The sequence below is a fragment of the Emys orbicularis genome, chromosome 8, assembly GCF_028017835.1.
Source record: "Emys orbicularis isolate rEmyOrb1 chromosome 8, rEmyOrb1.hap1, whole genome shotgun sequence".
Classification (NCBI taxonomy): domain Eukaryota; kingdom Metazoa; phylum Chordata; order Testudines; family Emydidae; genus Emys; species Emys orbicularis.
In genome coordinates this window covers 41,263,212-42,416,644 of record NC_088690.1, presented here as the reverse complement: position 1 = coordinate 42,416,644, position 1,153,433 = coordinate 41,263,212, and the positions used below count along the sequence as shown (strand labels likewise).

Here is a 1,153,433-nt window from a genome sequence, read left to right as displayed (position 1 = left end):
ACCATGGAAAGAGTGCAAACATTAAATATATGTGAAGGAGAGGCCGTGCCAGAGGCTGTTTTAGAATTGTGATGGATTCTCCTTTACTAGTTTGCAGTAGAAAGCTATTAATTTGTGCTCTTTCTATTATTCTCATTATAAAGCTTTTAGCTAGACAAAATAGCTGTTCTCAGCCTTTCATTTTATTCCTTAACACTTACATAGCACTGATTATTATATGGAATCATTATCCATTTTTTTACCGGTCCTTGATGGAATTCTGGTACAATTAATGGTATCAGTATTCTGGCTACAATAAAGACTGACACATTTTGCTATCAGTGCCTTACACTTTGTCTATTTCCATTAAAGGATATGTTATGTCTTTCATATGCATTAAATATCATTTGGCTTTTTTCATGGAAACACTTGGTTCTTTGAATTTATTTTCATAAACAGTATCTTTATTTTTTCATGTGTCAGTGTACTTTTAAAAACATCTGGTTTTTGGGCTCTGGGATGTTAGTGCCCTAAGCTTTAATTGACTTTAATGGGAGTTGGGAGCGTTAAGTATCTCTCTCTAATTGAGAAGACCAGTTTTTGTGGTCTGTCAGTTTATAAAACTGAGTGTAATTTGTTTTGTGTATGTGAAACTTTTGTAACTTTAGTGAAATACAAAAAAATAGACCATTGAAGGTGCAATACAGTTCCCTTCACTATGGTGTGATATATGTAATGTTATTGCAAACCAAATTCTGTCTGTCTGAGTATACACTGCAGTTAGTATTTGGATAAATGCTTATTATCAGATGTGATGCAATTCTTAGATACTGAGCATGTCCCTGATGCTGCAAATACTTATGCATGTTCTGAACTTTAAGCTCATGCCAATCCCATTTAAGTAATTTGAACTTCATGTGCCTGAAGTTACACATGTATAAGAGATTTCAAGTTTAGGGCTTAAGTTTGTATTTGGCTCAGTTGTTTTCTTATGTTTAGCTGCCTCCTACAGGTTATACCCAGAGTGTCAAAACATTACAATACACCGCTACCTCTATATAACGCGACCCGATATAACACGAATTCGGATATAATGCGGTAAAGCAGTGCTCTGGGGGGGCGGGGCTGCGCACTCCGGTGGATCAAAGCAAGTTCAATATAACGTGGTTTCACCTATAACGCGGTAAGATTTTTTTGGCTCCCGAGGACAGTGTTATATCGAGGTAGAGGTGTACAACTGGATTATTTCTATTATAGAACACCAAAAGGAATCTGTACTATGTTGTAGAATTGCATAGTAGCAGCCCACTTTTCACTACAAAAAAAATGACAGTTTTCAAAAATGTTAAAATATACTGCACATTTAAGAAGTGTACTCTAAGGGTTTACTCTATTGTATGGCTGAAACACAATAGGGTTCTTCCCTAAACTAATTTGAGTGCACTGATGATAGAGCCCTTAATACAGCCCTTTAGCACATGAGAAGTTATATTGAATTCAGTGAAATTTCTTATGCAAGGGCCCCCATGTAAGTACCTGTTGCTCTACTGTACTGGCTGCCTTCAAACAGATTGGATGGCTTAGTCCATATAATTCATTTGGTACCATTAAAATCAAGTCCTTATAATAGGACAAGATCATAGGGCTGCTGCCATCCAGCACTGCTGCCCCTACATCTCTGCCATAGGCTGGTGCTGTCTTCCTTGTGGAGATCCCTTACACATGGTGAGGAAGCCTGAATTCTCAGGCTCCTGTGCACTCTGCTGCTTGTTGCTGTTGAGCACTGGGGATACCCCCAAAACGGTGGATGCTCAGCACCCTTCAGAACGAGGCCCTAAAATGAATGTGTTAGACCTTCAAATGGATTTTTAAAAGCATATGGATACATTTGGAAAAGAAAAGAAACATAAGCTGATCCCTCTTAATTTTTCTGAAGTTGTGTGCACTAGCATTGTGGTCAGTTACACCTGTATAAATCCTAAGGGATTCTTGAGTTGGATGGTGTTCCTCTGGATTTACACCAGCATAAGTGGGGGGCAGAATGTGGTTTATTGTCTTTTTTTAAAAGACGCTTGAAGTCCTTGAAAACCTATCTAAAAGTCCCGAGTTACTAAGCCTAACTGAATGCAACATAAAGACTTTTTTTTTAAATCTGTGTGTCCTTTTGACCACTTAGGGAACTGTGTTAGATCATAAACATAAGTCCCAAAGAAATTTCAATAAAGTTTTTCAGATTCGAACAAAGAAAAAGACTCCTCAGCTCTCTTCAAATGCATTAGTGGTTAAGCCTAGAATATCCACAAGGACATTCATTGTCTCCTAAATCAGTGTCAGGGAAAGCAAATGTTATAAAAGTAAGTTAATAAAAAAAGTATATGTTTCTATCAAGGAGGAAGGATTCATAATTTCCCAGATTGCTTTAGAAATTTAACACATATTAACAGCTGGTTTTGTAGTTAGTTTTTGTTAAATTTCATCAAAAGATCTTTGTATAATTTTTCTGAAAAAATTACAGGTTGAAGTGCATACATTTTCTTCTTATTTATGTTTGAAGTCAATGGAATTGCATTGGTGTATCTAGGGTTAGCATCCCTCCGTATTTCCCCGGACGTGTCCGGCTTTTGCGTCTCTAAATAGCCGTCCGGGAGGAATTGGTAACAAGGTTAAAATGTCTGGGTTTTTTTTCTCCCTCACCTCCCTTCCTCCCTTCCATGCAGAGTGCGGCTGCTGATTGGGCGGCTCGGCCGATTGAACCGCTCCCATCGGCCTCCAGCAGCTAGAGCCCTCCCCTGCTCCCCCCTCCCTCTGCCTGCAGCCCTGTGTAACACACAAACCGACCCACGGGGCAGCGTGTTTTGCCTACACGTGGAGCCAGAATGGTAAGGGGAGTCTGGGGGGGGGACAGTCAGGGAGTGGGGGAGGGTTGGATGGGTCCCCGGCCTCCACCTGCCACCCCACCCTCTGCGCGTCCCCCCCCGTGGGTCCCCCCTCCCCTCCCTGCCTGCCTCTCCCTTGCCTGCTTGTACTTCCAGAGCCAGCAGCAACTGCTGTCTGCTGCCCCCGGGTTCTAGCGTCCCCCATCCACTAATGGGAAAACGGGCTGCCCTTACCCTGCCCTTCCACCCTAGCCCTGAGCCTCTCCAATGCCCCAAAACCCTCAGCCCCAGCCCTCATCCCCCCGCACCCTAATCCTCTGCCCCAGCCCTGAGCCTCCTCCTGCATCATGAACCCCTCATCCTCAGCCCCAGCCAGAGCCCTCATCCCCCCCACACCCTAATCCTCTGCTCCATCCCTGAGCCCCCTCCTGCATCATGAACCCTTCATCCTCAGACCCACAGCCCTCACCCCTGCATCCCCTCCTATCCCCAAACTCCCTCTCAACCCCCTCCCCCCTTCCCACACACCCCCTCCTGCCCTCAAACTCCCTCCCAAAGCCTGCACTCCCTCCCTTTGCACCGCCTCCCACCCCCAAACTCCATCCCAGAGCCTGCACCCCTCACCCCCTCATGCACACCCACCCCCTGCCCCAGCCCGGAGCCTGCACCCAGCACCCAAACTCTATCCCAGAGCCTGCACCCTGCACCCCTCCTGCACCCTAATCCCCAGCTCCGGACCTCCACCCCAGACCTCCTCCCCCCACCCAACCCCCCTCCCAGAGCCTTAGGCAGGTGGGGGAGTGGGTTCTGGGCACCACCAAAATTTCTACAACCCTGCCACCCATGCGAGTGGATAAGGGTCGGGGCAGTCAGGGGACAGGCAGGGTCCTAGGGGGGCAGTTAGGGTGGTGGGTTCTCAGCAGGGGGCAGTCAGGGGACAAGAAGCAGGGGGGGTTGGGGTTCTGAGGGGGGCAGTCAGGGGGTGGGAAGTGGGAGGGAGTGGATGGGGCGGGGGCGGGGGTAGGGCGGGGCTTCCCCCCCCCCAGTGTCCTCTTTTTTGATTGTGGAAATATGGTAACCCTAGGTGTATCTGAAGGAAGAACTTCACCATTTATAGCCCAGATTCATGTCTCAGTTACATTGGTGTAAATCAGGTATAACTTGCATTTAAAATGATTTTTGTGTGAAAATTCTTGTGCATACAGCTTTGACTTGAGCAGACTGTATCCCCAGTGAGGTGGAGATGTGATACTATTGAAGCTAATGGAAGTTTTTCCATTGACTTCAGTATACTCTGGATCAGGCCTTTGAGTCCAATTACACAGATGTAACTGAAATCAGGATCCTTCTCTATATTGTTTAGTTCTCAGATGGATATTTTCTCTTCTTGGGCTTTATTTTTTGATGGCTTTTAGAACATTATATCATACTAGTGACTTTTGTCAATTTTTTCTTATGTGCCAATACATTAAAATATAACTTTAAAAAGCTTTTAACTTTGAAAGCAAAAAAACTATAATCCCAGTGGTGTCAGCATTTCCTTAGCATTGTTTATAAGCAAGAGTCCATTATCCTATAACAATATTCTAGAGCAGCCACCCTTCAAAAAAAAGGGCCACCCTTAAAAAAAAAAAACTTATTCAGAACTTAGCAGGACCACTTTCCCATCTCTGTCCATGAGTCTATCCCTTTCTTCTTAGCTATGGGTCATTGAACATATTGTGAAGTATTTCTAAGGCTTGCATTGGTTTGGAAAAGTTTTCTCTTCTCTAATTGTCTTAATGTAGGGAGCAGCTTCTGCAGCTGCTTAGTAAGTAGGCTAATGTGGTCTCCTTGTCTAAGCTTCCCAAGCCACCTGTTTACTTTATGCAGTAGAGGTAGATAGGAAATTATATTTGTCCAATTTTGTGTGTGCGTGTGTATGTGAACATGCGCATACACACACACAGGTTTTCATAGGAGTGAGGGGGGAGAAACCCAACACTTTTTTTTTTGTTTTTATTTTTCCAATAAAACAAATTTCTTCATGAAAATGTCCATTTAGTCAAAAGCTGTTCATTTTTTCCCCATCAGTCTAAGCTGCCTAGATAATAATTTGTAAGTGTATGGTTTTTTTTACTTTAATCCTTACAGTAACCTCAAGGTGCCTGCAGCCTTCGTTGATGCATTTCCTATGGCTGCGACACATTTTTTTTCCTGCCACCCTCTGTCCCAAGAGCATTAAATGCCTCGTTTTTATTACTGAGTAAAGGTTAGCTGTGGTACTACCAAAGATGCTACTGAAAATATTAGCTGGGCTGGTATTTGGGGCCAAATCAATGTTAAGCTTGTTTAATAAATGTCAGTTCCTGTGGGGAGTTGCCTGTTGATAGTCCAAAGGGGTAGGAGCTTTTTGTGTTATTGCGAGACTGGCCCCAGAGGTGGCCAAAGTCACATTGCTCTTGATAATTGGCAAGAGTTGGCAACACTGCATGTCCTAAATGGTGTATGATGTGTGAATAAGAGAAGAAGAAACGCTCCCAGACTGATAAAAACTTTAGAAATGCTTCAGAATGTGCTTATTAATTCCATGGTGGAGAAGACAGACAAACTGAAAGGCACAGCTGGGCAAAATGATTCTGATGAGTTTCAAGTATGGACCAAAACCATTTTGTGGTTAAACAGAACATCTCAGAACCCCATGAATTGCAGAGGTTCTCCAGTTGGTACCCAAAATGTATGTGGTACATTCACACTTCCCTGACCAAAACACCCTCCTTCCCTCCAAAAAACCCACCCCAACACCTGGTAGTGAGCACAAGGTATTAACATTTGCTGGTGCTTATGGATGGCCCAGAGGTTGACGTTTTAAGGTGGATCCTACTTCCAGACGCAAGTCCTGTTCCCTCAGCCCACTGCTTCCACCTTCAGTGGACATGAAAGATCCTGAATGCAGTAGAACAATTGTATTTCTATTGCAGTGGGTGGTGATGGGAGGAGAAAATGCCATTTGGTGTACAATTCCTATATTCCAGGCAGTGGAGCTATGCTGACTTATACAGAAGGAGCATTTTTGTTCAGGCATGGTGTGGGGACTGGGTTTGACTCCTTGAATTTAAGGCATCTGTGCTCAGCTTCTGGTTTTATAGATTCAATTTGACAAGAAATAGCACAAATATGTTGTAGAAGGGGAGCACTACTAAGGGCTCTGTTGACGTCCACTAGGGGCTCTGTTGTTGCTATGCAGTTTTACTTGGAAGGTGCTCAGATACTATGTTGTTTTTATATATATATATAAAAATCTGGGCTTGATTCTGAAAAGTATGGAGGGCCATGTTATGCATGGGAGATGGAGAGTGTCCATTCTCCCCTTTGACTCCAGCAGAAGTAGGGAGGCCTTAGAACCTTACAAAACTGGCCCAGTGCATCTGCATTGTTTTCATAATGTTAGTGCTTTACAAACTTCTTGCAGTATCCTGTAAGCAATAGGATAGCTAAGCAAATGGATTGGTTCAATGCATGATCCTAGACTTTAATTCTGTAAAAGTCCTGTCACATTACTATCTCTCAGAATTCTTGTTATTAAACTGTGGCAGTGGGCACGAACAATAGGAAAAGAACATTGAGGGCAGCTGCATTCTGAAGATTTCCCAGGAGAAGACAAACAACTCAGGCTGCCAGCCAGTGAAATCAGAAGACAACCTTTGTTTTAAGCATGTTGGGCATGATTTAATTCTGCCATCATCAGCCAGATGGAAAACATGCTGACAGACTCTGAACGGCCACCAGCAGGATCAAAGGGCTTTGGGGTCACAATCTCATTAGCTGGCACAAGGGCATCTTTGATAACTCACCATGCAATTGTTTCAAAGATTGCATTTATTTGTCTGATGCATTAGAATTTGTCTTCTTCTTTGACAATATTTTCAAATCTTTTTTTTTTTTAAATCCAGTCCTGTGTTTTAAAGCTGTTTTTAGTACTGTATCTTTGGGTTAAATTATGCTCTCAGGGACACCTGTGCAATCGTGCAGCTGGGTGTAACTATAGGCAGAATTTGGCTTTTGATGTACAAATTAAAAACATGTTAGATTAGGAAAGCTACTGAAATAGTGGAATGCTGCTTGAATGTTTGATTTCTGAGATGAAAGGAAATCTTCCTCCAACCAATAAGAATTAATGTATTCACTATCATTCTTTTGTGTAGAGAGATTGGGGTATTTTTTATTTTCAAGAGAGAGGTCAGTTACCTATTTCAGATGTTCTTGTAGCTGTTTCATAGACTTCTTTCCCAGCTGTCCCAGTACAATGCTCATTTAGCTTTTGCTCATAGTCTGAAGAAGCTCTAGGGAACACACAAAGTCACACAATGATGAATCAGTCTTCTATCTCTGTTTTCTCTTAGAATGAGACTGTGCACTATGGTCTGGTTTCAAAGGCTCACTCATCTCACTAGGTAATGGGATCAAATTGTTTTACATAGGCTCTTTTTAGGGTGCCATGTCCCTGACAAGATGCAACCTTAAGCATGATGGCAGGCAGAGTGTCATGATAGTAAAGCATTTATTAACACTGTTTTACAAGTAAAGGAAGTGAGAAATTAAATTGGCACATGCAGTAGCTACATTACTAAAACAGTCCAGTGAGCGTTTTTATTGCACAGGAAAACAAGAGATTATTAACATTTTAAAACATCCCTTCAGTTCTCTGTTTCTCAAAAGCTGACAGGCAGCAGCATTCTGTGTTTCAGCTTTTCTTCTTAGGTTTGCAGGCTTTCCAGGCCTTTCAGACCCCTTTTTTTGCAGGGCTGCCTAAAGGCAGGTTCAGCTACTTGGCCACTATTAACTTATTTAAAATGCTAAGTCCTTTAATCACATTCATATCTTGTGTTAGGGAGTGATGTCCTACAAATTCCTTTTGGTGGGTTTGTTTCTTCTCCTTTTCTGAGAAAGGTGATGACTATTTCAACCATTGCAGTCCTCTTGAGTTATAACTAGCCATAAGGAATATGTCTGATATTACCTAGCTCCAAAGAGTCAGGTGCAATAACTGAAGGCCTATTCAAATCCCTACTTCTTTGGTTAAAGCCACTGGCCAACGTTTTTATCTATCCTCTAATTTGCTTAATGTAACTCATAATCAGAAGGACGGCTTAGAGAACCCACTGAGGATTTTTAATTTTTCAGAGAGGGGGAGCAAAAACTCTGGACTAGAGAATTTTAGAAAAAGATATGGAAAGGGATTAAGAAAGGAGGGGAACTGTAAGTTTTACTTTCACTATCCTCTTGGAGGGGGCAGGTTGGAGAAACAAAGGTATGTCCAAGCCTATGGTTCTTGGGTAAATGCACCAACACTAGGCCTCCTTTCCTGTTTGCTACTATTAGCAACAGGAGTGAGTCCCAGAGAGAGCTAGTACGTTATCTGTATCGGATTTCTGTGGAGGAATCCTAGCACAAAGCACGGGGGGGGGGGGGGGTGCAGAAAATCCCCAGAAACCCTCAGAGCCTCTTCCATGTTGGTTCAAACATGGCCTTCTACTGTTACATTCTATAGTCTTTTCTTTTGGCTTACAGCAAATGGCTCAGATACATATTCAGATATAATTACTTACTATTGCAGATTATGAAAAGTTCTTGCAGAAATCCAGTGTGTATTGGAGATAGTGGGACCATTTCTATGTTTCACTAAGTATTCCTGTCAGGTAAAAACTCTGATATGTTATAACTAATATGAATTTATGAATCTTGACTAAAGAATAAATCCCAAAGCACACAATCTGTTGGCAATATTATGTATAATAACATTTTGGATCTCTTAGTAAAGAATTCAAAAGCCCTTTGCATTCCTCAATGGACCAGCAATAGACTAATGTTAAGCAGCAGTGGTAATGTTTATCCATGAGAAATCGTTTCAGTAGCAATTTAAAGCCATCATCCTGTAACAGATCCTGGGCTCAATTCACCTCTGCTTGTTCAGCGACCAGGCACCACTGTGGTGCAGCTGGTTTCATAAGGGGTGTGTGTGTGTGGAATGTACCCCTGAGAGAAAGTACCAGTGTTTGCACCACCATCCTCTCCGTGGGATTCTGGTGTGGGGGAGGGGAAAGTACTTTATCCTGCAGCTGTTGTGCCATAGAATCTCACTGACTGAGGCTACTAGGGGATATATTCAGTTCTGGTGCACTGCCCCCTCTCCCCCCCGCTGCCCCAGACCCTTCCAGGCTAGTACCACTTCATCTGTTCATCACCCATCTAGACTTAGGTTGTGGTGGCTATAGAGAAATACGTTCCACTATTGGGAACCTTGGGATCTGAAAAATACTGAGTTCAGGGCTGGACCCTGAAGTCCTTAATCCAGCTAAACTCACATTGAAGTCAGTGCGAGTCTTGCTCGAATAAAATAAAATAGAGAATTAAAGGATGGAAAATACAAGAAAGAGTAATATGAGAAGTAAAATTCTGCTTCTGTAAAACAGCTTCCAACATATGCTCAGCACAATGCAGCCCGCCTCCTATAAATCATACATGATTAGAACAGACAGTTGGTTATTGTATACAAAAATATTTTCTAAACCAGGCGTTATTACAAATGAAAAATGCACTGAGTTTATTAAGAATGAAACTGCCTATTTTGCTAAGCATTTATGTGTAATGCTAGTGCTATGAGAAGAAATAAAGAGAGAATTGTAAATATGGAATTCTGGCAAATTATGAAATTACATAATGGAACTACTACACTTTTTAAAATGTGTGCAGAATAATCTGCCAGAAACAGCAAATCCTTATTTTTCAGTAATGTCTTTATAGCTTTTTTTTTTTTCAGTCTCTGTTGTTTAATCCCCGAGAGTTGGCTTCATTTTAAAAAAAAGTCAGAAAACCAAGCAAAAGTAGCTGTATCTACTATCCGCAAAATCCTCTAGTAGTTCCAGAGATATCATTCTCTTTTTAAGCTGCCCTGTAGAACTAAGCAAAAGATTCCAAGCTCGGTTCAACCCTGCATGTGCAGCACCCCAAGTTTGCTTCAGAGGAGATTCACTGTGCTATCTAAAAGCAGGGAGGAAGAATGCATGATGGCATGTGATACAAAAAAATCATATGGTGGGAGAGCTGAGAGACATTGGCATATTATTCTGATAAAATGATGTGGTGTTTTTGAAGCCATCCATCCATCTATATAAAATAGAATTGGGAAACTGAATAAGTCTACGGACACATCTTGTGGTTCTAAAGATACCACAAAACACTGAAACTTTACTTTGGTAAAACATCTCTGAGCAATGCCCTGGTGATCCCAAGGTTGAGCTTGCACTTCATTCATTAAATCCCTTTCCCTCACTCCCATCCCACTTGCTTAAGTTGACAGAAATAATAGTGAAGTGGAAAAGAAGATTCACGCACAGAGCTCAAGTTTGGTACCGCCAATGAGCCAACCTTATCTCTGAATGAATTTCCTAAATACAGATTGATCAAATCTCCATTCATTTAAATCTTAAGGTTCCATTAACACAGAATTTGGACACCTTGAATATAACAGTTATTTAATACAATGTTAAATTCCCTTTCCTCTTCTGAATGTGGTGTTCTTTGTGGTGTTCCTACTATTTTACTTTTGGATATACTGGTAAGAAATGTCTCCAATGTGTTGTATTCTTCTAGGTTTGTATTTTAAGTGACTTGGTAAAATGGCAGGAGAACATTCACAACATACTATGGGGGGGAAAAAGAGAGAGAGGGAGAATGCAGCACAAACAGTGTGGAGACACCTACATATCTCAAAACAAAAATAACTGCTTAATTATAGACACAATAACAAGCACAGCTGCACAGGAATAGGAAATTGCTTCACTTTTGAAGAGAGTGTCACTAAGATACAATCTACATACATTAAATGCTGGGCAACACCTTAAAATTTATGCAAATAAACAAAACAAAACACAAACACATTGCAGCTCTGTAATTAGAAATTGAAGACCCAATGACACCTCCTGGAAAATGTTGAAAAACATTCAATTTAGAAACAATGGTGTCTCTGTGCTATCATGTTTTCTCTATTTTTACTCCTTTTTTAATTTATTATGAAAAGGTCTTAGAGGAAACCAGAATTGTTGTTCCTCTAGTCCCTGTTTTCAAAAGTATGCAGAAATGAGGATGCACGAGTAACAACCAAAGTGCGTGTGCAAGCCCAGATTGCTCACAAAAGCCATTGTACATGTTGTTTTTGAAAACTTTGGCTAAAAATTGCATCCCATAGTCATAACTTTGACCTCCAATCATAATTAGGACTGTGGTGTCATACAAATTGTATTGTTTTTCTTCAATTTTCATTTTTTCCTCCTTTGAATTTCTATACCTACTAAGAAGAAATACTTGTACGGTACATCAGCCACAAACATTATATATTTCCTTAGCATTAAAGAAAATCAAATGCCCAAACACCTCGTTTCTTCCTTATCCTATTCCTCACTTTAACCTTCTGGGTGTCCTTCAAATCACATTTGGACAAACTATGGCACTGATCCTGCAATCATTTATTATTGGGCTGAGCCTATTATTTTTAACTAGCTATTTTTTAAAAAATTGAAATTTTCAGTTAAAAATTCAAAATGATTTTTTTAAGTGAAAAACATTTAATTTTCTTAAATTTGTATTGAATTTGTGTTTTTCCTATTACTCACACTTTTAAAATTTTCCCTGATATCTTATCCACTTGAAATGTATAGAGAGGGAGATGTGTGTGTGTGTGTGTGTGTCAGAGGGAGAGAATGTGTTCCTCTCTTTCACTTTTTACTAGTATATTTTTTTCCAGTGAGAAAGAGAATATAGAAAGAAGTAAAACCCCACTTTCTCATTTTTTAAACCTCTCTTCCCACTCCACGCTGCCACTGGGGAAAGGGTTGTGGGTGGAGGGGAAGAGAGAGTTAAAAGGGAGTTAGAGCACCCCCCTACGTTTATCACTTTTTATTTTTTTCTACTCTTTTAAAGTGAGGGAAATAGGGGGAAGTAAGCATCAGAGAACCATGTAAAAATTCCCCTTACTTTGAAACTTTTAAAAAAAATTTTAAAAAAATGTTGATTTAAAAAAAATATTTTTTTTATTTTGAATTTTATTTTTTTAAACAGATCATTGAAGAAATGTTGACTAGCCCTATTATTTACTGCTAGGTCCAATAGCAGGCCTAAAGTTACCTTCTGTACTGAGTACTGTTATTCAAAACTACCCCTGTTCTGTTTTGTTCTGCCCGTTCCTTGGCATTTTTGACAAGTCTTACAGCTGAATGTCTATACAGCCCCTCCTTTCTTCTCAAACAGAAGACACTTTGCAATAAATTATACAACACTGTTTTGATGATGCCACAGTTTAGTAATCTTCAATGCTACCTAAAACATTGGTGAAAAAGCAATTTTTCAACAGAACGTTCAGTCTGGCTTCCATGTTTCCTTTCCCGTCTGTTTCTGCTTCCATAACACTTTAACCAAAACTCTTTCATTGGATCCGTCTGATAAATTTGCTAATGATGGTGCTGTTGAGGCATGTGCATTGTCACCTTTTAAAAGATGCATTAAAGATTTTGGTTACATTCCTGGTTAGTGTACCCAATTCATCAATTCTAATCATCATTTTCCCTAAAGCTTATCATGTTGCTCAGCTCTTCTGTTTATGATCTTCAGCTTCTAGGATCATATTATATCCTTTATCTCCAGAGTTTCTTAATCCTGTAGAAACAGTGACTCGGAAAAAAATGAAAAAAGTGATAGCTACAGTACACTACAGAACAGATCTGGTACAATATCTCTAGCTAAAGAAAGAAAGAGAAAAATGTTGTACTTTAGAAATCTTATGAAAAAGCCCCAGTCTCTTTACCACCAGCATAGTAGGTTCAACCAGCTACTAGTTGTTTATACACTGAAATTCAAATTACAGAGCCATCTGTGTAGGATGCTGGACCTCTCCTTCCCATTTAAAAATGGTCACATTTTTGGGAAACAATTCAAAGCAACATCCACTTTTTGCCATACTTTATCCTTGTTTGCTTGACTCCAATACATACATATTAAGAAAATAAACTTCAACACTTTTTCATGTGATTGCATCAGGAAAAAAGATGTAGTGTGACTGATACCATTGAGCTTTGACAAATAAGATCTCCACTGTAATTATACAAAAACTTCCTTCCATATTTTCACTCAACTGTTCTGCCAGTTGGATGAAATGGTAATCTCTCTAATCATTTCTCCAGGTATAGAAGTGTTTTAAAATAATAATAATAGTAATTAATAATACCCTGACCTGAACTTATTACTATGATGGAACATTTATTATTCAGCTAATGGGGCATCACTATCCACTCATACTTTTAAAAGACTTCAGAATAACTGCCCTCTATTTATGCAGCTAGTTGATCAATTAACATATCAAAAGAACACAAGACAGAATGCAAATCTGTGTCCAAAACCAATAACCAATATAGAATTATATTAAAATCTCAATTGGTGAAATTTAGCCCTGTGGAGCGGGACAGTCTAAGGCCAATGCACCACTTGTCCCATTTAAGCAATTTAAACTGTAAATTTTGGGGGCAGAGACACTCTCTCTTATTATGGGCATGTACATCATTTTGCAAAATGGGCTCTCAATTGGACTGGAAGAGTATTGCTATAATACAACCAGTATTAGTAATAGTAATTAGTAATAGTAACTTTTGGGCCTGTATGATCATCAGAACACAAAACCTCAGTTAAAGAGCAAGACATGCAGTTGAAAAAATTAAGCGCAAATATAAAAGTAGAATTTGTGTGCCCAGTCCTTGTTAGCTTTTTGCTGCGTTTAAAAAGTTAGATTACAAGATATAATAAATATCCACACAATACATAAGGATTTACTGAAACAACTTCAAGTGATAATAGAGTAGGACTGAAGTAAATGGGCTGTTAGTGTACATGGAAAGTATTTCTGTTTCTTAAAAAAATCATTTTATGGTCACAAGATAAGGAGCAAAATCAGATTCAGCATGCTAATTAACAAAATAAGCAGTGCTAGACTTCTTGGTTTTGAATGTAGAAACTTTCAGACAATTTAAAGCTCTTGCTGCCACCTGGCTCTACAACACCAAATACTTTAAGATTATCAAATCAGTTGAGGGATTTTAGACACATCTTCCAATTATTTTTAAAGGAATATATGTATCTACATTCCCTAAACTGTTTTGAAATGTTTAACCACTGTGGTGTTCTTCACCAGCCAGTCTTAGCTTCATTGAACCAAAGGGATGGGAAAGGAACTCACATATCTATCACATAGTACAGTAGTTGTTATTTTTTAATATTTAGCATTCTTAAGTTGGGCCAAAATATGTTTTTTAATTTCTGCCAACTATCAGGTTGGAGAATATTTATCCATTTAGTGATGGACCTTGGAAATACAAGTTCCCAGTAGTCCTTAGAAGCTGTGCATATAGTTTTTCTGTTTGTTTTTCCTTTTTCCTTTTGTGTGTGAATGTGTTTTTAATTTATATGGGGGGGTTACACTCAGGAGCTTGCTATGTGAAAGGGGTCACCACTACCAAAGTTTGAGAACCACTGGTATAAAGGTTTATTTTACCTCTGCTTTTGGCAGTGGTTTGACCCCTGCTGGACCAGTTCTTGTGCCCACAATTCAAGAAGGATGTTGATAAATTGGAGAGGGTTCAGAGAAGAGCCACAAGAATGATTAAAGGACTAGAAAACATGCCTTGTAGTGATAGACTCAAAAAGAGCTCAATCTATTTAGCTTAACAAGGAGAAGGTTCAGGGGTGACTGGATTACAGTCTATAAATATCTACCCAGGGAACAAACATTTAATAATGTGCTCTTCAGTTTAGCAGAGAAAGGTATAACATGATCCAAATACCTGGAATTTAAGATAGACAAATTCAGACTGGAAATAACCATAACCATTGGATTCTCCATCACTGACAAATTTAAAGTCAAGATTGGATGTTTTTCTAAAAGATCTACTCTGGTAATTACCTTGGGGAAGTTCTATGGCCTGTGTTATACAGAAGGTCAGACTAGATGATCACAATGATCACATTTGGCATTGGAATCTGTGAATCTAGTTCCTGGACTTTTTGATGGAATGCCTTGGCACCAAGATGAAATTGTTCTTTGGAGTCTTTGTAATGTTAATTTCTTCATAATACTTACTGATACATTTTGCAAGTAGCTTTAGATACTTTCAATATTTGTGGCAGTGAGTAAGCAGTTGAAATCATTGTCACTGAGTTATATATTTTTTTTTACGGAATCTTTCAAACATAAGTAACTAACTATAAAGCGCACCTTTTCAATAGTAAATAGTTCTATGCAGGTTCATCTTGTGACTTCCTTCATCCCCATGTTTGACTTTCAAAATTAATCTCAATTAAATGCATACGTGAAAGAACATTGTTCTAGTTTCTCAATAAAACAATTATATTTTTATTTTTATATTCTTGTGACTTTTTTCACTTCTTGCAATTATTTGTGAGAAATCAGCAATGCCTCATCACCTTTTCTTTGGTTGTGATAACAGCTTTAATCTATATTTTGGGTAGTTGGTAAGAAGTGGTTATTAAAACATTTCCTAACATGCATTGCCACTGCCTCTTTCACTAACACATAAAGAACTCTTTTGCCTCTGACACTAGAAAATGTTTAATTACTTTTGCAGTGTTACTTTGAATATGCTGTAGATGAGAAGCAGGACCCTGTTTCTTCAAGAAAGGTTGATATCATTTATGCATGATTGGATTACACTTTGCTCAGCAAAACCAAATCTCAACCTGGACTTTTCTGCAGGTAAAGGATCTGCTTTAGTGATTTCTAAAACTCATCTTCTCTTTGTGCCAAATGACACCTGGTTGTTATACACTAAGGAATAGGAGACCTGAGGAAAGCTTGCTGACTCAGAAGAAAGTGTCCTAGTCCAATATGTTACTTATGAAAAACAAAACAAAATCCTGAAGAATTAGTAAAAGGGTTATGATTAGGTTAGTCTTAGCTGACATGTCAATATGCATTTTACGTGAACGTTTATTTTGATATTCAGTGGGGGGAAACCCACTAATAGTGACCAGAGCAATTCATATACTATATATTACTTTTGGACACATTGCAACACAGAACATATTCTTAATGCCTTGTTTGTTCCAGGAAGGTGTATGTTACAACTTATACATATATCCTCTCCAGAGCTGTGCATGAAAATACCAGACACACTATGTCTTACCACTTAAAGCAAGTTTAAAAAAAAAACCCTCTCCCACAAGAATTTCAGAATGCTTTACTATCTGAGATCACTGGATAAAATCCTCTCTTGTCACCCTGCTCTGCTTTGAGCTGTTACATTCATGTGATCAGTGGAAAGCCAGTGAAGTAATGCCGTTTATTTATTTATTTATTTATTTTTAAAGTTCTTGGAAACCGTGTCACACTGCAGCCAGAACTGCTATATTTAGTATCCGCTAGATCTCCTAAAAACCAGCTGGCACCATTAAAAAGGAAACACATACAATACCAAATTATTAACTGTACCACAGTATTGCCTATATTTAATGGGAAGTACACCACAGTTTATTTTGGTATCATAGTCAATGTTTCTTTTTAACTGTGCTCACTGTATAATGTATCATATATACAGACAGTCATATATGTTAACATGTATTTATACACAAGCACACCTTACTGAGCAAGTAAAAATTTTAGACCTATAAATACTAAATTGAGTACTCTTGGTATTAATAAATTTTACTGGTATTTCCGAAGGCGCAAAGGGCAATTAGGCACCCAGCTCCCACTGAATGTTGATGAGACTTGGGCACCTCATTTTAAAAAGACTACTTTTAAACCATAAGCATCATCAATCAGATATCCCCATGTTATGCTGAAAAATGCCCACCCAACATTAAAGTAGATTTAAAATGACTGACAACAGTACAGAGCAATCTGTTGAGCTGAAAACATAGTAGAGGCAAATATATAAAATACATGTATATATTTTATATACCGGGGTATATATAGCTGATTCAGAAATGTTTTTCCTTTAAGTTGGTCTGATACTAATACCATAGTGAACATTTGAATATAAATATGTTGGCAATTAAGAAATTTTCTGTACAGTAGCGTTCACTTGAATGCAATGCTTTTTTCTAAATTATTTAATTATAAAGGACAAGTTTTCTCCTATCAGGTGTTACCAACTAATATTTCTGCCACTTCCTGATGATCATGAGTTTAGATGCAGTTAGATACTATTTTTTGACTTATAATTTTCAGTTTTGCATCTGCAATTATTTGTGGGTGCAATTTGTCATTTACATATAAGGTACATGACATCTAAATGCCATTAATTGTGAAGATATATAATTGCAGATGCAAATTTACACCTGCAATTATCTGTGCCTGAAAATTATAGTCTCATAAGAGTCCTTGTTAAAGCCTGGCTGAAAAATGGGCCCTTAGTATCATGTGCATTCTAATTACTTTTCCACACATTTTTAAGACACATTTTTTCTTCATATCCGACCCTATCTGCAAACTGTACTTTCTTCATTTTTCTATTTGAAAGGTTATTAAAATGTTTTAAAAGAAGAATTAGGTAAACTCAGGAAAGAGAAATATTGTAGATATAAAGAGCGTTTGTCACTTCTCTTCTGTGCCGCATTTTGTTTTAGCTGTGCATGGACTTTTATAATGGTTATATGAATATTTTATTGAAAGCAGTTCTGCATAATTTACTTCCTGAATCATGCAATCAGTCCATTAATGTACAAAAATGGGTGTTTTCTCATACACATTTGATTTTCCCAGGTATTCACCTGGACCCTGGTACATGCTGCTGATGTATATTCTTATAATTCTTCAGGTTTCCATTTTAAAAGAAATACACAATAATCACTTCACCTTGTACTTTAGGATATATAGCAAAATCATGGAATGCCTACACAAGCTTAGGTTTATGATATATTAATTTTAATTGGAAAGGACTGTGCACATTTCAGTGGGGAATCAGATAGTTGGGCTGAGATTTCAGTTCAGATTCTCTATCAAAAATTCTCAGTGTTAAAATTGGAGAAATATAGGTTTTCAACTGAGGTGAAGGAAGAAAAAAAAGCACGTGCAACTTAGAATTTTTTTACATTTTTACTATAGTGAAAGGTAAGGTTGTTATTTTCTTGAGACAGGGTATTTCACAATGGTTATTTGTTTCAATTGATAAAGGTGTTAATCACTTGTTAAGCATGCATCAAATACTCTTGGTGCTCTTCCAACATAGGCAATGTACAACCTCATACATGTAGAATAGATTCTTAGTTTGAGTGCCTTGAAATGTGTTGATTAGATTCTTGACCCAAGAATTTTGGAGCTCCTCTTTCCTGTGTTGGTGCTTTCATTGAATGTTTGTTCCTGAAACCATTTTCTCCCATTGCCTTTTGCAGACATTGAGTCCCTGCAGTTGGCTCACATGATCCATGGTGATTTTAGTTTATCTGCCTCTCTTTGGAGTATATAACTGGCAGTTGCAACTCTTGAGTCTTAGGAGCCAACTTGGAAACTGTCTGGTGCCAGCTGGTGTCTGTTATTGGGCAATGCATTTTTTTTTTTTTTAGTGTCGTCACTTCCTGAGGTGAGGTGGAGAAGGAGTAAAATATCAGGAAAGGTAACCTCACCAGCTTCTTTTAGATTTCTCGTTAGGTGGCATGTTAAAGAGAGAGGGAAGAAAAAGGAGATGGAAAGGATTAATAGAGGAAAAAAACAGAAGAGAAAATTATTAAATAATTATAATAATTAGAAGAACATTCACCCTGCCTCTTCCAACCTTACTATAATATCAATACATAATGTACTGCAGAACCTAAAAGGAAAATTAAATAAGATGGAGACAATTCATTGAATAATACCAAGTGAAAATAAAGGGAACAAAGAAGTGAAATTAATACTCTAGATGAGTACATAATATTTGAAGCTAGTGACATGGTTGATGTGTGATGCCTCCCTATCCCTGACATGTTTGTTCTCATCCAGAGTAGCTAAACAATTTAACAAGATTTTCCTATTTTGAGGTTAGTTAATTTTAAGAGCAAGTTAGACAAACACCTGTCAGGGATGGTCTAGATAATACTTAGTCCTGCCTTGAGTGCAGGAGCCTGAACTAGAAGACCTCTCGAGGTCCCTTCCAATTCTATGATTCTATGAACTATAAACAAACCTGTGTATTACTTAATGCTTGTAAGCCATTCTTAGGAATATAGATTTTAGGCATGGTAACGCTAGTCTTTTATCCTGTCTCAGTGTTCAGTACCATATTCTTCAAAATAAGCTGCCAAATCTCTGTGTGCACCAGGTTTTCAATAATACCACATTAAGGGGAATGCTTTCACCCTAAACGGTGGCCTGATGAATGAAGACTAATGGTGTCTGTCACTTTAACTTTAACTGCCAGAATAACAAGGAAGGAATGGGAAAAATCACTGGAATGAAAATCATAAAAAAGTTAAAGAAACCTGAGCTCTTACAGTTTTAGTCCTCTCTGAAGGTGTGAATGGAGAGGACCTAACAGATTTTGCAGGAAATTTTCTGACAACTCTTAGAACTGGAGTTTGGTAATGTTTAAAGAACACCTAGGCAAAAGAAACCATGTGATATTCTTTCCTTAAATCGCAGTGAATCTTTACATATGTGTTTAGCAGCCGGTGCTATATATGAAAAAGACTTTCTTTTATTAGAAAAGCAAATGTTGGTGCCCCTGTTACTCCTGGAAAAGGTTATGCCCATAACAAGCCAGGAGAGGAATACAATATGTTTCTTAACTTTCCAGGTCTCTCAAATAATATAACTTTAAGGAAAAAGAAAATAAATCTCACACTATTAGAATTATTTAAACATGAATTATTTACCATTACAATAATATATATAGGGAAATCTTATCTAAAGTTGTGTGTGCAATTTCTCTTGACTAAGATTTTTGCTTGCAAAAGACTGCTTTTGTGAGTCAAAACGTGATTTGCCTACTGATATCAGGTAGTCAAATTTGAAATTTTTGGCCCAAGAATATTTAATACAATAGCTACCAATATTTACCTATGAAATGAGAGCAAGTTAATTAAACTTTTTTAGTTCTAGGGTGTGCAGTGAAGTTAAGTTTGAGAGATGGAGGTGAAATATTGTGACCCTATAAAAACATAGCTATTTAGAATTATTGGAGAAATTAACATACACAAAATTATTTACAGAAATCTATAACTAAAATGAATAGCTTAACAGGGATGTCATCTTCACTACATGTAAATTTCCAGCAGATTAATGAAATATGCGTTACTGATTCTCTAAATATATTTTGGCAAATCAAAATGTTAACTAGTTTTTCACATTCTACTTAAATGAGAGAGAATTCTTTGTAAAATCAAGTATAATATAGCAAAATTTGTTCCAAGTCCATGGTATCAGGATCTAGAATTCATTCTGTCCTGATCCCTGTATTCAGTGACCCTGATTCTGATCTTACATACCCTGATTTAAATCTGGAATAAATCTCTGAAGTCAATGGGTAGTGCCAATGAAATCAATAGTTACACCACTGTATCCATTGAGAAAAAAGAATCAGGCTTAGTCTTGAACCATTGATATGGGGTGAAATCCTGGCTCCTTTCAAGTTGATGGCAAAACTCCCAGTGTTGCTGCTTAATTACAAAGGGCAGGGGATCGGTACTCACTTCAAGATTTAAAGTATTCCTTCTTTTCTATTCTATCTCTAGTATGTGCATATGCTGAATATTTCATATCCTAGAGAGTATATTCTAGGGCCATAATTTCAAAAGTGCTCTGGATTCAGGAGTTCTTAGCTCTCAAATCTGTCTAAACCTACTATGACATTCCCAATGTTCAGGAGCATTTCTGGTCTGTTGATCACATATTGGGTTTGAAGATATTATGGTGGTAGAGCTACATCCTCCTCTGCTCTATCATACACAAGAATGTTTTAATGAGGGGATTTTTAAGTTGGACTGATTTCCTCAACATTTTAAGATCACAAATATATGGATTTTAAGGGACCATGATGGTCATCTATTCTGACCTCCTGCATAACACAAGCTCAGGGCTGCCCAGAGGATTCAGGGGGCCTGGGGCAAAGCAATTTCAGGGGCCCCTTCCATTAAAAAAAGTTGCAATACTATAGAATACTATATTCTCATGGGGGCCCCTGTGGGGCCCAGGGCCTGGGGCAAATTGCCTAGAATTTGTGACTGAGCATGGAGCATTCCTTTTAGAATGACTTCCAATCTTGATTCGAAGCTGCCAAGAAATGGAGAATGGAACACATTCCTTTTGGCAATCTTGCCATATTTCTTGATAATCTGCAGTTTTGTAAACTCTGTCTCTCCAGACATATTCTACTAAAGTCCCAGTGTAGGAATAACAGGGCTATACCATGTAAGTACCTGTATTGAAGTGCATTGGGAAGGCTATGTGAAGAAGATGCACAGTATCTACAATAGGTAAATTAATACTGCTAGCCTTTCCCCCCCCCCCCCCCCCAAGAACACCAAATTCATTCATAAATTTGTAAAACAAAAGAGAGACTAGTTCTGGAAAATAAGGTGTCGGGGGTGTAAAGGTTGAGTGTAAATGAAAAACAGAATTGTTTTTCTGGTATCTGAATAAAAAGAGCAGTGGAACTGACAAAAGTAACTTGATCTAATGCACAGCTCATGTGCAGTCTACTTAGTTTAAGCTGACTGATTTAAAATGGCTGTCAATAACTACCTCCCCCCCCCACCCCTCACTGCAGCTCAAATGCAGATTTTTAATGGGATACTTTGCAAGCTATTCTGCAGTCTGAGTATTCTATATCGGCACTACTGTTAGGCACTTCTATAATATGACATTCAGTATAACACTTCCTGTAAAAGGTTAATAGGTGAAGAAGACTGCCTTTGGTCTGGCTATATTACTAAACAACTCTTTGTGATCATATTGCAGAAGTCACAACTGTGAGTCCCACATTAAAGTCCCACATCATGATTACGATTCTAATTAGTTTAGTTTAATCACAATCAATACACTAAGGAGAAGCACAAGAGACAGCTAATATGATTTATTACCTATTCCAACAGCATTTGTCTTGGTTTCAGCATTTGTGCTATCTATCTCCAGAATGCCCCTGCCTACTTGACAGCAACCTGTCAGTGCTGTTATGATTGCTGTAAGCAGTGACTTTAACTACCAGCTTTTGCTGCAGACTTGGAAAATGATCAATCTACACTGTAATCACAGCAACACAGCATAACTTATACACTTGCCTATAGCCCCATCAATTATGAAAGGATATAATATCAATATATATTGCAGTCTGGTACCATATCACGTAGCATCAATATATAAGAAGAACAGTGACTTACCATTGGTGACTGGGCTTAAAGTTATGATACACTCTTTTGAAGCTTCTCTCTTACTAGTTGATGTTGTACAAATAGCTCTACAAGGAGATCAAGAGTGATCCTTGTAACTTTAAGTATACTTGAGAGAACCTTAAATACTCAGGCAGTGGCAAAGAACTTCAGTAATATAGGGGATTTTTGCAAGAGCTTTCTCAAATTTCGAAAGCCAAAGTTCAGATGCTTTTTTCTGGCATCAGTTTATTATTATTGGCAAATATAGGAATATGATAAGACTTTAAGGTCACATTCAAACCATATAGCATTCTACAGTTGTGTTCCATTGCACCCTCCTTTTCCAAGCCTCTGTTATGGGCAACCTGACCATGATTTTATTGATAAATCTTTTATTCTTCACTAATGAATAATTCAGGTCATCTGCAGCAGGCTGGTTTGTTCTGTGAGAGTCTATGGGAAGTCCTACCTACTCCTCCCTCAGTATTGAATTATTTTCTCACTCTGCCAGTTGAGTCTGGAGGGACTGAAAACTTCATATGCAAATAATTTGCTTGTTTAAGATTTATCTTTAGTAGGATATATGGTAAAATAACAAACCTTTGATTCTGCCATCTGGTGCAGAAGGGAAGTTGGTTCTGGTTCCCTAATTCTCAGGGCCATCATCAATGCCCCTATGCAATGATGAGCTGCTTCTGGGCAGCTCTAACTTGTGCCACTTGTTAAGGTCTTTAATAGATCTTATGCCAGTGGAGGATTGCTGTGGTGAATAGAAGCTTTTCCATGCCTTTCCGTGAACTTCCCCTCCACACATGGCAGGGGTGGGGGCATAGGGTGCACAATTGCACCAAGAAGGAGTTCCTTTATGCCAGGAGAAGTCTCTACTGGGCATTTGCAGATCAATTAGGCAAATTATTATTTCAACCTGAGTAATGCAAAGGGACCATAACTCAGCTTGAAAATTTTGCTCCAAATGTCTACAGAGCAGATTTTGTGTCCTTGTGAAGAGTTAATTTTATACTGATCACAATGGTCAATATATCATCACTAGAACGTTTTACTCTCAGATGCTTTATCAGGTCATACTGATATGCCATGGTATTAGCCTGTGAGACTTGGGGACAGCTTTAAACTCACTAATGACTGTGTAACTGTATTACAAAGAAGAGACACAGAGATATGTTCAGGTGATAAGGGTTGAAAAATGGTCACAAATTATAAATGATCTCCTGGAGCGTGACTGCAAATGCATTAGCAAAGAAAGATAAAAATGGTAGGTCAGGAGAAATTTAAACAAAACAATTATACTAGCTCCACAGAAAGAAAGGAGTATTTTAACTGCAGACTTGTGCTGTCCAGACTGGTGCTAATCACTAACCCAGGACAGTTGTGTGTGTAATAGTAAAAAGCAAGAAAACTGAAACAATGAATTGCTGGCTGGATTTTTTTTTGGTATCACTCCCCTAGCTCCCTGTATCTCAAAGAATATTTCCTGCTTTAGGTTATTTTTTGTTTTCTAATTTTGTTTCCTGTTTTCATCATTTAAGCACAATATATTGCTGTTCTAAGAAATATGCTAAATAATAGTATACTGCAATGCATATTTACATATACAGTATACTTTTCAAATGCAAAATGCATATATATTTTTTATTTAAAAAATACAAAAAAACTGACTTTGTTGAATCAAAAGTTAAAGTGGGTAGCATGGAAACACTTGTATTTCTTCCATTCAAAGCACAGGTGCAAGTAATGAGAAGATATATGTAGAGAGAGAGATGTTTTATTTGCCTGGGTATAGACGAGAGAGCGGATTACAGTGTGTACCTTCCCTCAGTAAGACAAATGGAATCAAGGGGCTCTGGAGGAGAAAAGCTCCATGAGAATTCCGGAATTGCCTCCCACAAGTGTTCAAAGTCATGAGTCAGGCCCCTTAGGTTGATTTAAAATTTAGATTATAGGTGGTCCTCTATATTTACTTTCTGATTTTAGAGCCATTATGGTGTACATGGGCCATGTTTTCAAGCTCTTCTCTGCAACCATGAAGGCCAGAAACTTACTTCTTTTTTTAATGAAAGCTGAGAGTCTCCTGCAGTCACAGGACTCCAGGAGCTGGCACTTAAAGAAAAATACTAAAGATCATGAGGCTTACAATAAAATCTCTACAGCTGGTGATACTGGAATTCCCTTGTAGATTTCCTCCCCTGAGTGTTGTTCTCTCAGAGGTGGGGTTTGCTCCCTCACAGAATAGGCAGCTAGACTCATCCCTTTGCTAAGGTATCCTCATGAATCTGAGTGGTTCTTGGGAGATCCAAGAAGAAGATCACCCACAGTGGGCTTTGGGCTACTGCACCAGCTCTTACCCAGAGCAGCTTTTCCATCACCAGCAAAGCCCACTGCTCTGGCCACTGCTGCCCCCGAGACTGGATTATGATGACATAGAAAAGATAACACTGGCTCAGGCTACATGCTCTTTTCCAAGTACTGTCCATGGGCTGGGAAGGAAAGAGGATGAATGTCCCATGCCTATCCAATCCTCCCCCTACCCTACCCAATCTTCAATTCCTCCCATGAGCCCATTGCCGCATAGCACTCTCTATGAGGGTAAGGGTACTGCACGAGGAAGAGATTTGTGCACAGAGGTTTCCCTCTGTGCATAGACCATCAGGGGATGAATCAGGATATGTTATGGAGTACGGGGGGGGGGGGGGGTTGTTTATTGTCATGAGTACTTATATGATCTATTTTGATCTATTTTAACTGGTGCTTATATGTCATCATGAATTCTGGCATCATATGGTGAAGTGACATTGTATCATCCTGTATGATGAGACATGGCATGGAGAAGATAGTAGGGACAGCAGGGCTGCCAAGAGGGGGGGGGCAAGTGGGGCAATTTGGCCTGGGCCCTGGCTGAGAATCCCTTTCCTCACCCGGCGGTGGTCTGGGTCTTCGGCAGCATTTCGGCGGCGGGGGGCCCTTCAGTCGCTCCGGGTCTTCGGCGGCAGGGGGCCCTTCAGTGCAGCCGAAGATGCGGAGCGACTGAAGGGCCCCCTGCCGCCGAAATGCCCCTGCAGCAGACTCGGAGTGCCGCCCGGTGAGTACAAGCTCCCCCGCTTTGCCCCAGGCCCCCTGAATCCTCTGGGCGGCCCTGAGGGATTCAGATCCCCAAGCAAAAATGCTGTGTTTGTACATGTATGTATGTGAACACAGATTGTAAACCTGTATAAGGAATCAAACCTTGTTCTCCCAAATATCCTTTCTTTCTTCCTTCACGCTTTCCCTACTATGGAAAGCCAGGAGGAGAGAGGGAATTAGACCCAGGGCCTTTGCATTACTCCTGGATGCTGGCTGATGGCAAGGCCTGCATTTTCATCTCTAAGGGTATGTCTACACTACGAGAGTAGTTCGATTTTACTTAAATCGAATTTGTGGAACCGATATTACAAAGTCGAACGTGTGTATCCACACTAAGGACAGTAATTCGACTTTGTGAGTCCACACTAATGGAGCAAGCGTCGACATTGGAAGCGGTGCACTGTGGGCAGCTATCCCACAGTTCCCGCAGTCCCCGCTGCCCATTGGAATTCTGGGTCGAGCCCCCAATGCCTGCTGAGGAAAAAAATGTGTCGAGGGTGGTTTTGGGTAACTGTCGTCATCCAACCGTCACTCCCACCCTCCCTCCCTGAAAGCGCCGGCGGGCAATCATTTCGCGCACTTTTCTGGTGAGTGACAGCGTGGACGCCACAGCACTACGAGCATGGAGCCCGCTGCGATCATCGCTGCAGTTATGGCCGTTGTCAAAACCTCGCACCTTATCATCCACCTTTTCCAGAGGCAGATGCTGAGAAATCGGGTGAGGAGGCTACGGCAGCGCGGTGAGGACATTAAGTCTGAGAGGGGCACAGACCTCTCACAAAGCATGGGACCCCGTGAACATCATGGTGGCAATGGGTCATGTTGATGCTGTGGAACGGCGATTCTGGGCCCGGGAAACAAGCACGGACTGGTGGGACCGCATAGTGCTGCAGGTCTGGGATGAATCACAGTGGCTGCGAAACTTTCGGATGCGGAAGGGAACTTTCCTGGAACTTTGTGAGTTGCTGTCCCCTGCCCTGAAGCGCAAGGACACCCGGATGCGAGCAGCCCTGACTGTCCAGAAGCGAGTGGCCATAGCCCTCTGGAAGCTTGCAACGCCAGACAGCTACCAGTCAGTCGCGAACCACTTTGGCGTGGGCAAATCTACCGTGGGGGTTGCTGTGATGCAAGTAGCCAACGCAATCGTTGAGGTACTGCTGTCAAAGGTAGTGACCCTGGGAAACGTGCAGGTGATCATAGATGGCTTCACCGCGATGGGATTCCCAAACTGCGGTGGGGCTATAGATGGAACTCACATCCCTATCCTGGGACCGGACCACCAGGCCAGCCAGTACATTAACCGAAAGGGCTACTTTTCAATGGTGCTGCAAGCACTGGTGGACCATAGGGGACGTTTTACAAACATCAACATCGGATGGCCGGGCAAGGTTCATGACGCTCGTATTTTCAGGAACTCTGGTCTGTTTAGACGGCTGCAGGAAGGTATTTACTTCCCGGACCACAAAATAACTGTTGGGGATGTGGAGATGCCTATAGTGATCCTCGGGGACCCAGCCTACCCGCTACTGCCCTGGCTCATGAAGCCCTATACAGGCGCCCTGGACACTGAAAAAGAACTGTTCAACTACCAGCTGAGCAAGTGCAGAATGGTGGTGGAGTGTGCTTTTGGCCGTCTCAAGGGGAGATGGAGAAGCTTACTGACTCGCTCTGATCTCAGCGAAACCAATATCCCCATTGTTATAGCTGCTTGCTGTGTGCTCCACAATCTGTGTGAGAGCAAGGGGGAGACCTTTATGGCGGGGTGGGAGGTTGAGGCAAATAGCCTGGCTGCTGATTACGCCCAGCCAGACAGCCGGGCGATTAGAAGAGCCCAGCGGGACGCGCTGTGCATCCGGGAGGCTTTGAAAGCTAGGTTCCTGAGTGAGCAGGGTAACCTGTGACTATTACGTTTGTTTAAAGAGAAGCTGAACCTGCCCCCGTTTCTTTACCCAGTTAATGTTGACTATCCTCTCCAGTTACATACCCCCTTCACCCCGTTGCCCCCCTTCCAACACACCTTTAAAAATAAAATAAATGGAACTTTGTTCATTAACACCCTTTTCTTTATTAAGGGTTTCGTGGTAAAGGGTTGAAACTGGGACACAGACTGTGGTGGGGAGCGGGTGTAGTGATGGAAAGGACGCTTCTAAACTCGAGGAATGACAGGCTCCTGCTCCTAGAGCGGTCCGCAGTGGTGGACTGGTTGTTTCAATGGAGCCTGCCACCCCTCCTTTTCGGGACTCTGTGTGTGGGGGCTATGTGACTTTGTGGCGGGGGAGGACGGTTACAGATCCCCTGCTGTGTGGCTCTGTGATTCAGGATAAGGACCGCTGCATAAGATCTCTAACCGCCCTCCCCCGCCACAAAGTCACATAGCCCTCCTCCCACAGAACATGAAAACCACCTCCCAGACTGACCAGGGTGCCTAGTGACTGCAATGTGTGTGTGACCTTCTGCTGAACCTGCCCCCCGTGTCTGTACCCTGGTAAAGGTGACTGTCCTCTCCAATTACCAATCCCCTTCCCCCCCTTCAAACACACTCTCCTCTAAAAGAACATGATGGAAACAGTAATTAATAGAAACGTATTTTTTATTAGCAACTACACAGTTAGGGGATGAAACTGGGACGGGGGCTTGGGTGAGGCGGGAAGGAAAGGACTTATCAATTTTTTGGGAATGAGAGCCTTCTGGTACTGGAGCAGTCTGCAGCGGTGGAGTGACAGTTTTCACGGCCCCTGCCGCCCCTCCTTCTTGGGACTTTGGGTGAGGGGGGGATGGGACTTTGTGGCGGGGGAGGGCGGTTAGAGATAGACTGCAGCAGGGCTCTGTCCTCCTGCCTCCGGTCCTGCAGAACATCCACAAGGCGCCGGAGCCTGTCCGTTTGCTCCCTCATTAGTCCAAGCAGCGTTTGAGTCGCCTGCTGGTCTTCCTGCCGCCACCTCTCCTCCCGTTCGCTGTGTGATCACTGGTATTGCGACATGTTCTCCCTCCACTGGGTCTGCTGGGCCGCCTCGGCTCGGGAGCAGCCCGTAAGTTCTGAGAACATGTCATCCCGTGTCCTTTTCTTTCTCCACCTAATCTGCGCCAGCCTCTGGGAGGGGGATGCCGGGGTAGGTCGGGAGACAGTCGCAGCTGTGGGATGGGAAAAGGGGAGTGAATTCCTCACAAAGATAAATTTTTGTGAACAATGAACATAGTCTTTCTCTGTGAACAAGACCATGCACAGCACCTATCACATGCGCACTCAGGACAAGGTCGAATTTTCGGCCTTCGCATTCAGTGCCTGGGGTCTTGCAGTGGAGATCAGACAAGCGGGGCAGGACAGCGGAATTCGGGTAGCAGGCTGACATGGTAAGCCGTAGACTTTTGGCTGCTTAAAACTTGAATTATAGCAGTGCCCTCCTTTCACGTTCAAAGCAATGCTCCTACCGTTGGCCAGTCCCTGCTGCCGGCAATCCGGCAAGCATGAACTCTGCCCCTGTCCCACCCCCTCGCGGCTGTCCCTGGGAAAGATCCCTGTATGCTGCCCCTTTCCCGCCTCCACCGCGTGGCTGTAAACCGCCGGTTACAGTTATGTAAAGGAACAGGCAAGCAGTCCCAATAGTAACATTCCCCTAATTCAAAGCAGGTCACCATGAGCGACATCCTCTGCTGAGGATTTCGGAGACAGAGAAAGACTGCATGCTGCGTGAAAGCCAGCAAAAACCAGGGCCGTATGCCGCCATGCTCTGCAAGGCAATGATCCCAGAGTACTTGATGATAGCCTGGCGCGGAAAAGTTTCCTACCACGGAGGACACAATAATGCCACTCTCCCCAGGAACCTCATGCAAAGGCTTTCCAATTACCTCCAGGAGAGCTTCGTGGAGATGTCCCATGAGGATTTCAGCTCTGTCCCCGGACATATAGACCTTATTTTCCAGTAGCTGCACTGGCAAGGACTAAACAGTAGAGCGCCTAGGGCAAACTAATCATGATAAACCGGACATTGTTAGATTCTTTTGCAGTAGTTGCACTGCCAAGGACTAAAACGTTACGCGCCTAGGGCAAACTAATCATGAAAAACCCATTGTTAATATTCCTGTTCTGTTCAAAATAAATGTTTACATGTTTAAAACACTTACTGACTGATCCTTCCCCTGATTCAGGGTCCGGGTTAACGCCTGGGGAGGGTTGGTAGGGGATCTCTGTGAGGGTGATGAAGAGATCCTGGCTGTCGGGGAAATCAGCACTGTCGACTGCCTCATCCTCCTCATCTCCTTCCTCATCTTCCCCGTCCGCTAACATCTCCGAGGAAGCGGCCGTCGACAATATCCCGTCCTCAGAGTCCACGGTCAGTGGTGGGGTAGTGGTGGCGGCCGCACCTAGGATGGAATGCAGTGCCTCGTAGAAACGGCATGTCTGGGGCTGGGATCCGGAGCGTCCGTTTGCCTCTTTGGTCTTCTGGTACCCTTGTCGCAGCTCCTTGATTTTCACGCGGCACTGTGTTTCATCCCGGCTGTATCCTCTCTCTGTCATGGCTTTTGAGATCTTCTCATAGATCTTTGCATTCCGTCTTTTCGATCGCAGCTCGGAAAGCATGGACTCATCGCCCCACACAGCGATCAGATCCAAGACTTCCGGATCAGTCCATGCTGGGGCCCTTTTTCTATTCTGAGATTGCATGGTCACCTCTGCTGGAGAGCTCTGCATCGTTGCCAGTGCTGCTGAGCTCGCCACGATGTCCAAACAGGAAATGAGATTCAAACTGCCCAGACAGGAAAAGGAATTCACATTTTCCCGGGGCTTTTCCTGTGTGGCTGGTCAGAGCATCCGAGCTCGGACTGCTGTCCAGAGCGTCAACAGAGTGGTGCACTGTGGGATAGCTCCCGGAGCTATTAGCGTCGAATTCCATGCACACCTACCCTAATTCGACATGGCCATGTCGAATTTAGCGCTACTCCCCTCGTTGGGGAGGAGTACAGAAATCGAATTTAAGAGACCTCTATGTCGACATAAATAGCTTCGTTGTGTGGACGGGTGCAGGGTTAATTCGATTTAACGCTGCTAAATTCGACATAACCTCCTAGTGTAGACCAGGCCTAAGGGAATGAGAGTTAAAGGGGAAGAGCCTGCCTCCTATCCTTCACTGAACCCTGGGGGGGGGGGGAGGAGGGAAAGGAGGGTAGAGGGAGCCAGAAGCAGCAGGGTTATATTCTGATAGAAGAACAGAGGAAATCAGGCTCTCCCCCCCCACCCCATTGGAAAAACCATTCCCCCTCATCAGCTGCTAGTGCTGCTCCACCCACTGGCAGGAAGCCCTCGAGCCTTATGTGCTTAGCTCCTCCAGCTGCTCCCACCTCAGATTCTGCTGCCTGAGAATTTCACTATCCAGGGAAGGGGCAAGAGGATGAGGTGTTCTGGGGAACTAAGAGCTTTTAACAGAGGAAGAGGATTTTCTGTATCCTGTGCTTTCCTGTACAGTAACACCGGCAGAAGTCTGTGAGAGTGACAGGGTATGTCTTCACTATCCGCCGTATCGGCGGGTAGCAATCGATTTATCCGGGATCGATATGTTGCGTCTCGTTAAGACGCGATATATCGATCCCCAAATGCGCTCACCGTCGACTCCGGAACTCCACCAGAGCGAGCAGCGGTAGCGCAGTCGACGGGGGAGCCGTGGCCGTCGATCCCGTGCCGTGTGGACCCCAGGTAATTTGATCCAAGATACTTCGACTTCAGCTACGCTATTCGCGTAGCTGAAGTTGCGTATCTTAGATCGATTTCCCCCCCCCCAGTGTAGACCAGCCCACAGTATTCACATATGTTACAAACACTGCATCATTATGGATTCTGTGGATGACGTATTTTACAGAAAAACTAATGTAAAATGCTTTTAGAGGGCTTTTATTGGATTTTTTCTAAGGAAAGAAAAAATTTCAACTTTAATAAAAATGTAGTGCATTTTCTGTGAACTGTTTAATGTTCTGGTTCAATTCAGAGCTTTAGAACATGGCAATTTCCAGATGGATTTGGTTTTAAATCAGACATAAACACCTCACTAAGTATTTTTGGACCTTCTGACTGTTTGTCAGAATCTCTCTAATCAGAAACTTTCTAGGAAAAGTTACTGGGATCACCCTAATCTTAAAATTTCTGAACTGATTCAACCATGTGACTGGGACAGTATGGGATCCTTCAATATCAGCCTCCCACACTGTCATTAACAAACAAAAATTGTTGAGTGACAGCTAAAATTGTGGCAGAACATAATATTCCATCCCAAATCTTAACAGAGTGAAAATAAGGGGAAAGACTTGTGCATTTGTTTCCACCTTCATATTGCCTACAAGACTGTCAATAATACACTCCAAAACTGTGTAAGACTTTTACATCTATTTCTAACAGATACCAAAAAGCAATACATACCCTATTTTCATAAAACTGGTGCTCTAATGTGAAACCTTAAGTGATATCACATGGTTTTATATCAGTTATCTCCACAGATTAGCACATGGAACTTTGACACAGGTTTTGCATGTGAGTTTGATGAAGTTGGGGGTAATTATTGCTATGTGGTATCTTAAATATAATTAAATAAAAGTAGCTTTTAAAAATCCTCTGCCGTACAGTAGAATAATTTAAAAGTTGTTTTTACAGTATGGCAGAGATCAAGATTGTATTGCATTTTGGTAAAGATGTTCAAAAATGATTAGTGATGTGGGTGCCTGCATTTTTGAGTGTCCAGTGTGAGACACTTTAAGGAAACCTGATTTTAGAGGGTAGGTAAACAGCACTTTATGAGAATCAGGTCACTTTAATGACTTTTTAATGTCTCAAGTTGAGCACCCCAAAATTGAAGTATCCAAAATCACTGCTCACTCCTGAAAACTGCCTTTTAAATTGTTTTGTCTTTGGCACAGATATATTTTTTAAAAAGCTAAAAACAAAAAATCAGAAATAAAAAAGGAACTTGGCAACAAGTATTTTACTGACAACCAAAAAAGGGAGAGGCTTTGTCCTGAATTCACCCTGCTGTGCAGATTTCTGTTATGATGTGTAACTGAGATTTCTTTATGTTCACAGACTCCGCAATACCCAGTCACAAAGAGTGAGTTAAGGATAGTGTCTTGTTCTTAGCTCTGAATCTTTTTTCCTTGAGGACTGAAGGCAGAAACTGTTAAATATTGTCGGTTGTGGTTCAGCTAATGGGGCATGCTTATGCCTTTGTACTTCAGGTTATCTGAACATCAACTGGAAATCTCTAATTGTAGGAGTTTGTAATTTAATTGGATTACAAAAATTCCATCATGGGTGAAACTTTACACCCAAGACCTTATTCCAATTTTTTTTGTGAACGTTGTATACAGTTTTCAGTTTTGAAATTCTATCCAAACAGCTCTGTTTAAAAGGACATACATGTGTGGCAAAGTGATAAAGGCCATGAACAGTTAGTTCATAGACACAAATGACTGTACACCAATCCAGCATAGACTGAAATCAATGGAAAGACTCTCATTAACATCCGTGGATGTTGGATTAGAGTCAACAAAAATATCTGTAACTATTTTACCTAGGATAAATTACAAGAGCTATAGTTCTTGTGTTTCAGGATATAAACTGATCTCAAGTTGCAGTCTGGAAGAAACTTTCTTTAGGAAACTATACATTCAGGCTGATCACAAGGCAGGGTTATGCCTTCCAGGTGTTGGCATTTGATGCTATTAAAAAGATACCGGACTGGATGGATCATTGATCTGTCCCAGGTTAACAATTCTTAAATAGCTCCATGTCATTCCATAGCTAAAATTGTAAGCACATTATCATTATAGACTGGATTGTTGTCCCCCAGCTAGGACCTCCAGAGAGTGTTCTTTCTGAGTCCACACTGACAGATGGGATGAGGAACCGGAAGAGAGTGTGTTGCTGGAAAGACTGGAGAAGAATAGGCCATGTTACACACTTTTTTGGGGACTTGACCTTTGAATCAGTGTTCAAATCAAACATTCTGGTGACTCTCACACAAGAGTTTAGCAAACACATTCATCATTCAGATTGGAAATTAAGGTAAAACTTTAAAATTAGTGTGGGAAACTATGTAAACAAGGAGTTAGGGGGTCTCAAAATTACCATAAAACTGTCCTTATAATCCAGTTTAGTGAGTCATAAGCCCATAATAAATATCCCTGTCCTAAAACTAGTCAGTAATAAACTCTTCTGCTTTAGCTATCAACTGTAAAGCCATACTCCAAGCTATCTTTGTATAAGATATACACAGACTGTTGGACTGGACTGATTAGGTGTTTGTAGGCGATAGGCGCAGGATACGGGCAGTTAGTTGTAATGGGACTTAACCGAACAGAGTGGTGTAATTTCTACCAAAAGAACAAAATATGTGGGAGCCTGATTCACTGTTGTACTACTGTCCCTTTTTGCCAGTTACCTAGGCACATTAGGGCTGGAAAAGCCTGGTGATCCAATCAATCAGGAGTTCCTTCAGCATCATAGCATCTATGACAACCTCACTCAGTCCCTGGTAAATATGGCATGTAGGGAGCATCACTGGGGAAAGAGGTTATCTTGGGAGTATGGGAGCACTTTCCCCAGCTGTTGCCAGGACACCTTGGGAATCATTGGCAAACAGACATAAATTATGATAGCTCAGTGTTGAACCCTGGGCTGGAGAGTTTTCTGCCTGTGGTAGCTTGTTTTGACTTCTTGTTAAGCACTATGACACAAAGACCTTTGCAACTGTTCCTGTAACCTTTTTTGGCTGAATCAGCCCACCCACCACTACTGATATTTTTTACATTTGGAGCATTTCTGATGCATGTTGGGAGCATATTTTGCATTTTGTTTTGGGAAGTAAAATGAAGTGTATATTAGGAGAAGCTGTGTCTTTTTCAGTTTGTTTGCTGTAGGTACTTTGTTCTGAGATATAGTAACTATTTGCTACAGTAATTTTGTTCTGAGGTAGCATTAGGGTGACCAGATAGCAAGTGTGAAAAATTGGGACAGGGGGCGGGGGATAATAGGAGCCTATGTTAGAAAAAGACCCCAAAATCGGGACTCTCTCTATAAAATCAGGTCACTCTAGGTAACATGCGCTGGAGAAATGAGTGGGGATTAGTAGTTAGGCTTTGTTCTAATCACAACATGGCCACAGGCTTGCTGTGTGAATTTGGGTGTGTTTCTTCTATGACTCAGTTTTCCCATCTCTAAAATACAGTGAAGAGCACTCATCTGATTCACAAGCACAGTAAGGTAAATTAGTTTAGTGTGCACTGTGTTTCGAAGATATACAGCAGTATATTAAGTATTAAGAATTGTTGTATGGTTGAAATTTGGACATGGGGAATGTGACCTCTTGAGAAGTAAGTACTGATATATAGCAATGCAGGAGCACATCTATAGCTCAAGATATCAGGGACAAGGTTTATCATAATCAAAGCAGAAAATTGCTGTAGTATTTGAGCATACTGCTCCAAGAAATCACTATCATACAGTAATGAGACAATTTGATAAATCATTTCTCTTTCTCTCTCTGTTTTTGCAAATTGCCTTCTAGAAGGAGTGCTTGATGCCCCAAAGATGGTGGAATGGAAACACAAGGAGGCATTCTGTTCAGCTGGGTGGGTCACTAAGAGGGACTGGCATTCATTATGCCTTCCATAAATGTAACTGATCTCACTGATGATTGCGTGTATTGTTTGGTTAATTACTGAGTGCTATGTGAGTTCAGAAATAATTCATGCAGGTTACCTGATACAGGCATCAGAAGAATGAGTGGTCTAGGGGGTTGCTTTATAGAACAGAAGCTGGTTAATACAAGCTAAACTGTAACTGTACAAGCTGTCCTGAGTAAAGGGCAGCACATAGCTGCACTTCCCCAGCAGAGGACCAGAGAATGAACTGTGGCTCATTCACAATTCCTCCCCTGCTTTGCCTTTGTTTTGGAGGGGAGGTTACGCTACTTCACCACTTATGAGGAGTGACTTACTCCCATGCATGCACCCAGTCAGCTACTCTGGCTGGCAAGGAATAGTGGCTCGAAAGAGGAAACCTAAGGAAGGAGAATCAGGTTAATAAATGGGCGTGGCTATGCAAATGAGATTACATACAGTCATTATAAGAATCAGTGTGACTGTAAAATATTAGGATTTAGAGCATGAGTATGGTGAGGCAGGTGTTTTCAGAAGTTTGAGCAAAACAGACTGAGTAGAATGCTTGCATAGTTGGAAGGCACAGCAGATTTTACATTCCTTGCTAAACATGGCTGGTGATGCTGAGGATGGTCAGGTCCCTAAGTGTTTCCCCTCAGGGAAAAAAAGAAATACTTTTGTGGTCGTAGAGGGGTGGGTGGAGTCCTGGGGGATGGAGTGTTCTTCATTTCCATAGGTGTGAGTCTTTTGCCCAGATGGATGCTGCTACTCTCTGGCTAAAAGACAACTTAATCTCCAAGCTGTCAGCTGCCACTGTTCCTTGGATTGTATGGGCCCTTTACATTTTGAAGTAGGGTTGCCCCTTTCCTTGGAGACAGGAGCAGTATGAGCAGTAACACTCTTGATATCAGCCTTGGAGGCAAGGGATTGAATCATGAATGATTTGCAGGCCAGGTAGGCCATCCATTTCCCCACCCCTCAAATTCAATCAGTGTCTTGCTGGCACAAAATCTGACCGTGACATGGCTCAGTATTGTGGCATGTGACAGGCCCAACAGCTAACCATAAGTAAAGTTTTCCTTTTAGAATTACAATTTAGAAAGAAAATCAAAGGCCCACATCATTAGCAGGTTCAAATGTTTTCTCTCTGTAAATTATACACACACAGTAAGTAAACCTGATTTCATTAATATTTAGAAATCTGTGTAAATTGGCTGTTACTTTGAGAAGAAAAATGGTTAGAGAACATTCATTTTTGTGGGAAGAAAAGGGCACATAAATAATTTGTATACCTTGCAAAATGATCCTTCAGTTAACAAGTTTTCCCTGGAAGCAATAGAAACAAATGCATCTGCCGTCTGATGTGTAAAGCTCTAATATGCTTTTTTGTATAGTCACTTGTTTTGATTGAAAAGGGACTTCTGGAGCTGAGAGGCATAATGAATATTATTACAGATAGGGTTTTAAACAAACACAAAAGAACCCAAAATGAAGTCCTTATGTGTGCCCTTAGTACATGAGGTCTGCCTATTACTTCTACCACAGTTGAGTGAGCATATATGAGAGTCATTTATGATGCATATTGCTGTGTCTGCTCTGATTGTAAACTTTGATGATGGGTTAATTGGTTGATGTCAAGGAAGGCAATCCTGGTCGCATAAAAAGAATGACGAGATGATGGTAGTAGTCAGGACTTCATTACTAGAAATCTTTCCTTTAAAAACCAAATCAGAAACCTCTCATTTTAAAGGCAGTAATTCTACAGCAGTTCAATAGCAAACAAGAAGAAACACTTTAATGTGTGACAGTTATGAGGTAATGAAGCCTTTATGCTAACTGAGCTTCTCTTAACCCCATGACAGGATTTCAAGATTCCTGATTCTTTTGTAACGGTCTGTGTCAGAGTGGCAGGAGCAGTCAATTGGTTACATATTTAGAGAACTTTGTTGCTCATCTAGCTTCCCATCAGACATTTGTTTCACTCCTACCATACAAATCACGCTCTATACTTATGATACAATGTCTGTGGGGAAAAAATTCCACTGAATGTAGGTACCTCAGCTGATCCTACTGTTTCCACTAGACCAGAGGTATGTTTCTTCAAATTCCCAAGATTTATGCATAAGCATAGAACTGCTAACAGCATGGTACCTGGTAATGCATTGTTACAGGTCTCACCCTGCTAATGGGATGTGAATAGGGCTGCTGAATCACCTCCACCCGGAAATCAGTGAAAAATTGAAAACTTGCTGAGTTCACCACGCTGGCCAAACAGGAAATGAAATTCAAAAGTTCCCGGGGCTTTTCCTGTGTACCTGGCTATTGCATCTGAGTTCAAAGTGCTGTCCAGAGCAGTCACAATGGAGCACTCTGGGATAGCTCCTGGAGGCCAATACCGTCGAATTGCGTCCACACTACCCCGACTTCGACTCGGTGATGTCAATTTCAGCGCTAATCCCTTCATTGGGGAGGAGTACAGAAATCGATTTTAAGAGCCCTTTAAGTCAAAAAAACGGTTTCATCGTGTGGATGGGTGCAGTGTTAAATCAATGTAACGCTGCTTAATTCAATCTAAACTCATAGTGTAGACCAGGGCTTAGTACCTGTCTCATATGTGAAGATCTCTGTGCAGCTCGAAAGCTTCTCTCTCATATCAGCAGAAGTGTCCACTGAAAGGCCTGGTCTACACTAGGCGTTTATGTCGAATTTAGCGCCGTTAAATCGAATTAACCCTGCACCCGTCCACACCACGAGGCTATTTAGTTCGACATAGAGGGCTCTTAAATTCGACTTCTGTACTCCTCCCCAACGAGGGGAGTAGCGCTAAATTCGACATGGCCATATCGAATTAGGCTTGGTGTGGATGGAAATCGACGGTAATAGCTCCGGGAGCTATCCCACAGTGCACCACTCTGTTGACACTCTGGACAGCAGTCCGAGCTCAGATGCTCTGACCAGCCACACAGGAAAAGCCCCGGGAAAATGTGAATTCCTTTTCCTGTCTGGGCAGTTTGAATCTCATTTCCTGTTTGGACATCGTGGCGAGCTCAGCAGCACTGGCAACGATGCAGAGCTCTCCAGCAGAGATGGCCGTGCAATCCCAGAATAGAAAGAGGGCCCCAGCATGGACTGATCGGGAAGTCTTGGATCTCATCGCTGTGTGGGGCGATGAGTCCGTGCTTTCCGAGCTGCGCTCCAAAAGACGGAACGCAAAGATCTATGAGAAGATCTCTAAAGCCATGGCAGAGAGAGGATACAGCCGGGATGCAATGCAGTGCCGCGTGAAAATCAGGGAGCTGAGACAAGGCTACCAGAAGACCAAAGAGGCAAACGGACGCTCCGGATCCCAGCCCCACACATCCCGTTTCTACGAGGCACTGCATTCCATCCTTGGTGCGGCCGCCACCACTACCCCACCACTGACCGTGGACTCTGAGGATGGGATATTGTCCACGGCCGGTTCCTCGGACATGTTAGCGGACGGGGAAGATGAGGAAGGAGATGAGGAGGACGAGGCAGTCGACAGCGCTTACCAAGCTGATTTCCCCGACAGCCAGGAGCTCTTCATCACCCTTACAGAGATCCCCTACCAACCGTCCCCAGCATTTAACCCGGACACAGATTCAGGGGAAGGATCAAGCGGTAAGTGCTTTAAACATATAAACCTTTATTTTTTACAAAACTTGAATATTAAGACTAAGAACAATCTGTGAATCATGATTTCTTCCCCCTGGGCGCTTAAATAATCAGTAACAACTATTTAAAAAAAATCAGTGTCCGGTTGTGCATGATTGTGCTGCCCAAGCTGCTCCACTCTTTAGTCCCTGCTACTGCAGCTATGTTAGAATACTGTCTCTATGTCCGGGGATAAAGCAGTAATCCTCCACGGACATCTCCACAAAGCTCTCCTGCAGGTAATGGGATAGCCTTTTCATCAGGTTCCTGGGGAGAGCGGCTTTACTTGGTCCTCCGAAGTACGAGACGTTCCCGCGCCAGGAGACAAGCAGGTACTCCGGTATCATTGCCTTGCATAGCATGGCGAAATAGGGCCCCAGTCTCTGCAGGCTTTCTCGAAGCATCCGTTGGATCTCGGTGTCCGGGATCCTCATGAGAGTAATGTCGCTCATGATGACCTGCTTTGAATTAGGTAGGGGACTGTTAGTATTGGGACTGCTTGCAACAAGTTCCTTTACAGAACTGAGACCGCTGGTTTACAGCCACGCGGTGGGGGCGGGAGAGGGGCAGCATACAGGGATCTTTCCCTGGCACATCCGCGAGGGGGTGGGACAGGGCCAGAGTTCCTGCTTGGCCGATTGCTGGCAGCACAGACTGGCAGTGCTTTCAATGTGAAAGGAGGCCAGTGGTACTCCTAAAGTTTTAAGCAGCCACAAGTCTACGGCTTACCATGTTTGCCTGCTACAGAGAGTACCGTGTCCTGCCCCGCTTCCCAGATCGGCAGTGCAAAAGCCCAGGCACTGAAGGCGAGGTTCGAAAATTCGACCTTGTCCTGAGTGCGCATGTGATAGGTGTGGTTCATGGTCTTGTTCACAGAGAAAGACTATGTTCTTGATTCACAACTACATTTATCTTTCGGAGGAATTCACTGCCTTTTCCTCATTCCCACAGCCACATCTGCAACTGTCTCCCAACCCAGCCTGGCATCACGCTCCCAGAGGCTAGCGCACATTAGGCGGAGGAAGAAGAAGACACGAGAGGACATGTTCTCAGAACTAATGGGCTGCTCCCGAGCCCAGGCAGCACAGCAGAACCAGTGGAGGGAGAATTTGTCCCAAATGCACCGGACACACATGGAACGTGAGGAGAGGTGGCGGCAGGAAGACCAGCAGGCGACTCAAACGCTGCTTGGACTTCTGAGGGAGCAAACGGACACGCTCCGGCGCCTTGTTGATGTTCTGCAGGAACGGAGGCAGGAGGACAGAGCCCCACTGCAGTCTATCAGTAACCGCCCTCCCCCGCCACCAAGTCCCATACCCCCCTCGCCCAAAGTCCAAAGAAGGAGGGGCGGCAGAGTCCGTGAAAACTCTCACTCCACCCCTGCAGACTGCTCAAGCACCAGAAGGCTGTCATTCCCCAAAATTTGAAAAGTCCTTTCCTGCCCGCCTCACCCAAGCCCCCGTCCAACTTTCACCCCCCAGTTTCCTGTCTGGTTGTTAATAAAAAATACGTTTCTGTTCATTACTGTTTCAGTCTGGCTCTTTTGAGGGAGAGTCTGTCTGAAGGGGGGGAAGGGGCTTGGTAATTGGACAGGACAGTCACCTTTAGCAGGGTACAGAGGCGGGGGCAGGTCCAGCAGCAGGGCACATACACAGTGCAGTGACTAGTTACCCTGGTCAGTCTGGGAGGTGGTTTTCATGTTCTGTGGGGGGCGGGGGGGGGGGTTGGTTGCTCTGTGACTTTGTGGCGGGGGAGGGCAGTTACAGATCTTATGCAGCGGTCCTTGTCCTGGATCACAGAGCCACGCAGCAGGGGATCTGTAACCCTCCTCCCCCTGCCATAAAGTCACATAGCCCCCACATACACGCAGTCCCGCTCAGGAGGGCTGGCAGGCTCCGTTGAAACAACCAGTCCGTCCCTGCGAATCCTGTCATTAGTGGAGTTTAGAAGGATCATTTGCATCAGTACACTACACCCGCTCCCCACCACAGTCTGCGTCCCCGGTTTCAAAGATTCCTGCGAAAACAGTACTAAAGACAACGGTGTTCAATAACAAAATAAAACTGATTTTATTTTTTTGGAAGGGGGTGGAGGGGGTCTGTAACTGGAGAGGATAGTCATCCTTAACTGGGTAAAGAAACGGGGGCAGGTTCAGCTTCTCTGTACAGAAACTTAAAAGTCACTGGTTACCCTGCTCACTGTGGAACCTGGCTTTCAAAGCCTCCCGGATGCACAGCGCGTCCCGCTGGGCTCTTCTAATCGCCCGACTGTCTGGCTGGGCGTAATCAGATGCCAGGCTATTTGCCTCAACCTCCCACCCCGCCATAAAGGTCTCCCCCTTGCTCTCACACAGATTGTGGAGCACACAGCAAGCAGCTATAACAATGGGGATATTGGTTTCGCTGAGATCACAGCGAGTCAGTAAGCTTCTCCATCTCCCCTTGAGACGTCCAAAAGCACACTCCACCACCATTCTGCACTTGCTCAGCCGGTAGTTGAACAGTTCTTTTTCAGTGTCCAGGGCGCCAGTGTAGGGCTTCATGAGCCAGGGCATTAGCGGGTAGGCTGGGTCCCCAAGGATCACTGTAGGCATCTCCACATCCCCAACAGTTATTTTGTGGTCCGGGAAGTAAATACCTTCCTGCAGCCGTCTAAACAGACCAGAGTTCCTGAAGACGCGAGCGTCATGAACCTTGCCCGGCCATCCAACGTTGATGTTGGTAAAACGTCCCCTGTGGTCCACCAGTGCTTGCAGCACCATTGAAAAGTAGCCCTTTCGGTTGATGTACTGGCTGGCCTGGTGGTCCGGTCCCAGGATAGGGATGTGAGTTCCATCTATAGCCCCACCGCAGTTTGGGAATCCCATCGCGGCGAAGCCATCTATGATGACCTCCACGTTTCCCAGGGTCACTACCTTTGAGAGCAGTACCTTGACGATTGCGTTGGCTACTTGCATCACAACAACCCCCACGGTAGATTTGCCCACGCCAAACTGGTTCGCGACAGACCGGTAGCTGTCCGGCGTTGCAAGCTTCCAGAGGGCTATGGCCACTCGCTTCTGGACAGTCAGGGCTGCTCGCATCCGGGTGTCATTGCGCTTCAGGGCAGAGACAGCAACTCACAAAGTTCAAGGAAAGTCCCCTTCCGCATGCGAAAGTTTCGCAGCCACTGGGATTCGTCCCAGACCTGCAGCACTATGCGGTCCCACCAGTCCGTGCTTGTTTCCCGTGCCCAGAATCGCCGTTCAACAACATCCACATGACCCATTGTCACCGTGATGTCCTCGGAGCTGGGTCCCGTGCTTTGTGAGAGGTCTGTGCCCCTCTCAGAGTTCAGGCCCTCACCGCGGTGCCGTAGCCTCCTCGCCTGGTTTAGCTGCATCTGCCTCTGGGAAAGGTGGATAATAACCTGCGAGGCGTTGACAAGGGCCACAACTGCAGCGATGGTCGCAGCGGGATCCATGCTCGCAGTGCTGTGGCGTCCGCGCTGTCACTGACCCGAAAAGTGCGCGAACTGATTTCCCGCCGGCGCTTTCAGGGAGGGAGGGAGGGCGGTAGTGACAGACGGATGACGACAATTACCCAAAAGCACCCTCGACCCTTTTTTTTTACCCAGAAGGCATTGGCGGCTCGACCCAGAATTCCAATGGGCAGCGGGGACTGCGGGAACTGTGGGATAGCTGCCCACAGTGCACCGCTTCCAATGTCAACGCTTTCCCCATTAGTGTGGACTCACAAAGTCGAATTACTGTCCTTAGTGTGGACACACAAGTTCGACTTTGCAATATTGATTCCACATATTCGATTTAAGTGAAATCGAAATACCCTCGTAGTGTAGACATACCCAAAGACATTATCTCACCCAAGTTGTGTCTCTACGGTCACATAATCATCTAGATCTTTATACGCTTATCTTAATTAAATGCTAGAATTTTGAGGTAACCCTGCAATTTATTTAGATGTAGTTTTCAAATAATGGCACTGGTTTACTACACACACTTATATATTGTTTTGCTCCAGTAATTCTAGGGATTTTAATGTCTTTTTAATCCTAGAAGCAGGACATGAAATGTTAGGGGTTTTTTTTCTAACTGAATTTTCTTTAACTTTCGCTCCCTCTTCCTTTGATTTCACACCATCCAGTTGCACAATTCAGCATGATATGTTTATGCTCTGTGCAAGATGCAATATAATAAACAAGAATGTAGGTAATTGAGATGCATTCCAGGGAAGCTTCATAGAATTATTATATAAGGAGTGTGAGAGCTAGCCATTTTTAATCAGGTCCTTTGTGACTAATTTGGAAATCATAAATTTTGGCTAGACTAAGATGAATGTAATTAACACTAGTGTTGTATTTTCCACATTTGGTTTTCTAGGAATTTTATCTAAAAAAATAAAATAAAATAAAAAACAAAAAACCCTGAAAGGAACAGAGCATCTATTGCACTTCATATAACCTTGAGAATTGAGCCTAACAGTTAAATGTCAAATTGTTGTATTACTGGGTCTTATTATCCTCCAACCATCACACATTTTTTAATTGATTTGATGTTTTGGAGATAAACGCCTTGGGTTACGTATAACACAAAACATAGCACAACATAATGCGATTTCATAAAGGATCTTTTGTAATTGCTTATCACACACGGCTGTGCATGATAGATAGAAACAATAAAAGAATAAATGAAAAATATGTAACCCAAACAATATTATTGAAATGGTATTTTGGCTGGTCCTGAAATGCTTTTTCTTGCAATATGTACAGATCTCTGTGGGACTGCATTAGGACCCGTGGGGTGTAACTGATAAAGGGCTTACCTTCCAAAGATTTAGATCAATAGTGGGAATTTTAGGAAGACAAACAGCTGAATCAAAGAAAGAGCTGGTACATATGGAATAAGATGCTGATTAGAGAGCCTGGAGCAAGGTCATCATATGACAAAAGTGAAATCTTAAATCTGACCTATGGCTTATTCTGAGCCAATATAAGGTGAGTAAATAAAATGAAAATACCTGTTCTATTTAATGCAAGTAAATTCACAAGTAGTTTAGGTTCACTAGACTGAAATAAATATTTAGTTATGCATAAATAAAGTAATTCGAATTCAAGCTTGAAATATATATTTTCCTGAACATTATGGCAATGAATTGTATGCCCAAATTTTCAAAAGTGGTCTTCTAAACTGCACACTCAACATTTTAACATCACCTATTTACCACCTGGGATTCCCTCTGAGACCCCTTCTACTCGGCTTCCCACAAACTCAGTTTGACTCCAGATTTAATCATTCAGGTATTTTTATTCAGCATACAGCTAAACTATACTGAGTTGATCAATCTTAAACACAAGGAGTGGTTGCAGGTAGATCACAGATCCCAAGTGTGACGGTGCACCCCATAAGACTTTATGGAAATATACGCATGAATGTATATATGTGACATAACTGGAATATGTTTTATGCTACATATGCCATGTAACATATCTCTGTAAAGGTTATGATCTACTGAATCTATTCATCCTATCTGTATGCATGTGTCATTGTTGTATTTGAAGTTATGAATATTGGCTGCATACTTGCTTGATTTCTAAGTAGCCTTAGTAAAGCATTCGGTCAGCTTCTTGAGAATGGAATGTGCAAATTAAGTGCTCAATCAAGAAACGATTAAAGGACAATGAATCTTGGAAGGCTCCAATCCACATAAGAAGTCTACCTGAGGACATTCAGGGTAGCATGTAAACAATGGCTGCCGCCTGTAAAAACGGAGTCATGCATGGACATGTGACTTGCCCATGTGACTCCAAAACTCCATCTTGGAGCTGGACTTTGCATAGGAGAGAGGAGGGGGTCTCCACCCACAAGAGAAAGTCTAATTAAACCCCTGGGAGACCCCTCCATTTTGTCTTCAGCTGGCTAAAGAGAGAGCCTCTCAACCCCCAAGAATACCTGAAAGAAACTGGAACAAAGGACAGTAACTACAGTGGGTGTGAGTGATTGCTGGACCCAGACTAGAAGGAGACTAGTCTGTAAAAGGAAGCTTACTGGAATTCCTCTGAGGGTGAGGTTTTTATCTGCATTCAGTTTTCTTACTGTATTAGACATAGACTTGTGTGTTCTATTTTATTTTGCTTGGGGGAGGGATAGCTCAGTGATTTGAGCATTGGCCTGCTAAACCCAGGGTTGTGAGTTTAATCCTTGAGGGGCCCACTTACAGATCTGGGGCAAAAATCATTACTTAGTCCTGCTAGTGAAGGCAGGGGGCTGGACTCAATGACCTTTTGAGGTCCCTTCCAGTTCTATGAGATAGGTATATCTCCATATTTTTTTTGGTAATTCACTTTGTTCTGTCTGCTATTACTTGGAACCATTTAAATCCTACTTTCTGTATTTAATAAAATCACTTTTTACTTATTAATTAACCCAGAGTATGTATTAATACTGGGGGGGGGGGACAGCTGTGCATACCTCTCTATCAGTGTTATAGAGCGCGAACAATTTATGAGTTTACCCTGTATACGTTTTATACAGGGTAAAATGGATTTAGTTGGTGTTTGGACCCTATTGGGAGTTGGGCATCTGAGTATTAAATACAGGAACACTTCTTAAGCTGCTTTCAGTTTAAGCCCGCAGCAGTTAGGGGATGTGGTTCAGACCTGGGTCTGGGTTTGCAGCAGGCTAGCGGGTCTGGCTCAAACCAGGCAGGGCACTGAAGTCCCAAGCTGCGAGGGCAAGAAAGCAGGAACAGAAATAGTCTTGGCACATCAGTTGGCAGCCCCAAGGGGGTTTCTGTGATCCAACCCGTCACACCAGGTTACACAGAAAACTCTTCCTTTGTGTACATTTACACATACATTGCATTACTATATATTGCATCACATGCTTTGGAATTGACTTGGTTACTTTGTAGGAACCAATCCCTGTACAGCATGCTCTGTCCACACACTGTCCATGCATGTTCTACTCTTTACCACATCTCACATTCCAAGCTTATCTTGTCCATTATGAATGATATCAGGTTGTTCCAACTTATCTTAGCTAGTACAAACATCCTCTCTCTAGCTTACTGACCCATTTACCTTCCTGATCATGCTTGCTGAGAAATGTGGCCTCACCCATATCTAGTTACCCAGATCAACCAGGCCTACACCCACAAGAGCCATCTATTTTGTACATGGTTGCAGGTACGAGGAAACCAACAGATGGACTGTGGAGCCAGCTTATAATCTTCTGTCCCCCCAAACAAAACAAAACCCTTGTGCATTATATATAGATTAGCCACATACCTGACTCCTCAGTCCAATAGTCCAGTGGGCTTCCTGGTCTCCATGGCTCAAATTGTGTCCCCAAGATCTATATGCAGAACTGCTCTGTCCCACAAAGAAGGGGACTAGTTCCACACTTCCTGAACCCTACAGAGGTAGAGGATATGGCAGTGAGGAGCCATGGCACTGGCACTGGGGCCCAGCATACTGCCCATCATCCTAGCCCCACAGAGATTTCCTGCAGAAGAGAATATGGAGATTACGTCTGTTACCCCACTCTGTGCTGAGGAACTTGCCCTTTAAAGGGGACCTGGGATAGCTATGGCTGAGGAGCCAGGATGTAGGTCAAAGGAAGCCTAAGGGTTCGTAGAGAAGCCCAGGGCCTCCACATGGATGGCCTTGCACCTTAGATGAATCCCTTCTTCAGGTATCCAAGAGTTCCGGGTGTAAATCGTTCTGTTTAGTCCACAGGTGAATGCGGGATGGCAATCAAATCCAGTGTAACTAAAATCTCTCTGAATCCTCACAGAATTCCTCCACCTTCTCCCTTGTCCTGGCCTGCAAAGACTCTCCCCTATTGGTAACTCCATGGGAGGATTTGCTCTGGATCATGGTGCCACAGAATAATACACCTTCACGAGTATCACAGTGGAGCAGGAGTCAACTGGCATGACTTTATACACTTTTGGGTAAGGTATATTTTAGAGTAACTTATGCTGAACATCCTTCTCTCACCAACTGCAATTTGGGGGAATCAGGGCACATTTTACTTATTTTCAAAATTAACCCTTTGAAGGTCTCTTTTGTGAGGACAATTACCTATCTTTTTTTGTAGTTTGTATGTATTTTTGTATGCCAGTGGTGGTAATGTGCAGGCTAGAAGCTTCATATTTTAGACGAAAGTATATTTATTTTCTCTTTTGCAGAAAAGACTGAATTAAATCACAGCTCTTGGGAGTATTTTAATGATTTTCTTCTCTATTCTGAGTGCAACAAAATGGCTTGCTTGGAGCTATAAATGTCCATAGTTTTATTTTATAGGACAATATCTCTTCATGAGCTGTGCAATGTGCATCCTTTGTATCTGCCAACTGATAGACTCCAGAGCAGACAAACAATTAGCAGAACCCCAGACTGGTTGTGGATTCAATGTCATCCTGAAAATGTCTGTACCTGACACTCAGATTAGGACTTTTATGATCTGTAGGCAGCAGTTGTACCAAGAGATCCAGAAAGGAACTTTGTGCTTTCCAAGTCAATAGGCACTGTCTCAGCTGAAAGTCATTCTTTGCTTATAGGATTTTACATGCTGTCTTGCTATTTAGTTGAAATTATCATTAAAATAACCATTCATAGTTGCAGTGAGTTGTGGACCTGCCTTTTTATGAATACAGTAGGAAATGTCCTAATTAGAGATGTACAAAACAATCAACCTGAAACTTGGTAAAAACTAGGCCAAGTATTGGACTCCAAGGGATTCTCTTAGGACCACACAAAACTGTGATCTATATTCATGACCCTCTCTCCAAGGTCTGTTTGGCCAACTGTGATGAGGATTCATTTGGGGCTCCCTCTTTTCCCATAAACTCAGACTTCTACCTTTCCAAGTCCCCGCCTTTCCCTCCTTCAACCAGGAAACAAACCATCTTTCCTTACAGGAGGGAGGGACAGCTCAGTGGTTTGCGCATTGGCCTGCTAAACCCAGGGTTGTGAGTTCAATCCTTGAGGGGGCCACTTTGAGATCTGGGGCAAAAATCAGTACTTGGTCCTGCTAGTGAAGGCAGGGGGCTGGACTTGATGACCTTTCAAGGGCCCTTCCGGTTCTAGGAGATAGGATATCTCCATTTATTTATTTAACCACTTCCCATCCTGGATCCCTGCCTTCCAATTATTTAAGTCGCCCACTCTCACCAACTACCACTTGCTGTTTTCTAGGGAGTAGTCAGGAGAATTTTAGCCCTTGGCATGATGGTTACCTAGCAAGTTTTGTTTATTTTAGCAGAATTTATCAGAGTTCATGCAGTTTCAGATTGAGTCTTCAGATTTTCAAAAACATGAAACTCAAAGTGAAAATGGAAAGAGAAAGCCTTGAAACTTTGTAAAACAAATCTGCCATTTTGGTTTGCCAAAGTCCCTGTAAACCCAAACAGGAGGGATTTGTACACTTCTTTGGCATGAGTAATTTTTGACAGTAATTTCCAGCATTTTTAAATGCCATCAGTTTTATATTCAATTTTGGATGTATGAATAAAGTGAAACAATTCAGACCTGCCTGATGTGAAACCTGTGGAACTCCACTGTAGTCACAGCAGAATTTGACCCGGTATTTTAGACTTGGTACAAAACTAATGTTCAACTGGTCTAATCACATGGCTGGGATTTTCAAAGAATCCTAAGGGAGTTAGGTACCCAATCCTCTTGAATATCAATGGGTACCTTTCTTAGACTTCTTTGAATACCCTAGTCCTAGTAGTATAGCTATATGTTATCTAATTCCAAATTTACAAATAGCCCAGGTACAGGGGAAAAACTTCAGCCCATGAATATGCTATCTCATAATATAGGAAAGAATTAGCATTTAAATGGTCAAATTAAAGAAAGTTCACATCTGATAACCTGCCCATTCTGTAGTTCATAAACTAGCTCAGGGAACTCCAATAATAATAATTTTTTTCATATTTGTTTATAGAGCAATACTGATAAAGGAAAACAGTTTGGTGATTCAAGCACAAGATTGGGAGTTTTGCTCCTCTCCAGGCTTTGCCACAGACTTGCCATGTGAACTTGGGGAAGTCATGCATTCTCCCTTCAAATATGAAATGGGGATAACACCACTTCCCTACCTCACAGGAATGTTGTGAGGCTAACTGCATTAATGTTTGTAAAGTGGTTTGAGATCCTCAGATAGAAAGAGCTGTAGACTGCCAAGCAGCATTGTTTATTATAATAGATATAACTCAATGATGAAGACACTGACACCATCTAGTCAATGAATCTGTCTACTTGTTAGGGTGACATAAACACAATGTCTTCCATCAGGTATACTCTTCCCCATATGAATCAAACTCTTTTATTATAGAGTGCTATGCTATCCATCAGTCTGACTCTCTGGCCTTGGCTGCCAAGTGCAAAATGCCTGCTGATACTTAGGGATGTCACCTAACAGGAATCTGCTCTTAGTTTTAGAGTAATAGTCTGTCACCAGAACATATACAATAATTATCACAAACACCTAGGACTAAATTCTGTGCTGATATGCACCTCATGCAACTCTACTGACATCAGTGGAGTTGCACAGGTGGTATGCACAGAATTTGGGCCTTCATTCATTATCATGAAATTGTAATGAAAAGATTTATGTGGAATCTTCCTATGAAACCCATTCTGTTTACTAGCAAGTTAGAACATTGAGCACAGATACCTGCAACAGGGAATAGCCGTTACATAATTAATAATCAGTTTCTATTTTAATGTACTCATTCCTTTTTACAGCTGGAAACTCAAATACAGAATTGTGATTACAAATGGCCCAACAATGATGAAACAATACTTCTTTGCTCATAAATGTTTGCAAATAGCTTAGATTTGATTTACTGCAATTCAGTTGTGCTTTATTATGATTGCTTTGTATTATTGTGGCAGGTAGGAGCCCAGTCATGGACCTGACCCTATTGTGCTAGGTGCTGTACAAATATAGAACAGAAAGCTCATCACTGCCCCAAAGAGTTTACATTAAAAGTCTGACGAGACAACAGATGGATACAGATGGGGGGGGAGGGGGAAGAGGGAGAGTAGTACAAGGAAACAATGAGACATGATAGGCTGTGGTTTCAGCATATCAATAGCGTAACCAATGTGAGATTTTTTGTTGGCATCACAGAAAAGGAGAGTTTTAAGGAGGATAATGAGATAGTTTTGCAGATGTTTACAGGAAGCACCTCCCAAGTATGAGAGGCAGCATGGAAAAAAACACAAAGGGGCTTGTTTGAAAATTTAACAAGTGGGTGATGGAGGCTGGCCAATCAGAGGTGGGAGTCAACCTTTCAATACTGAATGAGAGAGAGGCTGTGAAGGGCCTTGAAACTGTAGACAAGTAGCTTATGTTTGGTGCAATATAGAAGAGGGAGCTAGTGAAGAGATGCAAAGAGAGGAGTGCCATGGACAAAGCAATGGGCTAGGGAAATCAAGTTGGCAGCAGTTTGCTGAATGAATATGAATGGACAAGATTGTATTTGTCAAGTCCAGAAAGAGGGATGTTACAATAATTAAGATATGACATGATGAGAGTGGGACAAGATAGGATGGATAGGAGTGGATGGATAGGCGAGGTTCTATCTTAGAAATGTTATACAGAAAGAATCTGCAAGACTTAGACACAGATTGGATGTGAGGCCCTAAAGAGAGAAGTCTGACTCAAAGAGTACTCCCAGGTTATGGGCCTGTGGGACAGGCAGGATGGTGATGTTGCCCACAGTGATGGATAAAGGAGGTAGCAGTGATGATTAAGAGCTCTGGTTTAGCCATGTTTAGCTTGTGCTGTTGGCTAGACATCCACAAGGAGATGTCAGAGAGAGGCTGAGATTTTAGTTTGGACAGAAGAAGACAGGTCTGGAGTAGAGAGGTCGATTGTGTGTCATCAGCATAGAGATTGTAGTAGAACGTGAATTTATGGATGAGGGGGGAAAAAGGGGGACTTCCCCAGGGAATCCCCACAGAAAGCTGGAGAGGGTATGAGAACAGTCCTCCGAAGGACCCACTGAAGAAGCAATTAGAAAGGTAGGATAAGAACTGGGAGAGGACAGAGTCATGGAAGTCAAGCAAGAAGATTTCAAGAACAAGGACATGGCCGACTGTGTCAAAGGTGGCTGACAGGTCAAGGAGGATGAAGATGGAGGACAGGCTCTGAAATTTGGCTAATAAGAAGTTATTAGAGATTTTGGTGAGTGGTTTCAACTGAGTGCAAGGGTCAGAAATCAGATGGAGAGGGCCTAGGATGGAATTGAAGGAGAGGAACTCCAGACAGTGATTATAAACAGTGTGTTCAGTGAGCTTAGAGATGAAAGGGAGAAGGGAAGTGGAGTAGTAGCTGGAGAGGCTAGTTGGGTCAAGGGTGTTTTCTAAAGACGGGAGAGGCTAAAACATGTTTATTTTGTGAAGCGGGAGAGCCAGAGGAGAGTTAGGGCTTGTCTATATGAATAGTTAGTGCTCGGCAGGCTAGCTGTAAATTACTTTACACTAGCCTACCATGCACTTATTGTTCATGTGACATGCACTTGTGTGCTTCTATGTGCTCCCATTTCAAAGTGAGGCAGGTAGATCAAAGCACACAGGGAACTTTTAGTGTGTGGCAACAGACCATTAGTGTGTAGCAGACTAGTGTGATGTATATTTACACCCCAGCTTGTCATGCACTGATGATTTGTATAGACAAGCCCTGAGAGGTTAAGGAGATGAGTACAGGAGGGGGTGAAAGTGGACAAGAAGGAAATCATGAGATGGCATCGGATGGAGTCACTGGGGTATATGCAGGGATTAAAGGAGGAGAGGAGATAAGTAACATCTGTGTCTGTGACTGGGAAGAAGAGAGTTGTGGGAATGAAGGGACAATGAGCCAAGGGGAAGATCAAGTCATATTTTGTTATTTTTTTTCTTTAAAGAAATTTGCAAAATCCTGTGAAGAGAGAGGAATGGGGAAAGGAGGAGGGGAAGGTTTGAAGAGTGAGTCTATGGGCATGTTTACACTTACCAATAGATCAGCACTGCTGCAATTGATGCAGCGAGTGTTGATTTAGCAGGTCTGGTGAAGGCATGCTAAATTGATGGGAGAGTGCTCTCCCATCGATTTGTGTACTCCATCTTCCCAAGAAGCTGAAAGGAAGTCGACAGGAGACGCTCTCTCGCCGACACAGCACGGTGTAGTCATCGCAGTAAGTGGATCTAACTATGTCAACTTCAGTAAGCAAAGTGAAGTTGAATAAACTGAAGTTGCGTAACTTAGATCGATTTACCACGGGAGTGTAGACCAGCCCAAAGATGGTGAAAAGGCAGTTGAGATTGCAGTCATGAGATTCAATTGAGTTAGAGTAAAGTTACTTAGCTAGGAAGAGGGCAGAAGTGAAAGAGGAGAAAATGAATTTGTAATGGAGGAAGTCAGCCTCTGCAGCATGAAAGAAGGAGCGGAGGAAGTGATTGAGGTTGAGCCAGGGCTGGGCAATTGGAGGGTGAACCTTGTGATGAGGGAGAGGGTCGAAAGAGTCAAGGGTGTAGGACAATGAGGAATGGATAGAATTAACAACCACATCAATGGAAGAAAGAGAAAAGAGGGCTGAGAGCAGATGAGAAGCTATCAATGCTGTTGGACTGGAAGACACGGAAAGGCCAAGTGACAGGAGGTATGGGTGTGAGTGTGGAGGGGCTGATGGGTGATGTTAAAAGAGACCAGGTGATGGTCAAAGAGGGGGAACTCAGCAACAGAGAAGTCAGAGAGAGATGAGTGGTTGGTGAAGACCAAGTCAAATGAACAGCCTTTTGGTAAGTTGGAATGTTGAAACAGGGCTGCGTGATATTTATTGTTTACAAATATTTCGATAACTACCAGATATTCACAAAAATGTTTGCAAATCCCAAAAGTTTCATGTATCCTTATAGTAGGTGCATAATTACTTATTCACCATTTGTCTTTTCTTTCTTTCTGTTTATTGTTTCACTAAACATTTATTTATTATTATTATTATTACTACTACTATTAATAGAGAGATATTTTGCTGATAACTACAGAGTCATTCTGGGTTTCTTTTTATCTGATTCTATTACACAGGCGAACTGAGACCCTTACTGATTAAATTGAATGAGTAAACATCATGAGGTGACTGCCACTCTAGGAAAATTAACCCACACCTCAGTCCCATGATCTCTTAAGGGATTATGTCCAGTGCTGTGTGCTAACTGTTGAGTGATGAATTAAACACCTTTCATGTTATGTGAAGAATCACAAACAAGTTTGTTATACTTCAGAGGTGAAAAAAGTAGAACTCTTAACACAAAAGTAGCAGCAAGCATCACACTTTGCTTAGTGTCGCTTGGTGATAGAAAACCTTGTAAGATTGCTGGCTGCAGAAGTACTGTTGTTGGGAAGTTTTGTTTGTTTGTTGGGAACTTCTTTAATTGGAAATGTTGAATAAATGTGAGAAAAACAAATGTGTTCCAGTTGCAATAAGGAAATGAAGGGCATGTGAGAAAATTTTTCATATTATTAGAGGGGTTTAATGCTTTTCATCCTTCTGATAATTAGACCTTGCGTGAAATTCTGTACCCATTGAAGTCAATGGGAGTTTTGCCATTGAAGTCAATGGGACCAGGATTTCACCCCTTAAAGTCTGTTCTTATGCTTTCTTTGGGGGATGTAAAGTAGAAAGGATGATGGTTTTTCGGGGAAAGCACTGCAGCAGGAATCAGAAGATTTGGGTACAGCTCCTGGTTCTGCCCTAGACATCTGTATCACTTAATCTCTTTGTGTCTCAGTTACCCATCTGTACAATGGGCAGAATAATACATCTTTTCCTGTCTCCAGTATTGCCAACCCAAAAAGTTGGCTTCACTGTCTCTTATGTGTTTGTGTGGTGCCTAGTAGAACAGAGCCCAAATCTCAGTTGGGATCTCTGGGCACTAAGAAGAAAGAAAATAAGATGTTGGAAAATGACAAGTGGCTTTAATCTGGAATCTTGGTCACCACATGTCCCCCCTCCTCCTCATTCAGTTTGTGACTGCAGACCTAGGACCTGGAAGTGGAGGTGGGTTCCTCCAGGGACAGTCCCTGAAAACGCATTTCCTGCAGGAACCATGGTCTCCAGGGACTCCATAGAATCAGGGATGCACCTAGACAGCAGTGCAGTGGCAAGGAACCTGCCCACAGATACTCTTTGCCTCTGCTGAACTACATTGCATCCTTGGGCTTAGGGGTGAATATCCCAGCTCTTCCACAGGGGGCAACTTTGCCCTTCCCAAAGGAGAACACTAACGAAACTCTTTGAGTTAAACGTCAGTTTCCATTCCCTTATGTCTAGGTTTTCTGTGTTTTAAATCATAGGAGAAGACCAATGAGAAGAGGATGAGTGACACATTCTGCTCTTCAGTGAAGAGTTAAACTCTAATTGCTTCTCTGTTGTTAGTTCAAGAACTCCACATCAGCTTTCCGTCCATTTTATTACATACACTATTTTTGTTTTATTGCTAGCCTCAGTTTTAGCCTTTCACTGGTTCTTGTTCAGTCAGTGCTTTAGAGTAGTTTATTAGCTCTACCTGTGTAATCCTAGCTTTTTTAGCTGTTAAATTGTTAAACGGAAACTTAGCTTTACAACTTGTGGGAACTCATGCTGGCTACAGCCATGCTATCTATATGATGGGTCTTAAACTATCTTTGATCCTAGTGGAGAATTGAGAGTTGAAGAAGGCGGATTAGCAGAGATGCTGGACAGTGAGTGTTGTGCACAGCTGCCAGAGTGAGCATTTTATTTTAAACACCGATATGATGGCTGTTGAGTTTCTTTGATGTCAGAGAAAGACAACAGGCAACAGATACTGGTTGGGACACTGAGGAGTGTAGCCAGCTGATGGGCTGTGGAGGATTTTTAAGACTGCATAATTTCCTGTTGGTGGTGGTTGTGTTTTTTTGCAAGATTGAGAAGTTGTCCAGGGAATTCTTAATGCAGCTAGCAGGAAGTACACAGATACTTTGAGGTTGGGGATAACCCATTCATTCTCATGGGTTCAGAAATGGAAAAAAATCTGCTAAAAATCAGAGGTAAATAGAATGGTTGAATTCCATTGGGTAGCACAGTAGGAAAATATTTTGTACATCACTGAGAGAGAGAGAGAGAGAGAGAGAGAATCACCTTCCCCAGAAGTCATTACAGAAAGTTCTTGTCAGATAATTGATGTAGGTTTAGCTGCCCACACGACACTGTGGAATAATGATGGGAGACTGGTATAAGATCCTTTCGTAAGAGTGCAACCTGAAGAAGTAGAAAAGTACTTTTTGAGGTATTAGTGTATGTGGAGTGATTTCCTGAAACCAGATATTTAATTTAATTTAGTCACTAGTTGTATAGAAATTAGATCATAAAAATCCCTTCTGATATTTGCTGGCGACATTAAAATGATAACTTTTTAGATTTGTCCCTATTCCTTATCCCTTACCTTTGAGGTATTTGGGATCATAAACACTGAGCAATTATCTGAAGGTTGTGCCATGTTTATTACTGTTTTCCTGGTCTCTTTGCCAAAGCAAAAAGCAACTCTTGAGACATTTTATACACATAAATTCAAAACATATCTATATGTATAAGACCTAAAAAGCTGGATAATAATAGTGGTGTAATATTAACCTGTATTTAAGAATGTCCTTGCTGACCATTCCACAAAATATATCTTATGGGACTATCTCATAGAATCAGAAATGTAGGGCTGAAAGGGACCTTGAGAAGTCATCCAGTCCAGCCCCCTGCACTAAAGTAGGACCAAGTAAATCTAGACCATCTCTGACAGGTGTTTGTCTAATCTGTTCTGAAAAATCTCTGATGATGGGGATTTCACAAGCTCCCTTGGAAGCCTATTCCAGAGCTTAACTACCCTTATAAAATATTTCCTAATATCGAACCTAAATCTCCTTTGCTGCAGACTCTCCACTCCATTATCCAAGTCATTAAGGAAAATATTGAGTAGTACGGGACCCAAGACTGAATCCTATAGGACCCACTAGATATATCCTCCCAGTTTGACTGTGAACCATTGATAACTTCTCTTTGAGTGTGGCCTTTCAACCAGTTGTGCACCCACCTTACAGTGATTTCATCTAGACCACATTTTCTTAGTTTGATTATGAGTGTGTCATGTGGGACTGTGTCAAAAGCCTTACTAAAATCAAGATATAGCACATCTATTACTTCCATCCTATCTACAGGCCAATAACTGTGTCAAAGAAGGAAATTAGGTTGGTTTGGCATGATATGTTCTTGACAAATCCATGCAGGCTGTTTGTTATAACCATATTATCTTCTAGGTGCTCACAAAATGATTGTTTGATAATTTGTTCCAGTATCTTTCCAGGTATCGAAGTTTGGCTAACTGGTCTCTAATTCCCAGGGATATTTTTGGTCCCCCCTTTAAAAATAGGTACTATGTTTGGCCTTTTCCAGTCCTCTGGGACATCACTTGTCCTCCATGATTTCTCAAAGATTATCTCTAAGCATAATAACTTGAGCAAAATATTGCAAATCTGTTTCTTAATAATAGATTCGGTCCTCAGCCGATGTATATGGGTGGAATGCCAATTAAATGAATGGCATTGCACCCATTTACACCAGCTGAGGATCTGGCCCAATGCATGTATTAAATAACCCTTTTAAGATGGAACATATGAAAATGCTTTGTGCCCCAGTGGTGACATAATCTGGCACTAAAGCCTTTTAACAGGTCCAGGTAGGATTACTGTAATGTTAGAATGACATTTCAGTGATATAGAGCTGAAGTATGGCTCTTATGCTATTCCCCTTCACTGCTACTAGAAAAGCAAGAGAAGGGGGTTATGGCCAGGTGTCATAAACATACAGCTAAGGGTAGCATAAAACTGCTCCTTACCTGTAAAGGGTTAAGAAGTTCAGATAATCTGGTTGGCACCTGACCAAAAGGACCAATAAGGGGAGAAGATACTTTCAAATCTGTGGAGGAAGGTTTTTGTTTTCGTGTTCCTTTGTTCTCTCCTGGTCAGTGAGGAGCCAGGGCAGGGAAAATACATCTCCCTAAGCCATATCTGAACTAAGCATCTAATAATAAGTAATATCAAGGAAATGCGTTAGATTATCTTTTGTTTTATCTTGTGAATTTTCCCCTTTGCTAAGAGGGAGGTTTATCCCTGTTTTTGTAACTTTAAAGTTTTGCCTAGAGGGGAAATCCTTTGTGTTTGGAATCTTTTTGTTACCCTGTAAAGTTATCTTCCATCCTGATTTTACAGAGGTGATTCTTTTATCTTTATTTAAATAAACTTCTTTTAAGAACCTGATTGTTTGTCAGTGTCCCAAAGACCCAGGGGGGTTGATCTGTGCTCACTTTGTAACCAATTGGTTAGGATATTATTCTCAAGCCTCCCCAGGAAAGGGGGTGTAGGAGTTTGGGGGAATATTTTGGGAGAGGTAGGGCTGCAAGTGGCCCCCCCTGAATGTTTGTTTAAATCACTTGGTGGTGGCAGTGATCTATGGGCAAGGAAGGAATTTGTGCCTTGGGGAAGTTTTTAACCTAAGCTGGTAGAAATAAGCTTACAGGGTCTTTCATGCGGGTCCCCACATCTGTACCCTAGAGTTTAGAGTGGGGAGGGAACCCTGACACCAGGACATACCTGTGCTGTGCTAATTCTTTTTATCTTTTCTTACTCTTTTGTCATTTACAGCCAGGGTAAGTTAGAACAGCCCTCAGGATGCACTTATATGGAACTGGGGAGAGCTGCACAGCGCTCCACCATTATCAGGGTAAGTTTTAAGTCATGCTGGCAATCCCTACCCTCTCCTCTTTGTTCTCTGTGCAGGTTGGCTGAAATTGAGGCTCTGGCCCTCTGTTAACATTATTCGGTCTATATAACCTATAATAATCAGGACATCATCTCCAGAGTGTGCATGTGCGTAATCAAACACACAGAATCTTATTCCCTCATATATTTTGTAAACATTAGGATTTGCATTGCCAAGAACAATTCCTGAGAGGTTAGAGAAACCTTCCTGTAATAATCCTGTGGCGAGATGGGGGATTTCTAGAGGAAAGACTAATACATAGCATTTATATAGCACATTATATATTGAAAACATTGTGCAGATATTTGTATGCCCAGAGCTGAATTCAAACTTAATAACTCCTGCCTATCTCTAATTGAATTATATTGAAAATACCTAAAAATGCAAATTGAATGTAATCCTATGTACGAAGTTACATATATACGGAGTTCCAATAAAGCATATACTAATATATATATATATTAGGATTCCTCCCCATTTGTACCTCCATGTACCATTTCAGACTTAATGTAGTGTGTTTAGTGTCTATCATTAAAACAAACTCACAGAAAAATCCCAAGAACTATTGTCCTACATTTTAGCTATACATCTAACTTGTATCTGTCTTTTATTTTTCTAGAACACCTAGTATCATATTAAGCCCACTAAATAGGGCATCAATGGGATTTTAATGCTATATAGCCCTTGTGCTGGTCATGTGCACTGGCGTGATTTACATGGAAGAAAAAAGTCTCCTACCCTTCCTATTTGTAACATCTCTCAAATATTTGCAATGTTGTTCAAATTCCTCCCTTCAGTTGTCTGAGAAGTGCTTGCTAGCTGATTTTATTATAAAGCACTTTAGGATACTGGCAGGCTAAGCACCTTGCATATTGGGCACTTATTTGTGTTAGATACTAAAATATATTCATGTAGGAGGAGGACTTTTCTGCCTTTTTTCCACCCTCTTTCATTGCACTGAATCCCAGTATAAACATTCTGGGGAAAATATACTGTAAATATTTACATTTATTCATGTTAATGGGAATCACACAGCTAAATCCCCATACACTGCACTAAATATTTACCCTTCTCTGTAGGTTAGTAAATGCATTCAGGGACAGAACAATCATTCTCAATGTTCACAAATAGTAAAAGATCTGATTAACCAAGAGAAGTGGGTATTTGCTTATTACCTCTGAGTAGAAGAGCTGGAAAATAACATAAAAAGTATGCTAGAGTAGGTAGTAAAATATGAATGTTTTGTGGCTTAAAAGTTTGGAAATAATTATTATGTTAAATTATTGATTGCCTGGCTATTTATTTACTCAGCACCTCTCCAGAAAACCTCCATACATAGCAGGACATGTTAACAAGCATTCCATTTATTGCATTAAATAGTTGTTGATCCTTACTTATTGAATAGAGCTATGGAAAATGTTTGTAATGTTGTTCAAAATGAAGCAAGTTTAATTATAAAATTAAAACTCGAGATTTATACAGAAGATTCACTAAGGTTCAGGTAATCTTTCCAAAATGTTGAGGAGTTTCAGGTGAGACTCGAAGCCTGAAACTAGGAGAAAATAGGTTCTGTACAGATGTCAGTAATAGACATTCCTGGCCCCGAGAGCTTAAAGTCTAAACAGACAAGACATATGAAGGGTTGAAGAGGAAACAGAAGTGAAGTGACTTACTTAGGGTCAAACAAACAGTCAGTGGCTAACCAAGGAATAGAACACTGTTCTCTTGAGTCCTCATCTGGTGCCCTACCCGCTGGAACATCTTACCTTTCAAATGACATGGCAGGATCCTTCCCTCTCACAGATCCCAGGCTTTTGTTTTCCCTGTTATCATTTTATTGGAATGATACATTTCACCTCCCTACACCAGGCCTACCTGCAGCACTCTGGGAGGATGGGGGGGGGGGGGTGAGGAGATTAATTGGAGGGAGGGTAGGCAGAGGTCTCTTGAGGATTCTACCAGGAAAGGGCACATTCCTTCACTGAGAGGTGCTCCATAGGATCCCAGCAATGAAAGGTAAATCGGATATATTTTGAACTGTTGTATCCTTAGGCCACCTTAAACCATGCTGCCATCTTGGCCTTTGCTGCCAACTACTTGAATAGCACTGGCCTCTGCCTACTAAAGAAGAGATTGTAGGTGCTTTGCCATTTGGTTGCACAGATCCTGGTGGTGGTACTTTGTAAAGGTTAAGATGAGTGAAGAATTTGGTACAACAACCTCCACTAGCATTCAACATTTTAACTGAATTCTTTGAGGTTCAGAAATCTTTGGATAGCTATTTTTTCTCCCATTATTGTTTTTATTCTCATGAACCACTGCATTTCCTCATTCTCCAGAACCAGACCAATAGCAGGCAAGGAAACATGAGATAGGCTGTCTTAGTAGTTCTATTGACAGGTCAGGTAGGATTTTTCAAAAGTGCTATGCAACCATTGATTTGTGATGGCAGAAGTCACCAGATGAAGTTGTGCCACGTGCCCTTAAAAGTTCTTTTTCTTAGTGTGCAAGCACCATTCGTTCTTTGTAGAAATGCTATATTATTAATTCTGTGGTGTTTCTTCTTGCAGGAGCGATTGCAAGCAGCAGGAGAGTTTGCTCTCTGCCTTAATTTCCCTAAATGGAGTCAATTCCTGGGGCAGAGTTACACCCTCAGAACCAGACATATAAGAATTCTGCATGAAAGTCCTGAAAACGGACTTCTTGACTGTAGTTTGTGACCATCTGTATTCAATATAGTGTAAATAAACAAATGACTAATGAACAAATCATTAATTTTCTCCTCCAGGGGGCAACTGACTTGCAAGGCTCAAACATCTGGTGCCACTCAGCAGAGGGGCAACAGAAGTCAGTGCTACATCTCCCATAGACGTCAGTGGAAGCAAAGTTGGGCCATTTCTGAAAATCTCATCTGTGATCGACAAAGCAGTTTTGTAATCTTCAGAGGCTCAGGTAGAGTTTGGATAAGTATTTAAACTTCTTAGTCCTCTGACTGACTCTTTTAGGTTCACTACCCAGTAGCACTAATGGGCCAAGAAATTGATATTATACCCTTTAGATCAGACAGTGGTCTGATTAGTGTGAAATTCTAGCTACACTGACACGTATGAAGGAGCGATTATTAGGGATTCAAATATCCTAAAGAGTCACAAATTTAAATCTGATTTGTGTTACATTTGTCTTACCTTTCTAAAATACAGGTTTTTATAAAACCTTTTGAGAAAGAAAATAATAAAGATATTCTACAGTGTACGGCAACTGACACAATGTGGAGATTTTAAAATGAACTGTATATAAGTCTATATTTAAGGAGTGCTACAAATGCAGATGATTTCTAGCTGTTAGGGTCAATCAGGTAAATATTTAGGAACCAATCCTGCCCACTCCTCCAAGGCAGATGCATCTGGTGTGGTTCCACTGGATGCTGGTGGTGGTGGGAGGAGACTAGATTTGGGGAGCTTTCACATAGGACCCCACGCCCCTCACCTGTAAGGTTGGTGCATCTTCATGAATTGTAGAAATGCAGGGCTGGAAGGGACCTTGAGAGGTCATCAGGTTCAGCATCCTGTGCTGAGACAGGACCAAGTAAATCTAGGTCATCCCTGACAAGTGTTTGTCTAACCTGTTTTTAAAAGTCTGTAATGATGGGGATTCAACAACCTCCTTGGAAAGTTATTCCAGTGCCTAACCTTATAGTTAGAAATTTTTTCCTAATATCAAACCTAATCTCCCTTGCTGCAGATTAAGTCCAGTACTTCTTGTCCTACCTTCAGTGGACATGGAGAAAAATTGATCCCAGCCCTCTTTATAACAGCATTTTTGGTCCATGTTTCTACTTTTTGTAGGATTCAGTTTTGATTTTCCTTTTTGCTGACACTGAGTCTGGGGAATGGGGGGGAGAAAGGAACAGAGGTGGAGATGGTAGATAAACCAATATTGGCTCCACTGGCCACACCCTTTTAGAGCAAGGAAACAGGCGATTAGAGACACCGAAAAGAAGCACTGATTCCAACATAGCAGCAGGAGATTCAACAAGGAGTATCCTATGTTATCCTGACTGGCTGCATGTTAAAGCTGCCCTACCCTGGTGACACCTCTGAGGAGATGAGGAGAGGAGCATCATCTGTTTTTCACCAGAGTAAATATCCCTCTATCATTGAGGGATGCAATTTGGACCCCCATTCTAGCATGGACATCAAGCCCATTGTGTTTAATGAAAATGGACACAGCCTTAAGTATGCAGAGCTAGCAAATGCTTCTGTAACTCTTTTTGTAGCAGCAATGACAAAACGACAAGTGCTGACAAGACCAGAGTAGATTAGATGTGGGATATCTCACTGAGCTACAACCCACTGTGGTGGTTTGCAAATGCAGCAATCTGGCTCCAGCAAGGTCAGAAAATGGTTTTATATTTTTAATCTTCCTCTCCTACATTTTTAGGGAACCAAAAAGCCTAATGCTGTTGTAATAACTTCTAACTGAATGTCTGCATTTTCTGATCCTGGGCTGAACCCCAAACAGAAGAAGAGGAGATCATTGCAAGTATACATTGTGTAAACGACCATGCTGCAAACTGGTGAAGTGGCTCAACTCACTATTGAATTGAATCCTCCATTTATAGCTTACACTACACCTTATCATTACAAAGTACTCATTGCTGCCCTTTCTCTTTATATTCAGCTAATATACTTTTTATACCAAACTGTACACCCTAAGGGGCATTTCTTCTCCCTAGTGCAGTACATGAGGAGGATGGTGGAGGCCAGAACCTTCTACTGTGATTCTGCAATCTCAGAACTGCAATAGATCATAGGTAGGCTTGGAAAGATTCAGTTGTTATCTGTAAATGTCAATTTCATCATACTCGCACAAACCGATGAAAAAGTATTTCCATCGATGATGATTGAAATTTACAGATAGGCAAAGTAAGAAAAATGCTGCTTGGGAACTTAGAGTTTGATTTAAGGATATTTACTTTGTGATGTTGACAATTTATGTTTTAGTGCTTTAACTCTTTGCAGCTCATCATCTACTGTCATTAAAAATTATGACAGGCCCCATAATTTTGCACAACTGTGAAAATTTAAATAGGAATAAAAAAAGCTTAACAATATACATTTATATTATCCATTGAAATTATATCAAAAATCATATCCTGCCATGCCTAATCATACATCTGATATGCCCCCTAATTAAGGGAGAATGTCCAATGTCAACCCATATGGTTGCCCTGCCCCACAACCAAAACCCCTATACAGGCTAAGATGGAGGCAGGCCCAGTGGAGCACAGATCATGAATCCACAGAGGCTTTTGTAGCCTCTGTACTAGATCTTAAACCTGCCTTCCCAGTGCTGTGGAACTGCTTTTAGTGACATTGCCAGGAGAGTAGGGTTTACCCCTTAGGTACGAAATAAAGAAGACACATGATGTAATTATAAGACGTTATTTCAGGATACCACTAGATGAGAGTTATATTTAGATCGTGCTAGAGCTCAGCTTGAACCAAAGCCCCAATTGAAACAGCTGAGTATGGGGAAGTTCAGATACAGATCTGAACTCTACATTTTAGTCTCATCACTACAATGAGCAATAGTTTAAAGCCACTTCTACATCCAAATCCAAACTTTAAAAAATAAATCACATACCTACTGCACTGCTCTTTCTATAATGTATTGAACTGGTTTGATAATAACAAATATAGCTTGCAGGGTTTGGAGAAGTAAATTGTGTTGCTCTGTAGGTAAAAGGTGTCAGTGTTTATTTTCATTATCTGGTCTTTTCTGAATCAGGGGAAAACTTTGATCTCTCAATTTCTGCATTTAACAAATTCAGCTATGTGTGTTGTACCAATATAAGTGAAGTGAGTCCTTTTTCATCCATGCTTGGTTTCTCTGAGTATGAGAGATTTAAATGGTTTACTTCTCCTGCATTATACAGTGACTGCTTATCAGATTGTAGGTCAGTTTATTCTGAATAAAAGAATTTGCAGCACTAGTCTGTTTAATCAAGTAAGCTTTGTTTTTGCTTGTTTTAAAGTCCAGGCAGGTGCTGTGTGAGGAGAAACATAGTTAGTGATCATATATCATAGAATCATAGAATATCAGGGTTGGAAGGGAAGTCAGGAGGTCATCTAGTCCAACCCTCTGCTCAAAGCAGGATCAATCCCCAACTAAATCATCCCAGCCAGGGACTATTCCTTAATGAATATGCACAAGTGTGCATTCTCTAAGTTTGCAGGAGCATGGCTGGTGGAGCCTTAATTCTGCATTTCCTCATTTTAAAGTGTTTGACTTTGTAACCTAATGTTGTCTTTTAGTGTAGAGTCTTGTGTGTAATTTCTGAAGATTTAAAAAATGGAAACTGAAAAAAAAAAATTCATCATGTGGAACTGTATTGATTCCCACATGGTTCATGAGCTAGGTTAGAACATTTAAATCCCCAGCACTGACCTCTACTAGTTGAACTAATGGAGTAAATGGTAGCAATATTAGGCTGTTATCCTCTCTGTGCACTGACCAGCCACAGACATGGGATGTAAACCACACACTTTTGCCAGCAAAGGAATGTTGGGACTCTGATTCTGCAGGGGAGTGTATTACTGGTTACACACCTTTTTCTATTCCTGTTTTTCCTCTCTTGCCATCCTGAGACCTCGCAAACTATTACTGATGTTTGCAAAAATTGGTTGTCACAGGCCTTTATTTTCCTGTCATTTAAACTCCAAGGGCAGATACTGAGCAGGTGTAGCTTGTCATATCTCAATTGACTTCCACTGAGTTATAACAGTTTACACTAGCTGAGAATCTGCCCATGTTTTCTAATCAAAGGGAAGTCTATGTTCCTCATGAAGGATCTCGGACCCACCAAAAAAGTTGTGCTGGCAAAAGTGAGCGCACTAGCTCTGGCTTATACATTGTACTTCTTTTCCCTCATGTGTTCTTCTATCTTGCTTGCTTGCTCTGCCCCTTTCTGTGACAGAGCCTTTATGAATGAGTTGTTTGTTTGTTTTTCTACCCTTTGTTCTCTTTTCATCTTATTTTTGCATTTCATTTTTTTCTTTCTGCCTTCTCCTTGCATTCTGCTTAGGAGAGACTTTGGAGAAAAGGTGCTATAATATATAAAGAGGTAGATATAATATGTGAAATCTGCACACTGCACATATGTTGTGGCATGCTTCATGTACTAAATGATAGACACATGGTACAAGTTTTTTTATCATGCACCTTTGATTGCTCCACTTATGCTCTGGCCACTATTCCATCTGCCCTGGGTCCACTTCCAGCATTCTAAGCTTCTGAATAGCTTCAAACAGCCACAATTTAAAACATCAACAGCCATGGGCCGGAGAAATATTTCCTTGTTTGCTCCCCAGTTGTGGACTTTCCTCCTCAAATTTACAGTGCCAAGGTGTAAGAATGGGTAATATTCAGTGCTGTGTCAGAGACTGATTTAATGTTCAACGTCTTGCAATGGGAGGTTTCTAGCTGTCCAATGGAATCCCCCTGCTAGTTCTAGTAGGTTGTACATATCTAGTCTTAAAATTGCAACATTGTGTGTTAGATCCTCAGGTGGTATAAATCAGAACAGCTCTATTAAAGTCAATGTTGCTGGGACAATTTATACCAGCTGACATAGTTATATGTTCTATAGCTATTTTGGATACGTTTTAGACATACCTAATCTTGTTAGTTAAATTTCTTCTGATTCTCTGAGACCTCTAGAATCAGACTCATTGTAACTAGAGGAGCCTGATTTCATAGGCAAAGGGATGTTAAAATAAATAGTACCAATCACATTTTTAAAATCTGTCCAAAACATTTCTAAAATAATTTTTCTATAAAATGCATGGCAAACACAAAGTACATATTGGTGGGATATAAAACTTGTATTGCATGATGTGAATAACTCAGCTTTGGGCTTCGTCTCTCATGAATAACAAGGCCCAAACTCATGCCACTGAACTCTTTCTACCACACCACACCTTACTGTATGCCATATATAACATACATACAGATAGATGTACACACACACACATTCTCTATCTCTTTCTGTCTCTGTTTGGACTTACAAGGCATAAAGCTTAGGATCTGATGGCTTTAATATTGTAATACTCCTAAAATGTCCATAACTATAAAGGGAAATGGCCTATGAAACATTATGCTTAGCATCTTTAAAGAAATAATGTATTTAGAGACTCAATGAAATAAAAGTAAATCTGTCAACACAAGTCCTAGTTCAGAGAATGTGATAATTTCCATGAAGTTTTTTTTTCTACAGAATATTGGGAAAGCCGTTATTCAGTTACATGAAAGGCTCATTAGAGATATTAAAAGAAGAAAAAACCAAAATATGCATTTTAATTACTTGCATCCTGCTAAACAAAGGCAGAGGGTTGAATTTCATTTGGCTAAGGCAGACAACATTTTATGTAATATAGATAAGTAATGAAATTCATACAGCAGTGAAAGTGATTTAGGATTGCTGAATGCTTTAATATGAAATTGATGTAGATGTCCATTTGCAAAGTAAAATAATTGAGAAGGGCTTAGTTTTTGGCATAATTAACAGACATTATTTTGTTTTCCTTCTCGTTTGGTTCTATTACTAAACTGAGATTCAAATTGTTTCAACACATTTAACAAGACAGGTCAGTGGGGTCGAGTAAAATGTTTATACTAGAACCATGTGTGTATTCTCAGAATACTTTAAATAATGTCAGTATTTTACTACAGTAGGGAAAAAAAGCACGGTTGTGGTAAACTGAAACAAGTCACAATGGGACAAAGTGTGTTTTGTTGTTGTGAACCAGGGCCACACACATGTTCAGATCCCACCGTTGTCAGTGGGTACAGAACTCTGGATTAGTGTTGAAGTTCCAACAAAGCACTTAAGCACATTCTTAAGGTTAAGGACATGAGTAGCCTCACTGAAGTAAATGGGACTATTCACATGCTTAACTTCAGGCATGTGCTCAAGTCCTTTGATGGATCAGGGCCAAAGAGCACAAGCCCGTATCACTTGAGACAAAGCAATAACCCCACCAGTTGTGAATATGCAGCCAGTGTTTATACTTGATGTAGGCCACCGAAAGATGACATGATAATTCACTCTTAGCCAGTTGGCTCAAATTTGGTTCTCTGAGCATCTTTTATGTTTGAAATAAACATTGGATCCAATCTTACATCATATTCATTTCCAAAAATGAATGTACCTGCAGAGAGTGAAGCTACAGGGGAAGGACAGATGATGCCTTTAATATCATTAGGTGGAGCTACATCAGATGAGAAGTAGATGACAAGAAAAAGTATTTGGAGAATGGTCAAAAGAGATGATACTTGAGGATATGTTTGTTTCCAGTTCCTAAGTGAAATATACTCATCCAAGTCAGTAACCACAGTAGCCTTTTTCACCTAAAACTGTAAACAAGGCACCAGCAACTATTAGTGTTTTTACCACCATATGATATAACTCTGCTTTGCTCTGAAGATACTTAAATACAGCAGTGGGCTCCAGTAACTTGTTTAGTAAAGTTTCTAATTGTTTCTGTGCTGGTAGAGCTTTTAGGAATAGTGGTAGGGAATTTTAGGGAAAAAAGGTTAACGTAGACAAGGGCAAATTGTCAAATAAAACACTCCCTTTCTCCCTTTCCTAATTTGGAAAGAATAAAGATTCTAATGAAACAGCCATTTTGAAAAGATAAAGCTACAGAATATCATTATGCATTATTCTATACAGCAGATTTGATAGCATAACTGTATTTTGAATACCTCTCTTTAAAGCAGTTTCTTGAAAATAGAAATGTTTATTCCAGTCGTATATTTAATGTAGTGACTTATTTGGGGACTTTGTGTTAAAGATTTACGAAACTACTAAATGATTGCAATTATTACAAGTCATAAAGCATCTGTAAGTGGTATAACTGAGAAATATCACAGGGCCTGTTTCAGTACCTGCTGAAGTCAATGGAACATTTCCCACTAACATCAATAGCTGTTGTATCAGACCACTAGGCTGAGATTTTCAAGGGAGCCCAAGTGAGTTAGGCAACAAATTCCCATTAAGAATCAGTAGGAAATGGACACCTAACAATCTTAAGTCCCTTTGAAAATCCGAGCCTTATTTCACCTCTCAGTAGACCTGTTTCTCCCTACCTCTTCTTAAAGTTGACCCAGTTAGTTGCTTTCTTTATCAGCTGAGATTTATAAAAAGAGAAAATGGTTGATTACTAATCAAAGCACTGGACTGGCTATTGAAAAATATTACTCAAAAATACATATTCATTTCTTAAATTACCCCTTAACTTTTCCTCTCAAAATATTGTTCCTAATTTTCACGATCATAATCCTGGGGTTTAACGTGCTCTCTGAGGGCCAAATCCTGTCATGCCAATTCAGGCAACACTCACCTAGACCTCAAGGAAAGTATAATCTGGAGAAGGACTGAGTAAGAACTGCGTAATGTGGCCCTTTCAATGAGAAAAGATCTAGTTTGTTTCCTGCATAAATAAGACAAGCAAACCATAAACATATCAGTCTGAGGAAGACAAGTTTAATCTTTAACAGATAACTGTGTTGTAGAAAGGACTGATTGTTAAGAGTAGTGATTGATAGAAGGAAATGAATGACAGAGGAGAAGTTATGGTCTTGACCCCTGAAAAGTGCATATTTCCCCTAGGAGTCTCTATTTCTTAAGATTTCTCTGCACAGGGAAGAAATCATTGAAAGTTTCCTGAAATGTATTACAAATTCTTTTTTTGCAGAGGAATTTAGCTTTTGATCATCCCCAGTGCATTGCAATTGAAAACTTTCCCTTGACACTAACGTACATATAGTTTAAAACTCTGCAGGCCAGATCTGAGTGGGTGTAAACTGGGACTTCAGTGGAGCTATGCCGATTTACACTAGCTGAGAATCCAGCCCTCTGACTTGTGCAAAAGCAGACAGATAGTAACAAATATGTCACAAAGCCCTTGTACGTTCCCCTGGGATATCAGAGAAGCAGATTATTCTGAAAATTGTTATTAAAATAGTAATTGCTCAAACTTTTAAGTAACAACAACTGATTCTTTATATTTCAGTAGCACTCAGAATGGGCTCAATGCTGTACAGATGAACAGGGAGGAAGAATCCTTCCCTTGAAGTGCTTATGTTCTGGAAGGAAAAATATGGAAGTGTGGGGGAATTGTATGAATACTTATGTATTTTAATTCCCATTTATATTATAAAAAGATAGCAGGATGGGGAGAGAGGAAGGGGGAAAATGTGTGAACCCAAACAAGTTAGATAAATAAAACTCTGTCAACTAGGTCAGTGAGGCATTCTAGCTGAAGGGCAGTGCTCTATCAAGTGTGCCTCATATCCTTTGTCTGAAAAGTGGGAAATGAGGATAAGCGGCTTACTCTAGGTCATATGAGTCAAAATGGGAGCAGAGCCCAGGTCTCCTGATCCCCAGTCCTGGGGGGATGGAGCTCTTCCTGTCACTCTTGGAAATTCTCTGATTCAGGCTTGGAGTTGTGCTGCTAGGCTGTAGAAGTTGCTGCATCTAGTCCTGTTTGGCCAGGGAAGGATCACTACAACAGGAGCATTTGAGGTTGTGGAAAGAGGGTAAAAAGGGTGATAAGTGAGTGAATCCCAGAAGGAGACATGTTTTTCTTATAGTGTTACAAGACAGAGAAAGCAAAAACTCAGTGTTTGAAGATACAGCCATCTTGATTCCAGAGTAAGTATTTGGTACAATAGGATGTAGTGGTTGCTATGGTAACCAAATTTTACTGAGCAGCAGGTAAAATGCAGGTTTCAGACTTGTGACTGTAACTTGTTAGCAGACTTATTCACCCTCCGTTTTATTGTCTCACTTTCATTTTCAATCATTACAATGCAGCTTGTAAAGAACACTTGTGAAAAAAGCACAATAAAACAATCGAAGCATGGGTTCAACAAGTCATACATATAGTACAATGGATGCCACTGCAAACTAATTAATAATAATTAATGCTTTGCCTTGCTGTAGCATCTTTCATCAGAGGAACTCAGAGCTTTGCAAATATCAATTAAGCCCCAAACACCCTGATAAGCATGCTCTGTCTGTAACAGATATTAAAAAGCGAGTTGATATTTACACACTTCAGAGGGGTGTTGTTAGGTTTAATCAGTCAATGTTTGTATATTCATTTTAAAAACAATATATAGTATCACACAAGTGGACTGGAAAGGGGGAAATACAGTACCTAGCTATAAAACGGGGAATAAGACAACTGAGGGAATGATAGACCAGTCAGCTTAACTTTGGTACCCAGAAAGATAACGGATAATGTAAGCATGTAGGAGGTGAGGTGATGAGTAATAGTCAATGAGGATTTGTCAAGAACAAATCATGTCAGACCAACCTAATATCGTTCTTTGACAACATATCTTGACTTTATTAAAGCTTTTGATACAGTCTCAGATGATCATCTCATAAGCAAACTAGGGAAATATAGCCTAGATGGACTTACTATAAGGTGCATGCACAACTGTTGGAAAACCATACTCAGAGACTAGTTACAAGGACAAATGTAAAGTACTCCACTTAGGAAGGAATAATCAATTTCACAAATATAAAATCGGAAATACCTAGGAAGGAGTATTGCAAAAGAGGATCTGGGGGTTATAGTGGATCACAAATTGAATATAAGTCAACAATGTTACATCGTTGCAAAAAAACCCAAAAACAATACAACCCCTCCCCCCAGCATTCTGGGGTGTATTAGCAGGAGTTTTACAAGCAAGACATGAGAAGTAATTTTTCCTCTCTACTCTGTGCTGATAAGGCCTTGACTGGAATATTGTGTCCAGTTCTGGGCACCACACTTCAGAAAAGATGTGGACAAATTGGAGAAAGTCCAGAGGAGACCAACAGAACTGATTAAAGGTTGACCTATGAAGAAAAATTGAAAAAAATTGGTTTGTTTAGTCTGGAGAAGAGAAGCCTGAGAGGGGACATGATAACCGTCTTCAAGTATGTAAAAGGTTGTTATAAAGAGGAGGGTGATAAATTGTTCTCCATATCCAGTGAGAACAGAACAAGAAGTAATGGGCTTAAATTGCAACAAGGGCAGTTTAGGTTGGACATTAGGAAAACACTTCCTGTCAGGGTAGTTAAGCACTGGAATAAATTACCTAGGTAGGTTGTGGAATCTCCACCATTGGTGGCTTTTAAGGACAGGTTAGACAAACACCTGTCAGGGATGGTTTAGATCAGTGCGTCTCAAAGCCGGTCCGCCGCTTGTTCAGGGAAAGCCCCTGGTGGACTGGGCCGGTTTGTTTACCTGCCGCGTCCGCAGGTTCGGCCGATCGCGGCTCCCACTGGCTGCGGTTCACTGCTCCAGGCCAATGGGGGTGGCGGGAAGCGGCGTGGGCTGAGGGACGTACTGGCCGCCGCTTCCCGCCACCCCCATTGGCCTGGAGCAGTGAACCGCAGCCAGTGGGAGCCGCGATCGGCCGAACCTGCGGACGCGGCAGATAAACAAACTGGCCCGGACTGCCAGGGGCTTTCCCTGAACAAGCGGCAGACCGGCTTTGAGAAGCACTGGTTTAGATAACACTTAGTCCTGCCTTAGTGCTGGGGACCAGAGGTCGCCTACAGTCCTACATTTCTATGATTATCTTAGAGCATGTCTACACTGCCTCATAGTTTGGACTACACAACAAAATGTGCACCAGTGTGCTCTGCTGCAACTCCCCCATGGGGATGCTGCAGGCATGAACTTAAAGGTCTTGAGTTCAATGCAAACTCAGGACCTTTAAATTTGGGCCAACATTATCTGCACAGGGGAGTTACAGCATAGCATTTTGGTGCACACTGCAGTTCATTCCCTTTTAGTCGAAACTGTGAGGCACTGTAGACATGCCGTTGGACTGTGATTGAGACATTTGTTTTATCACTGAGACCTACCAGGGTACAATCCAGGCTAATAAGCAACTGTGTCACCCCTGCTCTCTACTCTTGGGTGCCTTAGAATGCCTTGCTGAAGTAGCTCCCACCTGGCCTACTCACAAACAGCCTTTCAGCAAACAAGCCGAACCCTGAGTGTCTGTGTGCAACTGCAGCCTGCCAGTCACACTCGGGTTATGCTCTGGCTCTCATGAGCCTTAGTTACTTCTGCAGGGTGACCCTAACACACCCCCAGTCTTAGATTTCCCCCTAGAAATGTATGTCCTGTATGGCCCAGCCCTCTTCTGGGCAATACAAGTTGCATTAGGTTCATTGTTTCTTTAAAAGAATAATATGCAAACAACTTGTCACCTCAAATGGCGTTTCCCAGACACTTCAATTTATACACACTGGATTAGATAAAGCAATAAAACAAGTTTATTAACTGCAAAGAGATTTTAAGTGTAATGAGGCATTAAAATAAAAAATGGTGACAAGAAAAATGAAGATAAGACATTTACCTAATTTAACAAACTATATCAGATTAAAGCAAGATTTCTCACCACTTACTTTCAGCAGTCTTACCGACCAAACACATAGGTCAGGAACCCTTCTCCCAGAGTCCAACTGAGGCTTCCTTTGTTGCTTCTGGTGCAGTGAATGTGGTGGGAAGGGAGAGAGAAGGAAGGTGCCTTGGGTGTCTATCGCTTCTTTTTCTAGTCCTGAACCCCCTTTGAGAAGTATTTCCAGCTAGGAGCAAGGCGACAGGCAATCTGTGTGGAAGGGAAGTGCATGCTGTTTCTTTCCTTACCTGTTTGAGATCCCTTTGTTTTCCTTCCTGTTTGTTGACTCTATTTACTGCTTACATTCAAATTAAGCAGAGCACCCATCCCTTTGTTCAGGACAGACCTGTTGCCAACTTCTGTTTGGAACATGTGTTAATAACACCATACTGGGGTATCTTATAACTTCACATACAATGTTGCTATCATATTTTATCAGGACAATAATAACCAAAAATTATGAGTTTTCAGATGATACCTCACAAGGCATACTTTGTACAAAGATTATTACTATAGTACTTAGGGTGTGAATTCAGGGGTATATTCTGTCACAATCACAGAGATTTTTGATGTTAGACAGGCTGATCCTGAAACAGTTCCCAAAAGATGTGATTTTGGTTAGTTCAGTCTCCACAGTTTCTCTAGTGACTAGATTAATGTAACATCTGATATTTTTTTTCCAGTGTAAAGTACAATCTTGCCATACATGTAGCACCTAGCATCATTTCACAGATGCTATTTTCTTTGATTTGTGGAATTATGATTCCTGTTTTGTGTGGCCATTCCTTGCCCCAATTCTTCTTCATATTCTATGACCCTGGGTAGTTCTCCTTTCTGTTGTTTGCTTTAAATGCTCTCTCTGAACATTTTTTGTAGTAGTTTTTCGGTTTCAGAGCTGGATTGGTACAGTCTTTGCTAGTCTGACCTGGTGAAAAGGAAATGTCTAAACTGAAGTTATTTATAGAAAGCTGTTTCATCCACTTTGTACTGTTATTCCAGACAGTCAAAGGATATCTGCTCATGTAAAGACAACTATATGGACCACTGGACAACCTGCATGCCCTTGTTCAGAGTTGTGTGAAAATCAGTGGTTTGGCAAACAATTTTTTTCTGGTTTCAGTTCACATGAGTTCTCATCCTCTGAGTTTTACTTTGAATTTAATGTTCAGGTTCAATCTGAAGAATTTGAAATAAAATTCAACCAAAACTGTGGGAAGGCTACATGAGAGTGGAGGGGTGAAAGCTGAGGTGGATTTCAAGCAGCTCATTTTCTTGAAGATTATTTCTGTCCTTTATGGGAACGAATTTAATAGGGTTGAAATCAATTGGTTTCCATTGGAATTTAATAGAGGTCCATATTAACAACTCTGCCAGCATATAGAACTTGAGAGAATGAGATTATTTCTATAGTGTTTTTTTAAACCATCCATGGAAATTCTATAGCAGTGATAAAAAAATTTCATTATATTCTAAAAACCTATAGAAAAGTTATCATTTTTATTAAATTCCATAACAGGTTGATTAACATTTCCATAACAGGTTGATTGTATCCCCCTGGGGAGACTGTAGGCAGGAAGTCAGGACATTTATGGGAAATAATGGAATACATGAGCCCAGTGACCAATTCACTACACTAAAAGACAGTTACACCTTTTGAAGACTTAGGATGATTTACAAATATTTTATTAAAACTGAAGATGGATACCAGCCACATTGTTCAGAAATGGATCTGAGCTCCCTCAAAGTTTGGGATATTTTTGCATCTGTCATGGGGCTTGACTCACTGCTGTGGCGCCTCCTGCTGGCTGTTCTGGGAATTAGCTTAGTTTGCCAGTGTGCCCTCATCTGGTGATGTCTTGCCGACATCACATCTGCTCAAGGAAGTGTGTTGTCACAACAAACACAGCGTCCTCTTTAGGACACAGCCCTCCGGCTGTGTCACACTTTGTTCTCCCCCCGCTTCCAGGGGAACAGCAGTCCACTGTCCAGCCACTTCTTCTATAGCAATTGGGGGCAACGGGAGGGACCCAGGCCTGCCCACTACACCAGGTCCTGGCCTAGGGACCCTGTAGATGGCAGCCATGTGCTATGTTCCCTCCAACACTGCAGTCTACTTCCCTGGGCCATTTCCCCATTGCCCCAGCACCTTCTCCTTGCCCTTGCCTCAGGGCCTCAGCCTGCAGATCCCTGCAGCCCTCCAGGAGCTGCTTTTAGCTCCCTGGGTCTCTGCTTGCAGCACAGTTAAGTCCCGGGTGCTTGCTACCCTCCGCCTGCAAGGCAGCCAGTCCTCTCCTCCCTCTCCGAACTCCAGGGAATGACTGCCCCTGCTCTGCTTTGCAGCCCTTCTTATATGGACCAGCCCAGCCCTGATTGGCTGCTCCTCCAAGCCCCTCTGATTGGCTGCCTCCTGTGCAGCCTCCCAAGTGTCCTATTAACCCTTTATGGGCTAGTGTGGAGCAGGCGCCCCACCACAGCATCCCAGAATTTTGGTCAGCCCACTGTGTATGTATAGCATCTGGGCATAATGTTTGGGTTGGATCTGAACTCCCTTAAACTTCGGGATTGTGGAGATGCTGGGTTTTGGTTCAGGTCCATCTCTAATTAAAACCCATATTTCATAGAACCACAGATGGATACATCCAGTTTATTCTGACACGGGCCTTTTCAGTGTCCATTGACAAGAGGTCCTGGATGCAAGTAAGACCCTGTTTTGTATTAGAAAAGTCTGGTAATTTCCCCTTTTTTGTTGAATTCTGTTCAAATACTTTGATTAGTCATTTAGGGTTAAGCTTTCAAGTGGTATCCTTGCAACCAGCAAAACATATGCATGCATTTTTCTGACCTGAACTGAGGGTGGAAATAGTGGTTACAGGTACCTTTTTAAAAAGTGCCTTTAGTTACTTAGACTCTTAAGTCCTATTTTCAAAAGTCTCTTGGGCCCAGATTTGTAAAGGCACTGTCAATGGGATTTTGGCTCCTAGGTGCCTTAATCCTTTTTGAAATGAGATTTCGGCTCCTAAATTATTCAGACATTGCAACACTGAGCAGAGCAACACTTAAATACCTTTAACAAATCTGGTCCTCAGGCATTTAGGAGATTAAATCTCATTTAAAGTCAGTGAGACTTGGGCTCCAAGGTACCTAAGGGCTTGTCTACACTAGCACCTAAGTCAATGTAACTTATGTCGCTCAGGGATGTGAAAAAGCCATCCCCTTGAGCAACATAAATTAGATCGACTTAAAGTGCTGTCCACACCGCGCTGTATTGGCAGGAGAACGTCTCCCACCATCTTAGCTTCTGCCTCTCACTGAGGTGGAGTAATTATTTCGACAGGAGAGCACTCTCCCATCGACATAGCATGTCTTCACAGATGCGCTACAGCGATGCAGCTGCACTGATATAGCGCTGTAGTGAAGACAACCACTAAGGCTCTTTTGAAAATCACTCAAGCTCCAAAGTAGCTTGAGAACTTCAGTGTCTAACTATCTGACTTGTGCTGGCAAAGGAGAGTCTGCACCTCTGAGAATGTGGACCTTAATCTATAATCATGCATTTGGCAGACTTCAGAATCAAAAACTTCTGTTTCAGCACTGTCTGAGCCTTAAGGGTTCACTCAAGTCCTGACATGGTACTAATGCAGAAGACTTGACTCCTAAAATAACTGACTTGGATCTCTTTAGTACATTACAAAAAAAAAAAACTTCAGACAAGTGGAGAGAATATCAGTGGCTAAAACTTTTTTGTAAAAAAAATAAGTATTGGATAGATAAAGGAGAATTTGAAAACCAATGGAAGAAAGGGCCTAGAGATTCGAAAACCCTTGCACTCTTAATTCCTTTGTCATCTAATCTTAGGTCAGGCACAATTAACACATAATCAAAGGGGAGAACACAATTACCATTATATCATATTTTATGTAAGATACATAAGTGATGCGTGGAATGTACTGAAAAAAGTACTTATTTGTTCTCATAGTGGTAACTTTCATACAAGCATATCATTTCATGGGCTATTTCCCTTTATAGTTTTAAATATTCTAGGGGTATTAAAGCAATATAGAAAAATACCTTACTGATATAACATTTGTAACATATGTTTTTATCCTGTGTGTGTTAATACTGACCTGGGTTTGAATGAAGTTACTCCCACTTCATACTACACATGAAAACACAAGACATTTGGAAGTCAAAACCCTGAAAAACATCGAACACACTTGTCTACAGAATGTTATTGCTTTTTACAGTTTTTAAACTGAATCTAGTACTTACATAAATGGGGATTTGGAGGCTTCCAAAAATAATAGTAGAAATATGCCAGCCTGACAGTCCTGAATATTCATCCTTTATTTATCCAAAGAACAAGCAGAAAAACACAGGCACTGGCTGAGAGGGATTCCCCACACTGCCCTACAAATGTTAAGTTTCATACCTTAATTGCACTTTACAATTGATACCAATTTAGAACAGTTCCTGACTAGACTCAGAGTGGAAAAGATCCTATTGAGAACAAAAATGGTAACTAATTAACAGCAGTTGGAACCAGTTTTATGAGGAATTAAGTTCCATATTTTGTTTTTGTTCCTGAGGCCCCAATATTACAAAGACTTATATGCTTAACTTTATGCAGTAGGAGTAGACCCTTTCATTTCAATGGGACAGCTCACCAGTGTAAAGCTAAACCCCTTTGTAAATCTCTGATTGGGGTCTAAACATGTCACACAAGCTACTGTAGACATACATGTGTTGCTATTTTAAATATTTCATTTTAAGTTTCTGAAAATACAGTATAATTATCTGCCCCAAATAGTTCCCTTCCAGTACATGACTTCATACCTAGAGATCTAATCTAAAGCTAGCTTGAATAAAAACGCAGACACTTCTTTGTAAAACCATAAAAGCCCCCAAACAGAGCTTTGGTTGGGGGTAGTAATGTCCTGAAACTGTTTCTGACATTCAGAAATTAGATACATGTTTTAACTGAATTTTTCAGTTTCAATGATAGATTTTAATAAATATTTTTTAAAATTTCATCAACTGCATTTAGATTAAAAGTAGGAGGTATTTTAAAAGACTGTATCACAATAACCTAGCAAAAACCTTATCTAAGTTATCTTTGCACAGTTTTAAATACGTTTAAAAGGAAAAATGGACCCTTTCATAGCCTTTTCTGGAGGATCATAAATATGTATTTCTAATCTATAAATTTTATTGCTAAATACATAATTGTTTATTATCTTTGCTGATCATCAGAAGCTGGCACTTCTTGCACAGAGAACAATAATACTTGTATTTCAAATAGTGTCCCAGAAGTTGTATATTTAACAGCCAACTTTGTGTATGTAACCATCCAGCTAATAATTTATCCTTTTATCCATTTCCCAATATTTTTATGAGCATATAGGATAATATAGCACTTGTTCATATCACTACTTTAATTTTTCTTATTGCATCTGAAGTACCTAAACAGAGCCATCTTTCATCATTTACATTCACAATGCAGGTTTCATCACCTTGTTATTAGTATGGATTACTTAGCCTGTCCCAATAGAATGCTGAGGCTAGAATATGAATTAAATCCTACAGCATTCTCTTTCAAGTGTAGGATCCCTGGGTTAATCTCTACATGAAACAGTTTGGTTACCAAATGGAAGAGCTACCATGTGGGCTAAGGCTGGCAAAGTCAATATATTTTAGGGGATTTAGTGTGACATACTCTTCAGAAGTAACTTCATATGATCTCTGTGTGGTCTAAAATAATTTAATGACTCTGAATTCTTTGATGTCTAACTGGAGCACAGCTTTAAAACTTGCAACTTTGTTTGTTTGTTTGTTTGATGGCAAAACAAAATCTTTGAGGGCTATTGTCATTGGGGATATGCAGACCAGAGAAAAGATAGTACTTCTATTTCCCTGATGAATTCCAGCTCTGTTGATTAGTATCTGGAAAGATGACTGTTAAAGAAAAGAATCTGAAATCCAAGATAATGTATTAAGTTGTGCCATCACTACCTTTTATATACAGAGAAATAACCAGTTCATAAGGTGGCCAAGTAAGCCTGAAATATCTCAGTGCTCCACCACACAGCGATCTGAATTTAGAATTTTGATTCTGAAGTTTTAGTTCAAGGATTTGAGTTTAGCTCCCTCATTCCCAGGAAGCAGGTATCTCTGCAGAGCTAGTATGTAGACAGCAGCAGGGAGGGGGCTGGGGAAGTGTTCTTTAGTAATGCTTTGTGATCTTTTGAGCATAGTCAGGAACAACAATTATAAAGGGAGCTGGATCCATCACTTCTGGCTGTAAGGAAGATTAGCTTGGTTGAGGATGAGGAAATACAAGGATGACGTTTGCTACTCAGAGGTCAGAGAGAGGCTTAAAGAATCCTGAGTGGGGGGTGGGTAGGAAATATTTTGATCAGAAAGCTCTTATTTGGTCCCACCTCTCAGTAATTAATGGCGGTTATTTTTTATATATATGTTTTCATTAAAATGCTCAGTAGATTATCTTCTAAAACATAAACACAACACTGATTATCTGAGGGAGAAAACTACTTTGAGATGGCAGTTTGATGAGCAAATATTGTTTGCTCTTACACTGGCCCACTCTGCAGATAATGGATAAACAGTAGTGACTAAAGAGGGTCAGATTTGTTTGGCCCAGTTTTCAAGCGAATTTACCAAAGTGGGTTAAATCATTTAACTCAAACCTTTCTAGGTTTACCTTCCATCTATGAATAAATGGAAGAAAAAAACCCAGAAAGGATTAGAGAGAGGCGCAAAAAACAGTGACACTATGAAAAAAGACTAGAGAAGGGAAGAGAGAAATTCCAGTGGGGGGCGGCGGGGAAGGGAAACCCACAATATAATTGAGTTAAACCATGGCTGATAATGGCTCTGCCTACGTGTTTAGAATCATAGAAATCTGGGGCTGGAAGGGACCTCGAGAGGTCACCAAGTCCAGCCCCCTGTGCTGAAGCAGGACCAAGTAAATCTAAACCATTCCTGGCTGGTATTTGTCTAAAATGTTCTGAAAACCCCCCAATGATGGGGATCCCCCAGCATCCCTTGGAAACCTTTTTCCAGAGCATAACTACCCTTATAGTTAGAAAGCTTTTTCCTAATATCTATCCTAAGTTCCTTTGCTGCAGATTAAGCCTATTACTTCTTGTCCTACCTTCAGTGGACCTGGAGAACAATTTATCACAGTCCTCTTTTATAACAGCCTTTGACATATTTGAAAACTGTTATTACGTTCCCCCTCCGTCTTCTTTTCTCAAAACTAAACATGTCCAGTTTTTAAAATCTTTCCTCATAGGTCAGGTTTTCTAAACCTTATATCATTTTTATTGCTCTCTTATGGATTCTCTCTCCAATTTCTCCACATCTTTCCTAAAGTGTGGTGCCCAGAATTGCACACAGTACTCCCACTGAGGCGTCACCAGTGCCAAGTAGAGCTGGACAGTTACTTCCTGTGTCTTCCATTTGACACTCCTGTTAATGTTCCCAAAAATATTAGCAGTTTTAACAATTGATCACATTATTGACTCATATTCAATTTATAATCCACTATAAACCTCAGATCCTTATCAGCAGTACTACCAAGTTTGTACTATCCTATTATGCATTGCTACATTTCTCTTGGTTGATTTTTTTCTGCCATCAAGGCTCTCAAAACTAAGCTTGATTCTTATAATCCTCACTGGTGACAAAAGAAAACAGAACTGACTGAAGGAAGGAACTGTTAAAAAATCTTGTGGAAAACATAGTAGGATTACAAGCCTAGGGAGAAAGCGCCAAAGCTCTGATGGGACTAATTGTCAAAAATAATACTATAGTACATTGAAGTGGAAATTATTGAAAATAATCTCTAAAAGTGTAATTTCCGAGTGCTGAGTTTACATCAAGGAGTGACGGGTGATGAGCCTTGTAACATTTTACCTCCCTTGATGAAACAATTGTTTCAGGAAGAATTTATCCTTTCTAAATTGTCTAATATCTTTAGAGTTGTATTTAAATATTCCACTTCCTCAACTGCCATTGGAACAACCATCTAAGTCAGCCATATGGAATACCCTTATGATCATGTCTATCACTCTTTAGACCCCAAGCCATAGTTAAACACAACAAGATTAACAGAGGTAATGGAAATGTTTCATTTATACATACACATAATTAATGATCATGAAGCATTGGTGGTGAATGGCAATGTAACATGAAATGGAAATGAGTGAATTCTGTCCATCTATATTTGCTGCTGTTTATGGGATAAGAGAATACACAGCAGGTCCACAAAACCTCCTGGCCAGAGGTCTGGTGTGCAGGCAAGTAAATGAACTAGACAAGGATTGATATGGTACCAAATTAGTTGGCGTGAATGTGCCCAGAGAAAATTGAATGTAAATTCTGCTAGGCAACCAATAAATATAGCCGGTGAGCCAAATGTTTTTTAATTCAATGGAGTGCTGTCAATTTACACCAATGGGGAATTTGACCCTATAGGTCTGCTTGCCTCAGGAAGGAACCTGGTTATTTTACAATCTCAGGTCCACGCCTGCAGCCAAATATAGTGCTCTTTCCTGTGCTGACGAGAACAGGAAAAGATTTCAAATGTTCTAAACTGTGCTAGGCCTTATTTATTTCCTATGTTGTTCCCCCTAAACCGCTCCACACTTTCTTCCTAGGAGATCCAGCTTCCCAATGACTTTGTCATGGACACTGCTTCTGTTTATAAAGGTTAGGACATTCAGTCAGGAATGAGACGCCATTATATGTGACTCAGATGACCAGTCACACATACTATGTACTGAATCTGAATATCTAATACACCAAGGAATATCTGTATACCCAGTTTGGGAAATGATTTAAATATGTTTCTTGGAAATATTTGTTTAATATTTTCCCAATTCTTTTATTCATTAATCAGGTGATGGACAGTCCTTGAGCAGAGAAGAGGTATAAGTTGTCCCTAATTAGTATCCTGACCAGGTCTATTAAATAGAAAAGCATTCTATCCGAACCCTTCCACACCACTGAAAGGTAAGTCACTATTAGCCAGCAACAAGAAACAGAACTAAGGCTTCAGTCCTGAAAAGATTTAAGCAGTTGCTTGTTTTAAAGCACCATGAGTAGTCCTACTGAAGTTAATGGGACCACTCATACATTAAGTTAAGCATACGTATTGCAGGATTGTGGCCTAAAATTGTAAACAATAATATTTGTATTGAAGTAGAACCAAAGGACCCCATTATAAAGTAGGATCCCACTGTGTTAGACCCTGCACACACATATTTAACCAAAAAAACCCTCCTTGTCCCTCAGAGCTTTCAGTCTAAATGTATGATGAAAGATGAAGAAAAATAAGTAGATGTGGAGAGGACAAGGTAAGAGTTAAGTGATCGTATTTGGTACAATAAACAGTGAGCAGTCTCAGCATGCCCACAGCTTAAGAACTATGTAACAATGTTATTATATTTTTATTGTATTGTATTTTATTAATGCCCATTGCAGATGTGCTATCTGGATTCCTGACTGAGTTGACACCTTTCATCCTGCTTCTGGTATATGTCAACTAGCATTTAAACATTCTCTAGATTTTAGTGATAGAGTGCTATAGCACAAGGATTTTGTAAAGGCTGTAAAATATACTTCTTTCATTCTTGTGCAAGACTGTTCATCATTATACCTTTTTCTAGGCTTTTACAGTACAGAGCTCAGGGCTTGAAACATGAGACTTTAAGATGACACTGCCGCACTGTGGAAAAGTCTGTATGAAAGTTCAGGTGTAAGAAAAGTTTGATCTCTGATTACCCTAACCAGTCACATTTGTCTGCTAGCTTTAAAGATTCTTTTAATCATAGGTCATAGAGTCTTTGATGTGCTTGGGTAGCTTTCATCCCTCTTCCAAAATCCTTTTCTCTGTCTTCCTTAAATGCCAAAAACGTAATTCTCAGTGCTACTGTAACTGAAAATAATAAAATCTACACTTTAGACACTTTCCTTTTGTGTACTAAGAAACATGGTCTTTACAATTTTGAAATCAGATTCTCTAATTTCAGTTCTACCTATAGAAAGTATAAACAATGACCCAATTCTGGTTGTTCAATTGAGGATTAATAATTCACACCTTTCAAAATATATATATTTATATTTATCTCACAGACTGGAACTTTTGTTTCTGCTGTTTACCAAGTCTATACTACTATATATAATTACTCACCACATTACCAACAGGGTAAATAATACATCTCACAATTTTTCACACAAAGCAATTAAAACTTATGGACATATGGGAGTTTTATTCTATAAAGGAGAGCAGAATTTGGTTCTTTGCTTTTATTCCTTTACTTACCAAGAACTGTGCATGAAAGATTATGGTTATGACATGCAAAATGAGGTACACAGACAAATGTACTCTACTGACTTCTCAATCATAAAGGGACATAAGCCCAAGGGACAAAAGCTAAGCAACCACTCTTGTATCACATGACTGATTTTTGGAAATGTTTATACCCGTGCACTGTGGATGCTGTTGCTGTAATACTAATTCTTTCTCCTTTGTCCAACTTCCACACATCAGAGTTGACACCGATGGCTCTGGTACATATAATGCCAGTGGTCTGATCTCATTGGGACTGTCACAGTTCAGGGCAACTGCACCTGTATTTCCCCTCAGTGGCATAGCAAGGGCACCTACTCTCAGGCTTCAGCTCCCCAGCCATTGCCTATCTTGGGTGGAGACCTATGTCTCACTTGCTTCTGTCTGGAGTATTTCCAGGCTGCATAGTTCCCTGCCTACACTGTTATTCCCAGCAGAAGCAGGCTGCCCAAACATACATGCTTGCTTTCTCTTCAGAGCCCAATAACAAAGTGATTGTCAATAGATGTAAGTGATCACACAGTTCTTTTTATGCAAGACTGTTTTATTCTTGAGGTAAAAAGCAGTCCAGAGAGGACATATTAAAAACAATAAAAGGACCTATACCCATGCTAATAAGCTTACCAGAGAATCTCCCAACCCTAACATGGACTCTGGCAGGAGAAGTCCTTCAGCACCCCATCTGTGGGGTTTCCTTTGTGGTCACAAGTTCATCACAGCTTCAGCTCAGAACAAATACACTCAGCATGTTTAGTCTACCCTTTATACGGTTCAGGGGTCTTTGATCTGGAGTTTCCAGAAGCAGGTAATTAGCAGATAACAAGCTTTCCTCCCCAGAGCATAGCTTCAAGAGGGTGGATTCAAAATGGGTCATTTTGGTTTCTCCTCATCCCCGGGTATTTCCTAGGAAATCCACTTTACATTCATTGTCCCCAAAAGCCCTTTGACATTCCTAACATTTACATTAGTCAGGTCCCTAAAAAAGTTACATACAATAGGGTGACCAGACGTCCCGATAAAATCGGGATCATCCCGATTTTTAGCCGTTTGTCCCATGTCCCGACCGATCTCTGGTTGGGACGCAATTTGTCCAGATATTTCACTCCGCTGGTGGTGGGTTTTTTTTTTTTGCTCCGCCGGCAGCACTTGGCTTTTTTTTTTTGCCCCCCTCTCACCTCCTCCTGGTGTCCTGATATTTTCTTTCTCTGATCTGGTCACCCTAACATACTATAACACACAAACAATTGCATTTTCAGGACAATGTACCCCAAATATATTAACCTAATTCCATAATGTTTAACATAATTCAATAAAATTTAATTTCATAAACATTGTCCAGGATATTTTCAGGAGTAAGATACTATTCAACCTAAAGAAAGGCATCGGACTCTGATGCTAAAATTTGGAAAATCAGACTTATTGTTCTGGGCAGCAGCTGTCTGATTTCTGCAATCAAAACTGCTTTGTTGGCTGCTGTCAAATACAGGGAAAAATAGGAGAAACACTACTTTTTTTTCTGGCTGGCTTAAAGACAGAAAATTCCTGCATGGAGCAAGTGTGCTCCAAGTGCTTTCACTGGATTTTTGGAACACATATGGAATATACTTAGGCCGTTAGGAACCTGAAGCAATGCCACGCTCTTTCCATGACATGATGAATCTTAACCAGCAGAGTTGAAAATTCAAAAATGCTGCTGTGAGAAGTTAAGATATATGATTGGAGAACAAGGGACGGTGTGTAGGTAAGTTTCTCTTTATTTTAAATTGAAATTAGAAAAATTAAAAACAATAAGATATCATATAACCCTTTCAAATATATTGACTTCAACCCAAATGAGCATTAAATATCTACTGCCCAGAGCTCACAGCAAAATTCAGACTCCTGCATATGCCCTGAGCTCTCTGGCTGTTCAGTTTAGCCCATTTTATGGGAGGAAATTGCCCATAATCCCAGATGGAAAAGAGTTAAAATTTCTTTCATCATTAAAAACAAAACCATAAAACTTGTTATTTAATGTAATCAATTAAAAAACAGGCTCAGTATGAACAAAATGTCAACTTGACTCCTAAATGTCATTTCCCAGAACCCCTCAAGTCTTGACTCAGCATTCCCACTGCTTTCTCAGATATAGAAGCTGCAGCTTCTTGGTGTAGCTCCATTACAGGAAGCTTCTACTAAAAGTAAAACAGGATATCGAGCAATGTACCAATTTTTCATTAAACATCCCATATCTCAGCCAAACATAGCCAACTTCAAAAGCAGCACAATAAGGTACCTTTTTTGACAATCACTACCTACCTTGGCTTACCTCAGGTAGCTTTGATCCAATTCCAACTGATTTCAATGAAAGCGGATCGAGCCCCAAATATTCATAACTGGTCTCTTAAGTATTTAAACAAAATAAATAAATTTCTTTTTCAGTATATTGGTGTGGTGCTATTGAAATTTTATATATATACAGTTAGAGAATAGATGTCTTTGAGTGAAAAACATAAGTGTTGTGTGATTATTTTCCAATCAATTACAGGAATCTTACTGCTCACTAATAAATGATGTGGTCTCTGCACAGGGTGAGTACAACATGTTCACCCATGTTGATAAATGGAAAACCAGTTTCAAAGATATTTATTTTATTTATTTCACTTGAGTGGAATATTTTGTCATTTTTATTCATTTTTCCAAAGGCTTAGGAACATATTTCTAAAGGTATTTAGGTGCCTAACTCCAACTGATTTCACTATGCTTAGATTTATTTGAAAGCCCATTGCAAGAATGGATCTAGTTTTATCTGTTACATACTTACATTGGTACCTGAGCTCTCAGACTGGAGTTTGGTACATCCTGGTACACTTATTTCTGCATTGTTCAGTAAGTAATTTATGGTGAGTTTTACAAGTGGGAATGACAGACATTGTTTCCTATTGTAAAAGCATCCTCTCCCCCCCCCCCAATGTCTTTCTTAGTCAGGGCCGGCTCCAGGCACCAGCCCACCAAGCTTGTGCTTGGGGCGGCACCTGGAGGGGGGCGGCGCGGTGCTCCGGCTCCGGCCGCCGGGGAGAGCGGAGACCCGGCCGGGGCTCGCCGCCCTCCCCCCGGCGCTCTGGCCGCCAGGGAGAGCGGAGACCCGGCCGGGGCTTGCCGCCCTCCCCCCGGCGCTCTGGCCGCCGGGGAGAGCGGAGACCCGGCCGGGGCTCGCCGCCCTCCCCCCGGGCTCTGGCCGCCCTCCCCCCCGCGCCCTCCCCTGCGGCGCTGGGGGAGGGGGGGGGGGCGGCCGGAGGCTTTTTTGCCTGGGGCAGCAAAAAAGCCAGAGCCGGCCCTGTTCTTAGTGTTGCCCCATTAAATGTAACTTCCTTCCTCCTACAATGAAGTTTTGAGCTAAAAGGCTGAGAGGTCTGTGTGGAAAGTTAGAGACATGAGATTTGCTGCTTCAGTTGTAATTCTTAATATTTTAATATTCTTATGGGTATAAAGTCATTTTGATGTTCAGGAATTTGCATGCATAACTCCCCACATATCATGATGAGAATATACCCCTAAATTTTTAGTGACAGATTGAGTGCTTAAATTGATCTGATCTGAATGATGATGTGCTAATTTGAATAAAATGACAAGTATATTTAATGCATGATGCACAAAGGGTAGGTTACATTTGGTGCTATGGGAGGAAATAGTCATATGGTATCACTCTCAAATATATTTTTTATATTATGAGAGTAGCACGTGAGGTTACATAGTCTAGAGGAATGATAAGCTTGGGATGTAGCAGCTCTTGTGGTGGTAACTTTACCACAGATAGACAGTGGCCGGGGCAGGGGTTGGACAAGTCAAATTCTGGCTATAGAGTCATTCTCCCTCTCTCTGGCCCAACTACTATTTATAGCAGGGTGGTTAGTGCACTCACCTGGGAGTGGGGTAAAACAGGGATTTTCACCTGGTCTCTTGCCTTCTAGCTGAGGTCCCTAACCACTGGCCTGATGAACACTGCTTGTTGCTGCTATTTTGGCTGAAAAACAAAATTTCTGGGTGAAATTATTTAGCAAATTTATGTCAAATTCATGAATATTTTCAAATCAATTGAAACTGCATTTTTCTGTGAATAAACAATGTATCTGATAATTTTTGTCCAGGTTTACATAGGACCCTGAGTCCCTATTTCTTTAATGAGATTTAGGTTCGTAAGGGTCTAAATCAATTTGAAAATGTGGCTTTGGCTCCTAAGTCACTTGGATCCTTGCATCACTGAGCAGAGCAACTCCTAAATAGCTTCAAAATCTGGATGCTAGTGGGATTTTCATAAGCACCTAGGCACCTACATCCAATTGAAATCTCTGAATGTTCAGGCTTCAGTGGAGCCTTGCAGTGCAATGGGTCACCTCATATACATGGTAAAAGGAGAATTGTCTACATGTTTCATGACAGATCTAGAGGACATGGTCAGAGATCCAACTAAGGTCCTGGAACAAAAATATTATTTCATAATCAGTATTAGGTATATGGTAGCTAAACCTCTGTAAAGTTTCTGTGGCCATAGCTGCAAAGCTATGAATGTCTGAAAAATGAAACCTTAGGCCCCAAACCTGCAAATACTTGTGAACATTCTTAACTTTATTCATGTGAGTAGCTCCATTGAAGTCTACTGGACTACTCATTATGCGTAAAATTAAGCATGTGCACGTTTTTAAAATCAAGACCTAACTGAACATTTTGAGGTGACATGGCTTTTATTCTTTTACTGTTTCTTGCAGGTTAACAAGGGAGCAGTTAAAGGCTCTTTGGTGAGAGTGAAGGTATAGAATAAATAATAAATATGAAGTGGAAATTTTATATACAAAAATCAAATTACAGATGCAGTTTCAAGATGCAGCATGTCTAGTTTGGATTACTTATAAGTACTGATCTAGAAAAAGCAATCTCTTTGAATCCTGTAGCATTATGCATACTTAGGTTTCTCCTTTTTAATTTCTTAAAAAGCTTATGAGGAAATCCAAACTTTCATGTTAGTTAATCTGAAAGATCTTAGCACTGCACTTTAATGTTACATCAAAGAAATGTTGTCACTACAATTTGACTAGTTTAACATTTTTAAATGGGAATTGGGTGTATTTTATCATCCTTTATATTCTGTCAGGAAACAACAGATTTAAACTGATGATTGAAATGATTTACACTGTTAACTTAAAAAAATCCCATTAGAATTAAATACGTAAGAAGCACATTGCTGGCTATTGAGGTATGCAAAATGCGGTATTGCACAATTCTAATGGTTGCTGAGCATTCATGAATACAGTGGCTATCTGGATGGTTAGTCCACTGTTTTTTCACTTCCAAGAGTTGAATTCAAATCCTATTTATAAAGTGGAAAAAGAACCAAGTGATCTCACCCTTGCTTTCCTTTGTCCGCCTTAGCAAACCAAATATGCCATATCTGATAGTCTATTCAAGTGAAGATGACAGAGACTGGAAGAGAGAGATGTCTGGATTGAAGTGCATTTTCAGAGCTGTGTGGAAAATCAGGTAGTTGTCAGTGTAGAGTACTGACTTGAAACTTTTCTGAACATTACAAGCACAGTAACAAAACCCATTCTCCTTTAATTAAACTGAATTGGTAGAGACTCAAAGATCAGTCATATCTCTTCCCACCCTGTCCTTGAAGTTCAAGTTGAAATTGAAGGAGGAAGCACACAGCTAGAACTGGAGGGATATATCGTTTCTAGTCTAGCCAGCTATCTTGTTGGTTTCTTTTCTTTTTGTGTGCATGTGTTTCTTTAGTTTCCAAAAGATTCTTTGCTTGGAATAAATAGAGGCTTGTGCCAAAGTAGGAAATCCTTTTATTCTTGAGTTTTGGTGGGTCAAGGAAGAAGAAGTGGCAATGTTCTTTGGAAATGTGCATGTCCAAACTACCACTGAAGGACTATTCCTGCTCCTATTGAAAAGAATGGGACATTACTTCAACAGCAACAGAATCTGGCCCTATTGATTTATTCTCCTTAATCCTAGGAGTATTTAAGGGTCCCTAAGACTGCCTTGCTTGAGGGGGAAGAGCAGGAGTTCTGTTTATTGAGGTCCTCCATTCTTTCTGAGGGGCTTGGTTTAGAATGGTAGGCGACAGTGCTACTGTTTTAAAATACAGGGAATAAAAGTGAAATCTTCTGATGCTGCTTTGTATACTTGTGGTGGGTCTATTTGCCTAAAGACGCATGTGCCTTGGGGATTTATGTTGTATGTTATAGTGTTTTGTGTCTTATTTGTTGCATAGCTTTGTAATGGAATTAAGTGGAATGGAGGGATCCAGGAGAAGGGTGGTATGTATAGCACAGTGGACAGTGTCAATGTGCTTACAAGCTCAACCTTTTAGGGAATTTACTGGCTGGGAGCAGAAGCTTCCCCTGTAGGTATAGCTGATGGCATACTCTAGGAAATGCTGTCCATTCTGACAAAGGTTTTCAGTACTGTAGAGTCTGTTTTAATTCTGTGAAAATAAACTGGTTGTTTTCAGCAGCAAAAATAATGTTTCAAAAAGATTAGCAGGAGTCCATGATCCTCCTTCCAGCCTTCAAAATCTTGTATTATATAAGAAGTGCTCATAAATACAGTACTTCAGTATCTCTTATTTTAATAAAGGAAGTTTGCCATTTGTCCAGCAAATTGATTCAAAATTTGTAATTTACACAAAGTGATACCAAACCAATGCAATAAATATATTTTCAAAATGGTGTTAGATTTTCATTTGAAATATTGATTGTGCATGAGTTTCTAAGCAGCTACTGTTGGAAGGGACAGAGTTACTATCCATTTATACCCTGCACAATAGCTGTTCATACCACCCATACCACATTTTGTAGGAAATATATTTTTGTCTTGTATTCTGAATTTTTTTAAAGATTAGTCCTGTGTTTGATATTTTGTATAGCTGAGAGTAAGAAGACAATGAATACTGTAGTGCTCATTTAATAAGTGAATCTTCAAGTAAATATGTTAAAGATATAAGGTCTGATTCTGCATCATTGAAGGCAAGGGGACTTCAGTGAAAATGAGATCAATCTCATAAGCCTGAATTTTCAAAAAGTGACTAGTGATTTTGGGTGCCTCAATTTTTGGGGGTGTCCAACTTAAGACAACCTAAAGGGGCTGATTTACAGAAGTGCTGAGCACCTACCTTTGAAATTTACCCTTTTTAGGATGTCTCCAGTTGAACCCCATAAATTGAGGCACCCAAAACCACAACTCACTGCAGTTGGTCAGAAAACATTGTTTTTCCCCTATGGAAAATGTTGACATTTCAACAAAAAATCAAAGATAGCAATATTTTATTTATAAATACCACTGGACTGCCTCATGGGAGTTGTAGTTTGGGTGCCTTATATTCCCATTCTCCTCTAAAGGTCAGGTTCCTTGGACTGACTACATCTCCCATGATGCGCCATCGTGTCCCCTCTTGGAGTGTTAGCAGTGCATCATGGGAGTCCCATGACCTTGTCTACGTCTCATGGGAGATGAAGTCTGGCTGGAGAGCCCAGCCCACAGCAGAGAATAGAGACATGAGACAAATGAAGTACAACTCCCATGAGACACTGTGGCAGCATTTCCAAATAGGGATATTATATTTCAGTTTTGGGCTGAAATACTTTGGTTCTTGGCTAAAAACTAAAAACTTCATTTTTCAGGTTTTTGCTTTTTTAATGAAAAATTTGAAGTGATCTGTTATAAGCAGGCACTTTTTGCTTAAAAAAAAAAGTTTTGAAAAGCCAGTTTTCTGTTGAAAAATTGCTTTAACAAAATTTTTAACCAAACCTATCAGTCACTTCTGAAAATTCAGACCATGAAACAGACACTACAATCTATTTTGCTCCTTTTTTGTAATGTTAAAAATGTAAAGAAGAGCTTGATTAATGAAGATGTATTTATGCATCTGTTTTATACTTGCAACTTGGTTTATTGGCAACTTTAAAGCTATTTTTAAAAATGTTTGTTTAATTCATCCATTTAGTAGTCTCCAGAGTGAAGGCTTTAGTATTGTGTCAATGCTCAGTGAAGCTTTAAAACTTCATTGTTTTTTGACACAATGCTAGATCAGAAAGTTTGATTCTTGGAACTGCCAACTGCATGGACAGTGGCTGAAATGATTAATCAAATGATTAAGTAAAATTTAAAACAACTGGCAAGTGACTGGTGTTCTCCAAAACTTGATGTAACACAGGGTTTTCTCCTGCACCAAGAGAAAAGGCTGGCACACAGTAATATATGTCATTGTCAGATATGGGTGAGAATGGTAACTATCCTGTTGATAGTACATCACATAGTCAGTTTTGCAACACCAAAGTGGAACAGACAATCAGCAATCAATAGAACTTTCTCATTACAATTAAAAAAACCTCATCTTTCCAAACTATAAGTCTGAAAGCTAACACCAGTAAATATTTTAAAATGTAATGGGATTTGCAGTGGGACAGTTTGTCACATTTCTTGCTTCTTTTTGTTGTTTCATTAAGAATTAATTATTGTGTGGTGGTTTGGACCATCTTGTATCTTTTTGATGGAGCAACCTTATGGTGTGTGGTGACTATTACTTTGGGAATGCTGGGCAGTGGCAACCATTGTAATGTCATGAACACTGCCTTGTGACCTCGCAGCATTAGTAATATCCATCTTCACCTACACTTCTGACTGGTGAAGAAAACACTTATGTCCACCTCACCAGAGTTGTTGGAATCAGAACTTGCTACACCAGTTTGTGGCTCCTTTTCTCCTGCAGTAGCAGATGTTTAGTGTTTATTGCATAGGCTTGTATGTACTCATATCAGGTGAAAGAGCAATGTGCAAGTTCTATGATTATTTTTGCTTCTCTACCAGATGCACCCTTCCTGACAGCTAAGTCCTCTATATTTTCCCCACTTTTGACATGAGGCATGCTCAGATTTTCATTGTTTTCCTCATCTGCATTTTCTAACTCTAAAACAAATGCTCTCATTGTCTGGGCGAATATTCAAATTCTTTATTAATACTGTCACAGCTATCGTACCAGAATAAACATCAGCTGTCTCTTCTGACACAACACATGTATGTTGATGAACAATGGACACGCTCCTGCAAATGGTGATGGAAATGTATTTGAATTTTTACACTACTTCTGCCACAATATCTTTGCTGTCTGAAATCTCAATTCATGCTACTGGATGTTCACCAGACTGAAGCTTGGGAGTTTGGTAGGGTCTTGGAAAATTGGTTTGGTTTTTGCTGGAGTGAAAAGAAAAACAGGCAAATGTATCTGTGTTTACCTGAAAATGTCTTTACTTCAAATAGTAAAGGTCCACCAATCTGGTATACTCAGAGCAAATTAAAAAGGAGATGCAACAGGATAGTAAAATAGGATTGAAAGAGTTTTCAAACTCTGAAATATGTTGTGTTAATGTCATTGGAGCCATGATAAGTGTGCAAATTGTCCCAATGGACGCCTTCTTCTAAAAGTGATTAACTTTTCTACTTCATGAAAGGAATTTTTTAGGAAAGCACAAATATACTTCCTGTGCTATTACATAAGGCCACACATGCTGGTTTTTAATTTCTGGGTTTGATGCACTTTCTAAGGAAGACTCAAACTCAGTTATGTTTTCATATCATTTTAAGTTGCAAAAATGCTTTTTTTTCATTAAAATGACTTCATTTGTTGTTCATACTCGTCCCTAGGGGTCTAGCCATGAGTAGTGAAGCTAGGTAGAAAGCATTCACAGGCACTAACAGAGGAAACTGGTCATATAACTCCAACACCTATTTACACCTTTCTTAGAAAAAGAAAATGTTATCTCTTTTTAATTATTAGATGCCATCCTTCCTTTTATCAATTTATTTCTCTAGCTCTTTTCCTTTACTTGCCAACTCCTTTCGTTTATTGAATATCAGATTTGTACTTCTCTGCCCATGTCTTAATGCTGTTGTCTTCTATCTCCAATCCTGAAATGTTTCTGTGTGTGTGTGTGTGTGTGTGTGTGTGTACACACAGTACTTCATGTATTACAATCAATAACCAACTAATTTGTAAAAGTGCTTGGAAATAGAATAATCCACTTGCGTTCAAACTCTCCACTAGACACCCTACATTACTGGCAATATTCTTTTGCCTATTTTTGATTTGTGTATGTGATTTAGTTTTTTGTTTCATGTGTGTGTGTACCGACTAAAAAGGAAATTGAACTCCAATACCATCTCTGATAACCAGTACTATAGTAACAATAATGAAAATCTTGTACATTATATAACACCTCTCATTCAAATTATTCCGAAGTACTTTACTAATTTAAACTATAAATAATCGCTATAACTTTATCCACTCATGAATCAAGCCATCTCGGGGATGGAATGCAGAAAATGTTTAATAATTCACAGCAACACTATACAGCAGTTTAAGGGAAAAAGTGAAATCCTTATTCAATAGTGACACTGCAAGGGAATTTAATTTAAGGGCAGAATTTAATTACTCAGTTGGAATATGGCTAGGGCACTGCTGTTAACATGTATACTCTTACACAAAGTGCTGTGCAAATCTTCAAAGACAACAAATGATCAAGATCTTTATTCGACATCTTCTGCAGCAGCACAACCCCTCTCTTGAGCACAACACTAAAGCCTGATTTACTAAAGATTCAAAAGTAATCACGAACAACTTTTCCAAGGTTGAAAAAAAAAGCCTTCCCTTCAAATTCTGACCTCACTCCACTCCGCTTAGCCTCTGGGAACTGAAAGTGCCACAACATGTGATGGCATGGCTGTATGTAATACCTTGTACCTCTATTACCATCTTCCAAATCTGAGATGCTTCCTAGAGAAATATAAATTCTACATGGAGCTTGAATAGCAGCTTTACATTTAAATATGCAAGTACAGGAAAGGAGAACTGAACCAGGCAGGAAAGAATAACAGCGTCAAATAAATTATATAAATTACTAAAACTTAAGTATATACAGGAAATGCCAAGCTAAAATTAGATTGAAACATAAAAGAATACCAAGGCTTTATCTAAAGGCAGGAAATAGGTTTTCTTTATTCCCAATTTGTCTTTGAGAAATGGAGACAATAAAACAGTCAGACCCTGAGCTTGACCTGCTATTCTTTCCCTGGGAGCCTTTTATGTAAGCATGACACCCTTCAATCTGTTCAACAGAAGATCTGAAACTTTGCTTTCTCTCCTAGCACAGGTTACGTTGAGACTACTTTAAATTATATTTCTTTCCTTCTAGGAAAGCTTCTAGAATATGTATGCTACTAGTTTCCTTGGCAACTGACATGCAGTCAGCATAATGGCACTATGGCACCTGCAATTAAACTTCAGAAGGTACGCCACCTTCATCCCCCAGTATCTTCTCCTGGCTGTCTTTGCTTCTGGAAAGGGTATGTATGTGTTGGGGAGAGGGAGCTTTTTGCTTTCCACCCACCCCGTAGGAAAAGGGGTGTTCCATGCAGTGCATGGAGCTGTAATAACTGTCGTGACTGTGTGATTACTTCACCTTTTATAATATGGAACAACAATCAGAATGGCAAAGCTCAAAACACTTGTCCGTGGAAAGCTGGTGCATCTGATTGTCTGGAAGCTAACCCTAAGAATGGAGTGGGGCTGGATGTAGCTTGTAAACATGTAGCGTGTAGTTCTCGTTCTGTTAAATATTTTCTTCTTTCTTTATTTTTCCTGCTTGTTGTTGCTGACTTAAATTAAAAGGCATGATTGGCCAATTGGATTTGGAGAGATTTCTCAGTGAATCTCTCACCTTTGGTGGAGATGCTGTTCTTTCATAGCTCCTTTCTCCCATATTGTCACTGATCTGGGTGCCTTCAGTGGCCTCTTGTTTTTCCCACTCTCCATGAACAGAGAAGCTCATCGACAATACATAGAATCATAGAAGATTAGGGTTGGAAGAGACCTCAGAAGGTCATCTAGTCCAACCCCCTGCTCAAAGCAGGACCAACACCAACTAAATCATCCCAGCCAGGGCTTTGTCAAGCTGGGCTTTAAAAAACTCTAAGGATGGAGAGTCCACCACCTCCCTAGGTAACCCATTCCAGTGTTTCACCACCCTCCTAGTGAAATGGTTTTTCCTACTATCCGACCTAGACCTCCCCCACTGCAACTTGAGACCATTGCTCCTTGTTCTGTCATCTGCCACCACTGAGAACAGCCTAGCTCCACCCTCTTTGGAACCCCCCTCCAGGTAGTTGAAGGCTGCTATCAAATCCCCCCTTACTCTTCTCTTCTGCAGACTAAACAAGTCCAGTTCCCTCAGCCTCTCTTCGTAAGTCATATGCCCCAGCTCCCTCATCATTTCCGTTGCCCTCCGCTAAATTCTCTCCAATTTATCCACATCCTTTCTGTAGAGGGGGTCCCAAAACTGGATGCAATACTCCAGATGTGGCCTAACCAGTGCCAAGTAGAGGGGAATAATCTCTTCCTTCGATCTGCTGGCAATGCTCCTACTAATGCAGCCCAATATGCTGTTAGCCTTCTTGACAACAAGGGCACATTGCTGACTCATATTCAGTTTCTCGTCCACTGTAACCCCTAGGTCCTTTTCTGCAGAACTGCTGCTTAGCCAGTCAGTCCCCAGCCTGTAGCAGTGCATGGGATTCTTCCGTCCTAAGTGCAGGACTCTGCACTTGTCCTTGTTGAACCTCATCAGATTTCTTTTAGCCCAATCCTTCAATTTGTCTAGGTCACTCTGGATCCTATTCCTACCCTCCAGCATATCTACCTCTCCCCCCACCTTAGTGTCATCCACGAACTTGCTGAGGGTGCAATTCATCCCATCATCCAGATCATTAATAAAGTTGTTGAACAGAATCGACCCCTGGGGCACTCCGCTTTATATAGGCTGCCAACTAGACATGGAGCCAATGATCACCACTCGTTGAGCCTGACAATCTAGCTAGTTTTCTATCCACCTTATCGTCCATTCATCCAAGCCATACTTTTTTAACTTGCTGGCAAGAATATGTGGGAGACCGTATCAAAAGCTTTGCTAAAATCAAGATATATCATGTCCACATGGCGAGGTGTGTGCTTCTTAGCAGCTTCTCATTCTCTGGGTCCATAATAGCTCTTATTTCTCCTCCCCCACATATTAGGGAGCAAATATTAATGGTATATCCCCTTCCTTTCCCCACATGGTCATGGTAAAGAGAAGAGTTAGCAGACTGTGGCAGATGTGGGAAAGTTGGTTTGCCCAACACTCAGCTGCCTGGGCCTGCTGTCAGGCAGAAGGAAGTGAGCAAAGATCTCTGCTCTCAGTTTAGATCCACAAAGGGCTTAGTTAAAAAAAACACAAATAAATTAAAGCCTGCTTTGGAAAATATAGATTGTTTCAAGTGGCAAACAAACAAAAAAAGTTCCCCATTTGCAACTATGCAGAGAGGAACTCTTTAACTACAACAGCACATGAACAAAGTAAAAGAGATACATACAGTTCTGATCATTCCAGAGTTAGGGCCTGATCCTGCCCTCACCTTAGTCACTGGAAAAACTCCCACTGACTTTAATTTTATGGTCAGGCCCTGCAGAGTGAACACAGATGTTAGGACTTACAGCAATGCATACAGACAAATATACAAACCTCTCATATGCTTATCACAACCAGTTCATGCTTAAAAAAACCAAACAAAAACAAAACCTAGTTCACTCACTCAAAATCAAACACAAAACTCCCACTCAAACAACAAACTCTTCCCTTCTCAACTGCCATCCGACTGTCATTCAGTTTCACACATTGCTATTATGTTCTATCCTTGGTTGCGACAATACCCAACACGCAGTCTGTTGCTAAGGGCTCTGGTATATAAGAGCCACCAAAATACAATATTTAACAAGAAAAATGTAAGGGTGTCTGTCAGAAAATATTACAACCTCAGTTACCTTGTGTAGGTTGGAAAATATAAACACACACACACATACAGTCTTATTTGTAAGATGGAGGGAGATGCCTAATAGTTCAGAGCATCCTCAAGAAGTGTTGCACTGCTGAAATTTGAAAAGCTCTCTGCAGATAAGTCAAAACTGCCCTTTCCTCATTGCCCTGTTTTTATAACTATATGAAATCTCACTGGGGCCTCTGGACTGTTTGTTATCTTGTAGGCATATGGGTTTGGGTTTTTTTAGTGTCTTCATTTTATTGTCTAGTAAGAACTAATAAATTCCCCTAGCACCCTCCAAGCTTTTAAGATGTTATGTATCAATTTAATTAGCACATTATAGCATACATCAAAACAATTCAAATGCTTAATTAAAATGTTGAACATAAAGTGGTTTTGTCTTGCCTTGATGTACATGTAAAACTCCCATTCGCATTAATAGAGTTTACATGTATTCAATGGAAAGAAAGTGAAACCACAGTTTATTGCCATGGGTGGGGGGATTTAATTAAACAAAACTGATCTCAAATTACTAATAAAATATGTATTAATAAAAGTTACACATAATGAGCTGAAACAAGACCTGTATTTTTTAAGAGATATAATATGAACAAAAGTGATTTCTAAATAACTAAACATATTCGAATAAAGTTCGGCTCTCTCTATTATTTATTTATTTATTTATAAATTCGGTAGTGCACAGAGGCTTGAAGTGGGTGGAGTACCCATTGTGCTTCACAAACATAATGAATGAGAATCACTAACCCAAAGAGCTTACTGTCTAAAAATAAGTCACAACTCCTTTACTTTATGAGGTTATGCCTTCTCTGCTTGTTCTAATTGCTGAGTTAAGTGTAAACATAGCAGAAACAACCAGACGTAGGCCTTGTCTACACTATGGGGGAGATTGATCTAAGTTACTCAACTTCAGCTATGTAAATAACGTAGCTCAAGTTGACGTACTTAGATCTACTTACTGCAGGGTCCACACTACGCTATGTTGATGGCAGATGCTCTCCCATCGACTCCCCTTGCGCTTCTCATTCAGCTGGAGTACAGGAGTTGACAAGAGAGGGATCTGCAGTGAATTTAGTGAGTCTTCACTAGACCTGCTAAATTGACCAATGCATCTATCGCCACAAGTCGATCCCCCAGTAAGTGTAGACAAGTCCTTAGTAGCTCAGCAAAAACTAAATTTCTCCCTGGTTTGTGTACTAGACTCTCCTTGTATGGGGTTGAGGAAACCTGATGGCCAATCAGTAGCTTCACTTGTCATGTTGCATTTGCACTTCTTCCTCTTGCAGATCTTTGAAACATCCATCTTGTCCACTGAACACATTCTGATTCTATCTCCTTTGGCAGAAAATGGGGAAGTAGCTCTTTCACTAATGGATTAACCCTTCACCTGTCTACGTTCTCCCTGCACCAAGCAGAATGTAGCTGGAAGTAACGGGGAACTGGGCCCTCCTGAACTTCAGTCTGGCAATGGCCCCCGGGGGGTTGTATGTCAGCAAAAAGAATAGTCAGTGTAACATGCTCCAGCCGTGCTCCTTACGTCTGCCCTCCCCCGGGCAATGAAAGTGGGAGCAGTAGCAGCACTGCTCTACCTGGTGAACCCTGGTGAACCCTGTTACACCAGCTGCATTGCCTGGAGGCAGTTTCCAGTTCCCTATGGACCCTGGAAACTGATGGAGCAGCATAAAAGGCTGGGGCAGAACAAAGGAAATATTCTTTTTTTTTTAAATGATTCCCAACCCTGCCCTTTAAGATAGTAATACATAAATAAATAAAGGGGTAGGGTGACTTTCTCACTGAAATGGTTAAGCCCCTCAATGACTGAGTTCCATGTATATCTAAGTATCAGAGTGGTAGCCGTGTTAGTCTGAATCTGTAAAAAGCAACAGAGGGTCCTGTGGCACCTTTAAGACTAACAGAAGTATTGGGAGCATAAGCTTTCGTGGGTAAGAACCTCACTTCTTCAGATGCAAGCCTGAATTGCATCTAAAGAAGTGAGGTTCTTACCCACGAAAGCTTATGCTCCCAATACTTCTGTTAGTCTTAAAGGTGCCACAGGACCCTCTGTTGCTTTTTATGTATATCTAACATTTCCTTTTGTACTATCTATCCCTACTGCTCAAAAGCCTTTCCTATTAAGCATAGACTAACCAGAGTTGAGATTCCAAAAAATGTGTGTGTGTGTGTGTGTGTGTGTGTGAGAGAGAGAGAGAGAGAGAGAGAGAGTTTTCTCACTTCTGGGTATGTATACACTGTAGAAAAAAAAGTACGTTCTTAACTCAAATTAGCTAACTTGGGTTAAAATAGGAATCATGGCAGCTTGTTTTTTTGACTCAGGTTAACAGCTCAAGTTAAAACCCAGTCTTCCCTGTAGGCTTTGACTCAAGCTGCTTTAAACATCCAGGGTGATATCCTGGCTCCATTAAAATCAATGGCAAAACTATAATTGATTTCAGTAGAGCCAGGATTACATCCACAAACTGTTGGCTGTGTAGATGAACCTTGTGAGGTTTGGCCATATTTAATTCTTTTCTCATTTATACATGGGTTGAATAGGTACCTTATTAATTTAATATCTATTTGGAAGTGTGTTTCGCACAGTGTGAACTGATAGCTATTTAAAGGGACATCTTCTATGGAGTGACTGCAGTCCAGATTAAAATGATGACGCTTGTTTTATAGCCTGGTCCTAATTTAGCTCTAAGGAAGAAGCAGGATATGGAAAATTCTACTGGGTACAATATGACTAATGAATATATGTAGTTTTCAGTTTGAAGTATACCTATTAAAATCAGAGCCTAATGCAACCTGAAGATGCTGTCATGGGTGAGCTAGCTGACCCCACTTACAAGAACTTCTAAGTACAAACCATTTTAAAAAGTAAAAATCTACAAAAATTCAAATGGAGGATGGACAAAATATCCTCCCAAGAAAGATTAATCAGCAAACGCATTAATCAATAGAGGCACCACATAGACCATTTACACTTTCAGACAAAAGCCCCACTTAAATAACAGTTATCAACAAAACAAGCTGAAATTAAAAAAAAAAAAGACAAAAGAAACTACTTCTTGGTCTGGGAAGATGGGAAGACAATGAGTTACCTAATCCTCTTAATCTTCCAGGATAGCTGCTGGAATAGAGTGCAATTCTGTACCCTCTTCTCTGTGCAGCAATTGCAGAGTTAATTAGTCTCCAATGTTAGCAAGTGGGTGGCATTTACTTTTATAATAATAGGGCTGTCTTTTAAATGGAGGCAGCACGGATCATGATTGTGTACCTTACCTTTTGTGGCAGGAAAGTAAAGGCTCAGTAAATGGCTTTAAGCAGAAAGTTAACTAACTACCCCACCCACTGCTTACAATGCCTGCATCCTGAGCATGTTGCTTTACATGTTCTAATTATGGAATGGCAAACATCAAGTAGAAATGATGCTATGCCTGGGTGGGGATGGTGACTCAACCTCAACTAGTGACTGTGGAACAGGCTGTCAGATGTATTCTTTTTTAATCATACTTGGGTGCTGCTTCTCTGACTCACTACTTCTTATAAACGTGTAAGTGCCACATTATTTAATTCCAACGTCTGCTGTATTTGCTAAGGTATTTCGCCCTCTGAAGTGTTAGGCCTTCATGTGGCCTTTGGCAGTAATGTATAACAAAGCTATCAGTATTACAGGAGGCGGCAAGTAAAACAGTGGGTGATAGTCAAAGAAGCTCTTGCCTGTGACTCCCTTGTATAAATCACAAGCAAATATGGAAGAAGAGTTGATTTATCATGTTAGGGTTAGTTGGTTTGTTTGTTTTAAGTTTTAATAGGTAACTGTTTGTATAAGGGCAAATCCTAGTCCACTGTGGAACTCTTGAGTAAAAGGGGCTTGAGTAGGGAAGGTGTACATAGCTTGGGGTCTGGTGCAGGAAATTTAAATGAGGGTTGTTACTCATTTTAGTCCCAAAGTTATTGGTGTATTCCATGGAAATTTGGTGTTCTCTCACTTTCATTATGGAAAACTGTTTACATCAGAAATAAAGAACCAGGAAACTGAGGCTATAGAAAGGGTCATTTATAACAAAGGGATGGATCCCATGGCATTTTAGTTCCCCCCCCTTTCTTTCATTTTGGGTTTTGTCACATTTTGGTCCCCCATTTGGTCCCACCTCAGGCTAGGACTCCTTGTGCTAGGCACTGCATGGATATATATCAAATGATAGTCCCTGGCCCAGTGAGCTTACCGTCTAAAAGACAAGCTGTAACAGGTAGACGAGGCACACAAATGGGCTGTAATGGGGAGTGGGAGAGGGCGACACAAATGATAGGATGTGCACAATTCTTAGCAAATCAGGAACAGTAATCACAATTCACCGCCTGCCTGGGGAATGGGAAGGAATAGCCAATTTGACCCATTTCTCCATCTCTCGCTAGATGAAGTTTTACATCAAATGATCTGTGATGTGCACGGATGGCTGTCCATGGTCCATGAAGGGAGCAGAGTTTAGCATTTGGCTCTTAAGATCCATTTCCAGCCAGGTCACTAAGAGGAAGCTGAAGCTCTAGGAACAAGAGAGGGGCAGCAGAGAGAGAAAGTGACAGAATGTATTTGCAGCAAGGGGCTTTGGCCTGGCAGAGCTAATCCCCAGGACAGCCAGGAGGAGGCACCATGCAGCGGTGTTTAGGGCACCCCATCACAGGGAGACTGACACATTTTTTAAAAAGTACAAAACTTTTGAGTGCTATGGCACAACAATTTCCAGAGGGACCCAAGCTCCAGTACAGAATGTGAAACTACATTTAACTCCACTTTTGAAACCGACCATATTTCAAACTGATGGTGTCCCATGTAAATAAATAAATAAAGCAGAACAAAACACTTTTGTTAACACTAAATAACTTTGCTGTGTTGCATGGGGAATATGATAGATGGAGTTGAAATGTGTCCTAAATAAATTTTCTGTAGAGACTTCTCGTATTTTAGGCCCCAATCTTGCAAGCAACCTACTCCAAGCAACTCACTCCAGCATCTACGTAGAAACCCTTTGCTTTAATAGGTCACCTTGTGGCTGCAAGCATCCCCTCATGTAGTTAATGAATAGGGATTTGTGTAAAATTCTCTCTTTGAGCATGTTATTAATCATCTTCCATCTAAACAGGAATAGTCTTTTCCCTCTTCCTGGCTCTCCTTCGCCTCCTCATTCCCTCCCCTCCACAGTAGCATTATTTGAAAATGCTCTTTCTACCATGTTCTAATTCATAATGTGTGTATATTTATGAACAATGTGCTGGAAGATCTGTTTGTTCCAAACGTGCAAGCATTTTTTTTTTCATTTTTAAATTGAGTGTATCGCTGGAAATAGTAGAACAGATGGAAGAAATGTTATTATGGATTTGTAAATACTGTGATCAGAGACATAGCCAAAGCCTTGTCAGCCACTTCACTAGCAATGTTTCCTTGTCACTTGATGGTTTTTGCTAAGAATGGGTGAACTGATTTTAAAAAGAAAAGACTCACAAGAAGAACAAGCCCAAACTGAGGTTCTGTAAGATTGATTCTAAGTTATTTTTATTTTTCCCCTCTTGTCCATTAACTTCTGTCACAGCCCACTGTAGTGGTTTGGTAATGGATGGTGGCATGCCAAAATATGGGCAAGATCCTTTGCTGGTGTAACTCCGCATAGCCCCATTGACTTCAACAAAGCTATGCCAACTTACACCATCTGAGGATCTGGCCCTATATTTTCCCTTCTCCGCTGCTCTCTTGCTTTATTCCTTTTCCCAATTCTCAGCCAAGCGCCTATTCAGCTGTTTGGAAGCTGCTCTGCTAGACTCCTTCCATACTGAACTGGGAATCCTGTTTTCTGCAGTGGTCTAAAACAAATTACCGTATATACTCGTTCATAAACTGAATATTTTTGGTAAAAAAGTGACACATCAAAGAGTGGGGGGTTGGCTTGTAAATGGGTCTCCACCAAAATTTGGTGATTTTAAACTCTATGGAATCATTGAATTGAATATCTAATACATTGTCGTTTTGTTTACCCCAGCTCCCTGTGGCTGCGGTTCGCAGTTCCCAGCCAATGGGAGCTGCAGGAAGTGGTGCGCCACTTCCTGCAGTGCCCATTGGCTGGGAACGGCAAACTGCAGCTACAGGGACCTGAGGGGTTCCATGCTGGCAGACGCTCCAAGTAAACAAAACGTCCCGCCAGCGGCTTGCCCTGACAGGCCGGGAGCCAAAGTTTGCTGACCCATTTATTGATGTCAATACAGCCTTTTCTCGAACCAATATGAAAATATAACGTGCAGAATCGATGGAATCTCTAATAAAATTGAAATAGCCTGTTATCCCCACAGACATGCCAATCTACGGGGCTGCTTTGAAATAAACAAAGAACAATAATAATTTGACAGTGATAAAGCAGGTGACATTCCTATATAAAGTCCTACAAAATCTATAACTACAATAATAATCATCTATTTTCTTACTAGTATTTAAAATGAACAATGGTGAAATCAAAAGAAAAAGGTCTGCTTATCACACAGTGTTCAAACTTAAAGTTGTTGAATATCCAAAAGCAAACAATAATTGTGCCGCTGCTCGTGAATTCTGTATCAATGAGAAGCAAGTAAGAGAATGGCGAAAAAATAAAACAACACTAAAAGACATGCCAAGAAGCAAGAAAAAATGTCCAATGAGGTGCGCTTCATTTCCTGAGCTAGAGAAAAATCTCAATAATTGGGTTATTGAATGTCGGCAAAATGGGTACATTGTCACTAGAACTGGAATTCGTCTGCGTGCTCTGCAAATATCGAAAGATGACAAATACAAGTCAGTAAAGCCGTCAATGTTTATCGCATCAGTGGGTTGGTGTACTCGCTTCATGAACCGTCATGGTCTCTGTCTTCATCAGCGAACAAAGGTAGCGCAAAAGCTGCCGAGAGTTCTGGAAGAAAAAATCGAATCTTTCCAAAGTTTTATTATAAAATATCAAAAGAAATATGCATTTGAACTGTCACAAATAGGAAATATGGATGAAACACCAATGACATTCGATCTCCCGAGCAACAGAATGATAACCGGTATTGGTGAAAGAACAGTTTTAATTAAAACCACTGGCCATGAAAAAATCCATTTTACGGTGGTTTTATTGTGTTTGGCAAATGGATCAAAGCTCCCTCCTGTTATTTTTAAAAGAAAAACCTTGCCTAAAACATGAAATTTACTGCTGGTGTCATCATACGTGCACACGAAAAGGGATGGATGGATGAAAGTGGGACTATTGAATGGCTGGAAAAAGTGTGGAATAAGAGACCAGGAGCACTTTTCAAGAAACCTGCTATGCTCGTTTAGGACATGTTCAGGGCACACAAGACAGATGAGGTGAAAAATGTGGCCAAAAATATGAAAACTACTTTGGCTGTAATACCTGGAGGCTTAACTTCAGTTCTACAACCGCTTGATGTCTGCCTGAACAAACCCTTTAAAGACAGGCTACACAAAATGTGGTCTGAATGGATGTGCTCAGGCATGACGTAGTTAACAAAAAGCAGGAATCTTATGAAGCCCAAAATCAATCTGGTCGCCCAGTGGATAAGGATGCGTGGGTGTCCATTCCCTCAGAAATGATAGAAAAATCATTTAGGAAACGCTGTATCAGCAATGCACTCAACGGGTCAGAAGATGATGCCATATTTGATGATGACACAACAGAGGCTGATGACGAGAAGGAATCTTAGTCTGAAGATGACACGGCCGACATCTACAATGACAATGCAGGTGCAGCTGTGACTAAAGCCGAGTTTAATGAACTGTTTGGTGAATCAGAGACTGATTCAGACTTTGAAGGATTTTAAGACTTTTTAAAGTCTCATATTGTTCTAAGTTAATTGTTTAAAATATCCATTTACTGATTTTAAATATTGACTGTAATTTTGAAGGTAATACATATTTGTTCAGTTATTATTATAACAACAGGTTTTTTTCGTTAGATTACATTAAAATAATTCTAGCAAAACTTTTGAGTGTTTCTTGTGATGCCAGCTTTTAAAATATAGCAGGGGTCGGAAAACTTTGGCTCCCAGCCCGTCAGGGTAAGCCGCTGGCGGGTCGGGACGTTTTGTTTACTTGGAGCGTCTGCAGGCACGGAGCCCCTCAGCTCCCAGTGTCCGGGAGCTCCCATTGGCTGGGAACGGCAAACCGCGGACACTGGGAGCTGAGGGGCTCTGTGCCTGTGAACTCTCCAGGTAAAGAAAACATCCAGGCCCACTAGTGGCTTACCCTAACGGGCCAGGAGCCAAAGTTTGCCAACCCCTAAAATATAGGATCAGCTTATGAAAGGGTCATACAGTTTTTGCTATTTTTACCTAACCATCTTGGGGGGTCGGCTTATAAATGAATGGGCTAATGAACGAGTATATATGGTAACTTGGTTTAAATATGCCAGTATTGACAGGACTAAACCATATAAACCAAGTTTGTAAACCATATGTTAGCCGAGGTCCCAATTCTAGATTGAGTAGAACTTGTTTTTAAAACTGTTTTAATCTCATCTAATACAGTCTCTGGGTCCAAAAGTTTGTTCAATTTGTTAAAATGTTATAGGTCCAAATGATCTGTTGTAAATGGGCTAGGTACACTTTATACAATACTTCTCACTATCCCAATTGTACTTGAAGTCTATAGAATTCTCAGTTGACAAATGTACTTTTTATTAAGTGCAAAAAACGGTGGTCAAAATGTTCAAATTTGGAGCCTAAATTCAGGCATCTAAATACCTATTTAGGAACCAATCCAAAGCTTTTGTTTAGATTTTTCATAGGTGTTGAGCATCTGTTGAGCAGTTCCTGCTAATTACATTGGAAGTTGTGGGTTTCAGCAACTGTGAAAATCAGGCCACTTTTGTTACAGTATTTAAATATTGATTTAGTGCCTCGCATTAGGCATCCAAATTTGAAACTTTTGGCCTGGGTTCATACAACATTTAGACTCCCAAAAGTCCAGAAATGCCAGAGTTAAAGTTGAATATGCAACTGTAAAAGGTGTGGTTCAACTCTGAAAAATGACTGCACAACAATATCATTGTGAGGTTATATGTTTAATATCCTGTACTGATTTCCATATCTAATATATTCAATTTACAATTTAAAAGATATTTGTTTCTAACTTCTGATCTATGGACTCAGTTTAGGATCAGAGACTTGATCTGGATGATTTATTTTCCATACAATCTCTAGTAATAAACAATTTTGCAGGACAATTTATATCCCCAGTTTATCTGTGCAACCCCACTGTCTTCAAATTATGTCCTCAGTTTTTCCTATCGTTCCATTGCTTTAAATCAGGATTCACAGGTGTAATTAGCTGAAACATAGCGTAAACAATTCTATTGATGATACAAAAGAAGGAATAGAATACAGATCATGATTTGCTGAGTTGGCTCTCCCGGGCTAGTAGTAGTAATGTGCAGCAACTACTTACTTTTGGCACTAAGATAAGTAAATGCTACTCAAAACACATAAGGGGGTCTAATCCAAAGCCTCCTGAAATCAATGGAAAGATTCTCATTGACTTCATCAATGGGCTTTGGATCAGCCCCAGGGAGCAGATCTGTTATATATAGGGTGACCAGATGACAAAGATGAAATATCGGGATGTGTGCCTCTGTGTGCCTCGGCCGGGCTCCTGCCCCTGCCCTTCCCGCAGCCTTTGGGAGCCCAACGTGAGTGCAAAGCAGCCAGCGCCTCCACACAGGTCCTGAGCTGAGCCCCCCCATCTCCCTCCTGGGGGAGCAGCCCCCTTGCCAGCCCCCCTTGCCTGCCCGGTGCCGGAGCTCGCACTCACTAGCTCCACGAAGGCCGCCCTCTCCCTCCAGGTGGCTTGCGCCGCCATACAGCTGATCAGCAAGCCTGGGAGGGAGGAGAAATGACGTGTGCTTGGGGAAGAGGCAGGGCCAGGGCGGAGATTTGGGGAGGGATCCAATGGGGCAGCGAGGGGGCGGGGCAGGGGGCGTGGCCAGGACAGGGATTTGGGGAGGGATCCAATGGGGAAAGGAGGGGGTGGAGTCAGGCGGGGTCGGGGTCGAGAGCCCCTCCGGGCTCCGCCTGTGCGCTGGAGCGGAGGGCAAAATTACTTGTTTGTCCAGTGATGCGGGACAAACCAAGCAAATATTGGGACAGTCCCAATAAAATCGGGACGTCTGGTCACCCTAGTTATATACAAAGGTACCATTTTCTTTATTGTCACTTATCAAATTAGAGCCACAGTTCTTAATCACCTCAGTATATCAATTTTCCAAATAGCATAGTATAATACTATGCAATTTATTCTACCACCTTAGCATCTATAACAGCATGCTAGTCTGGTTCCAGACAAAATAGTGGTATAACATTTATCCTAGGAATGCTATTGTCCAGTCCTTGGCATATTTTAGGTGATGCGATTCTTTGCCAGTAGAGTAAAGTAAATCATACCATATTACTCTTTTAAGAACTCCTGCCTATTCTGTTTGTCTGTCTGCTGGACTGGTGCTTTCTCTAGTGGAAGATAAACTGACATTTAATGGTGGTAACAGAGCATGGTGATTGACTGGGGGCTACTAAATCGAGATGCTCGAAGAACAAGTTTCAGTTGTGGCAGTCAAGCAATTTAAGAAGCACACTGATGGTCAGAGGCATTTAACAATGTACCAGCTGCCAACTCTGATTTTTCAAAGTGAATTGTAACTGCAGTGTACTTTAAATGAACGTCTGCTTATGGAAGAAAACTTTTCCTCCTTTGAAACAAAAACAAAACAAAAACAATTGAAGTTCATTTGAAGGAACTATTCTAAAATTGGTTTGGTCTTGCGCTCCCAGAGTTTTGAAGGGACTGGATTGTTCAAATGCACACACAATTGGTAAACTTTTTTTTTTTTTTTTTTTTTGCAGTTCAGCTCCAATTTGGACTTTGGAGCTTTATTGTATAACCTGCAATCTCTTGGTGTGTGACTGGGAATTCTGCATGCAGGAATGGTGCAACATTTGTAGGAGTGAGCGGGGCGAAGTTCAGAGAGGACAATTGTTTACAGTTTACTTTAAATGATGCTTACAGATTTTTCTCTTATCAAAAAAGCCAGGTTTCTGTAACAGTTCAGCACCATAGTGTGTATTCATCATAAAATAATAATGGATCTTCGTTGGCTTTATTTTCTGAGAAATTAGTTTTGATTCTCAGTTTCTAAGATACAATACAGCATACCCAATGGTGATTCGTGCTTTGTCTCACCACTGTAACCTCTAGAGCTCTGGCAAATGGGGAAGATCTTTTCTCCTTCAGATGAAAGGCATCTGTGCCATCACTTCATATTGTGTTCCTTTGGTGGGCGCAGCATCCACAGCCCACATGCACTGCCCTCCTGCTATTTCTCTGAAGGCCAGTCTGAACCTGCTTATTTATTCCCATACAAGATACTGCATCTGCAGGGACTGTACCATTTCTAATTATTAAAAGATTATTGAAACTTACTTTTATGAATTCCTGAAAAACAAATCCTGCTTAAATTATTGCCAGAATTCCACAGCTTGGGTTGATCCTGCTCCTACTGGAGTCCATAGCAAAACTCAGATTTATTTTAATTAGAACAAATTCTGGGCCCATTCTGTTCTTTAAGGTACAAATAGTAAAAAGTGGCAACAAACAATTTGACTTCAGGTATCTTAGGCTCTGATCCAAAACCCATTTAAATCAAAGGGAATCTTTCTATTAACTATAGTAGGCTTGGATCAGGCTTTTAGTGAACTGGTTATACAGAAGTACCAGTTTTTGCAAATGGTAATCTTCTGTCCTCTATCCATTTTCCCCATACTACCCTTCTCTGCCCACTTGTATTTCTGATTGAAATTCAGGTGATATAGATTATATATAATCTCCAATTCTAGCAGAACTACTCAGATTTGTCTATAGTATTCACTGAAGATTTATCCCTTTTTTGGCCACATGGTTTCATGAGTAGATCTGGTCAAATTTTGTTTTAAAAGTGTGGTGTTTTATGAAAACTGGCTATTTCATCAAAACAGAACTTCTTTGCAGGAAAATATTCTTGAGTTTTCACAGAAACTGAAAACTTTGGGGTGATAAACATTTGTGGTTTTCAAAAAAATCCTCAGTTTTTTAAGGAGACATTGACAAATTATTTTTTCCATTGAATTTTTTTGTCAGGAACAAAAACCATTTCATGGCCAGTTCTATTTATGAACCAATCTTCATTTCTGTGAAAGTATTTGATGTTATAGCTGTTTGGAAGACTTCTATGAAAACAAATTTCAATGACAATTTTTTTTTTTTTGGTGAATTCCCCCACACAGATGCATCCCTACCCATTTTTTTAACCCACTAAGATATTTGCTGAATACTTTGGCCAAAATGTGTTGTCTGGAAACTGTTCACTTCTACTCATCTTAATGCATGACTAGCCATTTATGTCCTTGTAACAGGGCCTCCTCGGTCCTGCTTCAGTCTCGATCTACAAACCACACAGAGATCCTTGTGCTGGTTCATCATCCCGTGCAGTTTATTTATAATTGAGTCCCACCACCTTCACAGCATACCTAGCACCTTTACAAGCAGGGGGAGAGCACTCACACTCCCTACTTTTCCCCTTTTCACTTCCTTCCTGTGCCTATTTGTGAGCTCTGGCTAATGGCTTAATTAGCCTTTCTGCCCTGCCCCACCCACAAATTAGGCACAGGTCTGCCTCCTCAGCTCCAATCTGTTATGCCTGATTGGAGATGCTGTGAACAGAGTGTTGACTCAGGGTTTCATACCTAGCACTCTGTCACAGTCCTATACCAGTGCCTTTGTTCCCTGCCTGGATAGAAAATAGCAAATGATGAATAGTAAACAATACACTTCTGGAATTATTGTCTTAACAAATATTAATTTATACTATGTGTCATGAAACTTCTGGAATTCATTATCACTTTTACAAATAACCAGCAGTTGTCCAAATTCTTGTGAATAATAAATAATAGCACACTAAACTGTTCATTAAAACATTTGCAAATCACTTTTTAATATTTGACCCTAAATACTAATGACAAATAACATGAGTAACTTTATATTCATTTTATGATTCATGATAAGAGAACCTGTAAAGTCTCAAGAGGCTTTATATCTTAACATAGTCAAGTCACTACAGTCTGGAAATAGAAGTTTAAAATCTCATGATGTAAGGTAGTACTGAGCATTTCATCGTCGAGTCTAGTTTGAGATGAGTTGCAAATAGTTTGATTAGTTTTATTAGAGTATTTCCTTCTTTCCTAGTCAGAACCTGGAAATGCAGAGACGCACAAAAATGCAAAAGATAACCAAAAGGGGGAAAAAAATGCTTTTTTTGAAACTCAGAATATTGGGTTTGGTTTGAATTTTGGATTTGGTTTCATTTTCATTTGTAATAAATGCAAACCAGTTTTGCAACCCTAATGTTAATTCTGTGGCTTTGTATGAACAATTGGAAACAAATCAAATAACTTCAAATTTTTTTTAAACTCAAAACCTTACAAATGTTCGGTGTCCAAAGTCATTCCTTTTCTTCTATCTAGGGCTTCTGTACAACTCGTGTCTAAAATGAAAAAAAGGCTTTTATGAAATAAACAATAGCCCTCCTGGAGACATCAGTGACTTGGCATCACTCAAGTTACTTAATACTTGCTTCAGTGTCTTTCCATTCTTCATTGCACTACTGCTCATTTTAGCATTGTCTTTTGGCTTTCAATATCCAGGCTTACCTAGTCTGTGGCACTAAAAAGACTAGTATAAGTCAGCAGGCACGGAGCCCCTCATTCTGACTCATGAATTCTGATTGATGATAGGTCTCCTAAGTAAGCAGAAGTTATGAAGGACCTTAGTGGGTGATTGATGTGCTTTTTGCACCACAATTGTATAGAAGTAGTGAAGGAAGCAGCACAGATATTGCTAAAAGTAGAATGCTGGAATGTGAATATTATTTAGAAAATAGGCAGATGTGCTACTATCCCTGCTAGCTTTGCATGTTAGTGAGAGAAAAGGAGAAGATAAAAAGTCCCTGATCCTCAGGTCTGTCCAAGTTGTGTTGTGCACAGGATCCAAGGGTAGAAGTGCAAAAGTGATTGCTCACCACCTAAGTGCTCCCGTGATCCCAGGGGCATCTGGAGGCCATGTTTGCCCCAAGTACAAGATAAAGCAGTCCCAAGTCCGCTTTAACTTGTGTCGGCACTGTCATGTCTTAGAAACAGAACTCCTTTGGCACACCTGTGGGGAGGGGAGAGGAGGAGGAGGAATTGGGCCGTGAGGGCCTACATCCAACTTTATGTTCCCTGTAGATTCTCCCATGATGGGATAAGCCTCAATTACTCTATCATGGCAGCTTGAAGTTCCTTGCCCCAAACCTGTAAAATACCTGCAGACACACTTAGTACATATTTGTCCATCTTTCAACTTTAGTTGCCCCTATGAGTACTACAGCAGCAACCTTTTGGTTTTATGATTTTTAAACAGAGGGAAACCCAAGGAGATGGAAGAGGCTAGAATGAGGTTCTCCTTCTGCTTGTTGAAAACTGGAAGCCTGTGTTTGTAAACAATGTATTTGAATTCTGAACAGCTGTTTGATTTGGTTATGCCCATTATTAGTCCCTGTGCTCAAGTATTCATACGAGTGGGTTTTTGTTTGTACAAATACTTGGGGGATGACCTTTTTTTTATATATACAATTGGATTCTCACATCTGAACAAGATAATCATTTGATAGCAAGGATGTTTTATCTATATTTCTTATTCCCCTCTTTAAAAAATTTCTGTGATCCTGTCAGGGAGTTAAACCAATACCATATGATTCGGGATACAAATCACACACCATGAACAGCAACTAATCAGCATGACAAGTTTATGAACAACCTATAGTTTGAAGTTCATGTGAACTGTTTGCTAAATTATGGATAGCAAATAAGATTAATGAAAGCCAGTCTGTTCACAAATAGAAAAATGACATTATTTACAGTGTTGTTGTAGCTGTGTTGGTCCCAGGATATGAGAGAGACAAGGTGATGAGGTAATATCTGTTACTGGCCCATCTTCTATGAAAAAGAGGCATGCTTTCAAGTTCCACAGAACTCTTCTTTAGAAGTGGAGAAGAGCTCTGTTGAGCTTAAAAGCTTGTCTTTCACCAACAGAAGTTGGTTCTATAAAAGATATTACATCACCCACTTTGTATGTCTCACATGATTTATAATGTAATCCACTCTGTTTTCTTCCCTTCCCCTGCTTTTGCTATGATTTTCCTTTGTATTTTTCCTCCTGTCTTTTAATCCAATCTTTTTCCTTCATTCTATTCTCAGACTTCCAATTTGTGGGACAGAGTCTGTTCCCAGCTGCAGATCCTGTACATCACTCCAGACATGTAATGACCACAGCTGTCCAGGGAAGTATTACTCTGCTGCAGGGACAGCATTAGGCAGACATAATTGGAAGCCTTGACTGAGGGGGTTGGCCTGGGGGCAAAAAGGGGTGGACCAGAAGTACATGGCACTATCAAGCTTCTGGACTGGGCTGCAGCCCATAGGCAGCTTGACATGGACTGCCATAACTTATAGCAGCCAGGAATCATTTTGATTCCCAGAATAGGAGAGAATCCAGAAAGCATAAAGGTGGTGTAAAATTACCTTTGTCCCCTTCTTCTCACCTGTATCTTCTGTGTTGTGCCTGCAGAAGGTGCAGTGCAGATTCGGATCTAGATCCAGATCTCCAAAGGTATTTAGTAACTAACTCCCACTGGTGGGATTTTTTTAAAGCTCTGGGCACTACTACCTCCAGTTGCCTGCCTCCTTCTCCAGTTTTCCAATTCAGTAGACAAAGCAGTTCAAATGTGCTAACTTTCTTTCCAAGTGAACTAATACATTGGAGACAGTAATTCCCACAATTGCCTGGTATTTTTTTAGTTTTTCCTCTGCACTTGCACAAGTTTGCATTCAACAATATGTGAACCTCTCTTTTTTGAAAAGTTTCAGTAAAGTAACTCATCACACAGATATCTGCCCTTCTAATCCCAACCCCCTACCACTGCTCATGAAAAACCAGGCAACCAAACAAACACAACCCCTATCCTGAGCAGAGTCTTGATCCCACAAAATGAGAAGTACCGGAGACTCCATGTAGTCCACTAGTCATTTTGCTATTGCTTTAATTTTATGTGGAAAGTGCTCAGATACATAGTAAGGTGATGGGTGGCAAAGTAAAACCCTAAAATACATAGATTAAAATTATATCAAACTGATGTCTGAATAAAGTGCAGTTAGTCTTATCAAAAACATTTTACATTTTTTCCTTATATAGGACTAGTGTAGAAGAATCTTTCCATTTCAAATTTGCAGATACGTAGGTTCAAAGCCTTAATAGACTAGCACTAATGCCTAAAAGATTTGGGGCCAGATTCTTGGTTGGTGTTAAATAGTATAACTCCATTGAACTCAGAATAACAGTTCCAATTTAAACCTGTTTAGAATCAGGCTAGTGAAGTGGTTTACTTTAATCTATTGTTTTTGAGGCGACAAGTTGTCTTCTCAATGTATTTCATAAATGTTTTTCTTATATCACACTCTTGATATGAAAGTTTCGGTTTCTATTTAGGTTTTTATGTGAAAAGTGTTATAATTTCCATTTTAACACGCAGAGAAAGCATAAACAACTGCAATATTCTACTAAACATTACTGATATAAATTATTCTGTGTATTGATTGATTCAGTCATGTAATCTCCAAACAAACATCTAAAACAAAACCCAAAGGAGGCATTTCTGCTTCTGTCTTCCATCATCAAGAAAAGTATTACTCTGCAAGCTTAACACATTAACAAATGTGTATGTTTAACCCATTATTTGAACACTAATATTCTAGGCATGAGAGAGAAGTGTGTTGTCTCCGTCTTTAAACATGGATTTATTAAATAAGATATAGTGGTTTATTATTATTTTGCTGTGTTTTAGAGACCTAATTCTAACATCAAGATGATACTGATGGGATTAGGGTTTGAGGATTTGTTGCCATTTATTCTTCAGTGGAGGTTAAATAAGGCTTTTCCAGCTTATGGTGATAAAACAGTTGATGCTGGTAAGGGAATATGTTAGACAATATAAAAAGCTATAGATTTACTGTTCAAGCAAAAGGATGTGAAAGTTGTACTTCTAAGGATTTTGGACTAGATCCTGAACTGGTATGGACCACTAGAGCTTCATTGACTTTATGAATGAATTTATACCATGCAAGGAACTGACACTAATAGAAACTTTTTAGCAAAATTCAGTTTAATCTTTTATTTTGCTTTTGAATCAATATTTATCTTTAAAAATAGTGCCCCAAATGGAAGCACACACAAATGGAAAGATAGTTCATCCCTTTGAGATTGTATATTCTATCAATAAAGCTCCCATAATTGTATTGCCTTTAATGGCCATCATTACACTGATCTTTTTGTTGTATGTTTTTTGTTTTATGTGAATACTTGACAGCCTGATTGAATAATGGGGAGATTTGATTATGGATTATAAAACTCATGTTTAAATCCCATTTTCAGATACAGGTACAGATTGTTTGCCAGTCTGGAACACAGTAGCTAGAGTTTTATTATGGCTTTGGTTAAATCAAGCTGTCAATTTAAGCCTCCAAAGTAGCTAAACAGAAGTATTGTTCAGTATAAAAAAGTTTTTATCTAAGTCTCTTATATAAAAGCTATTCTTTCATATTAGATGCTCTTTATTTTTTTTAAAGATTTTTCCTCCTATTTTAATTATAAACACTGCCCTGCTCCTTTTAAAAATATGGGTACCTTGAACATATGGGTTTTGATTACTCTGCTAATGTTGCCAGCAGTATGCAGTAGATCTGTTGACAAAACACCTGATTACCTGATTATGCTGTATAAAAATCATTTTATATCATCATTTCCAGAAATACACCACTATCACCACAGCTCCTGGCTCTTGCTCTGGAGACATGCATGTATTTGGCCAGTGGACTTCCTTAAGCAAAAACCTAATGACCGTGTCCACTCATAACAACACTCATCTGTTTAAAAAGTTGTCAGAGGTTGGCTGGACCTTTAAGAAGAATTGGACACAGCCTGGCCTGTGACAGATCAGTTACTTCCCCTTCCACCTCATTAGTCCTGATTGCCTAGGGATTAGATGGACATTCTAATTATTAGACCCCATTGGGAGGGTAATGGGATACCTACCCAGAACTGCGAAAGCTCATCTGGGAAAGGGAACTGTGGAAGGATGGTTAGCTCCACTGGTAGGTCCTGGAGAAGGGTAATTCCCAGGCAGATGGATGGGAAGAGGATAGAGGAAGGTCGCAGATCAGATGCCAGTTGATCAGCCCCTGTAACTGGCCCGAAAGGGAAATCGTGAAAAGAAGATGGCAGCTCCTGTGGCAGGCCCTAGAGAGAGCCAGACTCCAGGTGGGTGGCCTGGAGGTAGACTCCAAATAAGGATCCAGCCTGTTGAGAATCAACTTGGGGGGAAAGACTCCCAGAGAGGGAAAGCCCTGAGAGTCATTGCCTGTAAAAGCACAGGAAATAAGCGAGAGCTGTGCCCAGGAGATGGAGAAGGCCCTTTTGTTTGTTGCACTTGGGAGTGTTGTCCAATGGCTTGTCTGGAGTAGTGCACACTACAGAGGTGTGTTTTCTAAAGCACACTAACTAATTGGTCAGTGTGCACCAGCAGGGTCTATACAGAAGGTTCCCTAGTGCACCTTAATGAAACACTACAATTAAGCACAGTAGGGAACCTTTAGTGCATACCAGCAGGTCCTACACAGACCAATTAATGTGCAACACATAAGTTTGCTTTAGAAATCACACCCCTATAGTGTGCATTGCCACACTGTGTAGACAAGAGCTAAGTTTGTTGCTGGGTAGTGACATGGGTGACTATTGCCTAGGAGAGTTTCCCTGGGTTGAGGGGAACTGAGCTTCATGAATACTGCCATGGTGGGCCACAAGGGGGTGCTGCAGAGGTCAACCCTGCCACACAATTATGCAGCCTCTTGAAACTATGAAGGGAAATCCTTGCTCCCTACAAGTTAATGATTTTTTTGCCATTGACTTCAATGAAGCCATGATTTTGCCCTCTGGCCTTGGAAATCTATTCTGTCTTGTTGTTTCTACAAACTTGGAAAGAAAACATGTATCTACATTAGAAAGAATATGAAAAACATCTTTGACTAGTTTATTGTAGAACAGTTTCCTGTAACTGGAAGATGGAGGTACAATGCCAATAACTTCGAGTATTACTAAGTTCTGTCTATATTTCTCATGATTGATGCTTGGTTGTGGAACTGCAGTACAGCAGGAAATATTTGCTAGACACAGGATACTTGTTGAATGTTTCTTGTTGCATATAAAAAAATTTGGAATAAGAGAAGTGCATGACAAGTGACTGGGTGGTAGAAGGAAATGGCAGTTGGATGAATAGTTTTTCACGTGTAGCTTGCTGCCATGTTAGTAAGTGCTATTATTGCAACCTGTAAAAAGCAACAGAGGGTCCTGTGGCACCTTTAAGACTAACAGAAGTATTGGAGCATAAGCTTTCGTGGGTGAATGCCCACTTCATCAGACTTGCAAGTCTGATGAAGTGGGCATTCACCCACGAAAGCTTATGCTCCAATACTTCTGTTAGTCTTAAAGGTGCCACAGGACATTCACCCACAGGACATTCACCCACGAAAGCTTATGCTCCAATACTTCTGTTAGTCTTAAAGGTGCCACAGGACCCTCTGTTGCTTTTTACAGATTCAGACTAACACGGCTACCCCTCTGATATATTGCAACCTGATAATTCTTTGGTGATCTATGTGAAATACAGTGAGTTGGTGGTCTCTGCAGGTCTTAGTTAACAACTTCACATCAGACGTGTTCTTACTTCTAAAACAGCCATCGTTGTTGGCACCTACCTAGCACCCTTGAGATATATCTCATCAGACAAGCCAAGGAAAGGAGACAGTAACAGGTAGCTTGCACTACTGTTACACAAGTTGTATATTGTGGAATAATAAGGCACTTCATTCTCCAGGGCTGTTAGTCTTGTATCTTTCACAGATACACATATAAACCTACACCAATTTCTTTTTCTATACTTTGGCATGTGACATTTGATTTGGTTAACTATCTGCAATTATTCAATATCACTTTGTAGAGGTTTTAATATCCCTTTATGGTATCTAGGGTCACCTATCTAGTTTCACTGGATTACTTGAAGTCCAGGTAACCTACCAAGTAACTTTATATCATTTGGAAACTAAACCAAAATAAATTTGATAAGACCCCTCACAATTTCAGTAATGCGATGCGTGTAGTGTTCTCCTTGACTGTGGAAGAATGAGATAATGACTTATTATGGAAGATATATATATATATAGCTCTCCAGTTGTCTACAGGAAATAAGAAATGAGACATTTGGAAGAAAATACATTTTCTACAAATGAGCCTGAGCCATAAAATTCTCTTTTGAGTTACTCAGAGCTAAAGGTGGTTTCAATGCAGGTTTATACATGGTGTTTTGTTTGACCCATTTGTAGAGAATGTACTGTGGTAAAATAAATAATAATGGAGTTAGATTGGATCCAGATTGAATAGCAATCTTTGTCCAAGTGATGGGGTGTTCACCCCCCATTTGCCCTGAAAACTAAGAATGGAGCTAATTAACCCAACAGGCCACAGCTAAGAAGAATCAGGTGGCTAAGTAATTCCTGGACTGAGTGAGGGAGCCCAACTGAGGAGGAATGAGTTGGGCTGGGATTTATAAAGACAGGATATTGGCAACTGAAGGGCTGCAGGGAGGGAGTCTGCAGCCACTCTGGGAGAAGGGAGGTGTGTTTGGGGCCGATAGAAATAAGTAGCCCCTGATTGCTCCCTGGGAGGAGGGAGTAGAGAGGCTGGCAAGCCCCAAAGGGGGTGGGGGAGTACTGGAGTAGAAAGCAGCCCAGGGAGTAAGCAGCAAGTTTGGAGACTGAGCAGATCTTGGCTGCATGTTGTAGGGTGCCTGGGCTGGAACCTGGAGTAGAGGAGGGTCAGAGTTCCCCAACCCAGCATGGGTCAAATGGCGCTGGTGGTGCAATGCATAGGAAGACTGCCTGAGCCTGTTTTGGAGAAGAGACTCCCCCTTCTCCCCTCCCTCCCCCGCCCTGGAAGGGGAAACTACAATAGTGACCTAGCCAGAGGCCTGAGTCACGAAGAGGCGGCAGCAGCCCATGGAGCAAGAAAGGGGCTCGCAGATCCAGAGAGAGAGAGGTGATGTGCAACCACAGGAAGGGGCATTGACCTCATGAGCTACTCCCCAGAGTGACCAGGAGGAGGCACCATCCTAGTGGTGAGTCAAATAACCTGTCACACTCCCCAGTACAAACTTTACAGTGTCTAGGTCCAAGCCTAAATTCTAGAAATATCTCTAGTAATTTAGAAACATAAGATTTTTGTCTTATTAAGGTGAATATTCTCAAAACATTCAAGGCCAGATTCTCTCTCGCAATCCATCAATGGGTGATTACTAGATAGATGTATCTAGCCGGCTGAAAATTCCCTGGTAAGGGTAGCTCTGAGCTGGCACGAAGCTGGAATAGCTGGCTCCTGTGCCACCCTTGCTTCTGGTCCCACGTAGTGTGTTCTCATCTAGGCCAGGGTTGGAACTCTGCAGAACAAAGAATGGGGGGAGCAATGACTGCTCCATCACTCCACCCACCCACAGTGCAAATGGATCACAACACAAGAGTAAATCAGAGCCTCCAACATTTGTTCAATTAGGATATATTCATTAAAGGAAAGTAGTAGAGGTCTATTTAGCTTCTTCTTTCCGTTTATATTAGTAGTCAGTTCACTTGTACCCATGATATCAAAAGTCTCCTTTTTCAGCAATCTGGGGAAATTCTTAAAAAAAACCTATATATAGAAAGTTGAGAATATGGCAACAGATGCAGCAGTTCAAACAATATGAATCTGTCCCAGAATACTTAATAATTTGGAGCTGTTATATTATCTGCACATGACAATATTGTTGTTGTTTTTATTGCTGCTGCTGTTGTTTGTTTATTTTTATTATTAAGAAAATCATCTGGTTCCATGAAAGTACATTCTTATTAGGTGGTTGGTTAAAAGATTGATTTTAAATATATTGGGAGAACTCTCTATGAATATTTTGGCAGTCCCAGCAATTTAGTACTGTTACATACCCTTCTGAATTTATTGCCTTCAAAAATGGTCCTTGTGAGAATTACACGAGTAATAAAGCAGTCTGAATGCTGATTCACAAGAATTGCGAAATAATTGGTGGATGTAATAAGACTAGAATTTATTACAAATAAACTGCTTTCATTTTTAAAATACCTTCATGTAATATGAACCCTGTGTAGTAAGTGGAAAAATGTAGGCCAAAATTTCAAAGAGAATTTTGTCAGGACATGTGAGACAAACTCAAAGTGGGGAGCTTATAAGAACTGCGCTTTTAGAATTTCTAAACTCTATATGTTAGAATCAAGTGTGGTTCTTAACAGTGTCTTAGGCAGAGTACAGTACATTCTTGTATGTAAGCCTGTTCCTTTATATATAAAAGGCAGTATGTTGAGAATTTTAATGTGGAAATTTGGAATGTTGGCTTCCAGGTGATCTTAGATTTATAAGGTAATTGATTTGGAATGTATTTGAACTTTGCAACAAAAACTCCGATCTTTGGAAACTGGTTTCTCAAATATAAATGTATTTGAATGAGAACTTTCTCAGTAAAATTTATTTTCAATAAAGCGGACTAGTTTGACAAGTTAAAATGGTGTTCATTTCTAAGGTAAACTCTATCTCAGCCAATTAACTTTTTTGTCATTTGCTCAAATTCCAGAAGTGAGAATACTTATTTGCTACTTTCTTACAAGGGTTAGAGAGGCTCTGAAGTTATATTTACAAAGAATAAAGAATTTTTTGATTTGTTGCCTTTTACTAGCATGGAACAGGCAATCAGACACGAACTGTATATTTTAAATTTCCTTAATGAATTTTATGTAGTCTTCAAGATCTCTACAAAGCATGAGTGCTGATGTCTCTGTGGTGACTTGATTCAAATAACTGAACTGAAAGAATGAGCTGCCTTGTTCAAAACATTTTTATGAATTCACATGGAGTACTGGCCACACAGCGTAGTGCAAATACAATAGATGTTTACTCAACACAGAGGAAGTCTTGAGCTGAAATGATCCCAGTTCCAGCACTGCTGCTCCTCAGCCTTTGTTGTTGGATTTATTCCTAATACATCATGGTGGGGATAGCCCACCTGACAGTTCCTAAAAGGATGTGTCATCTGAAAACAGATTGCATAGGCACCAAGAAATTCAACCTCCACACTGACCAAAGGGTGCTAGAAGGAAGGAGGACACAGTTTTCTCAGCAACCTTCCTCAGCAACCTTCCCCCAGCTCAACTCATAATACATGAAGCTACCATATTCAGGCTGGGGGAAGGAGTTAATGATTTGATCAGGAAGCATGGAGGGTTGCTTGGAAGAGTAAGAGGAAGCATTTGCCTGACCTATCTTGGTGAGCAGTCTCATGGACTCTTTTGCACTAGGATTTCCCGTACTCGGAATACTGGTACACAACCACCATATAGTGTTAAGGGCACATCAGTCCCTTACTATTTCTGTGTATGTATGTTTGTAGAAAATCAGGATGGGTCTCTAATTTTAGATGGAATTAAAATATCTAAAGGCATGAGAGTAAAATGCTACCTAATTTAGTTCCCTTTCAATAGTGAGGCAGAAGTGAAGGGCTTGAGGGGTCAGTAGCAGGAAGTTTAGGTATAATAGGGAATAGAAATATCAGAGGATACCTTACTAAAGAAAGGATTAATAGAAAGATGAAATATTGGTTCCCTTTGGCCTCTCTACGTTGAAGTCAAATAGAGTGTTTGGGACAGAGTCCTGCTCCATTGAAGTCAATGGGGCATAACTGTTCCATGGAAGAAATCCTTCTGAGGGATTTATTGATGCCCACTGAACAAACTGGGACTTTAAGAAGTGCTCATTTTTTCCAGCATGAACATTCTGTGTGATGGAAAGACCCAGGTTGCATTCTGTGAACAGAAAATACATCAATGGTTATGAGTGACCTGACTTTGCCCTTGGGGAAAATATAATTGAAACATGATCTAAAGAGAGCAAGGCCTTCTCCCCTACCCCAATGGAGCACAATAGCTAAGTTGAGTGGAGCCAATAATTAGAAGTTATGGGGGATTCCAGTTCTAATAATACTGCGAAACTAGTATTTTTGGATCAGGAGATAGCAAAATCCATTCAACAATGTCAGAGGGGACTGGAAAGGCCTATGCTGGACAAAAATAATGAAAAACCTCCAGATGGTTCAATGTATTTCATGGTGTTGATACTGTACTTGGGAACAATCAAATTATTCACCCATGTTAAAGAGGTAGGCAAATTATAAAACTACTTTTGACAATTTTTTTTTTGTATGTGGAATTCAATAAGTTACTTAAATTATATTAAACCAGGGCTGATAAAGAATAACAAGGTTACCTAGGACTGCAGTAAATAAATGAAAAACATCTACTCTGGTGGTATAGCACATCTCATTAGAAGTTGTAAACCTACTGGGTTAGATTATCGGTTTATGTAAACCTGCTCAATGGAGCCATCCCAGTTTATAACAACTGAGGATCTGACCCATTAGATTTAGACACCCAGAGCATTCCTGGCTACAAAGGGGATGGAGACATTAACTATGAACCCAGATAATAAGTATGGTCAGTAGACAATTGTAAATGTTATACAGTTTTTCCTTTGTGACATTTTTTGCCTTCAGAGGCCCATTGTGAAAATATATTTCACAGCTGTAATGTTTGTATTCTATATTTAACATTGCTATTGTGCTTAGCACTCTATAGTAGACCTAAAGACAATCCCTTTTTCTGAGAAGCAATATCCTAAACAACATTTGCTCCTTCCACCTCTCACTGGCACAGTGAGAAACTTTACCCACTTGAAGACAGGAGTCCTGATGTACCAAAATCACCTCTGAGAAGTCAAGGAACATGCAAAATAAGTGAGAAATCAAGATCATAAGAATTGTCATACTGGATCAACCAGTGGTCCCTCTAAACTAGCATCCTTATTCCATTAGTGGCTAATACCAGGTACTTCAGAAAGAGTCAAGAATGCCTGGAATGCATATTATGGAGTAGTGTGCCCATGCAGGAAACTTTTCCCATCAAGTTAATGGTTGTCTCCTGCCCTGAAGCATGTGGGTTTATATCCCTTATACTGTCTCATGCAAATAAGAATGTTCTTATCTGATATTGCTTTGAATCTTACTAAGCCCTTGGCTTCTGTGATACTTTGAAGCAACGAGTTCCGCAGGTTAATTATGGGGTAGGTAAAATTATTTCCTTTTCTTTTTATTGAATATCTTGCCTTTCAGTTCTTGTCACTCTATTATGAAAGAGGCTACAAATGATCAGACGATGGAAAAGAGAGAAAACAAAGTGGCATATTTGGGTTGTATGTTTTTATTACCACTGCAAGTTGAGCATGTTTTCAATAAACTGTCCATAGTAACATTCAAGCCTCTTCTCTGAGTCGTTGCAGTTAATTTGAAACCCACAACACATATAATTAGTTCAAATTATTCCTTCCCATGGTCACTACCTTCAATTTGGCAGTTTCAACTCAGTCTATTGTATTCCTTGTTTTCTGTTTCTTAGCCAGTGTCTGACCCAAAACTGAATCCTAAATGTCATCTAAAATTCCATTTGCCACCAGTACAGTTTCAAACCTGGAAGCTGCAACACCAATGGTGAAGGTGTCAAGCAATTTTATGACACATTCATCTAAGGCTGATCTCAGCTGTTTAGTTCCTTAATACCTTTTTGTGAGAGAGGAGGAACAAAATCATGAGCCAAATTATCAGCTGGTATAAACTGGTGTAGCTCTGATTTCAAACACCAACTGTGGCTTTTGTACCATACCTTATCTCCATCCCTTACATCCTTGGTGTTGTATGAATTCTTCTCATTTGTATGAATTGCTCACTCTATTTCATTGTGTTAAATTTTAATAACATTGTTTTCAAATAAACAAATGCTGAATCATAAAGCAGCAGTCACACAATCTTTATGTTAAAGAGACAAATCCCAGATCACAACACAAATCCCTTGAATTTATTTTTGTGGTGTCATAACAAAGGTGTCCACAAATGGGGGTGGGAGGAGGAGGAGGAATCTAAACTGCTTCAGAGACCGTTGAAACGATAAAGACTGCACAGCTCCTCCATGTCTATGCATGATGTGTTCTTCTGCAGTGTGAAGAAGCAATGCAATCATTCAACAACCTCTGCAAAACTAAAAGAGGCAGCTGAAGAGAAAGATGGTGTTGTAGAGTGACTTAATGACTAAAAGCAAAGCAGCTCTATGTTCTAATCCTGGCTCTGAACTGACTCCCTCTAGGCAGTTGTAATCACTTTACCTCCATTTTCCCCTCCCTGTAAAATGGAGAGAACATCTACAAATGTCAGTTGATTCTTTCTCTCCAATTGTCTCTTCATGCCTAGGACCTGGTGATTCTTAACTATGCAAAATATCAAGGATCTCTGACAGTGACACCTGAAACTACCTTCATAGTACCAAGTTAGCTATTTGACCATTCAGAGGAATTACTTACTGATCCAGGTCTCCAAGTAGTGCAAAGTGGAGCTCAGGAGTGGAGGCTTTCTCCCTCTGACAGCAGGTTTGTGGAGACTCCCTATTCTCAAGATTTATGGTTAATCAGCAATCTCTAAACCCACAGTGCTTCAAATTGCAGTTCCCAAAACAGCAGAGAGAGAGAAACTAAAGTACAATCTGAGGACTGAACTCCATTAGCTGATCCTCCCTCCATCAGTGGACAAAAAGAGAGTTGTCAAACCAGCACTCAAATCCAGTGATAGGAGAAAGAGTATGGTGATGAGTCTGTAACTGACCTACCCATTTAAGATTCTTTGACCTGGTGCTCCACTACAGCAATTATATGCTGCTTTCAGATTATGGTCTACGTTTTCAAAAGGACTAATAATTTAGGTGTCAATTTTTCTGTGCCCAACTTGAGATTCCTTTTAAAGGGCCAGAGGTACATAAAGTGCTCAGGAGCAGTGTTCTGAAAACTGTGCCCCTGAAAGGTGTCTCAAGTTGGACACCCATAATCACTAGTCACTCTTGAAAATTGATGCGCGTGTATTTTACTTTATTTAAACAATTATATTAATACACAAAATAGCAGTAAAGAAACTATAGAATGTTGAGAAGACTCTTATAAGAAAGACCTCAATGAAAGAAAGAATGTATCTGTTAGCAGTGTAATTTTTAACTAAAAACAACATTTGTATCCAAAGAGCAAGGCAAAATTTGCTGCTAAAATCTACTTACTTGCTATGGGCTAAATCCTATCCCCAGTACACAGCCTCAGTAACTGGGCCATAAACTTGAGATTTCTGTGATGGCTGGCAGGAGGGAGTCTTCCACCTACCACAATAATCCTTGTGCCCTTAATCCACCAGTGAAATGACTGGATTCACATAATCATAGATCCACTGGCCCACCCCTACCCATTATTTATTATAGGTATTACCTGTGTCCCATCTCCATGTATTGAGATTCCCCTCATGCCCTCCAGATCATTCACAGCAAGGTCTTTTTAAAGTACAAAGAAAAGAGTAACACCATAGCAGAGTTGGTATGTGGAATGGGTATTGTGCATGTTGATAGAGAGAGAACATTATATCAGAAAATGTAAATGTATGTGGAGACTTTCCAGAGGCAATGTAGATGAATGGCTAAAATGGCTTTTCCCCTTTCTCTTTTACTTATTTGGTCAGGCTGTCTTCTTAATTTCTGGCATTATCTGTACAGCTAAACACAGACAATTAATTTGAAGGAAATCTTTTAAACTGGAAGCAGCTTACTTTATGCTAGGGATATATGTGTTAATGTGTGCTCACAATTTCTGCAGATATAGGAGGCCTTGATTTCAGCACTAGCATGGTTCCACTGTATGGGGGTGGGGGAGAGATTTTTGTGGGCTCCCTCTATGCTAGTGGCTGATAGATGGACCAGGGCAAGCCTAGAGAGGAGTTAAAGAAATTGGTACAGTCACCACAACAAGGATATGCTGCCCATTTTCCCTCTCTATGTAGCCCAGGTGTGGGCAAACTTTTTGGGCCTAGGGCCACATCTGGGTGGGGAAATTGTATGCAGGGCAGGGGGTTAGGGTGCGGGGTGTGGGAGGGGGTGCAGTGTGCAGGAAGGGGCTCAGGGCAAGGGATTGGGGCACAAGAGGGGTGTGGGGTGCATAAGGGGGCTCAGGAAAGGGGGTTGGGGTGCAGGAGGGGTGTGGAGTGCAGGAGGGGGCTCAGGGCAGGAGGCTGGGGTGCAGGCTGTGGCAGGGGGCTCAGGGCAGGGGGTTGGGGTGAAGGAAGGGTGCAGCATGTACGAGGGGGCTCAGGGCAGGGAGTTGAGGTGCAGGAGGGGTGCGAGGTGCAGGCAGGGAGTTGTGGGGCGGGGTGCAGGCAGGGTTCAGGCTCCGGCCTGGCACCGCTTACCTAAAGCGGCTCCGGGGTGGCAGTGGCACGCGCCAGGGCAGGCTCCCTGCCTGCCCTGGCCCCACGCTGTGCCGCTCCAGGAAGCGCTGCAGCCCCTGGGGGGGGGGGGGGGGGGGGCGGGGCGGAGGGCTCTGCATGCGCTGCCCTTGCCGCACCTCCATGTACCTCCCCCGAAGCTCCCATTGGCCGCAGTTCCCCATTCCCGGCCAATGGGAGCTGCGGGGGGCGGTGCCTGGAGGCAAGGGCCACACACGGAGCCCTCTGCCCGCCCGGGGGCCGCAGGGAAGTGGTGCCGGCTGCTTTTGAGAGCGGCGCAGGGCCCGCAGCGCCACAGGGGGCAATCCCACGGTCCAGATCCAAATCCCCGAGGGGCCAGATCCGGCCTGCGGGCCGTAGTTTGCCCACCCCTGATGTAGCCTCAGGAATAAGGAGAAGTCACAGAGCAGCGCTCCTTAGTTCTTTGTCGCTAGTGAGGGGAGGATTCCTTCCGCTGGTACCTGGCAGAAGCTTTTTGCACCAGGACTCCAAGATGGCTACTCAGACTCACTGTAGTGTAGAGAGGGAGAAGATTCCCCCCCTCCCCTTAATGAACAGGAATTCACTAAACAAGAGGAGCACAAATTGCAGAGTTAAAGGGGGTGGGAGAAAAAGCAAAGATCTAAATGTAAAACAGTTTGTGGAAGCTGATGCAAGGGAAGACACATTTAAAGCAGGCATTTTTGGAGTCCACAGGGCACATGGTCTGGTGGAATTATCCCTCTTCTCACTTTGTTTATCCCTAAATTGCAGGATATTCATCTTGGAATTGCAGACCAGGCCTACCCCAATCTGATGAATTATAATTAAGAGAGGTTAATTATGTAGACTCTATACATACAGCTGCTGCCTGTCTTACATCAGGCCTGTGAGTGGAAAACAATTCTTTCAATCACCTGGTTAATGAACCTGGTATACTTTGAGTGCAGCTCTTGAAGTAACCCAGGAAAATGATGAGGCTTCAGTGGATCACACTGAGAGCTAGGACTATTCATTGTGGTACCGTTCTCCAACTGTGATATTTTTGTGGCAATCCCTCTTTTGTCAGAGCTCCAGTGGCTATTTGGCAATGGACTAAGAGGAAATCTCAAACTCAGAGTGCACTAAAAATTTTCCTCTATTGTGTTCTTTTCTTTGCTGGTTAAACAGCCCCCCTCCAACAAGCTGTTACATATAGATGAAATTTAATATCTGATAGGAGATCAAGCTTTCATAATCTATAACGAGGAAAGGATTAGGAACAAAGAAGAGATTAATTTGAGATTTGTTTATATCTCTGCTAAAATCTTTTCTGGGAAATTCTAAAGTTTTCTTCTAATCTCTGATTAAATATGGATAAATCTTTCATTGGCCTCCTACCTCATGATATGTGTTTACTTAAAGAACATGTGTTTTACATAAAAGTATTTCCATTATTCTTTACCCAAAAATGAACCTGTTATCTATCCAGAGTAAAGTTATTTTCTTTGATAACTGTTACTTCTAGCTATTTATGCTGTTTTGTATTTTGATTTTTTTCAGAATTTTTAACCTCATTGTAAAGAAAGTGGAGAGAAATTCCTTTGGAGCACAGATTTTTCTAAAAATGATTTGTGGTGTTATGGGCAAGTGTTACTATGGTTTATTGATAATTCTGGGCAGTTATCATGTAGGTGTTTTTTAGTGGAATCTTTTTTTAATGATTGTAAAGGTGCCTAATATTAGGGATATACGCTTTCAATAAGCTGAAAACAGTGAGATTGGTCGAGATAATATTTATTTATATCCTGCATTCATTTAGCTATTCTCTACTTTATAGGTTATGCCATAGGAAATTGACTGAAACCTTACTTTTTTAATAATAGTAATATTTTTGTTTATTGAAAGAAACACTGGTAGCCTTGTGCACATTTTCATATACCTTTACTTTAGAGGGTAGAGTACATATTTCAGGTGTGGTTCAAAATAATCAGTGGATATGTAACCAGTTCTGGATTACATTTCGTTTTGTTGTAAAACTATATGCCCAGGATTGTACAATCAATTCTTAACTGTCAAAACATGTCCCAATCAGGAAAGTGAGATAGTGTGGCTTTTCAGAAATAGTTAAAATGAAACTTTATTTACAAAATTGTAAACTATAAAAAAGTTAACTTTTAAAAAATGTGTATTTAATACAAGGTTAGAGATGCTCTACATCAGGAGTTCTCAAACTGGGGGTCGGGACCCCTCAGGGGGTCACGAGGTTATTACATGGGGGGTTGCGAGCTGTCAGCCTCCACCCCAAACCCCGCTTTGCCTCCAGCATTTGTAATGGTGTTAAATATATTAAAAAGTGTTTTTCATTTATAAGGGGGGTCGCACTCAGAGGCTTGGTATGTGAAAGGGGTCACCAGTACAAAAGTTTGAGAACCACTGCCCTACATAGCTATATGCAATGGGAGTAGGCCAGATGTGCAAGCCCCAGACTACACGTAACGGTTTGCTGCTGTAGCAGCAAACAGTTATGTTATAAACATCTTAACTTGCTGGGGCTAGGACACCCTCTCCTATCAATATCAGTGTGCAATCTATGCCTTTAGCACGAATGAATTTGTTTGCAGGATTGGGGCCTGTATCTATCTAGGTCTGGAGATAGACCATACCCACTAAGCAAATGCATACTTCGGCAGCTTGTTGTCAGCTTCATCCTGACCTTCGAGAGCATCAAGGCCCACCTATATCAGAAACTGTGTCTACATCCATGATGTGCCAAGACAGTTGTGTAACTATATGAGGGTGCAGCTTAAAAAGCCCAGGACAAAAAGTATGAGAGCCAAGATATTTGTAGTCAAGGGAGGGGTTTAGCTTTGGAACAAATTTCCAGATGAGATAACTGACCTGGAGTCTATCTAGAGAGAGATTTTAAAATATCATTGTGGTGAGGTACTGGTGACTGCATGAGTCACCAACTTCTTTAAGATTGCGTGTGAACAAATCCTTCAGTTAACAGAACTGTCAGGATGAGTTAATCAGAAGCCCCCCTTCTAAGACAAAACGGGTTGTGAACATTCCCAGGAGTTTGGACTGAGTGTGTGAAGGTCCTTAGCTGAGTTTTGGGTAGGAGGTGGGGGAGGGTGAAGGCAGAACACACAAACTGAGAACAGACCACACAGAAGCAGAGTCAAAAAACAAGAAAGCCCAGTAGGCTACGACCCTGGGAAAAGCTAGAGAGAGCTTTTGGGCCTGTTGACTGAAGAGCCTTGGAGCTGTAAGCTAAGAAACTGTTCCTTTTGTTCTTGGTTCCTCCTGCATTCAGGGACACAGGACTTGGACATTCCTTGTAAATAAACAAGATTGCATCAAAGAGAATATCCGACTCCATCAATTTCTTCTTCCAACTGGAACATCCCAGGGCCCCAAACTGACTAGCCACTCAGGTCAAAAAGGGGAAACAATACTCCTTTTTTTTAATGAGCTATTCCCACCATGCTCAGGGAGATGGAGGGCGAGGGGAGAAGAAAGGGACTACTTCCTCCCCAGATGTGCATCCCAAGGAAATATTTTAATCAAGGGATATAATTCCATGAAGTCCTATCAGGAACCACACAATATAAAACATTTAAATACAATAGTGATGGGTGATATAGAAAATCTGAAGACACAGCTAGTTCCTTTTTTTTTTTTTCCAGGACATTCTGCGGAAAAATATATCCAATAATAGGTAGGTCTGTTCTAAGCACTGTAGCTTATTTATCAACTCATTTCTTTGACATGGAAGAAGTGGAGGGTGGGGGAAACCAAGGAAACTGTCTTTGTTTAATCACTGCTATCAGTGGAAAAGAAGAACTATGACCTGTAATACAGGATGAATGTTCTAAGTCCATTGAAATAGGGAAAGGGATGTGACATTAATTAAATTCCAGCATTTTAAAGGCTTGCTGTTTCCCATATTTATTTCCAGAGTGATACAGCAAAGGAGGCTGCATATACTTTCCTTAAGGGTGGGTGAACCTTCAGTGGAGGCTGCCGTGCCTGCTTCAGGGGGGAAAAGGTAGTAAAGGGAAAAAAGAGAGGTAAGAGTAGTGTAATAGATGTTAAATGGAGTGTGACTTTTATGTGGTTGTGGCCTCTGGTCCTCTGGTGTTTGAGTGCAATGCGTTTTTCTAGATGACAAATGTTAGAAAGTTGTTTATTGCCCAAGGTGTTTTAAGTGCCAAAAGGCAAGAGAGTGAAAGATGGCTATGAAAACATCAGAGAGAATGTAAAATTATTAAAGGGATATCAGTCCATGTGTATGTGGACAGGGCAAAGAATAAGATTTTTAATGTTATTTTTTTACTTCCCCAAGCAACAGATTTTTACTTATATGTCCCTTCTCATTTATTTTTAAATATAAATGTTTTTAAGCTTAAAAACTAAACCTATATTATGAATGACACTTCACTAATGCCATTTCTGCAATAGCAAGTGAATCACTCTCACATTTTCAATGATGCCGTTGTACTGATTCTACAGTTCTTGCTCAAAAGTACTGTATTGATTTATTGTATTGATTAAATGATTACCTCAGCATTTTCTAGGTAATAACAGTTTGTTTCTGTGCATTAACTTTTAATGATTTGGAAAACACTTGATCTTTAGTCTAGTATTTCCTAGTATATTCAATACCCTAAATTGCTGAAATGGTAAATGTAAGCTTTTATGGACATAATGGATACCAAACTTTTTTAATAACCAATAAAAAAATCCTTGTTTTTTCAGATGTGTTGTGCTATATTAAAAATATAATGTGCTACAGTAGTCTTACAAACATCCCTGGTTTGAGCATTTGTTAGTATGTGAAATGATTAAATGCTATTCTTATTGGTACTAGAATATTTTTTAACCTGGAGGGAACCTCATATTTTTTGTCATTCATGTATAGGTGAACTGCAAAGCTAACATGAATATTGAGTTAATTTTGTATGCTGCTTGTGCCAACAGACCTAACTAAATTCATACAACACAAGAATAAGTCTTAACAAGTCTTTGAAATATTATTTCCCCCTCTTCCATATGAAATGTTCCTGGCACTTCCTGATTCACTGGAGATAAGTCCAAAAATGATTGATTTTTGGACTTTCCTGTTACTATGGGTGGACTCATTACTTGATACCCTAAAACACATCATTCTCTAAACAACATACAAGAGCCAGGATGATTTCACATAGTACATACTGTGCACTCTGCAGATCAATGCAGAAGTCTTATCCATACTCAGCCTAATAAGTGTGGCAGTGGTCCCCTAGAGAGAACCTCTGAAAGCTTTTAACAGTGGATCTCTTTCTAAAAGTTATTTTCTGATCCAGTCACATTATTGGGATAAATGCAGGAATCACTGGGTGTAATCTGATACCCTGTGTTATGCAGGAGGTCAGACTCTGATAATGATACACTTCTTGGCCTTAAAATCTAGGAAGATCACCTACTTTTAATACAAACATTAATGAAGGAGAGGGTCATGGAAGCAATAGACAAAATGAACCCAACATTATTTTACACTACACTGAATTGGCATAGACCATTAAATGTACAAAAGGTTGCATTAATAGTTATGTACACAATTCTTCAGCAAAGTTCTGTGTACCCTCAACTCCTATTCTGACACCCAAAATAGCTTGTTGTCAATGCTAAAATCCACTTCTATAAAACTGTAGTGCCCACCCTCTATTCCATGGTTGTACATAAAAGAGAAAATGAAGTAACCTACAGCTGGTTGAGCCTGGACTACTTAATAGGACAGTGGTCTAGCAACTTCTCTGAGAAGGCATGACTGCTTCCATAGCCCCAAATATAATGTGAAACCTCCTACCTACAATAAGGAAAGGCTCTCTTTTAATATGGGTGGTAATTTACTATAATACTGTCACATTCTGGGATGCAGTCCAGACCAGTGAGAGGTTGTCAATACTTTATTGTTCTGGCTCCAAACCTGGGCCACTCACAAATATCCTAAAAGCATGAAGGTCACAACATGAATGTCTGTCTATATAGCTACAGCCCCGGCCCAGCAGCCTGTCAGCAACAGTCCAGTCACACTCTGGCTTCCACCAGACTTGGTCACTACTTGCAGGGTGGCCCCAACACCCCTTGCTCAATCTTGAATCTTCCCCAAAACATGTTCTGCACTATCCAGCCTTCTCCTGGGAAGCTGAAATATTAGGGGTGCATTGCCCCTGTAAGGGGTCAATATTCAAAGCCTGCTACTTTAAATGAAGTTACCAAGGAATTCAGTTTAAACACAACACTGGATTAGCTTAAAAAATTAGACAAGTTTATTTAATTACGGAGATTTTAAGTGAGTGCAAGTATAAGGTATTAAAGTCAAAACGGCTAAAAGAGAAACAAAGAGAGAGCTTAAGCTGTTTTTGCCCCTCACTGTTATAGTCCAGTGCATTTTTAATGGGGGCTACCCCTATATAAAGTTAGGCTCATAGACTTTTAGGCCAAAGGGACCATCATGATCATGTAGTCTGACCCCCTGCACATTGCCAGCCACAAAACCTCACCCACCCATTCCTGTAATAGACCCACAACCTCTGGCTGAGTTACTGAAGTCCTCAAATAATGATTTAAAGACTTCAAGTTACAGAGAAGCCAGTATTTACACTAGTTTAAACCTGCAAGTGACCTGTGCCCCATGCTGCAGAGAAAGGCAAAAACCTCCCAGGTTCTCTGCCTATCTGACTTGGGGGAAAACTTTCCAACCCCAAATATGTTGAGCCATATGCTCAGGGTTTAAGACCCAACAGCCAAACACCCAGGAAAGAGCTCAGTGTAGTAACTCCGAGCCCTCCCCATCTAGTGTCCCATCTCTGGCCATTGGAGATATTTGCTACTAGCTGCCTACAATAGCATGTGGCCCATTTGTGACGATATCATCATACCATTCCCTCCATAAAATTATCAAGCTCAGTCTTTGAAACCAATTAGTATTTTTCCCCCACTACTTGCCTTGGGAGGCTATTCCAGAACTTCATTCCACTTCATCTAATTTCAAGCCTAAACTTCTACATGTCCTGTTTATATCCATTTGGTCATGTGTCCACATTGGCACTTAACTCCTCACCCTCACAGGTATTTGTCCCTCTGATGTATTTATGGAGAGCAATCACATCTCTCCTCAGCCTTCTTTTGGTTAGACTAAACAAGCCAAGCTCTTCGAATTTCCTTTCACAAGGTAGGTTTTCTATTCCTTGGATCATCCTAGTAGCCCTTCTCTGCACCTGCTCCAGTTTGAATTCATCTTTCTTAACATGGGAGACCAGAATTGCACACAGTATTCCAGATGAGGTCTTACCAGTGCCTTATCTAATAGTACTACCACTTCCTTTTCTTTACTGGCAATACCTTGCCTGATACATCCTAGGACTGCATTAGCCTTTTTCAGGGCCACATCACATTGGCAGCTCATAGTTGTCCTTTGATCAACCAATATACCCAGGTGTTTCTCTTCCTCTGTTGCTTCCAAATGATACATTCCCAGCTAATAAAAATTTTTGTTGTTAGTTCCTAAATGACCTTGCACTTTTCACTATTAAATTTCATCCCAATTCTGTTACTTCAGTTTTCAAGATCATCCAGATCTTCTTGTATGATATTCCGGTCTTCCTCCATATTGTCAATACCTCCCAGTTTTGCATCATCTGCAGTTTTTATTAGCACACTCTCACTTTTTGTGCCAAAGTCAATAATAAAAATGTTTAAGATGGGTCTCAAGACCAATCCCTGAGGAACTCCACTAGTAACCTCCCTCCAGCCTGACAGTTCACCTTTCAGTATGACTCATTGTAGTCTCCTCTTTAACCTGTTCCTTATCTAGCTTTTGGTTTAAGTTCATTCCAGCTGTGAGGATGGGGTCTTGTGGTGAAAAAGGTATCAAGTTGTTTGCTGAAATGACCCCCTCTGATGTCAAATGGTTGTTCTTTGGCAAGTGATTGCCAATCAACTTTGACACCTGGCTTGAGGCATCGGCTTGTCCTTTGTCTTTGAGAAACTGGTTTACCCACTCCCCAGTTAGTTTTCTGATAAATACATTGTAGTCATAAACTGAAGTTATGTTCATAACTCTTGATAGTTATTTTGTGTATACATTACACAAGAATATTGATGATCAGTGTGGTAATTTTTAAATGATACCTCACCTGGCATATTTTGCATAAAGATTATTGCAATAGCATGTAGAGTGTGAATACAGGTGTGCTCTCAGTCACAAATACACAGATAGCAAGCAGCTATTAAACTCCATATTTTGCAGTTCCTGAATTATAAAGTACCAGTATCTTATTTGGCATCCCCAGGTTCTCCTACCTGAGAATATTATGGTGACTGTATTCAATAAGTTAAGAAATCTGCATTAGCATGCTTTAGGAGTATTAACATAGCATAACAAGTTTAACTAATAAACTTGAAAACAACTAATAAATTTACATGTTTTTACTGTCAATTAAGATTTGCATACATACTGTGACATTCATTAAAAATTTAGCAGATGGATACAATCAGTGATAATCATGCGTGCCACTTATTACCGAGAATATGATGCATTGTTAATTCATGGAAACCGAAAGCCTAATTATTTCTATCAGTGTAATTGATGAGCTTTGTATGTGCTGCTTTGTCATACAAATTAATATGAAACAAAATTTTCCTCTAATTTATTGGCACTTCAAGAAAAAAGAATACCAGTCAAATCTGCAGAAACTCTGGAAATTCGTGCTTTGGGGAATTTCAGTTATCATTTTTATAATCTTTCATAAGCTTGTTCCCAATACTAGTCTTTAAGTACAGTGCAATTAATTAGTTAGCTAATTAATGAATATGTTCATTGGCAGCACTCTAAAATTAATTTTTCACCAGTAAAGCTGTTTCAGTAGTCTGGTATAGCTAGAGCACAGGGACCACTGATGGGTAAAACTAAACTGGGTATTGCTATAAAACATAATTTCATTTCTGGTGATTTAAAATGCACCCAAAAATTGTCAGATTTTTAGGGATTTGGCCTAAGCCCATAAGAAGGGTACACAGTGAATCACAAAGTATCCCTTTGCTTTTCCAGAACTGTTATGCCATTTTTGTGTTGATTCTGTCATGTAGTAGCTGCTCAGGGCCCAAGCTTTCCACTCAGTTGCTGAAATACTGGATGAACTGAATCACGCACGATTAATCAGGCTCATCTTTGTTGTTATAGTGTGTATGTTTGTCTCAGGAAAAGTAAGGTGAGCTCTTGATGACAGGTGAACTTTCTGGAGAAGTATGACTCTTGAATGCTGTTGTGTTCACATGTACAATCATATCTGCCTGACATCATTGCCTGCACACTTCTTTAGTCTATGAAATTTCAATTGCTTTGACTGTAATTCCTAGTGCCTCAGTAGCAACTGTGTGGCTACAACCTTACACTTTACTTTGTAAATATTAGGGTTGGGTGAACGTTCTTGAGCCAAATAGATGACCCTGTGGATCACTTTAGGTTCACTAGAAGACATGCTCCTGAGCATCTGCAGGTCACCTGAGCAATGTAGGTGGCATAACCAAAGAAAGCAAAGCAAAGAGAGCCTGTGCTGCCCTGTAGCCTGCACAGCAATCCATGGTAACTAATGGTGGCAGTGACAGTGACTTTCTCATTCCTGGGTGTGTAATGGGATTGGAAAGCAAGATCAGGTTAGAACAGTAGTTCAGGAAAGTGATTGATGACTGGTGGCACCTTAAAGACTAACAGATGTATTGAAGAAGTGAGGTTTTTACCCACGAAAGCTTATGCCCAAATACATCTGTTAGTCTTTAAGGTGCCACCAGACTCCTTGTTGTTTTTGTAGATACAGACTAACACGGCTACCCCCTGATACTTGATTGACGACTATTTCTGTATTAACTTTGATTCCTTCTCCTGCTCTCAGGGACTACAGAGGGGCAAGAGCTAAAACCACTAGTCATGTCAAGCTCCATGAGAGCGAGACAGAGTTTAAAATGGGGGCGGGGGAGAGCATCTAAGAGAAACTGAGCTCTAAACTTTACTGAAGAGCAAAGAGAGAATGTTGCAAATGCAGTTTTTTTTTTTAATTACACTACTAGAATATTTCACTGACAGAGAAGAGGAAACAGATTAGTAATAGAGAAACGGACATGGACCCAATCGCTAGGTTCTATGTCTAGATAACCGAAGAAACTTTTGGCATGTCTGAAAATGTTTTGTAATTAAGTTTGTAATTTTTAAAAATGTTGAAAATTAGAAGAAAGCAAAGGGACATTTTCTCCCTCCTTAATAATAATAATAATAATTATGTACACACACATATAGAAACACTCTGACATTGCCCTATATAGCTTGCGGGCATGTATTTAATTTGGCTCAATTTAACAGAGACTGTTCCAGAATATAAAGTGAGAATAGTTTATAAGCAAAAAACAGCAAAAGTTAATGCAAAAGCCTGGAAACAAAAAAAAACTTAAATCAAGACTGAATTCTAAAAAGAAAACTTTCAAACTAAAGCCCTCCTGTCCTGGGATGGACTTCACATGGGCAGACTCCCGTATCTGTGCAAAGCTCCATTGGAGGATTAGATTGTTGGTATTACAATATTTTAGATTTTGAAGAGAGGATGTATTCTTCATACAGGGTGTGGGGAGAAGTAGTAAGCTGGTACACATTGAAATAGGGAGTTACATTTCAGAATAGCAGTTATGAGAAGTTGCTAAAAACACGGGAACAGAAATGTTTAGTACTTTAGGTATCTAGATCTTTATTGTCCAGAGAAGTTCTGCTGTCTACAGAAACTATAGGTTACAGAATTCAAAGTAAATAAACCATAAGTAAAGTTCTCCTAGATAAGGTGTGTGGGGGGGGGTTAGTTGTTGTTTTTGTATGGCGGAAAAAACCCAATCCAAGCCAAAAAATGACAACATCCGCCATCAACTACTAGGAAAATACTGAAACAATGAAGGACTAAGAAAACTGCAGACTATCGTATCTGAATTCTGTTCTTGATTCCTACCACATTTATGAAAATAATCTGTGGATGAGATGATGTTGGTGAAAGTACAAGAAAATATCTGATTTTAGAGAGGAAGGATGAGTTTGTGATGGAGGCCTTGGACTGGAATTAGGAGTCTGCATTCAATCCCTGATTTTGCTACAGATTTCCTGTATGACACTGGATTGATCACTTAATCTCTTTGTGCCTCATTTCTTCCTATACAAAATAGAGATTTTAATACCCCCCCCCTTTTTCTTCCACCCTTTGCTCTCTTGTCCGTTTGGGCTGTAAATTCTTCAGGGGAGGAAACATTTTTTACTCTGTGTGTGTGTGTGTGTGTGTGTATGTGTGTGTGTGTGTGTGTACGTACAGTGACTACAGCAATAGGCCTCAGTCTTGTTTGGGTCACTAGGGGCTACTCTAATACCAATAAATAACAATAACAAACACCTTTGGAAATGTCAAAACCAAAAGTTATATGCAGTGTAGCTGAAGCTGTGTTGGTCCCAGAATATTAGGCAGATAAGATTGGGGGAGATAATATCTTTTATTGGACCAACTTCTGTTGGTGAGAGAGACAAGATTTCGAGCCACACGGTATGTCTACACAGCAAAGAAAAATCCACAGCTGGCCTGTGTCAGTCGACTCTGGCTCATGGACTGTGGCCTGTTCCATTGCTGGGTAGACTTCCAGGCTCGCCGGGTCCTAGAGTCTGGGCTTGCAGGGTCCTAGAGCCCACAAATCTAAACAGCAATGAAATAGCCACGCAGCCAGAGAGAGCTCTTCGGGTCTGGGAAAGGTATTCCAAGCGTCACAGCTAAATGCTTATGCTAAACAATCTATTCCACTTTGCTCTGTGTGTGGCTCAAAAGCTTGTCTCTCTCACCAATAGAAGTTGGTCTAATAAAAGATATTACCTTCTCTACCTTGTCTTTCTAAAACCAAAAGTTAGTATTTATAGATTTCACTTCACGTGCAAGTATTAGTCTGACATCTCAGTTTATCTAGTAGTGTGGTTTCTGACTATCTAGCTAGGTAGATTGTCACAGAAATAATGCCTCTTGGTTCTCTGCTGTCATCAGGAGATAATCTGAACTCTGAGTTCCGAGCCCTCCCTTCACTTCAATGATCCATTATAATTATATTGATTATTCAAGAGAGTTTGTACTGCTCTTTCATATCACAGTCCCATTCTTGTTGGCCTTTGAATTATATTGGAAGAGCAGAATTCCCAAGCATGAAGCCTCCTTACATTTTGTTCCAGTCATCTCTACTCATCTTTAGTCACTCCTACAATTTTTGGAATCGTGAGCAGTCTAAATAATACTAAATACTTTGGATGCATTTCACAAGTCCAATTGTAAATACTCTGCCTCTCCTTTACATTGCTACTACCCACTCTTTGAATGTGGGTTTCTGTTCTCTACTCATCACAGTAAGTGTAGATCTATCCTTAGCTAATTAATTATTTGGATGATTTGTGAGTCAGAATCAAATCCAGATCACTCTCCTGGAGCTACCAGGAGTGAGACATTATAAATACTGTATGGGTGTTAGTCAATGAAATAAGTATATACTGGCATGACTGGACATGTAGAGGAATAGATCTGTTGAGTAAGAAAATGCTATTTTACATAATTTTTCGGATCATAACCTTACTCTAAGCATCATTTTTCCCCTGCACTTCTAACAGGCCTTGTCTTGCATGCCATTCTAACCTACTTAATAGTGTTTTTTTTTTTTAAAAAAAACTTCTTAAGGCACAATTCACCAACATCTCTAGCTGCTTAATATATTGATATCTTTCGCAAATGCTTTTTTTTTTTTTTTTTTAAGATCACCAGACCCTCTTTTGCTGCATCCTCTGTTTTGCTGTCAGATCCCTTCTAAAGCCCTCTCGTTGCTTTCTAGAATAAGATTTATTTAAACATTATAACCCTTCATCTAGTGTAGTGCAATATCAACAATTTCCTCTCCTATTTAGGACTCTATTTTTAACAACTTCCTTCTTGCTGCATTCTGCTTGAAACTCAGTTAGCATGAATTCTGTTATAATGCTGGAGGCCTGGGGAAGGTTGGTTGTGCAAGATAGCCCAAACTAACAAATTTTCCGATACACAAAAAAACTGTTATCCTGTAGGGTATTTTTTTATTTACCCCAGTACTTAGATGTGCCGTGCAAGTCATTATTTTTTACAAGAGATCTAAAAAGGTATTGCCACCAAGTTTCTGAATGTTCAAATACAATTAATTATATGCTCATACCAATCCATTCACTGAAAACCAAAGTGGAAGTGCAAATTAAGAGATATTTCAGAACAGAAATAAAGGATCCAGAGTTGTGTGTGTGTATTTTTTGTTTTTTGAGGGGGCGGGGGCAAGAGCAGAGGGATTGGTTGGTTTTTTTTTAACAAGTATATTTCTCTACTGGTTTGGTCATCACTACTTCTGCTATATTGGGGCACATGCATTTCCACAAGAGATCAAATGTATTCTTAATGTGTCTACTCTTAAGTGTCCTGTTTAAAATTAGTGGTACAGTAGAACCTCAGAGTTACGAACACCTCAGGAATGGAGGCTGTTGGTAACTCTGAAACGTTCGTAATTCTGAACAAAATGTTATGGTTGTTCTTTCAAAAGTTTACAACTGAACATTGACTTAATACAGCTTTGAAACTTTACTGTGCAGAAGAAAAATGCTGCTTTACCTTTATTTTTAGTAGTTTGTTTAATACAGTATTTTATTTGCCTTTTTTTTTGGTCTCTGCTATTGCCTGATTGTGTACTTCTGGTTACAAATAAGGTGTGTAGTTGACTGGTCAGTTTGTAACTCTGGGGTTCGTAACTCTGAGGTTCTACTGTAGGTCCAAACTGTAACAAAGCTTTTGCTGTCAAATGTTTATATTTGTCCAACCATATTAGACCTGTGCAGCACCAGTGAAGACTAAAAAAGGCATAATTTGAAGCCATTAGTTTGCATAGGTATACCTGGGCATAATCTGACCTGCAGCATATATATGTGATGATGATGCATAAGAAAGATATTTTTGGTGAGCTGGTAAATGTTGGACTGTATCAAAGCCATTCAGTTGTAATTCTTAAGTGTAAATGTTATAGAAGAAGTCAAATAGTCATTAATGTGAACTATGAGAAAAGGGCATGGCTGCATTCGAATCCTAATCAAAACAAGGAATCAAATATAGCACTGAAGAAGAGGGATGTGTACCAGCTAAACAGACTGAAAAATAGTTTTTTCACCTTGAAGGTTTTGGTAGAAAAGTGTGGGGGAATGTGTTAAGAAGCCATGCATTCACTCCAATAACTACCAGAAAATGTATGACTCTAACATATGCTAATAACAGAGATAATGCATGATAAGGGAGTTGCCATCTGACCTAATTAGAATGTTGTACAGTTTCCAGAAAATCAGCAGTATGAACTGTAAGTGGAATGAAAAAACTGTGTGTGATTGGAAAGGGCATAGTACAAGGTATCATGGTGCATCACAGCCTAGACTGATCATAGGACAATGCAGAAATGTGGTGTGTACCAGGCATAGATCTAGCCTTCTAGTCTCTGACACAGACTGCAGATTGGCAGTAGATAGTTAGAACAATGTTGCTGGACCAGTGCACTGTGGTGCTGACATCCTTATCCCCAAGCTGAGGGCTATTCAAAATGTAACCTCAGATTACTGACCAGCAGCCAGCAGAACAAGCTAATATAGTGGAGTAGAGACTGAAAAGTTATTTGGGAAAGATTGGAAAATATGAAAGAATTAGGAAAATTGTTGAGGATGATTTATGATTTAGAGAGTGCCATAACTATACCTGGCCCTGCATAATTTATAAGCTAATTCCAACAAATATTATACATAGAAAGAGCATGGACCAAGTCATCCTCTGTTTTATAAACCTCAGAACAGACTGTTGTGATTGAACAAATGATGAGATGATGCAGAGGCATACTCAAAACATGGATATGGGAAGGCTTCATAGATGAAGTGGGTTTTAAGCAGTGATTTGAAGGAGGTGAGGAAGCCATAGGTAGTGGGAAGATGATCAAAATTACTGGGCAGCAAGACAGGAAGGCATGCAACTAAGAGTGAGAAAAGATACAAGATATCAAGAAAGACAATGTGCAGGGGTATTAGGACAGTGGATGTAGGATAAAATTGAATGAGTAGAGAGAGTCAGTACATGGAATAAAAGTTGGTGATTCCCCCTTCGTTTTGTTTTTGTTGTTTAATTGAAATACCATATTAAGGAAAGCTTTCTGACCAGATGTAGAAATGAAATCAGTGGTGCACATAGGGTGTGGAGCTGTACTGTAATGTATGAACACTGTATGATGGCCTGGCTATTGGGGGGTTTTGTATGACTATATTAATTTAACTCAACAGAAGTCTGTCTGGGAAAACTAGTAGGAAGGAAAAGGATAAGCCACCCCTCAGGAAATACTTGAGAGATGTTAAGGAACAATGTCTGAGCCATTGGCAGTGAGGACTCTGGCTCAAATTCCTGCTGAGCCTGCAGGAAGGGTCAAAGCCTGAGAACACACATGAACAAAAGAACAATTACAGAGTTAAAAAAGGACCTTATCTCAAGAGAGAGGTGGTAGGTTTTTGGAGGAACCACACTGAGACACAGGGACTCCTCTGGGGGTGTCTGAAGAAGTCAGGGATGGTAAGACTTTAGGTAAGATAAACATATTTGTGAACTGTTTATTTTAGAGAGAGAGGATTATAAAATAATGTTCCTATGCTAAAATAAACACATTTGGAACAATAACCACAGACATCAGAGGTATAATTATCTTCGGATGGTCCCCAAGAAGAATCTGGAGTGTCACACTATCCCCACCTCACTACTTCTCTCCCTCCTTCCCCATGTTATCTTCTAACAGTCCCTCCTTTCCTTAGGATCTATTCCCTGTCTGCAACTCCTATCCATGCATGACTGCACCTACACCACTGCTACATGCTTGCACAGAGGTACGCACACACCTCAGTGCAGGCACCTACCTGCACTATTCTCCACACCAGTAGCCACTCGACCCATGACGAGTCACACTCATGCACCAAGACCCATGCACAATAGCCACTAACTCCTGCCCAGACCAGCATCCTCTGTCATTTGAAAGGCTATAGCCCTTAATACTTCTCCACTGGGATTACACCTGGGATTCCTCTCTTCTTCCATGGATAGGGGAAGTGGACAAATGGCTCTCTCCCCATGAGGATCTCTTAAGGGGTGGGCAAAAAATGTTCCTGCCCCCAGACACACATGCTGAAGGCTAGGCAAGGGATGGGTCACACAGTTCTATGTTCCTCTCCTAGACAAGGAAGAGTCTGACAGGAGTATGTCAGCTGACAAAGTGAAAGGAAAATGGTCTGTGCTCTTTTGTTTCTGTCTGTCTGTCCTGCCCTCAGACAGATTACAGAAAAAAGTTCTTGCTTAGCACAGTGCTTTGGGATTTAGCAGGGAAACCACCAGTTGTACCTTAGATAATTGTGTGCTAAGCGTGGAGCTTGTTTGCTGCATATCACCCACAGGAAGGGGCAGTGAACACAAAGAGAACTGCTGCATCTCAGACTGCTGAGACAGGCTTGCTGAGAGGGATGGGGCAGCAGCTTTGTATTATTTTTGGTGGTTCCCAGAACGGGTCCAAGTTTCTCACACACACCCCCCCATGGCACATGCCTAAGGCTCTGGGAGGGAGTTTGGATGTGGGAGGGAGTTTGGGGTGCAGGCCCTAGGCTGGGGCAGGGGGTTGGGGTGCAGTAGGGGGTGAGGGGTTTGGGCTCAGGGAGGGAGTTTGGGTGCAGGAGGTGTGCAGGGTCTGGGAGGGAGTTTGGGTGCTGGGTATGGGCTCTGGGCTAGGGCAGGGGATTGGGGTGCAGGAGGAAGTGTGGGGGCAGGCTCTGGGAGGGAGTTTGGGTGCGGGCTTTGGGCTGGGGTACGGGGTTGGGGTGAGGGGTGCGGTGCTTACCTCGGGCGGCTCCTGAAAGCGACCCACGCATCCCTCCAGGAGCAGCTCCTAGTTGGGGGTGGGCAGGGGTCTTCACGTGCCACTGCCCACAGGCACCACCCCCACAGCTCCCATTGGCCGCAGTTCCTGGCCAATGGCAGCTGTGGAGTCGGCGCTCAGGGCTGGGGCAAGGCGCAGAGACCTCCTGGGACGTAGGGCCGTTCAGGCCGCTTCCCAGGAGTGGCGCGGAGTGAGGCCGGCAGGAAGCTGCTTTAGCCCTTTTTAAATCTCCCGTGGGCAGCAGACAGGGCCAGGAGACACTTAGGGGAGGCACACGGGGGGCAGCATGCGTGGCCGGGGGAGAGACCCGGTCCTGAACATTGGTGGAGCCAGGGCCCCGGGCCCTGAATATTCCTGGAGCACTGGCTCCACGGGCCCATATAACTTGCTGCCCCTGCATAGGGAGACTGTAACAAAGTCTCACCACTCCCAAAGCTGCAAGATCCAGCCTCAAAGCAATATGCCCCATTTAGACTAAGCCCAAAGGTCTGACCCAGGAAGAATGCCTGAATTCCAGGTCACTCTTACCTCTCTTTATTTTCCCATGGACTCCCATCTCCCATAAGGGAAGGAAGAGGGGAGAGGACTTTTCTTTTGTTTGCTCCAAGAGCCACCTTGGATGTCTGCTGGAGGTGGGAGAGAAAGACAGCCCGGAAGCTGGGTCTGGAGGCAACTACTGCAGGGTGACCAGATGTCCCGATTTTATAGGGACAGTCCTGATTTTTGGGTCTTATTCTTATATAGGCTTCTATTACCCCCCACTCCCTGTCCTGATTTTTCACATTTGCTGTCTGGTCACCCTCACTGCACCCCACCCCCACAGGATCCAAAGGAAAAATACACAATACAGAAAACAAAAATCTAAAGGTTTTTTTTAAACCCAACAACTTGAACCTCCAAAACAATCTCCCTTAATCCTCAGTGTTGTGATCTTACCGTGAAAAAAAATAAATTGAAGGGCATATGAATTTCCTTGGCAATATTGCTTGTTTTTTCCATCACTTAAAGTGAATAAACAGACAACTAGCAGTTCACTACTCAGAAACTAGTCTATTAAAGCCATCATAGGAGGAAACATCATTTCACTGTTTGTTATAGGCTACAGTTTGTGTTAGAATTTTTGAACATAATAACGAAAACCCAGCAAAGAAATGAGGGTTTTTTAGAGCTGTGTGAAAGTGAAGCATTTTTTTTCTGGTGAAATTTCACACAGGGATCCAGATTCTTAGTTGGGGTACATCAGCTTCAATGGAAGTCAGTGCAGCTACATTGATTTATGCCACCTGAAAAACTTGCTCAAAATGGTTTTTTTTGGTCATTTTTTGTGTGTGATGTCACATCTCCTAAAAGGCAGTTTTCTACTGATTTCAGACAATGACCTCCCCCCCCCCTTAAGAAGTTGACAAGCTGCTTAGTTTGATTTAAGATTAACAAATGAAAGTTTAATAAATAATATTAGACAGCAATAGATGCAGTAGGTAGACTGGCTTTCTCCACACCAGGGAGCCACAGATATTTCAGAAAATAAAGCAAATTTTAGTGAGAGACCATATGTATAGTATAAAAAACTAAAGTAATGGGAACTAAAAGGAAAAAATGGACCGCTGTAAGGTTACTGTGAAGATGACTTCTAGCTATAAAGGAGAAGACAAGTACAATTATTCCATTATATAAAAAATGGGGGCAACTATTTGAGTATTTATTTTGGCAGAATCTCGGCATATGCATTAGTTTTCTAGTGAAAGGTAAATTTTTGGCCAGGTCTAATATTTGCATTTACTTTGTTTTGGATTCCTTGTCTATACTACAGAGAATTTTACTCTTTCCAAATTTTCCCTGAGCAGTTGTGACATGCAAAGTGACCTAATCATCTGATTCGCTGCCCTTACATAATTTTTCTACCTCAAAATACATTGGGGGGGGGGGGTAGAGAGGAATGTGAGCCCCAATAATAAGAAGAAAGCAGTTTTACCATTGGAAAAATGCATAAGAAAAGCACACAGTAAACCAGACTCAACACTGCAAATCATGCAGTGGTGTAAGTTCAACAATGGCAAAATATGTATCAAAGTGGTGGAGTACATACTTTTGTTCAGATAAGTATCCAAACCCTTATGCTATAATTGTCCATAAGATTGAAAGCCAAATACAGACCTGGAACAACTCTATTGAATTCAATAAAATTGCATCTGCTTACGCCATGGGGCAGACTTTGGTGGTACCATATAACAATAGCATTTTCTCAGCAGTTGCAGGCATTATTATACAATATTCTAGTGCATTTTAAAAAAATCAAAGTAGGTTATTGAATTGGTTAATTTCATCAAAATCCACATCATAAACCCATCAAAAAGTGGCATGCATAGCAGGCTTCTTAGTGGAGGCCCTTAGCTAATTTAATTTAAGACTACATCATAATGCATATGCACAAAGGGACATGACGTTGCACAGGCAATCTTAATCATTGAATTTCTTACTCTTTAGTGCTTCTCTTCACTTTGCAATAATGGTCTTTTAGCATGTTTACATGCATTTTATATATCCTGTATCATATATATTATATTCCAGATTCTGACCTCACTTATACTGATTTAAAACCTGAGTAATTCTGCTAACATCACTAGAGCTATTCCAGTGGTATCAGTGTAACTGAGATAAGAATATGGCCCTTGGAGTATATTGCAGCAAGGCAGAGCGCAAAGGTAGACAACATTTACCCACAACATGGAGTTTTTTGTAACAAAGCTTAGAAATGTTTCTGATGTTACTTTAATATATTCCATCTCTTTGTTACTGATGATCTTTATAGAAAAAGAGGAAAGCTTATTGTCTTTGTGCTGCATACTCTCCCCCCCCCCCAATCTCTGATTAAATGTTAGTGCTTATAAGAGTGACTGAGCTAGGCATGATACAGACAATCTGTGCCCTTCTTCAGAAAATTCTGCAATTATGGCAGTTTTGTGGCGGTTTTATGGCATAGATAAAGAAAAATGACACTATAAAAATAACTCTTAATGTCTGAGAATGATTCTAATTATTATGTAGTAAAGCCAAGATATTAAAAATAGGGTCCTAACTTTAGGCACCTAAGCCCATACTTAAGCACCTATATAAATGGGCTGATTTTCAAAAGTGCTGTAACCAACAACTCACATTAAAATTAATGGGAGTGCTCACATTACTTATGTTAACCACATACATAAGTTTTTGCAGAACTGGAGCTTAAGAAAACACATGATCATATTACCTGTGCTTTGTACCCAAATTCTCTAGAGTTGAAAAGTTTAGTGCATTCCCTCACTGGAACTCCGTCTTTATCCCCAAAGAGTTACATGAGTTTAGAAGTTATAATAATCATAAACATTAATGATATAGTGTAATTTAAAATATTTTTTCTTACATGTACTAAATGTGATGGGGGGGAATATAATTTTCATCCTTCTCATCATGTTATGATAAGATTATGCTGATTGTATCTTGAATCATCCATTCCTTTATTGTGGTCTCCATTTAGTTGGGGAACAAGTCAATGATAGAACATAGTTTTAATTCCTATTGCATTCAGATGCCCATATCTGCTTAGACTACTGATGCGATTAGATGAGACCATTTAAAAAAGGGGTTTTTGTTGTTGTTGTTGTTCAGGTTTTTGCTGTACCATGCAGTTTGCCTTCTGCATGAAAATGACTGAACTTTTCTTCTTAGTAATATTCTTTCTGAATGCTATTTCCCTTAGGGATAGGAGAACATGTTTGAATAAATTTTAAGCCAACTCAAACTTTGCTGGTTTGAAATTTACCCATGATAAATGGAAGAAGAGTGAAGGACCTGAGTTCTGGAACAGAAAGAAAAAAGAGGCCTATATGGCCCATGGAGAAAAGAAAGAAACAAAAGGAGAGAAATGGACCCTGTGAGCTGGATTCCTTTTCTATGTTACATAGACAAAGAACAACAGGCTTTAGTCAAATCAAATAGAATATTTTCAGAAAAAAATCTATCTGTATACTAATGTACTTCACAAAAATCCTCTAGTAATATCAGAATTAACTCTAGTCTTTTGGGCTAGAATACTTCCGTAGGGAAAAAAAAACTAATGTCAAAGAGCACTGCTGAGTGGTCTGATATACTGCTGAGTGGCAGTTCAGAGGAGGGATGCTGAGTTTGAACATTGTTTGGTGGTAGTTGGGAAATGGCTTATTTTAATGGAGGGTGGGATCATTTTGTTTAATTTAAACAGTGTCCAAACTCACCAAAACCCCACTCCCCCCCGCCCCCGCGCTTACTCCCATGCTCAGCCCTGCTCAAATTGCAACTCCAGCCACAGTCAGCCAAGCAGAGATTACTTGCTCAATATTCCCAATATAAGCAAGTGGGCAGAGAAGGGTGGAATTTGGGAGACTTGGCTCTGCTCACCAAAGAGTAGCTTGCTAGGTGTAGTTACAGATTAAGCTGCTGCATTGAAAAGCAATTGAAGTAACTTATTCTTCCCCTTGACGGAGGCAGGAAAAGGGGAGAAATTCTGACTGGTTAACAATTCATTCTCTGGTCAGTTCCACGCATGGTACATCTGTGCATGCCCCCTTACTTAAGGCAGGTTGTAAAATTATACTGTAGCCCAGAATAAATAAGTAAGGGCCATTTTACAGGGTATTTAACTTTAATTCCCACCTGATCTTTAGTGAGGAATAGTTCTTTCAATTCCAGGTATGATGTCTAACCTTAATGCTTTATCTGTGCTCTGTGAATCATTTCTGACAAGTACAACATGGTGTCACTTTCACACAATTTTATACACCGCACACTGAATAAACATGATCTTCCATAGGATAATCTGTTCTCCTACCACTGTTATTTTATTAGCCATGGCTAATAAAATAATGTGGATTATTTGGATATACATTCCCACTGTTTTTATCCTACTGTTTGATTGGAGGTCAGACACTGACACACATCATAGATGCAGTACTACTTATGTAAACATTTGTACAATGCTCTGATTCTGCTACAGAACTCGGTTTAAGATATTTAGTCATTTTTGCTTTGAGACATTGGTGGTGGTTTGTAAAATTCTTTCCATTTGGTTCTGTGAGATGAGGTATAAATTTAGGACTACATACTAATCATCATCCCCAGAAGAACCCCCACGGGTGTCAATTGGAAGTTAGAACAAATATCAACAGTGGAATGTGGCCTTTATATAGTGACTAATCTTGGCATTATTATTTTACTTGTTCATTACGTTATTGTCACATTCAGTATCAATCAGAGACAAAATAGACTCACTTTTAGAACAACTGCTACTGCAATCCTTTATTTCTCTTCCTTCCTTAACTTCCTTTCTTTCGCTCTCTCACTATTCTTTCTATTTTTACTTGATCCCTCTACATTTCCTTCCCTGCAGCAATTCCCAGTTCCCATCCTCTCTTCCGGGGCCCATAAATCGAGATCTACTGATCCAGCAACCACAACATGAGCCCAGCATGCTAAAGTTACTGAGCTAATGACATCAGAGGCCTCTGACCAGACATCAGCCCAGAAAGGTACAGATGCTGAGCTAATGACCTCATACAGGACTGTACCTTGACAAAAGGCCAGAAGCTAGAGTTGTTTACTGAGGCCTATACTTCGGACTCAGTTCAGCAAACTAAAGGGATGTCACAGAACCCTGTACTCAGAAATCATCCCAGCTAGCTAATGATGTAGAGCCAATAGTTCTGACAGAAGCCTTTGCCTTGACATAGGCCCCACATACTACGGTTAATGAATACCTCACAGAGGTATCCAATATCATCCCATTAAGCTATAGCAACTGAACCAGCAGCTCTCACAGAGGCCAGAGCCTTGGCATAGACGTGTTGTGTGAATACTGGATTTGACCTAATCCGCAGCCATCTTGTGCACTTTAACCCCCCCTACACCAGCCCCAGTAAACTGGAAGCGAGGACACCACAGAGTCAGGAGAAATATCTGGCCATGCTTAGGCAGACTAAAACAACTGCAAGCTTCAATTTTACTAACTGGGATAGATAAAGTGAAAAGACCGCTTCATGAGAATGGGAGGAGCGGGAGAGACTGTAGAAAATTGACCTTGATTCTGGTTGTTTGTTTTCATAAGTTTCTTTGATGAAGCTGCTTTGCAGATAAGGAGAATAATGAATTATTGTTAGCTGTTGGTAGGGAAATTGTTAGCCAAGTAGGAGCTATTACAAGTTATGTGCTTTGTCCAGAGAAAATCTATAAAGAGTTTAGTTAGAAAGTGTACTTTGGAGCAGTGCGAGGGAACTTTTCCTTGGATAAGGAATTGACGCCTAAACTCCCCAGCAGCTGGGTGGAAGGAGGGTCCCCAGAAGCCTGGCTGCTGATCACTCAAAACCATCTCAGACTTTGGGTAACTATAAATGTTTAGGTGCTCTGAACATACTGCTATAGCATATAGTAGTTTGGGGTAAAAGCACTCTGGTTTATATCAATAATTATAAATTATAATTTATCAGACAGAGGAGCTGTGTCCCCATTGATTTATACCTGACAGCACCTGGAGAGAAACAACTTTGGGTTCTGAAAACCCTGGGTAACAGACCCATCAAACTAACTCTTCAGCCAATGACTCTTTGCTTTGGCATCAGCCCAGGATACTAACGATGATAAGGTAGTTATCAAGGTGCAGGCCTCTGTGGGCATTAGACCAGCAAGCTAGAGATATGGCGCTTTGTAATCTTTTTTTTTTGACATACCCTAAGTTATTGTCTACACAGCAAAAAAAAATCTGCGGCTGGCTGGTGCCAGCAAACTTGGGCTTGTGGGGTTTGGGCTGCAGGGCTGTTTCGTTGCTGTGTAGACTTCTGGACTTGGGCTGGACCCTGGGCTCTAGGACCCTGCAAGGTGGGAAGGTTCAAGAGCCCATGTTCTAGCCCAAGACCAGAAGTCTATGCAGCAGTGAAACAGTGCCGCAGTGCAAGAGCCTGAGTCAGCTGGCACAGGCCATCTGTGAATGTCTAGTTGATGTGTAGACATACCCTTAGTAAGCTAGCGGTGCTGAACCAGTGAGCTTGCAGAGGCCTGAGCCTTATTATCAACCTAGCAAGCTAGAGGTTCTGAACAGGGTCTAAATAAAGGAGAAGTGTATGGGACCATAGCTCCCTGTCATCTGTTACAGAGCAGAAAGATAGTTTCTTTCCTCTCCTTCTCCTGGACTTGGAGTTCCCCCCCAGAACTCCTCCTCCTTCCTCTGCTGATAAATAAGGACTAGTTATGGGGGAGAATCTGAAGCAGGAGCAATAGGAGGGGCTGGTGTCTGACTGGAAGTTTGAGGGTCTCCATCCTTCCCACCAGTAAGTGGAGCAGCATGAGCACCTGCTGGGAGAAGAGGAATTATCTGTTGGATAATTGCTGCCCCAGGAGTTCTGAACAGCAGTGTTAAAACTGACCAAATCAGACTGATCACATTTGACTTTATGACTTTGTTGCAGCTTGAAGAAACTCTGGCCAACACTAGAGAAACTGGAATTGCCTGTCTGTAGCCTGGGAAGAAAGCACTTCATTGGTTTGCATTCTCTTTACATTGGGTGGGTTATCTTTGTAACCGTAAGGGGTAAAAATAGAATAAAATACTGCCTCTATGAAGTCAATGGAATTTTGCCTCTGACTTTACTGAGGGCAGGATTTCACCTTGAAGTTTTTTCTCTAAATGAAATCTTAGATGCTGAAGAAATGGGTGACTCTCAACTGGAAAAGCTCCCTACTGGTGTGAATGGACTTTTCAAGGCATGTGCTAAATCATGGTAATTCAAATTTCAGAATTTCAGGTCTCTGAACATTTTCAGTAACCAGATACAAGACCCTGGAAATCATGATCTTTTATCTATTTCTCTTACTTTGGGATAGTTTCTGCCTTACAGGGCCAGTTCCTCATAGGGTTGCTAGGTGTCCGGTTTTCAACCGGAACACCCAGTCGAAAAGGGCCCTCCCCACCCCGGTGCAAATGAGTGAGTGAGGGTGGGGGAGAGCAAGAGACAGAGGGAAGGGGGATGGAGTGAGCAGGGTGGGGCCTTGGAGAAGGGGCGGGGCAAGGGTGTTTGGTTTTGTGCAATTAAGCCTTGATACTGCTCCTTTATGTTGCTCCAGCAGTGCAAGGAGGTGGTAAAGCTGGTATTGTCTTTATTTCCCTGCATCCAGGAATCCCTAGGTGACACAGAGCCATTGCAGCCAGCACTTTGCCAACCCCACTTGCAACCCCCAACTATTCTTACTCCTCTCTCCTTGAATCCCACACTGAGAGCAGGTTGACCATATTGAGCATCAGGGCCTACAAGTCTGCTTGCAGAGGCTGACATCTAACTAATTTTATACAACATAATAGAGATGTGTAAGCTTTTGTCCTTTATGCCTTGGAAAGAGTCTGCCTAGTGGAGAAAATAACTAGAACATTTCAGATCGCCCAAAAAAGTTATCCAGATCAAGATTATCCATTACTGGGCTGGTTCTGCCAAGCAAAATGACCCATTCCAAAACCTATATGCAATTACAATGAGCACAATGGACACATTTCTCAAGTATCAAAAATATGGGACAAGTTTGTCTTATCTAAATTTTGTCTTGAACCTCCTGAGGCTATACAATTGTACTGGGGATACTGTGAAAACAACCTTTCTCCCAATAAGTTAATACATCTGCTTCTGGTCTGAGCTAGAATGGAGAGACGAATGAAAATAAAAATACTGGGGTAGAAAAAAATGATTGCAACTTTTTCAACCTCAAAAAAGGTTCAATTCAAGTTTGTTTGAATTTTGGGAAAATTTTCAGGTCAGTTTTTATATGAGCTTGGCCTAGTTTATTTGCTTCTTTCAGATGCTAATGTATTTGGCAGGATTTTTACATAGTTTGAATTAAAATTACATGATTATGATAATACAAACACATTCAGAAAGAGAAGCAAACAAAAGTAATTCCATCGGATGCAAATGAGAGGAATTTTCATAAATTGCCTAAGGTTTTTATATAACAGCACAGAAAAAATAAATAAGTAGGATATGATAAATAATAATTTAAGAATAATTATTAATTTTGAATTATACTTCAGGAATCATACAAGCATGTTTCTTCCTTACTTGAATAGTTTGAGTATGGATCTGATCTTTCTCCCATGTCTGTCAAGGGGAGTCTTGCCACTGATTTTAATAGAAAAAGAATTGTGCCTGGTATTTTAGGCAAATTAAAGGCTCTTATAATTAAAGTTTGTTTGTGGCAAGCTGCTGTCTTGTGTTTTTTAGTACAGAGGAGTAAGACCACTTGAAGAGGAGGGAATCTATGCATATCTAACTTGCGTAGTTTTTCTTCAAGATATTTTCCCTATTAGTGGTCTATATAGTGCCTTTTTTTGTAAATGGTCCTATCAAGGTAAGCACTTCCCCAGGAAGCACCCCTCTCTCCCACACATTCTCAAGGGGACTTCTAAGAGCTGATGGGAAATCGTCTTTTTCCAAAAAATCCTTGTTGTCTCTGGTTGAAGCTGTCAGACCTTGTCCACCATCTGACACAGATTGATTTAAAGTTTTTTTTCAGGATTGGCTGAAGAGAGTATCCAAGACCTTAGATTCCCCTGGAGGTGATACAACATTCTCTAGTGGACATCGTCCACAACACACATCAGAGCAAACTAGCACTGCCCATCAATGATGCCCTCCTATCACCAGTTTGTCACACTTGGCAGACTCCTGCTACTGTGTTTCAGAGGGCTGATTACACAATTCTGTGTTCTAATCCTGGGCTCTCAATACCATTTTTCTAATCCCACCCTTAAATCCCTGATGGATAATATAGACAACAAAGGGAACAAGCAGCATCGGTCAAGGTCTGCACCTCATGACAAAGAGCTCAAGCATCTAGATCTCATCAACCATAAGAGCTACGTGCTGGCCACACGTCAATTCAAGTCTTTAGTGCAGTGTTGCAGACTAACTGAAGAGAGATGTATTTTTCATGGTCATTTCAAAATACGGTACATTCACACATACATTCTCATTTATGCATGTGTATGAAAGGTTAAATATGTAATAGACTTAACATTTCAAAATGTGAATTCTTAAAGGCCTTAAATAGATTTGTTAAATACACAGTATCTTCCTTCCAGAAAGATTGCTCACTTCATTGAATTCTACAGTTTTCTTCATTATGAAACCATACAGTAAGTTGTAAGCATATTGAACAGCTTTTGTCAGCAGGTTTGGAGATTAGTTATGGAATGCTGCAGCTTGAGGCCATCCCAATCAACAGTGAAATTGTGATAGATCATATTTTTTTATACAAATTCCTTACTTTACTTATTGTGGGAAAGGTTGGTTGGCTGGTTGGTTGGTTTTTACCCCAAAGCCAATCACAGTAAGTTAAACAGAATGTTGATTCATATTTTGTAAACAAAAACAGAGGCCAAGAAAATATTATCAATATTCAATGTAAAGACGAAATAAAGTGAATATTTAGAGAAAAAGGGTTTTATTGATAGTTTTAAAAATCCTGAGAAATATTGATAGCAAGTATATAAAACAAGCTGCAATAAAAATTCCTTCACTCCACTGAAGGAACATAGTGCATCATCTAATATACAGTGCATGTTTGGAAGATATTGATATTTTTTTTTGACAAATATAAATATATATTTATAAAGCCTAATAATTAACTAGTAAACAAAATTCTTAATCTGATATTGCCTTAAAGTTTCTATGTGAAATCATTTTAAAAAAGTAACTAATAGTGAATATTTGTATGGTAGGGGTTAATAATTCAAACATATATTTCTTTTTATTTGTATAACAATATTTAACTGTACAATACATTACTGAAAGTGCCATCTTACAGAGAGTTGTATTGGATAGACAGGTGCTCACATCATGGTCAGTATAGTATAAAAACTTGGACAGTTAGATATATTAGCTGATGTTAAATCATTGTGAAAATAAATTATGATTTCTTTTATATATTTTCCTTTTTTTTTTTTTTTTTTTGCAGTGTACAAACAAGTCAAAGGTCAGATTTCAGTAATGTGAAAAATAAGTAGAAAAATAAGTATAGTTGGAAAATTGTTTCCAAATGTAGAGTTTTCATGGTGAAGTGGGGGTGAGAGGAAGAGGGACACTAACATTTTTGTGGGGGGGGAAATCATCCAGTTGTAGCTGGTGGAAAGAGCTGGTTATAAAATTTCATTCTGGTGATATCTTTTGTGCAAAAAATTTCCATTTTTCTACCACTTCTATAAATAATGTGAAATAGTATATCCTACAGTAAATAAGATTTTGTTGGTTGCAAGTTAAATGTTAAACTGTAGCTAAAGTATAAATGACTGCTGATGGTGAATTAGAAGATTGAGCTCCACATTTTTGGCAAGTCATTGGAAAGTTGGTACCATGATCACTCCTGCGTGGAGCAGGCCTGAATGAACATGGTTAAAATGTATTTATGGACAGTGTTTAAAATAAATCCTGCTGAATAACTTTGCTGTTGTTGTTCACAATGGCTTTTTGTTTGCTTTCTGGAAAACAGTTGCATGAATGACTTTTTATTAACCATATATTTAGCTGAAAGCAAAAGTGTGTGGTGAATATAAGCAAGGTTTGGTAAGGACATGCATGTGCCCTACCATCTTGAAAACTCTTCCTCATTCAGACAAGAGATTTCTCAAACAAATATGAATGTTCATAGAACATCTGCAAACAAGAAAAAAAACATACCTGTTTATAAACCTTAGCACTGTTTCTATTCTTACATTGGATTATCTATGTGATTTGGTAATGTGATGCAAATACTAACAGTGACCAGAACAGATGAGACATAGGAAAAAGTTTGTTTGCATGAGCTTTTTGTTGGACAGTTGCAAATACATATAGCAAAAAAAAAAATTTTTTTTTAAAAAACATGACCAGTTCACGGACAGTATTCTGGAAAGACGAACAGGCACACTTCAAATGGGGCAATATGAGTCAGGTAACATATGCACGCCTTTCCTATCCACAAAGATTTCTATTGGGGTGTTGTGCAGGAAGATGGAATAAAGAATTGTTTCATTTAGTTACTAGTTTTAATATTTTATTTGTGCTGAGAAGCTTTAGATTCTTGATTTTTTGGGGGGGGGGAGGAGGTTTATTTTGCTGAGATGTGCTTGTCAAAAAAAAAAATGAAGATAGACTCTATCAAACTTCAGATGAAAGGTAGTTAGATTACTCAGATTTGGAGCACCTCTTCTTAGTACAAGCTCATTATTTGAAATTAATAGATTACTCTGGATTTACACAAGTGTAGTTTAGAGCACCATTTGGCCCCAAGATCTGTAATAAATTCTCTCTCTCTCTCTCTCTCTCTAAGGTTCCAAAACACTTTGTAGCTACATTGAGCACATGCCTGGAAGGTCTCCATGACAAGATGTATCTCTGTAAAGTTCTGTCCTAGCATTGTGACCATGGGAAAATATATTCATATGCAGAGGCTTATGGTGAAGTTCTGTCTACACTCTCTTCTAAGCTGGGTCTACATGCAGTGTAGTCTAAGAATATGAAATAAGTTACAAGGATGCATTTATAATAAATAAATACATTTGCTATATATTAACCCAAAATAGTGCAGCATCTTTCAAGTAAGTGAGAAATATGGAAATAAACCAATACATTAGGAAAAAATCACTGAATAATGACATTTGCACCTGACCCTATATTAACAGTTGAAAAGTTAGGAAAGTAAGAGCCACACACCACCAAGTACACATGCTGAAATATATTTTAAATGTACACTTTTTTTAAAAAATGCACTTAGTATTTCTGAGCTGACTACTGGAATAGAATTGCTAGTTTGTGAAATGCAATGAGGTGTGTATTGCAGGAAGGGCAATTGGGGAAGGCTCTGTGCAGAAACTGTGGTGAAGCAGAGAGCGAGGGAGCTATCTATTAGTCTGTTCCCCAGCATCCGCCAGTGAATGAGCCTCTAGCTTTCTTAGACAGATGGCAAAATGCACATGGCTGGTGGCAGAAATATTCTCTGCACCTTCCAGCCAGTCAGCATCCTCCCAAGCCCCCCGGTTCCTCCTTTGTTCTCCAATAAAAGACCTAGAGGGAATTGGTGGAGCAGCAGCACAGAGGAGGGACTGTTAAATACTCAGCAGAGGAAAGAGGGCTACTTCAGTCACCATTTCTTTACTGCTACTACTTGCTGTTTAGATTTTTAAGTTTATTCTCCATCCACATGACAGTTCAGGGGCAAAAAAGATCTCGTGGAGATGAGAGACAATAAAATGTGGCCAGTTTCAAAATATCTGCTGCCAACTGTCGATTCAACAGCCTCTCTTTACCTTCCAATAAACAGAAATCCCAGTCCTGAAGAAGGACCATGAGGAGTGTCTGAATAGTTCTCTATGGACCCCCCTTTTATGTGTTTAATACATCTGAGATAGGTTTTAATATATTTTAATGACTGTTAAACAACATAGGAGTTTGATATACTCTGTCCTCAGGATCTTGGCCTTTGTATTTGTCTGCATGAGGATGAAAAATGCATTTTGAACAAAATCAACATCCTAAAGATCATCTTGATGATTAGTACAGAATATCCTCTCAACTGGAACACACAGAATTTAGGGCAATTTATTTAATCTGAAACTCAACTGAAATGCAGAGACTGTAGAAGAAGTTGTATGTACTCTGGGGAGATTCTTTTATTAATGTTTATGTACGTTATTTGTGGTAAATTGGGGTAGGGATATTGTGATTTTTGAATATGCTTGTAACAAGGTTTTGTTAATTTGAAAAGATTCAGGAATTGATTTTTGTATGTATTTTCGACTCGTAAAATGAATTGTGGTGGGAAAAAATAACACCACAACACGGTTTTCTTATTCCTCTCTCTCTCTCTCTCTCTCTCTCACACACACACACACACACACACACACACACACACACACACACACACACACACACACACACACACACACACACACACACACATGCTTAAACACAAGGATGAGAGAAATGGTAGCACCCTTGTACAACTCTATAGAGATTGAAGACTCATTACATCCCTGACCAGATCCAAATATGATATTTCTGGCTAACAGATTGTAAATTGACTTTAAGGATAATGTAACAATTTTTTAATAAAAGTTGTGGAGACAACATGAAAATGTTTCTTACACAAAGATAGCATACAATAGTTACATTTTTTTTAGAAAGATGGCCAGTACTCAGCTCTGAAAGGCCATAATGTTGTAGTAATTTTAAAATACATTGTGCAGTTTGTTGATAGTGAGTTGTTTTGATATGCCACAATACTAAGTTTTAACTTATGTGCATGGTGTGTGTATACACATACATATATACACCCACCCACATACGTATAAATATATATGCTTATACATATATAGGTATGCTTTCCACTGTGAATGGCTGGGACAAAGAAAACAAAAAGAAGGTTGGAGGTGTAGAAGAAACTATATGCATATGCTGGATTTGTATTCTGATTCTCACCTGCATTTGCACATACAATCTGAAAACAAATTCAAATATGAACCATTTTGCATTCCCATTGGGCTGTCCCCTTCTCCCCTCACATTTATCTTATTGTTGTGGGTTGGGTTAATCTTCTTGTTATGGGTTAGGACACAACTGCCTCCCTTAACTCAGGATGAATGTGAAGAAGTGACTGAAATAATAGCAGTCTCCCAACCCGGGGTACATGCTGTCTCCAGAAATAATTTGTTTAACCTGTGGAAGGCGGGGAGTGTGGGTGGGTGGGCTGGGAATAGCGTGTGTGTGTGTGTGTGTGTGTGTGTGTGTGTGTGTGTGTGTGTGTGTGTGTGTGTGTGTGTGTGTAAAGAGAAGCTGGAGACCAAAAGGAGACCGACAGGTGCACACATAGCCAGGATAAGCATGTTAGGTGACCCTGAGAGAAGCATAGAGAGGAGTCTTCTAGGTCTGGTGCTGGCTAAAGAGGGTTGGGGCTGTAAGTAAAGAAACTATCTCATATTTTGTTCCTCCTGCATTTAAGGAAACAGGACTTTGTATATTCTTTGTAAATAAACAACAATGTATCAGAGAAAATACTTGACTCTGTCACCAGTGTCTCCTCCCAACTGGAACAACTCTCAACACCCTTAATTTTAACTACCTGCTCTGGTTGAAAGGGGTAACTTTGTGTGTGCGCACACATGTGCATGTGTGTACATATATGAAAAAATGATATAAATGCAGAAATTTTATAACAAATTCCTAAATCAATTTTCTTTTAAATTTATACTTTAAAATAATTAATTTACTATGTCTCCCTTGCTTGTATTCTTCTTTTTTCATCCCACTTTTCATCCTTCACTATACTTTATTCTTTCCTTCTGTTTTGCATCCTTGACAACTTATCCTCTTATCCTTTCTCAGTTTTCCACTGTTCCCTTATTTCCCTTTCCTCTTTATTTCCTCGGTTGTGTTCTTTCACTTTCCCCTTATGTTCTTTCATTCTTTTCTTCTTATTCCCAATAATCATTCCTTCCATAGGCACCGACTCCATGGGTGATCTGGGGCTGGAGCACCCACAGGGAAAAATTGGTGTGTACTCTGCACCCACCGGCAGCTCCCCGCCCCACCCCAGCTCACTGCTGCCTTCTCCCCTGAGTGTGCTGCATGCCTGCTTTTTCCCCCTAGCTCCCAGCGCTTGTGTCACGAAACAGCTGTTTCGCCCGGCAAGCGCTGGGAGGGGAGGGGAGGCGGGGCCAGGGCGGGGATTTGGGGAAGGGGTCCAATAGGGGCAGGGAGGGGGCGGAGTTGAGGCGAGGACTTTAGAGAAGGGGTTGGAATGGGGGTGGGGCGGGGAAAGGGTGGAGTCAGGGCGGGGCCAGGGGCGGGGGGGCACGAGCACCCACCGGCGCCGGGGAAAGTTGGCGCCTATGATTCCTTATGTTAGATGTAGTGTCTTAGACTTTCTTGAGGTGGTCAGTGTAAGGCAAGCACACCCAGAGGCAGTTTTAAACTAACTTTAACAACAGAACAACAGTATACAGGGACATCCTTCTATTGCTTAGTCCGATAACGTACATTAGAGATATGCTGTACACAATGTATTACTTTAATAATTAAGGGTTAAACTAGTATGATACACTTACTCATGTTGAATAGTACATCACAATCTGGCCCTAAATGCTTAATTATCACATAATGGAGCAGTGGATGGACTGGAGACCATAGGACTTACTATGTTTCTATTGGCTGGAAGAGCTTGGGGGAATACAAAACATGATATAATATAGTAACCAATGTATTAATCTAGAGAGACAGCTGTGAGCATCTGGAAACTGTGTAGACTGCTGTTATGGTCTCTATATCACTCACTGGAAAACTTATTTTTCCTCCTTCCCTCATCCTCATGGATCTCCTGCCTCACTGTTTACTATTTCCTCCTTCTTTATCTCCCCCCAATCTCATTTACTAATCCACTCAACAATTTCAACCTCTGTTCTCTTCTCTTCTTATCCTGCCAAATTTAAATGGTTCCCCACACCTCTAATCATTTTACTATGATCACTCAAGTCACAAAGACATTGACATTCCAGTTACATTCAGAACCTCCAATCACTAACCCAACCATTCTCTCTCCATGATCATCCTTATCCAGACTTTCTTTTTCTTTGTAGACGGACCCAATTCAGTTTTTTTTTCTCCCAGCTTCCCTTATCCAGTTTCTCTTTGACTGGATTAGGTGTCAGTAGAATGTGGCTCTTCCTTTTGTTTACTCTCTAACAAGGGGAGAGGAAAAAGGACAATCTCCTCTGTCTTTCTCCAGCAGTTCAGCAGGGGAGTGAAGTTTCTTTTAAAATAACATTCTCCATAATTGCTGGGAATAGGGGATACCTATTTGTACAGCTCCTAGCACAACAGGGTTCTGGTCCAAAATTGGGACTCCTAGCTGCTGTGGTAATGTACATATTAAATATTAATAAAATAATATATTGTGGCATGCCAGTTTGTGAAAGAAAAACAAATCTATTAGAAGAACATGAGGTGGGAAAATATAATTCATCTGGTTCAGGATTTTTCAATCCAACTATTTGAGTAATAGTGATACACAGCTGTATTGTGCTGTCATCAGCTGCTTGACAGCTGCTTTACTGTTACATAATGAAAATCTGTTGATTGAGTCCCCTTTGATCAATACTACAGTTATTTTCTACTGTAGAAATAAATAATCCATGTCAATAGAATCATAGCAGGGAAATAAGTTACAGGTTTGAGTTAATTTAATAACGAGAGGTATCAAATAGCTAAACTTAATCAATTTTATTCACCAAGAATTATTAGTCAAAGATTAATATGGCATAATGCAGAAAGGAAGGCCAATATGTTACCAACTGGTCTGGGAGGCAGCAGTGCAGCTAGTCAACGATTTCTAAATCTGAGTTTCTCTCTACTTCTATATATACTTGGGTTTACAACAGATAGATTTTCACTATTTATTTGCATTACTTCAAACCTAACATAATTCTTATCAATTTTCTTAAACATATTTTTCAAAGATTCTTTTGCTAGGTCATCACAGACCCCACAGTAAACAAAATGGAGATTGTAACCAGATTCTTGCCTTGGTTTCACCTTAAAGTTAGTATAAGTTTAGAAACATCCTGTACCAGCTATAGCTTAGTACAGAGGGCATTAGCTCACTATTAATAAAATGTTTGTCTTGTCCTGTCCCTCTAGAATGTCTCTTATCTAGCACTGAAATTACAAAACTTCACATCACCCCTTGGTTAAACAGCTTGACAAAAGTAAAAATCATTCTAAATATAATGTGTTATACTTATTCACTATTAGCTACTTTCTTAGTTTGGTTATATAACATCTCATTTCTAGTCACATTTATAGCTATTACATCTTCCTGCTTTGATTAATATTTTGCTTGTGAGAGATAAATGTATCTATTTTCTGGTAGTTTAGTAATAAATCAATTTATATTCCTTATTAATAATTCTGTTTGTGAGAGCTGTTTTCCCAATATATCTGTTTACAAGAGGCCGCTCTCACAAACCTTGATGAAGTCCATTCTTTAGATGATAACTGCCCTACAGCATTTAGCAATGTATGTAACTAAAACTTTGTGTTTTTCCATTTCACCTTTGGCCTGGCTGCAAAGGATCATGGGGACTTGGTTTATTTCAGTCAACATAACCCTATCCATTTCCACCATGAAAGTAACCTATTGTGGGAGATGCATAAATATATTTGTACAAAAAAGGTGTATATGTCACAAAGGTGCAGGGGGCAATCATACTCTTTTTTAAAGGGTCCTACTACCAGAGTTCAAGATGAGCCTGAGTCTAAGCCTTGACACTTTTAAAACCCAGTGCCAGACTCATCCCTTTAATTAGGTCTTGCCCCCGTAATAAAATAGCATGATGACTTACCACGATACTCATCTAAGACAGCTACCAATATCTTAGCTGAGAAGGTGGCTTAATATAGAAGGTTGCTTAAAAGAGTTGTTTTGTCACAGTAGCCACTGTATAGGGAAAAGAATTCTCCATTGCAATATGTTGGCTTTTCCATAGGTACTATGGTCAGGAAAATTCATTTGAGTGTCCTTAATGGTACTGTGACCCTTAACTGTGTATATGGCACCTAGATACTATGGTGATATGGGTGAATGAGAGGCAGATAGATAAGGTAATCTTATTGTTGACCCCATTGTCGTGGAATATACACAAAACTACTTGAACAACAAGCATGGCTAAGTTGTGTGGTAAAATAAAACTAGTTAAGACTGAAGACTGCTCCAGGAGGTGTTATAGCTAACTCCTTTCAGGGAAGTAACCTGGAAAGTCAAACTTCTATAGTAACCAAAGGATGGTACTTCAGAGGCCTAAGATAGTAGTCTATCAACAGCTCAGAGAGCTTTTCTTCTTCTTTTTCTTCCATAAACTCTTGTCTGGGACCTGACTTTGTCTTTAACTTTGTCTAATACAGTGCCAAGTGCACTGTCAACACTTAATAAATAAATAATACTTTAATGAATAATCTAAACCTCTGGGTTGTTTACTCTTACTCTTGAGTATGAATTGCATGCCTTGTGCTTTGAGTTGTCTGCTCAAGTTGTGATTTATGACAATTGAACTTACTATTATTAATATTTATGTAAATAACTACCTCATCTCCATTTGTACCTTGTTCTGAAACAGCTGGTTGAGGACACTTTCTGTGATATGATACTAGACTAGATGGCTCATTGATCTGATTTGGTATGGGAATTTCTATGTATCTAGGCTTTACATCAAAGAAAGGCATACAAGTGCCAGGAAAGATCCATTATTGTGTTCGGAATAGTGTACCTGACCAATTTGTATATTTCTATCTCAGCCCATATTGAGTTTGTAGAAATAAGTTCCTGTCGTAAGCACTTGTCTTCAAGTGACCACACTATTAATTCATTTCCAGGAACTCATTTGTTGAGGCAAAAGTAAAAGCTATTTTCAGCATAATACCCTAACTTGCAATAGCTATCTTATGAGAACTCAGAAACAGAGATGTTGTCATACAGATGTATCAGGGACAAGGTTTTTATGTTGCAAATAGAAAATGCAGATTGAATAAAATGCACTGAGTAATGTCTTATTGAAAAGTAAAGTTCTTCGAAAAATAAGGTAATTTTTCACACTGTGTCTTCTGCAAATGGGTCTGGAAGTATTGTTGAGACCAGACTGCAAAAATAAATAGACTGTTTACATGAAAACTATGCTGATAGATTCTTAAATTGAGAGTTTCCTTGTTCAATATCAGTTTTAGAGAACTATACACAATTAGTAAATGTCACACTACAGTAATTTAGAATCCAAGTTGTATAAATCACAAGTGAACTAAGTTTATTTGAGGACAAGGGGAAAGCAAAAAATAAAAGTCATTTGGCATGGTTAAGCTCATTTCTTGCATATGGCAATACTTCTTTCCTTGATGATACCTTCTAATTACTTTCTGATTAACCTAGAGTTTGTGCCTTAATGACCTTGAACGGAATGGTGTAATTCTCTGTATGATAAACAGCTTTGTGGTATTTGTTGTGTATGCGTTTTTCTTACATGTTGACTTACGCTGTGTTGTCTAGTACTGTCATAGAACTGACAACATTAACTTCAGTTGACCTTAGCTATGCCTTTTTAAAATTGTACACTTCAGTCAAGTACTCTTTTATCTGACCTTCATTGGGCTTGGGAAAGATGAATTATTTTAGTCTAACTTTATAGCTGATATGTTTTTGTCTTGGGATGGCCTTGTCTATAGCTTTTCAAGTGCAACAACATAATTTATAATCTGCTGAGCACACAGTTTTAAATGTGTTCCTTCCTAGAGATTAGTATATTTTCATTGTAATGTCCTAAAATGCTTGAAGTGAATTATTTAAGCCATAGGACACAAGAAGCATTGCATTTCTTGATGATTAGTTCATGCCTCTGATAGTATGAGGGACAAAGTTGAAGGACAACTGACTTTAATGACCTGAGAAGTGTAATAATCTTCTAAAATGCATTGTCAAGCATATTTTATTGCTATTAGCAAATGGATATTATCCATCCATCTGTCCATTGATCCATCCATTAGTGACTGGTCTCATTACCTTAGAGAAGGATATGATATCAATGAGGGCCAATCAGAACCCTCCAATTGTGTACATAATAGTAAAACCATTTTATAATTTAATCCATTATGTTTAAAAGATGCATTCCTTTTTTGTTTTTATGAAGATAAGCGTTGCTATCTGTTTCCCTTTTTGCATCACTTATACATTCCTAACATTCTGTATTCCCCTATTCTAGTTGTGCTACATTTGTTGACTCTTTTAATTGCTTCTTGCTGTTTTCTACATCTTTAACAGTAAACGTATCCTATTAATGCAAAAAAGAGGCATATGGTCTTCTTCTTACCTATAATGTATTTTGTTGCAGGCTGGCTGGTTTAACTGAAGAAATTTGTAAATAAATGTTTATCCCTAGTATATTAAATACATAAACAGCAGTGTTTGTGATATCTTAGTATGATTAGCTCTTCAAAAATTCATCAAATGTCCTGAGATCTGCACCGCTTATTTAAAAATTCATAACAAGTTTTGAAGAATAAAAATGGTTTGACAAGTAGGCAGGCCACAAAGAAACTGACACATCAAGGGAAGAAGATCAAACAGGAATATAGCAGGCATATTCATACTGTAGGCTGTAGAGCCTGGCTGCACTCCAAGGAGGTTGAAAGAACAAGTAGACATGAAATATAGAGAAAGAATAGAGACAGGAATCTCAAGGTGGAGAAATGAAAGACCATTTGACATTCAAAAATGATTTTTTTTATAACTTTGACATGCAGTCAATAAATTCACCTTTGCTTAGCTTATTTAACTAGATGCAAAAGTTTTCTTACAATGGTAGTGTACGTTTTAAGAGAGATACAGTAAAATGTCTCCTCTTCAGGATCCCATCACTCAGGGGGTTTCAGTTTTTTCAGAAGATTCTCACAGTAAACACCAGGAGCCAGATTCTCAGTTGCTGTGAATCAGTGTGGCTTCACAATGGAGCTATGCTGATTCACAACAGCTGAGAATCTAGCCTCATCAATCAGTAAGGAATGGTAAATGTTAACAAGCCTATATGTTCACTGTTATTTCTGAACTCTGAATGAATGGCATATTTGAAACAAAATGTTTTGTGCTATTAACACAATATTTTTAGTCCTTCTGTATTAAACAAACATCTAATAAAGGGTGTTATGTGGGGTATGTATTAGTGATGGTGACTTTAACATACATAAGCTTAATAATGCCACCTAGTAATGCCACTGCAGTTAGTGCTTACTATTGATGCTTGCCATGTAATGGGCATATTAACCCCTCTGTTACCCTGATCTATGCATGTGACTGGGGCTAGGCAATAAAGTTCAGTCTTTTACTGACACTCTTGTGTGTCACCCCTTTATTATGCCACCTATCACAGAATTGCAAAGGAGGTTGGATAAAGGGAACAGACACACATCTAGAGGCCTGGTTCTCTTTCTGTTAGGTTCTCTCAGGCAGCTCCCCTGGGCCAAATGCAGGAGCAACAACAAAGAGGCAGTGAGTAAAGAGCCCTTTAAAACTTCAGTTTCCCATTTCCTTGGGTTCCAAGTCTCCTTACTTGATTTCTCTTAGGCCAGCAATAGCCATGGGAGCAGATGTACAGAGGCCTTACAGACCTTTAGCCTTCCACTGCCTGAGCTCCAGGATTCCTTCCTGGGCTAGACATACTTCTCCCTCAGAGTGGCAGCTGGAGCAACAGCAAGATGATGGGTGGAAAAGAGCCCTCAGAACCACAGGTGACTTATCCTTCTACCCTGCCTCTTTGGTCAGGTTTGGAAAGTTTAATGTGGGGAAGTGGGTAGTTATTCAAATTCTTTCCTTACTGATTTTGAATCCCCTCTCCCCAAGATATTGCTACAAGGCTGGTGTTAGTGACAGGCAACTGTGTGTGTGTGCGCGCGTGCACGCGCGCATATGTTAGGGGATCAGGAATTAGAAATTTGTCATTTTAGATAGGTCAGAGAAGCCTGGGTGGTTGTTATAGGGCAGTGGTTCTCAACCACTCGGCCCTGGGGGGCTGCGAGTAGGTTTTGGGGGATGGGGGGCACCAAACAGGGCAAGCATTAGACTTGCTGCAGCCCAGGGCAGAAAGCCGATGCCCCACCGCCCAGAGCTGAAGCCAAAGCCTGAGCAATGTGGCTTCGTGGGGGGCCCTGTGGCATGGAGCCCCAGGCAGCTGTTCTGCTTGCTACCCCCTAATGCTGGCCCTGGCTTTTATATTCAGAAAACCAGTTTTTGTGGCACAGATGGGCTGTGGGTTTTTTATAGCATGTTGGGGGGGGAGGGACTCAGAAAGAAAAAGGTTGAGAACCCCTGTTATAGCGTATACAGACCATTCAGAAAAGTGGTAGGAGCCCTGAAAATTTGGAAGGGGTGGGTGATTCCCCAAACTAGACTATGTTGTTGGTCTCTGTGGCAGTGCACTAGGTGAGAAAAGCGTCTGACGAAGTGGGTATTCATCCACGAAAGCTTATGCTCCAATACATCTGTTAGTCTGTAAGGTGCCACAGGACTCTTTGTTGTTTTTTACAGATCCAGACTAACACGGCTATCCCTCTGATAGGTGAGAATAAGAGCTTTCCATCCTACACCATGCTACAAGTCCTGCAGTTCCTAGATGCTACATATTGAGGCAAACTTTTAGGGGCTTGGATGTTTCAATTCCTGTGGCAATGGGAACACCAAAACAAAGAAATATTCATGGATTATAAGGCCGTAAGGGACCACTTTGATCATCTAGTCTGAGTACCTGCATAACTCAGGCCATAAGATGTCCTTGAATTAATTCCTGTTTGAATTAGAGCATACCTTCTAGAAAAACATCCAGTCTTGATTTAATGATTTGCAATAATGGAGAATCCACAAATATTTTGGTAACTTGTTCAAATGGCTAGTTACTTTCAGTCTTAAAAATCTATGCCTTATTTTGGGTCTGAATTTGTCTTGCTTCCAGTTCCAGCCATTCGATCTTGTTATGCGTTTGACTTTTAGATTGAAGAGCTTTCTAATCAGTGCTTAATTAGTAATGAAAGAGGTGCCGGGGCTCCAGTAATTTTTTTACATTCATAACTGATGAAGCAAGTGCAAAGGTGCTGGGTCTATGAACTGCCAAGCCTAGAGGTGCCGGGGCTCAGCCCTGGCACAAATTAATCACTGCCTCTAGTATCACATTACCGTTCCCCGTGTTGTGATCAAGTCACTCTGTAGGCTTCTCTTTGATAAGCTAAATAGATAGATTTAAGGAGATCAATCACTATAAGGCATGTTTTCAAATCCTTTATTTATCCTTGTGGGTCTTCTCAGAACCTCTCCAATTTTTCAATATCCTTCTTGAATTGTGAACACCAGAATAGACATGGTATTCCAATAGTGGTGACACAAGTGTTAAATACACAGGTGATATATCCTCCTTATTCTTACTTGATAGTCCGCTCTTTATGCAAGGATGAGACTAGACTTTTTGACCACGGTGTTACATTGGGAGGTCATGTTGAGCTGGTTATCTGCCATGACCACCAAGTTTTTTCAGAGTCACTGCTTCCCAGGTTAGAGACCACCACCATGCTATGCTGTAAGGCCTACATTCCATGTTCCTATATGTATGACCTTCCATTTGGTCATGTTTAAATGCATATTGTTTGCCAGAGCCCAGTTTACCAAATGATCCAGATTGCTCTTTATCAGAGACTTGTCCTTGTCATTGTTTACCACTCCTCCAATCTTTGTTTCATCTGCAAACTTTATCAATAATGATTTTATGTTTTTGTCCAGATCATAGATAAAAATGTTAAATTGTGTAGGGCCAACAACTGATCCCTGCAGGACCTCACTAAAAATACATTTGCTCGATAATGATTCCCCATTTACAATTATGTTTTGAGACCTATCAGTTAGCCAGTTTTTAATCCATTTAATATGTGCCATGTTGATTTTGTATCATTTGTGTAGATACAAACTTATCTCAGACTTCAGAAGCAAACAATAGCAACTAGCAGGGACCCTTTTATTCAGACATTCAGCCTACAATGGCCACCATTAACTACTGTAAAGTTGAAATTGCTGCAGTATTTCTGGTATAATGCATTATGAGGATAGGGAGTACTTCAAGCAGAAGTATAAAGAAAATAATGTGGTTAGTGCTGGTCAAAAATTTTCAAACAAAAAAAAGGTTGAAAAACCGTGTTTGGTTCTAAAATTAATTTTTCAAAGAAATTCTGAACTGAAAAAAGTTGATATAATTTTACAAAATGTATTTCAATTTTTCTATTCCAAAATTTCAAAAAGATTGTTTTGCCATTCTGTAACTAGTGATTGGTTACTGCATTATGCCATATGGTATCTTATAGTTGAATACTGGAGAGAGTATAATTGGCTCAATTGACTCCAAAATGGTGAACTGCTGCTCCATCTTTGACAGGTCATGGGACTGGGCTGGGATACACTGATTGACCATCTGCTTGTGGGGTTTCCTATAAGGCTGTTGAACTGTACCCTCTCCACACAAATCTTTGGGAAGAGAGAATGGATTTGGGTCAGTGATTGTCTCACTGACTATTGCAATTTGCACCCTGTTGGCTGTGTTTTTCATTAAATTAGGATTCTGGGCAGCCTTCACCTGTAGTGAATCTGACCACTTGCTAGTGGGGTTCCTTGTAGTGCTGGTAGGCTCTACCACCCTACCTCCTCCTCTCCCCTCATCCTCATCTTCTTCTCCTCACCTCCTCCCACCAGTCTTCAACCCTTCACTGTCCATGGGGATTATGTTGATGGTGTTTGGGAAGGGGCATGTGCACATGCGCTTGGAGCCTATGGAAAACTTACTTTTCCCTTCTCCTGTCTACTGATAGGTAAATTCAAAACAGCTACTCTGACATTTACTCCTCTGGGTTGAAATTTTTAATAGATTTGAAATATTGACATTTGAATTGTTTCAAATAAAAACAATGAGCATTTCCCTTTCAATGACTGGACTTCTTTCTTTGTAGAAAATGTCTACATTTGGTTCTGAATTAAAATGATTGGACATTTCCTGAAAAAGTGATATTCCATTTCTCAACCAGTTCTAACTATGGTGTTCTACAAATCTGTTTGACATCCTCTTGGCCAAATCCAGGTTCGACTGCAGTCCTTTGGAATTATGAGGATTCCCATTGGGTATTGAGCCCCCTGTGGGGTAGATTTTCACAAGAGCTCAGCATGTTGGATCTGGAACTGCTTAAAAAAATGTTGCCCTTGTTCAGGTGCCTAAATAGGAGCTGAGCTCATTTGGAAATGTGGCTCCAACTGTGTGTGCTCTGCACTTGAAAATCTGGGCCAGAGTTCTTTTAAAAACCTGGTCTTATGTATAAAGGAAAACTACTAATTTTCCTTAGATCCACACTGGGGCTGGTACTTCTAAACTTTTGAAATTTCAATCAGGAAAAAATTCAACAAAATCTTGTGAAACATCATATCATACTTCTGGTAAACAAAATGGTAAACAATTTCCTTTTAAATATTTTATAAAACCACAGTGTGTGGCTGAAACTTGTCTCCTGTGCAGAGGGCCAGCACAAGTCCACTTTGTGTGTGGGCCTTGTGCTGGTTCTCTGCTTGAGACTGGCTTTCATTTGAGTGAGCAAATATACTGGAATGGAAATTGCTTCTCCAAAATGTTGCTAAAGGTTGCTGCATTTGGTAATATGTGATATGCTTTTCTCTGAAGTGAGAATCATGTCATGTGTGTGTGTATGTATATATATATATATATATATATATATTTATTTAACTGGTATGATACAGAGCTTGTGCCACAGCCAAGTGATTTACCACATCTGAAAACCATGTGTGTGAAATGTCTCTCACCTCACTGTCATGTGCTGCATGGCATAAAATACTGCTGCCCTGTTGCCTGATACTTCACTACATTATAGTTAGGTATTTTTTATTTGTGTCATATATATTTCAATGTTTGGAAACACTTTAAATGTTGAAAACACTAATGGGGCACTAGACTGGTGTTGAGGGGAAAGCTGTGTATACCATTTACAGCCCCAGGTATAAACAGTATGAAGTGCAAACCTTGCTCAGTACAACAAGCTGTGTATTTCATCCCTGCCAAATACACCACTGCGATGGGATCTCCGGGGTGCAGCCTGGGACTGTGGGACTGCTGTGCCCCTTTATCTGTCCAGCCTGGGCTCTCTCACAATGCTTTGCTAGTGACAAGCAGCAAACCTCTACAGGTGCTGTGATCATTCAGCACACCTGCATGTGGAGCCCCACACCCAGCTAGATTGCATGAATGCTCCCAGAGCCACTCATGAGTCACACACAGAAAGGAACCAGCCAAATCCCCACAGCTCCCAGTCTTGTACCTCAGGAATATACTGTCTTGCACTGCTCAAGAAGAGCAATGCAAATTTATTAATTGGTTCACCACTTCATCAATGGAAAGTGGATATACACTAGCCTTTGCAAACCTGAGCAGGTTTACCACACACTTCAGGCAAACTCACTGATAAAGATAAACAGTTAAACAAATGTATTGACTACAAAAGATAGCCCTGGTCTACACTGGGGGTGGCGGGAATCAATCTAAGTGAATAACGTAGCTGAAGTCGAGGTACTTAGATCGACTTACCGTGTGTCTTCACCGCAGTGAGTCAACTGCTGTCGCTCCGCCGTCGACTCTGCCTGCGCATCTCGTGGCACTGGAGTACAGGAGTCGATGGGAGAGGGCTCGGGGGTCGATTTATCGCGTCTAGACTAGACGCGATAAATCAATCCCCGCTGGATCGATCACTGCCTGCCGATCCGCCAGTTTCCTCTATTGGAGTCTTCAGTCTTCTGAGTGTCTTTATTGCTTGCAGCATAGGTGGGGGCAGGAGAAAGGTGAAGCATGGACCCCCTGTTTTCTGTTTTATACACTCAATCCATGTGCTTGGGGAACACAAGTCCAGGTATGTCCGGTGGGCGTTGCTGAGTCTTCAGGCAAGGTTGAGCAATTCCCCTGGTGTGGCCTTATGCAGGTGACTCATTGAATTGTAGCTCCCTTGCGGGACAATGGTTGTTGATGGTTGTTTGACACCCCGCCCGGGCGTTGGTTACTTTCCTTGCTGTTGTCTCTGGGGAGCTAATATCTGTCTGATTCCCCAATTTACAGCATGTTTTAGTGACAACCATATAACACACTCTCTTAACTTCATATGCACTAAAGATATACATAGTTAGATAGAACAGTGACTTTCAGCCAATCATAATCTTTTGCCTGATACCTCACATGGCATGCTTTATATGTAATATCACTTATATCCAGATGAGGAATATGGGGGTTACAAGATGCTTCCCCAGGGTATAGTATGTCACAATGTTACCCCCCACATCAGAAAAGCAATCAGTATATTTTAGATAGGAAAGATACGAGGAAGCTCATGATGCATTTTGGGACCTGAATAAAGCATGGTCTAAGTCAGGCAAAAGGCTTTTGTTTTGTTTTGTTTTTTTTCCTGAGCAAGAATTGAGTAAGCACTAAAATATTTGACCTTCACTGAGGCCCTGATTCAAAGCCCTTGACATCACTGATAAGACTCCCATTGAGTTCAGTGGGCACTGGATTAGGCCCTGAGTGCCAACAGTATTTCAGAGTCTCTGTGGTAGGATCAAGAATGCAATTCTCTTGTTTCATTTAAAAGAAGAAAGGAACTGAGGAGCCCATAATGGGTTTTCCATTGAGTGTATGTGATTGCTGTGTGAGATGATTCTATTTCTCTTTTATTGCATTCATATGACATTTAACATTCCTCAGTGATGACACTATGGGACAAATCAAAGTCTTTAAAATCAAAGTCTTTAAAATTACCAAATTCTGTCCTAGACGTGAATCCAAAAGTCTGGGCTGAGTTTATGTGATGTTCTCCTTTAGACTGTTTCACTTTGATGGAGAATTTATTATATTCAATGGACTGGATAGATCCTGATTCGATCTACATTGAAGTCAAATGGGGATCTTCCATTGACTTCTGTGGGTATTGGATTGAGACCTTTTTCTTTGGAATACAGAGTATTTCACTTCTAATTGGCATTGTTCTTGTCATGGAGGGCAAAGTTTTGACAGGAACTGAGAAGGAAGGAGTCAGAGTGGGACACTGAAGGGAAAGTTGTGCTGGTGATGTAGAGGCTATAACTTTTCTGTTTACATATAGAAGAGTTCATTCTCCAGGATGGACATCCTGGTACTTTCACAAGCACTAGATTCACAAGCAAATATATAAATAAGGTACTTGTATCTAATATAAACATGCTGGGCACAATTGAAAAAGGTTAAAAATTACCATCCTGACTTACAGTAAGATGAAGTTGTTGCTGGAAAGAGTGAGTGAGCAACAGGAATATGATGATGTGCTGGGAGGAGATGGATGAAGGAAACAGATTCTGCAAAAAGTAAAACAAAGGGCCAGAAAATGGGATATAGAACTCCTTTTTAAAACTTCCCATGAGTCAGAGCTTCCAAGAGGTTTTGGAGAGAGAAAATTTAAACACAACTTTAGTTTCTGTCTGCTTTAACACAGTAACAAGGGAGTTTTAAGTCTGCAATGTCACATGAAATGTGAAATTAAGTGTTTTCCTTAATGTTCTATTATACTACAGCTCCTACTTGTTTGCATTTTCATGTTTTTCACTTTTTAGTGAGCTAACTTGAGGAAGTGGCTGGGCATGATAAACATACTACATTTAGGGAGAAATTGATGGTTGTTTCTTTAAGTCTTGCAGTATTGTGACCAAATACATAAAATTGTCTCACATTTAAAATGTTTAGAACATTTCACATATTTCATGTTTTTTATGTTTCATTTTTGATAAAGGCCTCTATGATATTAGGAAGGGGGAAAATATATGCTCCTATGTTATGACTGCTTTATCTAGCTAAACAGTTAATTAACTGTTATAGTCATCACAGGAACTACCATTCTTTTAACTGACTCTAGATACCAAGAAAGAAATTTACAAAAGCACACATGCTAAATTGCACACACACTGGTGCACATGCAAAATGTATTGCAAGTGTGCAGTCTCTGGTTTGCATATCCACAAATGTGTGTGCGTGTGCATAATTTACATTATTGTTTTCATGCATACAATTTAGTGCACTGATTGTCAAAAATGGGGCTGGTAAAATGGTGGTAATTTCTTAATGTAGTTCTGCTAGCAGGCACAATATTTTGCATCCTACATCAGTGTGTTTCTGCTACAAAAGCTTTTACATTTCTGCCTCCAGCTCATTTTCTTCTTTGTCTCTGTCTTTTCAGGAGACAAGCAGTTCTATTATAACTGCCTGTTCACATTTCTCAGACCAGAACACAGTCTGCTTGGAAATTAGTAGTGGCTTGTGTAGGTAGAGAAATAAATCATCTCCCTCTTTTGTTCATTGTTATTACCAATGGGTACATTTCTGCCCTCAGTTGCACTCATGCAACCCTACTGAAGCCTATGTGATTGAACTCATGTAATTGTGATCAGAATTTGCGGTCCTAATTGTCTAGCAAGATCCTGAATTTATATTCATTGTATTTATTTCTTGCATGTCTTCTTATTTTAATGATATGTAATATGGTCATCTCTGCAGTTGTCACAATCATCAGCAGAAACTAGTTCCATGAATACTTCCATGATAAAAGAAATCTTTTCTATGAATCAATCTAAGACTATGTTCCTGTTGAACATCATATTGCAGTTCTTTTTGGTTATGCATTTCAAAAGTTCTTGGTGTCATACTCAGGGTCTGAATTCTACCAAGGTACATTTTGTTCCTTTAAAAATTCTTATGCAACACTTCTAGAGGCATAAAATATGAAGACTGACAGTACTGGAGACTTAAATCTGATGATTTTCACGAGCACAAAAAAAAATCATGATCATGGACACATTTAATTTTTGATCAAGTCATTTATATAGCAGATGCCAGTAAAATTTAGATGTTTTTGTAATCTATTCAAAAATGAGGAGGAGAACCACCTATGATGGGAAGAGCCTCAAGTGAGGGTTCTGCCCATTGTGAAAAGTAGTTCAAATAAGTCTAGGAAATGTTTCAGTGGCGAAAAAGTTTTATAAACGGAAAACCTACACAGTGGCATAAAATTAAAATCATTCATTGTCATCTTTAATTTTTAACTTGACTGGAATAAAAGTTACACAGATTTCAAAACTGAACACGTCTGTAGTGGATGTTCCTTTTTTCCTCCCAGAACAAACAAATGAATAAACAAAAAATGTCCATGCTATGAAGGTAATACTCCACATGACGAAGGTATTACAGAACTGGGACCTATTATTCTTCATCATTCCCTTTATTTGATTGTTATGTAATGTTTCTGCAAAATGTTAAAGAGCTGCCATGTTCCACCTCAGAATCATCTGTGTTTCATTGGTGGGTACTGTGGTTTATGAATACAGTTTGTAAAATGCTTTGAGATCCTCCAGACTGTAAACTATTATGTGACAGATTTGCCACCCTTACACATTGAACGTGTACCACCTTAAAACTTGTCTACATGAATTGGCAATGTTCGCTATGGGGGTGTGATTTCTAATGTGCACCAATGTGTCATGTACTGGCCCATATAGCCCTTGCTAGTGCTCACTAAAAGTCCCCTAGTGTGCTTTAACATAGTACATTAACCCACACACACACACACAAACACACTCTATTTCATATCAGTTAAGAGGACACATTCCTTTTGGAAGATGTAGTCCACAGTTACTTTTGTGGGGTTCTTACTTAAATATTCCTGCATTGTTCAACTTGAAATTATTACGTTGTCGGGGGATGGGGAGGGGGAAGAGACCTGGCAAATGGGTACTGGAGTATTTAAAAAAAATCAGTATTGCCCACACAGTGTTTCAGCTCTGAGTATGTGCAATAAATCTTGTTATACATTTATTTCTAGTTACACTGTGGGTCTTTGAAACCTGAGGGGACACTGTTATTTCATGTTACAGATGCTTTGCCTTTTTCTCTTGCTTGTGTAACTCTATATCTCAGGCTATATCTAATGAGTCAATATCGTTGTTTAAATCAAAGCTAAAGATACACCATACTGTTTTGATTTTGTACTGCCCATCTTCTTTTGTGAAGACTGACTTGCTATAATTGAAAAAAAAATTCTTGAGAATGAAACTGCTACTCCCCGTAGTTTTTCACCACTAATTACAGAACTAATAAATATCATTCCTCTAGGTCCTCATTGTTTCTTTCCCTGCCTCTGCCTTCAAACCCTGCCCCCCAGTTTAAAATGCCAGTTTGTCTCCAGTGATACCAATTGAGGCCATTGCAATTTAAGAGAATGTACTTGAGTTGGTTATTACCTCTGCTGACCATTTCTTTAAAACAAATTAGCTCGGTGATCAGAAGTTATCAGTTGTTCTTTTGCAGGTCTATATTTTAGCCATCATTTTTTTCAAAGGCTGTCTGAGGCCATTTCCTATTCAACATGATCTCTTGTTTCATCAGCTCTCAATGTTTGCTTTCCAATTTCCTCTGTTTTCCTGAATTTCAGACTGCATTGTATCTCTGTTCTCTACCACTATTGCTGCACTTTAGTGACTCCGCTGATTACAAAAGCTTTTTTCTTTAGCTGTGTTTACCGAACACATTACATCCCATTGGCTCAATTTGACTTGACTTCCTACATTATTTCCTGTGGCTGATGACTTTGTCCTTGCTGTAATGAAGTTGTCTACTTTTTTTGGTTATTTCATGCTTCAAACTTTTCTATATGATTTCTGTTTTAATTGCATGTACCTTGAAGTTCAGAATTAAATATGATGCTGGGAATCTGTATCATAATAATATGGGCTATGAAATACTCAGCAGGCTTAGTCCAGTCACTTCAACAAAAAAAAATTCAGTTTCAGTTTTTAACACAAAAGAAACTTTTACAAAAGTCAGCTCCATTAGGTGTAACTCATTAGGCAGAGTTTTCATGAACAAAAATCATATTCTCTATCTACGGAATACCTACTTCAACTCGTTTAATGCTTTGTTAGTTATAAGAGCATCATTTCACCAGACAGAGCTGTGAAATATATCTGCTAATTTTTATCTCTGAATAATCAGTTTTACTTCTCTTTGTACAAAGTACTTATCTGAACTGACTCAAAGACATCAGGCAAATTTCTGCTCCTTGATATACACACTGGTTCTCTGGGGTGGGGTTTTCAAAAGCACAGTGTTGGCCTATTGGATGTCTTCCTCTATGCTATTTAGTCTTCATGGTATTTCTAGAACTCGCACTGGAATCCAAATTCCAGGTTTGGATGATGTGCACTAAATAAGGTATGGGACCACATACTGGATGATGAGGGTAAAAAGAAATATTGACTATCTGCTTCAGTTTTGATCATTGTCCATACAGTGCACTGAAAGGAAGATCCTGTGTAAAAAAAAAAAAAGTGCTTGTGTAATTAAGAACTGTATTCTCATGAATATGCACAAGGAGGAAGACTTAAGTGCGCCTTGGCTCAGATCTTTAGGCAGATATTTTTAACAGCCATGCTGTGGCAATGTATCCAGTATGATACTCCTGGAATAAACCACCTTGCTCCAACTATGTGGAGAAGAGGAGAACTGATTCTATCTCCAGAGGGCTCATACAGGGGGGCTCTAGGCACCAGCAAAGCAAGCACGTGCTTGGGGCAGCCCATTTGCAGGGGCGGCAGGGATCCAGCATGGGAGCTGAGAACCAACAGGGGGCCCTGGGAGCTGTAGTTCCTTGGTTAGCTCCCTGCCTATAGAGCCTGGAGCAGGGAAAGAACTACATTTCCCAGCATTCCCTTGGCCATTATCAACAGGAAAGAGGGGGAGGGAGTGAGGTAGCTGAGACCTCATGCTGCAGTGAATGGAGAGCTGAATTGGGAAGGGTAGGGATACCATATTTTAACATTCAAAAAATAGGACACTCCATGGGGAGGGAGGGTAGCCCCACCCTGCCCCCATCCACTCCCTCTGACTGCCCCCCACAGAAACCCCAACCCATCCTGCTCCCTGTCCCCTGATCACCCCCTCCCGGGACCCCTGCCCCTAACTGCCCCCCAGGATCCCACCCCCTATCTAAACCTCCCTTCTCCTTGTCCCCAACTGCCCCCTCCTGAGACCCCCCCTCAACTTCCCCCCTAGGACCCCACCCCCTACCTGTCCCCTGATAAACCCCCAGGACTCCCATGCCTATCCAACCGCTGCCTGTCCCCTGACTGCCCCCCCAACCCCTGACCCATCTAACCCCCCCTTCTCCCTGCCCCTGACTGCCCCACCGAACCTCCACCCCATCCAACCCCCCAGCCCCCTTACCGTGCCACTCAGACCAGTGTGTCTGGCTCCACGCAGCGCCAGACACACTGCTGCATACATGCTGCCGTGCTCCCCCGCAGAGCCACAGCCCCCTCCTCCCCCTCTCCCCAGCACCTGCCTTCCAGATTTGAACACCTCAAAATTCAGGAGTGCTCAAGCTCAGTTTGGGCAGCTGTTACTTCATTTCTCCCAAATCAAATATACTGATCCACTGTAACTTGCTGTAGAAAAAGTAGGATAAAAATGAGCAAGAAATGCTTCCCAGTGGTTATTAGGACTGGAATTGCTATTTTCAACAGCCATTGCCTTGTTTGTTTGTTTGTTTGTTTGTTTAAAAGGAAGACAGTGATATTGCATTGGCAAATTCCCCATAGAAAGAAAGAGAGGAACAAAAGAATAATAAAGGCACCTCAACTTTTCTTCATTTATGTAGGACAGTCTTATAATATGCATCCAGATATCCTCCAGTCACACAAGCTGAAAATTGTTCCACTTTACTGCGGTTCTGTAACCATATGGGAACGAATCCTGTCTGTGTTCTGTGCACATCTAAAATTCCTGCTGAATGACCTGCCGTGGGAGCGAGTTACCAGTGACCCAGGGCTGCGGCGGAAGGAGGGTGCAGGTGGGGGGGAGAGAGCCCAGGGCTGGGGTGGCAGGAGGTGTGTGTGTGTGGCAATGGTGGAGGGGAATGAGGGAGCCCAGAACTGGGGCGGCAGGGGGTGTGGGTGGAGGGGAAGAGCCCAGGGCTGGGGCAGCAGGGGGGTCCGGCGAGGAGCCCAGGGCTGGGACGGGGGGCAGCCAAAATTTTTTTTGCTTGGGGCGGCAAAAAACCTAGAGCCGGCCCTGGGCTCATAAGTGTACTTTTCTAATGTATGGAATGGCACTTAATATCACAGTGATGACAGACACCGCAGAAATGCAAATAATAACTACAAGAAAATAGTAAGTTATGGTTACAGGGTTAGCTGTGCTTTAGACCCCATTAAGTCCTTTTTCAGTGCACCCCTTTAGGGACTGGTTTCGCTACATTCTTTCCTCTCTGGATAGAACCACATGGTTCTACCACTCTTACATTGGATTTCTTGGCTGCAGCCCCTCTGCTTACCAAACCATGTTAACAAGACAGGTATGCCCTGCAAGCCCTTCTCCTTCCTGGCCCTGTCACCAGCTAGCTGATTAAAAAGACCCCAAACCAGCTTCTTTAAAATAAAGCATTAGTTATTCACCTAAATGTATTCACCAAATTTGTAAAGGGAAGGTATCTTGTGGAACTAGTAACTTATAAGGACTGACTGATTCATGCAGTTACAAATCTTATTTACTATACATGGTTCAAATACAGCACAAAATTCTAGGAGACCTGACTAAATAGAACTAATGCAATCCGTAACATTTCCTGCTCAACAAAATTTGAGACCTGAAGTTGATTTAGAGGTTAATCTTTTTTTATGGAATTAACAATTCTAAAAGAAAAGCTGCAGAGTTATTGTGAGTTCTTGCAAAAAAAAAAAAAAAAAAAAGTACGGTAGCAATCTGAGTCCCAGTGCCTTTTTTTTTTTTTGGATGAAAAGTACAGTTTAAAGTATTCCTCTAACAGTTCTAGAATTATAACATTCCCAATGGATAACAAAATAAATTTAATTTCTCTCAATAAAACTGAACTTCAATTGTTTCTTTGCTATGAAGATAAACTTTCCTTATATATTTCATAGGGAATACACTCAAGTATGTATGTTATGGATTCTGAATGCTAATAAGATTTCTAATTTCTGCTGCACAACATACATATCTGAAATCTTAGCTAGACAGACAAAGGTATACATAGGTCTGAAATCAAAGTTCCTTTCTTGAATCCTTTAGATTTTACAATATAACGTATTATCCAAGGCATGGCTGTCCCTATTTGGGGGGCATTTTTTAATGTATGGCAGAGGTATAGGACTGTGAATTCAGCTAACCAGTATACATGACACTTATTCCAGGAGCTATTGAATCCTAATTTTTAACATTTTATGAGTAATTTCTACTTTGATCTCTGGAAGAACAATGCATTGCTTCTCTTTAATAATAGAGCCACATTCTGATCTTTGTTACACCCATGCTTCATAGGCTGAAAATATTACTTCAGTGGGGTTAAAAGAAATGTCACACAGGGGAGAAAATGTTTTCCCCTGAAATACTAGATGATTTTTTGTGAAATCTACTTCAATTGACTATAGTTGCCAACCGGTGCCCTCCCATGAAACATTTTAAGCTAGATTCTCTCCTTTGCCAACATGTTCTTCGTGTAGGAGAGATGGGATGCTGTGAGGGAGCAAAAGCTCCTTGATTCTCATGGTACATTTACCTTGGCCCACTGGTGTAAATTATAATAACTATGGGGCTTCTCTGATTTACACTATTTAGCTTTGGTCTCTAAGGGATTATGTGCCATTTATGAATTGGTGTAGCACAGGTAATGTTGCATACTGCCCTGCCTCCAGCATGACTGCAACACTCTTCCTCCTTGCCCCACTTCAGGGGGAGACAGCTGTCCATAGGTACAGGCTACATCCTTTATATTAATGGAGAGCCCCTATATGATAGAGGAACTCTCATATGACCAGACATCGATGTCTTGTGGAAGTGAAAGTTCCCTGACAAGATGATGATGACTTCCGCAAGGGAGGACATTTTTAAAATGAAATAACATTTTGATGAATGCAAATGGACATTCAATCAAGATGAGGATAGTTTTAGTTGTATAGTGTGTTGCCTCAAGGGGAATAAAGCAACACTTCAGAAAGGAAAACTTTAGAAATGGTAGGGGGAGATAAAAGGAAAGCCCCCTTTCCCAGAAGAACAGACTCGACTCCCTTCCATATCTGTCACCGGTGGATTTAGCTTACAATAAGGGTGTCCCTCCCTCCCTGTGTGATATAATAAAAATGAAGAAAAGACTAGGTACTATGGTGCAAACAAACGTAAGTATATTAAGGGTAAAGGTACAGAAAACTAGGAAAAATGGGGGGGAAAGAAACATAAACATATGGTGATTCAGTGACTGGCTTTATGAACTTGAAGCTCAGACCCACAAAACCTCCCTTGGTATTCAGAAGACAATAAAGAAACCCCAATACAGATTCCTACGATTTAGGCGCAGTGGACACAGCATACAGATGCGAAGCCCAGGGCCTTCTACTGTCCAGCTGATTTAGAGCCTTCCAGGAGGACTACTGGGGAGTCCCGATGACTGTTGGACTTCGTCGCAGGTGGGGAGACCCTCTGGGATGATGGACACCAGGAAAGCAGGACCCTTCACAGGTAAGATGGATTCAGTTCACTGTGGCGGGGATAGTGATAACAGGCCTCTCCTTCCTCAACCTCACTGCGGGATAGATGGTACTCTACTCTCTAGCTCTGGAGCGTTAGGAAGCCCCGACCGTGCACGCGCTGCCGCTGGAATGGACAGCCCTGTGCAGGCTCTGAGCAAGATTTTATATAATCTCTAAGGCGGGAAAAGCTGGTTCAGTCCGGTTTGAGCCAGAGGACTCCAGTGTCTAAGTTGTAAACAGGTTTGCTTACAAAGATGGAGTCCAAGGGTCATAGTTCATATACTCCATATTAAATTCTATTGAAGCCAATGATTTACTTAACATTACTTCAAAAATACATTATTAAAATACCTAATTGAACATATTAAACAACATTTTTTAATACCTAACAAGTGTTTGATATGCTTCCCTCCCAAAATGTTCTAAAATAAATCTACATGGTTTCCCTCATAAAAATATTGTAAGACTTAATTCCCGAATGTCATCAAGTGCTTTGAGATCCTCAGATGGAAGGGGATATGGATATTTTAAATTATTAATTATAGTAATTAGTATTCCTATCAATTGGGTTGTCTGTTGGGTGGGAATAAGAGGCTATATTGACTAAAGAACAAAGAATAATAGCTCTGTTTCTTCTGATCACCATTGTCAAGTAACTGAACTGCATGCCTATTTATTAGACACCCATTGCTGAGGGGTATTCGATTTTCTTAGGTTTCCTGCTTGGAGATGATCCAAGATAATAACAGCAACAAAAATGATACATTCTATGCCAGAACCTATTGCACTTGTTTCTACGCCCTTTTGCCTCTCCCTCTGCAACACCTGCATTTCAGTGGATAATAAGCAGATCAAATTGTGGCCTATGAGGAAAAATAACTGCTATTTGAGATCCAAGACATCAGCACAAATTGTAATTTCTCTGCCTGCAATTTAAAAGCACCATTACCACCATGCTGGAAAGTAGATTACTTCTATGTATACATAGATCCTATTGATGTGTCTTTACATTGCTCAAAAGAGTGCTGGGCTCTTTAGAGGAACATATAGAAAGACAAGGTACCTAATCCGAAGACTGTATATGCCTAATTTTAAGCATGAGGCATAAAAGGTAATATTCAATATGAGTTTGAGCTGAGGATTATCTTGGGGACAGAATAAATTTGTTTCATTGTCAATTTTTGTGTTCATTTTTAAACACACTGAACCTGATTCTTTTTTTCACTGGTGTAAATCTTGTTACTCACTGAAGACACCATTTATGCTGGTATGCAACTGGTGTAGTTGAGAGAATAATCAGTCTGAGGCTATTTATACAACTAATATATTATCTACTCTGCAGGATTCATTGTTCTTGCCCCCTTTGTCTGTGCCCCTACAGATGCCAGTCTATTCTATACTGCACCACTAGAATTTTCCATGGAGTTAGTCCTCCCTTTCCTTCAGAGAAGCAATTGCAGCTTTTGGAAACTGTAGTTACCAAAAAGGACTGTTAAATATTGCAAAAGCGTAGCCAATTTATAACACTGATAGAATCTTGTGGGTTCCCCTGGCCCCAGAGTATTTTTGTGTTCCCTAATGGAATCCATGACCACTCAATGGGAGAAATGCCTTTTCTCCCTTCCCGGAAATGAAAGGCTAAAGGAAATTCCTTTATTGCACCCCTGCCCTTTGAAGATTATTGACCAAAAGAAACATTTCTGAGATCAATTTCAAGAAAGCTGCCATTGCTGACACCCTGCAGGGTTCAGTGATACAATGCTTGAAACACCAGTGGCAACTGCCATTCAGTCTGCACTTGGGTTTTACTAAACTAGCATTTCTAACCCATGTGGAACAAAACTGGAATTAGCAACACCCGTCCTGGTTCCTAGATAACCCTACATGAAAGTATTCTGACTTTCAATAGTTTTGTCTTACTGTCATTCAGTGTATAATGATGAAGTCACTCAAAGTATATTGGAACATCACTCCTTATGCCCATGATCGTGAATATTTTTGCACCAGTTCTGCTGAACATTGTTCTTAATTTTGGGTTTCCAGTATATCTTAAAAACTTAAGATGCAAAGGAGGGGGAAAAGGAAGATTATGTGATGTTTCAAATGTCTTTTATGTAAACATGCTTGCAGCATCAGTATTTTCTATTGCTGAGGCTTCTGTATTTTATGTCAAAGACCACACTACTCTATCTCAGTCAGTGGCTAGCCAGCCAATAATTTTTGACATAAAAACGACCAGCTAGAAGGTCAATAGTGCAAAACTATTATAGATCACATTGCTCTCTCCTAATCAATTGGACTATGTTAGGCAATCCAAGGTTGTAATAATACTTTACCTACAGACTAACATAATTTGGAGATATAGATCAATTGGTATTTGGAAATTAAGACACAAGCTACATGGAACTGGCTGTTATTGGATTTTTGTACAAGTTTTGTAAGAGTGCATATCTAGGTTCCTATTGCACTATATCATGACCTGTATAGCAGAGATAATTTTGGGCAAAGATAGCCTGATTGTCTCGTCATCACACCAGTATAACTCCATTAATTTCAGGATACTCCTAATTTACACTGGTATAAATGAGGGGAATTGGACCCAGAATTTCTTTCAACGACATCAGAATGGTTGTTTCTCAAATAGTTATTTGCCCCTCTGCAGTTTATAGATAGTGGTCTACAATTAAAAATTGTTGGCTTTGCTGAATAGTTTGTACTTTGTTTTCTCTATATGTTATTTACTTGTAGCGATTGTCAGGTCTTAAATCGTACTGGGTAGGGTGACCATATTTCCTTATGCTGAATATGGGATACCTAGCAAAATTACTTGTATTCAAGTGAGTTCAACAGCAATCAATCAGGACTGTGCAGTACAAACATTCAAATTATCATCAAGATGACTGAACCCCTGTTAAAAAGAAATATTGCGTAGTTGGATTTTTATTTACCTTATCTTTAAGGCTTTAGGGGTCACATGGGGTGGAGTGACACACACAGACACACACACCCCTATTCCCCCACCACACACACGGGGAGAGGTGACACACACACTCCCGTACACCTCTCTCACGGGGGGGGGGGGGGGGGGGGGGCTGACCGACCGACCCGACCCTCCGTACCCGGACCTCTCTGCCCTCAACGCCTGGCTAGGTCCCTGGGACGGATCTGCCTCTCCTGGGACCTGGCGCCAGGTCTTCCTGAGACAACACGTGTGGGGGGCATAGGGTTGCCAACCCTCCCAGTTTCACTGGGAATCTCCTGGAATCAGACCCTATCTCCCGGAGGCTACTGACGCCAAACCAGGAGATGTTAGGTGCTAAAAGTCCGTCAGCACAGCAGGGCTAAGGCAGGCTCCCTGCCTACACTGGGCCCGCGCCACTCCCAGAAGTGGCCGGCACGTACCTGTGGCCCCTGGGAGGGGGCAGGGGGTCTTTGTGCGCTGCCCCCGCCTCAGGCGCCGACTCCACAGCTCCCATTGTCTGGGAACTGTGGCCAATGGGAGCTGCGGGAGAGGAGCCTGCAGACAGGGGCAGCACACGGAGACCCCTCTGTCCTCCCCCCAGGGGCTTCAGCGATGTGTGCCGACTCTGCAGCTCCCACTGGCCTGGGAGCTGTGGGGGCGGTGCCTGCGGGCAGGGGCAGTGAGCGGAGACCCCTGGCCCCCTGCCTAGGAGCCACTGCTAGAGGGATGTGCTGGTCACTTTTGGGAGCTGCCCCCCCCCCCGCCTCTCCTGCACTCCAACCTCTTGCCCCAGCCCAGAGCCCACACCCCACACCCAAACTCCCTCCCAGAGCCTGCCCCCCCTCCCGCACCCAAACTTTCTCCCAGAGCCTGCCCCCCCTCCTGCACCTTGATCCCCTGCCCTATCCCAGAACCCGCACCCAAATTCCCTCCCAGAGCCCAATCCCTCACCCCCTCCCGCACCCAAACTCCCTCCTTGAGCTCACGCCCCGCACCCCCTCCCACACCCTAACCCCCTGCCCCAGGCCGGTGAAAGTGAGTGAGGGTGGGGCATAGCGAGTGATGGAGGGGGGGGGCTTCAGCGAAGGTGTGGGGCAGGGGTATGGCCTTGGGAAAGAGGTGGGACAATGGTGTTTGGATTTGTGCGATGAAACAGTTGGCAACCCTAGGGGGGCACACAGGGTCACATGCTCCCCCCACCCCAGATTTCTGCCAGGGTTCACACCAGAATATGGCCAGCAGCAGCTTTTCGGCACTGTGTGGGAGGGAAAGAACGGGAGCTGCTTCCAGCCACAGGGGAGGAGGGATGACCTGGGCAGTGTCTTTGCAGAGCTCATCTCTTCTCTCCCCCTCGCCCCCACCATGTGGCTGAAGCAGCTTGTCCCTTCCTGTTTACACAGTGTCGAAAGGCAGCTAACACCTCCAGGATGTTGCTGGCCACCAACGTAACCATAAGAACATAAGAATGGCCCTACTGGGTCAGACCAAAGGTCCATCTAGTCCAGTATCCTGTCTTCTGACAGTGGCCAGTGCCAGGTGCCCCAGGGGGAATGAACAGAACAGGTAGTCATCAAGTGATCCATCTCCTGTCGCTCATTCGCAGCTTCTGACAAACAGAGGCTAGGGACACCATCCCTGTCCATCCTGGCTAATAGCCATTGATGGACCTATCCTCCATGAATTTATCTAGTTCTTTTTTGAACCCTGTTATGGTCTTGGTCTTCAAACAACTTTTTATGTACTTGAAAACTTATGTCCCCTCTCAGTCTTCTCTTCTTCAGACTAAACAAACCTAATTTTTTCAGTCTTCCCTCATAGGTCATGTTTTGTAGACCCTTAATCATTCTTGTTGCTCTTCTCTGGACTTTCTCCAATTTGTTCATGTCTTTCCTGAAATGTGTCACCCAGAACTGGCCTCAATACTCCAGCTGAGGCCGTTTCAGCACAGAGTAGTGTGGAAGAATTACTTCTTGTGTCTTGCTTACAACACTCCTGCTAATACATCGCAGAATGATGTTTGCTTTTGTTTGCAACAGTGTTATACTGTTGACTCATTTAGCTTGTGATCCACTATTACCCCCAGAGCCCTTTCCACAGTACTCCTTCCTAGGCAGTCGTTGGTCATTTTGTATGTGTGCAATTGATTGTTCCTTCCTAAGTGGAGTACTTTCCATTTGTTCTTATTGAATTCCATCTTATTTACTTCAGACCATTTCTCCAGTTTGTCCAGATCATTTTGAATTTTAATCCCATCCTCCAAAGCACTTGCAACCCCTCCCAGCTTGGTATTGTCCACAAACTTTATAAGTGTACTCTCTGTCATTATCTAAACCATTGATTAAGATATTGAACAGAACCAGACCCAGAACTGATCCTTGCGGATCCCACTCAATATGCCCTTCTAGCTTGACTGTGAACCACAGATAACCAGTGTCTGGGAACAGTTTTTCAACCAGTTATGCACCCACTTCATAGTAGCTCTGTCTAGGCTGTATTTCCTTAGTTTGTTTATGAGAAGGTCATGTGAGACAGTACCAAAAGCCTTACTAAAGTCAAGATATATCACGTCTACCGCTTCCCCACCATCCACAAGGCTTGTTACACTGTGAAAGAAAGGTATTAGTTGGTTTGACATGATTTGTTCTTGACAAATCTATGCTTACTATTACTTATCACCTTATTATATTCTAGGTGTTTGCAAACTCATTGCTTAATTATTTGCTTCATTATCTTTCCGGGTACTGAAGTTAAGCTGACTGGTCCATAATTCTCCAGATTTTGTTTATTCTCCTTTTTATAGATTGGCCTTTTCCAGTCCTCTGGAATCTCTCCCTGTAATAAATGAAGTGGGGGGGGGGGGGGAGAAGAGCTCCCTTTTATGGACCCAGCCAGCCAGTTAGCTATAAAGTCCCTCTTGGTGGTTGCTTGCTTTACCTATAAAGGGTTAAAAAGTCCCCCAGGTAAAGAAAAGGGCACCTGACCAAAAGAGTCCATGGGAAGGCTAGAACTTTTAAAAAATGGGGAAAAAAGCTTTCGCTTTGTCTCTCTGTTGTTCTCTCTGGACTGAAGAGACGGGGGCAGCTGGAATATTGTGTAAAGTTTGGACCAGGTGTGAAAATTCATCGTCCATACCTAGAAGGATTCACTGGGACAGGGAATGTTTAGATAGACATGATTAGGTTTATTTCTTTTATTTTCTGTACGGCTTCCCCAGATGCTTTTATTTGCTTGTAACCTTTAAGCTGAACCCCCCAAGAAAGCTATTTTGTGTGCTTAATTTTTGGAATTGCTCTTTTAAAATCTAGCAAAAGCTTAAGTTCCAGGTGTATTTTCTTTCTTTTTGTTTTTAATAAAATTTATCTTTTTTAAGAACCTGATTGGTTTTGCGTCTTAAAAGGTCTGTGCATATGTTTTTCAATTAACTGATGGCAACAGCTGGGTTTCCCTTTTGTTTGTTTTCTTTCTCAGCTTCCCCGAGGGAGGGGTGGAAAAGCCAAGGGGCCTCAGGGGAAACTTCCCAAGTGAGTTTTTCCAGGATTTGCAAGAGGCCGTTTTTCACTTGGGTGGTGGCAGTGACCAAGCCAAGGTCAGAAAAGCTGTAACCTTGGGGGCTTAATACAAACCTGGAATGGTAAGTATTAATTTTTAAAATCCTTGCGGGCCCCCACCTTCTTCACTCGAAGTGCCAGAGTGGGGAATCAGCCTTGACACTCCCATATTCCATGACTTTTCAAAGATAATCGCTAATGGCTCAGATAGCTCCTCAGTCAGCTCCTTGAGTATTCTAGGATGTATTTCATCAGGCCATGGTGACTTGAAGACATCTCACTTGTCTAAATAATTTTTAATGTGTTCTTTTCCTATTTTAGTATCAGATCCTACCTCATTTTCACTGGAGGTCACTATGTTAGATGCTCAATCACTACTAAACTTTTTGGTGAAAAATTAAAGAAAAAAGTCATTTAGTACTTCTGCCATTTCCACATGTTCTGTTATTGTTCTCCTCCCCCCCCCCATTGAATAACACAACTATCCTGTACTTGGTCTTCCCCTTGCTTCTAATGTATTTGTAGAACATTTTCTTGTTACATGATCATTTGTGGTGCTAATACAACTTCATAGTGTCTATTATATCAGAAATGAAACAAAAATGACGCTACTTTTAGAAGTGATACAGCTCCACATTGTGAGCCCAGTCCCAAAAACTTTTACCCATGTGCGTAATCCTTGTGCAAATAGAATCATTGGAGTCAATAGGACAGCTTGAACAACTAGGCTTTTCAAAATCAAGCCCAGTAATGCTACCTCTATATACTTCTTTTAGGCTACACTTACAGTCAAACCTGCACTATATATCACTTGTCTCATAGTTTCTACCCTGTTAGTAACATCAGCATTATTATTATTTCCCACAGCAAGCAAGGGGGGAGAGCCTATTCAAGTTAATGCTGAATCTGTCAGCTTTGGCCTGTGCTGCCCATGGCTTGGAATGTGTATGAAGGGAAATGATGTGATGTAGCATGTGGTTGAGCTTCTAGCTCTCTCCTCTTCTCAGCTTGGCCCACCCCTCCAGGATCCATGGAGCCTCTATCCCACAGAAACCCTACAACCTAGATCACAGGCCTGTGCTCCCCACACGCTCTCATAGAAGTGAAGGGGAGCATTTTGGGACTTAAACTGCATATGTTCTGTATGGTGACACCTCTAGTATTAATGGCACCATTTCTCTTACAACATCACTTTGAAATGTGTGACAAGTACTTTACAATGGGATAATTGATTAATTAGAGATGGATTCAAGCCAGCATACTGTCTTCAAGCCCACCAGAACTTTGAGAAAGGATGGATCTGGATCCATATTTCATCGTTTGGGCCTACCGCTATGCAGACTGAACAAGAACACTGAATGTGAACATCTTCAAACATGGGGAAATTCAGACTCCCCTCAAAGCTTCAGCGCATCTCTTAAAATAAATTACTATATAAACACGATTTCTGTGATTTTCTTCTGCTCCTCATCATGCTCTGGCTGTGGCACTGAATGCTTCTGAGATAACATTCAATAGTTATTTTCAGCTTAAAATTTTTTGGGTATTAGCTGGATGGGGTAACCCAATTAGCTTCAAGTGTTTTTAAGTATTTGGATTGTTCATCTTTTCCATTAACTGCAAAGCAACATAAAAGGGCATTTTGTGCCTAACATGTCTGTAATAAAAGGGACTGATACAGGTCATATTTTCATGATGGAGCCTGCATAGTTATATAGGCAGTCAGGCATATGAACTGCAGGCAATCTTTCTCTGCCTAATGGGAACTCGTCTGGTTTTTGTCAGGGTTAAGGTGTAATCATGCAGGCAGAAGCAGCGTATGCTGGCACATATATAAGGAACCCATTTACTGAGTCACTGTCATTTGAACAGCAGGAAGCTTGACTCCCTGAGGTGTATCTAAAGCATTTCAAGCTCACTGAGTCAAGACTAAATAACACCCAGCTGGGTAAGAACAAACACCTGTCGGATAATCCTACTAATGGTTGGTTTAGCTATCACTGGTCTCCTCCCTTCTCCCCCTCCTTCTGGATGCAGTATACTGGATGTGTGGTGCATTTCCCCACAACATCAGATTCCGGAGTCACATAATCCAGTGGGAGAAGGAATAGCCTACGACTCCTTGCTTGTTTGTTTTGTTTTCCCCTCTTGCTCTTGGAAGGGTGGCCACAGCTCCAGGATATGTTATTGTCAAGAGTGGCTGTTTTCTGTTCATATATATTTCACATGGTATTGTTTGTATTCCCTGATCGGAGGAATGTAAGTCTTCCAATCAGTATTCTGGTAGAAATCCTCCTGGAATGGATATTTTAAATGTGCTTTCTGTGAGTATTTGAGCATGAAAACTTAGCTTTCTCTTTCCATGTGCACTTGTTTATTTCATGAATGACTTCTGCTGACTGATTTCAATGGGCTTTGGATGAGGTCCCTGTGACGTTGCACCCCATAATGCTTTATAGAAATATGCTTATGAGTGTAAATATGACATAACTGGAATATGTTTTATGCTAGATATGCTATGTAACATATCTCTGCAAAGGTTATGATCTACTGGATATATTCATCCTAGATGTATGCATGTATCATTTTTGTATTTGTAGTTATGAATATTGGCTATGTACTTGTTTGATTTTAAGTAGCCTCAGTGACGCAGTTGGTCAGCTTCTTGAGAAAAGACTATTCTCAGTAAGTGCCCAATCAAGAAACACTTAAGCTAACAATGAACTTTGAGAGATGCCAATCCACATCTGAGCTTTCCTGGGAATGTGGCGTGGCCTGTAAGGAACTGAGTCATGCATGGACATGTGACTTGCCTATGTGACTCCAAAACTCCATCTTGGAGCTGGATTCTGCATAGGAGAGGGGAAGGGGTTTCCATGCACAAAAGAGTCTATTTAAGCCCCTGGAAACCCCTCCATTTTGTCTTCAGCTGGCACAAAAGGAGATGCCTGAAGGAAACTGGAACAAAGGACAGTAACTACAGGGGTGTAAGTGATTGCTAGACCCAGACTAGGAGGAAGTCTAGTCTGTAAAAGAGGCTTATTGGAACATCTGAGGGTGAGATTTACCTGCATTTAGTTTCTTACTGTATTAGGCATAGACTTGCATGTTTTATTTTATTTTGCTTGGTAATTCACTTTGTTCTGTCTGTTATTACTTGGAACCATTTAAATCCTACTTTTTGTATTTAATAAAATCACTTTTTACTTATTAATTAACCCAGAGTATGTATTAATACCTGGGGGTGGAGCAAACAGCTGTGCATATCTCTCTATCAGTGCTATAGAGGGCGAACAATTTGAGTTTACCCCATATAAAGCTTTATACAGGGTAAAATGGATTTATTTGGGGTTTGGACCCTGTTGGGAGTTGGGTATCTGAGTGCTGGAGACAGGAGCACTTCTTAAGCTGTTTTCAGTTAAGCCTGCAGCTTTTAGAGGATGTGGTTCAGACCTGGGTCTGTGTTTGTAGCAGGCTACCGTGTCTGGCACAACCAGGCAGGGCTCTGAAGTCCCAAGCTGCCAGGAAAAATGGGCTTAGAGGTTGTCCCAGCACATCAGGTGGCAGTTCCCAAGGGGGTTTCTGTAATCCAACCCATCACAATCCCCTAAAGTTCAATACCACAAATTTTGACAAAAGTGAAAATAGTACGGTAAGAACACAGCCAAGTAAATTCATTCAAAAATACCAATAAATTCTTATAGAAGTGGTCACTCAGCTCAATCAATGACTCATGAACTCATCTGTCTTCAGTTGTTGAGCACCTGACAGGCTCCCATTGAAGTCAAAGGAATTGTTTCCATTGACTTTAATGGGGGATGGATTGAGCCTTAAGGCCATTAAATAATTGCTACCATTACTGAATAGTTAATACTGGTAGAGCATGTAAGTGAGAAATTTTATTATTTATATTTTATCTTTACGTGGCCATATTTTCCAAACCAAATTTCCCCACCACATCAAGATAAGTGTTGTGACTAAACACACTAGAAAGGCATAGAATTCAAGGATTCTATGCCTATCAGGGCCGGCTCCAGGCACCAGCCTGGCAAGCAGGTGCTTGGGGCGGCCGCTCCGGAGACAGGCGGCACGTCCAGCTATTCGGCGGCAATTCAGCGGACGGTCCCTCACTCCCGCTCGGAGCGAAGGACCTTCCGCCGAATTGCCGCCGCAGATCGCGATCGCGGCTTTTTTTTTATTTATTTTTTTTGGCTGCTTGCAGCAGCCAAAACCCTGGAGCCGGCCCTGATGCCTATGAACATGACTTTTTATATATGTTATCAAGTAGGTCTGTACAAAAACACAAAAGTAAAGAACTTCCAATGCTTTGTATTGCCAAGGCAATTCCCCAGTTTCTCCATCAAGCTCCGTTCTGTAGAGATGCTAACAATGGCAGTCTTTTATCTCGCTTGGCTGTGAGCCATTATTTTCTCTGTCAATACAAAGAATTATGGTGAAATAACATTAATAGGTTGATTTTTAATCCCAGATGGATGACAATTAAGAACTATTGATCTGATCCTGCCAACACTTACTCCTATGAGCAGTCTCAATGATGTCAATGGAATTAATCCCATAAGTAAAGTTACTCACATGCAGAAGTGTTGGCAGAAATTTTTCACTTCATCCTCAGTGCAGTCTGTCCCTAAGTTATCACACAATGTTAGCACATAACATGATATACTGTAAAAAGAGTTAATATTGATTTAAAAAAAAAATCTACATATGCACCTTGCACAATTAGAACAAGACCGATTTCAGTGGGAGTTAGGCATCTACATACATTTGAGGATTTGATTCTCTGTGGGAGACCAGGGGAACTAGGCACCCACCTCCAATTTCCAATGCAGTATTGACAATGATAAACATTAAAAAAATCAGGTGTCATGCCACAAAATACCACGTGACTGGCTTAAAAATCATGAGATTTTATAAAAGTAATGATTTTGGGGGGTAGGGGGTGTTTGCTTTCTGGTTTCTGAGACTTTCCTCACTTTAGGTTGCACTTGCCACATTTTCAAGTTTTTCTCTGCAAACGTGGAACGTGGGCTACTTTTTTTTTTTTTAACCTGAGATTCTCATGCAATCTCATCAATTTAGGAGCTTGGGGCTTTAGGAAATACACCAAACAACACATGACTCACTACAGAATTGCAAGAGTATAGCCCTGAAAATCTCCCCATTTATAAAATTTCTCTGCAAAATGTAGAGAGAAATAGGAGAAACTATAGTTTGCAATTTGCACAGAGCCTTGCATATGGGGCATTGTAGAGTTGCACCACTCTGGGGAAAAACCTAGAGGCTAGGACGATACAAATTCACACTATATCCGGCCTTTCCACCCCTGCTGTAGCTAAAGAATCTTCCTCCATCTCACTCCTCACTGGGTGATTTGATGCCCAGAGGGAGCCGGGACCAAGGAGACTCCTTGTGAGTGTTTGTTCTACACAAGCATAGTTCTGCACAAGGATGGTGGATGCTCCTAAGCACATGTGCAAGGGTAGATCACTAACTAAGCCTGGACATTTTGCATAGAATTATTATATTAGTATTGCACCCCTCATGTGTGCCAGGTGTGTATATTATAGGTGGAACTCATAGTGTCAAGTATAGTTAAGGTTACTCAACTCTTCCAATTATAAGACACCGTTTTCAATTGCTGAGAACTCTGCCTTACTTTAACCATTTGGGCAAAAAATGTCCATGGTGGGTGTCTGGCTCAGGCTGATTGATTTTAAAAGTTTCAACTAAAAATAGTTCAGATGTTTCTGAGAACAAGTTTGGGGAAAGATATGTTGTTTTGACCATGTTTAAAAAACAAACAGCTTCTTACAATCATTTCACTGAGAAACTCTAGTGCCTCCAGGCTTTGGAGGGCTTGAAATTTGTTAGCGGCGGGGGTTACCCAGATGCCAGAGATGTGCCTTTTGTCAACCCTGTTAAAATCTGGCTAAATTATAAGCTTTTGAAAAATCTCAGTTTGCAAATTTTCATTGGAGACTTCTTTCAGTTTGGCAGCTAATTTATCAAAAAATCCATCTGCACAGAGCATGGTCCAAACTAGGGATGCAGAAGTTGAGCAGGATTTTCCCTTCAATTGCTTTTCTCAACTGTCATGGGATACTGTGGCACCAGACCTCAGTGCTCCACATGCTAGCACCGAGGCAGTATGGCGGAAGAACAGTCTGACTGGAATGCAGACAGGCAAGAAGACAAAAGCTGGATCTGGAGGAGAGTGGTGGAAGGAAGGAGGGAGTAGATTGGGACAAGGAGTTGGGGGCTGAAATACTGAGAGTGTGGAAGCCAGTGTGTGTGAAGACTGAGATTGGATGAGGAGCTGGGCGGGTGGGAGGAGACTGGAATAAGGACCCTCATTTGCTGCAGAAATCGGAAGGCATGTAGCCAAGGAGACAGGGAAGTTAAACAATGGTCTGATGGTAAAGGCACCTATTGAAGCACTGGGGATGGGCAAGTGTGGGCCTGGCTACATTTAAAGGCCCCTCCCCCCAACCTATGGAGAGGAGCCACCAGACCGAGGGATCAAATAATTGCAGGGACAACAGGGATGGAAGGGGGTGTCACAGGTTCAAAATCAGGGATCCAGAGGGGGACACCGAGCAGAGAACCCCAGACAGCACCCACTGCTTTTTGAAGGTGTCTAGGGAGCCAGTGGACACAGCCCAGAGGAACTCTGCCCAGAGAACATAAGAATGGCCATACTGGGTCAGACCAAAGGTCCGTCTAGCCCAGTATCCTGTCTTCTGACAGTGGCCAATGCCAGGTGCCCCAGAGGGAATGAACAGAACAGGTAATCATCAAGTGATCCATCCCCTGTTGCCCATTCCCAGATTCTTGCAAACAGAGGCTAGGAACACTATCCCTGCCCATCCTAGCTAATAGCCATTGATGGACCTATCCTCCATGAACTTATCTATGTAGCAGGGTGCTGGTGCAGAAGCACCTAATTAGCCCCTGCCCAGTCAGCTCCAATCAAGGGAAGCAAATTGGGGCTGATGGAAAAGGCCTGATGCTGGCCTTAGGATTGGCAACACCTACTGGCCTCACAAGCCAAGGGTTAAAAAGGCTGGGGGGGAGCCAGAAGGAAAGGGGCAGCAAGGGAGAAGTCAGTCAGGGAGGGGACTGAAGACCTCCTAGCTGAAGGCTGACTGCCTGTAAGGGAGGTAACCAAACTTGTAAAGCTTATTTATAGATGAACACTGGTGGTGGGACAACAATAAGTAAATACATAGGTGTTGCACAACCCTGAGGCCGCTCTGAGCCTTATTGCAGAGGGCTAGCAGGCCCCAGGAAGAGGGGCAGGTCATGAACCCTGTTACAATCTAATTCTTTTTTGAACCCTGTTATAATCTTGCCCTTCACAACATCTTCTGGCAAAGAGTTCCACAGATTAACTGTGTGTTGTGTGAAGAAATACTTCCTTTTGTTTGTTTTAAACCTGCTGCCTATTAACTTCATTTGGTGGCCCCTAGTTCTTGTGTTATGAGAAGGAGTAGATAACACTTCCTTATTTACTTTCTTCACATCAGTCATGATTTTATAGACCTCTATCATATCCATGAGACGTGACTTGAGGGAAGAGTGGAAATAGGCCCTACAATCGCAGAGCACACATCCCCCCCACACACACACACTAACTTCCCCCTCCTAGTATGCTGGTCAGCCACCTTGTTCAGCACCTGGAGGAAGTTGACGAGGAGGTTGCACGACTTGGTGGGGCCACAGGGTGTGCATAAATCAGGAGGTGCGGGGAAAAGTGCAGCCAGAACTTGAGGAGGTTCTGGAGGCACCAAAAGAGGGGCTGAAACCTGGCCACTTCATGTAAATGTGCACCAGGATCTCCCTCTCTTCACAGAAAGAGCAGGTGTCGGGGGAGGTTGTGAACCGTGCCAGGTACATGTGCTCATGGCTCTGCGAAGGAGCTGCCAACTAATCTCCCAGTGGGCTGTGGGACCAGGATGAAATACGGACTGGCCCACTGGGGTCCCTCACCCTCTTTGGGTGTAAGAAATCCTGCCACTTGGTGTCAGGACAGGACATGAGGGTGAAGAAATGAAGGGTGGGGAGCATGAGCATGTACAGCTGTTTCCTGGGTGCAGTTTGGAGAGAGACCAGCTACATGTCTCGCAGCTGGTTCAGATGGTGCATGGGAGTGGTCTAGGGAGGCTCGTAGGGCAGAGGCCCAATGATAAGGTCTGCCAGGCCAAGGGTGAGGGGTAGCAGGGAGCACCCTTTAGGCAAGACCCCCTCTAGGAAAATGAGAGAGGCAGGTATTAGGGCTGATTAGTTTCTACAGGCAACAGCCTCCTTCACTACACAACCCTGCTCCATCCCCAAAGCAGGCCCATCCTGTGCACTGAAGGAGGCAGAGATCCTGTGCAAAAAATAGTATGTGATCATGTAATTAAAGACTATATGATAAACATATGTAAAAGGGGGACAAATTAAGGTTATACAGGAAATCATAATAGTAGCATTCCCTACCTTCTGAGTGACTTTGCAACCTTAGTGTTCTTTTAACATTTTGTGTGTGTAATATATTCATATATGTGATATTTTACAGTATATTTTATATGCTGAGTTGCACTAAGGATGAACCAACTGAATTTGAATTGCCTTACTTACCTTTCTTTTGTAGGTTTAAGTGAGATCTTCATTGTTATTATAAAGCACTTAAGAATGTTCTGCTAATCTGATTGCTCAATTGGCTGAACGTTTTTAACCTTATACATTTTAATGAAGGGTTTGTAACAACAGACCATTCAGTGTAACTGAACTGAGAAAAAATGGTTGAACTGATTTCATCCCTTTTTCTTACGGAAAGAATTTTGCTATCCAGGCTGAAAATCTGTAGGTCAAATTTCAACCTGAATCAAATTAAAATGGTTGATTTATGGGTCAGCTCATGTCTCGGCTGTGCTTATGTCTGGAGTATAGTTCCTGGATTTGGTGTCTAGTTTGGAGGGCAGGTAGCAGCTTTGACCACACTGGAGCCAAGTGCACTCAGCTCCTAAGGGAAAGGAATACTTCACTGCCACTCTTTAGTAATCCTCTATGGCTAATGAAGATGTAGCGCTGATAGGTTCCAAAGGAACCTGCAATGCTGTTCTACTGGAAGGATGAAGATGGTGACATGAGGCTTTGAGGATGATGGAGAGGGTGAAAGGGCTCTAGTGATTGTCACATTATGGGCGAAGAGCAGGAGATATATGTTGTGGACTCATGGAAACAGTGAACACAGTAAGTGCAGACAACAGCTATTTTTGTAAAGTATAAAATACTAGGGATTTTACATTCCCATAAACATTCTGTCTCTGACCCCAGTGCAAGGTGGTGTTGTGAGTGTTCCAGTACTCTGATGTCTGGTAGTGTTCTGCATACCACAAGCTTGGAGAAGAGCACTGTATGTGCTCCAAGCATTAGGCTCTACAGACAATAGGCCTCAGTAGGTTCCCATAAATACTCAAAAGCAACAACTAACAGAGAATTCCTTTACTGCGGCTGCCAGAAACTAAATAGTGTAAATACTTTAGGAACAATACTTAAAATCATAATGAGCAGGGTGATCAAAACAAAACTTCCTAATGCAGCCCCTAGAGGTAGGGGTATAAGGAAAAACCATGTCTCATTGAAGCTGCTCCACACCATCTTCATGACTGTAGACCTGTTCTCTCCTGCTGTGGCTACTGCTGTCCCCCTGCCAGCAGCAGGGTTCATCTTTGCCAGCTCTCAGCCTTCCAGTCCTAACTTTCAAACTGCTTGCTACCTAGCCTTCCCTCCATAGCCAGATTCTGGGCTGCTGCTGCCTCTGACCTGATGCGCCTGCTCTTGCATAGCTCCAACTTGACTCTAGAGCCAGGTCCCCTCTGATGTCAGGATATTTCTTGCTCTCCTGCACTCTTGAGATTATGGAGCTCTGTGCTGGAGCATGTTGAAATGGACAATTCTGGGTAAATCCTTTCCCTCTAGCTCAGCCAGAGTGGTGGAAAGGTTCCCAGAGTAATGAGCCACCAGCTGGTCCATTACAATGCTGTTATGAGCTGAGTGAAATCTTGTTATGGGTTGAGTTAAGACCTCATTGAGAGGTATGAACTCACTCTTCAGTCAACATAACTGTATGGCTAGGTCCCCACTTAAGAGAAAGGGCAGGGCCGGCTTTAGGCCGATTCCCCAGAATCGGGCCCCGCGCCCACACCTAAGAGGGCCCCGCACCTTAGGCACCTTTTAAATTTTTAAATTTTTTTTACTCATCCGGTGGCAGTCCGCTCCGGGTCTTCGGCGGCATTTCGGCGGGGGTGTGTGTGTGTGTCCTTCAGTGCCGTTGAAGATCCGGAGCCGAGTGAAGGACCCCACCACCACCGAAGTGCCGCTGAAGACCCAGACTGCCGCCGGGTATTCGAATCAGGCCCTGCAGGTCCTAAAGCCGGCCCTGAGAAAGGGAATAGGTGAACACACACCCAGGAGATTTTGCTGAATATTTTGTGGTAGGGATGTGTGTGTGTGTGTGTGTGTGTGTGTGTGAAAGAGAGAGGGGAGAACACAGAAAACTAGGGGTAAAAACGGACAGCCTCAAGAAGCAGCTGACTGCATGGTGTCTGACTCTGGAATAAACTTGGAGAGAGGTTTTTGGGTTGGTGTAAAGGCTGAAAAGAGTGTTCTTGGTGCTGTGAGCAAAAGAAGCCTTTTGTGCTATTTGTTTCCTTCTGCTTTCAGAGACACAGGGCTTTGTACATGCTTTGTAAATAAACAAAACTGCATCAGAGAAATACCTGACTATCACCAATTTCTATCTACATCTCCAGGGCCCTGAAATTTGACTCAGATCAAAGAAGGAGCAGCAATACATTAATTGCCTTTACAAAGTTCCCGTAACAAGTCATGTGAAATAGTCACCTATTCATAAAATCCTCTAAGGGCAAGAAACTTAGCAACTGTGAGCTGAAGTCTAAGCAGACCTAAATCCTGACTTCTTACCTTTGCCCATTTGCAGAAGACCTGAGTTTGATTTCCTCCCTTGCTGGGGTACAGGAAGTTGAACTTCAGTTTCTTATACCCCAGGACGGTACCTTAGCCACAGAGCTATGGAGAATTATTGGAGCAGGTTCTTCCGTTGAAGCTGTTCCAATCTGTATAAATAATTAAATATGTAATGGGCCAGAAAAAAAGTGTGAGAGAGTGACTTATTAGGTCAGTGGTTAAGGCACATTAATGGACGACCCAGGTTTCAGTTCCCCTACTCTGCATCAGACAGAGTGGGGAATTGAACCTAGATCTTCTACGTTCTGGGTTAGAGCTCTGACCACTGAGTTAAATGTTAGAAGGAGGGTACGAGTTCCTCCCCTGGCCAGTTTGTGTGAGTTTAGATGTGCTCTGAGTACATCTACCACGTTGGGCCTTGAAGGTAAGCTATGCAGGGAAACTCATTATTTGTGAATCCCACTGTGGCCTAGACATAAGTTAGGTGTCTAGCTGCTGGGCACTGTCAGGACTTAGGCAGCATTGTGCATGCCCAGCCACCACAACTGAGAACCTTGGGCACTTTAACAGTGGAAATATATGCACCGACAGAGTTAGACGGAGCTGAAAAGAGGTTTTGTAAATAACAGTAGTGCCTAAAGTGGCAGGTATACATATAAGTCCCCCCATGAATTCCACCCTCAGCACCTAGTGAAGATGATTCACAGCTGGAGCAAGGCTGCTGAACTGAGCTCAAATTCCAGGCTACAGAGCAAATGCCTACGGCTGGAGACCTTGGCTCTATGCCTCATTATTTCTAACCTCTCAGCAACCGCCATGTCTCCATGTAGTTTCAGTGGGTAGCCTTCCTTGAAATACTGCATTTCTAACATTAGATGGTGCTATATAAAGATATAAATAGTAGCCTCCTGTCTCATTCAAAATGGAGTCCAACAGTTAGTTGCAATCTCTGCTGTTCCTCCTAGTTCCAGAGAAAACTTGGCCAAAAGTATCACCATAAGGTAAAAATATTCAAGTCTTTTCTCTCTGAGAGTGACACAACTGGAAGAAGCAAACTCTGCAGTTGGGTTCTCCTTGCCTATTTTCCCCTTGAGCTGTTACATATAACTCTATAGGGGTTTTCATACAATTAACATATTTTATTAAATTAAGCCTTTAATGGGCCCATCTCTTAGGAGTCTGCATTCTTTCCTTGTCATAGTGAGAAAGCAGAAAAAGTGGGGAGGATCCCTAGGGTAAATCAAAGTTGTAGAGGGAAAATGGCAGATGTATAAACATTTAGAAAAGAATGTGTCCTTGAATATGGCAGTCCTGGAGGACATTGAGATTGTAGGTTGAAGCCTGTATGTTCTTTACCCTCCAAGACACTTTTTTTTTGGTACAACTTGGGCCCGATTATGATTTCATGCTGTGATAAATCAGGAGAAGCTCCACTTAAAGCAATTACACTGGTGTAAAGTAGATGGAAGCGAGACGAGAATCATACCCTTTGTACTCTCATGCATCATGTGAAGAATAATTAATTTATAGTCAGGACTGTAACTTGCATTTTTGTAAAGGTGATTTCAAAAGTTTCATAAATACCAGGAGTTGAGAAAAGTTAGTTCTGAATGTCTGTGAAATGCACCTCTTGGTGAGTGTTTTCCTTCAAGATTTGTTGTAAGATACATGTCAAACTCACTGGTTAGTTCAAAAATATTTCATTTTAAATAAAATGGCTTGCATAGTGTAGATGTCCAAAATGAAAGGCACAATGGGAATAGATGTCAATCGCTGTGCTAGGACACAGGATTATTCCCTTTTCAACTCTGAGGCGTCCAGGAAGCATAGCTTTGGAGCAGCTGCATGTCATTTGCTAATAAAGGGGCCTATAAAAAAAAGTCAGCTTTTAGGGGAAGGAGGCTTCTACGGCACTACTCTCTATTTCCCAGGGGTGGGGGGAGTCTAATTGTGCTGTTCTGGAAATTAAGCCCATAGCTCACTCTGTGGTTATATTTGTAGCCAGCCCATCAACACTGGGAGGTCTGCTGAGGTAGAGTTCTTTCGCTTTGTTGATATCCAGTCAATAAAAGAGACCTTTCTAAGAGGATGGGTTCCCCCCCCCCTTTTTTTCTTCAATGGACCTTCTGGCAGATGGGAACGGGAACTGGGAGGTCAGCTGCATAGAGTACACTCTTCCTTTGTGTCCCTGCCCTCCAAATCATAGGAGAGCCATACTCCTGCATGCCTAAGTTAGATCTTCAGCTGCACTGAGCATTAGGAAAAGGGGCTCTATGCTACCTTTCTGTTGCCGGCTCTTGCAGCTGGTACAGGGGGGAAATTTTCCTCAGTATTCTTTAGGGCAAACTAAGGGCTATTTTAAATTATACTGACTAGACCGATCCCACAAAGAATGCCAGCTAATATTTAGTCCTTCCCACAACCAGCACACTCTGAATATGGCCTTTCCCATCCTTGAAACATCCACTGTGCCCCCAAGGGCTTTATGCCAACAATGGCAACTTTAAAGCTAGATTTAGCCTGGATCAAGGATCTGTCCCCATATATTTTCACTGTAGTTAATGAGACAAATACCTACTCTACTATATCAGACATATGAAGGTGATGTGGGACAGAAATTCATATGTGCCATCTGCTTGACCACACACTAGCCTCCCTTCATCTTTTTCAGACAAGTTAGAAACACCAAGATCTTGCCTCTGGAGAGAGAAAGTATGGTCTTGTAGTTAAGACAAGGGAGTCTGGTTCTGTTCTTGGCTCTGGCATAAATTTGATGTTTGACTGTGGATGTGGCCTGCAGCCACATTTTCAAGGCATCTACTAATTTTGGGTGACCATGGCCTGATTTTCAGAGGTGCTGAGCACCCACTGCTTCCATTGACTTCATTTGGAGTTGCCTATCTCTTTGCTAACTGCATGGTTTTCTGTTCCAAGCTCTGGTAGGGTGGCTGGTTAGCTCTGCTTAATGTACCTGAATATCACCTTCAAGTAAGGCATCAGTAACTCAGGGATAGATTGTGCTTTTATAGCTAGCCCTGAATAAGGGGTAGTACATAGTTGCACCACCCCAGGAGCAGCTTCAGGAAGGAATTGTGCACAAATCTTTCTTAACACCACATACCTGCAGGAGAGATGCAGGGAGGCTGTGAACAGGGCCGGCTCTAGGCACCAGAATCCCAAGCATGTGCTTGGGGGGCGGCACTTTTCGGGGGGCGGCACTCGGTCCTTTTTATTTTTGTTTCTTCGGCGATGGCACTCCGGCTTTTTTTTTTTTTTTTTTTTTTTTGCGCTTGGGGTGGCAAAAAACCTGGAGCGGGCCCTGGCTGTGAAGCATGGTTATGGGCAGGATACTTGTTCCCTCCCTCTTGGGCAGCTTTGAAGACTAAGCACCTCTACTAATGGCCAAATTGTGGTTCAATTTTACCTAGAGGAATTGTAAGCAAGATTGGAGGGAGGAGAAATTCCCCTACCCATGTTCCCCCTTTGAGCACCTATGCCAGGCACACAATCTGATGGGCTTAAGACAGTAATGGGGAGGGATAGCTCAGTGGTTTGAGCATTGAGCTACTATGTTACAAGTTACCTTTTTAAAAAGGTTCCATTGTATGGTTGATCTCTCAGATTTTTTCTTTTTTTGAAAGGATTTTAATGTTCTATAATTTACAAGCAAATGTTTTATCCCAGGAACCTTTATCACCACAAGTGCATGGGTTTTGTACCTGTCTTAGGAAGGATGACTTTTTGAGGAGACAGCCAACCAATAGTTCCTGATTACAAAGGGTTAGAAACCCACATAGATAGCTCTCATTTCACCCTCCATTACTGCTAACTTCAGGGTAACTTTCAAAGCTTCAGCCTCTCCTTGCACTGTCTGTAATCTTACATCAAAGTCTGTTTCCAGCTGTGCTAAGTGATACTTTGTTTTATCCAGATATGAATCAGGTTTATTCGTTGCCCTTATTCTTTATTCTTTCCTGACCCATTTCAATTTTAGTCAGTGGCTGAATTATCGCCTCCATGCTGGTAGCTCCATTGTCATTTTCCCAATGACTTCTATTATTTTTACAGTCTTTTATACTAAATTTGTCACAGTGAGGCCTCAGAGCAGTTTTTCAGGATCTCTTGTAAAATTTATCTCAAACATCAAATTCTGGGGTGGTGCGTGTTTGCTTGTTTTTTTAATAAAAATATGACAAAAAGCAGGTGGGTCCATATGAATTCTCCAGTGGACTGTTAGTTTACAGAGCTGCAGCCACCAGGAGATAGTGTGTTTCAGTACTAAGGAGGAGATTTTCAGAGACAAAAAAAAAAAAAAAAAAAGCAGTTAGGTGACCAACTCCCACTGATTTTTAATGGGACTGGGACACCTGCCTGACCTTTGTGCTTTTGAAAATCTCTCCCTAAATTACTAGCAAGACTATTGTAAATACTTCTGGAGTGTTGCATTTAATTTTGTGTATTAATCCAAGAACAGGTCAGAATAAAAATCTGTTGTCTATGTAGATGCAGAAAGGCTCTAAAAGTTGTGATCTGCACCAGAGCACCTTCTCCAGTTTCAAGCAGGTGTGGTGCAAATCATGGTGTATAGCAGTTCTGCCTACACTAGGGGGGGTGGGAGAAGAGTTCAAACTGGCTAAGGTAAAGGATTGGCCACTGTGGGTTGAAATCTTCACTGTAGGCAAAGCCACTGCTGAACAATATGCAAAAAATACCAAGCCCTCCATTTTGTAACTTTTAATACATCATAAATAAGCAATGAAAAAAAAAAAAAAGCGGGGAAAAAAAAAGCACAGAAATCCTTTGCAGAGAATCCTGAATAACACCGGTGAAAGGGAATTAGTCCACTACTACAGAACATGACATTGCTTGGTTCAGCTCGCATGTTAATTGTTAGATCTTTCTCAGCAATTAACTTTCCTATGTCCTATCCTCTCAAATAGCTGAATGCTGAGCAACTGTTTTGTTTTGGGTTAAGTTTAGGTTACCTGCAAAGATGAGTACAAATACAATCCTTTAAATCACACTTTAATTTTGTGGCCTTCGTCTCTTTAAAAGCTGCATGAACAATTAAAGGACTTCTTATTCCAAGGTGATTTCTTTATATCGAACTTCCTAACAATGTATTTTTGCCATCAAAGTTGGCAGTTTCAGAAGAGAAGCCAAGCATTGACAGTGCATGGAGATTGAATACTAGTCCCTGCAGATTAGGCTGAAGACTCAGTAGCAGAGCAGTGTTTGGAAACTTGCACTTCTTTAGCATTCTGGAGATAAAAAGAGACTTCTAAAAATTGTTAATTTACTGACATTTGTTAAAACTGTTCTGAATGCTGTAGAGGATGCTAGATTGTTCACATACGAGCTCTTTGTACATATGTTTGTCAGTACAGCAACCAGTAATTTGTGTTAATTTCATTATTAGAATAGAAATGTTTTTATAAATTGCAGTTCATATCTATTGCATTTTATCTTGCCTAAAAGTCAAAATGTGATACATTTTAAAATTACTTTAAAACATCAAATCACAATACAATTAGACAGTTGTCAGAGCAATTATTCTAAATTATCTTTTTCAAACATTATTATGAAACAGTTATGGAATAATTTCTTTCATCATTGAGTCACATTCTGATCTTTAATAATCATCTTTTATTTCTTTTAAAAAATAGAGGTTTTTCTTTCATCTCTAATCATGAAAGTATAGGTTTATGGGGGAAGGGTGTTAAAAAAAGATTTAGCTTTACAGAAATTCTAACTGTTGAATTCTAAGGATTTAAAGATTTGGGATTACTGGAATACAAAAGGATCAAAGGCTGGGTGGCAAATACTAAGGATAATAATAAAGAAGTGCCACTTGAGGTTCTTAATCAAAGTCTGTTTTAAGGACTTCATGCAGCCTATGATGAAATAAATATAACTCTAGTGTACATGTGAAAAACAAAACAACCCCCCGCCCCACACACACACACTTTCTCTGAATATTGAAATATGTTTAACTGTAAGTAATGTTTTCAATCATTTTAAAAATTACAGGACATAATTTAAAGAACTTTCAGTAAATGGTGATGATAGGAAAATTGAAAATAAGGCCCCAGTCCTACAATTTACAGTAGGTGTGTGGATCCGTGCACTCAAGTGGAGTGTATTGCTCTGAAAATTGAGACCTAATGCTGTGTGTTGATTTGCAAATATAAACTGATGACCCTTACTTTCTGAAGGTCAATCTCCTGTGCACTGTAAAATGCAGAGTACTTGGGCAGCACAATTTTCAGTGAAGCTGTAAGAGAAATAAATTGTAATTGCCCATTCTTTACATATGCCAGGATCTTCTTTTATTCTTAGTTTGGACAGCCTGTTAGTGATCTAACCTTAAAAGGTTTATGGGCTCAGTTTAGATAAGCTTCAAAAAAATCAGGTTGCTTATTCACAGTATTAGGATGTGCTCCTGTACCTAAAGAAGTAAATGGCAAAATTCAAATTGATTCAATTGGACTGTCTGTGGACTGGAAATATAACTGCTAGTCTGCCTCATTTACTTCCATTGCAGATGGAAGCAGGAAGTTTAGAGGCGCATGAAGAGAAAGATACTTTATCCAGTCCTCAGAAAGGTTTCCATTCATTGGCAGTGGTTCCATAGGTGTTGGAACTAGGAGTGTGGGGGATGCCACTGCACCCCCTGGCTTGAAGTGGTTCCCATCATATACAGGATTTACAGTTTGTTCAATGGCTCTCAGCACCCCCACTATACAAATTGTTCCAGCAGCCCTGAGTGGTTCAGTTTGGTTGCGTCACATTTTGACTGTGTTGTTTTCCACCAGAGCTGCTAGGGATTTACTATTTTTTAAAAAGGAGAGCTAAGTCGCTGGAGAAAAATTGAGATGTTTGTCTGGGCCTTCCTGCCTAGCTTTTGAGCCTGCCCCACACCTGAGAAATTGTTGAACTAGATAATGCCTGCCTGAATTATTCCTGGAAGCTTTTTCATTACTGATAACAGATTTTGAATGAAGTTATATAATTAAATTAACTAGAGAAGGGCTCCAGTCACACAGTCTGGGTCTGGATCGAAACCTCACCAAAGCTTGGAGATCTACAGATCAGTGGCTTGGTTTCAGGCTCATATCTAAACTTCAGTAATTTAGACAAATAATATTTTAAAACTGACATCAGTTCAGCATAAATAAAAAACATTTCAAGTTCACATACTTTGTTCATAGAGTAAATGAACATTTCAAGATATATACTTATATATGGAAAAATTATATAAATATAAGCATTAAGGTATTTAAAACAGATTCTCCTGTGATCATCATCACTGCAAAGTGGCTTCAGTGCAAGCCATCAACCCTATTGTAAATAGCAACTGAAAGCGTATGTATGTCCACATGGGCGAGAGGAAATGTATCAGCAATGGTAAAAGAAGTTTCCAGCAAAGCTTTGAGTATAATACTCATGAGAAACAAACTGGCATGAACACGTTCCCCTCATTCTTCTAAAAGTGTCTGTTAGCGTAGAAGTTCAGTGTAGACCAGTGGTGGGCAACCTGCGGCCTATCAGGGTAATCCACTGGTGGACAAACCAGACAGGTTTGTTTACATTTGGACAGCTGCCTGCAGCTCCCAGTGGCTGTGGTTCACTGTTCCCAGCCAACAGGAGCTGCGGGAAGTGGTGGCCAGCACGTCCCTGCAGCCCACGCCGCTTCCCGTAGCTCCCATTGGCCAGGAACGGCAAACCGTGGCCACTGGGAGCTGTAGGTGGTCGTGCAAATGTAAACTGTCTGGTGGCCCGCCAGTGGATTACCCTGATGGGCCACAGGTTGCCCACAATTGGTGTAGATAGACCTATTTTTACCAAATTTCACAACTGTTTTGATACTGTTCAAATATTCCTATCACACCTCTGACAAAATTGCAGGGTGAATAGGAACATCATGAAATGGCTCAGGTCCTTCTTAGACCAAACCCAAAAGGTGACTATGGTTAATGGTTCCTTTGACTCCTAAACTCTCACCCATGAGGTTTGCTACTCTCCCCTATAATAATCTCGATGAAGCTGTTGAGACAGCTGGCGAGCGACTAAGGCTCAGGTACCAGCATCAATCAGACAATGCACTGCTCTCCTAGTGTCTATGTAAGGCTCATCACCAGCTCAGGGATGAAACCCCCCTCAGCTACTACCTATATAGGTTCGGCTTATGAAAGGGTTATACAGTTTTTGCTATTTTTACCTATCCATTTTGGGGGGTTGGCTTATAAACGAACAGGCTAATGAACGAGTATATACGGTAAGTTCCTGATGACCATATTAATTATCTTACTTTGCTATTTTCCAGTTAAAATAGTTCTTAGTTTTATTTCAGGAATCCTGCACTCCCCCACACATATACAGAAAAAGCCCTAAATACCATATCATGCCTTTAAAAAAATCCCCAAAAACATGGAATTCATTACTTCTGAGGCAAAGTGCAGCTTTGTTTATAAGAGCCTGTAAAGTTGGTTTTTGTCCTGCGATTTTGGCCCCTTTTGAGACAGCCTACAAACATAATGGGAAAATTGTTTTTAAATACAAATAGGTTTCTAAATACGAGGTTAATTTTACATGGTTCTTTCATGTTATGTATAACAATTTTAGGTGGGGTTTTCAATGCTAATTAGAAACTAATGAGAATTGGGTATCTAACTCCCTGTGCAACTATGAAAATCTCAGCCCTCAGTCATAAAGTCAAAGTTAAGACCTGTGTAAGCCTGAAGCCATTTTTAGTGCACACCAGTGATAACTTTATTGGTCCTACAGATTTACATTACATGTTCTTACGTGTCAGTAGATTGGCACGCTTTATACTAACTATCTATATTACAAAACTCCACCTGGTGCACGCAGGGCATTGTGCTGTAATTTCACAACATTCTAAAATCCCCTTTGTCTGGTGTACAAACAGAAAAACGGAGTGTAGGAGGCCAAATTGTGGATATGGTGGGTAGAATTTGGTTCTTAGTGCATTGTGTTTTTTTGGCAGTTGAACACTCTTGTTCACTTCATGTTCTAGTAAGCCAACAAACCAGGTTGTGAAGCTAAGCTTTGTATACCAAACTCATCATTTGAAAACTAAGGAGCAAAAAACAAAGTGTTGATTAGCTATGTGAATCTCTACATATGATGTATATATTCCTTTAATGAGAGTGGCTTTGGGGAGGGCACAGTCATAATCCCATATGAGCTCCAGGCACCCTGATTTGTTTAAATTATATGATCTTTTCATATTATTTTTTTCACTTTAGAGTATGGATCAGGTTAGGCTGTTCATCCCCCATTAGTGCCTCAAATTTCTCAAACGAGTAATGAAAAGCTCTAAACGAGAATGGGTACCTCTGAATTTATATATGGAAATTAAGGCCATGTAACAATATATAGTATGCACTGAGGTTTCTTCACTCTTTGATTTTACATAGAAACCAGGGCAATCCTTTTTCTAAGTGTTCTAATCAAATGTTACTTGACATTAAAATTGAGTTTTGATAGTACATTTCCCCCAGGATTGTTAATCCGCAGTACATTTTTTCTATTATGTACACCTGAGTATAATGCATTCAGTTTCTAGGTGGATGCTATCTGAGCCACATAGAACAAATAAATGACCTTTTTTGAGAGTTATAGCATGTTGTTCACCAGAGACTCTGACTCCAGGAAACATACACCACTTCAGGGACACTTTTAGTGAAGCCTCACAAATTCATTACTGTATGGTAATAGTACCTACTGTATACTACTAGTATACACAGCTTTTTATCTGGAAAAAGCTAATTCCAAGGTGCTTTCCTTGTGTGTGAGCATGCACACACAATATATAATCACTTTGTATGTTACTGAAATGCGTGCACCTCTGTGGTGGAATGCAGTTCACATTTATTAGTGCCAGGAACACTTCAGAATCGTTTACACTAGAAATGAAAGTATGGTATAACCAATTGAAACTACAGAGGAAATTTAGCAAGGCCTAAAATGAACTTGAACCTCCAAGGGAGAAGTTTCACAACACTCCTCACCCCACCTACCTCATCCACCAAAAGAACTACAGCCAATCCTTTCTTAATTTAAATAATTTGAGATGAATGAAGCCATGAGTCAGTCTGTTTACAGTATTTGATTATTATCCTCCTGAATATTTCCACAACCATAGATGTATCTTCAGGTGGGAGACACCAACGGGGAGAAGGTTGTTAGGGGGGACAAAGATTCATCAGTTTGCTCAGCTTCAGCCAAGGTTTGCTAAATTTTTGCATCGGGGTTGACTGAGATATGTGGAGATGTCAAATCTCAAGTTGAGTGGGTTTCACTTGTGATATAAGTATTCTCCCAACTCTATTAAGAATGCAAAGCAACCCTGAAAGCTCCCAATAGACACTATTCTTAGATTGAACTCATTCTCAGAGGGAATAAATTGAATCAGAGGAAGGGGTTTTATGAACCCAGAGCAAATTATAATGCTTACATACTTATTTTTATTGAAGATTTTTTCCTATTGAGTATAACAGTTATTCCTTTGTTTGAAAAACTTTGAGGGACATGGATAATTTTTTTTAAGTTCCTCGTGATCTAATTTTTAAGCTTAGTTACATTTTTGTTGTATGCTGTAGAGAAGCGGACTCACCCCTGCGGCGCCTCCTGCTGGTGACTTCTGGGAATTAGCTCTTCCAGCTTCCTGGAGCACCCCCTGCAGGCTGGTGATCCACCTGTCCTCTGGCCCCATGTCCCTCCCAGATCCTGGTGCCCTTGTATCTGGGGTGCTGCCCCCTGGCAGTACACCCCTCAGTACTAGGGTCTCCCCTCCCTGGGGAACCCCCACCCACTATCCCTACCTCACCTCAGAATAAGGCCACTGCCAGTCTCCAACTAGCCCCCGTTCCCTGGGGCAGACTGCAGTATAGGCCACGCATCACAGGCAAGGTTGGGTTTGGACCTGCTGCCTTGGCCTAGCCCTGGGCTGCCCTCTGCAACCCCCAGTACCCCTTGGCCTTCCGCTGGGCCACAGCCTGGGGCTATCCAGGCTGGAGCACCTCAGCCTTTCCCCAGCCCTGCTCCACTACCGGTACCCTATGTCTCACTCCCTGCAGCCAGGCCCTTCTCTCCCCGAACACAGAGAGAGACTGCTTGGCCTCTGGCTCCCAGCCTTTTTATACAGGCCAGCTGTGGCCTGATTGGGGCGTAGGCCAGCTGTGGCTACTTCCCCAATCAGCCCAGCTTTTAGAGCTGCAGCCCTTTGCCAGCGCTGTTTTAAGCCCTTCCAGGCAGGAGCGGGGTAACCACCCCGCTACATATGCCTACATAAAAATAATTGACAATCCTAAGTAGCCTTTCTGCATAGTAAAGAGACATCATCAAATGCTTATCCAGAAAAATGAACATTAGTGAAACAAAGGGAAGTTGTGTCTAAGAGGCAGACCATACAGAGACAAAATTTTCCAGGATCCATTTGATCTAGCTGAGTATTTGACATATCTTTGATAATGTTTTCAAAGAATTGTAGAATGGCGTATCCATACTTGACAAGTCTGTCCTGCCACCGTCCATATTTTTAATTTAGAAAAGTAACTTTATTCACACATCTATTTTCCCTTTACAGGGGAAGATTAGCTGATGTCCCGTTCAATCTTTTTTCTCTTTAAATTTCTTGTTGTTGTGGGCAGTATATTTCTTTATAATTGGAGATGAATGAGCTATGATTGATTTGTGTTATGCCTGTGGGTATTTCTAACAAGTTCTTATTTTACTTTGGTTATTTTGAGATTGCTTATGAATTATAGCTTTGTTTCTAATTTGGTGGGAAAATCTTAGTTCTGAAGGAAACAGATCATATTTATTTTATATCTACATTTCTGCTGTTATTCTGGGGCTTTCCAAGTGAATATGTTAGGGGAAATTGTTGTTTTTTGATGTTGTATACCAGATATGCTACCACCACCAACAGGAACAACGGAGGATGGGAAGATACCAGCCTAAGAATTTCAATAAGGTACTATTACGATAATTATTTAGACCCTGATTCAGTAAGGTACTCAGGCATGTGCCTAACTGTAAGCACATGAATATTTCATTAACTTCAGTTGAGCTACTCCCTTGCTGACAGTTAGGCACATGCTTAAGCCTGTTGCTGAATTTGGACCTAAATGAGTACTTTCTAAACTCAACAATTTGAAAATGGATTAAAGTTCTGCCATTTTCTATTTCCATGACGTTCTCTGTCATCTTAGTAATACCACATAATCATGATGCCCTGTGTTGTTTGCAAAGGACAGCCCCAATCTCTTTTACTACTTTGACCTTTACAACATATTTGTTTTGAATAGGTGACCATTCCATTTTTCTTTTGCTCACAGAATATTAAGGCTACAGGCAGGAGGGAGGAATGGCCAGCAACTAAAATGTGCAAATTTTGAAAAGGTCAGAGTGGTATGGTTTAGTGTTGCCTGCAAGACTTCACTCCAGCAGATGACAACTGACCAAATACTAATAAAACTACAGCCTATATATTTTTAAATATCAATACAAAAAAAATTCCAACAATCAGTTAAAGTGACACTATTTTTCCTGTAGGTCTCCGTTTTCCAATACTCATAAGTTATTAAATCTAATAAAGGCTTTTGGATCTTTTCTACCACTGTAGGGTTTATTACTATTATCATTCTATTGTAGGGTTGCCAATTATGATTGGACGTATTCCTGGAGGTTTCATCACATGACACAATCTTTAATTAAAGATTCATCTTTAATTCCTGGAGACTCCAGGACAATCCTTGAGGGTTGGCAACACTATTCTACATTTTTGTACAGCTTAAAAAGTATGGCACCCTATATTGATACCATAGGAAACATTTGCTTTGGGTAATTTTTAACCCTGGTGTGATTTCTGTGGCATTTAACCCAATATAAACCATGGTTCAATTTGGCTGTTTGTTTATAAAGCATAGATTCTTTGAATGCCATGTCATCAACGTACACTTTCATAGTCATGCACGTTGTCCCTGTTGGCATGCAGGTTAAGTGCGGTGTTTGGTCCTCAGTGTTCACTTTCATACAATCTCTTCTTGGAAAAATGGCATTATAGAGTATTAAAATACTGTGGAAAAGATTTTGTGCTCTTTTGGACTAGTGTGATGCTGGAGTAACTCCATTGGTTTCAGCTGAGATGATTTGGATTGAAACTGGCATAATAAGGGCAGGATTTGGCTCTCTAGATTTAGAGCAGGTGGATCTTTAGCTATGATGGGAAGATTCCCTCCTACCCCATTGCCACTACTGTTGACAATTGCAAGATGTTGAATTGAGCCTGCTTTTTTGTCACCACTTCTGGGGCTTCTCATCAAATGACAAGCCAAGAAGTTGGCACTTCCTAGGAGGCATGTAGTAGTTCATATTCTCAAAATTGGCAGCATCAGGGGGCCCCCTATATTTGGTCATTGTGAAAGGCTGGTCAGCTATAGACATCCTTTAGCTAGGTGTAACGGAGTTGGGTCTCACCACCTGGCACCGCCTACTGGTTGTCTCTGGGAATTAGCTCTGTCCAGTGGAGTGCCCCCTCCTGGTGGTGACCCGTCCGTCATCTCGCCCTCAGTAGCAGAGTAGTGTGGCCCAACGGCCAGAGTCCATATACCTCCCCTCAGTAGCAGGGTAGTGTGGCCCAACAGCCAGAGTCCATATACCTCCCCGCAGTAGCAGGGTAGTGTGGCCCAACGGCCAGAGTCCATATACCTCCCCGCAGTAGCAGGGTAGTGTGGCCCAACAGCCAGAGGCGTAGGGGGACCCGGGCCCTCCCTCTCCACCAGGTCACAACCCAGGGCTCTCCTAATGGCAGGGTTCCCCTTGCCGTTGGCTCGGCGGGGATCTGGCTACAGTACACCGATCGTCAGTGTTGCTCTAACGCAGCTGGTCCCTAAAGTTCCCCTGGGTCACTTCCTACCCTCAATGTCGTGGTCTCCTCCGGAGACATGGGTTCCGGTCCGTTCCCCTCTGGCGGGTCCTCCTTCTGGGAAGCAGGGTGCAGGCCAGCTAGGCTGGAGCGTGGGCTGTCCTTCCTCAGGAGTTGGCGGTGTGTGTCCTTCTCCTCCGGTGGTCAGCCCCAACTGAGCAGCTTTGCAGGCTTTTATACCTAGCCTCCAGTAGGAGCATGCCCAGCAGGGCTTCCAGGCGGGGCTTCCTCTGCCAGGAAGGAAGGGTTAACCCCTGCTGCGCCAGTGCGGGGCCGGTCTGCCCCGTCACACTAGGGAATAAAAATCTATTTATTTTGACACAGATGAGAGAGAGATATAGCACTTACGTAACCCCACATTAGAATGTTATAGAGTTAGTCTAATAGGATAAATTGAATATATGAAGAATATTGCCAAAATTTGTCTAAAATAGTAAGCTATTATGAGTGGTTACTATCATTCTATACCATATAATTATGTACAAAAATATAATACACTCACCAACAACGTTTCACAGTGCATAGGCTAGTACTGTTACTCAGTGTTATCTTCCAATCTCTATATGCCAAATAATAGAGGTAAAAGACAAGTGGTAGACGGTAAAGATTTGACATGCCAGATTCTGAACCTATTACTCTCACTAGGCAACAGTTATTCACACTCCTTGTCCCACTGAAGCCAATGGAGCTTCACGTGTGAGTAACAGTTCACTGATGTGAATAAGTGCTTTACAGCTGTTTCAAAGGTTTGTTTCCTCATTGACAAACAGCAACAAGAAGGGATGTCTCTCCATTGCCAGTCACTGGTTCTGATTTTTATTGGCAACAGAGGAATCTCCTGGCTTCCTGAATTCTCATTGTACTTCTAGATAACGGTTTTTGAATTTTTCTTAACAACAAAAAAAATCACTTTGCAATAAAAAAAATAATAAACTTGTGGCTAATTCTCCAGCTTCTCCAAATCACTTGGCAGCTGCTGGCAATGTCCCTGAATTCTCTAAATGGTGAAACCTTCAACATTTTAAAACTTCTTGCTTAAAGTGAAAACATAAAATCAATGTTTACCCTGTACTCCTTGTCTTTTACTAGACTTCTTCATAAGTGTTGTTATTCTTGACACGAGATGCTGAGGTCATGGCTACAGTTAATTTTCTCTTAGTTTCCAAGAAATTCTGCTGAAAATAGGGCTTTGTTTTACTCATTTTAAAAGGTTTTTCAGTACTTATTGATTCTGAATTCCTCTTCTCAACATTTTTTTAACCCCATCATTCACAAATTTAGTAAGTAGAACATGGCCAGCAAACAGTAATATCAGTGACCTCTTATCTGTGGAAACTGGATCACTGCTAAGGCTAGTGAAACCCAAGGAATTCTAGCTTTAGCTGCAGAACACATGCAGAACTCTGAACCTGCCACAGTGTTCAACATAAGTCCAGTAGAGCCTGTGTTAAACAGCTGGGATAGAAGTAGCTGGAGGAAAGCACATAGTCTAAGAGCTTGAATTTTAATGCAATATAAGAGCCACATGGGGAACATGGTTCTGATTGTGATTTGCAGTTAGAATCAGACACGGACACATTTTGGGTATGCATTCACTGCAGAGTTACCTTGGATGATTGGCACCTGGGTCTGAGCACTCCTGGGGTTAGCCTAGCCTGGGTGTGAGCAACCATGCTACCGACTCATACACAAATTACTGTGTAGTCACTGGTGCTGCAGTCACCTGAGCGTGTCACTAGAATTTCTTGGGGCATATCCCATGGTTCTTTGTGCTGCAGTAAACTGAGTCACTGATTCTTTTCCCAGTGAATTGTGGGAGAACTTTGTATTCCGGATACACATTGCGGAAGGGTTTGGAGGACTAGCAGCACTTGAGTGGTTTAGTCTATGTTGCCACTTCAAAATGGATCAGTTGCCAGCCTGAATGATAGCCTCACTCAAGTTTTAGCCTACCACAGGCCAGCTAGCTCAGCATGAAAGCGCCACCAAACTTGGGTCAGAGGTTTTTGTGAATGGATGGGCAGGGGGTTGGGAAATACCCAGGTAAGAGCCTGAGTTAACTCTGCAGTGAATATATACTTACATTTTATTCTGATTAGGTGTCTAGCACATGGCTCGATTGTACTGCCTCTATAAGGAATCACAGTACAGGGAGATCTTAAAACAAGCTAGTATGAAATGAATGTGTAGGCCCTTGTTCGCCAATGCTCTGGCTTCTTTTTTGGCACTGGTGGCTTAAAGCATCTCGTTAGCCAGTAGATCCGGCCACGTAAATATTTCCCTTGTTTCCCAAATCCTTGGGAGATGTAGAACCACTATAAAGATTCCCATGCCACTTGACTTCCTGACCCGCAGCACAATGGATGTGTAGGAGGAAAAGGGTATGTGGCTGGGTACCCCAGTGTCTGGCTGATCTCCAGTTACCTGAGCAGCACATGGAGTCCTTTGGTACAAGACAGAGCATTGTGGTTGCACTGGGTACCAGGCTAACATCTGGCAGCCCCAGAATTGGGGAAATGCAAAGATGTCTTAAAATGCTCTCCCTCCAGGGGCACTTGCACTGAGCACAGCTGGACAAGATCAGAGAAACATGGTTCCTGGGAAGCTGTACAAGACATAGTAGGCACAGAAAAGATCCAGAGAATAATGTGATCAGAAGCATGATGGAGGATGAGGGTGGTAAGGAAGCGATCTGTGCAAGGAGAGATCAGATCTAGTTGGAAAAGAGAGAAGTAAGAGTAGACAAGATATGGCAAATATATAAAAAATATATAGTTTAGATAAGGCCATTCGAGTTCTCCTTCTGTACTGTTTCTCATACTACAAGACCAAAAAGACACTGAAATTAAAAATGCAACATATTTAAAACAAATTAAAGGAAATACTACAATTAACATAAAAACAACGAGGAGTCCTTGTGGCACCTTAGATACTAACAAATTTATTTGGGCATAATCTTATGCCCAGATAAATTTGTTAGTCTCTAAGGTGCCACAAGGACTCCTCGTTGTTTTTGCTGATACAGACTAACACGGCTACCACTCTGAAACCTATAATTAAGATGTGGAACTTACCACTGCAGGATATTGCTGAAACCATGACTAGGTTTCCATGTTTTTGTCTACTTCTGTTTTCTGTGGTAAACCCATCAACCCTGCTTTGCCCATCAACTAGTGATGTGATTGTTGGGGGACTCTGGGAAGTAGACTGGCAGAGAGCAGTGTATAGGGAATATTTCCCCTGATGCAGGCATATCAGCAACTTAGAAGAGACTTTTGCACTACGTTTCCTTATAATTAATATGCTGCTAACCAGGTCTGCAGTAGGAACAAAATTGCTCAGTTGGAAGTTAATGAGACAATGTAGTGACGTTATCCCATGCTCAGTGTTCCAGCTTAGTTTCTATTTTTCAGTCAAAGAATCACCAGCTTTTTCTGAAGTGACATTCTGTGAATGCGTAAATGACACCACCTTTTCTCTCACATTGTGCAAGACAGTGTCTCTGACTCGGATGAAGAGAGAATGAAATTTGTGACTTTGTTAATGAGGAGATGATGTTCTTGATAGTTTTCACAGTCCACCCATAGGCAAAAACAAACAGTTTCTCAACAACACTGTTGATGGAGGTACATCAAAAAAAAGTCAGGTCAGATAACAAAAATGGTAAACGCATTTTAGCAACTGCAGTCTTACTCTGGGCCTCCTTTGGTGTTTTAAGATTTAATGTCCTTATTTTACTGGATTTGGTGTTGTAATTAAATATTGCCTCCCATTAGCTACCATTTTTTAAGCTGGTGCAATTAGCATATTTCTTGTGAGTAGTATGTAGGTGAATAACAAGGGTCATATTGTCAGTGATCTGCAGAAGTGAACTCAAAAGTGTTTATCAAGTTAGATGTCTTCACAACATATTTATCGTTTTGCTTCTTTTCAAGGGAGCATTGCTAAAGCAATTACTGGGCCAACAAACTGACATCCCATGACAGTGTTCACTGTGCAAGGCTTTAAATTCTCTAATCCAAAGAAGCATTTATTTTTCCAAGTTGCCACCATGTTTCATCTGAAAAATTTAGCTTAAAGGTTAACGTATTACTTACTGTGTAAACCTAACAATAGACAAAGCAGATGGGGCAGGCATAGGAGGTAGCATGTATGAGTCAGTTTGTTTGTTACTAGATTTATAGACAGTTGAGCAGTTCCTGGTGAAATTCACAAAGAATTGGTTGGAACGGATTCTGAAAGGAGAAGCCTTGTTAATAGGAACACAGAGAGAGCAGTTATTGTTTAGTTACACAGGTATTTTTCCTATTAGGACTTGCCTTACATTTTTAACTAAACACATTTGCACATCTCAGTCTGGACACTCCACAAATAGTTATTCTAGGGCAGAAACATTTGTGGTTTGCTCTAGATCAAATCACAAACATTTATATAGCATACAGGCTAACATGCAAATATTTTAGCTAACTTGACCTAACTGGCAATCAGTTAACTCTTTTATTACTCTAGTGTAGACACACCCTTAGAAAGTAACTAAAATTGTGGTTAAAATTTAATCCAAGTTCTTGCAACTTCCACCACATCCTTGCCAGGCACAACTTTTCTCTGCCCCTCTGTATGTGATTCTCAATAAGGGCAGAGTTAGCAACACTCCAATAGCATCCACAATCAAAAGAGCAACAAATGGTTTCGATACATCTGTAACTTTTTTAAACTTTAATTTAATTAGCACCTTCCAGTCCACTTGGGGGTGGGTGCAGAGGAGCAGGGCCCTGGGGTCCTTCCATTCTCAGAGCTGGATTCAAATGAGGCAGGGAGTTTCCTTGCTGCAAGAATTTGAATTGTAGGGGTCGTGGAGGAATTGCATCCACAGAGGAAACAGGACCCTGTGTGTGTGTTGTGGTGGTGGTTGCGGGTAGGGTGGTCCTTCAAGCTGCCACTGGAGCACATGGAACCTTTCACAAGTCTTTCCCTCCAGCAGAGCCACTGAAGAGTAGAGGGAGACTTTCAGTGTTGTAATGGTAGGACAATGACAATGTAGCTGTCAAGACACAAAGAGGATGTTTCAGTGGCATAGAACAGTGGCTCTTAATCTTTTCAGACTACGGAACCCCTTTCAGGAGTCTGATTTGTCTTACGTACCCCCAAGTTTCACCTCACTTAAAAACTACTTGCTTACAAAATCAGGCATAAAAAATACAAAAGTGTCACAGCATACTATTACTGAAAAATTGCTTACTTTCTCATCTTTACCATATAATTATAAAATAAATCATTGGAATATAAATATTGTACTTATATTTCAGTGTATAGTATATGGAGCAGTATAAACAAGTCATTGTATGAAATGTTAGTTTGTACTGACTTCGCTAGTACTTTTTATGTAGCCTGTTGTAAAACTAGGCAAATATCTAGATGAGTTGACCCCTGCAGACTCCCAGGGGTACACACATTCCTGGTTGAAAGCCACTGGCTTAGAACAGTGGTTCTTAACCTATTTATCACTGTGGGCCACATATGCAGCTGTCTGTGTTATGTGTGCTGCTTCCACACAATACATATATATACTACCTGTATGGCCCTGAGGATGTCACATGGGCTGCAGTTGTGTGCTGATTGGGCCACAGGTTGAGAATCACTGGTCTAGAAGGAAGGAGGATTCGGTCAGAGTGGGGGGGAGGTAATATTGCTGGGTGGAAGAGGTGGTGTTACAAGACCTGAATGGAAAAGGGAGGAAAAGGAAGTTAGGATGCTGAGAGGCAGGGAACTCTTGTAAGTTTATGGGTTTAGGGAATCATGTGACCTTTCAATGATCATCCAGATGAAACTTCCAAACCTTTAGCCTGTCTTTTGTAAACAAACAAACAACAACCCCCCATATTTATGGGTAATGTTGTACAACTTCACAATGGAAAATCTAATGCTTTGTAGTCTGAAGACTTGGCTGTAAAGATGGCAATCTTCTAAATGGCATTTAACAAAGGCAGTATAGCAAGATCATAAAATAACAATTTATTGCTTAAAAATTACTAATTGATATTTTGGAAGGTTATAACTTCCTTTCTAAAGCACTCTTGTCAAATGCTAATTAAATACTTACACATTCCTTACAAATTTAATTAAGTCACAACATTTATTGCCTCTGCAATTCTGAGTTAATTACATGCGAGAAATTGTTCTCTAATATATGTCTTCATCCAGAGTATTATATCTTTATAATAATAATAAATTGCTGTGTAAAGGTGTGCAATAGGATAACATATTCAAAGTAAAGTATTGGAGGTGCTGTTTCTGTATGTGCACCACTCCCATTATAGGTAATCAGACTGATGTGCCGATCTGATTTTGAATGTGGTACATATGAAGTACCTATGTTAATCCCATTGATTGATAATGGGACTGGTTATGTATCGTTTAGAATAGCCTATGTGGTAAATCAGGGATCAGCAACCTTTGGCACGTGGCTCGCCAGGCCAAGGGATGTGCTGGCCGCTGCTTCCCGCTGCCCCCATTGGCCTGGAGCGGCAAACTGCGGCCAGTGGGAGCCACGATCGGCCGAACCTGCGGACGTGGCAGGTAAACAAACCGGCCCAGCCTGCCAGGGGGCTTACCCTGGTGAGCCGCGTACCAAAGGTTGCCGACCCTGTGGTCAGGGCTTTGGAGTGGAGCCTGGAGCCGGAGCACGGACCAGTAGGTTTTATGCCTGGAGCTGGAGCGGAGCCGGAGCAGAGCAATTCAAAAATTTGATTGCTCCAAATCCCTGCCTGTGGTAAATGCTTAACTCTAAGCTCACTATGGAAATTTGCTCCTCACTTAAAGTGAACGAGTTGATGCAGTTTCAAGCGCTCTTACAAAAACAAAGGCTTTTTAAATGGCCCTACCTCTCTCTCCCGTGGCTGGCACTTTGACGCTCCTGTCTTAGTCCGTTCTGCCGGGGACGAAATTGGAAGAGAAGGCGTATTGATTAGGTGTGAGTGGATCTGCTCCTCTCTTTCTAGCATCTTGCTGTACTTGAGAGAGAATATGCCAAGAGCTTTGACTGGCTGCCCTTCCCAAGAGGTGGCAGTTAAAAAGAGATTAGAATTTCCTCTGTATATGCGTCTGAAGATCCATAACCTATGGGAAAACACACAGGGCCAGATTCTCAGACATGCTATGGAATGGGGGCTTTGTGCCTTTGCAATGGTATGAGGTAGCTAGACAGCCAGCTGATCCAGCCAGCTGAGCATTCCTTTTGTGTAAGGGGATTCTGGGTGGTTTAGAGCTGCCTTAGCAGTTGATATGCGACACCATCCCAGTCCCTAGTGCAGCAGGTGTCCTTGGTAAAAACTAGTGTCCGTATGCTTCGCCACCCTTGGGTAGACAGGTAATGTGGAATAGTTTTCAGCTGTCACTTGCCCTAGAGACCAGGCTCAAGGGAATGTAAAATGGCTTTAAACCACCTTTCTCATACAGGATCTTGTGTTCTGCACCAAGTATTGTTCAGCCAGACCACAGAACCTGGCTGGGTTGGCAAGCTGGAGTAAACGGCAAGCTGGGGCTACCATTGGAAGGAAACATGATTACATACTCCCAAAGGCATTGTTTTTTGCATGCAGAGTTCAAGCGCTGGATTAAGTACACCGTGTATAGGGGTAAATGGTGTTGGAAGTTTCCCTACACATTAATCCTCCATTCGATGGCACAATGGGGTGCTAATTCTTCACGAAGTGTGTGACCCCTGAGAAATGGAATCAAAGTAATAGGCAGCCTGTCACACCGTAACAGTCCCTCTCACAGCAGCCAAAAGTGCAGGAAGTAACCATCTACATTACAGGACTTACCAAGCTTCAAAAATAAAGGGAGTGCAAACCCATAAAGAACAGATGGTGGAAGTAGAGAAATAGAGTAAGATTGACATTAATTATAAAAAAATGCAAACAAGTGAAGGTTTAGTCAAAATGGGTTTAACTAAATTTGTTTTGCAAGTAAGTTAGGGGTGAATGGTAACTGAACACAAGCTGGCATGGAGTTTACCACATAGTCTCTAAAATTAGTCTCTAGCAAAACTATTCAAGTATAGTCTACAGTTAGCCACTAGCAAAACAATATTGCTTGACAAGGGTTTCACCTTGACTGTTTTTAAGCTGTTTATTTTGACCAAGGTTAAAGAGCTTGGACAAGCTTAAACTGTTTAAGTGGCTCTTAAAGTGATTTAAACTAAACTGAATATTGAAGAGTCTCTGATAAGAGGTTAGGATGGAAAGGTTTCTATGACTTTGTAAAGCTCCTGTATATTTTTGGTCTGGCTGTTTACTTTCCTGGCAAGAGGTAAAAAAAACCCCCCAAAACACCACCTGTGGGTTAAAAGGTTTTATTTTTAGAGAAATAACTAAATCTGTTTCTCAGGGATATGTTTTGGAGTGGGTGTTCTGGTTACTTGTTTTTTATCGCAGTAGTATTTTTAGCTAAATAATGTCATTGCAGTAAGTATACTTTTAATAAGATATATTTTGACCAAATCCTAAAAGGATCTCTCAGAAATGTCAGTTAGTAAAGACTGTTTGAACACTGACTAGGGACTTCACAATCTGGCCCTTTTAAAATATTCTGAATGTTTGGGGTCCCCCCCCCCCAATCCTATTTGATGGTTATTTTTCTCTATTTTTATTTAAAGAATGTGTGAAAGCAAATAGATATTATTTACTGCTGAACATAGTGCTTTGTGCACCCTATTTAGTACATGTTTGCAGGGTTAGCTCCTTATTTATCCTGATAAAGTGGCTAATTGGTTTGTTAGCTATGTTTGTTGGGGTAAAATAATTGGGGCCTAGCAACTTCCATCTACCTGGTGGTTGAAGTAAATCAAAAGTTCTCTGTTCTCAACATTATAAAGTTGTTCCACCATATTTTAGAAATGTGACTTGTTTGGTTTACAATATGAAATTTTGACTGAATTCAAGGCTTATTCACAATAAAATATTAATAAGAATCAATAAATAAGAATCAATAATCAATAAAATAACATTTTAGGTTATTTTGATAGATGTATATTTTTAACTTCCTTTCATTTAAAAGCATGATTATTGGAAAGTAAAGATTACTTGGACTTCTTTTAATTGTATAATTGTGTAACTCAGTGGTTCCCAAACTAGTTCCGTCGCTTGTGCAGGGAAAGCCCCTGGCGGGCCGGGCCGGTTTGTATACCTGCCGCGTCCGCAGGTTCGGCTGATCGCGGCTCCCAGTGGCCGTGGTTCGCTGCTGCAGGCCAATGGGGGCTGCTGGAAGCAGCGCGGGCCGAGGGACGTACTGGCTGCTGCTTCCAGCAGCTCCCATTGGCCTGGAGCAGCGAACCGCGGCCACTGGGAGCAGCGATCAGCCGAACCTGCGGACGCGGCAGGTACACAAACCTGCCCGGCCCGCCAGGGGCTTTCCCTGCACAAGCGGCGGAACAAATTTGGGAACCACTGGTATAACTCAAAGTTCCAACCTGCACTGGGCACCTTCAGTGGGATTCCTCGGAGGAGGAGGGTTAGAAGGATTTGGCCCTCTGAAGGAAGACCACAGCTTCCAAGTAACTTCCTAGTATTTATATTTCAACTGTCTTTACTTGTGCATGCACCCATTTTACTTTAACATCCCTCATTTTCATAACTGCAGCTATGATTGCTGCTTTCATTGATATCAGAAGGTAAGAGAAACCTCTCTCAAAGATCCCAGAAATATCTTTCCTCTTTACAATGAATTACTATCCTGTCACTCATGAGTGCTTTCTTTCCTGTTGCCAGGTAGTGCAGTGTCTTCATTCTCACTACATGTCATTAATCTTCTCCTATTGAGAAACAGGTCTGTGGATGTTTGGAATCCCTTATGTCTTGTTAGGTTTTCTAGGACTTGTTTGACAGAAGCTAAAATACCATGGGCTGTCTTCTGCTGGTCTGATCGTTAGTGAATTCCTGCAGCGATGCTGGGAAACTGAACTGATGGATGGAGAAAATTTCTTGCTTTGGCTCTGAGATGTTTAGCTTGCAAGAATTCACGCTTCCCTCATTTTTTCTCTCAAATATAAGTCATCTCTGTTCCCAAGTCTATTTCAGTGTCTCATAAAAGCAACAGAGGGTCCTGTGGCACCTTTAAGACTAACAGAAGTATTGGGAGCATAAGCTTTTGTGGGTAAGAACCTCACTTCTTCAGATGCAAGTAATGGAAATTTCCAGAGGCAGGTATAAATCAGTATGGAGATAACGAGGTTAGTTCAATCAGGGAGGGTGAGGTGCTCTGCTAGCAGTTGAGGTGTGAACACCAAGGGAGGAGAAACTGCTTCTGTAGTTGGATAGCCATTCACAGTCTTTGTTTAATCCTGATCTGATGGTGTCAAATTTGCAAATGAACTGGAGCTCAGCAGTTTCTCTTTGGAGTCTGGTCCTGAAGTTTTTTTGCTGTAAGATGGCTACCTTTACATCTGCTATTGTGTGGCCAGGGAGGTTGAAGTGTTCTCCTACAGGTTTTTGTATATTGCCATTCCTGATATCTGACTTGTGTCCGTTTATCCTCTTGCGTAGTGACTGTCCAGTTTGGCCAATGTACATAGCAGAGGGGCATTGCTGGCACATGATGGCATATATAACATTGGTGGACATGCAGGTGAATGAGCCGGTGATGTTGTAGCTGATCTGGTTAGGTCCTGTGATAGTGTTGCTGGTGTGGATATGTGGGCAGAGTTGGCATCGAGGTTTGTTGCATGGGTTGGTTCCTGAGTTAGAGTTGTTATGGTGCGGTGCGTGGTTGCTGGTGAGAATATGCTTAAGGTTGGCGGGTTGTCTGTGGGCGAGGACTGGCCTGCCTCCCAAGGTTTGTGAAAGTGGGGGATCATTGTGTAGGTTGGGTTGTAGATCACTGATGATGCGTTGGAGAGGTTTAAGCTGAGGACTGTAGGTGATGGCCAGTGGAGTTCTGTTGGTTTCTTTTTTGGGCCTGTCTTGTAGCAGGAGGTTTCTGGGTACACGTCTGGCTCTGTTGATTTGTTTCTTTATTTCCTTGTGTGGGTATTGTAGTTTTGAGAATGCTTGGTGAAGATCTTGTAGGTGTCGGTCTCTGTCTGAGGGGTTGGAGCAAATGCGGTTGTACCTCAGCGCTTGGCTGTAGACGATGGATCGTGTGGTGTGTCCGGGGTGGAAGCTGGAGGCATGAAGGTAGGCGTAGCGGTCGGTGGGTTTTCGGTATAGGGTGGTGTTAACGTGGCCATCGCTTATTTGTACTGTGGTGTCTAGGAAGTGGACCTCCCGTGTAGATTGGTCCAGGCTGAGGTTGATGGTGGGGTGGAAGCTGTTGAAATCATGGTGGAACCAGATCAGCTACAACATCACCGGCTCATTCACCTGCATGTCCACCAATGTTATATATGCCATCATGTGCCAGCAATGCCCCTCTGCTATGTACATTGGCCAAACTGGACAGTCACTACGCAAGAGGATAAACGGACACAAGTCAGATATCAGGAATGGCAATATACAAAAACCTGTAGGAGAACACTTCAACCTCCCTGGCCACACAATAGCAGATGTAAAGGTAGCCATCTTACAGCAAAAAAACTTCAGGACCAGACTCCAAAGAGAAACTGCTGAGCTCCAGTTCATTTGCAAATTTGACACCATCAGATCAGGATTAAACAAAGACTGTGAATGGCTATCCAACTACAGAAGCAGTTTCTCCTCCCTTGGTGTTCACACCTCAACTGCTAGCAGAGCACCTCACCCTCCCTGATTGAACTAACCTCGTTATCTCCATACTGATTTATACCTGCCTCTGGAAATTTCCATTACTTGCATCTGAAGAAGTGAGGTTCTTACCCACGAAAGCTTATGCTCCCAATACTTCTGTTAGTCTTAAAGGTGCCACAGGACCCTCTGTTGCTTTTTACAGATTCAGACTAACACGGCTACCCCTCTGATACTTCAGTGTCTCATGTTATCCTGCCCTCATGTATACTAGTAAATATTTGGCCTGCAGTCCATTAAATTGTTTGAATGCAAATTTATCCCCAGCCACACTAGTAGGCACAAGCTCTTTTTTGTTCATGGCTAGAAGTAGGAATGACTCAACATTTTTTTTTTCAATAAAAAGTTATTTTGAACCCAGTGGGTTAGTGATCCTAATTTAATTGCAAAGAAGGGATCTGTACTTTTACCTGCTAAACTGCTAAGCAAAAGACAGAATATCTTTAAGTACCTGCTTTTCATTTTTAAAAATGTATTTAAGTTTTGAAAAAATAACTGAAATATTTGTCTTCCAAATTTAGGTCCATCCATCCATCCACAGTCAAATTCAGAAAATATCACCATGGGCTGTTAATTAATAGTGCTTTTTTCACCACAATTCACCATTAGCTGGGAAATCACAAAAATAATAATAAAATACATAAATTCCAGTTACCTTAGACCCCAAACCTAAAAATGCATATGAATGGGCTAAGAACATATATAAATGTTTGCAGAATTGGGGCCATAATTTGGAAGACAAGATTTGAAGGAAGAAAGAATCAAAAATATTAATAAAATTCCATAAGATAGGGTTTTTTCATTCAAAATCATCAACAAACCCACAAAATGAAAAACTATCAAAATTATACAATAACATTCTGTTCAAAGTTCCCAATTAGTATTCGCTATAAAACTGAAGGGAATAGTCAACATATTTTCAACTAGTCAGAGGAGATTCAGTTTAATATCTAACGCCCTGATCCATTGTAACTGCCTTCGTGCGAGTGCAGGCACAGGTATTTGCAGAATCAGGGCCTAAAATTTCCTCAAAAAGAACAGACAAACCTGTAACTTTTTCTCCTTTAATGTCCCTTTAAAATTTATGGGCCAAGATTTTCAAAAGTAGGAAGCTTAAAATTAAACTCTCTAAGTCCATGTTTTGGCACTTAAGTGATTTTCAAAAATGCTCAGCTCTGGAGCAAAAGTTTGTGTTATAACAGATCAATAATGTCTAAGCAGGCAGTGACCTTAGAAATGGCGAAAAGTGTGGCAAGGGACAAATTAGTTTGCTTTTGTCCCTTCTCACAAGACAGGTAATATAATGTCTTGCAGCAAAATACCTGCCTAATTTAAACATTGATTTACTATACTTACCATTTGTGACTAATTGAAGCCACATTACTTTGGCCAAGTTTTTTTTAGCTGTAATGGTTTTATTATGCAAAATTTGTAACCTATGGGGATTGTGTCTGAACCATGTGAAATGAAGAACTTGAGGGAATTAAAGTAGTTATTTTGGAAGATATGAAACAAAATTGGCTTAAATATCTAAATACAATTTATGAATGGCCATGATTATTAGTTTTGACTCAGCTAATTACATTTCCAACCAGGATAAATACAGATCATCACGTCAGATTCTCTCTGATTGAATGTTAACTGTCCTTATGAAATTTTAATTTCTGAAACATTACTTGATTGCTTCAGCACCCATGTTATAATTTACTGCCAAAATTCAAAATAAGTTACTTTTAAGCCAGGCACTAGTCTGTATTTGAACACAATTTGGGTATATCACTACAGCTGTAGAAATGTTAAAAACCAGTGACTGGATGGCTTTAAACAATTTGAAAAGTGACTAGTGATTTTTGGGTGCCTAGCTTGACCCCTTAATAGGGGCCCGATTTTCCAGAAGGTGGGCACACAGCACTTTCTGAAAATAAGTCTCCAACTGCGTGTTCCCCTTGGCCTTAGGAAATTGTTAATTGGCTAAGGAGTCTTTCACCTCTAGAATGCTTGTATGAATGCAATGATTCAGTAGTGAAAGAAACATTATTACCTTCTCATGACGAATTGGTTTTCTGGGGACAGTCCTGGATTTTCGTATGATGTCCTAGTATCCCAGGAACTTCTGAATAACCGGAACACCTGAAATGTCCCGTATTCATTTAATCAGTCAAAACATTTATGTGTGTTTTCATAATTGCAGAGGGTTTGTTGAGGACATATTGCTTCATCAAATAAAATTTCTTCTGAATTTACCAGGAACTAAAAGTCCAGGAGAATGAGTGTTCAGTTGAATGAACAATGTTTGAAGTAAAGAAAAAAAAGTCAAAGGAGGAGTGTAAGGTACTACTAGAGCAGTTGTTTCACGAAGTGTCAATCTCCTACACTTCACAAACATTGCATGTATTGAAAAAAAAATTAAACTAAGCTAAGGGCCCGCAGGAGAATTTCTGTGTTCTTTTCAAATTCTAAAGATATGGTTTCAGGCCAAATTATTGAGAGATTAATGCCCCAGTCAACTGAGCAAGGGTTTCATGGTTTATTTACAAGAAAATGCAAATAGAGTAATTAGGGGACTATTCAACCCAGAATGAATATATGATCTCTGGTTTACATCAGGGCTGGCCACCTTTAGTACGAGAGAAACCGTAGCAAAATAATGACTAAGAATGTTCAAAGTTGGTTTATACTGAATTGCACTATACAATATAATATGTGCAAATAATTTTTCTTCAGTTACAGCAGTAACTAGTATTATTTTTAGATCATAATTGTTATGTCTCTTATTGTCATGAATAAACAGCAGTACTTGTTATTGCTGCTATGTAAGGGTGTATCTGTAGTACAAAATATAAATCTCAGATTTATGGAGTTTAAAAGTCCTCTGTTAAGATTTAATGAGGGCAGAATCCTGACATACCAGGTTTCTTTTTGGGATGATTTTGTTGTATGAACTTTGAAATAAATGTGCTTACCTGTTTTTATGCTGGGGTACTGAGATGTTGTTCTTTGAGCCTTAGAGATTCCATTCCAATTTGTTCTTTACACCACTATGTTTCTACTTACACAAGCAAATGGATGCTGTTGGTATAAAATACAGCAGAGTAAGAGAGTAAAAGTGAAGTCTCCATGAAGGAGTACACAATGTGCTGAACTCTGCACATAGAGAAAATAAGACATCAAAATTTTATAGCTTTAGCCACCACACCACTCTCTTCAAAGGACCTCTCCTATGGTCACCATCACCCTTCTGTTTAAGGACCGTTACACAGAACTTCCTTTCAGACTATCAACATTTGTAATTAGCCAGATGAAGTGGCGGTAGGGTTACCACTTTTGAAATGCAAAAAACCAGCACCCTCCACCACAAGGCAAGCCGACTGAAATCCCAACCACAAGGCAACTTCTCAATACCTCCCATTCAACAGCGACTTATAGCTTCTACAGAGAGAATACCCATAGATAAGATTGATGACATAGCACGTCTCCTCACTCTTGCGTGACTCAAACCCTCTCTCTCATACATGCGTGGTACTCTTGCGTGTTGGTGGGCAGACAGCTGCTGTATTTTCAACAGTTTTGATCTGTTATCGCTTTAACTGCAGAAACGGGAACACCATAGCATCTCTCACTGAACACAGAAACTTTTAACATTAGATATCCCAGTGTACTGTGATGATAATGCAAATCTTTAGACCCACATAAGAAAACTTGGCAGATTAAATTATTTTTCTGGCAACTGGCAAATCCATAAAACTGACCAGGCCAGTCAAATACTGGCCAGGTGGTAACCCTAGGTGGCATTTTCTCACCCCTGGAACCCATGCTGCCTCCACAACACTCCATACCTGCAAGTACAGGAAGCATAATGGATCCAAGTCTGTTATTTCAAGGCTGTCTATTATCAGTATTTACCAAAATAATGGGCTATGATCTGGATCTTTAAACTGTAAATCTTACAGGGTGAAATTCTTCCGTGATACAGAGGGTTTGGTAGTGGTTGTGTAAGGGAACTGTGGGTTCATCCCCTGTGCAGTAGTGCTGCTCAGGTGCCTCCCATGAGTTAAGGAACCAATTCTTGCACCAGCCCATTATAGAGTAGGATGGAACATGGCAAGGACTGTGGTCCAGCTCAACACAACACCCTCTGCCCTGGCTTGGAGGGACTGTAATGACAATTCTAGCCTATAGGTGGTGGAATAGAGATTCTGCGCTGGGAAAGAGTCGCTTTGTGCATTAATCCCAGGTAGAAGGGACAAGATTTCACCTCTCTACACTTATAGACTGCAAACAACTCAGGCTTTGTGGATGGTGTGGGTTTCACCCACTGTGTATAAATGACAGTGCTGCTGCACCTCTTTGCTGTCTAACAGTGTCTTATTCTTAAAAGTGTGAAAGTTCAGTGGTTCAGATACCCTAAGGATATACAAGATTACACTTTCAGACATTCAAAAGACATGAAAGTGTTTCCATTTATATTAATAGGTTGTGACTTGTTGAGGTTTGAATCCCAACTATGACACTTATGAGGGCTTATCTGCTAAAAATTATTTGCTCAATAACTTATATGATGAATTTCACCTCTTTTCCCATTCATAAATTTTCTGTGAAGAGCTTAATGTTCTCTCAAATGAATATGTGTTAAGTTATTGAATAATTTCTGAGAGTAGTTTTTGCTCTGTAGATTCCTTGCAAGAATTCAATCTTTGAAGTTTAAGCTGTGTTGGGGAGTCTTGACTGGACTCTTCTTGTAGGTAACCTGGTGTGATTGTGTTTCCTTAGTGGATAAAATGAGTGTAATCTTTGAAATTCGGTTCTGGTGAATTCAAGATTCAGTTCTCCACTTACAGTTCTCTGCTCCCGGGGGCCTGCTCTAACTTATGCCGGAGGAGAGAAATGATAGAGCTCTGCTTCGCCACGCTCTGCTCCACTACTCTTCCTTCCCCCAAGTTGGATGTTGGCATGGTTGGAACAGAAGCTTTATGCCAGCATGGGGCTCCCCTGTGCAAAAAGAAATCCTTGCTGCTAGAATCCATCCACCCTGAGCCACCAGCGGGGTGCAAAGAGGGCAAAACAAACTGGGGAATCAACACTTGGAACTCATTTTCTCAGTTAGCTGCTTAGAATTTACTGCTACTTTCAGCTCTTGCCAGTTTGCTATAATATTTGTGGAAGAGGATTTTGTGTTTATTTTGTTTTAAACGGACAAACTCCTGATAACATTTGAGGCAGAAGGTTCATATTCCATTTAGGAGAGACTTTAAAAACAGGAAAACAATACTGGAAAAATAAGGCAAGAAAAATAGCAGAGAATGGACAGAGTGAAAATAAAATAGATTGTGACAGAAAATGAGGGGAGAGCAATTCTAATGGGAAAAATGGCACACGGAATACAGGCCAACCCACTTGTATCACCCTTATTCAGGTCAGGCAGAATATATTTTAAAGTACTCAAGGAAAATGGTTCCTGAACTTAAGTTAGTTTTACAGAACACTGGAACCCATTCCAGACATGACCAAAAAGCACAAAGGAATAGAGTTCAGGCAGGGAAGCTCTATCCTTGACTCATTCTGTTGTCTATTGTGGATTGCATGTATTATCATCCCCAGACTGGGAGTAAGGAAAGTCTTTGTTTCCAACAGACTGAACTTCTTTGCTGTTGGATGTTGTAGGTCAGATCAGACACTACCTGTTATTTTAACATAGCGTTTTGTGATATGGTTGCTTTGTGGTTTTTTTAAACAATTTTAAAAAATGTGAGGGAAATGAAAAGAGAAGCACCTCTGTCTGGTTAAGAACGTGTAAGATAATGGTTTTTTCCTCCCTGTATTATTCCTAATATGCATTCTCCGCATATCCCACTATAGCTCCCAAGGAGCCATTATAGTGTATGCTCTGAATGTTTATGACTAATATGATAAATCATTTAATGAAGCTCAATCAAAACAGAGATTTACTTAACAAATTTAAATCTCTTATTTTAACTGCCCCTCCAGAATGTTATGAAAAGTAAACAAGCCTTTCAAACATCCATACGCTTGTAACTTTTTTTATAACAGTTGGTGTGATAAAGTTTTTATTTTATAAACTATAAAACTTGGGGAATGGTATAAGTGACCTACTTTAAGATTTTTTAGGGTTCTCAGTTTTTTAAACCAATATAATGCAAAGTGATGTGCAAACATTTTGTAACTAGGCATCGTAAAGAAAGGAAAATGGTTGATGAAGCACGAGGAACTTAAAACAATGCAATTTGCTAAAAGGATCGCAACTTTTAATTAAATCATGCCTGCTTTTATGTTTTATGTTTCTTTGTTTATTGAGATTACTTTTGCTCATTTGTGAAGGTGCCGGTACTGTATGTGGCTACTCCCCCTCTGTTGGGACCGGTAAGTAAGCCGAAAAATTCCTAACTTGAATCAAAATCAAATAGTGGGACTCTTTTCATGTGTTTATCACAAATGGCTGAAATAATAGTCTGACATGTACATGAAGTAACAAATAATGCCGATTTGAGGATTAAATTATGGAAAGTTAATAATTGAAACATCTTGATATCCCATAGACAGTGGAAACCTCTTCTAAGTCTTGTTCCACTGGAACCCATCATCGAAGTCGTTCTGTTGATTGCTATGAGCATTGGATCAGGCCCAATGGCAATGGTCATTTTTTTTCCTACAGAGAAATTTCACTATATAAGAGGAGGATTGTTATAAAAGACTTACATATTACAATAACAATGAGGAAACATCAGACTTCCATTCTACTTCATTGAAGGTTCACTATAGCTGTGTTCACTATAAATAGATTCCCTTTTGTTATGATTTTATTGTAATATAGGGCCCTACTGGATCATTGTTTTATATATTTCGATATAAATGATTGCTGTTTTTATAATTTATTCCTGTGTCAGTGCCACACTAGTCAGATTTATCATTCAGTTCTTCAGGGTTAGTCTGTTTCAAAATGTTTTTGTCTAAAAATATATATATATTGCCAATTTCAGTTTGGATGCACTTACACATTGGAGGAAAAAATAGCTATTAGGTCCTTATGATTGTATCCAACTGTCATTTTATATGATGGTTTCTTTTGTAAATCTGGTGAGTGAGTGTAACTATCAAATAGAGGGAGCATTCCATCTGATAGGAACTCTAGTCAGAATGTATATTGAATCTTTTTAGGTTCCAAGCCCATTAGTATTATATGTATTTTTCCCGTATAGAGGCTTGTTTGCCAAGTTATTCTGTGTGTACTTCTGCAGTGGGGATGCGGGATTACACTGTGCTCTTATTCACAGTTTTGCTGTGCTGGGGCTGGGCTAGCATTTTTTTTTTATGTTATTCCTTTCACAGTCCTAGAAGTAGGCAAGGATTATTTATTGGGGGAAGGGATATAATTATTCCATTATGAGAATCCCAGCTGCAGGGAGGAAACTTAGCATTGAAATCACTGAGGTATCGTGGAGTGCTAATCAAGGCAGAATTTGGCCTGACGTGAGTTTAAACACTCCAAGTGTTTAAATAAAAGAAACCCCAGAACTGGGAAGACATTGGTCTACTGTTTGCAAAACAAAGCACAGTGGTGGATGTTGCTGCTGTTTCTGCCAGCAATGGAAAGGTTGGAATCAGTATGCTTTGGCTTTGCCTAGCTAACAGCAATCAGCAGGGTATGCATTTAACAGTCATGGGAAGGGATCCTGATTGGGAGCCAGGCTATCTTCCTCTGCCTCTGCACCACTGCCAACCCTTCTCTCCTGGGGCCTAGTTTTAGTCCCATTGAAATCAGTGGAAAAATTTCCATTAACTTCAGTGGCAACAGGATCAGGCCCTTAATGAAGTGGGGTCAGACACCTGAGTTCACAGCCAAATATAACCCGTCTTTCTGTGTACAATTCAGGTACATGGACTTTGTCCTGACTGATTATTGTTCTTAAGTATACTCCACAGAATAAAGAAAGAGGCTGGACCATCTCCTGGTGTGTGTGCAGTGAACATAACAAGTGGAGGTTTGGCAAATAGGCTTCGGGAGACCGTTCCATGAGGTCAGCACAGACACATTTGTGTGAGAGGGTTACAAATGATGATGTTATTGGCAGAGCAGAAGAGGTGGCAGAATGCAAAAGCAGATGAGATCTGAGATGTAGATCAGGTCTGAGGGTATGTCTACACTACGAAATTAGGTCGAATTTATAGAAGCCGGTTTTATAGAAATCGGTTGTATATAGCCGATTGTGTGTGTCCCCACATAAAATGCTCTAAGTGCATTAAGTCGGCGGACCGCGTCCACAGTACCGAGGCTAGCGTCGACTTCCAGAGCATTGCACCATGGGTAGCTATCCCACAGTTCCCGCAGTCTCCGCCGCCCATTGGAATTCTGGGTTGAGATCCCAATGCCTGAATGATGCAAAACAGTGTCGCGGGGGGTTCTGGGTACATGTCGTCAGGCACCTCCCCCTCCGTCAGAGCAACGGCAGACGATCGATTCGCGCCTTTTTACCTGGGTTACCTGTGCAGACAACATACCACGCCAAGCATGGAGCCCGCTCAGCTCAGCTCAGCTCACCGTCACCATATGTCATCTGGGTGCCAGCAGACGTGGTACTGCATTGCTACACAGCAGCAGCTAATTGCCTTTTGGAAGTAGATGGTGCAGTATGACTGGTAGCCTTCATCTGCGATCTGGGTGCTGGCAGACGTGGGGCTGGCAGATGTGGGGCTGCATTGCTACACAGCAGCAGCCCCTTGCCTTTTGGTAGAAGATGGTATATTACGATTGGTATCCGTCGTTGTCGTACTGCAGTGGCTGTCCCCCAGTCGCTGCCTTCCCGATGACGATGATGGCTATCAGTCGTAGTATGCTATTTTCTGCCAAGCGCCCAGTATTTTCTGCCAAGCACCCAGAAGATGCCGAGGGCTATCAGTCATGCTGCACCGTCGTCTGCCAGCTTAAGATGTAAAAAATAGATTTGTTCTGTATTCATTTGCTTCCCCCTCCCTCCGTGAAATCAACGGCCTGCTAAACCCAGGGTTTTGAGTTCAATCTTTGGGGGGGCCATTCTGTGTGACAGTTGTTTGTGTTTCTCCCTGATGCACAGCCACCTTTGTTGATTTTAATTCCCTGTACCTGTACGCCATGTCGTCACTCGCCCCTCCCTCCCTCCCTCCGTCCGTCAGATACTAGTTTCGCGCCTTTTTTCAGACCAGACGCCATAGCACTGGGATCATGGAGCCCGCTCAGATCACCGCGGCAATTATGAGCACTATGAACACCACGCGCATTGTCCTGGAGTATATGCAGAGCCAGGACATGCCAAAGCAAAACCAGGACCAGCCGAGGAGGCGATTGCAGCGCGGCGACAAGAGTGATGAGGAAATTGACATGGACATAGACCTCTCACAAGGCACAGGCCCCAGCAATGTGCAAATCATGGTGTTACTGGAGCAGGTTCATGCCGTGGAATGCCGATTCTGGGCCCAGGAAACAAGCACAGACTGGTGGGACCGCATCGTGTTGCAGGTGTGGGACGATTCCCGGTGGCTGCGAAACTTTCGCATGCATAAGGGCACTTTCATGGAACTTTGTGACTTGCTTTCCCCTGCCCTGAAGCACCAGACTACCAGGAAGAGAGCAGCCCTCACAGTTGAGAAGCGAGTGGCGGTAGCCCTGTGGAAGCTTGCAACGCCAGACAGCTACCGGTCAGTCAGGAATCAATTTGGAGTGGGCAAATCTACTGTGGGGGCTGCTGTGATCCAAGTTGCCAGGGCAATGAGAGACCTGGTGATATCAAGTGTAGTGACTCTGGGAAACGTGCAGGCCATAGTGGATGGCTTCGCTGCAATGGGATTCCCAAACTGTGGTGGGGCCATAGACGGAACCCATATCCCTATCTTGTCACCGGAGCACCAAGCCACCGAGTACATAAACCGCAAGGGGTACTTTTCAATGCTGCTGCAAGCCCTGGTGGATCACAAGGGACGTTTCACCAACATCAACGTGGGATGGCCGGGAAAGGTACATGATGCTCGCGTCTTCAGGAACTCTGGTCTGTTTCGAAAGCTGGAGGAAGGGACTTTCTTCCCGGACCAGAAACTAACCGTTGGGGATGTTGAAATGCCTATCGTTATCCTTGGGGACCCAGCCTACCCCTTAATGCCATGGCTCATGAAGCCGTACACAGGCAGCCTGGACAGTAGTCAGGACCTGTTCAACTATAGGCTGAGCAAGTGCCGAATGGTGGTGGAATGTGCATTTGGACGTTTAAAAGCGCGCTGCCGCAGCTTACTGACTCGCTCAGACCTCAGCGAAAAGAATATCCCCATTGTTATTGCTGCTTGCTGTGCGCTCCACAATATCTGTGAGAGTAAGGGGGAGACATTTATGGCGGGGTGGGAGGTTGAGGCAAATCGCCTGGCCGCTGATTACGCGCAGCCAGACACAGGGCGGTTAGAGGAGCACAGCAGGGCGCGGTGCGCATCAGAGAAGCTTTGAAAACGAGTTTTGTGACTGGCCAGGCTACGGTGTGAAATTTCTGTTTGTTTCTCCTTGATGAACCCTCCGCCCCCCCTCACCCGGTTCACTCTACTTCCCTGTAAGCCAACCACCCCACCCTCCCCTCCCCCCTTCGAGTACCGCTTGCAGAGGCAATAAAGTCATTGTTACTTCACATTCATGCATTCTTTATTAATTCATCACAAAACTAGGGGGATAATTGCCAAGGTAGCCCGGGATGGGTGGGGGAGGAGGGAAGGAAAAGGACACACTGCAGTTTAAAACTTTAACTCTTATTGAAGGCCAGCCTTCTGATGCTCGGGCAATCATCTGGGGTGGAGTGACTGGGTGGCCGGAGGCCCCCCCACCGTGTTCTTGGGCGTCTGGGTGAGGAGGCTATGGAACTTGGGGAGGAAGGCTGTTGGTTACACAGGGGCTGTAGCGGCGGTCTCTGCTCCTGCTGCCTTTCCTGCAGCTCAACCATATGATATGCTGGAGCATATCAGTTTGATGCTCCAGCAGCCGGAGCATTGACTCTTGCCTTCTATCTGCAAGCTGACGCCACCTATCATCTTCAGCCTGCCACTTGCTCTGTTCATCCCGCGATTCAGCCCGCCACCTCTCCTCTCGTTCATATTGTGCTTTTCTGTAGTCTGACATTGACTGCTTCCACGCATTCTGCTGTGCTCTGTCAGCGTGGGAGGACATCTGGAGATCCGAGAACATATCATCCCAAGTCCGCCGTTTTCTCCTTCTAATCTTCGCTAGCCTCTGTGGAGGAGAAACATTTGCAGCTGGTGGAGGAGAAGGGAGAGGTGGTTAAAAAAGACACATTTTAGAGAACAATGGGTACACTCTTTCATGTTAAATTTTGCTGTTCACGTTACACAGCACATGTGCTTTCGTTACAAGGTCGCATTTTTCCTCTTATATTGAGGGCCTGCCGGTTTGGTGTGAGAGATCACTCACGCAGTGCCAGGTAACAGATTTCGGCTTGCAGGCAGCCATGGTAAGCCACAGTCTTTTGGCTTTTTTAACCTTCTTAACATGTGGGAATGGTTTCAAACAGTAGCGCCCTCATTTCCCATACCAAGCACCCGTTGGGTTGGCCATTTAAAATGGGTTTGCAATGTAAAAGGAGGGGCTGCGGTTTCCGAGTTAACATGCAGCACAAACCCAACTAACCCGCCTCCCCCCCCACACACCCAGTTCTCGGGGATGATCACTTCACCCCTCCCCCCACCGTGTGGCTAACAGCGGGGAACATTTCTGTTCAGCAGAGCAGGAACGGGCACCTCTGAATGTCCCCTTAATAAAATCGCCCCATTTCAACCAGGTGACCGTGAATGATATCACTCTCCTGAGGATAACAAAGAGCGATAAGGAATGGATGTTGTCTGCATGCCAGCAAACACCGGGACCATACGCTGCCATGCTTTGTTATGCAATGATTCCAGACTACGTGCTACTGGCCTGGCGTGGTAAAGTGTCCTACCATGGTGGATGGGATAAGGCAGCCCTCCCCAGAAACCTTTTGCAAAGGCTTTGGGAGTACATGAAGGAGAGCTTTCTGGAGATGTCCCTGGAAGATTTCCGCTCCATCCCCATACACGTTAACAGACTTTTCCAGTAGCTGTACTGGCCGCGATTGCCAGGGCAAATTAATCATTAATCATTAAACACGCTTGCTTTTAAACCATGTGTAATATTTACAAAGGTACACTCACCAGAGGTCCCCTGTGTGCCCTCAGGATCTGGGAGCACGCCTTGGGTGAGTTCGGGGGTTACTGGTTCCAGGTCCAGGGTGATAAACATATCCTGGCTGTTGGGGAAACCGGTTTCTCCGCTTCCTTGCTGCTGTGAGCTATCTACATTATCTTCATCCTCATCTTCCTCGTATCCCAAACCCGCTTCCCTGTGTGTTTCTCCATTGAAGGAATCAAAGCACACGGTTGGGGTAGTGGTGGCTGCACCCCCTAGAATGGCATGCAGCTCCGCGTAGAAGCGGCATGTTTGCGGCTCTGCCCCGGACCTTCTGTTTGCCTCTCTGGCTTTGTGGTAGGCTTGCCTTAGCTCCTTAATTTTCACGCGGCACTGCTGTGCGTCCCTGTTATGGCCTCTGTCCTTCATGGCCATGGAGACCTTTTCTAATATTTTGCCATTTCGTTTACTGCTACGGAGTTCAGCTAGCACTGATTCATCTCCCCATATGGCGAGCAGATCCCGTACCTCCCGTTCTGTCCATGCTGGAGCTCTTTTGCGATCCTGGGACTCCATCACCTGTGCTGATGAGCTCTGCGTGGTCACCTGTGCTCTCCACGCTGGGCAAACAGGAAATGAAATTCAAACGTTCGCGGGGCTTTTCCTGTCTACCTGGTCAGTGCATCTGAGTTAAGAGTGCTGTCCAGAGCGGTCACAATGAAGCACTGTGGGATAGCTCCCGGAGGCCAATAACGTCGAATTCCGTTCACACTACCCCAATTCCGACCCGCTAAGGCCGATTTTATCGCTAATCCCCTCGTCGGAGGTGGAGTAAAGAAACCGGTTTAAAGGGCCATTTAAGTCGAAAGAAAGGGCTTCGTCGTGTGAACGTGTCCAGGCTTAATTCGATTTAACGCTGCTAAAGTCGACCTAAACTCGTAGTGTAGACCAGGCCTGAGTAATGAAGGGCTCTGAAACCAGGAACAAAGAAATTGAGTTTGAGGTTAGATTCAGTTTAGCCTTTCAGAGGGGATGATATGGTGAAGTCAAATGACAAGAAAGATGTTCTTGGCAGCAGCACTTTGGACTAGCTGGAGGAGAGGCGTAGGTTGCTGTCGAAAAACCTGAGAGGAGGATATTGCAGTAATTATTATGGGTGAACAGATGATTTGGCCATGGGAATGGAAAGGAAGGTGTTGGATTTTAGATGTTATGAAGGAAGCAGGGGCAAGATTTAATGGTTGCCTGCATGTGGGCAGAAGAGAGGAAGGGGTCAAAGATGATACCACATTTGCAGGCCTGGGAGACAAGGACGGCAGTGCTGTTTTCAACAATAGAAGAGAACAGATGTAATGGGGAGCATTGAAAGGAATGACAAGGAGCTTGAGACAACAGCATACTATCGTGAAATAGTTGTCGGCATCACCCCAATTTACACAGGTGTAAAAGAAAGGAGAATCAGGCCCAGGGAAGTGCAAAAGTCTAATTTATTCTGATTTGGTATTTTCTGTGGACCAAAGTCAGACCTTGGCAAAAGCACTTGCTGCTTCCATTGGAGTCAATGGGCATTTCTCCTACTTGTTCCTGGGATGAATTTGGCCATGGGAATGTTGGAAATGCTGTGAGCATAAGCTAAAGTGGTAGGGGAGGCCCTGCTTTATTTTGCAACTTCCTCCGAGTTAATTTTCCTGTGACAATCTTATGTATTCCTTTGCCATGTAATTTACAAATAAGTATAAGTTAAAGCCTGTCTACATGAACATTTAATTTGTGGTAATGTTGGGTGCCAATCTACCCTGCATTAGCCTGCCGCACACTAAGTATCTGTGTGGACCCTGCTGATGCATGCTAACAATTCCCTAGTACACTTTGGAACTACTCCTCTTTTGAAGTGCAGTAGATCAGAGCTCACTAGGGAGATGTTAATACAGAGCAGCAGGGTCCAGGCAGATACTTTGTGTGCACCAGGCTAATGCAGGATAGATTTACACCCCAGATTCCCATGAATTAAATGTCTGTGTAAAACAAGCCCTTATGCTATCTTGCCATCTGCACCCATTTTAATTTACACCATCATAGTAGTGTGGCCTGCTTACTCTAGGCTGCATTTGGCCTTAATTTCTGTTAGAGAGAAAAGGCAGAAGTCTGTTTACAAAATATTCACACAATACAAATAAACTGGAAATAATCTGGATTTCCTCAACTGCACAAAAAATAAGCTTATTCAAACAAATGCTTATTAAAAACAAAGCTTATTAAAAACAAAACCAAAAAACACTTACTTACAGCTGTCCCCCTTCCTTTCTGTTTGTGCTTGCATCTGTTAGGCTTAAAGATTGTTGCATTGTGTTTTGTTACTTGCTAATTTGTGTAGTCTTGGTTAAGTTAAATCATAGATAAGATTTTGCTGTGTTCTGTATAATTGTCTCTCTACTGTTTAAACTTGCAGCCTGTCTGCTCTCTGTGTGTGTCTCTCTCTCTCTCTCTCTCTTAATCCCTTCCCCCACGTGCTCACCCCGCTCCTACTGCTGCCAAACCTCAATTGTATTACTGAAGTCTAGCATAAAACCCCATTGGTTACCCTTTTTCTCTCTAACACCCCTCACATTTTACATTTACACCACTGTGACACATTTTTACCTAGAGTTGTTGGTTATTTAACACATTTTACCCATAACTGTTAGTTGCTTATATGCTGCTGTGACACACCCTTTACATAGAAATTGTTAGCTAACTGTTACATTTATACTTCAGTGTTAATTGGTTACCAACTGTATTGTACCCCACTATTGAAACCCCCTATCCTATTTACTAAAAGAAACCCCTCCCCAATTGTCTACCTTAACAAACCCCATACCCCTCACTATTGAATTTTCCCTGTTTTTGCATTTTCTTGATAAAGTTTATTTTGCACCCCACCAGTGCAGTAATTGTCCCCCAAGATCCCCTACCTGCTGGCAGGGTCAGCAGGGAGATAATATATGCATCAAGGGCCGCTGAGGCACAATTCTTTTAAAAATATTTTATTTTTAATATTTTCTCTTTGACAACAAATGTCATGAATATGAAAAGCCAACATGCATGAACATTCATTGATGTACCAAACAGTTTATTGATCATTTGTCCAACATCATATTTGTTCATAGCACTTTACAGTCAAATAAAAGACAGATAAAGCCCTGAAAATCTGTCAGTATAAGTTTTGACATTACAGTCATAGAATCATAGAATATTAGGGTTGGAAGAGACCTCAAGAGGTCATCTAGTCCAACCACCTGCTCAAAGCAGGACCAACACCAACTAAATCATCCCAGCCAGGGCTTTGTCAAGCCAGGACGTAAAAACCTCTAAGGATGGAGATTCCACCACCTCCTTAGGTAACCCATTCCAGTGCTTCACCACCCTCCTAGTGAAATAATGTTTCCTAATATCCAACCTAGACCTCCCCCACTGCAACTTGAGACCATTGCTTCTTGTTCTGTCATCTGCCACCATTGAGAACAGCCTAGCTCCATCCTCTTTGGAACCTGTCTTCAGGTAGTTGAAGACTGCTATCAAATCCCGCCTCACTCTTCTCTTCTTCAGACTAAATAACCCCAGTCCCCTTAGCCTCTCCTAGTAAGTCATGTGCCCCAGCCCCCTAATCATTTTTGTTGCCCTCTGCTGGACTCTCTCCAATTTGTCCACATCCCTTCTGTAGTGGGGGGACCAAAACTGGATACAATACCACAGGTGTGGCCTCACCAGTGCCAAATAGAGGGGAATAATCACTTCCCTTCATCTGCTGGCAACGCTCCTACTAATACAGCCCCATATGCTGTTGGCCATCTTAGCAACGAGGGCACACTGCTGACTCATATCCAGCATCTCGTCCACTGTAATCCCCAGGTCCTTTTCTGCAGAACTGCTGCTTAGCCAGTCAGTCCCCAGCCTGTAGCGGTGTATGGGATTCTTCCTTCCTAAGTGCAGGACTCTGCACTTGTCCTTGTTGAACCAGTCAGAAGTGAAGCCACAATGGCTACGGATGAGGTGGGGTATAAGGCCCCAATCCTGCAAACACTTGCACACAAGTAATCCCCATTGTGTATGTTTGCAGGATGGAGGCCCAAAACTGTGTTTCTTTAAACAAGCTTGTTAGGCCAGAGATATAGGTCTGTGCAACAATCAGGGATGTGAATTCAAAATACCAGACAAGCTCTGTCATTTCAAGAAGTACTTTGTATTTATAGGAAAATCCGATCTTTGTCTAAACCGCATAAAATTCTTAGGTCACCTTGCAACTATTGTGGAGCTGCTTCATCTTAGCTCCTAACTTGTATAGGTCCCATCTGATTGCATCATTACAGTCTTGCATGCATGGCCATTTGTTTCAGTGATACTCTCATAACATTTCTAAGATGACCCTTTAATCTTCTGACTGACCTCCAATACACTTTTAGCATAATAAACATCTAAGCATGTTAACTAAGCAACCCTTTGGAAAATGTTTCCTCCAAAACCACTAGTACACATGATTTAATGTATAATGTATAACAGTTCAGATATGTCATAAAAATAATAAATTTATATATCTAGGTACAGCCATCCATCAGCAGTATTGCTGTTCAGTATAGATACAAAATTCAGCTTGTGACTCCCCTATTGTCTGCCGTAGTCTGTCACCACATCACCCCTGCTTCCTCTGCTACACCAGCAATGACAGCCTTTGTCAGCTTCTCAAAATGTTCATGCCTCTTTCTGTGCTACCCAGTACATGGAACCCTTTCCATTAACTGATTTGTAAGACTGCAACCAACTGTCTCTTTCAAATTGCTCCTCAAGCGCCAATGATTTTGTGATGCCTATAAGGAAACTAGTCAGTTTTTGATGACTTGCGAGGCAGGGGGAGGTTAGTTGCTAGTTTATCTATCTGATTTTGAAAAGATGTCTGAAAATGTGTGCACGTGTATTAATGTTGTGTGCATTTGATTGTATCCCTCTTTCCCCTGCTAACCTTGATTCTAAGTGCTTCACCGCAGGGACTATGTCTTTGTAAGGATGCCATAGTGCCTAGCACAGTGGAGTATTGATCCTGATAGGGGCATCCAGGCCCTATTGTAATATAATTATTAAATAATGGTATTAAATCTTTAACACATCTGTATTCTATTTGAGGGGATAGTGGTTAGAAAGTTTAAACATGCTAGGCTGAGGTTTAGGAGAAATTATAGGCACTATTGTGAATTAACTAGCCTTTCCCCCCCCAAAAAATGGTGTCTTTCATAATAAAGAAAGGAACATTCGTGTAAAATCACCATGCTGGATTAGCTCAAAGCTTCATCACGTTCATTAAAAGGTTTGAAAATAGCACAGCTAACAAATTAGTAATAAGAAATCAGAACTTGAGTTACTGAAAGCACTTATCTCTTACCAGGCTTATACATTTCTTCTTTGAGGATGCTTGTGGTCATTATGTAAATCTTTTAGGCTCTGTGAGCCCACACCCAGGGTCAATTGCTTGAAGACTGTTTCAGTTTATTGTATGCTAAGTGACTGAATCCTTGTCCCAGACCAAGTATTCTCAGTCATCATGTAATGTTAGGCAGGCCATTCATTTGTTTTTAATCTGGACAGTCCTATTTTTGTAAGGTTTGTCCCTGGCCCATACTGATATAGAACTGGCTGTGGCTTTTTCCTGTATCATCATTAGGGTTGCCAAGTTTCTAATCGCACAAAAGAGAATACCCCTGCCCTGCCCCCTTCTCCGAGGCCACGTCCCCCACTCGCTCCATCTCCCCTCCCTCCATCGCTCGATTTTCCCCAACCTCACTCACTTTAACTGGGCTGGAGCAGGAGGTTAGGGTGTGGGAGGAGGTGAGGGCTCTGGCTGGGGGTGTGGGCTCCGGGGTGGGGCCAGAAATGAGGGGTTCAGGGAGAGGGAGGGGGTTCCGAGCTGGGACAGGGGATTGGGGTGCGGAAGAGGTTGAGAGATCCGTCTGGGGTGTAGACTCTTGGGTGGCACTGGGGAGGAGGGGTTTGGGGTGCAGGAGGGGTCTCTAGGCTGGGACCGAGGGGTTTGGAATGTGGGAGCGGGCTCAGGGCGGGGCAGTGGGTTGGGGTGTGGGCTCCAGCCGGGCATTGCTTACCTCAGGCAGCTCCCGGTCGGCAGCACAGCAGGGCTAAAGCAGGCTCCCTGCCTCCCTGGCTCTGTGTGGCTCCCAGAAGCAGCTGCCGTGTCCGGCTCCTAGGTATAGGGGCTAGAGGGCTCTGTGTGCTGCCCACGCCTGCAGGCACTGCCCCTTCAGCACCCATTGGCTGTGGCTCCTGGCCAATGGGAGCTGTGGAGCTGGCACTCGGGATGAAGGCAACGCATGGAGCCCCCCGGCCGCTCCTACGCCTAGGAGCCAGACATGGCGGCCACTTCTGGGAGCCACGCGGAACCAGGGCAGGCAGGGAGCCTGCCTTAGCTTCGCTGCGCTGCCGATTGGAATTTTAACAGCCCGGTCACCAGTGCTGACTGCAGCTGCCAGGGTCCCTTTTCGACCGGGCATGTAAGAAGGGTGCTGCTCTGCTCCTGACAGTGTGACCTTGCGCACACACTTCATTTGAGTCACATTGGTGAGGGTGGGCCCATGCCATTCTGGAACTTCATGCAACTGAGGGGATGTCCTATATTCTGAGGGTGGCCGCTGATGCATCCCATGTAATATTAGGAACTTTGTTGGGGAAACGGACAGCTGCTGTAAAGTCTGTCTTATTGAAAGCTTTTTGAATTGGTACTCTAGGGCATGTCTACACTGCAATATAATCCCAGGGCTTGAACTCATGCTCAGGCCTAACCCCCCTTCCCTCTACACTCAAATCACGCTGACCCAGGGTCTCATGGTCCACAGGGATGGAGGGTCTGAGCCTGAGTCAAGCTAGGACAAGGATTCAACCTCTATTACTCTGCAATGTAGAGGCAGCCCACTAGACTCATGTTCTGGGAGTCTGTCAAAAATAATTCCACAATCCCATAGGCTGACTTTCCGTCCTCTGGATGGTCAAGTTAGGTAGACAGTCAAGTTTTCCCACTTCACCATGAACAAATGGCTAGAGAGGCCACATTTTGGGAGGGCACTAGGAAATATGGGATATGGGTGATTGGGGTCCAGCCCGCATAATGCAGTGTAGACACTGAAGCCCCAGGTTAGGACCCAGGGCTCAACAATTCCTAACCTGGGGTGACAAATGATTGTAGATGCTCAATCCCTGCATTAAGCCCAGGATCTGCTAACTCGAGTTCTACTAACCCTGGGCTTACATTGCAGTGTAGACATACCCCTAGTGTTTGGCTACTGTGGCTCGGACAAAGAAAAAGAAAAAGAAAACGTTGAGTCTAAAAGATGTTTTTCAAGGTTTCTGCTTCTGCTAAAATACATTCCTTGTCTTGCAGTTTGATTAATATTAAAATGAGTTTGCATTCATGGGTGGCATTCTTGTGATTTGGCATAAATAGGATCATTTGAGAAGTAAACTTTGAAAGTCTATGGGATCCAGTTCTGTAAGAATGCTTTGAGATGTTGCAATTTTCACATCTGATCTGCCTATTTTAAATGCTCATAGAATGCCAGTCATGTTGGTACCAAGTCAAGCTTCTAGTGTATCAGTCAGCTACATATTCTTGGTGTAGGCTTGGTAAATCAAGTATTCACCCGGGATTTTGATTACTTCCCAGACATTTCCCCAGTTTGCATGCATGTTCTGGACACCACCCTTAGACTTTCCTTAGGATGTAAAAGAGAACAAATATTTGAAGACTCTAAACTTTAGAAAAAAAATATTCTACTACGTCATAGAAATAGTATGTAACCATGTATAAATGACCGTGCTGTGATGCATACATCCAAAAGATACACAGTTAAGAGACAACCGTAACTGTTATTTAGGCCCCAATTCAGTAAGGTACTTAGCAGTTGAGTAGTCCCATTGACTTCATCATTGCCAATGACTTCACAGGAACTATTCACAAACTTTTATTTAGGCATAATTCTTAAGTGTCTTGCTGAATTGGAATCTCAATGATTTTTCAATTAATTGTAAAAGATTAACACTTTCTTAATGTAGGATTATTTTGTGGCATATACAACATACTGTTTGATTTCTGGTCTCTGTGGAGTTTTTTAGGCTGCTTTTCACTCTAGTATATTCTGTTCTGAACAGCAGCAAGTAAATTTTATTAAACATGGGTTTTAATAGGGGAAAAGCAAAGTGATGGGGTTAAATTGCATGTATTGGGAAGTTTCAGAATCCTTTTCCCTCTACCATTGTCACTTCCAGTTTATTTTCCAATTCCACATTAACTGGTCCTGGTTCAGATGTTTCAGTTATTTTATCTATATTTATGGATCAAAAGAATATGATTTCCATGGCAACAGCTGCAGGTTTTGAGCAAATATCAGCTTTGAAGGTGCTCTCTCCTTTGGGTTTGTATTTTGTGGTTATTGGATTAACCCCAGGAGGGATTTAGATCTTGTTTATAAACAGTGGACTTCATTTGAAGAAGAAGAAAAGCAAAGTTCAACATGGTGTGGAGTATTCATTCCGTCCTACATATTAAATTCAGCTGTAGAATTCCACAAGATTCTTCATGTGGCCTCAGTTACTGTACATAGTACACACTTCAAAAAGCAATCAGTAACATAGGCAATGCTCTGTTAAGTGTAATTGTGTTAGACTTTAGAGCCTAAATGAATACTTCAGTACAGATGTTCTCTGTTGTGGGCCATTGGCTTTCCTTGAAACTCTTGTTGGTAGTCTATAGCAGTGGTTTTCAACCAGGGGTACGTGTACCTTCTGGGTGTACATCCGCTCATCCAGGTATTTGCCTAGTCTTTTACAACAGGCTACATAAAAAGCACTAGCGAAGTCAGTACAAACTAAAATTTCATACAAACAATTATTTGTTTATACTGCTCTATATACTGTACACTGAAATGTAAGTACAATATTTATATTCCAATTGATTTATTTTATAATTATATGGTAAAATTGAGAAAGTAAGCAATTTTTCAGTAATGTGCTGTGACACTGTTGTATTTTTATGTCTGATTGTGTAAGTAAGTAGTTTTTAAGTGAGTTGTAACTCGGGGGTACGCAAAACACATCAGGCTCCTGAAAGGGGTACAGTAGTCTGGAGAGGTTGAGAGGCACTGGTCTATAGAGTGGATAGATCACATGGTGACAGACTCATCATTTTTAGCTGCTAAACTACATTGTAGGATAAATGCATGAAATACTTTTCCATGTAAGCAGTTGTTTTAGTTGCCACAGGGATTTTATTGGATGCGAATGGGATGGGGAAGTGTTTTGTGCAGTTGTGAATGGAAGGAGATGTTGCATGTGATACAATCTCTCTTTTGAGATATGGTCCATGCTGTGCAGAAGTCTGAGAACCCTGGTTTAGTAGACAATCTGTTTTCAGTAGCAACGTGGAAATATTTCCAATGTTTATTCTCACACATGAGCAAGTTATACTGTGAATTTGGAAGTGACCACTGCACATATGGATGTGACCCTGTCACAGGACATGCTAAACACAAGTTAATTTATTGCACTGCTAAATTCCCCCACAACAGGAAATAGGAGTTGATATTTTCTTGCAACAGGAAAGCAAAACCTTACGGTGATAACTCCTTGAAGCTCTTTTATGTGACCACTTGGAACCAAATATTTTGATAATTATTAAAAGGTTACTGTATGGACATTGATTATAATGACAGAGCATGGTGATTATGGCTGAATTTTAAGGGAGCCAGCCCATGGTGAATCAAATCCTAACCCCTTAACTCGGGCAAAACTCTCACTGAATTCAGCCCACCTCCATCAATAGAATATTTTTTTGAGGGGATGGGAGGGTTAAGGGTGGTAGAAAGGATATGTGACAGATGTTAGTCACTTCATTTAATGCATTCCTAGAAGGTGCTCGGATACCACTGTGAACCTGTATAGAGTAGAATAGCTGTTTTCCCCACATTTTAAAAATTCTGATAATGTCCCTTCAACATAGTATTCTCAAAGCTGATCTTCCACCATTCCCTTTAGCAGAGAAGCCACGAATTAATTAGGCATTGTGGCTGCCCCACCTTTCATCCCTGGAGGCTTTTTCTTTGCTAAATCATGGGTTTAAATATTCTGTACTTATTTCCTCCAGATTGATTCACCTGCTTTAGCATGGAGAAGCTTTTTTGGCATTTCAGTCTCTGGGACTGGCAAATGTGGCACCTCTTACCAGAACTATGCTTTGTCTACACTAGCAACATATGTTGGTATAATTATGTTGCTCTGGAGTGTGGAAAATCCACACCACTGTGCAATGCAATTATACTGACCTAACTCCCAGTGTAGACAGTGTTATGCCATAAGAACATAAGAGTTGCCATACTGGGTCAGACCAAAGGTCCATCTAGTCCACTATCCTGTCTTCCGACAGTGGCAAATTCCAGGTGCCCCAGAAGGAATGAACAGAACAGGTAATCATCCAGTGATCCATCTCCTGTTGCCCATTCCCAGCTTCTGGCAAACAGAGGCTAGGGACACCATCCCTGCCCATTCTGGCTCATAGCCATGGATGGATCTGTCCTCCATGAAATTATCTAGTTCTTTTTCTGTCGGAGGCCTAGTTTCTCCCATCGACATAGCTACCACCTCTCAGGGAGGTGGAGTACCTACACTTATAGGAGAAGCTCTCCCATTGGCGTAGGTAGTGTCTTCACTGAAGCACTACAGCAGCACAGCTGCAAGCCCCTAAATTCACACAACAGGCTGTCAGAGGATAAATGTGTCCTGTTTGGAAAGACAATGCTCAGCCTTCAGTTCAGCATTCACGTACTGCCTGTAGGCCACTATTCTATAACATCCGTATATTCCATTTACACTGCACCAGATTCATCAAAGGGAGTCAGCATTTATTGCCTCCCATTTTTTAAAAAAAGTATTAAACTCAGAGATTCATGAAGCACATAATCAAATTTTGATAAGCATTTCATGAATTCTTCAGAAGTCAGCTTGATTAAAAAATGAGCCCATTACTTTAAACATGAAATAATTCTTGCCAAAGTCTGTTTTTCTGACTTCAGCTTCTGAAAACAGAAACCTTGCAGGATACATCCAATGTACAAGACTGTTTTTAAGTGTGTGAGCATGTGTGTGTGCACACGCACACACAAAATGTTAGGAAATATCACATGGGCAATCATAAAAGTGACCTTTCTTCTCCCCTCTTGTGCATCCATCTGACTAAAAGTCCAGTCGGCGGTGCAGCGGGGCTAAGGCAGGCTAGTCCCTACCTGTCCTGGCACCAAGCTGCACCCCGGAAGCAGCCAGCAGGTCCGTCTCCTAGGTGCGGGGGAGGGGGCACAGGGCTTCACGCGCTGCCCCCACCCTGAGCACTGGCTCCGCACTCCCATTGGCCAGGAACCACAGCCAATGGGAGCTGGGGGGGTGGTGCCTACAGGCGAGAGCAGCACATAGAGCCTCCTGCCCCTCCCCCCCGCCTAAGAGCTGGACCTGCTGGCTGTTTCTGGGGCGCAGCGTGGTGCCAGGACGAGCAGGGAGCCTGCGTTAGCCCCACTGCGCTGCTGACCAGGAGCTGCCTGAGGTAGGCCCACGCCCCTGCCCCAGCCCTGAGCCCCCTCACAACCTGAAGCCCCATCCAGCACCCCAAACCCCTCATCCCTGGCCCCACCCCAGAGCCTGCACCCCCGTCCGGAGCCCTCACCCCCTCCCACACCCCAACCCCCTACCTCAACCCACAGCCCCTTCCCACATTCCAAATGCCTCACCAGCTCCCCCCCTTTTCTGTGTAAGTCTGCCAGGAGAAAGCAAGCTCTTGATCTTATTGCTGGTGGGGTCTGAATGCAGACACTGGAATTTGAAAGTTAAGAACTGAGGGGATTTGTTTTATTTTAACTTAAACTGAGTTGAAGTTTCACTAAAGTTTGTGGCTTGAATTACAATGACTGGAACAAAAGGGGAAAGAACTTTTTTAAAGAGGAGCTTAATAGAGCTGTGGAAAACTTGGAACGTTAACACTTCAAGGGTTTGTGCAGACGTGTTCTCTGATTTAAATCCATCTGGGTTTAACTTAACATCCTCCTCCTCCTCCCTCTGTTTCACTTTGAACAAACAGCTGTAAAGAAAAACTCAGTTTTCAGCTGTGTTTTACCTGGCTTCATGTTAAAACCATGCAAAACTGAAAATCCCATGATTTTGATGCAAAACCATTCATAGGCTCAAGTTTGTGAGGCACTCGGCCTAGCTTACCAAAAGGCTCACAAATTTTAGTGAACAAATCAGAGTTGCAAGTTTGTATTGAAACACAAAATCAGGAAAACCCTGGCGATTGGATACCATGCTGATAGACATGATATGAAATAAAGTTTATTATATGTTCAAATTTTTTTGTTTTCAGGTAGCTCTAGTTATGAATTATTTCTGCTCCATTTAAAATGCTCATCATGTGTAGGCACACATTTCATGAAAGATGCATATCCCATTCTGAAGTGCAATCCAGTCTAGTGAAGGGTTGTGTCACTACCTGCCCTGCAACCTTGGGTGCCTCACAATGATTTGCTGCTGTAGTTCCCAACCTGGGTCCTTCAGAAACAGCCAAACAGTATGCAGTTCACAGCCTGAGTGTCTGAGTGGCAGCAACACTCCAGTCAACACTCTGGCTTCCACCAACCTTGTTTTCTGTTTGCAGGGTGACCCCAACAAACTCCCAGTCCCAGATTTTCCCCAAAAATATGTGCTCTGCACTGCCCAGTCCTCTCCTGGCCAGTTTCGATATTAGAGGACCATTGCCCCCGTAAGGTGCCAATATACAATAATTTGCTACCTTAATTTTAGTGACCAAACAATTCAGTTTAAATACAACACTGGATTAGTTTTGATTAAAGAATAAAACAAGTTTATGTAACTACAAAAAGATTTTAAGTGAGTGCAAAAGGAATTAAAGTCAGAAATGGTTACAAGAGTTGGTTCAAGGTAAAATCCTTACCACATGACCCCAGCAACATAATTGACCAAATTCTCAAGTCAGGTTCTGCCCCCAAAGACCAAAGGGCTGGCTCCTTTGTTGTCTTAGGTGAAAGAACAAGAGGTAGAGAACTCCTGGGCTGTTTTTGCCCCTCACTTTTATAGCCCAGTCCCACTTTGAAGTGGATTCTTCTGAGGATTACCCCTCAAAGCAAGGTTTATTCAAACAGTAGTGAAAGTGGGCCCATGCTCTTTCCTCTTCTCAGTATATGCTGAAATTCAGATTTGCCTTGTCTCTAGCTTGCTGTCTCAAGGACCCTGTTTACTACTTATATGTAAATTGAGGCAAACATGCAATCCTTTGTTAAAGATAGACCAGTTTAACCACTCCTTCCTAACCAGGGCTCTGTGGGTTTGAAGATATGCTACCAACATCATACAGGGGGAATTCATGACTTTACATATAGTATTGCTACATACATTTCACCAAGATAGTATTGACCATCAAGTTATACATTTTCAAATGAGACCACATAGGCATATTCTGTACAGATATTATTACAATAGTGTGTAGGGTGTGAATACGGGGTAAATTCGGTCACAGTGCACATACCATATCTGTTGAATCAAGAAGCCTTTTTAAACTGTCCCTTCAGGTGGATTTCCTTAGTGTATTTTCTTTTTTAAAAAACCTTCACAATAAGTACAATTGCATATAGATAATTCCTAGATAGTTCATTGGGTCTGTTTGCTTGTCACACCAATTTTACACTGGTGTAACCACATTTAATGCAATGGAGTTAACTTTGATTAACATCAGTGTATGTGGAAAGAGAATTGGGCTCCGTGGTCATGGCATTACATACACTATGGATACAGATCCTAGGCTGATGTTTAGAAGTGCTGACTATCCTCCACTCCCATTGAAGTAAATATGTGCTGCAGATACGCAGCACTCCTGTACACGAGGCCAAGGGCACACCTTGCACTGGCAATTTCTGTCATGCTTATGATGCGAAAATAAGCCTGATTTCTTTATTCCCTTCTCAGAAGACAATATTTTTGTATCTTCCCCTGCCCCCTTCTGAGAGGCTCTTGTGTTCTCTATTTGTTTCTCAAACATAGGTGCATCTATAGGCAAATATTTTACATATCAAATAAGTGTATTACAAATTCACTTTGAGAAGTCTTGAATGAATGTAGCTAAATACAAATGATGCACCTCAGCTCAATGGACAACTAACTAAATTAGCTCCATCACAAATGGGACGTTCTTGTTCTTGGAATTGGTAATGGCATAAAACTTTGACCTCTAGGTGATTACTTTGAATGTTGCCCAGGCTGGCAGAGAACAAAAGACATTTGTATGAGATGGCTTTTCAGCAGCCTATGTAAAATATATGAATGGCTTCAGTCTGGTCCATAGTGAGAAAATGTCCATGTTCCCCTTGACACTAACCCTTGATGTCTGTTTTAGCAGACATGTCAAGCAGATCTAAAGGTGATCTGTCCTTCCTATTCATAATTGAGCAATCTGGGCAAGGAGGAGTAGGGACACTTAGGGTATGTCTACACTGCGGTAAAACACCTGGGGCTGGCCTGGCCACCATTGCTCCCATCTCCCTTTTACTAGGCAATGAGTCTCAGGGATGGACCTGATTTAATTTACTACACCAGTATTACAACGGTGTAACTACTGACCGCAGTGGATTTATGCATGATTTTCCTGTGAGTGAAAGCCGAATCAAAACCTATATCTGGGCAACATTTTTCATTTATTCTTTTCCATTTTCTGGTTGTGAAACTAACATTTTCATATGCAGAATTGCAATGGAAAATGTCAGAACTTGTTGATGAATCATTTGCCAGGATTTTGGGAGGAAGAGAGACAGCAGTGTGCCCCAAACCAGAAATAACTTCTATGAGGGTGAGACAAGACAGGCATTCACCTCCTCTTCATCATATGTTTTTATTATATAACACTTTTAAATACAGAAGCAAATGACAGGTGGCAGTCAAAGAGCAGGAGAGGACACCAGCCATCAGTGGAAACACAAACATGTAGCCCTCAAACAGGGGGGAGGAATAAGAAAGAGCACACACATTCACAGCACTTAAAATGTTAATGCCACATGACATCCTCTCTCTCTTGCCATTAGTGAGGTGTAATCACACACATTCCTCCCCCCTGCCTGAGGACCATGGTATTTTTGTTTCCACCAATGGTTGATTTTCTGTGGCTCTTAGCTGCTGTCTATCTTACGCTTTTATATTCATGTAAAATGGAATTCAGTGAAGGTTTTAATCAGCATGGGTTTGGCATACTTACATTACTCATGAGTAGCCTATACATACCATCATATTTCCTGCACATGCCAGCTACATTACAGAAGAACTAGGACTGTTTATAAGATTTTTTTTTAATTAATTATTCTTGTCTCCCTCTATCTGTAAAGCCAAATGCCTTACCAACAGTTCACTGCACTGGACTTCTAGGTGCTGATTAGGCCTCAATTGGAGCATTGTGTCCAGTTCTGGGAGCCACTTTTCAAGAAATATGTGGACAAATTGGAGAAAGTCCAGAGAAGAGCCACAAAAAGGATTAAAGGTCTAGAAAACATGACCTTTGAGAGAAGATTGAAAAAATTGGGTTTGTTTAGTCTGAAGAAGAAAAGACTGAGAAGGGGACATAAAAGGTTATGACAAGGAGGAGGAACCTCTGAAGAAAGGACAAGAAGCAGTGGGCTTGAATTGCTCTTCTGGCCAGTGCAGATGGAGCTAAGGGAGCAGAGGATCATTCCTACCCTTCCTGGGTTGACTGTGACCCGTAGGGACACTAGTAAGGGAGTGCATGGGCAGACTATGGTTGTGTCTGGCTCTAGTAGGGAGAGCTTGCTTCTTGTGCCCTTCTACCTTTTTGTATGTGCATCTCTGCCTGAGTCAGCCACAGTTTGGCATCCTACATGGACTTTGACAGAGACAGGAATGTGAACTAGATGAACCATTGTCCTGTTCATGCAGTGGTTTGTCAGTTGCCTTAGGGAGCTTGGTATTTGCAGTATTACTTAGGTAATCCATAAAGAAAGCACAGAGACCTATAGCAAATTATGCATTTACTGTACAGAGAACTCATGTAAGAAAATACAGAAGCACAGATGGGTGCAGTTTTAAGTGACTTGCCAGCCACACAACAGAAATTAGAACTCATTAAAATAGCCACAGTGCTAATGTACAACTTCAAACTGAATCCAGACAGGTCTAGCTTACACATGAAAATCCGGATGCCTCATCTAGAACTGCTTGAGAATTTTTCTCAACTCCTTCCCCCCTCCAAAAATATTTTAGCTAAATATTTCTCAATTTTTTTCAGATGTTTTGTCAAAAATCCAAAACTGCTATGTTTTTCTTTTTTTTTTCTATGAAAAATAAAGTCAAAATGGACATTTTCCTTTGACGTTTTAGTTTTCAACCTAGCTGTTTTCCATCAAAATCTTCTTGATGGAAAAATTTTGACCAGTTCTAGCTGTGACCTCCCATTAAACCACATGACAAGCTGTGAAGGGTCCCAATCAGCCAATACCTTGCACTCCTAAAATGAGACTCAAGGCAATGGACTTCACCTAGTGTGGATCAGGAAGCAGTGACAATGTAAAATGAGAGTATTCAAAGAAAACCGTATCAGATATGTTATTTCAGCATATGCCCCCAACTCTACTTACATCTGACTGTCCACCTAGGCTTTAAATCTGCATTTATTTCTCTAAAATGTGTCTGTTTATCTCACAGTGGTGTTATAAGTCCAAAGGACTTGATTATGCAAGTTGCTAAGTGCTTCCTTCATTGTGCTGAACACCCTCAAATTCCATTGCAGGAGACACTCAGCACCTGGCCTGATTATACCATACTGGAAATGAAGAGTGCTTGTAAAGTGTTTTGAGATTCTCTGATGAAAGTCACTATAGAAGTGCCAATTACAGTTATTATTCAGGCATTTTAGCAGCAGCAGCATCTATTCCTGCTTATGTTCATCCTTTGAGAAACGAAGGAATTGGTTCTCTATGATGGGTGACAGGGGGCTTTGTTAGTGCTACTCTTCATACTATATTTTGTACCATCTGCTGTTCCTTTTCCTCTTTGGCACAATTATGGTTCCTCCCAACTTCCTTCTCCGACCCTCCTTCAACTGCAGATTTTCATTTCTAAGAATAAAAGAGAAAAAGATCTTACATTTTTCCCCATAGATTACTGAGCACTTCTCTTTGCTTTTCTTCCTCTAAACGTACAGAGATATTTTCTTTGTATTTGTATTCCCCACAATGTATATGTATCAATGCTGCTGATCAGATGAGGAGTGATTCACCCTGAGATTACATAGTGGAGCAAGTCATCTCAAAATAAAGCATTTTAACAAGTGCACATAATTCCTGTTTGTGACTGGAGATACTGGCTTTCCACCCAGGTAATTAAAGCAAATCTCCCCTAGTTATAATAAACAGTCATGTCATAATTTCATAGAACATCCTAATAAATCTAGCTTTTTCAAAATGATCTAAATAGGGATTTTTTTCTTTTGACATTTCAATTTGTAACTTATTAGAAAAAAGGGTTTTTTGCTGATATGTCTAGTTTTAGTGTCCGCTATAACATCCCAAAACATTAATACTCAGAATATGCATTACAGCATGTAATAATATGCATCCAGCATCTGAATTGAGGTAAAAGAAATTCTTACATTATGGGCCTGATCCTGCAGTGCTTGCTCAGGCAAAACTTTCATGGTAGTTTTGCTTGATTTGATTGTAGGACCATGTCCATAATGAACAATATCTACAGGGAGGACTCCAGGATCATTGACTCTTAGTTCTGAGTTTATGGAACGGTATCTGAGCTGGTCTTACCATTTTCAATGGGCCTGCAAAGAGAGTTTTGTTCTCCTCCCGCTCCTAAAATAACCAGTTCCTGTCCATCATGATCATGCCACTAGCCCAGTGCTGGCCTAAGAATTTTGGGGAAGGTTTCTGTGGTAGTTCTTTGGAGTGTAGCCCAAAGTCATTTGACCCATTTTAGCTAAAGGTTTAAGCACTGGAGAGATTTTTAAGTCCTACAAACACATCTATCTTCCTGCTGCAGAAGCCGAGTCCAGCTTTTTGTTCCTTTTATCTCTATGGAGTGGAAAACCTACCTTATGAGAGGAGACTCAATGAGCTTGGCTTGTTTAGGCTCACCAAAAGAAGGCTGAGGGGAGATATGATTGCTCTCTATAAATACATCAGAAGGATAAATACCAGCGAGGGAGAGGAGTTATTTACATTAAGCGCCAATGTGAACGCAAGAAAATTGGACATAAACTGGCCATCAACAAGTTTAGGTTTGAAATTAGATGAAAGTTTCTAATGATCAGTGGACTGAATTTCTCGTATAGTCTTCCATGGGGAGCAGTAGTGGCAAAAAAAATAACTGGCTTCAGGACTGAGCTTGATAAGTTAACGGAGGGCCTAGTATGATTCGACTGCCTACAATGTAGCCAGTCTGCAGCTGCTAGCAGAAAATATCTCCAACAGTCGTTAATGGGACACTAGATGGGGAAAGCTCAGAGTTACTTCAGAGAATTCTTGTCCAGCTGTCTGGCTGCTAGGTCTTGCCCACATGCTCAGGGTCTAATTAATTACCATATTTGGAATTGGGAAGGATTTTTTTCATGGGTCAGATTAACAGAGACCCTGGGGTTTTATTGTCTTCCTCTGCAGCATGGGGCACAAGTCACTTTCAGGTTTAAACCGGTGTAAATGGTGGATTCTCTATAACTTGGAGTCTTTAAATCATGATTTGAGAACTTCAGTAGCAGCCAGAGGTTAGGGGTCTATTAAAGGAGTAGGTGGGCGAGGTTCTGTAGTTTGCAATGGGTAGGACTTCAGATTAGATGATCATGATGGTTCCTTCCGGAGTCTATTCATATCTTTTTACACCTGTATAAATTTTAAAAGAGATGGACTAGAAACATGAGGTCCTAATCTCAATTGATGTAAATCAAATAACTCTCTTGGCTTTAATGGGGCTTCACTGATGCATACTGACTGAGAATCTGGCTTTACTGATTCATTAAAAATGGAAGCTGAATTTTTCCTTCAGTATCTGCCAGAATTTGCCCCATGGGTGTGGGCTTTCCGGACCCAAAAACCAGCCCTGTAGAGCTTTATGTTTAACCTCTTGAGTGGTGTTCTCACACTCTAACGCTGAAAATAAAGTACTGCTTTGTGGCTCTATTTCTTTTAATAATATATCGAGAGAGGGCAAATGAATAACAATTCAATATGCTGCTGTGAATTGAAGGCAGTTGAGTTAAATCTAGAGTTAAAATGTATGTGTACTGTAACCATAGTAAATCTGTTAATGCCATAATGTGAGTAATGCCATATATGAATGGAAAACCAATTTAAGACAATTACCTAACTATACAAACTCCCCCTCCATGCGTGCATTAACTAAAGCAACACACTGTAATTCAGTGTTATTTTTTCTTCTAAGTCCTCACATTCTCCTTTGTGTGTTTCTTTTCTATTTGAAGCTAGTAAGCAATTTGGTGTTTAGGAGCTACTCTCCCAAAATGTAACTGAGTGTCTGCCTTTAACAGCCATTGATCTGGAATTTTGAGAGATCATTTTAATTTCCTTTTTTTTAGTTGTTTCCCTCCTCTTCCGTAACAAGTGGCGATCATCCTTGGAAGGTCAACCTCTAGAAACTTACTGCTTGTCATTCTACAGTATTTAGCTTGATTGATGGATCTGAAAATCAAACTGTAGATTCTGAAGTGTAGTTTTATCGTGCAGGCTTCCTCCTTTGCTGTTAAAACTCAGTATATTAGCGTGTCTTTTTAAATGTTTAACGTATTTCAGCACCATGTTTGAGGGCAACAGTTGAAAGCAGTCCAAAATGACAAACTAATGATATTGACACAGTGCTGTAAAACTCTCCTTTACTCAATGTGTAAACAATTCCACTCTCTTCGATTACTGTTTCTACACATACACAAACATTTCTACTGCTAATATTTTAGGGTCATGGAGTTTAAGGCCGGAAGGGACCACCAGATCATCTAGTCTGACCTCTAGACTGCCAACACTACCCAGGAACTGCACACTAAACCTAACTACTGAAATTAGACCAAAGTATTAAAGTCCAGAGGAGACTAAACTATTATAATACATTTTTTTCCAATGAAGATATCATTATCAATGTTTTAATAATCAAGGTGAATAAATCAGCATCACCCAAGATGAAACCTTTTTAATCAATCCATAATTTGAAAAGATATATATTTTTTAAATCCACACTCATTCCAAAGCAAGCTGTTGTTTAGCATTATTTGTGGTTTGAATTTTAACATTTGAAAATTGCTATATTCAGGTTAATACAGGGTGACACAAATGCTGCCTCCTGCCATAATAGCAGTACTATACTTGGAAGATAATGGGTGCTCTGGCTGTGCATGTGTAGAAGTTCCAGGATACTGGTTGTAAGTACTGGCACGGTGTTACCATGAGTACACAACCTGATATTTTTCTATTTCACTGTACCCTATAGTTCAATCCTAGACTGGCATAAAATGTTTTAAGATATTCATTCCAGGAAACCCAAAAACCTGAAATACAGATAATGCAAATATTTTTAATTCCACAGAAGTCATCATATCTATATGAAAATCAATGGAACTTATGAGAGAGATGAGATTTTTTTTACTGAAAACTTCTTTGGTGCAGCATCTTTTAATTAAGCTTTACAAATTGATGCATTTCTCCTTTTTTTGTATAATAACAGCTAGATGCTGAATTGGTCTGAGACTTTTTTCATTGGAGTATCATAGAGGAAAGTGAAAGAGAGATCCAAAATAAATTTGTTTTATATTCTAAACATTTCAGTCTATGAGTTTGACCCTGATCCCAGTTACATCTTGTTTTACAGTGGTTTAAACCCATTGACGTCAATTGATTTATTCCTGATTTACACCAGTGTAAGAGGAGAGTCAGGCTTGCATGTGATGGGTGGCAAGAAATTAAACTTCATATAATAAGTGATCACATGTTACTCCATAGTTTGGAAGGCCTTATCTTTGGAAATTGGTGTGCACCAATCACTATGATGATAACTTACGGAGTTGTTGGCAATGACTCCTAGTTAAGGCTGTTTTGAGAATTACACTAAGGCCTTGATCCTGCAAATACTTACAAATGTGTTTATACTTTAATTATATGAGTAGTCCCACAGAAATAAATAGGGCTACTCACAGTAGTAGAGATAAGCATGTGTACGTATATGTAGGATTTGGAGTTTGGGGCTGTTTCAAGGCCCCCGGAAGTCAGTGAAAAGATTCCCCATTGACTTAACTGGCCTAAGAGTCAGGTCCCTAAAGCATAACTAAAATGTCTGTATTTTACTTTTTAATTATTTCCCAAATTTTACAATTTTAGGTCAATTTGAAATTTCTGTGCAAGTCTTTTAGTAAAATCTTTACTAACTTGTGCTGACGAAACACATCAAATGCTCCCCTTTTTTTTGCAATTTTACTCTGTTTTCCTTTCACTTCTTTGGGTTTCTGTATATGGACAACATAGTCCAGGAAAAAATGTTTGTATTTACTGATGTATTCAAATTACTACATGGCATTTACTGCACAAGTTTACAAAAATCACAAAATTAACACTATGTGCCTATAGTTATAGGGCAATAATTGACTGCCCCCAAAGAATTGAAACACTACCACATGCCTTTTTTTACACACAGGAGGAAGGGTCAACTATATCAAAGGGCGGTAGGTCCTAATGTTTAGGAGATGATGTATTTGGCATGGTTTTGTGACTATGTTATCTCATAGGATGCAATATAATGTATCAAAAATGTTTTTAGGTCCATTGTTATCAAGTTTAGCAATGACTGTTCAATCTGCTGTTCAAATTTCTTCAAGTACTCACTAATCAAAATGATCAGAAAACAGCAGAGGTTTTCTTACTGTTTGCATGGCAGATGTGAACATCAACAGCAGGGGGCTGGAAAATCACTACATAGAAATCTCTCCTGTTCTTGGAAGGGACTGATTAGAAAGTAAATCACTATCTGATGAGGATATTTCAGCATCCAGATCATGTTAACAACAAATGCCCAAAACTAAATCACGCAGAAGGGGGAAATTATCAAATATTTCTATATCTTCAAAGCTATATTATCTTTTATTATTTGTATTATCATAGTGTCAAGGAGCCCTAGTCATGGACCAGGACCCCATTGTGCTAGATGCTGTACAAACACAAAACAAAAATACCATTTCTGGCCAAAGTATCTTATAATCTAAGTACAGGACAATTGATAATAGGTGGATACAGAAAGAACAATAGGGGAGTACAGGGAAACAATGAGACAGTATTGGTCAGCACATCAGCAGCTGAACCATTGGGGAAGGTGTTGCTGGTCATACAATAAGGATGCAGGGCATGATCTCTAATTACATGCCCTCAAGTTTTGCAAGGAAATCTGTCATATCAGCATGCACAGAGAGAGAGAGCCCCTCTGTACTGCTTCCCAGGCTCCCTCTTGCCTGGCAAAAAGACTCTGAGGAACCATGATGGCACTTATCTACACGCACATGCCTGCATTCTATCATTCCCACTCTCCCAACAACCAGCAAAAGGATCTCCTGCTGGACTTTCTAAAGGGAATTCCATGAGTTCGCCATGGGATGACGGAGCCCTTAATTCCCTGCCCCACTGACTTTGCAGCCTTATTCCAACTGGCTGTTGCTCCTCTCTCACTCCAACACCTTCAGAGCGCTATCCCATGTTGTGCCCTGCTGTTTGTAGGGCAGGGAGACGATGCCTCTTTAGGCTCCACTCCCCTCTTCCATCCTTACTAGATTGACAAGTATGAGCCTGTTCTATGTGATCTCCTCCCAACGCAGGGAAAGATTTCACCCTATTTTGTTATAGTTTTAACTCAATCTTGTTTAGGCAGAAACCAGCATCTATTCTATCTACTGGTATGAAGAGGTACTAGCAGTGCTGCTCAAATAGCTGTGCAACTCATTCTCCAGCAAATTTATCTCCATTAAGGGTCAAAATTATGACCCTGCATACAGATCCGCAATGTAGGTCCTTTGTCTCTATGCAAAGTTCCAGTGAATCCTTTGTTTGTATGGTAAATCCAAATCCCTTAACAGCTGCTGTGCCCTAGTTCCTCTGTATGACAATGGAAGGTTCTGCAGCTCAGCTACAGGACCAGTCTCTATAAACGTGTGTGCTTTAAGATGCATTGGAACATTGAAACTTTTAAATACAGAAAGTTGGTGTAAATGGTTTGCTGTAGACATTTCTGTTAAAACATACTTCAACTTTGCTCAAGAATATTTCATGCAGCCATCTGTGTATAACTACCATCCATTACTTTGTATTGTCTCTGGGTAACATGAAGGGGGCAGAACTCCAGTATGCATGGGACTTTGTATTTCAGTATTAGTTTTCTGAGGAACGCTCGGCAGCAAGTGGCTTTTCACAAAAATAAAGAAATTTATATTTTTGTATACATAAGTGAATGTATGTACTGATTTAGATATATCCCAATATCCAGGTCTCTGATATCCATTAAAAATACAATCCATAGCAATTAAAACAAGAGAGCAGAAAATTCCTCTCCACATAAAACAGTCAGCAAGAAAACACAACAACATTCCTCCTCCCTCTAGGTCCTCAAATTAGCTTCATTCCCTATCCATTTTGGTTTTCCACAAACACAATATCGGGTTTGCAGCGAATGCTGAAGATCAACACAATTAGAGAGTCCTGTGTAAAACATTCTGCCAGGAGCTCCCTGCTTTATAAACCAAGGGAGCTTCAGCACCCACTGATTGCAGCTGTGGTAGTATCACATGGGAAGAGAAGTGGTCTCTAAAATAGGTAGTTCCCAGACCATTTAGGACTTCATTGGTCAACACCAAAATCTTAAATTCCACCCAGAAAACAATAGACAGACTGTACAGATTATTGTGCATTAGTGTTCGCGGGCTATCTGGAACCTTGTGATGTAATGTGGTTGACGGAATGGAAATTTTGGCCTCCAGCATACTAGTTGTATATTTTGTTTTCTTTTAAGGAGTCTTGTCAATTCTAGGATCCAGAGAATGGGTCACCTATGTGGCCCTCCATGGAGGGCGGTTGTTGCAGTACCAGGTCAAGGACAATGCAGCTGCTGGTGCCCCTCAATGATCACACATGGGACAATGGATCCTTTATCCCCAGTAGAGCTGCTAGGCAAAAGGCCATTTGGAGATGTCTGGGAACCCGACTGGGTGTGGGAAGGAGGCAGCCAAGCTAATGGCTGGCGCCTCCTTGTGGTGGATGTTCAGTACAGGTACTCCATAAATTAAGGCACAAAAGAATGAAAAAATGGCTTGGAAAAGGAATTAAGGAGAGGTGTGTGGTAATCGAGCAAGCTTGGGGGCAGTTGGGGACTCCTATGACTGGTAGAGCAGGGAGCAACCCCCCCCCCATCATTATAGTCCACCCTAACCCCTCCTACAAGGGGTGTGGTCGGTAAGGTCGCAGCAAGGAAATTGCTGGAGGGACCTGGGTGAAAGGGCAGGGGGCGGGGGGCCTGGTGAAAGCGCCCCCCTGGAATTGGCTGTAAGTGGTAAGGTCCTGGCAAGGGAATTGCTGGAGGGACCTGAATGAATAGGGGGGGAGCTGAGGAAGCCCCCCCCCCTTAAAATTGGCTGGAATTGGTAAGGTCCTGGCAGGGAATCTGCTGGAGGGACATAAATTTTGCACCTGCACTGCACACATTTTATCCACTGGGTTAATCCCAAACATCTGTCTAATAATAAAGTTGCGGCCTGATTAAACCCAAATCTAATGTCTCCTGTGATTCTTTCAGCATAGCCAGACAATTCTCTTAAGAAGCAACCCCCTGCCTGATGCACTAGCTTCATCTTCCAAATAGGTTAGAGAAGTAGCCTGAAAGAGAGCACATTGCAGAAACGTAGCCTAGGGGTGACAAAGGTGTGGATTATGTTGTTGAGGTTTGTATCTAAGGTTATGTCTACACTACAGCAGCTACAGTGCTGCAGTTGTGCTGCTGTAGCTTACACGCTTTCTACATCAACAGCAGGGGTTTTTCAATTGATGTAAGTAAATCATCTATCCAAGAGGCGGTAGCTAAGTCAACAGAGGGATTTTTCCATTGACCTTGCTGCATCTAGAGTGGGGGGTAGGTCGACCTATCTACATTGCAAAGGTTGCAAAATTTTCACAGCCTTTAGTGAAATGTCTAGGTCATCTGAAGTTTCAGGTGTAGACCAGGTATAAGTGAAGAGGCCAAAACCTTCTGACCAGGTGCAGATGGCAGGTGGGGTTTGGGGAAGTAGTTCCTAATGATTATTGCTATTTGATAATCTTAAAAGTAGCTGGGAATCTAACCAGCCCCCAATTTCAGTGTTAGTAATAAATGACCACATTGCTCCCTCAGTCAGGAGTGCCAATAGAATTTCAGTCATATCCTGTAGTTGCCCCCCGGTCCAACATGATAAGTACTCTTTTATTTGGATAGAGTCTCAACCAATTCATTCCCATGCATGCTCCCATCTTGCACAGAAAGTGGGGGAAGATACTAAACCATATTCTTCAAGCTAGACAAAATGAAGATGTAATGCCGAATGTCATCAGCATACTGAAAGCAATATGTTGCCTCAGTAACTCTCCTACCAGCTTCATGTGTGCATGGAATAAGAGGGATGAAAGAGTAACCTGTGGTACCCCATATGAGACGCCTCAGAGCAGAACTAAAATTTTCAGAAAGAGGTGGATTTTTGTGCTAGACTGTATCTTGTCCTGATTTTTAGACTATTAGATATACAACTGACCAGTTCAACTTTGGAGTTTTTCAGATGACATTCAGTCACAACATCAGGCCAATTGAAATTCATTTACTTATATTAATATGGTTAGTACTGTGTGTGTGTGTGTGTGTGTGTATACAGACACACACACACACACACACACACACAGTACTAACCATATTAATATAAGTAAATGAATTTCAATTGGCCTGATGTTGTGACTGAATGTCACCTGTTATATACTGTTTTATCTGCTAAGCATAGCAGGTTCCAGTGAATCTGCTAAATTCAACTGTAATCTCAGATTTGCTTATGTTGCTTTTTGAATGACAAATACTGTGTAAAAAGCATTAAGGATTTTAGCAGAACTGTAAAAGAAATCAGGTATGCCAGCCTAAAATGGTCTTCCTCAACTCAGAAGAAAGCTGCTTTGTAAATAACCTGAGAGAAAATTTGGCAAGTCAATCGGAGTTGTGGAAACTGGGCACCTAGAAGAAGGTATAAAGCTTCTTGCAAGAATCTGATGGTGAGCAGTATCAAATTGGAGAATTGCCTGAGCGAATATTAACAGAACTCTACACCATTTGAAAGCAAATAAAGGGTGGGTTGTGAGCTGGGAAAGAACTTTTGTGTCAGTCCAGTTCCTAGCAGTCATGTAGCCCTGATTTGTTGAAGTACAGGTATCCCGCCCCCACCAGCATGAACTCACACACAACGTGCATGCAAGGTCAAGCTTTGTGGGGGATGCTGTTTTGCTCTACAGACTGGTGACCTCCATGCAGCTGCATGGAAGATGCCATTTTGTTTATGTATAGCTGCTGGAATAGCATTCTGTCATGTTCTGGCTCCGTTATGTTAATGGCTCTGTGACAAAGTTCCTCCTCTATCTTGGTGGGTCGTGCGCTTATTGGCGGATTTTCTTGCCTCAGAGATTCACCATGTGGGTTGGGGGAACAGCCCAGAGACCTTCCCCTCTGGAAGAACCCACAGTCCAGGTCAGTTGGGAGGTTTGGGGGGAACCCGGGCCCGCCCTCTACTCCGGGTTCCAGCCCAGGGCCCTGTGGACTGCAGCTGTCTATAGTGCCTCCTGTAACAGCTGCATGACAGCTACAACTCCCTGGGCTACTTCCCCATGGCCTCCTCCAAACACCTTCCTTATTCTCACCACAGGACCTTCCTCCTGGTGTCTGATAACACTTGTGCTCCTCAGTCCTCCAGCAGCACACCCTCACTCTCAGCTCCTTGTGCCTCTTGCTCCCAGCTCCTCACACTCACACCACAAACTGAAGTGAGCTCCTTTTAAAACCCAGGTGCCCTGATTAGCCTGCCTTAATTGATTCTAGCAGCTTCTTCTTAATTGGCTCCAGGTGTCCTAATTAGCCTGCCTGCCTGCCTTAACTGGTTCTAGCAGGTTCCTGATTACTCTAGTGCAGCTCCTGCTCTGGTCACTCAGGGAACAGAAACCCTGTCTGACCTGGGACTAATAGATCACTCTCCTGTAGCCCTCTGGCCTGGAGGGAGGGAGGTAGGGGGCTGCTCCTCCTCTTTCTCTGCTACCTGCTTGCTGGCTGGCTGCTAGACCCATCCACACCCTTGGTTGCTGCTGCTCCAGCTACAGCCCCTTCGGGGGGGCCTGCTGGCCCACTCCCCAGAGGAGGGGAGGGAAAGACCCCAGCCATTGCTCCTGCTGCTGGGGATGCCACCACCACCTCCACCTGGGAAGGTCCTTCTTGCTGGCCACCAGACTGCCGCCTGGAGCTGCTGCGTTTGCTGCTGGGGAGCTGCTGGAGCCCTGAGGAAAAGAAGAGGACCATCTGCCAGTGGGGGAGTGCGTAGGAATTCTACAGACCACCGTGGAGGGTGCCCTCCCGGACTGAGTAACTTTTGAACTGTGCTCTTGTGGTGGGGATCTAGACTGTGTTTCTGGGGACACAGAGGGTGTGGTATGGGGCCTGCCCCCTGGTCCATCTGTGTCCCTCCCCGATCCCCACCACCACCATCATCGTTGCCCCCTCCACCACCCCCACTGGCTACTTACCATCTACCTTGAGCTCCTGCCTCTGAGATTTCAGCTGCTCACCTAGGCTTGCTACGCCCTGTTGCCACCATTGGGCCTGATACAGCAGCCAGCTTCCAAAGACTTTCTTTTTGTTACAAGCGCACGTGGGTGCACGTACCCCCCCCCTTTGGACTGACTCCCTCCCCCCTGCAGCAAGCCCCCAGCTTTGCCCCTGCTGCCTACCCATTTGCCCCTTGCTGCCTTTTGCCCCTCCCCCTTGCCCCAGCCCCTCACTAGCTCCAGTTTGTTTGCCTGCCTCACTCTTTCCCTCTGCAGCCTTTGTTTGACCCGCCCCAGCCTCTGAAGCTAGCCCCGTGGTTCCTCTGCCCCATTTCCCGCCTGGTTGCTCCCTTCCCCCTGCGGTTCCCTTGCCCTGATTAGCCCCTCCCCTAGTGCACCCATGTCCCCTCCTATGCGCTTGTACCCCTCCCCATTTTAGTTTGATTCTGTCTCACTGCACCCGCCAATGCTGTTATATCCTCCCTTCCTTGGTGCAACAAGAGGAGCCGGAAACCTTCCCTGAGTCGGTGACTGACCCCTAGCCCTTGATAGCCCCCCCATCCACCCCTCCCTTTTTTTTTTGGCGCCCTCCTCCCCTGCCTACAGCCTAGCGGGGAGGAGTGGTCGACCTGCTTCCCCCTTCCCTACCCCCCCTCCAGTGTTTGCTCTCCCCCCGTCCTCATTATGGCAGGGGACGAGGAGAGTGAGACCCCTTGGGCAGACCCTGCTGCCCCTCCTCCACCCGCCCCACCATCGTCCCCCCTAGCCTCTACCTCAACCGCCGCTGCCGAGCCACCTACTACCACCCCTGCTGGAGCACCGGCAGCGGTGGGTAACGAGGTGACCTCCGCTGCTGCCACGTCCCTCGCCCCCTCTGACTCTGGGGGAGTCCCTCCGACCGGCAGGAAGGGCCAGGGTACAAAGAAGGGTAAAGGCCCCGCTAAAAAAGTCAGACCCTCCATGGCAGGGGGTGCCCCCACTGCCGCGGCCCCGCAACCGGCCGCGGCATCCCTCCCTGTTCTTCCCTCCACCAGCTCTGTGGGTGTCCCTCCCCCAGCCCCCAGAGCATACGCCCAGGTGGTGGCGGCCCCCCCGCCTGCCGCTACGTCATCTCCCCCATCCACCACTTCCGCTACCATCTATAGCGGCCGGGGCCCCTTCCCCACCTTGACCAGGAAGCACGGCGTCCGTTGCCTCCTGGTACCCGCCTCGCCCCACGTGGAGACCTACGTGCGGGCGTTGGCGAGGGTGGTGGGGCCCACGGCCATTGTGGCGGCCTCCAAGATGTACGGAAAGGTCGTCTTCTTCCTAGCATCAGAGGCCGCCGCCCAGGAGGCAGTGAAGAAGGGCCTGGCGGTGGGGGGCGTGTACGTCCCCCTGGAGCCGCTAGAAGACCTGGGTGCCCGACTGGTCCTGACTTCTGTCCCTCCCTTCCTTCCAAATGCCGCCTTGTTACCCGCCCTCTCTACCCTGGGGAGGCCGATATCTGTGGTCAGCCCTCTTCCATTGGGCTGCAAAGACCCCGCCCTCTGTCATGTCCTCTCGTTCCGCCGGCAGGTACAGTTACAACTGCCACCGGCGGCACGTGACGGTGAGGCACTCGAGGGGTCCTTCTTGGTCCCCTACCAGGGGGCCCGCTACCGGGTGCATTATTCAACGGGGGAGGCCCGGTGCTACCTCTGCCGGGCGATGGGACACGTCCGGAGGGACTGCCCCTTGGCCCGGCACAGAGGGACATCCGGGACCCCCAAGGCCCAGCAGGGCGCCGGCCTCGTCATCGCCGGCGCCCCTAGCTGCCCGGCGCCCGAAGCCGCCCCTCCTCCTTTCCGGCCCACCAACGCTCCCGCTCGGGCCCAAGGGGTATCTCCCCCAGTGCGCCTAGACGAGCGGGAGGGGCCCGCCTCTGCCGCCTGCGATGTGGCGGGGCCTGTGGAGGAGGGTGAGGTAGGGATATCGCCGGGCATAGAAGAAGGCTTGCCCCAGGAAGAATCTTCCCTCCTACATGCTACCCCACCATTGCCTCCCCGAGTCCCTAAGCCTTCGCCCTTGCTCCCTGACCCGACTCCTGTTAGCCAGCCCCCGGATGATGCCATGGAGGGCTGGTCCTTAGTACAGGGGAAGCGGGGCAAGCGGAAGGCTCAAGCTCCGCTCCTTCCATCTGATGCGATAGCCCCCCGGAAGACCAGGAAGGGGGCACCGATGCTGAGCCTTCGGCTTTGCCCCCGGGTGGGTTTTGTCCACCGTTGCCGGCTGGGGAAGACGTGGCAGCATTGGAGGATAGCACTGCCCCTCCTCCCGAGTCCCTTCCTATGGAAGCCCCTGTTGGAGCCCCTCTCGCCCCCTTACAATCTGAAGCCCCTGCAAGCACCAAGGCGAGCGTCGCTTCGGGTGCAGGCGGGGAGAGCCCTGGGGTGGTGGAAGGTGATCTCCCTTCCATTTATGAGGAGATCGAGGCCCTGGGTCTGCCCCGGTTACCCAGGGGGAGGACGACCCTCTACCAGCGGGCCTCGATCTGAGCGACCTCGCCTCAGCCCCCCTTTCCCCATGTTCCGTCCCCTTACCCACTGCTTCCGCTCCCGCCTCCGAGGAGCCCCTGGACTCTTCCACCAACCCGGCTGCAGATAGCACCCCGCTAGCGGCTGCCGAGCCTCTTGAGGCGACAGCCAGTGCCATGCAACCGGGACCCGAGTCGCCAGGGGACTCCCTCATGGCTGAGGGGCAGCCGACCTCCTTTCCGGATGGGGGCCCCATCGTTGATTCTCCATCTACGGATGCCATGGCCTTACCATCTGCCTTGGAGCACGAGTCCGGCATCGCCGAGGGCCCACCTCCCTCCCCGCAAATCCCTGAGCCCATTTGCGGGGTGTTACCCCCCCCACCCAGTGGCCTGGCTGCTGGGACCCCCGATCCCAATATCGCCCCTTCCCCTGTCCCTATTCCTGATTCCAGCCCTACCCCTGACACCGACCCCGTCCCTGTCCCCTCCACTTCCCGTGATGCTTTTGCCGCCCCTGGGGCTGTCTCCTTCTATATCCCAGAGGATGACCCCCAAGGAGCGGCCTTTGTTTTTCCCTGTCCCGACCCACCAGGGGCTGCTATTTTCCCTCCGCCGCCCCCCATTGAGCCAGAATCTGAGGCGGGCCACGTGGCGTCGGCCCATCGGACGCCACGTCGAGGGTCTGCCCCCTGCTTGCCCGTCTCGGTGGGCCACGGGGCTGTGACAGGGGCCCCACTGGGGGAAAGCCATAGATCAGTGACCCCACCCCCCCATACGCTAAGAGAGGAGCTACGGGAGTTCCTTGAGGACGTCCGTGGCTCCCGCAACAAGGTACAGCTTGCACTCCAGCGATGGGGGGATTTTCATCAGATCCTCCGGGCCGCGAGGGCCCTCATGGGGGATGGTAAGAGGACCGGGAGGCAGGCCGCCGCGGCCTACCAACGGGTCCGCCTCTTCCGTGACTCCTTAATCGCCCACGGGGTAGGTCACGGATTGTTGCGCGGCCCGACGGAGGCCGTGAGCGTCTCTGCCGGCGAGGATCCCCCCCAGCCCTCCTTATGGCACCGATCATCTTTGCAACATTAAACACCCGGGGCTGTAGGATGGGTCTCCGCAGGAGCCAGGTGCTCTCCTTCCTTCGGGAGTGGGGGTACTCTGTGATTTTCCTGCAGGAGACCCATACGGATCCGGCCGCTGAAGCCAGCTGGCGGCTGGAGTGGGGGGACAGGGTCTATTTTAGCCACCTCACAGTTCGTACGGCTGGAGTGGCGACCCTGTTCTCCCCCGACCTACGGCCCGAGGTGCTGGGGGTCGCCGAGGCTGTGCCAGGCCGCCTGCTACACCTCCGGGTCCGCATGGAGGGGCTTGTGGTTAATCTCGTCAACGTTTATGCCCCGACATTGGGCCCGGAGAGGTTGTGTTTTTATCAGCAGGCGTCCGCCTTCCTCGGCACCTTGGATCCTCGCGAGTGCCTGGTCCTGGGCGGGGACTTTAACGCCACCCTTGAGGAACAGGACCGCTCGGGGACTGAGCAGCACCTGGCCACTGCGGATGTCCTCCGGGAGATCGTCGAACATCACTCCCTGGTGGACGTCTGGCGCGACCACCACCCGGATGACGTTTCGACATTCACTTTTGTCCGGGTGGAAGTCCATCGGTCGTACCACTCCCAGTTGGACCGCATCTATATGTCACGCTTCCATCTTTCCCGGGCCCACTCCTCCAGCGTCCGGCCGGCCCCTTTTTCAGATCACCATCTAGCCACCGTGACAGCCTCTCTCTGCGCGGAGAGGCCGGGGCCGGCCTATTGGCACTTTAATAATAGCTTGTTGGAGGATGTGGGCTTCGTGGCGTCCTTCCGGGAGTTCTGGCTGGCCTGGTGAGGGCAGCGGCGTGCCTTTCCCTCGGCGCGGCAGTGGTGGGACCTGGGGAAGGTGCGTGCCCGGCTCTTCTGCCGTGACTACACCCGGGGCGCCAGCCGACGGAGGGATGCGGCGATAGGGCAGTTGGAACGGGAGGTCTTAGAGCTGGAGAGGCGTCTGGCCGCCAGCCCCGGTGATCCATCCCTCTGCGGAGCGTGCCGGAAGAAGCGGGAAGAGCTCCGGACCCTCGAGGACCATCGGGCCCGAGGTGCCTTTGTTCGATCCCACATCCGCCTCATTCGGGAGATGGATCGCGGTTCCCGCTTCTTCTACGCCCTGGAGAAAAAGAGGGGGGCCAAGAAGCATGTCACCTGCCTTCTAGCAGAGGACGGCACCCCCCTCATGGATCCGGCGGAAATGTGCTGGAGGGCCAGGGCCTTCTACGCAGGCCTTTTCTCCCCGGATCCGACCAATCCTAACGCTTGCAGAATGCTCTGGGATGAACTCCTGACGGTCAGCGTGGGCGACCGAGACCGGCTGGAGCTGCCTCTCACTCTGGCCGAGTTCTCAGAAGCCCTCCGCCGCATGCCCACCAATAAATCTCCGGGCATGGACGGGCTGACCGTGGAGTTCTACCGCGTGTTTTGGGACGTCCTCGGCCCGGACCTTGTCACCGTCTGGGCCGAGTCCTTGCAGGGCGGGGTCCTCCCTCTTTCGTGCAGGCGAGCCGTGCTCGCCTTATTGCCGAAGAAGGGGGACCTCCGCGATTTATGGAATTGGCGTCCCATCTCGCTCCTCAGCACGGACTATAAAATCGTAGCGAAGGCCATCTCGCTGCGGCTAGGGTCCGTGCTGGCGGACGTGATCCACCCAGACCAGACCTACACCATCCCGGGCCGCACCATCTTCGACAACTTGTATCTGGTCCGGGACCTCTTGGAACTCGGGTGTAGGGATGGTCTGTCGTTCGCCCTCCTGTCCCTGGATCAGGAGAAGGCGTTCGACAGGGTGGACCATGGGTATCTCCTGGGCACTCTGCGAGCGTTTGGCTTCGGGCCCCAGTTTGTGGGTTTTCTCCAGGTGATGTACGCCTCCGCAGAGTGTTTGGTCAGGCTCAACTGGACCCTGACCGAACCGGTCAGCTTCGGGCGAGGAGTACGTCAAGGGTGCCCCCTCTCGGGCCAGCTGTATGCTCTGGCGATCGAGCCCTTCCTCTGTCTCCTCTGTAGGAGGTTGGCAGGGTTGGTGCTGCGGGAGCCGGAGCTGCGGCTGGTCCTGTCGGCGTACGCCGACAACGTGCTCCTCGTGGTCCAGGACCCGGGCGACTTGGTGCGGGTGGAGGCTTGCCAGACCATCTATTCGGCGCCCTCCTCTGCCCGGGTCAATTGGGTCAAGAGCTCTGGCCTGGTGGTAGGGGACGGGTGGCAGGCGAGCTCCCTCCCACCCGCGCTTCAGGCCATCCGGTGGAGCATGGGTCCGCTGCTCTATCTCGGCGTTTACCTTTCTGCCACGCATCCGTCTCCGCTGGAGTACTGGCTAGGTTTAGAGGGCAGGGTGTCGGAGCGGCTCCGGAAATGGACAGGACTGCTCCGGTGTCTCTCCCTTCGAGGGAGAGCACTGGTGCTCAATCAACTAGTCCTGTCCATGCTCTGGTACCGGCTCAACACCCTGGTCCCGGCCCCGGGCTTCCTGACCACCCTCCGGACGTTGATTCTGGAGTTCTTTTGGTCAGGACTGCACTGGGTCTCTGCGGGGGTTCTCCATCTACCCCTGGAGGAGGGAGGGCAGGGCCTGAAGTGTCTGCACGCTCAGGTCCACGTCTTCCGCCTTCAGGCCCTGCAGAGGCTCCTTTATGGTGCAGGTAGTCCGGCATGGAGCGTATTGGCGCACGCCTTCCTGCGCCGCTTCCGAGGGCTCCGATATGACCGGCAGCTCCTTTGTCTCCATCCGAGAGGTCTTCCGCGAGGCCTCTCCGAGCTGCCGGTCTTCCACCAGGACCTCCTCCGGACCTGGGAACTGTTTTCAGTGACCAGGTCCGTGGCGGCCACCGTGGGGGCAGATCTCCTCGCGGAGCCCCTGCTACACAACCCCCAGTTTCGTGTGCAGGTGGCGGAGTCCCCCATGGTGCGCCAGAGGTTGGTCCTGGCAGAAGTCACCAAAGTCGGAGACCTCCTGGACTACGACCGGGGAGACTGGCTGGATCCCCTGATGCTCGCTCAGCGCATGGGGCTCTCCAGACCTCGTACTTCCCGGCGCGTACTTCAGGAGGTGAGGGCCGCTTTGCGGCCCGCTGCTCGGGACTATCTCGACTGGGTCCTGCGAGAGGGCACGCCCCGCCCACCCTCCACTCTGAGCCCTCCAGACTTTTTCATCGGGCCCCTGCCCCGTGGACCCAACCAGCCCCCTCCCCGTCCATTTGCCATGAGCCGGCTGCACCATCTGCAGCCGGTTCTGTTCCGGACTGCGTCAAGGAAACATCTATACACGCTCGTGCTCCATGTTCTTCATGTCCTCACCCTCGCGTCCCGCTCCGATACGAAGTGGCGGGACCTTCTGCCACCTCTGGAGGGTGAGGAGCCCCGGTGGGCCAGCCTTTATTCTGCTCTGATCCCGAAGCCCACCGGGGACATCAGTTGGCGGCTCCTTCACGGAGCCGTGAGCACAGGCGTGTACTTGGCGCGGTTTACCCCTATCCCAGACACCTGCCCCTTTTGCGGCGTGAGGGAGACCCTGGCGCATGTTTACCTGGAGTGCGCCAGGCTGCAGCCCCTATTCCGGCTCCTCATGGATATTTTGTTAAGATTTTGGTTGCACTTTTCTCCTCACCTTTTTATTTATGCACTCCCTATCCGTCGCCCCTCAAAGTCGCGGGACTTCCTGGTCAACCTCCTTCTGGCCCTAGCGAAACTGGCCATCTATAAAACCAGAGTGAGGAGGTTGGCCGATGGAGTTTCCTGTGACTGTGGGGCGTATTTCAGGTCCTCCGTTCTTTCACGTATCCGGGCAGAGTTTCTCTGGGCGGCATCCACTGGCTCCCTTGACGCCTTTGAGGAGCAGTGGGCGCTGTCCGGGGTTCTCTGCTCGGTGTCCCCGTTTGGTTCGCTTCGTTTGACCCTTTGACCTCACTCCTGTCCCTGTTCTTTTATTAGTTGTCCCCCATAATTTTTTGGTTTCCAGGTCCTGTTGACCCCCCCTTAGGCTGGGGGGGATCCTTTAGCAGTGGGCGGGCTTCCTGGATCCCAATAGGTCTGGTCACTCAGGGAACAGAAAACTACTCATCCAGTGACCAGTATATTTGCCCTCTACCAGACTCCTGTACCCCATTGGTCTGGGTCTGTCACAGCTCCTAGAGAACAAATGTAGTTATCATAAAATACACTGCTGAAGTAGGCATTCTTTTTGGCAGTTTTAACATACTAACGGTTGAATAGGCCATTGGTGCTTAAGTGTGCACCCTTGGTTATGGTTAAGACATATAATCTAATCGACTGAAACTTTGTTAGGTGCCAGATAGTTTTTTATGCTTAAATTTAGGTAGCAGACCAAGTCATTTACTATCAGGGTGATCTACCATGTGGTCAAAAGACCTGCCCCAATGATTCATATGGTCTGATGTCAGATATCACTCTTCCCCCGCCCCAGATGTATGGTTGGGCCTGGACAATTTGGTTCTTGGAAAACTATAAACGGAAGATACAAGACTCTTAAAAGAAAGCTCTCTCCAAATAATGCTTTGTAGGCAATGATACAATTCCCATTAAAATGAATGGGAGTCTTTCGATTAACTTTAATGGAAATAGGATCTGAACCTTTATTTTTTACTATATTTTGTTTCCTGATTCCCTGTTCCTCTGCTGTGTAGATACAGAGAGCCTGATTCTCTGCTCGCTCACTCTGGTTTATATTGGTGTAACATTATTAATTACAATGGGATTTATTCTTCACACTAGTATCAGATCACAAGCAGGGTCATTCTGTTTTAATTAGAAACATCCCTGAGTTTGGATCCAGACTCAGATCAGAATCTGAGGTGTGGGGGTGTTTAGATTATGTGGGGTTCCAGTTTATGCAGTTATAAAGATTAACCCCAGTATTTACGTTCACAGGGGTTTGCATCTGATGCAGTTTCTGCCCACCTACAATCTTAACTAATAATCTAGTCAAATATTTCCACTTGCCCCCCCAAAGTCTTTTAACAAATGATTCCATTCAATATAAGCAAATGTGTCTTAAACTTTTAGCAGTCAGCACAAGTTTCTGGATGAATCTTGAGTAGGGTGATTGGATGTCCCGATTTTATATGGACAGTCCCAATATTTGGGGCTTTTTCTTACATAGGTGTCAATTACCCGCCAACCCCGTCCCAATTTTTCACACTTGCAATTTGGTCACCTTAATCTTGAGAGACTTCCACTGTTCTCTTCTACTTCAGTTCATTTCAAATCAGAATAATCATCATACTAAACTTGCCCTAAAACACATTAGTGCATATGATCGGTTTCACAGTCAATTAAACATTTTCAGTTTCCCTAAGCATTTTGCATCAAAATAAAATTTCATTGCACAGCAATTATAAAATATACTATGCAACAATACATTAAAATAACTCTTACTATAATAAAACAATATAAGATTAAATGCTCCCCTACTAAGGAAAATCCTATTAGAGGGTAAGAGATAAACACACAATCTAGGGCCTTAGGCACAACACATCAGGGGCTGTCTCAGGCTAAACCCTCACATGGTGGCTCCACTTGGAGTGACAGTTATGAGGCAACAGCATGAGGCAGTCTTTTCCCCATGCATGGCAGCGGGAGCTCCCTCTTCACACTTACACCCCCAGCTACTGAGGTATCTGAGTATCTTACCTCGGTAACTGGGTGGGCTGGGCAAACTGCATTTTCCTCCTGCCACAGATAATCCTCTGCTGGAGTGGGTTTGGGGCCTTGGAGGTCTCACTCCTTTTAGGTGCCAATTCAGATATTTGGGGTGTGTGTGTGTGGGGAATTCCAGTCCCTGACCCCCACCTCAACAGAGAATCTGTTCTGGTCCCCGATTACCATACCTCCCTCAGGAACCCTAAGTCTCCCCTCTCTCTTACCCATGTAGTACGTGAGCTGGTGCCCCTAGGAGTCCACCTCTTGGCATACTCTCCTGTGCGCTGTCATACTGGAACAGATTCCACATGCGCCAGGTCACAATGCCATTTTGCCAGGCTGCTCTTCTCTCTGGATAGAGGGGCAGCCGGACCAAATTTCAGTGGCGTTATGACCCTATGCATCAGGTCGCTATACCACTGACTGAAATTTGGCCTGGCTGTCCCTCCATCAGGAAGAGGGGTGACTCGGTCAGATGTCAGTAGCATTGTGACCATGTGTCCGGAGTGGCATTCCAGACCGCTTTGGCAGCAGCCATACTGAATTAATACAGGACCATTGCTTGAAAGTGGTCAGGCCATAGCTACCCCCTCTGGCTCCATTAGCCTGTGGGAATTGGCACTACTGTGTAGGTCTACAATGACATGAGTATCTCGACATAAGTAAGACCTCATTTCTCAGTGGGTGTGATTGGGAAGGTGAATGGAAAGTTGTAAATAAGGGCATAATTCAGTAGGGTGTAGTCAACTAGGATAAACAGAAACACCCTGGTACTAAGGATAATGGACAAGATAAACCTGGAATATAAAGATCAGATTTTACATTAACAGTACATGGACAGAGCATGCTGTATAGGGATTGAAAAGTAACCAAGTCAATCATGAAGCATGTGATGCAGTGCATAGTTAGGAATGCAGATGTTAGGAAAGATGTATATGAGGAAAAGTTTTGCTGTGTAATTTTGGATTTGTGATGTACCCTGCATTTCCCACCCCCCGGCATTTGAGCCTTTTCAGCATGTTGCTGAGTGCCAAATGAAGGTACCTGAATGACAAATTCTGGAATTGAACTGAGGCAGTTCAAGAAGTCCCTGGATCGATTACACTTGGGTCACATTTTCAAGTTTTTGATGAAGGCTAGAAGCTATTTTTGTTACAATGAAAGCTGAAATGCTGATTGCATGGTATCAGGGTCTGGGACCCTCGGAACAGAGCTATGGTGTCTATGCTTTAATACAGCCCTCCATGAAACTAGTTTCCTCTGTTTACTTTCCTCCATTGGAAAAGCCTGGTGGATATACAGGGGTAGATCTGGAAACCCTACATGACAGAGGAGGAGACCAGGCCCCATCCCTATGGATATGTTTCTGTCTTTGATAGGGGCTGACCACTATGAAGATCTCCCAAGGTCCACATTCTCTGATGGCATCATGCTTTTTCTGCCACTAGCAATGGAGGAAGACCCTGCAAAGCGGTTGAGACCTAGAGGGTAGTTAACACAAATGGACCTGCAATAATTCCTTTGCAGGTTCCTGCTTGGAAATGAGGGAATCATGCTGTGTCCAGTAACTGTTCATTATCTCTGCTCCTCATTCATTCATGTTCCCTCCCCTTCTCCCTACACGTACTGATGATGCAAAGAGGTTTTGTGGAGGAGTCCTGTGGACTTGGAGAGAGGGGAGAACATTTCTTCTCCCCGCCCCGGAGATATAGAAATGTCTCAAAAGAAAACACAGCATTGTTTAGAGCAGTGGTTCTCAAACTTTTGTACTGGTGACCCCTTTCACATGGCAAGCCTCTGAGTGTGACCCCCCCTTATAAATTAAAAACACTTTTTTATATATTTAACACCATTATAAATGCTGGGGGCAAAGCGGGCTTTAGGGTGGAGGCTGACAGCTCGCGACCCCCCCTGAGGGGTCCCAACCCCCAGTTTGAGAACCCCTGGTTTAGAGTGAAGGTTCTTTAAATGACACTGAAGAATTTAAATGTTTCTTAAAGGAAAATAAAAGCTCTCAAGGACTTGAAATGAGCAGGATTTAGCTTGCTACTGGGCTCCTGAGCTCTGCATTATAACCATCTTTTTGCTCCTGTGATTATGGTCTCATCTAGTCCCCCGATTTCCTTTTTCTCTGCCCTCCAAAACTACATCCACAATATCGTCATGGGAAACTGCTTCAATCATGTAGTGAGTTCTGTCCCTTCCATCCTTTTGTGTATAGTTCTGTTCTTAGCTACTGGGACATCTGGCAGGACCGGTTTAACAAGTGTCAGTTGTAAATTTAATTTCCCTTTTAAAACATCAGAAAAGATAAAACAAAGACGTTTCTCCCTGATGGCTGCCTGTAGCACCGCCTCTGGTAAACTTTCCTTATTCCTCCTCAGAGGAAAGCAAATAGTCAAACATAGTAGATCATAATTAAGAGATGTAGAAACCAGCAGTTTCCTGAATATAATCTTCAGCTGTGACATCACCTGTTCACTGCAGTGGTTTTAAGGAAAATAGTTTGAAAGTTATTCAGGATGAGAGAGGATTTTCTAGTAATTTTCTAGGTCTCACTTACAAACTCTAGGTTTACACTCCAGTTCAGAGTTCCCTAATCACATGGCCTGTGTTCGCTTCGTTGCATTTTTATGAAATATTTCTCTGTCTCTTTTAGAAGGTTTTTTCTCTCACAAACCCAGACTCTTGTCATCTTCTTTGTAGCAGTTCTAGAATCATCTGTCATCAAATGACTTAGGAGACATTCCAAGGCTGTCATTCTGTATCCTGACCCTGAATTTACTAGCATGTAGGGGCCAGGGGAATTCTTTAAGGAAGGAATGGGCAACTTTAAGCAAGTAGAGATCCATGAAATCCACTAATACCCTTGTTGGGCTAGGATTCTGATGTGGGGGCAGAGTGGTTGGGTGGGTCTGTCCCATGCTCACCCTACAGTGGCTGCTCCTGTTCCATGAGGCTGTGCCTAGCTCCCTGCTCCAGTCCATTGGCTCTCACCACAATGTTATGTGAAATGTGTGTTTGCACATGGGTGGGACTCTACTCCCATAACGGCCTCCCGCTTTCCTGGCCCCAGCTTTGCTGGATTGCTTGCCCTGAGGTGGGCCAAATAAAATTATCTGGTAAACTGAATGTGGCCTCTGGGCCACTAGTTACCCAGTCCTGCTTTAAAGGTTGATGGGGAATTGTGGGCAAACAGTGCTCCCACGTGTGCTATTAACTGCTGTGTAGATAAACAGAGGACTTCAGTCTCCAGGACAGTCAATCAGGTGCTTTTTAATAGTAACAAAAGTTAAATATTATAGCCAAGGAATGCTGCCATAGGAAAGGTTCATTAATAGATTAGTTAATGCATGCTGGAAATAGAGGGAATGCATTTTGCTTATGATCCATCTGAAGCCAATGGGATTTTAGCCTCCAACTTCAGAGGGGAAGCAGGAACATATCATTTATGTCTATGTGACGGGTTGGATCACAGAAACCCCCTCGGGAGCTGCCACCCAATGTACCAAGACTACCCCACTCCTTTTTTCCCTGCCAGCTCAGGACTCCAGCACCCTGTCTTGCTGAGCCAGACACTCCCGTCTGCTCCAACACAGACCCAGGGTCTGAATCACTTGTCCCAAAGCTGCAAGTTTACCTGAAAACAACTCACAGAAGTGTGCTTGTCTTTGGCACTCAGATGCCCAACTCCCAATGGGGTCTAAACCCAGATAAATCCATTTTACCCTGCATAAAGCTTATGCAGAGCAAACTCATAAATTGTTCACCCTCTATAACACTGATAGAGAGATATGCACAGTTGTTTGCTCCCCCAGGTATTAATACATACTCTGAGTAAGTTACTAAATAAAAAGTGATTTTATTAAATACAGACAGTAGGATTCAAGTGGTTCCAAGTAGTAACAGACAGAACAAAGTAAGTCACCAAGTAAAATAAAATAAAATGCGCAAATCTATGTCTAATCAAACTAAATACAGATAAGTTCCTCACCAGTTCCAGAATGCTCCCTTTTACAGGCTAATCTCCTTTTAGCCTGGGTCCAGCAATCACTCACACCCCCTGTAGTTACTGTCGTTTGTTCCAGTTCCCTTCAAGTATCCTGGGGGGGTGGAGAGGCTCCTTCCTTAGCCAGCTGAAGACCAAAATGGAGGGGTCTCCCACGGGTTTAAATAGACTCTCTCTTGTGGGTGGAGACCTCCCTCCTATGCAAAGTCCAGCTCCAAGATGGAGTTCTGGAGTCACCTGGGCAAGTCACATGTCCCTGCATGACTCAGTCTTTACAGGCCGAAGCCATTGTCCACATGGTATCTTGCATGTCTCCAGGAAGACTTCTTATGTGGATTGGAGCATTCCAAGATACATTGTTCTCCAAGTGTTTCCTGATCAGGTACTTAACCTGGCGAATTCCTTCCTAAAGAAGCTGACCAAATGCCTCCCAAAGCTTACTTAGAAACCAAGCAAGCATACAGCCCGTATTCTTAACCTCAAGTAGAAAATGATATATATGTACAAATAGGATGAATAGATATAGTAGACCATAACCTTTATGGAGATATATTACATGGCACAGGCAGCACAAAACATATTCCAGTTATGTCATACATACATTTATAAGCACCCCCTCCCCATAAAGCCTTATGGGGTTGTCAAGGCTGTATCCCTACTTTGAACTTTAGGGTACAAATGTAGGGGCCTGCATGAAGACTTCTAAGCTTAACTACCAGCTTAGTTTTGGTCCGCTGCCACCATCCCAAAGCTAATTCCCTTTCCTGGGTAGCCTTGAGAGACCTTCACCAATTCCCTGGTGAATACAGATCCAAACTCCTTGGATCTTAAATAAGGAGAAATTGACCCTTCCCCCCTCCTTCCTTTCACCAACTCCTGGTGAATACAGATCCAAACCCCTTTATGATCTTAAAACAAGGAGAAATTGACCCTTCCCCCCTCTTTTCTTTCACCAACTCCTGGTGAATACAGATCCAAACCCCTTTATGATCTTAAAACAAGGAGAAATCAATCAGGTTCTTAAAAAGAAGGCTTTTAATTAAAGAAAAAGGTAAAAATCATCTCTGTAAAATCAGTATGGAAAATAACTTTACAGGGTAATCAAACTTAAAGAGCTCAGAGGACCCCCCTCTTCTGTCTTAGGTTCAAAGTACAGCAAACAAAAATAAACACTCTGGTAAAAGGTACATTTACAAGTTGAGAAAAACAAAGTAAATCTAAGACGCCTTGCCTGGCTTTTACTTACAATTTTGAAATAAGAGAGACTTGTTTAGAAAGATGGGGAGAACCTGGATTGATGTCTGGTCCCTCTCAGTCCCAAGAGCGAACAACCCCTTCAAACAAAGAGCACACACAAAAGCCTTCCCCCCCCCCCCCCAAGATTTGGAAGTATCTTGTCCCCTTATTGGTCCTTGGGGTCAGGTTTCAGCCAGGTTACCCGAGCTTCTTAACCCTTTACAGGTAAAAGGATTTGGAGTCTCTGGCTAGGAGGGATTCCATAGCACTGTACACAGGAGAGCTGTCACCCTTCCCTTTATGACAGGGGTACACTGTCACAGTCTATTATCTGTATATTTAAGGTTTAGGTTAAAAAGAGATACACCTCAGTATACTGAATAAGCAAAGGTAAAATCATCTGATAAAAGGACCCCTGTAGTGAGTAATTATATTCAACACTCTGGTAGATATGCTTACGTTCAGGCAGACTGGCAAAAAAGGTTATTTGTATATCATAATAGGCCAGATTCTGAGGTGAGTTACAAAGACGTCAGAGAAGTTACTTTGCATTTACTTCAGTGTAAATGAGATTGTTGATTTTCATTTAGCTACCTATTTTCTTCTTTAATTCGAGATGAATAGGGGTTATTTGTAATAAGTCCTAGCCACCTGCCCTGGGTTAGTATCATAAACCCCCAAATTGAGACACCATAAAGGGACCTTATTTTCAGAAGATGGGTGTTCAACACTTTCTGAAAATCAGGCCATGTATCATCTCCATCTGGGAAACAAAAATTGAGAGACTCCCAAATCACCAGTCACTTGTGAAAATCTTAGTCTCTGATTGTGACTGAAAGTAACTGGTAGAGCTGGGTGGGAAATGGTTTTCCCATCCCATGAATATTTCTGAAAGTTTATAATTTTTTCCTGTTTTGCATTGGTATGAAACAGAGACCTTCCAGATTAAAATTAGATGCAGGGGAAGAGACCAATCATCCCTAGCCCACTCCAGAATAGCCAATAACCCGATGGGTAGGTGGCTCTAAATCAGGCAAAGCAGAGACTTTTATCCAGGTGGGTGCCCTCACCACCAGGATATTCTAGCATCTCTCTCTCTCTAGTTTTGAACAGAAATTCATTTGAGAAATGTTTTTCATCAAACCCAGTGCATTCTTATGAACAAGGGTTTTTTGTTTGTTTCAATGAATCTGCATTTTCTGATGGAAAAACAGTTCATTAAAAAATTCCTCTCCACTTTAGTAGCTGGCCACTCTTAGACTGTTGTCATGCAGTCTTGTAGATACAGGTAAGGCTCACAGATGTAATGTGCTAAAGGAATTGTATGATGATATGCAAGGATAAAATCCATGCTTTTGCACTTCAGCTGTCTCCTAATGAGCACTTTAATTAAAAATCTGGCCTTGATAAGTAGGTACTTGAAAAGTAAGTCAACTGATACAATAATTATGAACATGAAAAACAAGTGCTGTCTTCTTTTTTTTCATAGTGATCAAAATATTTATGTGGAAAGGTTACTATTGTGGAGCTTCCTATAAATATTAAAAACATTAGGAAGCTATGTCAACAAGAAATATATATACAAAAAGACAGAAGTTGGAAGCTTGTGGAGTTATTCAATCTAATCTCTCAATATCTTAATTTCAAGTCTCCACAGGGAAATAATTTAAGAAATGTGTAAGATTATAGTAGAACAAATTACATTTTTAACAAAATTGTTAGCAAGTTGAACATAAAAAAAGTGAATGATGACATTTCACACTGGGTATTTGTTTCCAATTAACCTAGATTTTCTAAGCTCTTAAAATTATGGTTAATGCTTAAATTAAGCAATGATAATAAAAAAAAACAAATGTGTACATTTTATATCCCACCTGGAAAATATGGAAATCAGTGTATTAATAATTTATTGGTTTCCCCCCTTCCTTAGTCCCCCCACCCCCCGTCTTGTTTTACTGCAGGTTAAAAGTATTTTTCTCTAGGACAGCAACATTAAGCTAAAGATCAACAGTAAAACATAAGAGACACTATTGTTTACAACGTTCTGAGAAATGGCATTTGGTTTAACCTCAGCAATGTCAAATGAGTTGATAGCTCATTTACCCATTGCCATTTAGAATTTGTAAAGCAATCTGTAAACAACAAATTCTGTCTATCTAGTTTTTCTGTTTTCTAAAATGCAGTTCAAGGATATTTATACAAAACAGACCATTCACTCTGTTTCTTTCACTTTGTCCTTGAGTTTACCTCTTTCTTTTTGCCCTTCTCACAATCCCTAGTAATCACCTTTGCAACTTTTCCTCCCACTTCTGGAAAAATGTGTATTGGACATACATGAATTGTCATTTTTGCTCAAATGAAAATGTGCAACTTGTGTAAGCATGATGGCCGCCACCATGCCAGAAAAATACACTGTAAAACCACTGGAGTCCAATCAGCCTACAAGTACAGTCTACGTAGCTACTAGTGTACTCTTGCCATTTGGTAGCCAAGATACTTCCTCCATGTCGCCACATGATTCACTCTTAAGACAATAATGGTAAACCTTTGCCTGTACCAGTCCTTTTTAACCCCTATTTTCATTTTAATGGCAAGATGATCTCTTTATTCTTGCAAACAAGAGTTACCTGTTTAGGTTCTGACTAGTAGTGGTACTAGTAATTAAGACAGATGGGTAGATTAGAAAGGGAAATAAATTTCAATAGCATTTAAGCTCATACTTAAGTACTTTGCTGAATAGGAATGGATGTAAGTACATACTTAAGAGCTGTGCTGAACTGAGCCCTTGCTATATCAGGTTGCATAGGATTAAGAATTTGACCACAAGAGAATAAAGCTCAGAATGAAGATACCTTCAAAAGGGAAGCAGACAAAGCTGTGGTCAGTGCCATGTATCTGAAGTCTATAGCACAGTAGGGTATGAAAAGTATTTTGTACTATTGACATCAGCTCACACTAACTATTTGAGCCTGTATCTGAAAAGCTGTGTCCAGTACTTCTCAAAAAAAGTGTTTAAAAAGTATTCACTGTTGTTGACATTCCTGTAATGCCTCAAGGCCCAGCTGAGAGCAAAGCCCCACTGTGATGGGCACTGAATATACACCTAGTAAAAGACAATTCTTGCCGTGAGACGCTTACAATGTCTGGGTAAGATTGTGCCACCCTTATTCACATTCAACTGTAGCTTGCTTCATGAATAGTTCCACTAACTCCAATGAGATAATCTGGCCCTAAATTAACAAAATAGTCAAAGGGTTGAAGAACGAATGCATTACTGTTTTCATTTTACAGATGGAAAATTGAGGGATGGAAGCCCTGATTCAAGAAGAGGTCCCTATTTAGGAGCAGCACTTAAACACATGCTTACATTTGCACATGTGCTTTAGAGCTTTCCAGAACCAGAGCTAGACAGATTAGATAACTTGCCCCAACTCACATAGGAGGTCTATTGTAGAGCTGGGAATTGAGTCCAGTGATCTGAAGTCCCAGACTAGTGCCATAACCACAAGATCATCCTTCCTCTCTGCTGGATCACTTACTTCTTATCAAGGCTCTTCTTGAAGGGACTGATTTGTTAAAAAAATATTGTTTCTGTCCTAGTTAGGAGTCACCAAGAAGATTAATAATCAGATTAATATCTTTTAAATAAGTGTTAGAATGAAAAATGTGCAAGACACTACAGGTTTCAGTGGTAGCCGTGTTAGTCTGTATCAGCAAAAAAACTGAGGAGTCCTTGTGGCACCTTAGAGACTAACAAATTTATTTGGGCATAAGCTTTCGTGGGCTAGAACCCACTTCATCAAATGTGTGAAGTAAAAAATACAGGAGCAGGTATAAATACATGAAAGGATGGGGGTGCTTTACCAAGTGTTAGGTCAGTCTAATGAGATAAATCAATTAACAGCAGGATACCAAGGACTACAGTGTCTCTTGAGTCAATAAGATGATAATGAACTACAAAGATGATGGACATAATGGGGGGAAAGGGTTATGAGTTTACCCATATGCTCTCTGTATGAGAGAACCTCATCTTTAGGAATAAGGATAAATAAACTTGTAGAAAGGCTATTTTGAAATGTTGTAACTTAACATCTCCTGAATTTTAATAGTCACGAGCTTAGAGCAATTTTTAATATGCTAGACCTTTTAATACTTGTTAATTTCAGATGAGCATTCCCAACACCATCCTATTTTTCCTCACAGACTGACACTAGATTTACAGTATTCAATTGATTTTATTTTCAGTATTTCACCAGGAAAAGGCGGGGGGAAAAGATAAGCCTCTGCAATAAAATATCTAATTTGGAAGGGTTTCCCCCATAGCAATGCTGGCTTTCATTAGCGTAGGCTGTGTATTTCAATAAGAATTTAATTATGCTATGAAAAGGATTTCTGTCCTTCTGTTTCACAATAAGTGGTTCCTCATTCTTGTAAACTAACATTCCTAACTTAGAAAATAATTTACAGTCGATGTATCTGCTGTTATCCTGCTAACTACAGCATTCATAAAGTTCAGCCTCAGTAAAGGAAAGAGAATACTTTACATTTTTAAAGCCATTTAGGGCCCTCTCCTGCATCATTTAATTCAGTGGCAAAATGCCCACTAACTTCAATTTTTGTTTATATTCTTTTTATGGCAGTCATTACTGCAGCATCTTAACACCTTGTTTAATTAATGACTTTATCACAAGACTCCTTCACAGAAGTCTTGTGAGGCAGGACCATATTATATTCATTTTACAGATGGAGAAATGGAGCACAGAGTGATTACCCATAAGTTGCCCAAAGTCACACAGGAAGCATGTGGCAGGGGCAGGAACAGAATTCAGATCCCATGAGTCTGGTTTTTAACCATAAGACCATACTGCACTTAGTTCACATGAGAAACTCTTTCGGGTCATGGGAATTTCATGTATACATCCAAGGCAGACTATGGCTCAGTTATCAAAGAATATTTTAATTGTACAATAGAACCAAATTTTATGTACCAAAAAGTCAACTGCCTATAACAAAAAAGAAACAAGTTGATCATAAAATAGTTCACCCCAACAATATATTCTCTGGCTTATGATTACTATATGCTACTTGGAGAACACATGTTCTCTATACCAGTGGTTTTCAAACTAGGGACATCGCTTGTTCAAGAAAAGCCCCTGGCGGGCCGGGCCGGTTTGTTTACTGGCTGCGTCCACAGGTTCGGCTGATCGCGGCTCCCACTGGCCGCGGTTTGCTGCTCCAGGCCAATGGGGGCTACAAGAAGGGCGGCCAGCACATTGGCCCGCGCCGCTTCCTGCAGCCCCCATTGGCCTGGAGCGGTGAACCGCGGCCAGTGGGAGCCGCGATCAGCTGAACCTGCAGACGCGGCAGGTAAACAAACCGGCCCGGCCCGCCAGGGGCTTTTCCCTGAACAAGAGGCGGCCCTAGTTTGAGAACCACTGCTTTATACTGTTTGTCTAATACAGAAATACAAAAAAAAATGTGTTTCAGACACTTTGGGATGCTAATACTTTTGTTCTTTGTCATATAGGGCTAGATCCACTGATGCAAAGCAGTCTTAAAGTTGGTTTAACCAGCTACATAAGGATACACCCATTGTAGGGGAATCCTAGAGTAATTGTAACAGGGTTGGCTGCCTCCCATGTGCCCTTTTGTGGCCAGGTGTGGCTCTCTAGTGCCCTGTCTAAATTTCCCCTCTTGGTTTCTCAATAAACTCAAAAAGGTTTTCACAACTCTAATAACAATCCTCCTTGGCGTCTGGATTTCTTAATATAACATTTTGAAACAAGCAGAGTCTTCCACCCAGCCTTAATCTGTTCACAGCCCCTCCTCCCTGAGGTACTTTCTCTTTCTTTGTTCTTCGAGCCACTGGAGAAGACACAAGGCCTGGCCTGCTTTCTCTGATGCTCCCCGAAAAGAAAAGAAAACTTTCAGCTGGGTTTTTCTACCCAACTGTAACTCTTTCCTCAGGGATCACTGCATGACAACTTGCATCAGTCTATTACCTTGTGAAAACCAAAGGTTTAATTTCTATAGGAGCCCAGTAGGCTCCTAGATCAACCAACAGATTTACTTAGATTCTCAATGGTTCTTGCTTATGATACTAATTAAAAGAAGTGTTACTTGGCATCAATTATTATAAATTTTATTAAAATTATAAAATCAAGAAAATATATCATTAAACCTAAACTAACATAAAACAATACAAAGAAAATCAAAACAATTAGCAGTAATATAATATAATCAGGCACATAATCAATCCGCATAAATCCTGAGAGGGAATCTAAGTAGGTGACTCTTCACTTGATTACACACCCCAACTAAAAAATTTCAGCCAAGTCAATCAAATCTATAAGTTGGAACTGATTGAATAGTTTAACATGTTAGTCTGAAGGACAAAGGCTTCTTGACTTTCCCTTCTCTTTTCCAAGTGTCTAACCTTTGCTCACTCTGCCTTGTATTATTGCCTTCCCGGGTTTTAGATGAATCAGGCGAGACATTTGCCTTGAACCCAACAACATGGCCCAATCAAATGAAAGCAAGGCATTGTTTAAGCTAGCAACAGTCTGGAACAGGTGTTCTCAAACTTCATTGCACTGAGACCCCATGGCCCCTTCTGACAACAAAAATTACTACACGACCCCAGGAGGAGGGACCGAAGCCTAAGCCCGCCTGAGCCCCATTGCCCTATGTGAGGGAGCCAAAACCCAAGGGCTTCAGCCTAAGACGGGGGGGGGGGGGCAGTAACCTGAGTCCCACTGCGGAAGGATGAAGCCCTTGGGCTTCGGCTTCAGCCCTGGGCCCCAGCAAGTCTAATGCCAGCCCTGGCATCCCCATTAAAAGAGGATTGGGACCCACTTTGGGGTCACGACCCACAATTTGAGAACCGCTGGTCTGGAAAAATCCTGCTTCAAATATCTGTTGTTACATACTGCATGCTTTGGTAAAGTGAACCCCCAAAGTATAAACATATAAGAGTAATTAGGCTAGTTTTGAGCAAGTTTGCCCCAGCTTTCACACTCTGGATAAAATGGCCATGGGTAATATCTGCCCCCATGTTGCAAAATACTTGTCCCATAAAAATACCTGATTACATCCAATTTTCAGGCATGCAATCAGCCATACATAAAATAATTTGATATGTTGTCACACATATATACTATCACTGTTAAAATTGGGGCAAGGGTTAAGCCAGTTATCTTTTTTTTTTTTTTAATTTTCCACCCAAAAGCCAAAAATTCCTTTTAGGTTATTACAGTCAATGCCGTTTAGAATAAAATAATGTTTATCCTAAATCTGTTTTCTCACACAACCTTTCTCTGTCACATCCTCCATTACACCTCCACTTTACTCCATTTTCCCTTATACCTCCTCCTATTGTTTAACACCTTTCTTTGCTGACCGTTCCACTTTCTCCTCTGACCTGGCTTCTTCTTGGAGGTTTTACAGATTAAATAAATAGTATGTTTAAATTAATAATAATAAAGCACAATCAGGGGTTGAATAATTCTGATTCCACTTTAAAAAAAATAGTCCATGAAGAAACAGAGAGTAAGGCCCCTCATTGCCACCAAATTCCCATTTAGGCCTCTGAGCATGAGTGGTTACTGCAAATAAAGGGGTTTAATGAAGATAAAAGAGAAGCATCTCAACTTGGAGGCTTGGAGGTACCCAGTGGTACTTATACTTGTGGAGGGACCTGATTCTCTAGCTGACTTTTAGTGACTGAATTTTTATATGACTGACCTGTTCTTTTCCCAATCACCCCTATTTTTTCCTTGTGAAATGTTTTAGATCACACATGTTATGGTGGTAGATCTCTCTTTTTTAAAACGTGTTTCATGTTGCCACCATGACTCTCAATTTCTGATCATTCCGTAAGTCAATTATACAACACCTCCTATAATCTCCATGTAATCAGTGTTTAATTGACATTTTATTGTTGTCATTTATTTCAATTGCAGGAATAGAATGTCATTTAAACAGCAATTATTTTCCCAATACTGTATATTACCAAGTAGGTCTGCAATGCAGCCTGCATTAAGATGAGTTCATTTGTAAGAGAGGGTGCTGATCAGGAATGGAATGCTTGTAAAATGTGAATAGCACACGGCAACACAATGAGCTGTGGTTTATCATTTGAAGTAAATGTAAATGCTGCTGAAAGTTCTCTGATAGACTGCCATAGAGATGGAAGCCCCCTGTTTATTCAAAAAGCATGTACGACATGGAAATTTGCAGTACAATGGTCCCCACATTGCTGTGCCAATATGCTTCAGCCTTCACCTAAAGGAAACATCAGACCCATTTTATCCCTTCCGTCTCTGCTGAAACTGTTAACAAGGATGCCAGTCGTAATGATGTTTTGTGATGTGGATGTGTGTCCACTAGGAACTCATCTGAGACTAGCAACACATTTCACATGGGCCAGCAAACAGCTATCAGAGTGTGATGACTTTTGGAAAATAGGATTAAAGTAACAGAACCAAGTAATCACTAAGAGCATATCCCACTGTGTTAGCGGCAATGCTTTGACTCAACTTTTCCCTAGTTAAGTTCTCATTTCATAAAGGGAGAAGAAAGTCAGTTTACGGAGGTGAATCAGGTCATGAGGGTATTATAATTATTATAACATGTTATAATTATTATTTTATTCAGTGACAGCAGCAATGTGGGGAGAATAGGAAAGAGAGCAATTGAAGTTTATAACCAGACCGTGAACATGTGGGGATAGGGAGACAGTGGATTAGCCAAAGGCAATGGCAAGGGGAAGAAATGTGAAGGGATTGATTTTTGCCATGGTGCATTTTCTTTGCCTTAGCAGAAATGTAATCACTAAAGACACCAGGAGATGGAATGTCCTGGAATTAAAAGAAATAGTTCAATTGCACAGAATATATAAACCAAATGTTAAATGTAACGGATGCAAGTGCACCTATTGCACTTACGGAAACTTGCATTTATACATCCAAACTGTCAAATTGTGTGTGCAAATCAGATAATTGTATAGGCAAATGTGGGTTTTGTTTGGGTTTGTGGGCTGTGTGTGAATTTTTAAGGGCAACCCCCGTGGGGCCCGTATTTGAGATGTGAGTCTGTGTCTAAAGTCATACTCTTAAAGTAGGCACTGTTTTTATGACTGATGTTTTGGGTTTTAATGCCTACAAAAGGAAAAAGTCTGCTAAATGGCTGATACAATTGGACTTCCTGTGAACAGTTTCTGATGGTAATTCCCTCTCTATCAGACAGTATTTGTTCCTAAGTGTAGGGGTATTAAAGAAGGTACTAACAGTGATTCCCCCAAGTGACAGAGACCCCCTCATAATTTGTCCCCCACACTTTAAAATCCAACAGTTTCACCAAGTACAAAAATCTCTTGGGTCTTCCGTTAAAACTTGTAAGCTATCTATCCTGTGAAAGATACTTTACTACTATGTAAAACTTACAAACAAGTTAACTGACTTTGTTCTTGAAGTAATTGATACAATGTAAACAAACACTATAAGCTGTTAAGTGACTTTCACTTCATTCAAGGGCTCCTAGGACAGACCCGCACCCTCTGTGATTAAAGGGCCGGGAGTCTCAAATGAATTAGCACACACCCTGAAAGTGGTGGAGACAGTAAATTAAAATATGGTTAAGGTATGGAATGTATGCTGATGAATGCTTGATATACATGGATGGTTAGGGAGGTGCCAGCCTAGAAAGGAAGTATCCATCGGCCGAAGAATGTGTCAAGTGGATGACCAGAAAACCCCCGGAGGGTAAACTGGGATCCACCCCATCACCTGGAAGGATGAGAAACACAAACTTTGGACAGTGTGGAGCCACCAGGAATGTGCCACTTTGGACAGGAATGGGTGCCATCTGCTGATTGAGTCAGCAACAGCAGGATGAAACAGCTCCCATAGACTAATATAGGAATTAATTCCTATAAAAATGGACTCTAAAGACTGATGACTTTGAGTCTCTCTGGTTCTGCTGCCAACCTCCAGGAGCATCAGGTGCATCTGACACAGACTCGGCTCCATCCTCATGACCAAGATACCTGGCCAGTAACTTGGCATGAGCAACTTCTAGGCTGGTAACTATAACACCTATACAGAACTTGAATGAATGATTGTGTGAATGAATCTATCTATCTATCTATCTATATATATATGTATGTGTGTGTGTATAAGAAATAAGAAGTCAAACAACGTTGTTTACTTTTATCTTTTGCTTTACCATTATAGTTACAATAAATGTGGCATCTTTGCCTTATCCCTCTTAATAAGATCCTGCTGGTTTTTATTCTATTGGTATAACATAAGGACTACAGCCTGTCACAGTTACTACAGTGAAGGGACACTGGTAGAGGCATCCTCTACTAAAGAGTGCTTGACGGCTGGAGTTTGTATTTCCTTGGAGAACAAGCACATTGCTTCCAAAGTCAGTGCTATACACCTCTGTAAAAAGCAGTGCTACCTAGCAAACAATAAAGTTTTGCCCCCACCCCAAAGATCATGCTATTTGGATCTGTGGTGTATGGGTCAGCATATTAGCCAGGAATCTTTCAAATTACATAGGATGCTATGGAGATAACTGCCCTTGTGCTTGTACAAATGGAAAAGGATCCTCCTGAAAGCTGGTATAATACATGCAGTATATAGCGCAAAGGTGCCATCTTGTTAGAGTAGTGCCTTATTGGTAACTCAAGGAACAATATTAAAACAAAAACCTCACTTATTCTTTCTCCCTAAGTTTGCCTGTTGCTAGGACTTGCTATAGGACCTCCTTTGTCTGCCTCAGGGGGACTCTTAACTCGCTTTATATCCTGGTTGGAACTAACAAAATCCATCTGCCAGAATAAATCAGCAGTGATTACTCTGCATTTTTATGTAAGATTCTAACACCTACTTTACTATAACTCAGAAGAGAAGCCCTGTATTCCTATGCAATTTTCCATATCCTGCATTTACAGCTCCCCACCCTCACCTCTCCATTCTTCCCTCCCTCACCAACCCCCTTCTACTCGATGTGCTAGCTCGGCACACGGCCAGATTTAATCCTGTATAATTAGGTGATGTTTAAAAAAGGCAACAAATTACTGTTATGAATGAACACAGGAAAGACTTTAAGAACAGGCAATATCTCAAGTTACTGCTCTAAGGTCTGTCTAAGGTGGATTTATTCTTGGGAGTTTTTATGGACTGGAGGCAGCACAGATTTATAACACTGGTGAGATTTTCTCATGAGGTGCTTCCATATCACTCTGGAGTATACAGACCAGTAGATTTAGATGTTTTAAAAAGGAGAATGGAAAAAAAGATCTACACGTTTGAGTACAATAGATATGGTAATGTTTGCAAAAACTAATTATCTTTAACATGTGTGTGCCCTAAAGATAAGTCATAAAAAGGAGCAAAGACTACATAATACAATTACAGGGGGGAAAGTATGCTACACAAATATATTATGTTTATATTTATTTATCAGAATGGTTTCTTTACATATAAGCTGCTCAGTGGGAATCAGTTTTGCATTTATGATATCTCTAAGGCTATAGTTGTGCAGAACAGTAAGGAGTTTATCTAGTGCTTGAAAAACTGCTTCAGTGCTATTCTGGATACCTCCTAAGCCTGAGATTTAAGCACTTGCAAGTCTGAGATTTATGGAATTTGAAGAGTAAAACAAAAAAGCAAGAAGAAGAGTCACCAAGTATGAGGAGGTCTAGTTCACTGGTTAAAGAACCAAAGTCACAAGTTTGAATCTGACTCAGTATTGGTAGTGCTTGATTTATTACCATGTAAGTGATATTTGGTGAAATAAATTGGAGGTGTCAGTCCCATTGGTAGACCAGGCATTTATAAACATTGGTGCGGCAGTGCAGATAAAATGAACAGCTGGTATCCTTAGTGGGAATAAATAGAGAACTATTGTTGGAGATCGTCAAAGCAATGTAGGGGATTTTGGCACAACTTTTAATGGAACTAAGATTTCTAGACTGCTTTGAAAACCTTAAACTTAGTCACCAGGATTGTGAATTTAGTGCAGTGTCAGTCATGCCGACAGGCAGGTGTTGGATGCCAATCCTAGAAATCATGTTTTATTTAAGATAGGTAAGATTTTTGTATTTTAAGGCCAGAAGGGACCATTGTGATCATGTATTCTGACTTGTATTCCCATAAGTCTTTCCCAATTTAATTCCTGTTTGGACTACAAATGTTTAGGGGAAAAACCATCCAATCCTTATTTAAAGATTTCCAGTGATGGGGAATCCACTACACCCCCTGGTAAATTGTTCCACTGTTTAATCACCCTCACTGTCTAAAAAGCTGGTGCCTTATTTCTAGTCTGAATTTGTCTAGTTTCAACTTCTCGCCATTGGATTTTACTCCTTTCTCTGCCACATTGAAGAGCCTTCTATTATAAAATTTCTGTTGCCCATGTAGCTGTGATCAAGTAACTGCTTAGCTTTCTCTTTGATAAGCTAAATAGATTGAACTACTTGAGTTCCTCACCATAAGAAATGTTTTCTAATCATTTAATCACTCCCATGGCTCTTCTCTGAACCCTCTCCAGTGTATCAATACCATTTTTGAATGGTGGACACCAGGCCTGGACACAGTATTCCAGTAGTGGTTGCTCCAGTTACTCAATAGTCCCCTGTTTATACATCCAATGATCACATTAACCGTTTTAGCCACAGTATTGCACTGGTAGTTCAGTTGATTATCCACACAAGTCCTTATCAGAGTTCTTGTGTACCAGGATAGTCTCCCATCCTGTAACTATGGCTTACATGCTGTGTTCTTAGATGCATGATTTTACAGTTGGCCACATTGAAACACATACTATGCTTGCATCCAGCAACTGAGATCACTGTATCATCTGCAAACTTTAACATTTTTATCAATGAGTTGAAAGAAAACAAAATCACTACTGATAAATTGTGTAGGGCCAAGAACTGATCCTTGTGGGACCACACTAGAAACACACCCACCCAATGATATTTCCCTGTTTAGAATTACATTTGAGACCTATTAGTTAGCCAGATTTTAATCAGTTAGTGGAAGTCAATTTAACTGAAGTCAGTGAAGCTACTCAACATGAGTAAGGATTTGGAGTGCCATAAAATGGTATTGAGCCTGCAGAGATTTGACTCTGTTTGCTCAATGAGCCTTACGCAAGAATCTTACTGCTTATATCTATAGATTTAAAAAAATCATGCTGCTTGGATGTAGTGAAGGTTGGGTTTTTTGTTTTTGTTTTTTACTATTCTTTGCACACACACACAACTGAGCTTTTTCTGATTGGACTGATACTATTTATGATAAAATATTGCCACCCATGCCCAGGGCCATCCCTAGCTATTTTGGGGCCCTACGCAGCCCCCTGTGGGGGGGGCAGGCCTCCATGGGGGGGCAGGGTTGGCTTAGGCAGGTGGGAACCGCCCCCCAGCACTTACCGGCAGCGTGGCTGGGGTCGGGTCGCTGCACTTCCCGCCGCTGGTGAGTGCAGGCCCAGCCCTGCTGCACTCCTTAGGGGAGTGGGGGCAGGGCTGGGGGCAGAGCAGGGATGGGAAGAGGAGGCGCTGGGGCTGGAGCAGCACACTATGCAGCTGTATACTTTGCGTATGGGTAGGGACGGCCCTGCCCGTGCCCTCAGAGAACATGGATGCAACAACTTGATCATATTGCAAGTTTCTTGGACCAAAGTTTTGAGGCCTCCTTAACGAGGGACTTCTCAGCTCATCCACCCTCAACAAAGGCAGCCTTAAAATACATTTTAAAAAATTGAGAAAAAAATTCCAATATACACATGCATAGGTGTTGTCATATGTTCATTAAAACTACTTATCAAGATTTTCTTGACGCTAAGCCAAGATTTTTAAATCTCAGTGAGATATAAGTGAAGCTATCTATAATAGCATTAACCATTTTTGCGGCCATCCAAACACATTTCCAAATGCAAATTCAAGAAGCATTTAGCTAAAAAATGTCTGAACCAATTTTCTCTCAGTTTCCCCACAAAAAATTTGCCATTGTGCTTAGGGCAACAGTGGAATGTTTCAGCTTATAGAGAATTTTGACTGATAAAGTTAGAAGAAACTGAAGCAGGGTGGTGGAATAGTACCTGTAACTAAACTTTATCTATAGTGGGTGATACCCCCTGTTTACTGTAATGAAAGCAGCAGAAAGCACTTTTCTTCATGTACTCAAGTCTGAGAGTTTTAAGAGTCCTCAATGTAGATTGAGACGTAGCCAGGACCTTCTTCCTTACTGACTTGTATATACCAATGACCCTTGTGCTATCTCAGGACCTGTCTACATTGGCAAATTTCTGTGCAGTAAAGCAGCTTTCTGCAGTGTAACTCCTGAGGTGTACACACTGCCAAGCCACTTAGTGTGCAGAAACTGCACAGTTGCAGTGCTGTAAAAAAAACACACCCCGATGAGAGGCGTATAGTTTTCTGTGCCAAAGGTACAGCGCTGCGGTGCCAGTGTAGACACCCTGGTTGATTACAGCACTGCAGTTAGCCTCTGGGAGGTGTTCCACAATGCCTGTTCTTGCCTCTCTGGTCATCCGTTTGAACTCTACTGCCCTGCCCTCTGTTGACCAACTGTGATCCTCACCCCGTAAATTCCTTTGGAATCTTGAAAGTCCCCTTCCTGTTTTCTCGGTGATGCGTGCAGTGGTCTCAGCGCATCTTTCCAGATGGCCGTGCCTGCTCCATGCACCAGGCGATCCCCAGCTTGGAGCAATGCCGAGCAGCTGGAACTCATCAGCATTTGGGGAGAGGAGGCTGTCCAGTCCCAGCTCGCTCCAGCCATAGGAATTATGATACCTATGGACAGATTTCACGATGCATGACAGAAAGGGGTCATGACCAGGACACACTGCAGTGCAGGGTCAAAGTGAAGGAGCTGCAGAACGCCAACCACAAGGTGCGGGAGGCAAACTGCTGCTCCGGTGCTGTGCCCACGAGCTGCCAGTTCTACAAAGAGCTCGAGGTGATACTCGGCGGTGACCCTACCTCCACTGTGAAGGCCACTGTGGATACTTTGGTGGCTCACATGCCAGTCGAGAGTGGACCGAGCCAGGATGAGGAAATCTTGGACGAGGATGTGGAGGGTTAGGGGGACCTTGAGGCAGAGGATGACTTAGAGGTCAGAGATGAATGTAGCCAGGAGCTCTTTTTTACCTTGGAGGAGGCTAGCCAGTCACAGCTGTCAGATCTTGGCAAAGCGCAAACAGGAGAGGAGGCCCCTGGTAAGTGGATTTGATTTTGGGAATCGCTGAGGTGAGTTATTGGGGGCAGGAGGGTTGCAGAAAGCAGGCTTGTCTCTGTATGATGCATGTACCACCACCTGCATAGTCTGAGTGGCAGAACAGGCTGTTGATTGACTCTCTCACTTCACGGGAGTCTGCCTCAGAGATCTCCAGGAAACTCTCATGGAGATACTGGGCAATCCGCTGCCACAGGTTCTTTGGGAGAGCTGCTTTGTTTCTTGCCCCATTAATGGTAACTTTCCCAAGCCACTGTGCTGTCATGGGTGGGTGGGTGGGGAAACCATTGCTGCACACAGGCGAGACACATAAGGGCCAGGGCAGAAGCCGCAGTCTTGGAGAAGACCCTCCCTTTATTCCCTGCATGTCCAGGAACACTAATTTACCCTGTCCCTGTGGCTACTCACCATTTTGGGGGTCTTGTGGCTCATGTGTGCTTGCCTGGGGTCAGCCAGTTAGTGACAGGTATGTGAATACTGGCTCTGTTTTAAATCACTGAATCAGTGTTCTCTGTGTTGCAAACAATACTGCTTCTGTAAAATGTTATATTTAAACTTCACAGAAGTGACCTTGGGAGCCCAGGCTCCCTCTTTGTTATCGCCGGCTGAATGGCTGCGCAGAATTAGAAAGCGCCACGAAGGACTAAGGAGGACTTTCTGCGTGACATTAAGATGCACTCCGCAGCCGAAAAACAGGAATTGAAGGAGTGGCAGGACAGCAAGAAGAGGGACTGAAAGGAGAATGCGGCACGCCAGAATGAAGCCACATAGCAGCTCTTAAACGTTATGGAGCGCCAAACGGACACACTCTAGGTGATACTAGCACAACAAACAAAGCCGCTCCGTGCCCGCCCTCCCCTGCAGCCACTGTTGCAAAACTCTTAATTTGGGCTTGAATAGGGAATGGGTGTGGCTGGCTCACTACAAAAGCAATTTTCCCTCTCTTGGTATTGACACCTCCTCATCAATTATTGGGAGTGGACCACATCCACCCTGATTGACTTGGCCTTCAACATTGGTTTTCCACCTGTAAGGTAACTCCCTTCTCTTCATGTGCCAATATATATTTATGCCTGTATCTGTAATTTTCACTCCATGCATCTGAAATAGTGGGTTTTTTACCCATGAAAGCTTATGCCCACATAAATCTGTTAGTTTTTAAGGTGCCACCGGACTCATCATAGTCTCATGAATGTGGCTTTCCTCATCTGAAAGTTCAGCAGCCACTGCACATCACCCCAGAAGTGCATGATGATGTGATCCCACCACTCAGTGCTTGTTTCCTCAGCCCAAAAGCAGTGTTCCACTGTGGTCAGCACCTCCGTGAATGCACAAGCAATCTCGTGTCATAGCTAGTATGCGTGGTAAGATCAATTTCACACTCCTCTTGCCTTTGTAGTTTAAGGAATAACTCCACTGTCACTCATGACGTGTTGGTCAGAATGAGCAGCATACTGGTCAACAGTCTGGGATCCATTCCTGCAGAGTGCATAGTACACAAATCGTTGAATGATGGCGCCAAATGCAGACAGAAACACAGGGATTGCTGGGATGTGGAGCAATGCATCATGGGACATTGGGACAGGACTCAGGATGCCCCGCGACCCCCCTCTGTCTTCCCACAACTCTTAGCGGCAGAAGAGGAAGAGATGCTCTGTGGGATAGCTGCCCAGAGTGCACCTCTCCGAATACCCCCGCAAGTGTGAACACGCTATTGCGCAGGCAGCTGACAGTGTAAACACACAACAGCAGTTTCCCTTCAGTGCTCTCTGAGCAGCACTGTAACTGCCGGAGCTGCCAGTGTAGGCATACCCTCAGAGTGTGCTTGTAGATCAAGCACTTGCTACTCTGTTTGGCAATCTTTAAGGCATATTTGGGCATGGATTTTTCTACTATGCTATGAATCATATCTATCCTCATTTGTTAAGGGGAGAAAAATGTAGGTAACATAGCAAACATCAGCATTGCAGTGGTAAGCCTTTTCCTTTAATGCACAAGTTGTAGAATGCTGTCTAACATTGTGTTTGTTTGTTTACTGGTAGATGCGGAAGATTCTAGTCTTTATGGGTGCTGCTGATATTTACAGGGATACTAACAAATTGTTTTTCCAGCACATGTGGAAATATTGTAATTGAAGGTCTAGGTCCTGCTCCCATTGTAGTCAATGGGACTAAGATCAGACCCCAAAAGAAGTGTTTCTAAAAATGACAACTCATAGTAATATTTGTGTTAGTATGTTCCATAGGAAATGACTCCATTTAAATTAGATTAATTGCTCTCTTTATGATGTGTTATGGAGAAGGAGGACTGAATTAGCCCTCTCCTGAAGCTCAGTCAAAGGTCACTAGCAGAGGAAGGTTATTCCACTTGTCAGACCAAAGTATGCTTCACAAGGGAGTTTCATCTCAAGTGGCAGAGTTTGGACTTCTATGCCCTGGAGGTACCTAGAGAATCCACTTTACTAGGCTATCTTTAATTGCAGTTACTTGCATATGAATAGCTAGTGGAGGATCAGAGAGATCTTTAACATTATTATGGTGATTATTGCTCAAATGCAAAAAGTTAAATTTCTCACCAGATGTTGGGGGACAAGAAGGCATTTTTCCCCAGGGCAAATTTTCAGGAATCTATTTTATTTATTTATTTTGTCCTCATTGAACATGTAGTTTTGCTTTGTGTCATTCCTTTCCTGTGATGGAAAGAGGATGAAAATTGGCGTACTTCCATATTTTTCCACTTTCTGTTGTTCGTGTATAACATTCTGGCTCAACAACCATTTAAAGAGACAACAACCAGCACATAACCTGGCACAACTCAGATCATCTGGAATTCAAGGATAGAACTGGTCAAAATTGTTACAGCTTTGTGTCTAATCATAACACCCCCAAACAAGCTTGAAATTTGAAGAAAAGTAACACAAACAGGTGTCACATTTCAATTATTATCAGAGTTTTTAAATAAAATTTCATTCAAAATCTTCGCTGAAATTGCTTCCTTTTGTAGACATCTGGTGAACTCAGAAAAAGAGGCAATTTTCAATTTTCACTGAAATCCTTTCTATTACTATTATTTCATCAAACTCCGTTCATGAATCAAAAAAAAAAAAAAAAAAAAAAAAGGTCAGAACACTGGAAATGTCGTTGTGTGGCAGGCTAGGAACAAGATATGTTGGAAATATGCGGGGAAGCTAACCTGCACAGTTCTAGATTGCACTGTGCATGGCTCAAGGAATATCAACAGCTACTAGCCCAGCTCTTTCACAAGTATTTAATGTTCCCTTGAGAAAAAAAAATTACAAAGCTATTAAAGAAATGCCAATTTCATTTTAGAAGCAGATATGTCAGAGCAGATAATAAAATACCTGCATCATCAAAGGGTCATTTCCAAACACCACATTTCCCACTATCTGAATTACAAGGAGCCAGTTTGTCAAGTACCTTCCATACATTTTCAGATCTTTAGCAGTATTTGAAGGAAAGCAAACCATTATGAGCTTTGGTTCAGCTGGTGATTTGATAATCAGGTTTCTTTCAGAGACAGAGGAACATGATGTATGGTTATCTATCTAAAATGAGTTTACATAGGAAGGAAAAGTTGATTCGCCCCCTCCTCCCCCCGCACACACACAAACTATAACAGCTTGCTACCAGTGTGCTGACATATAGAAATTAAAGAATATATGCAAACATTTTCTGTCAACTACTAACACGTCTTTATCATTTTCTTTTTATAATCTTATATTTCTTTCTTTTTGGGACATAAACACAAAACTAACTCTCTCTATTTAGACTGGGGTATAAAATATGCTTGTGTTATCTCTATTGGAATAACTGTCAGTGTATTAGGAATAGTAAAATATTTCACATTATTTTCCTTGGTTGTGCAGTATCTACTTTACTTCAATAAAATCCTCTGCTCATCTAAATTAATGGAATATTTTGGGGCTTTTTCTGCCATCTGTACACATGTAAATCTGCTGTGAACTAAAATGGGAGTTTTGCCTGAGTGATAATTTTTTCCCCAGTTAAAATAAAGCCTTTGTCCAGACTATCTGTGATGACAAGATGGGTGCAGGTAAAGAGCCTCACTAAACTTGTTACTTGAGTTGGGTATGACATTTTTACCCCCGGCAAAAAAAATTGGACAAAAGCATTTTTTTCGTTGTCAATGTTTCTTCATAATTTTTTCAGTTTTCATCAGAAAACCGAAAACCCAAATGTTTCTTAGTTTTCAGCAACAAAACAAACAAAATAGTCATGTTTTGATGAAAGATAAATTTATAAAATAATTTTTGTTCTTTGAATGAGTAGGTCCAGCCATGTACTCTCCTTAGGTGCATGTGTGGCCAATATTCTGGAGCCAGAGAACTTTGCCTAGCAGTACCCATGCGGGAGGTGCTTGTGCCCTGCCAACTTAGCCCCTCCCTTGGCCATAGTAGGGCAGTGCCGCCCCAACCCCTTCATTTCCTTCTCACCACCTGTGGCTAGAGTTGGAGCTCTGGGTGGTTTCTTGGTCTTTTGATCTCAGTTTCTGAGAAAATTTTCATGTATATAGTAGTTAGTGGTAACTTAGATTAAGTTTTTAGTGTTAATTTAGTATTAGAGTAGTTGGATGCCTTGTGTGATGCCCTCATCAGGGTTCAAGCATTGTCTGTCATTGGGGGGGGCACCCCCAACAGTGATTCCCACATGAGGGGCTTGTGCCTCAGTGAAGAACATGTTAAAGAACAGTGCTCTATCTGCAAGTCATTCACAAAGAGGACTCAAGTGGAGAGCGACTTATGGCTGAAGGAGCACATGGGGTGGAGCAGATCTGTTTAAACGCCCCCTGGTACTGTGCTGGGAGCAGCAAGAGACTGTACCATCGACTTTGATTCTGGTCATGGGGTGTACGTCGAGTCTGGTAGCAATGACATTGGCACTAGCACTGACTGTCTGCATGCTGGTGGTATACCAGGTGACATCAGACCTGTCTTGCCTCTCAGTCCCATATTCTCCACTGGTTCAAGAGTTTGCTGGTGCCGCAAACTTCTACCATCTCATCCTCCATCGTTCCCTTGGTGCTTTCTGGTGCGTTGCAGAGCTACTGGACTTATCGGCACCACAGTTCACAACACCCAAACCTCAGACTGTGGAGTTGAGGCGGACACTGGGCACAGCACCGATGGCCTGTTTGACACTGGTGTGTCCTTTGGCACTGTCATTGTCTTGGTGGCAGAACCTTTCATCGAGCTCAGTACTGCCCTTAGCCTTGGTACCAGGGCCTCACCTGGTACCAGATGGGAGTCTCTTCCATTTGGTACCGCCAGTGCTGATCCCCCATTCCTCTTCAGCACCGATGCTGCCCCCATACTGGGCTTCAGATGAGTCTGACTGTTTGCCCCTTTGGGGTTGACTCCTCAGTTGTCACCAGAGAACCTTTGGGACTCCTCAAGATCCAGGGTTGTCCTCTCCTTCATCATGGGATATGTGTCAGAGATCGCCTTCAGATCACCATTGGTACTAAGATGGGCATCTTGCAGGAGAATGTCACAGTTGGAGGTCCCCTCACTCAATGGAGTCCTGGGACTGTTTCTTCAAGTTGCCCCCCAGGAACACACCATGCTTAGGTGAAAGAAGTAGAACCATAGCCTTATTCCACCTCCATACCAGACCCTAGAGCTACTTCAGGGCAGCTCAAGCTACAACGATCTAAAGTGTGGTGTAATCTGAGGCATTTCCTTTATGCCTCCCTGGCAAACACAACTTCTCATTAAATTGCTCTTTTTTAAACTTTAAATCAAAATCTTGAGATCTCAACATTTCTCCAGGTCTTGCCACATTTAGAAATAGTAATCAATGGTAACTGGAGAATGAAAATAACATGGCAGATAGTGATGTCATCTCACTAGATGGTGCTGCAGAATCATTTTGCTTTGAGATAGAGGAAATGTAACTTTTGTAATGATGAATGGATGCTAAATATTTGCTATATTGGTGATATAAAGCTAACTGATTTGTTAGACCTTCCACACACGCTGTTGCAGGTTTTCTCTGCTTAAAATTTTTTATATAGGGAAGTTTAGGCATAACTGAATGTGAGAGCACTTTCTGTGCAATTTGAGGTTGAAAGCAACATAAAAATAGTATGAACTGAGTAAGGACTTGAAAGAAGAGTGTTCAACAGCCAGTTAGAATAGGCAGATGGGTTTGCCCTTATTTATATAGAGAAGGTATAAAGCATCCAGATTTTAAAGCTAATATTAAGGAATTGGATAATTCTAGACACACACAGTGAGAGTAAAGGGGATTGAGGAAATTCTTAAGGTGATAGGAATTAGAAGAACATGGGTTTGTTGGATCCTGATTTGCTTATAGAAAAGTCAGAGTTGATCCATTCCTGAGATTTTCACTGGAATTCCAATATCTGTGTTAACTACAAGACCTGGTACACTCAAAGGTAAAATATGTTGATCTGGAACACTCTACATTTAGCTGATTAGTCTTGTTTTGTCATTCTTTTCCAAATATTCAGATTTAAAGGGACACTGTTCTTTGTAGACTTTTATCTTCACTAACAAAGGATATGTGTGTTCTAGCAGAAAATCCTGCATCTAGGAGAGCTAGGTTGCAAAGTGGTGGCAGCAGGTTTGAAGATTGACTCTATCCAGTCAGCATAGTGTGAATAGATACCAATCTTAAAAAGTTAATCCTAGATTTACCTATTACCCTGGAGGATAGTATGGATGTTACTGATTGATCATTGATATAAAAGGACAAGGAAGGAAATTAATGCCTCCCAGCTTACTTCTATTGAAAACCATCAAGGTAAAAAAAAAGTATTTAATTTTAACCACGTTTTTGGAAAATCAAGTAATGAAGTATAATGTTACCATGTGAATATGATGGCAATTCGAGTAGGACTGGAAGGGGATAATCTATTATTTTTATTATTTAATATTAATTATTAATCATTTATAATGTGCCCATCATAGTAGTAGTATCTGGGCATGATATAGGGATTAAAATAAAAATCAATATTTTTCTCAAGTACAGGGAATAAGACATCTATGACTCTGTAGTGCCTCTGCTTTAAGTACCAAGATAACATAAACTTGTCAGAAGGCATTGCTACCAAGACTGCCCAAACTACAGCAATCTGTGAGCCAACAGTAAATGCTGTGTGTAAGTTATCTTGTACATTCTATATAGCCCTCAGAGATAACAATACATCACTTGTGTATAAACCATCCGGGAACACTGTAAGGCAATGCTAACTACATCAGAGCCTGTTGTTACTAAACAGATTGTGCCTTGTAGGCACTTACCTGTATTGGAGCTGGTAGCGAGTTTCTCAACACAAAGCTTGGGGTAGTGTAAGACTGTACCTCAGGATGAACAATTCCCACCTGAGCTCCCTAGCATACAAGGGGAATGCACACACTGTATCATCCCTGTGAACTGATTTGCACCCTTCTGGGCTTTGAGTGCAGGAATGGCTGTTGAGTCTGACTTTTTGCAGAGTGTGGTGGGGTAAAATTCATTGTTTGAGTACATACTCACACTCATGTTCACTCTCTCTCTCGGACAAGACACATGCCTTTCAGGAGCTAACCATAGAAGTTGACTGTAAACTACCATGCAAAGATGGGGCAGAAAGAGAAAGACAAACCAATATGAAATGGTGATGGAAAAGGAGAGGTGATCCCTAACTTAGGCTAGGTCTACACTAGGGAGGGGGGGTCGACCTAAGATACGCAAGTTCAGCTACACGAATAGCGTAGCTGAGGTCGGCGTATCTTAGGTCGATTTACCTGGCCGTGAGGACGGCAGCGAGTTGACCACTGCCGCTCCCCCATCGACTACGCTTCTGCCTCTCACCGCGGTGGAGTTCCGGAGTCGACGGCAGAGTGATCGGGGATCGATTTTATCACGTCTACACTAGACGCGATAAATCGATCCCCGATAGATCGATCACTACCCGCCGATCCGGTGAGTAGTGTAGACGTACCCTTAGACATTGACATAGATCGACCAAGATCCATATCTGAGTATCCATGGAGAGTTAACTCACAGTTTATGGGCTTTTGTGCTACCAATGCTGCTTTTTCTTTTTTCCCTTTTATAGCTTAAATACTGGTATTGGGTGGCATTATTTCAGTGATGGCAGAAATGGAAAAGCTATTTGTTTAAATTGTATAATCTTATTGTTTGTTATGCAGCTTCTCTCCCCAAATACTGTTCTCTAAACCCAGAATAACTATTATTGAGTAGTTTTAAATCTGCACTTAATGTTATTGACGTTATCAGAGTTCACAACCTCTTTCAGTAAAATACAAAGTTTCACTATTTAATTAATCTGATGTTTCTCTTTAATCATCCTTTTATAACCAGTCAGTCTCCTCCTCTACTGAGTTCACAAAGAATAACTGTTGTCAGGGGAAATAGGTTTGATCCACATACAATTCCTGTCATATTAGATGTTTAAAATGGCTGCATGTGGACGTAGGTTGCTGAAAGTACTGGAATGGTGCTCTTTAGGGAATGCTATCTAGTGCAAGTATAGAGATATTAAAAAAGGTACTAACAGTGATTCCCCCAAATGACAGTGACCCCCCATAATTTGTCCCCCACACTTTAAAATCCAACAGTTTCACCAAGTACAAAAATCTCTTGGGTCTTCTGTTAAAACTTGTAAACTACTGTCTGTAGAAACCATTGATTGTATCTGTCCTGTGAAAGATACTTTATCACTATGTAAAACTTATAAACAAGTTAATTGACTTTGTTATTGAAGTGAACACTGTTACCACCCCTGCTGTGAGCCTCCAGCCGTTAAGTGACTTTCACTTCATTGTAACAGCAACGGCTCCTAGGAACAGACCCCCACCCTCTGTGATTAAAGGGCCCGGAGTCTCAAATGAGTAGCAACAGTGTTGGTTTTGAATTAAAAATGTTTGCTTTAAAAAAAAATAAGACCATTTTCATATGTATGAATATGAACCTGGGCTAAATATTTGGGGTGTTATCCAAACACAGGGAGAATGGGGTGTTCCTCATATTAGCCACTGTACCTTTGGAAGGTCTAGTGGAGGTTGGAGTCTTCCATGTGGAAAAAAACAATAAGGAAGACTGATCCAAGGGAGACTGGTGTAGTTCATTGTTCTTTAATGTTCTCATAGGTCAACTGCAGCAACAGGAGTCCGGAACTGGACCTGAGGTGGGGTCATCCTTGAAGGAATAGGACTAGCCAAACAAGCTGGGCACCTGACAACTTCTGAGAACCAGGAGAGGGCTGCCTCAAGATCATCTCTCAGGTAACACGGCTGGCTATTCCTAGTTAGTGTGAGAGAAGAGGCTTGATGTATTGTGGCTCCCAGTCCTATGGATATCTGTGTGCATTAGAAGGGGCTTTTCTAGAAACTGAGAGTGATGTTCTTCTGACATTTGTTTTGAATTAACCTCTTGTTTTACCATAAGGCACTTAGAGTGTGTCTGTATATTCCACAGTGACTTCAGGCTAAAACGTATTGTTCTTTAAAGTGGTGTGATCTTGTCACTTTTACAGAACTGGTTGAGCCATTCATTTCAAATAATATTTATTACAAATTTAGCCTTCTTTTGGTTATCAAATAATTCCTCTTATCTGCAAATGTATTGCAGAGCTGCAAGCATTACTCTCAACTAATAATTTTTAGCTTATGGATTGTTTGCAAATTGTTTATTTTGACTATTCTTTGTTCCTGTTTTGTATCTGGTCACTTAAATAATAATCTATTGCTTCTTCTCCCTGACTGATATTTTATGAAACAGAAAAATAATGAAGAACAAGCTTCTGGTACAGTTTTTGGATGCATAAATAGTTCTGATAAAGTCTAAAAAACTTTTGCAGAAATGTCCATGAGTACCAATGGTCATTAAAATAGTTGAAAATAACTAATATGATCCTGTGCATCGTGACTTTTATTTACAAACGTATTTGTGACTCTGCTGTTTTACTATTCAACTCGCTCTACAGGCTATGGTTTCTCATTGTATGCAGCAGTGTTGTAGCCGTGTCTGTCCCAGGATATTAGAGAGACAAGGTGGTGAGGAAATATCTTTTATTGGACCAGCTTCTGCAGGTGAGAGAGACACGATTTTGAGCTTACACAGAGCTCTTCTTCAGTTCTGTGTAAGCTCAAAAGCTTGTTTCTCTCACCAGCAGAAGTTGGTCCAATAAAAGATAGTACCTCACGCATCTTGTCTCTATAGTTTCTCATTAACATTTGTTGAAAGGCATGAATGGATTCTCTTCTTCATCTGGCTTCAGCTCGACTGGAATGATCTAGAGCAAACATTCCCATAGAATATTAATGTTGTGTGGCAATTTATTAGCCCTCATTAACTCTTTCCATTTCTTATATGTTTTTATAACTATCTCTTTTCTACTTTTGCTCAGAGCAAGGAGGCATTCCAAAATTGCCTTCCACATGCTGAGGTTTCTTATTTGCTACCCACATAAAAATAAAACAGATACTTACAAAGGATTTATTTATTTAGTATTCTTAAATGAATTTCACCAGCCAAGTCCCTGTTGTTTTTGGAAAGATTCCAAGTCCTCAGTAAGGTCAGATGACCTTGGTATCCTGTATCGAGCTAGATCTGGTAAATCTGGTAAATGGGGCTCAATCACTGTCCACTTAAGAGACTGGAATCCACTGTAAGTCTCTAAAGCCAAATCCCGAGCAGCAGTGGACATCCCAGTGTCAGGATAATATTCATTGCTTTGCTGTGAAGAAATTCTCCACCCACCCTGCAGAGCAGCTGTATAGCAGCTCTGCTTCTGCAGGCCTGAGGCTGTAATAGATGCCATGTTCAAAGCACGTGACTTCCTAGAAGGGTGAAAAAAGAATCTGTGTGTAGTAGCAGGTCCACTAGCTGTGCCCCTGTGATGGCCTCCACACTCAATGAGTCCCTATGGAGCTGAGCTGCTTACCATGTTGTGGGTTGACAGACCCCATTCCCAATTCCCTGCATCTGGCCTCCCTCTTATTCAGTGAAACCACAATGTTTCTACAACAAATTCTGTCAGGGGCAGTATTTGCTCCAATGTGTGCCCAAGATATCCATCCTGATGATAGTGCAGGCTCTCTCCCTTATCTCTTGCCTGGGCAGATCAAATACTACTGCTAGCGGGAATGCACAAAGCCCTCCAGGGTTCTCAAGTGTAGAACATTTGGAGTGAGGTCAGTCCTGTATTGTAATGAGGAATAGGGGATATATCCAGATCCATGACCCCAGGCCAAGAAAGTATTCTCTGCAGATTTCCATTTGGAGATGAATCAGAGACTCTAAAATACCAGGGTTTTTTTTTTTTCCACAACAGCCAAATCATCAAGCTAATGATGCCAAGTAAGGAAGAGTTAGCTTAGTTGCTATGGCAAAACTAGCAAGAGGGTACAAGGCTGATATAAAAATTGTGTACATTTATGTATCTATTCCACAGAGGGAGTTGGTAGTCAGTTGGATGTCAGTGAAGAAAGTGTTACATGTACCCAGACAATTCTGCATTATTTGTATTTTTGTACTATGACATAATAAATTCACACTGGCATTTAACACAAATTAATAGACTTCCAGAGAATTAATTTCCATGACGAGATTTACTCCTCTAAATTGCCAATTTGGCAGCCTCATGCAGTGCTTAATATTACATCTGCTTAACAGGCCAGATAATATTACTGCAAACTATGCCCAGATCATTTGCTTAAACATAGAGTGAGTGGCTGTGGAAATGAATATGTTACTGAATGTTGGTGTACATTCAAGAAGGATGTTAAATTTCTTAATGACTAGATCCATAACATCCTTCCCACTTGCAGATACAACTATGATGGGCTCCATATGAATCTATGTAATGCTAAATAATAATTCCTTGCTATGTGAATAACAGACATCTCTTGGGTAGATTTTAGGGTAATGTAAATGTACAATCTTCATTAATGTGAATAAGGTTTGATCGTTTTCCTACAGTATATACTTTTCTGAAACTTAGAGCGTGGCCCTGGATGTGGGCTCTTTATTAGTGTACAACACTACACAACAGTTTGACAGGAACTGAAGGAGGCTGTCTATTTGAAACTGAAAGGGTACATAGCTATGTAGAATTGGCTAAATTGGAACTCGGCCAAGAATCTGTGGTAAGCATTCACACTCTGACTCTTAAAAAAAATAGCTTTATTATTTATCACAAGCGGTCAGAACATTTGGATTTATGTCTATTCGGAAATCAACATGTCAGTCGCAAAGGGCTTTTCATCATAATGGGGCACATATTTAGCATTGATTGAGTCTGAAGAGAGCCACAATCTGAATCACCAGGACAGTACGTATGCCTTAGAGGTCACACGTTCAAGTGGTGATGAGGTGAAACCCTGCTTAGGTTCTGAGATTTGACAGAATCTGTCACAGTACTGGCTCTCTCAGTTCAGTGTACCCAAGAAGAGATGGGTCAAACGGATTCTCCACCACTGATTGATTTTTAAATCAAGATTGGATGTTTTTCTAAAATATATGCTCTAGGAGGAATTATTTTGGGGAAGTTGTATGACCTGTGTTATATAGGAGATTAGGCTAATGATCACAGTGTTTCCTTCTGGCCTTGAAATTGATGATTTTATGAAACCTGAAATTATTTCTGGAAGTCCCTTCTTCCCAACCCAGATCTGAACCACTGGTTTTGGTTTTGCTAAACAGAAGGTTTTGCAAACCCAAAATGTTCCTGGTCTTGGTCATCTCTAGATGAAATATTATTTAAAGCACATTTCCTAAATCAGGATGGTAATGGAAATGTGACTGTTGAGTTTTTGGTGAGATGGGAATTAAACATATTGATTTACTGCATTGAAATGCAACTAATTCTTTTTTGGTAAAGCTAGCCATTTTCTTTGGAGATTCATTTTGTTTAAGACACAGTTGATTTGCTTGAGTAAGAGATTACTGTATCCTTTGAGTTGAGCAAATTTTAGCAGATCATTCATAAGGCACAACAAAGACACGGTTAAAGGCCTCTCTCCTATGTATCACTAATTTCATATGAACACATCTCCTGTAGTATATTTTCAAAAAGTTCTTGGAGTCTGTTTCCAGGAAACAGCAGAAGCCACTGCATAGTATTATTAGATATTCTGAATGCACGTAATTTAATGCAGAGGATGGAGTGGTTAAAAGTATTTAAGGCATTCTTAAGATCCTCGAAACACAATCCCACACAGATGTCACTTATCTATATTAATACATACTTGGATGGTAAATTGCAGTAATGTTATGAAGGTACACTGTCTTGGGTGAAATCCAGACTGTTAAACATCTATTAAATTTTAAATCATAATATAGTTGTAAATCTGCTTGTGTACTGCCTTTTCAATAATTTTGGATAGAAGAAACGTGACATACACAGGTAAATAGTTACTTGTGTCTGATCCATCACTTTCATTATAGAGGGGAATCACCTTGGCAATTTTCCATGGAGAAGGAAATCAGCTTGTCCTTAAAAAGATGTATTATGTGTGCTAAAGGTTGACACAGTTGGTGTTGCTGCTCTGTGTTCAGTAGTCTGGCATCGAACCCATCAATGCCTGTTGCTTTTGTAGATTTCAACTGTGCCAATTCCTAATTGATAAATTATGATGTCAAGAAAGAAAAATTAAACACTGGGTGTAGGCAATTAGGAATGTGGTCATGCTAATAATAATAGGTGTAGGCTTTTAAAATGTCTTTGCTAATGATTTGTTATCCAATTTGAAGAAGATATTGAAGACACTACATCTGCTATTGTACTAGTATGCACAGTGTTTGACTATTTTGGTTTAAATCCACAATTTATATTTTGAATTGACCCTAAAATAGTCATTTCAATCTCACCATAAAGATCCAGTGACTCAGTATGGAAAACTTCGAAAAGCATCTAATTTAGAACAAATTCTGCTCATTACTGGTATTTTATGTATTTTGATTTCTCAGAAAAATCACTGCATGTAAACAACATCTAAAAAAAATCACTCAGCTTACAGTAGCAAAAACTGTTGGACACAGTCCTGGAGGCTGAGCTCCTTTACTTATCCTTAGAAAAAGTGCAGTGTGGACAAGCACAATACAGTGTGCTCTCTCTCTCTCTGCAGTCCTGCCAAAACGTCTTGCAACTCTGGGCTTAAGGCTCCTTCTCTAGAACTGAGAGGCTATGCTCATCCAGTCTTTGACTGCTCTTTAATCTATGCCTATATTATCTAATATCTCTGTTAATGATCTGGAAGAAGGAGTAAGCAACAGAACTGATCACAAATTGATAATACATTTTTAAGACTTTTTTTCATTGATATTTTTGGTAAATTGTTTTCTGAAAAAGAACTGTTTTTTGATAAATGACAAATTACAGAAAATGTAAAAATGTCTGAAATTTTGAAAAAAGGTCACTTTTTGATGACACAAAATTTGAAAAATTCCCACCAGCTGTATTAAACAGCATGGTATTGAACTTAAGATAATAAATTGGGAGGAGTTAGGAATACATGAGCAAAAAGAAATAATTAGACCTAGAGAGGGTAGAAATATAGACCCAGATTGTCCCCTCCATCCCTGTGGAGCACAATAAAGGTTTAGTGGAACCTAGAGGGAGTGTAGCTGCTAAGGGTCTACACAAATGGCCCAGGTCTCTATTACATCCCAGGGGATTTTGCAGAGCCTGGGCGCCAAAGGGTATGTCTACAGAGGGATAAAAACCCCACAGCTGGCCAGGGTCAGTTGATTCGGGCTTATGGGGCTGGAGCTGCAGGGCTGAGAAATTGCTGTGTAGATGTTTGGGCTCGGTCTGGGTCCCAGAGCTTGGGCTCCAGTATAAACCCAAATGCCTACAAAAAATTTTTAGCCCCCAAGTCCAAGCCCTGGGACCTCAAGTCAGCTGACCTGGGCCAGCTGCGGCCATACTGTAGGGCTTTTATCCCCATGTAAGTACACCCCAAACACTATCCATCCTGAGCTGGGCAAAACCTCACTCAGAGAACATAAAGGAAACTCAGGGCTTGATCCAAAGTCAATGGAAAGAATCTCATTAACTTCAGTAGCTTTGGATCAGGTCTTCAGTAAGGTGGACCTTGTGGAGTTTCCAATTCCCCAAGACAGAATGTTTTTTATCATGTAGGAGATGATCTGGGATGTATACAAACCATAATAAAATCACACTTGAATTGCAAACAAAATATCCTGTGGGGAAAAAAATCTGAAACAGACATTCAGTAGAACAGATGAGCCTGTACAGCAGTAATGCTGAAAGAGTTTGCAGTGCAATGTGGTAATGAAAAAGGTCAATGTGACTTTTATACTGAATTCGCCTAAGCTTCAACTCATTAGGCAAGGAAGAAACACTGTCTGTAAACAGCTTTGGTGAGACTACTTCTGGAATATTATTTTTAGTTTCGGGCACTACAGATTATAAATTCAGTAGGAGAATAAGTAGAAAGAATCCACAATGAACTATAAAGAAAAAATGTACTTTCTTTTGTTTTTATTATAAGATATACAGCATAAACACTAATATTAGAAAATGATGTCCAGTGCTTATAGAATATATTCTACATAAAATAGTATTTTTTTTGTAAATTTTCCATGAAGTGAACTTTGTACTATTTCTTAGGGAAAAATATATTTTATATTAAGATATTTGTTTGACTGGGTTCTTTCACTGTCTGTAGGGGAAAAAAAGACAAAGGAGGATTTTTTGCTTAGTTTAAGAAACTTTTTATTTTGCACTTGTAGAGTTTACCATAGTACAGACTTCTTAACTTCCTTTATGCTACGGTAGTATGTTAGTTATATAAAGCACTTGTCAAAATATTGTAGGAAATTTTCCCAGGTGAATCTAGATCCTGGCATCATGGACTTCATTGCTCTGATTAAGCTGTAAGTGAAAACATGCAGAAGGTTAAAGCAGCTACAAATCCTAAATGGTTCGTAAGCTGGAGTGCCTTTGGACATGTGAAGTTTCTTGATGAAGTAGTTGAAAATGTTATCACCTTGCCCTGATGGAGTGATTCTACTTGCTCTAATTCTCCCTGCGTTTAAGCTATGAATTGCATCAATCAAAGAAGCTGATTGACTTGTTATAGGAGTAGATCTTTGATGAGCTAGGGAAAAATGAGACTTTTAGCAATTAAGTTTTTATCCCTGGTTTAAGCAAATCTGCTCATTTTAGCAATCAGCAAAACCTCAACATTTGGTTATTTATCTGACCCTGTTTTCCAGCCTGTTTCTGTCTGCTCTGTTTCAAATTTCAAAGCTTCCTCAAATTAGGGGTGCTGAAAAATGTGTGGCATCCTATATCCTTCTCCCCATCTATCCCCCACACATTTCTATCCACAGCAAAGCTTCAGAGCTTGAAAGATTTGATGTCTGAGACCAAAAGAAATTTCAAGACCTGCAATACCACCCCAGACAATTTTCAGAAAAGGTATGGGAGATGTTTGGAGGCCAGAGAGCTGGAGGGGTATTTAACAGACCTTTAACAACCTTAAAAATAGCTTGTCAGATTTAGTCTGTTCACTTATTATTTATTATTCCTAAAAAATAATACTTTTATGGCTAATGCATGGAAATAATTTGATTTTGGTATTAAAAGCTGTATACAATATGTAAGGGTAATAGTACATTTTTCAGGAAATTGAACAGCCAATAAGACTTTCTCCAGACGGAGTATGCTGATAGATATTTTTATATAGAAAGTAGATCACATATTTCTTTCCGATTGGTGTGAAGTGTGCACAAGTATTGAGATTTTCACTGCCAGTCATTTATGACTGAGACAGGTTATAGTATGTGTTTCCAAACATATTAGTCTTGCTTTACAAACTATTAGTTTTCAACAATCTTATTAAGGATATTCCTAATATTTAATGACGCAGCTGTGGTGGAGGGAACACATAGATCATTCTGGTTAGAGTTGGGTGAATAACCCATTTTTTCATTCATTGGCAACTTTGAAAAGTTGAAGAAAAAAAAATTGTTTTAGTTTGGACCAAAAACTAAAATTTTCAAAATTTTCAGTGAATCAAAAAGGAAAAAAAGTTGTGGGTTGATTGAAACATTGTTTTTGACAAAAATCAAAAGTTTCATTTCAATGATTTTGATCATTTTTATCATTTTAAGAAAATCAAAGGAAATTTTGAAATGACAAGTTGATTCAAAACAAAAACAAAAACCCCAAAACATTTCATTTTGAAAATGTCAAAACAAAACGTTGTTTTTTTGCAGTTTTTTTTTTCAAAACAAATAATTTGGCAAAATCAACACAAATTCACAAAATGTTGTGGTGTTGCTGAATCTGTATCTTTTGCCAAAGATATATATATATTCAGTGTGGAAAAAAGGTTTCCTTCCTCTAATTCTGACCCATATTCTTCATTCTCAGTTCCAGGCCTGAATTCCAGAATGGACTACAAATGCTAGATTTTGATTTTGCAGTGGGGTAATTGATACCAGCGTATTAGTTAACCATCGCAGTTGGTGTGCGTGAGAGGGAGTTTTCATTTTTCCTATTTCTACAATGGGAAAACGGGTGGTTTTCCCATTCAGGATTTTAAATTAAGAGGTCAAAAGAAAAGCTTCCTTCTAAATGAATGTAACTAGAAAATAACATCTTTGTGTAGTCAAAGATTGAGTTTATCATTTCCCAACGCTTTTCCAATTTGCATTGTCCTCCTCGCTTGTGGCTCCGGCTCCCTGGAGTCCATAACTCCTATAGTGTATAATGGAATTTTTACTTTAGGCCATGTAGCGGGGTGGTTACTCGGCTCCTGCCCTGAAGGGCTTAAAACAGCCAGGGAGCAGGGCTGGGGCAAAGGAAAAGCTACAAGGCTGATTGGGGAAGCAGCCGCAGCTGGGCCGCACCCCAATCAGGCCTCAGCTGGCCTGTATAAAAAGGCTGGGAGCCAGGAAATCAGAAGTCTCTCTCTGTGCTTAGAGAGAGAAGGGCCTGGCTGCAGAGAGCTAGACACAGGGTACCTGACTGTAGCAGCGCTGGGGAGCTCCAGCCTGGGGAGCTCCAGCCTGGATAGCCCCAGACTGTGGCCTAGTAGGAGGCCAAGGGGTACTGGGGGCTGCAGAGGGCAGCCCATGGGTAGGCCAAGGCAGCAGGTCCAAACCCAACCTTGCCTGTGATGAGTGGCCTATATTGCAGTCTGCCCCAGGGAGCGGGGGCTAGTTGGTGACTGGCAGTGGCCTTATTCTGAGGTGAGGTAGGGATAGTGGGTGGGGGGTCCCCAGGGAGGGGAGACCCTAGTACTGGGGGGTGTACTGCCAGGGGGCAGCACCCCAGATACAAAGGCACTGGGGTCTGGGAGGGACATGGGGGCCAGAGGACAGATGGGCCACTGGCCTGCAGAGGGTGCTCCAGGACGCTGGAAGAGCTAATTCCCAGAAGTCACCAGCAGGAGGCGCCGCAGGGGTGAGTCCGCACCTCTACAGGCCATCAATGTCAACCCTAGTAGCCCATCTTCTCCAGCCCTACCACCTCCTAGACAGTCATTTAGGGAATGAATGCAGCTGTGGTCTTCGTTATGGAGAGAGAGACAGTATTAACCCTCTCCTGGCAGTCCCTGGGCTGGGTTTTGGACTTGATTACAAACCTTCTATTTTAAACCTTTGACTATGACAATGTCATAAAATAAACTGATGGTCATATCCAAATCAGTGGCTGCTTTATCAGAGTTAAATCACTACTTTAACATGAAGAATAAGGACTAAAAGGCTTTAGTACAGCAGAATTCAACTTACCCTTATGACTCTTGTTACTCTGGCTCAGAGCCATCTGTTTAGTTTTTTAAGTAGATGAAAGTCTGTGGTTTTGTCTCAATGTCACTGTATGGTGAAACGTTGTTTCATTATTGATGTATTGTTACAGAGGAATAACTGTGGCTTACCTGTTGAGCAGAGCTGTGCGAAATTCCATGGATTTTGCTCCAAAGGGGTCTTTGCAAATACAATATTCAGTTCTGATTTGTATGGATCTGGAGCCCCTAAGTTTTTGCTTTGAGATTTCGATTTGAGCAAACCAAAAATCTCAAAATGAAACTCTGTTGAATTTCATCTGAGTTGAAACCAAATTTCTTTCAAGGTTGAAATTGCTCTAAACTACCATTCCTTATGGTTTGGACATGAGTTGGCCCCCTGCTTCTCTGAAAGGCTTAGAGAACTTTCAACAATCTGGGCTGAGCTCTGAGTTTATAATAGAACCCCAAACCAGGTAAGCTGTGTGCACGGTTCCCAGGTTCTGTTGTGGACATTTCTTGTCACTTTTTTATTTATTTTATTATCACTGATGTATATCAATAATAAGCCTAAAATCAGTAACGTTAGGTTAAGCCCTATATATATAACATACATAAACAGTATGTTTGTATGTGTGCACGTACGTGTGTATATAAATAAATAAATAAAAATAGGACTTAACCAACATTGCTGAATTTAAGCCACCTTAAATTTCTCTATTAAAAACCCCTTTCTTTTGAAGCAGCAACAGCAGCATCTGGTGCATCACTGCTCATGTTTGGCTTAACTTCATTGAACCTGCAGTGGCAGAGAGATTGAAGCTGACTCAGAATCAGCAAAGCTGATCATTGATACACTTTCTCTAAATATGTAGCAACTGTATCATTAACCTTTGTGAGTGATTTGTGTGATTCTTGCAATGCAGCTGCATAAGTCACAAACTAATAGGTGAAAGAGATGATGCCTCAGCTGGAAAATTTCTGTTCAGAAGTCTTAAGGGTCAAATGTTCTCTCTTCAGATGTTATAGGGAGAAATAGATAAGATGCAATACCTACTGTAGCTGTTTTGCATTTGCTGCCATTGTTGTTTCCATGTCGATTGCTGCTGCTGCTTTTGCCATTATTTGAATGCTGTCTGCTTTTGTTTTTTTGTGTAATCCTTCCGCTACATGGAGCCAGCAGCAATCAGGGCCGGGTTCAATATCTAAGAGTTCCTTTTCAACAGTACAACACAGACCCTGCTCAAGCCCCCATCCAGTAACCTGGGAAAATTACACACCACCCTGGGTGCCTCTGAGAGGCAATACTTCCCCACTCGCAAGCACAGAGTCTGAGTGCAGAAAAGAAGCTTTTAATGAAAGGAGGGAAGTCACCAGACATTAATTAGAGAAAATGCCACAAGCAGGATTCATAACCATAAAACTGTGAGAAGGACGGCCATCCCAGAGTGCATGGGGCAGTGCTTTGTGCCTCATGGCCTTGAGTTCTACAACCAAATGTTCCTTTTCTTGCCCCTCTCTGCTCCCTCACCATACCCCATTCACAGTGGTTGTCCCTGGTCAGTGAGGACCCAGGGTTCAGAAGTGAATCTCTGTGAGTTCACCTCCCACCTGGGGAAGAAGGCACCTTGCTTGCTCCACCATCTGAGCACTTACTCTACCTGGCCGCCCAGCTAGCTGTGGTTCCTCTCCGCTGGCCACCCCACCATCCATGGTTCCTCTCTACTGGCCACCCTGCCAACCGCTCGTTCCACTCGTCGGTCATTTTCTCTGCTGTGACCTCTGCAGGTCAGTCTTTTGAGGTTTCACCCTGCTCTCAGTGATTTTCAGCTCTTAGATTGGGCAGAAATGCTGTCCCACCACAAGTGATTGTCACTTGTTTTGAGCACTTAAAATAACAAAAGGCTCCTAATGGAGCCTATTTAACTCTATGTTTGAACAGTGGGAAGGAACAGGTTAAACCAGACTGGGGACACTTAGGGAGAGTCCATTCCTTCTGGCTGGGATACCTGTCCCCACCCCTCTTACTTTCACAGGGGTCTGGCCTTCAAGCCCCTGGCTTAATGAGGTCCTTTCAGCTGAGGGTCCCCCTCATTTGGGACAAGTTAAGCACAGTTCTTCTCGCCTTTATTCATACAGTAAAGACAACAATATTGTTAACAACATTTCCCTGAAGTCTCCCCCACTCCCAGCTAACTGTCAGGGGAGAACTCATTCATACCCTGCTTACATTTGGAATCTTAGGGCCAATTCATTGAGCAGAGGTCAGAGCCTGAGAAAATGGGCGTTGTGCTCAAATAAATGCACACAGGCATAAGAAACAGAATTTCTAGCCCTAAAGTGCTATGGCTGGCCTGGATCCACTTCATGCAGCCACTACTTCTTTGTGTACAAACCCACAGGGCATACACCTGCCACTCCTCTGGCTGCCCACTACCTATTATCTGTGTTTCTGCATAAGGAGCCAGAACAGACCTTGGCATTGTAGCAGATGTGTGTGTTAAGCACACTCAGTGCTTCCTGTAAGTCCAAAAAGTAAAGATGGCATTGCAACTGCATTTTGAGTCTTCCATTCCCACAGAGGGGATCAGAAGATATAAATGTCAGTGCATATGTCTTCCTTCTTCAACTCCCATTGCAGATCTCTCTACTTCCTCCCCTCCCCCCATCTCCTTTCTTTCCTCCTTTTCAAGTCCTTTCTTTCCCTTCTTTGGGTTGTCTGTGCCTTCCTGCTACAATTTGGGGCACAACTGACCAGAAGATTCGTGAAGCCAGCCAGGCACCTGCTCAGTACCAACTTCCTTTCCCTGCACAGCTAAGAGGCAACTACCAAGGCATGTTGGGGAGGGGGAAAAGAGCAACAGGCAGCCATTGCTACTACAGCTTGACTGCTAGGGGAGGTGCATTACAAAAAGTAGACATAGCTTTTGGAGGTGGATGGGAGCTCTTTTTCCAGAAAGTTTCTTACTGCTTTTCAGCTTGTCCAGGAGGTGCTACGTGTGACTGCATGATTTCTGTTTTGCTAGGATCAGCTATATTTTTTTGAGGAGAGGGACTGCAGAGATGGGTGAATTTCAGAATTTTAGTTTCATGGAGCTTCTTACTGAAATGCTCTGTCGTGCATGATTTCAAACAACCCACACTGAGCTTTATGACAAAAGTGAACAAAATTGGCTACATTCACATTGAAATACTGAAGGGAGAAAAACAACATTTCTGCATATTTTTTTAATGAAGACATCTTTGCTGACAATTACCCCACCTTGTTCTGTGAATGATCTGATCTAGTAACATGAGCCAGTCATTTGCCTGACGCATGTATTTTTTTATTGCAGTCAACCATTGTAAGGAAAATATTTCATGGGTTGATATTACATTAGTTGCTTCCTACTTTTGTTTTGTTATATATAAAATCATGCCTGCTGGCATTCTTCCATTTCATAAGTGGTAGCTCAGACATGTTTAAGTTGGTTATCTTTTCTACCTTCTACCTCCACTCTGGACCTATTTCATCAATTCTAAATATTTGTTTGTGGATTTTTAGAGGAAGATCCAAAATTGGGCTTATAGTGGAAACTCTGTTGCAACCTTAATTATGGAAAGGTTATCTCATCTCTTATTGCCTGTGGTCTTCAGTCCAAATTTAACTGCAAAGCTATCTGTTCAGGATGGTCCTATGATAAGTGATAAAATAACAACCTATGGTCTATGAGAGCTGGTCTTTATTGTGCATCCATTACACTGTTTCTATTATTTTTCTCTTTCATTTAATCATTTTTAGGTGCTCATTTCTCAGACAGATTCCTCTGACCCACTCCTGCATTCTCTGTCTCTCCATCAGATTGTATGTTTTTCGTTATAATTTCTGTTTTAATGCCCTTATTGTGCTATTCAGCGTATGTCAGCTCTGCCAAAGGAATAATTGCCTTCTGCTTAATAATTGCAGTATTCTGCTTAATATCTGTTAAAACAATGTGTGCCCAAAGTTTATATCTGTTCTTTTATTTGTTCTTTATAATGGAACCAGGCTGCAATAATTCAGGCTAATGAGCCAGTTATTTTCTACAAGACATCAATCATGTCAAATCTTTTTTTATATATTTATGAAAAAGTGATTTGTATTTGTGTTTGTACACACAAATGTGCAAGAACCCAGTGAATGTTTGTGTTTCTGTGTTCTGAAATGGTGGATGTTGTTATAGCCAGTCTTCTTAAAACCTGGCTACTTAAAGTTTAGGCACCTAAATCCATAGTTAAGTACCTAAGTAAGTGATCTTGTTTACAGAGGTAATGAACAGCCAAAACAACTAATGAAGTTAAGGAGAGCTGTGGGTGCTCAGCCCTTTTGAATAATTTACTATTCCAATCAGGGATGGATGAATTTTGGTACATAACATATGATGAAAGGAAATTGCCTTGGTAAGCATGTCTCTGTACTGAACAGATAAGCAACTATTTCAATATAATGAAAGTAAAAAGAAACCATTTCCAAACTAATACTGGTGCTGCTAGTATTAGTCTAACCGGTGTGCTGTATTTAAAACATTTTTAAAAGGAAAAGTTTTTAATGAAAATGTGTAAGTTGCATGTTGTAGACTCTTCTCCTCTGATGCAGTCTCCTATTTGGGCTACAAATATAATAATTAAAAATAATCATTTGTGCAGATGCAAATGTTTAGTAAAAATGCTTTAAAATCAAAACAAACTAAGAAACAGAGGGTCCTATCAAAGCATCGGTTTTTTTTTTATATCCTCCTTTGGTAGGAATATTTCTGTTAAAGAATTGATAGGTCATATAACAAGAAAGGTCCTTTAGTGCAAAAAAGCATATAGAGGGAAACAATGGGCACAAAAATGCATTGAAACTAACTGTTGGTGGCTGCACACAACCTTGCCCATACTTGCAGTGAGAAACAATGTGTCACAACTAAATCATTTTAAAAAGCCATCTCAGAACTGCAGTAAATTCACTTCCTTTACAGCAGATCTCCGGACTCAAGAAGCAGAGGAGGTATCAGTGCTGGTAATGGATCTTCTCCTGTTGGCTAGCAGTGAACCTACTTGCTTCAAGAAAAAGGGTCACTGTCAGCAATAGTACCTTCTGTGCCACAGTCACAAAACATGGTTTATGAGCATCTCACTGTGCCCTCGATTTCCCAGATATGCGGTAATGCCCAAAACAATGGCCAGCCCACCTGACCCTCCTAGTTCCTCAGATACATTCTTCTTTCACCTGTTCAGGTACATTCCAGCCTTTTGTGCATTGAGTGTCCACCTTACCATTTGCTGGTCACGTGACATTGCTCCCACTTACATGTACTTTTGACTCTTTGAATTGTATTTATTTATTTATATATTTATTTGTATTGCGGGATCCAACCATAGATCAGGATAAGATCATGCTATGTACTGTACAAACTAAAAGACAGCCCCTTCCCAGAGGAGCTTATAGCTAAAGTATTTGTTTTGATATAACTTGCATTCTTTTCATCTCCAGTGCCTCAATCCAAATGTACCGACATCCTGCTGTATCACCATTTGTTCTTTGCTCTTGCTTTTTTATTATTATGTTTCTATGTAAACTGATATTGGTTATGGCTGCTCTGGGGCCCACATTAGGAGCAAACACTTGAATTTGTATCTGTGTTCAGTTGGGAGCCGAGGTAGTGTGTGGACTGCAGGGATGAGACAAGTAGACAGGCTGCTGCATTATGAACTAAATGGCATTTTTTCAAGACTAGTGTTTTCATCCCTAAATACAGCATGTTGCAATAGTCAGACTTGGAGGTCACAAATGCATGAATCACAGTGGCTTTGCCCTTATCTAAGTAAAACGGGCACCATGTTTGGCTAGCAACACAGAAAAGACAGTGTTCCTTACCACTGATTATAATTGTGATGCTTGATATTTAAATAAGTCACAAGAACTGAGATGTTTTCATACATGATTGAGCAATACAAATGTATTACATAGATTTTAAGTTTCTGGTCTCTCCTATCTACATGAGATATTGTGGGAAGAACTTATCTGGAAAGAAAATATAATTGATGGCTACAAGAAGAAATATTAACAAAACTGACTAGGACAACTACATCCACATTAGATTCAATCCTAAAGAGTGCTCATGTGAATTGCAATTGCAGTAATGAAAATTAAGGATATAATTCTAAAAAGGATAACGTAACAACTAATTTGCAGATTTAGTAGAAAAATCAGTCAACCATAAACCATTTTCTTTCCCTTTACAGAATGTAATGCTTATTCTTACAACTGACAGCCTCTGAGTGTCTATTGTTTGAAGTTGTTCTATGTTTTATGGACTTTTATATTCCCACTCAGATGAACCAGTCTCTGAATCACCAGAAAAACCTTGCTGATCTTCAAAATTTAGAACCAGGAATAGTCTTTTATATATTAGCTTAACAAAATACAGCAAATAATAGTCCCAAGCTCCATTTCTAATTTGCTATTGTTAACATCAGCAAGCCATCAACTTTTACTAGTAGGATTTCAAAGAAACAGAAATAGTTTTCCAAATGTTGCTGTAGTGACAGTGTATATGTAGATTGTGGTATACAGGGAGCGGTGTATGTGTGAGAGGTGGGTATTGCCCAAAATGAGTTTGATGCATGTTTTGAAACATTCTGGTGATTATACAAGAAAACTGATAAGAAAAAATCCTTTTGCTACTGTTGCTCTTTATTACTTTCATGAATTAGCTGTTCTTCAGGATCATCTTCATCATCATCATCATCATGTTCCTATTACGCCTCTGGTGTTTAGGGCAGTGACAAAGCTCCTCCACTCCTGTCTGTTTCTCAGGGCCGGCTCAAGGCACCAGCTGACCAAGCATGTGCTTGGGGCGGCACCTTGGGGCGGGATGGCGCTCGGGTTTTTTTTGTTTGTTTGTTTTTGTTTTTTGGTTCGGTGGGGCAGCGCTGGAGGGGATTTTTTTGTTTGTTTTTGTTTCCGCCGGGCAGTGCTCGGAGTCACACTTTCTCATTCCCCAGCATTCTATACTATAAAGTAGTGTTGAAAGTACGCAGCTCTGATAAAACTTGAGTTTGGTTTTGGTGTTGTATTTTGATGATTTCCAGACTGTATTTAAGCTCCTGAAGGTGATCTTGGCTTTATTGAGTTTGTTCCGGATGTCCTGGCTTGTTCCAGCGTCCCAGCTGATTGTGCTGCCCAAATATGTGAATGTTTCTACATTGATGAGAGCATAATCTTCTAGCCATACTGTGATGGTGAGGCAATATTAAAGGTCACAATATCTATCTCATTGCGGTTGATTTTCAGTCCAATTTGCTGCTGAATTCGTTGAGTCGAGTTTTTTTTCTGGTATATGGTGTTGGGTGTGTGATAGGAGAGCAACATTATCTGCAAAGTCCAGGTCTTCAAGGGATGAGAAGTGTGTCCATTTAATGCCTCTTGGCATGTCTTCTGTTGTACGCCGCATTACCCAGTCGATGGCAAAGTTGAAGAGGATTGCAGACATGACACACCCCTGACATACTCCTGTTTTGACTTCAAAACTGAGCTCACTGTGATCAACACTGCAGGTAAAGTTGAAATAGAAGATTTTGATGATGTTGATTCTACAGAAAGGAATTCCATATGCCCGCAGAATGCACCATAGGCTGGAGCTGTGAATACCAAATAGCTGTGAATATCAAAAGCCTTCTCAAAGTCTATGAAATTTATGTAGAGTTGCCGTTGCCATTCTAAGCACTGTTTTATTATGTTTGATGGAGTGTAGATCTATCTGGTCTGTGCATCCACGCCCTTTCCAAAAACCAGCTTGCTCTTTTCTGAGAACGCTATCAACTGCCTCTGATATATGCTGGACTATGATCTTACACAATACTTTGCTTGGCACAGATAAAAGTGTGATCCCACACCAGTTATTACACTTACTGAGAGTTCCTTTCTTTGGTATCTTCACTATAACCCCATTGGTCCACTCATGTGGCACCTTTTCTCTTTCCAGACTGATGTAAATAGAGGGGCCAGGATAGATGCTGCTAATTTAGGATTTACCTTGAACAATTCTGCATTCAAGTTCTTCTTGCCAGGAGCTTTCCCATTTTAATCAAATCCTTCAGGATCATGAAGGTAGAAAACTTTGTCAATATTTTTATAATTTGTATTCTGGTAGTAGCCGTTGTGTGCTAGACACTGTCCCGCAGACATAAGTAGAGACACTCCTTGTGCCCAAAAGCTAATTAACCGTATGCCCCCACTCAAATCCTGGGGCTTCCCAAGGCCTAGTTTGGCCTCTGGCACAACATCCAGCAGCCTTGGGCTGCTCTAGGGTACTGTGGCTGGTAATGGCCTTCAGGGCACCATTCCACCAATTGGGATCACTGGAGCATTGCTGTGCTCTGGCCACTCTTCTTTATGCCAACAAGTGCCCTATGCCAAGACTGGGATGTAGAAGGAGACACTGTGCCAGCATAACAACTTGGGGACCCCTCCCTCCCTGCAGCTCCAGTGGAGCCAGCTAGGGTAGTGTAAAAGAGGAAGAATGAGGAGCCAAGATTTAGCCTCATAGGTACATTAATGCTTTTAGAAGGCAAGGAAAGTGCTATAGGGGCAGTGTGTTCTTTTGGCAGGAGCTCAGTATAATTTCCCTTGCCTGTTGGGTATCCCCTAAAGGCAAATAACATGCTTAGGTGCTAAGGAATTCTGTAGAGTTTCACTTTCCATCTTGGTACATATAATTTTCCAACCAAAGAAATGTTGAATCAGCATCTTAGAGTACATGCAGTGCAGCAGTTAACAAAGAGGATAGCCATTTGTAGATGCTCGTTGTTACGTGCCTACCACATTGTTCATGCTATTTGATTAAACAGATTAAGTATCTAAAATATATTCAATAGCAGATACTGTGCATTTCAATGACTATGTTCTTTTTGCTCTGGGGAAAGTTGTTCCTCTCATCTGTTGGTTAAGTGAAAACCTGGGGCCGTTGACATGGTAATGTATTGGCTGAAGTGCTTCAAAAACTCCACTCATTACTTCGCTGAAGTGATGTGAAATAGTAAATATGAATAAATGGTCACACCTGTTGCTGTTCATTTGACAGCTGGGAATCTTTTTATGACAAGTAAAAGATTATTGTCTACAGTATAGAACATAAAGTTTCCAAAGCTGCTTTTTATGTCTTATTTGTAGCTATTGAAGGCATCACTATAGTGATTGTGAATTATGGCAGTGGTTCCATTAGTTGCTCACTGGAGGCCTCTTGTCTTGTGGTTGAGTTTCATTGACAGAAGATGTTATTCTTCTTACATTTATAACCCTGCTTTAGACCTTGTCATGAGCACCATTTGTCATTTGAGGAAAATAATAATAATTAATAAAAGATTTAACTAGCCAGCCATTTGCTATAAAAACAACAAAACCTTATTCCCAGAAAGTTGGACTGCACTATGCTTATAGAAAATAGTGTGTGTTGGAGGGAAAGTGTATTGTAAGGAGACACTGAAGAATGAGGCAGTACTCCGAGTTATTAACCCATTTTGCTTCTGTTTGCGTGGGCTCTATATTCAACTTCACTCTGAGCTGCAGAGTTCACAAAGGATAGGATAACAAAATTAAACAGATGTGACAAGACTTAGAGGGCAAATGATATCTTCTTTCCTGATTCAATGTCCATTGAAGTCAATGGGAGTCTTTCCACTGACTTCAGTGGGCTTTGGATCAGACTCGATGGGACCGATTCTCAATGTATACCAGTTCTACACTGGCATAGGTCCATCGATTTCAATGGAATTACTGCCCGGTAAGTGAGATTAGAATTGGGCCCTTGATTTCTTGTTATTCCCTGAATGCAGAAATTTCTTCAAGGAAATGCTGATATGCTAGTTATAACAATTTCTAGGAGTACCTCTTTCCTGTGGTGACACAGTACCTCTTAGAATCACATTTTAACAGTGCTGGTTGCTAAGCATTCCAAGGGTCCTCCATTCCATAGACACAGTTGGAGGCCACCGTAACTGTTTTTTTTTTTATTGCATCCCACTGTTCCTGAGTGTCAGATAACATATGCTACACAGTATACATCAATCTTAACTATGAATTTTCTGTCTGTTACTTTCCATTCTAACCTTAAGGGTCTTTTATGTATAGTTTTATAGTCTGAATATGAGCATTTTTTCTTTGAACTGGTATATTTCCACGTCAGACTGCAAATTTTAATAGTAATTTTGCTACACAATGTTTTTGTTATGATGCAAACTAACCTTGGTCTTATAGCTTTCTTTTTCCTAGAACATGTGTCCCATTCAAAAATCTTGGTTGAATAGTTGGGTGTGAAGAGGAAATGTGAAAGTGTTTTATATGTGACATTAGTGGAACATTTGCTATTTATCTTCCTAGACTTGTGTCTGTAGAACCACATACTTGTGTATATATGAAAGAATGGTCCTAAATAGGATTTAGATTTTAACCATTTATCCATAGCTCACATAGTGCCACACATTCCAAGCAAGCTCTTCATCTATTCCCGTTACTGTCAGTAGCATTTCTTTCTTGGTACTTTCCATTTTCTCAGATGTATTTAAAACCTGTTCTCATCCATTGTGATTTTTGCCACGTCTTTAGTCTCAGTAGTTATGGAGCTGGTGGTTACTTACTTATTTATTTAATTCAGTTTTGGATAATGACATTCACTCTCAGTCTAAAATAAGTAAAACAAATCTGGTATTTATAAGAGGCAAATATTTTAAATTGTCTGCAGATAATTTGCTTTTCCAAATGATTCATTTCACCTTCCCAAATCTAATTAAAGGCATGTTTTCCTACCCAGTCACCTTGTGCTCGATCCTGCAAGCTCTTACACACTTGAGCTGCCTGACTTATGTGAGTAGTCCTATTAATGGAATAGATACTACTCACAAGAGTAAGGTTACTTGAGAGTGCAGGTGCATGCAGGATCTGCCCATCTATTTATTTGACCAAGTCAGCAGTTAAAATAAACAAAAGTTTGATTTGAAGCACAGAAATGTACTTGTAATGTCAGTGCTGTCATTGCACAATATTTATAATAGAAGCTGCATCAGAAGTTAAGTTGATCTTAAAAGGTAACAGCAAAATTTATCTTGATATGAGCACTGGTGATCTTCATAGAAAAAATATGCAATAGTTTGTTTTGCAATAAAACATTTCAATATTTTCTTTATATTTAGCAAACAGCAGACTGATATTTTAATATAGCTATCTGGGAACAGTCTTGCTGTGTAACTTGCAGGCACACTCAGGATTTTCCTTGGCTTTAAAGAATGACAGCAAAAGCACCTTTATCTGACATTTAGGATGATTAAATTTTGAAAAATCACTTGGCATATTCAGTATGACTCCACAGGGTGCTCTTGCTTTATAAGGCAATGGATCATGTTAGCTTAACTTATATTTAAGATTTGCTGGCCTGATATTATTGTGTTAGGCAGTATTGCTGAAATGGAAACATAAAATTTTGCTGCCATGAGATCGTCTGTGCCTGCCCTACACTATAAATTAGTTCCATAAAGTTTTAAAATGCAATATTTGTTCTAGCTCAACTAGTATTGTGAATCAGCAAACTATGCTTAAATATATAGAATTAAACCTGCTGTGGGGCAAAACGTATATTTTTTTTCTGTCTTCTTAAGTTTTGGGGAGATGCATTGCTACTTTAAAAAAGAAAATGGACTCCACAGACTGTGTATCTTCACAGGAATTAGTAAACTATTTAGTGAAAAATAGTTTTTCTTTGTCAGCTGTAAGGATGATAGAGAAGTAGGTTTTCAAGCATCGTCTTGATTTTTGACCTGAGTCATGATGCTGACACCACCTATAAATGGGGATGGGCCCAACTGAAGCACTGGATCTGAGTAGAGGAAAATTTGGGAGTCCTCAAAATCCTGATATGGATCTGAATTTTTTGCAAGACGACATTATTGTATTCATTTCTCAAGTGTTGAAGAGAGAGATGTGTTCAATGATATTGCTATGTAATACAAGACATAAGGCTGAGAACATGCTTTGCACAGCTGAGGGGTCAGGTGGAGAAAAGGCTTTTAGACACCTTTCCATTTCCCCAATTCTTAGGCCACTGTGACCTGAAACAACCCTGAGTGTAATTTAGTGTAGCATAAGTTGTGCTGGCTGGAACAGTTCCATAGGGACTGCTTCACTGGCAGAGGATTGGCTAGACTCTATGTGCTGAATTCCTGCTCCCTTCTGCCTCTGGCACAACACCCTCCCTAGTCTGGGGTGTGCAGAGCAAGTGCCATTGTAAGACATGTAAAGGATTCCCATGTACTGTGAGAATCATCAGCTAACTGCTTGAGGGAGCTTTAAATGCCTTTTGCACTTCTGCAGTGTCCTTTTCCCCACAGTGGAGATGCACTGGTGCTGTGATGTGCTACTTGATGGTAGCTCATAGAAGCTATTTCAGCTCAATCACCCCACGGGCTCTTGGAGAAGGTCTCTTTCTTCTCCTTCTGGGGAGATGTTCAGCCTGTTACTTGGGCTGGGAACTGGGCCTTTTAATTTGTCCCAGGGAGCGGATCTACTGAGCAAGATGCTGCCAAAATTACAGTACTTTAAAACAGACTTGTAAATAGACTAGCTGGCAAATAGTCTGTTACATTATTATCTCCATTTTTGGCCAGGGCACAGGTACAGTGAAAAAGAAAGCAAGCATAGCAACTGAAGGCATGTACTCTACAGTAAGAACAGGTGTTAAATGATTCTTTGTTACAAGAAATTGTATGGACTCTCTACTGGAGCTAGGAAGGAAATAGTTTTCCTGTCCTCCAAACATTCAAAATGTCTCCTGTTCCACACTAGGACAAAACTTAGAGCTTTTGAAATTTTTCACAAAAAAGAGAGACACCCTAGAATAGCTTGATGGTTAGGGCATTCACCTGTGATGTGGGAGGCTTCATGTCCCTCCTCTGCCTGATTCAGAATAGGGATGGAACCTGCATCTCCTATATCCCAGGTGAGTGCCCTAGTCACCAGGCTATTGGATATTCAGAGGTAGATTTCTCTCAGTCTCTGCTGTTGGAGCTGTTCTACTTATTTGTTCAAATTAAATATTCATTGGGCCAGAAAGAGTGTGACTGTATAGCCCAGTGGTTAGGTACTCACATGAGGTGTGCAAGCCCAAGGATCTCCAGCATCCCAGGCCAGTAGCCTAACCACCAGCTTCTAGCCTCTCACACACTCTCTTTATATATGACTCAGGCAGATGGCCTGCTTAGTGTAATCCGGTAGGAAGTAGGCTACCAAAAAGAAGTGTGCGGAGAGCAATACTTATAGGTTTTCAAACTGGGGTACACATACCCCATAGGGTATGTGAGGAAAAATCCTGTAATTGTGAACAACACATTTTATTTAGTACAGAGGTTTTATTTAGTATGGAGGAACTTTTCGGGGTGGGGGTGGTGAGTGGTGACGCCAGGTGGCTTAGGCCACCCAGCCTGTCTGGGTTGGGGGAGGAGAGGGGAGGAAACAAAAATTGTAACTCAAATGAGCTGAGCCTCATTTGAGTTACAATTTTTGGTTGCGCCTCTTCCCCCCCCCCCCCCCAACTCAGACAGACAGGGTGGTCCACTGAGGTGACTCAGGGGATGGAGGTGGCACTCCCTCCCTGAGACCCAAGGTATGGGGCTGGCCCGAGCCACCTGGAGTCACCATTCACTCCTCCAGAATGTTCCTCCACACCCTCCTAGGGGGAGCGCACCCAACAGTTTGAAAACCTCTAGAAGCTGTTGCTAAAGGAAGGCAGAAATCTGAGGTGAGGCCACATGACTCTGTGTGCTTCCACCCCTCCCCCCCATCAATCACCTCTGCCTATCTCAGATGGGGGATATGTGGTAGCTTGCATTATTTGGAAAGTGGTACATAGCCTAAAAAATTTGAAAGCACTGCTATAGAGAGTAGATAGCTCCTGCAAAAGACCCTGGGTCAAGGGGAAAGGACGTGTCTGATATATTGAACGTGTGTTATTTTGAAGGAATAAGACTGAAGCCCTGAAGAAAACGAGCCTGGAGTCCTATAGCTGGAGTCTTAGCTGCACAAGCTGGTGAGTTAGCCCACTGGCTTACAGTGTACCAGTAAATTAAGGGATGGTTTTGCATTATGGCTACTCTTAGCAGATACCTCAATCCTGTACTCCTATCAAATACCAAACTCACCATTGGTGGTCTCTCTGCTTGCTCTTGCCAAGGGTATGCTCCAGGAAGGAAGGAAAGATGGTGTAGTGTAATGGGCAGGACTAGGGAAACAAGTTTGGGTTTCAGAAGGGAAATGTATGGGTGCACAATTAGAGACTTGGGCTATAAGCCTGAGATGGCTCCTTGGTGAGGCATGGAAATAACCAGCAGAGTCTGAGCACTAATACAGGTGACACCGTGTTAAAGAATTGTTTCTTACCACTCTGCTCTGCTTGTTGCATCACTTTGTAAGGGCAGGTGCACTATCCATGCAATCTTGTTCACTGCAATAATTCAGAGCAAATTGTTAAGGCTCTACAAATATAAATCCATAGTTCTGTTAAAATGGATGCAGCATAGAAAGTTTAAAATCACCATCCTTTCTAGTCTTCCTTTTTGTGTGTCCCAAGATATTGTCATGTACAAATGTATGCTTCTAGTACTGCCAGTCTAAAGTGTTTAAAACTTCAGCGGATTAGAAAAAATGGTTATTTTTCTTTGCCTTCTGACCTAATTACTTGTCTCCAGGAGCCAGGGCTTGAAAAATAACCAGGCAACTGTGTGCATGCACACCCACACACACCTCCACACCGCTCCCACCGCCCACTGAATTTCTAACATTTCTCTGAATTGCAGCCATCCAAATATATTGTTTGGCTTCCCTGCTTTAGACAGGTAACTGTTCAGACTAGGTGTCCCAGCATTGTCCGAGATAATAAATGACTCTTGGCAGTCATTCAGCCGCAATTAGATAGCTGTTCCACCCTGTGGATGTAGTATTGCACAAGCCTAGGATTTATCCCATATAGAGTAGACATTTTTATCTCAATCTAAAAGCAGCTGCTTTGGGCCAGTGATGCATATTGTTCTTTATTGTTCTTCTGTGGAAGGACAGTCTTTTAGTGCCTGTTACTTTACCAATCTTTTTGTAAGCTTTCAATCAACACTATAACTGAAAGAGGTTCACATTTCTAGCCTCTTAGCATTTGGCAAGCATGATCATAGTGTTGGACTAGAATCCTCGGGGACTGATTTGTTAAATGTTGCGATATGGTGCAGATTAAGGGGATTTGGAGATTAAAATACCACTCAGTGTGAATAGGGGTATCCCAATCTGTCCCATAATAATAATGTATTTGTTAAGTGCTGACAATGTGTGTTTGGATTCCATAATCTCACTAAACAGGTAGCGAACTATTTGACCTTTTAAAAGCACACTTAAGGAATCTTATCGTAGTGGTGGTTCCATCTAAAAAGAACCATTGCCTACTATGGTTATAAAACCCAGGGACTGAAAGTCAGGAGGTCTGGATTCTATTCCTGGCTATACCAAACTCAGTATGTAAGCCTGTGTAAGTCACTTAAGCTCTCTGTGCTTGTTCCCCTATTTTTAAAAGGGAGAAATACTGATTATTTTCTCAATAGAGGTTTATGAGGCTTAATTAGTATTTGTGAAGTGCTTTAAAATGCTTGGGGTGGGGAGAAGCTCAGTGATTTTTATTCCATTAACATTTTACACTGATATATTTTCACCTCTTCGTGAATGATGTTCCATGGCAAAATTGTTAATCGCTTCTGTTGAACAGGCATGAAAAAACCTGCTAAAACACTATATCCCCAATCTGTTGTTCCCTGATTGTCCTCACTCAACATGTCAGCCACACACTTAGCACTGGTTTCAGCCTTAGTAGATAGGTGCATTCATCTGGTGAAACAATTTTGACACAATGTTCCAATGTCATCTTATATTTGATGTTTTGGACATCTGAATTTAAAGGGGAAACTGCCCCTCCAGCCTCACACATTCTTTTAAAACTAGATTATAGTCACTTTATGCTTTAGAAAATAAATCAGAATATGGTAGACACTCTATCAGAGACTGTTGGTGACTTGAGAATAAGAATCTTCTTATTGTGTCTTCTTTCCATGTCAGATGCTTTTGCAGAATATATGATCAACTACTGTCTGCTTTGGAATGTATTCAGTATTATGTACTATGGCACCAGAAGTGACAGTACAGTTGTTTGTCACATGAATAGAGATCCTAAGGAAGCAATTTTGTACAGTCTTCAACATGAACAGCAAATGACAGGAACTTAGATTTGGTTTCTTCATTTCTTGGATCTGTGTTTTATTAGATTCTATCATATTAACTTTTAAAGATATATATCTAGTTTTTTTAAGTCAGAATAGAAAGAAAATAGGAAAAGGTATTATTTTCACTTAAGAAAAACAACATAACTCTCCCAATGTGTTTGTGTCAGATCTACTGATTTGTCAGCCTAACACAAGAACCACATGTATTCAACTTTCTTTTAGGAATGAAAACTCACTCTGCCTTATCTGATAAATGTTTAAAGTAGCCCAGAAATCAATACCATGTTACTGTCTTTCTAGAACAAACAGTCAAATGGCACCCTCAGTGCTGTGTGGAGGTTTATTTTCATCCTGGCGCTCTGGAATATTTCATTGTGCTACTGCTACAGTGCTATATATCTGAACATTGTATACTATCATGTTGATGGAACCTAAAGGTTCCATTTCATGAATAAAGTAGAACTTCTGCTCAGCAAGCTAGGATAATAACAATGTGGAGAGTTATCCTCCATTTTTCAGCCAGATGTTCTGGTGGGGGTGGAGAAGTATTGAGGGGTTTCTAAAAGTGGTTGGCTATGCTTAGGGAGAGTATGACTTGTGGGTTTTAGTTCTTCTTTTCAAGAAAAATAACTGTGACAAACATTCAGCTGGAGTGATGCATTTACATTTTAAATATCAGAGGGGTAGCCGTGTTAGTCTGGATCTGTAAAAAGCAACAAAGAGTCCTGTGGTACCTTATAGACTAACAGATGTATTGGAGCATAAGCTTTCATGGGTGAATACCCACTTCGTCAGACGCATGTAATGGAAATTTCCAGGGGCAGGTATAAATATGCAGGCAAGAATCAGTCTGGAAATAATGAGGTTAGTTCAATCAGGGAGGGTGAGGCCCTCTTCTAGCAGTTGAGGTGTGAACACCAAGGGAGGAGAAACTGCTTTTGTAGTTGGCTAGCCATTCACAGTCTTTGTTTAATCCTGAGCTGATGGTGTCAAATTTGCAAATGAACTGAAGCTCAGCAGTTTCTCTTTGGAGTCTGGTCATACAATATAAATAAACTTTATTATTAGTTATTTTAGACTAAGGTTTATTTTGGACTCTCCTTATCCCTTGTGGAACTCATGACAGTTGCTTTAATGTTTTGGAATTCTGAAGCTTAAGGTAGGATTACCTCACCAAACTCCTTGTTGGAACCAATTTATTAATGGACAGTCAAGGAAGTTTTATTAAAAATAGGTGAGGCCAAACAAATCTAATACCCTACTTCAATGTAATTACTGGTTTAGTAGAAAGAAGGAATACACTGGTTATGGTGTACATTGATTTCAGTGAGGTATTTTTTTATGTAATATCCATTAGCTTGAAGCAAGATAAGTACCAACTACATTAGAGACTAGAAGTTGATTAATAGGCAACATGGTATTAATTATAGGACTTAATAGTGAGCAATTTCAAGGGAGGTATCACAGTGATCTTAATGACTGTACCCAATGAATGAAGTCCTGTAGTACTTAATATTTCTACTGGAAATATATATCAAGGCATAAATTCAACTATTTTCAGATTTCTGAATGACAAATCTGGGGGGGGGGGATGGCAAAGAGACAGAACAATGGATTCAAACTACAAAATGACTTAGAAAATTATGGCATCCCAGAGCAGACATAAGGCATCATACTAAATGTAAAGTCACATACCTGAGGAATGCAAATGAACAGCATAGACACAAATTGGGAGACAACTACCTGGGAAGTAGTAAATGTAAGAATTTGCTATTAATGAAAAAACTCCTCTCATCTTCCAGTATGATGCTTATTGCAGAAAGAGCAAATACGTTTTGGGGTATACTATATACATGTAAAGTTACGGTGAAAATTCTTCAAGTCTGCAAAATATTTTTATGACTTTTCCTCTATACGTGGATGCAATTCTAGTCTTCCCGCTCTAGGAAAGATATAGGAAAACCTGTGAAAATACAAAGAATGTTAACAAAAATCATTCAGAATTAGAGGATAACATGGATGAAATGAGACTGAGGGAGCTACAGTTGTATAGACAACAAAAAGATTGAGGAGAACAGGATACCTTTTACCAAAAAAAAAAAATCACTAAATTCCTTCAAGGTAAAACATATATGAAGGAAAGAAATTATTCACCGTCTCTGTAGATTTTAGTCTGAAGCTAATGAAATAAAAGTTTTTAGGTTGGGTCTTGTTAAGTTCTTTACAGTAAAAATAAACAGCAAAATAGACTGAAAAACATGTGGATGAGTCTGGGTGACCAGAGTGGGCTTTTATGGCCTTAGTATCACTATTATCTATTTTAAAGCTCTCCCTCTTTAACTTTATACTGGACTCTCTAGCTGGTGCTCCTCCACACTGAGCACTCATGCTGTGCCATTAACATCAGGGCCCTGATCCGGTAGTGTTTTGCACCCACTATTGCACAGATGTAAATGACTGCACAAGGTACAAGGCAGTGAAGAATCAGGTCAACAGTTTCCTTTTTATAGCAGGCTGCATCTAAACACAACATGGCAGCTATCTCTGCAGCAGGGAAAGAGGCCTTCCTCTATTTAATAGCGAAATTCACCGAGAACAAATCATGTAGGATAAATATTACAAAAACCGCTCCTTCTGTAAAGAATATTTCTGCTCACATCTTCTACTTCCCCTAGTATGATTATCTTCTGCCTGGCTACCAAGGGAAAAATCAAGTAACTATCCATGTTTATGACTGCTATCTTTTCCCTCCCCAAAACAACACACCCCTCTCTTTTTAGAAGCCAATATTGTTTTTATAATTATACTAAGTATGGTCACAGTTAGAAGACTCCCACCTACTGTATCTAATCCTCTACTGGCCTGCCATGGGGGAAAAGCTGTAGGAAGCATTGTGTTACCTGTAGTGAAACCCCAATACAATTAACTACATCTAAGTCCTTTTAAAAAAAAAAGAGAGAGAGAGAACAAAATCTGAACGCTTCAAAGAATAAAGAAAGAATAATATTTTAAGCTTTAGTAACATTACACACTGAAATAGAGTAAGATTGGATAGTGCACAGATGGATTTTTATTTTTTATTATTTTTAAGCTTGAATTTGGCTTAAAAACACTTACAGCACTTACAAACACAAATACTTAAAATGTTGCTTTCATTCTAATGCTGAACACAACATTTAAAAATGTTGCATCTGTTTAAAATATTGATAGTAAGCTGATTACTTTCTGGTGGGAAGGAAGACAAGGGGGCTACTCTCCTTCCTTTAGGCTCCTTGAAGGGAAGTTGGAATTCTTGTGTCTGTTCCAGCCATAGGGGCTAAGGGTCCTCAAATACTTTGTCAGTGAGTACAGTACAAAAACTTGGACTAGATATAATATTCAGCCCTCACTTCTTCCCTCCTATTATATCTGTATTTACACTAACACAACCATCGCTCAATGTCTCCTTTTTGTCCAACAAGATAGCAGTAAAAATATATAGTTAGCTGACATTCAAGGACCCTTTCCATCAGTTACACAAATGGAAATTGATTTGTAAGAATCTCCTTTGCTAAGCCTGGGCTACTCTTGCTGAGGTAGGGGGAAAGTTATTACTTTCACCTCTCTGTATCCTGTCAAAATAGCATGAGGTCTGAAAGCGTAGCCTCTCTGCAATAATCTCTGAGATTTCTGCACCATCTCTAACTTGTAAGAGTACCCAGTGCACAATATGTGTCTGAACCAGTTTATCTCTGATTAGACATTTGTAAGGAATCACAGAGAGACCTTTTCCTCTACCAATGAACAAGGAATTTTGTATTCTTATTTGTTTATACAGATCCATGGTCTTTGTCAGTACTTAATAAATAATACTTGGATATAGTATTTTCCCCCAGCTGGCCTGTGTGATACAGTTTTACCAATAAGTTGGGGAAATTCTGTTTCCAACTACACCATTGTAAATACAAAATAATTTTTTGGCTTCAATTGGGAGTAAAAAATAAGATAGGGGGTAACATTTTCCAACTCCTCCAAATGACTTAGGAGTCTAAGTTCTATTGAGAGACTAACAATATGAATATTAGTTGTCCAGTACTCTTGACACTATGTTGGAAAGTTTTTGCACTCCACATTTTACAGGGCCAGGAGTGACTGGGCCCATTGAGGCATTTCTGGGTCCTGTTGCCCCACCATGGAAAAAGAGTTGACTGAAGAGGAAAGGTTGCCTATCTGACCATCATGTGATAACACAGTTGGTGAGTGTACCCAACCTGCTGTCTTTCTAAAGCTAACATACAGCTTTGGAAAGTACCAAAATTGTCTTCCCAACTACCCCTAGATTATTCCAAAGCAGTGAGGGGCCTCCAGCTAAGAAAGGAATGGTGTAGAGAGGGTCTCTCGGCCAACCCTTGTAGGAACCCCTGGGGGTAGTAGGCTATTGAGCCTGTCATTCAAGGTAGGGAGAGCATCTGCTTGCTGGGAAGAGGCAGTTGAGGAGCTAGTTGGGGAGGGAAAAGGTTGCACCGGGTTTTGTTTGGTGTTTTTATTGGTATTTTCCCCATCATTTATCATTGTCAAGGAACTTCTAGAGGCTCTGGAGAGCTCTGGCTGACAGATGATGCAAAGGTTCGTATGAAAATTCACTATTCCCCCCCAGGAGTTTTTTTCCGCAAAGGGATGGGATAGGTTGAGGAGGAAGGAAGAGTATTTGATTTTAGGGGCATTCAGGACTGCAAAACCTACAAGGAAGAAACAATAGATTCATGCTTTGTTTTGCATATTTGATTTGCGTTTGGAACAGAATATAGGTTTTTTTATTCATTGCATGAAATGTCGGGGGGGGAAATACCATGTTTGGTAATTTTCAAATTAAGATAAAAAGCTGGGCCATGCTTGACTGTGCTTGCATTTATTCTGCATGCTGTTTGGAATTCAAAGTAGTCAGGTCTTCAGGATCAGTGCTCAACATGGTGTTCCAGTCTCTGAAGTTCTGAATCCCATTTCAGCAGCATGGTTCTTTAGTCATGGATCCAGTCATGACACCTGTAGCGGGGTGGTCACCCGCTCCAGCCCTGAAAGGGCTTAAAGCAGCCCGGGGGAAAAAGGCTGCCCCAGGGAACCAATTCCTAGGCTGATTGGGGAAGGCAGTAACAGCTGGGGCCACGCCCCAATCAGGCCCAGCTGGCCCCTATAAGAGGCTGTGAGCCAGGAGCTCAGGAAGTCTCTCTCTAGCGGTGGAGGGAGATGGGCCTGGCTGCTTGGGAACCTTGGAATAGGGTACCAAGAGTGGAGCAGGGCTGGGGAAAGGCCAAAAGAGCTGGGGAGTTCCAGCCTGGAAACCCCCCGGCTGCAGGCCTTGTTAAAGGCTGAGAAGGCTACTGGGGTTGTAGAGGCGCAGCACAGGGTATGCAGAGGCAGCAGGTCCAAACCCCCTTGCCAATGATGAGTGGCCTTTACAGACTGCAGTCTGCCCCAGTGAATGGGGGCTAGATGGTGACTGGCAGTAGCCACTGAGGCGAGGTGGGGATAGGGGGTTGGGGGTTCCCTGGGGAGGGCAGACCCAGGGGGCAGCACCCAAGGTAAAGGGGCACCGGGGTCCGGGAGGACACAGGGGCCAGCGGCAAGTGGGACATCGGCCAGCAGAAAGCGCTCCAAGGCTGGAAAAGCTAATTCCCTGGACGACCAGCAGGAGGCGCCACGCCGCTGAGTCGTCGCTTTACTACAACATGAAACTTGTAGGAAAGATATAATTAGCTATTACAGAGTTCTACATCTCATTGCTTAGACATGACTAAGACTAATATAACATGAGTAGTGGTAAAGTGTAGTGAATTTCTTTCATACTAAATAAGTGTGGAGATTAGTATAATTATTTTATAGTGCCCACAAATGTGCTGGGTGCTTCACAAAATACAAGTTTCTTGAAAAAATTGCATAAAAAGAGGGGTTCCCCCTGCCTTTGACACAAGTATTTTACTTTTCTCTTCTATTTCCAGTGGAGAATAAAAGAGGGAGAGGGACCCAAATATTATGAAGCCAAAGATGGAAAACCAAAAATGTTTGGTGTCCAGAAACCAAAACAAAAGTCCTGTCACAACTTGGCCCAGTCCCCTTCTGGGTGGATGCCAGTCTATTGTGAGCGGACCCAACTGCTGTATCCTACATGATTCTAAACCAGCTGCACACTCTAATGGATGCTCCCAGGATCAGACCCCTTGTCTCAGCCCTTCTTAGGGGCATGGGACTCTACTGTCCTACTGTCCCCAGTCCCTGGAATCAGTATCTCCAACCTTCTGAGCCTCCTAGTTGCTTACATATCCTCCCTCAGAGTTCCATCTAGGCTGTAGTGAATCTGGCCTTCTAGTTTAAATCTCCCTGGGAACATCATGACAAGCAGGCAAGGAATACAGGTTTAGCATAGGAATTTCTTAACCACAGACACTTTACTCTTAAAAAGAGAGTTACAGATCTTTGCAAATAATGAAAGTTATGTGAGTGTCCAGTTATGTGAAGTGTCACATAAGTTCACCTCCCTCTAGTCTGTTTGGCTTCTTCTCTGTGTCTAAAGGTCTTGCCAGCGTTTCAGGCTAGTTCTCCAACCAGTTCTTCTTGTATGTGGCAGTGGATACCTGCCCCTGGCTCTACAAAGAAGCATGCCTTTTAAAATACAGTCTGTCCCCTTTTGCCATGTGTCCTCTTCAGTCTGAAAAATTACAGCCCTGTCCTCCAACCAGGCTTCTGTGAAGAGAGTGCATTGATCCATGGGGTTGGGCCATTGGTCAAGAGACTATCAAAGAAGTCATAATCATTCACCTAGGTGTCAAGCACTTTCCTGGGACAGGCACCTGTCTGCAATGCAGCATAATAGATTGACATTATTTTTCAATACAGAATTGATTACATAGGTAATCAGCACAGAAAATGAAAGATGGGGTACAAAAATGGAAATAATTTGATAAACATATCCTGTGTTGTCACAAAGCTAAATGAAATAAAAATATTCATTTCAATAATTTGAAACAAAACTTTTTTCATTTTTAAAATTCATTTCAAAACAAAATGATTTTTTTTCATTTTTTGAAAAACCTGAAAATTTTCAGTCAAACATTTCAAAACAGGTTTTTTTCCTATGAAATTATTCACCGGGAAAAATAGGTTTTCTAACCACCTCTAGAAAATAACACTTACTAAAGGACTTCTAATGAAAACACAGTCATGTATTTACATTGTACTTAAAAAACAGTGCCAGTTACTTTGACCTTAGCAGAAGAGTATTAAATCTCTTGAGACTTATTTGAAAGTTACAAATATTGATGTCTGCATCATGCCCAAAAGCCCAGTACTTCATAATTCATGTTGTCTTGTCAAACAAACAGATGCAAGGTATCAAGATGTCACTTTAATCAGCAATAATTAGATATTGTAACAAACTCAAGGCTCTTTCCTATTTTAATTAAACAAATTCTTGGCCATCCGCTGTCACATAAAAAGTAATCAAAAGTCTGTTTCAAAAGAAGCATTAACGGTTGGATTAATCTATATTAGAAACTTTCTCCAACCAATATAGAACCTTTTCTACATAAAATATAGTCCAGACTTCAGTGTCAAAAAAACCATGGTATCACTGAGATGAAAGGGAGGAGGGAACACTTTGAGGGCTGGAATCTAGATTGATTTTTTTTTTTAATAGGTCAGGTTCTCCTCCTGTTGAATAGATATCTTTTTGTTGGAGGGAAAAGTCTGAAAGTGGTATACTTTCTGCTGCAAGTAGTTTTATTCTGGAGCCCGGTCAGGTAGAAGTAGCAAGGAGATCACAGGATGGATTTCAAAAGAACTCCCATTTAGGCACTCAAACGAGGTGGGTGCTGAGCACCCAACAGCTCCTAATGACGACGAAAATCAAAACAAATGCTTTTCTCATTTCTTGCTACATGGTTTCTCTTATTCTGTGTGTTACTTTACTTCCCTATGAACAATGGAAAATGCTGGGTGCAGCACAGATCCAATAATCTGGCAACTTCATTTAGCCTGAGCTCTTTTGGAAATCTAGTTCACTGTAGCTTAAATATACAGGACTGGAAGAAGCAAAGGAATCCTTTCCTTTCATGAACAAAGTGTGTGCAGGGAGTGGGAAACCACCCTGAACACATCAATCATCAAATGAGAGGGGATTACCTTTTTTCATTCTGGATTTTGGAAACAGCTGGACAGAAAATGGATTTCCCATCACACACATTTTTGAGATTTCAAAACAGACTTCTCAAATACTTTTGAAGAATACCCTGGAATAACCAATGGTCTAGTGGTTAGCGCACTCATCTGGTATATGGGAGACCTAGATTTAAATGGCCTTCCTCTGCCTGACTTGAACCCATGTGCCTCACATCACAGATCCTTGCCCTAAATACTTGGCTATAAAGTCAGTTGGTTGCTTTTTTCAGTCTCTCCCTTTGCAGTTGTTTCATGCTTTATAAATAATTAAATACTCATTGGGCATAAGAGCGACTGACTTTGTAGGCTAGTGATTATGGCACTCACCCGGCGACGTGGTTATGCATTTATACAAAGTGGAACAAGCTCCAGTTGGACAGACTGAGCAAGGCCACCTCAGAATAACTAGTAGCCTGGTGGTTAGGATACAGAGCAGGAGAGTTGGCTTCAAGTCACTGCTCTAAATTAGGCAGATCAGGGACTTGAACTTGGGTCTCCCATATCCCCAGATGAGTGTCCTAACCAGCAGATTCTTTTGGACAATCGCATAACTTGCACTCTATCCATTCTGGACCTGAGAATTTCTTGAGGATAAGTTCTTTGAAACTGATACATTCCTGCAAAAAATTTTATTTGGATGAACAGGCATTTTCGGGGAAAAAAATGTTTTGAAAAATTCCTGACCAGCTTGAAGTTTGGGAGGGGGGGAAAGCTCCAGGTACAACATACAGGAGACCAGGTGCATTCATCATAATTGGTTCTGGACATATGTTTGTAGTTTGTTTTTAAAGTGCCTATGAATGTATTTATTAAACCTAACAATAGCTAGGTGTTACTATTATCATTACAATCATGATGAAAATACAGTCAAACCCCAAAATTAGCTTTACCAACTAAGCAGCTAGCTTTTCAGTGTTGTCAGCAAAATGTTTGCCTGAGGCAACTCTCTCCTGCTTATTACCGCCATCTCTGTCCCAAAGAAGGGCAAAAAGCTCTGTGCTACCTGTCCTCCTTCCCAAACCACTTTCTGCCATGATATGAGTCGCACCTGACTGTTATAAGGACGATTGCTGGAATATACCACTTCCCCCCTCTCTCACCTTGTAAGGCCTGAAGTGACTATTTAGCTGCTATGTTATTCTAAATTGATTGATAACCTTTTTCCTGATTCCCAGCCCACAAAAGGCAATCTGTTGGCTCTGTGTCCACCCATGAACTTACTCCTGTACCATGCACCAGGGACCTGGTAAATTTGAAGAGAGTGGATCCCTGGGAAGCAGTGATTAGTAGCTGTTATATCTCACCATTTTCACTCCCAAAGATATAGTTTACAAGCCAAGTTAAAGCAAAGTCTGAAGCCCCAAAGGTTCGATAACTGGCAGTATAGAGTAAACTTTCATGCAATCTTTTCCCCTAGATGCTCCACAGGTCACAGGAATTTCATGGATATTATTGGAATCAGGAATAGTTTTTGGAATTTCTTACTGTTGGGACTTTTGCAGCAGGCCATTCTTTTCCAGGGAGAGGATACCTACCAAGAAGCCAGCATGCACAGTCTTCTAGAAGACCTTGCATGACTCAGAAAACAATGGGCCAGATTCTCCAGTATGCTATGGCCAATTTTCACTAAGTAAGCTATGCAAAAGTGGCCAGAGATTGCTGGTAGGGAATTGGCCTTGTGTGGAAGCTGGGAGAAGTGGTTCCACTGCCTCCTGTGCCAGCTGATCCCACAAACCTCAGGGTAAAGGGAAGGAGAGCACCCATCTGGGGATGTGGGTGGGATGGGGAGAGGAAAGTTGCATAACAGACTGGAGCTCTGTTGCACCAATCTGCATCTGGCTTTGGTTCTGAGGAGATTGATGCCAGTGGCCTAAATTAGTGTTCCTCCTCTGTAGTCCTAGCTTGCACTGAGGCTGGGTAACCTTGAATATGGGTGCTGTAACTGGCTCCCTACACCCACACATTGCCATTCTGTCCAAGGACGTCAAGAGAATTAAGGTCTATGTTTCCACTGTGCTGGATCATAACTTAATATGTTCCAAAATATGGTAGCTATCTTTTTAAAGAATATATATCTTGACACACAATTCTGAAGATAGCACTGTGGTTTCTTTTCATTTTTCCTGTCATGTCATTTTCTCTAAGAGTTAAAATGTACAATAATATTGTTGATGCTAAAAATAGAATTATTATTTTCTTCATCTCTAGATAAAATGTGTTTCATTTTGGATGCTACTTTTCACTTCCCTCTGTGCTATGAAAACATTAGTAGAACTTGCTAACTTCACCAGTGATTAAGTGGAAATTCCTTAATTTAGTAAGGATGTTCAGGCAAGATTACAATAAATCAGGGAACACACCCAGATTTCCAGTTAGTTCTCAGAGCTCAGACTTTTATTGTGCTATGGGTTGGCAAGAGGTTGAAAGAGTATTCTGGATGTTGAGCTGCACATGAGAATAAAGACGCAATCACTTGCATCATATTACTACTGTGCATCTTGCTCCATTGGAACTGCAATATCAGACCAAGTAAGCCACTATGGACTTGTTACTTCTCTCAGCAAAGGTCTTCTCTGGTATGACACTTAGCACAGTAGCAGACTAAAACTTGGTATCCAGTAAACCCAAAAACAGTGTAGGTATGTTAGGTTTAGCTTTTCCTTACTCAGTCAAAATGTGCTTTGACATTAGTGCAGGAGTCACATCTGAATAAAAGCTTTAGGATAGTGCCCAACCAAAATAAAACTAGACTCCGCTCTGCTCTTGGATACTCACACCACATCCGTGTCCAGAAACAATTTAAATAATCTTCAACTAGTCAACAAATCCATCACCATCTGATTAAATTATGTGTGTCTGTGTGTGTTGCTGACTTCTAAGTGCGGGGAGTTTGTCTAATTTGGTTGTTCTAGGCAATTGTCTTTGGATACCCATATGTTTTCACATACCAGCACCTAGGTTGACCAGATAGCAAGTGTGAAAAATCAAGACGGGATGGGGGGTAATAGGCGCCATATAAGAAAAAGCCCCGAATATTGGGACTGTCCCTATAAAATCGGGACATTTGGTCACCCTACTAGCACCATGTATTTTCTTTAGACAGTTTTTTTTACATTTTCATTTCCTGAAACCCTCACAAGCTTACTCCCACCATAGCAATATCTTTATTCTACAGCACTCTCACTTTCATCCATTTGGGAAAGAAAATTGGGGCAGGTTCTCTATTGCCTTCAACTTATGTAGTTATTTACCCCTGTACAAAATGAATTTAATATTCTCCATTGTGACGCATGATACTGAAGTTTAATTTTCCAAAAACACTGTGGCAGGTCTTGAACACAGCGTAAACACAGCCACAGAAATACTAGCATGAAAGAAGTGTTAGTGGGCCATATGCACTTGACAAGTTTATCTAAAACTAAGTTAGTGGGACAAACTGTTGTTGCTTTAATGTTGGCTGCTGTCTCAATATTTGGAAAAGCAGTAGGAAAGCAATGACAGAAACAAACTTGCAAAACACACAAATCAAGAACTTTTCCTTCAAAAAATTGGTAAAAATCAGCAAAGGTCATATTACCACCTGCCTGTAGAGTTTTGGAACCTGCAGGTTTTAATGATAAAGCACTGAGGTTTTGGGACCATGTTTCAATTTTTAGCAATTCTGGTCAGAAGTTACATTTTGTTTTTGTTCACCTACATCACAGAGGGTGCTGAATGTAGCAAGACATCTCTAGCTTCAGATGAAATTGAGGGCCATAAGGTGATATTGTAACACCTATAAGCATCAGGTGGAAATTAATAATATTCTAGCCCATGTATTAATGTGTCTTCATTTTCATGCCTGAAGTGCATGGGATAGATACAACGGCATGACATAACATTGAATAAAATCTTCTTTACTTTGTATTCATTTAAAATCTTATTAGAATGGAGTTATCTAGTTAAATAGTTATAACATTTTGAAAAGATTATTATCTGTAGGTGATTAATTTTACTACTAGAGCAATCTCTTATTCCCAGTGTAGTTCACCTAATCATAGTAGCTTTTCTAATGGATTAGTTGACCAGTTGAGTTAATTCTGTGATTTTACTTGTTCAGACTAGCACAAATCAGATTAAAAAGTGAAAGTATTAAATATTGTATGTCTAAGACTATTACAGATTTTATTAAGGTCATAAATAGCAATCAAAATGTGTCATGGGTTCAGAAGTTAAAATTTTAATTTTGGCTTAGTCTCTGTGAAAACAATGGCTTTGGAGAAGGTAGAAAAAAAAGTACTGTACTGTAAGGTTTTCAAAATCAGTTAAATTTACACCATTGCAATATTATTAACTTCAGGAAGATCTAAATGTTGCTCCAAAGATACTTTAAAATTGGGAACTACAGTAATGTGTTTATGAAGATAAGTCATCGGAATTGATTTATCATGTAGTTCTGCTTTACAAAATCCTTTGTTATCTTATTTAGTCTGCATAATAATGACTTTTGTTTGCCTGCTCTGAGCTTTAGAGTAATTATAAAAGGATAAACCTTTATTGGTAATCTATATCTTTTGCAGCATCATGTTGATTTTAACTGAACAATAATGATGAAAAAGATATTAGCTTCACTGAACCAAACATTTGCAATTAAATCAGAGGATTGGGAAAGGATTAAACACTAATGAGATGAATAGTATGGATTACGGAATCTGCATTTTGTCCAATTATTTTCAAAATCCTTGTATTTAGATAAAACAATGTTCAGGGTAGATAATGGCTATTAATTGTCAATCACCTGCGAAACATAATTTTGACTCAATACTTTAAGAAAATGATATTTTAACTTACTGAAATACAGTAAGGTTGCATAATCAGTGCTGTCTGAGGCAATTTACACACTGCTTCTGTTAACAGTTGTTATATTGTGGGGGCATTTATAGTCCATGCAACAACATTTTCCTTTAATTTTCATTTCTAGTAAGCGACACCAGAGTATGAGCCACGGAGCTGGCAAATGTGAGAACAGATGAGGAGTTCCTTGCCAATTTCAGGTTGACCTAAATAGGGTCATTGAATAGCAAGCATTGGTTACTGAATATGGTGCTGTCAGCAATCTCCTTCTGGATAATAGACACATTCCCTGAGAAGGGAAAGGGAACATAAGAATTGGTATGTTAGATCAGACCAGAGGTCCGTTACTTCAGTTTTTTGTCTCTGACAATAGCTAATATCAGATGCTTCAGATGCAGGTACTAGAAACCCCATGGTGGAAATTGTTTGCCCTTATCATTTAATGGTTGGTTTTTACCTTATAGCATGAGAATTTATCCCACTCATTTTTCAAAGAAAGGCTAATCTGTGAAATATCTGTGGCCTCTTCTGTCCCACCAATAGATTTTCATTTTCAAGACTGTCTTTGCCCAACCCCACGTCCCAAAAAAGTCTCAGTAAACTTACTCCGTGAGTTGTCTCATTGAAGTAAAAATTTTACTCATATGTTCCCCCAAAAGATGTTATGACTTCCAAAGACAAAAATATCTCCTGTTTCAAACTCCAGTTTATCCCCTTTTCTGAAAAACCTCCAGCTTTGTACACATCCTTCCACAAATTTCTCCTTGGGGCTTGAGAATATGTATGAAAAGCTTCAGATGGAAATTTCCTTTTATGAGGGAGTTAGAGAGTGGCCAACAGACAAGTTTATCATGGAAAGCTAGCTACAAATCTCTGGAACAACTTCCATACCTCCATAATGCTGGCCTCCAAGAACAGGCTTTGTACTTGTGTTGGAGCTACTGTGCTTTCTCTACACAAAATCTCTTTCCTGGTTTCTCACTCTAGATTAAAAATATCCTTAACTTAATTTGCAGATAGGTTCACATGCCAATATTATGATACAAATTTCAGAGAAAGAGGAGGATTTTTGTAATATGGGAGTATACTGCTTTCAACGGAAGAAACAACCTGCAAAAAATGTTAGTGTATAAACAATCACTCAGTAGTCCAGAGCAAGTTGGCTTCACTCTTTTAAAAAAAAAAAAAAAAAAAAAAAAAAAAAAAATCCATAGATGCATTGAAAAAAAATCTTTCTAAAGTGATTTCTGACGATTGACTATCTCTGGAAATATAAAGATACTTAAACCAAGCATGTCCAATTATTTTACTCCAATATCATATGGGAAAATTCCACAAACTACAAATTATTATGCCAACATTTTCTGCTGGCATAACTGTTGGATTCACTTGAATTACACCCATAGAGAATCTGCTCTGACATCTTCATAGACTGAAAGAGACACATTCATCCCGGATGTTGCACTGGAGAAGAATTTAGCCCAAACTATCCATAATCCATGGTGTGACATGATATAAAATGAAATTTCAGGTATCGTGCTGTCCATCAGTAGCCTTTAATTATGTTGTGTTCTGAATTAGCATGGTGCGGCTATTGGCAATGAAGCAGCCTAAAATTTATGTTGCTCTAGAATTTTTTTTTGCTATTAAAATTTCATGCATAAGATTGATTGTGTTTATAGAAATTGACTTTCTTAGATTGCAAATGTTTGCCTGAAGGAAGTCAGATTTGTTTTCAGCTACACACAGAATATAATCATGAAAATATAATGAAGAGTTAATGAATGTGAAACACATATTAAATGGATCAAAGAATAGTGTGGTGAAATGAATTTTTCGGATAATGTGAATTTTTTTTCTGTTTTCTTTGCTGATTGCTTGTGAAGGTAGTTAACACTCAACAGATGAACCATTGCATAATTAATTTACAAATGTAATACCACATATACCCTAAACAAAACTGTAAAATTAGAATATTAATATATTCATTGGTGATTATGTCAAATTCCTTTTTGCCCAAACCATGTAATTATTTAATGCAGTATTTAACTGTGGCTAACACTGTGAAAAGAATAAAACATTTGAATTACTTTTAAAAGTTTATAAGCGTGTGTCTGACTTTCTGTGCAGAAGAGAATAGTTACAGAGATGGATTTAGGTGACTGTCTTTAGGTTTTGGCAAATGTTATGTTTTTCCTTTCCAATGACAAAAGAAAGAATATAGATATTTTGTGGCACTATTCAGCTAAAATAAACTCATTTTCCCTTGCATGCAATTATTCAGCTTCTTCCAGCATAAAGTTGAAAAATATGAAATATAAAAAGCAAACTCCAGGTTCAACAATACTAAATCTGTCCTTTTACACACACACACACACACACACATCTATATTAAAACTACATTATAAAGGTTGCAAAGTCAAGCACTCAGAAGTTAGGAAATGCCAGAACTAAGATTTCCTGTTCAATCTTAATTTTGCTTCCTTGTGTGTACGCATTATCATACAGTCTTTAGTTACATGATCATAGACTTTTTTTCTACAGGACCCCTACCTCTTTCAGTGCCCAGGCTGGACTTCCTCTGGGGATGAATCAGGGTTGTGCAATGAAAAAGTCTGCTGTCTGTCTGGGACCCCTGCCTTATTTGTTGAAGAAGTTGGATGGTATGTAGTGAACGAGGCAGGGGGATTGCAGGAAGAGAAAAGATAGTTTTGTGGTTAAGGCAGCTGCTTCTCAGAATTGAATTCTATCCCAGTCGCCTCCGTGATGCCCGTCAAGTCACTTAAACCAGATGTTTTGCAAGTGGTTACTAATTGTGTGTTCCTCACTTTCTGGATGCATAACTGGAGACCAGGGTCTGATTTCAAGTGCAGAGCACTCAACAGCTGGAAATGAACTCAGTAGGAGTACTTACCATTTCATAAGTTCAGAGCAGAGCTTTGAACTTATGAAATGGTAAGTACTCTGAAAAATCAGGTCCTTCATATCTCAAATTGGGCACTCAAAATTAGTGGACACTTCTGACCTTAATCTTTCTTGGCCTCAGTTCTCCATCTGTAAAATGGGCATGATAATACACACTTATCTCACAAGTGTGTCATGAAGATATTAATGCATTAATGTTTGTGAAGCATTCAGATACTCTAGTGATGAGCACTATGTGAGGAAATTTAATAATTCTTTCTCCAAAGCATGGTTTGAATAGCATGCAATAAATAAAGCACAGGTCCACACATCAATCAAGGATAAAAAAACTGCTGGTTAGTTGCTCATTCAGTAAGCACTGTCCATCCTGTGCACTGACTGAAACAGAAGTCCTATGGACAAAATAGTAATTAAAGACTGTTTCATAATACATATGCACAAAGGGGCCAAATTGAGATTGCACAGGCAACTTTAATTCCAGCATTTCCTAAATTTTGTTTGTGTGCATCTCTCCCTCCCCCACCCAGCCCCCATTTGCTCTCCCTCCCACACACATTTCCTTGTCCCCACTGGTTCCCAGTCCCTTCATTCCCTGGGCTTCTCATCAAGTCTTAATGTCCTCACCTCCCTGGCTCTGTGTCCCAGTCTCTTTATCTAACCAGGCTCAGTTCTTCTCCTGCCCCCCAGCTCCTTCTATCTCTCCTCTTCCCCCACCTTCCCCCCCCCCCAACCCCACTGCTTCCCAGACCAAGTCTCTTTGCTGTGCCAGTCCCAGTCGCCCTGCATGATCCTCATCCAAGCTCAGTTCCCTCCCACCCATTTCTCTCCTCAGGTAACCGACTCAGTCTCGCCAGCAAGCCTCAGTCTCTACCTCTCTGCCAGCCTCCAGTCCCATTTTCTACCCCCCACCCCCGGATCCCTGTCCCAATCTTCTACTCCAGCCCTCAGGCGGATTTACACCTTACATGCCCTTAGGCACAGCATCTTCAGTGCCCTCCCTCCCCCCACAGCTGACCTTTGTGTTGTACACAGTTTTAGAGAGGTAAGACGCCCGTAGGCATGTGCCTACTGTGCCTAATTGGAAATCCGGCCCTGATAGCTCTCCTCCACAATGCTTTTGGTCCAGCTCCTGTCCCCTCTGCATTTGAATCAGATGTCTTCCTTCTCTACCCTGCCTGGGTGCCAGCAGGTGGGTTATTGAGAGCATGTGTGCCCAATACCTGTGCCCACCACCAGCTGAGCCCGGAGTACATGGGAGTAGTCATTACAGTGAAAATCTGACTGGAGAGAACATGCTTAATCATTCTCTGAGGATGGCACATGTGCTATTCAGTCACAAGTAAGAGATGTGAAGGCTTGGAGCATGCTCGGTTGCTCTGTGGGGATGGTGCATTTGCAGTCAGGTCACAGGCAGGAGCTGTGAGGTCATGGGGCAAGCTCAGTGAGGGTAGAATTTTTGGAGATTTTAGCTGTTAACCTCTAGCAAGTCTCTACTGAGCATGTGTGAACTTTCAAAGCCCTATAATTTGGCCTAATTTGGGTGGATTTTCACAAGGATGTCAGAAAGCACATCCCAGACAGAAAGGCTACCCCCTTGCCAAATTTAAAGTTGCTGTTCCAGAGCATTGGGGTGATTTCCAAAGATAGGTCACCAGCATTTTTTTAACGTTAAAGAAATCTATATTTTCCCTAGCCTTGTTCTCAAAAATGTCTGAACCACTTTGCCTGACATTTTCCAAAATACCCCTCAGTTTGAGGCAGACACCCAGCATGGAAAATTTCACCCAGACCATTAGTTTGGCAAAGTTTTATGCAATTGAAAACTTCTTTTAATAAGAATTGTCATGCACCTTAGCAGTAGGCAGTGCTACCAGCTCCATCTATAATACAGGAGCAGCTAGCCAGAGGGAGAGGCCAGGATCCTCCCAATATATACACCAATATATGTCAGTTGCTGTAGGGACAATATTCTGCTAGCCTGTGGGAATGTGAAGGAATGACTCCCAGTGAAGTTTTGGCAAATGTCTCATTGATTGAAATGAAAGAAGGATTGGGCCTGAAAAAAAGGAAAATTAGTCATGAGGGCTATTAAACGTTATTTTTATAATTCCCAATTGCCAATCGCACAGCCCCATTTTATCATGATTAATTATATTATTTCTCTTTCAGCAATGACCACATTGTACTAAGTACACTGCTCTACAGCCAAAATGCTTCTGAAATAAATGTAGTCAAACTTTACTAATTCTGGGTCACTGAGAACGAAAATCATGCTTAAAATTGTTGATTGGCTCTAGTTTTCAAGATATGCTATTGGGTCAGTATATACGACCCTTGACATGGGAATGGCGGAGGATAAGTGAGTTATAAAGGGAAGGGATCTCATTTTAAACCAGAAATGACTAAAATACATCTTTGACTGGATCTATGAATAAATCTATGACTGGGTTTGGACAGTACTTGCTTTTTAGGCAAAACAATGAATGATGCAATCTGAAGCTGGTATTGCATCATACATGATATGAATTGCATCATGTTATTCCTAGAAGTCATGGATGATGCAATCATAACGAAGCTTACATCACTCTGCTGAACAAATTGCCCTATATCAGCTCTAGAAATCATACAGTGTCGTGCTCTCTTATTTGTCAGTGTTTGATTTTGCAAAGGGACACATTTCTGTTTAGCCAAAGTGAGCAGAGATGCCTCGTACTTGTGTGAACAGTGCAGATAACTTCTGCTATGTTTGTGGTGAAGTGACTTTTGCATCACAAAAGCGCAGTATAACCACTATGGTTAAGAAAGCCTATCACCTTTATTTTGGCTGCAAAATTGGAGATCAGGACAAGAGGTGGGCCCCACACATATGCTGCAACACTTGTGCAACAAATCTTCGCCAGTGGTTGAACAGGAAAAGGAAATCTATGCCTTTTGCAGTGCCAATGATTTGGAGAGAGCCAACAGATCATACCAGCAATTGTTACTTCTGCATGGTGCCTCCAGTTGGGAAAGGTGTGTCAAAGAAGAAAAAGTGGACTGTGCATTATCCAAACATTCCATCAGCTATACGCCCAGTACCCCACGGAGAAGGACTGCCGGTTCCTGATGCACCAGAATCATTCTCATTTGAGTCAGACGAGGAAGAGGAAGAGGATGAAACTTCTGGTCCTGAACCATCAATGTCACAGGACCCACATTTTCTCCCATCCTCCTCCTCTGAACCACACCTCATAACACAAGGTGAACTGAATGACCTTGTCAGGGATTTGGAACTACCCAAGAGTAAGGCAGAGCTGTTGGGCTCCAGACTACAGTAGTGGAATCTCCTGGCAGGTGATGTTAGGGTTTCCATGTTCCGTGACCGTCAAAAGGATCTTGTCCCATTCTTCTTCATGGAAGGTGATCTTGTAGCCTGCAACAACATCGATGGTGTGATGGCAGCCCTCAACATCGTTCACGATCCAGAAGAGTGGAGACTGTTCATTGATTCATTGAAGACGAGTCTTAAAGCTGTTTTACTGCATAATGGCAATGTTTTGCCATCAATTCCAGTTGGTCATGCAGTCCATATGAAGGAAACCTATGACAACATGAAACAACTTTTGAGGTGCATAAACTATGACCAACATCAGTGGCAGCTTTGTGGCGATTTGAAGGTTGTTGCTCTCTTGCTTGGTCTGCAGACTGGATACACAAAGTACTGCTGTTTTCTCTGTGAATGGGATAGTCGTGCAAGAGATTCCCACTACATCAAGAAAGATTGGCCACTCCGACAGTCATTGGAGCCTGGGAGGAAAAGTGTTCAGCATCCACCACTTGTTGAATCAAGGAAGATTTTGTTACCACCCTTACACATCAAGCTGGGTCTGATGAAGAACTTTGTCAAGGCCATTGACAAAACACAAGCAGCTTTCAAGTACCTCCGTGGAAAATTTCCAAGGTTAAGTGAAGCTAAGATAAAGGAAGGTGTCTTTGTTGGTCCTCAGATTCGTGAACTTCTTCGAGATGATGCATTTGACCATGCACTGCGTGGCAAGGAAAAGACGGCATGGAAAGCCTTCCAGTTAGTGGCAATAAATTTTCTCGAAAACAACAAGGCAGACAACTACAGGTTGTTGGTGGAAAACCTCCTCAAGGCATACAAAAGCCTTGGTTGCAACATGTCACTAAAGATACATTTTTTGCACTCTCATCTAGATTTTTTTCCACCGAACTACAGAGCAGTGAGCGACGAGCACGGCGAGCGATTTCACCAGGACATTGCAACAATGGAGAAACGCTATCAGGGCAAATGGAGCCCATCAATGCTTGCAGACTATTGCTGGACAGTGACAAGAGATGCTCCAGTTAATGAATACAAGAGACAAGCCAAGAAGCGCCGAGTAGACACTGAATAGGACTAAACTATGTACATAATAGTTTTTTGCCTTTTGTTTCATAATCAATTTTATTTATATAACCCTTTTGCTGATTTTTAAAGTGTTACATAAACAGGACAGGTGAAATATTATCATGTAAAGCAACCATAAACACATGTAAAGACCTAGGTTTACAATTTATGATTAAAACTCTATCTACACAATATACATAGACATAAAATGTAAAAACGTAAATATCTTAGAAACAGTAGCCAATCAGTTGTTTTAATTGTCATATTTGAATTCAGCACATCAAAATACATAATAAATAGCACATTTTATCTCTGAAGCAGACGACTTCTCAAAAATTGTAGACCAGTGGTATCAGAGGGGTAGCCGTGTTAGTCTGGATCTGTAAAAAGCAACAGAGAGTCCTGTGGCACCTTTAAGACTAACAGATGTATTGGAGCATAAGCTTTCGTGAGTGAATACCCACTTTGTCAGTCCCATGTAATGGAAATTTCCAGGGGCAGGTATAAATATGCAGGCCAGAATCAGTCTGGAGATAACGAGGTTAGTTCAGTCAGGGAGGGTGAGGTCCTCTGCTAGCACCAAGGGAGGAGAAACTGCTTTTGTAGTTGGCTAGCCATTCACAGTCCTTGTTTAATCCTGATCTGATGGTGTCAAATTTGCAAATGAACTGAAGCTCAGTTTCCCTGCAAATTTGACACCATCAGATCAGGATTAAACAAAGACTGTGAATGGCTAGCCAACTACAAAAGCAGTTTCTCCTCCCTTGGTGTTCACACCTCAACTGCTAGCAGAGGACCTCTCCCTCCCTGATTGAACTAACCTCATTATCTCCAGACTGATTCTGGCCTGCATATTTATACCTGCCTCTGGAAATTTCCATTACATGCGTCTGACGAAGTGGGCATTCACCCACGAAAGCTTATGCTCCAATACATCTGTTAGTCTTAAAGGTGCCACAGGACTCTCTGTTGCTTTTTACACATTGTACTAAGCATTGCACTCACACACAGGAAGTTGCAGTGTCTGTTCTCAAGGGTTTTATATATACATTTTGAAGTTTTTACTTCAGCTGTTAGTGAAGAACTGAGGCGGCGCATGTGTTACTTGAAAATTTCAAGTACATGATCTAGTCTGAGTTGAGCTGCATGCAGTAGAGAGATTTGCATATTAACAATATATGATTACTGAGAAATAACCACACAGTGATTATGCAAATTCCAGTACTATGACCAGCAATACCAACCAGTCATAATACAGGAATTTACATACTGTAAAACGCTACAAAAGTGTGGAGGGGTGCACATTTCAGGATCAAGGTCCAAGTTGAGAAATAGTTGTTTGTGATTATGCAGTTCAGACATTTGGAACCAGTTATATTTAGGGAACTATGTACCGTGCCTGGTTATGCTTCGTTTATTGTAGTGCATTCCTGCCTTTTACTTCGCTGATGCCTGGTCTACAATAAAAAGTTACACCATTTAATTAAATCAATCTTGTTAAATTGGTACAAACCCTCACTGTAGATTCATTTAAACTCATTTAACCTTCTCTTAAATGGATGGTTTTAGAGTAGCAGCCGTGTTAGTCTGTGGGTATGTCTACACTACGGGATTAATCCGAATTTATATAATTCGAATTTTGGAAACAGATTGTATAAAGTCGAATGTATGCGGCCACACTAAGCACATTAATTCGGTGGTGTGCATCCATGTACCGGGGCTAGCGTCGATTTCTGGAGCATTGCACTGTAGGTAGCTATCCCATAGCTATCCCATAGTTCCTGCAGTCTCCTCCACACATTGGAATTCTGGGTTGAGATCCCAATGCCTGATGGGGCCAAAAACATTGTCGTGGGTGGTTCTGGGTATATCTTCCCCCCTCTCCAGGGAAGCAACGGCAGACAACTGTTTCGCGCCTTTTTCCTGGGTGAACAGTGCAGACGCCATACCACGGCAAGCATGGAGCCCGCTCAGCTCAAGACAGCAGTCATGAACATTGTAAACACCTCGCGCGTTATCGTGCAGTTTATGCTGAACCAGAACCTGCAAAACCAGGCGGCAAGGAGTAGGCTACGGCAGCGCGGCGGCGAGAGTGATGAGGATATGGACATGGAATTCTATCAAACCGTGGGACCCGGTGCTTTGGAGATCATGCTGTTAATGGGGCAGGTTATAGCCATGGAACGCCGATTCTGGGCCCGGGAAACAAGCACAGACTGATGGGACCGCATAGTGTTGCAGGTGTGGGACGATTCCCAGTGGCTGCGAAACTTTCGCATGCGTAAGGGCACTTTCTTGGAACTTTGTGACTTGCTTTCCCCTGCCCTGAAGCGCCAGAATACCAAGATGAGAGCAGCCCTCACAGTTGAGAAGCGAGTGGCGATAGCCCTGTGGAAGCTTGCAACGCCAGACAGCTACCGGTCAGTCAGGAATCAATTTGGAGTGGGCAAATCTACTGTGGGGGCTGCTGTGATGCAAGTAGCCAAAGCAATCACTGAGGTGCGGCTACGAAAGGTAGTGATTCTGGGAAATGTGCAGGTCATAGTGGATGGCTTTGCTGCAATGGGATTCCCTAACTGTGGTGGGGCGATAGATGGAACCCATATCCCTATCTTGGCACCGGAGCACCAGGGTACCCAGTACATAAACCGCAAGGGGTACTTTTCAATGGTGCTGCAAGCACTTGTGGATCACAAGGGACGTTTCACCAACATCAACGTGGGCTGGCCGGGAAGGGTTCATGACGCTCGCATCTTCAGGAACACTAATCTGTTTAAACGGCTGCAGCAAGGGACTTACTTTCCGGACCAGAAAATAACCGTTGGGGATGTTGAAATGCCAATAGTTATTCTTGGGGACCCAGCCTACCCCTTAATGCCATGGCTCATGAAGCCATACACAGGCAGCCTGGACAGGAGGCAGGAGCTGTTCAACTACAGGCTGAGCAAGTGCAGAATGGTGGTAGAATGTGCATTTGGCCGTTTAAAAGGTCGCTGGTGAACATTATTGACTCGCTCAGACCTCAGCCAAACCAATATCCCCATTGTTATTTCTGCTTGCTATGTGCTCCACAATCTCTGTGAAAGTAAGGGGGAGACCTTTATGGCGGGGTGGGAGGCTGAGGCAAATCGCCTGGCTGCTGATTACGTGCAGCCAGACACCAGGGCGATTAGAAGAGCACACCAGGAAGCGCTGTGCATCAGAGAAGCTTTGAAAACCAGTTTCATGACTGGCCAGGCTACAGTGTGAAATTTCTGTTTGTTTCTCCTTTATGAAAACCCGCCCCCTTTATTGACTCATTCTCTGTAAGGAACCTATCCTCCCCCTTCCCCCAGCTTGCTTTCAAAGGAAATAAAGTCACTATCATTTAAAAATCATGTATTCTTTATTAATTGATTATAAACATAGGGAGAGAACCGACAAGGTAATCTGGGTGAGGTTTGGGAGGAGGATAGGAGGGAAGTAAAAGGCCACTGAAAAAATTCAATATAATAACAGCCTTTTGGTTGGGCTGTCCACTGGGGTGGAGTGGGAAGGTGCACGGAGCCTCCCCTCCCCCCCCCCCCGCATTCTTACACGTCTGGGTGAGGAGGATATGGAACATGGTGAGGGGGGAGGGAGGTTATACAGTGGCTGCAGCGGCAGTCTGTTATCCTGCTGCCGTTCCTGAAGCTCCACCAGACGCCGGAGCATGTCCGTTTGATCACGCAGCAGCCCCAGCGTTGCAGCCTGCCACCTCTCATCTCGAGCGTCCCTCATGACCTCACGTTCACTGGCATCTTTCCTAAATTTAGATACCGTGTCCTTCCACTCATTCAAATGAGCTCTTTCATTGTGGGTGCATTCCATTATTTCCGTGAACATCTCGTCTCGCGTCCTCTTTCTCCGCTGCCTTATCTGAGATAGCCTTCGGGACAGAGGAGGGAGGCTTGAAAAATTTGCAGCTGCTGGAGGGAGGGTTGAAAAAAAGGAGAGAAGTTTTTAAAATGATACATTTTACAGAACAATGCTTATACTCTTTCATGGTGAACAACACTATTCACATTACATAGCACATGTGATTTCAGTACAAGGTCGCATTTTCCATCTTAACATTGAGTGCCTGTGGCTTTGGTGTTAGAGATCACAGACGCAGGTCCGGGCAACAGAATTCAGCTTGCATGCGGCCATGGTAAGCCATTGTCTTTCGGCTTCTGCGCCCTCCTTTCCCACATACCAAGCAAAGCCCGTTGACTGCTGCGGTTTTCCTGTTACCCTTCAGCAGCAGAAAACAAACTAACCCCCCCCCCCATCCAATTCTCTGGGATGATCGCTTTATCCCTCCCTCCACAGCGTGGCTGGTATCAGGGAAGATCCCTGCAGAAACCAAACTAACCCCCCCGCCCCTCCCCATGAATTATCTGGGATGATCGCTGTACCCCCTCCCCCACCGCGTGGCTGGTAACAGGGAAGATCCCTGCTAGCCAAACGCGAAAAGCTCAGGGCCAATTCCCCCCCCCCCCCCCCCGCGCTTGGCTAACTGCAGGGAAGGATTTCTTTTCAGCCACAGGCAAACAGCCCAGTAGGAACGGCCACCTCTGTCCCCTTAATTAAATTCCCGTATTTCAACCAGGTTACCATGAGCGATATCACTCTCCTGAGGATTACACAGCGAGATAAAGAACGGATGTTGCTTGAATGCCAGCAAACACCGGGACCATACGCTGCCAGGCTTTGTCATGCAATGATACCAGATTACTTGCTGCAAGCATGGCGTGGTCAAGTGTCCTACCATGGAGGACGGAATAAGGCTGCACTGCCCAGAAACCTTGTGGCAAGGCTTTTGGAGTATCTCCAGGAGAGCTTCACGGAGATGTCCCTGGAGGATTTCCACTCCATCCCCAGACACGTTAACAGACTTTTCCAGTAGCTGTACTGGCCGCGAATGCATCCCAAGTCCTCAGGGCAAAGTAATCATTAAAAACGCTTGCTTTTAAAACAAGTTTTATATTTTAAAAGGTAAACTCACCTGAGGTCCCTTCCATGGGGTCATGGTCTTGGATACTGGTTTGGGAGGGTTGGAAGGGTACTTCAGTCAGGCTGAGAAAAAGATCCTGGCTGTTGGGGAGAACGGAGTGCTGGGTGCTCTCCGCAAGCTCGTCCTCCTCCTCCTCCTCCTCCTCTTCCCCGTCCGCAGAATCCTCAGGTGTAGCTGATGAGATTATCCCCGCCTCGGAATCCACGGTCAGAGGTGGGGTAGTGGTGGCGGCCCCCCCTAGAATTGCATGCAGCTCGGCGTAGAAGCGGCATGTCCGCGGCTCTGACCCGGAGCGACCCTTTGCCTCCTTTGTTTTTTGATAGGCTTGTCTGAGCTCCTTGACTTTCACGCGGCACTGATCTGAGTCCCTATTGTGGCCTCTCTCCATCATGCCCTGGGAGATTTTTTTCAAAAGTTTGGGCATTTCGTCTTTTCGAACGAAGTTCTGCTAGCACTGAATCCTCTCCCCATATAGCGATCAGATCCAGTACCTCCCGTACGGTCCATGCTGGTGCTCTTTTTGGGTTATCGGCCTGCATGGTTACCTGTGCTGATGAGCTGAGCTTTCTGTGGTCACCTGTGCTCTCCACGCTGGGCAAACAGGAAATGAAATTCAAATGTTCGTGGGGCTTTTCCTGTCTACCTGGCCAGTGCATCCGAGTTCAGATTGCTGTCCAGAGCGGTCACAATGGTGCACTGTGGGACAGCTCCCGGAGGCCAATACCATCGAATTGTGGCCACACTAACTCTAATTCGAAATGACAATATCGATTTTGGCGCTACTCCGCTCGTCGGGGTGGAGTACAGAAATCGATTTTAAGAGCCCTTTATTCGAAATAAATGGCTTCGTTGTGTGGACGGGTGCAGGGTTAATTCGATTTAACCCTGCTAAATCCGAATTAAAGTCATAGTGTAGACCAGGCCTGTATCCGCAAAAAGAACAGGAGTACTTGTGGCACCTTAGAGACTAACAAATTTATTTGAGCATAAGCTTTCGTGGGCTACAGCCCACTTCATCGGATGCTGTAGCCCACGAAAGCTTATGCTCAAATAAATTTGTTAGTCTCTAAGGTGCCACAAGTACTCCTGTTATTTTTTCTTAAATGGATGTCACTTAATACTGTAACATACCAGTGGAGGCTCAACTAATATAAGCAACGATTTAAACCACTGTAGGTACATCTAGACTAAGAGTTTGCATCAGTTTAGCTAGATTGATTTAGTTAAATTGATACTACTATTTCTAATGTAGACAAGCCTTGAGATATCCCATTTTGGTGCACCTTAATATTACATAACAACAAAAGCCAGATTGGTAACAGCATATCTGTTGCTTGGAATATGAGTTTCAAATGCTTGTCGTAAACACAAAATAGACAGGATATCCATTCACTAATTAATTAACAGACAACCTCAAAACCACATTCATATTTTTGAGAGAAACTAGTGGTTTGGTGAAGCAAAGTGCTTTCAAAGTTTTCAGTTCCCCAGCAGCATCTTTTAAATTGTAATAATTGCTGTTTAACTTCTGTAACAGTGATAAGCCTTTTTTTAAAGTTAAAAAAACCTGTTTTTACCAACATGTTCTGGCAAGTTCTTCAGTGCCCAATTAACCTGATCAAGGTACCTTGAAAGAGGATTCCCAGACTGCTTGGCTGAATTAACACAACCTGTCTAATTAGATGGCATCATTTATATTTTACCTTCTTTTTTCAAATATTTGCAATGTAAATGCCCTAAAATGCTCTTTCTACATCATCATAAATATTCAATTAATTGTTCAACACCTATTGTTAATTTATACTTAATAAAATTATTCTTAGATGCTGAGGCATTATCCTCATCCCTGTGGAAGACAAGAAACTAAAAAGCATAACTTTCTTCAAAAAGGTGTGAAAGAAAAGGCTCTGAGGAATTTAAAATGAGTTCATTAATTCTACTGGCTGCAATGTTGCAAAATGCAATTTATGAGTTCTTTTAGCAAATTAGATTGTATTTTTGATGTGTAAATATGACGATGCATACAAAAAATCTTTCCAAGAGTAATTAACTAACCTGGGACTTTGTGCTTTCTTACAAAACTTAACGTTCCAAGCTATGAGATAGCTAAAAGGCAAAGCTGGGAGAATTGAGTAAAAAAAATTGCCACATCAAAAATTTTTTGAAAGGATCTCTGCTCTTGTGGACCTTGCTGAAACTATAGTTCAAGGAATGGAATGTTCACAAAAGGTGACTGACAAGACATATTGATATGTCTAGTTGTGTAAAGAACAGGTACAGCGTAAGTGACAGCAGAGCAAGCTTCTCTATGTCATCTCACGAATGGGGATGAAAGTGAGCTGACTTTGGCTCAATCCAGGTAAGACTAAGATTATGATGGTAGTTTTGAGGAAGTAATCAAAGGAACTGGATCAACTCATCTGAAGGTGTTTGTCCACGATTTGTTACTCTGCTTTGCAGTATAGGAAACCAATCCAGCAAGGTCATCTGCATGGGCAGCTCCATTGACTTCAATGTTCAGGGGGTGGGGCTCATCCACCTCTCCAAGGTTGATCTTGCTACCATGTGGCATGCCAGTAATTGTTGTTCTTCAGGGTACATTGCAAATCCTACCCATTTGTTCAGGCTCTTTGGGGAAAGTTGGTGGACAACTTTTTTGGGGGGTGGTAGGTTTTGGGAGCATATGTTGGAATATTTTTTCCCAAGTATTGATTTATTCAAGGAGCACTTCGTGGGGACTGTGTTATCTTCTGGAGTTACTTTTGTGACATGAATTGACTGATTTTCTTTTAATTAACATGGAGCCTAGTGTTTGGGATAGGTTCTTTTATTTTTATATAAATCAAAATAAACACATGAAATATTTAGCAAATGCCTTCAAAAATCCACCTTCTAAATTACTTTAGCTAAGGTAAATGATGTTAAAATGATGAGGTAATCTGTGGCTTTAATCCTCTGTTTCAGTCTCTGACACTACAAGAGAAATAACCTTGGCATTCCCTCTTCAAATGGAATATCTTACTCTCAGTGCATTATGTGACAATATAAGGGAGACAAGGTGGGTGAGGGAATATCTTTTATTGGACCAGCTATGTCGTTGAAAAAGACAAGCTTTCGAATTTACAGAGAGCTCTTCTTCATGGCTGGGAAAGGTACTCAGGAGTGTCACAGCTAAATACAAAGTGGAACAGATTGTCTAGCATAAGGCATTAACATGTTGTAAGAGACCATTCAAGGCAAAGTGGACAGTTAATATCTTGGCAGTCATAGGACAAAGGAGGGCTAGTGGGTTATAGATTGTTTTAATGACCCATAAATCTGTTGACTTTATTAAGTCCATGATTTTTTGTGTCTCACAAAGTTATGAATTTAAACTCCCAAGCTTGTCTTTTGAAGGTGATGTGCAAGTTTCCCTTGAGGATGAGGACTAAGAAGTCAGATACAGAGTGATTCTTTTGTGAGATGTATTCACCCATGGATCATATGGTGTTTTTGTCTTTTATCATTTTTCTATGTGACTTCATTTGAGAGCATAGCGAATGTCTTGTTTCTCACTCATACAGTTGTTATTGGGGGCGTTTATTGCAATGGATGAGATACATCACATGTTGTGATAGTTATGTGTAGAACTCATGGATCTTGAATGGTACGTTTTCAAAAGTCCCATTTTCAAGAATGACTTAGATGCCAGTGGCCAATTTTTAAAGGGGTTTAAATGCCTAAAGATGCAGATAGGTGCTTTAAACTCATTTCAAAAGTCCTTTGATTTGGCAAGGGGGTTATTCTATTATTTCACACAGTATAATTTCATCTAAACATTTTTAAAATTTCCTTGTTTCCAAATTTTCAAAGTAATTAAAAAACTGAATAATCAATTTTTTAATCAATCCATTTTAGTACTGTATTAAAGTAACTGGTAAGTTTTTCTGACACAACTATTAAAAAATAAGTTTCTTTTGTCTTTTCTTTTTATCAGAAACCTCAGAGTGGTCTTATTATGCTTACTTAACATGTAAGTTTTAGCCTGATTTTCATACTGCTAATGGACTCTTAAAAAGTCTTAAACAAGTGTATTTCAAAGAACAAGAAATGAGAAATGGTAAAGGAGTGGGGGGGGGGGCGGAAGGAAAGAGAGGAAAGAACCAGCAAGCTTTTCTTTTTGAGGGAATGGGATAGATGAAAAGTAAAGAGACTCATCTATTCCTTTCAACTCTAAATGCAGATATATACTACAAGATATAAAAAGAAAAGCCTCAGATAATAAAAGAAAGTGATTCCAGAGATAAAAATTAGCCAAATGAGAAATCTTGCTCTTGGGGATCATTAAAGCAAATGTTTCGTACTGGGACTATATAATTGAGAAGGAAGTGGCATCTTCCTAAAACAATATAAAGTAAAGCACTGAATCTGCTACCATGTTAAAGGAACACACACACACACACACTTTTATGAGGATTAAAAGTTTATGAAAGCAAGAGCTGGGGGGGAAACCCACCCAGTTAGTAAGATTTTCTTTCTTTTTCTTCTCTGAAAGAAAAATTCTTCAGGCTTTGGAGCCTTTAGCAAACAGAAGAAAATTCAATAAAGAAATGTTAAAGTGAGAAATAATGAGGGTAATAGAACATAATCAAATACTCGGTACTAAAACTCAAATTACCGTTACGGTATGTAGAAAAAATTATACTTAGATGTGTTCTATTTATTGTCCGAGGCTTACAATGACTCTTGTTTTGAAAATAAAAATTTAAATAACTGAAATCATTAAGAACCAATATGCACTTAGTTGAAGCTGTTCTGTCATTATTTGTTTTAGGCTAATAAAATTTCCTTTTTCTCTCTGATAGGAAACAAATTGTCACCTAAAAATATTAAGCATTTGGTACTATGTTCAGTAATACCAGATTCCTTCTCACTTCCAAGCTATGCATAGGGTTGCCAGGCATCCGGTTTTCAAAGGGACCCTGGCGACTCCGGTCAGCATCGGTCAATAAAAGTCTGGTTGGCGGTGCAGCAGGGCTAAGGCAGGCTCCCTGCTTGCCCTGGCTCTGTGTGGCTCCCCGGAAACGGCCGGCATGTCCAACCCTTAGGCACAGGGTTGATCAGAGGGGCTCCGTGCGCTGCCCCCGCCCACAGCATAATCTCCGCAGCTCCCATTGGTCGGAAACTGTGGCCAATGGGAGCTGCAGGGGTGGTGCCTGCAGGTGCATGCACTGCGCAGAGACGCCTGGCCACGCCTCCACCTAGGGCCCAGACATGGTGGCCACTTCTGGGAGCAGCGCAGAGCCAGGACAGGCAGGGAGCCTGCCCTAGCCCTGCTGTGCCGCCGACTGGGAGCCCCCAGAGATAAGCGCCACCTGGCCGGAGCCCGCACTCTGAACCCCGTGCCCCAGGTCGGAACCCCCTCCTGCACCCTAACTCCTTCTAGACCCCAAACCCCCTGCTGCAGGTCAGAACCCCCTCCCGCACTTCAAACCCCTCAGCCCCAGCCCAGAGCACCCTCCTGCACTCCAAATTCCTCATCCCCAGCCCCACCCCAGAGCCCATACCCCCAGCTGGAGCCGTCACACCCTCCCGCACTCCAACCCCCTGCCCCAGTCCAGAGCCCCCTCCCACACCCTGAACCCCTCATTTCTGGCCCCGCCCCAGAGCCTGCACCCCCAGCCAGAGCCCTCACCTCCTCCTGCACCTCAACCCCCTGCCCCAGCCCAGTGAAAATGAGTGAGGGTGGGGGAGAGCGAGTGATGAAGAGAGGGGGGCTGGAGCGAATGGGGGTGGGGCCTCGGGGAAAGAGCGGGGCAGAGGGCGGGGCAAGGTGTTTGGTTTTGTGTAATTAAAAAGGCAACCCTTGCTATGCAGATTCTTCTAACCCCATGTAAATGTATTTGTGAGGGTCAGGGTTCATTTATAGCATGAAAGTTGGGCAGATTGATCTGTCTGCTACCTATCTTTGGTGAATCAGGCTCTCAGTGTGTGATTTCTCTGTAAATTAAGCAGATATGGTTTTCTTTCTAATTGGGGTCATCCTCTCTGTAGTGTCGTCTTCTGCGTGTCTGCACAGTATCCTGCCTTTGGAAGAACTTTTTCTTCCTGTATTCTCCTTTATTTTTCTGCCTCATCAACTAGCCATCCCTTTGAAAATTTTATACAGGTCTTATCCATAGTTTATACTTCTTTATTTCTTTCACCCTCTGTTTTTATTTAGTATCTAAGGGCTTGATCTCATTAAAGTCATTGGAAAAGTCCACTGGATTTCAACAGCAGCATCATTGGACCCTTAAATAGGGAAAGTGGAAAGGAAATATGCTTGTATGGAAAATGCTACACAAAATAAGGTTTTCTTGCATTACTATAATACATAATTCCCCCAGTGGGCAAATAGTTACATATGTAACCTTCACTTATGCTAATGAGTAAAACACATATGTTGTACCACATTTAAAGCAAAGAACTAAATTTCTTTGTCAAAACTGAGATTAAAAATATCACCTGGCGTTCCAGGATTTGTCCTCCTCTTTTCTCACTTTCTTCCAATAAACTGTATGTTTTCTTTAGCATTTGTCAAAGTTATTTTTTACTTGACTTTCTGCCTATCTATTCTAAACTGAGCTATTCTTAAAGCACACAGAACAGCTCTTTTGTGCTCACAAACCTGAAACACACAGTCTTCAGGTTATAACATATATTCCAGAAATGACATTTCAGAGAGAGGTTTCTTGATAGCTACATTTTCAAAAGTTATATTATCTACATATGGACCCTCTCCTCATCAGAAGTACAACTCAGCTAAACTGCACAGGCTTTGGGAAGCTGCTCAGAATGAGATTATGGTGCCGTTATCTAATTCCTGTCATTCCCTTAGGGTTTCTACAGCTCCTTTTGCTGCAGTGTAAATATTCTGATGTTCAGAAATGGAATTTTGAATTGCTCTTCATTTTGAACTCAGCAGATGATATTCCAATAGTGTGTGAGCAACTTCAAGCAAGTTTAGAGGGTTCATTGGCTGGAGTGTGAATCACTTAGTATGAATTTCTGGTGTAGATCACACTTCCTTTACTGTATTTGGCCTTTCCAGAGAATTCAAACTGCTTTGGGTGACTATGGGCAGAGAGATCCCCAGCTAACATCTAGCATGTCAACAGCTCAGCACTCAGACTGATTTTTAGCTTAATGGCCACAATTCTGAATGAAATTGTACTGGGAAAGTGTGACCCTGTCTGGATTCGAAACTACTGTAACTGGAAATCATTGTATGTTTCTCAACGTAGAATGTTGTAAGAACACTTCTAGTCCTATGGAGTGCACCTCACCAAATTAGTTGCTCCATCTCATAGCCCTTTGTAAACATCTCCTCTACTACATGTTCAGTAATGGATACAGTATGTACCTTAAATACTTTTTAAAGTGTTTAACCGCACCCTCCCCCCACACACAAATAAATTGAGTCTTACCAACACACATATTGGACGGAATATATTGTAAAGAGCAACTTTGCATTGATAAAACTTCTTCTTGTCCTTCTCTTGTCTTTTATTATATTGTAATGAATCCATAACCATGCAGAACTTCATGGGTGTCATTATGTTGAACAACATGGCCACTGCCTTCATGATGACAGCAGATGTAGAGCCCAGAATTTCCTGCTCCCACAACACAGGCTGCTATTATTATCCAAGTTGGCTTCTTTTTATTCCTTTCCAGGAATAGGTCCATTTGTTCAACAGACTACATAGTCTGCCTGCATTTTTTTTTCTGGATAGAACATGTTAGAGATGATGTATTAAAACTTCTAGAATTAAATATTTCTCAGGATGAAGAGTGGCTGGATACGGCCCTAATTTGGGTTGTATTAAATCTTCCTGCATTAGCTATTTCCCAGAGTGAAACGTGTCTGTGTTGAGGGATAGCAGTTGTGAAATTGAAAAGGCTGCCATACAGTAAAAGATGGGGGTCTTATCTCCTTCGCATTAAAAACACTGAGGGTGAAATCCTGGCTCTACTGAAGTTCAATGGAAAACTTCCATTGACTTCAATAGGTCCAGGATTTCACCCTGGAAGTTTTGCCATTGTCTTCAGTGGTTGCAAGATAAGGACCCTAATGCTGATCTTCAAAAACATTACCTTTGTTGCCCCTTTAACTGGAGAAAGCAAAGGATCTGCATTAGGAAAGCTGATATTCACAGGAGTAATCCTTACTCACTTGGCTACTCCCAGTGACTTCAGTGAGATTAGACATGAGAGAAAGGGCTGCTCATGGGGGGTAGAGATTAGCACAGTATGTCCTAACTTGCTGTAATGCACCCTCACCTTTGACTTGGGTTGGATAATTTATGGAGCAATTAATTTGCCCATAGCAAAATAGCACACAAAAACAATGTTAAATATCAGTAAGATCAAACATTCTACATGTAGCATAGCTGCACAGGCTCCTTTTACAGGCTCTTCTGTGTCTCATCATCACTAGCGCACACACCATGTGAAGTGGCAAATGCTAGTAACTAATGGGTATTTTTTTTTATTGAATAGCAGAATAAATAGGCACATAAAGCTTCCTGCAAAGGTTACTGCTGCCTTTCAGCTATTGCAACTCACTGGGGTACCCTTTCAAAGAGAAATGTAGGGTCCAGAAGTAACCACACAACCTTTAGTTGTTAGTAGGATTTCTGTATTTTTTCTAAGTGCTGCTTGTTTAATTTGCCTCACTGTGGAAATCCATTTCTTTCTTTTTTCTTCCTTTTTTCACTAAATAAATATATTTTGTTTGCAGAATACTTCTTTTTTTAAACTGATTTCAAAATCATTTGGTGTTCTTCACCCTAGTATATAAACATGATAGTTGACAGTGTACCACATGTGCAGAATGATAAAGGATCGATGTTTAATTCCAGCAGATTATTTTACCTTGCTACAGTGAGGGAAAACTAAATCTTGTACTTTGATTAAATATCAAAAATGTATATGATCCTCAATTTGCAAAGGAACAAATGCTGCAAAACCCATATTTTTTCTTTTGATGCCACTCAACGACTTAAAGGAGGGCATGTTATTAGCAGAAATATATTATTGGACAATTTAAAAAATAAATTTGCTTAGAAAATTCAATACCCCAAAGCATCATTCATGTCTCTTGAAATGAGCATGACTTTTGCTAAGAAAGCTACTCCCTGTGATCTGTAGTCATCTCTCACATATTGTGTCTAGAGAAACACCTGAAGGGAACGATACAGTAACTGTGATGAGAGACTGGGTTTTAATGAAAAACAATTATAAAAATCACTGTTGAAAAGTTTTCCAAAGCTCTGTGAAAGCCATCTAGCTCTGGATACATTGAGACACAGGCATTTCCCACTGCCTTTATTTAAAGTGCATGACAGCTAGAACTTCACTCTGAGAGAGCTCTGATCTTTATTGTGACCAGCATGTAATTCAATTAAACGTTTGGGCTTAAAGGATCTGACTCTGTGCCTTCTTTTATGTAAGTGTATTATTTATTCCTTGTTTTTTTTTTCTTTTTGCCATTTCCTTCCAGGATAGTTATTTGAATGGTTGTTTTATTGAAACTCCTTGTAGCACAAAATCCTCTGAATTATTTTTAACAGGTTTTGTTTTGGTTTAAGCTGATAATAGAGCACAATCTGGCACTTGAGTTCTTTATTTCTTAGGTTTCAAAATATATTCAAAATAACAAATCCATTCATAGTTGGTGTCACGTTAGCACATAGGACAAAATTAAAGACAAAATGTATTTTCCAAAAATTGGCTCAACATCAGGGTTCGGAACCCTTTGTGCAAGCCAGGATGCATACGCTTAATGAAAAGAGGGTCCCTGCCAGAACAAGCTTCCAGTCTAAGGCCTCAGTTCTGCAATTCACTGTGCATGGGCAGGCTCACAATAGTGGGGTTCTGCCCAGGAACAATGAATTACAGGATCAGGGGCCATGTGTGATTGCTGTGGATCAGCAGAAGCTTCTTTTTTTCCTCTTTATCACCTCATTTTAAAACAAATGGTTTGCTTCTCTGTGAAGCTGAAATGGGCTTGTCTGAGGGACTGTATATCTATAAGTCCGCCGCTGTTTTTGAAACACTGAAAATGTTCTCCCATTTTAAAGTCTGTCTGATAGGGACAATGCTCACAGAGGCCTTTTAAAGTGGGAAAATAGTCTTTTGAAAACAAGCGTTTGCCCAGAGCAAATACAAATGGTAGCTCTGAATCGTGTTCCGGGGCTTTTAAGTGGCAGCGCTTCAGGACCCAAATTCAGCCAGATATTTAAACACATGAGAGTGCTCCCATTGGCTTCATTGTTAGACAAATGCTTAAGTACCTTGATGAACTGGGCCCCTGAGCTGCTTGCCCTGCAGGGTAAATTCCATCAAAAACGTCGAATTTTTGTTCTCATCTAACAGGACAAGTGGAATTTTGAAGGATCTAGGGCTGTATATCAGCCCAGAGAATAAATTCCAGTCAAAGGATACATAAGCAGAAATAGCAAAGTGGCTTAAGCTGAAGGGTGATGATCATGTTGGATATGCTGTATATATGGCATGCTTAATTGTGAGATAGTGATACCTTGACGACAAGGGCACGAACAGGGTAAAGACATTACATGTGGCCTTTTCCATGCATAAACAAATAGTACATGTTTGAATTTTTTCTCCTACTAGAAACTGTCAGTGTTTGTTTAGTTTATGTACCAAGCCAAATGAGGAGAGATGTGCAATTTTGGATTCAAATTGGATATCAGTTCATCATTTGATGTAATTTTCTTTAGACTAACAGAAATATTATCAAAACCCACTGTAAAAAGCTCTTTTAATGAGGGCAGTTGCTGCTTCATTTTCAAGGTTGTGGGTAGAGTTTAGTAATATCCCTAGAGATGGGACACTAAAGGAAGTGGCTGAAACCTGTATGAAGAAGTGTGATGGGAAAATTTAGGGTTTTTTGAGACACCATAGAACTGTATCCATCCAACAACTGTCAGCATTAAAGAATCATGGAATCTGATAGAGCTAGGGGGGAAATATTGTGGATATTCTTGTGAATAAAATGCATCAGTTTATTTCACTGGTATTCACAGATCTCATTTTCCCCACCATATTTGCAAAATATATGGATGATAGTTTTTATTCACAAGAATAGTTGTGGAAAGCAAGTGTGCTATGAATACTTGTACAGATAACTATTTCACAAGAATATTGGTAACCCACTTGCTTTTAGTTGCATTTTATTTTCCAAGACTGGTGAAAAGCAAAGCAGGAATAGGAAGAAGGAAGTGTGTTGGGATCATCTGTGTTGCTGTACCTGAGCAGATCATGAAGCTCAACTACAAATGCCCAGTAAAATCCATTAGAAGGGGGGTTGGTAGATTAGTGAGCAGATTCAGAAGCTGCTTGACACCAGTATAGAAGTGTCCATTTAGGACAACCAATTCTTCATGAAAACAATGGGAGCTTCTGGGTGCTGAGCCCTTCTGAAAATCTGGCCACTTCATTTAGATGCCTAAATGAGAGGTGAGCTCTCTGGAAAATCTGCTCCCAAATGTGTGTGCCACGCACTTGAAAATCTGACCTTTAGAAATCATCTTAGAAAGAGATCAGAGGGGAAATAATGTGTCCCCTCTGTAGCTGTATAGAATTACACACAAAAGTATGTTGAAAGAACATCACGGTTGTGTAAAGTTCAGTTCTCCAAAGTTATGGAATGCCCAAAGTAAGGTTCCTTATGGAACCTTAACTTGGCCTGCTTCTCCGTATGCATTATTAAATAGTCTTTAAATGCATGGTCACACATCATATTTTCCACATTCAGTTGACCAACCAATCACTCCCCATTCCAACCTCCTGCATCCCCACTGGGCTCCCAGTTCCAGCCTCCTTGCCTAGCCAGTCCCAGTCTTCTCCTCCCAACCTCACTCTGGTTCCTTGTCCAATCTCAGTCCCACTCCTTCCACTGGCTCCCAGTGCCCCTCCAGTTACTGCCCCACATTCAGCCACCAGCCTCTGGATCTTTTGTCTTAGTCTACCCCCTCTGCCTCCTGGAGATATGACTCTTGTCCTCTCTTCATTTGTGTCAGGGTGCTTTCTTCTCTTTGCTCCCTAGGCACAAGCAAATTTCTTTCCTGACAATTAAAGTTTCACAAATCACAAGCAACTGAAAACAGGAATTTATAGAACATGTCAGGCAACCTCAACTATAAATGGTTCTTCCAACTTTACCTATAATAAAGGACTATACAGTATATGAATATACATAACATATGTTGAATACTTTAGACTGTGATGCAAAAATTTAAAATCATGCCTCAAAGAATGTGCTCTCCAGTCCTGAAGGGCAGTAGATCTCTCAGAGCTAACACTGATTTTTTTTTAATGGAAATTTGCCCCAGACATTTTATTTTTTCCTTTGAAGTCTTTTTGCTGGACTGTACCAATTTGTGACCTAAAACCCAGGCTTGCCATTTCTTACATCCCAGATTTAACCCAATATTAATTAAAGGATCACAATACACTATTTTCCTAACTTTTTTCTTCTTCAGAACTTTATGCTATTTTTAGAATGGCTGTTTCTGATTACGACTAAATCTCATTGACTTGCTTTATTTTCAGACATTTAGAACAAAGGTTTTTAATATTTTTCGCTTGTCGACCTCAGCTTGACTTTCAAGAAAAACTGTTGGCTATTTCTACATATTAAAAACGATAGTACAAAGAATAGGTTTATTAAGGTAAGAGTACAGCTGGGTGAATATTTACTTGCAAACTTTTTTTTTTTCAAATTCTGAATTGCTTTTCCTTTTGGCCATTATTTGTAGCCCATTTCATTCACTTTTCTGCAAAGGTTGAATACAATTATTCATGCTTGGGAAAGTACCTTGTGATACACAATACAGGCTTTGTATGTTTGGGAGTGAGAAGAGGCAGGGAGAAGGGTGGCAACAATAATATTAGTAAAGTGTTTTTGCTAACAAAATAAGGGTCTTAGGTTTCAATGGGACTCCTCACATAAGTGGGACTCCTCTATCTGCTCACTGATAGAAGCAAGAGGTCTGAAGTCTGTCCCTAAATGATAAGCAGAAGTGAGGAAGACAAAGGCATTATAAGAGGGATATTTAAGCAGTTGAAGTGGAAGGATGTGTTAGGTGACTGATGACATCATGACATGAAATAGAGGCTAGTGGGTTCAGTCCATGCACTTGGCATATTTGCAGTATACACAATAACTCCCCTGGCCAGCAAATATTCTTAGACCTTGTTCAAAAATAGGAAACCAGAACAAAAAAAAAGTGGAGGGAGGGAGCAAAAGTTTAGCTTTTTTTGTGATTAGTTCATCCTGTGTTTTCATCAGCTCTAATGGGTATTTATCTGTAGTGTGAAACCGCCCATTCAGGGTCAAAGCCCCATTGTGTTAGGTACTGTGGATTAGAGCTGATGTGTAGTGCCTTGTCCTCCTGGCTAGACATGCCGCCTCTCCCACTTCACAGGCATTCACACACCTAACAAGGACACAGTTTGATGTGTGCATTTTTTGGTTTGATCCTAAATAGTGCTCAAGAGAGATACTAGACCCAGCAACCCATAATGCAGTAATTTAGTTTTAATGACTCTAGCTGTATATTTGTTTTTGGCTGCTTTCTTTTTCTAACAGTGGTAGTATTTATGATGGTCATCATAATGAAGCATAGTAGTTAACAGCCCATTAAGATGAATGAGGGGAATGTAACTTCTCTGCTGGTGTTGTAAGGTCAGATTCATGAAAGGTATAAACAAATAGATGATTTTTGTTTGTAGATGTTTTTTAACGAATAAATGGCATGTGTATATTTTGGATATCCGTAAGCCTGCTCAAATGAGTTGGTGATCTTCAGCAGAACACTGAGTTTTAATAAATAGTTCTAATGAGGATTGAATTTCTGTACAGACAGACATAGTGACATACCATCATATTGTGCTGGTATCTCTTATAACAGAGTGTTCTATTTACAGCAATTCAATTATTATTGCCTAGAAAGATTCATTTCATATTATTTTAAAAAGGCAAAGCAAACAAGAATGTTATTGAGTATTAAAATTCTTCTCACAAAAAATGACTGACTACCTAAAAGGCCCAGTCCTGTAAAGTGCGGAGATGCTGCTGATGGAATTGAGACTGCAGAATTGGACCCCATATGGGTCGACTAGCTAGTTTTCATTGCAGTAAGTTTATTGATTAGTTAATGACTGACATGCATATTTAATTCAACTAATCTACAAACAAAATGTATCTTCTTGTTAAATGATGGCCATAGAACACGAAGGTGTCCAGCACCTGCCCAGCAGTAGGCTTATACTGTGTACCACGGTGTAGTAGCGTCATTATGAGAGCCCAAGTCTTGCTACCACACTGGTTTTTGTTTGTTTGTTTTTTGCCATGTAGACATACTCTGAGAGGTCTGGAAGTCAGTGGGAACACAGGGATCAGACAAACTGTCTTTTAAAATTATTATTGTTTCCCTTTCTTCACCAAATGCTTTTCTAATACTTTACTTCTGCAGTATGTAATGGACAGTACAGGCACAAAAGCTGAGTATTGTTATTACTATTAGCTATCTGAGCAAGTGGGGAGTGGGCTAGGATCACTTCTCTAAAAGGTACTAATCAGTCTGATGCCAGGACTTACATGGGTGCCCAATGCAGGGGAAGGTGTAAGGAGCCCCCCTAGATCCTAACTTGCACATCCTGTAGCCAAGCCAGATAGAACTGCATACCCCATGGTTATGAGAAGCCAAAATCTGTTTCTTCCCTACTCTCTCAGGAGTACCCAACACTACAAAGTGGACAAGGATGCGTGGACAAGGGCCTGGTCTATGACTCTGCCCCCTTCCCAACTGAGTGCAGGAAGTTGTACAAATAACAGATTTTTCAGTTCACTGGCAGTTCTGAAAAGTTTTAAAAAATTGTTTCAAGTCAACCTAAATATTATTTTTTTTTGGCAAATGAAAGAGTAAATAATAAAAATAAAAAATGGTGTGTGGGCAAGGGTGGTGATAAGGGGAGATGAAATGAAATGCTTTTAGATTTTGAGCAGTTTAAAATTTTTAATTTTAAAACATACTAAAGGAAAATTTGAAACAAAAAGTTGTTTCAAATGTTTGAAAATGTGGAAATGAAACATTTCTAATGGGGGAATTAATTTTTTTAGTTTTTTCCCCCTCAATTGAAATAATTCAGCAAAATTTGCACAAATTCATTAAATGTTTGTGTCACTGAATCTCTGTTTTTCACTGAAAAAGTTGCAGTCAACAAATTTCATCCAGCTCTAATTGGTGAGGCGCAAGTAACAGCCCACAAAGGAATGTAGTGTTGGACCTGCTGCCTCTGTATACCAGAGAGCTTTGTGAGGCACTTTCACTATAGCCTATACCTAAATGGCACAATCTAGTCCTCTACGAAGCAGTTATATAATTATTGCCTCCCCCCACTCCCACAGACACACACGTCTCCCATCTTTTTTAAAGAAAACATTTGCACTGCTGGATAATTTTAGTACCTGAGTAGCTACCATCAAAGGGCACAATTCACTTTAAAGAAAAAAAATATGTTCAGGCTCCTACGTTGCAGATGGTCATGCCGGGCTGTTGAAGGCCTCTGTGGCATTGTGTGGGATTCTATAGTATGGAAGCCAAATGTTGTCTATTACTGATTTGGGCCCAAAATGTTCCATTTAAACTGAGACTGAAGAGATGTTTAATTTATACTGTCAGAATAAAGCATGGCTTCATTCTTTCCCTCTCTCTCTCTCTCTAGCTTGCTTTCTCTCATTGGAGAAGACCATCTGTTTGTCAAGGGAAGTTGGAAAATAATATTCAACATGAGATTTGCACTGAAATTCTGACACCTAGTAACTGCAGTTATGAAAGCAACTATCTATAATGTATCAAATTCATTTATATTTTAATTCCAATTCATCAGTGTCAAAAATATATATATATTTTTCTTCTATTCCTGGGTGATACTTATAATAGTCTAATGTGTTCTGGACATTAACAAAAAGGAACTGTGTTGGTGTTTTGTTATTAAACAATGGGCTGTTGTTGAGAGAGGCTGCCAAGATTTTTGTTTGTTTGTTTTCCTAAGACATAACTAGTATTTCAGTAATTATAATTAATGCATTCTGTGTCTCTTTAAAATGACCCCTGGTCCAGTAACAATCAAGAGAAGCCACATATGAAGACATTTTGAAATAGGGAGTTTCAAAGTCAAGTATATATTTCTGTTGGGACACCGGAGCAGAAAAGAAACACAGGTGAAGGGAGACAATTTTGTTGCCCATCAGATTGCAACATACAAAAGAAACTATCTCAAAATGGGTAACTTGTGTGCAGAATGAGCAAACATCATTTGATTCTTTTGTTCTGTTAGTGGCTGTGTATTTTTAAAATGGATACACACATATTAGGTCTAGTTCTGCAAGCCTTGCTCATGTAGACTTACCAATGAGAGTCAGGTTTGGACCTTTTGAGAAAATACAAGCCAGATCCTCAGTTGGTGTAAATGAGTATTGCTCCATTGACTTCGATGGAGCTACTCTAATTTACACCAGATGAGTATCTAGCCCAATACACTGCAATGAAGCTGAAGCCCTCCTGTTCAAGGGACATTCCAGGGCATATAGGGGGCTGCACAAGGAAGGGCAAAGGGTTTGATGCATGATCCCACCACCCTGCCATTTCTTCAAGCATGGTCCTTAGAACTATGGATCTTCCTTTTTCAGGGATGAGGGAATGGTGGTGTGGAAGAAACCAAATCCCCTTTATGCAGGCAAGGAAAGAGCCACCCAGGGAGAGTGGTCTGTCTCAGAACTTCACAGAAAGATGATCTTTGTCTAAGTCATGAACTTACACTGGTTCCGGCAATGATCCTTCTATTCCAAACTTCTGAGAAAATCTCATCTCAGGGGTTTATTTCAATAGATCTGTTGATTCATATCCTTGCATTTGTAGTCCTGTGTGTGTGTTGAGCTGTCTCTGTCAACTGTACCAAATTGTGTGATGATTTATGATATCAGCAAAAGGGGGGGGAAATCCCTTTCATTTGTAATGAAATGCCAGGATACTAACCCAGGTGTCCACAGGCAGAAGTCTAGTGTGCTAATCTCTCGTACCACAGGCTGTCTTCATGAATTGCTATTTGAAAGTATTGAGACCTTAAAATACAACAAATCTTTGAAATTTCTAAAAGAAAATCTTCAGACATGTATACATTTTTTCTTAATTTCCTATTAACTAAAAATAAGGTAAATTAGTTATTCATCCAACTTCTGCATACACTGTTATAGTCTTTACATATTACACTGAAAATTAACCTTGTGTATATCCACTCATGTGGATATACTGTAATTGACTACTTCTGGAATACCAGCATGCCTAAAACTCCCATTTCACCTTTGATTGTATATATTTACCCAGTGTTTTCAAAACCCCTTGAACGTAATTGAAATAACCCAGCCTTTTCAACATTAAATTGTACATCACTTGAGCCTTCATTAATTTGCAAGGAATCTTGAGTAACTAGTAGTGAAGTGATAAAGAGGAAAACAAAAGAATCCTATCCTGTTTTATGTCTGCTTTTAATCTACTATTGGAAGAACAAAGGCAAATGTAATAACCAAATCCTCTTTTAGCCAGAACAGTGAAAATATGACAGCAACATCACATAGATTAATCCAAGAACTTTTAATCAGTGGAATGTTTTTCTTTATGCTGCTCCAATTTAGGTGTTGCCAAAAGCTTTACCCACTTTTATTTTTAGAGAATTTTCAGTGGCAAATCCCTTAATCTATAATCTTGATTTATAAAGATCTGTTTGTTCCATTGTATTAATTTGCACTGTGCAAACCCAGCTTTGCTGAGTGACTTTCTATTAAAAAAATAACAAAAACATCCTGAAGTGGCTTTATCTATAGCTATTCTAAGCTTCTTTTCTCCTCTTCTCTTACAGAAAAAATGCAGCTGTTCCGAATAAGAAATATTCCTGTATTTTAACAGAATTACTATGCAGTAATTATGTGCAAAGCATTTCTGCTTTGGGATAGTAAAAATGTGATATTTGGTAACAGTCTAACCTAACCTGCAACAGGGGTAGACTTCTATCTTTGGCACTCCCTAGGGGTGAGTAGGGAAACCCAGGCCCACACTCTCCACCAGGTTATGATCCAGAGCCCAGTGGTAAGCAGCTAAGTCCTGCTTCCCAAAGTACAATACTGCTGCCTTCCTGCATCACTTCTTACCAATCCCCTTTCTTACCAATGGATAAAGTAAACATATTAAATAACTGAACTCAGAGGTAAAGTGCAGAATCACAAGTCCCCCCTTTGTGCATTTGACCAAGTCATTGTAGTCAGACCTTGGGAAGCTGGAGCTCCTGCAGTGCTCCTTCCCAGGAGCTTGAAACATAGGCCCCTTCACTTCCGCTGTGGGTCTTCTACTGAGCTACTCTGCATCCTTTTTATGCTCTTCCTCCAGTCCATGCATATTTTGCGAGTGTGGCAGGGTTGGGCCAACTGATCACAGAGTAGCTCTTTCTGGTGTGGGATTTGTACACCCCATCACAGGGCCAAACTAGGAGTCAGGAGCTCTGGGTTCTGTTCCCAACTCTGCCATGAATTGTCATCTAACCTGAGACAAATCTCACAACTTTTCTGTGCCTCAGATTCACCATCTGCAATATATGGCTAACAATACTCAGTCAATTATGTAAAATGTTTTGAGATCTGTGAATGAAAAGCGCTATGTAAATGTGTATTCATTTGCACTATCAGGGACCGATTTTGTCATCCAATCATACCCCTGCATGCCTCTTGTGAGGTATGTAGGGGGCCATTAGTATGCTGCAATGCACTACAAGTGATTTCCCTTGTCAGAGGCACAGCTTAGGGCCACAGGAACATTTTATATAAAGAATTTATGTATCAATATAGTGTGTGTATATATAATATGCATATGGTGCATTTACATGTGGCCAAAAGTATGCAAACACTACCATCTCACTGGATTTTGGTAGGTATTTCACACTATGCACTGGTTTTGTTAATTGTTTTGGAATGGTTTAATTTTAGTGCCTTATTAATTGCTCACATAAAACCTGATTCGGATTGCTACTTATCACTGACATCTCCTGCTGAACAGACAGGAATGTTTTCTATTATAATGCAATATCCAAAAAAGGATTGGGATTGGTCTGTGTTGCCTCCACTACCCACTTCTGTGTATTTGCATTCTCGAGTCTTTAGCAATTACCAATAGGAACTAATATAGTAAAAACATTCCATATAATATAATATTAATTATCTCGATATGTTGATGTACAAAGTCAATGGATTGTGTGGGATGGGACTTTACATATTTTACTGCTACTCTTTCATTCGTTCAGGCTGTAGACACAAGATACTCATGCATTTATTACAATGGGATGGTTATCTTTGCTGACGAACGGGCTAAGCACTTTTCAAATAGGCTTACATTCTAGAAAATACAGTAAAACCTACTTTAATAATATCTCAATTACATAACTGCATTTCCATCAACACAAAAGGCCAAATTTCCAAGATCAGCCTCTAAATTTGCATCCACCATTCTTTGTTCTCCCTTCCCTCAAATTTAAATGTGCATGTTGAGAAACTGGTTGCAAATGTAGAGACCAGGTCCTGGTCTACATTAGAAAATTAGCTCAGCATAACTATGCCATTCAGGGATGTGAAAAATCCAGATCTCTGAACAACACTGTTAAACCGTCCTAACCCCCCATTGTAGGCAATAGTAGGCCAATGAGAAAATTCTCCTGTTGACATAGCTACTGCCTCAAGGGGAGGTGGTTTACCTGTGCTGATGGGAGAACCCTCCTATTGGCATACGTAGTGTCTTCACCAAAGTGTTACAGTGGAGCAGAAGCAGTGGTTCAGCTGCAGCATTTTAAATGTAGACAAGTCCTGGGATGAGGACATTCTGAAAACTGGGCTGAGAGGCCCACTGAAACTAAAGTAGTGGCCAAATGAATGAACATTTTTAAAGTAATTTCCTTCCAAATGTGGATAGCACTGCCACAATGTTCCCAATTGTCCACCTATTTTGTTGATTTTTGCATTTGAAGAACTCATTGATTTCCATGAAAGATCTAGCAGTTTAAGAACTGTTTGTTTCAATTGTCTCCAGTCAAGAGTAATACAGTCTTCCTTTCCACAAACTAAAACTATTATCCTCTTTTTTTGGCTGTCTTTTGATCCACTGGGTTGGTAGAACAAAGGCATGTGAGATTAGCAATTCTGCTGTCAACCAAAGAAATATTTTTTTTAAAATATAGTTGTATCGTGGATTAATCTGAGAGCTTTTAATTAATGTTTTCTTTTTGCTATGTTGAACTCAGCTGATGTTTTCTTTTCCTTACCTGCTTCCCTTCTTTATCTTTAGTATATTAAAAGCCAAATCCTGGCATCTGAAAGTATGATTTAGCTAGGTCTTTTTCCCACCCTCTTGCATGCTCCATTTTATTAATCTGTGCTATGCAATCCCAACTGCATTGAATGATTCTATTAAAAAAATCAATAAACTTGAGTGGCTTTATCTACACCCTTTCTAAGCCTCTTCTCTTTGTCTAGTTTTACAGAGATAAGTGCAGACATTGACTAGAAAAGATTTTCAAATACTATGCTATTCACCAGATACTTATGGATAGCACATTAAAACTAGAGTGGATAATACATATCCTTTTCTATTTGCTTCTGGTACTTTCCATTCAGTGGTCATGACAGTGAATAGTTTCAGTGATGAAAACTTTCTGGGTTTTTTTATGAAATACTTATTATCAGGGGGGAGAGTGACCCTTTCTTTGAGATTTCAGTCAGTTTTGCTTCATACATGCAAAGTGCTTCGGAAGAACAAATCAAACAAAGTCAGGTTCCTGAAAGTCATTTCTTTTTACTCTAAAAATGAAACAAGCTAACTTCAGATTTTCCTAACTTTTTGCAGATTCGACTTGTACTGTTGACAATATCTTTTTTAGTTACATATTAGAATAGTTGTGTATTTTTAAAATTCTCACTATCATTTTGCTGTCAGAGTTTCTCAAAGTGTCAGAACTCAAAATGAGAGATTTTTCTGGCTCATGTTTTAAATATCTTCTGTTTTCCTCTATCATGTTAAAAACTTTGAATTCTGCATCTCTCATCTTCTAAGGTTATGTCTACACTACGAAATTAGGTCGAATTTATAGAAGTCGATTTTTTAGGAAGCGATTTTGTAGTCGATTGTGTGTGTCCCCACTAAGCGTATTAAGTCGCATTAAGTCTGCGGAGTGCGTCCACAGTACCGAGGCTAGCGTCGACTTTCGGAGCATTGCACTGTGGGTAGCTATCCCACAGATCCCGCAGTCTCCGCCACCCCTTGGAATTCTGGGTTGAGCTCCCACTGCCTTTTGGGGCAAAAACATTGTCGTGGGTGGTTTTGGGTACATGTCGTCAGTCGCCCCTCCCTCCGTGAAAGCAACAGCAGACAATCATTTCGCACCTTTTTTCCGCGCAGACGCCACACCACGGCAAGCGTGCAGCCCGCTCAGCTCAGCCACCGCTGTTGTGTCCTGGGTGTTGCTGGCAGCAGACAGTACAATAGGGCTGAAAGCCATCTTCACGCTTCCGCTGCCACTCTGCTCTGCTGCTGTGGCAGCTGAGAGTACAATAGGGCTGAAAACCATCGTCACGCTTCCGCTGCCACTCTCCTCTCCTGCTCTGGCAGCTGAAGGTACAATAGGACTGCAAACCATCGCCATCGAATGACCGAACGACCCTTCTGCTGCCACGCTACTCTCCTGCTCTGGCAGCAGCCGGTGAAGTAGGGCTGCAAACCATCGTCACGCTTCCGCTGCCACTCTGCTCTCCTGCTCTCCTGCAGATGCCATACCACAGCAAGTATGAAGCCCGCTCAGATCACCACGGCAGTTATGAGCACTGTAAACACCTCACGCATTATCCTGCAGTATATGCAGCACCAGAACCTGAAAAAGCAGGTGTCAAGGCTGTATCCCCACTTTGAACTTTAGGGTACAAGTGTTGGGGCCTGCATGAGGACTTCTAAGCTTAACTACCAGCTTAGTTCTGGTCCGCTGCCACCATTCCCTTCCCTGGGAAGCTTTGAGAAACCTTTCACCAATGCCCTGGTGAATACAGATCCAAACCCCTTGGATCTTAAAACAAGGAGAAATTGACCCTTCCCCCCTCCTTCCTTTCACCAACTCCTGGTGAATACAGATCCAAACTCCTTGGATCTAAAAACAAGGAAAAATCAATCAGGTTCTTAAAAAGAAGGCTTTTAATTAAAGAAAAAGGTAAAAATCATCTCTGTAAAATCAGTATGGAAAATAACTTTACAGGGTAATCAAACTTAAAGAGCTCAGAGGACCCCCCTCTAGCCCAGGTTCAAAGTATAGCAAACAAAGATAAACACTCTAGTAAAAGGTACATTTACAAGTTGAGAAAACAAATTAAAACTAAGACGCCTTGCCTGGGTTTTTACTTACAAGTTTGAAATATGAGAGACTTGTTTAGAAAGATGGGGAGAACCTGGATTGATGTCTGGTCCCTCTCAGTCCCAAGAGTGAACAACCCCTTAAACAAAGAGCACAAACAAAAGCCTTTCCCTCCCCCCCCCCAAGATTTGAAAGTATCTTGTCCCCTTATTGGTCCTTTGGGTCAGGTGTCAGCCAGGTTACCCGAGCTTCTTAACCCTTTACAGGTAAAAGGATTTTGGAGTCTCTGGCCAGGAGGGATTTTATAGTACTGTACACAGGAGAGCTGTTACCCTTCCCTTTATAGTTATGACACGCCCCCCAAATCACAGATAGTGTTGGACGTTCGGTTCCACACTGGCTGTGATTTCTTCCTGGAGTTCTAGGAGAAAACAGAGTTAATAAGACAAATGTACCTTTAGACATACTACTGATTATATAAAAACTAACAATATGTTTCATTCCAAGAACAATTGTTAACCAGTTAACTCTGGGAAACTTTCCCGGGAGACTGCAAAGCTTGTGCACAGCTCCTTGATCTGCTATCACTGCAGACGTCCAAGGGTCGTGGAGAGGTTCACCTCTTCCACGCCACCATCCTGTTTTCCTTCGTAGTAGACACTTTCAGGCCACTCCGTGTCATCTGTTTCCTGGGCTGTAAACTGGCAAATGTTTAATTCTCTGGAATAAAAGGGCTTAAGAGAATTAACATGGTATACCTTAGGCTTTATGTTGGAGGTGGGGGAGGCTATGAGATAGTTAACAGCTCCTAGGCGCTCCTGGACCGTGAATGGTCCTTCCCACGATGCTTCCATTTTATGGGCCTGGAGCGCCTTTAAGACCATGACTTGGTCTCCTACTTTGAAGGACCGTTCTCTGGAATGTTTATCATACCAGGCCTTTTGCTCTTCCTGACCATCCTTTAGGTTTTCTTTAGCAAGGGCTAAAGAGTGTCGGAGGGTGCTTTGTAGGTTGCTTACAAAGTCTAGAATGTTAGTTCCTGGAGAAGGCGTAAACCCCTCCCATTGCTGCTTCACCAACTGTAATGGCCCCTTAACCTCGCGGCCATACACAAGTTCAAATGGTGAAAACCCTAAACTGGGATGTGGTATAGCCCTGTAGGCAAAAAGCAACTGCTGCAACACTAGGTCCCAATCATTGGAGTGTTCATTTACGAATTTACGTATCATGGCCCCCAAAGTTCCATTAAACCTCTCCACCAGACCATTGGTTTGATGGTGATGAGGGGTGGCAACCAAGTGATTCACCCCATGAGCTTCCCACAGGTTTTTCTTGGTCCCTGCCAGGAAATTAGTTCCCGAATCTGTAAGGACGTCGGAGGGCCACCCTACCCTGGCAAAAATGTCTGCTAATGCCTGGCACACACTTTTAGCCCTGGTGTTGCTTAAGGGTACAGCGTCCGGCCATCGGGTAGCAAAATCCATGAAAGTCAGTACGTACTGCTTTCCTCTGGGTGTCTTCTTTGGGAAAGGACCGAGAATATCCACAGCTACTTGCTGAAATGGGACCTCAATTATGGGTAGTGGCTGAAGAGGGGCTTTAACCTGGTCTTGGGGCTTTCCCACTCGTTGGCACACCTCACAAGACCGGACATAATTAGCAACGTCCTTGCCCATTCCCTCCCAGTGGAAGGACTTCCCCAACCGGTCTTTGGTTCTGTTCACCCCAGAATGGCCACTGGGATGATCATGGGCTAAGCTCAAGAGCTTTACCCGATACTTAGTGGGAACTACCAACTGTCTTTGAGGATGCCAGACTTCCTGGTGCCCACCAGAAAGAGTCTCCTTGTATAAAAGTCCTTGTTCTACCACAAACCGGGATCGGTTAGAAGAGCTGAGAGGTGGTGGGGTGCTCCGTGCTGCCGCCCAAGCTTTCTGAAGGCTGTCATCTGCTTCCTGCTCGGCCTGGAACTGTTCCCTTGATGCTGGAGACATCAGTTCCTCCTTGGACTGTGGACTGGGGCTTGGTCCCTCTGGAAGCGATGCAGGTGCTGGGGCTGTTTCCATTGACTGTGAACCGCTGTCCGCTGGTGCACTATGTGGTATCTCAGGCTCTGGCTGAGCCTCTTGGGTAGGGTTATCTGCTGCTTCCGCCAGTTCAGGCTCGCTGGTGCCCTCTGGCATTGGAGTTGTAGACGGGTTTGCAAGTGCTGGACTCAGTGCTGGCAATGGTTCTGGTGCTGGCTGCGTTGCCAGTTTCGGTTCTGGGACTGGCTTTGGCTGGGCCTCTGGGATTGGATCCACTACGGCTGTTGCAGTCGTTGGCAGGGGATCCGGTTCCACCACCTTTGTTTGGGTCTCTGGTAACACAGACGGGGCCCTGGTGGACGGCTCAGGAACAGGGATGGGGGTGAAAGCTTGCTTAGCCTGGCTGCAGGTGACTATTCCCACCCTCTTGGCTAGCTTTACATGGTTGGCCAAGTCTTCCCCCAGTAGCATGGGAATGGGATAATTGTCATAGACTGCAAAAGTCCACATTCCTGACCAGCCCTTGTACTGGCTGTAGGCAAGGTTACCGACTGTGACACGAAGGGTTGAATGGTCACTGGATGCTCCGGGTTGATGAGTTTGGGGTCCACTAGGGATTGGTGGATAGTTGACACTTGTGCCCCAGTGTCCCTTCAAGCGATAACCTTCTTTCCGCCCACTCTCAAGGTTTCCCTTCGCTCCGAGGGTATGAGAGAGGCATCTGGGTCTGGGGATCTTTGGTGTGATTGGGGTGTAATGAACTGTAATCGGTTGGGGTTCTTGGGGCAGTGAGCCTTTATATGCCCCAGTTCATTACATTTAAAACATCGCCCTGCTAAGGTATCACCGGGGCGATGTTGGTTGATGGAGACTGGTGTGGTGGGGTGAGAAAGCGTCTGGGGTTTCCCTTGGGATGTGGGTGGGGCCTTGGGTTGTCCCCGGTGATAAGGTTTTGTTTCGGCTTGCCCCTTCTGATATTCACTCCAACTGCTACTAGCTTTTTTCTTTTCTGTCACCTCCACCCCATTTGGCTCCAATCTCCCCCGCCTCGGTTACAGTTTTGGGCTTCCCATCTAGGATGTACCTTTCTATTTCCTCAGGAACACCCTCTAAAAACTGCTCCATTTGCATTAGGAAGGGCAACTCTTCCGTAGATTTAACATTTGCTCCTGATATCCAGGCATCCCAATTTTTCCCAATGTGGTAGGCATGTCGGGTAAATGACACATCGGGTTTCCACCTTAGGGCTCTGAACCGTCGACGGGCATGCTCGGGTGTTAGCCCCATTCTGATTCTGGCCTTGTTTTTAAAAAGTTCATAACTGTTCATGTGTTCCTTAGGCATTTCAGCCGCCACCTCTGCTAAGGGTCCACTGAGCTGCGGCCTCAGCTCTACCATGTACTGGTTTGGAGTGATGTTGTATCCAAGGCAGGCCCTTTCAAAATTTTCTAAGAAGGCCTCAGTATCATCGCCTGCCTTGTAGGTGGGGAATTTTCTGGGATGGGAAGTGGTACCTGGAGAGGAGTTGCTAGGATGGGCTGGTGCATCCTGCCTAGCCCTTGCTACTTCCAGTTCATGCTTCCTTTCTTTTTCTCTCGCCTCCTCTTTGGCTTTTTCCAGCTCCATCTCTCTCTTGTGGGCCTCCTCTTTGGCTTTCTCTTCTCTTTCATGGGCCTCCTCTTTGGCTTTTTCTTCTCTTTCATGGGCCTCCTCTTTGGCTTTTTCTTCTCTTTCTTTCTGCTCCCTAGCCCTCTCATCAGCTTCTTTCTCGAGTTTTTTAATTTGAAGCAGTCTCTGATGTTTTTTCTCATTTTCTTCTGCTTCTAGTCTAGTCTGGCCAGTTCTTTCCCTGAATAAGCGGCGGCCCGACTTTGAGAAGCACTGATCTAAATCACTTGCAGGTGAAAAGGAACATTAGCAGGCAGGAGATGTCCTGGCTATGAATAAAGACAAAAGATTGTTTCAGTATGACAGAGTGTAGGGAAAGGCACTCTGGATTCCATTCAGTGAGGAAACCCCAAGGAGTGGAGGCTTTCATGGACCTGTGGATCCTGGTTCCTGTGAAACCAGCCAGCTCTGCAACCACAGGTGCTGGCTTCTAATTTTCCATGGCCCTTTCTCCACTCCACCCACGCCCCACCCACACTCCACCCCTTCCCCCAAGGCCCCACCTCCACCCTGCCTCTTCCCTGCCTCTTGCCACCACTTTCCTCCGAGTGCGCCCCAGCCCTACTCCTCCCCTTTTCCCCTCCAGTGCCTCCTGCATGCTGCGAAACAGCTGGGAGGGATGGGGAGGAGTTGATCGACGGGGGCCACCGGTGGGTGGTAGTGTGGGGGGAAGGGAGGGGAGCTTGGCTAAGCACCCACTAATTTTTCTCCGTGGGTGCTGCAGCCCTGAAGCACCCACAGAGTCAGCGCCTATGTCTGCAACAGACTGAACTTTGGGCAGGGGTGGGAGGACTTACTTTATTATATAGGAAAGGTAACTATTGGCCCAGGTTCATGTTTTACGATTTGTGTTGTAACCCCTTGTTTCCATCACTTTCTCTCATTTCTAGTTATATTTTCATTCTTTCTTCAATAAACCTACTTTTGTTTTATAATAACTGCTCACTAGTGCTGAGTGGTTTACAGGAGTGGGGGCTTAAGGAAAAACTGGTAAATTGGGGTACAGTGCACCTTTGGGTACAGAGAAACTGGAAATTCTGTGCATAGCCAGTATCAGGGACTAGATATCACAGGGAAAAGATTCAGAGGGACTTGGGAAAGTTCAGGCTGTCAGAACCCAAAAGAGAGTGCTTGAGTGGCTGAAAGGCTGGTGGTGGTAGGGAGTGGACACCCATCTTCCACAGGAAAGACTCCTCCTCACTGGAGGCAGGGGGTAACAAGAAGACTCACACTCCTGGATGCCCAGAGAACTGTCACAGCGTGTGTCCATGTAGTGCATAGAACAATGGGGCACTGGTCTTGGTAGGGCCCTTTAGGTGCTACCATAATACAAATAATACAACATTTCATTATATTTAGAACAGGAAATAAGTTTCTCTCAGGACTCATGGTGGAACTGTTTAGTTAATGTTGACTGCTTAATTGTGACCATTGCAGAAGATCCAAATATTACCTTGTTTTGACTTTGAAGGGCTTATCAATGTATTGGGCTTTTTACCATACAATTTATTTATTTATTGTTTACTTGTTGGCAGTACCCATGAAAGTACTTTAGAGAAACCAGGTAAATACTTCCAATTCAATGGGCCTAAGTCTCCCATAAGATGGAGCACCCTGGAGTGCTCTGGCAGTGCCAAGCTGTGCTGAAGCCAGTGTACCTGGCCAATTCAGGATTCTGCCTGTGCAGGGAATCTTCTGGTGACATAGAAACAACATAATCACTCCTACATCACACCTTTGCATTGGCCACTGGCATGCAAAGATGGCTGGAGGAAATGGGTGTGGCTGAGGCTCCCTTGGAGTCATTGGCAACCAGCTAAAGTCTGAGCAACCTTCAAACTATGCCAGGTACTGGATCAACACATGGATGGTTCCAAGACTCTTGTCATTCAACAGTGGCTTAAAGTCAACTTCACATCCCTCCACCTTGAGCTGTCCTGAGTGCTCCTCGGCACAGCTCAGGATCTAGCCCTGAATCTTCAACAAGATGCTGTGGGACTGATCCACAGTCCACTGAAATCAATGGTAAGACTCCCAATGATTTCAGCGAACTTTGGATCAGTCCCAGTGATCATATGTGTACATGAATAAATGTTTTAATCAGTTAGGAAATATAGCCATACCAATATATATTCATAATAATTAAATTGATATTCAATTAGCTTGTAGTACATACGGTCTCTATGCTGGCAGCTGAAATACTTAATTCCTTAGTCATCAGTCACTTTGATAAATGTAACCTCTTCCTCTCTGGCGTCTTCTTGTACACTGCCAGTCAACCTCCTTGTGGTCCTGATCCTGCACTATTAAAATCAGTGGGAACTTTGCCATTAACTTTTATGAAAGTAGGACCAAGCCCTATATTCAGATCCCTCCTAAAAGCAACAACTGACCGGATAGACCTTAGTATTTTCTTGAAAATTAGACTGTTAATATAGTGGATCAACATGTATATTTTATATCTGAATTGTATTATCTGGCGCCGATAATATGACAAGCCTCATAGAGTAGGAATCTTAAGTTCTTCCCTTCACACAGGACTGTGTCCATGTATTGTTTTCAATAAAAAATAGTAACAAACACAGCCCAATATGTCTCCATGTAAAAAGGCTACTCTATAGTACACATGTTTTCAGTATGTGTAGCACGATTGTTGAATAAAAAAACCCCTTCTAATACTTGACATTATTAGTGTTAAATCTCAACCAAAATAAAGATTCACATCACTGCTTAACTGGGACAGTGTGTAGGAATAACCCTACTCCTGAATTTTGCTTTGACTTTCAGGTGCATTCAAAAGTGAAACTTCAAAGCAAAACTACAACAAAACCAGGAGAACACAGGCCAGCTTCCCCGGCATCCCGAATCAAAGATCACACCTGCCCCCTTACCCAGCAGTGTCTTGAGGGGGAAGTCCCTGGTGCCCTTTCCTTCCCCTCAAACTTCCATGAGAGGTAGCCGAGTGATTCACTTTTTGACTGGCACGGAAAGACCAGAATGCCCACTGTGTTCCTAATAAGCGGTAAGAAATTCTCCTGGGTATGGGTGACCTGCCTACTGACCAGGAAAGGAATTGCTGTGCAGCAGCTGTCGGCCATGCTCCATATGGCTCTGACCTCATTCGTTCACTTGGAGAAACATAGTAGGTGGCACAGAATCCCCAGGGACTCCATGTGGAGCAGTCTGAAGTATCACTCAGCCCGAGAATGAGCTAACTGTCAGAAAGAAAGGAGTTAATGTTTACATTCTTCTTGTTACAGAACTGGAGTACTGGCAGCAGTTGGTCTTTTAATTATGAAAGCTTCATAGAGCCCTAATATTTATGCAACATACCATAACTGGGTCTTATTAAAATCTTACTTTAAGAGGATCCTAAATCATAACCCTAGCTTCAATCTATGCCAGGTTTATTATCTGTATTACAGTAGCTCCAAATGGACCCATTGTGGTAGTCAACCAACATGTAAGAGACAAACCTGGCATTCAAGAGCTTATATGCTGAACTGAGAAAGAGTGGGAATAAAAAAGAAGTATTCTAGTTTTATAGGTGGGGAACTGAGGTAAAGTGACTTACCAAAAATGGAAAGCTGTGGTAGAGCTGGGAACTGAACCTAGATTTTGTGAGCCCCAAGCTATTGAGTTAATTACAAGATCTTCCATCCCTAGTAGAACGTAAATCTGAATTTTGCAGTTTGTGCCTATCTCTAATTGTTATACCAATAAAATAAAAACCAGCAGGATCTTATTAAGAGGGATAAGGCAAAGATGCCACATTTATTGTAAATATAATGATAAAGCAAAAGATAAAAGTAAACAACATTGTTTGACTACTTATTCCTATCACTACTTATTCCTTATACACACACATATATATAGATAGATAGATAGATTCATTCACACAATCATTCATTCAAGTTCTGTATAGGTGTTATAGTTACCAGCCTAGAAGTTGCTCATGCCAAGTTACTGGCCAGGTAGCTTGGTCATGAGGATGGAGCCGAGTCTGTGTCAGATGCACCTGATGCTCCTGGAGGTTGGCAGCAGAACCAAAGAGACTCAAAGTCCTCAGTCTTGAGAGTCCATTCTTATAGGATTTAATTCCTATGTTAGTCTATGGGAGCTGTTTCATCCTGCTGTTGCTGACTCAATCAGCAGATGGCACCCATTCCTGTCCAAAGTGGCACATTCCTGGTGGCTCCACATTGTCCGAAGTGTGTGTTTCTCATCCTTCCAGGTGATGGGGTGGATCCCAGTTTACCCTCCGGGGGTTTTCTGGTCATCCACTTGACACATTCTTCGGCCGATGGATACTTTCTTTCTAGGCTGGCACCTCCCTAACCATCCATGTATATCAAGCATTCATCAGCATACATTCCATACCTTAACCATATTTTAATTTACTGTCTCCACCACTTTCGGGGTGTGTGCTAATTCATTTGAGACTCCCGGCCCTTTAATCACAGAGGGTGGGGGGTCTGTCCTAGGAGCCGTTGAATGAAGTGAAAGTTACTTAACAGCTTATAGTGTTTGTTTACATTGTATCAATTACTTCAAGAACAAAGTCAGTTAACTTGTTTGTAAGTTTTACATAGTAGTAAAGTATCTTTCACAGGATAGATATAATCAATGGTTTCTACAGACAGTAGCTTACAAGTTTTAACAGAAGACCCAAGAGATTTTTGTACTTGGTGAAACTGTTGGATTTTAAAGTGTGGGGGACAAATTATGAGGGGGTCACTGTCACTTGGGGGAATCACTGTTAGTACCTTCTTTTAAATCCCTATTTTGCAGTTTGTGCCTATCTCTAATCGAAGCTGAATGTATTGCACTGCTTTTTGGGGTATGAATTTGGACATTATACCCTTCAAGAAAATTGCATTTCAGTTTTTCTAACATTGTCTTGTTGCCACTCTCACATTGGTGGTGTCTGTTGTTTGTGTTGTCCCTCTTCTGAAATGATGTACTGTCAGAAGTTTTATCTAGCATGTTATACTTCAAACTTCCATATTTCAATTTCATTTCTCATGTACCATCCAGGGTTTAATTTGAATTTAGAAATTGTTCCTCTTTTCCTTTCTCAATATTGTTTCAGTCTCAAGTAATACCAATAACTTCACTTTTGTTTTTTTGGACTTATATCTAAATTAGCTAAGGACTATGAGATCCACAAGTAGAATCTGTTGCTAAGCAACAAATCCATATTATCTGGGGAATAATGTTACATGTTATTGAACACTGACAAAACTGGTGAATGGTCTCAGAGGAATTGGATCAGTCACAATTCTGTCACAAGCCTACAACTACAGCTGGTAGTAGGGAATTAGCAGTCTAGGTGCTCTAGCTTAATAGCTTGCAGTCCCTTTCTTTCCAAAAACAAACATTTCAATCTTATCAAGTCTGAATCATCATTGTATGTTAAAAGATTAAATATTATGGAGTCTGTAGAAACCATAATAAATTCTGAAGTTTGAAGAATAAAATGTTCCTTTAGCAGGTACAGTCTATCAAGCTATGAACATTTAGTTCAGCTTTTATAGTTGAGAGCTTTCTTCAGGAAAACCAAATTTTCAAATGTGGCTGTGAAGGAGTTCACTCACTGTAGGAGTGCCTCTTTGTGGAGGGACATGGCATAGTGGTTCTCTCTCCCGCCATCTGGCACCCCCTGCTCACTCTGGTGCCAGGGTGGTTTTTCTTCCTGTGACTCAGCCCTCAGCCAGGTCATAATTTAGCCACTCTTTCCGGGGTAATAATGTCTCAACTCAAAGGAACAAAAATTCTTCTGTTTTTCCCAGAATCTGCACATACTTTCCTCTACTCCCAGGCTCTTCAGGATTCCTCCTCACTATCACAGAAGACTTCCTCCCAGGGCCTTCTCCCTGGAGCTCGAGATTCCCCTGAGCCACTGACCATCAAGGCTTCTTCCCTAGAGCCTCTCTTTTCTTAGACCTGTTTTAGGAATCTCCTCCACAGCTGCCTTCTCTCTTCAGGGACAGTCTCAGGGTAAAAGATTCTTCCTGCAAGACCTATTGTTCCTTTCTCCTTTAATCTAGGCCTTCCTCCAAAATCCAGCTTTCACACCCTTTTAAGGATGTGAAAGGCTTTTTAAGGCTTAACTCCTCTTTCAAAGTCCTCACCCAGTTCTGTGCTTCTCTCTGGGCCTGCTCCCCAGCAGTGTTCCCTTCCCCTGCAGCCCAGCTTTTCTTCCCAGCCTCTCCTAATATGGCTAAGATCCTAGGGCTTCCTCCTCACTACCTCTCTCTTCCCAGAGAGTGACTTCAGACACCCTGCAGCCCCCTTCTTTGTCTTTGTTTTTTGGCTCAGCAGCCTCATCATACGAGGCTATGACAGCCACTTTCTTCATTCATTTTTAGCCAAGTTTATATATCCTTTCAGGTCTGGTCTACACTGGAAAATTAGGTCAGTTTAACTACATAAGCCAGGGGTGTGAAAAATCCATATCCGTGAGCAGTATAGTTAAGCTGACCTAAGTCCCCTGTGTAGACATTGCGAGATTGATGGAAGAATTCTTCCATTGACCTAGCTACCATCTCTCAGGGAGGGGGATTACTTATGCTGAGGGGAGAAACCCTTTGGTTGGTGTAGGTAGTGTCTACACTGAAGCGCTGCTGCGGCACAGCTGTGTCACTATTATTTTAAGTGTAGACTTACCCTCAGTCTAGAATCCGTAAGGAAATGCAGCAAGGCTGTTTTTGCACTATTCCATTTTCGTGACATTCTTACTAGTCCCTTTAGGGAAAATCCTTTGATTCCAAACTGATTCAATGTTTCTTAAAGAGACTTTCTTTCCATTGAATGTTGCCCACAATGCCATAGAACAGGATGAACAGTTTCTTTGGTTTTGCACACATAACACAGCCCATCTTTGTCTTTTTAATAAGTTTAACTTATCATTTAAGGCACAATGATCTGTTAACACTCTGAAAATGACTACCGGTACTTCACTTTTTTTCTATCGTGACTGGAGAGTATAGTATTATCTTCGATTTTTGAACATACATCATAAAATCTTTGTCCTTTTGTTTCCTTATTCCATAGTTCTTGCTATACCTTGCTATTCACAAGCTCCTTCATTACCACACTTTTAAATTCTTTTCTACTTAAGGGTATCTTAATATTCACCTCCTCATTTTTTAGAGCTTGCTTTTGCTTCTTTGTCAGCCATCTAATTTCCAGGTACAGATTTGTGCTGGAATCCACGCTATTGTTACTGATACTTGCTTGCATTATTTCCATAGCTATAAACATTATTACATTTATTATGTCATTTCTGTTTTCTGAATTCCCTGTTCTGATTATTATAATGCCTGACACGAAATGAGATAAAATTACAGCTGCCGCTGGTTGCACTTCTCTTACCTAGCTTAGTTACAATACTATCCCTATTAGTTCAGCCATCAGAACAGTCACATAATTTGATAGTCTTTTAGATTTTTTGGATTCCAAGAGTAGAAACACAGAAAGATGTTCCCACTCTACACATGCTGTCATCTTTTAATCTGCCTGTATAGATGTGACAAAGCTGGCTACATTTTTCATAAACAAATTCAGAAATTTCATGTGTTTTTTTATGTTCCTTCCCTCAGTTATTTCATACAATTACAAATCCACAAATGGGGAATAATTGTCCAACTGTAATTTGATTTTCCCATGACTACATTTTTTTAGTTCTCTCAATTTTTCTTTTTTGCATATCTCCTTTCTCCATTTTTTTGACCCTGATGATATGAGGAAGTCTGTGGTAATCCATATAAATATATCTTTTTACTTTACAAAGACTTTTTTCTAGAGGGAGAAGGGGAAACTTCTAGACTCCTTTAGGTTCTCCTTGGCTCAGTTCCTCTTCTGCCTCAATTAACTTCAGATCTTCTGTCTTAAAACTTGCCTTAAATTTGCCTTAAACCTGGCTTCTCACCTCACTCCCTGATATAACACCATATCTGTTAAGCTATTCTTCATTCACTATGCTGTCCTGCTGTAAGACTCCCCCCATACATCTCCATCTGCTGTATGAACATATGCTTGATGATTACATTATAATTAGAAACACACATACTGAAGGCTTATAGGCTGAGATTTGCATCAGCACAGGATGGAGAGGAGAGTTTCGCCAGATGTGAAAGTTGGTGGTAGACAGAGACAGCAGCAAGACGCTCTTACATAGAGATCCCAGTACTCATTCTGACATATTTACAGCACCAGGGAGAGAACAGGTTAGGACATGGACCCAAAAGGCAACAGCAAGACCGCAAACAACTGTAAACAGCTGTCAAACCTTTGCTTTGGTTTGTTTCAGCGACAATTCAACTTGACATCTTTTGAGAGAACTACCCATAGCTGTTACAGTGAAAGAGAGAGGGAAGTCTACTGTTACAAAGCTGTTTCAAGGAATTGTCCTGAGTGCTCACTCTACAGCTTTATCATCTGGGTATAAATTAGAGAAGGCAGATGTATAATGTGTGAAGAGTTGCATATTCATCTTTAATGAGAAAGCAGTATGCCCAACAGTGTCTTTATATTTTCCTATTATAATGCCAACAGTGGCCCTGAATATGTGGTGTGATAATATAATGTGATAATACTATTAAATAGTGTAACAGCCCTGACCATCTACATCAATTATTGACTACACATTCAACATGTGGAATCTAAAATAAAATAAATTAAATAAATAAATGGAGATATCCTGTTTCCTATAACTGGAAGGGACCTTGAAAAGTCATTGAGTCCAGCCCCCTGCCTTCACTAGCAAGGCCAAGTACTGATTTTTGCCCCAGATCCCTCAGTGGCCCCCTCAAGGATTGAACTCACAACCCTGGGTTTAGCAGGCCAATGCTCAAACCACTGAGCTATCCCTCCCCCTGAATGCTCAAGCCACTGAGCTATCCCTCCTTCTGCGCCAGAAACAGAGGCCTTACACTTAAACAGAAACAGAAACTTTTGATCCAGACACTTGTTCTAATCTGCCATTGTATCAAGTAGAGTCCTGTCACATATATATACACAAGCTTCTCTTAGATTCTTTGGAAGGATATGGGGCCAAATTCTTAGCTGGTATAAATCAGCAGAGATCCCTTGAAGCCCATGGAGCAACACTAATTTACCACAGCTGAGGATCTGGCCTTTTGTTTTATTTTCCATGACCAGTAGCTGGCTTTAGAATAAGCCCACTGGCTGCTAGGTAACGGACAGTGTTATTTAATTAAGGAATTGTGTTTTCTTCATCCTGACCTTGAAAACAGACATTATTATATCCCTTTATCCTGGTGCTTATATGCATACATGCAGATAAAAAATACAATAAGATATATGTATTTCTACTGCATCCTTTGCATTTTGTGAGGATTTTTGTGCACTCTATTCTGTTTGTTGACCTTCTTTTTCAGAGACTCTGGTTTATATTGTGATTCTGATTCTGATAGATGGTGACATTTTCTAAGTTTCCAGTTAGGGTCATTGAAGGGACAGCCTCTTTAAGTAACATTTTTGTGTGCATGTGTATATGCTGCTGCTGTTGAACCTGCAGTGCAATGACGATACTCTTTGGATGGGCAGGATTGGGAGTGGCTTCCTAAGCATGCAAAACTTTCTAAAGCTATCAAAATACCCACTCCTTTCAAATAGACTAACGTCATGCCTTTCAACTTTTATATTTTTAATGGATGGAGACAAATACAGATCTCCATTACGCAGTTTAAGTCCGCAGTCTGTTGATTATAATCTGAGGACCGTATCCTTCCTCTTTGTCCTTCAGAAATTCTTCCATATTATACACAAACTGGTCAAGACACTACTGTCTACTATAATGTTTCCACAATTGTTTTGTACCAATTTTTATGTGGCTATGGAAACCAGTCAAAACCAGATTTGGAGTATTTTGTAGTCTTAGACAATCATGTATGATCTAGAAGCTGTATTGTAGAGGCATGGAACTGATTCCAGCTACATGGTGAAAACTTTGGATAATTCAAATATTCCCTCACTGCCATATAGCTCTATTATTAATAAAAATTGATATTATGGTGGCACCCAAAGACCCAGGCAGGAATGAGGCCCTGTAGTATAGGGTGCTGTATGGAGAAACTATCCCTTCTCTGAAGGGTTTACGCTCACAGGCCCCAAACTTGCAATGAGTTTGATTTGGGCAGACCCATGAATCCCTGGGGCAATACACTGATTTCAGTGGGGCTCTGTATTGGTGAGGGGAATGGCATATGTGGAGCTCGTTGAAGGATCAGGGCCTAGAAGACCCAAACTGGACTGAGAAAAAGAATGTAACAAACAAGCAAATGGATATAGTGATGAAATACCAATGCATTACCGTTCTCTTGTTTAACAACAAATGTATTAACATTGTATAATGTTGACCTTATTATATGATTTAATGACTGAATTGTCAACCTTATTTTTTATTCAATTCCTGATTTATTTAAAATGTATTTCCACACAAAGTCATGAACCTGTTCGTGGATTTCCTTCTTATGTCGATATTAGTTCTGCATGTGCAGTAAGGGAGAAATAGCCTAGTGTGTGTTTTTATGTGCACACACATGCACACACATGCACACACAAATCCAAACACAAGTTAAACACAGTTATCACTATTTCTAATAAGCCTACCATTTTCAAATGGGAGTAAAAGATCTAAATATGCTTTATTTTGTTGTAATGCTATGCATATCAGAGACAGGATGTAATCATAGTGCTTGTTATCTACTGCAGATCCAGACAGTTCTAAAAACCTAACATTTGCTTTCTCATTACATTAGCCAAGATACAAGATTAGCTTAGCTACAAAAGACTGCCGGTGAGAGAGTGAACTATACCAGAAACAATAAAAACAGCCATGTGGTAAGATTAGGGTCTTTTAGAACATGCAATAGATATTTCAATATTTTTCTTCATAGCAATCCTGAATTTGATGGAACACTAAAAGGAAATATATGATTGACACAGGACATATTCCATACTATGCAAAGATTTGCATTGCTATGTTCTGTGTTGGGGGAGTCAATTCGGCTTTGACTGAAATCAAAAGGATTTTTGCCATTATCTTCATTGAGAGCAGGATTGGGTAGACAAAGATATCAATTTAGAAAGACAAATATTTAGTACCACTAACAGTCTATGTATCTCTGAGACCGCCAATAAATCCTCTTTTAAAATCATGGGAAACTATTAAACCTGTCCAGAGAATGACAATTCTATTTCAAAACATCTTTCAATGATTCAAAATTGGGTTTTGTTCCACATTGGAGTGAAATCAAATGTTTTTGAACATTTTGGCAAAACAGGCCTGTGTAGAAATGACTGTTTCCAGATCAAAAACCTTAGTGTAGCCCAATTAGTTCATTTTATCATCCATTTACAGTAGAACCTCAGAGTTATGAACACCTTGGGAATGGTGGTTGTTCGTAACTCAGAAATGTTTGTAACTTTGAACAAAATGTTATGGTTGTTCTTTCAAAAGTTTACAACTGAACATTGAATTAATACAGTTTTGAAACTTTACTATACCATCTTATTTTAAATGAAACAAGGACAGAAACAGTTTCCTTACCTTGTCAAATCTTTTTTTAACTTTCCCTTTATTTTTAGTACTTTATGTTTAATACAGTACAGTACTGTATTTGCTTTCTTTCTTTCTTGTCTCTGCTGCAGATTGGTTGCATACTTCTGGTTCCAAATGAGGTGTGTGGTTGACCAGTCAGTTCGTAACTCTGGGGTTCGTAACTCTGAGGTTCCACTGTGTCATTGTGTTATTTAGTGTTATGGTTAACTCTTATGCTATTTCATACATAATCAATGTATGCTGAATAGTATTTGATTTCTCTCTCTCTGTGTCTCTGTCTCTGTGTCTCTGTCTCTTGTCAGAAGTGACCAGAGAACCCTGGACCTCAAAAACCTTCCCCACGAAAATGCCATCAAAACTGATATGTTTCTGTAAAAATGAAATTTTGTCAAATGTTCTGACCAGTTTTAATAACAACATTTTATATTCTTGATATTTCTATACTATTTTAGAACAAGTAGGAAAAAAAATACTCCGGAGACTATTTTTTTTTCAAACTTTTATGCTTTTAGATTTTCTTTATGCATTAGAAATCAATTTTCCTCTTTGCACATCATCTTTAACATCAATTGGAGATATTTATGTAGGATCCATCTCAGGATCAGGCCATAAATTAAGAACTACTGTAATTGAATAATGACATTGGCAAGGTATTAAGATTGCGCTGCACGTGAGATCAAAGCTACCTATGGGAACTTCTCTGGGGCGACAGCTTGCTGTTTATTAAGGAGTTATCCCCATTATAGGATCAGATCTTTTTCCCATTGAAGTCCTTGCCTTAATTCCTATGGTAAGAAAAAGAAACCTAACCCAAAAAATAATATGGAAGTGATGTGTAGTGGTATAATATTTCATTGTTTAGATTATTTTTCTCAAATAATTGATTAAATTGAATTACATGTACTGCAACCAAAACCTGTCTCAGCAATTTGTCCCTCTAAATTGCTGGGTACAGAAATGGTAATGTTGCATGAGAAACAGTATATGACTCAGCATAATTGAATGGTGTGGCCAGAAATCTACCTTAGGCAAATATAGCCATTCTTTTTGTGGTAAACTGAGTCTTAAGCAGTCCTCCTGCATGTCAGGGCAAATGAATGGACGTGTACTGTCCCTGTGCCAGTGTGTAAAGAGCAGTCAGGAAGGACTATTTGGAGTACTTTCCATCATTTTTAAGTAATATTGATTATTTAGTCTGATTTCCAGACCTATTTTCTAAAGAAATCTAGAACAAGCCTAAAAAAGTACAACAAAATGGAAGTGTTTTAATTAGTTGACCTTTTCTATGTAATCCCTTCAAAAGTAACTTTAGGAGTATGTTTGGACCATCCGGTACAATATGTTGTGAAATAGCACTTCACTCTTATCCTTATAAGTATGCAAATATTGGAATAGTTCTGTGTTAATCTCTTGTAATTTTTGATATATATCATTTAATTCTCAGGCACAACCATACAGTTATTTTCATACACTAATATATTAAAGTGCATGGAAATGAGGAAGATTAGCATAATACAGTGAACCATTGTTGAGAAAAACAACAATGTAGTTGAATGTATTTTTAACTGGAAATGGGTAGTAAGAGCCCCTGTGGACTGAAAGGACAGCTGGCATGACAGCACTTGACATCCTGTGTGTAATTGATTTTGAATGCTTGACAGATTTTTATAATGGTACAGAGGCACTTAGACTGGCAGGTAACTGTTGGGAATAGATTGAGTGGTGGTGAGGCCATTTTCATATAACTCTTACTCAAGCCTCCTTTAGACACACTTGACATCAAAGATGTATTCCCTTTTAAGTTCAAGAGCTTGTCAACTGGTACACGCTTTTTCATCAAATTCAAGAAGAGCAGAACACCTAAAACACCTATACATTATTTAATTAAGTGATTTTTTTTAAGATGATGTTTAAAGTTCAGTTGTACATGGGGAGGGTGGGAAAAGAAGATATTGGCTTGACAACCAGGGAAATAAATTTTTATCTTTTATGTTCAAAATTATTTTTATTGGCAAAACCTGATCTGAGAATCACTTCTTAAATTGGCATCAGAAGCAGATGAACTAGCCCAACAACTACAATCAGGGACAAGCTGTTTCTATCTGTTGGAAGTAGCAGCATTTTCATTCTTAATATGGGTTAAATGAGTTGATACAACTAACATGACAATGCATGAAATACCATTATTGATACTAGTTTTTTTAATGTAAGGCAATTCCAAATGGTCATTTACAAGAAAATAAATCAATTTCTGATTAAATACCCAGCCTAGTTAACATGCATAAGCTGACCCGCTCTACATAATTAATTTACCACAATATTTTCTGATGATTGGATAGAAGAATAGAACCTATGGACAAGAGATTTGAAAGTTACTAGTAACTTTGGATGCCTCAGTTTTTGGGTTCTTAGTCTGAGGTACCATTGAAGGGGATTGATTTTCAGAAAGTCCTGAATATATGCAGTCTGGATATCAGGCCACTTCAAAATATGGGAAATTGAACACTGAAGCACTCAAAATGACTATTCACTGAGGAAAATCTTGGCCCCGTAACACCAAGAATGTGATCTGCTTTTAAGCTAATTAAGATTTATTTTGCTATGAAAGGATGTATTTGGATTTCAGCCAGCTTTAGCTATAAGGGGTTTGGAATGCTGCACAAAATCCTTTAAATTTTGGACATGATTGGATTGATTTTGGTATTTGTGGGAGTAGGTGGCTGACGTGATACATCATGGAAATCTAGAGCAGCTGCTTTGTTGAACTAATGGGCTGTGCCAAACAGTATTCACTTTTCTTTTATTAACTACTCTAAATCTGACACAGGGGACTTTACAGAGGTTGTACTGACTATTCATCCAAAAGAAATGGATACTTAACGTCTTCAGTATATTTAACTTCTCACACCTCTAAGGTGTCCCTGTTAGTACTCGGCTGGTGACATTCCATCAATAGTCCCCGCGTACCTGCCAATGTTCAGATTTGACTAATAAGGAAAATTTTGTTTGCAGCAAAACTAAAATGACGTGTCATTAGGTCCTTCTCCAGATTTAACAATATTACCATGGGCAGAATGAAAACAGCCATGATAATTGTCTAGTATTTCCTCAACACAGTGTTCCAGTGAACTGTCCTGTCTAGAAACTTCTATGAAAGAATATCTGAGAACAGTGAATACTCAACTGGGCAAACACAATTTAAATAAACTTGTATAAACATTTAAGCAAATGCTGCTGGAAAAAGTTTTGCAACATTTTCCCTGCTCTTGCTGCTGTCTTCTCTCCAACTGCAGATTCAAAGAGACATTCCTAGCAATGGCTGCTCTTTGGATGCACAGGCACAGTAAGACTTCAAAAAGAAGCTGAGATTGTGAACCACTTTGACTATAGATGAGAAGATACCCTCAACGAAGGAGCAGGCATTGTCCTTATCACTTCTTCAAAGCTCTTCCTTTTGCCAATCAGTATCACTTCTGTGTTCTACAGACTTAGCCTGTGCTCAAACCTCAACCATTAAACCAAGGTCCACACATAACCACCTGACATTAAAATTCCTCTTGCAATGTCACACAATCAAAGCTCTAATATTTTAGCCCAGTTCCTGCTCAGTTAATTTCCTTTACTTTAGCTACGTAAATCTCTTCAGCCGGATAAGCTATTTTTTGTTTCCGGATGTAAATTGTTGTGAGGAACTGTGGGCAAAGTAAATGAGTGCTTTATTCTATCTTAGAGAGGTTTGCAGTTCCATGATGGGTAAAGTGATTGTGTTATATACTACACAAATGCCCACATGGATTCATTTTTTTATGTTAATGTTTATGCTAACAGGAATACAAGATAAAATTAGACAGGAGACAAAGAAAAGATCTTCCACATAGTACCATTTGGATTGATCCCACAAAAAATTAATTTCTTACGGCAAAGGGAAACAATTGTGTTTGAGGAAGCAAGCTCAGTGGCTCTTGCAGATTGTAAACCATACAGTTATAGGATCTTATCCAGTTTGGAAATCATTAGTTAGAGCATTAAAATAGCCATATAAATAGTGTATTTAACCTAATGTGCCAGACTGCCATTGTCCTGTACATATTATTTGCATGCTGGAGGCTTCCCAGCACATCTCAGGCAAATATCACTATAACTTTACTACCTATCTTGTGATATTTGTTATAAAGCTGTTTGACAGGAACTTGATTAAAATACCTCCTACAATGCTCCAGGTTTTCTAAATTCATAAATTAGCACATTAACTTATAACTGATTTTTTTTCATGAGAGCCACAGTATGACCAAAAATATTCCAATTAAAATACTATTTTAAAATCCAAGACACTGCATTTAAGTAGATTTATTAGCGGAACACTCTGTTTTGAACTCTCACTAGTGTCAATCTTTTGTTTGGCAATTCCATTGCTCCAGAAGAATGTAGCTGTAGACGGTACTCATGGATGTTGATGGTGAGACAATATTCTAGATGGTCTGGAATGAGTCCATAGACAATCAGAAACCAAGCCCTAAACATGACACAGTGTTAAGCATCATAAATAGCAGCACATCAGTAAGATGAGTCCTTATTGGCCCATGTTGCTAAGTACAATAGGTTGGTAGGTGCACAGGAATTAACTGATGGCTTTTTAAGGGTGGTAATTTCATTTTTTGCTATGTTATACTCTAATAATTAAATTCAGAGGATTTGTGGATCACTCCTTTCAGACCTGAGTCCAACAGAATAAATTAGAGTTTCCTAAATAGGCACCAATAAAACAGATTTGATGTTTTTAATTTTATACAACTGCCAGCTCCCAAAAGACATTATTGTATCACCAATGTGTATCAACACCCCACTTTTTTGTTTCAAGTTTCCATACCATGACCATTCATGAGATTAAATTAATATGTAAACTAGATTCTAACTGCTATTGCAGCGGTTCATTTTAGATGGTCTAAGTTAAGGCCGTGTAACCACTTGGATGCAAAATTGTTTCAGGTAAAAAACATGTCATCCTACATCTGTCCTAAAACAATTTTTCCAGTCTCTATACTGAAACAATGGCCATAATCATCCTCTATGAAAAGCTGTGAGTGATGATGGTTTTGGGGGCTTTTTTGGCTGTTGAGAGCACTAGCTCTGCCACAGGCCCCAATTCTGTAATGACTTACGCATATGCTTATCTTTATGCTCTGTGGGTCCTTCAGTAGGACTGCTCATGGGGCATAAAATTAAGCAGCTTAAGTTTTTGCAGGATTGAGGCTAAATGTGGGTTGCTTGGCTCCTTCTCTGGCCCTGGTGACCTTCCACACAGCCCTACACAGACCCATTCTACAATACATAGGGATACATGGGCAGCATCAACTGCAACTAAAGCACACTCATGCATCACTTCAGTGATGTGAAGCACCTTGGGCATCCCAGGCAAATTTCACTCTTGATGAATAACTGTAAATACTACCAATTTAAACACAATTTTGGCTTTTGGCCTGGCAGTCTCATCCCTTTCCATAGTAGTATTCTGTGTGAATATACACAGATCCTGGGTCCTGAAGATCCTACATCTTGGGCTGAATTAAAAAATATAGCTAGACACCAGGGTATGTGAAATGAGTATTTGGGAAGTGAGGCTCTGGGTAGGATGTGGATTTGAGAAATGCTGGAATGTTATTTGTAGCTTTTTAATAAAAATATATACATCTATGCTAATTTAACTAAATATAGTTGATTGCCATAACAATCAGAATGGCTTTGATATGGTAAATAGTCTCCTGTGTAATTAACTGTTTGGGGGGAAAAAATTGATAAGTGCAAACTTCTCCCTAAACTGTATCATATAGCAAATGATGGGGAACTGATAACATTTTGAACCCTAGGATTGAAATGCATACTGTTTCTGCTGCTGCATGCAAAATATGTTGAAATTTCTTTAAATATAGTTGCCTGGTACGCCATGCTTGATGACAACATTCTGGGATGTGAGTGGGTGGTGGTCTTGTATGGTCTTAAGCAATTTTAGCTTAATATACAGAAAGGACCTTTCAGATGTAACAAGGTCGATGAGTACCGTTGTGTAAAATGTTCTTATTCAGTATTAAACCAGAAACTTGGCTTTTTGTCATGAAATGGTTGCAGTAACCCAAAGAAGCTTTCATGACTGAAACATCTTTCTGCCCCTAAGGCCTGGACAGAACATCACCCCAGGGTGATGCGAGGCCCTTCAGACCAATATGAACTTGTACTTCTGAGGTTATGACAGATTCATAAGCTAATGCTACTCTTGCAGATATTCAAATCAAATACTGTATTTTCTTGAAATGCCATGTGATGGAAAGAGAGGGCCAGAATTAGGAGCTATGTCAATTTATACTAGCTGAGAATCTGGCCCATAAATCTTCATTTAGCTTTTCAGTCAGCTTGTTCTTTGAAGGCTAATCCAGCATAGTTCCTCCTCAGTATTTCTAAATCCTGGAGCCTTAATATAATTGCAAGAGATTTCCTGCCACAAGGATGAGCTCTGGTGAACAGCAGTAAGTTCCTGCAGGACAGCTGGGATTTTAAGGCTCAAAGACCGTATCTCTCTGGGGAGTGCTTTTTGTCCTTAAACAAAGCAGTTATATGGGTACCAATCCTTGCTGGAAATAATAGGCCAAGTCCTTGGTCCCTTCTCTGGACCCTTTGCACCACTCTCAAACCAAGCCCTAGCTACCATCAACAGCAGGGGAGCACGAAGGTGGATTTAACCCATCTTTCCTCTACTCCTTGAGTCCTGTGTTGAGTGTAGCTTGGCTGGACTTCAGGATCTGACCTATTGTGTTCATCTCAAGACATATAAAGGAAAGACAGACACCATGAGACAATTTTGCTATGTCCATTCCCATTGTTATGCCTTTTTTTCAATGTATATAGTAAAATGCACTGAAGACACCTCACAAGATCAGGATTGTAATATTTATAGGATTCATATTTAAATCATATTTACAACTGTATCCACTCGGATGGTTATTATTAAAGTTATGTCAGTATTCTGCATGCTAGCCTGTCAGCTGAGATACAGAACCTCTAAAATATTTAACTTTGGCGGTTATCAACTGTGTAAGTGCAGTAGCTATTTTTCATATAAAACCATTGACTGTGCATGCAGTACCAAAGTGTTTTTAGATTGCCAAATATATTTACTCTTCATGATTTTAAAAGAGCCATTACTATCCAGGAAAAGTAAATTTCTCTTATACCAGTGGTGATGGAACCTAAGGCTTTCCCAGTTAAATAGATGGGAAGCCCCTTAGGTGCTGTCCTTCAGTAATACATCTCTTTTCAATTGACTTTATTCGCCCGATTCAAAACCAAGGTCAGTGTTTCAAAAGGGGTTGTCTCCCATTCATGTACCAAAATGAGTGACCAAATTTTTAAAAGAGTTCAGTATGCTGGACGCTGAGCTCACTGGAAAATCTGCCTCCCAGCTGTGGGTAATAAACGCTTGAAAATCTCTTCCCTACATTTCCATTTTTCATTGTTTATACCACAGCCTAAATTGTCTGCATTTGGGATTTCAGCCATCAGGTGTAGAGGCATAGTGCGAGTCACATTAGGCTGTGATTTTACACTGCTGTAATGCACTCCTGCTTGAGACTGGTGTAAGTTACCCCAGAGGAAATCAGAGTGGTTCTGTCTGCACATACTTGGATTTTGCAGTGGTACAGCTACCCCAGTGCTCGCTTCCAATAGTTGAAATCAGGGCAAATCCCCAGCAGAGACAAAGCCTCAGCTTCGTAGGTATTAACTCTTTGGGACTTAGATATCTTGTATTAGCATTAATACAGTTTCTTTTTATTATCGAGACATTAAATTCCAATTCAGAAAGTTAAATCTCATATTTATTCAGAGAGATTCACAGGCCAGTTTTCAGCTGAGTGCTATTGTCAGTGCTCTTTATTAGATCAGACTGGAATAAAGCTGCCCAAATGATGCCTTTGGTATAAAGATCAATTAGTGTAATTTACTGCTACAAATACATTTCGCCTACCTAGCAATCAAAAGTGTTACTGAACATTTGATTTATTATCCTGAGTAGCTGCTGTTTAATATCAACATCTGCAGGGGCTAATTTACTTTTCAAAAGATAGAGCAGTGCCATTGTTATAAATAAACCGCAAGTGCAAAGCAACAGTAAAGGAGTTTCATTCACAGAGAATGAAAGGATGTGTGTCTGTTCCAAGAATATGCAGGATCATAGAATATCAGGGTTGGAAGGGACCTCAGGAGTTCATCTAGTCCAACCCCCTGCTCAAAGCAGGACCAATCTCCAAACAGATTTGCCCCAAACGGCTCCCTCAAGGATTGAATTCACAACCGTGGGTTTAGCAGGCCAATGCTCAAATCACTGAGCTATCCCTCCCCCCAGTGTGAAAATGCCGTCTATTTTATTGATAAATTAATATACTATGCTAGGGGTCAGCAACGTTGGCACACGGCTCGCCAGGGTAAGCACCCTGGCGGGCCGGGCCAGTTTTATTTACCTGCTGACGCGGCAGGTTCGGCCGATCGTGGCCCCCACTGGCCGCGGTTCGCCGTCCCGGGCCAATGGGGGCGGCAAGAAGCGGCGCGGGCGAGCGATGTGCTGGCCGTGGCTTCTCGCCGCCCCCATTGGCCCGGGACGGTGAACCGCGGCCAGTGGGGGCCGTGATCGGCCGAACCTGCCGCGTCAGCAGGTAAATAAAACTGGCCCGGCCCGCCAGGGTGCTTACCCTGGCGAGCCACGTGCCAACGTTGCCGACCCCTGTACTATGCTAAGGAGTGTTCAGAAACTCTAGTGGCATTTGGAAGAATGGCTATAATGATAAACTAGGATTTGATGGGCCCTAACCAGTGTCTTCAAGCAATGCATGGTTCAGTGAGCTGCATCACACAGTTGATTTTCTTTAGAGCACAAGAGTAGCCAGGACTTAGATCCTGAGGCTCACCCTGAAACATCCCTACCAAAGGATGTATTATAATGGATGGCAGAAAGGAGGATGCATACTGTGTGTTTTAGTAGCAGATCCTGATGCATAAAGAGGAGAACAATGAAATTTTAAAAAACTAGTTAAATTAGGAAAGAACTGCAAAACACAATTATTAATCATATGTTACATACACAATGAAGCCTGTCTTAAGCAATCAGACAAGACACCAGCAAAAATGGTTGCCTAGTAGCATGTGGTCTTTAACAGGAAAAAATTAGTACCAATAATCCTAAATATATTTTAGGATAGTCTGATAAAACAGGGGATGTAATGCAGAAATCAGTATTATACATTCATATTTTTCATCACCACTTTGCTTTCTCAAGAATTCATAGAAATTGGGAGCCTGATTCTGTGTTACATCACACCATGTTTACACCAGTGTAATTCAGTTGATTTCAACAGAATTTATTTCTGGGGTCTCATTCTTCACTCTTTTATGCCAGTGTAATTCCACTGAAATCAACAGAGTTCTCTTTGTTATGCCAGTGTAACACCTTTGATTTCTGTGGAGTTACGTTGTTGTAAAACTGGAGTAACAGAGTGGAAAGTGAGGCCGTGGAAATCAAATCTTTATACTATAATATTTTAATCAAACTTTCTTTTTGGCATAAGAGATACAACACTGGAAATTTTAGGATGAAAAGGAACCAGGAAAAGCCATTGAATTCAAGCAAATGGGACAGCAAATAAGAGTTTGTGTATCAGTGCTCTCAATATAACTGATCCATCAATACAAGGGAACACACATTCTGGTCAGCATTTGCTATTGCAGTATATCTTACTCTAGAAATCCAACTCTCAGAAGCTAGAATGACTATATAATACATCGTGTACTATATAATACATCAGTATCTGGCTAGGACAGAGTATCATCCCCTACTGTAATGTACTATATAGTAAGCACAGATCTATATCTCTTACTCACTAGAGTATACAAAAAGTCCTCCTTCTCTGTAGGAATATTTGATATTGCCAACTGGATGTATCAGTTAGCTTGTTCTTAGCCCCCAAGAAAGTGCAAGTGAGACTGATGTGTAGAAGGTGACGCTTTGAGGGCACTTCCCCTTTTTTTATGAGCCTGCTCAGAAGGGATTCAGCCAGAGGTAGTGTCAGGTTAGGAATCTTGGTATCACTTTCAGCTTTTCCATGGAAAGCCATGTGTTGGGTCTGGGTCAAAAATTGTGGTGTTATTTTTAGTTCCAGTTTTGCAGTTTGCACAGATTGTGCTTTTATTAATTCTGTGATTACCTTGCAACAGCAATACAATGATCATGAGGCCTGATTACTCCTACCAGAGCTCCCTCATATCAGAGCTTGCAGCAATTGCTTGCTGTTGTTCACAGTATAGCAGCACAGTTTCCCCCTAGGAGGTGCACAGGGTGAGCCAGTGGGGAGTAGGTGGTGTTTTTTCTGTGCACTTCAGAGAGGCTTTCTGCACAACCCTGAATGGCTGGTTTGGAGGACAACCATGTATTCAGGCCAGTGGAGGAACCTGCATTTACTAGAAACTTATGTAGGTGAAGCAAATTCTGGTTTAATCCACTATGATCATATTATGGAAGGTGGTCAACTGTCTAGTGCAGTCAAGAGGCATAGAGCCAAAATTTCAGACTCTATTAATTTCATGTGCTTTAATTTTTGGTGCCCACCTTGAGACATTGAGGGTCTGATTTTTCAGGCAGGTTCAGGGGTTAATTGCACCTTTGACTGCCCCACCCTCCTGCTCTTCATCACGGGAACCCTCCTGCTCTTCATCACGGGAACTTTAAGATTTCAGACTTCCTAGCTGTCACCTTTCTGGACAGAGACCTATGTGTCTCTCTGTCCAGACCAGGGGTTTAGGCTTGCAGTCCGTCTGCACCTCACTGTGATTTCCCCAGCAGGTCTGACTGAGATCCAGCATCTGTGGTTAACCTTTATCCAGGGCCTACAACCATGTATATCAGTTATCAAACAGTCTTCACAAAGCAAAGTACATTTATTCTTAGTGTAAAAGCATTACAGAGAAAACTTATAAAAAAACATAAACATTCCAATACACATGCTAAAGGCTTACCAGAAGTCACCCGTCAATCTTATGGGGCCCAAGTAAGCCAAAGTCTTTCCAACCTTTCCATAAAGGTTGGAGGCCCTTTTGCTCAATCAAAAAAAGGCTTTGAGTTAGTTTAGACACAGCCTTTTTATATAAAAAGCCTATTCTTTCTCTGTTGGTCCCTGGAAAACCCAGTTTGAACCAGTATAGGCAAATGTCCCCAGGGGTGGTACCACTCTGAAGGTGTTTACAGCCTGAGGGATTTGCCTTAATCACCCCCCACAGTTTTCAGTTTGTGAAGGAGCTATGGTAATCGTAACCCCCACCCCTCCCCAGTTGCAAACAATCTTTGGCCCACGGTGACTTATTAAAATATGATCTCCAAAGATACTGCATATGATTGCAATATCTGTCACACAGAGCACTTACAGCCCCCATTATCTTTCCTGTGGAGGAGGAGAAGGAGGAGACAAGGGTGAATAGGGCCTGCCTGCCCTCCCCTTTCTCTCTCCACTAAACACAAAGGAATACCAGATCCCAGCAGTGCCCTCCCCTCTCTGGTGCAAGCATGAGCAGCCATCTCATGTAGTGATCAAAAGGTCCAGCTACCCCTGCCATAGACTCCTGTTCAGCCTCTACTCCGCTATCCTAATCGGTTATACAGACCAATTGTACAACTGCCAACTCCAATAGAAAAATGAAACCGCTTTCTAGTGAGCAACTTCCCACTATCTCGGCTGCACTGCTCTGCACTCTTTTCATGAAGAATGAATGATTCCTAAAAGTGTGCTCAATTTATCATTACTGGAAGAAAAAGAATCTCCCACAACCTGTGAGTTTTAGTTTCTCTTTTAATTTTGTCTGCTCCTCTCAGCTAAATAACCCCCTTTTTTTCCTCACAGGAATCTGATTTTAATGGAAAAAGAAAAAATGTTCTGAGGAATTCATAATAAACATGCCCATGACTGGCATACATGACCACTGGTGAGAGCATCAGGTCAGTTCTCTTAGTTGCTTTGCCTAAATCCCATCTTGAATCAGTTCCTGAAAATAATGTAAGGCTTGGATGCTAAGCTGACTCTGCAAGAGTGAATCTCTGCATCTGTAAGGAGCTCCACTGAAGTCAATTGTAGGATCAGGACCTTAATTTGTAAATGCAATCTGTCCAGTCCCACTCTGCTTCTAAGAAAAGTCATCCCATTAAAAACTGATCGAATGGTAAGCTGTGTTTCCAGCCCACATCAATATTTCAGAAATAATGAATTTTCTCCTGTTAAAAAATTATTAGTATTTGGAGTCACCCCCCTTTTGTGTAAAGAGGTTTAAGTCTTGGAATACTGTATGCCTATAAATTGTCCATTAGGCCCATCATAAATTGCTGCTGTACATCCTCCTATTCACCTATACCAGATGGCTAGCCATTTAGCATCTCCTTGTAATGCATCCTCAGCCAGCTCACACATACCAAAGGATTTGTGAACAAAACTATCTTCTACTACCTCCCAGCAGTTCCTGAGTACACTGAACTTGTATCTGGTTTTGACCCTAAAAACTGAATTAAGTGAGCCATTGGAATTAGCCAGCTGTTAGCCATCCTCCTTGGAAGCCTAAATGCAATAAACTAATTCTTTCTTGTTAATTGGCTAAGTGTCTCAGCCCACAGAACACCTAACTGAACATGACTCCCGTAGCCAATGTTCCAGAAATAAGCCAATATGGATACTGGCTCTGTTCCTTTCCCTGACAGAGTTCTTGCAATTGAAAACATGACAAAGCAGCCACAGAGTTGTTTGATTCCCTAGGAACATTCAGAATTTCATAAAATAAAATTAGCTACAATAGTCTCCCAAACGAAAATCTTAAATGAATATTAAGCTAATTGGAGTAAGAAAACCCACCACTTTACTATAAAAGGATCTAAACCGAAACACATTTCAGTTGACTTGAACCAAAACAAAAATTCAGATTTTTGATTTGCAAAAATTTTCGAGATTTCGACTCTTTGTTCCAATTCAGGACAGGATAATTTTTCGAAATTCAACATTTTTCACATGATGGGAAAATCATTTCCTGCCCAGTTCTAGAAAAAAGTGCTTGTCCCCATCTAAACTGGATACGAGAGCTTGCTCATTGTATTGTGATTATGTGAAATAGAACTTTTCACAAAGACACACAAAATAATGCAGCAATGAGACTAGGAATCAGAGACTCAGCAGGATTGGTCAAACAAACTGTCACAATGATCATTAGGGGGAAAATACCCAATCAGAAGTTCTATGCTAAAATTGGCCCTTTCCTCTTTATCTGCTCACTTTTAGTCTGCTCACTTTAGTCTATCCAAAATGATCCTGCTATTATTATCTTCTTTTGCTGCCATTCTGAACACATTCCTCTTCTCTTTCTTCCTCAGATCCTGTCTCTGGATTCCTGTTTTATGATGCTTTGCAGTTGGGTTTCACATCCTCATGTTCAAGGGCCAGGCTCCCCACAGCTCTGCCTCTGCTTACATCTTTACTCTCCTTTCCTCCTACTCTTGCTCTAGCTATTCTAATCTAGCAAGGTTTTTATTTATAACTTGCTCATCACCATGGTAGCTGAGCAATTTACAAGGTTTTAACTTAATAAAAAAAACAACAAATAGACTAAAGGCTGGTCTACACTAGAAAATTAGATCGACCCAGCTATGTCGCTCAGAGGTATGAAAAATTCAGCCCCTGAGCAATGTGGTTAAGCCAACCGAACCCCTAGTGTAGACAGCACTATGTTAATGAAAGAATTCTTCCATTGATCTAGCTACTGACTCTCAGGGAGGTGGATTACCTACACCAATGAGAGAACCCCTCACATTGGCATAGGTAGTGTCTACACTGAAGCACTTCAGCAGCACAGTCTGTCCACCTGTGCCACTGTAGCATTTGAAGCGTAGACAAGCCTTATGTCTCCCTTCCTTCCCCTCCCCTTTTTTTTGGGTTTGGTTTGCATTTGTTTTGCCGTTTCTATTATTGTAAGAAAGTTAACTCAAATAAGTCAATCTCACCTTTTGTTTTGAGAACAGTGAGATTTGTAGTAATTGTCATTGCCCTCTATGCTCTTCCCAGTCCTCTTTCTCAACTTCCCCTTTAGGCCCTGACCCTGTATCCAGGTCTACTCACGCAGAATCCTGCATCTGTGCCGAGTCCCATTCTGGCATAGGGTTGGGTTCTTAGCCTTCCCTAATGGCCAGTTCCATCTCTGCATTTGTGCTTGGAATAGTCTCCTAATTCTTTTTTATCAGTTGTCCTCCCTCTCCTGTTTCTTTGCAAATCTTTCTGGTACTGATCTCTGCGCTGATGATTTCACCTTGGCATTTTGTGTATAATCTGGTAGCATATATAGCATACTTGTCTGTTAAAACAGTAAACTCCTCCGGGCAGGGACAATTGATCAAGTCAATCCCTGATGTGACTTCACTGAAATCAGTGGAGTTACACAAGGGATGAATAGAGCTCCCTGCCTCATAGATGTACGTAAAGTGCCACTTACACTTAGGGCCTGCTCCAAAAGATGGGCGTATGACTTCAATATGCATTGGATCAAGCCCGGGGAGCACTTCACGGCCTTCACACAATCAGGGAATTTGAAAGGCCCCGGACACTAAAGAAAGCTCTAACTTGCTGTGCATGCAATATTGATATAATTTATACATCTCCCAGAATAAACAAGGTTACTAGTATCTTCTTCATTAAAACTGGTTTCAAACGAAATTATGAACAACAGATCGTATATATCTTTAAACAGATTAAATTGTTTTGTGCTAAGTAAGGGCTTCCACTCTGGAGCCTGTAATAAAAAATAGATACTGTTGAGTGCAAACTGTTGCAATAAATATGGAGATTTCTCATGTTTGGTTCTTAGTATTATTTCACAAGAAATGCTTACAGGCCTCCAAACTTAATATCCTATACAGTGACTGAAGGCAAATTAAATGCAAATGAAACTCCTTAAATGAGCACATAATGCTTTCTGCAATGAGGTTCCAAAACACTTATATTTATGGTGCTAAGTGGGGGGAAAAAATTAAACTTACATTGAAAGTACTGTGTAAATGTAAATTTCATCATCCATTCCCACTTAGTATGCTTTCCTGGTTTGTGTTCTGTGTCTGTTTTTTTGTTTGTTTGTTTTGTTATTTGCAAATATGGTAATTGTATATTAAACAAAATCGGCTACAATTGTATTAGGATTGGAAGAACTTGTCAAAATTCACCCAGCCAAGTATAGTTCTTCTCAGGCTCAAAAATAGAAGATATGTTTAAAGTGGTACATCTTCTGTGTAAGCTTCCTTTGCCCTTTACTTACAAAGGGCTAATTTGTGCCAGATAGACACAGCCTTGCATAGCAGACAGTGTGGAGCTGCAGTCCTGCCCCAGGCTTCCTGCTGTGTACTCCCCCCTCCCTCAGAGTGTTCCTGGACTAATCTGTGGGTTGATGAGCTGGGAGTAGTCTATAGCCCTGCCTCCTCCACACTATTTTTGGGGCTATGTGCGCCCTCTGGAATACAGAGAAGAAACAGCCCTTGCATGACCTAACCTTGGCTCTTGCATAGGGACAAGAATAATGCTCCTTGTCTGCCCTCCCCATTCTCTCCCATGTCTATTCCTTGTCTACAGTGTTGCCAACTCTTGCCAATTGAGCATGAGTCTCTCAATATGTGGTGTTTAAACTAAGTCTTTAACTTTGGGGGGCAGGGAATGATTAGGAGAGAATCTCAGCTTTCAGTGTTTTTTTAAATAAAAATAAGTTTCTAACTCTCCTGGTTGTGGAGTGAAGCTTGAAAACATGACCCTGGAGGCTCAGAAACCTGAAGATCAAGAAATCAAAATCTGTGGTTTAAAAATCATGAGACTGTTAAAAAGCCTGAGTCGAGATTTGTGAACTCTTAGGACTGGCAGTACTGGGACTATTCAGCCTTAAACGCAGATCTTCACCTCTGTACTGATTTTAAAATAAACCAACTAATCTGTTACCCTCTCCTCTTCTGGCAGCAGAATCTCACCCCAGGTCTTGATGAACACATACTCTCAATAAGCAGCAGAATTCCATTCTTCTTATTAATCTAGCAAACGGATTTTAACATTAAAATATTCCCTGTTCTCCATAATTCTCCCACTGTAGGTGGGAGGTGCTCCCAACTTGCAAGCTCCTCAGGACAAGTAGTGCCTAGTCAGTTTTGAAACAGAAACAGCATAATCTATACCTGCCACTATAAAGTGGCTGTGAACATATGTTTGTTTCCAAAAATTGCCTACTTGTACATGCGTTGCCAGCCTCCACTGCCCTGCTCCTGGTCCCTGCTTTCAGGCCAGATCTCATCTACAATCTGCCTCTTCTCACCCCTCAAAATAAAAACCTGTCCTTGCCTCCATGGCTATTTTCCCAGTCCTTCATACTGACTCCTACCAGTGTGAACCTAAAAAGACAACAGGAGTAAGCAGTGTGAGTGTGGGTGTGTTTCTTCACCAGTGCCTGAAAGTGATAAACAACTTGTGGCTTCTGTGGATTATGATGATGATTTTATCTTCCATTGTCGACTTCTTCCACAGTTGTGTAGTTGAGTCCTAGTGGTAAATCCTCTGTGCCCCATCCTCCATCACCGTCATTATCTAGTTGGGGAGCCCAGGAAACCTAATGGGACTTCCTCTCATTAGGATGTGTTGCTTCTAACACTCCTAGTTCAGTCACTGCAGCTCAAAGCACACGTCTCCCTTTCTCAGAGGCTGAGCGTGCTACCTGTGCAGCATTTGCTTTGCAGCTTTCCTGCAGAACTAGACACCAAGCCAGGGAATCAAACCTGAATGTCTTGCATGAAGCAATAAATATAGGGCCAGAGGGCCAACTCACTTCTGGATTTCATGCCAGGTTTAATATCCTACAGCTCTCCTCGTTTGTCTTATTGATCACATTTGAATAATGAAAAACCTCTTAGCTTTATATAATCAACACTGTCTATGCTTGGAGAAAACTTTCAGCAAAATCCTATTTTAGCACATTGCATAGGTTCATAGGGTGGCTCAATTGAGCAAGTAACGATAGATTCAGGATGCTTATCATGCTCCGTCTATATATTCTTCTATGACATGAATGAGATTAGAAGTATTGTCCTATTCTTCTTGCATCAGTATGGGACTCTGAAAAAATGCACTTATTAACAGTAATGACACAATTTATTCCTTTAAACAGAATGACACCTGGTACCATTTTTGCAAGGTTAAGTCTCCGCTACACATAACAAGGACTTTGACACATACTTTACTGCAAATTTGGCAAACTTTGTAGCTATGCTGGCACTCTTTACTTGAATCATTATGTTTCCAAGGATTATCTTCAAAAATTAAATGTATACACCTAAACAAAAAGAACATATACAATAAACACTTTTTGTACTGGAAATAAAATCCTCTGGTGACCTACAGTATTTTATGTTGTGATTTGCCACTATCATTATTATTATTATCACTATTATTCTTCAAGTTACCTCTACATTTGACTGTTGTGTTATATTGGGCTTTCTTTAACTAACACACACACACACAGAGACACACACTGCAGATATAAACAGTACTGTACTCTGATCTTGACATTTTTGAAAGACTGCACATTGTGTCTATAGGGTTTAAGAAAAGCCTCTGATTTCATTAATATCCCTATTGAGTATCTGACACTCTGCAGCAATATTTCCTTTAGATGCCCATTTAGGTCCATAGTATTCACCAGCAGAGGCTGTCTAAATAAACCCCAAATGCTTGAGTTCAATTGCACATCCCTTTCCTCAAGGGCAGATCTATTAATAAACAAAAGAGAGACTCAAAATAAAACAAAACCCTTCCACTTTCTACTGCTGGAAAAGGGGAGGACTCTAGGTGTCCCCACCCCCCATCACTGTTTCCTCATTATTGAGGTGCTTTTGAAAATCCCACCCAATAAGGTCTATGGATTAGAAACTTTTCCTTAGATTTTCAGATCTACTGGTCCATGGGTCGTGGATGATATCTGGGGATTCATTTACTATGATTACATATCAGTCTTCTATCTAGCCTTTATTACTGTTACTGAGCAGTATAATCATATCCTGAGCATAAGGCAAAACATTAAGGACAAGATCCTCATCTTGAAATAGAGCTATGCTGATTTATACCAGTGAAGGAGCTGGCCCAAAGTCTGTAAAAGTTTATTTGATTTTTAACCTCTCTTTTTAACCTAATCTAAAAGGTTTTTAAAGCAGGAGTGGCATACTTAGTGACATAGTAGTGCTACAGGACATCATTGCTAATATGTGGGATAGTCTCAAGCTATCCATATCCAAGGATGTTACAGGCTGGAGACATCTTTCATAATAAATTCACTCACATCAACATCAGCCAATAAACAGGGTGCCAAGCAAAAAGAGGCATCAACCATGAAACAGGAAAAAGTACAATGAAATGCCAGTAATAAACAGTGGGAGGTGGCCATTCTGCTTTGACATATACAGCTTTCACACAGCCACAGGCTGATCATTTAAGAATAAGATGTTATTCCAGAGTGATAAATCTGGACAACTGTTGAGGCAGGTAATTTTTTTAAAACGCTTTGGTTTTTAGAGTTTGAGCATATTATGTAGTTTATTTTAGTTTATGTGCTTGCTATGTGCCTCCGTCTGATTTAGTGATGCTGTACATAGATGGCCTGTAGCGATACCTCCTTGTGCTGTGATCCCATAAGGTCCCATAAACTAAGCAGGGGCTCGGCTTTTACAATAATTGCATCGGAAACCACTAAGAATATCTAGCTGCTGCAGGAAGTGATGTTGGTGATTCAGCAAGGGAAGATTTTCCTCTGAGTCACTGCTGATGAAGCCGTGCTCTAGCATGACGGATGGCAAGGCCACATTCTGGCCGTAAAATCTAAGTGTGGTCTAACGGCGTCACTATATTATTCAGGTATCAGAGGGGTAGCCGTGTTAGTCTGAATCTGTAAAAAGCAACAGAGGGTCCTGTGGCACCTTTAAGACTAACAGAAGTATTGGGAGCATAAGCTTTCGTGGGTAAGAACCTCACTTCCTCATTCTTCAGATGGAAGTGAGGTTCTTACCCACAAAAGCTTATGCTCCCAATACTTCTGTTAGTCTTAAAGGTGCCACAGGACCCTCTGTTGCTTTTTATATTATTCAGATGAGATCATCATTCAGATGAGAAGTAAACTGGAAGTCCAGGCCACCAGCAGGGTGGCTCTGTTTTTTGCCGCCCCAAGCACGGCAGTCAGGCCGCCTTCGGCGGCATGCCTGCGGGCAGTCCGCGATCACGCGGATTCAGCGGCATTTCTGCCGGTGATCTGCCGGTCCCGCGGCTTCGGCATACCTCACAGCGACCTGGTGCCTGCGCTGGTGCCTGGAGCTGCCCCTGGCCACCACTATCTGTTAAAGATCCCATACATTCTTTGTATGAAGCAAGAAGTACACAAGAGTTTGCTCTTATAAGCTTGCCAGCCTCTTCTGCAGTTCTGATAATGTGCAGCCAAGCATCAAACTTTAAGGTGTTTTGTTAACCTAGCTTGAACATATTTAAGATTCCCATCCCTTGTCTTGCCCTGAGATAGCCACTGCTGTTGGTTTTTGAATTTGCTAGGAAGACAGTACTTATGGTATAAATACCATACGCGGGCATTTGAAGCTATTACCATTTAAATAACCTGTGTCAGCCTAAACACAAAGGTGTGGATGACATTTTTTTGCGGGAGTCCAATTCCAGGGATCTTTATGGTATGTTAAACACATCATCCAAACTGACATATACCATGGTGATGTTCTGAGTTGGGGTCAAAGACTGATTTTGAGTGAAGGATAATGGGTAAAAGCAAACACAGTACAGAAAACACACAACAGCAGGAGAGAGAAATAGCAAACACACAGAAAGTACAAAAAACTTGCACAGTGAAGAGCAGGCAGCCTCTAAACCTTAGACCCTGATCCTGTCACTGTTGTGTATGTGCTTCTCTTTACACACTGGAGTAGCTCTGTTCATGTCAATGAAGCTAATCACATACTTACACTGAGATAAGTGTTTGCAGGTAGCAGCATGGAGAAGAGAACAGTATGTTCCTCCCCACCCCACTGCGCGTGGGCAAGAAAGAGAGGAGAATGCTCTACCCCCTGCTATCACAATGCCAGCATGCCAGAGGAGATAAGATGCATCAGGTACAGGCTAGTGTATGATACAGTCCCCACCACCTCTGAACAGAGGAAAACCTGAAGGCAGATTGTGACTCTGATTTATACTTAAAAATTAGAGCAATCTGCTTACATCACTCAGGCCTATGAAAAATTTTGTGCCATGAAAGCTATAGTTAGCTAACCCCCAGTATAGACGTGGCTAGGTTAATGGAATCATTCTTCCATTGACCTACCTACCACCTCTCAGACAGAGGAATTAACTACACTGATGGAAAAACCCTGTCTGTAGCTGTAAGAAGTGTCTACACTACTGCACCACAGCTACAGCACTGTAGCTGTGATGCTGTAACAGCTGTAGTGCAGACATACCCTGAGTCACCCTCTGCTTCCTGGGCTGATCCTGGCATAATACAAAAAGACACTGCCCTTTACACAACTTTGTAAAGCTACAATTTAATCCGTAGTTGTATAAAATTACTATTTTCATAATGAAATTGTGGCTATTGGCGATCATTTGAAAATAATCCTATGCTCTTATTGTAAGCAGAGTCAGAATGGGCTCTACCCTGACATCTGGTGGTGAGCTGTGGAAAAGGACTTCAGGAGCTGATCTCATTTGCATGGGCACACCCACCCTGCCTTGCTCGATGGGACTGCTTGCCCAAATGGTCCCTTTGGTTGCTGTGGGATCCCCAGTGTCTTTGTTATTGGGGCAGGAGTAATAAAGTGTTGTTATCCTGGTTATGTGAATCAAGGACAGTAGAACTATACTTGGCATTTTATGACGGAGGGACTCGCACTCAACTAAGTAGCACTCGCTAGGCAAGGGATATAGGTTCCAAAACCCAGGACAGGACAGGAATTTGTACCTGGGAGTGTGGGCCCCTTCTGAGGGTCCTAAACACCACATTGACTCCTCATCTCTCCATGGTGCAATAACCGGTCCAGGGGGCTCTGCATTTTAATTTAATTTTAAATGAAGCTTCTTAAACATGTTAAAAACCTTAATTACTTTATATACAACAATAGTTTAGTTATATACTATAGACTTATGACCTTCTAAAAATGTTAAAATGTATTATTGGCACGTGAAACCTTAAATTAGGGTGAATAAATGAAGACTCGGCACACCGCTTCTGAAAGGTTGCTGACACCTGTTCTAAGCCCTCTTTTAACATTAGTAGTGAAAGTGAACATATCCTGATTGATACCAACCTGCACTCTTTTGTGAATCAGCAGTAAATAAATCCAACACATAAGATTATCAGATATTTAATTTATGCTAACAGTTGGTAGTGCTTTGCTAGCATATACTTACCAATTAATTTCTTTATCTATTATATTGATTGGAATCTGTATGGTTAGTTTTAAATTAAAAAATGTTTTCTGCTCTCCCTGTAGTCAGTGGACTAAAATAGACTAATCAATATTGACATTTCAAACATCATTTCTGTTCCATCTGCATGTTTAAAAGCTGAAAGAAATTAAAAAAAAGTTTCAATAATTTTTCTTTCCAAAGGTGAAATATTGCACAGCACAGGCAATGGATACTGATTATGTTGTTTTTGCCTTTGAGAGGCCCAAGGACAAATAGTATGAATGATAATACTGATGTTGATTTTTGCTGTTGTGCTAGTCTGAAGTAATCTTTATCTCAACATTTCCCTGGTTAGGGAGTATCTTTCCTGTACTTTAACTAATGTACAGTATTATCTATCTATGCATTCCTAATATATCCATCACCATGGTGTCTAGCCATCAAGTACTGCCTACAAAGGATTCCAATGCTTTGCTATTCCTTCTTTCATTTGGCTTTATCTATTTGGAGGTGTATATTTATATGCATGCTGGTTATAAGACTCATTGCTGTGCTTTTCCTCCAATTTGATCCCCTTTCCACAAAGTGATTACAATTTTAAAGCACATTATAAAATAAAATATGCTCATGATTTTTTCCCAACTCTAGAGCGACTTTTGTAGCATACTGTTTTTTTGACAAATCCAGCTAATAGATGGTGTATGGTACATACTCAAACATAAAATAGGCTATGTAAAAAATGGCAGCCCACATTACTGAAAATGTTAAATGAAGCAACCCCATCGCTTTTGAATCAAGTTAGACTTTATCATCATTTATAATTCATTTGAATTCCTCTGAACACTGCTTCAAGCTTCTCCTAGGTGTTTATACTGAAGAAAGATAAAATGCATAGATGTGTATTGCTGCCTAATAAATCTCTTTCATGCTTTTCACTTGCAGTGACAGAGTACCCTGACCTTGGAAAAGGGCTATAATCTAGTGTCTTTATAGAGATGAGGAAGCAGCTTTGACAAGTAGAAGTTAAATCCTAGATGGTCCAGGACTTTCTAGCCATTGCTTAATCTTCTTAATATGGTAAGACAAATCCCATTCTTCATTTTTATATTAACATATTTCAATTTTATTACAGTTTTTAACTCTTAAGTAGAGCTGTAGGAGCTTGGAGAGAAATGCCAGACAAGCGCACATATTTAAATAAAACCTTCCCAATCTCAGAAAGCTCACAAGTCTCAGGAAAGCTTATTTTAAATTAATGTAAAATTATAAGAAAGGGGGAAAAAACTAGGGCATGGAGAACAAACCGACAAAACTAGAGAAGAAGCAGTATAATGAGGAGAAGGAGAAGAGAATTAATTATTGTTAATAATACAGTGAATTTTCTTCCAGCTGGATTCCCTTACTAGAACCCAAAGATTCCTAGATTGACACAGGCTTAGAATCAGACACAGTGGGATGTTTTTCTGCAAAAGGAGCAGCTGTACATGTGCGATACACACCATATATGCGTATATACATGATATGACTCGTTGTCCCAAGTATTTTACTGTATATTGGTGGTTACCTGAAGCAGTAGAAGATACACCCCCATCCTCCCCAAAGAATAATGTAAGGTACAGTTACCTACAGTTGTTGCTGAATGTGAGCATAGTAGATTAGCTTTAATCTTTCTCTATAACAACAGACCTCTTCTCAATCCAGAGCCAGCTTGAATGGGGTCACATGAAATATAATCTGCCCCCAAATTTGGCCCCAAAGTTTTGACTGTGTGGAAAGATCCTCTGGCAACTACCACCTTGTGTTTTCTCCCCTTTCTCTTCTTTTCATAATACAAGCTACTATATTTTTAATAAAATCTCTAGCAACGTTAGCCTCATTTGCCAATAAATGAGTAAAAACAATCATCTTGTCTTGACTAAGGTTGGTCAAACAATTTATTCAACCTCCTCCTGCCTTTCTGTTTTCAGGATATTTACATACTTTCTGGTTAACTTGAAACTGTTCTTACAGTTTTTACAAGCACATAGTGTAATGGAATTTTTGCAAATTGTGCATAGTATGTTTATTGATAGTCAGAATTTGCTATTTGAACTCTGTGATTGGTCACATAAGCCACATGTTATTGCTACTGTTCCCTGACTAGACGATCAAACTTCTAGAACTTTTTCCCCTTTTTGCCTGAATGAATTTTGTTTCTTGATTGAAGAAATCTTTGCTACTTACCCAACATTCAATATTTGCAAAGTTTTGTATGAGCTAAATTTTGGTCATGCCAATATTCACACAGAACAAATAATAAGAATTCATGAACAGGCCAAGTCAAATTTGGTTTTCTTACTTGGGTGAACTATTATGGAAAAGATTTTCCATTATTTCACGAGCTCTAACATTTACAATCCCATATGGAACAAATTTCTAATAAAAGCAAGATAAATACTTCAGTCCAACACTATATTCTCACAAAAACAAATAGGCATTTGATAACTGGACCCAGATTTTCAAAGGGAAGGGTCTGTAGTGTGGCCTCTCAGGCTCTGATTCTGCAAGCACTTGCAAGCACTCTTTAGGTCAGCAGGACTACTCATGTGCTTTATGTGAAGCACACAATCAGAGCCTAAATCTGCACCTGCAAAGTATCGATAAATATATGTGCCCACAAAAAGCATAATTTTTGTGCACAGTCAGTTTGTTCAAGCAGATGATCTTTGTTGCAGACACAAATGATTGTATGGACAAAACTACAGATTCAAATTTAGAGGCCGTTTTTTGATAATTTGACTCTTGGAATATAGTCACACCTTATAAAAGTATACAACCATCATCTTTAACAAATAACCCCTGACTTTCAATGGGAAGGTAGCTAGATGTTCAAAAACACCCTGGAAGGATGCACTTTCTTTTCAGCTGTTTAGGCTCTTGTACCCCTTTCACCTCACTGTTATCTGAGGGTATGTCTACACTACGAAATTAGGTCGAATTTATAGAAGCCGGTTTTATAGAAATCGGTTTTATACAGTCGATTGTGTGAGTCCCCACATAAAATGCTCTAAGTGCATTAAGTCGGCAGACCGCGTCCACAGTACCGAGGCTAGCATCGACTTCCGGAGCGTTGCACTGTGGGTAGCTATCCCACAGTTCCCGCAGTCTCTGCCGCCCATTGGAATTCTGGGTTGAGATCCCAATGCCTGATGATGCAAAAACAGTGTCGCGGGGGGTTCTGGGTACATGTCGTCAGGCCCCTCCCCCCTCCGTCAGAGCAACGGCAGACAATCGATTCGCGCCTTTTTACCTGGGTTACCTGTGCAGACAACATACCACGGCAAGCATGGAGCCCGCTCAGCTCAGCTCAGCTCACCGTCACCATATGTCATCTGGGTGCCGGCAGATGTGGTACTGAATTGTTACACAGCAGCAGCTAATTGCCTTTTGGCAGTAGACGGTGCAGTATGACTGGTAGCCATCATCGGCTATCTGGGTGCTGGCAGATGTGGGGCTGCATTGCTACACAGCAGCAGCTCCTTGCCTTTTGGCAGTGGATGGTGTATTACGACTGGTATCCGTCGTCGTCGTACTCCTCAGTGAGTTTGGTCAGAGGCACCTGGGCAGACATGTTTTGTCTCCTGGAGACTCAGTCCTGCCGGCAGTCCTATTGAACCGTCTTGACGATGATGGCTAGCAGTCGTAATACAGCATTTTCTGCCAAGCACCCAGAAGATGCTGATGGCTATCAGTCATGCTGCACCGTCTGCTGCCAGCTTAAGATGTAAAAAATAGATGGACCAGATTTGTTCTGTATTCATTTGCTTCCCCCTCCCTCCGTGAAATCAACGGCCTGCTAAACCCAGGGTTTTGAGTTCAATCTTTGGGGGGGCCATTTTGTGTGACAGTTGTTTATGTTTCTCCCTGATGCACAGCCACCTTTATTGATTTTAATTCCCTGTACGCCATGTCGTCCCTCGCCCCTCCCTCCCTCCCTCCGTCAGACAATAGTTTCACGTCTTTTTTCAGCCCAGAGGCCATAGCACTGGGATCATGGAGCCCGCTCAGATCACTGCGGCAATTATGAGCACTATGAACACCACGCGCATTGTCCTGGAGTATATGCAGAGCCAGAACATGCCAAAGCAAAACCAGGCGAGGAGGCGATTGCAGCGATTGCAGAGCGGCGACGAGAGTGATGAGGAAATTGACATGGACATAGACCTCTCACGAAGTACAAGCCCCAGCAAATCATGGTGTTACTGGGGCAGGTTCATGGCGTGGAACGCCAATTCTGGGCCCGGGAAACAAGCATAGAGTGGTGGGACCGCATCGTGTTGCAGGTGTGGGATGATTCCCAGTGGCTGCGAAACTTTCGCATGCGTAAGGGCACTTTCATGGAACTTTGTGACTTGATTTCCCCTGCCCTGAAGCGCCAGAATACCAGGATGAGAGCAGCCCTCACAGTTGAGAAGCAAGTGGTGATAGCCCTGTGGAAGCTTGCAACGCCAGACAGCTACCGGTCAGTCGGGAATCAATTTGGAGTGGGCAAATCTACTGTGGGGGCTGCTGTGATCCAAGTAGCCAACGCAATCAAAGACCTGCTGATATCAAGGGTAGTGACTCTGGGAAACATGCAGGTCATAGTGGATGGCTTTGCTGCAATGGGATTCCCAAACTGTGGTGGGGCGATAGACGGAACCCATATCCCTATCTTGTCACCGGAGCACCAAGCCACCGAGTACATAAACCGCAAGGGGTACTTTTCAATGCTGCTGCAAGCCCTGGTGGATCACAAGGGACATTTCACTAACATCAACGTGGGATGGCCGGGAAAGGTACATGATGCTCGCATCTTCAGGAACTCTGGTCTGTTTCAAAAGCTGGAGGAAGGGACTTTCTTCCCGGACCAGAAAATAACCATTGGGAACGTTGAAATGCCTATCGTTATCCTTGGGGACCCAGCCTACCCCTTAATGCCATGGCTCATGAAGCCGTACACAGGCAGCCTGGACAGTAGTCAGGACCTGTTCAACTATAGGCTGAGCAAGTGCCGAATGGTGGTGGAATGTGCATTTGGACATTTAAAAGCGCGCTGGCGCAGTTTACTGACTCGGATAGACCTCAGCGAAGCCAATATTCCAATTGTTATTGCTGCTTGTTATTGCTGGAAAATTTTAATTATGCAAAAACTTTAAAATATTTTTGTTATTGCTGCTTGCTGTGCGCTCCACAATATCTGTGAGAGTAAGGGGGAGACATTTATGGCGGGGTGGGAGGTTGAGGCAAATCGCCTGGCCGCTGATTACGCGCAGCCAGACACCAGGGCGGTTAGAAGAGTACAGCAGGGCGCGGTAGGCTTTGAAAACCAGTTTTGTGACTGGCCAGGCTACGGTGTGAAACTTCTGTTTGTTTCTCCTTGATGAACCCTCCGCCACCCCCCCCCCCCCGGTTCACTCTACTTCCCTGTAAACTAACCACCCTCCCCTCCCCCCTTCGAGCACGGCTTGCAGAGGCAACAAAGTCATTGTTACTTCACATTCATACATGCTTTATTAATTCATCACACAACTAGGGGGATAACTGCCAAGGTAGCCCGGGATGGGTGGGGGAGGAGGGAAGGAAAAGGACACACTGCAGTTTAAAACTTTAAAACTTTAACACTTATTGAAGGCCAGCCTTCTGATGCTTGGGCAATCATCTGGGGTGGAGTGACTGGGTGGCCGGAGGCCCCCCCACCGCATTCTTGGGCGTCTGGGTGAGGAGGCTATGGAACTTGGGGAGGAGGGCTGTTGGTTACACAGGGGCTGTAGCGGCAGTCTCTGCTCCTGCTGCCTTTCCTGCAGCTCAACCATACGCTGGAGCATATCAGTTTGATGCTCCAGCAGCCGGAGCATCGACTCTTGCCTTCTGTCAGCAAGCTGACGCCACCTATCCTCTTCAGCCCGCCACTTGCTCTCTTCAGACTGCAATTCAGCCTGCCACCTCTCCTCTCGTTCATATTGTGCTTTTTTGCACTCTGACATTGACTGCCTCCACGCATTCTGCTGTGCTCTGTCAGCGTGGGAGGACATCTGGAGCTCCGAGAACATATCATCCCAAGTCCGCCGTTTTCTCCTTCTAATCTTCACTAGCCTCTGTGAAGGAGAAACATTTGCAGCTGGTGGAGGAGAAGGAAGAGGTGGTTAAAAAAGAGACATTTTAGAGAACAATGGGTACACTCTTTCATGTTAAATTTTGATGTTCAAATTACACAGCACATGTGCTTTCGTTACAAGGTCGCATTTTTCCTCTTATATTGAGGGCCTGCCGGTTTGGTGTGAGAGATCACTCACGCAGTGCCAGGCAACAGATTTCGGCTTGCAGGCAGTCATGGTAAGCCACAGTCTTTTGGCTTTTTTAACCTTCTTAACATGTGGGAATGGTTTCAAACAGTAGCGCCCTCATTTCTCATACCAAGCACCCGTTGGGTTGGCCATTTAAAATGGGTTTGCAATGTAAAAGGAGGGGCTGTGGTTTCCGGGTTAACATGCAGCACAAACCCAACTACCCCCCCCCACCCAATTCTCTGGGATGATCACTTCACCCCTCCCCACCACCGCGTGGCTAACAGTGGGGAACATTTATGTTCAGCCGAGCAGGAACGGGCACCTCTGAATGTCCCCTTAATAAAATCACCCCATTTAAACCAGGTGACCGTGAATGATATCACTCTCCTGAGGATAACAAAGAGAGATAAGGAATGGATGTTGTCTGCATGCCAGCAAACACCGGGACCATACGCTGCCATGGTTTGTTATGCAATGATTCCAGACTACGTGCTACTGGCCTGGCATGGTAAAGTGTCCTACCATGGCAGACAGGATAAGGCAGCCCTCCCCAGAAACCTTTTGCAAAGGTTTTGGGAGTACATGAAGGAGAGCTTTCTGGAGATGTCCCTGGAGGATTTCCACTCCATCCCCATACACGTTAACAGACTTTTCCAGTAGCTGTACTGGCCACGATTGCCAGGGCAAATTAATCATTAATCATGAAACACGCTTGCTTTTAAACCATGTGTAATATTTACAAAGGTACACTCACCAGAGGTCCCTTGTGTGCCCTCAGGGTCTGGGAGCATGCCTTGGGTGAGTTTGGGGGTTACTGGTTCCAGGTCCAGGGTGATAAACATATCCTGGCTGTTGGGGAAACCGGTTTCTCTGCTTCCTTGCTGTGAGCTATCTTCATTGTCTTCATCATCATCTTCCTCATACCCCGAACCCCCTTCCCTGTTGCGTGATTCTCCATTGATGGAGTCAAAGCACACGGTTGGGGTAGTGGTGGCTGCACCCCCTAGCATGGCATGCAGCTCCGCGTAGAAGCGGCATGTTTGTGGCTCTGCCCCCGACCTTCCGTTTGCCTCTCTGGCTTTGTGGTGGCTTGCCTTACTTAGCTCCTTAATTTTCACGCGGCACTGCTGTGCGTCCCTGTTATGGCCTCAGTCCTTCATGGCCTTTGAGACTTTTTCTAATATTTTGCCATTTCGTTTACTGCTACGGAGTTCAGCTAGCACTGATTCGTCTCCCCATATGGCGAGCAGATCCCGTACCTCCCGTTCTGTCCATGCTGGAGCTCTTTTGCGATCCTGGGACTCCATCATGGTTACCTGTGCTGATGAGCTCTGCGTGGTCACCTGTGCTCTCCACGCTGGGCAAACAGGAAATGAAATTCAAAAGTTTGCGGGGCTTTTCCTGTCTACCTGCTCAGTGCATCTGAGTTGAGAGTGCTGTCCAGAGCGGTCACAATGAAGCACTGTGGGATAGCTCCCGGAGGCCAATAATGTCGAATTCCGTCCACACTACCCCAAATCCGACCCGCAAAGGCCGATTTTACTCGTCGGAGGTGGAGTAAAGCAACCAGTTTAAAGGGCCCTTTAAGTTGAAAAAAAGGGCTTCGTCGTGTGGACGTGTCCAGGCTTAATTCGATTTAACGCTGCTAAATTCGACCTAAACTCGTAGTGTAGACCAGGCCTGAGTGTCTTTCAGTCCTAGATAGAAGGCCACATATTTCCCCCCCCCATGTTATAGTTTGTTGAAAAATAAACAATCTCACTTAACTTCTTAGCATACATCCTCCTAATTGCTTTTGAGGTGGAATAAATGCCTGTGCTTAACTCTGGCTATTTGTTAATTTCAACTGCTATGCACTACTGTGTGTATCATAAAACAATAGAGATTCAACCTTACATTTCCTTTGCTTCCTCCCTTCCCCCCAGTGATATAAAGGTGAGGGGGTCACCAGAATTAAGATGTTTCATATTTTATAACTCAATCCCCACCCCATTCCATATTTGTGCTTTTGTAGAGAATGCATTTTTGGGGCATTGGCAGGGGAGGGGTACATATGGGAGATCCCTGGGTGTTGAGCAATTTTGAAAATCTGGGGGAGGTGCTTTTGTTTTTCAATCATATCTAGAAATTACATGCCCATTTAGCTCTTCTGGTCCATGGATGCCCTTTGCCCTTTATCAGCAATGCCAGTCAGCTATCAATAATTGTAAAGTTTTTAAATTCACAAACAGTGGTATGGTATTAGTTTATGCACCACCCTTTCACCTTAAATTCCACACAGACACCCAGCTCACTGTGTTAAATCCATTGCTACAGTGGAGTAATAGAAAGTTTCTTGGCCCAGAAGCCTATTTTCCTTGTCAAGATGAAAAATAGAAAACAGACCCAGAAAATGGGGCAAAGGGGAGGAGAGATAGGGGAAAGTCAAGAAATGAAGCAGCAAGAGAAGAGAAAGATAAAAAGTAAGTCCTGTGGAGCACTGAAGCAATGTGTATATTTCAAAATGTCCAATAGTTTGCATAGTCAGATGTATCTCACATGTATTTTGATTCAGTGTGATGATGAATGGTACCTTGCAGTTTCACAAGAAGTTAGATGTAATAGTTTTTTGGGGTTATAAAATGTTAGCCTCACTAACCTCAATAACAATTAGGTAATTAGTCCTTTCCTAAAAGTTGTTCTTTCCAGCTTGACACAAATTTAGCATGGGCCTGTAGAGCACAGAATAGAGCAGCTGTTCCCTGGCTAGTTCTGTGCCAAAGAGAGATCTTAATTAAAACTTACTTTATTATATGTTACTGTGTCCTTGGAAGGGATCAGATGCTACATAGAATATGTAGAATCAGGGGAACTGGGGAATTTGGAAGGGGTGCTTTGGGCATAGAGCAGGAATTTAAGCGCTCTGGAAACTGGGGTGTTAACAAGGATAGGTGAGGGTGGGCAGTGCTAGAGTTCTGAAAATTTGACTCCAGCTTTGGGTGTGAAATCTGTTGGGTGCTCTGGCTCCAAAATCCAGCTGTCAATTGAGCCTATAGTGTCCTGTCACTGTTCTGCCCACTAGTTGCCAAAAGCCACAGAGCTAATCTGCTCTGGGCTTTAAGTTCTTAGCAGGAAGCTATACAAGATCTATATGGGGTGACCACTGGGACATATAGGAAGAGACCATATTGTCCCAGGAAATATATATGACAATATGATGCATCACATGACTCTGTCAGAGGGGATATTGGAGTGTTTCCTGGCTGATGTAGTCTAGCCAGGAACCCAACCCATAGGGGAGAATGGGTACATGAAGTATCTAAATTACAACTCCCATGAGAATAAGCAGCTTAATGTTAAACTGACTCTAAGCGAAATGTTTCAGTTCAGTTCAACAAACTGAAATGGTTTGACCCAGGTTTAAACAACCTGAAATGAAATATTTCATTTCAGTTTTCCCAATGGAAAACTGAAAATTCAGCAAAATCAAAATGTTTCTGGAAAATTTTAATTATGCAAAAACTTTAAAATATTTTTGATGGAAAACCAAATCAACAGAAAATTCCCAACCAGCTGTACACAGCACCCAAAAAGCTAAAAGGACTAAGTTTCTTCTCTGGAAATCCCATTTGTGCTCAATCAAACATTTTGCCCATCTGAATCCCTCACGGGCTACTCACTGCAGCTCAGGCTCTCACCTATACAGGGCCGGCTCCAGCTTTTTTGTCACCCCAAGCAGTGAAGTGGGGGAAAAAAAAAAAAGATAAAGCCGCGATCGGCGGCAGTTCTACCGCGCTGCTTTATTCTTCGGCAGCAATTCGGCAGCGGGTCCTTCGCTCCGAGAGGGACCGAGGGACCCGCCACCGAATTGCCACCGAAGACCCGGACGTGCCGCCCCTTTCCATTGGCCGGCCCAAGCACCTGCTTCTTTTGCTGGTGCCTGGCCCTGGCCCTGATCTATATTGGCATATATAAAGAAACATTTCTTTTAAGTTCTTCTAAACTTATGAACCATTAATTATACTGTGTGAAAATTGTGGTGTTAGTTAAAAATATTTAGAGCAGCCACTATGGGGCATAGAGCAAGGAGATAAGATTTTGTGTAAACAGGAAATAAAGTCAGGGCACCCCAACCATGTGCTGGGTCTCTAATCTCTGTAAATACTTGTTCTGTTATTACTGAACAGGATAAAGAGTTGGGACTGATGAGCATTCATTTCTAATATTCATAATTTTAATACATTACCTTAATCAAGTTTTCCTTCCTGCTTGTGCTTTTCTTTAAGCATACAAGTAGGCCCTTTTATTTCATTGTGACTACTTGCATGTATAAAATTAAGCATGTGTAAACGTGTTTGCAGGAATACTTTTAAGTTTTCTTTCATGGATAAATAATCCTGATTTTGCAATCTCTAGAAAGTCCAACTGTACATTTATAAAAACACTCTGTTGCCCTTCTCTAGACCTTTTCAGTCTCATCTATATCTTAAATCTTATAGCTAACATATTTTGAATACTTATCTCATCATAATGGAAGGCATGCCCAACTAAATCAAACTATGCATCAGTCATAGTAAGTGGGTGAAAGCATTATTTTATAACACACACGCAGAGAAATATTTCTTTAGTATCACTGTCCAATAGTGTGAAGATAAGGGAGCTCAGCCAAACATAGTCAGAAGGATGCTGTTCATATAATGTGTAATAACAATATGTGTTAGGGTACTTTACTTTTATTTTAAAAATACATAATATAGTAATACATAATAATATTGCAGTCACCATTCTAGGACTCAACGAAACAAGAGACCTGTGGTATTTTAGTCTGTGTTTTAGCCAATCTACCCAAGCTCTTTGTTAAAAGAAATCCAGTGACATTTTAACGTTAGTGGTTAACTTTAATGAAAATATAGTAGGTATCCCCTGAACTACAAAGGGAGTTGGGAATGGAAGGCAGTTTTATTTTTAATGTATTTAACTAATTTGACTTACCTCTTGGATTTATTTTATGAGTTTGGCAGTGCATTGAAAAAACATGTAATATATTTTTCTTCCCCATTTGAAAATATTTGCATAGGGAGAGTTCAGAATTGCAATAACACGTTCAAAAGTGTGTTTTGTACTGAGTTACTGCTACTTCTCAGGTGGCTGGAGCATTTAACCCAAGCTTAATACCTCCAAGGTCTGGTATCATCTCAGCACAACATGTAATGACTTTGGGCCACATTCTGAGCTCAGTTACAACAATGTAAATCCAAGGTTAGTTACAGTATTTCAATGGTGTTATCTTGAATTTGTACCAGTGCAACTGAGAACAGACTCTGATCTTTACTGCTAACAGGAAGTGTAATTTTGTGTGTCGGAATGAAAGGTTTGAACTTTTCACAAGTTCTAGAATATTTTAGAACTTAGAACATTTTAAGCTAAAATTCATTAAAAGAAAAATCCACACAGGACATCCCATTGATAGTTCAGGCACAAACTGTAACTGAAAAATGCTTTATATACAGATTAATACTAACAGCCTCTTGTCCAGCAGGTGACTTTCTACATTAAAAGATTTGTAGAAGTAGAGATCATAATAGGATGAACAACCTTGATAAAACACTTTGATTCTTATCTTTGAAATATCTTCTCTATTACAGTTGCCTCAGCTGGCACCTCTGCCATTAAGGAGATGTCAGTGCTCCCATTGTAAACCCTTTCCCCAGGGTTTTATAATTCACCGATAAAAATTAGCTTTTGTCCAAAATACAGTAGGAAAATAATGAAGATAATTATTTGTTCAGCAATAAAAGGACAATGTTAACTTTAAAAATTACATTTTGTCACTGAAAGAATAATCTTTTCTATACCTTGTCATCTTAGATTTTTAAAAGTGACAGAATTTAAAAAAATCCAGCTCACTGTTTATGCTGTCTACCTTTTTCATGTTTTAGCTTGGGTAAGGAAAATCAAGAGTCAGTTTCACTGTTGGTTGCAATCAGTTTCACTTTCAGGTCCTCAGGACTACAATATTCAGCATGCGAATTGAGCAAGAAAAGTTTGCAGAAGAAAAACTGCATGCATTGGATTTTTTTTTTTTAAGTTGTAGCATCATCCCCATTGATCTTTAGTTCTGTGAGAGATTGAATTAACAGAATTCACATCTGGACCCTTGCTCCCTCCCTGCTGTCAGAGACTATGAAAGTCCTTAACTCTACTAATCTCCAGCTGCAGCTTTGGTCCCTTGGGCTGCTCTAATTTACACTGGGGGACTGGCTTCATGCACTAGAGCACCAGGATGGGGGCAGTGCAATGGTGAGCTTTATGCTATCTTTTCTGCACCCCTTCTCCCCACACTCTTCCTGAACTATGGTGCATGTGCTTTAGCCAGATACCAGGACGTGGCCCTTTCTTGTTGTTTATGTGGGTTGCAATGTGTTTAGCTAACATTGTGCTTGACTTGTAGCTTGTTGAGTTTTTCCAACGTTTTTGTTTCAATTTTCAACTATAACTTTGCTTTAATACTGTTTAGGAAACACCCTTTGTTATGGATGTGTTGGTTACCTCTGCCACAGCCTGCACAGCACTGCAACCCCTCAGTCACCCTGGTGGAGAGTGTGTTTTTGTGTGTGTATAGTTGATTGTGGATGCTTGTAGGAGCACTGTGATGGGAAATACTACACATTTAGGTTTTGAAAGGTTTTGAACAGTGGGTCTGAGGCCATTGCAGAGGCATCACTTCTAAATGGCTCTTTCTCTCCTGTGCTTATCATCAGGATTCAGGGATCAGTCAGGAGTGAGTTAAGAGTCTGGGAGGGGAGGTAGCCAGAGTTCATCAGGCAGCCAAGCTGGGATTTTTATATACCAGTGAGGAAGAGACTTCTGTGGGTTTGAACAGGGAGGAGACTCAACTGGTCGCAAGAGATGTAAATGGACATGTAGAACCCCAATTTGAGATGGTCTTTGTTTATTTGGTGATTGCGTTTGTAGCCTGGCAGAAAAGAAATTAATTTCAGGCCTGTCTTTGTTCCTGAGGGTATGTCTACACTACGAGAGTACTTCGATTTTAGTTAATTCGACTATGTGGAATCGATATTACAAAGTCGAACGTGTGTGTCCACACTAAGGACAGTAATTCGACTTTGTGAGACTTTGTGAGTCCACACTAACGGGGCAAGCGTCGACATTGGAAGCGGTGCACTGTGGGTAGCTATCCCACAGTTCCCGCAGTCCCCGCTGCCCATTGGAATTCTGGGTCGAGCCCCAAATGCCTTCTGGGTAAAAAAATGTGTCGAGGGTGCTTTTGGGTGCCTGTCGTCATCCGTCCGTCACTCCCGCCCTCCCTCCCTCCCTGAAAGCGCCGGCGGGAAATCAGTTCGCGCACTTTTCTGATTACTGACAGCGCGGACGCCACAGCAGTGCGAGCATGGATCCCGCTGCGACCATCGCTGCAGTTGTGGCAGTTCTCAACGCCTCGCAGCTTCTCATCCACCTTTACCAGAGGCAGCTGCAGATAAATCAGGAGAGGAGGCTACGGCACCACCGTGACGGCATGAAGTCGGACACTAGCTCCGACCTCTCAGAAAACATGAGACCCAGCGCCCAGGACATCTCGGTGTCACTGGGTCTTGTGGATACTGTGGAACGGCGATTCTGGGCCCGGGAAACAAGCACGGACTGGTGGGACCGCATAGTGCTGCAGGTCTGGGATGAATCCCAGTGGCTGCGAAACGTTCGCATGCGGAAGGGGACTTTCCTCGAACTGTGTGAGTTGCTGTCCCCTGCCCTGAAGCGCAATGACACCCGGATGCGGGCAGCCCTGACTGTCCATAAGCGAGTGGCCATAGCCCTCTGGAAGCTTGCAACGCCAGACAGCTACCGGTCTGTCGCGAACCAGTTTGGTGTGGGCAAATCTACCGTGGGGGTTGCTGTCATGCAAGTAGCCAAGGCAATCATCAAGCTACTGCTCTCAAAGGTAGTGACCCTGGGAAACGTGCAGGTCATCATAGATGGCTTTGCCGAGATGGGATTCCCAAACTGCGGTGGGGCTATAGATGGGACTCACATCCCTATCCTGGGACCGGACCACCAGGCCAGCCAGTACATAAACAGAAAGGGATACTTTTCCATGGTGCTGCAAGCACTGGTGGACCATCGGGGACGTTTTACTAATATCAACGTTGGATGGCCTGGCAAGGTTCATGACGCTCGGGTTTTCAGGAACTCTGGTCTGTTTAGACGTCTGCAGGAAGGTCTTTACTTCCCGGACCACAAAGTAACTGTTGGGGATGTGGAGATGCCTACAGTGATCCTCGGGGACCCTGCATACCCGCTCATGCCCTGGCTCATGAAGCCCTACACTGGCGCACTGGACTCAGGGAAAGAACTCTTCAACTACCGGCTCAGCAAGTGCAGAATGGTGGTGGAGTGTGCTTTTGGCCGTCTCAAGGGGAGATGGAGAAGCTTACTCACTCGCTGTGATCTCAGCGAGACCAATATCCCCATTGTGATAGCTGCTTGCTGTGTGCTCCACAATCTGTGTGAGAGCAAGGGGGAGACCTTTATGGCGGGGTGGGAGGTTGAGGCAAATAGCCTGGCTTCTGATTACGCCCAGCCAGACAGCCGGGCGATTAGAAGATCCCAGCGGGACGCGCTGTGCATCAGGGAGGCTTTGAAAGCCAGGTTCCTGACTGAGCAGGGTCTCCAGTGACTGTTTAGTTTGTGGACTCAGAACCTGAACCTGCCCCCGTTTCTTTACCCAGTTACTGTTCACTATCCTTCCAAGTTACATACCCCCTTCACCACCTTCCCAACAAATAAAATCTGTTCCGTTTTGTTAATGAACAAGGTTCTCTTTCTTACTGTTTTCGCGGGAATGTTTTAAACCGGGGACGCAGACTGTGGCGGGGGGCGGGTTTAGTGTTTTGATGCAAATGATGCTTCTAAACTCCTGGAATGACAGGCTCCGCAGTGCTGGATTGGTTGTTTCAACGGAGCCTGCCAGCGGGACTGCGTGTATGTGTCCCAGCGGGACTGAGTCCTGGGCGGGACTGCGTGTATGTGTCGGCCAAGTGACTTTCTGGCAGGGGGCGGAGGGTTACAGACCCCCTGCTGCGTGGCTCTGTGATCCAGGATAAGGACCGCGGCATAAGATCTCTAACTGCCCTCCCCCGCCACAAAGTCACAGATCAACCCCCCCGCACCCCAGAACATGAAAACCGCCTCCCAGACTGACCAGGGTAACTGGTGACTGCACTGTGTATGTGTCCTGATGCTGGACCTGCACCCGCCTCTGTAGCCTGCTAAAGGTGACTGTCCTGTCCAAGTAACAAACCCCTTCCCCCCCTTCAGACAGAATCCCCTCTAAAAGACACTCTCGGAAACAGTACTTAACAGAAACAGATGTTTTATTATGAACCGCACATGAAAAGGGGGGGAGGAAACTTGGACGGGGGCTTGTGTGAGATGGGTAGGAAAGGACTTTTCAAACTTTGTGGAACGAGAGCCTTACATTGCTGCAGCAGTGTGCAGGGGCTGACTGAAAGTTTTAATGGCCCTTGCCGCCCCTCCTTCTTTGGACTTTTGGTGAGGGGGGTGTGGGACTTGGTGGCGGGGGAGGGCGGTTAGAGATAGACAGCAGCAGGGCTCTGTCCTCCTGCCTCCGGTCTTGCAGAACATCCACTAGGCGCCGGAGCGTCTCCGTTTGCTCCCTCATTAGTCCAAGCAGGGTTTGAGTAGCCTGCTGGTCCTCCTGGCGCCACCTCTCCTCCCGTTCCATGACTGCTCTGTGCATTTGTGACAAGTTCTCCCTCCACTGTGTCGTCTGGGCTGCCTGCTCTCGTGAGCAGTCCATAAGTTCATAAAACATGTCCTCACGCGTCTTCTTCTTCCTTCTCCTAATCTGCGCTAGCCTCTGGGAGTGTGATGCCAGGCTGGGTTGGGAGACAGTCGCAGATGTGTCTGTGGGAATGGGAGAAAGGGAGTGAATTCCTGAGACAGATAAATGAAGTTGCTAACAAAGAACATAGTCTTTCTCTGTGAACAACACCATGCACTGCACCTTTCACATGCGCACTCAGGACAAGGTCGAATTTTCGGCCCTCGCCTTCAGTGCCTGGGGTCTTGCAGTTGCGATTAGAGAAGCATTGCAGGACACCTCTACTTTTGTTGCAGGAAAACATGGTAAGCCGTAGACTTGTGGCAGCTTAAAAATGTAATAGTAGCACTGGGCTCCTTTCGCACTGAAAGCAAGGCCACTCTCTGCTGGCAGCAATCAGGGAAGCATGAGCTCTGCCCCTGTCCCACCACCTCGCGGCTGTCCCCGGGAAAGATCCCTGTATGCTGCCCCTCTGCCGCCTCCACCGCGTGGCTGTAAAGCAGTCCCAATACTAACATTCCCCTCCCTAATTTAAAGCAGGGCGTCATGTGCGATATAACTCTGATGAGGATCTCGGAGAGCAAGAGGGGACGGATGCTTCGGGAGAGCATGCAGAGGCCAGGGCCGTATGCCGCCATGCTGTGCCGTGCCATGATCCCGGACTACTTAATAGACTCATGGCGTGGGAACGTGTGTTACCACGGTGGACCGAACAAGATCGCCCTGCCACGGAACCTGATGCGCATGCTTGAGCGGTACCTCCAGGAGAGCTATGCAGAGCTATCCCAGGAGGACTCTCTGTCAATTCCCGGGCATATTGACCGTCTTTTCGTTTAACTGCAGTAGAAGGGACTACAGAGTGGAGCGTCCTGTGGTGGCCTAATCATGAAAATCCGGACATTATTTGATTTTTTATACATAGTTGGTACTAAATAGTTGAGTAAGCCAAAGAAATCATGAACACCCAATTGCTGATAGAGTTAATATTCCTGTTTTGTTATAAATAAAAGTTTCTATGTTTACATGAGTGAATGAAAAGCCCATTCTTAACAATATAAATATTCCAGTTATGTTAAAATTAAATGTTTAGATGTTTAAAGCACTCACTGCTTGATCCTTCCCCTGATTCGGTGTCCGGGGTAACGGCTGTGGACGATTGGTAGGGGATCTCTGTAAGGGTGATGAAGAGCTCCTGGCTGTCGGGGAAATCAGCGGTGCAAGCGCTGTCGACTGCCTCGTCCTCCTCATTTCCTTCCTCATCTTCCCCGTCCGCTAACATTTCCGACGAGGAACCGGCCGTGGACAATATCCCATCCTCTGAGTCCACGGTCAGTGGTGGGGTAGTGGTGGCGGCCGCACCTAGGATGGAATGCAGTGCCTCGTAGAAACGTGATGTGTGGGGCTGGGATCCGGAGCGTCGGTTTGCCTCTTTGGTTTTTTGGTAGCTTTGTCTCAGCTCCTTGATTTTCACGCGGCACTGCGTTGCATCCCGGCTGTATCCTCTCTCTGCCATGGCTTTAGAGATCTTCTCGTAGATCTTTGCATTCCTTCTTTTGGAGCGCAGCTCTGAAAGCACGGACTCATCGCCCCACACAGCGATGAGATCCAAGACTTCCCGATCAGTCCATGCTGGGGCCCTCTTTCTATTAGATTGCACGGCCATGTCTGCTGGAGAGCTCTGCATCGTTGCCAGTGCTGCTGAGCTCTCCACGCTGTCCAAACAGAAAATGAGATTCAAACTGCCCAGACAGGAAAAGGAATTCAAATTTTCCCGGGGCTTTTCCTGTGTGGCTGGTCAGAGCATCCGAGCTCGAAGTGCTGTCCAGAGCGTCAACAGAGTGGTGCACTGTGGGATAGCTCCCGGAGCTATTACCATCGATTTCCATCCACACCTAGCCTAATTCGATATTGCCATTTCGAATTTAGCGCTACTCCTCTCGTTTTCGAGGAGTACAGAAGTCGAATTTAAGAGAGCTCTATGTCGAACTAAATAGCTTCGTGGTGTGGACGGGTGCAGGGTTAATTCGATGTAACGGCGCAAAATTCGACATAAACTCCTAGTGTAGACCAGGCCTGAGAGAGATTTAAGAAGCAGGGCTGGAAAAGCCTCCTTTATGCTGGGTTGTAAAGAATGGATGCTTTTTTGAAATGAGTAAACTGTCAAAGCCTCAGTGGAGACAAAGGCACATATTTTACTTCTTTATTCATATTGTGCAGCCCAAATCTTCTAGTTTTACCTTTTGAACTCAATCCTGCAAGCAAAGTAACTGATTTTACATACTTTCTTATGTAAGGAAGCATTGCTGTGAAATACAGGAAGGAGCTCAAGGCTAAATGTTTCTCACAAATTAAGTAATTTGGAAGGTGGGTGGTCACCCAGTTCTGAGTCCTGCACTATTCAATATTTTCATTAATGACTTAGATAGTGGAGTGGAGACTATGCTCATAACGTTTGTGGATGATACCAAGCTGGAAGGGGTTGCAAGCACTTCGGTGTATAGTCTTTCAACTAGTTGTGAACCCATCTTACATATGTCTGTGTTTAGATAGTGGCTGAAATTTGCCCCACTGAAGTCAATAGCAAAATTCCCATTGACTTCAACAGGGTCAGGATTTCATCCGGTATCAAGATCTGCCTAAAGGGACTGGAAAAGAGGCAGGTAGAGGGAGAAGAAACTAATACAGCACTCCCTCTCTCTGCTGGGTCAGTGAGGAAGGAATGCCATAGGCTCACTGCCTCCATTGCTATCATCCTCAAGGAACTGGTACCATACCCAGTCCATGAGGAAGGGAAGATGGGTGTCTCATAAGCTCTCTGGGTATATCTGTAATATAGCTGGAAGCAAGACCCCCAGCCCAGGTTGGCATACCCTAGCAGGCCTCGAGTTAACTAACTTAAAAATAGAAGCGTGGGTGATTTGGCTAAAGCTGAACCCTTAGCTTGAGATGCCATGTCCACACTCCTATTTTTAGTGCTCAAACTGCGCTATCATGAGTCTCTTGACCCAGGCTGGGAGGCTCTCTTCCAGCTACAGTGTAGACCAGGGGTGGGCAAACTTTTTGGCCCGAGAGCCACATCAGGGTTGCGCAACTGTATGGAGGGCCAAGTAGGGAAGGCTGTGCCTCCCCAAACAGCCTGCCTCCTGCCCCCTATCTGCCCCCTCACTGCCCCCCTCAGAACCTCCAACCCATCCAACCCCCCCTGCTCCTTGTCCCCTGACCGCCCCCTCCCGGGACCCCCGCCCCTTATCCAACCCCCCTGCTCCCTCTCCCCTGACTGCCCCACCTCTATCCACACCCATGCCCCCTGACAGCCCCCTGGGACTCCCACCCCCTATCCAACTGTCCTCTGCTTCTTGTCCCCTGACCACCCCCTCCGGGGACTCCCCTACCCCTAACTGCCCCCCAGGATCCCACCCCCTTATTCAACTCCCCCTGCTCCCTGTCCCCTGACTGCCCTCCCGACCCCTATCCACATCCCCGCCCCCTGACAGGCCCCCCGGGACTCCCACTCCCAACCCCCCCCCGGCACCCCACCCCCTTGCCAGCGGGGGGGGGGGAGAGCGGGGACTAGCCTCCCCAGCCGGGAGCTCAAGGGCTGGGCAGGATGGTCCCGTGGGCCTGTCGGAGAATAACAGAGTTCTCACTTTTTGTTTGGGTACAGAATTGTTGGGTTTAATATTTTCATAAGACAGTCTAGTTCAAAATTAAATAGAAGGGTTAAATCAAAAAGCAGATACTTGTTTTATTCAACTACGCGGGCCGTAGTTTGCCTACGTCTGGTGTAGACCTACCCTATGTAGCTATTTCATAGGATGTTTATTCCTTTTTAGGATGTGATTAGCCTGCAATAGCTGTAGAGTTCAGGTGTGCCATAAATAAATCTCCTGTAATGTTCCTATGCAGGCATTTCTGGGCCCTGAATTCAATCCTATATTCTTTTAGGAACAAAGTACTGTATAAAGAACGCCAGCAACTATATCTAATGTGCAGTAAATTTGTTTGTCAAGTGGTACTTCCCTCTTTCCTTAGTTTATTCTTAGGAAACAACATTTTGTTTAAATCTGAAGGCAAATGAACACATTCTCCAGTTTCTCATGTACCCTCTGTACGCTTCTCTCTGATGCATGAAGTTTAGCATTGAATACAGTTGTCCCTGGTTTCAAAACTAAAATATTGGCACGTGTGTCTGCAAGAAAAACATTGTAGATCACAAGAGAGTTTCTGCTGCAGGGCCAGCTTTAATATGTGTCTCTGAGAACAGGGATTTTAATGTAGGCTGTTTTATACCTTGAGTCCCACTGAAACTATCCCAGAGTAAAACCATTGTACATGGAATCTCTACTACCACAACTCCCTCCTCACTGATGACTTCTCTCCCAACTCTTCTCTTGAGCATCTGTCTTGGTCCACTGGAATGCCTACCCGCACTTCACATTTCTCCTAAGCCATGTGTTTTAGCTATGGCTCCAGCAATTATAGCTGGAGATATAGGGGTAGGTCTATCATAATTGACGTGTATCACAAAGCCTGCTAGGATGTACAGGCTGCATAGAAATTAGCCCACCAGATGTGCTAATTAGAGAGAGGCGTTATATAGGGGCTTCAGACTTGCTCCTTTTAGGTAATCCTTTATACTTCTAACATGGAGATTGAGTATTTATTCATCTGGGGTAAAGTTCTTTTCTCCTTTTTTCAAATTCTATTGCTTTGAGTGATAATGCCTGGAGAAGATTTCTATACTTATCCAAATAATGGAAGAGTCTCTGTTTTAGCTCTTATTCTCCTGGAGCCCAGAAAACATCAATGTTTGAGTCTCAAGATTATTTACTTTTTTCAGATGTATCATGGATTCTGAGATTCCAGGCATCTGATTGACAAAAGACAAGTGCTGAATCTAATCAAGATCTTTATTTATAGGGGAATTTATTTTACAAGGAGAAGGAGGCAGTTCTGTTGCCATCCAGTTCCCTGACAATGAGAAACAATCTAATTTGCATATTGCTATACACATAATTGGAAATTTGGATATGCAAATTAAACATTCCAAATTCTAGTCTTGTATCTGGGTTTTCAGGGCTTAATTGGCCTGAAACAATTATAAAAGGTTGGAAGGGATGTATATTTTCCTTTACGACCAGCAAGAAAATAAACACTATAAACAGACTACCAGAGTGCAAAAATGCCTGGGTTCATTAGGTGAAAATATTACAACCATATGGACTAAGTGCAGTAGATTATGAAAGTAACATTTAAGATTCATCTTATTGCTTTATAACCTCAGCCTGATCCCATCTAATCAACTTTTCTGATTGCTCATCTCCTCCCCTTTTCATCTTCATGTTACCGTAAAATACCTGCTTCAGCAATTATTGACAAATGTTTCAGAGCTCTTGAATGGTATCAAATTGACTGTTCTGGAAAGTGACGTCCTTTATTTATTCACAGAATGGGTATGGCATAGACATTGAATGCAGGTAGTTCTTCCAAACTATCCCCTTGGTGCAGCAACTCCAATCTTAGAGCGAAAAGGCAATTCCTTCTCTGTCCTTTTGTTTTTGCTTTGTCTCCTGAGACTACCTACTAGGATATCTATTGCCATGGTGTTTTCTTATCTCTATGCCATGTCTACTATGCCATCACATTTCACGTAGGCCTCTCTACTGTCATCTGATAGTAATGAGTTTTGGCCTCTGCCCAATTTCAAGCAGTATTACAAGGGAGAAACATTAATTCCCAGAGTTCTTTAGTCCTGTCCGTTTTAGCTGTTTTTGTTTTTATTTGTTTGTTTTTCCTCCCTCATAAAAATCACTTGAGAATTTTACATTGTGTCACTTTGCTCATATTTATTTCTTCTGTGTGGGGCTAGTGTACCCTTCTCAACTGCCAGCTAAACAGGGGCTCTTTATGCCTTTGTTCCCATGTCTGCTTCAATTGAGATAGCTCCTCTCTCATTCCGTGGAAATGCAATTGTAACACTTCCTGTTTTCCTCATCTCCATCATGTGGTGCTGACTGGCTATTATATTCTCTGTAACCCACCAGCAGACTAAAAAGGTCAATTCAACAAAAAGCCAGAATGCTGCTGGCCCAGAAAGCACTGGATCCAGGCCCACTTTCCCAGAAGTAGCCCTGTAGGCTGCATGCCAAAACTTGGATACAGGAAGTGTGGGCTCAGAAACTTGCATTCTGAAAATTGTTCCTTCAGTTTTGGAGATATGGTTGTAGCCCTGTGACTATCTGGGCTTCACTACCATTCCTGTCCCTGTATTTCCAGCATTGCAGCCTGTAGTTGTAGTCAGTATCACCAGGTCAACCTGTTAACCTAATCTTGTATTGTGATTGCAAAAAATTGAAGCATTTTGGTGCATTGTCTTACATTTTGTAAATATACAGCCATAGGAAGTTAACAGGTTTCAGGCTTTGGGAACTACAATATTGTTAGGTGTCATTAAGAATTTGGTTTTAAAATAATATCAGCACGTGAAAAATCAATGTAATGCTAATGTACCAGCCACTATTTAAAATATTTTTTTCTTTTCATTCCAAACATGTATTAAATCTATTTATATTTCTGCTAATACAATAGGCCCCCATGGATTGTGGTTCTGATTTGTATTTTAATGATTCCTTTAATATATAGCATATACTTGTTTGCATCTTAATCCATGTCCCCTACCCCAGACACAAAGGCTTTTTGCGTGGCTAGGTGATTAAACATCTGCTTGAATGCTACCATGTCTGTCTCATGGATCTATGTTAAACTGCAGGCTTATAATTAAAAATGCTGACTATATAATAAAGTATTATATAATAAACTCAGTAACGATCTCTTTAGCATTTTTAGTAGATATAGATAAATGCCAGGCACATTAGGTAGGTGAGTCCGTAGATAAGAAATAGTTTCAACAGTTTCTGCCACCAATGTTAAAAGAAAAAAATGCTTTATGGTACTTTAGATAATGCAGTTCTGAAACAGACCTTGCTGCCCCACTTCAAACATAATCCATATAATGGCTATATTGCAGTGAGGATAAGATCATCTTATAAGTACCATAAAAGTGCAATCTGCCATGCTTTCCCAGTTTTTTTCCTCTATCTTTTTTAAATCAGACTTAAATAGACTCCCAGCAGTAGTTTATCTCTGCTGCATCAGAAGCGGATATTTTCGGTTGGTGAGAACAAAAAGCCCTATAGGTAGTAATTGCTGCTCTCTTGTGAGCAGTTGGCAGAGAGTATCTAGTTCCACTCTAACCTCCAAAAACAATATAATGGGGTTATTTTCAGTCTGTCTGGAAAACAAAAATCATCCTAAACTGCATTTGATTTAATTGAAAATAAATGTTTGAATGTCTAATTGGAAAGGCGTTTAGTTTAGGTAATGGGGGGGCTATGTTGTAATGTGAAAATATGTCTGTGTCTCACAATGACAACTTCAGAAGGCTAGTAGTGTTCTATTTGAATATCAGTTGTGTTTTTTTTAAGTTTTAGAAGCCAAGGAGCATGGCTGTAGTACTCAAATGACATACAATATTCTGATTTTTGTCAATGCCTCATAAAATAGCATATTGTTTAGTTCCTTATACTGAGGCAGAGCAATTTGTTTTGGGGATCTATACAATATGTCTATACCAAAGGGTCTTGGTGCATTTAAAAAAAAAATCTCAATATAGCAAAAATGATTTTTAAACTTAAAAACCAAGATTATATAGACCAGGGATCGGCAACCTTTGTCGTGCGGCCTGCCAGGGTAAGCACCCTGGCGGGCCGGGCCGGTTTATTTACCTGCCGCGTCCGCAGGTTCGGCTGATCGCAGCTCCCACTGGCCGCAGTTTGCTGCTCCAGGCCAATGGGGGCTGCGGGAAGCGGCGTGGGCCGAGGGATGTGCTGGCTGCCGCTTCCCACAGCCCCCATTGGCCTGGGACGGCGAAGCGCGGCCAGTGGGAGCCGCGATTGGCTGAACCTGCGGACGCGGCAGGTAAACAAACCGACCCGGCTCACCACGGTGCTTACCCTGGCGAGCCGCGTGCCAAAGGTTGCCGATCCCTTATATAGACTATAAGGTCTTTCTGGCAGAGGATTTTCTTTTAATTGTATGAGTGTGCAGTGCCTTGGTTTCTGATAAGGACCTTTTAGGAGCTACTGTAATAAAAATATATATTTCTAATTATGTTAAATAATAAAAATACATTCCTCTCCAATAGAATTTTCTAGCTCCCTCCCCTCTACCAATGCTTTTGAAAAAGTGATAGGTCTTGCACTGGGTCCTGAAGACTTACAAACTTTGTCTGCATCAAACTAATAGGAGAAGTGTATGTCAGAATCAAAGGCCCTCCATTGAGGGTTTCTAGGCTACAGTCCCATATCATTTAAATCTGGGGACTGCCCAGCTATGACTTCATCTGTTGGTGCTGCACAGAGGATGCAAAACCAACTCAGATAGCCGGGATGAGACCTATAGAGAGCTTTGCAAACCAAAATGAAGACCTTGAATTGTACCCAGGCATGAATAGCAAGCCAAAGCAATTGAAAAATCTTCTTCCCCACTTTACAACCACAGAGACAGAAAAGGACCTACCTCCCCTCCCACCACTAATCCAAAACAAACAACAAGAGCCTGAAGAGGGCATAAAAGCTGCTTATGGGCTCCAGAATTTCATTTCTCTCCTCACAGTGGCTCTAAGGGCCAAAATGACAACTCTAAAATATAAATACAGTAGTTTCTTTCCCCTAGTGAGAAGCAGCCACCACACCAAAATCACCGTTCCTGCTTCCATTGTCAGGAACTAGCTCAGCAGCAGAACTTCCTGGATGTGAAAATACTGGAGTGCTACCCCAGCATTGGCTTAACTCTGCTCACAGTGAAATCAGTGAGAGCTTTACCACTGAGGGTTTGGCCAATGCAGTGCTATTGAAAATCCCAGCCTCACTGTCTATATTAGAGCAGGTCAAAAATGTTTCCAGTCTAGACTTTTCAATACATTTTCATGTATTTCCAATTTCAGCAAATATTCACTGCTTTTTCCTATTTTTGACCAGCTCTATCATATATATTTTAGATTAAAATAATAACATTGAGCATTCTTCATCATAAGTGCTTTCGTTCACACCGGGGGAAGCAGATGGAAAATAAAACAACTACCTTATAGCACAGGGGATGAAGTGCTGATGCATGAGCATTTCACTGCCTTAACTGGCACCTCAGCCATACTGCTTTTGCTCCATGGATAAGTCAGCCAGCTTCTCACTCTACCGCACTCTCTCTCCTATCTACTTATATCCCCTTTCCAGCGTTAAGGCTCACCAGGGGGATCTCCAGTCCAGAGACCCCAGGTAAGGTTCCTTGGACTGGGGCTGCACTCTAGCAGCTCATAGAACATCTGCCACCCACGGAAGGTGCTCCCCCAGTAGAGCTAGTCTCTGAAGATGGTTGATGAAAATAGGAGAGGTACTTTCAGTGGCTAGTATACATCCTATTGTCAACCAGACAGCAATCCCAGAATGATGAATCTTGCAAGTCAGCATTTCCTTTGGTGATACTTAACAGGTAACTGGAAGCTGAGAGAGCCAGTGGGCTGGAGGCAAAACAGGGGAATGGTCATGAGGGGCTAACTGGGTATCTTGGTTAAGAGAGTTACTTGACTCCTTGGCTTCCCATTCCCACTGTCCAGACTAGCACCTTGGCTCCTCAGGCAGATTCCCAGACGTTACTATCCACACCTCACGCACCCCGCCAAGCCCCCGTTCTGCTCCACTTGTAAATGTTTACATGTATCAGCTATTAAGACTTCACAAGTGCATTTCTCATCAGTGTAAACACTAAAAATCTAGCAAAGAAACATTACAAACCAACCCATCCACACATTGCCTAACTTCACAACAACATGTAACAATACACATTTGCATTCTCATCCCACATGCCACCACACCATATTCCCCTACAGTACAAACCAACACCCTCCCACAAACCATACATCTCTCTCTCTCTCGCTCGCTCATTTCAATCTTGAAGCATTCAAGAAATCTCTATTTTAAACTACAGATAGTAGATGTGAAACCCGAAAATACTAGGAAGTCTTTTCAATAAGACGCAAAACATTGTAAGCTTTGAAATCAAATTCTAATTCATTTACAGAGAATGTGTGACCAGAATAGAAGTGTATTACACAGTTGGGCCCTCAGGTATTACCAGGTATCATTTGTTTGGGATCTAAAATATCACGGATTGAGAAAAGACCTGTTTCTGAAACAAGGCTCTGAAGAACAGACTACCACTGTCCTGATCCCCTAAATAAAAGCAACATTTTCTCTTTCCATTATACAATGTTTTCCTTATATCATTGTTAGCTTGTGTCAGGGAAATTTGACTGCATGCTTCACACCAGATTGACCAAGGCTGGCCTGAGGGTTGGTTCATGGGCATTTGTGCGCACCTTGGATTTCTCCACAAAATCAAAATGGAGCAAGTTAGGTGAGGTGCATAATTTGTTTTTAAAATCTCAATGTTCCCTGGTATATCCATCTGTCTGTATTGGGTGGGGGAAGGAGAAAAAACATCTTTCTGGGTCATTTCAAGAAGGGCTCTGCTACAGTGAAGCACAAAAGTGAAAGTAACATCTCAACATTCCTCTAAAGTTATAGTTATTGTCTATTTTGCAGCATTCTATTGCAGTATCCTACCCAATCCCAAATTTTGAAGGTGAAAAATGAAAGATCCATGTTTTTGAAAGCTCTCCATTTTTCTACACAATGTAGACAGGGCTTTTATGACTATTATAGAATATAATTTCCTACAATCAAACAAATGGTCAGTAGCAGATTGGCAAGAGGGAAAGATTCTTAAGCAATATAATTAATTTAATTCCACCTCTATCCCCGGTGTAATTCCCAACCAGTACATGAAGCATGGAGAGGCTATTATCTAATATAGATGAGGTGGTTTTCCACATCACTGTGAACCTAGTACTGAGTCTGTGTATCACATAATGAATCCACTCAACATGACAGGTATGAAGGTGTACACCATAAAGAGTATTGATTAGCTTTAAAAGTTAGACACTGGAAAGCCCCTGATATGTCTGCCTAGGGCAAAAAAGGTATTCTGTCTCTGCAGCCTGATATAGTCTTCTTCGACTTCTGGGGTTCACTGTAGTCAATCTAGTTCTGAAAGCAGAGCTGTATGCTGACATTTGTGAGCACCCATCCTGTATACATGCACTGTCACTAGAGGTGGGTGAATAACAGATTTTTCATTCATTGGCAATTCCGAAAAGTCCAAAAAAAAAGTTGGTTCAGGTCAGATGGAAATAAAAATTTTTCAAAATGTTCAATGAATCAAAAAGTAAAATATAACAACAATTATTTTTGGTCTAACAAAATATTTTGTTTTGACCATTTTTAAACATTTTTAATTAAAAAAATAAAATTAAAGGAATTTTTGAAAGAAAAATATCATTTCAAACCAAAAAATCAAAAAGTTTTGTTTAAAAAATGTCAAAATGAAATGCTGTGATGTTTTTAAATTAACAATTTGGCAAAACCAACACAAATTTGTTGAGTTGTGTTCCCAAATGTAGGTTGCATTTTTTCCTGAAAAAAGTTTTGACTGAAAAATTTCATCCAGTTCTAATTGCTACTCCTTCAAGCAAGGGAGTGGAACGGAGTTAGCAAAGTGGTTTCTCTCTCACCGCTTTCTATAGTTTCATAAAATCATGAAAAAGGTTTTCCATAAGTAACATTTCACAGGGCTCAACATGCTAAATTATATTACAAAAAGGTTTGTTTTAAATCCCCAAACTTTCTCATAAAATGCTATCACAGGAGGAAATTGCATAGCTGTACTGCCATGAGTTAAAATTATATCTAACTTTGGGTGAAATCCTGGCCTTTTTGAAGTCAATGGCAAAACTTGCACTGAGTTCATTGGTGCCAAAATTTCACCCACTGTATTTCAACAGCATTTGAGGCAATTGCTAATAAAAAAAAAGCTGATCATGTCTTGGTTTCCTGTAAGAGTTAGTAGCAACCTAACTGCCACGAACAAAGTTTGGAAAGCAGGTCTAATCCTAGGCTTTGCACAGCCCCTATGCATAGTAAAGTGTGGGATCCCATCCAAATCCCTTCACTCCTATTACTGGGTCCTTCTATCCCTACGGATTCATGAGAGCCTCACCTCCAGCCTATTTCCACCTGCTCTCCCCATACGGTGGAAACTCCCCTTTCACCTCTTTGGCTTCTGATGGCCTTCACCAACATGGACTTCAGTTCAAACCCAACGAGACTCTTCCCAAGTAGAGAAATTCATTTGGTAAACTTAATTTCTGCCATGGCTCACTGGCACAGGCTGATCACTGGAACCCCACGACTATGGGGTCCTGTGTGTGGGTGTGACTGGAGTGAGGATTCTTGAAGTGTAGAGCTGTAAAAGGCCACCACATAGGTCGGATAAGCATAAAACTATCACTGTCTGAAAAACTCCATTCTAAATCCCTACTTTGCTCCCTTTTTTCATGGTGGTTGCAAGCAAGTCTTTAGCATTTGAAAACCCTGAAACCTGAAAATATCTCTTGCACCCCTTAAAATGTTAACTCCACATTCTTAAGTTATAATATATGGGTGGGATGAAAAGTTGTGACCTAATAATGTTGTGAACTATAATTATTTGAGTGATCTGGAACTCTTGGTCTGATGTCCAGTTTCACCATATGCCACTACTCTTGTTGTTTACATTTTGGATTACGGTGATGCCTAGAGTCCTCAACTGAGATCAGAGCCCTGTTTTGCTAGGAATTGTACAAATGCATTGTAGTAAATAGTCCCTGCCAGTCAAAATTTGCAATCTAAATAAACAAGACAAAGGGTGGGACAGACAACAGAAGCAAAGAGAGGTGAAGTGACATACCCCAGGTCACACAATAGGTCAGGAATGGACCACAGTAGTCTTCTGACTTACAGTCCAGTGTCCTATCCACTGAATCACTCTGCCTTCCAATCAGTGCTTTTGGTGGCCCTCAAATAAATTGAAGAAAATCAGGAAACCTCTCCTTGACATTTTGGTTTGAAATCCCCGATTCCCTGACAGTTACTGTCTTCTTCGGTAACCTGATATCTTGTATCTCATCTTTCACTTTATTACCTACTTTCTCTCCACTGCAACACATGAAGCACAGAAGCACATTCATTATTGCTGTAGCTTGCTGCCTGTGGGGAGGTTTTGTCTTAGTGGCGTTGGCTGTCTGATGGAGAAAATACTTGGCTTTCTTGTTTATATGATTTTTTTCAGTTTATTTCTATTAATATTCTCTTCTTTGGGGAGGCTCCTGTATGATCAAATGTTTGATATATCGTATGTTTGTGATTATAGAGGTGAACTGTTAGATCTGTAGTCATCTACCTGTATATAATTTGCTAGCCTATTTGACACCCCCGCTTCTGACTTTGTGTTAGGACGTGTTATGTACTTTCACATGAATCAGTTCAGCTTTAACGAAGTCTTACTCTCATTTAAATACTTCAGTGAAAACAAGGAAGCAAGTGTATTCTACACTGGGGAGGTTTCTCTGCAGATGTAGGTGATTTTGTTTCTTGAGGGGCATCAAGTGCATTGCATGGCGCTGACAAATTCTGTTTTATACCAAGGATGGGATGATCCTACTGGAGCCCGAGGCAATACAAGAAAAGCACTTTCCCAAACTCCAGTGGGGAATACATCCTAACCACTGTAATTTCACAGGATGATTCAATTGCCCCTTGGCTTATTTATAAAGTGTTAAATACAATTAGTAAAAACATCCATTCTGTAGGGGGACTCTTTGCTCTTAGTAGTACTTGGAGTCCATGTTAAATAAAGTGGATTTTATTTTGTTTTGTTCTGTTTTAAAAGAGAGTGAGAGAGAGAGAGAGAGAGAGAGAGAGAGAGAGGAAAGCGCTCAGATCCAGTATGTTCTTGCTGCTTGCAGAGTTCTACTCTCTGCTGGTGAAGCAATTGTAGGTTGGTTTTCTTCCTTGATAGTCTGATTAATGTGCTATGTACTGGAGACTTGGCTGTCTGACAATCCCCAGGAACATTTGATAATCATAACATTTGTAATTTTGAATGATACATCTGCTAATTATTATGCTCACCATATTTTATTCAAGGCTGGCCAGAACCAACCCCTCAGATTTAGTTGTAGAACTCTTTTCTTTCATCCTCCAGAGCCTAGATTAAATTTGGTGGAGGAGTTGAACTTGAGGGATTGAAGGTGGTTATGATTAGTCTGATCGCAACAGACAAATACTACATGGAGTAATTATGAAGGTGGATCAGAGCTCTCTCTGTCTCTGAAATTGGCTGAATCCAAACACCAAACCAGACCACCTCAAAACATGAGAGCATTCAGGTTTGGGTCCCTGAGGTGCAGGAGCATTTGGATCTCTTTCAGAAAACACTCATAAATCCATATCTGATCCTGCAAGTGATGATGTGAAACAAATAACACCTGTTGTCTGCATGAGATTGGGGCCTGTATGACAATTAGTTGAGTCTCAACCCAGACTGAGACATTGTTGGTATACATGAGGAAGTAACTGGAGAGCTAGTGAAGGATATTTGGTTTTCCTTGACTGAGTGAATGATACCTCCATTTGTAATAATTTCACAGTTTAGGGATTTTGTTAGACATTTGGCTGCTTCCAGATGCTTGGCTGTGGGTCTTAGCACTTTTCCCCTTCTGTACATTTATTAAGCAAACTTTCATGTGGAGAGATCTTAATAGTGGTCCTGTTTACTTCAGTAGTTGCCTGTTTCCAGGTGGAGTTTAAGGGTTTGCCTATGTGGTGCAGCAAAGTGCACTATGGAAGTGTGATTTTAAGGTGCACTAACATGTTGAGCACTAACTAGTCCAAGTAGGCCTTGCTGGTGCAAACTAAAAGTTCCCTGGAGTGCTTTAACATAGTACTTACCCTTCTGTTGAAAACAGTACTGTGTTAAAGTGCACTAGCAAACTTTTAGTTGGTGCCTCCCCTGTCTACATGGACCAGCTACTGTACTTTAGAAATCACACCCTTGTACTGTGCTTTGCTATTCCATGCAGACAAGACTTAACCTGTTAAGGTTTGGAACATGGTTACATGAGTGACGGCCTATCTCCATATGTGAAATCTCTTAGTTGTGATTGACAAAGGCACCGAACACTAGAGCTCAGTCCTCTGGCACAGACAGATGGGGAGCTACCAGCAGGGCATTTTCTGTGAGGAATCCTTGGTTGTAGAACTCTTTTCTCTTTGGTCCTTCAGAGCCTAGATTAAGTTGCCAGATACTGTTAATTTCTTTATTTTCTCAAACTTTGGTGGTGGAGTTGAACTTGAGGGATTAAGGTGGTTATGATTAGTCTGATCACAACAGACAATACTATGTGGAGTAAATATGAATATAGATTTTAGTTTTAATGTTGCATATTTTAATTAATGTTCAACCACCTATCACAATCATCTCACTGTTTCCTCTTGCTTCCCCTTTTGGTTGTTCTGTATACCTGTGGCCATTCATCTCATACTTAGATTTTTAAGCTCTTTGGGGCAAAGGCCATCTTTTAATTGTGTGTGTGTATAGTACCTAGCACAATGGGCCCTCAATTCTTGATTGAGGCTTTGAGCTGCTACTGCAGTATAAGTATAATAATGATAATGATGATGATAATAATAATAATATAAGCTATTTGTAGGCTCTTCATTTAAATATAAATAATAAAAATGAGTACTGGTCTATTAGACGATATTCAAGTGTTCTGCTCAAGTTATGGAGAGAAGGATGAGAAACTTTGAAGATGAAAATGAAATTTTAAAAATCCCATTACTGTACTTTGCCAGTCTCAGAAACTTGAATGTGTATGATTTTTATCCACAGGATCCTCCACTGTGCAGCTTCAGAATTGCCCTACCCAGGGATCTTGGAAGGAATTAACACCTTCCTGGTTAATAAGATAGAAGTGGGTAGGCCACTAGGGTACCAAGACCTCTGTCCGCCATGCTGACCAATATTGTCTCATGGTTCCCTTGTACTCCCCCATCTGTCTGTAGTCATCCATTGTCTCTTGTCTTATGCTTGATTGTAAGATCTTTGGGGTAGGGACCATTTTTTTGTTCTGTGTTTGTACAGTACCTAGCACAATGGAGTCCTGGTCCATAACTAGGACTTCTAGGCATTACGGTACTACTACTAGTAATAATAATGATAATAAGCATAATAAAGAGCCTCTGGTGCTTCAATTATGCATAGTTTATTCAGTTTACCAAAGACAGGAAAACAGAATGAAATGGAAAACTCATTAGGCCCAGGTAAGGGTAACGTCATTTATAATTTACCAATTTCGTGTGTGTACTACAAAACGTCAATTGTGTCAAAATTGTTCAGTAATTTGAAAGCTTGTGAAGTGGGGATATTTGCTGGTACATAAATGAATCAGACATTTCAGAGTTTGCCCCTGAAAAAAAAAGTGTAATTGAAGAAAAATAAATGTGTGCTGGGTGAATAAGTCCTATGCACTGGGACTGCAACAGTTTGCCCTAAAATTTTGGACACACACAATATCAGCCACAAATATTTAAGTCATTTCAGTGCAGATAGAACAAGGTCATTACATCTCTAGTGGTTATTCATTCAGCTGCACAGGCAGCACAGTAGGTGAAATATGGTGTTTTTAAAGTACGCTATTATGGTATGTTAATTGAATGTGCTGAGAGAGAGCAAGAGAGATTGCAAAATGCCAGTATTTACAAACCAAACCTAACCTGTGAAACTTTGCCAGGTCTTCAGCAGAGGGTTCCATTCTGGCTAACACACGCAATGCATAGGTCTTCCCTCTCCCAATTTCTCTGTATCTCTTCTTTCATTTTTCTTTTCTTTACATTTCCTCTTGCAGGAAGTCTGTGGTGGTTTATGGATTGCCAAGTGGATTATTTCTATCTAATTTTCTTCTTATTAGGCTAGTGAGAAAATTTGCACTGTTCACCAGGCTGGACAAGACCATGCATTGGAAGAAGTCCAAAGGGAAGTAGAGGAGACTAGAAAAAAGAGAAGAGTGTGTGTTAAACAAGAACATAAGAACATAAGAACATAAGAAAGGCCGTACTGGGTCAGACCAAAGGTCCATCTAGCCCAGTATCTGTCTACCGACAGTGGCCAATGCCAGGTGCCCCAGAGGGAGTGAACCTAACAGGCAATGATCAAGTGATCTCTCTCCTGCCATCCATCTCCATCCTCTGACGAACAGAGGCTAGGGACACCATTCTTACCCATCCTGGCTAATAGCCATTTATGGACTTAGCCACCATGAATTTATCCAGTCCCCTTTTAAACATTGTTATAGTCCTAGCCTTCACAACCTCCTCAGGTAAGGAGTTCCACAAGTTGACTGTGCGCTGCGTGAAGAACTTCCTTTTATTTGTTTTAAACCTGCTGCCTATTAATTTCTTTTGGTGACCCCTAGTTCTTGTATTATGGGAATAAGTAAATAACTTTTCCTTATCCACTTTCTCAACATCACTCATGATTTTATATACCTCTATCATGTCCCCCCTTAGTCTTCTCTTTTCCAAACTGAAGAGTCCTAGCCTCTTTAATCTTTCCTCATATGGGACCCTCTCTAAACCCTTAATCATTTTAGTTGCTCTTTTCTGAACCTTTTCTAGTGCTAGAATATCTTTTTTGAGGTGAGGAGACCACATCTGTACACAGTATTCGAGATGTGGGCGAACCATGGATTTATATAAGGGCAATAATATATTCTCAGTCTTATTCTCTATCCCCTTTTTAATGATTCCTAACATCCTGTTTGCTTTTTTGACCGCCTCTGCACACTGCGTGGACATCTTTAGAGAACTATCCACGATGACGCCAAGATCTTTTTCCTGACTCGTTGTAGCTAAATTAGCCCCCATCATGTTGTATGTATAGTTGGGGTTATTTTTTCCAATGTGCATTACTTTACATTTATCCACATTAAATTTCATTTGCCATTTTGTTGCCCAATCACTTAGTTTTGTGAGATCTTTTTGAAGTTCTTCACAATCTGCTTTGGTCTTAACTATCTTGAGTAGTTTAGTATCATCTGCAATGAATTAAGAAAACTTAATGAAAGCACAAAAATAACACTCAGTGTTTGTATCAAGTCAGCACTGAAGGCTAAAGTGCCCTCCATCATTTTAACTTGTAGGATTGAGACATATATAGCAAATGAAGCCTTAAGATTTAAGCCCTCAAAGGTAGTTAGGCATTTTTCTGCTCAGCATTGAAAAGCCCAACCACTAGGTAACCTGCTGCCTAGTGGAATCCTCAGCCCCAAACTAGGCACACAGGCTCCCCATACAGTACTTGGGGAGAGTCAGATGCCTCAGGAATGGGTCCTCAGAAGCTAGCCAAGCTGAGCAGAGAGCTGCCTAAGCTAGCCAATAGGAAATGCTGGAGAGAGGAGTGGAGAGAGGAGAGGAGGTTAGGTGCTGTGGCTGAGCTGGTACACCTGGCTAATGCACCAGAGATAAGCACCTCCCCTACTTGGGATCCTTAGCTGCAAACCCTCTCCTGGAGTTAGGCACCTAAGGCAGGTCAGCCACAATAAGTAGCCTTTAATTAACCTTTTATTTAGTTCTAATGTTGTGCAAAGCACACATCCACCATTACTCTGCAAAACTTGGGGAAACCTACGTTTCAATCTGCCTTTGTGCTATAACACTTCCAGTAAGTGATTCCCTTCTCTGGCACAACTCACTTCAATAAGAATGATCAACCTTATAATGTGACGATAAAATAGCATTGCTGCTGATGACTAACCTACAGTGTCAGGAGTCAGACCTGCAGCAGAGCTAGTCTCCAGGAAGCCTCATCAGAACAGCTGGCCTTCAGCAGGCTGTCTGACTGGCCATGCTGCCTGATTGGCCATGCCACGGGATTGACTGGAGAGGCCAGCAGGCTGGCTCTTAAGCCACTAGCAGCAGCAGCTCACTGGCTGCTCAATGTCCATACCCACCACTGTGCCTGCTCCTGTGTTACCTTGTCCCTGCTGCCCTGGCCTTGAACCCTGCTTCCTTCAGTTCCTGACCTCCAGTTTGACCTGCGCTTCTGGTATCTGACTGTGGACTCTGGCTTGACCCTTGGCTCTGACATTGAGCTCCTAACCTCTGGCTTGACCCTTGGCTCTAGCTTTCAACTACTGGCTCTGACCCTAGACAAGCGTTTCTCAAATGCAGCCACCAGAGGCTTTTCTTGCAGCCACAGCCTCCTGGGCTGTGATGGGGGAGGAGAAGAAGCCATGGCAAAGTAGTGGCCCCTCCCTGTTGCTCCTGAATGCACTGCCTTGGTGTTGGTTGCTGGGGCTGCCAGTAGGGGTTGGACCCTACCCTTTGGAGACATCTGGGGCACAACGCTGGAGGAGCAGGCCACCACTGAGTTCCCCACCTTCCCAGGGGTCGTGGGGCTCAGGCTTTGGGCTTCAGCCCTGGGGAGGCAGGGCGGCAGGCTCTAGCCATAGGGCTTCAGGCTCCAGCCCTGGGCTCCAGCTGTGTGGCAGTAGGGCCCAGGCTCCAGTCGCACGGCTTCGGGCTCCATCCCCAAGCCCCGTCCCCTGTCCATGGGGCTTCAAGGTCTGGACACAGGGCTTCATACTTCAGCCCACAAGTATTTTAGGGAAAAAATATGAGAGCGGCTACCCTGCCCTCATCCTGGTCAGCTGACATATATCCCTCCTTGTTGTAGCTTTGTGTTCTGCTACTATTCTTTATCTTCCTCTAGTTTGTACATGTTTATATCTGCAACAAAAATATGGATCTTAAACAACGTGTCTAGTACATAGCCCCGCTGTGACAACAGCCAGATTAGAAATGAGATGTGACATTGCCGAGTGTGGGTATTCTGGTTCAATAAATGTAATTAATCAGTCAATCAATCAATCACTCCATCTCCCCAGGGAAGAAAGGTACATTATATGAATGCAGTTGTTTTATGTGTTGATCTGTTGAACTGCCCTTAGGGAAATTCAGGTACCTCTGAGCATATGGGTAACCATCCACTCGGAGCTGAAAGTGCAAGGCAGTGGCCGTTAGAACCTCCTCAGGTTGGTGCATCGTTAGAATGGATCACATCATAGTGAGTCAGTATGGGAGAAGAGCTGATCTACTCCTCCACTCCCCGATAACAGTAGAGACTGTTGTACTGTCTATACTGTGTGATTGCATGGGGATTCAGAGAACCTAGCTTTTCCAGAGCAATATACAAAATTATTCCTTTTAGGATTTCCATTAAAGCAGCATAATTCTAAATATATGGCCTTGTGAATACAGAGAGAGAAGTGATATTTTAAATAGCTGGATAATTTAACAGAAACCCCATCTCGCTGTATCTTACTTTTGTAGAAGTCACAATTCAGTCCCTAATTCAGGAATGCACTTAAGTACACGCTTAACTTTAATTTAGAGTTAAGGAAGGACTGTACTTTGGTGCTTTCCTGAATCAGTGTTTTAGAGAGTAATCACATGACACATATGTTGTAATATATTGGAACAACCCAACAAAATGAATTAGGGAGTGAGAGTTTGTCCTAACTTTGAATGTTCTCTTCCTGCTGATTTCCCCCCCAATTTTAGCTCTATTTAAATATACTTTTGTGTTTGAAAGAACAGCAGATGCCTTGTGGGAAACATTCTACTTAAACAATTCTGCTTGTGTATCAACTACAGTCCTATTTTCTACTCACTTGTTATTGCTAAAGGCTTTTCACAAATAACAGGATCTTTGTTTCTTACTATAGTTCATCCACTCCTGCAATTTATTCCTCACCTGGAGTAATAATCCTCTATTTTCAGCACCATAATCATCTCCACGGTAACCGATTGTGATGTCACAGTCAGAGGATTATGATTTCAGATAAAGAGCAGATGAAATTTTAAAAGCAAGCAATCTATTTTCATGACAAATGTGCATGTTAATAAAAAAACTGTTGTAGGTGAGGAAAGTATATTTCTTCAGCTACATGTTTGTTTGTGTTTAACTGATATAAAATATTGAAATATACCTTCCACAATATGGATAGTTGATTGTGAAATAAATGGTCTCATATGTTGTTCCTTTAGGAGACCTGATGCTTCTGAGAAAATATTTATTTATTTATTATCTTGGTAAACTGTAAAGGCTAGGTAATGAGGAAACAGTACAAACTGGTGGGATGGCATGAAATAAACTGGGAACAGAGGTTTGCCAGAGCCAAATTCTGAAGTGAAATATTCTGCATTTGCACCATTCTGCTTTCAATAAAGCTGGTATGATTTGCCAAGGCAATTTGTAGTTATCTGACACCTGATTAGAAGTACAGAATTGAATTTTGCTGTAAAAATACATTCTTAGATCTTTTTGTTAGAAGTTAAATTTAGTTTGAGACATTAGCCCAAACCCCTGAGTGTGCAAGATAGGAATACCACACTAATCAAAATGTCATAGAGTAGCGCAGGTTTTTCTTTGCTTTTCCCTCCCTCCCATAGAACATATTTCTACCAACAGGGCCTGGAAATATGCACTCCCATCAATCTTCACTTGAAATGTTAAAATATCAACAACATGTACTCCTCATAGAACTTGGCTGACCAATAGATGTCACTCTTACCTTTCACAAAGGTGATGAAAATGGTATTAATCAGGCAGCAAATAAACAAGAAGCCAAAAATATTTAACGGTATTTTGCAAAGAGGTATGTCTTTGTCTGTCACCTCCCAGAAGATTACCTAAGTTCACACACCTACAGTCATGTTGTTTGTGATACTGCCTATCATACTGCATGCGATATGGCCTAATATTCCACCCTGCAAGCCACTTACAGGTTTAGTGCTTAAATTAATTTCCTCTGTAAGGTGTTTTTTTGTATTAAACATAAAATACAATAGCTTAGATTTGTAAGCAACTCAGATATGTCAGTCGCTTGGTGGTAACACAACATTATTTTTTCTAAACATTTAGGACTAGAGTTTTCAAAGAGCATGCCATTGGCCTAATTCTGCTTTCATAGGAGCTAATGCAAAGCATTTTAGAAATCCCATCTGCAAACTTCATCGACCAGAATTTCAGCTGGTTTAAACTGCAATAGTTCATTTACAGTAGCGGAGTGTGGGTCCACATTCCTACATTTGGCTATCACTAGGATATACACCACTTTTCTTATACCAAGCTTATGGTATAACCTAGGAGATGAGAGAGGCAATGAACTAAAAGACAAATTACTTTCATTAGCCAGGTGTTTTTCTCAGGGAATAAAGATGACCATGTACCAATATATCTGTCAGGGGCAGCTCTAGGCACCAGCAAAGCAAGCACGTGCTTGGGGCAGCCCATTTGCAGGGGCGGCAGGGATCCAGCATGGGAGCTGAGAACCAACAGGGGGCCCTGGGAGCTGTAGTTCCTTGGTTAGTTCCCTGCCTATAGAGCCAGCCCTGGAGCAGGGAAAGAACTACATTTCCCAGCATTACCTTGGCCACTACCAACAGAAAAGAGGGGGAGGGAGTGAGGTAGCTGAGACCTCATGCTGCAGCTTGCTATGAATGGAGAGCTGCACTCTGAAGGGTAGGGATACCATATTTTAACAATAAAAAAAACAGGACACTCCACAGGGAGGGAGGGTAGCCCCACCCTGCCACCATCCACCCCCTCTGACTGCCCCCCACAGAAACCCCAACCCATCCAACCCCCCCTGCACCCTGTCCCCTGATCACCCCCTCCCAGGACCCCTGCCCCTAACTGCCTCCCAGGACCCCACCCCCTATCTAAGCCTCCCTTCTCCTTGTCCCCAACTGCCCCCTCCTGAGACCGCCCCAATTTCCCCCCTAGGACCGCACCCCCTACCTGTCCCCTGACAAATCCCCGGGACTCCCATGCCTATTCAACTGCTGCCTGTCCCCTGACTGCCCCCCCGAACCTCAGGAGGTGTGTGTGGGGGGCAATGGGGGGGGGAATGAGGGAGCCCAGAGCTGGGGTGGCAGGGGGTGTGGGTGGGTGGGTGGGTGGGGGAAAGCCCAGGGCTGGGGCAGCAGGGGGGTGCGGCGAGGAGCCCAGGGCTGGGACGGGGGGCAGCCAAAAATTTTTTTGCTTGGGACGGCAAAAAACCTAGAGCCAGCCCTGATATCTGTTATATAGAAAACACTTAGGTTAAAATTTTCTAAACCTCAGTTAAAAGATAAACATAGATCTGATTCTGCACTTACATGTGTGTAAAGTGAACTCGTGGAATCGTGGTCTAATATTAAAAAGATTCATTGCTTTCTCTGAGGCAGCAAACACCTGTAACCCACATTACTCTGAAATACATAGCTATTGACATGAATGTTGTTACTTAGAGCTAAGTGTATGATTTCAGCAGATAATTTATCAGATTATTTTAGCCACTTTCTCTGCTCCTGCGATATCCAAGAACACAGTTAGTAGATTTATTTTGTTTGCAAACTGAAAGTATCAGTGTATAGATACTGTGTGTGTATGTGTGTGTGTGTGTGTGAGAGAGAGAGAGAACATTTTTAACTTGGTAGCTTGATTCCCCAAAGTTTTGTGATGTTTACTGTCTGTGCCATGTTGGATACCAGTGGTTGGTTAATCCTTGTATGTACACATTTACATTCACATTTCCATTAATTTATCTGCATGCAACTTTGAAATTCCCTTTCTGTGAACATCCATGCTAGTAATATTCATGACTCCATGAATGTTTGCAGAAAGTCACTACAAATGGATTGCTGTACATTAATTTTAAAATATAGATGAATTTTAACAGATTCCTTTTCATTTGCAATATCTGCACAGCTCTCTCTTTACTGTCCATAAAGGACAAAACCTTGTGTCAGATTTTGCCCCCAAGATCCTTACAGAGGGAGGCTGCAGTATGCACAAATCTTTTCCCTTTCATGATTGCTGCAATCCCCTTCCTTCCTTTCAACCTCCAGGACTCTGCTGTTGGGTCTCTGCTGAAGCTGGAAAGTTTGCAGGCTTGTAGTGGGAGCAGGATAGGGCATCATCCCCAAGAACTCTGTCCAATTTCATCATAAAATACACATCCTAGCTGTCTTATCATAATAAAATATCACATCCTCAGACCCTCTGCACACTGGCGGACCCCTTTTAAAGAGAATACAAAGGGCAGCTACAGTCAGAGGACAGCTTTACTTTACAGGGAGCTGGGTGTGGAGAGGTAGGGGACAGGAACTCCATGCAGCTAGCCCTGGTCTCCTCTAGATATCTTCTGAGGTCCATAGTTTCTGAGGATGAGTGTACAATTCATTACTAGTCTTGCAGTGGGGACGGGAGTAGAACACCTCCTCCCCCACTTGGGATGATTTAGCAGAACTCCACCAGGAAATCCTCATTAATTTTCCTCCCTCAAATTGCATCCCTTTGCAGGTATTTCCATGGAAGAGGATGTTCTAGATCTAGATGATGATTCTGCAGTATTGCCCTGACAATGCCCAATATTGAAATCTTTTTGTATGTGTTTGTGTGTATGCAATCATACTGACATTACATGCATGTCAGTATGCATGTAATGCATACAGATCACTTTCATGGGTATTCTGTTTATGGATAAACATATAGCTAAAAGGTAGAAAACTTGTTCTCCTTCATTTTGTTCTGAAGAAGCAATACATGCAGTAGATTCAGTAAGAGATGCAGTCATGTGGACCTTAGAGTCCACTAGGAAACAGGCTATATTTGAACGTAGCCCTTTTCCTTGTAGTTTTAATATGTTACAATGGATTATTAATATCGCTAGTTTAATTCCCTTAAATGCTAGCTAAATGCTAAAAACTAAGGGATAGTGTTTGCTTTAATTGTAAAGCTGTATTTTCATAAGACATTTTTCATGGCAGATGAATCATTATAGTTTCAATATTAACATTCAAAATAACACTCCTTTATTTACATAGTGAGATTCAGAGCCTTTCCATTAGTATATCTTTGGATATAATTCTGATCACCTTGAATATCTGTACTGGCTTCAGTTTTGTACTGTAGCAATCAGATAGTGAACAACATACATTGTTATAAAAGTTCACTCCCTTTCATATATAAAACTAACCAATATCTGTGAGCAAGTATAGTACACTATATGAGGAATAAAATTATGGATTTATTTAATATGAGAATGGATTCACCTATTGGTCATAAAATTATTTTCATTTTTTAGCTATTTTTCATTAACCTTAACTAGAATGTATTTAAGAATTATATTTGTGGTTTTCTGTTGTTTCAGTTGTTGTTCTTAGATCAAATCAAATAACGGTAGGATTTGTTGATCTAAAAAATTGCCTTCCACATATGGATTGGTAGAAGATTATCCCACCAGGGGGTTGACTATCTGGGAAATTAACATATATATTTTGGTGACTAAATGATTCCAAGAGGGGAAAAAAAAAATCTGTGATAATGAAACTAAGTCTATTTTAAAATGCATGGCATCCTCCCGAAAGCTGGTGCTAAGCACACTCAGAGAAAACTTTGTGCATTATGATTATCAAACTGGGTCTCAGCTAATCCACTGATATTTTGGTATGTTTAATATTTAAAGAGTCTTTTAAAACTATTACTCAGAAAAAACTGTGGATTAAAAAAAAAAGATTTTAGAAATAACAGAGTAAAAGAATGAAGCATCATTGACCTTTATCCCTCTATTGTTGTTAGGAAAAAAATCCAAAGTTGGCTGTAGTCCTTATGTAAATACAGTCTATGTCTGTTGAACATACAATAAAGCATCATAGTGTTCTCCATAATTTTAAGAATTTGAAAAATAAAATGCATAATTAAATAGAAGGCAAGACAGTATAATAAATGAGGCTGTATACAGCAAGCATGCATCTGAAATACAAGCCAAATGTGATTCTTTTTCAATATGTAGTGATGCAGCTGGTTGAAGGAAATTTGTTTTGCTGTAATCAAGACAACCAATTTTAAGAGTATTTACTATAGCTGAAGTAGCGAGACATTAGCTTTATTTTATCATAATAGGAAATATGTTGCTGTATCAGTTGGAGTAACGTGAATATATATTTTCGTTTGCTAGAATTAGCCAATGAATACAAAGCTGCTTACAGTAATATAAAGAACTGCAAAGTAGCCTTGCGAGAAATGTAGCTATTTGGAAACTGGTAACTAAAACTGCTACATTTTGACTCTGAGGAAGTAAAGGAATGGATACTAACTTCCAGTTCATAGTTATATTCAATATGGAGGATTGGTCTATATAAGGAGCCCTGGAGATACAATTCATGGGTACCCTCTTTTTATATGCATTATTTTATACTGGAAATTATATATACTAAAATGTATTCACAATATACACCTCTACCTCGATATAACAATGTCCTCAGGAGCCAAAAAATCTTACCGCGTTATAGGTGAAACCGCGTTATATCGAACTTGCTTTGATCTGCCGGAGTGCGCAGCCCCGCCCCCCCAGAGCATTGCTTTACCGCGTTATATCAGAATTTGTGTTATATCGGGTCACGTTATATCGGGGTAGAAGTGTACTGAAAAATAGTCATTTTGTAACTGAAAACAAAGTAGTGATAATTAACATTGTTTCAATTTTGCCTTTGTACTAAATATTACAAAAGTATTTGAAATACTATAAGGATAGTAGTAACAATTAATGATTGACATATGGCAACTCTAAAACTTTTCCATTGATTATAAGGCAAGGAAGGATCACTCTGATCATCTAAGTGATAACCATACATTTGGCATAGGAGTAACTACACCTCATATGGAAAAATATACATTGTGATAAAGGTGTGATTACAGAAGTGCTTTGCTCCTGGCCCCCTGTCAGATGGGTCAGGGCTATGAAATGTGTATATCCAAAATCTAGTTTTGCTTTTTCTGTCTTATGGGGCTTTGTATTAGAATCAGGGAAGAACTGAATTATAGTCAGAATAATCTTCAAGTTGAGCCTTCAGTGGCTCCCTCATTGAGCTTTCGCTTTCTCATTGGCAGATTGCTACAATGCACACACATTATACAAACAAGCCTAGCTTTTCAAGACATCACGAGTGAAATATTTTGGGTGGAACAATGCTTGTAAACAAATACACATTCAAAAATGGCTAGCATTGTGATAGTTGTAAAAAGTTTTATCAATCTGGGTTTATACCAGTGCATATTTATATTTATTTATATTTATAAAAGTGCCTAGCCAATTATTTGGATATTATATTTTTACACACACACACACACTTACTTTAATAGATCCCAAACCCATTTAATCCATGATATGTTATTCATTTATGACTGCAAGCAGCCATATATTGTGAATTCACTGAAGGGTAGCTCAATATGTTCTGGATATGTAAAAAATAAATACAAATAAAAATAATGTAGATATGAGATATTGTAAACCCCTTTTTGCATTATGGAAGAACATGTTTTCAGTTTGTCTGCTTTCAAATAGGTTCCAGCTTATTTTGGAATGACTGACTATAGAAGTCCTGCTCAGACATCCAAAGCATGGCATTTTAAATTATACCTTCTTTTCATTTTTAAGCAATGGAATGCTTTTCATCTCTTGACATGAGTTATCATTTTGAGGCTTAGCCGGTTAGTTCTATAGACCTCAATACCATATTTCCAGATGGTATTGGGATTAGACATGGCTTTCTATTACAGCTGTATGTTTAAAGTAAAGCAAATTCAAAGACTGTCTCTAAGAGTAACATTTATTAATGTAGTATTCAATAAATCTGTTGCTAAAAAGGTTACAAATGATGACATTAAACCATCACAGATAAAGACACTGAGGCTCAGGGCTGGCCAAGCTGTGCTCAGCGCAAGACCCATCTATGATGCCTCAATCCCTGGGGGTCAGTTTGGCCACTGGTATAATTATAGAGAGCCTTGGTGCTGCTTCATTTATGAACACCTTCAAAGACACCCAAGAATGTGTGAGATTTCCACAGTGCAGCAAGTTCTGGCCTCATCTTCTCTCCTCCCTGACACCCCTCCATTGTGCCCTCTACACTGGGGTCTGTGAATTCCGCTCTATGCCATAACATGTTTTCCTTATGCTAGGATGTCTCCAGCTGGCCATTTCAACTGTTTTTAAGCCTTCTCTGTGCCAAAGGAGAGTGGCAAAGCAGCCTTATTGGGACTGAATATCTGGCAGATGTATAGGACATCTGTATCTAACTTTCTTGAATGTTACATCAGTGATCCAAAATGATGGTTTGGTCTTATGTTCATCTAGTACTGTTTCCTCGGTGGTGTTCAGAACAGAGTAAAGTACTGTATTCCTATCTCTTTATTTGATCTATGGGATATTGAATCTTATTTATTTTATGGATCACTTTTCTAATCCCAAATGGCTTGTACCTTAATGTAAGTAATGAATAGAAGCCTTCTTCTGCAATTCATACACTTCTAATGTTTCCTAGTTGAGGTTTTACTTCTTTAAAATTGCTTGGTTGGGGTGAAAATTGCATCTGCAATTTTATCAATGAAAATTACTTGGGTGGGTTACATGCATAACCCCATCCACCCTCCACCTCTTTGTGAGGAGTGATGAACAAATTAGCTTATCTGCACATATTTTAAAATGTCATTCCCGTCACATTTTGTGTGCAAAAGCAGCATTTTGAAAATCTAGCCATTACTGATCAGTGAAAATATCACTTCTTGGGGATTAATCTTGAGTTAATGTGGAGAAATTCAGCCTTAGAGAGGGAGACAGGCACCTTTTGCAAATTAGATCTAGCCCATTTTTGTTCATAGATGGATCTGCTGTAGTGTGTCCAGGAGAAACAGGTATGAGGGTGTACATTTGCAGTCTCCTCACCTGACATGATCCCAACCACAAAGCAAAGTCTCTCTGTATAGGTGTGGGTTGGAGGCTTTTTAATGCTTTTCCAGAGAACTAAAAAATAGATTTTCTTGCACAAATAAATTCTGGCAGGGATTACCAAGACACAAAACTCATAGAACTGTAGGGTTAGGAGAGACCGTAAGGATCATCTAACCCCCTGCCAAGATGCAGGATTTCTTGTGTCTAAACCATCCAAGACAGATGGCCATCCAGCCTCCTTTTGAAAGCCTCCAGTAAAGAAGCTACCACAACCTCCCGAGGCGTCTGTTCCATTGTCCTACTGTTCTTACAGTTAGGAAGTTTTTCCTGGGATTTTATCTAAAGCTGCTGTGCTGTAGTTTGAACCCATTGCCTCTTGTCCTGCCCTCTGTGGCAAAAGAAAACAACTTTTCTCCATATTTTTAATGACAGCTTTTCAAGTATCTGAAGACTGCTATCATATCCACCCTTAATCTCCTCTTTGCCAAACTAAACATACGCAATTCCTTCAGCCTTTGCTCATATGGCTGCATTCCATCCCTTTGATCATGTTTGTCACTCACCTTTGGATCCTTTCCTTTCTATACATTGGTGACCAAAATTGGACACAGTACTCCAGCTGCAGCCTAACCAGCACTGAGTAGAGCAGTACTATCACCTCCCATGACTTTCATGCTATGCATCATTAATGTAACCTACAATTGCATTTGCTTTTTTTGCAACAGCATCACATTGCTGACTCATGTTGAGGTTGTGCTCCATCACAATTCCCAGACCCTTCTCAGCAGTGCTGCTACCAAGCGAGTTTTCTGCCATTCTGTATTTGTGCATTTGGTTTTTCTTCCTGAAGTGTAGCATGTTACATTTGTCTTTGTTAAATTTCATTTTGTTGTCTATAGCCCAGTTCTCCAATTTATCAAGATCCCTCTGAATTTTAGCTCTATCCTCCATAGTATTGGCAAGCCTCCCCTCCCCCCGAGCTTTGTGTCATCTGCAAACTTGATCAATGTGCTCTCTATACCTATATCCAGGTAATTAAAAAAGATGCTAAACAATACTGGACCCAGAACAGATACCTGTGGGACCCCCCTTGAGACCTCCCTCCAACCCGACATCAATCCATTAATAGTTACTCTTTGTTTGCGATTGTTTAATCAATTATGTATCCACTTAATCTTCTTAGTTCTGTTGAGCCTGCATTTCTCTGTCTTACTTATCAGAATGTCATGTGGGACTGTGTCAAAAGCTTTGCTGAAGTACATGTATATTATGTCTACCGCATTCCCCCTATCCACCAAATCAGTTACTCTATCAAAGAAGGAAATCAAGATTGTTTGGAATGATTGGTTCTTGGTAAATCCTTGCTGGCTGCTAGTGATTACCCCTTCATCCTCCAGATATTTGCAAATTGAATGTTTTATACATTGCCAGGGCTCTATGGTTTTTGCCGCTCCAAGCACGGCAGCCAGGCAGCTTTCGGCGGCACACCTGCGGGCGGTCCACTGGTCACGCAGATTTGGCGGCATGCCTGCGGGAGGTCTGCCGGTGGCACGTCTTCAGCGTCCCCGCCGCCGAATTACCGCTGAAGCCGCAGGACCAGCAGACCTCCCGCAGTCATGCCGCCGAAGGCAGCCTGACTGCCACCCTCACAGCGACCGGCAGAGTGCCGCCCGCGGCTTGCCGCCCCAGGCACGCGCTTGCTGCGCTGGTACCTGGAGCCGCCCTGTACATTGCTGTAGTAGCTTCCCCCGGTATCGAAGTCAGGCTGACTGGTCTATAGTCCCCCAAATCCTCCTTTCCCCCCCTTTTAAAGATGGGCACTATATTAGCCCTTCTCCAGCCTTCCAGGATCTCTCCTGTCATCCGTGAGTTTGTAAATATTATTGCCAATGGCTCTAAGATTTCTTCAGCTATTTCCTTCAGTACCCTCAAGTGAATAGTATTCGGCCCCACAGATTTGAAATCATTCAAATTGATCAGAAGACTTTTGACATGTTCTTTACTTATCCTGATCTGTATCCCTTCCCCTTTATTGTCTGATACCTTTGCTAGTCATCCAGTTACATGTTGTTTTTTGTGAGAAGACTGAAGCAAAGTAGGCACTGAGCAGTAGTACCTTCCTATCACCTTTTGTTACCAGCTTGTCTTCTCCATTGAATAGCAGACCTACACCATGCCTGATCTTTCTTTTTTTGTCTGACATATTTGAAGAATTCCCTTCCATTTGTGTCTAACATTTCTTGCCAGCTATAACTCATTCTTTGCCTTGGCTTTCCTGATTTTGTACCTACATGCTCATGCTATTCCTATGTATACTTCCTCGGTGACATGCCCCTCCTTCCATTTCCTGTATGTATCCCTTCGGGGTTTTAGATAGCTAAAAAGCTTCTTATGCAGTCACATTGGCCTCCTGTGGCTCTTATCTTTCCTCTGCATCGGAATAGGTTGATGCTGAGCTTCTAATATTATGTCTTTTAAGAACTGCCAGCCCCCTTCGACTCCTTTTCTTCCTAATTGGTCTTTCTATGGGACCTTGCCTACTACTTCTTTGAGTCAGTTGAAATCCACCTTTCTGAAGTCCAATGTCCTTGTTTTGCTGTTCTCGTGTTCTCCTTTCCATAGGATCTTGAATTCTATCAGATCATGATCACTTCCTTTCAAGTTCCCGACCACCTTCACATTCACAACTAATTCATCCCTGTTGGTCAAAACCAGATCCAAAATGGATGACCCCCTAGTTGTTTCCTCAACTTACTGAATCAGAAAGCTGTCCCCTACACATGCTAAGGATTTGCAGGATGTATTCTTTTTTGCTGCAATAATCTTCCAACGGAGGTCAGGGAAGTTAAAATCCCCCATTAATATTAGCTCATATGTTAGCTAATCTTGTTGCCTGCTTGTAGAATGACTCATCCACTTCCTCTTCCTGATTTGGTGGTCTAAAATAGACCCCCACCATAATATCACTACTGTTCTTTTCCTTGTTATCCTCACCCAGAGACTCAGTAGGTTTGTCGCTCACTTCTCCTGGGATCTTGGAGCAAGTTTGTACATTCTTGACATACAGCGCAACACCTCCTCCTTTTCCCCCATACCTGTCCTTTCGGAACAAGCTATATCCTTCAATGCTGGTACTCCAGTCATGGGAGTTGTCCCACCCAAGTCTCTGTGATGCCAATTAACTCATAATTTTCTTCATATGCCATGACTTCCAGTTCACCCTGCTTGTTCCCCAGGCTCCTTGCATTTGTATACAGGCATCAAAGATATTTTGCAGACTGCCCTGTTGCTTTTCTTTTTGCCCTTTTAATGCAGTTGTGATTTCTAGACCCTTCTCCAGAAATTAGCTCATAAAGGCTTATCCACAGCTGAGGTCCTTCACCTACTTGTTGGTCGAAGTCAGTGGGATGCATATTGTGATGGAGGTGGCACACAGCTAGACACATGGAAAAAGAATAACTGTTGGCTCCAATGGTGCAGCTTGATTCAGGGTTTGTGTATTTTGGGAGGTTTTGCACAGGAGTAAACTGATCTAACTACACCCATGCAACCCCCCAGTGCAGATGTACTGTCACTAATCTGAAATGGTTTGCAGATGTGTCAGAAGTCTATTGCAGATGGATCAAACTATTCACATCGCTCCCAGGTTTGGCATCACCTCTGTGAGGAACTCTCCATAGTATGTGTCTGCATGTTTAACCCCATACCTGAATGAGTCATTCTATTTGATGTGCTTGGATATGCCTGGCTTGTCCTTCACTCACTTTTTGTTTGAGGTTGTGGGAAGAGAAAAGTTACTACAGATTCTATAGGAATGTGGGTTGCTTCTCAGGCAGGATACCAATATTGAGTAGCTGACAGTCAGAGGTTAGCCCCTTCAAAATAGCTGGTGGCTCTTATATTAGTAAGAACATGCAGTGGTCACCATTCAAAATCAGTTTGATCCAACAGTAAGTGCACAATGATACCTGAGTTACCCGTTTTCTCCTTGAATAGAACTAGGAAAGAATTGTCCTATCTGCTGGCTAAACATGGGTTTTGAATAGTGACCACAGTAAACTGCTCAATTTAAGCGCTGATTCAAGAAAGCATCCCTATTTAGGAAAGCACTTAAGCATGTGCTTCAGTTTCATTGATTTCAGTAGGAGTTAAGTGCATGCTTATATTTAAGTATATGCATAAGTGCTTTCCTGAATATGGTTGGAGTTAAACACATGCTTAAAAGCTTTCCTGAACTGGGACCATAGTCCCTCTCTCTCCAAATGGATATTCAACAGTTACAAATGTACTTGGAAGGAGAAGTTAGTGTAATATTGTTGCAGATGCCTGGACCTGGTGATAGTGAAGTTTGACCACATTTGTGGGCACCTGGCTCTTCTGTGCACATAGTGGGACTTGTCATGAATTTTGAAAGAAAGTGAAGTGAATACATTATTCCATGTCAGACTTGGAATGACTTCTGCTCTCTGGCTCATTTCTTATGCACTTTAGAAATCAAGAGCTCATCTCAGACCTCTGCCTTTTTTTTCTAGCCAATTCCCAGATTGTATTACCAGTCCAATGTGCTATTCTGTCTCTTCTCAGAATCCTTCTTCTCTACTGTTCTCCTACATACTCTGCCCTGTACCATGCCCATCACACTCTTTGCAGCACACTGACTTTGGTCAATGTACAGGTGTGGGTCTCAGCTCAGAACAAAGCCTTTGAGATTTTTCTCTTTGTTTAATTCTTGTCAGAATTTATTTGAATTGGAAAATTGTCAGACGTTAATTAAATACTCATAAGAAAGAGTCCTGGTAGTCTATTTGTTCCTTTGTTTTGGCCTGTCCTTCCTTGAGGTAGAGAGCTGAATCTGAACAACTCATGCATTTGTTTAAAATTTGATTAAGTTGGAATTAAATTAGGGAAATTTCACTTTGTGTATAAACCCCACAGTGGTACTGGGGCTCCACAGGAGCCTGAAGGGGAGTGAGGTAGTGCAGTTAACAGGTTCACCTGGAAAGGAGTCAAGTTTCCTTAGAAGGACTGAGGAAACTCAGGTGGGGGGAGATCCAGGAAGCAGGGTTTCTGCTCTCTGAAAATGGTCTGATAGAGTCAGAAGAGAGGAGAATTGGGAAAAGCCACTGGATGGGAGTTGGTTCTGGTGGTGGGTCTCAAGTTAGGGTTTAGACTCCAGAGAGGTGGCTGTCAGGGTTCAGCTTTGGTGCAGAATACTGGGGGAGCTGTGTACAGAGCTAAAGTGCAAGCCCTGGAAGGGTGGAAATGGTTTAGGTTTGTACTTTTGGTTTCAGACTTGTTGGAGAATTCCAGGGGAAAAACGGAAAGTATCAACCATGAAGGCAGGGCAAAGCCTGAGGCCTCTGGGAGCCTCAGAGGAATGCTGACACACAGTGAGCCCAGGAAGGGATTGTGGAAAAAGCCTGCAGACGGGTTGAAGGAGGATGCAGTGGGCCTGAAGACAGACCTTGTTTGTTTATTACAGGGTCCCTGGGCAGGAACTCCTTAGAAGACGGAGGGCCTGGGTTCCCCTACCAGGCACAAGGACCCCAGAGATCAGGGATGAAAGGACTACTGAATCAGGACTCAGGCCAAAGACTTGGCTTGGGGCTGTGGGACTACTTTTTATTAGAGTTTTGATTACCCTGGAAGGGATGGGGCTAAAAATGACCTAGCCAGAGGACTGAGTCACAAGAAGGGGCAGACCACTGGAATGGCTGTTGGTAGGGGGCGCTAGATGAGGAGAGCCTGCTATGCAACATCTAGCCATTAGGGGGTGCACCAGTGATGAGTGCATTCTGACCGTCGAGTGTTCAAAACTATGATTAAATTATCAACATTTTTAGTAATCATAGCCTTAATACTGCAAGATGCTAAGCACCCTCATTTTACTTTGAAGCTGTCCCTGTATGATGTTTGCATAGTTCACCATATTAATCTAATTCTTTCCATCAACTGCTGCATTTTGTCAAGGTCTGAAAGACCTGCTAGTAGTGAAGTCCTGGCCCTTCTTATAATGGAAGATCAGGTCAGCTGAAAGTGGGATGACACATTTCTGGCAACTCAATTCTAGCCCTGCTTCCAACAATCAATATATATAACAAAGTATCAATCAGCATGTGTTATCATGTTCAGACATCTTAGAAATTCCCTACACTAAAGCCTTGAATTTTAATACATGATAATCAAAAGTTTTCTCTATGAGAGTTAGCTGTTGGAATTCTGTACCTGTCAGAACCTGTAAGTTAACTGCTATTCAGAAGCAACTAAAAGTAATTCAGTAGCAGCTGAAATATGTTTAAATTCATGTAAAATTTCATTGAGATGCTATATGAGTAATCAAGGAGGAGAAGAAAATTATTTTTATTTTCACAGTATGTCCTTGGAGATGCTAACCATTTGAAGCAGTAAAATCTTACCAAATCATTGCAGAGGAAGACTATTACATTGACAGCAGGGGCTCCAATGTAATACTTGGTACAAATATTATTAACACGCTAAGTGAAGAGAGATACACTGGGATGAGTTATACTATTTTGCAGGCATTTTGGAGAAATGAAACTAATAAATATGGTCATTGTCATCGCTGGTTAAGACAGTATAATTTTTATCAGCACCCAAGTAAAATTCATGTTAGTGGCTCATGTTCAGCACAGAAAGGTTTTGACATTTGATCAAAATATGTTTGCAGTCTGTAATAAAGTGACCTCCCTCTGGGTCTGCGAGTGGACTTGCAAAAACGTTTATACACACTGTGACTTTCCCCTCTGGTGTTGTCTGGACCTAGATCTGCTAGGTCACTTGAAATCCTTGACTCTGGGAGCCAGCATTATCCTGCTGTGCTGTGAGAACCCCCCACTCCTGGGCTGTTCATGCACAGCCTCTGGCATGTAAGCCGCTCCCAGCTACTTGCAACCGAATGACACTAGCCAATATCTCCAGTCCTAGGCACAACCCTAGGAACCTCTGTCTTGCAGTGTCCAGTTATGCCCACTGGACACTGCAAGCTTATATGAGTTTGTCAATTTAACAAAGAAATTGATATGTACCAGGCTTGGTATCCCAAGGGGAGCCTCTAACACACTTCAAACAAAACACACTGCTTCAGGTAGAATAAACAAACAAATTTATTAACTATAAAGATTTTAAGTGATTATAAGTCAGAGCATAACAAGTCAGATTTGGTCAAATGAAATAAAAGCAAAATGCATTCCAAGCTGATCTTAACACTTTCAATGCCCTTACAAACTTAGATGCTTCTCACCACAGGCTGGCTGGTTGCCCTTCAGCCAGGCTCTTCTCTTTGATCAGGGCTTCAGTAGCTTGGTAATGGTGGTTTCTGTAGATGTAGGTGGAAGAGAGAGAGAGAGCATGGCAAATGTCTCTCCCTTTTATCATGTCCTTTCTTCCCTCTTGGCTTTGCCCCCCCTTTCAGAGTCAGGTGAGTATTACTTCATTGCGTCTTTTGTTCCTGTGAGGCTGGGCTGGGTTTGTCCCATTCACACCCTGATGAGGTGTGAAATACCCCTCTGCTTCTGGAGAGTTTTTGTCAGGGCTTGCTTTAAGCCATGAGGATACATTTTCAGCCTCATAACTATATACATGAAACTATAACCCAGGGGTCGACAACGTTCGGCACGCGGCTCGCCAGGGTAAGCACCCCGGCGGGCCGGGCCAGTTTTATTTACCTGCTGTCGCAGCAGGTTCGGCCGATCGCGGCCCCCACTGGCTGCGGTTCGCCGTCCCGGGCCAATGGGGGCGGCGAGAAGCCGCGGCCAGCACATCGCTCGCCTGCGCCGCTTCTCGCCGCCCTGATTGGCCCGGGACGGCGAACCGCGGCCAGTGGGGGCCGCGATCGGCCGAACCTGCCGCGTCAGCAGGTAAATAAAACTGGCCCGGCCCACCAGGGTGCTTACCCTGGCAAGCTGCGTGCCGAACGTTGCCGACCCCTGCTATAACCTATAACATCACTATAACAACAATGCTCAGTACATCATGAGCCTTCCGAAGACACCCAACATGACAAACTTTGCATTGGATACTACACAAATATTTTACAAGGATGAACATGGGGGTGCTGGGTGTTCCCCCGAGGTACAGAGCGTCACAATTTTTATCAGCACCCAAGTAAAATTCATGTTTGTCGCTCGTGATCAGCACAGAAAGGTTTTGACATTTGATCAAAATATGTTTGTAGTCTATAATAAAGAAAACAGACATCACATACATAAGGCCGAGCAGTCATAAAGTGACCTCCCTCTGGGTCTGCAAGTGGACTTGCAAAAATGTTTATACACACCTTCCAAATATTAACATGCAGAATCAATCAACTGTGCTGGTGCTCTACAAGAGTGTCCTGCAAATGAAGCTGCCACTTTAAATGCACACAAATGGAGGCAGGATTGTGGCCTTTGTTGTACAGGCAAGTAGACCCTAGTGATCCACTAAATGTTTCTTCATAGATAAGTATTATCAGTTGCACTAAATTGAGGTGGTCTTGATATCATTTATGAAGCTGGATGTTTGGAATATTGTAATGGAATATGGAGTCTTTTACCTGTAAGCAATTTGAATATGCCCATTAGTCCAGGTCGGTTAGTGATTGAAAATGGTCTGTTGGTGATCCATGAAGGTACTTAGGTGCCTAAGTCCTATTTTTAGGCACCACTTCAATCCACAAAACATCCCCTTGGCTGCTGCCTAACCCTGTAGGTGCCTAAGTTTTTGCCTCTGGTCATGTGCACTGCAGCCTCAATCTAAGCATCTGGGTGCCTATCTCCTGCCTAAGCTTGTACACTTCTGCTTTGAACTAGGCACCTGGGCAGCTCTCTCTCACCTAAGCCCAAAGTGATTAACAAACCAGGGAAGATAGGTGGTTGGCCACCTACGTCACATGCTGGGACCCACTCTAATAGGCATGCTCACTGGTTGCCCTCTGGATTGGGCCCCTCAGGCAAGTTCACACAAAACTGCCTGAGAGGTTGGGGTGGAAGGAAGAGGAAAACCTCCCTTACAATCTTTAGCCCAGTGGATAGGTACTGGATGTGAAAGACACCCAGTTACAAGTCCCCCCTCCTTCTGAGGAGGAGAAGGGAGTGCCCTAACCACTGGGCTATGGAATGTTCTGATGGGTGTTTCCCTCCATCTCTCTTGTTGAAGTTGTACCACTTTGATTAAATCATTGGCCACTGAAAGAGTTATAATGAGTCTATAGCCTGGTGGTTAGGTCACTCACCTGCAAGGTGGCCAATCCCTGTTCAAACCCCTTCTCTGCCTCAAGAGGAGGGAGGACTTGAAATGGTGGTTTGCCACATCACAGGTGAGTACCCTATCAGCTGGACTAAATGTTATAAGGGAAGTCATCCTCCTTCATTGCCACCCATCCGTCTGTTGGTGGAGTCAAGTGACCGCTGAGCATAACTGCCGGATTGGGCCCCACAGGCAATTTAGGCATCCAACTCCTATCTTCCCGTGGATCATGGCCATAAGCCCAAATTTAGGTGCATATCTCTGTGTGAGGGGTGGAGCTTAGTATACATGCCTCTGGTTGATGTCTCCTATTGGCTAGTTTAGGTGGCTCCCTGCCTAGTGTTCTGGCTTTGTCGATCACTGTCTAAGGTCCCAGTCATTGTATAAGAGTTTCGGCACCCAACTCAGGTTTAGTTGGTTACAGTGATGTTCCTGTGATTTTTCTAGGTGGCTAAAAGTTAGGCACCACAATGCTCAGTGTTGCAACACCTAAGTTCCTTTGTGATTCTGGGCCCCAGTCACTTGTATAACATGAGTTGCTGGTCTCAGTCTAATTTATAGTGCTCAGACACACTAATTTATAATGCTCGGATGTCTATATTGCAGAATAACTGTCATGTTTTGGGGTGCAATCCCGACCAGTGCGGGGTTGGGTCATTGCCTGTCCTGTAACCATGGTTGCCTTAAATGCTCTGCTGCTTTGGCTCACAGTCTTGACGCCAAGAGTGCACTGAGTGTCTGTTAATCAGCTCTGACTCAGCTGCTCTGATTCCTGCAGCCTGCTTGTTATACCACAACAGCCCTACTGTAGTCTCACTCACCCAGTTACCTTATGCAAGGGTGACCCCAACACACTCTCAGCCCCAAATTTCCCCAAAACTGTCTGCTCTGAAGTGTCCGGTCCTCCCCAGGAACACTCAGAGAAATAATACAGTTCATTTGCTTTTCTAAAGAGACAAAATGCACAGCTTATCACTTTGATTGGAGTTAACTAACACTTCAATTCAAACCGAGCACTGGTTGGTTTAGGTAAAAATCAAACAAGTTTATTAGCAAAAGGAGATAGGATTTTAAAAGATAGTGTTAGAAATGGTTACATTCAAATAAAACTGAAAAATGTTTTCTACTGGCTTAAACTTAACACTATAAGCTACAGCCTTTGTTCAAGGTAGTTTCCTTATTTCCAGCAAGATGGTTGACCCCTCCACTCTGGTCAGGATCTCCCACAAAATCCAAATTGCTCGGTTCTTTTGTCTTCTTAGGTGAAAGATAACTTGAGATTCTTTGCCCTGATCTTGTATAGTTCAGTGAACTTTTGAGATGGATTCTTCTGGAGGTTACTCCCCAAAGTAAAGTTCATTCAAGCTGTGAGGAAAGCAACATGGAGTCTCCTGGTGAAGGAAATTTCATGCTGGTTTCTTCCCCTGCTTGTGTTTGCTAATGTGCAAATAAATGGCCACTTGACATGTGATTGCTAATTGACTCTGATACCCAGCTGGAGGCATCGGCCTGCCCTTTGTCTGGGAGAAATGTGTTTATCCACTCCCAGACTTTTCTGATGAGCACCATTTAGTTCTACATTTCATTCATATTTGTATGCCCTCTTGGGTGTTTACCATACATACACCATCAAGAACATTAATGATCAATGTGTTATTAGTTTTCCAAGGATACCTTACATGACACATATCAGATACAGTTTGACATTAATGAATTGGGACACACTGAACTGGTTAGGCCAGCTGAAACTCAATACTAGATGCCAATGAGCCCCTTGCCCTCTTGCATTGGGATTCTGCTAGGGTCACAATAACACAACAGCATATAAACCCCATTTATTACTGGCAGTCTCAACAGAGAGAACAAAGGGTCAATGGGCATGGAGAATGAATTAGGCTCTTATCCCTGGTGGATGGTTGAGCTACATTTGCACTCCCTGGTGCTGACTGTGGGATTATCTACTGTATGGACACTATATTGGCACAGCAATGGTACTATAGCTATGCTACTGTAGCACCACAGCCTAGATGCTTCTTACAGCAATGGAAGGGGATTTTCTGTTGTTGTTAATCCACATCCCTGAGTGGCGGTAGCTAAATCGATGGAAGCATTTTTCCATTGATCTAGACACACCTAGATCGAGGATTAGGTCAGCGTAGCTACAGCACTCAGGTGTATGAATTTTTCACATCCTGAGCGATGTAGCTATGTCAATCTAAATTTTAAGTGTAGACCAGGCCACCATTATACTCGCTGCAAGAACAAGTGTTCTAGTTTCCAGTGATGCCAATCTGGTTCTTTTTCATAAGCACTAAACTAAATTTTAAAAAAAATGATGTCACTTTTTACCTTAATCTTCCTCTTTCTGATGTGATGGTTTCTTGGCTTTTTAAAAATCTATGATTATTAATTTCTGTCCTTTGGTTAAATTTGACTTACTCACCTCCATCTGTCATCAGTGTCTTAGACCTCAGGACAGCCTGTTTTCCCCAAGTTCTTTCTTTGAACTTTCAACTCCAAATTTTAATGAGCACCCATCTGATTCAGCTCAAGCTGCAGTGGGTTATTCTGTGGGCTGTAGCCCACGAAAGCTTATGCTCTAATAAATTTGTTAGTCTCTAAGGTGCCACAAGTATTCCTGTTCTTTTTGCGGATACAGACTAACATGGCTGCTACTCTGAAATCTACCTACTCTGTTACAGATTAAATTGTGTGGTTGCATTATTATGCAAAAGTTCTTGAAATCTTTGCTACCACCTTAGGTTAACATAGGTCTTTTAAAAATGAAAAGCAATTCTCTGTTATTTTGAAGGGAAATATGTTTCTAAATCAGAGTAAAAATCCCAGGGGCGAAACTCCTGGTTGCCCTGATGTAAATGGGAATTTTGTCATTGACTTCAATGGAGCCAGAATTTCATCCCAGATTTTGAAACGGCATCATTTTGATCTTAGAGCTGTCACTGCTGACAAGTCTTTTGTTTTTTTAAATATATATTAGCTATTGTAGATCATATATTTCCCATTGCTTTATTTTAATTGGTAGCATATCCTCTAACAGCTAAAATCAGTATAGATTTCAAGCACACTTCCAGCATTTCTTATATGAATTGAAGTAGCACTTAGATGCCCAATTCCTGTTGTTCTAGGCCCTGCACACACACATAACAAAAAGATGGCCCCTGCCCCATAAGGCTTACAACAGAAACATAAGATGAGAGCCAACAGATGGATGTTGCTAATGGTATCTCTTGACCCTCCTAAGAGGGTTTGTATGTGCTCTTCATTCAATCTTAGCACAATTTTGCTATGAATAAACTTTGTATACAGTGTCATTCTGGACCCACCTTGATTTATGGCACTTCTGCAACTACTTCTATTTAAAGAGACCTTTTAAAAGGGCTTACTTCTGTGGATGTCTGTAAAACATGGCTTATGTGGGACTTCAGTGGTGGAACTGCCTTATACTGCACAAGGGAAAATTTCACCTTTATAAATGAAATTTACTATAATTATTTAATTAATTTATTTATCATTTTTTGCCAGACTATTTCTTATACTCTTTTCCTAAAGTATCATTCATTTCTTTCTAAAATCATAGAGAATGTAACTGAAACACAGTTTTATGAATATTTGCAGTTCCTTTCCAAAAAACGTCAGTCTGGTTATACGTTCTGCACCTGTAATGATGAAGTAGCCCTTCTCCGACTGGTGTGAAATAAACTCCTGTTTCACTCAATAGTCATGTTGGTATGTTAGATATATTTCTGAAATTCAATGATGTTGATCAAAAAAGAAAAGAATCTTGTACTATGAATGAAGCAGTGTCCTCATTTGTCTAACCATTCACTTTCTTGGTTCCATTCCCTTTGTATCTATTGGACTTATTCTGTTATATTTGGGTGATTTACATCCATGTGTCTTTTACAAATGCATGGTTCCCTTTGTTTAATATTTATATGATGCCACTCAGAGGTATCATTCACAGTAATAATTTGTCTTTTTGTTCTTATGTAGATGATACACAACTGCACTTGACATTTCTCTTGATTCAGGGACAATGCTGTAGTTCGTCTCTGCCTGGTTTTGTGATATTCATCATTTGATGGAAGGGAATTGGCTGCATCTCAGTCTGTGCAAAACAAATTGTAACTTGTTGATGACCAACAAAATCCTGTTAAATTTGCAGATTTTAATCTTTTTATGGAACTACGTTCCTGATGCCTCTCTGCTTCAGATTCTGATTATGCAGTATTAGTTCATTTGCTGAAATATGATTTTCAAAAGAGAAAATTCTCTAACATTCATAAAACATTGACAGAGTATGTTCCTACCTCTCATTCCCTTAGATTTGTAAATGTATAGTTTTTATAATTTTATAAAATTTATACTATTTTAACTAAATTTAGGTTTTACTTCTGGTAGCACAAGGACATCTTGAGTTAATTAAAGGAGAATATCCATACGCTCACAAATCATCATCGTGAACTTTAACAGTTGTAAAATAATTAGAAGTAAAAATAATCAATTACAGAGTTCCAAATTAAATAATTTGTAATCTCTCATAAGAGAGACACTTTTGTTCAGGTGTAATCAACTCCTTTGGAGAAAACTGGTAATAGCAGACCTCGTGCAGTTTCTGTAATACTGGTCTCAGAATTTTAGGAAAAGAATCAATTATCAGAAGCCAAATCAGAGCACAAAACAGCCTTATTATTCGAGTTCACAGATTGAGTTTCCCTGTTTCCTTTAGAACTTTTGTGGTCTATATAAGCCTGTGTTCTTGGAGGCAAAGATACAGCGGGGTCAACAGTAGGAAGTCTGCAAGACGGTCTGGCTGAATCAAGCAGAATTCTTCAGTGAGCTCTGAGGAGTGCACACTACTACAGAAACTGTAACATTTGCTTACACAATGCAGTATGATAGCCTAGCTTTGTTGCTTGGTGCGAAAGGAGTTGAGCTGTGGTTCTGCCCTCCCAGGACCTTTGTGGCTCTTAGCTCTGCTGAAGTCCTCTCTCTGTACTTTCTACTGGGATTGTGTCTTCATCCTGTGTGAAGAGGGGAAGGCTTCTTGACCCAAAAATAATCAATTGCATTCACCATTTGGGTGCACAAACATAGGGCCAACAACAGTCAGAACCTTCTAATTCCAGAATCCTTTTTCTCAGCCCAAACCAGGCTTTACACCCTTTGAATGTAAATGAAGAGAGTCATCTAGGGATTTTAATTAGCTGTTCAGTTCTTGGGTTTTTTTGGTCTTTTGGGGAGCTGAATTCTTTCAGATTCATATTACACTAAGAAATTCTTTAATGTAATTATATACTTTTATACAGACACAGAGAAAAATCTTTTACCCAAATAATTTAAGGCTAACAAACTATAAACAAATATAACAATTAATACTGATTGAAAATTATCTGTCATTTTTCTGACAGATAATTCGGTTTTCAACTAGAATAATATTTTTGAGGAACATTTTTGGTTTTCAGCTGAATTTTTTTTTTTTTTTTTGGTTTTCAGTTGCCAAAAATTGGTTTGTTTATTCTCTCTCTTTTTTTTTTAAAGGTGAAAAAAACTATTTTTTCTTCAAATTTAGACAAAAATGGAAAAAAATAGTTTCCTTGAAATTTTTTACAGGGAGATGAACCGATTTTGTGACTAGCGCTAATAAAAAACCAAACAAGATTGATCCTGAATGGTGCAGATGTAGACCATTGCACACATATGTGTAAAGTAAAAAGGATGAATTGGGCATAGACCCAGGATAACAAAATTCTCCTTTAATAAGGCGGCTGCTGCTATATCACCAGCAAGTTACTCCCAACTAGGAATGTGAGTAAAGCCAATGGGGGTGTATTTCTGAACACTTCATTTACAGGCTGAGAACACTTAACCCTGTATCTCATCAGACTTGTCTAAGCTCTTGTCATAATCCTGCCTTTTATTATACCTCATGCTCTGGAGGCAGACGCAAGGGAATTGAGACGTCACTCAGCTCAGAGGGCTGTCCCCAGCATTCACGTTGTTTGTACTTGTGTGGCCTTTGCTCACCTTTGTGCTGGAGTAAAAGTTTTGTGCTTCATGCTGCACGTTGAACAAGATCAAGGCCTTAGTGTTAACAGAGGCTTACTTTTCCCTACACCAAAGAAAACTGCTGTACAACCCCATCTAAAGATGCTGAGGAATGTTTGTTAGAACCGAATTTCCAAAGCCTTTACATTAACTCTTACATGCATGTACTTGTAACCCTCTTGAACTGCAATTAAAACAATGACTGCTCCAGTTAGAGTTCAAGGTTGTTCCTATATTAGTAGTAGGCATCCTTCACTCTCGAGAGATCATGGGTATGCACCCTTGAGAGTTAAAGAATTTACTCAGTTGGTTTTATGGCAGCCACAAATATGGCTGAAGAGACCCATTCGAGAGAGACAATCTCTGCCGCATCTGTCACATTTAAAGGTGATGTTTCGACCCTTTGGGCTCTGCCTACTGTGAGCTCTTTTCTCCTCTGCTAAGCTGGAAGGCTTCCTCTTGTAACTCCTGAGACCTTTGTTAAGCTCTTGTTTCCAAAGGCTGTGGTCTTGAGTGTGATCTTCCCATTTGTCCACATCCATGTCCATTTCTTTGATGTCTCGCTTGCACATATCCTTGAAATGCAATTTTGGGCATCCTTTGGGTCTTTTTCCATATGCCAATTTGCTGTAGAGGATGTCCTTTGGGATGCGCCCATCATTCATTCGGCACACATGCGTTTCTGTTTGAGGGGTGTTTGCATGCTGGGTATGGTGGCCCGTTTGAGCACGTCAGTGTTGGTGACTCTGTCCCTCCAGGAGATTCCAAAGATTCGATGAAAGCAATGCATATGAAAGCTGCTGAGCCTCTTTTCCTGATGAGAGTATAAGGTCCATGTCTTGCTCCCATACAAAAGATCTTTGTCTGTTCTGCCAGTTTGTTGTTTTGCCATACCCTCTTGTTCAGTCTAGACATTGTTGTGGCGGCTTTTCCAATGCAGATATTGAGTTCCATTTCAAGTGAAAGGTTGATTGTGATAGTGGACCCCAGGTATGTGAACTCATTCACCACTTCAAGTTCATAGTTGTTGACCTTGATGGAGGGTGCTTCCTCAACTCCTTGGCACATTATGTTAGTCTTTTTTAGGCTTATAGTAAGCCCGAAGTCTTGGCAGGCTTTGGGAAAACTGTCCATTAGGCTTTGAAGATGAGCTTCCATGTAGGTTGTCACTGCTGCATCATCAGCAAAGAGAAGATGTTGGCTAAGGGCCTCCCGATTCTTGGTTTTAGATCTGAGTCTTGCAAGATTGAACAGCTTTCCATTGATCTTCTGTGCAAGTAGATTCCCTCAGTTGAGGAACCAAAACCTTGTTTCAGTAGCAGGGAGAAGAAGATACCAAACAGAGTTGGGGCAAGTACACAGCCTTGCGTAACTCTGCTACAAATCTGGAAAGTCTCAGACACTCAGCCATTGTATTGCCTGTGCCATACATGTTTTCATGGAAGGATCAAATCATGCTTAAGAGCTTGGGGGGACATCCAATCTTTTCTAGAAGCACAAATAGTCCACTTCTACCGACAAAGTCAAAAGCTATGTAGAGGGACTTTTTTTGTTTTCTGCATTTCTCTTGTAGTTGTCTCAGCGAGAAGATCATGTTGATAGTAGACCATTCAGCTCTTAAGCCTCACTGTGATTCAGGATAGATTCTGTCTGCAAGGGTCTGAGGTCTGTTCATGACAACTCGGGCAAAGGCTTTTCCCATAATACTAAGAAGGGAAATGCCATGATAGTTGTTACAGTCGCTCCTGTCACCCTTGTTTTTATAGAGCGTGATGATGTTGGCGTCTCTCATTTCTTGTGGTACTTCACTTTCTTTCCAGCACAGGCAGAGCAACTCATGAAGATGTTGCAGTAGAATATGTTTTCTGCATTTTATGACCTTGGATGCTATGCAGTCTTTTCTGGGGGCCTTACTATTGCTAAAGCCATCTATGGCAAGGCTAAACTCCTCAACAGTCAGTTAATCGTCAAGTTGGTTCATGACAGGCAGACTTTTGATGGTGTTGATGGCTGTGACCATAAAAATATTTTCATGAGAGTAAAGCTCAAAGTAGTGTTCTACCCAGCGATCCATCTGCTTGATGTAGTCATTGATTGTTTTCCCTGTTGTTGATTTCAATGGGGCTGTCTTCTTTGAAGTTGGACCCAAGGAATTCTTGATCCTGTCTTACTTGTTTCTGATGTTACCTGCATCAGCTGCTACTTGTATGCTTTCGCATAAGTGCAGCCAATAGTCATTGGTACAACGTCGAACAATTTGTTGTACCTTGGTTCTTGCCATTCTCAATGCTTGTAAGGTTTTTTTATTTGGGTCTCTCTTATACTTGGTTTGGGCTATGCATTTGACCTCTATGACTGGTGTCACCACACTTGAATATGAGTCAAACCAGTTGTTGGTCTTGTTTTCCTTTTTCCTAAAGACTGACAGAGTGGCATCGTAGATTGTTCTTCAGTTGCTCCCACTTCCTATATTACTACTTTTAAAAACTTTTACTGTGGTTCCTATTTCATGCTTGTATTGATTTTAAGACCTCTTTACTTCATTTTGTGGAACATAGCTGATTATGCGTTCATATCTTCCACTTTTACTGTCTGCTCTTCTGGTTCCAGATTTCCTAGTGAAAGGATGTTTAGATAAAATATACATAATTCCAGATCCTTTGCGGTTTATACATCTTGGCGACATTATATTCCACAAATAATTAGGGAATTTATTGTTGTCCCTTGTTAAATACAAGGAGAAAATATGGCAACTTCTTGTCATTTTCAGTTATTTCTATCCAGTTAATTACTTGGGTTATCATGGAGTGATAAAACTATCACTACTGTTATAATTGCATATTGATCTATTTTTCCAAAGTTACTTTAAAATGGAAGGTGCTATAAATTGCTATGATGATACTCACTTAACTGGTTGATACTCACATAGATAGTCCCATTGAATTTAACTAATTTAATAGAAACCATTAAAAACTAACAACAAATAGCCATACAGTATCTTCCATTGTGTTTAAACATTGACAAAGATAAAACAATCCTTAACTATTTACCTAAAATGGTTGGGGTTTGAGATCTTTATCTCTAGGACTAATTAAAATTCTTTATTACTTAACTGCTGTGCAACTACTTGTGAATTAGAGTTTGCAAGACTGGACACAGAGTGGGAAATCATATGCCGATTGTGAAAACCCATTAAGACTAGGATTTTTAAAGGCACGTAAGGGAATTGGGTGCTCAAGTCCCATTGACTTTGAAAGTCAACAGGGGCAGTATATGTTCCTCTCACAATATGAATGTTCCTGTAATACGATCCTGGACATGAAAGTGGTTTTAAGAGATGACACTATTGTATTTTAGTGACTTCAGAAGGGGGAATATTATTAGTTATAGAATGTATCCAAATTAATGTCATCATTATTTAGTTATTTATTAATCCCCGAGGACTTGCATTTCCTATAGATCTTCTGAAAAGTTTGCAAATGTGCATACTAAAAACTGTTTTTTTTTCAAATTTTAAGCATTCTTCTCATAAAAAAATCCTGTTTGTCCCATAGCTGGTGTACTGTACAAATGCAATATGATCTCCATTATAATAACCTACTTTATGAAGATTAAATGGTTTTGCAATTCAAACAAGGTAAAATTGGTTTAAAGCAAAATCAAACACTATTTTGCTAGTTCAGGATTTGAATAGTGGAATGAGAAATCTTTTTTATATTGCTATTGTGCACTGGTCAGCTAAGAAGTAATTGCTTTTTATAAGGCAAATTTGCTTTTACTTTTTGAAGGTAATGAAATGAACCTGAAACATTTCCTTTGAAATCAAAGTCACTATCACTCAAATGTCACCAGCAGAATTCCATCATATAGTTTCAGCAAATGCATAATAGGAAAGTTCGTGTTTGGAATTGATTGACAGAATTCTATTAGAGAGTCTTATCACACATTCATCTATAATTATCTGTGTTGTAAATCAATAGTGATTTTATTTCTTCATATTTACGTGTTACTAACATGTACAGAAAAACAGATCTCAGGGCTTTTCAGAAAGAAATAGCTTCCTGGCATATGCTGGAAAAATACTCAGCACATCAAGGGGAAGATGCTACACATTTTATTTTCTGAGCCACAAATGCAATTCAGCATTTAAATAAATAGTATATCCATTGACACAAAGAAGATCCTAACACACTGCATGCAGATTTATTCAGAAGACATATAATAGAATGAGTCGGCTCTTTACCAGAAAGTGACTTGTGTAAGGGTCTAACAAAGAAATTATTCCCAAATGGGTGGATATTCAAATTGCTCAGAATCAAAGTTTATTAAAGGAAACTGGTGTGAAAGATGGCTTAGTTCATCTCCAGCCTAATCAAGTGCTCAGAAGAAGTGATTTTTGGACAGTCCAGGGGAGTGTTTATTGGGGGCAGGAGGACAAGTAATATAAATTAAATCTCAGCAGGAGGACTGCATATCCCTGAGTAAAGTAGAAAGAGATTGAGAGAGCAGCGTTGCAGTGAAAAAGCTGTATGCAAGAGCACGAAGTTCAAATCCTCCTAATGACCAGGCGATATTTCTTTTAAATAAGAATAAAATGAAGGCCAGAAAGTTGATGATATGTGAATTAAATAAACACAGTCTCATGCTAATGCAAAGCCATTACAGTAGCATCAATGGACTCCTTATGCTGTCATGGGAAACCATAGAGCACTCTAGATATTAGTCTGCAATGGAAAGAAGCAAAACTCACAAGAGTGACAATTTTATTCACTCTTCCTAGTGTTCTCTTAGGTTGTTGAATGAAATATAGGTATAGTATAACTATTATTGTATTAATGCTAAATATACATACATACAGCCAGATTGTGCCTAACCTTCACAGTGGTGCGCATCTAAGGTAAAGTTCAAGGAGCATTTGTGCCCCCCCCTCCCCATTTTCTGTCTGCATAATAGCTAGGCCTAAGCACAGTCTCTATGCTTGGCAAAGTAGATGCTCTGCTCTCCTAGGGATACATGGACCCCGAACAGAATGGAGAAGAACAGGTGGGGCTCTCGCTCCAAATTCCTCCCCATATTCCCACATTATAGTAAGCAAGAGTCATACTATGTTTATTGGCACAGTCCCTCCATGGGGAAAACAGATAGGTATTATTATTATTATTAATTATTGTAGGGCCTAGGAGCCCTAGTCATGGACCAGGATCCCACTGTGCTCCGTGCAGTACAAACACAGAATCAGAAGGCAGTCCCTGTTTCCGTAACCATGTTTTCATTGAGAAATTTTCAAAAGGAATTTCCACCAGTGGTTCAGGTGAACCAGCAGGAATGGTAGTGGGAGTCCTAATGTAGATCATGCTCTAGCTGATTCAAACGTTTTTATCACCATATTTGTTAAAAATACTGAAGAGCCAGAAGCCACCAGAACCTGGCTACACTTGGCCTTCCACTAGTGACTGACCCAGTGGGAACTTTTTTCTGTAGACTTCCCTAGCGTAGCAAAGACTGATGAAGCAGAATGTCTCCTGGTACTGCCCCGGGCAGTGTCTAACAGGCACAGCCTAACCCACAAATTGTAGAATTACATACATGTGTGAGAATTTACAAACGTGACTTACCTGATTGGATGCCCCACACCATAATTAAATCTTACCTGTACTTACCAGACAAAATGCCATCCACATCACTGGCATTTTGCAGGGAAAAGAATGACATAGGGCTGGATCCTTAGCTGGTATAAATCTGTATATTTTTACTAAAGTAAATGGAGCTATGCTGATTTACACCAGCTGAGGGTCTGTCTCTGCAGTCTGTAAAGGATATAGTCTGGCTGAAAGTAACCTCTCTGCAAAAAAGTCTAAACCCTCCACTGGGCAACATTAAGCCTCTCTTAGGTCTTGTGTACTTGATGTTTTTTTTCCTGTTTAGCTTATGCTGCTTGGGAAGGGGTTTAAGTTCAACACCAACAACAAAAGCCACTGGTACTGAAATAGGACAGTCCACATGGGGGTATAAAACTATATTGGTATAACTGGTAACACTTTCCTGTGTAGACCTTAATCTCCACTGTAAAGGATTAACAGTGCACAGGATGCTGTGTAGGTCCTCTGCCCCACAGTAAATTTCATCCCATGTGCATAGATATAAAAAGTCTGAATAGAGCCTGAAGGCCTGAATCACTACAGCATTACTCCATATATGCTTCTGTATGTGCTTTTCACTGGTGTTACTTCACTGGGATCAATGGAGTGACATAGTAGTGAATCAAACCCCAATTGGCTGGATTTATTTTTTTTGTCTTGTCAAATAATTTAAAAGTAAAAATGTTCAAAATGGTTTAACAGGTTTGCTTCATGATCTTATAAAATAGCAACTGTAGTTAGAAAACTACTTCATAAAAGAGAAGAGATGACCAAATATAGTATGTTAATACTATTATTAAAATGATAAAAGTAAAACATGTACATGATAAAGAACTACTAAAACTTCTGATGAAAAGATTGTCAGAACTGATTTTTCTCATTGAAAGGATGACACAAAGTATAAATTAGACGAATTCTACATTGAGGTCTAAGATTCTTTTTAATTGTTGTATAGTAGGGGAGTTTTGTTATTGGTAAGAAAAAAAATCAAGCAAGGAAACATACTTCAACTGAAAAATGTAGGCCTGTAATCTAGACTATATTTAATGTTTAATATTATAGGGTTTAACTGGTTACTCATTATTGAATGCTGTAGTTTTATACTGGTTCCACAATGATTATTTTAAGCTGCATTTGGTTACACATATCCCATAATTATTCTTAGTAAAGCTTGGTGTATCATGACCCCTTGCAACAGGAGAGTTCTCATTGCAAATGGGATAGCAGAAGCCATGGGACTTCGTTCTCCGTTATCTTGCACCTTTTGTTGTAATTTCTACCTGTGCAAATTGGAAATGATTAATACAAGGTACATGGCACTATAAAGCAGATCTTTGGCCTCCATTACTATGGAGGGGGAAAGTATGAAAGGATAAACACAACTTTCCCTCAACCAGTTGGCTTATCCATCCATCCTTCAAAATTGGGCAGAATCTTTGAGCTGGCATCAGTGGAACTGGCTGGCAAAGGAACAGAACACTCTTAAAACATTTAGACTGCTCTAGCAGTCTTGAGAAATCATCTTACACTTCATTAATGGGTTCACATGTGACTTATCCAGTTAGATTGGATTGTTCAAACAAGTTCATGCTACCTTCACTGAGACGCTCAATACTATGTCAGCTCAAAAAAATAGTCTGTTTTGACTTCCAGCTACACAAAGTTGCATTGTAGCTAGCCTCAATATAACAACACTTATGATAATGCACAAGATAACTCAATCCTCAGGTTGCTGATACATCATGGTCTGAGTGAATCACAAAACAGGAATGATTTGATACAATATAGTCTTTGTTCAAAAGTGGTTTGATTCCATTTTGCAACTCAATTGCATTCTTTGTGCATATACAGAAATGTACAATACGGATTGATGTCAGGGCCTTTCCATTCTCTTTAACCAATTTAATCTGCATGATTTATTTTGAATTTACAAATGAAAAAAGAAACCTGCAGAGAAAAACACATAATAAACACATTTGTAATGCCTTTAGAACCAAATAAGGGAGCTATTTCTATTAGCATTTAGTTGTTTCTTTAGGGGTGTCAGTCAGTGTGTTTTCCCTTCTTGGAGGGAAAGAAGATCTGGGAATGGGTAACAGGGAATGGATCACGTGATGATTACCTTTTCTGTTCATTCCCTCTGGGGCACCTGGCATTGGCCACTGTTGGAAGACAGGGTACTGGGCTAGATGGAACTTTGGTCTGACTGACCCAGTATGGCCATTCTTATGTTCTTGCCCACTCCCCCCTACACACATTTCTCAGTATATTTACATTGTATTCAAGAAACTATTAAAGACATTCTGTAGTTAATTTAACTCTTTTCATTGTCCACTAGGCAATAGTGCTTTTGGTTAGCAAAGTGCTTATTTTACATTTCAATAGTGTTTTAATTAAGGGCTGCTCCGGTGATGTATTCAGGTAAATTCTTTACTTTTTCCCCTTCTTGGGAACAAATGGTCTATGACATCTTTCACCCCCACACTATTCTGCATCTAATGTAAATATATAGGGCCTGATTCACCAGTGCATTACTCTAGGATTGTGCCACTTTGTGGATAGTTCTCTGAAAACATCCACTCAATGTGCAGCGGCCGTCAAAAAAGCAAACAGAATGTTGGGAATCATTAAGAAAGGGATAGATAGAAAATATCATATTGCCTCTATATAAATCCATGGTATGCCTACATCTTAAATACTGCGTGCAGATGTGGTCGCCCCATCTCAAAAAAGATATATTGGAATTGGAAAATGTTCAGAAAAGGGCAACAAAAATGATAAGGGGTATGGAATAGCTTGCATATGAGGAGAGATTAATAAGACTGGGACTTTTCAGCTTGGAAAAGAGACGACTAAGGGGGTATAGTAAGGCATTGACTCACCGACGCGGTGCCTCCTGCTGGCCATCCAGGAATTAGCTCTCTCAGCCCTGGAGCGCCCTCTATTGGCCGATGTCTCACCCTCTGTTACCTGCCCCTCTGCAGTCCCTTTATCTCCATCATGTGTAGGCCCCACGTCCCTCCCGGACTATGGTGCCCCTTACCTTGGGGTGCTGCCCATTACCCAGGGAACCCTACTCCCCTGAGCCCACCTTGCCTCAGTGACCTACTGCCAGTCTTCACCTAGCTCTGTCCCTCAGGGGCAAACTGCAGTCTGAAGTGGCCACTCATCATTGGCTAGGGGGTTGGACCAGTTGCCTTTTCCCTGCAGCCCCCCCAGTACCTCCTTAGGCCTTCCTGTCAGGCCTCAGCCTGGGAGGTCGCCAGGCTTGAGCTCCCCAATCCTTTCCACCCCAAGGCTGGAGTGAGACTGTCTGCCTCCTAGCTCACAGCCCTCTTTATACCAGGCCTACCAGACCCGGATTGGCTGCTACCTGCCTTCCCCTGATTGGCTCCTTGGGCCAGACCTTTCCGAGAGCTGGTTTTGACCCCTTTCTCTCCGGAGCGGGTTGCTCACCCCACTACAGGGGGGATATGATAGAGGTCTATAAAATCATGACTGGTGTGGAGAAAGTAAATAAGGAAGTGTTATTTATTCCTTCTCATAACACAAGAACTAGGGGTCACCAAATGAAATTAATACCCAGTAGGTTTAAAACAAACAAAAGGAAGTATTTTGTCACACTACGCACAGTCAACCTGTGGAACTCCTTGCTACTGGATGTTGTGAAGGTTCAAAAAAGAACTAGATAAATTCGTGGAGGATAGGTCCATCAATGTCTATTAGCCAGGATGGGCAGAGATGGCGTCCCTAGCTTCTGTTTGCCAAAAGCTGGGTATGGGTGACAGGGGATGAATCACTTGATGATTACCTGTTCTGTTCATTCCCTCTGGGGCACCTGGCATTGGCCACTGTTGGAAGACAGGATACTGGGCTAGATGGATCTTTGGTCTGACCCAGTATGGCTGTTCTTATGTTGTTGGTATAACTCAGTTGATTTCAGAGCATAATATCATGTGAACTTTAAATGTGTTGTGCAGTCTGGAAATAAGGCCAAATTCAGACTCAAAATTAGGAAGAGATGCAAATTGCCACACAATGAGTCTGCACTTTTGCTGCAAAAATACCTTTGAGACACATCTGAATGCCCTAAAACATACCATAAGTATGAATAGGGACATGTTTCACCGATCCACGTCCTATAGCCAAACAAAGGACCAGGTATTCCACTGATGTTTCTTACCCTTGGTTCCACTATGCTTCAGTGCCACTTTCTTGGAGCAAAATCCTTTTGGTAAGGCCTTACCTCAGATTTAGGAGCTTGCCTATACCATCTCTAATCAATGTCTTACTTAAAAAAAAAAATTAATCCTTCATAAGACGATAGGAAATTCTATAGAGTTTGATCCTGCACTATTGAAATCAGGCTCATGGTGATCAAAGTAATACCTTTGTATTTTCCCACCAATGCTAATCACAGAAAATAATTGAAAAGGTGCGCCACTGATGGAAACGGGTGCATCTTGTTCCAAGATGGGGCACCAAAATCCAATTTCTATTTACTTTTCCCATCAGTGCAATTATCAATTCATTCTCACTGCTTTTCTAAAGTACAGAAAAAAACTGAATATTCACATGTCAAACTGCCAAGTTAATCCAATATGTATTGTAAACATGTGATGTTTACTCAGACATCCAGGTTAGAAAAGGTATTAGCTCATTAAATGGCCAAATTCAAGGAAATAATAAGTGTAACATCATCTACCTTTGGGTTTATCAACATGAAGGGACAGGAAAATATATTTCTAATTACCTTGTTCAGCTTGACCTGATCCAAAGCCCATTGAAGTCAATGGAAACCTTTCTGTTGATTTCAATGAACTTTTGACCAGACCATAAGCAATTCAAGCTTTCCTAACTTGACTGCATCTTTCTTTGTTTAACTGTGTGACACATTAATGACTGAGAATGATTTTATTAACGTGATGTTTTGTATGTGAAATGTGTTGAATAAAGAGGCCATCATGAGAGTTAAAAAAGGATACAGCCTATCTACATACACATACCAACCACCCTTTCACATCCCCCACATACCAGTAATCCAAGATAGCAATTACATATTGGTAGTCACTCACACACACACACACACACACACACACACACACACACACACACACACACACACACACACACACACAAAAAGCTGATGATGTGATCAGAACCTTTCATACAGCTTCATGTAGGGTCTTTCTGTTATGTAATTTATACATTTGAACAGCATTGCAGGATGCTAACTGCAAAACAGAATGTTCTTGTACATTGTTATTTATTTTTACTTTTGTAGAAAAACAGGAAAATGGGTAGGAGGAGGAAGTAAGTCTATGTAGATAATTTTGTAAATTTCCAGCTTGACTTTAGAAAATTCAGGATGAGTGAAAAAAGAGTGGGTGGGATTGCAAAATCAGATTCAACTCACTAAACATAGCAACATGTTGCAATCTTTTTTGTTAAAATGCTGTAAAGGTTGCTCTGTATGTTCCTTTGTGCTTTAAAAAGTCATTTCACAGTTACTGCATGACCTTGCATCTGTGAAAGTCAGCCTTCTGATTAAATCATAGGAGGGAAATATGATTTCTTTTGCTAACGGGTGGCAGGATTCTGCCTATATCTGTTTTAAGATCGTATATGTAAAATATACTATACCAGGAAAACTCCAAGTAACCTAGTTTTGCCTGTGAAGTCATCACTTTGCAATGATATTTCATATCACTTTTGTATGTTGTTGATGTTTCACACAAGGTTAAACAAGGTTAAACATCTTACTCACTAATATATGGCCTCAGTTTATGACTTCAAAAACACGAAACAAACCTCTTCATTCATTTGCAAAATAGAGAATGAGAACAAAAATAGTGAGCCGCTATAGGAATGCGAAAGAGCCTATCTCTGTGTTTCTGTGATGCCTGATACTGAAATCAGATTCAGCTCATTCCCCAGCATAATCTATCTGGTTGATTTACAAGTGCTGCTAGTGTCTGCATGGTGCTAATGGGAGGCTCACTGCACCTGTCCTTGTGCCGAGATGAAGCCAACAAGCAAAAAACTGCATGATTTCTAGGTGACATACAATCACTGGGGTAAGGGAGGGAAAGGGGAGGAGTGGCTTCTGGCCAGATGCTGGATCTTATACTTCAAGTTGGAAATGGGAAATATTTCTTTATAGAATACTTCCTCAGTGGGACTGTCTGACTCCTTAATGTTCAGATTAATCACAATTCCATTACTTGTTCTTGGCTGCAGCACAAACTTAACTTTTTTTTCTTTTTGCTTTGTGTTTTTTTCTTCCTATTCTACCCGAGTCCAGCTGCATGTTATGTGTGCATGTCTAGCAGACAATGCAGTTTGATTAGCTCGGATAATGGCTTCCTCACCCATTTTACCAAGAAGATGGACCAGGCATGTGGTGTGTGGTCAACTACTTCTTCTTTGACTCATAAGGTATGTCTTGATGGTCGGATGGAAGTGTAGCTTTTAGAACTAAGGACTAGCTCTTCCCCTCCAGATATTTCTCCACTCCCTTTTTCCTCTGCCCCCAGGGCCACGTGGGAATTTTGTGCTCTTGAATGCAAGGGGCTAATAATGCTGACTAGAATGAAATATGGTGTGGGCAGATGATCTGCAAACTTCCCCACTGAAAGCTCTGTGAATGTGCCTCATTTTGAAGTTGGAACAAATTTGCTTCTTTCAGTCCCGAGTCTCTCTACAGAAGAATTGAGCAATTGTGCAAAATGTTAAGATAACTTTGTAATGAGGACAAACATTGCCTAGGGATGAGTTCCTTCAACACTCATTGACATTAATGGGAATAGAAGACGCTTGTCACCTTGCAAGAGGCATGTGACTCAGACCATAAATTGGGAACACTAATGCTAACTCCTGTCCCAGTACTGGATCTTATACAGTGTGTCCATTAGGTGTGTAAATCTCAGAGTAGAATAAAGATGTGCTTGGTTCTGGTGTACGTATCCCCTGTTGTACTCTGGAGAACCCTGTAAGATTATGAAGTTCCTGACTGCTTGTAAAACACAGGACTTGAAAGTGTTTGGTACCTTCAAATAGCCACACAGATGAGTTTGTGAAGTCCTCTCAGGATTTTGTGGCACCATAATGATGATGGGATCAAGGCTGCACTAGGTAGTTGCAGGCTTATTTCATATAGACAGTCATGCTTTGGATTTGGTGTTTCAAAAGGGATTAGAAATTGGAAGGTTAGACACTTGTACCCATGTCTGATCATTAACGCACGTGGCTTGAGACTCTTATTAGGGTAATTGACCTGTTTTGACTAGAGGGTCCTGATCCTAGACTGGGGCCTCAAGGTGCTACTTGCAAATAAATAATAATATTAATGGTCTTTTCTCAGAGACTGATGAAAATGGAGATCTCCCAGAGGGCTCTAAGAGAGAATATTGTGGCTCCAACAGACTCCTGTGTTGATGGATTAGTAAACTTTATCATCTTTTATCCTCTCCATCAATAAAGTGGCTCCTAGGCTTCCTTTCCCAGGGCTTTGTCCTCACAGGTCACCTTAGTTTATTGATGATCAGCAACAAATGAAGCGAGAAGGAAGACAGCTGGTACACCAGTGGCAGGAGTCCTAGGTTGCAGATAACTGATTATGACATAAAGATTCTTCTTTGAGTAGATGCAGCTGTATATTCCACTTTGGTGTGTGCATGCCCAGGGCACAGGAGCATAATTTTGTCTATCAGTACCCATACAGGAGTGATACTCATGCCCCGTGGCCATAGCCCCTCCCCTCGCTATACGAGGTGGCACCTCCCTGATCCCCCTCAGTTCCTTCTTTCCAGTCTGTGGCAGGAGTCAGAGCTTTGTGTGGTCTTAACCTTCACAATCTTTCACTATTTTAGTGTCTTTTTCTAGTTGTATACAGTTAGTAGTACCCTTAGTGTTAGTTAGATTAGCGTTGGTTGTATTTTGTTAAGTATTCTCCTGTGATGCCCTCATTGGGGTTTAAACATTGTCCATCATGTGGGGGAGCGATCCCCAACATGATCCTCACACACAGTGCTTGCTGTGCTTGGGTGAGTCCCATTTCAGGAAACGGTATTCAATCTGTAGATTGTTCACAAAATATACTCAGGTGTCTAGGGACCTTCGCCTAAAGCAGCTCCTGCTCAGACAGGCCATGCGGCCCGCTTTGGTACCGAACTCGTTGTTGGATTGTAGATCAGCCTTAGGTTATGAAAGTGCTGCTACTTCACACTGTGGAGCAAGTGCCTTTCCGAAGAAACAGAAAAGTCATTTCCCACTGTGTGTGCTGAGGAAAAGGTCACCAATCAAGACCTTTCCAGGGGTCTCTTCCACATCCCCCAGGAAAAGTGTGGGCCAACCACTTCCTGGTACTAAGTAGGGAGGTTGAGACCTTGTACCATCAACTGGCTCTGGGGCATTGATTGAGTTCGGAATTTATGAGGGCGATGCTGGCACTTATTGTTTTAACATTGGTGGCATAGCAGGTGGCTATTGACTTCCCCTGTTTTTCAGTCCCAACCTCTTCCTTGGTCCAGGACTTTGCCAGGGCTATGTTGTTTATAGCCCCGTTGACTGGATGGGCCACTGAACCCTTAGGTCAGTTGGCACTGCACCCTGATGTTCCCCTTTCACAGTCTGTGGAAGCGATGCCATTACTGGACTTGGTACAATGGACATCCTTGGCACCAAACTCCTCGGCACTATTACAGTCAGCACCGCCGATGTTACCATGGCATCTTTCATGGCCCCCCACTTCAGCACCACCGGCTTCTTCTGGACCACTGCTGCCTTCAAGGACGACACCACTTCTGGCACTGGTGTACTTGGTGCCAGAGTTACCGCTTCCATCATCGGCACTGGTTCCTGCCTTGTTCTGTTTGACAGATGAATAGGAGCACTCCCTCAGACCTGGCTCCACCTTTATCCCCAGAAACCAGAGGCTCTTTGGCATTGAGGTCAAGATCTTCCTTCTCTCGCTCTCCATCGCCCCACACACATGTCAGGGACCATTTATGGAGCACTACGTGTACCAGTATTGTCTCTCATTTCATGGTCAGGATGGGGGCCCTGACCTGGCACCTACTGCAATCAATGCCCTCTCCTTATCAGCAGCTTCCATGGAATCCATGGGTTTGTACTCGGTTGCGGAGGTTGCCCTTCTCAGGTCACTCTAAGGCAAGGTTGCCAGGCAGATTGGTGACAGGGACTGAAAACTCACGGCAGGTTCAGGCACCAGTGGCCCTTCCCTGTGCGGAGCCCACAGAGCTGTCGCTTCCAGCTCCACCAGGCCAGGATTGAGAGCCAGCCTTGGTGCAGTTAACTTCCTCTTTTTCATCGACAGATGATTCAGCAGTGCCCAGGCTTTTCACTCCTCCAATATCGGAGGATTTCAAGGCCTGTCATGACCTTTTGCTGCATGTGGCTGCTTCCCTGAGCATTCAGGCAGACTTCCTGCAGAACCACACTCATAAATTAGTGGATATCCTGCAGCCATCTGCTCCTGGGAAAGTAGCCCTCCCTATCAATGATGTGCTCCTAGAACCTGCAAAGTTTCTCTGGAACATGCCAGCTTTGGTACTGCCTACTACAAAGCATATGGAGAAACACTATTTCATCCTGGTGCAGGGATTTGAGGTCTTTTATTCCTATCTGGCCCCAGATTCCCTAGTTGTAATCACAGTGAATGGTAGAGTCAGGAAAGGCAGGTTTAAGTCCACTCCAAAGGACAAGGACTCTAAAAGGATGGATTTAATGGTCAGGAAGATTTACACCGCCTCATCCCTACCAATGTGAATTGTAAACCAGCAGGCATTGTTGTTCAACTATTACTTTGTAAATTGGACAACTATGTCCAAGTTTGCAGACCAGCTGCCTGAAACCTCCAGAGAGCAATTTCTGGCATTTATCAGTGACGGCGGTTTAGTGGCCAAAACGTCATTGCAGTCCACGCTGGATGTTGCGGACACTTTGACTAGAGTCATCGCCTCTGTGGTGACCAAGAGAAGCGTGTTCTGGCTGCAGAATTCAAGTATTGCTCCCAACATGCAGCAGCCATAGAGGATTTGTCCTTCGATGGCTGGGTGTTCTTTTCAGTCAAGAAGGATGAGACCCTACACTCCTTCAAGGATTCTAGGGCCACAGTATGTTGCTTGTGGGTATATATGCTGGCAATGCAGAGGCATCACTTTGGTGGCCAACAGCAGCAACAATAACATCTGCAGCTCACCTTTTGGCAGCCTTTTCTTCTCTTAACACAGCAGGATTACTCCAGAAAGGGGCATAGATCCCAGGGGAGAAGTCAGTTGAGTCCCGGATTTAGCCAGTCAACAAGGCTTCCCCTGGTGTCCTCCAAGCATCCATTGTGACTTCTTGGTCCAGAGCAGTGGTCCAGTCATCACTTCCTTTACCCCATCTCTATTCAGGGACAGGCTGGCTAGCTTTAACAATGTTTGGGTACAACTGACATCTGGGTCCTAAGCACTATCAGATTGGGCTATTCCATCCAATTAGACTCCACTCTTCCTTTCTCCCACCTTTCCTCTCCATTCCTCTTCAAGGGATCCCTCTCATGAGATACTGCTTCTCAAACAGGTCCACTCTTTTTACTGGCCTTGGAAGCAGTGGAGGAAGTTCCTCTGGAACACCGGGATCAGGGTGTGACATTCTGTACCTTGGGAGAGCACCCTGTAACCCCCATATTCCTCATCTGTATTTAATTGTGATAGTACATATAAATCATTCCTTGTAAAGTATCAGGGAAAAGGTTACAATCTGCTGAAAGTCATTTTTCTATCCATATATGTGTATCATTAATGCATGTGAAGTTATGAGAATTGTGCTGTATGGTTGTCACTAAACCCCATGCTGTAAGTTGGGGAATCAGCCAGATATTAGCTCCCCAGAGGCAACAGCAAGGAAAGTAACCAACGCCCTGGCGGGGTGTGAAACGACTCATCAACAGCCATTGTCCAGCAAAGGAGCTGCAATGCAATGAATCACCTGCATGAGGCCACACCAGGGGAACTGCTCAACCTTGCTTGGAGAGACTCAGCAATGCCCCCAGACATGCCTGGACTTGTCTTTTCCAAGCACATGGACTGAGGGTATAAAACAGATGGAGTGGACACATACTGGGCCCTTCTCCTGCACCCACTTACGCTGTAAGCAACCAAGACACCGAGAAGAAGACAAGACTCCAACAGAGGATATTGGCCCAGGTTTAAGGAACAAACGAGTATACTAAGGACTGCAATATCCAGTGGGGTGAGAAAAACTGCTTAATCTAGTTGCTGTCCAGTCTAATAGGATTGAGAGTTTAGACTGCGTGCTTATATTTTATTTCTTTTCATAACTAACTCTGACTTTTTGCCTATCACTTAATATCACTTAAAATCTACCTTTTATAGTCAATAAATGTGTTTAATTGTTTATCTTCAGTGAGTTTGTATGAAGTGTGGGGCAAATATTCTCAGGTTTGATAAAGGCTGGTGTATGTCCACTTTCCATTGTTCAAGTGGTGTACTAATTAATAAATCTGCATTGCCCATCTTGAGCAGTGCAAGATTGTATACTCCTGGGGTACAGTGCTGGGAGCTGGGGGGGGGGATTTGGCTCTGGTGCCTTTCTCTGGGTATTCATGAGTAGCTGTGTGAACATTCACGCAATATAGCTGGGTGTAGAGCTCCACATGCTGTTGTGCTGAGTGATCACAGCATCTGGAGGGGCTTGCCGTTGGTCACTAGCAAGGCATTGGGAGAGACAGCCCAGGCTGGAGAGATTTAAGGGGGCACAGCAGTCCCACAGTCCCAGGCTGCAACCCAAGGGGATCCCATCACACAGGGCTTCTATTCCTGGTACTTCCTGGTGCCCAAAATCCAAGAGAGGGGTATGACCTATTTTTGACCTCCACAACCTCAACGAATATATCTGATATATGAGGTACTATTTCATCACCCTATCAACTATCCTCCCTGAGTTGACTCATAATGACTAGTTTGCCATTCTGTACCTTCAGGATGCTTACTTCTATGTGGCAATTCTCCTAAGCCACAGAAGATTTCTCTGGTTTGTTGTGATGAACTGTCATTTTCAGTACATAGTCCTTCCCTTCAGTCTGTCTTACCAAATGTATGGTTGTGGTAACAGCATACCTCAGGAAGAAGGGAATCAATTTCTTCCTGTATCTGGACAACTGGCTATTCCAGGGCAGGTCCAGGGAAGAAGTCCTTTCTCATGTATGCATTACACTATGATTGCTGGACTGTCTGGGTCTCATTCTAAACACCAGAAAGTCAACATTGGTCCTCACTCAGAAAATCAAATTCATTGGGGCCCGAATAGACTCTATGAGTTTGAGAGCATTTCTGCTGACCGACCATTTCCAGACAATTTGCTGCCTTTGTCTTGGTCTGCAGTTTCAACCTACCAGGACAGTTCATATGTGCCTGAGGCTTTTAAGGCCACACGTTCGAATGTATGCAGGTGGTTCAATTCACAAGGTTGTGCCTTCACCCTCTTCTAATATGGCTCAGAACTGTTTACTGTCCAAGCCTTTAGTCCCTAGATAGGTTGGTCTGCCTCTGTCTGTCTGATCATGAACTCCTTAAGTAATGTACGGTTCAGGGGAATGTATATCAAGGCATTCCCTTCACTCAGCCCTTATCAACCAGGACTGTTGTCACTGATGCCTCCCTGATAGGTTGGGGAGCACATCTCGGGTCACTGAAGATTTTGGGCTTTTTGCTATAGCAGGAAGCTCCACTGCATATCAGTATGCTGGAGCTTCAAGTCATCTACAATGCCTGTCTCTTTTTCCCAGACCGCATCAAGGGTTTGGTAGTTTCCATAATTACCAACAATACCACCGCAATGTAATATGTGAATAAGCATGGGGGAGCATGCTCAAGGGTGCTTTGCCAAGAGACAATCAAGTTGTGGCAGTTCTGCATCGATGAGAGTATCACTCCAATATCTGATCACTTGCTTAGGGTCCAGAATTATCTAGTGGACAGCACTAATTTTTCCCTGAATCATGAGTGGTCTCTGAAGCCCAGTGTTCTGCGAGTCATCTGCGCAGCATAGGGCATCCTGACAATTGACCTGTTCACTAGAAGGGGCAAGAGGAAATACCATCTGTTGGGCTTTTGAGTGGGCTCCCTGATCAACCCTTCCACCTCAGCTGGCAATCAGCTCTCCTGTATGCTCTTCTGCCAATTCCAATCATTCCACAGATCATCCTCAAGCTGAAAGCAGGTTGTCCAACCCTCAGCCTCATTGGCCCAGCATGGCCGAAGCAGTACTGTTTTTCTGACATTGCACTATTGGTTCAGTTTCCTATATCCCTTCCTCTCCAACCCAACCTGCTCACACAGAATCATGGTCACACTTTGCATCTCTGCTCAGCTCTGTGCATATCAATCCGTGGCTGCTCCGTGGTTGAATGAGGAGGAAGAACAATGTTTGACGTCTGTTTGATAGGTTGTACTCAGTAGTCGGAAACCTTCTACCAGGATGGCTGATTCGGCAAAGTGGAAGCTTTTTTTCAATGTGGTCATTGGCCCGCAGAGCTCAGACAATGCTGGCTTAATATTCACATCATGAAGTATTTGCTGCATCTTCAGTCATCAGGCCTTATGCTTAGCTCACTGAGGGTGCATTTCAACCTTTCACCTACCCATTCATGGAAGATTGGTGTTTTCCAATGTCATGTTGGTGAGATTCTGGAAAGGAATCCTTCAGCTCCATCCCCTTGTCGGATCTTAACACTGTCTTAGTGGCTCTCATGAGACCTCTGTTCAAGCATCTGGCTTCCTGCTTCTTTCCTCTCTTATGTCAAAAAACTGCATTCCACTTGGTGATAACATCTGCTAGGGGAGTGTGTGAGTTGCAGGCTTTGAGGACAGAGCCTCCTTACATGCAGTTCTCCAAAAACAAAGTGACTTCGTGGCTGCACCCAAAATGTGTCTAAAATGGTCTCTCGGTATCATTTAAACCAGGAGGTATATTTGTCTGTGCTTTTTCTTAAGCCACACTCATCTTCAGAGGAGCAGCATCTTCACATGTTAGACATCAGACAATGTCTGGCCTTTTATCTAGACAGGACTAAACCCTTTCAGGCTTCACCTCATCTGTTTGTGTCGTATGAAGACCATACGAAGGGACAGGCAGTCTCCTCACAGACAATCCCTAAGTGAATAACCTCCTGCATCAAGACTGCATACAAAATAGCTTTGATGACATGCTCTCTACAGGTGTGAGCTCATTCTATGAGAGCACAAGCTACAGCAATAGCATTTTAAGTGATGTCTCAGTATTGGATATTTGCAAGGCTGCCACATGGTCATTGATACATACGTTTACAAACCGTTATGTCATTATTGGGACATCCAGAGCAGATGCAAACTTTGGGAAGGAGGTCCTGCAGTCCTTGTTTAAGTGGACTCTGAGCTCCACCGCCTGTGGCTACAGCTTGTAAGTCACCTAAGTGGAATACATGGCTGCATGTACTCAAAGAAGAAGAAATGCTTGCTTACTGTAACTGGTTCTTCGATATGTGATGCAGATATGTATTCCACAACCCACCCTCTGCCCCTTCCGCAGAGTCTAGCCTTTGCAGGTTCAGAGTGGGGTCAGGGCAGCGCTACCTCATCTAGCCAGGGCAGGGTCTATGGTCAAAAGGCGTGAGCGCCGCCCCTTTACAGGTAGTGCTAGTCAACATTCTCTGGCTCCAGGCACTGGGCACTCACACACCTAAGTGGAATATGCATCTGCAACACATCTTGAGCAACCATAGTAACAGTAAGTAACCGTTTCTTTCCTAATATCTTATTCCATGGCTGTACCATAAGCTCTGCATAATCTTGAACAGTCTGTTTATTCCATGTAAAAGATGGCCTGGTTGTCTTTTCCTGGCAGTTTATTTGAGTGCCTCCCCTGATGAGAAAATGTCTTTGTAATTTGCAAAGACTATCATACAGCTTCAGACCAATTTGTTGTATCTGTGGTAACAGAGCAGAATCTTCATAAGATGAGGTCTCCTGTGCTTCAATTGAAGTTGATTTTGCTCACTGAAGCTCTAGAAGTGTTAGCAGAACTTGGTTCCACAACCTGTGCTTTGGACCTACGTCCTTACTAGTGGGGAAATACTCAGCTCTTTGATGTTGGAGACTGTCAATGTGTCCTTTAAAGATGGCAAAGCACAGAGAGAAGAGGCCTTTGTTTTTCCGTTACCTTCCAGTCCACTTTCCAGTCCAGGGGGCATCTGGGGCTGGTTCATTGTCCAGCACAAGTTAGACGAGCCTCAGAGCAAACACAAATTTGCATGCATAGTTTTGAAAATCTAGCTTAGTATTAGTAAAAATAAAACCACTGCTTGTGCTCAAGCAGGATTCTGGCAGAGTTTGGGATACTGTTGGGCAAAGGTCTGTAAGTTCTAAACATTCCCTTGTCTGCATTAACTTAGCTGACCACACTACATGCCTGCTCCATCTCCTCAGTGAAATGGGTGAGAAAGCCAGCATTAGAGCTAATCTGGGCCTGCATTGTTGGCTAGCTGCACATACGTAACATGCAGCTGGAGTCCTGTACAAAAAGAAGAAGAAATTCTCACTGATTTAACCACTAGTGGAAGGCCAAGAGCATCTTCTGTCTTGTCACTTGGTTGTGTCGGCTACTTAGGGCTGGGTGAGAAGAGAGATGTATGGACGATTAAGCTGATGAGCACAGTCAGTCATGCAAGCAATAGGATACAAAGGTCTGACTATGATATGCATGTGAATATTAGCCCATACTCTATCCCTAGAAGAGAGTAACCATTTTTAAGGTGAAAGAACTAAAATGCTCTCTTTTATCATGTCTCGGGCAGTATATATTTCATGTGGTCTTTGAATAATTGGTGACAGAAGTTGCAGTAAGTTTTTATCTCTTTTTAAAATATGCTGTGAATACCATAAGTAAAATAACCTCTTTCCTTGTTCTTTTATTTCCTAGCATTTTGTTCTTGACAAATTACATCTAATTAGACAATGCCTGAAATCTGCGAAACAACCAAAATACGTAAGAAAGGATTTATGAAAAAATCAGTCTGCTTATTTTATATCTCTTTAGGATTTGATTCAAGAGTCTACAGTTACTACAATTTCTTGTGGGTCACAACATTCAAGAAAATCTACAGTGTATATTTCAAATCCATCTCCTCTGATCACACGGGTACTGCTTCTCAGAACTTCAGATGTGTTACAAATCAAACAGCTCCATCCAGCTTGCATCCTTTTTTTTTGTATCTAAGTTCAGCTGCCAAATTAAAATTTCTGAGGGAAGAGAATAGCTAAAAAACAATGTGGCTGGTATTTAATAAACTTGTAAACTCCAATTTGCTTAAAATTTTGAAAAGAGAGTGAAATCTGAAGTCTTTTGAAATGCCTAAAATTTATCATAAATAAACAGAAGTGGAGTGAGAAACAGGAGAGTTACCATGCTGTATAAAAAGACATTCAGGAAAAAAAACAACCCTGTAAATTAAAACATTTAGGTTGGGATTTTTAAAAAGCCTAAGGGAATTAGGGACCTAGCTCCTATTCAGTGAGACACCAGCTGTCTTGAATAGAAGCTAGGTGACTAATTCCCTTAGGCATCTTTGACAATCCCAAGCTTCTGGCCAGATTTATTGCTGACTTACATCCAGCACAGCCCTACTGCCGTTCCCTAGGAGGAACTGCATATCATATAAATCAGTACAGACCTTGACCTTATGTCGAGGGGGTGTGGTGGGGAATTGTATGTAAATTGTAAACAATTCTCATAATAAATTATGATTCTGGGACTAGTTTAAATGTAAGGGCTAGATACAGAGTGCAACCATTCTTGTTTTCTGAAGATGTTCTTGTTTAAAGAGCATGGAGTTGGAAGTTTTATTTTATTGTTTTAATTTGGTATACCAAAGGGCATCTGAAGGCAGGCAAATCCATAAATAGTGCTAAGGTCCTAGGCAGCCTGCCATTCTGACAGCATATTTTATAAACAACCATAAATAATACTCACTGCAGCATATCAGAGACAATTATACCATGCCATCAGCCCCATTGTTTTGATTTACTGGGGTCTTCGAAGCGAAAGAAATACTCACCTGTCATGCCTAACTGCAAGGCTCTACTATAGTTGATATTTTTTTTCTCAGGGTTTATTATGTTTGGCTCTTGTTTTTGTTATTTTTATGCTTGTTTGTGTTTCAAAATATGGTCAAGAGGGAACCTAGGTATTTTTCCTGAATCAAACAGTATGTGCAATATGAATACAGTGTAGGAGCATATCTTATAATACTATAATACTGCTTTCTAAAACTATGGCACTTATGAAGAGAAACCATGGATACTTTTCCTTTAAATGTATTTGACCAAAAATATCCAGTCTTGGAAGAGCAAAATGGAATAGGATCAAAGCAGCACAGAGCAGGAAAGATAATGCAGAACTAGAAGGACCAGGGAAAGAAGGAGACAGACAGACAAGACAATAGGTTTATCAAGCACATACTTACATGCTGTCCAGAATTAGGGTCCAAGAGTCAACCTGTAGAGTGATCATTGAGAAATGCTTCAGAGGATAGCATGAAATTTCAGTAATGCACCACTTATGGAATCCTTCCCATTGAACAGGGCAGGGGAAATCCCTGCCTGACCCTGCAGCTGGTAATTGGATTAACCTATACGGTGACCATGGGCATGCAATGTACATCAGGCAAATCATAACCAATATGCCTTCATCAGTGCACATTGTACCTGACTGCATACTATGGAAGCTTGCCACACTGAAGTAAATATTTTGACAATTATTAGGAATTTAGCTTGAGAAGTAGCAGAAAGCCTGGTGTGGCAATGATATTATTTTAGAACAAATATTCAGTATAGCGGCAGCATAGCCCAAAGGATAGCATATTCCACTGGCACATAGGAGACCTGGAAGATATTCCCAGCTCCAATACTGACCTGCTCTGTGAGCTTGGCCAAGTCACTTCACCTCTCTGTGCCTCAGTTACCCTTTGTCTGTATCGATTGTGAACTCTCCAGGGCATGGATTGTCTCTTACTGTGTGTATGTGCATTGCAGTGCCTGATCTTATTTAGGGCCTCTAGGTGCTACTGCAATACAGATAATTAGTAATGATGATTCCAAAAAGTTCACCTTGAAGGCTGGACCTAAACAGCACACTCTGACCTTCTCAGAGCCAAAGGCCAAATCTGGGAATAAAGGGGATATTTTTAAAGTGGCTATGTGATTTATGAGCCAAATTCATGCTGAAAAATCAGAGACATAAGTCCCTAGGTCACTTAGGTGCTTCCAAAGTTAGGGATCTGTACCACCTTGCAGCCATACTGCTTATGCATGTGATCTCATCCAGTCTTATAAACTAATTGGGATCAGCTTCTATTAGTGCGTCGGGGGAGACTTCAGAGGAATACCTAGGCACTGCAGGCTGAGGGGGTGATTCAACAGGTGGCACTCACTCTTTCAATAATGTCTCTTTTTGATGTTAGTACTGTCTGGCTGCTGTTCTTGGAGGTCCATTTGTCAGATTAAATTCTTTATCCTGTGTGGTTATAAAACATTCAATGGCATTTTTAACAAGAGAAGAGGTCTGGTCTCCTGGCTAAACTCCAGTTTGGCAGTTAAATTCTGCCTACCTAAAATTCCCCTATAGGTTTTAAATGGCTGACTTAATCTTCCGTTTTCATCCTGAACAGTTGTGGTATTTTGCTGTATGCCACTTTAAAACTGCTACATTTCCATGATTGGGAGAAGTATATTCTGTAGTCTGCAATGTTTTGAATGAAAGGTACTTCAATGTGAAAATATATTATCCTTATTAGCACTTGACTTCAAGGTTAGTGTCATAATAAACATTAATTGTCATTTCTAATAGAATAACACATTAAAATTCCCAGCATATTAACCAGTCTCAGACACATGAAGTGAAAGAAGCAGAATTTCTTTATTAAAATATTGTCTTTTGTGGTCTAACCATCCGTGTTATTTATAGATACTTCCATCAAAACAAGATGAACTTCTGTCTTCCAGGAAGTGTCTGGCAGTAAAAGGGTATAATTCCACAAATTAATGCAAATAGATTGCTATTAGATGGTGGCCATCTGGAGGAAAAGCAATACCACAAGGAAAGTTCTATAAAATGTATTTTAAAATGTTATGTACAGAGGAATACTTTAAACGGTTCACTTTCTACTAAGCTGCTCATGCTTTTCCAAGAAGATTTGAATGGCCTTGTAATTGAAGAACAATTATTTTACTTTATAAATCAACAATCCCATTCAAACTTGTTGTCTGTAAATATTCAGTTAGCTTTAACAGATGCTGAACAGATGCCTTTTAATTTTTTTGCATAGATTTCTTACCTTTCCAGGCCTAGTAATATATTTCTGATTATTGACTATATTGACTCAAGAGCTTACACAAATATTAGAGAATGATGGTGTTGGAAATTAGTGTGACTAATGAAAGGAGACAGATTTACATACTTTGATAAAGAGGAATCTTGGATAATTACTAGTGTGCACTTTGGGTTTAATCTGTTGGATTCCATTGTGATTACAAAGCAAAGCAATCAATTCTTCCGAAAAGTAAAATAATTAGCTGTTTCCTACCTTCAGATATTTCAGTTTACAAAATAGACAAATATGAATAGACAGTATGCATTTATATATATATAAAAAACTGACAGAGTTTATGATTAAATAGATTCATCCTTGTCTCTTTTTCATTTTGCATACCGCTGTGTGCACTTAAACATAAGTTTCCAATTGTGCAAGATATTCCAATGGGATTCTTTCTTAGCCTGCACAGTGTTTAAGCTTTGATGTCAAAGACTCTTCTCACAGATGGCTCTGCATTGCGCATATTCACTGTAATATCTCTGAACACATGCATTTAATCACTTATATATGAAAAGATTCAAAAGTTCTACACCCCAGCATGTGCTGAGGCTTCTAATTGAAGGAAGATTTTGACAGTTTCTCAGTTTGAGCTATGGCAGTTCTATGTTGACGTCTAAGTGTGCTGACCTTACACATGAAAACAAAAGTCCTCCAGATATCTCATTAACATACCTCAATCCAGTTAAAATCAGATATCAGCACTGCTGTGGAATAACTGTGATCTGGATTAGCACTTTAGCTATTAACTAGAACTAGGTGAACTATTCTGGATCAGATTAGTACAGTTCTACCAGGCAAAAAAATCTTCATTTATGCAGAAAATTGAATATTTACATGTGGAAATGAGGTAAATATCTGGGGAATGAGATCTCTAGTCCAAAATGGTTCAGATAAGCTTTGGATATGTGTGAAAGTTAAAATTTTCAAGCCTACAGTGCCTTAAGTTAGGTTCCTAAAGTGGTCTGAGTTTCAGAAACTTTGAGCACCTACAAATCCCATTTATGTCACTTGGGAATGGCAGGTGTACAGCAACCTACATATTGATTTAGGTGCCTAAGTCACTTAGGTGCTATTGAAAAACTTGCCCCCAGGCGAGCAAGTTTTGGCCTTCTCAGAAACGGAATGTGGAAATCATCCTATAGAAATTGAAGTGAGGAGGGAGATACTGACTGACTACACCATTTAGTATTATCCTAACTGCAAGGCAGTTAACTGGAAAGAAATTAACCATGGCCTTTTGCAGTGATTAACAGATTACTGTTTATCAGTAACATTACTAATATTTCTCATAGAACATGGAATGCTAGGAAACCTGTTGGAGTCCATATGTGAGTCCTAGGTAAATGGCGGCCATTAGATACACTAATACTTACAAGTACTATCCACCATGATATCAAAGGAACATGGGCAAAATCCTGTGACTACTGACAACCCTCCATTTCCATTGACATCCCTGAGGGCACTTAGCACCCCACAAAGTAAGAGAAATTGGAAAAAAGCCTGTTGAGAGTCTTTGGGTTAAGTTTAGAGGCATGAGCAACAAGGGTGATGTCATGGTGGGCATCTGCTATAGACCACCAGACCAGGAGGATGAGGTAGATGAGGCTTTCTTTGGACAATTAACAGAAGTTTCCAGATCATAGGTCCTGGTTCTAATGGGGGACTTCAATTACCGTCACTTCTGCTGGGAGAGTGATACAATGGTGCACAGACAATCCAGGAAGTTTTTGGAGTGTTGGGACAACTTCTTGGTTGTGCAAGTGCTGGAGAAGCCAACTAGGGGCCATGCTCCTCTTGACCTGCTGCTCACAAACAGGGAAGAATTGGTATGGGAAGTAGAAGTGGGTGGCAACCTGGGCAGCCGTGACCATGAGATGGTCGAGTTCAGGATCCTGACAACAGGAAAAAAGGAGAGCAGCAGAATACGGACCCTGAACTTCAGGAACACAGATTTTGACTTCCTCAGGGAACTGATGGACAGAATCCCCCGGGAGGCTAATATGAGGGGGAAAGGATTTTAAAGAAGCCTTATTGAGGGCACAGGAACAAACCATCCCAATGTGCAGAAAGAATAGCAAATATGGCAGGTGACCAAGTTGGCTTAACAGAGAAATCTTTGGTGAGCTTAAACACAAAAAGGAAGCTTACAAGAAGTGGAAACTTGGACAGATGACTAGGGAGGAGTTTAAAAATATTGCTTGAGCATGCAGGGGTGTAATCAGGAAGGCCATAGCACAATTGGAGTTGCAGCTAGCAAGGGATGGGAAGAGTAACAAGAAGGGGTTCTACAGATATGTTAGCAACAAGAAGAAGGTCAGGGAAAGTGTGGGACCCTTACTGAATGGGGGAGGCAACCTAGTGATAAATTATGTGGAAAAAGCTGAAGTACTTAATGCTTATTTTGCCTCGATCTTCACAGACAAGGTCAGCTCCCAGACTCCTGCACTGGGCAGCACAGTATGGGGAGGAGGTGAGCAGGCCTCAGTGGTGAAAGAACTGCAGGTTAAGGACTATTTAGAAAAGCTGGACATGCACAAGTCCATGGGGCCAGATCAAATGCATCTGAGGGTGTTGAGGGAGTTGGCTGATGTGATTGCAGAGCCATTGGCCATTATCTTTGAAAACTCCTGGTGATCAGGGGAGGTCCCAGACGATTGGAAAAAGGCAAATATCGTGCCCATCTTTTAAAAAGGGAAGAAGGAGAATCTGGGGAACTACAGACTGGTCAGCCTCACCTCAGTCCCTGGAAAAATTATGGAGCAGGTCCTACAGGAATCCATTTTGAAGCACTTGGAGGAGAGGAAAGTGATCAGGAACAGTCAACATGGATTCACCAAAGGCAAGTGATGCCTAACCAACCTGATTGTCTTCTATGATGAGATAACTGTTTCTATGGATATGGGGAAAGTGGTGGACATGATATACCTTGATTTTAGCAAACCTTTTGATATGGTCTCCCACAGTATTCTTGCCAGCTAGTTAAAAAAAGTATGGATCGGATGAATGGATTATAAGGTAGTTAGAAAGCTGGCTAGATCATCGGGCTCAACGGGTAGTGATCAACGGCTCGATGTCTAGTTGGCTTCCGGTATCAAGCGGAGTGCCCCAGGGGTCTGTCCTGGGGCTGGTTTTGTTCAACATGTTCATTAACAATCTGGATGATGGGATGGTTTGCATCCTCACCAAGTTTGCAGATGACACTAAGCTGGGAGGAGAGGTAGATATGCTGGAGGGTAGGGATAGGGTCCAGAGTGACCTAGACAAATTGGAGGATTGGGATAAAAGAAATCTGATGAGGTCCAACGAGGACAAGTGCAGAGTCCTCAACTTAGGACGGAAGAATCCCATGTACTGTTACAGACTGGGGACCGACTGGCTAAGCGGGAGTTCTGCAGAAAAGGACCTGGGGATTACAGTGGACAAGAAGCTGGATATGAGTCAACAGTGTGCCCTTGTTGCCAAAAAGGTTAACGGCATATTGGGCTGTATCAGTAGGAGCATTGCCAGCAGATCGAGGGAAGTGATTTATTCCCCTCTATTCGGCACTGGTGAGGCCACATCTGGAGTACTGCATCCAGTTTTGGGCCCCCCACTACAGAAAGGATGTGGACAAATTGGAGAGAGTCCAGCGGAGGGGAATGAAAATGATTAGGGGTCTGGAGCACATGACTTATGAGGAGAGGCTGAGGGAACTGGGCTTATTTAGTCTGCAGACGAGAAGAGTGAGGGGGGATTCGATAGCAGCCTTCAACTACCTGAAGGGGGGGTTCCAAAGAGGAATGAGCTAGGCCAGGGATCGGCAACCTTTGGCATGCGGCCCATCAGGGAAATCTGCTGGTGGGCCGGGACAGTTTGTTATCCTGCAGCGTCCTCAGGTTCGGCCAGTTGCAGCTCGCACTGGCCGCGGTTCGCTGTTCCAGGCCAATGGGGGCTGCGGGAAGCGGCACAGGCTGAGGGATGTGCTGGCCGTTGCTTCCTGCAGCCCCCTTTGGCCTAGAATGGTGAACAGTGGCTAGTGGGAGCTGCAATCAGCCAAACCTGCAGACGCTGCAGGTAAACAAACCGTCCCGGCCCGCCAGCGGATTTCCCTGATGGGCCACATTTCAAAGGTTGCCGATCCCTGAGCTAGGCTGTTCTCAGTGGTGACTTATGACAAAACAAGAAGCCATGGCCTCAAGTTGCAGTGGGGGAGGTCTAGGTTGGATATTAGGAAACACTATTTCACTAGGAGGGTGGTGAAGCACTGGAATGGATTACCAAGGGAGGTGGTGGAATCTCCATCCTTAAAGGTTTTTAAAGCCCGTCTTGACAAAGCCCTGCCTGGGATGATTTAGTTGGTGTTGATCCTGCTTTGAGCAGAGGGTTGGACTAGATGACCTCCTGAGTTCTCTTCCAACCCTAATCTTCTTTGATTCTATGAAAGTCAGGCCCGGTGATTACCTGATCTATTGAAAAATGGGCATTTAAAGAGGAACAGGGTGCATTTTGCCATCATATACTGAAGATAGATGTAGCTCGTACAGTATTTCTGCCAGACTAGTGCTGCCAATAGAATTGTTTCACTGGGTTTTGCTGGAAATGTTAAAATAGCATTTTTTGCTCAATGCTCATGGCATTTGGGGTGGGGGTGGGGAGACTCTAAAAAACATCTCATTTTTCTGCAATACTGATGTGAATTATGTTTAAGTGAAAATTATGTGTTAAGATATGGGGGTACCTAGTGATAAGTCAGAATTGCCTGTAGGAAGTGAAAATCATTGAAGACATTTATTGTAATTTTTTTGACAAATTAATTCAGAAGGAGAAACTAATATTAAAAAAAGAGTGAAAAGTCAAAACCAGAAGAACAAAGTGTCTGTTATTATATAACACTATTTATTCTTCTGGCTCGTATTTTAGGCCCTCAAAATGAGTATTAATTGACTGACATTTAAACAGGGATTTTAAAAAAATAGATTCCAGTTCCAGATCAATACCAGTCTCCAAGAATGTCTGGAAACCAGTAATCTCTCTAGCAGCACAACCAGAAGTGTAAGGGGGAAATTTAAGCTTAAATATTACATTGATTGGTGATAAATAAATGTGTGTGGGAGAGAACTGTTCCATAGATTCCAAGACCAGAAAGGACTATTGTGATAATCTGGTCTCACCTCCTATATAACACTAGCCATAGAACTTCCCCAAAATAATTCTTGGATCAGGTCTTTTAAAAAAACATCCAATCTTGATTTTAATATGGTCAAACTCCACCACAGCCATTGGTCCAATGGCTTTATCCTGCTCCAGGCACTGCTCAGATTTGAGCCCAGGATCTTCTGTTTAGTAGGCAGCTGCTTTAACCAACTACGGCACAGCATACTCCAACTGGATAGCATGGCTCAGAGCCAATGTAGAAAGTCTAAGGCCTTGTCTACACTACGAGAGTACTTCGATTTTAGTTAATTCGACTATGTGGAATCGATATTACTAAGTCGAACGTGTGTGTCCACACTAAGGACAGTAATTCGACTTTGTGAGACTTTGTGAGTCCACACTAACGGGGCAAGCGTCGACATAGGAAGCGGTGCACTGTGGGCAGCTATCCCACAGTTCCCGCAGTCCCCCCTGCCCATTGGAATTCTGGGTCGATCCCCAAATGCCTTCTGGGTAAAAAAATGTGTCGAGGGTGCTTTTGGGCGCCTGTCATCATCCGTCCGTCACTCACGCCCTCCCTCCCTCCCTCCCTGAAAGCGCCGGCGGGAAATCAGTTCGCGCGCTTTTCTGATTACTGACAGCGCGGACGCCACAGCAGTGCGAGCATGGATCCCGCTGCGACCATCGCTGCAGTTGTGGCAGTTCTCAACGCCTCGCAGCTTCTCCTCCACCTGTACCAGAGGCAGCTGCAGATCAATCATGAGAGGAGGCTACGGCACCACCGTGACGGCATGAAGTCGGACACTAGCTCCGACCTCTCTGAGAACATGAGACCCAGCGCCCAGGACATCTCGCTGTCACTGGGTCTTGTTGATACTGTTGAACGGCGATTCTGGGCCCGTGAAACAAGCACGGAATGGTGGGACCGCATAGTGCTGCAGGTCTGGGATGAATCCCAGTGGCTGCGCAACTTTCGCATGCGGAAGGGGACTTTCCTCGAACTGTGTGAGTTGCTGTCCCCTGCCCTGAAGCGAAAGGACACCCGGATGCGGGCAGCCCTGACTGTCCAGAAGCGAGTGGCCATAGCCCTCTGGAAGCTCGCAACGCCAGACAGCTACCGGTCCGTCGCTAACCAGTTTGGCGTGGGCAAGTCTACCGTGAGGGTTGCTGTTATGCAAGTAGCCAGGGCAATCGTCAAGCTACTGCTATCTAAGGTAGTGACCCTGGGAAACGTGGAGCTCATCAGAGATGGCTTTGCCGAGATGGGATTCCCAAACTGCGGTGGGGCTATAGATGGGACTCACATCCCTATCCTGGGACCGGACCACCAGGCCAGCCAGTACATCAACCGGAAGGGCTACTTTTCCATGGTGCTGCAAGCACTGGTGGACCATCGGGGACGTTTTACCAATATCTACGTTGGATGGCCTGGCAAGGTTCATGACGCTAGGGTGTTCAGGAACTCTGGTCTGTGTAGACGGCTGCAGGAAGGTCTTTACTTCCCAGACCACAAAGTAACTGTTGGGGATGTGGAGATGCCTACAGTCATCCTCGGGGACCCTGCATACCCGCTAATGCCCTGGCTCATGAAGCCCTACACTGGCGCACTGGACTCAGGGAAAGAACTCTTCAACTACCGGCTCAGCAAGTGCAGAATGGTGGTGGAGTGTGCTTTTGGCCGTCTCAAGGGGAGATGGAGAAGCCTACTCACTCGCTGAGATCTCAGCGAGACCAATATCCCCATTGTGATAGCTGCTTGCTGTGTGCTCCACAATTTGTGTGAGAGCAAGGGGGAGACCTATATGTCGGGGTGGGAGGTTGAGGCAAATAGCCTGGCTTCTGATTACGTCCAGCCAGACAGCAGGGCGATTAGAAGATCACAGCGGGACGCGCTGTGCATCAGGGAGGCTTTGAAAGCCAGGTTCCTGACTGAGCAGGGTCTCCAGTGACTTTTTACTTTGTGGACACAGATGCTGAACCTGCCCCCGTTTCTTTACCCAGTTACTGTTGACTATCCTTCCAAGTTACATACCCCCTTCACCACCTTCCCAACAAATAAAATCTGTTCCGTTTTGTTAATGAACAAGGTTCTCTTTTTTACTGTTTTCGCGGGAATGTTTTAAACCGGGGACGCAGACTGTGGCGGGGGGCGGGCTTAGTGTTTTGATGCAAATGATGCTTCTAAAGTCCGGGAATGACAGGCTCCGCAGTGCTGGATTGGTTGTTTCAACGCAGCCTGCCAGCAGTCCTGGGCGGGACTGCATGTATGTGTCGGCCAAGTGACTTTCTGGCAGGGGGCGGAGGGTAACAGATCCCCTGCTGCGTGGCTCTGTGATCCAGGATAAGGACCGCGGCATAGGATCTCTAACTGCCCTCCCCCGCCACAAAGTCACAGATCAACCCCCTCGCACCCCAGAACATGAAAACCGCCTCCCAGACTGACCAGGGTAACTGGTGACTGTACTGTGTATGTGTCCTGATGCTGGACCTGCCCCCGCCTCTGTAGCCTGCTACAGGTGACTGTCCTGTCCAAGTAACAAACCCCTTCCCCCCCTTCAGACAGAATCCCCTCCAAAAGACACTCTCGGAAACAGTACTTAACAGAAACAGATGTTTTATTATGAACCGCACATGAAAAGGGGGGAGAGGAAACTTGGACGTGGGCTAGTGTGAGATGGGTAGGAAAGGACTTTTCAAACTTTGGAACGAGAGCCTTCCATTGCTGCAGCAGTGTGCAGGGGCCGACTGAAAGTTTTAACGGCCCTTGCCGCCCCTCCTTCTTTGTACTTTTGGTGAGGGGGGTGTGGGACTTGGTGGCGGGGGAGGGCGGTTAGAGATAGACAGCAGCAGGGCTCTGTCCTCCTGCCTCCGGTCTTGCAGAACATCCACTAGGCGCCGGAGCGTCTCCGTTTGCTCCCTCATTAGTCCAAGCAGGGTTTGAGTAGCCTGCTGGTCCTCCTGGCGCCACCTCTCCTCCCGTTCCATGACTGCTCTGTGCATTTGTGACAAGTTCTCCCTCCACTGTGTCGTCTGGGCTGCCTGCTCTCGTGAGCAGTCCATAAGTTCATAAAACATGTCTTCCCGCGTCTTTCTCTTCCTTCTTCTAATCTGCGCTAGCCTCTGGGAGTGTGATGCCAGGCTGGGTTGGGAGACAGTCGCAGATGTGTCTGTGGGAATGGGAAAAAGGGAGTAAATTCCTGAGACAGATAAATGAAGTTGCTAACAAAGAACATAGTCTTTCTCTGTGAACAACACCATGCACTGGACCTTTCACATGCGCACTCAGGACAAGGTCGAATTTTCGGCCCTCGCCTTCTGTGTCTGGGGTCCTGCAGTTGCGATCAGAGATGCGTTGCAGGACACCTCTACTTCTGCTGCAGGAAAACATGGTAAGCCGTAGACTTGTGGCAGCTTAAAAATGTAATAGTAGCACTGGGCTCCTTTCGCACTGAATGCAAGGCCACTCTCTGCTGGCAGCAATCAGGGAAGCATGAGCTCTGCCCCTGTCCCACCACCTCGCGGCTGTCCCCGGGAAAGATCCCTGTATGCTGCCCCTCTGCCGCCTCCACCGCGTGGCTGTAAAGCAGTCCCAATACTAACATTCCCCTCCCTAATGTAAAGCAGGGCTTCATGTGTGACATTACACTCATGAGGATCTCGGAGACCGAGAGGGGAAGGATGCTGCGTGAGACCATGCAGAGGCCAGGGCCGTATGCCGCCATGCTGTGCCGTGCACTGATCCCGGACTACCTGATGGACTCATGGCGTGGGAACGTGTGTTACCACGGGGGACCGAACAAGATCGCCCTGCCGTGGAACCTCATGCGCATGCTGGAGCGGTACCTCCAGGAGAGCTATGCCGAGCTATCACAGGAGGACTCTCTGTCCATTCCCGGGCACATTGACCGTCTTTTCATTTAAGTTCAGCATAAGGGACTACAGAGTGGAGCGTCCTGTGGTGGCCTAATCATGAATATCCGGACATTACTTGATTTTCTATACATAGTTAGGAGTAAATAGTTCACTAAGCCAACTAAATCATGAACAACAAATTACTAATATAGTTAATATTCCTGTTTTGTTATAAATAAAAGTTTCTATGTTTAAATGAGTGACTGAAAAGCCCATTCTTAACAATATAAATATTCCAGTTATGTTAAAATGAAATGTTTAGATGTTTAAAGCACTCACTGCTTGATCCTTCCCCTGATTCGGTGTCCAGGGTAACGGCTGTGGACGGTTGGTAGGGGATCTCGGTAAGGGTGATGAAGAGCTCCTGGCTGTCGGGGAAATCAGCGGTGCAAGCGCTGTCGACTGCCTCGTCCTCCTCATCTCCTTCCTCATCTTCCCCGTCACCTAACATTTCCGAGGAGGAACCGGCCGTGGACAATATCCCATCCTCGGAGTCCACGGTCACTGGTGGGGTAGTGGTGGCGGCCGCACCTAGGATGGAATGCAGTGCCTCGTAGAAACGTGATGTGTGGGGCTGGGATCCGGAGCGTCGGTTTGCCTCTTTGGTTTTTTGGTAGCCTTGTCTCAGCTCCTTGATTTTCATGCGGCACTGCGTTGCATCCCGGCTGTATCCTCTCTCTGCCATGGCTTTAGAGATCTTCTCATAGATCTTTGCATTCCTTCTTTTGGAGCGCAGCTCTGAAAGCACGGACTCATCGCCCCACACAGCGATGAGATCCAAGACTTCCCGATCAGTCCATGCTGGGGCCCTCTTTCTATTAGATTGCACGGCCAACTCTGCTGGAGAGCTCTGCATCGTTGCCAGTGCTGCTGAGCTCTCCACGCTGTCCAAACAGAAAATGAGATTCAAACTGCCCAGACAGGAAAAGGAATTCAAATTTTCCCGGGGCTTTTCCTGTGTGGCTGGTCAGAGCATCCGAGCTCGAAGTGCTGTCCAGAGCGTCAACAGAGTGGTGCACTGTGGGATAGCTCCCGGAGCTATTACCGTCGATTTCCATCCACACCTAGCCTAATTCGATATTGCCATTTCGAATTTAGCGCTACTCCTCTCGTTTTCGAGGATTACAGAAGTCGAATTTAAAAGAGCTCTATTTCGAACTAAATAGCTTCGTGGTGTGGACGGGTGCAGGGTTAATTCGATGTAACGGCGCTAAATTCGACATAAACTCCTAGTGTAGACCAGGCCTAAGTGTCATTTGATACATGTTTTGTTTCCTAATAAGATGGGTATGACTGAAACTGATATATGCCCAGAACAAATGGGCTCCAAAATATGTACCTTCATCAGCCACCAAGGGCCACATTTTCTTCACATTGAGGCTCAAAACCAAAATTGATGTAGCTCCACTGATTTCAGTAGAGCTATGCTGATCTACAGCAGCTGAGAATCTGGCCCACAATCTTGAAAGATGTAGAGAATCCTAATTTTCATTAGTTTCCAGCTCTGAAGTTTCATTTAGGACAATAAAACAATGTTCTGAGGCTAGTCAGAATGTATCAAGACCGTGGAATTTGTTAGTACAAGTGAAACAGAAGAACTAGATTGGATAACAATATAACGCTTCTTCCCTCTCCCCCACATGCTCAAAATTTCATCCAAAATATGAACTTAATGTTTTTTGAAAACCTTTTTATTTTGTCAATAATATACATGAACTAAAGAAATATAACCATTCAAATTATACAGATGTTGAGCCTTATTAACTTTAACGTAATACATTCATTATTTCCACACCACTATAATAAATTATATTCATAACAATTTCCACATCTCTCCTACTAATTCCACTTCATTTAACCTGTGAAGAATCAAGAGGATCTCAGCCCTAACGCTTTTGAAGTTTAACAAATTTGGTTTGCCATGAGTTGTTTTTCCTCCGGGTCCCTGCATCTCTGGGTCCCTGCTCAGGCATGGAAGCAGAATTTTTAAAATATTGAAAGAAAAAAAAAAGAGGTGCTATTTCTAGTTCAACCAGAAATATAAGAAATGTCATGAGATTTGGCAAACTCAAGACACTCAGCAGGGTACCAAACTTCAGGATGAAGTTGAATTTCATCAATGCATGATTCTCCCCCATTTGTTCCTATTCTAGAAGGGGCACTTGTCCAGAGGAAGACAGTTTTCAAGAAAGACTTTCTTCTCTTCAGGGACTTATGTTGGCATCCATCACTGCAGTATCTGAGTGCCATCTTCTCCTCTATAGCCCCTACCCCATCTCAGTAAAAGTCAATCTCTCGTGTCTGAGTAGATTCTTGTTCTATATAGTGCTGGAGATGCAAAAGAGAGAAAGAGAAGCAATAGTAAAAAGCAAAAAACAAAAAACACGTTAGGTTAACTGATTATTTTGCAAATGTACCAACACTAAAACAAAACAAAACAAAAAAACAAACAAACTGTGATTTAGAAAATGCATAATGTTAGAATGAGGTCAGAAAGTGGGTGACTGGTCACAGGAATATTTTTGCGTGTGAGGTGCTTTTCCATTCGATGTAGAGAGCAAGATTATCACAGTCCTCTGTCTCACTGGAGAGAAAACAAAGTCTCTGTTACTTCCCTGCTCTTGTGACTCAGACTATAAAGAAGGGGGAAAGAATCACCTGATACTCTGTATTGCAAGCTAGTGTGTGGAGAGGGGATCCAGAGGGACAGGGAGTGAGAGGAGCCATAGTTTCACCTTCCCCACCCACTGACTGGAGTAGCTGGTGAGGTGCAAAGCAGCAAGTAAGCTGCTCCATGAAATGGGATGAGGTAGCTTATTTCCCTCCTCAGAACAAGGAGAGGGCAGCTTGATGAGTCACAATTTGTCACCCACAGTAACAGAAGCAAGGAGGAAAGATAACTTATGTCTACAAATCAAGGAGAAAAATCTCTTACTCTAGGATCTTACATTCAAAAGCAAATGCTATATACACATTCTAAATTATAATGAACACTTCATGTTGGAGGAATTCTGTAATGATACCAAAGCTTCAGCAAAAAGCTCAGTTTCAGATTTCAGTTGAAGCTTGAAGAGGAGAAAATACCTGCATAAGCAATTCTTGTCAGCGTGATGAGATGAAAAGAAACATGCATGCCACTATCAGAGCACGTGGAAAAAAGACAGATATTACTGGGGTCATTTATTTTCTGTATAGATCAAGTGTCACATCAGTCAATAGTTATCTTAAGGGTCATTAGGAAGAAAGAAGATATCCATTTGAAAAACATGCAAGAGTTCAGTAAAGGAATTAGAGAACACCATTTAAGAACAGCTTTTCTAAGAAGTACTGGAGAGAAAAATCTGCATGTTCAGTTAAGGAAAGGATGAGAACACGGTCAGAGAAAAAATTAGGTCCGAGGAAGCCACCACACTAAGTGGTTGGTTTTCCCAAGCAGGGCCGGTGCAAGCATGTTTCGCGCCCTAGGCGAAACTTCCACCTTGCACCCTCCCCCGTCCCCGAGCCCTGCGGCAGCTCCCCGCACCCCCCGCCCTGAGGCGCCCCCCCCGTGGCAGCTCCCCCCTCCCACCCTGAGGCGCGCCCCCCCCCCCCCCCCCGCGGCAGCTCCCCACCCTCCCCGGCCTGGGGAGCCGTGTGGCAGCTCCCCACCCCAGCTCACCTCTGCTCCGCCCCCTCCCCGAGCCCTGCGGCAGCTCCCCACCCCCCTCTGCCCTGAGTCACCCCCCCCCCGTGGCAGCTCCCCACCCCCGCCCTGAGGCGCCCCCCTGTGGCAGCTCCCCCTCGCCCGGGGAGCCATGCAGCAGTTCCCCACTCCAGCTCACCTCTGCTCCGCCTCCTCCCCAAGCACACCGTTGCTGCTCCACTTCTCCCGCCTCCCAGGCTTGCGGCGCCAATCAGCTGTTTGGCGCCGCAAGCCTGGGAGGGAGAGAAGCAGAGCGGGGCGGCGTGCTCAGGGGAGGAGGTGGAGCAGAGGTGAGCTGGGGCGGGGAGTTCTCCTGCATGCCACACCCCCGGCCGCCACGGTCGCTGCCGAAGAAAATGCCGCCCCCCAAATGTTAGCGCCCTAGGCAACCGCCTAGGTCGCCTAATAGGTTGCACCAGCCCTGTTCCCAAGTCATCCTAACATCCAGTATTACAGAAAGCAGCAGAAAGATAAGCAGATACTGTATTACCTCTTATTATGGAAGAAAAGATCAGTAAGGGCAACAAAATGCAGCCCAAACCATTCTAGTCTATACACTAAGTCCAGAACTTTTCAAAACTTTTGCAATTGACTTTCTTGAAACTCTCATGTTTTGTAGAGGATTCGCTCTTTAGTACCTTGTCGGATATACAATTCTCAAAACGACGAAATATCCACCAAGGGGTTCCTATAGCTATACAGAATGCTCTTACCAGCATTTTTAAAGCATTCAGTAGCTTTAATGGCATGCAAGTTACACATTATACACTTAATTGCTGATCTGTGCTTCTGTGGACAGAGATGTATATAGCTTCTCAAGGAGTGCCTTTTTTCTTTGTATCCATCTCAGCAAGAAGCAGCCAGATTTCAGTCACCTAGTGTCCTTCACCAAATAGCAGTTCTCTGTATTTCGTTCTGAACATACATTTCTCATAGCAAACATATTTAGAGAAGCTTCATGATACTTTCCATAAGCGTTTTAACTCTTTTTAAGGTTGGTGACAGTAAAATCAATAAAGGCTTTGCTTTTAATTTAGCACCAAAATCCAAACTCGGCTGAGGTGATTAATGTTTTTTTTTCTCTTTAAGTAATTCACAAGGGGGTTGTGAAGATTATTTAAAATTTGGTGAGTGTGTTTAGATTCTTAAGTGAAAGGTTCTATCAGGAGTGTCAATTCTTGTACTGTTGTTGTTTTATTAAAATTCTTCATATTCAAGTGTGGCAGAAAGGAAAACATTCAATCACCTGCATAACTTTAAACTAGGGGAGTGGTCCATTGTGTAGCTCAGATTTCTGGGAAAATGAAGAATGACACTTTACCTTCCTATTGTATTAACTCAATCTTTTATATTCATTGTAGTTAACAAGAAATGTCCCTTTTCCCTTGAAAGCAAACATGTCCCTATCACAAATGTCATCCTTTTTTTCTCTGCTGGAGAAGCTTCAGCTGACAGACAAGTATTGCTCTGAAAGAAAGACAATATGGACATGTTAACATTATAGAAATAAGATGGGCCCAAGCCACACAATTGAGATCCAGATTTCAAATACCTTCTGAAATTGAACCATCAAAAACTGATTTTTCCTTCTGCCTTTTTGCAGTAGCAAGAAAAGTGTTCAGACATGTCTACTCACAACAACAAAAAAACCACCTCAATATTAGAAGCAATTTATACTTCATTCTAAGTGCACTTAGCTATAAATTTAAATTATTATTTCTTTAGGGTGAAATTTACTTCGTACAGTGGTTCTGCAAAAGGCCCTATGTACCACTTATGTCCCAGTTCAGTAAGGTATGTAAACTAGGGTTACCACCTGGTCCATATTTGACCAGCCTGGCCAGTTTCTTTTGTGGGTTTGCCAGTTGCAAGAAAAATAATTTAATATTTGCCAGGTTTTTTTTAATGTGAGTCAAAAGATTTGCATATTATCACAATACACGGGAATATCTAATGTTAGAAGTGCCTGTGTCCAGATAAAGATGGTGCAGTATTCCCACTTCCGCAGTTTATGTAAGAAAATTATGTTATCAATCTTATCTATATGTGTTCTCTCTATAGGTACTATAAGTGGCTGTTGAAAGGGGAGGAGGTTGCAGAATTGCCTTGTGGTGGGGGGTTGAGGTTGTGGCGAGCTTGCTTGGGGGGGGGTGAGGGAGGTGCAGAGTGCCAGGTAATCTGATTGTCTGAGGAGAAGGAACTCAGCTGTCCATGAAAACATTAGTTTCTGACAGTACATTTTGTCCATGGCAGAATCTTTCTGAATCAGGGCTTAAAGCTGTTACATAGAGAATAAGAGACTTGTGCAAGCCTGCTGCAGTGAGGAAAAAAATTACCCATAGGCTAATGCCTTCAGCTTTATTCAGGCAAAACTTCCACTGCTAGGTTTGGTAGCTTTGCCAGCATAGGGAATACAGAACATGGCCCACTGGTTTCACATTGAGCAAATACCATTTGAAAACTAGCAACTTGAGGGAAATGTAACAATGATGTACAAATTTGGTAAAATTGAAAAACATTTGTATTCCTGGACTGTTAGTTAATAAACATACTGTATTACAGCTAAATTAATTGCATTCTTGTGGCACATAAAAGTGTGACTCTCGTGTAAGTCTGGAAAGAGAAGGAGACTACATTTGCTAGGACAATGCTTTCTTGCAGGTTTAGGTGATGCATTTGTTGTGGCAGAAAAGAAACTGTTAAGTTTATAGAGAATAGTGCAGCAAAAAATGTATTCCTCTGCTGACATTAGCTGATTGCACATCAGCAGAAAGTATTAAGCTAGGTCAGTGATGGCCAACTTCATTTTCTCCTCCCCCACAGTTCTGCACACCTTAATGAGAAGAACCTTCCTGAAGTCTTTGGCTTTCTAAAATTTGCTTCAGGGCAGTATGAATTTTTAGCATCCTAAATGTAATGAAAAATTCCAGAAGATGTAAAAAAAAATGAATTAAAAATAAATTTCTCAAAGCAATGAATCACAATTAGTGACCGATACTGCGACAGTTATTGAAAATCCCTCCTGAATATGTTACAAATGCAGCCAGATACCCTTTCAACAGCTAATAAGGCCCAATGTTGTATGACATTCTGTCCAAAAGACCTCCTTGCTTTATTAAATCTCACTATAACCTTCTGAACTGCAATACTTTTCATAATGATTAGAAAAGCTTGACTCCCAAGTCTGACATAATGCGGATGGAGGTCATAATATAAATAAGATGCTGCATCATTCAACATAGGCTCAGTCCACAAACCAAAATATAAATGCATGTCCTCCATGTGGTAGCCTTACTGTGTCCATTAAAAAGTCAGACTATTTCAAAAAATAACATTTGTTGGGTTTTGTAAATACAAGCTAAAATCGGTGCCGCATAGAAGATAAAAGAATAATTTGCACATTTAAACTGCAGAAGTACAGATGTTTATACAATATCAAGAGTTTATATGTAACATGATATACTTTAATTTATTTATACTAACAAAAGATGGAAAGATTTATTTAGTGCTTCCATACACACACCAGTGTGTATATGCATATTTTTGTATGTATGGGGTTGCTAACTCAGCTGTCCTGGCCTAATTCCAACTTGAATAATTCTACCTCTCTTTCCCTATAGTTTCATTTAGATGCAGTAATTCTGATTTCCTTTCCTGTAATGATAGCATGTGTGTGTGTGTGTGTGTGTGTGTGTCTGCAAATATATCGTGTATATGTGTACTATAGACACTTATAAAACTTTCACTCTTTTTTTGGTTTAAGTAAACTTAAGTATCTCAATTATATATAAGCCTTTTATATAAATTGTGCCTTTCATTCAAATGGATCCCCAAAGGTATTGTACAAAATAAGGGCCCCAGTCCTGAAAAGAACACCAGCTGTATACACTCTTATTCCTACATTGAGTCTCTTTGGGAGGCATGGTGGAGAGCACTGAGATATGGTGCGGGGGTTGACTCTGTGGGGAAATAAGGGTGCATTCAGATCTCTTTGCTGGATCAGGTCCTATGGGTGTGTGTGTATACAAACATGACATTGTCATCTACAGAAATGTTTAAGGGCCAGAAACTGCAAGCTGAAGAGCACCATCAACTCCCCTTCACTTCATTAGGAGTTGAGGATGTTCAGCATCTTTCAAGGTTGGGCTCTATGGCCCCAATACTGCGTACTCTTACTCATGTGCCTAACTTTATTCTCATGAGCAGTTCCAAAAGTACTACTTACATGCTTAAAGATAAGCACATGCATAAGAGTTGGCAAGAATAGGTCCTGAAATTAGCACATTGACATTACAATGCTATTAGAGAAACGATGTGAAGTATGCTGCATACAGCTGAATTATACTAAGGATTTTAAAAAGGCTGATTAGAATTATTTAAATTGGAATTTGGCCAGGACACTAGGGTTAACAATTCCATATTCTTGCAGAAATTGCTATAGGATTTTTAATTACCACAACTGGTCAGGACCTTGTTTTACCTCTACTTTGAAAATTACACATCTTATAGCACAGTGCTCCTTTGCAGCATGTCTGGGCATTCATTCAGGCCTGATTTAAAAGACAGGGTAGTATGGACAGTCACCTACACCACTTCCCACAGCAATGTTTTCATTAGAGGTCTCCGAACCAAGTTTCTATTCAACCCAATGCTGTTGGCTGTGAGCTGACATTTTCACAGGCTTGATGTAATAGGATGACTTCCTGGGTAATACGGTTTTATTTTCTGATAAACAAATTGCACATACTTTTTACATAAATCGGATAATGCATAAATTGTATTGCAATACTATATTGGCTAACTGTTTTAAAAAATATCTTCTAGAGACAACCATGTATTGTGATTTTAGATGGGAAGGGGCATTTTTTTTAAATTAATGCACTAAAATAGATAGAAAAATAGTTAAACAAAGCCAGTGTACATGGAAATATACTTAGGGTGACCAGATGTACCGATTTTATAGGGACAGTCCTGATATTCTGAGCTTTTTCTTATATAGGCTCCTATTACCTCCCACCCCCATCCCAATTTTTCACACTTGCTATCTGGTTACCCTAAATATACTACACAGGCAAGCCAACCCCAGGATACAAGTACTATGTTTCTGCAAACTAAATAACTATAGCTTTGTTGTACTCTAGCTCCTAAACTGAATCTGTAGCTATCTTGCTCAAACTTGGAGCCTCATGCTGACTTGTGGGCAGCTGTTGCACTGAAAAAGTATGTTTTTCACCCCAGAAGTGGCTCAGATGCTAGACAAATTCATCTCTATATAGAGATTTATACTCAGGTGATACCAACTTCGCTAAACCCGCTACTTGTATGGCTGCTCTTTTGTGCCACGCAGCTGGAACATGCCAATTAATCTGGCCTCTGGTTTATAAATCTTAGAGCCCGATCCTGGACCTATGCTGGGATGGACAAACACTGTTCTGAAAAGGGCTAATGTCACCCCTTCCCTGTAATACTTGCCAGCTACAGTAATCCTGATTGGAATGACCTCCACCAGGTCAAATAAAAGGGAGGAAGCATACCTGACTGAGGGATATTGAGTCTGAAGTAGAAAGAACATAGGATGAGGGCTGAGGAGTCCTACTCTATGAAGCCAAGGTAGCAGCTGATTCTGAGAAAAATAATTAAATTACACTTTTTGCTTTATTGTCCATTTGTGTATTAATTTCCCCAAACAAAAGTTGTGTTAATTTATGGTTTATGTTGCTCAAGTGAAAATCCCACCAACACAATCATGAAACATCAAGGAAATCAATAGTTAAGGTAATATTAACCAGCAGGCCTAATACAATTCATGTGTCTAATCACTCAAATACCATTATACCCTAAAGTACTCACATACGCATCCTCTCCACAACACACACTCTTTCAATTCCAACATATTATTACCCAGGTTACACACATCAAATTCCTCACAATCATCCTCAAACTACACAAACTCTGACTTTGTTCTCTTTAGGACCCACTAAGACACAATATATTTGTAAAGTGGGAGTATGTCTTTTTTAGCAGAGCTTCCTAAACTTGCTGAGGGCAGTAGGGGGCATAATATGGAACTGTAATGGCGTTGGGGATAGGGATGGCTTTTCAAGGATTGGGGTGGTGGTAATACCAGGGAGAGGAGCATAGCAATGCACACGTTAGTATGGAACAATGGGAAAGGGCATGGAGGAGCGTGGCATAATGGACAATTCTGCACTGGCATATCCATGGTGGAAGTTTCTTCCTACTGAAGTCAGTTAGTGATTGGCATCTGTCCTGAGGGATGAGGGCTGCCATCCTTTATATATTATATTCTAGTTAGTGAATTACCTTTATTTAGTTTTTTATGTGTACAGGAGAGCACCCTAAGGGCCAAATGCTGTGCTGCCTCTGGCAGAGAGAGTGTGGGGCATGGAGATGTTACTCTTTGTACCGTACATTACAATCGTTCTAATCAAGAAGATGTAAGGTGGGGGCACACTTTGATGCTCCTTTGAATAGGTATGTGTGCTCATGATTACATTTGCCAGGTAGGGGCCAGCATATACCTCATTTGGGGACAACCTATAGAGGCTAATTTGGTTGCAGGACTTCTCCTAGCACTGTCTTGAACATTTTAATACTGTTTACATGGGAGGCAAAGGACAAGCGTTTTCCTACAATCCACCCAGCTACTAACAAAACAGAGGACAGCAGCAGTGCACCCACATAGGACATGGTCCAACCGTAAGAAAATAGTTGTGTAACACACTATATTAAAGGAATTGGCACATGAAATGCAAGCCTAAAAGCAAGAATTTTTAATTAATCTGTAAACTCAGGGTTGGTACCCTTAGACTGGAGAATTGCTAATAAAGTTCCTATTTTTAAGCAAGGGGGGGGAAAGTGATCCATGAAACTGAAGGCCCACTAGTTTGACCTCAATTGTATGCAAGATCTTAGGACAGATTTTGAAAGGGAAAGTAGTTAAGGACATAGAGGTTATCAGTAATTGGGAAAAAATACAACATGGTTTTACAAAAGATAGATTTTGCCAGTCCAACCTGATCTCCTTCTTTGAGAAGATAACTTATTATTTAGACAAAGGAAATACAGTAGATCTAATTTACCTGGATTTCAGTAAGGCATTAAATACAGTTCCACATGGGAAATTATTAGTTAAATTGGAGAAGATGGAGATTAAATATGAGAATTGAAAGGTGGATAAGGAGGTGGTTAAAGGGAGACTACAACGGGTCATACTGAAAGGTGAACTGTCAGACTGGAGGGAGGTTACTAGTGGAGTTCCTCAGGGATTGGTTTTGAGAACAGTCTTATTTAAAAATGTTATTACTGACCTTGGCACAAAAAGTGGAAGTGTGCTAATAAAATTTGTAGATAATCCAAAATTGGGAAGTGTTGACAATATGGAGGAGACCAGAATAACATACAAGAAGATCTGGACAACCTTGTAAACTGGATGAAATTTAATAATGCAAAGTGCAAGGTCATACATTTAGGGACTAACAACAAGAATTTTTGCTATAAGCTGGGGATGTATCAGTTGGAGTATCAGAGAAGGAGAAAGACCCTGGTGTATTGGTTGATCACAAGATGACTATGAGCCACTATGAACCACCAATGTAGCCATGAAAAAGGCTAATGCTAGGATGAATCAGGCAAGATATTTCCAGTAGAGTCAGGGAAGTGTTAGTACCATTACATAAGGCACTGGTGAGACCTCATCTGGATACTGTGAGCAATTCTGGTCTCCCATGTTTAAGAAAGATGACTTCAGACGGGAACCGTGCAGAGAAGGGGTATTTGGATGATCTGAGAAATGGAAAACCTACTTTATGAGAGGAGACTCAAAGAGCTTAGCTTGTTTAGCCTAACCAAAAGAAGGCTGGGGGGAGATATGATTGCTCTCTAAAAATATATCAGAGGGATGAATACCAGGGAGGGTGAGGAGTTATTTAAGTTAAGCACCAACATGGACACAAGAACTAATGGCTATACACTGGCCATCAACAAGTTTAGGTTTGAAATTAGATGAAGGTTTCCAACCATCAGAGGAGTGAAGTTCTGGAACAGCTTCCCAAGGGGAGCAGTGGAGGCAAAAATCCAAACTGGCTTCAAGACTGAGCTTGATAAGTTTATGGAGAGGATGGTACGATGAGACTGCTTATAATGGCATGCAGCCAATCTGCAACTGCCAGCAGCAAAGTCCCCGATGGTGGGAGATGGGACACTAAATGGGGAGGGCTCAGAGTTACTACAGAGAATTCTTTGCCAGCTGTCTGGCTGGTGGGTCTTACCCACATGCTCAGGGTCTAACTGATTGCCATATTTGGTGTTGGTAAGGAATTTTCCCCTCGGTCAGATTGGCAGAGATGTTGGAGTGTTTTCACCTTCCTCTTCAGCATGGGGCATGGGGCATGTGCAGGTTTAAACTAGTGTAAATGGTGAATTCTCTGTAACTTGAAGTCTTTAAATCATAATTTGAGGACTTCAGTAACTCAGAGGTTAGGGGTCTATTACAGGAGCGGGTGTGTGAGGTTCTGTGGCCTGCAGTGTGCAGGAGTTCAGACTAGATAATGATAATGGTCCCTTCTGACCTTAAAGTCTATAAAGACATTGCTGCTATGATATGCTAAAGGGATTTTCCAAGGCTTATTTCTAGTATTATTGATTTATCTTACACGTGGTGTTCTCATGATATTTTTGAGTGCATTCTACATACCAAAGTAAAAAACCACTGGTTTTCTTTTGTTTTATGTCTTGTGACAGAAAAAGGGACTCTGAGCTTTTGGAAGCTGTCTGGTTCAATAATCATATCACTGTCATACAGATGCAAAGGTAATTGCATTTTCCACTTGGACTAGTATTGGGTGGAATTTGTTCTCATTAAAATCTTAATAGAAGATAGCCAACAGTTGTACCAGAAGGGAGCCATATCTTTCACATTGTTCTTTGAAAACACAACTGCTCTAGGACATTACAATGTGTATGTGTGATTGTGACAGGGAACGTGTCCCCTCCACTTCTGTTTTCTTGTATAAATGGCTCTAATACCTCTGGTTTGTTGTGACGGGGTGTCTAAGAAGCAGTTCTGGCCTAAAGAGGCTTCCCTCCCTCCGCCTTTGCTGAGCATGCTCGGGTGGAGGTGGGATATAAAAGCCAGCCAGGCAACTCAGTCAGGGGCTGGCAAGCCAGGGAAGAGGATATTCCCTGGGTGCTCTAGGGAAGGACTGGAGCTGAGCCCACACTGAGCTGGGGAGCAGAGGTGCCACAGTGACAGAGTCTAGGGCTGGAAGGTGATGTTCTCCACAGACAGGCAGCAGCCAGATAGGGTGCAGACTGAGGTAGTAAGTAACCCAGGGAAGCTGACTCCACATGCCGACAGATGAACGCTCAATTCAACCTCCGAGGGCCCTGGGTTGGAACCTGGTGGAGTGGGAGGCCCCAGGTTCTCCTACCCCACCCTGCACTATATCCACTCAGCGGGGTTGCCGCCCCAAGGACTGTATCCACTAGATAGGGTTACTGCCCCCTGGAGCAGACCCATTAGGAGAGACTGCCATCATAGACAATAACCACTATGCAAGGGATCCTGCCTTCCCTGATTACAGTTGTAAATGCCAACATGTAGTTTTTGTGTTATCTCTACCACCACCACCCCTTTACAGTCCTGTGCAGCAACTCTGTTTACAGTGACATACAAACATCATTTTGCCATAGAGAACAGAGGGAAGAGATCTGTCCACACAGAGTAGGGTTACCATACATCCGGTTTTTCCCGGACATGTCCGGCTTTTCGGCAATCAAACCCCCGTCCAGGGGGGAATTGCCAAAAAGCCGAACATGTCCGGGAAAAATACTGGCCGGGCACTTCCCCTCCCGCGGCTGCTCTGCTCCTCCCCTGACTCAGACTTCGGCTCTGTTTAAGAGCCAAGCTGCTCGAGCCAGCGCTACCGGCTTCGGGCAGCCCCCTTGCCTCCGGACCCCAGCCGCCGGCCGGGCACTTCCCCTCCCGGGCTCCAGCTGCTCTGCTCCTCCCCTGACTCTTCGGCTCTGTTTAAGAGCCAAGCTGCCCGAGCCAGCGCTACCGGCTTCGGGCAGCCCCCGTGCCTCCGGACCCCGAGCCGCTGGCCGGGCACTTCCCTTCCTGGGCTCCAGCTGCTCTGCTCCGGCGGCGCAGGGTCCGGAGGCACGGGGGCTGCCCGAAGCCGGTAGCGCTGGCTCGGGCAGCTTGGCTCTTAAACAGAGCCGAAGTCTGAGTCAGGGGAGGAGCAGAGCAGCTGGAGCCCGGGAGTGGAAGTGCCCGGCCGGGGGCGCAGGGTCCGGAGGCATGGGGGCTGCCCGAAGCCCGAGCGCTACCGGATTCATGGTTTGCCGGGCAGCCTCCAGACCCTGCGCCCCCGGCTGGGCGCTTCCCCTCCGGGGCTCCAGCTGCGCTGGGGAAGCGCCGGCCGGGGGCGCAGGGTCTGGAGGCTGCCCGGCAAACCGTGAAGCCGGTAGCGCTCGGGCAGCCCTTTTCGCGTGGCTGGGAGGGAGGAGGGGGAGTTAGGGCGGGGACTTTGGGGAAGGGGCGGAGTTGGGGCGGGGAAGGGGCGGAGTTGGGGCGGGGCCGGGGGTGGGGAAAGGGGCGGGGCCAGGGCCCGTGGAGTGTCCTCTTTTTTTATTTTTTGAATATGGTAACCCTAACACAGAGAGCTCCCTTTTCCCTGGCCTTACTAGCCCCTTCCTCTCTCTCTTCGCACTTCCCTCCTGTGTGCCTTTCTAATCTTCCAGTTAATGGGCTACCTAGCTCTCCCAAGCTTAGCCTGATTTAGTAATTAACCCCAGCTTTCCTCATTCAGGCCTTTCTCTGGGGAAACTACATGGACTTGCAGTGACCAGAGTGCTGGTTCAGCTGCTTGTTTTCACCACTGTCACAGTGATGTATAAGTAAATAATTTGTTACTATAAATCTGGCTAAGCCTAGCCTTTGTGGATTAGAACATTAACTCAACAGAGCCACGACTGTTAGGCTTTCATGTTTCTGGGAAGTGTTTCTATTCCATTTTAATGAGTCACCTGCACTATCAAAGGAAGCTCCAACCTACTTCACATTGTAATGTAGAAACTAGTAAATGATATAGCAGGCTTCCCAGTCTTGATGGAAGAAACCTTTTGCATAAGTGGAAGAAGGAGTTTCAAGTATAAGGGGCAGTATGGAAAGATGTCAGGAAAATGAATCTGGAAAAAGTAAATGAAGAGGTGGAATGAAAGAAGCAATTGGGTGAGAAGTTAGAAATGAAAGCCTAACTAGACTTCTCCAGCTCATGCTGGGACTGGGCCAGTGCAGAATCAGAGAGATATAACTTCTCCTGCCCCTTCCCTGCTTAACAGAGTTCAGCTGCAGAGAAGACTCTGGTCTAAAATGTATAGCTCAGTTTTGCTCATGTTAAGTTTGAGTTCATGGTGGGACATTGTGGGTGAGATATTTCAAAGGCATACTTATGTGATGCAAGACTGAGCAGAAGTAGTGGCACCAGGAGTGGTCGATTAGGTTTGTGATTCATTTGTGTGGCAGGCATTGAACAGATCAATAAGAATGAGGATGGAGAAGATGTCCTTAACTTTCTCCAGGAATTGTGACCTTGGAAAAAGGGGTAGAAGAACTTCAAATGGTCCCTATATTTGCATTGCCAAACACACTGCAGTTGGGTGAGACATGCTGGCATGGCCTGATTAAGCCAAATGCCAACTCAGGATGAAATTCACCCTAGTGCAGAGCATCTGACCAAGCCTCATTTTAACCCCCTCTAAAACAAAACTGAAGGGCTAAATGGTGTGCAAGACCTTATATGGGCTCTCTGTACCTCTTCATGTCAAGAGGTCAGAAACTATTGACTATTTGGCATGTGACCCAGAAGTCAATAATGTGGTCAAGCGGTAAACAATGTAAAAGTATTTTTGGTCACATGACCCTGACCCATCCGACTGTACTGGGGTGCGCATATATTAAAAAGCAGGATAAATTATACTGAATAATAAATAATTTTAAATACATGACATTCACACACTAGATAAAGCTGCAATTGGAATGTATCGTCTTAGTGAAGAAAATGAAGTAGAGAGATGTGAATACTAAATGATTGCATACATTAATTATACATGATGAATTGTATATTATGTTAGTTATTTCTTATGCTATTCCTATTTTAGCTATGTGTTTTTAGTGAATAATTATCTTTTCTTCTTTTCATGTTTGGATAGTTATTTGCTCCTTACCATGCTTATTTTGAGTTTATAGATACAATATTCTGCCTGTATCTATAAAAGCCATCATGCTGTTTTGCAAAGGAAGAGAAAGCCTTGCAAGCATGGACAGGATATAATGTGCTTACATAGCTTGCTCTGCCAGTAATGAAATGTAATAGGAAATGTTGATACTGTTCCAGTTTTGAGACAGTGCCACATGCCAGCATGATTATTTAACTAATAGGATTAGCGAAACAGGAAGCCTTGGGCTTGTGGCAAGTGTCCCACTACCAGAAATGTATCTCTTCCAAGGGTTGAAACCATAGCATCCATACATTAATTTGTTTGAACTACAAAAACCTCACAGGAAAATCCTTTCTAAAAGTCTTGTATGCTTGGATGTATGTATAGACTGTTCATATAATTCCTGTGTCTTTCATTGCCACTGTTCCACAGCCAATTGGGAAAACTCAAAGGACAGGAACTGTGTAGCTGATGCTGGGAAAAAGAATGAGTGATGTAACTGGTTTTACCCTAGTACATACAGTATCTGCCTTCAAAAGGTATATTGCTTTCACACAGAAATTTTCCAATGCTTTTTTCCAAATAAGATAAACACACGTTTTAGGGTGTGTGTGTTTTTTGGCAGTATCTGAAAATAATACACATTCATGGCTATGATGAATAGGTGGCACTTCCATCTTAAGCAAAAGGCAGATCTAATCACTGAAAACTGCTCAGATTCTAAACCCTTTAGAGAACCAACTGCGCCATCACTTAGCCCCGAAATTATCTGAATCCCCCCTCAACTTTTGATCAGGATTGTTTGGACTTTGGGGTCTGCATGGGGACTGACACTTGCAGTGCTGGTTTTCGTTCAGATCTAGACCTCAGATGGGCCTATTTCTATTTATGAGTTTGTGGAAGGGAATATTGGAGGACACTGTCCTCATAATATTTCCTCCTGCTCAGGCTTCTCAACCTCCTTCCTCCCAGCTCCATCCAGGTCCTATCTCCCACTTCCCCAGAGACTTGGATCCCCCAGGGTCCTCCCACAACCCCCCAGACCCTGCCACTTCTCATAGATTTTGTGCCCCCACACAAAGACCTACAAATTTTTTGTCCACATGCCTTCACGTGTTAACCTTCTTGTTTTTGTGGTAGTAAAAAAAATAACTGAAGCTACATGGTTACACTGGTTTATCAATTTGTGGGATCTCTTTTAATACCTCCCAAAGACCTGATATATGCCAAGAACCCATTCTTTGTTTAATGTCAATTCATACTCTTCTTCCTACAAAACTTGGCTTTTAGTTTTATTAGTTGGTCCTGTAGCTCAAATAGTAGCATTCTGTAGTGCTAGAGGTTCAGTGTTCAAATCCTGCTGATGATGCATAATAGGGTGGGGGTATGGTTATTACAAAGTAGTTATAATAGAAACGGGGCCTGGTAGATAGATTACAAGACTAAGCTTCAGGGAACCTCAATTCTATTTACAGTTCTGCTAGTGGCCTACAATGTGACCTGGGGCAAAATGCTTCAATTCTCTGTGTCTCAGTCTCTCCATCTGTAAAACTGGGATAATGATCCTGACCTCCTTTGCCCACTTGTAGATCTACAGATAAAAAGTTCCAAATAGGGTATTATTACTATTTTGAAAATGTATGATCAGTTTAAGGTAGAGGAGGTTGGGCACTCAGTAGTCTGGCTGGCCTGCAGTAAGGGAGTACATGCTTTATCCCTTTCTGCCAGTATTGTTGTTGTTAATTTATGTATTATTTGTATTGCAGTATCATCTAAAGACTTCAAACAGAGATTACAGATTCATTGCACTAGGCACTGTAAAAACAAATAACACAGACAGAACCTGCCCCCAGGAGATCCCAGCCTAGGAGTTAGGCATCATGCAACAGTGAATAAACAGATAAATGGAGGCGCTGGGAGAGGAAAGACAAGGTTATAGTAGAGACAGTTGTGTTATGTAAATTAATAGTAACACTGGTCTCCATCATCACAGAAAGGATCGGGAATTCATTGCAGGGTACCTTGTTTTCTTTCACCTGTCACTTGCCTTGCCTTTTCCGATATAAAATATTATGTAGTAAGTTAAAGGGAGTAAATATCCAGTTGGCCAGCTCTCTGGGTGTGATGACTGTGTACCCCTTAAAAATTGTTAAATTTGGGAGGATGCCCTACAGTCAGGGATGGGGCTCGTGGGGCTCACCAAGCTAACATCCAAAAGTAAGACCACAAGAGCGAAATTCTTCTTTTCCGATAACATGCCTAAGCATTGACAGTATCTCATTCTTTGTGACATAGCAATAAGGCGGTGACCTGCAAGAGAAATTAAGTGCACAGTCGAGGGACCTGGTAAGGCATAGTTAGTTTCCACTGCTGTTTTCTTATGAGGAAATTAACAAAGGTGACATTTTAGTTCTTTAGTACGTTTGAAGAAATCACACATTTATTTCCCGTAAAAGATTACAAATGTGTTTAATGAAACATATGGATATTTATTGTGATCAAATGCTATATTTTCTTTTGAGATTTTTTTTTACTCAGCATATTTCATATCTTAATATTGTTATGGAAATAAACATTCTACCTAACTGTGACATGTTTGTTTTAAAATTGTTCCACAGTGTAATCATGTATTGCTTAGGGAAAGAAGAAAATACATAATTATTTCTGCAGTATATATAACCTATGACTATTCAAACCCTTCTCAGAAGATAGAACTCTGTTTCCTCATGAGCTTTTCTGCTCATCACTACAGTATTTGAGTGCTTTACAAACATCACTTAAGATATTTTCACAACATCCCAGTGAGGTGAGAGGTATTATCCCCCTCTCACAGATGGGGAACGGAGGCAGAGAGATTCAGATCAAAAGTGGGGAAGTGGTAGAAGCTCACTGTGAATGAAGGGAGAGAGGCATAGGAGGAGGAACAAGAAATCCCGGCTCCAGGCTGAGAAGAGGCATCCTGGCTGTTGCTAAGGCAGTTCCTTGGGGGCTGGTGCCCTGTGCCATGTTCTCTCTCTCCCCCCTCGTTGGCAGCTGGCATCCTGTGCATCAATACCGTCCTGCCTCCCACCCAGGTGCCGAAGCCCTGTCCCCCACCCCACCCTGGCGCACATGCTTCTGCCTGTCCCCTGGGCCAAGTGTCTCTGCCAGGACCTGCAGTTTCTGGAAGGCAGGGAGAGGAGAGCTCCTACCCGCTCCCCAAACTGGTGCACCATGGTGGCTGCTCCAGCCGATCCTGTGGGTCCTGCTCTTGCCTCTGCCCCCTGCACATACTTTAATTGCAGAGGTGCTAGCCCCCTCGCCTCTCTGGTTCCACCACTCCAATCAAAAGTGGCCACTAATTTTGCATGCCCTATATGAGATGTCTAGGGCCTGATTTCTCAAAAAGTATTTTGTGTCAGATATAGCCCTTCGTGTTCAAAGCACAGCTCCCATTGACTTCAGTTGCAGTTGTGAATGCTCAGCACTTGTGCAAATCCATCTCCTGGTCTCAAGTGTGGAACCCAGAAAATGAGGCACACACAATTAGTGACTACCTCTGAAATGCTTGAAGTAATTGAAGAGACTTGCCTAGCTTCACAGAGGAACTCTGTGTCAGAAGAAGGAATAAAATCTAATTCTCCTGAGTAACTTTCAGCTATCTTAACCATGAAACAATTCTTTGCCTGCCTGCAATCCCCTGCCTCATTCACTATACACCTTCCAACTTCTGAAGCAAATGAAGCAGGGGTCCTAAAAGTAAGTTTCCTGATTCATTCCCAGAAGAAGGCCATTATGTGTACTGAATGAGGCAGGGAAAAAATAGTATGTGGTCATGTTATTAAAGATTGTATCATAGCGTGCACACACAAAGAGCCCATATTAAGGTGGCACAGGCACTCTGAATTCTGGCATTTCCTGACTTCTGAGTGTTTGTCTATCTTGGTAACCAGAATAATGTTCTTTTAACATGTTTTTGAGTGTCATTTCCTACTTAATTAAAAAAGAAATCTGAAAACACAGAAATTCCATTATATTGGCATCATGTTGACACTCTAATGGGTCATCAGCAGGGTTGAAATTTTTAGATCAACAATACAGAGATCTGCCACTTGAGCTAATGGAGTAACTTACTGAAGTAGTAGGTTGTCCTGTATGTGGACCAGCACTAGAGGGAGAGTAAACATTTTGCCAATTAGTTGCATGGATATTTGCTGACAGCAGAGGAATGGTGAGACTCAGAAATCATGGGTTCCATTCCAGGCTCCGGAGGGGAGTGCTCTAGTGGTCACAGATTTATCTACTCCATTCCCTTCAACATGGTCCCCTCACTCCCATTCCCAGTCTTTCCCAATCTCAGTCTGTCTTCTCCCCCTGCTCTTCATCTCTATCTGTCTCTCTTCTTCCCCCGCCGCCCTGGTCACCTGGCTTCCAATCTTCTTCCTTGGCTCCTCATCCAATCTCCTCTCCCTCCTCCTCCCTCCTGCCTTGGTTTTTTGCCCAGCCAGTCCTAGTTCTCCCCCTGCACCCAGGCTCCTAACTAGATCTGTCTCTTCTCCCTTAATCTCCTTCCTCCCACTGCATTGGTTCCCAGTGTCCCCTGTCAGCTCCTCCTCTGATTTCAGTCTTTTCCTCTCTAGCTGTCTCTCTGTCTGCCAGTCCCAGTCTCCTTGTCCAGACAGTTCCAGTCTTCTCTGAGGTCAGACTAAATGGTCCCTTCTGGACTTAAATTCTATAACTCTGTGTATCCTCTGGCTCTCAGCTCCCAGTCTCCCTCCACCCAGCTCCCAGTTCCAATCTCCTTGTCCTAACAGTCCCAGTTGTCCTTCTGAGGTTCCAGTCTCCTTGCCCAGCTAGTCCCACTATTTCCTCTGGAATTTAAAACATCAGAAGTAGCCCTGAGGAGCTGGATGCTTTTCTAAAAATGTTGCTCTATTTCAAACTTGAATTAATTCAAGGAAGTCCTATGGCCTGTGATATGCAGGAGATAGACTAAATGCCCATAATCGTCCCTTCTGGCTTTAGAATCTACGAATCATGCAGCTTCCTCATGCCAGCAGCATGGGTCATTGAGAGCACAAGAGAGACAGCCTTCCTGCTTTTAGATCAGATGTCTGGCCCTGGCCTGGTCCACAGCAGCCCAGAGATGCAATTGCAGAGAAAGTCCTGTTCAGCTCCCTGGGTCTTCAGGCTGTACTATGCTCATTGCAGATGGAAGCTTTAGCGATTTAGCTGCAAAACTGTAACAAGTCTTTACTGATGACCATGTATATACTGAGATTGTCAAAGGTTTATAACATGGCCCAATCTGGGCAAATATTGACAGGGATGGCAAAAAGACACATCTTTAACACAAAAGCCAACCCCCTGCCAAAATTCAAGTTCCTGGTCTGAATCATAGCGGTACTAGCGCTTTTCAAAGAAAAGGTTGCCAGAATTTTTTAACATGGCAAAACAACTTTTTTTTTACTTGCCTTATTCTTAGGAACAGCTGAACAGCTGGCTGAAATTCTCCAAAAAAATTCAACCTGAGGTAGATATTCAGCCTGGACAATGTCAGCACTAATGGTTAAAGTTTGGCAATATTATAAGCAACTGAAAAGAAGGTGTTACAATGGGAAATGTAGGGCAACCTTAATAGGCAGTTCTACCAGCCTCATGTATAATTCAATTCTAGTATCTAGGATCAAAATAATAGCATATTAATCTGACCATGTGTATATTTTATTTAGTGCCTTGATTTTAGAAAAAGACTTGGTATTATTATTATCCTAATTTGAATTGAACTGAAGTAGACACAAGCCAGATCTGATCTCAAGTACACGGGTTTAAACCACTAAAGTCGATGAAAGGTTTAGAGACTTCAATAGGCATTATAAGAGGAAGTGTCACCTGGAAGCAAAATTTACATTTATTTGAGTTGAGTTGTGTTCAGTTGTTAGATTTGACTGTATTTGTTAAAAGGCTTTTAAGTAGAATATTTTTTGAGAATATTGGGTTAATCTTGCATGAAATTCTTCATGGGAAAAGCAGAGAAATATTTGCATACAAAAAGAGAAATCAATAACTAAAACTGAAAAAGGTATAATTGTGAAAGTCGTTCAGCCTCTGATAATCATATCTCCTCTTTTAGCTCTTTTAGCTTTTTTAGCTTTTAATTTGTGCTAACATGTAATTATATTAGAGATAGGCCCAAAGTAGAATACCACATCCAATTCCTCCTCCAACTTTTAATCTGTGGAGATCTGAATGCAGAACTGAACTTTTCAATGTGACCTATCTGTGATACTGCTTTTTGATAATACCTTGGTTCATTCTAAAGGCCCCTGCATAAGAGTGACAGTGGTTTTCATAGACCACTTCCACCTCCTAACACACCAGTTTTCCTGTGCTTGGTCCTCCAAATGTTTTATTTGGTGGACCAACAAGACACAGTCAACAGACTGAGAACCATTGTCATAAAACATATTGGAGTGTTATCTGATCTTGCCTGTTGCACAACCATGTCACTGAAACTAATGAGCAATCATAAAAAAAAAATACCATCTGGGCTCCGACCATAGCAAGAAGGTACATAGCAAGAAGGATTAGGCCAGTCCTTCTGCCCTCCTAGTGTATTGCAAAGTGTAATAGCTTTTGTTTTGGGATTAAATCTAAGAGTAAACACGACATGGAACCTGAAAGAGTTACAATCACCGCATGCCACAAGTTCAAATGACATATGGCAAGTACTTCATCAGTTGCAGCTTAAATAGAAACAACAACGAGGAGTCCTTGTGGCACCTTAGAGACTAACAAATTTATTTGGGCATAAACTTTCGTGGGCTAGAACCCACTTCATCAGATGCATGGAGTGGAAAATACAGGAGCAGGTATAAATACATGAAAAGATGTGAGTTGTCTTACCAAGTGTGAGGTCAATCTAACAAGACAATTCAATTGACAGCAGGATACCAAGGGAGGAAAAATAACTTTGAAGTGGTAATGAGAGTGGCCCATTTCAGACAGTTGACAAGAAAGTGTGAGTAACAGTAGGGGGAAATTAGTATTTGGGAAATTAGGTTTAGGTTTTGTAATGACCCAACCACTCCCAGTCTTTATTCAGGCCTAATCTGATGGTGTCCAGTTTGCAAATTAATTCCAGTTCTGCAGTTTCACGTTGGAGTCTGTTTTTGAAGATTTTTGTTGAATAATTGCCACTTTTAGGTCTGTTATTGAGTGACCAGGGAGACAGAAGTGTTCTCCTACTGGTTTTTGAATGTTATGATTCCTGATGTCAGATTTGTGTCCATTTATTCTTTTGTGTAGAGACTGTCCGGTTTGGCCAATGTACATGGCAGAGGGGTATTGCTGGCACATGATGGCATATATCACATTGGTAGATGTGCAGGTGAATGAGCCCCTGATGGTGTGGCTGATGTGGTTAGGTCCTATGATGGTGTCTCTTGAATAGATATGTGGACAGAGTTGGCACCGGGGTTTATTGCAGGGTTTGGTTCCTGGGTTGGTGTTTTTGTAGTGTGGTATGTAGTTGCTGGTGAGTATTTGCTTCAGGTTGGGGGGCTGTCTGTAAGCGAGGACTGGCCTGTTCCCCAAGGTCTGTGAGAGTGAGGGATCGTCCTTCAAGATAGGTTGTAGATTCTTGATGATGCGCTGGAGAGGTTTTAATTGGGGGCTGTAGGTGATGGCTAGTAGCATTCACTAAATTCAGTAATGTCCATTCTAACCTATCTTTCCCCCTTTTTGCATATATGTGTCATTTAGGGCCTACTCCTTCACTAATTAGCCAGAACAACAGATGACTTCCATGGGATTAGAGACCGCAGGATCAACTCCTTCATGTAACTTGTAGTCCCTCTGGGGCAGTGAACAGCTTTGTTTTTAACTGAACCCACCTATTGTTTTCACCTCTGTATCCTTGTGATTATCCTGAAGGTGAACAATATACAGTGTGCAGGATATAGTGGCTCTGTGAAGAGGACAAGTCAGGTTTTTAGTGCCTAATTTGCTTTTACGATGCATTCCCCATCCCCCACCTGCCTTTTCATGCAATTAGTCATTAACTGAAAAGTTCTATGATCAGGGTCAAAGAATTCTCAAAGTCTACAATATAAAACTTGTATTGGCAGCCAGATGCTTGGAAGAATTCAACAACATTTGGTCGTGAACTACCTCTAACCAAGATTTAATTATAATATTCATTACTTCAGAGACTAGGAAAATTCAATATTGCTACCTTGAGGGACCAATAGTAATAAAATAATAAATGGAAATTTCTAAGAAATCAGCCTAGTGAGAGAGTATATCTATATCACTGTAAAACAAACTATCATAATTAAAATAGTCATTTAGCTTCAGATCTATGTGAGTGTATCATAAAGCCTTTAGAGAAATGAGAGGATAAAAAGAGAAACAATTTAAACATTTTTTGCTCAGGCTTTTGCTGGATACTGCAGATCATTATTTTGCTGGTTACATGTGCTTTTTTCTAATTTGGGTCAATGGCACATATAGCTTGCTGTAATCGCTCTAACCTTTTATTCCTTATTGGCCCTTCTCCTGTGCTATCACACTGAAGTTCAAATCCCTACCCATCTGGTAACATACAGAACAGGACAAGGGTCAAGGGCTGCCTTTTCAGAATATGCTATGCCTGCTGCCAGGTCATAATGTCCTTCATTACCTTTCTTTATCTTTGTTTAAAAGGAATGTACTTTTCACATGCACTTCTTGTATTCTGCATCATGGGAACAATTCAACTTTAGTAAAACTATGTTTTAGGTAGCATTTTTCACCTTTTTGCTGTTCTGAAATGGCAAAACATATTTAAAAAGCTCCATATCAGCTCCAAGCACCATAGAAACATTGTGGAATGGAGCCAATGGCTCTAGTGTTAAACACATGGTCAGTACTTTCTGAAATTGCATTTGTTTTGGCATTAATAAAAAATATACTTATTTACGCCAGGCAGCAAGTTATTAAAATAAACCATTTACTGCAAATGGAGGGCCATGCCTTTTGCAGACAATTCTTTATTATGCCTGGCTAGTTGTATATACTCTTGCCTACTGTAATGTACATCAAGAAACATAATGTACTGTTAGTCAGTAAGCAAGAAGGAGCTTGGTCCAAAGTTCACCAAAGTAAATTGAAAGACTCTGTTGCCTTCAATTGATTTTGTGTAAGGCCCAAGTAATTAACAGGCTACAAAAGCATGTTGTTTATTTTCTAAAAATTATTTCTTGCTGCCCCCTCCCTGCTTTCCATATACTCTATTATATAGTTTTGACAGGAAGTTACTATTAATCAGACATTTTGTCAGTCTGGTTTATCCAATGAGGATTTGTCCTGGTATTCATACAGCATGAGATACTTTCTCTTATCTAAGTCTCACAGTGATCAAGCCGGTGCTCTGTTCTTCTGTGATTCTTTACTTATGAAGTGTTTCCTTCACTACTGTATGTGACTGGATGAATACCCCATACTGGCACTGAAAGGGTTAATGGGAGCTGGAGGGCTCAGTTAGGATACCTAGTGGCAAGTATAGGGCATGTCAAGCTCAATTAAGAATGAGATCTAGCTGGGGAGGACCTGGGTGACTACCTTAAAGGAAGGGCTTAGGGGAAGAAGGAGGCAGGAAGCCCAAGAGGGAGAATAAGCTTTGGGATCCACTCCTGAGAAAAGAGTTCTGCAAAAGGCCAAGTGAGACAATAAGACGCCACAGAGATGTTGGACAAGATCCTGTGGTGAGCCTTGACAAAAGGGCAAGACTCCCATGAGGCAGTACAGGGGGTTGTGTTGCCAGAGGAAAGAGAAACTGACACGGAGAGCCTGGTCCAGGGAGAAAGCACTGAGAGCTAATATCTGAGGAGGATGTTAAACAGCAGCTACTAAAGTCAGCCACTTTTAAATCAGCAGGTCTGGACAACTTGCACCCAAGTGTTTTAAAAGAGCTGGATGAGGATCTTGCTAGACTGCTAATGTTGATTTTTAAAAGTCTTGGAACACCTTGGAAGTGCCAGAAGACTAGAAGAAAGATATTGTTGTACCAATATTTAAAAGGGATAAGTGGGATGACTCAGGTAATTATAGGCCTTTTAGTGTGACATCAGTCCTGGGTAAGATAATGGAGTAGCTGATACGGGAGTCAATTAATAAATAATTAAATGAGGGTAATATAATTAATGCAAATCAACATGGGTTTATGGAAAACAGATCCCATCAAACTAACTTGATACCTATTTTGTTGAGATTATAAATTTGGTTGATAGAGATAATAGTGTTGATCAAATATATTTAGATTTCTACACCTCGTGATGTTTTGATTAAAAAGCTAGAACAATACAAAATTAACATGGCACACATTAAATGGAATAAAAGATGGCTAACTGAATCATCAAAAGGATGTGTTTCTGTGGGAACCCGAAGGGATCAGTTCTTAGCTCCATTCTATTTAACATTTTTATTAATTACCTGGAAGAAAACATAAAATCATCGCTGATTAAGTTTGCAGATGACAAAAAAATTGGCACAAACAAACGATATGTATTTTAATATTGCTAAATGTAAATATATACATTTAGGAGAAAAGAATGTCACCCATACTTACATGATGGGGGACTCTATCCTGGGATGCAAAATATTTGAGAGTCATAACAGATAATCAGCTGAACATGAGCTCTCAGTACGATGCTCTGGCCACAAGGATGAATGCAGTCCTTGGATGCATAAACTGGTGTGACAGCTGCTAAAATAGTGTCCAGTTCTGGTGTCCAGAATTCAAGAAGGATGTTGATAAATCAGAAATGGTTCAAAGATCCATGAGGATGATTAAAGAATTAGAACATATGCTTTATATTAATAGACTCAAGGAATTTAATCCATTTATCTTAACAAAGAGATAATTAAGGGGATTGCAGTCTATAAGTACCTACATGGGGAATGGTTATTTAACAATGGGCCCTTCAGTGTGTAAGAGAAAAGTATAACATGATCAAATGGCTGGAAGTTGAAGCTAGACAAATTCAGACTGGAAATAAGGTGTAACTTTTTAACAGTGACAGTAATTAACCACTGGAACAATTTACCAAGGGTTGTAGTGGATTCTCCATTACTGACCATTTTAAAATCAAGATTGGAAGTTTTTTCCTAAAAGATCTGCTCTAAGAATTATTTTAGGGCAGTTCTATGGCCCATATAGGAGGTCAGATGATCACAATGGTTCCTTCTGGCCTTGAAATCTATGAATCCATGGCATAAACTGGATTACACAATACAAGGGACAGACAGAACTCTGCAGAGTCCAGGAAAGAGTGAAGAGTATGTGGAGGAGCTGGGGGAAAAGTCCGAGAGACAGGCCAAGGTAGGAAGTGGTCCAGAGAGACAGCTAGGAGTCTCAAAAAGCAAATATTAACTGCTTGTTACAGGATCCTTGGACTGGGTTCCAGAGTAGAGGGACAGCCTGAGTTCCTCTACTGGCCCCTGAGGAAGGTGGTGTGAAAGCCCCCTGACACAAGCAATGTAAGGTTTATTGAACCTAGAGTCAGGCTGAAGACCTGGCGTAAGGTTATCGGACTATTATTTGTGGGACTCTCTGCTACCCCAGAATGGATAGGACTGAGTATGAGCTGGCCACAGGGAAGAAGAGCTCCACAGAACAGACTGCTATGCCGTGTCCAGCCACAAAGGGGCATGCTGGTGGTGTTACCTTTCTATATTTTCTAAGGGGTAGGGCCACTTATTCTAGCAGTGATTGCATGCTAAAGGCTAGCTGATGTAAATAGGATTGCCTAGAAACACCTCTAGAGCCTATTGGAGACAGTGGGGCTCCACAAGGGTGCACTTGGGCAGATCTATTTTCAGAATCTAGACCTAAATGTGCACACAGTAATACTTTTGACAAGTGAAGAAACACAGAAAGCTGTGCTACTTAAATGTGAAAAATAAAGAATTATTTTTGGTACTATTTTTTACCAAGTGTGCCATAAAATATGTTCTTAAAATCTAGTACACTTTTTATCTGCACATCTTTAATTATCTCTTAGTCAGGTAAGAAAAGGCGAGATCTAGACAAAATATTTCATCAATGGTAAAACCTAGTCACTTTTATTGAACAATCATTAGACTATCTGTTGTGTTCTCTTAAATAAAATCTTCTGAATTCATAAGCTTTCCATTTTACAATAGGCAATAGTGCTTGACTCTGGCTTTTATGGTAAGTAATAAACTTCATATATTTTCACCCTCCATTAACTATCAACCTAGAGCATTTAGTGTCATATCAACATAACGTGGGCCTTGATCCTACAAACCCACTACTTGCAGAACTCCCATTGACTAGAATGGGAGTTGAGCAAATCAAGGATTTCTTGTATCAGGCTCACAGGTCTCATAAGGACTGTTGACCTACATTTCAGTACCTATATTAAGGACAGAGGGCTATGAACAGTATTTTCATTATATTGCACTAAGCCAGTACATGATTTGTGGAGTTAAAAATGGAATATGATATTTTATTTCTTAATTTGATTTACCTTGCATTATTATTGCTTCATAAATTCAAACCCATTAGAAATAAAACACTACATTATTTCTGCGGGAAATTATAGGCATAGAAGATAGCATTTCTATCAGTAGATTCCAGCAAAATGATTTACAGAATAAATCGGGCCATAAACTGATCAGGAATGAGAACTGGTATATTAATGTTACTCAAATTCACACATGGGGAGAAGGAAGCAGCAGTTGACCATGTATGGGATGGCTGTTTGATTCTGATTTCATCACCAAGTAGTAGAATAATTCCAATTTGTTCCTGCCTCTGATTCTTTCAACAGACAAAAGGCTCAGGTCCAGATTCTTTAGGCATCTATCTCTCATTATTTTCAATGGGAATTAGATGCCTAAATACCTTTTGAGGATTTGGGCCTCAGTTTCTTTTAAGGGAGTTTAACAGAGTTACTGTGCTAGCTGGGTCTGTCACATCCACAGACAGCCCCAGAGGGAAAGGACCCCTGGGAGGATGGTCAAGTGAGGGGATGTTTCCTACCTGAGGAAGGCAAAGTCAGCAGCAGCTGGAGGGAAGCTGCCTCAGTACCCTCTTACAATAATAAATAATACATGTTCTGTTACTGAGATCATGCTACTGTTACCATTCCAGGGAGTCTGTCTGCTGTGCTAACCTACAAGAAGGAGACTGCAAGGTCACACAACAGTACTGTCAGCAAACTCTTTGAGCAAGGCATTTCAACCAAAATTTCTTCTGAATAACTGAAAATAGCTGAAAACCAAGTGAAAACCAAGGAGAGAAAAGATCATAGGGAGATAAACTCCATTCAGAGCCATCCGTGTGGAATTAGCTATGAAGCCATTACATAAATGGTATCATTAAATACTAGAGACTCCTGAGTATACTGTAGGCAATATGGCCTAGTGGCTCGAGCACTGGCCTGGGAATTGGGACGCTTGGGTTCTACTTCTGACTCTGCCACTTGCTTATAGGATGACTTTGGCCAAAGTCACTTGCCTTCCTTATGCCTCATATTCCACATCTGTAAAATGAGGATAATGACACTTACCTCCAGTGGTGCTGGAACTAGGGGTGCTACTGCGTCCCCTGGCTTGGTGCAGTAATAGTAAAAACATGGTTTGCATGGTTTACATCATCAGCACCCCCGCTATAAATATTGTTCCAGCACCCCTGGTTACTTCCCTTTGTAAAGTGTTTTGAGATCTACAGATGAAAAGTACCACATTGAGTAATCAAGACCGCCGACCAGGGAAATAACCTACTTCCTTCCCTGACAAACCAAGGGACGCACCCCACCCAGGTACTTATTCGCTACACTGATACTGACTTGGACTCTTAATACATTCCGTGGGTGGCGTATCCAAGCCCACTTATCCACTGACGCTTTAAAAACTCCCGCACCCCAATCTGGGTCTAAGATGGTTATGTGATATGTATCTATCTCATGATCCTTGTAACCAATACCTGTAGTAACTCAAGCCTGACCCCAGATGTACAGTACCTTCCCTCTTAACTTGTGTATATTTAATTTTAAACATTAACTTTAATAAAAAAATTTAATTGCAGCAACTCAAATCTCTGTAGTAGAAGTGGAGCATAAGCTTTCGTGGGCTACAACCCACTTCTTCGGATGCATATAGAGTGAATATGCATCCGAAGAAGTGGGTTGTAGCCCACGAAAGCTTATGCTCTAATAAATTTGTTAGTCTCTAAGGTGCCACAAGTACTCCTGTTCTTTTTGAGGATACAGACTAACACAGCTGCTACTCTGAAACCTGTAGTAGAAGTACCTTCCATGTGAGCACATGGCAGATGAGCTCTGGTTTCCTTGCACTCTGTTAATTTCAGTCCAAAAGCTTTTTTGATGTGTCTTTGTGTGTTGGTTTGGAGGGTTTTTTGTTGTGGTGGTGGTTAAGCTATGCAGACAGAAAGCAACATGGGAGAACTATGGTTGCTCAGTCTCCCCAGAGGGAGTATTAGAAGTGCTCATGCACCCAAGGGCAGAACAGACCACAGGATTAGCAAAAATACAGCTTTTAGGTCCTGCAGATTGCTGAACAAGTTCAATGTAACACTGCAGCTCTCAAAGGTATTAATCAGAAAATGATGCTGCTTGAAACCTGCCTGAGAGATCAAGGCAGATGACAAGGCTCAGACAAGTAGTGGCCAGGCAATTCTGGATTCTTGATAAGCTGTTCCTTCACACTTGTAGTCTCAACCTGCAAGTTATTGTGATGTCAAGGCATGACATCTCTTCTTTTCTATGCCTTATTTTGGGAGCTCCTTGGATCTTCTTTACAGGACTATACAGGAAATTTAAAGAGCATATTTGACCTCATTATCAAGGCAACCTGATAGTGACTGTCTGCTGGCCATAACTGTAAAATTATTGCTTTAGCAAGAGAAAATTGTTCTGAGTGAAGTTCATAAAGTAGTGACTCCTATAAAGGGGATGACAAATCTTTTTTTATTGAGATCTCTGCCTGGCCGTGCAGAAGAAGAAGGCAATATTTTCTCCCATTAGAAATAATTATGAAGCAAAAATATATGACCCAGTTGTCAGATATGTTTCTGATACAAAGTACAGTAGCTGGTTTAGCTGGTGAAGTTAGGAATTCCTCCTTCCATCAGCTAAGATCCTGTCCCTCTGTATACTTTTTTTTATAATAGCATTCATGTAAAGACATAATAGCACGTTTAAGTACTTAAGAGACAGAACTGAAAGGAAGGGATGTGAGAAGAATTTTTTCCCTCTTCCCTCCCACCACTTCTGCATTTCTGTGTCTACCCTTCCTTAGGTTTTCTTCCCATTGCATTGTCTTTATGCTCCTGAAAAAATCTTTCCTCAAGATAGCATCATTTAATGTAAATGGCATCAACAATTCTAGGAAGAGAGAGAAAATTATTTCTTATTTAAAGAGGAAGACAACTTACTCTGGCATGTTTACAAAGGATGCATGTTTCTGCAAAACCACAGGAAATTGAACCATAATTGGATCTGGAAAAGTTCTTTTTGTCTCTGAAAGAAGACAAAAGGGGTAGTAACTCTTGCATACACATCCATTAACTTCCTATTGAAAAGGAAGTACATTATAAGGAGGGAACATATAAAAACACTTAATAAAATAAATTAAAAGAGTAGGTGCATCCATCTACAGTGGAGGACTGAAGATAATTCTGAGACAGTAATAAATACCTTTGCCCCAAGTGAAGGACTAGCCCCCTTTCTAAAGGAAATCTTGAATATTTTTTCTGGGGGCTCTTCAGGCATGGCTGATAATTTCTTTCTCTCTGTGTCACACACATACATACCTCTCTCATTCTCCCTCTCATTTAGCACCTGCTTTACCACTGTGTTGCTCTAGTTACCCATGTAACTCCTCTGAAGTCAGAGGGGCTACGCATTTTCTTAATGTTAAGCACATGCTTATGTGCTTTGCTGAATAGGGGCCCTAGGTTCAGAGAAAGGAGTCTGTCTGGCTAAAAATATAACCCATATGGTATGAATATAGTGGAAGGCTTATTAAATCTTGCAGTCTGTCTGAAGGTTTTCTTGAAATGTAGGGTTATCAGATCCATCTAAGAATTTTTGGTCATGTGCTCAAATTCTCCAATTTATGTGGACTTGCTTGAGCATAAGTTAATTGGACAGCCAAGGAGAGTCATCTTACTTCTTTAATGGGTAGAAAGGACAGGCCACAGAAGAAATAAGACTCCAGAGTGATTACTATCTGTCTTGAGCCTTCATGGACCTTCTCATCACATGGTCTGTACTGAGAAAATGTTTTGGCTAGAAGCTCATGAATCTGCATATTTCTCTATCAATACTACAATAAAATAGACACTGAACCGATCACTTTTCCCATACATTGCTTTCACTGCTATGTGAGGTAATTTTATAATGTTATTTATAATGAAAATGAAACATGGAAACAAACAATTATGGCTGAAAAAAACATGCAATTTCTATCTTCCCACTTCTATTTTTTTCTGGTTTAGCTGCAATTTTAATCCATCTCTAAAAACTCATCTTTTAATATTTTCCATTCATTTATTATTAAAGCTGTAATAAACTGCTTGCTAGAGATTTAGATTCTAGCAAACAAGACCTTCCAAGCCTACAAGTTTTAGGTTTTAAGTTCACTTCCATTAACTCATTAGTCCACGTGACCATTTGCTGTTAAGGGGCTGTGGCACATTTCTGCCAGACCGGGGGACTAAAGTTAGTTGTTAAACCTTAACAGTTGCTTATTCTAGTGGTTCTCAACCAGGCTACACAGAGGTCTTCCAGGGGGTAAATCAACTCTTCCTGATATTTGCCTAATTTTACAACAGGCTACATAAAAAGCACTAGCGAAGTCAGTACAATATAGTACAAAATCATACAGACAATGACTTGTTTATACTGCTCTATATACTATACACTGAAATGTAAGTACAATATTTATATTCCAGTTGATTTATTTTATAATTATATGGTTAAAATGAGAAAGTAAGCATTTTTTTTTTTAGCAATAGTGTGCTGTGACACTTTTGTATTTTTATGTCTGGTTTTGTAAGCAAGTAGTTTTTAAATGAGGTGAAACTTGGGGGTGTGCAAGACAAATCAGACTCCTGGAAGGGGTACAGTAGTGTGGAAATGTTGAGAGCCACTGGCCTATTCAAGTGGAAACACCTGGTGACAATAGGGTGGCTGAAAGAGTGAGAAGCTCGTTCCCTCCAACTTCTCTTCAGGGAGGGTAAATGGAAAATCCCCAGCAGCAGAACAAGAAACCAGATGTTGGTAGGGACTTTTAAACCTGAGGACACACAGAGTAATAAAAGAAGCTTTGGGCAGGAGAGAAGGGCATGCTTTTTTTTGCAGGCGTGTCCTGTGCCACTGCCAAGGTCAGGGAAGCTAGCTAACTTAGAGAGGGAGAGAAGCTCCATGTTTCTGAAGAGAAGCTATGAGCTGCATGAGAAGGTTTCTGGCAACCCCAGAGGTCTCTGTACATGTGCCAAAGAAGTCTCAAGAGTGTTGAGGAAACTGAGGCAGGGAAGTAAGTGTTGGTGTACTTATTATTTTGGCTAGATTTGTGTGTTTCTTTTGCTAAGTAAAGAGTAACTGTGTTTAGAATACAGTGAAAACTCTGTGTGCCTGTTAGCTTTCACTCTTGCATGCCCCTGAAGAAGTGAACTGTAAACCCAGAGTGCCCACATGACTGGAATTCTGGGAGAGAATGTGTTTATGCTATGACAGAGTCTAAGGTCCCACAGTTTAAGCACTAGGATCATAGAGTCTCAGCTTTCAGAAGAGTATGCTAGACAGAGAATCAGCACCCTGAGAGTGTGTCTAGAGACCCCGGCCGGGGCAGTGCCTGGACTCTGTTCTGACTTGGGAGGCTTAAAGAATACATGACCCTGTTAGGTGTGCCCCAAACATAGCAGCCTGCTGTGTGTCCAGTCAGGGAGATGGAGCTTTATCACAGCTATGTGACAGTCCATTTGGCTCAAATTTGACACGAGTGTCTTTTTCTGCTATCCATCATGAAGCACTCAGGTTTATATTCATACTGATGACTAAATTAAAAACCATACATAGGAGCAGCATTAGGCCCTTATCCAGTAAAATTCTTAAATACATGCCTAACTTTAAGCATGAATAGTCCCCATGAAGTCAGTAGGAGTATTCATGTGCTTAAAAATACTGTGTTGGGGGTTTAATGCTTAGGATGAGTAATCCCAGTGAATTCAATAACTTTTTGTCCTGTGTTTGTACTATGCCCTAAGGGCCCTGGTCTCTGACTGGGCCTCCCAGCCACTACTGTAATATGAATGGTGGGTAATAATAAGAGCTTGTATGTGGGAGCTGAATACGTGGATGATGATTTGCACATTCAGGGTGTAGATTTTTTTTTCTTTATCTCCCATGATATTTGAAGGTCTGTTTTAGCTTCGCATGAATTATGACAAGTGAAAATTGTTTAGAAATATTCTGCATACATTTTTTTAATTTTAATTATTTGTGATTGAATATGTTTCTGAAAAGGATAAATAGTAAAATAAATATTTTAAGAGTTTTGAAGCTGGTTCACTTGAAAATATGCCTGGTTTATATCCACAATGCCAACAAGGGTGCAGAAGAGCATCTTTAATTAACTTAAATTTATAGAGCTTTGTTCATAAGCTTGATTAAATTTTCCTCACAGGGAAGAGCTTGCTCCCCTAGCGATTTCATTCCAGAATTTTACATATTTTGATGTATTAATTTTAGGCCCCAATCCTGCAATCAGATCTTAGGTCTCTGCTCCACTGCAATCAAAGGTGTTCTATGTAGGTGAAGGGGTCTGGTGAATCTGATTGCAGGATCAAGGCCTAAAGCTGTTACAGATACGATTGCTCAAAAATTCCGACTGTTCTAAATGTCTTATACTGTTTGACCCAGTGAATATCACTGAATAAAACTGTGCATAGCTGCTGAGTTATAGCAGCCTCTGGAGAAAAGCTCTTCAGTTCTGAAAAGTTTATGCACACAGTTCTTCAGTCAGTCTAACAGATCTGCCTGTGTATTACACTGCAGCACAAACCTGACATTTTAAAACATACAAACAAATCCCTAATTTTAAAATATACAGTATATGTAATTTAAACTATTTGGAATGCTATATGGATATTTTTAATAATTAAAAAGTACCTCCACGTTTCTGTGCTTGGAATCACTGCACATATTTCTCAATATCATAACACAGTAAACCAGTATCAGCTAATTCATGTTTATAAACAAGTTGTCAAAATCTAAGAAAAAGCAGAGGGATGGTAGTCATTGCCCTACTTCTGAAACTCTAGAATCAGTTGTGTGCATTTTTCTACCATATCCTGTCCGGCAATTAAAAAGAGAAGTCAGAATTCCAAAGCAGGTAATCTCAGTGTCATCTACGAAGAAGCAGTTTATCAGGATAAAGCACAGCTGCCATTATATTTTCCTCCTTTGAAGTCTTGCCTCCTCTGTCCTTTTTTAGGGTAGCTAGACTGAGATACAGAAGGATACATGCTCTGGGTTTTAATTCTGACCTCACTGAAGTCAATAGTAAAACTCCCAATGACTTCACAGGGGCCGAGATTTCCCTCTGTGTTCCTTTCAGTGTTACCATTATGTTTTATTCTGGCAGTGCTTAAAATACCTTCCTGATCTTGTGTGTGAGATTGCTGCAGTCAGGGTTCCCAGACGATTTTTTCCCCTTCCTTGATCTAATTGGACTATAGTGGCAACCTTGTACAGAGCTGTTTACTTCTCATGACTGCCATCTCAATCAGTGAGGCCATATGGGGCTATAATGTTTCTGTCAGTCTCAGATACAGTTAAGTGTAAAAAAGGCATTACCAGGAATTGTACGTACTATATATATATATATATGACAGCAAAGGTGAGAAGTGATATATACTTGTCATAAGAGTAAAAAAATAAACGTGCTTTCACATGACAAAGTTAATGAAGAAGGCTCATTTTCACCATTTTATATTCTGTTTAAAGTCTTCAAGATGTTTACCCAGAGCTTCATTTATTTCCTTAAATTTTTAATAAATTTAACGAATCCTAAGGGGTGGGGTCTTCAGATTTCTTGGCTTGGTCTCCTAGGGCTAGAATAGGGGGGGAAAGAACTTCAAAGGTAAATGTATGATTAAAAAGAATAAGAAATGTATTAAAGATGTATTTAAGATTAAATATAAAAATGATGCAGAGAGCATGTAGGACACGCTTCTCCAAGAACTGATACTTAACTATTCTCATTTAGAGTTTAGAAATGACCTTTTATCAAAAATAAATTAACAAGTTTTATTATTTATGATGTAAACATACATAAAGATATTTAGATGTGTCCCTCTTTGAAAGGCCTGCTTAAGCAATCTCCTATGAGCCTACTTGTTCCCTTCAAGCAGGCCACACATCATCGTATCTGTTCCTTGATCAGGAAAGCTTGACCACTTGTGCTTCAGAGATCATCAGTATTACTAATAGGCTATCTATCAGAGCAACACAAGGTTTGGCCTTCCTCAGAAATCTAAGGCTGCTGCCTCCACAGCACTCCCTTACATCCCTTGCTAGCCCTGTCAAGGTCAAGGTCAGAATTCAAATTTGCCTGTCTAACTTAGCTATGCATACAATCAGCACAGGCCAGGCTCATTAACTTTGAACTGATTACCAGAAGTGTTTCAAATATTTTAAGGTAATGTAAAATCAACCACCGTGTTTATCTTTCTGTCTCACCCTGTGAATAACCTAAAAGAAGCTTGAAGTGTGTGAGTATCCAGCTGTTATATTGCTATTTAGTACATATTGTGATCTTCTGGAAAGGCAATTCTGGAAAATCTAGCAAATTTTTGTCAAGATTCTTAGTATTTGGGTTTTTTAAATTATAAAGCATTCATAAATGAAACCGTTGACTAGAGGGACACGCAATTCCTTTGCAAATTATCTAGGCACATTTTAGTTTTATTTAGTTTCAAAACATAAAAACAAGAGAATTCACAAAACTCTAATATTCTACTCCAATCATAATTCCTTGCACCTATATCCTTACGCACATTTTATCACAGGCTCTCAATGATCTTTATGAACATAAAATAATTGATCCATTCAACATCCCTGTGAGGTGAGTCATACCAGAAAGGTACAGAGATATTAAGGGGAGAAACTTGGTCCTATTGAAATCAATGGCAAAGCTCCTATTGACTTCAATAGCAGAATCTAGTCCCACAGAAGACTGCAGTAGAGAGGATTGGCTGGCTCAGAAGATTAAACTGAAGCATTAAATTTATGGTTTCATATTGATTATTATAGCAAATTCTTCACTGCCTTACACTTTGTGTGGTCATTTACCCCCATGCAAAGGAGGTGTAAAATGCTGCCGTTATGGTTTGGTGGGGCTTTGAACTTACTTTGCATAGGTGTAGATGACTGTAAAAGGTGCAAGGCAGCGGAGGATCAAAGCCCAAAGTATTTAATAACATACATTTAAATGTGACTTCAATGTGTTTCTCATATCAAGATTTTAAGATATTGGTTTAGTGCATCCCACAAGCAGATTCTTAGAGAAATATTTTATTTGACAATTCAAATTCAATTAACATTTTATTCTTAGTTAAGAGTGTGGAAAATTAGTCTTTACACTCAGAAAGAAAGAAATGGAAATATGTGTCATAATTGGAGTGGTCTTTATGGGCAGTGGCAGTGCATAAATTTGCACAGATAGTTCTGGAATATCACCTCTTTCTTCACCATGAAGTCAGCAAGGGTAGAGCTCTGATTGGAAATGCATAACATGTCTTATTCTCAAGCAAGAGAATACGGAAGCTTTTGGCAAGATCGAAGATGGGTCATATAAAAATGTCATCACAATGGAAACCTCAACAAACTTCCTTGTGACCTAACACAAAAGATTACCAAAATTAAAGTAATGAGACATTTTATCAATTTAATAGTGACAGTCTTAATTTTACATGGAGTGTCCCTTTGAGAGTTCTGACAGTTTTGTCTCAGAGGATCTCTCAACTTGCTAAAGGATTTCTTGAATACAGTCAAGCAGAGAGGTTTTTTTATTCAGAGGTGGCCCTTTTTTACTTTCTGATTTGATATTCAACCCCAGACATGGTTGTAACAATGAGAATTTTCAGTCAGAGCATGCATAATTTCCCCATATGGCAGCATGCATTTTTTCCATGTCATGTTTCCTCCTGAACTGGAAGCCATTATGCCCTCATTAATAATGGAACTCAAACCTATTTGAATGAGGTCGTAGGAGGTTTGCCACCGATTGGGGCCACAGTGGTGTTTAGATTTCGGACTGAAGGGTTTACTATGGGACCAGAGAAAGGGAAAGCATGCCAGACACCCTACTTTCCTGATATGTGTCACCACCCCAGATTAGCTTCTGACACCAATGGAAATGGAAGATGTGGAAATACTCCACTATTTATGCACAGAGCCCAATCCTGCTGTTATTTAGTTAGGCAATAATCTCATTGATTTGTAATCAGTTTCTCCTTAGTGTGAGACTAGAAATCAATGGGGAGTACTGGATGTCAGCATCAGGGCTAGAACAAATGATTTGTGGAGGGAAAATAAAATCATCAATTAGTTTTGCTAGAAAAAGTCATACTCCTAATATCTGTCACAGTGAATTAAAATACCTTCCTCCTCCTCAGAGCAACAAAATACCTTTTGTGTTCTTATGTTTTTCAGATAAATACATTAGTTTCAAAGGATAGAATGAATCAGAGCTTGATATGGTTGCTTTAAGTAATTTCAAATGAGTAAAAGTAAAAATATGTATGCAAACAATCTCTGTGGTAGAGCAGCAGCATCTAGACTATACTTTACAAACTCTCTCAGAAACATATAGTACACCTATTATCCACTGTATACTATTATATACACGTATTATAAACAACGTTTTTTCCAAAGTGGCATTTCATGTTTTACTGTATTTATTTTTTTCAATTTTGAATATGCCACACAAGGTAGATATTTCCATTCAGTTCACTAGCTTGTCTTCTGCATCCCTTTTGGATAATGGTTCTCACTAATAGCAACAGCAAGAATAATGCCCCTGTGATCTGATACTAGCTGCATTGAATATCTGAGATATATAATTTAAGTAAATAAAAACGGGAAAAGCAAAACCATTTGAGTGCAGATTAATAATATAAGTATAATTTATATTGTCTTGTAAATGTATTACTTATTGATCACAACAGATTTGCTAATTATTTTTGGCTAGGTTTTTTTTTAATGAATGTAATGGCATTGGTGGGTCTGCTTCAGGATAGTTATTTACATATGTTCAGATTAGACTGGTAGTTTTTTGCACCACTTTTCACAGGTACAGATGGTTAAGAAAGGTGAAAAGCAGTAGATAGGTGATGCAATGTTTTGGTATCAAACACTACAGTTGTCTAGTTAGCAGGTTCCCTGCTAGTATTTTGTCTGGGTATACTGCAAGAAGGACAGGAGACTTGTTATGGGTTTTAATCAGGCTGCAACTTTATTATATGATGTATGGGACTACCCGGCAGATAAAGTGTACAGTGCAGGCAAATCCATACTTATTCAAATCAGTTCTCCGGGGCTTCCACCAGCTCCCCTTTGTTTCCATCCAGGTCCCCCAGCGACCCATGGCTTGGACCTTACCATCCACCAGCCTCACAAGAGGCTTAAGGAGGGCTATGAGAACGGGAGGGGGGGTGGTGACGGGGGAGGGGGGTTGGCTCCCTGTCGTACTGGTCATGGGAGTCCACGAACCCCCTCCCCCATTCTGTTTCTTTATCCAGTACCTCCTTTTAAGTCCTTTACAAGGCCATTTATCTGGTCACTGGCTATCCTCCCTATGGAGTACCTGCACTGAATATCCGCCACAAGGAGGCGCCAGCCATTTGCTTGGCTGCTTCCCCCCAACCCCGCCAGGTTCCCAGACATCTCCAAATGGCCTATTGGCTAGCGGCCCTACTGGGGAGAAAGAACCCATTGTCCCATGTGTGATTGTCAACGGACACCAGCAGCTGCATTGTCCTTGACCTGTTACTGCAGCAACAGCCCTTAAAGGAGGGCCGTATAGGCGACCCATTCTCTGGATCCTTGTATTGACTTTTCCATTTCCAGATTTCCATTACTTGCATCTGAAGAAGTGAGGTTCTTACCCACGAAAGCTTATGCTCCCAATACTTCTGTTAGTCTTAAAGGTGCCACAGGACCCTCTGTTGCTTTTTACAGATTCAGACTAACACGGCTACCCCTCTGATACTTGTATTGACAAGACTCCTTAAAAGAAACCAAAATAAACAACTTGTAAGATGGAGCCAAAAAATGTGCATTTCGCCAACCACATGACATTCCAAGGTTCCAGAGAGCCCGCGGAAAATTGGAAATGAGACAAGGCATCTGCTATGCCATTATCCATGCCCGGCACATGCTTGGAAGAAAAAACAGATGTTGAAGGTTAAGCATTGGAGAACAAATGCCCTTACCAACTTTCCAATCCTGTGCGATCTGGAAGTTTGGTGATTGATAACCTGTACCACTGCCATGTTGTTGCACCAACGGCACACCCGTATATTAGACCCAAATTAATAACCATTTGTACCTCCACAATGATACCCCCTTAAATTGACCTAGAAAACTTTTCCACACGCACAAGTCTTACCACATCTGTGTAGTGACTCGTATGCAATTATGTGCTCTGGCTATGCCAGCCAGTGCCACTGCCAGCCGGGCACAAAAAGCCTGCCCCGGGGCAACAACCCTGCAAGCAAAGTTCAGCTCAAAGCCCAAGTAGGTTAATGTAGTGAAAGGGGCCTTCTGTTTTGTCCTTTGCTAGGGGTTTCCCCAACTGTTTAGCCAGGGCCTGAAATGTGTCCAACAGGTGAAAACACTCATTTGACCCAGCTTGCCCTGCGGACAAAAATTGTGCAAATAATGCACTATTTGGTTTCGTCCCACTGACTGCAGCACTGCCCCAGTGCAACATTGTACTAAATTTCTGAAAAGCTGCACAGGATACTGAACAGCCCATGGGCATAGCCTTGTCGAAATAAAATTGCCGGCGGTAGGCGTCTTAAACAACCACCATTATTAAATGTCCAGCAAATACTATTATGTGCCCAGGGCCCTTTTTGGGCTTATTGCGGTATGAACAAACCCCTGGTGCCCTTGGTGTTATGCCCTTGAAACACAGTTTGTGTTGCTGCCCTTAATGGAAACTGCTTATGACATGCACCCAATTACTGCTAGTATTTTGTTGGCCAAGTGGTGACCGGAATTAATTCAATACTTACTTCATAATCTCACACTTGATTGTTGAACCATAAACCATGGTTTCCACTGCAAACCGTTGCTGTGGTAAAAGCAAAATATAATGGCCAGATTCTTATTTACACTAACTCTGACAGTGTAAAGGGGCCTTAATGGGTGAGAAAATTACATCACACCCACATTAGACCTTCTTTGTTACCCACTTGAAGCCTGTTTACAGTGCCAGAGAGGTCAATGAGAATCTGGTTCCAGTTGGTTGCTGATATTCTGGAAAATTAGATTTTAACGTTTACTTAGAGGTCAGGGAGCAGGGCCTGCAGCAGAGCCAGTCTCTGGGCAACCTAAGCAGCACAGCTGGCCTGTAGTCGTCTGCATCATTGTCTGCACTGCCTGATTGATTGGCAGGAGCTGCACTTCAGTGGCTGCTCAAAGCATTTGCTGATGGCTGTTATAGCTCCTGTGCCTGCTCATTCCCAGCATTTCCTCGCCTCACTCTGACCTTTGCTCTGATTCCGGACTACCTGCGCTCTAACCCCTGAGCAACAGCCACCCACAGCCTGGTCGCTAAGAGTGAGTCAGACCAGTACTCTCTGCCCAAAAAGCATTAACCTTTGTGTTAGCATCTGTGATGAGAGACCAGGTCTGTCACTGGTATGTTGAAGAAAAATGGATTCTTGATATTGAGAGGAATAATGTTTTTTTGTCTGGAGTACATGGAAAATGGATTCTCCACTTGATCAGTGCTTGTGATTAAAGTATTTATTCAGGAAAGTATTTATTCATATATCTTTTAGCTATAATATACCTTTAAAAAAAAGGCCACTGTTTAGGGATTAAGGCTTATATGAGGGTTGAAAAAGTTACAACCAAGAGAAAAAGCTACATTTTCTATCTGTACTCCCAGGTGCCTTTGCAATGCACATTATCAAAATTTGTAAAATGCAGTTTAAAATCTGAATGTAATAGAGAATGGTAGAGCTAAAGCTAAATTTTATCAGCCAGTGCAGATCATTAAAAATCACATGTTGGAACTATACAGCTAAATCTACAAAAGACCAAAGTATAATACAGACAAGCTGTTAAAGTGCACAGAATGAAAAACATTTGTGCTATAAAGCAGGAAAGCTCCAATGATAAGGAAATATGACACTATTTTTAATGGTAGGAAAGTTTCCTCTTTAGTTTCATAACTATATTTCTAAATTTGAAGAGTTGCTGGAATACTCCTTTTTTTTTTTTTTTTTTTTTTTTAATCTGGGGTAGAGCAAAGCTTTGAACCAAAATTTGAGATTGCTTAGTAGTATGTGAGGTTAATGGAAATATCATAATAGAAGCACTACTATTATCTACATTGCTACAAAATGTAAACATAAGGAAAGCTCTAGTTTCTACTGGGTAACAAATCCAAGCTGGTTTAAATAACTCATCCCAGGGTGAAGCTGAAATAATGTCCATTGCTTTTGATCCATTTGCCAGGTCTCATTTTGAGTGAAATTTACCGCTGTGCAGAGCCAACAGAAAATCTATGCACCACTTAAGCCTTATTTTGAGGGCTTAATGGGACTTAGATGGTATATTGGCCTAGTACTGGCCCTCTGACCAGGGATAGATTTTTACCCTCTAAGAGTATTTCATGCTTATCACAACATATTAAGGGACATATTCTTTTCTAAGTTAAAAACATGCAATCTCACTGATTTCAGTTGGAGTTACACAGATGCCTTTAAGAATAAATTATTTTTAAATGCCTAATCTTTTAGCTGATAAGTTTTCATGTATAATAAATCCTCAGAACTCTATAGAGATATGCCTAAGTCAAGAAATACAGGACGGAGTACATGTTGAGAAACCTGAGAAGCTTTTCTTTCCAGCTAAGATGCAAGCACCTTTTTATAAATGAAGAAAGAAAAGTAGTTTTCCATGAGAAAATGTAATTTTATCAAAAATCTAAATGTTTCACAAGAATGTGTCAATTTTAACAAACTTTTGACAGGAAAAATGAATAATTTTGGCTCTCTAATTTTGTTTTGATGAGGTAATGTTTTATTTAAACTTTCTGGTTACATTTAATTTTGTTTTTACTTTTATATTGTATTAATAGTATAATATATTTTTGATATTATATTATAGTTAATATTGTGGTGTTTCAACATGATCTGAATGCAACAGTTTTACATTATTGTGAACCAATATTTTTTGATATTATTTAATCAAAATTATTCGAGATTGAAATAGAACATTCTGATGTGTCTGAATCTATGTATTTTTAATTTTCATTTTTGGGGAAATTTCTAAATTTCTGCTTTTCTTTCCAATTTGGAATGAAAATCAATTTCAAAATGTCAGAATTTCCCGCCAAATGTAAATTCTGTTTTTGTCCAGCTCAGATATACACCCCCAACACACATGCATACAATTTGTGTTGCTGTAGCACCTAGGAGCTCTAATGATGGACCCTGTTGTGCTAGGTGCTGTACAAACACAGAACAAAAATAGGGTCCCTACTCCAAAAGCTTGCACACTCAGTAGCCAGGTAGGTATATATAATACATGCTATCCCAAAAGACAAGCTGAATTGCCTTATGGGCCTCCTAAAGATTTCTTAAAAGACTCAGATGGGAAGCTAGACAGGCTTTTAAATCTCTGGAGACTTGGGGCTGCAAACAGTGTTTAGTTTTTTTCAAGGCAGGAAGCAAGGGTGCTTTTAAATCCCAGGAGAATGTGGGCTGAAAAGTTATATCCTGTGGATTTGTGCAAATATTAAATGTCTGGCACACTTTGATGCTATTACTTTGTTTTACAGCTGTAGGACTGCTGAGATAACACAAAGTAAAGCACTGTGGTTTCTTGTAAAGCGAGGGAGTAGAACTGCATAAATGTCTTGATGTATTTTAACTTGTTAAATTAAATTGCTTTACTGCTGTATATAGACCTTGGGTATTTCGTTCCATTTGTTGTACACTATGCAGTTCACGGTGTTGCTAACAAACATCATGTATCTTTTTACGAGGCACTTTGTGTCTGCCATCATTTCTGTTTAAGTGTTTTCCTACACTCCAGCGCTAGCCACTTCTTTGGAGCAATCATTTCCTATACATCAATATCACGAGAATTTCAGCTATGTACATATAGCATTGCTCTTTCGTAAACATTTCCAATTACCAAAGAAAGGCAATGTTTCCTCAGACATCAATGTGATAACAATTGCAAATGTTAACATATGCCTTGAATAGAACAATACATAAGGAGAGAATACATGATGTGGGGTGGTATAAAATTTTGGTCGCCTGAGTTTGGGATGACTGTATTACTCGGCTGAAGCCATAATTTAGTTATTCATGTTCTTTCAAATGAGTCCCAATAAAACTGTTATAATCCACCATGTATTCTATATTTGCCTTATATAGATTTTACAGAAAATCTATTTCAGGAAGGTTTTAGAGCGTTTAAAAAAATTATTGAGATTGTTTTGAATCCCTTCACCTGTAAAACCAGGGGCCTCACTAGTTGACCAACTGTGCAGGGCTCTCAGGGAACTATGCTAATCTCTCAGAAAACACAAAATAGCTCTTTGATGCATACAAATATAATACTCTAAAAGCTATTATCTAGGCACCTTCCAGGGCTTGAAGTGCTGTGTCCCACTAGGAAACTCATCCCAATGCTGTGTCATAGCTGAGAAATTTAAAAAGCTATAGTTGTAGGGAAAGATAAATTATAGTTTTCAGTTTGAGAGAAATCTCTGCTTTAATTGTCATTTTATTTTTAGATAAGTACAAGATAATAAGATCAGTGAGGGTCCAATTCTGATAATAGCTGAATGTCCTTAACTCAATGGAAACATAAGATGTTAGGCCTTTTGAGCCTGATCTACAGCCCGTTGAAGTAAATGGGACTTTTCCATAGTCTTTGGATGAGGCCCAAGTTGGAGAATTATAAAATATGTATGGGCTAGGTCCACAATACTCTCCACATACTTTGTTGTTTATGGCTGTCTCATACTGCTGGAGTGGTGTGAAGCAGCATGTGACTCTTACCTGTATATCTCTGATCACTTGTGTTTCCATTCCATTATTTTCTTATAAACACCGAGGTTGGTTACTGTTTACATGATAGATCCAGCAATTAGGAGCCTGGAATAGCCAGCCAGCCTTTATTCGGTAAGTGGCCCAAACCGTGCTCAAGGTACGCAGGCACTTTACAAACAATTAAAATACAGTCCTAATAACACTGGTCTACAATTTTTGAGAAGTCGTCTGCTTCAGAGATAAAATGTGCTATTTATTATTTATTTTGATGTGCTGAATTCAAATATGACAAATAAAACAACTGATTGGCTACTGTTTCTAAGATATTTAAGTTTTTACATTTTATGTCTATGTATATTGTGTAGATAGTAGAGTTTTAATCATAAATTGTAAACCTAGGTCTTTTCATGTGTTTATGGTTGCTTTACATGATAATATTTCACCTGTCCTGTTTATGTAACACTTTAAAAATCAGCAAAAGGGTTATATAAATAAAATTTATTAGGAAACAAAAGGCAAAAAACTATTATGTACATAGTTTAGTCCTATTCAGTGTCTACTCGGCGCTTCTTGGCTTGTCTCTTGTATTCATTAAATGGAGCATCTCTTGTCACTGTCCAGCAGTAGTCTGCAAGCATTGATGGGCTCCATTTGCCCTGATAGCGTTTCTCAATTGTTGCAATGTCCTGGTGAAACCGCTCGCCATGCTCGTCGCTCACTGCTCCGCAGTTCGATGGAAAAAAATCTAGATGAGAGTGCAAAAAATGTATCTTTAGTGACATGTTGCAACCAAGGCTTTTGTATGCCTTGAGGAGGTTTTCCACCAACAACCTGTAGTTGTCTGCCTTGTTGTTTCCGAGAAAATTTATTGCCACTAACTGGAAGGCTTTCCATGCCGTCTTTTCCTTGCCACGCAGTGCATGGTCAAATGCATCATCTCGAAGAAGTTCATGAATCTGAGGACCAACAAAGACACCTTCATTTATCTTAGCTTCACTTAACCTTGGAAATTTTCCACGGAGGTACTTGAAAGCTGCTTGTGTTTTATCAATGGCCTTGACAAAGTTCTTCATCAGACCCAGCTTGATGTGTAAGGGTGGTAACAAAATCTTCCTTGATTCAACAAGTGGTGGATGCTGAACACTTTTCCTCCCAGGCTCCAATGACTGTCGGAGTGGCCAATCTTTCTTGATGTAGTGGGAATCTCTTGCACGACTATCCCATTCGCAGAGAAGAAAGCAGTACTTTGTGTATCCAGTCTGCAGACCAAGCAAGAGAGCAACAACCTTCAAATTGCCACAAAGCTGCCACTGATGTTGGTCATAGTTTATGCACCTCAAAAGTTGTTTCATGTTGTCATAGGTTTCCTTCATATGGACTGCATGACCAACTGGAATTGATGGCAAAACATTGCCATTATGCAGTAAAACAGCTTTAAGACTCGTCTTCGATGAATCAATGAACAGTCTCATCTGGATCATGAACGATGTTGAGGGCTGCCATCACACCATCAATGTTGTTGCAGGCTACAAGATCACCTTCCATGAAGAAGAATGGGACAAGATCCTTTTGACGGTCACGGAACATGGAAACCCTAACATCACCTGCCAGGAGATTCCACTGCTGTAGTCTGGAGCCCAACAGCTCTGCCTTACTCTTGGGTAGTTCCAAATCCCTGACAAGGTCATTCAGTTCACCTTGTGTTATGAGGTGTGATTCAGAGGAGGAGGATGGGAGAAAATGTGGGTCCTGTGACATTGATGGTTCAGGACCAGATGTTTCATCCTCTTCCTCTTCCTCATCTGACTCAAGTGAGAATGATTCTGGTGCATCAGGAACCGGCAGTCCTTCTCCGTGGGGTACTGGGCGTATAGCTGATGGAATGTTTGGATAATGCACAGTCCACTTTTTCTTCTTTGACACACCTTTCCCAACTGGAGGCACCATGCAGAAGTAACAATTGCTGGTATGATCTGTTGGCTCTCTCCAAATCATTGGCACTGCAAAAGGCATAGATTTCCTTTTCCTGTTCAACCACTGGCGAAGATTTGTTGCACAAGTGTCGCAGCATATGTGTGGGGCCCACCTCTTGTCCCGATCTCCAATTTTGCAGCCAAAATAAAGGTGATAGGCTTTCTTAACCATAGTGGTTATACTGCGCTTTTGTGATGCAAAAGTCACTTCACCACAAACATAGCAGAAGTTATCTGCACTGTTCACACAAGTACGAGGCATCTCTGCTCACTTTGGCTAAACAGAAATGTGTCCCTTTGCAAAATCAAACACTGACAAATAAGAGAGCACGACACTGTATGATTTCTAGAGCTGATATAGGGCAATTTGTTCAGCAGAGTGATGTAAGCTTCGTTATGATTGCATCATCCATGACTTCTAGGAATAACATGATGCAATTCATATCATGTATGACGCAATACCAGCTTCAGATTGCATCATTCATTGTTTTGCCTAAAAAGCAAGTACTGTCCAAACCCAGTCATAGATTTATTCGTAGATCCAGTCAAAGATGTATTTTAGTCATTTCTGGTTTAAATTGAGATCTCTTCCCTTTATAACTCACTTATCCTCCGCCATTCCCAAGTCAAGGGTCGTATATACTGACCCAATAGCATATCTTGAAAACTAGAGCCAATCAACAATTTTAAGCATCATTTTCGTTCTCAGTGACCCAGAATTAGTAAAGTTTGACTACATTTATTTCAGAAGCATTTTGGCTGTAGAGCAGTGTAACAAATAAAATATTGTTGGTTGAGTTTGCAATGCCCTATACTCAGTTTGATATTATTTATCTGTTTGTCTATAAATAAAGCAGAAATGTTTGAACATTTCACCCGATCAATTCCATAATTTCAGGGAATGTTCTAGGCCCATTCTGAAAAGTTCTAGAACCTATTGATTTTGGTGAAAATCAGAAAACCAGAAGGGGAAAATGGGGGACAAGTGGAGCCCTTTGCATTTGGTTAGTAGGCACATAGTCTTTAAACAGCCTTGAATTGTTTATAGCTCAAAGAACCAGTTAATGGCAGCCATTTAAACCTTCCAGCAATATAATACCCTCATCTCAACTCTGACTGTCCTTTCGGTAGAGTTTAAAATGTTGTCAGCCTGAATAAAAAAATGGAGGGGGAGGAGGAATGTGGGGGGCACACAGAGCCCTGGCATAGGAGGATTGGGGTTTCTGGCATAGGGGATGGGGGAAACTGGGGACACACAGATCCCCTAGGATAGTATGAAAGGGGGAAATGGCGGGAAAAGGAATATGGGGGGCATCCATGTGGCAGAGATGGAAATGTGGGGGGACACAGAGTGCCTGGCCTGAGGGATGGTGTGGGAGGCTACAGAAAGTCCCTGAAATAGAGGGGTGGGAAGGTGCCACATAGGGAGCTTGCTGGGGCAGGTTGGGGGTGAAGGGATGCAAGGAGCCTGTGATACATGCAATGAGCTTGGCCTACAGACGCTACAAAGTGTGTGACTCTTTTGTAAAATATATAAAATAAAAACAAACAAAATATTAACATAACCAAATGGCATAATTAAAACGAGGTCTCGAGAGGGGTCAGTACATGGGCCAACAGCAATGAAAGTAGAAACTATTTCTGATAGTATGTGTTTCACTTTATGGATTTCTCTTAAACTTGATTGAAGCCTTCCCTTCTGTCTGAGTAGCTCTCAGATGTAGCTATCACATGCAACCAAACAGGGCATGTCTATGCTACAGCTAGGAGCAAGCCTCCAGACTTGTGCTAGTAGGACTCGAGCTAGCACATATAAATAGCTGTGTGGATGTTGCAGCGCCAGTGGAGACTGGGGCTAGCGAAGTGAGTTCAAGCCTAGGGAGTCAGGGAGGTCTGAGCTTGGGTGGCTAGCCCAAGTCTTCACCGGAGCCACAATGTCCATACAGCTATTTTTAGTCTCTACCTCAAGCCCCACTGGCAAGAGTCTGTCTATTCAGGCAGGGAGGCTTACTGCTAAATGCAATGTAGACATAACCTAGAAGGGCTGCCAAGCCAGATCACAGGCCAGCTTTATTGTAAATGATTTTAAAAGCTAAATAGTGTTTCCATCACTCATGAGAATGATATTTTTGTGCAAAGGTGACTGAGTCCTTAAATGCATGGTTTAGGAGGGTTCATGAAATAACTAACCATAATACCTATATTTATGATGGGGTAAATCTCAGGTCAGCAATTAGTTTAGCTATGCTATCATTTATGAATGTTCCTTACAGTAATTATGTTAAATGTTGTTTACTGTTTTAGTTGGAAATTGTGTCTTCTGTGAAATGATTTAACAATCAGACCCATAATTTTACACAGATGCACTGCAGTTACTAATTGTCTTCACAAATGGTCTGATATCAGTGGGCAACCTTGTAAAAAATTAACTTCAGTGCTTTAGGGCATGATTTTGCAAGCTACTTTCTCTAGGTGCTCTTAAAGGCATTAAACCACAGTTTCCTGATGCTCCAGGAGTTCCTCAGCCCCTTGGAGGACGAAGCCCTTAATTACTATTACCTTTTTATTTATAGGCTGTAGTGGAATGAACACCCCCGATGCATATAGTTTCAGATTAAATATCCAAGGCCAAAACATCTACTTTGCATGAGATTATGCTATGTGGGCAGGACTCTCCTTTGCTAGTGTAGAAGAGAGGGGAAAATCAGCTCTTCATCCCACAGACTCCTTCTTCAACTGGAGTGCCATATCCAACAGGCCCTTCAGGGTTTTAGGCAGTGGAGAAGGGAGGGAGATTTCTGTATAGAAGTCTTGGAGCTATATTACTGCCCTCTGGGGTCCCTCACTGGCTGCTTAGCCATTCTCTCTCTTGTATGCCCCAATGGCCCTACATCCAATAGGTGCATGAGGTGACAGAGTTGCATACCCTCCTCCCTCTGCCCCTTTCCTAATTGTATTCCCTCTGTAGCAGGCTACTCTGAGCTGAATATAAAATGGTTGCAGATTAGAAAAAAACTGTTAGATGATTGAAGATGAAGCTCCTAGATCAGAAGCAGAGTCATAACAGTTGTGTAATGCTGTATACGTAATAGTGAACAACCAGAGCAATTTATGGGAAACCAAGAACACGAAAAAAGTTTTCCAGGGAAACCAGACATAGTGTTTAGCAGAAAGGCCAGAGATCTGCAGGGTCCACTGTTGGATCAAACAGGATAGTGTGGCTGGGGCATGAAGTAGGTCATGGGGACAAGATGGAGAGAGATAGCTGAATGCTAATAAGGATTCTGTTCTCTTGCATGTGGCTGGACAATATGTAGAAGTTAAGAAAATGTCAGTTGTTTAACTGCAGCCATAATCCTCAGAGAGAAATTATTCTGCCTGTCACTAAAGATGGCATTGAGAGATAATTTGTTAGAAAAGTTCCTATTTTCTTGACTGGGTTTTGTCTGTTCTAAGAGTTGATTTTAACATGGCTTTTAAACCTCAAGCAGGCTGTCTCAAATTATGGGTCCTGACCTCATTGATGGAGCTTGGATGCTGTTTGATTGGGGCCTGGAACTTTTGTCTTACATTTTTGTATTTATGGTCTTGAAAATTAGAGAATGAAAATTGTTCTAGTATTTCATCAATATATGGCATATATGAATACTGTTTCCAGCACACATGACATGGCACCCGTATCCGAGATGTTATGGAGACATTGTCGAGGATCATCCGGCCCTCTGACTCTATCCCATGATACTCACCCATGTGAGCATTAATGATACTGCGAGGTATGATTCTCAGCAGATCAGAAGTGACTACAGGGCTTTGGGAGTAAGGGTGAAGGAGTTGGGAGTACAGGTGGTGTTCTCTTGAGTCCTTCCAGTAAAGGATAGGGGCCTCGGCAGAGACAGATGCATCCTGGAAGTGAATGCCTGGCTGCGAAGATGGTGTCGCCAGGAGGGCTTCAGCTTCATGCTAATAAATAAACACAACTTAGTTGGCATCGCAGAGACCTGGTGGGATAATATGCATCACTGGAATATTGGTACAGAAGGGTACAGCTTCCTCAGGAAGGACAGGCAGGGAAAAAAGGGAAGAGGTGTTGCCTTATATATTAAAAATGTATATACTTAGACTGAGGTTGAGATGGAAATAGGAGACAGACTTGTTGAAAGTCTCTGGGTAAGGATAAAAGGTGTAAAAAAACAAGGGTGATGTCATGGTAGGAGTCTACTACAGACCACCTAATCAGGAAGAAGAGGTGGATGAGCCTTTTTGTAAACAATTAACAAAATCATCCAAAGCACAGGACTTGGTGGTGATGGGGGACTTCAACTACTCAGACATCTGTTGGAAAAACAACACAGCAGGGCACAAATTCTTGGAATGTATTGGAGACAATTTTTTTTATTTCAGAAGGTGGAGAAAGCTATGAGGGGAGAGGCTGTTCTAGATTTGATTTTGACAAATAGGGAAGAACTGGTTGAGAATTTGAAAGTGGAAGGCAGCTTGGGTGAAAGTGATCATGAAATAAAAGTTCATGGTTCTAAGGAATGGTAGGAGGGAGGACAGCAAAATAAAGATAATGGATTTCAAGAAGGCAGACTTTAGCAAACTCAGGGAGTTGGTAGGTAAGATCCCATGGGAAGCAAGTCTAAGGGGAAAAACAATTGAAGACAGTTGGCAGTTTTTCAAGGAGACATTATTAAGGGCACAAGAGCTAACTATCCCACTACATAGGAAAGATAGGAAGTATGGCAAGAGACCACCCTAGCTTAGCCAGGAGATCTTCAATGATCTAAACATCAAAAAAGAGTACTAGAAAAAATGGAAACTAGGTCAAATTACAAAGGATAAATATAAACAAATAACACAAATATGTAGGGACAAAATTAGAATGGCCAAGGCACAACATGAGATCAAATTGCTAGAGACATAAATGGTAACAAGAAGGTTGGCAGTGATTGGACATCTAACATAGTGAATACCAATGAATACCAGTGAAAATGAGGTAGGATCAGCAGAGGCTAAAATAGGGAAAGAACAAGTTAAAAATTACTTAGACAAATTAGATGTCTTCAGGTCACCAGGGCCTGATTAAATGCATCCTAGAATACTCAAGGAGCTAACTGAGGAGATATCTGAGCCATTAGCAATTATCTTTAAAAAGTCATGGAAGATGGGCGAGATTCCAGAAGACTGGAAAAGGGGGTTATGGAATCTCCATCATTGGAGATTTTTAAGAGCAGGTTAGACAAACACCTGTCAGAAATAGTCTAGATAATATTTAGTCCTGCCATGAGTGCAGGGGACTGAACTAGATGACCTTTCAAGGTCCCTTCCAGTCCTATGATTCTATGAAGGTGGGGTCTATGCTGATTTTCTTTGTAGTAGTAGAGTGTGATGGTTAAAATTTTGAGAACTGCTATTTTGGAGACCTTGGAGACAACAAGAACCATAAAAATGTTCTAGCCATGTTGTGAGTTGAAATTTTTATTTGTCTTCTTCTTTTCAGAAAACATATTACTACCTAATCTTCACCCCCCCTCTGTTACAATAAAAGAGCCATGAACATAAGAGTTACCCTGGTGGAATACAATCATAGTCCAGTATCGAGTCTTTGCAAGAGGCCTCGGATGAGACTAGCCTCGCTTTTGTATTTATCCAAGTTAGCACTTATTATAAGGGAAAAGAAAATCATTCTTTACCCCTCACTCCATAAGTGATCAGTATGTTTCCTAATCCATGAGTGTGATTTAGTTCTGATTAAATCAGTAGGTTAGTTTTGCTCCCTATGCTTATTTGCTGGCTGTGACCAGTACTAGTACCAACTCTCATCTCCTGCTTCGTCATTTGACATCCCCTTGTGTGCTACCTGCCATAGCTTTTTGCAGCACACCTCACTGGGAGAGAACACTTCTGTCCATGCATCTTGACTGGGACTCAGAGAGGGAGTGTAGGTTCCAGAAACTCTACCCTTCACAACATCTCCTTAGATGTCACAGATGTTTTCTCAAGGGACCTCAAATGAAATTATCCAAATAACACTAGTCTTCACCAAAACCAAGATTTATTAAAAAAATAGAGAGAACATGGAATTAAAAGAATAGAAATTGTGTGTTTAACATATTTAGATTTGCTCTTCTAACAAACAAAACCAGATGAGGCAATCCTCTCTCTGACCACCCTTCGGTCAGACTGCCAACATCACTTGCTAGTTAAACACCGACTCCCCTCCTGAATCCAGGACCCACTTTTCAAGTCCCTGCTACTGAGTCAGCTTGCATGTTCAAACAGGCCGCTCTTGGTTGTCCAATGTGTCTCTACGTTTTAGAGGCTATAAACACATCAAGGTGAAGGTTTCATTAATATTTATGCAACAGAATCTGATCCAAAATCCTATTTGGGAGGTGTCTTCCTGATTCCAAGGCTGGTATGTCAAAAGCACTGGTGATTTAATTTCTTTAAAGTAAGTGTAATCAGGGGCGGCGAGTTATATGGGCCCATGGTGCCCGGGCTCCAGCAATATTCAGGGCCCGGGGGCCCGGCTGCACCAATGTTTGGGGCCAGGTCTCTCCCCCGGCCCCGCCTGCCACCCCCCCACACACATCCCCCGAGTGTCCCTTGGCCCCCACTTGCTGTCCCTGTGTGCCTCCCCATCCCTGCCTCTCCCCTGCAGCTCCACACTGACTCCGCTCTTCTGGCTCCTGGCATCAACTGCTGCTGCAGGGTCCTAGTACCCCCCATCTACTAATGCCAGGGCAGGCTGTCCTGCCCCTGCCCTTCTGCCTCGGAGGTCCCTTCCTTTTTCCGGTGGGACCCTCTACCAGCACAGGGGGGCCCCTGGCCCACAGTCACTGCTCCTGTCCCACGCTGGACAAGGGGCAGCCCCATCCCCCACCCCAGTGAGGCTACAGTGAGGGGCAGCAGCAGGGGAGGAGGAGCACATGTGATGGCAGCCCCTCGGCACCCACCACAGGGGAGGCAAGAGGGCTTTCTGGACCTGAGAGGGGCCCTAGGAGCATGTGCAGTGACAGTGGTGTGGGGTGAATGTGCTGCCGGGGGGGAGAGAGGACCCCTCCCCCAGAGCTCACTGCTGCCAACGGGGAGAGGGCTGAGGGGAGTCCTCCTCTCTGGCCCCAGCCCCGGCCCAGCCTGCACCCCAAACTCATCCCCAGTCCTGCCCCACCCCAGAGCCCGCACCCCCAGCCAGAGCCCTCAGCCCCTGCACCCTAACCCTCTGCCCTAGCCCTGAGCCTCTCCAACGCCCCAAACCCCTCATCCCCAGTCACACCCCACAGCCCTCACCCCAGTACCCCCACCTCTGCAATCCCTGCCACCCCCAAACTCCCTCCCAGAGCCTGCACCCCTCACCCCCTCCTGCACACACACACCCTGCCCCAGCCCAGAGCCTGCACCCCTCACCCCATCCTGTACCCCCACCTGCTGCCGCAGCCCGGAGCCTGCACCCAGCACCCAAACGCCATCCTAGAGCCTGCACCCCAGACCCCCTCCCCCACCCAAACTCCCTCCCTCCTCTCACCCCTTCTGCACCCAAACTCCCTCCCAGAGCCTGCACCCTTCACCCCTACTGCACCCCAGTCCCCTGCCCCAGCCCAGCGCCTGCACCCCAGACCTCCTCCCCCCACCCCAACTCCCTCCCAGAGCCTTAGGCAGGTGGGGGTGGAGTTTGGGGGGGGTGGGTTCTGGGCACCACCAAAATTTCTACAAACCTGCCTCCCCTGAGTGTGATGATTAGATTTTGATCTGTACTTTCATTCTTTTCCATGGGTGTTCACCCCTCTCCAGTTGCATAGACCCATCTTCTCCATTTCTTCTGAACAAAGAGATAGTTTGGATATGACCCTGTTAAAATTTCTTTTATTAAGTTCTGACAGACCCTAGATCTTCTATCACACTGGCTTTCACCCAGACCTCTTTTAAATTACTCTAAACTGATGGATTCAATCTTTTTTTTTTTTTTTTTTTTTTTTGTGGTACTGAATTCCTCAGATTTATTATACACTTTATAAGGCATCATTTTTAAGTTTCCTACTAATCAGTTTCAATGAGTGTCCCATATACTTGTGATAGGCATATACACTAGTATGCTGTATCTTTCCGCTGGGAATTTTCTTGGAATTTGTGTTTGAGAGCAATTGAGAAATCTCTTGACTATTTTATAAAAGCAGACTACACACTCGTCTTCAGTCTCACAAATTCTTCATCTGACAATGAAGCAGTCTCTTAAGTTAAATTATAATGGTTTTAAAGAGTTTTACAAATTAGCTGGACACTATTCATTTTAAGGATACTGGAAATAAATTACATCATTTGAAGTGACTGCTTCCATTTTTTTTGCTTTCAGGGTCTTGGTTATTTTGGGCTCACTTGTCACCTGTTGCCTGACCCTTTTCGAAGGTTAATAATGTTCGGATTAATGGCCAATTGATCTAACTGTGAATCAGGCTACACAGAATTCACACTATGGAGTTCAATATCTTGTGGGAAGTTTCAGGATGGATGACAAGGACACTCACACTGAGGGCAAAGTAAAACCTTAGATACTGTTATTAGAATAATGGATAATGCTAGAAAAGATCCAAGCTATATAACCCCAGTATTGTATTATCTCTATCTTGTTATCTGTGGTATCATTTGATGCATAAGCCCTTAAATTGCATACTCACACCCTTTGTTGAGGACCTGGTGATAAGAGACAAGGGGCCAGCCTTTTCTCTGGTCTAAGTTCCCCAACAAGTTGAAAGGTCAAATAGTAGAGAAGCAGACATCAATGGAAGAGGCCCAGGAAAGAACAAGTCCCGGACCACATAGTGTCTGCCCTGTTATAGGGCCTGAGCATCCTCTGCTCATGCTCAGTCCTCCATGCCCATAATACTGAGGTGTACTCATCTTATTCTATAGATTAACATATTGATACATATAACTGCTATTTAGCTCATGATCATACCTGACACCTCTTGCTTTAGCCGACTTGTGGTTATTACTTGGTTATTACTTTCATGTTTCTTGTGGTTGCACTTATTGGAACTTTCTAACTCCTACCTTTGAGCAAGTTCTAATTAGTTCCCAAAATCTAAAGGTAACCATTGATCTGTGCCAAGGTTATGACCTACTTTACCACACTTATGCTAACTTTTGCTTCATCTAATATCTTACAGGATACAGGCCAGTAGGTTCCTTCTGTTATGGATGAATAATAAAAAGCAGCTAAATATACTGAAGGCAAGCTGAATATATACTGACTATAATGGGCAAGCTTGCACTATGGGCTACACACCACTTATTGAAACTCCTTTCAGTGAGCAGTTCGTTTACCATTATGATCCAAGATGTGAAGTACTGTATGAAGAAAAGCACATATCAGAGAGTTTGTGTTAAATTTTGAAAGTAGTGAAAGTGTGATCTGGTGGTTTAAGCATAGGAGCAAGAATCAGGAATGCCTAAATTCTGATCCCAGGTTTGCCACAGGCGCATTGTGGATAATACTCACTAAGGTCCCAGTCTTACAAGTTCCACATGTATGGATCCTTGTGCCTGCATAGAGCCCCACTGAAGTTGATTGGGAAAGGCACTAATCTTCTTTGTATATGTTTACCATGATTGGGTAGCATTCCGTTTCAATATCTATTGATATGTTGAAAAACACCTTCTACCATAAATAGATTGAGACCTAACAAGGAATTTTGTTATTGCATCATCACCATCAGAACTTTGTCCTCCAGCTTTTATTAGTGCATATATTTTGCTTTTGTATTTCTTTTTAAGATCTGCTGTGTACAATGTATGCTTTTGCCAAATGGTTACTTTTATTGCATATCTGTGATTGCACAGCTTGTGTTGGGCACCTTTGCCTTGTGTCGTGATTGCGCTCACGTTTATTGCAAATAAACCTTTTATGAGGTGTATATGCCTTGACATATAATTTTTAATCTGATGTACGTTGGTTCTTTCACTGCTTCTTAACATTTTCATTTAAGAAGCATAGTTTCACTAGCCCTGCAGATAGCTTTTCAAAATCGAGTCCATTTCTCATGATAACTTTGCTTTGACCAGGCTATCAATTATGTTACAAAGAATTTGTTGTCTAATTAACACATCTGCTAACTGTTGAGATTCACTTGTTTTACCTTTATTACATAGATCTGTACCATATTGGCCACACTATTGGTTATAGTTTTCTGATAAAACATCCTTGTATTCACACCCTAGACACTACTGCAATGATTTTTGTGCAAAAGAGGCCTGCTGGGGTATCATTTGAAAACTAATAACTGGTCAATAATATAATTGTAAAATATGCATGACCATGCTGTATGTGAAATTATGGATACTCACTAATATTATGCTTTAAAGTCTGTCACTAAAAGGTGTGAAAACCAGGGGTATCAAGGAGTGTTGATAAACAGATTTTCTCCAGATAAAGGGAAGAGGCTAACACATCACGCCAGGTGTGGCTCAAATTCAATGGGCCATTCATTTGTATCAGAAGTTGCAGCAGAAAGAGATAATTTGCATAGTAGCAATCACCAGTGGGGAAGAACCAGCATGGAGCCTTATCTTCTGGACCTCATGGCTCCTGTACTTAGCCTGAACTTTGCCTGCGGGCACTCTTCAGAAGAATACATTTCAAAGGCTCACGGAACTATAAAAGAGAAGGTCAAAGAACCTCAAGTTATCCTTCTCTTTAAGAAAACAAAGAAATGAAGTGATTTGGTCTCTGTGATGAACCCTGGCTAGATCAGTGTTTTCACTTTTATTTGCTGGTGACCATCTCTACCTTTATTTCTTTCACTTGGTGTTACTTAATCTATGCTCTTACATTAATACACTTGTTTTGCTTTCATTATAAATCAGCAGTGCTGTGTAAGTTCAGTAAAATGTGTGCTTCTAGTAAGCTAACAGGTTGGAATGTTATGCTGCCTCATTAGAGGCAGCGGACCTAATACTTTTCCTGTGAGGGTCCAGTGAGAGGGACTGGCCCCTGCAATAGGACAATTTTGGGGCAAATTCAGGGCTGGAAGGATAGTAGGTCAGCCTGCAAGGAGTAACCAAGTTGGGCAAAGCCAGGGTGAGGCGTGTGGGCTGCTAGCAAGCTGTTGGGGCCAGAGCTCTGAACCAAAGCTGCACAGCCACAAGACACCCAGAATTATGAGGCAGAGATTGACTGAACACTTTGCTGGACTGGGTGAACCCAAAAATTTCACAGCTTCTCCCAGTTGACGTTACTGCATATATCACATTGGAATGATTTTGTGTAGTAGTTTGCAGTTCAGTCTCCGTCGTGCTCTCACTAATATGTATTATAGATCTTTAAGGCCTCTGGGCCTGCCACACATAACAGGCCTCTGGGATTTTCTTTCACTACTACTTTATTCCAGGAGAATTAGGAAGTACTGCATCTCCTCCATAATTTCTTTCCCAGGATCCTTTCCACACTGAGCGATTCAGGCAGCTTCATTTGCTCCATTTTTGCCAAAGGTTTATTTTTCTTTTGACACAATTTAATAAGTGAGCTGCACACAGGAAAGCTAGTAAGAGACCAATATTTATTTCTTGTCACCAGTCATATAATATGCAGGGATCAGGGTGACAAAAAAGTGACTTCTCTTACATAGCAGAGGTCAGTATCCATTGTTTCCAGTGGCTATTACACATTCAGGCTCTATGAGGAAACCTAAATTAGTGTGGGGTCTGCTGGTGGCTTTGCTTCACTCCTCACTTACCAGAGAGATCCATCTGAGGGGAGGAGTCGGGACTCCTTAGTTCTTCAGTGCTAGCTATCCTCCTAAGGAGAAGAAAAAAGTCATTCTAAGAGGCCAATGGTTTGAGGAAAACGTGAAGAGCAGCCAGGAAGCTGGCTTTAAAGGAACCACTGGCAACTCTCTGTACTGGGAGAAGGAGTCTGGCTCCTCACCTCTAATCTATGCTGGCTCAGTGGCATCAGCAGTCACATTAAGGAAGGGAAGACAGTATTATACAGGAAGTGCACTCAAAAACTGTGTCATCTATCCTGTGATAAACCCTGTGTCCCACGTACGTGTGTGTGTGTGTGCACGCGCGTGTGTACAGAGAGGAATTGCAAGGGGCTAGGAAATCCATTGACTTGTTTTCCTGTTTAAATTTTTTTTTCCATAATCAGGGAAAGAGACAGCATCAGTGGGTGAACAAACTTTAGTTGAGCTCTATTTTGCTGGAAATACGTAGGCGTTTTCCTGACAAATATACCTAGTGGTCACCTTGTAGCATTTGATGTGCATTATGCATGCAGGAAAGGGAGCTATATATTGCCTGTTCCCATAGCAGAAGGAGATTACTGACCAACACCACTAGTGAAGTTTCTATCCCACACCCAAATCTGAAGTTTGCAAGTAGTTGCTCTGCTAACATCATCTTAAGAATCTTTCTCCCAAAGGGGAGATTCAGTATTGGTCTAGTGTTGATTTCCTGAGTGAGGTCTCACATGTCCCTCTTTAAGTATACCTCTCCTCTAGCCCTCAGGCAGGACATTCAAATTCTCATACACATACCTCTCCCCCTCTCAGTCAACAGCATCATCTACTCAGGTCTCCTGGCTAGGCAGGAACAGTCAGTTCTTCTTCAAGTGCTTGCTCATGTCCATTCCATATTAGCTGTGTGTGCTTGCCACGTGCACTGGTGCCAGAAGTTTTTCCCTCAGCAGTGTCTGTAGTGGACTGGCTCTGGTGCCCTCTGCAGTGGCACCCACATGGCGCAGTATAATGGGCACCGCCAGCTCCCCGCACCCTCAGTTCCTTCTTGCCGCCAGTGATGGACACAGTGGCACAGGGCTATACCCTGCAGTTTCTTTCTACCCCTTCTCCCCTTTCCTGTCCCTCTTCAGGGACCCTTCTCACAAGAGTCTCCTCGCACAGAAGGTTCAAGGGTTACTGCAGCTGGGGGCAGTGGAGGAAGTTCCTCTTGAGCACAGGAACAGGTTTATAAAATACTTTTTGATTCCAGAGGCCAAGAGTGGTCTACGTCCCATTCTGGACCTGTGACACCTCAACAAGTACCTAAAGAGGCTGAAGTTCCGCATGGTCTCCCTGGCCTCTATCATCCCTCCCTGGATCTGGGAGATTGGTATGCTGCCTTCGACCTAATGGATGCATACTTTCACATAGCAATCTTCCAAGGGAACAGACGTTTTCTGATTCACGGTGGGACCTGACCACTACCAATTTATGGTCCTCTCATTTGGCCTGGCAACAGCACTGAGGGTGTTTACCAAGTGCATGTCAGTGGTGGCTTACCTCAGGCGCCGGGGTATCCAGATCTACCCGTACCTTGATGACTGGCTGGTCAAGGGCAGCTCCAGGTCTCAGGTCCAAAAGGATGCCACGGTACTGCAAAGCACATGACACTCCCTGGGCCTACAGGTGAATGACAAAAAGTCTACGTTAGTTTCAGTACAAAGGATAGAATTCATCGGAGCAGTGCTCGACTCGACCTGTGTGAGAGCGTTCCTGATGCTAGAAAGGTTTCGGGCATTGACAGACATTACCGTGGAGGTGTCCCTGTTCCCCCCTGACTATGGCCAGAGTTTGCCTGCATCTGCTGAGCCACATGGCAGCTTTCACATATGTTGTCCTCCATGCCAGGCTCTGGATGCGACCCCTGCAGCAATGGCTAACTATGGTCTATTCCCAGTCCAGAGATCACCTGGAAAAGATACTTACCATCCCCTTGGCACTACTGACTTCACTGCATTGGTGGACTGATTGCGAGAAGGTTCTAAAGGGAGTTCCATTTGACAACCCCCCTTACTCCATCCAATTGATGTCGGATGCCTCGGACCTCGACTGGGGTGCTCTCCGCTGAGATCTCCAGACCCAAGGTATGTGGTCCCCGGAAGAGATGGTGCTCCACATAAACATCAAAGACCTCAGAGCGGTCCGATTGGCATGCGGCGTCTTTCTACCTCACCTGTCAGGCAAGGTGGTGAGAGTCCTAATGGACAACACAGACTCAATGTTCTACATCAACAGGCAAGGGGAAGCGTGCTCATCGACTCTCTGCCAGGATGCACTCCGTCTCTGGAACTTCTGCATCGACCATGAGATCCACTGGAGACTACGTTCAGTAATAAATGTTAAACACTTATAACTTTCATTTACATATTTTATTTATTTTCTCAGATTTATTTGTTCTTCAGTGAAGTCTAGCAGCGTGTTTTTTATACTGGGCCATTTTTTCAATTGTTGGATACCAAAAAGCTATATTCATATTGACTGGACTTCAGGAGACCTGAGTTCTAGTCTCAGCTCAGCCAGTGGCCCACTGGGTGACCCTGGGCAAGTCACTTTGCCTGTGTGTGCCTCAGATTCCACAATTTAAAATGGGGATAACAATACTTACCTCTTTTGTGAAGTATACTGAGAACTATTGATGAAAGTGCTATACATCCAAGCTAGGTATTGTTTTGATGGTGAGTATATGTATATATACATATAATTTTCTTTAAACTATAATTTGAAAATCACAGAACAGATTTTCCTTACAATTTTGTGGCAGGGAAGAGGCTTGACATCCTTGGGCTGAACAAGCCCAAAAGGAGAATTTCTCACAAAGTGATGATGAGAAAGAGAACACAAGATGTTAAAAGGAAGCTTAGCTGTAAATTTAGTGTTCTTCATTTGTAACAGTAAACTGTAATACATGCATACGTATACACACACACACACACACATATATATAGTATACAGCATGAGTATATAGACATATTAAATATCACTGCCATTTTCAGGGGGATTTAGATTTTTCTGAAACTAGCCAAGGCTCAGTGCTAGGTTTTTAAAGTCAAAATATATAAGGAGAGTTGCATTAAAGATAATTCTCTTCACCCTATCAAATCTTCATGGAACATGCTTATTACAGATCAAAATAAATTCTTTATAGATTTATTCCATTTTAAATTAATATGCAGGATTAACTCCAGATGGTTCTAAATAACAAGATGAATATTAAGATTTCTCACAAGTAAATGTTTTTATAAGAATGATAACTGCACTTTGAGGGAATCATATAAGTATTTTCATTTTAAAATGGAGATCACACAGCAAGCATACAACAGAACCTCTGAGGAATGATTCCTGACTGAGATACTTCAGTCATATTGGTAGATTTCTCATCTTATGATACTTATAACTGACCAATGACTCATTTCATAGTCTCAAATCCAGCTGAGTAGCTAAGTTTGAGCCTCTCTGAACTGAGTTTCATGTAAGTTTGAACCTGTATGTGTTTTTGATATTATACTTGGAGTCGGACTTCTTTAGTTTCCTGTGTGCCTAAAGGGATATAGCCAGTTCCGTGTCTTGTTAAATTAATACTGTACATCATATTTATCTTAAATAACTAGTTACAAAAATGTTCTTAGAAATGCATTCATCATATTCAGAGCTTGAACTGGATCTTAGCAATTGTACAGATAGCGGGTGAATAGGGTTTGGAATTGAAATACATTACATAGAATGAAATACAGCTGAATAATAATGTTTAAAACAGCAGAGTTATCTCTTCATGTGATATAATCTCTCTTTTATGTGAATAATAAATCCTCGTTTTTACAAATGGCTATTTAGACTTCACGTGGCCTTTTTAGGACATTGTCTTCAAACTAAAATAACTGAAAAACTGTTTACCTCCCATTACTGTTGTTCTCTGTTTTTCCCCAACAAGTGACTGTGATGAGACAACATAAACGCCAATGGCAGAGATAGAGCTGGTGAAATTTTTCACTTGAAACTTTCTTTTTTTTTTTTTTTGGCATAAAATGCCAATGCAGCAACACAAACATGTTGTGCATTTGTGTCAATTTTGCCAATTTGTTTTGGTAGGGAAAAATATTTTAAAAATTCAAAAGAAATTAATTTTGATCCATAATGAAACTTTTTTAACTTCTTGATTCTCCAGAAATTTAGAAAAAAATATTTTTCTATTTGACCAAAAAATATTTTTTTTAAATGCCAGCAAACCAAAAAGTCAGTTAATCACCCAGATGTAGATAGAGGACAAATGACAAATTACTGTTTTCCCATTTTGTTGGAGTAAGAGAGGAACCAATTGTTTGTAACATATGGAAGCTCCGATGTTCCTTTAATTACCAGAGTAGCAGAAAATGCAGGACCCAATCTAGTTCTCATTAAAGTAAGTGGGAGTGTTTACATTGACTTCAATGGGAGTTGGATCATGTTGTAAGGCCCTGATCCTGCAATGAGGTCAGAGACAGATCTGGGGTGAAACCCTGACCACATTTAAGTCAATGGCAAAACCTCCATTGACCTCACTGAGATCAGGATTTCACCTCTGGTCCTGATTAAGGAAAGCATCCCTATTAAGGAAAGCACATAAGCATATATTTAAGCCACACTGATTTCATAAGCATGTGCTTAAGTGCTCTTCTACGTGATTATCTTGCCCTTGCAATGAGTTGTAATAATGATCCTACCACCATTATCTTTAGCAACTGAGATTGTTTTCATTTCAGTAAGACCTTCCATTTACTTATTATTATTATTTATTTTTATTATTTTATTTATTAGTGATTAGTTTACTGTGTTGAGATTGCAAATGCCATTTTGTCTTTCCCTTTCTATAGCTTTTCATTGAACACTACCACTCATGATGCTGTTGATGAAATAGATTTCTCTTAACTGCTTCCCAGTCACTTGCAAAACAATGTGCTGCATGTAGGGGACATTCTTCATCAGACACAAAGTCTATTTGCAAGTTGAAAAGAATAAAAATGTAGCACTTTAAAAGTGATGTTTGTCTTCTCAAAGGGCTGCAGGAAGCCTCTTTGTAAAAAACTGTATAGCTTTTCAAACAGCTTTTTAAAAGACTTTTTTTTTAAGTATTGGGACTTTGTCCTCCTGGTTCCTTTATGTAGAAAGCAGGCTGTTTAAAATAGAAAAAAAAAGTCTTTAAAAGTTTTTTTATATGACAAGTTTCTTTCTGTAGTATTTTATTGATGAGCAGACCGATTTAAAGATAAACTCTTTATTATGAACAGGAACTATATACAGAAACAAGGTAAAAAACGTTCTACTATTCTGTGTAGCTGCAGCCTGCAATTGCCCGGTACTGGGTTTTTTTGCTTCTGCCCCAGCAGAAAGTATCCCGGGAAACAATAGACTGCATCTAGAGTGTACAGGAAGTTTGGCATTGCTAAATATCCTGGATGACTTAATAACACAGCTTCACTTTTTTAAATCCCTTGTTTATACATTTTCTGGCTGAAATAAATACAATAAGTCACTTAACTCTTCAAGTTGCTTAAACACAACCCTAACACATCTTGATCAGTCTCTTAGGATGTTTTAGAAATCTTCCTGACCTGCTGTATTGCAAACCCTCTTTGGTCAAATCCTAGACTGTTCAGTCTCATGATCAATAGCAGGGTCAGTTTTTGAACTGTTTTCTACTTATACATCTGTAGTCAGTTCATTGGTCTCAGTCAAGTTGTCAGGTATCTTGAGCAGATGCTTACACTTCCTTTGTAAGATTTTGCCTGTCTGTGATCACTGAGTATGAGGTGACTCCTATTTGATCATTGTAGCTGTAACTGACCAGTGCCCATCTTGCCAAATTCTCATTGAGTCTTTGTGTTTTATCTGTGGAAGAGGTCTTGATCCTTTATTATAATATTTTGTCAGATTGTACTTTCCCAGTATTTTTCTCACTATCAGCAGACTCCTTAGCCACCTTTGTTTCTGTCCCATATCTGGTAATCAAATATTTATACATCTGCTATGGAGGAGTCCAGTAGGTGACTTTGCACATTGCAGTTGTGAGTACAATTGAATAGCAGTGACTATAGTTGACTAGTAATCAATATGCATCTGCTCTTGCCTCCGTTGCTTTTCTGAGCAAGTTCTTCACTATACATACTCCACATTCAACTATTCCATAGGTTTGAGAATATCTGGGACTAGATGTCTCATGATGAAAGTTGCACATTTTATCAAAGTCCAGGAATTCCCTATTCTTGAACTGAGGTCCTTTGTCAGTTATTACTGTTCTTGGAATTCCATGCTGTGCAAATACAGATTTAATGTGCCTGACAACTGTTGCTTCTGTGGTATGTTCAAGTATGACTACTTCTGGGAAACTGGTAAAGTAATCAGGTAATCTTGTCTTCCCACGTTGATCATGCCAGTTCTGACTTTGTCCCATGGAATTTCAAGTTGTTCATGCAGAAGCATTGGTTCTCTCTGTTAGGAATCTTAGTACTTCTGACATATTTTCCACACTTGTTCACCATTTCTTCAATGTCACTGTTAATCTGTGTCCAGAATAAATATTCTGTAGCTCTTTTTTTTTTTTGATTTGGTCATTCCCAGGTGCCCTTCACATATTTGTTCCAATAGTTTCCTTTTCATCATTGTGGAAATCATGATTTGTGTCCCTTTCAAGAGCCTCCTGAGATCATTGAAAGCTTATTTTTATAGTGGAAATAGGCAGTTAGGAAGTGTTGTTCCCCCCTCCTTCACTTAGCGCTTGTGTCATTGTTTGCAACATTTCATCTTTAGTTGTTTCTGACTCCCAGTCCTCCCATGTGCCTGGAGATACAGCACCATGACATTTTTATTGTGTTCACATGTATGTTTATTGCTTGTTCCAGATCATCAGGCTGTGTATTGTCAGAAGGTGCATGTGTCCTCCGTAAGTAAGTGCCAGCCAGATTGGAACTCCACGGTCACATCATACGTCTATATTTTCAAAAGTAGTCACTATGTCCTGGGTGATTGTTCTCCAAGTCCCTTTTTGTGTATTGCAGTCAGTGGATTGTGATCAGTTCCTGTTTTGAAGCTAGGACCACAGAGAAAATTATGAAATCTTGTACATCCATACACCAGATCCCATGTCTTCTTCAGTTTGTGCATAAAGGAGTTGGCGGATGAGATTGCAGAGCCATTAGCCTTTATTTTTGAAAACTCCTGGTGATCGGGGGAGGTCCCGGATGACTGGAAAAAGGCTAATATAGTGCCCATCTTTAAAAAAGGGAAGAAGGAGGATCCGGGGAACTACAGGCCAGTCAGCCTCACCTCAGTCCCTGGAAAAATCATGGAGCAGGTCCTCAAGGAATCAATTATGAAACACTTAGAGGAGAGGAAAGTGATCAGGAACAGTCAGCATGGATTCACCAAGGGGAAGTCGTGCCTGACTAACCTAATTGCCTTCTATGATGAGATAACTGGCTCTGTGAATGAGGGGAAAGCAGTGGATGTGTTATTCCTTGACTTTAGCAAAGCTTTTGATACGGTCTCCCACAGTATTCTTGCCGCCAAGTTAAAGAAGTATGGGCTGGATGAATGGACTGTAAGGTGGATAGAAAGCTGGCTAGATCGTCGGGCTCAACGGGTAGTGATCAATGGCTCCATGTCTAGTTGGCAGCCGGTTTCAAGCGGAGTGCCCCAAGGGTCGGTCCTGGGGCCGGTTTTGTTTAATATTTTTATTAATGATCTGGAGGATGGTGTGGACTGCACTCTCAGCAAGTTTGCAGATGACACTAAACTGGGAGGCGTGGTAGATACACTAGAGGGTAGGGATCGGATACAGAGGGACCTAGACAAATTAGAGGATTGGGCCAAAAAAAACCTGATGAGGTTCAACAAGGACAAGTGCAGAGTCCTGCACTTAGGACGGAAGAATCCCATGCACTGCTACAGACTAGGGACCGAATGGCTAGGTAGCAGTTCTGCAGAAAAGGACCTGGGGTCACAGTGGACGAGAAGCTGGATATGAGTCAACAGTGTGCTCTTGTTGCCAAGAAGGCTAACGGCATTTTGGGCTGTATAAGTAGGGGCATTGCCAGCAGATCGAGGAACGTGATAGTTCCCCTTTATTCGACATTGGTGACGCCTCATCTGGAGTACTGTGTCCAGTTTTGGGCCCCACACTACAAGAAGGATGTGGAAAAATTGGAAAGAGTCCAGCGGAGGGCAACAAAAATGATTAGGGGTCTGGAGCACATGACTTATGAGGAGAGGCTGAGGGAACTGGGATTGTTTAGTCTCCAGAAGAGAAGAATGAAGGGGGATTTGATAGCTGCTTTCAACTACCTGAAGGGGGGTTCCAAAGAGGATGGAGCTCAGCTGTTCTCAGTGGTGACAGATGACAGAACAAGGAGCAATGGTCTCAAGTTGCAGTGGGGGAGGTCTAGATTGGATATTAGGAAACACTATTTCACTAGAAGGGTGGTGAAGCACTGGAATGCGTTACCTAGGGAGGTGGTGGAGTCTCCTTCCTTGGAGGTTTTTAAGGCCCGGCTTGACAAAGCCCTGGCTGGGATGATTTAGTTGGGAATTGGTCCTGCTTTGAGCAGGGGGTTGGACTAGATGACCTCCTGAGGTCCCTTCCAACCCTGATATTCTATGATTCTATGATTCTATGACATCATCTCTGTGACTATCATTGCCCTAGGTTCAAATGAAACTGGCAATTAATCAGTTCCTTGGCTATAATAGTACCTTTCTCAACCCTCTTTTTGAACCATCTATTGAGATTTTGATGTCTTTCAATAGGTCAAAAAATTGCAGCCCTGGAGCTGATGTCAGAATGTGCTTTAACTCATTGAACTCTCTTTCATGCTCTGGCATCCATGCCCATTTGGTGTCCTTGTGGAGGAGAGGTCTTAGGTGAACTGTGTGAGCTGCAATGTTAGGAATGAACTTGCTGACATAATTCAGCATTCTTAGCAGCCTTTTAATTCCCTCTTTGTCTTCATGTCTCAGCATGTACAGTATTGCCTGAATATTTGATTCATCGGGCAGTATTCCCTTTGAGTTCAGTCTCTCTCCCAAATATTTATTTCCAGTGTTTGAAATTGACATTTGGCATTGTTCATTTTCCAGTAAACTCTTCAGTCTTTCCTGATGTTCCATGGAAGTTCTACCCCAAATTATGTCATCAATGTACGCTTCCATGCCCGCTAGACCCTCTGGCATCTGGCTCATTGTACGCTGAATTACTCGTAGAGGTGAACATTTTCCAAAAGTCAGTCTTAGAAGGTAATATCTGCCAAATTGTATATTGAAAGTGAAGATCTTGGAGCTCTCAGTGTCCAAGGACGTTTGTCAAAATCCTGCCATCTGACAATAGTTCACTTCTTGTGGGCAAGTGACAGTGTTCTCATTTTATGTTTTAGTTCAGTTCTGTAGGGCCCTAAGTAGTGAACCTAATCTGTTGGTTCTTCTCTTCTCTGAATGATACCATTGGCTGTCATGTTCTGCAGCTCTTCTTCTCGACTCTTCTTTAAGGCTTGTGAAACTTTTCATGTAGCATGTAATGGGTCTTCTCTTAATCCTATCTTGTATGTTACTGAGAGACAACCATTTCCTATGAATACATTGTCACATGATATTATTACTTTCATATCTGGTTCTTCATCATCTCTCGGTCTCTCTGACATATATCCTCTTAACAAGAGCAAGTAATTCAGGTGTACAGACCCAAGACTGGTATCTTGCCTCTGTATAAACTCCCTTGTTTTATCATTTTGCCTTTGTATTTAAGTTTCAGTGTGCACTCTCCCAGCACTGGAATTGTTCCTCCACTATAGTCTTTCACAGATACTTTTGACTTGTCCATATTTATGTGCTCCTTACATCTCTCTATTTCAGTTTCTGTTATTATATTTACCTGTGCCCAGTGTTCATCTTGCATGTCATAAGTGCCATTTGTGCACATTTAATTAGCCAGTCTTTTGAATTTTCAGCTTGCTCCATTACTGTACTTAAGAACAGCTCTTCCTCTTCACTTGAACAATCCATTTTTGCACTTAAAGTAGGTAAGTGCATGTATTATCTGCACATTTTAGCATAATGGTTGGTATTATTACAATTTCTATATATCTGCTTAGTGCTGGGAATTTCCTATACTCTATGTTGGTTGCCACTTCACTGGCATTGTTTCCTGCTTTCCATTTGTCTGACCCTGGCAAATTTAATTTATGAACTTTTCCCTTACTGGTTTAGCTATTGAACTCACAGTCACATTCTCTGTGTATGTCTCCCTTCTTTTTATTTGTGTTTCTGTTTGTTCTGCTGCTTGGCATATACTTTTTGCTCTTTCTAGTGTGAGATCCATCTCCCTTAGCAACTGTTCGCATGCTTTTTTTATTGCTGTGTCCCAGGACAATCAGGTCTTTAATGAGAGAGTCTTTTAATATTCCATAATCATAAGACTGACTTTTTAGTTTTAAGTCTGTGACAGACTCCTCTATTGTTTCTCCTTCATTCTTTATTCTTATCCTGAACATATATTTAAAAAGTAACATTTTTTAGGGACACAATGATCTTCCACAGTTTCATTATTTCTGTAAAGCTTTTCTCTCTTTTCTCACCGTCATCTGCATGGAATTCATTGTGTATATCTATCTAGGGCTTCCGTGCCTGCCACTGTTGAGAGTAGATCCATCTTTTCTCATCCTCCAGTTTATTTGCTCCAATGGCTTTCAATATACAGTTCAATTTGTTGCTTGAGTCTTTTCCAGGCACATCCAGCATTTCCCCTGATTCCCAGGCCTGGTTGGAGAGTTACTTATGGTTTCACAGGATCTGTAGCAGCTATTTCAATGTTACCTTTCTCACTGGTCTTCCAGCCCACTGTGCCGTCCACAAGCAAACCAGTGTCAGGGTAAACCTTTTATTATGTGCAGAGCTGTGTACAGAAATGAGGTAATAAAACTTTCTACTATTCACTGTAGCTGCAGCCTGCAACTGCCCTGTCCTGGGCTTCTTTGCTTCTGCACCCAGCAGGAAGTATTGCAGGAACCAAAAGATTTCATTTAGAGTGTACATGCAGGGTTGCATCCTACATTTTCTGGAGGACTTACTCTATAGCACATTTTCTCCTTAAAGCTTGCCTGACTTTTTATTATACATTTTGTTTTGCTCTTTTTTCCCTTCACAATGCCTTGAAAGATTTTTGGAGACTGAAGAGGTCGGTCCCAGAAGTGACGTCACTTCCAACCCAGGCCTCACCCCCCCCTAGGGACAGCCCTGCATCCTACCAATACTAGGTCAGATGGTTAATAGGAGTTAGATTGAGGAAACCACTCTCCCTGTTTATCATAGCTGTTTTGCATTTATATGAGCCATTTTGCAATTTTCAGTGTGGTTATAGATAAAGCTCCAGTTGCAAGATACCTGACTTTTAATACTTTCAAACAGTTTTTGGACCAATGCTGACTCTCCTTCATCTTGGACCTATCCTGCTGCTAATTTCAGTCCTTTAGTAAAGTGGAGTAGGATTACCATGTTGTCAGGGATCGGGTGTTTTTTTTCAGGGATGGAGGCATCTTTTAAGCAAGAGAAATATTTGCTGTAAACAATGTAATGTTGTGAATCATATCTGTGTGAATGGTTGCTTTGGACTGTCTGTAAAAGTACCAGCATGATTTGGTGAATATTATATGCAATTGCGAAGAGGATAACGAATATTCATGTAATGTTGCCTAATTGATCTCTGCCAAATGAAATGCAATACCAAATTACTCTGTGCAATTACAGATGTATTCATTCTAGAGAAAAAACAGAAAGTTGCTAAAAAGAAAAAGTTTTCAGAGGCTCTAATGATAAGAACATAAGAACAGCCAGCCCAGTATCCTGTCTGCCGACAGTGGCCAATGCCAGGTGCCCCAGAGGGAGTGAACCTAACAGGTAATGATCAAGTGATCTCTCTCCTGCCATCCATCTCCACCCTCTGACAAATACAGGCTAGAGACACCATTCCTTACCCATCCTGGCTAATAGCCATTAATGGACTTAACCTCCATGAATTTATCTAGTTCTCTTTTAAACCCTGTTATAGTCCTAGCCTTCACAACCTCCTCAGGCAAGGAGTTCCACAAGTTGACTGTGCGCTGTGTGAAGAACTTCCTTTTATTTGTTTTAAACCTGCAGCACATTAATTTCATTTGGTGGCCCCTAGTTCTTATACTATGGGAACAAGTAAATAACTTTTCCTTATTCACTTTCTCCACACCACTCATGATTTTATATACCTCTATCATAACCCCCCTTAGTCTCCTCTTTTCCAAGATGAAAAGTCCTAGCCTTTTTAATCTCTCCTCATATGGGACCCATTCCAAACCCCTAATGGTTTTAGTTGCCCTTCTCTGAACCTTTTCTAATGCCAATATATCTTTGTTGAGATGAGGAGACCACATCTGTACGCAGTATTCAAGATATGGGCGTATCATGGATTTATATAAGGGCAATAAGATATTCTCCATCTTATTCTCTATCCCTTTTTTAATGATTCCTAACATCCTGTTTGCTTTTTTGACTGCCACTGCACACTGCATGGATGTCTTCAGAGAACTATCCACGATGACTCCAAGATCTCTTTCCTGATTAGTTGTAGCTAAATTAGCCCCCATCGTATTGTATGGATAGTTGGGGTCATTTTTTCCAATGTGCATTACTTTACATTTATCCACATTAAATTTCATTTGCCATTTTGTTGTCCAATCACTTAGTTTTGTGAGATCTTTTTGAAGTTCTTCACGGTCTGCTTTGGTCATAACTATCTTGAGCAGTTTAGTATCGTCTACTAACTTTGCCACCTCACTGTTTACCCCTTTCTCCAGATCATTTATGAATAAGTTGAATAGGATTGGTCCTAGGACTGACCCTTGGGGAACACCACTAGTTACCCCTCTTCATTCTGAAAATTTACTATTTATTCCTACCCTTTCTCAATCCATGAAAGGATCTTCCCTCTTATCCCATGACAACTTAATTTACGTAAGAGCCTTTGGTGAGGGACCCTGTCAAAGGCTTTCTGGAAATCTAAGTACACTATGTCCACTGGATCCCCCTTGTCCACATGTTTGTTGACCCCTTCAAAGAACTCTAATAAATTAGTAAGACATGATTTCCCTTTACAGAAACCATGTTGACTTTTGCCCAACAATTTATGTTCTTCTATGTGTCTGACAATTTTATTCTTTACTATTGTTTCAACTAATTTGTCCAGTACTGACGTTAGACTTACCAGTCTGTAATTGCCAGGATCACCTCTAGAGCCCTTTTTAAATATTGGCGTTACATTAGCTATCTTCCAGTCATTGGGTACAGAAGCCGATTTAAAGGACAGGTTACAAACCATAATTAATCATTCCACAATTTCAAATTTGAGTTCTTTCTGAACTCTTGGGTGAATGCCATCTGGTCCTGGTGACTTGTTACTTTTGTAATTCCAAAACTTCCTCTAATGACACTTCAATCTGTGACATTTAGGCTGGTGAGCAGTTTCATCAGCAAGGAAAATTCCCTCATCTTATATTTGGGGACAAGCAGAAGTTGGTGTGGGGAAAAATAGGGTTACATTTTTTAAAAACATACTTACAGTGGAAGCTGGAGGGTCCAGCGAGGGGAAGCTGGATCCAGGTGCCTGGCTTGTTATTACACAGAATTTTAAAATAAATATTTGAAAGAGAGACCCTGGGTCTTTCGGGATCAAAAAAGAAACTGATCACAACTCAAAACCTATTGTGCAAAGAAAAGTTGCTACAGTATTCCACTATGGGAGCTGGGAGGGCTTGCTGGCTTCCTGTAGGCAGATAATGCTTCAAATGATGCCTTTCAAGCCCAACGAAGGGATGGGGCAGAGGTAGAAGGAAAGTTCCACCTCTGGGTTGTTTTAGATTTACCCTCCTGTTCTAAGTTCATGGTGGGGGTGGTTAGAGCTTACCAGGAAGAAGGGGGAACAATGACATTGTAATAGACCAAGTGAAAGTAGAGCTTGAAGTGGATGTGTAATTGCTTATTTGAAGTTCCTACAAAGACTCTGAATTCTGGTCCTTTGTGGGCCTTGTTAGTAGACCTGTTTTTCATGGATTATATGAAAGAATGCTGACACCTTTGCACAAAGTAAAGCACCTCTGAAGTGAACATTTCATACTCATACTAGATTGTTGTGGGGCTCCTTGATAAATCATACCGACACATGCCAGATTCCACACATTAAAAAATAGGTACATGCACTCTTCCACTATGCTCCTTTATGGGTGTACAGTGATAGTGATTCCAAATACTGTGGGCCAGATTTTCAGGAGTTGTACCCTTTGTTCATGAAAATTTGTGTGTGCAACTTGTGTACAGATGTGTCCACAATTCCTAATGCAAGCAATTCTGCATGCAAGAATGCACAGGCGTAAAGGCCTTTTGTGCTCAATCTTCAGCCAGTTTGTGTGCACCTGAGGATTTCGTTTGTATAAATTTTGTTAGTTTAGTCTGTAAATAAGAGTATACTTAACCTACAGATGCTAGACACTTATGTATAAGTACAGAGGGCACACAAACTTCTGTTTGTCCCCAAATGTAAGGTGAGGGAGTTTCTCCAACAGATCTTGCTAATCTTCTCTGATATGCCGTTGGCAGTTTTACTTGTAGGAATTTTTTGTAGTGTTCTAGACTTGGCCACACCCCATGGAATAAAAGTTGGCATGCTATCTTTCAATCAGTAATTAAAAGTCAAGGAGGATATACTCCTTTGACTCTCTAGCATACGTTAACAGAGGAGCCACTGTTGTCAGAGCTGGTATTCTATTACCACAGACTCACTGCAAAAATATTAGTGGTGTTTCAAATTACTTTTATATGAAGTGTGTGGTTTTTTTATCTGACAATCAGATACAAGGGATTGTGGTTTTCTGGGTAAAATATGTGTCTAAAGCTGAACTGATCCTGTCTACCAGGGCCTTTTTGCAGAGGTCAGAGAAAGAAAACATGCCATTACATTGAGCTATGAGCAGAACATCAGGATGTAAGGATATTTAAGATCCTAGTCCAATCATTGCTATCCATCCATGTGTGGCTCTCGCTGCTCTGTGGGCATGAGGGGAGGGGTTCTACAGAACCATCCCTCCTGTCCTTGGATGCTGCATAGGAGAGGGAGCAAGAGGGAATTAACCTGAACCAGGTATCGGTACAATACGTGCATAGCCCCAGGGTCCCTTCATCCAGTGGAATTTCCCTTCAAAATGAGCTCAGGAGACTGCAGCCACCAGAGCATGTCCTTGCTGCCTGGGAGCTGAAGAGGCCAGTGTAAAGACCCAGGATTTCATGGGTCTGGGAGCTGAGTCTATGACTCATTCTTTGGGCTACAGGGGGAAAACCCTAGTCCCCCAGTAGAAACAATCTGAGAAAATTTCATAAAAATGTCCTGTAATTCTGATCCCTCTCAATGGGTTTTTCTAGAGGGAGTGACTCAATAAAACTGATAAATTAATAGTTTTCTGGTATTGGCTCAATCTCTTTCTTTTTAATCGCCCTTCCTCTCTGTGTCAGCCTGAGCTGCTCTGATGTGCTAGAGGACTCTGGTTTACCAGGCACACGGCTTCTATGATGAGCAGACATTCTTAATTTACTGAGATCCACCCAACAGTATTGGAGAGAGGAAGAAAATAACACTCTCATCTCGCCCTCTCTTCTCACCTCTTCTTCTGCTGAATTGTCAGAGGTTGACTCATCTGTACTTTCTGAGCCAAATTCTGCTCTCAATTACACCAGTGTTACCGAAAGCAGAGAGTGAGATGTCCCTCTCCCCATCTCCCCAAAACTAACATCTGGTTATTTTTCAAGCAGCTTCTTTTATGAGCTATTCCTCTGACACCTGTACACCAAGAGCAGATTGCATCACTGTTATCCACTTGATCTATGAGGAACAAATCCTACATTATTCATTAGTGATTTTGGGTATATTTTCAGGCTAACTGGCAAGGAAGCACTTTGCTTGGAGGTTGTTTTTTAAAGCACATAACTGTGTGTTGACCTCTATCCCCCGCTCATCATAAGCAATGCTTGTTTCAGACTACATATCTTAAAAGGATAGTGTGTTATCAGCAATACTGTTTTTGCAGAGCAGCAATTTCATATTTACATGTGATAGGAGCCTTGTATCATTTTCAGAATGCCATTCATGCAGTATTCTATTACTGCAAGATTCTTTAGCACCCGGGTTCTTTTTTCTCTATTTTTTCTTTTTATATTAGGTCTTTCTGCAGTTTCTTTACTCTGTCTATTGCTCTTACCCCCAGTGGGATTCTTCAGTGGTTAGTCTCTTCTTTGACAATACTTAAAAAGCTTTTCTTGAAGTTTATGGGAATCTTTCCATTGAATTCAGTGAGCATTGGATCAGGCCTTAAACCATAATAATATGAAGAGGGTAGAAAATAGGACTGCCAGAAAACAATAATTCTGTTTTGGGCAAAATTTTGAGGTTTGGAAAATTATCATTCTGCATCAGAATGAAAATGAGACCTTTGGTGTGAAAAAATATGAGACCCACCCTAGAATAGCCTAGTAGTTAGGATACTCACCTGGGATATAGGGACTCTCTGCCTGATTCAGAACAGGAACATGAACATCAGTCACCAACATCCCATTCAAGTTCCCTAACCATTGGACTATAGAATCAGTCTGTCAGTCTCTCTTGTTGGAACTGTTCCACTTTGCATAAATAATGAAATATTAATTGGACCGGAGAGAAAGAGAGACCAACTGTATGGCCCAGTGGTTAGGGCACTCACCTGGGATGTGGCTGATTCAGAGCAGGGACTTGAACCTGGTTCTCCCACATCCCAGATAAGTTTCCTAACTCCAGGCTATTTTGAGGTGGGTCTTTGTCTTGCTCTCCCTCCTCCCCAGAAATTCTATCCTGGACCTGAGAAACCTTCCTGATGAAAATTTATCAAAACCCATACATTCCTCTGAAAAGTTTCAGATTTGACAAATCAGCATTTTCTGATTGAAAAAATATTTAGTCAAAAAAATCCTAGCCAGCTCTAGTGGGCAATTGATTTGGGCCTTTTCAGTAGCTACTACATGGCATCCCCTACATTTAATTTCTCTACCCTGCTGCACAATTTAGTGGATAGTAGCACATATCATAGGTAATGGTGGACTGGCTAGTGGGGCCAATAGCACTCAACCATGCAAAGGCGACATACCTGAGACACCTGCATCCTTTTGTACTCACTAGCATTTGGAAGCCAGTGCTGGCAGACTGCATCCTGCATCTTTTTAAAGGTGAAGTAGTTGCTCCAACTGGGCTGCTTCAAAGTCTTCTGAGGCATTGTGTCTGCCATTGCAGAATAACGCTACCATGCGTCACTAGCACACCTAAGCATCTCTGGCTCTTGGACTCACAGTTTAACTCTTAATCGATAGAGTTGGATTTCTTTCTTAATTTCTGCTAGTTACTTGCATTACTTTAAAAAATTGTGACTATAGATGTTTACAAAGGAAAAGACCTGTGCATTATTTATGGAGAAAACTCTAAACAAAAGTTTAAAGTTTTAGCACACAGTTATTTTTCTCATAGCTTTTCAGGTGGTGACAAATTAAGTTCTACAGAATTATGCAAATCTCATTACATTTGGACCCACTGGGTTAGGTCCTCAGCTGGTATGAAGCTATGTAGTTTCATTCATTTGAGTGGAGCTATGGCAAATTACACCAGTTGAGGAGATATGCTTATATCAACATTTGTGTAACAACCACTAAATCCCCTAAATTTGCACAATATGAAAACTGTCAGTTTCATGCCACATCCCTGGAAGGGGAATCTTAATTCTAGGAAACCGACAAATGGCATGCAACAACATCGGTGTAGGAATGTTTCTTTTTCGGTGCAGAACATCTGATATTCAGCAGCATTGGCAGATTACTTAGTGTTAACTATTATGGGGTGATTTTCTGCTACATCTAAATTGAAGATCATAGAACAGAGTTTGGTCGAAACACTCTGCAACATTTCAGTGGACTGGTTATCTTTCTGTTTTAGGAAGCCATAACCTATGACCTACTGAGAAATAAGTAGAAAGAGTCCCTTAAAGCCTTTGGATATTCATATTTCAGACACTTTTACATGTCTTGAAGTGATTTCATAAACTCCTTTGTCCTCCATTTATAGAAGTCAGGAAAGAGAATTAGTTAGGGAAAAAATCCACAGAAAAGGGTTTGTGGGTTTTATTTTTGTTTTTCACATTTTAGTGCTGGTGTTACTATGTGAGTGTAAGCTGTAAATGCCCAGGGAGAATAATTAAATATATGATGGTTATATAGGGCTGGAGCCAAAGCTGCATTTCAACTCCAAAGCTGTACCCTGGCTGTAGACAAATGCAACAATGATAGTTGGAAAGATATTAAAAAATGATGAAAGATGGAAATACAATATAGAATAATATTGAAACAAGCAGTTGCTGTTTTAGAAAAAGTGGTCATGGAAAGGACTGCTTACCACTCTAAAATCTATTCCATTATTAGGCTTGTAGAGATATCAAGATAGTTTCTGTAGTTCAAACCAGATCCAAAGCAGGTTGGTTACTTTAGCTGGATTTTGCTGCTTGATTTAAGGTAACTTTCCTGATACTGTATTTTTGTGTGGCATGAATATAAAGGAACCTCAACATTTTCAGGGCCACTATTAACAGGCCATTCCCAGCCTATAAAGACAATGTTCAGACTCTGAGAAGAGTACATCTTTTTCTGCCTCGAAGAAGAAAAGAATTAAGGCAGAAAAAATGGAAATATGAGGGAAAACACTATTATCAAATGAAAGGAGAGCTTGGTTAATAGGAATATATAAAAAGAGAGCCGAAAATTGGGAAACAGTAGTTACAATTTTTCTTCCTATTTTATCTTTAAAGGGTCTTTCCCCCCCCTCCCCGTCAACATATTAGTCCTGAAGCCAAGTGTGTACTTGAAATTCTTTTCCTCACTGCCTGAAATGATCAGTCTTTATTTCAGGAGTTGGCTTATTATTATTTGATCTTATAACCCCTTAAGGCCAGCATTAGCTGTGGGTGTCAGGAAATCCCAATTCCCAGTGCCAGGGGGTTAATTGCTTTTTACCGTTTGATCTTTTTATACCCACTTTATATGCTACCTGACCCTTTTACCATCTAAAGGAGGTAAACGTGCCTTGTCAGCGGCCTACTTCTTGAATCCCCCCATAGCTCTCCCCAAGGCTGCTGAACCAATTTTAAATTACATCTCCCTCAACCAAAAAATTATAGTTGACCTGATTTTCTTTCTACTTTTTACACTTTCCCATTTACCTGGCAGAAAATAGTAAGTGTACTTTAGTTTGTATTTCGAGGAATTGGTCTTATCTATTTACAATAAAGACAGATATGACATATTATGATAAAGTATATGTTGCATACCTATAGTGTTGCAAAATTGGACTCTTATATGTTGAGTTTGAATTATGTTGTCGTGTATAGTGCGCTAAACAATTTTATGACTTTTTAAACTATAGCAGTTAAAAAGGAGTGTCCAAAAACATTAAAACCAAATCAGATCAGCCCATCCTTTAGAGTTCACTTAATTAAACAGATCACCATGCAAAACAGACACATTAGATTTGTCCAAATTATTTGAGTTGGCAAGGAGTTTAAATGCACAAAGATTACTGTGCATGCCCCCAGAGTTCATTAATTATCATCCTGTTATTTACAGATTGTTTGTTTATTGTAAATGGTCCCATCACCCACCAGGAAAATATTGGCATTAGGGTTAAACTTTGAATAATGGCAAATGTGAAACAAGTGGTTTAAATTTTAGATGGGGGAAGGTTCTGTACATTATCCATGTGTATCGCTATCTCTTCATAAGCAGAATGGAGATTGAAGATGCACTTAGCTCACATTCACTGCAAATTTTATTCAATCATCAGGTTACAAGTATACCATGCAATTTTTAGGCAGCACATGTAACTGTTGTCATTAGATGATCTCTGAGTTCATGTTTTTCTCCTGCATTTTGAAATACTATCCGGTCTTGAATAATTCATATAGCCTAGTTATGATTTTCCTGTGTTAGTTTTATTGCTATTTGCTTTAAAATAACAATTATATTTATCTTGATTTCATATTTTGTGGAGAAAAAAAATCAAATTGATGTTCTGTTAGTGCTTATAATTTTGCACATTGGTTGCCTTTTGAAATTTTCATTGTTTTTATTTGAAAGTAATTAATTAACATTACTAGTCTATGCTTTGAATTTAATAGAAAAAACCAGGAATAAAAATAATTGACAATACATACTTTTAAAGATTTTAATGGTGACCACTTTGCTTCTGTTTCTGTTCAGGTTCTGTCCCTTTGCCCACGCAGATTTTTTAACTGTCAATTCTGATGCTCTCCTAAAAACATTTACAGATCTTATAACCAAGTGTTTGCCCTGTGTATAGATTTTTGATCGATCAAATGAAGTCAGAAAATGGAATAGGAAGATATTTTTATAAGGAAGAAAAGAACACTAGAATTTGTGTATCATTCCAGTTCCCCAACATATAGCCAGTGAGAGATTAAGCAAGCCTTCCAAAATGAAATCTGAAATAGGCAAAAATCACCTAGCACTGGATTATTTTATACGGCTATAAATCTTCAGCGTTCATAAAAAAAATGTCCATATGTTCTTTGTACCTCAAAACCTTCCATGCTAACCCTGAAATCCCAAAGCAGGTGCATTTTGCCTATATTTGGTTTCGTTTGCTTTTTTTGCCCAGCCACAGTTTCCCTTCCCTACAGGCATTGGCTCCCTTTCTTTACCTGATCCATCTTCTGGGAGGAGGCCTTTGTCTTTATCCTGGCCATCTGCATTTGAATGCCAGCAGGGAAGAGCCTCTACCCATTCCCAGAATTGATTGATGTATTCTGTTTGTGGCTGGCCTTCCTGTTCCAACACTTGTTCAGCAGTCAGGACTTCCAGATACTTGTTCTTTCTGCTGCCATTGCTTTAACTCTGGGTATGTCGACACTGCTTATGGGTGATGTGATTCCAGCTCGGGCAGGCAGAGTCATGCTAACTCAGTTGGAGCTAGAGTGCTAAGAATAGCAATATGGACATTGTGGCACTGGCAGCCACCTGGGAGAGCAGCTTGAGTCCAAACCCACTTAACCTGCTTGGTCCAAGATCGGGCAGTTAGCCCAAGTTGCCACATGTTTGGCCACATCCATACTTCTATGTTTAGCTAAGCTAGTGCAAGTCTGTCTACCCATGCTGGGAATCTCACCTGCCAGCTGCAGTGTAGACACACCCTTTGGGGCTGAAAGATGCCCCAAAGAGTATATGGTTTTGTGGGGAATCAGTGATTCCCTTAAGCTTAGTGCAGTAGGCAGCATGTATCTCTTAGTTTTGAAGATGAAAGACTCATTGCAGTAGAGTACTTTCCACTCCTCCTGCCACACAACATGGCATTTAGGCAGAAAGAGGATATTGATGTTATGGGGATGGTCCTATCTTGCTGACCACTGTTTCTCTCCCACCTGTTAACATGTGGGATGAGTGAAGGAGGAGCTAGCTGAACTGCTTTACTATGATGAAAATGAGGAGAGGTAAGAGTTAAAGGCCACTGAGACTCTGCCCAACTTCCCACTTGTAGCTGCCAAGAAAAGATGGCATCAGATAAAGGTGGAAAGCTTGTGTATTCTGTAGGCAGAGGAGCCAGTGGAGTTGGGAAATCAAGTTAAGTTTCTAAAGCTTCAGCAAAACTCCCTTGGTTCTAACAGTTTTTTGGGTGTAAATAAATTCACAATCAAAGCAAAACTCAGGGGGCCATACAGTCAGGCATGACAAAACTCATGCAAAACCAAACCAATGTGTTTTGCATAGCCCTAAAAAGGAGAGGGAGGGAGGATAAACAAATATAAATAAATAGTACTTTGCCTCTGAGAGCCAATAGAATGTGACACCCTACACGACTCCTGTCCTCCTACTCACAGATCTAACACCCATCCAGTCCCTTCAAGAGTAAAACCTAATTCCACTAAAAAATAAAATAAAAAGGCCTTTGTATCAACATAATGAAATCCAGTCTTCAGTTTACAAAATGATCACTTCCCGGCTATCAAAAGAGTCCATACCCCTTCTAGCATCCCTTTTCTCCCACTTCCCAGGTCTCCAACCTACAGCCACTTTGCTCAATTGCTTCAGGCACCTTAAGGTTGATCATTGAAGAGGCATAGCTGCTGCAGCCTACATACATTGGCTCTCAATTCACTTGCTCCCCACAAACCAAAACCAGCAAGCTGGATTCTTGGATTCTCCCATCACTTTGACAGATGAATGCTCAGCTAGTATTGACTTGAGTTCTGGGTATATTAATTTTTATGGCTTCTCACATGGGAAGCAAGTCCAATCCCAGATTTGCAAATGTGGTTGCATGTCTTACAAGTGTAGTTGTTGTTGGGAAGACGGGTTGAGGTGTTGGCCTTATGATGTGCTCTCTTCTCCTGTAGGGACCTCACGTGCCACCACTCAGAAGTGGACACAGCCTTATGGCACAGACCTATCCATATGGGTCTGTCCAGTGCAACAAATTCCCCGGTTCCAGTGTCTATCTTGCATGCTTTGAGGTTGGCCTTCAAGGTATCTTTATATTGGGGGATGGGTCGACACTTAGAGCAGGTTACTGTGCTCAGTTGGCTGTATACTTTCGGTATACAGGAAACTCCATGCGGACCATAGGTCTGATCCAATGAAGTTGAGCCCTGATGAGCATGGTTTCAATACCAGGGATTTGACACCTCTCAAGGACTTCAGTGTTGGGGATCCTGTCCTGCCACTTGATGTGGCAGATATACTTAGGCCGTGAAGGTGGAAGCTCTCCAGTTATTTGATGTGTCATCGGTAAAGCATCCATATCTCACAGCCATAGAGGAATGGGATGAGTACAACAGTCTGAGGCAGACTCCACATTTCCTCCAGAGCCTGTGCGTGAGCCTGCCAAAAGCCAAGGTGGCCTTTGCCAGGTGCTGAGTGATGTCATCATCACCTAATATGGCATTCCTGGAAAGTACGCTACCCAGGTAGCGGAATTTCCTAACCAAGTTGAGGGGTGTGTTGTTAATTGCAATGATGAGATATGGTAGTCATGATGCTAGGGGTCTGGTGCTGGCTGGTACATGACTTCTGTCTTTTCCAGGCTGACTGTGAAACCAAAACATTTTGAGGCAGAGTGGTCAATGATAAAAATAAGAAATCACTCCCTCCTTACAAACATTAAACCAACAAGTAGAGCTGGGCAAAAATATTTTAACAGAATAATTTTCTGTCAGAAAAATTTTGTTTGTTGAAATCAAAATGTTTTGTTGGGTGTGTGTCAACTTCAGCAATTTTAGATGTTAAAAAGTTTAAATGTTCATGTTGGCTTTTATATTATTTTAGTATATTATAATATATTGTGACAGACCCAGCCCAGTGGGGTACAGGAGTCTGGTAGAGGGCAAATATACTGGTCACTGGATGAGTAGTTTTCTGTTCCCTGAGTGACCAGAGCAGGGGCTGCACTAGAGTAATCAGGAACCTGCTAGAACCAGTTAAGGCAGGCAGGCTAATTAGGACACCTGGAGCCAATTAAGAAGAAGCTGCTAGAATCAATTAAGGCAGGCTAATCAGGGCACCTGGGTTTTAAAAGGAGCCACTTCAGTTTGTGGTGTGAGTGTGAGGAGCTGGGAGCAAGAGGTGCAAGGAGCTGAGAGTGAGAGGGTGTGCTGCTGGAGGACTGAGGAGCACAAGCGTTATCAGACACCAGGAGGAAGGTCCTGTGGTGAGAATAAGGAAGGTGTTTGGAGGAGGCCATGGGGAAGTAGTCCAGGGAGTTGTAGCTGTCATGCAGCTGTTACAGGAGGCACTATAGACAGCTGCAGTCCACAGGGCCCTGGGCTGGAACCCGGAGTAGAGGGCGGGCCCGGGTTCCCCCCAAACCTCCCAATTGACCTGGACTGTGGGTTTTTCCAGAGGGGAAGGTCTCTGGGCTGTTCCCCAACCCACATGGTGAATCTCTGAGGCAAGAATATCTGCCAATAAGCGCAGGACCCACCAAGATAGAGGAGGAACTTTGTCACAATATGCAATATTATAATGTTTAAATATTAACAAAATGAAACATTTTTACCTTATTGAAAGAAAACTTCTTGATGGTTCTGAAAAGAAATTTTTCAGAATTTCTATTTCATGGTAAATTTCTGCTTTTTGTTCCAAAGTGGAAACATTCTTTTGTTTTTTGAAATCTTCGCGTTTCCCATGGAATGGAAATTCTGTTTTCTGACCAGCTACCCCAACAAGGATAAAGGGGGGGGGGGGAAATACTAGGACCATTTCTGTCTCTTGCCCTTCCCCTGCCCCCAGCACACACATTTTAACACTTTGCCAGGGCCACAGTGATCTCATTGCTTAGAGGCACAAAACTACATTGCATCAGTCCAATCAAAGTGTGTCTGGTGATCACCTAATACAGGAATTTCTATTCCAGACTTGCCAATGACATGGAATTCTGGTATCCCCAAAACTTTGGTTAAAATTCATTTTGGGCCTTGTTGAAACAAAGTTGTAGATGCTACAACATTGGACAGCAAGTTCCAAAGCCAGGATGGAGGGAAGAATTGAGGAAACTCCTCAGAATTTCTGTGCATTGAAAGGTAAGGGACAGATTCAACCCTAGAGTCAACCCATTGACCCTAAGGTTTTTTTTCTTGTGTGTCCCAACATACTCCGATGGAGTCTTGTAGCTATACCACTCAAACCAGAGTATATGTCTTTGCCCCTCTTGTCTAATTTGAATGATATCATGTATGTCTGGCACCAAATGCTTCTAGGACTCAGGAACTTTGTAAATGTTACAAAGCCAGAACCACTCATTAAAAATATGTAGTGTAGACATCTGTTTAATATATGCAATATTTCCAGAACTTGATAGCAGACCACCTTAAAGTAGCAAAGGTCTAAGCCTGTTTAAATAAAGTAATTATGAAGAACAGTGATATGGATGTAAACTTGGAGCCTTTCCAAATGGAGTCATAAAATGTGCTAATTGGTACTGAGAATTAGAATGCAGTAAAAGTCAAATTTACAACACTGACTGTTTTATAGTGAAATTAACTTGGCTACTCTAGAGATTTTAAATGCACCTAGCCATTAGGAGAAGAAGTCACTAGATTATAGGGCTTTTGCATGAACAGCCAGAGAGACAGACGCATCCACTTTCATTGGTACAGATTAAGATAACGTGAACAACCTAATTAATGAGAATGTACAGTGCAATTTGTTTGAACAAATTAGTAGTACCTGTGGTCTTGATTAGGTAACATGTTGGAACAATACCAGTTTTTAAGCAACAATTTAATTAAGTCACTTACTTGCTAATAGGACAAAATATAATTAATTGTGACACCTTTATTCAACCTAAGGTACAGAGCTATTTAATAACATTAAACCCCTGCATAACCTCATATGAATTTTAGATTAATACTAGGAAGTGTAGAGATTACTGTATTTGTATTGTTGAAACATTTGTAATTTTCTGAACTAGAAAATACAACCAAATTCATTTCAGTACCAAAGCAACAACCTGATAATGCAAAATAGTCACAAATGCAGCATCTATTTAATATATTTCAGTATATTAAAACTTAGAAAGCGCTGAGAGAAAGATAAAGGGGTCCTTCCTGTAATGAATATACTCAATAGAACTATTTCTTTGTCTTTACAGGCAACTTTACAATTCCATACTTTTTTATTTTTTTAAAAAAATAGTTAATTATTTATGATATTACTGGGGAATGATTTACTATTTATAATCTATACCTGCCAAAAATGTTGACTTTCAAATATGTAGCATTCATGCGGAAGCTATACAATACTGATCATTGGGATTTGAAAATGAACTGAAGAACCAATAAGTCACAGTAATGCAACTTTACTTAGGAGTACACGGTGAGAACAGGCTTACTAGCTCAGACTATTGTCCATCTAATCCTGTATCCTGTCTGACAGTGGCCAGTAACAAATGCTTCCGAGGAAGGTGTAAAATACCCCACAGGTGGATGTTTTTCTAATCCCAAACAGTTATACCCTAGAACGTGTGTTTATATTCCTTACATGATTTGATCCTATCCTATGTTTCTGTCCATTTCTGCCCATATAAACTTCTAATCCTTGAATCTCAGCAAGATCTTGGCCTCATATCTCGTGGATATTGAATTCCACAAGCTAGTTACTTGTAATGTAAAAAGTATTTCATGTATAAATTAACCCTGTTGTCTTTCAGTTTCTGTCGCCTATGTTTTTATAATGAGTCGTAAATACAAGCATATTATTTACCTTCTCTATCATATTCATTCTGCATGTCTGCTTTAATCTCAGTTAATCCTCTGACATTAGAATTTCAGTGATTATAGTTTAATTAGAGACAACTATGATCTTTCCAACGCTATGTACTACACATTTTACTGTAGGTTAGCTTACAAAATATAGGTTTTGTGTTTAGTAGGATAGCATGTATTGGACCAGAACTCCAATGGGCTATAACAGGATCAGTAGCAGAAAGCCATCTGCCACTAATAAAACATTTGCAGATGCAGGTAGGACATTGACACTAAGTTATATTGTGGGAGAAAAAGAGGAGCAAAGGGAAGGCTTTTTATTTCAAAATCAGTCCAATGCTTCATCTTTGTAGCACAACTAATAAGAAAAGTAAACTTTAATTTCAGTCCCCAGAAGGCATAAAGACATAGGTGTTGGGATGCTTTTCTGTCATCTCTTACACTGTGCTAAGAAAAAAATAATATAAAGGTAACAGTAATAGACAATAACATTAATAATTCAGAAGAGAAACAGGTGCAGCACTTGCAGTATTTAAACTGTACAAGGATGATGTTAGTTTAATATCAATCAACAGCTGTGAAGTAATTGCCCTTTTAAAATTTAGTTATAAAATTGCTGGCAAGGATAATATTGAGCCAAATCTATGACAATGTTGCTAATTTGATAGCTGAATCACTAGCAGATGCTCAGCAAAGCAGATCTTCCATTGATAATTTAGTTGTCATTTTTTGCAAGTAAATCATCAGATGGAATTGACCAGAGAGTAATATGTATTAATATTGTCACTCAGTTTGCACAGACGTTTATCTTAATGTACTAAAACATTAGGAAAATGTGACTTTAAAATAAATAAGATGTGAAAAGCAGAATTTATGTGTGATCCATTTGTTTACTAAGAGAAATATTTGCACTGAATATTGCAAAGTTGAATGGAGACACTGTCATAGGAATCTCTCAGATTCACATCTGAGATGGTATGTGGGGATTTGTACATGTCTATAAGCAGGGAGGAACAGAGAGACTAAAGGATGCGAAATCCTTATCATTAGTGTCATGAAAAGAACTGAGGAAATATAAGATAAATGGTACACCATAGTTTTTCTCCGTGTTTGGGTAAAAGAGGGAAATGTGAGGTGAGCAACAGCCCTTTGAAAACCTTAGAAAAATTAAGATTTTTTTTTTATTTAAAAAAGTATGCTTAGATGTGTTCAAAGTTCTTTTAGAGTGTATAGTTTAAAAGGCTGCCGTAAAAGATCTGCAGAGCAGAACTGTAAGAGGAAAGAGCAATGGCAAGACCGCAGATGTTTTTTCAGCAATCTGATCAGAAGCATTTGGTAGAACTAAATGTTGCGTAATAGCAACATGTTGAAAATAGCTAATGGCTAGAGCTGCAGTGAGCAGTTCATCAGAGAATTAGACTCTACCAAACAAGCGCCTTTAAGCTCCCATAATATACCTAGACCCATTCCTCTATTTGTCTGGCTCTAAACTGGAGGAGGAAAACTTCAATTAATTCCAAATAGATAGAATATTAAGTAGGTGTGTGAAGAGAAATTTGAGGCCCCAGTACATCATGTTCACTCAGGCCCCACTCTCTCCAATTTCACTTTATTTATAAAGACATTACAGATGTTTTGGGTTCCCATGAGCTCAGGGCCCCAGTACAATTGTGCCCCTGGGCAGCCCTGCTAAAAAGTAGTTTGGTAGTAGACAGAGCTATGCAGAATTTTTTGAGCAGAACTTAGAAATTGGGTTCTCTGAATGATTGTCTCAAATTTGTGAACCTTTGATGAAAGGATGCTCAATTTCAACTGGATTGTGATGGATGTATTGCTTGATAGCATGCAAAATTAAGTGGTAGATATTTGGCTGGTTGGTTTTTTTATCATGTGAACCTTGGATCAGGGAAGGGTGGCAAACAATATTTGCTGTTTTGCTTTGTGTTCAGTGTTCACTTGAACCTGAAACTCAAAGCAAAACTTGGAGGGTGTGAACTGATGAGAACTACAAAAGAGAGGCAGAGAATTGTATTCAAGATTCTGTCAAGTGAAACTAATAAGTCTTGCACAGCTCTATTTTTGTGATCATGAGTTATTTGCCTTTGGAAATAGGTTCTCTAGTACAAAAAAGATACGATTTCAAGGGAGCAAATTATGGGAAATTAAATAACCTAGTCAGGATGATCCACTGGGAGTGAATTTAAAATCTGCATGCCAGATTTCAACCCCAGTTACACCTGTTTAACAAGAAGGGTTGAGCTTAGGTTACTACAACTCCTGGTAAAACCAGAAAATGTGAGAAATCGCATATGAAATTGGCTAATGCAATTTTCAGCATAAAAAGGTTTTGATACGCTTCACATAATTCTACAAATGTTTGGATACTGCTCCAAACGTAACCTTTTATTCTTTTGAGAGTCACTAGTTGCCCATCAGCACATTTTGAGTAGGCCCTTCATCTGAAACACCACTTACAGAAGATAGAAACATTTGTACTAAATTGGGAAGCACTGTCTGGCTTAAATTGCAAACTCCGTTTGTCTCTGACTGTGAGCTTTTGCTAGAAATGCTCCAGGTATACAACCATATTTAGCAGGGAAAAACCTTCTACCCTATTAAAATAAAAAAAAAATTCTGACCTTTTCTCTGCGGAAAGCAGCTGAACAAAGATGTCCTTTGCAGCAACTGCCTCTGGCTGATTGAGACAAAGTGGTTGAATGAAGGTGTAAGAGGTAAAAAAATGAGTTAAAAAAATTAAGGAAAGGTGTGAATCAGGGCTGTCAGTTAATTGCACTTAACACAAGCAATTAATGCAAACAAATTAACTAGATTAAAAAATAGTCTCAATTAATCACAGTTTTAATCGCACTGTTAAACAATAACAAAATACCAATTTAAATGTATTATAAATATTTTTGGATGTTTTTCTACATTTTCAAATATATTGATTTCAATTACAACACAGAGTACAAAGTGTAGAGTGCTCACTTTATACTATTTTTGATTACAAAAATTTGCACTGTAAAAAAGATAAAAGAAATAGTATTTTTCAATGCACCTCATACAAGTATTGTAGTGTAATCTCTTTATCGTGAAAGTGCAACTTACAAATGTAGAATTATTAATTTTTTTACATAACTGCACTCAGAACAAAACAATGTAAAATTATTTTTTAAGCTTGCGATTAATTGCAACTATTTTTAATCGTTTGACAGCCCTAGTGTTAATATCAAGAAAGAATAATTATAGATAGGCTTGAATGTGAATTTAGCATCTGAATACTTACTACATTGGAGGTGATCTACAATGACAACTGAACCTAGATCCAAATTTTATGACTTGGGACCATCATCTCTAGCAGTAATGACTACAAAACATTATTGGTGTTCACTTTTCTGCAGAGATACAAAATAGTTGTGTATGTGGAAGACGGTATTTGTTTCTGATTGTGGGAGTGTCTAATTTGCATATGGATAGACTTTAAACACGCCTCCCCTTGCTTGAATGAAAATTATGCAAGGTAAAGATCTGGTTGGTAGGCTTTGAAGGACTCACAAGCCTGAAGCCCAAACAAAAGCTTCCATGGTGACCCAATTCTCATTTTAAAGGAAACTTGTTGAAGCAACTTTTAGCCTTAACTAGGCCTAAAGTTCCTTTCTGGCCTATTGAGGCCTCTACAGTCCAGGCCTAAACATACATTAATGGAAGCATCTCCTGAGGTGGGGGGTTTCATTCTTCCAGCTTCACAAATGTAGCTAAGGATGGGTTAGATTAGGAACATACAAATTCCCAGGCTGGATCAGAGGTAGCCTGGTGTCCTGTCTCTGACAGTGGCCATTGCCAGTTGCTTCAAAGAGAGGCGCTGAAAAACCCATGGTGGGCAATCATGGAATAACCTGCCCTTAAGGAAAATTTCTTCCAAATCCAGGCAGCTAGTGGCCAGTTTCTGACCTGAAGCATGTGTTTAGATCTCTTTTACATTTTATCCTATTTTATGTAACTGTGGATGCTTTTATCCATAAATGTCTAATTCTCATTTGAATCCTGCTAATGTCTGTGGCTTGTTAAGACTCTACAAACTGGTTAGAATCTGTTAGTTGCCTGGAGTCAGTGTGGGCAAAGTGAGAGAAGTGGCTCTAGTCCATCTGGAATGGAGAAAAAAACATTGTTTAACATGAGGAATATTTTTTCTGTGCAATAATTATAGGTGACTCCTCATTTTCTCTATAAAAGTGTCAGTTAGCTAATTAAGGACAAACTCAGCTACTTGTTTTGCCTGGTTATAGATAGAACTACTATACCTCTGCCCCAGCAAATCCATCTGCTAAACACACTTCATGGATCTGGAGGGAGGGCATCTGTTGGGAAAAGAGTCTATATCACAGAGAAACAATAGTGTCTCTCTCTCTACTCTCTACTATCCCTTTATCTCCTGTCCTCCTTTTTTCTTATGTTTTCTTTCCCTGTCAGGCTGCAGATATGATGCTGAATGGTGATGAGGCAAAACTCAGTGCAAACTATGTCAGTCATTCACAGGTAATAGCTTTGGCATCCAAACAGCCAAACTTCACTTATTTTGCAGGGATAAAATTGATCACATTTAAATATCTGGATATTTTTCAGGTTGGCCATTAGAATCTGGGTAAGCCAGTCTCTGTCCATTTCAAAAAAAGGTATAGACCTGGGTTCTTACATTTCTTCTTGTTCTGAAGAGGGTTACCTTTCACTTAAGGGAATTTTTTTAGAAACAGTCGAATTTTAAGGGTCCAGGACAGTACATACATTGCAAAGATGGGTTCAGACTGGAATCCCTGCATCCATCCTGCAATCCAGATTCTCCCACACCAAAGTTTGGGAAGGTTCAGATTTTGATAGAGATCTGAGTTTCACAGCGCAGACCTATGTAGATAATGCTCTGAACCAGAATTATTTATCCAAACAACCTTGGGAAAGTTTGGTTTCAGATCTGAACTTCTTGGGTCAGATTCATTTCTGATAGTTCTCACTGGAGACCTTAGACGCTAGATTTTAATGAAACATCGAAAAGGTAATTAAAAATTATTACCATTACAAATTGTGTTTTTAACACAGTACGGAAGACAGTCCCACCAAATATGGAATGGTGAATTACACAGTGCTTGTTATCACACTCCTCAAATCTAAATTGGCTTAGCAAGGGGTCATTTATGGGTGAACTATCAATGATGGTATCATCACACAAATAACAAGCAATCACACTAGTAAATTACAAAGCTAGTTTGCTAGTAAAAGTCTAAATAGCATTCAGCTAAATTAAACAGAAAACATTCTTGAGTATAGAGTTATTGGTATTCCTACTTAAAGATGCACATAGAATCTGCAGAGACTCCTGCCTCAGGTTAAACTTGGAGAAAACTGTGGAGCCTTGAATGTAAAAAAGCCAGCCATAAATAAGAGTGGTTGCATGAAAAGTACTTCAGGGGTCAGTCAAATATTACTCAAATTGATTAGTAGGCAAATGCACTGAAATAGGTAAAGAAAAGCTTTATAGAAATCTGTACTGGATGGACCTACTGGATCTACAAATAAAAATATATATTTAAGAGTTATAAAAGTTAATGCCCTCCATGGCCATAAAAAAATTAAAATGTAACCCCTCCAGTACACACTGGCATATTTGCAGGGAGGATAAAATTGTGCCTCACGTTGCTGAAGATACTCTCTACCAATAATTAATACATGGTCAATATTATTAATATGAAAAGTAGAGCTGTCAAGCAATAAAAAAATAATCTTTATTAATTGTGTTATTAATTGCACAATTAATCGCACGATTAAACAATAATAGAATACCATTTATTTAAATATATTTGGATGTTTTCTACATTTTCAAATATATATTTATTTCAATTACAACACAGATTACAAAGTGTACAGTGCTCACTTTAGATTTATTTTTATTACAAATGTAAAAGTTTAGAGCCTACAAGGCCACTCAGTTCTACTTCTTTTCAGCCAATCACTAAGACAAACAAGACTGGTTACAATTTGCAGGAGATAATGCTGTTTGCTTCTTGTTTACAATGTCACCTGAAAGCATGAGAACAAGCGTTCACATGGCACTGTTGTAGCTGGTGTCACAAGATATTTACATGCCAGATGCACTAAAGATTCATATGTCCCTTCATGCTTCAACCACCATTCCAGAGGACACGCGTCCATGCTGATGAAAGGTTCTGCTCTAATGATCCAAAGCAGTGCGGCCCAATGCATGTTCATTTTCATCATGAGTCAGATGCTACCAGCAGAAGGTTGATTTTCTTTTTTGGTGGTTTAGGTTCTGTAGTTTCCTCATCAGAGTGTTAATCTTTTAAGACTTCTGAAACCATGTTCCACACCTCGTCCCTCTCAGATTTTGGAAGATTCTTAAACCTTGGGTTGAGTGCTGTAGCTATCTTTAGAAATCTCACATTGGTATCTTCATTGCATTTTGTCAAATCTGCAGTGAAAGTGTTCTTAAAACGAACAACATGTGCTGGGTCATTATCCGAGACTGCTGTAACATGAAATATATAGCAGAATGTGGGTAAAACAGAGTAGGAGACATACAATTCTCCCCCAAGGAACTCAGTCACAAATTTAATTAACTCGTTTTTTTAGCGAGCATCATCAGCAAGGAAGTATGTCCTCTGGAATGGTGGCCGAAGCATGAAGGGGCATGCGAATGTAAAGCATATCTGGCACGTAAATACCTTGCAATGCCGGCTACAAAAGTGCCATGAGAATGCTTGTTCTCACACTTTCAGGTGACATTGTAAATAGGAAGTGGGCAGCATATCTCCCGTAAATGTAAACAAACTTGTTTGTCTTAGCGATTGGCTGAACAAGAAGTACAACTGAGTGGATTGGAGGCTCTAAAGTTTTACATTTTTTTGTTTTTGAGTGCAGTTATGTAACAACAACAAAAACCTACATTTTTAAGTTGCACTTTCACAATAAAGAGATTGCAGTACAGTACTTGTATGAGAAGAATTGAAAAATACTATTTCTTTTATAATTTTTACAGTACAGATATTTGTAATAAAAATAAAGTGAGCACTTTGATTTCAGTTACAACACAGAATACAAGATATACCTTATATACTTGTTCATAAGCCGAATTTTTTTAGTAAAAAAGGGAAGCACCAGAGAAGGGGGTCGGCTTATGAACGGGTATAGAGAGGGAGAGGTGGGACACAGCCCCTCCCCCCAACAGAGGGCACAAGGAGAGGCAGTACAGTCAGAAGGGAAGAGGCGGGGCCAGAGTCTCTCTGCTTCTGGCCACGCTGCTCTCCCCCCAGCCTCCGAAGCAGCTGCAGCTCCAGGACTGGCAGGCTGCAGCTATGCCACTCGGCCCCACCCCCCCAGAGCAGGCTGTGGCCACGCCGCCCAGGCACCAGAACATGCTGCGGCCGTGCCGCCTGGCCCAGCCTGCTGGAACATGCTGTGGCTGCGCCGCCCGGTCTGGCCTGCCGGAGCAGGCTGCGGCCGCGCTGCCCAGCCTGCCGGAGCAGCTCCAGCCAGGCCAGAAACATCCTCCCCTGGCCCTCCCGAGATAAGGTGGGAAGGGGTGGGATGAGGAGAGTGTGGGGGTCCCGGGCTAGGGGTGGGGTCATATGGGGGTGGTCACAGAGGTCACTCCTCTGACCCCAAGCTTCTCCCCCTCAAAAAATTTCCCCACCAGTTGCTGTCCCGGCCCATCAGGGTAAGCAGCTGGCGCACCGGGACACTTTGTTTACTTAGGTTTACCTCCGTGCCTGCAGATGCTCGGCACCATCTCGGTGCCGCCAGCAGCTTATCCTCATGGCCGGGAGCCAAAGTTTGCTGACCCCTGAATTATAGGGTCGGCTTATAAACGGGTCATAAAAATTTTCCATTTTTACTTATCCATCTTGGGGGGGTCAGCTTATAAATGAACCAGCTTGTGATCGAGTATATACGGTATATGAAAATGTAGAAAAAACATCCAAATGTTTTTAAACATTTTAAATGTATTAAATGTATTTAATACATTTCAATTGGTATTCTATTGTTTAACAGAGCGATTAAAACTGCGATTAATCGTGATTAATTTTTTTGAGTTAATTGCGTGAGTTAATTGACAGCCCTACTAAAAAGAGACCCTGAAAGCCTTCAACTTTAACAGTGAAGTGTTGAACCTGAACCTCCAGCTATTAAATAGGAAGGTTGATCTTGTGGGTAAGGCAGGGGATAAAGGAGCCCTAGTTTCACTTACTATGTTTACTAGAGACTACCTGTGTAACCGTAGGCAAATCAATTAGGGTATGTCTACAGTGGAGCTGGAAGGTATAATTTCCAGCTCAGGGACACATACCTGTGCTAATCTGATTGAAGTAGCATGCTAAAAATAGAAGTGTAGCTGCAGCAGTGTGAGTGGCGGGAGAAGGGTCTAGCTGCCCTGAAAAAAAGGTCTGTACAACACATATGTACTCAGGGTGTCTAGCCCTTCCCACAACTCACGCCGCAGTGGCTACACTTTTATTTTTAACACACTAGTTCGATCAGAGCTAGCACAGGTATGTCTCATGGGGCTGGAAATTGCACCTCCAGCTCAAAGTGTGGACATACCCTTTGGGTAAAATTTCAAGGAGTGTTCAAGTCTCACTTTAAAAAAGGACTCCTAGTGCCTAAATCACACATGAAAATATGAGTTAGGCTCCTAAATTATGTGGGCACTTTTGAAAATGTTGTCTTTAATTTCCTCTGTGCCTGAGGCCCACATTTTTTTCTTTTCTCCCATACTCTGTCTTGTCTATCTAGATTGGGGGAGAGGGATAGCTCAGTGGTTTGAGCATTGACCTGTTAAACCCAGAGTTCAATCCTTGAGGGGGCCATTTAGGGATCTGGGGCAAAATCAGTACTTGGTCCTGCTAGTGAAGGCAGGGGGTTAGACTTGATGACCTTTCAGGGTCCCTTCCAGTTCTATGAGATAGGTATATCTTTATTTATTTATTTATTTATTGTAAACCTTGGTTCAGGGACTCTCTCCTCTGTGTTTGTACGGCCTAGTACAATGGACCTCCAGCCTCAGGGGGGGACATTATTAGGTTAGGGGTTTGTTACAGGAGCGGGTGGGTGAGATTCTGTGGCCTCCGTTGTGCAGGAGGTCAGACTAGATGATCATAATGCTCCCTTCTGACCTTAAAGTCTATGAGTCTATGAACTATTTAACAACAGAAGGAAGCCTATTAACTTCAGTGGGTTTTAGATCATCACCTACATGACTTACTGTTAAAAATGATCTGTTGTCTTCTGGTAGAACTACAAATATATAGTTAAAAAATGCTTTTCCACATTTGCATAATGCAGCCACAACAGTAAGAAGTATGTTCCTCTGCAAGTGGAGTGAGAGGGTTTGAACATGTAGTGTCAGCCCAACCACTTAATAAAATTCAAGAGAAAAGAAAAATAACCCACCAAGCAAACCCCTCTTTCTTGTAATAATTTAATTTGTAACCCAAAGATATGTAAAATAATCTAATGACCCCAATCTTTCCATGGACAAATAACAGGAGAGGTGCCATATAGTGACATGTGTTCCACCTGACCTTTGACAGACATTTATTGATTAGAGTAATTTGAATATTTCTGTGGTTTACACTGATTTTAAACCTATTTCATAAGAAACAAATCAATAGAAATAACAATTGTTAGCAGTCAAGACTTTCTTCTGCAAGTTGTGGATGCTATGCAAGTAATTACTATACTTACTTGTCAATGACACTGCTGTGTGACAAACTGCCTAATTTGTGAAAAGGGACCACCGTAAACTCCAAAAGCTTTCAGGAATGAAGAAGCAGGAAGAAAAATCTATTTCTCTATATTAGCAGACTTTGGTCCTTATTTTCTCTCTCCTCTTTGAATAATTATCAGGCCACTAGTTAAAAATTGCTGCTGTTATGCAGCTGCTAGAATTTATCCCTGAGAAACAGACATCTTTTGAATAGAAAAAAAATGAGTTCAGAAACTGTCAGAAATTAAAATTTCCTTTCCAGTGACATAAGATGTTATTGATAAAAGAACTTGTCTGAATAAGAATCTTTAGTTTTACAGATGTCTCAAGACTTGATGAAGGGGAAATCTTAGCTATGGTTCAGTTTACTTTTATGTATAAGGACTTCTATTTATGAGCAAACCCATTGTTGGAACCATTTTTAAAAGGACCCTATGCCATAAATTTAACCTGTTCTGTTCTGAACAAAAGATAGGATTTCAAGTAATTGATATTTGCCAAGCTACATGTATTTTATTAACCAGAAATAGTAACCAGCTGGTGTGCTGAGACCACTGCCTGTCATGATGACCAGTATTCTCTCATTGTTTCCTTGTACTCCCCCATCAGTCCATATCCATCTGATGTCTCTATTTTTATACTTGGGTTGAAAGCTTCTTGGGGCAGGGACCATCTTTGCTCTATGTTTATACAGCACCTAGCACAATGGGGTCCTGGTCCATAACTGGGGCTCCTAGGCTCTACAGTAGTGCACATAAGTACAAATAATAAATAAATAACATACCAGGAAAAATAACAAATGTATGATTTGCTGTCCTAGGGTGAACTTCTGAATCTTATTCACTGTTTGTGAGTTTGCCTGAGAAGAACTGTATAAAGATTTCAAGATGAGTCACTTCATTCACTCCCTATTTTCCATTATTGTAACCACCTTTTTTCTGGCCTACCTGACACCTACATTGTTCCTTCCAGTCCACACAAAGCACTGCTGTCAATATCATCACCCCTCATTCCATCCGTTTTTTTAAAAACAATTCCACTGGCTCCCCCATCTCCACCAAATCAAGCATTTCTTCGTTTTAGGTCCTGTGTAACTCTCGCTCTACTTATCTGCCCATGTCTTATTTACACTGTCCCCATTCCCTTCCATTCCACTAATGATGTCAGCCTCTACACCCCATTTGTCTGCCTTGCACTGCAAGCAACACTGTATGTTCTTCCAGGCTGCTCCTACACGAGCATTAGATTGTGAGGGGAGGGGTGCTTGTAATTTTGTGTTTGGTAAAACATCACGGAGGGAGACTTTTAAAAGCACAAAGGACAATTAGGTTCCTAAGTCCCACTGACTTTGCCTAACTGCCATTTGTGCCTTTGATCATCTGCCCCCATGGTTATGATGATGCAGAACTCCAGATGAGAAAATCTCCCTTATTTACCATAATGCCATCCTTGTCCCTGATGATGTGTGTTTGGTATATTGTATCACCATCAGTTGTTGTCATTTACCAACAGGTACCACACAGTTGTATGTGGATACTACTTAGAATTGGGGAAAAAATGGTGGTATCTCTCTCTCATCTATTGAGATTATCGTTGTGATATCCGAACATGGTAAGGTGGTGAATGCAGTTTTCTATTTCCCTCTCTCTCCCTGTTCCTCCAGACCCTTAGTTAGAAAGAGGAGTTGCTGCTGCGGGAAAGCTAAGTTGAAGAGGTGGGTATTATGTTTACTCCTGATGGGGCTCGGATTTATGGTCATTCAGGTGTGGTGTATGTGGGTAGATGCTGACTACTTTATGGTGACCAGTATATAGATAATAGTCTACAAAGAGCAAGGACAGTTATTTTTTTCTTTAAGGCAAGTGCTTTAGTGAAGCCATTGGATGCTTTCTTAGTTGTAAGCCTGCATCTCTGAAACTTGCTCCCTGTGCAAATAGGATTGTGCAGTAACTTGACATTAATTTGTACAAAGAGAGTGGTAGGACTCATCTCTCTGACCAAGCCTTCGCAACAGATGAAATCCTGGTTTCCTAGCTGCCAGCTAAAACTGCACTGCAGCAGAGTGCTTGGTCTCATTGTGAACCTCAGTGTCTCAACTTAATCCTTGTAACGTGCCCAAATACCACAGTGAGAAGGGCCCAAGTGTGCTTATAATAACATAATAATTATTAAAAGAATAAAGTTATAATCACAGTTATAATCTCGGTTCTCAGACTGTCAGTCTCTGAACTGGCTTCCAGTGTAGCTGAAGAGTTTTTTAATATGACATAAAAAACAGTTCTACAATAATTAGATGGTGTGGGGGAGAAAGAAATAACCAATAAAGAAATAGCATAGTTAATATAAAACATCTAATCTATCTATCTGTACCTAGATACTGTGGTTATTGCTACTCTATAAATTCCTGAGATAGACATTTATGCTGGAGTATGATGAGTCATCTTTTCTCTTATGGCACAAGAATGTGATTGACAATCTTCAAAAAGCCTAATCCAGATTAGTGAGCCAGTGTGTAGCTTCAGAAGTGGCTTGGTGGAAGCCTGAGATGCCACTAGCAAATGACCAATGCGACCACTGATTTATAATACCATCCATAGTTTGCAACTGGTTTCCACAGTAACATTATGCATTGTCTCTCATCTTCCAACGGTGTATGTAATGAGAGAATCTGTCATGTGATGAGTGGAAAAGTATTTTAAAATAGAGGAAAATGACCACAAATTAAAGTGGAGGAGCTTGCTCAGGAAGAATGCACAGCGAGGCTAGGGACAGCTTCATGTCCCCGTGTCCCAGCGCTGAAAAGTAAATAAAACTGGAGAGAAGTCATCACAATGGTCAACATTAATCTTTGTTAAAAGATACATTTCTAGTGCCACTGAATGGTGTTTTGTATTCTAGCAGAACAGTGGAGACCAGCATGACTTGCTAATCAAATCAGGCTACAAGGTCAATCCCTTTTATGCTGAAGACTATTTGCGCCCAAAAGAGAAAACACTCCAAACTTTATTTTTTTTACAAGGTCACAGTTTATTGCTGAATCAAGAGTTTGACTTTGAAGTTATTGTTTTAGTGGGATTGTCTGAATCCTCTCCAGACTTCTCTCCAAAACAATTTGGGAATATCATAACATTTAAGTAATGCATTTTTGGTACTTAAGGATGTTTTTATAAGCTCATAAATAATTGAACAAAATTGCCCTAAAAATAGCTGCCTGAGCTTTCACCAATTATTGCTTCATTAATGTTTAGCACCATGCTGTAATGCACAGGGAGAACAGATACGGGGAAGGAGATACAATGAGAACAGTGAGTGAAAAACTATGTTTTTAAATTGTTTTAGAGAGAAGAATAAGAAAATGGCTTTCACCACTTTGTTTATAAGATCATAATTCCAGTGATGCGCTATTCTATCATTTTAAGAAGCATGGCAGACTTATAGGCTTTGTGAAATCCATGCCCCGTCACTACACATCACTTGCCAATAATGTACTGGATTCATCCTATATTGGAATATCTCATAGCTATTTGTATAATGCCAAATTTCTGTGTTTAGTTCAAACTGCTTATTTAACTTAAATGGACAGTATGAATTGAACATGAAGGACCAAGTTTTCAAAAAACATCTGAAAGGATATCTGAAAATGGACTGTCAGTTATTCATTTATTTTTGGTGAGCTGTACCTATTTGTGCATACAAAATTACATATGCATGCAAGCAAGTGGGGACTTGCAGAAAATGGGAAGTGGTCAATGGGAAGTATCCATTTACAAATAAAATTGTATGCATAATTAAAGCTTGTGCACATAATTAATGAAAAATTGACCTACACTTTTAAAATGTTGAGCAGCATTAGCAAGAACTCTTTCATTTGCCATTTTGCACCTCAGTTTCTATTTATAAACAAAACCCCTAAACAATTAAAAATTGTTCCTTGCTGGAGTCTCTCACAGAGGTGCTGGAACTGCCACACCCCCTACCTTGAAGTGGTTTCCTTCAGACACAGGGTTTACAGTTTGGTTCAGTGGCTCAGCACCACCATTATACTCATTATTCCAACACCCCAGTCTCTCACTCTCACTTTTACAAGATATATTAAAAAAATAAGTAATGCGTGCTCTACATTTGACATACCTTTAAACTGATGCTACTATATGTCTGTATTGGACGGAAGCATTGCACCACCTCAGCTTATTTTAAAATGAATTATGTTAAGCTCCCTGGTATGTACATGGTGCATTCTTCTATTAATTTGCATGTTTTGATTATACATGTCTTAAGTGGTCTAAGGACTTTTTTCTTTACTGCCCCTCAGACACATGCCATGTGGTGTGCACAGCAGATGGCTCATGTGGCGTGTGTGTATGTATGTGTATGTGTATATATATATATAGAGAGAGAGGCATATTATATCTATCTTTCTCACATATACAGTGGCTGATGCTATATAGCTAACCAATGAGCAGTCTCCTCCTCCTCCTCCCCCCACCCAAGAATGAGCAATCTTCTTGCAGAAGATTAATGATTGATCTGGAATTGGATGGACAGAAGCAGTCACACCAGCTGCTAGTTTTTAATTCTAGTCAGCTTTTGGTCTTATTTTATCAATGCAGTTAGTGGAGGTACAGGATGAAGTGAAAACTCTTCCTTGATGTCACTCAACTCTGTCATGCCTTTTTAAAAAATATTGGCAAGTTGTGACATGTACATTCTAACTGTATTTGTTTTTGTTATAAGTGAGTACAGCTGTGCTAGTGGAACAAGAGTTCCAGAATTTTCCCATCACTTCTTACTGCAAATATCCTATATGAGAATGCCTCTGAGGCATTAGAAATCATGCTCTGGAAAATGTTATGTGTGTGTGTGTTTGAGAGAGAGAGAGAGAGAGAGAGAGAAAGAGAGTGATCCTTATGCTTAGTACTGCAAATTCATAGGTACCATAAGAGATAGCAAGAACAGCTTTTGAAGCAAACAAAAGTCTACATTTCCCCATATATAATTGAAATAGAATCTAACTTTCTCCAGAGGGCATTCACATAGATGGACTCAACTATTTAACCTGACAAAATGTAAGAGGTTTTTTTAAAAACAAACAAACCACCATCTGTATGTGGAAATACAGGTGCCCAGATATTTCAACCAAGGCACAGACCATGTGCTTAACTTTTTACTTATGTAAATAATTCAATCCTTGAAAGCACATTACAAAATACAAACCATCTGTAGCAAGCTTACCACAAAAAAGTTAATATCTGGAGGGGGGTTTTTTGGAGATGAAACAACAAAAGTAGTTATTCAATTTTTAAAAGCATGCAAATACTTTAGATTTCTTCTTTCTACCAGCAGTTCCCCTTCATTCAGGGCAATTAACAAAGTTGTATTAGGAAATGCAAGCCAGAAGTTCATGCGATTTTTTTTTTTTAATTGCTCAACTAAAGGTCACTGCAGCAATAATTCAGAGTTTGCTCTTGTGGAACAAATGAAACCGCTAACTCCTTAGGTTCCTGTTTTTTGTTTCTCCACATTCTGTTTCTTTGTACAGTGCTTTAACACAGCCAGAAGTCAAACAAATAGGTCACTACCTGGGTTTCATACCTCCTGGTCCACCATCCACTAGGTCTGCCAACTGCATTACATTGTCAAACTTAGCCTTTCTATTGACGAGCATATTGATTTCCTGATTAATGTACCTCTCTTTCATTGGCATTTACTACAGGAGACATAATTTTAATGTTTGTATGATCAATAGCTCCATCAACACCAAGAATTCCTACTGTTAGCCTGCATGGTTCTAACTATAGGGAGTTGTATATTTCTTGATAAATACTACAGGGAAGTTGTAAACATTACAAAAGCAAAGAAAATTGATGTTCTGCATGGATTCCTATTGTATTTCACCCCTGGGGGAGAATGCAAAAACTTTCAAGTAATTCTCTGTTGAGAAAGCAAACCAGCAGGTACAAACTGTTTGGCCTTGAATATAAATGTATGGGAAATAATTACTTTTAGAATTCCCATTGTATAGTCACTTCATCTCAAAATGTGTAAATACTCATAATAGAAATTATGGGGTTTTATTCAGTTTTAGATTATGAAGTGACATTTTAAATCCCCTTAGTTAACTTCATTACAGTAATGGAATTCTGTGGCTGTCATAGACATTTCTAGAGCTACAGCCATTTGTAAATTATATATGTTACCCAAAGGTGGCAACTTAAAATGTAGATAAAGCTTTTTTTTCCCTCTACATTGTAATGAACTTAAAATTACCTGCTTGTTGACAAAATTACCTGCTTGTTACTTTCTCCTTTTTCTTTTTTCTTTTAATACTAGAGAAGTGAAACGAGAGTTTGTTTGCTTGGGTATAGTAAGTAGTAAAAATTTAATATTAACCTTTTTTTCTTTGGTCTTAAAACAGTACAATAGATAAAAGGAAAAATAACAATAAATTACACCATTTTTCAGAAAGATTGTCTAAAATATTTTTCAGATCATGTCTTTAGAGTCTTTGATTAGCCAAGTGAAGCAAGGCCCTACTCTCACCTTGATGGCATCTATCAGTGTTGAAATACTGCATGAAGAATATTTGTGAACATTGTGTTTGAATATTCTTGTGAACACACATTTTGTTCTCATGAATAGTTGTAGAGTGACGATTGCACCCATAGTTACGAGTTCATGGGTATCCAGGCACAAATGAAAGGATTTGCTGTTTCTCTCCTATTCACTCATTGTTTTGTTTTAAAAGCTGATCAACCAGTCAGGGAGGAAAAACAAAGCTATGAGACTTGAGTGACCAATTATGCCATACAAATAAAGCCCGGTGGTAGGTGAAGTGAAAAGTTTGTAAAGAACCCATTAGTTCAGGTTTTTCCCCACATATACTGTTACATGAACTATTGTGTGAATTACAAATCTGCATTAAAAAAACAACAACAACAACAACTGCGGATAACATTTGCAAACATGGCCACTGATTTCATGTGTCTTAGGCCTGGTCTACATTACAAAGTTTAGATTGACATAAGCTGCCTGGCATTGACCTAGCTGTGCATGTGTCTATGCTTAAATTTGTCTCCTTCCAGTGTAAGCACTTTGTTATGATGATGCAATTACACCACTTCCCTGAACAGTGTTGAGTCATAGTCAACATACCGAGGTCGATGCAGTGCGGGTGTAGACACTACATGACCTATGTCAACCCTAACAGTCCTCCAGCAGCTGTTCCACAATGCCTGACACTGACTGCTGTGGTCACAATTGTGAACTCTACTGCCCAGGGGTCACAGAGACCAGAAGCCAATTTCCGCCCTTAAAAACCCTGCAAATTTTTGCAATGCCTTTTCTTGATTGTCCTTCTTGGTCAGCACACTTAGCAGCTCTCCCATGTGTGCAACTGCTCAACCGACCATGCGGGCTACATGCTTCAAACGTGCTCCTGCCTGAAGTTGACAGGAGATATTGGATCTCCTGGGCCTGTGGGGAGAAGAGGCTGTGCAAGCTTCAAAGCAGTTGTAGATTCGTCTGCATCTAGAAGCAGATTGTATGGGGTATCCAAGTGAAGGCTATAAAGAGGATCAGCAGCAGTGTCATGTGAAAGTAAAAGAACTGCAGCTAGCATACCAGAAGAACAAGGAGGCTAACAGTCAATCCAGTGCTGAGCTGCAGACCTGGAACTTTTACAATGTGCTGCATGCCATAGTTGGTGCGACCCCACCAGCACCCTGCAGAGTACTGTGGATACCTTTGAAGAACCTACACGCAGATCCCTGCCATGAACAGTGAGAAGGAGGAGGTGGAGGAGTAGGATGGGGGCAGAGGCGGCTCCAGGCACCAGCACAGCAAGCGCGTGCGTTGGGCAGCACGCTGCGGGGGCAGCGTGCCAGTCGCCGTGAGGGCGGCAGTCAGGCAGTCTTCAGTGGCATGCCGAAGGCGCAGGACCGGCAGATCACCCGCAGACAGGGCCGGCTCCAGGCACCAGCCGAGCAAGCTCGTGCTTGGGGCGGCAGATTCTACGGGGCAGCATTCCGCCCAATCCTAGGGCGGCACGGCTGCTTTTTGTTTTGTTTTGTTTTGTTCGCCGATCTGGCCACCCTATAGGGGGCGGCGGTGCAGAGGAGGGGAGTGCCCTGCTGGGAGCGGGCTGCCCCAGCCGGTGCCAGGTCTGTAGAAAGTCGGGCAGGGCAGCCCACGTCCTTCCCTCCCCGCTGACCGGAGCGGTGCGGAGCCCTCCCAGCAGGTGGCGCGGCGGTCGGGGCCGCGTGGCGAGTGCCCTGCTGAAGCCCTGGCTGCCCCCCTTCTGTCTCTCCCCCCACTACCTCCCCTTCCCCCCCGCTAACCGGGGCACATCTGCAGCACAGGGAGTCCCCCTGCACCCTGCCTCCGGCCGCCCCGCAGGTTTTTTTTTTTTCCTTGGGACGGCAAAAAAACCAGAGCCGGCCCTGTATGGGGGACATGTGACTAGGGATCCAGCTATGCTGTGAGTCAGGATTGTTTGAGACTTCACCTCAGTCCAGTCAGTCCTGGCATGTGAGCATGAGCGAGCCCAATGCAGGAGAAGGAACTTCAGGTAAGTGTGTGAATGCATTTGCCATTACAACATTTAAATGTACTGATGGCACCTGACCCCAACCTAACAGGTAGACATTAGAGAAGCCCAGGAACCGTTTGACCCCACAGGTGTCCTTTGGTGCAGCCCAGTCAGAGATGGCTGCCACCTTGCTTGGCTTCTTGGTTAGTCCCTTAGAGGGAGATAATGTAACTAAGGAAGTCTATTGTATCCTGGCCAAACTTGCATTTTTTGGACTTTGCATTTAGATGTTGTTAGCAAAATTTTTCTAGGACACTGCAGACATGCTGATCACGAGAAGCCTAATTCTCAGAAGAGATGAGGATGTTATCCAGATAAATGACTACTTAGCAGTCTAACATATCCCTGAAGAGATTGTTTATAAGGTGCTGGAATGTTGCTGGGGTATTGCACAGGCTGAACAGCATGAACAGGTACTCAGTGTTCATACCATGTATGCAAGGCGGTCTTCCACTCATTTCCTTCTCCAATATGGACCAAGTTATTGGTCCCTTGAAAAGTCCAGCTTAGGAAAAACCGTTGCAGAGCAAAATCTTTTGAAAAGCTCATTAATGAGAGGGAGAGTATATCTATGTTGAATCATTACTCTGTTTAATGCCTGATAGTCGATATGGGACCTTAGTGATCCACCTTTTTCGTTACAAAGAAAATTGGCACCCCAGCTGGAGAAGTGAAAGGGGTGGGGTGGCACTCTCACCCTTTTGTAGATTTCCCTGGAGGTAGTCGCAGAGAACCTCAAGTTCTGGCTCCAAAAGGGAGTAAATGAGGCCAAAAGGGACTTCTGCTCAGGGCTAGAGGTTGATGTGACAGTCGTAGCTGTGATGGAGTGGCAGAGTGTCTTGTGTTATTTTTCTCAAACACATTGGCAAAATCCTTGTATTTAAGCAATAACGTGGAGGCAGTGGACCATCAGGTGGTTATTAAGGTTTATGCTGAGGTCAATCAAGGCATCTAGAAGCATACTCTGATTACCCAGCTTTGCAATCGTTATTGGAGGAAACCATTGGGACTAGGAAGGCATAGCAACGGGTGCCATTAATTCCTATAACTTATTCCCTTGTGCCATGGTTCCTGGGCAATCCAGACTGTGGTTAAGTGGTGGGCAGGAATTGCTTAGATTTGTCTATGATGCTTTTTTAAAATGTATAAAGTAGTTTGTCTATCAGCAGCATGGCCTAGTGGATAGAGCACTGGAATGGTACTTAGGGGACTAGGATTCTATCCCTTGCTCTGGAACTAGGTTGCGGAGTCACCTTGGGCAAGTCACTTCACCTCTTTGTGCCTCAGTTTTCCCATCTGTAAAATGATAATGATATTGACCTTGTTTGTAAAGTGCCTTGATATCTACAGATGAAAGCTATATGAGAGATGAATATTATTATTGTTATCCTTTCTAAATATTTCTATTAAGCTTCCCATTCCTGAACATTAGAGACCTGAAGATACACGCAGCTCTGGAATTAATTGTGTTCATACTGCAGTTACAAACACTTGGGTAAAGCCATAATGACCTTATGAGGAGATACTGCTACTGACAACTATTTCTTTCAACTGATTTTAATAACCTATAATTATTCATTCTGCTTGTAGCAAGGAAGCTAGTTTGAGTCATAAGGTTCCATGGGATTACTTTTGCTGTTGGAAATACTTAAAAGCCGTAGGGTTATCCAAGGGGATGCTGGTGCTGCCTCTTGTGTCACTAGCTCTTAGTTTAGTCCCATCTTCATCTTCCTTTTCCTCTTCTGATATAGCAGAAACTTTGTTTAGAGACTTGGCTAATTTATTTTAAAACTGTAGGATTCTGAAATCATCCCAGGAGGCTAACGGGGAACTGCAGTCAACTACTTCTTGGGTAATAGTGAGGCAGATGGACGCTGAGGCATTGAGTTCAGTCAGGTGGCAATAGTATGTGGGTTTGGGTAGCACTGCCCAAGATGTGCAAATGCTCCAATGGGGGTTGTTTGTTTATTTTGGGAGTGGGAGACATTTGAGAGACTATTTAGCCTGCAAGGCTCAAGCCTTCCCAAGTCATATATATAGGGCTTAAGTCAGAAAAAGACCGAATTTTATCCGTGTGTATTTCATTTTTGATTTGTGTTACATGTTCACATATTCATTACCTAAAGTATTGTGGGGAAATGTGATTTTTGTAAGGTGTAGAATATATATTTTTTCTCTATTGGAGGCAGAATTTGTATAGTGCTAGATCACAAATAGCAGGTGTTGGGAGATGTTGGTTCTCTTCCCAGCTTTGACAATGACTGTGTGTGACTTCGTTTGAATCACTTAACCTGTCTGCCTGCCCATTTTCCCTTTCTGTAATATGGGACAATTATCTCCACTGTAGTAAAGATCTTGAAGTTCCTGGATGGAAAGACACTCAGATATTACAGTGGATAGTCTTCACTGTTGTATTTCCCCTCTCTCCACCCACCGCCACCCGAAAGAGGTGCAAAACAGAAGAGTTAATAGGAGAAAAGAAGAGCTCTTTTCATAAAGTACAGTGTGTTCAATCCTTTTCCCCAAACGGTTCCAATAGAATTCAAGAAAGATTGGACATAAGTTAGCCCTAATACTGTTGGGCAGTTTTCTATTAAGGATTGGTCATTTATCAGCATTTTAGCCTGAGGGATTCCTCACAATTCATTTTTTTAAAAGCAATTGCTATAGCAACCTCGTATTATCTGACAAGCAGCACACACAGAGGACATATACTTATACAATGCAGCATGAGATTAAGAAAAACAAACTTGAGAGCCAGGTGGAATGGTGGTATTACAGTATTAACCTGTCACTTCTGCAGACCTGAGTCCAAGCTGTAGCTTAGGTCTCCAATGGAAATGAACTTGGATGGCTTATCCTAGATCTTAAGGCTTATCTTCACATACAGCGCTGTAGTACTTTAGTGAAGATGTTTCTACACCGCCAGGAGAGCTTCCCCATCAGCGTAGTGCTGTCTACATGTGGGGAAGGGATAATTTTCCCTCTGTTGACATTCAGCTCCTCTTGTCAACTGTTGGGAATGGGCCACAACAACCCTGATTGAGTTGGCCTCGTTAGCACTGACCCCCCACTTGGTAAGGCAACTCCCATCTTTTCATGTGCTGTATATTTATACCTGCTTACTGTATTTTTCACTCCATGCATCTGATGAAGTGGGTTATAGCCCACGAAAGCTTATGCCCAAATAAATGTTAGTCTCTAAGGTGCCTCGAGGACTCCTCATTGTTTTTGCTGATACAGACTAACACGGCTACCCCTCTGAAACAAGTGAGACATTCTCTCTGCTCTTACTTCCAGTGACCCACTCAGCAGCCAAGAGGAACAATTGCAGGGAAATTCCTGCTCAGGCCCTGCAGACTAGGGGTGGTGAACGCTCAGTGCTCCCAGATCTGTCTATAATTAGGCCTATAGTTTCCATTGCACTATAACAACGAGGAGTCCAGTGGCACCTTAAAGACTAACAGATTAATTTGGGCATAAACTTTTGTGGGTAAAATACCTCACTTCTTCATGAAAGCTTATGCCCAAATTAATCTGTTAGTCTTTAAGGTGCCACCGGACTCCTTGTTGTTTTTGTGGATACAGACTAAGATGGCTACCCTCTGATATTGCCCTAAAAGCATTCCAAGTTTATTTTGACTGTTTTTTTAATCCATGCCATGATGTTGGCTGTGTAAGAAATATACTGAAACCTCTGTTATGATATACAAAACGAGAGGTATTTTCTGAGTAACATTACTACTGCATGCTGAAGAAGAGAGCTGTGTCTCTCTCACCAACAGAAGTTGGTCCAATAAAAGATATCTCACCCATCATGTCTCTCTAATATCCTGGGACTGACACCAAGTCTTAAATTCTCAACAATTATTTCCCAGAGGCCCCTCACATTTGGGGTTTCAGGGTTTAGCCATGTCAGGCGGAGGGGGCTCATGGTGGGGTAACTCTGAGACCTTGAGAGTCCTCTCATCAGAACCCTGTGTACACTTTGCCACAATAGGACCAAATTTCACAACAACCATCCCTACATTTTAAGGCAAGGTTAATTGCCTCGCATCTCTCCCCCTTCCCAAACACACACAGCTATGGCTTATAGCTGAAAATGCTTGATGATGAACAATTTGTCCATGCTTATTTTCAGCAATCATTATTTTTAACAATGGGCTTTTTCACTGTGTTCTCCAGCTGGCTCTGCAGTCCCAAGGTTGCTGTGCAGCTCAACTCAGAATCTTTTCCCCCACTCCCATTTCTCTGTCCAAGTGTGTCATGGGTAGTGGGGAGGAGCTTGTAGTCTGCTTCAGTGGTTCATCTTTTCAGTTCCCTGAGCCTCAGCTGTTGTTTTAGTCGATAGAACAGTCCATAGAACAGAGCATGCAGTGTAATCCAATTTAATTCCTCCTGTGGGGAAAGGTGCAAAGCAAGAGGCAGCTGCATGAGGGTCCCACCTGAGCAGGGAGACAGAAAAGAAAATGCCAGGTGCCTGGGTGCAGCAAACTAATGAATTCTGCACCAGAAATGCTGAGTTCTGTTCTATCTTGGGGAAGGTGCCAAATCCCATGGGTGTGGAATGGCAGAATTCATGTAGCCGTGAGCAAGATGACTGGGACACTTCTTACTTCTCAGAACCATTGTTTCAGCTCCTTCCAGATTGAGAGGGGCATCAATTCACACTCAGTGCATGTTTACGAGGTTTTCTGCACAACCATAAGGGCTGGGAATGGAATTATATTTTTAAATGAGAGCTGAGATTCTGGAGCCCAACTCTATGGCTAGGGGTGAATTGTGTTGCAAATTCCACAGCTCCAGAATAAAAGGGACTCTGTTCAGTGCCCATCACTATAGCATTTCAGTGCTACTTCGGGGATCAAAGTGTACAAAAAGACCAAGCTCCAGAATTTAGAAACAGACAGTGGGCAAACTCATGTACTACAAAACCAAGCTCTCTACTCAAAATAGAATTTCTCTTCCAAGTGTAAGTAATTGACTATTACAAAAGATTCTTTTGGCACTGCCTGATGCAAGGTTCATAGAAGCAGAGCAGTTGGGAGTTGGCTATTATGATTGCCAGTAGTGCAATGCCTCTATACTTATAAATAATGTCAAAAGAGTCATTCTCTCCTTTCAAGACAGTTATATTATTGTATCCTTTTAATTGAACATATGAAATCAATATCAACTTAACAGTGATCTAAGAATCCATGATTTGAACAGCAGGAATTTGATGTGAACAGCAGGAATTTAATGAATACCCTTTTTAAGGTAGATATCCACAGTTCAAATGTTTTTAAAACAGCATGCAACAAGAGACAAATGCACTTGCGGAAGGTAGAGACAAAAAGGGTCCTGATTATTGCTTTCTTCACTAAACCTCAGGTCCACAATTTTGTACCCATGTGATTGAAATTGCTGTGGAAACTTGTAAGGATAAACAATATTGAAACTTTCAAGCATGATTTAGTGTTACCTAGGTAACCGTTTGTAATTAACTTTAAGCACCAGCTGGTTTGTGATGAGCATGAAACCTGACAGGTTCTCAGAAGGATTGTTTCCCATTTCCTTAGCTGCACTAATAAGAGTATTAGAATTTTCTTTCAATGCCACAACAACAAAACAAGCAGTAACCTGTACATTGGTTAACTAGTGAGATCAAACAATATTTTCTGCACTAACAAGGTGAAATGTGCAGGGAAAAATTGGCCTTCATGAACCAGAACTAAAAAAAAAATGTACTAGAGTAAGGGACCCTAATATTTAGTCTATTAAATTGTAGTTTGTATTGTGCAAATGTTGTACATCACTTTTATTGGTGATTTATATTTAACTGCATATAGAAATGTTCACCAGGTTAGTTGGTATGCAGGTTTTAGAGAATTTGTATTAAATCTTATATGAAAATAGGTATAATTTTTCTTAAAGAAAATGAATCAAAACTCCAAGGCCTAGATCCTCAAAGGTGTTTAGACACTCAACTCCCGCTGATTTCCAAAATACTTTTGGGAATCTGGGCCCAAGTCCTTAGTGCTCACTAAGACCTAGAGCCTACAGTCTGATCCCCACACATGGATGCTTGTGCCCACAAAGAGCAGGGTTCACACAACCACAAGGGTTCAGCTACATGTATCCTATTAAAATATTAGGGCTTGTGTCCAAACTTGGGGTTAGAGTCATTGAAGATGGTGTAGAGAGGTGTCATTTATGCCAGAAGAACCTGCTGACATTTCTCAGGGTTTTTGCTGGGGAGGGCAGCTTTTCATAAGTGGTGAGGTATGTGCTGAATCAGTGTAATCTCTGTTTATGCCCCTTTCCTGGCCTGCATTAGTTACCTACAGCTCCCCAAAAGACAGGAATTTGGAGTACTTTCTACAACTCCATGTCCTTACCCTGGCAAAAGGTATCCTAGATGTAATCTGAATCTAGGCCCCAAATTTACAGATTCACCCAACGTTTAATACATTCTGTAATTCGGAAGCAAACAAGCTTTTCCTCTTTTTCAGTGTCTATTTTCTTTTTATATGAGTGGTCTGACTTGTAAAAATCTTAGGAATCACAATTTTTCAATTTGCACAGCCAACAACATTTTCTGAAACAAATTTAAAGAGAAGTTGTTCTACTCAGAATTCCCTTTTGATATCTCTAAATTCTAAATGACCTCCCTGGCCAGAAAGAAAATTAAGCATGTATATGCAAGCTGTAAAGAGTAATTAAAACACAGTCTTGTAAAGACAATTTTGCACATGGTATATTATCCTTAGCATAAAGCACTACCTCCTCCCCTCCTAAGAAGGGTCATTGGGGAGAAACACATTTCAGACCTTGGGAAGTAGTCACAAAACAATCATACATCAATGTCTTTGCACTGTGCTGTTATGTATGTCAGATTTAGTTATGAAGTACATTATAAAATTAGTATAATCAATTATTAAATAAGTGGGTTCAATTTCATTAGGGTGGTGGTTTTTTTTTTTATAAGCTAGTTTTCACACATTTTGCTTTCTAACTAATTAATTAGACTCTGGGGATCATCATCTAACCTAGAGGTAATAACTAGCTATTATATACCTGTAAATGAAGTTTATGAAAAATTGCAGATTGTTGTGAACCACCTACTCCAGCAAGGCACAGCTGTCATGCAGAACAGTGGAGAACAAGAAGAAAATACAAAACAGTGTAGGGTTTTTAGCAAAAATGATGTGTGGTTTGGTGAGTATTTCCCTATCTGAACATCCCTGGCTTCCCCAAAAATCCTTTAAATATATTTGCTGTATGAATAGTGTTATTTTTGCATGCACCCGAAGAAGTGGGCATTCACCCATGAAAGCTTATGCTCCAATACATCTGTTAGTCTTAAAGGTGCCACAGGACTCTCTGTTGATTTTTGTTATTGTTACCCACAACTTCTAGGTGCTGCCAATGTAGGCATTTTTATGGGGAAAAAATCTAGTTTTCACTATGATGTACTCTATATAAAATCTGTAAAACACATATAGATTGTTCTAGCTGTTCATAGCTATGTAAACATAAGGTTTTAGAGCAGTATTGCCATCCACAAGTGTTCAAAAATGAGTCAGCCCCCCCCAAAATCATGAAATTGATTTAAAAGTTACAGGGGAGGGGCGGAATTGGGTATTTTTCATCTTCTGGATTTTAAGTTTTACGATGCACTGAGGTCACATTTTCAAGCTTTTCTCCATGAGAGCCAGAAACTCAATTTTTAAAATGAAAGCTGAGATTATTGCATAATCAGAGGATCCAGCAGATGGAACTTGAAAAAAACCACCAAATATTGCAAGAATTAACAATATTTTTAAATCAACTATTTTTAAAGTGTGAGGGCAGAGTAAGGATAAATGCTACATGTGTAGCTTTAGTTAAGATTACATCTAGGATGGATGGTAAAGAGCCAAAGCATTAGAAATGGAACACAACATCTTGCTGATCTGTACCTTGGCCATTCTGCTTTCTGAGAGCAAGACTCCATCTGAAAAGCTCTCGTCATTCACATGGCAGGATAACACAGAGTCAAAGCACCAGCAAGTTAGCTTTTCCTTGGCGTTTTTAAAAGGCAAGGTGTTTTAATCAAAAAAAATTCCAATATTTTATGGGAAAATAAATATCCTTTCTTAAATTAAGAAGTTATTAAACTCTAATAAGTAAAGTCACTCCATTTTTCATTTGGTTCTGGTGCTGAACTACTTAATCACACCTGAAGGGTTGGGATTAGTAAAAGCTAAAACATTATTGCTGTTCCAAATGAATGTCTATAGAAAAGAAATTTATTGTCCAATCCTACAAATGCAAGCACTGCTGCATGGTTATATATCCAAGTCACAATTTAAAGCTTTAACTTGCTGTGGGTGAATAGGGCATGCACTTTTTTTTTTTTTTTTAAAGCCCTATGCAGTAAATATCCCAAGCTGCTTGAGATGGGCCAGATTCTGATCTCTACTACACCAGTATAAATCTGAAATAACTCAACTGAAGTCAATTTACTCCAGAATAACAGATCAAAATCTGTCCCATTTATTCAAGGTCTGCATTGACTTTTGCTTGTGCAGACCTTGGAGCAGGGCCCCAGTGGTGGAAAATCCATTAGGGACATGGGGAGTTGGTATAAAATAAATAGGCACTCACAACCACCCGCTCTGTAGGGGAGTCTACCACCAAACAGTACAGCCCTAAATGTAGCAGTACTGCCCAGGAAGGGGACGTTGTTAGAGTGGTGGTAAATGAGCTGATTTGCCACCTCCCCCCAGGCAGTGTTGGCTGGCAGAGCTCCTACAGATTCACTCACAGAGATAGAATCAGATATGCCAGAATGATGCCAGGCAATTCTGAACCAGCTTGTCCTCCCTTGGGTCAACTCCCCACAATGTCCCAGGACCCTGGACTTAGGCTCCATCATTCACCTCAGCCTCTGGCTAGTAACTCTCTTATAAATATGAAACTCCACATCCCTCTAACTGCTGGAAGGGAGAAGTTTTGTCTTTTTTTCCCTCTTCCAGAGCGGACTAGCTGTTGTGAGGTGGAGATGTTGTCTGCTAATATACTCCTCCCCAGTCCTTCCTTTTTAATGTTTTATCCTCTTCCCCATCGGTAATGGCAGTGCCTATATTTGTTACAGCTGTTGCTAGTAACTTTCCCAAGCAGCAGCAACAGCAGCCTGAAACTAATATGATGACTAAAAGTGTAATGCTCCCCAAAAGGATCTGAATAGCAGTAGCAAAACTGATCAGTTTTCCTAAATTTACTCTGCTGCTAATGACAAAGCTAGGAGCAACAACAGGGGCACAGCACCTATTGATACAAGTAAAAAATCAGCCTGTGCATTTCTGCAGAATTATGCAAGACACCCTTCCAGAAACCCTTTTCAATGCACTCGGGGACTTGGGGCTTGATCCTGCACTGATTGAAGTCAATGGTAATTATTTTTAATGCTGCACGATCAACCCCTTAGAGAATAAATGCAAAATCCACCCTAATGGGGAGAGGCCTGAATGGCTCAGAAACTGAGTTCATATGGTACCCATGGTGAAAGAGAACCTTGCAGGTGCTCCTCTGCAATTCAAACCTGCTTTTCAAACCCATTCCTGTGTTTCTAAACAAAATCATTTAATGCCTCTTAGCTAATTACAATTATAATCTTGAAGTGTGTGAAAATTTTGCAAATTAGATTTTATGAGTGATTTTTATATCTTTTGTTTTTAGTTTTAGAAGAGCATGGTTCTCATCAGCAAATTAATTTGTTCCCAGAATTAATTCCTGCTACAGCTCTTAAAGTGATATATTATCATAAATTAAGACAAACCAGAAATCTATTATCAGAAGTAAAACGGAGCATCTGCAGGTAGAAATTTCTTACCACTAGATTTGCTTAAGTAGGTGTAATATGCAACATACCTCTCAACATCCAAATATTCTCATGTTTGGAGATATCCATTCATAATGCAGCTGAACCATTTATTGCTGGATTTGCTAACCCTAATAGACTTAAATAGGACATATTATTAGCTGGGGTAAGTCCACATATCTCCAACAAAGCTATGCTGCTTTATACCAGCTGAAGATAAGGCCCTCAATGTTCAGCAGTTGAAGATGTGTCTAGTTAACAATGAGATGTGATCAGCACAGTACATGTTATATTTTCTGTAATGTATTATTTTAAAAAGTTGGATGGATTGTTAATTATTGGGACTACTCAGCTGCTTGAACCTCAGTGTGAGAATCCATGAGATTGCTAAACAAAGCATTGAGATACTTCTAAAAATTTTGAAGGATAATGTTTGAGGACTCAGAGCATTTGCAGCCTTAGGCTATGCCATGAAACAACCGTGGTATTACTCTGTCTAAAAATCCACAAAACAGTTTTAAAGAATCATTGAGGAAAGTGTGTATGTGTGGGTGGGGAGGGGGGGGGGGAGGTAGCATGCTTAGAAGTGTTTTTGTGTTTTCTGAATACGTATAAGATGAAAATATTAAAATAGACTATTACCATACTAAACCAGTTTAGTTTCAGCATTACAAAATCTCTTTGGGTTTCTATAATAGAAACAGCAATGAAAAGATCTAGGGAAAAGAACACTATTTTAATGTTAAAACATTCTTAGAATAGAAAACTATTTATGGATGATTTTAAATTCAGTAGCATGTCCAAGTACAGTAATAAAGAATCTCTAATAGGTTACTTTCAAGTTTAATGATACATACTTAATAAAATCACATACAGGTAAAACAGAACATTAAGTTTTGTTAGCCAGAATTTTATTTCTGTGTCTCATTAATCCATGTGGCTGAGTTGCATTTTCTTCATAGTTGTGTCTGTTCAGTTTTAAACTGATTCCTGGCAGCATAGTCTCTGTGTCACCCAGGAGGCTTACTTAGAATGATTGCCTCTTAATAGCCCTCGCATTGGAGTTGTTTACTGCCAGCAGTTGAAATTAACCATAGTGCCTGGTAGCCCAAGAGAGACAAAATTTCCAAATTAGAGGCTCAGCACTTTTCATTTCTCAGGGAGCCTTTACATCAAATGTACGCCGAGAGCCAAGTCATTTTAGTAATTTAAATCTGAGTAAAGGATTAACAGAACATCATCAGTGATTTACCACAACAAATAAGACACATAACAAAATCAGTATTAATATTAAGTCCAATATAAGATAACCTACATTAGTATATGTTTGGTGTTTGTATATAAGAAACTAATAAAGCCAATCATAATGTGAGAAGATGCTGTATAAGGTTATTTGTGCAGATTTGCTGATGCTTCTCAATCCTGACTTGCACTATTGCTGTTATTACTGTCCTCTGCCTGTCATGAGGAGAGAACAATAGCTGTGCTTGACTGCTTACTGATTGGTGCTATGAGCAAACCTCTGCTATGGACTGTGCTGGAACAATGGGTTTAATTCTCCTCTAATTTAAACTGATTTTACAACAGTGTAATTCCATTGACTTTGGAGTTGCTCCTGATTTACACCAGCACAGCTAAAATGATAATCAGGCCCTTGAAGCAGTCTTGCTTGCAACCTATTGTCAGTGGAACTGAAACTCTGGTCTTCATACATGAAAAGCTAGTGCTTTAATCCATTGTTTTGCTTCCTCTCTAACTCCAATAACTTATTTTAAAGCAGATAGGGAAAAAAGTGCTCTAGGTATATGTATAAAAAAAAAGTTAAAAATCAAGTTGAGCAAATATTTACCACCAACCCTTTCCTCTAAACAAAGTTGAAATTTTCCTCTTCACCTAGCACCCAGCCTCACTCAGAGAAATCCATGGCAAAATTCCCCTTGACGTTAGTGATGTAGGATCACACTCCAGCAAAAAAGATAGATAATATAGATCGGGGTGGGCAAACTACAGCCTGGGGGCCACATCCAGCCCTCCAGCCTATATAATCCGCCCCTCGAGCTCCTGCTGGGGCGTGGGGTCTGGGGTTTGCCCTACTCCCACACTCCAGCTGTGGAGCGGGGTTGGAGGCCGCTCTGAGCGCAGGTGCCGAGGCTCCCGGAAGCAGCAGCATGTCCCCCCTCTGCCTCCTACGTTTCGGGGTAGCCAGGGGGCTCCGCATGCTACCCCAGCCCCAAGCGCCACCCCTGCAGCTCCCATTGGCTGGGAACTACAGCTAATGGGAGCTGCAGGGGCAGCGCCTGCGGACGGGGCGGCGCGCGCAGAGCTGCCTGGCCGCACCTCTGCATAGGAGCCAGAGGGTGGACATGCCGCTGCTTCCAAGAGCTGCTTGAGGTAAGCGCCACCCAGAGCCTGCACCCCTGACCCCCTCCCATGCCCCAATCCCCTGAACCCAGCCCTGATCCCTCTCCGGCACCCCAGAACCCTGCCCCAGCCTGGAGCCCCCTCCCACACCCTGAACTCCTCATTTCTGGCCCAACCCCAGAGCCCGCACCCCCTTCCTGCACCCCAACCCCAATTTTGTGAGCATTCATGGCCCACCATACAATTTCCATACCCACATGTGGCCCTCGGGCCAAAAAGTTTGCCCACCCCTGATATAGATAGACATTGCACCATGCCCTGAAGTTCAGAGAATTTGGGTTCTTGAAAAGCATGAGAAGTGGGCAGTGAATTCTGCAGTCAGGAAAATATGCGAAAGCATCTTACTATCTGGCTGCTCCTAAATACATATATGGTGTGAAAAAGTACATTGTAGGTAAAGGGTATTTACAAATAAAATCAGTCTTCTTAAAGATAGGGCTTTGTTAAGGCTTCTGTTTATCTCAACTAATCTGTTTTACCTTAACCTACTTAATCTATTATATTTATAAACAGAAGTTGTCTTAGTCTCTATACATAGTATATCAACTAAACAAGAAGCCATTTAGATGACCAGAATACTTGGTCATCAAGAAAAGGAGGCATTTTAGTCTGTTCTCTGCCTTAATAATTAGTAGGTACATTGTTTTTCAATACATAATCTATAGACTTACCGGGATATAGTCTGATGGCGTATGTAGCTATGTAAATATTTGAGGTTGATACTATGGGCTAGAATCTGTGTGGGAGACAGAACATTCTCGGGGGGCAGGTCTGAAGCTATAGAATGGACTTCCCCAGGAACTAAGAACCATCACAAACCTCAACACATCCTATTCCAAGTACAAGGGGCATTTCTTTCACCTTGCCTTCTGTAACATAAATACATAGCATCATGTATATTTATATAACTCCCCCGCCCCCCCAAAAAAACCAAAAAAATTCCCTACCAAAACAAGACACTTCACTGCACACGCTTCTCTGCCCAGGGAAAGGAGGAGAGAACGAACACATGACAGATGTTAGTCATATTGTTTAATGCACTACTAGAAGGTGCTCAGATATGACTATGATAAATGTGGTGTAAAAATCCATATAGAATAGAATTATCCTTGAGTTAGGGCAGCTTTTGCATGTTAGGGCGACCAGACAGCAAGTGTGAAAAATCAGGAAGGGGGCGGGTAATAGGAGCCAATATAAGAAAAAGACCCAAAAATCGGGAGTGTCCCTATAAAATCGGGACATCTGGTCACCCTATTGCATGGAATCATCAGCCCAAGGATGCTGTAAAGCCAACGTTACATGGCCAAAGGATGATTTCCTCTGTATAAGAGGAGGGAAGACCTAGACAGTTCAGTGCTGCCACAGGGTAGGGTTACCATATTTTAATATTCTAAAAGGAGGACACTCCACGGGGCCCCGCCCCCACCCCCAGCACCGCCCCAACTCCGCCCCTTCCCTGCCCCGGCCCCTCCCCAACTCCGCCCCTTCCCCAAAGTCCCACCCAACTCCGCCCCCTCCCCTGAACGCTCCGCCCCTGCTCCTCCCCCTCCCCTGCTTCCCGCGAATCAAATGTTTGCGGGAAGCCTGAGGCAGGCAGGCAGGAGGTAAGCTGGGGCTGGGGCTGGGGCGATGGGGGGGGGGCGAGGAGGCACGGCCCAGTCCGGCCCCCCTGGCCGAGCGGCTCCCTCCGGTGGCTGGCCCCGGCCAAGAGGCTCTGGCCCCGACGTCTCCGGCATGGCTCGGGCCCTGGGGCGCCGACCCCGGTTCCGGCTGAGTGCGCCGGCCCCGGCCGAGCGGCACCGGCCCTAGTGACTCCAGCTCGGCTCAGGCCCCGGGGCTCCGTCCGAGCGGCACCAGCCAGCGGCCGAGCTCCCCCAGCCCCGGTCCCTGCGGCTCTGGCCCAGCTCGGCTCGGGCCCCGGTTCCGGACGAGCAGCTCCGGCCCGGCCCCAGCCCCAGCCCTGGCCCTGAGCGAGCGGCGCCGGCCGGCGGCCGAGCACCCCCAGCCCCGGTCCCAGCGTCTCGGGCCCCGGTTCCGGTCAAGCGGCTCCGGCCTAACCCCGGCCCTGGCCGAGCGGCGCCGGCCCCAGTGGCTCAGGCTCCGGCCCCAGCAGCTCAGGCTCCGGCCCCAGCGGCTCCAGCCCAGACCCAAGCCCCACGACCCCTCCCTATTTTCCCGGACATGTCCGGCTTTTTGGAATTTCCTCCCGGACGGGGATTTGAGGACCAAAAAGCCAGACACGTCCGGGAAAATCCAGACGTATGGTAACCCTACCACAGGGGCTTTTGTGCCAGACCTCTTGGCTGCAGTCAGAACAGAGGGTGTGGCTGGGGAAAATGGGGCATGGCCTCGGTATGCCTGAGCTCCAGCAATCCCCAGCTACCACAATGATTCCCTAGTAGCATAAGCTACCAGTGCAATTTAGAACAGCCCTCTGACTGCTCTAATCAGTATAGGGGGACTAGCCCAGTGCCGGGAAATACAAAAGTCCTCTCATTTTGTTTTCTGTGCATTGCACCCTTAAATCTAAGGAATTTGCTTGCCTGTCTGCCTGGGTGGGCAAATGGTGTAAGTGAATTGAAAATGAACAGTGAAATTGAATTGAAATTGTAACAGTGTGAGCAACACACTTTGCTCCCTAGGGGACTGATATTTGTTTGTTCTGTGTTTGTCATTATTTTTACTCTGAAATAAATCAGCCATTCTATAGGAACCTTTTCCAGCAGGCTTTTGTGGTGCCTGGCCCTTTAACTTTGGGAATGATAAGCAGCTGCTGCCCTAAGGTGCTCATTTTGCATTTGAACTGCTGCAGGCTACACCTCCCTCCCTTCCAGCTGGTGAGTTTTCTTTGCTCCTGTTATAGCTTTCTTTTTTATTTATTCTTGAGGCGCTGGCACATCCTAACAATCTCCGTGTTACCCTAGCAAGCTAAAACAGTTGCACTGCATGGGGGACTTGCCACTTCGCTATATGCCAACAACAATGCAGGAAGCAACTGGAGGTGGAAAATTTTTCATTGTGTGGTATTCATCCATTTATGCAGCTGACTGATCGCTTTGAAATGATTTGCATAATCTGGCAGAAGTGGGAGGTATCTTGCAGACATGTAGAAGTGAATCAAAGTTAGTTTGCTGTAAAGGCCTGCTCAAAATGATGTGGTATTCTTAAAGCACAGCGAGAAATACCCAGCTCAAAAGTATTCCATGAATAGTTCCTTTCTTTCAATACAATCCTTGTGTATTTATATGAAATTTAAAGTGTCCAATCTTTCTGGCCTGAAGTTTGAGTGTCCATCAAACAAAATCCATCTAGCCAATTCAAAATAAAACAGAGCGGTCAAACAAGCTCAAGGACCTTTAGATATTATATTCTTAAACTCAAAAACAGGACTTGAGAAATTAAAGCACAGATTGTGTTAAAAGATTTTGTAAAGTAGTGTGTTTGTGTTATGTTTTCAGGTGTTCTCAAAAATGACATGATGATAGGGATCATGCATTGTATGAGTATTCTCAGGTATTTGTTGTTATCATGATTATTTGTACAAGCTAGCACCTCAAGGCCCCATTGAGCTAGATGGTGTACAAAAACGGTAGTCAGAGACAGCTCCTGCCCCATTTGCTTACAATCTAAGTAGTGAGTGGGGGAAGGAAGTGGTTTTTATCCCCCATTTTACAGATGGGAACTGCAGCATTGAGAAACTAAAGGTCAGATTTTTCGAATGGGCTTAGCATCCACATTCAAGGTAAGATTTAAAAAAAAAAACCTCTGCTCCCATTAGGCAGCAAAATAAATGGCCAAATTTTAGGTATTGAGCTGTTCTGAAAATCCGATCCTAAGTGGCTTATATAAGATCACACCAGCAATATTGGCAGAGCCTGGAATTGAAGCTAGATCCATTGAGTCCCAGTCCAGTATATCAGTCACAAGCACATACTTCCTCTCATACAATTTTGGATGGGAAGGAGAAAGTGATCCTGAATCTTTACTTTACGACAGAGAATTTTATTCAGAAACTGAAAAATAAGTGTGCCTGGTTAAGATGTATATGAAACAATAGTAATGTTTTCAGTGGTATCTAGGGCTGTCTGGGACCAAAATACTTAACCCACTTGGCTGCATGATCATCATATGATTTTTCTGTTACCTGGGAGGAAAAGAGCTGGTGGGGAGACCTTGCTAACTTTTAAAAATGGCTTTGATCCATTTTTACACCTCCTATTATGCTCACTAGTTTTAGTTGCTGTTAAGGTGATTCAGGAGACCTTTTGGTCTTTTGTTAACTTTCCCTTTTATAGTTCTTAGATGTTCATCTGCTCAAAAAAGTCTCTAAAGCTGCTAGTAAAAATAATACCTTAATATCTACCATGCAAAGATTCAATGTGGGATGATAATAATAATACTTTGCCACTTACAAGCATACAACACTTTTCATCCGATGATCTCAGCATACAATGCAGTATTAAAGAGCTATCATCTTACCCTTTAAAATTGCTCTTTTCCTTGCAAGTGATGTTCCATAGGCTCGCAGTATGTTGACAATACATCTGAAACTGAGAGTAGTGAGTCAAGAAGACGGGAATAGTAGAATATAGTTTTGTTGTTTAAATATATCTGAAAATTCTAACTCATTGCTTTGCCTTATAGATGTCTGTGTGTGTGTGCAATTCTTTATATATAATATTATTTGCTACTTTTGTTTATTTTTTTTTAATATTAAAAAAAGAAGAGAATTTAATATCTAAGCTTCCCCGCATGGGGGTGGGGGGAAGCTTAGAGTCTCTCAACCATGCAAGTATATTTGGGGGTGGGGTAGTAGTGGTAAGATTCTCAATTATGTTTTCAACGGGGCTCCCCAAAACAGACTGTTCATGTTCATCCTCTCTCAAATATGTTTCCTACTAGATGCTAAGGTGTTGGCCTTCAAAACGAGATCTGACCTGCATTAGTTCGTGCCATGCATGGAAGACTATGGAATGCATCATCTACCCACAAAAAACTAAACTCTTCAAAAATAAAACTAAGTTCCTTAAGTTTCCTGTGATGGTGCCAGTGATTCTGGCAATGTGAGGCTGCTCTAGAAATGATAGAGAATAACTGGACTTTAGAAAGAGATAATATTCTTTTCATGCTTAACAAAGTAATGCACCTGGAGATTTATTTCTCATCTCTAATGCAGTTTTGACAGAATAACAGCACATTCTGTATCTGCTCTTTTGCTTTTATCAATTTCCTAGAGCATAGCATGAACATAGACTGATACAAAAACAAGTGGCAAAGCACCCTTAGAATTTAAATTTCACTGTTCCCTCTCTTTAAAGCAGGCCTTGCCCAGCCACACACTTTGGGAGAAGTCTTTGCTGTAAAGAGGCATTCTACAAAGGACTTCAGTGGAGTTAGAAGTCAGAGAGCACTAGTAGCCTTATTGAAGGGAAAAGTTTCAGATAAAATGAAGGAGCATTGCAATTCAATCTGGAAGAGACTGTGAGAGAGGCACAGTCTGTTTCAGTCTTTTACTCTCTTGGCATGGTACAGGACTGTGAATAAGGATAAGGAAATGGAAATAACCACTCTATCCTGATTTCCACTCAAGGGAGAGACTGGAGCACTGATCATTAAGAGATCTCTGCAACTGCTTCCACCTGGGTATATTTATAAAGAAAAATTGTTACATGCAGGAAAGAGAGCATCGTAATGTTATGAATTCCTAACAGCTCGCGGTGAGCTGAAAGGCAAAATGTCTGGTAGAAAAGAGAAGCCTAGAGTCCCTTTGCAGCAACAATATGGCAGCATTGAGAGAGACAAAGAATAAGCTTACTGTAGATTTTATAGAGGTATAAATGAGAGACTTTCTCATCCCTCCCACCCACCAAAAATAATAGTGCGGACAAATGTATCCATATTTAGTTGCTTAATAGGTCTAGAAATATATTCCTACTTTCAAAGATAAATGAACACAAAGTGTGTGTGAATCTTACTGTATCATATACACTTTTTTTTGTTGAAGAAACATCTGCCAATTTTCCCAGCTATTAGCAAAAATGCATGTGGAGCTGTAGCATTTCAAAGTGCATGGGAAAATCCTAGAAGCTGCATATAGTTTGTGTATATTGGCTGTACAGAAGAGTGATCTATTGAGGATTTGGGATGTGGGGAAGGAACTAAATTTTCCCCTTTATCCCCACCAGTTCCAATTGTCCCTCTATATCATGCCCTAAACATAGCCAGGTGTGCTGGAGCGGAACATACACGGGATCAATAACCTCTTTCTAGGCTTCTTAGAACCTGTCCCCTCTTCTGTGCAATAAGAAATACACTGGTTTTGGAAACATGGGTTCAGATGAGAATCTAGGCCATGCAGAGACTTAATATTTTTGGCCTATCTGAAAGAGGTTGCTCTTAGTAATTCTATAGGTCCAGATTGTTAAAAGTGCTCATTGAGCAAAATTCCCATTTAGGCATCTTAAAAATAATAATAAAAAAAAATGGCCAGGTTTCTAAAGTGCTCATCAGCACCCAACGTGGGTTTTTGGAAAATCTGGTCCATAAAATTCATTTTGTCTCAACTGTACTGAAGAATCATTAAATAATTCTATTGTATAATATACTCTTGTAAGATCTAGTTCACTTTCTCTGAGTTTCCATTTGAGCAGACCTTCCCCATGGTGAAACAGAATCTAAATTAGACCTAAAATCTCCCTAGGATTCTTACCAACTTCCCTGCAGTATGAGGATGAATGTCTGTAAATAGCTTTGATGATGAAAAGTGACCTAGTATATAAGTACGAAGTATTTTTATTAATATTATAGTTATATCTGTGTATCTATAGAGACAGCTCCTTCTTGCCTCACACACATAATCCTATTGAATTCAGTGAGTCTTCTTGTGTGAGTAAGATGTGGAGGATTTGGCCCATAGCAGTTTTTTTTAAAGCATTTATGGATATGTGGAGTAATTCTGATTGAGACAGCTTATTAAATAAGGATGGAGCCAGGACTACAAGCTGAGCATCTGAAATGCTGGTGAGAAGATGACACTGTTCTCTAGAATTAATTAGTATTTTGTTTATTATTGCTACAGTTCCACATAGATGTACATGGTGCTTTACAGACAGAGAAAAAAGGTGACACTCTAAAACCCTGTGTTTTGGACTGAAATCCCCGTGGCACAAGGTTGAGCCCATGCAGGACTGGAACCTAAGCCATAACATGGCTAAGGGTGGAAAATAAAGTAGAAGGGGGGGGGTATGGGAAAGAGGACACCTTTAACCATACAAATCACAGGATATGCTTTGATTGGTTTCTCTTTTTTCATTGTTTTGATACATGATGGGTGAGATCTTCAAGACGGCACAGCACTGGCCTACCTCTGCTCCCACTGTTTTCTTTGGGAGCAGAACTGAGCCATGTCACAGGGTGTACAGACCGTGTGCTGTCTCAGCTGCTAAAGGGTTAATAGGAAAACTGACTGCCAGCTCCATTATGGCTGATTGGCAGACTCACAACAGCTGCAGAGATGAAAGGACTGCAGAGCAGAAGGGCAGGGTGGCTGCCAGAGAGGCTGAGGAGCCACAGAGAGTGGTAGCCTTCACTAGGAGGGGGCACCTAACATCGAGGGTGACTGCTAACAGGTCAGCACTGAGCACTTTGGTAAATCTTACACTATGTTTCTAGTGTGAGGGGAAATGAAGCAGGAATGATGGAGCAGAGGTCAGTATTGCAAGACTAGCCAAAAAGATATCTTGCGTGATTTGAAGGAATAAAAATAAGTATCATGGTGTGGAGAAAAGGTACTGATTGCTTACTGAGAAAGAGACCGGGGAGCAGCCTGGCATGTTGATCTGACAGAGCCTATGGTGTGAGTGGAAGAGTAATTGGAGATAATATTTTTATGTATGACAGAAGAGATGTAGGAAATAGAGGATGAAGTACCTGAGAAGGAGATTGGAAACCAGTATAAAGGTTCAGGGATAAAGTCAGAGTGGGAAGCAAAGGAGACTATTTTTAACAGCAGAATGTCAGATGGATTGGAGGAGTGCAGAAGAGAGAATCAGAGAGGCCTGAAAGAAGGTGAGAGATGATTAGGGCATGGACCAAAGGTTTAGTAGCAGGGATAAAGGAGGAGGATCCAATTTTGGAGATACTTTAGAGGACATAACAGCCTGCTTATGGCAGGAAGAGAAACAATAGTTAAGGTTATGAAGCTGCGTCTCTGGGGAGAGGGTGAAATTACTGATAAGGAAGAAAAGACAGTGTGGAGGTGAGAGGGGTAAGATAAGGAGTCCCCCCACTGCCTGGTCCAATTTGAATTGGCTGGGAACAGCTGTTGGAAAGAGAGCTGGACATGCAGGACTGGGTGTGTGGGGAGAAAGGTTAAATACATTAGATACACAGGACCAAATTCAGAGTTAGCCTATGGCCCACTTGTATCAGCTAGGCAGATGTAAACACTCTGTAAAATATCTCCAGCACAGGGAACCGCTATGCCAGGCCCATGGCTGCTTCTCAGAGGCATTCGAGAACATGGCTGGAGGTGGTGGGAGGAGCCATACCGGGAGCTGGTACTGCACCTCAGCAAGTCCCTGATTCGGCAAATCCCATACAAGCTATGGCAACACAGAGCACAAATCAAGGCATCCCTCAGGGCTTTCTTAGCCTATGGGGGTGGACAAACTAGTCCCTGGATTAAGCTGTCTCCACTCTCTCTGAGTCAGCATTACAACTGGTATAGGGATGAATTTGCCCTATAGTGCTTGGGCAGGGGGTGCAATGGGATGGGGACCAATAAAGGAGCCGTGAGGCAATGTAATGGAGAGTTTCTGGATACTCCTATCTACAACCAAGGAAGGCTCTAAAGACGTGATTGAAGAAGTAGGAGATCTAGTCAAGCCAAGGACCACAGATGGAGGTGAGGGGGTATAAGGAGAAGGACACGATTCATCATGTCACAGGAGAATGATAATGGAGCTGGGATCCTGGACTTGGTCATGAGAATCATTAGTGTCAACAGTGAGAGTATGGCCAGTATATTGGTGAGGGCAGAAGTAAGATTGCAGAGAGTCCAGGAAAGTATTAGAGGAGAGGAAAATCCTGGCAGTAGAAGCTAGTGGTATAGGAAGGGAAGGAGTACTCAAGGAAGGAATTTTTCTGATAGAATATAATGTAGCATGTTTAAAAGCAGAGGGAAAGGACCGGAAGAAAGAGAGCAATTTCTATTGAAAACAGGGGAGTTTTTAGTGGGAGTGAAAGAAAAGGGCAGGAGCCAGAGAAAAGAGCAAGGTAAAAGAGGAGGTTTTTTCTTAGCATCCATTTTCCCTGAAAGAAATAGATGAAGTATCATTCTGTACATATTAATTTATACTCCAGGGGCTACCTCTAAACAATAATATATTCATATGCTGATGCCAATCAAGCCAGAAAATCCTCCTTTCTGTAGACCAAAAACAGTAATTTAATGTTTTACTGTATTCTCCTGACATTTTGGAATATATTGTAGATAATGAATCATGACCAAGAAATTCTCAGAATGATAAGACTATAAAAGTTTTAGATGGGCCACTCTGCAGGAAACATTTTATTCTGCATTTGCTGTAACTATTTCTTGCTGTTGATATGTTCTAAAGTCTGTTTACAAATAGTGTCAAAATAATGAGGAACTGAGAAGTCAAAAAAACCCTGTACAGCTGATTCTTAAGCTTTAGTTTTGAAGTGTATATTTTTCATCGTCACTGCATTTTTTCCCCTGAGCTTCAGCCCAAACCCAAATGCCTACACTGCAATTTTATAGCCCCACAGCCTAAGCCCTGCAAACCCCAGTCAGCTGACCTGGGCTCTGAGACTCAGTGCCATGATTTTTTTTAATTGCAGTGTAAAAATACTCTTAGTCTCTCCGTGCCTCCGTTCCCCATCTGTAAAATGGGCATAATAGCACTGCCCTATCCCACAGGGGTTATTGTGAGGATAATTTCATTAAAGACTATGATGTGCTCAGACAGTATGGCAATGGGGAGGACATATAAGTAACTTACTTTCTATTCTATTCCACACTGTAAACAAACCTAACATATGACCACTTAATCCAAAGGGTTTATTCAAGTTAAACACTTTTCTAGATCAGGGGCTTATCTCCTGTATAGTCCTGTTGACTCCAATAGAGTTGCACAGATGTAACTGAGGGCAGAATTTTGCTGCTAATGTTTCATTTCAGCAATAGGATATGACAGGCAGAGCATTTATGGAGAATTTAAATTGTTGCCAAAGGCGAAGTGACTTTTACCACCTAGAAAGCTTAACAAAAGAAAACCTAAAAGTAAACCCTGCTTTAGTATGAAAAGGACATTTTAAAATATCATGGAATTAGTACAGTTTTCCTGAACTTTAAGCTGTTGTCAGATTCATATAACTATTGACATCCCAATAGTTCTTTTGGTCATCTTCAATTATTTCCCAGCGCTCCCGTCCCTTTGCCATGGTCTCCATTTGCACAGCTATTCTCCAGGCATTTTTTAAAAGGATAGATTCACAAAATGACAGTGAGGAGATAGTGGTGCCACCCTTTTAACTTCTAATGCAGTGGTTAGGGCACTCCCTTGTGCTCTGGTACAGGGATTTGAACTTGGATCCCCCACTTCCCACGAGAGTGCTCTAAACTACTAGGCTATGGGCATTCTGAGGTCACTCTGTCTCTGTCTGTCCTGTTGAAGCTGTTCCACTTTGTATAAATAATTAAATATTCAGCGGATCAGGGACTTGAATTTGGGTCTCCCACCTCCCAAGTTATAGAGTAATTCTCCCTCTGTGTGTGTGACAATGACTAGTTAACTGTTCCACACACAGCAGAACAGCTTCAACAGGAAAGACTGAGAGAGACCCATCCAAGAATAGCCCATAGCCTGGTGGTTGGGGCACTCTTCTAGGAATGGGGAGAAAGAATAGTCTGACCCATGGGTCGGCAACGTTTGGCACGTGGCTCGCCAGGGTAAGCACCCTGGCGGGCCGGGCCAGTTTATTTACCTGCTGACGCGGCAGGTTTGGCCGATCGCGGCCCCCACTGGCCGTGGTTCGCCGTCCCGGGCCAATGGGGGCGGCGGGAAGCCGCGGCCAGCACGTCGCTCGCCCGCGCTGCTTCTCGCCGCCCCCATTGGCCTGGGACGGCGAACCGCGGCCAGTGGGGGCCGCGATCGGCTGAACCTGCCGCGTCAGCAGGTAAATAAACTGGCCCGGCCCGCCAGGGTGCTTACCCTGTCGAGCCGCGTGCCAAACGTTGCCGACCCCTGGTCTGACCCATCTCTGAAGAAACCCACCCTGGATACATCAGTTCACTCAGTGTCAAACCCCTATTCCTGAGCAAGCTCTTTAGAGAAGCTAACCAATGGCCAAATGTTAATGTAATAGAAACTAATATCTTTGACCTGTATAATCTGTATTCAGGCCAAGACACAGAACTGAAACCTCTCTAGTGGCCCTGATGGATGATATCCTGCTGATCATTTATAGATGATCCATTCCCATCTTCCTGGATCTCTGTGCAGCATTCAACACTTGACCATAAATTACTGTTCTCCTGCCTGAGTAAGGTGACAGGGTCCTGGGTAATGCACTAAAATAGTTTAAGTCCTTCTTGGAGGTACATAACCAATGAGTAGTGATGGGAAACTGCACCTCCACCCACTAGACACTTCTCTTGTGGAGTCTTACAAGAATCTATCCTTCTCCATTCCTATTCAACATCTACATACAGCGCGTAGGTGAACTGGTCAGATGACCTGGATTCAAGTGCCAGCAATATGCAAATGATACACAGCTCCATCTGTCTTTCACTACTTATGGCCATACCACAACTACTAGATGGCGCAGTGATTGAACAAAATCAGCTCATGGATGAAGGCCAGCTAGGTGAAGCTAACCCAGAGCAAGGCAGAGGTGATGCTGTGGGCAGAGGAAAGCATTTGGAAGAGTTTGCAGCCACACTACAATTCCCTTTGGATGAAGGTGCACACACCTGCAATCAGTCAGTTCAAGTCCATACCTTAGGAGTGTCATGCATTCCTCACTGATGCTAAGCTCCAACATAGTGATATCCACAAGTAATACTTTCTATCATTTTTACTTTGTTAGGAGACTCTGTCCCATCCTGGCGAACAGTGACCTGGCCTCAGTTATTCATGCCTTTGTCATCTCTGGACCACAGCAATGGCTGGACCACAGCAATGCAGTGTGTCTGGGCATGAAGCCTTCAGTGCCTAGCAAACTCCAGCTGGTACAGAACCCTGGAATATGTCTCCTCAGCAACACTGGCTACAGCAAGCAATGAAACGCGTTCACTCCCTATGCTACCTTCCGATAGAACATTGGTTCTCAAACTTCAGTAACCCGAGGACCCACATTTTGATTTAAAATGTTACTTTGGACCCCCAGACTCCTGCTGAGCCCGGGCCCAGCCCTCAATCCACCCCTTCCCCCAAGACCCCACCCCACCTCTTTCCACCCCCGCTCCACCCCTGGCCCTCCTCTTCCCCACTTCTTTCTGCCCTCTCCCCCGAGCGCCCCTCATCCCCCCCTCCTCACCCTCCCTCCCAGCGCCTCCTGCACGCCGGGGAACAGCTGTTCTGTGGCATGCAGGAGGCACTGGGAGGGAGGGGGAGGAGTTGATCAGTGGGGCTGGTGGCCCCAGACATGATTCCACCCCCTCCCCCAAGCACGTCCCATCTCCGCTCCTCTCCCTGCCTCCCAGCGCTTCCTGCCCACAGGGGAACAGCTGTTCTGCAGCATGCAGGAGGCACTGGGAGGGAGGGAGGAGGAATTGGACCATTTGGAGTATCCTCGCGGACCCCCAGTTTGAGAAACGCTGCCGTAGAATATCTAATCAAGTTTATTTTGCCTGCCTGTATCTTCAAGCTGTTTAAACCACTTAAGAAAACTAATGCAATAGTTTAGAACAATAAAAACAATATTTTACTCTCCCAATAAACATATGAGCTAAATTTGAAAATAAAATAATTAATGAGTTGTTATAGTAATAACTTCCTATGAAAAACCCTTTGCCACAAGTCATAACGCTTAAAGTCATAGACCTTTACTTACCACTAAGCAGTTGACTTATCCCCATCTATCATTTCTTCCCTGACCTCAGTTCTTTTAGAAAATATCCAATCACTACATTTGGTCTCTGTCATGGTTCCTCAGGGTGCACAGTCACCATGGATAATCCCTCTGCTTAAGCAAAAGAGACACTTTCTGATGCTTAACTGGGTGTCGGCTCCCTGACACCACCATTTTGTTAGCCACCCAAACAATTTCTTCAGAGCTCTTATTTTGCATTGCAGGTTAACAATAGGTGCATCACAGTCCCTTAGCCCCTCAAACAGTATCCACCTGTAGTATCCAGCCTTTGATGTTGGACACTCACAGTAATCACCAGGTTTCCAGTTCCCAAGGGAAAAGTATACACACAGCTTGATTGGTACAATTCAGGATCAGGTCCTTTAGAGTATTGCAACACTGAGATATATTTATAGTGAAACAATCAAACATTTATTATCAAAGATTAAAATTTATGAGATACTGAGTAAGGATAATGAAAATAGAAATGGTTACATATAAAACAAAAAGGATAACATGCTTTTCAGAGTCTAAACTTAATTTCAATAGGCTAAAATCCTTGTCTAAAGTAGTTTTTCTCCTAAAGCATTCTCCCAGTGTCACCAACCTACATGGCTGGAGTCCACCGTTCTTGGATGAAAAACCACTGTCTGGTTGCTCTCTCAGTGATGGATAGAGATGTGTCCTTTTGCCTTTCCCTTATATTCCCCAAAGTCATTATTTTTGTCCCCAGAGTCAGGGGAAAAAAACTAATCTTTATTCTCTGTGCCTGGTGACTTTAAGTTGACTTCACATCCTCATGTTGATGTCATATGCAAATAGACTTCCTGTGTGTTGACTTACAATGCTTAATTTACATTTGATACAGAGATACACAACTTATCTGTTGTCTGAAATAAACTTGTTTGTCAGCTCTACCTTGGATACAGGATTTAAAACATATGTTTAATACACATACACAGCTTCTTAAATACCATATGTCACACAGGTTATAAGGATAAATGTGATCCTGGCCATCATCTGAGATCTCAGATGACATTCTTTATAGATAAATACTATGACATCAATATGTTAAATGTAATGAGTTTGTAAGGCCTGATAGGAGAAGTTGTTATAGAACAGTGAAGCCTTTGCCAGTTGTTATTGAGCAGCTCTTATGGTCACAATCTTCAATCCAAATGTTTAACTAAATCAGAATAATCATCAAGTGTATTTAATCACAAATTAAGAGATTTTTGATTCTGCATAAGTACTGATTTAGTGATGCAAGGCAGCTATGAATGGTATTATGCAAAGTGTTGAGAAGGAATAATTGATGCAAGGTGAATCTTGTTCTTTACAATAATTTTATTTTTGGTAGAAATATCTCTTTTGATTACAGGATGTTGCTGAAGGGTTTGAACAATCTTCCATGAAAGTGTAAATTCATAGAATCATAGAATATCAGGGTTGGAAGGGACCTCAGGAGGTCATCTAGTCCAACCCCCTGCTCAAAGCAGGACCAATCCCCAACTAAATCATCCCAGCCAGGGCTTTGTCAAGCCTGACCTTAAAAACCTCTAAGGAAGGAGATTCCACCACCTCCCTAGGTAATCCATTCCAGTGCTTCACCACCCTCCTAGTGAAAAAGATTTTCCTAATACCCAACCTAAACCTCTCCCACTGCAACTTGAGACCATTACTCCTTGTTCTGTTATCTGCTACCACTGAGAACAGTCTAGATACACCCTCTTTGGAACCTCCTTTCAGGTAGTTGAAAGCAGCTATCAAATCCCCCCTCATTCTTCTCTTCTGCAGACTAAATAATCCCAGTTCCCTCAGCCTCTCCTCATAAATCATGTGCTCCAGCCCCTAATCATTTTTGTTGCCCTCCGCTGGACTCTTTCCAATTTTTCCACATCCTTCTTGTAGTGTGGGGCCCAAAACTGGACACAGTACTCCTGATGAGGCCTCACCAATGTCGAATAGAGGGGAATGATCACGTCCCTCGATCTGCTGGCAATGCCCCAATTTATACAGCCCAAAATGCCGTTAGTCTTCTTGGCAACAAGGGCACACTGTCGACTCATATTCAGCTTCTCATCCACTATAACCCCTAGGTCCTTTTCTGCAGAACTGCTGCCTAGTCATTCAGTCCCTAGTCTGTAGCAGTGCATGGGATTCTTCCGTCCTAAGTGCAGGACTCTGCACTTGTCCTTGTTGAACCTCATCAGATTTCTTTTGGCCCAATCCTCTAATTTGTCTAATTCTATATTCCCAGAGAGTTAAAACAACAACAACCGGGACTTGAGCTCATCTGATGATAGTTAAGTCACATTGTTCTCATTGACCAAATATTTGCATCCCTAGGGAGTCCAGATATTCAATGAAAGAATAGTGCAATCTGTTATAGGTCAGAAAATCAACAGGCTACATTTCAGCTACACACCTACTTAACATTCTATTTAGCATCCCTTTCATGGTCTTTAGAACAATTACATTGTATTTTGGCATTTCACTCCCATTAATTTTATTTAAGAAGTCTTGAAACTGGACCATTGAGTTTGTCCCCCACCTTCTTACTGTCTTCTGTCTGGTGGAAGAAAAGAGAAATAATTAAGCTTGGAGTTTGTAAATATCATTGCATATGCAAGTATAATGACTTAAAGGCAGTTGATTACTTTTGATTTAATGTTGATATGAAACTTAGTTTCATTGGTTACTGTGTAGTACATAAAAGAGCATTTGCATTTGTTTTTCTAGCACTTTGTCACTGTTTTTATTATAACTTTTCCTGTCACCCAAGCAGCTGCCAAAAACTTTGATTACATTGAAAAGGTGGGATACAGGCAAATTTATCTGATATTATTATAAGATCCTGTTAACTGAAATGCCTATTTCCCTGATCTAAATCCACATTTTAATGTTTAATTATTATAATTCAAAGTGGTGTATTTCTTCAGTTTTGAGCTGAACCAAAGTTTAATGTACTTACTGGAAAAAGCAGATATTATCCAATCATTATAAAATTGTGTCTAAGAAAAAAACAGAATTATAAGTGAAGGAATATTCTTAATTAGAATAACTTGTATTTCTGTTAGGCCATAATGTGGTATATAGGCGCCGAGTTTATAATCTGACAGGGGGGTGCTCACCCCTGGCTCTGCCCAGACCCCGCCCCCACTCCATCCCTTCCCTCAATGCCCCACTCCCACCCTTCTTCTTCCCACCCCTGCTCTGCCCCTTCCCCACCCCTTTCCTGCCTCTTCCTGCCCCCGCCCACAGTTCCACCTCCCCCCCCCCAGCACCTCCTGATGCCGCGAAACAGCTGTTCCGTGGTGGGCAGGAGCCTCTGGGAGGAAGGGGGAGGCGCTGATCTGTGGGGCCTCAGGTAGGTGGGAGGCACTGGGCGGGGGTGGGGAGATACTGGACGGGGGATGCGGGTGGGTGCTAACCACCCACCATTTTTTTTCCATGGGTGCTCCAGCCCCGGAGCACCCACAGAATCTGTGCCTATGATCTGGTATGTAGCTGGTGAAATAATACCAAAGTGATATTTATTTTAAATCTTTCAGTTTAAATAGTTTTCCAATAGCTAAGACATTTTAAATTGTTTAAATACCATATTTGCATAGAATTGGCATTGACGGGAACGCATATTTGGTCCTTAATAGTGAATCTATTCAGAAAATCTTTACTGAACAAAAGTGTAGGCAACACATTCTCAAACATCCATAAAAGTGATTGTTGCAACTATCAAAGAACAACTTCCTTCTAGCGTCTGCATTGCTTTGATGTTGCTGTTTAGAGAAAGTATCATAGGTACCTAAATTTAATAGCACATTTTTCAACAAATTAAAGATGGGCAGGATTTACATTATCTGACTCCAGGTGATTAACACTTCTACATCTACTAATCCCATCCTGTTGTTTGATTCCAAAAGGTGGTAATTCCAAGGCTTGGTCTACACTTACCCCCCAAGTCGAAGTAAGGTACGCAAATTCAGCTACGTGAATAACGTAGCTGAATTCGACATACCTTACTTCGAACTTACCGCGGTTCAGACGCGGTCCACACGCGGCAGGCAGGCTCCCCCGTCGACTCCGCGGTACTCCTCTCGTCTAGCTGGAGTACCGCAGTCGACGGCGAGCGCTTCCTGGTTCGATTTATCGCGTCCACACCAGACGCGATAAATCGAACCCAGAACTTCGATTGCCAGCCGTCGAACTACCACGGTAGTGTAGACATACCCCAAGAGTGATGTGAAAACATGGCAGCATTATATTGATATTAAATTACTTAATTATTCTGTATTGCTAAGTTAATGTGATGCAGTTGAACATGATATGTTTTATTAAAAGATGGAAGTGCCTTTGGGGGAGGAGAGTTTGTAAATAAGACACAGCATATTTCAAAGTAAAATGATACTAAATACAGCATCGTATAGATGAAAATAATTTGCATCTATGAATTACCTGTTATGCAGCATTGTTGCTATTCTTACTAGCCATCTTTTTGCCACATAGGCACTGGGTTTTATTTCAGCTAGCCATTGGGTATACTGTATACTCAAATTTGTGATTTCATATAAAATGTATTGTTTGACAGCGTCTTGTGAAAAGGACCGAAATCATTTATTCACCTTTGACACAAAAACTGCTAAGCCATCTTGGGGAAGGGGAAAGGGGGGGGGGAAGTCATGTAACACTGTGCTGCATCCTGCAATAGTATGTGTTCTTAGAAAACATATGTCTCCAACTAAGGCCTTGTCTACACTACAGAGTTTTGTCGACAAAACAGTGAATGCGTACACACTGTGATGCGACTTTTGGTGGCAAAAATGCCCTGTTTTGGCAATAAAATAAAACCACCCTGACGAGAGATGTAAGGCTTTTTGCGCAAAAAATTTATCAACAAAGTGCCAGTGTGGACACCATGCTTGATTTTATCACTTTAATTAGCCTCCAGGAGGTGTCCCACAATGCCCATCCTGACCGCTCTGGTCAGCAGTTTGAACTCCACTGCCCTGCAGCCAGGTAAACAGCCATCTGCCCCTCCCCCTTAGAAGCCCTGGGAATTTTTGAAATTCCATTTCCTGTTGGCTTGGCGTGGAGAGGTCTCATTACATCTTCCCAGGTGACCATGGTGGCTTATCACAGCAAGCACTCTCCTGCTTGGACCACTGCGGAGCTGCTGGATCTGCTTAGTATATTGGGGAGAGGAGGCTGTGCAGTCCCAGCTGTGCTTGAACCATAGGAATTTTGATACCTATGGGCAGATTTCTGGAGGCTTGTGCGAAAAGGGCTATGATTGGGACATGCTGCAGTGCAGACCTAAGATAAAGGAGCTGAGGCATGCGTACCATAAGCCGAAGGAGGCAAACTGTCGTTCCGGTGCTGCACCCAAGATCTGCCAGTTCTACAAGGATTTGGGTGTTGTCCTCAGTGGCGACTGCACCTCTACCGCCAAGAGCCCTGTGAATACTTCAGCAGGCCTGGAGGCAGCAGAAAGAGGACCTAACCTGGAGGACGAAGTCATCGATGAAGAGGTGGAGTTAGACAACGATTTGGAGCTCCCAGTGGGGTCGCCCAGTGGGGCAGACAGCCAGGAACTGTTCACCACTCCCGAGGTGTCTAGCCAGTCTCAGCAGTTGCTCTCTGGCGAGCAAGAAGCAGGAGAGGAGACGCCTGGTAAGTGGTTGTGGTTTGTGTAGTGCGGAGATGGGTTCAGGGTATAGAAATGTACAAGGCTGGCTGTGTTTCTGTGTGCTGGACATTCCCCTGTGCAGCTAAGCAGTATGGCGGAACAGGGTGTTGATGCACGCCGAGCTCTCATGGGAATCCTCCAGAGAGATCTCTAGGAAAGTTTCCTGGAGGTACTCAGCAATCCTCTGCCAAAGGTTCCTTGGCAGAGCAGCTTTGTTCCTTCCCCCATTGTAGGAAACTTTCCTGTGCCATTAGGCAATCACTTGTATAGGGATCAGAGCGGCACACAGGCAAGTAGCACAGGGACTAGGGCAGAAGCCACAAGTATGTAGTAGATGTGCCCTTGCTTCCCTGCTTACCCTCAGAGATATATGCTACAGTGACCCCCACCTATGGAAAAGTGTGGGAGAATTTTAGAATTTTTTCCCTAGTTGGGTGGAATACAACCTTTGCAGAGACCTCTTTTCCCCATGTAGAGTGCCCCCCCAGCCAACACTCACTATAGATGTGTGCTTGCCAAGGGTCAGTGAGAAAGTGATTGTTATGTTACCAAAGGTGTATTTTACTGAAATGTTTCAATGTTATGTGTGAGCATAACGATCATGCTTCTGTGCATTGTTCCTTGTGCTTCGGCAGATGTGGCCTTCAGGAACACCCCCCCATGCACCGGCCAAGCATCTCTGCCAGATAAGAAAGCGCCCAAGACAGATAAAAGAAGACATGTTCTTTGTCTTCTCCAATGCAGAGAAAAGGGAACACAAGGAGTGGAGGGAACCCAAATGGCAGGACAGAAAAGAAAATCAGGAGTTTGCTCAGGACGCTACTGAGCGGATGATTAAAGTAATGGAGGAGCAAACACAGATGCTGAAGTCTTTAATAATGCTGCAGACTGAGCAGATACGTGCCCGCCCTCCCCTGAATCACATTCAGAACTTTTTTTCCGTCCCCATCCTCACCCCCGCCATCCCCACCCCTCCACCCCTCCCAAAAAAAACCCTCTGCCAGCACAGTCCTTTCAGCTTTCCAGGACTTCTCGGTTTCCCCTTCACCCCCTCGGACAACTTTCAAAATGATAGCTGGACCTACACATAGCTCTGAATGTCTGCCTTTCCCTTATACCTCCTTTCCCACCAAGCATCTTTGTGTGTGGTGTGTTTTCTTCTGCAATAAAAGTTTTTGAATGGTAACTCATCTTTATTTGTTTCTTACAAATTGAGTTAGCAGGCACTACCAATACATAAACAAGTAGTTTAATCATTTGCTTACTGGAATGTAAGGCCCCAAATTTCTCCATTGCTTATTAGGAAAACTATATGTAATGTAATGTAATGTAGCACCAATCACAATACATTACTGGTTCTCATTTTCAAAGTGTTGCCTCAAAGCCTCCCTGATTTGAATTGCCCCCCCCCCCCCCCCCCCCAGGCCCCTGTGATAGCCCTGATATCTGGCTGCTCAAAATCAGCAGCAAAGCGGTCTGCCTCAACACTCCACCCCGAGCTAACCTTTCACCCTTAGCTTTACAAAGATTATGCAGCGTACAACACACGGCTATGACCATGGGAATATTAATAGAATCATAGAAGATTAGGATTGTAAGAGACCTCAGGAGGTCCTCTAGTCCAACTCCCTGCTCAAAGCAGGACCAACCCCAACAAAATCATCCCAGCCAGGGGTTTGTCAAGCTGGGACTTAAAAACCTTTAAGGATGGAGATTCCACCACCTCCCTTGGTAACCCATTCCAGTGCTTCATCACCCTCCTAGTGAAATAGTTTTTCCTAATATCCAACCTAGACCTCCCACACTGCAACTTGAGACCATTGCTCCTTATTCTGTCATTGGCCACCACTGAGAACAGCCTAGCTCCATCCTCTTTGGATATTATCCTCATTGAGGTCTAACCTGCCATAAAGGTATCGCCAGCATGCCTTTAATCTGCCAAAGGCACATTCCACTGTCATCTGGCACCTACTCAGCCTGTTGTTGAACCGCTCCTTACTGCTGTCCAGGTTTCCCGTGTAAGGTTTCATGAGCCATGGCTGTAAGGGGTACGCCAGGTCTCCCAAGATCGCTATGGGCATTTCAACATCCCCCACTGTAATCTTCTGGTCTGGAAAGAAAGTCCCCGCTTGTAGTTTTCTATACAGGCACCGTTGCTGAAGATGCATGTGTCATGCACCTTCCTGGTCCACCCCATGTTGATGTCAGTGAAACACCCATGGTGATCCACAAGCACCTGCAACACCATGGAGAAGTACCTCTTCCTATTGATGTACTCCGTCTCAAGGCAGTCTGGTGCCAAAACTGGAACATGTGTGCCATCTATCTCCCCTCCACAGTTAGGGAAATCCATTTCTGCAAAGACGTCCATTATTTCACGCACATTTCCCAGAGTCACAGCCCTTCATAGGAGGATGCGATTAATTGCCATGCACACTTACATTAATGCAGCACCAATGGTCGACTTCCCAATTCCAAATTGATTTGCAACTGACCGGTAGCAGTCTGGAGTTGCCAGCTTCCACACAGCAATCACCACATGCTTCTCCAATGATAGGGCAGCTCTCATTCTGGTGTCTTTGCACTGTAGTGCTGGGGTGAGCTCCGCACACAGTTCCAGGAAGGTGGCTATCCACATCCAAAAGTTCTGTAGCCACTGTTCATCATCCCCGACCTGCATGGCGATATGATTCCACCATTCAGTGCTTGCTTCCCAAGTCCAAAAGTGACAGTCCACAATCTGCAGCTGTTCCATGAATGCCAAAAGCAATCTAAAGTTGCTCCTATCCATATGGGATATGAGTCAACAGTGTGTCCTTGTTGCCAAGAAGGCTAACGGCATTTTCGGCTGTATAAGTAGGAGCATTGCCAGCAGATCGAGGGACGTGATAATTCCCCTCTATTCGACATTGGTGAGGCCTCATCAGGAGCACTGTGTCCAGTTTTGGGCCCCACACTACAAGAAGGATGTGGAAAAATTGGAAAGAGTCCAGCGGAGGGCAACAAAAATGACTAGGGGCTGGAGCACATGACTTATGAGGCGAGGCTGAGGGAACTGGGATTATTTAGTCTGCAGAGGAGAGGAATGTGAGGGGATTTGATAGCTGCTTTCAACTACCTGAAGGGGGTTCCAAAGAAGATGGATCTAGACTGTTCTCAGTGGTAGCAGATGACAGAACAAGGAGCAATGGTCTCAAGTTGCAGTGGGGGAGGTTTAGGTTGGATATTAGGAAAATCTTTTTCACTAGGAGGGTGGTGAAGCACTGAAATGGGTTACCTAGGGAGGTGGTGGAATCTCCTTCCTTAGAGGTTTTCTATGTCAGGCTTGACAAAGCCCTGGCTGAGATGACTTAGTTGGGGATTGGTCCTGCTTTGAGCAGGGGGTTGGACTAGATGACCTCCTGAGGTCCCTTCCAACCCTGATATTCTTTGATTCTATGGTATCACACAGCATTTCAGGCAACTGGGAGTATTGTTCAGTTAGGAACTTCATGATTAACTGAACTGCCATCTGGGATGTCTTCATGACAGTTATCAGAGCATAGGAGAGCAGTGTGGGATCCATCCCTTCACACAGAGATGGTGGGGTGAACAGCAAACAAGAGCCATTGAAAAATGCCGTGAAAGAAAATGCCGGAAGCCCATGGAATGCTGGGACAGAAAACAATGCATCATGGGACATTGAGCCCAGTCCCAAGATGTACCGCAATCCGCTCTGCCTTCCCACAAGACGTAGGAGCAGAAGGTGTCGAGCTGGACTGTGGGATAGGTACTCACAATGCATTGCTCACACTGTCAATGATAGTGCCCAACTGTGGACGCGCTCTGCTGACAGAGAGAGTATGAACATGCATTACCGATTTTTATTATAGTGCTTTTTGAATGTTAAAATAACTTTTGTCGACAAAACTCGGTATTGTAGACAAGGCCTAATATTTTAGGGCTTTCTACTGCCACTGACCACTGTAACATCTAAACACTTTTCACATAAAATAGTGGCTACTGGACTTCATGGAATCTCTGACTCCACTTCTTTCTCAGGTTATAGGAGGCTCTGTTTCCAATGTGTGTGCGTCTGTGTGTTTTAAGGTTGATGACTGTGGGTAAAATAGGTGTTATATTTAAACATCTTGTTTTAAATGTTCAACAGAGCTGTTCTTGCTATATCCAGAAGCTGGGCTGATTTTTGGTGTATTCTGTATTAATAACCCACCAAGAATTTTATGGTAGATGTATTTTATAAATTATTTAAAAATAATTGATTACCTTATCACAGATGTGCTGCATATTGTGTAGTATGCATCCTTTGTGCAGTTGCTCTGAGAAATGATGTATGCTCTGCTGTGGAAATTAACACTTCTGTTTCTGAAGCCTATTGTGGTAGCAGGATGTAATGCAGCTAGACTATGAGGAAGACTTTTTCTAGATTGGTAGTGGCAAGCATTGACATGGTAAACTTGCAATTTTGAAACCCTGAAGTACTAATTGTTATCCTTTGAATTGCTAAGCAAGCTGAATAATGCAAGGTCACTGCAACTCTTGTGGAAATTATCTTAAATTATGCTTTCATTCTTTGTGTTTCAAGACTTGAGAACTTGCCTTTCATAGTGGTTGTGACACCCAACTCAGCCAGCAGTAAAAGGAATTGAAAATGTCTCTCCAGAGCACTTAGTATTATATTAGACCAGGTCTACACTACCGTGGTAGTTCGACGGCTGGCAATCGAAGTTCCGGGTTCGATTTATCGCGTCTGGTCTGGACGCGATAAATCGATCCCGGAAGCGCTCGCCGTCGACTGCGGTACTCCAGCTCGGCGAGAGGAGTACCGCGGAGTCGACGGGGAGCCTGCCTGCCGCGTGTGGACCGCGTCTGAACCGCGGTAAGTTCAAACTAAGGTATGTCGACTTCAGCTACGTTATTCACGTAGCTGAAGTTGCGTACCTTAGTTCGAATTTGGGGGTTAGTGTAGACAAGGCCTTAGAGTGTACAAGCTGTTTAGCTAAAATCATAGAGTTCAGTCCTGCAACATTCTCAACACTCCAGTCCAATCAAGCACTTAAGCATATGTTAAACTTTGACTTCAGCAAGACTACTCACTTGTTTAAAGTTAATGGGATATTTTAGTTTAAATCAGTGGGTAAAATTGTGGCCCCATTGAAGTCAATAGCAATCGCCTGTTTACTTAAATGGGGCAAGATTTTCACCCAATATTTAAAAACATCTAATTTAGGGTATATAGGTCACTTATTCCTAAAAATCCAGAAATAATTGGGATGGGGGTCAACTGACCAACATTAAAAGTCTTACTACCCTCATTTAGTACCATCCCTGTGACACTGTAGCCCTCCTTCTGCAGTTTTTCTCACCCCTTCTTTTGTCATCTAGCTTTTAGTTCCTCCTTTCATCTTTTCACTTTCTTTCCTCCCCCAATGGCTCTTTCTTAGATAATGTAATGCACATGATACTATATATACTTTGGTTTATGAATAATAATATCCTAAAAAACTATGTTTTAACTATGTTAAAAGAACATCAAGTTGCAAAATCAAGCACTCAAAAGTTAGGAAATGCCAGAATTCAGGTTGCCCATGCAACCTTAATTTGGCCTCTCTCTATGCATTATAATCGTCTTCAATTACATGATCATATGTGGAAAAAAAATAACAGGTTCCCTGACTTGTTCAGTCACTGGGTAATTAGGTATTCAATATTCTTTTATTCTCCTCATTCAGTGTGTCCCCCAAGGCTTTTTTAATACCCACCATCCAAGTTCTGCACTGAATATAAAATTATTGATATCTTCCTGGGCATTTCTATAGTGATAGTCCCATAATAGCTGATTGCTTCTAAACATTAATGAATTTATCTTCACAATGTCCCATGTGAGATTAGATGTCATCATTATTCCCTTTTTACAGCTCAGGAGCTGAGGAACAGAAAGAATAATGGCAAAAAAGTCAGAAGTCTCCACCAATTGTGGGGGCCCAACTTGAGAGAGATAGGATATGATTTTTCATAGTACTTAACATTTTTATAACAAGTTACATAGTCAAAGCAGGGCTCCAGTCAACTTCAGTTGCCATTTTAAGTGTGTGGCACTCCTGCAAATTTGATCCCAGGTGTCTCACATAGGGCTCCCAGAAACAAGGGAACACACAATCTGTGAAATGTTTTAAGTGACTTGCCCAGCATCATATAGGAACTCGGTGGCAAAGGCAGAGATAGACACCAGTTCTCTAGGTTGACATTAAACATCCTTAACTTTTCTCTTTTTGTAAGCCTTTGCTTCGTTCACTACATACCTTTCTGTTTGTGCAACAAATGAGGCAGAGGTGCAATAGATCAGTGTTTTTCAAAGTACGGGTCGTGACCCAGTACTGGGTCGTGGAATGTCAGGCACTGGGTCGCCTTGCTGATTCAAATGATAAGGATCGTTAGCGCGCAGCAGCTCTAAAGGGCCGTGCAGCAGGGACCTGGAGAGGAGAGGGGGTGGGCGGGAACTGGGGAGGGGAGCAAGTTGGGGCTTGCAGGGTTGCTGTGGACCTCTCCCCTGGACCCGGAGCTCGCTGCTGCTGGCGGGGAGAGAGGGACCCTTCCCCCGGAGCTCTGTGCTGCCTGCTGGCAGGGAGAGAGAGAGGTCCCTCCCCAGGAGCTAGCTGCTGCCAGTGGGGAGAGGGCTGGGGGGAGTCCTCTGGCCCAAGCCCTGGAGCAGCCTGCCTGCACCCCATACTCCTCATCCCTGGCCCCGCCCCAGAGCCTGCACCCCCAGCCAGAGCCCTCACCCCCACCCCCGCATCCCAACCCTCTGCCCTAGCCCCCTCCTGCACCCTGAACCCCTCATCCACAGCCCAACCCCACAGCCCTCACCTGCGCATCCCAACCCTCTGCCCCAGCCCTGAGCCCCCTCCTGCACCTTGAACCCCTCATCCCCAGCTCCATCCTAGAGCCTTCACCCCCAGACTGAGCCTGCACCTCACCCTCTGCCCTTCCCAGGCCACCTCCCACACTCTGAACCCCTCAGCCCCACCCCATTAATTTTGTTATGTGCACCAATATGTTTGTCACACATCACCTCCATATTGGTGCACATAACAAGATTCATTCTGCACACGAGTGGGAAAAATTAAAGGGAACACTGATTACAACACCATTAGAATAACATTACAATTATACATGCATAACATCGTGCTTCCGGTATTTGCACAGAGTTGCATTTTACACCTACTACGTATTACACACTACACACGTGGACAATGCAGTTTGCATATTATCTCCTAAATTGGTTTTCCGATCAACCCACTGCTGTGTGGAGACTAAGATTTTTGCATGATTTTTGAAAAACACCAAAAAAGCTGGAAAATATGGATCATTTTGTAATAAGAAAAAGAAGTTTGGAAACACAACCATCAAATCCATCAACATCTGCGAAAGTGTAAGTACGCCATGCACAACAGAAAATTCTAGCAGTAAAAATGAACAGGCTGCTTCCACCTCATCTGAACAGCCAACTAAAAAGAAAAAATCATGTCTGAGGAAGTACAGTATTGATTTCTTGAAATATGGCTTCATCAGTTGTGCTAAAGCAAACCAAGAACCAAAGCTCCAATGTGTTATTTGCACCAAAGTGCTTGCAAACGAGAGTTTAAAGCCGTCAAAGTTGAGGAGACATTTAGAAACAAAACATACAGAACTCATGGATAAACCATTGGGCTATTTTCAAAGGAAGCAATGGGAACTTAACTTATCAGGTCAGGTTCTCAGCAGGTCAACCACCTTGAATGATAAAGCACAACTGGCATCGTATTTGGTTTCATATCATGTGGCAAAAGCGAAAATGGCCCATACAGTTGCTGAAAAAGTTATTCTTCCAGCATCTGTGGATATGGTGTTGACAATTTTTGTGGAGAAGTCTGCTGAAAAATTGAAAAGTATTCCTCTCAGTGATAACACAGTGTCTCAGCGAATACATGATATTGCAGAGAATTTGGAAGCTCAACTTGTAGCGTGGTTACAGTCAGTCGGGGATTTTGCTATACAACTTGACGAAAGTACTGCTATTTCGGATTGCGCAATGCTGTTAGTTTATGCAAGGTACGTATGGCAAGATGATTTTAAGGAGGATTTGCTGTGTTGTCTGACCCTACCAACAAATACAATGGGGACACAGCTATTTGACGCACTGAATGACTGCATAGTTGGAAAATACAAACTGGAATGGGATAACTGAAAGGAATAACAAGTGACGGTGCAGCAAATATGACTGGAAAGAACAGGAGTTGTGAAAAAAATCTGTGAGGCAGCTGGCAATGACATTGTTTGGAATCGTTTCATTCACCGCGAAGCTTTGGCGTCCAGGAGTATTCCTTCTGATCTTATGGCAGTACTGAAGGAAGCAGTCAAAATCATAAACTTCATTAAAGGGAGCTCACTTAACAGCAGGCTTTTAGAAGTGCTATGCTCAGACATGGGAGCAGAACACATGCATTTACTGTTTCACACTGAAGTAAGGTGGCTGTCATGGGGCAGAGTGCTTCCCAGGGCGTACAAACTCAGGAAAGAGATTCATGTTTTTTTGGTGGTGAAAGTGTCTAACTTGGCAACTTTGTTTGATGATGACAGTTGGTTAATAAAGTTGTCATATCTTGCTGACATTTTCTCGATTTTAAATGAACTACACTTGAAGTTACAAAGAAGATTCAATGATTGGTTTCGACATTGTGAAGAGATACATGTAATTAAAAGTCATTGGCACTGTGGCAAGCACGTCTGAAAAGTAATCAGCCCAGCTACTACATGTTCCAACACTATTACAACACATTGAGGAGAACAACACCAGTGAGGAAAAAGTGAATGAAATGAAAACTATTATACAGTTGCATCTCGCTGCTCCATCTGATAGTTTTAGTCGCTATTTCCCAATAAAGGACTTTGAATATTTGAATGAAAAATGCTGGGTGAAAGATCCTTTTGCTTTCAAAAACTGAGGCAACAATGGAGCTAAATCTGACACCTGAGCAAGAGAATGAACTGCTGCATCTCACCTGTGATAACACTCTGAAAACAAGGTACAAGTCAATAAACTTGTCATCATTTCCAAAGAAAATCCACTGCTAAGTAAAGTAAGTGTGCTCTTGTTGCTGCCTTTCACAACAACCTACATGTGTGAAGTGGGATTTTCAACTATGACAAGACTGAAAACCAAAGAAGGGAACCGACTGAACAGTGGATCTGATATGCGGGTAGCCCTTTCATCCTGTGATTCTGACTGGAACGAGATCATGATGAACAAACAGGCTCACTAGTCACATTAAGTAAGTGAAACTCAACCTGATCGCCTTTATAGTGTTTTGTTTAAAAGTAATGGCTTTGTCTAGTGTTATGTAAAATGGATTAAGCTGGAATGTATTGCATTATTAAGATTTTATGAAAACTCTAGTCAAAAGATGTACGGAAATTATGTTGGGTCATGGACATGAACGGTTTTCTTCAACTGGGTCACGAGAAAAAAAGTTTGAAAACCACTGCTATAGATAATAGCTTCATTTGTTCCCAAAGCACTGCCAATCCTGTGCACTAAATGAGACAAGGGTCCTGTGGAAAAAATAGTGTGTGTCAATGTACTTAAAGAAGGTATTTATAATGCAAATGCACAAAGGGGGCCAATTAAGATTGCACAGTCAACCTTAATTCCAGTATTTCCTAACTTTTGAGAGCTGGACCTTGCAACTTGAATAATGTTCTTTTAACATCCAGTTTGCGTAAATGTAATTTTCTAAGTTTTTTTAAAAACAGACTAAAAATAGAAATTCCATGGTGGAACTGTATTGGTATGCAACTTGTGTCAGCAGCAAGATTTGGACCTTTACATCCACAGCACAGACCCCTACCACTTGTTATCCTCAGTGAACCAGCCATTAAAGGGGGAGGAGGTGCACACATCTCCAGTGGGTTTCACAGCTATTTGCTGGCAGTGGAGGAATGTAGGATTCCATTCCAGGTTTTGAAAGGAAGTGTACCACAGTGGTAATACACTCTTCTGCTCCTGTCTATAGTCCCCACCAGATCCTGTCCATAGCCCCTCTGCTGTCCCCCCATCAGTTCCTCCCTCTCTGCTCTCCTACCATCCACCGTTCCCCTCACCCCTCTGCATTCCTGTCAGCCCATATCCTCCTCCTCCTTGCAGCCTGAGTGTCAGCAGGATGGGCACTGAAAAGAGCACAGGAGAGAAAGTCTTCCTGCTCTCAGTTCCTGTGCCTGGCACCACCTTGGCAACTGGGAGGAGCAATTGCAGGAAAGTCCTGCTCAGGCCCTGCAGTTCCAGAATGGCACATGCTCAATGCAGACAATCTTCAGCGAATTGAAGTGCTAAATTTTAACATGTGTCTACTGCTCATTGGTGAATTGAGATTTTTGGAGGCTTCTAATTTGGCCAAATGTTGGCAAATTTTCACAGGCCCAGCAAAAGGCACATCCTGACGTGAAGGTGAACCCTCCATGCCAAATTTCAAGTCCCTGGTCCAAAGCATGGAGATGCTACTGCTTCTCAACAGAATAAAATTTATTTTTTTAACATGGGTGAAACAATGTGTTTTTTCTGTGATCTTATTCTTGGAACCATTTTAGCTAAAACTTACAAAAACAAAACAAAAAAATCAAACCTACAACAAACCAGCAAGGAAATGTTTTACCTGAACAATCAAAAATCTGACAAATTTATAAGTAACTGGAAATACAGTATTATAATGGAAAGTGTCAGGCAACCCTAATTGTATTAATTATTTATTTTGAACACATTACATTTTCCATACCCTTATGCCAAAAAAGCTAACAACCAGTGTTAGTAAACAGAAATGTATGTGAGATTGCTTTCAGTGCTATCGTTTTTGTATAATCATAACCTTTTACGTTGAATTAGGATCCACATCCTTCATTCAGTTGAGACCCAGATTTCTCCCCATCTTATTGCCATAAAAACAGAGTTGAAATTTTGTTTTGTCCCTGCTCCCCCCCACAACACTTCAGGATGTATACAGTAGTTCTTAGGTATGCATTCTTCTCTTTTCTTTCTTTTTCCTTACTGTGTAATAAACCATGCTGTATCGAAGGATAACACATACTTTAGCTATCTGAATCCTTTCAGCTATTCTTCATTCTAGCTCAAAAGTATTTAAAAACATGTTATAGAATCTTCCTTCATCGGCTTCCTCCCTTTCCTTTTCTGAAAGAGAAACTATTAAACAAGTATTATTACTGAATGAAAGTAACCCCTCTAACCGTTAAGGTCATTATTCTAAATCCTTGTAAGCTACCTTTCTGTTTGATAGCTTTTCTTTTCAAAGAAGTCTAGTATGTGATTAAGAAATAGGGTGATGTTTCTGGATATGTAGACTTTCTAAATAAATACTAAAAATGGAACCATGTGGGGAGGAGGCGATTGCAAAGTGAACAAATTCTTTCCCCTTGGTTAAATCCATTCAAGTTTCCATTCAATGAGGATTACATATGTGGAGGAAGTGAAGAGGAAAAATCATAATGATGAGAAGAAAAACATACTACATTTCATTTGATATTATGTGCTTTCCCACTCAAAAGCCAACCTAAATTAAGCTAGTGGCATATAGAATGTTATATAGTGGAATAGCACTGGCACACAATACACATTTTTCCAGAAAGTGTATTTCATTTTTTGTTCAGGACTCGTGTACTTTTTTAGCTAGTCACATTTTAGAAGGGACTCCCACAGCCCAGCCATTGTTTAGAGAGAGAGAAAGATCATTCAGATAGTAACTAGTGATGAGTGGAGGAAGTGGTGTTCAAAGCTATATGCAGTTTAGGCTAGGCTTTGAACTGGAGCCTGAAAATAGAACCCTTCTTTTGGATTTTGAAAGTGACTCAGAATGAAAACTGTAGGGACAGGTTTGATTCTGGGTATTGGAATCTAAACCCTTTCCTCCCCAGCCATCCTTGCCCCTGAATTGGAAGAGTCGATGTTCCAGTTTGGGCTCATCTCCTCCACTAATCAGAATTATGTTAAATTCTTAATTTGGAATTTTAAAAAATGTTGTGCTCTGACATGGATATTTTTTATAAATCTCTGAAAGTGTACACAGCCTGAATTTGTCTTTTTTACTGATGAAACCCCTTTATGAAATGCAAAAACTATGAAAGAGGTAGGCCTCGAACCAAATAATTAGGAAGAAAAAAGTTTTCTGAAGAATTTTGTGCCACTTGTTTACTCTACTAACTTGTGCTTCTGGAAACGTATTGCAATTCCATCCTGAGCAAACTACTGGCCAAAAGGATGCTGCAAGATAATGCAGTAGCCATTCCATGGCAAGATGGATTTATGCTGAACTGTTCATTTGTCTACCTAGACCAAGGGACATCCAGATAGTCAAGATAAGACCTGCCAAAAGTAACTGGCAATTGGTGAGAGGACAAGACTTCCAGAGAGGGCACCAGTCTTAGCAGGCCTTGGATTAATGTATGCATGTAGAGTTTTTGGTGGAAACCATGTGAGGCGTAGTGTTTTTGTCATAGTTTGAACTTAAAACTCCTTAAAAGTGACAATTCTCGCTGAGTTTGTGTTAATAACTCTCACAATTTTATCTTGGCTCAAGTCTAGCATTATTTGGTGTTTTGGAGTCATGTAACTGTGAGAACCTTGGCTTGTCTTTTTTTTTTTTTAAAGTTAAATGTCTACATTTATAGTTGCAGAAACTTTTGGAAATGTGAACACACAAGACTCAAGCACCAGGAGACAGACATAAAGAATTCCAAACTTGCACTTTAAAATATCTTGGTGTTGTTGTTGTTGTTTTGTTATTTTTTGTTTGGAAGCGGCTGACTCATAAGTTTTGAATCATTGGAGATTTTTGAATTCATTTGAATTTTGATACGAGAGATTGGCCTGAATTGCCGCCTTCTCCTAGATCCAAATGCCCTCTAACTCTGGGGGGAGAATATCAAATCCAACCCCTGATTTGGATCTGAATTTTGTGGCTTAGAGATTCTAGAATAGGACAAACTGAAACCTGGATGATGATGTTTGATATCCAGATATAGGTATGGATTCAGATGTTGCAGCACAGACCCTTCTCTATCAAAACTTCATGCCGGGCAAATAATGCAGTACATTAGCTCTGACTATTCATTTGGACTTTTAACTGAATTCACTTGGGCCATGTTTCATCATCCTCTTTTGGTGTTCTCTTTGTGTTATCATTTGTGTAATTTGTTGCACAAATGTTAATGAAAGAAAGTTTCAAAGTCACATGAGTGAAGTATACACCGACACTAGATTTTAAATTCACACATGCAAATATTAGCTCCTGAAGTGCTTGAAAGCTTACATACTCAGGGGGCAGGAACAATATAAGGTGACTTCTAGCTGACCAATTGTAACTAAGTATATAGTTTGTGTATTGACTGAGAATATATGTTTGTATGTGCATATTATATTCAGTATATATTCATTATTCAGTGTTCACCTTAAATGTGTGTGTACATATTATCTGTGTACACACACACCTATTTTAAATGTGAATACTAAAATCAGTCAAGAAAATTTAGTAACGAGAAATAGGATAAATGTATTGGATAAATTTTATTTGCTAAGAATTACGCATTCAGCTCTAACCTACCAAAAAGGAAGACTTAATGAGGCAAGGGCTGTAACCAAATGAACCCACACTGGGGGAAAAAATGGCACAAAACCTCTCCAAATAAAAATGTTCAAGTTTTGCACAACTCAGGCTTGAACCATGGTTTGTCAGCAGTGTAACTGACAAATGCAGAACTGTTATTGATGATGCAGATGCCTTGGTTATTTTAGCGTACATCTTTTAAGTCAATGTTGAGAATATACATTATGTTTCCATTGCTCTCAACAGTTGTTTAATATTCAGCATTATTAGTCTGGTCAAGGAGAAGGTAAAGGCCTCTGTGGTTTTGCTAAAAATATTGAAATCTTTTATCTTTTCAACAACATATTGAATAGAAAACTATTAATAAGATATGTTTCATTATATTCTGTATGGTACTCTAAACTAGTACTGAGAACTCATTCATGTTGATTTGAAGTTAACTGATTCTTCTCTGACTTTGGAAAGACTATTTTCAGTACCTACTGTAAGTGTACTAGAGAAGGCTAAGCTTAAGTTTAAAATATGTAGGTTATGCATCATCAATTTTACATTTTTTGTGTGCAAGGTACTTTTATGTTGTATGTAATAAACATACACCATCAGAGTAACAAGTTGCAAAAGATAGCAAATAGCTATCTGATTTACTGCTGAGATCTGTTGCAGGACTTTGTCATCACTCAAACTTTATTTCCAAAATGAGCAACTTGTACCAATATTTTGATTAGTCTTTTTGAAGTTTAGGTATTGCAAACATCATTGTTTAATGTATGAGAGATCAAATTCAATGGAGATAACTTTGTAATGAGATTTTTCACTAGTTTCATTTTATATACAAGGACCTCTATAATAATAAATTATACCTTGATATTTCTCACATGTTGATTTAGAATGAGGTAGACTATAGTCTTCTATCTAACAATATATCACCTCCGCTGGTACAAAAATGTAAAGTGAAGTTAGTCAAGGGCTGTTCTCTTATATGCTTTAAGTAGAGTTGCCTACAGATTCTGATGAGCTGTGCTTTAAGTGTAAAATGAAAAAATTGTGGGAGCACTTCTTGGCCTAAAAACATTACTAGCTGCAATTATTTATATATTACAATAAAGATATGCTGGATATAGATAACGCTAAATAGATCGGGGCCCAGGAAGGATTCATAACCTCACATAGAGGAGTGGTATGTGGTTGAAAACCAGGCGATTCTTCACTGGATCAGAATGGTAGCATAAGTACAGCATTTTCTTCCTATGCGGAAGGATGACAGATGGGGTGATAGTCATACAGTGTGTAATCTAGGCACTGATATAGCCCTCCTTATCTATTATCTGAATGCCTCCATAATCAGTAATGGACCTTATGCTTGAAACACCCCGTTGGGTATGTATAGGAAGCTGAGGAACAAACTAGATTGCACCCAAAGTCACACAGGAGGTTTGTGGCTGAGCTGGGAGTCAAACCCAGAGTTCCAGTCCTGTGCCCTCTCCACTAAACCATCTTTCCTATTCTGGTCTCATATTTCTCTACAAGTTGGAAAGCAGCTACCTGAGTGCCTTGCCCTTTGTGGAGCTCCGTATTTTGAGGGAGAAGGGCTTTTTTGACTAGTTGCATGAGAAGCCAGCCAGCCAGCCCTATTTCAGTCTGTGCAGGGTGGCTTAAATCAGGGGTTCTCAAACTGGGGGTCGGGACCCCTCGGGAGTCGCGAGGTTATTACATGGGGGGTCACGAGCTGTCATCCTCCACCCCAAATCCCACTTTGCCTCCAGCATTTCTAATGGTGTTAAATATATTTTAAAGTGTTTTTAATTTATAAGAGGGGGTCACACTCAGAGGCTTGTTATGTGAAAGGGGTCACCAGTAGAAAAGTTTGAGAACCATTGCTTTCGATTAACTACAGTTACTGTAGGTAGTCTAGTAAGCCAAGCCTCCACAAAGATGAATATTTAATCTAATTCTCAGGAATATTCTGGGTCAACGTTTCAAAAACATCTTCTTCACTATATCGATTTTGTGTGTGTGCAATGTTCACCTGACATATGCGTATATTTGTGTATGCAAAATCATGTCTGCAACTTTAAGGGGGCTGGATTGAGACCCTGTTACGTCACATTACTAAAACAAATATTGGAGTCATTTTTATATTTTTGGGAGAATGGGAGAAGTAAGAACACATTCTTAGCTAGACTGATAGATTTTTATTATTTTATACTTGACATATTTAGAAAATATTTAATTAAGAACAGTCATGTTTATATTTACATTTAGAACTGAAGAGGGATAAACAGATTGTAAAAGCATTCTAGTGGCTGTGAACCTGGACAGGTGTTTAAAGAACCGTGACTGGATATGTTTGTACAATTAATCTCTTTTCAACAGTGGTGGATGCCACAAGGATTTGATACTATTTTTAGAAGTACTGTACTAGTCTGCAAGCAGTACTTCTGGGAATGACATTACAGTTCTACAGCTCAGTGATCCACCATGTAAAGATATTTTCATTACCAAACAGTGTTTGGATTTTTTAGTCCACATTTAATTTGGATTTGTGCATTGCAATAGAGTTATAACATAGCTTTACAATAGAATCCATTCTCTAACTTGAATTAGTTCAGTACATGATATTACCCTATGGTAGAAAAATTTGCTGCTCTATACCTTGTAGTCTAATTTAATATTGTTGTCACATTACAATCTGTTAACCCAGCTGAATTCTTTTTCGTGAATAAGAACTAAGAAATTTTAGTTAGGCTCTTGGGATGGTGTGTAGCTAGAGTGATCGTTTGGAGAACATTAAATTGTAACTAGTTACAGTTTAAAGTGGATATAATTTACAAAACAAATAAAGTAGACAGGAAATGTTGTTTAGAATTGTGATTTAAGTTTAAAAAAAACCAAAAACCTTTTCTACATTTTTCTCCAAGAGATAGCAGAAAAGGGGTTTTCTGTATATTTCCCATACATTTTATTGCATACATGCACAAACGTTAGGTCAAAATGATACCACTAATTTGCAGCAGTTTGCAGCACATAGTCCTAATGAGATTTTTTTTTTTTTTTTTACATTTTTCATTCGGGAGAGCTATAATGCAGACTCATGATAGACTTACAAATACACCAATGGGGATGTGCATGAATATTCATCTCGGAACCCTGTCGAATGTTCAAGGTCACCCTATTTACATCTGATATGTGATTCACCATTGAAAATAAGATCAACTGAGGTAGTTATATTTGCATACTGTGCCTTTTTTTCCTGGCAGTACTGAGGCACAGAAAAAGTATGTGGAATTCCAGCGTGAGAACAATTTCCTTTTGACTTTTTGTTGTTTTGTTTTTGTTACAAGTAGGGAGCAGCCAGATATTGCCATTTGACTGTAACCTTTAAAGAGTCCTCACCTCAAATTATTTCCTGCAGCCTGTTCCCCTGCCTTGATTTCACTGTCTTGTTCTGTTTTAGGTTGGAGACACTAATAACATTTGGTGAGTCCTCTTTACATATTACCTTCACCCGCTGAAGACTTTGGCCACATGCTCATTATTCCTTCCTCCAACAAAACTCTGAGGATGCGAATCAAGTTTTCTGTCCATGTTGCAAACTGTTGCTGAAGTCCCATTATAATTCTATTGAAAGGAAATCTGTTATTCTCAGTAGTAATCATGAATAATGTTTCATCACCCAAATAATACATGTATGTATGTATGTGGACCTTAATCACACTTAAATCAGTCTCAGGTAACCAAGGGCTGGATTCAAAGTTCATTCGAATTGAAAAACTCTCACTTGATTTGAGTGGTCTTTGGGCAAGGCTCCAGATACATGTACAGTGAAAAGGGCAATGCAGAGACAGTTAAAACCTCAGCAGTTCTCTCAAACTAAGCCAGTAATGAATAGAAATAATTGGGATGAAGAGTGTTTATTAAATTACTAAAAATTAATTATGCTGTAAAATATGCACTTACCTTGTTCAACTCAATGGAAGTTTTGCCCTTAACGTCAGTGGATCCAGGAATGCACTCTGAGGGTATGTCTACACTACGGGATTAATCCAAATTTACAGAATTCGATTTTTGGCAACTGATTATATAAAGTCGAGTGTATGCAGCCAACAGTCTTTAGTAAGACCCTTAAGACTTATAGCACTTTAAAGCGCTTCTTCTGCTTTGAAGCTATTGGCATCAGTAGGAGTCTGTGAGAGAGATTCCTTATACATTAAAATGGAAAATATCACTGCAAACAAAATATTCCAGGATGCATTTCAAATAGAAGAAACTTCTTAAGTGCAATAATTTATACTTGCAGTTCTGTGAGATGCTATCAGGAGAAGTCATGTGAAGAATAACATACCCATAGCACCATTTAATTATGTACTTTTGACTAAGGCCCCAGTCCAGCAAAGAACTTAAGTATGAGTGTAACTTTAAGCCTGTGGTTGCACCATTGACTTCTCATTGCTGGATCAGGGCCTAAATGCTGTGCTTATTAAAGGAATTGTTTGGTGCAACATTTTCTCAACTGTTACATTTAATACTGTAAAATCAAAAATATTAAAAGGTTAAATTAATCAATATCAAGTTAACTGAAATCTCAGGAATTCTGGTATTAAGAAAATTGATTTTCTATCAGTAACTCCTGTCATCACAGTTCACAAATTACAATTAAAGGTATTAAGACTCTGAAGCTCTTTAAGAGTTCCCCAGTGAAAAATAATTCAAACAGTTTCAGCTGCATAAAATAATTGCAATATTTTACAATGATACACTGGAAGGCTGCAGCATTAACTAAAGATGCAAAAGTGACTGGAACCTTTGGGTTGATTTTTCCTGAATTACTATCATGTTGTGGGGAAAATCCCAGTTATCATTTACCAGGCTACTTGTTTGACCATAAAAAGTATCCTTAAGAGTTGCATGACTTTAGTAAACTTAGACATCCCAGCAAGTAGAGAAAGGGAGAAGGGCTAACACTCTTTTTTCACTCTTTATAGGTGCTTAAAAGTTTTTAGGTACCTATCACGTTCACAGTTAAGCTTAGCAAATAATAGATTTTTCAGTTTCTGGCAATTTTTTGCCCCTCCCCCCCAAAAAAATAACGTTGAACAAATTGTTGTTGTTATTATTTTCTTTTATTATTTAGCTAATTGAAAATTTTAGAAAAATTCAAATTGAGTCCAAACAAAACATTTATGACCTAATATGAAAAACTTCATTTAAATTTGGGGCATTTTGATGAAAGCTAAAGAGGACTAGATTCACAAAACTCAAAGGGAGAAGACTTTCCTTATAACCTTTAGCCCCATTGATTATGGTATTCTTCTGGGATGTGGAAGACCAGGATGTGGCAAAGTGGTTTGAACTTATGTTTCCCACAATACAGGAAAGTGCCCTACCCACTGAACTATGGGATTTCCTGGTTTCTCAATATCTCCTGTTGAAGCTGTTCTTAGTCATTAGATTAGGGACTTGATCCTGGGTCTCCCATGTACTGAGTGAGTGCCCTAACTGCCAGGTTATACAGTCATTCTCAGGGTATGTCTACACTACGAAATTAGGTCGAATTTATAGAAGCCGGTTTTATAGAAATCGGTTGTATACAGCCGATTGTGTGTGTCCCCACATAAAATGCTCTAAGTGCTCTAGTCAGTGGACCGCGTCCACAGTACCGAGGCTAGCGTCGACTTCCGGAGCATTGCACTATGGGTAGCTATCCCACAGTTCCCGCAGTCTCTGCCACCCATTGGAATTCTGGGTTGAGATCCCAATGCCCGAATGATGCAAAACAGTGTCGCGGGGGGTTCTAGGTACATGTCGTCAGGCCCCTCCCCCTCCGTCACAGCAACGGCAGACAATAGATTTGCGCCTTTTTACCTGGGTTACCTGTGCAGACAACATACCACGGCAAGCATGGAGCCCGCTCAGCTCAGCTCACCGTCACCATATGTCATCTGGGTGCCGGCAGACGTGGGACTGCATTGCTACACAGCAGCAGCAGCTAACTGCCTTTTGGCGGTAGACGGTGCAGCATGACTGGTAGCCGTGGGGCTGGCAGCCGTAGGGCTGCATTGCACCAGCCCCTTGCCTTTTGGTAGAAGATGGTATATTACGTTTGGTATCCGTCGTCATCGTACTGCAGTGGCTGTCGATCATGGGCACCTGGGCAGATATGCTCAGTCCTATTGAACTGTCTTGACGATGATGGCTATCAGTCGTATTATGCTATTTTCTGCCAAGCGCCCAGTATTTTCTGCTAAGCACCCAAAAGAGGCCGAGGGCGATCTGGGTGCTGGCAGACGTGGGGCTGGCAGACGTGGGGCTGCATTGCTACAAAGCAGCAGCCCCTTGCCTTTTGGTAGAAGATGGTATATTACGACTGGTATCCATCGTCATCGTACTGCAGTGGCTATCAGTCATGCTGCACCGTCGGTTGCCAGCTTAAGATGTAAAAAATAGATTTGTTCTGTATTCATTAGCTTCCCCCTCCCTCCGTGAAATCAACGGCCTGCTAAACCCAGGGTTTTGAGTTCAATCTTTGGGGGGGGCCATTCTGTGTGACAGTTGTTTGTGTTTCTCCCTGATGCACAGCCACCTTTGTTGATTTTAATTCCCTGTACCGGTACGCCATGTCGTCACTTGCCCCTCCCTCCCTCCCTCCTTCCCCTGGTCCGTCAGATACTAGTTTCGCGCCTTTTTTCAGACCAGGCGCCATAGCTAGCACTGGGATCATGGAGCCCGCTCAGATCACCGCAGCAATTATGAGCACAGTAAACACCACACGCATTATGCTGCAGTATATGCAGAGCCAGGACTTGCCAAAGCAAAACCAGGACCAGCCGAGGAGGCGATTGCAGCGCGGCGACGAGAGTGATGAGGAAATTGACATGGACATAGACCTCTCACAAGGCACAGGCCCCAGCAATGTGGAAATCATGGTGTTACTGGGGCAGGTTCATGCCGTGGAACGCCGATTCTGGGCCCGGGAAACAAGCACAGACTGGTGGGACCGCATCGTGCTGCAGGTGTGGGACGATTCCCAGTGGCTGCGAAACTTTTGCATGTGTAAGGGCACTTTCATGGAACTTTGTGACTTGCTTTCCCCTGCCCTGAAGCGCCAGAATACCAGGATGAGAGCAGCCCTCACAGTTGAGAAGCGAGTGGCGATAGCCCTGTGGAAGCTTGCATCGCCAGACAGCTACCGGTCAGTCGGGAATCAATTTGGAGTGGGCAAATCTACTGTGGGGGCTGCTGTGATCCAAGTTGCCAGGGCAATGAAAGACCTGGTGATATCAAAGGTAGTGACTCTGGGAAACGTGCAGGCCATAGTGGATGGCTTTGCTGCAATAGGATTCCCAAACTGTGGTGGGGCCATAGACGGAACCCATATCCATATCTTGGCACCGGAGCACCAAGCCACCGAGTACATAAACCGCAAAGGGTACTTTTCAATGCTGCTGCAAGCCCTGGTGGATCCCAAGGGACGTTTCACCAACATCAACGTGGGATGGCCGGGAAAGGTACATGATGCTCGCGTCTTCAGGCACTCTGCTCTGTTTCGAAAGCTGGAGGAAGGGACTTTCTTCCCGGACCAGAAAGTAACCGTTGGGGATGTTGAAATGCCTATCGTGATCCTTGGGGACCCAGCCTACCCCTTAATGCCATGGCTCATGAAGCCGTACACAGGCAGCCTGGAAAGGAGTCAGGACCTGTTCAACTACAGGCTGAGCAAGTGCCGAATGGTGGTGGAATGTGCATTTGGACGTTTAAAAGCGCGCTGGCGCAGCTTACTGACTCACTCAGACCTCAGCGAAAAGAATATCCCCATTGTTATTGCTGCTTGCTGTGCGCTCCACAATATCTGTGAGAGTAAGGGGGAGACATTTATGGCGGGGTGGGAGGTTGAGGCAAATCGCCTGGCCGCTGATTACGCGCAGCCAGACACCAGGGCGGTTAGAGGAGCACAGCAGGGCACGGTGCACATCAGAGAAGCTTTGAAAACGAGTTTTGTGACTGGCCAGGCTACGGTGTGAAACTTCTGTTTGTTTCTCCTTGATGAACCCTCCGCCCCCCCCCACCCGGTTCACTCTACTTCCCTGTAAGCCAACCACCCCACCCTCCCCTCCCCCCTTCGAGCACCGCTTGAAGAGGCAATAAAGTCATTGTTACTTCACATTCATGCATTCTTTATTAATTCATCACACAACTAGGGGGATAATTGCCAAGGTAGCCCGGGATGGGTGGGGTAGGAGGGAAGGAAAAGGACACACTGCAGTTTAAAACTTTAACTCTTATTGAAGGCCAGCCTTCTGATGCTAGGGCAATCATCTGGGGTGGAGTGACTGGGTGGCTGGAGGCCCCCCCACCGTGTTCTTGGGCGTCTGGGTGAGGAGGCTATGGAACTTGGGGAGGAGGGCTGTTGGTTACACAGGGGCTGTAGCGGTGGTCTCTGCTCCTGCTGCCTTTCCTGCAGCTCAACCATACGCTGGAGCATATCAGTTTGATGCTCCAGCAGCCGGAGCATCGACTCTTGCCTTCTGTCTGCAAGCTGACGCCACCTATCATCTTCAGCCCGCAACTTGCTCTGTTCATCCCGCGATTCAGCCCGTCACCTCTCCTCTCGTTCATATTGTGCTTTTCTGTAGTCTGACATTGACTGCCTCCATGCATTCTGCTGTGCTCTGTCAGCGTGGGAGGACATCTGGAGTTCCGTGAACATATCATCCCGCGTCCTCCGTTTTCTCTTTCTAATCTTCACTAGCCTCTGTGAAGGAGAAACATTTGCAGCTGTGGTGGAGGAGAAGGGAGAGGTGGTTAAAAAAGACACATTTTAGAGAACAATGGGTACACTCTTTCACGTAAAATTTTGCTGTTCACATTACACAGCACATGTGCTTTCGTTACAAGGTCGCATTTTTCCTCTTATATTGAGGGCCTGCCGGTTTGGTGTGAGAGATCACTCATGCAGTGCCAGGCCACAGATTTCGGCTTGCAGGCAGCCATGGTAAGACACAGTCTTTTGGCTTTTTTAACCTTCTTAACATGTGGGAATGGTTTCAAACAGTAGCGCTCTCATTTCCCATACCAAGCACCCGTAGGGTTGGCCATTTAAAATGGGTTTGCAATGTAAAAGGAGGGGCTGCGGTTTCCGGGTTAACATGCAGCACATACCCAACTAACTCCCCTCCCCCCCCACACCCAATTCTCTGGGATGATCACTTCACCCCTCCCCCCCACCGCGTGGCTAACAGCGGGGAATATTTCTGTTCAGCAGAGCAGGAACGGGCACCTCTGAATGTCCCCTTAATAAAATCGCCCCATTTCAACCAGGTGACCGTGAATGATATCACTCTCCTGAGGATAACAAAGAGCGATAAGGAATGGATGTTGTCTGCATGCCAGCAAACACCGGGACCACATGCTGCCATGCTTTGTTATGCAATGATTCCAGACTACGTGCTACTGGCCTGGCGTGGTAAAGTGTCCTACCATGGCGGACGGGATAAGGCAGCCCTCCCCAGAAACCTTTTGCAAAGGCTTTGGGAGTACATGAAGGAGAGCTTTCTGGAGATGTCCCTGGAGGATTTCCGCTCCATCCCCATACACGTTAACAGACTTTTCCAGTAGCTGTACTGGCCGCGATTGCCAGGGCAAATTAATCATTAATCATTAAACACGCTTGCTTTTAAACCATGTGTAATATTTTCAAAGGTACACTCACCAGAGGTCCCCTGTGCACCCTCAGGGGATGGGAGCACGCCTTGGGTGAGTTCGGGGGTTACTGGTTCCAGGTCCAGGGTGATAAACATATCCTGGCTGTTGGGGAAACCGGTTTCTCCGCTTCCTTGCTGCTGTGAGCTATCTACATTATCTCCATCCTCATCTTCCTCGTACCCCGAACCCGCTTCCCTGTGTGTTTCTCCAGTGAGGGAGTCATAGCACACGGTTGGGGTAGTAGTGGCTGCACCCCCTAGAATGGCATGCAGCTCCGCGTAGAAGCGGCATGTTTGCGGCTCTGCCCCGGACCTTCCGTTTGCTTCTCTGGCTTTGTGGTAGGCTTGCCTTAGCTCCTTAATTTTCACGCGGCACTGCTGTGCGTCCCTGTTATGGCCTCTGTCCTTCATGGCCTTGGAGACCTTTTCTAATATTTTGCCATTTTGTTTACTGCTACGGAGTTCAGCTAGCACTGATTCATCTCCCCATATGGCGAGCAGATCCCGTACCTCCCGTTCTGTCCATGCTGGAGCTCTTTTGCGATCCTGGGACTCCTTCATGGTTACCTGTGCTGATGAGCTCTGCGTGGTCACCTGTGCTCTCCACGCTGAGCAAACAGGAAATGAAATTCAAACGTTCGCAGGGCTTTTCCTGTCTACCTGGTCAGTGCATCTGAGTTGAGAGTGCTGTCCAGAGCGGTCACAATGAAGCACTGTGGGATAGCTCCCGGAGGCCAATAACGTTGAATTCCGTCCACACTACCCCAATTCCGACCCGCTAAGGCTGATTTTATCGCTAATTCCCTCGTTGGAGGTGGAGTAAAGAAACCGGTTTAAAGGGCCCTTTAAGTCGAAAGAAAGGGCTTCGTCGTGTGAACGTGTCCAGGCTTAATTCGATTTAACGCTGCTAAAGTCGACCTAAACTCGTAGGGTAGACCAGGCCAGAATATCTGTTGTCATCGTGAATGACTATGAATTGCCACTATGAATGAGAACAGATAGTCATTGGGGCAGGGACAGAGATTGTGAATGCCTCTGTACCCTGATCCTATTTATTTGTCTTTTGATGAGATTTTTACAAAATTCTGCCTCCTAGTGGGTGCTCCTTTTAGATTTTCCTGAGGAAAAAAAAGTAGAGGTGGAAATTTGAACTGAAAATCTCATTCCAGCATCATCAGATGATTTGTGACGACAACTGGAGCATGGATCCAAAGACAGTGAACCCCAAAGAGTTTGTTCAGCAATATTCAAGGAGAAGTTTCCCTGAGAAGTCTGAGTAGAATATGGAGAGGAGGTTTTATTTTACAACTCTCCAGTTTAATTCACAATAATATTATATTTATATTTCCTATAGGTTGAGCTTTATATTTTTTTAAAATTGGGAGTTTAGGAGATTGATTGGGCAGTTTCGGCTCCTTTCACATTTACTGACTCTTCTAGTTTGTTCCACTCTGAAAGACCCAGTTACTGAAATCATATTTTTACTTTGTAATTAACTTTCAATTTTAACCTTTTGTTCTTTTTATTTATTTTAAATCCATGATATTCTATAGAGCAGAGGTGGGCAAACTTTTTAGGCTGAGGGCCACATCTGGGTGGGGAAATTGTATGCAGGGCCGGGGCAGGGGGTTGGGGTGCATAAGGGAGTGCAGGGTGTGGGAGGAGGTGTGGTGTGCAGGAAGGGGCTCAGGGCAAGGTACTGGGGCAGAGCAGGGGTGCGGTGTGTATGAGGGGACTGAGGGAAGGGGGTTGGGGTGCAGGAGGGGTGTGGGGTGCAGCAGGGGGTTCAGGGCAGGGGGGTGCACAGGGGTGAAGGGTGCAGCAGGGAGCTCAGGGCAGGGGGTTGGGGTGCAGGAGGGGTGTGGGGTGCAGGAGGGGGCTCAGGGCAGGGAGTTGAGGTGCAGGACGGGTATAAGGTGCAGGCAGGGGGCTTAGGGCAGGGAGTTGGGGAGTGAGGTGCAGGAGGGGTTTGGGCTCTGGCCCGGCGCCGCTTACCTAATGCAGCTCCAGGGTGGCAGCGGCATGCACCGGAGCCAGGGCAAGCTTCCTGCATGCCTGTCCTGGCCCCACGCCGCATCACTCCAGGAAGCTCTGTGGCCCCTTGGGAGGGGAGGGGGGCAGAGGGCTCCACGTGCGCTGCCCTTGCCGCGCCTCCAGGTACCTCCCCCGAAGCTCCCATTGGCCGTGGTTCCCCGTTCCCGGCCAATGGGAGCTGTAGGAGGTGGTGCCTGGAGGCATAGGCAACGCACAGAGCCCTCTGCCCCCCTGGTCGGGGGCCACAGGGAAGTGGTGCCAGCTGCTTCTGCAGAGCGGCGCGGGGCCCGCGGCGCAACGGGGGGCAATCCTGTGGGCCGGATCCAAAGCCCTGAGGGGCCGGATCCGGCCCACAGGCCGTAGTTTGCCCACCCCTGCTATAGAGGGAAAGACCATAAAGACTGAAAGGTAGTAGGAAAATAGGAGTTCTCATACTGGGCCAGATGACTAGTCCAACTAATTTGGAATCTTGCCTCTTACTGTACTTGATGCTTTAGATCAGTGTCTCTCAACCTTTCCAGGAGTCTTATTTGTCTTGTGTACCCCCAAGTTTCACCTCACTTAAAAACTACTTGCTTGCAAAATCAGATCTAAAAATACAAAAGTGTCACAGCACACTATTACTGAAAAATTGTTTACTTTCTCATTTTTACCATATAATTATCAAATTAATCATTTGGAATATAAATATTGTACTTACATTTCGGTGTATAGTATATAGAGCAGTATAAACAAGTCATTGAATGAAATTGTAGTTTGTACTGACTTTGCTAGTAGCCTGTTGTAAAACTAGGCAAATATCTAGATGAGTTGATGTACCGTGGAAGACCTCTGAGTACTACCAGGTGTACTTGTACCCTCTGGTTGAGAACCACTGCTTTATATCTAAAGACCCAAACCTGCACCTGCATCCATGTGTGTAGATCTCCATACTCACAGTTTCCCATTGACTTTAATGGGGCCTCATATATGTACAGGGATTTACCCATATGTTGCATGGTGCAGGATCCACACTTAAGGCACTAAACATCTGTATATGGAGGAAAAAAATCCTTCCTGACTACAGAGAGATGATCATTTTATGGCCTAAAACTTGAGACTTGATTACCCTTATTATTTTAGTGTGTAGTGACAAATGTTATTTGTCATAAAATTAGCCACCCCCTTTAAAGTCTGCTAGTTGACAACTTGAGACAATGTATTTCCCAGGTTGACCATATTATGCATGCAGCAGTATTTCTTTTTATTGATTCTGAATTTATTATCCTCTTAATTATTTTAGGACCCTGTTTTTGTTATGATATAAGAGGGCAAAAAAGGACTGATCAGTTTTCACAATCTTCTGAATTTCATATTTCTCAGTGAAGTCTCTTCAAGCACTTCTCTTTCCCCGGCTGAACAATCCTACTGTTTGCAGCCATTGATATGTTTTGCATCCCAACATACCCCTGGCAATCTCTGAAAAGTTTCACAGAACAGCATCAATCTACAATACATTTCTTAAGGTAAAAGGACCAAAATTGTAAATGAGGGTACCATAGTTCAGAATCATTTCATCATAATATTATCTAAATTGTTTTCTATTTGTTTTTCAGTCTACACAACCATCGAACTTTATTTTCATAAACTGCTGATATACATTAGGGAGACCTCTTCACTACTTAAGATGATTCCTGATCCATAGCCTATTGAATTAATTGGGGTCCTTCCATAGACTTTAATGGGCTCTGGTTAGCCCCAAATCTTTCCTCAGAGGAACATGTTTTTTTTTTTTAATTTAACCTCTTACACAAAAATCAAATCAGAATAATTCTGCAAGCACCAAATCTCAGACCCTTGAAGTCCCCTAAATTCTCTGACCTAGGAGTATGTCAAAAATAGAATGGCAACTTCAAAAAACATTACTAATGTAGAATCAGGAAAGAAACAGATTTTATGGAGTTTAAAATCCTTTTTCTTCAATTCTATTGTCTGTGCTCCTTTCATGTAGGCTAAGAACCATTTCTTTGAAATGACTTCAAATGCTTTTTGTGTACCGCACAGAAATAATGGGAAACATTTGTTTTAGTGAAAATCATCTGCCTGGCATTTCAAGCAGTGCTATTTATCTATGTCTTGTTACATGCTATCAGCAGAGGTTTATATAGCTGAAAGAGATACTGATTGGTTTTATGCTCCCTTGTGCAAGATAGCCCCAATCTGTGGTTACATTTGTGCACACTGCACCTTCTCAGTAGCTGTAATTTTATTTAGCATACTTAATTAGCTTGAAGTATTCTGGGAGACTACCTTATTCGCTAATACTCTGCAGTAAGGACAAGGGAGGAGGAGGCTGTGGGGAGCCTTCAAAGTAAATATGTTTGTATTTAGTCTATAACTCTTCCTGTGTCTTGTATTTAAACAAAAAGAGGGCAACCTTGTCTGCAAGACTTTTTAAAATTCCAGTAAATAAGGGAAACCGGCATTTCCATCAGATGGGTATTTTCTATTGCCAGTTTTTCTGCATAGTCACATGATCAGATTCAGTGAAATCCTTTCACAAATGTGCAGTGGTGGAAGGATGTCCACCACACCCCTTTATGTGGCCTGCATAAGAACCAGGCTGAATTGAGGACTCTCTGCTCAGAGCAGCACAGTGGCTGCTTGCTCCCTAATTCCCTGGGGGCGCACTGTACTCTAAAGAGAGCAGGGAGATGAGAGCTCTTTCTTGCAAAGAGTTCTGCATTGCAGTTCAGACTGGCCACAAACTGTCCTCCAATAGTCTTGATGTGTTTAGCTTCCTCTGAATCTGTATCAGAGCATTACCAGCATTCTCAATGTTGTGAGTGTTAGAGAGACAAGGCAAGGGAAGGTAGTGTCGTCTACTGGACCAAGTTCTGTTGGTGAAAGAGATAAGCTTTCAAGCTTAAACAGAACTCTTCTTCAGGGCTTGTCTCTCTAATATCCTGGGACCAACATAGCTACAACACTGTTGTGAGTGCAGTGATTTGGGGCCAATTTGAGGGAAATCTCATGAGAAAAACAAGCTCAGCTCATTAATTTTGACGGAACTGCTTCAGTGAGACCACTGTCGCAGTTGTGCTCCAGGCATCTGGTTCACTCTGGGTGGAGCACAGCCCTGAAGCAGGTGCAGCTTTGAAACTGCAGCCTCACCAAAGTGCAGGAAGGGGGAATTAATGGTGGTAAGGACCCAGGAGAAGCCCCATTTTCTGCAGGCTGGAAATAGAGGGAAGCTGCTAAAGCCTGCTGTGAGGAACAAAGGGAAGGATGGGGGCCTGCCAGCAGGGCCGGCGCAACCCATTAGGTGACCTAAGCGGTCGCCTAGGGCACTACGATTTGGGGGGCAGCAACTGCGGGAGTATTTCCGCGGCGGGACCTTCTGCCGCCTCTGTGGGGGGGCGGCGGCATTTCGGGGCGGGACCTTCCGCTGCCTAGGGCGGCGGAAAACCTGATGGCGCTCCTGCCTGCCAGGGCGGAAATGGATCTTGAAGGAGTGGGGGACTGAGGGAGCCTGCCAGTGGGGAGCTGGGGAGTGAGGATGGCTCTGTGTAGTGGAAGGAAGGGGAGGAAAGTGGGGAGTCAGGGAGCAGGTGCCTGGAGGAGCCAGAGCCAGCACTTTTATTCACACATTTGATAAGCTTTTAAGTTTCAGTGGTAACTGTCATGCATGCATTGGATTGAGGGCAGGGGGAGATTAAAAAAAAAACAGAGGACAGAACAAAAATGGGTTATTTTTAAAAACCCCTCATGACTTTTTGGGGTGGCTCTGACTCATAGTTTTTGAATGTTTGGAGTTAGCAAATATAGCTGTGTGGAAAATGTTATTCTGTTTTGCAGAGAATTTCGATATTTTGAAATTTAGAACTGTTCCAATTCGGGGGGAAAACCCCAAAACATTATGATATTCCATGAGAGAATGGAAGCCTGTCTCTGGGCAGTCTACCTGGTGGGCTCCCTCAGAGCCACACATTCTGGGAGCCTAAGGCTGCCAAGAAGCCATGAGGCTGGGAGCTTGCTGGCTAGCATTCCCAGGCTTCCAGTCATCCTGCCCAGTGGACTGATGGGGAGAGCTGAGAAGCCCTTAGAGCCCCTATGTATGGTAGCCCATACAGGCAAATTCCCAAGGAGTTTGTGAGCTCAGGCTTCTAGGTTCTCAGCTCTCTAGTAGCCCATCAGGTGGGCTCCTGAAGAGCCAGGAGCCTGGAAGTTTGGGCTTCCCAGCAGCCTGTCAGGCATGCTGCCGAGGAGCTGGGTGGACAAGCAGGCAGGACACAAGGCAGGTTTCGAAAGCTGCCTGGTAGGAGGATTCCATCACAACTTTGTCAAAATTGAATAGTCTCCAAAAAGATGTTTTGATTCTGATGAATATGCATTCGTCAATGGAAAATTAAATGTTCTGTTGGAGAATTCCTGACCAATTCTATTGGCAATACTAGTATTGTCTTTTCCCATAGCCATCGCCTGGCCTGCCTGCAGTTCATATCTTGGTGATACATGTATATTGGATGAGTTTTCCTTTTGCTGCTTTGGGTTTGAAATCTGTCCTCTTCCAGTAGGCATTGGACTTTTTTTTTCTGTTTCTCTTTTTGACACCTTTAAATTTATTTTTCAAATGCTGGGAAATCTTAGTCTCTTCCTGGGTGGGGATTCATACACACATCTGCTGCTGTAAATGATCTGTGATACAGTCTTACTTCCTGAGACTTTGCCTGCTGGGACTACAACTTGCATAACTTCAGTGTACACACAGATTGCACATTAGTTTCCATATTTAGGGCTCTGACTCTGTCAGTTCCATGGTTCATCCAATATCCCAAAGTCTGTTCAATGTAAGTTCTGACTCATTAAGAACTATTCTGCAATGCTCTGCTGATGAAAAATGGGATTATGGTTGACCCTGCACACCTCCCTGAAGTCTCTTTGAGATGGCTTCTTAGAAGAGAGGGCATGTATTTTGATTGAGTTTATACACTTCTTATCTTTAAATGCACTGTGCCCTTCTCGTAAGATTATAATGGGCCTATTTGTTTGCCTTTCTTTTCTGAAGATGCCTGTCCTTATCACCAAGTACAAGAGGGGAAATACAGGTACTCAATAGTCACTCAGAATGACCAGTCTGTTTAGTGGGAGATTGTCATGTTTATCTTTAAAAAAGTCTTCACTTGGCTTCAGCTGGTGCTACCTGTAATTAAGGGGGGAAATATTACTCAAATAAATTAAGCTTGGAGTTCAAATTAAGTTTTACGAGCTGTGTTGCAATATTGGAATTTTGTCTTTCTCCTATAAGGTTGGGTACAAGCAGGGCCGGCTCACAACATTTTGGCACCTGAGGCGGGGAGCTCAAATGACGCCCCCATGTCCCCTTGCTTGGGCTAAAACTTTGAAAGGTCTCAATTCTGCCTTCTTCCTGTTCTACTCCTCTCATGGTACTGCTCTGCTGCCTACCCCAATAAAGGAGAACTAACAACTTAAAATGCCTTGTTCAAAAATTTTAAGTAACACTTAACTTTCAAACGCCTGAACAGCAAATGTAACTTTTCTTGTCTGCATAGTAAACACTGGCATTTTTATCTGTTTGAATAATCAAAGTGGTGCTTTCCGTGCCTTCTTGGTTGCAAAGATTTGAACTGCTTCCTGAAGGTCCACAGTCTGGGCCAGCTCATGCTCTATTGAGACGGTTGCAAGGCCGACCAGCCTCTCCTGTGTCATTGTGGAGCGTAGATGTGTTTTTATTAACTTCAGCTTGGAGAAGCTGCGTTCTCCACTGGCAACTGTTACAGCAAGTATTAGAAGTATGCACAGAGCAACAAAAGCATTTGGAAAGAGGGTGGTCATCTTATTTGTGCACATATATTCCAGAACGGTCTTTGGAGTTGATCCTTCTGAAATGTATCTTGAAATGGCTTTCAGTTCATCACCTAAATCACTCGCATCAATATCGCGCATGTCATCATGTGTCAACACTGTCTCTAGTGCCCTGCATTGCTGGTGTAGGTCTTCTTCAGGTATAGTGGGGAGTTTTGGAATATCATACAACATCCCAAATATACTGCTGTATTCCTTGATCTGCATGAAACGTTCTTCAACTGACTGTATTGCACAATCTAGCACCTGGTTAAAGAATTCAACTTTGAATTGTTGTTTGGGGTCTCTTATGGGATTATCCCATGCCTCGTAATCAAAATGTCTTCTTCTTCGGTGACTCTTGTATTCTTGAATGGGTGGGAAAATAGCTTCAGTGTGAAGTTCCTCTGCCAACTTCTGTGCACTCTTCAGAACGTTTTGAAATCCCTCATCTGACCGGTAAGACTGTAGGTATGACTTTGTTTTGTCCAGTTGTTCCATTGTTCCAGATATATCAAGGTCAACACCTTGGAGTCTCTTGCTTACAACATTTATTTCAAACAGTATGTCATGCCACAACACTAAGCCACACAGAAATTTGAAGTTGTGTATGTTTCTGGTGATTCCATTTCCCTCTGCTACTGTTCTCCCACGAAGATTTCCTCTCATAGCATTATCCTCTGTAATGGCAACTATGGCATCATCTATCTTCCCAATTTGGTGTTTGATAGGCTTTATCGCCTCCACTTGACTTTCCCATTGTGTGGCACTCAGTGGTTTCAGTGTCAGAGAGGATGTTCCCAGATGTTGCTTCAAAATTTGCCATTGATGAGTTGATGCAGAGAAAAATACATAGATGCTTTGAATTACATTAAAAAATTCAGCAGCCTCACTAAAAGCTGATGCTGCATCACTGACCACCAAGTTCAATGAATGAGAACTGCATGGGACAAAAAAAGCTTGTGGGTTTAATTCTCGGATCCGTGTCTGCACTCCTCTGTTCTTTCCTCTCATGTTGGCACCATTATCATAGCCCTGACCTCTCATGTCAGTATCTTCCAGCTTTTTAAGAAGCACATTTGCCATACCAGCTACTGTAGTATTGTCAATGTCAATACATTCTAGAAAATGCTCTCTGACAGTCACCATTGCAGAGATATTTTCACTAAGTTCTGTTGTTGTTACAAAACGCACCATTAAAGTCATTTGTTCCGTATGGCTCATGTCAGGTGTGCAGTCCAGAATAACAGAGTCATATCTTGCTGACTTCAGATCTGCCACAATCTTCTGTTTAACTTTTGTTGCCAGTAACTGTATGATCTCATTTTGAATTGTTTTTCCAAGTTAGTGGTGTGTGTACATTTCTTGGGTGGTGACTCTTCTTAGATGCTCCTGGAGTACAGCATCAAACTCAGCCATCAGCTCCACAATTTTAAGAAGTTTCCATTGTTTGGCACATACAGCTGATCTGAAGTGCCACACAGTGCTAGGTTTTGGGTAGCAAGCATTCTCACAATGGCAATGAGCCTTTTCAGAACATTTTGCCAATAAAGAGACTTTGATGCAATCTTCTCTTGATGCTGATCATCTATGGTGGCCTTTAACCTTAGTCTCATCTCAAGCTCTTTCCACCTATGGATGCTCTCTGGTGATTTGCTGCCTTCTCATGACATGCCAGATTTCTAGCCAGATTTTTCCAGTCCTTTGTTCCTGTAGAACCCAATGTGGCTGGAACATTAGACTTGAAGAGTTTGCAACAAAAACAGTATGCAGCATTCAGAGTTTTTGAGCACATAAGTCATGGCCTCTCCACTTTGACACCACTGGGGATTTCACGCCAGTAATGTGTTGGATGGAAACTTCTATTTTCATTGTCTTTGGGGAACATGAAGTTTTTCACTTGCTGTGGCCCATGCAGTACAAGGAAGACCCTCAGGCTACTGCTCAAGTGGGTCCACAGTCCTGGATCATCTAGATTTAAGGAACTAAACTCAGCAGCAGATGTTTCTTGCGCCTCCATCACACGCTTCTCTGATCTACACTTTTCTTCAGGAATGTGCATGTTACATCCATTTGAGATGGAGATATGGATGCTGCGGTAGCTGCCAGGTCACCTGCACTCTGATTAACTGGAAGATCAGGCATCTCCTCAACACTCACATCCTCACTGGGGCCGGAAGGCTCACCGTGAACATTGGTGTCTATGTATCTCAGGGGAGCTCCTTCCTGCTTAGATAGAAAAGCTTCCTTTGCTTGCTTTCTTTTTCTGAATGCTGCCCCAGAGGGATGTTTTCTTCTTTCACTCATGACTGCTGTTCTGTGCCAGCTATAGTGGCTCTCAACACTCAGTTGAAGGGGACAAATAAGCAGGCTCGTAGCAAGGCCTGAGTGAGAAAAGATATCAACGTCGTAAGGGCCTAACTGGCTCCTACTACTTTAGTTGACTGCCTGTTCTCCTCAAGTGGGTTCAGGGAAGCAGCAGGAAACAGGAAGCTCCCTGAGAAGCTGGTGTTAATCAGTCCAGGCTCCTGGGGGTGCTAGAGAGGTATACAAGAGGCTCCTCCTCTCTCTCCCTGCAGCTCCTGCTGCTTTCTGTTATTCCCTCTCACCTTTTCTCCTGCCTGTCTGTTATGTCTCTTGTGCCCTCCTCCTTCCAGCAAAGCACTCCACCATCTCTGTGTTTCTAGAGCAGAGAGAATACATATGCACCAGCAGCAGACACAGTTTTATACACTCTGGGTCTTAGTGGCACCGCCACACAGTCTGGAACCTGAGACGGCCGCCTCAGTTCACCTCATGGTAAGGCCAGCCCTGGGTAGAAGTAGCTGAAAGGGCTCCAAGAACTAACAAAGTCGAGTTCCTCTGAGTTCTTGTTACTGTGCTGCTGTGTCAGAAGAGAACATGGTATATCAATACACTATTAAAAAGTGGAGCAGTGACAGCAGAGCATTGTCTGTATTCTCGCTGTGCACTGGGCTGCGATTTTTCATTTCATGCATCGTCATTCACAGCTTGCTGGAATAATTCCATGAAGTCAGTACATAGCCTTAACAAAAAGAAGAAAGAGCCATACATTTTTGTTGTTGTTGTTGTTGTTTTGAAAGCTGGACACATTTGCATAGATTTCATTTTTCATTTTCTACCTGCTGGTAAAGTCTGTTGGAAAAACTTAAGTTATTTAGAGTATTTTTCTCCATTATTAATTCGTTACACATTTTGTTTCATTATATTTTTTTTGTCCCTTCAGTCAAGAACAAAAGTAGCTCTGTCTTCAAAGTAGGATCTTATGGTAGTCATCTGAAATCACTGGGCTGGGCCTCATCCAGTATGAAAAATTTAAACAAAGTAAATTGCCCATCAAATGTCAATGATGACCTGTAAATTCTTCTTAAACTTTGGAGAAGTTTGGATCCAGAGGTGCCATTGAACTTCTGCACATGTTGGCCCATATTCTCTCTTGTAATCCAGCCCCTTTATGCTGCTCAGGCAGCACAGAGGGACCAGAAACTAGCCAGCTGTCCTTAGCTGAGAAGTCTTCCAGTGCGGTAAGTCATCAGTTAGTGCAGAATGGTCATAGCTTTTGTCTTCACTTGTTCAGCAACTGCATCTCTTCCTGTAAGACAGAATATGGAAAGGCACTCTAAGCTGGCCACAGACGCTTATGTAAATGAAAAAATTTACATCCTTTTTCCAGGTTCAATGACATTGCTTGACTAACATGCCATAGACAGAATGGATTCTAACCTTCCAATTAGTCGTGAAATAAATCCCTGTAAAGATGTTCCTAAGAAATTCAGGATACTGTATTGTCCTCTGTGACCTCTCATAACAAAATGTGTTTCTCAGGGAGCATCAAAGCAGGCAAAAAGACTAGTGGACCAAAAATAGACATAATGATAGTGCCAAGGCCAGAAGCAGCACCCAAAATTGCTAGTACTCCTATGTTTCAATAATAAACACCATATGGCTAACTTAGACCTTTCTTAATACCCAAATGTAGAGCAAGATCATCCAGGCAAATTTAATTTGTTTCTACAGTATATTGGTAGAAGGATATTTCTATTAAAAAGGACTGTGTTAGGAACTGGGAAGTCATCCATAGCCCTATTTTTATTTTGAGCTGTATTTGATGTATAGAGAGTATAGCTTTAGTGTTGTTTGCCTTGCTACTGGTGGCAATATAATAGATATCTTTTCATGACAATATATCTGAATGGGATGCAGGAGATCAGCACTTCTGAAAATATCCCATATATTTAGGTGCCCAGATATGGATTTAGGAGCCCAATGATGGTGGTCTGCTAGTTAAAAAATTTGCATTTGGGGCAAGGTTGAGAAGGTGGTGGCAGGAAAATGTATTCGGCAGTATCCAGAGCTCCATGATTTCCTTATTCCTTTCATTCTGGTTTGTGCTGGCCCCTTTGGTTGAAGGTGTCTTTTGTGTGATGGACGGAGATTGTTGTTCATATTGGTTGTTTTAAAATCTATCAGCACTCTCTGATACTCTTGACTGGGGTGGTTTAATTGACTGGAGACTGTAGGCCCCAGAGAATAGAATTACTTTTTGCCTTTTTTTTTTTTTTTTTTTCTGTCAGTGACATCCCAAAGAATATGGTGGGTAATGGCTCCTCAGTCTGCAATAATCTCTTACATAATATGATTATAATAGTAATAATAATCTCATACATAATATGATTGTCACCCTTTTTTGCCCCGCTCTTCTGTCCCCGCAAACATGCATGTATGACTGTTGGGGAGACAGCGGGGCTATTTGCTCTGAAGTGGCATCACTGTGTGCTGATAACACTTAGATACATGTCTTTGTTTCATTGGAACTAGACAGTACAATGTGTCTACTTTTCTAGTGTCTTGTCAAGACAGGGAACTAGATAAAAAGGAGACTTAATCCTGAGACATAAACGCTGCTAATTGGTTGAGGGAAGTAACCAGAGATAATTGCAGGAATGGTGCTTGCTCCAGTTACTGAGGGTTCAGTTTAGACATGTACTAGATTTCAATTGCTCCCAGAGCCTCAGTCCACAGTGGTGGGCAAGTTAGTGTATTCTCCATCTGCACTGGGCTCCCCGGTTATATGCATTTTTTCTCAGATGTGGACCTTGCCACTGCCATGCATGGCTTTGTGATTCCCTGCTGGCCCTCCCCACTTCTCCCCAGGATTGCATTATGGTAACATGCTATATGGGGCTGCAGCTTTCCCTGAAGACCACTCAGAATCTGGGGCCTGTGCAAAACAGAACAAATTACACATGTCCTCTGTATATTGCACTAGCTGCAATTCAAGCCAATTATATTAATCTTTTAAAGCTTTCCCTGCCTGGGAAGGTCTCTCATGCCATGCACTGCGGTGATGGATCTTCACTAAATCGTCTCTAGATTTGAATATCTGTAGCTGCTCGTTGGACATTCTCAGTGTAGGTCTCTTGACCTTCTATGCTGGTCTGTGGTCTGAGTTTGTTGGCCTACAGGGTGTGATGCAAGGTATATCTGCTTACTCATTGCAGTGTAGTAGGTTTATTATTGGGTGGAAATTCCATTCCCCCCATATCTTTATCATGTACCTTTTAAATTGACTTACATAAAGCTACGACAATCTACAACAGCTGAGGATCTGCCCCTTACAGTAGTAATGGATGCATTCTTTAAGTTGCAAAATTAATAAAAGTGCTACTTATTCTCCCTGGAGGTCATCTGGAGCCATTATGTTTTTAGCTGAGGAATCCAATGTTTTTTATTAACTGGCCACAGACTTACTACAGTGTGAAAGAAGGACATCCTTCTCTTCTTCTTCCAGAAGATAAGCTACCTTCATAAGAATGCTGGCTTCTAGAGCAAGATGGAGCAAGACAAGAAATTGAATTTGTCTGCCATATGTCACAACCATCCTTATCTTAGCAATAGTGGGAGGCTCATAAAAATGACACTAATGAAAAGTGACATTTAAAATTAGCTATTGTCTTTAGCAAGACCAAACTACTGCCCAAACTACTGCCATAACACTAAATCTTAGTGAACTAAAACTTTATTTCATTACCTGAGTGTCAATTAATTTAACACTCATGACAAACTGATGATTTGACATTCAGTTTCCTTGGAAAAATAGAAGTGAAATATTTAATGTGTGTTACATTTCTGTCTTAAACATGAAAGCTATCTCCTTAATACTCTGACTTGTAAGGGAAATCAATTTTTATTAGGAGACATAGGATCTGGCTCAAGTAATAATACGAAGTGTACATAGTCAGCTTCCGAAGAAATATAATCCTATTCTCTAAAGGTCCCCCCCATTTATTTTTTTAGTGAGAAGCTTCTATTTATATTATATTCTATTTATATGACATTTTTACTTGAATGTACAGTATTTGTAATTGGTGTTGTTTCAGCATGGAAGAAATATGACATGTAACATTTTTAGTAGAATGCCACACAATAAAAATATGCAACTGAATTCCATTTATAGCACTTTATTTCTTCAGGGTTATTTAAGTAAAAATACTTTGGTAATACTTTATATTCAACCATAAGAAAGCAAGCGCAAGCAAGTCTGAAAAACATAGTCCAAATTCAGCCCTCTGATACATTAGTATAAATGTAGAGGAATTTAATTGAAACCAATTGTTACTCCTGATTTACACCAGTATAAGTGATGATAGAATTTGGCTTCAGCTAGCCACAAAGGGATATGCCCTGTTATTGCTCATTTAACATCTTCTGTTTCATTACCATAATAACTTAATTAAAGCTAATTGTCCTACACTGCATTTATATACAGTATTGTTCTACCTTTTCTTAGTAGTACAAAAGACACTCTGGTCATTTGGGCATATACAGTATTATATGTTCAGTGAAATTTTGCAATATATTCAGATGATAAAACATAAATAGTCCCAAAGGTCATTCACTGAAGTTTGAAATAAAAGCTTTAAATTTTGTTTCCTTAAATGATTAGTTAAAATGCAAATTTTGGAACTCTAGGAAATTTAATAAGAAAGGCAACTGGATCTATCCTGAGGCCTTTCATTTAAGAACTCTGTTTCAAATCATTTGGCAAATCATTAGGGTGTTAAAAACATGCAAAATACATTTAAAACAATTATGTCACATTTGTAAAATCCAAGCACTAACTTTTACAGGTTACAGCAACTTATGATAATCTATCTTCACAGATTGATAACATCGTTGCTGTCAAAAGCTTTCTAAGTGTGTATCATTTGGATGAAAAGTCCTTGTTGTAAATCTTATCTTCAATATTACCACAGAGTTTTTCAGTTCTCCGGTGGTAATAGGGCAACTAGTTATGATAATGGCACAATGACACAAATGCCATTATGTTGAGAACGTGATAAAAATGATTGTTACATCTTATGAACAAGAAGACATTTGTATCAGTTGAATGTATATTTAGGATACCAAACATCCTATAATTCTTATTTTTATTTCAGTAATTCTTATTTTTATTTCAGTAAGATGACTACTGCTAACAATCAAGGGATATAGACCTTACTATGGCAGATGTGTCTAGCATCCGATCCAGTGATGAGCAGACCTTAGATGATTAATATGGCACAACTTGTATTGTTATAGTGAGCTCATGGTACCAAAGTCACAAGGACACTACTGCTGATCATATTCTCCTGTGAACATGTCCAGAATCTCTTTCAGTTTGGCATAATGTTTTCTTACAGAGGCTTTTAAAAACCTAGCTGTGAGTTTGAAGTTGCCCTGTTTGACCGTTAAGAAGAGAATAACACTTTCCAACAGAGAAATCTCTAGGTAGTTTGGGGGATGTAAAAAGTTTCAGTTTGTGTCTCCAATAATCTCTCAATGGAAATCAAGTTGCAAGGCAAAGACAGAGGAGACACAGATCCTCTTCTCATTCATCCTTACAACTCATGTACTTTGAACGGAAAACAAATTTTGAATGCACCCAACTTGCTGAAACTCAGTGGTTTCTTTACTCTAAAGGTGGGCAGGAGCCTTCTGTTCTATTGCTAATGGCTTCCCATTGCAAGATGAGTATAACATGAAATTGTGTGCATTCAGTTCAAAATCAGGAGTGTGTGGGGACTCAAAAATTAACCTAAAGGGTATCTTTCTAAAAACGGTAGCACTTAAGATATTTACTTTTTTATTTTATTGTAAGAATTATTTTGCAGTGCCATATAGTAGAAGTCTGAATATAACTGACTTGTTGTTCAGTAAGCCACTGCTTTAGCTGGGCAATAACCGACGTATAAAAAACTGTCCAAAACACCAGTGCACTTTATACAATGCTGGCTGTTGTAGAAGTTATTTAGATTAGCACTGCTATGAAAGGATTCTCACCTTGTCAACACCGTAGCTTGGCTGGTAGCATTCTGCACTCTCGGAGCCCAATCAACTCCAGTTGTGAGGGTGCTCTGCATTCACAGGAATTGGGACATCAATGTGGAAAACAAATTTTCAACTTCATTTCCCCTGTGTCCAGGGCAGACAAACAGATAAGATGACTACCCCCTGAGGGCACAATCCTGTTCCCAATGACAACAATGAAAGTTTTGCCATTGCTTTCAATAGGAAGAAGATCAGGCCCCAGGAGAGCGGACAGCCTGGATGTAGTGGAGAATCTGCCCCAGCTTCTGCTGGACACAGCAGAGCAAAAGGGCTGTCAGGAAGCAAATAATAGCTCCCTGATTCTCTGCCCTAGCCCCACCCAAAGTACAGGGTTGAACAGTACAGGGTATTCTATAACTTGTGCCAGGTGAGGATAGTCCTCTTGGAATCATGCACCAGCTACGAATCATGCACCAGCTAGGGATATCCAGAATGCACCCTGATCTGGCCACTCCTCTTCCTGTCCCAACACATGCCGCTAATACTTTTGTCATGTTGGAAGCTCTCATATCCCTCCCCCATTCCTCTGCACCGAATAACTAGCCCTATGTGTCATTTACACTGTATTCAAAGTGGGTGTAAAAATGCTGCCAAATCATAGTGATAGGGTTTTTCATCCAGTTATCATAGCTGTGACAACACAAGGTAACAGGCAGTGTTGAATTGGGCCTAGTGGTGTTGCACCTGTTTAATACTTGTGTAACTGAGATTCAGATTGGACCATTGTGTGTGAAACATGACTCCCAATGCTTGTTATTTTCTATTCTATGAACGTAGGCTATGTCTACACTTGCACTTTTGTCGGTAAAACATTTGCCAGTCGGGTGTGAAAAAACACACCCTTGACCGATAAAAATTTCACAGACAAAAGTGTCAGTAGGGATAGTGCTACGTTGGTGGGAGATGCTTTCCTGCAAACATAGCTACTGCTGTTCGTTAATGCTGGTTTAATTATTCCAGTGGAAGAGCTCTCTCCGCATTGGCATAGCTACTTCTCTCAGGGCCGTGAACAATCCACACCCCTGAGAGACATAGTTATGCCAACCTAATACCCTGTTTAGACCATGCTAGGTCAATGGAAAAGTTCTTTTGACCTAACTACTGCCTGTCTGGGAGGTGGATTACCTACAGTAATGGGAGAACCCCTCCCATCAGCATAGGTAGTTTCTACACTGAAGCGCTACAGTGGAACAGCTGCAGTGTTGTAGCAGTTATGTAAAGTACAGACATACCCTTAACTTTGTCTTTACTGGCAGGTCATCTGTTTTCAGCTTAAAATACATATTCAAATTGACATTGTTTGAGTCTGGTATTTTTGTAGACCTTTAGATTTAACCAACTATCAACTGGTTTTGTTTGGTTAGTTATTTATAATTCTTTGGTCTGTGCAAAGGAAACTGACTTGTTACAAATAACTTGCAGTTCTGCTAACTGTTATGGCCTGGGACATAAGTGGTCTGGCCTAATGGTCAGAGCAGGAGTCATGATGTGCGGTGCAGGTATCCAGGTTGGGAAACAAAGCCAGGGGTTGGCACCAGAGTCAACTGCCAGTTGCCAGAGTCAGAAACAGGAGTCAGAGCTGAAGGTCAGAGCTGAGGTCAGATATCAAATGCCAGAGCCAGTGTCAAGCAGGGGCCAGGTCAGAAGTCAGAGGCTGGGGTCAGAGCCAGGACAGGTCACTGAGGATTAGAGGTAAGGTGCAAGGGCAGGAGGAAAGGAAAGGATCAAGCACAGAGCAGGAGCATGGTTGGAACAGGAGCAAAGGCAGGAATAAGACAGGAACCAAGAACACGGTTGGGTGCCGGAGGCAGGCATGAGTAGGGTCCAATGCTACCACAACCCTTGTTCCCCGGACAAACTACTTGTTCCCCTACTGGCTTACATAGTTTAGTTGGACCAGTCAGCAGAGCTGGGCAATCCTCCAATCAGAGCTTCCTTGGGTGGTGCCTTGGCTGGGGCTATACCCCTAGTAGCTTCCCAGCCCATCTGGTTTCAGTAGCCATTGGGTGGGGATATGGCAGCTGCGTGGGGACTCCCAAGTCTGGCTTCAACACCCTGAACATCACATCAACACACTAAAGAATTGCATTTCACACAGGCAAAAGAAGAAAATTATTATAAAATAGTGTGGTGGTCAATTTAGAAGTATTTTAAGGATGGTCCAATAGTTAGGATGCTGGCCTGTGTCTCAGAAGATTCAGGTTCAGTTACCTGCTGCACCCCAGACTTTTGTTTGAATGTGGGCAAGTCACTTAATGTCTCTGTTCCTCCATTACCCACCTGTGAAATGGAGACAATAGTACTTTCATATCTTATGAGGGTGTTGTAAGGATAAGTACATTAAAGATTGTAAGGTGTTCAGATACTGTGGTAATGGGGGACAAATATCAGCAAAGATTGATATTAAGTGGAAATACAGGCCTGATTCTGATCTCACAGTTTAGCAAGTCAGCAGTAACTCCATTGGCATTAATGGTGTTCAGCTGGGGTATGTGTGAGCTCATATTCAGAGCCAGGAAGATTAAAACTTGATGCTGATGGATATGTAATGATACCAATATCCCACAGGTAATGGATTTTCAAAATGTGACAGCCTTAAAGGAGCGGAATCTTGCATGCTCCATCACAGTTATAATTATATGATCTGATATTCTCCCGCTTTATGTTGTCTGAAAAGTTTAATCTAAGACAGTTCTCAGATTTACATTAAAGATCAATTAATTTGCAAAACTTCTTTACACGGATTTGACTAGTGTATAATAGATGTATAAGACAGTGATCCAACTTCAGTAAATGTGTTCCAATTAGAGAGGTCAGAATTGGGCAGGTTTTTGGTTCACACAGGTTCTGCAAACTACTTTTTACTTCAACATCATTTATTTTCTTCCTGAGTAAGGATTGCAGCAGGATGGGACCCACTAAGATCAACCTAAGTCAAAATATTGCCTCTCTCTTACAATGTTAGTCATGGTATTTGACAGGCTTAAATTGTATTTGTAATAAAATACTGCATTTCTAAAGGTTCTCAGTATGATAAAATTATCTAAAAATGAGCTCTATTACACTAACAGAAGAAATGCCATTTGTGTTTCATACAGGATTATAAAGAACAACACAAACAGAGATTTTAAAATGCCAATTATGAATATTTTTCACTTTTACTGGAAAGATGGGTTTGTAAAATCAAAGGCTGGTCATGTATCTTAAGCCTAAATTGTATAATGTTGCTCTTGAAATTGTATTAAAATTCCTTTATGTTATTAGTAGAATTGGATAGAAACCATAAAAGGTCTAGTCGGATGCTAATTTTTTAAAATTACCTTGGGTTATTGGTTCTTTATTTTTTTATTTCGTATGTGTGCCAATACCTCTCTGTTCTATTTTGTGAATTTTTTAAGATGACCTTTTAAAAACCCAGCCTTTTGTTAGCTGGGGATCAATTCAAGTTAAGAATATTTGCCATCTGCCTCTAAACTGAAGGAGGGGCAGAAAAGCCAGGAGGCCCACATTTTTAGCAGAGAAATAGATTCTCCCCCCACACCCTAGGAATACATTTCCCCCCTTCCCCGCTCATTATTGTATAAGGACAGGACTCAAATGTATTTTTATTCTGCACTGTTTATTCCTCCATACAGGAATGTGCTGAATTAAAGTAGAATTCTGAACATCCTTCCTTAAGAAACCAATGTCTTACTGCCAGATAAAAGTTTCTCAATAGCATTTATTTGCAGCAGTTTGACATCTGTGGGCCAGATTCTGTCTGGCTCTTATATGGGTGAATAATTATGGCGGCAATGGGGGAAACTAAGTCAGGCATAACAAGGAGTCTTCCCCCTCATTTTCTGTCTGCCTGCCTGGCAAGATGTGTATAAGTCTATCATTGTGATATCTGAGTGCTGTCATGGCCCTTGTAAGGGCCGGGCAGAACTGCAGTCTTTGCACCCAGCTGAGTGCAGAGACTGTTCTATCACTACTTCCCCAAGGATGAACAGTGTCTGAAAAGGGGTGTTGAAAAGAAGTAGGGGCTATGATCTCCCCATCAGCCTGAGGAGCAGGCTTGGCACAACATAGGCAAGTAAGCTGTCTCTTCTGAGCAGTTACACTGTCCCTCTGAGACCAGGGATCCAGAGAGAGGAATGTTCACCTAGTTTCCCCTGGGTGTAGGTTGGCCCCTCACACATTCCCAGAATACCGGACATTTTGGTAGTTCAGGGAATGTCATGGACATGCCCACACCAACGTAACCTTGCGTGCATGGTGGGTATGAGGTCACGCTGCATGGAGAATGCCATTTTGAGGTGTGTGTCTCTCTGCCCCCGCCGGTGCAACCTTGAGGTTACACTGGCGGTGCAGAGTTGTGCACACTTCAAAATGGCATCCCTCATCTGATATAGGACAAAAACACATCTGGTTTTGTCTCAGTACCAGATGGGGGACTGTAGTAGTCTCAGCTGAGGTTCGGCCCTCAGCGGGGCTGTGGGGTATCCCACCGCCTCGCTCTGGTCCGCTGTCAGTCCTGGTCCAGCGGTAGTGTGGGACAGCAAACACACGGTTAGGGGCTCAGGCCCTTAAGCAGGGGCTGAGCCAATAGGTCAGAAAGAGCCCGGGCCCTCAATCAGGGCGGGGCAGCAACCACGCAGTCTGGAGCTCAGACCCTCACGCAGGGGCTGAGCCAATAGTTCGGGAACCCAGGCCCTTAAGCAGGGGCTGAGTCAGTGTTTGTAGCAGCCCAGGCCCTAGGTCAGGGCGGGGCAGCAATCAAATAGTCAGGAACCCAGGCCTTTAAGCAGGGGCTGGGTCAGTGAGCAACAGGTCCCAGCCTCTCTAGGCCAGGGAAAAGGGGGAGTCTGCCACCCAAGGAGTGGGTGGCAGGGGGGACGCAGGCCCTCCCACTCCACTGCGTCCCAGCCCAGGGCCCTAGCTGCGGCGGAAACTCGCTGCTGTCAGTGGGGATCCTGGCCGCAACACACTGACATCGGCTCTGGCAGTGCCGCAGCCAGACTGGGGTCTGCTGTCCCCGGGCTACTTCCACACTCCCCCTCGTAGGGTACCTGGGCCGGACTAGTGTCCTCGGGGCTCTCCACCAGCATCGGTTCCTCTGGGTAGGTAGCGAAGGGTAAGCTCGGCTCCTCCTCGGGATAGCAGGAAAGGGGCAGGCTCGGCTCCTCCTCGGGGTAGCTGGAAAGGGGCAGGCTCGGCTCCTCCTCAGGGTAGCAGGAACGGGGCAGGCTTGGCCAGTCCTCCTCAGGGTACCGGGCGAAGGGTAGGCTCGGCAGGCCTGGTGAGTCAGCAGGCCGGTCGCGGCCTGCGGCTGTCTCCCAAGCGGGAGCTCGGCCACAGACGTCTGCTCTCTCCGCCGGCTTGTCCTCCACTGAGCTCTGCAGGCGGGCTTTTATATTTCCGGGTTGGCGCCGTGACCTCTGAGGGGCGGGCGCCGGACCCGGAGGCTCCGCCCACGTTGGTGTTAGGGGAGGTTCGGCCCTCAGTGGGGCTGTGGGGTATCCCACCGCCTCGCTACAGGGACAAACCACCAAAAAACAGGGCTGTCTGGTTGAAAACTGAACGGATGGCCTGCCGACCTTCTTTGGCTGTGTTTAAATAGCATGCTATTGCCCTTTAGAGACAGTCGACTAACCTTGAGGCATTTGAGAAATGCAGAGGCATAGGACACTGAGGTGGGAGGTATAACTGTGTTGTGGGCTCAGAAGGTCCTCAGGTGGAAAAGTGTATGACTGCAGGCACTGCCTGAGATTTCAGATACTGAAAGAGAAAGCTCCAGGCCTACAATGTATCCCTTTACATGTGACTCACCTTCATATCTATTCTCAAAAAAGAATCATGGAAATTAGAGATGGAAAGAGAGGGCGAGGGAAAGAATGTCCTCTAGCATATTTTCTATTTCTTTGTTCATGCTGGTCTACTCTTAGAATTAATAAGCAATGAGCTTTCACCACCACCACCACCGTTGGAGGACTTTTCTACAGTCTAGTAGCTTTCAGTACAATTCCTGTGATACTCAACCTAAATTATTTCTCTCTCTCTCTTACTCCTAATTCATAAACCTAAATAAATCTTCAACGTCATAGATGTTTCCACCATTCAAATGCCACTTGGGATTTCCTATACATCTATAGTTTAAAAGATTTCAGAAACCAGTTTATGTTGTGTTTTTGTAGACTCTCTGCTCTAAAATTAGACAATAGTTCAATTTCTGAATGGAAGGCACAAGTGATAAGTTGGTTTATTTTACTGGTTTTAAGGTGTGCCCATCTTAGTAACCTTTACAAGTCTGATTCTTCTCTCATTGACATACATGGAAAAATTCTTTTTGACTTCAGTAGAACAAAATTAGGCCATAGGTCCCTATACAGTTTTTATATAAGGCCTAACTCATATACAAAAAATGTACATGGACCCATGGCCAAGTTCAGTTCTACTGAAGACAAAGGGAATTTTGCCATTGATTCTGCTCCCATTGACATAAGACTTCAAAGATTACTAGGATGGACTCACCTTAAAACCAGTAAAATAACCTAAATCATTTTCATTTGTGCCTTCCATCATATATTTCTATGAACTAGTGAGCAGGGTCACCCAAAAACAAATGCTCTTGTTGACAAATCTAAACTCTTGAAAACAGTCTCCACCCCACACATCTCGGAGAAAAGCTTGAGTAAGCTGATGGGCTTCACACCATGCTTTGAAGGGCAGTCAACTCTCACTCTGCTACACTAATGAGAATAGCCAATTCCAAGGTTGATGGCCTTTCACTAACAGTGTTCTGCCCCATGATGTTCAGATTCATGACCTCTTAGCACAAGGGTACCAACTGCTATAAAACATCCAGACATAAATAGGAATCTGTGCCTTCTTTGGAGCACTGGTGCAATATGCCATGTCCAAAAATCTAACTGACAGGTGTCTTGGTCATTGGAAGACTCCAAATGGTAGCAGAGTTGCTCTGCTGTCATCTTCTCAATACCTTGTCCAAAACGGGGAGGCTAAAATCATCATGTGATCTTGGTCTTATCTTTGTCAACATCACAAAATTGCTGCAGACATATAATTGGCAGCTTCTCTTCAACAGGCCCGGGAAAACAAATGCCAGTGATATTCCACTTTAATATTTAAGTGAGAGTGCTTTCTGAGGGCTTGTCTACACTACAAAATTAGGTCGGATTTATAGAAGCCGGTTTTATAGAAACCGGTTTTATGCAGCCGACTGTGTGTGTCCCCACATAAAATGCTCTAAGTGCATGAAGTCGGCGGACCGCATCCACAGTACCGAGGCTAGCGTCGACTTCCGGCGCATAGCACTATGGGTGCCTATGGGTACCTATCCCACAGTTCCCGGAGTCTCCGGCGCCCATTGGAATTATGGGTTGAGATCGCAATGCCCGAATGATGCAAAGCAGTGCCGCGGGGGGTTCTGGGTACATTGCGTCACGCACCTCCCCCGCCGTCACAGCAACGGCAGACAATAGATTCGCGCCTTTTTACCTGGGTTACCTGTGCAGACAACATACCACGCCAAGCATGGAGCCCGCTCAGCTCAGCTCACCGTCACCATATGTCTTCCGGGTGCCGGCAAACGTGGGACTGCATTGCTAAACAGCAGCAGCAGATTACTGCCTTTTGGCGGTAGACGGTGCAGCATGAGTAGTAGCCTTCATCGGCGCTCGGGATGCTGGTAGCTGTGGGGCTGGCAGCCGTAGGGCTGCATTGCACCAGCCCCTTGCCTTTTGGCAGTAGATGGTTTATTACGACTGGTAACCGTCCTGTCAGTATTGTCTGCTGAGCATCCAGAAGAGGCCGAGGGCAATCTGGGTGCTCAGCAGATCTGAAAGAAGAGCTTTCCTCAGGTCTGAAAGCAAGTAAATTTAGAGGTTGCCTGAAATGCTCATAGATTATTGTAGCCTGAGCGCCTTTACCGATCCTTCTGGCTACTGTACAGCAGCAACCCCTTGCCTTTAACCGTCCTCGTTGGACAATGATGGTTACCAGTCGTAGTATACTATTTGCTGCCAAGTATTGTCTGCTAAGCACCCAGAAAAGGCCGAGGGTGATCTGGGTGCTGGCAGACATGTGGCTGGCACACGTGGGGCTACATTGCTACACAGCAGCAACCCCTTGCCTTTAACCGTCCTCGTTGGACAATGATGGTTACCAGTCGTAGTATACTATTTGCTGCCAAGTATTGGCTGCCAAGCACCCAGAAAATGCCGAGGGCTATCAGTCATGCTGCACTGTCGTCTTAAGATGTAAAAAATAGATTTGTGTTTTATTCATTTCCTTCCCCCCTCCCTCCGTCAAATCAACGGCCCGCTAAACCCAGGCTTAGGAGTTCAATCTCTGGGGGGGGGGGCATTCTGTGTGACAGTTGTTTGTATTTCTCCCTGATGCACAGCCACCTTTCTTGATTTTAATTCCCTGTACCTGTACGCCATGTCGTCAGTCGCCCGCCCCTCCCTCCCTCCCTCCCTCCCTCCCTTCTTCCCCTGGTCTTTAGATACTAGTTTCGCGCCTTTTTTCAGACCAGACGCCATAGCTAGCACTGGGATCATGGAGCCCGCTCAGATCACCGCGGCAATTATGAGCACTATGAACACCACGCGCATTGTCCTGGAGTATATGCAGAGCCTGGACATGCCAAAGCAAAACCAGTAGGACCAGCTGAGGAGGAGGAGGCGATTGCAGCGCGGCGACGATAGTGATGAGGAAATTGACATGGACCTCTCACAAGGCACAGGCCCCAGCAATGTGGAAATCATGGTGTTACTGGGGCAGGTTCATGCCATGGAACGCCGATTCTGGGCCCGGGAAACAAGCACAGACTGGTGGGACCGCATCGTGTTGCAGGTCTGGGACGATTCCCAGTGGCTGCGAAACTTTCGCATGCGTAAGGGCACTTTCATGGAACTTTGTGACTTGCTTTCCCCTGCCCTGAAGCGCCAGAATACCAAGATGAGAGCAGCCCTCACAGTTGAGAAGCGAGTGGCAATAGCCCTGTGGAAGCTTGCAACGCCAGACAGCTACCGGTCAGTCGGGAATCAATTTGGAGTGGGCAAATCTACTGTGGGGGCTGCTGTGATCCAAGTTGCCAGGGCAATGAGAGGCCTGGTGATATCAAGGGTAGTGACTCTGGGAAACGTGCAGGACATAGTGGATGGCTTTGCTGCAATGGGATTCCCAAACTGTGGTGGGGCGATAGACGGAACCCATATCCCTATCTTGGCACCGGCGCACCAAGCCACCGAGTACATAAACCGCAAGGGGTACTTTTCAATGCTGCTGCAAGCCCTGGTGGATCACAAGGGACGTTTCACCGACATCAACATGGGCTGGCCGGGAAGGGTACATGATGCTCGCGTCTTCAGGCACTCTCTTCTGTTTCGAAAGCTGGAGGAAGGGACTTTCTTCCCGGACCAGAAAATAACCATTGGGGATGTTGAAATGCCTATCGTGATCCTTGGGGACCCAGCCTACCCCTTAATGCCATGGCTCATGAAGCCATACACAGGCAGCCTGGACAGGAGTCAGGACCTGTTCAACTACAGGCTGAGCAAGTGCCGAATGGTGGTGGAATGTGCATTTGGGCGTTTAAAAGCGCGCTGGCGCAGCTTACTGACTCGCTGTGACCTCAGCGAAAAGAATATCCCCATTGTTATTGCTACTTGCTGTGCGCTCCACAATATCTGTGAGAGTAAGGGGGAGACATTTATGGCGGGGTGGGAGGTAGAGGCAAATCGCCTGGCCGCTGATTACGCGCAGCCAGACACCAGGTCGGTTAGAGCAGCACAGCAGGGCGCGGTGCGCATCAGAGAGGCTTTGAAAACTAGTTTTGTGACTGGGCAGGATTTGGTGTGAAACTTCCGTTTGTTTCTCCTTGATGAAATCGCAGCCCCCCCACGCACCCGGTTAACTCTACTACCCTGTAAACCAAGCACCCCAACCTCCCCTACCCTCCCCTCTTCAAGCACCACTTGCAGAGGCAATAAAGTCATTGTTACTTCACATTCATGCATTCTTTATTAATTGAGCACACAACTAGGGGGATAATTGCAAAGGTAGCCCGGGATGGGTGGGGGAGGAGGGAAGGAAAAGGACACACTGCACTTTAAAACTTTAAAACTTATTGCTGTGGAAATCATCTAGGGTGGAGTGATTGGGTGGCCGGAGGCCCCCCCCACCGTGTTCTTGGGCGTCTGGGTGAGGAGGCAATGGGACTTGGGGAGGAGGGCTGGTGGTTACAGAGGGGCTGTAGCGGCGGTCTCTGCTCCTGCTGTTGGTTACAGAGGGGCTGTAGCGGCGGTCTCTGCTCCTGCTGCCTTTCCTGCAGCTCAACCGTACACAGGAGCATATCACTTTGATGCTCCAGCAGCCGGAGCATCGACTGTTGCTTTCTGAGTACAAGCTGACGCCACTTCTCCTCTTCAGCCCGCGTTTCAGCACGCAACCTCTGCTCTTCAGCCCGCGACTTCTCCTCTTCAGCCCGCCACCTCTCCTCTCGCTCATATTGGGCTTTTTTAAAATCAGTCATTGACTGCCTCCACGCATTCTGCTGTGCTCTGTCAGCGTGGGAGGCAGTCTGTAGTTCAGTGAACATTTCGTCACGTGTCCTTCGCTTCCTTCTTCGAATATTCACTAGCCTCTGTGAAGGTGAAACATTTGCAGCTGGTGGAGGAGAAGGGAGAGTTGTTTAAAAAAGATACATTTTTGAGAACAATGGGTACACTCTTTCACGGTAGATTTTGCTGTTCACATCACACAGCACATGTGCTTTCGTTACAAGGTCGCATTTTTCCTCTTATATTGAGGGACTGCCGGTTTGGTGTGAGAGATCACTCACGCAGTGCCAGGCCACAGATTTCAGCTTGCAGGCAGCCATGGTAAGACACAGTCTTTGGGCTTTTTTAACCTTGTTAACAAGTGGGGATGGTTTAAAACAGTACTGCTCTCATTAACCATACCAAGCACCCGTTGGGTTGGCCATTTAAAATGGGTTTGCAATGTAAAAGGAGGGGCTGAGGTTTAAGGTTTAACATGCAGCACAAACCCAACTAACTCCCCTCCCCCACACACCCAATTCTCTGGGTTGGTCACTTCACCCCTCCCCCCCACCGCGTGGTTAACAGCGGGGAATATTTCTGTTCAGCAGAGCAGGAAGGGGCACCTCTGAATGTCCCCTTAATAAAATCGCCCCATTTCAACCAGGTGACCGTGAATGATATCACTCTCCTGAGGATAACAAAGAGCGATAAGGAATGGATGTTGTCTGCATGCCAGCAAACACCGGGACCATACGCTGCCATGCTTTGTTATGCAATGATTCCAGACTACGTGCTACTGGCCTGGCGTGGTAAAGTGTCCTACCATGGCGGACGGGATAAGGCAGCCCTCCCCAGAAACCTTTTGCAAAGGCTTTGGGAGTACATGAAGGAGAGCTTTCTGGAGATGTCCCTGGAGGATTTCCGCTCCATCCCCATACACGTTAACAGACTTTTCCTGTAGCTGTACTGGCCGCGATTGCCAGGGCAAATTAATCATTAATCATTAAACACGCTTGTTTTTAAACCATGTGTAATATTTACAAAGGTACACTCACCAGAGGTCCCCTGTGTGCCCACAGGGTCTTGGGTGAGTTCGGGGGTTACTGGTTCCAGGTCCAGGGTGACAAACATATCCTGGCTGTTGGGGAAACTGGTTTCTCCGCTTCCTTGCTGCTGTGAGCTATCTATGATGTTCTCTCCATCCTCATCTTCCTCGTCCGCCGAACCCGCTTCCCTGTCTCCAGAGAGGGACTGATAGCACACGCTTGGGCTACTGGTGGCTGCACCCCCTAGAATGGCATGCAGCTCCTCGTAGTAGCGGCATGTTTGCGGCTCAGCCCCGGACCTTCCGTTTGCGTCTCTGGCTTTGTGGTAGGCTTGCCTTAGCTCCTTAATTTTCACGCGGCACTGCTGTGCGTCCCTGTTATGGCCTCTGTCCTTCATGGCCTTGGAGATCTTTTCTAATGTTTTGCCATTTCTTTTACTGTTTCGGAGTTCGGCCAGCACTGCTTCATCTCCCCAGATGGCGATCAGATCCCGTACCTCCCGTTCGGTCCAGGCTGGAGCTCTTTTGCGATCCTGAGACTGGGACTGGGACTCCATCACGGTTACCTGTGCTGATGAGCTCTGCATGGTCACCTGTGCTCTCCACGCTGACCAAACAGGAAATGAAATTCAAACGTTCGCGGGGCTTTTCCTGTCTACCTGGCCAGTGCATCTGAGATGAGAGTGCTGTCCAGAGCGGTCACAATGAAGCACTGTGGGATAGCTCCCGGAGGCCACTAATGTCGAATTCCGTCCTCACTACCCAATTCCGACCCCCATAAGGCCGATTTTATCGCTAATCCCCTCGTCGAGGTGGTGTAAAGAAACCGGTTTAAAGGGCCCTTTAAGTCGAAAGAAAGGGCTTCGTCGTGTAAACGTGTCCAGGCTTAAGTCGACTTAACGCAGCTAAAGTCGACCTAAACTCGTAGTGTAGACCAGGCCTGAGAGAGCTTGCATAAGACCTATTCATAGTATACATGGCTTCAGCTATCTTTATTGTCCCTCAATTTCATGAGCATCAAATTAATGCAAAACAAACAAACAAAAAACTAAGAGAAAAGTATTTCTAATTTGTTAATAGCAATTGGTAAAACAAAATGAGCCTCACACTCTTCTTTTTCTCATTAATTCATCTACTATATTAGTGCATACAGTATACATGAGAAATGGCTGCTTGAGATCCATGAATTTACAAAAGAGGTCAGGAAGAAAAATCCAAACTATTCTGTGAACCCAAGTAAGAGCAGAAAAAAGAGGAAAGGGATGCATGCGCGCGCATGTGTGTGTGTGTGTGTGTGTGTGTGTGTGTGTAGAAAGGATAAGTAAATGTTTGAATAGAGCACTTAAGGTTTAGACACACTTAATTATTTTTAATCACACACATTCTTGGAAGTCATTCTCTTCAATACAAGAACAGATTTCATTCAGCTAAATCACCAGTCTAATTTGACAGAAGTAAACAAATCTACAAGATGGTTTCATAAACCTCATTTAATAAAGTCCAAATGTACACTGAGGTTTTAGGCCTGTGTAAAACAGGGAATTCCTTCCTTTTCAGGAGAAGAAGAGACACCAGGAACCTGGCAAGGTATTTGGAGAGACTTGTTGAAAGAAAGATGCTTTTTCACACACACCATCCAAGAGAAGGCTTCACTGTCTTCTCCTCTGCTGCAGAAAAAGGACAGGTAAGAGACCATTTAATTTTCCCCTCTGAAGCATGGTATAGCAGAATATATTTGAATTACAACACAATTACGTCTTACCTGTTGCAACTGAATCAAGTTCATTCCTAAATCTGTCACTTGCTTGAGTACATAAAGATACATTTTAGGAACAAAAGATGTGGGATAGTGTGTGTATTTGTGTTGGGGGTCGGGGAACTGATGGATTTATTTTCCTTTTTATTTCGAAATTTGTTTTTCAACTAATATAAGGCAAGGACTTAATGCTTAATAAAAGATATTGTAGCTCACCTATATGCCAAAAAAGCATACAAGGGCAGAAAGGACATTCCCTGTGGTATATCTTCAGATGTGAAACTCCTACTGCCTGAGCCTGATTCTTGTCATTTTCAGGATAAAATGTAAGTCTCATCTCTTTGACTAGAACTTTTCTCAATAAAAGTGACCACAAATGGCCTGACACTTCCCCTGAATGATAATCCCCTTTAAGAAAGCACCATGAAAAGAGAGCTGGGAAGGGATCACAGTCCTCACAGGCATAAAACCTGTTGGGCAAGATTTTCAGAAATTGGTCCTTAAAGTTAGGCTCCTAAATTCTGCTGGGAGGCTACTTCTTTTTATTCCCTGATGCATCTTTTTACATTTAGGATTATTTTCTCCCAAATGTACTATCCTTTTTCCTTTGAAGAGAAAAATAACTGCATCTGTAACTAAACAAGTATATTTCTAGTATATGTTGAAACCTAAAAATTCTCAGCAATATCTGGATTGTAAAAAAGTCTCAATTAAAAAACAAATAAACTAGGTATTTGTGTAAGAATTTCCAGCAAGGATAATTAATGTTGCTTCATTTAGTAAAATGATGGTGAACACTTCTGCCTTCCTTTGAAATTGTGCAGAATTTCGCTTAAAATGCACCCATTTTTACTAAACATAATTCCATGGAGTAGCTGAAGTCTCCTATTCCCTTGCTAGATAAGATTTATTTAATAAGGGTGTTATTACTCAGGTCCTGGTGCATACTGAATCCCGAGTCACACTCCTGTCCCAAAGGACCTTGATAATGATTTGCTAAGCAGCATAATCTTATGTAAGAGTCTGGGGCTAGAGCTGTGCAAATAACTGAGTTTTCAGTTCATTGGGGGAAAAAATGTTTCGGGTCAAACAAAATGTTTAGTTTGACCCAAAATGGAACATTTTGGTTTTGAGTATTTAAACTTTTTTTAAAATGAAGTAAAATTCTAAATTTAAAGTAATTTTGAACCAAAATATTGAAATGTTTCATTTTGGAAATGTTAAAACAAAATGTATAAATTTGGGGGGAAGGAAATTTTTTTAAACCAACTTCGCTATGAATTCACAAAATGTTTTGGTTTACCCAAATGTGATTTTTTTTTGTCTGAACCAGTTTTATCTGGGGCAGTGGAGCAAGGTAAAGGTAGACACTGCTCGCGCTTGTGCTTGGGCAGGTCTCAGGACTAATTGCCTTATGAGGAGATAACTGGGTCTGTGGATGAGGGGAAAGCAGTGGATGTGTTATTCCTTGACTTTAGCAAAGCTTTTGATATGGTCTCCCACAGTATTTTTGCCAGCAAGTTAAAGAAGTATGGGCTGGATGAATGGACTATAAGGTGGATAGAAAGCTGGCTAGATTGTCGGGCTCAAAGGGTAGTGATCAACGGCTCCATGTCTAGTTGGCAGCCGGTTTCAAGCGGAGTGCCCCAAGGGTTGGTCCTGGGGCTGGTTTTGTTCAATAGCTTCATTGATGATCTGGAGGATGGCGTGGACTGCACCCTCAGCAAGTTTGCAGATGACACTTAACTGGGAGGAGTGGGAGATACGCTGCAGGGTAGGGTTAGAATACAGAGGGACCTAGACAAATTAGAGGATTGGGCCAAAAGAAACCTGATGAGGATCAACAAGGACAAGTGCAGAGTCCTGCACTTAGGACGGAAGAATCCCATTCACTGTTACAGACTAGGGACCGAATGGCTAGGCAGCAGTTCTGCAGAAAAGGACCTAGGGGTTACAGTGGACGAGAAGCTGGATATGAGTCAACAGTGTGCCCTTGTTGCCAAGAAGGCTAACGGCATTTTGGGCTGTATAAGTAGGGGCATTGCCAGCAGATCGAGGGACGTGATCATTCCCCTCTTTTCGACATTGGTGAGGCCTCACCTGGAGTACTGTGTCCAGTTTTGGGCCCCACACTACAAGAAGGATGTGGAAAAATTGGAAAGAGTGCAGCGGAGGGCAACAAAAATGATTAGGGGGCTGGAGCACATGACTTATGAGGAGCGGCTGAGAGAACTGGGATTGTTTAGTCTGCAGAAGAGAAGAATGACGGGGGATTTGATAGCTGCTTTCAACTACCTGAAAGGGGTTCCAAAGAGGATGGATCTAGACTGTTCTCAGTGGTAGCAGATGACAGAACAAGGAGTAATGGTCTCAAGTTGCAGTGGGGGAGGTTTAGGTTGGATATTAGGAAAAACTTTTTCACAGGAGGGTGGTGAAGCACTGGAATGGGTTACCTAGGGAGGTGGTGGAATCTCCTTCCTTAGAGGTTTTTAAGGTCAGGCTTGTCAAAGCCCTGGCTGGGATGATTTAGTTGGGATTAGGTCCTGCTTTGAGCAGGGGGTTGGACTAGATGACCTCCTGAGGTCCCTTCCAACCCTGATATTCTATGATTCTATGACTTTATTAGTAGTCAGGCTGGCTGTTACATGATAAACCTCCAGCTTAACCAAAACAAAACACCACCACCACCACCACCCCAAAAAAACACTAGGAAATGGCTCAATTGTTTCCATTGAATTCCATGTTAAAACTCCCAGACACTTGATTGTTAGCAGTGCCAGGCCTGGGAAGTGCCTGACACATAGTGCAAGAGAGATACTGGGGACTGTATTTGAGGATTTTGTGTTGCCCCCACCTCCATTACTGTTGCATCTGAGTATCTGCCACGTGAAGTAGATTGGGAATAGCAAAGTGCCTAGTGGATTTTGTGGTGTCTCAGGCTTTTTCTCCCTTCTTGACCAGTTCTGTCCTTATGTACATAGATATACTTCCTCAGCTGGTTTGTGAAGTTGCAACTGAGGGAAAAGTACAGTGGGTACAAAATGTCAAAGGTGATGGATATCTGTGTCTCCTAACAGATAAATCCAAAAACAGACTTTGCCTGCTCCTCAGCATTTACCTCATATTACACAATAACATGACACCATTTTATGACATGTAATATTTAGTGTGTCCATTCATGTTTGATGTTCATGCTGCCTTTTAAATCTACTTCTAAAATACATTAAGTTCATAATTATGTTGTCACATTCTTGGGTGCAATCTAGACCAGTGAGAGATTGTCACCACTTGCACCATAACCCTGGGGGCCTCATAATGCTTTGCCATTGTACGTCTCAACATGGGCCACTCACAAACAGTTTAACAGCAGCTGGTCATACCCTGAATGTCTGTATAGGTACAGCCCTGGCCCAGCACTCTGACCCCAGCAGCTTGTTAACAACACTCCAGTCACATTCTGGTTTCCACCAGCCTCGATTACTTCCTGCAAGGTGGCCCCAACACACACTTCCAGTCCTGAATTTTCTCCCGCACTGTCTAGCCCTTTCCTGGGCAGTTCAAATATGAGAGGTCCTTTTCTCCTGTAAAGGATCAATATCTCACAGTTTGCTACTTTAACTGGAGTTACCCAAATGGTTCAGTTTAAATACACATCTGAATTAGTTTTGATTGAAAAATAAAATAAATTTATTTAACAACAAAGAGGTTTTAAGTGAGTAGAAGTATATGGTCTTAAAGTCAGAGATGGTTAAAAGATAAATAAAGATAAAATGCTTTCTAGTAGTTAAAATTAGACTTGGTTCAAGATAAAATCCTTACCACATGTTCCCAGAAACCAAATTCTCAGCTCAGGATCTCCCACAAAGTCAAAGGGCTGGTTCCTTTGTCTTTTTAGGTGAAAGAGAGAGAGAGAGATAGGAAGAGATGCCTTGGGGTGTTTTGCCCATCTTTTTTATAGTCCAGTCACCTTTTGAAGTAGATTCTTCTGAGGATTACCCCTCAAACCAAACAGTAAAGAAGGTGACATGGAGTCTGGTGGTGAAGGTGGCTCCATGCTCTTCCTTCTCCCCTGTGTATGCTGAAATGCAGATTTACCTTGTCTCCTGCTATTTCCCCTTTTTGCTGTCTCAAGGATTCTGTTTACTACCAATGTGTAAACTGAGATAAACACACATTCCTTTGTTTAGGATAGATCTGTTTAACAACTTTTGCCAAGTCAGTGCTGTGTGGATTTGGACATGTGCTAACATCATCACATGGGGGAATTAAAAACTTGACATATAATTTTGATACATCTATTTCACCATGATATTATTTACCAATAAGTGATTAATTTTCAAATTATACCTCATAAGGCATATTCTGTACAAAGATAATTACAGTAATGTGTAGGGTGTGGATAGAGGGGTGCTTTTGGTCACAAACGTTATGGGAGGAGTTTCTTTGAACTTCATTTTTGATGTCCCTTAAATCTTATGTACAGAAACACATGGATTATGATGATTGTAATAAGCCCATTTTGCCCTCTTCCTCCTGATGAGTTCTGAAATATTTTTCCATATGTTTTTCCTGGCTGTTTCTGGAAGTTTCTGTTTTCCAGGTGCCTGGCAGATGCAGAATATCTAATATCATGCAGGATTTAAAGGAAGTTTCTGTCCCTCCCTCATTCCCCCCCAAAAAGTGTAAAAACAAAAACTGAAATGTTAAAGTTGACTGCATTGTGTGCTATTTACTCTTCCAGTACCACAGCAAGGGACAGATCCCCACATGTTGTACATTGTCAGAGATCTATTCTCTTCACTGGAGATACAATTTTCTCCCCCCAAATGCAGACCCTTTCTTAGCAGTCTGTGTATTGAAACACATAGTAGCAGCACATGGACTGTACAAACATCTGTTGTCAACTGAGCACATGAACAGTGTGGATAATATATCGCATAACTTTCACTACAAAAACATACCAACATTCTCAGCACCTTTTGTAAAGGAGCTGTTGCCTTGAGCTGTAGAATCTTGACATTCAATAGATACAAAGAAATACAGAAAACATTACAGCTTTCTATTACCACGGCAACTGCAAGAAACAGGCCTGTGGGAGTCAAAGTTGCATTTTCCCCCCTCCCTACTTGTTCAGAAAAAGAAATCTATTTTCAAAAAGTGCATTTGCTTGCATTGGGGTCTTGGTAGTATAACTGATATGTAAGATCTCTTCCTTCCTCTTTCTTTCTCTCTATTTGCTATTATATGGTGTTGAGATACCAAGGTGATAGATGTCTTAGAAATACCTCAGAGAGATAATAATAAAGTGCTCTCATTTATTGTTTCAGGCAGTGAGTGGTAACTGGTATAGCCCAAATAGTGCATGAAAACACCTTATAAATGAACCATGTTGGTGAGGTCAGGTATGCATGCGTGTGTTATATATAAAAAAATTACATCTAATATATTTGCTAGTTTAAAATGCATCATAATATACAGAGGATAAATACAGTACCTAATGTCTAGAACTGCAAAGAAAACACTCACAGATTTAATAAGACCATTTTGCTGTATATGTGGAGGAACAATGCAATCTGCTAACTCTATTCTGCTTTTTAAGACATAGGGACTCCTTTAAGAACATAATCTCTGATATCAGTGTATGTCTATTTGCTAACCAAGCTACCACTTGACACTATAATGATGTACAATTATTTTTACATCTTGTATGAATGTAGATCTGTGACTAGGGTTTTTGATTCCAAAAGGGCTAACTTGAAAAAATTAAGGAAATTAGTTAGGAATTAAGGAAATTAGATGGGAGTGATCAGCAAGGAAATCTACCTTATTGAGGTCAGAACATGTAGGGATAAAGTGAGAAAGGCCAAAAGCCATGTAGAGTTGGACCTTGCAAAGGGAATTAAAACCAATAGTAAAAGGTTCTGTAGCCATATAAATAAGAAGAAAACCAAGAAAGAAGAAATGGGACTGCTAAACACGGAGGATGGAGTGGAGGTTAAAGATAATCTAGGCATGGCCCAATATCTAAACAAATACTTTGCCTCAGTCTTTAATGAGGCTAATGAGGAGCTTAGGGATAATGGTAGGATGACAAATGGGAATGAGGATATGGAGGTAGATATTACCACATCCGAGGTAGAAACCAAACTCGAACAGCTTAATGGGACTAAATCGGGGGGCCCAGATAATCTTCATCCAAGAATATTAAAGGAACTGGCACATGAAATTGCAAGCCCACTAGCAAGAATTTGTAATGAATCTGTAAACTCAGGGGTTGTACCATATGACTGGAGATTTGCTAACATAGTTCCTATCTTTAAGAAAGGGGGGGAAAGTGATCCGGGCAACTACAGGCCTGTTAGTTTGACATCTGTAGTATGCAAGGTCTTGGAAAAAATTTTGAAAGAGAAAGTAGTTAAGAACATTGAGGTCAATGGTAATTGGGACAAAATACAACGTGGTTTTAGAAAAGGTAGATCATGCCAAACCAACCTGATCTCCTTCTTTGAGAAAGTAACAGATTTTTTAGACAAAGGAAATGCAGTGGATCTAATTTACCTCGATTTCAGTAAGGCATTTGATACGGTTCCACATGGGGAATTATTAGCTAAATTGGAAAAGATGGGGATCAATATGAAAATTGAAAGGTGGATAAGGATCTGGTTAAAGGGGAGACTATAACGGGTCGTACTGAAAGATGAACTGTGAGGCTGGAGGGAGGTTTTGGAATTCCTCAGGGATTGGTTTTGGGACCAATCTTATTTAATCTTTTTATTACTGACCTTGGCACAAAAAGTGGGAATGTGCTAATAAAGTTTGCGGATGACACGAAGCTGGGAGGTATTGCCAATACAGAGAAGGACCGGGATATCATACAGGAAGATCTGGATGACTTTGTAAACTGGAATAATAGTAATAGGATGAAATTTAATAGTGAAAAGTGCAAGGTCATGCATTTAGGGATTAATAACAAGAATTATTGTTATAAGCTGGGGACGCATCAGTTGGAAGTAACAGAGGAGGAGAAGGACCTCGGAGCATTGGTTAATCACAGGATGACTATGAGCCGCCAATGTGATATGGCCGTGAAAAAAGCTAATGCGGTCTTGGGATGCATCAGGCGAGGTATTTCCAGTAGAGATAAAGAGGTGTTAGTACCGTTATACAAGGCACTGGTGAGACCTCATCTGGAATACTGTGTGCATTTCTGGTCTCCCATGTTTAAGAAGGATGAATTCAAACTGGAACAGGTACAGAGAAGGGCTACTAGGATGATCCGAGGAATGGAAAACCTGAATTATGAAAGGAGACTCAAAGAGCTTGGCTTGTTTAGCCTAACCAAAAGAAGGCTGAGGGGAGATATGATTGCCCTCTATAAATATATCAGAGGAATAAATACCAGGGAGGGAGAGGAATTATTTAAGCTCAGTACCAATGTGGACACAAGAACAAATGGATATAAACTGACCATCAGGAAGTTTAGACTTGAAATTAGATGAAGGTTTCTAACCATCAGAGGAGTGAAGTTCTGGAACAGCCTTCCAAGGGTAGTAATGGGGGCAAAAGACATATCTGGCTTCAAGACTAAGCTTGATAAGTTTATGGAGAGGATGGTATAATGGGATAGCCTAATTTTGGCAATTAATTGGTCTTTGACTATTAGCGGTAAAAATGCCCAGTGGCTTGTGATGGTATGTTAGATGGGGTGGGATCTGAGTTACTACAGAGAATTCTTTCCTGGTTGTCTGGCTGGTGAGTCTTGCCCACATGCTCAGGGTTTAGCTGATCATCATATTTGGGGTCAGGAAGGAATTTTCCTCCAGGGCAGATTGGCAGAGGCCCTGGGGGTTTATCGCCTTCCTCTGCAGCGTGGGGCATGGGTCATTTGCTGGAAGATTTTCTGCATCTTGAAGTCTTTAAACCATGATTTGAGGACTTCAATGGCTCAGGCACAGGTTTGATACAGGAGTGGGTGGGTGAGATTCTGTGGCCTGCGTTGTGCAGGAGGTCACACTAGATGATCATAATGGTCCCTTCTGACCTTAAAGTCTATAATTCTATTGAGGGGGGGGGGGGAAAGGGGGGGAATCCATCCATGATCACTTCTACATTTTGTCTAAACACAAGAAGATTGACAGCAGAGTTGACTCAAACTACATAAAAACAGGAGAATGTGTGACAGAATGTAGGTAAAAGCTGTTTTTATAGTGTTGGCTGCAGTTAACAACTTAGGAACTGATCTTAGGAGGTGCTCAGCTTTGGAAGTTCAAACTGATGGAAGTTTAGGGTACTCAGCACCTTGGAGAATTGGTCCCAGATAAATAAATATTTAATGGAAAATTTTCAAAGTAGAGGCCCTCCATCCCTTTTGTAGGCTGAATTCACACTGGCAAATGTAGGGCCCAACTGTTCGTGCTGACAAATGTTATGGAAGCACATCTGAGGAGCTGGACCCCAAGTTGCAGGAATAAATCAAACAGAGGCATAGAATTTGCCCATAATTTATTTGCAGGTACAGTTTATGCCCACAAACAAGAAGGCATGGTCTCTGCCTAGATCAAAATATTTCTTTTACAGATTCATTTGTTAAACATTTACACACTTTTGATGCCCAAAAGTAGGGAGTTTGCACTGGATAGTTGTTTATTTCTATTCTCAAATGACCTAGAACAAAACAGTACAGTATATTTCAGATAACTCTAAACAAGGTAGTGTTCTGGAAGGCACTTTAAGAGTTAATGCTCTAGGCCTCATTGCACACAAAAGTAGTACTAAGCCTGTGTCACTTCTATATCATGTATTAATAAAGGACTTCTGTTGCCACAACACAGTGCTCTCCGTTCTCCTTACTCAGGAAACCCCTGGGAGAAAAATTAGGACCTCATAGAGAACTGCCTTTCTCCAGCCCCTCTCTATTCAAACCAGGGGTATGTTCGTTTGAATGCCTCAGGTGTGTTGTGGTGTCACATGGGGAGAGGGGTGATCTCTAAGGTAGGCTGGTACCAGTCTATTTAAGGCTTTATAGGTTTAAACCAACCCTTTAAATCTCATTTGGAAACAAAATGGATGTCCGTGCAGATGATGTAGGTGAGATATAATGTGCTCTTAGACACCCTTTTACAAGTGGACTTTTGCATTCTACACCAACTAACATTTCTGAGTGGTCTTTAAGGTGTAACCTTATATATAAAGTGCATTGCAGTAATCCAGTCCTATCGCAACAGTGCTACCAGTCATGGTTGTGAGGTCTGTTCCTGAAATAAAACCACTCCTGGCTACTACTGACACCTGGTTATTCAGGCCTTGTTTTCCCAAAGATTTAAAGGTGTGTTCTGACCATGTTGGCTAGCTTGATCTCACTAATGCTTTCTAAAACTCAAATCAAGACAAGGCAAGTTGTACTTTAGCAAATGCTCGACTGGTTGAGTTGAAACTGTAGCTTCCCTCTAGGCTTTAACTTGGCCAGTTAGCATTTTTAAAGTGCAATTTATCTTGTCTTAATTAGCTATAGAGATGCTATTTAGACTAAAATAGCTAACATGATCTGGACACACTTTTAAATCTTCAGGAGCTGAAGTCACCTTTAAATCTTACTCTGTACTGTGCCTCAGAATTATGTCTGGTTAAAAAAAATTCTGCCAAAACGCTGCCTTCAGAGCTGGGTGCCTGGCCAACAGCTGCTGCTCTCCAGCCATCCAGCTCTGAAGGCAGTGCAGAAGTAAGGGTGGCAATACCACAACCACCCTAAAATAATGTTGTGACTTCCCTGCAACTCCCTTTTGGATCAGGTGCCCCAATTTGAGAAACGCTGGTCTCCCCTGTGAAATCTGTATAGTATAGGGTAAAAGTACTCAAAATACCAGATTTCACGGTCCCTGGTGCGTTTTTCATGGCCATTAATTTGGTAGGGCCCTACCTATGAGGCACCATGGGCAGCATGTCCAGCTTGAAATATTTTGGGTATTGTGTTTTTTGATTAAAAATAAAAAAAATTCCATGGAATGCAGATATTTTTTACAATTGTGTTTAGTGGTAAATCCAATTTTTCATTTAAATAACAGAGTTTTGACAGAAATGTCTTGACCAGACCTCCTCAGAACAGCTGGGAATCCAACAAAAGGGGAACAAATTCCCTTTATTGAGAGACCTAACATCAGTTGCACTTCCACAAAACCATGGAAGAATTGCATACATTCAGTACTTGCACTTGTTTTGAAGGTGTGCAGCAAATGCAGGTATGAACCTTGTCTTTCTATTGGTAGTTCATGAATTTAATAAGAACTTTGACAATAATTAGTGTGAGGTATAATGTTGAATACACTTATGAATATACAGTCATTAATTTAAAAAAAAAATGTAAACAATTCCTAAACATAAAGTGGACATGGATGTAGTAGGTGTATATGCATATTGAATGTGTAAGTAGTATTAAAATTACATATTTGAATCCATCTGAGAGAACTATGGATTATCCATGAAGACGTTCCCTTTAATACAAGGGATGGAACAACCCAATTAATCATAGAAAGTTTATATTCATTGTGAAGGTCACCCCATGACAAGTATTAAAAAACAAGGAAATTTGCCACGGGGAGGAGGGTCGAAATCCCTCCCAGATCTGTCAGACATTTTAATTATTTAGGAGTTTTTTGTGCAAGTTATTTTATTCAAGGTTTTTATAAGGTTATAAAAAGATCTATTTCACGTTAGATCTTTTTCATTCCAAAACATGCAGTCCCCTTGGAAGGATGTAACAAAAAAAACATGGGGAAGAAAACAACTCCTTTCAAATCAGATAGATACTAGAGAAAGCTAACAACATCTCCTTAGGATTTTATATATAGTAGGTAAACAAAAATCCTCTCTCATACAACATTCAGTGGAGCAGCTTTGTGACTTGGTGGTTTTCATCACTGTGCTGCTTAGTAGTTCAGAGACTGGAAACACAGGACTTTTGATGTATTGTACTTCATCCTTTCTTTCCTCTCCCCCTCCCCTATTACTAGCTACTGCCTTTTCTTTTCTTTTCTTTTCTTTTCTTTTCTTTTCTTTTCTTTTCTTTTCTTTTCTTTTCTTTTCTTGTGGCTATTTTAATTTAATTTGGTTTTTTTTCTTTTTATCTTTTTGTTTGTTTGTTGAATTGTGGATGGGATAGCAGGAAAAAGGGACTTTTTTAGGGCTGAGTTGTATCCTCATATGTTGCCCTGAGTAAGGGGCAGCACATAGCTTCTGTGTTCCAGGAGCACGCCAGGAATGAATAGTCACTCTTGACTCACTACTTATTTCCTAGCTTTATTTCCCCTTCACCCCAACCTCCACCCCAGAGTTAGTGGGAATATAAATTTCCTGTTGGCTGATGCATTGTGGATGAGAGAGGAGGATCCAAGGTTCTGCCCATTCTACTCCTCATTCAGCTTTGCAAAAAGCAATCCCTCAGGGGTTTCTCTTTCCTCTGATCACTCCCCTACCCCTTCACTGTAACCCATGATGCCAGCAGCTAATGCCAAGGAATAAATAGGTACCTTACTTCAGGGGCGTCATTGGGACAAGGGAGACAATTGCCCCTCCAGAGTTTTCATAGGTCTATAAGCTTTGTTATGCATGTCCCTATCTGCCTTCAGACTTTTCAGGGTATAATGTGATCACGTACAATATTCTATATGTTGGCACAACTTTTCTTTCCCTCCCTCCACCCAAAGCTTTCTGAAATGACATCCATGCCTTATTCTCATGCATGGATGCAAAGGACAAGAAACATGTTTCCTGTATTTTTAATTTGGGCTGGATTCTGTCTCCCTTACAGTACCTTACTGTGCAAACAGTTCCATTTCCCTCAGTGGAACTTCTCATGCACTAAGGATGCTGTCTTTCTTATTTAAGAAAAATATCTCCTATTACCATAGCTCTCATCCTGACTTCAGGGTACTGCTTTGAAAATTCCTGTCTTGGGGGAGGGGGGGAGAATATCTTGGGGAGAAAAATGAACTACATTCAAATTGAAAAGCTTCCCATGATGGCTATTCATACACAGAAGCCATTTAAATGTTAGATACTTAATCCTTTGTAATATCAGAAAAAAAAATTAAGATGAAGTTAATGTTGCTGAATTCTATTAATAAATACAACCATTAAAAATACCTGAAATCCTGAGGTAAACACCTTTAAAAATGATGTCAACCTTCGTATGTGTAACAACAACAACAAAATGGCAACTGTAATGCTGACCCTACTGTCTTCCTGTGCATGCATAAAAACTTTGGGCTAGACTGTGTTCTCTGCTGCTGCCCTTAGCATGAGACAGCACATTGCTGCACCATTCCAGGAGCAAGACGTGCAGGAGATTGTGGCTCAAGGAGGACCTCTGTCATCTCTTGCTCTTGGAGAGCAGTAATTTATTGCTAGAATTTGTCAGAAGCAAGGTACCTTTGAGTCACAAGACCATTCACATGCTTAATGTTAAGAATGTGCTTCAGGGCTTTGTTGGGTCTGGGCCATTAGTATAAGATAGAATGCCCATAGGTGAGGATGTTGATTTGAAGAACTGAAGTAAGTATGGCTAAGGATTAATTAAGACGGTCTGATATTAATTGTAGATGCATTTCAATGTTTAAACATCTGATAAAATAATTTGAAGGAAGTATAGTCTTTAAAATTATTTGTAGATTATTCAGTAGGCCATACAGCCACTTAATGTGGATAATGTTGTTTGCAGAAAACAGCTATTTGTTTATTTTGTCATCCTTTTGCTTTGTTCGAAACATCATAATGATTATCCATAGCTAAAAGTGCATATTTGATTTTGATGTCTTTAACATGTAATCACTTGTTTGCCAAGCTGCTATGCTTCTTATAAACAGTTCAGCAATGTAATAATTTCCTTATTAGGTACGTTGATGTTAGCTTATTTTAAACCTTTCTTCTGCACTTCATGCATATGCACACTATACAACAACTTGCCTATGTGGACAATACATGTTCCCATTCTCATAAAAATTGCCAGAATTCAGTTATCAGCCAGATCCTCAACTTGTGTAGATTAGCATTGCTCCATCAACTTCAGTGGAAGTCATACAGGTCTGGGTCTAGAACTCCATGCTCATCAAGGTATGCTAATATTTTAAATTATTGTTTCAACAAACCTTCAGGATACTCTAGCAAAGTTCAGTGCTCTGGAATTCCCAGGATCAGCCTGCCACCATTCTTAAAGATAGGTGCCTACTTCTCCTTTTACAGTAAATCAGAATCTGGCCTTGGGCATAATAGCTGTTTTTAAGATATTCAGAGGTATATTGGAAGGGAAATATGATAAAACTTACACAGCCACTGATCATACCACATCTGTTCTCTATAGTAATAGATAACTGATTTTCACAAGTGTTGACTGTTTCATTAGCGAACAGTGAAGCTAAATGTGGATTAAGTTGAACAAGTGGAACTTTATTAAACTTTATTCCACTACATGCCCCATGTCTAAGCATCTGTCTAATGTGAGATTGCCTTCCTGGAGCAGCCACTCCTGCAGGTGACAATTCCATTGCCGCAGACTATCGTGTCTCAAATTAGGGAGTCTGTCAAGTCCCCAGAATTGCATGTAGCAGCCACTGTGCATAAGGCTGTAATGTAGGGATCTGTCCCCTCCACTTCAGCTTGGTCTCCAATGAAAAACCTGTTGTTCCATTGTTTCCATCTGCTTTGGGGAGCAATAGGTTCCAAGGAATTTTAGGACTGCTGTGAGGCTTGAGACAGTGGGGAGTTCAGGGTGAGGCACATCTTTCTGCTGCTCAAACCTTTACGTCCATCACTGGGGTAGGCTTGTGTCTGAAAATCCAGGGCTCTAGGAGGCTTCAGACAGAGTTCCACAGCTGCTGCACTTCATAGAACTCACAGCTCAGATGCTGATGCCATGTTTCAGTCACAAAGAATGAAGCTGAATGCAGGTGCATTTGGCTGAGTTGTTTCCAGTCTAACTCCCAGACTTGTTTCCTGATTCTGATCCCTATCTCATAGAGCTAGAAGGGACCCTGAAAGGTCATCAAGTCCAGCCCGCTGCCTTCACTAGCAGGACCAAGTACTGATTTTGCCCCAAATCTCTAAGTGACCCCCTCAAGGATTGAACTCACAACCTTGGGTTTAGCAGGCCAATGCTCAAACCACTAAGCTATCCCTCCCTGACTCCTGTTCCACTGACCAGGTTACACTGACCACCCACAAACTTCAGCTGAAGTCAATAGGATCCATAACTACTCGGCACCTTTGAATATCAAGCCCTTCAGGGTTTATTACCATCAGTCCAACACTTTTTCACGTGCACTGAATTCACTTTAAACAAAATTGACAATAATGGGTCTGGTAAAGATGTCAAGTATAGGATTCCCCTCTGTAATGACCTGATCGGGAGATGAGTGGATTGTGTTCAGTGCCTTATGTTGCTGGTTACAGTAGCTCCTTGTAAAATGACCTTCATTGCTTACATTTCTGGTGTGTTGAGAGTGTCAGTGTTGTTACTGTAATCATTAATTTCTTCCTCCAGAGTGTACTTCATATGAAGGATATTCAAGTGAAAGGAGACAGACTGTGTTTTCCTAATGGTTTTGAAGAAGCATCATAAGGCTTTTAAGACAGGATAAAATAGAGTGACACAAGGAGGTAAACAAGAGGTTTCTATGCTTCTGGGCTAACAGTATTTAAAGCTATTTTCTGCTCTCAGTGGTCTGCTTTACAGAAAACCACCGACCACAAATATGAATTAGTGATGGAAATCAAGTATTTGCCTTTTCAGATTAACACCTTAATGGTTTGGGGATGCTACATCAGTGACTCAGGTGAGGATTTTAGGAGAGGAGATGAATGGTGATCAGATTGCTGCCAGTTATAAAGCAGGTCATGAAGGTTTGAGCTAAATAAAAGAAAAATATTCAGATTTGAAGAGAATTAATGTGTGACATTCACTTTGGAGATTTTTTTCCTTTATATTTTTGGCAATAATTTTAGAATGCATTACAGAATATATTTGGCACATACAAGATAACATTTCCATAACAAATGCAACCCACTCATAGCATCCAATTTAATGCTTCCAGTCATAAGTGTATAACTTTCCATTATTTCTGTTCTAAAACTAGAAATAGTAACTGGCCTGCAGTAGTCACTTGTGGCAACACATTGTCCTACTGTGCAAAAACACCTGGGATACAGAGTGACCTGGTTAAGGATGTTTTAAGTCACTGAATAGGCCATAGTATAGGCACAAGATTTTGAATCTATGCAAGAGTTGTAGGAAGAGGCAGGGCTGGCTCTAGGTACTTTGGTAGGTGCTAGGTGAATGTGCTCTCACCCACCATTCTATCCCATTTCCACCTTCCGTTCTGGGATCTCTCTCTCTTTCCTTCCCCTATCCCTCTTATTTTCCTTCTCCCTCTCTCATCTTGGTAACAGGTTTCTCCTGCTGGGCAAGGCACCCTATCTCAATCCTAAATCTCTCTGTTGCTCCCCCCCCTGAAATCCTCCAGTTCTATTTCCACAAACAAACTGATGGTGCCCAAGCTGTCCCACAAATTCATGTGGCACAAATCAAAATAGTGTAATGTATCTACTTTGCACTCGTGTAAATATTGACACAAGGTGCAAGGCCATAGAGAATCATCCCAACACAGTTCATATTCTGGAATGAGCAATAAACCTTTCTTTTTTTTCTTTCATGCCCCAATTAATGCAGAAAAAGAATTTATTTTTATTCTGTAAAAAAGTTACCATTTCTGATGGCTTGCAAGTAATTCACTTCCACTGGGACTGGCTCTCCAAGATGAGGCAGGAAATAATGAAGTTCTAATAGCTGGGTCTTTGCATAAAGACTACATAGTGCACTAAACAAAGGCAGAAGAGATTATTGTTTCTGGAAATATATTTGGAAGTCAGTAGAATTGAGCTAGATTCTTTATTTAAATTAACTCACAAAATGTACCAGCCTTCCACCATTTTGCCTTTTTCTTCTTCTGACTCTTTACCTAAGCTCCCTCTAGAGTTCTTTTGTATATACTGCATTTACTGATCCAATGCTTTTCAATTTATGTTAGAACTAGAGATGGTCAGGAATTTTCCAACAAAACAGTTTTCTCTCTCTATCTCTAAGTGTTTTGCAAAACAAATTGAAAGGTCTTGGTTTTGTCCCAGTGCAGAATGGGGAATTTTTCAAAGTTGCAAAAATTATCACGGAACAGGAAAACCAATTTCCACCCAGCTCTAGTTAGAATAGTCTTTTCCTTGCCCTTTTGCCTGTGTTCATGACACAGGCAAGGGTTTGGGAAAAGTATTTTGGGGATACAGGTATGGCTGTGTCTGTCAGACAATATTACAAAGGTATCTCGTGATATATGTTTGTGAGTAATCCTTCCTCATAAAGTGTGGACTAGGAAGTTTCAAAATGGAGAGAATTTTTCTTCAAAACCTACACTGAGATTCAGAGAGGATAATTAATGTACGTAGGTGAGACATTGGATATTGCAAACACTTGTGTGAAGACCGAGTTTTTCCATGAGATTGTGTGACTGTTAGGCAGAGTATTTTGTTGAATCTGTTAGAGGAATGGGACCTCCAGGGACAGACTGAGTACTCGTATAATGGCAAAACACTGTTATTTACCTGTATACACTCAGCTGCCATTTTCAAAGGAACCTAAGGAGGTTAGCTGCCCAACTCCCACAGAAATTCAAACTCACTTAGGCTATCTTGAAATTCCCACCTTGATGTATTAAAAGCATTAATAAGTGAGATTCGCATCTTATGTAAATCGGCACAATAACATTGACTTTAATGGAGCTAGTTGATTTATTCTAGCTAAGGATCTGGCACAATATTAGTTTGTGTTATCATTTTTTTAAAATTAATATGTACAGGACCATTCTCTGTATCATTGCCCTTCATGTTGAACTGTTTGTGAATAAAGTGCAGCCTGTTACCTTTTTCCACCAGACTGATTGACTGTGAGGTGTGTGTTGCAATGTACATTAGGAACAACAAACCCTTAAGGTGCTGTACTGTCTGCTTGGGAAAATATCAGCTTGCAGCTGACTTTTATTTTTGTAAATCAAGACAAAAAGCTGGAGATTTTTGGGCCACTTAGAAAAACAAACATTTCTGCACACCAGCAAACATCAATTCTTTCTAAAAAAAGAACCATTTGTGTTTTAACAAACAGTGTCCTGGGATTCAGTCTTTCTCTCAAGGTTTCCTATTCTTTCCTTTTCTAATGCAGACAATGAGGAGCCCAAATGTTTTATAACCACTTACATACAGGACAAAGGTAATCAATTGGGCTTTAACAAAATTAGTGAGGGCCTAACATTCTACAAGGAATATATTGTCTTTGTACATAAATACCCTTTTTTGTGTGTGAACACTTAATGTAATCCTCGCAGTGCCATGGTGATGGGTATCATTGCAGTCCCAAATTCCATACATTCTGTTGTTCTTTGGCTGTGCATTGCTTTTGCTTAGAAATGGAAATGTTTGCTGTGTTTATATAGCCAGGTTAGAAATTAGGGTATGCATTTTCTTGATAAGGTTCACATTCTGCATCAGCTATGCTTGGACATTGATTTTCTGAACATTTCTATAATTACATTAATTATGGTTATTATTTGTATTACGGTGGCGCCTAGACTCCTCCAGCTGAGATCAAAGCCCTGTTGTGGTAGGTGCTGTATGTGCACATATTAAGAGACCATCTCTTTTCCAACCCAAATAGACAAGCCAGCCAAAAAGTGGGATAAAGTAAGTATTATTGTTCATATTGTACAGATGGTGAACTGAGAAAAAGAGAGAGTAAAGGTCAGATTCTGCTGCCCTTACTCATGCTGAGTAGTAGTGCCTTATTCTCAATTACCTCTGTTATAGTTACTTACAGAGTGACGTGCTACTTAATGTAAATAAGGGTGGCACAATTGGACCCTAAGTGACTTGCCCAAGGTTATGCAGGAGGTCAGTGGCCGAGCTAGGAATTTAACCCAGATCCACTAAATCTCTCTCCAGTGCCTTAACCACAACTTCATCCTTTTTTTTTTTTTTTTTGGACATAATCCTGGGGACTTGATTTGCTCTTGCAAGTTTGAAAGGGGTACAGTTTGCTCCCCTAACCCTGATCAAGAGAAGCTGACTCCCATGTAGGGGCTCAGCCATAGGAAGACAATTTCAAACTGTGGATGCTGGGAAACCCCAGTGGTGAAGGCTTAAGGAGGATTTGATGAATCTGTGCCTCCCCCTGTTCCTCCAGACTACTTATACTCTCCTCCAGAGCCAGCAGAACCCATTTTGGGGGTAGCCAGATGCAAACCTTGGCAGAGATGGGCTTGTGGGTGCCTTGCATTGCCACAACTCCTCTCCTGGCAGACTTTCCACCTCCAGGGAGCCTCATACCGTGCTATGTCCCTGCAAACGACAGCATAGCACAGGGCAGAGCCATATGTTGTCATTGTTGTTTTCCTCAGAGCCAGATTTGTACTGTCTTGTTAATGGTAGGCTAAATTTCCTTGGGTCAAATCTCTAGCTGACTATTCTGGTAGTTCACACCATCAAATCAGCATAGATAACTCCACCCACTTTGACACAATTTTGTTTCTCCATTCAGTAGAGATCTAAGACTCAGCTATGTGGTACAGAGGCTGAATTATTTATATATATTACATATATCTTCCTTTTAATGTTCTTTTCCCATATTAGAGCTGATATTAGGTTAAGGGCATAAGACAATATTCATTAACTGTTCAGATATTAATAGCCTTCAAAGTAAATTGAGTCAGTTCTAATGCGACTAGTAAACTGTGCTATTTAAGAAATATTAATACGAATGTACAGTTTACCGTGACCACTTATCTTTATGAACCTTTCTGCTGCAAACACTGAATGAGTCTTCTAATGATATTTGAAAGGGAGTGTGTCAGAATGTAAAAACCTCTAATGCAAAGTCTTAAAAAATAATGTGTTACTGTAGTGGTTAGGTATTTAATTAGAGGGCATAACCACATTAAAATGTTATGTACTGTCTAGCAGACAACGAATGTTTCTATTGGACCTATTCCATTGGAACTTTTTTTATTTGTGAGTTCCAAAAGGGAAATATTTTTACCTGGGCCAAATCCTGAATTCTGTACTCACTCAAAGCTTTTACTGAAGTCAGAATGGGAGTTTTGCTTGAGTATAACTTGAGTAAGATCCCCAAGATTAGACTGGCATAGAACAATAACAGCCATAAGGGCTTACCCCTGCAAGGTGCTGAGCAGTGTGCTCTAGAGTTAGCAAAGCACTGAAGCACATAATTAAATTTAAGCAGGTGAAAAGCAACAGAGAGTCCTGTGGCACCTTTAAGACTAACAGATGTATTGGAGTATAAGCTTTCGTGGGTGAATACCCACTTCATCAGACGCATGCGAAGTGGGTATTCACCCATGAAAGCTTATGCTCCAATACATCTGTTAGTCTTAAAGGTGCCACAGGACTCTCTGTTGCTTTTTACAGATCCAGACTAACATGGCTCCCCCTCTGATACTTTAAGCAGGTGAGTTGCCCATTGACTTCAAAGTTAAGCATGAGGTTTGGTGCTTTTCTGGATCAAGATCTAGCTGAAAGGGATTTAAGTCTCAAGTCTGCTGTGATGCCTACAAAACACTTTACAATGGCTAGGCATATGTGTATTGAGACTGGTGCAGACCCCACCACTTTTGAGGCACTCAAAGCCCAACTGTTTGTGCTTTGCTCTTTTGCATGACTGGGTCACGCTGGAAGTTTAGAGTAGGAGTCCCAGCAGAGGATTGGATGAGTATAGAGACTAGAGTTGGTTGGAAAAGTATAACAACAAAACAGGAAAAAAGCACATATCTTTCCCCCATTTTCTGACCATCTCTAATGGAGGCTGAACTAACCAAAGAATCATAAAAGCTAGAGAGAAAAAAGACAGATATTAGATTATCCAGTCTATCCCTCTGCCCAAGCAGGATTGTCCTTGTGGTGGGGCTCCTGCCCCACACTGGGCTATAAGGAGTTAACAGAGTCCTAGAGAGGTTGCACAGGAGGCAGCCAATCAGAGAAGGGCTGAGAGGAGCAGTCAATCAGGTCAGGGCAGGGCAGGCCCATATAAGATGAGCTGCAGAGCAGAGCAAGTTCAGTAGCTGCCTGGAGCTCAAGGAGGTAAGCTCAGGCTCATAGCAAAAGGAAGGAGTGCCAGCACCCTGGGCACAGCAATGCTGCCAGCAGGGACCGGGGAACCTAGAGAGAGGTCCTGGCTAGCTGCTAAGACTGGCAGGCTGAAGCCCTGACACAAGGGTGGAGAAGGTGCTGAGGGCTGCGGGGAAGGGGCCCAGGGAAAGGTACTGGAGGGGACACAGTATGTGGCTGCCATGTACAGGGTCCCTGGGCCGGGACCTGAAGTAGTGGGCAGGCCCAGGTTCCCCCTCTCCACTGAGGAAGTGGCCAGACACTTGCCTGCAGTTGCCACTGAGGGAAGTGGTTGGGCAGTGGACTGCAGTTCCCCCGGAAGGGGGGAGAACGGAGTGTGCCACAGCCAGAGGGCTGTGTTATGAAGAGGACGTTGTGGCCCTGGGAATGACTTGGGTCCTGGAGCTGAAGTGATGGTGGTCAGATACCACCAGAAGAGGATGCACTGGCTAGAAGAGCTAATCCCCATGACACCCAGCAGAAGGTGCCAAAGTGGTGAGATGTGCCCTGTCATAGTCCTCTATAGTGCATTTTCTAGTGTTCTCTCCCTTCTATTTTTAAACTTTTTTTTTTTACCCATTACGAGTGATCACTTCAGGATATAGCAAGCTAATTGGTAGGGCAGTATACGAAATCTTCTACAGCTGCTGCCTCTGATGTACCTCTTTCAGTCTGTCGTGCTGTCAATCCATCACTTTCCAAGAGCCCTAAATTCAGTAACAGTGATTTTGTAGTGGATTTTATCATTAAAAAATGCACTATTTTATTATTGTGAACATTGGCGTGGCCATAAATATACATCCTGTGTGTTCTTCACCATAAATATTTACTTTAGAAAAAAAATAAGAAAGCTGAAGTGAGGAAAAGGCTACAGAGTTTCATAGTTGACACACAAATGTTTTGTTTCTAAAAATACAGACTTTATTTCTAGTTTGTTAGATTTATGCTAGAAAGAAATGTTGCAACCATTAATGCCAAACGTGATTGGTTTCCAACTCTTTTCACCCAGAAATATGATGACATGCTTTATTTTCTTTAATCACGCTACAGTTATTGGCTACTTGCACTATTTCTATTATGGGTAGAGTTACCCTCTTGGCCTTTCCTGGCTAACAATCTGTCTTCTTGCCTCTCAAGTGTGTTTTCTTGTGTCTAAAATATCTAGAATTTATCAGTAGTACTCTCTTTGCAAATTTGTAAAGTGAAATATGACATGGGAATACCATTAGCTACGTGAGGCATTTAGCCAAACACTTTTAACCAATATAGGCTTGTCATAAAGCACTGAGATAGGTGCTGGGTTGCATTAGAACATAAATTGAATAGATCAGTGCATTAAACTATTTTTAACAGTGCACAGATAACATATTTTTATGGTGTTATGGCAATGCTTGCTCTGAATGCCATGTTCCCCCTCCCCCTTTTTGTAATTTAATCTGCGGTATCAGATCTGGTCTATGCATAGCTGCGATTTTATTACAATTCCTGTATTTTTACTGTTTCTGGGCATTTTGAATCTAAACGATTTAAATGAGTTAATATGTAAAATAGATCTATGATACAGAGAAGTTTTATTATAAGCACAAATCCAGGAGAATGTTTAAACTTTTGGAATGCCTTTTCCTAACAGGACCATTTGGAGTTTCACCTTTCAATGTACTTTTTGTCTTGTTTTATGTTCCCATTGCAGGCATAAACATAACAGTCTAATTAATAATTTATAAAGTACTTAGAGGAACTTTAAAAGGTTTTGTTTCCATATAAGGATTTTTAAATAATATTAAGAATCATGGTACTTATTTGTGAGACACTGCAGAAGCTACAGTATCAAATTGTTTTTACATCTCCTTGGAGGTAGAGTGAAAGCATGTACTGCACCAGAAGGGCTTTTTAATGAAATGTGTCCCCAAGGGGAACATGTAGATGAGCAAGATGGCTTCACTTTTTCATGGTATGCAGTGATTTGAACACAACATTAAAAACAAGACAGGGCCACTTGAATCAAATTGGAAGATAGTTCAACATTATCATTTTTAGTTAAATGACATCTCTATGACCAGGATTTTTATTTTGTCATTGGTGTATGAGCCTATGTGCAAAGAGCAGAGAATAAAAGATGATCTAATATCCAGGGTGCACAGCTTACTTGAAATGGTGTAGGGCTTCCTACTTATTCATGATTTGTAGTAGTCCTCAGAGAACATTAGTAACAACCTTTCAGAACTACTGATTACAAAGCGAGATGCTCTGCATATTAACAGCCGGTCTTTACCCAAGAGACTCTACAACCAGACTGACAGTAGCAAAAAAGAAGCAAGCCAAGGGAAAAAAGCAAAGCAACTGGATTTGAATAGAATGATAAAGATGCACTTGAACTAAACCAAGTTAAGTAGGTGACATTGCAAAGGAAGAGTAGAACAAGATGGGAGTCAATTATAACACTTTACAGATTGCTTTAAATAGCTCAGTAAATGGGTAGAATGGAAGGTTAGTAATTGTGCTATCCTACATAGCTGCATGGTTGTGTATTAATCTGCACTGTAAAACAGATTTGAATTTGCTCTCCAATTTTTAAGAACGGAACATACACAGTGGCCTCAATCCTCCACTCACAATGGATAAACCTGCATAAAGGATTTTAATTGGGGGGAGGGAGGGGGGAATATAATCTTTGTTCCTACTTAGGAATTAATTCAGAAACCTATACAGTTCTCATTTTTCAAGTTTTTCTAATGACAGACTTGTCAGTGAACTGCATTTTAGAAGGATCATAAATTATCATTGTACTTAAAGGCACAGCATCACATGATATTATCTGAACTGATTTGGTTTGGAATGAAATCTAGACTTCCCTAATAAAAATGTATTTTATCATTATTTCTCACAACAAAAAATAATTAAGAGCCCTTACTTTTAAAACAATGTTTGAAAAAGCATGACATTAAATTACAGCACTGGAACTATTTAAATTGGGCATTTAGTAAGCCATACATTTGTTTTATAAATCTTGTCTGTTGCAACAAGATGCTGAATATTAATCAGTATACACAGATTTATGCACAAAGAAATCTAAAATGTATTTTAGAGATACATTAAACATAGTAACTGCAATGATGCATTTAAGTTGCCCGAGGAACAACATAATTTATTTTAATTAGAGGGTCTGCCCTTGGTTTGCAGGATTGGCTTTAGTTAGTCTGAACGATCATTTATGGCTCATTGTTCCCCAGGAAGAATTCCCAGTGTCATTAATAGGAATTCCGTGCACAGTGTGCTTGCAGTATTATGACCTGAACACCTAAAGCTCAGTTGAAGTTGGTGGGCTCTGCAGGTGCTCATAACTTAAATTTCGGAGCCAATCTTAATGTCCAGGTTGCCCCACCCATGAAGGAAACCAGCAGGCGAGGGCAATCTACCCTTTATGGAGAATCAAGCAAATAAAGGCTGGTACAAACAGCACTAATTTGGGCATGCATATTTAAGTAGGTATTATCCGTCTCTAGTGAGGTTTCAGGAATGCCATGGAAAGCAAGCCCTCACTGTTCCTGCCCCCTGAAACCCAATACATTGCTCACAAGGCCTCCGGGAGGAAAATATTACTGTGGAAGTGGTATTTCCTCACCTCATCTGGCAGATGAGTGTTGCCTCCACTCAAGGAAACTGGAGACAATTGAGGACAGTTTTTTTTCTATAAAGTCTATTACAGGATATTGGAGAATCTACATGCACCTTTCTAGCAGCAGGAAAATGTCAGGAAGGAACAACCACTGCATATAATATTTCTCATTTCCTGCTGTAGTTTGTATATAGATATATTTTCTATATATCCCTGCCTTAGCACAAAAACACACTTGATTTACATAGCTGGGATAAACAGTGATGCCAGTTAATGGCAATAGAAGTCTTTTCATGTTTGTTGCTGGAGACCATTAAACTTTCACAGTTGCCGTGGAAAGCATTTTCTTGGGTATTGTTGTGCTTATTGCCACCTTACTGTCTCTCAGTGCTGACTTAAATAATTACTAACTAGGAAAAAGCAGACAGAGCAGTTGCTTAAATATTTGAATGATCAGTTTCAGAGTGCATTAATTATTCTGAAAAGCGTTTAACACAGCTTAATAAGACAAGGTATTTGACCATAAATGTCATTTTCATTTGTTTCTGTTATTCAAGAACCGTTGTGAGCTGGCTGCTTAATGGTCTGTATCATGCAGGTATATTATTAGCCCTCGTTGGCACATTTCACTCAGTTGTCATTAATGCCGTGGAATGGTTTTCCCATCATTCTCCTTTGGAATCCCAGATAGTGAACAAGATCAGTGACAGTCTTATCAGCTAATTACATTAGGCTGCTGTATGCCACTCATGAATCAATGTATTTTCATCTCTGACAGGTGCCTGCTCTGCATATATCAGTGCCTCATTTACCAAATTGGTTTGTTCCATTTAATGAGTAAAGGTGACTATTAAATTATCACAATGATTTTAGCTGTGTGTTTCCTGCAGGATATTGTGTTTTTTTTATTGCAGGTTGTCTTGTAAATAAAAAAGAATGGAGAAATAATTGGGCGCTGGGCGCTGGCCACTTTGTGGCGCTCTGACAGTGTAAATCAGCCAGGCAACTGGCAGATCCAGTCACCTGAAGAATACCCTGATGTGTGGGAATCCCGAGGTTGCAGGAAGACTTCCCTGTGCCACCCTCCTCCCATTGCTATAGATGTTATCAGAATGATGCACTTAGGGCCATTGCAACTGAGCAGTTTAAAGCAAACTTGCACCATCTTTGCCCCAACCCATGGTACTGAGCACCGCTCACATACAATTTCTGAGCAGGAGTTAAAAATGAAATGAATGATCATACCAATTATATAATTACAACCTGTGTGCCCAGCTCCATAAATGACAATGGAACAGGCAATGTGTTGTCAAAACAAGAAGGTTGAAAAATATCAAGGTAAGCAATAGAGTGAAAAGAGCAATATTGAATAGGCAAACAAGAAAAGTGGAGAGACTGAGACATTCAAATGAGTTTTGGAAAGAAAATATTGTTGCTAATCCCCGTGCAGAAATTGTGAGATGAGAAATAAGGAGTAAGGAAAGACTGGCCTGTAAAAAGCATGTGATATAACAGAAAGATTATAAGGCACAAGACGGTGTTTAAGAAGACTGAAAAGTGCCAAATGTTTTGGCACAAAGTGGTCTCGTGAAGTGCAAATGAACAATATCCACAGTGATTAGGAATCTGTGTGTATGGAGAAGGGAAAGAAAAACCCTCACAGTGAAATGCTTAGGTCCTGCTACTAAGCAGGCCATGGACTTTGACCTTGTTTAAACCAGGCTTACTTTGCTAAAACTTAACACTGGTGGAAGTGCTCCAGTGGTAGTGATGGCGGGAATGTAAATGTAGGCAAGATACTGGCAGCCACTGGGATTTTAACCACCATGTCTTCTAGACCTCTTTGATTACATAGTCACTACAATACCTTTGCCCTGTGTTTGCTAGCATTGCCATTGTCAACACCACCACTAGAGCTGCCTTGGCAAAAAAAATTAGGAAAGAAAAGCTAGCAATCACATAGACACACCTATAATGTGGGACGTGTCTCCTTTAGTAAGACTGGTGGGTTGTTGCCCTGATGTGATAATGAGAATATCCACAGTTACATAAAATATGATTTAAAAATTTTGGAGGGACATAAACCGGCATACTTCAGGACATAACCAGGCTCTAGTTGTTGGAGACAAGGTAGGAAGAAATTCCTCCTATGAACAGATTATTTCAAAATTGTCTATTACAGTGTTTCTTATGCCTTCCTCTTAAGCAGCTGATACTGGCTACTACCGCAGATAAGTTAATGGTCTGATCTGGGATGGCAATTCTTCTGTTCCTTTGTCCATGTGCATAGTAGATGGTGCACTGAAGAGACGGTAACTCACACAAATGATAACATCTCTAAGGAAGCTTGGATAGGAGACTATATTTCAGCAGTATGATGACTCAAAGGAAACATGGACTTAAAGACATTTTCTTGGGGAGAGAAAATAAAGGACCAGATTGGGGAGGGCTTCAGTTGAGTGGCCATTTCTCCTTGGGTGCTATCCTCTTCAAAATGGAAAGAAAGATGGCATTACCATTCCCCCCTCTGCACCAACCACTAGTGCTGTCTGGGTTCAGAGGGGTGCATGCTATATCTTCCTGAGGTGTGGGACAATGGCTGCATTCCCGAATAGCTCCATGAGGCATGGTGGTTCCCTGAGTCACAATGTCTTGTGAAGTTCTGTGTAGAGCTATTGGGCTCCACGCTTCCCCTTAGTTAGGGCTATGTCTCATTGACACAGTATGGCCCCACATTTTTAGTGGCCTTACAGTCACCTGTTCTGGCGTATACAGGAAGACTTTAAAGTGAATTGAAGGAAGGTCATAGCCAAAAACATCTAAATCAACAAGAAGGATTGAGACAGCATATTGACTATATGATTATGATGTTGTGCTCACTTGGAAGGAGCTTTGCAAGAAATACACTAACAGTATTCCAGGGAGAATTCAATGTGTAAATGTAAATGACTAAAATGTAGTGGTGGACTCACAAAGTACTTAACAGGATGACTGCAAAGAAATTGCAATAAACGTGATCCCATAGGCCCTAATCATGTCAAATTCCTGTCTGCAGTGGGATTTTTGCCTGAGTAAAATTTGCAGGTTAGGAGCTGTGGTGGGGCAGCTGCCCCACGCACGGAGAGTGTGGGCTGGGGCAGGCCCGGGTGCCTGCATATCCCGGCAGCCAATAAGGGAAAGGCTTGTTGCGAGCCAATCAGAGCCCAGATTGGGGACAGCCAATCAGGGCCCAGCTCAGCCATATAAAAGACTGCTCAGGGAGAGAGCAGTCAGTCTGTCCCAGGCCTTCAGAGGGGAAGGTCTGTCTCCAGAGCTGGGAGGCCAGCACCACGGACAGCGCAGTGCAGGCCAGCCTTGGAGAGCGGGAGAAGGTCCTACTCCGTAGCCTGCCAGGCGGCAGGCCTGGAAGGAAAAGGCCTAGCGGGGAGAAGGGCCGTTGGGGAAGCGGTCCAGAGGAGCAGTCAGAGGAGGAAGGAGAAGGAGGACAGCAAGGCTGTCACTAGAGGGCCTCTGGACCGGGACTCAGAGTAGTGGGCGGGCCTGGGTCCCCCCCCTTCCCCCCTTTTTGTTCCCTTTGGCCATACACTCAGCCATAGGCTGCAGGGAGCGGCCAGCCGGAACCACGCCAGATCCTGGACTGTAGGGATCGGACTTAAAGGTGATCTGGGACTGCTGATCATCCCCCCCCCGGAAGGGGGCGCGAATGGACAGAAGGACACTGTCGGAGGGCAGTGTTCCAGAAAGAGGACCCTGTGCGTCGGGAGCACAGCGCGTCCACACGCCAACCCCTGGCAGGACGACAGACGGGACACTACCAGAAGGAGGCGCTCTACTGGATCGAACCGTTTCCCCGAGACGACCAGTAGGAGACGCTGCGGTGGTGAGTCCCAACCCTGTCACACGTGGTACGAGAAGTGGGGACTGATCCGGACCTGTTAAAAGGTCCAGAGTGTGGGGGTTGCGTCGTGAGCATCCCGCTGACCCCCAAGATGGAGGCCGAGAAGCTCCTGAAGTGGATGCTGGAAAAGCAACAGGAGCAGTCAGCCCAGCAGCAACAGCAGCAGGTGCAAATGCTGCAACAAATGACTAGCTAACAGCAACTGCTGATGACTCAGCACCAAGAGCACCAGCAGCAGCTCCTCCGGGAGTTGGCCGCCCTGCAGCGGGCGCAGCAGGAACACCTGGTACAACAGATGGCCGCGCTATTACGCCCGGCGGGAGGCACCCCTGCCGCACCCATTGGGACCGGACTTGTGGATACCTTGGGGGCACTACCGGTACGCCTCACCAAGATGGGGCCTGAGGACGACCCAGAAGTATTTTTGGTGACGTTTGAGCGGGTGGCGACCGCTGCCCGGTGGCCCTCAGAACATTGGGCCACCTTGCTAGCCCCCTATTTGATGGGGCAGGCTCAGGCCGCATACCGTAGCCTCGACCCCCGGGAAGCCCTCGAGTACGCCTGAGTGAAGGCGGCCATCCTGGACCATACCGGCATTAGCCCGGAGACCTACCGCCAGCGCCTCCGCAAGGAACAGTACCCTCCAGGGGCCCGACCCCGCGCCGTGGCCCAACGCATCTGAGACCACTGCTGGAAGTGGTTAAACCTGGAAGGCTTGACAGGACCCCAGGTGGCGGAGATGGTGGCCCTAGAACAGTTCACCCAGATCCTGCCCCCGGGAGGAAGGGCCTGGGTACGACGGCATCGACCGGCCACCTTGTCAGCAGCGGTGGCCTTGATGGAGGACTACTTATCTGCCGAGGGGGCTGAGGCGCCACCCCGAGCGGCAGGGAACCTTGGTCGCAAGGGCGGGACAGAGAAGGGGAACCTCCGCGGGTTGGGACCCTCCGAACCACTGGCAGGCAACCGCCATGGGCATCCGAGGCCCCCCAACCCCGAGCCCAGACACAAGTTACCACAGGTGACGACTCAGAGGGAGCATCAGCCCCCGGAGCGAGCAGGCCCACTTGGGGGAGGCCCAGGGCCGGCCGAGGCTCGAGAGAGATGCTGGGGTTGTGGACAAGAAGGACATTTTCGATGAGATTGCCCTTTTATGGACTGCAGCTACGGGCAAGTCTGGGTGGCCGGACGAAGGGCTCAGAGGAGAGGGATAGGAAAGCTGGTAGTCCCTGTCCGGGTCGAGGGGACCCCTACAAACGCCCTCGTAGACTCGGGGTGCAGTCAGACCCTCATACGAGAGGGGCTGGTCCCGAACCTTAATCTTTCGGGGCCCCCGATCCACCTGCAGTGTGTGCATGGGGACATCCGCCCGTACCCCACATCCTGGGTCAAAATAGGAGTAGGCTGCCGAGAGGAGGGTCTCCAGGTAGGAGTGGCCCCCAGGCTGGCCTACCCGGTGGTGCTGGGACGGGATTGGCCGGGCTTCGGGGATGTTCTCCTGAGATACCAGCCGCCCGAACCCCGACCAGACAGGACTAAGGCGCCTAGAACGGGACTGCTCGGGCGCAGACCAAGGAGTGATCCCGGCGAGGGGACCTCCGCAACCCCGGAGGCCCCCGTGGATCATCCTGGAGACAGGCCCCGTTCAGTGGAGGACGCCCAAGCAGAACTAGAGCATGACGGGGACTTCTTACAGGAACAACGAGAAGACCCAACCCTATGCAGAACCTGGGAGCTGGCCACCAACTCCGACACCGAGGGGGACATGACGCCACGGCCTCCACAGGGCCCCCACTTTGAAATATGGCGGGACCGCCTGTACCGCATAGCGCAGGAATCCCAGACCCAAGAGACGTTCCGTCAGCTGTTGGTCCCCCGGAGACTGCGATCCGGCCTCCTCCAACTAGCCCACGCGAACCCTTGGGCAGGACACCTGGGGCGCGAGAAGACCCTACAGAGGGTAGCTCGCCGGTTCTTCTGGCCGGGCATACACTGAGAGGTGGCGGACTTTTGTGCATCGTGCCCAGAATTCCAGCGAGCCGGGCCGAAAGGGGTAGCCCGTGCGCCCCTGGTACCCATGCCGGTCGTGGGGGTACCCTTTGAGCGGATTGGGATGGACCTCGTTGGCCCCCTCGAACGAAGTAAGACAGGGAACCGCTTTATCCTAGTGGTGGTGGATTATGCAACGCACTATCCCAAAGCCGTTCCCCTAAAGACAGCGACAGCACCAACCATCGCGAATGAACTAGTAAAGATTTTCGCCCGGGTTGGGATACCCAGGGAAATATTGACTGATCAGGGCACGAACGTGTCCTCCAAACTAATAGCAGAGCTATGTCGCCTCCTCCACATACGGACTCTCCGGACATCGGTGTACCATCCGCAGACCGATGGTCTGGTAGAACGGTTCAACGGCACGCTAAAAGCCATGCTGCGGAAGTTTGTAGAGGAGGACCCCTCGCATTGGGATGCCTTGTTGCCAGCCTTATTATTCGCTATAAGAGAGGTACCACAGGCCTCGACGGGGTTCTCGCCCTTCGAGCTCTTATACGGGAGGCAGCCCAGGGGGATATTGGACCTCCTGAAGGGGGAGAGGGAAGCCCAGGAGACGCGGGTCCTCGGAACCACGCAATATGTGCTACACCTCCGGAAGCGACTCCAAACGTTAGGGGCCTTCGCCCAGGAAAACTTGGAATGGGCCCAGGCATGCCAGGAATGCCTCTATAACCGCGGGACTAGAGGGAGGAAATTCAGCCCAGGCGATCGGGTGCTGCTCCTACTGCCCTCAGCGGAGTCGAAACTCCTGGCCAAATGGCAGGGCCCCTATGAAGTAATCCGACAAGTGGGGCCGGTTGACTACGAAGTCAGACTACCGGGACGACGTAAGGAGACTCGCATTTACCATGTCAATCTTCTGAAGGCCTGGAAAACGCGGGAAGCCCTGTTCATTGGCCCGTCCACCCCAGACTCGAAACTTGGACCCCTAGCGGGAGATATTCCTGACCCCAGACCGGCCACGTTGGGGTCAGACCTCAATCCCAGACAGAGAGGGCACTTACAACGGTTAGTGGAGGAATTTCCGGATGTTTTATCTGCCTGCCCGGGCCGGACGACTCTAATGAGTCATCATATTGCCACCGACCCCGGGAAGAGGGTAAGGGACAACCACCGACCGTTACCCAAGAGAATGTGGGATACAGTCCGGCAGGAGGTAGAGACGATGTTGGAGATGGGAGTGGTGGAGGAATCAACGAGCGAGTGGCGTAGCCCTATCGTCTTAGTCCTGAAGCCAGACGGGACGACCCGGTTTTGCATCGACTTCAGAAAGGTCAACGCTATCTCCCGCTTTGATGCATACCCAATGCCATGGGTGGATGAATTGTTGGAGCGTCTCGGGGGAGCCAGGTATCTGTCAACCATAGACCTAACTAAAGGATACTGGCAGATCCCCCTTACGCCAAACTCCCGTGCGAAGACGGCCTTCCCCACTCCTTTCGGCCTCTTCCAGTTCATAACCATGCCATTCGGGTTACACGGAGCAGCGGCTACGTTCCAACGCTTGATGAACAAGGTCCTCCAACCCCACGACCAATATGCGGCGGCCTACATAGATGATATTGTAATTTACAGCCTCGACTGGGAGAGCCACCTACCACCACCTGGTAGGGGTGTTACAGGCCCTCAGAGCGGTCGGCCTAACGGCTAACCCGTCAAAATGCCACCTAGGGCAAGAAGAAGTGACCTACCTGGGATACATGGTAGGAGGGGGGAAACTAACGCCCCTGATTAGCAAGGTGCAAGCACTCAAAGACGTACCCGTCCCCAAGACGAAGAAGCAAGTGCGTCAGTTTTTAGGATTAGCGGGGTATTACCGCCGTTTTGTGCCAGATTTTGCATCCAAAGCCGCCCCCCTGTCAGACCTGACAAAGAACTCTCAGCCTCAACAGGTACAGTGGTCCGAACAATGTGAGAGAGCCTTTGCCACACTAAAGGAACGGCTCACTCGAGAACCTGTCCTACGACACCCCAACTTCACGAAGGAGTTTATACTTCAAACGGACACATCCGAAGTGGGCTTGGGCGCAGTGCTCTCCCAAGAAATAGACGGGGAAGAACATCCGCTACTATACCTAAGTCGTAAGCTGTTCCCCCGGGAAAAGCATTTTTCGACGATAGAGAAAGAGGCCCTAGCGGTACGGTGGGCTATAAACGCCCTACGTTACTACCTGCTGGGGAATAGTTTTAAGTTGATCACAGACCACGCCCCTTTGCGATGGATCCACAGCATGAAGGACACAAACTCTAGAATTATGCGGTGGTACCTCGCCCTCCAGCCTTACGACTTCCGTGTGTTCCACCGCCCGGGTAAGGCTCATACTAATGCTGATTTCTTCTCCAGGCTGGGAGAGGAGGGTGAGGAAACTGACCGAGATGGGGGATCCTTAGCACAGGGGGAGGTCTGCGAGGGGGCAGCCATGCCCCACCCCAACTCCAGCGGCACCAGGCAGGTGGCCCTGACGGCGGAGGACTCGGCCCGCTCATACTGGGTATGCTCCAAGTGTACAGAGAGTACGAAGGGAGAGGGCATAGCCCAGCCTAGGCAGGCAGCCGTAGGAGAAGAACCTATGCGGAAAGCCCCAGTGGAGGACCAGCCCGCACTCCTGGAGCCGCCAGGAACCGCGACTTCTCCAGGTCGGGGTGGAGCCTCACTGTGGGAGGAACCAGAAGAGGCGGCGGACCTCGAGACCCGTGGAGAATCAGGAGACCTGTGGGACACCCCAGCGTCCGAACTGGTAGGAAGCAACCCGAGGGGAGTGAGAGACTGGTACGTCGGACCCGGTAAGCCTCAGCGTGTTTCGGTGGGACACCCCTCCCCCCCCCCCCCCCCCCGCTGAGACGGCGATGAGGTCGTGTTGCCCTGTGACAAGGGCTAATTCCTTAGACTCTGGCCAGTAGGCTGTGTTGCCCTGGGACAAGGGCTAATTTTCTAGACTTCGGCCCATAGGCCGTGTTGCCCTGGGACGAGGGCTAATTCCTGAGACTCGGGCCAGTAGGCCGTGTTGTCCTGGGACCAGGACTAATTTCCTAGACTTGAGCCAGTAAGCCGGGTTGCCCTGGGACGAGGGCTAATTTCCGGGTTCCAGGCCACTAGGCCGATCAGAACCCCCACCCCACCCCGGGGAAGGTTCTTAAGGGGGAGGGTATGTGGTGGGGCGGCTGCCCCACACACGGAGAGTGTGGGCTGGGGCAGGCCCGGGTGCCTGCATATCCCGGCAGCCAGTAAGGGAAAGGCTTGTTGCGAGCCAATCAGTGCCCAGATTGGGGACGGCCAATCAAGGCCCAGCTCAGCCATATAAAAGACTGCTCAGGGCGAGAGCAGTCAGTCTGTCCCAGGCCTTCAGAGGGGAAGGTCTGTCTCCAGAGCTGGGAGGCCAGCACCATGGACAGCACAGTGCAGGCCAGCCTTGGAGCGCGGGAGAAGGTCCTACTCCGTAGCCTGCCAGGCGGCAGGCCTGGAAGGAAAAGGCCTAGCGGGGAGAAGGGCCGTTGGGGAAGCGGTCCAGAGGAGCAGTCAGAGGAGGAAGGAGAAGGAGGACAGCAAGGCTGTTGCTAGAGGGCCTCTGGACCGGGACTCAGAGTAGTGGGTGGGCCTGGGTCCCCCCCTTTTGGTTCCCTTTGGCCATACACTCAGCCATAGACCGCAGGGAGCGGCCAGCCGGAACCACGCCAGATCCTGGACTGTAGGGATCGGACTTAAAGGTGTGGGACTGTTGATCATTCCCCCCCGGAAGGGGCCGCGAATTGACAGAAGGACACTGTCGGAGGGCAGTGTTCCAGAAAGAGGACCCTGTGCGTCGGGAGCACAGCGGGTCCACACGCCAACCCCTGGCGGGACGACAGATGGGACACCACCAGAAGGAGGCGCTCTACTGGATCGAACCGATTCCCCGAGACGACCAGTAGGAGATGGTGCGGTGGTGAGTCCCAACCCTGTCACACGAGCCATTATCCCTGTTTTTACTTTCCAGAATAGGAAAGTATTTTTCTGCAGGTCGTTAAAGTCAGCTGCCCAATTATCTTATTTCTTTTCAGTGCCTGTGCAACCATTAATTAACTGATGTTGGTGCACTGTAATATATTTTACTTAGTACAAGTAAATAACATGAAAAAGAACAATGCAGGACAGAGCAATAAGGTGCCCAACTAAAGTAAAAGAACATGGGTGGGGGGTCTTTTACACTTGATTTTCATCCTTCTACCTCCAAACTTTTTGTGACATTTATCAATGGCATCTTGTTGATTTCCTTTCTGCAGTAATACTGAAAAGCTTTTGAAAACATATTTTTATAGAAAATTAAAAATCTAAAATTAAAATTTCTCCTTAAATGGCATCCCCCCTTAGTATTTTATCTCATTTATCACTTTAAACTCTTCTACCCACGCAGAGCAAAAAAATCTATTTCTCTGAGTTTTGAACAGTATTCCCTCTATATCTGTCACACACCTTTGCTGAAGTTTCTGCAAAGGCAGCTGAAAAATTGGATTGTCAGCTTTAGGCTTTCATTCTATAGGTCCCCAATGAATACAGGGACAACAAGTAATGTGCACAAAGGAACATTTGTTTTCTTAGCCATTCCTTGTCATAGTAATGGGGTAGTCAAAATGATAAGTGCTTATGATAAAAATGTATAATATCTATCAACATTGTATGGTCCTCTATAAGTAACACAAATTAAATTCACTAGTAGGAATTGGTGTGATCTAGTTCTGGAATTCTTATTTCAAATTTTGACTGCTTCTATAGTCCTTCAAATCACAACCTAAAGGCTTCAGAACTATTCTAATTTAATTATTGATTCTTGCACTGATATTTATTTCTAGTTGTCATGATGACTTTTTGATTAAAAAATACAGGGGACTATCAGGAGAAAATTTGCTGACCCTTAAATATGTTGTGGAAGTCCTATCCATTGAGATATTAAAGACAATGTGCAAAGACTAGAAAATTACTACAGAGAACAATCCTGCATTGGCAGGGGAGGAACTGGATAACCTAATAGTTGTTTTCCATCTCAAACTTCTGTTATTTAATGGGGATAATTATGCATACTGAGATGCTGATAGGTGAAAAGCTACCTGATTCCAGTACAACAGGTTTAGATGGATGTTTGCATATGCACCTGTTGCATTTGCACTTACTATGTTGGAAAGGGGGGGAAAGTTTAAATAAAACCAGTGACATCAAGAAAGTAAGCACTTTTGATACTTTTATGTTCTAAACTATTTTTTCATATGTAAAAAATGTTAAATTAGAATAAACATAAAACAGATGAGGCATCTTATTTTAACAGAAAAAAAAATAGTTTAATGAGATTAAAGGACAAGAGATTTCACTGCAAAGAAACGACATCTGGCTAAGCATGGGGAAATATAAGTGGTATTAAACCACAAGTCAGGCATTATGATTTTGCTATTGCACACTGGTAGTACTTCAGCTATCGCGGAAGTGCTGATCATGATTCCATAGTTAAGATTGACTAAAAGTCTTCAGTTTAACAGGAGCATTTTACATTTATTTTGTAAAAATCCAGTTGAAATGGCAAAATTCAAAACACAGCATATAAACTGTGAGTGGAATTTGAATTTTTCATGGTGGTTTGATGAAAAATGAATTGATAAAGAAAGTAGAATAAGAGCTCAAAAATCACTTCTTTGGGCAATTTTTCACTAGATTGTTTCATGGTACACCCCTTTTGTAAGAAATCTAAGGTGTCCTGGGAGCTGCCTTTGGCCACACTATTGTTCTTCAGAAGCTAATTGCTCAAATAACAATTACAAATTGGTAGTGTTTGTCTATAGAGTATTTTATAACTAGTTTAGCCATATCTAAAAACTTGTGCACCAAGCTGAACCTGCAGAATTTGACGACAAATCAGAGTCAGAGATTCTAGCTCTCACCAAGTACCCTTGTAACCTGGCTTAAGATTTTCCATTAGAGTGCAAGTCTGATTTATTTGGGTAAATATTGCCTTTGGGAGTGTGCTAGGGATGGCAGTGAAAGTCTGATGGAGTGATGGAGTATATTATTGGCAGCATTATAGGCAATATGAAGATGGAAAGGAATGTACAAGTCTTTCCCCTTAACTTCTTATTTCCACACATTTAAGGTTTGGGGTTGATGAGATGTGGCCCTGAGTTCTGCTAAACATTAGTTTTTGTTTGCTAATTAGTATCTTAAGTGGAGTGCAGAGGAACAGCACAAAACCTATATGCTACTTCAGTCCTATTCACATACTAGCACTTCAGATTTTTCTCTTTAATCATAGTCATGCTAGAATCATCTGTAAGTAAGTGGATGCTTTAAACTGGTAATGAACTACTTTTTTATAATTGGTAATATTCTATCCTTGTCAAAAGTGAATTCGGTAAAATAAGTGTTTTGTCAGGAAGAAGGAGATTTATTCCTTTTTTACCCAACACTAATTGGCTTTCACTTGTAAATAAGAAAAACAGTAACTTGAAAAATCCTTTCCATACACATCAAATTTGTGCTCTAGATTTTTTTTTTTAATGCCAGGAACACCTACAATTCCTCTTTTTCAACGTTTTTCTGAAGATTCCAGATTCTCAAATTTCTAATTCTAGAACTGGATTCAGGGCCGGCTCCAGGTTTTCTGCCGCCCCAAGCAGCAAAAAAAAAAAAGCTGCGGCAGCGCAATCGCGCCTCTCCACTCTTCAGCGGCAAGTCCTTCGCTCCAAGAGGGGCTGAGCGACCCGCCACCGAATTGCTGCTGAAGACCCGGACGTGCTGGCCCAATAGTGGCTGGAGTGCTGCCCCTTGGTATTGGCCGCCCCAAGCACCTGCTTCTTTAGCTGGTGCCTGGAGCCGGCCCTGACTGGATTCCAGACTTTTCCTGGGGGAGGGGGAGGATATTTTCTTGCTTGAGAGAACCAGAAAAAACACCTTTAGGCTATATAGGCTATTTATTTCAGATATTAGATTTTCCTAGTCAGTAATAATATGTTGACATTTAAGCTGAAATAATTCAATGGAGTCTTCTGTTCCGACACACCCTTGAGACTTCTGGGGAAATGCACAATACAGCAGAAGATATTTGAGCACTTGCACGGTGCCATTGTGCTAAATGTACCAGAAATACCTTGAAAATGGGAGCTCCTCTGCCTTCTAAATGGATGCAGCATGAAATCCCTCACTGGGAAGGGGAGGGACATGGTCCTGCCTTTTCTCCATCCTTCTTGGGCCATCTTCCACCACCAATGATAATGAGGATCAGTGATCCCAGTCTCATTGTTTCTGGCCCCTATTTAGAGGAGAAGGGTCCTTGAATCCTCATCTCTCCTTTCACTCTTGTGCAGCCATGTAGGGCCAGCCACAATTTAGTGCTGTTAATGCTTTGTGTTCATTTAACTTAATTTTACATCATATGGCTTAGTATATTTATGTAGATTATTCGAGCGCCTTTTTTATTCTTGTTATGCTATCAGTACTCTTTTATAGTATCAATCCAAATAATCAAGATGGAGTTGTAGAATTCTCACAAGGAGTTATTTGGTCAAACCAACCTCTAAGACATAACCAAGCTTCACACCATTAGACTATCTGTCTATATATCCTAGGTACTTATATTTTATTTACTATTTATCTTAGGCACCGTAGTATCCGAGCAGCTCACAATCTTTTGTGTATTTAAACTCACAGCACTTCTATGAGTAAGAGCAGTGCTATTATTCCCATTTTACAGTTGGGGAACTGGGGCACAGAGCGGCTTTGCCTACGTTACACAGCAAGTCTGTGATGGGGCAGGAACTTGAACCCAGGTCCCAGGATAATGCCCTAACCACTGGGACCATCCTTCCTCTCTTTCAGAAGAAAATTCTAGTCTCCAGCCCAGACATATCTATAAAGTATTAATTAGATCCCAGATTATTTTTTCTTCTTGAAAAAAGGAAGAAAAAAGGAAGTAGCATGAAATAGCCACAAGATAGAAAGCTCCATTTTAATGACAGCAAACTTCTGCTATTCAGAGCCTTCATTTACACTGCATCATTAGAGGTTGCCTAGACACGGTATTAGAATCTACATACATGATCTTTGCAGGGCAACATCACTTGGCTGATGTATTGTAAAGTAATGTACAAAATATGCTGCCAATTATAAGTCCCATGTGGGGAAATTTTGTTTTTGTTTATTTTTAATTACCAGCATTGCAACTATTTTCAGCCTACAATATTCAAATAATTTAGAGACTGTAAAAAAGGATTAATGGGGTATGAATTACTATCAGGTCTTAATAAATTATTAGAGGAAATTAGCCAGTTTCCCCCCACAAATCATTTCTGAACAATCTGTTTTTTATATATATTATAAAATTGCTGCACTGGGGTAGACACTTTGCACAACAACTCATTAACCGTATATCAAATATTTTCTTAATTTTAAACTCACTACCCTATCATTAAGAGATTGGCAAAATTGATTTATGAGTACTCCTGCTAGGGTTTTACAAAAATAGCATTTTTTTTAAATATACGTGGAAAGAGATTTGCATTTTCACAGCTGTAACTCAAAAAATTAATTTTTAATTAAATAATGAAATGGCATTTTGAATGGCCATGTCTTTTGATGCAAAAATTATTCTTTATTATATTTCAAGTTGGACTGCACAGGAGTGAAAGGCCCTGGGCTAGTGTTACAGCCTTCCATATATGGCCCTGGGGAAGGGTTAGGGTTCAGACAAGTAGGGCTTGCCAGGCTGAGTTTAGCCAGGGCCGGCTCCAGGCACCAGGCAACCAAGCACATGCTTGGGGCGGCACCTGGTAAGGGGCGGCCAATCTTGGGGTGGCGGGGAGCGGCGCGGCATTCCGCAGGGGGTGCGGGCTCCGGCGGCGCGGCGCTCGGGGGGGGGGGGGTTCCGGCGGCGCGGCGCTCGGCGGGGGGGGTTCGGGGGGGGGCGGCGCTTTTTTTTGCTGCTTGGGGCAGCAAAAAAGTTAGAGCCAGCCCTGAGTTTAGCACGGTGGCCATAAGGAAAGCCTGATTTAGGTCTGGAGTTGGGGCCAGGAAGGGAAGGAAATAATAGATTTCATATTGAAACATCTGAAATGTGAAGATTAAGGAAAGAGAGGAATTGTTTGGGATGATACAAAAGGGTAAATCTAGTAGTAATGGGATGAAATTAAGGGACTGGATTGCTCCATCCCTTGGAAAAAGGAAAGGGATTCATGAGAAGGAATTGCCACTATACAGACGCCCCCCGGCTTACGCAAACATGACATACGCAAATCTGCACTTAGGAAAAAAGTTCCGTAAGCTAGAAATAGGAGGGTTTTTTGTTTTTGTTTTTGTTTTTGCGTAATTGTCGGGTATATGTTTCCGATTTACGCAAAATTCGAGTTACGCAAGGCGTTTCAGAATGGGTTTTATCACTCCTTTTTCTTATTGTGAAAGCACTGTACTGTCATGGAAGAAAGAATGTGCCATCCTTAGTTTTGTGCCGCAATTTCCTTTTGGGGGAGCTATGGCAAGCAGCAGGGAACTTGCTCCCCCCTCCCTTAATCTCTCTGACTAGAGTCAATTTTGAGGCAGAGTTGCTCTCTAGGAACCAGCCATTAGCATTGGGCTGAGATTCCTGAGGGATGTCAGCATGCTGTTTGTGATCACCTTTGTCCCAGGACTGATGTGTACACTGTAAAGTAAACAAGTTGCATTAAGAATGTATATACCGATTTTGCATCACTGATTTTTCCTCCAACAGAAAATTTGACTGTCAGGTCACAGACAACTGCCACTGCAACCATATTTTTAGAGATTGTCTGATACTATTCCATTAGAGGAGGTGGGATTTGTCTGCTCCCCACAAAACAGGCTACGGTACCTGCTCCCTGCTAGGGTTATCTGCCTCCACTGCGGCTCTGGCCCTTCTCTACTTTGATGGAACTGTGCCACCGGGGACTTTCCCTGGCCTGATGGTCCTTACTTAAAGGAGTTTTCCCACCTTGGATAATGCTCCATAGAAAAGAAGGTCCACAAAGTCACAGGGGAACAATGTGCTTCCTTGCCCTTGCACTGCTCCCTCAGCCCACCGAGTCTGCATGTGCTTTCACTGTACAATTTCTGGCCCAGCAAAGGGAAAGGGGCAATGATGCTGCAGAGGTGGATGAGGTTGATTGGAGGTGAGGGGTGAAATCTGTGCTTGTCCCTCTGGTTCTGGAAGGTATGATCCCCATTGAGGAAAGGAAAAAATAGACTGCATAGGTCACCCTATCCCATTGCTTTTTAGTAGCCTCCTTAAAAATCAAGAACCCACAATTAGTAAAAACTTTATAAACTTGAGATCTAATAATCTCTCCCAGGAAGTGTTGGAAGCCCTATCAGCTGAATCATTTAAGCAAATTAAGCAAATTACAAGAAAAATATACAACTCTGGCAGGCAGGGAGATAGACTAGATGACCTGATATTTCTTTTCTATCTCATATTTCAGTGATTCACAGAGCATATGATCAAATATTTTGTTATTGTTGGTGTCAGGAGCTTGCAGACCGCCTTCAGCAGCCTTGTTACAAAAGCAGTTATCTTGAGCACAGGAAAAGGTTGCACATATTTTTGGATGCTTCTCAACCTGGAACAGTGAACAAATCTTGCAAGTTTCAGTAAAAACTGAACACTCCAAGGGGGCCGGGGAGGAAATAGTTTGATTTCCCCTTTCCCCTGGGAGGAAAAATTTCATGCATGGTTTTAAATATAAGCAAAGAGTCATTGTTCAGTGTTAAAGACTACAATAACGTGTTAGTTGCCCTTTTTGAGACCTGGTCCATTGTGTCAGGCTGTCTCCACAGAGATGTAGACATGGTTTCCTTTTCTTCCTTTTCTGTGTAAAGTGATTTATTTTTAGAACTCAAGTGTAAATGATTGACAGTGGTCCTTCTTTTTCTACAACTTAGGCTGCCTAAATTGTACAACATAAGACAGGAAAAATACCTGTTGAGGAAAATAAAACTATAACAAATAGTGAAAATGTTGCAACAGATCTACCAGTATAAATATACTAGTTAAAATTTAAACAAACAAACAAGCAGAAAAACACAAGCTATGAAACCATTTTCTATAATAGATTTCATGCTGTATTATGAAGCAACTTCACTTATTACATATATTACTCCTGGAGTAGCCAACATCTGAAATTCATTTCACTGCTATAAATCTATCTAATTTGTATCGTTACCGTAATTCATTTCTAGTGTATTTTGATTTCTGTGTTACTGCAACTTGCAGTTAACATTAAAGCACTTGAGTTTCTTAATTCAATTCAGTGCATTGTGGTGCTTCATTGAGTAATCATTCCAATTAGAAAAACAGTAGCTATTTCAAGCAGAGGAGTGCTGAAAGATAAGGGGTGGGGGAGGTTACCCATAGATTCTTTTCCTGGGTATTAGAACGTACATTTCAGTGAGATTCCTGCTGTGAGACAGGCAGCACAGTGTTATGACACTGAGATATTATGTACCCTGGTCATGTGAAAATGGTAAAGAATCACAGTAAGAGTCATTTTCTTCCCTCAACAAACAAGAAATTTTATTAGAATAAGGAAAACAGTAATGATCGAAAATTTCTCTCTCTCTCTCTCTCCTTCACTATAGAGTTCTGGTCTTCTTGCCTCCGTACAAGTTATGAAGAAACAGAACTCACTCACACACCTCAGAAATTCCAACTTTAGGGGTAAACATATTTTCCTGCAGTTTTCCATTCTGTACTCCAGCACTTTTTGAGGCTGGACAAAACATACAGTGTGCACTAGGGATCTTTCTGTACCTCTTGATATCTGGACTCCCAAAGGCCAAGGGGCCAAATGAGCTGCAAGCGCTGCTAGTCCTTTGAAGTTCCGTAAGCTGCCTGGGTTGTGAACGCTGTAACAATTCCCCTTCTTAACTGGTGAAGCCATATCTCTTGCTTCAGGCTTCCTAGACTGCTGACTCTTCTCACCATGTGTGAGGGAAGAGGGAGTGAGACAATAAAGTTAGTGTTTGGACTAAGGAAAAAGGCAGCTGAGACACGTTCCTGTTGTCAGAAGGGACAAGAATTGCCTCTGATTAAATAAAATACCATCTGCTAGCTTCCTCCTAAATTCTATCGCTTGCCTCAGCTGATTGAAATTTCAAGTTGGCAAAGTTCATCAAAATGCAGAATGCCACCAACATCCAAATCTTGGGAATTTTGTTTGAGGGACTTGTCCCTTGACATAGAAGACCACCATTGGTCATCTGAGAGAGATTATGAAAGATGTCAGGAGGGATTAGTGAATCTGAATGGAATAAATCTGAATTCACTAAAATATTGTGCATTCAAAAATTGGACTCAAAATGTTTGGTATATGTTCTGCTTGGGAGAGTATATTGTAGTATCAGAAGGCTTAACACTACATGTACTTTAAAAAAAAACAACTACATACCAGTTTCACTATAGTTAAACTTCAAGTATTTTGTATTAAAAATAATTCTGTATATGTTCTTATGATGCAACAATCACTGTGGTATCTGTTAACATCATGTCACTGTTTTTACAGCATAGTTCACATACACACAATATTAGTGAAAACAGGCATTCAAAAGGAATGTCTCTGTGTATGTATAATGTGCACAGCTGGATATATAGTTTACTTCTGAAGCATGGGATACTGGCCACAAGTAGGGGCAGTATATTAGATATGTCATGACTGGTCCTATGTTTCTGTGTAAATACAAATGTTAAATCCATGAATACGACTATGAATGTCAGAAACCATGCACAGGTAACTTGAACATTTATCAGTATTCCATTCTGTGCAGGACTATCTTGAAAACTCTAACTTACCTCAGTGTTTTCAGGAGGACATTTTCATGATTATGATCAAAGATGTTTGGAATTGAGAAATCTAGTGTGGCCAGCTCTAGCAGAAATAGCTTTTCTGCCATCATTAATTAGAGCACACCTCCAGTGCTGCTGACTGCTTTGTTACAGACAGAAAACTCTTGGTTGTAGAGTTAGTAGTGAACCACTTATGTTTTTAGAGATCAGTGTGGAACATTTCCAAAATTACAATCATTCATTCCTCTAATTTACACCTTAGAGGATGTGGCTGACCATGTTGGCATTGAGGATAACTACAATTATACACTGAGTGAATTACTTTCTCTCTCCCCTTCTGAGAACATCTGCAGATGACTCACCTAGCAGTTTGGTTGAATTGGGAGAGAATCCAATAAAGAGAGAGAAAGTCCAAAGATGTTGCAGAGATTGCATTTAATCTCCTCTCCTCGTGTTTTTTTTATTTCTTATCCTTTATGAAGGAATGCTTAATGCTGATGAGACATCTTTGGATCATCTCCAGACAATCATTTTTTTTTTTTAATTCATGGTATATTCTGCCACTTTCAGGGTAACTGCACCTGTATTTCCCCTTCTGTCATTCCTCGACGGCACCCATTTAAAGGTTTCTTGCTCCCAGCCACCACCTCTCCTGGGCTGATACCTGCATCTCACTCTCTTCTGACTGGGGTTTTTAAAGCTTCACAGCTCTCTGATCTACACTGTGATAGGCCAGCACCTATGCTTTGCTTTCCCTCTGAGGGCTATGAACAGTGTATTGCCAGCAGTTATGAGTTACTACACAACTCTATCTAAGCAAGCCCATTTATTTTTAAGGTAGAAACATTACAGAGAAAGCATATAAAAGAACCTACATGCATACTGAAGAACTTACCAGAGGTAACCCCCAGTTCCAACCTAGGGCTCTGGTAGGTGTCCGTCCCTCCAAGCCCACAACTGATTTTTCCCTTAGTTACAAGTTCATATCAGTCTTTAGATCAGGAACCAGAATGAAGACACGGAATCAATTTAAACCCAGACTATTTATTCCAAAGTCCTTTCTTTGTCTATTGGGCTCTGGAGAATCCAGTTTGAACCAAAATATGTAAGCCAGGAGGTGGTACTACCTGTTCCTGAGCTCTATTTCACCTTTGCTAGCCAGTCTTTTCCTTTGCCTAGTTCTTGTAGTCACATGCTTTCATTGACCATTTTCCTCACCCAGCAATCTCCCCTCCAAGTTCTCCAGTCCAGCTTGCATCTGCAAGTCTTGGCTTTTCCCTTCAACCTTCTTTTGCCTTTGTTCCATCATCTGCTTGAACCCACTTCAAAACATAACCATAGCTCCCATCTGCATCCCCAAGCCTCGGACCTTCTCTTCCATCAGCTCTATCAGGCGGCACTTCATACACTATAGGATAAATTAAGAAAGTTAAAAATTAAATAAATGGAACAAAAATCTATTAATATACCACCAAACTTACAAACTTGGTCTCCTCTCACTCCTTCCACTGTACAGCATAAAACACACTTGTAATCAAGTAAGTGCTGAAGCTTTAAAGGTTTTATTTGGTACTTAGATACTATGGTGAAATATAAATAAGCAAGTAGGTAGATTATAGATAATAGAGGTAACACCTCAGAAACAAACGTTTGGGCTACAATTTTCCTTGCTTGGTCTTTTCCTAAAGCTGATGATTGATTGATTGATAGATATAAATTCTAAGACAAATCCCTTCAGCTGTTTATAATTAAGAGTGTGAAAAATGATGGGTTTCCTTGTTTTAATATTTTAGTCACACATTTCAGCCAGGGCTGCAACAAAAAATGGCTAAAATGTGAAACTCTTGAGAAATGCATACTGATCATGAACATTAGAATATTTCCTTAAAACTACAAGTACACATACATACATAGCCACAGCTGTGCTGCACAAACCTGCATGGCTAACTAAGGCATAGTCACAGCAACCCACAGAGAACACCAAAAGGCATTCCGTTCATGAGCGTCACATGATCCTTCCCTGTATGTGCCTTACTTTGTAGGCTCGAAGAGTAGTTGGGGCTTGCTGTTCTACCTCTTACAAGATAGAGTCATCCCTGAACTACCCAGAATGCAAGGTTGACCATGACCCATGCCATGTTTTAAAGTTATTAAAAGTTGCATAGTGTTTGTTTGCTAACACCCTTTACAAAATCCAGCTTTCTTTCTAGTCTAATAAGGGCCAGAAGGCACAGTGCACCGTGGCTTCTTGGATGCTCAGCCCAGTGTCACTGCAGTGCACCTGCATGGCAGAGTTCTCATACAGCATGGAGCTTTCCACACACCATGCAGAAGCATAACAGCTCCCTTCCCTTGTGGCCATGCTGGTGTATACACATGTGTACAGTGAAGAAACTGTTCATATCTGAAGGGTAGGAGGGTGTGACCAAGCTCTGTGTCCCTAAGCATGATCCAATTGCCACAATTGTGGCTTGCAGCAGCCATTTTTCTAAGTCTTTCATTATTTCTACTCCATCCCAGGAGTTCTGCTTGAATGCAGAAACACAGACAAAAGGAATGGAAGCTTTTGACTGGAACTAGCAGCACACCCTACTGCTGCTGCTCAGTTCATTCCCTTCTGAGGTCTCTTGAAAAAGTTAGGGAAGCATCACAGAATGGAGGTCAGCACTGTAAGCGTAACCAAGAGAAGTGAGTCATGGGGGAGGGATTTCAAAGAGATGGAAATGAAAGAAGATTAATTTCCTTTCCCTATTTAAAGTGTCAGATGGGTCATTTTTATGAGGGACCCTATGTAAGCAAGAGAATTCAGTTAGAGCTCCTCTAAGAAAAGCATATACTGAGCAACTACTACAGTATTTAGTCCTAACTCATCTCTATTATCACAGCTAAGGGTCCAAATGGAATTAATTGATAAACTTAACATTAACAAGTCACCGGGACCAGATGGCATTCACCCAAGAATTCTGAAAGAACTCAAATGTGAAGTTGTGGAACTGTTAACTAAGGTTTGTAAGCTGTCCTTTAAATCAGCTTCTGTACCCAATGACTGGAAGTTAGCTAATGTAACGCCAATATTTAAAAAGGGCTCTAGAGTTGATCCTGGCAATTACAGACCGGTAAGTCTAACGTCTGTACCAGGCAAATTAGTCGAAACAACAGTTAAGAATAAAATTGACCGAAACGTAGAAAAACATAAACTGTTGAGCAATAGTCAACATGGTTTCTGTAAAGGGAAATCGTGTCTTACTAATCTATTAGAATTCTTTGAAGGGGTCAACAAACATGTGGACAAGGGGGAATCCAGTGGACATAGTGTACTTAGATTTCCAGAAAGCCTTTGACAAGGTCCCTAACCAAAGGCTCTTATGTAAATTAAGCTGCCATGGGATAAAAGGGAAGGTCCTTTCATGGATTGAGAACTGGTTAAAAGATAGGGAACAAAGGGTAGGAATTAATGGTAAATTCTCAGAATGGAGAGGGGTAACTAGTGGTGTTCCCCAAGGGTCAGTCCTCAGACCGATCCTATTCAACTTATTCATAAATGATCTGGAGAAAGGGGTAAACAGTGAGGTGGCAAAGTTTGCAGATGATACTAAACTGCTAAAGATAGTTAAGACCAAAGCAGACTGTGAAGAACTTCAAAAAGATCTCACAAAACTAAGTGATTGGGCAACAAAATGGCAAATGAAATTTAATGTGGATAAATGTAAAGTAATGCACATTGGAAAAAATAACCCCAACTATATATACAATATGATGGGGGCTAATTTACCTACAACAAGTCAGGAAAAAGATCTTGGAGTCATCGTGGATAGTTCTCTGAAAATGTCCACGCAGTGTGCAGAGGCAGTCAAAAAAGCAAACAGGATGTTAGGAATAATTAAAAAGGGGATAGAGAATAAGACTGAGAATATATTATTGCCCTTATATAAATCGATGGTACGCCCTCATCTCGAATACTGCGTACAGATGTGGTCTCCTCATCTCAAAAAAGATATACTGGCACTAGAAAAGGTTCAGAAAAGGGCAACTAAAATGATTAAGGGTTTGGAATGGGTCCCATATGAGGAGAGATTAAAGAGGCTAGGACTCTTCAGCTTGGAAAAGAGGAGACTAAGGGGGGATATGATAGAGGTATATAAAATCATGAGTGATGTGGAGAAAGTGGATAAGGAAAAGTTATTTACTTATTCCCATAATACAAGAATTAGGGGTCATCAAATGAAATTAATAGGCAGCAGGTTTAAAACAAATAAAAGGAAGTTCTTCACACAGAGCACAGTCAACTTGTGGAACTCCTTACCTGAGGAAGTTGTGAAGGCTAGGACTATAACAGAGTTTAAAAGAGAACTGGATAAATTCATGGTGGTTAAGTCCATTAATGGCTATTAGCCAGGACGGGTAAGGAATGGTGTCCCTAGCCTCTGTCTGTCAGAGGGTGGAGATGGATGGCAGGAGAGAGATCACTTGATCATTGCCTGTTAGGTTCACTCCCTCTGGGGCACCTGGCATTGGCCACTGTCGGTAGACAGGATACTGGGCTAGATGGACCTTTGGTCTGACCCGGTATGGCCTTTCTTATGTTCCAAATGCACATAAGTTCCTGTTTCTATTACACTATCTATTGGAGAAATAATAGTACCAATCAGAGCTTGTTTCCCTAACTGGTGTTGTCATTATATCAGATAACTATCAGAAGGAGCAGAAATTATCTGTTTTGCATATTGTTGGCTGTTTTCATCTTTTGCTTGTCAAATGTTGCCATACTACAGACAGGGCTGCCACCATTTATTATTAATTTACCCCTCAGCAAAACAAAGGTACAGGGTGTACTAAATGTAAAGCTAAAGTGACCAAGTCCTGTATTCAACTAAAATAAATATATCATTGTCACTTTGAAATCAGTGTTCTGTAGCATTGTTTCCAGGTATTAGTTGGTGGTTAAAGGTGAAAGGGAAAGAAAGCTCATTGACTTTCCTTGTGTATATATCTTTACTGATTTTAACCTTGCATGTAAAAGGTCAAGCATAAAATTATTTCCTCAGAGCAGCTGTCTTCAGAGGTTTGAATTAACATAAATGGAGAGCACCACAGGAAAAAAAAAGTTCATTTTACTTTTAATTGGATTAAGATAAATCTCCTCCATATTGTGAGGGTGAGTTTACACCATAGTAGAAAATGCTAGGGATTAATTTATGGGCCTCTGTCTGGTTTTTGACTAATAACATATTGATTATGTCAGTAAGATATGCAGAGTGTTTGTCAGAAAAAGAGACACTCTGGAACTGAAAATCGCTAGCATATCTGACATGATCAAAGCTAGATTAGTATTATTAAAGAGCTGTAAGTGAATTGCAGCATACCTTGGAAGCACAGAATTTCATGTCACATGTCTTGGTGCAGATATCATAACCGGTTGCAATACCCAACACAAGGTTGAGTGACTGATTTGTGTAGTTTTGGGGGGCGGGGGTTCCCCCTGTTTTGTGTATGTTCCAGCAAACATATTGAACTACCACAGTTTAATCCCTGCAGAGTCTGCAGGTGGTATTGTCCTTGCATTGAGGAGTTATTAAATTCTTAAGGTCACATAAAAAAAAGGTTCCATTAAATTGAGTTAATAAAAACATTGGGCAAAGGTTTGCAAAGAGTGTAGATGTCAAAGCTTTGGGAATTGGAGTGTCTCTTATGATATCAAGCTAAAAGAATAATTTAAAACACATCACAATATGAAGATGTTTAAATGCAGCTTGTGTGATGTTTTGGCTTGGATGGCTAGAGGCACTTGTTTTGCTGAAGAGAAGGTCCTTTTTAGCTTTCATTTTTTTCATTAGGAATGGTTTCTGGCACTTTCTCTTGACAAAAATCTTTCAATTTTTACTTCCTGCAAAGCTATACTTCCTTCCCTTGCTCGCTCACTTGCTCTCTCTCTCCCTCTCACTACCCCCACATGTATATGCAGAGAGAGAGAGAGAGAGAGAGAACGATAAATAAGTGTGTATAAAAATGTAGATTAGATATATACATCCATTTGTGATCTGTTGTTAACCCCTATTTTTTATTTGGAAAGGACAGTTGAAACTGTTGTGTATTTGATTGTCGTGGTAATAGAATCTTGTGTTGCTATGGCAACTGAGTTAGATTATTAGGGGATAGCCCAGCCTCTTTTGGCTGGCTGTTGGTTAGTTCTGTGTGTAGCAATAAATGGCTGCTCCAAGGTTTACAGTTCTCTGTGTCTCCAGTGATTTCTTCCTAAAACTGTTGTCCCCAAGGATATAACAACGTGGCGACGAGGGTGGGATATCTGTGCTGCCCCAGCAACAGAAGGAAGTAGAAGTTAAGGTACAAAAACCAACAAACAAACCTTGTTTGCTGCTGGAAGGGGGTGAGAACTGGCTTGTTTGCTCTGACTGTGCAAACTGAAACTAAAATCATGGCTACACTTACAGGGCCACTGGAACCTTTTGAGGAAACTATAGTGCAATGGCATGTATACACTGAGCATTTTGAGCTTTTTGTTATTACAAATGACATTACAGAAGAGAAGAAGGTGCCAATATTCTTAAGTGTTGTAGGGACTAAGACCTACTCCCTGCTACGCAGCTTACTACACCCTGTTAAGCCAGAGACTAAATCTTACAGTGACATTGTGGAAATCCTGGGGTCCCATTTTTCTCCAAAACCATTGGTAATTGCTGAAAGATATAGGTTCCACAAAAGAGACCAGAAAGAAGATGAAACAGTTGTACAATTTGTAGCAACTTTGAGAAAGCTTGCAGAACACTGTGAATTTAAGGAGATGTTAAATGATGCCCTGCGTGACAGGTTAGTGTGTGGCCTGCACAGTGAAGCTATACGGAAGCACCTATTCACCGAGGCTCAGCTTACCTTACAGAAGGCCATTGATATTGCTGTCTCCATGGAACTGGCTACAAAGGAGGCACAATCCATTGGTGCATCCCCTAGGGGGCATAAGGTGTCATAAGAACCTACCCACAAAACTGTGGGGAGTCAGGAATGTTACCGCTGTGATAAGCCGGGTCACCCTGCATCAGAATGCTGGTGTAAGGACCTGGTGTGTCGACACTGTGGCAAAAAGGGACACATTGTGTGTGCCTATAAACAAAAGAAAAAGAGGCCTGTGGTCTGGCCGACCAAAAAGGGAAATCTGCATACCCTAGAGCAGACCCAGGATGACCAAGGAGATACCTCCTCACAAGAAGAAGAGCCACTCCACATTTTGTCTTTGGCAGTGGGCTCACATGAATACTGGGTAACCCCGTTGTTGGACGGCAAACCTATACGCGTGGAACTGGACACCAGTGGAGCCATTTCGCTGGTCTCAGAGACTGTGTATAAAGAAAAGCTACAGCATCTTCCGCTTAAAGCAACAAAAACAGTGCTGAAGACATATATGGGATGTTAAGGTGGAGCTCAATGGACAGGCTGCTAAATTGCCACTGTTTGTGGTTAGAGGTAATTACCCAGCCTTAATGGGTAGGTCTTGGCTTAGGAAGATCCAGCTGAATTGGGCAGAAGTGCACCAAGTGACTAAAGAAGAAACCGGTCTGACCACTATACTAAAGAAACATGCTGCTGTTTTTGGAGAGGATCTGGGAAGTATGAAGGGAATCACTGTGACATTGAACATTAAACCTGACAGTCAACCAAAATATCTGAAAGCCAGAACTGTGCCATATGCCATCAGGCCAAAAGTTGAAGCAGACCTGGAGCGCCTGGTCACAAATGGAGTCCTAATACCAGTTACCCATAGCCCATGGGCAACTCCCTATTGTTCCAATAGTGAAGAAAGATGGCTCCCTCCAGATTTGCGGTGATTTTAAAGTTACTGTCAACCCAGTGTTATGTGCAGAGCAATACCCGCTTCCCCACATCGATGACCTCTTCGCAGAACTGGCTGGGGGACAAAAGTTCAGTAAGATTGATCTGAGTCAAGCATATTTACAGATGCACGTTGATGAAAAGTCCCAAGAGCTGTTGACTATTGTGATGCATAAGGGGCTTTATCGATACTGTCGCCTACCCTTCGGAATAACATCTGCTCCCGCCTGTTACAGAGGGCTATGGACCAGATCTTGTGTGGCTTGCCAGGAGTCCAGTGCTATCTGGATGACATCCTGGTCACTGGAAGGAATGAGGAGGATCACCTAAAGAATTTAGAGGCTACCCTACAAAGACTGGAAGAGTATGGACTGTGAGTCCGCAAAGACAAGTGTGAATTCTTCCAGCCCTCTGTTGAATATTTGGGACAACTCATTTATGCTACAGGTCTTCGTAAGGCCCCTGCCAAAGTTAAGGCTATCGTGGAGGCTCCCCCTCCTCGAAATGTTAGCCAGCTTTGCTTGTTTCTAGGACTATTGAACTATTATGGAAAGTTTATCTCACAGTTAGCCACACTGCTAAAACCACTTCACAAACTCCTTGGGCAGAACAAGGCCTGGAAGTTGACTGAAGCCTGTGATGTTGCATTTAACAAAGCTAAGGATGCATTGCTAAATTCTGAAGTTCTGACGCACTTTGATCCATCCTTACCCCTACAGTTGGCCTGCGATGCATCCCCTTATGGAGTGGGAGCAGTCGTGTCACACATTATGCCTTCGGGAGAAGAGAGACCTATTGCTTTTGCTTCACGCACTCTAAGCAAAGCAGAAACTAACTATGCCCAAATCGAACGTCAGGCAATAGGAATCGTTTTTGGAATTCGGAAGTTTCATCAGTACCTGTTCGGACAGAAGTTTACTCTTCTCATAGACCATCGATCCCTGACTTCAATTTTTGGACTCCACACAGGCATTCCTCCATTAGCCGCTAGTCGTATGCAACGGTGGGCATTGTTGCTTTCCGCGCACACATATGAAATCAAATATCGGAAATCCACTCTGCATGGCAATGCGGATGGTCTCTCAAGGCTGCCTTTGCCAGTCAACCGTCGAGATATTGCCCAGAAGGAAATCTTTTACTTTGAACAGGTAGATAATACACCCATCACCGCTATTCAGGTAAAGAAGGCAACTCAAGTTGACCCAATATTGTCCCAGGTTATGGACCTGGTGATGCATGGAACATCTCGACGAACCTCTCTGGTCTTACGTGACCTTGTTACCTACATGTCCAGGAGGACGGAGTTATCAATCCAATCTGGTTGTTTGTTGTGGGGGAGACGTGTCATTATCCCACCACCACTGAGATCACAGATGTTAGAACAGCTCCATTCCGGTCACTGTGGAATAGTGCGCATGAAGGAAATTGCACAAAGCTATTTTTGGTGGCCTGGGTTGGACAGTGCTATTGAAGAGGAGGCAAGAGCTTGTATGTCATGTCAGGGTGTGAGGCATGCACCCCAGTGGGCACCCCTACATCCATGGGACTGGCCTGAAAACCCGTGGCAACATATTCACTTTGACTTCGCTGGCCCCCTTGAAGGAAGCATGTTCTTGGTGGTGGTAGATGCCCATTCTAAATGGCCAGAAGTCTCTCTAATGCAGTCCACTACTGCAGAGAGTACTATCCAAAAACTACGAGGACTCTTTAGTCGTTTCGGTCTGCCAGAACAACTTGTGAGTGACAATGGACTGCAGTTCGTCTCTCAGGAGTTTCAAAAGTTTATGAAGGCAAATGGGATACACCACATAACTTCAGCACCATATCATCCATCCACCAATGGATTAGCTGAAAGATTTGTGCAGACAATGAAACAAGCTTTGAAATCGGCAAGGGGACAATTATCCATTCAAAAGCGTCTGGACACCTTCTTACTATTCTACAGAAACACACCTCATGGTACGACCAAGGCATCCCCGGCCTTTCTAATGATGGGATGACAGCTGTGGACTTGCTTTGATCTGCTGAAACCTTCTGAACCCCAACAAATTGTGCAACGTCAGCAGCAAGATCAAGTCATCAGGCATGCACCCAGAGCAAAAGACCGAACCTTTAGCCCGGGACAACCAGTTTTGGCTCGGAATTATACTTCTGGAGCTAAATGGGTCCCTGCCACTGTCATCGCTCAAACGGGACCTGTTTCCTACACAGTCCGGACTTCAGAGGATCTCACCTGGCGACGACATGTAGATCAGCTGCTGCCAGGTCATACCAGTCCTCGGGACACATCTTCAGTTGAGTTGCCTGACTTCACCACCTCCGGCGAGACACCGAATCAGGAGTCACCTGTTCCTGACTTTTCCCCTCCATTACTGCCAGCAGCAGAGATACCCCTCTGCCCGGCATGAGCTGATACCCCATCCTCACCCCTTCACCCTACGAACCCTGAGTCCATTGTCAGGCCCGCGCCCAAGACACTTTCAGGTGCAACAACACCAGAAGTCCGCCGTAATCCACCTAAAGACAGAAGGCCTCCTCGTCGGCTGGATCTTAAGCTAGGGCGAACCCATGGTTACAGGGCAAAATAATCCCCGGGCTTTAGCCGGGAATGGAGGCAGTTTACCCTCCTTCTCTAGTTAGTGTTTGTTTTATTTTGGGGACATTCTTATTAAGGGGGGAGGAATATGTTGTGTATTTGGTTGTCGTGGTAATAGAATCTTGTGTTGCTATGGCAACTGAGTTAGATTATTAGGGGATAGCCCAGCCTCTTTTGGCTGGCTATTGGTTAGTTCTGTGTGTAGCAATAAATGGCTGCTCCAAGGTTTACAGCTCTCTGTGTCTCCAGTGATTTCTTCCTAAAACTGTTGCCCCCAAGGATATAACAGAAACTGTTGATTTTTTCAGTTGTACCTGCATATATTGGTGCAGCTGATTTTAATTCCTCAACATGAGTGGGATTCAAAGCCCATTGAAACTAATGGAAAGTTTCCCACTTTCTTTAATGGGCTCTGGAGCAGGCCCCAGATGACAAAATCTAGTTGTAAACAGCTCTTATCTTCTGTTTATCCATATTACAACTTCAGGTTTTTGAATAGGTTTAAGTGCACGATAGTCAGTAATATTTACACTAAATTAAAAAGCTTTAGAGTGAAATCCTGGCCACATTGAAGTCAGTAGCAACTGCTATGGAGTTCAATAGGATTAGGATTTCACCCTCAAACTTTGTGCCCAACATCAAAAAAATACTCTGAGATATTTTGTGACAGTTTTTTGGAATGAAGAAACAATGTTATTTTGAACACAAGAAACAATATAATGAAGGATAAGATTGATGTAAAAGTTTGGTTGGTATATTCCTAGGGCTCTGCTAATGGAATAAAAGTGAATTGCTTTATCTTAATATCATTCATTTAGAACTAGTCTTTCCAAATATTGTAATTTTGGGGGACAAAATATTTGATGAATTGTACATTTAATTATATATACAAAGTGGGTCTGGTTTTTGTAGTAGTTTAGAAAGTTACATAGACCTAATCTGATTGGTCATTTATTTCCCCTGATGAATATTCTGAATTTACATATAATACCTGTATGTATTAATTATGTTAGAATGTTTCATATTAAAACATGTTAAATACACCTCTACCCCGATATAACACGACCCGATATAACACGAATTCGGATAAAACGCGGTAAAGCAGTGCTTCAGGGGGGCGGATCAAAGCAAGTTCGATATAATGCGGTTTCACCTATAACACGGTAAGATTTTTTGGCTCCTGAGGACAGCGTTATATCGGGGTAGAGGTGTATGACAGAATTATTTTAAATGTTCTTTTGAAATACCTCAAATCAATTTTAAAGTTTATATAGATTTGCGTATACTTCTCTGTTTGAGATCCCATTTTATTATGAAATATTAAATTAATAGATATCCTACTCTAAGCAAATGAACCTAAATTGCCCTGTATTGATATGCAAGTTGCAATATGCAAACATCCAGAATAACAACATAACTATGGAAACATGGTATTGTTTAAGTAAAGAACATTAAGGACTAAATCATTCAGCATATTAAATACTGAAAATCTACTTATACAAAAATTAAATCATCTACAAATTATCATATTAACTTTGAAGTCTTTTTAAATATTGAATACATCCCAAGCAGCCAACCTTGATCTGGTAATCCCAATGGATACTAATTCTGAGTTTCCCTATTTTTTCTTATGCGTTTCTTAAAGCATAATTTTTCATCTGGTGTCTGCTTTTTCATGGAAGTGTGTCAATTTAGCCCTTGTCCTTAGATATAACCTCGTATTAACTCAGTCTGTTTAAGACTGAAATACATTTTGACATTCTTCTCACATTTTTAGCCACAAGTGCATATATCTTAGAAACCTCTACAAGTTAATAAATTCTTCTGCTGGATTCAGAAACCAAAAGTAGCAATTATTAAAGGGAACATATGGCAGGTGCCTTAAAGCTCCAGGGTGACACTAAAGCATATGACTTCAGCTCATTATAAGTATTTTCTAGGATCTTCTTAATTGCTCTAGTAATTAAAATTCACCAAAAATTGTGAAAATGCCAAACAATTAAATAATATGGAGCTAATATATGCTTTAGAATATTGAATTTAATAGAAAGGTGAATTGTGAGATAATAATTTTTTAAAATTCTGGGGGGAAATTATAATCCATCTGTCTAGTTTATTTTTTTTTAATTTCATATTTTATTTTGTTATCCTTTGTCACACTGTCTTCTGGTTAAGCAATTGCATGTTGGTATGTTTTTAGTTTGCAGGTAAAATGTAATGATGATATTACATAAAGTAGCCACTACAGATCATAGGTGATGGAAGCACTAGAAATGTATGGATGAATGGATGGAGAGAAGGGTCTGATCATGGAAGCAATGCATATGACAGCTACTCTTCATATTAATGGGAATTACACCCACAGAGCTCAACGACCTGATCCAAAGCCCAGTCAAAAGATTCTTGTTGACTGAATTGGGCTTTGAAGCAAGCCTTCATAGAATTAGGCCCTCATCATACAAACACTTATGCCCATGAATAACTTTTAAACTTAAGAGTAGCTCCATTGATGTTAAGCATGTGACTGTGTTTGCAGGGTCATGGCCTTTGAATTTAAGCAATGCATACAGAAGTACAACAGTGTTGACATTTGAACTCTGAGATCATAAGCTATTTTTTATATGAAATTGGATTGTTAAATGAAAGCATCTATTTGTTTAGTGGTATTGGAGGTTAGATAATACCCTTGAGAAAACAGAGTTATTTTAAAAATATAATCTGAAATGCATGGCAGCATAGCCATTGCAAATTGGCGTTCAACAGGAGGTTTAGTTATTATGTGTTTAATCAATCCTAGCTGTAAGGAAATTTAAGAGCATAGTGTAAACAGAAGAAAAATGCAGTTCTTTCTTTAAGGCAAAAATAGAGAATTACAAATAACTAAGCATCTAAGAGATTTACCAAGAAGTTTCCTGGGGTTAAAACTGTCTGTGAACAATATTTTATTACATTCAAAAAACTATGTTAAAAGGATGTTAATGTTGCAACATCAAGCACTCAAAATTAAGTAAACCCAGAATTAAGGTTGCCTCTGCACTTCTGCAGCTGGCTCATGTTGGGCACTCTGAAAATGAGGAACATACAGTTTGTGACCACCTTGAAAACACTGTTTTTTGTTACTTGCCTAGCATTATACAAGAACTCTGTGGCAGAAGCAGGGATAGAATCCAGTCCTCCGAGGAACCATTACACTTCCTTAACTAAGAGACCATCTCTTCTCTTCCTGCACTTCTCCCCTCATTCACTACAGCCCTTCCAACTTCTGCAAAAAACAAGGAAGGAATTATACAGACAACAGTCTTATTTACTGCAGAACCCTGAATCATTCCCAAAGCACTATCCATTCTATGCAACAAATGAGGCAGGCGTCTTGAGAATAGAATATTATCAAGCAACTAAAGACTGTTTCAGAATGCATACAAACAAGGGGGCCAAACTAAAGTTGCACAGGCACCCTTAATTCTGGCATTTCCTAACTTTTGAGTGATTGGCTTTGCAACCTTAATGTTCCTTTAACATAGTGGGTTTTTTAATGTAATTTCCTTGTTTTGTTTTTTAGCAAACTGAACACAAAACAAAACAAAAATTCCACCATGTGGAATCATGTTGACCACACCATTAGCCAATTAAGGTCATCAGTGTGGTTCAGACCTATATTATCCACAGCTCAGGATGCTTTCACTTGAACGAATGGAAAAAGATTTCTATTAAAAATGGGGGGGGGGGGGACTGAGAAATTTGTTTTTGTGTAGCTCTTCCTGGTTTGTAGTTATTGGGTTATTGTAATTCCACATCCTTCTGTGAGATATTTATCAAATTTTTCATTTTAGAAACTAAGCTAGTTATTATAGTCAGAGGAGAATTCTAAGGTGAAGATGAGTAAAACATTAATTTTTAATTATGTTCTGGAACTCCCACTAATGGATCCTTCCTCCCAACTTACCCAAGTAAAACATCTGTCCTCTATCTAGTTTAGCAGCTGGATTAGATGTAGCACACTTACAGCTGTGCTTATCTGCTATACATATTTGATTATGGTGCTGCTATCCAACATTGCTGGGGTTGTTTATTCACAGCTATTGAATAAAGGGAAAAGGCAGGTTGTCCATACCCAAGGGCATATCCAACTTCCTGTTCTTTTTGTTAACATGCAGCAAGTCAGACAATTGGCTATGAACAAATGCCAGTCTTACTCAAGATATCTGCTTCTTCTGCGTATTTGAATCATAGCTGCTTACTGTACTGCCAAATCAAGTGTTCATTATTTCAACACCAGTAAAGCTATTGCAAAGTGAGCTGGATTCTGTTCTGCTCGGTGCTGTGCTACCAAAATATTAACATGGGCTCCCTGAAATATTTTCTGCACATTCTCTGAAAAAAATGTTCCTTTAAAACAATCATTCCAATACTCATTCTCCTGCAATACTCTATTGATTCTATACTCTTACCCTAGCGAGTTCACCCACCCCTCTAGATCTTCCTCGCTGCAGCAGTGGGGGTGGCAGGCAGGTTGTCCTGGAGGCTCTGAGTGTGGGGTGGGTCCCCGCTAGTGACCACATAAGGAATTGGTCTCCTTTAGCTCTTGAGATGAGCTAGTCTCTCCTGACTGCTGGGGAACTCCCTTAACTCTTGGGAGAGGGCTTGTGTCTTCCTTAGCTGGCACAGGGGCTTGTGGTAGAAAGTTGGAGTTAGGAGGAAGATATGGCACTTCAGGCTTCCACCCAGAACTAACTCTTTAAACACCATGCTAGGGCTGGACAGACAGGCACTGGCAGGGAAAGTGATGGCCTGCAGCTACAGTGGCTGACCCTCTTACAGAGCAGCAGCAGTCTGGCTCCACCTGTTGAGGAGAGGTGCTTGACTACATGGTACAATCACCCATGTACTCCTCCTAGTGCAGGTTGAGGATGAAATAAGGAATTCTTCTTCGTTGGGAATGAGCAGCCTGCACAGTCCCAGTCTCATAGAGGACTGAAATTTTTAAAAAGCAGATACAGCCTTAGCATTTTTGGGTAGGCATACAAACAGTTTTTTTCACTCACCCTTCCTCTTATAAGTGAGTCTGCCTCATCACTGATACTTGTAATGACATAGGAGGCAGAAAAATCTTAGGCTGAGTTTTCAGTCTGGCCAGTTAGAAAACCTTCTTTTAACTTGTAAGCTGAATATATTTCGTCCAAAAGTCATTGGGAGGGAATGAAAACAGAACCCCACAAAGCCAGCTCTCTGGCTAGAATTGCACTTTAATTTCTCCTCATTCTTTCTCCTTCTGTTTTATGGCTGCTTTTTGAAAAGAAAAACATATAAAGGTTATACTTTGAAACACCTGTCCCTCTATGTTGTTGTTTTCTTAGTGTATTGAATGCAGTTTTGAAGGGCGGGGGAGAATGTGGAGGAATGCAGGTTGAAATGGTGAGAGAGATCTCAATTAATGCTCTTTTCTGCATTTACAGTGTCCCATTAGATAGTCACCAAACTCAGCTTTTTTACAAATACTAGAAACACTCCAAAAACCCATCATCTGCAAAAAGCCATGTCTGTAGTGTTGAGTTCATGATAAAGCACTGCAAATTTAATGTATGCACAGTTTTACAGAGCATAGATAACTGCCCTGAGGATCTTGCAGTCTAAGGTCTAAGCTCTTTGGAGCAGGAAGTATCTGCTATCTAACAAAATACTGCCCCATTCTTGGTTACATCTTAGGGACTACTGTAATAAAACTGATTATTAATAATAATTACAAAGCCTTGATCCTGAAAGACTTACAGCTGTGCTTAGTTTTATGCATGTGAGGAGTCCCATTGAAATCAATGGGGCTATTTACAGTGTATAAAGCTAAGCATTTGCATAAGTCTTTACAGGATCAGGGCCCAAATGAGAGAAAAAAAACAAATACAAGAGAAGTTCTAGGTAACTGTTTTGGAGAGAGAGGGACTGGGGATTATTAATGGTACAGAAAGGGAGGAAGATTCTGTGGGAAGGTGAATTCGAAGAAAAGATATTAAATAGTGAGAAGGCCCATGGCTAATAACATGGAAGTGCTCCAAGGAGCAGAGGGCAGTACAATGAGAAACAAAAAATAGACTGAGAAAGAGACAAATGAAAGAATAAAGTGAGAGGATTAGAAATTGGATCAGAAGCAGGAGGTGTAGTACCAGGGAAAATAAGTGTAGGATGTAGGTGGGACAAAATTATGTAGGACCTTGTAAATGAGGACAAAAGGGCTTGGATTTTATGTGGTCAGAGTTGTGAAGCTAGTCAAGGAATCAAAGGATGGAGCCATAGAACGGGAGCATTTTTTTTTTCATTTCAGCAGCCTAGAAGAATAGGATCCTATGCTTCTAAATGGTGAAGTTCATAAAGGCTGAAGGCACGTTCCCCTCCCCCACCCTATATATATTCACCTTAAACACATTGCTTCATTGCAAGTTTCTTAGGCACATTCAGATTCGTGATGAAGACTGAGCCAAGTTGGCGAACAGCAAACAGCTTGCAGGGTTTGAGAGGCTTAATCATATGAGTTTTCAGCTCTGGCCAACAGTTCTCTGCAATTAAAATTTAGAAAATAACAAGTGAGTATCATTCAGAGTCAATGGGTGAGCATGCCATGAAGAAATACTGAAGGCTGAGGGAAATGTTCTACTTATAGTTTGACTGAATATAACTTTATACTCTGACAAAGTTTTTCCTTTTTATTATTATTTTTGTTGTTGCTGTGAAGGAATAAGGAATGGTTTCAGAAACAATTTGAAACTAATCTTGGTTATATATAATTTGACATTAAAACAGGGACTAATATCACATACTAGGAAAAGAAAGGCATTGTGAAAATTGAAGCCCCAGTGATTAAAAAATAAGATTGAACTGCCATACCATATAATAAGTAAAATTGCTGTCCTGCATGCTTTCTGTTTCAGAGGCAGCGGCAATTTAAGCCACAATCGCATCTTGATAGGGAATGACAAATGGCAAGTCTTTCCTCATCAGTAGAGAGTCTGAGAAAACTGGCTTAGAAAAGAAAAGCCCTTGACCAGTAATGCTGTCTCAGATCAACAGGGTAAATATAGATTAAAACCTATGGGGCCACTTTTAAAGCAAGGGGCAACATATAGTTGCACTGCCTCAGAGCTGAGCAGCGACCACAGTGAGACTCAGAGACCTTCCACGTATTTGGAAGTTGAAACCAAGGCTCCACCTACTCCGAGCTTTTGCCTTCTTACTCCCTATCTACCTGCTCTGGGGATAGTAGCTCAGCAGTGTGAGTGGGTATCAAGTACTAGGGAATAAGAGGCTCATTGCTCCATGGCATAAACATATATGTTACAATGCTGGTATCTCTAGGCAATTGGTAACTCTGACTAGTATCACTATAACCTTCCCTAGGGATTTTAAAAAGAGAGAATCAATAAGGTGCTTAGCTGTGATGTCTCCATTGTTACCATTAGGCAGCCAGCCAAAATAGTCATCTCTTGGCCTCCAGCTTGTACAATGCAAACAGATTTAGCCATTCTAGAATTTTTATCCAGTTGTAGGATGAAAGACGCCTGTTAGTTTCCTTCTGACGGAGGAACTCTCCTCATATCAACACATAGCATAAGTTCAGTGATCAAAGATAATGCTCCTATTTCAGCAAGGTCCTTCCACATGGGCTTCATTTGGAACAAGCAAATAGTCCTATTGAAATCAGTGGGACCAATCATGTGCTTAAACTTACACTCATGTACGAGTTCCTTCCTGAATCAGGACCAACACATAAATGTTTTCCAGAACTTATCCTTCATGTCAGTTTAAATTAATTTTTAAGCACTTATCCTTGACCTTCTGTAAGGATTACATTTTATCTGCAATAACTGTCAGTGGTGCTAATGCACCAACCACTCATGGTATCTACTTAGCAGAAGTTGTTAAGTATTTTAGGCGAGACTGGTAGTGCTCTCTGCTATTAAAGTTGCCTGACATTTTCCATTATAAAATTCTGTTTTTAGTTGCATATAAAACTTTAGTGTTTGGGCTGAAATTTTACATGACAGGTGTCTACCTCCGGCTGAACTTTTCTGGAAAATTTCAACCAAAGCTGATCAGATATTTCCAAAAAGAAGACATGGGGGAAATATATATCAGTTGTCGGCAACCTTCCAGAAGTGGTGTGTTGAGTCTTCATTTATTCACTCTAATTTAAGGTTTCACGTGCCAGTAATACATTTTAATGTTTTTAGATGGTCTCTTTCTATAAGTCTATAATATATAACTAAACTATTGTTGTATGTAAAATAAATAAGATTTTTAAAATGTTTAAGAAGCTTCATTTAAAATTAAATTAAAATGCAGAGCCGCCAGGACCCGGGCAGTGTGAGTGCCACTGAAAATCAGCTCGCGTGCCGCCTTTGGCACACGTGCAATAGGTTGCCTACCCTGATATATATTATTGCCCATGTTAAAAAACTTCCACCAACATGATCAAAAACTTGAAATTTATCAGGGAGTGTCCTTTGTGTCAGCAACAGGCCTTTTCCCCTCCCTAGGAAAATCTGCCAAAATTTGGCTAAATTATAATCCTTTGAAAAATCGCAGATTGCACCAGCTCAGTAGAGATGTATTTGCTTTTAGCAGCTAAAATCTCTGACGATTCCATTCTCACATCCACATTCTTGAGCCCCCAAAGCTCCTAGCGCTGACCAGACTGCACATGCACCATGCCTACAGTGATGGAGCATTCTCCCTCTCTCCAGGGCTACAGGGGGGAAGGTGGACTTTCCCTGTAATGGCTTCTCTGGGCCAGGTACTGGAACTGGGAGTAGGGAGACTGATTCTGTGTAGCTCTCAGTGCCCCCGCTCACACCCACGCTGCATGAAGGAGGAAGTCATCCATTTTGAATGTAGTGGGATCGAAAGCTAATCCAGGGGGTGGGAAAGGAGTAGATTGGGACAAGGAAACTGGTGAGACTATGACAGGGGTTGGGCAGAGAAATTGGAACTGGTTGGGAAAGGAGACTTGGATGTGAGGCAGGTGTGAGAAGGGGAGGCTGGAAATGGGAGGGGGACTGGGAATGGGAGCCAGTGACGGAAACAAGACTGGAAACCAGCTGGCTGGAGGTGGAGACACTTAGCTTGGATGAGGAGCTTGGGGGTACAGGAGGGAACTGGTAATGGCTGGGAAAGGAGACTAGGTCAAGAAGCCTTTGAAGTGGAGACTGGGACTGGGTAGGAAAGGTACTTCGAACTAGTAAAAGTAGCCATGGGTGGGGAAGAGCTAGGAGAGGTACACATTGCCAGGGACAAGACAGAAGTCCTGAGTCTCATCAATCCTTGGCAGACATCCGTGAAACCCACTGGCAAATTGTATGTCCCATCTTCCTCCAGTACTGGTTCATCTGTAAGATGACAACTTCCTACTATCAGTTACTCAAGTGGCAGAGGTCTGCACAGTAGATCTGAAGGTTTCAACCCTGCTGATGGACCATGTGAGTGTTAGTATGATGTCATGTGATGGAATTTCTGATTTGTTCAGTTTATTTTTTTAATGAAATAATTTCTTGGGAATTATTAACAAACAAAGACACTACTTTAAAATAACATTATTAAAGTTGCAAAGTCAATTATTATTATTATTATTATTTTATTATATGCACTCAAAAGTTAGGAAATGTCAGACTTAGAGTTGCCTGAGAAACTTTAACTTGGGCCTCTGTGCCTATACATTATGATGCAGTCTTCAATTACATGATCACATACATTTTTTTCTTTCAACAGGACCCCTGCTTTATTCAGTACACAGGATAGATCTGCTCTGGGGATGAATCAAGGTTGTATAGTGAAGGAAGCTGTTATCTTTAGTACTCCTGCTTCATTTGTTGCAGAAGATAGAAAGTGTGTAGTGAACGAAGCAAGGCTATTGCAAGAAAGGAAAAGATGATGGTCTCATTGTTAAGGTAATTGAAATGCTTTGTTTTGATTTCAACTTTTAAAAAATGTTTGTATTATAATATATTTAAAAATCAAAACAAAGTAATTTCAAAACAAAAAATCTAAACATCTGATTCTGAAAATGTTGAAACTTTTTCCAGTTTTCTTCCAAAACAAAATTCTGGCAAAATTGACCCAATTTTGTGAAATATTTTGATTTCAATGGAACACCATATTCCCATGGAATATGGTTAGGTCAAAGTTTCTCCAACTAGCTCTAATAGATATTGCTCACCTTTTCCCTTGAAGTGTATGTATTTTATATTCCCTGGAGCTTATTTTCATGTAGTCCTATTTTGTTCTGTTTTAACATACATTCCAGGACACATGGCTGCTTGCCTTCCAATTTGTTCAGATAAGGTGATGTTATCATTAGCTTTTACTTACTGGCTTGCGTATTTGCATTTCAGTTGAAGGAAGCATTGATATCAGAACAAAGGTGTATGGTAGATAAGATGACTATAAATTGTGTAGTTTTAACATTTCTTTTATGCTATTATTATTTTATTAATATTAGTTCCTAGAAGCTCCAGTGAGGGGTCAAGTTTCCACTGTGCTCAGCTCCAAAGACTTTATAATTGATACATGGGATGAGACACAACAGGTGGATAAAACAAATAAATGGAAGATAAGGTAAACATAACCTCACTCAATTATTAACACTATTTACATTCATATTTGTGGAGCTCTCTGTCTTACAATATATTGGTGACTTCACTTCCTGACCATAATATTAAACCTCCATTAAATGGGAAATAAAAATACAAATCCTTTTGTCAGACATTATCTGGAAAACCATTTGGCTAAATGTCAAAAATACCTCAAACTCTCTATCTCTGTCTTCAAGGTTCCTTCAGAATAAGATTTTCAGTCAATTCTAATGGTCCCCAGAGAGGTTATAGCCCTGCTGAGGACAGTAAATGCCAGAGGTGTCATCAGCAGGCAGTGAGTCTGTCACATATACTTTACTCATGTCCCGACCTGCAAAATGTCTAGTCTGACACATCTCTCGGCAGTCCTGAATATCCAGACTTCTCCCTCTCCCCGATTCTGCTTGCTGGGCCTGCCAGAAGTTGATATAACGTACAGCATGTCAGTGAAATAACTCCTTACCCTAGTGATTCGAGTGATCCTTAGAAGATGGCATTTTGTCTAATATATTTCAAATGGCAATCTGACCTAACAAACTGGGCACATATTTTTGTGTGGAAGAGATACGAAGTAAGTGGGGTCATATAGATTTGTTAAAGGAGTAGTTTTGCTCTGTCTTTTCAGTTTTTATATTCCAACTTGGGCTCATAACCTGCTAGTTTTCTTTGACTTTGCACACAGTGCCCTCTCACTCTCCGGGCCCTTTATACACTGTTCCATATGACTGAAATGCACGCCCAAACCCTTCCGTTACACCTATATCCTCTTGTCCTCCAAGTCTCTCCGCAAAACACACCCCATTCCTAAAGGGCAATAAAGCTTAATCCCCTCCAGAATGAGATGGTAACTAACCAGGCAACTGAAAGTTATAAACACAGCACAACACAGACACATACAATCTCCAGCAAAAATCATGGAAATAAGAAGATACAGTCCCAATTTCACCACCCACTCGTTGCATCCCATTTCTTCTGTTTGTCTGCATATTTTCTATTTAGAAACAATTGTTGCAAAAGACCTTGTCTTCATACCACTCTGTAAAGTACTTAGCTCATTGTTGCCACAAATAATAAATAATTGGTTTTTGATACCTTCCACTAATCAACATCTTATACTTTCCATAGCGCACTGTTCATGCTCAATAAAGTATCTTATGCTTTCTGAACATAGTGCTGGTAGATCCTCTACTAACTCCATTCATTCCTGATCATTTTAAAAAATGAGTAATGGGGAAGTTAGTGGTTAGGGAAAATTGGTGAGTGGGATTTGGGTAGCGTGGCAGCTGTGTGTATGTATTTTATGTTCCCTGGGCTGAAAGGGGGAAAGAGTAGAGTAGAAGAGGCAGATGCCAAGCAGTAAGCTAGTAAGTGAAGGGATCAAACTTGTTGGTAGGGCACCTACACAACTACATGGAGTTGCCCTGCAAGGGGAAGCAACAGCAGAGCCAGCTCAGGAAAGATTGTTCTTCTACAAAGAAAGTTGCATTAATGTGAGGTAGCTACAACCTTTTGATCAAAGATGTATCCAATGAACCACTTTAATAATATGTCAGAATTAAAGAGTTATAATTAATAAGGGATGGATAATAATAGTGATGATGAATCCATGTACTTTGGCTTTTTTGAAGACCAGAGCATAGTTATTTGTATCTGATAGATACTGAATCTCCGTACAGCCACTGATTATCATGGAGCCAGGCAGCTGGGGAAAGAAGAGAGTGTCTAGGGCACTGGGGAGTTTTGGTGTGAGAATGCTGGACAGCAGGAGAGAGCAACTGGAAGCCTTACCAGAGACCTGGAGTGAGGTCAGGTAGCTACAGTATGAAAAAGGAGGAGAGGGAAGGAATTGAACCTTATTTAGAATCATAATGTGTGATCACCATTTTAAGCACACATTTATTTACAGTAAAGTTGGGAAGCTGATTTGTTTGAATATATGTGGCAGTACAGGGTACAAATCAGTTCAGACTCAGGGACTCCCCATACCCTTAAAATTATTCCTATGTATTTTAATTTAATGTATATCTTTGTATTTGTGCCTTTCTTCAAGGATCTCAAAGGGCTTTACCACCATTCATTAAATAAGTTAGATCAACAGCACCACTGGCAAGTAGGTAACCATTATTATTATGCTCATTTTACATATGAATAAATTGAGGCACAAAAAGATTACAACGTGTTTTTCAAACTTGGGTACCTAAAATCAGGCATTTAAATAAGTGCCCTGATTTTTTCTGAGCAACTCTGAAATCAAGTTACTTTTATTTAGGTGCCAAAATTTGGACATTCAGGTTTGAAAATTTTGGTCTAAGTCTCTTGGCTCCTATCACATAAGCTCATAAGAATGGCCATACTGGGTCATACTAATGGTTCATCTAGCCCAATATCCTGTCTTCCAACAGTGGCCAGTGCCAGATGCCTCAGAGGTAATGAAAAGAACAGGGCATTTATCGAGTGATCCACCCTCTGTTGTCGAGTCCCAGCGTCTAACAATCAGAAGTACAGGGACACCCAGAGCATAGGGTTGCATCCCTGACTGTCATGGCCAGGGCCGGCTCCAGGCACCAGCTTAACAAGCAGGTGCTTGGGGCGGCCAAGGGAGGGGGCGGCACGTGTGGCAATTCAGGGGCGGCAGGTCCCTCACTCCCTCTAGGAGCGAAGGACCTGCCGCCGCCAATTGCAGCTTTTTTTTTTTTTTTTTTTTTTTCCCCCCAATTGCCGCCGCCGGTCGCGATTGTGATCGCGGCTTTTTTTTTTTTTTTTTTTGCTTGGGGCGGCAGAAATGCTGGTCTTGGCTTATCTTCCATCATACTGTGGCCAAATCAAAATTAGAACCCAGGACTCCTGACTCCCAGTCACTTGCTTTACCTGCAAGAAGTAAATGTATTGCTATTTGCTTACTGCTATTTGAATTTTTCAAATTAAAAAGACAAACAAAAATAAAATAAAGGGGTTGTTTTCAGCAGATATTAAAGATCATTTTGTCTCTGCAGTGGTAGCTTGGTAATTTTCAGAGACTAGTGATATTTCTCTTCCCAAAAATAAACTAAAATGCTTCAGCTTTGTAGTTCTTAGATTGGTTTTACAAAGTGTAAAATTGATCTGTATGTTAACCAAGGACATCCACTTCCTAAGACAGGTGATTAATTAATGCAGCTTTTGATTCCAGATTTAATAATATTTTATTTTGCCTATCAACACCATTGTAAAATCCCAGAAGCCCTTTACTGAAACTGGAATGAGACAGAGTTAGCAGGTGTTATTAAGAGAACATGTCTGTTGCCTTTGCAAAATGCCAGAAGTTGATTGCAGACCAACTGGGGAAGACCTATGAGATCCTTCCAGTATACACAAAAGGAATGAACCTATAATTAAATTACAGTTAAACACAGATGGTTATTTTACAGCAGGTGCTCAACTTTGAAAGTGTATCTCTGGACTATTTTTGTTCCAACATGGTGTTCAGTCCCTGTTGGGTTTCTGGCAGCATTTTATGGTTAGATAGAAATATTCCTTTGTATCAATTTTGGTCTTTTTGCCAGAATATAAAGCTACTGAGCTCTGTTATGTTTTAAAGAAAAGCTAGAGGAATAATTGTGAAACATAGATTAAACATACCTTTAGATTTTTTGAAAAGGAAAAAGAAGTATCACTAAATCATAGTAAAGGATATCTGCATACTATTCACAGGATTTAAAGGACTGTTATGTACAATTAAACCTAGTTCTTAGAATGTTTCATTATCCAAGGTGAAATAAATATAATGCAAATTTTACAGTTAAATATATACTTTTTATTTGAATGCTGAAAAATATCTCAGTGGAACATTATAGCATTCGAAGGTCAGCGTGTTAACTTCTGTTTGCATTTTTATACAAAATATGAGCCTGACCCTTCAAGGGCTAAATATCTTTCATCTTCCACTCAAGTGAGTGCTTTGTGCCCCTTAGTACCTTTTAGGATCATGCCCTAAAAACTCTCACTGAGAAAAATAATAATAATTTGAAAAATAAATGTCTTTAAAATGGAATTTGCTTTTAAATTTTAAAAGACTTAATTGCATTTAAATCCATCCAGTAGAAAATAGCCATGTCCTTCCATCCATGCAATGCATTCTGATGGTGGCTGTAACTTGGTAATAATCAAAAGAGTCAGGTTTCCTAGCTTATGAGTCTATTTGTCATGATGGAGTTTAATCTGTGATTTATATTTCCTATTACTCATCAGAAAGGTTGGTGTTTTGCTGAGAGATCACCTCGGTGTTTTTTGTTTGGTTTGTAGCTTTGGCAGTAGTATGCAAGGGGGATTTGACTTGCACTGGCAGGCCATTTAAATAAACCAATAATGTAGAGCAAGATGTTGTAAAATAGCTTTGGGAGCAAGTTATATAAATGAGCCACCCATATCCCTTGCTCTACAATCATGTAACCTAAGGTAGGTTCTGCAGCCCTAGGGCTGGAGTAGTCCTATGAGGAGTCCCAAAGTTGAGAAGAATCTTGCTTCCTTTTCTGGTTTAAGTGCCATCTAAACAAAAATGACCTGATGTCTGTTGGGGCGGACAAGCTGTTCATATCCCCACTTGATAGGGGTTCTTGCTACTGGATCCCCAAGTCCATCCAAGCGAACATCCAAGCACTTGATTAAGGGAAGGTGCTGAGAGGGATTTTCTGACAGTTGCCCTTCTCTTCTCCCTTGCTGAGCTAAGCAATGCAGCTGTCAGTCAGGATGATAAACAGCTTCTGAATATTTGGTTTGTGGTTGACTGAAAGTCAGTCTTACATGGAACAGCCTGTCCCTCTCTTAGAGAACAAACTGGGAACCTTCTACATGAGCAGTTGTGCAGCATGAAGAATAGTGTCCTACCCAATTTTAGTGTAATAGTATACTGAACTTACACCATGCTCCTCATCCTTCTCCTCTGCATCTGCTCCTTCTCTCCATCTTTAGTCACCTCAATCCTACCCCAGTCTTCCACTCTCCCTTTACCACTCATCTATTCTCCTTTCTCATTCTTTGCCATCCAGAAACTTTACTCTCTTATTAACCAATTGCCACACCCAGCAATACCATTCCCTCTCTTGCAGATCTTCTTCTCAGCTCTGCTTCTTCTTGTTTCCTCTCCTTGCTTTGGGCAACGTCTTTTTCAATCCTGGCCCACCATATACTGACACTTCTTTTACTCCCACTGCTTCCTCTGCCTGCAATATTCTCCATGATGTGATATGCCATTCAACCATATTCTCTTCCTTCATGCCCTTCTTTGAGACTCACTACTTTTATTATAATATTTGTATTACACTAGTACCCAGAGACCCCAGCCAGGTTGAGGCCATATTACAGTGGGCACTATAGAGCGACAAGATGGCTGGGATAATCTCTTTTATTGGAGCAACTTTTGTTGGTGAGAGAGAGAGAGAAGCTTTTGAGCTATGCAATACAGCTGCAATAATAGTAGGCACTATACACACATGTAATAAAACACAGTTCTTGTCCTGAAGAGTCTTACATACTTTTAGATAATGTTTCAGTGCTGACTAAAAAGCCCATCTTACTTTTAAAATGAAAAGGGAACTAATATGATGTACACCTAATAGAAGCACATTTCAGTCTTCCACTGTTACAGTCCTAATCCTCTATATCTGACCATTACATATCCTGGTTCATGTCCTCTATTGCTGTGCTCTATCTCAATTAGACTGCAAACTCCTGAAGACAGGGCCTCTCTCTCTTTCGTGTGTAAAGTGCTTTGTGCATCTATGGGGCTCTATAAATAATTATACGTAATAATGACTGTCTCTTCAAACACACCCAGTGTGTCCCCCAGTGTGATTCCCATTAGCTCAATTGCTGTATACGTCAATCAGTCTGTGTAGCATCTACAATTTACAATACATACTAGAAACAGTCTTCTCCATCAGAAAGCAGTTAGCTCCTTGACTGTGCAACTGTGGTAACTGCTCCCTTATACCAATGGGTACTACCCATTCACTAACATCCAAGTTATGCCAATTAGGCCCTAAACAGCTACTCCACATTGTCTGTTGGGTGGCAGGTATTGTAAGGTGGCTACTTAGTGTCTAAATTGGCATTACTGAAAGGGCAGTGCCCCTTGGTATAAGGGAGAAGCTTCTACAGTTGCATAGTCAGGGAGCCAACTGTTTTCTAATGGAGAAGACGATTTCGATTTTCAAATGCATATAGAACACTTGCTGATGACCAAGGAATGGCAAAAATCTAGAAAATCTCATTATCAGCTGTATTACAGTTTCTTTTTTTATAAATGTAGCCTTTCATATATTTTTTAATCTGTAGTCAGCTACTAGCTAGGTTAGTGGAGAATGTGATTGTATTAAATCTAAGAGTACAATAACCAATGCTTTGTAAAGCCCCCTGGCTTGTATGGTAATAGAAATACAATGTGCATCAAAAGGCTCAGATAAGTACTACCTAGCCAATACATTTCTAATGGATAGTTTATCTCTTATGAAGATGTTTTAAGAAAAAAGTCATTTTAAATGGATATTTATCACCCTCATTATAAAGCCACCTGCTGTAAGTCTCTGCCTCAGTCTGAGGTTCTGCTTTTCTGACATAGGTTTTAATGGTACAGAGCCATTATGAATACGTAACAAAAAAAATTCTCCCAGAGCAAAACTTGCAGTATGTAGCTTAATTGCACACCTTACCAAAATCCCCCACAGAAAAGAGTGATGATGTCAACAAAGGTTCGTGAAGCTGTTCCTGAGACCATCTTAGTGGGCTATTGTTTTTGAAGAGCTATCAAACCATCAACAAAACTACTGGTAGCAGTCTTGTCCATTACAGTATGGTTAGATTAATAAATAACCCTTAAGGATTAAATTTGCTCAGATTGACCCAATTAAATTGTCTGAAAAGAATATTCTATTCTTCCAGGTTCATTCATGTCTAGGAAGATCATGCAAGGCTCTCCATGACATGTAAACCCCACATTTGCTCTGTGTGTGTGTGTGTGTGTGTGTGTGTGTGTGTGTGTGTGTGTGTGTGTGTGTGTGTGTGTGTGTGTGTGTTAGCAAGAATTGGGGATCAGCATAGAGGGAGGCTTTGGGAGTTGGGATATTGGAGGGTCTATTGGAACCGTTATGATGCAGATTCACTGTCTCCAAGTGTGGAAAGGATGGAGCAGCTGCTCCAGTTCAGAGTATTTGGGGCTGCTCTACAGTTATGCATCCTGCCTCAGGCTGCACGATGCTGAGTAAGCCCCATCAGCCTCAAGATTAGTTACTCATGTTTATGGACTTAAGTTATTGACCGTGAAATGACTTTTGACTCCAAATAGCTGATGTTCTACCGTACCTTGATGTGTTAATTTGTTTTCCTACATGTTGCCGCCTCCTTCACTGCATCAAGTTTATAAGCCAAGAAAATCTATTTTTAAAAGCTTAGAGTTCTACAGTATTCTAGACAATATGTGACTGTTAGTTCATTGTGATGCTCATAAAAATCTACCAGGTAGCCTATCCAGCCCTGTTGAACTTCTGCCTTTCAATAGTTGAGCTACACTTCCTTTGTCTTAAATCCCCCACCTCTTCCATGGCTCCAGTAACCTTGGGATTTTAGAGCTAGGTTCTCAGATTGGTGGTTTCTTTGTTAGTTATTCATTTTGTTAAAGGAAATTAGTCAATTACTTGCCTTTGCAAGTAGGTACAGAATTAGAAAATCTTTTAAAACAAGATATGGAGGAAATCTTTAATACAGGTTTTACCGTTTTTCACACATTTTTCCTTTAAATCTAATCAGTAACTGCAGCACCTTGTGCTCTATGTTTTTAGTTACAAATTGGGCTGTTTTCTGTTACTCCCGAGTGTCACAAGATGACGTTCCTAATAAACTCCCATATGCTTAGTATTTACAAAAGGTCAGAGTGGAAATTCTACTTCTTCACCAAAGTTTGGAAACTAAAAGGAATCTTTGGAATCTTGAAAAACATGTAGCAACACAGAAACATTCTCATCAACAGCATGTTTATGCATCTGGCTCTCCTCTATTCTCATGGGTGATAGAAATTTTTTTTTCATATCAGCATTTTCCTTATTGCTGTTTCCAACACCGTTACTTAATCACATTCAATTTACACTGACCCCATAATTTAAAGCAATGAGACTGGTGGAGATTTCCTTGTTACACTTGAAATATGACAGTTTTGCTTGCACATTAATCACATGAAAGTCAATGCTTGGATTTGATATTTAGGTTGGGTTCCAAGATTTATTCTACTAGATTTATGTGAAAGGATTACAATGTTTTGAATAAGAATTATATAATACTGACTAGCTGTGAATTATTTTTACTTGAGATTCACCTTTATAGATTTTAAATTAAAATTTGCTCAACCTTATTGAGACAAACTTTGTGTTTTTATCATAAGGTCAATAATACGGTAATAGCAGCATAGTGAGGAAATATTAACAGTGTAATAAAATACAAAGCTTATTTTTTCTTTCTCTTAAGATCAATTCACATTCTTTGCTAATATTTGATCAGTCCTATTGACATAGTGATTTACCTGGCATTACCTCTGATACGTTCCTATAAGGTTCTGATTCTATTTGCCTTTGAACTCCTTATGACCTACATTCAGCCTTCTATGACTGAAGGAAATTCCTCCTTTGCCATTCCAGTATTGGTGAGTAAACTACTGAGAAAAGATATATGTAAGCCATTAATTGCCATTGCCATTAAGTTAGCCATAAAATGTTGATATACAAGAATGTCTCCTATCACATCCTATATGCACTTTGTTGCCATGTGCACAGTGGAGAGCAACAACCTAGGTAGCATGGATAGATGTGACTTCTGACCACAGACACAATAGGAACTGATTTGGACTGAAACCATTTTCTCCCCAAAATTTCATGTGAACCAGAGATTATGAAAAAAATTGTTTTGGAAATGTTGCAACATGATGTTTCTGAAACAAAATATGCTCCCAATATGCCCTGCAGCTGCTGGGATCTTGGAGTCTGCTGGCTTTGGGAACACCTAGCCATGTGGACCTCCCCAGGGCCAGGGACCTCAGAGCTTCGAAATTTCAGGGTCAGCTGATTCTGTGGGCTGCCTGACGCCTGCTGCCCCAAGGAACCAGTTGACCTGGGAGTCTGGCTCAGTGGCAGGAGGCCTGGAAACCTTGAGAGCCTCAGCTTGAGTTGCCACTGTCTGGGCTCCCTGTTGTGGTAATGAGAACCTAGACACTGAGAGCCAGGGCTTCCATGGCTGCCATGCTCCCAGTAGCAGAGCCAGGGAGCCTGGACCCATGGCTGGAGCCAGGGTTACAGTGTTGCCATGAGCTGAGCCCTGGTTACAGCCGGGCTTCCAAGACTCTCTGCTCTGCTGCAGGGAGCCTGGAAGCCTTGGGGTCCAGGTCCCAGGTCAGTCCTTCTGGCAGAACTGCAGCCCCTGGAACCATGGGCTTCCCAGCAGCATGAGCTGGCAAGGAACTGGGATCGTTTCCAGTGGAACTCTGCCTGCAATTCCACAAAAATTTGTCTAACTCAAACTGATTTTGTGAAATATTTTGGGTTCAACAAATCATCATTTTCCAACTAAACTCAGTTTTATTGGAAAATGTCTGACAAGCTCTACACCTAAGGGCATATGGGATAGTGTAGCCACCTCCCAGTCTTAGTTCCCTTTTCCTGTCCTTGGCAGGAAGGCAAAACCCAGCAGTGTCCTCCTACTGTCCTGTACTTCCCTTTCATCAAATCAATTTGTAAATATTGCTAGTTAGTTTAGTGTCAGGAGCAGGGCTGGGACCAAGGCAGGCACAGGAGTGATTGCAGATGCAGGATAAGCATTGAGCAGCTAGAGAATTGCTCTGGGCTTAAGAGCAGGCTTTCTGATTCCCTTGGCCAGTCAAGTGGAGTGGTCAATCTGGCAGTCCTTCTGTGGCTCAGTTGTGCCCATAGGCTGCCCAGAGACTGAGCAGATGAAACTGCAAGTCCTTGTTCCTGACAGGGAGTCAGCAGCAATGTCTCTTTACAGGAGTTCTGACCTGGCTTCCTCTTCCCTGTTACCAAAGACCTTCCCTGCTTGCTGGCATAACATCCTCAATGGCCTCCCCAAGCACCTGGTGACTACCCAGTCAGGCTTTGTCATGTCCCTAATGCGTAACTGGCTATGGGATGTGTCACAAATATGCTTATGTTATTCATCTGCTAAAAACACATCTCTTTAGCCTCATTCTTCTTTAAATATATATGGTATTTAAGTGGTGTAGAGATGCCAATGATGGGGCAACAGCTCAGACTTGCAGTACAGTCCCTACCAGAGTAAAAGAGGAAAAGAGTTTGGGATGGTATTGGTAAGACAATTGGCAATCTCCTTCTTTGTATCTAACTTTTATGTAGCCGCTTGGCCAAGCTTTATTATTATTTTTCCCCTTTGTTGCCTTTAATTAAGTTGTAAAGTGAGCTTCTCTGTGTACCTAACTCCCAAAGGGGGCATTATAGCTAGACAAACTCTTACTGACAATATTGTCAGAAGAGTGATGTGGAGATATTACATCCATGTTAATAATAGAAAAGGAATCCCCAATGCTCATTTTCAGTGTGTATGTCATTCCCAAACTACAATATAATAAGTACCTGCAGATCGAGACCTTTAGTGGGGAAAGAAAACAGAGGTCTCAGTTCTTGTGGCGCCTGATTTTTTCAGAGGCACTGAGCACCCACAGCTCCCATTCAAGTGAAGGGAAAAGAAGGCACTCAGCATATTTAAAAATCAGGCCATAAAAGTCTCAGGTTGAGTACCCCAAATTAAAAATTCTGATATCTTAAAAAATGTCCACTAACTGTGTGTTCAGTTAACCTGAAACCAGGAGTCTCTTCCAAAACAACAACAACAAAATTGATATATGTGTCTAAAGATGACAGAGCAAAAATTATATTGAAAGGTTGGTAACCTCATCCTGACATCTGTACCCCCAAATTTGGATAAAAGACAGCTAATTTGATGGAGGTCTTTTTTTCTTTTTTTTCTTTCTTGTGGGTGAACCTGGAATCACATAATTTTCGCCTGGTTTGGGTATTAGTAACAAATGTTTTATCCAGCTCTAATGAATACCATAGTGGAGCAGACATTCCCAAATGTGTTTAGAGAAGCTGAGGAGTTATTTTTTATGTAGCATGCTGAAATTTAATAGATGGGGAAAATATTTTGCACTTGCATACTGTCCACACATGGGGCAAATTGTGCTGTTAGGTATGGACATTAATGGGAGCAGAGTTAGGTCAATGCTGAGTGCCTTGAAAATCCTGACCTCAAGGACAGGGCTGGGATTGAAGAAGGTGTAGAACTGTGCTGCCCCAGGGACAGCTCTGAGAGACACTGTGCTAGAATGGGCCTTCCTAGCATGTAAGGGAGTGCGATAGTACATTCTCCCTCGGAGGGGCACGGCATGCTTTCCTCTGCATAGCCAGCCAACTCGACAGGCTTGTGCAGACTGGGGAATGGTCCATAGCCTGACCACCTTTCCCCTCTACTTTTTGGGTGGTTGACACCACTGGGAGCAGTACCTGTACTCAGGAAATTGCTGGGACTATGATATTGGCTGGCGTCTCCATAGCAGGGGGCAGAGGAGGAAGGGGGAAGGAGGGAGTAGAGAGTGAAGAAGGCTTGTTAAATTCACTTACTACCTGTTTACCCTGAAAGAACTAGGGAAAATCTGGACCATGCTGCACTAGTCCTGAATAACTTCATTTGCCGGGCACAGAGGTTCAACGTGGTGCACATTTTAATGAAGTCATGCAAATGAGTTTTATATCTCTGCTGCTTGGATTAATAATTAGAACCACCTTCTTTCATCTGAGTCATAGAAATATACTGGAAACTGTGCATTAGATAGTTTTCTCTCTTTGGAACAAAAAAATTATTATCCAGTCAAATAAGAAATTTGTGAATTATCCACATATAATTTAGTTAGTGGCTTGTATTGCATTTCCCTCACTGCATTGGTTGAATGGTCTGTCTGTCTACAAAAATTATAATTGTTTGTTCCAGACAGTGTCAGCCTCAGAATATTGAGAATACTTATGTTTTCATTATCTATTATGTTGGGAATAATTTTGTAACAGTATTTAGAAAATGAATCCAGCAAACAGGAGAGGAAAAATCACAGATGGCTCAGATTTGGTGATGATGGATAGATTCACTAGTGCTTTTAATCAGAGAGCATTTATATGGGACTCTATTAGCTGATGGAATAAACAGGGAAAATCTTTTATTATTTTTCTTCTTCTAAGACATATTTCTAGAGTACTTTCAAAGATGGCAAGTGATTTTTTTTTCAACTGAACTTCTGCCAGGTAACTTTAGTTGAAGTTGCTATTCTACAAAAATAAAAATGGTTTAAAATGGAACATTTTCATAAGGCAGAAAGATTATTATATTAGATATGAGCTGGCATAGTGTAGTTTTCAAATCTTTCTTCTAAGTTTAAACAAATCATCAAACTGAATGCACAAAGACTTAAGCTAGTTTCTAGCTTTATTTCATCAGTTAATTACACTTGTGATAATCATAGGTTACCAAAAGTGAATTGGTGAAATTCAGTGCATCTCTCCTCTTTTATAGCTTAAATAATAAACAAATACTAGGTTATTTTAAAATATGCTTACATCTGTAGTATTACCTTAGCAAAAATATAATTTGCATCCGCTTTTAAATATTGTGCTTGGGGATGTGTTTATTCTATCAAACTGGATCCCCATAATATCTTAGTAAGTTGCTTAATACTTGGACTGTTGGTTGAATCGCTGACAAGGGGCATAGCATGTTCTCTAAGGTAATTGGCTGATGAATCTGTGGTCTAAATTTATACAATTTGATTAGTTCCACTGGCAGATAATTGGTAATTAGATGGTACACAAATGTCATTTTCTTCCATGCTTCATCTTTCAATCTTATTTCCCAAATAACATTTGTTGGAATATAAAATCACGAGCTGACATGAAAACAGTTTTATATCCTAAATAATGTCATAGAATGGAGTATTAGGATTGATTGATACAATTGTTTATGTTGAGAGTAACAATGAATTTATTTATTTTAAAGGAAATGCAATTTAGGTTTATTTTTCATCATAAAATTTTAAAGATAAATTGTCTAAGACAAGCAGACCTTTAGCTTGCAACACTAAAACATGTCTGTGCTGCTTGCCATGTTCGATTCTTTATTAAAACTATTTTCTTTGCAAGGTTTTGCTATGAATTACTGTGAAAGTCTTATAGATATCCATTACCATCTGGTTATAAGATGAATGACTGTAACATTTGCTTATTAGCATAACAGACCAGTGGTGCATGTCCCATTATTTCAAGAGGGTGAAGCAGCAGTTTCTGTATTTGGAGATCTACAGTAACTAAGCAAAGAAAAAGATGGGTTCCAACTACTGAAATGCCAGTAGGTCCCATTAGAATCTATTCTAATCTATGGCTTCTGTTCACCAAAAGTAGTTCTTTAGCAATGAATGACTGAGGAAGAACATTGCTTTCCTAGAAGGACTCTAGATCAGATTTTCTTCTTCACTGAAAGTTAGGTTCAGCAGGACTTTAGTGTGTGGTCGCTGATGGAATAATTGAAGATGAAAAGCAAATGGGATGTCCTCAGGGCCAGAGAGTGGGATGATGAAGATGACTCCGGAATATGCGGCTGATTGCAAGTTAGGTTCGATGAGCAGAAAAGTCTAAGTATAGGTATAGCTACCAAGAGTTCCTGAATTCTAGTGCCACTCTGACAATGATGGCTATGGCCTTGAACAGCTCACTTAAACTTCCTATCTCCATTTCACTGTTATTAATGGAAAGTAATGAAGTTATTGGGTCTTCACTTCCTTGCAACTTGCGTCATCATTCACATGTGTGCAAGGTCAGTGTGAAACATTACTGTATCAGAATTGTAGCACAAGTGTAAATGACTTCAACGCAATGAAGAATCAGACCTCACTATATTTGCCCCACCTCCCAGTGCTGTTGTGAGTATGCGTTAATGTTTGTAAAGAAGTACTTACTATTTACATTAATGGCAAGAGGCCTCTGTTAAAGGGGGTGGGCACTTTGTGCTGGACCCATAGTAAAAAACAATTCCTACTGTGAAGGGCTTATTGGGTCTAATTCTCCTCTGGCTTGTACCAGAGTAAATCAGGAGCAACTCCAAGTCATGGGAGTGGAAAACTGGGGAAAGTGAGAGGGAGAATCAAGGCCCAAATCTAAGCAAAGACCAGTCTCAACACCTGGGTGTAACAAATATGAGTGCGTATGAAGTTAACAGTGAAAGGTACATGTAGTTAGGGAGACTAGCTATGTTCCCAGCCTCTAGATGGCAAATCTTTATTTTTCCAGTACATGAACAATAGGTAATATTAATGGTGTCCATAATCCCTGCTGGCCAGCTGCCTAGCCATTTTCAGTCAATATGAGAAAAGTTGTCTAAGGGTTAGTACTTCTATAAGCACTCCTATTTTGCATCTAATTCACTTGACCAGTGAAGGCTACAAGTATGATGTGAAATGAGAACTTCAGTTTCTCAAATGCTGCCTAAACTTATCATTAGCCAATTTTTAACAAACTTTGCTAAAGCATGAAAAAGAATGTTAACATGAGGAGTACAGACTCAGTCCAAGAGACAGGATAGGTTTAACAGTCTTTGTAAATCCCCCTCCTTTGAAAAGAATATTGTGTGTCCAAATTTTGCCAGGAGCTGGGAATGGGCAACAGGGGATGGAGCACTTGATGATTACCTGATCTGTTCATTCCCTCTGAAGCACCTGGCATTGGCCACTGTCAGAAGACAGGATACTGGGCTAGATGGACCTTTGGTCTGACCCAGTATGGCCATTCTTATGTTCTTAATTATGCCACCAGCTAAAGAAGAAACATTGGTAAGAATCCATGGATGGAAGATGACATATGTGGAACAGGGCCTATAACAACAAAAACTTTAGGACTTAATGTCAGCCTGAGGTGGGGGTGCCCTGATGCCTGGGAACTCCTAGAGGCAGGTTGGTTATCACAATCTGAAGTGGGAAGTGAGGCTCCGGGTGAGGAAGGGCCCCCATAAAGTAGCAGAATTATGCCCTCACTGCAGGGGAGAGGCAGTAAGTGCTGCTGCTCCTTTACCAGGAAGAGGGGTAAAGTGCAGAGCAATCTCTAGCTGCTTGGTAGGGGAGGGGAAGCAAAGAGTAGAGGGCCCAGGTGAAGGAGGAAAAGTAGGATGGCTGAGAGCCTCCCATATGCCCAGGAGAACAGAGGGGGCAACAGCAAGAGTTATTGTCTCAAAAGAGGGAAATGTGGTAAGATTGAACTTGTTTTGTGGGATTTGGGAATGGTTGATTTACTGGGGGTATGTGCAGATGTGACAATTAAATATTCATGACTTTGGCAGGGTGGCTGTCGTGGGGCATGGCAATGCATTTTTTTTCATCTGGGCTATTAGGCTTAGGCCTTGGAACAAAAGGAATTCTTTCAAGTGTGGCTCCTCACACTTCCTCAATACCCCAAGATTTTGCAAGCTGTGCCTCATAAAAAAAATTGAGACCCACCCCCAGGCACAGGCTGGAAACTTTGGACCCTCTGAGACATGAGGTCAAGAGAAGGAAGAATGTATGGCATTTGGGATAGGGTGTCAGGGCCCTCAGCAGCTAGCTGCTTTATGTTCTTCTTCCACTGTAGGGAACCTATAGCCCAGGTTCCTTATTTCCTGTTCCTGCCACTGAATCTCCTCTCCCAATTTGAATTATAAGCATGGGGGAGAGAGGTGTAAGAATTACATGGACCTCATGGCTCAGCCAGGGTCCCCAGATATACTTGAACAAGCCCTGCCAGGAGGCATTTTGCCTCTTACAAGTATAATACCTCTAGTGAAGCGGCAGAGCAGCTGTTGTGCCACAGCACAGGGTGTCATATGAGCTGGTAGAGGTGTGGGGTCATTGCTTTGCCCCTCTCTTGCCCTATTTCCTGAAGATACTGTTGCTAGCGATGCTGCCTGGAGCAGGCCTTGCTTTCAGAAGCACACATGGATTGTCGTGCCCAACTTATGCACAAGGGCACAAAGTCTGGGCGCTGTCGGACCTGGAGTGAATGTGTTGGATTATCTGAATTTTCGGAATATTGCCAAACGTTTCAATAGCAGCTGCTTTTGTGATGATCTAATTATACAGATGGGTTAAATTCTGGTAGAGCTGTTCACCAGCTGTGTGAAGAATGGCATCATTCTGATGCTACTCTGGTCATACTCTCTGTGTGTGACAGATTCTGCACTGCCTGAGGATGCAATATGCAGTAAGCAAACATCAGTAGTACAACATACAGATACAATGCATTGTGCTAAAATGTAAAGGCAAATACATTTTGGGGTTTGATTTCACTGTCAATTTCCCTTCTTATGTCATCGTAGTGCATATTGGCAGAACGTCCAGTTAGCTTGATCCTGTGGGCATTTGAGTGCACTTTGCTCATCTCTTTTTTAAAACAACCCATGTGCACTAGTATATTGTATTCATGCTCATAGGTGACTTTACAAGATGCTCAGCAATGCACACCCACATAATTTGTGGGAAAGATCACACCTTCAATCTTTCACGTACGTTAAAATCAGCTGCAACTATTGATACAGTGCTTCATTCATCTTAGTATTTCATTTTATTATTATTCATCAGACTCAAAAAAATCTGCTAAATCCACAAATCTCTCCAATAAACAGGATTTAGCCAATAAAATGTTAAGGCACTATTCTACATAATGCAAGGCCACTGATTTAAAAAAACCATGTTGGTCTTTTCAGTAAAAAATGGCTGAAAATCTAGCTACATCTCTGATACCTGAAAGCACACTTAAATTCCAGGATTTACTTTTTCTTAAAAAAAATGAAATTCACTTCTGTAGCCATTGTGGGAACCTTCTAAAAGACCCATCTGACATGAATCACTAGCCTAATTACAGTAATGTCAGAGCTCTGTTTAAACTTGTAGAAACATTTATTTTCTGTGTCTAGTTACATCTCTGTAATAATTACTGAGATTTGGCAATGCTTCTTATATAAGCATTGACCATGAATTATAGTTAGAACAAGCACCTTTGGAGACTGGAGGTAGGACAGCTGACAGTTTTAATTTACTGATGCTGTTGTCATTAATGTGTGTGTAAAGTAGATGGTAAGGTGAAAAGAGGGTCAGGGTTAAATTCTTCACAAGTAGAGAATCTGATCACAACTGTAGCAGGTGATTACCCCTCCTATACAATGGTATTGACAGTCTTTTAGCAAGGGTGACATCTGCTGGCACCTGTGAGCAAACAGTAATATCTTAGCCTGAAATTCCTTATCATTAGTGCCAGTTCTGTTCTGCTATTGCCAGATCAGCAGAGTTAGTAACAAAGAGTGCCAAGCAGCAAACCAACACAATAGAACATTTAAATTATCATTAAACAAATATAATGTGTGGTGTGCATGAGTGTGAGAGAGACAGAGAGAGAAATTGCATACATGTGTGACACACAATTTGTGTGTGTTTGTGTGGCTAAATACAGATATAAAGGGCCAGATCCTCAGATGGTGTAAACTGGCATAGCTTCTTAGACTTCCCTGGGAACACTTGGTGCTCAGCACTTATGAAAATCTGGCCAATTGAGTGCCTAATCATGAATTTAGGAGCTTAACCTTAGGTGTCCATTTGTTAATATCTTGTCTGTAGAGTAAGAATAAAGACAGAAATATTACAAGGGGTTGTTATACATGTAATTCCATGGGCCCAATTCTGCTAGCTGCTGAGCACTCTCAATTGAGTTGAAGATACTCAGTACCTTGCTGAGTATCAAGTATTTAATTTGAAGGAAATATATATTTCATATAGCCTTTTGTTTGAGAAATAGTTTTGTGTTCACACAATTAAAGGATGTGTCATAATTCATGCACACTATGGGCTCTATTTTAAGGTTACACATTCATCCTTAACTGCCATTTTCTTGACTTGGAGTGGTTTAACTGTAACTGTGATGTTGCAACATTAATGTGTGTATGTGGGCCCATATATGCAACTATGTTTACTGACTTGGAATGCATAGCTGTGTGATTTGTTCTCTTAATCTCTTAAAATAGGGTTTTTTTTTATATGAAATATATCTTCGACCTCAATCTCCACTCCAGGAAGTTTTTGGCAGAGGCAGAAGCAAAACCTACTTCTCCTTTGTGGCATTCAATTGCTTTAACTATATGATCACCATATCTCTTTTTGCAGCCTCATTCTCTATACACCTTCCAACTTATTCATGACATAGCCCAGCTTCATTCCCTGAGAACTGTCCATCTGTCCATCTTGTTCACTGAATGAAGGGATCTTGTGGAGAAAATAGTATGTGATCATGTTATTAAGGAGGGAATCATTTCTCCCAAAGGGGGGAAGGTACACTTTTTATAGACTATCAGGGTTAGAAGGGACCTCAGGAGGTCATCTAGTCCAAACCCCTGAAAAGCAGGACCAATCCCCAGACAGATTTTTGCCTCAGATCCCTAAATGGCCCCCTCAAGGATTGAACTCACAACCCTGGGTTTAGTAGGCCAACACTCAAACCACTGAGTTATCCCTGCATGGGGGGTGATGCCCGACCCCTGCCTGCATCCCCACATGAGGCTGGGCCTGGCGTCACTGCTTGCCCGAGCCCTGCCTGCCCCCCATGCTCAAGCCTTGCCTCCCCCTGCACAGGGCTGGCATCACCGCTTGCCCGCCCTGCATGTTCCTCCACACTCCGCTTTTTTGACAAAAGTGGGCATTTGTCCCATTTACTCTTGCCAACTGATGAAGTTGGAGACCAAATGGGACAAATGTCCATTTTTGCCAAAAAAGTTGGGACAGCTGGGATAGGACTTAGAAAAGGGACTGTCCCAGCCAAAACAGAACGTATTGTCACCCTACGCATGTGTACAAGAGACCAGAACTGAGGATGTCTGAGGAACTTTAATTCTGGCATTTCCTAACTTCTGGATAGATGGCTTTGCAACCTTACTACATTCTTTTTCATAGGGTTGTTCTTTGGGTCCTGGGTGGGGGATGTATATTTAATTTCCAATGTTTTTTAAAGAAAGAACAAACAATTTTTATTACACGGAATGGCAAAGCTGCCTTGTCCATTGCATCAGCAACATGAAGCACTGCAGCAGAGATCTATACCACTTAAGCTAAAAAGTTAATTAGGGTAGCTAGTAGCATGAGTAAGCTGTTACCAGACACTAGAGAAGGATGCTGCTGCCACTCCCTCCCTCTTTCTTTCCTCACTTACCATGCTGGTGCCATTTTGTGTGGCCTTCTAACAGTGTCGCTAACTCTCACAAATGTCTTAATATTTGGCATGTCTTTTCTTAAAGCCCCAACTCCAGGAGTCATGTGATTACATGAGAATCTTGTCTTCTGGTTCTTTAAAAAGGAAATTTCTAGCCTCCTGTTTGCTGAGAAAAGCTTGAAAATATAAATCCCAAAGGCTCAAAACCCAGAAGGCCAGTAAAAAGAATCCCACATGTATTACATGTAAAATCTCATTATTTTAAAATAATCTCAAGATTTTTGGGAGCCTTACTCATGTCTTTGAATGATTGGGGTTGGCAGCACTGCTAAAGGAAGATACTGGAATGGTGTACGTGCAGTGCTCATAGAATGCCCAGTATTTTTGGCAGCAAGCCTCGAATGACTGTACTGAGCAAAACATAGATGGGAAATGGAGATTTTTCTCAGGCTCATAATTTACCCAAATAGGAATGGATTTTCAAGGGATCAGTACCTTGAGCCTAGGATGATTCCCCCTGACAACCTTCAGATGCTTGCTGCAAACCATGGAGGTTTTAGAGCTTTAAAAAAAAAGCCAGAAGAATTTTTATAATGGAAAATATTAGTCAACGTTAATAGAAGGGTAGCTGCTGCTCCTCCTACAATGTATTTTTCTTTGTATGGATTGTATTTCTACAATGTGTATACATGTGATATTTATGTATCCTTGCATATGTTGTTTATGGCAAATTCACCTACAACAAGTTGGTTATTTGCTGCTGTGAAAGACTCTGGGCTTATTTCTGCAAGCAGCTGTTGCTTCCAAAATATGTATTTTTGAAATAAAAGATTGAATTGGCTAAAAAGGTTAAAAGTTTCAGATTTGTACACATTGCTAGTCAAAAGCTACACGTTTGTTTGTTTTTTTCCCCAATTGTTCACCCCGCTGTAGTCAGGGATGCATAGGAGGGTTTGGTTGGTTGATTTTTAAAGAAAGTTGCTGAATATTAAAATGATTCAATTATAAATCAGTATCAATCTTCAGAGTCATTTTTTAAATCTGGATATTTTGAAATGTTTGGCTTTTGTAGGTTGGTAGCCAGGAGATTGTTAATGTTGTGACCTTACTACTTTCAGAATTTTAGTCTTAGGCAGGTATTAGCAAATTTCTGGTGGTTGGTGGTTTGTTTCTACTTCTCAGTAATTGTTTTCAAATGTGTCTGCCATTCACCACTCTAACAAACATTGTATACTTTTATAGTTCATCTTTGAGCTGCAGAAGCATAGCCTGGTACCATGTGATGATGGCACCATATGAGTCAGATGGTGATGAATATGCAAATTAGTAGTAAACCTCATTCATTCGTAAATTTCCCCTTTAGACATTCACAGAGAAATCTTAAGAGTCAATGAACTTTAAAAATTTAGAGCACTTTTTTGGCTCATTTGATGTGACGTTTTGAATAGCAATGAGTCCTGTTCATAAAGGGACAAATCCAGTCCTCCTCTGTATGTCTGTGGTGATCCCTCGGGCATATCCAAACCCATTCCATCGTGTGTGGTGGAGGAGCATGACCCTGTTTGGCATGGAGCTCAGCAGTGCATGGGTAATGAAGGAAATGTGGCAGGGGTGGCAAGGTGAGTTTTGACAGCAGCGTCAGAGGATCCATTAATACCATTGCTCTTCTGGTCCTTTCCCTCACACCCACATGGGAAGGAAGAGATACTGGGGCTATAGATATCTAATTCAGCCATAGTCCTAAGAATCCTGGGCTAGAATGGCTGTGCCAAGTGTATTTCTTTCCTTCTCAGGTTCCAAGTGGGGTAATCCATCCCTGGAGGCTCTGGCTGGATCCTGGGTCCTTAGATTGGTGCTAAGTGAAGTTATATTACAGTATCCATTCTACCACTCATGGCCCAACATTTCATACACCTCCAATCACTTTTGGAAAACTTTTGCGTAATACCATGGAAGTTTCCTCATCTGTACTGATAGTTTTAGTATAGAGCACTTCACATTAGAAAAGTAGCTAATTAAGGCCCCAATCAACCAAATATTTACAGATGATTTGACTTGACTTGAGTTTAGCTTTAAGCACATAAGTACTTCTATTGAACTCTTTGGAGCGTCTTGTGTGTTTAAATCTAGAGTATGTGCTTAGTGAATAGCCTGCATCGTGGCCTAAACATTGTCAATGAGGGTAACTGATTCCTGTACCAGAAAGATTCCTAGAACAGAAAGTCCAACAGAGAAAATGTAATATATGTTTAATATCTCCATAGTTTTGCTAGTCCATTTTTGATTATTTATTCTGGACATACAAGGAAACGCAAAGCCGATTAATGTTGAAATGTGAAGATAGTTTTTTGTTTGTTTGGGGGAGGGAGGTTAAATGAAAAAAAGTTAAATAAGTTTCTAGGAATAATTAATTTTATTTCAAAACTTTTTTAATAATACATTTAATAGAAAAATGGTGGTTTTAATGTTATTCTATCATGCAAGAAATCATAGAACCACACAAGTATCATCTTTCTAAAGATGACCATATCTTGGAGACATCCTCTATATAGCAAGCATCATCAATGAACTGTCAATTTGGGACAATATAAATATGAAGCAATACATCAAATGCACACAAGCCATTAAAAATGGTGGTAATATAGCTATGTAATGTACTGACATGGCATCCATTACAATAATATATTTGTGCTTTGTGTTCTTTTAATGCATTTATCCTCACAGAAAGGATGGAAGTACTTTCCCCCCCGTTTCACAGATGGGGAACTAAGGCACCATAAGATTGAGTAACTTGCCTGAGGTCACACAGGAAGTCACTAATGGATCAGGGAGTTGAATACAGCTCTCCCAAGTGCTGTAGCCAAGTGTTCTCCCTTAGAACCCTAAGCACTGGGCCATCCGTTCTCCCACTAGAACACAGTTTGAGGATTCTGCCCAGTGTAATTACTGAGTAAGCTGAAAGTCCTCTTGTTTCAAAGTAAAATATCCTGTTCAGACGTAGACTCTCCCTTCCTCCTTGGATTCATTGATAACCTCTCTTAAAATTTTAATAGGAAGCCAACCCTGAATAAAAACAGTGTTTGTTGAACAGCCAGTCCCAGTTTTCAATATCATATGCCAGCATCCTGACAGTCTGTTAGTGTTCCTCGTCATCTAGCTATTTTATCACCATGCACAGCGCAGTCAATGAAAAGTAACTTTTTTTACATGGCAAATAATCATGACAGGAGTTATTAGGGTAGCCAGACGGGAAGTGTGAAAAATCGGGACAGGCAGTGGAGCGTAATAGGCACCTGTATAAGACAAAGCCCCAAATATCAGGACACTTGCTATAAAATCGGGACACCTGGTCACTCTAGGAGTTATATAAGTTATATCCTCTTAACTCAAATTTGAGGGTCTGATACAACACCTGTGCAGACTAACAAAATAGAGCTGGATGTCTATGAGAGCGAGCGAGAGAGAAAAAACAAAAAAACTTGTATCAGGTTTTAATGCATTCTGATAAATATATCCTTCTGACTACTAAAATGACCGCAACCACCTTCCCGCAACCACCTTCCTTCTTATAACCTTTAAGTAGTCCATCTGGTTTCCTTCATCCCATCTTGGTTATGATCCTCCTAAAAAGTTTGTGATTTTGCTACTATGGAGAAAGTAAATACTCTAGACTGCCCAGCTTCTTAGGGTATGTCTACACTACGAGAGTAGTTCGATTTCACTTAAATCGAATATGTGGAATCGATATTGCAAAGTCGAACGTGTGTGTCCACACTAAGGACAGTAATTCGACTTTGTGAGTCCACACTAACGGGGAAAGCGTCGACATTGGAAGCAGTGCACTGTGGGCAGCTATCCCACAGTTCCCGCAGTCCCCGCTGGCCATTGGAATTCTGGGTCGAGCCGCCAATGCCTTCTGGGTAAAAAAATGTGTCGAGGGTGCTTTTGGGTAACTGTCGTCATCCGTCCGTCACTACCGCCCTCCCTCCCTCCCTGAAAGCGCCGGCGGGAAATCAGTTTGTGCCCTTTTCTGGTCAGTGACAGCGCGGACGCCACAACACTGCGAGCATGGAGCCCGCTGCTACCATCGCTGCAGTTGTGGCCGTTGTCAACGCCTCGCAGCTTATCATCCACCTTTCCCAGAGGCAGATGCAGATAAATCAGGCGAGGAGGCTACGGCACCGCGGTGAGGGCCTGAAGTCTGAGAGTAGCACAGGCCTGTCAGAAAGCACGGGACCCAGCGCCGAGGACATGACGGTGACAGTGGGTCATGTGGATGTTGTGGAACGGCGATTCTGGGCCCGGGAAACAAGCACGGACTGGTGGGACCGCATAGTGCTCCAGGTCTGGGATGAATCCCAGTGGCTGCGAAACTTTCGCATGCGGAAGGGGACTTTCCTTGAACTTTGTGAGTTGCTGTCCCCTGCCCTGAAGCGCAATGACACCCGGATGCGAGCAGCCCTGACTGTCCAGAAGCGAGTGGCCATAGCCCTCTGGAAGCTTGCAACGCCGGACAGCTACCGGTCAGTCGCAAACCACTTTGGCGTGGGCAAATCTACCGTGGGGGTTGTTGTGATGCAAGTAGCCAACGCAATCGTTGAGGTACTGCTCTCAAAGGTAGTGACCCTGGGAAATGCGCAGGCCATCATAGATGGCTTCGCCGCGATGGGATTCCCAAACTGCGGTGGGGCTATAGATGGAACTCACATCCCTATCCTGGGACCGGACCACCAGGCCAGCCAGTACATTAACAGAAAGGGCTACTTTTCAATGGTGCTGCAAGCACTGGTGGACCATCGGGGACGTTTTACAAACATCAACGTCGGATGGCCGGGCAAGGTTCATGACGCTCGCGTTTTCAGAAACTCTGGTCTGTTTAGACGGCTGCAGGAAGGTATTTACTTCCCGGACCACAAAATAACTGTTGGGGATGTGGAGATGCCTACAGTGATCCTCGGGGACCCAGCCTACCCGCTAATGCCCTGGCTCATGAAGCCCTATACTGGCGCCCTGGACACTGAAAAAGAACTGTTCAACTACCGGCTGAGCAAGTGCAGAATGGTGGTGGAGTGTGCTTTTGGCCGTCTCAAGGGGAGATGGAGAAGCTTACTGACTCGCTGTGATCTCAGCGAAACCAATATCCCCATTGTTATAGCAGCTTGCTGTGTGCTCCACAATCTCTGTGAGAGCAAGGGGGAGACCTTTATGGCGGGGTGGAAGGTTGAGGCAAATAGCCTGGCTTCTGATTACGCCCAGCCAGACAGCCGGGCGATTAGAAGAGCCCAGCGGGATGCGCTGTGCATCCGGGAGGCTTTGAAAGCTAGGTTCCAGAGTGAGCAGGGTAACCAGTGACTTTTAAGTTTCTGTACAGAGAAGCTGAACCTGCCCCCGTTTCTTTACCCAGTTAATGTTGACTATCCTCTCCAGTTACATACCCCCTTCACCCCCTTCCAAAAAAATAAAATCAGTTCTATTTTGTTAATGAACACCGTTGTCTTTATTACTGTTTTCGCGGGAATGTTTTAAACCTGGGACGCAGACTGTGGTGGGGAGCGGGTGTAGTGTACTGATGCAAATGACGCTTCTAAACTCCAGGAATGACAGGCTCCGCAGTGGTGGACTGGTTGTTTCAACGGAGCCTGCCAGCCCTCCTGATAGGGACTGCATGTATGTGGGGGCTATGTGACTTTGTGGCAGGGGGAGGAGGGTTACAGATCCCCTGCTGCGTGGCTCTTTGATCCAGGATAAGGACCGCTGCATAAGATCTGTAACTGCCCTCCCCCACCACAAAGTAACAGAGCAACCCCCCCGCCCCCCACAGAACATGAAAACCACCTCCCAGACTGACCAGGGTAACTAGTCACTGCACTGTGTATGTGCCCTGCTGCTGGACCTGCCCCCGCCTCTGTACCCTGCTAAAGGTGACTGTCCTGTCCAATTACCAACCCCCTTCCCCCCCTTCAGACAGATTCTCCTCCAAAAGAACATGATGGAAACAGTAATTAACAGAAACGTATATTTTATTAGCAACTACACATGAAACGGGGGGGTGAAACTTGGATGGGGGCTTGTGTGAGGCGGGAAGGAAAGGACCTGTCAAATTTTGGGGAATGAGAGCCTTCTAGTAGTAGAGCAGTCTGCAGGGGTGGAGTGACAGTTTTCACGGACTCTGCCGCCCCTCCTTCTTTGGACTTTGGGTGAGGGGGGTATGGGACTTGGTGGCGGGGGAGGGCGGTTACAGATAGACTGCAGCGGGGCTCTGTCCTCCTGCCTCCGTTCCTGCAGAACATCCGCAAGGCGCCGGAGCATGTCCGTTTGCTCCCTCATTAGTCCAAGCAGCGTTTGAGTCGCCTGCTGGTCTTCCTGCCGCCACCTCTCCTCCCGTTCCATGTGTGAACGGTGCATTTGGGACAAGTTCTCCCTCCACTGGGTCTGCTGGGCTGCCTGGGCTTGGGAGCAGCCCATGAGTTCCGAGAACATGTCTTCCCGTGTCCTCTTCTTCCTCCGCCTAATCTGCGCTAGCCTCTGGGAGTGTGATGCCAGGCTGGGTTGGGAGACAGTCGCAGATGTGGCTGTGGGAATGGGGAAAAGGGAGTGAATTCCTCAGAAAGATAAATGTAGTTGTGAACAAAGAACATAGTCTTTCTCTGTGAACAAGACCATGCACTGCACCTATCACATGCGCACTCAGGACAAGGTCGAATTTTCGGCCCTCGCATTCAGTGCCTGGGGTCTTGCACTGCCGATCTGAGAAGCGGGGCAGGACACCGGCGGTTACAGTTCTGTAAAGGAACGGGAAAGCAGTCCCAATACTAACATTCCCCTACCTAATTCAAAGCAGGTCACCATGAGCGACATCACCCTGATGAGGATCTCAGTGATAAAGAAAGAATGCTTCGGGAAAGCCTGCAAAGACCAGGGCTGTATGCCGCCATGCTCTGCAGGGCAATGATCCCGGAGTACTTGATTGTCTCCTGGCGCGGAAACGTTTCCTACCACAGAGGACCCAATAAGGCCGCTCTCCCCAGGAACCTGATGCTAAGGCTTTCCAATTACCTCCAGGAGAGCTTCATGGAGATGTCCCAGGAGGATTACTGCTCTATCCCCGGACATGTAGACCGCATTTTACGGTAGCTGCACTGGCAGGGACTAACCAGTAGAGCGGCTTGGGCAGAACAATCATGCAAAACCGGACATTGTTAGATTTTTTTTTCAATAGTTGCACTGCCCAGGACTGAAACGTTAAGCGCCTAGGGCAAACTAATCATGAAAAACCCATTGTTGTTATTGTTAATATTCCAGTTCTGTTAAAAATAAATGTTTAGATGTTTAAAACACTTACTGGTTGATCCTTCCCCTGATTCTGTGTCCGGGTTAACGGCTGGGGACGGTTGGTAGGGGATCTCTGTAAGGGTGATGAAGAGATCCTGGCTGTCGGGGAAATCAGCGTTGCAAACGCTGTCGACTACCTCGTCCTCCTCATCTCCTTCCTCATCTTCCCCGTCCGCTAACATGTCCGAGGAACCGGCCGTGGACAATATCCCATCCTCCGAGTCCACGGTCAGTGGTGGGGTAGTGGTGGCGGCCGCACCTAGGATGGAATGCAGTGCCTCGTAGAAACGGGATGTCTGGGCCTGGGATCCGGATCGTCCGTTTGCCTCTTTGGTCTTCTGGTAGCCTTGTCTCAGCTCCTTGATTTTCACGCGGCACTACGTTGCATCCCGGCTGTATCCTCTCTCTGCCATGGCTTTAGAGATCTTCTCGTAGATCTTTGTATTCCGTCTTTTGGAGCGCAGCTCGGAAAGCACGGACTCATCGCCCCACACAGCGATCAGATCCAAGACTTCCCGATCAGTCCATGCTGGGGCCCTCTTTCTATTAGATTGCACGGCCATCTCTGCTGGAGAGCTCTGCATCGTTGCCAGTGCTGCTGAGCTCGCCACGATGTCCAAACAGGAAATGAGATTCAAACTGCCCAGACAGGAAAAGGAATTCAAATTTTCCCGGGACTTTTCCTGTGTGGCTGGTCAGAGCATCCGAGCTCGGACTGCTGTCCAGAGCGTCAACAGAGTGGTGCACTGTGGGATAGCTCCCGGAGCTATTAGCGTCGATTTCCATCCACACCTAGCCTAATTCGATATGGCCATTTCGAATTTACCGCTACTCCCCTCGTTGGGGAGGAATACAGAAGTCGAATTTAAGAGACCTCTATGTCGGACTAAATAGCTTCGTGGTGTGGACGGGTGCAGGGTTAATTCGATGTAACGGCGCTAAATTCGACATAAACGCCTAGTGTAGACCAGGCCTTACATTTATGTTGCTGGTAGTGTTAAAACATAATTATTCCTTAGGATTTTTTAAAGCATCTTGGAGGATCAAAAAGGAGGGGAATATAAAAGAGCCAAAAGGAGAAAGTTATGTCTCTTTTATGTATTCAGGGATTAATATATCTACTCTTCAACAGGAACAGTAGGCAGCCCCATCTTTGGAGCTTCATCCCATTTCTAATCTACTCCAATTTGCCTTCAGGCTGATTTATAGCTCTCTTGTACGTCTTTCCTGCTGAATTCATGTCAGAGGTAGAGCAATGTGTTATTTTAATTTGGGAATAAACACCCATGTGGATTCAATATATGCCACTCGCATACCAATTCCTTCTAAACCAGTTAGTTGTATTATCAGCCCCTCCTCCCATGGTCATCATAACCCTCCTCTTTGACCTTCAAGCTCCTGTGTGTCCATTCCTGGATAACAGAATATTGCTTGAATTTGATGGGAGAAAAGGTCTGTTTGGATCATTTTGGCCTCCACTGTAACATGCAACAGCCAATAAAACTGTTCGTTAGGGTTGCCTCCCTTTACCTCTTGGCTTAGTTTTTCACAAGGTACTCTAGACCCAGTTGTCCAGGGGCAGAAATTCTAAACTGAACTGTGTATTATGAATGTCCTGTGGGGGAAAAAAAACCATAATGTAAATAGTACTTCCATTTAATGTCCTCGTGTTTAAAAATGACCTATGGATAAGTGTAACAAATGAATTACCTGCAAAAAATCAGCTCTTCTTTTTACTAAAATAGAGCCATTCAAATATGAGGAGTTTGATTCTGCAAAACATATCCTTGTCTGTGTGACATGCATCTGATGAAGTGGGTATTCACCCATGAAAGCTCATGCTCCAATACATCTGTTAGTCTACAAGGTGCCACAGGACTCTTTGCTGCTTGTCTGCGTGGTCACTGCTATAACTAGAAAAGAAAGGAAGAGATGTAATGATGTATGCTACCTTTGCTCGTTTTGTACAGGAAGTGATGTTTGTGAATCAGCAGACAGAAAAGATTGTGACTTTTTTTTTTTTTGAGAAAGCTTATGAGGTGTGAATTTCCAATTTGGGGACATTGGTTTGACATAAATAAGCCTAATGTTAAGCATAGGCATAGTCACATTGAAATCAAGGTGCTTAAGTTAGACTTTCTGAATCAGGGCTTGTGTGATTCCTCAGTGCATAGTTACATTCTCCCGGCAGCCTCATTTGGCATGTTCTTCTCCAATTCCTTTCTTACATTTTTTTGAAGTCGTGGTAACATTTTATTTTGGTTTATTGTTTTGCAATTGTTATGTTTCATGCCAAAGGAAGTTACATTTCAGTAGATGACGAAAGTGAAGTGATTCCAAGTACCTGCTGCTACTGCATTATGTAGTGGCAGCACCACAGCCATAATTAAGGTTGCAAACCTGCTTTAGTATCCTTATGACTTTAATTGGGAAAACTGGTTTGACCAGAAAATTACCAGCATTACTATGCTGGCAAAAGAGAATGTTTGTTACGAGGTTAAAGAAAATTCTTCAATTTTTTTTAATTTTTAAGAGGTAATTTAAAATTATATTTGAAATTTTTACGTTTGTCTTCCATTTGTTTGGGTCCTTTTAGCTCCAAACAAGCTTGTTTCTTACCCTGTAAACTATCCATATATTTAAATCTATGTAAAAGCTTGTGAATGCCTGTATTTAAAGCCAGTAGATTGTAGTTAAGCAAAGTTACCGGTATATTTTTGTTGGAGTCTCAGCCTGCTTCTTTCGATTTCATAGGGAGTTATGGGTCCTAATCTGTTCCCGTTGATCTCATTGGTGGTCTTTTGCCATTGACCTCAAAGGGAGCGGGTTTGGATCCTATGGGGGAGATTTTCAAAACTGTTCATCTCCCATTTGGGCTCCAAAATAAGTGGCCACATTTTCAAAAGAGTTTAGCATCCAACATGCGGGGATCCTTTGAAAATCTGGCTGTAAGTCTCACAATGTGAGCAGTTGGGGGCTGAGCACTTCAGAAAATCTGGCCCTTTATGTATGTGCCTAAATCGGAGCTGAATTCTTTTGAGGGGAAAAATCGGTCCCCTTGCTTGTGTGAATATTTTCAGCAGCTGCTGCTTAGAAAGGACATAAAAGTCCTTGTGTAGCTGATAGTTAAGCAAGAGCTTCCTTTAGCTGAAATAGTAGGCTCTAGATACAGCGCTGCAGCTGTGTTTAGTTTATTAATTCTGACCCAAAATAAATAGTATTCTTTCAAAGTAAAGGTGGTGTTGTGAAAGTCCATTACTTTATACTTGAGAAGAATACCTTGTTTATTATGTATGTAGTGCAAGATTTACAGTCTCCTGAGCTATTCACTTACTTAGTTTGAAGTGTTTGGCGGTTGTAGATGTGATGCTACATGGTTGCTACTCAGTAAAGAATTGGGGGGGGGGGGGAAATGTTTTGACCCAAAATGACAACAAATTTTTGGCAAAGTGAACAGTTAAAAAAAATTGTTTTGGGTTGAAATAAACATTTTGATTTGACCCAAAATGAAGCATTATGTTTCAGTTTCAAGATTTTAAAGGTTTTTATTTTAAATAAAATTGAAGGAAATTTATAAATGAAAAGTCATTTTAAATCCAAACATCAAAACATTTCATTTGGAAAATATTGAAACAACATATTCTGATTGTTTTTTATTTTTTGACAGAAACAATTCAGTGAATTTGGTATGAATTTGCAAAATGTTTCAGTCAACCCAAATCTGGATTTTTCACTGAAAAGATTTTGGTAAAAAGAATTTCACTCAGCTCTACTCAGTAACCTTAATTTGATTATGAAATAAAGGGGAGAGGGCTGTTTATTTTGTTGTATGTATATATAACATGCATTAATGCCCAACACACACACAAAGTTCTTTTAAATAGGGTCCCTTAGTGGGTGGTCTGCTATCTCAGTTCTCATTTATGAAGACAGAAAATGACATCATATATGTCATTTTGAATATGAATCTGAATGCAAAAATTAAAACATTTAATGCATTTGGTCTTTTATTTCTTTTTATTAGGTTGTATTAAAAGATGGAGCTTAGAATTTCCCATCTATATAATTTCTGGGTAAGCCCTGCTTGGCACTGGCCAACTGTATCCCCATTAAGCAGAAGGTATGCTAATATTTCCTGATTAAATTGCAGTTATTGCCATTCACTATCTTTAGGCTAGATCTGTTTCTTTGAGGCAACCCAGTTAGGTGGATTGTATGTGTATGGGAGAGAAACTTAAAAAAAAAAAATTCTTGTCTACATATTAAGCTACTAAATATGTAAGTGCTTTTTTATGACCCCTTTTGTTTGAACTACTTTGTAGAGCATCAGAGGATTTTTTAGTTTTTGCCTTCATAAAAAAGAATTATTTTAAGCAAACTGAACTTAGTGAATATATCTTGTCTTCAAGTGTCAAAATTGGGCAATGGGTCACTGCACGTTTCCTCCTGGGGGCGCAAAGTATTTGTGCTTCAATGACTCTCAGTGCTGAGTGCCCAAGGGACTCACCAAGAAGAAATTCTGTTTCAGTACTAAGTGTCATCAAAAACAGACTTGCAAATGGTAATCTATAGCAGCATTCATAGACACACCATGTTTGCCAGCTACTGGGAGCAAAATTCTAAATCTTCTGCTCCAAAACCACCAGCCTACGTCTTTTAAATAGAAGGAAAATCTCTCTGAGCTCTTCCTAAGATTCTTGTTCACTGCAATTTGAAAAGTCCAGTTTCAGAAAGCTCATCAGAACTGACCTGATCTTTGGAGATATGTGTTTGAGTCATTTTATAAGAATGCTAACATGTGGAGAAGATTCTCTTCTGTGCCAGAGCTCTGCTTGGTGTAAGAGGGGGTGGGAAGTGTTATTTCTGGGGATAGTCTTGGCCCTGATACCACTTAGCGATGTTGTCAGGCAATTCTAAGTTCCGCTACTGGTTTAGGGTCCTTCACAGCCCTATGCAGGTGGAGGAGAGCAAAGCTCCCTCATGCACCCTCTCCACTCCCTACCTACTCTGCAATTCTATACGCTGAGAGGGAGTGGTTAATGGCAGACAAAGTGTACTTGCCAGCATACTTGCACCAACAGGGGTTTCCTCTATACCACGAGAATTCTCTGCTGGCTATTTGTGGCCAGATTGTGTCCCCTTTATGCCTCTTGAGGGAAGCAAAGGGACTGAATCTAGTTAGACAACTCAGTCTTAAGAATATGAATAAGTATTTGTAGTAACAATAAATAAATGTTAAAGGTTTGACTTGTATGAAAATCCTTGGATGTAGTTAACAAATGCATAGGTACACACTTCACTTCCTTCAGCTAGGAAAGGGCATGCCAGGAGGGGTTATTTTCTTTTGCTGTGAGCTGTATAATTTGCTTTTCTCACACCTTGTTACTAATAATCCTCTTCTCCTCGCACCTTTTTCTTCTTCCTTTTTGTGATGGGGAAATTTAAGTCATTGAACCAAAGTTACATCCATGGACAATGGGGTTACGTGAGTGAAAGTGAGAGCAGAATATAGTCCCTCCTATTTTAAACCAGGCTGTAGGTTAGACTGTAGGAGTGTTTTGGTTGATCCTAATTGCTGAGAGCACATGTTTTAACTTATTTTAGAACATTTTCACTAGACGTGGATGGTGATGTTTGCCACTCCTTTCAACATACATAAAGATGCGAGCTGGTGCAGAGTGGCTTCTCCTTACCTTGAGGCGTTGCAGTTGTGTTTCCCGTTCAAAGCCCATTTTTAACACCAGTTTTGAATTGTAGCAGTAGGTATTGACTGATTCTTTTTCTGCATTTTTTTAAAAACTGCCAGCAAAGAAAGGTGACAAAGTAGCAGCAGTTGCTCCAGGCTGCTGGGGACTGATTTTCTACGTTTTTTGAGACATACTCCAGGCAATTGCCTCGGTACCAGCTGTATTAATTTAGTGCTTTGGATGTAAGACAACTATACATTTTTTGGTTTTGCTTTTGTTTAAGCAAAAGAGGCTATGAGTGAGTTTCCCAACTTCGGTGCACCACTATGCCTCACTCCTGACATGCTGCACCTTGGCTTGCATTTCTGGTACTGACTGCACTTCACTTTATTTTTTGGTCCAATAAAAGATATTACCTCACTCACCTTGTCTCTGTGCTTCGCTTACACAGTCTGCTAGTCGTGCTGTGGTGGAGCAACTGGTGATGAGGGCAAATGTTACTTAAGGACTATGGAATGGAAATGTAGTTTGCATATCAGAAAAATAATTCCCACCAGGAGGTTCTATTAAAATGTGGAATGGTCTACCAAGGGAGTTGCCACCTTTTCATGTTCTCTGTATGTGTGTATATATATATATATATATATATCCTTACTATATGTTCCATTCTATGCATCCGATGAAGTGGGCTGTAGCCCATGAAAGCTTATGCTCAAATAAATTTGTTAGTCTCTAAGGTGCCACAAGTACTCCTGTTCTTTTTGCGGATACAGACTAACACGGCTGCTACTCTGAAACCTGTCGTTAAAAAAAAAATGCATTAAATACATTTGTGACTGAACTTCTTGGCGGAGAATTGTATGTCTCCTGTTCTGTTTTACCTGCATTCTGCCATATACTTCATGTTATAGCAGTCTTGGATGATGACCCAGCACATGTTCGTTTTAAGAACATTTTCACAGCAGATTTGACAAAACGCAAAGAAGGTAACAATGTGAGATTTCTAAGGATAGATACAGCACTTGACCCAAGATTTAAGAATCTGAAGTGCCTTCCAAAATCTGAGACGGATGAGGTGTGGAGAATGCTTTCAGATGTCTTAAAAGATCAACACTCCGATGCGGACACTACAGAACCCGAACCACCAAAAAAGAAAATCAATCTTCTGCTGGTGGCATCTGACTCAGATGATGAAAATGAACCTGTGTCAGTCCGCTCTGCTTTGGATCATTATTGAGCAAAACCCGTCATCAGAATGGATGCATGTCTTCTGGAATGTTGGTTGAAGGATGAAGGGACATATGAATCTTTAGCACGTATGACACATAAATATCTTGCAATGCCGGCTACAACAGTGCCATGCAAACACCTGTTCTCACTTTCAGGTGACATTGTGAACACAAAGCGTGGGCAGCATTATCTCCTGCAAATTGTAACCAAACTTGTTTGTCTGAGTGATTAGCTGAAGTAGGACTGAGTGGATTTGTAGGTTCTAAAGTTTTACATTGTTTTATTTTTGAATACAGTTATTTTTTGTACATAATTCTACATTTGTAAGTTCAACTTTCATTATAAAAAGATTGCACTACAGTATTTGTATTAGGTGAATTGAAATATACTATTTATTTTTTTACAGTGTAAATATTTGTAATAAAAAATAAATATAAAGTGAGCACTGTACACTTTGTATTCTGTGTTGTAATTGAAATCAATATATTTGAAAATGTAGAAAACATCCAAAAATATTTAAATACATGGTATTCTATTATTAACAGTGCGATTAATTGCGATTAATTTTTTTAATTGCTTGACAGCCCTAAAAAAAACCCACCTAAGTATTATGACACATAATTGTTACTGTTTACATAATATTTCACATACTTTTAGTTTAAAGAGTCTCCAGGATTCCAGACACTCGGGAATGTATTTTAAAGCCTGGATCTTTCAAAGCTGAATGTCATAAGTACACGTAAATGATCAATATTCAACTGTGAGAAATCCTTCCAGTGCTGCAGTATTTTTGATGTTTTCACTGATAGGGAGACTCAGTGTTAATCCTGTGTTTCTAAATTTTGTTAAAAATCCACAATCTAATATTTCCCCATCAAATTCAAGTGTGACAGAAGTATAGACAGATATTGCATGAGTATCCTGATCTGCTTTACATAACCAACACAACTCATAATCCAGTAGTCCAGCTGTACCACTAACAAAACCACTCATACAAGGAAACCAGTAATTCAGGGAAGTTCTTCTTGCAAAGTTTAGCTAGCATCATTCTGGGGAGGAAGTATGATTTTTCCTCTTGCTTAAGCCCCATAGGGAGCATAGCAGATCTTGGTAAATTCACTGCTCATGGAGTTTCACTGCGTCCAGTTGACCTCTTCTGATTGTCTTGGTGCCTTCTTCTCTGTTGGGGTCTGAGACTCTAGTGGCTGTGTGGGCCACGTTTCAACTTGAGTTATAAATGGAGCCTCATGCTGGGTATCTGATCCAGGCTGGGTCCAGACCTGGGGGAAATAAGAGGGGCAGTATCACTATGTTAATATAATCTGATCCCAGATGTTCCAGGTGTTCATCCCAAGATTGTGGATCTATTCAGCATATGTCCCTAAAGTTGTACTCACGGGAGGATTCTTGCTTAAAAATTCTGTTGGTATGCCATCTACATGAGTTTGCTGGAGCATTTATCTCTTCAATTGATGGGCTTCTCTCTTCATTTCTCCAAGTCCTCAAGGCTGTTGGTAACTTCTTATGAATTTTAATTACAGAAAAATGCTGATTACTGCTTTTTTTTTTTTTTTTTTTTGCTGGAGACTTTTTTTGCACCTTAGTGATGGGCTTTACCCAATTAATTACTGAGAGGCAAAATAAAGCAGATCACAGTACAGGGCATAGCTAGTCTACTGGACAGATCTATATTTGAGGAAGTATCAGTGTGGGTAGGATTTAAGATTACTTGTGTGTCTTGAAAAATCATGTATTAAAATTTCAGATTGGGGAGAGCACGGTGCATCATGGGAGATGTAGTCAAACTACAGGACACAGTCTATAGAGGGGAAGGGGAACATAAGGCACCCAAACTACAAATCCCACAAGGCACTGTGGCAGCATCTCAGAATCCATTTTTTCACTCAAATATTTTGGATTTTGATTTTTCTCCTCTGTCAAAATTTTGTATGAAGCTCCATTTTACCACTAGTTCTAGTAATTAGGCATGTAACTACCTGGTTTGCAAGCACAAATACCATTTGCAAATTCACAGCTAAGGTTTTCTGCCCACTTTAACTTAGGTAGCAAAAAAGAAGTGCCAAAATATAGGCATATAAATTTAGAGCCCTTTGTAAATTTGCCTCTACGTGTCTTCACTCCTCATAGAATGCCAGATGTTGTGGAAGCTTACTATATGGTTCATCTCCTGGAAATGAAAAAGAATGGAAGGAAGTGGACAGTTGGTTGAAAGAGACTGGATCTGAGAGTGACAGAAAGCGCTATCAAGTTTGGTTCAGGCATGTTCCGAGCTATAGTGGAGATAAAATACTGTTCTATCTGCTGTATATTCAGCAAAGAATTGCCCAATAAAGTTATACAGGCTAGTGAAGAATCTACTCCATCCAGACTTATTCTTCCCTAATTCAGACTCATTATTTGAAAGTTGTAAGCAATTTGCCATCTTGTTTTGATGACAAAATGAATTGTGTTAGAGCAAGTCTCTCGGCAAGTAAACAATGTCAGAATGGAAAGGTGCAAGTGTCCTCTCTAACCTGATTGAATTGGATCAGATGCCCTCTTGAGTGTGTTCCAAGGAGTTATCTAAGGACTTGCAAGATGCAGATTTTTTAAAGTACTGGCCATATAAACACCTTGAATAGGTACCAGGCATTTCTCCATCTATCTAAAAATATATGTTTGCTCCTTTAAAGACTTTTTGGGGAGAGAAAAGACTATGAACTCATAATATTTTGATACATAGGTTTGTGATAAAATGTGCTAAAGTGCCTAAAGTCACTTACTGAAAGTCAATGGGACTTAGGCTCCTTAGTCACTTAGGCACTTTTGAAAATTTTATCCTTGGTGACTAGAGACTTGTTTTTTCCCCTTTTTAAGAGGTGGTGAAATTCAGCACAATGTGACTAACTAGGTATATTTGTTTCAGTTAGTCTGTATAGAAGTAGACATTTCATCCTGCAGAATTCCTCCACGAGAGGATAGGAACTTTTGCACGCAGAGTACCTGGGTGGGTAAATATATAATCAATGATATATGAAACCTCAACACATGTTTGAGTGTAGATTTCAAATATAGTGTATGATTTTCCTTGGCACGGATTAACAGCATGAGAGAACAATTTAAGTCTCGAGTGGACAATACAGAGCAACGAAGAGGCAGCCTGATGCACACAAACTAGTTGGCAGGTTTTATAGTACAAAATGGAGGAATTGCCTTTAGCACAGTCAGCTGATTTTGATACTCTTGAAATTACCAGATTTTATGCTCAAAAAGCTGATACCTAAAATCTTAGCTATTATTGCCACTGCAAACTCTTGGGCATCTAGTTAAGGAGCACTCTCTGTATCTTCATATGTAAGGGTGCTCAAAAGGTGTAGAAATCAGACAGCTTAGACTGAGACAGCACTACAAAGTATATGACACAAGGAAATTAGTCCAAAAGCCTGGCAATAGGAATTAGAAAGAAACAGTGGGAAATAATAGTAGAAAAAGCTGAATACAGCATAAAAATATCAGTTAAAAACTATTAATACTTCTGTGATACAATGAGCATATTAGTAGTACAGCACCACACATCCTTTGCGGATGATGCTGGCATTGTAGGATGAAATAGGAGATGTCACAGACATGGTTTTGCATTATGAACCATTCAAACATTTTATGGAAGGATAAATAAAGTTCATGTGTAAAGTGCTACCAAATTTCCCATCCATCCCCTCCATTTGTTTATTTGGACCCAGGGAAAGCTAGCCAGTTGGGAAATATGTCCTTCAAGCTATGGAGTGTAGCATTTTCTGTCCAATCACTGTGTTAATGTCTATCAAAAAGAGCATGAAAAACACGGGTGTCTCTTTTAGATAGTCCTTTGTCATTGCTGTTGATATTTTCTGGTTGGCATAAAGAATGGTATGTATTGTCAGACTAGTCATCTGTTTATGTGGAGCAGAGCGCTTGTTGGGTACAATACTTATTATAGTGCATTTACCTGAACCTTCAATATGGGCATTCTATTCATTGAGCTCTTTCCAAGGTTGGCAGAAGTTATTCTTGGGGGAGAAAAGCTAAGTATCAACAAAATGTGTTTCTGGTTAGATAATGAAACCTTGGTGGAGCTGATCAGTTGGCAGCCTTCCAAATCAGAATCTGTCTTGCACCTGTTTCATTTATTTGTTTTATGCAGCCTCTAGTTCAACATACTGTAATATTCAGGTAAAGCAACCAGGTTCCACTAATCAAATTGCTAATGCTACCTTCCTTTAGTTCAAGAAATTCCAGACACTAATGCCCAGTCTGCAGTTACAATATGAGAGCATTCTCTAGGGTGTTGGAATATAATTAGAAATGTGCCAAATTTTGCAATGGAAATTCTTTCTGTATTAGAAGCCTGTAAGCACTTATGCTGCTGGTGGCTAAGATTACTCTGAGGATGAATATTAAAACACAACAGGACTTAGAAATCAAAAGTCAAACATTCCCAGTACAATGTAGATTTGATTTGATTTGTTATTCACATGGACTTAAAGGGCTATTTAGAGCAACACCCTGCTAAAGAATATGGAATAAACTATTGGGACCACTTGACAAGCTATAGGCAGTTACATTATTTCTGGTAAATTCGGGTGTCATATGATCATGTTCCGCCTACAATTATACAGGCCTACTTTATCTGGGCTTCAGCAGGTCTGCTTCATAAAGATGGTGCTTGTATGTAAATTGTTATTTTAGACAATTTCAATCAAAATGTTGCTGAATGTATTACAAAAATCCAGATTGCATAGTCTAGGAATCACCATTTCTGAAGATGTAGATGTGTTGGATTGATTTATATAATTGCTAAACTTAGCAATGGGACATTTATTGTCTCATGTCTGAGTCTCCCTATCTTTTCAGAACATCTCCCTAATGCTGATGGGTAATCTGGATTCTCACTGAAAGCTCCATTGTCATTATTAGGGAGATGTTCTGAAAAGATAGGGAGACTCAGACATGAGACAATAAATGTCCCATTGCTAAGCTTAGCAATTATATAAATCAATGGTGTTCAAAATTACATAGAAAAGAATATACCTTATGATATTTAATTGAATTGCACTTATCCAACACTTCTACATCTTCAGAAATGGTGATTCCTAGACTATGCAATCTGGATTTTTGTAATACATTCAGCAAAATTTTGATTGAAATTGTCTAAAGTAACAATTTACATACAAGCACCAGCTTTATGAAGCAGACCTGCTGAAGCCCAGATAAAGTAGACCTGTCTAATTACAACCATAAGGTTGTAATTTTTCAAGTTCAGTCTAATTCTCTACAATGGTAGCGTGCAAGTGTATTCTAACCTGTTTCAAGTTCTTGCTGGTTTTCTTGTTCTAGTGAATCATCTTTCTTTGTTCCATCGTTATATTTTTAATTGTTTAGTTGTTTGTAAAGCTGTGATATTTTTGACCCAGCATTCAACTGTGCCCCAAATTTTTCCTGTTGGGTTTGGAGTAGAAGAGGAAGATTAGGAGATGCTTTCCTGTGTAACACTGTTTGAACTGCAACTCACTGCCTGCTGACAGGTGAGGAAGTAGTTGTCAACCAGATTTAAAGTTACTGTCATGTTTACACAGCCACACAGAAGAGGTTGAGAGAGGACAATGCTGTTTTTGTTAGTTTGTTTTTTAATTAAATACCAACAACTACTGGACCATAACAACACACTTTAGTTATCATTAGTGTTTTAGATTTGCATCTTTTTAAAGATGTTTAAGTCTCTTTTCATGTCAACAAGTGTCTTCCCGTATGCTGCTCATCAATTTCTTCAAAGATTAATGCACTGACACTTCTAGCTTCGAGGCCAGATTTTTAGAGGTTGCTACAGATAGTCACCTACTGGGATTACACTGCTCTACAGCCAAAATGCTTTTGAAATAAATGTAGTCAAACTTTACTAATTCTGGGTCACTGAGAACGAAAATGATGCTTAAAATTGTTGATTGGCTCTAGTTTTCAAGATATGCTATTGGGTCAGTATATAAGACCCTTGACTTGGGAATGGCGGAGGATAAGTGAGTTATAAAGGGAAGGGATCTCAATTTAAACCAGAAATGACTAAAATACATCTTTGACTGGATCTATGAATAAATCTATGACTGGGTTTTGACAGTATTTGCTTTGTAGGCAAAACAATGAATGATGCAATCTGAAGCTGGTATTGCGTCATACATGATATGAATTGCATCATGTTATTCCTAGAAGTCATGGATGATGCAATCATAACCAAGCTTACATCACTCTGCTGAACAAATTGCCCTATATCAGCTCTAGAAATCATACAGTGTCTTGCTCTCTTATTTGCTCCCTTATTTGTCAGTGTTTGATTTTGCAAAGGGACACATTTCTGTTTAGCCAAAGTGAGCAGAGATGCCTCGTACTTGTGTGAACAGTGCAGATAACTTCTGCTATGTTTGTGGTGAAGTGACTTTTGCATCACAAAAGCGCAGTATAACCACTATGGTTAAGAAAGCCTATCACCTTTATTTTGGCTGCAAAATTGGAGATCAGGACAAGAGGTGGGCCCCACACATATGCTGCAACACTTGTGCAACAAATCTTTGCCAGTGGTTGAACAGGAAAAGGAAATCTATGCCTTTTGCAGTGCCAATGATTTGGAGAGAGCCAACAGATCATACCAGCAATTGTTACTTCTGCATGGTGCCTCCAGTTGGGAAAGGTGTGTCAAAGAAGAAAAAGTGGACTGTGCATTATCCAAACATTCCATCAGCTATACGCCCAGTACCCCACGGAGAAGGACTGCCGGTTCCTGATGCACAGAATTATTCTCACTTGAGTCAGATGAGGAAGAGGAAGAGGATGAAACTTCTGGTCCTGAACCATCAGTGTCACAGGACCCACATTTTCTCCCATCCTCCTCCTCTGAACCACATCTCATAACACAAGGTGAACTGAATGACCTTGTCAGGGATTTGGAACTACCCAAGAGTAAGGCAGAGCTGTTGGGCTCCAAACTACAGCAGTGGAATCTCCTGGCAGGTGATGTTAGGGTTTCCATGTTCCGTGACCGTCAAAAGGATCTTGTCCCATTCTTCTTAATGGAAGGTGATCTTGCAGCCTGCAACAACATCGATGGTGTGATGGCAGCCCTCAACATCGTTCACCATCCAGATGAGTGGAGACTGTTCATTGATTCATCGAAGACGAGTCTTAAAGCTGTTTTACTGCATAATGGCAACGTTTTGCCATCAATTCCAGTTGGTCATGCAGTCCATATGAAGGAAACCTAAGACAACATGAAACAACTTTTGAGGTGCATAAACTATGACCAACCTCAGTGGCAGCTTTGTGGCGATTTGAAGGTTGTTGCTCTCTTGCTTGGTCTGCAGACTGGATACACAAAGTACTGCTGTTTTCTCTGCGAATGGGATAGTTGTGCAAGAGATTCCCGCTACATCAAGAAAGATTGGCCACTCCGACAGTCATTGGAGCCTGGGAGGAAAAGTGTTCAGCATCCACCACTTGTTGAATCAAGGAAGATTTTGTTACCACCCTTACCCTTGCCCTATATCAGCTCTAGAAATCATACAGTGTCTTGCTGGGTCTGATGAAGAACTTTGAAGGCCATTGACAAAACACAAGCAGCTTTCAAGTACCTCCGTGGAAAATTTCCAAGGTTAAGTGAAGCTAAGATAAAGGAAGGTGTCTTTGTTGGTCCTCAGATTCGTGAACTTCTTCGAGATGATGCATTTGACCATGCACTGCGTGGCAAGGAAAAGACGGCATGGAAAGCCTTCCAGTTAGTGGCAATAAATTTTCTCGGAAACAACAAGGCAGACAACTACAGGTTGTTGGTGGAAAACCTCCTCAAGGCATACAAAAGCCTTGGTTGCAACATGTCACTAAAGATACATTTTTTGCACTCTCATCTAGATTTTTTTCCACCCAACTGCGGAGCAGTGAGCAACGAGCGATTTCACCAGGACATTGCAACAATGGAGAAATGCTATCAAGGCAAATGGAGCCCATCAATGCTTGCAGACTATTGCTGGACAGTGACAAGAGATGCTCCATTTAATGAATACAAGAGACAAGCCAAGAAGCGCTGAGTAGACACTGAATAGGACTAAACTATGAACATAATAGTTTTTTGCCTTTTGTTTCATAATAAATTTTATTTAAATAACCCTTTTGCTGATTTTTAAAGTGTTACATAAACAGGACAGGTGAAATATTATCATGTAAAGCAACCATAAACACATGAAAAGACCTAGGTTTACAATTTATGATTAAAACTCTACTATCTACACAATATACATAGACATAAAATGTAAAAACTTAAATATCTTAGAAACAGTAGCCAATCAGTTGTTTTAATTGTCATATTTGAATTCAGCACATCAAAATACATAATAAATAGCACATTTTATCTCTGAAACAGACGACTTCTCAAAAAATGTAGACCAGTGTTATCAAAAGCACCTAGGCATCAAACTCCTGGGCACCTAGCTACTTTTGAAAATCCCACTATGTTTTTGACATAAAAAGCAACTTCAGCATCTCAAAAAAGATGCACATCGCAAACATTAATGATAACTAATGTCCACCATGTGGCTGTGTAATCATGACAGTATCTTTAGTTCTGGCCCTTGGTTCTTATATAGCCAGCTAGCTTTTATTTTCCATTTTGCTTACGCAACTAGCAGGGATGTGCCAAAATATCTGGATATGTTAATTGTTTGCTTTTAGATGCGAAAGTTGCTGCAAAAATTGAGAAAGGTGCTGCTTCCATAATCGCTGGATTCAGTAAAATGCTGGATTTCTTTTGGCTGTGAAGTGTCTTGAAGGACTAGATCCAAGCTTTAACAATTTTAACTAAAATTTTGCTGGCCCTGTATGATACATGAAAGAAACCAGAGAGATTGTATGAAGTCTCTGAAATAGTTGGGCATGAAAAAAATTAAAGCACCTCAGAATCTGAATTTGGAGAGACTTTAACCTCAGTCACCATGGCAATCAAAGGATGCTCCTCTTTTCTTCTTTCGATGGAGTTTGAAATCTGGAGTTTTGTGTGAGCAGTTCTTCCAGAACCTAAGCTTGGCATTGTCATGAACCATTACACCAATATGAGGCTGAGTATTACATTACATTTCAATATGTGCATATTTGAATGAGAATGTAAAAAGCGCATACCATCCACACACACGCCCTTAGGGCCAGATGCAGTGCTGCAGGTATTTCAGTCCTTAATTTCCACAACTGGGTTGACAATAGGTTTAATAAGGTTTTTTATTATCAAACAGTGCCCTCCCCTCCCCTTTCCGGGGGTCTTACTTATTAACAGCAAGTTCAACAACAACATAAGAGACTTTTCCTTAGGCCCTCCTCTCTCTTTAATGTCACCCATCCAGCTGAGCTCTGGTAGCCTTTTATTAAGTCCTGGTGCTTGTTAGCCAATAAGCTGCCAGCCAGCCACTTAGGCAATTCATTTACTAATAGGTGGGCCAAAAAGGGCTTGTTCGCTCTTAAAAAAAAAAGATCCCTGGTAGCCTTGGCCAGCCACCCTGGAACACAGAACATGGGAAGTTTATTAAATGTATCAACTCTTTTTTAAATGTTATTTAAAATGTTAAGAGCAGTGGTTCTTCAATACACAGTGTTCAGCTATGATAGAAAAATGCAAAAAGCCTATTAGCTGAGCTACCAAAGCTCTTTTTCCCCCCTTCACATTAATGGGTGTGGTAGCAGTGCTTTGATACTGTAGGTGCTGAGTTTGAATATCACTTATGATTTCTATATGTGAAATGATCAACTGTAGTGTGTAACTATGCACAGTCACAGATTATTGGAATGTAACATTTAATCAAAAGATTGGCAACTGTTATCTGGTACAGGATTTGCAAATCTGTTGCCATAGAGTATTTATATTTAAAGTTCCCACTAATTGAGTACTATACAATGAACATGTTAATGTGTTGGGAAAAGGACGTCTGTTTGTGCAGCACTAGCATTTCAGGAAGCCATGAAAAACAATTCATATGCATCTTTGTTTTTAAGTAGCATGGATGGTGTCTGATAATGTTTGAGTAGGCTAATTATGTCAACAGCAGACTGGCAACCTTTCCTTTCTTGAGGCCTGCGGCAGATTTAGAGAGCAAAAAAGAGAGAGGCATACAAAGACAAATAAAAGGTAAATCATGCAGAATACCTTAATCAGCCTCTTGTGAACTGCTTGGATGGTATAAATAGGCAACTTGATATACAGCAAGCATCTATAACCTATGGGAAAGTGCCATTGCTAGTAGCTAATGAGTAGAGTAATTGCTCACTGCCTCTAGTAAAATCAGCTTTTTTTTTAGGGCTGCCTGAAGACTTTTGACACTCAGGGTTCTGACATATGAAACTGTAGGCCCAAGGTTTAAACAAACATATCTTAAGGTTGAACTTCGACTGCACAGAATTAGTCACCAGAAATTTAATCACTTTAATGCCTATTTATGTACAGCATATGTCCCCTAATGTAGCCTCCATAAAGCCCTATGTCATATTAGTTAAATCCTACTGCTTCAGTGAAACACCAGTGGAAATGATGGAGTGAATTTAGGAGCACAAACTTTGTTTTACACCAGTTTGAGTCATACAGCTAAATCCTCATACACTAATTTGAAGGTGTATCAGTGAAACATATGGCACTGGGTCTGCAGGGGGTGCAAGAAAGGTCAAAAGAGAGGACACTAACTTTCTGTTGCTGGATCTTGCCTTTTAAAGAGGTTCACCAACACACACTTAGAAGAATTCAGATAGGAATTCAACCTAAGAGTCTCTAGAACACTTTCAAAGTGGTATCAATATCAAAAGACCGCATGAACGTAGTAATTAAAGCAGTTCTTGGTTTTGATTTCAATTATTTCTAAAAGAAAATATAGTTTTCCACTCTCTGGCTGATGTATCACCTTCTGGAGTGTGCCATCACGCACCCAACAGGTCCTTGACAATTGTGACCACGCCATTATTTTTATTTTCAAAATCGGAGGCTTTGTTGCAGCCAAGGTTATGTCTTTACATCTCCTTAATTATCCCAGGGAAGCAGCATTTTAAAATGTCATTAAGAATTTTCCACTCTGTCAGTATGTTAACTTGAACATGCATTGTATGCCATACTTCAATACTTCAGGCTGATTCAAATTCCAGGAAAAGTCATAGATACACATAGCAGAAACCTCCTGCTGTGTTGTTCTCACTGGTAGCTCACCATCACACATGGTACCCTAATTCAGTATCTAATTTAAAAAGTAGAAATACAGAATGTAAAGGCAAAAAAAAATGCAGGTACTGTACTTCTAGCTAATTGCATACTAGTTACTGGTTATTTATATTTCTTTCAATCGTTCAAGAAAATGAGACTGTGGAAGTTCATAGGCATTTCCCCTTTCTAAAATTGATCCCTAAAATCTTTTTCTAGATGCTCCTAAATGAGGGACTGTTCAGGAGAGCCATATGTTGTTAGACTATTTTGACAACAACCAATTTGTAGATCTTTCTGTTTTGACTTTTGTGGTTTTAAACACAAGTGCATTACAAAACATTAAGTTCTTTTTTCTCTTTCATTTTGTCTGGATCCCAGCAAGGGCAGTCAGGGCCAAGGGTCAGCAGAGGGGAAAAACTGAGACTGGGAGTTCTAGAGGAGTTCGTAATCAGATCCATGCAGGGTTGATACCAAGGGTTAGAATGAGGTTTCAGGGTCCGAGTCAGGAGGCGAAGTCCAAGTCAAGCCAAGGTCAAGCCAGGAATTCAAGAGCAAGGAGCTGGAACAGTTGTGACAGGTACAGAAGATCTGCACTGTTGCCTGGACACGTCCTAGAATGCCCCTTGAGTTTATATAGGGCAGGGAGCCAGTTGGGAGCAATGGGGCTGCTGTCTGTCAAACCCTTGAGGTGGAACTTTCCACAAGCTGTGTCCACAGCAGGTCATGGGAAGTGGAGCACAAGTTGGTTACAGCTTCTGTTGGTGGCAGCCTGGAGATGTCAGTTGCCTGGTAGGTCTACAGATCTGTGGAACCCTATGCAGTCAAAGCTTGTTTAATATGCACATGTCTTATGCGTTGCCAAACTTATGATTCATCGTGGGTCACTTATATTAAACAAACACTGGGAATATTTTCTGCTCTTACTGTAACAGCAAGAATGCCGATAACTTCACTGCATTTTGAGCTCTGATCAGAATATTTTAGAATACATTTTTCCAAATATTTTGTGAAAAGAAATGTGCTAGCACTCAATATTTTGTCACTGTTGTTATAATTATATTTTCTGGTATTTATTTTCCATTGTCTCTTCCTGCCACACTGGCACTTTCAATATACACAGGCAATGTCTTCCAGTGATTGCCACTAGGAAATATGACTGGAGTACTTGTAAGCTTCCGCACTGCAATGGCTGCCACTGAGCTGCTTGTATGTGCCAGGCTGAACACTTTTAATACCACATTCTGTCTCTCCATGTTTTCAGCTTGCAGAGATTAGCCTGAACAAAAATCCCCAAATCAAAATGCTCTTGAACTGCGGAGCGGTTTGGGATCCTGAGCTACACTTTAGGGTTGTCTATAATTAGCTGAAACAGATTTTTATCCAAATCCCATTGAACGGTGAGGGATTTGAAATTTGGATGAGAATATGAATTTTGCAACTGTGCCAGAACCATGCTGTTACTTTCTCATGCTTTTGCCCTGTAGTAAATATGGAACAAAATACATAGTAGCACAGGAAACACTGTCCCTAACATATTCTGTACTCAGTTCATTGTAATGAAGCATCATGGTAGATGCAATTATTTCTGTTGGCATTTCTAAAAACAATAGTTCTGATAAATATGCTATTTTAATCATCCAGTCACTTTCATATTTACCTTTATGCTTTGCCAGATGTCATAATCAGTTACCTATTCAAACATCCGTTATCCCATCTCTGCCAAGGAATAATGCTTTAAGGTCATATCTGCAGTAGTTGACCTTGCAGTTGATGCATACTCTGGAGATTCACTTTCGCAGTGGGGGAATTTAATGTCTCTCTTTGTGTTTCTGTGACTTTTATTGCTGTTTTCTCCCTCCCACTTTGCATTAATATTGATCTACATTTCACTGTATGTGATGTAATGATGACATTAGAAGACAAAACATTGTTTTTACTCTAGGTCATAAAGGCTTATCTCAGAAGTGATTAGAAATAATGAATGAATTATCCTCAATATTTATTTTCACCAAGCTGTAATTATAACCCAGCATTCATTTGCTTATGAATGAAAACCATACATGCTCATTCCAAAAATATTAGCAAGGCCTTGTTTACAGATTTTTTTGTTATCAGATATAATTTGTGTATGCCTGATACACAGAAGGAGATGCAATCTGAAAATATGTTGTTTGCATAACAATGTTATACAGAGCGTTAAGAAGAACAGAATCAATAATCTGCTTCAGATTTCTAATTATTGCCCATAAATGTATGACATAGACAGAAAAATGTTAGTATATAAAGCAATCAGAAGGGTTGGCTGACACATGGTCGAGTAAAACGTGAAACCTGCTAAAATAGTTATGAACTGGCAACGTGCCTTGGGATAGAGACACCAGGGAGCAATGTTAAACACTTCATCATTCTTGCCCTCCAGTGTCTGATGTTTCTGATTTCTTCTTTATTGATTTCAACTAAAGAAAATATAGAGGCGTATAGAGATGACCCATTTTGTTGACAGATACACGTGTTACTCTCATACTGCCAGCAAATAGTTTAGACATCAGGAATAATGGCTGGTAGGCAACAGATAAACACAATTTCCTGTGATTTCCAAAGCTTTTTTGTGAATCAGAGGGCAGAAGTTAAAGACACAATCCACTTTCATAGTCACTCTGTTGTTTGTCTATTATTAAATTTAATGAAAATTTAAAAGGATATGGGTTATTGTCATTAGTACCATTTTTTGTCCGTCCCTAAAAATTACTGAGTTCTTTTTGCTTCATGGAAGTCTCTAAATATTTTCAACAAAACTCATTTTCATATTTTTATTGCCTAAGTTATGAGCCTGATCTGCTCATGTTGAGCCTAATTCCACCACTGGCCTTCAACTTGTGTAGTCATTTGACATCATTGTAATATGAATATAAAAGGTCATAGTTCTGATTTGGTAGCATTTTACATGCATTTGACACTGGAGTAAAATGACTGCCCAAGTTGTTGGGCAGTGGTGAATTAGACCCATCGACACCACCACCATCCTAAAATAATGGTGCACAAAAATAGCATCTGAAACCATGAGCAACTGTTGCACTGTGTTGCTAATGTCATTCAGTCCAGTTCATAAAACTTGCCCAACTGGCACAGGACTTCCACTGTTTACTCAGAAAATATGGTCTTTTCAGGTTAGGTTTGGGCTTTGGAGATGCATGAAATCCCACTTGTTTCATGCTCAACTACTCACTTTTGCAAACTACTCACTAAAAAGCTGTTAACTGGAAATGAAAAGAGAGCACCCAGCTTCAAAGAGAAAATTATGTATTTTCTTATGAGAGTATATAGCAGAGGCATTCAGTATATTTGCCGGGGCACAAACCATGTCTTGTTATTTTGTTTTATCCAGTAGTTAGATTGTAAACTCTTTGGGGCAAGGAATGTCATTTGTGTGTGCACATTGCTCAGCTCAGTGGGGCCCTGATCCTAACTTGGGGCCTTCTAGGTGCTACCAGAATCCAAACAATAATAAATAATCAATGCTCTCTGAATGCAACCAAAAATATTCATTGAATAAACTATTCAATTAAAAGTGGCACATTTTTCCTAATAATATAATTTGGCAAACACTATTCAATCAGTTTTGCAGATAAGGAAAGTAGCACATATAGAGTATTCAGAACCCATATGCGAAAGACATTTTTTCCTGTGCCTATCTGCCTTTACCATGAGTAGTGTCTTTTTTGTTCCTGCCTGAAAACCAGAGACGATTATTTCTTTGAAATCAGCTGGGTACAGTCTGAACAAAAATTTGAGCCCTATCTTCTTCCCAAAACAGCAGAGTCGCAATTCAGAACCCAAACATCTGGACTTGATGTATACAGGTTATGATTAGGGCTACATAGGGAACAGTCTACCTGTCTTGTCAGAATTTTCAAGATTTCAAAAAATTTCCTGTCCCAATTCAAGTCTTAAAATCAAAAGCTTAAAAAAAATATTGCAAACTGACAAACCAAAACAAAAACAAACAAAAAACCCCACCCCAACCAATTCAGTTCAGGTCATTCTAAACATTTCATTTTGATAATTTTGAAACACTTCATTTAGATTTTAACCTTTTTTTCTGTGTAAACCTTTGTTAGTATAAATTAAGTTAAATGTTGAAATACAGAAAGCTGTTTCAAACCAAAAACTTTAAAGTTTTCATTTCAAAAAATTTTTGAAATGGGATGTTTTAACAATTTTGGTACTTTTCCAACTTTTTTTGAGTTAGAAAATTCAGCAAAACGGATCCTTTCCTGCAAACGGTGTCAGATTTGTGGACTCCACATTTTTTGGAGGGAAAAAAATGAGTTGCAAATTCCCAACTAGCTCTAGTTATGATTCCTTTATGTGAAGTCAGCCACTACTCCAGAATAAAGTGACTATTCCCAATGGAAGTCAGAAGAAGCCAGTGGTGAACACAGTAGTTCACCAGCCAGAAGCAAGAAACAATGTATTCCCAAGGATATTTTGGTAGCCCTAATGGGGAGAATCAAGAACAGCAGCTCTAAATATGAGGCAAAGCTGAGTTCACAGCTTTTACAACTAGACCAGGAGAGTAAGGTATGTTCTCCAGCTAAAAGCTTACTTAGAAACCACCTGCAGTTGTGAGTACCTTCTATTCTGCTCTCTTCCCAAAGTGTTCCTCTTATTCCTTGAGCTATCACAAGGGATCAGATTTTTAAGTTTTATAAAAACCTAAGACCAGAGGTGGGATCAGATCTTCAGCTGGTATAAACAGATATACACCTCTACCCCGATATAACACGACCCGATATAACACGAATTCGGATATAACACGGTAAAGCAGCACTCCGGGGGGGGGGGGTGGCGGGCTGCGCACTCCGGCAGATCAAAGCAAGTTCAATATAATGCGGTTTCACCTATAACGTGGTAAGATTTTTTGGATCCCAAGGACAGCGTTATATTGGGGTAGAGGTGTAGTTCCAGTGTCTTCATTGGAGTTTATACCACCTAAGGATCTGCCCCATGGTCTCAGGAGGCCACGCTTCGGGTTTGATTCCTGGTCTATAGAACTGCTGAGTATTTTACTCTTTCTAGATTACCTTTGCTCACTTAAGTTTAGATTGAAATGAAAATTACTATCATGCAAAAATATAAAACTGGAATTATAATGATCTATCTAGTACTTAGGGGGTAAGACCCTTTAAAAAATCTAACTTTCTCCATGAACACAAACATAATATTAGTCTGGAAATTCAAAGTTAATATTATACTTTTAGCAAAATAAAAAATATGGAAATTCAAAGTTATCCAATCAATGTTAACTGTGACCCTGTCTCCTGGTGACTTTCCTCCTTGTGTTCTTTTCACACCTTTCTTGTAAGACAAACATTTCCATTAAGGAGATTTTTTAATCAAGACTTTAAGATATTTGCAGGCTGTGGAGTTCATGAATTGGAGTCAAGGAACATTGAAATACATGGCTGTATTTTGATATGTATGTGTATGATATACGAGATTCCTCTTGCAACCTTTGTTCTGGTTGGTAAGTTACTTACTTATTGCTACAGTCTGGAAAAGGATTAAGATAAGATGATGATAGGTCTATTTTAGTTAGTTATTTTAGTTATTAAAAACAAATTTTTTAATACATGAAACTCCACGCACTTTTAGGGAATTTTCCCTAAGGATTATCCTGAATGTGGTCACTTTTGCTTAAGAAATATTTTTAAAACCTGGCTCTTTCTGTTGATTATGTATGGCCTCAAAGAAGGCAGAAGTAGCATGCTCTAATGAATGTACATGCATTTAGACTTACAACGACAATCATTTTAGGTGATTTCAATGCCAGAGTTGGTAGTGATTATGCATCATGGGCCAATGCAATCGGTTATCACAAAGTTGGTAACACGAACTCTAACAGTTTGCTACTACTTTCTGAATGCACCATGTACAACCTGGTCATCACAAACACAGGGTTTCAACAGGCCAACAAGTATAAGATGGCCTGGATGTACCCTCATTCAAAACACTGGCACATAATCGATTACGATATTTTACAGTGAAGGGATCTCTGCAATGCCAGACTCACTCGGGTCATGAGAGATGCTGACAGTGGATCAGATTGTAGACTTGTGAGAAGTCAAATGTCCCTCCCTTTTGCTCTCAAGCAACATAGATAGTGATTCAAGTCAGTGAAGAAAATCAATATTTCAAGCCAGGAAAACTGAGAGAGACAGTCTGAATTCTAACTAAAACTCACAGAAGCCTATTCCCTCAATAAGAGAAGTCTCTGCTGATGTTGAGACAGCCTGGAATCATTTTTAAGGTATAATGTATAATAAGACTGCTGAAGTTCTCAGTTTTGTTGAGGAAACATCAGGTCTCATTTGATGAAAATGACCCCAAAATATATTGTCTCTTGAATTCACTGCATGCCATCCATTGAGCCTACATAGTGGACAAGAATTCAGCAACTAGGAAGGCTGAATATCATCGCGCAAAACAGATGGTTCAGACCAGAGTTCAGCAAATGAAAAACCAGTGGTGAGAAAAGAAAGCAGTGAAGTTACAACTGGCAGGAGACCTCAAAGACACCAAAAGCTTTTTTGCTGGCCTTCATGCAGTGGATGATCCCAGGTGCAATGGGATAACCACTGTATGCGCATTGGACTGCAATCAGCTCTCAAATGACAAAGAGGAAATACTTGACTGATGAAGGGAACATTTCAGTTTGCTTCTCAATCATCCTTCCAACATTTCCAAGGAAGTAATTAATTCTCTTCCACAACATTTGTTAAAAAGAACTTGCATTAGCCCCACCTTATATGTGACCATGGCAGCAATTGAGCAGATGTCACAAGGGAAAGCACCTAGACCAGATGGCATTCCAGCAAAAATCTATAAGCAGGATGATTACCTTGCTGCGAGACACCTCACATGGCCCTTCTGTGGTATCTGAAAGCAAGAGTCATTGCCACAGGACTTGAAGGATGCCAGCATTGTCCATCCCTATAAACATAAGGGTGGTAGGGCAAACTGTGATAACTACCATGGCATTTCCTTACTCTGTTGCTGGGAAAATTCTTGCAAGGGTCATATTGAATAGACTTGTGGAAACCATCATCTTGAATCTCAGTGTGGATTTCGGTCTGGATGGGGGCACGATAGACTTGATATTCACAGCCCATCAGCTTCAGGAAAAGTGCCAGGAGCAAAGCTATGGTCTTTATATGGTGTTCATCGACTTAGATAATGCTTTTGATTCTGTAAATTGTGAGTGAATCTGGAAACTTTTGTTCATATTTGGGTGTCTTGCAAAGTTTATTTCTGTCACTCGGTCTTATGATGGCCAGAGAAGGGGAAAATTGTGAGATATCTGATCCCTTTCCAGTTACTAATGATACCACGACATTCTAACATTCTTTTCCATCCTTTTTTTTTTTTTTTTGGCTATGCTTATGGATGTCTATCATTACACTGGTAGTGGAGTATTTATCCAGTTCCGCACTGATGGGAAGCTGTTTAATCTACAACACTTCCATGCTTGCACAAAAGTGGCAGATTTACTCTTTAAGGAGCTTTTATTTGTTGATGACTGTGCACTGGTTGCTCACTCAATTGATGACATTCAGTTTATAACTGATCACTTTACTCATGCAGTCAATCATTTTGGTTTTACAATCAGCCTAAAGAGAGCTGAAGTACTGTATGCTGGTAATGTGTGCTGGGGGATCCAATTATGTCTATCCAATTATGAAGATCAACATCACTCCTCTCAAGTCCGTGGAGATGTTTTCCTACCTAGGGAATGTGCTGTCACAGAATGCCACAACTGATGAGATTACCTATCGCAAAGCCAAGGACAGCTCTGCATTTGGAATGCTGTCACACCAACTATGGAATGATAGGGGTGTCAGAATAAATACCAAGCTAAATGTCTATTGGGCAGTCATGATTACAATGCTTCTATATATTTGTGAGACCTGGACAACATATTGCTGCCACATTAGGAATTTTGTTCTGTTCCATATGCACTGTCTTAGCACAAAGCAAAGATACAACAGTCTACAATGGTCATGGACAATCCTGTTAGTCCCACACGTAACCATGATTGTGGTTTTTGTATTGGTCTGAGACGTGAGACTCTAACATCATGATGATCACTGTATAATGCATCTATTAGAGCAAGGCAGTCTAGTTAGATCACTTCTCAATTTCTAGAGTCACTGATGCAATGGAAATATGCATATTTTTGAGGCTAGGATTGTATCTTGGTTTTCTATTGTTCTGTAGGTAGCAACAATAACATTCCTTGTGTGAACTTCAACAGTGAATTTCCATATATTAGCATTCATTTGCTTTGTTGTGGTGGGTTTTTGCTTTGTTTTGTTAAAGAGAACATAAACTTTGAATTTCCAGGATTTCTAATATTTTATTATTAAGAGAAACTGCAACATTCTTTCAAGATATTTTTTCCTTTTAAGTAATTGACAGAAACTCAGAACCTTAACTCCATCTTAACAAATTGGGTGAGGCCCATCCTAAATTGTGGTTTGGCAATTCAAGGAGTGTTTGTGACTCCAAAGAAATAATAGGTTTCTGCAAGTGACAAACAAGACTGTCACTATTCTGACTGAATGCTGTGCAAGTCAAATATATGAAGGGGTATGTGCTGACATGATATCTAGTCTTCTCTAGTCTATCATTTCTAACTCAGTCACAGTCTAGGGGACAAGGCTAGAGTAGAAACAGTTTAAGTGGTAATATGTAAAATAAACTTTAATCATGTTGGATATCTGTAATGCTAATGTTTTCCGCAGATACGCTATAGAATGACAGTGTAATAATGGGCATTGCCTGGGAGAAAGATGATACTTAAATTTATTTTGTCTGCCCAGAATCTGAGAAACACAAGATTATTTTGTAGGATTGCCAAATTCATCTTCATAAACCTGGGAGGCTGTATTCAAAAGGGCACTTCCTGAGGGATCTGGAGAAGATTGAATGAGGCACAGAGTCAGCCCAGATGAGGACAACGAGTAAAGATGGAGAATGTAGGGTCTCTATGTGCCTGCAGGTTTTTGAAAGCCCCATAAGATGCTGAGCACTCTCTGCTCCCATTAACTTGTGGGATAAGGCCCAATGACAGAAAACCTCTAAGCATGAAGATATCCTTTTCGCAGTCACTTGCTACCAGTGAACAATAGCACTTAGAAAAAGAGTAGCTACACCTGCAGGAAGAGCTGTCACCGAAATCAAGTCTGTCCAGAACATATTCTAATCTAGGATGTGTGGGCAATTACAATTAGTTAGTCAGTAAATGGAAATACACTGAGACAACTAGAAATTGAAAAGAACATCCTGGCTCCCAAATATCAGATCAGGAGGGAATTTCTTCCTCTGCTTAATCATGAGTTAAGGTGGACTGAGAGAGTTAAAAAAAGGAAAAAGTCTTTTAAAAGTGGTCTTGGGACTGAGGTATTTTTTATCCAGAACTTAGGGGACAGTCTTGAGATGGGATGCTGTTTGTGAATGCTGGATCTCTCTTATAGTTAGGGAGTACTCTGAGAAACTGTTTTAAGGCAAACGGTAACTCTTCTTAGAATAGGGATTTTATCTAATATAAAGTGTAAAGCCTGAATTTGTCTTTGTTTCTTTTCTGTGTAACTTGTATATGTTTGCTTTCCCTTACTATTTCATCTTTGAATCTGTGATTTTTCTATTAAATAAATGTTTTCTCTGGTGTGCAAACTGTGTGGAGTGTGTGTGCCAAAGAATGCTGATAAATGGGTGGCTGATTTCACTCCTTTAGGGGTGACAAAGCAGAGGGGAATGGTCCGAGTGTCTGGTAATTACAAATTCAGGGAGAATGTATTTGGAGATACTTGGGACTTAAAGGGTTGTTGGTGTCACCCTGCAAAGAGTAACTGGGTTGGCGAAAGCAAGGGTGAGACCTTCTGCTTGTGGGCTGCTTACTGGTGTCAGGGATCTAAACGATAGCTGTGCAGCGCAAAGGGCCCCAAGGTTATCAGGCAGTGGTGATAGAACTGCTTAGTGGTCTGGGTGGTCCCCAGAATGTCACCCTGAGGTCTGTCATTAGCTATTTCAATGACTGTTGCCTTTCTATCTTCTCAAAGAGAACCCTCAGCAGAACTGTACATTGCAGCAGGATGGTCATTCCAGGGTTGGCACTGAAAGTAAGAGAGTCCGCATAAACAATTAACAAACATAACTAAACATTTCACTGAGATTGAACAGTATAGCTATATCTGCGCAGGAGCATTAACATGAATAAATAAGATATTTTAGCAACATAAAACAGAAGAGATCAGCCATATTCAGATGTGAAAGCTACAACAAGAACAGTAAATGGCTGGCTGTTAAAAAGTTCAAGTTAAGACACACATAGGGAAAAGTCTTTCTCCCTCGAAGAGCTATCTGAATTCTGGGAAAAGCTTGCATTGTCCATTTAAATAGTTTGTCTGTACTCTGGGTTGCTTGGAGTGAAATCCAGGGATGGCCCCAGGCATTTTGCTGGCCAGGACAGAAAACATTTTTTGTCCCCTCCTCCCACAGAGTGGCTAAGCAAAAATAAAGAAATAAATGGAGAGACAATCAGGAAAACAAACATAAACAAATAGAAAAATCCCACAGCCTACTATCTCTGGTACGGCGCTTCCTGGAATCAGGCACTCAAGGCAACCACCTTGTTCACTTGCCCCAAGAATCAGCCCTGCTGTCTTCATTGAAATCAATTAGCCAGGATTTCATTCTTGGTTGTTAAAAGACAGATAGATAGATAATTAGTATTATTTTATTAGTATTATTTTAATCTTACTTTTTTTTGCTTTTCACTTGTAGTAAATAATTTTGATCACTGTTTTTCTTCCTGCAGAAGCATTTTTTATACTTTCTCCCATGCTATATGTGGCACAAATGCCCTGAAAATATTCAGAATGTCATGGCTTATAGGAGCATGAGCAATCTCTGTAGGGCATGTTGTTTAGATAGATGAGGGGATGGCATGGGCTGTGCACTAAAATTCGTAAATAGTTATTACTAAACAGATCCCTTCCTGCTTCATGTAGAATCCACAGGCTGCATGCAAAGAATGAATTCCACAGGGTTTCGAAGAGTTGGGCCTGAAAGCTGCAGACAAACCTTTGGCTGCCCTACTGCTGCTGATCATCTGCTGTACCCAAAATCTAGATATAGCCCTAAATATTTAACTGCTTCAATAAACTAAATAAATAGAAGAAAAATATTCTCCATTCTCAAATGCATATTTTTTAATAACTAGTTTACTTATTAATATCATATTTTACAGAGGAGGCTTGAGTCATTTGTACAAAATCATACTTGAGCTCAAAACTTTCATGAGAGATGGTTATTTTATCCATATACACTTAGTTTTGTATTGGACAACAGTAAGCACATCGTTGGCTCTAAGCAATTCAGCCAAAGTTTTCAAAAGTGACTAGTGCTTGCCCTCTGAAATCAGACCCCTTTAAGTTATCTCAAGTTGAGTATCCAAAATCAGTAGTTGCTTTAGAAAATCTTGGCTTCAATAAATTATATCACAATCTCCAGCAAGTATAGTGTGTTCAGATATTGATGTGGAAATTTGCTGTTGTACTGATGAGGAATGGGGCACTTCAAAAGTTTTCAAGTGTCATTCAGAGAAACATCCAAAAATTTAGAAGCTGAAACAAGCTATCCAAACCTTTTCAAGTCTTGCCTCTTCTTGAATGGTGCTACTGTTCTCCCCTACAACCCTTCTGGTAGCAACAAGACCCAGAAAGATTCCTCAAGTGATTTAAGACAGCCAGTGCAGGGGGGGTCTATCAGCCCCAAACTCTTAAAGGCCATTAGCTGCAGGAGTGAGACTGTACATAGAGCAGAGATTAAACTCAGAACTCATTAGAGAATAATGCACATTATTTTTTTATGACTGTTTAAATACAGTGGCCTGTAAAGGGGCCTAGTTTTTGTAATTTTTTCCTTTTACTTCTTGCTCTTTTTGTCGGTGGTTTTTCTCTTTTCTTCTCAGTTTAGTACCCCAAATGGTGTAATCGGGGCCTTGTTTATGGACAATTTGGGACTCCTGATTAGCGCTTTGAATGATGTATTTGGGTTTAATGCCCTGCAGCCTGATAGGACCAGACTACAAGTGTAGGGTTGGGGTCAGCTGGGAAAACAACAGGATCCTCTCGGGCTCAGGTTGGCTTGAGTTAACTCTCCTCCTCCACCTGTCCTTTGGGTGCTCTGCTCCTGCCAGCCCCTGCCACCTCATTGCACCGTGTGTTTGCTGCGGAGGGAGCATGCTGAGCCAAGGAATCCAAGCAGCACTTCCCACTTGCAGCAGGCAGGTGAGATGACGGCTGGGTTGGGGAGGAGACACAGTCGCTGCTGCACTGAACCCATGGGCAGCAGGAGGTGGCTGCGCTGACTCGGCTCTGGGTTTGGCCTGAAAACTACTTGATTCTCTCAGTGTTGGGTCTGCTTGGGCTGGGTTCAGGTCCAAGTCGAGCTTAAAAATTAGGCCCAAGCAGACCTCTATCCCAAATGCTGTGTTTGGAACCTCCTTTCGGGCTATGAATGGTATGTTTGGGGTCCCCATTAATGGCCTGAATTGCGAGTTTGGGGACCCCTTTAGTGCTTTGTAGATTTCATCGATATCCACTCCAAAACTGGGGAAGGTATTATGGAGGAAGCTGGAAGCAGATGGTTTATATGGCTGATTACAGGGGACAAAGTTATGACAATGGAGCTAACGTGGCTGCAGCACACAAAAACGTTTAAAATTGAATTCAGCAGGTAAATCAGTATCTATTTTTCATCACATGTGCTGTCTGCTCAATAAAACTTATTGGAGAAGCTGCTGCAGTGGTTGTTCCCCAATTTCTATTTTTGGAATTGTTCAAAGATTATATACTCTCTTTTTCACTTCTACTAGTCATTGGGATGTGTTGACAAAGCATATTGTATTACATTAAAATGCCAAAGCCTGACAAAGTGGTCAGCAAAGGTAGAGGCAATCTGTTCACTAGAACATCAGGTGGAGGGTGTTTTTGATAATTTAGATGAGATCAAGGTTTCATGCAATCTTACACCAGATTTTAAGTCTGAATCTGATAGCTTGCAAATGAAGATTTCACAGTTTTTGTTTCTTATGTTGGCTGAGATATGGAATAAGATCCTATCTTATCAAAAATTAACATTGTGAACAAAAAATTGCAGCATCTAGATCTTGCGATTCAAATGGCTTGCTGTTTACTTGGTGGCCTTCAAGACGCGTTATTGGAATTATGGTGTCCTGGATTCCCTGCATGTAAAGAAGCTGCTGCTTCACCGACTGAAATGTTAGGCATATCCATGCAGTTGAAAGAGAAATTATCTTGAAGGAGGAAGATAATACCAGGCGAACTTGCAAAGGACAAAAGATCATCAGATCTCAAAAAAGTTTTGGAATGTGAGGTTTTCAACGACACCTTAGATACAGTATTAACACAATTAGACAGTGGGATTCATGACCATGATGGAGTTGGATAAAGGTTTGCTTTTTTGACAGGTGAGAAAATGAAAAGTCTCAGCAGCGAAGAACTAAAGAGGCACACTTGCAATGTAGCAGGCACTTACCCAGAGGATTTAAACTCTGAGAGTTTTGAGAATTAAATTGAACTCTTTGCCAGTTTTTGCAAGCAAAACTTTAAGGATGGCTTGGAAACAAAAGCACTCATTGATTTCCTTACCTACATTCATGAAAGGTCTTTAGATGCAAGTTTCCCTAATTCAGAAATAGCACTGTGTGTTTTTCGGTATCTTCCTGTAACTGCGGCTGCTAATGAAAGGAGTTTCAACAAGCTAAAATTAATCAAGATCTACCTAAGAACATCCATGGGGCAGGAAGGGTTAAGGGATCAGAAAGTTATTTCTATAGAGCAGGTGTAGGCAACCTATGGCACGGGTGCCAAAGGTGGCACGCAAGCTGATTTTCAGTGGCACTCACACTGCCCGGGTCCTGGCCACTGGTCCAGGGGGCTCTGCATTTTAATTTAATTTTAAATTAAGCTTCTTAAACATTTTAAAAACCTTATTTACTTTGCATACAACAATAGTTTAGTTATATATTATAGACTTATAGAAAGAGACCTTCTAAAAATGTTAAAATGTATTACTGGCATGCAAAACCTTAAATCAGAGTGAATAAATGAAGACTCGGCACACCACTTCTGAAAGGTTGCTGACCCCTGCTATAGAGAACTTGGAAGCAAGGGTGAGCTAATTAAGGAGGTTGTTTCAGAGAAGGCAGAGAAGGTCCCTTAGTAAAAGTACTTAGTGGTGAGTATGGGTGACGGGGGGAGAAGGAGCGTTGAGTCTTCAAACTGGGCCTAGAACACCCTTGGCACAGCACTGTTTCTGATAGCTGGTTCATAGGAGAGTGCCATGCAACTTACCCAGCAGGATGCAGTTGTGAGGGAAGCTAACCTGCTATAAGAATACTCTTGCCATGGCTTATGAAAGCTCTATCCAGAAATCTAAAATTCCAGATTTTCCTCATGCCTTCCTTGTTCTGTGCTCTATAGGGGTGTATTTCTAGAATGGGTCTAATTGCCATCCACTCTTTGAGTGCTGCCAGCATTCTGCAGAACATACATGTGTTCCTTTAATAAGTGATAGTTGGGAATGAATCTCCTATGTTCAGGTAATTTCTTGTTTGAATTTTACACATACATTTGCAATTTTATCTTTGAAGTCTAAGGAACATTGTTCGTTATACTGTAGATCAAAGTAATTTCTGGAAGAACAAGTCTGTAAATTGGCAGTGAGTAAATGATTGACACTGGGAAAGGGGTTTATTTTTTTCAAAAGACTGCCTGAAAATGTGAATAATTTAATTCAAAAGATACAAAATTATCACTGAGAAAAGGATTACAGCTCTTCACCCACTCATATCTCATGTCCATATGTCCCTCTGTGTCCATGTCTTTGATTCTTACACTTACTCAGCCACCATGATCTGAAAATGACCTAGTCTGTTTCCATTGCAGATAGTGGTAAAACTCCCATTCAGTAAGAACAGATTTAGGCCAATGTGAGCGCTTTGGAAAAACCCACCCCCAATGGGCCTCTCAAGCAGGGCTGGCTCCAGGGTTGTGGCCGCCCCAAGCAGCCAAAAAAAAAAAAAAAAAAAGCTGCGATCACGATCTGCAGCAGCAATTCGGCGGGAGGTCCTTCGCTCCGAGCGGGAGTGAGGGACTGTCCGCCGAATTGCCGCTGAATAGCTGGACGTGCCGCCCCCCTCCGGAGTGGCCGCCCCAAGCACCTGCTTGCCAGGCTGGTGCCTGGAGCTGGCCCTGCTCTCAAGACCTCGTTGACAATACATGGAAGTCATTCTTTTAGAACCAGACTCTAACTGGCTTTTATGTGAGCATGCAGTGTGGGGGTAGAGGGCATAAGGAGTGTTTCCTCCTTGCATTTGCAAGCCTATACAAGGGTCCAGGAAAATTGCAACCCCTGCCTTCTGGGGGATGTAAGAGCTGTTCCATCCCTATTTATTTTAGGATTCAGAAAGGGCTGGGAGGGGGCAGTGCCATGGCTCAGTCCTCCCCACACACAGGGAAGCATAGCTTGACAGCCTTCCAGAGGGGGTGTAAGCGGCACACACAAAGGGGCATAGTATTGGGTATGCAGATATTGCAGATGTGAGAAAGTCAGAACCACTTTGCCCCTTTGAGGCAGAATATCTCCTGATGCTACACCCAGAGCAGTGTGACTGCACCATTACTTATTGTCGGTTATACCTATATGGCACAGCCCTTAATGATCATGGCAAGATTCTTTGTGAATTCCAGGGGAAAAGATATACCATGCTATGTCGCAGCAAATTTGTGGACTGCTACCAGTGTGTGAAGTATCTTGTTACTTGCACGACCTTGTACTACTTCTAAAAATGCTACTTCTTTTTAGTTGTGATCCATATCCATGCGTGCTTCAAAATCTGTCAGAATAGAGCATGTCATATGACACATAAGAAACATCAGTTTTCAACAGGAGGTAGAAACAATAATTATCCTCAAAGCTGGATGTTTTCCTCATTGCTTTAGGACTTAGATTGAGGCGTATCTTGTCTTTTGGCAATAGGTAGACTATCTCTATGGGTTTTCCTACTGGTGGTTATTCCCTTTTATTTAAATATTTTTAATTGTATCTTCAAAAGGATACTTACATTTAAGAACAGGATTATCCCACTGTTTCTGCATGTGGCTTATTCACAGCTAACTGGTGTTCTTAAAACTGCTTAACATTTTTTCACATGCCATTTATTCTTAAATTGTAAATTGTTCTTTGTAAACAATAATCATCCATGTAAAACTATTATTTGGGCTTCCGAGGCTGTTTTTTCTGGCAGCTTTCTGCCCTCTTCACATATCAGGACATACTCTGTTCTTCAAATTCCATCTCAACTTACTTTTTACTCAAGCAGTTTACATTCTAAAAAGCCATAGCTATCCACTTGTAGTGAGAGTTAGCAGCACTCCTCAATAGATTCCGTTTCACAGCTATATTTATATGATAATTAAAATGACCCAGAAGAGGGAAGCCAAAGACCATAAATAAATTTTCACTGGAAAAGTTAGGGAGAAATAGGACTTTAAAAAGTCAGCAACTGCTTTTTATGACTGCAGGAAATTATTTAAAATAGGCAAATTCATACCCTGGTACTACCTTTTCTATTGACTATTCTTTGTATTTAGTATTTAAACAGCATGCTTGCCATTTATAAGGTTTATCTGGCCATTAATGTGTTCCTCTTGACATCTGCAGGACACTTTAATGGAAAGCATCATTGACACAACTGTTTCCTCAAGGTGTAAAATCTAGAGAAGGGGAAAAATGATTAGTCACAGTGACAGCGTGAACATTTGGGAATTACTTTTCTGTGCATATCATTAAAAAATCAATAAGATGAATATATAGAGGCCAATACTATTTACTGTAGAAAAACAAGGAAAAACAGAACAGCCATGCTTTGCATTACTTAGATTTTTCTCTGTGGTCTAGTCCTCTTGTGCAATGAAACTTTGAGGAGGACATGTAATAAAGGTCACCTTTATTGGTTGGTTGTATTTCCCCTCTCTTCAGAAGCCCAGTGCATCCATATCCAGGGCAGAATAAAAGACTTCATTACTTAGGTTTAAAAACAAAGTTACATTCATAAATTATGTGTGGAAAATGATTTCCCACAATGAACCAAGAGGAAATAGCCTTTTTTGTGTGCTATTTATCATTGAGCCTGTTAGATCAGTAAGTGAGGTTTTATTTAAACTATGTGGCTTTGAATTTGGTTCTTACAGTTGATTTTAGTTTTTGATGATGCCTGTTCATGCCTTTTTTAAAATGTACGTAAGTTTTAATTAATACCATATTGGTAGTGCTGTAGAAACTGACCTGCCATCCTTCCGGAGGAATGCAAGAGTCTTTTGGGCCCATTAATCACGTGATTAAAATAGTGCCTGATGGCTCTTAGGGAGATGAATTTCTTGGTCAAATTTGATATATGAAATAACATACAGAGAAATCAGAAAACTACTACTAACTGCAGTCCTATGCTGTATATAGAAGCTAATGATTCACCAGCATTCCAAGCAAGTCACTAGGTGGCTGCAAGCTTTGTTTCATGAGCTTTATGCCATTTGCCTCTTGGGTTTATCCCAAATGTGGTCATTTTGTCTTAAAATAAGTGTGTAACAGTGGGCCTGAAGGAGGGGAACTGGATAAAATGTAGGATTGGCTTTCTGATCTTCTTTCCCCTTATTTTGAGGAAAATAACCAACATTAAAGTAAAATTCTTCAATTTTCAAGAGAAAGAAAAGGAATAATTACAATCATTTCTGTAAGGACCCCACAGCTGGCCATCATTGGCAATAGAACCAGAGACCTTTTTTTAAGTAATTCAAGCATTTATGGCTTGAACTAGAGGAGTAATAGTATTAGTTAGGTGCAGTAATGGGTTCTTGTCTTCTGTGTGAGCATACCATTACAAGAGGATGTGGCACACCTAGGCTGTGTGTGTTATATTTTCATAAAGAAGGCATATTACACAAACATATGGGTGGGTTTTCAAAGTTCAAAATGCATAGTTGTGTCCATATACTTTTGTGTGTCTAATTTGTGCTGAAAAAGCACCCAATTGGGAAGATACATACAGAAATCCTGATTTTGCCATGCATGGTCAGATATTTGTGTATATTCATTAGGCCCATGCAAATTTACATGCCCAGGTGCATGCCCCTAACTTAAAAAATCTGACTCATAGTCTTCATAGACTTTGATGAAAGATGGTTCTAGAGGAGAGCATGACTATACCCTTAAGCATAAATTAATTATACAACTTGTGATATATTTGCTAAATTTCTGTGATAATCTAGTATGCAATAATAACTTCAGGTACTGTATCTTTTGGAAATCTGCTATTTTAGCACCAACATAAAGGCACTTTAGTTGATGCTGCTACCAGGTAGGAAGAGAGTCAGTACAGTATCTTCAGATAAGAAAATGACTAAGATAGTATGTGTGTAGTGATACCAGAATATGACAACACAAATCAACAATATGTTTAAATCTAGTCACATTATTGGAAGTTTTTTATTGTCTGAATAGTGACCCTCTGTTCTGAAATGTGGTTCTGTAAAAACCTTAAGATCTCAGAACTGTGTGGAAGAGTGTAATCTGGTTGAAGTTCTGCTGCCAGTATCTTATGCAGAGAAATCTGTTGAAATTCTCACCTTACATGCTGCTTCTAAGTAGCCTTAGACAAATCTTTAGTCCCTACTCGCACATGAAAGTTTTGCCTGTGCAAGAACTATGAGTTCTACATGAACTAGCACACCTTATTTGTTAATGGATGTACGTGTGTGTGTGTGTGTGTATTTCATACACTGTAAATCCCTCTTCCTCCTGTTCACAAAATGGTAGCCTAACATTTTTAACTCCCATTGTGGTTATTTTTAAGCAGTCAGGGGGAGGTGTGGCTCTCCACTATCCTTGGGGGAATTCTGGCAAAGAACATGGCTCAAAAAGCACAATTTCTCATGGATCTCTCTGGCATAAATGCTGATGGACTGTTTTTTATGTAGACTGCTGCCCCCTGCTTGCCTGGGGGGAGTGAGCAAATGAGTGCTGAGATGGATATTGTACCCTGGCCTCTTCACAGAAGACACAAGCTGAGGACATTCATTGTATCTTCCCACCCTTTATGCCCTCATATTGAGGCCAGACACATTTTGTGTCCTTGCTCCTTTTCACAGTGTAGACTATATGTGTCTAAAACCAATATTTTTACCCTGCCTAATTTTCAGAGCTTGAAATGTTTGGATTTAGGTTCCTGGTAGCATAGCTGTTTGTTTAGTTTACTTACAGTTTTCTTTTTCTCTCACTTTTTCTATAGTATTTACAGGTTCCCTGGAGTCAGTGTTTTCTTAAGAACAACTCCTGTATCATCCAGGAGCTCCATGCTCCCTGAAGTTTGATTTTTATCCTGATTAGCTGTGTCGGACTCAAACTGTGATGTAAACTCACCCCCAGTTCTTCCCTGGTGTGTTGAGCTATGGTGCTGTTTGATAACTCATTTAAAACTGGACAACACAATAGCAACATACAGAATATTCTGCAGATAAAGAAAACATAAACATACCACTGTAATCCTTAAGGGGAAAAACCCTTCCTTTGTGCAAAATAAAATTGGGGTTAAGAAATGTATACTGTAGCTAACGGTTATCATACTTTTATAACTTTTATACCAACTCACATACAGAACAACCCTCCACATTGTTGAAATTACAGCAAATATTTTATAATAAGAAGTGACACATATTTCAGACCAAATTCCGAGTACTTCATAAAAGAAATGTGAAACTTTCAAACTCTGGTGTTCTTTTTTAGTCTCTAATGAGAACTCATCTCATTAAAAATTAACACCTTTTTATTATACCTAATTTACTTATAAATCTTATTGCCACTCATTATCAAATTTCATGGACATCTCACTCAACCTCATGATTAAATCTCTTTTATTCAGGCTATCCTTTCCCTATGATTTTAATTCCACCTTAATGACTTTTTCTTTTTTCTTTGAGAATTCATTCAGCTTGATACTTTCTCATAGTTTTATGTGCATACCTTTAAGCTTTTATTGGTTCATGTAGCCACCAATTGGTTGTTTTTATTAAACCTATACTATGTTTGTTGAGAAGAAAAATCTCTTATACTGTCTAAATAGTGCCACATTTAAGGACATTCTTCATAAAAGGTTATTTCTTAACTTTATCAAAAAGTTAAATATAACCAACTAGCATCAAGTTATATCCTTCCCCACCACCTTTCTAGCTAACAAATGAGACCCTAGTTGAGACATTGTACTCAATGAAGTCAGTAGATATTGACCCAATCATGTGACAGCCAGGATATTAATTTTTGGAACCCTGACCAACATTGAGTGACTGAAGTCAGGCAATAAAGTTCAGCTTTTTCCCAGAATTCCTGTGTCACATAATTATTAGAAATATATGCCAGGTGAAAGTCCTACAGAGTCTGAAAATGAGGTAGCTATGTAACCTGATTACCCACTGCTAAAGGGATGACATTACTCCCTGACACATCACACACTCTGAGCAATAGTAATAAAGTACCTTTGTCTTTTAATAGACGTTAAATCATCTTGTATATAGAATTCATTCTTGTTCCTCAGTGCATCACATACGTCCATCTGACAGGCTGGGTCTTAGTGTTTCCTAAGAAAAGTTGCTTCTGATTCTCAGGTAAGGCAAGTAGAGGGAAGAGCCCATTTTTCTTCCTCTTTGTACATTCCATTCTGTTTTGTCATGGACTTAAGCAGAGCTCACAACAGCTAAGTAAAATGAGTAAAAAGGAACCAATGGTTGTGAATGGTACCATTCCAAAAGCTGCCTTTTTCAGTTCTTCTAACAAAGTAGATAGATTGAGCAGATTTTTGCTCTCAGTTGAAAGGGTGTAAATTAAAATGACCCAGTTTACCTCAGTGTAATTACTCAAGATTGATGGTGATGTAACCATCAGATGTAAATCAGAATTTAGATCACTGAGAGTAGATAAAGAAGATATAACACCACCGCTACTGGCAAGACTTCTATCACAATTCTCTTTTAAAGTGCTAGCCATGTGGGTGTACTACCAGATAACTGCTTAGGGTGGAGGGAAGGGAGAGAGAGACTTGTACTAAGTACTGGCAGCCTAAATAAGCCAATCAGTGGTTTGTTTGTGAATCGGTTAAAGTAGCAATAGAAAAATGTGTTGTTCTTCCCTTCTTGTAATCAATTTGGACAAATGTAAATAGTTATGCAAAGTATCAATAGATACCACAGGTATTTTTAAGTGAAGGTAGGTATTGCCCAAACACCTTTTCCAAAACACTCCATCTCTGAAATATAGCAAACCTGCATTTTCCTGTAAGGGTCTGATCTAATGTATGCATCTTCTGAACTTCTGCCAGTCATGCCAAATTGTGCTCTTTTTTAGTTTTTGTGTTTATTGTGGAGAAAGATCCACAAGCAACTGTTTCACTGCTAAAGCCATGTCATTCATTGAAACATGATGACTGAGGAAAATAAGTCTACAATGCATGGCACCACAAAGTCCCCTTCTATTCCATTGTCATTAGTTTGCAAAAGTTTAATGAAAGGAGAACTGAGAAATAATCATAGTGCAAGTTTCTTTCCTCTGAAAAGACTCTGGAGTGAGTCAAAGAACAAAATGTTGCAGTATCCACTTCCTAGTGTGTAGGGAAGCAGTTTTAATACCTATGTATCTCTCGGCCTTCGTGAGTCACACATATTACTTACTGTGCTATGTTACAGTACTACTCAGGAAAAGTGCTCTAGGAAACCTTTAGTGCACACCAGCAAGATCTACACGAACCAATTAATGTGCAGCACTAAGTAACTAACGTTACTGCATTTTAGAAACCATACCCCTGTACAGCATATTATGCCACCATGTAGACAAGTCCTAAGATTATGCAGTTGGTGGATTTGGCCTATGGAGAGCTTACAACATGTGAATGACTGGGACAGAGAGGAAGAGTGAAAAGTATGCTGTGATGTTGTTTCCCAGTCATCACTTCTGTTGGTTGAGGTGTAAAACAGCTACTGCCTCACTGCTTCAGTTCTACTTTTCAGTCACAAGGTGGCAAAGTATTAGGTCTCTGGATTCCTGGGTTTGAATATGAATGATGTGACTAGAGATCTGTGCCCCCTATGTAACATGAAAGGATACGTTTCTATTATAATCTTCACATGTAAGTGAAATAAAATTCAAATGTTTCAAGTTAGCAAACATCCCTGCTTAAAATACTTATCACTCAGTGACCTCCTGCAGGTCATTACTGTCTAGTCTTCTTCCTGCATGAGACTCTCAAAGGCATCCCTAACTGCTGCTGCTGTATAAACTTTAGACCTATCTCAAAATTACCTCTTGCTCTCTCTTTTTTAATAATGGAATTTTGCAATTGGAGAGGAGAGTTTTATCCTCTTTGCTTTTTAATAAATTGTCTCTAATTGATCATTCCATTTTTCTTTGGGACAAGTCTTTCACTCAAAAAAGAAACAATGAAATTTCCTAGGGTTACTTTTAAGTAATTTTTTCCATAATGCATATATGAATAATAATAATGCATGGCTGGGGGCATGCAGCAGAGAAACTCTGACACAACCCCTCCTAAGGCCATGGAGCTGAGCCTTGTAGAAGCTTTCTGCAATGGGATGAATTTGAATACCAGTAATTACCAACAAAAATGCTCTTATTCTCCAGCAAAACCATGCAAAAAAGATCAAGAATAAGAGTAAATCTATGCTATTTAATTCACAACATAAAAGGATTTGTGAATGTTAAAGATGCAGGATCCAAGTTCTACACTTACCTATAGATAACTTGGCTCCCATTGGTTTCATTGGGAATTGCACATGCATATATGAAGGATGGAAGGAAACATTTCTCCTGGCATATTCTAAGTATGATATAAGTACGGCGATACAACTCTGCCATACAGATTATTTTAATGAGTACTGTATTTCCAAGAAAAAATGGGAAGTCCAAACAGCTTACTCGACATGGGCTTATTGATCAACTGAAATTATAGCTGCAGTTACATAAATATTACAGAGAAAATTATAGTTCTAACTATTGGCATATTTCTAATATTCCACTGTACATCAGGAACAAACAATTGCAACAATTGCAGTTCTGTTCTCTAAATGCTACCCAAGCATATACTGTTGTAATGAAATTAAGCCATTTAGAACTAGTATATATTTGCCTAATTGTCTAGCATGACATTTAAACAGTGTACTCTCCAAGGTTAGCAAAATATTTTACGGACTACATTATTTAAAATTTATTTTTAAATAATGAGCTAATGTGTGTACATTTTTGAGGTAAAATGAAGTGTCAAAATTAAGCATTTTATCCTGATTTAATAGAGCAATTATATGTTATATCATTTGATAATGAAATAAAGCATGTACAGTATGTTTAATAGGTGTACAAGAGATCAGCTGAGATGGAAACTTAAAGTCATATTAGCAATAAATATATAATTACATTTACAATAATGAAGTCAATTCATCATGATGTTTTAGGCCTGTAATTGGCATTTATTCATAAAAGTAATTCTTTGAGACAGCTCCATTGCATCCATTATTGTCATATAGGGACCTCTAACTGATTTTTATCATCTTTGTTCAGTATGCCAAGGAAGTTAGGAAATAAATACGACTTGTTTAAGGCCAAAGCCAATAGGCTGGAAAGCAAAAGAAATCTAGATATGTGGAACCAGACTCAGGCCTAGTTAAGCAGGCATAGCTTGTAGACAATAAGAATTGTATCTGGATATGCCAAGGGGAGTGAGTTGAACTGATCCCTACATTAAACAAAAGTAAACAAATGTCTTTCACTTGTTGGGAGGAAATGGCAATAGGGAAAGCATGGAGAAGGTATGCCTTCACCTGTGGAGATTCCTCCCTCACTGCTGCTTTTCAGAGAACTCTTTATATCTGCAGCTTTGTTATGTGAGAAAAATCACAAAAATACAAAAAAGTTGGAATTGGATTCCTGGCGTCTATGCTTAGTCCTGCGACCAAAATCTGTATATGACTTGTCTTTAGCCCTGTCTGCACTTCAATTTTCCTATCTCTAAAACAGGCACTCTAATGCTTATCTACCAGAGGTGTTCTAAGGTATTTTAAAGTGCTTTGTATTTTCATCCAATAATCTCAGTATATTATATGGACATGATACAACATGTATATGATATTCTCTCTGGCTCCTATGCAGCTGAAGACAACCATGCACTTAAGTCCCACTGATTCCATGGGACTTAAGGGTATGCTAAAATGTGCTTAAAAGTTTTGCTGAATCTGGGCCTCTTTGCCCATACTTATGTGTAAGCACATTAGTAGTATATAAAGTATTACTTTTAATTAAATGATTGTACATAACTACTCTATTTTTGTCAGGCCAAGGAACACAACAGATTCTATTTCTGAGACCCATTTGAGTTTTTTACCCAGAGACTCTCCACACTGCACAGAGAAGCTCTCTAGCAGGTGAATATGTGTTTTTGTTTAAAACAGAAAATGTACGAAAAAACTCATTAAAGTCATTTGCAGTGTTCGGTGAATCATTGGCTCCAAATAAATGTCACCATTTCCCAGAATGTACATAGCAAATCACCAGTCTGTGTGGGCTTGGAATCGGAACATTACTGAGCCTATTTGTGGAATGATTCTGCCAGTTAATATAAATTGTTGCAGCTAGACACAGTTTGGATGCTCTGTCTTGCATGTTGTCCTAGGGAGGAAAAAGCGTGAAGCTATAAAAGATTAAACGAACAGCCCATCCAAAACAAAACAAAAAAATCCCTACGCAAAGAATGCTGTGTTTCCTGTGCATGAAACATGTACCCTTTGGCATGTTTTACCTATGAATGTTTTAATGGACAAACTTTGGAAGGTAAAATATTTTGGTTCCTCAATGTTTTCCTTTTTCTCTTCAGCTTATGTGCAGGGCTGTTATAGGCATAGTTTTATGTGCTACAGTCACATGCCTATGGCTGCAGCTGCCGGAGCATATGATGACATAGGAAGCACAGCTTTCTTTCAAAATAAAATGTTTTGTGAAGAAAATATTGAACATTTGGGACCGCTTTTAACTGATGCAGTGTAGTCATAATAATCAAAAACTGTAAAACTTACTACAGTTTCATTGAAAATGATGGTAAGTCTGAATTTAGTGTATATATAATGCATGGATGATATGTGGTTTGGATATTATGTCATTAAAGCATATTCAAAAAGAAATAGTGATAAATTATACACCCACCTAGTAAAATATAGTGGAATGTATGTGAGCATGAAGGTTGTTTTTTCCCCCCAAACAAACAAAATGGTCAGAAATGAGCATGAGAATTCCATTTTTTATTCACAAAAGCACCCTTCACATGCTGACAGTTGACAAGGTTGTAGGGGCTGATTTATTAAAATCTTAGTAGCCATCATTTACTTCCTTTCTACAGTGAGAGCAAAGTGACCACGCAAAGGGGAACTGCCAAAGACACGCCTCAACTGTACTTTGAAACCCTCATTCCCTCTTTTTCCTTGAAGTTGCAAAATTCATGGCTATATTAAACAGCACACAAATACTTAGGTGAGATTGGACAGTGAGGAGAGGAGAAAGTGGGGACAGGGAATTGGTAAAACACTTGTAAGTAACTGTGAAAGGCCAGTTAAGGTGAAACAGAAACAGAGTCCTAATAAATAAGAGTTGGATCTTAGTGGGACTTAGATGTTGATTGGGCAAATGCAGGTGAACTACTAACAGAAGTGAGAGAATTAAAGACAACAGAGCAATGAGTCGATGAAAAATAAAGTAAAAGAAGATGAACAGTTAAGGTGGTAGGAAGGAAGCAAAGTTGGACCTAGAAGTATGTATTTTAGATCAGGGGTGGGCAAACCTTTTAGCCCAAGGGCCACATTGGGGAATAGAAATTGTATGGCAGGCCATGAATGCTCACAAAATTGGGGTTGGGGTGCGGGAGGGGGTGAGGTGAGGACTCCGGCTGGGGGTGCAGCCTCTGGGGTGAGGCTGGGGATGAGGAGTTTGGGGTGTAGGAGGGTGCTCTGGGCTGGGACCGAGGGATTCGGAGGGCGGGAGGGGGATCAGGGCTGGGGCAGGTGGTTGGGGCATGGTGAGAGGCTCAGGTCTAAGGCTTACCTCAAGCAGCTCCCGGAAGCAGCAGCATGTCCCTTCTTCGGCTCCTATACGGAGGCACAGCCAGGCGGCTCTGCATGCTGCCCTGTCCGCAGGCACCACCCCTTCAGCTCCCATTGGCTGCAGTTCCCAGCCAAAGGGAACTATGGGGACGGCTTGGGGTGGGGACAGCGTGCAGAGTGGAGCCCCCTGGCTGCCCCATGTGTAGGAGCCAGAGGGCCAGGCCACTGCTTCCGGGAGCCGCATGGAGCAGCCCCTGACCCTGCTCCCCGTCTGGAGCACCGGAGTGGGGCCATGCCGCTTCTTCCGGGAGCCGTGTGGAGCGGGCCCCGACCCTGCGCCATGTCTGGAGTGCCGGAGCGGGGCAAGCTCCAGACCCCGCTCCCCAGCAGGAGATTGAAGGCTGGCTTAAAATGGCTGGCCGGCCGGATGAGGCCCGTGGGCCGTAGTTTGCCCACCCGTTTTAGACGGAAGTTGCCAAGAAGTGCCTTGCTACAAGGCACTGTGTTATGATACTTTAATATTTTGACATACCTACTGCCGGTGAGACCATTGCATTTCAAGGAGATACTACTGCGTGTAGTAGTTGAGACTCAGGCTACGTCTTCACTGCCCAAAAAGTGAGATAGATAATGTGAGTTAACTATCTTCCTGTAAAATCGCAGTGCAGACAAGGTGCAAGTAGTTTTTACCTCAGTGTGGCTAGGCAAGATTAACACTATGCCTCCCCTACCTGCAGTTGACCTTGCCTTGCTACATTGCTGTAAAAATTATCTGCACCTTGTCTCCGCTAGGATTGTACAGCAAGAAAGCTAATATGCATGTGTTATTTACAGTAAATAACTCTACCTTTCTGAGCAGTGAAGACATGTTTGGAGTGATAGGATGGGTTTAGGTGAGTAGGCTTGGAGATGGAATATAAAATTTAAATGTAAGTATAATATATTATAATTGGGTGGAAATAATATCCAAGATAAGTACAGTTTAAATTGTATTGAATCAGTTAAGATACTAGAGTAAAAGGAGCGAGGTATGTAATATAGATCCAACATTAAACTCTGGCAGCTGCAGTAAATAGGTTAATGGAATGTTGGTTTGTATCAAATAGGATCTGTTATATTAATCAAAGACTATTGGGCTACTGCTTAGTAAAGCATTGGTTATACCAGTGTTTCTTAAATGCAGGCAACGTGGCTTCATGCGGCCACCAGGGTTTTTTCCTGTGGCCAGGGGTGCTGGAACAATTTTTATAGTGGGTGTGTTGAGAGCCATAAAACCAAATTGTAAACCCTGTATATAATGGAATCCACATCAAGCTGGGGGTGCAGCAGCACCCCAGCACTCCTAGGTCCAGCACTATGCCTGTGGCCAATGACAGCCTCCTGGGCAGAGATGGGGGAGGGGGAAAAGCAGTGCCCAGGGGGGAGGGGTTCAGCCCTCTCTGTCTAGCTTCAGCTGGGGAACTCCGGCGGCAGGCTTCACCCTCCCCCCACTTCAGCTGCATGGTTCCAGGGGCAGACTTAACCCACTTTCCCCCCTTCAGCCTTGGGGCTCTGGCGGCAGGTCCATGCTTCAGCTCCCCCACCCCGGATCCAGCCATGGGGCTCCAGCTCTGGGCTTCAGCCCAGGGTGGTGGGGCTTCAGTAGGGCCAGTTTTACCAGGCACTGTGGTCAAGAGGCAAGGAGCAGGGTGATCCTGGGGTGCGAGGTTGTGGAAGGGAGCTCGGAGCAATGGGAGGGAAGCAGTGGGCCCCTGGGGGGTGATGGGGAGCCCGGGGGGAGGCAGTGGGGGCAGCAGGGACCAGGGGGAGGCAGCGGGGACCAGGGGGAGGCAGCGGGGGCCAGAGGCAATGGGTGGGGGACCAGGGGAGGCAGTGGGGGACAAGGCCACCAAAATACAACTGTACATTATTTCTATTATTGAGTCTACAAAAAAATGACCTACATGAATAAATTACAATGATTTGGACATGTATATGTGCATATTTATTTGTTTTTTCCTAAATTTAATTAAGTATTTTAGGAAAATTTGTCAGAGTAGCCACCAGCAAGAGTTGGTAGCCACACTCTGAGGCCACCAAAATATTTGTTGTGAGAACCTTTAGAGTATGATGCCTACTTCCTAGTCACTCTACTTGAAAAAAGAAGACCATTTAGGTGGAGATAGAGCTGTATGAAATAAGTTGATAAATGGAATGGAGGAGCTTACGTATGACAAAGTAACATGGCTATGTCACTTTATACCAGCTGAGGATCTGACCCTAAATGTTATGGGTGAAGTTCAACAGACAGTCAAAACTTACCTAAGCTTGACAACTTGAGTGACTGGGAGCTTGATGGAGTTGTCAGTGGAAATGGAGAAAGTGGGGAAGAGAGATGGCTTAGAGGGCCAGGCGGAGCTGCAATCCCTGCCTTCTTAGAGATGAACAGTGCCTCAAAGTTGATAGAGAGGAGGTGGAGAAATGGTTTGGCACCAACAGAGTAGGGCCAGTGTGTAAAGGAGAGAAAGGTGGACTCCTTGGATAGGCATTGTAGCATTGAAGCTGCCACAGCATGGCCAGGAGCTCCAGGGGTCATTCAGTGTCATGGCTATGGTGCTGCAGCTCCATATGGTGGACTGTGCCCATGAGGGACTATCAAGTCCTGTGATGTTAGGGACATGCTTAAAAGGAGGGAAATGGAGAAGTTAAGGAAAATGGGCCAGATCCTCTGCATAGCTCCACCAGGCCTTGAACCTGTCAACTGATGGCAAAATGTCAGTTTTGAATATAAAAATCTCTGATAAGGCCCATCAGTAACATCTTCCTTTTAGTGAAAATATTTTAGGTTATGTTTGGTCTGTTTGGGGGTTTTGTTTGGTTGTTTTTTGTATATGCTCTAGTTTGAACAGAGGTCCCCATTTTACTTTCCAGAAGCACTTCTTGTCTGTGAACTAGTGCTTCAGCCATTTAAAAGCAGGAGAAATGGCTAGACTAAATGCAATATGAATCAAGGGTGCTGGGCTTTTTTAAAACCAAGTTTGTGGTAAATCTCTTACGTTGTATGCAGTTGGCATGCATATAAAAAGTTGATCTTTTTAAATGTAAGTTGTTATTTTTCTAACCATCTGACAACCCACATAAATTCAGAACTGCTTTTATGGTGCTTTTCCATTATTTTTTGTTGCTTGCTAATTACTTTTCTTGCCCAATTTCATTTGCAGTTTAAATAAATAAAGTGTTTGGTTCTGCCTTCAGGTTATTGTAGGAATAGTCAATATGCAGCTATAATAAAATCATAAATTTCTTAGAACAGGCAATTTCCAACACATCCTTCCACAGGGTTTTAAAATTTCTACTGTTATAGAAATAACTTGCATGAAAGTTGGAAAGTTTCAGAGCTAATTTCTGAAGTTTGGAATAAGTGAAAATAAAATCAAATTATATACCCATAGCTCTCTACACTGTACATGATAACTTAAAATATTTGTGTCGTCAGTCAGGTGAGAATGGCTCCAAAATATACTGAAGTGCTGACTGCTTAATGTTTTGATCTCTTTTTGATCCCTTTTTTTATCCAAATTCAAGGAAGTTTTGGGCCTTGATCAAGAAAGACACATAGAGGGATTGCTACTAACAGAGCTACAGTGATGAATATATGCTTATTCACTATGGGCCAGATCCTGCCATCCTTAAATCGAGTAGTATCTTATTGGCTAAATACTCTCCTTTTCTTCAGTGGCACTACTTTTGAGGTGCTTCTCAATGTGAGCAAGATGGCAAAATTTGGCCTTATATCACTTTTGTTCTCCATTTCATTGTCATTTTTCCCCTTACAAAAATATCCCTTAGGCATGCTAAATGGCTCTCTTTATTATTGTGATAGGATTTGTCTTCAGGCGTACTGACGAATCTGTTAAGGAAAGGAGCCCTATTAAATTGTGTTAAAGTCTCTGTGAAATTAAACATTAATATTAAAGGATGGGAGAACTCTTAGGAAAAACTAAATACCCTTTGCCAATTCTGTGAGTGCTATGTTTTGCAGCAGTAGCCATTAAAAGGGGTAAATCCTTTACTTAGCATCCAGCCCAGTTTAGGCACTGATCAGATGCACAGGAGGCTAGGAGTGGGGAGAACTACCCCTGACTCCTTTTTTCTTTTTGTTTCTCTGTTAATACCCTATATAAAAAAATTTTTGCCTTCATACACATTTAGTTACATTGCATGGTGACATTCTCCTACGATTTTTTTCATTTATAATTCTAGATATAATTTATCATCATTGTTATGTTTTCTAGTGAATGTTAATGTGGGAGTTTTAGTATTAACACTACTTGGTGAACTCTTGACTAACCTTGGAGCCTTCTTATCCCAGTTTCTCAGGTGCTTCCTTCCCTCTTCAGATCCCTCAAGGCCTTGTAATTAGTTCATAGAAAAGAAAATGACAGCTCCAAGTAGCTGTGCATGTATAAGCTTGAAATTAATAAAGCATTAATTTCATTTTGTCTAATATTGATATCAATACAAACACATTTGCATTTGTAACACAAAACACTGGGAATAGATTAACTGTGATTTGGTATATCAAGATACTGAGAGGAATCATTACTAGCACTGTAAATGCTAAAAATTACTTAGGTGTATCTAAATAGTCACAAAGTTAATTGCTTTTTTAGCTGCCACGTAGCTGTTTAATATTCTTTAGAGGTCAGTTTTCTAAGCCAGATGTATTACTACAGTGTGCAGAAGCAGTTTGTAGGAGCTGTGAATAACAGTAATGTATGAAAGACCTTACAATATATAATTGTTAATAGGCCACTAGTGACTACCAGCTCAAGAATAAAAATTGGGATGTCTCATGAAGAGTAATACACAGCTGTTTGATGTTCTGCTGATGTAACGTGACCTTGATCTCTGCACCAGAAAAAGGGACCATGGTGGCAAAGAAATTAATTCAGCTCAGTTAGCCTGTATTAGTGGCAATGGATGAGGTAATTTGTCAGGCCACAACAAAGTTCTCAGACTAAATTTCCTCTCCTCCTTCCCCCTCTAAATAAGAGAGGGCTGGTAGGGTCTTTAGCTACTGCATCTGGAGAGATTTATAATCATTGTTCTGTTCTGCCTGCATAATATATAAGCTTTGGGAATATTCTAGCTATGTACTTTCATGCCTGCCATAAGTATAATATTTGGCAAACAATGAATTAATAGATATTTAGCCTGCTTGGGAGGGAGTTTTTTTTTTAAGGTCAGGGTCACTACCTTAGAATCCAGTCATGTTATTTTTGGCCTTTTTGCTTAAAGTCAAACACTGTAATCTGGCATTGCTATTCTCTTAATAGTATTTATGTCCAAAAACCAACCTAGTGCAACACGATGGGCCAAAGCTCTTAAAAGCTGCAAGCTTGAACTTGTTGTGACCCCGATGAATGGTGTTGCATTCTGAGTAGCATATGATTCACTTAGGGTTGCCAGGTGTCTGGTTTTTGACCGGAATGCCCAGTCAAAAAGGGACCCTGGCAGCGCCGGTCAGCACTGCTGATCGGGCCATTAAAAGTCCAGTTGGCAGCGCAGGCAGGCTCTCTACCCAGCTCCGTGAGACTCCCGGGAAGCTGCTGGTATCTCATTCTGGCTCCTAGGTGGAGGGACGACCACAGGGGCTCTGACCGTTGCCTCCACCCGCAGCGCCAACTCAGCTGCTCCCATTGGCCAGGAACCGTGAGGGGGTGATGCCTGCAGACACACACAGCCACGTGGTTGCACCTCCACTTAGGAGCCGGAGGGAGATACCGGCAGCTTCCTGGGAGCCACCCGAGGTAAGCACCACCCAGAGTCCACACCCGCTCCCACATCCCAACCCCCTGCCCCAGCCTGGAGCCCTCTCCTCCACCCCAAACCCCTAATCTCCAGCCCCACCCGAGAGCACATACCCACAGCCAGAGCCCCCACCCCCAGCGCCCCAACCCCCTGCCCCAGCCTGAAGCCCTCTCCTGCACTCCAAACCGCTCATCTCTGTCCCCAACCCGGAGCCCACACCCCCACTTGGAGCCCTCACCACCTCCCACACCCCAATCCCCGACCCAGCCCTCTCCTGCACCCCAAACCACTCATCTCTGGCCCCACCCCAGAGCCTGTACCCGCAGCCAGAGCCCTCACCGCCACTCCCCCCTGCACCCGAACCCCCTGCTCCAGCCCAGTGAAAATGAACGAGGGTGGGCGAGAGTGAGCGATGGACGGAGGGGAATGGAGTGAGCGGGGGCATGGCCTCAGAAAAGGGATGGGGCAAGGGGCGGGGCAAGGATGTTCGGTTTTCTGCAAATAGAAAGTTGCCAACCCTAGATTCACTGTACCGTGTGGTTTCTTAACCCATAGAATGCTGGTGTTTTTGAGATTGCAGCCAAATGAACTCTAGGGAGAATATATTACGTATTTTTACATTTTCAGCCTCCATAATGTTACAGATGGAAATATGAAGCTGAATGGTATAAGTGTGAAAGGGGGTATTATTTATGAATTTGCTGAGGTGGAATCTAAAATCTAATCGACTAGGTTTGCCAATCGAGTAAGTGTTACAGCCAATATAGAATGGAGTCTAGGGTACATTAATTTACAATTTTAACGTTGGGTTCTTTTCGGGTCAACTTTAAACTTGAACAGTATTTCTCAAATCGGGACACTTGCTTATTCTTAATCAACAATGTATTAATTCACCCAGACCCATTCTACTATACAATCAATACTTCATCACTCAAGTGTAAACACAACCAATGTTCTTTGTGTAGTACACACAATACTGTCTTGCAAGCAATTATCACAGACCAGAGTTGAGACTCAGCAGTTGTACCAAGAAACAATGCAAATTGCCTGGATTCTGTATTACATGTACTTATGATAATTAATTTTCAATTATTTAGTACCAAACACATTTTTAGTGTGACCACACAGTCCGTTTTAGACAGGACAATCCCTTTTATTAAGCCCTGTTCTGGCTGTCCCAACTTTTTTGACAAAAGTGGGTATTTTGTCAAAAAAGTGGGGTGCGGAGGAACATGTAGCGATGCCAGCCCCACACAGAGGGAGAGGCAGGGCTCGGGCATGGGGCAGGCAGGGCTTGAGCAAGCATCGACACCAGCCCCAGCCTCACATGGTGGGCAGGCAGGGCCCGGGCAAGCAGCGATGCCAGCCCTATGCCGGGAGGGGAGGGCAGGGCTCAGACGAGCAGCTCAGGCCAGCTCCACAGGGAGTGGGGGAGGCTCGGGCTAGCCCCACGCGGTATCCCATTTCCCCTTTGGGAAATATGGTCACCCTACACGTTTTCATCACACCTCCAAGGATGTGCTTGTCTTTAAGGCATTTTCTGAGAGTGTGGTTAGTACTCTTTGAATGGGTTGGTCCAAAAGTTTAGAATATCTCAAGCAATTGCTTGAAGTTACTGTTTTCAGTCTCTCTCCGGCCAATTTGCTTGGATTTATAAAGGAGTTGAAATCTAAAATATGGTTAGTAGGTCTCACTAGAGAACGCAGACTTGGCAAAATAATCCACAGTTATTTATATTAAGGAACAGAAGGGGAAATACAATCTGGGAGGGGGGGGGGGGACAAAAAAAACCCTCACCACATCTTTTTATCCTCTTAACCCTGGCATAGGTGGGAGGGAAGTCCTTGCCACATGGCTGGTCTGAGCATCAGTCACACTTAGGATTCTGGAGCTTTTGTCGGGTTCAGTCAACTCTGCAGTTTTACAGAATGACCTCCGTTTTATATACCTTATTGCAGGGCTTGCAGTACGGGCCACCCTCTGATTTCTATTGGACATGTGCCAAGTGAGTGCTCAGCTTTCAGCTCAGTGTCTCTGCTGCTTCCATCAGTACCCAGTAGATGGCACTGGTGTATAGCACATTTCTTCAATCCTTTTCATATCGGAGGCTTTTTATGTTTGGTTCATTTCAAGGACTGTATTTTATTATTAGCCCCTGCTATCAGTTGGGATCCCCTTTTTAAGAATGTTTTCTTAATATTCCAAAGTCATACCCTGGATTATATCTTTCAACATTCCTTCTTCCTTGTGCCAGACAATTTCTATTACTTCTAGAGTGCAACAATTATTTACAATAAAGACCAACAAAATCCTTTATAATCTTCTAAATTTGGAGGACACATTCTATACATTCTTTGATAGTACAGAAGCATTTCACATTATTTAGGACAAACTGTAGAACAAGAAACATTATCCATATATAGAATGATATAGTTCTGAGTCTCAAGGCAAACAAATGTGTGACATCTAATTTGAGGTGAAAGACTATCCATGGTATGTTGGATTTACAAGGAAAACCATGTAAAGTTTATAATTTGGGGTGAAAACACATGGCTTGGATTTCTTGGGATAACAGGTAGTGTGCCCAGTTTGACGTTAATCTTACAGCCAGTCATTTCTAGATTGCTTAATTTTCATTTTCTCCACCCATCTCTTAATCCACTCACAACGTGCAATGAGCCACTTTCCATAGGAAAGCAGGGTGTCATCCTAGCTTGCTAACTTGGAGTTCTTTTTAACTAGGTTGGGAGGGAGAAAGTATCCATATGCAAATTATGAGAGATTCTTGCCTAGGCAATTAACAATATTCTCATTTAGCCTGTTTAGTTTCTATTCTTGAGGTGAGGAACTCGTGACCTTGGCTGATCTGTGGGTCCTTAGATAAAGTGTCTCACATGATGTGAAACATTTTTCATACTTCCTTGGTGGATCCTATTTTGGGATAAAGAGAGATGGATAGCTTTTCCAATTTTTGAGGACCAGCAGGAGCCAGTAGTTATGCATTGTTCAAGGCATATCTGTTTTATATATCCCTTACAATAGGACACTGCCTGTTTGTAGGTCCTATCATGTGTAAATGACTGCTCTGGTGCTATTACATGTCACATATGGGCTCTGAAATCCTTGTGGTGTCTCATTTGACACTAGAACAAATTAATTTTCCCATTTAATGTGTGTCACTGTGTACTATAGCCAATTTTTCATAAGCATAGTTTTCTACATAATAAACATGCTATTGAATTATGTACAGTCCTCTTGTTTGCTCTTTCACAATATGTAATTGGTCTTAAGCCGTGGAACAATCATATACAGGCTGTTTAGGACAGGAGAGATCTACAAAGCTGGGTTCACTTGAACAATATGCATTTTTATACAGCCAAATGAGAGGTCATACGTCTGGGAACCAGAAATGGAGGTCACACTTACAGGATAGGAGACTGTATTTGGGCAAGCAGTGAGTCTGAAAAGGAATTATGCATCATGGCAGATAACTAAATAAACATGAGCTTCCAATGCAATGCAGTGGCTAAGAGAACTAATGAGATCTTTGGATGTATCAGCAAGGGAATATAGAGTAGAAGTGGAGAGGTGATATTACCACAGTATATAGCAGTAGTGAGATCACTTCTGAAATACTGTGTCCACACTTTTAAAAGGATGTTGACAGTTAGAAGGGGTTTGGAAAATATCTACAATTGTTCAAGGTCTGGAAAACCTCTGTTGGAGTGAAACTAAAAAAGATCAATTTATTTGGTTCATCCAAAGGAACATTAAGAGGTGAGATGATCATAATGTAGAAGTAGCGTCCTGGAGAGAAGATTTCTGATAGCAGTAGCAGACAAAAATCCAATGGCCAGAAGCTGAAGATGGACAAACTCAAAGTGGAGACAGTTGGAAACAATTTTTTAACATTAATGGTAATTAGCTGTTGGAATAGCTTTCCTAAATGTGTGGTAGCGTCTCTGTGGCTTGGAAGTCTTTAAATCAAGACTGGGTGTCTTACTAAAAGATATACTGTAGCTCATCTAGACCTTTTAGGCTTGATGCAGGAATTACTGGGTGGATTTCTATGGCCTGTGTTATACAGGTGATCAGAAAAGATTATCATAATGGTTCCTTCTGGTCTTAAAACATATGAATCTATTAGTAGTCCTTACTCACTCACATATGCCACCCACCCGCCTGAGTGGGAGAATTTGATGGGTCCAGCAGTGAAAGGAGGACAGTCCCTTCAGCGAGGGAATTTGTTACTTGGTGAGGGACATTAGATAGCTCCTTCCCCCCATATCCTTTGGAGTCTCTGGCATCCATTGGCCAGTTGTGGGGGAGGAGTTCTGATTGACTAGTATTCCCTAGTTCTCCCAATTTTACCAAGAACAGGGACCATTGGAGCCTCTTTTGACTCTATTCAAGCAGCTCAACCCCGACCTGGTAAGGGGAATCTGGCCTGACAGATGTTGCAGGTCTAGCCAGTTGCCTGTTTTGAGGTCAGCAAGGAAATTTTTCTGGCATGAGCAAATTGGCAGAGGATCAGGGAGTTTTTTGCCTTTCTTGCAGCACCTTCAAGCCACAGTGGGTAAGGCAGGAATGTGCTTAGTACCTAACTTGGTACTTGCTTACGTAGTTAATTTGTCGCAGTTTGTGGTTGGTTTCCAGGGCAGTTAAAAGGATAAAATGAACATTTCCCAGAAGTAAGAGATCTGGGATTTTGCTGAGGGGCCTGGGGCTTATGAGATAGGCTGAGACCTTGTGGCCCTTGCGGGCCAAGGTCACCACCATTTTGCATCCTCGTTCACAGGGGTGGTGGTGGTAGGACTCATAACGAGCTGAGTCCTGGGGCACAGGCTGAGGCAAGCCTAACCCAAGTTACCAGTTATATGCTAGAATCCCTGTAGCCCTTCCACTAGTTATGGGTTATATGGTAGGAGCCTTGTACCCCACTATGGAACCAATTAAATGCCTGGTACAGGAGACTATGGGTGATGGCTGGGTAGTGGTTCTTCCCTGTATTTAATTTTTTTCTAAAAGTTGAAGCCTGCTGCTTAAACTCCATCTATGTGTCTATCCTCGTTTCTCTGTTGTGTCCGCATCAAATTTCCATTGGCTTCAATGGGATTGATTGCTCACAGGAGTAAGAATTGCTCATACCAATAAAAATTTTAAGGATTGTTTCTCAGGTATTAAAAGAACAATATTACCAGAAGGCTTCACTGTCAGTTTGGGTAGGTATGATTTTTATGATATACTTAAAAACCTGACAAACTTAAAAAACCTTCTTTGAGCTTCACAGAGCTCTTCAAACTTGTCTTTTTCAGCAACAGAAATTGGTCCAGTAAAATATATTACCTCATGCAACTTATCTCTCTTTAAGACATTATGCAATATGTCAGTGTGCGTACTTTTCACTGTACTGAACAGAGCCTTTAAAGCAGTGGTGGGCAACTGTGGCCCGCGGGCCACACGCGGCCTGTCAGGATAATCCGCTGGCGGGCCACAAGATAGTTTGTTTACATTTACCATCCTCAGGCAAGGCCACCCACCGCTCCCAGCTCCCGTTCCCAGCCAATGGGAGCGGCAGGAAGCGATGGTCCGCACCGCTTCCCACAGCTCACATTGGCTGGGAATGGCAAACTGCGGCCACTGAGAGCTGCAGGCGGCCATGTCTGTGGATGGTCAATGTAAACAAACTGTCTCATGGCCCACCAGCAGGTTACCCTGACGGGCCGCAGGTTGCCCACCACTGCTTTAAAGCATATGGCACTACAAATGTATATGTCAGTATTACTAAGATTTTAACAGACCTATAACTGTATCAATTAATATTCTGGTTCATTTCTTATATTGCTCCTTTCTTGTGCCAGACAATTTCTATTACTTCTAGAGTGCAACAATTATTTGTTCTAGTAAAAAGCTTATTAGCAACTTGTATTTGCTCCCCCTGATTGCATTCAATAAATTGAATGCTCTCACACTCTGAGGACTCCACACCATATAAGCCATCATCTCAGTGTTCTATAATTAGATTTCACCAAGCCAGTATCAAATGTGAACTCCTGGATTACTATACCAGTCTTACCATAAAGTAACAGACAGTTTCCTCAGACTCTCCATTCTATCTTATCACCCAGACAAACTGGACTTTGTAATAAAAGGTCACTTATACTGAAAATCACACTAGATCAGGTTTCTCCCAGCCCCAACAGACCAGTCACCTACCCCAGATCAATTGGTACTCCTGATCTTACCTCAAAGACAATTAAAGATTTATTAGCTAAGAAAATTAAATGAGTTATTGAGCAGTTAAAGCTAGTAAAATATATGTACATGTGAATTACAGTTTGTAATTCCAAATGGTGGCAGTGATGTAATAAACTGACAGTTTCCCAAAAGTCTTTTCAGGGTACCCAGATTGTCTCTGGTGATCTCTGCTTTGCATCTTGTACACTTCCCTGTAAAAGTCCAAACAGTCCAGAGATGCAGGATCTTTCTTTGAATCCCTTTTTATTGCTTCTTCTCACAAACAACAAGCTGACAGTCTCTCTGCCCACTTGGGCTTTTCCTTTGATGACGGTGAGTGAGGAATGCACTTTGAATCTCTCACCTCTGGTCATCCCACACAATGGCCATTTGCTTTGCAATTAGCACTTTTTCTGTTCAAGCCCTTCATTAGCATTCCACAAGGCTTCTTTGATGTTTGATGAGTTATTTAGTTATAGGGGTATTTACAATGTAAATGTTTGTTGCTGCATCATAAGAGGATACAGATAAGAGAAAACAATGCACATAATGTCCCATTAGTTTCATGAAGTTTAAACACCCAATACACTTATACATTTAACATTCGCTTTGATCTATACTAATACACAAGTGAACTAGCCTGAATACACTCTGACATGACCTGGTCTGCCAGCCTCACACAAACTATATAGTATTACTACATGCAATATTCCCCAGTGTAGTATATTTACTAAAATTCATAGTAAACAATATAACAAAACTTATAATAGTCCACTGAAGTGCAATATGCACTATAATGCACATTAAATAGTAGTTTATAATCCAAAACTTACAATGGTTTCTATAGTGAAAGCTGCAGTTAGAAATATAAATCAGTCTTAGGACTCAATCCTGCAAACATGAATCACATGTGCATAACTTTATTCATGTGAGTAAAGTTATGCACATGCTTCAATGTTTGCAGGATTGGGGCCTAATTGAGCTAGGTGAAAATACAAAAAAATTACCAAAAAAAATTCATAAATGCTAAAAAAAAATATTAAGCTCAATGACTTCACACTCTGCATACAAAAATGTCTCCATGAATATCCTGCTGTCCTTCCTTAGAGGGAGATTAAGTGTTGTTGTTTTTTTCAGGTTTTATACTACAGTTTTTTAAAGACATGGATGGATTCCTGGCCCTTGAAGTCCATGAAAGTATTGCTATTGATAATTTCACTCCAAATCTTTAGAATTAATGTTTGTTACTGTGCTTTAGTATTGGTCTCATATTGGGACTCTTATCAATATGCGCAGCTTCCCTTAACACTAAGGCCCCAATCCTGCAAACACTTAACTATGTTCTTAACTTCATGCATGGGACTGGTACCATTAAGTCAGTCTTGATTGCAGAATTGGAGCTGAGCAGCTGCTTTGCCTATAGTACCAGTTTTTTCTCTAAATGTAAAGGTCTTTCCCATGTCAGGTTGTCCCTTGATGATTAATACATGAGTAGATTCACTTCCCACAGGAATATTTTCATTCCTAATAGACTTTGACATTTTAAAATGTAAGTCTTCTAGCAACAACCTAAGACAAAAACTCTAGGAGACAGAGAGCTTTATTGTTATTATTAAAAGATGTCACTGAAAGTACAAAATGGTCCCTGCTTGTGAATTGCCACTAACCTAAGAAGAAGAAGTTTTTCCAGTACTTGAACTTAGAAATTATTTTGTAATTTAACACTCTCAGGTGTCACTGTAAGATAAAGAATCCTATTCAGAATTCTACAGCATATCCCTTGCCAGTGTGAAAATCCAAGCCTGATGTAATTCTGATAGGTTAAAGTGCAATGCAAAGTTCCAGTGCAAAAGTCTTATTCTAATTTTTTTTCCATTTTGCTCTGAGGTAAAATCCTAATTTAAGATTTTACAACGTCTATTCCCTTGGAGGCATATACTTTATTTATTTATTTATTTTAAGAAAAGAAGAAAAATACTTGAGAGAGTCAAATAGAAACTGGTTTACACTTAACAATTTAAACCCTCCTGAAGTTGGTAGAATATATTTGTCCCAAAGAGGTGTAATTGACAATATCAGAAATTAGGATATATTTTATAGATTTCTGAAATCTTTTGTTAACATTACTGTTCATTTTTTGGTGGTGCAGAATAGTTGGAACAATTTAAAATGGAAAATTGTGTTAACTATAACTATCCATTTGGCTGTGCAACACTGTATTGGTGAATCTGACTTTCAGTTTCATAACTCATTAAATAATACCTTTCACTTATGAAAGCGAAGTTACATATTGGAGTTGAGCAAACCGCAAAAGGTCAGAAGGAGGAAAAGATCCAAAAGTATTTATGCTTTTGTGAATCTGTTGGCTCTTCATTGGGTTTCCAGCTATGTTGAATTATCCTGCTCTCACACAAGTTTTTGGATATGCTGGGTCCTATCTACATATGTTGTGATAACTGACCGGGAAGGGGGGGGGGGGGGGGGGAAGTAGCTCCCTTATGGACACCCAGCCAGCCAGTTAGCTGTAATATCCCTCTTGGTGTCTGTTCTCTGCTTGCTTTACCTGTAAAGGGTTAACAAGTCCACAGGTAAAAGAAAAGGAGTGGGCACCTGACCAAAAGAGCCAGTAGGAAGGTAGAACTTTTAAAATTGGGAAAGAAACTTTCCGTTTGTCTGTTGCTCTCTGGAGAAGGAGACACGGAGCAGCAATGCTGTGTAAGGCTTGAACCAGGTATGAATATTCATCAGATCATACCTAGAATTACTTATTTGAACCCCCCCAAATATGTAAGTAAATTAGGAATGTTCAGGTTTATTTCTTTATTTGACTTGTGGATCTCTTCTGTGCTAACCCCAGATGCTTTTGTTTGCTTTAAGCTGAACTCCCAAGAAAGCTATTTTGGGTGCTTAATTTTTGGAATTGCTCTTTTAAAATCTAGCAAAAGCCTAAGTTCCCGGTGTACTTTCTTCCTTTTTGTTTTTAATAAAATTTACCTTTTTTAAGAACAGGATTGGATTTTTGGTGTCCTAAGAGATTTGTGCATGTTGTTTGATTACCTGGCAGCCACAGCTAATTTCCTTTGTTTTCTTTCTCAGCTCTTCCCCGGAGGGGGTGTGTGAAAGGACTTGAGGGTACCCTATAGGGAGGAATTCCCAAGTGCTCCTTCCTGGGTTCAAAGGGATTTTTTTGCATTTGGGTGGTGGCAGAGTTTACCAAGCCAAGGTTAGAGAAAAGATGTAACCTTGGGAGTGTAATACACGCCTGGAGAGGCAAGTATTAATTTTTAGAATCCTTGAGGGCCCCCATCTTCTGCACTCGGAGTGATAGAATGGGGATTCAGCCTTGACATACGTAGACAGCGGAATCCTGTTGGAAGCCATGCTGTCCCACCTCAAGTTAATGGTCTTCAAAGGAAGCCCACTAATGCCAAGAGACTGGCAGGAGGTCAAGGATTGATGAGTGTGGTTCCCTCACCAAAGTGGTAAGAGGACATGTATGGCATGACTCTCATTCAGACTAAGCCCCCTCTCCTCCCCCCCTCTTACATCACTCTGGCAGTGGTGGGAGTACATGTAATTTGCTTTAATGTAAAAAGATTCAAGCCTGGACTGATGTGTACCAAATGAGGTAGACACTCATACCTTACACAGGTCACCCATTTTGGTTACAAGTCTCTTGTGGACCCTGCTTCTCCTAGTAATACCGAGAAGTATTTGCATCTATTAGGGGACAAGTGCAGATGTAAACATAAAGAGTCACTGAGGGTATGTCTACACTACGAGAGTAGTTTGATTTCACTTAAATCGAATATGTGGAATCGATATTGCAAAGTCAAACGTGTGTGTCCACACAAAGGACAGTAATTCGACTTTGTGAGTCCACACTAACGGGGAAAGCGTTGACATTGGAAGCAGTGCACTGTGGGCAGCTATTCCACAGTTCCCGCAGTCCCCGCTGGCCATTGGAATTCTGGGTCGAGCCGCCAATGCCTTCTGGGTAAAAAAATGTGTCGAGGGTGCTTTTGGGTAACTGTCGTCATCCGTCCGTCACTACCGCCCTCCCTCCCTCCCTCCCTCCCTGAAAGCGCCGGTGGGAAATCAGTTCGCGCACTTTTCTGGTCAGTGACAGCGCGGACGCCACAGCACTGCGAGCATGGATCCCGCTGCTACCATCGCTGCAGTTGTGGCCGTTGTCAACGCCTCGCAGCTTATCATCCACCTTTCCCAGAGGCAGATGCAGATAAATCAGGCGAGGAGGCTACGGCACCGCGGTGAGGGCCTGAAGTCTGAGAGTAGCACAGGCCTGTCAGAAAGCACGGGACCCAGCGCCGAGGACATCACGGTGACAATGGGTCATGTGGATGTTGTGGAACGGCGATTCTGGGCCCGGGAAACAAGCACGGACTGGTGGGACCGCATAGTGCTGCACGTCTGGGATGAATCCCAGTGGCTGCGAAACTTTCGCATGCGGAAGGGGACTTTCCTTGAACTTTGTGAGTTGCTGTCCCCTGCCCTGAAGCGCAATGACACCTGGATGTGAGCAGCCCTGACTGTCCAGAAGCGAGTGGCCATAGCCCTCTGGAAGCTTGCAACGCCGGACAGCTACCGGTCAGTTGCAAGCCACTTTCGTGTGGGCAAATCTACCGTGGGGGTTGTTGTGATGCAAGTAGCCAACGCAATCGTTGAGGTACTGCTCTCAAAGGTAGTGACCCTGGGAAACGCGCAGGCCATCATAGATGGCTTCGCCGCGATGGGATTCCCAAACTGCGGTGGGGCTATAGATGGAACTCACATCCCTATCCTGGGACCGGACCACCAGGCCAGCCAGTACATTAACAGAAAGGGCTACTTTTCAATGGTGTTGCAAGCACTGGTGGACCATCGGGGACGTTTTACAAACATCAACGTCGGATGGCCGGGCAAGGTTCATGACGCTCGCGTTTTCAGAAACTCTGGTCTGTTTAGACGGCTGCAGGAAGGTATTTACTTCCCGGACCACAAAATAACTGTTGGGGATGTGGAGATGCCTACAGTGATCCTTGGGGACCCAGCCTACCCGCTAATGCCCTGGCTCATGAAGCCCTATACTGGTGCCCTGGACACTGAAAAAGAACTGTTCAACTACCGGCTGAGCAAGTGCAGAATGGTGGTGGAGTGTGCTTTTGGCCGTCTCAAGGGGAGATGGAGAAGCTTACTGACTCGCTGTGATCTCAGCGAAACCAATATCCCCATTGTTATAGCAGCTTGCTATGTGCTCCACAATCTCTGTGAGAGCAAGGGGGAGACCTTTATGGCGGGGTGGGAGGTTGAGGCAAATAGCCTGGCTTCTGATTACGCCCAGCCAGACAGCCGGGCGATTAGAAGAGCCCAGCGGGACGCGCTGTGCATCCGGGAGGCTTTGAAAGCTAGGTTCCAGAGTGAGCAGGGTAACCAGTGACTTTTAAGTTTCTGTACAGAGAAGCTGAACCTGCCCCCGTTTCTTTACCCAGTTAATGTTGACTATCCTCTCCAGTTACATACCCCCTTCACCCCCTTCCAAAAAAATAAAATCAGTTCTATTTTGTTAATGAACACCGTTGTCTTTATTACTGTTTTCGCGGGAATGTTTTAAACCTGGGACGCAGACTGTGGTGGGGAGCGGGTGTAGTGTACTGATGCAAATGACGCTTCTAAACTCCAGGAATGACAGGCTCCGCAGTGGTGGACTGGTTGTTTCAACGGAGCCTGCCAGCCCTCCTGATCGGGACTGCGTGTATGTGGGGGCTATGTGACTTTGTGGCAGGGGGAGGAGGGTTACAGATCCCCTGCTGCGTGGCTCTGTGATCCAGGATAAGGACCGCTGCATAAGATCTGTAACTGCCCTCCCCCGCCACAAAGTCACAGAGCAACCCCCTGCCCCCCACAGAACATGAAAACCACCTCCCAGACTGACCAGGGTAACTAGTCACTGCACTGTGTATGTGCCCTGCTGCTGGACCTACCCCCGCCTCTGTACCCTGCTAAAGGTGACTGTCCTGTCCAATTACCAACCCCCTTCCCCCCCTTCAGACAGACTCTCCTCCAAAAGAACATGATGGAAACAGTAATTAACAGAAACGTATATTTTATTAGCAACTACACATGAAACAGGGGGGTGAAACTTGGACGGGGGCTTGTGTGAGGCGGGAAGGAAAGGACTTGTCAAATTTTGGGGAATGAGAGCCTTCAAGTAGTAGAGCAGTCTGCAGGGGTGGAGTGAGAGTTTTCACGGACTCTGCCGCCCCTCCTTCTTTGGACTTTGGGTGAGGGGGGTATGGGACTTGGTGGCGGGGGAGGGCGGTTACAGATAGACTGCAGCGGGGCTCTGTCCTCCTGCCTCCGTTCCTGCAGAACATCCACAAGGCGCCGGAGCATGTCCGTTTGCTCTCTCATTAGTCCAAGCAGCGTTTGAGTCGCCTGCTGGTCTTCCTGCCGCCACCTCTCCTCCCGTTCCATGTGTGAACGGTGCATTTGGGACAAGTTCTCCCTCCACTGGGTCTGCTGGGCTGCCTGGGCTCGGGAGCAGCCCATGAGTTCCGAGAACATGTCTTCCCGTGTCCTCTTCTTCCTCCGCTTAATCTGCGCTAGCCTCTGGGAGTGTGATGCCAGGCTGGGTTGGGAGACAGTCGCAGATGTGGCTGTGGGAATGGGAAAAAGGGAGTGAATTCCTCAGAAAGATAAATGTAGTTGTGAACAAAGAACATAGTCTTTCTCTGTGAACAAGACCATGCACTGCACCTATCACATGCGCACTCAGGACAAGGTCGAATTTTCGGCCCTCGCATTCAGTGCCTGGGGTCTTGCACTGCCGATCTGAGAAGCGGGGCAGGACACCGGAATTTGTGTAGCAGGCAGACATGGTAAGCCGTAGACTTGTGGCTGCTTAAAACTTTAATAGTAGCACTGGCCTCCTTTCACATTGAAAGCAATGCCAGTCTCTGCTGCCAGCAGTCCGGCAAGCATGAACTCTGCCCCTGTCCCACCCCCTCGCGGCTGTCCCAGGGAAAGATCCCTGTATGCTGCCCCTCTCCCGCCTCCACCGCGTGGCTGTAAACCGGCGGTTACAGTTCTGTAAAGGAACGGGAAAGCAGTCCCAATACTAACATTCCCCTACCTAATTCAAAGCAGGTCACCATGAGCGACATCACCCTGATGAGGATCTCAGACAGTGATAAAGAAAGAATGCTTCGGGAAAGCCTGCAAAGACCAGGGCCGTATGCCGCCATGCTCTGCAGGGCAATGATCCCGGAGTACTTGATTGTCTCCTGGCGCGGAAACGTTTCCTACCACGGAGGACCCAATAAGGCCGCTCTCCCCAGGAACCTGATGCAAAGGCTTTCCAATTACCTCCAGGAGAGCTTTTTGGAGATGTCCCAGGAGGATTACTGCTCTATCCCCGGACATGTAGACCGCATTTTACTGTAGCTGCACTGGCAGGGACTAAACAGTAGAGCGGCTTGGGCAGAACAATCATGCAAAACCGGACATTGTTAGATTTTTTTTCAATAGTTGCACTGCCCAGGACTGAAACGTTAAGCGCCTAGTGCAAACTAATCATGAAAAACCCATTGTTGTTATTGTTAATATTCCAGTTCTGTTAAAAATAAATGTTTAGATGTTTAAAACACTTACTGGTTGATCCTTCCCCTGATTCTGTGTCCGGGTTAACGGCTGGGGACGGTTGGTAGGGGATCTCTGTAAGGGTGATGAAGAGATCCTGGCTGTCGGGGAAATCAGCGTTGCAAGCGCTGTCGACTGCCTCGTCCTCCTCATCTCCTTCCTCATCTTCCCCGTCCGCTAACATGTCCGAGGAACCGGCCATGGACAATATCCCATCCTCCGAGTCCACGGTCAGTGGTGGGGTAGTGGTGGCGGCCGCACCTAGGATGGAATGCAGTGCCTCGTAGAAACGGGATGTCTGGGGCTGGGATCCGGAGCGTCCGTTTGCCTCTTTGGTCTTCTGGTAGCCTTGTCTCAGCTCCTTGATTTTCACGCGGCACTGCGTTGCATCCCGGCTGTATCCTCTCTCTGCCATGGCTTTAGAGATCTTCTCGTAGATCTTTGCATTCTGTCTTTTGGAGCGCAGCTCAGAAAGCACAGACTCATCGCCCCACACAGCGATCAGATCCAAGACTTCCCGATCAGTCCATGCTGGGGCCCTCTTTCTATTAGATTGCACGGCCATCTCTGCTGGAGAGCTCTGCATCGTTGCCAGTGCTGCTGAGCTCGCCACGATGTCCAAACAGGAAATGAGATTCAAACAGGAAAAGGAATTCAAATTTTCCCGGGGCTTTTCCTGTGTGGCTGGTCAGAGCATCCGAGCTCGGACTGCTGTCCAGAGCGTCAACAGAGTGGTGCACTGTGGGATAGCTCCCGGAGCTATTAGCGTCGATTTCCATCCACACCTAGCCTAATTCGATATGGCCATTTCGAATTTACCGCTACTCCCCTCGTTGGGGAGGAGTACAGAAGTCGAATTTAAGAGACCTCTATGTCGAACTAAATAGCTTCGTGGTGTGGACGGGTGCAGGGTTAATTCGATGTAACGGCGCTAAATTCGACATAAACGCCTAGTGTAGACCAGGCCTGAGAAACTACTTGGTGCTGGGGGACCGATGACAGGGGTAGGGGAAGAGTAGAGAAGCTGAAGAGGAAGAAAGCAGACAGGCTAGTTGAAGTAGGAAGTTGCAGTTGCATGCCAGTCAGCTTCTCAGATTGTCTATATGGATAATATATCAATCTGCCATATAGAAATACAGTCAGGACTACTAAACAACTATCACCACTGACATGATTTCCCTGCTACATATGGAGCAAAACATTTTCAATCTAGATGCTCCCCTCCCCCCCCCCCGCTTAAGGAAAATAGCAAAGAGAAAACACATCTAATGTCTCTATAAATTAAAGAGACAATAGGAACTCAATACTACATTGGAACTGAAAGACAGCATGGCAATGGCCTCACAGCTCCCCCCTTAGCAGGCAGGGAGACTCTGGTCCTTTTAAAGAAGCAGTGCTCACAAAACAGAAGGAAATCATATATTTTTGGTTACATAGCTACATACACCACAACTGCATCCCTGGTTAAGGGCCAGAAAAGTGTCATTGTATTGCATTGAAAGTGGCTAAAATTACCATAAAATCATTGATTGCAAAGTTTGGAATAAAATTAAGCCCATGATAAAGCAAGAGGGCTATAATGACTTACTACATATCTGTGCTGTTTCTTCCTCCTTCCCTTTTTACCTCCTCTCAACAGCTTTATGTCTTTTCTTCAATCTTTTTTAGTAGCTGTGTTTTTCCCCCAGGCAAATTTTCTGTAATTTTCAATCCTCTTTAATTGCTTTCCATTTTTCCTACTAAAACACTATCTCAATCCTCATGCCATTTCCCCCTCTTCCTAATTCAGCCTTTCTTTATCAATATCTCTATTTAATTTTTCATAAGGTCACCCTTCACCATGGCATCTGAGTGCCATCGTGTAGAAGTAAACATTAAAATCTCTCTCCCCCCAGCCCTTTTGGCAGAAACCAACCTAACTCCTACCTAGCATTTTTTTAACTTATGTAAACATGTGTAAAGTGAGGGCACGGCTGTGATCGAAAGAGTTATTGCAAGACAGCTGTCAGAGATGGTGTTTGAATTTAGCCCCCAGTTCTATGGGTGCACACGGGTGGGCTGCTGGGCCTGAGCAGAGCTCTGTTGACTATGATGGGACTCCACGCAGGGGAAGGGGCTGCCTTTGTGTTGGAAGTCACAGGATCAGGGCCTTATTTCTGAATGTGGTGAGGGTTAAAAGTTATTCTGTCTTCTCTAATTCTCCATCAGTGTTCATTCACTTACTTTCTCACTCTGCTTCCCTTCCCTTTTTTCCCTCCTCTCTCTCTCTCTCTCCCCCCTTTTCTACTCAGTCTTGTCTTTTCTATCCATTTTGCAGGGGCAGTCTGGCATTCTGCTCTCCATTACACTGGACGTTCACAGGCAGTCAATGTAGTTACTCTGGATTTACGTCATCGTAACTAAGTGGACTCTGTTTCTCTCTGTTTGTCTTTTTAAATGGAAAGGTGTTAGGAAATAGTAGAAATTAAAAGGTAAGAAACAAGTTCTCCATGTTTCTTCAGCTGGTAGCCACTGCTAACTGATCCAGGGGGATAAATAATCCTACCATTTAAAGAGTGATTCCCTCTTGCTCTGATGTAAAGTTCTCATTCGTGGTGGATACAGATAAAACAAAATTAATAGTTATTATCTGACATTTATATTATTGTTGTGGCTAGAGACCAACCAGATGGGGCCCCATTGTGTTAGGTGCTGCACAAACATATAGCAAATAATAGTCCATATGCAAAGAGATTGCAATCTAAAAGTCAAGAAATAGCAGACGGATGAATAAACAAGGGGATCTATGGGGTGATGAGGAGGGGGATGCAGGTTAGTCAGGATAAAATAATGGGATATTTACAATTTTTAGCCAATCAGGAGCAGTAATCACAGTTATCCGGTTGCAATTTTCTGACTATGGCAGAGGTGAGTTTTGAGGAGTGCCATGAAGCAGGACAAAGTGGTGTCTTTCCAGACTTTGACTGGGAGCTTTTCCCAGTAGGTATGGGAAGAAGCATGGATGTGCTTGTCAGAGTAATGGGAGATGGAGTCTGGCATCACTGGTGGTGCGAAGGCATGAGCTGACCTTGTAATCAGATAACAAGGCAGATAGTGAGGGACTTTAAAAGGAAGGACAAAGGTTGCATCGGAAGTGGTGGAAGGAGGGGGAGCCAGTGGAGGGGGACTTAAACTAGGAAAGACCTAATCACTGATGATCCAGGAAGATGATCTTAACAGCAACATTTTGAATGGATTTAAGGGAGTGAGGTTACAAGCATCAAGACCACAGAAGAGGAATTGGAGTAGTTAAAGTGTGAGATGATCAGGCTTAATTTGATTTTTGGCAGTGCAGGCAGGGAGGAAAGGTAAGACCTTGGAGATGCTGTGCAGGAAGAAGTTGCAAGATTTAAATGCAGCCTAGATGTGGGAGTCAAAAGAGAGGGCCGCATCAGAGATGAAGCCAAGATTATGTGGTTGACTGGCAGGGAGGATGGCAGTGATAACTTCTATGATAGTGAAAGGAGGAAGATAGGAGAATGTGATTAGTAGTTGGTAGGGGGGGAAATGGTAGTCGTAAGACAAAACTATTCTGAATTGTAAGCAACCACTATAATCCTGTATGTAAAATTGTATTTGAATCATATTTTGATAATACAATGGCATTCCAGTAAAATTAACCATCAGTAAAAATCAGTACATCAGTTTTAGAGATACACTAAAAAATGCAATTTTGATATGTTCCACAGCATATTTATTCAACATTCATTCGTGCATTATATATATGCTAAATGTGTGTGTGTGTGTGTGTATATATATATATATAAATCATGTTTCAGCCATGGGAAAATTTAATTTCTTGATTCCCCCTCTTTTGGAACCTATATAAGTAATATTAAGGACTTATGTGAATGATAAAACTAAAAGCTAATGGCTCTGTAGGGGTAAATCCTAAAACCAGCATACAGATTTTCCTCATTTTACCTTTGCTGCTCATCAACCCTTTTCTAAACTGATTTCATTGTGAGCTGTTGGAAAGTTCTAACCCAATATTAAACCATTGTTCTAGGGCTCACTACTGCAAACAAAGTCTCTATAATACAATCCATGCTTCTGACAGAATAAGCTTTTCCTGTTATTGTCAGTGGCCTAGAGTCACTCACTAGGCTTTTAATGAAACCCTCAGGTCCAATGGTAATAGTAGAGAGCCTCATAAAATGTTATGAAATACACTTAAAAACAGCATAAACATAATCAAACATGCCACTTGCATTATTTTTAACATAAAAGTAGAGAAAAAATATTTTGCTAATAACATAAGTATTTCAGTATTGTGTTATACAAGGAACTGCATTCCTTGGGTGAAACAACTGTTATGTAATTCAAGCCTAGAGTATAATGTCTATCATTATGCAGTTCATCACTAAACACAGCAAGACTTATGATCAAAATAACAAAGCACCTTGGAAACAAAGAAGTGTAAAGACTTGACAAAATCTAAAGGCTAAATCCTTTCCTACATGGGTTATTGCCACATATGGGAGTGGAAAGTGTACATTTTAATTCACAGGGCGTGATTTTTGTCTCATTTACCTGGGTTCATCTTCAGTCTAATTCCGTTAACATCAGTGGAGTTGTTCCTGATTTATACCAATATAGGGCCAAACCAGAAAAACACATACACACTTACATAAATTTAGGCACCTGAGTAGTCCCAAATGGGAAGGCTTGAAACCAAATTGGCTGTTTAAAGTTTCACATGTACTTATGTATATTGCTAGATCGAGTCACAAATAAGAGGAAAATCAGACCCAGATTCCATCTACCATTTGAATGTCCACAGAAAGGTTATATGTAAGGATTACAAACATGACCGTGTTGAAATTCGCTTTTGATTTTGAATCAATGTCCTCCATGCACTAAGTTTTCATTTGTAGCATCAAAAAAATCCCCTCTTGCCCATTCTATTTCTGACATTTTTAGTGCTATGGGAAGTGCCTGATAGAGAGAAATCCTATCTGAGATGAGGAAAAATAGATCAGGCAAGTAAGAGAGAGGGCTGTCAGCTGAGAAACTGGAGGTATGCAGAATTACAGAACGGGAGAGGAGAAAAAGTCTTGCTGTCTGCCTTGGAGAAGGCATAGCTCAGAGGGATTGTCACATGGGAGATTTGTCTAGTAGAGTGTACAAAAATCAGAGGTTTTGGTTTGTGGGAACTCATTTCTTAACTCAGGGCCAAATCCTGCTCTCTATTACATGGATATGTGTATAGGGGAAGAGGACATGGGGAAACTTTTACCCCCAGGATAACACACATGTAGGAGTCTATTCTAGCATTAATTTGAGAGCTGAGGAAGCAATAGCTATTTTTCCAGCTGCCAAACCTTAAACACAAAATCTGCCAGCAAGGTTCTGTTATGCTGGAAGGTATTAATGGCTGCCCTCAAGCATGGCTTTGATCAATAGGCAATGAAAGATCTCATTAAAGCTGATGGGGGTGATGACCAGCCTTCATTCAGGCTAAATGGAAGAAGCAGTTAAGCCCCTTAATGGAGTAGATGGCTGGAAATAAGAAGAAGCCTCCACCCAAGGCACTGGGCCACGTGAAAAGTCCTGAGCATGAACTAACTCAGTGATCATAAGAGGGATTTTCCTGGGACTGATTGAAAACACAGGGGCTGGGGTGTTGAATGGTTGTAGCTGTATGTGTCTGTGTATGACAAGGCTGAAAGACAAGAGAAAGGCACCACACACTTGAGAAGCAGTCATGAGTGTGGCCCTGACAGGGAGCAGAGACAGCGGCTCTGCGCAGGCTGACTGGAAAGGCAGGCTTGGAAATTGCCTGATGTTGTTTGTTTCTACTGTGTTCAGGGAAACAGGACTGTCATGGGCTGGCTGGCCCCTTGAGGCAAGCTGGGCTCAATCTTGCCTGTGACTTAGCAACAATCCCTCAACCTCATTGATGAGCTGGCAGGGGGTGGAGTGCAAGAGGCAAAGTCTCCTGCAAGGCCATGTCCATGCATGAGGGGCTGTCCTAGAGGTGAGGATGTATGCTTACAGGTACTTTGCATGCATTCTTTGTAAATAAACAGGAGTACACCAAAGAAATACTTGAAATGTTTAATCAATTTTTCCTCCTACTGGAAACAGCCTGGCAAGACCCTGAATATTGGCTAACCGCTTAGGACAAGCGGTAACAGGACCATAGTTAGATCTCCTTCCTGCTTGCCGCATGGTGCCACATATAGCTCATACAGCATATATTCTATTGAGAGGTGCATGTTCAAAGAATTAGCAGTGTTTTCTCTTCCAAATTATATGACTGCCCCTTTCCAGAAGGATGATCTTTTTCACAGATACTGCACAGGGTTGGTTTGTTGTTGTTGTTGTTGTTGGAGGGTGTGTTTCCCAGAACATAATAGATTGGGTGTCTTTGTCAAAATGTATGTTGAAAATGTTCCGTGGTCTCTTATATATGTGTAACCAAAATGTCTGGATTTGTCAGTAGTCCCAGGAAATTTATGAGGGGTAATCTACAGGCCCATGTCCTCTCTGGGGATGTAAGACAATTTGAGTTAATTTTTGTGGTGATGAGTGGGCTGTGGGCAAAGGATATGGCTGCTTTTCAGAGAGATTTTTCTCCACGATGGAGAGGAAGTGGCAGCGAGTGTGGTTTCTGAGGATTTCCCCAAAGGTCTTTGGTATGTGAAAGTTCTGCTGCTTACTTTTTGTTTTGTGTCTGTATGTATTACAGAACTGCATGGAGAATGGCAATTTCTCCTTAACTTTTCCTGCTTCTTTGCATTGTGCAGTTTATTTTTGGATTTGGGCATGGTCTGTAGTATGTCTGTTCAGTCTGTGTTGATGTGGAGTTAACGGTTCTGCTCGCTTGAGTAAGTGGGAGTCCTTCCATTGATTTGAATGTGCGTCAGGCCTTGAATGTTATAGCTGGAAAAAGTTTTGTAAGAGTTGGAACTTTCAGATTTCACACTCAAAGTTCTTTGAAGATTTAATTGCTAACTGAGTTTTTTAAAGAGTTTACCTAGGTGAGTCATTTTACTTTGCTCCCATCTAGTTACAGCCTCCTGAAATGACCCAGGAGCAAAGTCTGAGATATTCAAAATATTTACCAGATGAAACTGGAAAGTTTTGACACACAATTTCTCTTATGTGCTTCCAAATAATTAAGATAGTTTGACCAAGTTGTTAATCTAAATTTGTGCTTTCATTTTTGTGGTATCTGAATCATTGATTTTTCAATTGTGTGTTTTCGAGGGCTGATTTGTTATGTACCTTGATGTGTGTTTAGCACTGTATAAATCCAGAGTATTAAGATATTACATATATATTACATGAGCTACTATGGACACTGATATGTTTGTAGGATGCCATTTAAATGCATCTGCAGAATTTGCACAGGCATCAATTGCATCCACACATCCACATTTGTGTTCATAAATGGACATCTGTGCATACCCAAAAAGGTAGCTGTGCCTACAAACAGATACTTTTATTCATTGTTATCTGACTTTTAGATACATTTTTGTCACTTGTGCTATGAAAATGCCAGATTTATGGATACAACAGGTACACATTTTGTAGTTGAATCTTAGGCATTCTCATTTGAAAAGATGGTCCTTAATATTTAGCATGAAGACAATTAAACATAGTATATTCACTTCCTAATGCTTTAGAATTTGCATACATACTTTGACTACTGGGAATGGCTGAGAGTGAAAATCTTTCACCCATTGAGGCCAGCTGCGGGTGTTGGCATTGATATTATTGGAAGTGGGATTGAACCATACATTGTATACTTAGCAACTTCACCTTTACCTCACTTTTGTGGTTACACACATCTCAGATGTATAGCAGGGAGGAGTCCATATGATCTCAGGGTAAAAGTTACAGACTAAATAGTAAATTCAAATATTGTACCTAGGGGAAATTGATTAGCTTTTGGAGTATGTTTCACTAGTTCTAAAACTTAATATACATTTTACTATGACTATTTTAATAAACTGGTAAGAGATTAGGAACAAAATATTTTTCTTTACAAATAACTAGCTGCCAGGTAAGACCATTGACTATTATGTTACAGATCTATGTAATAACACTAAGTTGAGTAACAGAGGGGAGGAAGTAAAGAACATCCCCTGTTTTCTGCACACCTGCCTGTCAACCATTTATCAAAATTGTCATGTAATAGAAAGGTATTTTGTTTCATAACTTGGGATCCCAGTGCTGCTCACACTGAACGAGAATGTTGTGTTTAAGTACAATGGACCCAGTTCACTTTTAGAAGCAAAATAAGGGTTGTGGGCTCCAACTGGCAGAAAGTCCATTAAGAGAGAGGAAGGTAGAAGTGGTTCAACCTGCCCATCATCCATGGTTTATCAGTTGGCTGAAAGCTGGCCAGTGTAACTCAAAAAGAAGAATTAGCCAAGGAGGAGGAGAGGCCACAGCAGTTGGCGAATGCTCTAGTTTACTCATGTCCCAGGAAGCCCTACCTGTGGTCTTCTATGAAGACTTTTCTGAAACTTAAGGCTGTTTTACTTCCTGGCACAACCCCTAGAGAGTGCAATAGCCACAGTGGTATTTGATTTCCCCGGGGGTGAATGTCACTTTGCAGATGCAAAGCAGTTCAAATTGCACCCGGTTGGGCCCTCAAGGGTGAATAAAGCTTAATGCATTTGCTTTGAATGTACAAACTTACATGCCCACACACGCGGAAATCTGTGTATGCTAGCAAAAATGTAATGGACTATAAATGTTTCTGAAGAAGAAGAAGAAGAAATAAAGCTGAGGTGATGCAATGCAGTGTGATAGTGATTGGTGATATATAATTCTAATATCAGTATAAAACAGAAAGGAGTAAATACATCAAATACTCTGTCAGGTTTATCTAAAAAATCAGAAAGTGGACTTTATTGTCTTGTTTATTTTAATCTTCCAACCTGTCAGGATAGCATGATGGCCTTTTGAAGTGTAATTCTTGAATAAGAGTCCATATAAACCAAACCGAGCAGGATTATATATCTTTAGCTAAATGGATGCAATATGATACAGATCATTAACTCTAAACACCTTATCCATTCATCTTTAACAACATACATATTGAGGTTGCTGGATTGAGAAATGCTACTGAGGGTGCAGACCATCCATTTTTAGCAGTGATAGGAAAATAAAGGAGGTAAAAAATAGAGGTTCCTTGTATGAATTTTTTTTTTGTTTAGTTTAAATAACATTTTCTATGACTAAACCTTCCCATAAAGTGATAGTATACATCACCCTGAAATATAAAATAGGGTACATTTACTTTGAAACGCTGAAAAAAATATTAATGTTTTCTTTCCTGTACGTGTTACACATTATATCTTTCTTTTTATCTTCTACTAAGAGACTCATGTAATACCAGGAAGTAGTTTTTTGGCATACTATTAACTACATCTAATAATGGTAGGTTACAGTTTGTCATTGATGCTAGCCTACAACTCTTAAAATAAATCTCAGGAACTTCCAATACAAGGAAAGTTCATATTTATAGGCTTCCATAGCCATATTTCTGTTCCACAGATAAAAATTTGTCAACAGAAAAAAATCCCAGTACTTTAAAATATAGATTTGCAACTGTGGTGTACTGTTAAAATTTAGTACATATTTTAGGTGTAAGTACTTCACAGTTCTCTTTTATAATAGAAGAAATAATCTATACTTACAGATTACCCTATGGACTTTATACTCACAACACAAATTTATTTGGACTTCTTGTCTGGGCTGTAGAAGCATTTGTTCCTCTTAAGATAAGGTTAAATAAGTGCAGGTACGGGTCGTCTCTGGGGGCCAGGATTTATAAGGGGCAAAAGTGGCATGAAGCTCAGAACCAGAGAGCAAGAGAATCAGGCCCTGAAACTGTTCACCAATAATATTTATCTCAGTGACATAAAATAATCTGTCACATTTTATTTAGAATAATGGAAATGTGTCCATGTTACTTCTAAAGCTGCAGTTTATGGCGTGTTATTGTGGTTCACCAGTAGCATTTTTATGGGTTACATGATGGGGAATATAATACCTAGCTCTTATATAACACTTTTCATCAGTAGATCTCAAAGTGCTTTACCAAGGAGGTCAATCTCATTATCTTAATTTTTTACAAATGGGGAAACTGAGGCACAGATTGGTGAAGCTACTTGCCCAAGGTTATCTAGCAGTAGAGCCTAGGACACAGCCTCCCACTCTCCATAAAACAGATGCATTATATTGCATCTAAATGTTTTATGGAAATGTCAAAAGACACCCTACTAATAGGTTTTTTCCAGGCACTCCAGTTTTGTTGCATGTCATAGCACTTCAAGCATACATTGAATCTTGGTAAGTCCTACCAGAGCAGGCTCTGCTTTACCCCAGGGTCGTCTACCTACATTAGTGGTTTGCACTGTGTAGCTGCTCTTGAGCAGATATCCCTAATGTAGATGAGCTGAGTCTGCTTCATTGTGAAGAGGCCAACCCAAAACAGTAAGCATTTTAAAACCAGCAGAGCTCTAGTTAAAATATATGCCTGGTTGTTTTTCCAGTGTTTATATTTTATTGTATTAGTTATCTTTCCCCTTCCTGTTTACAGATAGCAGATTTGTAAAGTTAAATCCCTCTTTAATATACTCTCCTCTTTTCAAAGAAGCTATTGCAGCTCCCTTGTGAGTGGGCTTAATAAAAACATAAGTATGAAGTTTAGGATTACAAAAATGTCTTTTTTAAAAAAGAATCATGTCCCAGCTGTAGATAGCAGGGAGCACTCAGCATGCCTGGTTACAGAGAGCAGGAAAATCTTCAAACCTTTGTGGCTCTATTGTACTTTGCTCACGTCATCTGCTACTAAAATCCTTTTGAAAATCTTCTGACCTGCTTTTTCTTTTTTTCCCTCAGAACTGCACTGTTTAACTCTTTCTGTTCTTTTCAACGACATTTAGACTCTGAATAAAATTACTCACATATTGGCCTTCAGTACTCATGATATCTACTATGAACAAGTTATTTCCTGGAATTAGTGATTGTGTAAGTGATTATTTCAGCCATCAGGCACTTAGGGCCTGATCCAAAGCTCCTCAGATAAATGGGAATCTTTCCTTTGGATTTAGGTGGGTTTTGGATCTGGCCCTTAGCAATAGCTCACCCACACATTTTGACTTGTCTTAACTAAAAGAAGGATAAATGGGCAAGATACCAGAGTAATTGTTTGAAAGTGTCATGGAGTTCTTTACTTTCACCCGAGAAGGCAAAAAGGACCTCAAATTGATTTTGTCCCTCTAAGACACAAACCGAACAATTTCAGAACAAGCAATAAGAGCCTCAGCATGGATAAGAGAGAGAGGGTAAAATCCCAGCCCCATTGAAGTCAATGGCAAAATTCCTATTGACTTCATTGGTTGCAGAATTTCACTCCTGGGACCCGATTCCCATTGACACTAACACCTCTTTACATACTCTAGTAGTACAAAGGGACCTTAAAGTGAGTTAAAATAACGTACTCCCACTGTAAGGCTGCCAGAGTGATGTAAAGTAACCTTAGGATAGAGGAGGATTGGGCCCCTATAATGAAGATTGAACAGAAAAAAACAATAGTATCACTATTCCCTGTGGAAAGTCTTTGGTTGAAGTTATTATTTGGCTAAAGCACAGAAGTATCCATGCATCCAAATAAAAGAAAGTAGTATCATTAGAGAGAAAAATTATGGTAGTAACTGAAAAACAAATCTGCAATATCCCAGTGGGTTATGGTGGTAATCAAAGAGTGCTTTTTAAAATCAACTTGAAATACTTTTATTTTGTGAGAATCCAGCAACCGAGAAATTAAATTAGGGTGACCTAAACCTGTTTTGAAAAGGGCATTGCTGATTGAATGCAATATTGATGACTCATGAATGTTAGTCCTATTTATGTTTGAGCTGATGAGAAATTGTCTGTAATATACACACACTATTGGAACATTGTTATGAGTGGATAGAACATTACAAGATTAAATTTATAGAATGTTTTATACGTTATGCTTTTTTAATAATATTGTTAATCATACATCTTTCAAACAAACCTGATTAGTTAGGCTACGTGTTACCTATTTAAATCACCACAACTCCTCTATTTCACTGTAACCAAGAGCTCTGGGCAACAATAAAATGTGAGTAATGACCCTTTTCATTTCAACACTGTAAGCAAGAGGCAGAAACACTCACCGTTTATGAGAAAATTGTGATTGGTGGAATGAAAAGTGGTAATTGCTCTGCATTAAGTAAACAAAGGAAACTATCTTATATTAATGCACTCAGTTTTATTACAGCTCAATCTGATATTCAAATCAAGTGTGATGGGAACTGAATGAATTGGCGGCACCCAAAGGTGCTGTTTATTAATTTATCTTAACAAATAATGACGATGTGTCAAAGTAAATTTATGTTCCTTCATATGTTGCATGTCTGTATTGAAACACTGGCACTCAGAGAGATTTGTTCACTTGCCCTTCTCAAAATCAGAAGCACTGGAAGAGCCATGTGTTGTTGAGTTTGCATGTTTCACTCTGTTTTTCTGCAGTGAAGATTAGTCAGAAGCTAATCAAATATACATGCATATGTTCCCAGCCACTATCACACATCTTTCCTAGCTCTTTGTTCCTGAATTAGGATAGTTAAATTACTGGAGAATTACCATTAGTTACTGGTTTCAGAGTTACTGAGTTCTTAGAAGCAACATGAGATATCAGTGCCCTGTTATGCACACAGTAACAAACAGTCCCTGACCTTGTAAACTCTTTGGTTCAATCTAAATTATAGGCAAGACAAAGAATTGCATTTTATAGTTGGAGAACTGAAGCACGAACAGCTTAAATGATTTGCCTAAGCTCCCAACACTGGTCTACACTACAAAGTTAGCTCAATGCAAAGTAACTTACATTTATCTATTTATGCAGATTTACACTCCAATTTGTCTCACGCCAGTATAAGCGTCCCATGACGGTGACACAGTAAAACTACTTTTCCAAATGCTGTTGAGCCCTGGTCGACGTACTGTGATCAATGCAATGTGAGTATAGACCAGTGTTTCTCAAACTGGGGTCGCCGCTTTTGTAGGGAAAGCCCCTGCGGGGGCCGGGTCGGTTTATTTACCCGCCCTGTCCGCAGGTCCGGCCGATCGAGGCTCCCACTGGCCGCAGTTCGCTGCTGCAGGCCAATGGTAGCGGCGTCCAGTACGTCCTTTGGCCCACGCCACTTCCAGCAGCTCCCATTGGCCCAGAGCAGCGAACCGCGGCCAGTGGGAGCCGCGATCGGCCAAACCTGCGGACGGGGCAGGTAAACAAACCAGCCCGGCCCGCCAGGGGCTTTCCCTACACAAGCGGCGACCCCAGTTTGAGAAACACTGGTATAGACACTGCATAACCTATGTTGACCCTAACAGTCCTCCAGCAGCTGTCCCAAGATGCCCATCGCTCACTGCTCTGGTCACAATCGTGAACTCCACTGCCTGTTGGTTATGGAGACTAGAAGCCAGTCTTTCTCTGCCCCTTACCCCCCAAAACACCCCATGTATTTTTGAAATGCCTTTCCCAGATTGCCAGGCTTGGCAAGCACGCCTAGCAGCTCTCCCTTGTTGTGTGCAGCTGCCCAACTGACCATGTTGGCTACATACTTTAGACCAGTTGTTCTCAACCTTGTTTTCATTTGCAGACCCCTAAAAAATTTCAAATAGAGGCATAGACCCCTTTAGAAATCTTAGACATAGTCTGTGGACCCTGAGGGGTCCGCAGACCACAGGTTGAAAGCCACTGCTTTACTACACACCCTCCTGCGTGGAGTAGATGAGTTATGGGATCTCCTGGGCCTTTGGGGAGAAGAGGCTGTGCAGGCACAGCTACAAGGCAGTCATATAAATGTGGACCCCTACAAACAAATTGCACATGGGGTGCAGAGGTGAAGGGGTACAACAGGGATCACCAGCAACACTGCATGAAAGCACATAAACTGAGGTTGGCATACCGTAAGGCCAGGGAGGCCAACAACTGATCTGGTGCTAAGGTGAGACCTGCCTCTTTTACAAGGGGCTGCATGCTATACTTGGTGGAGACATCACCAGCACTCTGCAGCCCAGGGACTGTGTTCTCTGTACCTTTGTGACTCTCAGAGGTGAGATCAGCTAAAATCACTGCCAGTACCTAGTGGCAATGCCCTATCCTTGTACCCATGGAAATATTAATGCCCTCCTTTCTTCTTCTGCCCCCTTCCACTTGCAGGTGATACTCACCCTGGCTGGGGCTGGACAGTGGAGCTGTGCAGGTGCAGAAGTGTCAATAAGCATGTCTTAATAAAAAAAATTGAGAATGAGGGAAGGGAGTCTTAACATTTATTTTATGCTTTCTGATGTGACTATAAATACAATGACATAGCTCTCTGTTTTATCTCTACCTGCTGCCATTGTGGCCTTGAATGGTGCTCCCTCCACACCCATAGAACACCTGACCCTGATGCAGAGGAGAAAGAAGAAGACTAGAGTCAGAGTCCTGCAGGCCATGATTAATGGCCTGACATGCTTGCTTGGCAATGGCCCCCATTGTGGATTTCCCAACTCCAAAATCCCCTGACCATTAGCAGTCCAGTGTTGCAAGCTTGCAGAGTGTGATCACCACTTGCTTCCCAGCTGTGAACACAGCTCTCATTCTGGTGTCCGTGTGTGGAGGGCTGAGGCGAGACATGGCAGAAAGGTCAACACACAGATCCAGGAATGTGGCCTTTCACATCTAAAAGTTCTGCAGCCACTGCTCGTCGTCCAGACATGCATTATGATACAATCCCACCAGCCAGAGCTCATTTCTTGGGCCCAGAAGCAGTGCTCCACCATCTTCAACTGCTTAACCAGCACCACATGAACAACCTTGAATTGTTTTTCACTATGTTTCTCATCAGTCTGTCCTCAACAACATCATTGTGTCCTCCACTGCTGCAGCTCTGATATTACTGGAGAATCATGCAACCTGTAACTGTAGGGTTACCATATTTGCACAATCAAAAAAGAGGACACTGGGGGGAGGGGGGAGCCCTGCCCTAGCCCTGCCCCTGCCCCACCCCCATCCACTCCCTCCCACTTCCCACCCCCTGACTGCCCCCCTTAGAACCCTCAACCCCCCCTGCTTCTTGTCCCCTGACTGCCCCCTCCTGAGAACCCCCCACCGTAACTGCCCCCCTAGGACCCTACCTGTCCCTCGCATGGGTGGCAGGTTTGTAGAAATTTTGGTGGTGCCCAGAACCCCCCCCCCCCACCTGCCTAAGGCTCTGGGAGGGGGGTTGGGTGGGGGGAGGAGGTCTGGGGTGCAGGTCCTGGGCTGGGGATTAGGGTGCAGGAGGGGTGCAGGGTCCAGGCTCTGGGATAGAGTTTGGGTGCGGGGTGCAAGCTCCGGGCTGGGGCAGGGGGTGGGTGTGCAGGAGGGGGTGAGGGGTGCAGGCTCTGGGATGGAGTTTGAGGGTGGGAGGCAGTGCAAAGGGAGGGGGTGCAGGCTTTGGGAGGGAGTTTGGGGATAGGAGGGGGTGCGGGGGTGAGGGCTGTGGGTCTGAGGATGAGGGGTTCATGATGCAGGAGGGGGCTCAGGGATGGAGCAGAGGACTAGGGTGCGGGGGGATGAGGGCTGGGGATGAGGGGTTTGGGGTGTTGGAGAGGCTCAGGGCTAGGGTGGAAGGGCAGGGTAAGGGCAACCTGCCTTGCCATTAGTGGTTGGGGGGCACTAGGACCCTGGGGCAGCAGACAGCAGTTGCTGCCGGGAGGGTGTAGGAATGTGCTACTCTGGCAGCACAAGCAGGCATGGGAGAGGGGCCCGCTGCTTTCTTTCGGGCAGGGATGGGGGGGACCCGCGGGGCGGGGGACGCGGGGAGGGGGGGTGGCAGGTGGAGGCCGGGGCCAGCTCCAGGCAGGGCCGGGGGAGAGACCCAGCTCCAAATATTGCTGGAGCTCGGGCACCACAAAAGAATATAACCCACCGCCCCCCACCCCATATTCACACCCCCACCCCCAGACAGGCCCATCCAACCCTCCCCCTGCTCCCTGACTGCCCCCCGGGACTCCCCTTACCATTAGGGTTACCATATTCAAACATTTAAAAAAGAGGACACTCCACGGGGCCCCGCCCCCGGCCCCACCCCAACTATGCCCCTTCCCCGCCCGCAACCCCACCCCAACCCCACCCCTTCCCCGCCCCCATTCCAACCCCTTCCCCAAAGTCCCTGCCCCAACTCTGCCCCCTCCTCTGAGCACCCCGCATTCCCCCTCCTCCCTCCCGCTCTGATCTTGGTTGGGGGTTGCTAAGTGCTTCCCTGCTCCCCACTTGCCCTGCAGCCCCTGCCCCCCTGCCCCTGCAGCCTCTGCGCCCCCTGCCTGCCCTGCCCCTGCAACCTCTATGCCCCTGCCTGCCCTGCTCCTCCTCGCCCTGCAGCACCTGCACCCCCCTGCCCCTGCAGCCTCTGTGCCCCCTGCTCCCCACTCGCCCTGCAGCCCCTGCACCACCCCGCCCCTGCAGCCTCTGCGCCCCCCGTCTGCCCTGCCCCTGCGTCCCCCTGCCCCTGCAGCCTCTATGCCCCTGCCTGCCCTGCTCCTCCTCGCCCTGCAGCCTCTGCACCCCCCCGCCTGCCCTGCTCCCCCGCTCCCCCGGCAGCCTCTGCCTGGCGGGGGCTTCAGACGCTCAGCGGCGACCGGGGCAGCGCAGGTCCCTGCAGCCCTGGCACACGCCGCACTCCCCGCCCCGCAGCCTCCTTCCTGCCGCGCGGGGTGACGGGGCCGCAGGAAGGGTCCTCCAGTGGCCGGGGAGTCCCCGCCCGTGAGGGAAGGCCGAGCCGCTGGCTGGGCCCGGCCTCCCCGTGGTCCTGCGGGCTCGGCTGGGGCGCGCGTTCCTCCCGGCCTCCGGGGGCAGCAGCGGCCCCTTCACCGCCTTCTGCGGCTGCGCCCTCCCCTCCCCCCGCCCGAGCTTGCTACAATGTAGCCGGGCGGCTGGGCTGCGCTGCAGACCCTGCGGGTCGTGCTGGGGCTGGGCGGACCCTGGCTTATGCTGCCTCCCTATTTCCCCGGACATGTTCGGCTTTTTGGCAATTCCCCCCACACTGGGATTTGAGTACCAAAAAGCCGGACATGTCCGGGGAAATCCGGACGTATGGTAACCCTAATTACCGTGCCCATTCCGGTCAGATGCTGGCTCCACGTGTAGGCAAAACACGCTGCCGGTGGGGCTGTTTGTGTCGTTACAGCGGGCTGCAGGCAGGGGAGGGGCTCTGGCTGCTGGAGGCCAATGGGAGCGGCGCAATCAGGCCCAGCCGCCCAATCAGCCACGCCGCACTCTGCATGGAAGGGAGGGAGGGAGGGGAGGGGGGGAAATCCCGGACCTTTTAACCTTGTTACCAATTCCTCCCGGACGGCTATTTAAAGATGAAAAAGCCGGACATGTCCGGGGAAATACGGATGGATGGTAACCCTATGTAACTGCAACATTCATGAGACTAATACAGACCTGGGCCGGCTCCATGATTCTGTCAGAGATGGTGAATGCTGAACAGTACCACACAGCTGTCAGGGGGTAGACCAGCTAGGAACAGCTACTGCCCTGCTTCCCTAATAACTTAGCTGCTAGGCAACTAATAGGCCTAGCTGCACTGCCCTGGAACCACTTGATTAATCACAGTGACCAATTGGCTGCAGGGCCAGCAGCCAGCTTTATAAGCCCAGCAGCAACAGCAGAGCAATGACTGCTCAATGTGCTCTTGCCCAATGCTGTGCGTGGTCCTGTCCCTGCCTCTGCTGTTTCTAGCTCTGCTCCTGCTTCAGCTGCAGTCCCAACCTGTACCTGCTCCTGCCCAACCCCCAGCTTTGTCCTGGCTTCAGACTTTCAGCTCTGACCCTTGCCTACACCTCCTGACTGTGACTCCGGTTAACCCTTTAGCTTCTGATTCCTGGTTCCGGCCCTTGGCTCTGCTTCAGGACCTGTCCCTTCTGAGTTCAGCTCTAACCGGTAGGCTAGACACAATAATATGGAAAAACACTGCCTGCACAGAACATGGGGTGTGTTTCACCTCGATATCCGCTACTAAGACTCTCACACTGTGCGTCAAACAGCTTTGTCAGAAAAATCCCACTTGTGACATAATTCTGAGAAATATTGGGGAAAGTCTTATAAGGATAGTCTTAAACTTTGTTACTGCTGGCAAAACTTCCCTTGGTTGATTGTGATAACTGCCATTGTTATCACCAAAATGATTGATTTGTGAGTTGAAAATATGATTAGTAATTTACAGGGGTTCAAGCAATATGCTGAATTAATTATTTTCCATTATTCATCTTTTTTTCTCAGCTGATCACTCAAGTTTACCAGTGTAGAGCATAAGTCAGGGGTGGGCAAACTTTTTGGCCCGAGGGCCACATCTGAGTATGGAAATTGTATGGTGGGCCATGAATGCTCACAAAATTGGGGGTTGGGGTGCGGGCTGTGGGGTGGGGCTGGGGATGAGGGGTTGGGGGTACAGGATGGTGCTCTGGGCTGGGACCGAGGGGTTCGGAGGCAGGGCCGGCTCCAGGCACCAGGCAACCAAGCTGGTGCTTGGGGCGGCACCTGGAGGGGGGCGGCGCGGCGCTCGGGCCGCCGGGGAGAGCGGGGCCACAGCCGGGCTCGCCGCCCTCCCCCCCGCGCCCTCCCCCCGGCTGCCGGAGGGCAGGAGGGGGTTCAGGGCTGGGGCAGGGGTTTGGGGTGCAGGAGGTGGTCAGGGGTGCAGGCTCCGGGCGGTGCTTACTTCAAGCAGCTCCCAGAACCAGCAGCATGTCCTCCTTTCGGCTCCTACGCTGAGGCATGGCCAGGCAGTGCGTGCTGCCCTGTCACTTGGGGTGGGGGCAGTGTGCGGAGCCCCCTGGCTGCCCCTATATGTAGGAAACGGAGGGGGGACATTCTTCCAGGAGTTGTGTGGAGTGGGGCAAGCCCCCGACCCCGTTCTCCGGCAGGAGCTCAAGGGCTGGATTAAAACTCTGGAGGGCCAGATGCAGCTCCCAGGCTATAGTTTGCCCACCCCTGGAATAGGTACTGGAACTAGGGGTGCAAGGGGTGCTCCCGCACCCCCTGGCTTGAAGTGGTTTCCATTATGTACAGGGTTTACAGTTTGGTTCAATGGCTCTCAGCACCCCCACTATACAAAATGTTCCAGCACCCCTGGTGTAGAGTCTCAAGTATCTAACTCAATCATAAAACTTTTCTTGGGCTTGAAACTTAACATATGAGGTCTTGGTCACAGGGCCGGCTCTGGCTTTTTTGCCGCCCCAGGCAAAAAAGCCTCCGGCCGCCACCCCCCCCCCCCCCCCGCGGGGGGGGCGGCGAGCCCCGGTGGGGGCTCCGCTCTCCCCCCGGCGGCCGGGGGGAGGGCGCCGGAGGGGAGGGCGGCCGGAGCCCTGGGAGGAGGGCGGCGAGCCCCGGCGGGGGCTCGGCTTCCCCCCCCCCCGCGGCCAGAGCGCCGGGGGCAGGGCGGCGAGCCCCGGCGGGGGCTCGGCTCTCCCCCCGGCGGCCAGAGCGCCGGAGGCAGGGCAGCGAGAGGGCGGCGAGCCCCGGCTGGGGCTCGGCTCTCCCCCCCGGCGGCCAGAGCGCAGGGGGGGGCGGGGGGAGGGCGCGGGGGGGGGAGGGCGGCCAGAGCGCCGGGGGGAGGGCGGCGAGCCCGGCTGTGGCCCCGCTCTCCCCGGCGGCCCGAGCGCCGCGCCGCCCCCCTCCAGGTGCCGCCCCAAGCACCAGCTTGGTTGCCTGGTGCCTGGAGCCGGCCCTGCTTGGTCACAGTGAAAATTGAAATGAAAAACAAAACAAAAAAAGAACTCGTGATTTCACCGAGATCAAATGAAGAGTCTTGCATCTAGGCTAGTTCCTAGGAAAGATTACAAAGAAAACCTGATAAGCTACATTTTCCACTGGATGTATATCTAACCACACCGAATGTCTACTAGGAAATTGGATATGCCATGCTCTTTCATTGTGAATGGATCAACCCCCAGCCTATGGAAACAAAGTCTACAGAAACCATTCTTGATCTTGACTCAGTTGTTAAAAGGCACAATCTCAGCTCTCACTACTTGTTTAGTAGTTATATATTATAATATAGGACAAATTTACCAATCATATGGCATTTCTATTCCCATCTTCTGTTACTTAACATATGTGAATTTGCATGGTGGATATATTAAAAATGACCAATTAATAATTAGTAATATTTGTGCTAATATTTACATGCATTGGAAATGGGTCCAAGCAAAAACCCCAAGTTTGAGAAATGCCAAACTTGATTCTAGACCCACATTTTGCAAATGGCCCCTGTATTTATTATGGGTTGAACCAAACCCCCAAATCTGATCACTATTGAATTATGATGTTTGAATTTTGCAGCTTGGGGTCAGCTCTAATGTAACATTTGTGACAAATCAATAAATCCTATGTATGTGCTAAACTTCTCATATACAAGATGCCACATCTTTCTGCTTAAAACCCATTATGGCTGCATCCCGTCTGCACTGTGAGGAGTACTGCATAGAATGCAGAGGGTGCAGCATACTCCTGCCCTATGAACCTGGCTGAGAAGGAGCATGGGGCTATGGCCATACTCTTTTCAGACACATAGCATGCATATGGGCATTAAGAAGGAACAGGGATTACACTCCCTTGTAGATTCTGGCTAGTCACTTTTAACGGGGTGCAAAAGAGAAGGGAGCTCACACTCCTTGCGTTCACTGAAGCCTGACCAGTATGTGACCCTAAATTAGGAACTGGTGTATACTGTGTGGGCTATTGATAGTATAGAATGTCTTGATGTATCTGCTTGACCTTGTAAGAGGACTCACTCACAGGCAACTAACCCAGGAGTTATCTGGAAGTGAGAAAATTTGGCTGCTAAAGAAGTGAGTTTGGAGATGAGGTTTATAAGTAGTGCGTGGTTCAGTTCCTATAAATAACTGTTCCTTAGATGGAATTTATGGATGCTGCTGCTTTCACAGAAAGGCTAGCATGGTTCCGTCCCAGCAGATGAGCTTACTCAGACTGCAGCTGTGCCACTGAAGAAAAAAGTGCCCTCCCCAAACCTTGCACTATTTACTAGTTTGTAAGGAATTACATGCTCATAAATTGGATCCATTTAAAGAAGAGAAAGGAACGAAGGACTAAGAACATATTCTCATGAATATTGCCAAATGGACAACCTTAAAGGCCAAAATCCTTTATTGGTTCCCAGAATGGGGGCAGTGCAGGCTCCCACAAACTGTCCCCATTATATGCCTCAACTCATGCAGCAGGAACTGTTGGAAGGGGGCAAAGGATGTAGTCCTGTGCTACTTTTGGCCTTTCTAGTGAGAGTACTACAAGGGTACTGCTCGGGGCCAGCTGTAATTGTGTGAGTGTTGGTCAGTAGGTACTAGTCAACTAGAAAATGAACTGCGACAACTAATTCATTTAATGTACTGTAGACTTCGGAATACCCATTAGACAGCAATACATTTAGCTATTACCAATGTGGGATTGATTTGAACTGGTGACTTACACTATGTCTTCACTACGAGCTAGGGGTGCGATTCCCTGGTTCATGTACATATATTCTCACTAGCTCTTGTCAAGGTAGCTGGAGTATAAATAGCAGCATAGCCACAGTAGCATGGGTAGCAGCAGCGGTGGCACAACTGAGCCATGCCAAGTATGTATCTGCATATTCCTAGCCGTACAGATCCATATTTCATAGAAAATGGGGACATGAAAAAACCTTAATCTCGTCAGGCATGCTGTTTACTTCCAAGTTTGGAGTTGTCCATAGTGTGTCCAGATCATTGTTAGCAGTAAGTAGAGTACACTTTTAATTAACAGAAGGTTACTTGCAACTGCAGGTATTTAAATCTGTACCAGTCAATCTTTGGCTGAGTTGGGAACTAGCCAAAAGAGAGAGAATGGTTCAAGAACAACAAGCTGAATTGTTAAGTGTCAGTATCTGATATGAAGGAGGGTATATTATACTGTCGTAACAGTGTACAATTGTATTATGAATAGAAGACTGATTTTGTATTTCAATTTTAATTGAGCTTTGAATATTTGAATTCCATGGACATATGTCTGAGTTTAATAACCATCATGTACATGTTCAGATTGAATGGCCAAGTCAATTATTTTTCCAAAAGTACTTATTAGGATACTGTTGAAGGCACACAAATAGTAATGAAAACACACTCATGAATATGCTGTGTTTTTCCAAAATTAATTTCTACCAACTTTAGCAGCATGCATTTTGTTAAGTAATTATTCCTATGTTTGGAGGTGCTCATGTAGTATTGCGGCTAATGAATACTGTAGTACTGTAAGTATCTGAGTGACTAAATGAATTTGCAATTACAATGCCACCTGAGTCACTACTGTGTTCTCAAAGCCATAGTACATATGTCTTCACCGGGAAGCCAAATAATGGAGTTCTCCTATAATATATGGTATTAGTGACTTCAAGGTGTATCATATTTCTTCCTTTTAGCCAGTGTTTAACCAATGCCCACATGATGGGGGGGGGGGGCTAATTTGCTGAGCTGCTATATCTATGGAATATTGATATATTGTATTCCATTATATATATTATGATAATACTTGCTATTTAATTGTGCAACACCTTGCAAAATGAAGAAACCATATTGCCTGACTTTCAAAGATACTGGGCACCAGCAGCTCCCATTGACTTCAGTAGGCTTAGAAAATTGCCTATTTAAGTAATTTATGTTAATATCTTTTGTATGTTTTTTGGGCAAACAATGGATACATTAAATGAAAAAGTATACAAAGTGAGATTTATAAAATGTAACCTTTTGCCAGAAACAGGCAGAACAAAGTGTGTGAAGTGCAAAAATGTCACTGCTCACCCTTGGGTAGTTTCACAGATGTTATCATTGGGAAAAGGCAGGTTTTGATGGTAAAACATTTGCTAAACACACACAACGCACCATTATCAGAAAACTTGGCCTTCACCCCTTCATCCCACTCCATTAATCTCCTAGCCTTTTTATCTCAGCCCCTGCGCTGACTAATGCCACAAAGAAAAGCAAAGGGATGGTGCCAAAGAGAAACAATAGGTCCATTACTGAATAAGATAAATGTAGTGGCACTTCTGCTAATCTTAATTTACTTAGAATTTAGTGAGGCTTCTTTTGTCACATCATCCATCACAGACAGACCTTAGAGAGAGAGAGAGAAGTAAGCAACTAAAAACATGATTCTTCATTTCAGGTATTTTGTGATTTCTTATTCAGTTAGGTTCAATCAATTGTTTTGCTCTTGCCAACTATAAAATAATTTGTCAACTTTTAAAGTTAATTTTAGTGTTCATGAAAGGACCAGCATTGGCAACCACAGAGGCTGGAGTATACGTATATTTTATTTATAGAACAGTTGCTGTATGAGCAATGGCAATTCAAGCTTCACCATGCTGCTTCAGTAATGTACTCCACTTTGGCCTTGGGGAGCCACTTCTAGTGGTGAAATCTAATATTGTGGCATTCAGCTCAGTGGGATTTCACATTGCACAGTCCACCTGTGGAATTCACTGCCAGAGGAAGCCATCAAGTCAACTATTGTCACAGGATTTCTAAGAGGATTGAAAGATTTTATGCACACTAATGACAATCATAGTTATGCAAGCCAAGATAATAAGTGTAATCAAATTTCATGCTCCAGGGAGTACACTGATTACCTGCAGGGGCCAGGAAGAATTCATCTCCATACACTTACCTCTTATACTGCATCATTCTACTGCCTGGAGATATAATGGGGCAGGAAAAAAGTGTTTCTTCTGAATCAGTTTTTGTCCACTCCTTGTGGCAGGATTATATAGACCAATGGTCTGATATGTAAAAGAGGGCAGTTTATCTGTATTATTTTATTTCTAAACATGACAAATGAGGGAGAGGGAGGACCCCTATAATTTAGAGCAAATGATTTGCATTAGATTCTTATTTAGTCTTAGGCCTGGTCTACACGGGGGGAAGAGGGGGATCGATCTAAGTTACGCAACTTCAGCTACGTGAATAATGTAGCTGAAGTCGACATACTTAGATCTACGTACTGCGGTGTCTTCAATAGGGTGAGTCAACTGCTGCTGCTCCCCCATCAACTCTGCCTGTGCCTCTCACCAAGCTGGAGGACGGGAGTCGACAGGAGAGCGCTCGGGGATCGATTTATTGCATCTAGACTAGACGTGATAAATCGATCCCCGCTGGATCGATCGCTACCCGCCGATCCGGCCAGTAGTGAAGACATACCCTTAGTCTATATTGTATTCACTATTCTGTGTACTATAATTACAATCCCCTGGTTAATATATCTGCCTATAAATACTCCTAGAAGTCAGTTGACATCAACCAAATGCTCTTTAGAGTAGGTCCTCAGTTGATGTATGTCAGCAGAGCTCAGTAAAGTAAATGGAGCTACCATTTACACCAGCCCATAATTATTAAATCCCTTTGTTTTCTGATTGAAATAATAAGAAACCTCTACAAATATTTGAGATCAGGGCATCGCTTCACAGTGTGGACAATACACTGAAGATGTAGCCACTGACACATTTCTCTATTACAGTAACTCCACACTGAGGCCTGGTCCACACTACCCCCCCACTTTGGACTAAGGTACGCAAATTCAGCTACGTTAATAACGTAGCTGAATTCGAAGTACCTTAGTCCGAACTTACCGCGGGTCCAGACGCTGCAGGCAGGCTCCCCCGTCGATGCCGCATACTCCTCTCGCCGAGCTGGAGTACTGGCGTCGACGGCGAGCACTTCCGGGATCGATCCGGGATCGATGTATCGCGTCTAGACAAGACGCGATAAATCGATCCCAGAACATCGATTGCCTGCCGTCGGACCCGGAGGTAAGTGTAGACGTACCCTTAAAGTCGTCCCGGTTAATGTTGTTTCGTTGTTACGTTGCTGATCAATTAGGGAACATGCTCTTTTAAAGTTGTGTAATGCTCCCTTCTAACGTCATTTGGCAGCCGCCTGCTTTGTCTACTGCTTGCAGGAAGAGCAGCCCCTTGCAGCTAGCTGGTGGGGGCTTGGAACCAGGGTGGACCGGTAGCCTCCCTATCAGCTCCCCGCTCCCCTAAGCTCCCTGTGTAGCAGCTGCCTGCAGTTCAGCTGTGTCTCCCCTCCCCCTCCCCCCCCCACTGCCATATGCTGCTCCTGCCCTCTGCCTTGGAGCTGCTCCCCGAGACTCCTGCTTGCTGTGCTGGGGGGGAGGGAAGGAAGAGGGGGACTAATATCAGGGTGTCCCCCTCCCCTCTGCTCCTGCACCCTGCTTACCCCATCTTCCATAGAGCAGGGCTCAGGATGGAGGGAGCTTGCAGCAGCTGTGGTCTCAGCAAGCTGATCTAATTAACAAGGCAGTGTACCTAAGGGAAATGCACATATCTCCCTCCATTCCTGCTGCCTTGCAGAGTGAGAGAGTTAACCCTTGAGGGCTCAGCCAATTGCTAATTCATTTAGCAGTAAGGGAAATATCCCACCCTCTGATGCCTCCACCTCAACCAAGCTTCACAATCATCATCACTGTGTACCAGTATTAAATTGTTTGTTTAAAACTTATACTGTATGTGTGTGTGTGTGTATATATATATATATATATAATATAGTCTTTTGTCTGGTGAAAAAAATTTCCCTGGAACCTAACCCCCTCATTTACATTAATTCTTATGGGGAAATTGGATTTGCTTAACATCGTTTCGCTTAAAGTCGCATTTTTCAGGAACATAACTACAACGTTAAGTGAGGAGTTACTGTATTATGCCAGTCCTTTTTGTTTACATTTGAGGGTACTTACTGCCTGTCTATCCTACTGACTGATATTTCAATATACATCTCAGATTGAGGCATATTTAAAAACATGAATGTATAGGAAGTTCCACTCTAATGTATTTCGGATTCAGAATAGGATTTACTTTAGGTGTCCTTATATTTTGACATCTTGACCATGTCTGGTGAATAATAGATGTTATTCATTTCATTTATTAGTTATTTATCAAACAGCTTTAAGGGAAATATACATCTAAAATAAATGTAAGCTTACTAACATTTTGGTCAGATAAGAGGTTTTAAAAGTAAACCCAAGTGAAAATTTTCTGTGAAAATTGAGGATTCATTATTTAAATTATTCTGCTACAGCTATTTGATATCCTTAGCCCTAACCTGTTGATATACATTGCAAGCCTGGGGATTTTGTCTCCTCTTGATCCACATACCCCTCCCCCCACACACACGTCCCAATAGCATTAATGTAAACACTCCACAACTTGCTAACATTCAATTTTGAAAGTCAGCAATACATGATATCACTATATTGATGCCTCATTTCCTTTATCAAGGTTGGATCTATTTTTTTGTTTTAAATCAGTAAAACGACTCCCATTGTCTTCATTGGGACCTTACTGTCTTGCTGAGTTGTGTGACTAAGATCAAGAGGTTGTTGTTTTTTTTAAATGGGTGCCTTTAGGCTCCTCTATCCATATTCATATACTTAAATAGGTGGCTTGATTTTCAGAAGTGTCCCTTTTCTTTGGCCCCAGTTTGCCCCTTTTCAAGCCCCTATTGTCCTCACAGTTTCTCCTCTCCAAGTTTCTCTGCTTTCAGAGATCTCCTTTCAAGGTCCCAGATGAACTCTGCCCTCCATCCTTCTTATCCTTAATTGCCTAGTGTTTCCGGCATTTCTCCTTGCATTTCTGGCAAATACGTCTCTAGTAACATGTATCATTGCTTGAAGAGCTGCTTTCTGTAGCTACAGACAGCTAGGGGAAAGGACAGGCAAGACATTGTGGAAGCTTATAATCTTTCTACTGACTCTGATCCATGGCTCTATTTTGTTTTTCCTGGCCTTCCCCAAACAGGAAGTAAGTGTGTGTGTGTGTGTGTGTGTGTGTGCGCGCGCGCGTGCACACATGTGTTCTAGCAGGTAGCTCAATAGCAGAAGGTCCTGATGATACAGTCATGGATAGGGAATAGTTTTGAGTGGGACTTCCTGGGGGGGATTGGGGAAGTTGCAGAAGACACCTCCACATATTGTTCAAAATTATAAGGTATTGACTGTGCGCTGATGGACCTGCAGATGAGAGGTTTAACTGTTCCAGTTGTACAGTATCTTTTTTTCTAGAATCTGATTATTATATGTGATTTTTATGAAATTACAGGCTAAAATGATAGAAATCTCATGAAATAGCTTACCTCTGCCATCTTATTCTTCTTCTTATTGTCCTGAAGCTCTGGGCATCCAAACCCAACAATCTTTTGAAATTCAAACAAGGAGGAATTGCTTGCATTTGAGGTTCTGGTTTGTGATAGCACTAAGCTAGCCCCTGAAGTGTGCTAGGTGATTTACAGATGCCTACAAATAAGTTCCATGTCCTGTGTGGCACACAGTCATATCAAAGAACACATAGATAAAGGTGGAAAGAAGGATTGCAATATAAAGCCAGGTGATTGGGAACTGAAGTGTGACTTGGTAGTTTTGTTTTTTGAAGAAGGGTGGATTTTCTAACAATGATATTGCTTATGTTTGAGTAGGGTTTAAAGGCCACTTGAAAGCTGTTTTTTAAGAAGGAAGTTGAAAGAGAAGGGAAAGGGAGGCAGCATGGGGGACTGGGTCAGAAGTTAGCTTCCATGCATATGGTACAACATGAAAGAAAAGAGTGGAGGAAGGGCATGAAGGAGGCCTCAATTGTTTGACAGAATTGGGTGGCACAAACGTGATGAGAGGTGGAACTAAAATGAGATAAGACTGGGGAGGTAGAAGCTAAGTTGGATGGGGACAGGGAGCTTAAAGTGTTTGGTCGAAGCTAGCAAAAGGCCAGATATGATTTGAGTGGTGGAAAGAGTACATGGTTTTGGGCTGGTATTTTGGATGGTGGAGAGGGGAAAGTGGAGTCTCTATGTAAACATGATTTTTTAAGATGGCATAGTCTATAGCAGGGGTGGGCAAATTATGGCCCGCAGGCCAGATCCGGCCCATCAGGGCTTTGGATCCAGCCAGCGGGATTGCCACCCCCGTGGCGCCGCGGGCCCCGTGCTGCTCCCGGAAGCGTCTGGCACCATGTCCCTGCGGCCTCTGGGGAGCGGGGGGAGGAGGAGACAGAGGGCTCCGTGCGCTGCCCTTGCCTGCAAGCACCGCCCCCCGCAGCTCCCAGGGAATGGGGAACCATGGCCCATGGGAGCTTTGGGGGAGGTACCTGCAGGCGAGGACAGAGCGCGGAGCCCTCTGCCCCCCTCTTCTCCTAGGGGCCGCAGGAATGTGGTGCCGGCCGCTTCTGGGAGCGGTGCGGCACAGGGCCAGGGCAGGCAGGGAGCCTGTCTTAGCCCCACTGCACGCCACTGCCACCCCAGAGCCACTCCAGGTAAGCGGCGCCAGGCCAGAGCCCACACCCCAACCCCCTCCTGCACCCTGCCCCTCAACCCCTGCCCTAAACCCCCTGCCACACCCCTCCTGCCCCCCAACCTCCTGCCCTGACCCCCTGCCACACCTCAACCCCCTGCCTGAGCCCCCGCTGCACCCTGCACCCTCACGCACCCCAATCCCCTGCCCTGAGCCCCTTCCCACACTCTGCACCCCCTCCTGCACCCCAACCCTCTTCCCTGAGCCCCCTCATACACTCTGCACCCCAACCCCTTGCCCTGAGTCCCTTCCTGCACACCGCACCCCCTCCTACACTGCGTACTCCCTCCTGCACCGCAACCCTTGCCCCAGCCCTACATTCATGGCCCTGCATGCAATTTCCCCGCCCAGATGTGGCCCTCGAGCCAAAAAGTTTGCCCACCCCTGGTCCATAGGATAGGTCAACTCAAATAAAAATCTGAAGCAAAATATTGGGTCTGATCTCACTTACACTGATGTAAATCAAGAGTAACTCCACTGAAGTCACTGGAGTTACACTGGTATAAAAGAACAGAGGTCAGAATCAAGCCATACAACATAGTTACTATTATAGTATTAAATAGTAATTGAATATATTTCTTAGAGAGCAGAAAACCTCTGAACAATTACAAGAACATCAGGGCACATATTAGAGTGTATTAAATTCACTATAGAACAATAGGATCTGTCTTTACAAAGACAGCAAGCTAATTGGGCTTGTAATGGTGATGCTTCCACATCACAGTTAAATCCAACAGCTCTTGTGTCACAGCGTAATAAGCTTGACCCAAGCCTCAACATATCACTTGCCAATATCGTATCTCTGCATATTGTAATGATTGAACTTTTCAACTAAATTTTAAAATTAAAGTAAAATAACCCAGGTATCATAAGCAATATGAAAAGTATTGTCCTCCGATAGTATCTTGGCCATGTTTTGTCTTCCATTTTGCTTCCTGTATTGCTACAATCAATTATTTCTCAAACTTAATTTTGAAAAAGAATATTCAAAAAAATCATTTTGTATCTTTATTTGGGTGGTCCATTCACTCTTAGGTCACTATTTTTGTTTACTCAAAGAGCATTTTTACAATCCCCAGCCCCCAATATTCAGGGTCTATGTATTTAATATAGTAATAAAAGTGTAAAATATTTCCATAAATACTTACTGAATAGTTGCCATAAAAATACTAAAAATAATAATTAGTCATCACTTAGGGCCTGCCCCAAAGCACATTCCTGTCAGTGGGATTTCTTCCATTGACTTTAACTGGCTTTGGTTCAGGCTTTCTGTAGTACTTGTCGTGTTCACGGTATGTTACAGATATCTAGTTAATGGCTTGGGAAAGACAGATGGACAATGCACACATATCCGATATGTGCATCATATAACTTATATACAATATTTATATCAGAGACCCTACTGTAATTTAATTTCTAATCTAACCTGTATACCAAAGTTGTCTGTTGCCACATAAACATTCCCCCTGATATAAATGGGAGGTATGTGTAGATCAAGAGGAGAATATAATCCTAGTGTTTGCGTGGACAGTATACATATGCAGGGGAGCTATATTAATCCTCTCATGCCACCAGTAATCAGTATTCCTGCTACTGTAAATAGATTTCACACCAGTAAAGTTTAAATTTCAGCATAATGGTATGAATTGTGATGGCCGGACCTTTTCCTCAAAGGTAGCTGATAGATAATATATCCTGGCAAAACTGAGTGATTAAAATGCAAAAGAAGGATCGTGGAAGCACTCATGGTGATGATAGTGACCAAAGAAGGGGTGGACTGGGCTGGGTGGAAAAATACCTTAAACTGGGAGAACAGCCATCTCTCTCCTGCTATCCGCTGGCACTTAGGGTCGAATAGAAGTAGAATGTTGTAACTCTGTGCTCAACATGAATGCCACAGCAGCTTATGTCAAGGGAGGTTTCCTGGTAATGGAAATAAATCATTGTGTTGCATATGTGCAGAGGAAAATACTGTGGTGGAAAGATGCTAACTAGACTGGACTTGGAAGTGTAAATTGAGTTGAAGTGAAAAAGGCAGAAGTGAAATTAGCTGACTTAAGAAACGGAGGCATGTAATTCTGAAAATGTAAAGCAGAGAGTCTATCCTTCAGTAGGGTAGGCAGCTTAAATGAAATGTAGTTTTCGTGGCTATTGCCCTGTGGGTGCCCATCCAAATACCTAAAGACCAACATAGTGCATCATGAATATAATACAGCTCTTCATTTGTCTTTGCTAGGTGATATCTGTGCTACAAGTAAGAAGGCACACTCTGGAAGTTATTAATATTAAAAATGGCTCAGATATTAACTGTTTAGCTACTTTTGTTACAAACATGATCAAATTATGGATTCAATCTTGCCCTCATTTGTATCAGAATGTGGCTCAGTCTGTTTCATTTGGTCAGGGCCCAATCCTGTGACTGCTCAGCACCCTCCACTCCCATTGATTTCCCTCACGGCATTCTGCATCTTGTGTGAGGATCCTGGGACCTTGCATGACTCGGCCCTGAAACAGTAGTTTTCAGAAAATTAAAGTGGAACACTTGGATGTTAGCTACTAGGCTGATTTAATATCTAAAGCCAAATTGGTTGTTCAGGCAGGATTACTTGGGGTGGGGGGAGGGAGAAACTGGGGAAATAGGAAAGGGAACTGCTCTCTTAATAGTTGCAGCATTCACTGACTGGGGCATTTTTTGTATCTCCCCTATTATCAAAACCAGTGTTGTCCTATTCTTCATACTTCACATTTTATGTATGGGGGAAATCCTGGACTCAAAACCCTTGCTAGACTGTCAGTTTAAAATATAATTTAGTAGTCTAAACAGCATTTTAGCAACTGCTCCAGGAAGCTTTAACCTCAGCATATGCACATTTGCTAGGATTTTGTTTTACAAAGACAAGGATTATTGCCATCCCTATGGTAATTACTTTACTAAGTACTGCGGGACTGTTTCTCAACTGCCTTATACCTTGTGTAGTCATTTGCTACATCTGTGGTCCCCAAACTATGGGGCACACTCTGCCTTGGGGGGCACATAAGAACATTTGGGGGCACGCGGTGGGGCCCAGGCCAGCCCCCAGAGGGAGCAGGGAGGGAACACTACATTTCCAGCCCTGCTCTGCACCCAGACTCGCTCCTCCCCCAATCCCATACAGCCCTCAGTCCTTTTCCACCCCCAGATCCACCCCCAGTCTGCTCCTCTCCCAGCACCAGCTCCACTTTGTCCTCTGCTCTGTCCTCAGTCCATCTTTGCCCTCATTTCCTCTCTGACCCCAGACTAGCTCTGCTTCTGGCCCCAGCTCCTCCCCCATCCCCAGTTCCACCTTCAGCCCAAAGCTCCCCTGCTGATGAAGCCTTAGATGTGCAGTAATGGAGCAGGAGCATGGACAGATTCTACTAATGGTAATAGAGGGGCGTGACTGGAAAGGTGTGAGCACCACTGGTCTAAATGGTAGCACAATGTGTCGAATTTTGGTCTAAGTTAGCACAGGAGTAAATGACTGCACATTGTGAAGGCTGTGGAGAACCAGGCCCTGTGCAAAATGAGTACAAGGTAGGTATAAATCCTACCAAATCGTTGCACAGTGTAAAAGGGTACATAAGGTATCAGGAAAATTATATCCTGTATTTCAAACTCTGATTTTGTTCAAAGCCATCTTTGCCTCTCCTGTGGTCCGAGGGCTGGTTGGGGGCTGACTCAATCCTTAGAGCAAGCTACAGCAACCACAAGGGTACTCTAATGTACACCAGCTAGAATGGTACTATTGGGGCCATTCCACCAGCCAGCGACCAGCACAACACACTGCACTCTAGCCCATTTCCACCCTGCTCCAATATGACCTCTGCAAATTGAGGGTGGGAGAGGAATCCTTAGTTGCCCCCTAGAGCAACATTAATGTCACCGTGCAGCACTGTAGCAGCACAGTGACCTTACTCAGCCATTGCATACCAGTTTTTATGACATTAACATTATTAAGTTAAATGGTGGAACATGTATTTAATAGTGTTGCGAATTATACCTATAGGTCACGCGCAGCTCGAGTCTAGGCTGAGGCACATGAACAAAGTCCACGACTGCAGAGTATTACAGAGATAGCAAGTTTATTACACTCAAGCGTGGTGCCCCCCCTGCTAATCAGGAGGGGGACCCAGACTGTCGGTTTCACAAAGATTATATACCTTTTAGCAGTGCATGCTACCCTCGTGCATCGTAACTTTTGGCCACTGAATAAGCCGTTTACTTGTCTCTCACCTATCCTAACTAAGCATCTTCCTCGTGCTGGCTAGCGTTACAAGCCCCCGAGCTCATGCACAAGCCCCCTCTCCTCCTCCTCCTCAAGGCCATATTGTCTGAATTAGCTGGCATTCCTTCCTTTTACTGTTTCCAGATGTTCCTTTCTCCCCTTCCCCATTTTCCAGTATGTGATGTGTTCGCTTCTAGCTAATGGCGGGCCCAAACCAAAATGGAGTCACTCATGCTAACTTTCCCCAACAGTCTCCCCTTTTCTCTTGAATGCCAGTGAGCTATACCGAGACAGAATAACCGCGATGGAGGGTCAATAGTCGCTGACAACACATACTACAACATTGCAGGCATACAAAAAATAATACGAAAACAATAACAGTCAGGAAAAATAGGTACAAAATGCGCTGACCCCAAACCCCCAAGTCCGGTAGCCATGAGGTGAGCCAGTTCCAGACTTCTTGAAACCCGGTGCTGGTATCGTCTAGGCTGATGCGGTGAAGCGAGGCAGCTTGCTGCATGAGGATGTGGACATCGGTTTCCACTCGTAGATGTTGGTTTACGAATACACATCAACTTGAGTTAACCAGAGCACAAACCCTGCACTGGTTTGCAAGGAGATAATCCAGGGCTAGACGGTTTTGCAAAGTTGTTTGAGATAATTGAGTCACCTCCACTTGGAGGGCAGATAAGGCGTCTGCGGTAGCATTTGCCATTGTTTCTAAGGTTGCTGATATACTTACTATGGCTTTTTCCAATTTGATCACTCCTAGCCATGGCAAGAACCAGCGTGCAAAGGAGTGAAAGCCTGTAGGCCGCTCAGAGAGAGGGTTTGAAGGAACACTCCATCGGTTACGCCACACCAGGTTGCGGATCTCCCCTTGGGATAAGGTTTGATGTACGGTAACAGTGGGTACTGTGGCCCCTAAGGTACATGACCCACACCAACCTGCTGGGAGGACCTTGTAAGCTGTACGGTTGCACAACCAATACCAACCAGACCCTTCAGGGACTGGCCACGGGGTCCTAGAATAATTTGAGGGGCTTGCCGCACCAGAGCTAATCCGAGTGGTGTCTTTGCATCCCATAAAGTCGCCCACAAAGACTGTGTTTAATATACTCTGTGATCGTGACACACACAGAGCATAGTCACCCTGGGCCACCATGTCAACCGACCATGTCTGGATGGTAACATTCCAACTAAATGAAGTATTTGCCCATAATACGACCTGGAGGGTTCGGTTGAGAGGGATTGGTACTCCTACCAACGGGACCCCCTGGCCTATGTACGTGGGGGTATGAATACAAACCCAGCATTGCGTCTGATTTACACCCTGTACTATGGCGTGTGTTAAGTTCAGGAAGCTGTTACCCTCCCATCCTCGTATTGGGTTTGTGAATAGGGAGAGGGACCCCCAGGTAAACCATACCAATAATGGCATCCTTTTCTATATCACGCAAAGAACAATACCACCAATGCAAGTCCAACAAACAGAAAAGTAAGAAGTCCTGGTGGGCTATGAAGATCCCAATAGTTGGAAAATTCAGTCCATGGATTGGTAGTGGCGTTCATTCGCAAGGCAGCTCGTCCAGCGGTTCGTCTGAGTGGGGTGGAGGTCCCGGCGCCAGCTTAACGAGGCTATGATGAATCCACGAACTTTTTCCTGCAACTTTTAAAGCAGAATAAGTACATAACAACCTTGTGAGGGACCCAGACAGTTAGAGGGTGCCCCAAAACAATAGGGCGCAACCGTTCCACCATGACAGCAGCAGCGGCAATGGACTGCACACAGGAGACAGGGCCCCGGATGACAGGATCCAATTGTACTGAGTAATAGGCTATGGGACGTGGGCGATCCCCCAGGTATTGGCCAATGAATAAGCCGTTTACTTGTTTCTCACCTATCCTAACTAAGCATCTTCCTCGTGCTGGCTAGCGTTACAAGCCCCCGAGCTCATGCACAAGCCCCCTTTCCTCCTCCTCCTCAAGGCCATATTGTCTGAATTAGCTGGCATTCCTTCCTTTTACTGTTTCCAGATGTTCCTTTCTCCTCTTCCCCATTTTCCAGTACGTGATGTGCTCGCTTCTAGCTAATGGCGGGCCCAAACCAAAATGGAGTCACTCATGCTAACTTTCCCAACAATAGTTTTACTGAAGAAATCAGAATCTCCATATTGAGAAATCAGTCCATTTAGAAGTTTCACATTTCCAAGGTTATGCAGTTGTTAAGGCAAAAAGTTTCATATTGCTTTTCTAACCAAGGCTGACTGATTAAGGGTGCTGGAAGGAATATGTTTTCTTTCTAGAATCTTAATTAGGTTGACTCTAACTCACGACAGGAGATTCTGCCAGCTGTCAGCTACTGCTTGGATCTCTTACTAATTAAAACTCTGAGGAAGCCTATTAAAGGTGTTCAAAAAGCCAAATCTCCCTTTAAAACATCTTCTGCACTGCAACAAAGATTGGATGACAGTTATATCCCAGCTCAGATACCTTGCCTTTTGCATTCTTCACTGGAAATAAGCCAGGTATGCCTTACCTGAATTTATACCTTGTTCACTCACAACCCTTACCTGTCATCTTTCTGTGAATGGCTTGAAATGAATCTATCAGATGATGTTCTGCTGATATTTAACTTTAATATATTTCTGACATTCAGTCTCTCTAAAGTAATAAATATTGTTGATGTGGAAATATTTCTCTTAGTTTAATTTCGAGGTATTATTACTACTCAGGAATTTTTAACATTTTGAACAATAAAATAGACAACATTGTGACTATCTTAGCGTTCTCACACCTAATGACATTATTGTTACACTGCGGTTGTCAGCTGCATGTGGTGACAATCAGAATAATTTAATGTATGTGACTAGTTTCAGTGTTTGATGTAGAGGTCAAGAAAACAGGGAGACTGTGGGATTTCAGGTGGACACAGATATTGGATGGAGCTGAGGCAAACTTCACTTCTGAGTGGACCTGCATCTGAACTGAATGAGAAGTAGTCCCCCACGTACCTGATCCATCTTCTTTGTGAAATAGGGAGGCAGAGACAATGAGAAATGCTGCTGCATGAGAAGGCTCGACACTCCTTCATGAGGACAGTCTCACCAGGTGTTTGGTGACAAAATCAGCTAAGCATGGTACGGTTGCCCTATATATACTGGAAGAGAGTGCAAGCTTTCTGGAATTCAGGAATTAAATCCATAGACCTGATACCATCATTTAAAGTGATATTTGGTTATTCAAGAGTGAAAATGTGGCATTATTCTCTGTGGAATAAAATGTGAATTACTAGTATAACTTTGTCATGATTTAGTTAGAGTCAAATTGTATGGGTGAGTAAACTCCTGGAAGTAAGGATTTATAATGGAAATTGTGATAGATCTTTAATAGTAGTGACCACAATGACTTTTCTACCAAAAAAAAATATGTATCCACAATTTAAATACTCATGTTGATATTTACTTGCAGGGATATGCACATTCTGAGAATCCCTTATGCAGATTTTGTAAGTCTGGTTAATAAGGGTTTTAAGATAAAAATGTATCTACAATATATGGGGCATGCTGCATCTCTGTCCCTTTTCTGGTCTCTCTGTGTGCACCCCTCTGATGTTAGGCCTCTTACCTTACTTGTCTTTGGGTGGAGCCTTGTGATTCTCCCACTCTCAGATTGGGACCTGGATGTAACAATGGGACTCGCAAGCTGCTTGGAGGGAGGAGTTTGGAGGAGGCACAACGAAGCCAGTCTTGTGCACATGTCTGAAATGCTGGGTGCAGTTGCAGCTTCTCTGTAAATAGTTGTCTTAATAAAGAGCCAGTTTAGGTTTAGAAACATGGAATCTTCTCATGTTATTACCCAGCAAGTGGTACATGAAACAGCGGGTATACTCTGTGTATACTGACTACTTATTACCATGCAGGCCCATCTCAGGTTTGGGGATCTACTTGATCCTCTCTTTGGAAATCTGTGATCAGTGAAATTGGTCTTCTTGAAACAAAGTATTTTTATTTAGCAGATGGAACAAAGCATTGGAGTTAAAAGGATTTAAAATAAAAAACAACTGACATGCATATTTAATGGCATCTAATCTGACATTTCACTAAAAGCAAAGGGCAGGTCTACTCTTAAAATGCTGCGTCAGTGCAGTTGCACTGATGCTGCTGTAGCACTTAAGTGAAGATGTTGCTATGCCAATGGGAGAGCTTCTCCCATCAGCGTAGTTAATCCACCTCCCTGAGAGAAGGTCCCCCATGGACAGCGCTGTCTACGGGGACGAGGGGGGTTAGGTTGGTATAACCCATGTTGCTCACAGGTGTGGATTTTTCACACCTGTGTGACCTAATTATACCCATATAGGTCTGTAGTGTAAACCTGGCCTAAGTCTCAGAGGGTTGTAATTGGTTGTGTCTCTGCTGAGGGTGAGGGTGTGCAGCCTGTCTGAGTAGGAGGTCAAACACACCATCTTAGAAGTCTAGTACATTAATCATATTTTGGGTATAGATTTAAAACATGCAATTAATACAGATGCTTATGGTCCTGTTCTATCACACCCATCTGAGGAAAGTGGGAACATACAATTATTGTTTTGAGATTACCTGCAAGGCTTTTTCTATTTTTTTTTCTGGTAAATTCTTCAAATCAAAAATATATTTAAAAAAATTATGGTACCGTATTTGGTGCTACTAATTAGTGCAATATGGTAGCCTGCTGATATGGAGTCACAGGGGATGGATCTAATGCATAAAGTACAGATTTTGTATTATATCACAATTGTTTTTACAGGGTGTTAAAACCAAATTATATTATCATCAAACAAACAATATACAAAAAAGTTTCCTTTAACAATATGGGATATTAACATTAACAATGGGCAAATGATTTTAATCAAATAATTTATCTGAGTTAAGGTAAGATAACATGATGGTTGAAATGCCAGCAGAGCCAGGCTACACTATCATTCCTACTGCTGCTGCCATCTATGAGAACAACGGCGGGGGAGAAGAGGGGAGGGAGAGGGAAGGAAGAAAAGCACTCACGAAGTGGCTTGCTTACCAAAAATAAGAGGTAAACAAATTACATTCCCAATTTTAGAGTTTTGTACTAGTGCCCATCACCATAGCAGCAGGGTTCCTACAAATCCATTTTAACAAGGGAACAGAATTTAGATGAGGAGTCCAGTGGCACCTTAAAGACTAACAGATTTATTTGGGCATAAGCTTTCATGGACAAAAAACCCACTTCTTCAGATGCATGGAGTTATGCCCAAATAAACCTGTTAGTCTTTAAAATGCCACCGGACTCCTCGTTGTTTTTGTGGATACAGACTAGCACGGCTACCCCTCTGAGCATTTAGATGACAGCATATAGACATAGGGCTCTTCTTGCCTACTGGTGCTGATATTAGGTGCTAGGATCCTGCGCAGAGCTAGAAAGTTATATAGGCTGACTCATTCTGCTTACTGATCAGGTGGGTACTAATAGCTGCTAGCTAAGAATATAAAAAGATTTTGAATGCCTTCCCGAGGTAGGGGCAAAGATTATGAGAAACTCAGCTTTTCCTAGCCAAGATCATGTAAGCTTAGTCTGAATTTTATACTTTGCTGTTGTCATTTCTGTTAACAATAGAAGGAAACTCAGGAACAGGGCTGGTCCTAGACCAAATGGTGCCCCAGGCGAGGAGGGTCTTCAGCGCCGCTCCCCCTCCATTTGTTAAATTTTTGAATAGCTTACAGCACCCCGAGCCCAGTGCCCCCCAAACCTATCAGACCAGGTGGTCACCTGGATCACCTGCCCCTAAATCCGGTCTTACTCAGGAAGGGAGTTCTAGTAACTTTTTAATTTGTTAGGAGTAAGGTGAGACTGTCACCTACTTATGTACATGTATATAAATGTAATGAGAACTATTTTAAAGTTGTTGAAGGTTTTTTAATTCTCTCTCTTCCCCAATTAAAGTAAAGATTTGTTTTCCTTTTACATTTGTAGCTATTAGGTTGAATTACTCTGGATTTGTGGAGCAGATAAATGAAATTACTTTAAAGGCAGCGTTGGGTTTTGAGTCCAGGCACATCTGTATCTCAGACATTCTTGTCTTCATTTGAAAACCATCTCTTTCCTAATTAAACAGCAGAAAGAAAAAGGTAGAGAGAGATTGTTATTGGTAAAAGCACCACTCTAAGGCACTTGGAGGTGACATACATTCTCATCCATATATTCATTGATTGTTATCACCTAGGGATAATAAAATAAACTATTCAAGCACATTAGTACAGCATGATCAGTCTCTCAGTTTAGTGGTTTAAGAATTATTTTTAAGAGCTGTCACCTGGGAGTCTGTGTTTGGCACCACTGCATTTTATAAGCACTAATATGTATCATAAAATTATTTATAGGAACCATGTAGGTTTCATGTAGCAAGTGCCAACCTTTATAGTATGTTGGGTAGCTCCAAAAATAGATAACTTGCACTTTTAAAATCTAATTAAAATACTCCAGTTTAGAGCACATAAATAACCATGCCAGTATCATCATTACATATTGCATGTGTTATCATGTATTTGTCAATAATTAACCTGCAACACAGACTTCCTAAAATGATTTTTTTCTTCCATGTACAAGAAGGTGTTAACAGTTTTTCTTTCACACACCCTGCTAAAGCTCTGCCATTCTCCAGTCCCTTAGCAAGTTTCTCAATGCTGCAGATCAAAATAGGACTGTTATCTCACAAAAGAGATGTTACAGCAAGCAGATTTTACCTTTTGACCTGCCACTGTAACACACAAGGTGTTATAAAAATAGCAGTTGCAAAAATCAGCAGGCTGCCTTGAAAAGACATAAACTGATTTTGTGTGTGTGCCTGCGCGCTAGGAAGGAAAATATTAAAAGCTAGACTGTATCAATTTATTTTCTATGTAAATTATTTTTACACCACTTCACTCACTGTTTTAATCACTTTGAGAGATACATTATATAGCTGGTAGAGTCATTTTTAAGTGCCAGTGTTTGGCACCACCTGCAGCTTGGGTTGTTAAAGTGGCATAAAGTGAATGAGTTAAAAGCAGTGCAATAGAAGTATGGATCTCATGGTAATTTTTAAATGTCAAAGATACTCCACTCATTTCCCCCAAAGCCAGAGTAGTAGCTAGAGAAATGCTGCTGCAGCCACTTTCCCATTCTCCACTGATGTTGGTAAAAGCCTATGTTCTATCTATCTCTTTATATGGCCCACTTCACAACATTATGAGTTGATCCTCTCAATAATCCTATGAAGTAAGGAAATATTATTATATCCATTTTACAGATGGGGTAACTGAGGCACAAAAAGCAAAAAAGACGTAGTCCTCTGAACATATGCATTCTTAACTTTAAGCACCTCGATAACCTCTTTGATTTCAGTGGGGCCACTTAGGTGCTTAAGTGTTTACATGCACAATAAAGTTACTTAGTTCAGCAGGCAGAAAATCACTGTTGCATAGAATCTATAAACATTCACCTGTTACATAAAATAAAATAAAAGGGATAATCATTCCCCCTAAGAGATCATAAAAGGGGGAAATGAACCACAAATCCAAGACAATGGAGTGTCACATAAGGGATGGCATAGCTTGTTTGTAAGTTGAATGTGCTCGTCTTATAAGAGATTTCTTGCAAACCCATGGCCTTGTCATTGGATTCCCCTGATGTTGGAAGCAGGGTGAGACTTTCCTTATTTGTAAAGTAATATCTGAATTTTCAGATGTTAGGACTGAAGTGGAAAGTGGAGTGCTTTCAGCACACCAAGATGAGGAAGGATGGTCTTGTGGGTTGAGGAACTGGACTAGAAATTTGGAAATGTGGGTGAAATTCATACGTCTACCACAGTTGCTAGTGTCACCTTGAACAAGTAACTTAGGCCCTGATCCTGCAAACTCTTATGCAAAGTCTCACCCTGCTTCCAGCATCAGGGGAATCCAATGTCAAGGCCATGGTTTTGCAAGAAATCTGTTGTGAGATGAGCACATTCAACTTATGAACAAGCCATGCTATCCCTTATGTGACACTGCATCCTCTTGGACTTGTGGTTCATATCCCCCTTTTATGATCTCTTACAGGGAATGATTATCCCTTTTATTTTATTTTATTTGGCAGGTGAATGTTTATTGATTCTATGCAACAGTGATTTTCTGCCTGCTGAACTAAGTAGCTTTATTGTGCATGTAAACACTTTAAAAAAAGATTAATTTGCTTGGACAGTTTTAAAACAATAATATTTCAAATACAGAACATTTGCTAAATGTATAATTCATCTTTGTAGCATATAGCTCAACCATTCAGGCAATGTTCACTTCATTATAATGTATGAGAATCGCCGAACAAAAAATAACCTATGGTAAAATCCAATCTAAAGTTTAAAAAAATGGATTCTGGAGCAATAAATAGATATATTAGGAGTAAGGAATACTAGAAGGATTTGTGCTAGCCGATATTTTTACCCTTGTCTTAATCCAAGATTACAGTATGGACATAGTTTCAGCCTGTGCCAATTTTACAAGAAAACCTTTAAGTTCTTGAAGGTGTTTACTGAACATTTCTCATTAGAAATATTTTAGCAAAATTGTTATTGATCCAATGAATGTTGAATTATTTATACAAAGTGGAAAAGCTTCAGCAGGAGAGACACAGAGCACTCTACCTCAGAATAGGTTATAGCCTGGTGATTAAGATGATAAAGTGGCATGCAAGAGATCTGGGTTCAAATCCCTGCTATACAGGAGTCAAACCTGTGTTTCCTACATCTGTTATAAGAGATGAGGAAAAGCCACCTACTTCTCTCTCTTCCACCCTGCCTTCCTACCCTTTGTGTTAATGTAGTCTGAACAAAAATAGATATCTGTCCAAAACCATTCCGTGAACTTATGTCAAATTCATGAACGGTTTCAGGTTGATTGAATCTGCATTTCTTGGCAAATAAGCTATTTATTTAAAAAAAAAAAAAAAGCCCATCTTTATATAGAATTGAGCCAGCCTCACTACTGGCCTCTCCAGTTCTGATGCTAACACCGGGGCACTGCCTTACTCGGTGAACAAGCCTGTAAGTCTGAGGGTATGTCTACAATGAAATAAATCACCAGTGGCTGGCCTGTGTCAGCTGACACTGGCTCGCAGGGCTTGGGCTGCAGGGCTATAAATGAGCAGCGTAAATGTTCAGGCTTGGTTTGGAGCCTGGGCTCTGGAACCTCATGAGGAGGGGAAGGTCCCAGAGCCCACATCTACATTGCAGCCTGAGCCCTGAACTCAGCTGACACAGGCCAGCTGTGGGTGTTTCATTGCAGTGTAGACATACCCTGAAGACACCTCAGTTCTGAGACACCAAATCTGCTGGCTAAAGCTAAACAGAGGCACTACATTTAACAAGTGGTATGGGAATTTGTCAGCAATGGTTAATTTACTACAGAGTTTTATAAAAAGGGAGCACTGAGTTTAGCTAAATAACTTTCTCTTACATAGTCAAGGAGAAATTTTAGAAAACAAAAGCTACAGCAAATTACATAGGGCAAAAAGACAAAAATAATGCAAATTATATATGAAATGTTTTGAAGGTGCACTTTTAATTAACCTCCACTGTTAACGTGGAATCCTGTTATCCTAAATACTGATGTCATTAAACTGATGGCAAAGTAATTTGGTTTAATAAAAGCTTTAATAACACCCTTTTTCGCATTGCATTATTGTCCAGTTTCATCCTATTAGTGCTTTCGTTAAGGAAAATTAAGTTTAAAATAAAAAGAGAGACGGAGAGAGAAAACAGTAAATACAGTTTATTTGTTCTTATTCTCTAATGTGAATGCATTTTAATTTGTTCTTTAGATATTGCTTGCAGTGGCTCTGTATTTTGTTTCATGTTTAGTATGACTGTGTGATTTCTTAAAGGAAGTAGATGTTTAGGTGAGAAAGTCAAACGGAAATCATAAAGCTGATTGGAACTAAGAGACACATTAGGAAAATGCTGATATCAGCCCAAGTAATACCTACTCCTTTACCTTTCTGCCTATGGAATGTGGGTACCTATTGGTTGTTATGAATTCCAGTAGTGATGGTGGAGTCTCAGAACATTTGGATAAGCTCCAGAAGGATCCTGTATTTATTCAAGCATCCCAAGTGGCTGCTAGATGTCTGATATTCATATATATCTTCCTTTATTGTTTTTTTGCTGCTAAAGGTGCAGTGTTGATGTGCTTCAGACATTATCATTGTTTTCATAGTGGAGATCAGTAGATTTACAATGATAACTATGTTAAGATCTCTGTCTCTTCTTCCCAGCCTCAGTAGCTGCCCAGAAAGATCCTCTGTCCAGCTAAATCCTAGCTAGTCTCTTTTACTTTGTATTCCTTTCCCTGATTAAACTGATGCTCTTGTCCATGGGCAACACTATCAGCCTAATTTAGACAGCCTAGGAATCCTAGGGCTTTCTCAACATGTGAGAGGGACCTGGAAAAGTTTCTATTGTTGAAATGGGTTTTAGTTTGTAGGATGCTTCATTTTAGATCTAGAAGTGAATGGGATGTCGTTTTTTATATTTATTTTCCTATTGTAGTTCCGTTATTTCCATTTCTGCCAGTAGACCCCCTGTTAAGCATTTATACTATGGGTTAATGTAACATCAATAAGAGCTGTCTTTTTAAGGTGGTAAGAGGCAGGGCCGGCTCTGGCTTTTTTGCCGCCCCAGGCAAAAAAGCCTCCGCCGTCCCCGTCCCCCCGCGGGGGAGGGCGGCCGGAGCCCCGGGGCGAGGGTGGCGAGCCCCGGCGGGGGCTCCGCTCTCCCCCCGGCGGCCGGGGGGAGGGCGCCGGAGGGGAGGGCGGCCGGAGCCCTGGGAGGAGGGCGGCGAGCCCTGGCGGCCGGGGGGAGGGCGCCGGAGGGGAGGGCGGCCAGAGCGCCGGGGGCAGGGTGGCGAGCCCCGGCGGGGGCAGGGCGGCGAGCCCCGGCGGGGGCTCGGCTCTCCCCCCGGCGGGGGCTCGGCTCTCCCCCCGGCGGCCAGAGCGCCGGGGGCAGGGCGGCGAGAGGTCGGCGAGCCACGGCGGGGGCTCGGCTCTCCCCCCAGCAGCCGGGGGGAGGGCGCGGGGGGGGAGGGCGGCCAGAGCGCCAGGGGGTGGGCGGCGAGCCCGGCTGTGGCCCCGCTCTCCCTGGCGGCCCGAGCGCCGCGCCGCCCCCCTCCAGGTGCCGCCCCAAGCACCAGCTTGGTTGCCTGGTGCCTGGAGCCGGCCCTGGTAAGAGGACACTCTGGTGCAGTGATTGCAGGAGGGTCAAATCAGACTCCATTTCTGGAAAACCCTGCCTGTGTCCGGTAGTCAGAAAGAGCAGAGAAAGGATCCCCGAGTGTGAAAGGTCAGAACTTGGGTCACTAATGTTATTTCTTTTCTTTAACTCACATGCATCACCTTGTGAGATGATCTTTGGTGTTCTAAGGGGCCTGGACTCAGGATGATAAAAGTGGAGGTAGAGCTGGTCAGATTTTCTGTAGAATGCTTTTCATCAGAAAATGCCAAATCGTCAAAAAGGACACATTCCTGCAGGAGCATGTGAAGTTCAACAACATCTTGTTAACAAAACAAAACAAAAGAAACAAAGTCATTTTGAAATTTATTTTATATCACAAATTATAATATAATAAAATTTAAATTTGATAGTAAAACAAAATATTTTGAATGACCAAAGAAAAATGTTTCAAAAACATTCATTTTTTGGAAAATTTCAAAATTTGATATTTTGTTCTGATTTGGAATTAAAAAAAATGAAATTACAGAATTCCCCAAGAAACTGAAATTCTGATTCATGTACAGCTCTAGGTAGAGGGCACAGCATTGCCTAGCAAGGTTGGCAAATGTTGCGGATCTCTTGTGACACTCATGCATTTGGCATCCATTTCATGCATTCCTACAGCACAGCTGTGATGTCACGCATGCTGCAGGAATGCACTGCCATTGCTGCTGGTGGCTTCCAGAGGCCACAGTGACACCTGTTTTGCCACCAGCTGGACAGCTATGTGGTCTGTGTCTCCCTCTGCTGGATCACAATGGGCAAGGAACAGATAAGAGGAGTAAGCAGCAGTAGCCATTGATAGATGTGTGAGGCCCAGTACTGGCCGGTTTACAGACTCCAACTCCACTCCAACCCCAACACCCTTTCAGACCACAGCTTTCCCCAAACAGTCATGCTAATATCCACCAGTCCAGCACCCTAGGCACCCACCAGCACTCACCCACCTACTTACTGCAGTACAACCCAGCCACTGCTGCCAAATTTTGTAGAGCTGTCTGCCGTATCCCTGCCACTACTTGAGGCACCATGTGTTGCCGGTGGGAGGGCTGGACTAGATGACCTCTCAAGGTCCCTTCCAGACCTACATTTCTATGATTCTATTCTGTGATATGCAAAATTAAGGCATTATGTATTAATCTGACACCCCTGGGTGGGTTGTCTGCATCAGTGATCAACCCCAGAACTTTTAGTTCTAAAAGTTTGATCCCCTTCTGCCTGACATAGAAGACTAGGATCTCTTAGTGTGATGGCTTGTACTCATCAGCCTCTCTGTAGTCCAACTACTAGAGAGGGAAAGAGCACCACATTGTGTCAGCAAGAGTTACATAAAACCTGTATAAAATGTTACTGAGGTGCATGAAACTTGGCAGCTATTTATAGGCCTACAGACAGATACATTAACAGGCCAGATATCCAAGGGATTTGGAAGGTGAGGGGTGGAAGTAAAAATTTATGTTCATATTTCCATGGTTTAGATTTGGTTTAGACAAAGGAGAATAGAGTCTCAGCTGGTGCAGAATCCCCGCAGCCCCCTCACATTTTTCCATGAGATTTTTCCATTATTATCAACCCCCAAAAAACCTCTAAACACTCTTAATATGTATTAAGAACAGTAATCTACCACCATGATATAACCTTCCCTGATATCAAGAAAGGCACAAAATCGACCAACCCTTGTCTATTCTCCCCATTTCTTTCTATTGTTTTTTTAACTCACTTGTTCACCTTTTCTAGGTGGATTGTAAGGGGCAGAGATGGTGTCTTTCTATATGTCTATATAATGTCTAATACAAGGAGGCCCTCATCCTTAATGGGGCTTCTAGGTTCTGCCATAATACAAGTAATAAATAGTACTAATTATTAGTAATTATGTCAAAAAGTCACAACCTATGCTCATTTACCCCAGTCAGGAACATAAAAAATCTTGCATGTTTCTGTTTCTACCTGTGAATGCCCCAGTGCAATAAATAAATTAAATTAAAGGGGTCTCTCTGTAGGACACAAAACAGGAGAGAGTTGTTTATCTAGTGGTAAGATCAGTGAGGACTGGCCAAAAGGACTATTGCTATTTGGAACCATTTCAGCTAACCTTATCCATAGACAGGGTGAGCAGATGTCCCGATATTTAACCCTTTGTCCCATGTCCCGATCAATGTATGATCAGGATGCCATTTGTCCTGATATTCAGGTAAGGAGGCGAGCGGGAGGGAGATGCTGACACCGTGGGTGCTCCAGAGTTGGAGCACTCACGGGGAAAAATGGCAGTCAAGCTCCCCGCTCCTCGCCTCCTTCTCCTCCCCTCCCCCCAGCGTGCTGCATCCCTGCTCCTCCCCCCCTCCCAACTGTTTGGCAGCGCTTAGAGCTTTCCAGGAGGGAGGGGGAGGAGCGGGGATGTGGCACTTTCAGGGGAGGAGGTGGAGAAGAGGCAGGGCAGGGGCGGGGACTTGGGGGAAGGGGGTGGAATGGGGGTGGAGTGAGGGCGGATGTTTGGGTGGGCAGAGGTGGGGGGAGTGAGCACCCACCTGGCAGAGGGGAAGTCACCACCGAAGGGGTGGATGGTGGACGGAGGGGTGAAGAGGCGAGTGGTGGGCAGGGAGGGTGAAGAGACGAGCGGCAGTCGGGCAGGCGGGGTGGGGAAGGAGACGAGCGGTGGGTGGGGGACTGAGGAGGGATGCAGCAAGCCAGCAGGGGGTTGGGGGGATGAGGAAGGGTGCAACGGGGGGGCGAGCAGGGAGGGGGCGGAACCTGGGGCAGAGTGGGAGAGGAGCGGGGGTGGACTGTGGGCGGGGCTGATGGCACCCCAATGTGTCCCGATATTTTAGTGTTGTGATCTGGTCACCCTGTCCATAGAGTCATGCAGTTTCCAGACCCCTGAGGTTTGTGTTGAGATTCAGTTCATTAAGATAAAAAAACACACACAATGCAAAACCATGTGAACTCAGGTTAATTTAATGTAAACCCACCAGAATCTGTCTGAATCCTCTCTTCCCAAAGCCTGCCATGTACCAGCAGATCTTGGGCTGCCCATGTTCACTCCACCCTTTTTCTGGAATTCAGGGCTCATTGCTAAATCTCCCTTATATTTTCTACCTGGTCTATTCTTATCCATAAAGTCAATGGACTATTCAGTGTGTAAAGTTAAGCATGTGCATAAGACTTTGCAGGATCAGGGCCTTAATATCTCCAGATATAGATGGTTGTTTCATCCACAGATATGCTCAGAGAATATAGGCTGGGGAAAATTACCTTATGTCTGTGTCCTTTCATTTCTCTGTCATCAAGGAAAACAGCCAAACGCAGTTCAGTCTAATAGTGATATGCCTATGTACAAGTTCCACCCACGACTGGTGTTAGTATTATATATAATTTTTCAAACCGATTTTTAGGATAATGATTTTCTAGATCTGTGTGTGTGTGTGTGTGTGTGTGTGTGTGTGTATATATATATATATATAATATGAAAAATTTTAATAATATGAAGGAATAGAACCAAAACATGGCAATTATGTTCCTTCTAAAGAGGGGATGATCTAAAAATGTAAGTTTGTTTATAGATAGTCGATTAACATGTATTTTTCACTTTGAGATTTTGGATAAGGAAAAGTTTACATGAACCACTGAAGTAAAATCACTGTGTTTTTAAATTGTTCTAGTTATTATCTACTTGACAGATAATTGGTGTGTTGTCTAATACTGCAGATTTTGCTTTTAGAGGGAACAAAGGTTAGAATAAATGAAGCATCTATAAATAATGTGGTCAACATAAATATACTATTCAAGAGATAATATAATATAATATAAGCATATTTAACAAAACATAAGAGGAAGGAACATGCTTTTGTATTAAGAATAGGGTGAGATGTTAGTTAATGTGATATGAGCTTTGGATTGTATTAGACTCTCACAGGGAAATAAAATTCACATCATGTTAGTGTGAAATATGATCACAGTTCGTTTCTTTTAGTGGGTTAAATCTGTTCTTCTAAATCCTCTACAGTGCTGCTGTTGCACTGATGTAAATCTCTCATTTCCCTCTGGAATTTTTGAGCATTATGTTGCATTAAATTCTAATAGCATACATTGTTGCTTTGCTCTTACTGAGCACAGGACAATGTTTATATTACATTAACATCTATTAGACTTGCAAGCCATAGACTTTGCTGTGTTGGTGTAAATGAACATTGTGGACTATTGTTGTTCTCAGTGTAACTCATATTGGGGGGTGGGTAATGCTGCCTGCAATGATGCAAGAGCATGAATACCAAATTCAGGGCCGACTGTTAGGAACCAGGGCACAAACCTCAAATTGGTTGTGAGTTCTATACTTAAAATTCACCTACCAATTATCAAGTGTAAACTCCTCAGGCATATAATAGCCTTAGCGTGGAGTCACAGATAATCCCCCAGGGTACTCTGATTTATCTCGCCACCTAGGTGAGTGTACCTTTGTGATAGCTGGTCCCTTACACCAAGCATCCGAGCAATATTCAGGTTACTCCCAGTCTCAAAGGACTAGTCACTTATCCCAGGTAAATTGCACCTTAGATCTTACATCAGAGATAATGCTTATAGCTAGGGCTGTTGATTAGTTGCAGTTAACTCACGCAATTAACTCAAAAAAATTAATCACAATTAAAAAAATTAATCGTGATTAATCACAGTTTTAATCACACTGTTAAACAAGAGACTACCAATTGAAATTTATTAAATATTTTGGATGTTTTTCTACATTTTCATATATATCTTGTATTCTGTGTTGTAATTGAAATCAAGCTGTATATTTTGATTACAAATATTTGCACTGTAAAAATGATAAACAGAATAAATAGTATTTTTCAGTTCACCTCATACAAGTACTGTAGTGCAATCTCTTTACCCTGAAAGTGCAACTTACAAATGTAGATTTTGTTTGTTTGTTTGTTACATAACTGCACTCAAAAACAAAACAATGTAAAACTTCAGCGGCTACAAGTCCATTCAGTCCTACTTCTTGTTCAGCCAGTCGCTAAGACAAACAAATTTGTTTACATTTACAGGAGATAATGCTGCCTGCTTCTTATTTACAATGTCACCTGAAAGTGAGAACAGGCATTTGCATGGCACTTTTGTAGCCAGCATTGCAAGATATTTACCTGCCAGATATGCTAAACATTTGTATGCCCCTTCATGCTTTGGCCACCATTCCAGAGGACATACTTCCATGCTGATGACGCTCATTAAAAAAAAATGTGTTAATTAAATTTGTGACTGAACTCCTTGGGGGAGAATTGTATGTCCCATGCTCTGTTTTACCCACATTCTGCCACATATTTCATGTTATAGCAGTCTTGGATGATGACCCAGCACATGTTGTTCATTTTAAGAACACTTTCACTGCAGATTTCACAAAATGCAAAGAAGGTACCAATGTGAGATTTCTAAAGATAGCTACAGCACTCGATCCAAGATTTAAGAATCTGAAGTGCCTTCCAAAATCTGAGAGGGACAAGGTAGGGGGCATAATTTCAGAAGTCTTTAAAGAGCAACACTCCAATGCAGAAACTACAGAACCCAAATCACCAAAAAAGAAAATCAACCTTCTTCTGGTGGCATCTGACTCAGATAATGAAAATGAACATGCGTTGGTCCGCACTGCTTTGGATGATTTTCGAGCATAATCCGTCATCAACATGGATGGATGTCCCCTGGAATGGTGGTTGAAGCATGCGCATTTGGCACATAAATATCTTGCGACGCTGGCTACAACAGTGCTATGAGAAGGCCTGTTCTCACTTTCAGGTGAAATTGTAGACAAGAAGAGTGCAGCATTATCTCCTGCAAATATAAAGGAACTTGTTTGTCTGAGCGATTGGCTGAAGAAGAAGTAGGACTGAGTTGACTTGCGAGCTCTAATATTTTACATTGTTTTATTTTTGAATGCATTATTTTTGTACATAATTCTATATTTGTAAGTTCAACTTTCATGATAAAGAGAGATTGCATTACAGTACTTGTATTAGGTGAATTGAAAAATACTATTTCTTTTCTCTTTTTACAGTGCAAACACTTGTAATCAAAAATAAATATAAAGTAAGCACTGTGCACTTTGTATTCTGTGTTGTAATGGAAATCAATATATTTGAAAATGTAGAAAACATCCAAAAATATTTAAATAAATGTATTCTATTATTGTTTAACACAATTTTTTTAATTGCGCGATTAATCACGATAAATTTTTTTAATCGCTTGAGAGCTCTACGTATAGCCAATCCTATAATAAACTATATAAAGATTTATTAAATAGGAAAAGTAAACAAGTTATTTACAAGGGTAAAGCAGGTAAAGAGATACACAAATGAGTTACCCATAACATTGTATGTGCACACTGCAATGTAAGCCCAGGGTTAGTAGAACTTGAGTTAGCTGACTCCGGGTTTTTTAACTTAGGGCTTGAGCAGCTAGAGTCAATTATAACCCCAGGTTCGGGGTTGAACCCTAGGTCCCAGCCTGGGGCTCCAACGTTTATGGGTATGTTTACACTTCAATAAAACATGTGCAGCAAGCCTGTGTCAGCTGACTTGGGCTTGTGGTGCTCAGCTGCAGGGCTATAGAATTGCAGTATAGACTTCAATGCCCCGGCTGGAGCCCGGGCTCTGGGCCCCTCCCCACTTGTTGGGTCCCAAAGTCTGGGCTCCAGAGTGAGCCCGAACGTCTACACCACAATTAAACAGCCCCCTATCCTGCACCCTATGAATCTGAGTTAGCTGGCACGGGCCAGCTGCGGGTTTTTAATTGCACTGTAGACATAGCCTGGGTTAGCTCTAAAGGTCAAGCAGCTGGGGATCTCTTGCTTTGCCTAGAAATACCTTGCCCTCCAGAGTCCAAGCAGCATAGAGATAATCAGTTCCTTCTTGTTAGGGATTTTATTCTCCTCTTCCCACCTGCTTTCAGCTGCAAAGCTCACCTGATGGGAGGAGTCCCTTGCATGACTCATGTTCATGAATCTTTCTGTCCTCTTGTTGATGGTACGTAGGGAAATTCCAGTTGCAATGTCCCACAATAGTCCTCCTGGTATCAATGGACCTTTTCTTTTAGGAAGGGCATAACACCTTCTGTTGAAGATCAGCCCTTCATCTAAATGCCTCTCTCCTGTCTGGTCACTTACACAGTCACAGAGGCCCACAATACAACTGCTCAATGTGTGATACAAATGTTATAAGTGAGATTAATGTATTCAGCAACTCATAAGCATTCAATAAAGTCTAAACACTAAACACATTTTTATAATTCTAATAATAATTTAATTTTAACAATACTAACATACAGGTGAGACAGATTGAGTCCAGATATGTATTTGTCAGTGTTCAGTTGAGGCACTGGGATCTTGGCATGAGCTGGCATCTGGTCTCAGGTCCACCCAGAGGATTCAGGGGGCCTGGGGTCTTCGGCGGCAGGGGGCCCCCGCTGCCAAATTGCCGCCGAAGACCCAGCACTTCGGCGGCAGGTCCCGGGGTGGAAGGACCCCCCGCCGTGGGTCTTCAGGGCACTTCGGCCGCAGGTCCCGGGGCGGAAGGATCCCCCGCCGCCGAACTGCCACCAAAGACCCGGAGCGGAAGAAGCTCCGGGGGCCCGGGCCCCGCAAGAGTTTTCTGGGGCCCCTGGAACGAGTGAAAGACCCCGTTCCAGGGGCCCCAAAAAACTCTCGTGGGGGCTCCTGCGGGACCCGGGGCCTGGGGCAAATTGCCCCACTTGCCCCCCCCCCCCCCCCCGGGCGGCCCTGTCTGGTCTGCCGACATCACATGGGTGTGGAATCTAAAACATGAGTCAAATTCATCCCTGGTGTAACTCTGGAGCTACATCAGGGATGAATTTGGACCATAATGAGAATGCAGCAGGAGGCTGTTTGTATTCACAAAAGGCTTTCGGAATCATAGAGAAATTTTCATTGCAAACATATTCCATGCTGCTAGAAATTAACAAAAACCACAAAATGAACTATTTCTGTTTAAATTATTTCATTGTTCAACAAAATGCGGCTTGACCAATTTTTTTTTTTTTTTACTTTTCATTTTCCCTCCTTTGTTAACATGAAATGCTAATGATGACTTGTAAATTGCTGACTACAATTAAGGCTTTTAAAATGTCTACTGTAAATTGTGGATCCCACTCCAAACGTTAATACTGAAAAGCTTTCCCTTTAAAGACTCCTCTTTTCATAGATTTCTTTTGTATGTATGTAATACAGAAGCTGGGGAATCACATTTTCTCTACCAACAATATCGTTTGCTATTCAACCTAACACGATGACTATTTTTAGAGTTAGAAGTAATATGGCTGTTTTAGCTTCCTTTTTTTTTTTTATTCATTGGTGAAACAAACACAGAATGGGAATAATGTTTAAGTAATGCAGCATAGCCAGAAGGAAAAAACAAAAAGAACCAAATAGGTGTTTGTGGGTCCTGCAAAAAGAGTAGATCTTTCTTGTGGAGAAATAGTGAGTTTAAATAAATGAGTTTTTAATGTCCAGAGTACATTACATATCACATTATAAGGTAGGGTACAGTAGAAGCCAATAACTTTTTTTGTTCAAGTATGGCTAGTTTTAAATCTGTTATAGAATGTCCAGGAAGATTGAAGTGTTCTCCTACTGGCTTTCATATGTTACCATTCCTGATGTCCGATTTGTGTCCATTTATTCTTTTACGTAGAGACTGTCCAGTTTGGCCAATGTACGTGGCAGAGGGGCATGGCTGGCACATGATGGCATATATCACATTAGTGGATGTGCAGGTGAATGAGCCCTTGATGGTGTGGCTGATGTGGTTGGGTCCTCTGATGGTGTCGCTAGAGTAGATATGGGGACAGAGTAGGCAACAAGGTTTGTTACAGGGATTAGTTCCTGGGTTAGTGTTTCTGAGGTGTGGCATGTAGTTGTTGGTGAGTATTTGCTTCAGGTTGGGGGGTTGTCTGTAAGCGAGGACTGGGCTGCCTCCCAAGGTCTGTGAGAGTGAGGGATCATTTTCCAGGATAGGTTGTAGATCGTGGATAATGCGCTGGAGAGGTTTTAGCTGGGGGCTGTATGTGATGGCCGGTGGTGTTCTGTTATTGTCCTTGTTGGGCCTATCCTATAGTAGGTGATTTGTGGGTACCTGTCTTGCTCTGTCAATCTGTTTCCTCACTTCCCCAGGTGGGTATTGTAGTTTTACGAATGCTTGATAAAGATCTTGTAGGTGTTTGTCTCTGTCTGAGGGATTGGAGCAAATTCGGTTGTATCTTAGCGCTTGGCTGTAGATAATGGATCGTGTGATGTGTCCTGGATGGAAGCTGGAGGCATGTAGGTAAGTATAGCGGTCAGTAGGTTTCCGGTATAGGGTGGTGTTTATGTGGCCATCACTTATTTGCACTGTAGTGTTCAGGAAGTGGATCTCTTGTGTGGACTGGTCCAGGCTGAGGTTGATGTTGGGATGGAAATTGTTGAAATCCAGGTGGAATTCTTCAAGGGCCTCCTTCCCGTGGGTCCATATGATGAAGATGTCATCAATGTAGTGCAAGTAGAGGAGGGGCGCTAGGGGACGAGAGCTGAGGAAGCGTTGTTCTAAGTCAGTCATAAAAATGTTGGCATACTGTGAAGCCATGCGGGTACCCATAGCAGTGCCACTGACTTGAAGGTATAAGTTGTCCCCAAATCTGAAATGGTTGTGGGTGAGGACAAAGTCACAAAGCTCAGCCACGAGGTGTGCCGTGGCCTCAACAGGGATGCTGTTCTTGACAGCTTGTAGTCCATCCTCATGTGGAATATTGGTGTAAAGAGCTTCTACGTCCATGGTGGCCAGGATGGTGTTTTCAGGAAGATCACCAATGCATTGTAGTTTCCTCAGGAAGTCGTTGGTGTCTCAAAGATAGCTAGGAGTGCTGGTAGCGTAGGGTCTGAGGAGAGAGTCCAAATAGCCACATAATCCTGCTGTAAGAGTGCCGATGCCTGAGATGATGGGGTGTCCAGGGTTTCCAGGTTTATGGATCTTGGGTAGCAGATAGAATACCCCTGGTCGGGACTCTGGGGGTGTGTCCGTGTAGATTTGTTCCTGTGCTATAGCAGGGAGTTTCTTGAGCAGATGGTGTAGAATGTGGTGTTGGAGAGTTGCCTCGCAGCCTCCTGTTCATAATCCAACCTGTTCGTTATGACTACAGCACCTCCTTTGTCAGCCCCTTTGATTATAATGTCAGAGTTGTTTCCGAGGCTGTGGATGGCATTGTGTTCTGTACGGCTGAGGTTATGGGGCAAGTGATGCTGTTTGTTCACAATTTCAGCCTGTGCACGTCTCCGGAAGCACTCTATGTAGAAGTCCAGTCTATCATTTCGACCATCAGGAGGAGTCCTCGCAGAATTCTTCTTCTTTTAGTGTTGGTAGGAGGGTTCCTGTGGGTCAGTGCACTGTTCAGTGGTGTGTTGAAAATATTCCTTGACTTGGAGATGATGAAAGTAGGCTTCCAGATCACTGCAGAACTGTATCATGTTCATGGGGGTAGTGGGACAGAAAGAGAGTCCCCGAGATAGGACAGACTCTTCTGCCGGGCTAAGTGTGTGGTTGGATAGATTAACAATATTGTTAGGTGAGTTGAGGGTAGAGAAGTGAAGTGTGCATTGTAAATGGCTTGTCTCATTTTTGTAAAGTCCAGCCACATGGAAGTTTGTGTGGAAGGTTGGTTTTGTAGAGTCTCCAGTTTTGAGAGCTCATTCTTGATCTTCCCCTGTACAGGATGCTGACCAGGTGGTTCCTCAGTTTCTTTGAGAGTAATTGTATTGTGTAACACTGACAGACCCTGGTCATCAACAGGCAGGATCGAACCTGGGACCTTTGGAGCTTAGTGCATGAGCCTCTACCGCATGAGCCAAAAGCCAACTGCCTCTTAGCTAAGGCTATAGAGCAGACTCATTAATTTCTCTCTCTAAGTTGTCTCAGTGCCACTAGATGGGACAGAACACCACACCCAGAAGGTGTATGGGTTACAAGTGCACAGATTAAAAATGGGTGATAAGGTGCTCTAAGCAGTTCCTGAAAGATGTTACTATCACAAATAGTTTTTTATACTGCAGTTCAATACTTTAAGATTTCACATTTTTTACTATATACTGAATATGTTCCACAACAGGATCTGATTCACAATTGCCTTGCATTTTTGTGTAGTCATTTACACTAGTGTAAACTGATTTGTTAGTATTTTACACCCATTTTGCATTCTTTTTGCACTGCTGTAATGTATATGAGATGCAATTGGGTCCACATGATAGTCACTTTGGGTGAAACTCATACTGGGCAGAGCATCAGCAGCACAAGGCCTGTGCATCACTTAAGTCTCACTTTAGCCCCAGTACATAAGCCTGGTGTTGGCCCTCTGCACAGGGTGAATTTCACCCATGCAAAGAATACAAAGAAAACTGTAAGTGAAATGTCATCCTGAAAATGGTCACATAGCCGGCACTGATCTTACAGGGATAACAAAATCAGACTCTGGTCATCTTTTCTCCATGCAGAGTGGAGAGGGAAAAGGTGCTGAAAGAGAAGTGAGACTGGGAGATCCATATTAGAGATAAAATAGGAATATAACCGGGGCCGGCTCCAGGCACCAGGCACCCAAGCACGTGCTTGGGGCGGCACCTGGTAAGGGGCGGCGGGAGGAGCGCGGCTCGGCATTCCACGGGGGGGTGCTCCGGCGGCGCTCGGCGGGGGCGGGCTCCGGGGGGGCGGCGCTTGGCGGGCTCCAGCGGCGCGGCGCTCAGCGGGGGGGCAGCGCGGGGCTCGCGCTGGTGGGGAGGGTTCCAGCGGCGCTCGGCAGGGGGGGGGGCGGGCTCCGGCGCGCGGCAGTCGGCGGGAGCGGGCTCCGGCACGCAGCAGACGGCGCTCGGCGGGGGGGGGGGGGCGGCGCTGGCGCGGCGCTGGAAGGGGGTTCCGGCGGCGCTCGGCAGTGGGCGGGGGCGGGCTCCAGCGGCGCGGCGCTCGGCGGGGGGGGCGGCGCGGGGGGGGCAGCGCTGGAAGGGGGGTTCCGGCGGCGCTCGGCGGGGGGGCGGCGCGGCCGCTCGGCTGGGGGGAGCTCGGGGGCGGCGCTTTTTTTTGCTGCTTGGGGCAGCAAAAAAGCTAGAGCCGGCCCTGAATATAACCGATATGTTTTACCACAAATTCATGCAAGCATTGAGTAGGAAACAGTGACAAAGTATCCTACCAGTTTCTATGATGGTACCCTACTTGTCTACAAGCACAATATTTGATACTTAAATTCAGTGAAAACAAGATGGGCCTAGATTGTGTGGGTGATCAGACAACCTTGATAAAATCAAGTCCTCCCCCACAAAGAAGCTGACTTTATTTATGGCATGTCCTATCATTGAAGCCAGAAAAAAATATAGATTCTTCTAGGTACATTCTGCACTTGATGGCTCCTAGTGTCCCTCAACTTCTTAGGTGTCCTGCCCAATGGATCCTGGAAGGATTTTCATACCCCACTCTTTACAGTCTCAGTCCCTTGACCATTATTCTCCTGAAGGCTCCTTATTGCCTTTCCCATTCCTGGTGATGCCTCACTCTGGTGCTTGTTGGGTTTCTGAGGGCTTGTTGTACTCCTTTTTTACATCTTCTGCCATTTTACCCACTAATATGTGAATTCTCACCTCACCTCCCTACTGACTCTTCAGCCTCATTCCCTGAAGGCTCTTTATACTCCCTCCCCATTCCTTCTGCACTCTCAGGCCTCCCTTAGGAAAACCCATACTTTCAGATACTTACAACTAAGCAACTATTAACTTTATCACCCTAAACCAGGGGTTCTCAAACTTCATTGCACCGCGAACCCTTTCTGACAAAAAAAAATTACTACGCAGGAGGGGGAACCGAAGCCTGATCCCTCCTGATCCCCGCCACCCTGGGGGAGGGGGCAAGCCCAAGCCCAAGGACTTCAGCGCCAGGCAGGGGGCCTGTAATCTCAGCCCCACTGCCCAAGGCTGACGCCCTCAGGCTTTGGCCCCAGACAGTGGGGCTCGGGATTTAGCTTCAGCACCTGGCCCCAGCAAGTCTAAGCTATCCCTGGTGACCCCATTAAAACAGGGTCATGACCCACTTTGGGGTCCCGAGGCACAGTTTGAGAACTGCCGCCCTAAACATTCCATGTTCCCTCTTTTTCTTTTAGCAGGTATGGGCCCACCTTGCATTATGTAATTCTGGCAGACCCAAGATTCCCCTGTGCCCCCCAAAATGATATAAAACATGGAGGACCTGGGCTAGAGGAGAAAGGGTCAATCTTTGGGTTGTTGAGATCTAGGGGAGGGAGCAGGAAGAATCTAGTATCAGAGGTGTGGCATACATTTCTGCCTGTTATGTCCCCAGGTAGGAGGCGCACAGTTGGAGTGGCTACAGTCTAGGCTTCGTAGCAGGGGAGGATCCCAAACACTGCTTGGAGATGAGTTGAAGAGAGAGTGCATGAGCTCCTGCAAGTCCTATTAACTTGCAGGAGGATAGAGCTCCTACACTGAGAATCTTACAGGCCAATCTAAGTACTGACAAGGATCAGACAGGCAAACGCTGAAAGACAGAGGATGATGAGATATCTTACAGAGATTTGGGAAGGGCTTATGCCTATCCAAGTTATTAGACTGGGGACAGGTTGCTCCTTTGGGACAAATAACCCATCCTAATATACTGAAATTCTTTATTACTCTGTTAGATGAGCAGAAAAAAGTATAAGATGTGTATGCCTTAGCCTGCAGTATGTCACTTACCTCTCAGTCCACCATGCTAAGGCATCATTAATGAAAGTGCTGTATTCTCTTGCATATTAAGAGATGTAGTGTCACTCTGACAAGGAATCCGGAGGTGAGTAGCAACTTCTATCCCGTCACTCATTTTACAACATAGGGCACCCCATGTTCCAAGGAACCCAGGATATCTCTTCTCTAGATTAATATGGTCTCTTTAAAAGCACTTCTTTATTTCAAAGTCATTTGCCTGATTATTTTCTGTGTAGAACCATAATTTGTTTTAATCATCTTATTGGATTGAAAAGAAGATCTATACAACCAGGAACACCCAGCTTGGCATAAAAGCTACAAGAACTCATTAATCCTTTCAGTTATTTTTAAAGCAAGCACCAGAAGGAACTGCAATCAATACCAAAGGTCACTTCACATTAAAAGTATTCCAATGAGTTTAAAATTTCAGGCATTTATCTAGTATGCAGTTATTGCTGATGAAACGCAGGATAGAAGTCCATACATAAATCTGCATGAGCAACTTGCTGTGTTCCTGTGATATTGATAGGATGTTGAAGGTGCAAAAATTATTAGTTAGATACCAATAGAATGTGACAAATAGGGAGTTAGCAGTGCTCATTAATACATTGCTAATGTATAGTACTATTGCAATAAACCTCTTCAGATCAATACTATTACTGTTTGGCAGTGGCATCCATGTGAAATGATAAATTAAACAGTGTCACTGAATAAATAATAATTAAGACATTATTGCAAAGAAACATAAAAAGGAGTATGTGTGTGTGTATGCATGCGTGCGCGCGGGGGGTGTCTCTCACTCCATTGAAATGTGCATTGTAGCTACTAGGGGCTATAGCAGCATTAAATGTCTATTTTCTGTTAAAAAATCTGAATTAAGAGCTTTAACATCCTGATTTTTCTTCCTTCCCCTCTGCCCAAAAACAAAATCAAAGTTAAAAGGTTCTATGTAATTCTAAATGCAACAGGAAGCTTCAGCAGGATGGGGGATGATTTAATGATCCATACTTACACAAGCTCTGTGGCCCTGGTTCTGCATTTTGTAGCATGTGGGCTGACTGCTGCACCTGTGCAGAGCCCCATTGCAGTTTTGACCTGGAAGCTTTCTACTCTTATGACCAGACATTACATCAGCACGCAGCCAAAACCTGCTAAGTAAATGGCTTCCATACCTGCTACCACTGCTCTTACAGCAACCACACATTTGTGACATATATGCAAAACAATAAATCATAACTCCTCCTGATCCCAAACCACAGCCCTGCCAAATGTTCTGGGGCCAGTGAAAAACAGCTAGGTCAGTCTGCAGTCCGGGAAATTCCCTCTCAACTCCAAGAGGAGATTTGCTCATAGCCAAAGCAAAAGGGGAGCCCCTTCCGCACACACACCCACCAACCTATGAGTTAAATGGCCACACTCATAAAGTGTATGGTGGCAGGGAGAGGACAGCAAACAAGTGCAGACTGCACCATACCGCACTGCACCCTGAGGAGGTGAGCACAATGAGATCCCCAAGAGCACCAAAGCTGGATAATACCAGGGTTACCTGAGGGAAGAGCAGGGGAGAATCCCACCCATTCATGGACAGATCAGAAATAATGGTGAATGGGGTGATTCTCACCCCTTCAGCATAAGAACTCCAGCTGCAAAGGAGCCACTCATGTCAGATGGCATTCAATCATGAATTCTACAAAACAGGTACAGTCTTGCCAGTTCTCATGATATCAGTATTTTTCCCAAAATGTAGCTGGTGGAATCAGGAGATTTCAAAATCTTAGAAAATCTCAAAAAAACCCTGAGGTTTTAAGTAACTTTCTAGGCCTTCTGGTTACAGAGAAAACCTTTAAAATGTGACCTGAGGGCATCTGAAAGGCTCAGAAAGCAGAATAAAAAGGACTCAATATATATATTTTTTGTTTAAAAAGTCATGAGTTTTGGGAGGGTGGTAGGAACTGATTCATGGTTTTTGAATGTTTTTGAGGGGGGGGGAGAGGGTTGTAGACATACACAAAAATGATATTAACAGGTTTCATTTGCATGGTTTTATGGTGTCACCAGGGCCGGCTCCAGGCACCAGCTAGCAAGCAGGTGCTTGGGGCGGCCAAGGGGAAGGGGCGGCACGTCGGGCTGTTCGGCGGCAATTCGATGGCGGGTCCCTCTTGGAGGGAAGCACTTCCCGCTGAAGAAGAAAGCGGCGCGGTGGAGCTGCCGCTGGAGTGCCGCCGATCGCGATTGATTTTTTTTTTTTTTTGCCACTTAGGGTGGCAAAAACCCTGGAGCCAGTCCTGGGTGTCACCAAAACCCTGAAATGGCATTCCAGTTTGGGGCTGTGCAGTTGGGTGTATACAGCTGAGCATATAATCCTTTTGAAGTACAATAACATTTGAAATACAAAGAAGCGTACAGTAAAGCTACACCGTGAGAGAGTTGTAGCATCTGGCAGTGTCCGTTTTTCAAAAACAGCCCTTTAGCTCCACCTGCATCCCTGCTGCATATCAGTGTCTCAGTTTCTGTAAGATCTCTGGGAAAAAAAACCTAACCATGCATTAGTCCCTGAAGTCAACAGCAGCCTTTGCAAACACTGCTTCATCTTCTAGGCAGATGATTTCCAACAAAGCCTGTGGCATCTCCCAGTGCACCTTTTCAGAATGCCCCTTTTAAAATATGTCATGTTTGCTTGTTTTCTAATTTCCTCACAGTCAGCATTGGCAGACAGCATTTCTCATTGTCAACTCTTGTAACAAAGAAGAAATAATAATTTTACAAACTTAATTGTAGGTTTAATTAGAAAAATAGTCTTCCCCAATCTTGAGCAGTACGAAAGCTGGTCCAGGGCCAGTTTAAGGCATAGGCATTATAGGCTCAAGCCTAAAGCCCCAGCTCCTGAAGCTACATGATTCTGTTCAAATCACAGCTTTTTTTTTTTTTATAATTACCGGTAAGCATCTATTCATGCTAGTTGCAAAAAAAAAAAAAAAGCTTCAAAAATTGCTTACCGGTGTAACCAATGCAGTGATATCTCCCTGGGTCAGCAGAGAAACCGGAACCCAATGTTCTGAGAGGGACAAACTGCCCTATGTATCTCCAATGGAGTGTTCTTCGTAAGACTGGCTGCTGTGGGGTGCCCTGCCAGTACCACCCAGCAAATGACTCTGTGTGTGGACCATCCACCCAAGCTAATACATGCTTTCTGCCATCCTTTGGGGTGGAGGAGGGGGAGTCCCCATGCCACCGTTCCAATCCTGCCTCTCTGCAACAAGAAGGTGCTGCCTGTCACTGCTACTTCAAGTCAGTGACAGACCCATGGCATATTGGGGAAGGACGTGGCTTGCTGTGCCTAGGGCCCCAGATTGCCTTAAGCTAGCCCTGAGCTGACTATTTATTTCAGATTCAAGGCCTAAACAATGATATAGACTAGAATCTCACCCCACATAAAATAGTAGGATGAGCCTAATTTATCACATTGTTGTCTAAGAATCATACATTATGCTAGACCATCTTAGATCTGTTTGCCATAATTGAATACTGGATACTATACTGTATAATAGTCTCTAACCTATTCATCTGCCAAAGGCATTGTGAGATTTATATATAACTATTCAGCTTTAGTTTGTTTTAATGAGCAGGTAAACAATATGAAAAATATGGGTACATTATTAGATTCCCCCTAGACTTGCTGCTGTATTTTTATTTTTTTATTGCTCTAAAAACAGAAGATGAAAGGGCCAGATCATCAGCCCTGATAAAGCTCATGCCAGCTCCAGTGGTATGCAGCAGCCTTAAAGCTGGATCCAGTGGCTACTGAGGATTCCTCCAGGGAAAGGGTATCTCCAAGGCCTGGTCTACACTACGAGTTTAGTTCGAATTTAGCAGCGTTAAATCGAATTAACCCTGTACCCATCCACACAACGAAGCCATTTACTTCGAAATAAAGGGCTCTTAAAATTGATTTCTGTACTCCTCCCCGACGAGGGGAGTAGCGCCGAAATCAACATTGCCATTTCGAATTAGGGTTAGTGTGGCCGCAATTCAACGGTATTGGCCTCCGGGAGCTATCCCACAGTGCACCATTGTGACCGCTCTGGACAGCAATCTGAACTCGGATGCACTGGCTAGGTAGACAGGAAAAGCCCCGCAAACTTTTGAATTTCATTTCCTGTTTGCCCAGCTTGGAGAGCACAGGTAACCATGTAGTCCGATAATCGAAAAAGAGCACCAGCATGAACTGTACGGGAGGTACTGGATCTGATCACTATATGGGGAGAGGATTCCGTGCTAGCAGAACTACGTTCCAAAAGATGAAATGCCAAATGCCTTGAAAAAATCTCCAAGGGCATGATGGAGAGAGGCCACAATAGGGACTCACTACAGTGCCGCGTGAAAGTTAAGGAGCTCAGACAAGCCTACCAGAAAACCAAAGAAGCAAACGGAAGGTCCGGGTCAGAGCCGCAGACATGCCGCTTCTACGCTGAGCTGCATGCAGTTCTAGGGGGGGCCGCCACTACTACCCCACCTCTGACCGTGGATTCCGAGGAGGGGGTAATCTCAGCCAATCCTGAGGATTCTGCGGATGGGGAAGATGAGGAGGAGGAGGAGGAGGAGGAGGACAAGCTTGTGGAGAGCACACAGCACTCCCTTCTCCCCAACAGCCAGGATCTTTTTCTCAGCCTGACTGAAGTACCCTCCCAACCCTCCCAAGGCGTTATCCCAGACAATGAGGCCATGGAAGGGACCTCTGGTGAGTGTACCTTTGTAAATATAAAACATGGTTTAAAAGCAAGCGTTTTTTAATGATTAATTTGCCCTGAGGACTTGGGATGCATTCGCAGCCAGTACAGCTACTGGAAAAGTCTGTTAACTTGTCTGGGGATGAAGCGGAAATCCTCTAGGGACATCTCCATGAAGCTCTCCTGGAGGTACTCCAAAAGCTTTTGCAGAAGGTTTCTGGGCAGTGCAGCCTTATTCCGTCCTCCATGGTAGGACACTTGACAACGCCATGCTAGTAGCAAGTAATCTGGTATCATTGCATGACAAAGCCTGGCAGCATATGGTCCCGGTGTTTGCTGGCATTCAAGCAACATCCGTTCTTTATCTCGTTGTGTTATCCTCAGGAGAGTGATATCGTTCATGGTAATCTGGTTGAAATACGGGAATTTAATTAAGGGGACAGAGGTGGCCGTTCCTACTGGGCTGTTTGCCTGTGGCTGAAAAGTAATTCTTCCCTGCAGTTAGCCAAGCGGTAGGGAGGGGAGGGGCCATTGGCGTTGAGCTTTTCGCGTTTGGCTAGCAGGGATCTTCCCTGATACCAGCCACACGGTGGGGGGAGGGGTAAAGTGATCATCACACAGAATTGGATTGGGGGGGGGGTTAGTTTGGTTTCTGTAGGGAATTTCCCTGATACCAGCCACGCGGTGGGGGGAGGGTTAAAGAGATCATCCCAGAGAATTGGATGGGTGGTTGGGGGGTTTAGTTTGGTTTCTGCTGCTGCACGTTAACAGGAAAACCACAGCACTCAACGGGCTTTGCTTGGTATGGGAAAGGAGGGCGCTGCTTTAATGAAGGTTGCAGAAGCCGAAAGACAATGGCTTACCATGGGTGCATGCAAGCTGAATTCTGTTGCCTGGCCCTGCGTCTGTGATCTCTAACACCAAAGCCGCAGGCACTCAATATAAGATGCAAAATGTGACCTTGTACCAAAATCACATGTGCTATGTAATGTGAATAGTGTTGTTCACCGTGAAAGAGTATAAGCATTGTTCTGTAAAATGTATCTTTTTAAATACTTCTCTTCCTTTTTTCCCTCCCTCCCGCAGCTGCAAATTTTTCAAGCCTCCCTCCTCCATCCCGAAGGCTATCTCAGATAAGGCGGTGAAAAAAACGCACGCGAGATGAAATGTTCTTGGAAATCATGCAATCAACCGGCGATGAAAGAGCTCATCTGAATGAGTGGAATGACACAGTATCAAAGTACAGGAAAGATGCCAGTGAATGTGAGGACAGGAGGGACCAATGTGAAGAGTGGAGGGACGCTCGAGATGAGAGGTGGTGGCAGGAAGATCACAGGTGGCGGCAGGAAGATCAGAGGAGGCAGGATGCAATGCTTGAGCTACTGCGGGATCAAACGGACATGGTCCAGCGTCTGGTGGAGCTTCAGGAACGGCAGCAGGATCACAGAGTGCCGCTGCAGGCCCTGTATAACCGCCCTCCCCCCTCACCATGTTCCATAGCCTCCTCACCCAGATGTGTAAGAACGCGGGGAGGGGGGAGACTCCGTGCACCCGCCCACTCCACCCCAGTGGACAGCCCAAGCAAAAGGCTGTCATTATTTTGAACTTTTGAAGTGACCTTTTCCTTCCCTCCTATCCTCCTCCCAAACCCCACCCGGGCTACCTTGTCAGTTCTCTCCCTATGTTTATAATCAATTAATAAAGAATACATGATTTTTAAACAATAGTGACTTTATTTCCTTTGAAAGCAAGCTGTGATCGAAGGGGGGAGGGTGGTTTGCTTACAGGGAATGAGTCAATCAAGGGGGCGGGTTTTCATCAAGGAGAAACAAACAGAACTTTCACACCATAGCCTGGCCAGTCATGAAACTGGTTTTCAAAGAGCCAGACTTGCCACCTCTATATCACAACCCCTAGTGCCAGGGGTATGCCTTGGAAAATCTGTTTCTGCAAGGTCCCGAGTGCCATCAATTAGAGGTTAGGGTGCTCAGCAATTTGCAGTTTAGGTCCTTTGAGAGTAAACTTATGGAACGTGATTAATAGAGAGGTTTGGGGTTTTTTTTGCCTTCCTCCTTTAAATTACATTAGAATCCTCATCCATTTTTTCACCTGCTCTCTCAAGCCGCACTCCTTTCTGTGTGTCTCTCTCAGCAAAATACTTCCCGCATCACATACTCCTAGCTTCACATTTTTCTCTCCCAGTCCTCCATTCTTCTGATTTTTTTTAATGGAACTCCAACATAAAACGTAATAACCTTTATTCACCACTTTATTTTAAACACATGAATAACAAGAACTAAACTGGTTGTTGCATTGAGTTGTTTGTTGCACCAGTTCCAGTTCACATAGGCAGGGTAAAATGGTCTATCGGCCATTTGCTGAGGTGACAAAGCAGATGAGAGAGGTGTAGATATAGTTTTGTGCGTATTGCATAGAAACATAATAAAAAGTAGATGACTATGGTTAAAATTTTCAAGGCACCTCAGTGATTTAGGCACCTAAGTCCCACTTTCAAAAGTAACTTTGGTGTTTAGGAGCCTAAGTCTTGACATCCCATGGACATTAGGTGTCTAATGCACTTAGGCAGTTTTGGACACCTATATGCATCTTTAGGTATATAAATACTTTTGTAAAACTGACCCAAAGTGCCTAAATCCCTTTTGAAAATGAAACTTAAGTTTCCAGGTCATGGTGGGTGATTTTGAAAATGTTACCCTCTAGCTGTATTGTTAAATACAGAGGACACTGTAAATAAGCCTCTCAGGTCTTCTCCCATGGAATTTTCTTGATCCATTGCTTGTTTTGGTTTTTCCTCCACCTCACAGTACATACAATATTTGTCATCATATATTATGCTGGGTTTAGTGAGGGAGAGTACTTGTGTTGACATTTTCATATCTGGAAAGCATTGTTTTATCCAATAATAGTCTAGGCTCTCTGCTCCTGCATATGATTTTGATACTTTTGTACCTGAACAACCACAGTAATTTAGAAAATAATCAAAATAGAAATAACTATAATAGGTGATAGTTGTGTTTTTTCCTTTTACAATTCCTTTTCACTTCACCACATCCTACTTAATTGGGAAGCACTTAACCAGGATGGCTGCTATATTGGGACATCTCCCAGAAACTAATTTACCCTAACAATAACGAATGGCAATGATTGCTGCTTAACTGGGACATTATTAGTCAAAATTCAGCTTTTATAGAATGTAGTCAGCCAGTGCCATGGGGTTAAGTGGTGTTTAACCAGGTGGTAAGTAGGGTACAATTCTAAGGTCTTGTCATTTAAGATGGAAGTAGCCAAATACATGTTTTAGAGGAATAAAGATGTAAAGGAGTTGATATTTTTTTTATTTTTGAATTGTTAATTCACTGTAGTATTTTATTTGTTTGCAAATTTATTTAACACTACCTCTTAATTGAGACAGCTGCTTATCTAAGGGACTGTGTGCTCCATAAAAATGGCCCGCTGTCAACAACTGTTGTCAGCATTCTTGGCTGTCCCTCAGCTGCAGTTAAAAATAATTTGCCTGCTAGTGTATGCAGGACAAAACCTTAACCCATCTTGATCCCCATTAGAGGAAGTATGACTGAGAATGGATGGAATGTGGTGCAATCTGAATATTTCTGGGTAGAGTTAGGTTCAGTCAATACTTGCATGGGGAGAAACTTTCTAAAGCAAAACAAAGATTTTCAAGATGTGGCATGGGTGATACAGTAGATGGTACTATAGAATGACCTAGACTTGAACCATGTCCAGGATACTGCTAGGGGCCACAACACTATTTTAGCTATTGTCTTTGGGGATAAGACATAAAACAGATTTTGGGTGTTTAGAGATTGAATAGTTTTTAATTACAAGGGCAGTGGTATTAGCCACAGTGTGCTGGCCTAATTCATCATGGATAATTATATTCTGTCTGCATAATTGTTTTTATTTAATTGCATTAAAAAGAGGTTCCCAAACTGGGGTCCATAGTGGGCAGCGGAGTACCCTACTGGTGGTCTGTGGCGAGTTGGCTGCTGGTTCATCCTCTTCTTAGTGTCCAGATGCTAAATTGCATTAAAGGCAGCTAAAATATATATTTTTCTATTATTTTTCCATGTCAGCATATCACTGATCACAAATGGGAACGAAGGTGGTCCATGAGACAACCTCTTTAGATATGGCCCAGGCTATGAAAAAAGCATGAGACTCTCCAAGATAAGGAAATTTCACTTTATTATTCCTTGCTTCTTGCTTTAAACTATTGTGCAGTGTTGCTGTTGTTATGGCTGCTTCATGTCACCCAGAGACAGCTGTATCTTGGGTATTCAGTGAAATGAATATGATATACAGTGCCAAAACAGTTTGATGCTTGCTGAAGGTAGGAACTGGGAATGCAGACCCAAACTCCATCTCTTCATTTATGTATGTGCTCTGTCTTTCTCCTTTAAATACTCCAGATGACTAGTTATGCTCTGCCAGAGGGGCCTGAACACCCTGGGCAGCACTGGTAACAGGTTTTGTGGGGGAGGAGGGGAAGGCGTCTCCTTACTCGTGTAGTTATAGAAGTTCTGCAGATTGACCCATGTGAAGTGAACAATCTTTTTCCTCCTGCTTTCTTAAAACAATGAACTATAAAGTGATAATTTTGTTGTTATCCTGGTGTCTGCTAGAGGTACGAGATTGGTGGGGGGAAGTTGACCCATGCCTGCATTTATCCTTCTGTCATGCTCTCAAGCCAGTCCTGCCTGGTTCGGGAAGGTGAAAGACAGAGAAGAATCAGCTTGCTCCTTCTAATTTAGTCATGCCATAGGGACTACCATCTCGGCAGTATCTTGCTGCACATATGTGAGCCACCTGGATACTTTTGAAATTCCCACAGGGGCACCCGACAATGTCACAACACCCCAGAACCAGACCTTTGGCTGGGTCATCCTCTGGGCACACAGAGCCATTGCTCTAGACCTCTGACAATGTTCTGTATAGCCAAATTAGCTTCAAAGTGCCTTTTAGATACACAATTAGCCAAGGTCACACATGCAAGCTTTCGAAAATTCTGCTTTTCATAACCAAGAGTCAGGACCTCAGTTTTATGTCTCATTCTGAATAGAGAGGTGTAAGAGCCAAAGGAATTAAAAGAACAGGCTCATGTTCACCTTTTTCCTTGTTGATAATATTGTTTTTTAACTAAGAAGCTTGTGAAAGTGACTTACATTTCTGACTGTATTTATAAAGCTACTCAGCATGCATAAAAGGCCACAGAGATTGGGACACCATCATGATTATATGACCACATTTTTTCAGTTTAAATGAGCCAAGAGTTTACCAGCTTCCAAGTTGTAATTATAAATATAGACAGAACACTTCAATGATTTAAATACATTATGTACATGTCTAAAAGAATCTTCAGACAAATAGTTTCACTAATCATTCATGTCAGCTAAACAAAAGCTTAATAGTTTATCTTCGTAGGACTCAATCTCTCTCCATCCATATAGGTAAAATTGGAAAGTTTTGTAAATATACATTTAAAATTTTCGGTTCTTCAAGTAATGATTTAAAAAAAAAATCCTTTAATTAAAAGAGTTTAAAATGACTTGCTATGCTGTATTATACATAGTTAATAAAAAAAAAAGAAAACATTTGCAATAACATCATGGAAGCGGAAATGTACACAATGACTTTGCAAAACTGGGTGACTAAAGTTAGGCTGCTGAGGTCGATGTTTTAGGCACTTAAATGCTAAGCACTTTTGGAATTCCAGTGTTACCAACTCTTATGATTTTGTCATGAGTCTAATGATGATTATTGTTTTCCTTAAAGCCCCAGCTCCTGGAGCCAAGTGAATATGTGATTATTTCAGCCTTCATTCTTAAAGAAAAAGTATATTTCTAGCCCTCATGGTTGTGGAGAAATGTAACCCCAGTGCACCCAATGGCTCAAAAAGCAGAAGGCAAATAAAAAGAACACCAAATGTATTATCTTTATATAATCTCATGATTTTAAAGCCAATCTAATGATTTTTGGTGAGCCTGACTCATGATTTTTGAACATTTGGCATTGGCAATACTGAATTCAGGCCATTTATTAGTGGGTTTAGGAGCCTAATTTTTGAGCTCAGCTGTCAAACTTTGCCACCCCCACTCCACCCATCAGGTTTCTGTGCATCCCAGCCCCAGTCAGTCATGCTTGTGTGGCCCTTGCCCCGATCGATCAAGTTTGTATGTACTTCCAACAATCAGGTTTGTGTGCACAGTGAGTGAACTTTGTTATAGTGTGACTGACAGCTTTAAATGTCTAAATATTGTCTGTTGCACAAGTTCTCCTGGGAGTCCATCACTCTAGAAACTTTTTGTAGCTAGACAATATTTTTCAAATAGATATCAGTCAATGAAAAGTAGGGCTGCCAAGGAATAAATATAGTCAGATCTTAAATTTAAAGACTCCCGGTCTTTAAAACATTATTAAGAGAAACCAAACAAAAATTACATAGACAATCCAAAGGGTGTAAAAACTGAGGCTATGGGAGTTTTCACAGCAATTGGCCACCTACTTTTTGAGAATAACAGGAATTTATGCCCCATCTTAAATCCATTTTAGAATGCAACCCTAATTATAGAATCAATACCAGGCATCTCCATAATATAGACCTTAGCTTGCAACAGCTTTGATACTTTTTGATTTCCACAGTCTTTTAATGACAAAGCTAATTCAGCCCTCCTTTGCTCTGTCAAAGTGCAAAACTAGTGGCTTCCTCTAGACCTATAATAAAAATAATAAAGGTATCATTTTTAATTATTTACTTTTTGAAACAATTAAATTCATGGAGAAAGATACTACTCAACATGAGTAAGGGTATGAGCGTCCGCCCTAAAATATTACAACAAATCACTGTATTTTCCCTTCAAATTTGACAGAAGCCTTGGCATAAATTTTCCTCAGTCACAGAGTTCCTGATACCAGTGAATCGATAAGTTTTGATCCAAGGGTAAACATTTGAAGCCTCTTTCTTATCTCATTTACCTGTGAAAATCAGGAATAACTCCAGAGGTGTAAAATTGAGTTCTGCCAGTGTAAGATCAAAATTAGACCCTTCATATTTGTTTCTTTTGAGGGACAAAAATAAATTTCATTCACATTTAGGGCCAAATTCTGCCCTAGATACACATCAGTGAGTAATTCATATTGTTTTGACATTTTGCTACTCTGTGTAAGATGTGGCTGGGAACAAATAGGCCACCTTTAAAATTCTTTCTCCATAGCTATAGCTGAATAAAGTACCTTCACAATGGAAGAAAATGAATTAGGGGATTTTGATAGAATTAATTGGGGATTTTATGTAATATCCTGAGGAGTCCACATGCAGCGTGGACATGGATGTCATTGACAATAATAACATTCCCCTTTTGTTCATCTTGTATTTGTACATATTCATTAGTAACCACGGTAATTCTGAGTGTGTTTAGAATATTGTAGCAAGCAATTTTTGAACAGCTTCAGTATTACAGTAAATATTACCTGGTTATCTGTTACTGTGATCATGCAAGCAAGGTATTGGATTAGATTTTATTGATTTTGATACACAGTTTGCACTGTTTGAGCAGAAGTGCCAACAACATAATTGCAAGGAATAGCAATAAAGAAACCTTTCAATACATCCCCATATATTGTAAGGGAATGCTGGGTCCTGAGCAGCAGAGACATATTAGAAATGCAAACCATCAGCCTGACTGCACAGTCCTGAGTGCCTGCTGAGAATGCTCAGCACTTCTCAGGAGGAATTCAGCACCTCACAGGATCATACTGTCTGTGTTAGACAAGGAAAGCAATATAAAACTTTTTTGAATATAAACCATAGTGCTGGATATCTGTGTTTCTTCCTCATAATTACAGCCAGAGACAGGAATGTGGCAAATAGGAAAATTGCCCATGAACAGGCATAATGAAATCAGTGATTATGAACAAATCTGGTAAACTTTTACTGGCGCTACAGTAGTTACAGATTCCAAATATTTGGAAATACTTAATTTAGTTTTGGGTTTGGTTTGAGTTCTAGGCAAAAATTCAGGCAATTTAAAAAAAAACAGTTGGACCTCAGAGGATGATTTTGCACACTTTGTCTAAGAAAGCTTTGTTCCTGATATGTAAGCACTCTGGGGGCACTGCTAAAAAATAAATAATAATATAATAAATGGGGGGGCGCATACTTCATTGCTTGTGTGGGGTGAGCTGTAGACCCAGCCAGCCCCATGTCCTCACTCCACCTGGACCCACTCGTCTGGGTCCTTTGCCCCCCACTCCAGCCCGGGCTTTCACGCACCGACTCTGGCCAGCCCCTCAGCCAAGCTCCTCCAGCCCTCTCATGCTGGTTTCCATTTTCATTTAAAACACTGGAAAACACAGAGAGCCCTGCATGAGCAGTGAAGTACGCTACTGAATGTGGCCTGTAATTTGCAATTAACTTTAGGGGTCTGTGTTAATGAAAGTGACTCTACGCTACAGAGCCAGAGCTCCAGGCTGAGCCACACTTCAGAGAGCTGTCTACACAGTTATTTTTAGAGCCCTAGCATGAGCTCTGCTAACTCAAGTTTCTCGATCTGGGCTGGAAGGCTTGCTGCCGCGGACTGTGTTGTAGACGTACTGTGAAGAGCACGAATCCCATTGATATACATCAGGAAAAAGTGTGTTCCTAACCTGAGTTAGCTAGCATGAGTTAAAATCCTAGTGAAGACAAGGCAGTTCAAAGTTTTCATATGAGTTTGCTGGTAAAATTAAACCTGAGGCTCCCTCACAGTCTTTAACTTGACCTGATAACTCATAGGAAAGTTACAAGTTCCCTTGTCTTCACTAGGATTTTCCTCACATTAGCTAACTTGATTTAACTAACTTAAATTAAGAACACCCCCATTTTTTTTAAATTAATGAAGACAAGGCTTTTGACTGTAGGATCAGCCCCTAGATAACTAAAAATTCTACTACAGTTTGTGAGATTGCACTGCCCATATTCCTGTCTCCAGTGGGGTCAGTTGAAAACTGAGTGTCCAAATTGTTAGTAAGCGGTTGAATCAAACATGATTTTGGTGTATTGTGTTATATCAGATACATTAAACAGAAGCACATACACATCATCATTTACACAATCCCTTCATATTTCTTTATAATTTTTCAATGATCTAAAACAGTGTTTCTCAAACTGGGGTCACCACTTGTGCAGGGAAAGCCCCTGGCAGGCCGGGCCGGTTTGTTTACCTGTCCTGTCCACAGGTCCGCTGATCGCGGCTCCCACTGGCCGTGGTTCGCTGCTCCGGGCCAATGGGAGCTGCTGGAAGAGGTGCGGGCCAAGGGACTTACTGGCCGCCGCTTCCAGCAGCTCCCATTGGCCTGCAGCAGTGAACCGCAGCCAGTGGGAGCTGCGATTGGCCAGACCTGTGGACGGGGCAGGTAAACAAACCGGCCTGCCAGGGGCTTTCCCTACACAAGCGGCGACCCCAGTTTGAGAAATACTGATCTAAAATATATATTTTGAATTATGCAATATTTTAGAGAATTAATTAAAATATCCTGCAGTTATACTTTCCATTATGCTCTTTCTAACTTTGTGGTGGGACAATTTGACACTGATTGATCACTCTGGAAGACTTGTTCCTGTGTGGGTTGTTCAGATTTTCTTTTGTTGTGCTAATCTTGTTGAGCTATAGGTGTTCCCATTGAAAGGAGGTGTAAAGTTTTGATGAGTGACTTTTTTTGTGCCACTTCCTTCCTGGATTTTTCATGATGAATGGTGCTTCTAAAATACATTTTCTTTCTGTCACTGACAGATGTATTGTAACAGTTCTTGATTTCCGTGACTTATTTGCCTATTATTTCCCCCTTATTTGAAGGAGGAGCTTCTGTCTTAACGAGCTAATGTCTCTTTGAAAAAGGTGTTTCCTCTTGTTACGGTTCAGTACTTGGCTTTTCCTTCTCTTATTTCTTGCAGTTCGGCTGACTGCAGTATTTTACAATTACAAATTATTTTATATAGCTTCCTCCATGCAGCATATCACAAAATGTTTTACAATCATTTACACAAAAAGGGATTATTAATTTGGGGAACGGTCACAGTTTTTGCACACCAATTTCATTTTTTTTTCTTTTGGAACAGCACACCAGAATGCTGCAATATGAATGTGACTAGTAGGGAATTTGCCTTTATACTGAAATTCAAAGCACTCACATTTTGGGGAACTACAAATTGGGGATCAAGATGCAAGTTCAAGGGAATGTGCAGAGGATACTGAAGATTAGGGTGGCAGGAGTTATGGATACAATCACAAGGAGTTGTATGTAGTAATAACTTCTGGATTTAAGGTAATAGTTGTTAGAGGAAAGAGAGATTTTTAGCATAACTATGTGAAATATTCAAGTGTAGGCCCCTGCTCCCATTGGTCTTTTTCTGTGTCCATCTTGTTCCTGATCAGCTTGGGTTAAAACCATGCCGCTGTCCATCTGCACTTGGAACCTACACGCCCTCAAGGGCTTGTCTACACTTAAAATGCTACAGCAGCACCACTGCAGCGCTTCCATCAACCTAGTGCTGTCTACATGGGAATTTGGGTCAGCTTAACTACACCACTCAGGGAATTTTCACACCCCTCAACAACATAGTTATGTCAACCCAATTTTCTAGTGTAGGCTAGGTTGATGAGTCCCAGTGTGAAATTGTAGCTCATATCAAGCTCATGCTGAGTCCCTGGAGGTCTTCATATCCAGAGGTCAGGTGGTTTTCCTAAACATGAAGCTATCATTGGAAACAGTGGCATCAGCAAGTGGATTGCCCTGGAGGTTGTTGCCTACATGCAGGTGCTCAGATTTGTGGTTCTAGTCGCAGGCAGAGAAGGTGAGAAGTCTAGTGGAATGGAAATGTGAAAGGACAACCCTAGAAAGGTTGGGAAATTTGGTTTGTCTGTACCACAAAAATGTGACACCCCACCCCCACCCCTGAAACCTCTTCACTTCCAGTATAATATTCCATGAAATTACTTTCCCATATGGCAGAATGTTACCATTGTGACGTACCTGCTTTTGAACTTTTACCACACATAAAAGATTATTTCTAGAATTACTGCTAGATATTCTATCCACAGTATTTCAGATAATCTGGAGCTCCCAGAAAATGTACTTGTAGAGGAAAATTCCAAGGAATCATTCCCACAGAGACTGTAATGTAGCAGTGTAGAAAAATTCCTGCCCTATTTGTGTGCATATGGATACATCCATTTTGAAAGGCAGTGTGTCTTCTTAGAGTCCATTCCTAGAAAGATTTATGTATATGCTTGATTTTATGCCCACAAGTAGTCCCACTGAAGTCAACAGGACTATTAATGGACAAAAAGTTAAGCATGTGTGCAAGTGGCAGAATCCAGGCCTTAGGTTGCTACCAAGTTTCCTTTCTTAAAGCTCTTTTCACCACTCTATCATTAGCTGATAAGTGCAGAGACAGAAATGCAAAATGACAATAGATTTTTCTGAGCATTACTTTTTCTGACGAGAAGATATGAGAGATGTTCCAACAACAATTTAAAAAAACCCTATTGAATGCCTGTGAGATTCTTATCAATTGACTTGATAAAATAAATAAAATAAAATCTAGATGCTCTAATGGCATAAGCATAAATATGTTTTTAAAACATTTTAATATTAACATTTCCAGTGCTTTTCAAATATCGTCCTCCTATAAAACAGTGTTAGGGTTCTTGCTCACTCAAAGGATTTGAGCAATGAGTTGAAGTCATTAACTCCATATCAGACTTTGTTTCAGGCTTAATTGATTGTTAAGGGATATTACAGAGTAGTCATGCTCTAGGAAGTAATGTGCTAGAAATAATCCTCTCTGAAGAACTGTACAGCTTGATGTACGCTGCTGAAGCAGGAAATGGTGACCCTTATTAAACAGATAAAAAGCCTGTAAAAGAAGTTAATCTTGTATAGATTTATTTTAGAAACATGATCAAGTGCAGAGCAGTAAAAAAGTATCAATAAAGACAATAGGTAATCTGAAAGTTAACTGCTTTTGGGCTTTGTATCTCAAGTACAGAACAACTCCAAGTTTTTGTTTTTTTTACAGTAGCGCTCAAGAGGAGCTCTGAACAATAGTTCAGTAGTGAAGGGCTTGTGAAGTTTAAAGTGCTAAAGTCCCAATTCAGGAAAGCACTTAAGCATGTGCTTAGCTTTAAGTACATACTTACATTCCATTGACTTTAATGGAACATACTTAAATTCTTTCCTGAATTGTGGCCTAAGAGGATACATGTTAGTGTAGTGTGGATAAAAGAGTTAAGTGGTTTGAGTTTAGCATGGTTGTATTACTTGTGCAAAGCTTCTGGTGTGTTTATGCATGTCATCCCAAATGCATGCCAATACAACCATTATGTCACACCACACCATCATGTATTCTTGACATGCCCCATATTTCATAGAAAAGCTATTTTAGAAACATTTTAAAAATCACTCTTAGTGCTGATTTACATTTCCTTACAGCTGTAAAGCTTGGCTTCTTTAGTGCCTTGTGTCAACCATACAGGGAGAGGAAACTGAAATTTATCACTAAGAAATTTTAGAAATGTCTAGGGATGATCTCACAAAACTTTTGCATATATTATGATACTTTTAAAAATTCTCATATCTTGGGACCTACCATTGGAAAGAAAGGCTCCTTGCCTTCTTGTGATATATATCTCCCATTTCTAGCCCTAATTCGTCAGGAGATATCAGACCTTAAACTATTCACTACTCCAGGATTAAGTATTGCCTCAAAAATCTTTGCTGGGTGACTCCAATTTGCATCCAGCCAATGAATTATCTTTGCTTTTGTCTGCCACAAATTCCATGTGTTTTGAGGCTTTTGGGTCTCTTAAATTTACTATTGAATTCACGACTGAGGTATCATTATAATCTTCAGTAAACTGTTCTTTGCTAGAGACTCAGTCCTGCAAAGTGCTGAGCAAATTATACAAACATGCACGTAACTTTAAACATGTAAGTAGCTCCACTGAAGTCAGTGGTACTAACTGTATGCTTCAAGTTAGGTACATCCTTAAATACCTTCCTGAATCAGGGCCTAAATGCAAAATTGTTTGCAGAATTGGGCTCTTAAGCCCTGATCCTGCAAATACGTAAGCATGGATTATCTTTAATCTGCGACTTCAATAGGACTACCCATATAAGTAAAATGGACATGGGTAAATATTTGGAGGATCATGCCTTACACTGTATAAAATAAGGAGCATACAGTGTAGGTTTCAGCTGGTTGTATTAATTTACTGGAAAGAGTCTTTGGATTTGCACATTTATTTTTAGAATTGTGCAATTTGCTTATTTTGGCCATTTCATTCAGTTTTATCTTTGATTTCTGACCCTTCGTCAAGGATCCAAACCCCACTTCCCATTACATGGAGATAATATAGGGCCTAATCCAAAGCAAATTGAAATTGGTGGAAAGGCATTTATTAACTTTGGATCAGGCCTATAATGTGCACAGAGGCCCAAATCAGAAATGATTGACTTTGCATATTCGAAACAAGAGAGGTACATACTGCAGCTTTAAAATATGAATGACTTAAAACTCTAAGTACATTGTATAAAACTTTTTGTCGTGTATGTGTATTAAATTAAAAGAATTTTCATTGGAGAAGTAGATTTGTAAAATTGCTATTATTCCTTCCACTGTTAAAGAAAGAGGTTAACACTCTCTGAAGTTAACAAGATCACTATGCTAATCATTTCTTCCGTTATTTCCATTTATAAAGGGCTACATTTTTTTATTGCTACTGCTATTATAACTGTTTTCTCCAGGGTCATTTTTCAGGAACATATTGAGAGTCAGTCCAAAGATATGGGCTACTGAAGTGCATATGAGATTGGCTTGCTCTGAAGAAAGGAGGAATGTTAGGATGAGCAGAATCTGATCTGAACTAGTTTGGTCCCCAAAGTCCCATTCTATTTTTAATGCTGAATGACATTTGCATATCATTCTTCTCTCACAGACATGTTAGGGTTGATTTTCAGAGGCACAAATGGAATCTAAGTGCCCAATTCCACTGATTTTCAGTGAGAATCAGATGCCTGAGTTTCTGAGGCTCCTTTGAAAATTCCAGCTGTCATTGTTAAGAGGAGCAGCAGTGTATTGGATTATGCAGTGTTGGGAGCTAGGAACACTTGAGATTTACAAGTGCTTATTATTAATGTGGGTCTAGGTCTGGCCTTGTGGAATTCACTTAGGCCAATATTTTCAAACTTGGATGCTTAAAGCTAGACATCTAAATCAATGTTCAGACCCATAAGTAAGTGACCTAATTTTCAGAGGTGCTGAAAATTGCAGTTACTAATGATTTCAACGAACAAGACAATGCTTGATGAGCAAGACACATGCAAGGCGATTCTGAAAGGGGGCAACTTAGCCATGCAGCAGGAAAATCAAATTGTCATTGCTAGATGCTTTCAGAATTGAGGAATTTCTCAAGCTGAATATGAGCAGAGCAGAAGTTCTGAAAATGCTGCCTCTGCTTAGGGCATCCATGTGGCCTGGATGCTCTTAGAGAGTTGAGTGCTCAGTCTTAGGAATTAGTCAGAAAGCATCACTCATTTCAGGTTATGGTACCCAGCTACTGCCTCTGCAGATGAGTCCCTGCACCACTCCTGAACCCTAGCAGGAAGCCATGCAGGGTGCATGTGGTGACTGCTGGGCAGTGGAAAGAGCCAACAAAGTCCCAGGGTAAATGGTTCCTTCCTCCTTTCTTTCACTTGTTTTAGCATGTAGCACGCTAACTTGGTCATGTGTGCCTTAGTCAGCATGGTTCCCAGCCAGAAATGTCAACCCAAGTGAGTCTCTTCCTTTGTCCTGTCTCCTGTCCCCCACCAACAGCCTCACTTCAATCTCCTAAACCATTGCATTGAACTGCTTCTCATCTCCATGCTCGCCTTTGTGTTTGAGAGTAGGGATGTAGTTAATTAGTTGTGCAGACGTTTGTGCTCTTAGTTGCCCAAGTTAGCAAAAGTCCCACACAGCCTTGAAAGAACTGTGATAAGGGGTCTGCAAGGCTTCTGGTAAGTTCTTTGATGACAATGAGCTGAAAGATTCCAGAAAAGGGAGGAAATGTTTATAGTTGAAATCACTGAAAGGTGTTTTCATTGGTTAATGTTAATGGGATGAGATTGCCATCCTTTCTTTGTCATTGTTTAGCTAAGGGGTTACTGAGTGGGAGTGGCGTGGAAATGGGTGGACTGAAAGAAGTGAGCTTTACCTTCCTGACTGCCACCCACACCATCCCCTGGGACTATGGGAGACACTGTGACCCCATTGGGCCTTCATAGTCCTGAGGAAACAGGGCCAAAGAGAGGGAACCAATGACATTGCCACCTCCACCAGCTTTGGCTAAATCTGGAACGCTACCTGGAATGGAACACTTGGGTGCCTGCCTTCACCTCTTGCAAGTCCTTTTTCTTCCCCACCTTATTTCTTCTTTTTCCTGTCTTTCTCTCTTTGCTTTCTGTCAAATAAGAGGGCTGTTGAGCAAGCCAAGACAACTGTATCTTTTGCAATACTGCTTTGAGCCTGTAACCAAAGAGACAGATGAAAGCAATGTTATATCTTTAATAAAAGGTTAAAAGGCTTTTTAATGGTGATTGGTACAATGGAAGTTGCCAGCAATAACTTGATGCAAACCCCAGACCACACTTAACTGGTTAATATTATAACAGTGATACACTCGCTTTTCAACGCAGCAATGGGGTGGAAAGAAAACAGTGAGGTGATATCCCACTGCCATTGAAATAAATGGCAAAACTCGCATTGACCTCAAAGGGTATGTCTACACTGCAGTTAAAAACCTGTGGCTGGCCCAAACTAACTGACTTGGGCTTGTGGGGTTCAGGTTGCGTGGCTGTTTAACTGCAGTATAGCCTTCTGGGTTTGAGTTGCAGCCTGAGCTTTGGGACCCTCCCACCTCACAGGGTCCTAGAGCACAGGATCCAGCCTGAACCCAGAAGGCCAGTGTTTCACGCAGGGAGTGCAAAGCTTGCCCTGTGCCTACTGACTACATCATACCCTGGACACCACTAAAACAGAAGCACTTGTCTGAGTGGATGGGGGGGGTCTGAGTGCTTTGAAAATCCTGTCTGAGCAGCCAGCTCCTTCTCTGGGCCCCAAACCTACTCTCTGAGAGCACTCAAGGGAGTGGTGTATGATTGAGGCTATTCTGAAAAATTGAATACCCAAACATGACCTGACTCTACTTGGAGCATCCACCAGACTGTTTGTCACAAATCAGTGGTGATCCTAAAGCCTTTCAGTCTACTTTTGGCTATAACATGATTCTTCTACATGGGTTCATCAGATATGAAGCAGCTTTCGCACGAGCCAAGCTCAGGCCAGGTTAGAGTGAGTCTGGCTACCCAGGCTGGGAGGCTCTTTCCCAGCCACAGTGTAGACATACACTGGAACAAAATATTATTTTTTCCTCATAATAAGTACTTGATTTAAAAAGTTAGATAATGTGATTTGTGTTCTCTGCCATGGTCCTATTAGTGAGATTATTAATGAACTTCATGAAGCAGGAACTAAGGTAACCCACTTAATCACAAGGACTTCACAGTTTAAGTGTCAGTTTAATTTACCTTTTCTTCCCTCTAAACTGTGCTGCTTCAGCAATTCTAGTCTGTCTTCCTGTTTCAGAAGTTTTGCTCACATGTACCTATCAAGGCAGAAGAGTGGTCTTGTGAGGCGGCCAGGTTTTCAGCTGGTCAACACTTAAACACCTATCAACAGAATTATCTATTGGAGGATTTTTTGTTATTCTTGTCAAGTCATTTCCATCCTACATTCCTTTATTCTTTAAACATAACAAACAAAAGTAGAGTATACTGCAGTGCCTTTTGGTATTTCACCTGTAGAGATTAGCTGCCCATTTCACAATTACCCTTGATGCCAGTCATTCAGGACATACTGTAGTTTAGCCCCTGTTTTAGTGAGGTGGTTTTGTATCCACCATTTGGGGGTATGATTATTTTATTCTCTTTCTAATGTTTGCCATATTCTACACATGTCTCTAAATACTCTATCACTGTCTTCTTTATTTTGTTACTCACTTATTGGATTCTGCTATGTTCTTCTGTTGTGCAGTACAGTATATCCTGTCAAAATGACAGTTTACCGATAGACAGACTTTGATCTCACAAAGTTCTGTGGAATTGGTGGCTGCAGTGCTGACTCTTTAATATTACCAAGCATCACAGTTAACCATTATTGTAGTCAGGATACCTATGTTTGTAAACCATCTACAACTGGTAAATCAAAAATATTTTTATTTTAATGGGATTTCAGCCTCCTTCTGTGAGCAGTTGAAATAAATTGCTTTTTTTAAAAAAGTGTGCCATATCACATAAAATGGGGTTATATGCAGTTATCCTGTGGCATGTGAAATAATGCACAGTCTCGCAAAATGACAAGGTGGAAGTTTGGAAGCCTTGTGGACAACAATTTAAACCAAATCCTTTGCCCTCAACTTTTTTACAGTAATATGGCACAGATTTCCTCTCCTTGGTTACGATTCAGTGAGTAGTATTTTACTGACTATCTCACCGAATTTTTTGCAAGATTTTTCTTAAATGATACCACCTGAAAACATTTCTTAGTTTATGAAGAAATATTTTGTGATGAAAAATATACTGTGGGAAAAAACATTAATTTAATCATTTAGCCAAAATCTTGAGTGAACAATTGAATTCATAGAAAGAGTAAGTACATGAGGTAATGTCTTTTATTGGACCAACTTCTGTTGGTGAGAGAGACCAGCTTTCGATCTTACAGAGAGCTCTGTGTAATCTCAAAAGCTTGTCTCACCCACAGAAGCAGGTCCAACAAAGATATTACCTCACCCAGCTTGTCTCTCTATCCTAGAGACTGACATGGCTGCAACAACACTGCATACAATAGAATTCATGTTATTCATCAGACTTATTTTATGAAGACATGAAGCTATTACAGTAGGTCTCATTTTTACTGAGTGTCATTAGACATTCTTTTATAATTGTCATCTTCAAATTTCAACACTATATTTTTGTTCTGTGTTTGACAACAAGTTCTTGGTCTGTGACAGGGGCTCCTAGGTGTTCTGGTGTAATACAAATAATAATAATTCTGTAGAATATTAAGTGTGAGGAGTCACATATCCTTATGAGTGCCCATCTTTAAAAAAGGGAAGAAGGAGAATCCAAGGAACTACAGACCAGTCAGCCTCAACTCAGTCCCTGGGAAAATCATGGAGCAGGTCCTCAAATCCATTTTGAAGCATTTGGAGGAGAGGAAGGTGATCAGGAACAGTCAGCATGGATTCACCAATGACAAGTCATGCCTGACCAACCCAATTGCCTTCTATGATGAGATAACTGGCTCTGTGAATATGGGGAAAGCGGTGGACATGATATACCTTGACTTTAGCAAAGCTTTTGATACAGTATTCTTGCCAGCAAGTTAAAGAAGTATGGATTGGATGAATGGACTATAAGGTGGATAGAAAGCTGGGTAGAGTGTCAGGTTCAACAGATAGTGATCAATGTCTCGATGTCTAGTTGGCAGCCGGTATCAAGCAGAGTGCCCCAGGCGTCTGTCCTGGGGCCAGTTTTGTTCAACATCTTCATTAATGATCTGGATGATGGGATGGATTGCATCCTCAGCAAGTTTGCAGATAACACTAAGCTGGGAGGAGAGGTAGATATGCTGGAGGGTATAGATAGGGTCCAATGACCTAGACAAATTGGAGGATTGGGCTAAAAGAAATCTGGTGAGGTTCAACAAGGACAAGTGCACTGCTACAGCCTGAGGACCGACTGGCTAAGCAGCAGTTCTGCAGAAAAGGACCCGGGGATTACAGTGGACAAGAAGCTGGATATGAGTCAACAGTGTGCCTTTGTTGCCAAGAAGGCTAATGGCATATTGGGCTGCATTAGTAGGAGCATTACCAGCAGATTGAGGGAAGTGATTATTCCCCTCTATTCGACACTGGTGAGGCCACATCTGGAAAACTGCGTTCAGTTTTGGGCCCCCCACTACAGAAAGGATGGACAAATTGGAGAGAGTCCAGCAGAAGGCAATGAAAATGATTAGGGGGCTAGGGTACGTGACTTATGAGGAGACGCTGAGGGAACTGGGTTTATTTAGTCTGCAGAAGAGAAGAGTGTGTGTCTGGGGGGGGGGAGGGGAGGATTTGATAGCAGCCTTCAACTACCTGAAGGGGAGTTCCAAAGAGGATGGAGGTAGGCTATTCTCAGTGGTGGCAGATGACAGAACAAGGAGCAATGGTCTCAAGTTGCAGTGGGGGAGGTCTAGGTTGGATATTAGGAAAAACTATTTCACTAGGAGGGTGGTGAAGCATTGCAATGGGTTACCTAGGGAGGTGGTAGAATCTCCATCCTTAGAGGTTTTTAAGGCCAGGCCTGACAAAGCCCTGGCTGGGATGATTTAGTTGGGGTTGATCCTGCTTTGAGCAGGGGGTTGGACTAGATGACCTCCAGAAGTCTCTTCCAACCTTAATCTTCTATGATTCTATGAGCTACAAAAAGAAACATGAAGCATGAAAAATGGGCATCAAATGAGAATCTTTCTCAGCAATCTCAGAATCAGAAAGCATGCATAAATGAGGTGTGCATTCCCCCCCCACCCCACAAGTCTTGCATACATGTTTGAAACTTGAGGGCTCAAGTTTTGAGGGACAGCTGATTTTGACTTTTATTTTATCCCAAACCATTAGCTGGTTGTTCTGTTTTAAAGATGTCATATTTTGTCTATTCATGTTAATAAAATTAGATGACTGATATATGATGTATTTATTGTCTATTTTTTTATTGGAAGGGTATAAAAGTTTGGAATTCAGCATGACTATGAATAAGTATATGATTGTGTCATGCTGATACCATGATATAATCTACAGCTGACTTGTTGCTTTTGAAAAATGAAGCTATTCCTGTGATGGAATTCATCAAAAATGTTGACTGTATAAACTGGAGTTGCCCAGAGTCATCTTTAAATAACACACTTGATTATTTTTTCCATTTGTTGCAGTTTCTGGAAGAAGAATATACGTATAAGTTGTGTGGCTTGATAAGTTTAGCCCTTTTTTCATGACCCATACCCTAGGGTTGCCAGGCATCCAGTTTTCAACCAGCATGCCCGGTCAAAAAGGGAACCTGGCAGCTCTAGTCAGTACCACCAACCAGGCCGTTAAAAGTCCAGTCTGTGGTGCAGCGGGGACCCAGGGCTAAGGGAGGCTACTTGCAGCTCCTGGAAGTGGCCGCCGGGTCCCTACAGCCCCTAGATGCATGGGCGGCCACGGAGGCTCCATGTGCTGCCCCTGCCCTGAGGGTCGGCTCGGCAGCTCCAATTCGCTAGGAAACGCGGCCAATGGGAGCTTGCAGGGGTGGCGCCTGTGGGCGCAAGGACAGTGCACAGAGCCTCCCTGGCTGCCCATGCACCTAGGGGCTGCAGGTACCTGGTGGCCACTTTCCGGGAGCTGCCGTAAGCGCCGCTGGGACCCCGAACCCTCTCCTTCAGGGCCGCACCTCAACCCCCTACCCCAGCGCGGAGTCCCCTCCTGCACCCAAACTCCCTCCCGGAGCCAACACCCCCCGAACACTCCAACCCCCTGCCCCAGCCCCCTCCTGTACCCCAAATTCCTCATCCCTGGCCTCACCCCAGAGCCCAAACCCCCAGCTGGGGCCCACACCCCCTCCTGCACTCATAACCCCTCGGCCCCAGCCCAGAACCCTCTCCCGCACCCCCATCTAGAGCCCTCACCCCCCCACAAACCCCAAACCCCTGCCCCAGCAGTGAATGAGGGTGGGGGAGAGCAAGCAATGGAGGGAGGGCAGGTGGAGTGAGTGGGGGAGGGATCTTTGAGAAGGGGTGGGGCAGGGCCTCGGAGAAGGGACGGGGCAGGGGGTAGGACAGGGGTGTTCGGTTTTGTGAGATTAGAAAGTTGGCAACACTACCATACCTTTGTCTGTTTTTTTAGAATTGCATTTCTTCTTTCACACCTACCCTAGGCCCTGTCTAAATTACAGTGGCCTACTCAGGCTGGTCTGTGGACCAAAGTGCTTTCTGAAATCTCCACAGTATTGCAGTCATAGCCCTTCTGCCTCAGCCCCATCCCCTACAGTAGGACTTGCCACGGGGAATTTTAAAGGCAGCTTTATGGTCATCATCCACAATGCCTGCAAAGAGGAAATTCTCCTGCAGCTGAATACAGGACATGTAGGATCTCTTTGTGCTGCTCTGGCTTTTTACATTAAGTAAAAGGGCCAGAGTAGAGGTGAAGATCTCATCCCTGATTTATTTCAGTTATGGAACACAATCTTGTTGGTTTCCTATCCTGTGAAATACATGGAAGAATGGGAATTCTACAGAAAGCATACAGATAGTACACGATAGAATATGGCTGTATTAGATTTGGTCACAAGTTGTGTTTTTCTCTTTAAGAAAAGTGCTGAATTTGCTTTACTGTTGTTTGGGAGGTTAGAAATTCTGAATGTGCAGGCAACATCAGAAACCATCAAATTGGCACAAATGAATATATGTCCAGAAATAGGAGCTTGAATGTTTGTCCAGAAATAGGAGCTTGAAGTGTATTGTATGCTCTTCCTCATTCTCTGATTTGAAGTTTCAGTCAGAAAGGAGGAACAATACTAAGTGACTTAGGTGATGAATCACACACCATAAATAGCAAGTGGGTCAAAATGAACACAGTTCACAAACAACCAACAGGCTGAAACTTATTCCCACTAAACTACTTTGCAAGTGCTTAAGAATACAATCCAGAAATCACTTAAAATAGCCAATACAAATGTATTCCTTTTTACTATTTCAAATAGCTCTCTGTGTAAAATTTTTTGAAAGGGTTCACTTTGGCTAAGCAATCAGGGGTTATCTGAAGTATTTCTCTGGAGTGGGGAAAATTTTGTCGGGAATCTTGCAAGAAGAGGCTCTCTCCTAACTTTTCTGGTTCTTTTGCATATGATCAGGCTGGAATTACCATGAGAACAATCAGGAAGTGTAGGGGCATACAAAAATGAACATATATAGTGGTTAAAAAAAAAAGTTTTCAAACCTCAAAGTTTCAGTCTGGGTTGTCTTAAAGTTTGATTGAATCTTCAGCAAGTTCTGGTCCAAACAGGTTCACGCATCAGCCTTAGTGTTGATGATCAAATGCATCAAACAAAAACCTGGATTACGAGGTTGTGGACAGGATAATGTAAAAAACTCTGTGATTCTCATAAAACACAGGATGAAGAAAATGTTCTAGGGTCTGGACACACTTAACTGTTTTATGAAAACATAGCCATTACATACACCATTTCAGATCAATCTTTAAATTGAGAGTAAACCAGTCTGAACTTTCGTGGCTTAATATAATATCCATCATTTTGATTTTATCAATGTTTGACATATACCATCATTAATTAACCACCCAGACAGTTCTATCTCATTTGCTAGGACATTAATCCTGCAGGAAGCCATGCAGCATTCTGTGGAAAATGTGCAGGTGTCCAATCAATACTGTCACTTTATATCTTCACAAAACATTAAAAATGTCATTATTCAGGAGAAGAATGTTAAAATAGCACAGTGCAAAATATAAAAAGATATTTATCATTGCAGGGTTTTTTTGGGGGAGTATTAATTATTTCATCTGTAATGCTTTTAAGATGATGTACCTTGCTGCATCAACAACGGATTCACAATCACAAAAACAGTCTGTCCTTCAGACATTGGAGGTCCATTTCAGTAGCATTTTGCATTGCCATTTCACCAGCAGCAATTACTGAAGGACGCAAATCTATCTACTTTCCCCTGTACACAGAAAAAGCCTCCCAGGCAGAGGTTTCAGTTCAGCACATTCATTACCTTTTAATTGCTTCTAAATTACATTGTGACCTGTCGCGTCAATAGCCGAATCTATCTAACAGAAACTAGCACAATTTGAGCATATGTGTTGTTAAAAGCTTTACTGGCAGTTGTTGTTTTGTTACTAGATCACAGAAAGGACACTGCATGAAGGACAATGTCATTTAGGGATTTTTTTTTCAATAATATATCATTAACTTTGTGTGGAGGTGTCTATATATATATATATCAGCTCGGTTAGATGTGAAACAAACGTTTAGTTCAGACACTGAATAACATAGAGCAGTGTTAAGTCATTACATTTTTTTTTGTTTTGTTAAGTGTACATCTCTCTGACTAAATATAAAAGTTTTCAATGTCAGATGTGGCATGCAAGAGTTTCCATAGAAAATGCACTTGCATGCAAAATCACAGCTGAATAACACATTTTATTTAAGATTCTAAGCCATGGTATAAAAATCACCCTTGAAGAAAAGATAAGCTTGAATACTTTTTAGGCAGAGCCACAGCAAGCACAATGCCATATAAGGTAAGCTATCATACCAACCACTGTGAAAGCCAAGGTATAAAAATCATTGCTCCCCTGGAAGACTTATTCAAAGCTATTTCGCAATCACTTATGGAATGTACCCACACCATCCCACCTTTTAATTTCAGCCAGCTAGCATGTGTTTTTTATTTTGTTCCTTTGTTTCACTCCCACCCCCATCACAAAAAATATAATTCTTTGAGTCTGAAGTAGCTTGTTCAGTCTGCCTTGCAAGTACAAATTTCCTTTCCATCTCTCTTTATGTTTAGTAATGAATTTATATAGAGTGAATTCAGTAGGTTGCTCCCTCCCATATTTTTTAGGAAGCTTCTTGTATCCAAGTGACCTTCTCGCTGGAAAGTCTTTTGGCTAGCAGTAGGGAAGAGAAGTGCTCATTCGAAAATAAATATACAAGGCAACCTCTGTCAAAGTTGCTCTGTTTAAAGACTGTATTAGATATCATGACTTAACACCCCAATAGTGTTTTTTTCCATTGTGGCTCCTTTCCACACTGCATTTTCTAATGCTAAGATGGATGGCATTGGACTGGGTCTGCGGGTTGTATCAGGCTCTCATAGTGCGAGTAACCAGAAGACAATTTGACTGTTTATCTGAGGTTGCTCTGCATGAGCTAGTGAAAACAAGTTATAATGCCAGTGCTGCTTTTCCAAATTTCTGGCACATGTAGGACCAGTGTATACATTCCATCTGTGAGCCAGGGCATTGGCCAATGCAGAATATCGGGGGGGGGGGAGGTTTGAACATGTATCCTGCAGCATAGTGGAGGTCTCTATGCCATTTGAGCAACAATGGAATTGATTGGTTCAGCCACATGCTGTAATGTAAGAAAGGCTCTGAGCCTAAAAAGAAAATAAAAATCTTCACTGCATAATGGTACTTGGAGCACTGCTGCACCCATTGGAGACTGCTAGAAGGCTTGATGTTACATGTCTTATCTCAGGATAGGTGGCCACTAAATACAAATAGCCATAAGCCCATTTTGTGTAGAGCAGGTTCCTTTCCAGTTTGGCCACATCACTTTTGGGTTTTGCACTCATCCTTGCATGCTCTTAGCATCTATTTAGACATAGATGCCTTTTTAGATGGTTGGAGAATTGCTACTAGATGATCTGATGGTGCAAGTGGTCTTTCTACCTATTGGGCTAAAATTTACGAGAGAGGCTGCTACCTCCTCTGTTTTGTGTGTAGTTAGGCATGCTCTGCAACTGTTCTTACAAGAAATGACTTAGGAGAGGATTCCTTTACAGTGGCAGTACTGAAAGTTGCCTGGTAGCAGCTTGAAGTTGTATCAAGTCCAGAGCTGGCCTTGAGAATCAGGAAGTTGGAGCCAGCTCCCTGATACCCACAATGCTCTGTTGCACTGAGTTTTGTGCAGCACGAGATAGAACCTAGACAAATACATTTATGATAATATTTCCACTCCAGGCTAGTAAGGTGGAAGACAGTCTTGTTTTTCATTCCTATTTTACAGATGGCTAAACTGAGGTCCATAGAGGTGGCATGACTTTCCCCAGGTCACACAGCAAGACAGAGGCAGAGCTGGGAATGGAATGTTCTGATGCTCAGTCCTGTGCATTAGTCACAAGATGCTCTTTGTGTCTGAATATTTACCAGTTTTGCTTCCATAGTACTGGTGTATGTTATGGCAAGAGCTAAACTGCCTTGAGAGCCTAGCCTTGAAGGTAGGGAACATTGTACATCTTTGTGAACATACTGTATACACAGTATAACCACATTAACTCTGATACGATAGCTTTTATGAGTGGCAAATAAATTTTGAAGACCAGCTCCTAAGTAAAGTTACTATCTGCCATATTAATTTTAAATCGGGGGAATAAACTGCTCTAGTTAAAGAGCTTTTGGTCTGTGTTGATCTGTGAATATTTAATTTACCATAGACTCCATCATCAGGTAGAACATTTACTGAAATACTTGAGATATTAAAACAGGTTATAGCTTTATACATTTCTCTATCTGATTCAAATCTTGAAATGAAACTATTTTGATTTCTTGATTAAAATTTAAAACAGACTATGCTAGTCAAGTTTTATGTATTAAAATAAGCTATAGATCCATACAAAATCTTTACTGAGGAATCCTTCCATTCCCCATAGATTTCTCTGAAGTGATTTTGTTTATAGCTGCAGCTGCAAAGCAATTTAATGAAGATATCCTACAGTTTGAGGACTAAGTTGTGTGTGTGTCAGTGGGATTTAGTGTAGGAAGAATGAGGAATTATTACACATTAATTAAACACAAAAATGATGCCCAAGTAATATAAAACAAAAAGAAATGTCTGAATTAGGGCTGCCACTGAGCCTGCAACTCTGCTTCTTCAGCTTTATACATTACAGAAGGTTATAAATATTACAAACTGTTCTGAGGTTGTGTGAGAGAAGACTAGTTTCTAGTCCTACTGGGTTGTGTTCAGTGCAGGGGCAGACTAGTTGGGGCCCAGGGTGTCACCTTTACATTCCCCAAGCTATGCTTTGGACTGGTCCCAGGTGTAAATTAGAACAGCCTCTGGGTTGCTCTAGCTTATGTTTAGCTGACTGTGGTCTTTAGGGCCTACTCCAGCAGTTGGGGTTGCTGAGGTATAGGGATGCATAGCTTTTCCCCACACAGTGAGCTGAGGTGACATATGGAGCAGGACTGTGTCATCTAGGAATTATCCTCTGGGCTCTGGATCTGCTGGTTTTCCAAGCAGGAAACCAGGACCAAGATCTGGCCTCTATTGTTTACTTGTGAGCATACTTGTCTAGTATCCTGCGAACATCCCATCCATAATCCTGCCCTGGATTTTGGAATAGCCCAATAAGAGACCATCCATCCTGAGACCCATTGCATGCTGGTGCTGTTTTAGTTTGTGATGTGTAGGTGCCCATTGGGTATGGGGATGTTCAAGAAAGCAGATCCTTCTGTTACTAATAATTCTTCATTGGTTAATTCACTAAGAGTGAAATACACCTGTTGTGAAAAAGGCTGACACTGATCCATCTGCACCACATAACCATGTAAAATCTGCAGAGGGGTGTTGGAAGAAAGCTTCAGGTGAGTTACTGTGCTCCATGTGGAGGGAGTGCACTGGAAAGCCAGTGCACTGGACGGCTGAGAATAGCTCAGTATGTAGGGACAGTTTTGGGCAGGCCATGGAAAGGGCCATGGGATCCCTACCTCTCCCTCCCCCTGCCCTGAATACACCTCGCCCACATAAGTGGTTCAGAGAAACTAAATGTCGTTCTAGGGCTAGGCAGTGGGTTATGTATCAAGTTAGCCTGTCCCTTTAAATGCAAGCCCAGCTCCAGCCAGCCCTATTTCAAGGCTTGGCTGCTTTAAGGGCAAGATTCTGGGAGTTGTAGTTCCTACAGGGAGCACATGACTGAGAGGAATCATGTAACTTCAGGCTGAACGTAGGGCCTGCTGTAAAAGAAGCAGCCTTCTCTCAGTAGGAGAGAAACAAGGACTGAGGCATGATCTAGGGGTCAGCTGTTCATTGTAGTCTAGGAACAAAAGCTGGAAAAGAGCAACAGTTTGGTGTAGGACTTCTGGGAAGAGGCGAGGGAAAAAGTGTAAAGGTGGGGATGTAGTCTAGGAACAAAAGCTGGAAAAGAGCAACAGTTTGGTGTAGGACTTCTGGGAAGAGGCGAGGGAAAAAGTGTAAAGGTGGGGATGTAGTCTAGGAACAAAAGCTGGAAAAGAGAAACAGTTTGGTGTAGGACTTCTGGGAAGAGGCGAGGGGAAAAGTGTAAAGGTGGGGAAAGAACCCAGAAGAGTTCAGTGGAGCAGTAGAGAGAAGAGGGTAGGCAGAAGATTGAATACAGATTGCTATTGTAGGAAGTGGCCCTGGGCAGCATTAAAGGGAGGAGGCTTTGGGTAAAAGCAGACAAAATCTGCATGGTTAAGGTTCTAGGTCTGGGAGCCCCTCATCTAGAAGAATGGTATGGAAACCCCTGTGAGCCAGGGGAGAACTCATAAGCCAGGTGCTGTTTGCCCAATTGGACTCTGATTTCCCTCTGCAAGGAAAAGACTCCCTTATTGATTTGGATGGAGGTTCAAATCTTCAAATACTTGCCCATGAAAGACCATTGTCAAGGGGGAAGCTGAGGGAGTGGCCACACCATTGTGTCAAGGAAAGAGAGGTAAGCTGCTTTAACAGTAATTGTAGCAAATATTTGACAAGGATAGTGATTGCAGAGGAGCTGTATTGTAATTTGGAGGACTGCATGCAGGAAAGCCTAGTTACTTGCTATTAATTAATAAGTAATTGGGCTTTGGGAAGGGCACAAAGCAGGGATTGGTAGATGAGGGTGAATTAAATCACACAGCCTTGTACCCCCACTTGTCCATCCCATAGTCTGGAAGTGCAGCTATTGTTGCTTTGTCTTTAATACTATCCTCAACTGCTAAAAATCTGGAACACGACTAAAACAAACAGATTTTGTTTTCAAAAGTATTTACAAACTTGATCAAAGGTAAAACCTAGACCTAGATGTTCATGGTAAAATACCATCTGAGAACCAAATCACCAATTTCTACAGGGATAAATCTAATGTGTTCACAGAGAAATGTTAGTTCTATAGCTAAAGGGCGTTTTCAAGACAAAATGGCATCTCTCTTTTAACTAACAACTTGAGGGGTTTTTGTTGTTTGCATGTACATAAAAATGTCTTTTCCAAAACTGAGGATTTTTTGGGGTGTTTTTTCTTTTCCTCAGAGAGAGAGCACCTTAGGTTATGCATGGGGCCCTACCAAATTCACAGCCATGAAAAACGCATAATGGACCATGAAATCTGGTCTCCCCCCCCCATAAAATCTGGTCTTGCGTGCTTTTACCCTATACTATACAGATTTCACGGGGGAAACCAGTATTTCTCAAATTGGGGGTACTGACCCAAAAGGGAGTTGCAGGGGTCACAAGGTTATTTTTGGGGCGGTCGCATTATTGCCACCCTTATTTCTGCGCTGCCTTCAGAGCTGGGCAGTCAGAGAGCGGCAGCTGTTGCCCAGGCGCCCAGAGCCACCACCAGCAGCAGTGCAGAAGTAAGGGTGGCAATACCATACCATGCCACCCTTACTTCTGCATTTCTGCCTTCAGAGCTCAGGGGCTGGAGAGTGGCAGCTGCTGACTGAGGGCCCAGCTCTGCAAGGAACAGTGCAGAAGGGTGGCAATACCATACCATGCCATCCTTACTTCTGCGCTGCTGCTGGTGGTCGCTCTGCCTTCAGCGCTGGGCTCCCAGCCAGCAGCCACCACTTTCCAGCTGCCCAGCGCTGAAGGCAGCGCCGCCACCAGCAGCAGCACAGAAGTAAGGGAAGCCGTACCGCAACCCCCTCCCCCAATAACCTTGCAACCATCCCTCCACAACTCCTTTTTGGGTCAGGACCCTACAATTACAACACTGTGAAATTTCAGATTTAGATAGCTGAAATCATTAAATTTATGATTTTTAAAATCCTATGACTGTGAAATTGACCAAAATGGTCCATGAATTTGGTAGGGCTCTGTTATGCAGAATGTAGGCACCATGATGTTAGGATGTGGATGTGGGCTAGGGTCTTAATTTACAACTTCCTGGCTTTCATGTGTTTATGAACCTTAATGCTGTATTAAAATGTTTTAAGGTTTTTAGTTTGTTCTAAGTGTAATGCAGTTTGTAATTGGGCACAATATTTGATTTACACAGTTTGTTAGCTTTTCACTGAAATTGTAATATTATGGGCTTCTTAAATCAAAATGGTATGAAATTAGTTTTCCAAGATTTTCTCACCTATAGGCTAGCCAGAGGAACCCCCTGGGTTTTAATTAAAAACAGTTTGCCTTTTGTAGTATTGAATAATAAATAAATAGCTCCACATTTAATCGGATTTCCATAGTTGCATTGAGTTTGTCATGAAAGTGTTCTTATATTCACAAACAAGCATCTTTGTTACAGAAGAGTTAAGGCTGAAAGCATGTATGAATGGAATCTAGCTACCACCCCAAACCCGTATTTACTCTTTATAAATATTCTATAGCTGCTATGGAGCTGTGCTATCTAGGAAAGGTAGGGATGTCAGGAGCCAGTATTGGCATCCCATTTGTCACTGGGGATATGTACACTTCTGGGAGGAGTCCTGTGTCCTAGTCTGCTGGATACAAACTTTGTTCCTCCAGAAGAAAGACTGGGGAGGAGCTCTGCAAGACAGTCCTCAGATTTTTTTTCCCCCTCCCTCCTATGGGTTGTCAGTGTACCTTTAAATAAATTGGTGTAGCTTGAAGTATCTGGAGGGATGTACTGTATGTGTCAGATTGGAATATGTTACCAAGTAACTGAAGGTTGTAATCTGGAAAGAGGAGTTATTTGGGGTGGTGCAAAAGCTGTTAAGTAAGGTAAAATGTAAGTGGACTATTAGGAAAACTTCTTGGAAGTGAGATGAATAGGTTATTAGATAATCTCCCAAGTTAAGTGGTGGAAGTCCTATTGCTTGGGTATCAAAATTAGACAAGACAAAGCACTAGCAAATGGTCAGGGGTGGTAGGGAAACCTGCATTGGAAGGAGACTGGCCAAGATGACCTGATAGGGCTTATCTAGCTCTAATTCTGTAATTCTTTATATATGAATCAATGCAAAACACGTGTATATCTTACTGCATCTGTCAAGTGTTATATTTATAAAACATTTATACACTTATTGGCATGTTCTGAATCTAGATAATGAAGCTCAATTACACTCAATGTTCCTGAGATTCTTTTTTTAGCCAGTCAGATCTTGTTCTCCTTCTTACCTTGCTAACTGAGGCTCATAAATTCCAAGCCTCCATGAATTATGCTGATTGCAGTCACAGTTCTTGGATTCCTTGTTAATGAAGTGATGAGACGCATAAATTCCAACCTGTGAATTGGGCTGAAGTCACAGCTCAGAATATTTATTGGCCAATCAGATCACTCTTTCTTTTGCATATTTTAAGTCTCATAACATCAAATAGTATTCTTGTGTATGGGAGGGAAGGACAAAAAGTATGTATCTGTGGTTTCACATGTTGTTTTATTAATATTGTACTTATTAAACTTTTACACAGACAAGACACTGCTTTATGGTTTAGGCAGTCCAATTTTTAATTCTAGAACTGGTTAGGAATTTTATTGTGTAATAAAACTTTGTCTAGCTCCATATTTGCTGAAAGCTTGTATCCTAATAAGAAAAGGTAATCAAAACTTAAGTAATTCAAGCCGATCATCCTGCTCTTATAACTACATAACATTCTCAGAAAGGAAACTCAATATTGATTACCCCTAAGGCTTCTAAGATCAAGTATGCTTCTGTATAGTTAATTGTACCCCATAGTACTGCATCATTTCTGCAGTGGCAAGCTCAAATTAGTTTTGTGAAAGTATTGCATTGTAAGATTTGCAGATGGGTATATTAGACGTCCATTAATTAGGTGACCATTGGAAATGGGGAGCTGCCCAGTTGGGAGACAGTATATTGTAATGAATAATGTTTATGTATGCTAACATTAATGATATCTCAGCATTCCTTGATACATTCCAGGGTAAACAAATCAAATAACTCTTTAAGTAAAAATAGACTGTGCTGAATCTGTGTTTTGCATTGCAGATGGGAAAAGGTGCCTCACTCTGGGCCTGATCCTAGTCCAATGAGAACAGGATTAGGCCCAGAAGAAGCTCTTAACAGATAACTATACTACATATGGGTCCTTTAATATGGCTCTTTCAGAGACTTTAAACCAAGGCATTTTCTGGGAGGGTGTAGTGGGGCTGCACTGCGGCAGGAGCTCCCTGGAAGAATTCTGACTATCATGACATAAGGAACAGAAACACAGGGTTTGCATGGAGGCAGATAGCCCTCACCTCTCATGGATTTTCAGATATCCCAGGGTTCTTTGTGGTTTGAGGACCAGTTTAGGAAGAAACCTCCACTAGTTTTCTGCCCTTTAGTCTAACTATCTGGTTCTGAAGTGCCACAGATCTGATCCAGGTGCAGTCACACCAGACTTTTTTGAAGAGGTACCAACTGCAGGCTGCTGCAGAGGTTTTTGGGGGCTTGGGGCAAAATCTGAAACTGAGGCTATCTACCCTACCAAAAAAAACCCCAACATTGAGAGGAGGCCCAGGTTGGCGAGTAAGCCTGCAGCAGCAGCTCCTGTTTCATGGGGTTGGGCCTAGCTCCCTGCTCCAGGCATTGCAATCTGGCTCACCGGGTTGCAGTGCATATCAGGTTTCCACCAGGTCACAACACAACTCACTCAGATTTGCATGAACCGTCCCTCAGTTTGGGGGCCCTTTCAAATGGAGGGTCTGAGGCTAACTGCTTCTTTTGCCACACCCCTCCCCCCACAACATCCCCAGGTGGCCCCAGCCAACATTTTCTTGCTCCTTGACATGATGCCTTAGCATATGCATTCCAAACTATACTGGACACTGTCTGCATTGTCACCATATCTCTTGGCAACCTTGAATCTAATTTGATTATGTCCATCCAAACAGGTCTCTCTCAGCCTAGCTATCTTCCATATCTCTCTCCTCCACTGGACAACTATATTTTGGATTAGTTTTCCCCTTATGGGTTAGCTTACAAGACCAAAAAACCATATCAAACCTAAAATAATGCAAATAAATTATAACCTTTCCGTTTTTAGTATCACACATTGTCCTTGATCTATGGCAGGACTGTCATAAACATTTCTGACCAAAGGTCATTAGAACAGTTATTGTTTACAGTAGTGCCTAGGAACAAACCAAGAATGGGCCTCATTCAAACATGGAGTAGTAAATGCTGCCTGCCCTGAAGAACCCACAATCTAAATAAGACATCACTGATCTATTAGCTATCAGCCTCACATGATTAAAGTTTCTCTTTGTAAAATGGCTGTAGAAATGGGTACCAGCTTAAATGTGTTGTGCTTTTTTTACAGATTTTGTTTCCTTAAGATAAAAATATTATTAGAATAAACAAAACTGATTCACAGTATGGTTCTATAACAAGATTCCAAAATACCCTTAAAGCTAAGTAAGCTGCCGTATTGTTGTGGTACCAGTGTTCTAGACAAAGTCACATTTAAAATTCATATTAAGAAACTGGATGTGTCTCATACACTTTGAAATCTACAAAAATGTATTAATCCTTTCATATTTTTCAAAACAATCCAGCAGAATTGTAAGTTATCTGAATTCTCCTGTTTTGCACAAAACAAGTTTAAAAAACTGAAATCAAAACAAATAGTTCCAAGAAAATACTCGGTTGGGCTCAGAATGCAGCAAATATTTCTTGAGAAGCAACCAGTGTCCTTGAGCATATGAACAACTGATTATTTTTTACCCTGGTCTTTCTGCTTTGGACTGAAACTAATTAGAGCTATATCAAATGGTCTGGACTAAATCTAAACTCTGCTGAATTTACAGGTTGCACTTGTGCTCAATGGAGAGTTTCCATGGAGAGTCCCTACTATATCATAAGATGCACTACTTCTTTTTCTAAGGAAACATCATTTAAAAAAAATGGAAACACTATGAGCATACAAGCTCTCAGGTTTATATATCAAAAATCAAAAGCTCAACATGGCTGCAAGCTTCACTTAAATCTTACCCAGTTCTGATTCTAATTCACATAAATAAAACACACATAGGTGGTAAATAAAATCCTCTAGGCACATACAAGTATCATCTTTGTCAGAGCAATATTTATAGCATGCATCCCATTCCACAGAAACAGTAAGTTATGATATTTGGTGTATTAGCCTCCAGGATGACTAAGCGATGAGACAAGAACGCAAAATAACACAGAAATGATGTTTCTTGGCAAAAATATTTGTATCTACCGTAGAGAGCAATTGGTTATGATGTAACATTTGAATGGAAATATGAGGAAACAAAGTAAGAAGAAAAAGATAGTTCAGTACTTTGGCTTGCTCATTCTATGTGCACTAAATCTTAGGTTTCTGCATTGATCATCTGGTTGAAATATCTGTGATATGGAACACTAATTTCTATCCAGTCAAATATTAAAATGAAAATTTCAAAAGCTCTAATGAAAATCTAATTGAATTATGCTCTTATTAAAGCAATGTATTCATTTTAGTGCACTTGGTCTAGTGAGTCTCCTACTACTCATTTAGTCTTTATCATCTTTCACTTTAGAAGTTCAGTATTACTAATTTTTCTCTAATTCTGCATCTAAACAAATTTAGCTATGCTTGTGGAGACCATAGCGTAGCTTACATTGGAAACATATTTTCTCTATGAAAAAAGAACTTCTTTAAATCAGATGAGAGAAAATGAATAATTGATGTTTAAGTACTGTGTTTATTGCAAGTGTGAATTACAATACTTCAAAAAGAAACCTCTGTTCGTTTTTATATAGAAGATGCTTTTTTTCAGCTATCTATTCTGAGAAGCTAGAGAAATAAAAATGCAAATGCACTAAAAAGGTTAACAGTTGATTATGTAGTGCATAAAACAGAAACTTCAGCATACAGCTTGCAAAACTTAATGAGGGAGCAAACATGCGCTCACCTTATCTGTTCATCTTTCTGCCTGTTGTCTGGAGATCTCTAAGGCCAGGTCTACACTACCGCGGTAGTTCGACAGCTGGCAATCGAACTTCCGGGTTCGATTTATCGCGTCTGGTCTGGACGCGATAAATCGATCCCGGAAGCGCTCGCCGTCGACTGCGGTACTCCAGCTCGGCGAGAGGAGTACCGCGGAGTCGACGGGGAGCCTGCCTGCCGCGTGTGGACCGCGTCTGAACCGCGGTAAGTTCGAACTAAGGTATGTCGACTTCAGCTACGTTATTCACGTAGCTGAAGTTGCGTACCTTAGTTCGAATTTGGGGGTTAGTGTAGACCAGGCCTAAGTGACTGAAGATGATTATATTGCCTCATGGATTGGGTGACATATGCCTGGAGCTGACTAAATGGTTCAACATTAATGCCCATGGGTGTTGCTATCGTGTGGTATGCAATGAGCAGTCACAGTAATCATTGGGGAGGACAAAAGCATGTCTGCTTCCTGTGGTCTCATAAGAACAAGCATCCATTTACAGCTCCATACATTACTTTAATCCTTGAAAGCATGCCTCTATATGCTATAGGTTCTGTAGCATGCATGCAGAATCTAACAGCAGCTTGTCATCCAACTAACCAGCAAAGTTACAAACAACAATAGATGCTGGGTCAGTGCAAGAAAACTTTCTTTTATATAATAGGAGAAGTTTATAGATGGAGTATGTCATTCTATTTTGTACTTAAATTATTTTACCTAAATTAATAGGCTTTGACACAGAACAGAGTTCACATAAGTAAAAACTGAACTGAAGAGCAGATGATTTGAAATAAAGCACTTGAACAACTTGAGAAGTTCTTTGTGCTAAGAACAGGGCTGCCCAGAGGATTCAGGGGGCCTGGGGCAAAGCAATTTTGGGGGCCCCTTCCATAAAAAAAAGTTGCAATAGTTTATAGAATACTATATTCTCGTGGGGGCCCCTGCGGGGCCCGGGGTAAATTGCCCCACTTGCCCCCCCCCCCCCCCCCGGCGGCCCTGGCTAAGAAACAGCTTCTGCACTTTTTTGGGCTGGGGGCAGGGGAGAGAACTACATTTAAAAAGCAGTTGTACTTATCTTGATTCAAAATACCTTTTAAATTGTAGTCTATGTGGATTAATAGAATACAATTTAAATAAGTCAAAAGGCTATTGATCAGTCAGTATTCCCAGTGTCATAATTAGAGAAATACCTGTTCTAAATAATACAGGCCACATTTCAGCAAAGCATTTAAGCACATGAATCGGCCGCGATGGGGGAGGGCTGGGAGTGGCTGGGGCCAGCCCCATGGTGGGGGCTTTGGGCCAGCCCTGCGCGGTGTCCCATTTTCCCTTTGGGAAATATGGTCACCCTATTTACAGAGTACCTGCAGGTCCCAGATCCTCTCTTCATTGTGCTGGGACATATTGAAGATGAACCTGATTCCTCCAGAGAAGTCCCCTTGGAGTCTCCACTAGGTAGAATTTGGTGTTTCTGCCTGTTCTGAATGGTTCCAAATGTCTGGGTGCTTTTGACCCAAACTTAGTTCCCTGGCCTCAGTTCAGGTAGCGCTTTTGTTCTGTGCTGAACATTGACATTTTACTGCTGCTTGGTTTTTATTTTGGCATTCTGTTTTCAAAATTATTTCAGGTTGGGCCATTGAGGTTTAAACTTAGTTGCCTTCCTAGCAGACATTCTGCTAGTGGTGTTGACCAAGATGTTAGGAGTGATTTATATGGGTCTTTTGCAGAAGTCTTTGTTTTTTTTTATTTCCTTGTTACATACCCCACAGCCCTCTACTGTCTGAATTTGCCTGTTGAGACTGGGCCACGTATGGATTGTTGTGCTCATGCCTTACACTTGTTTATACCCTGGAGTCCCTCATGGATTTTGGAGAACACCTTTTTCAGAAGCACTATAGGAAGTGAAAATGTGCCTTCTGTTCAGAAGCAGGCCATGGTCATGTGAAGGTCATCTTGGTCCTGCCAATATGAAAGAAGGTCTGTGGAAAGTTGAGTCCTTCAACCCCACTATCTTTAGCAGAGTTGAGGGAGTAAGGTTTTTTGAACTCTAATTTGCTGAAGTCATCTTGAATTGCTGCCAGAACAAGATCAATGCAGACTTTGACATCTTTTTTTTCCTAAAGCTTTTTCTTCTGTTGGGGCTCTAGATAGTGTTGCAGGCACAGAGGCCCGAGGACAGCAACAGCTGGTTCGTTGCCCGGCGTGCTTCGCGCCAATAAACATACCGGGGTGGAGAAACAATCAAAGGTTTATTTGAGATCTCAAAGTGGTGCAAGGAGACAGGCAAGTCTCAAATCAAGCACATCAGTAAAAACAGTTTCTCTCCTCATATACTTTTCACAACTAAGCCCCCCCTCTACCCCCCCCACCCCTCCCCCTCCCCTCTCTACCGAAGGCATGTTTATACATTTAAGCCGTTAAATCATTCTAGGGCTATAAATCTAGCTTGTTAGTAACATTCCTCTAAACAATCATTTGGTTCTATTTATCCTTAGTTTACCACCCCTCCTCCAGCTAGAAACATGCAAACCTCATCATTATTGCTTAGGACCTGGTTATAAACAAGGTCGTAATAGGTAACTGGTTATTTACACATTCCAATTCCTGTCCTTGGCTCTTGAGGTCGATTAGAGTTAAACATGGAAGGACAGAGTTTAAACATGGAAGAACTCTGGTTCATATATATATATGCCTAATAACCCCAACAATAGCATCTGCTACTATGATTGCTTTCCTTGGTATGTGTTCATTTTTTAAAGAAAATTGCATGAGACCCACTAGAAATCATTGAATTCTAAGGGGAAGGTTGTCCAGTGGTTTTGAACCCAGTAAAGGCACTAAGAACTGGTGGACTGTTTCTGTGTTAAAATCTGAGAGCCACAGGAGTTGCTAATGGCACCAGTTTTATTTTGTATTCTCCTGACAGCTTTCCTAGCCCTGAGCAGACATGTAGATACAGCTCTTGTGTCATTTGCTTTTTGCCATTTCTCTACTAGGTGGATTGCCTGCAATACAAGGACTACTAGTAGCAGAGTTGTTAGTCCTTGTATTACATATATTATTTGTAGAAGAAATGCCTGTCCTTTTTCCAGTTTCCCAAGGGATTCCCCACAAACATTCAATATATTGTTACTAGCCCCACATAGAATCTTATTTGCAGATCTACATCTTGGGATCTCTCTCTCTCTCTCTGAGTCATTTGGGCCAGAAAAAGCACAAGAGTGAGTGACTCTAGCCTGGGGGTGGGCAATAATTTTTGCAGGGGGCCACTCCATTAATTTTGGTAAGTAGTCACGGGCTGCACATTTCTACTATATTAATGGAGCGGGTGCGGGGTCTAGGAGGGAGTTTGGCTGCAGGAGGGAGCTCTGGGCTGGTGCAGAGTGTTGGGGTGCAGGAGAGGGTGAGGGGTGCGGGCTCTGGGAGGGAGTTTGGTGCAGGAGGGGGCTCCAGGCTGGGACAGAGGATTGGGGTGCAGGAGAGGGTGAGGGGTGTGGGCTCTGGGAGGGAGTTTGGGTGCAGGAGGGGGTTCTGATCTGGGACAGGGGGTTGGGGTGCAGGAAGGGGTCCAGGCTCTGGCCAGGAGGTGCTTACCACAGGTGCAGGAGCGGCGCCAGGGTTTTTGGCACCTTAGGCGGGGGTCCTTCCGTGCTCCCGGTCGTCGTTGGCAATTCTGCGGCGGGGGGGTGGGGTGGGGGGGCCTTCCGCGCTCCCGGTCTTCGGGGCACTTCGGTGGCGGGTCCCGGAGCGAGTGAAGGACCCGCCGCAGAATTGCCGCCGAAGACCCGGAGCGTGAAAGGACACCCCCCCCCCTCCGCCAAATTGCCACCGAGGGTGGCAAAATGCCACCCCGCCAAATCCTGGTGCCCTAGGCGACCGCCTAGGTCACCTAAATGAAAGCGCCGGCCCTGCACAGGTGTCTCCCAGCTGGCGGCGCAGCAGGGCTCAAGCAGGCTGCCTGCCTTCCTGCCATAGCCCCACACCACTCCTGGAAGTGGCTGTGGCTGGCTGCTGCTGGCACGTCTCTGCGCTCCCCTTGCGGGGAGGGGGACAGCGAGTCTCTGTGCGCTACCCGCGCCCACAAGCACCACCCCTTCACCAGCCAATGGGAGCTGTCAGGACAGTGCTGTGGGTGGGGGCAGCATGCAGAGCCACCTCCCCCTCTCCCAGGGGGGCGCAGAGACATGCCAGCAGCAGTCGGCCACTTCTGGGAGCAGCGTGGGGCCACGGCAGGCAGGCAGCCTTCCTGAGCGCCCTGCTGCATGGCGGGATGTTTAGCGGCCTGGAGATCGCGAGGGGGCAGCCAAAGAGCCTGGCAGGCCTGACAGAAATGTTAGACGGTCCGGATCTGTCCCTGAGGCCGTATTTTGCCAACCCCGCTCTAGCCTGATGATTAGAGCACACGGACAGGATCTGGAGCACACAGACAGGTTAGAGCACACAGACAGGATCCAGTCCTCCTGTTCTAATGATCATTTATCCATAGTGCAACAGCTTCAACAGAATATCCCATTGCCCAGTGGTTAGAGCACTCACCTGGAAGATGGCAGATACGTGTTCAAATTCCTTCTCCACCTTAGGTGGAGCCGGGACTTGAACTGGGGGTTTCCTGCCTCCCAGGTGAGTACCCTAAGCACTACACTAAAAGTTATGAGGGAGGTCTTCCACCTCCTGCCCCCCACCCCGGCTGTTTTGTGTAAGCTTGCCTATAGGGGCCTGATCCAGTAGGCAGCCTCTGAGTACACCTACTGGATCAGGCCTCTCAAACTGCAGAATGCCTGTCTTCTCCTGGTTCATGATTTGCTCTTAAGTGGGAGATAGGCATCTTCATACCCACAGGGAAGCAGCAGTGCTCATGAGAGAAACATAGATGCCTAAGGAATTTTTTAATGCAAAAACATAGGTGCCAAGCAAGTTTAGGCACCTACAGGATTTCAGTGGGAGTTTTGTGTATCACAGTGGTCCCAAAATGGGGAGATAGGTGCCTAGGTCCCTTTGAGCATAGTTCCTAGAAGTATGGACTCATTGTCATTTGATTATAACACTCCCTCTTGGATTGTTTACGCTACTCTTAGTACTCATTTTGGGGCATCTCCTGCATTCTGTCTCTTTAGATGGACATTGTTGCCCACTATGGCTTGGTGTCTTACCACATTTTCCACAGCTCTCCTTCTGTTAAGGTATTTTGGTCTCCCACTCTTTAGTTGTTATTCTGCTTTAAAGTTGGCTTGACATCTCAGTTGTTTTTTCTTGTTCTTGGCACCTACTATTAAATTTGGCCCTTTCATATATAATATTCTGACTATGAAAAGCCTCTTTCACTTTGGTGTAATCTTTTTCCTCATCATTGAGGGGTAGGGCACACAGGAGGTCATCAGCAGCATCACCCTGTCAAATATCAAAGCATTTATCTAGTATACTTATGCTTTTTCTCTTAAACTAGAAGCCATCCAGAACCACTCACATCTCTGGATCCAGCAAGGCCAGGTGCCTGAGTTGGCAAAATCAGACCTCTCTAACAGAGCCATTTGCCAGGGCCGGCTCCAGGCACCAGCCCACCAAGCTTGTGCTTGGGGCGGCACCTGGAGGGGGGCGGCGCGGCGCTCCGGCCGCCGGGGCTCGCCGCCCTCTCGCCGCCCTGCCCCCGGCGCTCTGGCCGCCAGGGGGAGAGCGGAGCCCCGGCCAGGGCTCGCCGCCCTGCCCCCGGCGCTCCGGCTGCCCTCCCCCCCCCCCCCCCGCAGGGGGGGGGGGGGCGGCCGGAGGCTTTTTTGCCTGGGGCGGCAAAAAAGCCAGAGCCGGCCCTGCCATTTGCACTACGGGCTCCGTTGCTATGCCAAGACACGGCTCTACCTCCTTCAAACTGCAGCTTTCACAGGTCTTCTCCCTGATTTTGCACTTCCCCACTCATCACTCTGGGGGCCTCCTTTCCTTTCCCTTATTCCTTTTCTAAAGAGAGGGATTCACTCACTTCTGATACCATGTAGTATGAAGACAAACACAAAGATCCATGCTTCAACTACAGCAACTAGAGAACACCTTAACCAGGAAGGTCCCATGTTTATTCAGGTCCCGACTGCAACACATCCTGGTCCTCTCTGTTAACTGTGGAGGACCAGGAAATCTATAACCATTCCACGGTGCTGGTCCTCTGTGAAAATACATAAAGTTCAGTAGTGGCTGTACATCAAAGGCTGGATTTTGATGTGTTTCTTTGAATGGATAGCACCTTATTCTGCAAGAATTCTCATCTATCCATAGGATTTCTTATAAAGTAAGGAAGCACTTTCTAGTTCTTTCAAGGTAACAGATCAACAGGTTGGCCTTTCTACTCTCATGGTCTACAAGTCTGACATGCATAAATCAGAGTCCGTGATAAAAAAACTTGACTAGAAACTTTTACTAGGGATAATAGTCCCTGGCAAATTTGAATTCATGAGCAAAAAGAGTTGTATTTTACTGGAGAGAGGTAGATTGTGTTGAAGATCTCATCCAGTTCTTCAGCAAATAAAAAGGAGCAGTGAAGGATGATTGAATTAATTATTGCTATTAGTCATCAGAAATCAAAATGCCTTCTTAGTTGGTGGCAATAGACCCTTTGGTTTCCTTTTTTATTGCCATGCTTTCAGAAATGCATACTCTACACATTTGGAAAAAAAGTAGTTTTGCTAATATAACTAACTTCTAGCCTATACCAAGTGTATTTTTAGTTGTAAACTGTAGAGCCGAAACTGTTTACTATTCAAAGAGTTACTTTACTTCAGTTATGTTGGTGGTTGCTGTTATTTTTTTTAAAGCAGATTAAGTATTGTGTAACTTTCTATTAAATGAAAAATATCTATCTTTTACTTCAGAAAACATGACTTCACACAGTAAAAGTGCATTGTACTCAACAGGGAATCTGAATTTAGAAAAACTTATTCATGTATTCATTCTTGCACTTCTTATCCCAATTGTATGTCAATTTCTTTGCATATTCAAGTGGCATTTGCAACTGACAAGCTGACTGGCAAGTTTGAATATAAATGCATTGATAAAAAGGAGACAACTGTATTGTGCAGATCAATATGAAGTGCACAGCACGAGGAAGTCAAAAGTGACAACCATGCTCATGTTTACTATCAGTTTACTGAATGTCTCTGAAATGAGATTATAATTTCTGATGCTGCTGCATATATTTAAATCTGCCATACTTTGCATTCCCATAGGAATACTAAACTGCATACTATTAAGTCTGAACTGGCCATTTCATATGTAACCCACAAACCTCCTGGGTGTGGTGCTCTGTCCCCTCTAGTGGCACCGAGACCACTCAGAGAGAGATTGATGAGTCTGCTCTACTGCCTTAGCTAAGGGCCAGTTGGCTTTTAGTTCATGCTGTAGAGGCTCATGCATTCAGCTCCAGAGGCCCCAGGTTCGATCCCGCCCACCAACGACCAGGGTCTGTTGGTGTTACAAGCATCCATGTCTCTGGTACAAGAGACTACCCTGTGTGCACCTGTAGTGAGGCCCGCCCACTAACAGCTGAGATCACTGACAGCTGAAATCACTGAGAGCTGTGTTAAGTGGTGGGCCCTGAAGACATCTTGGTGAGCGGCCATCCGGGTGGCTGGTGGAGAGGCGTGGCTGGCAAAGAGGCGTGGTAAGCGGCCAGCAGGGCGGCTGGCGGGGAGGCTTGGTCAGCAGGGTAGCTGATGGAGAGGCGCAGCAAGCGGCTAGCAGGGCAGCTGGCAGAGAGGCATGGCCAGCAAGGCGGCTGATGGAGAGGCGTGGCAAGTGGCCAGCAGGACTGCTGTCAGAGAGGGACAGAGCACAGAGGACAGAGAGGGACAGTCCCGCAGAGAGGTGTGGCAAGCTGCCGGTGAGACGGTGAGCGAGTGCCCCAACAGTGGAGCATGTAAGGTGCTTCCTTACCCCCACTTCCACCCAGGGTGGGAGGTGAACTCTGCAGATAATCCTCTGGACTCTGGGGCTGCACTGACTAAGGACAGTAACTGTGAGTGGGGTGCAGAGAAGGGACGGGCACGTTAAAGGGACTTTGGGGTTGCTGGACTTAACCTGAGGGGAAAAGGAAACTGCCCAACTTACTTGGGGGGTGGGTCTTTTGCTTAGGGTTTACGTTTATGAACCTAGTTGAGGTGTTTACCCAAATTAATACTGAGCTACTGCCCTCCTTTTAATAAAAGTTTTTGCTACACTCAGACTCTGTGTTTGCGAAAGGGGAAGTATTGCCTCTTAGAGGCACCCCGGGGGTGGTGTGTAATTGTCCCAGGACACTGGTTGGGGGCTCAAGCTAGTCTTGCATTGTATTATTGAAAAGAAATCCCTAGATATTGAACCCAGCCCTTGTTGCTGCCAACTCTGACTAGCAAAAGGGTTACACATATAATGAGTCTAGTTTATTATTTCTCTCCTTGCTATTATTATTATTTTAGAACATTTCTTTTAATCAGCATTTCTCCAGTGAGAAAAATTCCCTTTGTTCCTTCTATACATGTGTGTTAACTTTTCTGTTCCCTTTCAATATCTTTCCATTCTTGTTACTTCATTCTGGAGTTTCTAGGGGTCAGACTGCATTGATGCGCCAGTCAGGTAGAAAGAATGGAGGAGAGAAACAAAAGGGTATTGCCTGCTTAGGGGTCAGGCACACTTGAAGTTCCTGCTAGTAACCTCCTTTCAGTCCTAGCCATCTCCAAGAGGGAGAGCAGGAAAGAAGTTACCAGCCAGAGGATAGTAGCATATGCTGTACACTCCTAAGAGGTTGGTAAAGCAAACATGCTACCTCTTCATGTCAGGTGGTTCTGAGTAGCTCTATGCTACCCTTAACATAGGCTTGTGCTTTAATGGCATAACCTGGCTTTCACTGATCCTACTAAAGCATGCAGCTGGGCATGTTGGCCTCAACAAGAGTAAGTTCTAGAATAACTTCTTTAATTTTGTTTTTATAAATTTCAACTTGTCCCACAAGTCCCAAACATTCCAATCACCATTTTGGCCACGTTCACAGTTCCACATACTCTTTCTAAAGTCTTCCTCATTTCCAACATTTTGCAGAATGTAATAGCCACTATAGCTTCTCTGACAGCATCTGGCCACAGCCCTAAGTCTTAGATATAGTTTCTGAAATTCACAAATGACTTCTGCTCCTCACTAGTTTAAATTGTCTTGTTTTTTTCAGCCCTCAGTATGCTATACTTACACTAAGTAAAAGGTGTTTGAAGAGCCACAATTATGATATTGTAAATGATGAGTACATTTATGGAAAAGCAAAAGTATGATGTGGCTTCTCAGACTCTAGATAGATGAGTGGCAAGAAGCACAAATAGGGTCTCCAAATACTGTACCTCTCTTTCTGCGAATCTCCTGGGGCCTGTCTCAGTATTCTGGTAATGTTGACAAAAACTGGAAGTTTTCCAGTTTTTACTTGTCTTTGGCAGGCCTGGGAGGATATGGAAACATTTTTGACTAGCTGCCTCTACTGCTGGGTCCCTCCGTTTCCTCTGATAATCTTGCTGTGAAAGTTTGTTTCACAGCAGTGCCCCAAGTGGCTGTCTCAGGCAGTTTCCCCTAACCAGCCCTAGTCCTGGCTCCTCAAGGCTCTGGGACTCAGCCTTGACCCATCACACAACAAGTTCCTCTTAACCTCCTTGAATCTTAATCTCTAGCTCTGTGGCTGTGCCAATTTTTGCATCTCTAATGCCTACTGGTTGTAGTCCCACAACTATCTGATTCTTTCCCCTTCCTCCACCAGCCCTCCTGAGAAAACCCTAGCCCTTTTTTCACTTCGCTTGGCTCCACAACACCTCCCTTGACTCCTGCTTGTCCTGGATTTCAATCCTCAGCTGTCCCAACTTCCCTGTTGCCTGTATGTCCTGACTTGGCTACCCTTAAACTTGATACTCTAAACCCTAGTCCCACAAATTCTTGACCTTGGATGCCCCAGCTATCCCCAGTATTAATCCTCTTGATTGACTCCAGCTTCTCCCCTTAGCCTTACTAACTCAGTTTTTGTGCATCCTATTTGTCTGGTTAACCCCCATCTCTCTACCACACTCCATCATTGCTTGACTATCCCGATTTCAGTTCTGTCTTGGTACTCCTGTTTTGTTACAAAAGGCCAGCCATATCTCTGTAGACCTGCCCACGTTTTCCTTTAAAATAGTGTGAATTTGAATGTTTTGGAAACTAGTGCTGCGAGCATCACACACGTGTTCTAGAGCAGTGGTTCTCAAACTAGGGCCACCGCTTGTTCAGGGAAAGCCTGAGGCGGCGAACCGCGGCCAGTGGGAGCCGCGATCGGCTGGACCTGCGGACGCAGCGGATAAAGAAACCGGCCTGGCCCGCCATGGGCTTTCCCTGAACAAGTGGCGGCTCTAGTTTGAGAACCACTGTTCTAGAGCAGCTATTAACCATAGGCAAAGGTAAAAGTCACAGGGGCGACACTGCAAGTGACTGAATAATAATAAAATGGCCACTTTTGCCCATAACCACAAATCTTAAGATCAGTGTCTAGAAAACCTAATTTTTCCACATGCACAAATGTGTACATTAAGCAATACTGTCAAACAAAAAAGGAGCACACCTACTATGCATGCTAAGAAATAAAGTAATTAAATTAATAAATTACCATGTTTGGTCTGAGTCACATCCCTTTCTCCAGTCAGATGGCATAACAAAACTTTCTGATGTGTATGTATGCTTTTTCCTGAAACCTTACACAAACAGGTTTTTAAAAGTGAGTTTCCTACAGTCTTTCAGTCTCTGTCAAAAATGATTCTTTAATAGTACATACTGTAGTTGATTCCAAATATTTGTGCACTTCAAAGTGATTTCTCTCATTCAACTGTGTGTTAGAATGTCAATTTGCTCTTGTGTTCAGTTTTAATTGACCAGCTAGAGTAACGTGCCAAAGAATAAACCCAGACCTGAGGTACACCATTGCATGTACGGGCCTAAAATGTGAAGGATTTTAGAGATGTGGCATGGAGTGATGAGCAAGAGAGATAAACATAAGAGCCTATGGTGAGATTTTTTTTTTTTTTTGAAGGTGAATGTAACACATTGTTTAATATCCCCCCTTTTTTGTTTTGCTCCTCTCCCCTGTTGTCATGGAGCATTTTATTAATTTTCTTGTAATAATAACCTGGGACACCCAGAAGTAGCAATAAGAATATAGAGTAACCATGGGAGAACAATCATTGTTACAATGTTCACTTTGCCCCATAGGAAAAATGAAGCTGTTCCCATCTGTCCAAGTCGTTTTTTTTTTTAATTTGATTTGATTAACAGCTGGGTATATATTAAATTGAACAAAATCCATACATGTCTTTGGCATCCATCATTCTTAGTACTATATTTAATTTCTTTTTCTGCTCAATTAAAACTCTAATTAGAAATTTATATTCACCAGAGTAGATGATGGTGCCTACTCGTTTTCTTTTTTGGTGGGGTAGGATGGAAAGAGGGACAGCTTACAATTGTATTTTATAGCTTGATAGTAAAGTTGTCAGTCACTGTAGGTACTAGCATTTCATTTGTTTGTTTTTTGGCAACAGACACATTCCTGGGTCGCGAAATCAGATCAACATCTGAAATCTCTGCAAGCTCAAATTGTGTATATATATAGATCCAGAATTTTATCTCCCCTCATTATATAAAGAGGGGCTAGTTATAAAATTTGGAGTTTGGATTCTGTATTCCTTTGCAACCGTCACCAAAATTCAGAAGATTTTTAAATCTGGGGAGTTAGTTCACTTCATTTGATAGAAAGGAGCCATCTGAGAACCAAAATCTGGATCAGTTATTCTGAAATATTCCACTTTCTCCAAAAGGAGTCTGGATCCTATGCTTTAACTCATGTCTTTCTCTACCAGTTATGTATGGGTCCATTCATCTACAAGAACAGTATCCATTTGTCCATTCAGTACACTCTGGTTCACCTTTAAATTTACTGCTTAGATCATAAGAACATGGCGGTGCATAGCAAAGGGTTGTAATCATACTGTCCTAAGAATGGACTGACAATACTTCAGGAGAAAAGTTAAAGTTTATATAACTCTTTTACTGTTGATTAATAGCTAGGTTGTTGGTGACTTCCACACTTCATTGGAACCTTCAGAAATATGAACAAGGTCTAATCTTTTGGGTGCCCTACAGAAATGAGTCCCTGAATACATATTATTATTTGGAGGTTGCACCATTTTCTGAGCATGTATTGCTCCCATAATTGCTGTCAGCTGCATTATAGTAATAGCCATTAGTATAGCATTATGACAAGTCAGGTATGGTATATTAACATACAGCCCTCCCCCTCTGTGAGATGGAGTGACAGATTCCACCTTGCCCTCTTATCCACAGAGCTGGTTCTATCATAAGAGCAATTTCATACAACAGAAAAATATTGGTGAAAGCTAAATGTCAGTAACTGATTCTGTGGGAAACTGAAGTCTAGTAGAGGGGAAATGTTTTCCTGGGAAGGACAATAGGACTCCTTGACGTTCACTCAGGCTCATGGAGAATATCCCCAGAGATGCAATATCCTTGCAAATATCCAGTGGAAGTGAAGCTTTCCTGGCAGAATGTCTCTTATATTTCTGATCTGTATTAAAACCAAAAAGCACTACCTCCTATTCTGATATTATGCAGTTATGAGGAACACTAGCAGGAAATGACTAAGCAGTTTCCTCAACAAATCTTTCCTTTTCAGCTTGCATTGCAATGCTGTTTTTTGACAGGTGCTTTTTTATCATTGTACAGAAATTTGAATAAGTACACTGCCTCATTTATCCATCAGTATCTTTGTCTTCTGTCTTACACCAGAAATAGCCAAATTCTGCATTTGGCCATAAACTGATAGAACTAAGAGGCAGACATGGGACCCAAGTGGGAGAAGACTGGAAAAAGTACAGGTTTTCTAACTGCATGAAGTTTTGCATATATAGAATGCAGATCTCTGTAAATGTGACTGTAGCCAGCATGAAGGCAGCAATAGACTTTAAGACTAATATTGGAATAGAACATCAATAGAAGAGTTTGCCAAAGTGCTTCATAGGGAGCATAATGAAAAGTGTGTTCCATTTGTAAGCAATAAATTACATCCGACACCTCTTCCAGAATGGACTTCTATGTTAATGAAATTGGCATGCTCTCAATACTAGAGATTATGGACCAAATTCTGTTCTGTTGCAGTAGTACCTATGTAACTGGACTGTTATTAGCATTAATGCCTGCTGACTTTAAAACTTAATGGGTGGGTATTCTGCATCTCCTCACTTGTCACAATTTACTGTGGACATACAGTAAATAGGGGGAAATACTTATTTCCATGGAAATTGGAGCACATCTTAACTTTATTAAACCATTGTTCATAACTGTTTGGTCTAATTCTGCTCTGTTACATGGATGTGACTCCTGGAGTCTATATATCTTGGAGCCAATTCTTTCCACATGTCTTTTTTTATCTTCTTACTGAAGTGAATCATTATTGGAACATTTTGTTGTAACTCACTTTTTTTTAAATTCCTTGATCATAGTTGTATCAGCCAGTGTGAAGTAATACACTTTTGGGACATACCAATGTTTAGATGGATCCCCAAGCAAAAGCAAAAATCCTACTGCAGAAAATAGAAAGGTGCATAATCTCTGTCAAGTCAAGTGTAAAAATATAATTAGGCAGGCCAAAAAAAAACCCCAAACAATTTGAAGAGCAATTAGCAAAACACACACAAACTAACAGCAAACATTTAAGAACATCAGAAGCAGAAAGCCTGTCAAACTATCAGTATGGCCACTGGATGATCAGAGTATTAAAGGAGCACTCAAGGAAGACAAAGCCATTGCGGAAAAGTGAAATGAATTATTTGCATTCATCTTCACTGAGGAACTGTCCTGGATTAAGGTGTCAGTAGAGGTGGTTCTGGAACAAACTGATTAATTAAACAGTAATAAATCACCAGGACCAGATGGTGTTCACCCAAGAGTTCTGAAGAAACTCAAATATGAAATTTCAGAACTAACTGTACTATGCAACCTATCACTTAAGTCAGCATCTGTACCAAATGACTGGTGGATAGTTATGGTAATACTGATTAAAAAAAAAAAGGCTTCAGAGGCAATACTGGCAATTACAGGCTGGTAAGCTTAACTTCAGTACCAGGCAAATTAGTTATAACTATAGTAAAGAACAGAATTATTAGACACATAGATGAACATGATATATTGGGGAAGAGTCAATATGGCTTTTATAAAGGGAAATCATGCCTAGCTAATCTATTAGAATTCGTTAAGAGTGTCAACAAGCATGTGTGGACAAGGGTGATTCAGTGGATACAGTGCACTTGGACTTTCAGAAAACCTTTGACAAGGTCCCTCACCAAAGGCTCTTAAGCAAAGTAAGGATTTATGGAATAAGAGGGAAGGTCCTCTCATGGCTTAGTAACTGGTTTAAAGATAGAAAACAAAGAGTAGGACTAAATGGTCAGTTTTCATAATGGAGAGAGGTAAATAGTGGTACCCCAAGGATCAGTACTGGGACCAGTGCTGTTCAACCTATTCATAAATGATCTGGAAAACGGGGTGAACAGTGAGGTGGCAAAATTTGCAGATGATTCAGAATGACAAGATACTTAAGTCCAAAGTTGACTGTGAAGAATTACAAAGGGATCTCACAAAACTGGGTGACTGGGCAAAAAAATGGCAGATGAAAGTCAGTGTTGATAAGTACATGGTAATGAACATTGGAAAACATAATTTCAACTACACATACAAAATAATTATTTAAATTAGCTTTTACCACTCAAAAAAGAGATCTTGGTGTCATTGTGAGTAGTTCTCTCAAAATATCTGCTCAGTGTGCAGCAGCAGCAGTCATTAAAAAGCTAACAACATTAGGACCTATTTGGAAAGAGATTGATAATTAAAACAGAAAATATCATGCTACTATATAAATCTGTGGTATGCCCACACCTTGAATTCTGCATGTAGTTCTGGTTGCACCATTGCAAAAAAAAAAAAAAAAAAAAAAAAAAAAGGTATATATTAGATTAGAATTAGAAAAGGAACAGAGAAGGGCAACAAAAATGATTAGGGGTATGGACCGGCTTACATATTAGGAGAGATTAAAAAGATTAGAACTGTCACCTTAGAAAACAGATAACCTAAGGAGTTATGATAGAGGTCTATAAAATCATGAATGGTGTGGAGAAAGTGAATAGGGAAGTGTTGTTTACCCTGTCACATAACACAAGATCCTGGGTCACCCAATGAAATTTAATAGGCAGCAGGTTAAAAAAAATAACATAAGGAAGTACCTCACAGAATGCACAATCAGCCTGTGGAATTCCTTGCCAAGGATGTTGTAAAGGTCAAAAGTATAACTGGATACAAAAGAGAATTAGATAGGTTCATGGAGGATAGGTCCATCAATGGCTATTAGCCAAGAGGATCAGGGACACAACCCTATGCTCTGGGTGTTCCTAAAAATCTGACTGGCAGAAGCTGGGAGTGCATGATGGGATAGATCACTCAATAATTTCCTTGTTCTAGTCATTCCCTCTGAAGCGTCTGACCCTGACCTCTGTCAGAAAACAGGATACTGGGATAGATGGACCATTGGTCTGACTCAGTATGGCTGTTCTTATCTCTGAGGACCTCTGTATGAAATTACCAAACCAATAATCTTAATAAAACATTTAGTTTTACAATGAAATTCAAACAAAATTAATGGCTTATCCTACCTAACTAACAACTATAAGATAAACTAGATGATGCTCTCAGCTGGGGGAGAGTTGTGGGGTGGATGGAAAGTAGATGGCTTACATCTTCTGAAAGCAATTCTTACCCTGACCATTCAGACTGGCAGCTCCTCTTGGTGTGCAGAGTCCAACTCCCGCTTGATGTTTCTAGGATAAAGAAAGTCATGCATCTGGGTCAGCTTGTAAATTCAGATGTGCCTTCCCTACATTAAAGGGTTGTTGAGAGGATAAATACACTGGTGATTCTGAGACACTCGGATACTAGTGATGAGCACCATAGAAATACCATCCTTGCTCTCTCTTTTCTTTCTTACCTCAACTGTTCTTTCTTTTATGTGTCTTTCTCTTTCCCTTCCCTCTTTCGATGTCTGTTTCTTGTTTACTTTACTCTTGTTGTCTCTCCCAATTATCTCCTTCATTTAACCTTTTCCTCTTTCTCTCCATTCTTTCTGCTCCTATTTCTCCCCCCTCCCCCACCTGTTCACTCCAGTGTACACACTCCCACTGAATGCCAGGGAGATCCAAGAAGGCAACTCCAACTATCTCCAGAACAAGCTTCTTTCTAAAGTATGAGATTTGACCTTAAGTGTATGAATCATTGAGCTTTCCAGTGTGTAAAAGTAGAAGATTTCTTTCTAAATCATTCTCCTGTTAAATTTATGGAAGTAAAGTTACTCACTTTAATGTATTAGCTAAACATAATCACATCAGAACAGTGCACAATCTGAAAAGATCTTAAAATAATTATGATTTGTATGAGATGGCTATTAAAGGAAAACCTAAGCAGTTTATTCTATATTACTCACAATCAGATAAACAACCCACACTCTATTAAAGGTGTAATTGAAATAGAAGTTGTGGCTGAATATAGTGACGAAAAGAGCCTTGGTAATCTTACTGATGCACGTACAGCTAATTCTGTGCTAGTGGATAGTTTCAATTATTTTGGTGAGTTATTTTAAATTCAAGGCTACTTGAGGAACATAAGGGGATTTGTAATAAATGTGAGAGACAGTTTTTCTGACCCCTCGCATGAAATACCAAATCAGGGGCTAATCACAGTCTAGTCCAACATGCACGTTGGAGAACAATGGGGAGTGAAGAGGACTGTTATGAGATATCAAGATTGCCAGTCTTAACTTGTAATAAAAATAAGAGGTATGTGTGTTTTTTTTTTTTTTAAGAGGGCAGACTCTACTAAATCATGGTTATAAACAGAGAGATAGTTGGGGCAGATAATTTCCTTGTATGAGTGAAAGAGCTTAGAAAAAAAGTAGGTGATTTCCAGGACAGGCTGATTTGAGAGTCTACTGGTGGATTACAGCTGGCTGACCGTACTCCATCTATAGATAAATCCAGGTATGGGTTTATGGAGTCATCCTGTAACTTGAAACCCTCTTTGATTTACAACACATACCTATCCTCTACATAACTGAAACTCATAAAAACTTTTCTACTTAACTTTTTATCCTAATTTGGAAAATGTTTTCTTTGATTTGACTGAACCATATGTATTTATTTTAACTTATCCTTGAATTTACATACAGTAGCTTAGCATAAGTTGCACTGTAATAGTTTATCTTTGTTGCCCCAGTGTTTAACTTGTTGCCTAACTATGAAAAAGTGCTTTTAAAGTGATAACTTTGATCATATGAAGCTACTTACTTAAGGGAGACATTACTTTTTAAAAAATATCCTAGTTGTGGGTATGTTACACTGTAATGAAAAACTCGTAGCTGGCCCATGTCACCTGACTGGGGCTGATGGGGCTCAGGCTGCGAGGCTGTAAAATTACAGTGTAGACGATTGCATGTCCAAACATATACAGCTGACATGGGCCAGTTGTGTGTGTCTATTGCAGTGTAGACGTAGCCAGTTTCTGTGTTTGTAATATTGCACCCTAACTACAGTTACAGGCAAGGTTCAGGAGGGTCAACCAAGACATTTATAAATTCATGTCCATTTTGGCCAGTTGTTTTGGTTGAAACAAAAAGAAAAACATTTTGGAAATGTCATTGTGTTTCAAATGTTTGGGCTAGGTTCACAAGAGGATTTATGAGCCATTCACAAAATAGATGAGGATGCACTTCCTTCCCCCAGCCTGCCTCCCAGTCAGCACTCACATGGGATGTGGGAGGTCCAAGTTCCAGTCCCTGCTCCAGATGGAGGAGGGAGGAATCTAACTACCCCGCCATAGGGTGTTCTGGGTCACTTGTATTGAAGCTGTTCCTTTTTTATGAAATGCTTAAATAGTCATATAGCCAATGACAGAGAGAAACACACAATGATTTGGGCAATCATCACAGAGGGTGTGGGGAGAGAAGAGATTTATGCTTCACAGCATACAAGCAGAGAAGTGACAGTATTTTTTTTTTTTTTTTTTGTAATTTTTCTGGAAGGTTGCAAGAACGCCAAAACAGAGAGATACAAAGCAAGCTGCTCCAAAATAAGAGGTTCCACTCACCATCCCACCATACTCTACACTGTGTCTATCTCATGATTATCTTTCATATTCTGACTTTTTTTGTATGAATTGCTTGCATATGGAACATATAACTTTTGAGTATTTTTCCATTACAACCTGTGGTTTCATTATTATCTTTTTAATATATTACACCTACTTCCATCAAGTGTAATAAAATGGGACCTATTTCCTAACACTATTCATTATTGTGAAGAAAAGTTATTTTAAAGTAAAAAGTAAACTACAGTGGTGGTGTAGATGTAGACTGATGGAAATACTGAGTCAGACTTATTCCTGGTGTAACTCTACTGAAATTACAGTTATACCAGATGTGAACTTGGTTTGGCTATTTGTACTCATTATTAAGGTTCAGATTCTGACACCCTTGCTCATCTTGATTAATACATTACTGTGGGAGTAGCTCTACTGAAACATGAGTTATGGTTAGTTGCCAGAGTTCCTCAGCCATACCCACTTCCCCAGAACAAGGAAAGGTGAAGGCCAGGAAACTATCAAGATCTGCAAGTATCTTCTTCTCCTCAGTAGTCACTGACTATCAACTGACTAGCAAGTTGAACCATCTATAGCCAGATTTTGACCACGTTACTTCACAAGATAGCCTCACTGATTTCAATGGGAGTACCTGAGAACTGAGTATTACTCAGTGTAAGGGGTTCTGAATCTGGTCCTAAACATAGATTCATAGAATATCTGGGTTGGAAGGGACCTCAGGAGGTCATCTAGTCCAACCCCCTGCTCAAAGCAGGACCAATCTGACAGATTTTTACCCCAGTTCCCTCAATGGCCCCCTTAAGGATTGAACTCACAACCCTAGGTTTAGTAGGCCAATGCCCAAGCCACTGAGCTATCCCTCTCAGACAGCTGTTCCCCTGGGATTGATTATAAACACAGGGGCTCAGACATTGACTGGATGGAGCTCTGTGTGTCAGAAGAGAAAGCAACTAGAAGGCCAAGAAATACCTGATTTATTAGTTTCTCCTAATGAAAGCAACCCAGCCAGGCCCCAAATACTGGCTAACCACTCAGACATTCCATACTGCCCCAATACTATTCCTCATGTAAGCAACTGTTATAATTGCCCTTATGTGATTGTGTGTAAGATTGAGGTGGTCCCATGGAGTCACATATGGGAGAAGAAATAGTCCACAGAACAGTCTACCAAGATGTGAGCAATGCTATATAAAAGTCGCTGACCCCCTCGACAGGCCTGCCAGAAAGGGTACAAAAGCTGGCTCTGTGCAGAGTGGTGTACCGCTGAACACAAATACATTAATATTAGGTGGCTATATTTTTAAGTAACTGTTTAATGTCATTGGTAAGTATGTATCTGTGGGGAAAAAAGTCTTACGAGGCAGAGTTTTCAGAGGCCTGGCCTTATCTGTTGTTTTTTTGTTTCATTTTTTTTAACTGAAAAACTTCACCTAGCTCTGCCTTTATGGTCTTATGTCAGCAGAACTCTTCAATACGTTTATCATGCTATTATTACTGAATATACATTTCCTAAAGAAAATCCGGCACACCTCACTTGATTTTAAATGGCCACATTTTTCTGAGTCACAGCATAATGAAGCTGTAGTTAAATGTAATGAAACTTGTACAAAACTTCAATGACAATTCTGAGATCACGCAAGTTCCCAATCTAGGAATCAATAATGGAAAGAAAACAAGAATAGCAACCTGTCTCCTCTTCCTGCCATCCCATGCATATTGAAACTGACACATCACCTTAAAATCTGCCTACCTGACACTGGTGCATGCATTGAGGGATTGGAGATATAAGTATATTGCATTTATATTAGGAAGTTTACTCACACCAGCATTGTCTTTACATAGATAGATATGCAGAGTATATTTTTCTAGGTAAACAATATGTGGGGGCAGACATTAAGGCATTGCTTTCAGAAAGGATACTGCCAAAGTTCTCTCTACATATTCAGTGCAGAGTAAATGGCTTAGTTAGTTCAAAACAAATCATTAAATCCTTATTGGTTTGTATGGCATGGTTATTTTTGTTCCCTTCCTTCCTTTTCTGCCATCTGTCTACATATCTATTGATTTCCCCACTATTCTCCCTCATTTGCTGTTAACGCAGTATATCGGCTTACCTTTTATTACAGTTTTTCTGATATCTTTGGAGGACATTTATGTAAACTGAAACGAACATTAGACATAATGATGATGTAAGCTTGTGGGATAAAACCACATTGATCCAGCATTGATTACTGCAAGGAGGTATAAATCACTCCCACAAAGAAAAAGAGAGGGTCAATAGTTTTGAACCTTTTGCTAATTTGATATATTAAAGTCAGACTTCACCCACATTAGTACTTTAGTCACTGAAAATGATCTGATAAGAAGGACAGAATGTTGTCAAGTCGTGACACTTCTAGGGACATCTTGAGAGAAGTTGTGTTCTATAATATAAATTCAAAAGATAAGCCGGACTGTCTTCTGACTAATCAGTGCAGCTTTATCAAACCACTTCAATAGCACTCATGTTCCAAATTCATTCTCATTACAGAAATCATTGTATAATGGTAAAACTATAATTGAATAGATAAGGCCAAATCCTGCTTGCAAAACTTGCATGCATAGTGTTGTTGATGTCACCTAAAAGGGTTGTGAGTAAGATAAGTAGGGTTTTGTGCTAAATTCCAAACTTCTAGTTAGTAGTGGATTCAATAAAATCTTCATCTTCTTTCTTAGCTATAAATCTGGTCAGAAATTGTATTCAACTTATTAGTCAGTTGTCTTTCTGAAGATCACTTAATGATTATATCAAGCACTGTAACTCCAAAAAAATAAAATAAATAATACTAGTAGGTAGAATTTCTTAGGCTTATTGAGAACTCTCTAGTTTGAGGGGAAAATGTAACTTTGTATTATCCTTCAATTCTTCAGTACCCATGTGACTAAAAACATTGTCAAATTTTACCATGATAGCAGTCTTACATGCTTATTTCCATTATCTTGCAAAGATTTTTTTTTATAAAATAAACCAAATGTTCTTGAATTACAAGTTAAAAACTTTGAAGTATTCACTTCAAATTACATTTTTTCCTGAAAAGCTGTGCACTGGTAGCCTTCTTGTATTGAAGGCTCATCAGCAGTGCTTTAAGTGAGTTCAGGTTCTACCTACATCTTATTGGGAAAATATTTTACGATCTTGAAGTTAGAGGAATCACTGGTGTAAATCCTATTGCATCATAAGAGTATACTAAAATACATAGGATATCCCCAGACATGTGACTGTATACAACAAGTATCAAGGCACACTGTACCTATCACTCAGGAGGAAAAATGTCACTGAAACTTTTTAAAATTAACTTCTGGAAAACAGTCTTGACAATCATTGATGAATAAACCAGAAGGTAATGGTCATTTGAAGACGGTGTTTTCATGTTCACACTTTGCTGTGTCAGTTTTACACAGCAGACTAAGAGGAAGACAGAAGATAACTTCTTCCTTTGCCCTCCTCCATGTTTCACCAAGCAACAAATATGATAATCTAACTCAGGAAACACAAATATTCAGACTATCCAGCTATGGTAACGGGGACATGGAAAGGCCAGTTGGGTATTTCCAAACAACTGATTCTCTAGAAAAGAGTTTTGAGTAATTGTACATGCCTGGGGAGAAATATATTCATGTTATTGCCCCTTCAAGTTTATTTTTGGGAAGTTCCACATGACTGTCTAAAGCAAAGTGCTATATTGAGGCTCTCAAAGTTTCAGGGGTAAAGGAGTGTGTAGTTTTGCTGCCTTAAGCCCCAGTTTAGAAAAGCACATAACCATATCAATGGGATGATTCATGTACTTAGGACTGGGATTTTCCAAAGGAGTTTAGGAACTGAAGGCACCCAATTCCTATTGAACAATCAGTGGAAGTTGAGTACCCAACTCTGTCACACTCCTGAAAATCTTAACAAGTGTTTTGTTGAGTTGTGGACTTTCAGCAGTGGGACACCGTATGAGGATTAACAGCCACAGAAAACAATCCATTGTAATGGATAATTCCGTTCCCCTATCACACCTATAGGGGAAACTGTCAAAGGCACAAAGGGGAGGTAATTAGTAGGAGTTGGACACCTACCTCCCCATTGTGTCTTAGAGTCCGGGGGAAGGACTTTCAAAGTCACTCTAGTAACAGACTCAAGCTCCCATCACATTTCTGCATCACAGAGTCCTAGTTTGGTAACACACTGATATAGCAAACATGGATATTACACTGCACTGGGACAAATTCTACTCTGTTACACTGGTGCATCCGCACTGAAGCTAAAGAGGTTGTATCAGAGTAACTCAACTGAACTTGGTTCAGTTATTTTAAAAACAACCAAACAATAGGCTCCCAGCTGATCACTTACTAAAACACCACATCTTCAAACATTGTAATAGTTGATATTTAGGTAGACTATTCTATAGATAACAAGGATATTAAGTTCTTTACTGAAGCTGACTGGGAGGTCCATGGAACCAATTCAATATTATAAATGAATAAAGAATCCCTAGTGTTTCATGTGGAAAGAGTTCGGGGGCCTGTAATTCCAGGAATTGCTCTTCAGAGTTTTGAGATTCAAGTCTCCCAGGCATACGTGGGTGCACAGCTGACAAGCTTTGCTAAATGAATCTGAGGCTTGCCACTTTTCAAATCTCTGGTGAACCTTACTATGCAGCTAGACTTCAGGATCAAAGATGGGCAGCTGTTTCCCTCTGTGCAGGAGCGAGGAAGAGAGATGCATAGAATGTATGACTGAGTGAAAACTAAGTTTAACTTGGTGCTTGTACTTCCCTTTGTAACTAATTAGGGAGCCTTTTGGCATAATTACTCTATTTAGTTGTTTATCTGTTAGAAATTGAGTCACTCGACAGCTCCAGTTCTAAAATTTTCTCTCCAGTTGTGTGATCAATCTAACATTAGAAAGTTTCCAGAACAACTCATCTTTCTTCATATTTGTAGTACTGTAGTGGTTAGAGACTCCAACCAAGATTGGGGACCTCTATGCTAGGTACTGTATATATGAGAGTCACTGTCTGAAAGAGGTTGAATCTGAATAAATAACCCTGGAAAAGTGCCATAGAAAGGAAGTATGTTTCCTTTTAGGGGGAAACTGAGACACAGAGGAGGTAAGTGACTTGACTGAGGTCACATAGGAAGTATATAACAAACCCACTAATTGAACCTGGGTGGTCTTAGTCTTAGTCTAATGCCTTTACTATAAGACTATGCTTCCTTTTTGTTATTTTGTACTGAACAAATCCTATACTCAAAAAATAATTGTGTGCAAACCCACACTTAAAATATCATTGCTACAATGATGACATCTTTCAGTAATAAGCTTTCCAGTACACAAAACCATCCTTTTCTTGGTTAAGGATGCATTTAATTTAAATCTAGAGTTGGCTGGGAATACTTTGACAGTGTTTTCTTTTCCCCCATTGGAAAATGGCAATTTGTCAAAACAAAAATTCTCTGAGGAAAGTTTTGTTGAGAAGGTTTCTAAGGTCCAGGACTGAATTTCTGCTCAAAACAAGTGAGAAAGATCCCAGAACAGCCAGTAGTCCACAGGTAAGGGTACTCAGCAGCCATGTAGGAGACCCCAGTTAAGTGACTGCTCTATCAAATTCAGAGCAGGGACTTAAACGTGAGTCTCCCATATCCATGGTGAGTTGTCCTAACCACCAGGCTATTGGCTGTTTGGGATGAGCGTGGGATGGGTCTGTCTCTGTTTTTTCATGAAAAATGTCAAAAGATCTCAGTTTTGTTCTGATGTGAGATGAAAACAAATTGTGAAACCTCAAAATCTTTTTGCAACATGAAATTCTTGTTTTCTGGACAGCCCTATTTCTATCTGAAATTGTGCATCGTAGTCTAACAGAGTTTTTTTCCGCTAGAGATAATGAGGGAGGGGGAAATAAATAAGCAAGGATCATAATATCAGTGTTTCATTTAAAAAATGAGGTCCTTCATTGTGGGCTGTCCTCCCTATGATTTTAGTTGCATAGTCAGCCATCTCTCAGATTCTCTTGGGGAAGTGAGGACATGGAATAGCTGTTGTACAAAAATGTAATGCATATATAAACATTGATTATTATGTCAAAACTGAGCAAATGAAATATGTGGATCTTTAATTTAAAATAACACTGGTGGACCCTGCCAAAAATCCCTTAAACAAACTGATCAAATTTGCTGCTTGCCTGTCTTAGATTAAATAGGATAATGTGCTTCTATATAAAAACAGTGTATCCCATAAGTAAAAAAGCAGTTTTCATGGCAAACCCCTGATGTGGTTTCTTTCATTAAGGATATGAAAAATGATAATATTCTGATGATGGTGTGGAGATGGTCAAAAATGAAAAGGGCTTGCCTCAGTGTGCTGTCCTGACCTCAATTTCTACCTGATTACAAGATCTCTTTCTCAGAACAAAGAAACCTAGGAGGGATGGTTGTTTTTGAAGTTAATTGTTTTGCAACTTGATTATCCTCTTGGAATGTTTATCATATAGAGAAATTCATGAAGATACCAGAATTCTCCTCTTTGTTTGCTTTTGCTCAGAAAATCAGCGATGTTTTGTAGTTTTCCACTGTCTAGTCTTTTCTTGTCTTTGTGCTCTGTAATAGTGAATTCACATCTCCTGATATCTTAGAACTTAGTAATCATTTCTGACTGGGAACTTGACATGCAGCCTTAGGTTAAGTTTTTGAAACTTGAATATAAGTCTAGAATAAGGCAGTATCTAGAAAGACAAACAGACTGAAAGGGACATAGATAAGTTCTCCTTCCCCTACTCTCTCTGCAGATGATCTAGTTGTCAACAGACTCTATAGGGCCAGGGTCCCAAACTCAATTTACCTTAGGGCCAGTGCCAGTCCTCAAATCCTCCCAGTGGGCCAATAATGTCACTGAAGATGGTGTTCAGAAAAGAAAATATTTATATTGTATTTTTTATTTCGAATTTCTTAGAAATAATAAAACTGTCATACAAATTTATACAATTCTTCACCTGCCAGAGAGTTTTTAGTGTTTGCCAGACACCTGGCAATGCTTCAGTTCTGTCAGTTTGTTGATGTTTGGCTTCAGTGACTGAGCAGTTGAAACCTTCAGGATTGCAGCAAGGTGTGCATCAGATACTTGTGTTTGGTATTTAGACTTGTTTATATTCATTGTGGGGAAAAAGTGATGCTGCCTCAATGGCTGACTCTGCCCGGCAACTAATGACCCTGCCTCCCTGGCTGACTCTGCCCAGTGACTAGTAATGCTGACTCTGCCCCAGCCAATGGGTACTGTGGGGGGCGGCGTCCGCAACAGACATTGCCGGCAGCATGGCTGCATGCATTTCTAATCCATGGGCCACAGTGGGGAGGTTCTCGGGCCGCAGATGGCTCGTGGGCTGGGACTTTGAGACCCCTGCTATAGGGGAAAATAGGAGATGAGGAGTTCACCAATGTTGGTGGTGATTGTGCCAGATCTCAATACTCTGTGGTGATGCAATATTGCATCATCTTATGGTGATAAGATGCACCATGGGGAAGAGAATGAGGACAAGAAGAGAACTGTGTCTGAAAGAAGTAGTGTCCCCAAGGAAGTCCCCAGCCAAACAAGAAAAAGTATGTATGCATGTGCAATGTGTGGAGCTTTGGGGAAGGGGGATCCATCTTTGATGATCTCCATTCTTGAATGATTGTGATGGGTTGTATAGACGCTGAGCAGGGAAGGGTTAATGATATGGGATTAATGAGCCCCAGCCTCCTTCACCTGCAAAAGCTTTAAGACTTGGTGGTTAAAAAGAGAGAGTCAATTTAGTTGAGAAGTTCATGGATGAGAACGCAAACACCTTCTTTTGTGCTCTCTGAAGGTAGGCTACAGAGACTAGTAGATGAGAATCTCCCTGGGTGAAAGTAGATCTAGCATGGGACTGTTTGTCTGTATGTTGTTACCAGGACTGTTGGGTTCCCTTTTTTGACCAGAGGTATTGTGTTTACTCTTCTACTCAGGACATGAGTAGTGTCCAGACAGTGAGTCTTAGTCTGGTCCCTCTGGCAGACTCCTGGGGAACAGATCACCTCTTTGGTATGCCCAAGGCCAATGCTGACCCTCCAAGTTTCCCCACTAGCTAAAGCATGACCTCCCCAGAGCTCCACTCATGTGGATACTCTGGTTTACAGTTCAATGTTTCGGGGACTATATGACAATTAAAGTGAGCTGACACCAATTCTGCAAAGGCACTTGTAAACCATACACCTTTTACTTACAGACAAAGCACAAGAGATGTACAGCTCTATGGAAGAATAGCAAACACCTTCCAGCAAGAGCTTTCCTCAGTTCTCTCTCTCTCACACACATATGCACCCCCGAGGGCCCTTTGGGTCTTAGCTGGTGTCCTTCAGAGTCAAGGGTCCTTCTGTATACCCTCTGTTTCTGGATTCTGCTTGCTAGAAAGATTATTTTTAACAGCCATTTCTTGTCTGTTCTGTGGGATTTTTCACTCTCCAGGACTCTAGGCTGCTGCCTTCAACCTTGTATCCATTACAGGAGATACATTACTAGCAAGTCTTTGGCTGCTAGTCTCCATTGCTCTGTTAGGACAAGATTATTCAATTGTTGATGGTCCTTAATAGTGTGCTCATTCAGGAATAGATCCTGAGGTGCCAGACCTCCCCCTCTTACCACAGGCGGGATGATGCAATCTAACATGACAATATACAGTGACAAACATCATTAAGGATATAATTTTAGCATTCAAAAGATCAAACTAATTCATCAGTTCATAGAAATGGATTCCCAGAACTGTCACAACTATCACATGGGACAATGAATCTGTACTGATTTTAAAAACAACAAATATAAATTTAGAGGCTAAGGAGGTTTTAACCCCAGAACACACTAAAATTCTCTTAAGTGTAGAAACTGCACTGGATATTTCAAACTAGCCATAATTAAGACTTTTTCCTATGATCTCTTCTGGTTTTCTTCCTCCACTTAAGTTTTCTCTTTTTCCTCGTTTCCCTGCCTATTCTCTCCATTTTGCCCCATCCCCTGAGGAAGAAAAGGGAAGCTGCTGAAGGAGCAGATTGGCAACTCTTCTCCTTCCATCAGATACTACTACAGCTTCACCTCCTGGAAGGAAGGCTGTGAGCACAAACTCTCCTGTTTTTCTTTCTTGAGTTTTCCCTAACTGAGTCTTGTTAGCTAGTAGGGGTAAAAAAGAGAGGCATAGAGTAGCTCTGCCTCCCAAGCTGAGGAAGGAAAGAGCTTCCTATGACTTTTAGCAGAGGAGTACCTACTCCTCTACAGTTCTCTTATTTTAACCCCTGGGGAAGAAGAAACACCATCTGCTACCATCCTCCTGTTTGTTCCTGCACAGGGGCAGTGAGGGCACTAGGGGAGTTTGAATAGAGCTGTTCCCAGTTCCACCAGCTCCTATCCTCCACACAGAGACACCAGTTAATGAAGAAGCACTAGGAAGCTAGTGTGAAAACATGCTTCAGTGGGAGCCTATGTGTGCCTCCCTTAACATGGAGTGTGGGTATCGGGAGGGGGTTGAAATCTGCCTGACTCTGCATTTTGGGGAGCACATGGGGGGCAAGAACTTGCATGTTTGTGTGTTTTGTGTGGGCTGCATATGGAGAGTGGAGAGAGTGAAAACGTGGGGGTGGGGAAGGAAGGAAGGAAAAAACCCAAAAGGAAAGTAGAAGGAGTGGTTGGGGGAAGAGAAGGAAAAATAGGGAACAGTGATCTATCTCACCATATAAAAAAATAAAACTGAAGGAAATTAGACAAAGGAAGTGATAGTCATCTGTCGAAAAATATGTATATTAGAGCTGTGTGGCGTCACTTACCTCTGAATTTGGTCGTGTTTAGGTCTCGGGAATATGGAATAAAAGAAAAACAATAGAGTGAAAGTAGTGAAGAAGAAACAGGGTGGTGAAGAATGAAAGAGAGAAAGTTTAATTATTTAATAGAAAATGTAAATACCAAAATGTTGCAACAAAAGACCATGAAAACATTACCCTTTTATTTAAAGAAAAGAGATGAGATAGAATACACTGTTCGGGGCGTGTGGAAAATTCACCTTGGGAAGCAAAACGACTTGGAGCCAGCCCTGGCAAACCTTTTTACATCTCTTCCTGGAATTAAAGGGTTTTTGTTTTGAATTTAATTGAAAAATACTCTACTCCTGGTTTCCACCCCCTTCTCAGTATTATTTTTGTGTGATTGCACTTATGAAATAAGTCCTAAATTACATCTTAGACTCCCCTAGATTCACTAAGACTTACCCTGAATTTGGCCCTATGGTTAATGTCTAGGCGACCAGGAAAAGGTATGGAAGTCTGTAGAGACTATCATCCTGTTAATGCTGAGACTACTTGCTTATATTCTCTGTTTATGTTTTGGATTGCACTAAACAAAGTTGCAGTGTACTCTTTCATCATAACATATCATGTCTCTCCTTATTCATACCATGTCCTCAATAAGGGTTTGTATGTTGAGCACATAATGTGAAATCACATACTGTTTTCAGTGGATGAAAACTCTTTCACAAGCTGGCTTTGTATCCCTCTTGTAAACATAGATTTAATGTAGACTATTCTTTGCAGCTCTGGTAATTACCTGAAACCTTGGGTACATTATGTTCCTTCCGAAAGGTCAAGATTCTGAATTACTAGCCTGTTTCTATGTTCCTTTTGAGTTAGCACTGTTTAAATTTTTCTTTGGTTTTTTTTTTTTAAATTCTAACTTTCTGAGGCAGTAGCGCATCAGGTAATAAGGCAAAGCTGCCTCTGATAACTCACCAAGAAACATATTCCTAAAATACAGGATTTTGGGTATATGTAAAAGCAAAATGTATCCAATCAGTCTCATTAGACATCATTTTGATGAAGATGTGATGAAGATAATCTTGGCTTTGCTCTGTGTGTGTGTGTGTATGATACTAAAAATATTTTGTTACCACAAGAAGCTGATTTTTGCAGCTAAGGATTTATTCATAATACTCCATGAAAACTTTTTCAAATTAGTGGTGAACAGAAAACAGAAGGTACTGCAGCAGTTTTAGCTCTGAAAGCCTGACTGGCAATAACAAGCATTAAGGCTTTCAAAACATAGGAAGCCAAGCTCAGCTTACTCATGTTAGTTAATTTTTTTTCTAGAATATTATGCAGCAAAGTATAAACCATAGCACAATAAAGATCTGTTCCATGGACCTGGAAGCCTAAATCCCTGGGCTCAGATGTGAAAAAGTAATCATATTCCATAACCAATTAAAAGCTAAGAATTATGTTGGGGAGAAGCAGGAGATAAGAATTGCTAGAAAACAATATTACAAACAGTTTTGCACTACTACCCTTCAGTGGATTTTGATTTGGTAAACAACACAATACTATCAAATTGAACTGCTTAGTTGTTAAATCAAAAATGTGAACAACTACGTAAGGTAACTGTAATTAAAATCTAGAGTCCTGTGCACTAAAGTTTTATGCATCCTTTCTAAACTCTTTGCTCCTGGAAATAATGAGAGCACTGAAATTTATATGAAGTGAGAATGTTCAGAGTCCAGGGTCTCCATATTCATAAATTTCCATGAACAAATACTTCTGCCATCCCCAATCCTTGGCTCACTTCTCACAATGTAGCTCTTACAACCATCTGCTCTCTCTCTCTTTTCCTCATCCTAACTGTATACCACAACTGCTCTATCCTCGCCTTCACCCCATACACCACAGTTCTGCTCTCTTCAGCCCCACTGCTTGTGTCCTGCGTCACTGTCATTTCCCTCCTGCAGCCACCTCAGGCTCCAGCACCTAGCCGAAGCTCAAAAAAAAACAACAGTGAGGAGCCTGAGTTAGACAGAGGGATGGTGAGAGGGTTTGGCGGCAAGGCAAGGTCCTTAAAGAGCACTGAGAGCCACTTCTTCATAGCCAGAAGTCTCTGGGGTTTGTAGCAAGCCATGAGATGACCTCAGACAACAGAAATGAATAAGTAGGGTTCTTGCATGAAGTATCTTTTGCCAGGTCTGTTGAGCAGAGGGAGATTGGGAACTGGGGGTGGGGTTTCTATACACTGGAGTAAACGTGTCTGTGGTATATGCCTGCCCAACAAATACACTGTAGTGGGAAACATACTGAGCTGGTAACCAGGAGACCATGAGTTCAAATATCTCCTCTGACTGTTGTTTATATTTCCATGCATTTTACATCCCTCATACCCACACCTTAGAAGGCAGTAAAGTATTCCATGCACAAGGAAATTAACATAGAGCTTTCAGGCAGAGTTCAGAATAGAATCCAGATAAACTGAAATAATTTACCACTAAGTGCTTGGGGTTAGGAAGAAGCTTCTCCTAAAATTAGTCTCTATTTGTCCATCAGGAATGTTTTGCATCTTCTGAAGTATCTGCTACTGGTCCCAGTTTGAGATAAAGTACTGGATTAGATCGATTATTGGTTTGACCTGCTATGACAATTCCTGTTTTGTTGTGTTCCTAACTCTAATGAAGTCATGGGGCTGGCCAGATATAATTGAGAACAGAATTTGGCTGGTGTGTAACATAATCTGGATAGCAAGTTCTATTAGCATTTAGACCAGTAGGAAATGGAATTTGAAACAATCTTTAGTATTAAATTTGAACAATTAATTGAAAACCCTCCGTTTTTCAATTGTAGCTTTCAGTGAACTGTTTCTTTTATTCTGCTATCTTGATACATTTTTAGTATGATGATGTACCCAATGTAGCATGTTACATAAAATCAGAATTTTTAAAACGTCTAGCTTATTGAACACTCCTAACTTCTTTAAAGTCAGCTACAGTTCATCTATGGTGGCACTTGGCAGTCTCCCAGGTTGAAATTTGGCATTACTACTCTTTAATCAAATGGTGAATTTCAAATACTTTCTGTAGCTGATCATAGCTGGGGCACAATTTTGTGACATGAACTATGTGACTATGTAGACAAAGCAGACCTTATAGCTATGTGTGTATTTGTGTTACTGAATACAGTAACTGTAATATATGTCCACCCAGGGCACATCTATATCTTCCAAATAATATAATGGCTTGCAATTAGTAGATCACACAGTAGGATAGAGGGATGGCATAGCAATACCCACAACAGTTTGAAGAACTTTGACAAAGGGTTTTCTCACCTATCTACCTCTAGTGCAATACATCTTAAAAATAACTGGCCTATTTCCAAGTCACTTAGAGTTTTCAGAGGTGTGGGAGACCCTTAGGAGATGTTATTGCAGGAGTGAGGAAGGATTTTTAGCCTAGAGTACATTCTAAACACCCAGCTCTAGAAACTCTTCTTTGATCCTAGCCTATACTAATGGAATGCGTCTTCCCCCATAACTGGTGCTTATCCTGCTCCTTGAGCCAGGAAATCATTATGGAGAAGTAGGCATATCAGAAGTGCAGCCTGGGAGATCAGAGAGGGATCTGGTATGACTCCAAAGGAGACAGAGCAGGCAGTCTGTGTTATAGAGTGGGAATCTGCTGGGAGTAACCATTGATGAGTTGTGAAAAGTTAAGTGAGACTTTCTCCTTCTTTGTTAGGAGTGATGAGATCAAGAGTTAGAGAGGTGCCTGTTAGGGAGAGGGATGAAGGTGAAGCAGAAAAGGAGATTCTTGTCTTCAGGAATGGAAGATGAGTGTTTTCTAAGGATTAATTACCAATTTGAAGATTTGGGTATCATAATCCTAGAACTAATTGCTCTCTGACTGCCAGAGAATGTAGGCCCACAAAGATGTCTGAACCAAGGCCAAATCCCACCTTTAATATTTTAGTGCACCGTGGCTTTTTCCCCTTTTAATATTTTCTCACAAATTAAGTACATAAGATCTGATCTAAAAAACAAGAGGCTGGGATGCATGCCAATTTTTAAACATCTTTTAAGTTAATTTCCTGACATGTAGTTTCCAGTTCTTGGGTGGAATTTTCAGAAGTTCCTAAGTCAATAGAACTTATGCTCGTCACTTTTGTGGTTTTGAAAATCCTACCCTTTGTTTCAGTATAAGTAATAAAGATCACTGTAAATGGTCTGGCCACCTCCCAAGCGCTTACTCATGACCTGAGGTTGCGCTATAGAAACTCTGCCTCAGTTTTCCCCCTTCAAGAGACTTCTCAAATTCCACACATCTTCCTTTTTTCTTCAATAATGCCCCTTCTTCCATTGTCTAATGTATTGACATAAGACAAAATAAAACTCAGTCCTGAGGCTTCTCTTCTCCCCCTGAATCTGCTCTCTGCAGCTCTTCCCTGCCTTGGCAGGCCACTCTCAGCTCTACCTGACTGGAATCTTTTCTTACTCCCAAAGAGTTTGCTGCCCTTGGCCCTGAGCCAACTCCATACTCTAGCCCCTGGTCCAAGGGTTTCCTGAAAATTCCTCCTTCTTATTGCTGCTCTTCCACAGCTTCCTTTTGCTTATTTCTCTCTGAGTTTCTAGCCCTTTCTGCAGCTTCCTACTACTCTTTTTTATAAGGGAATTGTCTGATGCCTGCTGAAGCCTGCCTACTTAGTAACTAGGGTTGGCTGGTCCCAAACCTCTAGCCCTTAAAGGCCCAGTTACAATCACCCAGGTACCTTGGGTAAAATCCTGGCCTCATTGAAGTTTTGCCATTGACTTAATGGGGCCAGGATTTCATCCCTATTAATCGATGAAGAGTATTGGAGGAAGTGAGGATAAAAATTGGCAAAGTTATGAGGCTAAAGGATAACAGAACCCCTCTAAATAGATTTCAGATCTGTATAGATTATGGGGTGCCTGAAAAGGCACTTCATTGAGAAACACAGATATATATTTAGTGTTGTTTCCTTACAACTCAAGAATTAACACTTATATTTAATGTTCCGTATTAAAGAAGACACATTTGAGGATCTTGTCTTCTCAAGAAGTATGAGAAATACGTAAGTCACTGAAGGTTCTTTTAAATCTTAGCAAACCTATTAAAAGAAGCATAAAATGTCAGCAATGAAATGAAACTTGAACTTTGGCTAGGAAGGTAAATTTGACACTCTTGATGAACAGCCGTCCTGATTGACTAGAGATGATTTTGGCTCCAATTTCTTGTCAAACATGTTAGTTTCTTGCTGCCTGAAAGTGCTGTTCAATTTCTGATATTTCAGCATCACTCTTTTGCTATCACAAAGCTGGTGCCGTTGGCTGTCAGGCCTTTACAGTTTCAATTGGCAGACTTATCTGTCTTCAGCAGGATTAGACAGAAATGTGTCTCATTCAGATGATTCTCCAGCCTACGGCTGCACCAGCCCCAGGAAATTTGAGTACATTAGCTTCAAAGAAACTGTCTGCAACCCCTTCTGACAACATACTCTGCAAACTCAAAGTATCCTCCAATCTACTCCTCAAGCTGTATTCTCTGTTTTAAATATTTACTCTTTACATGAATAGCTTTGAAATTTGTCTTGGTTCTATCAAGTTTTATAGAAGAAAGCACTAAACTATTCTTTTTAGTGCAATTAAAATTGCACTAATTCATTGAAAGGAATAATGGGGAAATAGACAACTAGCCCAGGATGGAATTGTCTCAAATTTGGAGACAAGGCACATGTACAGTATGACAAGGTATTGCTCATTTAATGTCAATTTGGGTAATCGTCTCATTACAGTCTAGCAATTATTTTCCTCAAAACAATATGTTCTATAGCCTTATTTGGTAGGAAACATGTGTATGTGTGGGGGGGGGGGGGAAGGAGATTGGGTTTTTTGTGTTTTATTTTCCCTGTTGAATAAGTTGGTTTTAAGAGCTTGACTTTAGTTACCTCTGCCATTATTATAGCCCTCTTATGTTAATATAACAAATTATAACTTAATGTATTCAAGTCAATAAAGACAACTTGAGTTATGTTTCTGTACATATAAATACACAAGCATTCACACTTCATACACATGAGCACTTTATGGTCTAGAAAATAGTATCTCACAAAACAAAACTAGTGTATGCAAATTTAACCATAAATTGTATTTTTTCTTTGTGCTAAACTGTCATTCTTCAAATAATCTAGTGTTACATGCTGTAACATTTAGTGCCTCTGTAAGCTACTTATTACCAGTAATTGCATTGCCCGAAATCCCTGTTTTCCTAAGAGTAAAATGGTCTGCCTTACACTTTGTCATTTCCAATTATGCATGCTTCAACAGCAGATCCCACTTGAGTCCTACCAATGTAAAATAAAAATGCAAAAAAATGAAGTTATTATCAAAAAAATCGGTATTTAGAGTGTAGTAGTAGGATTCACACTGCACAGATGTTCAGCAGAAATGAGATCTGCACTCAGTGTGTGTGTAAGAGTATTACCTATTTTATTATTCTGACTGTATGCAGCAGCCAAGGATACAGGGTGTATGACCTTGACTGGTGCTTTAAAATCCCAGTTCTAACTGCAGGTATAAGAGTGAAGAACCCGTTAAACAAACGTGGCTGGCCATGGTATGCCTGTCTCTTTTTTACTGTAAGTACTTCTCTTGAGAAGAGAAATAAAGGGAATGCATTCAAAATGCAAACTAACCACACACCAATTACACAAATGTGGCAGCGTACCCTCCCAGCTCTTATAAAGCTGTTATCTGCAATGTTATGGCTGAGACCTGAGCCCAGACCTGCTCCTGTTGAAGTGCAAGGGTGTTTTGTCATTGACTTCAAAGAAAGCAGAATGCAGCCCTGTATCTGCCTGGCAATAAAATGATGTGAGGCTGATAGTATAAATGAGTTTCAGACATTTTTCCCTCTGTTATGAAAACCTCCCCAGAGCAAAGCACCCGAACCATGTGTATATTACAGTCACCCGCCATTGTGATCTGTAGTGCAGCTGCATCAATGCTCGGGGAAAAGGAAAAGTAGATACAAACCAAAAATTCAATATTCCCATCTCTATTGGTCAGAAAAGGTGAACCACTGATCATACCCCACCCGCAATCATTCTAAAAACATCTTCTCCAGTTAATGTGAGAAAAGGCATAGTCGTGATTAGTTTCCCCTTTTGCTTAATCTTCAGCAAGATCCTCAATACTGAAGATACTTCCCCAAATGTATAATCTGGTTAGTTCTGAAAGGAAACCATTCTGATATTAACTAGATCTTCTTTTGTCCAGTATGTTAACATAGGTAATGTTCTGACTTCCTGAGCATGACATATGTCTCTGGGGAGTAATTTATCACAGCTAGGCCATCTGAAAAAACAGGTTCTTCAAGCCCATTCTTTCTCAGTAATCAGTTATTCAGTAATTAATGCCATTTTGAATTCAAACATTATATATTTGTCTCCGTATGTTACAGGCCACAACCTAAAGATATCTCACAATCATCTTATGCCCCGAGATATGACAGTGGCAAAATCACAAAACCAGATTTGTACAAATTAAGGGTTTGATCCTGCTATGTGTTAAGCATCCACTGAAGATTGCATGTGCTCAGAATCTCGCAGGTGAACATCTTCAAACAAATGCAGTTTGGAGATTTAACATCAAACCATACACATGTACTGTTTTTTCTTGGGGGGAGGGGGGAAAGAAGGTGTTCATTTTTGTTAAATCTGCCAACATTTGGTATTATAGAAGCAACCCTGATAAGACTGTAAAACACACAGGAAAGCTTTGCCATAAGAAATATGTAGTGCAATAAAATCATGGGCTTTATACGCAAAAATCAACTTGCAAAAGTTTAGTCCTAGGCACCCCATTAAAACTTCAGTTCAGCAATTATTTAAGCAGATGCTTAAATATTTCAGGTAAGCACATGGTAGCAGTTAGGCCCATGCTTACGTGCTTTGCAGAATCGAGTTCTAAATAAATAAGAAAACAGCTGGCTACTGACAAAGTCCCATTCCACTTGTGTATATATAGCACCTCTTTGTGGTTGCTGTCACAGTTTCAGGATTAACTGCACTCACTTAAGGTTTCAGGCTTACTAGCTGTCTTGGGCAGGGACTTTCTTGTGTGTCTCTCCCTCCAGACCAAGGTTTTAGGCTTGCAGTCCTGCTGCACCTCACTGTGATTTCTCTGGCAGGTCTGACCAGGTCCAGCACCTGTGGTTAACTCTTTCTCCACGTGCTACAACAGTGTACACCAGTTACCAACTAGCCTTCACAGAGCAAAGTACACTTATTCTGGGGGCAAAAGCAAACTTATGTGCATGCTAACAATTTACCAATCTCCAACATTGGGCCCTGGTAGATGTCTCTCTTTCAGACCCCTCAGATGGGTTTGCTCTCCTGGTTACCAGTTCATATGAGGTGTCAGAACAAGAACAGCCTCAGGACAGTCCAGCTGTTTCATCATATGGTTTGTGGCTTTGATCTCTGGCCTCCAATCGATGGCCCTCTTCAGGGAAAGCTTCAAACCGCTGGGTTTTTGCACAACCGGTGATGTAGATGTGCATTAGCCATTCCCCAGGAAATTCACTTAACATTTACTGTCACAAAATGTCATGCCTGTCTGGCACACTTCAATGTACTCTCTTGAACGCCTTATACTTCCCAGTCTCGCATATGTCAAAGTGGCTTCAGCTTTGTACCAGTGAAAAATAAATGTACTTAATTCAAAACATATATATGTGCCTTGGGATAAATGGGCCTTCAAACTTGTTCACCAGTTGTGCATCTCTTTTACTGGTGTAAATAGGTATAATTTCTCAATGGTGCGCCACTTCCCGCAGTTCCCATTGGCTGGGAACGGCGAACCGCGGCCACAGGGAGCTGAGGGGCTCCGTGCCTGTGAACGCTCCAGGTAAACAAAACGACAATGTATTAGATATTCAATTCAATGATTCCATAGAGTTTAAAATCATCAAATTTTGGTGTAGACCCGTTTATAAGCCGACCCCTGCTCTTTGATGCGTCACTTTTTTACCAAAAATATTCGGTTTATGAATGAGTATATACGGTATTCACCTATTCCTAGTGTTGGTGTCAAAATCATCCAGCTTCTCTTAAAGCCAATTACAGAATTTGACATCACCTCAACACTCTGAATAGGGGTAAGTTGTTCACATCATATCTTTTCTACCTTTTCTTTGATTTCAAGACTTAATTTCAAAAGTCTTTAAGTCCTAAGTAGTTATTAATTAGTTGTTTCCTATCTCATTTTCAGTGCTGGAACAGCACTTCTTTGAATGCTTAAAGGCAACTGTGCTTTCAGTAAGGCTAGTTTAACACCGAAGCTCTCATTCAAGTGGTGATGATGCAGCCTGTATGTAACAAACACTGAAGCAAAATAGGTAGAACAATGCTGTTTTAATGTTTTTTAATATCCAATTTACTAACTACTCCTTGAAAAAGTTATATTATTATTAAAGAGACACAATTGTTGTTATCAGACTTGATGTCTGTTGCTCGGTGATTTTTAGGAGCTGTACATTATGCACACATAGACATGGTTGTGCACAGAAATACAATTGCTGGATTTGCGGGGTTGACTCTTTTACCTCTTTCCTGTTATGCATTACAAACTAGACTATGAAAAATGAAAATCATGTACAGTAAAGTTGTTGACTCCATTAATGTTGTAGAATTACTCAATCTACATCTAACCAGTTTGATCTATCCTATCAATACCAAGATGAAAGGATAGTTTCCATCCTTCTAGTAACTAGCCTTGTGAACTCCTTTTAAAATCTGTCTTGGTGAATTACAAGGCTCTTATCATTTGCAGATCTTTTTAGAAAGCAGCCCCGGGTTACATGCATATTGGATTAGTGCACATCAAAGAGATTAAAATAGGTGTGTTAAAAAGATAAGGTTTTTCTCCTCTGCTACTTGCTAGAAATTGCATTAAAAAGACCCTGCAGAGACAGAAAAAAAGGATTCAGAGGAAAAGAACTAGAAAGAGCAGCTCATAGAAAATTTCAGAATGGCTGACAGATTTCTGACAATATACACTGATGCTTTGTTTCTTGCTCTAATGTGTATTTTATATCTCTATGAAGAAGTATAAATGCTGGCATTACCATGTGAGAACAGAAACTACTTACACATTAGCTACTCATTTTACAATTTTTGTGAAATTGTGAAGAAAATTGTATAGTTACTTTCAGATGCTAACTTTCTCATGTACTCTTCATTGACAAACCTGCTATAAATATATAGATGACCAAATCTCTCTTTAGATGTGCAACACTTGTATGCATTCAGTAAAATAATTTAGGGGGAAACTTTTTAAAACTTCATTTTTCTTGAACTCACAGATTGCATCTGATCATATTCCTATAATTTCTTAGTACAGCAATAAGAGAACCTAGAGTGTAACATAGTACAGAAATCACGTATAGCCTTTCACAAAGCATTCCAAAGAGCTATATGCACAAAACTCAAAACCCAATTAAGGGCTGGTTCCAACTACAGTTTAAAAAGTGATAGAAAAGAAGCCAGTTCTAAGCAAAACTTCACATTCATAATGACAGACACAGTGGTAGATAACTACCTCCTGACTACTGCTGATTTAGGAAGAATATGTGCTCTCAAAAGGCTCTTGCACTACAAGTCGATAATCTAGTTCTTAAGAGTCAACAGATTATCTGATGCTGACTCCAGGAGCCTGGAAGGGACAATATTTAATGAGAAGGCCTAAGAGATACTGAATAACTCTACTAGAGAGAAAAACAAAAACAGAGAGCAAAGTATGGATTGTGGCAGTCATAACTCAAAGGAAGTTCTGTGCTTCAGTATGTACTATATACCGCCTGAAATATATTTATTTTGATTTAGACAATCTATCCATCCTGGGCGCCTCTATGTTGGTGCATGATAGTGTGGGGACAGGGCGGAAGACATTTACCTCTACCACCCCCTAACCCTCATTCCCCACCTCTACCTCTACACGCACTTTTGCAAGGCCTCCATCAGAGACATGAAGAATTTCAGTCCCTTTGCTCAGGGGAGCTTGTGCTGGCCGAGATGGCTGGCCATGAAGGGTAAGTAAACTGCACTCTGTAAAGGGATATAGAAGTTGGCTTGGCACACAGCTTCTGTATGTCTGGGAGCTCCATGAGACATTTTGTCCTATAATATTCCTCCGGGGTGATAGTCTCTGTGTATGCCTCTCTCCTCACCCACCCACACTACGGGTTGTGCTTTCAGGTCATAATAAAACATGTTACAGTTGAGGGTTAGCTGCACTTTTGACCCCTTTCAGTTCTCTCAGAGTGCACCCCTGAATATGAGGCCTTTTGCCTTCACCTGTCCTGGGGTGGAATCCTGTGATCCTCCCACCTGTAGACTGAGTCCCCAGGCTACAAGGCCTGCAAGTCTTCCATTGGGGAGCTGCAACCAGTAGTTAATATAGTGACCAGACAACTACAAATTGGCTTGTCTATCCTAGGGTTTTAATACACCCTAGATAGCATATGTTAACTAATACATTAAAAACACATCCTTTTTGCAAACAAAGAAAAGGCTTCCATATGCATACTCCATGGCAATGTTGCTGCGTATTTGAGGACCAGTTTGTGGAATCATGTATGGCGGTGTCCTACAGAACAGGTACAAATCGTTGTAGGATGTTGTTATCTAGGGTTCTCAGTGATTCTTAACAGTACTAAACACTACCAAACACTTAGCTGAAAAGAAAGTTTTATAAAAATCCAGCATTTCATTGGTATTCCCATTTTCAGGATCTGAAATATATGTAATCTCCTGCCCTCCTGTATTCACCTTCATGCCACCATTAATTGCATATAGTTAATTTTCTATAGAAGTGGCAGCCCATCTTAATTGTCAAGGTTAACAATAAGTATCATTTAATTTCTCAAATCTCTATTAATCTCAATTTTATTTTAATCTAGTAACGAAATTTTCTAATGTGATTTTTGTTTGTTTTTTGTAAGACTGTCAGTGTCAGAGGACAGCATTTGAGATAGTATTGGCTCTCCTTCACATGATGGAGTACATGAAACATTGAAGATGCTGATTACTGGCTAAAAATATCTTTTTCATTTAATCAGATATCATATAATGACAAGGTTTTGAAAGCTCCAATGCCATTATGCTGGGGATACTTACATTCCTCTCCTTTGAAGTATTCTTAATGCTGTATCTCAAAGATCCTGCTTTACTTTCTTATTTAGCAGTGTACTAATACAGAAGGAGAAAGAGTGTCTAGTTATGCTAGGCCCATGTGGATAGGCCCATCTGGCTATCCTATCTTAGGCCTGGTCTACACTGGGGGGGGGATCGATCTAAGTTACGCAACTTCAGCTACGTGAATAACGTAGCTGAAGTCGAAGTACTTAGATCTACTTACCGCGGTGTCTTCACTGCCGTAAATTGACAGCTGACACTCTCCCATCGACTCCGCCTGCGCCTCTCGCACTGGTGGAGAGCTCCTGGCGGTCGATTTATCACATCTAGACTAGATAAATCGACCCCCGCTGGATCGATCGCTGCCTGTCGATCCAGCAGGCAATGTAGACAAGCCTTAGAATTACCTTTTATCCACTCATTTTGTACTCTCTCAAAGGCTTAGGCCAAATTTTTAAAAGCAGCCTCTGAAATTGTGCCGCTACACTCTTTATTCCCAATGTAGAAATGGATGTGCAATATGGTAGTTAGCTGTTAGCAATATAAATCCATGCTCTGTGTGTGCAAATACTGTATAATCCTAGTTGTTGCATATCCAAAAACATGGACCCTTTTTGATGGCATTTTTATTACACGCAGGGTAAAAACCTGCCTGATTCTCCACCAGCTATTACATAGCACTCTCACTCTCAAGCAGGCGCTTCTACTTTTGGATTTTGTCAAACACAGGATGGAGATTAGGGTTCAGATTAACTTTTCCTGTGCATTGAGATGATAATTTCAGAACAGTGCAGGCTGTTTCCTAGGGTATAATCATGAGCATTATATGAGGGGTTTGGTGAAGGGGAGTGGAGTATAGAATGATGGACTCTCCTCTACATAGGAGCTAACATTAAAAAATTGCTCCCCAAAATAATTTTGTGTAACAAACTAACATTCTAATCTGATGACAGCCTTTGAACAGTATAGAGCTAAAAATGTCACTACCAAACTAAGGACCTAATTCTTATCTTGCTTCAGACAGCCTTCTCACTGGGGTAACTTAATTGGCCTGAGCTACAACTGAGTTACAGTGGTCTAAGATTTCAGCATCAGCCTCAGAAAACTGAAATATTTTCACTGTAGAAAATTCTACTTTATATCCATGTTTCTCTTATTTCTATTTCCTCAGACATTGCTTTAACAGTGAGATTTCTGTTTTAGAAAAATAAAGCCCATGATCTTTATTCCTTTAATCTTCATCTGCTCCGGCCACTTATTTCCTCCTAATCCAAATATATAGCTACTGGACCCACTAAATTTGTGTCCAGATAATGATTAATTGTCTTAATTAGGGAATTTTGATTTCAAATGGGGACTATGGACAAAGATCAGATGAACTAACAAAGAATGAAGACCCTTCTTTTAGGCTAATAGCTCTTGAAATTAATAGCAAAGGAAGAGAATTGCAGAATGCCAGCAGTACAGTATCCTAAATTCAATGCTTTAAAAAGTTTTCTAAACCTTGATGGCTTTTTAATTTCTTATTTAACTAAGTTTTCTCTACACTTCTAGCAGTGTTTCTTTGAAATGAATGTATGAAAACTTTGGACTTTATTTAGAATAGAATTCAGTTTTAAATAACAAATCACAGAAATCCTGCTGAAGAGTCCAAACTAAATTCATACATGAAGCTCCCAGGGGCAGTAACTTCACATGCTACTGCCTTCTGCCACATTGAAGAATTATAGCATATGGCTAGAGAAACAAGTTGGTGGCTTTGTGCGTTTCTTACTTTATTTATTTATTTTTAAGTTGGCATTTGCGATCACATACGGATCAGCTATTTCCTATCCCAAATATGGGGGAAAGCTACCACTCAGCTTTAGTGTCTTAGCTAGCACTATGCATGTATGGAGATTCCATGACCCAGTTCATATAGTCACAAACCCATGTTCTGGTCACAGTGCTGACTTGATGTGTGATGTTGGGCAAGTCACTTTACTTCTTGTTTCTTAATTTCCCCTGTAAAATGTATCCCTGTAAAATAGGGATAATGAAAAACATCTTTTAAAAAAACAAAACAAACTTTTAGATTGACCTTGTTAGAGAAGAAGTAAGTATTTATGTAATGACTGTGGCAAATACTGGCTTTTTATTGGTGACTACTATCGCGCTAAGATTGAATTTTACTGTGTAAATATTCTAAAATAAAAGAATTCTAGGATGAATTTTTCGCTCTACTGAAGACAGGTGGAGTTTTTTACTGACTTCATTGGAACTTGGATTTCACCCCTAGAGTGTCTTCCAGACTGTTTTCCAGTCAGAGTTTAGTTGAATAATGTCTTTATTGGGAGTACTCTGTTTTTTTTGTTTGTTTGTTTTTCAAAAGTGGCCAGCTTGAGCTTTATTTCTTTCAAAGATGTTGCAGCACAGGTTGAAGTGCAAATGCCATTGTGCACAGTAGCTTAGCCTTTCTTGGGTCTGTTGATGTGATGGGAGTGTGATGTGATTAAGTAGTTCCAAATTCTGCAGTCTAAAAAATATATTGTAGTTGATTTAGTCCTACCATTGGATAATCAAATTCTTCTCTTTCTAGCCTATTTTAAAGAGAATATATGGCAAGCACTAGGACGCTTTGCTATCTTTGTGTTTCAGACATTATGGAATTTTTTTATACTTTCCAGGAGACATGTAAATGAATGTCATTCTTTTTCATTAAGGACAGAATAATTATAAAGAGAAAAGCAGGTGTTGTAGTCACGCTTAATGCCTAAGGAGTTATAGGTCTGCTAGCAAAGTCGGGGACCTTTAGTTCAATACTGAGCATGCCTGACAATCACAGTCTGCTTTGATAAATGATTTAGTATGCTGAAATACACATTGCTTAAAGCATCTATGGTTGACTAGCATTTTTAGGGCAGTATATCAAGGGATTAAATAAAAGAAAGTCATTCTTATGATAGTTAAAAGAACTCTTTAGAAAAAGGCAGTTAATTCCTTCCACCGTCAGAAAATAGTAATGCTCGGATCTCATTTTTAATCTGTTTACCTCTCCTATAACTTTTTGTCTTTGTCTTTTGTGCAATTGTTATATATTCCTCTGCATAAATTCCAAGTTGTAGGTTACTGGAAATAGAAGAGAGAGCCTAAACTTATTACAGCATTAAATTAAGGACAACCGAGTATGACTTTTTGTGAATAATATATATGCAGTATTCACTGGTAAAAGCAATCAAACAATGGAATTGTGAATCCTTTGGTGTATAACTTAAGAATTAATCTTTAGTCATTAATATGGCATGGAGTTATAACTTATAACCAGAGGAACTGGCTCAATCTAATTTTCAGAACAGTGGTGATTTTGCTAGCTACCAATGCAGAATCCCAGCAGGTAATTAACTGACAGTACATTCAGTGAAAAGGCTTAGAGCTTCCATTGCTTGAAGAGCAAGGGCTAAAAGGAACTTCTGGAACAAAAAAGTCTCATTGCATCTGGGTTGTTTATAATTATGTGAGTTTTCAAACAACCCAGTGCAATGTTTAAAGAAGCATAAATAAGCAACAATTGTGTAAAATTATTGATCAGCAAAGTTACGTCTTTGTTTTCTTTCAAATCCCAAACTAATTCCATGATTGAACTGTAAATGGAACCATGCATTTCACTTTGTTAAATATAAATCTAGAATTCAGTCATGTGTCATAAACTGAGAGCTCAGCTTGAATAGACTTAAGTGGGAGTAGGAAGCAGGGACTTTAATTTCTGTCTAGCATTCAATCATAAACAACATTCAGGTTTTTTATACGCCAAAAAACCTATTTCATTTTTGCTGTAGCACATAGATAAGATGTTTGAGAATTGCTAAGTTTCTCAGCCTTGTTAAGCTTTTATGATCACCTTGGAGATGCCTTCAAAGTTATATGGCATAAACTAATCTTGAACTCACTCATTACCTTAAAAGGTAACCAATTTCGCCGTTCAATATTGTTAACAAATTGTCAGGCATTATAGGGCTTGATTCCATGCCTAGTGAAGTCAGCAGGAGCCTTTCTGATTACTTGAATAGGCATCTGATCAGGTCCAAGTACTTTGGTCTCCTCCTTTTCATCCCAGAGCATCTTTGTAGAGAAGGGAACAGTGTTGTCATTCATTCCTGTCCATGGCTTGTTCCTCAAGTATTGCATAGAATGTCCCTCCAGTAGTCAGCCTCTAGGTCAGACTGACTGCTTATGTCTACATTATTTTCTTTGCCAATGCTATCTTCTGTTTGTCTTCTGCAGTGTCCCCACCATCATCATCTTTTTTTGATTATAACCAATCTGATTTCATATCTTACTTCCCTAAATTATTTTTGTCTTAAAATCATTCTACTTAATATCTATCTTTTGAAGAACTCTCATCTCTACTGCCTCCAGACTTCTTAGGTCTTTTTCATGTAATGCAACTGTTACTATGCTGGTTTGATCAATTTCCACTTTGATACCAAAGTGAAACATCTGATGTAAGAAAAGGGGGCATGGAATCACCATTGCTTTTCATCATGTTCTTAAACTGGATATAAGATTGTCAGATGAATTTGAGGGCATGACATTGGATGATCTAGAGTTAACTTCCTTAGCTTATGCAGATGACACATAGTACAATTGACAGATGTTTGCATTAATGATGATATTCTTAGCTACCTTGGAAAATTGGTGTCATCAACTTGGACTTGAAACTACTACATCTTCTTGGCATTTATTGTATCTTGGAAAAGGGAAGTGTTGAAATGCAGCAGTGATGAAGTCCTAGAAGATGTAGAATCCTGTGTACTTAGGAAGTTTGATCAGTTGCAATGGTTCCATCAAGGATGAGATTAAAAGGAGATGTGCCTTAGCCATAAGTGCTGCTCAGAAACTGACAAAATTATGTATGCACTGATAAAACATTATGTTTTGGTCTCTAATTTTGGTTGATTGTGGCATTGCATTTAAACTTCTCTGAGTATTGATTACATTCTTACTTGGTTTTTGATTATTGTAAGTATTAAACACAGACATATGTTACTCCTTTCTAACCCTTTCCTTTTGGATGCATTTCTTAGTTATTTCCATAAGTAGTCAGGGGTTTTCCCATGACCTAGTCCCTGATATTTTGCTTCTTGTATTTCATTTTCGTGTTGAGTGTGCTGCATCTATGCATACGGATATGAACGATTTAAACCTCCCACCCACCTCCATGTATTCTCTCTATATGCTGACTTAGCCATATGAATACTGGATTGTAGGATGCTACTTTTGCACTCTATAATGTACTGAATTTTGGAGTAAATATCTGAAATTATACTACCACACTTCCTCACAGAGCAGTGATTTACACTTTGGACCAAATAAGAATACATTTGAAAAAGTGGGATTTTTTTCACCTTAAGATTCTGAGAAATGTACACTCGCATTCACCCATACTCTATTCCAAAGAGAGATAAGGGCTGGTCTTCACTGAAAAGTTACATTGGCAAAGCTATGTTTCTCATGGGTGTGAAAAATGCATACCACTAGGCTGACCTAACCCCTAGTGAAGACCGTGCTAGGTCAATATATAAATTCTTCCATCAACCTAGCTACCATCTCTCAGAGGTGGATTACCTCTAGTGACAAGAGAACCTCTCCCGTTGCTGTAGTGTCTACATTGAAGCACGACAGTGACACAGCTGCAGTGCTGCAACTGTGCCACTGTAGCACTTCAGTGTGGATGTAGCCTAAGGAAAACGAAGAGGGAGACTTCTCACATCAAATGAGAGATTACAGCCTGGGAAACCAATATTTGATTGGATACCAGTATTTGCAGCATTTTACATTGCAGCACTCTAATGTAAAGTAGAAAATGCACCATGCCAACAGTGCAATTAAAGAGCCCCTAAAAGCATCACTTTGGTGATATGACAACGTTTTATAATAGAAACGATGCCTTCAAGTATGGCTGTGCTCTGAAAAAGAGATTGGAAAAATGGCAGTGTTTATTCAATAGAGCTGTGCTTTCATTTCACTCATACAGATCTGCTTATTTGGCCATGTCTACATGAGCAAGCTTACAGCAGCACAGCTGTACTAATACAGCTGCGCCGCTGTATGATCTCTCATGTTCCCCACCTTCACTCACTCGCTCATTTCCACCAGGCTGGGGGAGGAGGCTGGGGTACAGGAGGGGGTGAGGGCTCCGGCTTTGGGTGTGGGTTCAGGGGTGGGGCAACAGAATTCCAAGCATTTACACCTTTGAAAATCTGTTTAAGAGGATTACATTTGTATCACCAAGGACATCTTCGAAGATGATGAGGTTGCTCAGGTCGAACTTCTGGTTTCATTTGGCCCAACGCACTTTTAATGTTGCTGGTGATATGAGAGAAGGGAAGAAGCCAACTTGACTTGCAGATTCAAGGTTGAGTTAACAGGGCTGGCAGTAAGAAGATATATCTTTTTATTTGTAAAGTGAGAATACAATACACTTCTTGCTGATATTATCATGTCTTTTCAGGTAGGACCATACTGTAAGGATCCAGAGCATCACCCTCTCCCCCAGCCCCAAGAGTTTCAAAAGAAATGGAAGAATGGAGATTGGAAGTGATCGAGTTTGGGAGACAAACTATGGAGATATTGCTGAGAAAGGAGTTTAAGTTTTGTGGGCAGCAGCCAGTTATCACTGGGCAATGTGGAGCTGCTTGACGTGATGTGGAGAACAAGGGGCGCAAAATAGGCAGAAGACCTGATAAGTGGGTTTGAACTGAGCAAAGGAATACCTTTTTTCAAAGAATGAAGCTGGGCAGGTCAAATGGAGGGGAAATGACCTAATTGGAGGCTAAGTTCTTTATTTATATATATCTATATTAACCGACTATATTTTGGCATTTGTTTGTTTTGTGCAGTTATTTTTTAATAGCATGGAGGAATCTCTCTCTCTCTCTCTCTCTCTCTCTCTCTCTCATGGGATTTGTGAGATCTAAGGTGTTTGCAGGTGGGAGCAAGATAAAAATGCAAGAAACAATGCAGGAGCAGGTGGAAGTAGGAGTGGGTATTGGAGGGTGGGACAGGAGCAGGATTAAAAAAATAGTCCTGTGCAGGGCTCTCTTGCTGGGTAAACATCTGGAACCTGAGTTTGTTGGAAAGCTAAACTGGTTTTGGACAGCAGTAGCCTCTTCTGCAGGATCAGAAAAAAGTATTTTCTTCATTTCACTGTATTCAACTAGTTCAGTTTCGTGACTAGCTCATTCAAAGTTGAAATATTGAATGGAAGCTGGAAAAGTAGGAAAGATGGTTTTTCTCTTCTAATCTGCGAATAAAAACAAGATGTGGAGGATGAGAGCTACTAACTCTGAAATTTTGAAGGATAAGATGAGCAGAAACAATCAGTTCAATTCACTAAATACATAGTTTTAAATTTAAAACATGTTTTGATAAACTTACCTTTTTTCCTCAGGTATCCAGCACACTTAGGTAGTTTTATTTAACGACAAAATTTTAAAATGCTGTTTTTGTTCATCTTTAACTCCAATTTCCATCCAAATCCAACTTGACACAAACAAGTAAAAAATTAATCATCTCGAAAATTTAGGGTGACCAGATAGCAAGTGTGAAAAATCAGGACAGGGATTGGGGGTAATAGGCACCTATATAAGATAAAGGCCCAAATATCTGGACAGCCCCTATAAAATTGGGGAATCTGGTCACGCTCAGTAAATAAGAAATGTCATCCACCACTTTCTAACATTAAAAAAAGTAAAAGTTAAGAATCTGAATAAGTGTATCATCATGGCTTAAAAAAACCTATCAAACTATATCCATAAATGAGAATCAACCTTTCCTTAGGAAAATACAAATAAGTGCAAAACAAGACTAAAACCATATTGTGTCTTTTTATTCTGTTTTTAAATCAAGGTTTCCTGCTTGCTGGTTTAAATCACGATTAAAATTGGTGATTTAAATCCAATCCACCTGTGTATTACACAACTAAGCGAGAACTTCATTAGAGAAACACTACTTCAATCAAGAATAGTTTCTAGCATTTACTAGAATGCACAAAAGAAAGCTAAATCGAGTCTACAAGCTGCTGCAGGGCACTTAGTCCATTTTGCTACTGCCATCTGGACTGGCCCTAACACATGAAACATGCATATGGCACTAACAACTTGCTGGATTTTTTTTCCATGTGTGAACTAGCTCTGTGTTCTTCACATGGTACCATAGCAGCAGCTGCAAGAGTAGTCACACAAGTTGTAACATTCTAAACATGCAGCCAAATGGTCTGTGGAAAAGTATTTGCCACATTCTGAAAACTCTGTTTTTGGCTACTGGCCGGGTGAATATTTATAGTTGCACCTTCATTTAGTAGAATAAGATAAGCATGAGTAATCACCTATTGCCGATGAAACAACAGCAGCGTAATTATTGGAGAGCCAAATAAAAATATAATCAAATTTGATGGTCTCACAAATGGTAGGTCATCTGGTAAAATGTTTAATACAGTGAAGTATGTAGTCCCATTATGCAAGTCTTACTTAAATACAGAGGGATATATGCCCAGTCTCCCATAGATACACATGGCAAGGAGAGGGCATATACACAACTAGCTTTCTTTCTGCTCAATCCTTTGCAACCTGAAGCTGGGGCAGGAAAATTACAGTCTGTGCATCAGGGAGCACAAAGACTAGGCAGATCTTTGGCCTGTAGTGCTTCCTGGCTCCTCAAAATGCTGCCCCACCTCCACACCAGCAAAAAGAGTTAGACCAACATGGGATAAGGGAAGGCTTGCATGCTGACACTTCATAGTAGAAGCCATGCTTCCCTTCTGCTCTGGAGTCATTGCTCTTGACTCAGGCACAATGCTTCTAGGAGCTCCAATGGGAAGTCTATGTCTGATCCTGCCCAATGCAGCCAGTGAATCGCATACCAAAATCTGACAGTCCTTAGAGAAGCTTACCTTGTAGTATGGATGCAGAATTTACTTACCCAATGAAAATAAAGAGTAGTAATAAACTGTCATTGTTTACACTTTACAAATTATTTAGAAGATGATATAAGAAGTGGAATATCTCACTTAATCAATTCCCTGTCATTGCAGGGGCCTCTGGCATTGGTGCACCTCAAGCTATGGCTCCACTTGCAGATGTAGAGTGCTGGGAGTCAAACCAGCCCTGAGAGACAGCAGCAGGGAAAGCGCTGCTGTGTGTTTACTGTCAGCTGCAAGCACAGTGGCGTGGCCACATTAGCAGCTCTTGCAATGCCACAGCCCCTCCCATTCCTCCCTTCCCCCCCCCTTCCCCCGGCATCTCTCTCATGCACATGCCTGCCTCTGAAGCAGGAGCATTCCACAGTGATGGGTTGCTTTGTGTCCCGGAGCAGATAAGCATGCTGGCTGTCAGAAACGGAGCTTTGAAAGGGGATATCCGCATGCCTGCAGCCGAGTTCAAAACAATGACCAGAGTGGCCACTTGACTTCAGGAGATTATGGGATGTTTTTGGAGGCCAACCACAGCTCAGTATTGCAACACATTGTCCACACTGACACCCAGGCATTTCAGCCAGGGCACAGCAAGCTCTATGCTTCTCGTGGCGGTGGATTACCAGGGGCGCTCCAGCCGCAGAGTCCAGGCGCTCTAAGTGTCTTGCCAGTGTGGACACCTCAGGAGTTAGGGCGCCCGGGGTTGATTTAATGTGCTCAAACTTGCAAGTGTAGCCAAGCCCTCAGTCCCTCTTGTTCTGTCAGTGGCACACAAAATATTTTAGTTTCCTGAGGGCTGTAATATTTTGGCCAAGACTGGTTGTGGTGTGTGGATGTTGGGTTAGCTAGACCATCCCTGACAGGTGTTTGTCTAATCTGTTCTTAAAATCCTCCAGTGATGTAAATTCCACAAACTCCTTAAATAATGTGTTCCAGTGCTTTACTAACCTGACAGTTAGGAAGTTTTTCCTAATGTCCAACCTAAACCACCCTCCTGTCCGCAGTGGATAAGGAGAACAATGTATTACCATCCTCTTTAGAGCAACCTTTTACATACTGGAAGACAGTACCTACGTGCACAACACCCCTGTGAGGTAGGAGTGCTACTATCCCCATTTTACAGATGGGGAACTGAGAGACAGAGGCTAAATGACCTTCTTGTGGTCACACAGGAAGTCTAGCAGAGCAGGGACTCAAATCCACATCTCCCTACTAGAGCTACTGCCCTAATCACTGGACAATCTTCCCTCTCAGCCATCTTTACTCTATGGACTTGATTGATGTCATCTGGCACATCCTCAGTTTATGTGCACACAATTAAATCAATGGGGCTTTGAAATTGCTTTAGTTTGGATATCAGTATTGCATTCTGCAATGCCACTGGTAAATAGAACCTGTAGAGAGAGGGAATTAACAAGAGGCACATTGGCAGAAAAAAACAAATTTACAGATAGGAAAGACTTAACAAATGTCAAATTATAGTGATACCACAAAGCAAAGATTTTCTTTTCTTGGTAAAAATATATATCTTGGTGATCTTACATGGGTGACTCTAGAGCTTGATTGTACCAGGAACTTTAATACGAACATGATGTATTGGAGAATGACTTCAGCATCAGAAAATAAACTATCAAAAAGAATAATGACCTCTCCCTAAATGCAGTTAACAGTAGTTTGTACAAGCGTAGCACATGAAGAAGCTGAATGTATGTGTTATAAACTTGGAAGGCTGACTCGCCTGCTGTCAGGCCACTTGACACTGTTTTTGTTTTTGTTTTAAATGTACTTTGATAACCAGATTTAAGAGATGAAATTCCCTGCACACTGTCAGAAGGCATAAAAATGATAATACTTACAGTTCCACTTATTATACTATCATAGTTCAGCTGAGGAGGAATTTTGTGCCAAACTCTCTTTTTTTCAGGTGCATTTAACTTCCCTGAATGGTTACCCTTTGGTCTAAAATGTCTTTGTTTTTGTTTTTTCCACCCGCACTCTGTTTTCCCCCATCCCCTCAATCCCCCCAACACATGGGGGAGTATTTGGCACAGTTAAGTACTATTCTGTTTTTTGTGTAAATGTTTAAATGTTTCTGTCCACACTTTAAAGTGCTCTCTTGAGTGCTCAAATAACTCTTATGAAAACAAAGAGAAGAATTTTGGACCTCAGAAGAGCTGCTCACTTGATAAAGCTACAGGGAGGAGGATCTAATCCACCTTTATGCCTCCGCCAATACTTGACTTCCCAGGGTACAAAATGACATCTGGTGCAAGCCAGAGCATCTTGTCACTATTCTAACTCCCATTGGCTAGAAAGGCTGCATGCTAGTTGGGGATGGGTGCAGCACATCAAGCTGTGGCTCTTTTCAGATCCTGTCCCTTCCCTGGAATGTCTCCTTCCTACACCAGCTGAGCCTGATACAACCTTGTCCTGAGTGCTACACTGGCTTCATGCCAGCCAAGTCTCCTGCTTTGTTTCTAAAAGTTCAAATGTGGTATGTATACACTCCTTGGTGAGTGTATACATAATAACTTCCCTTACAGAATGAAGTGCATATGGAGGGCCGAATCCATCAAGGCACAGCACACACTGAGTTCCTGGGCATGTACTGGGTTGCTATATGAGAATGGCCTCTACCTCTCCAACTGGTGAGGCGGATGCAAAGCTATCCCACACTCTTGAGGCTGCCATAACTCTGTTGTGATTATGCATCCCTTTATGGGAGCAGGGGAAATGAGGATGGCAGGATCCAAATAGCAATATATCCCCTGTCTTTGCCCCAATCACTTCTTCAGAGACAAACTGTCTCATGTACATGGCTCCTAGTATCTGGCTTCATTCCTTGCACTGTGGAATTACACGGCTATGAGGAGAGCCCCAATGCCATAGAGGCATGGGCATAGAAATGTAGTACTGGAAGTGACCTCGAGAGGTCATCAAATCTAGCCCCCTATATTAAGACAGGACCAAGTATACCTAGCCCATCTCTGACAGGTATTTTGTCTAACCTGTTCTTAAAAACCTCCAGTGACAGGAATTCCACAACCTTTGCTGGAAACCTATTTCAGAGCTTAACTACCCTTATTGTTAAATTTTCCCTAATATCTAACCTAAATCTCCCTTGCTGCAGATTAAGCCAATTACTACTTGTCCCACCTTCAGTGGACATGGAGAACAATTGATCACTTTGCTCTTGTAACATCCCATAGTATATTTGAAGACTGTTACCAGATTCTCCTCTCAAGACTTAACATGGCCAATTTTTAAAAATTTTACTCATAGGTCAGTTTTTCTAAAACTTTTATATTTTTTTATTGCTCTCCCTTTGACTCTCTCCAATTTATCTATGTCTTTCCTAAAGTGTGGTGCCCAGAACCAGACATGGTACTCCAGTTGAGGCCTCATCAGTGCTGAGTAGAGCTGAACAATTACCTCCTGTGTCTTACAACACTCACTTTAATACACCCCAGAGTGATATTAGCTTTTTTAGCAACTGCATCACATTGACTCATATTCAATTTGTGATCCACTATAATTTTCAAATCCATATCAACAGTACTGCTACCTAGCTAGTCATTGCCCATTTTGTGTGTTAGCCTTTGATTTTTCCTTCTTAAGTGTAGTACTTTGCTCTTGTCTGTTGTTGAAATTCATCTTGTTTGTTTCAGACCAATTCTTCAATTTTGTCAAGGTCATTTTGAATTCTAATCCTTTCTTCCCATGTTCAAACCCTCCCAGCCTTGTGTCATCCACAAATGTTATAAGCATACCCTCCACTCCATTATACTAAATAGTACTGGATCCAGGAGACAGACCCCTGTGGAACCTCACTAGCTATACCACCCCACCACCAGTTTGACAGTGAACCATAATCACTCTTTGAGTACGGTCTTTCAACCAGTTATGCACCCACCTCATAGTAATTACATCTAGACTACTTTTCCTAGTTTGCTTATGAGAGTGTCATGTATTACTGTCAGAACCTTACTGAAATCAAGAAATATCACTCTTACAGCTTCCCTGCCCCCATCCACCAGGCAGTAACCCTGTCAAAAAAGGAAATTAGGCTGATCTGGTATGATTTGTTCTTGACAAATCCATGTTGGCTACTATTTATAACTCTATTATCCTCTAGGTGCATACAAATGGATTGTTTAATAATTTGTTCCAGTGTCTTTCCAGGTATCAAAGTTAGGCTCACTAACCTTTTTTTAAGTCAGACACTATATTTGCACTTCTCCAATCTTCTGGTGTGACAGATTTTCATTACCAATCTGCCTGAGGCGTCAGGTGATCAGGCTGAGGCCACAAGATTATTTGGGGAGGAGATGACAAAACACAGCAAGGGTTAAATTTTAAAGCTTTATTAATGAAATAATAAAATAACAGCAGAGAGTGCTGGGACTGCTCCCACATCACTCAGGGGAAGAAAGAAAGCATTAGCGCCCCAAGCCCTAACCCACTTTCATACTCACACACACACAACCCAAGACTGGCCAGGCCTGGGTGTAACGTCAGAAGAAGAGGTGGGGGGAAGGGTGGACGAGAGTGCTGTCCTGGGCCGAGGCCGTCCAGGTCTGCTGTTGATCTCCAAATTGCTCCAGCTCTCAGGAGGGTTTTAAGTCCTGGCTCCTCGGGGGAGGGGGGTGCTCCGTTCGGGGACCTCTACTCCTGGTGTCCTCTGTGCCAGTCCAAACCAGCTTTCCGTGGTTTCTTCATTTTTCCCAAAACACCCCAGCTCCTGGGATGCAAGGCTTGGCTCCTCTGCTTGTCGTTTCGTCTGTGTTTTCAATCTCCACAGCCCTGGACTTTGTTTTCTTCTTCGCTGGCCTTGCTGTCTTGCAGGTCTGTACAGTTGGATTTTTCTTTCTCACGGCTGCTCGGGCACATTCAAGCCCCTGTCTTTCTCGGTTGACAGCCAGTGCCGGCTGTGAGCTGTGGCCTTGGGCAGGGGCGGAGGCCAGCGTCTTATCTTCAATCTGAGACTGAGTGAGCTGAAGTATTGAGTTAACCCGTTCTCTGCTCTTTTCCTTCCTCCCCTCTCAGCCTCTCGAACCTGCAAAGGAAACTTCCAATCCCCACTCACACACCTTTGACCCTCCCCAAAATGCCTTGCGATGTTTGCAACAGCGTTAGTAACATACAATGCTGCCTCCCCAGGGGACTCCCTGAGGGAGAGGGCCATTGGATTGTGACACTGGGACCTCACCTATTCTCCAGGAGTTCTCAGAGATGATTGCTAATGGTTCTGAGACTGTTTCAGCTAGTTTCTTAAGTACCATAGGGTGCATTTCATTAGACCCTGCTGACTTCAATACATCAAACTTATTTAAATATTCTTTAACCTGTTCTTTCCCTATTCTGGCTTGCATTTCTTTCCCCTTCTTGTTAATATTAATTGTGTTAAGTATCTGGTCACCATTAACCCCCCTCCCTTTTTTTCCAAGTCTCTGAAGCCAATTGCCATAATTTAACTTATGAACTAATACTTCCATTTCCCCCCCCTTTTTTATTTCCCATACTCCTTGCATTTCTATATAGGCATCTAAGATACTGAGCAGATTCTCCCACTGTTATCACTCTTGTTGCTTCTTCCTCACACCAAACATCTACCCCTTTTTTAAGGTCAACTTTTTTAATATCTACATTTCGGCTTTTATCACCTGCTCCCTTGAATGTAATTTAAAGTCCTCCTCGCTAGGTTGGCAAGTCAGTCCGTGAAGATGCTCTTCCCCTTCTTGATCAGTTGGGGCCCCCCATCTCTTCCCATCAGTCCTCCTTCCTGGAACAGCATCCCATGGTAGAGGAAGATGCAGCCCTCCTATCAACACCATCTTCACAGCCATGCATTCATCTCCAGGATGCGTGTCCCTCTGCCTGGGCCCTGACTGTCAACCAGGAGGATGAATGAGAACACAACCTGTGCCCCGAACCCTTCACCCTTTCTCCTACAGCCCTATAGTCATTGTGTATCTGCTCAGGGTCATACCTGGCAGTATATGTAGTGCCCAAATGGGTGAGCAGCATGGGATAATGGTCAGAGGGATGTCAACCTTTCCGTAACATCTTGAAGATGGGCTCCATGCAGGCAGTACACTTCCTGGGACATCATGTGAAGTCAGCAGACAGATGCCCCCATCCCTGTTGGAGAGTCCCTAGCTACCACCATCTTATATCTCCTCCTCTTGGGTGTGGTGGCCATGAGTCTCCCATCCCTGGGGCCAGGTGGGTCCTCCTCCTCAACCACTGGGTTCTGCTCCTCTCCTCCTGTTACTAGTATGGCATACTGGTTCTTGACTGCAATAGACAGGGGATTTGGCTGGGTGGAGGATGGTGGACATTGTCTACTACCCAAGATGGCCAGAAGCCAGTCTCCTCCCCATAAAGCCTCCTCCTCTGGTGCTGCTGTAGCTGGCTACCCTCCTCCATTCTGGATGTATCCATATGCATCCTGCCAATGAAGTCCTTGTGATGCTGTATGCTGTGTAGGCGAGTCACCTCATCCTGCAGTTCTTTGCTTCCCAACAGACACCACAAACAGATACCTCTCAAACAGGGTTGTTTCCCCCTTCCTGCCTTTATTTGGCAGGCAGATGCAGGCTGTATTCAGAAAAAGTCCAGACCAGGACCCGGGTAGAAGTCTCCAAGGTCAGGATGCGTGTCTGGCCAGGGCCCCCAAAGGTGCAGGCAGAGGAAGAGCTAGCAGTGGTGTTGGCAACGTGCCATCTTCCTCTTATCTCAGGTTCCTCCTTGTAGAGTACCTGTAAGGTAGGTGGTATCTCTGCCTTCCTCCACTCGCTAACTCAGCTGGCTAGCTCCCTTAGTCTCGCAGCTGCCTTCCTCTTGATTTTCTATTGAGTGCAGCAATCCAATTATATTTGGGCATGCATATATCTGGTTATCCATACATTGGAATAAGGCATTTGAATTTTAAAGCTGGTACAGTAAAACAATATAGGCCAAATTCTGCAGTGGAAATGAATGGAAAAGTATGAATTAAGCTAATACATACATGCAGTACTCTGTAGCAAATGACACCAAAATTTTTCAGCAAGGCCCCTAAACTCTGCAGTACTGCAGTGGTGAATTCTCTGGCAACCTTAATTAATTTCCTACATTAAATGAGATTTAATAGTGTTCATCATGTAGTTTCTTAGCCTGTCTTTCTCTGATACATATGAGAATGAGTCAAAATCCATATTTCCTATTGCACAACTGGCATTGATAATAGATTATCAAAAATACTATGATCTGTGCCATATTGATATATCAGTGGAACAAAATAGATGTATCATCAACCGGCTTATAAAAAGATCAGTTAACTTTACAGCAATTACCTTAAGGGAAGGGACTAAATCAAGTGAGTTAAGATTCACAAAGTGTACATCCAAAACACCTTAGGTCTCTTGACAAAGAGTTTGTATCTTCATCCCTGCTGGATCAAGTTACGCACTCAGAATCAACTCCTGATCACACCAAACTCCCATAGTCTTCAATAGAACCAGGTTGCGTCCCTTAATGCCCATGAATTTCAAAGATGTTAGGATATAACCTATTTCTGTAAAGCTTTTGCAACAGATTCTTTTTTTATCCTTTCCATCCTTTTCTACACCGGTATGTTCTGAAATTGTAATTTTGAGAGCAGTGGAAATCTATCCTTTATGTCAAACCACATGGACATTTAATCAGATAACTATCACAATGCCTATTACAAGTTAACCTGTGTCACATATTATATTTTTTCTTTGAGTGAGGAATAGAAATGTCCATGAAGCCTGACACATGCAGGAGACGGTTCCAGAGCTCTAAAAAACAAGATTTTACAGCACTATCTGCAGGGAAGAAAGATTAAAATGTCTTGTACTTAAACTATTGCATTAATTGTGGGAGGACATAATAACATCATGTGTAGCCAGGTGAGTCTGTTAAAGTGGCACACTTATAGATATGTTCTAAAATGAGTTCCTTTGAGATTCATTATTAATGTTGTTTGCATTTCAGCACAAGTATAATTGGATAAATAAATAATGAAAGATTTTTGTGTCTGTTTTTAAAAGCAGTGCTAAAACAGTATCTCTGCAGGTTAGTATGCACTGTGAGAACACATGAGAGAAACTTTGGATAAACCTACAGAACCTGATTCTTGTCTCATCTGCCCTAGTCTGAATTAAGAGGAAATCCACTGAGATTAATGGAGTTCTACTGGAGTAGAACTAGTATGTAACAGGAAAATCAGGCCCATATATTTTATTCCAAAATAAGAATGAAGCTGCAAATGACTTTTACAATCAGAGCATTGATTGTATTTGTATGTAGGCCACATCTGGGAATAGAAATTGTATGGTGGGCCATGAATGCTCATAAAATTGGGGTTGGGGTGCGGGAGGGGCTGAGGGTTCTGGTTGGGGGTGTGGGCTCTGCGGTGGGGTTGGGATGAGGAGTTTGGGGTGTAGGAGGGTGCTCTGGGATGGGACTGAGGGGTTCAGAGGGTGGGAGGGGGTTCAGGCTCCAGCTGGGGGTGCGGGCTTTGGGGTGCGGCAGGGGATGAGGGCTTTGGGGTGCAAGAGGGTGCTCCAGGCTGGGATTGAGGGCTTTGGAGGGTGGGAGGGGGATCAGGGCTGGGGCAGAGGTTTGGGGAGTGAGGGGAGGCTCAGGGGTGCAGGCTTCAGGCGATGCTTACCTCAAGCGGCTCCCGGAAGCAGCGGCAAGTCCCTTCTTTGGCTCCTATGCGAAGGTGCGACCAAGCGGCTCTGCATGCTGCCCTGTCCGCAGGTATCGCCCCTGCAGCTCCCATTGGCACTTGGGGTGGGTGCAGTGTGCAGAGTGGAGCACCCTGGCTGCCCCTATGCATAGGAGCCGGAGGGGGACCATGCCACTGCTTCTGGGAGCCGTGTGGAGTGGCTCCCGACCCTGCTCCCTGGCTGGAGTGCTGGACTGGGACAAACCCCAAACCTCGCTCCCCAGCAGGAGCTTGAGGGCCGGATTAAAACAGCTGGTGGGCCGGATCCGTCCCACAGACCGTAGTTTGCCCACCCCGATGTAGGCCAAGAGACAGTGTGTTTCTGTGCGTGTGTTATATATATATATATATACTTTTTTTTCTGATCCAGATTAGGATACTTTGCACCACAAATAGTCCCATTGTCTTCACTGGGATGAACACATAAGCTTTGTGCTATTGAACACAAGTTAAAGTTATCATAATTTCATCTTTTGTGACATGTACCTTGCAGATCAGAGAGGATGCTGTTACGGCATCCTATCAGCATAATCTGTCCATGATAAATACCCAATGTCACCATCACACTTGGAAATAGCTATACCTTTTTACTCGGCTTTGTAAAGTTTGGAAGCAAGCCATCAACTTTAAAGGCATGGTCTGTTTGTCCTATCACCTTAGGAAATTAAATCTAAATGTAGGTGAATTAATTATAGTTGCAGTGATTGCACTAGGTTCTGCCCTGGGTTATTCTGGATTCTACTGGTGTAAACCAGAATAAAGGCACCCCAGCAGCAGAAAGTCCCCCTGGGGAAGGTAGAATTTTCATAAAGCCATGAAAAACTCCCATCTAGCAATCTATGAGTTGGACTGTTTCTGTGCTTTTGCTTCTTGTCTGGTGAAACATTGGGTCCACTGGCTACAATTCCTTGACCCTTCCTTAGGGTGTCAAGTGTCAGCCTTTTAAGCTGTTTCTCAACAAGCCTTAAAATGGTGTCATAGCTGTAGCTAATTACTGCTTCTCTTTTTAGGGAAGAGGAATGGGAACACTGTAATGAGACAAATTTGATCTTATTTGGCATTCTTACATTCTCTTTGATTCCTTTCAGTCTTACTTTTAAACTGGATGTGGTACAGAATCTTCACTAGTTTCCTTGCTTGATGCTGTCCCTCTAGCAATGGGGAAAAGCCTGGTGAATTAATCTGTTTGTAGATTCAAATACCATTTGACCATGAAGTTTTGTAACTTGCTAGCAGGAGTGTATGATATTGTTTGAGTTTTTCTATCTTTTTATCCTAGATATCCTAGAGGGGGGTTGGAGGCAAGTACTCATCTGCCCTGAGCCATTACTCATGAGGTGCTGCAAGGATCTCCCATATTAGTGTGTGTTTCGGGCCCCTAGGACAAATATTGTGAGAGTTTGGGTGGAAGTATTGCCAGTGTGCTTATGTCACACAAGTCTGTGTTCTGTTTTCATCAATTCAAATAAGGGGGTATCTGCTGTTCTGCTGTTTGACTGGTTGAAGGTAATCTGAGTAAAACAGATAAGAAGCTAGTGGCATGTGGGAAGCTGTAGTGATGGCTCATGCCCCTACTCTTGAGGTAACTTGTGCATCTTTTGTTCAAGAGATTTGTAATGTGACATGTTTTTGGCCATCTCTTTCTATAATGTGAAGTGGTATTAGTGCCCAAAGAAATCTTTTTTCAGCTCCATCTGGTTAGTCATTTGCAACCATTTCTCTCAGATTTGGGCCTTGCCACAGTTAACCATGATTTTGCAGTATTCCGCTCTGGAATTCGTAATATGTTTTCATGGTTAGCTTTTCAGATCACTCAGAAGCATCAGCTAATAAAACATGCAGCTGCACATCTGTGCATGTAGCATATTTAAAGTCAAATTTTCAAAGGTCTTTGAAATTTTGGCTACATCAATTTCTGGGTTCCCATCTCAAGACACTAGATGTCTACAGTGGAAACCCTAAAACTGAGGTAACCAAAATGATGTGCACTTATGAAAAATTCATAGATCCCTAGAAATGTAAGGCTTTAAGTGACCTCAGTAGATCATGTAGTCCAGTCCTCTGCGCTGATGTAGGACCAAGTACACCTAGACCTGTTAAGGTGTTGGTCCAACTTGTTCTTAAAAATATCCAATAATGAGATTTCCACATCCTCCCTTGGTAACCTATTCCAGTACTTAACTATCGTTATAGTTAGAAAGTTTTTTCTAATATCTAACCTGAATCTCCCTTCCTGCAGATTAAGCTGATTACTTCTTGTATCCTCAGTTAACATGGACAACAATTGATCACTGTCCTCTTTATAACATCCCTAACATATTTGAAGGCTGTTATCAGGTCCCCCCTCAGTCACCTTTTTTCAAGTCTAAACATACCCCTTTTTTTAAGCTTTTCTCATAAGTCAGGTTTCTACACCTTTTTATAATTTTTGTTGATCTCCTCTGGACTCTCTCCAGTTTGGCATCCCATCTTTCTTAAGGTGTGATGCCCAGAGCTGGACTCAGTCCTCCAGCTGAGGCCTCACCAATGCTGAGTAGAGCAGAACAGTTACATCCTGTGTTTTACATACGACACTCCTGTTAATACACCCCAGAATGATATTTGCCTTTATGCAAATGCATCCCATTGTTAATTCATATTCAATGTGTGATCCTCTATAGCTCCCAGATCCTTTTCAGTGGTACTGCTACTTACCCAGTTATCCCCCAATTTGTAGTTTTGCATTTGATTCTTTTTTCCTTCACAGGTATGGCACTTTGCACTTGTCTTTATTTAATTTTATCTTGTTGATTTCAGACCATTTCCCTATTTAATTTATGAAGGTCATTTTGCATTCTAATCCTTTCCTCCAGATTGGTATCATCCACAAACATTATAAGCATACTCTCCACTCCATTATCCAAGTCATTCATGAAAATATTGAATAGTACTGGACTCAGGATGTACCTGTGAGATCCTAATAGATACATCCTCCCAGTTTGACAAGGAACGAATTGATAAGTACCCTGAGTACAGATTTTTCTACCAGTTGCACACCCACTTTATAGAAATTTAATCTAGACCACATTACCATAGTTTTCTTATGAGTATGGGCTGAAAACAGTTCTTGAGCAGCATTAATTTTAACGTATAAATCTCTGTTTATCTTGGGTCCTGTCTACTGGAGTGTAACTTTAAAAAAAAAACAGTAGACAAAAAGAAAAAGTAATTTTATTACATACAATTGTAACCCCCAAGGAGATTACCCAGATTCCTGGGGCTCTGTCTGCTTTTTGCCCAGGGAGAGGCACACTGTCCTTGGTAGGGAGGGAGAGCAAGGGCAGACTCATAGTCCGCCTGCCAACCAATAGGTTGTGAGATGCCCTTCCCAGGGAGCTCAGGAAAGGGGAGAAGCCATTTTTGAGTCAGTCTGGAGCCAGCCAGGATAAGGGCTATGTGGGGGAGCTGGTGAGTCCCATGCCTGCATGCAGGGTTCCCCCTGAGAACTGGCCTCTTGGGACCTGAAAGAAAGATCCCTCAAAGGGCTGTTCCCTCTCCACTGATGACTCCCAATTTGTAGAGTTTTGCTGGGAAACTTCCCCAGCCAGGCTGAGTTAGCCCTCCAGCTCCTTAGGTGAGACCAATCACCACATGGTCAGCTCTGCTCTGGCTGCTAGTCCAGGGCTGCTGCCTGCTGTGAGTGTGTCTGGATGCTGGGTTAGGAGACTACAGTTTGGATTTTAGTACAGTTTTGTAATCTGCACCGTGAGCGCTGCACCCCTTTGTGGTGAGGGGAAATCCTGGGACCAGAAGCAGCCTTTCTCCTGCCTGAAGAGGATCCCTGCTAGCAGAGATCAGCCCCTCTGCAGTGACTGAGGAGTCCAAAGTCATCTGTGAACCTAAGGATCATTCATGGAGTTTGTGAGTACACCATATTTTAGTTAGTGAGTCAGGAAAATTGTTTTGGGGACCCCCTACTCCCTGAACTGTGTCCTCAAGCCAGGGAGTAAGGGTTTGGGGATTTTATAACCTGCTGCATATTAAACCTGTGGACGGACTTACCACCTTCTCCCACTTGTAAGTCCTTTGGGCTGTACTGAATCCAGTCAGCCACACTGCTAAACCACTGCAGAGAAGATATTGTGGTCATAGGTCATCAAGGGCCCCAACGGGACACGATCTTACATTTGCTACATCAGGTCATGTGACTGGGGAAAGTCATGGATATTATCAGCATGGGCACCGGTGACCCTAAGAATAGTGTTTTACCCTGTTATGTTATATTTCTCTCCTGTTTAATATAATTATTGTGTTTGTTTGTGCTACTTCTTGGAAGTCTCCAACTATCTGGCAAATAAGTGGGGATTACCCTGTGGTTAGAATTTTCCTCCCAAGCTGCCCTGGTGACCCTGCCAGGAAGGAATGAGGGGGGGTGGAGGCACCGCCAAATAAATTCATAGGAAAAAATAAAGAAGATACACCCTGCAGAGTGGGTGGCGGGATCCCGAAGAACCCAGACCTGTCCATCAAAACCTGTAAGCAGATTGGCATTAAAGAAGGTAACCAGGTAGGGAGGGGATGCTACACAATTAAATACATATCCCTTGAGATTTTTTACAGGTGGCACATTTTATAAAAAGAGAAGAGATGTATAATAACTTTACAGCTAGATAAATTAAGGTACAAAGAAATTTAAGTGGCACATAGTAAACAAGCTTGTATAAGTTCTTATGTGATTCCCTCTCAGCCCGACCACTTCCCCTCCCAAATGATACTGCAAGAATGGTAGGCAATTTCTTTCAACCCATGTGTTTGCCAAGAAGAGTTCATTACCAGAAACACTGAATATAAAACAAATGGTATTTTTCTCATTGCTTAGAGAATTATAGTGCTCTCGTTTGCATATAACTTGTGTCCATTGCATCCTTATCTTTGCATTAAAACCTATTGGGGATGTTTGAATTCTTTGTTCACTCCTTCAAGCCTGCTTCTGTATTGCACAAAGTACTTCCTGTCAGAAAACTCCAAATGATTTTTGGAAATATTATTTTCTATGTAGTTGATGGATTTTTACTTCTCTTACCCTTTTCTGAATCTTTTAAGACTGTTTATTTCATATTGCCCCCTTAAGTTTTGGCACAATCAACAGATAAGGCTTAAATTACACTTGGTCAAAAAACAAAAAACCTTTTACAGAAAGACTTGCATACTCATTGCATTAAGAAAGGCATTACAACTCTTAAAAGGCAAAGTGATAAATAAATTATCAAAGGAACTTTCCACTAGAATGGAAGTAACATATATCCCCCAGGAAGCTATTAGGAGCCCCATTAATACCACAAGTGAAAGTTTAGTTTATTCATGTAATCTAAATTGTATCGAACTCACCAACTATCAAGAGGAATGCTCAATTGCTGTGGTCTTGTGGTTGACCCACTCCTGTGATTTCTCAAAACCTTTCTCTTTCTCCCTCTTTGTTATGTAAATAGTTCAGTCTTGATTATTCAAACCACAAGGAACTTGAACTCTGTTATTCATAACAAGGTTGTGTCTCTCGATATCTATTAATTATACTGAAAATTCCCTCGACTATCTGAAACTCAGTTATACATGCATAGTCAGTGCCCCCACCACTCCTGGTGTTCATGATTGTGTTGTATAGCTCTAAGGCTGCACTGATTGAGTCCAATGATCCTGTCAGATGCACACCACATACATGGGACTTGAACTACAGTAGTGACAATGATGGGAGAAAGGAAGTCATGTAATGTTTCTATAGAGTGAAGTGCTCTGCAAACCCACACATGCATGTTACATTCAGGAGGCAAACTCTCAGAAAAAGAGGAATGCCTTCAGACAAAGTAGGTGTGGCCAGGATTAAGATCCTGATCTAGCAAAGTACTCAAGCATGTGTAGTAGGACTACTCCCAGGTTTCAAGATAAGCATGTGCTTCAATACTTCGTAAGATTAGGAACTAAGTAAAATGCCCCAGATGGTCTCCTCCTAAATTTCATTAATGAATGACAATAAGGGAAATGTGCTTTCTAAACAGTCATGGATTCTGTGAATCACAATTTCTACAGTATGTAGACTGCATGTAAGGTACCACTCCTAAACTTCGTCCTTATGCATGTCGGAATGACTCTAGGGCATGCAGGGAAAGAGGTGAGTGTGTTATCCGGGTGAGTAGTAGAGCTGATGTATGGATGTGTCTAGACAGCACTTAATAGGTGATATAAAACACTTGCAAGAGATCATGGTCTAGAAACTGCAAATGTGGTAACCTCAATATCTGTTTTGTACAGGATGACCTCATAGCAGTTGTGGTGTTCACCTGTCTGCTAGTCAGTGCCCTCTTGTGCGCTTGCTATTGGCATCCGTCACCCTGTGCTACATAATTCACTGTCACATGTAGCAAGCTGCCCTCAGACTGAATCCCAGTAGTACTGTGCCATCAATCAGACTAGTCAATAAAGTAGTCTCATTTGCTGTGCCTGCACTGACACCTCATCTGTCAGCCAAAGGGTAGTTTCCTAACTTGTGATGGTTATTGTCTGACGTGATCCCTGCAGCTAGGAGATGCCGTAAATGTGCATGACTTCACTGCTTTTTTGTCACTGTCTTTTACCCTTATATTTGCCCTGGGAGAACTGCAAACAGGCACTTCCTCATGTGTCTCTGCACATGAATTCCTGAGTATAGTCAGGAGGAAAGCAGCATATGTCTTGCATGCCACAATTTTAGCCAATTTTGTGGCACATCACTTTCTTTCCAAGTTGTTGTATGTGAAGGGGGTGATATAGCCTCTTTAATTAAATACTTATGCACACTACACTTAACTGCTGCAAACACCAATCTAGTTTGGAAGCAGGTCCCATATGTTTTTCAGGGGGGAAAATGAAACTAAAAATGTTGCAGGGCCCTCTAAAGTGGGCAGGACACACATCCTGCCATTTTCTGGGCATGTCATCCCCATTGAAAATAGGCTAGATCCTGAGGACCGGCCATGTTGAGACCAGAGGCTGTGGGGCATGATCCAGGCACAAAAGTGGCTGGAAGTTACTTATCTTGGCATTGCCCTGATCACAAGGCCACTGGATGCAGAGCAGTCTTCTGTGCACATTACAGAAACCTTATGGCTGCTCTCTCAAACCTGGCTGCCCTTGGCCCCCATGTTCTCTTTCGGCATCAAGTGATTAGTCAGCATCTGCAGCTCTGGATCCATTCTCCCTTTTCCCAGGCATGCCCCCCAGAGGTGCCCTACAGTAGCTACTGCAATGCCAGCCCCAGCCACTGAGGGATTCTCCCATGCTAGAAGAATCCCCAAGAAGCAAGCTTTTGGGCCAGAGCTGTATGAAGCTAGTTCAGTCTAGGTAGCCCCCAACAAAGGGGTGAAACAGCAATGATTTTTCCAGGTGAGTGTGCTGTGCTAGCAGACATGGCAACCTAATAGGAGTATTGCATAATTTGGTATGGCAAGATATGAACTTAAAAAAGTAGGAAGTGAACAAAAAAAATTATTTTTTCTATTAAATTTTGCTGCGGGACAAGAAAGAAATGTTCCACTTGCAGGATAGTAGCTCTACGTGCATTGCAGGGATTTTTGTGTTCTGCCAGCCTTTAGTAGTAGTCACTGACAGAGTTAATAGATTAATCTACTGTGGAAATCCTTGTGCTCTTTAAATATGCAGACAGCAGATTATATTTAGACTAAACTCTTTTTAGGGTAGGGATCTTGTTTCTAAAACACCTTAAACACATAGTATGCCAATAATAAATTTTAGATCTATAGAAATGCAGGACAGGAAGGGACCTTGAGATGTCATCTAGTCCAGTGCCTCGCATTGAGGCAAAAATCAAGTATAGCTAATAATTCCTGACAGGTGTCTGTCTAACCTGCTCTTCAAAACCTCCAATAATGGAGATATCCACAGAATAGTAGGAGGCCAATCTTTCCTTCAGATCAGCATAGCTTGATATAGTGCCTTAAATACTGTCTCCTGGAGAAACTGCCAGCTCTCCTGAACTCCTTTGTCCCTTAGATTTCCCTCGCCCCATGGGACATTGTCTACTAATTCTCTAAATAGACATTTATGATGTCTGATTTTGTTCTCATTTAATTTCTCCTTTATCTGAATAGAGACACTCATTAGCATTATTGTATTAGGTTAGATGGAGAGTATGGGACCAAAGAGTCAAAGTTGTTAAATTGAGCCTGAAACTGTCCAACATAAAATAGTTTCAAACAAGGTTCCAAGTTTGGTATAGAGAGACCTCAGTCTGCTTGGTACCATGGCAAACAGAATCCTCTTGTTGACCAATCATACCATTCAACCACTGTGTTAAGGTTATTAATAAACCCTTTCTGTTTAAATTAACTCAGTATCTGACTCCTCCTTACCTTTTTTCTTAATTTTATATAACAGGTCATTCTTGACAATTAATGAACCTTTACCCACTTTTCATTGGTTAGGCTAAAAATTAAAATAGGCTTGCTTGGCCCTAATTGTTACAATAGCATGGACAGTGACTTGTTTAGACCGTCTCCTTTTTCTTATTTCTTTGACCTTTCTAGTAATTTAGAAATTCTAGGTATGATGTTACAGTGTTTGCCAAAGCTATTAAGAACTATGCAGAAGTATCTTCACACCTCTGGGTATAACTCTGGTTTTTCTCTGTTCAATTCTTACTAAACCAGAAAGTAGAGCCCAGTTATTCAAAGATAACTTTCTGCATTCTTTCTGGTTTGGAGAATGAGGCCAGGTTTTTATATTTTTATATTTCAGGTAAAAGGTGGGGTCAGCTCAAATGAAAATATTGGCTTCTGTTTGAGCTTGGACCTTTGAAGAAGGATTTTCTCCCCCCCCCCCCCCCCCAAACAAACAAACAAACAAAAAATACCAAAGCAAAAAGTAGACTGGATCCTGAGAAGTACTGAATGAGTGAAAGTTGCAAGTGCTTTGCTTAGCATATTTCAGAATTTACCCTAGGTGTGTGGTAGAATCTTTCATGCTGTCCTCGTATTGCAGTACTGTAAAATGAACAGTAGGAAATTAAAAAACAAGTGCTAAACTACCAAACTATTTTGGTTTATTAAGGAAAAAATATTTTAAGACTTGAGCTGTTTCTCAGGCATATATTATATGTGCATGCCTATCACTGAAAAGCTGCGAGAGGAAATTCCCTGTCAAACACCTCTTCTGCCTGAAAGACCAACTGGCTTGGATCCTTACTATTGTAATTTGAGTCAGTTGAGTGTTTTCCTCAGTGACGTTGCCTTAATTATTAGCATTTAAAGTGAAAAGTGCCCATTGCACCACTACCAAATATATATTACCTTAACTGGCAGATTCTCAATTGAAAAGGCTGAACATTGACCATGAAAAGTAAGAAACTAACCCTGCACTCCTTACTCAAGCAAATCTCCCATTAACTCCAAGGCATGAGTGGACAATGTAGAATGGGCCCTAAATTTCCTCTTACACATAGTAAATCAAGGTTATACCTTTTGCTGAAGTCAGTGAGGAAAGCTAATGCTGTGGCTTCCTTTGATGATTCTAGGATTAAATACAGAACCTATATTTTTGTACATGTCCCTTAGCTATCACTAGCTAAAATATGCACTTGTCTCAATTGTATCTCAGTTCTGTCATTAGCCCTACTTTCCCTTTCAAATTCACCACATGAAAACACTGACCTAAGAAATGTAAGAAAAAATCAATTAAATAGGACAAACTACCAGACAGGGTGGAAGAGAAGAAAGCAGAGCATTGAGACATTTTTGTAACCATTTAGCTTCAGTTGAACAAAAGCTTTAGAGATGAATCCACTTCTTTATTTATCTTTTTTTGTTCTGCATTTTTTAGAATAGTACATTAGACAGCCAGTCTTATAATACATACCAAGTAGTCATGTCTGCTGCCTTACTGGATACTTATTATGTAGACCCTTACTATTTAGTTGGCAGCGTCAGTTCTATGACTCATTTTATCATGATGGTCTTTAAGCTATCTGTAGCAGTTAAAATGACTGCAAAGCTAGAAATTCTTCCTTGGCATGACTTAATTCTATAATCCAATTATATCATTTTGAAACAAGCAGTTTTTTAACATTTTTTCTATGTCAAGTGAAAGTTTGATTTCTTTTTCTTGTGTTATCATGGAAGTCACGATACCTTTGTGATGAAAAATTCTCTTAAAAATTTTGTTTAAAATCTCTTTCTAATAGAATAATATAATGTTCTAAAAGGATTTTAAACAAAAATTTTTAAATTCTTTCTTGATAATGGCATGCAATTCCAGGATTGTTTTCTTGTGTGATATGTGTCTGATTCTGCAAGTGTTCAGGTTGGGTCAATTGCAGACCTTAAATATTAGGTCTGTTTCTGCATACTACTGCTGCTTTTCTTTCTGGGGATTCTTTCCAGGCAAACTTTGAACAGTGAGTGTAATTAACCACTGGACCAGTTTACCAAGGGTTCTGGTGGATTCACCATCACTTGCCATTTTTAAATCAAGATTGGATGTTTTTCTGAAAGATATGCTCTAGTTCAAACAGGAATTATTTCGGGAAGTTACTGAGTCTGTGTTATATAGGAGGTCAGACTAGATTATCACAGTGCTCCTTTCTGGCCTTAGAATCTATTGATCTATAAACCTGTTGGTTATGGTTTTATGAAAAGCTTCGCAGAGAAAAACCTTTGAAATTTAAACACACAAGTTTATATTCATTTTTTGAAGCCAGTATACTCTTCAGATTTCACTAAGGAGATACTTTGCAGGATTTTATTCTCTTATGAATGCACATGTGCATACTACCAGTTCGCATTAATAAGAGTTATCAATCTAAATCTCCTATTGCATTGGAGGGGACCTCATGGAGTATAAACCAGCAGTAGCATTTTTATACCGGTAAAAATGCAAAAAAAAAAAAATGTCTTTACAGACAACAGAACTCTTAAAGTAATAATTCTGTATTAGGTGTTTGTGGTGCATGGACAGGAATGCACTTTAAGGTACAGTTTTCTAATGATGCTAAATGTGATATCAAGTAATTGTTACCATTAGTATTCAGAGTATAAGTAAATATGCCATTATAATACAATAAATCAATATCAGCAATATCAGTCATTTAATAAAGTCTCTATATGTAAATGTCTACGTAATATACTTACTAAATTTTAAAGACTACTGCATACGTGCTTTATCTGTCTGAATATATTAATTAAATGAACAATTTTAGGTCTGAGACAAGTCAATGGAAAGTGAGAAATCCTGTGACTGCATCAGTGCTGTTTATGTAGCAGAGGTGCAAATAAATGCATAAAACATAACATTCTAGCTGTGGATCAGCAATGTAGTGCATGGTTTGATGGGATTATGAAGATAAGGCTGACAAGGAATAGACAAAGTGGATAAGGAAAAGTTATTTACTTATTCCCATAATACAAGAACTAGGGGTCACCAAATGAAATTAATAGGCAGCAGGTTTAAAACAAATAAAAGGAAGTTCTTCTTCACGCAGCGCACAGTCAACTTGTGGAACTCCTTACCTGAGGAGGTTGTGAAGGCTAGGACTATAACAATGTTTAAAAGGGGACTGGATAAATTCATGGTGGCTAAGTCCATAAATGGCTATTAGCCAGGATGGGTAAGAATGGTGTCCCTAGCCTCTGTTCGTCAGAGGATGGAGATGGATGGCAGGAGAGAGATCACTTGATCATTGCCTGTTAGGTTCACTCCCTCTGGGGCACCTGGCATTGGCCACTGTCGGTAGACAGATACTGGGCTAGATGGACCTTTGGTCTGACCCAGTACGGCCTTTCTTATGTTCTTATGTTCTTATGACAACCCTAACTGTAAAAAAAAAAAAAAAAAAAAAAACTTTCTAAATATACAATATTAGTGGAAAGTAATTAGTGGCCAAAACACCATTTGAGGCTTTTCTGTATTTTAAAGAAGAGGAAGTTTCTAACATTCTGCTATGTGTAATGACAGTGAAAAGTGGATGTGGACAAGATGCTGAGAGGTCAACAAGTATGCCATATAGTTTGCTTTTAAAGAGAATGTCTCAACGGAGGTACATTGGTATGCCCATTCATAAAAAATAGTAGTATCACGGCCGGGCCATCTGTTTGGCAAGGAATGGCATCCTGTTATAAAATGAGAAAGTAAGGTTTATTGCTGTTGACCAGTGATTGATGACTATATAAACTTGCCCTTACAATGGGATAGATATAAAGGTCTTGATTCATCCCTCTGGATGCTGAGATGTGCAGCCTTCATCTCTATCCAACAGCTGTGTCTGTGATAGGTGTTAGTATCCATTTTTTACTGATGGGAAAACAGAGGTTAAGTGATTTGCCCAAGATCATGCAGCAAAACAGTTGCAGAGCTGGGAATGGGACTCAGGTCTCCTCACTCCCAGTCTGGTGGCCTGTTCATGGACAAGTTTATTATGTAAATAGCATATTTTTAAAATAATATGCCTCCACTCTCCTTCTCAAAGGGTATGTCTACACCCAGCCGCTAGTTCGGCGGCTGGCAATCGAAGTTCTGGGTTCGACTTATCGCGTCTTGTCTGGACGCGATAAGTCGAACCCGGAAGTGCTCGCCGTCGACTGCGGTACTCCAGCTAGGCGAGAGGAGTACCGCGGAGTCGACGGGGGAGCCTGCCTGCCGCGTGTGGACCGAGGTAAGATCGAACTAAGGTACTTCGAACTTCAGCTACGTTATTCACGTAGCTGAAGTTGCGTACCTTAGTTCGATTTGGGGGGTTAGCGTAGACCAAGCCTTAGAAACTGATCCAAAGCACATTAAAATCAATTAATGGACTCCTGTTGATTTCTTTGAATCATGCCCTTATTGTGCATAGTTCTGGTCCCAGATGAACTACAGTGCACAAGAGGTTTGTTAGCACTGACAGCTGTTCAAGCATAGCAACCTATAAAGATAAGTGCTGTATACACGTTGCCTCTTAGCAACATAGGCCCCTAATAATAATCATTTGGGTTCACCAAAGAATGACACTGACATGCAGGGGTCCTATGAAACTGCTTAACTGAACATTAATGGAGCCTTTCATGAAAGGCACCAATTCTTCAGAGCTCTGCTCCAATCAGGTAAAGCCCCTGCTCTAGCACAGTTTACAAAATTCACTGAGCAAGGTTTTGGGCTTCTAAAGTGTGCAGAAGGCCAGCTTGCAGTCCCTTTTCAGCTGGTCACCTGCACAGGTCAGAAAGGGTTTTTCTTCCCTCCCAGTGTATTCAGTTTTGTGTTTTGTTTTTGTTTCCTTATTCTGAAGCATCAGGGATGGCCACAGCTGGGACATTAGATGGAGAAGGCCAGGGCTCTGAGCATTCTCTGTCTCAGGGACTTGGCTGGCTGGTTGTTGCTCACATGCTCAGGGTCTAACTAATCACCATATGTGGGGTCAGGAAGGCATTTTCCCCCAGGTCAGATTAGCAGTGACCTTCCTCTGTGGAGGGGTGTGTGGGTCGCTTGCTGATATCATCTGAGTATATCTCATTTAATCATTTCCCTGCTATTGCAGGGGCCATAGGCACTGGTGCACGTTGGTTCCTCCTGTTCACTGCCTGTGGTACATAATAGTTTAGTATCCTCGGGCTGTCCTACTTTGGTCTAATTCTGGTTGTTGGGTTCAGTGTGCAGGTGCGGGGTCGTGTTAGTGGCCTATGATATACAGGAGGTCAGACTGGGTGATCTGGCCTTCAACTCTGACTCTCTTGAACAATTTAGGAGCTCCACAGGTATACAAGGTCCTAATCTGTACCAGATCTGATTTTACAGTTCTAAGAGCAAGCACCTTATCCAATTTATGCAACAGATTAAGATCTGTATGGCAACTTTTCAAAATGGAGAATTATTTGTATAACAGTAGTGCCTAAAGGGTTCCATTGAGATAAGGACCCCTATTGTGTGAGGTACTGTACAGCCACATAGTGAAAGAGAGAGTCCCTGCCCCAAAGCACTTACAGTCTAAATAGACAAGATGGCTAAGGGTAGGAGGGGAAACAGAAGAGAATTGACTTGCCCAAGGTTACACAGCACGTCAGTGACAGAGCCAGGGATAGAACTCAGCTCTCTCAAGTCCTAGTCCTATGCACTACCCACTGGACCACACTTCTAATTATGTAGTAACTTGTGCCTAGCAATTATGTGATAATCTCCATGGCTGCATAATCCCAGAGTGCTGTATTGGATTCTGTGGTCATGAGCGCTGCATCCTGTGCCATTTGCATGTTGTTTGTTTGATAACTACGGTCTTATTCAAAATGGATGTTCCCAGTCCATTCTTTAGTTTGAAATGAGACCCATTCGAATCTGACTTCTGTGATTTTTGGGACTTCTTATTTCCAAATTTCCACAAACTTTTTAAATACTTTTGGAGATAAATACAATCATGATCAGATTTCACTAGTGTTTCTTGAATGACTTTTGTTAAAGTTTCCCCCCCCCCCCCCCCTCAAAAGGCTAAAACAGGCAGGATGTTGCTTGATAATTCAACCTTTACTTCAAGGTGAATATACCTAACTCTTTTTTTCTTTAAAAAAAAAATCTGGCAAGATCTAATATTTTGATGTCCCTGAACTCCAAAGAGAATGGAAGATTTTCAGAGGTAGGTCCAAAGGAACTCCTGAAAGAATTTGGGTGAGCTTTGAAAATGATAGTCAGCTGGTTCCATAGCAGCGGGCTGCTACTACAGAAAGTGCAGCAAATCTAATAATAATCTAGAAAGAATGGCTGGCTTTCAGGATGTCTAGCTGAGTGTAGTCCCCTCAGTTAATACCGATCTCAGTTTAAGGACTGTTTGAGTAAATCCAACTTTTCCCATGAGCTCAAAATGTGAAGAGACATACCATGTCAGAGGGACTGTATTTCACACTCAACAATCTTAACTGCCATATCTTTAGTTGACTGGCGTTAAAACATGCACCAGCTAAGAGTGCATTATATCTGTTTGAGGAAAAATAGCTAAAAACAAATTCATGCAGAAATATATTCCTCCATTTCTCTGAAATGATGTGACGATTTGTCAGTCTTCTAAAAAAAGATGACATTTTTGTTATATACTTTAGAAAAATAATGTTCAATACTTACTTGGGTGGTTCTGAAGATCAGAGAGTTGTGTGTTGGATGAGGAAATATACCAGAAACAGAATGATCCATAGGACTTTATATCTAAACTCTTAAAGCTCTTCACAAATGTATAATTAATCCTCACCACCCTACCACTCTAAAGAGAGATTGGTTAGTTCAGACACAGAGAGGTTAAGTAACATACCCAAGACCACTTAGTGAATCCAAGAATGGTTCAGAAACAGAGCCCAGGAGTCTTGGCTTCCATGTCTGAGTTCTATCTACCAGATAATACTGTGAGTCAAACTCCAGTAGGCAAATCCAAAATGTTCTGTTCATTGTTGGAATATAATTTGTAGTAGCTTCTAGGCTAAATGCTTCAAAACTAAGGTTAGTTCATAGGTTAGCTGTTTAATTTGATTTATGAGGAGGAAAGGATCACTGAAGTGACTGCTCAACATTGAGAAGGTGAGGGTAGACTGGCACTGATCCTGAAATGCTGTGAAATAAGCAACTGAAAGGGAACTGAAGAGAGAAGGAATAGCTGAACTATTAAAGGGGAAAAGCAGAGATTTATCATCTGAGCAAGATCAGAAACAAGCAGAAGATGATTGTTTTTTCACTAAGTTTCAATTGTACCAGCCTTCCTCCCCCCGCCCCCTCCAATTATGGACAAAATTTCAAACAGGCATACCTAAAGTAAGGTATCTAAATCCAAGTTTAAATGCTTAAACTGTGGTCTGATTTTTCAAAGGTGCTAGGGGCCTACAACTCTGACTTCATTAGAAGTGGCAGACACTTAATGTCGTTAGCCTGCTCATGTAGGTTTGGAGGCTAACACAGGGCCAGGTTCTGATACCATTACTCACATTGAGTAGTTCCTTACTGCTTGAGTAATCCCATTGAAATCCATGGGCCCATTGTGGAGTACAGTACTACTCAATGTGACAAAGGCTCCATAGTCTAACCCAGTGGTTCTCAAAGCTGGTCCGCTGCTTGTTCAGGGAAAGCCCCTGGCAGGCCGGGCCGGTTTGTTTAGCTGCTGCGTCCGCAGGTTCGGCCGATTGTGGCTCTCACTGGCCGCGGTTTGCCGCTCCAGGCCAATGAGGGCTGCGGGAAGCGGCGCGGGCCGAGGGATGTGCTGGCTGCTGCTTCCCGCTGCCCCCATTGGCCTGGAGCGGCGAACTGTGGCCAGTGGGAGCCGCAATCAACCGAACCTCCGGATGCAGCAGGTAAACAAACTGGCCCGGCCCGCCGGGGGCTTTCCCTGAACAAGCGGTGGACCGGCTTTGAGAACCACTGGTCTAACCCATGTATGAATTAGGACCATATCTTTAGGAATTCTAAAATTTTCGCTTATTTATTAGTTTATTTTCTTTGCAGTTGATGTATACTTTGTCATTATCTATAAATAGAAAGAGGAGAGGTTTCAATTGAGCACAACCTCTCCAGAGATTCTGTAAATATGTGGAACAGGCAGACTTGATGCTTATTAGTATACTGCCTGCACTTCCTTCCAAATTGTGCTGTTCCCACTACAGATTCTACTCTCCTTCCCTAGACACTGAAGTATTAGTGAGAATTAAACCAATATACACACCCTGCTACTAGGCAGATGTTTTTGACAGTTGAGTCCTTGCATCGGGCAATACTTTTTCATAACCAGAATGTTGTCAGCCTTTAAAGCAAGAGATATGCAAATAGAGTTTGAGGTTTTCCAACACACTTTGTAATTTTAATTGCTTTAAATCTAGTCAATGCAAATCATCTTCCTCATGGATAAAAGATTCAGAGGTTTGCCAGACTGCCATGACAGTGAAAATGTATTTCAGTTTTACAGCAATTTGACTTCGTTTGGACTCACGGCAAATTGTCCTGTGACCTGAATATTTCCGAGTGGTGTATTCTAACATTCATGATAGATACCTGGTTGTTAATATGAGTATCAGTGTGACTCTAGACCCACATCCCTCATACATACTACAAAAATAGTTTACCTGTGTTTTTTAATGACTAGATCAATTTGTATATCTGAAGAGACTAGAAACACAAAATAATTTGACCGCTTCTAGTGAGAGCTAGATAGCTGAAACTTGAAGACAGCGCTGTTATTTAATGGAGCTTTCAAAGTGTTGCTATGTCTGTCTGATTTGCTGCCACTTTTTGGTGTGTTGTGCAGTGGACAGATATCTGGTTCAGTGGAGATGGTTTCTGCCTCTAACTAATCAGAGGTCATCCTCAGCAGGGCCGGTGCAACCCATTAGGCGACCTAGGCAGTCGCTTAGGGCGCTAGTATTTCGGGGGCGGCATTTTGGGTACTTTGGCAGCGACCGCGGCGGCCGGATTTTCGGCCATCCCGGTCATCGTCGGCATTTAGGTGGAGGTATCTGGAGCTAGGGCAGGGGGGCGTGGGGAGGGCCGCCTGCAGCAAGTAAGGGGGGGGCAGCACGCAGGGGAACTCCCCGCCCCAGCTCACCTCTGCTCCGCCTCCTCCCCTGAGCACGCCGCCCCACTCTGCTTCTCTCTCTCCCAGGCTTGCGGCGCCAAACAGCTGATTGGTGCCGCAAGCCTGGGAGGTGGGAGAAGTGGAGCGGTGATGGCGTGCTCGGGGAGGAGGCGGAGCAGAGGTAAGCTGGGGCGGGGAGCTGCCGCACGGCTCCCCGGGCTGGGGGGAGCTGCTGCGGGGGGGCGCCTCAGGGTGGGAGGGGTGGGGAGCTGCTGCGGGTGCCACGGGGGGGGTGCCTTAGGGAGGAGGGGGGGCGGAGAGCTGCCACAGGGCTCGGGGGGGGGCGCAAGGTGGAAGTTTCGCCTAGGGCGCGAAACATCCTTGCACCCTCCCTGATCCTCAGACAGCCTCTAGTCAGAGATGCATATCTAGTTCAAACACAAAACATTGTATGGTCAATGACTCCCCTTCTTCCATATGGATGACATTTAAAAGGGGGACAAAGTCATATTTGGTTGGTTGGAAGATCCTTCCTTGTGCCAGTCCAGCTGAAAAAGTAAAGACAAGGAATTTATGGGGATCTTCACACTTATTGTAATGTAGCTGTGATGTTTTTAAGTATATGTATTTGTCCATGACTCGATTTAAAGGGCAAAGTGATTGTCCATATGTGAAAAACAATTTGATGTTAATCCTGATTGCAAAAAACCTTTCACAACTATAGAGGCTGGGACGAGTGTCACAAAACAGGAAATCCTATATTTTGAATCAGCCCCTAGGCTTATTTTAGGAATGAATAAAAGTCCACATTTCTCACAGGTGTACATTATGTTGCAAAGTCCACTTTCTACATGATTAAGAATAAAATACTATGTTAAACGTGACATGCTAAACATTATTGATATTTTTACCACTGAGCACTTCTTTTGATCAGTGTTGTAGACATCTTTTTTCTTAGCAATTCCCAAGATAACATCAAATGGACAGATGTGAGCATTCATGTTTTACACTTTTAGCAGCATGAGCAAACCATGACAACATTCAGTGATGACAATAAAAGGGTGCATACATTATTTAACGTTGCTTATTAACATCTGACTGACAGGAAGAATAATTTGTCCTTCATGTATGCAGGAACAGAAAGGTTACCTCTCCCTGCTTCCACTCTAAGTGCGGTGACAAAGAAACTATCTGAAGCCAGTGAAAACTCAGCCTTAATGCAGAAGTTAAAATATAGATGCGTGTACAATTAGTGACCAGACAGAAGCTCTAGCAGTGGACACACAGGATTTTGTTTGAAAATTTTTGTTAGTCCGTTATCAAAACAGAGATAAAAGACAAATAGTTCTAAAGGTTTTGCTACATTGGACATGGGTTCCCTGTGTGTATATTGGCTATAGTCCCAAATATCCAACTTTATACTGTGAGGATACATGCACTGTTTAAATCTGTAGCAGGAAGCCAGGTAGGAGTGGAGCTGGGGAAAGTTCTGGGCAGAAGCTGTACAGTGAAGCAGAAAGAGAATTTATCTTAAGTGATAATCCTGTTTTCCTTATTTCAGTAAAGTTCCTTGTTCACTATTAGAAGAAAGTGGCTTTTTCTGTGATTCTTTAGTGCTTTCACATTACATCCACACTCAGCAGCTCTGATTAGTAGACAACTAGAGCATAGACTATTCCCCTCCCCATCTAATCTTTAGTCATAGGTAGTAGAGAACATGAAGATAGTGTAAAACATTGTTTTAAAAGATGGCAAGCGTCTTCTTTCCATATGGAATAAAACGGGGGGAAAACAAAGCCATGTGTGCTGTATATTTGATCTTCCATATCTTCTCTTCCTTGGAGAAGCAGCCTCTCTGGTTAGTTAGTAAGTGTGTGTGTGTGTGTATGTGTGTGTCTATATCTGTATCAAAAGTTTCTTCCAAAGGTGAAAAGTGCCATAGCAACAAAATCTTAAAAGAAATATCGAAATGGTTATTTTTGATCTTTACTACATACAATTATTATATTACCACTTTAAAATCTTTTTGCTTAGACAAATTAGCAGAGCTAATGTAAGGTAATTTAATGTAAGGTACTATTGTATGTATTTCTGATCAGGCCAGTGCCAAATCTTCAGTCTTTCCCATACACACCATAGCACCTAGGCATTATACTTAGGGACAAATTCTGCTGAAGGAGGCATTGCATGCAAATCCCACTGACTTGGGGATTAACATCCCTCCAGTGTTTATAGTGATAATAGTGAAAGAGAGGTCTGATTTCTTCCTCTAGGTAACAGATAATTCCCCAGGAGATCCTTGTTTGTTTTCCCTCTACTGATGTAGAAAACTTACTTTAATATTTATTTTTATATGTAAAAATAGAACCATGGTACATCAAAGACTTCAGTGGTGTCTTAAGAATAGTGAAACACATCACGAATAAACATGCAGAGAACTTCTTTCCCTTTAGTAATGTGGATACTAATTCATATGTAACAGTCAGCAAAATGAAATGGCCTTAGAATCCGGATAGGAGGATATTCTTGACTAGGATAAATAGATATGAACATCACTCTGCAGATGACTCCTTAATTAATTTATGTTGAAAAATCAAAATGGTGCAAATAGTGACTGATTTGGATTTCCTTTAAAAATCAGCTTCTGTTGGCCTTGTGTGACCAGGGCTAATGTGAAAGTAGATGAAGGAATAGAAGCAGGTCTCCAGGTAGGAGGTAGGCCAGAGATTTGTCCCCTCTGTACCTGCCTGCAGAATGGGTCATCATACCCAGGTATTCTGTTCCATCCCCTAATGGATGGAATATATTATGACTACTACCCCCATACAACAAACAGCAAAGGGAGCACACTCTTTGAGGAATAATCTGTGTCTGGTACTCCTCCAGAGGAAGTGTATGGCTCCTTGCTGCCTTCTACATAGCATTTGGTCTTAAAGGCTAGCATCTCTCCCAAAGAAGGAGAAATAATGAGAACTCTTATCCCTGGTATGAATATTCAACAAGTTATTTAGATGGCACCTTAAATGGAGACTCCATGTCCAGGGCCGGCTCTAGGCACCAGCAAAACAAGCTGGTGCTTGGGACGGCACATTTTTAGGGGCGGCATGGCTGGCGCCAGAATGCCGCCCCTAAAAATGTGCCCCAGCCTCCCTACCTCACCTCCGCTGCTGCCGCTCGCGCGCCACGGCGCGCGAAACAGCTGATTCGTGCGCCGCTGCTCGCCCTCCCTCCCAGGCTCTCAAACCTGGGAGGGAGGGAGAGATCCCGAGCGGCCGCAGCGCGCGAAACAGCTGATTCGCGCGCCGCTGCTCCCCCTCCCTCCCAGGCTTGAGAGGGAGGGGAGATCCCTGAGTGGCCGCGGCGCGCGTGCCGCTTCTCCCCCTCCCTCCTAGGCTTGAGAGCCTGGGGGGAGGAGGCAGGGCTGGGGATTTGGGGAAGGGGTGGAGCTGAGGCGGGGCCGGGGGTGGGGTAAGAAAAAAACCGGGGGGGGGGGGCAAAATTGTTTCTGCTTGGGGCGGCAAAAATCCTAGAGCCGGCCCTGTCCATGTCCAATAATCTCCTTTTGAACTGTTCTGATTGTTGCCACTGTTTTCCTACTGGCTTGATACTCTCTCATATCAGACTGAATCTGTTTTGCCTAGTAAAACTTCCCTTCATACAGTTTTGTGTGCCACAATGGCCCTTGAAACTAAATGTGATATACTTGAGAATAATCTTGATTCATTCAACACCCTAGTAGTGGGCAATATGGGGAAACAATGGTATCTGTAGACAAGTTTCTTTAAAAACTTAGAGGGGAAAAGCAGTTGATTTACAATCCTGGAGGGAGAATTGTAAAACTCTTACTGGGGAGTTTATAAAGATGTTATCACATTGTTTTCCAGTGTCTTTATATTTCAACCTTAAAAGCTGTAACATTCAGGTATTAGGTGTCCTTGAGAGAAGAAGTTCCTCAAATCCTTTCTTTTATATATAATATGTGTGTGTGTGTGTGTGTGTGTGTGTGTATGTATGTATATGTGTGTATATATATATAATACACAAGTTTATATATAAAGTTTAAAAGAATTCACTATTGGCAAAGATGAACTAATAATTATTAGTTCATCTTTGCCAATAGTGAATTCTTTTAAACTTTATATCTTTCTTTCTGTTCCTACTAAATTATTTGGGCCAGATCCTCAGCTGATGTAACTGTAGTGTGGCTCAATGATTTTAATGGAACTACTCTGATATTCCCTGATGAGGATCTGGCCTTTTGTACAAAACTTGTTTTGTGTAGTTCTCTTACAATTGGTCTTATTTGAGTCTGAAATATGAACCATGTTATAGACCTGATTCTCCTCTCAGTTACACCACTGTAAATCAGGAGAAGCTTTGTACAAGCCATGGAAACACCACTGGTTGGAGAGGAGAATTAGGCCTAATAAGATATTTTGTATCAAGAAAAGTATACAATTCTTTACATACTTATATAGATATCGTTCTGGCAACCCAGACCTGAAGTAAAAGCTGGTGGTCATTAAAACAAGGATCCCGATGCCACAGATTTCAGTGAAAACAGGATTGGGCACCAAGGGTCAAATCTTCAGCCTATGTGAATATGCATAGCTCCACTGAAGTCAAAATATGTTTACTGGTATATACAGTGAACTAATGAGACTGGACAAGTCTGAGAATTCACCTTACACCTTTAGGTCGAATCCAACCTAGGTTAGAAGTGGCTGAAAGTCAATATCATCTGATAGGTGTCAGTGCCCTAAGTGAAGTAACTTCATACCTTGTCCAGTAAGTTGGTCTCGTTGCGTTCTTATTGGACTAGTGTCCACATTACAAAAAGCACAGTCATGCTTGTAATTCCCATCTCTGACAATCTCAGCAGAAAATTCAAGCATTTACTGGGCATCAAGACTGAACTACCATCTCTTGTTGTCAAGTTGAAAATGAAGCACATTAGTGGGTAGAGGGCAGTTGCACTTCCACTAATCACAGTATACCTGTTCTGTGGATAAAGGATGTCAGTCTGCTGTAATGATAGGGAGTTATTCATGTGAAGTAAATTCACGTGAAGAAAAATATCACTGGAACCAATCCATGTACCATAGTCTGGTTTTAATATTAAATTGTTTTTCCTTTCACTTGGACTTCCTATAAATACCCTTTTTAAATCTTTTACTGCAGCACTATTGTGCAATAATGCCTGGTTACTTCCGAGAACATGGGTAATGGTACCAAAGATTGAGATACGTTTTGAACATAACACTGCGCTTTCACTAAGATTGCTTCCTGGCATAGAATTAGTGAAAGAACAACAAACATTCCATTCTGGGCTCTTCAGACCACACCAAAACAGTAAGCTCTGCATAGACTCCAGCATGGAAAACATAGAACTGCACAAGCACAAGGAGATAAAAAAGAGAGGATCCTTTCCCTAAACTAGCACCACCATGTGTAGAATTATTATTTGAATTACAATAGTGCCTAGGAACCACCAAAAAGAATGTAGGCTCCATTGTGCTAATCACTGTACTGACAAGCAATAAAGATTTTGACGATCACTGTCTCAGAGTGCTCACAGTCTATGTGATATGAGATCATTACATTGATTTAATAGATCAGTGAATTTGATTGTGTACAGGATTCTCATTAACATTGTAATATTTGAGTCTGTGTGTCATAAGCAGAAAATGGCTCACAAGACTTGATAACTTCCTGTGCAAAGCAAAAGGCTTATTCTCAGCCCAATAATGTAAAATATCTAAGAAGTTCCAATGGGATAATATTGCTGTTCCAGTTATGTAAAAAGGAATTGTATTTCACTTGTGCTTTTATCATCAATGAGTTGAATTATTCCATGAGTGAAGGAAATATCACATGTTGTCCCTAAGGAAACCATTAGTTACTTTTCCTCTCCATAGTTTTCTCCCCAGTACTTTTGTTCTAAGCTTTTCTGCAAAAATTAATATTGGTCATTAGGTTAATTGTTATCATGTACAGATTAATGTTGACTCTTTTATAAACCACTTAAAGCAAACCCATCAAAATGAAATTCAAGTTTGAGTGTCTTGAAGGGACTTGAAGTTAACAGCTTATCCTTGCTTCAGAAAGAAGCATAAAAATAAAATATTTTCCACTATTGACAATTGCCATTGTTTGTTCTTCAGTCAAATCTGATTATGAATATGCTCTGCTTATGAGCAAAGAAAAACATCAATATTTGAACATTACTAAATGTCTTGAGGTTTAGTATTTTGATAAACCTTTTTGATAGATGGAGGATTTACCATGTTAGATTTATGAACTAACAATCCGTTTTGAAGTGAATTGACCTATTTCTTTTAGTGTGAGATGTTTTGGGATTTTATTTGTTTGTTGTATATTTCCATTAGCTTTTTTCTTCTGTCTGATTATACACTCACCTTGATCATGTTTATTTATCTCTGTTCTTACTTAGCACCCAGCTGAGGCTTTCACACTATTTTTTATTCAAAACATAAGATTGTGAAACTCTGAATATCTGTGTAGTAGACAAATATTTAATCAAGTCCAGCTAATTCTTTCTTTTCCATTGAAGACTGGAAAGAGTACGATAAATGTAAACGTGCTCTAATGGATTGTTTTTAGAAAATGACCTTTTTGGGTGCCCATGCTTCCAGGAGTGCAATAACTGTACTTTGTGAGTGCAAGCTGCTTGTTTTGCACATTAATGCAATTGTGCTCACAAGCACAGGCGCTGACTTTTATTTTTCCCAGTGGGAGCTCCGCCCCTGCTCGCCCCCTCTCCTGAGGCCCCCTACCTGCTGCTCTCCGTCCTTCCTGGAGAGGCTCCCAGCAGCCGCTGAACAACTGACTGGCATGGCTGCTGAACAGCAGTGGCTTGTGGGTGCTGAGCATCCCCTATTTTTTTTCTGAGAGTGCTTGAGCACCCACGGAGTCAGCATCGATGCTCACAAGTATAAGTTTTTGTATGCTGTAGCAGATACTGGGTAACCAAATAGTTAGACACACAAAATATCATCCAGAGTTTTAAAAGCCCATTTTGAAAATTCAGTTGATGCAGATGTAAAAAAGTTTTATTGATTTGTCAAAGTGTGTAGCATTGTCTCTAAACAACTCTACACAATTCAGCCTAAATTCATAGTTTTAGTCTTCACATAGTAGAAATTCTACCTCTGAAAGCAGAGCTCTGAAAATACACTAAGGGCTAGTCCACACTAAGCCCCCAGTTCGAACTAAGATACACAACTTCAGCTACGTGAATAACGTAGCTGAAGTCGAAGTATCTTTGTTCGAACTTAAAGGTACTTACCGCGGGTCCACACGCGGCAGGCAGGCTCCCCCGTTGACTCCGCCTACTCCTCTCGCGGAGCAGGATTACCGGCGTCGACGGCGAGCACTTCCGGGATCGATTTATCGCGTCTAGACAAGACACAATAAATCGATCCCAGACGATCGATTGCTTGCCGCCGAACCAGCGGGTAAGTATAGACGTACCCCAAGATTTATTTGTTTTGATTTTGGTAGTTCATTGAACCCAGACCTGCAAAATGTCTGCATTGTATTTCAGCAAAACCCAACAAAATAAAAGAAATAAGGACTTATCCTTCTCCCATTGAAGTCAGTGAAATAGTTAGGCCCCCTAAATTATGGATGGGATTGTTTGGGGATATGAAGGGGAGTGTAGGAGATGTGGCAGAGCAGAGCTTTGCTATACCAATCTTCCACTGGAATGGTCCCTATACCGGTGGTGCAACTTTCAGCCACTGCTAAGGGTATGTCTACACTACGAAATTAGGTCAAATTTATAGAAGTCGGTTTTTTAGAAATCGTTTTTATACAGTCGATTGTGTGTGTCCCCACACAAAATGCTCTAAGTGCATTAAGTCGGCAGACTGCGTCCACAGTACCGAGGCTAGCGTCGACTTTCGGAGCGTTGCATTGTGGGTAGCTATCCCACAGTTCCCGCAGTCTCCGCCGCCCATTGGAATTCTGGGTTGAGATCCCAATGCCTGATGGGGCAAAAACAGTGTCACGGGTGGTTCTAGGTACATGTCGTCAGCCCCCCCCCTCCCTCCCTCCCTCCCTCCATGAAAGCAATGGCAGACAATCGTTTTGCATCTTTTTTCCTGGGTTACCTGTGCAGACGCCATACCACGGCAAGCATGGAGCCCGCTCAGCTCACTGTCACCATCCGTCTCCTGGGTGCTGGCAGACGTGGGACTGTATTGCTACGCAGCAGCAGCTCATTGCCTTTTGGCAGCAGACGGTGCATTATGACTGGTAGCCATCGTTGTCGTACTCCTGGGTGCTCTTTTAGCCGACCTCGGTGAGGTCGGTCAGGGGCGCCTGGGCAGACATGGGAGTGACTCAGCCAGGTCATTCCCTTTTTAAGTTTCATCTCCTGGAGACTCAGTCCTGCCAGCAGTTGTACTGCACCGTCTTCTGGTGAGCAGCCAGGAGATGATGATGGCTAGCAATCGTAGTGCAGCATCTTCTGCCGAGCACCCAGGAGATGACAATGGCTAGCAGTCGTACTGCACCGTCTGCTGCCAGCTTAAGATGTATAAAATAGATGGAGTGGATCAAAACAAGAAATAGACCAGATTTGTTTTGTATTCATTTGTATTCATTTGCTCCCCCCTCCCTCCCTCTCTCCTTCCCTCCGTGAAATCAACGGCCTGCTAAACCCAGGGTTTTGAGTTCAATCCTTGAGGGGGCCATTCTTTGTGACAGTTGTTTGTTTTTCTTCTTGATGCAAAGCCACCCCCTTTGTTGATTTTAATTCCCTGTAAGCCATGTCATCAGTTGCCCCTCCCTCCGTCAGAGCAACGGCAGACAATCGTTTCGCACCTTTTTTCAGTGCAGATGCCATAGCACTGGGAACATGGAGTCCGCTCAGATCACCACGGCAATTATGAGCACTGTAAACACCACGCGCATTTTGCTGCAGTATATGCAGAACCAGAACCTGCAAAAGCGAAACCAGGCAAGGAGGCGACGGCAGCACGGTGACGAGAGTGATGAGGACATAGACATGAACATAGACTTCTCACAAAGTATGGGCCCCGGCAGTGTGCACATCATGGTGTTAATGGGGCAGGTTCATGCTGCGGAACGCCGATTCTGGGCCTGGGAAACAAGCACAGACTGGTGGAACTGCATAGTGTTGCAGGTCTGGGACGATTCCCAGTGGCTGTGAAACTTTCGCATGCATAAGGGCACTTTCATGGAACTTTGTGACTTGCTTTCCTCTGCCCTGAAGCACCAGAATACCAAGATGAGAGCAGCCCTCACAGTTGAGAAGCGAGTGGCGATAGCCCTTTGGAACCTTGCAATGCCAGACAGCCAGCAGTCAGTCAGGCATCAATTTGGAGTGGGCAAATCTACTGTGGGGGCTGCTGTGATCCAAGTAGCCAACGCAATCAAAGAGCTGCTGATATCAAGGGTAGTGACTCTGGGAAATGTGCAGGCAATAGTGGATGGCTTTGTTGCAATGGGATTCCCTAACTGTGGTGGGGCGATAGATGGAACCCATATCCCTATCTTGGCATCGGAGCATCAAGCCAGCGAGTACATAAACCGAAAGGGGTACTTTTCAATGGTGCTGCAAGCACTGGTGGATCACAAGGGAAGTTTCACCAACATCAACGTGAGATGGCCGGGAAAGGTACATGACACTCGTATCTTCAGGAACTCTGGTCTGTTTCAAAAGCTGCAGGAAGGGACTTTCTTCCCAGACCAGAAAATAACCGTTGGGGATGTTGAAATGCCTATAGTTATCCTTGGGGACCCAGCCTACCCCTTAATGCCATGGCTCATGAAGCCATACACAGGCAGCCTGGATAGTAGTCAGGAGCTGTTCAACTATAGGCTGAGCAAGTGCAGAATGGTGGTAGAATGTGCATTTGGACGTTTAAAAGTGCACTGGCGCAGTTTACTGACTTGGATAGACCTCAGCAAAACCAATATTCCCATTGTTATTACTGCTTGCTGTGCGCTCCACAATATCTGGGAGAGTAAGGGGGAGATGTTTATGGCGGGGTGAGAGGTTGAGGCAAATCACCTGGCCGCTGATTACGTGCAGCCAGACACCAGGGTGGTTAGAAGAGTACAGGAGGGCGTGGTGCGCATCAGAGAAGCTTTGAAAGCCAGTTTCATGACTGGCCAGGCTACAGTGTCAAAGTTCTGTTTGTTTCTCCTTGATGAAACCCTCCCCCCCCCCCCTTGGTTCACTCTACTTCCCTGTAAGCTAACCACCCTCCCCTCCCCCCTTCGATCACCGCTTGCAGAGGCAATAAAGTCATTGTTACTTCACATTCATGCATTCTTTATTAATTCATCACACAACTAGGGGGATAACTGCCAAGGTAGCCCGGGAGGGGTGGGGGAGGAGGGAAGCACCGGGTGGGGTGGGGGAGGAGGGAAGGACAAGGCCACACTGCACTTTAAAACTTTAAAACTTTAAAACTTATTGAATGCCAGCCTTCTGTTGCTTGGGCAATCCTCTGGGGTGGAGTGGCTGGGTGGCCGGAGGTCCCCCCACCGCATTCTTGGGTGTCTGGGTGAAGGGCTATGGAATTTGGGGAGGAGGGCGGTTGGTTACACAGGGGCTGTAGCGGCGGTCTCTGCTCCTGCTGCCTTTTCTGCAGCTCAGCCATACGCTGGAGCATATGAGTTTGATGCTCCAGCAGCCTGAGCATTGACTCTTGCCTTCTGTCAGCAAGCTGACGCCACTTACTCTCTTCAGCCCGCCACTTACTCTCTTCAGCCCGCCACCTCTTCTCCCGTTCATATTGTGCTTTCCTGCACTCTGACATTGTCTGCCTCCACGCATTCTGCTGTGCTCTGTCAGTGTGGGAGGACAGCATGAGCTCAGAGAGCATTTCATCCCGAGTGCATTTTTTTTTGCCTTCTAATCTTCGCTAGCCTCTGGGAAGGAGAAACATATGCAGCTGGTGGAGGAAAAAAAAGGGAGAGTGGTAGTTAAAAAGACACATTTTATAGAACAATGGGTACACTCTTTCACTGTAAACCTTGCTGTTAACATTACATAGCACATGTGCTTTCCTTACAAGGTCGCATTTTGATGGCTTCACCCCTCCCCGCACCGCATGGCTAACAGCAGGGAACATTTCTGTTCTGCCACAGGCAAACAGCCCAGCAGGAACGGGCACCTCTGAATGTCTGCTTAATAAAACCACCCTATTTCAACCAGGTGACCATGAATGATATCACTCTCCTGAGGATAACACAGAGAGATAAAGAACGGATGTTGTTTGAATGCCAGCAAACACCAGGACCATACACTGCAATGCTTTCTTCTGCAATGATTCCAGACTACGTGCTACTGGCCTGGCGTGGTAAAGTTTCCTACCATGGAGGACGGAATAAGGCTGCCTTCCCCAGAAACCTTTTGCAAAGGCTTTGGGAGTACATCCAGGAGAGCTTTATGGAGATGTCCCTGGACACGTTAACAGACTTTTCCAGTAGCCGTACTGGCCGCGAATGCCAGGATAAATTAATCATTAAACACACTTGCTTTTAAACCATGTCTAATATTTACAAAGGTACACTCACCAGAGGCCCCTTCTCCGCCTTCAGGGTCCAGGTTGAGAAACAGATCCTGGCTGTTGGGGAAACCGGTTTCTCAGCTCACAGCAAGAAAGCGATCTTCAACCTCATCATCATCATCTTCCTCGTCCCCAAAACCTGCTTCCGTGTTGCGTCATACTCCATTGACCGAGTCAAAGCACAGAGGTGGGGTAGTGGTGGCTGCACCCCCTAGAATGGCATGTAGCTCATCATAGAAGCAGCATGTTTGGGGCTGTGACCTGGAGCGGCCGTTTGCCTCTCTGGTTTTTTGGTAGGCTTGCCTGAGCTCCTTAATTTTCACGCGGCACTGCTGCAAGTCCCTGTTATAACCTCTGTCCTTCATGCCCTTGAAGATTTTTTCAAATGTTTTGGCATTTCGTTGACTGGAACGGAGTTTAGCTAGCACGGATTTGTCTCCCCATATAGCGATCAGATGCAGTACCTCTCGTTCAGTCCATGCTGGAGCTCTTTTGCGATTCTGGGACTCCATGATCACCTCTGCTGATGAGCTCTGCATGGTCACCTGTGCTGATCAGCTCGCAACGCTGGCCAAACAGGAAATGTCTACCTGGCCAGTGCATCTGAGTTGAGAGCGCTGTCCAGAGCGGTCACAATGGAGCACTCTGGGATAGCTCTCGGAGGCCAATATCGTCAAATTGCATCCACACTACCCCAAATTCGACCCGGCAAGGCCGATTTCAGCACTAATCCCCTCATCGGAGGTAGAGTAAAGAAATCGATTTTAAGAGCCCTTTAAGTCCAAAAAAAGGGCTTTGTTGTGTGGACGGGTGCAGGGTTAAATTGAGGTAACGCTGCTAAATTCGACCTAAAATCGTAGTGTAGACCAGGCCTAAGTTGTGTCAGAGCCAGAGCCAGTCTCAGAATTGGGGAGCTCTAAGCAGCCTTCCTTTCCCTTTTCTCCTGCACCAGGCAGAGCTCTGTCATGGGAGAGAATCTATCCTACAATCTCTACATCTATGACGCATATCAAGGTGTCCCTGTTTTCCATAAGATCATGTGGTGCTTCCTCAGGGTGCCCAGAGCTGTGAGTCACCTTTTTACCCGTCTGCCTCCAGCAAGAGAAAGATTCACTTGTGCTTAACTCTGACACCACTTTTCTGTTAGCTACCCCAACCATATCCTCAGGGCTACGTCAGCCCTTACTTTGCCTTGCAGGTTAAAAATAGGTGTACCCAACCCCTGAACCCTCTTGAAATGTTCCCCTGAAGTGTCCAGCCCTTAGCCACTGGACACTCAGAAATTACCAGGTAAACTGTCCCCAGAGAAACAGTGTACACACCAGCTTCTTTGATTCAACTGAGGATCAGCTCCAGTATAACACACGCAGCACTGAGCTATATTTATAATGAAAACAATCATAAGTTTGTTTCATAAGGCTAAGATTTAAGGGTGAGTGAGTAAGGATAACAATAGAAACAAATGGTTACACATAGAACAAAAAAGTATAACATGCTTCCTAGAGTCTAAACTCAACTTCAGCAGGCTAAACCCATGTCTAAAGTAGTTTATCTCACCAAGAGCAACTCCCAACAAGGCTGGGATCCCCTTTTCATGAACGCAAAAAGCTCTGTCGTTTTTTGCTTCCTCAGTGAAGGATAAAAAAGTGTATTGCTGCTGCCTTATATCCCTAAAATTCAGTTTTGTCCCCAGAGTCAGGATGACCTTTGTGGTTTATTTCCTGGTGTGTTGGCTTCATGTTGTCTGCACGTGCTAATGTTGATGTTTCCTGTCTTGGCTTACAATGCTTTTTTAGCATGTGGACCAAGGCAGACTTGTCCAAATTGTACACAACCTGTCTCTACTAAATTCAGGTACAAGGCAAAATCTGAGATCTGAACTTTGGAGATGTTCAAAATCTGAACCTAGATCTGAATTGTGTAAATGGTCCCCAGTGTGGGCCTTGTCTAGAATGTATGATTCCTGATATTTTATTTCTCTACTATTTTTAAAGTAAAATATTGGGCCTTTATTACAGCAAGGGTGGGAGGTTATGCCTTAAATAAAGATACTAGGTTAACGACTTATCAGTAGGTGAGTTTGAACTGGAATATGGATGCCTGGTGATACAGTGGCCCCTAAATACCCCATTTTCCAGGTTTGTACTTAGTGGTCAATGGGGTATGTAGATCTGTCACAGATAAAAAAGCAAAAGGAGAGGTGGCTAGACTGCCAGTGGGCAAGTATCATTCTGACTGATTAAGGCGAAAAGAATTCTTAAAATTTTACGCTGTGGCTGTGCAACACAAAGAGGCTTTACCTTTGTGCCGTAGTATCTGTGAAATCTTGATAGCCAGAATGTTTCCACTCTGGGAAACAACTAAGATATCTTGGATTGTCTCTGCATAGTTCCAGAATTGAGTATTTCAAGCCATGAGAAACTTCAGATTACTTCATAAATAAGATCACTTGGATTTGGATTGTCTGTCTAGTTTCTCATACTGTACCCAACACTATGGTGTCTGTCTGAGTGCCTGAGACACTTTTGCTGACTGCCTCCATGGTATGTCTCCAGCTGTATGTCTGGGGACAAAGCAGACAAATGAAACATCTTGTCTGCTTGAGTTTCAGCCAGTGTTACGGACTGAAGTTATGGAGGTGCTGAGAGAGCTGTGGGCTATGACCTATGAGTTAGGCCCATGTCCTCCTTGGCTGGTGAAGTCTAGCCTGAAGGGATTGGATCTTTTTAATGTGGTCCATATCTGTATATTGCTCTAATGAAGATTTGCTATGTTGTTTATTAATAGTAGTCTGGTGCCCAGAGTTTCTACATATGTTGGGGCTGGTTGATAAATTGGCCATTTATTAATTTCATATTGAATGGGTGCATAAGGGGGGGAGCATGTAATAAGTCTCGCTCAGCCCCACCTTGTACCCAAAATACCTCCATGGAGTTCTTCCTGGAGTGGGATGGCTCTGCATTGTGCCTTCATGACACAGTCTGGCCCTGGTTATAATGTAAACTGTGAAATTAATTATTGTGGAAGATGTAACCTCTCCATCTGTCAGATACCAAGAACAGAGGGAAACTGTAAAATGGGAATGTATGTCTCTGACTTCAAAAGAGAGGGAGTTACAACAAAATGCTAACATGTTGTAATTTATGGCTTCTTTACATCAAAGGGTAGCTTAACTATAAACTAGATGACTTTTCTAGGTCTTTTGTATGAAAACATTACATAAGTGCCAAGTATTTATTATCATTAATAATAATAATAATTAATTAATATTACCCTCTGTGGAGACATATTGCTATCCAAGCCTGCAAGGACAGATTGTTGCAACAGCTCTCTGTTAATGAAGCAGTGAAAGAACATTACATTCATCTACTTTTCTTTGCAACTTCAGTGTCTAGGACCAGTCTGCAGGACAAAAGGGATAAATTCCATGTTAATTATGATGTAAGTTTTTAAGTAACTTTTAATTTGTCATTTCTCTCCTCTGTAAATTGCTAATTAATGCTACTTGAGTTTAATCTAAATAAAACTATAATTGATTCTTATCTTGGAAAAAAGACACTAGGCATAATCATTTCTGCACAAAATCCAAAAATTGTGTACATGTTTTCATAGAACCAGCAACATTTAGGATATTAGGTTATTAGCGCTGAACTCTTTAGTGTACTACAGCTCTCTTCTCTCTCATGGTATGTTCTGGTCCAACTTAAAAGAATACAACTCTAGTTGTCCTAAACACTGACAGTGTCTGTTTTTTGGGTTAATTTCTTTATCCTTTTCCAGTATCTAGTGGACTGTCCTAATCTCTGGTGGTTATTCTAATCTCTTTCATTCTCTCCTTTTTAGTCAGTTCTCATATCCATAGTATTATCTTCTTCCAGGGAACACGTAATTCTCTGACACTAGAACTGCTCTGATAGGTGCTCATGAATCCCACTGATGAATGGAAGTTGCATGGGAGCATGGAAGGGAGAATCAGGCTTTATAGTTTTGTTGATTAAAATCTGATAATTACTACAACTGCTGAAATACAAAGAAAGCAAATTTAAAACTATAAGACAAACTTTTCATTCTGTGACACCAAGAACACTCTTTAAAAATGAAACGTACAAAAAAAGGTGAAGTACTTGACTGAAAATCTTAAAGGAAGTCAAGAATTTAACATGCCATTTAGCAATCTGGCTGAAAACCTTACTGGTGAAGGCACTCTAATTTCTCATGAGATAATGTGCTATAGGGAACAATCCTCTCTGCAAGGGAGATTGACTTGATGATTTCACCAGCCTTTCTCATCTCTTGACTTCTCTGATACTATTGTGGCAATGTGCATTTGTTATAAATATAACCAAGTATTCAAGTCCCCAGGTATTTGCTTTAGAGTACCTTTAAAATATACTGTACTGTACTTTTTTATTATTGCATGCATTAATGTGTAAATGCACAGCACATATTTAATGAAATACTTATAATGAAAATAAATTCAAATGGTAGGAACTTAAATGAATGACATTTTTTTCTTCATCGTGATATATCATCTATTTTACAGAGATCACAGGTAAAGTGTTATGGGGGAGCTAATCCATTCACATCCCTCAAGGAGTTGTATCAGAACTGGGTTTGCATTTACACCTGATAAGCATGGCTGCTGCTATCATCTGTCTCCATCCCCTGAATAGTGAACAGTAAAGCTCTTCCTGTTCAGGAAGGCATATTACTGTTAGATTGGCTTCTAAACCAAGCTAATGCAGGTCACAAAGTGTAGTAAATTGGCAGCTGCTCCTAACTGATGAAAAAATAATTGCAATGTAAGGCAGGACAGGTTCTAAACTAATTTGTTCTCAGCAGAAAATAGGCATTATCAAATACAGAAAAACTATGTTAAAGTAACCTTGAGTGCCTTCCTTGGAGCCACAAAATACTGGAATTTTTGGTCCTGTTGTGTCTATATATTGAAGAGGTTGTATGCTGCTACACCTAGGTAGCTACATGATGAAATTCCAACTTCAGACATACCGGTATCTTGCTTCTGTAGATATGCTCCCCACAAATTGAAGTTGTATTTTTCAGAAGTACGTCTACATGGTCAAGACTTGCTCAGTACTTTGCAGGATGGTGCCCTTAAAAATGTCAAAGCTCGGTTATGGACAGAATTTTTAAACACGGATCACTGAAGTTAAGCTTCTACATCCATCTTTAAGAACCTAAAATCAGGCCACTTTGATTTCAGAAGAGCTACACTCTTTCAGGGTGCTCAGGAACTTTGAAAATCAGGTCATTTTAATTTTTGGTGCCTAAATGTGGATTTAGGTTTCTAAATTTAGTCACCCTAATGTCACTTCACTTCCATGCTCAGCTCTGAGATCAGATGTAAGAGACTGCTTCAAGCCATCCATCTCCTATTAAATTTCTTTTCCTGGATAACAGGAGTGATATATATCAGGCAAGATAGAAATTCATGGGAAGTGAACACTTAAAAATTTGCAGTGTTTTGCAGGGTAAAGTGTTACTTTCGTTTAACTGCAGAAATCTGTGTTTTCACTTGCTGAAATGGAAAAAAATGTCATTGCTTTAGGACATGATCAATGGGCTTTGGATCAGGTCTCACATCCACAAATTCTCATGCACACAAAAAACTGTGAAGTGAAAATGAATGAATTCACACAGCTCTGCTTCATAAATGTCAGGGACTGCTGATGATCTCTGCAACAGTGTAGTTGTCGGAATAGGGTCTAAAAAAAAAGGCTAAACAAGTAAGTTACCATTTGGTAAAATAGCCAGTGGAACTTGAGGCGTACTGACTGCCTAGATTTCGTCTGTAACTTTCGGTGACCCAATGTGAGTACTCAGGTGGGTAGACTATTGCTGGGCAGATGCCTAAATTTTAGGCAGATGCCTAAATTTTACTGAGTAATCCCCGACATCTCTCGTAATTAATGCCTTTAAAATACTCTATGATTGTTCAAAAACTTCAGTGTAATTTCCTTCGTACAAGAAATACCACTATGGTAGAGTAGAGGGAACACTTTCAAGAACTAGGAAGTAAATATCTGATGCAGTTTAAAGGTACACCCTGAAGCAGAACATAACATTTGCATAAGAAATGAATGACTTACCGCATAAATGTTCCCTGTGTCACTTGCTAGCTTGCCTCCAAGAGGCATGCAAACCTGAAAGAGGGAGAAGTCAGATGAAGAAGTGGTATTTCTAGTTCAAAAGAACAGCCTTATCTGAGTTTGGTATGGTGTATTCTGATACTAAGGGCTATGTTTCATTATAATGCATGGAGAATTAGGTAAGCAATTTGTAGACTTAGATGAGCTCTGAAAACTAAATTACTTGAATGTTATGCTGCAAACATAGAGTACCCCTGAAAGTGAACTAAGCTTCTTAGAAACTGAGTTATAGTATCTAGGATATTAAAGACAAGAAAAGTCTGTCTGCTAAGATGAATAGACAGAAAATACCACTGACATCTCTAAAGAAACAGGAATACTTTATCAGATTGATGTATCGCATTTTAATGTACTGTAACAAAGAAGCTATTTTTTAAAAAACAGTATGAATTGAATGATTTGGTTGGCTGTGTGAGCTTAATCCACATTTAAGAGGCAAACTGTAAAAGACTTAAAAGATGATGGCTGACTAATGTCAAGTATGCATACAAATGGATTACCTGGAGCAGAAAAACAGAAATACAACTCTTAATCAACACTGGCAATGAAATAAAAATGAAAAGTTGGGTTGATAGAGCATGTTACCAAACATCACTGCATTAAATATTTAACATTTAAAACACTGCTGGTTGGTGACCAAGAAAATTGGAAAGTATCTTTCCATTGAATATATTTTATTCATTGCAGAGATTTGAAGGGAGGGAGGAGTAGGCAATTGGTGAAAAACTGGTATGCTCTCTGCTTCCCTGCTTGGTAAACAATTTTCTCTTTGGGCCTGATCTAAAGCACATTTGAAGTCAATAAAAAGGCGTTAAGTTTAATAGGCATTGTCTCGTTTGCTATCAGAGGTACTCTGGTCATTACTTCTCATCTGTTTAGGTCCCAACCTGCAAGCAGCACTATGTGAACAGATGAGATCCATAGGGCTGCAGGAAGCACCAGTGTCTTAAATAGGGTCTTGCAAGAGTGCACAGAGTTTACTGCAGGAATGGGTCCATGGATTCTTGTTCACAACTGCAAAGAGGGTGAAGGTCAATGAGGGTGTAATATAAGGAATCCTTCTTGTAACGAACCCTAGGTTTGTTTTTATTAATAATTAATAGTTTAAATTATTGTGTGTGAAAAGGTAGTGAAGCTAAACCAGACTGCATCACTGACCTACTTCTGTGACATTTTGTAGTGTATGTTTGTATATATGCATGTAGATGAAAGCAAGGGGGAGAGACACTGATTCTACAATGTCTGTACAAAACTCTGACTATATTGGGCCAACCTCTGTTCTTCATTATCGTGCTGTGAATCCAGAGTGAGCCAATAGATTTGAATGAAGTCACTCTGGATTTATGCCAGTACAGCAGAGAGCAAAGTTTGACTCCTAGAGTACTTCAGAAGTCAAGGTGGTCGTTGTTACCTGAGCCTCATTGTGCCTGTGGCTGAGACTTTTGTATTTGACACAGAAGCTCTGCCAAAGAGACCTGAAAGAGAGCCTCCTTTTGGCCAAGCCAGTGAGAGCCATGCTGGCTTGTCTTAGCTGTGAGCTGAACTTTGTATATCTTCCGTAGTAGCATTTTTGCTCATTGCCAAAACTGTTGCTGTGGTATTTTTTTCTTCATGAAAACGTTACATTTTTATATAATGTCAAGATGTGGAAAGACAATGGCACTTGACTCTGCATGTTACTCTCCACATTCCTATTCTAAACACATGGAAATGCCTGTGACTGCAGATGGTCATTTCCAGCTGGCTTTAAAGTAGTAAGCGTTTGATCATTTGAACATTCAGAACATGAACCAATAGTCTGTAATGCCACATGATTAAGGCTACTATTATGTCACAGAAGTCCCAGAATCCGTGACCTCCATTGATCTCCGTGACATTTTCTGCCCTGGCGCTGGAGCACTCAGCCAGCCCTGCCCTCACAGCTCCTAGCCCCCAACCTGGTGGGAGGACCCCGCAGCTGACCATCCACAGCAGGCAGCTGGCAGGACCCCACACAGCTGACCAGCTGCAGCCAGCGGGTGGGGGACCCTGCAACTATCCGCTGCCCCAGGGACAAGGGGACCTCGCAGCAGCCCAGCCCCAGGGGCAGGGGGACGCTGGAGCTCCCACGCACTGCAGTGGTGGGGGAACCTGGAGCAGTAGCAGCAGTGGGTGCTGAACCCACCTGCCCCTTTTGTCAGGGATATTTTTAGTGAAAGTCAGGGACAGGTCACGGATTGGCGTGAATTTTTGTTTATATCCCGTGACCCGTCCCTGACTTTTAATAAAAATATCCGTGACAAAAACTTAGGCCTACATATGATGACACAATATGATTCTTTTTTGCCTCATTAAGCTGGCCTTTTGAAATCTCAGTTCTGCCCCAAACCTAGCAGTAGATTTATGAAATCTGAGATTAGCCCCTTAGAGGGGCTAATAGCGAGCTCCATACTAACATTGTAACATGAGTTCTAAAGCTGTGTGCAACCAATGATGAGTGGACTTGTAGGCTCTAAAGTTTTACATTTGTAATAAAAATAAATCTAAAGTGAGCACTGTACACTTTGTATTCTGTGTTGTAATTGAAATAAATATATATTTGAAAATGTAGAAAACATCCAAATATATTTAAATAAATGGTAAGTAAGCCGGTATGGGCTGGTACAGCGTACTGTTAAAAAAAAGTGCAGCGGCGTACCAGTAAGACAGTGGCCAAAGTTTTCAGTACCAGCTTACTTTCATCTCTTTTGGCTGCATAACAGCTTAAACTCAGCTAATAAACGCCTGAAAAGTGAAAACTCACTCTGTCACATTTCACTCCTCCCTCCTCCTCCGGCCAGGCTGTGGAAGGCGGTTAGGCTTGGCGTTTCACCCCCGCCACGTACTTAGCAGCGGCCGTGGCTCCTCTCCAGCTCGCAGTGGGGAGGAGGGGGATTGGCTGACGGAGAAGTCCAGGGCACCTGCATAACAGCTTAAACTCAGCTAATGTTCCGTCTGAGGTTCAGCCCGCAGGATTAGGGGCCATTTCTGGCATCCTTGTTTATTTCACAGTTGTTGGTGAGTGTTTTTTTCTGCCCTGGATCAAATACATCAATAGAGTCGGAATCAGGGACCATTTCCGAGTTCAAGTCTATCCCTCCCCATCAGAGGATAGATGTGACGCCGAAACTGCTTGCAGATCCTCGTTGAAATGTTACTTTTTAAAAAAAATGGAGAACATGGTGGGAAGATGTGTCATGATGATTGGGGCTTATTTTTGGCAAAGGAATTTTGCTAAAGCAACGAAAGAATCACAGGGAAAGCAATTAGCCTGACAGACACAAGCACAAAGAGATCAGAAGGGAAAACTGGATATTTAGGAAAATTATTGTGCCGCCTTTGAAAGAAAAAAACTGTTTCCATTCCACCCTATTTATATATTGAATTAAACACCTGAAATGTCATTAGGACATATGGGCGCCATCTCAGATCTCCTTCTGTTTTGTTTCAGTGTCCTGTGGAGGCTGAAATTGACAAAATTTTCTCTAAGTATCTTGTATATATCATGAAGGCTATTCTAGTTGTTCTTCATTCACTTCTCCTTTACCCTACTACTGACCACCTATTGGTGTGCCCCCTGCGCCCGTTTAAGCACCTGGGAGATTAAACAATCCTTGAGATCTGTTAACTTGCTAGGAAATGGAAAGGGTCTAGGTGGGGCACTTGCGGGCATGGCGCAGTGTAGCCCCTTGCCCCCCACCCCCTGGCTGACTGGCTGGCTGCAGTTTTTGCCTTGGTTACTTACTCCTTGGCAGACCCAGCCCAGTGCTGGGCGCAGCGGCAGCTGCTGGCTCTCTGCAGGCAGCAGCCGGCGAGGGCCTGTTGCTGGGTTCGCTGCTGGTCGGCGGCAGCTGCATTCACATACATACTGTCCTTTTGCAAGGAAGCGGCCACCCATTCCACCAGCCAGGCTCATTTTCCAGGCACGCAGCCCGGGACTCTGGAGTGAGGAGGGAACCGCACCCTTTTGAGGGGTGGGAGAGACAGTGTTTCCATGGCTAACACCTCGGGAACTTCTGCAAGAAGCAAGTTCTGGCTGGGCACCGCCAGCACGTCTGTGGGCGCCCAGCTTTTGGGTTGCTGCTTAATGGTGTCCTGCCTCAGGGGGGCTGTTGGTTGTTTTTGAGAGATCCATCCATACTGTACATATATATACATTTAGAACATATATGGGTCAGAGAGATAGATATAGATCTGTCAAGCAAGACAAGAATTTGTTTTCACAGGAAGATGTTCACATGATTGTTCCGAACGTTAGCTTTTGAGTGCCATACTGCCACATGGTAACCGTGCTTGCTTCTTATTAGTCAAGTGCAAGTCTTGTCGGGTGCGCAATTTACAGTAGGAGGACAGTAAGTGGGAAAAAAATCCTGCCTAAGAAGATACACGTTCAACAGACCCTAACAGATATGTTTAAATGTAAAAGTGAGGAAATGGGGGATTGTCAGTCAAAAAGAACAGCAACAAATGAAGAAGCTGAAACTAGTCACCCACAGGGAAAATACGCTGACACTTTTACACCTTTGTCATGTGGTCAACCGCAGACGCCACAAAGGGAGGAGACAAATTGCCGGGTAAGAAAACTGAGACACCACCACCATATCCTGCTGTCAAAAATGCAATTTGAGGGTTCAAAAAGAAAAACTGCTGGCTTTTTGCTTTGGGCGGTAAACTTGGGTGCACAGTATGTTATGACGTTTCTAATTTGAAGCTGCATTCTGCAAGAGTGGTTAACATCTCTCTAAACTGGGCCTCTTGTGAAATATCCTTGTACGGAAAGAATAAAGAGACAGAGCTGACCTCCCTTCGCAAAAAAATAAATGAACTTAAGAAATCTGCAGCTCACATGGAGGCTGAAAAAATACAAGCCATGGCTAAAAAAAACCCTCTTCTTAATCTGAATGCTAAAAGTGAAGAAGCAGCATTTGAAACTACTGCTCGTATATTCTGAACAGCCTACTACATTGCCAAAACAAATCAACCACTCAGTGACCACGAGAGCCTCATTGACCTATAGCAAATCAACAGAATTGAAATGGAGCGTTTGTTGCATAGTAGAACAGTTTGTGTAGACCTAATCAATCATATAGCCACTGAAATGAAAAAGAGAATTGTCAACAAAATCATCGACAGTAAGTCAAATATTACAGTACTTGTCGATGAATCAAGTACTCTTGCTAGAAACTCGACTCTCATCATTTTTTTGAAAGCCAGTATAGATGGAATGATGAGGCCACTTGATTGAGCTGCAAAGCGCAACAGCAGCAGCCATTAAAGGGGAAATTTTGAAATGCTTGCTGCGTTTTGGGTTCACTAAAGAACTAGTATTGGAAATGTTGATTAGCTTTTGTAGTGACGGCGCAAATGTGATGTTAGGAGTCAGAGCTGGTGTTGGAAAACTACTACAAATGGACTTTCCTAACATGATATTATGGCATTTCCTCAACCATAGACTGGAACTTGCTGTTGATGAAGCTTTAGAAGTCACTGGAGGTACAAATGACTTTACGGCTTTTAATTCCTTGTATAGTCAATCACCAAAAAACTCTCGTGAACTGAGTGCTCATGCCAATGAATTACACACTGCCCTTCAAAAAATCGGCAAAGTGTTCAATTTAAGGTGAGTGGTGTCAACGTGGAGAACAGTCAGTGCAGTGTGGCAAACATACCCTGCCATGGCAAAACACTTCGAGGCAGCCTCACATGACCAATCGAGAGTCGGAAGTGAACATCTTAAATTTCAAGGACTACACTAAAGCTGTGTTGTGTAAATTTTATCAGAAACCTTTCTTTAATGCTGGATGTGCTGACAGAACTGAAGAACTTGTTTGAGATGTTACAAGAACGAGACATGAGCATTTCAAAAGCAGACAACCTAATGAAAATATACATCAAGAGAATTGAAAGTCTAAAAACAGACCCAGGAGTTCACTCTGAACAAGCCCAGAAGGCTGAACAATCCATGATGTTCAAAAACAGCAAACGCAACGGCTCTGGAAAAAGCCCCAGAATCCAGAGAATGCCCACTTTGGAGAAAAGGAAATAAGAGCATTGGCTGATCAACTGAGAATCAATCAACGGGAAACACACTTGGGATTTGTGGAACTCAAGGCTTCTGGAGGAAAAAACATTCCTGGAAAACTTAAAAAACTCATCCTTGCAGTGGACACCCTTGCTGCAAGCAACACTGACTGCGAAAGGGGATTCAGTGCAATGAACAACATCATTACAGTGAAATGGACTGCACTTACCACTTGTCATGTGGCGGACTTGCTATTCATTTCATGTGTGGGACCTCCTTATGCTCAATGGAATCCCATGCCATATGTGAAACTGTGTCTTGGAAAGGGACGACATGCAGCACATTCATCTCAAGGCATGGCATGACAACAGGGAGAGCAGCAAGATCGGCTGTACGGGCCAATGTGGGTGTTTCAATAAGGTTGCTCCAGTCCCTCCCACAGATGCCCATTTCTTGCCCCTGCTCGCACCTTCCACGTGCCAGGACCGAGCCGGGGGCTGGGGCGTCTTTGCTATGGGTTCCACTTAGAGCTGCAGCCCCCACCCGCCACCCTCCATCGCTGTGTGTGTTGCTGCCTCGTGTCACCCCTGGACCTCCGTCTCCTCCTCTCCCTCCCAGGAAGAGCAGCAGCTGCTGAGGCTGGAAGTTTTTCTGGGAACACCATTAAGCAGCAACTTAAAAGCTGGGTGCCCACAGAGCGCTGGCAGCGCCCAGCCAGACCTGGCCTCTTGCAGAAGTTCCCGAGGTGTTAGCTGCGGAAACAGTCTCCAGCCCCTCAAAAGGGTGCCGGCGCCGTCCCCGCTCCAGAGTCCCAGGCTGCGCGCCTGGTGAATGCGCCTGGTCGCTGGAATGGGTGGCCACTTGCTTGCACAAGGACTGTATGTATGTGTCTGTATGTGTATGTTGTCGGCATGCCGCTGACCAGCAGCGAACACAGGAACCGGCCCTCGCTGGCTGCTGCCTGCAGAGAGCCAGCAGCTGCCACAGCGCCCAGTGCTAGGCTGGGTCCACCAAGGAGTAAGTAACCGAGGCAAAAACCACAGCCAGAGGGTGGGGAGCAAGGGGCTGTGCTGCGCCATGCCCGCCAGAGCCCTGCCTAGACCCTCTCTATTTCCTAGCATGTTAACACATCTCAAGGATTGTTTAATCTCTCAGGCGCATTAAAGGGTGCAGCAGGCACCAATGCGTGGCTAGTAGTAGGGCGAAGGAGAAGTGAATGAAGGACAACTAGAATAGCCTTCGTGAAATATACAAGATACTCAGGCCTTGGCTACACTTGCGCTTCACAGCGCTGCTGTGGCAGCGCTGTGAAGCGCGAGTGTAGTCGCGCCGCCAGCGCTGCGAGAGAGCTCTCGCTGCGCTGTATGTACTCCACCTCTCCGAGGGGAATAGCTTGCAGCGCTGCGAGCAAGCGTGCAGCGCTGCAGGCTCTGATTACACTGGCGCTTTACAGCGCTGTACTCGCTGCGCTCAGGGGGGTGTTTTTTCACACCCCTGAGCGCAGCAAGTTGCAGCGCTGTACACCGCCAGTGTAGCCAAGGCCTTAGAGAAAATTTTGTCAATTTCAGCCTCCGCAGGACATTGAAACAAAACAGAAAGAGATCTGAGATCGCACCCTAGTGACATTTCAGGTGTTTAATTCAATATATAAGTAGGGTGGAATGGAAACAGTTTTTTCTTTCAAAGGCGGCACAATAATTTCCCTAAATATCCAATTTTCCCTTCCGATCTCGTTGTGGTTTTGTCTATCAGGCTAATTGCTTTTCCTCTGATTCTTTCGTTGCTTTAGCAAAATTCCTTTGCCAAAAATAAGCCCCAAACATCATGACACATCTTCCCACCACATTCTCTATTTTTTTTAAGTAACATTTCAACAAAGATCTGCAAGCAGTTTCGGCGTCACATCTATCCTCTGATGGGAAGGGATAGACTTGAACTCAGAAATGTTTCCCGATTACGATTATATTTGTGTATTGGATCCTGGGTAGAAAAAAACTGCCCCTTGGTCACACCAACAACTGTGAAATAAACAAGGATGCCAGAAATGGCCCCTAATCCTGCGGGTTGAACCACGGACGGAACATTAGCTGAGTTTAAGCTGTTATGCAGGTGCCCTGGACTTCTCCGTCAGCCAATCCTCGTCTTACCCGCCGCAAGCTGGAGAGGAGCTGCTGCCGTTGCTGAGTGGTAGGCGGGGGTGAAGCTCCGAGCCTAGCCGCCTTTCGCAGTCTGACAGAGGAGGAGGGAGGAGAGAAATGTGACAGAGTAAGTTTTCACTTTTCAGGCTTTTATTCCAATATGAAAGTTTTATTAGAGACCGCATTGGTAGTAGTAGCTTTAATTTCTCTATCAAAGTCATGCAAAGGGATCCATGAAGTTAAGTGTGTAGGAGAGGTGGGTTGCTTGTGATACGACTGTACCAGTAAGAAATGTAAGTTACTTTCACCCCTGTGTTATTGACATAAATATGAGATGGAAACCTGAAAAGGGGGACTAATGGTCATTGCATGAACATCGCAACAGGTCAGGAGTGCAGTGTTTAAAGTTATATAAGTGAGAACAGTAGGTGGTAAGTGCTGATGGCCGTTAATATGACAGTCAGGCTCACGTGTTAAGAGGAACGTCTATGAAATTCTGGATTAGTTTTGTTTTATTATTTGTGTTAACGTAATGCCTAGGGACCCAAACTGAGATGAGGGGCCTGTTGTTCTAGGCAGGACAGACAGTGTTCGGGAGATGGTCTCAAATGTTATGTTAGTGCCACTGCATTACATGAATTTCCATAATAGGGCAGAGCTCATCTCTGCAGTGACATGCTGTAGTGGGGCGGCTGCCCCACTCCCTGAATTTGGGCTGCAGCAGGCCAGTGGGCCTGCACAGACAGGGAACCAATCAGGGAAAGCCTTATAGGGAGCCAATCAGGGCCCAGATTGGAGGGAGCCAATCAGGACCAGGCTCAGCCCTATAAGAAGGCTGCTCAGGACAGGAGCAGGGAGTCTGTCCCAGGCCTTCGACAAGGGAAGGTCTGTCTCCAGGCTGGGAGACTGGCACCCGGGACAGCGCAGTGCTGGGCAGGCCCGGGGGAGCAGAGGGTAACTCCAGCCCGGAGTCTGTCAGGCTGCAGGCCCTGAAGGGAAGGGGTCTAGCCGGTGTGAGGGGCCAAAGGAGAAGCGGCCCAGGGACGTGGACAGACGGAGAGAGAGAAGGAGGGCAGGACGGCTGCCACTAGAGGGTCCCTGGGTTGGGACCCAGAGTAGTGGGCGGGCCTGGGTCGTCCCCCCCCTTTCCCCTTTGCCTTGCACCCGGCCGACGGAGCAGCCATCTAGAGCTGCACCAATCCCCTGCCAAGAGGGGAGTGACTTTGAGGGTGCAGTTGGCCACATCGGCCAGGTCGCAGAGAGGCAGCTGATTGATCCCCTCCTGGAAGGGGGCGAGGATGGACTAAGAGCCACTGCCGGAGGGCAGTGGCTCGAAGAGGACGCTGTGAGCTTGGGAGCAACACGGGTCCGGACACGCCAACTGAAGGCGAGACAACGGACGGGACACCACCAGGAGGGGGCGCTCCACTGGACAGAGCTAATTCCCGAAACAACCAGTAGGAGGCACCAGGTGGTGAGTCCCAACCCCGTCACACATGCCCTAGTCTGCTTAGCAAGCCTCCCCTCCCCCTACACTGGGTGAATGAGGTGGCTAATTGATGTAGGAGCTGGACCTGCGAGCTTCACTCCAACTCAGAATTCCCATTCAACAGAGCAATTCTCATCTTGCCTCTTTGTGGTCAAAATCTGGCTAATGTGCACCACTCAGGCAGGGTAAAAGAGCTGGATCCCAAATAAGAATCTGGATTTAGTCATAGAGTTAAAGGCCAGAAGGGACAACCAAATCATCTACTCTGACTTCCTGTATGTTACAGGCCACCAACTCCACCCAGCACCCACACACTAAATCAACAACCGAGATGTATTACAGCCCAGACGCACCTGCAGTTTCCATTGCACTCATCTGGAGCTGTGGGTGCTCAGCACCTTTTGGTAAATCAGGTCCCACTGTTCACTACTTGAAGCCATTCTAGAAAAAGAATGAAAATAATGTCCTTTTATTCTGGGCTGAGAGAGTGCAGTGGTGAACCCGAACCTGTTATAAAGCCAGTTGGTTTTCCAGGGTAGCATGAGGCCACCCTCCTAATGATGAGGCAACCTCAGAAGAATTACAGGTTCAGTTGCAAAGGGATCTGAAGTTCAAATACTTATCCAAAGCTACTGAAACTTTAGGTGTAGAAATCAGCACACACACACATTTAAAAAAAACCCCAAAAAACCACCAAAATTTGAATCAGCTTTTGTGTTTTCCTACAGATTTCAAAAGCAGTTGGATTACAGTTGCACATACACTTCGAAACCTGACTATTGGGGGCACCACACCAATCTCCCTTCTCCTCCACCCTAATAAAGAAAGGAGGATGAAACAACATTAACAAAATATAATTTGCATAACATCATGATATTTGTGCCATATCAATCTCTACTTGTTCTAGAGATCATAGGACTAACTTCTCTGGTGTAGGCCCCCATCAAGTCATATTTACTATCAACAAGAGGTTAGCTTCCAAAAGAAAATCACATGGATGCCAGCAGTTTGTAGCATGCATTTGAAGTGAAAAGAATGATATTCATGACATTTGCAAAACATCAGCTTGGTTGTACAATGCCTAGAGCTAAGGAAATGAGTCACAGCAAACAATTTGCATAGTAATATTTAGGGGCAGATCTTTGGCTGCAGCTGACCTGCAGAGAGTGTGGATTGGTATTGGGGAGTGTTTCCAAACATGGTGAAAAACTTTGCACTATCCTAATGCTGCTGCAGCTCTATGCAGGCCAGTTCCCCCTCAGAGCTGCTTTAATCTGAGACAAGATGCAATGGCCACAAGGAACAAAAAATGCTGTCAAATATTGGCATAACACAGGGGGCATCCTGGCCATTACCCCTTTCCTCTGATCATATTCCCTATCTGCAATCCTGGCAGCAGGTGAGGGGAGGGTGTGAGCTATGTCAAAGGCTCTACACCTATGAAAAATCCTCTATTACATTGGAGTGAGCCTCCCTGAGCCAATTAAGATAATTTAAAGCAATATTATATGTAGCCCAGAAGGCCAGTGTGCTAGCTTGCTATATTGCATAAAGTGTTTTCTTTTGGTTTGATTTATATTATTTTGTTATCATATCTTATTATTAGTGAATCATAGTATTTTCATGGGTTTTGTTTATGTTGAATTCCAGTTCATGGTATTCATAAGAGTTATTCATGGTTATTCATAATAGTTTGCGGTAATGCAAGTAACCTACAGGCCTGTATCCTGTAGGATTAGATAGAGCAAGTTAGTATAAGTGTTTGTAACCCCTGGCATAGATAAATGGCCTACCGGTCACCCTCCCTTAACTTTGGCAACTGAATGGGGAACCGAACAAAGAACTGAAGCTGTTTACCTTAGGTCTGGAGCATACCGGTAACCTCAGGGCACACCACAACATGGAAGTCATGAGTTAGGCCAAGGGTAACGGTTTCGGGAATGAGATAATCGATACTAATACGTATGAATATATGTCATAATATGTTAAGCTATAGAGTAAGTATACCTGAAGATTTATGTGGGTGAGGAAATAAGATTTGGGTATGGTAGGTTGGGCCTAGATTTCAGCAGCGGGCAGTACCGGAACCCTATAAGAGGGCAAACAACCATGCAGGAGGGTCGCTTTTCCCTATCTTCTATTAAGCTATCAGCTCAGCTTCGCAATACAGCCTAGCTACTCAACACTCAAACCTAATCCCTACCAACTTGGGGAGCCTGGACCATCAGTTCCTCGGGCATGCCAGCGACAAGGCTGGTCCTCTATCTCCTACTACCAGGTCTTCAGGGAAGGGTGTGAGTATGCTACCTTTTAGAATAGAGTCTTTTAGAATAGAGATGTTACCACCAGGGGTCACAGAATAGTATTATTTCTTTGTGACTGTGTTTTGTAGCGTTTATTCTTCTTTCAAATATTTTAATAAAGATCTTAACAAGTTGGCATTATCCTCAGTATAAGGCCTGGTCTACACTGGGGGGGGGGAGGGTGTCGATGTAAGATACGCAACTTCAGCTACAGGAATAGCATAGCTGAAGTCGACGTATCTTATTTCGACTTACCTCCCATCCTCACGGCGCGGGATCAACGGCCGCAGCTTCCCCATCGACTCCGCTTCTGCCGCTCACCCTGGTGGAGTTCCGGAGTCGACGGGAGCGCGTTCGGGGATCGATATATCGCGTCTAGACGAGACGCGATATATCGAATCCCCAATAGATCAATCGCTACCCGCCGATCCGGCGGGTAGTCTGGACGTACCCTAAGTGTCCTTGCCATACACCCCGAGAGTCCTCTCATGATATTGAACTCTCTGTGTTCTCTATATCTGTAGCCTGAATTGGGACAAGAACCTAAAATATCTTCTGATCAGATCAGTGGTGAGCCATAATATACTAGCTCATAAATTCAGGTCAACATAGCACTCAGTGGCCAAACCACAGTAGAGCGTGTGGACTTTAGTCTTTTTTCTGCTGGAAGGATGACCACGAACGGATACATTGCCTCCAATTTATTCATTAAACTAATTTATCAGACCATTTTTCTTTTTTGTTTGTTTAATTTATGGTTTTGTTTCTTTTCCTTGACTGAATTAATGTAACCATGATGTGATGGAATGAAGGAGTTATTGGGGTTTTGTCTTCTACAGGGAGAGGGAGAAGATATGGAGGATTAAGAAATATTAGAAATTTGTTCTCCCTTATGGGTCACACAGGCCATGTCAAAAACATCATTCAGAGGTTACTGTAATATTTACTGTTTGGGTGGAGAGTTTTATTTTACACGAATGAAAGGAAGTAGTATTTACTTTGTTCTTTCCTAGCTCCAAAGGGCATGGTCAGTCCCTTGTCTGGCTTGTTTAATTGCTTCTGTGTCAGCGTTCTGGGAAGAGGTTGGATAACTCTGCTCTGCCACTCAGTGTTCCATCGCATCTCATATATACGAAATGTAGTGCATTTAATAGTCTGTACTTCTCCTTTGGTTTATGATCTGGATCTGAAACCCACCAAAGCTTGAGAATGTCCAGACCTGGGTTTTTCTTTTGAGCCATCAGTAATCTCTATAAATTACTCAAATGTATTGTTCATATTATCAATTGTAGAGGAATTATCTTTACTATTTTTTTTCTAAATCTTCATTTCTTCAACCTATCAAAGAAAGTGATTGGTTTTAAAATAACTATGCTAAGAGGACTTATTCCCAATGTATAATTCCCTAAGAACCAAATGTCGTTATTTACTCAAAGAATAATACTGGGCTTCCATTAGTACACCTTGTTCTTCTATGTGGAATCCATTTCTTAACAGATCTGTAGTAACACAGTCATGCTCATTAGTGTAATAATGTGCTCTTTTTAACCAGAAATGTAAGCAGACAAAACCTTTCTTTGCTTAGTCATATTGGAATGTTGATATAATTGAATATCTGATTAACAGAATGTCTGCCCCGATAATGGTGCTGCAAAAGGCAGAGAAGGCAGTTAGAAATGTTAATATAGTTCTCTGTCTGATAATCTCTATGTACCCAATTTTTTCCTGGAATTCTATTTAAGTACATTAGGGTCAGTTCAATAGGTGACCTTTATACTTGAAATCTATTACAAAGAATCAGCTTATCTTTATTAAACATTAGTGGGTGTTATATATTTCGCCCTTTTGGTAGCCTGCACTAGAATAATTCACTTTCTGGAGGTTATGGATAATATAGCGGCTGCAGCCCAGAATGATTGTTTCCTCTTCCCAGTGAAATAGCAATTTGGGACTATTGCTAGCTCATTTGAAAGATTGCATCTTCACACCACATACATCTGTGCACAGAATTGTGGAGGGGAAAGCAATAGAATATAGTGAAAAGCTGGTAGATCCCATTTCAAAATTAGAAAATATTAGAAATAATATTAGAAAATATTATTCCTCAGCTTTTTGTCCTAATTTTTGAGGCTAGGTTATGATACTTTTATGCACATTAAATAGCACCTTATGCTGACCCTGATTCAGGAATTCATTTAGGTATGTGTTTAATTCCATACCTTTTCAGGGCAGCATTTAAGCATGTTCTTAGGGCCCTTTGACAGGTTTAAATGCTGTCCTGAATGTGAGTGCTTTCTCTAACTTGATTCCTAATGAGTGGTCCCATTGAAAAAAGTGGGTCAACTGGTAGAGTAAGGTGCTACTTACTATGAGTGAGGGTATCAGAATTTGGCCCTAAGAACTTATCTGGTTAAATTAAAAGAATGCAGAGTGTCTTCTGTATGTAGAACATGAATTACACAATAGAGTCCAGTCCTATTTCCCATAAACTGAAGCAGTTCTCTGGTCAGCTCTACTTTCCAAACGTACATAAGAGCATTGGGACACTTCTGATGCTCTTTCGGTACAGTAACTTCTCGCTTAACGTTGTAGTTATGTTCCTGAAAAATGCAACTTTAAGTGAAACGATGTTAAGCAAATCCAATTTCCCCATAAGAATTAATGTAAATGGGGGGGGGCTTAGTTTCCAGGGAAATTTTTTTCACCAGACAAAAAACTATATATTGTATAGATATACACACAGTATACATTTTAAACAAACAATTTAATACTGTTCACAGCTATGATGATTGTGAAGCTTGGTTGAGGTGGTGAAGTTAAAGGGTGGAAGAGGGAGGGATATTTCCCAGGGAATGCCTTGCTGCTAAATGATGAACTAGCACTCGGCTGAGCCCTCAAGGGTTAACACATTGCTGTTAATGTAGCCTCTCACACAAGGCTGCACGAACACGAGGGAGGGGAGACAGCATAGCAGACAGAGACATCTTGTGTGTGGGGAAGAGAGAGAGAGATGCACACTGCCTCTTTAAGTAAGCTGACCCACTCTTAAGGGCATTTTCTTTTTAAGTGGATCAGGAAGTTGAGACAGCAGCTGCTGCTCCAAGCTCTCTCTGTCTCTCTCCGTCAGTGTCCCCTCCCTGCTCTATATGGAGAAGGGATAAGCGGGGTGCAGGAGCAGGGGGAGGGGGACACCCTGACATTAGCCCCCCCTTCCCTCCTGCACAGCAAGCAGGAGTCTCTGGGAGAGGCTCCAAGGCAGAGAGCAGGAGCAGCACATGGCAGTGGAGGGGAGGGACAGCTGAACTGCCTTGATAGCCTGCTGGGCGGCTGCAGCACAGGGAACTTAGGGGAGCAGGGAGCTGATAGGGTGAGTTGATGGGGGGCTGCCGGCCCAGCCTGGTTCCAAGCCCCCACCAGCTAGCTGCAATGGGCTGCTCTTCCTGCAAGCAGTGGACAAAGCAGGCGGCTGCCAAACAACGTTAGAAGGGAGCATTGCACAATTTTAAACAAGCATGTTCCCTAATTGATCAGCAACGAAACGTTAACCGGGACGACTTTAAGTGAGGAGTTACTGTAGTAGAAAACACAGCCCGGATGGTACAAAGGTACATCAGCTCCTATATACAAGCTGGGGAGGATTTTGTCCTGTCACTAACTTGTACGTTGTGTTTTGTCATCCAAGACTATTTATTTCTGCAAAGATATGATGATGATGATCTCAGAATGGAAATTTGTCCATAGCATGAATGCACTTGCTACTGGAAATTGTATTCTATCTATAGCTGAGAAAACTAGATAGTGATTCTTACACAGGTACTGAAGTAATCTGATTCGGTGAGCAAGAAAGCCCATAGCAAACATTTGCTTATGACACAAAGTGGAAAAGCTTTTTGATAATCATGGTATCTTAACATAGAGTGGATTATTTTTCCTCCTGTTGTTTATCCATGCATCCTCTTCTCATGCCTTTTAAAGGCATAGCAAATTTATGAACTTTTGATTCCTCTGCAAAGTTGGAATTCAATATTTTACCCAGGACAATAAAAACATGTCTGTTATTTGAACTTGATGCCAGGTTGATCTAAAGTTACACAGTTGAAAAGGTACAGTTAAGTAACTGCATCCATCAGGCAGACGGAGGAAAAATATCCTCAAAAAAATTAGAACAAAACTCACCTACTAACACAAATATATATTTTAATTTCATCTGGCCATCTGAGTTTTTAAGATTTTGCTGCATTGTGGTGAATAAATGTCCAAATTTGATCTAAGAGAAGCCTATCTCTACAATGAAGAGAACAAAAGCTGAAAAGAGAAGTATCTTGACAAAAATTAAATTTCAGTGTGAGATTTAGATTTAGCACAGAGATATTGCCAAAGTCCTGCAAGTAAACTGAAGTGCTCTTATTTTTGCCAGGCTAATATGTTTTGTGTCAGAGTAAAATGGGGGGAGTGAAAATAAAGGAGTATGTTGGATTTCTTTGATCTGCATCTTACCACTTGATCTGAGACTGAGGGGGAGAGCTTTAGTTAAAATGTTTTATTCATTTTAATATCTGCAAGAGAAAAAGCTACAAAAATGCGCAATGAAAAGGAGGCAGATAGGGAAGGAGAAGGCAAGAAAAGGCAATAATAGTAACAGGCATTAGGAAGAGGGGCACAATCTAAAAGGAGAAGAGTGCAATGGTTGCATCTGCTAAACTGCCCTCCTTTCCCCGCTCAAAAAAATTGCAGGAGGGTGTGGAGTACTTTGTACAAGGGTAGACAGCTCAGAGAGAAATAACAGTTCACTCATATTCAGAAGACTAATATTAAAGCTGTTATTATGTATGGCAAAGACCTGGTGGTCAAATCTTTAATTGGTGTTTTGTTGATGTTTTTTTTTTTCCTTCTTAATTTAACAGGATAAAAAGCAATTGAGTTCTTGGAAAGCAAGTAATATTAAAGATACTACAGTAACACCATAGATGGCCTTTAAGTCCCTGTAAAGTGCAAGAGGGTGAGAAAATACTGGGAGGGGCGGACAAAAAAAGCAAAAAATAATGTGGATTCATTAAAAAATACTTGTCAACTTTAAAAGTGGTACTTGAACAGCAAAAGCTGCACCTCAGATAAAATTTACGCATTAAGCTTTGTCATGAAACCTAGCTAGGTTTCTGTGACCCTAACAGCATCCCAGTGCCAGAGTGCAAGGAGCTCCCTGGTATCTAGCAGTGAGTTTCAGCTGGCCAAACCAGTTCAGCGTACCCCAACTCACTAATGTCATAATTTGTATCTGATAGGTGTCATAAGGTATCAGTGGAAAATTAACAACACACTCATCATTAATATTCTTGTGTGCTGTATGTACAGTAAACCCAAAAAGGACTGCACAGTTGCACTGGAAATATGGGACAAAAATGTGTTCAAACCGGACAAGTCTGGCACATTAGGAAACAGGTTTTTCCCAGACAAAGGAAAGGCCGACATGTCCATCCAACTGCAATCAGTCAGTTGGTTATTCATTTGCATATTGGAGGTTGCAGGAACAAATCAGTTTGCATTGTAGCAATCACTAGTGGGGGAGCAACCAGTATGGAGCTTTATCCTCCATACCGCATGGCTCCTTCACTCACCATGAACTAATGAATTTTGTCTGGGGATACCCTTCAAAAGAATACATTTCAAAGGTTTACTGGACAATAAAAGAAAGGGACAAAGAACCCCTGGGTTAGTCTTCACCTTAGGAGACAAAGGAACCAAGTAATTTCATCTCTATGGTGGGTCCTGGCCAATAAAAGCTGGAAAAGAGACCGTGGCTGAGAGAAACCATCTTGAACAAACACTATATTTTTTAGAGTATGTCTTAGTCTTTTAGATGCATGTTTTCACTTTTATTTGTAACCATTTTACCTTTATCCCCTTTACTTGGGATCATTTAACCCAGAGGTCGGCAACCTTTCAGAAGTGGTGTGCCGAGTCTTCATTTATTTACTCTAATTTGCCAGTAATACATTTTAACGTTTTTAGACGGTCTCTTTCTATAAGTCTATAATATATAACTAAACTATTGTTGTATGTAAAGTAAATAAGGTTTTTAAAATGTTTAAGAAGCTTCATTTAAAATTAAATTAAAATGCAGAGCCCCCAGACCAGTGGCCAGGACCCGGGCAGTGTGAGTGCCACTGAAAATCAGCTCGCGTGCCGCCTTCGGCACGCATGCTATAGGTTGCCTACCCCTGATTTAACCTATGTCACTTTGTTAATAAGCTTGTTTTACTTTTACTATAAATCCATTAGTTGCTGTATTTGAAGGAAAGGGTGTATTTACCCCAGTTAAATTAATAAGCTATATGTTGGCTCTTTTCAAGAGCAGGATACTTAGTATCTTCTGTGAATGTGCAGTGGTAGTGGCTGGGCGTTGCAGAGAGACATTTTTTAGCAGCTTGGGGACTGGAGTTCACTGATTGCTACCTGCTAGGTGAGGTTTGGGCCCGGAGAGCCTTGAGGAGTTGGCTGGTAAGAAAGACAGACTGTTGCGGCAGGAGGTGACGCACAGTCTAATATCTAGCAAAGCTCACTCTTATTGAGGCAAAGAGGTAACGCAATCGTTCACGGTTCTGGGTGCCCCAGCAATGTGTTAATGTTTCAAAATGCAAAAATGATCCATTCCCATCAATGGAAGAAATCTGGGCGATAAAAAATAAGAGCATCTTGTCTTTATCAAAAAGAACCTGAAGTCTTAATTCCCATTCACGTGCTCTGAAAGCACATAATCCTCTGCAGTGACAGTTGTCTCCATAACTCAGTATTTTCTTGCTTACCTGAGTAGATACTCCCAGGGGAAATTTGAGTCATCTGGGCCTCTGACAAGGAATAGTCATGGGAACTTGAATTCTGCAGGATCCCTACATTTACAATTGTAAATCTTCAGGTAAATTTAGAGTTGCTTGAAAGTTTTCTGAAGAAAGTGCATGGAACTGCTTCATGCTGCATTTTCAGAGGAACATAATATTTTCATTGTGCATCACTGATTTTCTAAGTATGTTTTCCATTTGTTATGTATTTGTGTGTTCTGTTCAGTTATCCTAGGTTTCAAGTACAATTGTCTTCCTAATATCCTATCTTTGTTCTTGCCATATCCCACTACCATTGAAATTAATGTCAAAATGCCACTTTCTGTTGTTCGAGCAAAATCAGATGATACTTTTGTATGTTTTGAAGTGAGGGTTAAATATCCTCTTCTCAGCATCTTTGAAGATGCAAAGTAGGAACCTGTGGAAATGAATTCGGACAGGATCATGGTTCATGGGTATTTTCCCTGTGAGAGGATAATCCACAGAGCAACTGTGCACCTTTAATGCCCCCTTTTCATCTAGATACTTCCCTGAGATGTGACCATGCAGAGGTCAGAAGTAGAGGCTTCAGTGGGATCAAGGGGTAAATGCAGCTTACATTCAGTTCCCCTCCTGCTGAGAGATATGAGACCATTTGAGCAGGTAGTCTACTTATTCCATCCCCTCTTTAGTGACAGCTTGTGGAATCTGAATAGGTCTCAGCTTCAGATAATGACACTGTTGATAATGTGACACTCCAAATGTGCCGTTTCATTACACATGCAATGCCACATGCATAAAGAAATTATGTGACATTAAAGCAGCTATAGTTTTAAATGCCTTAGATTGCAAGAGGCTCTCAAAAATACTAACAATCTGCATTTTTAAATGTATAACCACCATAATTTAGCTATTGGTGTATCATGATGATGTCTTGTTGTTATTCTTTTGACTATCACGAATGGTTATGGCACATTAATTCTGGATTAGACTGGTAGTTACCATAGGCTGGGCTTACTTATTTAAAAATATTATTCTCCAGCATCCTCATGAAAAGCAACATCACATTTTTATGAGGATCCAGCAGGACAGGAGGCAAGTCATACATACTAAGTGCACTATGTAAACACTGTAATTTATCCATGCAAACATATTCATTATTGGACTCCTCTGAAGCTGAATTTCATTTTTGTTTTAAATATGCATTCTGAAAATTCAAGAATTTTATCCCACTTTCTTGGGACAAAATGCACAGAGGTACACACCTCTCTTTTTTGTATGTTTGATATTTCCTATTTGGCTCAGGATCATATAATTTACTTGCCAGTGTGGGGACTAGATTTGTTTAATGAAACTGTAAACTAAATCGCAGGGTAGATTTGTTTCCTACCTTTACAAAGAAAATCCCTCCTGGTATTTCCTCCTATTAAAGTTTTGTGCGCATTATTCAGTGAAATAACTGCAAACTATTACTAGCTGACAAAACATATTTTAGAGTGCTCTTCAAAATAGAAATACAGCTCACAATAGCCCATGGTTGTCATAATTTGTGCTTAGTAACAGGAGTCATATAAATCAATCTCTTACTTTACAGCACCTTCTGATTTTATACAATATATATGCAAGCCTAGATGGAGGCCAGAATATGGTTAATATAATTTACTGTAAAACTGGGGAGAGGTGAAGATAGCCACGATGACTATATAATTGGTGTGTGAAATCCTGAGATTAAAATGTATTGGTTAAAATGTGCACAAAGTAATTCAAAAAAAAATCCTAGAGCACTGCAGAAATTATAGTTTGAAACAGCTAAAAATTGCTTTTATTGGCATGTTAGAAAAGTGATTTACTGTAGTTTTTGTTAAGTTTATGATCAGACTATTAAATGTGGTGAAGACAGAGAAATCCTTTCAGTGGACTCCTAAGGGAGCCTTCAGTCATGTACAACAATGAGAACAGTATCCTTTTTTTTTTAATTTTTTTTTTTTTACCCCTTGGCTGCTAGGAAGCTTTTAAAACAAACCACTGAGTTTTCCTGCACGTTGACAATCAGGGTCAGCATTCAGTCTTGGTGACATGAGCTGTTGCTAGGAAGCTGAATTCACTTATGGGTTTACTGGGCTGGTTCCAGGGACAGGCAAGAAGGGCAGCCGCCCTGGTTGCCAATTTCCAAGGGGCACTGAACTGCTGTGCCACTGTTTTTGTTCCACTCTGATTAGCTGGAGATTTTTGCTCTGCTCTGATTGGCTGAACTTTTTCCCCCTCAGCTGTGAGTGTGCGCACGTGTGAGTGAGTGCATGTGCGCTGAAAATATTTTCTGCCCTGGTCAGTAAAATGGGTAGGGTCTGCTCCTGTGGGTTTATTACACTGAGGACTAAAGTAGAGCAATATGTTTCCTCCAGCCCTTTGCCATCGTGACTGTGAAAGAAAATCTTTCCTTGCTACACACTGATTAATATTTCAGAAGATCGGGTACTTTTACATAGTACGTTCAGTGATGCACAGAAGTGCCAATGGGATCTCCAAAGTGAAGGCATATCTACACCGCATGATAAATAGCAATTTTCATGAATATTCATAATCTTTATGATTTTATGGCCAATATTTAGCTTCCCAATAGGCATGGCAGTGAAACATTTGAAGTGATACCTTAAACATGTGCAAAGATTTTCTTCATGCTTGAATATTTCCTACGGCTCTATTGAGGGCAGACTGGCTCAAAAGGTGCTTGAGGTGCTGAAAGCATCTAGGTTTATCTGATAAATGTACTGTCGGGCCTACTTTTAGCCTGGTCTGAGAGACCAATGACCATTGCATAGTATATCTCATGAACTTGTGGGACTAGAGACTCACGCTATGAACCAATGAAATGCTCAGAATCCACACTTTCCACACTGCTGAATAGCAGTTTATTTTCTAAATTTCATGGCTCATTAAATACAAGAGCTTATTATATTATTCAGACTGTGCCCTTGCTTGTTCACTTTGCCCTGTGGTCATAGACCATCATCATGATTTCTGACTATCTGTTCCTGTGCTGAATAAAATCTGGGGATGGGTGGTAGGGCAGGGTTTTTTCCCCAAGGCACAGATGCAGTTAGGTGACTGCCGTTTGTGCCTTTTGAAAATCTCTGCCTTAGTGAACATGAGGAGTAAGGCCAACACCCAAGCTTTCAAAAGCCATGAGCTGGGCCCCAAAAATCATGGGAATTTTAAAATACAATACATTTCAGTTTCTCCTTATTTGGCCCCTGGGTTTTAGACTTGAGGATTCACATTCTCAAGCTTTTCTCTACTCTTGAGAAGGCTAGAAACTTTAAAAAGAGAGAACAAAAGATGAGATTGTGATGAAGTCTCATGACTCTAAAAGCCTGGGCTTTAACACCAAATATCTAGAGACTTACGAAAAACTCATGTGCATTGGCAACATTAAGCTAAGTAATTTGTAGTGAACAATTTACAAGAAGAACCTCATCTATTTTATTTTCCCTGCTTGAAAATTGTAGCTGTTACCTGGGAAGACGAATGGAGGCCACATGAGTCCAAAGATAACTGCTGCCTTTGTGTGTTTAGAAAACAAACAAGAAACTCACCATAGGCCATGTCTATGTACGGCCACTACAGCAGCACAATTATGGCACTGTGGCAGCACCACTGTTACACCATAGCGTAGATACTTCCTAACTCAACAGAAAGGGGTTTTCAGTCTAAGTAGTTAGTCCACCTCTCCAAGTGATGGTAGCCAGTTCAACGGAAGAATCCTTCTGTTGACTTTGCAGTGTCTACACCTGCGATTGGACTTAAGTCCAATGCCCAGGGTACAACATTTTCCACTGACCTAGCAACATTGCTCAGGGCTATCTCATTTTTAAGTGTAGACCAAGCCATAGCCCCACACCCTTATTTATGTCCAAGGTAAAAGCATATGGACCTCAAGAAAATTAATCTGAATTAACTAAAGGTGTGACTTTAAAGTGGATTAGTTTAAACCGCATTAAAGCCCCTGTGTGGGCACTCTCATTCAGAATTAAAGTGGCCTTAATTCAGTTTAGGTAAATTCACTTCCAGAGTAACATTTCAGTTTTCCACTGATACGGTAGCAAGTTACTGGCCTTTTTCCAGGCCCATTCTTCATTTCAAAGCTAATAGCTGTTTTAAGGTTTGTGATGAAAAGTAAACCTGGCCTTAGGGATGATCTCAAAGACGGTGAGTAGCTTTCTGCCAAATTCTTCATGGCAGCTCTGCAATTATCATGTTGCTTTATTTCTCAAAAGGGGAAAAACTCCTTTCTCAAGTCTTTTCTGTAAAAATGGCAAAAATCTGGAAAAAGTATTTCTATTGTAGAGGTATGATTTAACATGAACAAATATATGCATTGTAAATGTTTTCTTGGCAATTTACTTGTCATAAATGTCTACAGTACTGAAAAACTCCACTTGGAATTGGATGTGTTTATTTTGCTTGTACTTATGAATTTGTAAAGAGACACAATGACAATAAAAGTAGAAATATTATAATTTGCAAACCCCCAGATACTGAAATTGGTTTCAGCTCAAATGTAGCTTTCCAAGGTCTGAGTTTAATCCAGATGTCATTAAGTGCATATTGTTTTTTCATAATGATGTGAGCACCAAATGATTCTGAATGATATTATGCAGACATCTATAGTACATGATACCAAATACACAGGGTTCAACCCAGTCCTGGGCTATGGTGGCTTGTGCCATTATAACTCAGGATGCAGAGCCTTTGGTGCTGGAACCTCTGCCCAGAAGGGATGTTTGTGGCACAAGGCACCCTGCTACCCCAAAAAAGGTGGGTCTGGGCAGTGGGGACACAAGGCTCTGTGAGAGTCCTGACTGCAATTTAAAGGTACGCTTCCAAGTGAAAGTCCCAGAGAGGATGGCACTACATGCGTGACTTAAACTTCCTAAGGTAAATATCCCTTGATGTGCAGCAGCTGAAGGGACTGCAATGTTTATCTCCTTGCACCAGTAAGGGTGAATCAAGTGCAAAGTCTGTATAGTGACTCATTGCCAAAAAGGAAACAAAAAATCAATCTTTGGGGTTAAATCCATTTCCAAACTAAAGAGGCTTTAATTACTTGTATTTTTATTTAAATTGTTAAAAAAATTTCAGATAACTTTTGAGATATTAAAATCTTTTGTTTTTATTATTACTTGACTGAAATTATTACTGAAATAATAATATACAGTCTTAAAGTGTACTTCATAGCAACTGAGGTAACTAGCCCTTCTTGATCTAAATATGAGTCCATTGCTTATAACAAAGCAGTATTTCTGTTTCAAGTGGGGGTGGTGTGGGGGTGGCTGTATGTTTACAGTTGGCTGTACATGTTCCTAAATATGTCTCTATGTTGTTCATCATATATTTTAAATATTCTAGAACTGAAGATATTAAAAAATGTTAGCTATTTAAGATCTATCTTAAATATAAGGAAAAGAAAATATTTTAAACCTATGAGAAATATAGAAAAATAGATATTTCCAAATAGGCTTAACTTTGTGATACTTCTTAAAATAACTTGAATAATGTGACATCATTAATATAATACTCTTACCGTATTAGATATAATGCCTTTTCAATCTCCTCAGTCTAACAAAACACTCAATAGTTGGTTTTATTCTGTCCTCAAATACACACGCAGGAACTGGTGCACATCTTGGAATAACTCCATACAGTGTATGTGCACACTCAAACATATATATTGTAATAGCAGCAACTAGAATCTGTAGATATATTCACCCCAGCTATGTGACAGTGCTATAACCTCTTGTAACTTAAACTTTCCATGGACATAAAGATCTGTGTCTATACAGCATTCCTGTGTTCTCTTTATAGTACCTATTATATATAGTCTTATTCTGATATCATTTACATCAATGTATATTTGGAGTAACAATAATGAAGTCAATGGAGTTTACACCAGAGTAAAAATGATGTGAGATCAGAATTAGGCCTTTTATTGTAAGATCGGTGGTATTGGCCACCATTATATTTGACACTGAAGTCTATAGGGCTAATATCATTATGGTGGCAAGGAAGTCAACTAAAAGTCTGATCCAGTACTCATTGAAGGAAATTAACTCCTGTTAACTTAGGTAGGCATTGGTTCAGGCCCTAAGGATCCACTTCTACTCCCATTGAAACAAAAGCCAAAACTTCCATTAACTGAAATGGCACAGGATGAGTCCTTAAGTAATTACACTTCTTGACTGCTGATCCTGCAGCTCAGCTGCTTTCGCTCTAAATTCCAGAGTTCTATTGTAAGGGCACCAGAATATCCAAAGTTAAAATACTTGCTACATTGGGTAACACCAGAGACACATTTTGACCTCTATACATTAAGCAGCAGTGAAGCGAATGAATTTAGAACTAGCAATGAGCTTGGTATATATTCATATTGGCTGAGACAGCCTTGAATCTAACAATACATAGATCTAATAAACCATATAAGTACCCTTTCCATGAAGACTCTTTCCAATAAAAAAAGAGAAGCACTATGCCATTTGACAAACTCATGCCTAAATGTCACAAAGAAGGCCCAAATTAAATCATATCTCCAGAAATCATTGTTCCCTTGAGATCAATACTAAAATATAGCATTTCTAGAGATAAATTTCACCCCACCTCACAAGTACATCAGATATTGCAGGAAGGATTATGAAAAAGTGGTAGCTGTAGGCTGGTTTCAAAAATTTCAGTGCTTGTAAAGGAATCCCAGTGCTGTTAGCATATTTTTTATTTTCTTTGACAGCAAGTAAATGTTGTGTGGCAGACCAAATCTGGAAATAAAACTTTATGATGTGCTGTAGCTGTAGTGGTTTATATATCTATAAACTGCTGGCAGACCATCAAAAGATGCGCATTTTCAATATTTTTGAATGTGACTTGAAAGCAGCTTGACTTCTGTAATCATAAACACAGACAAGTGTACTGTGCATTCTTGCACCAAATGATGTTTCTCTTCATATTAGAGTGGTGGTGGTTTTTGAGTAGTCCAGTGAGATCAAAAAGAACTGTGAGGTGAAGAAAAGTGTTTTTTTCTTGCCTAAATATTGCAAACTACTTGGTTTCACATAAAAGGAAACACTACCAGGCATATTACTATAACCCCTCCTGTTCACTATCCCATTAAGATGCTGTTCAACACAGGAATAAGTGCAGTAGTCTTTTATCTTCATGGCTTTCCTTGTAACCTGGAGCCAAATTCTCCTCTCACTTATGCTAGTTTAACCCCAAATGACTATAATGGGGTTGCACCAAAGTATGTTAAAGATTTGGTAGCTAATTGGAGGCATGTGTGTCTCTTCCTCTCTATGCAAATGGGAAGAACACTTACCAGACCCAGGCAGATAGCTTCAAGAATGATTTTTTTCCCTCCCCATTCCAGTATGTCCATGGAGAAATACAGAAAACGGAGCCAGGCTTAAATTGTGAGCAAACGGCATCACTTGCCCCATAGCCTCAGCCGTACAGAATGCAACGCCATCCACGGCCTCAGAAACAACTCTGACATTATAATCAAAAGGGCTGACAAAGGAGGTGCTGTAGTCATAATGAACAGATCGGATTATGAACAGGAGGCTGCCAGGCAACTCTCCAACACCACATTCTACAGGCCACTATCCTCCGATCCCACAGAGGAGTACCAAAAGAAACTACACCATCTGCTCAAGAAACTCCCTGCTATAGCACAGGAACAAATCTACACGGACACACCCCTAGAGCCCCGGGGTATTCTATCTGCTACCCAAGATCCATAATCTGGAAACCCTGGACGCCCCATCATCTCAGGCATCAGCACTCTTACAGCAGGATTATCTGGCTATTTGGACTCTCTCCTCAGACCCTATGCTACCAGCACTCCTAGCTATCTTCAAGACACCACCGACTTCCTGAGGAAACTACAATGCATTGGTTATCTTTCTGAAAACACCATCCTGGCCACTGTGGATGTAGAAGCTCTTTACACCAGTATTCCACACAAGGATGGACTACAAGCTGTCAGGAACAGCATCCCTGATGAGGCCATGGCACACCTGGTGGCTGAACTTTGTGACTTGGTCCTCACCCACAACCATTTCAGCTTTGGGGACAACTTATACCTTCAAGCCAGTGGCACTGCTATGGGTACCCGCATGGCCCCCAGTATACCAACATTTTTATGGCTGACTTAAAACAACGCTTTCTCAGCTCTCGTCCGCTAGCACCCCTACTCTACTTGCGTTACATTGATGACATCTTCATCATATATACCCAAGGGAAGGAGGCCCTTGAAGAATTCCACCTGGATTTCAACAATTTCCACCCCACCATCAACTTCAGCCTGGACCAGTCCACACAAGAGATCCTCTTCCTGGACACTACAGTGCAAATAAGTGATGGTCACATAAACACCACCCTATACCGGAAACCTACTGACCACTATACTTACCTACATGCCTCCAGCTTCCATCCAGGACACATCACACAATCCATTGTTTACAGCCAAGCTGTAAGATACAACCAAATTTGCTCCAATCCTTCAGACAGAGACAAACACCTACAAGATCTTTATCAAGTATTCTTAAAACTATAATCCCCACCTGGGGAAGTGAGGTTGACAGAGCGAGACGGGTACCCAGAAGTCACCTACTACAGGACAGAACCAACAAGGAAAATAACAGAACACCACTGGCCATCACGTACAGTCCCCAGCTAAAACCTCTCCATCACATCATCAACGATCTACAACCTATCCTGGAAAATGATCCCTCACTGTCACAGACCTTGGGAGGCAGGCCAGTCCTTGCTTACAGACAGTCCCCCAACCTGAAGCAAATACTCACCAGTAACTACACACTACACCACAGAAACACTAACCCAGGAACCAATCCCTGTAACAAACCCCGTTGCCTACTCTGTCCCCATATCTACTCTAGTGACACCATCAGAGGACCCAACCACATGAACCACACCATCAGGGGCTCATTCACCTGCACATCTACTAATGTGATATATGCCATCATGTGCCAGCCATGCCCCTCTGCCATGTACATTGTCCAAACCGGACAGTCTCTACGCAAAAGAATAAATGGACACAAATCAGACATCAGGAATGGTAACATACAAAAGGCAAACTCCCTGGACATTCTATAACGGATTTAAAAGTAGCCAGACTTCAACAAAAAAACTTCAAAAACCGACTTCAAAGAGAAACTGCAGAGCTACAATTCATTTGCAAATTTAACACCATTAATTTGGGCTTGAATAGGGACTGGGAGTGGCTGGCTCACTACAAAAGCAATTTTCCCTCTCTTGGTATTGACACCTCCTCATCAATTATTGGGAGTAGACCACATCCACCCTGATAGAATTGGCCCTGTCAACACTGGTTCTCCACTTGTAAGGTAACTCCCTTCTCTTAATGGCCAGTATATTTATGCCTGCATCTGTAATTTTCACTCCATGCATCTGAAGAAGTGGATTTTTTACTCATGAATGCTTATACCCAAATAAATCTGTTAATCTTTAAGGTGCCACCGGACTCCTCGTTGTTTTTGTGGATACAGACTAACACGGCTACCCCCTGATACTTAAGAGCTATGGTCTGTGCCTCCTACAACATCCTCTCTTTTTCCCTTATGCTCTGGCCTAATGGAACTTACACGCTTGAATTTTGGGGGGCCTGACATTGTTCTCTCACTGCTGAAAATCATGAGTAATTCCACTGATGCTATTGACCTTTCACTGGTGTAAAACCAGCACAAATGGAATCATCATCAGCCCCTTTGTTAGGCAAGGCAACCTTTACTTCGTGAAAAGAACAAAGAAATGTTCCCAGCATGTCTCCGTCTGTGGGGCTCCCTCAAACACAGCACTTGCTAAAGCACACTACCCTTTGGAATATACAAGGAAGGACTCATGGATCGTCTACATTTTAAAAATTCTCTTTTTCCAAACATCACATTAAAAAAATCTCTCTCAGTGTAAGCAATGAAAAAATCTATTGTATGCTTTTGCATAAGACAGCATGACATCTCCAAGTCTCTGTTTTTAAAAGGTGTAAGTTAACTCAGATATCTAATTGGCTGAACATCCATATGTATGTGTGTTTCGTAAAACGTAACGTATAGTTAAATCATTCAAGTATTATCAAGGGTCAAGATAAACATATACGGTCAAGCAAATTCAACAGTATGGCTGCACTGAGATCTTTTACATAGCCTAGAGCAGAGGTTCTCAAACTGTGGTTCGTGGACTACCAGTGGTCCGCGAACTCCATTCAGGTGGTCTGCGGATAGTTCCCTCTAAGGTGTGCGCCTGGGTGGCTGCACATGAGAGAACGAAGGGCCACCCACCTAATTAGTAGAGCCACGCAGGCGTGGCTCCACTAATTAGGTGCCTGAACCCTGGAGAAGACGCTCGTGTAAGGTGAGGTGGTGGCCTTGGGAGGAATAGAGGGTAAGTGGGAGGGGGCAATGGGGTGAGAAGAGGGGGTGGGGTGAATTTGGGATGTGCAGGGCTGTGGTGGCCAGAGAAAGAGGTGATTTTCCCCAGCTCCAGGGCTGCGGCTGCCAGGGAGAGATGGCCCTCCTTCCCAGCCTCAGCTCTGTGGTGGGGGAGAGACCCCCCTCCTTCCCAGCCCCAGCTCAGGGGCTGCCATAGCGGGGGAGAGAGGGCGCATCCATCGCATTAGAAAGGTAAGACTACTGATATTAAAATATGAGTTGTGTGCTTTTATTTGTAGAACAAAAAAAGTTTATTAGGTTTTTTTATATAGCGCTGTAAACGAGCAGGACTCACCCTTGCGGCACCTCCTGCTGGTTGTCTCTGGGAATTAACTCTTTTCCAGCCTCGGAGCACCCTCTGCAGGCCGGTGTCCCCTGCTGCTTGGCCCCCGTGCCCCTCCCAGACCCGGTGCCCTGTTATCTGGGGTGCTGCCCCTTGGCAGTAACCCCTTTCTCTCAGGGTCTCCCCTCCCCGGGGAGCCCCCACCCACTATCCCCACCTTGCCTCAGTATAAGGCTACTGCCAGTCATCGTCTAGCCCCCGCGCCCTGGGGCAGACTACAGTATCAGCCTACTCATCACCGGCAAGGTTGGGTTTGGACCTGCTGCCTTTGCCTACCTCTGGGCTGCCCTCTGCAACCCCCAGTAACCATTGGCTTTCTGCTAGGCCACAGTCTGGGGCTTTCCAGGCTGGAGCCTCCCCAGCTCCTCTGCCTTTCCCCAGCCCTGCTCCACTCAGGTACTCTGCTCAGGTCCCTGCAGCCAGGTCCGTCTCCCTCTACAGCTAGAGAGAGACTGCTGAGCTCCTGGCTCCCAGCTTCTTATATAGAGCCAGCTGAGGCCTGATTGGGCCGTGGCCCAGCTGCGGCTGCTTCCCCAATCAGCCTATTAGCTGCTTTCCCTCCCACAGCCCTCTCCCAGGGCTGTTTTAAGCCCTTCAGGGCAGGAGCGGGGTAACCACCCAGCTACAAGCGCTTTTATCCAAAGCGCTTTACAATAGTTAGCTAATGGTACAAACAACATTTGGAAAGATCATTAAGTGGTCCGCCGAGACCCTCAGCAATTTTCGAGTGTTCCGCAAAAAAAAAAAAAAATTGAGAACCACTGGCCTAGAGATTGCATAGTATCGTACATAATTGCCCTGAACTGAAACTTCCTGAAAAAGGATTGTAAGTGTTGTAAATGACTTGGCAACTATAGACGTGTTAAATGACATAGCATCAATGTTAACTCAGAGCTTCCTTGTTCTAGCTGTTATTCTTTGGCCTGTGCTGCATTATTTTAATATGTTTGTTTCTTACTTTTTGTAACAATAGTATGAAATATTGAGATAGAGTGAAATGCAAATAAAAAAATCTAAATTACTCATTGCAACATTGCAAATTTGGATACATATTATATAAAGTACATCTAAGTACAGAAAATAATCGTTCCCAGAGAGAAATCCACAAGGTAGACCTGAACAGAGTAAATCAAATTAATACCCTCACATGCACACACCTACTCTGTAAAATACATGGACATTTTCTCCTATGTAAATGCTTTGATTGTAAACCAATTAGACACCTAAATATAGATTAGGATTATTTAATTTTATACACTCATATTTGTAGATTTTAGCCACTGTTTTTTCTTCAATGATGCCATGAATTCTTCTTTTAAAAACAATGATTATTTATTTCGTAATCTCATCTAATGCTTAAAAATTTTAAAGGAACAAAGTGACTCTTTGTAAGCAAATGTCTTTTGTCTAAACATTCCCAACTCTAATATATATTTCCCAGTAGTCAGAGAGAACAGTGTAATAAATAATCGATATAGACAAAGGACACCATAGTTACTATCTATACCCCATACACCTTGCATGAGGGATTGAATCAAGGCCCTTTTGTCTACAATTGTGTACTCCCTGAAACAAATGAGGTACACAGGAGTTCAAATACAACAGCTGGACACCAATATGTGACAGTGGTAGAATAAGCTCCAAGATTATCACTGGAGACCAGAAAATGGGTCCTTTTACTGCAAAAACACAGGCCCTTACCACTTGAGCTAAAGGAAAATCTCTATGTGATGTACATTAGAATTAAGGTTGAATTAGCTTCTTGGTGCGTCACCTGTATGAAGGCAATGTAGGTCTATGTTCTTGAGCAGGTCTGGCCTTACATCCAGGTGCTCAGAATCTATGCTATAAGAACATACGCAGGTACAGTAAGGTGCCACTGTATATGTATACACACTAACCAGAATATGCAAACATATCCTATTCCCATTTCATAAAACTGTATCTATGGATTTTCTACCTTTCTTGTCTCCCATTACCACTGGGAGCTGTCCTACATATCCAGTGCTTAATTTGTGCAAGAGCTTGCCAGGGCTGAGCCCTGTCACCTCTAGCGCTTGACAGGTCATAGCCCCAGAACCTCTGGGCTTGCTGCATCAGTTATGAATGTAAAAAAAATTGCTTCAGGCCCTGCACCTAATTGCTTGAGCCCCAGCACCTCTTTCATTACAAATGAAGCACTGCACATATCCCTGGAATAATTGCCCTAATCTTCTCTTTAAAGATGCAATAAAGTTGGAAGGCTTGTTCACCTGTCCACTCCAATTAATGATTTTATAAGGCCCTTCTCTCTTCCATGGGCAGTACTGGAGTCCTGATATCTGATAGGTCAATATAAAAAGAAAGTGGTGCATATTTTAAGAGAAGGAACCTCCTTCTCCCTCCAGCAAGCAGTAAAACTTGAAAGAACACCATAATATTTTAAATTCTAAGCATTAGTGCTATCAGAAGGCAGAAAAGCTGTAGATTAACTATGTGGATTGATAATTCATTCACTCAAATTTAGTGAACAGGAGGACCATAAATTCCCTCTTTCCATTATGCCCTATGAATTTCATGTAGAACCATTTCAAAGTGTTTCTACTTGACTCCTCATGTGAGTTAAAATTCAGCATTACATTTTCTCTGATCATACACAGTAAGCCAGCAGCAATTCCACACTCAGACAACAGAATATGCTGAGAGATAAAACTAGAACCTGGAGAGCATGGCCAGAGCCAGTTGGACTTGACCTTTCCCCCTTTCTTTTTAGTGGCTTTGTTCCGAGTTCCACACTGTGTCTGAAATAACATAGGGACTGGCTGGACTTCAGCCTGATTAATATATAGGCCAAAGAAACCCCTGGTGTGGGAATGTTCCTGAGACCTGACAATTTGTGTCAGAGGTTGTCAGCAGATAACATTATTACTAGTCTTTAAGGAGGGGGATAAGCAGCAAGAGAAGCAGCCAGTAACAGAGAGAGGACTACAGTCAGGAAATGCCTGTCAGGATTTAAACTAGACAATAAATAGAGATGTCACTTGAAAAGGCCCCCAGTAGAATGGCTTGAATCCAATATGTGCCATGGGTAAGGGGAGAAGGCTGAGGGAAAGGGAGCGGTTATTTCCTGAAGCCATCTCACTGAAACAAATACAATATATTTTAGAACAAAAATTCTCAATACCCCCTGAAGCATTTGTACTAAACAGTTTTCTTAACAGCTACACTATAATTATGATAATATCATTTGAGAAAATAAACAGTAGGCACCTTAGAAAAAACCTCTGGTTACTTAGTTTTTTATTTAGTTTTATGAAATGTCGCAATCTTTTTAATAGAAACTGATCTTTATGATTTACAAAAATCTTCTAAAGTGAACTTTCTGTAGGTTTCTCATTTTAAACTGAAACTGACTCCGTGCACTATAATTGTGATTTCCCTTTGGATGCATAGCATTTTCTTAGTCAGGAATGCTACGTGTATCCCTTTGCTCAAACCCAATTCAAAAATCTACTGTGAAAAATCTCTTTGCAGTTGAAAGCATTAGCATTCCACAAGTTAAGTCAGAGTACACCTGTACACTGACCTCTATTTTGAATCAATTTTATAGCCTTAAATGTTTAAAGCTTGAAATAAATGATTGAATATGCCTTGTAAGGAAAAGGTATGATGAACAAAAAGATGACAGATACTTTTTTTCTCATTGAGATCTCAAACAGATTTATCCTGGTAAGAAACATTACTAGGGTGGTGATGAGGTAATAATCTGTATTTTAATTTTCAATTATCAGAGCGGTTTGCTAATCCGGTGCTTTTTCATATATTTAAAATCTCTTCTAGCATACTTCTGTTTTCTGAACTCTCCTTTTCTCATTGCTTCAATAACAGTCATATGCCCATTTTTTCATTGCTCAAATGTCTGTTTCTCTTCCTCAGTGGTCCACTGAATTCCTCTTAACCTTTTTCATTTTTATATGTGTCAAGCCTGTATAAAATCTACTTCTTGGACCTGGTAAATGAAAGTGATGATAGCTGAAAGCCTTGATATTTAGGATGAATACAAGTTCATAGGACCTCTTCCCATAAACTGCAAGCAATGGGTGAATTGATCTCACAGCTTTAAAAGTACAGGAGTAGAATCTCTCCCAAGAGTGTATTTTTTTTTTTATCCTTATGCTGTGGTCTCAATTAAAACATTATCCATACCTGTAGGTTTCAGTCAGAAAGTATAGTTGCAGAAAATAAAATATTCATTGCACTAGTGGAAAAAGGAAAGCAGATGCAATAAAGCTCAGTGAATACTTGGAAAAAAGTATTAACCAACACTTGTTTGACTAAAAACTGCAAATGCACTTCAACAGAATTTGCAACCCCTTTTATGTGCTTTCTGTGAACATTCTTATGTGCAAACTTATGTGTGCTGAAAGAGAAAATGGCCTGATTCCCATTTATGCTAAGGCCCCTTTACATCACTTAAGCATTGTAAAAAGCGCCATAAAGTGGGACTTAATGATATGGACTCCCACTTTAAGGCATTTTTACACTTCCAGAATGGTGTTAGGAGGCCTGAGTGTAAATAAGAATCTGGCTCAATGTTACAAAACCTTGTGCAAATGTGTATTTTCACAGCACCAGCAAAGTGGAATTGTTCTGGGTGTCTGACCAAGAGCCTCCAGCTCAGGCTGAGAAGGGAATCTTAAACAAAATACCCACCACAGTACACTAATGAACAGATTGCATAAAGCATGATAGTATTTAATCAACTAATAAAGGCCCAGATTCTTGACTTTTAAAAATGGCTGCTTTGAGCTGGTAAGTTCTGGGTAGAAACCAATGTAACCAACTGTAGGATGATCACTCCAATGTACAGGCGATCGTCTGGTGTTTAGAGCTAGTTTAGTGGGTCCTGTGTTACCCTACCCAGTGGAACACTTGGTATGGTCAGAGTAAAGGGGCCATAATGAGGCCCATTGAAGCAGATTGTTGGGGCCTGGCCCAACATCAGGGAAGCACAAAGGCCTCATTTACACATCCTGTGCTGAGTTGCTGTGTGCATTCTTAATCCACAGTTGAGGATCTGGGCCAGTAACTTCACAGCAAACTTTGAGTTTTGGTCAAATACCTAATATTAACAGAATTTGTGTTTAAATATATATGGAAATATATATTTAGTGGCCTCTCTGTTGAAATAGAAAAAAGACTTAGGCATAAGAAAGATGCCCAAGATTGGGCGAATTAATGGACCAAACTATGCTCTTTATTACTCTCCATATAAATCAAAAGCAACTCAAAGACAACCTACAGTTGGCTACATTGACTTTAAACCCAGAACCTACCAATAGTATGGCATAAAGCAGCCATTTTTAAACATCAAGAATCTTTATTAGCTAATGATCAAATACTACCATCCTTTATGCAATCAGTTTAGTAGTCTATTGTGGTGGGTATTTTGTTTGAGTCCCTTCTCAGCCTGCCTGGGAAGCTCTTGTTCAGACACCCATAATAATTTCACTTTGCAGATGCTATGAAAATACACATTTGTACAAGGTTTTGTAACATTGAGCCCAATTCTCATTTATACTAAGACAACAGTGTTTGGCCCAGTATATGTTTCTGCATTACCTGTCATTAAAAATAAGCAATCCTAAACATAGCCACCATCACTTTGGCATTATAGTAGATATAGGAATGCAAACTAAAAATATTTTGAATCACTTCATATTGGTCATTATACAAAATGTTACACTACCAGACTTGGTCTTTTTCCTTTAAAAAACTACTATATATTATACATTTAAACAGGTGTGTTACTTATAGTCCATAGTATTTCCTGTATACTGAAATCTGCTCATTTAACTTACACTGGTGATTCTGTTTTAGCTGACCTAGAGAGCAACCTTAGTTGAACAGAATGCAAAACAGGAGCCAATAAAGACTGTTTTTACATTTGGAAGTCATAAATATTGAACAGACTGCCTGTCCTGCTTTGTAAAGAAGCATCATGACTTTTATGTGTTTGCTCTCAGTCTTGAAAGGCAAAGGTCTTGATATACAAAATACTTTTTTACACTTCTGAAAAAGTATAGGCCTATTTCTGAAGATTTAATAGTAAATACGAATAGTATGAGATGCAAAATATTAGCATTAATTTAAACTATGAAATATGAAGCACTCCAAAGTTAAAATATTCTGAAAGTTCAGGTTGTTCCAAATTGGTTTAGGTAGCCAAGGAGCACAAGCTATATTATATAAGATCTTTTTAAATAATATAAAAATATATATTAAAATTTAATTTTGAAATGACAAATAAGAATAGAGATTACTACATATGTGTTACTTAGTTTGTTTTCCAAATATTATGGAGACTAGGAGACCAAGTGTATTAGAGGTATGTTAATGAGTTTTTAAATTCAGTAGTTTTGCATACATGTACTATGACTTTTCAATCCTGGTTTTTTAAAATACATTTTAAGAATGTCCCCGTTAATAATACTCTTCTCACAACTTGCTGACTTTAATATTTACATAACTTTTTGAAATACTTCTTAACTGTTTTACTCCAATTTAGTGTGGATTTTTAGGTTTCAGATCTATAAAACAAGCCAAGCCCAAACACAACTTTTCTGGTCAAAATATACTGGGCAATTTTTTTCACCTTATTGTTTGAAATGAAGCATAGAAAATTGCATCCCAAAAGGAATTTTTTGAAAGCTTTTTGAATGCAGAGGGCAATAGAATAGAAACTAGAACTCAGCCATAACTATTTTAAGTACAGTACTACTAGGGCCTAATCCTATTCCCACTACAATCAATGCAAAACTCCCATTTTTTTTCAGTGGTACAGGATCAAGTGCCTGTTGATCATCTACTGCAGTGTCTAGAAGTAGCAAAGGGAAGATGCACTGGTGCTTGCAGATTGTGAAGTGAGAGCTTTTTGAAGGGTTTCATTCATTTAATACAATAACGAAATGATTTTGAGCACCTAAATGGGACCTGTTAATTAAGCATTGTGTAAAAAATGTATTTAGTTAAAAGGAAAAACACACACCAAATTCTTCAAAAGAGGCAGTCTGATGTAGTGTCTACAAGAGAGGATGGGGCATTAGGGTCTATGCCCGATTTTCCCACTGTCTTGCTTTGTAACCTTAGACAAGTCTCTTAAACATGATGGGCCTTACTTGTCGCATCTGTAAAATGGAAATGATGATACCTCCTTATCTTATGGGGGCGTTGTGAGTTTTAATTCATTAATGTTTATAAACTACTCCTATGGGAAGTGCTTTTAAAATGTGCAAACTGTCGTTATTTTTATTGCTTATTATTTATTATTTATTAAATTGACTGAATAAGGACAACAAGAGTGGGCCAACATTCCTACTTTTTTAGAAGGATAGCTTTTATTTCCATTTTTTTGGAAGGAAGGGGGGGGAGAATTGGTACTATTGAATTTCCGTCTGTTTACATCTAGTGTAGTTTCTTAATTATCTGGGGACCTCATTAGCAGAAACATTAATCTATAACTTGTTGTTTGTGTTTCTGTTCTTTTTTTAAAGATTCATAAAATGTAATAATCCATCATTTCCACACTGGCTTCCAAACATATTTTACCAAAAATGGCCTGTATTCTGATGCAGTTTAAGTTCTCTAAACAGTTATATTTGAATGCGGTGGCTTAAAAAAAATGTCCTTGACATTTTGAAAGTTTACATGTGTTAGGAATAATAATGTCTCCTTTCCCATTAAAGTGGCTTTTTCATTGATGGCAATGATTGTATATACAGAACCATTCTAGATAAAAAAATAATCATATTCATATTCTGAATCTAAATAAGATATTTGAGTCATGGTACACAGATTTACTTCTTTTCCCCTTAGGCGAAAAAAGTACCATGACATTGCACAATCCTGAGTGTCTTACCAAGTCTATGTGACTCATAGACTCTATGCTACTGTCTGCACCAATCTAATCTTTATTATGGACCTTCGATAGCTGCTTCACAATTTTGGGCTGAAACAGAGTTTCCAGATAAGTCTGACTTTGCTGCCTTAACCTCATTAAAAATCTACAAAAAATATTATTTTGGCCTTGAATATAGTATGTTAGATCAGGGCCTGAGGATACTTGTCAATTATCTCTCATTTTGAGGGTTGGCTCTCATTTTAAGCTGTTCGGGGCAGAGATGACTTTTTTGTTCTGTGTTTATACAGAGCTTAGCAAAAAAAAAAAAAAAAGGATCCTCATCCATGACTGAGACTTGTAGGCCCTATAATAATACCAAATAGTAATTTTATCCCCAAAGTTACCTATGTTTTAAAAAATTATGGTGTTTCATTGATTATTGTTGAAATGTACATCAGGAATAAAGAATCGGAAGTTATAGAAAGAGTTTGTTGCATGATTCTTTTATATGATTCATGTTCATGTCCCTCATTTGGACCCTCGAAAGTTGAAGTGAATTGGACAATTGCTTTATGAATTGTGGCACCCTAAACATAGATGTGTTCACCTGAATTCTAAGTCTTCTGATAGGTTGGGGGGTTGGTGTTTTTTTGGGGGGGGAAGGTTGCTAATTTGTTGCATAAATAAAAACCCAAATAAAAACAAAAAAGAGTGAAAACTAGTGAAGGTACAGGTCTAGGTTCACAAGGGGTCTTAGGCACCTAACGCCCGCTTTAGGTGTCTAAATCCAATATTTAGGCAGCAATGACACTGACAAAATCAACATTCTCCTACACCTGTAGATGTCTAAATTCCTTAGATGCCTATGTTTTTGCCATTAAAGTCACCAAGGACCTACATTTCAATGGCTGGGCATGCATATAGCTGCCTAAGGCCAGACACCACCTAGTAGCTCAGCACCTAACTCATGTGGGAGTCACAAACTAGGTGTTCCTGGCAATCCTGTCTTTGGGACCCAATCCAGTAGGCACGCTCAGCAGTTGCCTTAGAGTATGTCTACCAGATTGAGTCCCATACAGGAGGCGAATGTACTGCTGCATAATACCCTCCACATATATCCAGTGGTTAGAGCACTCACCTAGGATGTGAAGAGCCTGTGTTCAAATCTCTCTGGCCCATTGAATACTTAATTATTTTATACACAGAGCACAGCTCAAACAGGAGAGACTGAAAGAGACCCATTCCAGAATACACTATAGCCTAGTCTGAGTATTTACTATTAAATCTTCAGAAATAGGCCTATACATTTTCAGAAATGTAAAAAAGTATTCTGTATATCAAGAATATATCTTGTATTTATACTTTGTATATCAATATTTTGATCTGTATATACAGATATTTTGCATCTCATATTATTTGTATTTACTGAGTAAAGCTCAGGTTGTTCCAAATTGGTTTAGGTAGCCAAGGAGCACATGCTATATTATATAAGATCTTTTTAAATAATATAAAAAATATATTAAAATTTAATTTTGAAATGACAATAAGAATACTATATATGTGCTACTTAGTTTGTTTTCCAAACATTATGGAGACTAGGAGACCAAGTGTACTAGAGGTATGTTAATGAATGTTTAAATTCATTAGTTTTGCATACACCCTGCTCCATATCAGTCAAATTGGTTCTCCCTGAAACTGGTTCTCCTGTCTCCTCCATGAGCACTTTAACGACTGGGAAAGGGGCGGGGCTCCTCATTTTTTCACAACAAAGCACTGACCTGGCTTCGGCACCTAACTCCAGGAGAAGTTCACAGTTATGGATCCTGAGGGAGGGAGGCACCTCACTCCAGCCCAGGCTTAAGTGCCTAACACCCTTTGAGGGGCGTGGTTTAGACCCCATCCCTCTTCTCAGCATTTCCTACTGGCTAGTTTAGGTGACTTCTTGCTCAGTGTGCTGGCTTCTGTGAATCCCATTCTTAGGCACTTCACTCCCCCCATGCATTGATTAGGAAACATGGACACCTAGTCAAGGTTGTGAATTCCACTGGGCAGCATGGTGCTTATAAGTTAAACAGAGCAGTGCTTCTTGTTGTGGTTCCTCCGTCTCTTTTGGGAATCGATCCCCTAGTGCACAGCAGATCACCTGATTACAATCAGTTATGAAACTATTAATTTCAATAGTAAAATTGTGAGGGCTTCTTAACTCTGGCATGCTTAACATGAGGTGCCACATAACTGCCAAGAGATGTAGGCTTCCATTAAAAAAAACACAAAGAACAACAACAAAAAGTCTCTAGCCTTTTCCTTGCACAGACAGAATCAAAATATAAACCAGTAGCTGTGGAGTCTTGTCAGTGGAAAAGAGGAATTTTTCCACTAGAAGTATATTTGGTCAGATAAGCAGTTTGTAAATTAGAGAGACACTGTGAAAAGTAGTGGTTACCACAATTAGATAATTATTCATACTTTTTTTTCAGATGCTATTTAAAGATTGGACAGTGGGAGATAAAGTTAAATGAATTGCATAAATCTGTTTGTGCAGGGGAATGCCTTCCAGCTTTAGCCCTTCCAAGGCTGTGTCTCTCCCATTGCCTCCCATAGAACTTCTCCAGTGAGCCCCTTAAGAGACTCGTCAAGGACCAGGCTCATAACCTCCCGTAACGCCCCACAACAAAAACTCCAACCCCCTCTCTATGCTTGTTAGTTCCCTGTTGTGCCTTGTATGAAGTCTGCTAGGCCTATATTGGCTTCTTTTTTGAGGATCTGGCTACATCTGGAAGTAGATGGGTCTCCTCAGTTTTGCCTCGTATGGGGATGAGGGGCCACTGACTAGTGTGGTAGTGCCATGCTTTGATCGCTCAGTGCTTAAGGAGCTTGGCTTGCAAGAGATATACTTTATTCTGTCTGGTTCCAAGTGTTTGTGCATAACAGGAGCTTCACAAGCACCATGCCCAGTCTCTGCCTGGGAAAGATCAGCCCTTAAAGGCACAGTTCTAAATATATCTTCCATTCCTGGCCAAAACTTAATAACAATAACACTGAAAATTCAGTTACGTATTTGTAATGTGCATTGTACTAAACTTACCAACAATGTTCAGTTAATCTTTGAGTTGCCCTGCAATGTTGTTAGGGTTGCCTCCTGTCTAGCTTTTCCCATGATCATCTCTCTTTCTGAGGTAGCTGTCCTGGAAAATCTGTGAGGGTGCTCTGTACATATTGCTAGCTAGTTTTATGAGCTCATGATCATCCCTGAAACCCTGATTTTTGCACCTCAGACCTCTGGGGTCCCCTGAAACATCAGCACTAGTGCTGTTAGGAGGCAGGAAGTCCATTGGTTCTGGTTATTCCTTGTCCTCTGGCTCCATCATCATCTCAATTTGCTGTGGTTGTTATCTCTCTGAGATCTTCTCATGAAAGGCAGCAGACTTAGTGCCCCTTATCTCCCTCTCTTCTGAGATTTGGAGAAGGTGTCACCTATTCCTCCAGTATCCCCATGTGGAGTGGCAATTTAGGTTGGTTGTAAGAATTTGTAACACTACTTGTGACTACAGCTGGGAGAAATTTTAATCGGACTTTTATTATTTTGACACAATTTTCACCAGCCTGTTAGACTGGGGATAATGGGGACTAGCAGTTACATGTCTAACCCCACACTTTGCTGCAGAATGCTTAAACTCTGGCTCATTGTCAAACATTACTATGTTGGATATATCATGTCTATCAAAAATAGATTTGATATGCACAATCACCTGTTTAGCTGTAGTATCTTCTAGTAAGACCACTTGCAGGGAATTGAATATAACAGTGTAGGACAAGTACCTACTTTTTCCAGCCAATGTAAACAAATCTATGCATGCTTTGCTTCTATGTTGATAATCCAATCGTCTTTTGATGCTACATTATCTCCTATGAAGAGTTCATCTAAACTAGTGGTGCTGTCATACTCTTTTTTCACACTGAATACACTCTGCTGGTGCTTCCAAATTCTTGCAAAGTGAGGTAATTCATTGAAATTCATGTATTTTTTCCTTCATATGTCCAGCATTGTCTTGGCTTGTGTGGGTTGCCATGATCTGTGCAGCTCCATGTGCTATTTTTGGTGGACTCTGACTTTAAGCTCTGCATGCCTTTCTGCTGCAGGTCTCTTTCTTTTCGTATTTTGGATTCTGTATCATGTCTACGATGCCTGAGTGCTGTCCAATCTCCGTAAGCTTCATTCTGGATGGAGTGACTGACTTCTTTTGCTTGGGGAATTCTGATTGCTTTGTCGAAGGTTAATTCTGGGTTTTCGAGTAGCTTCTCTGAGTTTTTTGTTACAGATCAAAATCATTATCTGGTCTGTTATCGAGGATTCATTTAGCCTCCCAAAATTGCAAGGTTGGCTCTTTAGCCTTAGATCAGTTACAAACTCTTCTATGGTGTCACCTTTTTGTACTGTCTGTTTAAAAACTCATATGTTTAGTTTTTACATGGACTGCAGTATTCCAATTTTTGGAATAAAGTTTCACAGTTAGCCTCCTCAGCCTGAGTTAACTGAAAACTGTTAAATGGAACAAGTTCTTCAGAACCAGCTATTGTTAGAAATAAGGCTACCTTCTGACTGACTGCCTTTTTGCTGGCACTAATTGCTTGCAGATACAGAGTAAAAGTGTTTAAACCTTGACCAGTTGCTTTCCACATTTCCAGAATTTCAACTCTGGTGAGACTTTTAAGTGCTCCATTCTTCCCCTCAGGTTATTTCTTAGTTCCTTTTTACTCCAGATACCATGTGATTTTCAGTGCTTTCTCACTGTTTAAGGTGCTTGCAAAAGTTCTGCTTTACTCTGTCTGGTTCCAGCTGGCTGAGCATAACAAGAGCTTCACAGTCCCCAATACCACAACTAGTCTTTCTTAAGGGTTGAGGGAGTTGGTGTTTGGCAAACCACCCAAAGCAATGGGTAGCCATGTGCCTCCCAGGGCTAGCACTGTGGACCTGTGAGGCTCCTAAGGCCAGTGGGAATTTGGGGCTCTGATGTTCCACATAAGTCTTGTAGGAGATCAAAGAATGCTGCTAAACATATAAGACGTATGGGAGCTGTGGGTTTGGGAAGTTCCCAAAGAGCCTTGTGTGGGAGAATCATCAACTGGCTGGATCCACAGGAGTCATCAGGCTTCTGAGCCTGCGAAGCCACATCCCGCAGAGTTTAAAAGCTGCACTAGGGAAAGAGCTCACAAGATGCATAAGAACATAAAGCTTTCTATACAGAAACCATTCCTACATTGAACTCTGTCTACAGAGAATGTTTTCAACTTTGCAAACTCAGTGCCTGGTGCTACTCCCACTGAAGTGAATGTGAGTCTTGCTGACTTCGATGGGAGAACTGTGCTCTTTTTGCAGTCTGTGTCATAGAAGGTTAAGCATGGCCCAAACTAAGTGTTTCGTCATGCTTCATTATTTTTTGCAAGCAACAAAAGGGCTCCATCCTCAGTGAGTGCTAAAGTTGAAACTTTCAAATGATAAAATTCAGCCACTTTTGTGTCATTGGATGAGGAAAATTCACCTTCAAAATCATATTTGTGAAAAAATGGGATGGAAATTTCACCTTTCTGTAACTCGAAATAGCTGAATAGATTTTGCTTAAACTTACCAAAAACAATTTGCCTCTGGGATGGCACAAAGTGGAGAAAATTTTAGCAGGAAAGGAGAATATTTCAAAAACTTATCGAGAAATAAATGAAGTTATAATGACATTCCTGACATAAACTTAACAGCTGGTGCTACCTGGAGCCTGGTATAATAATGCATCTTATCTGACCCAAATCCAACAACAAATACTTTGGTTCTCTATTCCTGTATATTTTGCTGCTGGCTACAGATAAAATTGAACATGTTTTGTTCAAAGGATATTAGTAGGTAGACACCAATTATTCACCAAGTCAAAGGTGCAAAAGAAATACTGAAGTGTATTAGCTACAGTGTAATGACTTCATTACACAAACTGGAACATGAATGGCTTAGTATTTTAGAGACAAAGGGAGCATTCATAAATAGGAGAAAAGGAGACAGGATGAATTCTCCACTTTTATCATTGAACAAAATTGATGACTCCTTTGCTAAATGTCATAACAAAACCAAAGCTGGATGTAATTAAAATGTGTCCCAGCTTTATTTAATTGTGTATACTGTGTAAATCCTTGGAGCCATTTTGTTCACATCTATCAAAATAAAAGGACTCCTGAGTCCTAATTCATAATTTATAAGCATAGCCACGCCAGTGAGTGTGGCTGCAGGCTACTGTGACTACCTTTGCAATAGCCAGAGAATGCTAAGTAGAAGCAGCATCATACCTTTCAGAGCTGAATATTTTTTTTGCTGTTTCTATTTTATTTATACATTAAATCTTTTTTTTAAATTTTAATTGTCAAGCTGCAAGTCCTTTGCCCTCTGATACTGGCTGCCCAGGATGTTATTTAGTCTACTCCACGTGCTTATGAAGATGAAAAGACTCAAAATAACACCAAGATGTCTTCAGTGCTCCATGCTGACAGAGCAGAGGCAGCCTCTATTGATTGTCACCTCTCACAGCAGTAATAAGAATGTAAACTCAACCTTGTGCTGCTTTCCATCAAAGCAATGCAAGTCCAGCTTTCCTCTCTCACAAGCCCACATTCATCTCTTTGGTTGTCGATATGTCCTGATGGAGCTTTTAGACACTTATCAATATTTAACTACATTCCTATTGACCCAGCAATTACACAGTAATTGATTTAAGATTGATAATCAAGTTAACATTTTAATGTTCAAAGACAAAGATAACTAACTAAATGTGAAATTATTTCAGTTTATTACTTTGTGTGTGTGTGTGCGTGCGGTACTGTTTACTGCAGGAGAAATGAAATATTTCACAATATTGTTTGGAGTCTGAGACTCATTTGTTGTCTGCCAAGACTAAGCAATATTTTATAATAACAGTGCTACTTTTGTAATAGACTCATTCAAATGAGTCCCTTCAGCACTTCTTGATAATAAAGCTTTATGAAATGAGGTGTATTCACTAAAAATGAAAAGTCCCAGTTTACCAAATGTATGAAGCAATGTATTTGCTGAGGAGTAAGGCCATAGAGTTATTTAGTAGACTACAACGTTGGATGAAAGTTAGCTTTGGTGAGTGATACTTTTGGTGAATCAGTAATATTGATTTCTTGCACAGAAAGGTCTGAGTGCAGTCAGAGTTCTGACAAGCTTGAGCACTACCAGCTCCGTGGATATAAATATTTAGCAAAGAAAATGTTCAAATAAATAAAGCCATGAATGTGGAAAGATGGAATCTTTTCCAGTATGACAGTGATTAACTCAAACCTATTGATTTTGCTAGCTGTTTGGTGTATGGGGTGGAATACAGGCTGTGAAATCATGATCCATTTTGTATGAGACCAGTGGAATAAGAGGGCAGGAGGACATGCATCCAGCATGAAGGTTGTGAATTTTTCACTTTATAAGAGGAGTTAAGTCACAAAGAAAAATGTTACTCCTGACTAATAAATTTGGGAGTGGAAAGAAAAGGATGATGGAAATACATTTTGAAATTGTTACCCCTCTCGGTTTCCTGGCCAGTCTTGTATCTTGTTATCAGAGATTACTGTAAGGAAACCTAATGCTTTTTTTATTTTATATAACTGGGAAGCATTCCAAACAAAACATTAAGAGCGCAATCCTTTAGCCCTTATTTACACTAGCAGTGCCAACTTCTCTTACTGATGTAAATGGTCATAATAGTTCCACTAAAGGTAAAGTTTATTGGATTGGGCCCTAAATGAGAAAAGAAAAGAAAAAAACCACCAAAGATATGCATGTGAAGTCACATTAGGAAAGTCATTTAACATGTGGCCTTGCCATGTCCAGGTGCAAGCAAAGAGCACAGCACAGCATTTGATTGCAACAGAGCTAAATGTTTTATTAGTAATAACCCAGAAGCAAAGCACTTGATTGCAACAGAGCTAAATGTTTTATTAGAAATAACCCAGAAGCAACTCAGGTAGTCAGCACTGAGTCTGGGGGCAGTGAGGTAGAGAGGTCCATGCTTTTTGAGACTTTGGATCCCAGAAGCCTCCTGCTACAAGACAAGCCCAAGAAAGAAACCAACAGAACTCCACTGGCCATCACCTACAGTCCTCAGCTTAAACCTCTCCAACGCATCATCAGTGATCTACAACCCATCCTGGACAATGATCCCTCTCTTTCACAGACCTTGGGAGGCAGGCCAGTCCTCGCCCACAGACAACCTGCCAACTTTAAGCATATTCTCACCAGCAACCACACACCGCACCATAGTAACTCTAACTCAGGAACCAATCCATGCAACAAACCTCGATGCCAACTCTGCCCACATATCTACACCAACAACACCATCACAGGACCTAACCAGATCAGCTACAACATCACCGGTTCATTCACCTGCACATCCACCAATGTTATATATGCCATCATGTGCCAGCAATGCCCCTCTGCTATGTACATTGGCCAAACTGGACAGTCACTACGTAAAAGGATAAATGGACACAAGTCAGATATCAGGAATGGCAATATACAAAAACCTGTAGGAGAACACTTCAACCTCCCCGGCCACACAATAGCAGATGTAAAGGTAGCCATCTTACAGCAAAAAAAACTTCAGGACCAGACTCCAAAGAGAAACTGCTGAGCTTCAGTTCATTTGCAAATTTGACACTGTCAGATCAAGATTAAACAAAGACTGTGAATGGCTAGCCAACTAGAGAAGCAGTTTCTCCTCCCTTGGTGTTCACACTTCAACTGCTAGCAGAGGACCTCACCCTCCCTGATTGAACTAACCTCGTTATCTCCAGACTGATTCTTGCCAGCATATTTATACCTGCCCCTGGAAATTTCCATTACATGCATCCGACGAAGTGGGCATTCACCCATGAAAGCTTATGCTCCAATACATCTGTTAGTCTTAAAGGTGCCACAGGACTCTCTGTTGTCTGTTTTTCCTGTTTCTCTCTTTTGTACCTTTTGGGGCTTTTCTTGTGCTCACTGCCTTTCTCAGTCTTAGCTGCTGCTTCTTCTCCTCTTCTGCCGTGGCACCACAATGTATTTGGGGAATTAAAGAAAACTCCTTAGTAAAGAGGAATTTCACTCACTTCCCTGTTATTTCTTTACCTGTTTTCTCTCCTGTCTCTGAGGTTGGGGGGACAGCCAATTCTGACACCATATTGTGTGGTGTAATGCAGGCAGCAACCAGGAGTAGACAGGCAAGTATGGCTGTAACAGAAGTGCTCTATTTATAATAACCCAGAAGTAACATAGATAATACAGCTACTTCTGTGTGTAGTGACACCTACAGTTTTAATTCTGTAAGTCGACATTCTGATTATTTCTGTCACATACCCAATGTTTTATTAGTGTTGTTTGAAAGTCCTAACTTGAGTGCATCCACATGCTAATGTAAACTAAAAACAACAGCTTGGAATTCTTAATACAGGTGATTACACTGAGTTGTTGGGTTCTGAATGACCAAATGACAGAAACAAGCAACAACACAAAAGGTCTATTATTTTCCCTTTCATTCCCCTCAATGTAAACTACTGAGAGTAGAGCAGTACTTCCTCCCACCCTCTAAGAAGAGACTTACAGGCCTGTTCTTTTCCTGCAGACTCCCAGTTATTTAAGTGAGGTTTCTTGCCGGCATAAGCATTTGTCACTGTGGGACAGTTTACAGGACTGGGGCCCTTGTAAGTGAAATCCCATCTCTTTCTTTCTTTCTTTCTTTCTTTCTTTCTGGATTTTAAAAAGTTTTACATTTCTGCATTCAAAAAACCAAAAACAAAATGTCCCACAATTTGTATGATTGTGTGAATGTTAGAGTGAAGCAGTGAGTGGAAGGCAATGTGAAATTCTTTGAAAGCTGTGTTCTGTGGGATAACTAGAAATTAGCTGAATCACCTCAGATATATCCAAACCTCATTGTTATTTAGGTCAAATCCTCACAGGTGTTTAGGTGCCTAACATTATCAATTTCATTGAGAGGGCCTTAGTGAATAAATGAATAAATTAAAAATATACTGCAAGCAAAACTCTCAGGGTAGGGGAGAATATGAAGTATTTCAGCTATGTAGCTAATGTAGCTATGTAGGTACTATGATGTTACTATGTTTATTGCTAAGGGTCAATGTGGCAGTTCAAACAACAATTACCTCAAACCAAACCCCCAAAAAACCTCTTCTTGCAGAAAAACATTTGGTGAAGGGTCCCTATCCACCACCCATAATTTCTCATCTGGATCAAGAAGCCCTGAAGATGATTTAAGGTCCAGTTCATTGTGGACCTGCACCTTGTGTTTGTTATTACACATGTCAGTTGCTGAGAAACACTTCCATTCTGGTTTGGTTGCATTTTTTACCTACTTTGCACTGATGTAAATGCCTGCATGTGGTTTGGGTTAATGATAAACCCCAATAGCATAGCGATAAGCAGGTCACTTGACTAGCCTCTTCCATTGAAAGGACAATGGGGCAGATAGAGAAAAGGCAGGGCCTGTTGTAAAGGTCTTTCACATGGGATAGGAGGGAGTTTGGTTTGGTGAGGGCTCCCCGGGTCTTGGTAAATTTGGATAAACATTTGAACTTTTGGATGCTTATCGACATTAAGCTTCCAAAGCTTTGAGGTCAGACCATCACTAATTATTAGCCACATTTTGCCTTTTTAAAATTAGATGGCCAAGGCATAAAGAAGCATGAGCTATGCATGTCAGCTGCAAAAAGTTGATTCCTAGCCTGCGAGACTGCTGATGATGATATGAATAATATATTTTAAAATGACAAACCAGGGCACGTGTCTACATTTCATTTCGGCACATTCATATTTTATTTAATGCTCTTATCCGTAGGTAGAAAGAACTTAGATATTAGATATTTCACTTTAATTAAAACTCAGTAGGAGCAACAAACCAACAAACAATGGAATTGTGTTGTGCATTTTCAGTGCCTGACTTGAAACAATGAAGGCTCAGAGGTTCTGAGCACTCATAATTCCAGTTGAAGTTAGTGGGAACATCAGGTGCTTTGCACCTTTCAAAAGCAAGCCTGAGGTGTCTCAGGTTGGGGACCCAGAAATTGAGGCACCCAAAATCACTTGCTGCTTCTGAAAATGTTGGCCTGAATTCCTGAATCCTGTCTCCTTCTGTGTTGCTTTTTTAGCATCCTAATACCCAGGCACAGCTAGATTCCAAAGGAGCAACAACATTTCTGTGAATATTTTCACATCAGAGCTCTGCCAGTGACTTCCAGTGGTGAAATTCTGATCTGATCTCCCCCTCCTCCTGTTTGGCAGTTAGAGCTAAGACAGAGCTGTGCTGAGCTGCTACAACTATAGATAACTTCAAGCCCCTCCAGAGGCATAATGCCGGGCTGATCCCCCACCAAATGGTGCTCTGCCCCCCCATCGCCAGTATAGATTGTGATACAATCTGGCCCTTGACTGACCTGTCACCCATCATCACAGTATCTGTGTGCCATACATGTAAACTCAAAAGCAAATTGAAGTCTATAGTGGACATTGTGGAGTCTGCAGTTGCTCTGTGCTGGCTTCCCCTGCTAGTAAATGAGAGTAATAATACTTAACTAGCTCTCAGAGTTTTGTGAGAATTAATTAGTTTGTTAGTATTTGTACAACACTCTGAAAAATATAAAGCATTATAGTCCAGCTCCTCAAAGTGATTTAGGCATTGATTTCAATGGAAATTAGGAGCCTAAATACCTTGAGGATCTGGGCCTATGTACTAGTCACTGATGATTGCTACAACCTTGCGTATTGAAAAGATCAATACCTTTGATTCATGCCAGTGTCCATGGTACTATTAAATTAATAAATTACTTTAATATAGATTTAACTCTGTAACATAGTAATTTGTTCAAACTGGTCAGAGTGCACTTGGAACTAAGGCTAAGAGAACAACTTGGCCTCTTATACTACACTGTCATTATAACATGAACCTGCAAAACCATTCATATTCAGAAAGCCAAAGACTGTATACTATCATAGTAGTATTTAAAAGAACTTTCTAAATGGCTCTTTTATGCTGGCTTCATCTCTTGCAGGCTCATATGAGAAAAAACTTTCAATGTAATTTATTATATGTCAGTGTTCTCTAGCTCCAAATGTATCCCCACTTCAATTCCTTGACTTCAGTATAACAGAGGACCAGAAACAGCTGTTTTGCATGACAAATTACACTGTTACACCCAGTCTTATAATTAGGATGGAAGGTAGATATGTTACATCCACATTTAGGAAAAGAGCGACAAAAGATTAATTGCAGTCTATTAAAATTCTAAATTCATCATCACTTGAAAATTTCTTCATTTTATGCCAGAGTGGAAGAAGTCCAATGCATTTGTGAAATGAATCCAGTATGTGCTAATCTGCCATGCTGACCTCATTCAAACTTGAGGGCCCAAATGTATTATAAAGCATAATTACTTTAGAGCTAAAATCTTAAGCAAGGCTTTACGAGGGCCATGTCTATGAAATGCAAATTGAAATTGCCATGGTTCATGTATAAACAGGGAACCTAATCAAGTAAAACCCATATAAACAAGGACTTCTTCTTAAATAGCCCCAAGAAATAAAACATAAAAGTGATATTGGAGTCTACATTTTATAAAGTATTTGAACACTGCTTCTTTTTTTTTAATGAATTTTAAGACCTGCAATGTTCTGAAGGTTTTCTATGTGTTTTAAGTTATGCATTTTTAATTTCTTTTATATTAGCTGGCAGATGTCACAATAGAATGTCATTCGAATTTTCAGCCTAATTATGCATGCCAACACACAGTATCCAGATAGAATATTATGAGTTCTGGGTACCAGTTTTTCATTTTTTATTAGGGCAATTAATCTAATTGCATATTAGTCCACTTGTATCATAAGATTTTTAATATCGGGATGCCAGTCATTTATGTTCAATAAGAGGGGAGGGAATATTGGTCTTTTTTCAGGATTGTGGTTTAACTTCTGAGAACACCATTTCAGGGACATTTAAGACAGTAGATTATTTCTTTTTTGAAGATAATCATAAAAGTTTTTATGGAAAAAGTAATCTGATAAAGACAGAGTGGGGTCAAAGCTGACAAAGGCAAATGATTCCTCACCATGAGAAACCCCATCTCTGATAAAATGCTCCGTTGAAACCAGAGCTTTCTGAGGTTTGGAAAACTCATATTTGCTTACTACATGCAATCAGGTTAAAGTGAAAGCAAACCTGTTCAGCCTTTCTCATCTATTTGCATCACATGGAAAACAAAAACAAAAAAACCCAGACACTAGCACTTCATTACTTTTTTGTAATACCCATAGTGTAATTTATCCTGAAGTGATTATAGTTTGATGATCAGCTAATTAGGAGACATATTATAATTTTCATAGGCTATTTGTAAAGTATTACGCCTGAGAGATTTAATATAAATTGATTCATGAACACTTGCTCAAAAGTAACACAAACAAAATATAAGTGAGAGTGGCACAAAAATATTGTTTCATGACGATGGATGTTTCATAACTGTATTTTGTAACAAATAGTCATCAGGCTGGGTATGGAAACAAACTGAAGTCACGGGAAATTTAAATGGGATGTTTAAATCTTCAAAACACATTTTCTATGTTTATGTGTAAATTGATATTTTCCTGAATAGTTTTCCCCACTACATACATTCTTTGTTGTTTTTTTCAAATGTTAGACTATTTCAGTGTTTTATATGAAGAAAGTTACACGATGAGAAACTTGTTACAGAAACTGGTTTATTATGCATGTACTCAGTGTGTGACTCCTGACCTAATAGAACCTTCTTAATATGCACTTTGAAAAATGAATTTGAAGTGTTAAATGTCCTGAGTTCATTACTGTGGGTTGCCATTTGTTCCAGTGATAGTTATAGTGAAGCCACTGAACAGCTCTTGCAAAACAGTCAGCAATATTTTGTGCTAACTCTGTGAATAACTCATGTCTGTATTAATGCTACCCAAAATCAGTTGCACCTTCATTTTTGATTGTCAAACACACTTTCTGTGGCTTATCACTCCTGCCCTTCCCCTGTCTCCTATAGCCTTCCTTCTCCCTCCCTTCTCAAATACATCCTCCCTTTCCCAACACCATCCTTTCCTTCCCCCACCTGTCCTGAACCTGATCTCCTTCCCTCTTCAGTTAATCACCTACAACCTCCTAGCCTTCCCCAAAAGGCAAAACATCAGGACTAAGTGACTTCCTTTCTCCAGAATGTTTCCCTGATTTCCAACATCCTTCTCCTCCCAAAGCCCAACATTCTTCTACCTATCTACACAAAACACATCCAATCATCAGAAGGTTTTACCAATAAGCATACACAAAAACATTCTCCATTGGGCTAGCTGAGATCATTTGACGAGAGCATGAGCAACGTTAGTAGTGTTCCTCGTTGACATTAGCATATTGTCATTTGCAGGGCAGCCACATAGTCATCCATACATATGTTTCTGGACCATTATGCCATTACAACATCTTCCAGAGCTGACACAGGCCTCTGAAGGGTGGTCCTGCAATCCCTATTTCGATAGACTATGAGCCCCCTCTCTTGCACGGGGTACTGCTTGTGAGTCACCTAAGTGGCATACACATCTGCATCTACCTACAAAGAGAAAAGGTTACTCGCTGTAACTCTGGTTCTTCGAGATGTAATGAAGATGTGTATTCCCCTGACCCACCCTCCAGCCCCTCTGCATCACAGTCTTCTATCATGGGCATTCAGTGCGAAGGAACTGAGGGGGAAGGGTCCAGGCGGCATCACCTCTTATACCCAGGGGAGTGGCCACAGCCACGAGGCATGAGCACCACTCCTCTATGGGAACTGGTAGGCAAAATCTCCGACACACTAGGTGCACGCACACCTAAGTGGAATACACATCTGCATCACATCTCGAAGAAACACAGTTACAGTAAGTAGCCATTTCTTCTTTTGTCTGTGCCCCTACAACAAATGTAAGTGTGCCTTTCATAGAGTTTGCATTTTATTGAATTATTAGTATTTTACCAGAGTACTTTTCAAACAGACTTAAATACAATATGATGCCGCAGAACACTTTATCAGGGCTCTTAACACAACAATGGCCTATTTTATCTAGTACATTTATTGAAAGAATCCACAGATTCCCTACTAACATTGCTCACTTAGGGGTTCTCCCACTTTTCCAGATTGGTCTATATTTCTGTACAATCTTGTTTCTGATAGCAACACTATTCTAACACTCCATAAAAGCACGATGGGCCTTGTCTTCCTCTCACTTACATTAGTGTAAGTCAGGACTCGCTTCACTGAAGTCAGTGGAGTGACAGAGATGTAAAACTTGTGTCAGCTAGAGAAGAATCAGGCCCTGTAAGTGGCTCTGAATAAGGGCATTTTATACCAGGACACTAGAACAGAGTATTTTATAATAAACAGAGCATCATTAAGGCAAGCAGTAAAACTCAGAAGATACTAAATTTCTGATTTAAAAAAGGAACCTAGATTGTGATTTGACACCTTAATGAAAAGGAAATGAAAGAGAATGTTACATTCTTTAACTACACCCAACCTTTGGAATGAATTTATTTAAACCAAAAATGTTAAATTCCTAAAGGAAAACAGAAGATAAAGTCTCTAAGGGGCAGGTAGGGCAAGCTTCAGTATGAGGAACTTGAATACGCTAGAGCTGTTCCAAGGAGATAAAATAAGCAAAAGAATCCTTTCTATGCTTTTGATCTGTATAGGAATTTCAGTTTATATGTTAAGACACAATCATTTCAGGATGCAATAATAGGGTCCAAATGTCTGAGGATTCTCATAATTATTGGAGTTCTTTGTTCCTATTAAATTTCTGTTTCTGTAGGAATTCACCATAGGCTTTCACAGAAAAAAGAGCAAACGAAAAACCCTCCATGTGTCACTATTCAAAAAGTATGTTGATAGATAGATATATAGATTGGACAGACTGTATATGTGAAAAACAGAGAGACTGCATAAGTACTTGGGCTTTTTCTGTATGATTGATTAAATCACAACATGCACACCGGTTACTAAGATAGAAGTTTTATCATGAAATCCTAGATATATAGGGCTGGCAGACACCTCGAGAAATCATCTAATCCATTCCCCCCGGCCCATGTTGGTTAGGTCCAAGTATACCTAGACTATACCTGGCAGGTGTTTGTCTAACCTGTTCTTAAAAACTTCCCATGATGGGGATTCCACAGCCTCCCTTAATAACCTATTCCAATACTTAACTACAATCCTTATAGTTCATTTCCCCCCCCCCCCCCCAATATCTAACTTAAATCTCCCTGTCTGCAGATTAATGATATGTTTATACTTGGAGCACGGGGTGTGATTCCCAGCTCATGTAGACATGTGCTGTTATTGAGCTACTGCATTAAAAATAGTAGTGCAGCTGGGGTAGCCCTGGCAGTGCCAAATAGTGGCACAGATTAGTCGTGTCGAATACAAACTGAAGCCCCCGAGTATGTACTCAGCATGGCTAACACATACTACCACTCGTTGCTGTCCATGCTGCCCCAACTACACTACTATTTTTAGCATGCTAGCTCAATGAGAGCTAGTGCACATATGTCTGCGTGAGCTGGGAATCACATCCCCAGCTCCAAGCGTAGATGTAGCCTAAACCAATTACTTTTTATCCTATCTTCAGTGGACGTGGAGAACAATTGATCACTGTCCTTTTTATAAAACGAACAGGAGTACTTGTGGCACCTTAGAGACTAACAAATTTATTTGAGCATAAGCTTTCGTGGGCTACAGCCCACTTCATCGGATGCATAGAGTGGAACATATACTAAGGAGATATATATACACATACAGAGAACATGAAAAGGTGGGAGTTGCCCTACCAACTCTAAGAGGCTAATTAATTAAGAGAAAAAACTTTCATAGTGATAATCAAGATAGCCCATTTCAGAGAGTTTGACAAGAAGGTGTGTAGTGGCTCAGCCATTTCCAGTCTCTATTCAAGCCTAAATTGATGGTATTAAATCTATTTCCCCATATTAAGTATCCTCACATCTTCTTGTCAAACTGTCTGAAGTGGGCAGACAGATACAGACAGACATCATCTTCCTTTCCAAATGCAAACAGATGGACATCATACCAAAAGGACTAAAAGTAAAAAATCCATTACAATCTACATATCACACAAACTATGCTGGGAGACTGTGCCACACACTCTGAAAGAAACTGCAAAACCACCTGATCAACATCCTATACAGCAGGGGTCTCAAACATGCAGGGTTTTTCCCTGCGGCCCGCCAAGCTCCCCGCTGCCCCCTCAGCGTACCGCCTTTCCCCCCCCCCCCCCGGGCCGGATCCGGCCCCTCAGGGCTTTGGATCCAGCCTGTGGATTTGCCAACCCCCTGGTGTTGAGGGCCCCGCGCTGCTCCGGGAAGCCATGGACACCGCGTCCCTGCGGCCCCGGGGGGGGGGGGAGCAGAGAGCTCCATGAGCTGCTCTTGCCTGTGGGTACCTCCCCTGAAGCTCCCATTGGCCGGGAACGGGGAACCGCGACCAATGGGAGATTCGGGGGAGGTACCCGTAGGCAAGAGCAGCGCAGGGAGCTCTCTGCTCCCCCTCCCCCCGGGGCCGCAGGGACGCGGTGCCCGCCTCTTTCTGGAGCAGAGCGGAGCGGCACGGGGCCAGGGCCGGGGCTGGCAGGGAGCCTACCCTGGTCCCAATGCGTGCCCCTGCCACCCCGGAGCCGCTCCAGGTAACCGGCGCCAGGCCGGAACCCGAACCCCTCCTGCACCCTGCACCCCAACTCCCTGCCCTGAGCCCCCTCCTGCACCCCAACCCCCTGCCCTGAGTCCCCTGCTGCACCCCAACCCCCTGCCACACACCGCACTCCCTCCTGCACCCCAACACCCTGCCCTGAGCCCCCTGCTGCACCCCACACTCCTCCTGCACCACAACCCCCTGCCCTGAGTCCCCAGCTGCACCCCGCAGGCAGGGGCGTGGGTGGAGTGGGAGGGCAGGGCTGGGGACAGCGGGAGGTGGGTGATGCGGCCCTCGGGCCAACGTACGAGTCCTCATGTGGCCCTCCTGGTGATTCGAGTTTGAGACCCCTGCTATATAGCAAACAGGGAAAGATTAAGAATGAGCTCTCAAAACTGGATACTCTCATAAAAAACCAACCTTCCACACAAACTTCCTCATGGATAGACTTTACAAAAACTAGACAAGCCATTTACAACACAAACTTTGCTTGTCTACAAAGGAAAAAGGACACTAAACTATCTAAACTGCTACATGCCACAAGGAACTACAACAGTAGTTCCCTTAACCCACCCAACAATATTTTTAATCTTTCCAGCTATACTCTTAGCCTGGCAGAAGAGTCTGTACTATCTTGTTGCCTCTCCTTTTGTCCCTCCAGACCCACGAACATGATACAGTTCTGCGGTGACCTAGAATCCTACTTTCAATGTCTCCGACTCAAAGAATATTTCCAACACACCTCTGAACAACATACTAACCCACAGAGTCCTCCCTACCAGCACTACAAAAAGAAGGATTCTGCGTGGACTCCTCCTGAAGGTCGAAACAACAGACCGGACTTCTACATAGATTGCTTCCATTGACGTGCACAGGCTGAAATTTTGGAAAAGCAACATCACTTGCCCCATAACCTCAGCCGTGCTGAACACAACGCCATCAACAGCCTCAGAAACAACTCTTGACATCATAATCAAAAAGGCTGACAAAGGAGGTGCTGTCGTCATCATGAATAAGTTGGAATATGAACAAGAGGCTGCTAGGCAGATCTCTAACACCACATTCTACAGGCCATTATCCTCTGATCCCACTGAGGATTACCAAAAGAAACTACACCATCTGCTCAAGAAACTCCCTGAAAAAGCACAGGAACAGATCTGTACAGACACATGCCTAGAACCCCGACCAGGGGTATTCTATTTGCTACCCAAGATCCATAAACCTGGAAATCCTGGATGCCCCATCATCTCAGGCATTGGCACCCTAACAGCAGGATTGTCTGGCTATGTGGACTCTCTCCTCAGGCCCTACACTACCAGCACTCCCAGCTGTCTTCAAGACACCACTGACTTCCTGAGGAAACTACAATCCATCGGTGATCTTCCAGAAAACACCATCCTGGCCAATATGGATGTAGAAGCCCTCTACACCAACTTGCCATACAAAGATGGACTTCAAGCTATCAGGAACAGTATCCCTGATAATGTCACGGCAAACCTGGTGGCTGAACTTTGTGACTTTGTCCTCACCCACAACTATTTCACATTTGGGGACAATATATACCTTCAAGTCAGCAGCACTGCTATGGGTACCCACATGGCCCCCAGTATGCCAACATTTTTATGGCTGACTTAGAATAATGCTTTCTTAGGTCTCTTCCCCTAACGCCCCTACTCTACTTGTGCTACATTGATGACATCTTCATCATCTGGACCCATGGAAAAGAAGCCCTTGAGGAATTCCACCATGATTTCAACAATTTCCATCCCACCATCAACCTCAGCCTAGACCAATCCACACAAGCGGTCCATTTCCTGGACACCACTGTGCTAATCAGTGATCATCACATAAATACTTCCCTATACCGGAAACCTACTGACCGCTATACTTACCTACATGCCTCCAGCGTCCATCCAGGACACACCACATGATCCATTGTCTACAGCCAAGCTCTACGATACAACCGCATTTGCTCCAATCCCTCAGACAGAGACAAGCACCTACAAGATCTCTATCAAGCATTCTTAAAACTACAATACCCACCTGCTGAAGTGAAAAAATAGATTGACAGAGCCAGAAGAGTACCCAGAACTCACCTACTACAGGACAGGCCCAACAAAGAAAATAACAGAACGCCACTAGCCGTCACCTTCAGCCCCCAACTAAAACCTCTCCAGTGCATCATCAAAGATCTACAACCTATCCTGAAAGACGATCCCTCTCACTCTCACAGATCTTGGGAGACAGACCTGTCCTCGCTTACAGACAGCCCCCCAACCTGAAGCAAATACTCACCAGCAACCACACAGCACAGAACAAAAACACTAACCCAGGAACCTATCCTTGCAACAAAGCCCGATGCCAACCCTGTCCACATATCTATTCAAGTGACATCATCATAGGACCTAATCACATCAGCCACGCCATCAGGGGCTCATTCATCTGCACATCTACCAATGTGATATATGCTATCATGTGCCAGCAATGCCCTTCTGCCATGTACATTGGCCAAACTGGACAGTCTCTACGCAAAAGAATAAATGGACACAAATCTGACATCAGGAATCATAACATTCAAAAACCAGTAGGAGAACACTTCAACCTCTCTGGTCACTCAGTAACAGACTTAAAGGTGGCAATTTTGCAACAGAAAAGCTTCAAAAACAGACTGCAACGAGAAACTGCTGAACTTGAATTAATATGTAAACTAGATACCATCAATTTAGGCTTGAATAGAGACTGGGAATGGCTGAGCCATTACACACATTGAATCTATTTCCCCATGTTAAGTATCCTCACACCTTCTTGTCAAACTGTCTGAAATGGGCTATCTTGATTATCACTACAAAAGTTTTTTTCTCTTAATTAATTAGCCTCTTAGAGTTGGTAGGGCAACTCCCACCTTTTCATGTTCTCTGTATGTGTATATATATATCCTTACTATATGCATCCGATATATCCTTACTATATGCATTCCACACTATGCATCCGATGAAGTGGGCTGTAGCCCACGAAAGCTTATGCTCAAATAAATGTGTTAGTCTCTAAGGTGCCGCAAGTACTCCTGTTCTTTTTGCGGATACAGACTAACACGGCTGCTACTCTGAAACCTGTCCTTTTTATAACAGCCCTTAACATATTTGAAGACTGTCATCAGTTCCTCCTTTAATCATCTTTTCTAAAGACTAAACAACATGCTCAGTTTTTTTAACCTTTCCTCATAGGTCAGGTTTTCAAAACCTTTTATTATTTTTGTTGCTTTCCACTGGACTCTCTCCAGTTTGTTCACATCTTTCTTAAAGTGTGGCACCCAGAACTGGACTCTGTCCTCCATGTGAGACCTCAGCAGTGCTGAGTTGAGTGGAACAATTACCTCCTGTATCTTATATATAGCACTCATGTTAACACACCCCAGAATGACATTTGCCTTTCTAGCAACTGCATCACATTGTTGACTCATATTCATTGTGTGATCCACTATAATTCCAAGCTCCTTTTCAGCAGTACTACTTCTTAGCCCGTTATTTCCCAATTTGTAGTTGTGCATTTGATTTTTTTTCCATCGTGTTGATTTCAGACTATTTCTCTAATTAATGTACTAAGGTTGTTTTGAATTCTAATCCTTTCCTCCAAAGTGCTGGTGTTATCCATAAATGTTATAGGCAGACGCTCCACTCCATTATCCAAGTCATTAATGAAAATGTTGAATCGTACTGGACCCAGGAGAGACCCCTCCAGGACCCCACTAGACACATCCTCCCAGTTTGGCAGAGAACCATTGATTGATAACTATTCTTTGAGTACAATTTTTCAACCTTTTTTACACCCACCATATAGTTACTTAATCTAGATCATGCTTCCCTAGTTAGTTTATGAAAATGTCATATAGGACTGTATTAAAAGCCTTACTAAAATCAAGATATATCACCAATGCTTCCCGCCCCCTCCCCTCCCCCAATCCACTAGGCCAATAATCCTGTCAAAGAAGAAAATTAGGTTGGTTTGTCATGTTTTATTTTTGAAAAATCCATGTTGGGTATTACTTGTCACCAGACATGCCAAACCCGTGGAAAAAAACGCAGAAATTGGGCTTGTTTTTGGCTTAATTGGCTTGTGAGTTGCTTGTTGGCTAGTTTTTGGCTTGTTGCTTGTTTGGCTTGTAGCTTGTTGCTTGTTGTAGCTTGTTGCTTCTTTTTTTTTTGATCGGCTCCCAGCAAGCAGGGGCAAGGGCGGGAGAGAGTCAGGGGTGGACAGCGGGCCCACCACAGTCCCAGACTGCATGCTGGGGGGATCTAGTCACATAGAGTGTTGGGGTTTTTATGGATTGGCTTGTTTTGGCCTTGATTTGAAATGGGATTAGCTTGATTTTTGGCTTATTGTGAAAGTCGGGGTGCTTATTTACCGCGTGAAAGTTGGCAACTGTACTTGTCACCATATTATCCTCCTATCCTATTATGCATACTTGAGTCCTGTAGTAGCTATTAAAAAGTCAACATTTGTCATCAATTGTCAAATGGTGGATATTTAAGATACTGCAGCTTGACCTCATGTTTTTGTATACTTAGAACAAAAATTAATTGTTGCATCTTCCATACCACTTCGTGTTAACTAATGGCAAATATTCTCTGTTTATTAGCTATGTATGTACATACCTGTATATAAACTGGAAGCTTTTTGTGCTAGGGACCATTTTTAATTTTTGTGTATTGTAGAGCTCTCAGTATGTTATTGACACTAAACAAACTAAATTGAAATAAAAATGTTTTATTATAAATAGAAACATGATCTCTGAGAATATAATATATAAAAGAGCATATGTATGTATTTTATACACAATGAATTCATTCTTGAATTTGTTTGGTGTGTGTGTGTGTGTGTGTGTGTGAGAGAGAGAGAGAGAGAGAGAGAGAACAAGGGATGTATCAGGGAGTGTAAATTTTGGTTTTTTAATACCAAGACAAGGGTTAGTTTGGACCTGGATCTGATTTGTCCAGACCCACAAAGTTCAGCAGGGGACAGTTTGGATAAGCAATTATGCATACATCAGCTTTGAGGTTCTGGGGTCCCCAAACCAAAAGTATCAACCTCTGGAGGTACCTAACACTAGTAACTTGAGAAGCAATGCCAAACAAGAATGACTCAGGACTTTTCCTCCAGCTCCTCTTACAATTAATATCTTAAATGTTTGGAATCAATGGGATTGCAGAAGTTGTAATTGAGAGCAGAATTTGGTTCTCTATGTTTAACTCCTTCATAGACATAATACACTGCCCTTTTTCATTATATTTTAAACACTTGACAAAACCAATTACATTGTTAGAAGAAGAATTTTTTTAAAAAAATATTGTATTCTATATATCAGAACCAACCTTAGGATGCATCTTTCCTCAACCCCAGGGGATGGAACAGTCCATCCAGGTTTCACAAGTTTCCCACTCAGCCAGAGGACCTGCAGCTGGCTAGGGCTGCTCAACAAGTATTATAGATGGCTTTTGTCCTCTAATGGGTTTGGCCAGGCCAGCCAGTGTAGGTACTGATTAACTGTATTCCCTGGCAGCCCTCACCCTGGTAGGTATATGTATATTCTGTATACGTATAGTAGACTGGAATGAAAAATCAGACTAAAATTTTGCTTTGGTGGCCAATAAAGAATAAAATGTAGTTTAAAACAAACTTGAAAAGCTCATTTTTTCATCTCTGCTCACTCAACCTTCCCTTTGCAGCCCCTTTGTGTATTTTTATTCTACCCTGGGATTGTCAAAACATACTTCAGTAAAGGGAGACAGGTTCATGGGATCTAAGGATTTTATACCATTTGTCTTAGTTGAGCAGTAATTTTTGCAACAAAAACTGTTGATCAGCTAGCCGCTGGTTGAAAATGGCCCTTTACCTTAAATAGAAAAGTATCAGCAGAAAATAACTGTAGCTGCAATACAGTGAGGATAAAAGTACCCTATTTTTTGTGGACTCATAAAAATCACAGATGGAAAAGACCTACTAGCCACCAGATAGAAAGCTCATTAATCATAGAATCATAGAATATCAGGGTTGGAAGGGACCTCAGGAGGTCCTCTAGTCCAACCCCTTGCTCAAAGCAGGACCAATCCCCAACTAAATCATCCCAGTCAGGGCTTTGTCAAGCCTGACTTTAAAAACCTCTAAGGAAGGAGATCCCACCACCTCCCTAGGTAACCCATTCCCGTGCTTCACCACCCTCCTAGTGAAAAAGTTTTTCCTAATATCCAACCTAAACCTCCCCCACTGCAACTTGAGACCATTACTCCTTGTTCTGTCATCTGCTACCACTGAGAACAGTCTAGATCCATCCTCTTTGGAACCCCTTTTCAGGTAGTTGAAAGCAGCTATCAAATCCTCCCCCCCTCATTCTTCTCTTCTGCAGACTAAATAATCCCAGTTCCCTCAGCCTTTCCCCATAAATCATGTGCTCCAGCCCCCTAATCATTTTTGTTGCCCTCCGCTGGACTGTTTCCAATTTTTCCACATCCTTCTTGTAGTGTGGGGCCCAAAACTGGACACAGTACTCCAGATGAGGCCTCACCAATGCCGAATAGAGGGGAATGATCACATCCCTCGATCTGCTGGCAATACTCCTACTAATGCAGCCCAAAATGCTGTTAGCCTTCCTGGCAACAAGGGCACACTGTTGACTCATATCCAGCTTCTCGCCCTCTGTAACCCCTAGGTCCTTTTCTGCAGAACTGCTGCCTAGCCACTTGGTCCCTAGTCTATAGCAGTGCATGAGATTCTTCCGTCCTAAGTGCAGGACTCTGCACTTGTCCTTGTTGAACCTCATCAGATTTCTTTTGGCCCAATCCTCTAATTTGTCTAGGTCCCTCGGTATCCCATCCCTACCGTCCAGCATATCTACCACTCCTCCCAGTTTAGTGTCATCTGCAAACTTGCTGAGGGTGCAATCCACGCCATCCTCCAGATCATTAATGAAGATATTGAACAAAACCGGCCCCAAGACCGACCCTTGGGGCACTCCTCTTGATACCGGCTGCCAACTAGACACGTAGCCATTGATCACTACCCGTTGAGCCCGATAAGTTTACTAGTATCTTTCTGTGGAATTCAGTGGGCCCTGGATCATCTAGTTCATCTCTCCGCTAGTGTAAAATTGTCCCTTATTTACATTTATTTGTGTTTTCACCAGTCTATTTTTACATGTGACAAGTGATGGGAATTTCCTCTCTTCTTTGGAGAAATAATTCCCCAGACTAAGGCTATGTCTACACTGCACTTTTGTTGGTAAAACTTTTGTCAGTCAGCGGTGTGAAAAAACACACCCCTGACTGACAAAAGCATTACTGACGAAAAGCGCCAGTGTGGACAGCGCTTTGTTGGCAGGAGATGCTCTCCTGTCAACAAAGCTACCGCCCCTTGTTGGGGGTAGTTTTATTTTGTCGGCAGCAGAGCTCTCTCCTGGTGACAGCTGCACTTCGTACCTTCCAACGGCACTGCTGTAGCGGTGCAGCTGTGCCGCTGTAAGGTGCGCATTGTAGACATAGCCTAACAGACCTCACTCTCAGGACAAATATAATTTTAGTCAGCCTATTTTTTCCTTTAATTTCATTTCATTGCTTTTTAATTATGAAAAATAATTGCTTCCCACTTCAGTATTAACACTCTTCTAATATTTGTAGACTGTTGTCATGTTCCCATTTAGTTTCTGCTTAGTTAAGCTATTGTAAATACATTTAGCTTTTAAAATCTTTCCTTGAAAGTCTATCACTCCAATCCATTTTTTGTTCCTCTTTAAATTCCCTCTGGTCTGTCAATATCAAGCTGCCCAGAACTGAACATAATAGTTTCTGTGTAATTGTACAAGGGCTATATAAGTTATGGTGAAAACCAGTGCAAAATGTATCTTTGCTTACCTTTAACCATATTTCAAGATTTCCTTAAATATTGCAAAGAATATACTATGTTTTGCAAATTAGACACTTGAAGCTAAATTCTGTCCCTATTGCTCATACAAGTAGTCACATTGGCTTCTGAGACTCTTCATACGAGTAAATTAATCTCATTATTGCTTTAGAATAGACTTCTTTAATTCTATTGGGGGCGGAAAGACATCATTTAATAACTTGTATTGCTTTTTCTTCATTTTAAATTTGATGCAAAGGGTGAATTGCAAAGAATGTTCTCCTTTTTAGAATATGATTTTTACAAACATAGAAACAGGAATATTCCTGTTCTTTTGAAATCTTTCTCTAAGATAATGAAAAAAGATGGAATTACTCAGAACTTGTCAGTTTTCGAGTGTTTCATTTTTCTCTCAAAGGGGAGTTGTTAAATTGCAGGGTCAAATACGTGAACAGGAAACCTGCAACTTTCCAATTTGAGAGCTAAAAGTAGAAGCCAAAAAATAAGAAATAAAGCCCTCCAACTGGGGAGAGGAATTGGGACAAAAATGTTATTAATTGGTTAGAGAGTGTTTCTAACTATGAGCTAAGAAAAATCTCACTCCAGAGCAGATGATTTATTTGAATACTTTCTATATATAGATGTGTATATATGTATGTATATTTGTGTGTGTGTATATAACTACTATTATTTTGGGAATAGATACACATTAATTGTGTTGTTAGTGTTGTGAATATGTTGCACAGTGCTGTGCTAGATATATGATGATGTACAAACATGTACATGTACACCTTTTGCATCCTGCCTAATGTGTAGACTGTAAACTGTAGGTATTGGGGTAATAATAAATAAGAGTAATAAATGGCAAGACCCCCCAAAAATGGAGGGAAAACAAGGGTAACCGTGATAGGGACATATGGTTACAATCACTAGCTACGTAACCATTATCACCATATCAGAAATGGCAAAACCAAGACTGAGAGGATCAGTGATTTGCTCAAGGCTGCACAGAGGGTCATCATAAAAACTGGGATTAGAACTCAGAAGTTACTGGTTCCAAGCCATGTGCTTATTCCAGTACATCATGCTTGTCTATGTGTTGAGCCAGCACATTTTTAACAATAACAAAAGCAACAAAAAAGACAGCGAGAGAGAGATCATATATCTTCATTTGGAAGATAATAAAATTACTTTCTACAGCTGCTTATATGGCAAAGATGAGTGCTGATTGTAAACTGAGACCTAGTTTAGCAATACAAAATTAAATTCCTCTGTGCTGGCCAAGCCAGAATTCAAAAGAGCAAGAATCTGCCAATCTCCTTTCATGTTTAATCTTTGCTTTCTTGATTATTTCTGTAATCTTTCACTTTAGTTGTCTATATCTCCACTTGTAGCATTGATCTTGATGGTTTATAGTCAATGTCTCATGTGGTCTTTGCTCTTTTGTGTGCTCTCCCTTAATTTGCCTGGTAATCCATACTGGTAGTTTTCTCCTTTTAGGATATTTATTTCACAATGGCATGCTTTTACCTCGATCTGTCAACTTGAAAACCATATTTCCATCTGAAAATATTGTGCCTTCTCTTATTACAAGAAGACCTTAAAATTATGGTAGCTAAAGGGCAGAGAGAATTTTCTTTATTTCAGTTTGCTTTCCTTACAAAGATCTGTCAAACACACAGTGAGCTTCACTCAAAGTGCACTCTTTCTTAGGTCCTGCAAAGAGAAGTGCAGCAGGAACAACACAGCTGAAAATGAAAGTGAATAAGCAGCAAGCAGCTGGTAGGTGTGGGCACAGAGAGAAAGGAGAGTGTCAAGGGGGTGGGGTGGAGCTACACCTGAGCATGTTTGGTGGTGATGTTCTCAAGCCAATCCCAAAGATCCTGATGAACATAAAGAGAGTAGCAGAAAATACCTGTATTGCAATATTTTTAATAGGAGTTTTTGTAAAAATTAGGGCATATTATTGAAAGGTTGCTCTATAGCAAACACTTTTTTCTTTACATGTTGATTGATTTCTTTTTCTCTTTGGAGTCTTTTATGCTCATTTCAGTTTCTTAGTGTATTTGGTTCACAAATACGTGTGGGATTTTCACATTTTGCCTCAATGTTCTTTTCTACTTTTGAGACTTACCATAGTCTTAATTCAGAATCTAATCGACAGCTGATTGCTCCTTCTGTGGGATTCCCCCTGTTTTCAATGAGAGAACAAACTGAAGGGAAACCTAGCTTTTAATACAAGAATAGGTCTTGGCTGTAGTTTTTATGAGGCAGGGTGTTAGTGTGACAACTCAATAGCAGCACATAATTCCCTCCCTGCTCTAGGGTTGCCAGGTGTCTGGCCGGTCGAAAAGGGACCCTGGCAGCTCCGGTCAGCACTGCTGACCAGGCTGTTAAAAGTCCAGTTGGGGCTGTCAGGCTCCCTACCTGGCTCCTTGCAGCTCCCTAGAAATGGCTGGCATGTTCCTCTGGCTCCTAGGTGTAAGGGTGGCCATGGGGGCTCCATGCACTGCCCCCGCCCCAAGCTCCAACTCTGCAGCTCCCATTGGCTGGGAACTGCGGCCAATGGGAGATGTGGGGACGGCGCCTGCAGGGGGGAGGGTGCAGAGCCACCTGGCAATACCTCCGCCTAAGAGCCGGAGGGACATGCCAGCCACTTCCTGGGAGCTGCGTGAGGTAAGCGCCACCCGGAGCTTGCACCCCTCACTCCCTCCCATATCCAAACTCCCTTCTGGAACCTGCACCCCTCCCACACCCCAACCCTCTACCCCCCTGAGCTCCCTCCCGCACTCCAAACTCCTGAACCCCCTCCTGCACCCCAACCCTCTATCTCAGCCTGGTGAAAATGAGCAAGTGAGTGAGGGTGTGGGAGAGTGAGTGATGGAGGGAGGGGGGATGGAGTGAGCGGAGGTGGGGCCTCGAAGAAGGGGCGAGGCAGGGTGGGCCCTCGGGGGAAGGGGCGAGGCAAGGGTGTTTGGTTTTGTGTGATTTTGGACCTGAGGTGGTGATGGAAGGAACTGAGGTGGTTGGAGCACAAAGGCCCCTTTCATATCCCCACCTTCTGAACCTTCAGAGCCCTGAGGGGATGAACAGAACACGCCAACTGTCTCTGCTGCTAGAAGGTTCCTTTGGTCCAAACTGCACCTCTGGGGCATTTCCCCAGGAGTCATTCCCTGAGAGGTCATTTTGAAGAAGTCCAGTTACAAGTGACTAACCCACATACTATATACCTCATATACCTACTCAGGGTATATTTTCAGGGGCAAAGGAATGCATTTCATTTAAGTTTATGTATTTATTACCAAGCATAGTGCCCACTACAGGGACTAGTCCTACTGAAGTCGATAGAACTACTCCCATTGTGTGAGAGCCATGTTCAGTAGTAAACATTTAAGAGACTGAGCACTTATTAAATGAAACCTTCCACTGAATGTGGTGAAAAGCTTTGTCCACGCAGGATAAAAGAAGACCTAGGTGAGCATGAGCCTCAGGAAACTGAAGGAGATATTAGATCCTCATATGGAAAAATGTAGATTAGTGCAGCAAATGATTATACTAGTATTTCTATTTCACAAATATTTGAGCTACCCCTCGCTGATTAAAATACAATGTAATATGAAAGGAAATAAATTAAATGGGCTTGGGTTAGCTATTGGGAGAAACACAACAGGGACTTTAAACCTAAAAAAGGGAAGTTGTGGCTAAAGACCTAATTTAAGAAAATGTTAGAATTAAGAAATGTCTGTCCCATATTTTAAAAGTTACCAAACTGGTCTCTGAAGAAAAAAAAAAAAAAAAAAAAAAAGTGAATTTTAGTCCTGAAGAGCTTTCACACAGAATATTCTGCTGCCACCCTCAGTAATTCTATCCTGGAACTAAATAGCAATTTGCAGCTGACTGGGGGAAAAAATCCAACAAGATATGGAGGGTAGTCATGGCCCTGCCTCCCCTCTCCATACCCTTTGAAGTCTTTTGTGACCACCCTCCACAGGTGCTTTCACGGAGTAGTTGCTGTGCTACTGTGAGTACAGGGGCTACTAGCGTATATCTCTTGGCTGGGGTGTGCAAGGAGAAGGGAAGGCTCCTCACACTCTCCTGCCCACTTCACACACACTCGTGCATGGCTATAAGGTAATATTAGGTGTGAATGGGTCTGGCCCCATGGTGCAACTGTAAACTTAGGGCTGAATCCTCAGCTGTGCTGGGTTCTGTCTTGACTCAGCTGAAAGAAGGCAGTCAAAAGTGGGACAAAATAACCCACCTTTCCACTTCCTCTGATCTAAACCAGCTTCTGGCCCAAATTAGAGCAGTCTAATGACTTCTCTAACCTCTTCCAGATTGTAATAGCCCTCTAGGGGCCCTTATACTAGCCAAAGCAGGGCTAAGGATCTGACCTGTAGTGTGTGTGAAGGTTAAGGAGGAAGGTGGATGCTGAAGGAGAGAAGGAGAAAGAAAGTGATGTTGAGGGAGGGGAGGAGAGAATGTGGACGAGAGGGGGGATTTGGAAGAAGGGGGAAAGAGAGTGTGGTGGAGGAGCAGGGGTGACTTGGAAGGAGGCAAGGAGAATGTGTGAAGGGACGAGATTAGAAAGTAAATACTGCACACTAAAGCCCTAGATATTTATTTTTAAATCACTTGTATAGGAGGTAGTATGGGGAGTGACTTTTAGGAGCCTTTTCTCTGCTCGATATATGTATGTATCTCCCATAAAGTCAATGGGATTTATGGGAAGGGAAAAATGAGCTCCATAATATTTGGTGTATGTAGGGTCATGCAAAAGTGTTCAGATTGGCAAGATAATTAATTAAGAAAAAGCTATGCTAAGGGAGAATTTTTTTTATTATTGCACTTACATAAGGACTGCTCTTTGCCACAAAAACATCAAATATTTCATTTCAATATAATGCCCTCTGATCACAAGGATGCTGACTCAGAGTAGTACTGCCAGGGAAAAATAATTTTAGTGCAGTTCTTCAGATATTCGGTGATGAGCTCAATATGATGTCATTAAAATGGGGAAAATATTTCAGTGCCAGTGTAAGAATTATTTCCTTACTGCATCTTAGTGGCACCATAACGAAATGAAAATCTAGAAAGATGACACTCATATTAGCAAGACAAAAATGAAACAACCCCATTGCAAAACCATTGAGACAATAACATGAAAGTACGGTGACATCAGAGCAACTGCAGGAAGGAGATATTACAATTTTAAATTGAAGCCAGCTGATGTCTATGTATGTTAAAATTACATGTAAAGATACTGTATTTTATAGAAAAAAGAACAGGAGTACTTGTGGCACCTTAGAGACTAACAAATTTATTTGAGCATAAGCTTTCGTGGGCTACAGCCCACTTCTTTGGATGCAGCCTACGAAAGCTTATGCTCAAATAAATTTCTTAGGCCAGGTCTACACTACCGCGGTAGTTCGACAGCTGGCAATCGAACTTCCGGGTTCGATTTATCGCGTCTGGTCTGGACGCAATATATCGATCCCGGAAGCGCTCTCCGTCGACTGCGGTACTCCAGCTCGGCGAGAGGAGTACCGCGGAGTCGACGGGGAGCCTGCCTGCCGCGTGTGGACCGCGTCTGAACCGCGGTAAGTTCGAACTAAGGTATGTCGACTTCAGCTACGTTATTCACGTAGCTGAAGTTGCGTACCTTAGTTCGAATTTGGGGGTTAGTGTAGACCAGGCCTAAGTCTCTAAGGTGCCACAAGTACTCCTGTTCTTTTTGCGGATACAGACTAACATGGCTGCTACTCTGAAACCTGTATTTTATAGAGCATTGTAATTCAGACACATGCACACACCAGGAAAACAAGGAAATTCTGACTTAGGGCTGACATATCATACTTATTTCTTATTTGTTTCTAGTTATTCTAGCATACATTGTTCTTGGACTTTATAAGAAGTGTGTTATCTTAAATTCCATACAATAACTGCTGCAATAATTAATATTTGTACTGTTCACTTATATTGACCTAGTCATACGAACTTTTCACAGAACTTTACAAATATTAATTAATTAACCCTTCACACTCCTGTGAGGTTGGTAAATATTCTTATCCTCAATATACAGATGGATAAACTGATTATAGGATTTATACAAGACCACACAGCAAGATGGTGGCAGAGCTGGGAATAGGACACGAGTGGTAATTCCACATCCCTTATTCTAGCCAACAAGTCACTCTCACACTAGACAGTATGGAGTAAATCAATAAGGATGGTGTGGAAGTTCAACTCCAAAGTAATCCTAGGGATAACTTTTATGCTAATGTGTAAATCTTAGTATTTTAAGAAGTCCCTTTGTCATTACTAGCAAGTACCTCCCCATTTGGTCCTTGCATGTTCATTCATGTAACTTTTTCATTATTCTTCTGTCAGGCAGTAGTTTAAAGGTGTTAACTATAAATAGGTGATCTGTAGGTACTGTGCCAGTAATTGTATTTTTTTTTAATGTTCATTCTTTGATCAGATATTTAAATGAGTTTCACTACAGTAGAATTATGAAAACTAATACTGGCATATTAACAAAGTACTTCAGCAGGGAAAAACATCCTGTCAGCTAACTAGAAGATATGCTGTAAACAAAATTATTTTGTTAAACACCTTGATCTATTTTGTTTACTTAATAAATTCTGTCAGCTCCATGAAAGCCTTACACCAATAAAAAAAGAAGCAGTTTGTCAAAGACCAACACTTCTGATGGGGAAAAAATCATTTGGCAAACTCTTTAATTCCCTCAGTTGACATCTTGAATTTTGGTAGAATGCTAAAACTGATCTGTGACATGAATTAAAGTTGTCATCTGTGTGAAAGCATTTTCAGGGCAAAATAATCAGTATAATACTGAAATCCAATATGTTTTGTTAATGACATTTTTTTCTTATAAATTGACATTCTTGGCAAACTCTGAATATTACATTATAGAGATGCACTAGCTCTTCTATAGTTAGGCTTGGCAGAATTCAATTTTTATTTTTAATAATTTTGATAATATAATGCTTATTTTTTAGCATTTTTTATTTTTATTTAAATATTCACAGTTTGCAAAAATATGGATTTTATTTTGTTGATTTTTATCCATTTAAATTTTCACAGTTTTGGGAAATTATTGCGGGGGGAGGGTCAGACAATAACTATTTAATAACAGTAGTAGATGTTAATTTCAAAAAATTAAAGCTTTATATCGTTAGATATTGGGGAAATTTTTCTGACTAAAAGAGTAGTTAAGCTCTGGAATAGGCTTCTAAGAGATGATGTGGAAACACTGGAGGGTTTTAAAAACAGGTTGGACAAACATCTGTCAGGGATGGTCTATGCTCACTTGGTCCTGCCACAGCACAGGGGGCTGGACTGGGTGATTTCTCGAGGTCCCTTCCAGTCCTACATTTCTATGATTCTATAACTGTTAAAACACAAATTATCAACCTCACATGTCAAAATATACAAAGTAAATATCCTTAACTCAAATTCTTTATAAGTTCTCAAGCGGCATGTTTCTTACTTTGCCTATCCATCCATTTCTATTACTATAAAAGGAAATAAATTTTGTCGGTTCGTGTGTATGGTGAAATTGACATTTACTAACTTTTACCAATAAAAGTCTAATCCTTCCAAGCCTGTCTATAGTTAAGCTTCTGAAGCACTTTCTGGTTGAAGAATTTGCTCTTCTAAGTGCTCTAAAATCCACATGCTTACTCAAACTGTCTTGAGAATTGCTGTGCCTCATGGTGGTGCTGTGTATTGCTAGTGACCCATTTTTGGGTTGTTTGAGCAAATGTGTTTCTGAGAAACTGTCTCCCCCACCCAAAGAAACCCCAAGCATTTTACAAAATCAACAGGGGTGGCAGAGTTGAGGGGATTAAAGATGGGGGGGTGCTGTCAGTGCCACCTTCTCCCCTTCCATGTGTGTGCCAGGATCTGAAGGACCCCTGCTTCTGATAAGGGGCCTGAGCCCCTCTCTCTGTGCCATATATGTGTTCTGGGTTCTGGAGGATTCTACACCTCTGGGGAGATCTGAGTCCCTCTCCCTGCTCCCCCATAGGATCTGGGGGTCCCTGGCCCTTTGATAGTCTAAGCCCCTTTCCCTGCCTACACACCCTCATGTGAGCTCTTTGTGGGGAACCGAGAACAGGCATGCTTGGAGCATGCACCAAGCACGCAGTGCTGAGAGTGGGTTGAGGAGCTGAGAACAGGCATGCCTGGTGCATACCAAAGGCTCACAGGCATTGATTGTGGGGAAGGGGGATGAAAACACCCACTGGCACGAATGGAGCAGTTCACGTGTCTCAGAGCTGTTGTCTCGGGCTGTATTCATCCAGACCGGTATGGCGTACCGGTAAAAAGTGGCCGCCGGTACCAGCCCATACTCAGCTGACACTTTAATGTCACTGCCCCTTTTGCGCCCCCCGTCGGCAGCCCTGCCGGGTCCCTACCGGCAGGGCCGCTGGGGGGGGGACGGGGGACAAAAGGAGCAGCTGCCCCAGGGCCGCGATTTAAAAGGAAGGGTAACGGCAGCGGCCAGAGCCCCGGGCCCTTTAAATCGCCGCTGGAGCCCCGGGCGGCACGGGCCAGGCAGCGTGGATGGGCTGGCTGGGGGACGCTGACCCCTGTATTCAAGGGTGGTCTCATTCAGCTGAGAACATCTGGTTTTAAAAACTAGATTTTCTTATTGTTACTAGGTTACAGACATATACCCACTATAAGGTGAAATAATCAGAGCAGATAGTGGAAAAGATATTTCCTCCCTTAAGTGACAAGATATGCACACAACTGTCATAATAAAACTCACAATCTCAGTGACTTATTGGATATTCATCTGCTTCTGGATGTCCAGAGAGAAGCCAAAAGCGCTTTTTTCTATCTTCAGTTGGCAAAGCTCTTGTGACCTTTACTCTTTGAAAGCTGTACAATAGCTATCCATGCCTTTGTTATCCCCAGATTGGATTACATGGGGCTTCTCTTGAAATTAATTTGGAAACTTCAGCTAGTGCAAAATTTAGCTGCCTGCTCACTCAGTAATGTTTCATGCATGCAGCATATTACACTAGTGCTATATAGATTGTGTACACTGTTTTCCATCATCTTTCCAGGTGCAATCCAAGGTATTAATTTTGATCTGTAGTTTAGATCTTGTGTGTCACCAGACATTCTTCATGCTCCATCCTTGCAGTTAAGATCATCTGGGTCAGTTTTCAGATTTGTTTGGAAGCTGGAGGCAGGTCATTTGCTTCCACCATTTGGTCCCTGAGGTTGTGGACCTGCAGAGTATATACCAGGGTCTAGTAGATTTCCTAAGGAGATGGGTCTGCACAGAGATTTTTAGTGGGGTTCAGGGAATAATCTGAAACTGAGGGTGCAAAAACAGTGAGGCCTCAGTGGAAGCAGGTGTAGGGAGAGCAAGCCCACCCTACCACAGGTGGCTCCTGGCTGTTGTAACCTAGTGCAGCATCATTTAGGTTTGACTTCCCCGCCCTTCTGTCATGATGATGGGGCCAAATTTCAGCAAGTAGCATTGCAACCTGGCACAGGTTACAACATGTCAGGTGCTAGGTTTATAGGGCCATGGGGCTGCTAAGCAGGAGCCCTATCCTCTGCACCACCAAGCTGCAGGACTGCTGAGGGAACTGCTGCTAATACCCCACCACCAGAAGCTACACCTGCTGACTCAGCAGGGTCAGATGAATAACAAGAGCCTGCTGATTGGACACCACTGGTATAAAGCTCCTTGTTCCTATCCCATCCCTTGTCTGAGCAACAGATTGCTGGGTCTGTTACTGCCTAGACCAAGTCCCTGTGTCCTGGCTTGGTTCCTGCTTCCTTGCCCTGACCCCAGTTGCTGACTCTGGCTTTGACCCTTGGTGTGACCAAGACCCTGAGTTTGTTCCTGGCTCCAACCACTAAGTCAGACAGCCCATATTACAGGCTCTGACATTTTCTTTGGGGGGTCTCTCAAATAGGGGGCCCAGGGCAAACTGCTGGGTGGCCCTGGAAGGAGGTATTTGAGGGTGGGTCGGAAGGGTTTTTGGAGAGTGGCTGAGGTAATGGAATTTCTTTCTTGTAAACTGACCTTCATTTGAATTAGGGTTAAATTCACACCGGGGAGAGGATAGCACAAGTTTCTCATTTCTGTACCACATAAGTCCTACCCTAGGACCCTGTGTGTGGGCCCTTTGCATTGGGGCAAATTTCATTTCTGATTAATGTATGGACCTTATTCCCTCTAATGAAGGTGTACACATAAGGAATAACTCCTCTGAAGTCAACAGAGTTGCATCATTGTAAAGAGGGGAATCTGGATCCCTGTGTCTTTTATAGTTTTTGCACATACAACAGGTGAGGATAGCCACATTTTTGTAAACATAAATACAAATACAAGCACATTTGCAGTAGCTGACATTTAATATGTTCACATCTTGTGCAAATTATGATAATCCAAAGTAGGGAGATACAATATGGTAGGTTTTAGTAGGGCATGTTTGGTATCTTTATATATAATATATATACCCATATAAAGTGAGTATTTTTTCTCCTTCATTTAACATGGAAATTAATGTTGACTATTGGTTTATATGAATTTGCCTTCATAGCTCAGGTTAAATTCTATACTCAGCATCTTTGCCAAGGTTGTGACAGGAATAGTTCCTTGTAAATCTGATTATCATAATAAAAACCTATTGCTTTATGCTGGGGGAAAAATGGGGGGAGGAAAATCCATTTTACCTGCAAACCTGCTTTAGTGCTTGGCATCTTTATGATACATAGGCACTGTTCATTCTCTCTTACGAGAACTGAATTAGATGACCTAGAAGTGCAAAGCAAATGTTTTAGCTCTACTAGTCCTTGAGAGATGGAGAAGATGCTGCAACACTCATTAGTGAAACAACTCAGAAATTGAACTACACAAATTTTCAAGGCCGCATCTCGTCTTTGTCAGTTACAGAAGCAACTTATATATGTGGCCCTCAAAGCTTGTGTACAACCACCTCTTTGTTTAATGAAAATAACTAAATCTCCTGTATTCACAAGCTGAGAAGCATATTATAAAGACAAAATCTTGTAAAATACTGAATACCTTCTGCTAGGTAGGTGCTTCAACTCCCACTGATGTTGAGGCTGCTCAGCACTTCACAGGGTGGTGCTCAGTACTTTACAGGATAAGTTCAATTTGCAGTGACCTTGCTGGTATGATCTATTGAAAAGCCAGTTGTCTGACCCTGAAATCTCAAAAGGGCAAAATCCCAGCTGAAAGAAATCTTCCCTCTAGAAAAGTTGCCATTATCCTTGCTTACTCATTGACTTTTAGAGGGCATTGGCTCATGTGTTCTAGTGGGACATGTGTTAAAACACCAGAAGCTGGCCTACACTAGCACTCCCACTCTCAGGTTATAATATTGCTACCATCAGTGGAGGCGTAACAGTGGGAGATTTTCAGCAATTTTGCTATAGATAGAGTCAATGTAAGAGAGAGCATAAAGTTGCAACATGGGGCTGGCATGAAAGGCACAAGATAACTTCCATTTTTCTTCCTGTTTGTTCATGAATAAATACTACATAAGGTGTAAATAATAACATATTAATAACAAATAGGTTAAGTGCTGTCCCAGCACTTAATAACATGTTTATAAAGGATGCTTTGCCTGTGTGACTGTGGAAATAATAAGTTGTCTCATTTACTGATTAGCCAGTTCCATAAACTATTTATAGCTAGTTTTTGGTACACAGTAATGTCCAAAGAGCAAGTGAGAGGATGGGATGACATGAGTGAGTATAGCAAGAGAACTCTTATGAAATATACAAAAGAGGTGACATTAAGAGCGGAATCCAATGGCTGTGACAATGGCTTTAATTAAGTCTGTTAAAACTGGTGGAAGAATCCCAACTAGAAGGTTATGTAAAGTAGTGTCTTTATGTGTATATATGTAAAGAGTGAGCTGAATAAGTAAATAATAATTTCTTTATGTGAAATGAGAAGTTATAAAATATTGTAGTATATTTGAAGTGACACTTTTAATTATATCTTGCATAGATGGATATCTCTACCTTGATTTCACTGGACAATTCGGATGCTATTGCTCGCTATTTAGTAATTTACTACTACACTAGAACCCCTGATTGTGTTTTAATACAGACTATTATGAGATTTTCAAAAATTTCTAGAGGAATGGCTATTCAGATGGCTTCCCAGTAGAGAATATTTGTACTGTAAGTATTATTTTATAGACAAAAATAAAATTCATAAGTGCTAAATCTCCTAGATAAAGAATAAAGATGTGAATTGGATTACAACACAATGAGGTTTCGTTAAGATGTAGTGGACTATACTCCCTTGTGTCTGAATTTATTCTAATCTCATCGATGGTGAGTTCATTATTTGAAATCCGTCAGGACACCGTCATTCAGATAACTACTTTATCATATGCATAATAACAAAAAAGAAAACGGTATTAGAGAATTTAACAGTGCTGGTGATAGCATAGGCTAGCTAGGTCCTTCATTCTCAAAAGCTTCCAAGATAGCCGTAATCCTTTAATCTTCTATGTGAGTCTCAAGGCTCTCTCTTTTAATGCCTTGCTACATTTTCTTCTGCCTTTTTCTTACTTTTCTGAATCTCTTTGCTAAATCTATTCTGTGTTTATTAGGTGGTAGAGATGTCCCTTCAATCTTACTACTGACAGCCAAGGCTTTGGTAAAGTATTTTTTTATATACAAAGAAGTGGATTTCCCAGGGTATGCAAGGGTTCATTACTAATGGTGAGAAAAAGATTCTGAACCCTATTTTGGTTGAATGACAAGACAGATCAGTACAAGAAAACACAGGATGTTACAGAAAAGGGGCCATGGTGGTGGAATGGAAATATATGTTGCCTGAATACATGCCTTTTATCTCTAGGAGCTGTTTTTTATTTAAGCATTTGAAAAAAATATTGTAATGTAATGACATTCAATGAAATGAATTCATTAGCCCCTGGCAAATTATGCTTTTTTTATTTATATTTTATTCTTTGTCCTCATCTCCCACCATACAGTGGCAGATAGCAATGCCTTTTGGGAAAATGATCAAGCAACTCTGCATTTGTTGCTGTATTTGACCAAGGAGAAGTTGATGAATCTTTATCATGTTTCACAAGCTATGCAATTTCTAGCCCTGTGCCAATGAGATTGAGGGCTATGGCATCATAAACTATCCCAATAATGACAGTGTGTAGGCAATAAAAAGGCAAATCTTATGTCACCTTGACAACATCACAATTGGGAATCCAACTTAAACTGTGAATAACCATAATATCATAATCTGTATTTTGGGCTTGATTCTGCATGGCATTGTGCCAGCATTTTCACCTGTGCAGGATGAGTGTACAAATACTATCCAAATCAGAATGGTATATTTCAGAAACATTAGCAATCTTTGGGAATTTACTGAGGACAGGAGAGGTCCCAGAGGACTGGAGAAGGGCAAATATAATACCTATCTTTAAAAAAGGGAAAAGGCGGACCTGGAGAATTATAGACCAGTCAGTCTAACTTCAGTTCCTGGGATGACACAGGAACAAATTATCAATTGATTTGTAAACACCTGGAGGATAATAATGTGATCAGTAATAGCCAACGTGTATTTGTCAAGAACAACTCTTCCCAAACTAATGTAATTTCCTTCTTTGCAGGTTGACTAGTTTAGTGGATGCGGGGAAGCAAAAGACATGATATATCTTAATTTTAGTAAGACTTTTGACACAGTCCCATGTGACAGTTTCAGAAGCAAACTAGAGAATATGGTCTAAATGAAATTACTATAAGGTGAGTGCACAACTGGTTGAAAAACCATACTCAGAGTTTATTAATGGTTCACTCTCAAACTGGGAGGACTTATGTAGTGGGATCCTGCAGGGGTCTGTCCTGGGTCCAATACTAGTCAACATTTTCATTAATGACTAGATAATGAAGTAGAGACTACGCTTATAAAATTTTCAGATGACACCAAGATGAGAGGGGTTAAAAGCACTTTGCAGAACAGAATTAGAGTTCAAAATGACCTCAATAAATTGGAAAATTGGTCTGAAATCAACAAGATGAAATTCAAAGAAGATGAGTGCAAAGAACTACACTTAGAAAAGAAAAATCAAATGCACAAATACAAAATAGGGAATATCTGGCTAGGCAGTAGTACTTCAGAAAAGGATCTGGGGTTATAAAGGATCATATATTGAGTATGAGCCAATTGTGATGCAGTTGTGAAAAAGGCAGATATCATTCTGGGGTGTATTAACAGGAGTGCGTATATAAGATACAGCAGGTAATTGTTCTGCTCTACATGGCACTGGTGAGGAGTAATTGTGTCCCGTGTTGTGGGCCACACATTAAGAAAGAGGTGGATAAACTGGAGACGGTCCAGAGGAGAGCAACAAAAATTATCAACGTTTTAGAAAACCTGACCTTTGAGGAAAGGTTTAAAAAAACCAAAACCTGGGTAATGTTTACTCTTGAGAAAAGAAGATTGAGGGAGGATCTGATTGTAGTCTTCACATATGTTAAGGGCTATTACAAACAGGACATTGATCAGTTGTTCTCCATGTCTACTGAAGGCAGGACAAGAAGTAATGGGCTTAACCTTCAGTAAGGGAGATTTACATTAGATATTAGGAAAACTTTCTAACTATAAGGATAATTCATTAGCAAGGGAGGTTGTTGAATCCCCATCATTGGAGGCTGTTAAGAAAAGGTTGGACAAATTCTTGTCAGGGATCATCTTAGGTATACTTGGTCCTGCCTCCGCTTGTGGGTAGACTAGATGCCTTCTTGAGGTACCTTCCAGCCCTACATTATTATGAATGTATGGGATATGACTATGCAAAATAGTGGAGAATCTGATCCAAAGGCTCTAAGATCCCAAGTAGCACATAGGATCAGGTCCTGTTTTTTCTGTTTCAATGAAAGTATGTGCTCCTGATGGGTAAATGTCAAAAGGTTTAGAAAGAATTTTCATTTAGAAAAACATACCCAACATTGGTCCGGATAATGGATTTGCAATCTTGTGAGATCAGGCTTTGTTGCAAGATTTCCAGTGGTTCCTGTATCCAGTCACTCTGGAAATGCCACAAAAGGCTTTTTGCACTATTTCATTCCTTCCAGTTCACTCCTGGCCAGAGTCTGGAAGTGAAGAGACACATGAAACTGGGGGCACTGGGAAGAGTTAACTAAATTTTTTTAATCTACAAAAATGTGGTGGTGTGTTTTTTTTACTGGAGATGGCTCCAGAGCAGTGCCCAAGATCCAAACCCTGGATTTAAGACAGGATTACTAGCATGTACCTATCTTTATAATGTACCCAATCCAAACAGGCTGAAAAAGTTCATATTTCAAATCCTTACTTTGGACTTATTCAGAGGTTTTACCTTTGACCATTTTAGAGATACAGGACCAGGTCCCTGGGTCTAGCTGAGTTGTACTCAGTGCAGGACCCAGTGGGGGAGGAGAAAAGTGACTGTGAGGCAACTTCTTTGCTTCCCTGATCCGGGGTAGCCTGGTTCCTTCCCTCCGCGCACGCACACACACACTCATAATTTGGAGCAGTCTAAACAGTCAGTTATGCTGGCAGGAATGGTCTCCTAGTGACTGCTATGCTGACTAGGAATTGCTGGAGCACAATGCAGTTCAGAGACCTCTTCCGACATACCTTCTCCATGGTTTCTCTGCAGGGAAGGGCAAATGGCATAAAGGCACCTGAGGGACATAGCCAGGGACCAGAATTTGTCCCAGAAAGTCCAGATCTGGACCCAGACTTTGGGCCATTTACTAGTTTTAGACAAAAATAATAACAGTATTAGCACAACGAGCTTCAGAATGTTAATTAGAGGAATACCAATCTGGTAGCCGGCTAAAGGCATGCAACTCATCTATTAATGCTACTTTAGTACAGTGTCTCTGGGGAACTGTCACTTGGACTTAGTTGCAAAAGATTCCAAACTAAGGGGTCAAAGTCTTATGAACAGTGAATATTTATTTATGCACTGAAGTGCTGAGATTTTTAAAGTTTCTTTACTTGGGGTCAAATTCTTGCAGTTGGTGCACAGAGGTGCCCTTCCCCTGTCCCTTCACCTTTCTCACCCCAGTTTACCTCATCCTGAAAATCTGAGTCCAACAGCTCGAGTGAGGGCAAATCTGTCTATGCCTATTCTAGCTCCATCAAGAAAATATGTCAAGGTGGCTTTGCAGGCCCGTCGTGATGGAAGCATTTGGGTCAGGTCTAGGAACCAAGGGTCATAGTCTAAATATTTATGTACATATGCCCCTTGATTTAGCATTGGCCCCTTGAACAGAATCTATGGGTGACTTATCCTCATGGCTGCTTAGAGCCAGAATACAGGCACTTTTCTATCATCTGGGGTTGTGTTTGTGCCCTCTGGGATTGTGTTTATGCCATTTTTCCCTGCAGTGGCCAGAATGTGGTCCTTGGGATGAATGAATACTAGAAAACAGTCAAGAGATGAAGCTTTAATGATTCCAAAAATAAAAATGACCTGAAAACAGGGTTGGGCAAATTAAGAAATGTTCAACTCTTTAAGGAATTCTAATTTCCAAATCATACTAATTAAACTTAAATCTACATTTGACATTAGGCAATTATAAAACATCATTAATAGGATTTTGGTTGTTTTGTTTGTTTTTCAGATAAATCATTCCTCCCACCCTGCTCAACATTATTCTTTTTGGCTTTCAAAAACAGCAAGTTCTGCTATGAGATAATTTCTATAATTTTCCTTTGAACATTATTTTAAAGCTTTCCAGTCACTGAGGGAGAGAAATCATCAAATATCCTTGTGATTTTTTTAATGTTGTATCCTTGCTTGTTATAATGCTAATTAACTGTCTGGTGAAAACAACAGACAAGCAATGTTGGGCAAATTCCATTTAGCCCCAAACTATTTGTCTTATCTTAAAACTGGCTCCAGAATCCAAGACTTTAAAGTGCCACAGCAATAAAACTCGTCAGTAGAAAGCTAAAATTAGATCATAAAATATCTTACCGCCATGTAATGCAGAGGAAAATGATAGTGGGAATATGTAATATAACCGACTGTGAATTGTACAGATTAAGACTCTTAGCTTAACTAAAAAAGTTTCAAAAGCTAGAAGGGTTTTACCATAGATTCATTACAAGATGGTCACAAGTACATCAAATGTACATTACTGAATTAATATCTATATAAGAGCAAGTACATCAAATGTACATTACTGAATTAATATCTATATAAGAGCAAGCTTTTAACAAAGTAATTTTATTTGAAGATTTTATACAACTTTTTTATTTGCAGATATTTGAAAAAATGTCATTTGTATGTGGAATTTGGAAGTTATATCATCAAAAGCTGTCATTTTCTGATGTCTCTGAAAGTCCCAATACCAATTCATGAGTATTCCAAGTCTGAGATTTTCTGATTCCTAGACTTGACCCTCCCTTATTTTCTACATTAATGGTTATTCTAAAATTAAAAATCTTACTTGTTAATATAGCCACACATGTTTAGAAAGATTAGTAGACATCTTTATGAAAGTTGAAATATTATGACTAATTGAAAAGACAGGGAGGAAGGATGGTCTTGCAATTAAAGCATTCAGTTTAATTCCTGTGTGACAATGGGCAGATCACTTAATCTCTCTGTTCCTCAATTGCTCATCTGTAAAATGGGGATGATAATAACCCTTCCTTTCCTCATATGGATGCTGTCAGGATACATCTAGGAACAGTTAAGTTTCTCAGGGCCCATATAAGCATTTAGGTTGGAGCCAGATCATTCATTCAGACATAAATTTAACTCTACTTTGTCCTGGACTAAAGCCTTGTCCTATGAAGTATCAGATACTACAGTGATGGGGACCATAGAAATCCCAAGATATACGAATGCATTGAAATGATCATTGACTGATTGTTTTAATCTGACTTCATAAAAATGTGCAAAATAAAACAAAGCATTTTGAAAATGTCATCTAGTATTGCACAGGGATTTTGTCTGTGATGTTCGCATTCCCTCATTATCCCACATTTCAGATTCCATGATACAATGTAGCCACATTTTTAAATTGTTCTGAACATTTACCAGCCCAGGCACAACATCTTCTTGCCTGCTTTTTGTCATGTTAATTAATTCTAATGAGAAAAAAAAGAGATATTTTACATGCAAAGAAAAAAATATTCAACTCCAAGTTGCCATGTAGATTTTTGTAAGGCTGTGTGATGGGGCATACAAACTCCACACTGGGTTGGAAAGGGTTAAGGCACAGTACTGGGCCCAGGGAGCCCTACCCCTTCAGCCCTGAAGAACATACTCCAGCTAGAGACAGGTTTGAAAATGGAACAACCCAGCTCAGAAGAGGAATGCTGAGGAGGAGGACAGACTTATCCCAAAGGCTCCTGACCAAGGGGCTGGCTGGAGAAGCCTTCCTGAGGGAATAGGACTATATGCTGAGCCCAGTTGGAGCTGACAGTTTGGTTTCTTTCCCCCCCCCCCACCTTCTCTGGGATCAGCAACTGAGGAAAGAAAGCAGTGGTAGGCAGAGGACCAAGGAGGGTAACTCAGAGGGCCCCCTCGAAGGCCAAAAACTGCTGACCCTCTTAGGGCCCTGGATTGGAGCCCAGTGAAGTGGGCAGGCCTGGGCTCCCCTACCACCGCCTCACTATTGGGTGGGCGCTAACCCTAGGCCACCTAGTCCACCATGGACCCTATTATAGGCTGATATAATAAATGTCTAAATAGCCGTGTTTTTTAAAAAAACAAATGAAAAGGAGGGAAAAGACAGGCTCTCTGGTTAATTTCAGCTGTGAGGTCATTAGTCTAATTCAGATAAGCTAAAAACTGTAGGAAATGAATAGACTGTGCTTCATCTATCACTGTTTATTTCCTCGGACTGGCCTATTTGTGCTGAATTAGAAAAGAACCTCAATCTTTCTGTGCTTCCAAGTTACCTTAACAGCACTAATATTTTTTGTTTGTCTGTCATTTATTTCACCATGGCAAGTATTAAAGGTTTAAGATGAAGGTGGGGAAAGAGCAAGACTTTAGGGGTTTGGTTGGTTGGTTGGTTGGGTTTTTTTTAAGATATTCATGTACAAAGCTAGAAATAGGGTAAGAGCATATCCTGTTACAGGATGATTCTTTTTTATGTGTGCATTTGTTAAGAGAGTTTGAGTGATGACCAAAAGTTAAGTAGCTTTCATACAATTTGTTTTTAATACTTCAGGTCAGCTAGCTAGAAAATTGGCTCTCTTACTGTAGCTATGCCGACATAACCCCATAATATAGACATAACCTACAGTGACAGAAGGTTTTTTTTTTTTTTTTTTTAAGGATAACCTAGCTGCATCTACACTCAGGGTTAGGATGGCATAGTTACAACACCCAGGGGGTGTGGATTTTTCACATACCTAAGCACCGTAACTATAGTGACCTACATTTTAGTTTGACCCAAGCCTCAGTCAAGTACTGTAAATAATAAACTTAGTATAAATTATTTGGCTTACTCCTAATTTACTTTACATTGCTATAAATGAGGAGTGAATCTGCCAATCTCTGTTTTTAAAAAAAAGTATTCTGTTTTGAAGCTCAGGGCCTGTCTCTGATCTTATTATAATGGTTTTACAGAAATGTCAATCCATTTGGCCTGATTCATATTTCAAATTGGCTTAAATGAAAGTAATGATGTTACCATTTTTTTAACCCTGACGTAAGATCATAATCAGGTCCCAGTCTGTTATTCCTTCTTCTGTCTCCTGGATACTTCCAAATAATGGGCATGATTTCCCATTGTTTTGTATCTTGTGTAGTCACTTACACGTGTGCAAAATGGTTGTAAAAAGTTACAAGTTGCCAATTTTCCAACTGGAAAATTTCCTTTTGTAGAAAATTCAAGACTTACATAGGTAATTTTTAACTTGCACAAATATGATTTTCTTTTCACCATCAGCAAGAATTGTTTTGCATAGCCTTGTAATCTGGGACCAAAATATCCTCTGGATGAAAAACCTACTGGATGGATCTAGGAAAGAGGGAAACAATTCAAGTTCCCCCTCAGTGAGTTTCCAACAGATTATGCCTCACTGTTTTATACCCCATACTGCCTGCTTGACCCACTGTGGTCCTCCCTCTCTTCAAATAGGGTTTTCTCTGCTGACTGCTGCCATGGAGGTCCATAACAGGGAGTTATATGGTGCAGAGGAATTGGATGCAGTAATTCAGCCTGAGCTGAAGAAGATTTTCTCTGAAGTGGATTTCTCACAAAATTTTTAGGGGGTTAAAACATATAGGACATCATAGGGATGCTCTAGCTTTAGGCAAGCTAGGCACCTGCCTGCAGTGGCACATTTGGCCCAACCTCTCCCCATTCCCACCCCGCCCTCCTGGTCATGATGGAGGGGCATCTGGGCCAAACCTGAGCAGTAGTGTGCTGCAATTCACCAGGTTGCAATGCCACTTGCTCAAATATGGCCTGGCTGCCAGGGCCGGATTAACTCTCCTGTGGGCCCGGGGCTATTAGATTTTGTGGGGCCCCTGCATACAAGTCCTGGGAGGGAATTTGGTGCAGGAGGGGGATGCCATAGCCCCATGCCACTCCCGGAAGCGGCTGGCTGCTAGCATGTCTCTGCGGCCCCTGTGGGGAAAGGGGCAGTGGGTCTCCATGCGCTGCCTGCACATGCAAGCGCCGCCCCTGCAGCTCCCATTGGCCAGTTCCCAGCCAATGGGAGCTATGGGGACGGTTGTGGGGGCAGCGCACAGAGCCGCCTCTCCCACCCTGCCAGGGGCCGCAGAGACGTGCCAGCAGCCAGCCTCTTCCGGGAATAGCGTGGGGTCACGGCATGCAAGCAAGCTTGCCTGAGTGCCCTTTTTAGCAGCCTGGAGATTGCTACCTGTGATTTATTTTTGCCAGGCCCCGCTTGAGCCAGGGCCCTGGTCTGCAGCCCCTAAGACCCATGCCTTAATCTGGCCCTGCTGGCTGCCCCTCTCTCCTCTCCATTATTTACCAAGTTTAAGTATTTGAGGACTGAAATACCAAACATTATAGCTCAGATCCATTGTTAGAACTGTGCTGGGTAGATTACAAATCATCTGCTCATGGTGTAACTGGCTAACATTATAACCCCCCACAAACTCACTACCACAAAGTTCAGCCAGAAAATTTTAGAGAAAAAATATTAGAGCTGGTCAAAAAAAATAAAAATCAACAACTTTGTGAAAAAGTTGAATTTTGAAGCACTTTTAAAAAATGTTTGTGATTTATAATTTTGATGTTTTAATTTTGTAAATCTCATGTTTGGGTTTTTTTTCTCCTTTGTCAACCTCCCCCCCTTTTCCCTTTTTGCCACTGAGTGTAATAACATAAGCGGTGTCCAAGGTTTTTAGCTTTTGTTGTTGTTTTTTTGTGATCACTCTGCAATTTTCCAAAAGTTTGAAGTTTTTAAAAGTTATGCAGGTGGGGAATGGAAAAATTTAAAAAAGAAAGAAAAAAGAAAAATGGCAAATTGAAATATCTCCCCCCAAAATTCAAGGATAGACACCATTCATTTTGTTCCAATGGCAAAAAACAAAGGCAGGGGAGAAGGAAGAGTGGAAAAAACAAAAGTTGAAATTTCAAACTATTTTGTTTTGATGAAACACTGGAAAATTAAAAAAAAATCAAAACAAAGCTTTTCAAAAACTTCTCAGTTTAAAAAAGGCATTTGTGTGTTTTTTATGCGTGTGTGTGTGTGTGTGTATATATATTAAAGCATTCATGAAAAAATTCAACTAGCTCTAAGAGAGACCTACACTGATATTTTGGCATTTTAATTGTCACAGTTGTTCTTATTCTTATGTTCACTATTTATCATGACCCTAATAAGTACCTTCATATTGACAATTTTAAAGAGTCAGCTTACCACCTTAAGCTCATGCGATGAAAGAAATTTATGGACAAATTCTGCCATTTGTCCTCCTGAAGTCAATACGAGTTTTCTCTGAGTAAGGAGGATGACAGGATTTGGACTATGTTTGCCACAGTCGAGTACTCTAGCAGACAGGTGACTACCACTCCAATAGATATTTGACATGCAAACAGCAAGGGTGACCTCCACCTAAGTATGGAGAGCATACAAGGTCCTTTTTACCCCATAAGCTTTAAGAAAGCCCAGCAAGAGGGGTGACTGAAGGAGAGAGTTACCTTCAGGGAAAGGGCTTCCATGGTAGAAAGCTCCACAGAAGTCCAAATAGATCAAAGACTAGTTGATGGGTTTGGTGCTGAGGCAGACGAGAGTCCAATATATTCATACTTATGGAGATGTGATGGCTGGGAACAGAGGGACCACAGAAGGGCAGCAACTAATAATTCAGCTCATAGGTTCCAATACTAGTCTCATAAGTATTTGGCTTCATCCCCATAGCCTGCCTAGGCTGGAGAAGTCAGTTGTTTCTTATTAGCCCGGTTTAGATTTCACCCCACAAAGCCTAGTTACAGCCTTTGTGCAGAAAAAGGTAAATTTCACTCCAAATGAATGGTAATGGTGTTTTGTGTTCCCTGGACTATAACTATTTTACAACCAAGCTAATATAAATAGTACTGGGTTGTAAGCCTGTTATATACCTGTCTATCTATCTGAGAGAGATCAGTCACATTGTCCATAAGACTTTAGGCCTGAGTACGATCTAATTTACACAAGATTTAGAGTAGTGAAACACCACTGATAATAATGGAGTTACTCCTGATTTATGCTAGTGCAAATGAGAACAGAATCAGGCCCATACTTTTCACTCACAGCCAGTTGTTTAATGTATTATTTAAAGGGGATAATTATTTCTGCTTAACAAAGTTATCAGGTCATGGATTCTTGTTTACACCGCTAACTGCAGCAATTGTGCTCAGATCTTATCAATTTATTTGTCCTCTAAAGAGCGAGAGAGAGACAACTGATGGTAGTCTTTTAAACAATGAAAATCTCCTTTATCTGTCATTAATAATAATAATTAATGGAGATATCCCATCTCCTAGAACTGGAAGGGACCTTGAAAGGTCATCAAGTCCAGCCCCCTGCCTTCACTAGCAGGACCAAATACTGATTTTTCCCCAGATCCCCAAGTGGCCCCCTTAAGGATTAAACTCACAACCCTGGGTTTAGCAGGCCAATGCTCAAACCACTGAGCTATCCCTCTCCCCATTGTAGATGGGGTTGAAGGAAAATTCAGCTTTATTAAACATTATGACAAAATTTTTATATTCCTTACAAGGTTTAAAAGGTGCCCGTGGAATTCCTTTATATGTTTCAAAATGTATTCATCTTAAACTGGAAATAAAAGATTTGAGCACTAACTTTCAGACAATTTCTCCACAGAAAAATTAAATATGCAACTTCAATTAATATGATGTTGTCTGTGTTAATGAAACTTCATTAACAAATGATGCGAATATAATATACATCATATATTTTCCCTGAAAGAGAGAAGTGTAATAGCTATCTGTTAACTGATAGTTTAAACTGACTCCAGAAAGCCTTCAGCTTCAGAGCAGGGCCGGCTCTAGGTTTTTTGCCGCCCCAAGCAAAAAAAATTTTGGCTGCCCCCCGTCCCAGCCCTGGGCTCCTCGCCGCACCCCGCTGCTGCCCCAGCCCTGGGCTCTCCCCACCCATCCACCCACACCCCCTGCCGCCCCAGCTCTGGGCTCCCTCATTCCCCTGCACCATTGCCCACCACACACACCTCCTGCCGCCCCAGCCCTGGGCTCTCTCCCCCCCCAACCTGCACCCTCCTTCCGCTGCAGCCCTGGTCACTGGGAACTCGCTCCCATGGCAGGTCATTCAGCATGAATTTTAGATGTGCACAGAACACAGACAGGATTGGTTCCCATATGGTTACAGAACTGCAGTAAAGTGGAACAATTTTCAGCTTGTGTGATTGGAGGATATCTGGATGCATACTATAAGACTGTCCTACATAAATGAGGAAAAGTTGAGGTGCCTTTATTATTCTTTTCTTCCACTCTTTCTTTCTATGGGGAATTTGCCAATGCGATATCCCTGTCTTCCTTTTAAACAAACAAACAAACAAACAAACAAACAAACAAACAAACAAACAAACAAAAAGGCAATGGCTGTTGAAAATAGCAATTCCAGTCCTAATAACCACTGGGAAGCATTTCTTGCTCAATTTTATCCTACTTTTTCTATAGCAAGTTACAGTGGATCAGTATATTTGACTTGGGAGAAATGAAGTAACAGCTGCCCAAACTGAGCTTGAGCACTCCTGAATTTTGAGGTGTTCAAATCTGGAAGGCAGGTGCTGGGGGGGGAGGGGGCTGTGGCTCCGCAGGGGAGCACGGCAGCATGTATGCAGCAGTGTGTCTGGCGCTGCGCGGAGCCAGACATGCTGGTCTGAGTGGCACGGTAAGGGGCCTGGGGGGTTGGATGTGGCGGAGGTTCGGGGAGGCAGTCAGGGGCAGGGAGAAAGGGGGGGTTAGATGGGTCAGGGGTTCGGGGGGCAGTCAGGGGACAGGCAGCAGTTGGATAGGCATGGGAGTCCCGGGGATTTGTCAGGGGACAGGTAGGGGGTGGGATCCTAGGGGGGAAGTTGGGGCAGTCTCAGGAGGGGGCAGTTGGGGACAAGGAGAAGGGAGGCTTAGATAGGGGGTGGGGTCCTGGGAGGCAGTTAGGGGCAGGGGTCCTGGGAGGGGGTGATCAGGGGACAGGGTGCAGGGGGGGTTGGATGGGTTGGGGTTTCTGTGGGGGGCAGTCAGAGGGGGTGGATGGTGGCAGGGTGGGGCTACCCTCCCTCCCTGTGGAGTGTCCTGTTTTTTGAATGTTAACATATGGTATCCCTACCCTTCAGAGTGCAGCTCTCCATTCATAGCAAGCTGCAGCATGAGGTCTCAGCTACCTCACTCCCTCCCCCTCTTTCCTGTTGGTAGTGGCCAAAGGAATGCTGGGAAATGTAGTTCTTTCCCTGCTCCAGGGCTGGCTCTATAGGCAGGGAGCTAACCAAGGAACTACAGCTCCCAGGGCCCCCTGTTGGTTCTCAGTTCCCATGCTGGATCCCTGCCGCCCCTGCAAATGGGCTGCCCCAAGCACGTGCTTGCTTTGCTAGTGCCTAGAGCCGCCCCTGCTTCAGAGCTCCATTGATATCTTCTTTTTCTGCCAGCGTTTTCATTGCTAGCAATGGACATTTAAGTGGAGAAATGCAACTCCCAGCATGAAAGGATTATCTTTCTAATCTTCCTTAAAGCTTCCCCCAGATATCCTATCAGTATGAGGTTATTGGTAGGAGACAAGTTAAATAAACTTAATATAAATCCTGGGTTTTGGAACTATGATTTAGAGTTGCACTACTGCATCACAGTCACATATAAGGATGTTTGTCTATTATTACTTTTGTCTCTGATTAATTATTTTCTTCTAAGTCTAACCTCCAATTGCAATAAATATTTCTTTTCAGTGAGTGTGAACAGAAACCAGAGACAAACTCTTGTATTGTTTCAGTTTAAAGATGGGACATTTCCCTTTAGTAAATCTTTCTCTATAACAATGGCTGTCTCATTGATAAAGGAGGAAAAAAGGTCACTTCCTAGCTCCCATAAGTTTCCCTATAGATGTCTTGCCATATGCATTTTCTTACAGAAGGTTCACAGTTTTAAAATTCAGTTAGACTTGCATAATCTTGCTATCAGCCCTGTCAAGATTGGCAACTGAATCTTATTAGAGAACACTTCTGTCATAGCCATTCACTAAAGGTTCCCTCAAATTGAGTGTGAATCTTTTTTCCCACTTTCTGACACCAAGCTGTTTTGGAGAACAGAATAGAAAGAGAGAGCCTGGAACACAGGCCTGCTGCAAGGCCTGAGTCCTGAACCAAACTCATAATGGCTAAGAGCAAAAGTCATAAAGCAAATGCCCGCCTACATGTTCACTGTCCAGTTCATGAACTTGGCAAAAACATGTCTGGCGTTGCTAAAACACCGGCACTCTTTAAGAAGTACTAGGCACTAAGTAAGTATTCACGTAAACACATTTCAGGAGGCTAGTACGAGTACACCCCAACATAAAGTTATGGTATAAACACACTACCTGAAGATAGTACAGGGACACACTGGCCCCTCATAAGATAAGGTCAGGATGACATGATAATGGATGAAGATGTTTTGTTGGAACCAACTGTGTAGGGTCTAGGGCAGAGGTGGGCAAACTACAGCCCGCAGGCCACATCCGACCCACCGGACCATTCTGCCCGGCCCCTGAGCTCCTGCCCCGGGAGGCTAGCCCCCGGCCCCTCCCCTGCTGTCCCCCCTCCCCTGCAGCCTTTGGGCAGCGGGGCTGCAAGCTCCTGGGGTAGCGCAGCTGCAGAGCCCGGTCTGACCTGGTGCTCTGTGCTGCGCGGTGTGTGGCTGGCTCCAGCCGGGTGGCGCGGCTGCCTGTCCTGGTGCAGCCGCGCCGCTAGCCACCGGTGCTCCAGGCAGCGCGGTAAGGGGGCAGGGAGCAGGGGAGAGAGGTTGGATACAGGGCAGGGCAGGGCAGTTCGGGGGGTGGTCAGGGGCCGGGGGGGTGGATGGGGTGGGGGCTGTCAGAGGGTGGGGAACAGGGGGGTTGAATGGGGGCAGGGGTTCCGGGGGCGGTCAGAGAGCAGGGGGGGCAGTCAGGAAGGAGAGGAAGGGTTGGATGGGGCGGCGGAGGGCAGTCAGGGGTGGGGATTCTGGGGGAGGTCAGGGGACAGGGAGAAGAGGTGGTTGGATGGGGCATGGGTCCCGGGGGGCAGTCAGGAAGGGGGGGGTGATGGGGCAGCAGGGGGCAGTTAGGGGCGGGGAGTCTGGGGACAGACAGCCGGGGGGCTGGATGGGGCAGGGGTCCTGGGGGGGAGCCATCAGGGGGCGAGAAGCAGAGGGGGTCAGATGGGGGCAGGGGCTGGTCCACGCCTGCCTGTTTGGGGAGGCACAGCCTCCCCTAACTGGCCCTCCATACAATTACTGAAACCCGATGCGGCCCTCAGGCCAAAAAGTTTGCCCGCCCCTGGTCTAGGGTCGGGTGATAACTAATCCGGTAGCGTGGTAACTAACCACGTCAGAAGGGCAGTACGTAACTTTTTTGTATCAATGTATAAAAGAGAAATAAATCATAGGAGGGGCATCTCTGGCCTAGGGGGCAGCAGAAAGTCCTGCTTCTGACTGAGCTGGTCCATTGTCATGGACCTACATGCATTAGTGTACCTGTAGCACATATAGGGCACTAGTACCATGCTTTGTCGGAAATAAACCTGGCGGAGGGCCTTTGCCACCGGACGATTCTGTAGTCCTTCTGGGTAATACTGTCAAGGTTTGCTGGGCTAGCTCTCTGCACAGAGCTGGAACAGCACACGGAGAGAACACACACATGCACATGCCTGTGTCACTGCTGGTTTGCTAGACAAAACAAAGAGTGAACATGAAAGCTTTTAAAGGAGTAGGTCAGATAAAATATGCTTTATTTGTGATAACAGAGATAACCTGTTAGGTAACAAAGGACAGAGTTATTCTCAAAGCCAAGAGTTATCCTTTGAGAGCATCCCATGGCTATAGTACATATGATGGTTCTTCTTTTTGTGTAGGAGTTACATGCATGCTTTTACATATTGGGCCAGATATGTATCACCTTATGTAAGAAAAGGTCACCACACTCAGGAGAAAGATAAGTGGGAAGAGGGGAGTTCCATCAGGGGAGGGCAGCTTTAAGTTATGCCACAGGAATGTCACCAGCAAAGCCCACAGCACGAATATGCTGAATCAGTCTACACCCCAGTTATCTAGCCACATCCCCTCCCTTGTCAATAGGGCTCTGCTGGCTGTCCCTTGGTTTTCCTTAGCAAAGGGAACTTTCCATCATCAAGGCCCAGCTTCTGCCACCATTGAACTGGACTGATTCAATTGCTGAATCACCATGTTGGGTTTGTTGAGTGTGAGAACTCCTGGCCTAGCTCAGTAAAACATAAGCCTACCAGGCAGCTGTTCGATGTTGGACTGAGTATGGATCACAGGATTTGGTTCTTCTTCACCAAAGCTCTCTACACTGGCAACCAGGACACAACAGTTGTAGCAGCATATTAGGGTGAGGGAGACATATAAGTTGGGACATTATATTCACCGAGAGTCACTCCATTAAAATCCACTATAAAATTATGCCTAACAGCATCTTGCATAGCTTCTAGTATCCTCTAATCCACTATGTTGTTTTGTAGGGCACGGGATATTTGGTTCGAGAGGCTTTAGATAGTTTAGATAAGATAGTTGAGGTAAAATTGGTGATCCAGATCCCTAGTACCACTAAGGTTTCTTTGCACTGCTGGAGTGTTATGAAATGACTTTAAAGCTGCTCTTAAGGTGAAATTAGCATGGGGAGTGATTCTGGATTGGTGTAAAGCTAGCACAGCTGGCTTTAAATCAGCCCTTCCTGGCCCACTAGGGGCGTGTCAGGACTAGTTCAGTGCAGAGGAGAGACATTTAGGGGGGGAAGAGGTGGCAGAGCTGCAGTACAATGTTTTCTGCTGATCCTCCACTAGCAGAAAGTTTCATAGAGGATTTTTTAGTTGGCATAAATTGTAGCAGCTCTGTGCCTGCTCTGGAATCCTTATACTGACTCAGGATTAGGGAAAGGGAAAGGGAAAAGGTGTTTTAGAGCTATCTTCACCTCCCTCTTTCAATGAGTCAAGCATGAGTTTGGCAATCTGAGGATTATGCTTCGTATTTTTGATCTGCAGATTCAGGTCTCCAAAATGAAATCCCACCAGATCTGAGAAGGATAGGTTCACTTTCACTGCAGGAAGAAGAAAAAAATTGGCATGACACAGTGGTTTAACTATTATCTATTATTTTCATATCTATATCTTAATTGTCTGAATTTAAATAATTTTAACTTCTCTTGTTGAGAGACACCTAGACAGGAACCATAACATACAGTTTACTCATGCGTTTTTTAATTCTTGCAGCTATGTTCTCAGAGCCCTTACAATTCCAGTTACAACCAGGTTAGTAGGAGCAGATTGCACACTGTTGCACTGGAATGCTTGATGTCAAATTTGCCTCAGTGAATGGTGTGGCATGACATTGTATGGCAACTCGTTTGTTAGTGTTCTTAATATTATTATTACTTTAGAACAGGAGGATTGAACTGAATGGGGCTATGGTTGTGCTAATTTTGCTCTCCTGACCTATTAGCTTGTGATGTTGTTGTTTATATTGCACCTTTGGCACATCTCTATAAGAGCTATTCAATTGCTGGAGTAGTGCTTCTGGAAATAATCATCTTTTTTTTTTTTTCACTCTGTGATACCTGTGCTCTTTTGTGGGTGACTCACTCAGCCCCTGCACTTCCATTGTAGAAAGTTTTAATGGAAATGCCAAACACAATATGTCTAGTTTAATGACTAACTGCTTTCAAAATCATAAAGTATGTTTAAAAATAATAACCAAAATTTTGGTTTAGAGCTTGCCACCCCTCCCATCCCCCCAAAAAGCATTTGAGCCCCTGTAAATGTATGACTTTTTGCTAGTTTTTAGGGCTGGATTGTGACTCATACTATGTATGTGTGCAAGGCAGTAAGAACTTCCTACCAAGGGAGCGTCTTGGGGCACGGGATTTTTATTTGATTGCTTTCTCCCTCTGTTGAAGAGGTGAGTGGGGAGGGATGGGAATAGGTAGGGGAATGACCAGCACCTTAGCTCTATCTCCTTCTGTATTCTTTGGCCAGAGTAACTATGCCAACACAGAAGGGCAGTAATTTACTGTTACCCCTTGCTCAGGGTTGCTCAGTAAAATGTTAGCCCTCTATATCAAAAATGGCTTAACCTAGATTGCTTTCATGATCAAGTGATTTATTATGTGCTCCTTTCTCAACTCAACTAATTTTTGTGGCCACAGGATCCTCCTAATTTTTCTTTGGTTCTTGTTTATACTTTATTTACATAAACATTTCCCCATGACGCGTCATTCACAAGAGATTCCTTGGTAGCTGCACACAGAAGGATGCAGGTGTACGGGTCTGGGGTCCTGAAGCTTGTGTGGGGCACAGGACAGTTACACAAATGGCCTTGTGCCTGCAGTGTGTCACCAGAGAATTCCTGGTCTTGGGCAAACTCCCTGCCTGCTCCTTATGCATATCAGAATGTTCTAAGGGAAACTGCCCCTCCTTGAGCAATTTTCATGGGCAGGGGTGATCTGACCCTTAATATCAACTCTGGAAAAAACCCTCTTGTGTCATCTAGTCCAACCCCTTGAATCAAGATAGGATAGTCATGAAAATTGGTGTGATCTAGCTTTGCCTCAGTAATTTTAATGACAGAAAGTCTGTGATCCCTTTTGACATATTACTTCCCTGATCTGACATTTTGTACTATTTATTCTACATTTTTCCCCTCTGTAATTTTAAGCCATTACTACTACTTTTACCTGCATTCACTACACTGCTGACAATCCTCCCACACCAACCTCCATCCCCTTCTTTCTGTTAATTCTTCATATATACTCAGATGTTGTTATCATGTCATCTCTTTTCTCTAGACAGGGCCAATTCAGGATTTTTTAAGTTCTCTTAATACAGTAGCTATTTTCTAAATCTTGTGAACATTTTTTGCTGCCCTAGTTTAGATCCTTTCAAATCTAGCAAAATTCTTTTTATAGTATGGAAGCATAAACTGCTCACAGTGCTGCCGATGTGACCTCACCAGTGCTGTGTAAAGCATATTATCATTTTGATTCTGTATGTCATACCCTTCTGTATATAGCCACAAGGATAGGGAACACTGTGAGATCCTGAAAAAATGATTTTTTACATCAATGATGGGAAAATCTCTCAATACTCTGGAAATCACTGATAGATACTCCCCTTCAGTACACATCCATACATCCACAGGAACAGATATCTATCTACTGGTATATTTATTTTTTGAAGGAGAATTTATTTTAGGAGCAAAGTTAAAATAAAACCAAACTTAAAAAATCCCACTAAGAACGTATAGATAATAAATAAAACTCATATTGTCTTTGTAGCTGCCATAAAACACTCCAGACTATGTTACTGTGCTGATTATCAGCCCTTCCTGGGTGTACTAGAAACATTAAGCTTCACCTGCTGCTCTGCAATGCACCCAAGTTGTGTCAATATCTAGCACAATACACTGTATGCCATGTCCTATTACTTGATTAATGCATCACATTCTAAAACACAATGTTTACTGAATACGGGTGAAATAACTTGAAAGCAAGTTTCCGTTCAAAAGAACCAGTTAAGCACTTCTATTGATGTAAATTCTATGTGAAAGAAACACAGTATATTATGTTTAAAATTTATTTTAAATTGAAGAGGAAGGGGGCTTAGTTTATGTATACCTTTTATGTGCATTTGCTTATATTTGAATTTACAAATAATTTTGCATACCATGTGCACGCAAGGTTATTTGAAACAAATGTCTGATACCCCATCACATTTCCTTCTAATCACATTGTGAATAAGTGAGGAAAAATGGATAGTCATTTAAAAATATAAAACTTTCATTAAAGGCCTCAGTATGTGGAATGTCTTTTTGTAGAATATTATTCAATGTTGCCACCTTGAGGCCAAAGTGTGTATAAAAACGTAGGGAAGGCTGGCTGGGTAAGAGCAGCAGCTAATGATTTCTGCATAATTAGACTTTCAAACTACTATAGAGTGTTTTGTTCTGAGTATTCACATGGGGAAAGTATGTTTTATGCTTTAGACAGTACGTAGATTGTGAAAATGTGAGTATTTTCTTTGGGCTTAAAGAAAGAAAAGACAGTAGTGATGAAATATTTACAGTAATAATACATTTCATACATTTTAATTTTTTTTTTTAATAAATACATATAAAAAATGAAAATTGCACACAACACTTCTTGCTAGTGTGCTGTTTCCAGTTTCTATTGACTTGTCATTCTTTCATGAAAGGACACTAAATAACCCAAAACATCTTAACCAGTCAAAGGAGGAGGGAGGTGAAATTTCATATGGATAGTTTGTTTGAAGTTGGGAGGGGAGTGAAATCAGAGCTTGTAATGGGGAACTGACTTCAGTCTTAATTATGAAGGGACAATATGTGTTTCCATAATATTTCAGGAAAAGAAAGGGAAATTATTCATAGCATCACTGCCAGCCACAGTAAGAATGCTTATTATATAATGTCATTGGGTCATTTTAAAAATTACTAAAATAAGAAGTGATAGATGAAAGTGTCCCTTTTAAATGGTAATTTCCTTTAAATGTTCCTTTAACAACAACTGCATTGTTGCCCAAGAAGATTCAGAAAGATGTTGATATCTCTCTTGCTTGTCTTCTGGTTCTAGATAAGGTCATTGGTCTATGACAGTGAGATATTGATTAGCACTGATGCTCTGAACCCTTTACCAAATGCAGAGATAAAATTTCTCGATACTTTAAATGACTGCTTCTTGGAACAGCTGGTACGGAAACCCACAAGGGGAAAGGCAACTCTCGATTTAGTCCTGAGTGGAGCGCAGGAGCTGGTCCAAGAGGTAACTATAACAGGACCGCTTGGAAATAGTGACCATAATATAATAACTTTTAACATTCCTGTGGTGGGAAGAACACCTCAACAGCCCAACACTGTGGCATTTAACTTCAGAAAGGGGAACTATGCAAAAATGTGGGGGTTAGTTAAACAGAAATTAAAAGGTACAGTGACTAAAGTGAAATCCCTGAAAGCTGCATGGACGCTTTTTAAAGACACCATGATAGAGGCCCAACTTAAATGTATACCCCAAATTAAGAAACACAGTAAAAGAACTGAAAAAGAGCCAACGTGGCTTAACAACCATGTAAAAGAAGCAGTGAGAGATAAAAGGGCATCTTTTAAAAAGTGGAAGTCAAATCCTAGTGAGGTAAATAGAAAGGAGCATAAACACTGCCAAATTAAGTGTAAAAATGTAATAAGAAAAGCCAAAGAGTAGTTTGAAGAATGGCTAGCCAAAAACTCAAAAGGTAATAACAAAATGTTTTTTAACTACATCAGAAGCAGGAAGTCTGCTAAACAACCAGTGGGGCCCCTGGATGATCGAGATACAAAAGGAGCACTTAAAGACAATAAAGTCATTGCGGAGAAACTAAATGGATTCTTTGCTTCAGTCTTCATGGCTGAGGATGTGAGGGAGATTCCCAAACCTGAGCCATCCTTTGTAGGTGACTAATCTGAGGAACTGTGACAGATTGAAGTGTCACTAGAGGAGGTTTTGGAATTAATTGATAAACTTAACATTAACAAGTCACCGGGACCAGATGGCATTCACCCAAGAGTTCTGAAAGAACTCAAATGTGAAGTTGCAGAACTATTAACTCTGGTTTGTAACCTGTCCTTTAAATCGGCTTCTGTACCCAATGACTGGAAGATAGCTAATGTAACGCCAATATTTAAAAAGGGCTCTAGAGGTGATCCCGGCAATTACAGATTGGTAAGTCTAACGTCAGTACCAGACAAATTAGTTGAAACAATAGTAAAGAATAAAATTGTCAGACACATAGAAAAACATAAATTGTTGGGCAAAAGTCAACATGGTTTCTGTAAAGGGAAATCGTGTCTTACTAATCTATTAGAGTTCTTTGAAGGGATCAACAAAAATGTGGACAAGGGGATCCGGTGGACATAGTATACTTAGATTTCCAGAAAGCCTTTGACAAGGTCCCTCACCAAAGGTGCTTACGTAAATTAAGTTGTCATGGGATAAAAGGGAAGGTCCTTTCATGGATTGAGAACTGGTTAAAAGACAGGGAACAAAGGGTAGGAATAAATGGTAAATTCTCAGAATGGAGAGGGGTAACTAGTGGTGTTCCCCAAGGGTCAGTCCTAGGACCAATCTTATTCAACTTATTCATAAATGATCTGGAGAAAGGGGTAAAAAGTGAGGTTGCAAAGTTTGCAGATGATACTAAACTGCTCAAGATCGTTAAGACCAAAGCAGACTGTGAAGAACTTCAAAAAGATCTCTCAAAACTAAGTGATTGGGCAACAAAATGGCAAATGAAATTTAATGTGGATAAATGTAAAGTAATGCACATTGGAAAAAATAACCCCAACTATACATACAATATGATGGGGGCTAATTTACCTACAACGAATCAGGAAAAAGATCTTGGAGTCATCGTGGATAGTTCTCTGAAGACATCCACGCATTGTGCAGAGGCAGTCAAAAAAGCAAACAGGATGTTAGGAATCATTAAAAAGGGGATAGAGAATAAGACAGAGAATATATTATTACCCTTGTATAAATCGATGGTATGCCCACTGCATGAATACTGCGTACAGATGTGGTCTCCTCATCTCAAAAAAGATATACTGGCACTAGAAAAGGTTCAGAGAAGGGCAACTAAAATGATTAGGGGTTTGGAATGGGTCCCATATGAGGAGAGATTAAAGAGGCTAGGACTTTTCAGCTTGGAAAAGAGGAGACTAAGGGGGGATATGATAGAGGTATATAAAATCATGAGTGATGTGGAGAAAGTAGATTAGGAAAAGTTATTTACTAATTCATAATACAAGAACTAGGGGCCACCAAATGAAATTAATGGGCAGTAGGTTTAAAACAAATAAAAGGAAGTTCTTCTTCACACAGCACACAGTCAACTTGTGGAACTCCTTGCCTGAGGAGGTTGTGAAGGCTAGGACTATAACAGTGTTTAAAAGAGAACTGGATAAATTCATGGAGGTTAAGTCCATTAATGGCTATTAGCCAGGATGGGTAAGGAATGGTGTCCCTAGCCTCTATTTGTCAGAGGGTGGAGATGGATGGCAGGAGAGAGATCACTTGGTCATTACCTGTTAGGGTCACTCCCTCTGGGGCACCTGGCATGGCCACTGTCGGTAGACAGGCATGTCCACTGTTGGTAGACAGGCTAGATGGACCTTTGGTCTGACCCAGTACGGCCGTTCTTATGTTCTTACCAGAGGTTCCATCTTCTGTAAACCTAATCATCATTGATGATTCATTGAGGGCTTTGATGATGATTTTTGAAGAGTTGATATGGCAATACTGAACAGTTTTGTTCTACAGCATTTTTTCAAGATCCCTGATTGGCTGAATCTACCCTATACAGGAAGGCCCAAAGAAGCCATTTTGAGTTGTTTTCTCTAGCCTATGTAGGAGCTAGGGAGGAGTTTTATCTCCAAGGGAGTAGGCCTCTTATCCGATAAAGACACTGGATGGGAGGGGAAGGCTGCTTGATCCTCCCCATAAGAAGACACCACCAGGAAAAGGACATTAAGGTTTGACAGGGGCAGTTTGTGATAGTCTATACCAGCAAAAGTGCAAGGATTGTATATGGTATATGCAAGATTGACCTTAATTAGCAAAGATCCTTGCATATTCCTTATGTTAAACCCCTTATGTTAAACCCTGACTAATTAATCTTTGCATGCTTTGCATCATCTCTTCATAATCCTTGAGAGTCTGTTTCTATTTGTTTTTCTCTGCAGTTTGTATTGACACTCTCTAGCAAGATGGCTTCCATTGCCTGTACATATTGCAACTTTCACAGTTAGTTGAAGACCAGGCCAGGAGGTCTATCTGACCTTGTATCTGTGTACCACAGGCAGACTACACATATTAAGATGCACTGTTATTGTGTTCCTTATGTCTGGCCTTGGATCTTATCTAAACACCCTTCCATATTGTTTACATTTAGTATAACATCACAAACCACATTTCTTATCCAAAGCAAAACCTTGGACATTTTGTTCCATGTCCATCACCACCATCTATATTTGTAGCCTTCTCTCTACTCCTCTCCTCTATTACAAAAATAATGTGTATGTGTCTGTCTGTGATATATATGTATGTAAGTAAAACATTTTTCCTCCCCAGGACTCTCCCTTACAACTAAAGAAATCTTTCAGACATAGTCACTAAACCATTCATGTTTCTTCTCTGAATGTCACAATCATGGACTCTTGTATGAAAGTGGCTTTTGCATTTTCACAAGATTCATTGGGGAAAATAATTATTGTCTAAACTTTCTTCAGGAAAATAAGATTTCAGAGCCATGAAATAATCCAGTTTGGAATGGAAAAGAGTTTTACAGGAATTTTTTTGAAAAGCATTCATTATATTTGCTGAGCTGTAGTTACTATTATTAACTTTGAGTAATCTATAGTCTACTGTGGTACATCCAAGGAAGGATTAGTTCTTTTTTAAATACCTTCTTGTGTTGAAAACCAATGAGCATGTTTCCCATTAAAATAATCTCAGTGAGCTAAATTCTATTCTCAGTTGCAACAGAATAAAACCAGAGTAATTCCATTGAAATCAACAGAGTTATTCTGGATTTGTACAGATGCAAGAGGGAACAGAGTATGGCCCTATGAATTTAGTTGTTCCTAGTCTATTAGAACATTAACAACAAATAGTTTGGTCCTGGATCATTAGACAACAAACTACTGGTGGTAGCAATCAATTTTTGTGGAATTCTTAATTTATTGTATTTCACTGTGTAGGGTCATCAAACTAGTGATTAGTTTCATTCTCTGTAAACCCTTTGAAGTTAAAGGATGAAATAAAATGAATACTGAGTCTGACTGTGAGCATGGATAAAGATTCTTTTTTTTTTATCTCAGTCATTCAATGCAGTACTATGAAAGGGGTTTCTTTTATTATTATTTTAGAGAAGAGATTAGCCAGGTTAAAACAAAAAAAGAAAGAGAAAATAAAGGCTACATTAAAATGATGCACAGGAAAAATATATGTGAAAATTTCAATTTGCCCCATTTTGCCAAAAAACTCCTCCCTTCTGACACCCCCCACCCCCACATCCTGACAAATCCCTAAATTATGTTAAAGTAATATTAAGGCTGTTACTTAAAAACCCAGTAGTAAAGTGTTTCTCTTTAGCATCAGGGTGAATTTCCAGGATGATTCTAATCAGTCTAGGGACTGGAAAGAGCTGAGGTGAGTATGTATATCATTATGTATGTAGCATATATAATATTTAGACTAAATGGTGAAACAAAAACAGAGAAAGAAAGAAAATAATTTGTGGACACGCCTAGAATTGACAGAATAGTTTTCTTTGAAGTGATTCTGTTCTGTTGTGAAAATACATATTTGGACCATTTTAAAACTTTTTATTATTTACTCAATAGACTGTAACAGCTTTGAGCTTATGGCAGTGTTTATTCATAGACCAGCTCTGTATTTTAAGCCTATCATGTAAATACGTGTTTGAACAATTCGTAAAGGGAATATTTTACTCAACAAACCATAGTGGCTCCTTTGGAGCCTGTTATGTTGTATTATATTTTGTAATATGGAGCAATTCCAACGTTAATACAGATATACTGATCTCTGTGGTATGCTCCTTCTATATGCTCTCAGCAATGCCTCCCTCCTAACAGTGCAGGAATCTGAGCAGAAATTAATGCTGCTCCAAGCTGCATTAAATTGTGCTCCTCTCCTGTCTGTTCCATAAGAAATGGTGAAGTAAGAAATCGTTGTTGGCCAACATTATGAATTCTGTTGAAAGGAGTTGTGATTGTGCCTGATTGTGCCAAATTCTCTCTCTCTCTCACACACACACACACCGCCAGTCCTGTGGCAGTCCCTGCATGCATGCTTGGGGCTCTGTGTCTTGGGGCATGTAGGCACATGTTGTCCATGGCACTATCCTATATTAAACCCACAACGATTTATTTTGTCATATAAGTTAATACTGACACTGTCAGCAGCATTGTCTTACATTGACTCCCACCAACACCCCTGCTAAAGTATCTTTATTTCCAGATGGGTTCAAGAGAGAGGGTTTTAGTGCAGAGGTCCTGGAATTCCATTTGAATGCCCAAAATTGATGGGATTTTCTCATCAGACTATGGGGCAGGTTGGGAGGGTGGTTCTGTGAGAGGTAAGCATCCATGATATGGTGAAAGCTTTGTCTCAAGACTGCAGTTTTTCACCTGACTTTGGCATTCCCATAGGATGGCATAATGTTTTCAGGACAAATTTTTTGGTGGCCTCAGAATGCAGCCACCAACTCTTGCTGTTCGCTGCTCACACACTGTTTCCTAAAATACTTAATTAGTTTTAGGAAAAGCAAATATATATGCACATATACACATCTAAATCATTGTAATTTATTTATTGCTAGCTAGTAAATCTGTTGTGAAAAGTGATATTAACAAAGATACAAGTATCACTTTTCACAGCAGACTTACAGCCCTGGCAAGCCTGGGGACAAATTAAGTCCTGGATGGAGGGTCGGGGGAAGCAGCAGAGGGCTAGAGCCTGAAGGCCTGCCAGAGGATGGGCCCAGGGATGGCGCCCAAAGCTGTGTGGCCAGAGCCTGGGACCTGCCACCGTGCAGCCAGAGCCCAGGGCTGGAGCTCGAAGCGGTGGCCAGAGCCTGCCACCCCGCCACCCCAGGGCTGAAACCCAAAGCCTGAGCCCCACTATCCCTGGAAAGGTGGGGAACTCAGGAACTCACCAGCTGCCTGCACCTACAGCATTGTGCCCCAGGTGTCTCCAGAGGGGGCAGGGCCCAACCCCCTGCTGATGGCCCCAGTAACCAACATCCAGGAGCAACAGGGAGGGAGAATGGGTGCTACTTTGCCCTCCCCTCACCCCCAATCGGAAGGCTGTGGCCACAAGAAAAGCCCCTGGTGGCCGCATGCGAGAAACGCTGATGTAGGCCTGCATTGTTTGAGCTTATACCACTGCATTATGACCATTTATGCCGGTTGTGATTGCCCTGGGAATATTTGTGATCTGTAAAAACACCTGTTCAGTTAAGAACTTGTGGAAGACCACTAGCTTAGTTCACACATGTTAAGGATATTAATGGAAATACTCTATATTTTCATCTTTGTTCCTTCCTTTGTGTAAAAACCTATTTTTGTTGTTGGTTTATTCAGTGCTGCTGGCATTGCTGCAGCATCACCAGCAGAAAGATGGGAGTTTGGATGTGCAAATGTTACTCCCCCAATTAAAATCACGAGCACTTGATTACCCTGCTGATCCCTAGAGCTGCAAATATGTAAACAAAGTTTACATGCTCAGAAATGGAAATTGAGCCCTAAGTCATGTTTTGTGAAAGGCTTTTGTTAGCTCTCGGGCTGCTGTTGATTTGAAGTTCTGTACCAAATTAAATTCCTTATTTCTGATTTGAAGACATGAACCTCCAGAAGTTCACTTCTTCTTGGTTTTCATTTTACATTTGCCCTCCTCAGTTGCTGTCCCTGTTTCCTATTTGATGTTCTTACAAAGGAAAAAAGTCATTATGAAAGATTGGCTTACATGAGAGGGTGGTACAACCAAGGAAAGAGACCACTATATAGAAAAAGAAATACTTGATATTGCCATTTCTGAGTCGTATTATTATTATTATTTTATTAATAGTCTATTAAAATCCTAAGGCTAATGCTACTCCATTGCCTTCAGTGATGTTACTCTTGATTCTCATCAGTGTAACTAAGAACAGAATTTGGTTCTAAGTGTTTGATATGTGTTCAGAATTTAATTCAGGCTGATCCCCTCTAATAAAGATTTTAAATTGTGTTTCTTCCCTCCTAAGATTTACTGGATACAAATCTGTGTAACACTGTGTAACAGAATGGTTGCTTTTGTTACAAGGATATGGACCATTTAGCCTTCTTCTTTGCCACACTGTCACCCCGCAATTCATTAGGATGGCATAAAGCCAATGAAGTACAGATGGAAACAAAAGTAGAACAGAGAAATTAGTTACTTATATTGCTATGAGATACATTCTCCCTTGCCTTTTTTCTTTTGTAGTCATTTATAACTGGGTAAAGTGGGTGTGAACTGTTATCATGATGAATTGATAGTATTTTACACCCACTTAAAGGAGGTATACGTGACTGCACAACGTGCATGCCAGTGCAGAATCAGTCCCTTATTTTGGATAAAGAAGGTCTGGGATTTTTCTAAGGCTGTGTGTGTTATGTGTTATTTTAAAATTAAAAAAGAGAGCTTAGTAGCTGTTTATTTTTCAACATTTTAATCTAATTTTCACCTCAACCATTAGTGCTCTTCTCTACTTGTGTTCACCCCATGGGTGGGTGAGACTTTTGTATAATATGAACTGGAATATGGCACAGTTCTCAGTGCATGTGCAGTGTATTTACCCCAAAAAGACAGGAACAGCAGGAAGCAGTATGCCTCATAAGCAGTGAAGGCTAATGCAAATACATTACACTTGTACTTTGCAAATTCCACTGGCTCCCTGTCCACTTAAGAACAGAATTCAAAGTCCCTCACTTAATCCACCCTATAAAACCTGAAATGGACAGGGAGCTAGCTAGCATTCTCTTTCTAATGTGCTTGGCTGGCTGGTTCTTGAATACATGCTCAGGGTCTAACTGATCACCATATGTAAGGTTGGAAGTCATTTTCCCTTAGGTCAGGTTGGCAGTGACCTTGGGAGAGGGAGGGTGGGAGATTCGCTTTCCTCTGTACTGTGTTGGTACAGGTCACTTGTCAGGGTATTATCTGGGTATATTGGACTTAATCAGTTCCCTGCTATTGTGGTGGCCTCGAGTACTGGTGCATCTCGGTCCCTCCTATTTTCTGCCTGTGGCACATAATAGTCTAGTCTCCTGTGGGTTGTAATATTTTGGTCTAATTTTGATTGTTGGGTTTAGTATGCAAGTGCTGGGTGGTGTGAGTAGCCTGTGATATACTGGAGACCTAACTAGATGATCTGGGGGTCCCTTCTGGCCTTCAACTCTGAGTCTGACAGTGCCACTGAGGAGACCCAGGAGCTGGGACAGAGCACTCTCCTTGGTAGACCACATCTATGGAGGTCCTTGGCAGAGGAGACCACACTGGGTGTGTTTAGTCCCAATTAACAAACACCTTTTGAATAACCTGTTTGTCTAAAACAAAGACACCGACACATCCCGTTCATGGGAAACAGAGAGAGGTGACACCATTTTGAGGATGGATCGTAGTGTGTTTTCTTAATTTTACCTGGTGCTTAGATACAAGGCCTTCACAATACCTGAGCTAGATTAATATGAAGAAGTGCATTTCTAAAGAAGAACATATGCTAGAACCTGAACACAAAGGGCAAATCACACCACTCAAGATAAAGCATTTTCTCTTGTCAGTAACTGCACTCGTCTCATTAACATTAATGGCAGTTTCACGCACATGCATGTATATCTCTCATTAACACTAATAGGTAATACATGCACGTAGCTCTCTGATGAACACTGATGAGAGTTACGTGTATGTGCAATGCTCATTAGCATTAATGGAGGTTACCCACACGTGGATCTCTGAACATTAATGGGAGTTGTATACATGCACGTTTCTCATTAACATTAATGGCATGTGCATCATTCATTAATATTGATAGCAGTTGCAGGAAGGCACATCTCTCATTAACATTAGTGGGAGTGACATGTACATATTACAAGGAGAAACCTTTTCCTTTTATCATATTTTTTCTCTAAATCATGCAAAAATTGAATTTGCCTTTTCATTCTGTTCTAAGGAATCACTAGCCTTTCTCAGCAAATCACCACAGGTCTCACTGACCTTGAACATATTATACAGGTCTCTTTTTCCCCTGGGTGAGCTGTTCCTTGAACAAGGCCAAACAGCCTATTCTTCAGTATTAGGCAAGCATGTCATCTCTACACTTTTTCTCTTTTTTTAATCAAATATATTTACTGTATTGCTGCTATTTCAAAGAGAATCCCCCTCTCTGTTAACGTCTGAATTCCCATATAGACTTTTCATAGGGTAGTGGTGACACACACCAGCTGCTGAGTTATTGCTCAGGAGAGTACAAAATTTATTGCAAGTTCTTGTGATCATAACTCCATTTTACACCACTCACTAACACAGTATTGTGATAATCCCTGACATAGCTCTAGACAAATGTGGTAGGGACTAGGGGCCATATGCTTCCTTTTATAGTAAAAACTTGAAAAAGTCTGAGTGCCACTGAAATTTACTACAGAACTGATCTGGGTAAGCTAATAAGTATCCTGCCATCCAATCATGAGAAAAAAATGTCTGGAGTAACCGGTGGTGGGTGTGACTGGATACCCCTATTGAACTGATTTTTTTTTTTTTTTTTTTTTGGTATGGGAATATTGTGGCTAGTTTCTGATCTCAATTGCACCTGTGAAAATCTAAAGTAACTCCACTTATTCTGGATTTATTCTAGTATAAATCAGAGTTGAATCTTACACCATTGTGAGATTCAGAGTGCTGCCCCCTAGAAGTCAGCGGAAGCCCTTGTTGAGTAAAGTGCTACTCAGAGGGTTTCAGAATCTGGCACTTTGTTCTTTATTGCTGTCATAACTATAAAGGGAAGGGTAACAGCTCTCCTGTTTACAGTACTATAAAATCCCTCCTGGCCAGAGACTCCAAAATCCTTTTACCTGTAAAGGGTTAAGAAGCTCAGGTAACCTGGCTGACACCTGACCCAAAGGACCAATAAGGGGACAAGATACTTTCAAATCTTGGGGGGGGGGAAGGCTTTTGTGTGTGCTCTTTGTTTTTGGGGGTTGTTCGCTCTTGGGACTAAGAGGGACCAGACATCAATCCAGGCTCTCCACATCTTTCTGAACAAGTCTCTCATATTTCAAACTTGTAAGTAAACAGCCAGGCAAGGCGTGTTAGTTTACCTTTGTTTTCTCAACTTGTAAATGTACCTTTTACTAGAGTGTTTATCTCTGTTTGCTGTACTTTGAACCTAAGGCTAGAGTGGGGTCCTCTGAGCTCTTTAAGTTTGATTACCCTGTAAAGTTATTTTCCATCCTGATTTTACAGAGATGATTTTTACCTTTTTCTTTAATTAAAAGCCTTCTTTTTAAGAACCTGATTGATTTTTCCTTGTTTTTAGATCCAAGGGGGTTGAATCTTGATCCACCAGGAGTTGGTGGGAGGAAGGAGGGGGGATGGTTAATTTCTCCTTGTTTTAAAATCCAAGGGGTTTGGATCTGTATTCACCAGGGAATTGGTGAAGAGTCTCTCAAGGCTACCCAGGGAAGGGAATTAGCTTTGGGAGTGGTGGCAGCGGACCAGATCTAAGCTGGTAGTTAAGCTGGTAGTTAAGCTTAGAAGTTTTCATGCAGGCCCCCACATTTGTACCCTAAAGTTCAAAGTGGGGAAGCAGCCTTGACAATTACTTATATACAGCAAGTATTGCTGTGTCTCCTGGAGGAGTCTATTGTCAAGGGTGATATTTTGCCACCCTTATTCAAGGTGAGTAGTACCTTATTCCCGGAGTAGTGACCCTGAGGATTAAGGGGCTACTCAAAATGAGTTGGAGTGTCAGAATCAGGCTCTACGTTTATAATGTTATAGAGAAACGTGCAGTATTTATTTCATGAATTCCCCCTTTCCTCACCACACTTTTTTCTGGATGGAGGGAGACACATGGGGGAGGAGGGCCAATGGTGAAAGTAAGCCTGATCCACCTCCCTCTGTGACACATGGGTGTTTCCATGTCCCACCTCCCAAGATTAAACATTAATGTAAGATGCCAGCAAGAAGAAAGAAGAAAAAAAAGCAGCAATTTTTTGGCCGCATTGTCAGACTGTGACAATTATGTTTCTACTTTTGCATGCAGTTTCCATTTACACCCGACCATGAAGGCAGCACCTTGATTGCAAAAAAAATGGGTGGTGTCCATTCTGCAACAAAATGTATGTTCTTCCTTTCTGTCACCAAGGAATGACATTTCAGTGTCCATATTAAAATTGTATGGTCATACTAGCCAAACCACAGGCTAGTCTACAGTGCTGTATTTTAAATATACTTTGAGGAATCTATCTATTGCCATTGTATTGTGCCCTATTTCTTTTGGTGGGGGAGGAGAGTTATGTCTTTAAAGCACAGGATTGGGACTCTAGGAGTCTAGATTCAATTCTCAGCTTTGTCATGGACTCTGCGTGTGAAGTTGCTTAATCTCTCTGTTCCTTAGTTCCCCATCTGTAAAATGAGGATAAAAATACTTGTTTTCACCTACTCTTTGTCTATGTAGATGGTAAAGGCAGGGACTGATTTTTATTAAATGTATGTACAGCACCTAGCACAATGGGTCCTGATCTCAAATGGGGCCTCTAGACGCTACTGTAACATTTCTGCTACTAGTATTACTACTCACAATAATAGCCACATCAACTGTATGTACTTTTTTTTTAAGCAATATTTTGTTTAAAAGTCCTGGTACTGCCCTATAATAAAATCACCGTATTGCTTTTCTCATTACTATACCAAATTAGAATATCTGTTGTCCATGCAAATCAGGTTTCAAACCAGAATGTTTGTTTGCAAATAACAGATGAAAATGAAAGGAGTATGCTAGGCAAACACAATATACTGTATAAGAGTCACTAAAACTGGGGGAGGTATAAATTATACCTTTGTGTGCCACTAAGTCCCCTGCTGTATAAATAGGCTTCAACTCAGGGAAGGGCAGGCTGTGTCACTGCTGCTGCTCCTTTTCAGGAGCCTTCTGGAGAGAGCAGTTTAAACTCCCACCAGAGTTCTGCAAAGAAAATGCATTGCAAGAGCCTCTGCCAGGCTATCCCCCCATTCAGCTAGCATTGCCCACTGTTTTATCATATAATGGTCCCCTACAGCTATCATAGTACAATAAATGTTGTGGCTGCTTTCTTACACTGCATTCTCTTCCCCGGTAGACTTTTCACTCTTGGGAGTCTAGGTAGACCCTGGGGTGAATCTAGCCTAATTTACATCATAAATAACTCCAGTCTAGATAGATATATTAGACACAATACTTTGATATGTATATATTTTCTACAGAACATATTTTGTGTGTGTGTGTGTGCATACAAACACATGCACATGTGCGCACACATAGAGGAAAGCTTAATCCAGTGCAATATGATGACAAATGTCAAAAGGCATCAAGGAAAACGGCAACAATACTATTCTGACCTGCTACAGTGGTACTAAAGGGTCTAATCTCTATTTACAGCTTTCACTTATAATTCAGAATTCAGCTGCTAAACACACTACATAATTTAAGAAATACAAGATATTCTAACTCTGTAGCTTGCAAAAGTTGCAGCTGTACCTTTGTTTCAAGGAGTCACCAAATGGTGAAAATGTCAAGCTATTCCTTAAAGTGCACCTTCCCTCAATTCTCTTGGTAGATAGCACTGATTTTTTCCCCCCTAAAGATGCTTTATTGTTTTTCTCCTTTTCATCAGGGTGGGGTTGCCATGGCAATCAAGTAGGATGTCTTGCTGGATTTCACCTTTGCTGTCTTGCTTCATATGGTTCTCTCTCCTCAGAGCAAACATGGTGGATGCAATGCACATACAGATGTCTGATTTCAGATTTCTTTCTCGAGTGTAGCTGGCAGCTGCTCTCCTGAGACAGGAGAAGTAGCACTTCACAAACTGGCATTCATCCCCCCTTTCTCTAATGGCCACCATCACATGTCTCAGTTGCTTTGTGATCACTCTTTTAAGATGGACAAAGCTTTTCATGAAAGACTTTCTTCTAATGTAAACAGAAGCCTTTGTTTTAACATTTCAATTAACTAAATTGTCAGATCAATTAGGGCTTCTCTTTCTCTCTGAGTTATTTAGAGTTAAATGAAGAACCAAAGCCCTACAGAAGACATAGACAGTCACAACTCATGTGCAAGTGCCAACAGGCAAAGAGGTTCTGGTTTGAAGAGCTGGCCTTTGGGTTGTGAAACACTAGTGGCTACTGTTCCTCCAAATTTGGGGGTGAGGGGTGTCTCTCTAAATGTTGATGGTAACCTCAGCTTTCACATCTTAAAGTAATAAGTTTCTAGGTCTCTTCTCTGAAAAATAAAACTTCAAAATGGAAAGCACTCACTGGAGCAGAACATTTTTCACTCTTTCCCTAAAAGAAAATGATGGATTATTCATGGCACTGTGGCATCCTCCACAGTGATGGCAACTCAAAAATCCTCTACTTAAATTTGGAAGAGGAGCAAAGAATCTTCAATTGTTGTTGGCCCATCCAGAAATCTAAAGGCTGGCCCTGCTGATTTACTTAGGCCTTGTCTACACTACGTGGGGAGATCGATCTAAGTTACGCAACTTCAGCTACTTACCGCGGGGTCCACACTATGCGATGTCGACTGGAGATGCTCTCCCGTCGACTCCCCTTGCAGGTGGAGTACAGGAGTTGACGGGAGAGCGATTGGTGGTCGATTTAGAGGGTCTTCACTAGTCCCGCTAAATTGACCGCCGATGCATCGATCACCACATGTCGAACCCCCAGTAAGTGAAGACAAGCCCTTAATAAATCAAAAAGTGGGGTGTGTATTTGGTAGCTGAATGTTCTGTTTGGAGACTTTTACCAAGTAGTGTCCAGCATCATTGCTAGAGATTTTAGGAGAGGTATATAAAGCATAAGCAAAAGAAGAGAGGAGTGAGAAGAAGGAAATGTGATTATTCTCCAAATCTGGCTAAAAGAGAAAGACTGTGATGTCATGGACTGCAGCTCTTCATTCATTCAACTATTCTTGTAGTGATCTGTGGGCAAAATGTGCCCTTAATGTAATTCCTTTGACACCAGGGTTGAATTTAGCCTTATGCCTTCTTTGCAACTACTGTAAAGACATTTGCCCTAGAGCTATAACTCTCTGCTTCCCACTATGAGAGAAAGGGGAAAATTGATCTCTGGCAGATTTAGGGTTTGTCTACATGGGGGGGGGGGTTAATCCACAGCTTTTTGCTCTGCATCAGGTAATGTGCATTATGCAAGCTGCAGTAATAGCATGCACCTGGAATGGTGTGCCTTCTGTCGGTGCACATCATTGTGCACAAACAGTGGTGGTTTGCTTGGAGTTGAGGGTGTGGGTTTCTCGAAGGGTATCCCATGCTTCTTTGCTTCTGAGCTGGCCATCCCTGAATAGTATCAGTCCATAGCAAACCAATTTGGCATGGTGAGATAGACCATAAGGGCCATTATCAAGCAGGTGTGTGATCCCATGGAAAAGGTACTACTGCACCAAGTTAAAAAACCTTTGTATAATGCTCAGAAAGTTATTGATGGCTTTGCATGCACTAGATTCCCTAACTGTATTGGGGCGACTGATGCGATCATTGTGCCTGTTATTTACCCCCTCACCCATCAGGGCTCATAACTCATAAACAGTAAGGAGTATTTCTCCATGATGCTCCAAGAGTTTGTCGACCACCATGGCAGGTTTACAGATATGATGGGTGGTCTGGAAGGGTTCATGATGCTAGGATCTTTTGGAACTCAGCTCTATTTAAATTAATAGAGAAAGGACAGTTTGCCCCCTGGAACACTATGGTTGTTAATGCTGTGGATATTGCTCCAGTTATCCCGGGAGACCTGACTTACCCTCTGCTTCCCTTATTAATGAAGCCATTCACAGGCAGCATGGACAGAAAGAAGGAACTGTTTTAACCACTGCCTCAGTAGCTGCAGAATGACAGTGGAGTGTGCATGTGGGCATTTGAAAGGGAGATGGCACTGTTTGTGGAATAGGTTGGAAGCAGCAAAAGAAAACATCCCAACAATTAAAGCAGCATGTTGTATTTTGCTCAGTGTTTGTGAGAGTAAGGAAGAAAACATTAGTGATGGGTGGGAGACTGAGGTGCAGAGACTTGCTAAGCGGTTTGAGTAGCTAGTAAGGAGTCCACTACAAAATGCAAACAGCTGGTGCAATATTATCAGGGAGGGATGCCTATTTCTCTTGTTTTGTCTCAGGCCCGAAATTGTGCAGTTGTACATCCAGCCACTAACTCGTGGAGGGGCAGGTGGGTGGAAGGTTTTTGTGCCATTCAGTGTTGTAGCAATTCCCATTGTGTCTTTGCCTATATATGGTTGTAAAAAATCGTAAGTTAGTGTAAACTTAATTATTTTCTGTGTAAAATGAACTGTCAACTCTTTAGGAATGGAATTTTTAAAGATTTTTATTATTAATCTATGATGAAACAAACAGAAAGGAACCTTCAACTGAAACAAAAATGAATCAATGGCTTTTAATTATGAAATATATTAAAAACCAATCTATTATCTAACTACAAAGTGCCTTTTCAGTAAATCAACAGTGAAACAAAACAGAAAAGCATAACAGAGCAGTGCAGGGCACAATGCAAGGGCTTAAAGTCACAGCCAAGATGTCTGTGAACATTTCATCATGAGTTTCCCATTTTCTCCCCCACAGGTTTGTCAGCTGCTCAGCTGTTGATAAGGGGTCTTTCCTTAAGGGTCTGGCCAGTGCATGTTCCATAACAGGGGGTGTTAAGAAAATGACATAGCTGTTGTTCATATTCTCGGGAGCCTGTGGTAGTATTTTGTTTTACATGCATTTCTGGCTTTACTTCCCTGAGATTCTTCCCAGTCTTGGAGGGACCTCAGAGATGTGGTGTGTGCCATATATAGGTAGCTTTGCCATTGTGCTTTGGAGGCTGGGGGTAGGATGGGATTGGGTTGGGAATTATGTTCCTCATCTGGGAATGGTCTTGGTAATTATATTCCCAGTCTCACTGCACAGTTTTCCTATGCCTTGGAGGTGTTTTTCTGGTGTTGGAGGAGTGAATATGGGGATGAGCTGTATAGTAATCCCCTCTACATCCCATGTAGGCTGTCCTGACTGGATTACGTTACACTGAGTCAGATGATTAGAAGTCAGAGAATGGCCTTATTCAAAAAGGTAAAGGGCAGATCATTGAGGTATGCTGTGAAATTATTCACCAAGATGGTCCTCCCACAAGTGTTGCAGGAGTGGAAGGGAGACGCAAGCTATACCAGTGGGGAAGGCCATCCAGCTGTTCCTCATAATCTCTGATTAAAAACTGAGCAATTTCTCTGCCTTAGATTTTGCTTTATCTCCCCTGCAGATATGTTCAAAGCGCAGAGAAAAATAGCTAGGGATCTGCAAGGACTGCCTGAAGCATTCACTGTTACTAGTCTGTAAGAATGGGGTTACAGTGCATTTATACTTCAGCGGGGAGCTGTACTCTTTGCAGTACATGGTCATCATAAGCCTTCTGCAATGTGGGATTGAAATGGTCCTTTGTTGGCGCGTTAGTGTGATTGCCTGCCCAGAGTAGCCGCCATTTTGAAAAGGCATATGATAGGGTCCAGAATGGACAGTGTAGACCGAGTCAGGGAGGAAGGCTGATGCAGAGCTTGGACTCAGAAAGGCTTCTAGATCCCATGGTCCTACCTGGGTACCTGGAATGGAAGCTTGCTAGGCAGTATAGCATATAAATTAAAACGTAAATCGTAAATTATTAAAAACAAACAAACAAAAATCTTATGTGCTGCGGTTCCCTCCACACAATCAGCCTCCTTGGTCCCAATCTAGATTGCTGCCCGGGAGTCAGGATTGGTTGCTGCAGGACAGGAATCAGGCTTGCCTTCTACCTGGCTGGTGTCAGGGTCCTGAGTGCTGACTAGATTCTGGCTTTTCAAATAGATTTCTTCTCTGGCCTCCTCATGCTTATCCCTTGATGAGCCTTGCTGGTCATCCTTGAGAGGCAGATGGAGGGAGAAGGTGGCCGCACTGCAAGCTGCCTAGATTGGGTAGTTATGTAAAATCCTGTCCAGTTCTTCCAAAAATTGACAGGTTTCATGGTGCCTGCTGAATTTTTTCCTGTTATCCCTTGTTTTAATGTAGGTGCCCCTGAGCTGTTTGCTGTTTATCTGGCACTATTCAGTGTCCCAGCCATGTCCTCTTGCAGACATCTGCCTTGCAATGGCCACAAAAAGAGCTTTAGGTCTTGTGGCTGGCCACAAGACCTTCCTGTACCAACGTTTCTCCCCAGATGCCAATGAGATCCAGGGTCTCAGCCTGGCTCCAAGCAGCTGCTCGAGGCATAGAACAGCGGATCTCAAACTGTGGGTCAGGACCATTTTAATGGGGTTGCCAGGGCTGGCCTTAGACTTGCTGGGGCCCAGGGCTGTAGCAGAAGCCCGAGCCCCACCACCCAGGCTAAAGCCAAAGCCCAAGGACTTCAACCCTGGGTGGCCGGGCTCAGGTTACAGGCTCCCTGCCTGGGGCTGAACCCCTTAGGCTTTGGCTTTGCCCTCCCCTGCTCAGGCAGGCTCAGGCTTTGGTCCCACCTATTGGGGTTGTGTAGTAATTCCTGTTGTCAGAAGGGGGTCACGGTGCAATGAAGTTTGAGAACCCCTGTTGTAGGGCTTCTGGAGTGTTAGCTCTGCTATTGCAATAAACTGAAATCCAGGAGCAAATTGACAAAATGTGACTGTGCACCAACTCAAACATGGGAGGGGACATCTAGCCAACCTGATCCCAGAGCAGGAGAGGGCACACAGGTAAACAGACAGGTTAGTAATGGTTGCCTGCAAAGCAGTGAGGGATAACCATTGACAGAACGCAGTGGTCCTTTGGTTCATTTCCTACCTTTTCTCTTTATGGGGTAGGCACTCAGAAGATTGACACATCTTTTCTGTGCCTTGCGGTGATGCTCTGGTTGCTCCACCCTAACCGGTAAGGGATTGTATCACCATCTGCTCTGCAACTCTGAGTATCTTTAAATACTGTGGCTCACAGCCCTGACACCAACATACAAGCATGTAGGTCACACCCTGGCTTCTGCTGCCTGGTTACTTTGTACAAAGTGACCCTGACACCCTCCCATCCCGAATTTCCCCCAAACTGTCTGCCCTTTGGCAATCTGCTGGGGTTCCCAGAATTGAAAGTATCAGGGGGTAGCTGTGTTAGTCTGTATCCACAAAAACAACAAGGAGTCCGGTGGCACCTTAAAGACTAATGGATTTATTTGGGCATAAGCTTTTGTGGGTAAAAAACCCACTTCTTCATATGCATGGACTTCTTTAAGTCTTTAAGGTGCCACTGGACTCCTTGTTGTTTTTCCAGAATTAAAAGTTACTGTGCTGCCCCTCCCAGCCTCAACAAGTGAGAGTTTTGCAACTGCTAAACTGTATTACAACTCCTGACACACCAGCTTTTCTGCCTTGCTAGCAAACTCTGTCAGTCCAAACCTTGCCTTGCAGATAACAAAACAGTGAACCCCGGAGTTCCTGGGTTCCCCAGAGATATCTCCCTGCAGTGTCTAGCCTTCTCCTAGAACATTCACAGAAGGTATTAAGTTTGTTGCCTTTTTAAAGGGACAGCACACTGCAGCTCATTAATTTAACTGGGGTTCTTATGTTTGATAAACACTTATTTCAATCAGCACTGCATTGGTTTATAACAAAAGTAAAACAAGTTTATTAAACAAAAGTCATAGGATTAAGTGATATCAAGTATAAGGAATAAAGAGAGAGAGGGTCACAAGCAAACAAAACTAAAAATATGTTTCTAAGACAAACTTAATTTCAGCAAGTTACTATTGTTGCCTAAGCAGCTTTCTCACCTTATCTCAGTTGCCAGAGACTTCAACATCCTTGGTTGAAGAATCCACCATTCTGTGATTTCAAGAGCTCTGACCTCTTTACTCACATGATAGATAATTCAAATGACTTTTTGCCTCCCATGTATCACTCCAAACATCATTGCCTCTGCTTCTTGATTTACATTGGAGACAGGTAGATAGATGCCTTCCCTCCAGTCTTGGAGAAAATCTGTCTCTTCCTTTGTTTGGTCACAGAATTTAAAGCATATCAGTGAGTATCCATAATTGCTCATATAGTGTCAGTACTACATACATTTCACAATGATATTAATCACCAGTGTGTGACCTGCTTTCATAAAATACCTTACTCAACACACTTTTATAGTACAGTAATATTATGTACAATCAGTTGATTCAACTGCTTGTTGTTTGAGGTTCAGACCCCCGCCTTTATAGCCCAGGAATCTTTTGAAATATATTCTTTGAAAAGTAGTCCCAGACAAAGCTCCTTTCTTCTTCTGGGTGAAGACATCATGCTGTCTTCCAAAGCTCACTAGCCCTGTTTCAAGAGTCAGGAAGGCTTCCTGGTGGTACAGTCTCGATCCCCTGTTGAGATTGTTAAATATTCATCTTTCCCCACTTGCTCTCCTGATGGCTTTGTTTATCTTGCATATAAATGTGCTTT

General features: G+C 41.9%; 2 protein-coding genes across 2 annotated transcripts; both read left to right on the top strand.

Moving 5' to 3' along the window:
* Positions 1-634,210: 634,210 nt before the first annotated feature.
* LOC135882877 (protein FAM200A-like) lies at positions 634,211-650,474 on the top strand. Its single transcript, XM_065409910.1, is given in 10 exon segments — positions 634,211-634,395; positions 634,503-634,644; positions 640,745-641,156; positions 648,525-649,394; positions 649,397-649,445; positions 649,447-649,907; positions 649,910-649,966; positions 649,969-650,152; positions 650,154-650,263; positions 650,266-650,474. Coding segments are annotated over 10 exon segments (2,679 nt in total).
* Positions 650,475-744,209: 93,735 nt separating this feature from the next.
* On the top strand, positions 744,210-746,438 carry LOC135882467 (uncharacterized protein K02A2.6-like; the record flags this gene model as incomplete). The annotated part of the gene is given in 3 exon segments (XM_065409382.1): positions 744,210-744,503; positions 744,505-744,781; positions 744,784-746,438. Coding segments are annotated over 3 exon segments (2,226 nt in total), but the record flags the coding sequence as incomplete, so codon positions are not given.
* Positions 746,439-1,153,433: the final 406,995 nt, after the last annotated feature.